The sequence below is a fragment of the Oncorhynchus kisutch genome, linkage group LG19 (genome assembly GCF_002021735.2).
Source record: "Oncorhynchus kisutch isolate 150728-3 linkage group LG19, Okis_V2, whole genome shotgun sequence".
Taxonomy (NCBI): Eukaryota; Metazoa; Chordata; class Actinopteri; order Salmoniformes; family Salmonidae; genus Oncorhynchus; species Oncorhynchus kisutch.
In genome coordinates, this window is record NC_034192.2 from 45,595,253 (window position 1) to 46,703,405 (window position 1,108,153).

The window sequence follows — 1,108,153 nt, forward strand, 5'->3', positions numbered from 1 at the left end:
GAAAGGGCTTGCAGGTGTTGATTAACCGTCAGGTTCACTTTGGGAGGTAAGATGCCGTGTGAATGGGGCATTCTTGGGTTTTCAAGGGCACAGTATGTGGATCTGAGAGACTGCCAATGGTTCCCCTCACGACTCCTATAAACTCTGTCAGAGCTGAAAACACACCTGCAGAGTTCTGAGGGAACAGTTCATTATCGAAAATAAGAAGAAAGTGATATCTTAGATTATTAGATCACAGAAATTGGCACTTCTGATGTTGACAGAAAATAACTAAACGTGAGTCTGGTGATTTAATTGAATTTCCTTTTATGGTGCACATTTTAAATACAAGGGCAGATTTATAATATTTAGCAGTGACTGTATAAATCAGTACACAAAAAGGACTAAGTATTTATCAAATTAAAGATAATAGCTGTATTATCAGATTAGGGGCAGATAATCAGGTAACCCAGGCATCAATAATGCCCAATCAGAACAAACTGTGATGCAGGAACAATGCAGATTAACAGAACATTATGAATGCAAAGACAAGAAATGAGAAAGATTTGTTGTAATATGTCCTTTGTTAGTGGTATGATATGCCAGTGTTTGTTATTTGATTATAGGTTTCATTCCTAACCCAAGCATTCTCTACCCTGCTACTGGAGTATCCAAAAGTAGAAGGAATTAATTCAAAGTTAATAATTGATGACAAAATCCATATTTCTGTGACTTCAAAAGTGACTCACATATGGGCAAGTGCCTTCAGAAAGTATTCACACCCCTTTTTCCACATTCTGCTGTGTTACTGACAGAATTTACAATTGATTAAATAACTATTGTTTTTGTCATACCCCATAATGTCAAGGTGGAATTATGTTTTTCAAAATGTTTACAAATGAATACAAAATGAAAAGCTGAAATGTCTTGAGTCAATAAGTATTCAATCCCTTTGTTATGCCAAGCTTAAATAAGTTCATGATTCAACATTTGCTTAACAAGGCACATAATATGTTGCATGGATTCACTCTGTGTGCAATAATAGTGTTTAACATGGTTTTTGAATAACTACTTCATCTCTGTACCCCACATATACAATTATCTGTAAGGTCCCTCAGTCGTGCAGTGAATTTCAAACACAGATCCAACCACAAAGACCAGGGGTAGTTTCAAATGCCTGGCAAAGAATGGCACCTATTGGTATATGGGTAAAAAAAACACACAAAAACAGCCATTGCTTGTCATCAGCAAGGACTAGGTAGTTTTTTAGGGGGGATAAAAATACATGAAATAGAACTAGAAGGCAAGACTGAAAAATGGCTGTCTAGCAATGATCAACAACCAACTTGACAGAGCAAGAATATTTATTTAAAAATTTTTATTTTTACATTCTTGTCCAGAAAGAGAGACTTACATCTGTAACCGCTGACAAAAGTGATTTTAACATGTATTGACTCAGGTGGTTGAATATTTATCTAATCAAGATGTATTAGTGTTACATTTTGTGTAGATCTTTGGCAGAAAATTACAAAGAAATACAATTGAATCCCACTTTTTAACAACAAAATGTGTAAAAGGTAAAGGGGTGTGAATACTTTCTAAAGGCACTGTGTAACATGATTTAGTACATCACACACTGATTCTACACTCACCTCGGAAGCCTGCGAGACACACTGGGACTTGGGCCCACTGTCATTGACAATGTGTTAAAACAACACACAAGTACTTGTGGCATGGTTGCTTAGCAACACAAGCCACTTGGTTATTTCTTGAATAAAAGAAAGTATGTGTGTGTGTGGGACAGAGAGTGTGTGTATATGTACGTGCGTGCGTGTGTGTGTGTGTGTGTGTGTGTGTGTGTGTGTGTGTGTGTGTGTGTGTGTGTGTGTGTGTGTCATTCAGAAAAGTCTATTATTTATGCAAATGACAGTGGTTTGTCCTATGTTGGCAGGCCCATAGAAATAGGAATTAGAATACTAATTTAATAGGATCTCTATGGGCAGGCCTTTCTCTCTCCTGAGGACGTCTTAAAGGCCATGAGATAGGAAATCTCTGGTCCTTATTAACATGGCGAGATGAGGGGTTGACAGTGCTCAAGGCCAGATTGAGGGAAGCTATAAGGGCACTTTAACGAGCTGTGAATTACTACAACAGGCTTGTTTATGAACACCATGGAGATTTCATTACCGTGGTCATCCTTTCAGTCCAATATCGAATATTGAACAGCTGAGCTCCAGTGTGTGGCAGAGTGTGTGTCTCTGTGTGTATGTGTGTGTGTGCGTGTAACCGATGTGAAATGGCTAGCTAGTTAGCGGTGGTGCGCGCTAATAGCGTTTCAATCGGTGACGTCACTCACTCTGAGACCTTGAAGTAGTTGTTCCCCTTGCTCTGCAAGGGCCACGGCTTTTGTGGAGCGATTGGTAACGATGCTTCGAGGGTGGCTGTTGTCGATGTGTGTAGAGTGTCCCTGGTTCGAGCCCAGGTAGGGGCGAGGAGAGGGACGGAAGCAATACTTCTACATGCGCGTGTGTCTGTGTGGATTCTGTGTGTTAGTGAAAGAGAAGAGAGTGTATGTTTGTTTTTCAGTGTCAAATCTAGAAGAAAATAAGTGTGAAGGCAGCCGTGGAAATAAGCAGTTGCCTCTGCCTGTATGTCACTGCAGCGAATGGAAGGGTAGCCAGGCAACATTAGGTCAACTTCAGTATTCAACATTTGTCCAGGTCGCCAGGACATCGGTAGAATCCTTCAATACCGTCCACTAGGGGCAAATGTGAGCGACTATTACCATCTAGTACGGAGATGCCTTCAATACCGTCCACTAGGGGCAACGTGAGCACCTATTACCATCTAGTAGCAAGATGCCTTCAATACCGTCCACTAGGGGCAAACGTGAGCGACTATTACCATCTAGTAGGGAGATGCCTTCCATACCGTCCACTAGGGGCAACGTGAGCACCTATTATCATCTAGTAGGGAGATGCCTTCAATACCGTCCACTAGGGGCAACGTGAGCACCTATTATCATCTAGTAGGGAGATGCCTTCAATACCGTCCACTAGGGGCAACGTGAGCACCTATTACCATCTAGTAGGGAGATGCCTTCAATACCGTCCACTAGGGGCAACATGAGCACCAATTACCATCTAGTAGGCTGGCAGCTTGCCAAATGAATGCTCCGGCTCTGAGAAGCACGGGTACATTCCCAGTGCTAGGCATTAATTGTTTTGTTTTTCTGTTTTAACCCTATTCCTAACCTTAAACCATACCTTAACCAGTCAAAATTAATCCCTAAACTTAACCCCCTGGAAAAACGACAAAAATACTAAAGTCAGACTGTGATATCTTGTAGTGGAAGGGATGATAATCCTTCTCTAATACAAAGAAAGAAAGAAAGTTGCACACTCTATATACACAGTGTACAAAACCATAGGAACTGCTCTTTCCATGCAATAGACTGACCAGGTGAATCCAGATGAAAGCTATGATCCCTTATTGATGTCACTTGTTATATACACTTCAATCTGTGTAGCTGAAGGGGAGAAGACAGGTTATAGAAGGATTTTAAGCCTTGAGACAATTGCGACATGGATTGTGTGTGTGTGCCATTCAGAGGATCAATGGGCAAGACAAAAGATTGAAGTTCCTTTGAAGGTGGTATGGTAGTAGGTGCCAGGCACAACGGTTTGTGTCAAGAACTACAATGCTGCTGTTTTTTTCACACTCAACCGTTTCCCATGTGGAACAAGTCCATGCCCCAACAAATTTCTGTTCTGAGTGCAAAAGGGGGTGGGGGTGCATCTCAATAGTAGGAAGGTTTTCTTAATGTTTTGTACACCTAGTGTAGACTATATGTTCCCATGATATTGTTAACATGTAATTTTTCTTGGTGGTGAGAAACATTTCCATCCCATGTCCTAAAATATAGGTCATTACATCCAACCCTCCTCCTCCTGGTACTCCTGGCCCCAGCTTCAATCCAACTGACATCATTGAGGAAAATAACTCTCAGGCTCCTTGGCTAATCCCCAGTCATACCGAGTTTCAAATTCAATCTTAGTTTTCTCATTACAGGTTTGGGGGAGATACCGAGATTCCATATTGGTCCAGAGATAGTTGGCCCTGCTAATCTGATCATTGGCCAGGGACACTTGACGAAGATCCTGTATCCACGGCAGAAGGCTTGATACTGACAAGGCAGAGAGGGAGGGATTGATACTGACAGGGCAGAGAGGGAGGGATTGATACTGACAGGGCAGAGAGGGAGGGATTGATACTGACAGGGCAGAGAGGGAGGGATTGGTACTAACAGGGCAGAGAGGGAGGGATTGATACTAACAGGGCAGAGAGGGAGGGATTGATACTAACAGGGCAGTGAGGGAGGGATTGATACTAACAAGGCAGAGAGGGAGGGATTGATACTAATAGGGCAGTGAGGCAGGGATTGATACTGACAGGGCAGAGAGGGAGGTATTGATACCGACAGGGCAGAGAGGGAGGTATTGATGCCGACAGGGCAGAAAGGGTATGATTGATACCGACAGGGCACAGAGGGATGTATTGATTCCGACAGGGCAGAGAGGGTATGATTGATACCGACAGGGCAGAGAGGGTATGATTGATACCGACAGGGCAGAGAGGGAGGTATTGATACCGACAGGGCAGAGAGGGAGGTATTGATACCGACAGGGCAGAGAGGGAGGTATTGATACCGACAGGGCAGAGAGGGAGGTATTGATACCGACAGGGCAGAGAGGGAGGTATTGATACCGACAGGGCAGACAGGGAGGTATTGATACCGACAGGGAAGAGAGGGAGGTATTGATACCGACAGGGCAGACAGGGAGGTATTGATACCGACAGGGCAGAGAGGGAGGTATTGATACCGACAGGGCAGACAGGGAGGTATTGATACCGACAGGGCAGAGAGGGAGGTATTGATACCGACAGGGCAGAGAGGGAGGTATTGATACCGACAGGGCAGAGAGGGAGGTATTGATACCGACAGGGCAGAGAGGGAGGTATTGATACCGACAGGGCAGAGAGGGAGGTATTGATACCGACAGGGCAGAGAGGGAGTGCTAAAAGAAATAATAACTTTCAAGGAAGAAGCAGGAGGCTGCAATACTTAGGCCAGGTGTTGTGGACCTCAATGTAATTTGCTTGGATAAGCAAAGGGCAACTGTTTAAAGAGTCTGTCCAAGTAAAGGAGAGAAAATGTAAAGGGGGAGAGGTGGTTTCTCTGGTTCTATGAAGGGAGTGAACTTGAAAAAGGAATGGAATTTGGGGCGGTAGAGGACAGACTAGCATAGCATTCCTACTCCCTTGTGGGCTGAGGTAAGCTACAGTATACAGGACATGGAATATGAAAAACCTGGCTGTAACTGGCCATATAATGTGGGTTTAACCCAGGGCTTTGGCCATGAAGCAAGGACCTCTACTACCAAGATGAATGAATTATATAGCCCTCACCCCCACATAAACAACTCAGACACCTAAACTTACAAACACAATACAGTATGCACAAACACACACACACATTATTTACTATCACTGTATTCTTTAGGGTTTGCCACCCTCTATATTTCCTGACATTTTGATGATGTCCCGTCCTTTCTATGTGCTTTCCCCTGACAATGATACTGTGATGGATTACTTCCAGTGAAACAACACTAACTGTTTGGGGAAAATCAGAGCAAATGTGTAACTGCTTTGACAAGAATCTAACTCTTATCTCATATCAGGCTAAAAAGTGCCTCATTGGGGCAAGCAGTTAATCAATACTGTTGAAGCACTGTAAAATGGGACAGGATGTGTCTGAGTCGAAACAGCAGCATTGGAGAATGGACTGCATCCCAAATTGCACCCATTCCCTTTTTAGTGCACTATTTTTTTTTACCAGGGCCCATAGGGCTCTGGTCAAAACTAGTACACTAAATAGGGAATAGAGTGAAATTTGGGATGCGGGTGGAGTATCCAGCGCATCACCAGCAGCATCTTATCATACTGAACAGCACTCGCAACAGAACAGGAGTCAAAATGAAGCCTTGGCGTACCTCTGACAAGAGACGGTGACTAATGCAATTCTAATTCACCTGGTGCATAGGGAGGGGAGCTGGAGCGAGACGGACTGAGACGAACACATTCCACAGCCAGTGCTATCTATCTGCGATATGTGTTAACTAAACCCACATCCATCCTGTTTATTCCCTGAGTCTGGCCAGCTAAACAACCACATCTGCGTTTCTGAGGATGACAGTTGTGACACATAAGTACTGAATGTATCCCAAGGGTTATGGGAATATTGGCCCCGGAATGACCCAATAACAACTTTAGGTAACACTTTATTTGGATAGTCCATCTGTAGAAGCTCTACAGACTTACAGACTATCAGTAACATTTCAACTAACTATCTACTAACCCTAACCCTCAATCTAACCTTAACCCTTACCCTTGTTCTAAACCTTAAACATATCCGTAACCAGTTGCTTATTAACAGATAGTTTGTTGATAGTATGACTATCTATAGAGCATCTACAGATGAAAAATCCAGACTATCCAAATAAAGTGTGACCCAGCTTGGACTTACACAACTATTTTACTGCTTCAGCACAACAAAACGTCACTCAGACATCCGCTGTTGGTAATAAGATATGGATGGGAGGCATATGCAGCGTTTTAGCATGTTTGGAGAACTGCCCAAATGCACTCATCTTATCCAGACCTGGATTCAGCTAGTGTTTAATTTCAAATACGTTAGCTGCACTTTATTAAGTGTGGCAGGCTCAAAGGAACACAAATGTAGTACACTCCATATGAAGAGTTTCATTCAAAAGTGATATACAGTATATCATTTTCAGAAATGTTGGTAAATGAGCTTTTATTGTTTAAATAAATAGTGAAAGAGATTGGTGTGCTGTTTCACTATTTAATCATGGCTTGGTGTTGTTCAATGACAGACATGTATTTACTTCAAATCTATCACTTGATGGTTTCATTTCAGAGTGACAAAAAGTAATGTTTTTAATTTAGCTAAATGCTATATACAGGGACTTGCAAAAGTATTCATCCCCCTTGGAGTTTTTCCTATTTTGTTGCATTACAACCTGTCATTTAAATAGATTTTTATTTGGATTTCATGTAATGGACATACACAAAATAGTCCAAATGGGTGAAGTGAAATAAAAAATCAATCAATTTAAAACAGGAAAGTGGTGCGTGCATATGTATTCCCCCCCTTTGCTATGAAGCCCCTAAATAAGATCTGGTGCAACCAATTACCTTCAGAAGTCGCACAATTAGTTAAATAAAGTCCACCTGTGTGCAATCTAAGTGTCACATGATCTGTCACATAATCACATTATATATACACTCATTCTGAAAGGCCCCAGAGTCTGCAACACCACTAAGCAAGGGGCACCACCAAGTAAGCGGCACCATGAAGACCTAGGAGCTCTCCAAACAGGTCAGGGACAAAGTTCTGCAGAAGTACAGATCAGGGTTGGGTTCTAAAAAAATATCCAAAACTTTGAACATCCCACAGAGCACCAATAAATCCATTATTAAAAATGGAAAGAATATGGCACCACAACAAACCTGCCAAGAGAGGGCCGCCCACAAAAACACATGGACCAGGCAAGGAGGGCATTAATCAGAGAGGCAACAAAGAGACCAAAGATAACCCTGAAGGAGCTGCAAAGCTCCACAGCGGAGATTGGAGAATCTGTCCATAGGACCACTTTAAGCCGTACACTCCACAGAGCTGGGTTTTACGGAGGAGTGGCCAAAAAAAAGCCATTGCTTAAAGAAAAAAATAAGCAAACATGTTTGGTATTCACCAGAAGAGACTTAAATTGAGCTTTTTGGCCATCAAGGAAAACGCCATGCCTGGTGCAAACCCAACAACTCTCATCACCCCGAGAATACCATCCCCACAGTGAAGCAAGGTGGTGGCAGCATCATGCTGTGGGGATGTTTTTCATAGGCAGGGACTGGGAAACTGGTCAGAATTGAAGGAATGATGGATGGTGCAAAATACAGGGAAATTCTTGAGGGAAACCTGTTTCAGTCTTCTAGAGATTTGAGACTGGGACGGAGGTTTACCTCCCAGCACGACAATGACTCTAAGCATACTGCTAAAGGAACACTCGAGTGGTTTAAGGGGAAACATTTAAATGTCTTGGAATGGCCTAGTCAACGCCCAAACCTCAATCTAATTCAGTATCTGTGGTATGACTTAAAGATTGCTCTACACCAGTGGAACCCATCCAACTTGAAGGAGCTAGAGCAGTTTTGCCTTGAAGAATGGACAAAAATACCAGTGGCTAGATGTGCCAAGTGTATAAAGACATACCCCAATAGACTTGCAGCTGTAATTGCTGAAAAAGGTGGCTCTACAAACTATTGACTTTGTTGGGGTGAATAGTTGTGCACGCTCAAGTTTTCAGCTTTTTTGTCTTATTTCTTGTTTGTTTCACAATAGAAAATATTTTGCATCTTCAAAGTGGTAGGCATGTTGTTTAAATCAAATGGTACAACCCCCCCCAAAGAAATCCATTTTAATTCCAGGTTGTAAGTCAACAAAATAGGAAAAATGCCAAGGGGGTGAATACTTTCGCAAGCCACTGTATATGCCTTACTTTCAGAGAAATAAATAGTACTGCTAGATTTTACACAGTCACATTGTTTCGTGATAAAGTAATATAAGATTTGTATCTAAAACATTTACATTTGACAATTTGATCATTTAGCAGATGTTCTTATGCATAGTGACTTACAGTTATTGCTAGGTGAGACACCCACATATCACAGTCAAATAGACAATACATGAACATTCCATTCCAGCTAAACAATGGATATATCACTTTTAATTACAAGTACATATGAAGGTACTTAAAAGCAATCATTTCTGATTTAAAAAAAAACACAAATATTAACAATTTGTGGATATAGCGTTTTGGAAATGAACTCTTCATACAGTCATCGCCAAATGTTTAAAATATCTTCTTCAATTTATTTATCCTGTGTTATGACTAAGCTGTCCGTCGTATAATTGGCCTTTCACTCAGACTCTCCTCCCTCTACCAGCTCAATCTGATGGCCCTCTCCTGCAGAGCTCTGACCCATATAGGCAGTCTTCATAGAAGGGGAAATTAGGCAGAGATCTGATGCACATCAGTAGGACATACGGGCAAATTTCCAAAAATAAAAATAGAATGAAACAACTTGCGAAATAAATCGAGTTCTCAGCTGGGGGTGATTTGAGTTATGTCCTGGGTAAAGAGCGAGCAGGGAGGAGTGGGAAGAGAGAAGAGTGGTTACCTACTACTGTAGCACATGGCTGGCGGGTACTACATTCTACTGTGGTGAACCTTGGTAAGAACCTGTGTGGGCTGCACATAGTGGATGGATGTGGCTGTAGGCTCCCAGTGGTGGTCCAGTCTGATGGTGGAGGGATAAACGATGCAGAGGTCACAGAGATCACAGTAAGTGCATTAACTTTCTATTTTTTTTACTGTGTATGTGTATTTCCTTAAAGTTAAATTCAAGTTTGGGGTAAATCTGATGAACAAACGTTTGCATACCCTCTTTTATACACTCCTCAAATAGACTTCACTCACTTCTACAATTAAATCAATCGCACATAATACAGAAGTCGTTGATTGTTCACACATCTACTTTAAATGGGACTGTCTTCACTCTAATTAAAGTCCTCATAACATGCAGGCCCTGACCTATTTGTGATGGTGCTGAGTGAAGTTAATATCTCACACTACCTTATCCCCCCAAGAGGATGACAGGCTGATTAAAGAGGGCTTTCCAAGACAATCCTTTGCTGACATTCATCTGTATTGGTCTGATGCTGTGTTTATTACCTATTGACGGACAGGTGGTCCTAATGAGTGGACGGCAGATCTCTCTCTCTCTCACACACACACACACACACACACACACACACACACACACACACACACACACACACACACACACACACACACACACACACACACATACACACACACACACACACACACACACACACACACACCATCTACAGTAAGTATGCCAGCAGCGGAAATGAGGATGCAGCGAAAACATCTGTAGTTATGTAGTGAGTTTATTTAGCAGAATTATGTCTAGCACAACAATAACGGAATTATACATAACACTACTACATTATGGATGACATATCTGAACAACTGCTATATTGTAGTAGCTACTTGAGGAACATTGTCAATCTAGTCCCTCATTTCCAGAAGTGCTGTAAGGATGCTAGAGACATGCTAGAGACACATTGGTAACACTTGGTTGGGCCCCCCAAATAGTATATGAAAACGTCATAAACCATGAAATACATTTTTAGAATTACAGGAAATGTGCTTTAAAACTGAAAATGTTTCTCTCAGCCTCATGGCAAAATGTGTAGTATAGCAGGAAATTAGCTCAGCGATTCTTGAAAGTCAAGACAGTTATTGTTCTTGCAGGGAAACTTTATTTTGAAAGTTTAAAAAACATATTTTGTTGCATTATTTGATCTTAAAATGTACATTTAGGGTCATTGAATAAGGGAAAGTAATTGTTTTGGGATTTTTTAAAATATTAAAAATATTATTCATTTCCATGCCTGGAAGGATCCCAATTTCAAAAAAACTATTTCAAATGATAAAACCTGTCAATAATAGATATTAACTGAAAAATGATATTACGTTGTTTCTTGGAATAGCCGTCTGCAACTTTAAAGAATATTTCGCTCAAGACTGTGATTCCTAAAAGATGTGTCTGGATATTTGGTCAACTCTCTCAGATTGGTCTAAAATCCTACATGAATCAGGAATGAGCAGGGTCAGCTGTACAATAAGGACCCCTTCTTCATGCCAGATCTGATAGAATGTTTCTGTTTTTATTGGTGATTTTCAAATGAATAATTTTCCATATATTTTTTACAAATGTTTGCACTGAACTTTTACTTTTTGAGGCAAAAATATGTTAGATTTGAGTATATGTTGTCAACTCCATCAGTGACTTGTCAACTCTGTCACTGACTGAGTAAATATTTCAGAAAAAATCTAGAAAAACATGCCAAAATGCAAACAAAATTATCCTTGGAGTATTTCATCTGCCCAACGGGCATCTACATTATACACTGGGTTAGGGCCTGTTTTTTCATCAATAACTAGGGTACGGGTAAGGCTCGGTTATCACTAAATTGATCGCAAAAATATTGAAGCTGAGCCATCTGCATGTGCTCTGCTGCGCAGTTTAGTCATATCTGACTATGATCATAACATGGTGTCAGAAGTGCTTCAACCTCATAAAATATAAGACAGGAGCGATAATTTCACAAAAAATAATTATCTTATGCAATTTTGGGGCCCCCTGGGGATTGGTGAACGTGCCCTGTATGCCTGTTCAATTTGCCGGCCCTGATTTTAATATTGCTATATAAAACCAAACAAAATAAGTTTGGAGATATGTATTACATTTTTGAATAATCTAATGTTAGAATTAAACAATCAAGGCCTTTAAGCACTTGTTGACAGAGTTCACATACGGGGCATTTGGAAAGTATTCAGACCGCTTGACCTTTTCCACAATTTGTTACGTCACAGCCTTATTTTAAAATGGATTTTAAATATTCTCATCAATCTACACAATACCCCATAATGACAAAGCAAATACTTTTAGAAATGTTTGCTAATTTATAAAAGAAAACTTAAATATCACATTTACATAAGTATTCAAACCCTTTACTCAGTACTTTGTTGAAGCACCCGTGGCAGCAATTACAGCCTCGAGTCTACTTGGGTATGACACTACAGGCTTGGTACACCTGTATTTGGGGAGTTTCTGCCATTCTTCTCTGCAGATCCTCTCAAGCTCTGTCAGGTTGCGTGGGGAGCTTTGCTGCACAGCTAATTTCAGGTCTCTCCAGAGATGTTTTTCATTCGGGTTTAAGTCCGGGCTCTGGCTGGGCCACTCAAGGACATTCAGAGATTTGTCCTGAAGCCTTTCCTGTGTTGTCTTGGCTGTGTGCTTAGGGTCGTTGTCCTGTTGGAAGGGGAACTTTCGCCCCAGTTTGGGGTCCTGAGCGCTCTGCAGCAGGTTTTCTTCAAGGATCTCTCTGTACTTTTCTTCCGTTAATCTTTCCCTCAATCCTGACTTGTCTCCCAGTCCCCGCCCCTCATAAACATCCCCACAGCACGATGCTGACACCACCATGCTTCACCTTAGAGATGATCCCAGGTTTCCTCTAGAAGTAACCCTTGGAATTCAGGCCAAAGAGGTCAATCTCGGTTTTATCAAACCAGAGAATCTTGTTTCTCATGGACTGAGAGTCTTTAGGTGCCTTTTGGCAAACTCCAAGGGGGCTGTCATGTGGTGGAGTCCTGCAGAGATGGTTGTCCTTTTGGAAGGTTCTCCCATCTCCACAGAGAAACTCTGGAGCTCTGTCAGAGTGACCATCGGGTTCTTGGTCATGTCCCTGACCAAGGCCCTTCTCCCCCCGATTGCTAAGTTTGGCCAGGCAGCTCTAGGAAGAGTCTTGGTGATTCCAAACATCTTCCATTTAAGAATTATGGAGGCTAGTATTATCTTGGGGACCTTTAATCCTGCAGACATTTTTGGTACCCTCCCCAGATCTGTGCCTCGATTAAAGAAGTCTTAAGGTACTCTACCTCAGGAGAGCAACACCTCATAATAAGCTGTAGACCACACTATCTAGAGAGTTCTCATCCATATTATTTGTAGCTGTGTATTTACCACCAAAAACCAATTCTGGCACTAAGGATTGCACTCAACCAACTGTATAAGGCCATAAGCAAACAAGAAAATGCTCATTTAGAAGTGGCGCTCCTAGTGGCCATGGACTTTAATGCAGGCAAACTTAAATCCACTTTACCTCATTTCTACCAGCATGTCACATGTGCAACCAGATGGAAAAAAACTCTAGACCACCTTTACTCCACACACAGAGATGTATACAAAGCTCTCCCCCGCCCTCCATTTGGAAAATCAGACCATAAATATATCCTCCTGATTCCTGCTTACAAGCAAAAACTAAAGCAGGAAGTACCAGTGACTCGCTCAATACGGAAGTGGTCAGATGAAGTGCCTTTACTGATATTTTCAACCTCTCCTTGACCGAGTCTGAAATACCTACATGTTTCAAGCACACCACCATAGTCCCTGTGCCCAAGGAAGCGAAGGTAACCTGCCTAAATGATTACCGCCCCATAGCACTCACGTTGGTAGCCATGAAGTGCTTTGAAAGGCTGGTCATGGCTCACATCAACAGCATCCTCCCGGATACCCTAGACCCACTCCAATTCGCATACCGCCCCAAAAGATCCACAGACAACGCAATGTCAATCGCACTGCACACTGCCCTTTCCCACCTGGACAAAAGGAACACCTATGTGAGAATGCTGTTCATTGACTACAGCTCAACACCGTGAAGCTCATCACTAAGCTAAGGACCCTGATACTAAACACCACCTTCTGCAATTGGATCCTGGACTTCCTGATGGGCTGCCCCCAGGTAGTAAGGGTAGGCACCAACACGTCTGCCATGCTGATCCTCAACACTGGGGCCCCTCAGGGGTATGTACTTAGTCCCCTCCTGTACTCCCTGTACACCCATGACTGCGTGGCCAAACACAACTCCATCGCCATCATTAAGTTTGCTGATCACCGACAACAATGAGACAGCCTATAGGGAGGAGGTCAGAGACCTGGCAGTGTGATGCCAAGACAACAACTTCTCCCTCAATGTGAGCAAGACAAAGAAGATGATCATGGACTACAGGAAAACACGAGCCGAACAGGCCCCCATTAACATCGACAGAGCTGTAGTGGAGTGTGTCGACAGTTTCAAGTTCCTTGGTTTCCACATCACCAACAAACTATCATGGTCAAAACACACCAAGACAGTCATTAAGAGGGCATGACAAAACCTTTTCCCCCTCAGGAGACTGAAAAGATTTGGCATGGGTCCCCAGATCCTCAAAAAGTTCTACAGCTGCACCATCGAGAGCATCCTGACCGGTTGCATCGCCTGGTATGGCAACTGCTCGGCATCTGACCGTAAGGCCCTACAGAAGGTAGTGCGTACGGCCCAGTACATCACTGGGGCCAAGCTTCTTGCCACCCAGGACCTATACAATAGTCGGTGTCAGAGGAAAACCAACAAAAATTGTCAGAGACTCCAGTCACCCACGTCATAGACTGTTTTCTCTGCTACCGCACGACAAACTGTTCTGGAGCATCAAGTCTAGGACCAAAAGGCTCCTTAACAGCTTCTACCCCCAAGCCATAAGACTGCTGGCCACCGGACTATTTACATTGACACCCCCCCCCCCCCCCCTATTTGTTTTGTACACTGCTGCTACTGTCACGTTCTGACCATAGAGAGCTCTTATTTTCTATGGTAGAGTATGTCAGGGTGTGACTGGGGGTTAGTCTAGTTTATTATTTCTATGTGGGGTTCTAGTTTTGTTTTTCTATGTTGGTGATTTTTTATGATTCCCAATTAGAGGCAGCTGGTAATCGTTGTCTCTAATTGGGGATCATATTTAGGGAGCTTTTTTCCAACTGTGTTTTTTGGGATATTGTTTATGTGTAGTTGCATGTTAGCACTCCGTTGTCGTCACATTTGGTTTATTCTTTATTGTTTTGTTGTGTGGTTCACTTACTTTAAATAAAAAAGATGTGGAACCCAGATCACGCTGCAGGTTGGTCCGAGTATGCTTCCAACGATCGTGACAGCTACTCTCTGTTTATTAACTATGCATAGTCTAGCTACAAGCATAGTCTACCTACATGTACAAATTACCTCGACTAACCTGCACCCCCGCACATTGACTCGGTACTGGTACCCACCTGTATATAGCTTCGTTATTGTTATTTGATTGTGTTACTTTTTAATATTTTTTACTTTAGTTTATTTGATTAATATTGTTTTATAACTCTTTATTGAACTGCACTGTTGGTTATGGGCTTATGGGCACATGTGACAAATAAAGTTTGATTTAAGTTGATACAATCCTGTCTTGGAGTTCTACAAACGATTCCTTCGCCCTCATGGCTTGGTTATTTCTCTGACATGCACTGTCATTTGTGGGACCTTATATGGACAGGTGTGTGCCTTTCCAAATCATGTCCAATCAATTGAAATTACCACAGGTGGACTCCAATCAAGTTGTAGAAACATCTCAAGGATGAGTCTCATAGCAAAGGGTCTGAATACTTATGTAGCTAAGGTATATTAGTTCTAATACATTTGCAAAAATGTCTATAAACCTGTTTTTGCTTTGTCATTATAGGGTATTGTGTGTAGATTGATGAGGAAAAACATTAATTTAATCAATTTTAGAATAAGGCTGTAACATAACAAAATGTGGAAAAGGTGAAAGGGTCTGAATACTTTCCGAATGCACTGTAAATCCTGACAGTTGCATTTTATAAAAATAAATAGGAGGTTGTTCCTTTACATGGTGTGATAGCTGATACTTTGGTCTATCAAAATATATATTTCAAATTGTGTTAATATGAAGACAAATATTTGTGAAAAAAAGTTGAGATTGTTCCATCTTTCAAGATTCCCTGAGCTCTAAAAGAAAAACCTGTTCTCTGAGCCTCATGGTAAAATGTGTAAAATAGCATGACATTATCTAAATACTGCAAATTTTTCTCTCTGCCCCATGGAAAAAAATGTAAAAGTAAATAATTGTACTAAGCTAGGTACACTCATGTATAACCCACTGGGCAGTAGGCTAGGTATGCTCAAGAATAACCCATGGGACAGTAAAATAGGTATGCTCAAGAATAACCCACGGGACAGTAAAATAGGTATGCTCAAGAATAACCCACATGACAGTAAAATAGGTATGCTCAAGAATAACCCACGGGACAGTAAAATAGGTATGCTCAAGAATAGTCCACAGGGCAGTAAAATAGGTGCGCTCAATAATAACCCGCTGGGCAGTAAATTAGGTACATTCAAGTGCACTGGCTACGGATTAGCGGTTAGCCCAGCACGTCCTTGCCCCAGTTTATTATAGACCCTATGGGTGACAGCCTGAGCATGACTCCATTATAGTTGACCTCCTGTTAAAGCCAGGCAAGTATGCATTTTCCATAATGGCTCCCTCTGAATAAACCTTTAGCTTCTTTACCTGACGCATGTCCACGACTGTGTCCCAAATGGCACCCTATTCTTTACATAGTGCACTACTTTTCACCTGAGCAAAAGTAGTGCACTTTGTAGGGAAAAGGGTGGCATTTGGGATGCATGGCCAAGTCACATGGCTGCTGGTTGACAGGTTCACTTTTCAATTAGTGGACTATGACAGACCTTCTGGACAGACCATTATTAGCACTTCAGGCCCTCCTGATGGTAATTATCTCCCTCCGCTCACAGGTGGTCGAACATAAGTTTCATTATCCACAAGGTAAGGCTTGGGAGGACCACTATTCCATTTGTGCACTGCCTTCAGGCCTTAAGACCTTAAGCCAACTCAAAGGACCATAATGTTGAAAAATGTGTTACATTTTAAATAGATCTAGGTTAAAGTAGACCTAATAGATATGATATGTTATATGGTAGTTACATTGTAGTAACATAGTAGTTAGTTACACAGTACATTTTGTTATTATATATCTTTCCAGGTTTTTGAATAATCCTCGTCAACCTAACAGTTCTCAGGCACACACAATTACTCTACAAATGTTGTCAGAAGAACTAAATCTCTAATTGCCCTGTTCAGAAACACTATGAGTAGACAAGCTACTTTCCCATCATGCCAAACCCAATGCCAAAAAGGGATGTACAGTGGGGTCAAAAATGATTGACACCCTTGAGAAAGATGAGCAATAACGACCCAAAAAAATAAAGAATTCAAATACTGAGCTATTTAGTATTCTCAAAAAAAATTGGGAAATTGTATTCTTTAATACTAATACAATTGCTCCGAGAAAGACATTTATGTTTAACTATTAATAATATACGTGTTAAACAGGTAGGGGTCAAAATGATTGACACCCCTATTTTCAATACAATTCAATAACTCACCTTGCGAGGACAACTGCACTGAGCCTTTTTCTAAAAGGATTAATGAGTTGGAGAGAACATTAGAAATGATCTTAGACCATTCCTCCATATATAACCTGTCCAGATCCTTGATATCCTTCATCTGTGCTTATGGACTGCCCTCTTCAATTCAAACCACAGGTTTTCAATGGGGACAATTTGATGGCCATTGCAACATTTTATTTGTGGCCAATTAACCATTTCTTTGTGGATTTTGATGTGTGCTTGGGGATATTGTCTTGCTGGAAGATCCAGGTTTTCTGAAAAACAATGTCCTAGTACTTGGTCGAGTTCGTTATGCCATTGACCTTAACAAGGGCCCCAGGACCATTTGAAGCAAAACAGATCCATAATATTAAAGATCCACCAACATATTTTACAGTAGGTATGGTGTTATTTTCTGCTCATGCATTCTCAATTCGATGCCAAACCCACCACTGGTGTGAGTGGCCAAAAAAGCTATATTTTCATGTCATCTGACCAAAGCACCGGATCCAATCCAATTTCCGTTTAGCAAACTCCAGGTGTTTACATTTGTTGGATGACATGAAAATAGAGCTCTTTAGCCACTCACACGAGTGGTGGTTTTGGTGTCAGGAAAAAAGGTTATTGAAAACAGGGATGCCAATAACTTTGACCCCTCCCTCATAAGAAGTAAATGATTAATTGTTAAATAAAATAGATATTTCTATGCAATTGTATTAGTATGAATTAATATAATTTCACCAAAAATGTGTGCATACAATATAGCTCAGTATTTGAATTATTTAATTCATAGTAATTATTGCTCATCTCTGTCAAGGGTTTCAATAATTTTGGACCCCACTGTACAGTCTTAGCCGTCATACAGAAATGCCCCCCTCATCCACAGTACTCACCTGTATGATCTTTATTGATGACGGGATCCTGCTCCTTGTGCACTACAACTGGGTCACGGCGGACACACACCCAGAGTTGGCCCACTTTGGTGTGACAAGTCTCCCAGGATGGGAACCCCCTGTTCCGAGTATCAGCCACAAATCAGCCACAAGCGGAACCAACAATCTGCTAAAGGATTCACTTTGAATCTCCTTCCTATCTATCATTGGCAACTTTTTTCTAGCGATTTTTCCCTTTGCCGGTCCCTCTAACTTAGTCTTTGACATTGATGCTCTTCATGGTTCTATGCTGCTCTGAGTCCCCAGGTCTCCCGTGTTAATCGGTCTAGTGGGTGTGTTCGAGGATGTTATTCGCCTCCGTAATCCCAGGGGAATGAACATAGATCATTGGAGGGATGGGAGAGAAAGTAGGGGCCTCGCTCCGATAAACCAGATCATGGACTTATAACGCATTTCCAGCCCCAGACAACGCACTCCTGGGATTTTCTGTCAAACTTTAAATCAACATGGCTGCTGGTGGAACTCATGTGAGGCATCTGAGGGGTGGCAATTGGCTCGTGGCACCAGGGCCCTCTTCTTCACGGCCGAGCAGCATCCTAAACATGGTCGCGCCGACCTTATGCGCCTCTATAAAAAAACTGCAGGAATTCTCAACCATTAAATTACATTTCCCGTCATTCCTTTTCTATAGGAAATATGCCTTTTTCCCCCTGTATCATGACCACACAACGCAATTCCATTGGTTTTAACAAGTGAATTGTGACAGGTTGAGGGAGTCTTTGATTTAGGTCTACTGTTTGTGCAATTTGTTTTCAGTGATGTTCCTTCTCCAAAGATATAATTAAATGGATGCCGAGCAACAGACAAGGCTCAATTAATTATAACACTACTCCTGGATTCTGAGTACGAGCCTGAGCAGCCAGAATACAATAGCATTCAGCCTTGTCACCTTCAAATTACTGATATGTGTGCATTATGGTTTTTTTTTTTACATGAAGGAAAAAAGATCCACAGCTGGGAAGCATTGTTACTGAAACATGTTGTGAAACTATAACAATCTCAGTTGAAAAGCAAAGACATCAGTAGCAGTAGTGCCTCTGTGCAGCTTTGCTAGAAGTGACTAGCGAGAGTTGTGAGGGAGAAAGGTGGGATCTGTATTTTGATATCATTCAATGCTCTACCGTGACTGTTCCGAGCAATTACAATACTGTCATTGTTAAAATGAAGTGTCAGAATTCAAATCACTAAAGAGAATGCAATTACTGCCGAACCTGACAGGAATAAGAATACCGTCCATTGTTCTGAGGGAGTTTGACTTCTGCATTATACATCATTCATATCACAGATGGAGAAAAAACTGATAGGAGTGGGAGAAAAAAGCTGAGCTGAAGTAGAATAGCTGCTGCACTTTCAAAAACACCTTTTGCTAGTTAGAGAACACATCCTGCACTTTTTAAAGTTGAAATTCGCAAATTGCAAAGCAGAGTAGTGTTTTGTTATTCGATATTCGTTTTTAGCTAATTGTATATTTCTCCAAGAAGGCATGTACAAGGCATGTACAACCTGTGAGTTTAAAAATCTTAGACATGTTAAGTTACAGAGATCCTCTTCTCTGCTCTGGAGTTTCCCACAGCATATAACTCACTGTGCAAATCAAACCCCCTACACAAAAGTGTATGCAACCTCCATTCACCTCAGATCAACATGCCAAAATCGAAATGATTTACATAGTACGAAAACATTTATTTGTTATCCAGAGAGTCAGCCTGGTCTTATAGACTAGTAAATCCGGAACAATTTGAGTAGAATAAGTTAAGTTTGGTATAGTTACATAGGACAGAAGGTTAGGGCAAATATTAAAGTAGGGTGGTTGGTTGGGGCCGATGGGTGAGTGTATAACGCAAACAAACATCTAACGACCCAAAGGTTGCGAAATCGAATCTCATCACAGACAGCTTTGGCATTTTAGCTAATTAGCAACTTTCCAACTACTTACTACTTTTTAGCTACTTTGCAACTACTTAGCATGTTAGCTAACCTTCCCTTAACCCTAACCTTTAACCTAAATCCTAACTTCAACCCTAACCTTAACCCCTAACCTAGCTAACGTTAGCCACCTAGCTAATGTTAGCATTAGCCACCTAGCTAACGTTAGCCACAACAAATTGGTATTCGTAACATATCATACATTTTGCAAATTTGCAATATTTTCTACAAATTGCAATTCATAACATTTTGTATGAATTACAATTCTCAAACATATCATAAGATTTGTAATTCGTAACATATCATCCAATATGTGAGGAGCTCTCACCATTGGCTTCTTCTTATCTCCATTGACTCCAATGAAATTCCTATTGCTTAATTTGTTTCCATGTCTTTCTTAAAAACCTCTCTGGGATATGTGGGACGCTAGCGTTCCACTTGGCCAAAAGCCAGAGAAAATGCAGAGCACCAAATTCAAATAAATTCTTCAAATAAATTCTAACTTTCATGAAATCACACATGTAAGATACCAAATTAAAGCTACACGTGTTGTGAATCCAGCCAACATGTCATATTTCAAAAAGGATTTTTGGTGAAAGCAAACGTAGCTATTATCTGAGCATAGCACCATAGTAAACAAAAGAGAGAAAACATTTCAACCCTGCAGGCGCAACACAAAACACAGAAATAAAAATATAAATCATGCATTACCTTTGACGAGCTTCTTCTGTTGGCACTCCAATATGTCCCATAAACATCACAAATGGTCCTTTTGTTCGATTAATTCCGCCCATATATATCCAAAATGTCAATTTATTTGGCTCGTTTGATCCAGAAAAACACCGGTTCCAACTTGCGCAAAGTGACGACAAACTATCTCAAAAGTTACCTGTAAACTTCGCCAAAACATTTCAAACTACTTTTTGTAATACAACATTATTTTTTAAAGTAAATAATCAATCAAATTGAAGACGGGATGATCTGTGTTCAATACAGGAATAAAACAAACTCAAGCATGCTTTCTGGTCTTGCGCCTCTATGAAACAGTACACATGAAGTGACACTCGTTTAAGATGGCCGTACTTCTTCATTACACAATTTCTAGAAACTGGTGACATCCAGTGGAAGCAGCAGGAACTGCAAGCAAGTCCCTTAGAAATCTGGATTCCCAATGAAAACTAATTGAAAATCTGAATTTGCCTGCTACATAAGTTCTGTTATATTCACAGACATGATTCAAACAGTTTTAGAAACTTCAGAGTGTTTACTATCCAAATGTACTAATAATATGCATATCTTATCTCCTGGGGATGAGTAGCAGGCAGTTGAAATTGGGCATGCTTTTCATCAAAAATTCCAAATGCTGCCCTATCCTAGAGAAGTTGTTTAATTAACCTCAATCAAATGTTCTACTGCTACTCTCTGTTTATCATATATGCATAGTCACTTTAACTATACATTCATGTACATACTACCTCAATTGGGCTGACCAACTAGTGCTCCCGCACATTGGCTCCCGCACATTGGATGGTTCCGACCTAGAATATGTGGACATCTATAAGAACCTAGGTGTCTGGCTAGACTGTAAACTCTCCTTCCAGACTCATATCAAACATCTCCAATCTAAAATCAAATCTAGAGTCGGCTTTCTATTCCGCAACAAAGCCTCCTTCACTCACGCCGCCAAACCTACCCTAGTAAAACTGACTATCCTACCGATCCTCGACTTCGGTGATGTCATCTACAAAATAGCTTCCAAAACTCTACTCAGCAAACTGGATGCAGTTTATCACAGTGCCATCCGTTTTGTTACTAAAGCACCTTATACCACCCACCACTGCGACCTGTATGCTCTAGTCGGCTGGCCCTCGCTACATATTCGTCGCCAGACCCACTGGCTCCAGGTCATCTACAAGTCCATGCTAGGTAAAGCTCCACCTTATCTCAGTTCACTGGTCACGATGGCAACACCCACCCGTAGCACGCGCTCCAGCAGGTGTATCTCACTGATCATCCCTAAAGCCAACACCTCATTTGGCCGCCTTTCATTCCAGTTCCCTGCTGCCTGTGACTGGAACGAATTGCAAAAATCGCTGAAGTTGGAGACTTTTATCTCCCTCACCAACTTCAAACATCTGCTATCTGAGCAGCTAACCGATCGCTGCAGCTGTACATAGTCTATCGGTAAATAGCCCACCCAATTTTACCTACCTCATTCCCATACTGTTTATATTTATTTACTTTTCTGCTCTTTTGCACACCAATATCTCTACCTGTACATGACCATCTGATCATTTATCACTCCAGTGTTAATCTGCAAAATTGTAATTATTTGCCTACCTCCTCATGCCTTTTGCACACAATGAATATAGACTCTCTTTTTTTTCTACTGTGTTATTGACTTGTTAATTGTTTACTCCATGTGTAACTCTGTGTTGTCTGTTCACACTGCTATGCTTTATCTTGGCCAGGTCGCAGTTGCAAATGAGAACTTGTTCTCAACTAGCCTACCTGGTTAAATAAAGGTGGGGAAAAAAACAGGCTCTGTATTGTGTCCCGCCACCCACCACCCACCAACCCCTCTTTTACGCTACTGCAACTCTCTGTTCATCGTATATGCATAGTCACATTAACCATATCTACATGTACATACTACCTCAATCAGCACGACTAACCAATGTCTGTATGTAGCCTCGTTTACTTTTATAGCCTCGCACGTGACAAATAAACGTTGGTTTGATTTGATTTGGTTACCCTGACATTTCACTGACAAGAAAATTCGTTTTTTGATCATCATTCTTTTAATGTTCGAGGTCGTCATTCTTTTCACACTCAATATGTTATATATACTATATAAATTATAATTAACCTGACTGCCACCATGCAGATATTAAGCAAAGGATGACTGTGCTATGAAATAAGGATTTACACCTCTTTTCAAGAACATATTAGCAACTGTATAATATATATAACATAGTTACTGTATATAAGTGAGTGGGAAAGAAGAAGCGAACAGCTTCTTCCTTATGCATGAAATACATAGGCTGCCTCCATGCAAGTCCATGCCTCCTGCAAATCACACAGCTGGCGCAGGAGGGAGATAACTATTGACTAATGAGATGCTAATGGTTTATATTCTTGACCCCCAACCTTTACACTGCTGGTGTATTCAGGTGTGGTCATGGCAACCAGCCAAAAACACTGTAGAAATAGTTCAAATGGGCTTCCTCTCATTTACAGCTGTCCTCACTTGCCGGACCCAATCCATTTTTATTGCACGCAAGCTCAGTCGGTAACATTCCAGAGGATTTGACGTGATGGATTTGGCTTTGGTACAATAAATAAGACATCATCAGCTGAAAGTGTAAGGGTGTGAGACATCCTGAATAATCAGGACTGAGATAGCCTTTGATGGAGTCACGGAACCTTGTGTCTAGAGAAGGGATTGTTTCTTTTATTGAGGGCCTGTTTCTTGTGTCCAGCTTGTGTGTGTTCGTGTGTGGGGGCATGTGAGTTAGTGTGAGAGAGAGGTTGTGTTTTTCAAATCAAATCAAATTCTATTTGTTACATGCGCCCGAATACAACAGGTGCAGTAGACCTTACAGTGAAATGCTTACTTACAAGCCCTTAACCAACAATGCTTTAAGCTTTTTTCAGAAAGATAAGTGTTAAATAAAAAATAGATAAGTCAAAATTTGAACATAAAATATAAAAGTAATAAATAATTCAACATTGGCAGTAAAATAACAATAGCAATGCTATATACAAGGGCTACCGGTACAGAGTAAATGTGCGGGGGCACCGGTTAGTCAAGGTAATTGAGGTAATATGTACATGTAGGTAGAGTTAAAGTGACCATGCAAAGATAATAAACAGAGAGTAGCAAAAGCATAAAAGAGTGGTCTGGGTGGCCCTTTGATTAGCTGTTCAGGAGTCTTATGGCTTGGGGGTAGAAACTTTTGGACCTAGACTTGGCGCTCCGGTACTGCTTGTCATGCTGTAGCAGAGAGAACAGACTATGACTAGGGTGGGAAGAGTCTTTGACCATTGTTAAGGCCTTCCTCTGACACCGCCTGATATATAGGCCCTGGATAGCAGGAAGATTGGCCCCAGTGATGTACTGGGCCGTACGCACTACCCTTTTTAGTGATGCAACCAGTCTCGATGGTGCTCTCGATGGTGCAGTTGTAGAAACGTTTGAGGATTTGAGGACCCATGCGGCATCTTGGGAATAGATTTTGTTGTGCCCTCTTCACAACTGTCTTAGTGTGCTTGGACCATGATAGTTTGTTGATGGTGTGGACACAAAGGAACTTGAATCGCTCAATCTACTCCACTACAGCCCCGTCGATGAGAATGGGAGTGTGCTCGGTCCTCCTTTTCCTGTAGTCCACAATCATTTGTCTTGATCAGATTGAGGGAGAGGTTGTTGTCCTGGCACCACATGACCAGGTCTCTGACCTCCTCCCTATAGGCTGTCTCATTGTTGTCGGTGATCAGACCTACCACTGTTGTGTCATCTGCACACTTGATTGTGTTGGAGTCGTGCTTGGCCATGCAGTCATGAGTGAACAGGGAGTACAGGAGGGGACTGAGCACGCACCCCTGAGCGGCCCCCGTGTTGAGAATCGTGTGGCGGATGTATTTGTTACCTACCCTTACCACCTGGGTACAGCCCATCAGGAAGTCCAGAATCCAGCTGCAGAGGGAGGTGTTCAGTCCCAGGGTCCTTAGCTTAGTGATGAGTTTTGAGGGCACTATGGTTTTAAACGCTGAGCTGTAGTCAATGAATAGCATTTTCACATAGGTGTTCCTTTTGTCCAGGTGGAAAAGGGCAGTGTTGAGTGCAATAGAGGTTGTATCATCTGTGGATCTGTTGGGGCAGTATGCAAATTAGAGTGGGTCTAGGGTTTCTGGGATAATGGTGTTGATGTGAGCCATGACCAGCCTTTCAAAGCACTTCATGGTTACAGACATGAGTGCTCAGGTCGGTAGGCAGGTTACCTTAGTGTTCTTGGGCACAGGGACTATGGTGGTCTGCTTGAAACATGTTGGTATTACAGACTCGGTCAGGGACAGGTTGAAAATGTCAGTGAAAACACTTTCCAGTTGGTCAGCGCATTCTCGGAGTGCACGTCCTGTAATCCATGGCTTCTGGTTGGGGTATGTAAGCATGGTCACTGTGGGAAAGACATCATCAATGCACTTATTGATGAAGCCGGTGAAGGATGTGATGTACTCCTCAATGCCATCTGCAGAATCCCGGAACATATTCCTGTCTGTGCTAGCAAAACAGTCCTGTAGTTTAGCATCTGCTTCATCTGACCACTTTCTTATTGACCGAGTTACGGATGCTTCCTGCTTTAGTTTTTGCTTGTAAGCAGGAATCATGAGGATATATTTACGGTCAGATTTGACAAATGGAGGGCGAGGGAGAGTTTTGTACGCATATCCGTCTGTGGAGTAAAGTTGGTCTAGAGTTTTTTTCCCTCTGATTGCACATTTAACATGCTGGTAGAATTAGGTAAAACTGATTTAAGGTTCCATACATTAAAGTCCCTGGCCACTTGGAGCGCTTTCCTGTTTGCTTATGGCTGTATACTTCTCATTGAGTGCGGTCTTAGTGCCAGCATCGGTTTGTGGTCTTAAATAGACAGCTATGATGAATATAGATGAAAACTCTCTTGGAAAATAGTGTGGTCTACAGTTTATCATGAGATACTCTACCTCAAGTGGGTAAAACCTTGAGACTTCCTTAGATTCCGCGCACTAGCTGTTGTTTACAAATATACATTTTTTTTATTTAACCAGGTAGGCTAGAGAACAAGTTCTCATTTGCAACTGCGACCTGGCCAAGATAAAGCATAGCAGTGTGAACAGACAACACAGAGTTACACATGGAGTAAACAATTAACAAGTCAATAACACAGTAGAAAAAAAAGAGAGTCTATATACATTGTGTGCAAAAGGCATGAGGAGGTAGGCGAATAATTACAATTTTGCAGATTAACACTGGAGTGATAAATGATCAGATGGTCATGTACAGGTAGAGATATTGGTGTGCAAAAGAGCAGAAAAGTAAATAAATATAAACAGTATGGGAATGAGGTAGGTAAAATTGGGTGAGCTATTTACCGATAGACTATGTACAGCTGCAGCGATCGGTTAGCTGCTCAGATAGCAGATGTTTGAAGTTGGTGAGGGAGATAAAAGTCTCCAACTTCAGCGATTTTTGCAATGAAAGGCGTCCAAATGAGGTGTTGGCTTTTGAGATGATCAGTGAGATACACCTGCTGGAGTGCGTGCTACGGGTGGGTGTTGCCATCGTGACCAGTGAACTGAGATAAGTCGGAGCTTTACCTAGCATGGACTTGTAGATGACCTGGAGCCAGTGGGTCTGGCGACGAATATGTAGCGAGGGCCAGCCGACTAGAGCATACAGGTCGCAGTGGTGGGTGGTATAAGGTGCTTTAGTGACAAAACGGATGGCACTGTGATAAACTGCATCCAGTTTGCTGAGTAGAGTGTTGGAAGCTATTTTGTAGATGACATCGCCGAAGTCGAGGATCGGTAGGATAGTCAGTTTTACTAGGGTAAGTTTGGCGGCGTGAGTGAAGGAGGCTTTTATGCGGAATAGAAAGCCGACCCTAGATTTGATTTTGGATTGGAGATGTTTGATATGAGTCTGGAAGTAGAGTTTGCAGTCTAGCCAGACACCTAGGTACTTATAGATGTCCACATATTCAAGGTCGGAACCATCCAGGGTGGTGATGCTAGTCAGGTGTGCGGGTGCAGGCAGCGAGCGGTTGAAAAGCATGCATTTGGTTTTACTAGCGTTTAAGAGCAGTTGGAGGCCACGGAAGGAGTGTTGTATGGCATTGAAGCTCGTTTGGAGGTTAGATAGCCCAGTGTGCAAGGACGGGCCGGAAGTATATAGAATGGTGTCGTCTGCGTAGAGGTGGATCAGGGAATCGCCTGCAGCAAGAGCAACATCATTGATATATACAGAGAAAAGAGTCGGCCTGAGAATTGAACCCTGTGGCACCCCCATAGAGACTGCCAGAGGACCGGACAGCATGCCCTCCGATTTGACACACTGAACTCTGTCTGCACTGCAGTCATCAGAAAAACCGAGGCTACTGAGTCTGCCGATAAGAATATGGTGATTGACAGAGTCGAAAGCCTTGACAGAGTTGAAAGCCTTGAGGTGCACCCGTGACCGGCTCGGAAACCAGATTGCACAGCGGAGAAGGTACGGTGGGATTTGAGATGGTCAGTGACCTGTTTGTTGACTTGGCTTTCGAAGACCTTAGATAGGCAGGGCAGGATGGATATAGGTCTGTAACAGTTTGGGTCCAGGGTGTCTCCCCCTTTGAAGAGGGGGATGACTGCGGCAGCTTTCCAATCCTTGGGGATCTCAGACGATATGAAAGAGAGGTTGAACAGGCTGGTAATAGGGGTTGCGACAATGGCGGCGGATAGTTTTAGAAATAGAGGGTCCAGATTGTCAAGCCCAGCTGATTTGTACGGGTCCAGGTTTTGCAGCTCTTTCAGAACATCTGCTATCTGGATTTGGGTAAAGGAGAACCTGGAGAGGCTTGCGGGGGGGGGGCGGAGCTGTTGGCCGAGGTTGGAGTAGCCAGGCGGAAGGCATGGCCAGCCGTTGAGAAATTCTTGTTGAAGGACGCTGTTCTATCCTGTCGAAAAGCTTAAAACCCACCAGTTGTATGTTATTCATGTCGTCGTTCAGCCGCGTCACTGTGAAAGATAAGATATTACCGTTTTTAATGTCCTGTTGGCAGTATATACGTGATCATAGTTTGTCTATTTTATTTTCCTTTGATTGTACATTGGCTAATAGGACCGATGGTAAAGGGAGATTACCCGCTCGCCGTCCGAACCTTACAAGGCGCCAAGACCTTCCTCCCCGATATCTCCATCTCGTTCTCCTGCGAATGACAGGGATGAAGGCCTTGTCGGCCGTCTGAAGTAAATCCCTCCCATCCAACACGTTAACGAAAAAGTATTCCTTCAGTACGGGGTGAATAATCGCTGTCCTGATATCTAGAAGCTCTTTTCGGTCAAAACACACGGTGGCAGAAACATTATGTACAAAATAAGTTACAAATAACGTGAAAAAAACCACACAATTGCACAATTGGTTAGCAGATCGTAAAACGTGTACATGTGTGTTAGTGCATGTGGCTATCAATTCGTGTGTGTATGATGTGCGTGTGAATGTGAGTGGAGTGTGTTTGTGTGATCACCCTTATAAGTACCATAAAGCCTGAATGGACCAGTGGCTCTGCACAATGGCGTGGCACTGGTTTCATTATGCTCTCCAATGGTCATTGACTCTGCCTTCTCATTGTTCTCCAACATTGAACAGCTCTTACTGAGTCACAGTAGCCCTGTTTGTGGAAGAAAGACTGACAAACATTGAAGAAACGAAATAGAGCTAGCCTATCTTAACAGATATGTAAGGGATAATCATTGAGGGGCTATGCGTTGTATGGAAAATAATGAACGATGTGGAAGGTGTATTCCATGACGCGCCAATGGAGTGGATCTGACCTTCCACAGAGGAGCATTATTTTCCAGAGAACGCATAGAGCCCTGAGTTGAGAGCCCTGAGTTTTCATACCATGTTGATAATTTAACACATTTGCCACTAGAAACGTGTTCAACATCCACTAAATTAACTAGCAAGTTTACTAATAGAGCTAGAGTAGTTGATGTGGTAACCAAGCAAACAGACTTGCTAGTTTAGCTAACAGAACCCTCAGTCCTAACTTGCTATTATGAAAAAGGAATTCAACATATACCAATACTGTTTTCAATTCGACTTTTGCTTTCAAAAGCAGCTCAAACAAGACAAAATGGAATTCTACTGTGCAAATATACCATGCGTTATTGGGAATTATAAACTGGGTGGTTTGAGCCCTGAATTCTGATTGGCTGAAAGCCATGGTATGTCAGATTGTGTTGCCTTCCAAGTGGCGCAAACGGTCTAAGGTACTGCATCGCAGTGCTAAAGGCGTCACTACAGATCTGGGTTCGATCCCGGGCTGTGTCGCAGCCGACCGCGACCGGGAGAACCATGAGGCAGTGCACGATTGGCCCAGCGTCATCAGGGTTATGGGAGGGTTTGGCTGGCCGGAATGTCCTTATTCTATCGCGCTTTAGTGACTCCTGTGGTGAGCGGGGCGTATGCACGCTGACATGTGAGATGGTTGCCAGTAGGATGGTGTTTCCTCTGACACATTAGTGAGGCTGGCCTCCGGATTAAGTGAGCAGTGTGTAAAGAAGCAGTGCGGCTTGGCAGGGTCGTGTTTCCGTGTTTTTCTTGCTGTGAGATGTTACCCCACTCTTCCACCAAGGTACCTGCAAGTCCCTCACCCTCCAATCCAACAGGTCCCAGACGGGCTCTTAGCTGGCCATGGCAGAACACTGACATTCCTGTCTTGCAGGAAATCACGCAGAGAACAAGCAGTTTGGCTGGTGGCATTGTCAGGCTGGAGTGTCATGTCAGGATGAGCCTACAGGAAGGGTACCACATCAGGGAGGAGGATGTCTTCCCTGTAATGCACAGCGTTGAGATTGCCAGCAATGACAACAAGCTCAGTACGATGATGCTGTGACACACCACCCCAGACCGTGACGGACCCTCCACCTCCAAATCGATCCCGCTCCAAAGTTCAGTCCTCATTGTAACTCTCATTCCTTCAACGATAAACGCAAAACCATCACCCCTGCTGAGACAAAACCACGACTCGTCAGTGAAGAACACTTTTTGCCAGTCCTGTCTGGTCCAGCGACGATGGGTTTCTGCCCATAGGCGTCGTTGTTGCCAGTGATGTCTGGTGAGGTCCTGCCTTACAACAGGCCTACAAGTCCTCAGTCCAGCCTCTCTCAGCCTATTGCAGACAGTCTGAGCACTGATGGAGGGATTGTGTGTTCCTGGTGTAACTCGGGCGGTTGTTGTTGCCATCCTGTACCTGTCCCACAGGTGTGATGTCCTGATGTACCGATCCTGTGCAGGTGTTGTTACACATGGTCTGCCACTGCGAGAATGATCAGCTGTCCGTCCTGACTCCCTGTAGCGCTGTCTTAGGCGTCTCACAGTACGGACATTGCAATTTATTGCCCTGACCACATCTGCAGTCCTCATGCCTCCTTGCAGCATGCCTAAGGCACGTTCACGTAGATGGGCAGGCACCCTGGGCATCTTTCTTTTGGTGTTTTTCAGAGTCAGTAGAAATGCCTCTTTAGTGTCCTAAATTTTCATAACTGTGACCTTAATTGCCTACCGTCTGTAAGCTGTCAGTGTCTTAACGACCGTTCCACGGGTGCATGTTCATTAATTGTTTATGGTTCATTGAACAAGCATGGGAAACAGTGTTAAAAACTTTGACAATGATAATCTGTGAAGTTATTTGGATTTTTACAAATTATCTTTGAAAGACAGGGTCCTGAAAAAGGGCCGTTTCTTTTTTTGCTGAGTTTAGAACAAACTATGGTGAACCATAACCTAACAGTTTGAAGGCAATGTATCCTTAAATGTGTAAAGCATTCATGAAAAAAGTATACTGTATGTGTAGCTATAAGGCAATTAAAGAAACAAAGCTACCCATGATTGGTTGTAATGAGAAATTTCAATTTCAAGTCTAATAGGGAATCTGATTTTACAAGATAAAAATTAGCCATTTAACACTGCTGATTCCATGCAGAAAATATAAATTACGCCCTCCCTATGCACACTGTTGTCTATGACACCCTCCCTATGCACACTGTTGTCTATGACACCCTCCCTATGCACACTTTCTGTCTATGACACCCACCCTATGCACAGTGCTGTCTATGACACCCTCTTTATACCTCCCCTATCATAGGGTGCCAATGTGTTTGTGTATATTAACCACTGAGTCAAATCAGACATTTACAGAGAAGGCCTGAGACATTCTTATTATTGACTAATTGACAGAAAAATGTGTTTTATATTGAACACCTTCCCGATCAATAGCCCTGGTTCAACGTGATAAAAATCACTTATCTGTGATAAAGCAGGATACGGAATTAGAAAAAGACATGTATTTCTATTCTTTGCACAGCTCCAGGATCAATAGAGAGGTATGTCCGGCACCATTGGATTCCGTATTGATATTAAGAGGAGGGAGGAGAGCTTTGCGGCACATCTTTTATTAATATTTATTGCTATTATTACATCTGGCTCCTGGGGCTGTGCTTGATCTATTACATGGTCCATAGGCCTTCTCCTCCTCCTAATGGTGGATGCTGAAAAGAGGAACAGAAAAAGTCCTACGTGGTTTCATGCACTTGCAATCAATGGTAAGGGCATGATTACCACATTGGGAAAATTATGTCAAAAGTAATTAGCAATCATGGCTGAGGACATGCGTCTAATATCAAAACAAAAAGGAAGACAATTATGTTGTTTTTCAGTTCCAAAAGCACAGAAAAGTCAACAGTCAAATAAAATGGTGAAAGACTGCAGTACATGGTTTATATTAGACTGTATGGATAAATAATTCCTTGATATTATGAGGTACACAATGAGGCCTATTACATCAATGGAAATACATTTGACTGGAAGAAACTAGGAACGCAGTCTGAAAATTGGCAATTCCGTTTAACTCAACTAGTATTTCATGGGGACATATTGTTTCGAATAGTTCGCCGAAGAGTATGTAGTGCTGTGAGATTTGAGTTCCCGTGACAACACAGGTGCATTATGGATTATTTGAGGCTTCCCTTTCTGCCGATGTCAGCAAACGATGGTTTTGCAGTCATTACAGAGCTTTTCAACTGAGCAGACAATTACCATGGCTTCACCTAGTGCCTTTAGCCTCCAGATTGGAAATGATCTGCCAGTCTTACTTACCTACTCTAATTTCACCCTGCTCTCCGTCGAGGTATCTGCTTGCACAACTCTTCCGTGACATTTCATTGTCACTCTGTCTCAACACTTACTGTGATTCCTACCACACTTAACCCTCACTCACATCCATCTACTACATTCTCTCTAGCCATACAGACAGTTTATAATATATCTGCAGTTCTACAGAAAAGGTAATGTACATAAATCAGCATTTCAACAGCAGAAGCAAAAATGACAACGAAAACAACAACAAGAGATGTCTGAGAGGACAGATTGCCATGTCACAGATGTCCTGTTAGGACGGAGGTTTCTACCTCATGCAGTATGCCGAAGCACCTCGGTGGGCCTCTTAGCTTGTTTAGATGACTGGTTCCGTGAAATGACCCAAATTAGGCCGTTAGAAGAATGCCTTTTCTCTGCCAAAGTGCCTCCAACAGGGACGAATGGACGAATTCGAGGCACAGCTTTCAAGCTGGGCCCACTGCAAATATTCCAATATATCAGCTGGCCTATTAGCTGTGCCAAGGGCTCTGTGAGGACTTCATATGGCCTCCCGGTAGAAAGCAAGAAGTGTCCAGACCAATATCACATAAAACCATAAACAAGTTTGGTTTGGCAATGCTACCATGTCCAGTGTTTGCTATTTACTTTTGGAAACTAGGATTAGCGTACTTGGTATCTGCCAATAAATCTCTTTCATTTGAAATGTAAACCACCATTTTTTATTCCAGTTCCAATAGTTTACAGTCCCCTGGTTTTGGTGGCATGATAAAAGAAGAGTCAAATGCAATGCAGAAAACTTTTTTGATAAGCCTAGTGGAAATCCCTTATGACGTTCTATCTTGCCCTGGCTCAAATAATTTTTCATCGAATTAATTGCAGCTATCCAACTACAATGATGAACTCCTATAATCTATACCACAGCCTTTTGAGAACATCAAAGACGTGAACAATGTGAATAAATTAAAGCCATATCGTAAAAAAAAAGAAATTCTCCATTGGAACCAGAGTCCAGTAATTAAGCAAGGGTTCAAGATAGCATGTCCGGAATCACTGTAATTGCATATGTTTCTATAAAATAGGTTTAATACAGAGTGTAATGAATCTGCCAATTATCTTTCCCTCTATCAAATTAGGACTGGTAATTTGTAAAGCAACATGGTAGTGTACCGTGTGACTTTACATGTCTCGCTCCTTGTGGTGATAGATCATCAACGGCAGACAGTAAAGCACCATGGTCCTCAGAGAGCCATCAAGCAGAATGTTATAATTAATTAATCATGAAGTGCAAGGCAGGCTTCTTCTCCATTAGCCCTTTGGTAATTCCTTCCCACTGGCCCAGCGGCCCCTATGCTAGCCATAGATATGGTGCCTCTCCACCCTACTCCAATTGGACCCTGGTACAGCACCCCTGGTTACTGCAAAGACAGCTGGAGTCATGACGTGCAAGACCTCTAACCTCCAGTTCATTAAGCTAACGGAAGACACTGTCACATGTTTGTTGTGGAAATACCAACCGTTTCCTCTTAGCAACGGAACACTCACAACCCTCCAACTCCTTCCATTTTGGCCAAGACAAGGGAAAGATTCCTATAGGGGAAAGGGACATCCCAGGTCCTTCTTTCTACACAATATTACACGATAGGCCATTAATTTCAGTAGGCCACAACAAAGCCAACCTAAGCGAACATCATTTAATTAATGCTACAAATGAAATAGCAGATTATGGTGTGACTTTCAGCTACTTAAATACAAATGCGGAGGCTAAAGCAGAGCTTCAAACTTTGCCGGCTGCTGTAGAAATGTTGGTCGTTCTCCAATATATTTCCCCATCATCAGAGATAAATTCTGCTGAACCAAGACTGGCTGAAATTGAGATTCAGCTAATCTTGATTTTTTTGGCCAGCACCCCTCTCCTATCAAACCCCCTGCTGTGAAGGAGAAGAACTTCTGATTTATAAATGTAGAGGGAAATAGCGTCGTTCTCCCCCCGAAAAAATATTGTTGTCCATATCTTCAAATGTTACAGCCAGATCCAATGATCTCGGATTTTAAAACCAAAATCAGGCACACTATCTACTGTAGGACTGAATAATAAAATTACTTATGACCCAGAGGGATAAAAAAGGATAAAGGAAGTGAGAGCAATAAAAAGCATGCATTTAGTTACAACCACAAGTATAACCAAATGCACCACCACCAAGTCAACCACTCTCACCACAAACACACCCTAACAGTGGTTTATGCGAGGTCAACTTCAATGTTCTCCAACGATCTCAAATTAATGGACTCAAATTAAGGATGAATGATTCCAATGAGTCATTGTAATTAACAACTTAATATGAAGTGTAATTGGGGCGTCAACCAATTAGCATCAAATATCAGCAGTAAAAAATACATAAGCAGTAGAATGGGAATGTTTTTCTCGTTAAGATGAGTGGATGTGTTGGGGTTACGACAGTCACTGGCTTCACCCGGAGCCCGAGTCATCACCAGCTTGACACCACCCAGCCTACGTAAACGCTCATAAATTGATTTCTAACTATGCAAAAATGTACTGTCTGGCATAGCGGCCGTGGTGTACCGCAAGAGCCATAACTCATTGGCAGGATCTGGTATGCAAAGACATGCCTGCACAATTAGAGAGCAGGCCCCCATAAATTAGTCCCTGAATCTGTCTTAAATCATGAGAGAAGGCATCAAGAACCACCCAGGCACTGTTGCATAGTGGATGCCTCCACTGTGATAGGAACTGGAACACTGTGGTTGAGTGTGACAATAGATAATCACCTCCCCAGTGGGAAAGAGGAAGACAATGGTTTAGGGAGCAGCAGCAGCTCAATGTCCCTGTTTGGTTGTACAGTACTTTACAGACAGTGTCCCTGGTGCTGCACTACATAGAGAAAGGGTGGGATTAAAAGCCAGCAGTCACTTGTATGATACTGGTACATTTTGTACCTGGCAATAATAGACAGTTAGTTACTTCTTGCACAGTTATCCATGTCATCCATTTACTAGGTGACTGTATACACTTCTAGAGAATACTCCACTCTTACAAACATGCAACCATTGCTTGTCTCTGTTATAGATGCTGTGTATGTAGTTTAATTGTGTGTATGCATGTGTGTGTGCACATGCGTGTGTGCGTGTGTGTGTGCGTGTGTGGGCGCGCGTGCATGTGTGTGTGCATGCTTGTGTGTGTGTGTCTACAGCAACACTTTTCCGGTGATGAATACTCTGCAGTTAATATCACATTCCTGTCTGAGAGAGAAAGAAGGAAAGAAAACAGGAGAAAAGAGAGATAGAGACTGAGCCTCCTGCGGGGACAGGGGAATGTGATTGGCACAATAAGAGAGGCCCAGGTGGTGCCCAAGCAGAGGCAGAGTCCCCAAAGACTAGATAAAATCAATGACAGACACCCAGCCTGTTTGATCTGCATCTGATGAAAATTACAGCATGGACACAACAGCATGTGGACTGCCGAAAATGTGAAAGAGATGCCAGTGCACACAGTACCCTCGACTTTCTCTGGTAGTTTTCTCTAATTCGTATGTAATTGAAGAGTTTATTTCCAAAATGCTATATCAATCTTTCAGATTTGTGTTTTTTCATCAGAAAAGATTGGTTATGGGTACCTTCATATGTGTGTAAAATATTACTATAATCAGATTTTTAACTCATCGATTTTAGATACATTTTTTTAATCCATTTTTTGTTTAAAGCTCTATATCCATTGTTTAGCTGGAATGGAATGTTCGTATCCTGTATATTTGACTGTGCTATTGTATGTGGTTGTCTCACCTAGCTATTTTAAGATGAATGCATTAACTGTAAATTGCTCTGGATAAGAACATCTGCTAAATGGCTTAAGTGTAAATGTTTTACATGTGTATCTCATATTACTGTATTAGATTATTTTTTTTAATGTGTTTGTCACAAATATGTATAATTTGTACAGTTGTTAAAAATGTAGTTATTTGTTATATTTGACAGTGTAAAAACTAGAAGTAATACTTGTTTCTCTGAGAGTGAGGCGGACACATGTAGCATTTTGCTAATTATTTGTCGTGGTGAAATGAAACCATCAAGTCATAGATTTTAAACAGATACATTTCTCATTGAACAACCCCATGCCATAATTACTGTAGATAGTGAATCAACACACCCATCTCTTTCATGATTTCTTTGACCAATATCAACTAATTGACCAACATTACTGAAAATGGACATATAGCGCTTTGGAATTAAACTCTTCCATTACTCTCCTCTCTCTTCTGTTTCTAGATCAAGTGGAAGTCTTGAGGCATGCAGAATCCATTGTATATTGTCGTGGAATTATCAGAATATGTTGGTAACATTTGTAAGATGTTTAATATTCATCAAATGTGTGTAAGTTACTTCCCATCAGAATGGTATTTTTGTGTAATTCTGTGGTGAGGTTGCAGTTATCTGTTCTATGTCAAAACTAAGTTGCATGGCCGCTGAGAGAGGGGAGAGGTCAAAGTGTCATCATGTGTAAACATATCTTTTACTCCCTACTTTTCTCATGGGGGGGAAAGGAGTGTGGAATCATTCTATGCTCCCTCTTTGTTGACCTGTAGGGTCAGTCTCCTATCTGTGAGTTTGTCCAGGAGTTTGTATTTAAGAGTGGTTGTATATAAATGACAATTTGATATATGCCGGTTGATATCGAGGATTTGGTTTATGGTTCTGAGGTTTGGGAAAGGAGACAAAGCTGAACGATGAGTTATGTCTATGCGGTCTGACTATGTGTGTCTTTGCTATTAAAGGAACTCAGTTGCATTGTAAGGGGACTCTCAGAAAATTCACTGGGGAGACACTGAATTTATCTGAGAGTCACAGGCTTGTGATAAGAGCTCATATAATTAAAGATGGACTTTTATAACTAACACTGACGTGTGTGTGTGGTTTGCTCCCATGATTAGGTAAATAGAGGAAATTTCCACGACAATATCCACAGTCAATCAAAAAATACATCTGCACTTACACATAGTCTAAAGACAAACACATTGTTATCATTGTAAAAGAACATGTGAGGAAGAGAAAACATGAGGACAACATACAGTACCAGTCCAAAGTGTGGATACATCTACTCATTCAATGGTTTTCCTTCATTTTTACTATTTTCTACATTGTAGAATAATTGTTAAGACATCAAAACTATGGAATAACTCATAAGGAAGCAAAATATATTTTATATTTGAGATTCTTCAAAGCAGCCACCCTTGCCTTGATGACAGCTCACTCTTGACAATTTCTCAACCAGCTTGTAGAAATGTAGAAAATAATGAAAATAAAGAAAAACCCTGGGTGTTTTTCACACAGTAGGTGTGTCCAAACTTTTGACTGGTACTGTATGAAATCAGTCAATATAGCATGATGTTCTACTAGGCTGATAGAGAAGTAGGATCATTTGTTCATATAAAATGTGGGCAACGTACAGGCTATAAACACATACATAATGCATTGCACACAAGTTATTTCATAGAGTGTTACTGAAATGTGTTCCTAATTATATGTGTGTTTTTATCTAGCATATCCAGCGAAGAACATGCTATTTTTCTGGCTGTCTCTCTGGGGCTGCATGAAATCTTCCATTCTGCTGTGGAACATCTTTAAATAGAGTGGAATACAGCAGGTCTGAGTTCAAAAACTAATGCTGGGCTTGATTCAGGTTGCCTAGCTCAATCTGCAAACAATTTCCATCTGGCACTTCATGCAGGCAAAAGCAAATATTCAAATTATGAAAGATTTCAAATAGTATTTGAACCCAAGTCTGATATCCAGCTATATAAAATGACGGTCTGGCAAGGACAGATGAATTAGCCTCATCCCCATTCGTTAAACTCATTCTCATTTTCCTGAGCATCGCTGGTGGGACGACTCCACAGCCCCAAAATGATGAATTGGTAATCTGTTGAGCTCTGTCAAGAAAGCCCCAGGAATGCAACATTTATACACTTGTTTGCCCTTGCATTAACCATTTGTAATCAAATCACTGTTTATTGTTGGCGCGGTCAGATGTGTTTTATGACATTTTATGGCATTGTAACTTGCAGGCAAAGGAAGAGACAAGAGAGCGAGCCATTTCCTATTCGGAACAAAATGAACTGTGAGGAAAGACGACAAGATACAGTATTAGCTTTGCTGTAATTTTAAATAACTAATAGCCCATCTCCGCTTGAAATGTTGGGAGTGATTCATTTTTAATTATAAACTGGGTGGTTTGAGCCATCAATGCTTATTGGTTGAAAGCTGTGGTATATCAGACCATATACCATGGGTATTACGAAACATTTTTTATTACGTTAGTCACTACTTTATAATAGCAATAAGGCACCTCGGCTGTAATGGCTGTAACCAGGCACTCCGCGTTGCGTTGTGCGGAAGAACAGCCCTTAAACATGGTATATTGGCCATATACCACACCCTCTCTGGCCTTATTGCTTAATTACCCTTTTAAATAATTAATAATGTAATGTAAAAATACAGACATAACAAATCAATATGTTTTGCCACTCTGATAAATAAAAATAGGGCTGCCTTATAAGCCGCTATCAGACAGGTTCAAAAAGCCTATATCTACAAAATACACTATGTTAAGCATTTTTCCAATTATCTCACTGAACTCAACTCTTAGTGAGTACACGTAAAAGAAGAAAATTAGGATTAAACAAGTCTATAAACTCCAGCTGAACTGACACAGTCTGGCCAGAGTTCTGACGGGCAACCTCGCTGGCCCTGGAGGGAGAGACATTTAAAATGTGTTGACATTTACGTCATTTAGCAGACACTTATCCAGAGCAACTTAAATAAGCAATTAGGGTCAAGTGCCTTGCTCAATGGCACATCAACAGATTTTCACCTTGTCAGCTTGGGAATTCAAACAAGCAACCTTTCGGTTACAGGCCCAACAAGCTTAACCGCTAAGGTACCTGCCTTTAGAGACCTCGAAACTAAGTGAAATCGATACGGTAAGAGCCCCTGAAAACCCAGCCAGTATTCTCATTAGAGGTCAGTGTGTGCTAAGGAATTTGTCTCCCTAATTGTGCTTTAAACTTCCTTCAGCAGAATATTCCACAGTCAGAGTGGCAGAGTGCTCTGGCAAAGGCCAGCCGACAGGGTTGCCCCTAACAACCTGTTGTTAATGACTCGTGATTTCAAAGTTAATGAGAGAGCCGGCAAGCTAAAGGAAGTTAAAAGCAGCATTAGCCAAAGGCACAGTAAAAACGAAGCTAGCTATGTGGATTAACTTTTCATTAGCCCTTCATTAGGTGAGCCTGAGGGATTAAAGCAACAAGAACACCGTGATGGGGGTTTCTTAAACCAATCTGAAAGTGGAGGAAAGTATGAGGGAGTAAAGTGATAGAGCTATTAGCCTCATGATACTCCATTTCCCAACATGCCCCAATGCAGGGTTAAGTGGAACTATTCCCCTTCCATTAGCCAACCGTGAGGTGAGATGGTACTGGTAGGGTAAGGGCTGGCAAGACTATCTTTCCTGAGAAATTTGACCTTGAGAATTTGATTGGGTCATTAAAAGCAGAATAAGGAGGCCATTATAATTCTGGGCACTGAGTTTCTCTCCATTTATTTGTATAGTGTTTCTTGGTGCTGTAGTTAAATGTATTGTAGGGTCTCTTGGTGTTGTAGTTAAATGTAGGTTATCTTGGTGCTGTAGTTAAATGTAGGTTATCTTGGTGCTGTAGTTAAATGTAGGTTATCTTGGTGCTGTAGTTAAATGTAGGTTATCTTGGTGCTGTAGTTAAATGTAGAGTTTCTTGGTGCTGTAGTTAAATGTAGGGTTTCTTGGTGCAGTAGTTATATGTACGGTTCCCTTGGTCCTGTAGTTAAATGTAGGGTTCCTTGGTCATGTAGTTAAATGTAGGGTTCCTTGGTCCGGTAGTTAAATGCATGGTTCCTTGGTCCTGTAGTTAAATGTAGGGTTCATTGGTCCTGTAGTTAAATGTAGGGTTCCCTTGGTCCTGTAGTTAAATGTAGGGTTCCCTTGGTCCAGGAGTTAAATGTACGGTTCCCTTGGTCCTGTAGTTAAATGTACGGTTCCCTTGGTCCCTTGGTCCTGTAGTTAAATGTAGGGGTTCCTTGGTCCTGTAGTTAAATGTAGGGGTTCCTTGGTCCTGTAGTTAAATGTAGGGGTTCCTTGGTGCTGTAGTTAAATGTAGGGGTTCCTTGGTCCTGTAGTTAAATGTACAGTTCCCTTGGTCCTGTAGTTAAATGTAGGGGTTCCTTGGTCCTGTAGTTAAATGTAGGGGTTCCTTGGTCCTGTAGTTAAATGTAGGGGTTCCTTGGTCCTGTAGTTAAATGTACAGTTCCCTTGGTCCTGTAGTTAAATGTAGGGGTTCCTTGGTCCTGTAGTTAAATGTAGGTGTTCCTTGGTCCTGTAGTTAAATGTACGGTTCCCTTGGTCCTGTAGTTAAATGTAGGGGTTCCTTGGTCCTGTAGTTAAAAGTAGGGGTTCCTTGGTCCAGGAGTTAAATGTAGGGGTTCCTTGGTCCTGTAGTTAAATGTAGGGTTCCCTTGGTCCTGTAGTTAAATGTAGGGGTTCCTTGGTCCTGTAGTTAAATGTACGGTTCCCTTGGTCCTGTAGTTAAATGTAGGGTTCCCTTGGTCCAGTAGTTAAATGTAGGGGTTCCTTGGTCCTGTAGTTAAATGTATGGTTCCCTTGGTCCTGTAGTTAAATGTACGGTTCCCTTGGTCCTGTAGTTAAATGTAGGGTTCCATTGGTCCAGTAGTTAAACGTAGGGGTTCCTTGGTCCTGTAGTTAAATGTACGGTTCCCTTGGTCCTGTAGTTAAATGTAGGGGTTCCTTGGTCCTGTAGTTAAATGTAGGGGTTCCTTGGTCCTGTAGTTAAATGTAGGGGTTCCTTGGTCCTGTAGTTAAATGTAGGGGTTCCTTGGTCCTGTAGTTAAATGTACAGTTCCCTTGGTCCTGTAGTTAAATGTACAGTTCCCTTGGTCCTGTAGTTAAATGTAGGGGTTCCTTGGTCCTGTAGTTAAATGTAGGGGTTCCTTGGTCCTGTAGTTAAATGTAGGGGTTCCTTGGTCCTGTAGTTAAATGTAGGGGTTCCTTGGTCCTGTAGTTAAATGTACAGTTCCCTTGGTCCTGTAGTTAAATGTAGGGGTTCCTTGGTCCTGTAGTTAAATGTAGGGGTTCCTTGGTCCTGTAGTTAAATGTACGGTTCCCTTGGTCCAGTAGTTAAATGTAGGGGTTCCTTGGTCCTGTAGTTAAATGTAGGGGTTCCTTGGTCCTGTAGTTAAATGTACAGTTCCCTTGGTCCTGTAGTTAAATGTAGGGGTTCCTTGGTCCTGTAGTTAAATGTAGGGGTTCCTTGGTCTTGTAGTTAAATGTAGGGGTTCCTTGGTCCTGTAGTTAAATGTACATTTCCCTTGGTCCTGTAGTTAAATGTAGGGGTTCCTTGGTCCTGTAGTTAAATGTAGGGGTTCCTTGGTCCTGTAGTTAAATGTAGGGGTTCCTTGGTCCTGTAGTTAAATGTAGGGGTTCCTTGGTCCTGTAGTTAAATGTACGGTTCTCTTGGTCCTGTAGTTAAATCTAGGGGTTCCTTTGTCCTGTAGTTAAATGTAGGGGTTCCTTGGTCCCGTAGTTAAATGTAGGGTTCCCTTGGTCCAGTAGTTAAATGTACGGTTCCCTTGGTCCTGTAGTTAAATGTAGGGGTTCCTTGGTCCTGTAGTTAAATGTACGGTTCCCTTGGTCCTGTAGTTAAACGTAGGGGTTCCTTGGTCCTGTAGTTAAATGTCACTGAGTTTCTCTCCATTTATTTGCATTGTTGGGTCCCTTGGCGCTATAGTGAAATGTCACTCGCCTGCCTTAATGAGGGTAAAGTTAGAAAATATGGCCAGAACTGATTAGACCGGTTGCTACAGCAACTTTTCTCGCTCTATTCTGTCCCGAATGTTTCAAAACCTCATAGAGAGATACTAGGCAACCACGTCTGTGTCTTCACTTCCCAACAGTTACTTTTCACTTAATTATCCACCCTCAATGAGGTATATAATTGTCAACCCTCAATGAGGTATATAATTGTCCACCCTCACTGAGGTTGATAATTGTCCAACCTCAATGAGGTATATAATTATCGACCCTCAATGAGGTATATAATTGTCCCACTCAATGAGGAATATAATTGTCCAATTGTCCACTCTCAATGAGATATATAATTGCTCTAGCGGCATGACAAAGCTGCTGACATGCCGTGTGTGTGTGTGTGTGTTTGTGTGTGCGTGCGTGTTTTGTGTGCGACTTAACCAGCACGTTTCAGGTGACAAATTCTCTCCAGTGTGGTTATCACATTTCTGCCTTCTTACCCGAAACTCTATGAAATAAGAGCTGTCTTTGTTGAGGGCATAATGAAAAGTCTCCCAATACATTGTGGATCTCTGCATAGAGGTGAAAGGTGACCCTAACGGCAAAATGATGCAGTCAGTCCATAGATTATATAGATCTGATAAGGCTCTCAGAATAACATTTAGAGAAAAAAAATACCTTAATGTGGAATTTTGAGTGTTAGGCAAAGGATATTACATTTTTTTAAACTTGAAATAAGAGAAATGTGGTTAATTGTTGTTACAAAATTAAGCGAGTCTTGGTGGGTCATGTTTCAGAGGACAAATGACTCGACCTTCACTTCTCCTGAGCCCGTTGGGGAGTTGTAGCGATGAGACAATCACAAAATTGTGGAGAAAAAGGGGAGAAAAAAAATGATATTGATTTTGGTTTTTACTACTAAAGTATATAGAAACACATTGAATAACACATTCATAAACGGCAAAAAGGACAGTCCAAAAAATGTCATAGGAAACAAACAAGGTTTTGAAGTGTCTGTCCTAAATCTAGGAGACAAAACTCAGGAAATATATGTATTTTTACTAATATAATACGTAACCCCTTTTTTGGATAGGCACAAAACTGTCTTCATACATTGTGAGAAGACCGATTTCCAGGATGTCTCCTGGTCTGACAAACACTGCTCCAGCTCTGCGGAAGTGCGACACTGGCAAATGCAGTGGATTCAGCTTAAAAGGACACATTTTTATGGGGATTTTTTGTTTGTTATGTAATTTAGATTGACACACCGGTGCATATTTTTACTCAAGGGGGATTACAAAGTTACAGAGTTAAATGGCTCTGATAGGAGAAAACTGAGGAGGGATCAACAACATTGTACAGTGCCTTGCGAAAGTATTCGTCCCCCTTGAACTTTGCGACCTTTTGCCACATTTCAGGCTTCAAACATAAAGATATAAAACTGTATTTTTTTGTGAAGAATCAACAACAAGTGGGACACAATCATGAAGTGGAACGACATTTATTGGATATTTCAAACTTTTTTAACAAATCAAAAACTGAAAAATTGGGCGTGCAAAATGATTCAGCCCCTTTACTTTCAGTGCAGCAAACTCTCTCCAGAAGTTCAGTGAGGATCTCTGAATGATCCAATGTTGACCTAAATGACTAAAAATACAGTTTTATATCTTTATGTTTGAAGCCTGAAATGTGGCAAAAGGTCGCAAAGTTCAAGGGGGCCGAATACTTTCGCAAGGCACTGTAGTTACTCCACAATACTAACCTAATTGATAGAGTGAATAGAAGGAAGCTTGGACAAAATAAAAAATATTCCAAAACATCCATCCCTTTTGCAACAAGTTACTGAAGTAATGCTGCAAAAACTATGGCAAAGTTATTAACTTTCTGTCCCGAATACAAGGTGTTATGTTTGGGGAAACAAATAACGGAGTACCACTCTCCATATTTCAAGTATAATGGTGGCTGCATCATGTTATGGGTATGCTTGTAATCATTAAGGACTGGTGAGTCTTTCAGGATAAAAAATATATGGAATGGAGCTAAGCACAGGCAAAATCTGGGAAATTAATTCACCTTTCAGCAGGACAATAACTTAAAACACAAGGCCAAATCTACATTGGAGTTGCTTACCAAGAAGACAGGGAATGTTCTTGAGAGACTGAGCTACAGTTTTGTATTAAATCTACTTGAAAATCTAAGGCAAGACATGAAAATGGTTGTCTAGCAATGATCAACAACCAATTTGACTTGAAGAATTTTGAAAAGAATAATGGGCAAATGTTGACATTTTGGATTTTATGACAGCAGACATGACAGCGTTTAAAATCATCATTATCCGGCATAAGCCTATAAATTATGGTAAACGACCAGTGTGTGTAGCAACCTCCACATAACAATCAGCCAACAGGAAATAACCTCAAGGACACAGTGTTCTTAGGTATTTCAGATTTTTTTTCAAAACAACTTAACATTATATAGCCAGCTAAGAAAACCAACACCTTAAGTGCTATTCCAAGAAAGTATTTCGATACCACAATTCAGTCAATTCCCTATAACTGCGTCCCAAATGGCACTTTATTTTAATTAGTGCACTACTTTTGATAAGCTCTGGCCAAAAGTAGTGCACTACATAGGGAATAAGGTGCCATTTTGGACATAACCTATGTGTTCTGTTGTTTGTGTCTGTCCTGTCTGTTCATTGTCCAGTCTGAGGAGGCGGGAGGCCGAGGATGGCGGGGGAGGAGAAATGAACCTGTGAACAACAACCCTGAGAGGTGTGAATTTAATCTGAATTAATGAGGTCACTTCAGAAGTCACGTCTGAAGTGATCGGGGGTGAATTCACACCATTCAGATAATTAAAGCAGCTTATTTTGACATTCAACAATAATTATTCCGGCTATATAGTAATGATGTCTGACGCGAAGGCTATAAGGCACCACTGGTTGTCTGAAACTCTGCATTTGACAATTGGTAAACACACCAAGACATACCAAATGAAATGGGAAATGGAACAAGAAATCTGCCAAACACTTCTCTCCTCCCTGTTGGAGACTACCTCATGTGAGGTGAAGAAGGTTAGGCCGTCATTGTTAGTAAGAATGTGTACTTAACCGGCTTGCCTGGTTAAATAAAGGTTAAATAAATAAATACTGTACGTGTGAAGGTTTGATGATAAGAGCTAACCTGAGAGCAGTGAGTTGTATTGGCCTTCCCTGTCAGTGAAGTTTGCTTCTTCTTCTCCATGTTGTTAATATCACCCTGACCTGCTGCTTATTCTCCATGTTGTTAATATCACCCTGACCTGCTGCTTCTTCTCCATGTTGTTAATATCACCCTGACCTGCTGCTTATTCTCCATGTTGTTAATATCACCCTGACCTGCTGCTTCTTCTCCACATTGTTAATATCACCCTGACCTGCTGCTTCTTCTCCATGTTGTTAATATCACCCTGACCTGCTGCTTCTTCTCCATGTTGTTAATATCACCCTGACCTGCTGCTTCTTCTCCATGTTGTTAATATCACCCTGACCTGCTGCTTCTTCTCCATGTTGTTAATATCACCCTGACCTGCTGCTTCTTCTCCATGTTGTTAATATCACCCTGACCTGCTGCTTCTTCTCCATGTTGTTAATATCAGCCTGACCTCCAGGGATCCCCCATGGCTTAAGTCATGTCAAAATGTGTAGAATTGCAAGAAAACTTGCTTTTAAAATTGCAAGAAAATGATCCACACCCCATGGCAAAATCTGAAGAATTGCAGGAAATAAGCTGTAAAACTGTAAAAATTGTTATGTAAAGCAAACATATTTGTTTACCTTTTATTAATCAAATACTTTTTCTGCTAACAAATCTCTCTGTACGTATTAAATTATAGTTTTTAATCCCAGTGCTGAGTTAATATGAGTTAATGTGAGTTCATGTGAGTTTATGTTAGTTAATGTGAGTTCATGTGAGTTCATGTTTAGTGGCTAATTGTACATCTAATAGGCTATGTGTTTGTAGATGGACCGAGGTAAATTAAGCTACAGCAACCAATGTGATAATGGCTGGGGTCATTTGTGCTTCTTTTTGCTGTTCTACATCTTTCTGTACCCATTAAATTATGTGTTTTAATCCCGGTTCCGAGATAATGTGAGTTAATGTGTAGTGGCTAATTGTATATCTAATAGGCTATGTGTTTGTAGATGGACTGAGGTAAATGAACCTACAGCAACCAACGTGCTAAAGGTTGGGGTCATTTTTGCTTGTTTTTGCTGTCCCCCCCATTCTCTGTGATTTCCCTGGCTGGCCAATTAGACGGAACACAAAGGAAGGTAGTTATGGCCTCACTCCTTCCCCTCTCCTTCTCTCCAAGTGAAATGAGAGAATCACTCTGAGACCTAGGAGACAACACCAAGGAATATATGAACTGCTAACCACTTCAGAGACAAGTCTTTTCTTGACCCATTTTGAAGTCATTGTGAAAATGAACATCGATTTTTTGGGGGGACTGCGGTGGGGTTGTTTTCCCCAATTTGTGAGCTTGCAAGTGCACATAGGAATGAGCCAAATGAGCCGCCCGGGAGAAAACACACGTCTCCACACACAACAGATTGATCCATAACGGAAGATGGGTATTAACAATTAGTCAGAGAGAGATTAAAACCACCAGGTATAGCCAGCTGACGAGTCCTCAGAAGTGAGTAATGCAGCAAAGAAACAGGGAGAAAAAAACTTGATCATTAATATTCTAAGCCGAGAATGCCAATTATCGATCTTTATGCATGCGGTTATGAGGCAATTATTCATCATGTGTTGTAAGCCCCCGGGTAATTAAACACGAGGGCAATGCTTTTGAAGGCTGTCATCAGTTGCTTTTGCCCAAGCAGTCAATCATTCTATTAGAGGGTCTTCCAAATAACTTTGCATACGAGGAGGAGGCCATTGGCGGTTCACAGCCGCGGGCCACAAGACATCATTAAAAGGTAGCCCAGTGGAATACCACCATTCCTCCTCCAACCCCAGCCAATTTCATTCCCGTTTTTCCTCACTAATTTTCAGCTTGATTCCTACCACGGCTGTGCGTCTGAGTTTCTTAATATTCCTCCACTTCCCTCTCTCCAGGCACTCCATTTTCTTGTGAGTCAATATGAAGATTGATAGATGTAAAAGCTACCTCGCAGTCTCCAACAGTGAGGAAAGACGAGTTTGGCAGAATTCTTGTTGAATTCTCTCCTGGGTTAGAAACAGAAGTGGGAACCCATTTATATTCCAACAATTTCTGAAAAGTTCCACTGCTATTGAAATGACTTTTCCACTGATTTTGAAACAAAGAACACAATGCAGGAACACATAATGCTATGTATAAAAGTATGACATCTGATCTGTAGTGTTTATCTAGTGTGCACAAACACATTGTAAAAAAAGAGCAAAGTCACGGTTGTTAGTATCGTCTTAGCACTAAGCTCATTACTATTAGGGAGAAAACACATGATATGTTGTGGATATTCTCACAGTGTAAGAGACAGACTAGATTTTTATCCTGAAAACATGCCTCACCGTACTTCGAAAAAGTATTCTTTAATTGATTCAAGTGAATATGTGCTACAGTAAATTGGAGATGTCATAAAACATTGGGATAATGCATTATAATCTAGCATTATTATCAACATTATTATTATCAATTATTATAAACACATTCAAGGAGTTCAACAGGAGGACTATAATAATAGACAGCAGAAGATAATCATCCAAGATCCTTTGGACCGAAACAACAACACCTTAGAAAATCTTGGCACTGTCCCTGTCCCATCGATACACTGTTCCATCACCTCCCACATCTCTCAGAAACACACAGTGACCACTGGAGCTGATGGAGTCATACCCATTTGCACCTTGATCGATATCCCGTGTGACCCTCTTGTGTGCCCTCCCTGCCACAGCTGAGGCATCCTTCAATAGCTGGGAAAGAAATGTCTTTACCAACCATCCATTGAAATGCAGACTAAAAAACAAGGGCTACTCAGCAAATGTACATTAGCTCTATAGCAAACAAGATTTGCATTGATTTTTATCTTCTCTTCAACCTCTCACCTAAAATGCTCAGGAATATATCAACAAAAGTCATAACCATACATTCATTTGTTACAGTTGCTAAGCAGACTGCACTCAAGAATGGTTAAATGGTGGATAATTGAAACAGTGGATAATTTGCCTCACGAGCATGCTTGATACGGTACATACTAAGTGTGAATTGTTTAGATCAAATGACTAGTCTCGACATCTCAAATACAATTAAGAATAAATCAACTATCATATTTCGCTGTTACAGTTGCTAAGCAGACGGCTATGCTCTCAAAAATGGCTAAACGGTGGAACATTTAAAAAGTGGATATTTTGCCTCAAATATACATGCTCGATACATACTAATTCATGTTTGACACATTAAAATGACCAGTCTTGACCTTTCAATTAAGCAGCAGTCCACAGTGTATAGCATATTTGTATTTTATATCCTCCTCCAGACAGAGCGAGAGAGAGCGAGAGAGGCGAGAAGGAGGAGGAGAGAAAAAACCTGCTATATTTAGACTGTGACATGGAGTTGTTTCTTTTCTGTTAGTGCCAGGACTACAGGCATCCTCTTGGGGTTTGGGGAGGACTCTCTGTTCCACAGCCTGAAAGATGGATAATTGGATATTTGGAGTAATTTTATGAACACAGCTCAGCATCTGCAGCTCAACCTCAAGTAAACAACACACCTTGGGAATAGAGCTCCCGTTCAGGCTCTCAACGTCGTCTGGAGATGCATACGGCTGTGATGTCTGACTGATTCAAGGAACGGAAGAATGTGTTTAACTCTTCTGTCTCAGCTAAGAGTTTCTGATCTTCGTAGATCTGTTTTAAAACTGCTCGAAATTGCAGTTTGGCTTAAACTGAGACTCCAGGGTCAGGATGAGTTGAATACATATGTCACCACCATGCATGAATCCAGGGAATGCAGTCTTTCAATGTGCTTCCTCATCTGGGTGTACTGTTATTAAAAGGTAAATGTATTGATGATAGGTGAGCTAGACTAAGGAAGAACAGGCCTGGGGAGGAGTGCTGATCTAGGATCAGTTTTGATCAGTCATCATGATGAATAATATGGAGGACTTGATCCTAGATCAGCGCTCCTATTCTGAGATGCTTTGTGAATACGAGCCAAGGAGAGTAGAGTAATCCTCAGCTAAACAAATAATTTGATTTCTCCTGTCTGATTCCTGCCTATTGAAATAGGCAGTTGGACAGACAGAAATAGGCTCCAAATCCCCTTTAGGCTCCAAATTCCCTCCTGTAATACTAGTTGGGAATAATGTCTGCCTCCCTGCACGATGGGAACTCGTTCCTTCTGAACATCTGTCAGCGCAGCTGTTTTTTTCATTGAGGGCCTTGTGTGATGAGCAATTCACATGGGACCCCAGTCTAAGGAGATGCATTGTTAGGTAGGAAGGATGTTGATGTTGGCACAATATCCAGACAGACACTTAATAACTTGTGCCATCCCATCAGTCAAGGGGTCAGGACTATGAGCTTGACAATGATCTCTTTATTCAAAGAATGTTAACTACATTATCCGAAAATGCAGAGGAGAGACACAAATCACGCTAAGGTGACATCATACATCTACATTTATGCAAATGTCTACCTGTCTATCATAACACATGATTCTGGTGCTGGAGTATGGTCTAGCAGTAGTGCTTCTGACTCCAGACCACATGCTCCACACTGTGGGATATTGAGCCCCGTCTTGGCCACTCTGTCTGTGACCCTACTACTGTCTATACAATATCCATCAAAAGGATCCCCAAAAAACACCAACTAATCTGGTCTCGTAGGTTGATTATACTAGGATGAATTCAATGTCTTGAGGTCACTGGTGTATTCTGAGTTCAGCTCTCCATCCTGAGGTACGTGCAGTATATGCCTTTGCTGCTGTGTAAGAAACTGGCATAGTGTGTGACCTCAGGGTTATGGGTTTGCTGTAAGTTTCCAAGATATATTTCCTTCCAAGGCACTGAACTGTCATTAACATGAGCTATTCTCCATATATTTCAGGAACGTTGCAGCAGCAGTGGGTATATGATACATGGATTTTAGACACCGCAGCCTTACACTATCTCGGGTGATAACCAATAAAATGAACTTCTTGGCTCATAATTCCTGAAGTGAATTAACATTTATTTCAATCTCTGATCCAGGTCAGAATTTATATCTGAAAGGCAAGGAAAATATAAAAATGTCTCATAAATTTCCAGATTCTAATATGCTTAACCCCAGTGAACAGATATACTTATATTAACATTATCTTCTGGGCTTAACTATATTCCTGTTTTTCATGCTACATTGTTTCCACTGCAATTAATTACATTTCTACATGTAATGCACTCTGTCCTTCCCTTTCATAAAGTACATTCTATTGTAGTGCACAATCCAGCTAGCAATGCAACCTCAGATCCACCCACCTACCTATCAGCCATCCAACTACCCACCCACCAACCTACTGTACTTATCAACAGTAAAGTATAACACCTTGGGAAATGTTCCATAGTTACATAAAAGACAACAAAGAGATCAAGTTCTTATTGAAAATATTTTGAAAATTGCCATGAGACACTAGTACAAGTCTGCAGAATTAATGAAAAATGAGTGACTAAATACAGTGAGACATCTGTCTGCCAGTATAGGCCTTAATGATGAATATCTATATTTGTCCATAGCTTTGGAGCTGGCTATGAAAGCAATCTTCCAACAGTTACACTACATTGCTGTTGAATGCCTTCTTCTCTGGAGGTTGGGGAGGTTGTAGAGAGACAGGCATGGTTGTGCAAAAAATCTGTTACTTTCCAAAAGTCTGACAAACTGAACACAGCATTTTTAGGCCCTCTCAAAGCTCTGGTTGGAAGAGAGGCAGTGTAAGCAACAACAAATGTCACAGCAGTGTTATTAAGCCCTGTTCATAAACAGTAAAACAGTATTTTTTATAAAATACTCAGGTGCTTCATTGTGTTTCATTTCAAACTGATGCTGCCAGATGTGTTTATGGACATTACTGGTATGTCTATGAGTCCTGGGCACTTCCTTTGATCATGGTAAGGTTATTGATTTGTTTTCTAGGGTTCTATTTCAGGCAAGAGATTCACCATGTTCATTGTGTGATTTGGGTATCATCTCTGGCTAAGAATACAGACATGTAAGAGATGAATCCATTGGCACTCGGACAAAAGATAACGGTAATAATCTATGATATAATCCTGTCACATAATTGCGGCCTTCAGAAAGGACAGACTGCTAGCCTGCGATGCCATATAGCCTTGTATTCCCACGTGAACAAAAAAAGATGAAGTGAACCATAGCGGTGGGGAGAGACCACGTTGACCTCAGTGATTAAAATTAGAGGGTGCTTCAAGCAAGCAAATCCAACTGATTAGCAAAGCAACGGATGCCCTCTTTTATAATAGGTCTTCATCTGACGTTGAGCCAACAAGTGTAAGATAAAGGGGCAATCTGCAGTTTCTACATACATTTTTGGACTTGCAGTGAATTCGGAAAGCATTCAGACCGCATCACTTTTTCCACATTTTTGTTGAGTTACAGCCTTACTATTAAATTGATTGAATACATTTTTTCACTCATCAATCTACAAACAATAACCCCATAATGACAAAGCGAAAACAGATTTTTCTTAAATAAAAAACAAAATTGCATCCTGTTTCCATTGACGATCTTTGAGATGTTTCAGAATAAAAAAACAAATTTAGCTCATGTGCATCCTGTTTCCATTGATCATCCTTGAGATGTTTCTACAACTTGATTGGAGTCCACCTGTGGTAAATTCAATTGATTGGACAAGATTTGGAAAGGCCCACACCTGTCTATATAAGGTCGCACAGTTGACAGTGCATGTCAGAGCAAAAACCAAGCCATGAGGTCGAATTGTCCATAGAGCTCTGAAACAGGACTGTGTCGAGGCACAGATCTGGGGAAGAGGACCAAAACATATCTGCAACATTGAAAGTCGCCAAAAACACAGTGGCCTGCATCATTCTTAAATGGAAGAAGTTTGGAACCACCAAGACTCTTCCTAGAGATGGAAGAGATGGCCGCATGAACTAAGAGCTCCGCACAAGTAGTTTCCGATTCCTAATCTTACCTCCACTTCAAGTTTAAACTCCTTTAGCTTTAGTCAAAAAGTCATGGCGGCTGCAAAAGGCGACGGAAAAAGCCGCCAAGAAGCAGCTAGCTTCAGAAAAAGCTAGCACCATTAGCCAGGAGCAAGAGGACCCATTCCCCCCCGAGGTCCAATGACTGCCAACCTCGCACCCTGTCAAAGACATCCTTTCTGAGTTGAGATCCCAACATACAAAACTCAACATTAAATTAGATGCCATTAACTCTCAGCTCAGTGTGATGGGGGGCACGGTGAAAATCCTGGAAAATGATTTGCCTGACATCAACAACAAGATAACCATAAACGCGGGGCGCCTGGATGAGGCAGAGGGGCGAATCCTATCCATGGAAAACTTATTGACAGACGCCATGGAAACAATAGGATATGCTAAAAAGAAAATAGAGCATTTGGAAGAGAAAACAGAGGACCTGGAAAACAGGGGGCGAAGGAATAATTGTGTTCTATTAAATCTGGGCGAAAAAGAAGAGGGAAACATGCCACTGATCCGCTACCTGCAAGACAAACTTAATATCCAATCTAATAGATCCAACGGGATATGTCGAGTTGTTTGGGAACTCGGCTGGGGTGTTCAGAGATTATTATTTTATGTATACCATTTATTTTCCTTTTATGTGAACGCAGCTGCAACTATTATCCACCTTTACCCAGAGATGCACTAAAGTTTGATTATTGTTCGATGACGATGACTAGCACCTTAAATCTATTGACATGGAACTGCCATGGTCTAGGGCATGCAATAAAACGGAAAAAGATACTATGTGCTCTAAAAAAGGAAAAAGCAGACATCGCGCTATTACAAGAGACACACCTCTGTGATGCCGAACTTGCCAAACTCCGCAGAGCTTGGGTGGGACAGGTGTATTTCTCCTCTTTCAAATCAAACAGTAGAGGCACAGCCATACTTATCCATAAGAATGTTCCATTCATAATTGACAAAAACATATCTGATCCGGAGGGGAGATTTATTTTGATAACTGGGTCACTGTATGGACAACCAATTACTATCTTAAACATATACGCCCCTAACACAGATACTCCTGCTTTCATGTCAAAAATGATAACCCTGTTCAATGAGCATTGTGTTTCCTTTGGCGTGGTGGCAGGAGATTTTAATTGCACCCTAGACAAATCATCTCAAGTCCCCACCACAAATCCTAGATCTGCAAAGATGTTGAAATCTCTTACTAAAAAGATGGGACTGATAGATATCTGGAGAGAGACAAATAGCTCATCTATGGACTATACATACTACTCTAATGTCCATAACCTACACCTACTCCCGTATAGATTACATTTTTCCCAAAGAGTTTCATAAGTTCAGCCACATGTACAATCGGACCCATAGCACTTTCAGATCACTCCTTTGTCCACCTCCGCTTTGACCTCTGCAAAAACATCCCGAGGTCAAAGAGCTGGAAATTCAACACCTCCATGCTATCAAACAAAGCTTTCCATACATTGGTAACTACATGGATAGACAACTACACACAAGACAACAAAGATTCTCCTGTTTCTTCGGCCACAATGTGGGACGCTGCCAAAGCCACACTAAGAGGTCATCTAATTGCATATGCTTCCTCTAAGAAAAAAGCAATGGAAGCACACAGGCTAGATTTTGAAAGGGAGCTAGAATGCTGTGAGACAGCACCTCCTGGAGTAAACTTAAAGCAGCCAAAGCGAAACTGAATTTGGACTTTACTCGGGAGATTAAAAAAATATGTTTTCTTTACTAAACAGATATACCATGAGTATAGCAATAGGCCGAGTAGACTGCTTGCTTACCAAATTAAAAAAGATCAGTCAGAGCGTACAATCATGGCTATCCGAACAGCAGAGGACGAGGTCACATAAGACCCAAAAAAGATCAATTGAACTTTTCATGATTTTTACTGCAAACTATATACCTCTGAGAGAAAACACACGGAGGCAGAACTCCACTCCTTCCTAGAGGGAATCTCGCTACCTAAACTATCAGATACCGACCAAGAAGATCTCAACTCCCCCTTCACTCCTGAGGAGATCCTGGAGGCAATTACCTCCATGCCACCTAACAAGTCCCCAGGCCCAGATGGATTCCCCAGATAGTTCTACAAAGCTTTTTGGCCCGAGCTCAGCCCTATCTTCATGCCAATGCTGGAGGACTTTTGCAAAAACTGACTTCTCCCAGACTCAATGCACACAGCTCGCATTACAGTATTGCTCAAAAAATACCCTCTATCCTGCTCGTTCTTCTGGCCCATAAGCTTGTTGGATTTCGACTACAAAATAATTACCAAATTGCTCGCCAAAAGACTAAACACTCTTCTTCCCAAAATAATAGAAGCAGACAAAACTGGATTTATTAGAGACAGATACTCTTCTGATAACATTCGGCGTCTTTAAAAAAAAAAATTTGATCAAGTAAACGCACAGAAGACCCCTGTCCTGCTGGCTTCACTGGATGCTGAGAAGGCGTTCAACAGGATGGAGTGGAGATTTCTGTTCTCAGTCTTAGAAAAGTTCAATATGAACCCAAACTTTATTAAATGGATCAAATCACTATACTCTCATCCACATGCCATGGTGACTACTAACGGACTGAATTCTGACAGATTCCCTTTGGGACGGGGCACAAGACAAGGGTGCTCGCTGTCCCCCCTGCTCTACCTCTTGGGGGCGAAGCCGCTGGCATAGTTGATAAGGAGCAATCCAAGTATTACGGGTGTTTCTGCAGGTGGCCTACAGCACAAGATTTCGCTTTACGCGGATGATGTCTTGCTCTACATATCCAACCCTGAGAAATCCCTTCCATTTTAAACACAATTGCTCAGTATGGCAAGTTTTCAGGTTATAAGATACATTTGAACAAATCCACTGTCTGCCCTCTCAATCGTACACTCACCAGCTCTATGAAGACAATATGTCCATTCCAATGGAAGACACAGGGGTTTCAATACCTTGGGATCTTCATAACACCAGATCTGAATAGACTTTTCAAGGAAAACTATCTTCCACTCCTGGATCAAATCAAGAATGATCTCCAAACCTGGATCTCCCTCCCAATTAGCTTAGTAGGAAGAATTAATGTAATCCGTATGAACATCCTCCCTAGACTGAACTATTTATTTCAGATGCTCCCATGCTATCTCCCAGTTTCCTTTTTCAAAACAACTAACCAAAGCATCACCACATTTATATGGGAAAATACAAAACCTAGGATCATGTTCTCCACTCTATCGAAACTCTATCGAAACCTGAATCAAAGGGTGGTCTTGCCCTTGCCCTGAACTTCCGGCGCCGACAGAGATGGCCGCCTCGCTTCGCGTTCCTAGGAAACTATGCCGTTTTTAGTTTTTTTACGTGTTATTTCTTACATTAGTACCCCAGGTCATCTTAGGTTTCATTACATACAGTCGAGAAGAACTACTGAATATAAGATCAGCTTCAACTCACCATCAGTACGACCAAGAATGTTTTTCGCGATGTGGATCCGGTGTTCTGCCTTACAAACAGGACAACGGAGTGGATCCCATGCAGCGACCCAAAAAACGACTCCGAAAAAGAGGGAAACGAGGCGGTCTTCTGGTCAGAGTCCGGAGACTGGCACACCGTGCACCACTCCCTAGCATTCTTCTTGCCAATGTCCAGTCTCTTGACAACAAGGTTGATGAAATCCGAGCAAGGGTAGCATTCCAGAGGGACATCAGAGACTGTAACGTTCTTTGCTTCACGGAAACATGGCTCACTGGAGAGACGCTATCCGAGGCGGTGCAGCCAACGGGTTTCTCCACGCATTGCGCCGACAGAAACAAACATCTTTCTGGTAAGAAGAGGGGCGGGGGCGTATGCCTTATGGCTAACGAGACATGGTGTGATGAAAGAAACATACAGGAACTCAAATCCTTCTGTTCACCTGATTTCGACCGCATTATCTACCATTATCTACCCTGGGTCTCGACCCCGCCCTGTGCAACTGGGTACTGGACTTCCTGAAGGGCCGCCCCCAGGTGGTGAGGGTAGGCAACAACATCTCCTCCCCGCTGATCCTCAACACTGGGGCCCCACAAGGGTGCGTTCTGAGCCCTCTCCTGTACTCCCTGTTCACCCACGACTGCGTGGCCACGCACGCCTCCAACTCAATCATCAAGTTTGCGGACGACACAACAGTGGTAGGCTTGATTACCAACAACAACGAGACGGCCTACAGGGAGGAGGTGAGGGCCCTCGGAGTGTGGCGTCAGGAAAATAACCTCACACTCAACGTCAACAAAACTAAGGAGATGATTGTGGACTTCAGGAAACAGCAGAGGGAACACCCCCTATCCACATCGATGGAACAGTAGTGGAGAGGGTAGCAAGTTTTAAGTTCCTCGGCATACACATCACAGACAAACTGAATTGGTCCACTCACACAGACAGCATCGTGAAGAAGGCGCAGCAGCGCCTCTTCAACCTCAGGAGGCTGAAGAAATTCGGCTTGTCACCGAAAGCACTCACAAACTTCTACAGATGCACAATCGAGAGCATCCTGGCGGGCTGTATCACCGCCTGGTACGGCAACTGCTCCGCCCTCAACCGTAAGGCTCTCCAGAGGGTAGTGAGGTCTGCACAACGCATCACCGGGGGCAAACTACCTGCCCTCCAGGACACCATCACCACCCGATGTCACAGGAAGGCCATAAAGATCATCAAGGACATCAACCACCCGAGCCACTGCCTGTTCACCCCGCTATCATCCAGAAGGCGAGGTCAGTACAGGTGCATCAAAGCTGGGACCGAGAGACTGAAAAACAGCTTCTATCTCAAGGCCATCAGACTGTTAAACAGCCACCACTAACATTGAGTGGCTGCTGCCAACACACTGACACTGACACTGACTCAACTCCAGCCACTTTAATAATGGGAATTGATGGGAAATGATGTAAATATATCACTAGCCACTTTAAACAATGCTACCTTATATAATGTTACTTACCCTACATTATTCATCTCATATGCATACGTATATACTGTACTCTATATCATCGACTGCATCCTTATGTAATACATGTATCACTAGCCACTTTAACTATGCCACTTTGTTTACATACTCATCTCATATGTATATACTGTACTCGATACCATCTACTGTATCTTGCCTATGCTGCTCTGTACCATCACTCATTCATGTATCCTTATGTACATATTCTTTATCCCCTTACACTGTGTATAAGACAGTAGTTTTGGAATTGTTAGTTAGATTACTTGTTGGTTATTACTGCATTGTCGGAACTAGAAGCACAAGCATTTCGCTACACTCGCATTAACATCTGCTAACCATGTGTATGTGACAAATAACATTTTATTTTATTTTATTTTATTCAATTGTACTACTGGTCTGCCCAAATCCGCAACATGCTAACATGGATCACAAACAGACAAGAGTCGACGTGGATTCAGATAGAAGCCCAATCCTGTGGTTCATTGCCACTAAGCTCAATTATATTCATTAATAATTTTTGTGAAGTGGGCAACATAGCCAAAACCTTTGTGATTTACAGCACCCTACTAGCGAAATACCTGGCCATTTCCTCCCAAATATGTTCTCACTCACCCATAGTAGGCAACCCAGACTTGCCAAAAGTCCTGAAGGATGCCAACTTTAATCTTTGGCATACTCTCGGAATCAGGACCTTTTCAGACCTATTTCATCAGAAAACCACTACACTGAAATCCTTTCAAGAGCTCTGCAGTGAATTCAATGTGCCAAGATCCCTTTAAAAAAAAAAAAAACATCTTCAAATTAGACATGTCATTTCTTCATTTACTTCCAAGTGGACGCTTAGAACTCAGTTGAATGAAGTTGAAACGCTTCTTGTCACAGCACAATCCATTAAAGGCAAAATATCTTATATCTATAGCTATAAGAGAAAGGAGGCTCCTCCTTTACTCCTTTGAAAATAATCTGGGAAAAGGACCTTGGTCTGACTATCGGTGATGAGTTATGGGCGGAGGTTTGCGACAGGGTATACTGCTCCTCTACTAATGTAAAAATGAAATAATCTAATTACAAATTTTATTACACTCCTTTGAGACCCCATAGAATGAAAACGGATATCTTTCCTAACTGTAAAAGATGTACCTGTCACACCCTGACCTTAGAGATCCTTTTTATGTCTCTATTTTGGTTTGGGCATTCTATGTTTTGTGTTTCTATGATTTTCCATTTCTATGTTTTTGCCGGGTATGGTTCTCAATCAGGGACAGCTGTCTACTTAGGTACCCTTTTTCCCACCTGTGTTTGTGGGAAGTTAACTTTGTTTGATGGCACATAGCCTTAAGCTTCACGGTTTGGTTTGTATTGTTTATTGTTTTGTCAGTGTCATTTCTTAAATAAAGTTCAATGTACGCTAACCACGCTGCACCTTGGTCCTCATCCTTCAACCTCATCCTTGACAGAACTTCCCACCACCAAAGGACCAAGCAGCGTGGTAGATAGGACTCCTGGACATGGGAGGAGATCCTGGATGGTAAGGGAGGAACTGGAGGCAGCTAAGGCGGAGCGGCAACATTATGAGGGAACACGGCTGGCAAGGAAGACCGAGAGGCACACGGGGAGTGTGGCTGAGCCAGGTTGGAGACCTGAGCCAAATTCCCGTGCTTACCGTGGCGAGCATGTGACTGGTCAGGCCCCGGGCTATGGGGTGATGCGCACTGTGTCGAGGCTGAACATTCACAGGCCGGTGTGCTCGGTACCAGCGTCCCGCATTTGCTGGGTGGAAGCGGGCATCCAGACAGAATGGGTGGTGCCAGCTCTGCGCTCGAGACCGCCAGTGCACCTCCATGGCCCAGTTTGTCCAGTGCCTCCTCTACGCACTAGGCCTCCTGTAGGTCTCCCCACGTACCAGGCTGTCTCTGCGTCTCCTCCCTCCAGCGACGCCCTCCAGTCCGGAGTCTCCAGTGTCGCCCTCCAGCCCGGAGCCTCCAGAGACTGCCTCCAGCCCGGAGCCTCCAGAGACGGCCTCCAGCCCGGAGCCTCCAGCCCGGAGCCTCCAGTGGCGCCCTCCAGTCCGGCCCTCCAGCGACGCCCTCCATTCCGGAGCCTCCAGAGGCGCCCTCCAGTCCGGAGCCTCCAGAGGCGCCCTCCAGTCTGGGGCCCACAACGAGGGTGTCCAGTCCGGGGCCAGCGGCGAGGGTGTCCAGTCCAGGGTCGACGGCGAGGGTCCCCGCTCTAGAGCCAGAGGTGGAGCGGGGTCTACGTCCCGCACCGCGGAAAGATGCCCACCCAGACCCTCCCCTATAGGTTAAGGTTTTGCTGTTTTTTTTTTGGGGGGGGGGGGGGTACTGTCATGCCCTGACCTTAGAGATCCTCTTTATATCGCTATTTCGGTTTGGTCAGGGCGTAAGTTGGGGTTGGCATTCTATGTTTTGTGTTTCTATGATTTTCTATTTCTATGTTTTGGCCTGGTATGGTTCTCAATCAGGGACAGCTGTCTATCGTTGTCTCTGATTGGGAAACATACTTAGGTACCCTTTTTCCCACCTGTGTTTGTGGGAAGTTAACTTTGTTGATGGCACATAGCCTTAAGCTTCACGGTTTGGTTTGTATTATTTATTGTTTTGTCGGCGTAATTTCTTATATAAAGTAAAATGTACACTCACCACGCTGCACCTTGATCCTCATCCTTCAACAACGGTGACAGTACCTCTGAAAGTGGAACCTATATGCATGTATTTTGGAACTGAAGAGAGATTGCCAGATTTGGCAATCTATACTTACTGCTGCACAGAAAATACTAGATGTACAGTTTGATATGACCCCATGTATCTAACTTCATAATACCCTGCAGGACTTTGTTCTTGATCCTGACAGAGAAAATTTGCTCATGACTATTACATACTTTGTTAAGAAATGTATTATTCTATTGTGGGCCTCTAATACCCCTCCAATCCACATTTTAAATGTGGATTGACCAGATTGTTGACTTTCTCCCTCTTGAAAAGCTTGCTTATGACCTCTGCAAGAGACAGCCCAAGTTTGATTGACTCTGGTCTCCACTATTCAACTATATTTCAAACTGGACAGAGTGAATGGGGTGATTAGGGAAATGAGCAGATACATGTTGTGTAAGGTGCTGTAAAATCTAAAAACAAATCATTTGGTTGTCGTCTCAGCTAAGGCTGGAACTAGCTAATAAGAACCTTGATAGTGCTGCTGCAAGTTGTATATATATAATTATATATTATTATTTGTGTTATTATTTTTTCTATGTTTTTAAAGTCTGTCACATCTGTGAATGTGGAATGTGTTTTTAAAGTCTGTCACATCTGTGAATGTGGAATGTGTTTTTAAAGCCTGTCACATCTGTGAATGTGGAATGTGTTTTTAAAGTCTGTCACATCTGTGAATGTGGAATGTGTTTTTAAAGCCTGTCACATCTGTGAATGTGGAATGTGTTTTTAAAGCCTGTCACATCTGTGAATGTGGAATGTGTTTTTAAAGTCTGTCACATCTGTGAATGTGGAATGTGTTTTTAAAGTCTGTCACATCTGTGAATGTGGAATGTGTTTTTAAAGCCTGTCACATCTGTGAATGTGGAATGTGTTTTTAAAGCCTGTCACATCTGTGAATGTGGAATGTGTTTTTAAAGCCTGTCACATCTGTGAATGTGGAATGTTATTAAAACGTATAAAACTTTAAATTGAAAAAAGAATGGGTACATAGAATTAATGTATAACTTAAATCCTTATGAGCTTAGTTCAACTGTCGTACCCCATCAGCACCCAAAATAAGCATTTTTTTACTCCAATGTTTTAAACAATGTAAATAAATATTGGATAGCCTAAAAAATATGTTAAAACCATAATTTTCAGATCATGGATGGTCACTCAGCTTTGTCTATGAATTTGAGAGTGGTTACATTTCTCCAGCTCCATCCCTCAGCTGAATGCCACTTTGAGCAAGAAAAGAGCAGGGAGCTGTAACATATGTGCTGTAACATACACTGAGTGTACAAAACTTTAAGAACATCTGCTCTTTCCATGACATAGACTGAGTGTACAAAACTTTAAGAACATCTGCTCTTTCCATGACATAGACTGACCAGCTGGATCCAGGTGAAAGCTATGATCCCTTATTGATAAAGCTTATTGATAAAGCTAGGATCCCTTATTGATAAAGCTTATTGATAAAGCTAGGATCCCTTATTGATAAAGCTTATTGATAAAGCTAGGATCCCTTATTGATAAAGCTAGGATCCCGTATTGATAAAGCTAGGATCCCTTATTGATAAAGCTAGGATCCCGTATTGATAAAGCTAGGATCCCTTATTGATAAAGCTAGGATCCCTTATTGATAAAGCTAGGATCCCTTATTGATAAAGCTAGGATCCCTTATTGATAAAGCTAGGATCCCGTATTGATAAAGCTAGGATCCCTTATTGATAAAGCTAGGATCCCGTATTGATAAAGCTAGGATCCCTTATTGATAAAGCTAGGATCCCTTATTGATAAAGCTTATTGATAAAGCTAGGATCCCTTATTGATAAAGCTTATTGATAAAGCTAGGATCCCTTATTGATAAAGCTTATTGATAAAGCTAGGATCCCTTATTGATAAAGCTAGGATCCCGTATTGATAAAGCTAGGATCCCGTATTGATAAAGCTAGGATCCCTTATTGATAAAGCTAGGATCCCTTATTGATAAAGCTTATTGATAAAGCTAGGATCCCGTATTGATAAAGCTAGGATCCCTTATTGATAAAGCTATGATCCCTTATTGATAAAGCTTATTGATAAAGCTAGGATCCCTTATTGATAAAGCTAGGATCCCTTATTGATAAAGCTATGATCCCTTATTGATAAAGCTAGGATCCCGTATTGATAAAGCTACGATCCCTTATTGATAAAGCTAGGATCCCTTATTGATAAAGCTTATTGATAAAGCTAGGATCCCTTATTGATAAAGCTAGGATCCCTTATTGATAAAGCTAGGATCCCTTATTGATAAAGCTTATTGATAAAGCTAGGATCCCTTATTGATAAAGCTTATTGATAAAGCTATGATCCCTTATTGATAAAGCTAGGATCCCTTATTGATAAAGCTTATTGATAAAGCTAGGATCCCTTATTGATAAAGCTAGGATCCCGTATTGATAAAGCTAGGATCCCGTATTGATAAAGCTTATTGATAAAGCTAGGATCCCGTATTGATAAAGCTATGATCCCTTATTGATAAACCTATGATCCCTTATTGATAAAGCTTATTGATAAAGCTAGGATCCCTTATTGATAAAGCTAGGATCCCGTATTGATAAAGCTTATTGATAAAGCTAGGATCCCGTATTGATAAAGCTATGATCCCTTATTGATAAACCTATGATCCCTTATTGATAAAGCTTATTGATAAAGCTAGGATCCCTTATTGATAAAGCTAGGATCCCTTATTGATAAAGCTAGGATCCCTTATTGATAAAGCTAGGATCCCTTATTGATAAAGCTAGGATCCCTTATTGATAAAGCTTATTGATAAAGCTAGGATCCCTTATTGATAAAGCTAGGATCCCTTATTGATAAAGCTATGATCCCTTATTGATAAACCTATGATCCCTTATTGATAAAGCTTATTGATAAAGCTAGGATCCCTTATTGATAAAGCTAGGATCCCGTATTGATAAAGCTTATTGATAAAGCTAGGATCCCGTATTGATAAAGCTATGATCCCTTATTGATAAACCTATGATCCCTTATTGATAAAGCTTATTGATAAAGCTAGGATCCCTTATTGATAAAGCTAGGATCCCTTATTGATAAAGCTAGGATCCCTTATTGATAAAGCTAGGATCCCTTATTGATAAAGCTTATTGATAAAGCTAGGATCCCTTATTGATAAAGCTTATTGATAAAGCTAGGATCCCTTATTGATAAAGCTTATTGATAAAGCTAGGATCCCTTATTGATAAAGCTAGGATCCCGTATTGATAAAGCTAGGATCCCGTATTGATAAAGCTAGGATCCCTTATTGATAAAGCTAGGATCCCTTATTGATAAAGCTTATTGATAAAGCTAGGATCCCGTATTGATAAAGCTAGGATCCCTTATTGATAAAGCTATGATCCCTTATTGATAAAGCTTATTGATAAAGCTAGGATCCCTTATTGATAAAGCTAGGATCCCTTATTGATAAAGCTATGATCCCTTATTGATAAAGCTAGGATCCCGTATTGATAAAGCTAGGATCCCTTATTGATAAAGCTAGGATCCCTTATTGATAAAGCTTATTGATAAAGCTAGGATCCCTTATTGATAAAGCTAGGATCCCTTATTGATAAAGCTAGGATCCCTTATTGATAAAGCTTATTGATAAAGCTAGGATCCCTTATTGATAAAGCTTATTGATAAAGCTATGATCCCTTATTGATAAAGCTAGGATCCCTTATTGATAAAGCTTATTGATAAAGCTAGGATCCCTTATTGATAAAGCTAGGATCCCGTATTGATAAAGCTAGGATCCCGTATTGATAAAGCTTATTGATAAAGCTAGGATCCCGTATTGATAAAGCTATGATCCCTTATTGATAAACCTATGATCCCTTATTGATAAAGCTTATTGATAAAGCTAGGATCCCTTATTGATAAAGCTAGGATCCCGTATTGATAAAGCTTATTGATAAAGCTAGGATCCCGTATTGATAAAGCTATGATCCCTTATTGATAAACCTATGATCCCTTATTGATAAAGCTTATTGATAAAGCTAGGATCCCTTATTGATAAAGCTAGGATCCCTTATTGATAAAGCTAGGATCCCTTATTGATAAAGCTAGGATCCCTTATTGATAAAGCTAGGATCCCTTATTGATAAAGCTTATTGATAAAGCTAGGATCCCTTATTGATAAAGCTAGGATCCCTTATTGATAAAGCTATGATCCCTTATTGATAAACCTATGATCCCTTATTGATAAAGCTTATTGATAAAGCTAGGATCCCTTATTGATAAAGCTAGGATCCCGTATTGATAAAGCTTATTGATAAAGCTAGGATCCCGTATTGATAAAGCTATGATCCCTTATTGATAAACCTATGATCCCTTATTGATAAAGCTTATTGATAAAGCTAGGATCCCTTATTGATAAAGCTAGGATCCCTTATTGATAAAGCTAGGATCCCTTATTGATAAAGCTAGGATCCCTTATTGATAAAGCTAGGATCCCTTATTGATAAAGCTTATTGATAAAGCTAGGATCCCTTATTGATAAAGCTATGATCCCTTATTGATAAAGCTATGATCCCTTATTGATAAAGCTTATTGATAAAGCTAGGATCCCTTATTGATAAAGCTATGATTCCTTAATTAAATAATTAATTAAATAAACTTTAATTTGTGTAGATGAAAAGGAGGAGACAAGTTAATGAAGGATTTGTTAACCTTGAGACATGGATTGTGTATGTGTGCCATTCAGAGGGCAAGACAAAAGATTTAAGTGCCTTTAAGCAGGGTACGGTAGTAGGTACCAGGGGCATGGGTTTGTGTCAAGAACTGCAACGCTGCTGGGTTTTTCACACTCAACAGTTTCCCTTGTGTATCAAGAATGGTCCATCACCCAAAGGACATCTAAGCCAACTTGACACATTTGTGGGAAAATTGGAGTCAACATGGGCCAGCATCCATGTGGATTCCTTTCGACACCTTATAGAGTCCATGCCCTGATGAATTGAGTCTGTTCTGAGGGCAAAAGGGGGTGCATCTCAATATTAGGAAGATGTTTTGTACACTCAGTGTACAGTATATGAGGATAATGATCACTGTACATTCAATGTTTTGCTGTGTGGAGGAATGGAGAGGTCAGCCATCATGCTCTGTTCTACCCCTGCTAGGCAGTCGGGGCCAACCTGTGTCAGCACGCTCAAATTAGTTCCATCACCCATTTGGGTGTTGTAGATAAAGACAGTGGTCTGATAATTAACCTATCAAACCCTTCTAAAATCACCACTACATGAAAGCTGTATTTTGGGGGGGAAATGTGTATCGAATACAGTTCAAGTGTATAGGCCGTTTTGTACTGAGTGCTGTAATTGCATTTTTAAATATTGCAGTGGGTAATAACAAGTCAAATTGGATGCTGCATCAGCACACAATGTGACATTGACAGAGGTAGTTTTGCAATTTAACTTGCATTATGGGTTCCCATCCTCGATATTAAATAGATTTAGCCATTTCAGATAAAAGAAATAAACTGTCATACTATCTCTCACACTTACCCAATTTCTACTCTGTCTGTTCGTATTAGCGAAAATATGTGATTGAATATTCCAGAGGGAATATATCAATCATACTTGAAAATGTCCATTTAGAAATGTCATTTCCCATATCTATATCTCAAGGTGTTAAATACCATTTCGGAATTAGGAAGGACCAAAAACCTTCAAATGAAACTAACAAGACTGAATATAAATAAACTGCCTGGTTAGACTGAACAAGCTATTCAAATCCAATTCAAGTGTATGTCACATGCACATGATACAGAGGAGTAAATGGTAGAGTGAAATGCTTACTTGGGAAGTTGGACAATTATCTATAATTCCTTCACTGTATCAGTGGCCAATAGTTAGGCAATGTTGGAGACATTCCGAGTTACACACACCAAGTGGGCTCTAATGATGTCTCCACATAACGTAATGTAATTGAGCAGTGGAAATGAGGGCGGTACTGATTTTCAAATATCTCTTTTCATGAATTCATCAGGGACCTTATTCACCCTTTATAAGAGGTTACACAGTTATGAGAAATGTGTCATGTGATTAAACGTTCCATTGTGCACGAGACATGGAATTTCCCAAATATTCCATATCACCCGCCATTTCAAATGACATTTCCCACAAAAAGGCAGCTGCCTCCATTCAAACATTTCTTGACTAGACAACAGTGTAATCTTGGAGCAAAGTAAAGAGCAGATCCATTTCATTCTGTCTGAGCACACTGTATTAATCACAAAGCAAAGCCATTCTCAGGAGAAGGGAAGGAGGAGGTAGAGGATGATGAAGGGGAGGAGGTGGTGGAGGATGATGAAGTAGGATGCAGGGGAGGAGGAGGTAGAGGATAATGAAGTAGGATAGGGGAGAAGGAGGTGGAGGATGATGAAGTAGAAGGAAGGGGAGGAGGAGGTGGAGGTTGATGACGTAGGATGAAGGGGAGGAGGAGGTGGAGGATGATGAAATAGGATGAAGGGGAGGAGGAGGTGGAGGATGATGACGTAGGATGAAGGGGAGGAGGAGGTGGAGGATGATGAAATAGGATGAATGGGAGGAGGTGGTGGAGGATGATGAAATAGGATGAAGGGGAGGAGGAGGTGGAGGATGATGAAATAGGATGAAGGGGAGGAGGAGGTGGAGGATGATGAAATAGGATGAAGGGGTGGAGGAGGATGAAGTAGGATGAAGGTGGGGGGTTGATGAAGTGGAGGAGGAGGTGGAGGATGATGAAATAGGATGAAGGGGAGGAGGAGGTGGAGGATTATGAAGTCGGATGAAGGGGAGGAAGGTGATGAAGTAGGATGAAGGGGAGGAAGGTGATGAAGTAGGATGAAGGGGAGGAGGAGGTGGAGGATGATGAAATATGATGAAGGGGAAGAGGCTGGAGGATGATGAAATAGGGTGAAGGGGAGGAAGCGGTAGAGGATGATGAAGAAGGAGGGGGATGAGAAGGAGTAGGAGACACAGTGCAGATGAACCAAAACATGGCAGCTTCCACTGATAAATCCTATGAAATATTTCCCCAGCACATAAAAAAAAGTGTACGATATGATATCTTGCCCACTACATATCACAGAGCCCTAAGTTGCCACACTCTCCTAAATCTAGTTGTCAGTGAGAGAGAGAAAGAGAAAGGGAGAGAGGGAGGCATGGAGAGGGAAAGAGAGGGAGAGAGGGAGAAAGAGAGGGGGGTGACTACAGAGGTCAGCAAACCCTGCAGCAACACTCAGACAGACCTGATGACAGACATCATGCAGTGCACCAATCTATCCAAACAGCAACGCTTGCATTCTTGATTGGCCTGCTTCAGTATCCAGTGAAATATTGCATGCCTTTTTAACTCCTTGGGTTAGGCTGTTGAAAATCGATGTGAAAGGCACTATGCAGATCGACGTTTCCTGCCTGTAATGACTTTCACTTCTGGATTTCCAAGTGCTTTGGAGCCTGAGTATTAATTCGCTGTGGCATGACTAAAGTATTTGAAAGGACACAATAAGACGAATAGAACCCAGGTCTGGTGACCATGCATTACGACCAAAACATCCCTCAAGAAATTTGGATTTTTATAAGGACACAAAAATACAGTTTGAACCCTGGTGACAATGCATCATGGCAACAAAGATTCCAACAGAAAATGTTTTGTCCTTATTCAATGTCTCTTTGTGGTTTGAAACTGCTTCTCCTGTTGCAATGACTCAGATTTAAAGGAGAGTAAACTCCAGTTTTCAGGACTTAGGAAAATGTTTTTTTCAGGGCAGTCGTTGGTGTCATGGGGGGATAATTCCATTTCAGCTATTGGTGGAAAACAGTTTTACTCCGTCACTCTGATCTCCCCATACTCTCATCGATAAACAAGAAATGCATTTTGCCTGCCTCCATCCAAATGACAAGCTCTTGCTCTTAATGTCAAGCAATGCACTTTCAAATTCTGAACACATTAACGGGTAACTACCTCGATAAAACAAGCCATCAACAACGTCAGCATCCCGATGCTCAGTGAATGAGTCATAAAGCATAAAGGATTTTGGCCCCGATTTAGCTGTCCCAGACAAGTTTTTGAGATCGGAGACAAAATCACTATGTCGTTGCCTACTCGGGGCGCGAGGCTGTCAGCGACCCTTGTTTAATGTGAACGGTCGCAACCTGAGGGCTACCGATCACGATATTTTCAAAAATGTTTGCACAAAATCTGCAATGCTCTTGTAGTGCAACCAGAATTTTTGAGAATAATGATCAGCAATAGCCAATGAGAGCTCGCCAGAGAAAAGGCCAGTGAGATGATGACCCATAGTTCAACTTCTATTCCACGTTGATTCAACATAATTTCATTGAAATGGCATGGAAACAACATTTATTCAACCAGTGAGTGCCCAATGGGGACGTTGTTTCGCATCACCCAGAATGTGTACACTCTCGAGCACGAGGGATGATTACTAGTATGCATTTAACCAAAGCCAAAGTGTCAAATTGTTACAGCTCTGAAGTTCACAATCAATGTTATTCAATTCAAAATGCTGGCTAGATAATTCAACTCTGTATGGCAAGTGTGAATGTCCAACTGAAAAAGTATATGAGTCTGCTTTGAGCCACAGCTTCTTGTAGCTACATTAACAATCTCATCACATCATTGTTTTCGAGAGACAGCGTGATGATTTTGAGAATCCAAGTGAAGAATCTTGCAGTGTGTGAACCCTGTCTGTGCCAGATCATTTATTGTGCGCCCCACTACGTTGGCAAGACAAAAAACAACAGGAAAGACAGCCGTTTAATGTGAGATGCTCAGCTATGTAAGGATTTTGAAAGTCATGTCATGTACACCCAGCATGAAAAGGCTCCTTGTATTTGTCTAACACCTCAGCAAGCAGCAAGTCAAAGTTGTTTCTTCTTAAATCAACCTTTAACTTGATTATACTTTAGAGAATAGAGACCTACCTCTCCAATCTCTAGTGTAAAAGTAAGGCTGATCAGAGTTGGCACCGCGAATGGGGCAGCTGGTACGACTGGCACAACTGCCACCGATGCCCACTGTCAAAGCACCCAGCCATCGTACAGCTGAATATGAGCACAAGCGACAGTGGAACAACCTGGGGATCTGATGCGTGATGTCACCCTGCCACCCTGATGCCAATCGATGCCAAACTGGTAAGTGTCAGGGAAACTTCAAAACTGCTCTTTCCACAGTTTGCATTTCTTCAGCAAAATATAGAATGAGATGAATTACATGATGTATTCTTAAGCTTTCCTCAACGTAACCTAAAGCATGGCTAAATGGTGAATTATAGGAGTAGATGCATAGATTTCACTTTGGGGCATGAAAATCATCTTGCTGATCTGTCATCGTATATATCGTAAGTCCTTGAAGAATCTCAGTGTTTTGTCAGTAATATGGCAATACATCTGCATGACTCGGTGTAGCAATTTATCTGCATCACATCACCAGCAGAATCATCAATTTACTTGAAATGTATTCAAAAGTGGAGTACATTTGATTATAAAAATGAAGCAGATAAATATGTAGAATAGACAAACTGCATAGAAAAGGAAGAAAGTTGTCGAAGATCAACTATGCGATGGCACATATTAAGTGGTGGAAAAAGTACCCAATTGTCATAGTAAAGATAACTTAATAGAAGATTACTCAAGTAAAAGTGAAAGTCTCCCAGTAAAATACTACTTGAGTAAAAGTCTAAACGTATCTGGTTTAAAATATACTTAAGTTTAAAAAGTAAAAGTAAATATAATTTCAAATTCCTTATATTAAGCAAAGCAGACGGACACATTTTCAAGTTTTTTCTTTTACAGATAGCCAGGGGCTCAATCCATCACTCAGACATCCTTTACAAATGAAGCATGTGTTTAGTGAGTCCTCCAGATCAGAGGCAGGGGAAGACCAGGGGTGTTCTCTTGATAAGTGTGTGAATTAGACAATTTTCCTGTCCTGCTAAGCATTCAAAATGTAACGAGTACTTTTGGGTGTCAGGGAAAATGTATGGAGTAAAAAGTACATCATTTTCTTTAGGAATGTAGTGAAGTAAAAGTTGTCAAAAATATAAATAGTAAAGTAAAGTACAGATACCACAACAAAATGACAAGTAGTTCTTGAAAGCATTTTTACCTAAGTACTTTACACCACTGCACATATTTACTTCCACAACACGCTATCTACACTACTGGTCAAAAGTTTTAGAACACCTACTCATTCAATGGTTTTTCTTTATTTTTACTATTTCCTACACTGTAAAATAGTAGAAGACATTAAAACTATGAAATAATACATATGGAATCATGTAGTAGCCAAAAAAGTGTTAAACAAATCAAAATATATTTTATATTTGAGATTCTTCAAGGTAGCCACCCCTTTGCCTTGATGAAAGCGTTGCACACTCTTGGCATTCTCTCAACCAGCTTCATGAGGTAGTTACATGGAATGCATTTCAATTAACAGGTGTGCCTTGTTAAAAGTTAATTTGTGGAATTTCTTTCCTTCTTAATGCGTTTGAGCCAATCAGTTGTGTTGTGACAAGGTAAGGGGGTATAGAGAAGCTAGCCCTATTTGGTAAAAGATGAAGTCTATATTATGGCAAGAACAGCTCAAATAAGCAAAGACAAACAACAGTCCATCATCACTGGCTGGCATGAGGTCAGTCAATACGGAAAATTTCCAAAACTTCAAGTGCAGTTGCAAAAACCATCAAGCGCTATGATGAAACTGGCTCTCATGAGGACTTTAACTCTAAGTTCATTAGAGTTATCAGCCTCAGAAATTGCAGCCCAAATAAAGGCTTCACAAAGTTCAAGTAACAGACACATCTCAACATCAACTGTTCAGTGGTGACTGTGTGAATCAGGCCTTCATGGTCAAATTGCTGCAAAGAAACCACTACTCAAGGACACCAATAAGAAGAAGAGACGTGCTTGGGCCAAGAAACACGACATTAGACCGGTGGAAATTTGTCCTTTGATCTGAAGGCCAAATTGGAGATTTTTTGTTCCAACCCGCCGTGTCTTTGTTCGGGCTTAGAGGGACAATCATTTGTTTTTCAACAGGACAATGACCCAACACAACTCCAGGCTGTGTAAGGGCTATTTTACCAAGAAGGAGAGTGATGGAGTGCTGCATCAGATGATCTGACCTGCACAATCACCCGAACTCAACCAAATTCAGAAGTTTTGAGATGAGTTGGACTGCAGAGTGAAGGAAAAGCAGCCAACATGTGCTCCTTCAAGACTGTTGGAAAAGCATTCCAGGTGAAGCTGGTTGAGAGAATGTCAAGAGTGTGCAAAGCTGTCATCAAGGCAAAGGGTGGCTACTTTGAAGAATCTCAAAAAGAAACACTATTTTCATGAGAACATGATTCCATATGTGTTATTTCATAGTTTTGATGTCTTCACTATTGTTCTACAATGTAGAAAATAGTACAAATAAAGGTGTTCTCAAACTTTTGACCTGTAGTGTATATGCAATTTAACTCAATAAACAAGAGAATAAATGCTTATACCAATGCTGCGATGATGTAGACGTGGGTCTGCAATCTACCATGATGGCTCGATACAGTACATAAACAGATTAGCGGGGGTCATCACTGATCTATGGAGGAGTAGTAACATATTTAGGACTTTGGAGAGATATTTTTATATACCACCCACACTGGGTCAATATGTTTTATACACCAATTACACACATAAAGATCAGTGTTACTACCAAGACAAATACCCTCTAGAGCAGAAGCAAATATGGACAAATAAATGCATAAAGCAAAGCTGAGGCTGTGTGAGAATAAAAACAATATTTTCAAAAAAGGTCAGGAGGTACCGGAAATGACCATTAACCATGGAATGCGACGAATGACTAAAAAAGCTTTATTATCAAGTATACCCAATTATTTGTCTAATCGTCCAATCGTCTGTAGTGCTGCATTCTTTTTTATATATTTTTTTATCTACATCAAAGCATGTTAAATTGATGATTGTGTTTAAAAATTATTATTTGTAAATGTACATTATGGAACACTAGAGTTTGCTAAGGAATTTTACAAGTGTGGCTAAAATGCTAGAAATACTGCCTCTTAGATATACAGTAGGATATGATCCTGTCATGGTGGCTATGGGCCAAGTTATACAGTAGGATATGATCCTGTCGTGATGGCTATGGGCCAAGTTATACAGTAGGATATGAACCTGTCGTGGTGGCTTTGGGCCAAGTTATACAGTAGGATATGATCCTTACATGGTGGCTATGGGCCAAGTTATACAGAAGGATCCTGTCATGGTGGCTATGGGCCAAGTTATACAGTAGGATCCTGTCATGGTGGCTATGGGTCACATTATACAGTAGGATATGATCCTGTCATGGTGGCTATGGGCCAAGTTAGACAGTAGGATATGATCCTGTCATGGAGGCTATGGGCCAAGTTATACAGTAGGATCCTGTCATGGTGGCTATGGGCCAAGTTAAACAGTAGGATCCTGCCATAGTGGCTATGGGCCAAGTTATATAGTAGGATATGATCCTGTCATAGAGGCTATGGGCCAAGTTATACAGTAGGATCCTGTCATGGTGGCTATGGGCCAAGTTATACAGTAGGATCCTGTCATGGTGGCTATGGGTCACATTATACAGTAGGATATGATCCTGTCATGGTGGCTATGGGCCAAGTTAGACAGTAGGATATGATCCTGTCATGGAGGCTATGGGCCAAGTTATACAGTAGGATCCTGTCATGGTGGCTATGGGCCAAGTTAAACAGTAGGATCCTGCCATAGTGGCTATGGGCCAAGTTATATAGTAGGATATGATCCTGTCATAGAGGCTATGGGCCAAGTTATACAGTAGGATCATGTCATGGTGGCTATGGGCCAAGTTATACAGTAGAATATGATCCTGTCGTGGAGGCTATGAGCCAAGTTATACAGTAGGATATGATCCTATCATGGAGGCTATGGGCCAAGTTATACAGTAGCATCCTGTCATGGAGGCTATGGGCCAAGTTATACAGTAGGATATGATCCTATCATGGAGGCTATGGGCCAAGTTATACAGTAGCATCCTGTCATGGTGGCTATGGGCCAAGTTAAACAGTAGGATATGATCCTGTCATGGAGGCTATGAGCCAAGTTATACAGTAAGATCCTGTCATGGTGGCTATGAGCCAAGTTATACAGTAGGATATGATCCTATCATGGAGGCTATGGGTCAAGTTATACAGTAGGATCCTGTCATGGTGGCTATGGGCCAAGTTATACAGTAGGATCCTGTCATGGTGGCTATGGGTCACGTTATACAGTAGGATATGATCCTGTCATGGTGGCTATGGGCCAAGTTACACAGTAGGATCCTGTCATGGTGGCTATGGGCCAAGTTAAACAGTAGGATCCTGTCATGGTGGCTATGGGCCAAGTTATACAGTAGGATATGATCCTGTCATGGAGGCTATGGGCCAAGTTAAACAGTAGGATCCTGTCATGGTGGCTATGGGACAAGTTATACAGTAGGATATGATCCTGTCATGGAGGCTATGGGCCAAGTAACACAGTAGGATCCTGTCATAGTGGCTATGGGCCAAGTTATATAGTAGGATATGATCCTGTCATAGAGGCTATGGGCCAGGTTATACAGTAGGATCATGTCATGGTGGCTATGGGCCAAGTTATACAGTAGAATATGATCCTGTCGTGGAGGCTATGAGCCAAGTTATACAGTAGGATATAATCCTGTCATGGAGGCTATGGGCCAAGTTATACAGTAGGATCCTGTCATGGAGGCTATGGGCCAAGTTATACAGTAGGATATGATCCTATCATGGAGGCTATGGGCCAAGTTATACAGTAGGATCCTGTCATGGTGGCTATGGGCCAAGTTATACAGTAGGATCTGATCCTGTCATGGAGGCTATGAGCCAAGTTATACAGTAGGATCCTGTCATGGAGGCTATGAGCCAAGTTATACAGTAGGATATGATCCTGTCATGGAGGCTATGGGCCAAGTTATACAGTAGGATCCTGTCATGGTGGTTATAGGCCAAGTTATACAGAAGGATATGATCCTGTCATGGAGGCTATGAGCCAAGTTATACAGTAGGATATGATCCTGTCATGGAGGCTATGGGTCAAGTTAAATAGTGCCGACTCTATTCCTATCCAGGCATTAATTCTCCTTTGGACATTATAATATTTTTCACAGACTCTCTTTGAAATTACTTCTAACTGAAATACACAGGAATTGTTTTTAAGCTTTTATATCCAACAACCTATTGTGATCTGAAACCTCTTTTCATTTTAGAAATACTGTATTTATTAATGAGCTATCAGGGAAATTGTTAACTCTTTACGGCCTTGCGGGCCACGATATCGCATTAAACATGGGCTGATGTTCAATTACGTACCTTGTTATGCAAATGCTCTTGTATTAAGCCACATATATTTTCAAATTAAAGTTGAGAAGCTCCTTTAGGGAGAATGTGTAATCGCATTGTGGAATAACGAGATCTTTTTATTAAATATAAATGGTAAAAATGACATAGGCAATTTCCCCGACTTGCACCAATTTCTGAAAACATATTTGCCTGTCAGTGGTACATTCAAATGTCCCTAACATTCGTCTAGGTACTAATTTGCACATCTGTTAGAATGTTGACAGGCCTTCCTTGCCTTCACTTCTAGGTGACTACTCTGTGCCACTCCGTATTCACTGTGCATGCACGTACACACACCCTCGAACACACACACGAACACACACACATACCCACAAACACACACACTCTGTCTTACAGCTCCACTTTTTTTTTTTGCTCAGCACAATAACTGCTATAGCCTTGACATTGGCAGCGTCCTCCCAGGTTCTAAAGCACTCTCTGGCTCTTTTGAGAAAGCGCCAAAAAACACATCAGAAAATATACTGTACATTTCCATCAAATGAACCATCTACCATTGCATCCAACAGCTTTGTGTCAATGGTCTTTCAATGTCGAGTTGAACAATGGCCATGTGTCATCAATAGGTCTCTTAAGACTAGTAGCAAGGTCATGTCCTTATGACTATATCAAAGACCAGTGACACTGGTGAACCATTTTGACCTTCATATAATCGATGTCCCTGTGTCAGACAAACCTTGACAAACCCTAAGCATTATGGCAATGACGACATCACTTGATCATCTCAATAGGGTTGTGTCAGGGTCGGGGTGGGCCATGAGGAGAGAAAGCCTTGTATGTGTTCCTTTCGCTTACTGTACTTCATACAGATGTAGGATCTTCATTTGAGCCATTTTGCTACAGCAGGAAAATAATCCAACAGCAACTGGAAATGTGAATGATTATGTGGATTCTAATAATTATATATTTTTTGTAGGTAGTGATACATTTTCAGTTAGGGCAAATCAAGTCTGAAACGTTGACGGGGAAATTACAGGACTGTGTTGCTAGCACAGACTGGAATATGTTCCGGGATTCTTCCGATGGCATTGAGGAGTACACCACATCAGTCACTGGCTTGATCAATAAGTGCATCGATGACATCGTCCCCACAGTGACCGTACGTACATACCCCAACCAGAAGCCATGGATTACAGGCAACATCCGCAATGAGCTAAAGGGTAGAGCTGCTGCTTTCAAGCAGCCGGACTCTAACCCGGATGCTTATAAGAAATCCCACTATGCCCTCTGACGAACCATCAAATAGGCAAGAGTCAACACAGGACTAAGATTGAATCGTACTACAACGGCTCTGATGCTCGTCAGATGTGGCAGGGCTTGCAAACTATTGTGGACTACAAAGGGAAGCACAGCTGCCAGCTGCCCAGTTACACGAGCCTACCGACAAACTAAATAACTTCTATGCTCGCTTCGAGGCAAGCAAAACTGAAGCATGAATGAGAGCATTAGCTCTTCCAGACGACTTTGTGATCACGCTCTCCGTAGCCGATGTGAGTAAGACCTATAACAGGTCAACATTCACAAGGCCGCTGGGCCAGACAGATTACCAGGACACGTACTCCGAGCAAGTGCTGACCAGCTGGCAAGTGTCTTCACTGACATTTTCAACATGTCCCTGACTGGGTCTGTAATACCAACATGTTTCAAGCAGACCACCATAGTCCCTTTGCCCAAGAAGACCAAGGAAATTTGCCTAAATTACTACCAACCCGTAGTACTCACATCTGTAGCCATGAAGTGCTTTGAAAGACTGGTCATGACTCACATCAACACCATTATCCCAGAAACCCTAGACCCAATCTAATTTGCGTACAGCTCCAACAGATCCACAGATGATGCACTCTCTATTGCACTCCACACTGCCCTTTCACACCTGGACAAAAGGAACACCTACGTGAGAATGCTGTTCATTGACTACAACTAAGCTTTCAACACCACAGTGCCCTCAAAGTTCATCACTACGCTAAGGACCCTGGGACTAAACACCTCCCTCTGCAACTGGATCCTGGACTTCCTGGCGGGCAACCCCCAGGTGGTAAGGGTAGGTACACATCTGCCACCCTGATCCTCAACATGGGGGCCCCTCAGGGGTGTGTTCTCAGTCCCCTCCTGTGCTCCCTATTCACCCATTACTGCATGCAAAGCACGACACCAACACCATCATTAAGTTTGATGACGACACAACAATGGTAGGCCTAATCACCGACAATGATGAGAAAGCCTATAGGGAGGAGGTCAGAGACCTGGCAGTGTGGTGACAGGATAGGAACCTCTCCCTCAACTTGATCAAGACAAAGGAGATGATTGTGGACTACAGGAAAAGGAGGACCGAGCATGCCACCATTCTCATCAACTAGGCTGTAGTGGAGCAAATCAAATCAAATGTTATTTGTCACATACACATGGGTAGCAGATGTTAATGCGAGTGTGCTTGTGATTCTAGTTCCGACAGTGCAGTAATATCTAACAAGTAATCTAACAATTCTCCAACAACAACATAATACACACAAATCTAAAGGGGTGAATGAGAATATGTACATATACAGTGGGGAGAACAAGTATTTGATACACTGCCGATTTTGCAGGTTTTCCTACTTACAAAGCATGTAGAGGTCTGTAATTTTTATCATAGGTACACTTCAACTGTGAGAGACAGAATCTAAAACAAAAATCCTGAAAATCACATTGTATGATTTTAAAGTAATTAATTTGAATTTTATTGCATGACATAAGTATTTGATACATCAGAAAAGCAGAACTTAATATTTGGTACAGAAACCTTTCTTTGCAAGTAAAGCGGACAATTTATTTATTTTTTATTATTATTATGTTTTCTTCTTGGGCCTCTATAACTATATCTATTGTTTTTATTTTTGTTGTTGTTGTGTGATTTGGATTAATCCCCTCTACCACACGGAACCCCACTAATCTACTGACGGAACGCAAGAGGTGGCTAATAACAGACCTCCATCCTATGCTAGCTTGCTACCGATGGCCTGGCTAGCTGTCTAAATCACCAACCAACCTCTCCACTCACTGGACCCTTTTAATCACTCGACTAAGCATGCCTCTCCTTAATGTCAATATGTTTTGTCCATTGCTGTTCTGGTTAGTGTTTATTGGCTTATTTCACTGTAGAGCCTCTAGTCCTGCTCACTATACCTTATCCAACCTATTAGTTCCATCACCCACACATGCAATGACATCCCCTGGTTTCAATGATGTTTCTAGAGACAATATCTCTCTCTTCATCACTCAATACATAGGTTTACCTCCACTGTATTCACATCCTACCATACATTTGTCTGTACATTATACCTTGATTTTATCGCCCCCAGAAACCTCCTTTTACTCTATGTTCCAGACCTACCCTTATTCTACTCCTCCTATGTTCCTCCGGCGATGTAGAGGTGAATCCAGGCCCTGCAAGTGCCTAGTTCCACTCCTATTCCCCAGGTGCTCTCTTTTGACGACTTCTGTAACCGTAATAGCCTTGGTTTCATGCATGTTAACATTAGAAGCCTCCTCCCTAAGTTTGTTCTATTCACTGCTTTAGCACACTCTGCCAACCCGGATGTTCTAGCTGTGTCTGAATCCTGGCTTAGGAAGACCACCAAAAACTCAGACATTTTAATTCCAAACTACAACATTTTCAGACAAGATAGAACTGCCAAAGGGGGCGGTGTTGCAATCTACTGCAAAGATAGCCTGCAGAGTTCTGTCCTACTATCCAGGTCTGTACCCAAACAATTTGAACTTCTACTTTTAAAAATCCACCTCTCTAAAAACAAGTCTCTCACCGTTGCCGCCTGCTATAGACCACCCTCTGCCCCCAGCTGTGCTCTGGACACCATATGTGAACTGATTGCCCCCCATCTATCTTCAGAGTTCGTGCTGCTAGGCGACCTAAACTGGAACATGCTTAACACCCCAGCCATCCTACAATCTAAACTTGATGCCCTCAATCTCACACAAATAATCAATGAACCTACCAGGTACCTCCCCAAAACCTTAAACACGGGCACCCTCATAGATATCATCCTAACCAACTTCCCCTCTAAATACACCTCTGCTGTCTTCAACCAAGATCTCAGCGATCACTGCCTCATTGCCTGCATCCGTAATGGGTCAGCGGTCAAACGACCTCCACTCATCACTGTAAAACGCTCCCTGAAACACTTCTGCGAGCAGGCCTTTCTAATCGACCTGGCCGGGGTATCCTGGAAGGATATTGATCTCATCCCGTCAGTAGAGGATGCCTGGATATTTTTTTTAAATGCCTTCCTAACCATCTTAAATAAACATGCCCCATTTAAGAAATGTAGAACCAGGAACAGATATAGCCCTTGGTTCTCCCCAGACCTGACTGCCCTTAACCAACACAAAAACATCCTATGGCGTTCTGCATTAGCATCGAACAGCCCCCGTGATATGCAGCTGTTCAGGGAAGCTAGAAATCATTATACACAGGCAGTTAGAAAAGCCAAGGCTAGCTTTTTCAAGCAGAAATTTGCTTCCTGCAACACTAACTCAAAAAAGTTCTGGGACACTGTAAAGTCCATGGAGAATAAGAACACCTCCTCCCAGCTGCCCACTGCACTGAAGATAGGAAACACTGTCACCACTGATAAATCCACCATAATTGAGAATTTCAATAAGCATTTTTCTACGGCTGGCCATGCTTTCCACCTGGCTACTCCTACCCCGGACAACAGCACTGCACCCCCAACAGCAACTCGCCCAAGCCTTCCCCATTTCTCCTTCTCCCAAATCCATTCAGCTGATGTTCTGAAAGAGCTGCAAAATCTGGACCCCTACAAATCAGCCGGGCTAGACAATCTGGACCCTTTCTTTCTAAAATTATCTGCCGAAATTGTTGCCACCCCTATTACTAGCCTGTTCAACCTCTCTTTCGTGTCGTCTGAGATTCCCAAAGATTGGAAAGCAGCTGCGGTCATCCCCCTCTTCAAAGGGGGGGACACTCTTGACCCAAACTGCTACAGACCTATATCTATCCTACCGTGCCTTTCTAAGGTCTTCGAAAGCCAAGTCAACAAACAGATTACCGACCATTTCGAATCTCACCATACCTTCTCTGCTATGCAATCCGGTTTCAGAGCTGGTCATGGGTGCACCTCAGCCACGCTCAAGGTCCTAAACGATATCTTAACCGCCATCGATAAGAAACATTACTGTGCAGCCGTATTCATTGATCTGGCCAAGGCTTTCGACTCTGTCAATCACCATATCCTCATCGGCAGACTCGACAGCCTTGGTTTCTCAAATGATTGCCTCGCCTGGTTCACCAACTACTTCTCTGATAGAGTTCAGTGTGTCAAATCGGAGGGTCTGCTGTCCGGACCTCTGGCAGTCTCTATGGGGGTGCCACAGGGTTCAATTCTTGGACCGACTCTCTTCTCTGTATACATCAATGAGGTCGCTCTTGCTGCTGGTGAGTCCCTGATCCACAAATACAAGTAAAACTAAATGCATGCTCTTCAACCGATCGCTACCTGCACCTACCCGCCTGTCCAACATCACTACTCTGGACGGCTCTGACTTAGAATACGTGGACAACTACAAATACTTAGGTGTCTGGTTAGACTGTAAACTCTCCTTCCAGACCCATATCAAACATCTCCAATCCAAAGTTAAATCTAGAATTGGCTTCCTATTTCGCAACAAACCATCCTTCACACATGCTGTCAAACATGCCCTTGTAAAACTGACCATCCTACCAATCCTCGACTTTGGCGATGTCATTTACAAAATAGCCTCCAATACCCTACTCAACAAATTGGATGCAGTCTATCACAGTGCAATCCGTTTTATCACCAAAGCCCCATATGCTACCCACCATTGCGACCTGTACGCTCTCGTTGGCTGGCCCTCGCTTCATACTCGTCGCCAAACCCACTGGCTCCATGTCATCTACAAGACCCTGCTAGGTAAAGTCCCCCCTTATCTTAGCTCGCTGGTCACCATAGCATCTCCCACCTGTAGCACACGCTCCAGCAGGTATATCTCTCTAGTCACCCCCAAAACCAATTCTTTCTTTGGCCGCCTCTCCTTCCAGTTCTCTGCTGCCAATGACTGGAACGAACTACAAACATCTCTGAAACTGGAAACACTTATCTCCCTCACTAGCTTTAAGCACCAACTGTCAGAGCAGCTCACAGATTACTGCACCTGTACATAGCCCACCTATAATTTAGCCCAAACAACTACCTCTTTCCCAACTGTATTTACAGTGCCTTGCGAAAGTATTCGGCCCCCTTGAACTTTGCGACCTTTTGCCACATTTCAGGCTTCAAACATAAAGATATAAAACTGTATTTTTTTGTGAAGAATCAACAACAAGTGGGACACAATCATGAAGTGGAACAACATTTATTGGATATTTCAAACTTTAAAAAAAATCCAAAACTGAAAAATTGGGCGTGCAAAATTATTCAGCCCCTTTAAGTTAATACTTTGTAGCGCCACCTTTTGCTGCGATTACAGCTGTAAGTCGCTTGGGGTATGTCTCTATCAGTTTTTCACATCGAGAGACTGACATTTTTTCCCATTCCTCCTTGCAAAACAGCTCGAGCTCAGTGAGGTTGGATGGAGAGCATTTGTGAACAGCAGTTTTCAGTTCTTTCCACAGATTCTCGATTGGATTCAGGTCTGGACTTTGACTTGGCCATTCTAACACCTGGATATTTTGATTTTTTAACCATTCCATTGTAGATTTTGCTTTATGTTTTGGATCATTGTCTTGTTGGAAGACAAATCTCCGTCCCAGTCTCAGGTCTTTTGCAGACTCCATCAGGTTTTCTTCCAGAATGGTCCTGTATTTGGCTCCATCCATCTTCCCATCAATTTTAACCATCTTCCCTGTCCCTGCTGAAGAAAAGCAGGCCCAAACCATGATGCTGCCACCACCATGTTTGACAGTGGGGATGGTGTGTTCAGGGTGATGAGCTGTGTTGCTTTTACGCCAAACATAACGTTTTGCATTGTTGCCAAAAAGTTCAATTTTGGTTTCATCTGACCAGAGCACCTTCTTCCACATTTTTGGTGTGTCGCCCAGGTGGCTTGTGGCAAACTTTAAATGACACTTTTTATGGATATCTTTAAGAAATGGCTTTCTTCTTGCCACTCTTCCATAAAGGCCAGATTTGTGCAATATATGACTGATTGTTGTCCTATGGACAGAGTCTCCCACCTCAGCTGTAGATCTCTGCAGTTCATCCAGAGTGATCATGGGCCTCTTGGCTGCATCTCTGATCAGTCTTCTCCTTGTATGAGCTGAAAGTTTAGAGGGACGGCCAGGTCTTGGTAGATTTGCAGTGGTCTGATACTCCTTCCATTTCAATATTATCGCTTGCACAGTGCTCCTTGGGATGTTTAAAGCTTGGGAAATCTTTTTGTATCCAAATCCGGCTTTAAACTTCATCACAACAGTATCTCGGACCTGCCTGGTGTGTTCCTTGTTCTTCATGATGCTCTCTGCGCTTTTAACGGACCTCTGAGACTATCACAGTGCAGGTGCATTTATACGGAGACTTGATTACACACAGGTGGATTGTATTTATCATCATTAGTCATTTAGGTCAACATTGGATCATTCAGAGATCCTGAACTTCTGGAGAGAGTTTGCTGCACTGAAAGTAAAGGGGCTGAATAATTTTGCACGCCCAATTTTTCAGTTTTTGATTTGTTTAAAAAGTTTGAAATATCCAATAAATGTTGTTCCACTTCATGATTGTGTCCCACTTGTTGTTGATTCTTCACAAAAAATACAGTTTTATATCTTTATGTTTGAAGCCTGAAATGTGGCAAAAGGTCGCAAAGTTCAAGGGGGCCGAATACTTTCGCATGGCACTGTAATTTTTATTTATTTATTTATTTTGCTCCTCCTCCCATTATTTTTATTTCTACTTTGCACATTCTTCCATTGCAAAACTACCATTCCAGTGTTTTACTTGCTATATTGTATTTACTTTGCCACCATGGCCTTTTTTGCCTTTACCTCCCTTCTCACTTCATTTGCTCACATTGTATATAGACTTGTTTATACTGTATTATTGACTGTATGTTTGTTTTACTCCATGTGTAACTCTGTGTCGTTGTATCTGTCGAACTGCTTTGCTTTATCTTGGCCAGGTCACAATTGTAAATGAGAACTTGTTCTCAACTTGCCTACCTGGTTAAATAAAGGTAAAATAAATAAATAAATAAATAAAAATAAAATGCAAATTAATTACTTAAAAATCATACAATGTGATTTTCTGGATTTTTGTTTTAGATTCCGTCTCTCACAGTTGAAGTGCACCTATGATAAAAATATACCTCTACATGCTTTGTAAGTAGGAAAACCTGCAAAATCGGCAGTGTATCAAATACTTGTTCTCCCCACTGTACGTATATGGATGAGTGATGGCCGAGCGGCATTGGCAAGATGCAATAGATGCTATAAAATACAGTATATACATGTAATATGAGTAATGTAAGATACGTAAACATTGTTAAAGTTGCATTATTTAGAGTAGCATTGGATAAAGTGACTTGTGGTCTCAGTGTATGAAGTGACTAAAGTGGTCTCAATATAGGCAACAGCCTCTCTGAGTTAGTGAATGCTGTTTAGCAGTCTGATGGCCCTGAGATTGAAGCTGTTTTTCAGTCTCGTGGTCCCAACTTTGATGCACCTGTACTGACCTCACCTTCTAGATGGTAGCGGTGTGAACAGGCAGTGGCTCGGGTGGTTGATGTCCTTGATGATCTTTTTGGCATTCCTGTGACATCGGGTGCTGTAGGTGTCATGGAGGGCAGGTAGTTTGCCACCAGTGATGCATTGTGCCGTACCAGGCTGTGATATAGCCCGACAGGATACTCTCGATTGTGCATCTGTAAAAGTTTGTCAGGGTTTTGGATGACAAGCCAAATTTCTTCAGCGTCCTAAGGTTGAAGAGGCGCTATTGCGCATTCTTCACCACACTGTGTGGGTGGACCATTTCAGTTTTTTTGTGGTGTGTACGGCTAGGAACTCAAAACTATCCACCTTCTCCACTACTGTCCAGTCAATGTGGATAGGATGTGCTCCCTCTGCTGTTTCCTGAAGTCCACGATCATCTCCTTTGTTTTGTTGACGTTGAGTGTGAGGTTATTTTCCTGACACCACACTCCGAGGGCCCTCCCCTCCTCCCAGTAGCCCGTCTCGTCGTTGTTGGTAATCAAGCCTACCACTGTAGTGTCGTCTGCAAACTTGATGATTGAGTTGGAGGCGTGCTTGGCCATGCAGTCATGGGTGAACATGGAGTATAGGAGAGCTTTAATTTCCTTGGTGTATACATCACCAATAAACTTTCATGATCCAAAGACACCAAGACAGTTGTGAAGAGGTTGCGACAATGTCTATTCCCCCTCAGGAGACTGAAAAGATTTGGCATGGGTCTTCTGCACCATTGAGAGCATTGGTTGCAACTGCTCGGCCTCCGACCGCATGGCACTACAAAGGGTAGTACGTACGGCCTAGTACATCACTGGGGCCAAGCTTCCTGCCATCCAGGACCTTTACACCAGGCGGTGTCAGAGGAAGGCCAGCCACCCTAGTCGTAGACTGTTTTCTCTGCTACCGCACAGCAAGCGGTACCGGAGTGCCAAGTCTAGGTCCAGAAGTCTTCTTAACAGCTTCTACCCCCAGGCCATAAGACTTCTGAACAGCTAAACAAATGGCTACCCAGACTATTTGCATTGTCCCCCCACCCCCATTTTTACGCTGCTGCTACACTCTGTTTATTACCATGCCTAGTCACTTTACGTCTACCGACATGTACATATTACCAATATTTTCTCAATTAACCAGTCTTGCTACTGTTATGTTATTTTTGCTCCCCATTATTTGCTATTTTTCCATTTTTCTTATTTTTTATGTTATTTATTTATTTTTTACTTCAGTTTATTTTAGTAAATACTTTCATAACAACTTTTTTCTTAAAACTGCATTGTTGGTTAAGGGCTTGTAAGTAAGCATTTCACTGCAGGGTCTACAGCTGTGGTATTCGGCGCATGTGACAAATAACATTTGATTTGACTTCCTGCCGTGCAGGAAAATTCTCATCAACAAAAGAGTGATCAAATTAAGATCCTACATCCGTAGCTATTAAGGTTGAACAGCATGTTCTGACCAAGCACCTTGTGCTGACCTTACAGTACAATACAGTGTTGGAAGTCAGATTACTGCTAAGCACTTAGCGACCAATATTCTTGGGGAAAAAACTTGATTTATTTGACCCATTACTGAAAATACACAGTAGTTTCAACCGTGGGTTTGGCTGTGACGACCATGCAATGGCTCTTGGCCCTAAGGCGAGTTCAACTGTGAAATCTAAGCTGCTTTCAGCTCCGATATCTAAGCACGACAATCTAGCTGTCTCTCCATCTCGCTCTTCCATCAGGGAGCTGCTCCAGAAAGCTGTGATCACATCCGCCATGACACCGACCCCTTTGGGATCTGCCGCTTTTAAAACAGCATCTGCTCTGTTGGTTTCCACTACGGTTATTGTGAGGGATTCATTCCAAATGTTTACAGATGTAGACCCTAATAACATCGAGCCTTGTCGACAGAAAGAGCAAATCTCAGTTCAACATTCTGTGGAAGCTAGGATGAGGCTATTAAGCAGATTGTGCTCTTTTTTCAGTCAAAATCTCTAGCAGGATGTAAAGAGATCACAAACAAAGCTAAAAGTATTTGTATTACAGCAGTGGTACTAATTGGCTACACAGAAAAGGGAGGAAGTGGGATTCTCCAAGTCAATCACTGGCAGGAGTTAGGTTCTTTAGCTTTCGCCCCAATTAGGGTTCGCCATAACAAGCAAACTCGTCTCTCTCTCTCTCTTAGCGCAGAGCTCTAATGAGTAATAAACTCCAACGTTAAGACTTCACTTAAGGTGAGTGTTTTTATTCCTTTTTTCCCCTTTCACTGTGAAGTAAGGAACTTCATTGTAGCACAACAGCAGACACAAGTGCTATATGAAGTGTTATGCTTTTGCTGGAAGCTAAAATCTTCATCACACGAGAGATGGACAGCAGCAATTAACCTTTTGAAAGAAGCCCCACATTGAGGCCATTCTAATAATAAAAAGCCGTTGGTGTTTTTCGCTTTGCAGGGAAGTGCATTGGGTAGCCATGTGGAAAAGGGGCTGGGTAAGGGCTAGATGCAATGAGAGAGGAAATTGGGAAATATATGGAGCCATGTACTCAGTCCCTCTGACACATACAGTCTACCAGCCATGTACTCAGTCCCTCTGAGACACACAGTCTACCAGCCATGTACTCAGTCCCTCTGAGACACACAGTCTACCAGCCATGTACTCAGTCCCTATGACACACAGTCTACCAGCCAGGGACCCAGTGCCTCTGACACACAGTCTACCATTAATGTACTCAGTCCCTATGACATACAGTCTACCTTCCATATACACAGTCCCTCTGACACACACAGTCTAATAGCCATGTACTCAGTCCCTCTGAGACACACAGTCTACCAGCCATGTACTCAGTACCTATGACACACAGTCTACCAGCCAGGGACCCAGTGCCTCTGACACACAGTCTATCATCCATGTACTCAGTCCCTCTGACACACAGTCTACCATCCATGTACTCAGTCCCTATGACACACACAGTCTACCATCCATGTACTCAGTCCCTATGACACACACAATCTACCAGCCATGTACTCAGTCCTTATGACACACACAGTCTACCATCCATGTACTCAGTCCCTATGACACACACAGTCTACCAGCCATGTACTCAGTTCCTCTGACACACACAGTCTATCAGCCATGTACTCACTTCCTCTGACACACAGTCTACCATCCATGTACTCAGTCCCTATGACACACACAGTCTACCAGCCATGTACTCAGTCCCTATGACACACACAGTCTACCAGCCATGTACTCAGTTTCTCTGACACACACAGTCTATCAGCCATGTACTCAGTTCCTCTGACACACAGTTTACCAGTCACATACCAGCCATCTCATTAGAGGCAATTAGCGATGACTCAGAGGCCAACACACACACACACACACACACACACGTTAATACACATGTGCCAACACACGTTAGCCAAGGCACACACACATACATGCAAACACACAAATGCAAACACGCGCATTCAAGCATGCACGTATCAAAACACTCACATGCAGAAACCGACTCTCACACACGTTCACGCCTTATGAAATAGAAAGGTTATCCTATTCATAATTATGAATCTAGTTCATTATGGGAGTGAATCAAGCTGTGAAGGTCCGGCCTCTCTCTCCTGGCCTCCAACTCCAATCAGACCGCAGATGAGGGGGTAGGAAGAGGGCCTGATCCCAGTAATAGAAGGAAAGTCTCCACTCAGGAACCCCACAGCTCTGCAAAACATCTACCTCGGGTGTACTGACAGTTGCAGAGCAACCTGCAGGGTGGCCTTGTGACACTAAAACTGGAGCAATGGGATTGGGATATCTCATCAAATACGCCTAGGCAATTGACATCCTTTATAATGATACACGTTTGTATAAATGTTGATATGTCTTCAGAGCTAAGCCAGATGTTGAGGGGAACAGACACACTGAACTAAGGGGTGTTGGCTGGAGAATCCAACACAGAGGAAGACTGCAGCAAGAGGGGCAGCTAAATATAGACTACAAGTCGAGTTAGGTGGCTTGCTATGAGAGATAATCAGAAAATCTCAATCCTATTGTTACCTGCAGGGCACTGGTGTCATCGATAGGTCTGCCGAGTGTCGTGAAACGTGCTGTTACTCGGGACTAAGACGCCACTTTGCAGTAGGATCACTGCTATGAACAGCACGCACACAGACAGCATGTCTGTGTGGGACACGTGTGTGTCTGTCTGTTTTTGTGTGGTTATGTGGCTATAGGTGTGTGTCTGTGTGTGTTTCTGTGTGGCTATGTGGCTATGTGTGCGTGTGTTTTAGTCAAATCAAATCAAATATTATTGGTCGCGAACACAGATTTGCATATGTTATCGCAGGTGCAGCGAAATGCTTATGTTTCTAATGCCAACAGTGCAGTAATATCTAAATCCTTATGTTTTTAGCTCCAACAGTGTAGTAATATATAAATCCTTATGTTTTTAGCTCCAACAGTGCAGTACTATCTCAATCTTTATGTTTCTAGCTCCAAAAGTGCAGTAATATCTAGTAATACAATTACAAAATACATAAAACCAAAACATTGTAATACACTGCTCAAAAAAATAAAGGGAACACTTAAACAACACAATGTAACTCCAAGTCAATCACACTTCTGTGAAATCAAACTGTCCACTTAGCAAGCAACGCTGATTGACAATAAATGTCACATTCTGTTGTGCAAATGGCATAGACAACAGGTGGAAATTATAGGCAATTAGCAAGACACCCCCAATAAAGGAGTGGTTCTGCAGGTGATAACCACAGACCACTTCTCAGTTCCTATGCTTCCTGGCTGATGTTTTGGTCACTTTTGAATGCTGGCGGTGCTTTCACTCTAGTGGTAGCATGAGACGGAGTCTACAACCCACACAAGTGGCTCAGGTAGTGCAGCTCATCCAGGATGGAACATCAATGCGAGCTGTGGCAAGAAGGTTTGTTGTGTCTGTCAGCGTAGTGTCCAGATCATGGAGGCGCAACCAGGAGACAGGCCAGTGCATCAGGAGACAGGCCAGTACATCAGGAGACGTGGAGGAGGCCATAGGAGGGCAACAACCCAGCAGCAGGACCGCTACCTCCGCCTTTGTGCAAGGAGGAGCAGGATGAGCACTGCCAGAGTTCTGCAAAATGACCTCCAGCAGGCCACAAATGTGCATGTGTCCGCTCAAACGGTCAGAAACAGACTCCATGAGGGTGGTATGAGGGCCCGACGTCCACAGGTGGGGGTTGTGCTTACAGCCCAACACCGTGTAGGACGTTTGGCATTTGCCAGAGAACACCAAGATTGGCAAATTCGCCACTGACGCCCTGTGCTCTTCACAGATGAAAGCAGGTTCACACTATTACAGACGTGACAGTCTGGAGACGCTGTGGAGAACGTTCTGCTGCCTGCAACATCCTCCAGCATGACCGGTTTGGCGGTGGGTCAGTCATGGTGTGGAGTGGCATTTCTTTGGGGGGCCACACAGCCCTCCATGTGCTCGCCAGAGGTAGCCTGACTGCCATTAGGTACCGAGATGAGATCCTCAGACCCCTTGTGAAACCATATGCTGGTGCGGTTGGCCCTGGGTTCCTCCTAATGCAAGACAATGCTAAACCTCATGTGGCTGGAGTGTGTCAGCAGTTCCTGCAAGAGGAAGGCATTGATGCTATGGACTGGCCCGCCCGTTCCCCAGACCTGAATCCAATTGAGCACATCTGGGACATCATGTCTTGCTCCATCCACCAACGCCACGTTGCACCACAGACTGTCCAGGAGTTGGCGGATGCTTTAGTCCAGGTCTGGGAGGAGATCCCTCAGGAGACCATCCGCCACCTCATCAGGAGCATGCCCAGGCGTTGTAGGGAGGTCATACAGGCACGTGGAGGCCACACACACTACTGAGCCTCATTTTGACATGTTTTAAGGACATTACATCAAAGTTGGATCAGCCTGTAGTGTGGTTTTCCACTTTAATTTTGAGTGTGACTCCAAATTCAGACCTCCATGGGTTGATAAATTTGATTTCCATTGATCATTTTTGTGTGAATTTGTTGTCAGCACATTCAACTATGTAAAGATAAAAGTATTTAATAAGAATATTTCATTCATTCAGATCTAGGCTGTGTTATTTTAGTGTTCGAGCAGTGTATTTAAGAAATATCAGAACAGTCCAGATTATATACCGTACCAGTCAAACGTTTGGACACACCTACTCATTCAAGGCTTTTTCTTTATTTTCACTATTTCTACATTGTAGAATAATAGTGAAGACAACAAAACTATTAAATAATACAGATGGAAGCATGTAGTAGCCTAATGACAGTTGAAGCGGCAGGTAGCCTCGTGGTTAGAGCGTTGGTCCAGTAACCAAAAGGTTGCTGGATTGAATCCTTGAGCTGACAAGGTAGAAATCTGTTGTTCTGCCCCTGAACAAGGTAGTTAACCCACTGCCTGTGAGCCATCATTGTAAATAATAATTTGTTCTTAACTGACTTGTCTAGTGAAATAAAGGTTACATTTAAACAAATCCAAATATATTTTAGATTCTTCAAAGCAGCATTCTCTTCAAGCAGCTTCATGAGGTAGTCACCTGGAATGGATTTCAATTAACAGGTGTGCCTTGTTAACAGTTCATTTGTGATAAATTCCTTCCTTCGTAATGCATTTGAACCAATCAGTTGTGTTGTGACAAGGTAAAGTGGTATAAAGAAGATAGCCCTATTTGGTTAAAGACCAAGTCCACATTATGCAAGAACAGCTCAAATAAGCAAAGAGAAACCACAGCCAATAATTACTTTATGACATGGAGGTCAGTCAATCAGGAATATTTCAAGAATTTTGAAAGTTTCTTCAAGTGCAGTTGCAAAAACCATCAAGTGCTATGATGAAACTGGCTCTTATGAGGACCGCCACTGGAAAGGAAGACCCAGAGTTACCTCTGCCGCCGAAGTCCATTACAGTTAACTGCCCCTCAGATTGCAGCCCACGGAGTTCAAGTAACAGACACATCTCAACAACAACTGTTCAGAGGAGACTGTGTGAATCAGGCCTTCATGGTCGGATTGCTGCAAAGAAACCACTACTAAAGGACACAAATAATAATAAGATACTTGCATGGTCCAAGAAACACTAGCAATGGACCTTAGACTATTGCTTAGTCGGGTTTTTGGTTCCAACTGCCGTGTCTTTGTGAGACGCAGAGTAGGTGAATGGATGATCTCCGCATGTGTGGTTCCCACCATGAAGCATGGAAGAGGCGTGATGGTGTGGGGGTGCTTTGCTGGTGACACTGTCAGTGATTTATTTAGAATTCAAGGCACACTTAACCAGCATGGCTACCACAGCATTCTGCAGTGATACACCATCCCATCTCGTTTGCATTTAGTTGGACAATAATTTGTTTTTCAACAGGACAATGACCCAACACACCTCCAGGTTGTGTAAGGGCTATTTGACCAAGAAGGAGAGTGATGGAGTGCTGCATCAGACGACCTGGCCTCCACAATCACCCGACCTCAACCCAATTGGATGGTTTGGGACGAGTTGGACCGCAGAGTGAAGGAAAAGCAGCCAACAAGTGCTCAGCATACAGTATGTGGGAACTCCTTCAAGACTGTTGGAAAAACATTCCAGGTGAAGCTGGTTGAGAGAATGTCAAGAGTGTGCAAAGCCATCATCAAGGCAAAGGGTGGCTACATATATATTTAGTGTTGTTTAACACTTTTTTTGGTTACTACATTATTCCATATGTGTTACATTATTCCATTGATGTCTTCACTATTATTCTACAATGTAGAAAAAAGTACAAATAAAGAAAAACCCTTGAATGAGTAGGTGTGTCCAGACTTTTGGCTGGTACTGTATATATATATATATATATATATATATATATATATATATATATATATATATATATGGTGTGTATAGACAGAATGGACAGTATATGAATAGAAAAGGTGTGTACAGCAGTAGTTATATAGGATGAGCCATGACTAGAATACAGTATACATATGAAGTAGGTAAAACAGTATGTAAACATTATTTAAGTGACTATTGTTCAATAACTATGTACATAGGGCAGCATGGTAGAGCACTGGGTGGTAGCCAACTCATACCATTGACTAAGTTTGGGGTAGGTATTGGGAGAAGGCTGGCTAGTGGTAACTATTTAACAGTTGGATGGCCTGGAGATAGAATATGTTTTTCAGTCTCTCGTTCCAGCGTTGATGCCCCTGTACTTATGGCTGTGGTGTTCATAACATTTTGTCAGCAATGATTGTCAAGCAAATAACTGCCAGTCTCATGGTAATTGACCATTAATTAACATAAACACATTTTGCATCTCTTGGCTTCCACGCATAGCCCACAATCCACTAATGCAGACCTTTGGAACATCTACATTTTAAAAAGTATAATAAATCTATTTATTTTAGACAGGTCTAAAGAAACATGATATGAAGAAAATGTAGTCTATTTCAGAAGAACCGAATAGCATACTCTGCGTTGTTTGACCTTTATTTAACCAGGCAAGTCAATTAAGAACAAATTCTTATTTTCAATGACGGCCTAGGAACAGTGGGTTAACTGCCTGTTCAGGGGCAGAACGACAGATTTGTACCTTGTCAGCTCGGGGGGTTGAACTTGCAACCTTCCGGTTACTAGTCCAACGCTCTAACCACTAGGCTACCACTACCCTGCCGCCCCAGGGTAGCCTCATGTTGTCTCATGTTAGGCCCTGATCTGGTTACGCCATATGGCTGTGGGCTACACTAGTTAGCAGAAATGATTTGCTTAGAATTCTGTGGCATTATTTTGTAGTATTTATAATACAAATGAACATATCTGAATAAAATAGAAAGAATATTTTCTCCAAACGATTAGAGGGAGTGCGAACATGCGGCTATTCTAGGTTGAGTGGTTAAAACGAAGAAACAGGTTCTCCTACAGTGCTTTCAAAAAGTAATCAGAACCCTTGACATTGTCCACATTTTGTTACATTACAGCCTCATTCTAAAGTGGATTAAATACATTATTTTTCTTCATCAATCTACACTCAATAACCCATAATGACAAAGCGAAAACAGGTTTTCAGAAGTGTTTGCTGTTCGGTAGGCCTACTCATCTTGTTGGCTGACGAAAAGTAAATATTGGAAAGTTCTTCGATTATCTTCACATGTGCCTCGCAATTGGATAAGGATGCTCACAGTTGCGTCCCAGATGTGTCCGTCTTCACTTGTAGCCTGTGAGAAAGACCCGGAAAGCCATGTGAATGAGAGGTGTTTCAGCACGAAGCCGGAAGAAGGGAATAATAATTATTATATTCAGCCCAAAGGCACAACGGCAACTTGCTGCAAAAGGCATGGATTTTTTTAGGGGGCATTACAGCCACACAAAGGGGATGCAGCCGGGAAATTTGAGACATTATCAACTGTAACAATAATAATTTATTTCACCTTTATTTAACCAGGTAGGCCAGTTGAGAACAAGTTCTCATTTACAATTGCGACCTGGCCAAGAAAATGCAAAGCAGTGCGACAAAAACAACAACACAGAGTTACACATGGGATAAACAGACGTACAGTCAATAACACAACAGAAAAGGTCTATGTACAGTGTGTGCAAAATAGGCCATAGAGGCGAAATAATTACAATTTAGCATTAACACTGGATTGATAGACGTGCAGATGATGATGTGCAAATAGAGGTACCGGGGTGCAAAGGAGAAAAAAAAATAACAATATGGGGATGCGGTAGTTGGGTGGGCTATTTAAAGATGGGCTGTGTACAGGTGCAGTGATCGGTAAGCTGCTCTGACAGCTGGTGCTTAAAGTTAGTGAGGGAGAAATAAGTCTCCAGCTTCAGTGATATTTGCAATTCATTCCAGTCATTGGCAGCAGAAAACTGGAAGGAGAGGCAACCAAAGAGCTGCTGCGCTTTGGGGATGACCAGTGAAATATACCTGCTGGAGCACGTGCTATGGGTGTTGGGTGTTGTTATGGTGACCAGTGAGCTGAGATAAGGTGGGTGCTTTACCTAGCAAAGACTTATAGATGGCCTGGAGCCAGTGGGTTTGGCAACGAATATGTAGCGAGGGCCAGCCAACGAGAGCATACAGGTCGCAGTGGTGGGTAGTATATGAGGATTTGGTGACAAAACGGACGGCACTGTGATAAACTACATCCAATTTGCTGAGTAGAGTGTTGGGGGCTATTTTGTAAATGACATCGTCGATGTCAAGGATTGGTAAGATAGTCAGTTTTACGAGTGTATGTTTGGCAGCATGGAGGCTTTGTTTGCGAAATAGGAAGTCAATTCCACATTTAATTTTGGATTGGAGATGCTTAATGTGAGTGTGGAAGGAGACTTTACAGTCTAACCAGACACCTAGGTATCTTTAGTTTTCCACATATTTTAAGTCAGAACCGTCCAGAGTAGTGATGCTAGTCGGGCGGGCGGGTGCGGGCAGCGATCGGTTGAAGAGCATGCATTTAGTTTTACAAACATTTAAGAGCAGTTGAAGTGTTGTGTGGCATTGAAGCTCATTTGGAGGTTTGTTAACACAGTGTCCAAAGAAGAGCCAGGTGTATACAAAATGGTGTCGTCTGCGTAGAGGTGGATCAGAGAATCACCTGCAGCAAGAGCAACATCATTGATATATACAGAGAAAAGAGTCGGCCTGAGAATTGAACCCTGTGGCTCCCCCATAGAGACTGCCAGAGGTCCGGACAACAGGCCCTCCGATTTGACACACTGAACTCTATCTGAGAAGTAGTTGGTGAACCAGTTGAGGCAATCATTTGAGAAACCAAGGTTATTGAGTCTGCCATTAAGAATGCGGTGATTGACAGAGTCGAAAGACTTGGTGAGGTCGATGAAGACGGCTGCAGAGTAGTGTCTTTTATCGATGGCGGTTATGATATCGTTTAGGACTTTGAGTGTGGCTGAGGTGCACCCATGAGCAGCAATTTGTATAGCGGAGAAGGTACGGTGGGATACGAAATGGTTGGTGATCTGTTTATTAACTTGGCTTTCGAAGACTTTAGAAAGGCAGGGCAGAATGGATATAGGTCTGCAAAAGTTTGAATCTTGAGTGTCACCCCCTTTGAAGAGGGGGATGACCGCGGCAGCTTTCCAATCTTTAGGGATCTCAGACGATACTAAGGAGAGGTTGAACAGGCTAGTAATAGGGGTTTCAACAATTGCGGTGGACAATTTTAGAAAGAGAGGGTCCAGATTGTCTAGCCCAGCTGATTTGTAGGGGATGATGGTAGGGGCCCAGCTGATTTGCAGTTCTTTCAGAACATCAGCTATCTTGATTTGGGTGAAGGGGAAGAACGGGGGGGCTTGTGCAAGTTGCTGCGGGGGGTGCAGAGCTGTTTGCTGGGTTAGGGCTAGCCTGGCCAGCCGTAGAAAAATGAAATTCTCGATTATTGTAGATTTATCGGTGGTGACAGTGTTTCCTAGCCTCAGTGCAGTGGGCAGGAGGTGCTCTTATTCTCCATGGACTTTACAGTGTCCCAAAACGTTTTGGAATTAGTGCTACAGGATGCAAATTTCTGTTTGAAAAAACTAGCCTTTGCTTTCCTAACTGACTATGTATATTGGTTCCTGACTTCCCTGAAACATTGCATATCGCTAATGCAGTCCGCCACAGGATGTTTTTGTGCTGGTCAAGGGCAGTCAAGTCTGGAGTGAACCAAGGGCTATATCTGTTCTTAGTTTTTTTTTTATTAATGGGGCATGCTTATTTGGTAAAGCACTTTTAAAGAACCACCAGACATCCTCTACTCAAATCAAATCAAATTTGACAGTAGACATCCTCAAATTTGACAGTAGACATCCTCTACTGACAGGATGAGGTCAATATCCTTCCAGGACGGCCGGGCCAGGTCGATTAGAAAGGCTTGCTCACTGAAGTGTTTTAGGGAGTGTTTGACAGTGATAATATCTATGAGGGTGTCCATGACTATGGATTTAGGGTTGTACCTGGTAGGTTCCTTGATAATTTGTTTGAGATTGAGGGCATCTAGCTTAGATTGTAGGACAGCCGGGGTGTTACGCATATCCCAGTTTAGGCCACCGAACAGTACAAACTCTGAAGAGTTTAAATTAATTCACATATGGTGTCCAGGGCACAGCTGGGGGCTGAGGGGGTCTATAACAAGTGGCAACAGAGAGATTTATTTCTGGAAAGGTGGATTTTTCAAAGTAGATGCTCGGTCACAGACCTGGATAGTATGATAGAACTCTGCAGGCTATCTCTGCAGTAGATTGCAACTCCTCCCCTTTTGGCAGTTCTATCTTGACGGAAAATGTTGTAGTTGGGGATGGAAATTTCAGAATTTTTGGTGGCCTTCCTAAGCCAGGATTCAGACACGGCTAGGACATTAGGCTTGGCGGAGTGTGCTAAAGCAGTGAATTAAACAAACTTAGGGAGGAGGCTTCTGATGTTAATATGCATGAAACCAAGGCTTTTATGGTTACAGAAGTCAACAAATGAGAGCGCCTGGGAAATAGGTGTAGTACAAAGCAGAGCTAATGCCTTTAATGCACATTTTAAGAGTTGCATCATGCAGCCTTAGAACGTATTAAAAATCTAAACATATAGCTCAACATTTGTATCACAACTAAAGTTACATAAATAACTCTAAATTAAGCATATACAGCGCATTCGGATAGTATTCAGACCCGTTGACTTTTCCACATTTTGCTATATTATAGCCGTATTCTAAAATTGATGACATATATTTTTCCCCTCATGAATCTACACTCAATAGCCCATAATGACAATGTGAAAACAGGTTTTTAGAAATGTTCACAAATGTATTCAAGATAAAAAAACGAAATACCTTATTTACATAAGTATTCAGACCCTTTGCTATGAGACTCAAAATTGAGCTCAGGTGTATCCTGTTTCCAATAATCCTACTGGAGGTGTTTCTCCAACTTGATTGGTCCACCTGTAGTAAATTCAATTGATTGGACCTGATTTGGAAAGGCAAACACCTGTCTATATAAGGTCCCACAATTGACAGTGCATGTAAGAGCAAAAACCGAGCCATGCGGTCGAATTGTCCGTAGAGCTCCGAGACAGGACTGTGTCGATGCACAGATCTGGGGAAGGGTACCATCATTCTTAACCCTTGTGTGGTGTTCATGTTTTTGTTGTTCACTGAATGTTCGCGGATCTGATGGACCCACAACATTATTGGGTTTACAAAGCAATACAGCCATAACAATTTACATACAAATACTTAATACTTAGATGTTGACTTATATCAATTACAAGCAATATAGATAGCATACATTGTTAATATTGTCCATTTACCTCTGCTAGATCTCATTTATCAATACGTTTTTTAAATACATTTATAATCAAGACATGGGTGGGAAAATCATGTTTTATCTTGAACAAATATAAAAGAAACAAGGTTTTCATCACTATTGACGTTTATTGCTTTGAACTGAACAAATTGGAAGGACACATTATACGTACAGTATTTTATGGATATTATAAATGAGCCCCATTTAACACAAATTAAGGACGGTCTACACACCACAGTTAGAAAGTTTGGAATGCTACTAATGACCATCAGCAGCATCAGAGTTTGGAAAAGACTAATTACAGTGACTAAACAGTCACGTGGAATTTAACAGCCATCATTACTCGTGACTGCTGGTGTGACAGTAATACGGTCACCGAACAGCCCTACCTTTACTGTCTCCACCTTCTAGATGGTAGCGGGGTGAACAGGCTGTGGCTCGGGTGGCTGCGGGGTCCTTGATGATCTTCTTGGTCTTCCTGTGACAACAGATTCTGTAGGTGTCCCGGAGGTCAGGCAGTGTGCCCCCAATGATGCGTTGGGCAGACCACACCACCCTCTGGAGAGCCCTATGGTTGCTGGCAGTGCAGTTGCAGTACCAGGCGGTGATATAGCCTGACAGGATGCTCTCAATGGTGCATCTGTATAAGTTCATGAGGTTCTTAGGGGCAGGGGTCCTTGATGATCTTCTTGATCATCCTGTGTGGGGCAAAGACACATTTCTTCTTTTAACCCTCTCCACTGCATGTGTGCCTGTCGGTCTGTCTGTCTGTCTCTGTGTGTATCAGTCGGTCTGTCTGTCTGGCTCTGTGTGTGTATCAGTTGGTCTGTCTGTTTGTCTGTCTGAGCATGGTAAAGAACCACTGACGACAAGCGACAAAGGGACCTGTGGTGCTCTCCCAGTACAGACGTCTGACAGGTGATACATGGCGTTTAAAATCAACGACATCCTCTGTCATTTCCTGTGCTTTTGGACAGAGGATGGAAACAGAAAGCCCAGATGGATATACAGTAGGTTTGGGCAGAGGAGGCTCTTGCAGGGAGGAAGAGGAGAATGCCCCCCTCCAAATACATTTTAGATTATTTAAAATATTAGCAATCCTCTAAAATATGTTGTGTTAAAAAAAATGATCGTCCATCATCTTTCTTAACTTTTTACATCACCAGCCAAACCTGCACCTGTAACGTACTAGCCTGGTTAAATCAGCCTGAATGTTGCACAAGCCATTGTTTCGCAAATCAATTCATAAAGCAAATTTCACCGGGCTAGGAATGGACAGGAGCTGTCAAGGTTTCCTCATATAACCATACCATCGCAATCTTCTACTGCTGTACCGTGACAAGGGAACCATCTTTTATATAGAATCCCTCTTGGCCATATTATGACAGCTAATTAAGTCCTTGATGAGAATGACATTGCTCTGTTGTGGCAAGACCCCCGTCTTACAATTGAACATTTACGAACGAGGGAAGATTGTTTCTATTAATATTTTTGCAGAATATTCTCTGCTCACTTATACTCTACTGTCATGGTATATTTATAATTGAACAGTAAGTGTACAAAGAAAACATACACACACAGATAGGCCTACATCAAACTATAACTGTACGCGCTGATAGGCCTACATCAAACTATAACTGTACACGCTGATAGGCCTACATCAAACTATAACTGTACACGCTGATAGGCCTACATCAAACTATAACTGTACACGCTGTTAGGCCTACATCAAACTATAACTGTACACGCTGTTAGGCCTACATCAAACTATAACTGTACACGCTGTTAGGCCTACATCAAACTATAACTGTACACGCTGATAGGCCTACATCCAACTATAACTGAACACGCTGATAGGCCTACCTCAAACTATAACTGTACACGCTGATAGGCCTACCTCAAACTATAACTGTACACGCTGATAGGCCTACCTCAAACTATAACTGTACACGCTGATAGGCCTACATAAAACTATAACTGTACACGCTGATAGGCCTACATCCAACTATAACTGAACACGCTGATAGGCCTACATCCAACTATAACTGAACACGCTGATAGGCCTACATCCAACTATAACTGAACACGCTGATAGGCCTACATCCAACTATAACTGAACACGCTGATAGGCCTACCTCAAACTATAACTGTACACGCTGATAGGCCTACCTCAAACTATAACTGTACACGCTGATAGGCCTACCTCAAACTATAACTGTACACGCTGATAGGCCTACATCCAACTATAACTGAACACGCTGATAGGCCTACATCCAACTATAACTGAACACGCTGATAGGCCTACCTCCAACTATAACTGAACACGCTGATAGGCCTACCTCAAACTATAACTGTACACGCTGATAGGCCTACCTCAAACTATAACTGTACACGCTGATAGGCCTACATAAAACTATAACTGTACACGCTGATAGGCCTACATCCAACTATAACTGAACACGCTGATAGGCCTACATCCAACTATAACTGAACACGCTGATAGGCCTACATCCAACTATAACTGAACACGCTGATAGGCCTACATCCAACTATAACTGAACACGCTGATAGGCCTACATCCAACTATAACTGTACACGCTGATAGGCCTACATCCAACTATAACTGAACACGCTGATAGGCCTACATCCAACTATAACTGAACACGCTGATAGGCCTACCTCAAACTATAACTGTACACGCTGATAGGCCTACATCCAACTATAACTGAACACGCTGATAGGCCTACATCCAACTATAACTGAACACGCTGATAGGCCTACATCAAACTATAACTGTACACGCTGATAGGCCTACATTGAACTATAACTGTACACGCTGATAGGCCTACATTGAACTATAACTGTACACGCTGTAACGGTTCTCTTCTTCCTCCCCCTCTGAAGAGGAGATGTAGCAAGGATCGGATCAAAATGCGGCGTAGTTGGTGTTCATGTTCATTAATAAAGAAAAAACTCAAACATGAACATAATACAAAACAATAAACGTGAAAAACCAAAACAGTCCTCTCTGGCGCAACAAAGACAGGAACAATCACCCACAAGAGACCTAAAGAATATGGCTGCCTAAATATGGTTCCCAATCAGAGACAACGATAAACACCTGCCTCTGATTGAGAACCACTCTAGGCAACCATAGACTTACCTAGAGTACTACTCTAAACACAATCCCATACCTACAAACAATCCCAGACAAAACAAACCACATAAATCCCCATGTCACACCCTGGCCTGATCAAAATAATAAAGAAAACACAAAATACTAAGACTAGGGCGTGACACACGCTGATAGGCCTACATTAAACTATAACTGTACATGCTGATAGGCCTACATCAAACTATAACTGTACACGTGTAACGGTTCTCTTGTGGTGAAGGAGAGTCGGAACAAAATGCAGCGTGTAGATTGCGATCCATATTTAATAAACAAACGTAAAACACGAATCAATTACAAACACTGCAAAACAAAGAACGTAACGAAAACCGAAACAGCCTATACTTGTGTAAACTAACACAGAGACAGGAACAAGGACACTAAGGACAATCACCCACAAAACACTCAAAGAATATGGCTGCCTAAATATGGTTCCCAATCAGAGACAACGATAAACACCTGCCTCTGATTGAGAACCACTTCAGACAGCCATAGACTTAATTAGATCACCCCACTAAGCTACAATCCCAATACATACACACCACATACAAAAACCCATGCCACACCCTGGCCTGACCAAATAAATGAAGATAAACACAAAATACTTCGACCAGGGCGTGACAACACGCTGATAGGCCTACATTAAACTATAATTCTACAATCTGATAGGCCTACATTGAACTATAACTGTACACGCTGTTAGGCCTACATCAAACTATAACTGTACACGCTGATAGGCCTTCATCAAACTATAACTGTACACGCTGATAGGCCTACATCCAACTATAACTGCACACGCTGATAGGCCTACATCAAACTATAACTGTACACGCTGTTAGGCCTACATCAAACTATAACTGTACACGCTGTTAGGCCTACATTAAACTATAACTCTACAAGCTGATAGGCCTACATTCAACTATAAATGTACATGCTGATATGCCTACATTAAACTATAACTCTACACGCTGATAGGCCTACATTCAACTATAAATGTACATGCTGATATGCCTACATTAAATTATAACTGTTAATGCTTTTGATCATATATTAATGATAATATTAAAGTCTATAGAATATACTCCTTGAAAATAGTATTTATACAATAATATTATGCAACTGTTGTGACCAATGTCCACATTATTCTTTATTTTCATTAAAACTACAGTAGATGGATGGATGATAGTTTGAGTCTAATAGGAAACACAGACAAATGAAACATGACATGTTATTCATGATACACATTTTTGATGACTGGAGGATGTTTATAATTTTATGGGCATAAATCAGTACCAAGAGTCACAACTCACTAGAATTCCAAGGTACAAGAAAAGGTATACTTTGATTGAGTTTACCACTATATTACTCCCAGACTCTCTCAGCAGACTTCATGAGAAAATAGATTGTTCTTGTACTTTTTGATGTGTGCTTCCTGTTTTTATTTACTCTCATATATAGCATGTTGACAAATCGACATGCAAATGATTGCTGTGCTATTGAGAGCGTACTGTTGCATTATGGGAAGGTTTACTTCTCATAAACTAATTCCTTTGCAGTCTCATCTTTGTACCCTGCTATTGTGGTTTTCTAAGCATTTTTTCTTTAGGAAATCAGCCTAGCCAATCTGTGCGGACTATAGAATAGAGCCATACAGTATATGAACAGTGGATGACACAATACAATTTATACAGCAAATCAAAGATAGTAACAGTGGCTACCTTTGCAACGGATGCTACTGAATCATATGATACATGTGACACTCCCCATTTAACACATCCCCAATACACGGATGGGAAAAGTTAAGCTTCCCATGGATAGTGGTTGATTGATGACTTTGTGGTAATTCTCTGTCGAGTGCAATTACACTGGCAATCAGATCAGTTCTCGCCATGTTCTACAGGCCAAGTTACAGAACACTATGTCATGGCGGTAGACGTAGCAGCAGGAATTTACACTCCTGTGCCATACCTTTGAATGTGCTTCTTGTCTGCCATTTTTTGAACTACCTGGTCCCATCAGGCTCTTTGTAAGCTTGTCATCTCCTCCCTCTCTCATTTGAAACCTGTTGACAGCACCACCATCAGTACTTATGGGACACAGCCATTCGTAGCTTCAGAGTCGCTTGGATCATATCGATAGCTTTGATAATCTCCCATGGTGCATTTCACCGACTCACATTTCCTTTGGTTGAAAGTAATTACAAAGTTCAATAGTTGTATTATTCCATTGGCACTGTACACATTAATATGAATGCATAATCTACAGAGAGTTCTTCATTTTGGTTAATTCCTCAGTAATAATTGTGTAAAAAATTTTGTTTACATAACACTGAGCTAACTTTTTGGTACTCAGCCCTGTTAACATGGACTTTACAATGACAACCCTCTGACGGTAACTTTGAAAGTCATTTTCAGTTAACGCTACCTCCAAATGGCATTCCGGGTTTGCAGTGTTATTTCTGACAGGTTGTGCCCTTCCTGCCCTCCTAGCCTGGCCTTACCTAGCCTGGCCTTACCCTGGCCTCAGCAGCGACGGTCCCGCTCTGCATTTGTCTGGAGAGGTGGGGGGGACCTTGGCCCAACCCTATCAAACAGCAGCTGTGCCCTGTTCCCATCTGCCTCTAACACCCTTGCCCCCCTTTCATCTGTCTTGATTAACAGGCATGTGAGTATGTCATTAGCCCTGTTTATACCTGCCGGTAACATAAGTCCTTCTTTCTGATCTTGTCCTGATCTTGTCTGTTTACACTTATAAGATCTGATCACAATTTGTCTTATAATCGTCTACACTTAACAATTTGTGCACAATCAGAATGTGGACGAGATCAGGACAAAGGTTGTATGGTCAAACCAGGTATAAATAGAGCTAGAGTAAGGTGTTAGGATTGTGTCCCAGTACAAAATGGTTACCTGTGTGAAGTCTACCTGAGGGATTTCTTCAAGGGGACTTATGACTCGGTACCGGTTCCCCAGTGTATTCGGAAAGTATTCAGACCCCTTGACTTTTTCCAAATGTTGTTATGTTACAGCCTTATTCTAAAATAGATTCAATTGTTTTTTCCCCCCATCAATCTACACGCAATACCCCATAATGACAAAGCAAAAACAGATTTTTGGCAATTTGTGCAAATGTATTAAAACTCAAAAACTGAAATATGACTTTTACGTAAGTATTCAGACCCTTTACTCAGTACTTTGTTGAAGCATCGTTGGCAGTGATTACAGCCTCAAGTCTTCTTGGGTATGACACCACAAGCTTGGCACACCTGTATTTGTAGAGTTTCTCCCCTTCTTCCCTGCAGATCCTCTCAAGCTCTGTCAGGTTGAATGGGGAGTTTCAATGCACAGCTATTTTCAGGTCTCTCCAGAGTTGTTTGATCGGATTCAGGTCAGGGCTCTAGCTGGGCCACTCAAGGTCATTAAGAGACTTGTCCCAAAGCCACTCCTGCATTGTCCTTGATGTGTGCTTAGGGTCGTTGTCCTGTTTGGAAGGTGAACCTTCGACCCAGTCCGATGTCTGTGCACTCTTCATCAAGGATCTCTCTGTACTCCGTTCATCTTTCCCTCGATCCTGACTAGTCTCCCAGTCCCTGCCGCTGAAAAATATTCCAGCAGCATGATGCTGCCAATACCACGCTTCACTGTAGGGATGGTGCCAGGTTTCCTCCAGGCGACATGCTGGGCATTCCGGCCAAAGAGTTCAATCTTAGTTTCATCAGACCAGAGAATTTTGTGCCTTTTTTGGCCAATTCCAAGCGGGCTGTCATGTGCCTTTTACTGAGGAGTGGCGTCCGTCTGGCCACTCTTCCATAAAGGCCTGATTGGTGGAGTGCTGAAGAGATGGTTGTCCTTCTGGAAGGTTCTCCCATCTCCACAGAAGTCTAGAGCTCAGTTTGAGTGACCATCGGGTTTCTTGGTCATCTCCCTGACCAAGGCCCTTTTCCCCCGATTGCCAAGTTTGGCCAGGCGGGCCAGCTCTAGGAAGAGTCTTGGTGGTTCCAAACATCAATGATGCAGAAATGTTTTGGTACCCTTCCCCAGATCTGTGCCTCGACACAATCCTGTCTCGGAGCTCTATGGACAATTCCTTCGACGTCATGGTTTTTGCTCTGACATGCACTAAAAACATGAACCCCACACAAGGGTTAAGAATGATGGTACCCTTCGCAGATCTGTGCAACGACACAGTCCTGTCTTGGAGCTCTACGGACACTTCGACCTCATGGCTCGGTTTCTGCTCTGACATGCACTGTCAACTGTGGGACTTTATATTGATAGGTGTTTGCCTTTCCAAATCATGTCCAATCAATAGAATTTACCACAGGTGGACTCCAATCAAGTTGGAGGAACATCTCAAGAATTATCAATGAAAACAGGATGTACCTGAGCTCAATTTTGAGTCTCATAGCAACGGATCTGAATACTTATGTAAAAAAGGTATTTCTGTTTCACTGTAAGGTGAATGTTGTATTCGGCACATTTGACAAATAAAATTGAAGTTGAATCGACATGTATTAGGCTGTGAGTGGGCTACCACAATCTTTAAAATCCTTTCTTGTGATATTTTTTCTGTTGTAGGCTACCTCAACATTTAAAATCCTTTCTTGTGATATTTTTTCTGTTGTAGGCTACCTCAACATTTAAAATCCTTTCTTGTGATATTTTTTCTGTTGTAGGCTACCTCAACATTTAAAATCCTTTCTTGTGATATTTTTTCTGTTGTAGGCTACCTCAACATTTAAAATCCTTTCTTGTGATATTTTTTCTGTGTTGTAGGCTACCTCAACATTTAAAATCCTTTCTTGTGATATTTTTTCTGTGTTGTAGGCTACCTCAACATTTAAAATCCTTTCTTGTGATATTTTTTCTGTTGTAGGCTACCTCAACATTTAAAATCCTTTCTTGTGATATTTTTTCTGTTGTAGGCTACCTCAACATTTAAAATCCTTTCTTGTGATATTTTTTCTGTTGTAGGCTACCTCAACATTTAAAATCCTTTCTTGTGATATTTTTTCTGTGTTGTAGGCTACCTCAACATTTAAAATCCTTTCTTGTGATATTTTTTCTGTGTTGTAGGCTACCTCAACATTTAAAATCCTTTCTTGTGATATTTTTTCTGTGTTGTAGGCTACCTCAACATTTAAAATCCTTTCTTGTGATATTTTTTCTGTGTTGTAGGCTACCTCAACATTTAAAATCCTTTCTTGTGATATGTATGCTGTGCTCACTTCTTTCTCTGACATTAAGACCAGGTGTTGATGCCACAAAATTCCCATTCTATCTGAATCACATTACGTTTAGATAAGCATTGAACCATGTCCTTAAAAAACATTTAACAAAAAAAATGAATTATTCATAAAGTAAAACCTGATTTTGAGGGTTTAAATGATGTGAAGCTTGATGACATGCTGTTTGAAATTCTAGAATAGCAAGAGGAGTAGAGAAAGCAAAAGGTGGAGGACAATTCCTTTTACACGGATGACTATGTAGAATTCTTTTGAAGGAAGCTAAAGTGAATACCTCAGCCTTGTATCTTTGGTCTTAAGTAGCTGAAAAGTTTAACCTTTCCTACCTGTTGCTATGGTAAAGCTGACTGCTTTAGAATATGCTCATGACTATAAAAACCAACCAAAGGACACAGGCGCTCTTAAAGATATTCTACAATACTTTTATGTGACAAATCTAAGATGTTCCAATAAACCAGATGACCTGTGTTGTTCCCTGCGTGTGGCTCACTTGGTAGAGCATTGCACTTGTAATGTCGCCGGTTTGATTCCCATGGGGGACCAGTATGAAAATGTATGCACTCCCTGCTGTAAGTCTCTCTGAATAAGAGTGTCTGTAAAATGTAACTCAATCTTCTGTCTTGACTGGCTGGAATAAGTAGTCATTAAAAAAGGGCTTTATAAAGTAAATGTGACTGATTGATTAAAAAGTAAAGGTAAAAGTAAAGGTCATCATTATCTATTATGGCATCAACAGCACTATGAAATAGAAGGGCGACAGGTAGCATAGCGGTAAGAAAGCTTGGCCAAGGTCACTGGTCACTAGTCTCCAGCTGTACAATGCTAGTCTCCAGCTGCATAACGCTAGTCTCCAGCTGCATAACGCTAGTCTCCAGCTGCATTATGCTAGTCTCCAGCTGTACAATGCTAGTCTCCAGCTGCATAATGCTAGTCTCCAGCTGCATAACGCTAGTCTCCAGCTGTACAATGCTAGTCTCCAGCTGCATAATGCTAGTCTCCAGCTGCATAATGCTAGTCTCCAGCTGTACAATGCTAGTCTCCAGCTGCATAATGCTAGTCTCCAGCTGCATAATTCTGGTCTCCAGCTGCATAATGCTGGTCTCCAGCTGCATAATGCTAGTCTCCAGCTGCATAATGCTAGTCTCCAGCTGCATAATGCTAGTCTACCGGTGGCCTTCATAATCTAGGCAGAAAGGAAAGGAAGTACTCTATGCACTATTTATTTTAAGACAATTAAGTGTCAAACACATTAATAAATAACACATTACACTATAGATATCTATGTACACATAAATTACTGTAAGGACTGACGCGAGAGAAGAGAAGTAGGTGCGGGGAGTAGAACATTTCATATGGAACAGACATCAAACAGGACAGAGTCAGAACCAGGGACGCAAAGACAAAACATACATTAATCCTGAAGCAGGGAACAGAGCTTGGGAACAGACAGATATAGGGGAGGTAATGACACAGGTGATTGAGTCCAGGTGAGTCCAATAATCGCTGATGCACGTGACCGGGGAAGGCAGGTATGCATACTGATGGTGGCAGGAGTGCGTAATGCTGGGGAGCCTGGCGCCTTCGAGCGCCAGGGAGGAGGAGCTCCAGGGAGGAGGAGCAGCAAAACACAAAAATCTAAACCCAATCATATGAAACAAACACATTGTTTAGTAAAACGGCTCTCTAAGATCCACCTGAATTGGCCTAGAGGCACCAACTCCAGCAACTTTAAGGACTTTTGGAGATTCCACATCAAAGGCGCAAAAATAACTAAAAGCAGATTTACCTAACCTAAGGGATCTCCAGTGTTAGCCCTCCCTGAGTCCGAGTCTGGTAACTTACACGTCTGAAGGGTAACAATAAGGTAAGGAATGGCGGAAATTTATGCAAGAGGGCTTTATAGACGGCAAGTAATGTCATTGCCTGTACTGATGTTTGAAGTAGAGATCTCCCAAAGTGCACTACCAACCAATTCAGAGTTCACCTTCAACTCTATATTGAGGGAGAGCGGGAAACTATTTAAATTCTAAACACCTTAGCACTTCACCTGTCGCCTCCAAAGCTTCTTAACTAGCATTTCTCCAACTAAAGCCACTATCGTTCACAAGCATGCACACACACAATTATTAGTGCTTTACATTTTGAATAACCTTACATTTTCTCCCTTTAGATGGGAATATTAATCAATCTCAAGATGTGTACATACCTGTTTTGCAAGTTGTTAATATCAAATAATGAATAACAATTTAACCCATGCTAGAAGAGGTCAATGCATTATAATGGCTTTATGAATAGTTACCTTCTCTACTATCATCAATTGCAATATGTCATCCACAAAGGCTTGATTTTCTATTATCTAATATAACAGTGAACAAAACACTGTCCCTATTCACATAGCTAAAAAAGAACAATGAAACACAATTGTCATGGAGAGGAATTTGGACATACATTCACCAACTCACACACAATGGCATGTGCACGCATGCGCACACACACACACACACACACACACACACACACACACACACACACACACACACACACACACACACACACACACACACACACACACACACACACACACACACACACACACACACACACACACACACACACACACATACACAAGGAACACCTGCTGAGAATGTCTGTGGGTCATGGCCCTGTCAGGAGGGTTTAGGAGATTAATCCCCCGGCCTGTTTTCATAGATACAAATTCTGACGGAGCGAGGAAATCGGAGAGGTGAGGAACCAATCTGGAATTGATATACCTTTCTGATGGGATTAAGTAAATCGGCCACATTTCTTCCCTTCATTCGTCCTTTGTCTCTATCCATAATTTCTTAAAGGAAAATATTACATTTCTTTTTCGGCATCATTTACACAAATGGGTCTCTATGTTACATGGGCTACGGTATCAGGGATTTTATTGGTCAGACTTTACACATGCCAAATGAACCCAGGCCTCATGCTAAAATAACCAGCCCACCGGAAAAAAAAACATGAAATGTAAAAATGCCCTCCTGGGTAATTTATCCTCCTAAGTAATTTCTGTATTTATGGGATTCACCTTCAGAATGTCATGTGGCATGTAGTCTTGGTAGAGTGAAGAAAAAGGAGAGAGGGAGGAAATGAGAAACCCAGAGATAGAGAGAGGGGGGAGTCGTAAACCAAGTCATCTCTCCGGTAGGTGGATCTGCCATCCAGACAGGTCGGCTGTGACCTCCTACAAGACCAGCCAATCTTTTCTCCTTCACATCTGCCATGGAGGAAACCGTATTAAATGGAGGAAACCTTATTTAAATGCACTTATTGTGAGTTGCGTCTGGATGAGAGAGCCTGTTAAAACCTCTTTGGGCTGCAATCCCGTGAACGGGATGATATGACAACAGCCAGTGAAAGTGCAGGGCGCGTTACTTTCACTAGTTCCAAAAACATCCAGTGATTTTGCATAGCCACATCGATTCAACAGAAATACTCATCATAAATGTAGATGATAATACAAGTTCTACACATGGAATTATAGATATACCTCTCCTTAATGCAACCGCTGTGTCAGATTTCAAAATAACTTTACGGAAAAAGCAAACCATGCAGTAATCTGAGACGGCGCTCAGAACAATCGTCAAATTAGCCGCCATGTATAACATAACCAGAAATAACATGATAAATATTCCCTTACCTTTGATGGTCTTCATCAGAATGCACTCCAATGAGGTCCACAATAAATGCTTGATTTGTTCGATAATGTCCGTTATTTATGTCCAAGTAGGTAATTTCGTTAGCGTGTTTGGTACCCCTATCCAAATGCTGGTGCTGGTCGACCATATCTTCGGTCAAAAACTTCAAAAAGCTATATTACAGGTCGAAGAAACATTTCAAACTAAGTACAGAATCAATCATTAGGATGTTTTTATCATAAATCTTCAATAAAGTTCCAACCGGAGAATTCCTTTGTGTCTTGAGGAGGAACGGGGATTCCTGGGAGTGCCTTCTGATGAAGATCTTCAAAGGTAAGTGAATATTTATGGTGTTATTTCTAGCTTCTGTTGACTCCAAAATGGCGGATATTTCTCTGACTGTTTTGGGCTCTGAGCGCCGTTCTCAGATTATGCTTTTTCCGTAAAGTTTAAAAAAATCTGACACAGCGGTCGCATTAAGGAGAAGTCTATCTTTAATTCTGTGAATAACAGTTGTATCTTTTATCAACATTTATTATGAGTATTTCTGCAAAATCACGGGATGTTTTGGAATCACAACATTACTGCATGTAACGTATCAATGTAAACTGAGATTTTTGGATATAAATATGCACATTATCGAACAAAACATTTGTATTGTGTAACATGATGTCCTATGAGTGTCATCTGATGAAGATCATCAAAGGATAGTGATTCATTTTATCTATATTTCTGCTTTTTGTGACTCCTATCTTTGGCTGGAAAAATGGCTGTGTGTTTTTCTGACTTGGCTATGATCTAACATAATCATATATTGTGCTTTCGCTGTAAAGCCTTTTTGAAATCGGACATGATGGGTAGATTAACAAGAACTTTATCTTTCATTTGCTGTATTGGACTTAATGTTAATGTGTGAAAGTTACATATTTCTAAAAAATATTTTTGAATTTCGCGCGCTGCCTTTTCAGCGGAATGTTGTCGAGGGGTTCCGCTAGTGGAACGCCTGCCCTAGAAAGGTTAAGAGCATTGCCCCAGTAACCTCAAGGTCGCTGTTTGAATCCCTGAGATGACTGGGTGAAAAATATGTTGATGTGCCCTTGAGCAAGGCACTTAACCCCAATTGCTCCTGTAAGTCTAGCTCCTGTAAGTCTGGCGTTCTAGCAGATGACTGAGGGGGTGGAGTGCTTGTCAGGTAGAAGAGACATGATTTTCCACTTGTCAAAGCTTTTTGTTCTGAAGAATCATACATTGTGGTGAAGGTGTGGATTCCTGTCAGTGGGAAGGTGATATGTCTCACTCTAAATGAAACTGGAATGGTCTTTAGGAAGAGTAGTGAGGCTCTGTTGATGGAATGTTATACACGCTGCATACCACTGACAGAGTAGGGGAGATCCGCGGCATCTAGGTTTGCCAAATACACAGCGGGTGAAGGGGAATATAGTCTTAAGAAAGAGCAGAGAATCACATTCGATACAGAGCCTGAATTCACAAAATGGCCTCCATTACAGTATCTGGTATGTACAACAGATTGGGAAATATATTTTCCCAAAAGGGGAACATTTTAAGAATCCAAGAATGGTCATCCATACATTTGACAAGCAAGACGCTCACATTAGACAGACAAATTGGATAGTCAAATACAAACCCACAAAAATTTATTTTAAATTGAGAAAGTTCATTAAACTGGAAGAACTTGTCCAAATTGGTATTTTTAAATCACTGATGAATGATCTTGAGACTGATTCCCTGACCTGTCAATGTTTTTAATAAGCTGTTTTTGATTTTGTTATTCTCTTGTGAATTCTATGGTTTTTACTAGACTAATTGTAGTTTCTCATGTTGTTTATCTGTAATTTTTGTAATGACTTGTGCTGCCTATCTTGGCCAGGACGCTCTTGAAAAAGAGATTTTAAATCTCAATGAGCCCTTCCTCGTTAAATAAAAGTTAAATAAATAAATACAACATTGAGATTACTGTTCTAAAACATGCTCTTTGGTTTAAAACATTGCCCTGAGTTTAAGATAAGGATTTAGCTATCTGGAGCCGCCCACCTGACTAGCATCACCTCTTTGGACGGTTCTGACTTAGAATATGTGGACAACTACAAATACCTAAACTCTCCTTCCAGACTCACATTTAGCATCTCCAATCGAAAATTAAGTCTAGCATCGGCTTCCTATTTCACAAAAAAGCGTCCTTCACTAATGTCGCCAAACATACCTCTCGTAAAACTGACCATCTTACCAATCCTTGACTTCGGCGATGTCATTAACAAAATAGCCTCCAACACTCTACTCAGCAAATTGGATGTAGTCTATCACAGTGTCAGCCGTTTTGTCACCAAAGCCCCATATACTACCCACCGCTGCAACCTGTACGCCCTCTTTGGCTGGCCCTCGCTACATATTCGTCACCAAACCCACTGGCTCTAGGTCATCTACTGTATACGTCTTTGCTAGGTAAAGCCCCCGCCTTATCTCAGCTCACTGGTCACCATAGCAGCACCCACCTGTAGCACGTGCTACAGCAGGTATATTTCACTGGTGATCCCCAAAACCAACACCTCCTTTGGCCGTCCTTCCTTCCAGTTCTCTGCTGCCAATGATTGGAACGAATTGCAAAAATCACTGAAGCTGGAGACTTATATCTCCCTCTCTAACTTTAAGCATCAGCTGTCAGAGCAGCTTACTGGTCACTGTACCTGTACACAGCCCACACAACTACCTCATCCTCATATTGTTCTTTTTTTGCTCTTTTGCACCCTAGTATCTCTACTTGCACATCATCATCTGTACATCTATCACTCCAGTGTTAATGATAAATTGTAATTATTTCACCTCTATGGCCTATTTATTGCCTTACCTCCCTAATCTTACTACATTTGCACACACTGTACATAGACCTTTTCTATTGTGTTATTGACTGTATGTTTGTTTATTCCATGTGTAACTCTGTGTTGTTATACTTTGCATTTTCTTGGCCAGGTCACAGTTGTAAATGAGAACTTGTTCTCAACTGGCCTACCTGGTTAAATAAAGATGGAATTAAAAAATTAACATTTTCACAAACTTTATTGTCAAGAATTGAAAACTCTTCAACTTTTTGCTTAAGAGAAGCATAAGAAATAGCACAAGACAATTTCTAAGAACCTTTGAGGAATAGCAACTTTGCTTCATTTTCTTCTTAAGTCTATGGTTGAGGAAAAAATGCTGGTTAAGAAGACATTTCTTCTTAAGGAGGTTTTGTGAATCTGGGCCCAGGAAATTTCTTCTCTCCTCACATTAACAGCTGATCAGAATTCTTGGCTCGCCTCGCTGTTGCTTCAAACTTTCTATTTAGGGATCTCACCGCCTCGGAGCTATTGTACCAATGTCACTGTGCTAATCAATCACAGAAAACACAGTGTGTTAGGGGGGTGTCTTTTCACCCATTCTCTGAGCACAATTCTACAGGCTTGTCGGGCAATACAATCAAGGTGGTTGCCAAATTGCCCTCGACAAGGAAATATGTTGTTAGCCAAGATAATGTGCCATCATTATTTTAGGCTATGGTGCGATGCCAGTGTGAGGGATTATTTGAAGTTCGCAGGCCAGCACCAGCTGCATGATTGCAGATATTCAGAGCTGCACACCAGAGCTGTTCCTCCATTTTGGTGCCAATTCACGAGACATGAAAGGTAAATTGCAGGTTATACCTGGCAACCACAGGATTGGGGGGGTTGATAGTCAGAGAAGGAAGTCTTTGGAAGTTGGAAGATGATGGTGATGAAGTCTGCTGATGATCTTGTAGAGGGCAAGTCTGGGAACCAGCCTGAGTCATATAGCCACTGGACTTCTCCTCTTCCTCTAGTTCAGAATAGCAGCCACTCGTCCTCACTACGAGCCCTCAGCCTCGGCACTGTATTCATCTCCCATTCCTCTCACGCTTCAGGCAACTCCTCACATGATGTTCTCAAAAGATCAGGAACTGGCTGGTACTGTGTCTAGATGCATTTAAAAAAAACATTTGCCAGCAGATTAGCAAGCTAGCCAAGCCAAAAAATATTTAACCTGTCAGTCAATCTGAAAATGTGTGCCTCAAAACCACCAGATATATGCAATGCAAACAAAATATTATCAAAAACAAAAATGTTGGTTCCAAAAACAATCATAAAAAAACACTTTAAAATAAATATGTACAATTTTATAGGAGCTCTCTGTCTAGGCTGCTACCAGGGCGCCGTGGCAACTATCCAAATTGGTAATAGATTGATATACTTGTTTTATATTAGTAGAGGAAAAGGCATGACGATACCATCTTTTACTGTCTGCTACATTGTTTCCAGCCTATAAATCAAATCTTTATTGATTTGTCTGCGAAACAACAGAGAGGAACAACATTCAACCTCTTTAAAGATTCTAACCCCCAACCTCTCCAGTTACATAGATTTATTCAAACAAGCCAAACCATCTTCACGTATCAAGATTATAGGCAAGTCAGTCGAACAACGTGGCGAATGCAAGCGGCATCTGACATGCAGACAAACAAAACTGTCAGGGCCACGTCAGTCAGCCGGAGTTCAAGTGCATCACTGTGGTGCTTCAGAGTACTAGGCCTACATACTGAGACTGTAAAGATATAAAAGTCATTTAACGCATTGAAATCAATTAGAGAGATGGGTGTAGATAGACGTATATGACACCTGACTTCAAATAGTATTTGAAATCATTCAGATGTGGTTAGTTGTGCTTGATTGAGTATGCATGTCTCAATGGGACGAATAAAATAGTTCGACGACCAATAATTGTTTTTATGCATCAAATACTATTTTACTCCAGGTACTGAGGGGAATCAAAGCGGTAGTCCCTATTGGGCATTGTGTGTATGACGTACGTGTTGCGTAGACGTGGAAAAAAATATGATTGTTAGCTACCTCATTAGGTAATTATAAGAATAATGGCAGTATAATAATATGATCACTGACAATGAGTTTTACTTCACAGTACTTTACATGCTGCGCACAATACATAAATCATCACTAATAGGAGTTAATGTCAGCTTATTTTGGGTAATCTCGTTTGTGACGGCCGTGGAGGATGTACTACTACATAGACGATTAAAACAGTCTGGAATCACATACTGTCTATTTCAAAGATCCACATCCGCATTCTACACATCTTCCCAGACGTCTGGACACTGAGGATTACATCAACCTGATGACACAGTGTTCCTCTAGCCTGACTGAGTATGTGTGAATGTAGAGCCACACTCTTAAGGCATGGATTACTGCCGGCGGAAGAGAGAGAGGGGGCAGACGAGAAAGAGAGGAGAAGGGGAGGGTCCACCTTTTCCTCTTCTATGTGTGTGTGTGTATGTGGCTTTGAGCCACGACTGAACTTCTGAAATAGTCTCGCTGTGGATCTGTGGATGCAGGGAAGGTTGTCTGGGGTGGCCTCAGTAGTGGCGGAGTGCATTTGAATGTGCGTGGGGCGGTTTGTGTGTATGTGTGTATATATGTGTGTGTGTGGTGTGTGTGTATGGAGTCTGTGTGTGTAAAGCTGGAAGCCAGTGGATGTAGCAATTAAGGAAGCCTGTGTTTTTCTTGTGACTGTAACAGAATGCATCTCTGATGGATGACAATACATTAAAACACAACAGCTGAGGCCAAGTGGTGCACCAGTAGCTATAGGGGCCCTGGTCAAACGTAGTGCACTACATAGGGAATAGGGTGCCATTTGGGACACAATCTAAGGCCTCTGTGCCCGGAAGACTATCACAACAGATGCCAGAGCTAGTCCAATCCGCCTCACGAATCCAAAAGAAAAACAGTATTTAATCAGAGACTCTCTGGCTTTAGAAAGAGAGAACAAGACAGAAAAAGGCCAAAATAAAGAAATAAAAGCAGAGAAAAAATGGATTCGGAATGTGATCGCCCCTTCGAAAGTCAAACTCAAATTGCTTTTTTGCATCTGTGCGGCTTGCTAGCTTTTCCGTCTAGCTTTAATCTTAGAATCCTTATGTACCGAAATGACCAAAGGGATTAGAGACAGAAAAAGCCCTAATCCCTTTAAATAAATCCTGAAATATATCTTCTTGTATCTGCCTGAGAAGAGACCACTGTGTTTCCATTTAATGCCACTTCCTTTTTGTTTTCTAGACATGAGCTGCATCTCAAATGGCCATATATTTCCTATATAGTGCACTACTTTTGACCAGGGCCCATAGGGTACTATTTGGGATGCAAAGATGCAGTATTTCGACATACAGTGTTACCTCATCCCCTTTAAAAAGCGGCCAATACCCAGGGTGGGGTGGAGTGGGGGCTGTATGCCAAATGACACCCTGTTCCTTACAGCAGCATACCACCCTGCATCCCACTGCTGGCTTGCTTCTGAAGCTAAGTAGGGTTGGTCCTGGATGAGAGACCAGATGCAGCTGGAAGTGGTGTTGGAGGGCCAGTAGGAGGCACCCTTTCCTCTGGTCAAAAAAATATCCCAGGACAGTGATTGGGGACATTGCCCTGTGTAGGGTGCCATCTTTTGGATGGGATGTTAAATGGGTGTCCTGACTCTTTGTGATCGCTAAAGATTCCATAGCACCTACCTTAAGAGTAAGGGTGTTAACCCTGGTATACTGGCTAAATTCCCAATCTGGCCTTCATACCATCACAATCAGCTAATCATCCCCAGCTTCAAATTGGCTCATTCATCTCCTCTCTCCTGTAACTATTCCCCAGGTCGTTGCTGTAAATGAGAATGTGTTCTCAGTCAACTTACCTGGTAAAATAAGGGTTAAATAAAAAAAACTGTGCACTTATTTTGATCAGAGCTGTGCACTATGCAGGGAATAGGGTGCCATTTGGGATGTACAGTAGCCTGGTGTGGAGTAGAAGACTATCTCATCCATCATGATCAATGTCTCCATGTGACAATCATATCAGTGAAAAACAGAAGGCTACTATTCCTGGCTACTCACAACACCCAATGAAGCAGAAAATAGAGAGAATGAGAGAGAGAAAAAAAACAGTCTAAACATGATCAAATTTAAAGTTTGAGGGGGGAAACAATGACTGTCAACAAAACTGGAAGCAAATCTAATTGTATATCATATCCATGTCTATTATTTGCTGGAGGGAATTTCAGTGACTTGTGAGTGACAGGTGTTTCTGTTAAGTAAAATGTAATTTCGCCATCATTTGTATCATTACTTTGCTATCTAATATTTGTGATTGATTTATGGTCTTGTTCACTCCTTTAATAGTCAACTGATTATGGATTCCTCTGTCAAATAGACAATCTGAAATGTACCAGGTGATTTCAACATTTTGCAGTTCTCGTGGATGTAAATAGTATTTGTATACTTTAGCTGCACTTGACTGAGCTTGCCTGGCATGATGGAACCAATGGAATAGTCCCATAAGTGCAAAATCCCACCCCTGGTACTCAATACCAAATGCTCAAGCTAAAGAAAGAAAACAAATACTTTAAGTCAGATCTGATGTGCAGTATGAAAACAAACGGCTTAGATCTACGGAAAAGCTCAAACAATAATGAACAAAACACATTTGGCAAAACATGAATGTACAGAATATTAAACACAGTCCCTTGAGAGAGGTTGAGCATGTTAATACGGAGCTCAATCAGATCATCACATACTGAGTGGATATTAAGGATTGTGTCATCAGAAGAGAGCATTAAGAAGAACATCTCACAAATACACAATAATCTCCTGCAGAGCTGCTGGTAATAAGAATGAGACGCCATTAATCACACAATCACTATGTTCAGCTGTCACAGAGAGAAACTTCAGCTCTGATAAATGTTCCAGTTGGACATTGCGTGCCTGGGTAATGGTTATGATATGAGCACCAGAACACCACACAGCCACAGCTTTAGCGACACACACAACGTGTGCACGTACACACAACTACACGTGTGACATGTGCGCGCGCACACACACACACACACACACACACACACACACACACACACACACACACACACACACACACACACACACACACACACACTTGAACCCCACTCTTCTCGGTGTTTTGACAAGACTTAAGTTAGGTACATTTGATACCTGCATATATATATCCATCCAACTGGCCACCTGTTCACAGCATATGGGTGCCATTCAACCTCAATGAGAAATCCCAATAGGGAAAATAAAAAAACTAAATACAGCCAGTGTGGCCTCTTGAACTGTGGGGAGCCTGGAAGATTGAATTTCACATTTGGGCTCATAATCTTATCATCCAATGTGAGTTTGTACAACGTTCTCGCTCTACATGTCTGTCTACCTTTTTTTGGAGCACACTCAAACGGGGCCAGTAAAACCAGTCCTGACAGATTTAGAGCATACTCTGTGTCACAAGGTAGACCTGCCACTCAAATAGCGACAGAGAAAAGATTGGGGTGCAAAATGACAGAGAACATTTTTTATTTTTAGCCTTTGAATGCAGTCATGGCGTCAATTGGTCTTTAAAACGGTAGTTTTAATTAAGCACCCTGTGGGTTAAGCTGCACACAGTGTTTTCAATTTGTATTGTAATTAAGAAAAATCACACTTTTGTACACACTTTTCGATTTTATCGATAAATGTCACAAATAGAGGCAAATGTACAGTATGTTTCCAAAATTGAAATAATATGACAGGCACTGCATGTTGCTCTGTTTAAAATAAAGAGTTAAGCAAGAACTTAAATATTGTTCATTTAGGCCCTGATTCAGACCTGAGTTAAGTGCGCGTAAATGGAATGGAATTCCCTTACTTTGCACTTTTCTCTCCATGCGTTTTCTGACCTTGAATTGAAGCATTTATTGACAATTACAAGCTTTTCTTACCGTCATCTAGACCACTTGAAAGCTGGTTTGGGATTGGTATGGCTCAACACCATTCCGTGCAAACCACTTCAATTCCAGCTAGGCAACAAGACCAGCCAGTTCGCAGAAGAAGAATCATACGATGCTCAAGACGCAATGATCACCGAGGCAGCCATGGTGTCTGAGGTAAAGCACAGCGGGAAACGTCTTCACACGAACATAATATGTAGCTTACTCATTCCTGAATGGCTTTCCTGTCTGATCCTGTCAACCACCCAGTGTTCAAACTGGCTTCTCTTTTCTTCTCTTCCCAGCTACAAGATTCACGTTGGTTGTCACTATTGTTATTGTCCTGCGCTGTGCTGTTCAAAAATCAGAAAAATGTTTAGTGCCAAAACATTTTCATATACAAAAGTAAATAACTGGAGTTCCTTTGGTTGATCCTGACACTCTGTGCCCTGTTCAAAACCAACCCAGCAGATGTAATCACAAGTGGCCCCCTTAAGGGAATCATTCTCCAAGATGATCCAGGACTCCTTATAACTAACTGTAGAGTACACACGCAGAGGGTGTATGTCCGATAGATGCAGAGAACGTGTTCCCGCCAACACATTCCACCTGTGGAGCATTTGAGTTGGGCCGGGGCTGACTGGACCACCCAGGTAGTTAAGCATGCCCAGCTAGACACTGCCCATATGTTGGCCCAACTCCAAAAGTTCACAGTCACCCAGTCAGAACTAGCCCACGCGATAAAAAATATTTGTCGTGACGCTACTCTCGATAGGTGGAGCCGTAGGGTCACTCTTTGCCCTAGGTACCACTGCCGTCAACGCAGTCTGTCTAGCCACAGTCAAGAGAAATGTTAGGGAGATTACTGAAGAGATGCCACTTATCCAGCAACAGATGAAAGCACAGGCATTCAGGTTGCAACATGTGTGAAAGTCTCTCCAGGACACTATTCTGGTGGTAAACACACATGCTACTCTCCTGAAAAAAAACTCCTGTCTGTAAGAAAGCTAGTAGAGGTCATTAACCATGACTATGCCCATCTCCAATTGGTTTGATTGTTATTGGATTGGATATTCATTGATCTGGCCAAAGCTTTCGACTCTGTCAATCACCACATCCTCATCGGCAGACTCGATAGCCTTGGTTTCTCAAATGATTGCCTCGCCTGGTTCACCAACTACTTCTCTGATAGAGTTCAGTGTGTCAAATCGGAGGGCCTGTTGTCCGGGCCTCTGGCAGTGTCTATGGTGGTGCCTCAGGGTTCAATTCCTGGACCGACTCTCTTCTCTGTACACATCAATGATGTCGCTCTTACTGCTGGTGATTCTCTGATCCACCTCTATGCAGATGACACCATTCTGTATACCTCTGGCCCTTCTTTGGACACTGTGTTAACAACCCTCCAGACGAGCTTCAATGCCATACAACTCTCCTTCCGTGGCTTCCAATTGCTCTTAAATACAAGTAAAACTAAATTCATGCTCTTCAACCGATCGCTGCCCGCACCTGCCCGCCCGTCAAACATCTGGACGGTTCTGACTTAGAATATGTGGACAACTACAAATACCTAGATGTCTGGTTAGACTGTAAACTCTACTTCCAGACTCACATCAAACATCTCCAATCCAAAGTTACATCTAGAATTGGCTTCCTATTTCGCAACAAAGCATCCTTCACTCATGCTGCCAAACATACCCTTGTAAAACTGACCATCCTACCAATCCCCGACTTCGGCAATGTCATTTACAAAATAGCCTCCAATACCCTACTCAACAAATTGGATGCAGTCTATCACAGTGCCATCCGTTTTGTCACCAAAGCTCCATATACTACCCACCACTGCGACCTGTACGCTCTCATTGGCTGGCCCTCGCTTCATACTCGTTGCCAAACCCACTGGCTCCAGGTCATCTACAAGAACCTGCTAGGTAAAGTCCCCCCTTATCTCAGCTCGCTGGTCACCATAGCAGCACCCACCTGTAGCACGCGCTCCAGCAGGTATATCTCTCTGGTCACCCCCAAAACCAATTCTTCCTTTGGCCGCCTTTCCTTCCAGTTCTCTGCTGCCAATGACTGGAACAAACTACAAAAATCTCTGAAACTGGAAACACTTATCTCCCTCACTAGCTTTAAGCACCAGCTGTCAGAGCAGCTCACAGATTACTGCAGCTCTACATAGCCCATCTATAATTTAGCCCAAACAACTACCTCTCCCCCTACTGTATTTATTTATTTATTTTGCTTCTTTGCACCCCATTATTTCTATCTCTACCTTGCACATTCTTCCACTGCAAATCTACCATTCCAGTGTTTTACTTGCTATATTGTATTTACTTCGCCACCATGGCATTTTTTTGCCTTTACCTCCCTTATCTCACCTTATTTGCTCAAATTGTATATAGACTTATTTTTCTACTGTATTATTGACTGTATGTTTGTTTTACTCCATGTGTGTTGTTGTATGTGTCAAACTGATTTGCTTTATCTTGGCCAGGTCGCAATTGTAAATGAGAACTTGTTCTCAACTTGCCTACCTGATTAAATAAAGGTTAAATAAAAAAATAAAAAATTTTGAGGTTTTTCTCCATGAAGTTTCCTCTTCTATGGACCACTTGACCATGAATAGAATCCCCTCATATCTAGTGCCCCTCTCAATGGTGCACGACATATTGACCTCAGGTACTACAGCCACAATAAGGTTGATACAGTCACATTTTGCCTGTAGTCTGGGGTCTGACACTGCCGATTGTTGAACTGGAGAATATCTATAGATTGAAAATGGTTCTAAATGTAGGATTTTGGTGCGACAGTACCCATGTGAAAATTGCCACAACCCCTCGTTGTAGCTTATCAGGAACACAATCCAGAATTCTATCTCACCCCTAACCTGTTAATGTGTACTCTAACCAAAGACGTCCACTACCTCTGTCCTAGCAGACTGTCCGTCAGGGATAACACTGAGCGTCTTTGTGATCTTAAGCCTATCACCAGCGAAGAACGTTGTAGAACCAAACTAACAGCAAGGGATGGGGTCACCATCACACAAGTGGAAGTTGTTGGGAATCGATGGTTGATTAACAGCCCGTTTGCGTCCGCCACAATGACTTAGGAATGCCATGACTCAACCACCCAACTGAACCTCCCCAACCAGACTGTTTTTGTTAAGGTACCAGAGGGGGCAATTATCCACATAGGTGACCTCGCTCTATACCAACTTCCTGATGACAGGATAGACACAGAGATTGAAATGCCTGATGCTTTTGCTAAGCGTTCCCTTGAGTTGCCACGAGCCTTTCAAAACCAGATCCAGTATGAGGGACCAATGAATGTTGATCTTAGCGTACTGGATGAGACACTTTTAGTTGACCCGACTGACTACAAGCCAAAAGATTGGTCTGTCATCCGCTCTTGGACAGTGCCAGACAGTATGATGACTGTTACCATGATCCTTGGTCTTATTTCCCTTGGCGTGTGCACCTACTACGTACACAGGCGCACACGTGCAATGAAATACCTAATGAGGTCTTATACTAGGATCACCCGTGGAATGAAAGCGATCCCGATTTACGGAAAGTTGGCAATAGATCCTGAAACCCCATCCACAGTCCCCCTAGCCTCCTCTCCCAAATTCGCTTGGTCAGCACCGTAATGTCCCCAATGTTAGCTTTGTCATTCAGGGTGCCATTTTTCCAAGTGCCTTAACTTCCCAACTTCAAGTAGGATCACTTTAGATAGGACATTAGAGACAATGCCATGAGAGAGTCATTTAGCCAAGACCTTGGACGTATATAGAACATTGCCCAAGTTAGATGACTAAGGTGTGGTGGCTATATTTTGTATATCTTTTGTTTATGTCTTTATTCATTTTTGTTTCATTTCCTTTGACACTTAGGAAGTGATAGACCATAAACAAGTTCCCCATACAACCACTAGTTGGTGCCACAACGCCACTCATTTGGGGAAGAAATGTAATGACGTATTGCCTGAGTGTTGTGCGTTATTAACGTCTGCCTAAGTTACTGCCTAGATCCACTAGCCGGGACAACTGGATGATGGGCCAGAATGTAGAGCCATGGCCGGACCTCCCTTGTCCATTCTGGTGGTGGTGTACAGCTTGCAGAAGTCCTACCAGGGTAAACCACCAGGGGGGGGGGGACTGCTACGATGATCCACAAACCAGGACATGCGTTGGTCATTCTTATGGTGGGTTGCAAAATGCAGAATCCTTCCAAGTTGAACGCACCAGAGGGAGACTGTCATGACTGGCCTGTTCGGGTCAGGTTACTGTGGATCACAGTCATACAGAGACATCTCTTATTCCCACCAGAGGGGGAGAGGTGTAGAGGATTGAACGGGGGGTGGGGGGTTATGACACTTGACACCGATTATAAATCTTAAGTCCGCAGACAAAATCCTTTGTCCTCTCAGTATGGAGGATTGGAATGTTTGTGTGGGTTCTATGGAGAATCTACCTCAGAACGGTAGCATGCAATAAATGGACTTTGGGACAAAATATTTCATCAGCCAAAATGGTGGTAACAACAATAGATTGAATATGGACATTTATGTTGTTTTTGTTATGTTATTGAAAGTTAAATGATGATGTTATAACAAAAACATTGTAATGTGAAGATTTTTCATAATATGTACATGATGTTTGCATACTGTGCGTTGTGTGGAAAATGTCCAGATCAAAGTGAATGTTTTGTAAAGATGAACTGTGAATTGAATTGTCTAAACTGGATCAGAGTAAAATTCCTGATGCCCTGCCTCGTAACTAGATACGCCCCAGAGAACTTGTCATGAAGACAGACACGCCCTTTCTACCCTGGGGTATAAAACATGTGAGTTAAGAATTTACATACAGACTAAGTTGACCGTGCGCTGCAGTCAAGGTCTATGACTAGTCGTGGCCCCAAAAAGCAACACGAGGTTGAAGACAAAAGAACCTCTTAACAATCAATGCTCAATCAAGGCTTTATCTGTATCTAAAAAGATGAATTCAAGCAGGACCACCCGGTTATTCTCTCCAAGGAATCGCGTAAAATCGATATTCTGATATACGGAAACTCATTAAAACAAACTTTTCAAATGCTGCCCCAGGTTACGGAGTTAATGATTACCTGATTCATTTAATCACGTAATTATAAACATAGCTAATTATTCGAAAAACAACAGTCATCACATGTATGATACCAATGTCACGACAGTTGGCTAACTAAATTGTTATGGAGTGGAGTGCAGACCAAGCCATAACAGTTTGAACCTGACGCATGGCACAACATTTGGTCGTGTCAACACGCAGTTCCATGGTTAGCGCAGGCAATAGACAAGGGTATTGTACACTATTTCTTTGGTGCGTTAAGCCTCTCCAAACCTGTTTTTATGATTCAGAAATACTTTCCAAAACCTAAATAATCCACACGATTTTTAAATCTTCTTGCTACTGAAACAGAGACAAATATGAATATATGCTTAAAAAAATGTATATGTATATAGCAAACTTAATAATGGTGTTGGAGTCGTGCCTGGCCATGCAGTCGTGGGTGAACAGGGAGTACAGAAGGGGACTGAGCACGCACCCCTGGGGAGCTCCAGTGTTGAGGATCAGCATGGCAGATGTGTTGTCCTCACCACCTGGGAGCGGCCTGTCAGGAAGTTCAGGATCCAGTTGCAGAGGGAGGTGTTTAGTCCCAGGTTCCTTAGCTTGGTGATGAGCTTTGAGGGTACTATGGTGTTGAACGCTGAGCTGTAGTCAATGAACAGCATTCTTACATAGGTGTTCCTTTTGTCCAGGTGGGAAAGGGCAGTGTGGAGTGCAATAGAGATTGCATCATCTGTGGATCTGTTTGGGCGGTATGCAAATTGTTAAAAGCAAATTAGAATAGGATTGCAATTGATATTTATTTCCAGATAAAGTGGCATTGTACCCAATATGGCCTTAAATATCAGTGTGTACCAGTGTTTAAGCCTATGCAAGGTCAGTGCTGACCAGCCAACCAGCTCTATGGAGATCACAATGATGTGTTAGATGTTTTTGACCCCGAGGGCCGCATGATATACTGAATCAAGTGCTCTCAGGGTAGTGGTTGAGGCCTGCATATATATAACATCACTCAAATCTAAAGCCGCCAATAATGTACATTGTACCAGCTCCTTCCTGGCCTCCAGAGAAAAATAATCCTTATGCCGGTAATAAAAAACTATTTTCAGCTTGAGCTTCCTTATCAAGTTCTCCACATGAACAGTGAAACTCAGCTTGTCATGCACCCACACTCCCAAATATTTGTACACTTTGACTTGCTCTATAGTATCTCCATCCAATGTAGCAATGACATGATTAGTAACATGCCTGGCGTTAGAAAACCAGTTAGAACCAGCTTCAAATCATACAGATTGTTGTATGGTGTTAAATGCTCTTTTGACATTTTCAAATGCTGAAGATAAACTACTACCATTTGCGGAATACCTGACCACAACTCTATGGACTCAGATTTACAACCATCCTCATTACACATTGTGTACGATTTGATAGGTAATTTATAAACCAATCTAGATCATGACCACTAATTGCACAACATTTTAAACTTTGCACCAACACAGCATGGTCCACGGTGTCAAATGCCTTCGACAAATCAATAAAGACACACGATGTAACTTCGTGTCAAGAGCACAGTGGATGTAATTTAAAACCTTCAATTTTGCTGAAACAGTGCCGTAGCCAGACCTAAAACATGATGGCATTCCATTTAAGGGCCTTTAGCTGCCTACTAACTAAGGACTCCAGTACCTTAGACAGTACGGACAATTTTGATATGTGTCGATAGTTGTGGATGGATCTCCACCTTTCAGGAGAGGCAGTACAAAAGAAGATTTCCATAACTTTGTGATTTCCCTAACGTCAAGCATGAGGTTAAAAATACATGTTAAGGGGGAGCAATGATGTCTCCAGCTAGGTGTTGGAGGTGGGGGTCAAGATCATCAGGGCAGGGGATTTCTTTCTATCAATTTCTTTCAGTACTTTGCGCACATCTGAAACAGAGAAGGATAAGAAGGAGAACCTGGTGAAGGAGTGCACAGGGGTGTCAGGTAAATTCACAGGGGGCTCATTTAGACCTTTAACCTTTTCAAATAAACTGCCTGCATCTAGATTTAAGGCTTTCATAATAGAGTTTCTCTCCGTTACAATCTGTGTGTCTACCAACAATTGTTTGGGAAGCTGTGTATATTTTTTGTACTCCAAACCTTTCACTACTTGCCAAAACTTGAAGGGATTATTTAAATTATCCAAAGTATATTTAAGATAGTGGTCTGCTTTCAGTTTTCTGTTCATAGCCAATCACAGATTTCGAAAATGTTAAAAGCCATCTAATCATCCGCCGAACCAGAACCTCTTGCTTTAGCCCACATAGCATTTAATTTCCTTATGATTTTAGTAAGTTCATCATTACACCAAGGGCTCTTTCTCTCTGTCCTTAATCCTGAATTTTTGAAAGGGGCATGCCTATTGCGTACATCCTGAAATGCATTCTGGAAGTAAGAAAAGGCTAGTTCAACTATATTCCATTCAATGCTAAATACATACTGTAAAAAACCTTGAATATCAAACTGCTTCCAGTATCTTTTCATAATGACACGTGGAGATGGCTTAGGAATTTTACCATCTCTCACACTCTTACAGTTGAAGTCAGAAGATTAGATACACTTAGGTTGGAGTCATTAAAACTCATTTTTCAACCACTCCACAAATTTCTTGTTAACAAACTATAATTTGTGAAGATGTTGGAGGAAACAGGTACAAAAGTATCTATATCCACAGTTAAACGAGTCCTATATCAGCATAACCTGAAAGGCCACTCAGCAAGGAAGAAGCCACTGCTCCAAACCCGCTATAAAAAAAAGCCAGACTACGGTTTGCAACTGCACATGGGGATCGTACTTTTGGAAAAATGTCCTCTGGCCTGATGAAACAAAAGTAGAACTGTTTGGCCATAATGACCATCATTGTCTTTGGAGGAAAAATGGGGATGCTTGCAAGCCGAAGAACACCATCCCAACCGTGAAGCACGGGGGTGGCAGCATCATGCTGTGGGGGTACTTCGATGCAGGAGGAACTGGTGCACTTCACAAAATCGATGGCATCATGAGGAGGACAATTATGTGGATATTTTGAAGCAACATCTCAAGACATCAGTCAGGAAGTTAAAGCTTGGTCCCCAATTGGTCTTTCACCAGAAGAAAACCGTTACAGAATCACCCACCACAACAGGACCAAGCGGCGTGGTGACGGGCAACAGCAAAAGCAGCAGCAGGAGAGGCAAACAGAGGCAGCAGGAGCAAAAGCAGCAGCAGTGGGAGAGGCTGCACTACTTGGAAAATGGACTTGGGAGGAGATTCTAGACGGGAGAGGACCCTGGGCAGAGCCAGGGGAATATTGCCGCCCCAAAGCCGAGCTGGAGGCAGCAAAAGCAGAGAGGAGGCATTATGAGGAGCTAGCACGGCAGAGCGGATGGAAGCTCGAGAGTCAGCCCCAAAAATGTATTGGGGGGGCACAGGGAGAGTGTGGCAGAGTCAAGAGTCAGACCTGAGCCAACTCCCCCTGTTTATCATAAGGAGCCAAGGAGGAAACCAGAACCAGAGCCGGTGTTGGAGGTGAGCGAAGCAGAGACGGTGAAGGAGTTAATGGGGAGATTGGAGGAGAGAGATATGAGGGAGTTGCTGTGTTGGTGCATGAGACACGGAATTCGCCCGACGGAGCGTGTCCGGGATTTGATGACACCTGGGTCAGCTCTCCATACTCGTCCTGAGGTGCGTGCTAGTTGTCTGGTGAAGACTGTGCCAGCCTCACGCACCAGGCCTCCTGTGCATCTCCCTAGCCTTGCACGTCCTGTGCCATCTCAGCACTACAGTGCTCCTAGCAGTGCTAACTGTGGCGAGCGTGGTGCTGGTCAGGCACCGTGTTATGCGGTGGTTCGCACGGTGTCCCCAGTACGCGTGCTTAGCCCGGTGCGCTACATCCCAGCTTCCCACATCTGCCGGGCTAGGGTGAAGATCCAGCCAGGGCGGTTAGTGCCAGCCCTGCTCTCAAGATCTCCAGTACGCCTTCACGGTCCGGTCCATTCAGTGCCACCTCCACACACCAGCCCTCCGGTGGCAGCTCCCCGCACCAGGCTTCCTGTGCGTGTCCTCGGCCCAGTACCACCAGTGCCAGCACCACGCATCAGGCCTACAGTGCGTCCCGCCTGTCCAGCGCTGCTAGAGCCTTCCTCCTCTCCAGCGTTGTCGGAACTTCCCGTCTGCCCAGCGCCGTCAGTGCCGCCAGTCTGCCCTGCGCCATCAGTGCCGCCAGTCTGCCCAGCGCCGCCAGTGCCACCAGTCTGCCCAGCGCTGCCAGTGCCGCCAGTCTGCCCAGCACCGCCAGTGCCGCCAGTCTGCCCAGCGCCGCCAGTGCCGCCAGTCTGCCCAGCGCCGCCAGTGCCGCCAGTCTGTCCAGCGCCGGCGGTCTGCCCAGCGCCGGCAGTCTGCCCAGCGCCGGCAGTCTGCCCAGCGCCGGCAGTCTGCCCAGCGCCGGCAGTCTGCCCAGCGTTGGCAGTCTGCCCAGCGCCGCCAGTGCCGCCAGTCTGCCCAGCGCCGCCAGTGCCGCCAGTCTGCCAAGCGCCGCCAGTGCCGCCAGTCTGCCCACGCCGCCAGTGCCGCAAGTCTGCAAGGAACCGCCAGTGCCGCCAGTCAGCAGGGATCCGCCAGAGCCGCCAGTCTGCCAGGATCAGTTAGATCCGCCAGTCAGCCAGGATCCGCCAGTCTGCCAGGATCCACCAGTCAGCCAGGATCCGCCAGTCTGCCAGGATCTGCCAGAACTGCCAGTCAGCCAGGATCCGCCAGTCAGCCGGGATCCACCATTCAGCCAGGATCCGCCATTCAGCCAGGATCTGCCAGTCAGCCAGGATCTGCCAGAACCACCAGCCAGCCAGGATCTGCTAGATCCATCAACCTGCCGGAGCTTCCTCTCAGTCCCGAGCTTCCTCTCAGTCCCGAGCTTCCTCTCAGTCCCGAGCTTCCCCTCAGTCCCGAGCTTCCCCTCAGTCCCGAGCTTCCCCTCAGTCCCGAGCTTCCCCTCAGTCCCGAGCTTCCCCTCAGTCCCGAGCTTCCCCTCAGTCCCGAGCTTCCCCTCAGTCCCGAGCTACCCCTCAGTCCCGAGCTGCCCCTCAGTCCTCGGATGAGGCCACAGTGTCTCCTGACCCCTCCTGTCTCAGCCTCCAGTATTTATGCTGCAGTAGTTTATGTGTCGGGGGGCTGGGGTCAGTTTGTTATATCTGGAGTACTTCTCCTGTCCTATTCGGTGTCCTGTGTGAATCTAAGTGTGCGTTCTCTAATTCTCTCCTTCTCTCTTTCTTTCTCTCTCTCGGAGGACCTGAGCCCTAGGACCATGCCCCAGGACTACCTGACATGATGACTCCTTGCTGTCCCCAGTCCACCTGGCCATGCTGCTGTTCCAGTTTCAACTGACCTGAGCCCTAGGACCATGCCCCAGGACTACCTGACATGATGACTCCTTGCTGTCCCCAGTCTACCTGGCCATGCTGCTGCTCCAGTTTCAACTTCCACCTGACTGTGCTGCTGCTCTAGTTTCAACTGTTCTGCCTTATTATTATTCGACCATGCTGGTCATTTATGAACATTGAACATCTTGACCATGTTCTGTTATAATCTCCACCCGGCACAGCCAGAAGAGGACTGGCCACCCCACATAGCCTGGTTCCTCTCTAGGTTTCTTCCTAGGTATTGGCCTTTCTAGGGAGTTTTTCCTAGCCACCGTGCTTCTCCACCTGCATTGCTTGCTGTTTGGGGTTTTAGGCTGGGTTTCTGTACAGCACTTTGAGATATCAGCTGATGTACGAAGGGCTATATAAATAAATTTGATTTGATTTGATTTGATTTGAGTCCCGAGCTGCCCCTCAGTCCCGAGCTGCCCCTCAGTCCCGAGCTGCCCCTCAGTCCAGTGGGGCCCGTTGTTAGGTTTCCTAGGCCAAGGTTAGCGGTGAGGGTCGCCACTCAAGGGACGCTAAGGAGGTAGACTAAGACAATTATGGAGTGGGGTCCACGTCCAGCGCCGCCACCGCAGACAGATGCCCACCCAGACCCTCCCCTATAGGTTTAGGTTGTGCGCACCTTGGGGGGGGGGGGGGGGGGGGGGTACTGTCACGTTCTGACCATCGTTCGTATGTGTTTTCCTTGTTTTAGTGTTGGTCAGGACGTGAGCTGGGTGGGCATTCTATGTTGTGTGTCTGGTTTGTCCATTTCTATGTTTGGCCTGATATGGTTCTCAATCAGAGGCAGGTGTTAGTCATTGTCTCTGATTGGGAACCATATTTAGGTAGCCTGTTTTGTGTTGGGTTTTGTGGGTGATTGTTCCGGTCTCTGTGTTTGCACCAGATAGGGCTGTTTAGGTTTTCGCACGTTTATTGTTTTTGTTAGTTTATTCATGTATAGTGTCTTTATAAATTAAACATGAATAACCACCACGCTGCATTTTGGTCCGCCTCTCTTTCACCAGAAGAAAACCGTTACAGTATGAAAATTTCCGACTTCAACTGTACGTCATTTGCAAAAATACCAGAAGCATTAAAACGATGAGGAATATTGGTTAAGATCAAATCAATCAAAGAGGATTCCAGAGGACACATTATATTCAACCTAGTTACACTGTTGACAATCTGGGTGAGATTATAGGTATTGCATGGAATTTTGAGTTGATCAGAGCTAGATGTTAACCAATCCTGATTCAGAAACTGGCTCTCATGAGGACCGCCATAGGAAATGAAGACCCAGAGTTACCTCTGCTGCAGAGGATAAATTATTTAGAATTAACTGCACCTCAGATTGCAGCCCAAATAAATGCCTCACAGAGTTCAAGTAACAGACACATCTCAACATCAACTGTTCAGAGGAGACTGTGTGAATTGCTGCAAAGAAACCACTACTAAAGGACACCAATAAGAAGAAGAGACTCCCTTGGGCCAAGGAACACGAGCAATGGGCATTAGACCAGTGAAAATCTGTCCTTTGGTCTGATGAGTCCAAATTGAATTTTTTGGTTCCAACCCCACGTGTCTTTGTGAGACACAAAGTAGGGGAACAGATGATCTCAGTATGTGTAGTTCCCACCGTGAAGCATGGAGGAGGTGTGGGGATCTTTTTCTGGTGGCACTGTCTGTGATTTATTTAGAAATCAAGGCACACTTAACCAGCATGGCTACCACAGCATTTAAAAAATATATAACCTTTATTTAACTAGGCAAGGCAGTTAAGAACATTAAGAACAAATTCTTATTTACAATGACAGCCTACCCCAGCCAAACCCGGATGATGCTGGGCCAAATTGTACACTATCCTATGGGACTTCCAATTAGGTCCGGATGTGATACAGCCTGGATTCGAACTCGGGACTGTCGTGACACCTCTTGCACTGAAGCATTCCAGGTGAATTTGGTTGAGAGAATGCCAAGAGTGCAAGGCTGTCATCAAGGTAAAGGGTGGCTACTTTGAAGAATCTCAAATATAAAATATATCTTGATTTGTTTAACACATTTTTGTTACTACATGATTCCATATGTGTTATTTCATAGTTTTGATGTCTTCACTATTATTCTACAATGTACACTACTGTTCAAATGTTTGGGGTCCCTTCTAACACCAGTCTCAACGTCAACAGTAAAGAGGCGACGCCGGGAGGCTGGCCTTCTTGGTATAGTTCCTCTATCCAGTGTCTGTGTTCTTTTACCCATCTTAATCTTTTATTTTTATTAGCCAGTCTAATATATGGCTTTTTCTTTGCAACTCTGCCTAGAAGGCCAGCATCCTGGAGTCGCCTCTTCACTGTTGACGTTGAGACTGGTGTTTTGCGCGTACTATTTAAAGAAGCTGCCAGTTGAGGACTTGTGAGGCATCTGTTTCTCAAACTAGACGCTCAAATGTACTTGTCCTCTTGCTCAGTTGTGCACCGGGGCCTCCCACTCCTCTTTCTATTCTGGTTAGAGACAGTTTGCAATGTTCTGTGAATGGAGTAGTACATAGCGTTGTACAAGATCTTCAGTTTCTTGGCAATTTCTCACATGGAATAGATTTCATTTCTCAGAACAATAATAGACTGACGAGTTTCATTAGAAAGTCTTTGCTTCTGGACATTTTGAGGCTGTAATCGAACTCACAAATGCTGTTTGTGAAAAAAGGGTTTTCTAATGATCTATTAGCCTTTTAAAATGACAAACTTGGATTAGCTAACACAACGTGCCATTGTAACACAGGAGTGATGGTTGCTGAAAATGGGCCTCTGTACGCCTATGTAGATATTCCATAAAAAACACAGCTTCCAGCTACAATAGAATATATTTACACCATTAACAATGTCTCCACTGTATTTCTGATCAATTTGATGTTATTTTATTGGACAAAATATTTGCTTTTCTTTCAAAAACAAGGACATTTCTAAGTGACCCCAAACTTTTGAACGGTAGTGTAGATGACAGTAAAAATAAAGAACTTTTGACTGGTACTGTATTCTAATGAGTCTGTCAACAAAATTCGAACTTAAAAGTACACCATATTTAAAGGGATGGCTGTGTGTATGGAAAATGTACTGAAAACACCATTGAACACCATTGGTTAGGTGAGTACCTATGCGTTGGTGCAGCTGTTATGCTGCGTGCTTAATATATTGTTTATTACAGGGATCGTCCAGTGTTGTTCAACGAGGTTTACCCTCGCTTTTTTGTTTGGGTACAGCCCAGTGTTTTTATATACGTGTTTGTTTTGGGTGTATTAAAAACCCCTACTGTGTATTCCTGCACCTGTCTCCAAATCCTTTATACCAGCGTGACATCTATGCTACTGCAGGATTCTTTAGCTGTAGTGTAGTTGGATAATATTTCTCATATATATATTATTCAAACCTCACATGCGACTCATAATAAGACTATGCAATTAATATGTTAACAAAGTCTATGAAATGTATTCTCTGACTCTGTAACAATGATTTAGCAATATGCAAGAGACTATAGTTGAGTTACAGTAATAGGTAACCAATAAATGTATTTTATTACATTGTAAAATGAATGAAATCACAGGCAAGGCATAAAGCTTAAGTTAGAAAGCATTAACAAGCATTACAATGCGTTCTTCTAGGCATGATCAGAGAGGGAGTGAGAGAGGAAGCTCATGGGAGAGAGAGAGAGTGTAGGTATCTCACTGGCGCAGGCCAGGAACAAAAGAAGAGAAACATAATTCATCTAAGACCCTTTATAACATCTTGTTAGGATTTAAAATGTGAGTTGTTGACCAATGGTATTATGGGAAAGTTATCCTCCAATCAGATATCAGACCTTAGTGAGATAACACAGAGAATGCAACATTTCTAAGACAACACTGAGGAAATACTTGCAAACAGTAGTAATATTGGGGCCTGCAATAGTAATAATGGGGCTGGGCCACCCTACAGTAGTAATAATGGGGCTGGGCCACCCTACAGTAGTAATAATGGGGCTGAGCCACCCTACAGTAGTAATAATGGGGCTGGGCCGCCCTACAGTAGTAATAATGGGGCTGGGCCACCCTACAGTAGTAATAATGGGGCTGAGCCACCCTACAGTAGTAATAATGGGGCTGAGCCACCCTACAGTAGTAATAATGGGGCTGAGCCACCCTACAGTAGTAATAATGGGGCTGAGCCACCCTACAGTAGTAATAATGGGGCTGAGCCACCCTACAGTAGTAATAATGGGGCTGAGCCACCCTACAGTAGTAATAATGGGGCTGTGCCACCCTACAGTAGTAATAATGGGGCTGAGCCACCCTACAGTAGTAATAATGGGGCTGAGCCACCCTACAGTAGTAATAATGGGGCTGAGCCACCCTACAGTAGTAATAATGGGGCTGAGCCACCCTACAGTAGTAATAATGGGGCTGAGCCACCCTACAGTAGTAATAATGGGGCTGAGCCACCCTACAGTAGTAATAATGGGGCTGAGCCACCCTACAGTAGTAATAATGGGGCTGAGCCACCCTACAGTAGTAATAATGGGGCTGAGCCACCCTACAGTAGTAATAATGGGGCTGGGCCGCCCTACAGTAGTAATAATGGGGCTGAGCCACCCTACAGTAGTAATAATGGGGCTGAGCCACCCTACAGTAGTAATAATGGGGCTGAGCCACCCTACAGTAGTAATAATGGGGCTGAGCCACCCTACAGTAGTAATAATGGGGCTGAGCCACCCTACAGTAGTAATAATGGGGCTGAGCCACCCTACAGTAGTAATAATGGGGCTGAGCCACCCTACAGTAGTAATAATGGGGCTGAGCCACCCTACAGTAGTAATAATGGGGCTGAGCCACCCTACAGTAGTAATAATGGGGCTGAGCCACCCTACAGTAGTAATAATGGGGCTGAGCCACCCTACAGTAGTAATAATGGGGCTGAGCCACCCTACAGTAGTAATAATGGGGCTGAGCCACCCTACAGTAGTAATAATGGGGCTGAGCCACCCTACAGTAGTAATATTGGGGCTGGGCCACCCTACAGTAGTAATAATGGGGCTGAGCCACCCTACAGTAGTAATAATGGGGCTGAGCCACCCTACAGTAGTAATAATGGGGCTGAGCCACCCTACAATAGTAATAATGGGGCTGAGCCACCCTACAGTAGTAATATTGGGGCTGGGCCACCCTACAGTAGTAATAATGGGGCTGAGCCACCCTACAGTAGTAATAATGGGGCTGAGCCACCCTACAGTAGTAATAATGGGGCTGAGCCACCCTACAGTAGTAATAATGGGGCTGAGCCACCCTACAGTAGTAATATTGGGGCTGAGCCACCCTACAGTAGTAATAATGGGGCTGGGCCACCCTACAGTAGTAATAATGGGGCTGAGCCACCCTACAGTAGTAATAATGGGGCTGAGCCACCCTACAGTAGTAATAATGGGGCTGAGCCACCCTACAGTAGTAATATTGGGGCTGGGCCACCCTACAGTAGTAATAATGGGGCTGAGCCACCCTACAGTAGTAATAATGGGGCTGAGCCACCCTACAGTAGTAATAATGGGGCCTGCAATAGTAATAATGGGGCTGAGCCACCCTACAGTAGTAATAATGGGGCCTGCAATAGTAATAATGGGGCTGAGCCACCCTACAGTAGTAATATTGGGGCCTGCAATAGTAATAATGGGCTGAGCCACCCTACAGTAGTAATAATGGGGCTGAGCCACCCTACAGTAGTAATAATGGGGCTGAGCCACCCTACAGTAGTAATAATGGGGCTGAGCCACCCTACAGTAGTAATAATGGGGCTGAGCCACCCTACAGTAGTAATAATGGGGCTGTGCCACCCTACAGTAGTAATAATGGGGCTGTGCCACCCTACAGTAGTAATAATGGGGCTGTGCCACCCTACAGTAGTAATAATGGGGCTGAGCCACCCTACAGTAGTAATAATGGGGCTGAGCCACCCTACAGTAGTAATAATGGGGCTGAGCCACCCTACAGTAGTAATAATGGGGCTGAGCCACCCTACAGTAGTAATAATGGGGCTGAGCCACCCTACAGTAGTAATAATGGGGCTGAGCCACCCTACAGTAGTAATAATGGGGCTGAGCCACCCTACAGTAGTAATAATGGGGCTGAGCCACCCTACAGTAGTAATAATGGGGCTGAGCCACCCTACAGTAGTAATAATGGGGCTGAGCCACCCTACAGTAGTAATAATGGGGCTGAGCCACCCTACAGTAGTAATAATGGGGCTGAGCCACCCTACAGTAGTAATAATGGGGCTGAGCCACCCTACAGTAGTAATAATGGGGCTGAGCCACCCTACAGTAGTAATAATGGGGCTGAGCCACCCTACAGTAGTAATAATGGGGCTGAGCCACCCTACAGTAGTAATAATGGGGCTGAGCCACCCTACAGTAGTAATAATGGGGCTGAGCCACCCTACAGTAGTAATAATGGGGCTGAGCCACCCTACAGTAGTAATAATGGGGCTGTGCCACCCTACAGTAGTAATAATGGGGCTGTGCCACCCTACAGTAGTAATAATGGGGCTGTGCCACCCTACAGTAGTAATAATGGGGCTGAGCCACCCTACAGTAGTAATAATGGGGCTGAGCCACCCTACAGTAGTAATAATGGGGCTGAGCCACCCTACAGTAGTAATAATGGGGCTGAGCCACCCTACAGTAGTAATAATGGGGCTGAGCCACCCTACAGTAGTAATAATGGGGCTGAGCCACCCTACAGTAGTAATAATGGGGCTGAGCCACCCTACAGTAGTAATAATGGGGCTGAGCCACCCTACAGTAGTAATAATGGGGCTGAGCCACCCTACAGTAGTAATAATGGGGCTGAGCCACCCTACAGTAGTAATAATGGGGCTGAGCCACCCTACAGTAGTAATAATGGGGCTGAGCCACCCTACAGTAGTAATAATGGGGCTGAGCCACCCTACAGTAGTAATATTGGGGCCTGCAATAGTAATAATGGGGCTGAGCCACCCTACAGTAGTAATAATGGGGCTGGGCCACCCTACAGTAGTAATAATGGGGCTGAGCCACCCTACAGTAGTAATAATGGGGCTGGGCCACCCTACAGTAGTAATAATGGGGCTGAGCCACCCTACAGTAGTAATAATGGGGCTGGGCCACCCTACAGTAGTAATATTGGGGCCTGCAATAGTAATAATGGGGCTGAGCCACCCTACAGTAGTAATATTGGGGCTGGGCCACCCTGCAGTAGTAATATTGGGGCTTGGTCACCCTACAGTAGTAATATTGGGGCTGGCCACCCTACTGTAGTAATAATGGGGCTGGGTCACCCTACAGTAGTAATATTGGGGCTGGGACACCTTACAGTAGTAATATTGGGGGTGAGCCACCCTACAGTAGTAATAATGGGTCTGGGCCACCCTACAGTAGTACTATTGGGGCTGGGCCACCCTGCAGTAGTAATAATGGGGCTGGGCCACCCTACAGTAGTAATAATGGGGCTGTGCCACCCTACAGTAGTAATATTGGGGCTGGGCCACCCTACAGTAGTAATAATGTGTCTGGGCCACCCTACAGTAGTAATTTTGGGGCTGGGCCACCCTGTAGTAGTAATATTGGGGCTGGGCCACCCTACTGTAGTAATAATGGGTCTGGGTCACCCTACAGTTGTAATATTGGGGCTGGGCCACCCTACAGTTGTAATATTGGGGCTGGGCCACCCTACAGTAGTAATATTGGGGCTGGGCCACCCTACAGTAGTAATATTGGGGCTGGGCAACCCTACAGTAGTAATATTGGGGCTGGGCCACCCTACAGTGGTAATAATGGGGCTGAGCCACCCTACAGTAGTACTATTGGGGCTGGGCCATCCTACAGTATTAATATTGGGGCTGGGCCACCCTGCAGTAGTAATATTGGGTCTGGGCCACCCCCTGCAGTAATAATGGGGCTGGGTCACCCTACAGTAGTAATATTGGGGCTGGGCCACCCTACAGTAGTAATAATGGGGCTGGGCCACCCTACAGTAGTAATATTGGGGCTGTGCCACCCTACAGTAGTAATATTGGGGCTGGGCCAGCCTACAGTAGTAATATTGGGGCTGGGCCACCCTACAGTAGTAATAATGGGGCTGGGCCACCCTACAGTAGTAATATTGGGGCTGGGCCACCCTACTGTAGTAATATTGGGGCTGGGCCACCCTACAGTAGTAATATTGGGGCTGGGCCAACCTACAGTAGTAATAATGGGGCTGGGCCACCCTACAGTAGTAATATTGGGGCTGGGCCACCCTACAGAAGTAATATTGGGGCTGGGCCACCCTACAGTAGTAATAATGGGGCTGGGCAACCCTACAGTAGTAGTATTGGGGCTGGGCCACCCTACAGTAGTAATATTGGGGCTGGGCCACCCTACAGTAGTAATATTGGGGCTTGGTCACCCTACAGTGGTAATAATTGGGCTGGGCCACCCTACAGTAGTAATATTGGGGCTTGGTCACCCTACAGTGGTAATAATTGGGCTGGGCCACCCTACAGTAGTAATATTGGAGCTGGGCCACCCTACTATAGTAATATTGGGGCTGGGCCACCCTACAGTAGTAATATTGGGGCTGGGCCGCCCTACAGTAGTAATAATGGGGCTGGGCCACCTTACAGTAGTAATAATGGGGCTGGGCCACTCTACAGTAGTAATAATGGGGCTGGGCCACCTTACAGTAGTAATAATGGGGCTGGGCCACCCTACAGTGGTAATAATGGGACTGGGCCACCCTACAGTAGTAATAATGGGGCTGGGTCACTCTACAGTGGTAATAATGTGGCTGGGTCACTCTACAGTGGTAATAATGGGGCTGGGCCCCCCTACAGTGGTAATAATGGGGCTGGGCCATCCTACAGTAGTAATAATGGGGCTGGGCCACCCTACAGTAGTAAATAACGGGGCTGGGCCACCCTACAGTTTTAATAATGGTGCTGGGCCACCCTACAGTAGTAACAATGGGGCTGGGAAATCCTACAGTAGTAATAACTGGTGTGCTGAAGCTCTGGGCTAGCTGACCAATGGCTTTGGAAGAGAGCATGACACCGAGCCGCATCGATTCCCATACAAAAATAGTATCACCATTCTGAAACCCCAATGTTAGCTGCTTGCCCAATTCATCAGACATATAAAGGCAACACAAGACATCCGGAATTGGAACTGTGGAAATATTCGGTATCCATATCTATTGGATTTTCATCCATCGGGGTATACTTAGTGGTATGGAATGCACCAGAGCCCGCCTACACATACACCTACACACACACAGACGCTCTAGGGGCCCGTCTAGTGAAGGAGAGAACATACAGTTCCCTTCAGACAAAGCCTCTGTATACGGTGTTCATATTAGGACATCCACAATCACTAGGAGTTGATGTCAGTCTCGGCTTGTCTCTGAGGCAGTTGTGACATGGACTTCATAGCAGGACAGAGAGCAGGAGAGATGAGTAGTCTAGTCTTCTGCCTGGTTCCCTTGTCTCTCTTTCCCCCATATTCACCTGCAACAGGATTAGTTCTGGGGCTCATGGCTCTGTCACAAGGTTCTCGACAAGTTTGCAAAAGATTTCCAGCTGCCCCTCCCCTTTATTTGGATCATGCGGCGTGAAGGAGGAGCCACCCACTCAGAGAACCACATCTTTCTTTCTCTCTCTCTCTATCCACCCATCTATCCTTCTTCTCTCGCCCCTGTGCAGTGCTGAGGCCCCTGTGCAGTGCCTAGCCCCCTGTGCTTTCCTCCAAGCTCTGGTTCAGCCTGGAACATAGTTTGCAGCAGAGTTATCTTCTCTCTCATCAATTTGTGTATGTGTGTGTTTGCATGTGAAAATAAACGAATAGAGATGAGATTGCTACCTCCACACAAGTTGTTTCCTAACTGTGTATGAGTGTACATATTTGGTATTTTATTATGATCCTCATTAGCTGTTGTGAATGCCGCAGCTACTCTTCCTGGGGTCCACACAAAACATGAAACATGACATAATACAGAACATTAACAGACAAGAACAACTCAAGGACAGAACTACATGAATTTAAAACGGCACATAGCCTACGTATTATTACATAAACACAGAATATCTACAAATCAACAGGTCTTTTTTTGTTGAGAGTAGGGGGAATATCTGATTTAGAGTGTGGGAGTTTTTTTCCCAGCAAAAGGACCTAAACCAAAGCCACAGTAAGCAAGAACAACAATTTTGCTGATTTATCCATGCAAATACGTTTGACCTGTACTGTCAACATGACCACAAACTCACAGTATGGTGGCAACATGGCGGCACGGTGTCCACAATCAACAATCTCAACACTTCAAACAAAACACGCAACCGTATAGGGAAATTAAGCTACAGTAAATTCAAACACCTTGACAATCAAATCCCCCCGTAATCCTCCTGCTTATCGGTGTGGAAGGCCAGGCTGAGTATAAGAGTGTTCTGCTGTTCCTTATCCCCTCCCAGCGTGGTCCTCCATGCTGATCAGAGGAGAGGGGGACACAGGTGGAGACCTGGAACAGTATCATCATGGCTCCTCAGACAGAAGAGAAACAGTCTGGCTTAGACGACGGGGGACGGATTTAGCCGGCCTTCGGAAATGCCAGCCAAATGCCTTTTTCTCTCGCCTCTCTGTCTCATCCGCTCATCTCAGAACAATATCATGGTGGAACGAGAACATTAGTGGAGACTGGAGAGAGGGTTGAATATTGAACAGACGGCTGAATGAGGCTGGGTGTGTATGGAGCCACCTGTGGTCCAGCTGGGGAAGTGATGGCCACAAGACGGGGTGAATCCAAACGGAGCGAAAATCCCTCAGGAACAAAAGAGAAGATGACAACAGAAACAATGGGACAGCCATAGACCTACTGCCTGAGAGAAAATACACACCCTTTGTCAGCATTGAAATAAGGGATAGTAGAACTCGTCGATAAATTGACCAGTGTAAATGCATTAATTCATGGTTATGCATAAATAGCTTCAAAACACTTGTGAAATAGGTGTAGAAATTGCGTGAATTTCTTTGGTGGGAGCAATTTGTCATAGCATCATCTTAAAATTAAAAGCTTTTCTGAGACTTCTATGGATGTGATATTAAAAACTTTATATATATTGAGAGAACTGAGGATACTAATACTCATACTGAGGGTGGTTGCTAAGGGTTCTACTCAGCCTGGATCGCTGCAGCGTTACACATTGCGCAATAGAAATGTGAAGGTAATTTCCAATTGAGCCGACATATGCAGCGTTTGCAGTGAATGCAGTCTCCACCAATGCGGGAAAAATGCCTTTAAATTTCAATTGGGCTTTAGTGTTCCGCGATACAGATTGAATAGAGCCCTAAGCATTGGAACATATTTAGTTCTTATCTGTCCTATGGTATCTGAAAGACAACAACGCATCTTGGCATCACCAGTCGATATCACTTAATAACTAACCTATAACTAAAATGTTACTGTACTTTATTCCTTTATTGGGAAAGTATTCTACAGTAAACATTCAATCAATAAGTCTTAACGCCATGCAAAGGTGAACTAGCTTCCCTCCAAAAGCTTGCAGTTGTGTGTTCCTATCCCATTTCTTCCAGGACACATTCCCAACCTCTCAGTAGCTCATAATTCATTCACACTGCCTCACTGTATTAAATTATGGGGCCTGCTTGCACAGACCTCCCTCACACAGCCCTCTGCTCCATGTCAACACCCATCATTATTAATCTAATCAATTATAGAATCATTTGACGAGCCAAAGGCTAAGCAAATATTATACAGTGTGAGTCTGCACTACACGTCACGCATCCCAATTAGAAATGGACAAATTATCCTTCAGTCAGGTCCATTTGTATTGTGGTCAGCACGATGACTTGAAAGGAGCATTCGATATAGGACAAAACTCTCTGTTCAGTAGCTAGGCCTAATTATGGTGTTCTGAAACAACAGGCGTGGGATCCCTCGGGAGCGAACTGCCCTGGCTTGACATCTTGTATATAGAAGAAAACGCTACATCCTTGGCCATAATCGTTGAACTTTGATTGCATTTCACTGGATATTCTTCAGTTCATGAACCTTTACCTAAACGTCCCCAGATGCTTTGTCCAGACACTAACTAAAGAGTAAAGGTAACTAGCGACAAGCTAACAAGGAGGAGTGGAAGATGCAGATTCACTTTTACACGTTATCATTTGCTCCCACTGGAATTAACATTCACAGGAATACAGTGGTGTAAAGTACTTAAGTAAAAATACTTTAAAGTAGCCTCCCAAGTGACGCAGCGGTCTACGGCACTGCATCGCGGAGCTTGAGGTGTCACTACAGACCCAGGTTTGATCCCAGGCTGTGTCGCAATCAGCAGTGACCAAGAGACCAATGAGGCAGCACACAATTGCCCCAGTGTTGTTAGGTGAGGGTTTGGCCGGCTGGGATTTCCTTGTCCCATCGCGTTTTCGCGACTCATTGTAGTGGGCTGGGCGCATGCACGCTGACTTTGGTAGCCAGTTGTATGGGGTTTCCTCCTACACATTGGTGCAGCTGGCTTCCGGGTTAAGTGAGCAGTGTGTCAAGAAGCAGGGTGGCCTGGTTTGCTTAATATTTTGAATTATTTATTCTTTTACTTTTGATACTTAGGTATATTTGAGCAAATACATTTACTTTTGACACAAAAAACCATATACCTTTTAGACTTTTACTCAAGTAGTATTTTACTGGGTGACTTTCACTTTTACTTGAGTAATTTTCTATTAAGGTATCTTTACTTTTACTACAGTATGACAATTGGTTACTTTTTTCCACCGCTGCAGGAATACCTCTGTCACGGTTCATGAATCCGGTTCATGAATCCGTTCCATTCCTAGGTTACATCGTCTCGACTGAAGGTATTCGCATGGATCCTGACAAGGTTAAGGCTGTGGTGGATTGGCCAAGCCCAGATTCCCGTAAGGCCCTACAGAGGTTTCTGGGATTCGCCAATTTCTACCGGCATTTCGTTCGCAACTTTAGTCAGATAGTCGCTCCTCTTACCGCCTTAACCTCCCCCAGAGTGACGTTCAGGTGGTCCGATACAGCCGAGGCTGCATTCACCAAACTCAAGAGCCGCTTTGTTTCAGCTCCCATCCTCATAGCTCCCGATCCCTCGCGTCAGTTCGTGGTGGAGGTGGACGCTTCAGAGGTGGGGGTAGGTGCGGTACTTTCCCAACGTTCCTCTTCTGACGACAAGATGCACCCTTGCGCGTTCCTTTCCCATCGGTTATCACCTGCGGAACGCAACTACGGCCTTAGAAGGGGTAACGCCTCCGCCCGGTTGCCCGCCTAATCGGTTGTTTGTGCCGGAGGGGTGTCGGTCCGATGTTATTCGGTGGGGGCATTGCTCCAACGTAGCGTGTCATCCAGGAGTCAGCCGCACTAGCTTTTTGGTTAAGCAACACTTTTGGTGGCCACTGATGGCTCGTGACATTCACAGTTTTGTCTTGGCTTGCTCGGTTTGTGCCACTGGGAAGACTTCTAATCGACCCCCAGATGGGTTACTCCAACCGCTGTCGGTCCCTTCGAGACACTGGTCCCACATCGCGCTAGATTTTGTTACCGCCCTCCCGCCCTCCCAGGGCAAGACGGTTGTTTTGACCGTGGTGGACCGGTTCTCGAAGGCGGCTCATTTGATTCCCTTGCCTAAATTACCATCTGCCAAGGAGACAGCGGTAACTGTCGTGGATCACGTCTTTCGCTTACATGGCCTGCCGATGGACGTAGTTTCTGACAGGGGGCCCCAATTTGTGTCCAAGTTTTGGCAAGAGTTTTGTAGGTTACTGGGAGCGAGTGTCAGCCTGTCTTCAGGGTTTCATCCCCAGAGCAACGGTCAAACGGAGAGGGCCAACCAAGATTTGGAGAGAGTGTTGCGATGTTTGGTTTCTAAGAATCCCTCTTCCTGGAGTCAACAACTCTCTATGGTTGAGTACGCTCACAATTCGTTGCCAGTGGCAGCCACGGGTCTCTCTCCGTTTGAGTGTAGTTTAGGTTACCAGCCACCTATCTTTCCCAGTACGGAGTCCGAGGTCACTGTTCCCTCCGCTCACGCTTTCATCCAGAGGTGCCGTCACGCATGGAGCAGAGCCCGTGAGACTCTTCTCCGGGGCACGCACCAAGGCTAAGGCCGATCGCCACCGGTCGAAGCCTCCGGTATACGTCGTTGGCCAAAGAGTGTGGCTTTCTACTAAGAACATTCCACTCCGATCCGTTTCGAACAAGCTTGCCCCCATATTTTTCGGCCCGTTCAAAGTCACCAGGATCATTAGTCCGGTGGCGGTCCGGCTCAAGCTTCCTCCGGCGTATAGGAGAATTCATCCTACCTTTCATGTGTCTACAATAAAACCTGTGTTTCAGGCACGCATTAACCCGCCGGTCCCGGTTCCCCCGCCGCCACGACTTGTTGATGGGGAACCCACCTTTTCTGTCAATCGTATTTTGGACTCTAGAAGGAGGGGACGCGGATTCCAGTACCTGGTGGACTGGGAGGGTTACGGCCCGGAGGAGAGAAGTTGGGTACCTGCTTGGTTCCCAATCTCGGCCTGATTGTCTGTGCCAGCTGGAATCACTTATCTTCCCTTTATATGTTCTGTAACCAGTGTTTCTTGTTGTCAGATCGTTGTTACTTCTCTGAGTTTGTGTCGTGTGTCCGTGCTCATCTCTCACCGCCCTTGTGTGGATTATCTGCTGTGCTCCCTCCTACCCATCCAGACACACTCCCCTGGATTTCTCAGCACGCCATCATCGGAAGATGCGCTCTAGTCCCTGGGTCGGATTCCGTCTGAGTACAGTCTGTCTGTCCTGTTGCTGCTGTAAACTGTATTCATTAAACCATCGTTGCTTGCATCTTGCATCCGCCTCTGTATTGTCACAACCTCGACGTCATTGGAGTGTAGCAGGGTTATGACAGGAGGCATTGAGGTGACATTGGAGTGTAGCAGGGTTATGACAGGAGGCATTGAGGTGACATTTCCACTGGGAAATTGAGGTGTAATCCTTTGAAAATGTCATGTCAATAACTGCTATTCAAATAATGGAATCCGTTTCTTAGCTGTACAAACTGAAAGCGCCACAGACACCAATAAAAGTTACTTCATCTAATAAGAGGGAAGTAACAGAGAGCACAACAATTCCACTGCATAATGGATTAGCAGCAGAGCAGAGTCTCTCTAAAACTTAGGCACACCTGAGTTCTGTTACAGCTGAGTTGTTGGAATAAGACGCTAGGTAGAACGCCCACACTGACGCTACTGTTGACACGCACGATGTTGATAAATTAAGTTTGCTAATGTGCTTTCCAGGGGCTAAACGCTCCGTGAAATAGATAATCCAAGGACCTGTCACTGCTCTGATTTTCTCATAATAAGAAGAGGAGTAAGCAGAGAATATTATTTAAGGTGAATATGAGCTACCAGTCTGAATAACAATATGTGCACTACTTAATGCAAACTACAGACAGAAAGATATTGTGTCAATGCTCATAGACCATAAACTAAACCTTCAGTGTGAAATATAGAACATACAGTGAAAATGTGGGTTGCTTCCCATACAATATAAATCACTATATTATGTTATCTAATGTAGATGATAGTTTGTTTTTTCCACTGAAAAGCATTGAGAAGTTGAGTTGTGGGGGATTTTGTGATGACTGGCACCAACATAAATGCACAGATTTTGAATGGGTGGAGGATGTCAGAGTGGAAAGGTGCCAAGATACACCCTGCGTCAGAGATAGACACAGGTAGACAACAGGCGCCAGCCACGAGATACTGGCACATGGTGTAGTGGACTTGGCACCGGCAGCTAGCAAACAGATGTTAGATCCAGGACAGATCATTATATCAGTGAGTGAGCACTTAATTTCCGTCTTTTAAAAGCGTGATTAGTCCCGGAGGCCCTCGGCTTGTGAGACGCCCATGGACCCAATTCCTGGTAGGGTGCCCATGGCTTTGCACGGCACCCTGCAGGGGTGCTAATCAGTGGGGCCTAGGCCTCGATGGGGTGGTGTCAGTCCTGACGATAGAAGCCGATGGAAGTGGGGGTGGGGGTGGGGCGGGGGGGGTAGCAAAAGCTGTCAGCAAAATGAGTTTCTTTTGTTGTGTACACCCACCTTGAAGCAGGATACACCTGGGCTAATTAAATAGTGCTCAGATGACACATGCATTCTTTATGAAATAACAAATTCTGCTTTTGATTGCCAATTTCAACCTCCAAGTGCCAACTTGACATCAACGGTAGAGTTAATCCTTCCAAAAAAACTGAAGGTTGAAGGAAATGTATTTGTGTCAAAAACAAAAATCCTTGATTTCCTTGATTTAGCTGTCATCGTAAACTAGTTTATGTTGTTAATGGAAGTATCATTGTCTAATTGTACATTGCATGTCTATACAAAAAACATCCTCCTGTGTGCCTTAAAAAAAGAATTGCAAGGTTGCTAACTAAATGATGATTCCTTAATATTCTGCCTAGTTTATGAGGGTATACTTATGACTAGATTTTCTCTCACAGGTTCATATCTTGGCTCTTGCTCTGTTCTGTTGCCGACAACCCGGCTGCATTTGGTACCAGGCAAATAACTTTGGTGTGTTCCTCCTGCTCAGCGTCCAATGATTCTTCATTAATGTCTATCGGGAAAGATGGTAAGTAGGTTAAATAAGAACAGGACAATTTATCAGTAGCTCTTAGTTGTAATTTAGCGACCCAGATCCACAATGCCATGCCATTGTGGAGCTCCGGGACAATGGCTCTCCCACGGCCCATAATAAATCTCACCTTAAATGAAATGAACATGTTCTGATACATTGCTTAATGAGCTGAGCTAGTAAACAATGGCGTGTTACTCTCACTGATTGATCGGCGACAGCGACTTTACAGCCGTCAGATGCAACTCAAGGGGACAGCAATGGGGGTCTCGTGATGGTTGCTTTCACCACATCCCTCCTCGGTAACAAATGTGTTGGCATATTTGTTTCCTCAACACTCAATAAAATAAAAGGGAGTAGATAGTCCTCCAAAAGAGGTTAGGCTTTTTTCACAGCTTTTATGATTGTGTTGGGGGTGAGTGGGAGGAGGGGAAGGCAGCTGAACTACATTAGGGAAATTTACAGTCCAAAAGACATTAGATATTTCACGACGTGGAACCGTGTGATAAATAAAGGCTGGGGTGTGTGTAAATAGGCTGCAGCATTGACTGTCACTGGGCGACAAAGACCTTCATTGCCCTTCCTGGTTCAAGTGGGCACCAATAACCCCCCTGACAGCAACCTGTCTGAAATACAAGTGCCCTTCAACCAACCTATGAGAAACGCTCTACAGGAGAAATATGGAAGGTTGATCTGGCACTTTTTTATGAATAATGAGGACATCTGCATAATTTGGAATAGCTTCAAGATATATAGGCACAGTACATCCTCTAAGCTGAAGTTTTCTACTGAAGTTTAAAGAGTTTGACTCCAACTCATTACTGAATGTGAAATATCGAAGTAATGGTTGTTGTTTGACATTAAATGAGAGATACTTCAACACCTCTTTCATTCAACCTCCATTTCCATTGATTGACTTTGGTTGTGGTTCTCTGGGTCCCTATAGGCCTACACATCTACAGACTGTTGTGGGAATAGACATCACTGCTATGCACTTAAGCGCTCCCTGTGATTCTAATCCACCACTCCTGCCCTTATTTAACCTACAAAGGAGGAGGAATTAAACCCTGAAAGATGCTACTGCAACTGAGTGTAATGAAATAGAGGTCCTTTTTTAGTGCAGGGGAAACAAAGTGGACAGTATTGAACAAGGCTGATGGCCGGAGAGGCCTCTCCTATTGATTCTGAAAGGGGGAACTTAGTTTAATGCCCTTGGAAAGTACAGCAGGTAATCCATTGAGTTATAAATCTGTGAAGGGCCCCGGAATGCCAAGGCAAATGACCTCCCCCATGGGAGGCTCCGCATTTTCCCCCACGTTCTGCCCTCCTCTCAAAGCCTCTGGAGAAGGTTTTCAGCTTCAATAATTGACAACCCATTTCTCCTCTGACCTTAGATATTACAGTGCTTGAACCCGAGTGAGAACATATAAAAACCCCATAATGGAACATAGATTTGGGTCCTGATGAGATTCATTTACGGTTTATTATTTTCTATCGACATGGTGGGACATGACAGGCAGATGTCATACAAAGGGAAGCCTCCTGACATTCCAGGCCCTCTGTGGTGTGAAGAATTAATAGCCCCGATAACACTTTCAAGGTAGAAAAAAAACACACATTGCTCGAGGCCCTTGCTTCCTGTCACAAAAACAAGTAATAATGCATGGAACTGCAGTTCACACGAAGTTCAAATCACTCCCGATTTTAACACATCCCTTTTTGATACCATTAAAAACCATAGAAAAATCACAGAGCTCAGATGGCAGCGGTTGAACTCAACCTGCTGGCTGATTCTTGGCCCGAGAAATGTGACAAATTCATTTTTAAATGGGGGGGGCAGGTGGCAGATGAGGCCTAGGTGGTGTAGAGCGCTCCCCCTGGCTCGCAGAAGCTCATTGGAAATGCCGATAGGGTCCATATGTGTTTAATCACCAGTCTGGGAACGGGGAATAGGAATGGGGACTGTGTCTAGCCGTAGACCTGGCACATTGCACAAAGGGTTAAAGCCAATCAAGTCTACTGTAGCCACCTGAGAGAGTAAAGTAGAGAGGGGGAGTGATGAAGAAAAAAGGGGGGGATAGAGAGTGAGAGAAAGAAAGGGGGAGAAGGATGATGAAGGGGGGATAGAGAGAGAGAGAGAGAGAAAGAGAAAGGGGGAGAAGGATGATGAAGGGGGGATAGAGAGAGAGAGAGAGAGAAAGAGAAAGGGGGAGAAGGATGATGAAATGGGGAGAGAGAAAGTAGTATAATGAAGAGGGGGGAGAGAAAGTAGTATAATGAAGAGGGGGGAGAGAAAGTAGTATAATGAAGAGGGGGGAGAGAAAGTAGTATAATGAAGAGGGGGGAGAGAAAGTAGTATAATGAAGAGGGGGGAGAGAAAGTAGTATAATGAAGAGGGAGAGAGAAAGTAGTATAATGAAGAGGGGGGAGAGAAAGTAGTATAATGAAGAGGGGGAGAGAGAAAGTAGTATAATGAAGAGGGGAGAGAGAAAGTAGTATAACAAAGACGGAGAGAGAAAGTAGTATAACAACGAGGGGGAGAGAGAAAGTAGTATAATGAAGAGGGGGAGAGAAAGTAGTATAATGAGAGGGGAGAGAAGTAGTATAACGAAGAGGGGAGAGAGAAAGTAGTATAACGAAGAGGGAGAGAGAAAGTAGTATAACGAAGATGGGAGAGAGAAAGTAGTATAACGAAGAGGGGGGAGAGAGAAAGTAGTATAACGAAGAGGGGGGAGAGAAAGTAGAATAATGAGGGGAGAGAGAAAGTAGTATAATGAAGAGGGAGAGAGAAAGTAGTATAATGAAGAGGGGAGAGAGAAAGTAGTATAACGAAGAGGGGAGAGAGAACGTAGTATAATGAAGAGGTTAGAGAGAACGTAGTATAACGAAGAGGGGAGAGAGAAAGTAGTATAATGAAGAGGGGAGAGAGAAAGTAGTATAACGAAGAGGGGAGAGAGAAAGTAGTATAACGAAGAGGGGAGAGAGAAAGTAGTATAACGAAGAGGGGAGAGAGAAAGTAGTATAACGAAGAGGGGGTAGGGAAAGTAGTATAATGAAGAGGGGGGAGAGAAAGTAGTATAATGAAGAGGGGGGAGAGAAAGTAGTATAACGAAGAGGGGAGAGAGAAAGTAGTATAACGAAGAGGTGAGAGAAAGTAGTATAACAACGAGGGGGAGAGAGAAAGTAGTATAATGAAGAGGGGAGAGAAAGTAGTATAACGAAGAGGGGAGAGAGAAAGTAGTATAATGAAGAGGGGGAGAGAGAAAGTTGTATAATGAAGAGGGAGAGAGAAAATAGTATAATGAAGAGGGGGAGAGAAAGTTGTATAATGAAGAGGGAGAGAGAAAGTAGTATAATGAAGAGGGGGAGAGAAAGTTGTATAATGAAGAGGGAGAGAGAAAGTAGTATAATGAAGAGGGAGAGAGAAAGTAGTATAATGAAGAGGGAGAGAGAAAGTAGTATAACAAAGAGGGGAGAGAGAAAGTAGTATAACAAAGAGTGGGGGAGAGAAAGTAGTATAATGAAGAGGGAAGAGAGAAAGTAGTATAATGAAGAGGGGAGAGAGAAAGTAGTATAACAAAGAGGGGGAGAGAGAAAGTAGTATAACAAAGAGTGGGGGAGAGAAAGTAGTATAATGAAGAGGGAAGAGAGAAAGTAGTATAATGAAGAGGGGAGAGAAAGTAGTATAATGAAGAGGGGAGAGAGAAAGTAGTATAATGAAGAGGGGAGAGAGAAAGTAGACTAATGAAGAGGGGGAGAGAAAGTTGTATTATGAAGAGGGAGAGAGAAAGTAGTATAATGAAGAGGGGGAGAGAAAGTAGTATAATGAAGAGGGAGAGAGAAAGTAGTATAATGAAGAGGGAGAGAGAAAGTAGTATAATGAAGAGGGAGAGAGAAAGTAGTATAATGAAGAGGGAGAGAGAAAGTAGTATAATGAAGAGGGGGGAGAGAAAGTAGTATAATGAAGAGGGGGGAGAGAAAGTAGTATAATGAAGAGGGGAGAGAGAAAGTAGTATAATGAAGAGGGGAGAGAGAAAGTAGTATAATGAAGAGGGGAGAGAAAGTAGTATAACGAAGACGGAGAGAGAAAGTAGTATAACAACGAGGGGGAGAGAGAAAGTAGTATAATGAAGAGGGGGAGAGAAAGTAGTATAATGAAGAGGGGGAGAGAAAGTAGTATAACGAAGAGGGGAGAGAGAAAGTAGTATAACGAAGAGGGGAGAGAGAAAGTAGTATAACGAAGATGGGAGAGAGAAAGTAGTATAACGAAGAGGGGGGAGAGAGAAGTAGTATAACGAAGAGGGGGGAGAGAAAGTAGAATAATGAGGGGAGAGAGAAAGTAGTATAATGAAGAGGGGAGAGAGAAAGTAGTATAATGAAGAGGGGAGAGAGAAAGTAGTATAACGAAGAGGGGAGAGAGAACGTAGTATAATGAAGAGGTTAGAGAGAACGTAGTATAACGAAGAGGGGAGAGAGAAAGTAGTATAATGAAGAGGGGAGAGAGAAAGTAGTATAACGAAGAGGGGAGAGAGAAAGTAGTATAACGAAGAGGGGAGAGAGAAAGTAGTATAACGAAGAGGGAGAGAGAAAGTAGTATAACGAAGAGGGGGTAGGGAAAGTAGTATAATGAAGAGGGGGGAGAGAAAGTAGTATAATGAAGAGGGGGGAGAGAAAGTAGTATAACGAAGAGGGGAGAGAGAAAGTAGTATAACGAAGAGGTGAGAGAAAGTAGTATAACAACGAGGGGGAGAGAGAAAGTAGTATAATGAAGAGGGGGAGAGAAAGTAGTATAACGAAGAGGGGAGAGAGAAAGTAGTATAATGAAGAGGGGGAGAGAGAAAGTTGTATAATGAAGAGGGAGAGAGAAAATAGTATAATGAAGAGGGGGAGAGAAAGTTGTATAATGAAGAGGGAGAGAGAAAGTAGTATAATGAAGAGGGGGAGAGAAAGTTGTATAATGAAGAGGGAGAGAGAAAGTAGTATAATGAAGAGGGAGAGAGAAAGTAGTATAATGAAGAGGGGAGAGAGAAAGTAGTATAACAAAGAGGGGGAGAGAGAAAGTAGTATAACAAAGAGTGGGGGAGAGAAAGTAGTATAATGAAGAGGGAAGAGAGAAAGTAGTATAATGAAGAGGGGAGAGAGAAAGTAGGATAACAAAGAGGGGGAGAGAGAAAGTAGTATAACAAGAGTGGGGGAGAGAAAGTAGTATAATGAAGAGGGAAGAGAGAAAGTAGTATAATGAAGAGGGGAGAGAAAGTAGTATAATGAAGAGGGGAGAGAGAAAGTAGTATAATGAAGAGGGGAGAGAGAAAGTAGACTAATGAAGAGGGGGAGAGAAAGTTGTATTATGAAGAGGGAGAGAGAAAGTAGTATAATGAAGAGGGGGAGAGAAAGTAGTATAATGAAGAGGGAGAGAGAAAGTAGTATAATGAAGAGGGAGAGAGAAAGTAGTATAATGAAGAGGGAGAGAGAAAGTAGTATAATGAAGAGGGAGAGAGAAAGTAGTATAATGAAGAGGGGGGAGAGAAAGTAGTATAATGAAGAGGGGGGAGAGAGAAAGTAGTATAATGAAGAGGGGAGAGAGAAAGTAGTATAATGAAGAGGGGAGAGAGAAAGTAGTATAATGAAGAGGGGAGAGAGAAAGTAGTATAATGAAGAGGGGAGAGAGAAAGTAGTATAATGAAGAGGGGAAGAGAAAGTAGAATAATGAAGAGGGGGAGAGAAAAGTTGTATAATGAAGAGGGAGAGAGAAAGTAGTATAATGAAGAGGGGAGAGAGAAAGTAGTATAATGAAGAGGGGGAGAGAAAGTAGTATAATGAAGAGGGAGAGAGAAAGTAGTATAATGAAGAGGGAGAGCGAAAGTAGTATAATGAAGAGGGAGAGAGAAAGTAGTATAATGAAGAGGGAGAGAGAAAGTAGTATAATGAAGAGGGGGGAGAGAAAGTAGTATAATGAAGAGGGGGGATAGAAAGTAGTATAATGAAGAGGGGAGAGAGAAAGTAGTATAATGAAGAGGGGAGAGAGAAAGTAGTATAATGAAGAGGGGGGAGAGAAAGTAGTATAATTGAAGAGGGGGAGAGAGAAAGTAGTATAACAAAGAGGGGGAGAGAGAAAGTAGTATAATGAAGAGGGGGGAGAAAGTAGTATAATGAACAGGGGAGAGAGAAAGTAGTATAATGAAGAGGGGAGAGAGAAAGTAGTATAACGAAGAGGGGGAGAGAGGAAAGTAGCATATGAAGAGGGGGGAGAGAAAGTAGCATAATGAAGAGGGGGAGAGAAAGTAGCATAATGAAGAGAGGGAGAGAAAGTAGTATAATGAAGAGGGGGGAGAGAAAGTAGTATAATGAAGAGGGGAGAGAGAAAGTAGTATAATGAAGAGGGGAGAGAGAAAGTAGTATAATGAAGAGGGGGAGAGAGAAAGTAGTATAATGAAGAGGGGGAGAGAGAAAGTAGTATAATGAAGAGGGGGGAGAGAGAAAGTTAATTTAACGAAGATTGGGGACAGAGAAGTAGTATAACGAAGAGGGGGAGAGAGAAAGTAGTATAATTGAAGAGGGGAGAGAGAAAGTAGTATAATGAAGAGGGTGAGTGAGAAAGTAGTATAATGAAGAGGGGAGAGAGAAAGTAGACTAATGAGAGGGGAGAGAAAGTTGTATTATGAAGAGGGGAGAGAAAGTAGTATAATGAAGAGGGGAGAGAAAGTAGTATAATGAAGAGGGAGAGAGAAAGTAGTATAATGAAGAGGGAGAGAGAAAGTAGTATAATGAAGAGGGAGAGAGAAAGTAGTATAATGAAGAGGGAGAGAGAAAGTAGTATAATGAAGAGGGGGGGAGAGAAAGTAGTATAATGAAGAGGGGGGAGAGAAAGTAGTATAATGAAGAGGGAGAGAGAAAGTAGTATAATGAAGAGGGGAGAGAGAAAGTAGTATAATGAAGAGGGGAGAGAAAGTAGTATAATGAAGAGGGAGAGAGAAAGTAGTATAATGAAGAGGGAGAGAGAAAGTAAATAATGAAGAGGGGGAGAGAAAGTTGTATAATGAAGGGAGAGAGAAAGTAGTATAAATGAAGAGGGGAGAGAGAAAGTATAATGAAGAGGGGGAGAGAAAGTAGTATAATGAAGAGGGAGAGAGAAAGTAGTATAATGAAGAGGAGAGCGAAAGTATATAATGAAGAGGGAGAGAAAGTAGTATAATGAAGAGGGAGAGAGAAAGTAGTATAATGAAGAGGGGGGAGAGAAAGTAGTATAATGAAGAGGGGGATAGAAAGTAGTATAATGAAGAGGGGAGAGAGAAATAGTAGTATAATGAAGATGGAGAGAGAAAGTAGTATAATGAAGAGGGNGGAGAGAGAAAGTAGTATAACGAAGAGGGGAGAGAGGAAGTAGTATAATGAAGAGGGGAGAGAGCGGAAGGAGAATGCGAGAAGAGACATGGGGAAGAAGACGGAGGAGAGATGAGAGCGAGATGGATGATAAAGAGGAGGGGGCGAGAGACTGAGAAAGATGATGGAAGAGAGGGGTGGAGAAAGATTGAGAAGGATGATGGAGGGGATGGGGAGGAGAGAGAGAAGGATGATGAAGAGGAGGGGGGAGAGAGAGAAGGATGATGAAGTGAGGGGGGAGAGAGAGAGAAGAAGAATGAAGAGGGGAGAGAGAGAGGAGAGAAGATGATGAAGAGGGGGAGAGAAAAGAGGTATATGAGGGGGAGAGAGAATGTAGTATAAAAAGAGGGGAGAGAGAACGAGTGTTATAACAAAGAGGGAGAAGAAGTAGTATAAACGAAGGGGAGAGAGAGAAAGTAGTTATAACGAAGAGGGGCGAGAGAGAGAAAAGCAGTTAGTATATTGAAGAGGGGAGAGAGAAAGTAGTATAATGAAGAGGGGAGAGAGAGAAAGTAGTTATAATGAAGAGGGGGAGAGAGAAAGTAGTATAACTGAAGAGGGGAAAGAGGAAGTAGTATAACAAAGAGGGGAGAGAGAAAGTAGAATAACGAAGAGGGGAGAGAGAGTAGTATAATGAAGAGGGGGGAGAGAAAGTAGTATAATGAATGAGGGAGAGAGACAAGTAGTCTAATGAAGAGGGAGAGAGAAAGTAGTATATGAAGGGGGGGGAGGAGATGTAGGATAATGAAGAGGGGGGAGAGAAAGTAGTATAACGAAGAGGGAGCAGGAGAAAGTAGTATAACGAAGAGGGGAGAGAGAAAGTAGTATAACGAAGAGGGGAGAGAGAACAGTAGTATAACGAAGAGGGGAGAAAGAAAGTAGTATAATGAAGAGGGAGAAAGAAAATAGTATAACGAAGAGGGGAGAGAGAAGTAGTTAAAATGAAGAGGGGAGAGAGAGAAATGGGGAAGAGAGGGGGATAGAGAGAGCAAGAGGATGATAAAGAGAGGGGGCGAGAGAGAGAGAAAGATGATGAAGAGAGGGTGGAGAGAGAGAAGGATGATTGAAGTGAGGGGGGAGAGAGAGAGAAGAAGAATGAAGAGGGGGGAGAGAGAGAGAAGGATGATGAAGAGGGAGAGAGAAAGTAGTATAATGAAGGGGGGAGAGAAAGTAGTATAATGAAGAGGGGGAGAGAGAAAGTAGTATAACGAAGAGGGGAGAGAGAAAGTAGTATACACGAAGAGGGGAGAAAGAAATAGTATAACGCAGAGGGGAGAGAGAAAAGTAGTAAAAATGAAGAGGGGAGAGAGAGAAATGGGGAAGAGAGGGGGAGAGAGAGAGCAAGAGGATGATAAAGAGAGGGGGCGCGAGAGAGAGAAAGATGATGAAGAGAGGGTGGAGAGAGAGAAGGATGATGAAGTGCAGGGGGAGAGAGAGAGAAGAAGAATGAAGAGGGGAGAGAGAAAGTAGTATAATGAAGAGGGGAGAGAGAAAGTAGTATAATGAAGAGGGAGAGAGAAAGTAGTATAATGAAGAGGGGGGAGAGAAAGTAGTATAATGAAGAGGGGGAGAGAAAGTAGTATAACGAAGAGGGGAGAGAGAAAGTAGTATAACGAAGAGGGGAGAGAGAAAGTAGTATAATGAAGAGGGAGAGAGAGAAAGTAGTATAACGAAGAGGGGAGAGAGAAAGTAGTATAATGAAGAGGGGAGAGAGAGAAATGGGGAAGAGAGGGGGAGAGAGAGCGAGAGGATGATAAAGAGAGGGGGCGAGAGAGAGAAAGATGATGAAGAGAGGGTGGAGAAGATTGAGAAGGATGATGAGGGGATGGGGAGAGAGAGAGAGAAGGATGATGAAGAGAGGGGGGAGAGAGAGAAGGATGATGAAGTGAGGGGGAGAGAGAGAGAAGAATAATGAAGAGGGGGGGAGAGAGAGAGAAGGATGATGAAAAGAGGGGGAGAGAGAGAGGATGATGAAGAGAGGGGGGAGAGCGAGAAGGATGATGAAGAGAAGGGGAGAGAGAGAGAAGGATGATGAAGAGATGGGAGAGAGAGCGAGAATGATGAAGAGGAGGGGAGAAGGATGATGTAGAGGGGGGAGAGAGAAGGATGATGAAGAGATTGGGAGAGAGAGCGAGAATGATGAAGATGGGGGGAGAGAGAGAAGGATGATGAATTGAATTTTATTTATTTAATTGAACTAGGCAAGTCAGTTAAGAGAGCGAGAATGATGAAGATGGGGGGAGAGAGAGAGAAGGATGATGAATTGAATTTTATTTATTTAATTGAACTAGGCAAGTCAGTTAAGAACAAATTCTTATTGACAATGACAGCCTCCCAGAAGGCAAAAGGCCTCCTGCGAGGACAGGGGCTGGGGTAAAAAATGTCAAATAAAATAAAAATATAGGACAATACACATATAATGTCAAGAGAGACATCACAACACCATATAAAGAGAGACCTAAGACCACAACATAGCATGGCAGCAACACATGAAAACATAGCATGGTAGCAACACAACATGATCACAACATGGCAGCAGCACAACGTGGAAGCAGCAAAAACCATGGTACAAACATAATTCGGCATAGACAACAGCACAAAGGGCAAGAAGGCAGAGACAACAATACATCACACAAAGCAGCCACAACTGTCAGTAAGAGTGTCCATGACTGAGTCTTTGTATAAAGAGATGGAGATAAAATGGTCCAGTTTGAGTGTTTTTTGCAGCTCGTTCCAGTCGCTAGCTGCAGCGAACTGAAAAGAGGAGCGACCCAGGGATGTGTGTGCTTTGGGGACAGAATGTGACTGGCAGAACGGGTGTTGTATGTCCAGGACGAGGGCTGCAGTAGGTATCTCAAATCAAATGTTATTTGTCACACGTGCCGAAAACAGCAGGTGTAGACCTTACAGTGAAATGCTTACTTACAATGCAACAATGCAGTTTTAAGAAATTACCACCCCCCCCAAAAAAAAGTTAGAGATAAGAAAAACAAATAATTAAAGAGCAGCAGTAAATAACAATAGTGGGGCTATATACAGGGGGGTACCGGTATAGAGTCAATGTGTCAATGTGCGGGGGCACCGGTGTCAAGGTAATTGAGGTAATTATGTACATGTGAGTGGAGTTATTTAAGTGGCTATGCATCGATAATAACAGAGAGTAGCAGCAGTGTGTGTGTGTGTGGGGGGGGGGGGGTGCAAATAGTCTGGGTAGCCAATGCAAATATTCTGGGTAGCCATTTGATTTGCTGTTCAGGAGTCTTATGGCTTGGGGGGTAGAAGCTGTTTAGAAGCCTCTTGGACCTAGACTTGGTCCTCCGGTAGAGCGGTTACAGATAGAACAGTCTATGAGTAGGGTGGCTGGAGTCCTTGACAATTTGTAGGGCCTTCCTCTGACACCGCCTGGTATAGAGGTCCTGGATGGCAGGAAGCTTGACCCTGGTGATGTACTGGGCCGTTCGCACTCAGATAGGGGGGAATGCGGCCTAAGAGGGTTTTATAAATAAGCATCAACCAGTGGATCTTGCGACCGGTAAACCACGATGACCAGTTTACAGAGTAGTATAGAGTGCAGTGATGTGTCCTATAAGGAGCATTGGTGGCAAATCTGATGGCCGAATGGTAAAGAACATCTAGCCGCTCGAGAGCACCCTTATCTCCTGATCTATAAATGATGTCTCCGTAATCTAGCATGAGTAGGATGGTCATCTGAATCAGGTTTAGTTTGGTAGCTGGGGTGAAAGAGGAGCGATTACGATAGAGGATGACCAATAGAGGCAACTTAGAGGCATACTCCCAAGTACTTGTATGAGGAGACTACCTCAAGCTCTAAACCCTCAAAGGGGTAGTAATCACACTGGTGGGGAGAAGGGCATTTCTCTTACCAAACCACATGACCTTTGTTTTGGAGGTGTTCAGAACAACGTTATTAAGGGCAGAGAAAGCTTGTTGGACACGTAGAAAGCTTTGTTGTAGAGCGTTCGACACAAAATCTGGGGAGGGGCCAGCTGAGTATAAGACTGTATCATCTGCATATAAATGGATGATAGAGCTTCCTACTGCTTGAGCTATGTTGTTGATGTAAATTGAGAAGAGCGTGGGGCCTAGTTTTGAGCCTTGGGGTACTCCCTAGGTGACACTTAGAGTCTGAGACAGCAGATGTTCTGACTTTATACACTGCACTCTTTGAGAGAGGTAGTTAGCGAACAAGGCCAAAGACCCCTCAGAGACACGAATACTCCTTAGCCGGCCCACAAGGATGGAATGGTCTACAGTATCAAAAGCTTTGTCAATAAAAATAGCAGCACAACATTGCTTAGAATGAAGGGAAATGGTGACATCATTTATAACCTTTAAGGTTGCAGTGACACATCCATAGCCTGAACGGAAACCAGATTTCATATCCGAGATAATACTATAGTCATCAAGAAAGCCAGTCAGTTGATTATTGACAAGTCAATTTGATCTCCCCCTTTAAATAAAGGACGCACCGTGGCTGCCTTCCAAGCAATGGGAACCTCCTCGGTGAGGAGAGACAAGTTTAAAAGGTCAGATATAGGCTTTGTGATGATCCTGACTTTAATGAAGTGGTGATTAAAGAGCTCAACCATGTGCTTCTTGTCAGTAACAACCACATCATCACTTTAAGGGACATGGGCAGCCGTGAGGAGGAGGGTTTATTCTCCAGGTCTTTAACCATTTTCCAGAACGTCTTGGGGTTAGACCCACAGAGAGAACTGTTCCTTAAAGTAACTAACTTTGGTCATCCGGATAGCCTGAGTGCACGTATTTCTAATTTGCCTGAACGAGAGCCAGACAGCCTGAGTATGCGTGTGCCGAGAGATTTGCCAAATGGAATTCTTGAGGTGGAGTAACTCTGCCAGATGATATGATAAAGAATGATGATAAAGAGAAGGGGGAGAAAGAGCAAGAAAGATGATGAAGATGGAGGAGAGAGAGAAGGATGATGAAGAGAAGGGGGAAGAGAGATGGTTAATGAAGAGAGGTTGGGAAGAGAAGAGGGAGGCGAGAGAGAGATGGATGATGAAGAGGGTAGAGAGGGAAAAAGGATGATGAAGAGGAGAGAGAGAAGGATGATGAAGGGGGGGAGAAGGAAGATGAAGAGGAGGAGAGAGAGATGGATGATGAAGAAAGGGGGAGAGGGAAGGATGATGGTGAGAGGGTGGAGAGAGAAGGATGATGAAGAGAGAGAGAGAGAGAGAGTGAGAGAGGGGATGATGTTGAGAGGGTGGAGAGAGAGATGGATGATGAAGAGAAGGGGGGCCGCAGCAGATCGTGATTCTCTCCCCTTGTCCAGGTCTGTGTTTTCCTCTGTCAACTCCTCTGCTCTCTCTCTCCACTGGGCCAGGTCTGTGTTTTCCTCTGTCAACTCCTCCGCTCTCTCTCCACTGGGCCAGGTCTGTGTTTTCCTCTGTCAACTCCTCCGCTCTCTCTCTCCACTGGGCCAGGTCGGTGTTTTCCTCTGTCAACTCCTCCGCTCTCTCTCCACTGGGCCAGGTCTGTGTTTTCCTCTGTCAACTCCTCCGCTCTCTCTCTCCACTGGGCCAGGTCTGTGTTTTCCTCTCTCAACTCCTCCGCTCTCTCTCTCCACTGGGCCAGGTCTGTGTTTCCCTCTGTCCTCTCTTCCGATCTGTCCTTCTCCCAGGAGTCCTCTCATCCACAACATGGCTCATTTATGACAGCCTGCTCCTCTCCTGTGGCGTGTTAGGCAATCATTAGAAAGGTGTAATGTTGGAAGAATCAGAGACCCGAAAGCATTGACCTTATAGGCTGACATTCTTAGAGTCTCTGGATTAGAAACACTCTTCTGTTCTGGAAGAGTAGTCAGATAGGCAGCCATGTTGTTAGAAATTGTTTACTCAGCTCTATTGTAAGGTGCCTCAAAGGAAATTATATGAGTTTTTACAGCAAGATCATGATATGATTTACTTCTCTCTTGGAAAACATGAAGAGACAGAGAGGTGAAGAAAATAAATGGGTGGAGAGAAAGACACAGGTGTCTAAAGAGATATATGAGTACCGAGCTAGGAATACCATTACATAACACGAATGACATCTGTGGCATCGACTGCATTTCTAAGGAACTGGAGGTGACATTTGAGCACAGGCTCATCATTTCAGGGACTGAAGGCAGGTGTCCATTCCTTCCCAATTCAATTTCACGCTGTCACAAACATATAAAGCACCACATTAGCCAGGTATGTAACATTGAGGGAAAATATTAGTTGCTTATTGTTTGGTGGAATCTAACACCCAACTCAAAATAAAACAAAAAGAGCCCGTCTGTATTCATAGAAACACATGTAAAATGGCAAACACATATCACCTGCGCATCAATGCATCAATACATGAATGTCAACTCTAAGTGTGGCATTCTCTCCCACTGTTTCCTCCCAAACAAATCGATATGGCCCCATTGCTAATATACTGTACATAATGCAAATGAGCCAGCGGTGCCATTGTCATGGAGAGGGGGGTATGTCATTTCCAACAGTTAGATGCAAATCAAATGTTGCAAACCAGCAGTGAGAGAGGCCTGATGCCTTTGGTGGTGGTTCCCAATCAGAGACAACGATAAACACCTGCCTCGGATTGAGAACCACTCTAGGCAACCATAGACTTTCCTAGAATACTACACTAACCACAATCCCATAACCTACAAAAAAAACCTAGACAAAACCAACACATAATTCACCCATGTCACACCCTGGCTGACCAAAATAATAAAGAAAACACAAAATACTAAGGCCAGGGCGTGACAGCTCGGCAATGCAAACAGAGATTTTCCAATCAGAACCGTCCATGGATGTAGCTATGGCCACCATGGATTGGACCATACCTCCAACCCTACTGATACCCTGCAGATTTAAAGGTGAATATAATCACTATACCAATCAATTGTTTTTTATTTGGACATATCCTTGGCAACTACAACAAGTACTGTATGTGCCAAGTCCAAAACCAAATGGCCATTTATTACTGTATATCGGGGCGGCAGGTAGCCTAGAGGTTAGAGCGTTGGGCCAGTAACCGAAAGGTTGCTAGATCGAATCCCGAGCTGACAAGGTAAAAATCTGTCGTTCTGCCCCTGAACAAAGCAATTAACCGAATGTTCCTAGGCCATCATTATAAATAAGAATTTGTTATTAACTGACTTGCCTAGTTAAATAATATTTAAAAAAAATTAAAATCGTATCACCTCAATCCCACCACCTAACAGAGGACTTTGTCATCGTCCCATTCATCAATACCACCAGCTCACAATGAGACCCATTGAGGTGCTCGTTCTAATCTCTCCTTCACTCTTTTATTCTCCCCCTCTCCACCCCTTGCAGGCAATAACGCTTGGAGGAAGCCATTGAGAGTTAATGAATAGGTCTAATGGGAAGGCTGAAGAAAAACACAAATGAAGTCTTTCATGGGCTTTTTATGGATCTAGGGCTAATTAATGAAAAAGGGAGGGCACCCATTGTCTCCCATCAAATCCAATCCCCTTTATTCGCCAGAGTCCCAATCACCCCTGTGCTTCAGCCGAATGTTTTAATCACTGCACCTCCAGTGCACCAGGCCAGTCCCTTAGTCAATTATTGCAATTTAATTTACCTTATTAATTATATTCGCAGCCAAAGGGGATGTAGTTTCAACTCCATCGTGAACCTGGACTTGTGTTCTTTCTTTTTTTTTCTCACCCAACTATGCTTGCTTATCTCTCTCATTCTTTAGACCCGTGTTTGTATTGCATTGTACCACGGGATGGAGGTTATCTTCACAGTATGGTAATTCACAGCCTACTGCCCCGGGACGTCGGCGTAATTGAGAGGACATCTCTCTGTGGGGAGGCTTTCCCTGGTAATCCCTGTATAAAAAGAATAATAAGATCACTGATGCCCCCCATGGGAGATCAGAGGACGGACATACTGTATCCTCTGGCTGAGAGGCTGTGGCACGGCACCCCTATGTGTCTCAGTGTGTGTGCGTGCATGTTTATGTGCGTGCATGCACACACGTGTGTGACAGGCAGGGCCACCACTACTCTCTCTGTGTCTGGTCCTGTAAAGTGTAAACAACAGAAGCATACTGGACAGGTGCAATGGGCTAAGAGAATGGAGCCCACTATGTGCTGGAGCAGGACTAATAAGGCTGGGGTACTGCGATAGTGCGGTGTTGCTGTGATACATACAGGGTAAGGATGATGATGAAGTGGGGGGGGGGGGGGTCATCTTGCTTCTACAGAGGTCTCCCTTCCTCCCTCTTTCTGTACCGTCCTGCTCCCCTGCCACAGCCTGTCACTTTCCCAGCGCACACGGGCAGATGGGACCTGCTTTTATGTACTAATCAAGGAGGAATTTACTCCCTCACAGGCACGTCTCCACCCTGACCCCTGCGTCTAGTTACATTAATTATTCATCCTCAGCTAGGTGAGAGCTGCTGCCAAGAGCCGAGAGCAAAGGGACGGGAGGGAAGGAGGGACGGGAGGGAAGGAGGGGCGGGGGGGGGGGGGGGGCAGAGGGACGTATACACTTCAAGCGCCAGTTCACCTCTTGGTGTCCACGATGTGTCTCCTTTCCGTCCCATAGGAGGCCCGCTTATAACATCTGGGTCAGACCTCTTGTGCCCTCTCATCTTTTCATACTATCATCTTCACCTTCCTTCCTTCCTCCCTCCATCCTTCACTTTTTAGTGATGCCTGAGGGACACTTCAGCAGGCCACTGACATCTGAAGCAGAGCAGAGTGACTGAGTGAGGAACAGGGGGTACGGTGAAGGAGGAGGGACAAACCATTTGGGATGTTTGGTAAGGTCAGATAAAAACATTGTCTAGTTTTGTTTGATGGAACTGTTAGACTTGTTTTATTCCCTCTAAATTCATGTAACCACTATTTCAAACTTCAAACCATTGTTGATGATGATTTTCAACAACAGCAATTACAAGTATGTGATTATTTTATGGATTGAACCACGTTCTAAAATGGGGATATTTTGTCAAATCTATGCCAACAGATGAACAGCAACAAACATGCTTACACAGTAGCATCTCAAAAAACCTGGAGCACCGTAGCATCTCATAAATACCTGGAGTACCGTAGCATCTCATAAAACCTTGAGCACCCTAGCATCTCATAAAACATATGGAGCAAAATAGGATCTCATTAGACCTAGCACCATAGCATCTCAAAAAACCTGGAGCACCCTAGCATCTCATAAAAACCTGGAGTACCGTAGCATCTCATAAAATCTTGAGCACCCTAGCATCTCATAAAAACCTGGAGCACCCTAGCATCTCATAAAAACCTGGAGCACCCTAGCATCTCGTAAAAATCTGGAGCACCCTAGCATCTCATAAAAACCTGGAGTACCGTAGCATCTCATAAAACCTTGAGCACCCTAGCATCTCATAAAACATGGAGCAAAATAGGATCTCATTAAACCTAGCACCGTAGCATCTCAAAAAACCTGGAGCACCCTAGCATCTCATAAAAACCTGGAGTACCGTAGCATCTCATAAAACCTTGAGCACCCTAGCATCTCATAAAAACCTGGAGCACCCTAGCATCTCATAAAAACCTGGAGCTCCCTAGCATGTCATAGAAACCTGGAGCACCCTTAGCATGTCATAAAAACCTGGAGCCCCCTAGCATCTCATAAAAACCTTGAGCCCCCTAGCATCTCATAAAAATCTGGAGCACCCTAGCATCTCATAAAAACCTGGAGCACCCAAGCATCTCATAAAACCTGGAGCACCCTAGCATCTCATAAAACCTTGAGCTCCCTAGCATCTCATAAAACCTTGAGCACCGTAGCATCTCATAAAACCTTGAGCACCGTAGCATCTCATAAAACCTGGAGCACCCTAGCATCTCATAAAACCTGGAGCACCCTAGCATCTCATAAAACCTGGATCACCCTAGCATCTCATAAAACCTGGATCACCCTAGCATCTCATAAAACCTGGATCACCCTAGCATCTCATAAAACCTGGATCACCCTAGCATCTCATAAAACCTGGATCACCCTAGCATCTCATAAAACCTGGATCACCCTAGCATCTCATAAAACCTGGAGCATCCTAGCATCTCATAAAACCTGGAGCCACCTAGCATCTCATAAAACCTGGAGCACCGTAGCATCTCATAACACCTGGAGCACCCTAGCATCTCATAAAACCTGGAGCACCGTAGCATCTCATAAAACCTAGAGAAACTTAAGTTAAAGGTCCAATGTAGCCATTTTTATCTCAATATGAAATTATTTCTGGGTAACAATTAAGTACCTTACTGTGGTTCTTTTCAATTAACATTTTAAAAAATCAACCAAAATAGCTTCTTAGCAAAGAGAAATTCCTCAATCAAGAATGTTCCTTGGACTGTGGGTGTGGTCTGAGTGGGGAGGGGAAAACTGAAAAGTAGCTGTAATTGGCACAGAGGTTTGGAACTTTCCTTTTTATTGGTCTATTACCTGATGTCATCAGGCAAGCCAAAACTTAATCCCACCAAAACAGGCTGAAATGTCCAGTAGTCCTTTCAAACAGAGCTTACACTAAAAGGGCATTATCGTAATTTTCACAATTTCCCAGTATTATTACAACCTCATAGTGTGGAAATACACTGCTCAAAAAAATGAAGGGAACACTAAAATAACACATTCTAGATCTGAATGAATGAAATATTCTTATTAAATACTTTTTTCTTTACATAGTTGTATGTGCTGACAACAAAATCACACAAATATTATCAATGGAAATCAAATGTATCAACCCATGGAGGTCTGGATTTGGAGTCACACTCAAAATTAAAGTGGAAAACCACACTACAGGCTGATCCAACTTTGATGTAATATCCTTAAAACAAGTCTTAGTAGAGTGTGTGGCCTCCACGTGCCTGTATGACCTCCCCACAATGCCTGGGCATGCTCCTGATGAGGTGGCGGATGGTCTCCTGAGGGATCTCCTCCCAGACCTGGACTAAAGCATCCGACAACTCCTGGACAGTCTGTGGTGCAACGTGGCGTTGGTGGATGGAGCGAGGCATGATGTCCCAGATGTGCTCAATTGGATTCAGGTCTGGGGAACAGGCAGGCCAGTCCATAGCATCAATGCCTTCCTCTTGCAGGAACTGCTGACCCACTCCAGCCACATGAGATCTAGCATTGTCTTGCATTAGGAGGAACCCAGGGCCAACCGCACCAGCATATGGTCTCACAAGGGGTCTGAGGATCTCATCTCGGTACCTTATGGCAGTCAGGCTACCTCTGGCAGCAGAATGTTCTCCACGGCGTCTCCAGACTCTGTCACGTGCTCAGTGTGAACCTGCTTTCATCTGTGAAGAGCACAGGGCGCCAGTGGCAAATTTGCCAATCTTGGTGTTCTCTGGCAAATGCCAAACATCCTGCACGGTGTTGGGCTGTAAGCACAACCCCCACCTGTGGACGTCGGGCCCTCATACCACCCGCATGGAGTCTGTTTCTGACCGTTTGAGCAGACACATGCACATTTGTGGCCTGCTGGAGGTCATTTTGCAGGGCTCTGGCAGTGCTCCTCCTGCTCCTCCTTGCACAAAGTCGGAGGTAGCGGTCCTGCTGCTGGGTTGTTGCCCTCCTACGGCCTCCTCCATGTCTCCTGATGTACTGGCCTGTCTCCTGGTAGCGCCTCCATGCTCTGGGCACTACGCTGACAGACACAGCAAACCTTCTTGCCACAGCTCGCATTGATGTGCCATCCTGGATGAGCTCCACTACCTGAGCCACTTGTGTGGGTTGTAGACTCCGTTTCATGCTACCACTAGAGTGAAAGCACCGCCAGCATTCAAAAGGGACCAAAACATCAGCCAGGAAGCATAGGAACTGAGAAGTGGTCTGTGGTTGCCACCTGCAGAACCACTCCTTTATTGGGGGTGTCTTGCTAATTGCCTATAATTTCCACCTGTTGTCTATTCCATTTGCACAACAGCATGTGACATTCATTGTCAATCAGTGTTGCTTCCTAAGTGGACAGTTTGATTTCACAGAAGTGTGATCGACTTGGAGTTACATTGTGTTGTTTAAGAGTTCCCTTAATTTTTTTGAGCAGTGTATATATAAAACAGAGGTGAAATCAAGCGTTTGACTGTTTTGGGCCTCTAAAAACTGTCTATCTGTGTCACTTTATATCTATTCACTCCAAAAAGAGGTTACAAGAGGAGAGAGACACCTTTAATTTGGTGGTGTTGAAGACCGCATGCGTGATGGCATGCATGATGGCATGCGTGATGGCCTGAGGTGGCCCACTTTTGATAGGAACAGTGACAAAGGGACATGGGGACAGAAAGATAGCCCCCTGCACGCTGCATAGCCTCTACTTTAACTATCCTAACATCCTAGAATACTGCGGCGCTGCTAACACCAGCACGTTACTTGTGGGAGACATGTTAGCCATACAAAAAACAGTGTGTGTCAGCGAGCCGGGGGATCTCTTATTCATGTGCCATACTGTGTTCACAAATTTCACACAGCCCACGCCGCCACTGTTCACCCTGTTCACTCCCTACTCATCTAGAGGCCATTTTAAAAGCTAAATGATAAAAGCTAAATGGATCCTTCTACTTTCGCATCACAAAAGAGAAAACAGAATGCATTTACAGAGGTATTCACAGGACAAAGTCATATGAGCTACCTGTATATGTTGCTAAATGCTAGGTTAGCTATGCTAATCGCACATTGTACTCATATTAGCGAGGGTAATCCATTTAGGTTCACCCATCAATCTCAGTCAGATCATTAGAAGGCTATTTCCATTTAGGCCATTATTTGCATGAGTAACATTTAACTCCAAATAGAGGCACACATTTTCCCTGGGTGGATTTCAGAACAATAAGAAGCAGATGGGCATTACATGCAAATGCATCATTAGATCTAAAAAACACATTGTCTGTCAGATCCATGAATGACAGGGATAATTCGTAAAGGCATCAAGCAGATCTAATGGCCTACTCAGACTCCCTCCAACTTTGTCAGAGTTTTCAATTGATCCATTATTAGAAGGAAAATCTGTCATATTTACTACTCTTCAATGGTCATTTTATATAATCTTACCCATTCTTACGTAAATTCAGGATTGTAGCTTTAATGTGTTTATCAGGGAATTTGGACGCCCTTCTCCTCACATTAATAGTTGGAAATAGGAGAGTACGGCACGCTCTGCCGAGCTTCCATCCACGAAGCGATGACTTTCAGCTACCTTGCACAAGGTGGGCAAACCAGTGGGGAGCAAGCAGCCATTATGGGCAATGTTGTGGTTCATTTGAGTGCCGTACACTGTGCGGGAAAACATGATCTTTCCAAGTGGCCAGGGGATTCAGCACAGCAGGGTCGCTGGGGAGAAGTTGTCCGTAAATTACAGACTAATTACAGCTTGTACTGAGCTGGAATCTAGCCTGGGCCCAACCCACCACTATTTTCCTCTGTGAAAATGGGAGCACTCCTCCTAAGCACAGCAGCCATATGCAGCACAGTAGATCAACAGAGATGCAGCTCAATGTAGTTCAAACTGTAGTGAAACATTAACCTAATGCTCAAATACTGGACACGGTAAAAAATATCCATGAACACAATATGTGTATAAAGGATAGACATGTTATACTGAATAATGAGTGACTGACATAGATTCATGACTTCAGAAATACTTTCCATTGGTCATTATATAACATGTGTCCAATAATTGGTCATAAAACTGTGATAAAATCTTTTAAGTTGAGATCAATCCATATTTGACGTCACATCAAATATGTTAGCCACTTAGATCAACACTGTTGCCTCATCTCAGCTGCATTTTGTCACTAAGTCTGTACAGAATGGTAGAAGAGTCAACAAGTTTGTCAACAAACAAGACAGAACAATCACAACATTCTGCAAGTGTGATGCAACTCCCCGGTCACCCAGACAACATGTTGTAAGTGTGATGCAACTCCCCGGTCACCCAGACAACATGTTGTAAGTGTGATGCAACTCCCCGGTCACCCAGACAACATGCTGTAAGTGTGATACAACTCCCCGGTCACCCAGACAACATGCTGTAAGTGTGATGCAACTCCCCGGTTACCCAGACAACATGCTGTAAGTGTGATACAACTCCCCGGTCACCCAGACAACATTCTGTAAGTGTGATGCAACTCACCGGTCACCCAGACAACATGCTGTAAGTGTGATGCAACTCACCGGTCACCCAGACAACATGCTGTAAGTGTGATGCAACTCCCCGGTCACCCAGACAACATGCTGTAAGTGTAATGCAACATCCCCGGTCACCCAGACAACATGATGATGCGCCCTGGTCTTAGTATTTTGTGTTTTCTTTCTTTATTTGGTCAGGCCAGGGTGTGACATGGGTTTATTTTGTGGTGTGTTTGTGTATTGGGGTTTTTCGTAGGTTTTGGGATTGTGGCTTAGTGGGGTGTTCTAGCAAAGTCTATGGTTGCCTGAGGCGGTTCTCAATCAGAGGCAGGTGATTCTCGTTGTCTCTGATTGGGAACCATATTTAGGCAGCCATATTCTTTGAGTGTTTCGTGGGTGATTGTTCCTGTCTCTGTGTTAGTTGTCACCAAATAGGCTGTATAGGTTTTCACGTTCCGTTTCTTGTTTTTCTATTGTTCGTGTTTTTTCGTCTATTAAAGATGTATCGAACTAACCACGCTGCATTTTGGTCCGACTCTCTTTCAACGGAAGAAAACCGTAACAGAATCACCCACCACAGGACCAAGCAGCGTGGTGACAGGCAGCGATAGCAGGAGCAGTGAAAAGAGGAATGGACATGGGAAGACGTTTTGGATGGCAAGGGTTGTTACACTTGGGAGGAGATACTGGCTGGAAGAGATCGCCTCCCATGGGAACAGGTGGAGGCACTTAGGAGAGCAGAGGCAGCCGGAGATAGGAGCCGGCGATACGAGGGAACACGGTTGGCAAGGAAGCCCGAGAGTCAGGGGGGGGGGGGGGGGGGGGGGGGGGGCTCAGGGAGAGTGTGGCAGAGTCAGGGTTCAGACCTGAGCCAACTCCCCCTGTTTATCGTGAGGAGCAACGATCACAGGACTTCTGGACTTGGGAGGAGATATTGGACGGTAAAGGACCCTGGGCACAGCCTGGAGAATATCACCGCCCCAAAGAATAACTGGAGGCGGAAAGTTGAGAGGCGCTGGTATGAAGAGGCAGCACGGCGACGCGGATGGAAGCCCGAGAGTCAGCCCCAAAAATGCCAGGTAGGAGACCTGCGCTAACTTCCTGTGCTTACCGGGGGGCTAAAGAGACTGGGCAGGCACCTATTTTTGTTTCATCAGACCAGAGGACATTTCTCCAAAAAGTACGATCTTTGTCCCCATGTGTTGTTGCAAACCGTAGTCTTTTTTTATGCCGGTTTTGGAGCAGTGGCTTCAGGTCTTCACATGGTCCTTGCTGTTGTTCTTGCTGTTGTTCTTGCTGTTGTTCTGGGATCGATTTGCACTTTTCGCACCAAAGTGCGTTCACCTCTAGGAGACAGAACGCGTCTCCTTCCTGAGAGATATGACGGCTACGTGGTCCTGTGGTGTTTATACTTGCGTACTATTGATTGTACAGATGAATGTGGTACCTTAAGGCATTTGGCTCCCAAATTGCTCCCAAAGATGAACCAGACTTGTGGAGGTCTACAATTTAATTTCTGAGGTCTTGGCTGATTTCTTTAGATTTTCGCATGATGTCAAGCAAAGAGGCACTGAGTTTGAAGGTTAGCCTTGAAAACATTCACAGGTACACCTCCAATTGACTCAGATTATGTCAATTAGCCTATCAGAAGCCATGTCATAATTTTCTGGAATTTTCCAAGCTGTTTAAAGGTACAGTCAATTTAGTGTATGTAAACTTCTGACCCACTGGAATTGCGATAAAGTGAATTATAAGTTAAATAATCTGTCTGTAAACAATTGTTGGAGAAATTACTTGTGTCACGCACAAAGGAGATGTCCTAACCGACTTTCCAAAACGATAGTTTGTTAACAAGACATTTGTGGAGTGGTTGAAAAAAAAAGAGTTTTAATGACTATATATACTTGTATATAAACTTCCGACTTCAACTGTAGATGTAAAACAGCGAAAAGAACGACCGGTATCTTGTATAACATACCTGAGCAGAAAACAGTCTTTCATTAGGCGCTTCTCATGCACAACACTCAGGTCTTTGTCTTCCTAAAAACTACATATTGTACACAGAAGACAACGAGGGCCCACAAGAGACTAACGCTGAATGGTGTTTACAAGCCTCTCTCCACCAACAGTGAGAAAGAAGCCCACAAGTAATCTGCACTGAGACAAGAGAGTGAGGGAAAGAGAAAGAGAAAGAGAGGAGGGGGAGAGGCAGGAAGAGCGGAATCAATTAAGAGGGAGGGAGGGAGGGAGGGAGGGAGGGAGGGAGGGAGGGAGGGAGGGAGGGAGGGAGGGAGGGAGGGAGGGAGGGAGGGAGGGAGGGAGGGAGGGAGGGAGGGAGGGAGGGAGGAGAAAATTAAGAAACAGAGAGAAAGTTAAAGAGAGAGAAAAAAATAATATGGTCATGTATGTCCAGTGCAGTCCAGGAGATCTGGTTCTGTTGCGCTACAGGAGAGCTGCGTGTAGGAGGGAGATGAGGCTGAGCTTCAAGATCTGACGCCCTGTATCACCCCCCGTAGTCATTCACCATCTCCCCCCACCACCTCCAGTCTGAGCAGTAGCTCTCTGTGGAACCCTTCATAGCTCAGTTACCATGGGCTTAGATTCACTGTTTCCTCTTTTTTTATGTTTTCTAATTGTCTTGTCTGGTCTCGTCCTTTTCTCTCTTCTCTTCTCTACTCCCTGTCTTTCTTAGTTTCTCCTATTATTAACTCATGTTAAGATCATTGCCATAATTAGCTAGTAGCCACATTTTAGGTGGGCCAAAATGTGGGCCCTCAAATCATCATTAAATTATCAAAAAGCATAGCCTACCCTGTACCTTAATGTAATCAATTGTACACAACAAACCATCTAACTTGTGATTTCACATTACAGGCCAAATAGTCTTGTAGAACTACGTCAATACATGATTCTAACATTTAACATGTGACTCACATAGACCTACACATAGTAAACCATATGCCTATAATGACTATGGACATAATGACTAGAACATAATGCCATGATAGAACAGCAATAATTACAATAGGCAGCCATAGCCTATAACGACTAGAACAGTGGTCAACATCTTTTTTAAAATTTCAGATCACTTTATGAGTCAAAATACAAGCTGAGTGCAATTCTCTGCTGGATGGGAGATCAGTGCACCTACAATGTATTGTGTGATATCAATTAAATTATCAATAGCCAATAGGGCCTAAGTACAGTGCCTTAAGAAAGTCTTCATACTTCTTGATTTGTCCACATTTTGATGTGTTACCCCCTGAATACAAAATGGATTAAATCGAGAGAGAAAAATACAGTATATACTGTAGGTATTCACACCCCTAAGTCAAAACTTTGTAGAATCACCGTTGGCAGCTATTACAGCTGTGAGTGAGTCTTACATGTTAGTTGAGTCACAGTAATCTCCTCTTATGCACTCTGGACATGTGTTAGTAGTTCCCAACTCACTAATGATCATCAGGTGGATAATGGCCTGGTACTCAGGGCTCTATTGTCCCTCTAACCACTGCCATCAAGGCAAATGGAATGGAAAATCACATCAAACACTTATCATCAAAACATTATCTTGCTTTAAAAACTCACCTCACTGTGAATTGAAGAAAGAAGTTCAACAACAGGTTGAAACTGAGTGGGAAATGTGGTCTTTGTGGATGATGTTTCAAAGACTAACACAACAAAATGGACAGTGATGATTAATTCAAAACACACATACGCATATTAGAACTCATGCAAAGGCACACAAAACAACGTAATTAAAAATATTATTGTGCTGTTATACAATACATAGCCAACCACATAATACACATGGCAGAAAAACATTAAAAACATGATTTTAGATGTCTTTGGTAGATAATTGGTCTTGTCTAAATTAAACAAATTCAGAGTTAGCCTACAATTATAGTGCATTTGTATTTGAATAGCCTAGTAATAGTGCATTTTTTAAAATATTTTCATAATTAATAGGCAGACACATTTACCTTCAGCTACTCACCACTGTGAGTTTCCAGCTCCTCCCCTCTCTCATTCATTCCTTTCTCCAGCGTGCAGAGAAAGGGGCTGTCAACAGTTTCATGAAATATGTTACTATCGATGTTCCCAAAAAGATTTAACTTGGTCTCCCAAATTAAGCACCGGTTAGCTCCAGGAACAGGGTTGGAGAGCCCAAGGCATACAGAGTTTGGGTGGAATATCACCTGTTAAGCAGCGAAATAACTGGAGTAGTCTACTTGACATGAGTGAAACGAATGGTTGGATGCATTCGCTATTCGAGTGCTTACGAATGACATGCCTTTTTTCACCTGCCCCTGTTCCTGCCTATTTGGTAATGGGCCATTCTAAATTGAAACTAATTTCACAATTTAGAAAAGACTAGATTAAATTGAGAATAGTCTGATGGGTGAAAATATGATGAGAGAACAGCGTGTGCAGCCTGTGGCAAGGAAGCAGCCTGAGGCAACCATTTATTGCGACTTTCTCAAATCATAAATAGCCTACAGTATAGTCGCATCATGCAGCCCATATATCTTTTGCTTTCTAAGGCATTCTATGGTTTGTATCATTCACAACTAAAGTTGCCAAATAACTCTAAATCAAGCATATACTGTAGGACCTGTTTCAAATTATCACTATTATGCCAAACACAGACACTTCATATGCGCACTCGCTCTGGAATGGGGAAAAAATAATGTATTCAGCTAAGTTCAAATATATTCTTCTTAATATAAAATCATATAATTTAAAATAATGGCATGAGACTTATAAGCATATCTTGTCAGCTAAATGAACAAGCCTACAGCCTATGACATGGCGCAAAGACAGATAATGTACACTGGGCCAACTCATATTCTGTTCTTCAAAAATAAATTTTCTTCATATCATGTTTCGTTAGACATGGCTAAAATAAATAATGGATTTGTGATGGTGTACGTACAGTGGGGAGAACAAGTATTTGATACACTGCCGATTTTGCAGGTTTTCCTACTTACAAAGCATGTAGAGGTCTGTAATTTGTATTATATGTACACTTCAACTGTGAGAGACGGAATCTAAAACAAAAATCCAAAAAATCACATTGTATGATTTTTAAGTAATTCATTTATATTTTATTGTTCCAAAGGCCCACATCAGCAGCTTGTTTGCGGCTTGTATGCGAGATGCTAAACGTGTTTATGTTAATTAACGGTAAATTACTGTGAGACCGGCAGTCTTTTGTATAAAAATGTCATGATCACAACAGCCCTAGCTGTGAGTCCTTCTGCATAGGTCTTTAAGAGCTTTCCACACCTGGATTGTGCAACATTTGCCCATTTTATTTTAAAAAATCCTCAAGCTCTGTCAAATTAGTTGCTGATCGTTGATAGAGAACCATTTTCAGGTCTTGCCATAGATTTTCAAGTAGATTTAAGTAAACTGAACTGTAATCTGGAACCACTCAGAAACATTCACTGTCTCCTTGGTAAGCAACTCCAATGTAGATTTGTCCTTGTCCTTAGGTTATTGTCCTGCAGGGTGAATTCATCTCCCAGTGTCTGGTGGAAAGCAGAATGAACCAAGTTTTCCTCTATGATTTTGCCTGTGCTTAGCTCCATTCTGTTTATTTTTTAAGAAGTATTCACACTCCTGGACTTTTTCCACATTTTGTTGTGTTACAGCCTATATTTAAAATGGATTACATTGAGATTTTGTGTCACTGGCCTACACATAATGTAAAAGTGGAATTATTTTTTTAAAACATTTTTTACTAATTAACGAAAAGCTGAAATGTCTTGAGTCAATAAGTATTCAACCCCTTTGTTATGGCAAACCTAAATTAGGTCAGTAAAAATGTTCTTAACAAGTCACATAATAAGGTGCATGGACTCAGTCTGTGTGCAATAATAGGGTTTAACATGATTTTTGAATGTCTCAGTCTGTGTGCAATAATAGGGTTTAACATGATTTTTGAACGACTGAGGTCCCTCAGTCGACGACTGAATTTCAAACACAGATTCAATCACAAAGACCAGGAAGGTTTTCCAATGCCTCGCAAAGAACGGCACCTATTGGTAGATGGGTAAAAAATAATAACATAACGGACATTGAATATCCCTTTGAGCATGGGGAAGTTATTAATTACACTTTGTTAGTTAATTAACCAGTCACTACAAAGATACATGCGTCCTTCCTAACTCAGTTGCCGGAGAGGAAGAAAACCACTCAGTGATTTCACCACTTTAAAACAGTTACAGAGTTTAATGGCTGTGACAGGAGAAATCTGAGGATGGATCAACAACATTGCAGTTACTCCACAATGCTAACCTAAATTACAGAATTAAAAGAAGGTGGCCTTTACAGAATAGAAATATTCGAAAACAAAAGTAAAACTGAAAAAATGTGGCTAAGAAATGTACTTTATGTCCTGAATACAAAGTGTTATGTTTGGGGAAAATCCAACACAACACTGAGTACCACTCTTTATAATGTATTTAAAAGCATGGTGGTGGCTGCATAATGTTATGGGTATGCTTGTCATCGGCAAGAAGGAGGAAGATTTTTAGGATAGAAATAAACAGAATAGAGCTAAGCACATGCAAAATCATAGAGGAAAACCTGGTTCAGTCTGCTTTCCAAAAGGCACTGGCATACAAATTCACCTTTCACCTATATTTTCCCAAAAAATCTAGAAACATGTTTTCACTATGTCATTATGGGGTATTGTGTGTAGATGGGCGAGGAAAAATATATATTTCATACATTTTGAATTCAGGCTGTAACACAACATGTGGAATACGTCGAGGGGGTATGAATACTTTCTGAAGGCACTGATTTTCTCCATGTAGTCCAACTACACATCCGGCGTCGCCCGAGATGACCGCCTCGCTTCGCGTTCTTAGGAAACTATGCAGTATTTCGTTTTTTTATGTATTATTTCTGCCACTGTTACCCCAGGAAATCTTAAGTCTTATTACATACAGCTGGTAGGAACTATTGTATATAAGAGCAACGTCAACTTACCAACATTATGACCAGGAATACGACTTTCCCGATGCGGATCCTCTGTTTGGTCCACCACCCAGGACAAAGGATCCGATCCCAGCAGGCGACCCAAAACAATGGCACTGCAGAAGGGGCAGACGGAGCGGTCTTCTGGTCAGGCTCCGTAGACGGGCACATCGCCCACCGCTCCCGAGTATACTACTTGCCAATGTCCAGTCTCTTGACAACAAGGTAGATGAAATCTGAGCAAGGGTTGCCTTCCAGAGAGACATCAGAGTTTGCAACATTCTCTGCTTCAAGGAAACATGGCTCACTCGGGATACGTTATCAGAGTCGGTACAGCCGCCTGGTTTCTTCACACATCAGAAGGTCGGGGGTGTATGCCTTATGATTAACGAGTCGTGGTATAACCATAACAACATACTCAAGTCATTTTGTTCACCTGACCTAGAATTCCTTACAATCAAATGCTGACCGCATTATCTACCAACAGAATTCTCCTCGATTATAATCACAGTCGTGTATATCCCCCACCAAGCAGACACCTCGACGGCCCTGAAAGAACTTCATTTGACTCTATGTAAACTGGAAACCACATATCCCAAGGCTGCATTTATTGTAGCTGGGGATTTTAACAAGGCTAATTTGAAAACAAGGTTCCCTAAATTCTATCAGCATATTGAATGCGTGACCCGGGCTGGCAAAATCCTGGATCATTGTTACTCTAACTTCCGCGACGCATACAAAAACCTCCCTCGCCCTAGTTTTGGCAAATCTGAACACGTCTCCATTTTGTTGCTCCCAGCCTAGAGACAGAAACTTAAACAAGAAATGCCCGTGCTCAGGTCTGTTCAACGCTGGTCCGACCAATCTGATTCCACGCTTCAAGATTGCTTCGATCAAGTGGACTGGGATATGTTCCGGATAGTGTCGAACAACAACATTAATGCTGATTCTGTCAGCGAGTTTATTAGCAAGTGCATCGGTGATGTTGTACCCACAGCGACTATTAAAACCTTCCCCAACCAGAAACCGTGGATTGATGGCAGCATTTATTTATTTGTTTTATTTTACCCCCTTTTCGTGGTATCCAATTGTTAGTAATTACTATCTTGTCTCATCGCTACCACTCCCGTACGGGCTCGGGAGAGACGAAGGTCGAAAGCCATGCGTCCTCCGAAACACAACCCAACCAAGCCGCACTGCTTCTTAACACAGCGTGCATCCAACCCGGAAGCACCAATGTGTCGGAGGAAACACCATGCACCTGGCTACCTTGGTTAGCGTGCACTGCGCCCGGCCCGCCACAGGAGTTGCTGGTGCGCGATGAGACAAGGATATCCCTACCGGTCAAACCCTCCCTAACCCGACGACGCTAGGCCAATTGTGCGTCGCCCCACGGACCTCACGGGCACGGCCGGCTGTGACAGAGCCTGGGCGCGAACCTAGTGTCTCTGGTGGCACAGCTAGCGCTGCGATGCAGTGCCCTAGACCACTGCGCCACACTGCGCTGGCTGGTGTGTTTATGGACATATTCAACAATCCCTATTCCAGTCTGCTGTTCCCACATGCTTCAAGAGGGCCACCATTGTTCCTGTTCCCAAGAAATCTAAGGTAACGGAGCTAAATGACTATCGCCCCATAGCACTCACTTCGTCATCATGAAGTGCTTTCAGAGACTAGTCAAGGATCATATCACCTCCACCCTACCTGACACCCTAGACCCACTCCAATTTACTTACCGCCCCAATAGGTCCACAGACGACGCAATCACACTGCCCTAACCCATCTGGACAAGAGGAATACCTATAAAAGAATGCTGTTCATCAACTACAGCTCAGCATTTAACACCATAGTACCATAGACCCTGAGACCCTGGGTCTCGACCCCGCCCTGTGCAACTGGGTCCTGGACTTTCTGGCGGGACTCCCCAGGTGTTGGGGGTAGGAAACAACATCTCCACCCCGCTGATCCTCAACAGTGGGGCCCCACAAGGGTGTGTTCTCAGCCCTCTCCTGTACTCCCTGTTCACTCATGACTGCGTGGCCATGCACGCCTCCAACTTAATCATCAACTTTGCTGACGACACTATAGTGGTAGGCTTGATTAATAACAAAAACGAGATGGCCTACAGGGAGGAGGTGAGGGCCCTTGGAGTGTGTTGTCAGGAAAATAACCTCACTCTCAACGTCAACAAAACAAAGGAGATGATCGTGTCCACATCCTATCCACATCGACGGGACAGTAGTGGAGAAGGTGGAAAGTCTTAAGTTCCTTGGCGTACCCATCCTGGACAAACTGAAATGGTCCACCCACACAGACAGCGTGGTGTAGAAGGCACAACAGCACCTCTTCACCCTCAGGCGGCTGAAGAAATTTGGCTTGTCACCAAAAACACAGTCGAGAGCATCCTGTCGCGCTGTGTCACCGCCTGATATGGTAACTGCGCCACACTGCGCTGGCTGGTGTGTTTATGGACATATTCAACAATCCCTATTCCAGTCTGCTGTTCCCACATGCTTCAAGAGGGCCACCATTGTTCCTGTTCCCAAGAAATCTAAGGTAACGGAGCTAAATGACTATCGCCCCATAGCACTCACTTCGTCATCATGAAGTGCTTTCAGAGACTAGTCAAGGATCATATCACCTCCACCCTACCTGACACCCTAGACCCACTCCAATTTACTTACCGCCCCAATAGGTCCACAGACGACGCAATCACACTGCCCTAACCCATCTGGACAAGAGGAATACCTATAAAAGAATGCTGTTCATCAACTACAGCTCAGCATTTAACACCATAGTACCATAGACCCTGAGACCCTGGGTCTCGACCCCGCCCTGTGCAACTGGGTCCTGGACTTTCTGGCGGGACTCCCCAGGTGTTGGGGGTAGGAAACAACATCTCCACCCCGCTGATCCTCAACAGTGGGGCCCCACAAGGGTGTGTTCTCAGCCCTCTCCTGTACTCCCTGTTCACTCATGACTGCGTGGCCATGCACGCCTCCAACTTAATCATCAACTTTGCTGACGACACTATAGTGGTAGGCTTGATTAATAACAAAAACGAGATGGCCTACAGGGAGGAGGTGAGGGCCCTTGGAGTGTGTTGTCAGGAAAATAACCTCACTCTCAACGTCAACAAAACAAAGGAGATGATCGTGTCCACATCCTATCCACATCGACGGGACAGTAGTGGAGAAGGTGGAAAGTCTTAAGTTCCTTGGCGTACCCATCCTGGACAAACTGAAATGGTCCACCCACACAGACAGCGTGGTGTAGAAGGCACAACAGCACCTCTTCACCCTCAGGCGGCTGAAGAAATTTGGCTTGTCACCAAAAACACAGTCGAGAGCATCCTGTCGCGCTGTGTCACCGCCTGATATGGTAACTGCACCACCCACAACCGTAAGGCTCTCCAGAGGGTAGTGAGGTCTGCACAACGCATCACCGGGGGCAAACTACCTGCCCTCCAGGACACCTACAACACCCGATGTCACAGGAAGGCCAAAAACTACATCAAGGACAACAATCACCCAAGACACTGCCTGTTCACCCCGCTATCATCCTGAAGGCGAGGTTAGTACAGATGCATCAAAGATGGGACCGAGACACTGAAAAACAGCTTCTATCTCAAGGCTATCAGACTGTTAAACAGCCATCACTAACATTGAGTGGCTGCTGCCAACATACTGACTCAAATCTCTAGCCACTTAATAATAAAACATTGGATGTAATAAATGTATATCACGAGTCACTTTAAACAATGCCACTTTATATAATGGTTACATACCCTACATTACTCATCTCATATGTATAAACTGTACATTATACTATCTACTGCACCTTGCCTATGCTGGTCGGCCATCGCTCATCCATATATTTATATATACATATTCTTATTTATTCCTTTACACTTGTGTGTACGAGGTAGTTGTTGTGAAATTGTTAGATTACTTGTTAGATATTACTGCACGGTCGGAACTAGAAGCACATGCATTTTGCTACACTCGCATTAACACCTGCTAACCATGTGTATGTGACAAATAAAATGTGATTTGATTAGATTTTTTAAACTCATTATAATTAATTCCCTTATATTTCAAAACTAGAGTCTCAAGCTAGGCTAAATGATAACACTGGTCAGAGGTCAGTTGTTGTAACTTTTTACTTGCAAGGTACATCGGCGCATAAATTGAAATAAATAGTAAGTTTTTTTCACAGGACTGATGTTCATGTCTCAGTGGAAGGAGGGAGTGAGAGCGAGGAGTGTTTCATGATTTCTGAAAGTGTTGAATAAAAACAGCGTCGTGGTGCTGATCATTATCTCTGAATGTACTGAAACTGATTGATATAGACGGGGACTGGAGGCCCTTCATGGTGAAATCCCTGATATCAAATAACTTCGCAAATTCTCCAACATCCTCTTCTATTCACAGCCTCTTGAAAAGGTATTACATAATCAAGCATCATTCAAATTCATTACATAGGCCTAAATGAAATAGATTTCATGTACAGCACTAGATTCTATGTAAGATGTCCCTGAGTGTCCTGAATGGCATCTGACAAATAAAATCCCTTTTGTTGTCCAACCCCCTCCCTACTGCTTGCTATAAATTATATCTGATGGTGTATGCATGTTTAGGCCAATGCTTGTCTTGGACTGAAATAGGTGCCGGTACTCCTTTTGGGTGACGGTACCATTTATATTTATGTGCAGTAGCTCTTATAATTCTTCAGGAGGTGCAGGAACTCAGCCAGAAGAAAAATTGAGGTGCTGGCACTCATTTCCGGTGAGGAAATGGCCTGTGGAATCCCTTGGGAAACCCAACTACCGAACCCTCTAATGATGGGATTTATTAATAAATTATCTGGGCTCCCGAAAGAACTGAGGACTCTATAATATATAAACAACTTTTGGAAAGCTCATATTCTGAGCTAGCTATTAAAAAAGTATGGTCCACAGATCTAATTGAATCTGAACAACCCTTTAACTGGAACAGAATATGGAAAAATATGACTTTGCCATCCCATAATCGAAACCATCAGCTTATGCATGTTAAATTTTTAACAACAAGGAAACATTTAATGATGAAATTTGCCCTAACTCCCAACTGTTCACTGTGTCCCTTAAATCAGGTAGGCACATTCCTTCATATGATGTGGGATTGCCCTGCAGTTAAATCCTTCTGGGGGACAAGTTACAAAATGTATTTTTAAGTGTCAGAACTTAAATATTCAATGCTTTGCATCAAATTTCTACAAGCATGTTAAATGTGCAACCAAAGGGGAAAAAAACTCTAGACCACCTTTACTCCACACAGAGACACTCTCCCTCACCCTCCATTTGGCAAATCTGACCATAATTCTATCCCCCTGATTCTTGCTTACAAACAAAAACTAAAGCATGAAGCAGCAGTGACTCGATCAATAAAAAAGTGGTCAGATGAAGCAGATGCTCGTCAGATGTGGCAGGGCTTGCAAACTATTACAGACTACAAGCACAGCCGAGAGCTGCCCAGTGACACGAGTATACCAGATGAGCTAAATTACTTCTATGCTCGCTTCGAGGCAAGTAACACTGAAGCATGCATGAGAGCATCAGCTGTTCCAGACGACTGTGTGATCAAGCTCTCCATAGCCAATGTAAGTAAAATCTTTAAACAGGTCAACATTCACAAGGCTCTAGGGCCAGATGGATTACCAGGACGTGTACACCGAGCATGCGCTGAACAACTGGCATGTGTTTTCACTGACATTTTCAACTTGTCCCTAACGGAGTCTGTAATACCAACATGTTTCAAACAGACCACCATAGTCTCTGTGCCCAAGAACGCTTAGGTAACCTGCCTAAATGACTACTGACCCGTAGCACCCACATCTGTAGCCATGAAGGGCTTTGAAAGGCGTGGTCATGGCTCACATCAACACCATTATCCCAGAAATCCTAGACCCACCCTAATTTGCATACCGCCACAACAGATCCACAGATGATGCCATCTCTATTGCACTCAACACTGCCCTTTCCCACCTGGACAAAAGGAACACTTATGTGAGAATGATATTCATTGACTACAGTTCAGAGTTCAACACCATAGTGCCCTCAAAGCTCAACACTAAGCTAATTGAGGGGGGGTAATGGGTTGGGGTTATCTCTGTATGCATTTCTTTCACTGTTTTTGTACTTGTAACCCCCAATCTGAAAAAAAAGACAAGTAGAGCCCACCCGTGCCTACACCCTGAGTGAAGGTAGTGAGGCCCGTGCCCAATCTCCACAGCGAGGGTGGCAGAGAAGGCAATACATTACCACCCGGGAGGCTGGTAGGCTACAGCTTTGGTAAAGCCTCTTAGCCCATGTCCGGCCACCATGGCACGGCGGTGTGGCACAGGTACAGTACACGGAGCATTTACACACTGTCCACTGCTGTATTACAGTGGGGGCCCACGGTGAATGGCACACCTACAATGCCAAGGTCAGGCAGGCACTGTGCCAGTGTCATCCAGCTTGGGTAAGTGTTAGTTTGGGTAAAGGGAGAGGGCAACTGACTACTTTCCAACTGGTGTGGAACAAAGCAAGGAGGAAGTGGGGACACAGGTGGACAGTGTTGGTTTTTATAGCCTTGTTATTCACTACAGGACATCTGTGTCTGAATGCTGCCGGATTCCACCAGAAAGTTTGCAGGAAGGAAAATTTACATTGTTATTGCATATAAGTCTTTACAGGGAAATATAACACGTCTCTGTGCTGACACTGATGACTCGCTCTGTTGTAATGTCACAACGGTCTTGTCAGACGCAGCTGTGATGCAAATTAGCTCAACCTCCAGGTAACGTAATGACAATGCTATTCCAATGACAACACACATCACATTGTTCCTGTGAAGAAAAATATCTTCCCTCCTTCATCTGTCCTTCTCTAGACATTATTTCGGGGCCAACTTCTTGCGCTGTTTTATGACAACTGGTTTGCCTTCGATGGCAGAAGAAAAAAATATATAACTCATCGGAAAGCAACAGCTGGTAGGCTTCAGCCCTGCTGCTGGGCCGATACCGCTGGCCGAAGATACGGCTAAGGTTAATAGATAGCAGGATTTCATCCCAATGAAAGGTATATCACATTTACAGGTGACTGCTGCTATCAGGTCCGGCGCTTGACAATGGACTAAATGGTGGTGTCACTGCAGTGCGCTGACAGCCCTCCAAATATAGGGGAGGAGAGAGGGATGGAAAGGAGGAGAGAGATAGGGGTGAGGGAGTGGAGAAAGGTTGTAGCAGACACATCGGTGCCTGGGAAGACGGTGCTGCAGACACAGAACACATAAATAGCCGCTGCATAAGGGGCCCTGAGGGAGGGAGGGGCCTCAGACCAACGTCAACCAACCCCATTCCAGTAGCCCTGTCCTCTGCCTGCTCCTGTGTCCTCTCTCTCCAGGGTAGAAAATTATCATTACAATAATTCAATTGAATTGACAGGTGACCACGGCCAGGCAAGTGCTGATATTCTGTCTGGCGTCTGTGGGATTAGAGCTGGCCCAGAGTCTTGGTGGGTAATTCTTGAAGACAAATAGAAAGTCTCCCCAGACACGGCCCCCTGCGAGGCGGCAGGCAGCCGGCTCTAATTAGCAAGGGAGGTGTGAAGGAGAAATCATTACTTTATATCCACACACTGACTGCATGCCCTACATCCCCTCACAGGGGGGTTGAGGTGTGTGTGTGTGTGTGTGTGTGTGGAGGGTGGAAGGAAAGAAAGAGATATCACAAGTGTCAAGGAGATGAAAATGGAGGGATGACCATAAGAAGAGCAGGAAGAGAAGAAAGCGAGTAAGAACAGGTGAAGAGAGGATAGGATGATGAAGAGACTGAGAAAGGGTAGATTAGTAAGAGGTATCCCAGTCTGGAAAAGGGAGGGTGGAGACAGGGGGGAGGGTGGACTCAGGTGGAGACAGGTGGGAGGGTGGAGACAGGGGGGAGGGTGGACTCAGGTGGAGACAGGTGGGAGGGTGGAGACAGGTGGGAGGGAGGAGACAGGTGGGAGGGTGGACTCAGGTGGAGACAGGTGGGAGGGTGGAGACAGGTGGGAGGGAGGAGACAGGTGGGAGGGTGGAGACAGGTGGGAGGGTGGACTCAGGTGGGAGGGTGGAGACAGGTGGGAGGGTGGACTAAGGTGGAGACAGGTGGGAGGGAGGAGACAGGTGGGAGGGTGGAGACAGGTGGGAGGGTGGAGACAGGTGGGAGGGTGGAGACAGGTGGGAGGGTGGAGACAGGTGGGAGGGTGGACTCAGGTGGGAGGGTGGACTCAGGTGGAGACAGGTGGGAGGGTGGAGACAGGTGGGAGGGTGGACTCAGGTGGAGACAGGTAGGAGGGTGGACTCAGGTGGGAGGGTGGAGACAGGTGGGAGGGTGGAGACAGGTGGAGACAGGTGGGAGGGTGGAGACAGGTGGGAGGGTGGACTCAGGTGGAGACAGGTGGGAGGGTGGAGACAGGTGGGAGGGTGGACTCAGGTGGGAGGGTGGAGACAGGTGGGAGGGTGGACTCCGGTGGAGACAGGTGGGAGGGTGGAGACAGGTGGGAGGGAGGAGACAGGTGGGAGGGTGGAGACGGGTGGGAGGGTGGAGACGGGTGGGAGGGAGGAGACGGGTGGGAGGGAGGAGACGGGTGGGAGGGTGGAGACAGGTGGGAGGGTGGAGACAGGTGGCAGGGTGGAGACAGGTGGGAGGGAGGAGACAGGTGGGAGGGAGGAGACAGGTGGGAGGGTGGAGACAGGTGGCAGGGTGGAGACAGGTGGGAGGGAGGAGACAGGTGGGAGGGAGGAGACAGGTGGGAGGGTGGAGACAGGTGGCAGGGTGGAGACAGGTGGGAGGGAGGAGACAGGTGGGAGGGTGGAGGGTGGAGACAGGTGGGAGGGTGGAGACAGGTGGGAGGGTGGAGACAGGTGGGAGGGAGGAGACAGGTGGGAGGGTGGAGACAGGTGGCAGGGAGGAGACAGGTGGCAGGGTGGAGACAGGTGGGAGGGAGGAGACAGGTGGGAGGGTGGAGACAGGTGGGAGGGTGGAGACAGGTGGGAGGGTGGAGTCAGGTGGGAGGTTGGAGTCAGGTGGGAGGGAGGGAGGAGACAGGTGGGAGGGTGGAGACAGGTGGGAGGGTGGAGACAGGTGGGAGGTTGGAGTCAGGTGGGAGGGAGGGTGGAGACGGGTGGGAGGGTGAAGACGGGTGTGAGGGTGGAGACAGGTGTGAGGGAGGAGACAGCTGGGAGGGAGGAGACAGGTGGGAGGGAGGAGACAGCTGGGAGGGAGGAGACAGGTGGGAGGGAGGAGACCGGTGGGAGGGTGGAGACAGGTGGGAGGGTGGAGACAGGTGGAGACAGGTGGGAGGGAGGAGACAGGTGGGAGGGTGGAGACAGGTGGGAGGGTGGAGACAGGTGGAGACAGGTGGGAGGGTGGACTCAGGTGGGAGGGTGGACTCAGGTGGGAGGGTGGACTCAGGTGGAGACAGGTGGGAGGGTGGAGACAGGTGGGAGGGTGGACTCAGGTGGAGACAGGTGGGAGGGTGGACTCAGGTGGGAGGGTGGAGACAGGTGGGAGGGTGGACTCAGGTGGAGACAGGTGGGAGGGTGGAGACAGGTGGGAGGGTGGACTCAGGTGGAGACAGGTGGGAGGGTGGAGGACAGGGTGGGAGGGTGGACTCCGGTGGAGACAGGTGGGAGGGTGGAGACAGGTGGGAGGGTGGAGACGGGTGGGAGGGAGGAGACGGGTGGGAGGGTGGAGACAGGTGGGAGGGTGGAGACAGGTGGGAGGGAGGAGACAGGTGGGAGGGAGGAGACAGGTGGGAGGGTGGAGACAGGTGGCAGGGTGGAGACAGGTGGGAGGGAGGAGACAGGTGGGAGGGAGGAGACAGGTGGGAGGGTGGAGACAGGTGGGAGGGTGGAGACAGTTGGGAGGGTGGAGACAGTTGGGAGGGTGGAGACGGGTGGGAGGGTGGAGACGGGTGGGAGGGTGGAGACGGGTGGGAGGGTGGAGACGGGTGGGAGGGTGGAGACGGGTGGGAGGGTGGAGACGGGTGGGAGGGTGGAGACGGGTGGGAGGGTGGAGACGGGTGGGAGGGTGGAGACGGGTGGGAGGGTGGAGACGGGGTGGGAGGGAGGAGACGGGTGGGAGGGTGGAGTCGGGTGGGAGGGTGGAGACGGGTGGGGAGGGAGGAGACGGGTGGGAGGGTGGAGTCGGGTGGGAGGGTGGAGTCGGGTGGGAGGGTGGAGTCGGGTGGGGAGGTGGAGTCGGGTGGGAGGGAGGAGACGTGTGGGAGGGAGGAGACTGATGGGAGGGTGGAGACGGGTGGGAGGGTGGAGACGGGTGGGAGGGAGGAGACGGGTGGGAGGGTGGAGTCGGGTGGGAGGGTGGAGTCGGGTGGGGAGGGTGGAGTCGGGTGGGAGGGAGGAGACGGGTGGGAGGGAGGAGACAGGTGGGAGGGTGGAGACGGGTGGGAGGGTGGAGACGGGTGGCAGGGAGGAGACAGGTGGGAGGGAGGAGACAGGTGGGAGGGAGGAGACAGTTGGGAGGGAGGAGACAGGTGGGCGGGTGGAGACAGGTGGGAGGGTGGAGACAGGTGGGAGGGTGGAGACAGGTGGGAGGTTGGAGTCAGGTGGGAGGGAGGGAGGAGACAGGTGGGAGGGTGGAGACAGGTGGCAGTGTGGAGACAGTGGGAGGGTGGAGACAGGTGGGAGGGTGGAGACAGGTGGGAGGGAGGAGAGACAGCTGGCAGGGAGGAGGACAGCTGGCAGGGAGGAGACAGCTGGCAGGGTGTGCACAGGTGGGAGGTTGGAGATAGGTGGGAGGGTGGAGACAGGAGGGAGGGTGGAGACAGGTGGGAGGGGAGACAGGGGGAGGGTGGAGACAGGTGGGAGGGTGGAGACAGGTGGGAGGGTGGAGACAGGTGGGAGGGTGGAGACAGGAGGGAGGGTGGAGACAGGAGGGAGGGTGGAGACAGGTGGGAGGGTGGAGACAGGAGGGAGGGTGGGAGACAGGAGGGAGGGTGGAGACAGGAGGGAGGGTGGAGACCGGGTGGGAGGGGGTGGAGACAGGTGGGAGGGTGGACTCAGGTGGAGACAGGTGGGAGGGAGGAGACAGGTGGAGGGGTGGAGACAGGTGGGAGGGTGGAGACAGGTGGAGACAGGTGGGAGGGTGTGTGTGACTCAGGTGGGAGGGTGGACTCAGGTGGGAGGGTGTGGACTCAGGTGGAGACAGGTGGGAGGGTGGAGACAGGTGGGAGGGTGGACTCAGGTGGAGACAGGTGGGAGGGTGGACTCAGGTGGGAGGGTGGAGACAGGTGGGAGGGTGGACTCAGGTGGAGACAGGTGGGAGGGTGGAGACAGGTGGGAGGGTGGACTCAGGTGGAGACAGGTGGGAGGGTGGAGACAGGTGGGAGGGTGGACTCCGGTGGAGACAGGTGGGAGGGTGGAGACAGGTGGGAGGGAGGAGACAGGTGGGAGGGTGGACTCAGGTGGGAGGGTGGAGACGGGTGGGAGGGTGGAGACGGGTGGGAGGGAGGAGACGGGTGGGAGGGTGGAGACAGGTGGGAGGGTGGAGACAGGTGGGAGGGAGGAGACAGGTGGGAGGGTGGAGACAGGTGGCAGGGTGGAGACAGGTGGGAGGGAGGAGACAGGTGGGAGGGAGGAGACAGGTGGGAGGGTGGAGACAGGTGGGAGGGTGGAGACAGTTGGGAGGGTGGAGACGGGTGGGAGGGTGGAGACGGGTGGGAGGGTGGAGACGGGTGGGAGGGTGGAGACGGGTGGGAGGGTGGAGACAGGTGGGAGGGTGGAGACGGGTGGGAGGGTGGAGACGGGTGGGAGGGAGGAGACGGGTGGGAGGGTGGAGTCGGGTGGGAGGGTGGAGTCGGGTGGGAGGGTGGAGTCGGGTGGGAGGGAGGAGACGTGTGGGAGGGAGGAGACTGATGGGAGGGTGGAGACGGGTGGGAGGGTGGAGACGGGTGGGAGGGAGGAGACGGGTGGGAGGGTGGAGTCGGGTGGGAGGGTGGAGTCGGGTGGGAGGGTGGAGTCGGGTGGGAGGGTGGAGTCGGGTGGGAGGGTGGAGTCGGGTGGGAGGGAGGAGACGGGTGGGAGGGAGGAGACAGGTGGGAGGGTGGAGACAGGTGGGAGGGTGGAGACAGGTGGCAGGGAGGAGACAGGTGGGAGGGAGGAGACAGGTGGGAGGGAGGAGACAGTTGGGAGGGAGGAGACAGTTGGGAGGGAGGAGACAGGTGGGAGGGTGGAGACAGGTGGGAGGGTGGAGACAGGTGGGAGGGTGGAGACAGGTGGGAGGGTGGAGACAGGTGGGAGGTTGGAGTCAGGTGGGAGGGAGGGAGGAGACAGGTGGGAGGGTGGAGACAGGTGGCAGTGTGGAGACAGTTGGGAGGGTGGAGACAGGTGGGAGGGTGGAGACAGGTGGGAGGGAGGAGACAGCTGGCAGGGAGGAGACAGCTGGCAGGGAGGAGACAGCTGGCAGGGAGGAGACAGCTGGCAGGGTGTGCACAGGTGGGAGGTTGGAGATAGGTGGGAGGGTGGAGACAGGAGGGAGGGTGGAGACAGGTGGGAGGGTGGAGACAGGAGGGAGGGTGGAGACAGGTGGGAGGGTGGAGACAGGTGGGAGGGTGGAGACAGGGGAGGGGGAGGGTGGAGACAGGAGGGAGGGTGGAGACAGGTGGGAGGGTGGAGACAGGAGGGAGGGTGGAGACAGGAGGGAGGGTGGAGACAGGAGGGAGGGTGGAGACAGGAGGGAGGGTGGAGACAGGAGGGATGGTGGAGACAGGTGGGAGGGTGGAGACAGGAGGGAGGGTGGAGACAGGAGGGAGGGTGGAGACAGGAGGGAGGGTGGAGACAGGTGGGAGGGTGGAGACAGGAGGGAGGGTGGAGACAGGTGGGAGGGTGGAGACAGGAGGGAGGGTGGAGACAGGAGGGAGGGGGTTACGTGCTGTGACCTTTGCACCCAGCAGAAAAGCCATCTGGTTGTAATTGCGGTGGGATTGATGATTGATGGCAGGGAAGCCTGTCAGACCACCAACACACAGCTGGTGCTGTACAGTGGGGACCTGCATAAGCCCCTCCCATGGTCCCCCTCCAACAGCTTGGGCCGACGATGTCAGGCAGTCATGATTCAAGAGCACCGGTGTCTTCCTCCAACCCCAGCATGCCTAGAGCACAAACCATCAGTTAAGACTCAAACCAGTCGCCCCCTTCCAGGATTAATGAGCCCCAGACTCGAGAAAAAGCTTGCTCTCTCATTCCGTTAAGCTCCCTCCTTTGTCTTACAAGCCGGGGCTCCACCATGTCCAGCGTGCCGCCACACCTCATCAGGGTTACATCCCTTTACCAGGAAGTTCAAGTAGAGAAAGGGAAAGAACTACAAACGAGTGTATGTTGATCTAAGTAAAAGCGTCCTGTTCATGTACGGACACAAATCGCCACAGGCATACAGTGCATATTCTAACCAGTTATGGCTATCTCGTTTAGGGTAAACGCTACAAGTAAATGATGCATTCTTCCCTATCCGAACTCGGTACACTCACCCGACTGCCATCGCTCCGAGAGCATCTTCAATAATTCAACATTGCTCAGTTTTGCATGAAGGCTTTTAAAACGTGTGATATTTATTTAATGGGGACAGAATGCGTTAAAAGCCAAGAAGATAGAGCCCTGTTGCATTTCTCCCCCTTTCAGTGATGCACTTATACCGAGCAGCAGTTACAAACACAAGGCACTTTAGCTTTCTGCTCTCCAGTACAGTTAGCATACCTTTGACTGTATGGGAATCTGAGGGATGAAGAGTGGAAAAGGAAGAAGCAAGATTTTTTTAAATTTGTTTCTTTATAGGATGAGACAGCGAGACATCAGACACTTTCATTGTCGGTCAGTAAAAGGACACACGCTCACCTACACAGAGACATGTCTGTACAACTGACCTGGGTTTAAATAGTACTTGTGTTCTTTCAAATGCTGTAGCTACGCTTGTTTGAGCAGGCCTGGTTCAATTGAACCAATGGAATAGTCCCTACAGTGCAAACCCTGCCCATCTGGTACTCCAGGCTCAATCAAACACTCAAGACAAATACTACTTGAACCCAGGTCTGCTGTAAAACCATCATACAGTACCCTAAACCTGCAGTACAGGACAACCGGATGCAAATACTCTTAATTACTGGAAGAAGAACAGAATTGCTCTAAAAATACCCTTGAGTCTGACTTGAATCAGGGTGCAAAAAAGTAAGCCAGCTCGGGTGAAGGAATGCATGTTGAGGGGTGAAGTAGGTGAGCTGGTGGCATGACGTATAATCTTTCCACCAAAAAAAAAGCGCCCTTTCAGCACGTATTCATAAAGGTTCTCTAAGTGGCTCCAGTGGGACTCTGGCGGGGCCCTCCCTACAGACTGAGACATTTCATAGGCCCACAGGCAGAGTGAGCTGAGAGCAGAGCGGGCAGAGAGAGAATGTCTTCATCATGAACGGAATAGGAATGACGCCCCACTGGGGTCTATTAGGGAGCATTTAAAAACAATGGCAGCATTCACCGACTTCCATGCTGAGAAGCAAAGGGAAAGCACCTTAAAGTCCCTTTTTATCACTGACCTGACGTTACAGTGACCTGATGTTACGGACCTTTACGTAGTGACCTGACGTTACAGTGACCTGACGTTACAGTGACCTGACGTTACAGTGACCTGACGTTACAGTGACCTGACGTTACAGTGACCAGACGTTACAGTGACCTGACGTTACAGTGACCAGACGTTACAGTGACCTGACGTTACAGTGACCAGACGTTACAGTGACCAGGCGTTACAGTGACCTGACGTTACAGTGACCTGACGTTACAGTGACCTGACGTTACAGTGACCAGACATTACAGTGACCAGACGTTACAGTGACCAGACGTTACAGTGACCAGACATTACAGTGACCAGACATTACAGTGACCTGACGTTACAGTGACCAGACGTTACAGTGACCAGACGTTACAGTGACCTGACGTTACAGTGACCAGACGTTACAGTGACCAGACATTACAGTGACCTGACGTTACAGTGACCAGACGTTACAGTGACCAGACATTACAGTGACCTGACGTTACAGTGACCAGACGTTACAGTGACCAGACATTACAGAGGTCAGTTTTCATTTTAACTGCACTTAGTACATTTACTTCCTGTATCCCTGATGAATCAGGTGTCATCCATTTTTAGCTCTCTGCTGACGGAATTCTCCGCTCGACGTGGCGCTCATTAAAATTGTATTGGAAAGGTGCCATTTTCACTTATTAGCTTAATTGTCTGGTTATGTAGATGGGACAGATGACATTGAAGGTGTCTGTGCCAAGGGACATGTACAATCGCTATAGTCAGGCCTGACGTTTGAAAGAAGCCCATCACTTGCTGGACATGATTCATACACCAAGCCCCTGAATTAGGCCACAGACAAATTAAATGAGCTTGCTCATAAATTATGGCAGTAGTGGGTGATACATCAGCGTCGTACTAGTCATCAATCACCCAGGGGTGGAACTATTCACGTCACTCCGTGTACAGCAGCTACCTGACTAGCAAGCTGGTGTCGTTCATGTTCGGCTTACTGCTCACCCTCATTCAGTTTCTCCAAGCTGCGGGATGAGTGCTTCTGTAACAGTCTCAGTGCTAACCTTAGTGCAAACCTCAGTATTAGCTCAATAATAATAATCACAATAATACATTTAATTTATAACATGCTTTTCATTGAAAAACATTCTCATATTGCTAAAGCTCAGTGACAACTGTGTCAGGGCAAACTTCAGTCATGCTTCCTCACTGTGGCTGATGACAGACACTGTACATGAATGCAGCTCTCCCCTGATGATAGGCACATCAAACAAATTGGAGGACTGTGAGTCATCAATGGCAAGCCATCAAACGGTTCTAGTTGACAGGTGTGTTTGAGAACATGTTTTAATATGTCCTTGTGTGTGTGTGTGTGTATAAATGTTTGTTAAACATTTATTTATCAAGCAGCATGTGTCTGTACAATTGTGTGTGTCAATTCTTACAGCATGACCATATGCATTTGTGTAAGTGTACATTTGTGTACAAGTTTGCTTAGGTGTTTGTATTTGCAGGGCTGAATAAGGTCTGTATGAGGGCTGTATTAGGGCTGTATGAGATCTGTATGAGGACTGTGCGAGGTCTGTATGAGGGCTGTATGAGGTCTGTATAAAGGCTGTATGAGGTCTGTATGAGGTCTGTATTAGGGCTGTATGAGGTCTGTATGAGGTCTGTATTAGGGCTGTATGAGGTATATATTAGGGCTGTATGAGTGCTGTATGAGGGCTATATTAGGGCTGTATGAGGTCTGTATGAGGGCTATATTAGGGCTGTATGAGGTATATATGAGGGCTGTATTAGGGCTGTATGAGGTCTGTATTAGGGCTGTATGAGGGCTATATTAGGGCTGTATGAGGTCTGTATGAGGGCTGTATGAGGGCTATATTAGGGCTGTATGAGGTCTGTATGAGGGCTATATTAGGGCTGTATGAGGTATATATGAGGGCTGTATTAGGGCTGTATGAGATCTGTATGAGGACTGTGCGAGGTCTGTATGAGGGCTGTATCAGGGCTGTATGAGGTCTGTATGAGGGCTGTTTGAGGTCTGTATGAGGGCTGTATGAGGTCTATATTAGGGCTGTATGAGGTATATATGAGGGCTGTATGAGAGCTGTATGAGGTCTGTATGAGGTCTGTATGAGGTATATATTAGGGCTGTATGAGTGCTGTATGAGGGCTATATTAGGGCTGTATGAGGGCTATATTAGGGCTGTATGAGGTCTGTATGAGGGCTATATTAGGGCTGTATGAGGTATACAGTATATGAGGGCTGTATGAGTGCTGTATGAGGGCTGTATAAGAGCTGTATGAGGTCTGTATGAGGGCTGTATAGGGTTGTATGAGGGCTGTATGAGGTCTGTATAAAGGCTGTATGAGGGCTGTATGAGGGCTGTATGAGGTCTATATTAGGGCTGTATGAGGTATATATGAGGGCTGTATGAGAGCTGTATGAGGTCTGTATGAGGTCTGTATTAGGGCTGTATGAGGTCTGTATGAGGTCTGTATTAGGGCTGTATGAGGTATATATTAGGGCTGTATGAGTGCTGTATGAGGGCTATATTAGGGCTGTATGAGTTCTGTATGAGGGCTATATTAGGGCTCTATGAGGTATACAGTATATGAGGGCTGTATGAGTGCTGTATGAGGGCTGTATAAGAGCTGTATGAGGTCTGTATGAGGGCTGTATAGGGTTGTATGAGGGCTGTATAGGGTTGTATTAGGGCTGTATGAGGGCTGTATGAGGGCTGTATAAGAGCTGTATGAGGTCTGTATGAGGGCTGTATAGGGTTGTATGAGGGCTGTATGAGGGCTGTATAGGGTTGTATGAGGGCTGTATAGGGTTGTATTAGGGCTGTATGAGGGCTGTATGAGGGCTGTATTAGGGCTGTATGAGGGCTGTATGAGGGCTGTATAGGGTTGTATGAGGGCTGTATAGGGTTGTATTAGGGCTGTATGAGGGCTGTATGAGGGTTGTATTAGGGCTGTATGAGGGCTATATGAGGTCTGTATAAAGGCTGTATGAGGTCTGTATGAGGGCTGTATAAGAGCTGTATGAGGTCTGTATGAGGGCTGTATAGGGTTGTATGAGGGCTGTATGAGGGCTGTATAGGGTTGTATGAGGGCTGTATAGGGTTGTATTAGGGCTGTATGAGGGCTGTATGATGGCTGTATTAGGGCTGTATGAGGGCTGTATGAGGGCTGTATAGGGTTGTATGAGGGCTGTATAGGGTTGTATTAGGGCTGTATGAGGGCTGTATGAGGGTTGTATTAGGGCTGTATTAGGGCTATATGAGGTCTGTATAAAGGCTGTATGAGGTCTGTATGAGGTCTGTATTAGGGCTGTATGAGGTCTGTATGAGGTCTGTATTAGGGCTGTATGAGGTATATATTAGGGCTGTATGAGTGCTGTATGAGTGCTGTATGAGGGCTATATTAGGGCTGTATGAGGTCTGTATGAGGGCTATATTAGGGCTGTATGAGGTCTGTATGAGGGCTATATTAGGGCTGTATGAGGTATATATGAGGGCTGTATTAGGGCTGTATGAGATCTGTATGAGGACTGTGCGAGGTCTGTATGAGGGCTGTATCAGGGCTGTATGAGGTCTGTATGAGGGCTGTTTGAGGTCTGTATGAGGGCTGTATGAGGTCTATATTAGGGCTGTATGAGGTATATATGAGGGCTGTATGAGAGCTGTATGAGGTCTGTATGAGGTATATATTAGGGCTGTATGAGGGCTATATTAGGGCTGTATGAGGGCTATATTAGGGCTGTATGAGGTCTGTATGAGGGCTGTATAGGGTTGTATGAGGGCTGTATGAGGTCTGTATAAAGGCTGTATGAGGGCTATATTAGGGCTGTATGAGGTATACAGTATGAGGGCTGTATGAGTGCTGTATGAGGGCTGTATAAGAGCTGTATGAGGTCTGTATGAGGGCTGTATAGGGTTGTATTAGGGCTGTATGAGGGTTGTATTAGGGCTGTATGAGGGCTATATTAGGGCTGTATGAGGTCTGTATGAGGTCTGTATTAGGGCTGTATGAGGTCTGTATGAGGTCTGTATTAGGGCTGTATGAGGTATATATTAGGGCTGTATGAGTGCTGTATGAGGGCTATATTAGGGCTGTATGAGGTCTGTATGAGGGCTATATTAGGGCTGTATGAGGTATATATGAGGGCTGTATTAGGGCTGTATGAGGTCTGTATTAGGGCTGTATGAGGGCTATATTAGGGCTGTATGAGGTCTGTATGAGGGCTATATTAGGGCTGTATGAGGTCTGTATGAGGGTTATATTAGGGCTGTATGAGGTATATATGAGGGCTGTATTAGGGCTGTATGAGATCTGTATGAGGACTGTGCGAGGTCTGTATGAGGGCTGTATCAGGGCTGTATGAGGTCTGTATGAGGGCTGTTTGAGGTCTGTATGAGGGCTGTATGAGGTCTATATTAGGGCTGTATGAGATATATATGACGGCTGTATGAGAGCTGTATGAGGTCTGTATGAGGTCTGTATGAGGTATATATTAGGGCTGTATGAGTGCTGTATGAGGGCTATATTAGGGCTGTATGAGGTCTGTATGAGGGCTATATTAGGGCTGTATGAGGTATACAGTATATGAGGGCTGTATGAGTGCTGTATGAGGGCTGTATAAGAGCTGTATGAGGTCTGTATGAGGGCTGTATAGGGTTGTATGAGGGCTGTATGAGGTCTGTATAAAGGCTGTATGAGGGCTGTATGAGGGCTGTATGAGGTCTATATTAGGGCTGTATGAGGTATATATGAGGGCTGTATGAGAGCTGTATGAGGTCTGTATGAGGTCTGTATTAGGGCTGTATGAGGTCTGTATGAGGTCTGTATTAGGGCTGTATGAGGTATATATTAGGGCTGTATGAGTGCTGTATGAGGGCTATATTAGGGCTGTATGAGTTCTGTATGAGGGCTATATTAGGGCTCTATGAGGTATACAGTATATGAGGGCTGTATGAGTGCTGTATGAGGGCTGTATAAGAGCTGTATGAGGTCTGTATGAGGGCTGTATAGGGTTGTATGAGGGCTGTATAGGGTTGTATTAGGGCTGTATGAGGGCTGTATAAGAGCTGTATGAGGTCTGTATGAGGGCTGTATAGGGTTGTATGAGGGCTGTATGAGGGCTGTATAGGGTTGTATGAGGGCTGAATAGGGTTGTATTAGGGCTGTATGAGGGCTGTATTAGGGCTGTATGAGGGCTGTATGAGGGCTGTATAGGGTTGTATGAGGGCTGTATAGGGTTGTATTAGGACTGTATGAGGGCTGTATGAGGGTTGTATTAGGGCTGTATGAGGGCTATATGAGGTCTGTATAAAGGCTGTATGAGGTCTGTATGAGGTCTGTATTAGGGCTGTATGAGGTCTGTATGAGGTCTGTATTAGGGCTGTATGAGGTATATATTAGGGCTGTATGAGTGCTGTATGAGGGCTATATTAGGGCTGTATGAGGTCTGTATGAGGGCTATATTAGGGCTGTATGAGGTCTGTATGAGGGCTATATTAGGGCTGTATGAGGTATATATGAGGGCTGTATTAGGGCTGTATGAGATCTGTATGAGGACTGTGCGAGGTCTGTATGAGGGCTGTATCAGGGCTGTATGAGGTCTGTATGAGGGCTGTTTGAGGTCTGTATGAGGGCTGTATGAGGTCTATATTAGGGCTGTATGAGGTATATATGAGGGCTGTATGAGAGCTGTATGAGGTCTGTATGAGGTATATATATTAGGGCTGTATGAGGGCTATATTAGGGCTGTATGATGGCTATATTAGGGCTGTATGAGGTCTGTATGAGGGCTGTATAGGGTTGTATGAGGGCTGTATGAGGTCTGTATAAAGGCTGTATGAGGGCTATATTAGGGCTGTATGAGGTATACAGTATATGAGGGCTGTATGAGTGCTGTATGAGGGCTGTATAAGAGCTGTATGAGGTCTGTATGAGGGCTGTATAGGGTTGTATGAGGGCTGTATGAGGTCTGTATAAAGGCTGTATGAGGGCTGTATGAGGGCTGTATGAGGTCTATATTAGGGCTGTATGAGGTATATATGAGGGCTGTATGAGAGCTGTATGAGGTCTGTATTAGGGCTGTATGAGGTCTGTATGAGGTCTGTATTAGGGCTGTATGAGGTATATATTAGGGCTATATTAGGGCTCTATGAGGTATACAGTATATGAGGGCTGTATGAGTGCTGTATGAGGGCTGTATAAGAGCTGTATGAGGTCTGTATGAGGGCTGTATGAGGGCTGTATAGGGTTGTATGAGGTCTGTATTAGGGCTGTATGAGGTCTGTATGAGGTCTGTATTAGGGCTGTATGAGGTATATATTAGGGCTATATTAGGGCTCTATGAGGTATACAGTATATGAGGGCTGTATGAGTGCTGTATGAGGGCTGTATAAGAGCTGTATGAGGTCTGTATGAGGGCTGTATAGGGTTGTATGAGGGCTGTATGAGGGCTGTATAAGAGCTGTATGAGGTCTGTATGAGGGCTGTATAGGGTTGTATGAGGGCTGTATAGGGTTGTATTAGGGCTGTATGAGGGCTGTATGAGGGCTGTATTAGGGCTGTATGAGGGCTGTATGAGGGCTGTATAGGGTTGTATGAGGGCTGTATAGGGTTGTATTAGGACTGTATGAGGGCTGTATGAGGGCTGTATGAGGGTTGTATTAGGGCTGTATGAGGGCTATATGAGGGCTGTATAGTGTTGTATGAGGGCTGTATGAGGGCTGTATAGGGTTGTATGAGGGCTGTATGAGGGCTGTATAGGGTTGTATGAGGGCTGTATAGGGTTGTATGAGGTCTGTATGAGGGCTGTATAGGGTTGTATGAGGGCTGTATGAGGGCTGTATAGGGTTGTATGAGGGCTGTATGAGGGTTGTATTAGGGCTGTATGAGGGCTGTATAGGGTTGTATTAGGGCTGTATGAGGGCTATATGAGGGCTGTATAGGATTGTATGAGGTCTGTATGAGGGCTGTATAGGGTTGTATGAGGTCTGTATGAGGGCTGTATAGGGTTGTATGAGGGCTGTATAGGGTTGTATGAGGGCTGTATAGGGTTGTATGAGGGCTGTATGAGGGCTGTATAGGGTTGTATGAGGGCTGTATAGGGTTGTATGAGGTCTGTATGAGGGCTGTATAGGGTTGTATGAGGGCTGTATGAGGGCTGTATAGGGTTGTATGAGGGCTGTATGAGGGTTGTATTAGGGCTGTATGAGGGCTGTATAGGGCTGTATTAGGGCTATATGAGGGCTGTATAGGGTTGTATGAGGTCTGTATGAGGGCTGTATAGGGTTGTATGAGGTCTGTATGAGGGCTGTATAGGGTTGTATGAGGGCTGTATAGGGTTGTATGAGGGCTGTATAGGGTTGTATGAGGTCTGTATGAGGGCTGTATAGGGTTGTATGAGGGCTGTATGAGGGCTGTATAGGGTTGTATGAGGGCTGTATGAGGGTTGTATAGGGCTGTATGAGGGCTGTATGAGGGCTGTATAGGGTTGTATTAGGGCTGTATGAGGGCTGTATAGGGTTGTATTAGGGCTGTATGAGGGCTATATGAGGGCTGTATAGGGTTGTATGAGGTCTGTATGAGGGCTGTATAAGGTTGTATGAGGGCTGTATGAGGGCTGTATAGGGTTGTATGAGGGCTGTATGAGGGCTGTATAGGGTTGTATTATGGCTGTATAAGAGCTGTATGAGGTCTGTATGAGGGCTGTATAGGGTTGTTTGAGGGCTGTATGAGGTCTGTATAAAGGCTGTATGAGGGCTGTATGAGGGCTGTATGAGGTCTATATTAGGGCTGTATGAGGTATATATGAGGGCTGTATGAGAGCTGTATGAGGTCTGTATGAGGTCTGTATTAGGGCTGTATGAGGTCTGTATGAGGTCTGTATTAGGGCTGTATGAGGTATATATTAGGGCTGTATGAGTGCTGTATGAGGGCTATATTAGGGCTGTATGAGGTCTGAATGAGGGCTATATTAGGGCTCTATGAGGTATACAGTATATGAGGGCTGTATGAGTGCTGTATGAGGGCTGTATAAGAGCTGTATGAGGTCTGTATGAGGGCTGTATAGGGTTGTATGAGGGCTGTATGAGGGCTGTATAAGAGCTGTATGAGGTCTGTATGAGGGCTGTATAGGGTTGTATGAGGGCTGTATAGGGTTGTATTAGGGCTGTATGAGGGCTGTATGAGGGCTGTATTAGGGCTGTATGAGGGCTGTATGAGGGCTGTATAGGGTTGTATGAGGGCTGTATAGGGTTGTATTAGGACTGTATGAGGGCTGTATGAGGGCTGTATGAGGGTTGTATTAGGGCTGTATGAGGGCTATATGAGGGCTGTATAGAGTTGTATGAGGGCTGTATGAGGGCTGTATGAAGGCTGTATGAGGGCTGTATAGGGTTGTATGAGGGCTGTATGAGGGCTGTATAGGGTTGTATGAGGGCTGTATGAGGGTTGTATTAGGGCTGTATGAGGGCTGTATAGGGTTGTATTAGGGCTGTATGAGGGCTATATGAGGGCTGTATAGGGTTGTATGAGGTCTGTATGAGGGCTGTATAGGGTTGTATGAGGTCTGTATGAGGGCTGTATAGGGTTGTATGAGGGCTGTATAGGGTTGTATGAGGGCTGTATAGGGTTGTATGAGGTCTGTATGAGGGCTGTATAGGGTTGTATGAGGGCTGTATGAGGGTTGTATTAGGGCTGTATGAGGGTTGTATGAGGGCTGTATGAGGGCTGTATAGGGTTGTATGAGGGCTGTATGAGGGTTGTATTAGGGCTGTATGAGGGCTGTATAGGGTTGTATTGGGGCTGTATGAGGGCTGTATAGGGTTGTATTAGGGCTGTATGAGGGCTATATGAGGGCTGTATAGGGTTGGATGAGGTCTGTATGAGGGCTGTATAGGGTTGTATGAGGGCTGTATGAGGGCTGTATAGGGTTGTATGAGGGCTGTATGAGGGCTGTATAGGGTTGTATGAGGGCTGTATAGGGTTGTATGAGGTCTGTATGAGAGCTGTATAGGGTTGTATGAGGGCTGTATGAGGTCTGTATAGGGTTGTATGAGGGCTGTATGAGGGTTGTATTAGGGCTGTATGAGGGCTGTATAGGGTTGTATTAGGGCTGTATGAGGGCTATATGAGGGCTGTATAGGGTTGTATGAGGGCTGTATAGGGTTGTATGAGGTCTGTATGAGGGCTGTATAGGGTTGTATGAGGGCTGTATGAGGGCTGTATAGGGTTGTATGAGGGCTGTATAGGGTTGTATGAGGTCTGTATGAGGGCTGTATAGGGTTGTATGAGGGCTGTATGAGGGCTGTATAGGGTTGTATGAGGGCTGTATGAGGGTTGTATTAGGGCTGTATGAGGGCTGTATGAGGGCTGTATAGGGTTGTATTAGGGCTGTATGAGGGCTGTATAGGGTTGTATTAGGGCTGTATGAGGGCTATATGAGGGCTGTATAGGGTTGTATGAGGTCTGTATGAGGGCTGTATAAGGTTGTATGAGGGCTGTATGAGGGCTGTATAGGGTTGTATGAGGGCTGTATGAGGGCTGTATAGGGTTGTATTATGGCTGTATAAGGGCTGTATGAGGGCTGTATAGGGTTGTATTAGGGCTGTTACAGTGGGTAATACACAGAGCCTTGGAAGTAATTTCCTCTCTCTCATCTGTGATCAGCCCGGCTCTCCATTCTTTCCTCAAGGTCTGTTTGATCGGTACATTACATGTGTGTGAGTCACAGCGAACCTTCCCAACTCTCCCTGTAATGAGAAAGATTACACTTTCACTCAGTTCAACTTCTTACAAATACTTTGCCAACACAAACCACCTGGTGTAAGATATATTATGGAGCGGTTTTCTTCCCCCCTCTGAAAAAAAGCTAGACCTAACCCTAGCTGTCAGAAATGTTGTGCTTGCCTCTCAACCACTGACGCAATTTTGTTTTGTTCTCGCTCAAGGTAAAGGGTTACAAAAGCTCCCTTACTGACCAGCAGTACACGAGCAAAGTATTTTCAAACATTACACTCATCCACCCCCACGATAAATAATAGTGGTATGCTCAATTTATGGATTTTTGATGGATTTCGCAAGTGAATGTGACGACTTCAATGTTGTAGCTACTCAGAACTTAGTCATGTATCTTGATGAAACTATTTGGACCTGGGTTCACACACCGTCTCTATTCAACACACATCAATAATCAGCTGTCTTATTCATCATATTGATTTGGATCATTAAAATGTGTTCATGGGGCAGTAAATCCTTCGCAGACTATCTAATATACAGCAATCAACGCCCAACACTGACATGAACACATCAAGGAAACCCCCGCGAGTTGAAAAATAACATGCAATCAATCATGAAGATTTCCTTGATTCATCCGACGTCTGAAACAGATGCAAAATTGATGAAAGGAACACAAATTAGTATATTCTAGGAGGGCAATTCCATCAAAAGCAACATGGCCCTACTAAAGTATTCTATTGCCAATGATTTACATCCTCTTGAAATGCTTAGGTGCAGGTTAATTGTGTTAGAGGTGAGATCCTGTTGCTGCTCTCCCAATCCTTTTAATATGGACCTCTTAACACGACTCAGGATATGACCCAGATGCAGACAAAGGAGGCTCAATATTCATAGTAGTTTATTAAAACCACAGGGGGCAGGCAAAAGGCAGGTTGAGGACAGGCAGAGGTTCGTAAACCAGGTCCAACTCTGATAGGTACAGGATGGCAGGCCGGTTCAGGGTCAGGACAGGCAGAAGTTCTTAAACCAGGTCAGAGTCAGATAGGTACAGGATGGCAGGCCGGCTCAGGGTCAGGACAGGCAGAAGTTCTTAAACCAGGTCAGAGTCAGATAGGTACAGGATGGCAGGCCGGCTCAGGGTCAGGACAGGCAGAAGTTCTTAAACCAGGTCAGAGTCAGATAGGTACAGGACGGCAGGCAGGCTTGGGATCAGGGCACGCAGAATAGGTCAGAACCGGAGGAACTAGAAAATAGGGACTAGAGAGCACAGGAGTACGAGAAAAAAACATGCTAGTACTGTCACGCCTGCTCCCGCTCTTCCCCCCTGGCACTCGAGGGCGCCAGGCTCCCCAGGATTGCACACTCCTGCCATCATCATTACGCACACCTGCCTTTCCCCCATCACACGAATCAGCGATTATTGGACTCACCTGGACTCAATCACCTGTGTCATTACCTTCCCTATGTCTGTCTGTTCCCCACTCTGTTCCCTGCTTTTGCATTAATGTTCGTATGTCGTTGCTACCCGTGTGCAGACGCTGTTCCTGTCATGTTACCTGTCTGTTCCGCATTAAATGTTCAACTCCCCGTACCTGCTTCTCATCTCCAGCGAACCTTCTATTGTCGTCTGACGACATCAAACTTGTCGTTGTCGTTATAAAAAGGTATAAACACAAAAACGTAGCCTGTAAATTCAGTAATTTGTGTGGTATTAAAAATTATTCTGCTAATATGTAAAATTATGTAGAATTGCATGACATTTTTATAAAAGGCAATATTTCTTGGGCCTGGAAATACGATAATAGATCAATGCAATGCTTTTACTATAAAGGAGATCTTTCCACACCTACTCTTCTTGTCCACAGTGGTCTGCGGACCCACAACCTTCTGGCCCACAGCCCTCTGCTCTATAAAAATGTATGCGTTGCCATGTAATGCTCATGTGGCAACATTTATAGGGTGAAGAACAGCTTATAGGAAGAATAACAGTTTCTAAAACTGCATATCAAGTCTCTGGTCTGTCCAAGAAGTGAGGGTAAACGGTTGGCATGTTCTCTGCTATTCACTTATGTTTAAATGATCATTTTGGGTAGAGGGGAGGGTTACTTTTTTTCAATCGTTCATGGAGGGTTTAGGTAAAATCGATTTTGCTGAAGGGAGAGCCATCAATTTCAGAGAGGTCCGGTTTTCTCAATAACATTCACTACCTAAGAAAACCTTTTCAAAAGGTGTAATCTTGGGCTGGCTGTTTGAAATCCAAAGATAAGAGAATATGGCATGTAAAAGAAATGTGCTGTAAATGTTTTCAAACTAAGTTTCATCGAGAACGAATCAGACATGTTTATTAGAGGTGGATGAGTGGATGCTGAAGAGCAACATTTCTCCAGAAGAGAAGAATGTGTCCGCATTCACAGAGACATTTCAACGAGAAACAAAGGTTCTGATAAAAAAGATAGACTTAATGTCTTACCACACGTTTCAATGACCAATGCTTTATCAATCAATTGTAGGCAATCCCCCAAAATAAAACCAAACTAAATCCAACTCTCTCTCAGTTTGGAAATTGGCATGAATCAGCCAACCACTCCAAACACTCTCCATGTTCTCTCAACATCACACTATTGACTTGACCCCAAAAAAGGACAAAATAAAAGACAAAATAAAATAAAGTGAGAGGCCTCTCCTCCATACTTCTCAGGTGAACAGCTGGGCTGTGGAATATTTGGCTGGGAGAGAAAAGAAGGCACAGCTGGCTTTCAAAAGGAAGCGCTCCCTGGGAGCCTGTGGGAGGTCACAGCCTGCTAGGCCGTGAAGTGCTGCTCGGCGGGAGCCGCGTGTAATGGCAGAAGGCCTGTGCCACTGTGTTCAGATGTTCCTGCGCTCCACTGGCTGTGGCTCTACCCACAGACACAGACAGCACACACAACACATACAGTCACATACACGCACAGTAACACACACGCACAGTAAAACACACACACACGCACAGTAAAACACACACACACACGCACAGTAAAACACACACACACGCACAGTAAAACACACACACACGCACAGTAAAACACACACACAGTAACACATTAATACACACACAAACACATACAGTAACACACACATACACACAAAAACAGTAATACACACACACAGTAACACACACAAATACAGTAACACACAAACAAACAGTAACACACACAAACAGTAACACACACACAAACAGTAACACACACACACACACACACACACAAACAGTAATAAACACACAGTACCACGCACACACATACAGTAACACACACACACAAATGCAGTAACACACACACAAATACAGTAACACACACACACAAATACAGTAACACACACAAATACAGTGACACACACAGACACACAAACACTGACACATACAGTAATACACACACAGTAACACACATACAGTAACACACACACACAGAAACTCACACACATACAGTAACACATGAGAACAAACACACAATACATATGCCTACTGTACGAGTGCAAACACACATGCGCACGCACACTCACAAGCATTCACACACACATGCCCACATGCACGCGCACAAACATGGATGCACGCGCACACACATACGCACACACACACACACACACACACAGAGTACACAAACCTCCCCACTCCTCTCCAAATTCTGTCTGAAGCCAGCACAGGTGCACCACTGTCTCTCTCCCCTCCACTCCATGGCAACAGGCTCCACATGATCCACAGCGCTGTTAGAAGACAATGGTGGTGGGTTTAAATGAGCTTTCCAAGGTCTGGGGAGACTTAAGTGAATTCAGGCAGGTAGGTGCCCCTCAAACTGCATCAACAGACCTTTCTCTATTCTCCATCAGCCTCCATGCAATGCCCACGGCACACGTCAAGTAATGACAAAGAAGTAGAACATGAACACTCCGACCTTCAGTCAACACAATGCGACTTATTATGCATGTATTGCACAGTTGGGCACAATTAAATAGCAGGGTTCTACACTAACAATCAATAGAACAGAATGTCCTCCTGTTAAGTCCTCTGCTATATGCATTTATCGACCAGGTGATCCCCAGGTGCCTAACGCAGGTGTGGGTTGAGGGGCATTCTGGCCATAGGTACGCAGCACATCTAACAAGGAGGACGCAGTGGACATGCCCAGTGAATGGCTATGAATTGTAAGAAAAGTTTAGTGTAAAGTTACCTAGGGGTAATAAATGCACTTTCTGCCTCACAGAGCTGTATGACCCAGGCACCAGAGGACCGGATCACTGGCGTCAAAACCCCAGCGTCAGCAGTCCTCTGACAGTGACGAATAGAAACAAAGACAGGTGTGAGTGGCAGTCAGCGGAGTGGGACTGCACCGTGGGACTGCTCCGTTTTTTCCACCAACGACACAAATCTGTTGACTGGAGCCCTCTGTGACAACCCCAATCAGTCGCTTAATATTCTCCCCAAGTTCTCTCCTCTATGTCCCACAGTGACTCAGATGTCAGTGGAGAGCAACCTTTCAGGAAATAAATGATTATTGGTTGCTTATAACAAAGTCGTAGAAGGCAAGTTGACATTGCGATCCAAACAATCAAAAATCACAATTTAAAAAATGAAATATGTCACTTAATAGATCGTGAATTGGGTCGGAGGACACATGGATTCTGAATATGTCTTCTGGGACCAGCCATTTGTACAGTTCAGTTTCAAAAGTGTACTTTTTATTGTAATGTCCTCATTGACAGTTGCTCAGTGAGCTGCGCGATAAAAGTAGTAACTTTTGTTTTCAGTGTTAACGAGATGTCAAAGTAATAACTGTTGTTTGTCGTGTTAAATCCTGAGTAAATATGACAATATAAGGATTATTATGTTTATTGTTATTGTAACCAGCGACTGGCCAAAGGCTATATTGTTGCGTACGGAGAAAATTAAATATTGATAAAGCTCCAGTTTTCACCCCCAGATTTCATTGTTAACAAATATGTTTTGTTTGCAAAACAATTTTGCCTTTAATAATTCATCCAAAGAGGGAGAGGCTATTATCATTCAGTGTCGGCATCCCACTGACTGTTGAAGTTAGAGATCATGTCCTTTTCACTGACAATACATGCAAACCCTGTGTCCTCTTCCATATATTATTGAAAAACATTCTGCAAGGTTGTTTTAGACATGGGCACGTGGACCGATTCATAACATGCACAGAACTGAGCCGAAGTCTGTCTCTTTGGACAATCAAGAGACGTTACGTGACAACACTAGAAAATACGTGTTTACATTCATATGCTGTTTGGGAAATTTAGCATACACTTTGCCTTTCACTGTTGCTAAATGAATGAGTAGTTATTCAATAGACATTCATTAACTGCCTGCCAGGACTAATCGTACTTTTAGATTAATAGTCTGGTACACAACATCACAATGTCAACGGTAGTGTCATTTTGATTTAGCAGCATTTATATGAACGATAAAACCAAACTGATTGATAATTCAACCGGAACAAGCTGAATTTAAAGGGTACGTGAATTTGAATACCACAAATCACACTAAAAAGATCACAATGTTCTGGAACGGGGGCTATAACATTATGTATTGGCTTCCTGTTCACCATAAATGTACCCAGGCTGCATACGTGACTCGGCTTGGGACCATGACTGTGACCCTGAAGACTGTCAATTATTCTTTATTTGTTACGGGGGGTTGAAACAAGAGCGCAAACAGGAGCCAGTTATGACCGGTTACCACATTAACCAGATGGAAAATCCAAAAACTTCTGTTGGCTGATTTACTGGTAGGGAGAGTTGATGTTAGCTGATTTACTGGTAGGGAGAGCTGATGTTAGCTGAGTTACTGGTAGGGAGAGTTGATGTTAGCTGATTTACTGGTAGGGAGAGCTGATGTTAGCTGAGTTACTGGTAGGTAGAGCTGATGTTAGCTGATTTACTGGTAGGGAGAGCTGATGTTAGCTGAGTTACTGGTAGGGAGAGCTGATGTTAGCTGAGTTACTGGTAGGGAGAGCTGATGTTAGCTGATTTACTGGTAGGGAGAGCTGATGTTAGCTGAGTTACTGGTAGGGAGAGCTGATGTTAGCTGAGTTACTGGTAGGGAGAGTTGATGTTAGCTGATTTACTGGTAGGGAGAGCTGATGTTAGCTGAGTTACTGGTAGGGAGAGCTGATGTTAGCTGATTTACTGGTAGGGAGAGCTGATGTTAGCTGATTTACTGGTAGGGAGAGCTGATGTTAGCTGAGTTACCGGTAGGGAGAGCTGATGTTAGCTGAGTTACTGGTAGGGAGAGCTGATGTTAGCTGATTTACTGGTAGGGAGAGCTGATGTTAGCTGATTTACTGGTAGGGAGAGCTGATGTTAGCTGATTTACTGGTAGGGAGAGCTGATGTTAGCTGAGTTACTGGTAGGGAGAGCTGATGTTAGCTGAGTTACTGGTAGGGAGAGCTGATGTTAGCTGAGTTACTGGTAGGGAGAGCTGATGTTAGCTGAGTTACTGGTAGGGAGAGCTGCTTACCTCGCCGCTGCCACACTGCTTCACAGGTCAGCTGCTCTCACCGGATCCCATTAACATGCGGCATACTTTAGTGGGTGCACCGCCGCCACTGACACCGCCCATCGGAACGACTTTCCAGGCAGACACTTTTCTTTGGAACAGTGAAGGAAGAGTAGATGAGGAAGACTGGAAACAACATACAGAACAAACTCAAAGGAAAATGAATCAGAGAGGGAAATGCCGGCAGCACATGAAAGTTCAAATGTTTCTTTTTATCTTTGGTTATCTTCACGGTTTTTACATTTCCTAGAAGTGAAATTCCTCAAAAGAGTAAAAGGAGCATTGTACTACTCCGACCTTCACAGCAGCATGACACACAATGACATGGTTTTGTAAGGAGGTCAAAGGTTATTGCCGCAGACTTTACACAGCTCTACTCAGAGTACACCACAAAGCCCAGTCAGTCCTTTTGCTCCCTCTCTGGCCCAAATTCACCACAGCCTGAATCACACTTCAGGGACAACCAATGGACATCATGACATAAATGTGTTTTATAGCACAGCTGCTGGGGGCAGGCTGTTTTTTTATGCTTTTTGGCCCCAACAACATGGCCACCTGCTCGGCATATAAACCCCCTCTGCCGGCCCGCCTGCCTGCCTTCGCTCTGCTACAAACAAAGACATACGAGGGCAGCGCAGACAGAAGCCCACTGAGACAAAATGGCCGCACGGCTGCATATGCTTCGATCCTGGGCCCCATTCAAATGGATTCCAACAACTCCTTGGCTGCAGGGTGACTAAGAAGCCCCGGGGAACGGTTTTGCTAGGTTCAGGGTCTCTCCCCCATCTGCTCCTTTCTCCCTCACTTCCTCCCATAATGGGCCTGCCCTGTACGTGTCACTTCTAGACATCTCTGTTTGCCTAACCTTCAGGGATGCACCAGCGACTACATCAACCCCCACAGGAGATATCATGCTGTGGAATGTGGAACCCACCTGGGTTGTGTGAACGAGAAGAAGTAGTTACTGACATTTGGGAGCTCACCACCACAGACCAACTCCAGCACCTACTCTTCTGGTGAATGGGTACTTGTAAGTGGAGCAGCGATGCGAAGGTCACAGCCAGGGTTTGGTAAGAGGACTTACGAAAGAGTCCTCGCTCTCTCTCTCGACAGGGCTGCATTATTCTCTCCGCCAGTGAACAATATGGACGTTTATGAAACATGACGAATTTGCCAAGGCTGTGCCAGTCCCTCCACTCCCAAGAAGGACTGAGAGACAGAAAATATGTCTGCACACATTACGTTGTGATGGTGATAAACCTACACGGGCATGTGGGCATCTGGGTATGCAGGCATGTGCATATGGGCACGTGTGGGCAGTGTGCCACGGCAGGTTGGTGCATGAGCAGGGCATCCAGGAGGGTGAGGGTACAGATGTAGAAACGACAGGATGTTGTCATACATTATCTCTGTGTCACAGGGATCGGTGCTGGCAGACTATGGTACCGTCACCTGTGTGCTGACTCGCTGTGTGCATATTTACTCAAGCTGAGGTGCTACCAGTGGGTTATCACTCAGACTCAGTCCTCCTGCCATTCCTCAGTGAGTGAGTCAGACAGACACTCAATAGCTTTGTGCATAGAGAAAGCCCCAGCCTCATTCAACAGTTCGTAAGCATACTACATGTCTAGGGTCTGAGCACTAGGTTTGACAATAGACATCTGGACATGAATAAAAAGGCTACAAAAAACAATTCTACCTCAAGACACTTCACGTTGATTACTATTCCCAGAGAACGAGAAAATACAACTTTTTGTTGTCCTTGGATAGTCCTAGACCAGGGTTTCCCAACCCCCCCCCCCCCCCCCGGGTGCACGTTTAGTTTTTCGTCCTTGCACTACACAGATGATTCAAATAACTAATTCATCATCAAGCTTTGGTTATTTGAATCAGCTGTGTAGTGCAAGGACGAAAAACTAAACGTGCACCAAGGGGAGGAACCAGGACCGAGTTTGGGAAGCCCTGTCCTAGAGAAAGAATTTAAGAGGTGAAGTATCTGTCCATTATATTCATGCTGGGCTAAAGTGGTGCAGTATCTATCCATTATATTTATGTTTGGCTAAAGTGGTGCAGTATCTGCCCATTATATTCATGCTGGGCTAAAGTGGTGCAGTATCTGCCCATTATATTTATGTTTGTCTAAAGTGGTGCAGTATCTGCCCATTATATTTATGTTTGTCTAAAGTGGTGCAGTATCTGCCCATTATATTCATGCTGGGCTAAAGTGGTGCAGTATCTGCCCATTATATTCATGCTGGGCTAAAGTGGTGAAGTATCAGAAGTGCTGAAGGGCATTTACCTGGGTACACTTGCATTCTATGACTAAAAAGACATTCAAAAACAAATAAATCAATGAAAGATAAAGTTAATCTCACAGTAGACATTCTGAAAATAAGCCTCTTTTTCATGTAATGCTTAAAAAATATATATGCAAATGACATTGCATCAATATCTTAAAACAATATCATTTTGAGTATTTGGTCATTTCTTTCTATGCTATAAGCTTAAGTTATCATGATCTCGCTCATATTTTTATGAGCTTTTTCAGTCTCTCTATCCTCTGATAGTCATACCTTTTGGTCCATTTACATAGCAGAGCTATGAAAGCCTCTTGACTGCAGTAGTCCGTCTCTTCTTCTTTATCTCTGCTGGCTATGCCAATGCAGGTCAGTCCTGGCTGCTAGGGGAAGTGGACAGAGAGGGAGATAAAAGCCTACTGTACTTTGCTTGCATGTTTGCTTTCTTGCACACATTGAACCTTTCAGTGCAAACTAAGTCCTGTTCTGTTTCAACTGGAGCATTATTAATGAATACGGGGTTAAGACGCTGTGGTTCCAAAATGATAACAGACCTGAATAGAATGCCTACTTAATTTTTTCAGGAATGTGTGCAAGTGTGTATGTGCATGCATGTGTTTGTGCCTTCTCCGCTGGGACTACTTCGGCTAAGGGGTGAAAACAGACTCAAACTATGGGAAGAGCTTTAATGTACTTTGGAGTGAACCTGATCTTAAGAAAGCCTTTTTATGAAAACTGTTTTTATTCAGGCCTCCACTTCTAGAAGGGCACTTACTCAATTACCAAGCTTTATCCCTCCCTCCATCCACCCCATCTTCTTGGGCCTGCATCCCGGCTGCTTGTACATCGCCACAGGCTAAGAGCATGGACCGCTTAGTGGAGCAACGTTGGGCAAATTCAGTGTGTTGTTGGGAGCTTTCTACATGGATATTCAAACATTTCAATCAGTAAGCATAACCAGATGCAACAAACTGAACACTGATATTTTGGGGACTACCCTATTCCAGCAATAATGTATGGATAAAAAACACACTATACAAGGGAGTATTCAACTCTTACCCTACGAGGTCCAGAGCCTGCTGGTTTTCTGACCTACCTGATCATTAATTGCACACCTGGTGTCCCAGGTCTAATTCAGTTCCTGATTAAAGGGGAACATTGAAAAAATGAAGTGGAACTGGCTTCGAGGTCCAGAGTTGAGTTTGACGGTAATATACTATACAAAACATACTATACTATAAATACTATACTACACATACTATACTATAATATACACACTACACTATAAATTCTATAATATCCAGACTATATTATACATACTATCCCATACATACAATGCTATAATACTATACACACTGTACTATACATACTAATTATACTATACTATACTACACTATAATATACTATACATACTATAATATACATACTATACACGCTATACTATATTATACATAGTTATTTCTTACATTGGTACACCAGGTCATCTTAGGTTTCATTACATACAGTCGAGAAGAACTACTGAATATAAGAGCAGCGTCAACTCACCATCAGTACGACCAAGAATATGACTTTCCCAGAGTGGATACTGTGTTCTGCCTTCCACCCAGGACAACGGAATGGATCCCAGCCTGCGACCCAAAACAACGACGCCGTAAAAGAGGCAAACGAAGCAGTCTTCTGGTCAGGCTCTGGAGACGGGCACATCGTGCCACTCCCTAGCATACTACTCGCCAATGTCCAGTCTCTTGACAACAAGGTTGATGAAAGCCGAGCAAGGGTAGCATTCCAGAGGGACATCAGGGACTGTAACGTTCTTTGCTTCACGGAAACATGGCTCACTCGAGAGACGCTATCGGAGTTGGTGCAGCCAGCTGGTTTCTCCACGCATCGCGCCGACAGAAACAAACATCTTTCTGGTAAGAAGAGGAGCGGGGGCGTATGCTTTATGGTTAACGAGACGTGGTGTGGTCACAACAACATACAGGAACTCAAGTCCTTCTGTTCACCTGATTTAGAATTCCTCACATTCAAATGTCGACCTCATTATCTACTAAGGGAATTATCTTCGATTATAAATCACAGCCGTATATATTCCCCCCCAAGCAGACACATCGATGGCTTTGAACGAACTTTATTTGACACTTTGCAAACTGGAATCCATATATCCTGAGGCTGCATTCATTGTAGCTGGGGATTTTAACAAGGCTAATCTGAAAACAAGACTCCCTAAATTGTATCAGCATATCGATTGCGCAACCAGGGCTGGTAAAACCTTGGATCATTGCTATTCTAACTTCCGCGATGCATATAAGGCCCTTCCCCGCCCTCCTTTCGGAAAAGCTGACCACGACTCCATTTTGTTGCTCCCTGCCTACCGACAGAAGCTAAAACAAGAAGCTCCCAAGCTGAGGTCTGTTCAACGCTGGTCCGACCAATCTGATTCCACGCTCCAAGACTGCTTCCATCACGTGGACTGGGATATGTTTCGTATTGCGTCAGACAACAACATTGACGAATACGCTGATTCGGTGAGCGAGTTCATTAGAACGTGCGTTGAAGATGTCGTTCCCATAGCAACGATTAAAACATTCCCAAACCAGAAACCATGGATTGATGGCAGCATTCGCGTGAAACTGAAAGTGCGAACCACTGCTTTTAATCAGGGCAAGGTGAACGGAAACATGACCGAATACAAACAGTGTAGCTATTCCCTCCGCAAGGCAATCAAACAAGCTAAGCGTCAGTATAGAGACAAAGTAGAATCACAATTCAACGGCTCAGACACAAGAGGTATGTGGCAGGGTCTACAGTCAATCACGGATTACAAAAAGAAAACCAGCCCAGTCACGGACCAGGATGTCTTGCTCCCAGGCAGAATAAATAACTTTTTTTACCCGCTTTGAGGACAATACAGTGCCACTGACACGGCCCGCAACCAAAACATGCGGACTCTCCTTCACTGCAGCCGAGGTGAGTAAAACATTTAAACGTGTTAACCCTCGCAAGGCTGCAGGCCCAGACGGCATCCCCAGCCGCACCCTGTGTTTACGGAAATATTCAATCGATCCCTATCCAGTCGTCTCAAATAAAACTGTGAAGGACCTCGGCGTTACTCTGGACCCTGATCTCTCTCATATCAAGACCATTTCAAGGACAGCTTTTTTCCATCTACGTAACATTGCAAAAATCAGAAACTTTCTGTCCAAAAATGTTGCAGAAAAATTAATCCATGCTTTTGTCACTTCTAGGTTAGACTACTGCAATACTCTACTTTCCGGCTACCCGGATAAAGCACTAAATAAACTTCAGTTAGTGCTAAATACGGCTGCTAGAATCCTGACTAGAACCAAAAAGTTTATCGTATTACTCCAGTGCTAGCCTCTCTACACTGGCTTCCTGTCAAAGCAAGGGCTGATTTCAAGGTTTTACTGCTAACCTACAAAGCATTACATGGGCTTGCTCCTACCTATCTCTCTGATTTGGTCCTGCCGTACATACCTACACGTACGCTACGGTCACAAGACGCAGGCCTCCTAATTGTCCCTAGAATTTCTAAGCAAACAGCTGGAGGCAGGGCTTTCTCCTATAGAGCTCCATTTTTATGGAACGGTCTGCCTACCCATGTCAGAGACGCAAACTCGGTCTCAACCTTTAAGTCTTTACTGAAGACTCATCTCTTCAGTGGGTCATATGATTGAGTGTAGTCTGGCCCAGGAGTGGGAAGGTGAACGGAAAGGCTCTGGAGCAACGAACCGCCCTTGCTGTCTCTGCCTGGCCGGTTCCCTTCTTTCCACTGGGATTCTCTGCCTCTAACCCTATTACAGGGGCTGAGTCACTGGCTTACTGGGGCTCTCTCATGCCGTCCCTGAGTGGGTTGATTCACTGATGTGGTCATCTTGTCTGGGTTGGCGCCCCCCCCCCCTTTGGGTTGTGCCGTGGCGGAGGTCTTTGTGGGCTATACTCAGCCTTGTCTCAGGATGGTAAGTTGGTGGTTGAAGATATCCCTCTAGTGGTGTGGGGGCTGTGCTTTGGCAATGTGGGTGGGGTTATATCCTTCCTGTTTGGCCCTGTCCGGGGGTGTCCTCGGATGGGGCCACAGTGTCTCCTGACCCCTCCTGTCTCAGCCTCCAGTATTTATGCTGCAGTAGTTTATGTGTCGGGGGGCTCTGTATATAGCCCTTCGTACATCAGCTGATATCTCAAAGTGCTGTATAGAAACCCAGCCTAAAACCCCAAACAGTAAGCAATGCAGGTGTAGAAGCACGGTGGCTAGGAAAAACTCCCTAGAAAGGCCAAAACCTAGGAAGAAACCTAGAGAGGAACCAGGCTATGTGGGGTGGCCAGTCCTCTTCTGGCTGTGCCGGGTGGAGATTATAACAGAACATGGCCTAGATGTTCAAATGTTCATAAATGACCAGCATGGTCAAATAATAATAAGGCAGAACAGTTGAAACTGGAGCAGCAGCACGGTCAGGTGGACTGGGGACAGCAAGGAGTCATGTCAGGTAGTCCTGGGGCATGGTCCTAGGGCTCAGGTCCTCCGAGAGAGAGAAAGAAAGAGAAAATTAGAGAGAGCATATGTGGGGTGGCCAGTCCTCTTCTGGCTGTGCCGGGTGGAGATTATAACAGAACATGGCCAAGATGTTCAAATGTTCATAAATGACCAGCATGGTCGAATAATAATAAGGCAGAACAGTTAAAACTGGAGCAGCAGCACGGCCAGGTGGACTGGGGACAGCAAGGAGTCATCATGTCAGGTAGTCCTGTGGCATGGTCCTAGGGCTCAGGTCCTCCGAGAGAGAGAAAGAAAGAGAGAAGGAGAGAATTAGAGAACGCACACTTAGATTCACACAGGACTCCGAATAGGACAGGAGAAGTACTCCAGATATAACAAACTGACCCTTGTTCTTCATGATGCTCTCTGCGCTTTTAACGGACCTCTGAGACTATCACAGTGCAGGTGCATTTATACGGAGACTTGATTACACACAGGTGGATTGTATTTATCATCATTAGTCATTTAGGTCAACATTGGATCATTCAGAGATCCTCACTGAACTTCTGGAGAGAGTTTGCTGCACTGAAAGTAAAGGGGCGGAATAATTTTGCACGCCCAATTTTTCAGTTTTTGATTTGTTAAAAAAGTTTGAAATATCCAATAAATGTCGTTCCACTTCATGATTGTGTCCCACTTGTTGTTGATTCTTCACAAAAAAATACAGTTTTATATCTTTATGTTTGAAGCCTGAAATGTGGCAAAAGGTTGCAAAGTTCAAGGGGGCCGAATACTTTCGAAAGGCACTGTAAATAAATTTGATTTGATTTGATCCCAGTCTGCTGTTCCCACATGCTTCAAGAGGGCTAAACGACTACCGCCCTGTAGCACTCACTTCCGTCATCATGAAGTGCTTTGAGAGACTAGTCAAGGACCATATCACCTCCACCCTACCTGACACCCTAGAGCCACTCTAATTTGCTTACCGCCCAAATTGGTCCACACACGATGCAATCTCAACCACACTGCACACTGCCCTAACCCATCTGGACAAGAGGAATACCTATGTGAGAATGCTGTTCATCGACTACAGCTCAGCATTTAACACCATAGTACCCTCCAAACTCGTCATCAAGCTCGAGACCCTGGGTCTCGACGCCGCCCTGTGCAACTGGGTACTGGACTTCCTGACGGGCCGCCTCCAGGTGGTGAGGGTAGGTAACAACATCTCCACCCCGCTGATCCTCAACACTGGGGCCCCACAAGGTTGCGTTCTGAGCCCTCTCTTGTACTCCCTGTTCACCCACGACTGCGTGGCCACGCACGCCTCCAACTCAATCATCAAGTTTGCGGACGACACAACAGTGGTAGGCTTGATTACCAACAACGACGAGACGGCCTACAGGGAGGAGGTGAGGGCCCTTGGAGTGTGGTGTCAGGAAAATAACCTCACACTCAACGTCAACAAAACTAAGGAGATGATTGTGGACTTCAGGAAACAGCAGAGGGAACCCCCCCCTATCCACATCGATGGAACAGTAGTGGAGAGGGTAGCAAGTTTGAAGTTCCCCGGCGTACACATCACAGACAAACTGAATTGGTCCACCCACACAGAAAGCATCGTGAAGAAGGCGCAGCAGTGCCTCTTCAACCTCAGGAGGCTGAAGAAATTTGGCTTGTCACAAAAACCACTCACAAACTTCTACAGATGCACAATCCTGTCGGGCTGTATCACCGCCTGGTACGGCATCTGCTCTGCCCACAACCGTAAGGCTCTCCAGAGGGTAGTGAGGTCTGCACAACGCATCACCGGGGGCAAACTACCTGCCCTCCAGGACACCTACACCACCCGATGTCACAGGAAGGCCATAAAGATCATCAAGGATAACAACCACCCGAGCCACTGCCTGTTCACCCCGCTATCATCCAGAAGGCGAGGTCAGTACAGGTGCATCAAAGCTGGGACCGAGAGACTGAAAAACAGTCTCAAGGCCATCAGACTGTTAAACAGCCACCACTAACATTGAGTGGCTGCTGCCAACACACTGACTCAACTCCAGCCACTTTAATAATGGGAATTGATGTAAAATATATCACTCGCCACTTTAAACAATGCTACTTAATATAATGTTTACATACCCTACATTATTTATCTCATATGTATACGTATATACTGTACTCTATCATCTACTGCATCTTTATGTAATACATGTATCACTAGCCACTTTAAACTATGCCACTTTGTTTACATACTCATCTCATATGTATATACTGTACTCGATACCATCTATTGCATCTTGCCTATGCCGTTCTGTACCATCACTCATTCATGTATCTTTATGTACATATTCTTTATCCCTTTACACTTGTGTGTATAAGGTAGTTGTTTTGGAATTGTTAGCTAGATTACTCGTTGGTTATTACTGCATTGTCGGAACTAGAAGCACAAGCATTTCGCTACACACGCATTAACATCTGCTAACCATGTGTATGTGACAAATAAAATTGGATTTGATTTACATAATATACTATAAATACATAAATTATACATACTATACTAAAATATACTATACATACCATACATAATATAATATACAAACAATAGTATACGTACTATATACACTATACAAACATTTCTGAAAGAGTGCCACGCCTAGGTCTGGCAAGTGCATATTTTCTAATTCCTTGTTTGAATTAACTATACAACACAAAACAAACAAGGTACATTCTTACATTTTATATATATCACTCTTCCTTCCTTCGTCCCTCCCTCCCTGGCAACTGACACAGTACTTTGGGGCCGATTCAGATGTAGGAATTTATGCCTTTCCTATAAAATTCTCAGTGTTTGATATTCAGACTTAACTTATTCAGTCGAGTAACGTGCTCTACAGGTGTGGCTACCTTGCACACTTTGAATAAATGTAATTCAACCTCTGAAAACCCTCCCATTTGCTGGCCAACAGATTTTCTCATGGAGTTTTCATTCAATAGGGTTTTCAGTACATTTATCTTAAGCCATCCCTTTAAATACGCTGTACCTTTTAGTTAGAATTTTGTCGACAGACTCACTAGAATATATTGGGATAATGGGTTCAGAATATCAGGGATCAATTAAAGAAAACTAAAATCTAAATTGCCACATTCAGTTCTTCAACACATGGTAATTATAATAAGGGAGCTGTGAGTTTGTTGTTTACGCCAGTAAACAAGAACAATACCAACTAGTGAGAAAACATAAGGGAGTAACATATAAAGGGGAGGAAATTAAGTCCAGGTGTGAATCATAATGATTAACAGGTGCGCGTAATGATGGGTGCCAGATGTGCGTAATGATGAATCCCAGGACCGGTGGTTCGTATTCTGGCGACGTCGCATGCCAGAGGGGAGGAGCAGGAGGAGATGTGACAGTACCCCCCATCTCTGATGTGCAGCCCCAGCTGCAGAATGATGCCGACGAGAGGGACGACTCCGCGGACCTCCAGCGGGTCTGTCCGGGCGGCAAAGGTGGAAATTCCTGAGGATGTTGCGGTCCAGAATGTCCTCCACTGGAACCCAACACCGCTCCTCTGAGCTATACTCCTCACAGTCCACTAGATACTGGAGGGGGACATTATCAGCTAGGGGACCAGGAACCAACTGTTTGAGAAGGGAGACATGAAAAGAGTGTGAGATGCGATAGTGACTGGGTAGTTGTAACCTGTATGTCACCTCGTTGACCATCCCGAGAAACTTGAACGGCCCCACAAACCGGGGGCTCGGTTTCTTGCAGGGGCAGACGGAGTAGAGAGCCAGACGCAGGGGCAGGATCCTGGTAGAGAGCCAGACGCGGTCCCCAGGATGGAACACAGGGGTCTCACTGCAGTGGCGTTCCTTCTGACGATGGACGGTGGCCGGAACCACTCATCTACTGCAGGAGCCGTGGTCTGGCCCGGGGTCCATGGGGCCAGGGCCAGCTGTAAACCCAAAACACACTGGAAGGGGGTCAACCTAGCGGAGGAGTGACGTAGGGAGTTCTGGGCGTACTCTGCCCAGGGAAGGAATCGTTCCCACTCCCCCTGCCGATCCTGACAGTGACTCCTCAGGAACCTCCCCAACTTCTGGTTCATCATTTCCACCTGCCCGTTGGACTAAGGTCGATACCGGGAAGTGAGGCTGACCATGATCCCGAGCTTCTCCATGAAGGCCCTCCAAACTCGTGATGTGAATTTGGGGCCACGGTCGGAGACGATGTCCTCAGGAAGGCTGTAATGCCGGAAGACCTGCTGGAGGAGTGCCTCAACGACATGGAAAGCAGTGGGGAGACCAGGAAGAGGGATTAATCGACATGACTTGGAAAATCTATCCACTACCCCCAGAATAGTGGTGAAACCATCAGAGGGGGGAAGATCGGTTACAAAGTCAATGGATAGATGTGACCAAGGTCACTGAGGCACGGGAAGCGGTACGAGCTTCCCTGCTGGAGCATTCCGGGGGGACTTGATTTGAGCACATACTGGACAGGAGTTGACATACCGAGTGACATCCTGCACCAAGGTGGGCCACCAGTTCTTCTCAGCGATGGAGTGGATGGTGCGAGAAATAGCTCGATGTCCACGACAACAGCTATGTGTGCCCAGGTCAGCAGCCGATCCCTTATCCCTGTGGGAACGTAGATGCGCTTGGGAGGACAATTCTGTGGTGCAGGCTCCCTCTCTAGAGCCTAGCGGATGTCCACATATACATCCCAAACCACTGGACCCACAACTTGGGAGGATGGGATTATGGGTGCCCTCTGGACAGGAACCTCTCCCGAATCGTAGATATGGGGCAGAGCGATGGCTTTGATGTTCTTAGAACATGGGCGATAGGTCAGCGTGAAGTTGAACCTGGTGAGGAAAAGTGCCGATGGTCAGTGAGGATGACGAATGTTTCCTTGGCGCCCTCCAGCCAGTGTCTCTACTCCTCTAATGCCAACTTCACCTCTAGGAGCTCCCGATCACCGACATCGTTATTCCTGATGAAACAGCGGTAGAAGTTGGCTAACCCCAGAAACTGATGTAACCCCTTGATGGTGGTTGGGACTGGCCATGACCATACCACATCTACCTTCTTGTCCTCCATCCTCACTCCCTGCAGGCTGATTTGGTAACCCAGGGAGGATACAACCCTCTGGCAGAATTGGCAATTCTCTGTCTTGACGAACAGGTGATTGACCAAGAGGCGTTCCAGGACTGCTCGAATGTGGGTGATATGATCTTTCAGGTTGGTCGAGAAGATAAGGATGTCATCGATGTATACAATCACCTGCCATCCAAGCATGTCCCTGAACACCTTGTTGATGAATACCTGGAACTCTGATTGAGCATTGGCTAAGCCAAAGGGCAGAACCAAATACTCGTAGTGAACAGACATCATGCTGAACACTGTCTTCCACTCACCCCCCTCCCGGATGAGATTGTAGGCACTCTGCAGGTCCAGTTTGGTGAAGATCTGAGCCCCGTGGAGCTGCTCTATGGCTGACGGAACCAATGGGAGAGGGTACTGATACTTCTTGGTGATGTCATTGAGTCCCCGGTAATTGATACATGGTCGTAATCCTCCCTCCTTCTTGGAAAAAAGCCAACGCAGAGGACGTGGATGTGCGGAGGAAACCCTGTTGGAGCGCCTCTTGAATGTAATCCTCCATGGCCTGGGTCTCAGCCACAGACAGAGGGTAGATGTGTCTGCGTGGAGGTGTAGCACCGGAAAACAGGTTGAATGCACAGTCCCAGGGGCGATGAGGAGGGAGACAAGTAGCATGGGTCTTGGAGAATACCTCCTTAAGGTCCTGGTATTCGTCTGGTATGTTGGGCTGAAGGGTAACCATAGGATTCTCAACCAATGTGGAACCACAGGGGGACAGGGAAGCAGATCTTCCAGCATTCAGGTGACCAGTCTGTGATTTTCATCCTCAACTATGAGATGATAGGGTTATGGCATTGGAGCCAAGGAAGGCCGGGGATGATTTTGTGACCTGGTGCACTTGTGATGAAGAAAGAGATGCTCTTTTGGTGATTGGACTCCACGGTGATGGTGAGTGGTGTGTCTAATGGTCCCAGATCCTAATGGCCGACAGTCGAGTCCTTGAACTGGAAGAGGAGTTGAGAGCGGATAGATGGTAATGTTGAGGGAGGCGGCAAGGGTCTGATCCATAAAGTTTCCCACGGCACCGGAATCCACTAAAGCTGTAGACACAGTATGAGGGACAGTCAGCCAGAGTGATTGACCCCGAAAAGAGTCTAGCAGGAAGAGCTGAATCTGGAATACTCACTCCTGGTCCAGGGGATGGAACATCATGTGACCGTCCCTCTGCTCTAGTGGATCCCGGATTCTGAAGTACAGGACACCGCTAGAGCTTGTGCCTTCCTTGCCCACAATACAGACATAGCCCCAGCTGTATCCATCTGAGTTGTTTTGCCGCAAAAAGGCATGTGACCCCTACATTCATGGGTTCAGGCTCTGATCCCAAGTACTCGCCGAAGGAGGGAGAGGAGCGATGAGAATGTCGATGCTTCCGGAGAAGGTTATCCTGGCGGATGGCCATCGCATTGAGTGCGTCCAGGGTGAGGTTGTCGTCCCGACAGGCCAGTTCCGTCTGGACCTCCTCATGCAGACCTCTTCTGAATAGCATGCGAAGCGCCGGCTCATTCCATCCACTGGAAGCTGCTACTGTCCGGAAGGTGAGTGCATACTTAGCAGCTGTCTGATTCCCCTGCTGTAGCTGTAGCAGATGCTCACCTCCCTCTCTGCCCTTCGTGGGATAATCGAAAATGCATTTCAACAGAGTCATGAACCCCTCATAAGAATCTAGCTCCTCCTCTTCCCTCTCCCAAACGGCAAACTGCACTGCTTCTTGATACAATGCTTGCTTAACCCGGAAGCCAGCCGCACCAATGTGTCAGAGGAAACACCGTACACTGGGCACCCGTGTCTGGGATCGAACCAGGATCTGTAGTGACTCAGCTAGCACTGCGATTCAGTGCCTTGGAATGGTGCGCCACTTGGGAGGCCCCCATAGTACAAAAGTTGACCTATTCTAATGGTCAACTTGTCCGTCTATGCGATAAATAAATATTCCAAACATAGTCTGGGACAGTTGTGGGATGCGATAGATACCAAATTGATACAACCACTAGAATCAAAAAATATTTTAAAAGCAATGAGGCTGACGCAACAGATCAGAACATTTAGCTTAAAATGTTGATTAACCTGACAAAGATGTTGGTTCCCAATTGGGGACCAGCCCCCCCACCGTCAGCTGGAACGGTGGCGCACGGAATGCAAAAATATTCTTAGAAATATTTAACCTCCACACATTAACAAGTCCAATAGCTCAAATGAAAGATAAACAACTTGTTTATCAAGCCAGCAAGTCAGATTTCTAAAATGTTTTACGGCGAAAACATAGCACATATTTATGTCAAACCACCACCGATACACACCGAAGACACAGCTAATTTCCATAGCCAAATTGAACAAAATATGCAATCACCAAACGCAGGATTAAAAGAAAAATAATTTCACTAACCTTTTGAAATCTTCATCAGATGACAGTAATATAACATGTTACACAGTACATTTATATTTTTTTCAATAATATGCTATAAATATCCATAAATCTCTGTTTACAATGACGCATTGTTAAAAAAATGCTACTCAAATGTCCGGAGAAATGACGATGGCTTCTGCACACGCCGTCAGCTAACATGGAATACACAACATAAACTTTGACTAAATATGCATGTTCTACATATATATAGAAAGATACACTTCTTCTAAATGCAATCGCTGTGTTACATTTATTTTAAACTTTACAGATTTCGTTCACTAGGCTATAATGTGAGTCGGCGCTCAGGAATTAGCATTTTGGCTCCTCTATCTCGGAGTCCACAGAAACCCAAATTTAACACATAAATGTTCCCTTACCTTTGCTGTTCTTCCATCAGAAGACCTGGAAGGGTTTATACTTACCAAAAACAGCTTTAGTTTTGAAGTCTGTGTCTTTCGGTTATCAAACACGACATATTTCGGTTGAAATGCAGCCAAAAAGTAAAGTTTGTGTGCACCAAAACGTCGAAATTACATATTATATGTCGACTAAACTTGTCAAACTTGGTTCAGAACACAGCGTTAGCATGTTATATAGCTTCACAGCAATTCTCAGGACGAAGAGAAACACAGGCATCGTTTAATCAATCTTGGAAGAAAGACACCACAGGAGCAGAATGCGCATGAGAGTAACCTGTTTTCTCCCGCGACCGAAAGGTTTCGGCCCGTCATTACTCTCGTGAGCGTGCGATTCACACAATGAGAAGCCCCATTGAAAGCGGACACCGCGCTGAAGGCATAGGAACTGTTCCCAGGACTGTAGGTGCTCGGGAAGGGTGGGGGCGATGACGTCAAAGTTGGGCCAACTTTTTGGAAGACAAGGGAGAGTTTGGGAGAATGAGTGCCCTGAGAGTTCTGCTTTACTTACAGACATAATTTAAACGGTTTTAGAAGCTTTAGAGTGTTTTCTATTCAATAATAATTTTTAATTGCATATATTAGCAACTTTTGACAGATTTTTTTCTGTTTACCATGGGCACGCAATCACCCCAAAGGGGGCAGCAATCAGCCCTATCCCCATCACTATTAGGCTCACTATTTCTTCACATTATAAGCACAGTAATGCGCACATGGTCGTAGGCTTTAAGCGCAAATGTTCCAAAATGAAATCATTTAGCGGGAAAACACCATTCTCAAAAGTGACCGCAAATGTGATTATGCATGTAATGTTTTATTATACAGGTGCATTGGTATGGTGAAAATTATCTTCTCCAAACTTGAAACTCACACGTCACCTATGTATGCCAGTTAGGCTCTACACTGGTTGTAAAGTGAATTAATGTTCTTCATTTTAAGAAGTTATTTGGCCACTTTAGTTGTGATACAAACCAAAACATATAGGCCTTTGGGCTAGGCTACATGAGGTGTGCGATTAGATGATTTGGAAAAAGTCGCAATAAAAAGGCATGCACCATTTCTTGCCTTACTGCACAAGCTGGGCATCATGATAATATATAATTCACCAGTGATAGGCTAATATTGTCACCCATCAGACTATTCTTGATTTAATATTGTCTTTACATATATTAAATAATATATGTGTGACATTAGTTTTGATTTAGAAGGGACCATTATCATGCTCCTGTTTTGAAACAGGGGTACGGGAAAAAAATATGTAATCTATGCACTTAAATAGCAAATGGAGGATGATTTTCCCGAGGTTCATTTTCATGCCAGACAGGTAGGCTAATCTCCTGTTGTAAAGAGAAGCAATGTGCTTAATATTAGGAAAGTTGAGAAATAAATATAGTAGGCCTAGCCTATAGAAAGCTGATGGGATCCTCCTCTTTTTAATAGAGGACATCAAAACTCTGTTTTCTCACACAATTGCATAGCTTATAGAAATGTCGCACAACATGAGCTCATGGGCTCTCATGAAGTGTTTGATGAGATTTTCAAATATATTTGCATTAATGTCAGAGATTTGTCAGACAATAGAAGGCATAGAACCAGGCAGTTAGTAAGTTTGGTAGGCTACTAATGATCATCAGTGGCATCAGAGCTTGAAAAAACCTAGTAACCGATCACATGGAAATTGACTGAGGTCATAACTTGTGACCACCAGTGTGGCGGTAATACGGTCACCGTAACATCCCTAGTTTATACTGGTAATGGTCAATATTCAACATGATAGAAATAGGAAACAGAGAAAGTCAGGGTAGCCAATAAATTATACATTTGAGAGTACCCATCTCTTAAAGTTAAAAGGCTATACAATTTATATTCTGCATAATGGTAAGGCATTTTATCAACTTTATGGCGGGAAATTTGATAGGTTGATATGCTTCAGTTTGCTGCCATATGACTGGTTTCACATTTGTCTCCAGTGATTACAAGGTAAAATAGATCTTAAACAAGTGTAATTTATATTTACAATTCCCTTATCCAAACAGATTAGTAATTTACCTAGCTTTTATCAATAGCTCTTATCAAGATGTAAATTACAGTGCATGGAGAATGATGTTATTTATATCGGAAGTAAATGCTATTTCCACTTTGATCCGGTAGGTTCCCTATACCTTATTCATGGTTTCCTCGCACGCAAAGGTGGTGGCATTATGACGGAATTAAGTCAAGGTCAGAATACGGCATATCTGTAGACACACCTCCACCACACCTTCATTTATTCGACCTCCACCCCAAACAAATAGCGGGTGAATAGCATGCTATTCACATGCTTAAATTCAAGGTCTGAATACGCATGGAAAGAAAAGTGCATAAAAAAGGTCGGAATTCCCCCTTTGAGCAAAGACCCAAGTTTGCCAGATAAAAGTGCTCTCCCTTCAGTCCTGTTATACACCGCACATCCCAAAAAAGATGTGCTACCTCTTTCCTCTCTATTGGAGCAGCTCCCATTTCCTCTTGAAGGGTCACTGACTGTCTGCCTAATGGCATTTCTGACAAAAGAGGAGTCTGCCTCAGTGATTTAAAGATGGATGCCAGGGAGGAAGGGAAGAAAAGAGGGAGATGGGTTAGAATGGAAGGTGTGTGTAGATGGTATATGTGGCTGGTGGCACTTTACTATGAGCCCATCCTCCCCAATTAATGTATGCAACTGAATAAATGGAATGGTATCAAATGCATCAAACACATGGTTTTCATGTGTTTTATAACATTCCATTCCAGCCATTATTATGAGCCTTCCTCCCCTCACCAGCCTCCTATGGTGGATAGGAGAAATAGAAAGATGGGTGCCTAGGAGGAAGGCAGGACTGGAGGGAGATGGAGAGGAGCGACTGGGGTGTGTGGATAGGAGACATGAACATATCCTGACAGGCCTATCCTGTGACAACCCCTCCCAGCTGGCAAGAGACAACTCTTCCTGGATCTGGTTTCTGGTTGGGTGTGGTTTGGGGGAGATAGAGATATTGAGGGATAGGGCAGTTGGGGGATAGACAGGACCATGTTGGGAGCTGCAGTGAGCTCCACAGCCCCAGGGCAGACAGGAGAAAAGAGGCCAGCTCACTGCCCATTTGCTAGGGAGGGGAGAGGACGAGAGACACTACACCAGGAAGACAGAGACCCACATCCAGTGTCATGAGCAGCCTCAGCAGTCTGGAGAGGAGATAGACATCTTGGCATTTCAGTGATCTAAAGGTCTATGATGAAGGAGGAAACACAAACAACCCCTGGTCGGTCCCTAAATCTGATATGGTACCTACCATAATGCTTAAATGTATCATTTTTTCTGATATCATTTTTTCTGAACTAGTGCCAAAGGTAGATTCTGGACATTGCCATAGACATACAAATGAAAGCAAGAGATTTGGTTCCATACACTGGTACCAGAACAGGAGAACCCTCGAGAACCATAACATGTATAACATCATTGCACTGCTATTACATTACAGTGTTGGCTGGCGATAATGAATCAAAATCAAATGAAATGTTATGTCACATACACATATTTAACAGATGTTATTGTGGGTGTAGCAGAATGCCACTGGTTCAACATCATATTGGGTTTAACAGGCTGATTAAATTCACTGCAGGTTTCACTTCTGCATGTCTTTGTGATGGCCATCCGATGATCAGTGGGCTGTTGTTAAAGCGCACACCTGGAGGACGTCAGATATATACATTTAGATTCTGTCTCAGAGACACATGCTGACACACATGCGTGCAACTCAACAAAAGGTGTCCTCCAACTCCGAGACAGAATTAGCTAAGGTAAGTAGGGAGTCTTCGTCTCTCCATCCACACACCTTAATATTCCGGTTAGTTTTTTTTTAACACAACGTAATTATGTTGTACTCTCCTGACAGCTGATCTGTCAGCACGTGCATTAGGAACACTGGTGCATTTATTAGGGTGCGAGAGAGAGCGGTAGACAGGGAGAGAGCGTAAGAAAGAGAGAGAGAGATGGAAAGGGAGGAGAGGAGAGCGTGTGTGTGGGCAGACCCTGACAGGGCTAGTTTACATGGTGTGTAAAAATAATAAAATCTCATTCCGTATACTGCACTTCCAAGGGTTTTACCTGTACAGGGCAACCCCTGCCTTATCCTAGTTAGATACTATCCCTCACCTTCATAAGTGGTACAATCACACAAGACAAACGCAGAGAGATGAGCATAATCTTTCTGAATCACCCTGAAAAGTTATTCAGACAAAAACAGACCACCTTGGCTGTTGTTGCTGTCATCATCATACAAAGCTATAAGATCAGCTGTAAACTTTTGTGACATTCTACATTACATTCAGGGAAACTCAAATCAGTTTTATCTCATTTCTATCAGCATGTTAAATGTGCAACCACATTAAGGGGTAGAAAAATTCTAGACCACCTTTACTCCAAACACACAGACGTGTACAAAGCTCTCCCTCACTCTCCATTTAGCAAATCACACCATAATTCTATCCTCCTGATTCCTGCTTACAAGATGAAGCAGATGCCAAACTACAAGACTGTTTTGCTAGCACAGACTGGAATATGTTCTGGGATTCTTCCGATGGCATTGAGGAATACACCACATCAGTCACTGGCTTGATCAATACATGCATCAAGGACGTTGTCCCCACAGTGACCGTATGTACATACCCCAACCAGAAGCCATGGATTACAGGCAACATGCACACTGAGCTAAAGGGTAGAGCTGCCGCTTTCAAGGAACGGGATTCTAACCCGGAAGCTTATAAGAAATCCCGCTATGCCCTCCAACGAATCATCAAACAGGCAAAGCGACAATACAGGACTAGGATTGAATTGTACTACACCGGCTCCGACGCTCGTCGGCTGTGGCAAGGCTTTCAAACTATTAAATACAAATGGAAGCACAGCCGAGAGCTGTCCAGTGACACGAGCCTACCAGACGAGCTAAATAACTTCTATGCTCACTTCGAGGCAAGTAACACTGAAACATGCATGAGAGCATGCGCTGTTCCAGAAGACTGTGTGATCACACTTTCCGCAACCGATGTGAGTAAGACCTTTAAACAGGTCAACATTCACAAGGCCGCAGGGCCAGACGGATTACCAGGACGTGCACTGTGAGCATGCGCTGACCAACTGGCAAGAGTTTTCACTGACATTTTCAACCTCTCCCTGTCCGAGTATGTAATACCAACATGTTTAAAGCAGACCACCATAGTCCCTGTGCCCAAGAACAGTAAGGTAATCTGCCTAAATGACTACCGGCCCGTAGCACTCACATCTCTATCCATGAAGTGCTTTGATAGACTAGTCATGGCTCACATCAACACCATTATCCCAGAAATCCTAGACCCACTCCAATCTGGATATCGTACCAACAGATCCACAGATGATGCAATCTATATTGCACTCCACACTACCCTTTCACACCTGGACAAAAGGAACACCTATGTGAGAATGCTATTCATTGACTACAGCTCAGCGTTCAACACCATAGTGCCCTCAAAGCTCATCACTAAGGACCCTGGGACTAAACACCTCCCTCTGCAACTAGATCCTGGACTTGCTGACGGGCCACCCCAACGTGGTAAGGGAAGGTAACAACTCATCCGCCATGCTGATCCTCAACACGGGGGCCCCTCAGGGGTGCGTGCTCAGTCCCCTCCTGTACTCCCTGTTCACTCATGATTGCACGGCCAGGCAAGACTCCAACACCATCATTAAGTTTGCTGATGACACAACAGTGTTAGGTCTGATCACAGACAATGATGAGACAGCCTATAGGGAGGAGGTCAGAGACCTGACCATGAGGTGCAAGGACACAACCTCTCACTCAATGCAACCAAGACAAAGGAGATGATTGTGGACAACAGGAAAGTAGTACCGCACGGCAAGTAGTACCGCACGGCAAGTAGTACCTGGAGCGCCAAGTCTAGGTCCAAGAGGCTTCTAAACAACTTCTACCCCCAAGCCATAAGACTCCTGAACAGCTAAACAAATGGCTACCCAGACTATTTGCATCCCCCCTCTTTTACGCTGCTGCTACTCTGTTATTATCTATGCATAGTCACTTTAGTAATTCTACCTACATGTACATATTACCTCAACCCCGGTGCCCCCGCACATTGACTCTATACCGGTACCCACTGTATATAGCCTCACTATTGTTATTTACTGCTGCTCTTTAATTATTTGTTGTTCTTATCTCTTACTTTTTTGTGGAGTATTTTCTTAAAACTGTATTGTTGGTTAAGGGCTTGTAAGTAAGCATTTCACTGTAAGGTCTACACCTGCTGTATTCGGCACATGTGACAAATACAATTTGATTTGATTTTAAATAATAAAGAACAGCAGAATGAGGGTAGAGTGAGTGCATAGTCATGGTCTGCCCCAAAGCTAGTAGCAGTAGGTAGCTGGTGTGCAAAAACAAAGTTCCTTGCTAACTGAGTAAAGTTCCTCACACGAAAAAAATATTAAGAAAAACAGTGTACTACATTCTAAGAATGTGGTCTGGTCTGGGGCTTATAGTTCCAGACGATTACAAATGAACCTCCAAGAATCAACAATCAACATAATGTGGTTTGTGTTCCGCCGCCGTACATCTCTAACTGGAGATCACAGCTTGTCTGGAGCTAAGCCTCCATCTGTCCCCCTGCTCCTCCAGCAGACTGTCTCCAGCAGACAGTCTCCATGCTCCTCCAGCAGACAGTCTCCACGCTCCTCCAGCAGACAGTCTCCCACAGACAGTCTCCACACTCCTCCAGCAGACAGTCTCCAGCAGACAGTCTCCACACTCCTCCAGCAGACAGTCTCCAGCAGACAGTCTCCACACTCCTCCAGCAGACAGTCTCCACACTCCTCCAGCAGACAGCCTCTACACTCCTCCAGCAGACAGCCTCCACACTCCTCCAGCAGACAGCCTCCACACTCCTCCAGCAGACAGCCTCCACACTCCTCCAGCAGACAGCCTCCACACTCCTCCAGCAGACAGCCTCCACACTCCTCCAGCAGACAGCCTCCACACTCCTCCAGCAGACAGCCTCCACACTCCTCCAGCAGACAGCCTCCACACTCCTCCAGCAGACAGCCTCCACACTCCTCCAGCAGACAGCCTCCACACTCCTCCAGCAGACAGTCTCCACACTCCTCCAGCAGACAGACTCCACACTCCTCCAGCAGACAGACTCCACACTCCTCCAGCAGACAGACTACACACTCCTCCAGCAGACAGTCTCCACACTCCTCCAGCAGATTGAGATGAAAATGATCACCGAGTGCTTTAAGAATAATGAAGAACGTAGTGCGCGTTTCAGTGTGTTTAAGCCTCTGGGTGTGTGTGTGTGTGTATATGAGTGTGAGATAGAGAGAAGACCCTTGTGGCCAGGAGTCACGTTTTGATGTCAGCCCCTCATATGATGATGTCACGTCTGTGCGCAGGGAGTGAACACGCCATTGGAGTGTCACGGGTAGAAGGGGTGAGGAGGGGAATGGGGAGTAACACTAAGAGGCTAGGACAGGAACAGCTCTCCCCCCATCCATTTAAGAGGCACTCCAGGGACAGAAAGAGATGAGATGAGGATCACATACACACACACTATCCTTCTGTACCTAGTTTAAAGACCTTCCGTGTGTCTTGTCAAAGTACAACAAAATGTTACTTGCTAACAAAAACTGAAATATAACATTCCGTTTTCTTACAAGTAAAATATCCACTCTTCAAAATCCACACCACAAAATAAGTAGGCTAACAATGCCATGTGTACTTCTGAGGCAAACAGCAGCAACAATATTGACAACCTGCAAAAAAAAAAAAATCAACTTACTTCAATGCAAGGAAATCATGGCATTTTTCAGTGTCTGAAGATAAATATTTTCCTTATTCCTGTGCCAACTTCATGGGTTGATGGTCATTTCCCTAAGCTACAGTTAGACCTGACAGTGTTGTCTTCTTGCCTTTGACACAGTGCAAGATGAAGGACTGGAGTGTGAAGCTCCAAATATGTTGCCTTTCTAGGCAGTCTCATTTATCACGCACTAACACCGCTAGCACTCAGCAGTCCCTGTCCATAAATCAGCCAGGTACAGGTATCATCTGCTCTGTCATCGAAGGGAGACCGCTATGGAAGAAAGTGAGGAAAGCTTTACTTTACTTACAGCATGTAGGTATAATGCATTATGAAGAAGCTATAATGCATTGCAAGACTTGTCATCATCAGGTTCAGGTTTAGCAAGGCTATAGCTGAAGGCTGTAATGCATTATGAAGCCGTTATAAAATGCAAAGTAAGACTTGTTTTAATCCCTTTATAACGTCTAATCTCAGAATGATTCTCACAAGAACAAAAACATTTTAAAGTAACTTCCCAGTGTTTCCAGATTTCTATGAAATATGACCTATAATTAATTACAATATTAGTGAAATAGTTTTCCTTCCAAAAAAAGGTAATTAAGCATGTTAAAAAGCTTTTAACATGCTTTTCTGTGGGTGTAATCCAGCAACAGAATGGTGTGGGCGCATACCGTTCATTAAAAATATGAATGTGAATAAACCACAGATTGGCCAGCTCATCCTCTTCAGGCAATGACATCATCATCTATGAGGAAATAGCAAGTATTTTTTAAACTATTTTTGAAACTGAGATTCAAGTTTGAGGTGTTTTTTTAAGTGTTTTTTTCTACAATTAATGCTTTGGCCCCAAATATGTGTATAGGATGGGTAAACAATATTATTTGGGTATGAGTGAAGAGAATATGAACTTTTGAAAGAGATTTTCAATGGACAGTTACTTTAAGTTAGAGGGAAAATAACAGTCTCATAACAAATCATTATACCAGTCAGCTGAAGGGTTACCCAAATTAAATTAACACTTGGTAAAAATAACACTTGGTTAAGTGTTACCAAAACACTCTGTGATTAAATTAGGAAAATAGACATTTAAACAGGGGTTGGTAAAAATCACAGTTTGTACTTATACTAATAAAATAGGCACCAGTCAATGATAAAGATGACATCTTTCAGAAATCAGTTTATATAACAAAGTGGTTATTATTTTGTGTAAATATTCCATTACATACTTTAGTCAGGAACAGTGTGCATAACCATTAAAATGTTTCTTCCTTATGGATAAAAATAAACGTAAAGATGCTACAAATATATTTTTCAAGCCAATAAAAACCTAGTCAATGTGAAAGTCGAGGATAGGCAGGGCCATGGTATCATACATCACGGCAACATTGTTACTTTATATTTTCTTTATTCAACATGTCATCATTTTACAAATTACAATATGAAGGACTAACAAAATGTATTTATTTATGTGGCAGCATTGAACTATTTGGAAGTAATTCACTCGCTTTCTGTGGCAAGGCAGCACTCATGAAATTCAAATCAAACCATTCCGTAGCTTAGCAGAATAATAGAAAGTTAAAGTGCACCATCAACGAGTGTGAACGTTGATCCAAACATTCGCTCTCTTCCTGATTGAGCTAGTAATCAATTGACACCAAATGAATGACACCTAATAGTTTCACAAGCCCCCGTCTCCTCAATGACTTGCGCAAATCAGACTTTCCTATCAATAATTTAACTTTCATGACAATAAGAGACGTATTAGTTAAGCATGTACTTAATATGGAAACCGTAGTGCAGATCTCAAGTAAGAATACCAAAAATACAGGGTGAGCATGAGATATTTTGGCCCAGTCAGAGGGAGATGGTTTGGCCCAGTCAGAGGGAGATGGTTTGGCCCAGTCAGAGGGAGATGGTTTGGCCCAGTCAGAGGGAGATGGTTTGGCCCAGTCAGAGGGAGATGGTTTGACCCAGTCAGAGGGAGATGGTTTGGCCCAGTCAGAGGGAGATGGTTTGGCCCAGTCAGAGGGAGATGGTTTGGCCCAGTCAGAGGGAGATGGTTTGGCCCAGTCAGAGGGAGATGGTTTGGCCCAGTCAGGGGATCCTTTAATACCATTGGTGGTTCAGTCCCTTTACAGGTTACTGTTGCCACCTGCAACACTGTTGCTACTCTCTATGCATACACAGCACACATTTATCACCCTACAGCACAAGGGAAATAGCTTGGTCCCAGATCTGTTTGTGCTGCTTAGCTGAGAGTTGGCTATTCAGCACTAACAGATCTGGGACCAGGCTACAGGGGAAAATACAATAATCACAAATGGGGAAAGTAGCTTTCGTCTCTGATTTCATTGTACCAGTAAATCAAGAATGAGATATCCATCTTCAATTTCAAATCAAATACAGTCAAACTATGATATATTAATTTCCAAAATGCATAAAATGACATGCTAGTATGTGTTATCACAATTTTCAATTTTTGGACTTCCTGCAGTCAAATTACCTAGTGGCCTCATGGGTGGAATGTTATAAATATTATTCATAATTGATTCATTATTCATAATTAATAAACGTCTTTATTTTTTTCATGCCAAAAACTCGGTGTTTCTATTCCAGCGTTTTCTATTTATTTATTTAATATTTCAGTTTTCTGTGATATATATAAAGTTAATATTAGGATGCAGATTCAAAATGTTATACAACTCTATATCTGATTTGGAACAGGTGTATACTATTTTTTCAAAGTAGGATTACTTTAAAACTACCAAGAAACACTCTGCATGACCCTGAATTAGCCCACTGCAGTAAAAGGTAAATGTAACTATGGACTTGTTTTAAGAGTTGGCTACCAGGGAAAAATCAAGATTTCATTCTGTACAAGCTGAACTATAATTTCACTTGACTAGGAAAGATAAATACAAAAACAATACAACAAAACTGAGTATTCAGTCACCATTCTGTAACAGTAAAAAAACAAACACAGAAGCATTGCACTTAACGCAGACTCACACGTAACTTATGGAATTGGGGTTACAAATGAAACACCTTGGGTGTGGGCTCACAACACATCGAGTGTTAAGAAAATAGTGTGTTTCTTACTGTGTAATGGTGAAACAGAATACAAAGGGAGATTTTTTAATAGAAAAAGCAAATCAGTGCCTTTGGCAGTGCTGGATTTTCCACAGTGGGGATCTCTAGTGTATATGAAGCCAAAGCTATGGCAAATACACTCCTTCATGAACACGGTACCCTTTCTGTTTCTCTGTCTGCATCCCAAATGGTATCCTATTCCCTATTCCAATGTAGTGCACTACTTTTGACCAGGGCCCATAGGGCTCCAGTCAAAAGTAGTACACTATGTAGGGAACAGTGTGCCTCTATGTAACTTACCACCCCAATCTTACATATTAACTGAATAGGACTCATCACATTTCATGAATATGCACACTTCTCCCAGGCAACTCTCATGAACATTGCACCGTATGAAGATGAAATTGATGAAACTTGGGCCTGTGAGGCTTCGAAGACGAGGGTTGCAACAAACCGACTCATCAGGCACCATATTAAAACAGCAAATCTTCATCTATTCAGTCATAAGTCAAGCACAGCCACTGCTTTCCTCCCAAGCTTCTGTTCCGATCACTGGGAAAGGCATGATTTTCTGCACACAGTTTTGCCAGCAGTGATATGGCATGATTGAGACATCACGTTATGGCGAGCATTTACTCACGCCATAAGCAGTAGGTCAAGGGAGGGTGTGTGGAGGCTTCCCTTACTAAGACAGCCACCATGTTGTCAGCATAGACCCTCAATGTATTCCACTGGGTACGGTTTCCTTGTGGGGGAAAGCAACCATTTCTCTCGCATCTGCTTACTGCTCAGACATGGAAGGGACAAGCATGCTCTAGGCACACTCTGTGAATATGGGAATTAATCCATGCAACAAAAAAAAAATAAGGAAAAGAGGGGGAAAAAATCTCAAATGGCTCCTAATGTGAGCACATTGCTCAGAGCTTTATTTTCCTTGCAGTCGACCGAATGCTCAAACTAGCCTTTATTCATTCTATTTTTTTCCCTTTCATATGACCATTTTGATTCGTATGACATCTTGTCAAATGAGTGTGAAGTCCGGGCAGGTTATGCTGCGATTAGGAAACTGCTAGTAACGGGAAAGCTCTTAGCACTGACATCAAGAAACAAGGCCTTTCATAACACAGCCACAAAAAAATTGGGAAAGAAATATGAACACAATAAAAACGATTTGAAAGGGTTTCACAATTTCAATAGAATGTTAGCCCCCCTCCTGAGAACCCATGCACGTCTTTCCCTCCCTGACAAGCTAAAGGCTTAGCATGCTAAAACCACTAAGAAATTTAGAAGTTTAACTGGAGAAGACAGGCTAATGTTTTAGCATGCTAAAGCTAGTTAGCTATTCAGGAGCTCGACTGGCTCGTGTAGTCTACTGCTCAATGAAAGCGGTTGTCACTAGTTACCACAGCCACAAAATAATACCCCTCCCCCCTATTTTTTTATTTTTTTTTACAAATTCTCATCTTAAAAAGTGATTTTATACCTTAATCCTAACTTTAACCACACTGCTAACCTTAAGAATATACCTAATCCTAACCTTAAATTAAGACCAAGAAGCACATTTTTTCCCCCATGTATTTTTATGATTGCCAATTTGGACTTTGTGGAAACCAGCCTTTTGCTGAGGTATACTGTACAGTGCCTTCAGAAACTTTTTGTTGTGTTACATTTTGTTGTGTTACAGCCGGAATTTAAAATGGACGACGTTGAGATTTTCTGTCACTTGCCTACACACAATACCCCATAATGTCAAAGTTTACAAATTCATAAAAAATGTAAAGCTGAAATGTCTTGAGTCAATAAGTATTCAACCCCTTTGTTAAGGCAAGCCTAAATAAGTTCAGGAGTAAAAATGTGCTTAACAAGTCACATAATAAGTTGCATTGACTCACTTGTGTGCAATAATAGTGTTTAACATGGTTTTTGAATAACTAATTCCTCTCTGTTCCTCACACATACAATTATCTGTAAGGTCCCTCAGACGAGCAGTGAATTTCAAACACAGATTCAAAGATGGGATGTCTTCCAATGCCTCGCAAAGAAGGGCACCTATTGGTAGATGAGTAAAAAAAACTCAGTTCCTAACTCAGTTGCCAGAGAGGAAGGAAATCGCTGAGGGATTTCACCATGAGGCCAATAGTGACTTTAAAATGGTTCCAGAGTTTAATAGCTGTGATAGGAAAAAACTGAGGATGGATCAACAACACTGTAGTTACGCCACAATACTAACCTAAAAGACAGAGTGAAAAGAAGAAAGCCTGTATAGAATAAAAATATTCCAAAACATGCATCCTGATTGCAATAAGGCACTAAATTAGAACTGCAACAAAATATGGCAAAGAAATTAACTTTATGTCCTGAATAGGAAGCATTATGTTTGTGGCAAATCCAACACAACACATCACTGTGTATCACTCTTCATATTTTCAAGCATGGTGGTGGCTGCATCATGTTATGGCTATGCTTGTCATTGGGAAGGACTAGGTCAGTGTTTCCCAAACCTGGTCCTCCAGTACCCCCAACAGTACACTTTTTATTGTAACCCTGGACAAGCACACCTGATTCAACTTGTCAACTGCACTGATTATTGTATTTTTTAAATTTAAATTGAAAACATGGCTCAAATCAATCCAAACCTCTACACAGGAGTTATCTGTGCTCAGTTATCCGAGTGGCCTAGTTACAGTTTTGACTTAAATCAGCGTGAAAATGTATGGCAAGACTTGAAAATGGCTGTCTAGCAATGATCAACAGCCAACATGACAGAGATTAAATAATTGTTTTGAGAATGATGTGCAAATATTGTACAATCCAGGTGTGCAAAGCTCTTAGAGACTTACCCAGAAAGACTCAGTTGTAATCGATGCCAAAGGTGTAACATGTACTGACTCAGGGGTGTGAATACTTATGTAAATTAGATATCTGTATTTCATTTTCAATACATGTGCAATAATATCTAAAAACATGTTTAGTACACTAAGGAATTTGACATCTCTGGGAGAAAAACAAAAAACAATGAATATGATGCTTTCTCTGCCACAACATATGGAGAATTCAGTCATATACTCTAAAGATCACTGATGCATATTTACAGTTCTGTATCCTTGTTGTGAGACACATTATGCATAATATTATCGGATTAATTCGGGGGAAAATACTCTTTCACAAATAAAGGGGTTCACACCAATTAACTGTTCACGCCACAGTTAATTGCTGTATGTGTTGAATAAAAGCGGAATAGAGAAAGAAAGCTTTGTTAGATGTGGTTAGTCAGAATACACTAGAGGTCAGTCCTCACTGGAGAGATGTATGTTCTCTAGTTACATCCCTACTCACTGCATCCATTCGGAAGTACATGACCAGAGATGAGAGGACAGGTGTGGCAGTTTTTAGGAGGGTTGGGTTGTCTGACAGATATAGTGAAGTTCTGTGAGCCTATATGACAATTTGAGCAACCAAGTACAGTTTTTTTTCTCCCCAAAACATCCAAAGCTTTACAGTCATGTACAGGCAAAGCCATGACAAAGTAGATAATAAATATGTAAGGCAGTCAGACCAACAGTATGACTATTGAATATCCTGTGTGATGATGTCCTGTTCTTGTTTTCTCAGTTACTCTTAGGTTCTTTAGGGGCCTTTTGTTTTCTTCAAGACCTGGCAGTGTGTGTGTGTGTGTGTGTGTCATGCAGCTGGGGTCCATCCCTCCTACTAGACGTCCTCAGATTCTCCTCGCAGGCCTCTTTGGCACTTATCTAACGTCTTCTGGTAGGCGCGGGCCATCATCGAGCCTGGGGGTTTCCATTGTGGCGCGACCGAGACCTTTCCAGGACCGCGCGGCGGGTGTCTGAAGAGAGAGAGACAGAAAATAAGAAAGAGCGAGATGGAGAGCGAGAGAGGGAAAAAAAGAGAACAGGAAAGTGTTGTTAGAGTCATAGTAACACAAAGAGGGTGTGAGGGGTAGGAGAGGAGGAGGGAGAGAAACATCAATAACAGAACCCAAGCTGATTAAGAAGACAGCAGCACGGTGGAGGGGAAGAGACAAGAGGGGCCTGGAGTGGCGGTGCTTGCGTCTAGTGTCATAGTAACTGCCAAGGAAGAGCACAAACACAGCACACAACACACAGAGTGAGCAGGGGAGAGAGAGAGAGAGACAGAGTGCGAGTGAACAGGGGAGATGAGGAGATCAGAATTACCATAATTAGGCAGATAGCCGCTAATTATCAAAATCCAGAAAAGAGCTGTTCAATTCTACAACCACCTAAAAGGAAGCAATTCCCAAACCTTCCATAACAAAGCAATCCCCTACAGAGAGATGAACCTGGAGAAGAGTCCCCTAAGCAAGCTGGCCCCGGGGCTCTCTAGAATAAACAGACCCCACAGAGGCCCAGGGCAGCAACACAATAAGACCCAACCAAATCATGAGATAACAAAAATATAATTACTTGACACATTGGAAAGAATTACCAAAAAAACTTTGCAAACTAGAATGCTATTTCACCCTAAACAGAGAGTACACAGTGGCAGAATACCTGACCACTATGACTGACCCAGTCAATTAAGGAAAGTTTTGACTATGTACAGACTGAGCATAGCCTTGCTATTGAGAGAGGCCGCCGTAGGCAGACCTGGCTCTCAAGAGAAGACAGGCTATCTGCACACTACCCACAAAATGAGGTGGAAACTGTGCTGCACTTCCTAACCTCCTGCCAAATGTATGACCATATTAGATACACATATTTCCCTCAGATTAAACAGAGGCACAAATAATTAAAAAACAAATCCAATTTTGATACACTCCCATATCTTTTGGGTGAAATACCACAGTGTGCCATCACAGAAGCATTATTTATGACCTGTTATCACAAGAAAAGGGCAACCAGAGAAGAACAAACACCATCGTAAATACAACCCATATTTATGTTTATTTATTGTCCCTTTGTACTTTAACTATTTGCATATCGTTACAACACTGTATATAGACATAATATAACATTTGAAATGTCTATTCCATTGGAACTTATGTGAGTGTAATGTTTACTGTTCATTTTATATTGTTTCACTTATCTTGCTTCACTTGCTTTGGCAATGTAAACATATGTTTCCAATGCCAATAAAGCCCTTCGAATTGAATTGAGAGAGAAGGAGTGAGTAGGGGAGAGAGAGAGAGAGAGTTAGTTAGTGAGAAGGGGAGAGCGAGTGAGAATGAGTGACTGAGTGAGCAGGGGAGAGAGAGAGGGTGAGCAGGGGAGAGGGGGAGAGAGAGAGAGTGAGCAGGGGAGAGGGAGAGAGAGAGAGTGAGTGAGCAGGGGAGAGGGAGAGAGAGAGAGTGAGTGAGCAGGGGAGAGAGAGGGAAAGAGCGAGAGATCGAGAGAGCGCGAGTGAGCATGGGAGAGAGATTTTTTTATTTCATTTTATTGTTTATTTCACTTTTGTTTATTATCTTTTTCACTTGCTTTGGCAATGTAAACATATGTTTTCCATGCCAATAAAGCCCTTAAGTTGAATTGAAATTTAATTGAGAGCGAGTGCAAGTGAGCAGGGGAGAGGGAGAGAGCGAGTGAGCAGTGGAGAGGGAGAGAGAGCGAGAGAGCAGGGGAGAAGGAGAGAGAGAGAGTAAGTAGGGGAGAGGAAGAGAGAGAGAGTGCGAGTCAGGAGGAGAGAGAGATATAGAGCGAGTGAGCAGGAGAGAGAGATATAGAGCGAGTGAGCAGGAGAGAACTAGAGAGTCAGTGAGCAGGGGAGACAGAGAGAGCTAGAGAGTCAGTGAGCAGGGGAGACAGAGAGAGCTAGAGAGTCAGTGAGCAGGGGAGACGGAGAGAGAGCGAGCAGGGGAGACGGAGAGAGAGCGAGAGCGTGAGCAGGGGAGAGAGCGAGAGAGAGAGGTGGTTTCCTTTGGTTAGTTTCAGACATGCATGATGAGGTGCGTTGTTGTTCATTTCAGTCTTCCAATATTTCCGTAAGAGGTTTCACTCCGGCTGCCCCTGTGAGCCAACCAGTTAGAACACTTTGGGTAGGCTGCGTCGGCCCACTCTCACCTCTCCATAATAGAGTTATACAAACACCTCCTCCCTCCAAAAGGCCAACCGTGGCTGCCCATGGCTACTCATGGCACCGGCCCCGCCATGCAAGGTGGCAGGTGGGTTGGGCGGCACTGGATGGCCAGGAAGTGAGGTATCCATGGAAACAAGGTAGCTAGCTATGCCCACACGAGCCTCCCCTGGCGGTCTCCAAATCTGGCGCTGCCATGGTGGTGCCCATTACTCAGTGCCAGCTGTGGGGTGCCAGGCGTCCCGGGCTGGGCGTTGTTTAATGGCGCCGGCTCCATCCATCACGTCAGGTAATGAGCTAAGAGTGATTGTGACGGCGGCGGTGTGCATATGTCTCCACCACCAGGATTCCCAACAGACGCCTCAGATGGAGGGAGAACATGCAGATGGTGCACAGGAGGAGAGGGGGGAGAAGGATGGAGGAGAGAGAGTTGTGGGGGGGTAACAGATAGGGACAGAGTAAAAAAGAGAAAGAGTGGGAGAGGGAGAGAAAGAAAGCAAAGCAGATAAAGAGAGTTAGGAACCTAGAGATAGAAAAGAGAGCAAGCGAGAGAGAGAGAGAGCGAGAGAGAGAGATACAAAGAGAGAGCAAGCGAGAGAGAGAGATACAAAGAGAGAGCGAGAGAGAGATAGAAAGAGAGAGCAAGTGAGAGAGAGAGAGAGAGAGAGAGAGAGAGAGAGAGAGAGAGAGAGAGAGAGAGAGAGAGAGAGAGAGGCAGAGAAATCCAGAGAGATAGACTGTATATGCATGGAAAGCGAGAGTTGTGCTATATGCTTCTTGTTGCATTGAGTTGGTGAAAGTTACAGCCTGCGACCTTCTGATCTTGGCATGCTCCGTATTGCAAAGAACATCTGAGTGACAATCCTCAATCACCCTCTCTTTCATCCATTCCATCTTCAAAAACGCTTCCAAGGGTTTCAACGTGCCTGAGGGGCAAGCTCAAACTCCTTTCGCAGGCGCCAAATGTTCCACGCAAACCACCACCAATGTTAAAAAAAACGAATAAAACGGGAGACCAAGGAAGAACTTTTATAAAATCCCAAAAACCTCCATGTCCGATTTCTCGCCTTTGCCATTTGCAATTCCAATCAATGTGACCTCATTTCGGGGGGATCGCTCGCCTTTAACATTGAGCCCATCAGAACAGCAGTGCTTGGAGAATACAGTTCTCCTCCCTTTAATACTGGGGTCAGAATTGACTGTATCTATTACCAGACGTGGGAGGGAGAAGAGGAGGAGGAGAGAGGAGAGATGAAAGACAAAAGGGAGAGGGACTGGGCATGGCCAAGAGATGAAGAGGAGGATGGAGCAAGAAAAAACAAACATTTCACCACTTCCAGGAAATTATTTTCGTCTTCGGTTTGGAATTGCTTTGAAGATTTGAAGTTATACATTATGTGCTAAAGACTAAAAGATGCTCTTGAACTTGTTCGGTACGGCAAACAACCGGCCATTGTGTGAGGAAGGTTGACATTGGAAATGCACAAGTTAAATTGAAACTACTTCGTTAAGGTCGACATGAAGAGACTTGAACATCTTCTTGAACTTGTTCATTAGAGTGAAGAACCAGCCACTGATTGTAGAAGGTGGAAATTGGAAATGGTTCAAACCATCACCGCAAGTTGAATGCCAACGACTGTTCTAAGGTCATCATAACGAGACACAAAACATCTTCAAGAGAATCAAACATCTTAAAATTATTTGGTGAATTGTTTGCCAGCCATTGAGTGCAAAAAAATCAAAAATCAAACCATCACCAGAAAAGATTGCCTTTTCATTCATGAGACCGCACAACAGTTTTAAAATAACATGGGTAATTGCATCAAGCCTATTGTTAAAGGTATGGGGAAGCTTGTACTTCCTTCACTCACACCGCCAAACTTACCCTCGTAAAACTGACTATCCTACCGATCCTCGACTTCGGCGATGTCATCTACAAAATAGCTTCCAATACTCTTCTCAGCAAACTGGATGCAGTTTATCAAGGTGCCATCCGTTTTGTTACTAAAGCACCTTATACCACCCACCACTGCGACCTGTATGCTCTAGTCGGCTGGCCCTCGCTACATATTCGTAGCCAGACCCACTGGCTCCAGGTAATTTACAAGTCCATGCTAGGTAAAGCTCCGCCTTATCTCAGTTCATATCCCCTATGAGGATACCTCCGAGTGGAACCATATCCCCTATGAGGATACCTCCGAGTGGAACCATATCCCCTATGAGGATACCTCCGAGTGGAACCATATCCCCTATGAGGATACCTCCGAGTGGAACCATATCCCATATGAGGATACCTCCGAGTGGAACCATATCCCCTATGAGGATACCTCCGAGTGGAACCATATCCCCTATGAGGATACCTCCGAGTGGAACCATATCCCCTATGAGGATACCTCCGAGTGGAACCATATCCCCTATGAGGATACCTAAGAGTGGAACCATATCCCCTATGAGGATACCTCAGAGTGGAACCATTTGCTTCTCAATAGCCTTTCCAATTCTTATCTTCCGGTCTAAAAACCCCTCCAGTTTGCATCATCAATTCTAAAAACCCCTCCAGTTCGCATCGTCAGGTATAAAACCCTTCCAGTTCGCATCATCATTTCTAAAACCCCTCCAGTTTGCATCATCAATTCTAAAACCCTTCCAGTTCGCATCATCAGGTATAAAACCCTTCCAGTTCGCATCATCAGTTCTAAAAAACCCTCCAGTTTGCATCATCAATTCTAAAACCCTTCCAGTTCGCATCGTCAGGTATAAAACCCTTCCAGTTCACATCATCAGGTATAAAACCCTTCCAGTTCGCATCATCAGATATAAACGCCCATCTTCCCTCCCCACATCAATCTAGCGACAATAACTGCACAAACAGTTGCCATTACAGCTATTCTCTACACAGAAATTAAAACACTTATCCAACACCCATAGACACACACACTATACAAGGACAACCACACATCAGACAACTTCAATGGTATTTCTGTCTTCTGGTTTTGATGGCTTCCTTTACCTGCTTCTCCCCGAGGCGACATCTTTCAGTTAGTGAAGACACAGAAGCACAAGAGAAGGAGAAAGGAGGAATTGACAAAAGAAGAACAGCATTCCTGGTTACAGTGGGGACTTGTCTAGCTCTCACAGAACTTAATTAAATGCAAATGACTGGCATTGTTTCTCGAGTGGTAAAGCAGCGCACCAAGGGGCATGGGTAAAGAGTGACGTAAACATCACACACACTCTAAGGGGTGTATCACAATGATCCACGCCACAGGGAGACAGCGTCTATAAGCAAAGGGTAATACGAAGTGAGGATGCCAACATGACTAAACAGTCTAACCAACCGCACGCGCACGCGCACACACACACACACACACACACACACACACACACACACACACACACACACACACACACACACACACACACACACACACACACACACACACACACACACACAGAGCTCTCGTCTGATTGGCTGAAAGGCGTGCTGAGAAAATGCCATTTCATGTTGTGATGGAGTGATAGGGGAGCTCCCGCATCTCTGGTGCGTTCCCTCCAAAAGAGATTAAAACCCATAATGGGTTTTGTGTTACTGTCATCTTTTACTAATTACACAGAATTACATCATCAGCAGGGCCTGTGATCTGAACGCTAAGGGAAAGCCTGTCAGTCATCTATCAAAGCCTTCCCAGTAAGACCTTCCAGGGATCCCTATAAACAGAAAGACGATTCAGGATGATGAATGTTAAAGTTCATTACCATCTGGGATAGCCAAGGTTTGGGACAACTACAAAGACACGCTGTTCGTATCCATCAGGGTTAAGAAAACAGTGGATAAGGTAAACATAATCACCATCCTTCTCTTAGGATGAGAAAACATACACAGCAGACCGGGCCTAGGTTCTGTTTCTTCTGGATTGTGATTGAATAGGGTTTTTCTGCATACTGAATCCTTACTCAAATGATTTGTTGACACACAAGTGCATGCGTCCCCATACACACTACCACCCCACGCCGTGCAATCTCCATAGACAAATATTGGCAGTAGAGTGGCCTTACTGAAGAGCTCAGTGACTTTCAACGTGGCACCGTCATAGGATGCTACCTTTCCAACAAATCAGTTAGTAAAATTTCTGCCCTGCTTGAGCTGCCCCTGTCATCTCTAAGTGCTGATATTGTGAAGTGTCAATGTCTAGGAGCAACAACGGTTCTGTGGTAGGCCACACAAGCTCACAGAATGGGACCGCCGAGTGCTGAAGTGCGAAGCGTGTAAAAAATCTTCTGACCTCGGTTGGAACCCTCACTACAGAGTTCCAAACTGCCTTTGGAAGCCATGTCAGCACAATAACTGTTCATTGGGAGCTTCATTAAATGGGTTTCCATTGCTGAGCAGCTGCACACAAGCCTAAGATCACCATGTGCAATGCCAAGCGTCGGGTTGGAGTGATGTACAGTTCACCGCCATTGGACTCTAGAGCAGTGGAAACGTGTTCTCTGGAGTGATGAATCACGCTTCACCTTCTGGCAGTCCGACGGACAAATCTGGGTGGAAAATGCTACCTGCCCCAATGTATAGTGCCAACGGTAAAGTTTGGTGGAGGAGGAATAATGGTCTGGGGCTGTTTTTCATGGTTCGGGCTAGGCCTCTTAGTTCCAGTGAAGGGAAATCTTAATGCTTTAGTATACAATGACATTCTAGATGATTCTGTGCTTCCAACTTTGTGGCAACAGTTTGGGGAAGGCCCTTTCCTGATTCAGCATGACAATACCCCCATGCACAAAGCGTGGTCCATACAGAAAGGGTTTGTCAAGATCGGTGTAGAATAAATTTACTAGCCTGTACAGAGCCCTGACCTCCTCCCGATCGAACACCTTTGGGATGAATTGAACACCGACTGCGAGCCAGGCCGAATCACCCTACATCAGTGCCCGAAGGCTCTTGCGGCTGAATGGATGCAAGTCCCTGCCACAATGTTCCAACATCTATTGGAAAGCCTTCCCCTCAAGAGTAGAGGCTGTTATAGCAGCAAAGGAGGGACCAACTCCATATTAATGCCCATGATTTGGGAATGAGATTTTTGACGAGCAGGTGTCTACATACTATTGCCCATGTAGTGTAACTCTCCCTCAAATCTTCTCCCTCGCCTCACCCAGGGCTGGTGGCTGCAGAGTAATGGAGCCCCAGAAACACCACAAACAAGATATATAAATGGGATGCAGGGGGGAGAACAGCTATTTATTTGGCTTTCACACTTATAGGGTTGCAGGAGCAAAACTATGGTTTGCACCACAACAGAGGCTCTTTCAAAGGTAAGATCATGTTTTGGGGATGTGGAAAAACTGGAATCCGACTGAAGGGTAACTTAAGTTTTGGAGGAGGGGATGGGGGAAAGCTGGAGAGAAAGCGGGTGAGGGAGAAAGAGAGAGGGGGAGAAGGAGGAAGGGAGAGTGGAAGAGGGGGAGGAGTGGAGGTCAAAATAACATGGCTAGACTGTAACCCATTAAAATCAGTCTTTAGGTGATCTATCAGTTGCAGTTGAAATGTATAGTCTACAACACAGACTTAATTTAGGAGATTTAGGGGATTACTAGGAGCAGCCTCCTGAATGACTTTACATTTAGGAGGTTTAGGGAATTACTAGGAGCAACCTCCTGCATGTCTTTACAATTAGGAGGTTTAGGGGATTAGTAGGAGCAACCTCCTGCATGACTTTACATTTAGGAGGTTTAGGGGATTACTAGGAGCAAACTCCTGCATGACTTTACATTTAGGAGGTTTAGGGGATTACTAGGAGCAATCTCCTGCATGACTTTACATTTAGGAGGTTTAGGGGATTACTAGGAGCAGCCTCCTGCATGACTTTACATTTAGGAGGTTTAGGGGATTACTAGGAGCAGCCTCCTGCATGACTTTACATTTAGGAAGTAGGGGATTACTAGGAGCAGCCTCCTGCATGACTTTACATTTAGGAAGATTAGGGGATTACTAGGAGCAGCCTCCTGCATGACTTTACATTTGTCTGTTCAGCTTCTGTTATAGGCATACATTCATTAGCTGCGTGACAGCGTCTGAGAAAATACAGTAGATTGACAGACGTGGAGGGACGCATTATCAATAAAATAGAATTTGAACTGTGTAACAAATATAACACTGTCATATACCGTCCAAGTTGCATTGATTTACGTAAACTCCCTCTGAACATTGCTATCTATTTCCTAACACTAACTCAACAAACAGCTAGAACTCACTCAAAGCTTGTTTTATTCACACAGCATTTAATTGTTCGAAGGATGTCATGTAAGGCAATGTCTCAAGTCTGGTATTTGGTGAACAAGGCTTTTGAACAAGACCTTTGGTCTTAAGTAATGTCAGTTAAATGAGCATACGGGGCGTCAGGAGATTTGAAGAGATTTGAGGGGTGGGTGTGTGTGCGGTATGTGTGTGTGTTCTTCACATGGTCCGCATCAGACGGAAGAAGGGATCAGAGTGACGTGAGAAAAGAAACACAGACTACGGTCCTGGATAAACATGCTGAGGCAAGATTCTGAAATTCTCCCCACTCTCCAGTTCTCTCTCTCTCTCTCTCTATTTCGTTATTTTTCTCTCTCACTCACTTTCTCCCCATCTCTCTCTCTCCGACTGATGCGAGTCATCAGGGACCTGGATGGAGCTAATCTTTGCTTGTCTCTCTCATTTTCGTTTCGTAGATTTCAATCACGCACTGGGTCGTCTGTGATGTAGCACGTTGCTCGCCGCACACACACTGATGAATGACCCAGATACTCAATACAACCTATTCTCTCTCCCAACCCCAACTGCCCCTCTCTCACAAATCTACCTTAAGGACTGCATTAAAGTACTGACCGGCCGGGCCCTTTAGCCCCTTATTTGAAAAGATGCAGCATCTTAACTCATTTTGCTACAGGCCTTGCTTTTTCCTTTGCCCACTGCTGTGCCGCTCCACTCCCCACTCACTCCCCACCCTCCTCCATTGTCCGCTGCCCCCTCTCCCTCGTTCTCTCTCTCCCCTGCTCGCTGTGGCTGAAAGGGGAGTAGGGGCTGAGAGTAATGTCTCTTGACAGCTCGGCACACAATACGGCGCAGGAGAGCTGGAAATCACTACACGTGTCCATAAACAAATGCTTATTTTTAGAGGAAAGAAAGGGTACTAGTTTATCTCCTCAGCGGGATGGCCTTGACAGGTTTGTACCAGGGACAAACAGTAAGACGGGAAAAGAGATAAAAGCTGTGTGTGAATGTGTGTGTGTGTGTCAATCTCAAAAGAAAAGTCCAAACGCCTTCCTCTGCAGCCTAGCTTGTGCTCTGTCCTCTATTTTTGATTGAAAACAACAAGCTTGACAGGCAGCTGGTACTTATGATCTCTCATTGCGCCATCTCACATTCAGAGATCCCTTCTGATATCTGGACTGGAGGTGATTTATTTAGCCACAGAACAATGCTTCCTGGCATTCTTCAGACCCGTCGAGGCAACACACAAACGCACCAAAAAGCAGAAAGATGAAAACGTTCTTGCAATCGATCAAGCGCCAGCGGCAAAACTCTCATTCATGATCATCTTCTCAGTACTAGATTTCAGGAAGCAGTCTTCAAGAAAAAAAACTTCAACTGTGCATCCACTCCTCAAATCGTTAGGGTGCCTTCCCAATGCATGTTTGAGATTCACCACTAGGCTAGCTGTCCGTATTGACAAAAGGCTAGCGTTGGGTTGGGGTATATAATGCTGTGGGGATGCTAGTATGGACAGTGGGCCTTTGGGGGGGGGTCATTAGCAGCCTGAGCCTGCAGCCGGGGGGCAATCTGGGTTTGGAGTCAGCAATGGACACAGATGGGGTCTGGGGCAGCTAGGGCCTTTTCCAGGACAGCAGGTAATCAATCCATCAGGACCCGACACAGGGCTGCCCGAGGGGGACCATCGCTGATGCTCCAAGACTGATTGGGGGCTCGGCAGGAGGCCAGGGTGGGCATCGGGGCCCTAACTGCTCCAGTGAGAACAGAGCTGGGCCGAGCTCAACCACGAGCCAGTAAACTGACCTGGTTCAGCACAGCACAGCTCGGCTTGTCTCCGCCTCGCCACCGTTTGTCATCTGTACCCGTGTGGTAAAGTGGCTGCGGCCAAAAACACACCTTTAACCATAACATATGATACCATAGGCCAACATCAATCAAAGCACTTAGAGAAATGGGAGCATCTTTCCCCTTGGTGAAAAAACACATCACTGTCGCCATAACCTAGAATCCCTCACCATCCAATTCAACCAAATGTCACCACAGAAATATCTGTGAATTGCCTGTAATTATATGTGTGACCTGAATGCATGTATGTATGTAAGCAGGCAGAGAGGATAACAGGGAGGGCGGAGGAGCCTAATTGCTGCAGACACTCTTGCTCCTGCTGGAGCCGCTTAAACAAGGGTCTAATTCTGAGGCCTGCAGAAGGAGAGCTAAGCCCGCAGCACTGCTTTGATTAACAGCTGAATCAGTAGACAGAGAGATAGTTAGACAAATTGATGCTAAGATATAGTTTGACAGACAGATGGGAGTGTAAATGGATGGTTTGGCAGAGTGATAAAGTAAATAGACTGATGGACCACCAAACAAATACAGGAACAAAATGCCCGGTTGTGGAAACAAAAGCCTCGGTGATGATGGGAACGCCAGATAATGCCGGGTTGTGAAAAAAAAAACTTGGTGATGATGGGAACGCCAGATAATGCCGGGATGTGGAAACAAAAACCTCGGTGATGATGGGAACGCCAGATAATGCCGGGTTGTGGAAACAAAAACCTCGGTGATGATGGGAACGCCAGATAATGCCGGGTTGTGGAAACAAAAACCTTGGTGATGATGGGAACATCAGATAATGCCGGGTTGTGAAAACAAAAGCCTTGGTGATGATGGGAACGCCAGACAGAAAGATAAACACAGATAGATCATGTTGATACGAGGGTGGATTGTTGGAGGTTTTGGTGGGGAGATCGATAGATTTTTAATTCAATTTGTTTGCCCAAAACGAGAGTTGATTTAGCTGTATACTTGTTCTGAGGGTGCCTGTTGTTCCCGCTCTGAAGGGGGAGGGGTTCTATGTAGAAATCCATCCTTTTAAACCACACGGTGAGAGAGGACTGACACATATTCATACAAATCCACAACATGACAGTGGGGATTTGAGGGCCCACCCTTAAACTAGCGTAAATCTCTGAGGGAGGTAACGACGCCATTACGATGTGCTAAACTTTGACCTTGGGAAGAGCGCTAAGGGCTGGGGGTTGGTGGTAGGATGAGAGAGGGAGTGGAGTAAAATAATACAACCAGGGATGAATAGGAGGGTAAACACACATAGGCTGTTTACGCACCTATTTGTTGAAGTATATAGTGCTTACACACCTTTTAGACTCCATTTTAGCATCAGCATTCACATTACTCACCGCCCATGAACTCATTGTCATCACATTCATCGATCTTTTCCTTTACATCCCTGAATAACACCAAACATGTCAATATAATAGTCCTACAGTACTGAGCTGATGGGATGCCTACTTTAAGACTCAAAACAAAATGGCTGCCCTGACAACTCAATGCCTCATTACCGTTGGATTCCGTTGATGACCTCAAAATGACAAGACAGGGGCATTGGAGGGTCTGAAAGGGTCCGTCTCCTACTCTGCTGTTCCTTCAGGGACCTGAGGGGGACCAAGCGGGCACCGCGAGACAGCCCTGAGAAGTGTTGCAGGGCTTTTAATAGACAGCGGGGCCCAGAAAATCATGGCCTTTAGAGGTGCTGCATCTCTCACTGTCTGACAGCCTACAGGGGCTTTGGCTCCTACAATGACACCTTCAGAGTGCACTCTCAATGACACACACGCACCAACACACACACACACAGGTGCATATCCTCAGATACACTTAGGAGGCAGGCACAAAAACACACACAGTGAGCGACGGCCAAGTGTTTAGAGAACAGGCCAGCAACCGGAGGGTTGCCAGTTCAAATCCAGGGTCCGATGGGAAGAATTTGGCGGGAAGTGTACTGGCAACCAAGTTCTAGATGCCATTACCTGCCATTGTGCCTGTGAGCAAGGCACTTAACCCCCCACAACAACAGCTCCCTGGGTGCCCAGTGTGGCTGCCCAGTGTGGCTGCCCAGTGTGGCAGCCCAGTGTGCCACCTCTCCAAAACCTCTATATGCATGTGTGTGTACTGTAGGTGTGTCTTTAAGAGGGGTTGGGCTAAAAGAGCAAGTGACATTTCAGTTGGACCTTGTGTGCAATTGACCAATAAAGTGACCTTATACACATACGCACAGATGAAGCGACAAAGACACACCCATTCACCAACCATGAGAAATAACACCTGATGAGTGGACTCTAAGCAGCCTATTGAGATTGTGAAAACAGACCAGTGTTCACCTGAGAACGGGGTTATGAAAAGAAAGACGTGTTGCTGCCATAGTAAAAGATCACAATATACTTCTATAAAAGAACAACAACACATGCAGTAAATATCCACAGTGAAAAATAGGCAAAGAACAGCTATTATGACCATTGTTCAGTAATATGGGTCTGGATATATGGAATCTAATGTGCCTCAGATACCCTGCAGGTACTGTACTCTGTACTCCCAAACACACAAGTCCCTTGTTTCTCATCACAAAACCTCAAACTATAAGTTTGCAAAAAGTCTACCCTGGGAAAGTTCTCCCCACAAGAAAACGTGCCCCCGGGCCCTTCTCAAACCTGGTTACTTTCATCAAGACCCTCTCCCATCCTCGCCTTATGGTGTTAAAGACATTTTTTATGTGTTCCAGCGCACAAAAAGAGTCAAGACAAATCATGGCGGTGCAGTGAGGGTATAAAAGGAGCCTCTTTCCTCAACAACATCAGACCCATTTGGTGAAGAAGATGCCAAAGATGCTGTGTTTCGCATGGCTTGGCATTAAAGAGAGTGAACTCTCTCTTCTCTCCACTCTAAATCATTAATCGGTTGGCGCTCCCGGATGTACACAAATCAACCTGGTATGGGCCGCACTTCACTCTTTCCCATGATGCTTTGTACTTAGGATGTGAAGTCTAGCACTTTGATTTATCTGATGCCCTCTCAGCTAAGGGAGGTGAGGCAAGTGAGGTGGCATGTTACTGCATCATACTCATTCTAAAGGGCCAAGGCGGAATGTGCAGTTCCCTCCTCAATACCCTGTAGGAAACTGATTCTCGAACAGTATAGAAGGAGACGATACGAAAGCCTATATCTAAATCACTGCAATCAACTGACAGAGAGTAAGAGTCCTCCAGAGGAATCCATTTAATAGGACTCGATTTCCAAGTAAGGTTGTAGATGGTCATTATGACTGGATATTTAAGTAAGGTTGTAGATGTTCAGTATGACTGGATATTTAAGTTAGGTTGTAGATGTTCAGTATGACTGGATGTTTAAGGTTGTAGATGGTCAGTATAACTGGATGTTTAAGTAAGGTTGTAGATGTTCAGTATGACTGGATATTTAAGTAAGGTTGTAGATGTTCAGTATGACTGGATGTTTAAGGTTGTAGATGTTCAGTATGACTGGATGTTTAAGGTTGTAGATGTTCAATATGACTGGATGTTTAAGGTTGTAGATGTTCAGTATGACTGGATGTTTAAGGCTGTAGATGTTCAGTATGACTGGATATTTAAGTAAGGTTGTAGATGTTCAGTATGACTGGATGTTCAAGGTTGTAGATGGTCAGTATGACTGGATGTTTAAGTAAGGTTGTAGATGTTCAGTATAACTGGATGTTTAAGTAAGGTTGTAGATGTTCAGTATGACTGGATGTTTAAGTAAGGTTGTAGATGTTCAGTATGACTGGCTGTTTAAGTAAGGTTGTAGATGTTCAGTATGACTGGATGTTTAAGGTTGTAGATGTTCAGTATGACTGGATGTCTAAGTAAGGTTGTAGATGTTCAGTATGACTGGATGTTTAAGGATGTAGATGTTCAGTATGACTGGATGTTTAAGGTTGTAGATGTTCAGTATAACTGGATGTTTAAGGTTGTAGATGTTCAGTATAACTGGATGTTTAAGTAAGGTTGTAGATGTTCAGTATAACTGGATGTTTAACTAAGGTTGTAGATGTTCAGTATAACTGGATGTTAACGTAAGTTTGTAGATGTTCAGTATAACTGGATGTTTAAGGTTGTAGATGTTCAGTATAACTGGATGTTTAAGTAAGGTTGTAGATGTTCAGTATAACTGGATGTTTAAGGTTGTAGATGTTCAGTACAACTGGATTTTTAGGTAAGGTTGTAGATGTTCAGTATAACTGGATGTTTAAGGTTGTAGATGTTCAGTATAACTGGATGTTTAAGGTTGTAGATGTTCAGTATAACTGGATTTTTAAGTAAGGTTGTAGATGTTCAGTATAACTGGATGTTTAAGGTTGTAGATGTTCAGTATAACTGGATGTTCAAGGTTGTAGATGTTCAGTATGACTGGATGTTTAAGTAAGGTTGTAGATGTCACAGTGCAAACAGTCTGCTCTGTTGCTTTTCACTTTGAGAGCTAAAATACGTAGGCTATGCATGCATCTTCCTTAATCACGGCTGCCACTTACTCTGTGTAGCACAGTTAGGGTTCCACCACTGACCTGGGACATGTGTGTGTGTGTGTGTGTTAGGTTGTTTTCCACACGGAGCGCACCAACATGTCCCTCAAGACATCCCAGGCAACAATGGATCTTTGCGGGAATAAAAAATTCATCACTTATTTATCAAAAAGGAAGACGATTTTTCTGCAGAGAAGCCCCGAGAGATGGCATTCACATGCCAGCACCGGCGCCACTTTACCCGCAAGGTTTTCAATAAAACAAGCAAACAACACGATTCCAACACCTATAAATAAGTGATTGTTCCTGAATAAAGTGATGTACACAGGTCCTCTCGCCGAGGCTCCTCATCACTCTTTTATGGGGCTTTGCTTTGCCCCTTCGGAGGAGCGGGGGAGCAGGGGAACAAGGGAAACCGGTAACAAGGGAAACAGGGACGTGGTTGTGGGTGTGGCTCCTGTTCCGGAACCCAATTTGGTGGCACAACATTGGTTAGGATCCCAAAGTGTATTTTGAAGCATTTACGAGTGCAAACAGCAACACGGGAAGAGGCTGTCACCTTCCTCTCTGCCTCTCTCTGTTTTCTCTCTCCGTGACTCTTTCTCCCTGTATATCTGCATCATGATAACATGCTGTAAAAGCCCCACCCTCTGAGCTGTGTTTGTTTTTACTTCCCTGTTTCTCTTTCATTCAATCGGAGCGACAGGGTGTGCAGTAAGCGGTTTGAACATCTCAGTGGATGGCTCGCCAGATGCTTGGGCGTCTGTCATTGTGAGCTATTGTTAGCTAGTTTTTGATTAGGTTTATATGAGGAAAAGCCATGAAATATGAGAAAATTCTGAGAATATGAGACAGGATCAGTAGTGACCCCTACACCTGGCTGTAACCTGGCTGTAACTTGGCTGTCACCAGGCTGTTACTTGTCTGTCACCTGGCTGTCACCTGGCTGTCACCTGGCTGTAACCTTGCTGCCATCAGGCTGCAACTTGGCTGTCACCTGGCTGTAACCTGGCTGTCATCAGGCTGCAACTTGGCTGTCACCTGGCTGTCGCCTGGCTGTAACATGACTGTCACCTTGCTACAACTTGGCTGTAACCTAGCTGTCAGAGTCCCTCCTGGTAGAAACACAAACATACAACCAGGAGTGAAAACTGATTCTCCAGTCCTATTAGAGAATCTCCAGTCCTATTAGAGAATCCCCAGTATTATTAGAGAAACTCTAGTACTATTAGAGAATATTCAGTACTATTAGAGAATCTCCAGTCCTATTAGAGAATCTCCAGCAATATTAGAGAATCTCCAGCAATATTAGAGAATCTCCAGTCCTATTAGAGAATCTCTAGTACTATTCGAGAATCTCCAATACTATTCGAGAATCTCCAGGATTATTAGAGAATCTCCAGTGCTATTAGAGAATATCCAGTGCTATTAGAGAATATCCAGTGCTATTAGAGAATATCCAGTGCTATTAGAGAATCTCCAGTATTATTAGATAATCTCCAGTCCTATTAGAGAATCTCCAGTCCTATTAGAGAATCTCCAGTCCTATTAGAGAATCTCCAGTCCTATTAGAGAATCTCCAGTCCTATTAGAGAATCTCCAGTCCTATTAGAGCATCTCCAGTACTATTAGAGAATCTCCCGCAATATTAGAGAATATCCAGTACTATTAGAGAATCTCCAGTCCTATTAGAACATATCCAGTCCTATTAGAACATCTCCAGTCCTATTAGAACATCTCCAGTCGTATTAGAACATCTCCAGTCCTATTAGAGAATCTCCAGTAATAATAGAGAATATCCAGTATTATTAGAGAATCTCCAGTATTATTAGAGAATCTCTAGTACTATTAGAGAATCTCTAGTACTATTAGAGCATTTTCAGTAATAATAGAGAAGCTCCAGTACTATTAGAGAATCTCAAGTATTATTAGAGAAGCTCCAGTACTATTAGAGAATCTCAAGTACTATTAGAGAATCTCCAGTACTATTTCAGCATCAGTTTACAGAAGATCTACTTGTGTTGTGTGCTGTTCAGAAACCAGTTACAAAACAGACACATGTACACATGCATACACTACAGCCCATCCACACACATCACAACCGTCCCTCCACACATACGAACACAGGCACCCTACAACCCATCCACACACAAACACAGACACCTTACAACCCATCCATACACACAGACGCCCTACAACCCATCCATACACACAGACACCTTACAACAACCCATTCATACACACAGACACCTTACAACCCATCCATACACAGACGCCCTACAACCCATCCATACACACAGACGCCCTACAACCCATCCATACACACAGACACCTTACAACCCATTCATACACACAGACACCTTACAACCCATCCATACACACAGACGCCCTACAACCCATCCATACACACAGACGCCCTACAACCCATTCATACACACAGACACCTTACAACCCATCCATACACAGACGCCCTACAACCCATCCATACACACAGACGCCCTACAACCCATCCATACACACAGACGCCCTACAACCCATCCATACACACAGACGCCCTACAACCCATCCATACACACAGACGCCTTACAACCCATCCATACACAGACGCCCTACAACCCATCCATACACAGACGCCCTACAACCCATCCATACACACAGACGCCCTACAACCCATCCATACACAGACGCCCTACAACCCATCCATACACACAGACGCCCTACAATCCATCCATACACACAGACGCCCTACAACCCATCCATACACAGACGCCCTACAATCCATCCACACACACAGACGCCCTACAATCCATCCACACACACAGACGCCCTACAATCCATCCATACACACAGACACCTTACAACCCATCCATACACAGACACCCTACAATCCATCCATACACACAGACGCCCTACAACCCATCCCTACACACAGACACCCTACAATCCATCCATACACACAGACGCCCTACAACCCATCCCTACACACAGACACCCTACAATCCATCCATACACACAGACACCTTACAACCCACCCATACACACAAACACCCTACAATTCATCCATACACACAGACACCTTACAACCCATGCATACACACAGACACCTTACAACCCATCCATACACATGGACACCCTACAACCCATCCATATATACACACACACACCCTACAACCCATCCACACACTCACACCCTACAACCCATCCACGCACTCACACCCTACAACCCATCCACACACACAAACACTACAACCCATCCACACACACACCCTACAACCCATCCACACACACACACCCTACAACCCGTCCACACACTCACACCCTACAACCCGTCCACACACACACACACACACACACACACACACACACACACACACAAACCACAATGGTTGTGCGGACTTAAACCATGAAAAATAGGTCATTCTCCAGCCCTCCCTCTCCCTCCCAACCAGTGGGCACTCTATGCCGTGCCATGGTCCTGAACCGCAGCGTTCCATGCTGTTAGCCAGCCCTCCCCTGTCTTTCTTTGGCAGGCCCTACGGCAACACACCTGTGTCCACACTCCTTCCCTGGCCTTCCTTAGATCAATTAGCATTAAAGTTTAAGGCCCCTGTCTGGTCTTCCACCATCTAACCTGGTGGTAATATATGCGCGTCCCAAATGGAACCCTGTTCCCTTTACTGTGCACTACTTTTGACCAGAGCCCTGGTCAAAAGTAGTAAACTATATAGGGAATATGGTGCCATTTGAGAAACACCACATGTGGGCATAGTGGCACAGAACTGTACCCTGGAGGGGCCAGGAAGGGAAACCGTTTGAGAAACCACAGCAGCCACACGCACCAGCCGTGTCGACCTGTCCGTCAAAGCAGGTGGATACAGGAGCAGGTGGATACAGGAGCAGGTGGATACAGGAGCAGGTGGATACAGGAGCAGGTGGATACAGGAGCAGGTGGATACAGGAGCAGGTGGATACAGGAGCAGGTGGATACAGGCACAGGTGGATACAGGCGCAGGTGGATACAGGCACAGGTGGATACAGGAGCAGGTGGATACAGGAGCAGGTGGATACAGGAGCAGGTGGATACAGGCACAGGCCTCCAAGGCTGTTATACTATTATACTGTTGTCAATGCTGTCCTGATTTCAACTTTTCAACCTCCTCCTCAGTTCCACCAAATCAATCCGAACACGACCTTGCTAATGCTTTTCTCCCTTTTCCTCCCAGACGGTTAAAAGCACTGATTGAACATCAGGCTGTATCATTTACTCCTGCAAACAGTTTCGGGAGATGGATGAGGAAATATGAGAGGGAATAGTCCAGAGGTGAATGGGTTGGAGTGGACCACACTGGGAAGGCTAAATGAAGTCTCCAAGTAGTTTCAGAGCAGCTGGAAATACAGTCTAAAAGGTCAAATCCATTTCCATGTATACCAATGATATATTCTTTGCATCCTGACCTAACATAATGACACCTCTCCTGAAGGATAACTAAATAAAGAAATATAATCCTGACATACACTACAACTGACCTCATGGTACTGTTGGATCAACAAGACATGACTACCCCTTGAATTAAATATTTTTGGGCAAGGCTGATGAGGTGTATTTTCAGGCCTGCTCCCCGGCATGACTGTAGTCTGGTCACAAGAAATGTCTATGTCATGTCACGGGAAGAGTGTATGTGAAGGGTCACAGGAAGTGTGTGTGCGCTGTGTCACAGAAAGTGTGCATGTGCCGGGTCACAGGAAGTGTGTGTCTCATGCAGCCAGTCTGTGGTGAAGGGAGGAGAGGGGGAACACAGAGGGCAGCTGTACCTGCACTGCCTCGCGGCCGTCTCTTGACAGCGGCCTTCACATCACAGCACGAGCCCTGACATCGGATCTGACAGAAGTGCCCTCTATACCACATCACCCTTCTGACACACGCGCGCACACACACACACACGCACACACATCTTTAAACGCACACACTCACATTCATGCGCACACACACACACACATCTGCACACAAAAACATTGATACAAACGCAGAGGCACACACACACACAAAACACACACACAAACATATATACATTAATTCAAACAAAGAGGCACACACACACACACTGCACCACACAAAGAACACACCACCTCACTGCAACCCAGCAACCCAGTGTGACAGCTATCAATAGGAATTCCAGCAGAGTCTCTGCCAGACAGAGGGGACACAAAAAGAGATGGAATCAAAGGCTGTGCAGGGACCCTATTATTCCAAAGAGCAGGGAATCATTTGTTAGCAATTTGTGACTCACTTTAGGACCCTTTTGAGAAGGGCGCTAGTTGTGCATATGCAGGCTGGGGGCTGGGAGGGGAGGGTGGGTGGGTGGGTGCTTAACTTGGCCTCTCATATATTTCAAATGTCAAATAGTTTGTTCTTTAAAATGTCGCCATCCCCAGAACTTGTTGACTAATCAGCACATTTGTTTCTTCTGGCTGTGCAAAATGAAAAGTCCTGCACCACAACGTGAATTGATGGATTTCAACTGGGGGCACAATTCAATTTGATTGATAGTGTGTGGAAGGAAGAAGTGGAGACCTAGTTTTTTCCCCCAGCCCCTTTCAGAAAGTAATACACAATGTATTTTTGCAACCACAAGTTCCCCATTAGGGTTTTATAGGGCCTCTGTTTACCTTCAGAAAACCCCTGTAATTATTAGGTCCTACTCATTGCAGGGTTTTTGTTTATTTTGACTATTTTCTACATTATAGAATAACAACAAAACTATGAAATAACACATATGGAATCATGTAGTAACCCATATAAAAAATTTAAAAAAGACATACCACACCTTAATTTGAGAGTGAACTCTGAACCCTAAGTGGACTCTGTAGGATTATCTACAGATACGCCTGCTACTCCGACAATCATCTCACAAAATCAAGATATGGAATATCATTGATTAACTGTTTACATATTACGGGCATAGATCTCAACTTTAACAACCATATGGCTTTCCTAGGGTGTATGTGTGTGTGTGTGTCTGAAGACTAAAGGTCCTGCTGTGACAAGTCTACAGGGGCCAGGAACATCTGGTGGGCCGGCTGCCCCTCTGGTTAACATGCTCCTCCTCAGATGCCACAAGCTTGAGCATGAACACACACATACAGAATGTATGCAGTCACATACACACACACTCCAAAAGGCCCACACACACACTCCAAAAGGCAAACACCTACTGCACTGTGCACATTTCACATCTAAATACGGCACAGCCTAAATACTGTACAGCCTAAATATGGTATAGCCTAAATACCATACAGCCTAAATATGGTATAGCCTAAATACCATACAGCCTAAATATGGTATAGCCTAAATACCATACAGCCTAAATACCATACAGCCGATATATGGTATAGTCTAAATAACATACAGCCTAAATACCATACAGCCTAAATACCATACAGCCTAAATATGGTACAGCCTAAATACCATACAGCCTAAATATGGTACAGCCTAAATACCATACAGCCTAAATATGGTACAGCCTAAATATGGTACAGTCTAAATACCATACAGCCTAAATATGGTACAGCCTAAATACCATACAGCCTAAATATGGTACAGTCTAAATATGGTACAGCCTAAATACCGTACAGCCTAAATATGGTATAGCCTAAATACCATACAGCCTAAATACCATACAGCCGATATATGGTATAGTCTAAATAACATACAGCCTAAATACCATACAGCCTAAATACCATACAGCCTAAATATGGTACAGCCTAAATACCATACAGCCTAAATATGGTACAGCCTAAATACCATACAGCCTAAATATGGTACAGCCTAAATATGGTACAGTCTAAATACCATACAGCCTAAATATGGTACAGCCTAAATACCATACAGCCTAAATATGGTACAGTCTAAATATGGTACAGCCTAAATACCGTACAGCCTAAATATGGTACAGCCTAAATACCATACAGCCTAAATATGGTACAGCCTAAATACCATACAGCCTAAATATGGTACAGCCTAAATATGGTACAGCCTAAATACGGTACAGCCTAAATACCATACAGCCTAAATACGGTACAGCCTAAATACCATACAGCCTAAATACGGTACAGCCTAAATACCATACAGCCTAAATATGGTACAGCCTAAATACCATACAGCCTAAATATGGTACAGCCTAAATACCATACAGCCTAAATACCATACAGCCTAAATATGGTACAGCCTAAATACCATACAGCCTAAATATGGTACAGCCTAAATATGGTACAGCCTAAATACCATACAGCCTAAATATGGTACAGCCTAAATACCGTACAGCCTAAATACCGTACAGCCAAAATACCATACAGCCAAAATACCATACAGCCAAAATACCATACAGCCTAAATACCATACGGCCTAAACACCGTACAGCCACTCAATCAGTTTTCTGCCTTCTCTTAGTAAATTGATGGAAAGAATTATGTTTGACCAAATACAATGCTATTTTTCAGAGAACAAGTTAACTACTGACTTTCAGCATGCATATAGAGAAGGGCACTCAACTTGTACTGCACTGACTCATGACTGATGAATGGTTAAAATAAATTAACTATGGCCTCCCGAGTAGTGCAGCAGTCTAAGGCACTGCATCGCAGTGCTTGAGGGGTCACTACACATCCAGGTTCGTCCCAGGCTGTGTCACAACCGGCCGTGACCGGGAGTCCCATAGGGCGGCGCACAGTTGGCCCAGCGTCGTCTAGGTTAGGGGAGGGTTTGGCCAGGGGACGCTTTAGTGCCTCCTTGTGGTGGGCTGGTAGTGCCTGCAGGCTGACCTAGGTCGTCAGTTGAACAGCGCTTCCTCCGACACATTGGTGCGGCTGGCGGATGGGTGTTAAGGAGCACTATTTGGTGGGTCATGTTTCGGAGGACATATGACTCAACCTTCGCCTCTCCTGAGCCCGTTGTGGAGTTGCAGTGATGAGACAAGATCATAATTGGATATGATGAAATTGGGGAGAAAAAGGGGGCTAAAAAATGTAATTTTAATAAATGGATAATAAGATGATAGTTGGAGCAGTATTGTTAGATTTTAGTGTAGCCTTTGATGTTATTGATCATAAATTGTTATTGAAGAAACTCACTTGTTAGGGCTTTACATCACCTGTAAAGTGTTCCTCAATGGAAGCATCTCTAACATTAGATATGTACAGTGGCGGTGTCCCTCAGGGCAGTTCCTTGGGCAGTTACTCTTCTATATTTTTACAAATGATTTGCCACTTGTCTTACACAAAGCTAGAATGACTATGTATTCGGATGATTCCACACTCTACATGTCATCATCCAAAGCCAGTGCGCTCAATGAAATTCTAAAAAGGAATTACAGTCAGTATCAAAATGGGTGATTAATAATAAATAGGTCTTAAACATTCTCTTAGACCTTAACCTCTCTTAACCTTAACAATTGGAGTTGTGCATAAAGGGTGTTACCATAGAGCAAGGTGAGGAAGCTAAACTCCTATGTATAACATTGGATGGTCAATTATCATGGTCAAGTCATATTGACAAAGTTGTTGTGAAGATGGGGAGGGGTATGTCTGTCATAGAAATATGTTCTGTGTTTTTAAAACAAAAATAAACTGTACTAGTTGGTCAGGCTCTGATCTTGTTCCATCGTGATTACTGTCAGGTAATATGGTCAAGTGCAGCAAAGAAAGACCTAGCAAAGCTGCAGCTGGTTTAAAACAGAGCATCACGCCTTGCCCTTAACTGCACATACAGAACTAACATTAATAACATGCCAGTCTTTCTGGGTTGAGGGTTGACCAGAGATGAATTGCTTCTCCTACTTTTTATGAGAAGTATTCCTGTAATAACAATTCCAGATTGTCTGCATAATCAGAAAACATTCATCTCAGACACCAATACATACCCCACAAGGGGTCATGCCACCAAGGGTCTCTTCACAGTCCCCAAGTCCAAAACAAATTCACAGCAATGCACAGTATTATACAGAGCCATAGTCGCATGGAACTCCCTTCCATCTCCAATTATCTAAGCAAAAAGATTCAAATGACCTTTAAAAAATATTAAACATATCATGGAACGGCGGGGACTGTGAGGACACACACACACACACACACACATTTGTGTTGTTGTTGTATTGTTTGTATATCATTGTATTTTACATTTGTGTGACTGTCAAGGACTTTCCCTGTCTATGTTTGTTACTTGTCATGTTTTAATTTTTTTGTGGATCCCAGGAAGAATAACTTACTTCTGCACAAGCTAATGGGGATCCAAATAAACAAATAAGTATATCACCACAACTAGCCGAAGGGATCAACATCCATCTCAAGAGAGAGAAAAAACAACCTATCATGTTTGATGTTGAAATGCAACTATGTCCAATCTGCACCAGATGCTCTTCGGTGGAAATTATTACATTTTTATTATTACTTGAAGAAAATGTCATGTTGTTGGCACCAGAGAGCCTCCATCCTCCTCCTCGTCTGTAGCTTTTCGCGGATTTAGCGCTGGCTAATTCCCATATCCGGGCTGTCATCTGGCTCCTGAGAGACAGGCGTGCCGTTTTCTCACACATGGGCCTAATGAATTAAGAGTGGGTGAATCTCAGCCGCGTTCATCCTGTCAGAATGAGGAGAACTCAAGGAAGTAGTAAGAGGATCTCCTTCCAGAGAGACATCAGGGATTGTAACATACTCTGTTTCACGGAAACATGTCTCTCTCGGGATATACTGTCCCCGTCCATACAGCCATCTGGGTTCTCAGTACATTGCGCAGACAGGAATAAAGAACTCTCCGGGAAGAAGAAAGGCGGGGGTGTAGGTTTCATGATTACCTACTCATGGTGTGATTCCGATAACATTCAGAAACTCAAGTCCTTTTGTTCACCAAACCTAGAACACCTCACAATCAAATGCTGACCGTATTCTCCCAAGATAATTCTATTCGGTTACAGTCACAGCCCTCAAATAACTACACTAGACTTTATGCAAACTGGAAACCACATATCCTGAGGCAGCATTTATTGTATCTGGGGATTTTAAAAAGGTAAATTTGAAGAAAACACTACCAAAGCTCTACCAACACATTGTAGTACTCGCACTGGTAAAACACTGGACCACGGCTACTCAACTTTCGAAATGCCTACAAGGCCCTCCCTTCAGCAAATCTGACCATGACGCCATCTTGCTCCTCCCTTTCTATAGGCAGAAACTCAAACGGGAAGTACCTGTGCTAAGGTCTATTCAATGCCGGTCTGACCAATCAGAATCCATGCTTCAAGATTGTTTTGATCATGCGGACTGGGATATGTTTTGGGTAGCCTCTGAGAATAACATCGCCAAATACACAGATACGATTACTGAGTTCATCAGGAAGTGTATAGGAGATGTTTTATCCAATGTGACTATTAAAACCTACCCAAACCAGAAACTGTGGATAGATGGCAGTATTCGCGCAAAATTGAAAGAGCAAACCACCCCATTTAACCATGGCAAGGTGACTGGGAATATAGCCGAATACAAACAGTGTAGTTATTCCCTCAGTAAGGTAATCAAACAGGCAAAACGTCAGTATAGAGACAACGTTTCAGTCACGAAACGTATGTGGCAGGGTCTACAGCCAATCACGGACTACAAAGGGAAAACTAGCCACGTTGCGGACACCGACCTCTTGGTTCCGGACAAGCTAAACACCTTCTTTGCCGGCTTTGAGGCAGTACCACCGACGCAGCCCGCTATCAAGGACTGTGTGCTCTCCTTCTCCGTGGCCGACATGAGTAAGACATTTAATCGTGTTAACCCTCATAAGGCTGCCGGCCCAGACAGCATCCCTAGCCGCGTCCTCAGAGCATGTGCAGACCAGCTGGCAGAAGAGTTTATGGGCATATTCAACCATCCCTATCCCAGTCTGCTGTCCCCACTTGTTTCAAGATGTCCACCATTGTTCCTGTACCCAAACAAGCAAAGGTAACTGAACTAAATGACTATTGCCCCGTAGCACTCACTTCTGTCATCATAAAGTGCTTTGAGAGACGAGTTAAGGATCATATCACCTCTACCTTACCTGACACCCTAGAACCACTTCAATTTGCTTACCGCACAAATAGATCCACAGACGATGCAATCGCCATCGCATTGGACACTGCCTATCCCATTTGGACAAGAGGAATACCTATGTAAGAATGCTGTTCATTGACTATAGCTCAGCATTCAAAACCAGAGTACCCTCCAGGATCATCATTAAGCTCGGGGCCCTGGGTCAGAACTCTGCCCTGTGCAACTGGGTCCTGGACTTCATGACGGGCTGCCCCCACGTCAAGGTAGGAAAGAACACCTCCATTTCGCTGATCCTCAACACAGGGGCCCCACAAGGGTGCATGCTCAGCCATCTCCTGTATTCCCTGTTCATCCATGACTGCGTTTCCACGAACGCCTCCAACTCAATCATCAAGTTTGTAGACGACACAACAGTAGTAGGCCTGATTATCAACAATGACGAGACAGCCTACAGGAGGAGTTGAGGGTCCTGGGAGAGTGGTGCCAGGAAAATAACCTCTCACTCAACGTCAACAAAACAAAGGAGCTGATCGTGGACTTTAGGAAACAGCAGAGGGAGCGCGGCCCTATCCACATCGATCGCAGTGGAGAACGTTGAAAGCTTCAAGTACCTCTGCGTACATCACTGACGATCTGAAATGGTCCACCCACACAGGTGCACAATTGAGAGCATCCTGTAAGGCTGTATCACCACCTGTTATGGCAACTGCACCACAAACAACCGCAGGGCTCTCCAGAGGGTGGTGCGGTCTGCCCAACCCATCATCGGGGGCAAACTACCTGCCCTCCAGGACACCTACAGCACACGATGTCACAGGAAGGCCAAAAATAACATCAAGGACATTAACCACCCGAGCCAGGTCAGTACAGGTGCATCAAAGCTGGGACCGAGACACTGAAAAACAGCTTCTATCTTAAGGCCATCAGACTGTTAAATAGCCATCACTAGCTGGCTTCCACCCGGTTACGCAACCCTGCACCTTAAAGGCTGCTGCCCTATATACATAGACTTGGAATCACTGGCCACTTTAATAATGGAACACTAGTCACTCTAATAATGTTTCAATAATGTTTACATACTGCTTTTCTCATCTCATATGTATATACTTTATTCTATTCTAGTGTATTTTAGTCAATGCCACTCTGACATTGCTTTATCTAATATTTATATATTTCTTATTTCCATTCTATTACTTTTAGATGTGTGTATTGTTGTGAATTGTTTTTAGATACTACTGCACTGTTGGAGCTAGGAACAAAAGCATTTTGCTAAACACCTGCAATAACAGCTGCTAAATATGTGGATGTGACCAATAAAATATGATTTGAACTCATCAGAGCAGGGCGCTGTGTGGCTCCTTCTCACTTCGCATACCCGCGTAATGAAACAGGGAATATGGGATCCCTTGTGTCTGGGTTAATCTAAACAAGTAATATGAGATCATCTCATTCTCCATTAAAAGCTGGTTTTGTGCCAGTGAGGAGTAAAGGCAAAAAACTAAACAGAGATGGCAGTCTTATTTTAACAACCCCTCCCCACCGGGCTAACCTCTCAACCAATCACTACAGCCCTCCGAACCTCTCAACCCAGCACAACCAATCACCACAGCCCTCCTAACCTCTCACCCCAGCACAACCAATCACTACAGCCCTCCTAACCTCTCACCCCAGCACAACCAATCACTACAGCCATCCAAGACTTACTGTAACAACCCCTCCCCACCTGGCTAACCTCTCAAACCAGCACAGCCCTTTAGGACATCACATCCAGGCCCCTCTCTGGCTGATGATGGTGCCCCAGAGGTCTGGGGTAGAGAAAGAAGAGAGTAATCTCATCACTGGCCTTGTAGGGGAAGAGGTGGAGGATGAAGGGAGGAGAGGCCAGGCATCCGGGATGACCTCCCCAGCCGAAGGAGCACTTGGCTGGGATCCCGTAATGAAGAGAGCAGGGCCTTGGCACAAGTCCTCCATGGCTCCACAGTGTAATGATGATATGACTAATGATGGATAGGCTACGAGCGCTAGGAGAGCTATCGCGGCTAGCGCTATCACTTACTTGCATGAAAAGGGCAGATAATTCATTTTCGAGCACACATACTCACACGAAAACAAGGCCGGGCAGAGTGGAAAAAATAAGCTATTGATTTAGTATTGTCAAAGAAATAATATTGCAGAGAAAAGGAACATAAATAAAAGCCTGAAAACTAGAAGGGGAGAGGAGGACGAGAGGAAGGGAGGGAGGAGAAGAATGGACAACAAACATAAAAAGCCATTTCTTGTGTTAATAAGTAAACGCCAATGAATAGTATTCAAAGAAGAAGAAAGGAGGGCAGAGATGTGTTTTCTTCACACCAGCACTCTACAGTATGAGTTGTGCACGAATGAACCTGTTGAATATGCATTGATTTTCCCCTGATATTGAACCACATAACCAGCACCTAAGTAGCCTACCTCCAGAGCGGCCTGCTGTCTCTGACCATCAAACACACTCCAGCCCCAAATTGATGAATCTCACCGGGCTCTCCTGCACTTTATCCCTGTGCCATCAATCATTTCCGCAAAGGCATAGAACCTCTGTGTGACATCAGCTGCACGAGAAGGCACATGAAAGGCAGGGAGACAAAGCGGGAGGGTAAAGGAGATGTAGATGAGTGGTAGAGAGAAAATACTGGACAGTTTATTAGGTACACCACCTCGTTCACAAAAATGTATCGCTCCTACAGAGAGTGAGTCATTTTAACCGTGCTATATAAACAGGCAGACAGGCATCAAGGCATTCAGTTACTGTTCCGAGTATGGTGCGAAAAAAAACCAAACATGCAGTCCTGTGGGCGGATGGGCTATTGCAGCAGACAATTAACATTGCCTGGAACATGACCGCGAGTTCAGTTTACTTGAGGGGCCTGCGCAGTCTCCAGACATCAACCCAATAGAGCATCTTTGGGATTAGATGGAGTGGGCTGTTCACAGCACGATTGTACCGCCGTCCAATCTGCAGCAACTGCGTGATGCCATTGCGTCAGCATGGACCAACAACCCTGTTGAACGTTTCCGACACATTGTAGAATTCCCCGAATAATTCAAGCTGTTCTTGAGACAAAGGGTGGTCTGACCCGGTACTAGATGATTGTACCTGATACTAGATGGGTGTACCTAATAAACTGATAAAATAGATCCATACAGTGCATTCGGGAAGTATTCAGATCCCTTCCCTTTTTCCACAGTTACAGCCTTATTCTAAAATTGATCAAATATATTTTTTCTTCACCAATCTGCACACAATACCACATAATGACAAAGCGAAAACAGGTTTTTAGAAATGTTTGCAAAAGTATTTAAAAAATGAAATAATATGAAATAGTATTTAATAAATGAAATACCAGAAGTATTCAGACCCTTTGCTATAAGACTCGAAATTGAGCTAAGGTGCATCCTGTTTCTAGGGATCATCCTTGAAATGCTTCTACAACTTGATTGGAGTCCACCTGTGGTAAATTAAATTAATTGGACATTATTTGGAAAGGCACACACATGTCTATATACAGTTCACAGTGCATGTCAAAGAAAGAACAAACCATGAGGTTGAACGAATTGTCCGTAGAGCTCCGCGACAGGATTGTGTCGAAGCACAGATCTGGGGAAGGGTACCAAAACATTTCTGCAGCATTGAAGGTCCCCAGGAACACAGTGGCCTCCATCATTTTCAAATGGAAGAAGTTTGGAAGACTCTTCCAGAGCTGGCCGGCTGCCCAAACTGAGTAATCGGGGGAGAATGGCCTTGGTCAGGGAGGTGAACAAGAACACCGATGGTCACTCTGACAGAGTGCAGAAGGACAACATCTCAGCAGCGCTCCACCAATCAGGTGTTTATGGTAGAGTAGTCAGATGGAAGCCACTCTTCAGTAAAAGGCACATGACAGCCCGCTTGGAGTTTGCCAAAAGGCACCTAAAGGACTCTGACCATGAGAAACAAGATGATCTGTTCTGAAGAATCCAAGATTGAACTCTTTGGCCTGAATGCCAAGCGTCACTTCTGGAGGAAGCCTGGCACCATCTTTATGGTGAAGCATGGTGATGGCAGCATCATGCTGTGGGGATGTTTTTCAGTGGCAGGGACTGGGAGAACAGTCACGATCGAGGCAATGATGAATGAAGAAACATTTAGAGATTTTTGATGCTCCAGAGCGCTCAGGACCTCAGATTGAGGCAAAGTTTCACCTTCCAACAGGACAACCACCCTAAGCACAGAGCCAAAACAACGCAGGAGTGGCTTCGGGACAAGTCTCTGAAAGGCCCTGAATTGCCGATCCAGAGCCTGGACTTGAACCCAATCTAACATTTCTGAAGAGACCTGAAAATAGCTGTGCAGCGACGCTCCCCATCCAACCCGATAGAGCTTGAGAGGATCTTCAGAGAAGAATGGGAGAAATTCCCCAAATACAGATGTGCAAACCTTGTAGCGTCATATCCAAGAAGACTTGAGGCTGTAATCACTGCCAAAGGTGCTTCAACAAAGTATTGAGTAAAGGGTCTGAATAATTATGTAAATGTGATATCAGTTTATTTTTTTTATACATTTGCAAACATTTCTAAAAACCTGTTTTTGCTTTGGGATTATGGGGTATTGTGTGTAGATTGATGATTTTGTCCATTTTAGAATAAGGCTGTAATGTAACAAAATGTGGCAAAAGTGAAGGGGTCTGAATACTTTCCGAATGCACTGTATGCAGCGGGAGGGAGGTATGAATGAATAAAAGGGATAAAGAGATCCATATGCAAAGAACGTGGTGAGAGAGGGAACAAGTGAGATGGATGAATAGAAAGAGATCTATATAAAGACAACGTGGTGAGAGAGGGAAAGAGTGAGATGGATGAATAGAAAGAGATCTATATAAAGACAACATGGTGAGAGAGGGAAAGAGTGAGATGGATGAATAGAAAGAGATCTATATAAAGACAACATGGTGAGAGAGGGAAAGAGTGAGATGGATGAATAGAAAGAGATCTATATAAAGACAACATGGTGAGAGAGGGAAAGAGTGAGATGGATGAATAGAAAGAGATCTATATAAAGACAACATGGTGAGAGAGGGAAAGAGTGAGATGGATGAATAGAAAGAGATCTATATAAAGACAACATGGTGAGAGAGGGAAAGAGTGAGATGAATGAATGTAAAGAGATAAAGAGATCTATATAAAGACAACATGGTGAGAGAGGGAAAGAGTGAGATGGATGAATAGAAAGAGATCTATATAAAGACAACATGGTGAGAGAGGGAAAGAGTGAGATGGATGAATAGAAAGAGATCTATATAAAGACAACATGGTGAGAGAGGGAAAGAGTGAGATGGATGAATAGAAAGAGATCTATATAAAGACAACATGGTGAGAGAGGGAAAGAGTGAGATGAATGAATGTAAAGAGATAAAGAGATCTATATAAAGACAACATGGTGAGAGAGGGAAAGAGTGAGATGGATGAATAGAAAGAGATAAAGAGATCTATATAAAGACAACATGATGAGAGAGGGAAAGAGTGAGATGGATGAATAGAAAGAGATCTATATAAAGACAACATGGTGAGAGAGGGAAAGAGTGAGATGGATGAATAGAAAGAGATAAAGAGATCTATATAAAGACAACATGATGAGAGAGGGAAAGAGTGAGATGGATGAATAGAAAGAGATAAAGAGATCTATATAAAGACAACATGATGAGAGAGGGAAAGAGTGAGATGGATGAATAGAAAGAGATCTATATAAAGACAACACGGTGAGAGAGGGAAAGAGTGAGATGGATGAATAGAAAGAGATCCATATAAAGACAACATGGTGAGAGAGGGAAAGAGTGAGATGGATGAATAGAAAGAGATCTATATAAAGACAACATGGTGAGAGAGGGAAAGAGTGAGATGGATGAATAGAAAGAGATCCATATAAAGACAACGTGGTGAGAGAGGGAAAGAGTGAGATGAATGAATGTAAAGAGATAAAGAGATCTATATAAAGACAACATGGTGAGAGAGGGAAAGAGTGAGATGGATGAATAGAAAGAGATAAAGATATCTATATAAAGACAACATGATGAGAGAGGGAAAGAGTGAGATGGATGAATAGAAAGAGATCTATATAAAGACAACATGGTGAGAGAGGGAAAGAGTGAGATGGATGAATGTAAAGAGATAAAGAGATCTATATAAAGACAACATGGTGAGAGAGGGAAAGAGTGAGATGGATGAATAGAAAGAGATCTATATAAAGACAACATGGTGAGAGAGGGAAAGAGTGAGATGGATGAATAGAAAGAGATAAAGAGATCTATATAAAGACAACATGGTGAGAGAGGGAAAGAGTGAGATGGATGAATAGAAAGAGATCTATATAAAGACAACATGGTGAGAGAGGGAAAGAGTGAGATGGATGAATAGAAAGAGATCTATATAAAGACAACATGGTGAGAGAGGGAAAGAGTGAGATGGATGAATAGAAAGAGATCCTTATAAAGACAACATGGTGAGAGAGGGAAAGAGTGAGATGGATGAATAGAAAGAGATCCTTATAAAGACAACATGGTGAGAGAGGGAAAGAGTGAGATGGATGAATAGAAAGAGATCCTTATAAGACAACATGGTGAGAGAGGGAAAGAGTGAGATGAATGAATGTAAAGAGATAGAAAATGTGAGACTGATAAAAATACTTTCTACGGTTTCTATGATTCACTGATACAGGGCCAGCGCTGCCTGATAGAAAATAGAAATGCACTCCGGATTAAAAAACTAAACTAAATAAGTGAAGGCAAGAAACCCACAGACGACCAAGTGGCTGCAGCTAATTTGATAGGGATCCACTCTGACAGAAAATCCACTTTTAATGAAGGGCCATGTGCCGGGAGAAATTAGCCATTACCCCCGCGGTGCTGATATTAAAAGTTTTATAAATGACAGTGGTGTTGGCGGTGATCGCGGAGGACGGGCAGAGTCGGGGGAGCGTGCCAGGGCGTTTAACTGTACGCCAGGCAGATACTGAAGGCTGAAGGGAGCCTGGCCTGGGCCTGAATTCCTTCTCTCCTTCCATCAGTCAACAAGCCGTCGGAGGAGTTAAAAAGCCCCAGCGTCTGCTCGATGCTCACTGGACAGGAAGTGGGCGACCGACAGCACCGAGCCGGCGTGTGACAAGTGCGGCAGAACAAACCTGTTGTGACGCGCCGGCTCCCTCTTTCGCCACCCGTGATCAGATACAGCGGGACAAGGGACCATATGGGACGGCAGAGCTTGCTCATCCAATCACGAGGCATATGGGGCTAGTGGTAGAGGGAGGGGGGAGAAGGGGGTAGGACTATCAAGGTTTCCAGTGTGTCATAGGAAATAACAGAGGAAGCGAGGAAGAAGAGAGGAGAACCAGTGCAGTCAGCAGGAGTGTGGCTAATCTACTAGAATCTGGCAAATTTACAGAAGATGGAGTGGGGGACATGTTCTGACATGCCCTTTGACCCAGCCCAGCAACACGACCAGCTCATTGGTGACTAAGACCTCTGGATACTACTGCAAAACCAAAGAAGGGAATTCTCCCATCGTAAAATTTGCAGCTTTTTTGTTGGCACTCCCCCCCAAAAATGTATTCACTTGGGGAAAAAAAGCTAACCTCTGACTCTGTAGCCTTCCAAATGACACATTAAAAGGGAGGCAAAAAACACATTAAAACAAATTATTAAATAAAGGCTTGCGTGGTGCATTAAAAAAGTGGTGATAATCACAGCTGTCTTTCCAGAGACTCGTTTAAATGCAGATTAGGGCTAAGCTTGCAGAGGTGAAGGGCCTGGCGAATCGAAGCCAATAGCACACGGCGCCCCGGAATGGAAATAGACATAATCTCACCAAAGCCAGATTTTTGGGAGGAGAAAATAATGTGTCGACTCGGCTGCCAAGAGGCACTATAAACGCTTAATAAGGTACCCGAAGAACGTTGTACTTCATTGAAAGCAGAACCGATTAGCTTAAAGTGACAATCAGCAGTTTAAACAATAACAAAGTGTTTCCCTGCCACTGTTTCGCTAAAAAGCTGAGGAATGGGGCTGGAGAAATGGAACTACTCTCAAATTATTGGACAGAGCTATGGTTGCAAAGACTGGCCATCCATGATCATATTTAACCATGTTTTGAGGCTATACAGTGTTAGTTTACATTTACTTTGTTTACAAACATTGGCGTGAAACAAGCTTTACTTTAGGGCTCTGAAAGTTTAACTAAGCTCATGGGGCATTTATAAATTATAATCTTCAAGAATCAGTGGGAACATATCATTCATTTAAAGTCCAAAAATGTATGTAGCCACTGCAGATTGCACCTTTAATTTCACAACACTACACACCACCGCCCCAATAAAAGTGTTGATGCTTGACGGCTAGAAAAGGAAATGTTATCCACTTTGTTACTTGCCCCCCCACCTTTCCAACTTATTCAATTTTTGCTTGTCAGATACTCATCGACATGGGGCTAATGTAGGATTTGATTGCAGGTGTCTTTTAATCAAGCGTATCAGGATCCTAAGTAGTCATTTGGGACAATGGAGAGGCAGTTGGAACTGACTCTCATCTCTACGATTCCAGTAGACGTTTCAGTGTGTGTAGGGGAGCATGTGGACAACTTTCAGAACACTACCATGACTTAAATACAGAGATAATAGGACATCTTATTATCCAATAGTATCTGGCCACGACAGAGTAGAGATGTTCAGCCTGCACTGAGAACTAAATGACACCTTTATTGTGGTTAGCAGACTTACTGATGTTCTTATTTGAAGGCCATTAAAAGAGAGGACAGGAGTAGATGGAAAGTACGTATTTCATGGATGTCATTCAACTCAGAAATTAACCGGGAGACACCTTGAGCATTCCAGCCTCAATATCATTGATAAGGCCTTTCATAATTGAGCTCTTATACAGTATCTGTGAACTCTACGTCAACATGCTAAAAAAACAGCCATAACCATCGCTAAATGAGGACTTTTTATATTATTTTTCCGTTATTATACAGCGACTAGCATCAGCAACAAAAACACACAAGCTCCCAAGAGGTTAGCTGGCACATTGTCATCAAGGAGTGTTACTCACACCCTTTCCTCCTGCTTTCCCTCGCCCCCTTTGCCCTCTGCCTCAAGCTTTCCTTCATTCTTAGTTCTTACCTCAAAACTATTCCACTTATCCACCCGCTGTCATAACAGGCAATCTGGGGTCAATTCAACGTGGCGCCTTGGCAGTGACAAACACCTTTAATTTCACCAGAGAGAAGCATAGAATGACTTGAATAAACACTAGATGGTCACGGTGTGTACAGGTAAGACTAGGGTTCAATGAGAGCTCAGATAAGCAAAGCATGTGATGGGTACGCACTCAAAAAGCCTACTTCAATATTCAAATGAATGAAATAAGCTTTATGAAACATCTTTTTGAGTGCGTACCCATCACATGTTTAGCTTATCTGAGCCCTCCTTGAACCCTGATCTTAGTGGAAGAAGGTCCTCTATCTGGGGCATTGGTCCGTATTTGATGAGCTTTGGCATTAATGAAAGGACTCGTCCCCATCCAATAAAATGGTCATATTCTGACTCCAGATAATAGATGTTGCCATTCTAAGCCAATAATAGTGTCTATAATGAAATCAGTGGAGCAGAAAAGAGGCACTCTTTCATTTCCTCCTGGTGGGCTGTGTGTTTTGTACATCCCATTATTCATCAGGTCCACTGCTGATAACAGGAACATTTGCATCTGAATCAGAAATGCTTTATGACCTCCCCCTACACACGCCTCTCTTCTCCCCTTAATGCAAATGACTTGACCCAAAAAAGGGAAAGTGTTACATTCAATTACTCAGGACAAACTTAGTCGTGACTCGGGGCCAGGAATGTGTGTCCATGGGTAGCATAGTGAGGTGAGAGGCCATTCACTATCCTCAGGTAAGGTTGATATCTGGCTATCTAGCTCGTACTTCTGGACAACAACAATGGCATTGAAATCAACAGTTAGCATTGAAAGGTAAAAATCTACTTAGCATGCTGAAGCTATAGGAAGAACTGCAGCTGACCAATAGTTAGCATTGAAAACTAAATTGGAGGTAGCTAAGGGGAGGTAACTATGGGAAGAAATGTAGAGGAGATATTCCCAAACTGGGGTATGGGCAATGCCATCGGGGGTACGCCAAATAAAAATGTGATTCATATTTTTAAAAATATATAATTGTATTTTTTATTTTATTTTTTGTTCACATTTTCAAACAGTCCATTTCGATTTTCCAGCGGGGCTATACATTTGAGTGTTTTTTTTCTCAGCTGAGTAGCCTCGTTTCACTGCCATAAATCAAATTAAACCATCTAGTGTTCAGCGAAATAACAACACAATGTCAAATACAGGTAACCTAGTCAAATAATTATCATCCAATCACATTAACCGTTAGTCTCTCGCGGGAATTCCATTAACGATTCATATGTAGCCAAACTTAGCTGCTGCTCATTCCATTTGCTCAAAACTGTATAAATGGTTAAAAAAAGTAAGGCCTGCGTCCGTAGAGACACATACCAGCTCTACTGGTAGTACTGCCACTACCAGCAGTACTACACCTGCACCTGTCGACGACACAAGTTGTTCTGCTTCCACGAGCACATCCAATGCTAGCATCAGTAATTCTACGTTTGTTGCTAACCCAGCTAGCATGGACACTGACAGTTGTGAATCTGATGCAGCCTAAGAACTACTGCCTTCTTACCCGGGAAAGCACCGAACGACAGACTGGGACATTGGACCATCAAAGAGGTGCAAATATGATGAGAACTACAGTGATTTGCGGTTCACTCATATTGGGAGTAGTGCCTTTCCTCAGCCACAGTGTGTTATATGTGCAAAGGTACTATCTCACAACTCGATGAAACCTTCACTCTTGTGCAGACATTTAGAAAAAAAAACTTGCCAATTAGAAAAATATGTTTTTTTTTTGCGAGAATTAAGACGAATCTCGAGTAGTAAGACATGTATAAAAGCAACAGATAACATTAATTAGAAGGGGCTAGAAGCATCTTATACGTATGATGAGCTACCAAGACGCTAGGACAGGCAAGCCCCATACTATTGTGGAGTACTTAATTCTTCCCGCTGCCACGGATATGGCTGGGACAATGCTGGGGGAAAAGGTCAAAAAAACTATACTGACCAATTCCTCCATCAAACAACACTGTTTCACGACGCATCAGTGACATGGCAAGAGATGTTTTGAAACAATTACTGCTTCTCATACAGGCCAGTGAATTCTATGCATTACAGCTGGATGAGTCAACAGACGAGGCGGGCCTGCACAGCTCCTGGTATATGTCCGTTATGTTTATGGGGGGTCAATTAAGGAAGACATCCTCTTCTGCAAACCACTGGAAACCAGGACAACAGGAGAGGATATTTTTTAAGTACTGGACAGCTTTGTGACATCAAATAGACTTTGGTGGTCAAGAGGTGTTGGTATCTGTACTGATGGTACAAAAACCATGACAGTGAGACATAGTGGAGTGCTAGCAACGACACTTGGGTACACTGCAGCATCCATCGAGAGGCTCTTGCTACCAAGCTTTAAAGACATTTTGGACACAACAGTGAAAATGGTTAACTTTATTAAAGCAAGGCCACTGAACTCTCATGTATTTTATGCATTATGCAATGTTTTGGGCAGCGACCATATAATGCTTTTACAACATACAGAAGTGCGATGGTTATCAAGTGGCAAAGTTGACACATTTAAAAAAAATTGAGATACGAGCTTAATGTTTTCTTTACTGACCATAATTTTCACTTGTCTGACCGCTTGCATGATGATGAGTTTCTCACACTACTGGCCTATCTGGGTGATGTTTTTTCTCGCCTGAATGATCTGAATCTAGGATTACAGGGACTATCCTCGACTATATTCAATGTCCGGGACAAATATGATTTTTTTGTGTGCAAATTAACTCAAGCTTACGTACACTGTAAAATGCATCAAAGCTGAGACCGAGAGACTGAAAAAAAGCTTCTATCTCAAGGCCATCAGACTGTTAAACAGCCATCACTAACATTGAGTGGCTGCTGCCAACATATTGACTCATCTCTAGCCACTTTAATAATTACAAATTGGATGTAATAAATGTATCACTAACCACTTTAAACAATGCCACTTTATATAATGTTTACATACCCTACATTATTCATCTCATATGTATATACTGTACTCTACTGCATCTTGCCTATGCTGTTCGGCCATCGCTCATCCACATATTTTTATCTACATATTCTTATTCATTCCTTGTGTGTATAAGGTAGTTGTTGTGAAATTGTTAGATTACTTGTTAGATATTACTTCATGGTCGGAACTAGAAGCACAAGCGTTTCGCTACACTCGCATTAACATCTACTAACCATGTGTATGTGACAAATAACATTTGATTTGATTTGAAATGTGATATATCGAAGCACTTAAGTGAGCTGGATGCGCAATTACGCAGGTAATTTCCTGAAATTGATGACAGAAACAACTGGATTCGTTATCCCTTTCATGCCCTGCCTCCAGTCCACTTACCGATATCTGAAAAAGAGAGCCTCATCGAAATTGCAACAAGCGGTTCTGTGAAAATTGAATTTAATCAGGAGCCACTGCCAGCTTTCTGGATAGGGCTGCGCTAAGAGTATCCTGCTTTGGCAAATAACGTTGTTAAGACACTGATGCCCTTTGCAACCACGTACCTATGTGAGAGTGGATTCTCGGCCCTCACTAGCATGAAAACTAAATACAGGCACAGACTGTGTGTGGAAAATGATTTAAGACTGAGACTCTCTCCAATACAACCCAATATTGCAGAGTTATGCGCATCCTTCAAGCATACCCTTCTCATTAACCTGTGGTGAGTTATTCACAATTCCTGATGAACAAATAAGGTTTTATATATAAGATGGCTAAATAAAGAGCAAATGTATTGATTATTATTATATTACTATTTGTGCCCGGTCCTATAAGAGCTCTTTGTCACTTCCCACGAGCTGGGTTGTTTATTTATTTTATTTTTACCTTTATTTAACTAGACAAGTCAGTTAAGAACTATTTCTTATTTTCAAATGACGGCCTAGGAACAGTGGGTTAACTGCCTTGTTCAGGGGCAGAACGATAGATTTTTACCTTGTCAGCTCGGAGATTCGATCTTGACCACTAGGCTACCTGCTGCCCTGTGAAAAAACTCACACTCATTGTTATGTTTAATAAATGTATCACATAGTGTTTGGGGCGGGCTTACAATGATGGCAAAACAACATTTGAGAGTGCGCTGACTTGGTGCTAGAGGGGGTAAGCAGCTGGAGGTTGAATGTTTGAAGTGGTGTGAAACTATAAAAACTTTGGAACAACTGCTGTAGAGGATCAACAGTTAGCATAAAAATCTAAAATCATGCTAGCATTGCAGTATTCCAGGCCAGATAACTACAACAAGCATATATGCTGCTGCTCATATTTCCTGACCTGCCTTAGTTGTGTGAAAAAGAAAACGACTGAGGAAACGGTGAATAAACTCTGCCTTACCCACACATTTTCCACAGTACAAAACCCTTTCCATCTTTGCAGGAACAGAACATCCTGTGTAATATTTCTGATCAATCATGGCTGCAGAGGGAGATTGTGCTGACACAAAATAATAAACTACATGCTATCAGGGGAAAGGGAGAGTGAGAGACAGATATATATATATGAGGGAGAGACAGAGATATCGGGAGAGAGTTATAGAGAGAGAGAGACAGAGAGATATACACAGTATATATAGAGAGAGATATATAGAGAGACAGAGGCACAATCTGTTGAAGAATAAAAACGTGCAGTCGCATTGCCACCCGGGCTTGTACGCGCTACAGCACACACTATACACTGGCAGAGTATGCCATCACATAATCTTCTTACATCCAAGACAAGGCTGAATGTAATCTTCAGCACGGCTAACAGCAAGAGTTGTGTTTGTAGGGGCCTGGTTTCATAACTGAACTTGTAAACCCCATCTCTCTCACACACACACACACACACACACACACACACACACACACACACACACACACACACACACACACACACACTTCCCAGTCCAGTGCCAGAGGGCAAATGGGTAGAGAGTGGGGGATTGGGGTCTTTGTGCACTCTGAGTCCTGGCCATTAAATAAGCTTGGTACTGCAGAGGTGAACAGCATTGACAATGATGTATGGAGGGAGATTGGCTCCGGGGCTGTTATGTAGCACCTGGCTCTGGTGTGGACAGCAGAGCAGCAGCCCCCCTGCCTGCCGGCTACCATACAAATCCGGACCAGGTTTAGTACCTCAACTCTAATTCAGAGCAATTCAATTTGGTCCAGGACAAATGTCAGCTGATTAAAATGGAGGTACTGGACAGAGGGGTTGAATAAATGTGCAGCCTCCTACTTCAAGGCTGGACATGTTATTGAGCAGTGGTGAGTCAGTGAGTGGCGAGGTGATCTAGCCTTTACTGCTGCTCTCTCGCCTCTCCCTACTGCAGCCATAACCTTTCTGCTTCACCCGATTCTCTCTCTCTCTCCTTCCCTCTCTCCCTCTCTCTCTCCCTCTCCCTACTGCAGCCATAACCTTCTGCTTCACCCGATTCTCTCTCCTTCCCTCTCTCTCTCTCTCTCTCTCTCCCTCTCCCTCTCTCTTCCTCTCTCTCTCTTTCTCCCTCCCCTCCTTCCGGCATTGAGGCATACTGCTGCTCATGACTGACTCAGATATGCTCTTCTCACATATGTTCGGCTCACTTCTAAAACATGACACATACAACCATGCTGTCATGGTATGATTCTAGCATTGTGGCCAGCACCGGCTCAGCATTAGACTGACAAAAAGAGAGAGAGACCATACTAAAACATATCAGCAATATGACTCTGAATGTAGCTTTAGTTTTTTTTGTGTGTGTCTTTTCCACTTGCGGTTGTAGAGACAGTGTGTCAGGGAGGCACACATGGCGGGGGGGTATCGGGACCACGGCTGCGTCTGTTGGGCGACCGCAAATTAATGTCATATCACCGAACGGTGGAAAGAACGACTGAATTATGAAGGAGGGAGGTTAATTATGAATGGAGCGATGGGGGGAAACAGGGCCTCAGACACACGGTTGGTCGCCTCCCATGACTAAAGAGCCAGCTACTGCACAAAGCTAGCGCACCACTCCTCAGTATGTAACAAGCTGAAAAGCTGGTCCTAATTAGCTAGTCTGCATGGCTAATGTTGCTAATGTGATCCGTCTCTGTTATATGTGAATCTTAACATATTCAACCTGATTTCTCTGTATGTCAACTGTCCCTGGTTTGATTGTGCTCTTCTTATCACGAGTTGACAAGGAACTTTTGTGCTCTCGTTGACAATAAAGCAGCAAAATTATTACAAAGATGGGAAAAAACGATGATCACAACACCCTTGATGGGCTGTTCTCTTTCCCCAAATCTCAATTGATTGTTAAAAAAAACACCCTCTCCTCTTCCCAACCCCACAAAAGTAACATTTGTTATCCACCTGACCTTAATAAATTGAGTTTCTGCATTTATCTGGCCCACTGATTCCATTTTCCCCCTCTCCAAATAGGCGGAACGAACGGAGGCCTGCAGATCCCAAAAATTGTAATGCACTGCCGACAAACCCAAAAAATAACATTCCACCGAAAAGAGCCAAAGAGGCTTAGCTGTAATCTAGAGAACAGGGACTGAGGGTTGGTGGTTGAGGTGGGGGCTGAGGGGTGGGTTAAGGTGGGTGCTGAGGGGAGGTTGAGGTGGGGGCTGAAAGGTGGTTGACGATGGGGCTAATGGGGGGTTGAGGTGGGGGCTGAAAGGGGGTTGAGGATGGGGCTAATGGAGGGTTGAGGTGGGTGCTGAGGGGAGGCTGAGGTGGGTGCCGAAAGGGGGTTGAGGTGGGTGCTGAGGGGAGGTTGAGGTGGTGGGGTGCCACTAGATGCCACGGCCCAGTGCTTTGTGTGAGGGACGGGGTTGAAGACAGCTAGCTACTGTGGAGCAAGCAGCTGTGATGAAGAGGTCATGTGCACAACTTTTATAGAGTCTTTCTCTCTACCCAAAACACCAGCCTCTTTCTGTCAAACTACCAACCCTCCCACCCAAAAACAGATCACTCCACCCACAACCTAGTGTCCAATCAGCCCACATTTACTCAGAGGAGCTACTCCACCAAGCAGAGCAAAACAAGATAATTCTGAGCTTTATAAGGGTTACCCATACAGCACCATCTGACCTCCGAAACAATAAGTATGTGATACATTCCCAAACAATGGAATTCGTAGAAAAATAAAGGACAACTGGACATGGAAGAACTCTATTTCTCTTCATCAGTTAAATCATAATCTCAGATCTGTCTAGAACACAAGATCACAATGACCACTCGTGTGAATGTGGTTTTCACAAGTGGAGAAGAGAACAATTTCATTGGTGAATGTTTGGCAAATGGTGGAATCATATATCAACGGTTGGCATTGAGGACATCTAAAGATTATTCTGGGGAAAAAAGATAAACTCATATTGTTCACTAACTACAATGTTAAACATCAACGTATTCTAGAGAAGTTGGATTTGTTCTCCTGGAGTGGCCCCTCTCTAATCACACCTTGAGGATCTAGCTAGTGATTGGTTCTGGGTCTGAGGACATGGGAGGCATTGTCACTCTCAGCGATGGCTCAATGGAGCTGGGCTAATCCCGGGCAGAGGCCTGTCCGATGGGCTACTACTATAGTCAGAGTGGGCCTTGGGACATGCACTAGGACCTATTCACAAGCCCTCTGAAACATTCAAAGCCTTTCCTTCTAAAGGGCCAAACTTTTGTTCCCCTCACAAAGGGCCAACCAGAGGTACTCCGATAGATCGGAAGGCCGTTCAAAATCGGATTATTTCCACCGAAATCACCCTTTCTCCATCTGCCAGTTAACTATGTGCCCACCATTGTCTCCGACCTGAACATGATGGAGACTGGATGTTTATTGCTACATTTATTCCAGAAGCAAAGAAAATAGTTTTTTTCCGTCCCTTCCTTATATTTTCTTTGAAAAAGAAATCTGGGCCACATGCCCCAGAGGAACGCAAAGTATTTTAATTCATTCCCACCTTTTCTCTCTGGCGGCCATCTCGGAAGCCACTATTCATGCCCACAAGTGATTTGTTCGGGCTGGACCATCAAAGCAATTATTATAGCAGCCTGCTTATGAGGGGAATATGACTGACAACAGCGTGATGGAGGGCACTTGGCTTCAATTTCTTAGATCTGAAAGGCTCTTTCATTGGCCATCGCACAAACAGCAAAACGTAAACAAACCGGTCATATTAAAATGAAAACTATTGTACTATAGCTAAGACATTTACAAATGTTTCTATTTTCAATGTAACCCTATCTTCAATAACATCCTCACCTTAGCAGCAGAGTGATTGAGTGGCACTCTGAAATGGGTTGTGCCAGAAAATAAATCCCTGTGCTGTAACTGAATGCAGAGGGGAGGGGAGGGGGGGGGGCACGGGATAGGTAAGATATGTGTAGAAATTAATGTAATGGACATGAGGAGCAGAGGCCTTGGATGCCTTCGGTCGTAATGAGAGCATCTTATATTACGGACCATAATGCACAGGGTTGCTTACGCAGCGTATAGGTGTCCTGTCAGGCCATTACCGGCCTATAGGAACACGGTGGACCACAAAACAGGATACTCCGTAAATGGATAACGCGGGCCGATAAAGTACCGAACGGCGCCGCTGCCTGCCTCCGCCATTCTACCTTGTGTGATTGAGAGCAAGAATTCTGCCTAGAGTGACAAAGGATTAGTGCGAGGGATGGATGGAAGGATAGATAGGTGGATGGAAGGATAGATAGGTGGAAGGAAGTATGGATGGAGAAGATGGACAGAGAGAATGTGAGAAAAAGAAACAAAAGAAAAGCAGAGTACAGTGTCGAGATGAGGGTAAAAAGGAAGGTTGATAAAGGAGGAGGAAAGGAGGTACGGAGGGATGACAAGGATAGCACTTCAGATCAAGTCTCCTGGCATTGTTTTACTCTGATGTCATCTCTGTACAATGTCCGCATCCCAAATGGAACCCTATTTCTGTTATAGTGCACTACTTTTGCTCTGGTCAGACCTAGTGCATTATAAAGAGGAATAGGGTACAATTTGTGATGCATCCAGTGTCGAGGCCCCTCGCCTCCCATCTAATCTCTATCCTTCTCTACTCTCTCCCATTGACTTATTCCCCTATTCAATTATTCAGCCTTTATAAGCAGCCACCATCTATTCTGTTCGCAACAGATCCAGTAAAAAGATGAATAACAGGCTCCGTCAGCCTTATGGGCTGTCATAAAACTTATACAACAGGCAAAAGAAAATCCATCGCTTACAGTCTTGCTTACCGACCACAGTAAACATATTAATGAAAAGATGCCCTGTAAATATATTAATGAAAAACTATCGACTGAAAGAAGACAGAAGAGTCAAAGCCAGGAGTTTTACAACACTCACTATCCATGAGGGATTTTTACATGCTTTTACGCTAATCAAAATGTATGCTGGCTTGGCAGAGTGTGTATAACCACAGCACAGTATGGAGATATACCCTGGTCTGGAGATCTGGGGGTATGCATCAAGAGTCTCAGAGTATGAGTGCTGATCTAGGATCAGTTTGGCCTTTCAGATCATAATGATATAGAAATTATATAGAAAATGAAGACCTGATCCAGGATCAGCACTCTTACTTTAAGAGGTTTTGTCAATACGGTCATGGGTGAACGTTATATAGCTAGGATGAAGATGATTCTGAGAGTTGATTAAGAGTATATTTCCACAGGGTGACTTTCTCGATGCTGTCCTCATTGTCCACCAGTATAATCTCCAACCATACTATTCCCATTGTCCTCCAGTATAATCTACAACCATATTGTCCTCAAGTATAATCTACAGACACACTGTCCACCAGTATAATCTACAACCATACCATCCTCATTGTCCTGTGGTAGAATCTACAACCATACTGTCCTCCTATATAATCTACAACCATACTGTCCTCGTTGTCCTCCCGTATAATCTACAACCATACTGTCCTCATTGTCCTCTAGTATAAACTACAACCATACTGTCCTCATTGTCCTCCCGTATAATCTACAACCATACTGTCCTCATTGTCCTCTAGTATAAAATACAACCATACTGTCCTCATTGTCCTCCCGTATAAACTACAACCATACTGTCCTCATTGTCCTCCCGTATAATCTACAACCATACTGTCCTCATTGTCCTCCCGTATAATCTACAGCCATACTGTCCTCCCGTATAATCTACAACCATACTGTCCTCATTGTCCTCCCGTATAATCTACAACCATACTGTCCTCATTGTCCTCCAGTATAATCTACAACCATACTGTCATCATTGTCCTCCAGTATAATCTACAACCATACTATCCTCATTGTCCTCCCGTATAATCTACAGCCATACTGTCCTCCCGTATAATCTACAACCATATGGTCCTCATTGTCCTCCCGTATAATCTACAACCATAATGTCCTCATTGTCCTCTAGTATAACCTACAAGCATACTGTCCTCATTGTCCTCCAGTATAATCTACAGCCATACTGTCCTCATTGTCCTCTAGTATAACCTACAAGCATACTGTCCTCATTGTCCTCCAGTATAATCTACAGCCATACTGTACACATTGTCCTCCAGTATAATCTACAGCCATACTGTACACATTGTCCTCCAGTATAATCTACAACCATAATGTCCTCATTGTCCTCTAGTATAACCTACAAGCATACTGTCCTCATTGTCCTCCAGTATAATCTACAGCCATACTGTCCTCATTGTCCTCCAGTATAATCTACAGCCATACTGTACACATTGTCCTCCAGTATAATCTACAGCCATACTGTACACATTGTCCTCCAGTATAATCTACAGCCATACTGTCCTCATTGTCCTCCAGTATAATCTACAACCATACTGTCCTCATTGTCCTCCAGTATAATCTACAACCATAATGTCCTCATTGTCCTCTAGTATAACCTACAAGCATACTGTCCTCATTGTCCTCCAGTATAATCTACAGCCATACTGTCCTCATTGTCCTCCAGTATAATCTACAGCCATACTGTACACATTGTCCTCCAGTATAATCTACAGCCATACTGTACACATTGTCCTCCAGTATAATCTACAGCCATACTGTACACATTGTCCTCCAGTATAATCTACAGCCATACTGTCCTCATTGTCCTCCAGTATAATCTACAACCATACTGTCCTCATTGTCCTCCAGTATAATCTACAACCATACTGTCCTCATTGTCCTCCAGTATAATCTACAACCATACTGTCCTCATTGTCCTCCAGTATAATCTACAACCATACTGTCCTCATTGTCCTCCAGTATAATCTACAACCATACTGTACTCATTGTCCTCCAGTATAAACTACAACCATACTGTCCTCATTGTCCTCCAGTATAATCTGTTGGGACTCGGTGACATACAGTCTGTGTCATTATCAAGACAGCCAGTGGTGGCCAGGCTCCAGGACACACACACACACACACACACACACACACACACACACACACAGATGCATGCACACACACACATACGTACATACACACATAAGTACGCACACACACTCCTAGTGCCAAAACCCCACCACAGCCCCATCCATATAACAGCAGTCTGCCGCAGGGCAACACTGACCTAACCCACTGGAAAGGAACTGCAGGAGAGGGAGTGCAAAAAAGCTGCTCCCAAGTTGAGGTAATGCAGTGAGTCGCCAGCCTCATCAATGACTTAGTGCTCTCCCCCTCAGGGCACTGAGGTCACTTAGGAAACTCCACTAGCCTGCCCACTGATGAACGCTTCCTGTCCTATACACGCCACACTTACCGCCGGCCCATTGGTTTGTGTTTTAGCCTATCGGACTCACACAGCCACATAGTGGCACCACACTGATGTTTATACTTGTAAATCCTAGAAAATAGTCAAGAAAGACTCCCAATCTGTGTTACTCAGTGTGTTGGGTCTCCACCAACAGACCCTACCTTAGCCTAATATAGCAGAACCCCCCGAACATTCAGCCATTTTCTCTCTTGATCTCCTGCATAAGGAAGGAAAATGTTTGTGTTGTTATGGCATGCTGTCTGTTTTTAAACCAAGATATTAGTCATCTGTTAGAAGGGGAGCAACATTGTAATTTATGGAATTCATGAATAGCAATAGCTTTTTTTCAGTTTGCTTGTTGTTATTTTTCCTTCTCAGCATGGGGAGAATTTGAGATTGCAAATAAACTCCTAAACCAAGCTGGGGTAGGATTCCGAGATTCCAAATATTACGGAAGCCGGATGCCGATCAACTCCTCGTGAGGATGAACAGACATGGCGGAAATGAGGGGGAGATTCGAGGAGGGCAGGATTACCCCCTAAGTGTTACACTACATGACCAAAAGTATGTGGACACCTGCTTGTCAAACATCTCATTACAAAATCATGGCAATTAATATGGAGTTGGTCCCCTCTTTGCTGCTATAATAGCTTCCACTCTTCTGGGAAGGCTTTCCACTAGATGTCGGAACATTCCTGGGGAGACATGCTTCCATTCAGCCACAAGAGCATTAGTGAGGTCGGGCACTGATGCTGGGTGATTAGGCCTGGCTTGCAGTCGGCGTTCCAATTAATTCCAATGGTGTTCAATGGGGTTGAGTTCAGGGCTCTGTGCAGGCCAGTCAAGTTCTTCAACACCGATCTCAAACAAACCATTTCTGAATGGACCTCGCTTTGTGCATGGGGGCTTTGTCATGCTGAAACAGGAAAGGGCCTTCCCCAAACTGTTGCCACAAAGTTGAAAGGACAGATTCGTTAAGAATGTCATTGTATGCTGTAGCGTTAAGGTTTCCCTTCAATGGAACTAAGGGGCCTAGCCCGAACCATGAAAAACAGGCCCAGACCATTATTCCTCCTCCACCAAACTTTACAGTTGGCACTATGCATTCGCGCAGGTAGCGTTCTACTGGCATCCGCCAAACCCAGATTAGTTCGTTGGGCTGCCAGATGGTGAAGCGTGATTCATCACTCCAGAGAACGTGGTTCCACCGCTCCAGAGTCCAATGGTGGCGAGCTTTACACCACTCCAGCTGATGCTTGCGCAAGTTGATCTTTAACTGACCTGTTGGAAATTAACCGACCATCCTATGACAGTGCCACGTTGAATGTCACTGAGCTCTTCATTAAGGCCAAATTGAGCGGTGTGCTCAATTTTATACACCTGTCAGCAACCAGTGTGGCTGAAAAAGCCGAATCCACTAATTTGAAGGTGTGTACACATACTTTTTTATATACTGTATATCAACATTTGCTCTGCCACTTAGCAAGTGGGTGCTGGCACAGGTATTATGTGAGGCTTGCTAGCTAGCCTAGGGCAGAGGTACTGCAGAGAAAAACAAAAGAATCATGAGAGGTTAAATAACTCGCTAGCTTTAAGCATGTAGCCATCATTCAGACTAGCTAGAACTCCCTGGGCAGACCTTTGTCTGGAATATTGTCTTTGAAGGCTAACGACCTGAAATGGTCCACTTGTGGGTAATTAGGCATGGCCGTTCCCCAGTCTCTCAGAACAGTAAATATAGGAGAATAAACAACCATTAGGGGTTATCGGAGTTGCCCGCTAATTGAATCATCATCACCATCATCATCATAGAGAGCCATCGGGACAGTACATGTTAAAACTCCACACAGTCACAGAGGCAGTTTAACGTTACCATCCCCTGGCAATGGACCAAAATATCATGCTTGCAGTTTTAAGACATCATGGCTGTATTGCAGCTGTCTTGCTTGTTCACAGTTCATCTGGTAGCGTGTTAAAAAAAACTCAACAATTACCCAAACCTACGAGAGCACACACACACACACACACACAACTCAGAGAGATCTCACGCTGCTCAAATCCCTAAACCCACCCAGCTATAAGTCAGAAGAAAAGAGAGGAAAGAAAGAGAGAGAGAGAGAGAGAGGAGTCACTAAACCAGTGTGATTAGTGCTAAGTAACTAAATGGGTCATATCAGTTTTCCATTACCAGGAGAGAGGGACAATTTGGACTGCTGTGATCTAAATGGTGAACCTGCTCTCCCTCTGCCTCCTCTGGTAGACGAGGGCTGTTCATTTGAGTGTAAATGTTGCACACTCTTAGGCCCTCTCTCTTCTCCCATTCACTCTGTCGTTCGTTCTCCACACAAATGGAAATGCCGTTACATCCTCGAGCCCCATCAATAAATAAACTTGACACAAATAAACAGATAAATAAATAAATGTGCGAGGACTGGCTAATGGGCAACCGTCAGCATTAGTGATGGAGCGATGTCAGGCACAATCACGCCTGGGTGGGCGGAGAGATTCTTCCTGATTGCACACACAATTCCCCTAAGACAGTGACAGGGGCACTCCGCCAGACGAACCGACGCGAGGGCTCTAAGGCAGCCTTCACTCCTGACTTCTTTTTACCCTCCTTGCTGTCTCTCTTTCACTCTGTTTAACTCTGTTTCTGTCTGTCCATCTTTCTCTCCTCCTCCGCTACCCAACGATGCCCCCTCTCTCTCAATCTTCGCCTTGCACCCGATGCCCACATTACCTCTCTGTTTTTTTCTTTCTCCCTTTCCGTGTTTTTACTCTCTCCTCACCTCCTCTCTCAGTCTCTCCTCCTCTCCATCCCTTCTCTCCCTCTAGCTTTCTCTCTTACTCTTTCCTCCCCTCCAATCTCTCTGTCTCTTCCGTCTCTCTGTCTAAACAGGAGTGCTGTGACATGAATGTTCCTTCTCTGTGTCTTTGGGTTCGTCAGGCCTTTGAAAGCCAGTGGTCTGACAGGGCTCAAGCACACACGCACGCACACACATGCAATGCAATCCCATCGTGACCTTGAAACACCTCTTGGATGTATTTCATTGCACACTTCCATTGGATTCTTAAAGGCTAAATGATAAGACAATTAAAGGCAACACATCGTAAATAGTGCAAAAATTCCCTAATAACTGACACATAATTCACATCTGCTTGTAAAAATGATCCATTTAACAGCTGTACATCTGTTTAGCTACTTGGGACAAAATAGATTAAGTCAGTCTGTGGATCCACTAGTGGAGCTCTACTGCTGAGTGCTCAGTCTAATGTAGTCCTACCTTTATCTACAACCAATCAATACATGCTACCATGATGCCACGGGTCAGATATACAGTTAGCCCTATTAGAGCATTCAGACTGAATTCCTGAAGCTAGTACTTACTGACAAGCCTGGTCCCAGATCTGTTTGTGCTGTATAGCCAACTCCTGTAGTTGTATGGCCTTAGGGGTTGGCAAGACAGCACAAACAGATCTGGGACCAGGCTAACTGATTGATTCTGCAGAGTGAACAATCTGTCCATATTGCCAGTACTTACTGCACCATGGGGAGCAGACAGGAGTTGTATTCACATTGTCATGAGCTATTATATCAGAGCAGAGCTTTAAACCACGTGATTCACTTAACTACATGTAATTACCAGCAGCACACCATTCAATATGTCATAATAATCAATAAGCTGAAAGGACAGAGGCTTCGTAAACAGAGAAAAATGGGAAATGGTAAAAACTATAACCCAAAAAAAAATAACCCAAAAAAAATGTAATGCGTAAACATACATGAAATTAATGTTTTACTTTGCTGTCGTTGCTTAGGGACACAGAGATATACTAGTTATTTCGAGAATATGGATACAAAATAATACTTGATTGTTTTAGCTTTACCTTTCCTTCACATGTGGCCTGGAGAAACAAACAATGATACCCCCGTGTTGCCATTACACTTTTGGTGTGACTTCTACCAATTAGTGCATTGCAAAAAACTACATTTTAAAATCACCTCATCTGTAGCGGCACAATCCCGTGAACAGCTAATCACACTAATCTGTCGAGCAAGACACAAATCCAAAACATCACATTTTTCAACTTGTTAACAACCTCACACATGTTAAACATTTCCGTAAAGCCACAACTTATAAACAGTTACAATAATTGACTTTTACAGAAAAGTTCATTTGACAAGAATTGTACATGAACAAATAATGAATAGACAATTGTGCTCATTGAAACTCCACAGTAGCACCGTTGTAGGAGGATGAGAACTACTCCTTTCTCTGGGAATTAGTCCTTTCACTCAGCCTCGGCTGCCAACCTACCTCAACCCCCCTATACCTCCTTATTACACGCCCTCCAGCCTGCAAAATGGGACTACTAAACGCAAACACCACCCGGACGCTATTTGTCTGAGGTAATGGAGATGAGAAAAATAATAAGGGATATGACATAAAGACAGAGGGAAATAGCATCAAAATAGCTGTCATCGCCTCTCATTGTCATGGAACATAACTACATCCTATTGCAGAGAGCCTTTATTTATTCTACTGGGGATTATTATTAGAGCCTCTTCGCCCTCTCTCGGCTCTAACAGGCGATGAATACGGTTTTATTTGTCCAAGGGAACTGTCCATCCTTCAAAAGACTAAGTATGATAGCTGTGGAGATTCCATTGGAATATTATGAGCACGATTTTTTTCAGTCCTGAGGACGGTCATTTGGTTGGTTCATGCGCCTCTCCGCGGTTTCAAGAAGTGATTCCCCTTCGCTTTTATCAGCTGAGAGTTATAGGTCTATTGGGAATTAATCACGCAATGAGTTAAATCAATCCTATTGTGTGAATGTGCCAGGGTAAAATAAGATAAAAACTTCAATTACGGTGCACAAATTGATCCGGTATTGACAATTTGCACTCAGATGACCTTTTCAGAGCTCTGCCCACATACTTGAGGACCAGTACTGTATTGGGAGCAGTCTGACAGTGGATAAAGAAATAAGTAATGCTGGAGTATGACAACTAATACAAAAAAACGTGTTATTTGAAGAGCGAAAGAGTTAAAAGGATGTTTTGGTTGGTCATTGAGAGGTTGGCATCTCACTTTGCAGGGAGTACCGGCTTGTCTCTATTCACATCAGTGAGGCCACATTTGTGGGGAGAAGGGCTAACATTGGACAAAATAATCCAATGTCCAATTGGATAAAACCATGTGTGGAGCCCTTTGCTGTGCCAGGTGATAGACTTCCCTCTGAAAGGGTTTGCACGACACAGACAGGCAGGGAGTAAGGCCTGGTATTGGAAGTGTATACACAGATGGGTCAGCGTTAGAATGACAGTGTGAGGGTAAGCGGACACCCTGCTGGGGCCCTTTAACTAGATTTGGAGGTCCAAAGCCTCTTGTAAGGAATCAAATAATGCAGGACTGGAGAGCCGGTTGTCTTCGGGGGTCTCGCCCGGGATACCCTAAATGCCATTCATAAAGTCCACCCTTTCATTGAGATTTGATTTATCCTCGAAAAATGTATTGTGTGTCACACATGTCTTATTTGAACTGTCCACTCCAGCTGACGGAGTAAATGGCAGATCAGTTATGCGTGGGGGGTGCTCAAACGGTACATCAAATCCTCATCTATATTTCGCTAAGCTGTTTTCAGGACTGGAGGTCCTTGGGCTCTATGAGAAGGATAGCGAGGGACAATAGAAGTATAGCACATCTACCCTAAGATATCAAAGCCTCTTGTAAGGAATCAAATAATGCAGGACTGGAGAGCCGGTTGTCTTCGGGGGTCTCGCCCGGGATACCCTAAATGCCATTCATAAAGTCCACCCTTTCATTGAGATTTGATTTATCCTCGAAAAATGTATTGTGTGTCACACTTGTCTTATTTGAACTGTCCACTCCAGCTGACGGAGTAAACGGCAGATCAGTTATGCGTGGGGGGTGCTCAAACGGTACATCAAATCCTCATCTATATTTCGCTAAGCTGTTTTCAGGACTGGAGGTCCTTGGGCTCTATGAGAAGGATAGCGAGGGACAATAGAAGTATAGCACACCCCCGATGGTCTGTCGGCCCCCAATCCTTCAGTCTCGCCCCGTCTAGCTTCTTCCTTTAGCTGTTGAGAAATATCTCTTATCTACCAGAAGCAGAGCCTCTCTTCCCTTCTATTGATATCTACGATCTACTAAGCCATCTCCAGTCCATAGCCAAGGGCACTACCCTCCAGGTCCCCTCGGCCTGAGCAAATCACGTTAGCTCCACTTCCTTTAGGAGTGGCCCTGGGGAATGCCCCCGAATGAATAACATCTATCAACACCCTGAAGTGGAGGGGAGAAAGCAGGGGCTTTAGTCTGCCAACTAAGAGGTGATATATAGCAACAGCCTCTATATGATAGTGTGTGTGTGTGAGAGGGAGGACAATCAAGAGAGATAAAGAGACATGTACACGAGAACATGTGTGTGAGAGGAATTTCATTGCTAAGGGAATTGTGATACAATAACATAGACTAATTTAAGTAACAAACTGCGTAATTCTCCCCAGATCACATGAAGGATAAAGAAATACACTGAGTGTACAAAACATTTAGAACATCTTCCTAATATTAAGTTGCACCCGTTTTGCCCTCAGAACCGCCTCAATTCTTCAGGGCATGGACTCTACAAGGTGTCGAAAGCATTCCACACGGATGCTGGCCCATGTTGACGACAATGATTCCCACAGTTGTGTCAAGTTGGCTGGATGTCCTTTGGGTGGTGGACCAAAAACTGTTTGATTATATATGAACCTTAGAAATGTTAACAGAGGATTAGTAAAGCTTAAACCAAGTTTATTCACCCATTGGGTCAACACAGCTGCATAAGACAAAATACATATTCACAGAAGCACTGATATTTAACCCGTTTTCCTATGTTGAGTCTCCTACACATCTGAACAGCCAATGCATCTCTGTTGCTAGACTGAACCATAGTGATATCTGTTCTTCCTCACTTCATCTAACCTGACCTCTGCCCCAAAGTGCTCACTCCTCCCCAACTCACGGCTGTCATGTTGACTCGTACCAGCTCTCGTCTTTTCTCCTCCCATAGGATCCCTGATGGCTAACAATAACCTATCCGGACAAAATGTAAACGTTATACATTCCTCTCTCTCCCTCAGTGACACGAATAAGTATATTTCATATTTTCAGAACCCAACAAAACCCAACCGTGTTGAAGTTCTTGACACACTCAAACCGCTGCGCCTGGCACCTACTACCATACCCCGTTCCAGGGCACTTAAATATTTTGTCTTGCCCATTCACCCTCAATGGCACACATACACAATCCATGTCTCAATTGTCTCAAGGCTTAAAAATAATTTTTAACCTTTCTCATTGTAGTGGATTTAACAGGCGTCATCTCTAAGGGACCACAGCTTTTCGCCTGTTCCGTATTTGTCATGGAAAGAGCAGGTGTTCCTAATGTTTTGTACACATAGTGCAGCTCCCTAGCTCAACGTAACATAGTCGTGTAGTACATAGACCCATTAATAGGGACAACCTAATACGTATGGTATTGAGATATCATTTACAACATGGGGGGAATAATAAAAGAGAAAAAATCCTTTCTTTGTCCATCTTTCTCCTCCCTGCCTCCCCCTTTCTCCCTTCTCTTTCATTTGCTTCTTTGCAGATTCTTCCCTTTCTCCACTTTAATATTTAATGACTGAAAATAGGTAATTTAATCTTCATTAAACATACAGGGGGCCAGCTCTCCTCTCTTGCCTGGGTGAATTAACGGCGAGACCACTGAGATTAGGCGGTAAGGCCATGAAATCACATAACTGTGACAGGCATTAAATGACGGCATTTCTCAGTTTTTTAACCCTTTAACATGCAGCTCAACTGGGCTGTTGAGCTCATTTTGACAACCAATTTTAAATGAAATTAAACAGATTAATTTTGTTTGGCATATTTTATCATCATCAAAATGCTCATGTGGTTTTCATTATCAGACTCCCATATTATTTGAAACACGCATTCAAAGATGGTTGAAAACCAGGAAGTGAATGCGAGCAAAACCAAACCACGTTTACCACACATTTTCTGTACTAAAATGTGCATAAAATAAAATGGGAAATTACACGTTGTAAAATGTTGCTCACTTTTAAAACATGTAATAATGATTAAATTAGTAATATGATGTTGTTTTAACATTTTAGGAACTCTTGAGAAATATGCTCTACCAAGAGGTTAAGTTGCCCATTAAATGATTGCTATTCACTCGAAGCTAGTGATAATGGACTATAGAGAAATATTGTTAAGGGATTTTTTTGTCTGTGCAAACACAAAAATCTTCTTAAATCCATATCATTATTCACTGTCTGCCTGTTATGTTCAATATGTTTCACAATATCATTCAGTACATCTTACTGGTCTTCGAAGCATATACAGTGCATATACAGTATTCAGACAACCTTGACTTTTTCCACATTTTGTTAATTTACAGCTTTATTCTAAAATTGATTAAATTGTTTTTCCCCTTATCAATCTTCACACCGTACCCCATCACAACAAAGCAAAAACAGGTTTTTAGAAATGTTTGCAAATGTAATAAAAATAAAAACCGAATCATCACATTTACATAAGCATTCAGACACTTTACTCAGTACTTTGTTGAAGCACCTTCGACAGCAAATACATCCTAGAGTCTTAATGGGTATGATGCTACAAGCTAAGCACACCTGTATTTGATGAGTTTCTCCCATTATTCTCTGGAGATCCTCTCAAGCTCTGTCAGGTTGGATGGGGACCGTCGCTGGACAGCTATTTTCTCTCCACAGATGTTCGATCGGGTTCAAGTCCGGGTTCTGGCTGGGCCACTCAAGGACATTCAGAGACTTGTCCCAAAGCCACTCCTGGATTGTCTTGGCTGTGTGCTTAGGGTCATTGTCCTGTTGGAAAATTCAAGTTTGCACCAGTCTGAGATCCTGAGCACTCTGGAGCAGGTTTTCATCAAGGATCTCTCTGTACTTTGCTCTGTTTATCTTTCCCTTAATCCTTACTAGTCTCCAAGTTCCTGCAGCTGAAAAACATCCCCACAGCATGATGCTGCGACCACAATGCTTCACAGCAGGGATGCAGCCAGGTTTCCTCCAGAAGTGACGCTTGGCATTCAGACCAAACAGTTCAATCTGGGTTTCATCAGACCAGAGAATCTTGTTTCTCATGGTCTGAGAGTCCTTTAGGTGCCTTTTGGCAAACTTCAAGCGGACTGTCATGTGCCTTTTACTGAGGAGTGGCTTCCGTCTGACCACTCTATCACAAAGGCCTGATGGGTTGAGAGCTGAAGAGATGTTGTCCTTCTAGAAGGTTCTCCCATCTCCACAGAGGAACTCTGGAGCTCTGTCAGAGTGAGCATCGGGTCACCTCCCTGACCAAGGCCCTTCTACCCCGATTGCTCAGTTTGGCTGGGCTGCCAGTTCTAGGAAGAGTCTTGGTGATTCCAAACTTCTTCTATTTAAGAATGATGGAGGCCACTGTGTTCTTGGGGACCATCAATGCTGCAAAAATGTTTTGGTACCCTTCTCCAGATCTGTGCCTCGACACAATCCTTTCTTGGGGCTCTATGGACAATTCCTTCGACCTCATGGCTTGGTTTTTGCTCTGACACGCACTGTCAACTGTGAGACCTTATAGAGACAGGCATGTGCCTTTCCAAATAATGTCCAATCAATTGAATTAACCACAGGCGGACTCCAATCAAGTTGTAGAAACATCTCAAGGATGATCAATGGAAACAGAATGTACCTGAGCTCAATTTAAAATCTCATAGCAAAGGGTCTGAATACATATGTAAATAAGGTATTTCTGTTTACAGTTTTTATGCATTTGAAAAAAAATCTAAAAACCTGTTCTCTTTGTTATTATAGGGTATTGTTTTCATATTTTGAAATACAAATTTATAATTTTTTATGAATATTTGATATCAGTCCTCATTTAACTAGGCTTGTATTCCATTATAAGTAAATGAAGCAGACATAATGTAAATTAATGTACACATTTTAATTTATGATTAAAAAAATCTATGCAAATTCCAAAATGTGTTTATTCTACTTGAGCAACTCAGCCAGCATTATCTATGAAAGTTTTAGTCATGCAAACGAAATTTCATTGTATGGCCTATACTGAGGCTAAATACACATATTTAGCAAAAAAAATACTTTTTCAGATTTCTTTTTTGGGGGGGGGGGGGGGGGTGTTAAAGAGTTAATGGAATTAAGATGATCTCTCTCCGGTCAATGTCAAAGAGACCCTTATGAGGCTATTTGAAAAACACACACATATACTACATGTTCACGGATACACTTTTAATGGACAGGTCACACACACTCATACATGCGCACACACAAAACACAAGCACGCACGGACACACTGAAATGCGGAGAATAAGGGAAGGAAGATAGTAATGACTTTGAAAACGGGCAGTAAATAATACTGATTGGCTCCCATCCTTTGAAATTTGATTGATGTGCCTCTTGGGAGATGCAGACCAAAAATCGATGGTGTGAGGATGTAGGAGCCGGCTCCACGCCTCTTGGTTACCCACCAATCTCTTGGGTTATACCCCAGGTATCAACACACCGGAGTGGGGGGAAAGAGGGGGCTTTCATGGGCAAAACTCCCCATGCTGTTATTTTCCCATATTGGTGTGAGCCTCCGTGCTGAACATCGATGTGTTGTTGTATGCAACAAAAGCGTTGGGGTCAATTCCATTTTAATTCAGTCCATTTAGGAAGTTGCTAAGCCTATCAACAGTGCCTTCAGAAAGTATTCATAAGCCTTGACTCATTCCACATTTTGTTGTGTTACGGCCTGAATTCAAAATGGATTAAATATGTTTTTTTTTTTCTCACACAAAGAGAAAACACGTTTTTAGACATTTTTGCACATTTAGTGAAAATTAAATACAGAAATATCTCCCTTACATAAGCATTCACACACCTGAGTCAATACTTTGTAGAGGCACCTTTGACAGTGACTACAGCCGTGAGTCTTTCTGGGTAAGTCTGTAAGAACTTTTCACATCTGGATTGTGCAACATTTGCCTATTATTATTTTCAAAATTCTTCAAACTCTGTCAAATTGGTTGTTGATCATTGCTAGACAACCCTTTTCAAGTCTTGCCATACTTTTTCAAGTACTGTAGATCAATTAGGTTAGTACTGTGAAGTAACTACAATGTTGTTGATCCATCCTCAGTTTTCTCCTATCACAGCTCTGTAACTCTGTAACTGTTTTAAAGTCACCATTGGCCTCATGGGGAAATCCCTGAGCGATTTCTTTGTGGTTGAATCTGTGTTTGAAATTCACTGCTCTGGAGTACACTGGAGTACAGAGATGAGGTAGTGGTAAACACTAATATTGCACACAGAATAAGTCCAAGCAACTTATTATGTGACTTGTTAAACAAGAATGTCATAAGAAAGGGGTTGAATACTTATTGATTCAATACATTTCAGATTTTCATTTTTTATTCATTTGTAAACATTTCAAATAAAAAAATCTCAGATGAATCCATTTTAAATTCAAGCTGTAACAACAAAATGTGGAAAAGGTCAATGTGTTTCTGAAGGCACTCTATAGAATGTTGTATGTTGTTGATTATGTAGCCTGTCTACCCTACCGTTCAAAAGTTTGGAGTCACTAAGAAATGTCCTTGTTTTTTAATGAAAAGCTAATTTTTTGTCCATTAAAATAACATCAAATTGATCAGAAATACAGTGTAGACATTGTTAATGTTGTAAATGACAATTGTAGTCATTGTCATTTACAACATTAACAATGTCTACACTCTATTTCTGATCAATTTGATGTTATTTTAATGGACCAAAAATTTGGCTTTTCTTTCAAAAACAAGGACATTTCTTAGTGACCCCAAACTTTTGAACAGTAGTGTAATTTTTTAAATGTCACCTTTATTTAACCAGGTAGGCAAGTTGAGAACAAGATCCCATTTACAATTGCGACCTGGCCAAGAAAAAGCAAAGCAGTTCGACACATAAAACAACGCAGAGTTACACATGGAGTAAAGCAAACATACAGTCATTAATATAGTAGAAAAATAAGTATATACAGTGGGGCAAAAAAGTATTTAGTCAGCCAACAATTGCGCAAGTTCTCCCACAGAGAGGCCTGTAATTTTCATCATAGGTACACTTCAACTATGACAAAGAAAATGAGAGAAAAAAATCCAGAAAAACACCGGTCGCAATTGTAAACCAGGTCGCAATAGTAACTTGTTCTCAACTTGCCTACCTGGTTAAATAAAGGTAAAATAAAAATAAAATAAAAAAATTGTCGGATTTTTAATGAATTTATTTGCTAATTATAGTGGAAAATAAGTATTTGGTCAATAACAAAAGTTTATCTCAAAACTTTGTTATATACCCTTTGTTGGTAATGACAGAGGTCAAACGTTTTCTGTAAGTCTTCACAAGGTTTTCATACACTGCTGCTGGTATTTTGGCCCATCGCTCCATGCAGATCTCCTCTAGAGCAGTGATGTTTTAGGGCTGTTGCTGGGCAACATGGACTTTCAACTCCCTCCAAAGATTTTCTATGGGGTTGAGATCTGGAGACTGGCTAGGCCACTCCAGGACCTTTAAATGCTTCTTACGAAGCCACTCCTTTGTTGCCCGGGCGGTGTGTTTTGGATCATTGTCATGCTGAAAGACCCAGCCACGTTTCATCTTCAATGCCCTTGCTGATGGAAGGAGGTTTTCACTCAAAATCTCATGATACATGGCCCCATTTATTCTTTCCTTTACACTAATAAGTTGTCCTGGTCCCTTTGCAGATTTTTAATGAATTTATTTGCTAATTATAGTGGAAAATAAGTATTTGGTCAATAACAAAAGTTTATCTCAAAACTTTGTTATATACCCTTTGTTGGTAATGACAGAGGTCAAACGTTTTCTGTAAGTCTTCACAAGGTTTTCATACACTGCTGCTGGTATTTTGGCCCATTCCTCCATGCAGATCTCCTCTAGAGCAGTGATGTTTTGGGGCTGTTGCTGGGCAACATGGACTTTCAACTCCCTCCAAAGATTTTCTATGGGGTTGAGATCTGGAGACTGGCTAGGCCACTCCAGGACCTTTAAATGCTTCTTACGAAGCCACTCCTTTGTTGCCCGGGCGGTGTGTTTTGGATCATTGTCATGCTGAAAGACCCAGCCACGTTTCATCTTCAATGCCCTTGCTGATGGAAGGAGGTTTTCACTCAAAATCTCATGATACATGGCCCCATTTATTCTTTCCTTTACACTAATAAGTTGTCCTGGTCCCTTTGCAGAAAAACAACCCCAAAGCATGATGTTTCCACCCCCATGCTTCACAGTAGGTGTTCTTTGGATGCAACTCAGCATTCTTTGTCCTCCAAACACGACGAGTTGAGTTTTTACCAAAAAGTTATATTTTGGTTTCATCTGACCATATGACATTCTCCCAATCTTAATCTGGATCATCCAAATGCTCTCTAGCAAACATCAGATGGGCCTGGACATGTACTGGCTTAAGCAGGGGGACACGTCTGGCACTGCAGGATGTGAGTCCCTGGCGGCGTAGTGTGTTACTGATGGTAGGCTTTGTTACTTTGGTCCCGGCTCTCTGCAGGTCATTCACTAGGTCCCCCCGTGTGGCTCTGCAATTTTTGCTCACCATTCTTGTGATCATTTTGACCCCACGGGGTGAGATCCTGCGTGGAGCCCCAGATCGAGGGAGATTATCAGTGGTCTTGTATGTCTTCCATTTCCTAATAATTGCTGCCACAGTTGATTTCTTCAAACCAAGCTGCTTACCTATTGCAGATTCAGTCTACCCAGCCTGGTGCAGGTCTACAATTTTGTTTCTGGTGTCCTTTGACAGCTCTTTGGTCTTGGCCATAGTGGAGTTTGGAGTGTGACTGTTTGAGGTTGTGGACATGTGTCTTTTATACTGATAACAAGTTCAAACAGGTGCCATTAATACAGGTAACGAGTGGAGGACAGAGGAGCATCTTAAAGAAGAAGTTACAGGTCTGTGAGAGCCAGAAATCTTGCTTGTTTGTAAATTTATAAAAAATCCTACAATGTGATTTTCTGGATTTTATTTTCTCATTTTGTCTGTCATAGTTGAAGTGTACCTATGATGGAAATTACAGGCCTCTCTCATATTTTTAAGTGGGAGAACTTGCACAATTGGTGGCTGACTAAGTACTTTTTTGCCCCACTGTATACAATGTGAGCAAACGAGGTGAGATAAGGGAGGTAAAGGCAACAAAAAAAAGAAACAAAAAAAGGCCATGGTGGCGAAGTAAATACAATATAGCAAGTAAAACACTGAAGTGGTAAATTTGCAGTGGAAGAATGTGCAAGGTAGAGATAAATAATGGGGTGCAAAGGAGCAAAATAAATAAATAAATACAGTAGGGGGAGAGGTAGTTCTTTGGGCTAAATTATAGATGGGCTATGTACAGGTGCAGTAATCTGTGAGCTGCTCTGACAGCTGGTGCTTAAAGCTAGTGAGGGAGATAAGTGTTTCCAGTTTCAGAGATTTTTGAAGTTCGTTCCAGTCATTGGCAGCAGAGAACTGGAAGGAGAGGCGGCCAAAGGAAGAATTGGTTTTGGGGGTGACCAGGGAGATATACCTGCTGGGGCGCGTGCTACAGGTGGATGCTGCTATGGTGACCAGCGAGCTAAGATAAGGGGGAACTTTACCTAGCAGAGTCTTGTAGATGACCTGGAGCCACTGGGTTTGGCGACAAGTATGAAGCGAGGGCCAGCCAACGAGAGCATACAGGTCGCAGTGGTGGTTAGTATATGGGGCTTTGGTGACAAAACGGATGGCACTGTGATAGACTGCATCCAATTTATTGAGTAGGGTATTGGAGGCTATTTTGTAAATGACATCGCCGAAGTCAAGGATCGGTTGGATGGCCAGTTTTACAAGGGTATGTTTGGCAGCATGAGTGAAGGATGCTTTGTTGCGAAATAGGAAGCCAATTCTAGATTTAACTTTGGATTGGAGATGTTTGATGTGAGTCTGGAAGGAGAGTTTACAGTCTAACCAGACACAGAGGTATTTGTAGTTGTCCACATATTCTAAGTCAGAACCGTCCAGAGTAGTGATGTGGGACGGGCGGGCAGGTGCAGGCAGCGATCGGTTGAAAAGCATGCATTTAGTTTTACTTGGATTTAAGAGCAGTTGGAGGCAACGGAATGAGAGTTGTGTGGCATTGAAGCTTGTCTGGAGGGTTGTTAAGACAATGTCCAAAGAAGGGCCAGAAGTACACAGAATGGTGTCTTCTGCGTAGAGGTGGAGCAGACTCACCAGCAGCAAGAGCGACACCATTGATGTATACAGAGGAGAGAGTCGATCCAAGAATTGAACCCTGTGGCACCCCCATAGAGACTGCCAGAGGCCCGGACAACGGGCCCTCCGATTTGACACACTGAACTCTATCTGAGAAGTAGTTGGTGAACCAGGCGAGGCAATCATTTGAGAAACCAAGGCTATCGAGTCGATGAGGATGTGGTGATTGACAGAGTCGAAATCCTTGGCCAGGTCAATGAATACGGCTGCACAGTATTGTTTCTTATCGATGGCGGTTAAGATATCGTTTAGGTCCTTGAGCGTGGCTGAGGTGCCCCCATGACGAGCTCTGAAACCAGATTGCATAGAGGAGATGGTATGGTGGGATTCGAAATGGTCGGTAATCTGTTTGTTGACTTCGCTTCCGAAGAACTTAGAAAGGCAGGGTAGGATAGATATAGCTGTAGCAGTTTGGGTCAAGAGTGTCCCCCCCTTTGAAGAGGGGGATGACCGCAGCTGCATTCCAATCTTTGGGAATCTCAGACGACACGAAAGAGAGGTTGAACAGGCTAGTAATAGGGGTGCCAACAATTTCGGCAGATAATTTTAGAAAGAAAGGGTCCAGATTGTTTAGCCTGGCTGATTTTTAGGGGTCCAGATTTTGCAGCTCTTTCAGAACATCAGCTGACTAGGTTTGGGAGAAGGAGAAATGGGGAAGGCTTGGGCGAGTTGCTGTGGGGGGTGCAGTGCTGTTGACCGGGGTAGGGGTAGCCAGGTGGAAAGCTTGGCCAGCCGTAGAAAAATGCTTATTGAAATTCTCAATTATAGTGGATTTATCGGGGGTGACAGTGGTTCCTATCTTCAGTGCAGCGGGCAGCTGGGAGGAGGTGTTCTTATTCTCCATGGAGTTTACAGTGTCCCAGAACTTTTTGAGTTTGTGTTGCAGGAAGCAAATTTCTGCTTGAAAAGCTAGCCTTGGCTTTTCTAACTGCCTGTGTATAAGGTTTCTAGCTTCCCTGAAAAGTTGCATATCACGGGGGCTGTTCGATGCTAATGCAGAACGCCATAGGATGTTTTTATTTTGGTTAAGGGCAGTCAAGTCTGGAGAGAACCAAGGGCTATATCTGTTCCTGGTTATACATTTCTTATGCTTATTTAAGATGGTGAGGAAGGCATTTAAAAAAATTACCTGGCATTCTCTACTGACGGGATGAGATCAATATCCTTCCAGGATAGCCCGGCCAGGTCGATTAGAAAGGCCTGCTCGCTGAAGTGTTTCAGGGAGCATTTGACAGTGATGAGTGGAGGTTGTTTGACCGCTGACCCATTACGGATGCAGGCAATGAGGCAGTGATCGCTGAGATCTTGGTTGAAACCAGCAGAGGTGTATTTAGAGGGCAAATTGGTTAGGATGATATCTATGAGGGTGCCCGTGTTTACAGCTTTGGGGTGGTACCTGGTAGGTTCATTGATAATTTGTGTGAGATTGAGGGCATCAAGCTTAGGTTGTAGGATGGCTGGGGTGTTAAGCATGTTCCAGTTTAGGTCACCAATCAGCACGAGCTCTAAAGAAAGATGGGGGGCAATCAGTTCACATATGGTGTCCAGAGCACAGCTGGGGGCAGAGGGTGGTCTATAGCAGGTGGACACGGTGAGAGACTTGTTTTTAGAGAGGTGGATTTTTAAAAGTAGAAGTTCAAATAGTTTGGGTACAGACCTGGATAGTAGGACAGAACTCAGAACTCTGCAGGCTATCTTTGCAGTAGTTTGCAACACTGCCCCCTTTGGCCATTCTATCTTGTCTGAAAATGTTTTAGTTAGGGATGAAGATTTCAGAATTTTTGGTGGTCTTCCTAAGCCAGGATTCAGACACGGCTAGAACATCCGGGTTGGCAGTGTGTTAAAGCAGTGAATAAAAAAAAACTTAGGGAGGAGGCTTCTAATGTTAACATGCATGAAACCAAGGCTAATTGAAACCAGGTGATGTCATCGCATGTGTAGGTGGTGGAACTGAAAGGTTGGGTAAGGTATAATGAGCAGGGCTAGAGGCTCTACAGTGAAATAAACCAATAAACACTAACCAGAACAGCAATGGACAAGGCATATTGACATTAAGGAGAGGCATGCTTAGTCGAGTGATCATAAGGGTTCAGTGAGTAGTGAGGTTGTCTGGGGTCACGGCGATTCAGACAGCTAGCCGGGCCATCGGTAGCAAGCTAGCATAGGATGTAGGTCTGTTTTTAGCCACCTTGTGCGTTTCCGTCGGTAGATTAGTGGGGTTCCATGTGGTAGAGGGGATCAATCCAATTGGCAAAATAGATATAGTTATAGTGACCCAAGAAAAATTGTCCGATAGACCTATTCAGATAGCAGCCGATAAAACAGCTAACGATTAGCGGACCGCAGATGGGCGTTCAGGTAACGTCGCGACGGAGGGGCCAGTTGGATAACTCCCTCGGGCAGATAACGTCGGTAGTCCAGTTGTGAAGGCCCGGTGGGGCTCCGCATCGGCAGTAAAACGGGTCCGGATAGGTGATTGTAGCCCAGGAGTGCCTGATGGAACTCTTCAGCTGGCTAGCTCCGGAATAATTGATGTTTGCTCCGGGATCGACGTAAGCCAATAGTCACAAGGATAGCAGCTAGCTAGCTGTGAGATCCAGGTGTAAATATCCAGAGCTTGCGGTTGAAATCCAGGGATATGGAGAGAAAAATAGGTCCAGTATGTTCTGGTCTGAGTCACGTTGTACAAAACTGCCGATAGCTTTTCGAGCTAAAGAATAGCTGATGACCACAAACCGTGGTTAGCTGAATACTAACATTAGCCAGTAAACTGGCTAGCTTCTGGTTAGCTTCTATTGTGGATTTCAGATTTGAGGTAAATAATATATATATATATTTTTTAATTGGTGAGGCGGGTTGCAGGAGAGGGTTTTGAAGTTGAGTTTTTGGAAAATAAAATATATAAAAGATAGGCGAAGAAAGATGTAAATATATATATATATACACGGGACAAGACAAGGACAAAGGACGTCTGACTGCTTTGCCATCTTAATGTTGATGTGTTGTTGGTTATGTAGCCTATTTATATAATACTGTATGTTTTGGCCTGCACTACCACTTTAGCACTAGTGACGTTAAGCCCCTTGAGAATAAAAAATGTTTTCTGAATTGAATTTATACTTTCTATTTAGAAGGAAAAAATACTATTTCCTGGAAATCATGTAGCCTGAGTTGACCCACACATCATGCCTACTGTATAGCATGTCTGGTTGAGGAGAATGAACAGACGTACACCCACACAACAGAATATCTGGTTCTAAACTACGTCAATCCAATCACTGTCTGTCAATTAGGACTGGCTTCTGTAATTGCATCAAGTAGGTTATGATGACCTCACAAGGGTTTATTACCTTCCACACAATTGGAGAAGCAGAGATGTTGGAAATGTTCTGGAAATGGTCTTTAATTGGGATTGGTGCCTCCTCGTTATGCACCAGCCTCTTCGTAATGTACCTAGAGACTCTTAAGGAAGGGTGAGTGAGTACAGTTCCATCTGAACAATGGTGAAGACAAACTGCTTTTGAATGGACTCCTCCAATGTAAACCAAGAAGCTTCTCAGATACTGAGTGAAACTCTTGTATGTGACGCTCATTCTTGGGATGATAATCACACTTTGAAACTGTGAGATTACAGCATACATGACTAAGCAGGAGGCGTAGATTCTGTGGACATGAAATGATGCAAGTGCTGTTGTCTCTGAGAGGGAGGGATTTCTGTGCTGAATTCTTGCCAGTTCTGAGTTAGTTGTACGTTGTAATGTGATGAAAATGAAAACAAAATGAGGAGGAAGGGAGATGCACAGAGAAACCGCCATTGTCCTGACCTAGAAATAACACCATCACTCACCAAAAGCTGACACTCCCTTCTAGCCAAAATAGCAACAGCCTCCTCCAAAAGACAGCTTATCAGTGATTTGGAAGAAGGCACCTTTAATCGTAAAATCACCCATTGGTGGTGGGAGAGCTTGATTCTTTATTTTCCCAGCCGGTGAAGTTCTGACTGCATCCCAAAGGGCACCCTATCCCCCTTGTAGTGCACCCCTTTTGACTATGGCCTGTAGGGCTCTGGTCAAAAGTAGTGCACTATATAGGGAATAGGGCGCCATTTGGGACTCCTCAAAGTGCACCTAAAGATCAGCGCTCTAACCGCTCGCAATATGATAGAAATGTAATACAAATGTTCCATACAGAATGGTGCATTCATTACAGAACCCATTTCCCACACACTCCTTGGGAGCCTTCGTATGTCAAAATGATTTTCTGACCCACCATACCTGTCATAACCTAATGGGGTTAGACCTAGTGCTGTTACCATGACCGTATTACCGCCACACCTGTGGTCACGAGTCATGATGACAGTCAAATTCTACGTCACTGTTTAGTCACGGTAATTAGGCTTCTCTAAGCTCTGATGCTGCTGCTGGTCATTAGTAGCCTACCAAACTTGCTAACTGCCTGGTACGAAGCACTCTATTGTCCCTCTAATCACTCTGACATCAATGCAAATGTAATTGAAAATCAAATCAAACACTTCATGAGAGCCCATGAGCTCATGCGGCTCAACATTTCTATAGGCTATACAATTGCATGAAAACAATAGATATTCTGTCTGTTAAAGTAACTGGGATATTATTCCACCGACAGAGGTCAGATTGAATTGATTTGAGCATTATTTTAAAGTTTTAAAGCCACTGAGATACAGTGGCTTGCAAAAGTATTCACCCCCTTGGCATTTTTCCTATTTTGTTGACTTACAACCTGGAACTAAAATAGATTTTTATTTGGATTTCGTGTAATGGACATAAACAAAAGAGTAAAAATTGGTGAAGTGAAATGAAAAATGAAAAAGTGGTGCATGCATATGTATTCACCCCCATTTGCATGCATAATGTATTCAACACCATTTTTTATGGCCAAAAATGTAGGTTTTTGGTCATCAAGGAAAACGCTATGTCTGGCGCAGAAAAAAGACATTGCTTAAGAAAAAAATAAGCAAACATGTTTGCAAACATATGGAAGGTACTCTGGTCAGATGAGACTAAAATTGAGCTTTTTGGCCATCAAGGAAAATGCTATGTCTGGCGCCAACCCAGCACCTCTCATCACCCTGAGAATACACCATCATGGTGGTGGCAGCATCATGCTGTGGTGATGTTTTTAATCGGCAAAGACTGTGAAATTGGTCAGAATTGAAGGAATGATGGATGGCGCTAAATACACGGAAATTCTTGAGGGAAACCTGTTTCAGTCTTCCAGAAATTTGAGACTGGGATGAAGGTTCACCTTCCAGCAGGACAATGACCCTAAGCATACTGCTAAAGCAACACTTGAGTGGTTTAAGAGGAAACATTTAAATGTCTTGGAAAGGCCTAGTCAAAGCCCAGACCTTAATCTAATTGAGAATATGTGGTGTGCCTTAAAGATTTCTGTACAGCAGCAGAACCCATCCAACTTGAAGGAGCTAGAGCAGTTTTGCCTTGAAGAATGGGCAAAAATCCCAGTGGCTACATGCGCCAAGCTTATAGAGACATACCCCAAGAGACTTGCAGCTGTAACCGCTCTTGCTGCGGGTGATTCTCTGATCCACCTCTACGCAGACGACACCATTCTGTATACATCTGGCCCTTCTTTGGACACTGTGTTATCAACCTCCAAACAAGCTTCAATGCCACGCAACACTCCTTCCGTGGCCTCCAACTGCTCTTAAGTGCTAGTAAAACTAAATACATGCTCTTCAACCGATCGCTTCCCACACCAGCCCGCCCGACTAGCATCACTACTCTGGACTGTTCTGACTTAGAATATGTGGACAACGACAAATACCTAGGTGTTTGGTTAGACTGTATACTCTCCTTCCAGACTCATCTCCAATCCAAAATCAAATCTAGAATAGGCTTCCTATTTTGCAACAAAGCATCCTTCACTCATGCTGCCAAACATACCCTCGTAAAACTGACTATCCTACCGATCCTCGACTTCGGTGATGTCATTTACAAAATAGCCTCCAACACTCTACTCAGCAAATTGGATGTAGTCTATCACAGTGCCATCCGTTTTGTCACTAAAGCCCCATATACTACCCACCACTGCGACCTGTATGCTCTCGTTGGCTGGCCCTCGCTTCATACTCATCGCCAAACCCATTGGCTCCAGGTCATCTATAAGTCTTTGCTAGGTAAATCCCGCGCCTTATCTCAGCTCACTGGTCACCATAGCAACACCCACCCGTAGCATGCGCTCAATCAGGTATATTTCACTGGTCATCCCCAAAGCCAACACCTCTTTGGCCGCCTTTCCTTCCAGTTCTCTGCTGCCAATGACTGGACTGAATTGCAAAAGTCACTGAAGCTGGAGACATATCTCCCTCACTAACTATAAGCATCAGCTGTCAGAGCAGCTTACCGATCACACCTGTACACAGCCCATCTGTAAATAGCCCACCCAACTACCAGATAATAGCCCACCAACTACCAGATAATAGCCCACCCAACTACCAGATCATAGCCCACCCAACTACCAGATCATAGCCCACCCAACTACCAGATAATAGCCCACCAACTACCAGATAATAGCCCACCAACTACCAGATAATAGCCCACCAACTACCAGAAAATATAGAAAACCAAATACCAGATAATAGCCCACACAACCTCCCATATTTTTTATTTTGGCACCCCAGTATCTCTACTTACATAAATATATTCATACATTAGTATGTATGGGGCGGCAGGGTAGCCTAGTGGTTACAGTGTTGGACTAGTAACCGGAAGGCTGCAAGTTCAAACCCCCGAGCTGACAAGGTACAAATCTGTCGTTCTGCCCCTGAACAGGCCGTTAACCCACTGTTCCTAGGCCGTCATTGAAAATAAGAATTTGTTCTTAACTGACTTGCCTAGTTAAATAAAGGTAAAATAAAATAAATACATTAGTATATAAATGGTGAGTCAAACCATTAATCAACCATTACCAAATGCCTTATAAATAATCTGATGAGTTAACAATTACTCCTTTATAGCTGATTAATAAGTACATGAGTAGTACATTATTCATAATTTACAAATTGTGAACATACTATAATCAAACACCTTATTCATTATTTTATAAATAATTAATAAATAATTTCAAAAAGTGTTTATAAATGCAAAAATTAGGATTTACAGATTGCTTATTGACATTTACAAATGAAGGAATAATGATGAATAAATGGGGATTAAACTCTTTACAACCTGTTTATAAATGGTTTATTAAGGGACCGTAATATAAAGTGTTACAGAGATCCCTTTATCCCAAGTCCTAAATATCCTAAGCCTTCCCGCAATACAACTGGTACCTATTTTTTTTATTGCATTTGACTGAGTGTATTAGATATCCTAAAAACTAAACAAACTTGTGATAGTTCCACATTTCATTGTCACTCCATTCACACACGTCAAAGCAAAGACAGACAGTCAACAGTGAAAAATGCACTCCACATAGATACAGCAGATTAGATTAGAGTGGTGGTTGAAAAAAAAAATCAAACCATTGCGCCACAGACAGTGTTTCAAAGTAGGCCAGGGGAGTAGTTTTGGGGTGTTTGCGCTTTGTGCAACGGTTGACATTTCCCAGAATGCCCTAGCTGGAAAAGGAAGAGTGAGGGAAGGAACACAACAAACAAATCCGTGCGTGGCGACACGTGACGAAAAGCAATTATAGCCCTCGTGTTGGTGACAAAGCCTTTCCTATAAAGTGCCATGAGACAGGATGTGATGTCATGTGCTCTATCAGCGTAGGCCTACAGGAATGGGGAACAAGCTCTACAATACAAGAGCTGGTGTACTACTCAGAAACCAGACTGAGATTTGAGTCACTGAGTTATTAAAGCAGGAGGGAAGCTCAAGAGTACTACTCTCAAGTCTGAGGTGCGACCAAAATTCAACCCCATTCCCTATATAGTGCACTACTTATGGCCAGATCCCAATATTCATTCCTGTTTTTGAGATAAACAATCTGTCTGCAACCTAATCTAATCATTCAAATCAATCTAATAAATCTGTGACCACATTAAGTTATTTTTTACATTTTTACTTTGAGTTGCTATCACCACTGGTTGAAACAAGATAACACTATGTATCCTAATTGACAGGAGTCAGAGAAGTAATCAGACAGTTCAAGCTCAGTGTAGGAGTCTGTCAGAGAGTACATCAGCTCTGGTTCAGTTGGTGGGGGAAGATGCCAGATGAGAATTACACAGCCAGGAGTGGAGGCAGTGCTGTACAGTGCAGTACGGGGCAGGGAAAGGGTTAAACTACAGACACAGCTTTGGTTGGGTTACCATGGTTAGCACCCGGCCACCGAGAGACAGGACTGCATGGACTTTGATCACCTGCAACATGACCAAGTAAACAGAAGAAAAAGAAAGGGAGGAGAAAGAGAGGGGGAAGAGAAAAAGAGAACGATGTCAGACATGAGTCTTTTCAGGAGTTTGGCACCAATTATCCACTCTGAAAAGTCTGGTTGTTGGCACAACACCTCAGCACACACTCACACTGTACAAACATGCTCACTCACACAGAGAGAGAGAAGGCACTTGAGAAGGAAAATACATTGTGTTGGTTTGGGCTGTTGGCAATCATGTCAGTCTTGATGGACCATGTTAGAGTAGAAGAGATACTGTAGACGGAGGGAAGATGAAACACGTACGTGCGTGCGTGTGAGCATGTATGTTCTCCTCTACATGGATAGCTGTCTGTCAGTGAGTGCAGACCAAGCTAGGAGAACGATTCAGGAGTGTGTGTTGTGAGTTGTGACACCCTGTTTCATTAACCAGGTCTTATTGGACAAACCTTGACATGGACCCTGGTAGGGAGACGTGATTGGCCAAGATAAGAGGGAGGCGAGACAATGTGGGAAATTAACAGGTCTGGCAAAATATCTCTGACATTTGACATAGTGACAGTTAATTTAGGACGATTCGTTCTGCCATGGTGTACAAATGCTGGTATGTTTGTCGTTGAGGTTGTTAATATGGGATGAAGAAGCTGTTGCTGGACTGGGCCTAAACCTCTGTGTATACTCACTCCATCTGATCATGCTAAACTACGCTAACCCTCATGAGGCCCAATGAGCAGATTAGCATCAGGAATATCACAGTACTCGTCCACCACAGAGAGAGCAGCACCTGTGGCTCCTCTAGACAGACAGGGCTCTGTCTCTCCACCTGCATATCAATGTAACCTCTACCAGGTGGCACCTTACCATCCCCCTGGGCACAGGCCATTCATCATGGCAGGATGGAATATGTTAACATTAGGATTATGCTAAATCCCCTCCACCGCTGGAGCCTGTAGCCCATAGACCCTGCTCACATCCCATTTCTATTGTAATCAGAGCCTTATGAATGACAATGTGACAATGAATGTGTAATGAAGTGCACCGGGGACAGTACAAGTGTGTAGTACAACACATACAAAAGAACATGAGCGTACACACACACAGACATGTGTACGCCCTCGGCATATCCCGGACTTGGTCTGGCAACACTCCTTTCATATTAAGAACTATGGTTGAGACTAAGGGAGGAGGTTACTTCAACAGAGGTGTGGGGACCTTACCGTTGCGCGGGGTTCGTTTTCGGCGGTCGCGGAAGGCGGCTCCGGACTGCAGGGCTTCCATTAGACTGTCCATCACACCTGTTTCATTTTCTCCTCCCTCTGTAGGACAGGACAGACAGGGAATATGGTTAGAGGATATGCACACTCACTTCTCTTTTTAATGAACGAACAAAAACAACAAACAACCAAACGAAACGTGAAGCAAAACAAACTTGAAAAATATACACACATAAGCACATACATACAGTACCAGTCAAAAGATTGGACATAACCACTCATTCAAGGGTTTTTCTTTATTTTGACTATTTTCTACATTGTAGAATAATAGTGAAGACATTCAAACTATGAAATAACACATATGGAATCATGTAGGAACGAAAAAAGGGTTAAACAAATCAAAATATATTTAATATTTTAGATTCTTAGTAGCAATGATGACAGCTTTGCACACTCTTGGCATTTTCGCAACCAGCTTCATGAGGTTGTCACCTGGAATGCAATTCAATTAACAGGTGTGCCTTGTAAAACGTAAATTTTTCTTCAAGTGCAGTCGCAAAAAACATCAAGCGCAAAAATGAAATTGTCTCTCATGAGGAACGCCAGAGGAAAGGAAGACCCAGAGATACCTCTGCTGCAGAGGATAAGTTCATTAGAATGAATTGCACCTCAGATTGCAGCCCAAATAAATGCTTCACAGAGTTCAAGTAACAGACACATCTCAATATTAACTGTTTAGAGGAGACTGTGTGGATCAGGCCTTTATGGTCGAATTGCTGCAAAGAAACCACTACTGAAGGACACCAATAAGAAGAAGAGACTCGATTGGGGAAGGAAACACAAGCAATGGACATTAGACAGGTGGAAATCTGTCCTTTGGTCTGATGAGTCCAAATTTGAAAATTTTGGTTAGATCAGAGTGTGACTAGGGTGGGTACTCTAGGTTTTTGTATGTCTAGGGTTTTTTGTATGTCTATGTTGGCCTGATATGGTTCCCAATCAGAGACAGCTGTTTATCGTTGTCTCTGATTGGGGATCATATTTAGGCAGCCCCTTTTCCCACTTTCTGTTGTGGGATCTTGTCTATGTTTAGTTGCCTGTCAGCACAAGTTTGTTTTGCTTCACGTTTCGTTTGGTTGTTTGTTGTTTTTGTTCGTTCATTAAAAAGAGAATGTACGCATACCACACTGCGCCTTGGTCCGATCCTTATGACGAACGTGACATCTGCGTTTATTTTCAGCAAACTTAACATGTGTAAATATTTCTATGAACATAACAAGATTCAACAACTGAGACATAAACTGAACAAGTTCCACAGACATGTGACTAACAGAAATGGAATGTGTCCATGAACAAAGGGGGGAGGGTGCAACTCCTCCTCATGGACTGCACCAGATGTGCCAGTTCTTGAGGTGAGATGTTACCCCACTCTTTCACCAAGGCACCTGCAAGTTCCCTGACATGTCTGGGGGGAATGGCCCTAGCCCTCACCCTCCGATCAAACAGGTCCCAGACGTGCTCAATGGGATTGAGATCCGGGCTCTTCGCTGGCCATGGCAGAACACTGACATTCCTGTCTTGCAGGAAATCACGCACAGAACGAGCAGTATGGCTGGTGGCATACCACAAGGGAGGAGGATGTCTTCCCTGTAACGCACAGCGTTGAGATTGCCTGCAATGACAACAAGCTCTGTCCGATGATCCTGCGACACACCGCACCAGACCATGACGGACCCTCCACCTCCAAATTGATCCCGCTCCAGAGTACAGCCCTCGGTGTAACGCTCATTCCCTCTACGATAAACGTGAATCTGACCATCACCCCTGGTGAGACAAAACCGTGACTCGTCAGTGAAGAGCACTTTTTGCCAGTCCTGTCTGGTCCAGCGACGGTGGCTTTGTGCCCATAGGCGACGTTGTTGCCGGTGATGTCTATTGAGGACCTCTCTCAGCCTATTGCAGACAGTCTGAGCACTGATGGAGGGATTGTGCGTTCCTGGTGTAACTCGGGCATTTGTTGTTGCCATCCTGTACCTGTCCCGCAGGTGTGATGTTCGGATGTACCGATCCTGTGCAGGTGTTGTTACACGATGTCTGCCACTGCGAGGACGATCAGCTGTTCATCCTGTCTCCCTGTAGCGCTGTCTTAGGCGTCTCACAGTACGGACATTTCAATGTATTGCCCAGGCCACATCTGCAGTCCTCATGCCTCCTTGCAGCATGCCTAAGGCACGTTCACACAGATGAGCAGGGACCCTGGGAATCTTTCTTTCGGTATTTTTCAGAGTCAGTAGAAAGGCCTCTTTAGTGTCATAAGTTTTCATAACTGTGACCTTAATTGCCTACCGTCTGAAAGCTGTTAGAGTCTTAACGACTGTTCCACAGGTGTATGTTCATTAATTGTTTATGGTTCATTGAACAAGCATGGGAAACAGTGTTTAAACCCTTTACAATGATGATCTGTGAAGTTATTTGGATTTTAATTAATTATCTTTGAAAGACAGGGTCCTGAAAAAGGGACGTTTCTTTTTTGCTGAGTTTATATACACATACATACAGTGCATTTGGAAAGTATTCAGACCCCTTGACTTTTTCTACATTTTGTTACGTTACAGCCTTTTTCCCTCATCAATCTACACACAATACCCCATAATGATTTTATGGTTTAAAAAATGATATTTGGTTGTTGGTTTACATGTTGTGACAGATGATACTTTGATCTATCAAATTGTGTTAATATTAAGACAAATAGTTATGGGGAAAAAGTTGAGAATGTTCCGTCTTGTGTCCCGACTCCATGAGATCTAAAACAGCAAAAATGTATTTCAGCCTAATAGCAAAATGTGTAAAATAGTATGAGATTAGCTATAATACTGCATTTTTTTCTGATATAGTGAGTGTGTATTTGCATGTGTCCGTGCATGTAACTTGTATGTTTGTATGGATGCGTTCACGTGCGCTTACACGCTTGCATATGTTGTAGAAATAATTCAATGTCAGAGGCCCAGGGCAGTAAATGTCTCGGAGGGAGTTTTAGGACCCTGCGCCTTGACCCGCTCCACTAGTCCTCTCAACAGCCCCAGACACACCAGAGCTATACACACAGGCCCACTTCATTGTCTGCTACCCCCTCCTCAATCCTCCCCTCTTCCTTCCCCTATGGTGACACTTAACTTGTGTGTCTCCTCCCCCTTCATCTTCTCCCAGGGCTAGAGGACAATAAGTCACAGACATAAGTACTCATGCAAGTGCGCGCGCACACGCACACGCACACACACAGCCAGGTACCTTGATGGGGAGAGGGAAGCGAATTATGATGTGTGAAGTTAACAAATCCGGCAGAGAGCCAGGGCCCTTGTTATCCCCCTAATTAAAACATGTAATAGTGCACCCTAGTAAATACATTACAGAGACAGAGGGAGGGAGGGAGGTAGGTAGAGAGGGAGGGAGAGAGAGAGAGAGAGAGAGAGAGAGAGAGAGAGAGAGAGAGAGAGAGAGAGAGAGAGAGAGGGAGGGAGGGAGGTAGAGAGAGGGAGGGAGGGAGGTAGAGGGAGGGAGGGAGGTAGAGGGAGGGAGGGAGGTAGAGAGAGAGAGAGGGAGAGAGACAGACATAGAGACAGAAGCCTGGGCTGCAGGGTGTACTGTAACATTGGCAAGAGCTCCAGGGCCCAGGTGACACCTGATAACCAGGGATGAGGGAATGGAGGTAGGGATGACAGGTACGCTAGCTCTCAATGGGAGGTAGGGAGGACAGGTACACTAGCTCTCAATGGGAGGTAGGGATTACAGGTACGCTAGCTCTCAATGGGAGGTAGGGAGGACAGGTACACTAGCTCTCAATGGGAGGTAGGGATTACAGGTACGCTAGCTCTCAATGGGAGGTAGGGAGGACAGGTACACTAGCTCTCAATGGGAGGTAGGGAGGACAGGTATGCTAGCTCTCAATGGGAGGTAGGGAGGACAGGTACACTAGCTCTCAATGGGAGGTAGGGAGGACAGGTACGCTAGCTCTCAATGGGAGGTAGGGAGGACAGGTATGCTAGCTCTCAATGGGAGGTAGGGATGACAGGTACGCTAGCTGTCAATGGGAGGTAGGGAGGACAGGTACACTAGCTCTCAATGGGAGGTAGGGAGGACAGGTACGCTAGCTCTCAATGGGAGGTAGGGAGGACAGGTACGCTAGCTCTCAATGGGAGGTAGGGAGGACAGGTACGCTAGCTCTCAATGGGAGGTAGGGAGGACAGGTACGCTAGCTCTCAATGGGAGGTAGGGAGGACAGGTACGCTAGCTCTCAATGGGAGGTAGGGAGGACAGGTACGCTAGCTCTCAATGGGAGATAGGGAGGACAGGTACACTAGCTCTCAATGGGAGGTAGGGAGGACAGGTACGCTAGCTCTCAATGGGAGGTAGGGAGGACAGGTACACTAGCTCTCAATGGGAGGTAGGGAGGACAGGTACACTAGCTCTGAATGGGAGGTAGGGAGGACAGGTACGCTAGCTCTCAATGGGAGGTAGGGAGGACAGGTGCATGTAGTGCCACGTCAGCTGCCTCAGGTTTTTAAGAAGGTGCCCGTGGTGTGGAGTGTAAAAGCCCAGCCATGTTCCACTCTTCCCCTTCCTTGATAAGATCATTAGAGAACCCCAGGGCTGTCTCATGAGGTGCATGACACGGTGTTACATTGCTGGAAAGAGTTTTGTCCCATCTTAACCCATTTTGGAAAGCAATTTCCTTCGAGTGGTGTATCTCTTCCTCTCAAGACAGATCCTCCTGCATAAAGGTTAGCTTTTCTGTATTTCCCCAGCGCACAATCGACGAGATTTGCTAATTGAGAAAAGGCAGAATATATTTGCTGTGGGTTTTTATAGCTCAAAATGAGACAGATGGAGCTGGAACAAGAACAGGGCAAAAACAGTAGTCTTCTAAGTGGGCGATGTGTCAGATGAAGAGAAAAGTTTGCTGTGGGGATTTAGACGTAAGGGATTCTCAAATAATCTCAAATGCACAAGTTTTTAATTTACATTTTGGTTTAAACATTTTATTTATTGTATGGAGGGGAAGCGTTCAGAGAACAGTTTGAGAAGTTAAGAGATTCTCAGAAGCCAGGGCCTCGTCTCTGAGCTTCCTTCATCATAGCCGAGGTCTTGCCGGTCCAATAGGACATTGTTAATGGAGCGCCAGCAGGTCACTGGGGAGCATGTTTCCCATTTTAGTCATTTTGCTTCTTTGTGTCTGCGATCCTCCCTCTTGAACCCAGTCTACTCAGCCCAGCTCCCAAGCCTTGGTCATTATGGATGATGAATTGGGCTACGGTTAAGCAAAAACTAGGACAAATTGATCAAAGTTGTCAAGTGCCCCCTGTGATGTCTAAGTCTCTGAGAAGAGGGAAACTGAAGTAAGAGCTGTCCAAAAGTTTTCCAGGAGCCAAGGTGCAGTAGATAAATGTTTACCTGCCCGGACTTAACGTGTTGCATTCGTGTCGAACTCACAAGACGTCCTGGTTGGCCTAGATATGGAAAAATATTCAAGTGGGAACCAGTGCTGTTCTCGGAGTCATAGCTGCTAGATACAGATCGGCCATTTCGTTTCTACAGAGAGAAGCAGCTGAAACGCATGTCCCGCTTTAAACCAATAAGCAAGACTAAAAAAAGGTATAGACTAGCCAATTTGAAGATAAGCGCTAGCTACTTGGGCTTTGTTTTGTTTAGTTCTATTCCGAGCCAGTCTAATTAAGCTTAATTTAATCTAGGCTGCCTTTAAACACAGCACACAGAAAGAGAGAACAGACACTTTGGTTTTCAAAGTAGCCCCTGGGAAGGCCTCAGGAAGAGGGAATGAGACCAGCAAGTCAAGAGAAGAAATTAGCGCAAATTAAGAGTTTGTTTGTGGCGAATTTACATAAGATGAGTTTCTATTCTTGGCTCTCTTTTCTTCTTTTGGTTGTGTTTATTTCTCACTGGGAGGTTGCGTTGCTCAGAGAACGACAAAAATGAAAATACTGCCTTTTCTCTGGTAATGAGAATATGTGGCATTTCCTCAAATTAATTATGTCGCTGTGTCAACTTGTTCTGTTGATAACTTCAATTTTCTGACTGTCATTTCTCTTTTAACGTTAGGACGGGAAAAACAAAAGATTGATCACAGCTCACTGAAAGTGCTGCCAAAAGCAACTGTCATCTCTAGATTCCAGCCAGCGCAAACATTTCTTCTCTGCCATGATGCCCATAAGTGAAATAAGAAGCCCCGGCCCTTCTTGCCGTAAACATTACCCACAAGCCAGTTCAGCCATGTATGCAAACGATGGATGGCATAGTCCGGCGCGCTACAATAAGTCACCCTAATGATCCCAGTTTAAAATAATGTCTGTTCTGGACCACAATGATGAAGAGAGGGTCTACTGACTCATTAGTATGGGGCTAAAGATAGATGACCCAGATATAGGGCCAAATACTGCTGCATCTTCATCTGAATCGTTCTGTTTGAGACATGTGCTGTCCTGTACTGTGCTGTTTAGAGACACAGACAGTGGCCTATCCCAGAACTCTGGTGCTCTCTCCTCTAGCATCTTCTCTCCTCTCCTCTCCTATTCCCCCTCTTCTACCATCTCCTCTACCATCCTCTTCCCTTCCCTCTCCTCTTCCATTCCCTCTCCCCGCTCTTCTACCATCTCCTTGCCCCTTCCCTCGCCTCTACCATCTCCCCTCCCCTCTCTCCTTCCCTCTCTTCTACCATCTCCTCTCCCCTCTCTCCTTCCCTCTCTTCTACCATCTCCTCTCCCCTTCCCTCGCCTCTACTATCTCCTCTCCCCTCTCTCCTTCCCTCTCTTCTACCATCTCCTCTCCCCTCTCTCCTTCCCTCTCTTCTACCATCTCCTCTCCCCTCTCTCCTTCCCTCTCTTCTACCATCTCCTCTCCCCTCTCTCCTTCCCTCTCTTCTACCATCTCCTCTCCCCTTCCCTCGCCTCTACCAGCTCCTCTCCCCTCTCTTCTACCCTCCTCTCCCCTTCCATCTCCTCTATCATCTTCTCTTCTCTTCCCTCATCTCCTCTTCTCTTCCCTCTCTTCTAGCATCTCCTCTTCTCTTCCCTCTCTTCTACCATCTCCTCTTCTCTTCCCTCTCTTCTACCATCTCTTCTCTTCCCTCTCTTCTACCATCTCTTCTCTTCCCTCTCTTCCCTCATCTCCTCTTCTCTTCCCTCTCTTCTACCATCTCCTCTTCTCTTCCCTCTCTTCTACCATCTCCTCTTCTCTTCCCTCTTCTACCATCTCTTCTCTTCCCTCTCTTCTACCATCTCCTCTTCTCTTCCCTCTCTTCTACCATCTCCTCTTCTCTTCCCTCTCTTCTACCATCTCTTCTCTTCCCTCTCTTCTACCATCTCCTCTTCTCTTCCCTCTCTTCTACCATCTCCTCTTCTCTTCCCTCTCTTCTACCATCTCCTCTTCCCTCTCCCCTTCTTTCTATTCTACCATGCCTTCTCCCCTTCCCTCTCCTCTCCCCTCAACCATCTTCTCTCCTCTTCCCTCTCGTCTACCATCTCCTCTATCATCTTCTCTCCTCTTCCCTCTCGTCTACCATCTGCTCTCCCCTTCCCTCTCGTCTATCATCTCCTCTCCCCTCTTGTCTACCATCTACTCTCCTCTTCCCTCTCCTCTTTCCGCTCCTGTGGTAACATAGCGGTGCCATGTACGTACTAAGCCGTTTGGCGGTTGGAAGGTTTTCCAAAGGCAGGTCCCGGTGTCATCGACGGAACAATGATAGAGCAGCCCAGTATTGACCGGCTCCACACTAAATCTTGGTAAAGAGCACTTAGCTCCCCTGCGTTAGCCACAAAAAGAAGATCTTTCAATGGCCATCAGTGGAGGCTTTCATCCCTGCCTGTATTAGCCGCTGAAGCGACTCAGGCTGTGTCCCAAATTGCACCCTATTCCCGATATAACGCACTACTTTTGACAAGGGCCTAAAGAGATATAGGCAATAGCGTGCCATTTGGGACATAGCCTCTGTTCTTTGGTGATTTCCCCCCGCCCAAAGCCATTCAGCTGGAGACAGAGGAGGGCCAGGAGACGTGACAGGCCCCAGGTCTAATGCTGATGCATTGTGTATTCTATGTCCAGGGGAGTGTCTCCCATAGCAGTGATGTAAGGTGGTTGTTAAAACGCTGCCTGTGTAGAGAGAGAGGGTGTTCTAGTGCCTCCACAGTGGAAAATGAAATTCTAACAACTGTGTGTGTGTCTGGGTTAGGATAGTGTGTCTTTGTGCCTATGTTGGGTGTGTGTGCATGTGTAAATATGTGTGTGGTGTGGTGTGTGTGTGGCGTGGTGTGTGCGTGTGTGTGTGCGCTCCAGCACAGAATGGTGTCAGCCATGCAGTGTGACCTATGGCCGTTCCTGCTCTCTGACAATTTAGCTAGAGGAGAAACTAGACAGCCGGCTAGACTCCTCTAATACCTAACACTTCACACAAACCTCCACAGAATAGCTCTATGCCACTTCATCCACTGTCCGTTTACTTCCATCAAATACAAATACAACATATGACTGTACACCAATACGCATCTTCAAGTTCATCAAAAAACAAGTATTTGCATGTGGATGCAAGATGAAAATAAAAAGCAGATCTGTCATGTACAAACAGATACATGTCTGTTAACTTTGTCTGGATCTCAAACGGCACCCTCTGTCTTCTTCCCATCTTCCCAAGGAAAACGGAGGCAGTCTGGTTTCAATCTGTATTCGGCACCATGCACTCCTCCTTAAACACCAAAGGGATGGCATTCTTATCATTATGCAGCAGTGTCAACACAAGCTGTTCATAAATTCAATTTGCTATCTGTCATCTCCCTCCATGTTGGGGGGAAAAAATACAGAGGGATCGATGGAGAACTACATTTCTGATGGTTCACATGCAGCCGCCGACAGCTCTGGAGGGAAGGGACCAAAACTGAGGAAAACGAGCAGAATTTAAGCAGAGAGTTTCTGTCTGGTCTGAGTAGTGGTACATAATAAAAACAGGTTCCCAAAAGGCACCCTATTCCTTATTTAGTGCACTACTTTTGACCAACGCCCATAGGATTCAAATTCTTCAATAGATAACACAATTTGGTAGCCATTGCAGTGGCAAACATTACTAACGCTAATTCAGTACGTAACAATAATAATAATTATATATATATATTTACATACTATATGTCATAAAATAATATGAAATAATTACATGGATAATAAGATAGTGTTTATGTCATCATTAGCAGCAAAGGCATGGTGTTAGCCAACAAGTCCTTTCTCTTTTGAACACAAGTGATTCTCCAAGCTAACCCGATAGTGTGTAAATCCATTGGTGGGTAGGGGGAATACTTGTCTTGTGTGTATGTGTGTTTTTGACCTGTGTGTGTCTATCTCTGTGTGTGTGTTTATGATTTGCCTGTGTGTCTGTCTGTCTCTCTGTTTATGACTTGCCTGTGTGAGTATTATGCGTCTGTGTGTATGTGTTTGTGTGTGTCTGTGTGTGTGTCTCTGTATTCTGTGTGTGTGTGTGTTTTGCTGCCCTCTCCAGCCTTCTCAGTGACTGATCTCTTACTCTCATTTGCACTGTAATGAGCTGCAATAAGAGCTTGCAGCCCTGTGCTTGATGAGCTGAGACCACTCTGAAGGGAGAGCGCTGCTGCTCCTACTAGAGACTGCTCTCCCTCGCCTCCATGCCATTCTCACCCTCCCTCTTTCTCTGTCCATCTCTCTCTTTCTCTCTCTATCCCCTATTCCGTCTCTCCCTTGCAATTCTCTTTATCTCTCCTGCAACTCTCTCTTTCTCTCTCTCGATGGAAAACAAGAAGTAGAAGAATGGAAAATGAAAACAACTACCTTTCTTTTCTTCCCCAGAATAGTTTTTGAACACATTTTTGCCCAACCGTTGGGCTGCACAGTCACCTGCGTAATTAACCTGGTGCATTAGCCGTGAACAAAGCCTCTTGGTGGAGCGAGGGGAGCGTACTCTATGGCCAGGTGTATAGGCGACACCTCTCTCTCTCTTTCTTTCTCTCTCTTTGTGTCTCTCTGTCTTCTCTTGTCTCTCTCACTTTCTCTTTCTCACTCTCATGAAGGAGGAAGAGGTTTGACTGAGCTGTCTCTCCTTCCCCCACTTCCTGTGGCTCCTAAGGCACCAACCAGCCAGACAGTCAGCTAGCCAGACAGTCAACCAGACAGTCAGCAAGATAGTAGCCAGTCAGCCAGACACTCAGCCAGCCAGCGATGACATTACTACCACAGAGGGCAGGGAGAACTTAGGTACCCACAGGACAGACACACACCACACCTGTAAGCTGCTCCCCTCTCTCCTCTCCCCTAGCCAAGCTTGACACAGAGAAAAACTTCCCACGCACACATACACAGATGACTGATTCACACTATAGGGCCAAACTGAGCAAAGTCACTCTGAATCGTAAGCTGAAAGGTTTGTTTGTCCCATAACATAATTACAGACATCTGAATGGTGCTTTTTCTATTTATTTTCATGGATTAGTCAAGTGAAGTGTCCTGGTGTAAGATGTTTTTTTCTGTTCCGTGTCTTTTTGTGCTATATTTGAGCAGAAAATACAGGCCCCTCTTGAGTGGAGGGGTGGTGGGAGGTCTCTTCTGTCTAATGAGGAAGATGGATCCTCCAGCAGATCCTTCTCAACTGTCTTACTGGAACAGCTTGATGTGCAAACCCACTCATGTCCTTAGTAATCGAATTAGGGATGCTCCCACATCCCTCCCTGGTCCGATGTGAATAGGAGTGCAAGGCTGACAAGCCTCAGGATGGCGCCAGGGGGTCGGGCGCCCAGGGAGGGTGGAGTGGGTCAGGACAAAGACCAGGGAGGGGTGGAGGCAAAAGGAGGAAGAGGAGGAGGGTCCTAGTGAGGTCTCCACTGGCTTTAACACAAGATGGCCCCTTATCACAGAACCAGAGAGAGAGAGGGATGAGAAAGAATGAGAGGGATGTCGGCAGGGAAGGAGATGAAAGTGGATTAGCCACCGCGGCGATTTGCATTTGTGGCATGGAGACGAAAGCCCCAGTGATGCCCCGAATAGCTGGATGCATGAATAAGTGAACAAACAAAAACTGAAATAAACCCCCTTCCATCTGGATCGGTGGGCTGCAGCAGCAGTGAGACCACATGTGAAGCTGGGGTAGGAGAGAACCAGTAAAGCTACATGTAACGAAGGGGATAGATAGGCACCACTACTACTACTACTTCTACTACTATAGCCTCCAACCTTCTTTACAAGGGCTCATATTTATTAGGGCACACTATGGAAAATGTCATAGATCGATTTGCAATGGAGAAAAAAATAACAATTTCTTATATTGGGCAAGGCCAGCTAGTGCCTCCCTGTTTCAGTCTGTTTTCTACTGTGTGGTGCCTAATGAACACAGCCAAGCATCCGTCCCTAGGAGGGGTGCATCACTTGAGTGGGTTGAGTCAATGACGTGATCTTCCTGTCTGGGTTGGCGCCCCACCTTGGGTTGTGCCGTGGCGGAGATCTTTGTGGGCTATACTCGGCCTTGTCTCAGGATGGTAAGTTGGTGGTTGAAGATATCCCTCTAGCTAGTGGTGTGGGTGCTGTGCTTTTGCAAAGTGGGTGGGGTTATATCCTGCCTGTTTGGCCCTGTCCAGGGGTATCATCGGATGGGGCCACAGTGTCTCCTGACCCCTCCTGTGTTAGCCTCCAGTATTTATGCTGCAGTACTTTATGTGTCGGGGGGCTAGGGTCAGCCTGTTATATCTGGAGTACTTCTCCTGTCTTATCCGGTGTCCTGTGTGAATTTAAGTATGCTCTCTCTAATTCTCTCTTTCTTTCTCTCTCTCGGAGGACCAGAGCCCTAGGACCATGCCTCAGGACTACCTGGCATGATGACTCCTTGTTATCCCCAGTCCACCTGGCCGTGCTGCTGCTCCAGTTTCAACTGTTCTGCCTTCGGCTATGGAACCCTGACCTGTTCACCGGACGTGCTACCTGTCCCAGACAGCTGTTTTCAACTCTATAGAGACAGCAGGAGCGGTAGAGATGCTCTTAATGATCGGCTATGAAAAGCCAACTGACATTTACTCCTGAGGTGCTGACTTGTTGCACCCTCGACAACTACTGTGATTATTATTATTTGACCATGCTAGTCATTTATGAACATTTGAAAATCTTGGCAATGTTCTGTTATAATCTCCACCCATGACAGCCAGAAGAGGACTGGCCACCCCTCATAGCCTGGTTCCTCTCTAGGTTACTTCCTAGGTTTTGGCCTTTCTAGGGAGTTTTTCCAAGCCACCGTGCTCCTACACCTGCATTGCTTGCTGTTTGGGGTTTTAGGCTGGGTTTCTGTACAGCACTTTGTGATATCAGCTGATGTAAGAAGGGCTATATAAATACATTTGATTTAGTTGAGTAGTTCCAATGTCAGTGGGTTAGAGTATTGTCCTGGCTAAACCAGGGTTGTGCGTTCAATTGCCACATAGGCAACTAACTGAAAATGTGACTCTGTCAATGTCGACAGTTTGTTGAGTAAGCTGATTTGGATAAAAGTGTCAGCTGTATGACTATATATATATATATATATATATATATCATTATAAACTGGGTGGTTTGAGACCTGAATGCTGATTGGCTGACAGCTGTGGTCTATCAGACCGTAGACCACGGGTATGACAAAACATGTATTGTTTTAATTAAGTTGGTAGCCAGTTTATAATATCAATAAGGCACCTCAGGGGTTTGTGGTATATGGCCGATATACCATGGCTCATGGCTGTATCCAGGCACTCAGCATTGCACCATGCAAAAGAACAGCCCTTAGCCGTGGTATATTGGCCATATACCACACCCCTTCTGGCCTTATTGCCTAATTATAGCCCCTACATCCACTAGCTCACGGTAGACAACGGTCCAATAGTATAGGCAAGTTTGTGAGGCAGGGGGAGAGTTGAGATAACTCTGTACAACTTCCATAGCTGTCTGCCATCCATCCAGAACACATCTCCCTGTCATCATTCTCACTCTGAGTGGCACACTTATCATCCCTTGCCTTCCATTTCGTTCCGGTGAGATACCATCTTCTCTGACTCCAATCCCGTTCTTGTAGTCAGCTACTTTGGTGGCGGGTAAATGGATTTGACAATGCAATTTGGATGGGCTTTGTAGTAAGCATAATTATTTCTGATTGACTGGAAAGTGACTCTGAGGTTCAGATCGTGAAGTGTCTTGAATTGATCAGGGAGACGGACCAGCCATGCCTGCATGAGGAAATGCAATGTTTTAATGAGATTTAACTGTGTTGTGTTTCTGTTTTTCTTCTTTCTTCCGGCGTCATATGTTTACACGAGGAAGGAGGATTGGAGTGGATATGTCACCAATGAGTGATAGACACACCTACGGGGGGGGGGCATTCTCTGTACTGTATCCTCTCATTCAGAACCGTTCTTTTGACCTGAGAGAAAACCAGACCAAATTAAGTCAGACAGATTGAAATTATTAGACGCTTAAAGTACTACTAATAATTCGGCCTCTCTTTCCACACACAGACCAAACGTTACTTTTTTTTTTTTATAAAAAAATTGATACAGCAGACTCAGACAAAAAACTCAGAGGGGGAGAAGAGGCAATAGTTCCCTGGGGTAATATTAACTGGCAATTAAATACTTATTGTCGCATAATCAAAGGGTTTCTGGGTTCTTCACAATCTGGATGGCACATTGTGTCAAACATGATTTTGATAGAAATGCATTGAAAACAATGTGTGGCGTGTAAGTCTAGTAGAACATTGATAAGGTAGTGGCTTATTGTGTCGCCTTGGCTGACAGAAATACATTTCACACTAAATCAGATGGAGTAAATCCTTGCTTGACAATTGTTTATGTAAGACAAGCCAGCCAACTCTCTTTCCACCCCGTCGAGGTACTAGGGGCCCAGACACAGACAGTGTGCGTCCCAATGGAACCCTTTCCCCTATATAGGTAATAGTGTGTTATTTGGGAAGCAGAGACAGTCACAGACAGTCACATTCACACACACAGCCAATCACCACCTTAGGGCACAGTCAGATCCTCCAAGATGATACGAACGCAATCTAATATGCCGTTATTTATTAAGTTGATAGGCTACAGCAGATAAACCCGATGAAGCCCAATGCCCTTGTTGATGCCTTTCAAGGTAATTACAAAATCACAAATTCACAATGGCTACTTCCCAAATGGACCCCTACTCCCTATATAGTGCACTACTTTGACCAGAGCCATATGGGATGCAGTCAATGCCATCCGTCACGTGCATGAGGAATGGCTTGCTCCCTACCCGCGCCGATCCCCCGAATCCCCATGGCTTTGGAATGTAATGTAGTGTTATTTAAAGAGGATGCTGCCTTGCTGACAGCCGGCGTTAATAACACAGGCAGAAGTGACAGGGAAGCAGCGGCCATCGTATGCAGATGTGGTAGGATCCTTTCTTCACACGTCCCCAATGAGGAACAACACACACACACACACATACAGTCAGAGCCACACACATACAAACACTGACTAACTGTTAGCGCACACACACACACAAACAAATGTATTCACTCACACATACAGAGAGAGACACTCACAGAAGGAGACGCACACACACACCAGTGTCATGATAATCTCTAAATTAAAAGACAGTTCATGGATTAAATATGCAGGAGCGAGAATCTCGGAGCTGGACGCCATATATACTCAGTGTTTCCCCTATATGCACTTACTAGCAGCAGTGCGCCACTGCAATTTAAAAAATATATAATAATAATTATAATGTAGCGCTTCCCCTATGGAAAACACTGATCCTAATCATATTGCCGTTTGTCCCTGTTCATCAGTCTGGACACTCTAAAAATGTCTTCCAATATTCACACCAACGTACAAATTATTATGAAGCAATGTCTTGGAACTATAAGCACTAAGCTAGTGTTGACATTGCAACATAACCTCAGTCTCAGCCGATAATATAGTTTCCCACCAGGTCTAATCTCTCAGCTGCTATACTTTGTCCTTCCACTAAAAATATAATATAAAGCTATACAGGATGTCTAAGATCAGTCTATTATCTCTCAATGATCTTCCTGGGAACGTCCTTTTTTAAGGAAATGGTGTGCTTTTATGTCAAGGCGAGCAGTTGTTCATCTAATTTTGAACTCTGAATTGAACAAGAGACAGGTTCGATTCAACATCACTTGAGCTGGTACACAGTAAACATTGATATCAGTGAATAGCCTAAACCACCTCAGCCAAAAGCCAAAGCCTCCCTCTCAATTGTTGATGAAATTCCCCCAGCGCAGAGAATTGTATGAAACTGAATTCTGCCAGTGCCTGCAAGCTGTTGCAAAAATGGATTGGACTGGATGAGTGGATTTTAATTTGCACTGTGAAGAATGATCACTTGCAGGTAAAAGTGAATTAGGAAAAAAGCATCTGTGAGCCTCCAACTATCTGTGTATTTTATAAATGGCTGAAATAGTTTGGTAACTAACGTTTTTGTTTGAAAAGTTGTGATTTGTTGTCATCGTCCTAATTCCCTATATAGCAACACAAATATTTAATAAAAATACAAGTATGATAACACAACAAGGAAAGCAAATACTGTGCGCTATGCAGCTAAGGAGCTAGGCATCTAAGGAACTAGGCAGCTAGGCATAAATAAAATAAAATAAAAATGTATTGGTCACATACACATATTTAGCAGATGTTATTGCGGGTGTAGCGAAATGCTTGTGCTCCTAGCTAGTATCTAACAATTCACAACAATTAGCAGAAATCTAAAAGTAAAATAATGGAATTAAGAAATATATAAATACAGTATGTACATATGAGATGAGAAAAGCAGTATGTAAACAATATTAAACATTATTAGAGTGACTAGTGTTCCATTATTAAAGTGGCCAGTGATTTCAAGTCTATGTACACTGCTCAAAAAAATAAAGGGAACACTTAAACAACACAATGTAACTCCAAGTCAATCACACTTTTGTGAAATCAAACTGTCCACTTAGGAAGCAACACTGATTGACAATAAATTTCACATGCTGTTGTGCAAATGGAATAGACAACAGGTGGAAATTATAGGCAATTAGCAAGACACCCCCAATAAAGGAGTGGTTCTGCAGGTGGTGACCACAGACCACTCCACAGTTCCTATGCTTCCTGGCTGATGTTTTGGTCACTTTTGAATGCTGGCGGTGCTTTCACTCTAGTGGTAGCATGAGACGGAGTCTACAACCCACACAAGTGGCTCAGGTAGTGCAGCTCATCCAGGATGGCACATCAATGCGAGCTGTGGCAAGAAGGTTTGCTGTGTCTGTCAGCGTAGTGTCCAGAGCATGGAGGTGCTACCAGGAGACAGGCCAGTACATCAGGAGACGTGGAGGAGGCTGTAGGAGGGCAACAACCCAGCAGCAGGACCGCTACCTCCGCCTTTGTGCAAGAAGGAGCACTTGCAGAGCCCTGCAAAATGACCTCCAGCAGGCCACAAATGTGCATGTGTCTGCTCAAACGGTCAGAAACAGACTCCATGAGGGTGGTATGAGGGCCCGACGTCCACAGGTGGGGGTTGTGCTTACAGCCCAACACCGTGCAGGACGTTTGGCATTTGCCAGAGAACACCAAGATTGGCAAATTCGCCACTGGCGCCCTGTGCTCTTGACAGATGAAAGCAGGTTCACACTGAGCACACGTGACAGTCTGGAGACGCCCTGGAGAACGTTCTGCTGCCTGCAACATCCTCCAGCATGACCGGTTTGGCAGTGGGTCAGTCATGGTGTGGGGTGGCATTTCTTTGGGGGGCTGCACAGCCCTCCATGTGCTCGCCAGAGGTAGCCTGACTGCCATTAGGTACCGAGATGAGATCCTCAGACCCCTTGTGAGACCATATGCTGGTGCAGTTGGCCCTGGGTTCCTCCTAATGCAAGACAATGCTAGACATCATGTGGCTGGAGTGTGTCAGAAGTTCCTGCAAGAGGAAGGCATTGATGCTATGGACTGACCCGCCCGTTCCCCAGACCTGAATCCAATTGAGCACATTTGGGACATCATGTCTCGCTCCATCCACCAACGCCACGTTGCACCACAGACTGTCTAGGAGTTGGCGGATGCTTTAGTCCAGGTCTGGGAGGCAATCCCTCAGGAGACCATCCGTCACCTCATATGGAGCATGCCCAGGCGTTGTAGGGAGGTCATACAGGCACGTGGAGGACACACACACTACTGAGCCTCATTTTGACTTGTTTTAAGGACATTACATCAAAGTTGGATCAGCCTGTAGTGTGGTTTTCCACTTTAATTTTGAGTGTGACTCCAAATCCAGACCTCCATGGGTTGATAAATTTGATTTCCATATTGATAATTTTTGTGTGATTTTGTTGTAAGCACATTCAACTATGTAAAGAAAAAAGTATTTAATAAGAATATTTCATTCATTCAGATCTAGGATGTATTATTTTAGTGTTCCCTTTATTCTTTTGAGCAGTGTATATAGGGCAGCAGCCTCTAAGGTGCAGGGTTGCACTGTAATTTCCCCAGTAACCGGGTGGAAGCCAGCTAGTGATGGCTATTTAACAGTCTGATGGCCTTAAGATAGAAGCTGTTTTACAGTCTCTCGGTCCCAACTTTGATCCACCTGTACTGACCTCGCCTTCTGGATGATAGCGGGGTGAACGGGACCTGGCTCGGGTGGTTCATGTCCTTGATTATCTTTTTGGCCTTCCTGTGACATCGGGTGCTGGAGGTGTCCTGGAGGGCAGGCAGTTTGCCCTTGGTGATGCATTGGGCAGACCGCACCACCCTCTGGAGAGCCCTGCGGTTGCGGGTGGTGCAGTTGCCGTATAGGCTGTGGTACAGCCCAACAGGATGCTCTCAATTGTGCATCTGTAAAAGTTTGTGAGGGTTTTAGGGGCCAAGCCACATTTCTTCAGCCACCTGAGGTTGAAGAGGCGCTGTTGTGCCTTCTTCAATACATTTTCTGCGTGGGTGGACCATTTCAGATCGTCAGTGATGTGTACGCCGAGGAACTTTAAGCTTTCCACCTTATCCACTGTAATCCCGTTGATGTAGTTGGTCAATGTAATACAGGACACAATGTACAGCCATTGTTAAGGTAGCAAGTTGTAACCAGAAAGCTTTTCAGCTGGGAATATGTCTTTAGGTTCCATAATTCAAAATGATGTACCGTTCATCTCTTTAACAAGCGATAAAGTGATCTATTCCCATTCTCAGTGCACATTATATGTATGTCATAATACTATATAAGCTAACATACAGACCAAACAGGAGAATGAACACATCGAATTAACATACAGGTATGCTCTCTCTAGCCCTAACTCGCGCTAGCTGTCACTGTCACACACCACCATCAATCCACTTCCTCCTCACACCGCTCTGTCACTCTTGTGTTACTGTCGGCCCTGGCAACAGCAAAAACATCTCCGGCTCCCCCGAGCATGGCACGCGCTGCTAATGGAGATTGGCACATCTGCACAATCAGCATTCAAGACGACACAAGCCTGAACCTGTTAGCTAGGTAGAGAGATTGAGAACGACGTGGATGAGGTATGCTACTGTATAGTAACATGTGAATAATCAGCATAAGTAGAATAGAAATGTATACAAATGTATATCAAAGCCACTGGTGGTTCTATTGTAATACCGCGGGTCTATTGTATCTTTTTGCTGTAACATATACTTTATGTGAAAAGCAAGACACCGACTTATTTTTCTTGGAGACATGCAGTCTCTTCAAGATGAAAAGCAGAAAGGGAGAATGCATAAATAGATGTTAGTGTCCATCGTTGTCAACATTCACAGTTGTTCTCTCTCTACAGAGCTACAGAGGCATCCTCTTCCTTAATCTAATAGGCCCAGGGAACTGAGCAAGCTTACTAGATGGGCTATCATCAGCAAAAGTGATGCTTTTTGAAATGGTTGCACTCAGTCAATCTTGAACAGTGCCTTTTAATAATAAAATAACAAATGAAAAGCAAATGACACAATCGTCTCATTATACAACCGGTGAAAAGACTGAAAACATCCCGACTTACTTAGTCTCTTACTATATGTAAACACGGTGTCCACGCCGCTTAGAGAGATTAGGAAGATTGCTGCCTTGCTTTTACTAATATACCCAGAATCATTTCAAGGAAATGGTGTGTTGTTCATCTCATTTTGAACTCTGAATTGAACAAGAGAGAGGTTCAATTCAACATCACTTGAGCTGGTACACAGTAAACATTGATAACAGTGAATAGCCTAAACCACCTCAGCCAAAAGCCAAAGCCTCCCTCTCAATTGTTGATGACATTTCCCCAGAGAATAGAATTGAATGAAACTGAATTCTGCCAGTGCCTGCAAGCTGTTGCAAAAATGGATTGGACTGGATGAGTGGTTTTTAATTTGCACTGTGAGGAATGCTCACTTGCAGGTAAAAGTGAATTAGGAAAAAATCATCTGTGAGCCTCCAACTATTGGAGTATTTTATAAATGGCTGGAATAGTTTGGGAACTATTGGTTTTGTTTTAAAACTGTGGTTTGTTTTCGTCCTCCTAATTCCCTGTAGAGCTATATAAATATATATTTTTAAATGAAGTATGATCACACAACAAAAGAACTGCTGAGCAAATACTGTGTGCTAGGTAGCCAAGCAGCTCGCTTGGTAGTTAGGCAGCTAGGCAGCTAGACATAAGTGGGTCATTGTAATACATGACACAACATACAGCCATTGTTATTGTAGCAAGTTGTAACCATAAAGATTTTCAGTCCAGAATACAGTGCCTTGCAAAAGTATTCATCCCCCTTGGCGTTTTTCCTATTTTGTTGCATTACACCCTGTAATTTAAATAGATTTTTTCTTAGTGGTGTCTGCAACACCACTAAGCAAGAGGCACCATGAAGACCAAGGAGCTCTCCGAACAGGTCAGGGACAAAGTTGTGGAAAAGTACAGATCAGGTTTGGGTGATAAAAAAATATCAGAAACTTTGAACATCCCACGGAGCACCATTAAATCCATTATTTAAACATTTTAAGAATATGGCACTACAACAAACCTGCCAAGAGAGGGCCACCCACCAAAACACATGGACCAGGCAAGGAGGGCATTGATCAGAAAGGCAACAAAGAGACCAAAGATAACCCTGAAGGAGCTGCAAAGCTCCACAGCGGAGATTGGAGAATCTGTCCATAGGACCACTTTAAGCCGTAGACTCTACAGAGCTGGGCTTTACGGAAGAGTGGCCAGAAAAAATACATTGCTCAAGAAAAAAAAATAAGCAAACACGTTTGCTTTGGCCAAAAGGCATGTGGGAGACTCCCCAAACATATGGAAAGTACTCTGGTCAGATGAGACTAAAATTTTGCTTTTTGGCCATCAAGGAAAACGCTACGTCTGGCGCAAACCCAACACCTCTCATCACCATCCCAACAGGGAAGCATGCTATCAGCAGCATCATGCTGTCAGGATGTTTTTCATCGGCAGGGACTGGGAAATTGGTCAGAATTGAAGGAATGATGGCTGGCGCAAAATACAGGGAAATTCTTGAGGGAAACCTGTTTCAGTCTTCAAGAGATTTGGGACTGGGATGGAGGTTCACCTTCCAGTAGGACAATGACCCTAAGCATACTGCTAAAGCAACACTCAAGTGGTTTAAGGGGAAACATTTAAATGTTTTGGAATGGCCTAGTCAAAGCCCAGACCTCAATACAATTGAGAATCTGTGGTATGACTTAAAGATTGAAAGATTCCTGTACACCAGCGGAATCCATTCCAACTTCAAGGAACTGGAGGGGGGGGGGTGAATAGTTATGCACGCTCAAGTTTTCGGTTTTTCTTTTGTTTTCTTTTTTTGTTTCACTAGCCAACACACAATACCCCATAATGTCAAAGTGGAATTATGTTTTTAGATTATTATTATTATTTTACAAATGACTAACAAATGAAAACCTGAAATGTCTTGAGTCATTAAGTATTCAACCACAAATACCTCTCAAAGAAGGGCACCTATCGGTAGATAATAAATATACATCTTTTTTTAAAACAGACATTGAATATCCTTTTGAGCATGGTGAAGTTATTAATTACACTTTGGATGGTGTATCAATACACCGAGTCACTACAAAGATACATCCGTCCTTCCTAACTCAGTTGCGAGAGAAACGAAACCGCTCAGGGATTTCCCCATGAGGCCAATGGTGACTTTAAGACAGTTACCGAGTTTAATAGCTGTGATAGGAGAAAACTGAGGATGGATCAACAACATTGTAGTTACACCACAATACTCACCTAAATGACAGAATGAAAAGAAGGAAATATTCCAAAACATCCATCCTGTTTGCAATAAGGCACTAAAGTAAAACTGCAAAAAAAATGACAAAGAAATGTACTTTATGTCCTGAATACAAAATACTATTTCAAGGGGCAAATCCAAAACAACATATCACTGAGTACCACTCTTCATATTTTCAAATATACACTAGAGTTGCTTACCAAGACGACATTGAATGATCCTGGCCTAGTTACAGTTTGAACTTAAAGTGTCTTGAAAATCTATGGCAATACTTGAAAATGGCTGTCTAGCAATGATCAACAACCAACTTGACAGAGCTTGAAGAATTAATATTGCACAATTCAGGCATGCAAAGCTCTCAGAGGCTTACCCAGAACGATTCACAGTTGTAGTAATCACTGCCCAAGGTGATTCTAACATGCATTGACTCAGGGGTGTGAATACTGACAGTACCAGTCAAAAGTTTGGACACACCTAGTCATTCCAGGGTTTTTCTTTATTTTTACTATTTTCTACATTGCAGAATAATACTGAAGATATCAACACTATGAAATAACACATATGGAAGGTAGGGGTGGTATGCAGAAGATGGTATTTTACCAAACAGGGCTAAGTCCATATTATGGCAAGAACAGCTCAAATAAGCAAAGACAAACGACAGTCCATCATTAATTTAAGACATGAAGGTCAGTCAATGCTGAACATTTCAAGAACTTTGAAAGTTCCTTCAAGTGCAGTCGCAAAAACCATCAAGCGCTAATCCTTTTTAAATAAAGTGTGTTGTGATTTATGTGAAATGTAAATTAATCTGACTAGGCTTTGTATTTACTAGCAGATATCTGCTTTGTTATTTTACGAAACATGTTCAAATGACTTTTTAACTTGTTGAATTGTTCCAATGTGTCCCCTATGCCATGTCACATTGTGCTCAAACCAGAGTAATATGTGCTTCCAGGCCCCATTCAGACCTAAGTGGATTTGACTGGGGGGACACATCCACGTGTGGGCACGAACACTGGCTGAGACCAGGATACTGACCCTGTCTGATGCTAGCCGGGCACAGGAGCCCACTTTTCCACTCCCCTACTCCTTCTGATGGTTAAAACATCAATGATATTCAACTTCTAAATAAAGTGTGTTTTAACTTCAACAGACCTGTGTGTTTTCCCCATTAGAATGTCCAGTCCAGTCATTTCTGTGGCCCCCCCTCTCTTTCTTTCTCTCTCTCGCTTTCTTTCTCCCCCTCCCTCCCCCCTACTTTCCTCCCTCTCTTCCCTCTCCCTCCCTTCCTCTCTCCCTCCACCCTTCTCTCTTCCTACGCCCCTCTCTCTCTCTCTTTCTCGCTCTACAGGCTGTGTCTGAACACTCTCTGTGACATTGTTTCATATCTGCCGGCCTAATAAATACCCTGCTGGGATGAAACATCTTTTCCTATTAGAGACAGAAGGATTACGGCAGATCTAGGCTCTATTTTACAGCAGCGTTGGCTCACCCGTTCACTTGCAGCCGGGGTAAAGCAATTTGGGTTGAATGGTGAACATCTGGTTAGTCCAAGAGAATATGGGAATCCACTTAGGGCAAATTAAAACAAATGGAGAGAAGCACGTAATGATTTCATAAGCAATTTCCCATATTAGTATTTCTAATAGTTCACAACGAAAAGAGATTTAGCCCGACTCTTGTCTCGCGCATCAATCACGGGCGTTCCAGGAAGTACTCGCTGACTGAACTCACAAAAGGGCATATTCTCAAGTTTCACTCGTGTGCCATTTCCTAAAAGCATTTGTCGATCAGCCTCTCCCCCCACCCTACCACCACCACCATACTCTTAAAGCTAAATTTATTAAATTGTCATTAAATATGCATTTCATTGTTAATCATTTGCATGTGAAGAGGATTAGTTCTTAATTTGAAAAATGACTTAAATCTATGTCTTTCCCAAAATAGCCCCTTGAAATTACATTAAACACCATGGTATGATCCATCAAATTTTAGAATGAATGAATGCATAAATCCATAGAAAATATACATTGAAAAGCTTCATTTACATGTATGTCATTCCAGGAAAATAATGGCCATATGTTCGTGCCAGCTGGCTGTGAGAAGATATTTGCCTGCAATAAAGGTGTTGAAAGTGTAAATGTATTATCACAAAGTATTATTTGGAATTAAATACATGTCCAAGAAAATGTGTTATATCAAAAGTAGAGATCTATTCTAGCTCTATAACCGGCCCACCCATGCAACATTAATGCTGAAAATGGTTGGATATGATTGGTAAATGGTTTTGAAGAATAAAATATTATCTGCCTCAGAAACCATACACTGCCTTATCTTCCCCAACTTTTTATTAAAACATGTTTGATGCCGGGCCATAAAATATGGATGTAAGGCATCCAACTCACTAACTCCAGCAAACTGTTGAAGTACACATAGAATTTTTCAACAGTGCCGTCAATGAGGCCTGCTGGTGATGAGTGTGGATAGCAAGGCTAGCCGAGGAGCCTCTCACACCCAAGGCTGTCATCTGTAGGAGAGGGAGGATGATACTAGCCAGCAGGGTAGAAACAATTATGAAGAATACAATGGAAAAATACTGGATAGACCGACATCTGTGTTCTGAACAGAGAGGTAGAGAGAGAAACTGAGTAGAAGCAGAATCTACTCACAAGAGTCAAAAGACAGAGAAACCCTGCCCTTTAACCCCTCATCAAGTTTGCTGTTCATAGTCCCATTTACACAGGGTAAAAAATCATCCAACTGTCATTCCCCTTCTTGTATTTCTCAAAAATTACCTAGTCAGGGTACAAAATATGACGAGAGAACATTTCTAAGGGGGACGAGTGGACTTTGATTAAATCGTATTGGCTTATTGATTTCAGAACCACCAACTGCCAATGATATAAAGCTTGTAGGTATCATCGTCCTTGAAACTTGAAAGGCTCAGAATTCCTACTTCTGGATGATCAGACACAAAGTCGGGAGAGACCAGGAGTCGGGTGACGGGGATGGCAGAGTATCCATGCTATCTCTTAGGCTCCAGGCTACCAGTCCATGTCCTTGTCATGTTTTATTCATCCCCCAACATATTATGGTGTCTTCCGACTGAAACAGAGATCCAAATCTGCTCCGGCAGAAATATTTAATATCACACCTACTTTCCTCCATCTGCTTAGACACATAAAGAGAGGGGGAGGGACAGAGTTGGGAGGAAGAGTGAAAGAGAGAAACAGACAGAGGCAGAGAGAACAAGAGAGAGAGTAGAGAGAGAGAGCGAGAGAGAGAGTAGAGAGAGAGAGCGAGAGAGAGAGTAGAGAGACAGTAGAGAGAGAGAGAGAGAGAGAGAGAGAGAGAGAGAGAGAGAGAGAGAGAGAGAGGGAGAGAGAGAGAGAGAGAGAGAGAGAGAGAGAGAGAGAGAGAGAAAAGAGAGAGGGAGAGAGAGAGAGAGAGAGAGAGAGAGAGAGAGAGAGAGAGAGAGACAGTAGAGAGAGAGAGAGAGAGAGAGAGAGAGAGAGAGAGAAAAGAGAGAGGGATAGGCTTCCCAGACATCTTCAGAAGACAGCCATTCTGGATTATTAAAAATGAAGCTTTCAAAGAGTTCTCTGCTTGAAAAAGTTGCATGCATCAATTATCTGGCAGAGAGTTAGAGCAGCAGTGTGTGATGGAGAGTGACTTGGAGCGGCTTGTCACATTGCTGAACACAGCAGAGCTACAGAAAGGTCCTTGGCTAGCTGTGACATTTGAAGCTGGTGGATTGTAAAAAATCCCAGTGTGTTTGTCAGAAAATAACAAAAAAGACCACGCTGACTGGTTCCCAGCCCCCCAAGGCCTCTAGGCACAACATTCTGCCTGTCTCAATGTCATTTCAGTAATAGGGCACAGAGATCTCTATTGCTATTTGCCATGTCTGAATAACTGTGCCGTCTGAAATAATCAATAGCGTTTTCACCACCATTACACTGTTTATGAGAAAGATAAAAAGGCAGTCGGTCAAAACGATAAGCTATAAACAACCCGGCTGGGACAGAGTCGGAGAGAGAAAATAATCCAAGTCCAAATCGAAACCAGGAAGTTGGGGGAAATAACTTCCAACAAATCTCTCTTAAACTTCCTGTAACTATAATAAATGTCTCACTTGAAGTTTTACGGTTGTGAACATTTCAAAATGATTATCCTCTCATTCCCATTTCCATTTCTATGTTTGAAAAAGTCTGAATAAAATGTGTAAGTCCATGTTAGCCATCCAGGGTTGTTGAATGTTTTAATAGCATGTGACTAGTGTGGTGAAAAAAAGGTCCTCCTCATGAATGTATGTGTGATTCTGTGTGATGTGCCAGTCCTATCAACTGTCTGCTCTACAAAGCCAGTGGACCTGAGATCCCTACATCACCACGACACTGGCGGCAGGCGGCCAGCTCTCTGCTCGTCACCAAACAGCCACCACAGTGACGAACACAATGACATAATAGGAATTCACGCAGGAACTGCCAGGCTTTGATGTAACTGTGACTATTTCTACTGCTACTACTAGGGTGATGACTATAACTACTAATAGTACTACTTATACCTTGGTTAAAATATACAAAACATTTTTACGTAGCTATCTGATAATATAATTTTCTGTACTACAATGACTAATACTGTAGTACTAGTACATTAGCCTACTACTATGACTACTATTATTAGCAATTATCATAACAACGATATCAATAATACATATATGAATATTGAACAAAACATATGAATATGGATTCTATACCACACTGTTGTTCGCTATTAGAGATAGGAGAGAGACAGGATAAAACACATGCGAAGCATGTGATTTCTCCTCAGTGAAAAAGATGCATCTCCCACCCCCTGCAGTTAGACTCAATGTGAGGTACAGTTCAGTGCTTCAACCCTCGCACACGCTCCACACCCCTCAACACACACACACACACACTTGTGTTTCAGACATAAGGAAGTGGATGGCTGCAAACTTTCTACTTTTAAACTCGGACAAAACAGAGATGCTTGTTCTAGGTCCCAAGAAACAAAGAGATCTTCTGTTGAATCTGACAATTAATCTTAATGGTTGTACAGTCGTCTCAAATAAAACACTGGCTTCCTGTCAAAGCAAGGGCTGATTTCAAGGTTTTACTGCTAACCTACAAAGCATTACATGGGCTTGCTCCTACCTATCTCTCTGATTTGGTCCTGCCGTACATACCTACAGGTACGCTACGGTCACAAGACGCAGGCCTCCTAATTGTCCCTAGAATTTCTAAGCAAACAGCTGGAGGCAGGGCTTTCTCCTATAGAGCTCCATTTTTATGGAACGGTCTGCCTTCCCATGTCAGAGACGCAAACTCTCAACCTTTAAGTCTTTACTGAAGACTCATCTCTTCAGTGGGTCATATGATTGAGTGTAGTCTGGCCCAGGAGTGGGAAGTTGAATGGAAAGGCTCTGGAGCAACGAACCGCCCTCGCTGTCTCTGCCTAGCCGGTTCCCCTCTTTCCACTGGGATTCTCTGCCTCAAACCCTATTACAGGGGCTCAGTCACTGGCTTACTGGGGCTCTCTCACACCGTCCCTGGGAGGGGTGCGTCACCTGAGTGGGTTGAGTCACTGATGTGATCATCCTGTCTGGGTTGGCGCCCCCCCCCTTGGGTTGTGCCGTGGCGGAGATCTTTGTGGGCTATAATCAGCCTTGTCTCAGGATGGTAAGTTGGTGGTTGAAGATATCCCTCTAGTGGTGTGGGGGCTGTGCTTTGGCAAAGTGGGTGGGGTTATATCCTTCCTGTTTGGCCCTGTCCGGGGGTGTCCTCGGAAGGGGCCACAGTGTCTCCTGACCCCTCCTGTCTCAGCCTCCAGTATTTATGCTGCAGTAGTTTATGTGTCGGGGGGCTACGGTCAGTTTGTTATATCTGGAGTACTTCTCCTGTCCTATTCGGTGTCCTGTGTGAATTTAAGTGTGCTCTCTCTAATTCTCTCTTTCTCTCTTTCTTTCTCTCTAGGACCATGCCTCAGGACTACCTGACATGATGACTCCTTGCTGTCCCCAGTCCACCTGGCCGTGCTGCTGCTCCAGTTTCAACTGTTCTGCCTTATTATTATTGGACCATGCTGGTCATTTATGAACATTTGAACATCTTGGCCATGTTCTGGCCATGTTCTGTTATAATCTCCACCCGGCACTTCCTAGGTTTTGGCCTTTCTAGGGAGTTTTTCCTAGCCACCGTGCTTCTACACCTGCATTGCTTGCTGTTTGGGGTTTTAGGCTGGGTTTCTGTACAGCACTTTGAGATATCAGCTGATGTACGAAGGGCTATATAAATAAATTAGATTTGATTGGACTTGTGCACACACACATATACTCCCTCTCAAACACACACACACCCAGACACACAAACACACAGCCCCCTCCCCCCACACAGTCTCTCTCTAACACACTCTCAATCTCTCTCCGTCTCTCTCTAAAAGTGACAGAAGAAGTGGCGTACCTTTGTTCATGTCAATCAGCTGCTTCTTCTTCTGCTGGCGCTCCTGCTTCTCGCGCTCCGCTTTCTCCTTGGCCAGTCGGGCTCTCTTGATCTTCTCCTCCATCTCCCTCTTCTTGTGGTTGTCCTTCACTGCTTCCTGTAGAGGGACACACAGGCATGAGGACACATGTTCTACTATAGAAGGTAACTACATACAGTGTCTTGTCTTGAGACTCTTATTGCTTCTCCATTGTCTTGTTTTTATGCCTGACTAATGTCGATGACCTAAGAGTGCATATTGCATGTACACAGTGTGGAGTGTATCGTGAGTCTGTTCCCCACCAAAGATGGTGTGTGTGGCACTGCAGTGAACCAGTCTCCCAATGCGAGAGAGAGAGAGAGAAGAGGAGAGAGATATCACTCTGCCCTCTTCACTGGCAAAAATGTCACCAAGGTGTCAAGGAAGGGAAGGAGAGTGAGGAGGAAACAGAAAACAGTGGGAGGTATCTCCTGTTGCACAAGGCTGTTCTGACACCAGGGGAGAGAAAGGGAGGAAGAAGACACTACCACACAAGCTTTGGAGCCCACAAAGGTTCTCTCACCCCAGGCATGTGGCGCAGGCATGACATACCTCTTCCTGGAATGTGTGTGAGTGTGCGTGACTGGGTGCATGTGTAATTGTGCATGCATGTATGTGACTGTTCAGACATTTGTGGATTTGCAAGTGTGTGTTTGTGCATGTCTGCTTGCAAGTGTGTGTGAGTGCCTTCTTGCGTCCCTTGTCCTCCTCTGTGGTCTGATATAATGAGCGTTGACAGACAAACATCGCCTCCCCGGCTAAGACTCAGGTATTACGGGGATTGTGTGGAAGGAACAAGTAGCTATTCATGCCTGTCAAAAGTGGGGCATTGGCTTCCAAGTCCAAGGACAAGAGCCCCCACTGTTACTGTCTCCTTGTGAGATGACAATGATGAAGAGACAGAGAGTGAGGGGGCGGGGGGTGGAGAAAGAAGGGGGAGAAAAAGTCACACACAGGCAAAGATAAAGAGAGACATATAGAGAAGGAATAATGGAGAGGAAGAGAAAGAGTGAGAAAGAGATAGAGACGGAGAGAGACGGAGAGAGAGAGAGAGAGAGAGAGAGAGAGAGAGAGAGAGAGAGAGATACGGAGAGAGAGAGAGGGCGGGGGGGTGGAGAAAGACAACGAGGAGAAAAAGTCACACAGGCAAAGATAAAGGGAGACATATTGAGAAGGAATAATGGAGAGGGAGAGAGACAGAGATAGAGAGACGGAGAGAGAACGTGAGAGAGACAAAGAGAGAGAGACGGAGAGAGAGAGAGAGAGGGGGGGGTGGAGAGAGAGGGAAAGGAGCAGGGGGTGGAGAAAGAGAAGGAGGAGAAAAAGTCACAAAGGCAAAGATAAAGAGAGACAGAGAAGGAATAATGGAGAGAGAGAGAGAGAGAAAGTGAGAGAGAGAGAGAGAGAGAGAGAGAGAGAGAGAGAGAGAAAGAGAGAGCGAGAGAGAGAGAGAGAAAGTGAGAGAAAGTGAGAGAGAGCGGGTGGGGGGTGGAGAAAGAGAAGGAGGAAAAAAGTCACAAAGGCAAAGATAAAGAGAAACAGAGAAGGAATAATGGAGAGAGAGAGAGAGAAAGTGAGAGAGAGAAAGAGAGAGAGAGAGAGAGAGAGAGAGAGAGAGAGAGAGAGAGAGAAAGTGAGAGAGAAAGTGAGAGAAAGAGCGGGTGGGGGGTGGAGAAAGAGAAGGAGGAGAAAAACTCACAAGGGAGGGAGAGTGACAGAGAGAGAGACACCTTCCTGGACAAAACGTTCCACTGTAATAGTGAAGGTGTAAACTTGGCAGTAGAAAATTTTAACAGTATATTTGACCTCTCAGCTTCCCTATCAAATAGAAAACCAAAGAAAATTAACAACGACAAATGGTTTGATGAAGAATGAAAAAATCTAAGAAAGAAATTGAGAAACCTGTCCAACTAAAAACATAGAGACCCGGGAAAACCTGAGTCTACGCCCCCACTATGGTGAATCACTAAAACAATACAGAAATACAGGAACAGCACGTCAGAAATCAGCTCAGTGTAATTGAAGAATCCATGGACGCTAAACCACGTATGGAAAAATTGTAATACACTAAAACAACAACACAAAGAATTATCTATCCAAAATGGAGATGTATGGGTAAACCACTTTTCCAATCAGTTTGACTCTATAACAAAGAACAAACAGCAAAAACATATACATAATCAAATACAAATCTTAGAATCAACTATTAAAGACTACCAGAACACACTGGATTCTCTAATCACCTTGAATGAACAACAGGACAAAATAAAACCCTCCACACAACAAGGCATGTGGTGTTAATGGTATCCTCTAAGAAATTATCAAATATACAGACACCAAATTCCAATTGGCTATACTAAAACTCTAACATCTTCCCCAATATTTGAACCAAGGACTGATCATCCCAATCCACAAAAGTTGGGACAAATTTGACACCAATAACTACCGTGGGCTAGGCGTCAACAGCAACCTTGGGAAAATCCTCTGCATTATCATTAACAGCAGACCCGTACATTTCCTCAGTGAAAACAATGTACAGAGAAAATGTCAAATTGACTTTTTACCAAATTATCATACGACAGACCATGTTTTCACCCTGCACACCCTAATTGACAAACAAACTAAAACAAAGGCAAAGTCTTCTCATGCTTTGTTGATTTCAAAAAGGCCTTCAACTCAATTTGGCATGAGGGTCTGCTATACAAATTGATGGAAAGTGGTGCTGGGGGAAAGACATACGGTGTACACAAACAACAAGTACGCAGTTAAAATTGGCAAAAAACACACACATTTCTTCCCACAGAGCCGTGGGGTGAGACAGAGATGCAGCTTAAGCCCCACCCTCTTCAACCTATATATCAACGAATTGGGGAGGGCACTAGAAAAGTCTGCAGCACCCGGACTCACCCTACTAGAATCTGAAGTCAAATGTCTGTTTGCTGATGATATGGTGCTTCTGTCACCAACCAAGAAGGGCCTACAGCAGCACCTAGATCTTCTGCACAGATTCTGCCAGACCTGGGCCCTGACTGTAAATCTCAGTAAGACCAAAATAATGGTGTTCCAAAAAAGGTCCAGTCGCCAGGACCACAAATACAAAGACACCCTTGCCATAGAGCACACAAAAAAACTACACATACCTTGGCCTAAACATCAGCGCCACAGGTAACTTCCACAAAGCTGTGAACGATCTGAGAGACAAGGCAAGAAGGGCATTCTATGCAATCAAAAGGAACATAAAATTTGACATACCAATTAGGATATGGCTAAAAATACTTGAATCAGTTATAGAATCACTTGCCCTTTATGGTTGTGAGGACTGGGGTCTGCTCAACAACCAACAATTCACAAAATGGGACAAACACCAAATTAAGACTCTGCATGCAGAATTCTGCAAAAATATCCCCTGTGTATAACGTAGAACACCAAATAATGCATGCAGAGCAGAATTAGGCCGATACCGGCTAATTATCAAAATCCAGAAAAGAGCCGTTCAATTCTACAATCACCTAAAAGGAAGCGATTCCCAAACCTTCCATAACAAATCCATCACCTACAGAGAGATGAACCTGGAGAAGAGTCCCCTAAGCAAGCTGGTCCTGGGGCTCTGTTCACAAACACAAACACACCCCACAGAGCCCCAGGACAGCAACACAATTAGACCCAACCAAATCATGAGAAAACAAAAAGATAAATACTTGACATGTTGGAAAGAATTAACAACAAAAAAAACAGAGCAAACTAGAATGTTATTTGGCCGTAAACAGAGAGTACATAGTGGCAGAATACCTGACCACTGTGACTGACCCAAACTTAAGGAAAGCTTTGACTATGTACAAACTCAGTGAGCATAGCCTTGCTATTAAGAAAGGCCGCCGTAGGCAGACCTGGCTCTCAAGAGAAGACAGGCTATGTGCACCCTGCCCACAAAATAAGGTGGAAACTGAGCTGCACTTACTAACCTCCTGCCCAATGTATGACCATATTAGACACATATTTCCCTCAGATTACACAGACCCACAAAGAATACCACTGTGTGCCATCACAGCAGCAAGATTTGTGACCTGTTGCCACAAGAAAATGTCAACCAGTGAAAAACAATCACCATTGTAAATACAACCCATATTTATGCTTATTTATTTTCCCTTTCGTACTTTAACCATTTGTACATGAGTGTAATGTTTACTGTTCATTTTTATTGTTTATTTCACTTTTGTATATTATCTACTCCACTTGCTTTGGCAATGTTAACATACGTTTCCCATGCCAATAAAGACCTTAAATTGAATTGAAAATTGAATTGAATTTAATTGAGAGAGAGAGGAGGAGAGAGAGAGAGAGAGGGCAAGGTAGAGAGGGAGAGAGAGAGAGAGATCGCGAGAGACAGGGTAATTGTGTTTAGAGAGAGTTAGAGGATTAAAATCTAACTTAAAACTCTGTTAATTGGAACATCACAGCCATTTTTATCTCCATATCAAATCCTTTCTAGGTATCAATTAAGTACCTTACTGTGATTGTTTTCAATTAAAATGGTCAAAAAGAAACAAAAAAAACTTCTTAACAGAGAGCAATTTCTTAAGCAAAACAATTTGCTGGACTGCCTGGGAGTGGTCTGAGTGGTATAAACCTGAAACATAAACCTGCTGTGTATTCTTAATTCTCACTATCCAAAAGATAATTAGCAAACTAGCTCATAATGATAATGAGGCACAAAGCATTAAGTGATATCGTCTTGGCTGTAGAAAATGCAAATAAAGAAGTTGCTTCATGTAGATAGCCACTAAGTCCCTTTTTAGGGGGTGACTACTGTATTACTACAGCCGTAGTTACCAGAATGGTCTCATCAATCCTCAAAATGGCTGACTTTGTGCATCGACACTTTGTCACTCTCAATGGTCCTAAATGGTAATAGGCACTGCTGCTACCGGCACAAGAGGGATTGCGTGTGTGTGTGTGTGTGTGTACATTTTTTTGCAGTGATACTGAGGCCTTCTCTCTGTTCTCTGCCCTGTGTTGTGGAGATGTAGACTTCTGAGCGCTTTGACCTCCACACCTGGCTGGAGAATTTCAGAGCCATTTTCTGAACATCCCCTGCACTGAGCATGGGCCAGAAGACATTTTCCTTTCAGGTTCTTCTTCAATTCAATCCAATCCAATAATTCATGACATGTTTACTGCTCCCCCCTATCAGCTTCTGCTCCTATACATGCGTTTGCCCAGTCCAGAGACGGTTTGCTTGTCCGTAAATAGAATGCATGTCCAATACATTGCTTCATACCAAGTGGTATATGCTAGTGTGGATATTGGAACAGAGCTGTTTTAATTGCTCCTTTTCTGTTGCAACGCACGCACGCACGCACGCACGCACGCACGCACGCACGCACGCACGCACGCACGCACGCACGCACGCACGCACGCACGCACGCACGCACACGCACACGCACACGCACACGCACACGCACACGCACACACACACACACACACACACACACACACACACACACACACACACACACACACACACACACACACACACACACACACACACACACAAATAGATGTTGTAGATTTGACAAACATGATCACTGTAGCACAACAGAACCTTGGGCTGCCTGAGTGTTTATCAGCCATCTGTTGCTGTACGTGCCAGCTTCTAATGAAATTGTGTCAGGAACTTATGAGGTACAAATACACTAACGGGGTAGTCTTTAAGACACAATACTATATTTTTTCTTTATTGAAGGGTTATCCTGAATAAATTGAAGTCCTGTGACCAGTTTAGGTTGAATAATGCCTGCCGTGTGAATATCAGTGACTTGATCACTGAGAGCCAGTGTCTATGCAAATATATATTGGATAAACCAAGTGTGTGTGTGTGTTAGAAGATTACTGTAGCAGCTGTCGAGGAGGAAGCAGCAGTAACAGGGAAAGTGTAGTGGGAGGAGAGGCATCATATTACCAGTACCATTATCATCACAATGACTCTTCATACTGTCAGTGTCAGGGCATTCGCATGCTTTTGAGATCGAGCCAATGGCCCTGAAAAGACGGACACACACAAACATACACACATGCTTGTATGCATACGCACACACACACAACGACACGCACACACACACTCTGGCCATCATAATTTGATCACTAAGATTATGTGAGGATGCTCCTTCTTGTAACCCCACACCCATTAGTCTGGCTTTATTGGTCTTATTCAGTCAATTAACGACTAAGACTGTTAGCTCAACATCCACCTGCCCAGGCTTTGCTAACTTGTTAATACAGAGATCCTCCTCTCTGCTCCGAGTCAGGATTACACACACAGAGCTGGTTGACTGCATTTCACCCCATCTCCAAATATGGCAGCTGCACATATATGGACTTCCTGCGCCCAAATAAAGTGATTTTCATTGGCCTCGTCAAGAGTAGAAAAAAAACGTGGCTAATGAATTCTCTTATCTGTTGTAGTTGGCTCTATGAGGGCTGTCAGTCATTGCGTTAACTCAAATGCCTCATGTCGGTCGGTGTTGAATTAAGCAGAGGCTTTTTAGTCAAAGCAATTTAGAGGAAAGTAGCATTCCAATCAAGGTCTTTATTATCTGGGATGACCCTGTGTGTAATGAATGTATTACAAAGGCCAAACAACGCTCTGTGATACCGCCGAATGAATGTTTAGCCTCAATGACTCGGAAGCCCATACCATGAACATTTGCTGTGCATGTTGAATGGGTGTCAGCGGAAAATCAATTGGAAAGTTAAATGAGGTATCTGTTGTGAATGTGAATTTCCTTAATGACCCCAACTGCCGACCAGTCACAATATCCATTTACAGTATCACTATGGCTGATGCAGAATGATATATACCCTCAGTGGCTGTAAGGTAAGTGATGGGTAATGCAAGGAACGTACCGTTAGCGTAGCCAAATAATAAATACCCTCCTCAGGACAGATTCACAATCCCGCTAGGCTGCTACTGGTTAGCCAAGCTTAGCATGGCGCAAAGGGGAAAGGTTGTTAGCGAGCATCTATAGCTGCAGAGGAAACGTCTACATTCTTTCAGTTTTACAGGTAGAAAAACAAACAACAACCAGAATGAATGCATCGATCACCAAACATTCCTGAAAGTTAGAAGCATTGAAGCATCTGTTAAATGGGTCTCCCGGCAAGAAAGGAAAACCAGAGGGAATAACAGGAATATCGCAGTCGCTGGTCATCGAAGGACTGCTTATTTTATACACTAACAACACCCCACTCTCTATCCCAACTCTCAACTCAACCCCCCACTTCCCCAGACCTCTCCTACTCCTTGGCATTGAAGTCTAAATCAGTAATAACTTATTCATAAAGAGCTATTTGCTTGAGAGAATAATTAATTTATTAGCGGACGTCTCCTTTTAGAGGCTGCGCAACAGCACATCCTTGGGGGAGCGCCGTGTCGAACGCTGGTACTCTTTGATCACGAGAATGAAAGTTAGTTATACATATGGGAAGGAGGGAGGGAGGGGTGGGGAGAGAGAGAAAAGAGAGAACAGAGAGAGAAGAAACTCAGACAAGAAGACCTTGCCATTCACACTAATAGGTTTGGAAGACTTTGAGCGTGTCTTCTGGACATCGTGTCATCATCCTGACACATTACATTTTTGGGGGCACCGGGAGGAGAGGGAGAGATGGAGGGAGAGAATAGTTAAATACATGTTTAAGAGACTTCTTCCCGGGAGGTAGTGTCTCTGCTTTGTTCTTCACCGTTTGAGTTTGTCTTGGTCCACAAATATCCCTCTTGAGCATTCTGGGATTAGAATTTTTATGATGATTGTGTTTTCAGACATTTTATTTTAGACTCACCTCACATTAATTCCAATAAATGTCATATCTGTGTTTTTGAATAAACTGGAAAGGTGTTACTGTTGTATCATTTACTCTGTACTACTTTCCTGGATATTTTCCTTGAGGTTTTGTGTTTATATACTGGTGTCAACTGATCATGGTTTAGTTTTACTCCCTTGATCATCTAAATATATCCAAAGCAAGCAGTTTCTGTGTTCTTCGGAAATGAACAATACATGATTTTTGAGTGTTCTCAAAAAAAGATTGTTCCAGGAAATGTAGTCATACTGCACATAGTTTATAATTGGGTCATTTCAGTAATTTGTCTCAATTTGGTCCTACTGTACATGACTTTGAATACCTTTCCTGGAACAACCATTTCTGAGAACACAAAATTACATTAAATTATTGTTAATTTCCGAAGAAAACATATATACACTACATGGCCAAAAGCATGTGGACACATGCTCTTTGAACATCTCAATCCAAAATCATGGGCATTAATATGGAGTTGGTCCCTCGTCTGCTGCTATAACAGCCTCCACTCTTCTGGGAAGTTTTTCCATTAGACATTGGAACATTGCTGAGGGGACTTGCTTCCATTCATCCATAAGAGCATTAGTGAGGTCGGGCACTGATGTTGGGCGATTAAGACTGGCTCACAGTCAGAGTTCCAATTCATCTAAACGTTTTTGGATGGGGTTGAGGTCAGGGCTCTGTGCAGGCCAGTCAAGTTCTTCCTCACCAATCTTGACAAACCATTTTCTGTATGGACCTGGTTATGTGCACAGGGGCATTGTCATATTGAAACAGGAAAGGGGCTTCAAACTGTATCTAAGGGGCCTAGCCCAAACCATGAAAAACAGCCCAGACCATTATTCCTCCACCAAACTTGGCACTATGCATTCGGGCAGATAGCCTTCACCTGGTATCCTCCAAATCCAGATTCGTCCGTCAGACTGCCAGATGGTAAGGCGTGGTTCATCACTCCAGAGAACATGTTTCCACTGCTCCAGAGTCCAATGGCGGCGAGCTTTACACCACTTCAGCCAACGCTTGGCATTGTGCATGGTTATCTGAGGCTAGTGTGCGACTTCTCGGCCATGGAAACCCATTTCATAAAACTCCAGATGAACCATTTTTGTGCTGACATTGCTTCCAGAGGCAGTTTGGAACTCGGCAGTGTTGCATCTGAGGACAGACAATATTTTACGCTCTACACGCTTCAGCACTCGGCGGTCCCATTCTATGACCGGCGGAGCCGTTGTTGCACCTATACGTTTCCACTTCACAATAACAGCACATACAGTTGATCAGAGAAACTCTAGCAGGACAGACATTTGACAAACTGACTATGACGGTGCCACGTTGAAAGTCACTGAGCTTTTCAGTAAGGCCATTCTACTACCAATGTTTGTCTATGGAGATTGCATGGCTGTGTGCTCGATGTTATGCACCTGTCAGTAACGGATGTGGCTGAAATAGCCGAATCTACTCATTTGAAGGGGTGTCCCCATACTTTTGTATATATAGTGTATTTATATTATCAAGGTGGTAAAACGATATAATTCTTAGTCATTGTATTCAGAGAAACCCGGATAGTACTAACTAGCATCTTGAAAACAGTGGGAGGTAATACATCTATTACACTTATGCAGAAATAATGTTTAGAATAGGAAGAGCCAGCCTCCACAGTTCCAAGCTCTTCAGAGTTTCAATAAGCCCAGACCTCAACAGACTTACCCCACCCCTCTACCTGCTTAAGACCTGCATGACTCTTTGAAGCACCGAAGGCGGAGGTACTGTCTTTTCTTTCCGTGTCCATTTAAAGGGGATAAGAAGCTTCCAAAGTCTCTTTTATCAGTGTGGAACTTACACGCTTCCATGATACATTATACATTCCAGGCACAGGTTGCATACCAAATGGTGCCCTGGTAAAAAAAACAGTGCACTATGAAAGGCATAGGGTTTCATTTGGGAAGCGCCTACAGTTTATGTATGCTTTAATCTGTCCTATAAGCCCGCCCCTATGTCATCAGGCTCCCAGGTCTGTCAGGCAAATATATTTGTCAAGTCTTAAAACAGGACCAACTTTCTTAGTTCTGAGATAGTAAAATGCATGAGCCAAGGATTTAATGGCATGAAATAGAAGTATGAAAGGATTGAGTGAAGCTTTCCTCCACTGCTGTTGGTATTTCTTTAGTGCAGCATTTACATGTGCTCTCTCTCAAGGAATAGAGAGACTAGACATGTGCTTTCTGTGCTCTCTCTCAAGGAATAGAGAGACTAGACATGTGCTTTCTGTGCTCTCTCTCAAGGAATAGAGAGACTAGAAGTGTGCTTTCTGTGCTCTCTCTCAAGGAATAGAGAGACTAGACATGTGCTTTCTGTGCTCTCTCTCAAGGAAAAGAGAGACTAGACATGTGCTTTCTGTGCTCTCTCTCAAGGAATAGAGAGACTAGACATGTGCTTTCTGTGCTCTCTCTCAAGGAATAGAGAGACTAGACATGTGCTTTCTGTGCTCTCTCTCAAGGAATAGAGAGACTAGACATGTGCTTCATGTGCTCTCTCTCAAGGAATAGAGAGACTAGACGTGCTTCATGTGCTCTCTCTCAAGGAATAGAGAGACTTGACATGTGCTTTCTGTGCTCTCTGTCAAGGAATAGAGAGACTAGACATGTACTTCATGTGCTCTCTCTCAAGGAATAGAGAGACTAGACATGTGCTTTCTGTGCTCTCTCTCAAGGAATAGAGAGACTAGACATGTACTTCATGTGCTCTCTCTCAAGGAATAGAGAGACTAGACATGTGCTTTCTGTGCTCTCTCTCAAGGAATAGAGAGACTAGACATGTGCTTCATGTGCTCTCTCTCAAGGAATAGAGAGACTAGACGTGCTTCATGTGCTCTCTCTCAAGGAATAGAGAGACTTGACATGTGCTTTCTGTGCTCTCTCTCAAGGAATAGAGAGACTAGACATGTACTTCATGTGCTCTCTCTCAAGGAATAGAGAGACTAGACATGTGCTTCATGTGCTCTCTCTCAAGGAATAGAGACTAGACATGTGATTCATGTGCTCTCTCTCAAGGAATAGAGAGACTAGACATGTGCTTCATGTGCTCTCTCTCAAGGAATAGAGAGACTAGACATGTGCTTCATGTGCTCTCTCAAGGAATAGAGAGATTAGACATGTGCTTCATGTGCTCTCTCTCAAGGAATAGACTTGATGCTGTTGAGTTGAAGTACAGTAGAACTACGTCTTACTGAAGTCAATGTTGAGTTGAAGTACAGTAGGACTACGTCTTACTGAAGTCAATGTTGAGTTGAAGTACAGTAGGACTACGTCTTACTGAAGTCAAATGGGCACTAATGTACCTCAGCATCACATGAAGGTGACTCAACAGCTGAGCTGTAAATTAAAACATTTCATTGGTAACACTGGGAGCACAACTAAATCTGATTGAGATACAGCCCATATTGGGCCTATATGAATTCTAGCTACTTTTGAAGCACATTTTGTGCCATGGAAACGAATATGCAATCCTGTAATGACATGTGTTTATTATGAAAACCTGAAATGTTGATACAAAACCTGTCATTGAAATTACAAAGTCATTGGTGGAATATCAGGTTTCTACATTGTGTACAAGCACTACTGACCTATTGAGATGCATTGCATTGAAACATTACATTAGTATGTTTGAATGTTCTGTCCGTTTAGTGTTCTGAAACAAAAAACAAGGCATACATGTGTTGTGATAATTGCGTTGTTTGCTCTATAAATCCTGTTAATTCATATGCCTCGCGACTGTGATATATACCCTAAGGCCGAGACAATAATAAGACACAGTGGAAGAATGAATTCAACCACACCTTTGTTTCATCACAAAACCGGAAAAGACACCTCTGTTCGGTGAAGTCTACAAAGCATACGGCATGTAACAAATAGTTACATGCAACTGCCGCGCAACTCACCTGGGACTGCCGCACAGGAGAAATATCAGGCCACAGCGAGAAACACGATATTGAACTTCACTAGAATAGTGGTCACCAACCGGTCGAGTGCAATCCAAGGTATTCCTAGTCGATCGCCAAACATTTTTGTAAAAACCCAACGATAAAGCATTATGTTCCTACTTCTTTTTTTATTCGTCTCGGGCTGTTGGAGGTAGGTGCACCCGATTCAAACTGTTGCCTTTTGAACCATTTCATGTATCTGAAGGGTCAAACTCTGTCTTCCTGGTGGGCCTGGAGGACAAATCAAGTTCACTATAGGTCTACCACTGGCCAATCGGATGGCTCAGATTAACGTGTCTGCAATAACGTAACAGGCATAAAAGAAAGCTACAGCAAAGTTGATACTGTGAGGTTTCAAAACGTTTAAAACCTTGACTAGAGTGAGACTGTCAACAAATACAGCAAAGAGCTGCTGTTTTTATGAGTGAGTTCATGTTTAAGTTCTTACTGAGCACTGTCAACACTTTGTATTCAGACCCGCTTGACTTTTTCCACATTCTGTTACGTTATAGCCTTATTCTAAAAATGATTCAATAAAAAATGTTCCCCATCAATCTACACACAATACCTCATAATGATAAAGTGAAAACAGGTTAAAAAAACAAAACAGAAATACATTATTTACATAACTATCCAAACCCTTTAGTATGAGACTCGAAATTGAGCTCAGGTGCATCCTGTTTCAATTGTTCATCCTTGAGATGTTTCTACAACTTGATTGGTGTCCACCTGTGGTAAAATCAATTGATTGGACATGATTTGGAATGGTACACACCTGTCTATATAAGGTCCCACAGTGGACAGTGCATGTAAGAGGAAAAAAAAGTTTTAAAAAAAGCCGTAGAGCTCAGAGAAAGGATTGTGCTAGGGCACAGATCTGGGGAAGGGTACCAAAAAATACCTGCAGCATGGAAAGTCCCCAAAAACACAATCATTCTTAAATGGAAGATGTTTGGAACCACCAAGACTCTTCCTAGAGCTGGCCGCCCGGTCAAACTAAGCAATCGGGGGAGAAGGGCCTTGGTCAGGGAGGTGACTAAGAACCCAATGGTCACTCTGACAGAGCTCCAGAGTTCTTCTGTGGAGATGGGCAACCTTCCAGAAAGACAACCATCTCTGCAGCACTCCACGAATCAGGCCTTTATGGTAGAGTGGCCAGACAAAAGCCACTCCTCGGTAAAAGGCACATAACTGCCAGCTTGGAGTTTGTCAAAAGGCACCTACGGACTCTCTGACCATAATAAACAAAATTATCTGGTCTGATGAAACCAAGATTGAACTCTTTGGCCTGAATGCCAAGCGTCACGTCTGGAGGGAACCTGGCACCATCCCTACAGTGAAGCATGGTGGTGGCAGCATCATGCTGTGGGGATGTTTTTCAGCGACAGGTACTGGGAGACTAGTTAGGATTGAGGGAAAGATGAACGAAGCAAAGTACAGAGAGATCCTTGATGACAACCTGCTCCAGAGTGCACTACCCTCTCCATAATGATCCTCTCTCTCTCTTAATACAACCCTCTCTATAATGATCTATAATGATCCAACCTGACAGAGCTTGAGAGGATCTGCAGAGAAAAATGGGAGAAACTCCCCAAATACAGATGTGCCAAGTTTGTAGTGTCTTACCCAAGAAGTCTCAAGGCTGTGAACGCTGCCAATGTTGCTTCAACAGGGTTTGAATACTTATGTAAAAGTGATATTTCAGTTTGTATTTTTTGTATACATTTGCAAAAAAATCCATTTTAGAATAAGGCTGTAACGTAACAAAATGTGGAAAAGGTTGAGGGGTCTGAATACTTTCCGAATGCACTGTATATGCAAAAAGACCATTGCCATATATGGATTTACTTTGAACTGGACTGTGTTACAGTCGTGAGTAGATGGCCTTGTTTTGAGATCAAAGCGAGAGCTGTATGTAGCTACCTGTGCACATTTTGTTCATATCCTTTGCTAGTTAGGGATTTTTTTAGCCCAGTTATAGATAATTTGTTGTTAGCAATAGGGGAGTGATTGCTTCCCACAAGAGTACAAAACATGTACATTTTCTTTGAAAAGAGAGTCAGGTAAAGAGCTTTTTTTTTGTCTTAAAGGGGCAGTGTTGTATTTTGAGACAGGCTTGAATAAGCTAAGCAGTCAGAAAAATAATGCATTTTATTTTGTAATGTGGTTGCTTGCATCAAACATCACAACAACATTTTCAGTCACCTTCTTGTCTGAAGGACAAGTGGTTAAACAGGTTCATGTCAAGCCCTGCATGTTTTTTTTATTTGAAATATTATGGAATGTAGGCCTACAGTACATTGAACACCACACATTGGTTGCTACTGTAGGCAGAACAATAGAATAACTATTTCCATGTTCAAATGTTATGGAATGCATTTTCTCCATATTTTTTTCAATGTTAGACACTCTGTTAGGCCTACATTCTGATCAAATAGCCACAGTGGCCTACTTGCTGCTGCTGGAAGTTGCACAGAAAATGTTCAAGTTTTCGCTCAGCAGACCTGAAATTTGCTCAGTGACGGAAATAATTACATGGGACATTGGTTACATGACCTACAGCATGGTCAAGCAAGATCATTTTTGAATCACTAAACAACGATTGATTTAGAACCACGGAGAGTTACCGCAAGTCGCAAAGCTAGCTAGCCACTGGAGGACAACATCAACGAGATGCAACAATTCAAGTTGTTTCTGTCAATGACGTCTGCTCTCCATGCGATTTGATGGGAGTGACAACAAATCCAAACTGTCATATACTTTTTTGGGGTGTACCAGGACCATTTATATTTGAGCTCACTCAGTTTAGCTCAACGCTGATTGGCTATTATTTTATACTTTTTTTAATCAAGGGAGGCCAAATTCTTGCTGGCTTTCCTTGCATTCAATGCTATGGGTGGCAACAATGTCATACTCTTTTGGACCAGACAACATCAGATAGAATGCCTACTCATACAGAGACACTGTGCAGGGCGCTGTTTAGGTTGCTCAGATACTTTCTGCTGTGAGATACATTCAGCCTCTCGCGGATTTAAGGAAAATGATGAAAGACAAAGACGAAAGAAATTATTCATTTTTTTCCTTCTTTTTATCTTGGTACATTTTTTGGGGAAGCCTGGCTTCCCTTGGCCTCCATGAATACACGCCATTGGAAACAATGGAATTTGACGTTAATAGGGGAGCCAGCATATTACTATAGCAGAGGCCTCCATGAATACACGCCATTGGAAACAATGGACTTTGAAGTTAGTAGGGGAGCCAGCATATTGCTATAGCAGAGGCCTCCATGAATACACGCCATTGGAAACAATGGACTTTGAAGTTAGTAGGGGAGCCAGCATATTGCTATAGCAGAGGCCTCCATGAATACACGCCATTGGAAACAATGGACTTTGACGTTAGTAGGGGAGCCAGCATATTACTATAGCAGAGGCCATAGAAATAACCTGGGAAAGGATGAATATTTTTGATGAAATCAATCGCCCATTGCCTAATACCAGAATTAAGATGGACCTGCCTTTTTGTATAGTTATCCGACACTAGAAATGAAAACACATTTCTTGAGCATCCACATAGGCCTATATGATCAATGGCTTGCGTGTCACATTTACAACATAGATCATGCAATGGATGCATGCACTGTTGGGAGCTAAATTGGTGGCTATAACCTACCTACTTTGTTGGGTAAAAATTAATCATAAACTAATTTACTAGAACATGACAGCCAGCCAAAGGTTAGCTACCTCTATTTGAACTACTTATTGCTAGTTATTGATTTATTGAAATGACTGTCGTAGTAGTTGAAAGTTGGCTGTGTAGCTGAAAAGTCAGAGCCAAAGGGAGCGCAAGTCTATTACAAGCAGCGCCCAGACCTTCAATCAGGAGAATGGCGCATTTCCATGTCCACCAGCTTTTCACAGTTTCTGTAATCGACATAACTGCATCTAGCTACTCATTACAGTAGCTATCTATCTAGCCAAACTAGCGTGCTTTGTTACATTTATTAGCAGTAGGACTGCATTTTGAGAGGTGAAAAATGTATGCACCATAGCCCCGGTGCCCAGAGGTCCCATCGTGAGCTGCCAACTCTCTCCGCCTTGTTTGTGCACTGTGCTAACCTTCCAATAATGACATGAATAAGAAGTTTTCTAGACTGAGACCATTTTGTCTAGGGCTCTTTGGAACAATTGTACAGCGAAGACTAATCATTCCAACAATTATTATCTGGGTGATTTCATTTGTTGGATGGTGCTCCCAAGATAAAAAAAAACAGGTCACATAGCAAAATATTTGGTGACACTTTAGTAGAGCCCTGGTTCCAAGTGTGTGTGTGTGTGTTTCATAACCAATCAGGTAAGATAGAGACACATTTGAAGAAGCTATCTTTCAAATGGATTAAGCTACGACATATTATGACCCCCATCACTGAAATATAAGACTCTCAGGAACATGTATGTGTCTTCTGTATCCTTCTACAATGTCCACAAGCCACGCAGGACTCATTAGAACAGAGTGGACAAGACCAGGCACTAAATCAGACTTTCAGAAAGACGATCATACAAAATTACAGCCTGATGAACTTCCCAATATCTTCTCCTGATGAATTTCAGTCACTTCAACCCATACTTCTTTCAGATTGATATACTGTCAAAAGTACTGTCAGACTGATTTGTAATACACTGTCATTACACCAATTTAAAAAAGTGAACATCACTTTTTTGTATACGTTGGGGTTGCAAAAATGTTTTGATATCAAAATGGGGTCGCAGGCCAAAAAAGTTTGGGAAAGCCTGGTGTACTCTATATTTGCTGTACTCACCACGAAGAGGGTACGGAAGGAGGCCAGGTCACCGAAGAAGTCCTCGACGCAGAGGACGTGGGGGTCGAAGGCGTAGTAGCTGCCCAGGCTCTCGTATAACTTCTGCATGTTCTTGTGCATGGTGGACAGCTTCTCATATTGCTCCCGTGAATGTTTTGAGAAGCCGTGAGGGAAGGTATAGTCAAGGAAATAAACATTTTGTTTGATCAATGGTACTGGTCAGACCTGGGTTTCAAATACCTTAAAAATAGATTGAAATACTTTATCTGTGTCTGTTTGGGCTTGCCTTGCTCAATAAACCAATTAAAAAGTCCCACAACTGTAAACCGCACCCATCTGGCACTCCAGGCAAACGCTCAAAGTATTTGAAAATATTTTTCAAGTATTTGAACCCACGTCTGGTACTGGTGCGACAACACAAAAATGATACTACATACTGTAACACTTTGTCACCATGCTGTGTGATGTTACACAACAATAGACAGTCATCATTGAGCTAGTTATCAAACCACCACCTCCTTTCATTCACTTGTTTGTAAACACACCCACCCACACGGAGAACGCAAACCAAAAATGCTGAAAAAGCCATCTCTTTTCAGAAAGGGAGAGGTCAGAGAAACTAATGTGTGTGTTTCAATAACCTCTCCAACTCACTTTGGAGTCATTGGCACAGTGGGCTAATAGCGCACAGCCCGGGAGTAATGGAAATGTATTTTGTAGTCAGCTGCGACACAGATGGCTGTTGGAATAGCTGATTGCAGTCATTGTTCTATTGTTTCTCCCAACAAGAGCGGGGTCAGTTTGTCTTGAACCGCGGCCCACGCCGCACTATGTAATTTACTGAGCAGATAAAGCACTTTCTACTTGGTGAATGGCTATTGACAGCTGCTGTCCATGCAGTATTATCCCAGAGGACCACATGGAGCCCAGACACTGGTCATAGACTCTGGTTGTTCTGCCACAAACACAGACGGACCCACACACAGTGTGACAGTGTGTGTGATGAGGTGAAAAGCACACCTCTATTGAACACACTGTGTAAAACAACTCACAGCAAGCATGGAAAGCCACACACATTCAAGCAGATACACAAAGCAGTGTGAGAGGACACACACCGCGGTAGTTTTCAACCCTACTCGCCTCAGCCTCAATGTTCAGGTCACTGTCAGCAACACACAATTACACTGAGGCTAATTGGACAACACAGCATCAAACACCCCCACTGTTCTGTCAATCACATACATCACATTAATCTATCTACGTGTATCTTCCGATCTATGCATTTCTGCATCTGTCCATGTCTGTCTAAGCTGTCCAAGGCTGTCTATAGGCCTATGGGCTGGGCTGTGGATCTATGGATGGGCTGGTGTGTATGTGGTCTATCAGGGGTTCTTTTGGGGGATCCTATGGGGTTGTGATGACCGATCTGCGGCCTTGCTACATCTGTGTCCTGGCCGATGTTGGGTCCAGCTGAGCGAGGATGAAAGCAGGGCCGGCAGGAGGCCAGACAAGCTGGATTAGCTCTCAGCGGGTCAGTGTTAACCAGACCTCAACAGCAGCACTGGCAGTGACCAGCACTACAGCCCACACAAGCCTGGTGATGCTAGATTTATCTAGCTGATAGATGTCTTTATAGCTCTCTTCCTCCCCTTCTCTCTTTCTGTCACACTGTCTATCTCGCTTACTCTCCCTTTCTCTCTCTCTGTCTGTCACTCACCATTTGTCTCTCTCTCTGTGTTCCTCTCTTTCTTCTTATCCATATTTTTCTCTCTCTCTTTCTTCCTCTCCCATCAGCTCCCTTTAAAGACCTAAGGACTTGGATGGAAGGGTGTTTACATCAAACCTTGTTTCCACACATCCAATCTCTCAAAGGCACCAACTTTCCACAAAGTTATACAGTGGTTCTACCTCTCGCCCATATTAAAGTCCTTCTAAACCACATTACAGTCCATCTTAACAACAATAAGGTCCTGTTCATCCACACTATGGTCCTGCTTAACCAATGTTTGTGAATATTTCACTCCCATTAAGCAGCTGTCAGCAGCACTTTTAGTGTCACTGGATAATGAGGCCAAATATTTCATAAAATCCACAAATTATGCCAGGTTTGAGTGTTTCACACCAATACTCCCACTCACTTTGTCATATGATTCAAGCTTAATATTCAACCTAATATTGCTTATACAATCCAGGGTACGCAAGCTTGGTTACAAAATACAGGACAATACTATTATTACAAACTTATTATAATATATTTTGATAAAAGAGTGAGAGTAGAGAACAGTGTGATGGAGAGGAGTCGTCAATGGACTAAGGGCTGAAGTAAGTAAGTAGTGGGGATGAGAAGTGTTGAATGGATGATGCAAGGAGGTAAGTCAAAGCTCAGGTAGCTGTGCTTGTGCTGCTTACTTGGCTGTGCTGTGGTGGAGCATGCATTCTGTGCCGTTTGCTGTTTAGCATGAATAACTGAGCCTCCGTACACCAGGAGAGCTGGATCAGAGCAGTGAAGGGATGCTGTCTGTCTGCCCAGCTGTCTCTCTGTCCCTTTGTCTGTCGGTCTCCCGCTGGGGACTGATGTGAGGCTCAGTGGGCTTCAGCTCTTGTTATTTCCACATTAAAGCCATGTCATATTGACAGTATCTGACAACAGACTGTCCTACAGCAGTGCCAGTATGCAGCATTCTCAAACTGCATCTCTCAATATCCGATACAGTCTCTCTCTGGCAGACTCCTCATGTTGTGATATAGTCTCTCTGTGGCAGTCTCCTCATGTTCTGATACAGTCTCTCTCTGGCAGTCTCCTCATGTTGTGATATAGTCCCTCTCTGGCAGTCTCCTCATGTTCTGATACAGTCTCTCTTTGGCAGTCTCCTCATGTTGTGATATAGTCTCTCTCTCTGGTAGTCTCCTCATGTTCTGATACAGGCTCTCTCTGGCAGACTCCTCATGGTGTGATATAGTCTCTCTCTGGCAGACGCCTCATGTTCTGACACCGTCTCTCTCTGGCAGACTCCTCATGTTGTGATATAGTCTCTCTCTGGCAGACTCCTCATGTTGTGATACAGGCTCTCTGTTAGTCTCCTCTACTCTTTCTTTCTCTCTTTATCTTCCATTGTCCTGCTTTTTTCTTTCTCTTTCTCATTTTCTTGCTTCCTTGCTATTTCCCCATTCTCTCCATTTCAAAGAAACAAACACACACAACAAATCTTTGTCTTTCTTTCCTCTCTCCCTCCTCCATGTCGTCCCATACTCAGAAACTCACCTGGACCACGAAATGATCTGAGCGGAAAGAGAAAGAAGGGGCTCAGGGTAAAGTATGACAGCCTCAACTGGTTCTCTGCCTGTTTGTTAGTCTCCTCTGGCTCTCTGCCTGTTTGTCATCTCCTATGGCTCTCTGCCTGTTTGTCATCTCCTATGGCTCTCTGCCTGTTTGTCATCTCCTATGGCTCTCACCTGTTTGTCATCTCCTCTGGCTCTCTGCCTGTTTGCCAGTCTCCTCTGGCTCTCTGCCTGTTTGCCAGTCTCCTCTGGCTCTCTGCCTGTTTGCCAGTCTCCTCTGGCTCTCTGCCTGTTTGTCAGTCTCCCCTGGCTCTCTGCCTGTTTGTCAGTCTCCTCTGGCTCTCTGCCTGTTTGTAAGTCTCCTCTGGCTCTCTGCCTGTTTGTCATCTCATCTGGCTCTCTGCCTGTTTGTCATCTCCTCTGGTTCTCTGCCTGTTTGTCATCTCCTCTGGCTCTCTGCCTGTTTGTCATCTCATATAGCTCTCTGCCTGTTTGTCAGTCTCCTCTGGCTCTCTGCCTGTTTGTCAGTCTCTTCTGGCTCTCTGCCTGTTTGTCAGTCTCCTCTGGCTCTCTGCCTGTTTGTCAGTCTCCCCTGGCTCTCTGCCTGTTTGTCATCTCATATAGCTCTCTGCCTGTTTGTCAGTCTCCTCTGGCTCTCTGCCTGTTTGTCAGTCTCCTCTGGCTCTCTGCCTGTTTGTCAGTCTCCTCTGGCTCTCTGCCTGTTTGTCAGTCTCCCCTGGCTCTTTGCCTGTTTGTCGCTCTCACCTGTTTGTCATCTTCTCTGGCTCTCTGCCTGTTTGTCAGTCTCCTCTGGCTCTCACCTGTTTGTCATCTCCTCTGGCTTTCTGCCTGATTGTCAGTCTCCTCTGGCTCCTTGCCTGTTTGTCAGTCTCCTATGGCTCTCACCTGTTTGTCATCTCATCTGGTTCTTTGCCTGTTTGTCATCTCCTCTGGCTTCTTGCCTGATTGTAAGTCTCCTCTGGCTCTCACCAGTTTGTCATCAAATCTGGCTTTCTGCCTGATTGTCATCTCCTCTGGCTCTTTGCCTGTTTTGTCAGTCTCCTCTAGCTCTCTGCCTGTTTGTCAGTCTCCTCTGGCTCTCTGCCTGTTTGTCAGTCTCCTCTGGTTCTTTGCCTGTTTGTCATCTCCTCTGGCTCTCTGCCTGTTTGTCAGTCTCCTCTGGCTCTCTGCCTGTTTGTCAGTCTCCTCTGGCTCTCTGCCTGTTTGCCAGTCTCCTCTGGCTCTCTGCCTGTTTGTCAGTCTCCTCTGGCTCTCTGCCTGTTTGTCAGTCTCCTCTGGTTCTTTGCCTGTTTGTCATCTCCTCTGGTGCTCACCTGTTTGTCAGTCTCCTCTGGCTCTCTGCCTGTTTGTCAGTCTCCTCTGGCTCTCTGCCTGTTTGTCAGTCTCCTCTGGCTCTCTGCCTGTTTGTCAGTCTCCTCTGGCTCTCTGCCTGTTTGTCAGTCTCCCCTGGCTCTTTGCCTGTTTGTCGCTCTCACCTGTTTGTCATCTTCTCTGGCTCTCTGCCTGTTTGTCAGTCTCCTCTGGCTCTCACCTGTTTGTCATCTCCTCTGGCTCTCTGCCTGTTTGTCAGTCTCCTCTGGCTCTCTGCCTGTTTGTCAGTCTCCTCTGGCTCTCTGCCTGTTTGTCAGTCTCCTCTGGCTCTCTGCCTGTTTGTCAGTCTCCCCTGGCTCTTTGCCTGTTTGTCGCTCTCACCTGTTTGTCATCTTCTCTGGCTCTCTGCCTGTTTGTCAGTCTCCTCTGGCTCTCACCTGTTTGTCATCTCCTCTGGCTTTCTGCCTGATTGTCAGTCTCCTCTGGCTCCTTGCCTGTTTGTCAGTCTCCTATGGCTCTCACCTGTTTGTCATCTCATCTGGTTCTTTGCCTGTTTGTCATCTCCTCTGGCTCTCTGCCTGTTTGTCATCTCCTATGGCTCTCACCTGTTTGTCATCTCCTCTGGCTCTCTGCCAGTTTGTCAGTCTCCTCTGGCTCTCTGCCTGTTTGTCAGTCTCCTCTGGCTCTCTGCCTGTTTGTCAGTCTCCTCTGGCTCTCTGCCTGTTTGTCAGTCTCCTCTGGCTCTCTGCCTGTTTGTCAGTCTCCCCTGGCTCTCTGCCAGTTTGTCAGTCTCCTCTGGCTCTCACCTGTTTGTCATCTCCTCTGGCTTTCTGCCTGATTGTCAGTCTCCTCTGGCTCCTTGCCTGTTTGTCAGTCTCCTATGGCTCTCACCTGTTTGTCATCTCATCTGGTTCTTTGCCTGTTTGTCATCTCCTCTGGCTCTCTGCCTGTTTGTCAGTCTCCTCTGGCTCTCTGCCTGTTTGTCATCTCATATAGCTCTCTGCCTGTTTGTCAGTCTCCTCTGGCTCTCTGCCTGTTTGTCAGTCTCCTCTGGCTCTCTGCCTGTTTGTCAGTCTCCTCTGGCTCTCTGCCTGTTTGTCAGTCTCCTCTGGCTCTCTGCCTGTTTGTCAGTCTCCCCTGGCTCTTTGCCTGTTTGTCGCTCTCACCTGTTTGTCATCTTCTCTGGCTCTCTGCCTGTTTGTCAGTCTCCTCTGGCTCTCACCTGTTTGTCATCTCCTCTGGCTCTCTGCCTGTTTGTCAGTCTCCTCTGGCTCTCTGCCTGTTTGTCAGTCTCCTCTGGCTCTCTGCCTGTTTGTTAGTCTCCTCTGGCTCTCTGCCTGTTTGTCAGTCTCCTCTGGCTCTCTGCCTGTTTGTCATCTCCTCTGGATCTCTGCCTGTTTGTCAGTCTCCTCTGGCTCTCTGCCTGTTTGTTAGTCTCCTCTGGCTCTCTGCCTGTTTGTCAGTCTCCCCTGGCTCTTTGCCTGTTTGTCGCTCTCACCTGTTTGTCATCTTCTCTGGCTCTCTGCCTGTTTGTCAGTCTCCTCTGGCTCTCACCTGTTTGTCATCTCCTCTGGCTTTCTGCCTGATTGTCAGTCTCCTCTGGCTTCTTGCCTGATTGTAAGTCTCCTCTGGCTCTCACCAGTTTGTCATCAAATCTGGCTTTCTGCCTGATTGTCATCTCCTCTGGCTCTTTGCCTGTTTTGTCAGTCTCCTCTAGCTCTCTGCCTGTTTGTCAGTCTCCTCTGGCTCTCTGCCTGTTTGTCAGTCTCCTCTGGTTCTTTGCCTGTTTGTCATCTCCTCTGGCTCTCTGCCTGTTTGTCAGTCTCCTCTGGCTCTCTGCCTGTTTGCCAGTCTCCTCTGGCTCTCTGCCTGTTTGTCAGTCTCCTCTGGCTCTCTGCCTGTTTGTCAGTCTCCTCTGGTTCTTTGCCTGTTTGTCATCTCCTCTGGTGCTCACCTGTTTGTCAGTCTCCTCTGGCTCTCTGCCTGTTTGTCAGTCTCCTCTGGCTCTCTGCCTGTTTGTCAGTCTCCTCTGGCTCTCTGCCTGTTTGTCAGTCTCCTCTGGCTCTCTGCCTGTTTGTCAGTCTCCCCTGGCTCTTTGCCTGTTTGTCGCTCTCACCTGTTTGTCATCTTCTCTGGCTCTCTGCCTGTTTGTCAGTCTCCTCTGGCTCTCACCTGTTTGTCATCTCCTCTGGCTCTCTGCCTGTTTGTCAGTCTCCTCTGGCTCTCTGCCTGTTTGTCAGTCTCCTCTGGCTCTCTGCCTGTTTGTCAGTCTCCTCTGGCTCTCTGCCTGTTTGTCAGTCTCCTCTGGCTCTCTGCCTGTTTGTCAGTCTCCCCTGGCTCTCTGCCTGTTTGTCAGTCTCCTCTGGCTCTCTGCCTGTTTGTAAGTCTCCTCTGGCTCTCTGCCTGTTTGTCATCTCCTCTGGTTCTTTGCCTGTTTGTCATCTCCTCTGGCTCTCTGCCTGTTTGTCAGTCTCCTCTGGCTCTCTGCCTGTTTGTCATCTCATATAGCTCTCTGCCTGTTTGTCAGTCTCCTCTGGCTCTCTGCCTGTTTGTCAGCCTCCTCTGGCTCTCTGCCTGTTTGTCAGTCTCCTCTGGCTCTCTGCCTGTTTGTCAGTCTCCTCTGGCTCTCTGCCTGTTTGTCAGTCTCCCCTGGCTCTCTGCCTGTTTGTCAGTCTCCCCTGGCTCTCTGCCTGTTTGTCAGTCTCCTCTGGCTCTCTGCCTGTTTGTCAGTCTCCTCTGGCTCTCTGCCTGTTTATCAGACTCCTCTCCTCTCTCTCCCTCCCTCCTCTCTCCTCTCCCTCCCTCCTCTCTCCCTCTCGTTCTCTTTCTCTCCACCAGCTGTCCTCAAAGGAGGAAAGGAAGGGCTGCATTTCCTCCGCACTGTACCTTACATGCAAGACACATTGTTAGGGAGTTGGAGAGGGCTGTTAAAAGGGATGTAGTATGGATAAATGTATGGATATATGGACTGGCTATTAGACTATCCAGTACTCAGAATAGTAATATTAGCCCACCATCCCTCCATTCTCAGTCAGTCTGAGCCCACCATCCCTCCACTCTGTCAGACTGAGCCCACCATCTCTCCACTCTCAGTCAGTCTGAGCCCACCATCCCTCCATTTTCAGTCAGACTGAGCCCACCATCCCTCCATTCTCAGTCAGTCTGAGCCCACCATCCCTCCATTCTCAGTCAGACTGAGCCCACCATCCCTCCATACTCAGTCAGTCTGAGCACACCATCCCTCCATTCTCAGTCAGTCTGAGCCCACCATCCCTCCATTCTCAGTCAGACTGAGCCCACCATCCCTCCATTTCCAGTCAGACTGAGCCCACCATCCCTCCATTCTCAGTCAGTCTGAGCCCACCATCCCTCCATTCTCAGTCAGTCTGAGCCCACCATCCCTCCATTCTCAGTCAGACTGAGCCCACCATCCCTCCATACTCAGTCAGTCTGAGCACACCATCCCTCCATTCTCAGTCAGTCTGAGCCCACCATCCCTCTATTCTCAGTCAGACTGAGCCCACCATCCCTGCATTTCCAGTCAGACTGAGCCCACCATCCCTCCATTTCCAGTCAGACTGAGCCCACCATCCCTCCATTCTCAGTCAGTCTGAGCCCACCATCCCTCCATTCTCAGTCAGCCTGAGCCCACCATCCCTCCATTCTCAGTCAGACTGAGCCCACCATCCCTCCATCCTCAGTCAGACTGAGCCCACCATCCCCCGCTCTCAGTCAGTCTGAGCCCACCATGCCTCCGCTCTCAGTCAGTCTGAGTCCACCATCCCTCCCATTCAGTCAGTCTGAGCCTACCATCCCTCCACTCTCAGTCACTCTGAGCCCACCATCCCTCCACTCTGTCGGTCTGAGCCCACCATCCCTCCACTCTGTCGGTCTGAGCCCACCATCCCTCCACTCTCAGTCGGTCTGAGCCCACCATACCTCAATTCTTAGCCGTTCTGAGCCCACCATCCTTCCATTCTAAGCCAGTTTGAGCTCAACGTCCCTCCACTCTCAGCCAGCTAACCTCTCTGTGTCAGTCCCGTCTCGCCTCTCCCTCACTCCTCCTCCCTCCACCTCAGCACTACCAGGTCACATCCCATGAGTTGGCCCAGGCGTTAATACCCTGTGACAGCCTCTGTGGTCTCTACCACGGCCCGTCACAGGGGGCTGCCAGTCTGCGCTAGGTAACGTGCGGCCTCCCATTCTGAACTGCACACAACACAATACAACAGGCTGGTACTAGCTGGCACCGGCGCCACCACGGCCATACCTGGCTCAACCTAATGTTGCTGTCCAAGGGACATGTCCTGAAATGTGGGAACATGGTTTATAGTGCAACTCACACTCTCCCCCTCCCTCTCTCCATCACTCTCTGTCACCCTGCTTTTATATCACTCTGCTGCTCAGCCGGATGGGCTGTGTCCAGTCTACTTGTAATTTGGTTCACAGGGCCCCTGGCAGTGGAAAGAGGGACAGAGAGGATAAAGAAGCCTGAGAGCCTGGGTAGGAAAAGCTTAGGCTTAGTGCAGGGCCTCCAGAGTACCAGGGTCCAACAGACACATGAAAAAACATTAAATAAACATTAATGGAACTGGGTTACAGGAGATTTATTAAGAGGGCTTTTTACCACCTCGCCGTCGAGAGCGACGCACGTCATTTGAATAACTCTCGCATGCACACAGGTAAACAAAGAAGGTAATTTATTGCTGTCCTTGTCGGTGGCCGTTGTGAAAATCTATTTTTACATTGTTTTTCCCGGGAAAATTTGTGTTTTCATTTTTTTTATGGTTTACGACGAGACAGAGATTGAGCACTTTATTTTCAGGCTACGGTAAGTCTGACTTGGATCCGATTTTTATGTCACTTTGCCGTGTGCTAAAAATGAGGCCTTAATCGTGGCTTAGTGATGTTGAATATATCCTTGGCCAATGGTAAATACACAGATAAAATGTGACTGATTAAACAGTACACACAGTAATGAGGACACATCTGTTTCATAAGCGCAGAGTTCAGGTCTGAGAAGTTCATAACGGCAGACCAGTAGATTAAAAGTGAAAAGAAGAGGTCAGATACAGATTGAATCCCAGAATTGTTCCTCATTTTGAAAACTTTGTGAACCCAATGTTCTGACAGTCGCCTGCCGGACTCTAGCAGCACAGAACTGTATCAAGAATGTGGTAGGTAAGAAATATATGTGACAGTCATTTTTTAAATATATACAGGGCATTCAGAAAGTATTCACACACCTTACCTTAATCCACATTTTGTTATGTTACAGGCTTACTCTAAAATGTATTCAATTATTTTCCCCCCACATCAATCTACACACAATACCTCATAATGACAAAGCGAAAACAGGTTTGAAGAAATTGAGCAAATATATTAAATATAAATAACATAAATACCTTATTTTTCATACACTTTGCTATGAGACTCGAAATTGAGTTCAAGTGCATCCTGTTTCCATCGATCGTCCTTGAAATGTTTATACAACTTGATTTGAGTCCACCTGTGGTAAATTCAATTGACTGGACATGATTTGGAAAGGCACGCACCTGTCTATATAAGATCATGGAAAACAAGATTCTCTGGTCTGATGAAACCAAGATTGAAATCTTTGGCCTGGATGCCTAGCATCACGTCTGGAGGAAACTTGGCACAATCGCTATGGTGAAACATGGTGGAGGCAGTATCATGCAGTGAGGATGTTTTTCAGCAGCAAGGACTGGGAGACTAGTCAGGGTCAAGGGAAAGATTAACAGAGCAAAGTACAGAGAGATCCTTGATGAAAACCTGCTCCAGAGCGCTCAGGACCTCAGACTGGGGAGAAGGTTCACCTTCCAACAGGAGAATGACCCTAAGCACATAACCAAGACAATGCAGGAGTGTCTTCGGGACAAGGCTCTGAATGTCCTTGAGTGGCCCATCCAGAGCTGCAAGTAGATTGTAAGTTTTAAATATTCAATATAAAATAAAATAAAGACTTGAGGCTAAAATCGCTGCTAAAGATGTTTCAACTAAGTATTGAGTAAAGGGTCTGAATACTTATGTAAATGTGATATTTCAGTTGTTTTTTAACACATTTGGAAACATTGTGTGTAGATTGATGAGGATTTAAAAAAAAAATGTTTTTAATCCATTTTAGAATATAAGGCTGTAATGTAACAAAATGTGGAAAAAGTCAAGGGGTCTGAATACATTCCGAATGCACTGTATACTCTATGCTGGCTCTTTTTCTAAAAACATTTGTCAAAAAGTGCTTTACATTAACCCTGCCTACATTAATCGTGCCTACATTAATCGTGCCAAAGATGAAGCACCAGCACAGTTGCAAAAACAACAACACGAAAAACCTGGAGAGAGCAGACTCAGAAGGTCTGCCTATTCTAAACTGTCTGAACGTATAATTCTAGACAATAACCAGAATACTTCTCCAACTATCAAAAAATCAATTTGATTGTAGGAAAAATGGTTTGTTGTGCCCATGAAAAGAACAAAAGTCGGGTTCATTTCACACAGTGAAAGTAATTATAATTGTACCAAATGAAATGCCACAACGGCGCGAAACTCTTTGAAAATTGCTGGACGTTGTCCAAAGTAATTAACACAACAATTTGGATGGGATCAACAACATACTATAGACAAACTATTTCTTCCTCATTCTCATTCATATCGATGTCTTGTCTTCTCATCTCTTTCTTTGTCTCTTTATTTAACTAGGCAAGTCAGTTAAGAACAAATTCTTATTTACAATGACGGCCTACCCCGGCCAAACCCGGGCGACCCTGAGCCAATCTCTGCCACTCTTTCCCTCTCTGCACCTCTATCTCCATAAGTATCTATCTTTGTGTGTGTGGCTTTCTCTCCTCCTTCTCTCTCTCAACCTATATCTCTCTATCCATCTATCTCTCTCTCTCAAATGAATTGGAACTTGAGAGTGAATAATCCGACATAGGGTGTCCTGTCAGTGAGAATGGTTTACCAAGAAAAACTTCCAAATAGACTAATTAACTTTAATCCTGGATCTGTCATCTAAAACAGTAGTACACACACCCATATACACACATGCACACACACATAATTACATTGGTCTCTCAGGTTATCTCTGAGTAAGGCTGGCAGCTGAATGTAGATCAGTGTGTCTGTCAATGTCTCAAGTGCATACACTGAAAGGATAGGTCTGTGAAGTGTTGTCACTAGTTAAATCAATCTCTTCTTCCCCCTGACGAGTCATGACCTTCTCTCACTCTCCATCATCAACATCGAGACCGCCTCCCTCCTCCTCATCATTTAAAAAATGAAAAGGCAGATTCAGCGTCAATTTTACTTGTCGATTTATTCTGCTTTGCCCGCCGCTGAAATATTAATGTGAGCGGAGAGGAAGGGCGGGTTAGCCTCACTTGAGTATTCACAGCTCTTTGCTTGCACCCAGCTGCTGTTGCAACAACTCAATGAGCGGAGTGATCACAACGTAGTGTAATAACATCTGAAATGGATTGGAACTGGATAGTGAACAATCAGCCATAGGGTGTTAGGTCAGTGTGGGTTAAGTATTGAATGATTGAGTTGGTCAACAGAAAAAATTGTGCCATTCACTGACATCCAAGATGGTTCCCTAGCAAGCTGTGTGTACAGAATACACAGACATGGTTACAGGGAGTCAGTGAGACAGTGATACTGGGATACTGGGCAACTGGACAGGTGCATGCATACATACATATGTAGAAACACCCACACAAACTAATATGTACTGTATATAACATGTATCAAAAAACATGTCATCATATCTGCCATGCCTACTTCCAGTGGTACATGTACTATATCTACCATGCCTATTTCCAGTGGTAAGTGTACTATGTCTACCATGCCTACTTCCAGTGGTACATGTACTATATCTACCATGCCTATTTCCAGTTGTAAATGTATGTACCACGCCTATGTCCAGTGGTAAATGTATCTACCATGCCTATTTCCAGTGGTAAATGTATCTACCATGCCTATTTCCAGTGGTAAATGCAGACAAACACAGTACCAGTCAAAGGTTTGGACACACCTATTCCAGTGGTAAATATATTGTATCTACCATGCCTATTTCCAACGGTAAAGGTACTGTATCTACCATGTCTGTTTCCAGTGGTAAATGTATCTTCCATGCCTATGTCCAGAGGTAAATGTATCTACCATGCCTATTTCCAGTGGTAAATATATGTTATCTACCATGTCTGTTTCCAGTGGTAAATGTAAGTACAATGCCTATTTCCAGTGGTAAATGTATCTTCCATTACTATGTCCAGTGGTAAATGTATCTACCATGCCTATTTCTAGTGGTAAATGTACTGTATCTACCATGCCTACTTCCAGTGGTAAATGTACTGTATCTACCAAGTCTATTTCCAGTGGTAAATGTATGTATGATGCCTATTTCCAGTGGTAAATGTATCTACCATGCCTATTTCCAGTGGTAAATGCAGACAAACACAGTACCAGTCAAAGGTTTGGACACACCTATTCCAGTGGTAAATATATTGTATCTACCATGCCTATTTCCAACGGTAAAGGTACTGTATCTACCATGTCTGTTTCCAGTGGTAAATGTATCTTCCATGCCTATGTCCAGAGGTAAATGTATCTACCATGCCTATTTCCAGTGGTAAATATATGTTATCTACCATGTCTGTATACCACAAGTTAGAGTGGTATACAGAAAATAGCCTTATTTGGTAAAAGACCAAGTCCATATTATGGCAAGAACAGCTCAAATAAGCAAAGAGAAAAGACAGCCCACTTTGAAAGTTTCTTCAAGTGCAGTAGCAAAAACCATCAAGCACTATGCAACTCAGATTGCAGCCCAAATAAATGCTTCACAGAGTTTAAGTAACAGACACATCTCAACATCAACTGTTCAGAGGAGACTGCATGAATCAGGCCTTCATGGTCAAATTGCTGCAAAGAAACCACTACTAAAGGACACCAACAAAAAGAAGAGACGTGTTTGGGCCAAGAAACGTGAGCAGAGGACATTAGGAAATCTGTCCTTCGGTCTGATGAGATTTTGGGCTCCAACCGCCGTGTCTTTGTGAGACACAGTAGGTGAACGGATGAAGCTGGTTGAGAGAATGCCAAGCGTGTGCAAAACCGTCATCAAGGCAAAGGGTGGCTACTTTGAAGGATCTAAAGTATAAATATATATTTAGATTTGTTTACTACATGATTCCATATGTGTTATTTTATAGTTTTGATGTCTTCACTTTTATTCTACAGTGTGAAAAAATATTAAAAATATTAAAGAAAAACCCTTGAATGAGTAGGTGTGTCCAAACCTTTGACTGGTACTGTATGTATGTCACATGTACTGTATAATAGAAGATGTCATCATATTGTTATGCCTTTTCTGGTGGAACAAACCCACACTTTCAAAAACATGTTTATCAAACGTATTACATAACATGTCCTCCATCGTCTCATTCATGTGCTATTTCTAGAGCAGACCTTATGTCACCCTGGTCGTCCCACACTGTGTTCTTTGTGTCATTTCCCTTCAGTGAAAACATGACAATGCATATCTGCTGTGTTTACTAGGCCCCGGCTTCGTCTTGTCAAGTCGTAAAAGGTCAAACATCTCGCTTCCACTGACGGCTGATCTAATCGGTAAACATTAATTCATACCTCTCCACATTACAACCGTAACTCAAAATAGCTCCGTGCAGTGTATCACGGATAGCTCCGTGCAGTGTATCACGGATAGCTTGCGCAGTGTATCACGGATAGCTTGCACAGTATATCGTGGAAAGACACCAAGACTGGCATTAAGCGTTGCTGTCTCCTCAATGACGCTATGCAAATCTATCTGGCTCGGATAGGAAGGATCCTTGGTTAGAAGGTTTTGTATAGGTTCTGCAGGGGGGCATGTGGACAAATCTCCTTCTGGATATCTCTCCTTTCTGTCTCTCTTTCACACAAACCCACTCACTCACACACACACATGCACACACACACACACACACTCCTTGCTCAGCATGCTTTCACCTGATGGTAATTACGTTTATCGTGCTGTGATTACATGAATTACACAATTGGATACACTGATTGTATCTCGGGTGCTGATGAAATGGGAACAATTGCAGGTTTGCACATTTTAATTGAAAACTACTGCAGCATACAGCACAAAATTCTGGTGAAGTGGGAAAGATGTGGGGGAAATTATTAAAATAAACCCCAGAACTGGAGCAAAACCAAGGGGGGGGGGGCTGGTAAACGACTGTAAACAAAGCCACAATTTGAGTTTTTCACGCTTCAGACAAGCTATTTTGAGGGTACTCATATTAGGACAGCCACAGAGCCACAGATGAGCTAGTTTGATGGTACTCATATTAGAACAGCCTCAGTTTCACTTTCTACCTGACCAAAACTCACAAAGTTGCTAAACAGTGGCTCTCGGGAGGCCAGTTAATATATGGCTCCTCACATGCCAGTAATCAAGACGAGTCTGTGTTTTTTCAAAATGGATGCCCTGCTGGTATAGGCTTTCAAGTCCTCCTCCAGACGTTGGCAGTGTTTTAAATGTCAATGGAATCTCAAGCCCCTCTTTTGTTGGACTATATCAGAATTCTGCACAACGAGCCATTCTAAGCACTTAAATGCTCTTAGCTCCGTATAAATTGGATCGATTGCCGGCACTTTTGCTACAAACTGAACTGTTGTCCTTCTTTGCAGTGGCGGTGTGGGTGGTTATTATTCTAATAAGGACTTACTTGTTCAGATTCATTTCTCCAAATCAATTCCGACACTCTAAAGAAAAGGAAAAAAAGGAATAAAGAGAGCAGCGGCTAATTTGATTCCGCCTGCCAACTTGTTTGCGGGACATTCCAGCTAGTCAGGCTAATCAGGCCCCAGCCTGCTGAAAGCTTGTTGTGTTAGTGGATACAAAAAAGGGGGCACAGATGAAAGAATGAAGGATGGGTAAAGAGAGAAAAAGCAGGAAGAAAGAGTGAGAGAGAAACAAAAAGAGAGAGTGAGACAAGGGTAGTGAGGCCGTGTGTGAGAGGACTGGGTGAGAATTGATCAGATTCTGTCAGTGCTACTGTTGGTCTAGCCACTCTGGCATGACAGAGTACAGCTACATTCAATACTCATCATTAGTTAGCCCGGTCCTATAGCCACCAGGTCAGGCTAGTTGGCTTCGGTTGGGGGGACAGGGGTGGAGTTGGGTGATGGGGTTGGTTGGGGGGGGGGGGTTCGATTGGCTTCAGGCTTAAGCCAATGATCCCATTAGAAAACATCCAACAGCAGACCTCTTTGTTCAGACCAACTTGGGCTTAATGAAGTGTGCAATGAGGAAACCAAAAACAATTGACAAAAGGAGGGAGTACAGGTTAAGTTATGGACAAGAAAGTGGAGGTAGTATTAGTGGTGGTAGTAGTAGTATTATTGGTGGCAGCAATAGTAGTAGTAGTGGCAGTTGTAGTAGTAGTAGTGGCAGTAGTAGTAGCAGTTGTTGTAGTAGTAGTAGTAGTAGTAGTAGTAGTAGTAGTAGCAGTTGTTGTAGTAGTAGTAGTAGTGGCAGTACTGGCAGTAGTAGTAGTAGTAGTAGTAGAAGAAGCAGCAGGAGTGGCAGTAGTAGTAGTATATGGTAATGAGTAGAATGGGTACACGGTAATGAGTAGAATGGGTACACGGTAATGAGTACAATCCATGCAAAATTAAAGGATCTAAACAATCAACGCTAAACACTTAGGCTTAATTAGGATGTTTTGAATCTGTAAGATGAACACTGTGCTAGGCCTCACTGATTAGAATAAAATACATACATAATAGAAACGCAAATCATATTTACAGGACTCTTACATTTAGCAAGGATTGGATGTCAATGCTAGGGAGGAGGGGGCGTGAGGGGGGTTGGTGGGTGGGCTCGAGTGGGAGCGTTGGAAAACTAATGAAGCCGTCTCCGTTGGCAACGAGAAGGAAGCACAAGGAGAGAGACCTATTTTTAGCAAATTAATTTAAGGCTCTAAATAATTAACTGATAATTATCTGGCAATCAGGAGTGAGATTAAATTATCTCCCAAAGATTTTTCCCTGTTAGCGCAGGGTGGCTATGGAGCGTTATGGAGATGATGTGGGTCCCCAGTCACAAAAAGGCACGGGTACTAGGCCTACTGCTCTGCAGCAAAAAAAAAAATTACAGGGGGAATAAGACACGTGTTGAAGGCGAGTGGATTTGCCCGTGATTAGTGTCTAATGACTGACAGAAAGTTGGCACCCACACTCGGTATGTTTGTGACATAATAGACATGTGAATCCAGCTGTCTTTCCGCATGCTGGGCCTCATTCTGACACACATCTCCCCCCTGCTCGCTGTACTCACTGCTACACCGCCGGCAGCAGACAGCTGCATGCAAAATACTGGCCCTGTGTGTAAACAGCCCCATGGCAAGGCAATCACAGATTCAGACACAATCAATGACATGAAATTGCACCCACACAGAAATCTGAAAACGACGGGGTGGCTGATGGTTGGAGAAGCTTGGTGGAGAAGACGACACCAATGACGATGTCAACAACGATTTAGATTCACATTTTTCAATGTTTTTTCTCACCTTGGTATTCCAAGACCGGAATTCCAACCCTACTATTTAATCTGAAAGAATACCACTGCATAGTATATTTAGTATAGAGAACACTTGTGACATTTACAGTTTGAAAATACTTTCATTACCAGACACAATGCAGTGGTTATCTTGTGAAGAATATACTACGAATACCATCAATACTTGATTTAAACTGAGTATACCAAACAGTAAGAACACTTTCCTAATATTGAGATGCCCTCAGAACAGCCTCAATTCGTCGGGACATGGACTCTACAAGGTGTCGAAAGCGTTGCACATGGATGCGGGCCCATGTTGACTCCAATGCTTCCATCAGTTATGACAAGTTGGCTGGACGTCCTTTGGGTGGTGGACCATTCTTGATACACACTGAAAACTGTTGATCGTGAAAAAACCCAGCAGCCTTGCAGTTCTTGACACAAACCGGTGTGCCTGGCATCTACTACCATACCCCATTCAAAGGCATTTAAATCTTTAATTTAGCCAATTCACCCTCTGAATGGCATACACACAATCCATGTCTCAAGGCTTAAAAATCCTTCTTTAACCTGTCTCTTCCCCTTCATCACCTCTAACTGAAGTGGATTTAACAAGTGACATCAATAAGGGACCCGAGCTTTCACCTGGATTCACTTGGGCAGTCTATATCATGGAAAGAGCAGGTGTTCTTAATGTTTTGTATGATGAGATAGAACACTGTTTTCTTTATTTCTTCTGCAGAAATGCAAATCTAGGGCCCTTTTAAAGAGATGATCAATTCACTCAGCTAGGCCCTCACTGTTTTATTCAACAGTATGTCTAAGAAATGGAGTACTGTCTGAAAGTTAGATATCTCTCCTCCTACCCCTGAGAAGGCACCTCCTAGAGAGAGAGAAGAGGAAGAGGGGGAAGAGAGCACTGACAGGCAGCTGATGAATAGCCCCGAGCTATGTGTGTTTGTGCTCCAACTCGTGAATATCAAAGTGCCTGTGCTGCCGGGTTCTCTCCCCGCTTCCCTGCAGCTCTCCTACCTGCTTTGCTCCTTCCTCCTCCCTCTCTTTCTCCCCCCTCATACTCCTTTCTTCCCTCTCTCCTTCACTCCACCCTCCCCTCCGTCATCCCCTCCCTATCTTTAAACATTGCTCCATCGGCATATTCATGTCGAACCACATGTCAAGCTAAGTGTATCAATCTGTCAATCCCTCTATCACAATTTTTATTTTATTCCTCGACTGTCGCCGCCACGGCTGATATCTAATTTTCAAACAATGTACCACCTCTCTGGCTCAGGGAGTGGGACAAAAAAGAACACATGGAAATGCAGAATTGTGACTGAGCCTCATGCATCTGAGAGCTGCTTTCAATAGAAATAAAAAAGCCTTTCATGAGAACCAACATTTGTTTACAGACAAATTACAACTTATTTCTTTAAATGGAATGGGAAGAAAGCGGCCCCTCCTTTCTCTGCACATGGATGTCGACAGACATCTGTTTGCATAATGTGTCCTTCTCAGCAGTGGCTGGATTCAGAAAGTATTCATACCCCTTGACTAATTCCACATTTTGTTGTGTTACAGCCTAAAATTTTAAAAATGTATTACATATATTTTTATGATCCTTGTGTATACAATACCACATAATGACAAACTGAAAATATGTTTTTAGAAATGTTAGCAAATTTATATAAAATTCAATATAGATCTATTTTACATAAGTATTCACACCCCTGAGTCAATACATGTTAGAACTTTGGCAGGGATTACAGATGTGAGTCTATCTGGTTAGTTCTCTAAAAGCTTTGCACACCTGGATTGTACATTATTTGACCATTCTTCGTTTCAAAATTCTTCAAGCTCTGTTATATTGGTTGTTGATTATTGCTAGACAACCATTTCAAGTCTTGCAATAGCTTTTCAAGCAGATTTAAGTCAAACTGTAACTCAGCCATTCAGTAACATTCACTGTCTTCTTAGTAAGTAACTAAATCATCCCCCAGTGGTTGGTGGAAAGTAGACTGAACCAGGTTTTGCTCCAGGATTGTCCCTGTTTTTAGCTCCATTCTTAGCTCTGTTTCTTTTTTATCCTGAAAAACTCCTCAGTCTGACTAGAAGCATACTCATAATATGATGCAGCCTCCACTATGCTTAAAAATATAGAGAGTAGTTCTCAGTAATGTGTTGTATTTGCCCCAAAGATAAGATTTTGTTTGTTTTTGCAGTATTGCTTTACTACCTTGTTGCAAACAGGATGCATGTTTTGGAATATTTTTATTCTGTACAGGGTTCCATTTTTTCACTCTGCCAATTAGGTTAGTGTTGTGGATTAACTAGAATTACTGCCATTAAACTCTGTAACCGTTTTAAAGTCACCATTGGCCTCATGGTGAAATCCATGAGCAGTTTCCTTCCTCTCCAGCAAATGAGATAGGAAGGACACCTGTATCTTTGTAGTGACTGGGTGTATTGATAAACCATCCAAAATGTAATTAATAACTTCACCATGCTCAAAGGGATATTATTCATTGTCTGATTTTTATTGCATTTCTTACCAGTAGGTGCCCTTCTTTGTGAGGCAGTGGTTAGAGCGTTGGGCCAGTAATCGAAAGGTTGCTGGATCGAATCCACAAGGTAAAAATCTATAGTTCTGCCCCTGAACAAGGCAGTTAACCCATTGCTCCCCGGTAGGCCGTCATTATAAATAAGAATTTGTTCTTAACTGACTTGCCTGGTTAAATAAAAGTTACATTTAAAAAAGGAAAAAATCGCCCTCTTCATGGTTGATTCTGCATTTAAAATTCATTGCTTGACTGAGGAACCTGACAGATACAGTAATTGTATGTGTTGGGTACAGAGATGAGGTAGTCATAAAAAAATCATGTTAAACACTATTAGAGTGAGTCCATGCAACTTATTAGATGACTAGTTAAGCATATTTTCACTCCTGAACTTAATTAGGCTTTCAACAACAAAGGGGTTGAATACTTATTGACCTAAGACATTGCAGCTTTTCATTTAAACTTGATTCCACAGTCGTGGCCAAAAGTTTTAAAAATGACACAAATTAAAATTTTCACAAAGTTTGTTGCTTCAGTGTCTTTAGATATTTTTGTCAGATGTTACCATGGAATACTGAAGTATAATTACAAGCATTTCATAAGTGGCAGAGGCTTCTATTGACAATTACATGAAGCTGATGCAAAGAGTCAATATTTGCAGTGTTGACCCTTCTTTTTCAAGACCTCTGCAATCCTCCCTGGCATGCTGTCAATTAACTTCTGGGCCAAATCCTCACTGATGGCAGCCCCTTCTTGCATAATCAATGCTTGGAGTTTGTCAGAATTTGTGGGGTTTTGTTTGTCCACCCACCTCTTGAGGATTGACCACAAGTTCTCAATGGGGAGTTCCCTGCCATGGACACCAAAATATCAATGTTTTGTTCCCAGAGCCAATTAGTTTTTGCATTATTTGCTTTATTGCAAGGTGCTCCATCATGCTGGGAAAGGCATTGTTTGTCACCAAACTGTTCCTAGATGGTTGGGAGAAGTTGCTCTTGGAGGATGTGTTGGTACCATTCTTTATTCATGGCTGTGTTCTTAGGCAAAATTGTGAGTGAGCCCACTCCCTTGGCTGAGAAGCAACCCCACACATGAATGGCCTCAGGATGCTTTATTGTTGGCATGACACAGGACTGATGGTAGTGCTCACCTCGTCTTCTCCGGACAAGCTCTTTTCCGGATGCCCCAAACAATTGGAAAGGGGATTCATCAGAGAAAATGACTTTACCCTGTCCTCAGCAGTCCAATCCCTGTACTTTTAGCAGAATATCAGTCTGTCCCTGATGTTTTTCCTGGAGAGAAGTGGCTTTTTCGCTGCCCTTCTTGACACCATGTCATCCTCCAAAAGTCTTCGCCTCACTGTGTGTGCAGATGTATTCACACCTGCCTGCTGTCATTCCTGAGCAAGCTCTGTACCGGTGGTGCCCCGATCCCGCAGCTGAATCAACTTTAGGAGACGATCCTGGCGCTTGCTGGACTTTCTTGGGCGCCCTGAAGTCTTCTTCACAACAATTGAACCGCTCTCGAAGTTCTTGATGATCCGATAAATGGTTGATTAAGGTGCAATCTTACTGGCAGCAATATCCTTGCCTGTGAAGCACTTTTTGTGCAAAGCAATGATGACGGCACGTGTTTCCTTGCAGGTAACCATGGTTGACAGACGAAGAACAATAATTCCAAGCACCACCCTCCTTTTGAAGCTTCCAGTCTGTTATTCGAACTCAATCAGCATGACATAGTGATCTCCAGCCTTGTCCTTGTCAACACTCACACCTGTGTTAACGAGAGAATCACTGACATGATGTAAGCTGGTCCTTTTGTGGCAGGGCTAAAATGCAGTGGAAATGTTTTGGGGGGATTCAGTTCATTTGCATGGCAAAGAGGGACTTTGCAATTATTTCCAATTCAACTTAACACTTTTCACAACATTCTGGAGTTTATGCAAAATTGCCATCATACAAACAGAGGCAGCAGACTTTGTGAAAATTAATATTTGTGTCATTCTCAAAACCTTTGGCCACGACTGTACTGTGTGGAGACGAGTGACAAAATCTCAATTGAAGCCATTTTAAATTCAGGCTATAACACAAAAAAATATGGAAAAAGTCAAGGGGTGTGAATACTTTCTGAAGGCACTGTAGCTAAACTGGTGCTCATGGTGCTTGGTGAGAGGCCAGATTTTACATGCCTACCTTCCTCCCACTGTGCAATTTTTTATAAAATCAATGGCACAACTAAAAGTAGTTCTCATCCAAACCGTCGGGCCCGGTCACAGCCCCATATCAATCCAACCGGCAGAGAAAACAATCAGGCAAACAGATCAATTAGAACCTCTCTGCCCTCCTAAAGGCAGTCTACCATTGTGCTCAAACAACATGACCATAACCATAGTTCTTCAGCCACCACCAACAGTCGCCATAAATGTACTGAAAAAAAAACCCGCAACATACAACAATTTCATGAATTTAGCTGAGTTACAGTTCATAGAAAAATCTGTCAATTGAAATAAATTCATTATGCCCTAATCTATGGATTTCAAATGACTGGAAAGGGGTGCAATCATGGTAGAGCATAGGCCCACCCACTTGGGAGCCAGGTCCATCCACTGGGGAGCCAGGCCCAGCCAATCAGAATGAGTTTTTCCCCATGAAAGGGCTTTATTGCAGACTCCATGTTTGTTTCTACATGGAGGCCTAGTCAGACATCTGAGGCCCGTAGTGAGTGGAGATGCCTGTAAGAAGCTTGAACTGTCATTACAGTCAATCAGTCTTCTCTGGACAGAGAAAACATTTCCCTCCCACCAGGAATCATCTCCACGGTGTTAAAGTTCAACAACTCCAAGTTTTGAAGCCCCGTGTTTTGATTTGGGGTGGTGGAAAGTGAGAGAAATCTATACAAATATCAACACATCTCAAGGAGAGAGTAAAGAAAGAAGAGGCTGTGGGTGAAAAGCTTGCTGGGTAAACAGAGAGTTGACACGGCTTGTCTTACAACAAAAGAAAAGAGCTCTCACCAAGCAATTTTTCTGAATTCCATTTCTGAGAGCCGCTTCAAGCCCTCGTACATGATTGAAAATGATAACGTTATTGCTCAACGAGGAGAACTTGAACGCCGAACACCTATGCAAACAAAACATGCACTCAATGGTATGCTTCTGAGTCATTGAGATCCGATGGCATGTAGAGATTGTGAAAACGAGGTGGGTATTCACCGTTTCGCAAGAAATCTATGATAAAGTCTTGAAAAAGCAAGAAGTCAGTGACAGGGAATGAATGTATTGGTTGCATTTACTGGCTAGCAGAACTGCATATGCTTGGGAGGAAGTGCTGCGATTTGACTGCCTCTCTTGCTTTAATTTGCATGTGGTTATGTATCCACATATGTGTGCTAGCCTACATTGGTGCCATCACCCTCTGCAGGTGGCAAGGGAGGAAAATGTAAAAAAAAAATGTATAATACAATAACCAGACAGTCTTTCAAAGAGCCTCTGTCTCCACTGTGATGGCTACCCCTCTTACTCTTAGTAACATTAATTTGGGCAGTTAGGGATCTTGAGCCATCAACAGCTCCTTTCATTAATATTAACTGCCACCGTTTGCTGATAAGGCCACATTAACCAACTTATTGTCTTAATTACAATTTCTGGGCCTTTCTTATTTTCCATCGCCTACCCTGAGCCTAGCATAGCCTACCCTGAGACTAGCAGAGCCTACCCTGAGACTAGCAGAGCCTACCCTGTGCCTAGCAGAGCCTACCCTGAGCCTAGCAGAGCCTACCCTGAGCCTAGCAGAGTCTACCCTGAGCCTAGCAGAGCCTACCCTGTGCCTGGCAGAGCCTACCCTGAGCCTAGCAGAGCCTACCCTGAGCCTACCCTGAGCCTAGCAGAGCCTACCCTGAGCCTACCCTGTGCCTAGCAGAGCCTACCCTGTGTTTCTGATTCCCAAATGAAGAAACACATTGAATGACTATATGCATTCTGGTAGTCACTTGGGGTACAATAACAACAGCATTAGCCAGGTCATTTGAAAGGATTGAGTTCAGTAGGCCTACGTAGGGCTGTCCCCTTTTTTCCCTTCTGGTTTCTTTTTTCTGTGCTATCGGGGGAATATCAAGAAGTGACACAATCTATATCAGCCATTAAAATGCAAATGTGTTTACCAAGCCTGGCTTTGATGCTACACTAATAACAAGCAGTGGAGAACAATCATGTCTCAAATGTGCTGCACCGTGACCTATTGAACAAAGCCTAGTGCATGATAATGAAACAAACGCCAATGAAAAGTGTGGCTTTGACAGTCAATGGAAAACAGCAGACATATCAGAAAAGCTATACAGTACGACACCGAGATGTAAGTCTAGAGAGGCATAGAAGTGCAAATTGATATGGGCATGTTTCCAGAGATGTATCACAATGCCCGGAACACACGGCCTAAATTAAGTCAATTGCAATCATGCGCTTTACTGTACAGTTTGTTTGATAGACCGTCTTCTAACCACTAGGCAAATAAACATGGCTGAACATACTGCTTCCTGTTGGTCGGCATATATTAATCTCACACTGCTAGTTGAGCATTTTCAAGTATGTTGAGTCGTTTCTCCTAATGCTTGTGTCTGATACCCCCCTTATTTCTCTCCCTCATTTGATGCTATAATAGGATAACAGCCTGTTTACATGACACTTTTTTATATTTTCTTCTTTCCTTCCTTCAAGGTAATTCCAAAGGTAGTGTTGCGCCAGGCTAATCCCACGCCTCAGCTCCGGGTGGGTTTCCAGAGTCGGGGAGATGAGATAAGGCTCCCGGTGCCACTGCCCAGCGGTGTCTCCGGCTTGGTAGGAAAACAAGCCAAGACTCACAGCTTTTGGAGTGCTACCTTCCAAGCCTAGGTAGAATGCCAACACACACATTTACACTATCAATGGCCTTTATGATGAGGGGGAGAAGTAAAGCAGATTTGGAGGACGAACCTCCGTTTGTTTGCCATCTCTCATTAGCCACTCAATTGACGGTGACATTGTCGTCTTCCTCTGTGATAGTGATCTGTGAAGACGTTAAGGATCTATCGAGCAAATTTCCTGGACGTAAATAAATCAACGCAGAGAACGCCAGGGAAAAAGAAAAACTGGAATAACGCAATTCATAGCAATCTTGCCTTCCACTGAGGGCAATTAAAATAAACTGTTTATATGGGAAAGCATAAGTACAATGATAGTACAATAGTAGACACTGTAGGAATTATATTATTATTATTCTATCAAATATTCATAGGCTGAGTAACTTGTGAGTGTGATCATCACAGCGTGTAGTTTTCACACTGAGCATCACTGAAAAAGAAGCAACAAGCTGAGACCTCCCACCTCATGTTTGTTGGCCTGACATAAAATAACCCATTTGGCAGCCATTGCTGAAGTGCAAATGTTGGAGGCTGAGCTACACAGAAATAGCACAGAACCCTGCTGCTTCTGACAATATCAATCGTTTATTAATTAGTAACCTGACATAACCGCCAGAAAATCAGACATCCAAAGTAATACCTCGACGTCATTGACTAGTCTCCATACAAATCTGTGTGCTGCAAAGGCAAAAGGGGACAACTAACACGTCACGGAAGACAACACAAAAAACAAGCCCATGAATTGTCAAGGAATTGAACAATTAACAATCATATTTTATGATATCATAGCATTTTCAATGAATTAAATTAAGGAATTAGCATAGATAAGCTCATGTATTGAGTTATTCATGGTGCATCCAACAATTAAAGACCATATTGAAGGCAATAATTAAATAATACAGCCAATCAAGCATCTGTAGCATTTATATTGGCCAGGGATTCTTTTCTTTATCAACAGCCTATGGAGCAGAGAATAACTCTATTAACAACTCAAAATGGATGAACGAGCACAGGAATTTATGTTGGGGGGGTGAAGTGTTATGGAAACTCTGGGGAAGGTAGAGTGAATTGGGGAAGGGGAATCTATGGACAATACCCACTCAGTCACTCACCAACTCAATCACTGAATTCCTGACTGAAATCTGGCATGAGAAGCAAAGAGAGAGAGAGAGAGAGAGAGAGCGAGAGAGAGAGAGCGAGAAAAAGGAGACTTGCTCAACTTTGCAGATCTCCATGAAAGAGGACTGTCTGAAAGACAGACTGTATTAACACTAATCTAGCCGGAGCACCTTGAAAAATTGGTCTGACTTTCATTTGCCACGACAAGCTCCCTCTTGTGATCTCCCTGAAAGACAAAAGTGCCCGGCAAATAGATTACATATCGTCTTTAATGCCCTGCCTTTTATTGTGGCACAGTACAAACGGAGCAGTAAATCCACTGTACCTTCAAACACAGTTTTTTAACGATAGAAACAGATGTGTTACTTCATGCAGGATACAGTCTAGTTTCATTTCATTCCTTACAACTATGTAATAATGAAGTATCAATGAAAGGTTAAAAGGCATAAAGGTGCAAGGCCACTGCATAGAAAAGTAAGTGGCAACCTTCTTAATCTTAAAACAATATTAATGAATGTAATTAACTTGAGACTGAGTGGATATTGTGGGTTTTGACATTGTATCGTGACCAATAACATCTAACAAGCTTACAGATAAGTATATACGGCTTAGTTTTTAAGAAGATAGTGTTGAAGATGCATAGTTCACATCTAATAGGATAAGCAGATATTGTTCAGGGATTAAGACTATCTCTCCAGAGATCTATTAGGAGCTAAATCCTACTGGCTCTCCTATTAATCATTATCTGACCTGTGTTACAATCGTATATGCACTGATATCACCAACTCTGAGCACACAATAGCTTCCCCAATCCACACACACACCAAACACACAGCACATAAAAGCCCAATACACACCAATGATGCCTAAACCCACCACTCTGTGGCTAGGTCACTCAAAGAGCCATTAATAGTGAGTTTTGCAGGAGACCCAGCAGGTAACCACTGGATTGCAGACCCTGTGTACCCGGCCCAGCAGGCCATTCCATCGCCCAACGTGGGCGAACAAGGTAGGAACAGATGCTTAACCTGTACATCCACAGGGGTAATTCACATACAGTCTAATGGATAAAGTGACATTAAAGAACATGGAGGTGCAAAAACAAACAGAAACATTATGGATAATAGGCTGTGTTTCTACAGGCAGCACAATTATTGGAAAAATATCTGATCTGATTGGTCAACAGAATTGTGCTTCCTTAGGTAAGGTAAACAGGCCCCTTTGCATGAACTGTCAACATTAATACACATATTAATTGTTAATGATAGAAATTAAGATACACACGATTTTTGAATATATATTATTTTTTAAATAGCTATATAGCAAATTGAGGTGAGAGCATTGGAAATGCTTTTTGAGGTTGATCTGCTTCTGTTCTGTGGGTGGCACTGTGTGCTCCTTTCCAAGGATGGGTCCTGGCCTCTCGGGGGGCCTAGGGTTCGGAAGGGGACGTGGGTTGCCTGTCGGTCACTGGGATGACAATCCAATTTGGGATGGGGAGGGGCTTTAGCGGGTGGAAGGGTGGAGAACAATTAGTAGGTAACTTAGTAGCAATACAAATATCAAGCTAGATGGACACTCAATCACTATGATACTTTTTAATGGTAAAATTACAAACATATATTATGATGAATAGATTTGAAACTTGTATCTCATTATGGTAATTGTTGAAATAAGTATAGCCAGTTAAAAGTGTAATAGCTTAGCAGATAATAAAAAATTAAAAAATATATTTACCTGGTTTAAAGAGAAGGAATATAATATCTATTGTTTACAGGAAACTCATTCAACAATTTTAGATGAACTTGTGTGGAAAAAGGACTGGGGAAATATACTTCATGGTCAAAGAAACTCTAAAGGGGTGATAGAGTAATACAACTTCCGGCGCCGACAGAGATGGCCGCCTCGCTTCGCGTTCCTAGGAAACTATGCAGTTTTTTGTTTTTTTACGTGTTATTTCTTACACTAGTACCCCAGGTCATCTTAGGTTTCATCACATACAGCCGAGAAGAACTACTGAATATAAGATCAGCGTCAACTCACCACCAGTACGACCAAGAATATGTTTTTCGCGATGCGGATCCTGTGTTCTGCCTTACAACCAGCGCCACGGGATGGTTCCCATGCAGCGACCCCAAAAAAACGACTCAGAAAAAGAGGGAAACGAAGCGGTCTTCTGGTCAGACTCCGGAGACGGGCACATCGTGCACCACTCCCTAGCATTCTTCTTGCCAATGTCCAGTCTCTTGACAACAAGGTTGATGAAATCCGAGCAAGGGTAGCATTCCAGAGGGACATCAGAGACTGTAACGTTCTCTGTTTCACGGAAACGTGGCTCACTGGAGAGACGCAATCCGAAGCGGTGCAGCCAGCGGGTTTCTCCACGCATCGCGCGGACAGAAACGAACATCTTTCTGGTAAGAAGAGGGGCGGGGGCGTATGCCTTATGGCCAACGTGACATGGTGTGATGAAAGAAACATACAGGAACTCAAATCCTTCTGTTCACCTGATTTAGAATTCCTCACAATCAAATGTAGACCGCATTACCTACCAAGAGAATTCTCTTCGATTATAATCACAGCCGTATATATCCCCCCCCAAGCAGACACATCGATGGCTCTGAACGAACTTTATTTAACTCTCTGCAAACTGCAAACGGAGGCTGCATTCATTGTAGCTGGGGATTTTAACAAGGCTAATCTGAAAACAAGACTCCCTAAATTTTATCAGCATATCGATTGCGCAACCAGGGGTGGAAAGACCCTGGATCATTGTTACTCTAACTTCCGCGACGCATATAAGGCCCTGCCCCGCCCCCCTTTCGGAAAAGCTGACCACGACTCCATTTTGTTGATCCCTGCCTACAGACAGAAACTAAAACAAGAAGCTCCCACGCTGAGGTCTGTCCAACGCTGGTCCGACCAAGCTGACTCCACACTCCAAGACTGCTTCCATCACGTGGACTGGGAGATGTTTCGTATTGCGTCAGTCAACAACATTGACGAATACGCTGATTCGGTGTGCGAGTTCATTAGAACGTGCGTTGAAGATGTCGTTCCCATAGCAACGATTAAAACATTCCCCAACCAGAAACCGTGGATTGATGGCAGCATTCGTGTGGAACTGAAGGCGCGAACCACTGCTTTTAATCAGGGCAAGGTGTCTGGTAACATGACTGAATACAAACAGTGCAGCTATTCCCTCCGCAAGGCTATCAAACAAGCTAAGCGCCAGTACAGAGACAAAGTAGAATCTCAATTCAACGGCTCAGACACAAGAGGCATGTGGCAGGGTCTACAGTCAATCACGGACTACAGGAAGAAACCCAGCCCAGTCACGGACCAGGATGTCTTGCTCCCAGGCAGACTAAACAACTTTTTTGCCCGCTTTGAGGACAATACAGTGCCACTGACACGGCCTGCAACGAAAACATGCAGTCTCTCCTTCACTGCAGCCGAAGTGAGTAAGACATTTAAACGTGTTAACCCTCGCAAGGCTGCAGGCCCAGACGGCATCCCCAGCCGCGCCCTCAGAGCATGCGCAGACCAGCTGGCAGGTGTGTTTACGGACATATTCAACCAATCCCTATACCAGTCTGCTGTTCCCACATGCTTCAAGAGGGCCACCATTGTTCCTGTTCCCAAGAAAGCTAAGGTAATTGAGCTAAACGACTACCGCCCCGTAGCACTCACATCCGTCATCATGAAGTGCTTTGAGAGACTAGTCAAGGACCATATCACCTCCACCCTACCTGACACCCTTGACCCACTCCAATTTGCTTACCGCCCAAATAGGTCCACAGACGATGCAATCTCAACCACACTGCACACTGCCCTAACCCATCTGGACAAGAGGAATACCTATGTGAGAATGCTGTTCATCGACTACAGCTCGGCATTCAACACCATAGTACCCTCCAAGCTCGTCATCAAGCTCGAGACCCTGGGTCTCGACCCCGCTCTGTGCAACTGGGTACTGGACTTCCTGACGGGCCGCCCCCAGGTGGTGAGGGTAGGCAACAACATCTCCTCCCCGCTGATCCTCAACACTGGGGCCCCACAAGGGTGCGTTCTGAGCCCTCTCCTGTACTCCCTGTTCACCCACGACTGCGTGGCCACGCACGCCTCCAACTCAATCATCAAGTTTGCGGACGACACAACAGTGGTAGGCTTGATTACCAACAACGACGAGACGGCCTACAGGGAGGAGGTGAGGGCCCTCGGAGTGTGGTGTCAGGAAAATAACCTCACACTCAACGTCAACAAAACTAAGGAGATGATTGTGGACTTCAGGAAACAGCAGAGGGAACACCCCCCCATCCACATCGATGGAACAGTAGTGGAGAGGGTAGCAAGTTTTAAGTTCCTCGGCATACACATCACAGACAAACTGAATTGGTCCACTCACACAGACAGCATCGTGAAGAAGGCGCAGCAGCGCCTCTTCAACCTCAGGAGGCTGAAGAAATTCGGCTTGTCACCAAAAGCACTCACAAACTTCTACAGATGCACAATCGAGAGCATCCTGGCGGGCTGTATCACCGCCTGGTATGGCAACTGCACCGCCCTCAACCGTAAGGCTCTCCAGAGGGTAGTGAGGTCTGCACAACGCATCACCGGGGGCAAACTACCTGCCCTCCAGGACACCTACACCACCCGATGCTACAGGAAGGCCATAAAGATCATCAAGGACATCAACCACCCGAGCCACTGCCTGTTCACCCCGCTGTCATCCAGAAGGCGAGGTCAGTACAGGTGCATCAAAGCTGGGACCGAGAGACTGAAAAACAGCTTCTATCTCAAGGCCATCAGACTGTTAAACAGCCACCACTAACATTGAGTGGCTACTGCCAACACACTGTCAATGCCACTGACTCTACTCCAGCCACTTTAATCATGGGAATTGATGGGAAATGATGTAAATATATCACTAGCCACTTTAAACAATGCTACCTTATATAATGTTACTTACCCTACATTATTCATCTCATATGCATACGTAGATACTGTACTCTATATCATCGACTGCATCCTTATGTAATACATGTATCACTAGCCACTTTAACTATGCCACTTGGTTTACATACTCATCTCATATGTATATACTGTACTCGATATCATCTACTGTATCTTGCCTATGCTGCTCTGTACCATCACTCATTCATATATCCTTATGTACATATTCTTTATCCCCTTACACTGTGTATAAGACAGTAGTTTTTTTTGGAATTGTTAGTTAGATTACTTGTTCGTTATTACTGCATTGTCGGAACTAGAAGCACAAGCATTTCACTACACTCGCATTAACATCTGCTAACCATGTGTATGTGACAAATAAATTTGATTTGATTTGATTTGATTTTGATTTGATATTATTCATTAACAGTAATTTTGATGGATGATTTTAAACATGTTATTGGACCATAAACAGATATTGCTCATGAACCTTTACGGACCAAATAATGACAATCCACGTTTCTTTGAAAATACAGAACCAGTCAAAAGTTTGGACACACTTATTCATTCCAGGGTTTTTCTATAGTTTTACTATTTTCTACATTGTGGAATAATAGTGAAGACATCAACACTATGAAATAACACATATGGAATCATATAGTAACCAAACAAGCCAGAAGAGGCACAGCCAGAAGAAGACTGGCCACCCCACATGTGCTCTCTTTAATTCTTTCTCTCTTTCTTTCTCTCTCTCGGAGGACCTGAGCCCTAGGACCATGCCCCAGGACTACCTGACATGATGACTCCTTGCTGTCCCCAGTCCAACTGGCCGTACTGCTGCTCCAGTTTCAACTGTTCTGCCTTATTATTATTCGACCATGCTGGTCATTTGTTATAATCTCCACCCGGCACAGCCAGAAGAGGACTGGCCACCCCACATAGCCTGGTTCCTCTCTAGGTTTCTTCCTAGGTTTTGGCCTTTCTAGGGAGTTTTTCCTAGCCACCGTGCTTCTACACCTGCATTGCTTGCTGTTTGGGGTTTTAGGCTGGGTTTCTGTACAGCACTTTGAGATATCAGCTGATGTACGAAGGGCTATATAAATACATTTGATTTGATTTGAAGTGTTAAACAAATGAAAATATATTTGCCTTGATGACAGCTTTGGACACTTTGGGATGAGTTGGACCGCAGAGTCAAGGAAAACCATCCAACAAGTGCTCAGCATATGTGGAAACTCCTTCATGACTGTTTGAAAAGCACTCCAGGTGAAGCTGGTTGAGAGAATGCCAAGAGTGTGCAAAGCTGTCATCAAGGCAAAGGGTGGCTACTTTGAAGACTCTTAAATATAAAATATATTTAGATTAGTTTAACACTTTTCTGGTTACTACATGATTCCGTATGTGTTATTTCATAGTTTCGATGCCTTCACTATTATTCTACAATGTAGAAAATGTTTTAAAAAATGGCAGGTGTTTCCAACATTTTGACTTGTCTGCATCTCTTCTAATCCCCCATATATATACACACTGCTCAAAAAAATAATGGGAACACAAACAACATAATGTAACTCCAAGTCAATCACACTTCTGTGAAATCAAAAACTGTCCACTTAGGAAGCAACACTGATTGACAATAAATTGCACATGCTGTTGTGCAAATGTAATAGACAACAGGTGGAAATTATAGGCAATTAGCAAGACACCCCCAATAAATGAGTGGTTCTGCAGGTGATAGCCACAGACCACTTCTCAGTTCCTATTCTTCCTGGCTGATGTTTTGGTCACTTTTGAATGCTGGCGGTGCTTTCTACAACCCACACAAGTGGCTCAGGTAGTGCAGGTCATCCAGGATGGCACATCAATGCGAGCTGTGGCAAGAAGATTTGCTGTGTCTGTCAGCGTAGTGTCCAGAGCATGGAGGCGCTACCAGGAGACAGGCCAGTACATCAGGAGATGTGGAGGAGGCCATAGGAGGGCAACAACCCAGCAGCAGGACCGCTACCTCCGCCTTTGTGCAAGGAGGAGCACTTGCAGAGCCCTGCAAAATGACCTCCAGCAGGCCACAAATGTGCATGTGTCTGCTCAAACGGTCAGAAACAGACTCCATGAGGGTGGTATGAGGGCCCGACGTCCACAGGTGGGGGTTGTGCTTACAGCCCAACACCGTGCAGGATGTTTGGCATTTGCCAGAGAACACCAAGATTGGCAAATTTGCCACTGGCGCCCTGTACTCTTCACAGATGAAAGCAGGTTCACACTGAGCACGTGACAGATGTGACAGAGTCTGGAGACGCCGTGGAAAACGTTCTGCTGCCTGCAACATCCTCCAGCATGACCGGTTTGGCGGTGGGTCAGTCATGGTGGCATTTCTTTGGGGGGCCGCACAGCCCTCCATGTAGCCTGACTGCCATTAGGTACCGAGATGAGATCCTCAGACCCCTTGTGAGACCATATGCTGGTGCGGTTGGTCCTGGGTTCCTCCTAATGCAAGACAATGCTAGACCTCATGTGGCTGGATTGTGTCAGCAGTGCCTGCAAGAGGAAGGCATTGATGCTATGGACTGGCCCGCCCGTTACCCAGACCTGAATCCAATTGAGCACATCTGGGACATCATGTCTTTCTCCATCCACCAATACCACGTTGCACCACAGACTGTCCAGGACTTGGCGGATGCTTTAGTCCAGGTCTGGGAGGAGATCCCTTAGGAGACCATCCGCCACCTCTTTAGGAGCATGCCCAGGCGTTTTCGGGAGGTCATACAGGCACGTGGAGGCCACACACACTACTGAGCCTCATTTTGACTTGTTTTAAGGACATTACATCAAAGTTGGATCAGTCTGTAGTGTGGTTTTCCACTTTAATTTTGAGTGTGACTCCAAATCCAGACCTCCATGGGTTGCTAAATTTGATTTCCATTGATCATTTTTGTGTGATTTTGTTGTAAGCACATTCAACTATGTGAAGAAAAAAGTATTTATAAGAATAAGAATATTTAGTGTTCCCCTTATTTTTTTGAGCAGTGTGTATATATATAAATACACAGTATGTCACAAAAGTGAGTACACCCCTCACATTTTGTAAATATTTGAGTATATCTTGTCATGTGACAACACTGAAGAAATGACACTTTGCTACAATATAAAGTATTGAGTGTACAGCTTGTATAACAGTGTAAATTTGCTGTCCCCTCAAAATAACTCAACACACAGCCATTAATGTCTAAACCGCTGGCAACTAAAGTGAGTACACCCCTAAGTGAAAATGTCCAAAGCGTCAATATTTTGTGTGGCCACCTTCATTTCCCAGCACGTCCTTAACCCTCTTGGGCATGGAGTTCACCAGAGCTTCACAGGTTGCCACTGGAGTCCACTTCCACTCCTCCATGACGACATCACGGAGCTGGTGGATGTTATAGACCTTGCACTCCTCCACCTTCCGTTTGAGGATGCCCCACAGATGCTCAATAGGGTTTAGGTCTGGAGACATGCTTGGCCAGTCCATCACCTTTACCCTCAGCTTCTTTAGCAAGGCAGTGGCCGTCTTGGAGGTGTGTTTGGGGTCGTTATCATGTTGGAATACTGCCCTGCGGCCCAGTCTCCGAAGGGAGGGGATCATGCTCTGCTTCAGTATGTCACAGTACATGTTGGCATTCATGGTACTGATGTAAAAAATACATGGGGGATTAGAAGAGATGCAGACAAGTCGAAATGTTGGACACACCTGCAATTTAAAAAAAATATTTTCTACATTGTATAATAATAGTGAAGGCATCAAAACTATGAAATAACACTTACGACAATTACATTTAGGGAAGCTACAATCTATCTGCAAAATATGTGAAGCTGATCTAAACCCCCCCCCAAAAGGTAAATAGGCTCTGACAGTGGAGCATGTTGGTTGTTTAGAACCCAGTGGCTGATCTGTCCTCCACTACCACCAAGATCCTATAAATTACCATATTATATATAGTTTCAAGTTTTTTAGAATATGTCATTTATGCTATGCATAAACACTGACGTGTGATGGTATGAACCAATCTGTCCAAAGCACATCATTACCTCTTCAGTCCAAATAGGATCATTTCTAATAGATCATGGTCTTGAGACATTCACCAGTGTTGGGATTTAATTACAAACCCAGACAGTGATTTTGAGGAGAGCCGTAGGGGTAGATCTAAGACTTTGCACAGAGAAAACCAATCAACTTTGTAAAGAATCTATTAAGAAGCCTATGGGTGTGTCCCAATGGCACCCTATTCCCTTTATAGTGCACGACTTTTTACCATTATTTCATCTCTGCTCAGGCAGTAGTAGCCAGACAACCATGTAACACTATCTCTGTAGCCTGTGATCATTGGGTTACCACAGCTGCAGAGCGGTCTGACGAAATCACTATTTCAGTAGTTCTTCAAAGTAGATAAGGCATACTTTCAAGACTGCTACAACTATCAATCGGGTAGTTAGAGCTATACTTCCCTAACGGTCTCTATCCCTCAGTCTGTGTTGTGTGCGTTCCTCTCTCATGCAGTCTGTGTGCAGAGTCGGGAAGAATAGGTGCAATGGATTCTGGTCATTGTAGTTAATTACATTTTCTGCGCTGAGCTAGGTTGAATATTTGCTCCCTACAGCTTCCCACAGTTCGTTCTTGATTTGATGTCTCTCTTGCTTGATATTATTTCTCTCTAGATTAAAATAAAAAAAATACATTTAGGTAATTGAATGTCATGGGTAGCTGTCACTACAGAGTGAATAGAACTGAAATGTGGAGACTCCAGTTGAGCATAGATGTTGTGCTGTTGAAACTCTGACCCAGACAGAGTCTGAGAGACAAGAGTTACACAAAAAAAAAACACAGCAGGAAGAAGGTATAGGCTCTAAAGCAAAAGTGTATCGTACCCCCCATAAAAAGTCCCTGTTAGACGCTGCCTAATTTCATCAAAGTGGAACGTGCCTGGCTACTATGCTCTTAGATAGAAAGGTGCTATCTAGAACCTAAAAGGGTTATTTGTCTGTCCATATAGGAGAACCCTTTAAAGAACCCTTTTTAGTTCCAAGTAGAACCCTTTTGGATTTATGTAGAACCCTTTCCACAGAGGGTTTCCTATGGGGACAGCCGAAGAACCCTTATGGAAAACTTTTTTCTTAGAGTGTAGCGAAAGTGGAGCAGGCACTTCCTAACGATCAGCAGCGACAAGACAGACAACAAAAAAAGAGAGAGAAAAGAAAGAGGAGCAAGACAACAGACACCCACGAAACCTGTCGGCCCATGCCTCACTCCACACACCGCCAACAACTCTCCTCTCCACACAGAGGTGTAATAAAACAGAACCCATTTAACAGAGGAGACAATTAAAATGATTAAAGTCCATGTGTCGCCAAAGAAAGTCCAACAGACTACATCAAGAGAAGATGACCTGGAGAACAAATAAAAAGGGAAAAATAAAGATGAAAGCGAAAAACAGACGACACAGACGGCTAGTTTACAGATCAACAACCGCAGGACATTGGTGGCACCTTAATTGGGGATGACGGGCTCATGGTAATGGCTGGAGCGGAATCCGTGGAATGGTATCAAATACATCAAACACATGGTTTGATGCCTTTCCATTTCCCAATTCAGGCATTATTATGAGCCGTCCTCCCTCCCCTCAGCTGCCTCCACTGTCAGCAATGTTGGAAAAAGTCACGTCTAGGTGGTAAACATGTTGCTGTAGGTTTCGTGAAAAGACAAGCCCTGTGCTGTGGGCATAGCTTGTGTCTGTCGAGATGTCTCTATGCCAGTCTCATTTCGCAGCCTGCTCCAGATCTGTTCCACACACACCGTCTCTCATCACCTTGTCCTGAGATGAATGAGATCGCCACTGTCTTCAATCATTTTAATCACTCCATTGGAAAATGCCTCGTTCACGGCTATCATTCTGCACTGCCTCTAGGCTATTGTGCGCACAAATACCCGCACACACACACACCAGCAAACGACCCGGTTCTTTCACTCTCCGAATGCCTGAGAAATGTGAGAAACAGTTAACAGATGGCTGATGATTTACGAAAGCGTTACTAATTTTGACTCCTCTGCCCTTTCCAAGAGTGAGCCTACTTTGGAATGTAGGTTTAGCATCTGTTTTCTAATGCCTGGCAATGGGAACACACACACACACACACACACACACACACACACAGTTACTCTCAGCTAGGAGCAGCATGATGTAAACTTCATTGGGGAAACATATACTGAAAATATAACCACAACATGTAGTGTTTGTTTCCAGGTTTCATGAGCTGAAATAAAATAACATGGGAAAAAGGTTCCATAGACACAAAAATATTTTTCTCAACAAGAAAAATTTCACAAATATTTTTACATCCCTGTTTGTGAACATTTTATCCTTTGCCAAGATAATCCATCCACTTGACAGGTGTGGCATATAAAGAGGCTGATTAAAGAGCATGATCATTACACAGATGCACCTTGTGCTAGGGACAATAAAAGGCCAGGTTTTGTCACACAACACAATACCACAGCAATTGGCATGCTGACTGCAGGAATGTCCAACAGAGCTGTTGCTAGAGAATGTAATGTTAATTTCTCTACCATAAGCCGCCTCCAACGTTGTTTTAGAAAATTTGGCAGTACGTCCAACCGGCCTCACAAACGCAGACCACGTGTAACCATGCCAGCCCAGGACCACCACATCTGGCCTCTTCACCTGCGGGATTGTCTGAGGATAATTTTTGTCTATAATAGATCCCTTTCGTGGGGAAAAACTAATTCTGATTGGCTGGGCCTTGCTCCCCAGTGGGTGAGCTTCAAATGGGTGGGCCTATGCCCTCCCAGGCCAACCCGTGGCTGCGTCCCTGCCCAGTCATGTGAAATCCATTGATTAGGGTCTAATGATTTATTTAAATTGACAGATTTTCTTATATGGACTGTAACTCAGCAAAATCTTAGAAATTGTTGCATGTTGTGTTTATAATTTTGTCCATTATAGTTACTCTGGTAGAACTTTAATAGTTAATGTTTGAACTATTTGTAGTGGCGCCTTGTATGTAGGAGTAACGGTGCAGATAGATGGATTTGACCTACTTGTATGGAAGCTATGTATGGAGAGGGGTTGCATCTCAAATAGCACCCTATTCCCTATTTAGTGCACTACTTTGACCAGGGCTCTGGTCATAGTAGTGCATTATATAGGGAATAGGGTGCCGTTCGGAGCGCAGGCTATGACATGACCCGGATGAGGCATATTCCAACCAAACATAAAAATAATGACATAGAATTCCCACAGCACACATATTGCAAGGTATCACCACCATACAGCATCTGCAGAGTCCTGAGGGACTGACAACAACCTGCATGGAGGTACAAGCTACTAGAATGTGGCTTTATTGAATGCTGCTGTGTGTAAGAGACGTTGCTGGCGCATCGAGTGTTGGAGTGACAGTGAGAGCCGTCATGTCTCTCTGGTCATGTCCCTGCCTCGCAGTCACACCCCTTGATGTGATGCGTTTCGCACCTGTGTCCGCTCTGTGGCGTGTGACATCAGGCCGCAGCCGGCCGGCCGGTGTCCCCTCCCTGTCAAACGCCTTGTTGAAAGCTAATTAAAGTGGGAGTTTGACAAAGCGTACAGTGTTTTTAAGAGAACCGGCATTGAGCCCTGTTTTCTAAGATGGCCGCCACTCATTGACAGGCCTGTTGGAGGTGAGAGGAACTTAGCACCGTAGGTGTGTGAGAAATTAGGTGTGTGTGTTAAGAGACTGCAAGAGGGGGGGAAGAGGGAGAGCGAAAGACAGAGACAAAGAATGGGGAGAGCTAAAAAGGAGGAACAAATTAATGTAATTTCTAATACATGTACATGCTCCTCTCTTTCTCTCTCAATACCCTGGAGGTCCCCACCAAATGCTCCTAGACACTAGGTTGGGAAGGGGGGGGATCCATATCCAGAACGTCAATTCAAGGTCATTGTCGGCCAAGGCAGCCGCACCGCCTCACACATGCTCTGATGCTGTCAAATGACAGGGCTTAGGCTGGCTGTCGGGCGTGTGTGTTGTTAAGGACAGCCCGTTGCTGTCGCTGCAGCCTGCGTGGCCATCTCCACAGCCCGGGCAAAACCCTGCTCATCTCATGTAATCATGTTTATGGAGGAGCCTGGGTCAACACAGCACCACGAGCCCATCTGGAGGTCACAACTCTTCACCACTGTCTTTAATTGAGAGCTAATGGTCAATTAAATTCAGCCAGGAAGACTATTGCTATGTAGATCAGCATTATAGATCACCATTGCACTATTTCAACACCGTGAATCTGTAACCAGGCTTCTGTTATAACAGAGGTTTCATTCACAATGCAGTACTAAACATAGAAACACAAACAACACCAGAGGAGAAAAGTATTCAGTGTTGCTCTGATTGTAGCTGTGATAACACTGTTGAAGGAGATCATGACCACCAAGTGAGTCTTGCCCACTCTGGAGAGATGTATTGTGCTTGGCACTGTGCACTAAGTAACTATAAGACCAGCCACGTCGATGCCTGTGTAGAATACGATATAAAGCAATAACAAATTCAAGTCAAGCAGTAACTGTGATTGTCCTAAACCTATCGAGCGACACGAGGGAACAGGAGCAGTTGCATTGATCACAGGCTAATGATGGAGCAGACAATTATTGCCCTAGCGTATTTATAGACCCAGGGAGAAAGGTTCAGAGAGACACACTACAAGTTACCCTCCTCTTCCTGTTTGTTTGACCAGTTCAGTTCAATCACTTTACTTAGAGTCAAAGTGTTCACAATACAAAGGCCCTCCGAACCAAAGGGGTAGGGAAATGAGTCAGCTAGCTAACCTTCGTAAGTATTCTAAAATACCTTTGAATTAAAATAATTCATGCTAAAAGATAAGCTTGAAATGGGAGTGGTGCAACTGACTCTATACTCCTAACAATCCATAATTAAATTTCACTTTCCTAATCAACCACACAATCAAGAGCTATAGCTCAGTGTTTATTAAAGTTATTGATTCCGGTTTGTAATAAACCTCTCCAGAATGGTGAACTGAATGCTAAGATGTCTCTCTACCCTGGGGTGAGCATCTACAACACTGGGCTCTCTACCCTGGGGTGAGCATCTACAACACTGTACCATGTGTTTGTTGTTTGTGACAAGACAACAAATAAGACAACTGACCTTTCCTGAGATTGATTTGAGATTGGGTGATGCTTTGATGACGTTAAGCTCTTCCTACCACAATTAATGACGGCCAATCAAAACTGTCTATATATCACGAATGACATAGCAAATATAGCAATAGCAAATATAGCAATAAGTCAGCTTTACCGTAGAAACACGTTGATGACAAGGACTGGGACGTGGGACTTAAGGGTACCTGTGCACAACATGTCACTGGGTTAAAGAATGCTACTTTTCACCTGATATACTGTGTCAGTACTGACAACTCTGTCTTGGGGGTTGACTGACAGTGGAAAAACAAACAAACCATTTGAAATGCGTAGGCAAGAAAACAAAGGCTGTCAAAGAGAAAGAGAGCTGGGGGGGGGGGGGGGGGGTAGAGGAGAGGGGGAGGAAAAAGTTATCCCTCTCCATGAGTCTGTCCTGGAGACACACCATCGTGCTGACTTCCCCCACGGCACACTCTGACAGGATAAGGCGGCGGGCACTGCCTCCTGTTGCCGCTTTCCTCCCTCTGCGTGATTGATGAGCCTCATTTTGCCAATTAATGGAAGACACCCCCGTTGATTACCATCAGATTGCCGTTTGTAACTGTTAGTGTTCCTGGCTGTCACAGATTCATTTTAATTAGAAAGCTCAATTTTGATCTGACATTTTTTTTTGTCATCTCTCATGTCGACTTTGATAAGCCGGGGCTCTGAACGTACTGTATGTAACCTGGGTGTCGTTCAGCAGGGTTCCATTTTGGGAATGATGCAGTTAGAAAAGTCATGAAATCCTTGACTCTTCATGTCAGAAGAGCGGCGTCTGTTGTAGCTACATAGTACCTTTCTATCTGAATGTCTCACAACATGTCCTACTGAATGCACTTGGCTTGGCTTTGGCTCGGTTGTCTCTGCTCTTTCATAATTGCATTCATCCAGAAGCGGGGTAAGACAGGTGAAGACCAAATCCTGTCTTAGGAGTCAAGTCTGAAATTGACAACATATCTCACAATCAATTAGTAACTTGGTGGTAATTAGTAGACTTGATTTGCATAATGAACCTCCTAATTGGTTTAAAGCATGCAAACGCACTCAATAAATCTGGCTAATAGTATGCCAATGCACATATATGAATAGGCAGGAAGGGAGACGACAACCTGGAGCCATATGTGGATTGTGGAGACACTGATCCTACAGCGCTGTCAGGATCAGAAGACTGAGAGTCACGGATAGCAGAAGAACGTTAGGCTACAACTGGCTATAACGGAGCCAAGGCAGAAATCAGAACGGGCTAGTATTCCCTAGACACTTTCAGCAGGAAAATAATAACATAAACATATGTGGGGAAATGTTTGGGTATTCATTCGATTTACATTTTACTGCAGGCTTTCATCTAGGCAGCTACAGGGACACGACTAATGATACACAGGGCCTTTTAATCAAGGAGCCCTCCCCTGTGCTTTGGGCCCTGCCCAGTGGTACTTATTTGCAATAAAGCACAATAAATGGCGCCGCTGGTGAATATATCGCTGTCTGCCGTGGAATAAATGTTCAGCCATCTCCTCTGTATATCACCCACCAGCGTTAAGTACACTTCCACTTCTCATTTTACACATAACCGGTGCATCAGCAGAGGTATTAGCTGGTTATCATCATTTACGGAAGTGAGTTGTAACAATGCATAATGACATGTTGAAGTTACACTGCCATTCAACGTGCCATTTGTTTATCGTCAGTTTCCTGAGACACATTCCCAGCCGTTAAACCTAGCATACATCTCAAATTCTCAACTGACGGGGTGTCATGTGCTGAAACAAACAGTAACAAACAATGTCTCACTTCAAGAAGACAAACACTGCCAATCGAGGTTTCCCCTCCCCATTAGCAGTTGATAGAATAATTTGCCTACAATGGTGCCAATTCAATAGAGAAGGGGTACGGAATTTCATTAAACATCAAATGAAAGTGAAATTATGAGGCATGACCGTGCGAGAGTGGGAAGGCTGAGAGCGAGAGAGACAGAGAGTGAGAAAGAGATGAGTTAGTGTCTCTACAGAAGGATTAGTACTGCAGCAACAAGTGCTGAGGGGCTTTGCATCAAACCCAGGAGCCCATGACAAATGGGTCCGACTGTGCTCTGTCTATTGCCCAGCGTGAAGACCTTTTGGGGGTGGGGGGTAATGAGGTGCAGACTGGCTGGCTACTTGGTATCAGGTAATGTGTAAATACCAAATATAGTCAGGTACAAAAATACAACTTATCTAGTTCAACCCTTGACCATGTAGGACAGACATGCATTTCCAATCCCGCTCGACGACATCCAGCTGTTTGTGTGAGGCATCCTAGGACATGGTAGGGCCATACGGGATGGGATCCCTATGGAGAAGCGCCAGGCTTGGAGGTCTATCCCTCCGGGACCCCCGACTGGCAGGCAGGGAACTGAGGCTTGATCAGAGGGTATATGACAGGGGAGTCACCCAGGAGGAAGGAGAGGTTAAACCTGGGTCAGTCTACTGGAGCCTTACCCCCCATCCCTCCACCCCTTTCTCTGGCTCTGAATCCATCCCTAGGGAGCCAGAAGGCCAGGCAGCCTGTCAGCCAACTCTACTGACTAATGGACCTGCCACATCAGCCCCGGTGTCGCAGCCTAACAAGACACTGATTGGAGAATTTCTGGGGAATTCACTCGCATAATGACACGGCACATTGAGACGTCCTGGCGTCTGGGGCCGTGAAGGCAGGCAGCTAACAAGGAGACTCATCTAAGGAGTGACAAAATAGGGTTGGCTGTTGATAATAAGAGAAACATGTGTCCTCTATGTGAATGTGTCAGTTCGGTTGGAGTGGAATACACTGTGGACGTGTGTGTGTGTGTGTGTGTGTGTGTGTGTGTGTGTGTGTGTGTGTGCGTGCGTGTAATGTGTGATATGTGTGTGTGATATGTGATGTGTGTGTGAGTGAATGAATGAACTTCACCCATCCACCTACGGAAACTAAGAAAGTAACTTAGAAAGACTATAGAAAAACAGTTCTTAGAAAAACATCAGTATCTGAGTGAGTTTCCTATAACACTGAGATTAATTGCATTGATCCTGACAATAAGATTGTAACATTGTTTAACGGGTCTTGGTAGAACTATGAGTATGATAGCTACAGGTGATTTTTATTTAAAGTTCAAAGTGCATTTGTGATTCGTGTAGAATATACTTTATGTCCAAATGTACATTTTATCAACTCAATGTGTGGCTGAGTTCAGTTCTAAACTCTAAACCCCTCCCACCGCAAATAATTAAGACACCGTTACATTCATTCTCAATGGGAAATAATGCTGTGTTAAATACCATTCTAATCACTACAATACAAAATACAGCTGTCAACTCCCCAATTCATGGGTGTTTATTGTTGGGTGGCATTGTTAGTCAAAATGGGATTTGAAGAAGCAGTTATCGAGCTTCCCTTCTCTCATTCAGACACGTATCCTCCACCAAGCCACACACCAATGCAATCCAAGATTTTACTTGCTATATTGTATTTACTTTGCCATCATGGCCTTTTTTGCCTTTACCTCCCTTCTCACCTCACATTGTATATAGACTTGTTTATACTGCATTATTGACTGTATGTTTGTTTTTACTCCATGTGTAACTCTGTGTCGTTTTATCTGTCGAACTGCTTTGCTTTATCTTGGCCAGGTCGCAATTGTAAATGAGAACTTGTTCTCAACTTGCCTACCTGGTTAAATAAAGGTAAAATAAATAAATAAATAAAAAGATAATTGTTAAATTAGCATTATGAAAAATCATAATACACAAAACACATTTCCAAGTAAACATCAATGGACGACGGCAACAATCACACGCACAAGCTAATCCCTTTAGTGTTTCCCTGCCCCTCTTTATGACGATCATTATTAGAATGCAATTATTCTTGCCATTTTTGGCAGATGTTGTTCATTCGATCGACACTTATTAAAGCTTTTTATGTAACTTTTTGGGCGACCCGACCAAATGTACACAGAAAAGTGAGTTATAGTTATGTAATTCTCATTGAAAGCAGGTCTAAGAAGCGGTAGATTTGTTTTATATGCACTGTTTCTATGCTTCCCGTTCTTAAGTTTTGTTTTTGCTTATTTGACATTCGGTTTAGTACACCAGCTTCAAACGGCTGAAAATACAATATTTTTGGTTATGGAAAACATATTTCACAGCAGTTTAGATGGTCAAACGATTCTCGACACTATACTTGCTTGTTTTGTCACATACTATGAAATTAGACGAACTATTAGAATTTTAACAACCAGGAAATGACTTAAAGTTGCTTAATTAAAACCGTCTCTATAGTGTCTATGTTGAGACAATACTAAGTACAGACACTAGACTACCAGTAACCGATATCCACAGGAGGGGTAACGAGATATGTTTTTTTGTTTGTTAACTGTCATTTTTTCCCACTCTTCTAATTATTTACTTTGGTTTGAGTTTCTGCTTAATTAAAAAGCTCCAGCGCTTATCTGTGCTGCAAGTATGAATTAATTGGCCACAACATTTACAGTGAATTTCATTAATAAAGGAGAGTGCTTACAGAAAGAGACCGATGGTGAGGTAAACATTGAACTGAAAATGCCACCACAATCTGTTGACCTGGTTTCCTTCTATGAGGAAGTACAAACGTCAACAAATTAGCCGGATTATAAGGACGTATTACATTTTGGTAATGAAACACATTAGATCTAATTATCATACATAATGGCAAAGGTATATTTGTCAAGTTTCCATCTCGACAGCGGAGCTAAATCTTTACAGTTGACTTACCCATGAGGTAATTTAATACCAGTCATCCTTTGTTTACGAATTAGTACGAATTTAAGCAACAACAACATCTTAGTTATAAAAGTGAGTATAGCTCCCAGTTCATCAATAGCACTCTTAGCTATAAAAGGAAATGCATCTAGCGGTGGTATATTAGACTGTAAGTGTCAACTGTTAATAATACAGAATGACCACTGGTGTTGTCTACTCTGAAAACCCAAAAACTCATTTGGCATTGAATTTAACTGAATTACTCCATTACAATACTTTTAGTGGTTCTCTTGGTTTGAAGTGGTAAAGGCCTGAGTCTGTGCCCTGATTGCAGTACTGGATATTGACTGCCCCCCCCCCCCCCAAAAAAAAACAACATATAACGTCCTTCCATAATGACACGCTGATGAACAACAGAGAGTGCTACCTGCGTAAATGCATCTGTCAATGCACAAGTCATGTGGGTGGTATGACGGTGTAGCCCTGGGGCCAGGGGAGCGAGAATCTGTGTTTGTGTGTGTAAGTGTGTGTGTGGGCTGAGTCTGTCTGGGGTTACTGAGTTAACGTTACACAGTCACACAATCTGTATGGCGTTGTGTGGGCGAGCAGTTTGCTGATGTCAACGTTGTGAACAGAGAGCCCCATGGTGGCATTGAAATTGCCATTTTACTGTATCTATGTAAATTTGAATGAGATCCTGAGGTCCATTGTCTTGCCCTTCATCTGCCGCCATCACCATGTTTCAGCATGACAATGCACAGCCCCATGTCGCAAGGATCTGCACACAATTTCTGGAAGCTGAAAATGTCACAGTTCTTCCATGGCCTGCATACTCACCAGACATGTCACCCATTGAGCATGTTCTGCTCTGGATTGGCGTGTACGACAGCATGTTGCAGTTTCTGCCAATATCCAGCAACTTTGTACAGCCATTGAAGAGGAGTGAGACAACATTCCACAGGCCACAATCAACAGCCTGACCAACTCCATGCGAAGTGTCACACCGCATGAGGCAAATGGTGGTCACACCAGATACTGACTGATTTTCTGATCCACACCCCTATATTTTTATTTTAAGGTACACTACCGGTCAAAAGTTTTAGAACACCTACTCATACAAGGGTTTTTCTTTATTTTTAATATGTTATACATTGTAGAGTAATAGCGAAGACATCAAAACTATGAAATAACACATATCGAATCATGTACTAACCAAAAAAGTGTTAAATATAAATATATTTTATATTTGAGATTCGTTAAAATAGCCCCTCTTTGTCTTGATGACAGCTTTGCAAACTCCTGGCACCCTCTAAACCAGCTTCATGAGGTAGTCACCTGGAATGCATTTCAATTAACAGGTGTGCCTTGTTAAGTTAATTTGTAGAATGTCTTTCCTTCTTAACGTGTTTGAGCCAACCAGTTGTATTGTGACAAGGTAGGGAGGGTATACAGAAGATAGTCTTTTACCAAATAGGGCTAAGTCCATATTATGGCAAGAACAGCGAAAGAAAGTAAGCAAAGAAAAACAACAGTCCATCATTAATTAATGTCAGTCAATGCGGAACATTTCAAGAACTTTGAAAGTTTCTTCAAGTGCAGTCGCAAAAACCATCAAGCGCTATGATGAAACTGGCTCTCATGAGGACCGCCAAAGGAAAGGGAGACCTAAAGTTACCTCTGGAGCAGAGGATACGTTTATTAGAGTTACCAGCTCCAGAAATTGCAGCCCAAATAAATGCTTTCCAGAGTTCAAGCGACAGACATCTCAACATCAACTGTTCAGAGGAGACTGTGTGAATCAGGCCTTCATGGGAAAATTGCAGCAAAGAAACCACTGCTAAAGGACACCAATAAGAAGAAGAGACTTGCTTGGGCCATGAAGCACAAGCAATGGACATTAGACCAGTGGAAAGTTGTCCTCTGGTCTGGAGTTCAAATTGGAGACTTTTGGTTCCAACTGCGGAGTCTTTGTGAGATGTGGTGTGGGTGAACGGATGATCTCCGCATGTGTATTTCCCACCGTAAAGCATGGAGGAGGAGGTGTGATGGTGTGGGGGTGCTGGTGATATTGTCTGTGATTTATTTAGAATTCAAGGCACACTTAACCAGCATGGCTACCACAGATTTCTGCAGCGATACGCCATCCCATCTGGTTTGGGTTTAGTGGGACTATCAATTGTTTTTCAACAGGACAGTGACCCAACACACCTCCAGGCTGTGTAAAGGCTATTTGACGAAGAAGGAGAGTGATAGAGTGCTGCATCAGATGACCTGACCGACACAATCGCACAACGTGAAACCAAATTGAAATGGTTTGGGATGAGTTGGACCGCAGAGTGAAGGGAAAGCAACCAACAAGTGCTCAGTATATGTGGGAACTCCAAGCCTGTTTGAAAAGCATTCCAGGTGAAGCTGGTTGAGAGAATGCCAAGAATGTGCAAAGCAGTCATCAAGACAAAGGGTGGATATTTGAATCTGAAATATAAAATATATTTTGATTTGTTTAACACTTATTTGGTTACTACACGATTCCATATGTGTTATTTCATAGTTTTGATGTCTTCACTATTATTCTACAATATGTAAAAATAAAGAAAAGTTATTTTAGTGAGTAGGTGTTCTAAAAATGTTGACCAGTAGTGTATATGTGACCAAACAGATGCATATATGCATATATGTATGTATGTATGTATGTATGTATGTATGTATGTATGTATGTATGTATGTATGTATGTATGTATGTATGTATGTATGTATGTATGTATGTATGTATGTATGTATGTATGTATATATATATATATATATATATATATGGTTAAGTGTGCCTTGAGATATATATATATATATATATATATCCCAGTCATGTGAAATCCATAGATTAGGGCCAAATGACTATTTCAATTGACTGATTTCTATACATGAACTGTACCTCAGTAACATCTTAGAAATTTTTTGCATGTTGCGTTTATATTTTTGTTTGGTGTATATAGAAAGCAGGTGCTTCCACACAAGTCTGGTTCCTGATGTAATTAAGTAATTAACATCCCATCATGCTTAGGGTCATGTATAAAATGCTGGGCAGGCCATTATTTTCGCTACCATGGCTAAGCTCCCATAGGATGACAATGCCATCATCATCAAGGCACGATTGGTCACTGAATGGTTTGATAAGCATACAAATTTGGTAAATCATATGCCTTGGCCATCTCAGTCACCAGATCTCAACCCATTTGAACACTTACGGGAGATTCTGGAGCCTGAGACAGCATTGTCCACCACCATCAACAAAACATCAAATTATGGAATTTTTTGTGGAATAATGTTGCTGCATCCCTCTAATTGAGTTCTAGACTTTATTTTTGCAGTTGCATCCCTCCAATATATGGTTGTAGGTATAATATGAGGGAGGTAATACATTAATTAATTTCCTGTCTTTATGCGTATATAACATTCTATGATGGGAAGACAACGCAATTCATCTGTTCGCATGTTCTGCTATTTAAATCAGTTGGCAAAAGAACACATTAAACACTATTATACTTGTGAGGAGTAACTGTAGCCAAGAAGTGATAGTTATAGCTGTAAACTTAATTCTATACAGCGCATAGCTAATGTATTGAGTTATCCCCCCACGTGACCAGAGCACAGCTACAGTTCTTAATGTGTCAGGGGGCTTTAAAAATGACACCAGTTGATTTCAACTTCTCGGGTCCCTAGGAAGCCGAAAGGTTAAGCTAACTATCAGAGGGCTGAATTATTGAGTCGAGTACCGCGGCGGGAGATCTATTAAGACAGAGGCCGCCTATCCATCAACGCCTATCCATCAACGCTCGGTCCGGCATCTCATCGTCCCGGCGACCCATCTATCTCCCATTAACAGGCCAGTATCCACGCTATCCACAGTCCCTATAGGCTGTCCCTTCCCCAGGGTCCTATTTCGTCATATCCACCAGTCATAGATCTGTACTGGGGTCTGGGATCACCCAAGCCCCTCCAGTGAATTAGGGGCCCCCAGGGGCCAATGCCTCTATTTCCAGCCTTAGTGGGCTCTCCTAAATCTGATAGATAGAGATCACTAAACTGCTGAACAAACACCCTATTCAGTCATTTGCATACATTACAGTAATGGAAGGAGAAAAATGTTTCAATAAAGCTAAATGAAGTACCTCTGCTGGGCTGTTTGTGATGCCAACAAGTATAAGGAATGGGTTCAGGCTGTCTTCTTTAGTAGATAACGACTGTAGATATGAACTGGTATATGTAGCAGTTTGAAAGCTGACTCCGGCAAGTGAATTAATTTATTTGAGGAATTCATTATGCCTTCCGAAAGTATTCAGACCCCTTGACTTCTTCCGCATTTTGTTAGGTTACAGCCTTATTCTCATCAATCTACACTCAATAATCCATATTGACTATGCAAAAACAGGTTTTTAAACATTTTTGCTCATAGAAAATAAATAAATACCACATTTACATAAGTATTCAGACCCTTTACTCAGTACTTTGAAGCACCTTTGGCAGCAATTACAGCCTCAAGTCTTCTTGGGTTTGACGCTACAAGCTTGGCACACCTGTATTTGGGGAGTTTCTCACATTCTTCTCTGCAGATCCTCTCAAGCTCTGTCAGGTTGGATGGGGAGCGTGGCTGCACAGCTATTTTCAGGTCTCTCCAGAGATGTTCGATCGGGTTCAACTCCGGGACCATTGCTGAGCCACTCAAGGATATTCAGAGACTTGTCCCGAAGCCACTTCTGCGATGTATTGGCCGTGTGCTCAGGGTTGCTGTCCTGTCGGAAGGTGACCCTTCGCCCCAGTCTGAGGTCCTCAGTGCTCTGGAGCAGGTTTTCATCAAGGATCTCTGTCCTTTGCTTCGTTCATCTTTGCCTCGATCCTGACTAGTCTCCAAGTCCCTACCTCTGAAAAACATCACCACAGCATGATGCTCCCACCACCATGCCCTGGATGGATGGTGCCAGGTTCCCTCCAGATGTGATGCTTGGCATTAAAATAGTTAAATCTTGGTTTCATCAGACCAGAGAATCTTTTTGGCAAACTCCAAGTGGGCTGTCTGGTACCTTTTACTGAGGAGTGGCGTCCGTATGGCCACTCTACCATAAAGGCCTGATTGGTGGAGTGCTGCAGAGATGGTTGTCCTTCTGGAAGGTTCCCCCATCGCCACAAAGGAACTCTGGAGCTTCTCCCCCGATTGTTCAGTTTGGCCGGGCTGCCAGCTCTAGGAACAGTCTTGGTGATTCCAAACTTCTTCTATTTAAGAATGATGGACGACCACTATGCTCTTGGGAACCTTCAATGCCGCAGACATTTTCTGGTACCCTTCCCCAGATCTCTGCTTCAATACAATCCTGTCTCGGAGCTCTACAGACAATTCCTTCGACCTCATGGCTTGGTTTTTCCTCTGACATGCACTGCCAACTGTGGGACCTTATATAGATAGGTGTGTGCCTTTCCAAATCATGTCCAATCAATTTAATTTATCACAGGTGGACTCCAATCAAGTTGTAGAAACATCAAGGATGATCAATGGAAACCTGAGCTCATTTCTGTTTTTATTTTTTCATACAGTTAAAAAAATGTTGAAAAACCTGTTTTAGCTTTGTCATTGTGGGGTATTGTGTGTTGATTGTTGAGTAAAAAAAAAAGTTAATCCATTGTAGAATAAGGCTGTAACATGAAAAAATCAAGGGGTCTGAATACTTTCCAAAGGCACTACATATATAGACATTCTAATTGAAATTGCAAGAAGTCATTTTGAGTTCTAGCTCATAAAAGGCATCACCAAGCCATCTTCAATTAATTAGAAACATTTAACATAATTGTATTCATTATAAAGACCTGAAGAGGTAATAAAAGTTGTGCTGTTTTAAGACATTTATTGTTACCTTTTAAAACCTAACTAGGAAACAAATAGTCTGGCTGACGCGCAACCCACGTGACTACACAGTGAGCTGTGTATCAAGGACGTAGAGAGACTGGTGTAAGCAAGACTAGGCAACACCTGCAGGTCTTCAAAAAAAGGCCAAAGAGACTCTGTCAAACACACACTCGCAATACCCAATGTGTTGTTGTTTGAATCCCAGATTGCCCCTATACTAAGGGAGGCATCAGAAACGCTCCAGTGTAGATATCAAAACAAGGCCAGCTGCTTTGGGGGAATGTAGCAGCACCCGAAACATGATGGTGTTCTCTTAATTTAAACAGAACTAAGTTCTGCTGTACCCCACACTCAGCCACTGGGTTGTTTACCATTCACTGCTCTCTCTCACACACACACACACACACACACACACACACACACACACACACACACACACACACACACACACACACACACACACTTCCTCATTCATCAATGTGCTCTACAGTGAAAACTTTTTACAGGGTTGCTCAACCATCAAATGCATGACTTTAGCTGCTGCTTTCGTTGTTGTTGTTTCATCTGTCATGTTTCCAGGCATCAGCGTCCTTTAATCCCAGTAGGAAGTTTAAAAAGGTATGTCAGACTTATCTTTACAAAAGGAAATGTCAAACCAAAAACATATGGCAGGGAATATTTCAAACTGTCAGTTTCACACACCCTAAACTGTGTTACACCGATTACGGTTATCTAAGCCAAAGGCAAAATAAAATATAGCACTAAAAACCTGGGAAAATCAAGCATTGTCTCTTTCATCTCTTTATCTAATATATTTTCACTTCCCTCTGTTACCTTTGGGCACAACTATAGTTCTGATACATGTACGCACACACACTCCAACACATTATTATTATTTAGTTGTACTGTTTTGTGTGTGTCTCAAATATTATATACAGTATGTCTGTAAAGTCTTCTTCGTTATGTGTCGGACCCAAGGAAGACTCGCTGTCAAATCATAATCAAAAGAGCACAGGAAAATAATGTTCAGCTTGTGAAAGATTTTCACAATGCTACTGGTCATGTTAACGTTCAAAGAGAAAAGAAGATAGTAGGATGATTCAAGGCAAAACCAACTTACATCCTTTCACAGTTCAACATCATCAATCAATCAAATCTATTCATAAAGCCAAAAGTGTTTATACAGAAACCATGCCTAAAACCCAAAACAGCAAGCAATGCAGCTGTAGAAGCACGAATGGTACGGAAAAAGCTGAAGGGGCGTGAATCATTCAACACATCTGAAGAAGTGTGTTCAGAGTGGATGCTACAGTACAAAGAAATTCAAGTCCGAACACACAGCATATTTTATTTAGAAAACTTGCGGATTACCCTTGATGCCTAATCATGTGAATTGATTCGAGCAGGGTCACAGAAGAGCCATGTTTACCAAACACCTTGTTATTTTGACTAGCAGATGAACTGCATTACTTCATTACCAAGAAAAAGGTCACACGCAGGTCAAACCCACTCTAGTGAGTGAGAGAAAGAGAGGTGATTGCTAACGGGGAGAGACAGAGACACAGAGAGAGGTGATTGCTGATGGGGAGAGACAGAGACACAGAGAGAGGTGATTGCTGATGGGGAGAGACAGAGACACAGAGAGAGGTGATTGCTAATGGTGAGAGACAGAGACACGGAGAGAGGTGTTTACTAACGGGGAGAGACAGAGACACAGAGAGAGCTGATTGCTAACAGGGAGAGACAGAGACACAGAGAGACTTGATTGCTGATGGAGAGAGACAGAGACACAGAGAGAGGTGATTGCTAACGAGGAGAGACAGACACAGAGAGAGGTGATTGCTAACAGGGAGAGACAGAGAGAGGTGATTGCTGACAGGGAGAGACAGAGACACAGAGAGAGGTGATTGCTGACGGGGAGAGACAGAGACACAGAGAGAGGTGATTGCTAACGAGGAGAGACAGAGACACAGAGAGCATGAGAGAAGTGATTGCGAACAGGGAGAGACAGAGACACAGGGAGAGGTGATTGCTGATGGGGAGAGACAGAGACACAGAGAGAGCTGATTACTAACGGGGAGAGACAGACACAGACAGCATGAGAGAGGTCTGATAGACACAAATACGCTCTCCACCTTACCACTTGAATCACCTCGACTCCCCTCATCGATCGCGGGCGCCATAAATGGACAGTAAAACAGCTCTTCTTTAGTAAGGTAAGAATGCCTACTCTTTCACGGGAGTGCAGCTGTGGAGCGAGTGCAGCTGTGTCACCCTTAAACTGGCTGAACACAGAGTGGAAGGAGGTTGGAAGGCTACAAAATGTAGGTAAGAAAATCATTTTAAAATGTTTTCCTCTCTTTGCTTTTTTCACAATGAGGCAGAAACTAAAATTGGTTCGGCCAAATACGACTGAGGCTCCATTTCGGCTCTGATGCCAGATCAGGTGAGATGGGGAAGTGGGGCATTTCCATTCACTGCCAGGCAGCTTCTCTCCCTCTCACTGTCTGGGGACACGATTCAGACAGTGAAGGGGAGCACTACTCCAGTATATATGCAGTTCTCCATTTCCACGGACATCCTCCGTGGAGCCCCAGAATCGATACAGACATCAGGGGCCCTGAGCTGCCTTTCCTGTCTTGGTTCAGAGCTGCAGGGGAGGTTTTTGCCGAAGCCTCTATTTTTAAAGATATAAAATGTACACAGATTAAGTGCCAATATTTGACTAGGAGCAGATTTCTGATGTGTTAGGCAGCTATTACTCTTATGTCAGCTAAAAGTTCAAAAAATAATAATTGCAAGCTAACAAAAAGTTCAAATTAAGTTTAAACACTTTTTTAAAGGGATTCTCTGGAAATTGTGTGTACTTTTTTGCCAGTAGTTTTGAAAGTAGCCCTCAAGGGGTCCCTGAAACTTGTGCAGAAATGTGCACCACTTTGCTCTCTCTCTCTGCTCTGGTCTGGTGTGGGTGCATCATGTGCAAGCTGTCACACATATAGCAAGGGGCTGAAGCTCATGGTCACATTTTTAAGGGGCTGGCCCATGTGAGGGCCAGCACAGCTTCCAGTACAACAGTTGCTTTCAAACTAAGGATTTGCTGCCTAATTTAGGCTAGAAAGTAACTATGGTCATAGATTATGCATGTATGAACTACACATTGACACATCCACCCCAAAGCGGGAGGTTTAAAAAATACTTAGTAGCAGCTAACGTTCCGGAACATGTCACATGCAAGTGTGAGTGTTGAACATATGAAATGTCTCCTGAATTACCCTTGAATGATTCTTGCTTTCCCTGAATAAATGTGGTAACTCAGACCTAGAGACAGGTAGCCTAGTGGTTAGAGCGTCAAGGTAAAAATCTGTAGTTCTGCCCCTGAACAAGGCAGTTAACCCACTGTTCCCCGGTAGGCCGTCATTGTAAATAAGAATTTGTTCTTAACTGACTTCCCTAGTTAAATAAAGGTTCAATAAAAAAAAAAACTGAGGAATGCTGTCTGTTTTAATACACATCTAGTGATAGGAGGTATCATAGCCCCTAGATATTGACATCCGAGTTGGTTTCAACCAATGAGACTCTATACACTGTAGTGTATGTACTGTAGGTGCCAGATTACTAGACAAACCTATTCTGCCGAGGCACCTTCCTCCTTAAAATGGAGTCTGAGAAGTGCTCAGGCATCACTAATTTGATTCGAGAGCTGAACCGCTTGAGTTTAAGTGAAAGCACTCTGTTATCAAAACGAGAGAAGAGCCGCAAAAGGTGATAGTCTACAGAAAGCCTATGTGGAGAGGCCTGTGGCTGGTTGGGAGATGAAATCAGGAGGTGGGTGATAAGTCCGCATGGGGGAACGAGCCCTCATTAGAGACCCCGAGGGGAGGCAGTGGTGGATCAGCGGTAAAAATAGCTCAAGGCCTGAACTCTCTCTGGGGAACGTTGGGTATAGGAGGAGGAGATCTGATAAACATCTCACTAGTGGGAAGGCAGCCGTATCCATTCCTTTAAGCCCACGGGTGCCACAAGCCACACTTATGGCCGTTAACTACTCTTTCCTGCTCAGGAGAAGGCAACAGCACAGTCTCTCTGGTGGACAATCCACATGCGCCAAATGCCCAAAACATGTCTACTTTGTACATCAGCGATACGTTCAATTAAGACAATGTGAGAAATCAATAAAAAGCATGAAAAGGATATGGACAATTTTTCCACAAACTTATCCTTTTCGTCGTCCGTCTTGGGGAAGTTCTCAATGTCATTTTCTAGCCTCTGGATGTGTCGCTCCATGGTGCTGAGACTGCTCTTCAGGATCTCGGCAGAAACTGGAGAAAGATGGAGACGTCATTAATATTAATAAACAATACAAATGAAAATAATTTCCCCTACACTGCATATGAGATGAATATCTCTTTGATATAGTTTTTCCAATCACTTTTGTTTGATGAGGTTAGGCTGAGGTTAGGATTTGATCACCTCATATATTTTTTCCTGAGTTTGATCCCTCCATAATCTTGGTCTTGTCTCAGCACTACAATCTGTGTGGCCTGGAAGGCGAGTGTGTGTGTTTGATAGAGGGGCTGGAGCTTGTTAATAATCAGTCTGTAACCACTGTATACAAAGTTCCTTTGGACTCTTACTATTCAGATCAACCCTTTCAAGTGGTGACTTCAAAGACTTGTGAGTGTCTTAAGGGATCAGACAGGACAGGAGTGTAGAAACATGTGTCATGTAAGGCCTGCAGTATGGGCTTTAGTGTTATTGATACAAACAAACTTGACTACGACTCCACAGTGTGTGAACTGGTCACAGGCAAAGATATGGGTCAATGCTCCGGCCACTGACTGATGTCAGTCCTGGTTTGTCTGGGTCTGCGTCACAGAGTAGATACTACCAAGAGATTACCTGAAGACAGAACTTCAGGCTTTTTATCAGACAGACTTCTCAACTCAGCAAAAAAAAAGAAATGTCCCTTTTTCAGGACCCTTTCTTTCAAAGATAATTCGTAAAAAAACTAATAACTTCACAGATCGTCATTTTAAAGGGCTTAAACACTGTTTCCCATGCATGTTCAATGAACCATAAACAATTAATGAACATGCACCTGTAGAACGGTCCTGAATAATTTTGCACGGCCAATTTTTCAGTTTTTGATTTGTTCAAAAAGTTTTAAATATCCAATAAATGTCATTCCACTTCATGAATATATATATATATATATATATACAGTGCCTTGCGAAAGTATTCGGCCCCCTTGAACTTTGCGACCTTTTGCCACATTTCAGGCTTCAAACATAAAGATATAACACTGTATTTTTTTGTGAAGAATCAACAACAAGTGGGACACAATCATGAAGTGGAACGACATTTATTGGATATTTCAAACGTTTTTAACAAATCAAAAACTAAAAAATTGGGCATGCAAAATTATTCAGCCCCCTTAAGTTAATACTTTGTAGCGCCACCTTTTGCTGCGATTACAGCTGTAAGTCGCTTGGGGTATGTCTCAGTTTTGCACATCGAGAGACTGAAAGTTCAAGGGGGCCGAATACTTTCGCAAGGCACTGTATATATATACAACAATGGCCGGAGTTGAATGGAACACCTTAGTGACTGTTCCCTCTGCTCTATACAATCAATACATATGTTTATTTTATGTGATGATAAAAGGCTCACAAATATTTTTTTATGTTTTCTTTCACAGTGATAGCGACTCCGACTGGGAGGCCCCGGTGCCAAGCTGCCCGCTCTACCTGTGCCCCCAGTGGTGTTCATATGCCACAGTTCATTACTGCAGGCATGACTGTGCCTCAGGGCCAAAAGGGCACAGCATGGAGGCGTCGTTGTGTTCTGTGTCGCATGAAATGCACCACTTGTTCAGTTTGCCTTTGCTTTACATCAGAAAGAGAATGCTATGGGACATGGCACAGGCAACAAAATATTATGACGAGGACTTCCAAGGGGTGTACTGTTTAAAAAAAAAATATGTATAATATTTTTTTAACATTTTTTGGTGTGTGTGTTAGAATTGCTTTTTGATATGTTGTATATAGTTATTTGCACTGCTGTATATAGTTATAGGTCATTTCACCAATTCGGCCACTTGGGTACATTTGGGCAACTTGTGTGGGACACCTGGGTGACTTCATGCTAAATGTCATGTAGCTCACCCATTCCTGAAGTTATCAGTCTGAAACTTTGCACACCTACAGTTGTCCTCTTGTGTTATCCATCACAATTATCTCCAGCATCCTATCTGACTGTGTGGCTATTCTAGTACATGTGAAAGATGATACTACAACAATAAAAAACTGAAAACGTAGGCTCTTTCTTTCTCTTTTCTTCCACCAGATCTACTGTGTTATATTCTCCTACATTCAATTAACATTTCTACAAACTTCAGAATGTTTCCATTCAAATAATACCAAGAATATGCATATCCTTGCCTCTGGGGCTGAGCTACAGGCAGTTAGATTTGAGTATGTCTTCAGGCGTAAATTGAGAACAAAGGGATGCAGCCGTTTAAGACACTAACAGCTTACAAACGGTAGGAACTTAAGGAAACAGTTTAGAAAATGTAGGACAATAAAGCCTTTCACCTGAAAAACACCAAACGAAAGATGCCCAGGGTCCCTGCTAATCTGCGTGAACGTGCTTTGGGCATGCTGTAAGGAGGCATGAGGACTGCAGATGTGGCCAGGGCAATAAATTGCATTGTCTGTACTGAGAGACGCTTAAGAAAGTGCTACAGGGAGACAGGACGGACAGCTGATCATCCTCACAGTGGCAGACCACGTGTAACAACACCTGCACAGGATTGGTACATCCGAACATCACAACTGTGGGACAGGTACAGGATGGCAACAACAACTGCCCGAGTTACACCAGGAAGGCACAATCCCTCCATCAGTGCTCAGACTGTCCGCAATAGGCTGAGAGAGGCTGGACTGAGGGCTTGTAGGCCTGTTGTAAGGCAGGTCCTCACCAGACATCACCGGCAACAACGTCGCCTATGGGCACAAACCCACCGTCGCTGGACCAGACAGGACTGGCAAAACGTGCTCTTCACTGACGAGTCACGGTTTTGTCTCACCAGGAGTGATGGTCGGATTCGCGTTTATCGTTGAAGAAATGAGTGTTACACCGAGGCCTGTACTCTGGAGCGGGATCGATTTGGAGGTGGAGGGTCCGTCATGGTCTGGGGCGGTGTGTCACAGCATCATCGGACTGAGCTTGTTGTCATTGCAGGCAATCTCAATGCTGTGCGTTACAGGGAAGACATCCTCCTCCCTCATGTGGTACCCTTCCTGCAGGCTCTTCCTGACATGACCCTCCAGCATGACAATGCCATACTGCTCATTCTGGGCTTTATTTCCTGCAAGACAGGAATGTCAGTGTTCTGCCATGGCCAGTGAAGAGCCCGGATCTCAATCCCATTGAGCACGTCTGGGACCTGTTGGATCGGAGGGTGAGGGCTAGGGCCATTCCCCCCAGACATGTCAGGGAACTTGCAGGTGCCTTGGTGGAAGTGTGGGGTAACATCTCACAGCAAGAACTGGCAAATCTGGTGCAGTCCATGAGGAGGAGATGCACTGCAGTACTTAATGCAACTGGTGGCCACACCAGATACTGACTGTTACTTTTGATTTTGATCCCCCCTTTGTTCAGGGACACATTAATCCATTTCTGTTAGTCACATGTATGTGGGACTTGTTCAGTTTATGTCTCAGTTGTTGAATCTTGTTATGTTCATACAAGTATTTACACATGTTAAGTTTGCTGAAAATGAACGCAGTTGACAGTGAGAGGATGTTTACTATTTATCAACAGTCCTCCTCTAAACTGAAAAGATGGATTAAATAATAGTGCCTAATAGTTAAACAATCTGACTTCTATGGAGTTACAGTGGATTGGGCTGTGGTAAAGCTCAGAGTGCACAGCCGGGAAAATGGAAAAGAAAATCAAAGTCCAGGATGTTAAAAGTATCCTCCTTAATGAACGTGCTCCCATCTTGACTAGTTCAAAGCCTTCCGATGCCATTTAGATAAACCTTCACATTTCAAATCAGGCCTCCACGTTTCATTTCCAATGGCTTTTTGAACTCGCCTATCAGTATCGTACTCAAATCTTCAATAATAAAACCCTGCTTCAAAGCATATCTCCACAATATACCTGTCTTGCAATGTCCCCCCATCACATTTCATATTCAATAGCTTTTTCCGCCTACCTTACCTTGTCTAGCCTATATGATGCCACTGTATATTCTGCATTATAAACTGGGTGGTTCGAGATGCCCGTGGTATATTAGACCGTATATCACTGCTCTAATTTCGGGAAAGCTCTCAGTTGTACAACAATGCATTCAACTGAAATGTCTCTTCCACATTTAACGCAACCACTCTGAATCAGAGAGGTGTGGGGGGCTGCAATAACCAACATCCACGTCTTTGGCGGCCAGGGAACAGTGGGTTTACTGCCTTGCTCAGGGGCAGAGCGACACATTTTACCTTGTCAGCTTGGGGATTCGATCCAGCAACCTTTCGGGTTACTGGCCCAACGCTCTAACCACTTGGCTACCTGCCGCCTAATTACGTTGGTAACCAATTTATAATAGCAATAAGGCACCTTTGGGGTTTGTGGTATATGGCCAATATACCATGGCTAAGGGCTATATCCAGGCACTCCACGTTGCGTTGTGCAGAGAACAGCCCTTAGCCCTGATATGATGGCCATATACCACACCACCTTATGCCTTATTGCTTAAATAAAACCCTGTCTCTCATTGCATCTTCTACATGTATTGCCGTGAGTCATACATGATGGGAGGGCATGTCAGGATTTGCCAGCACTCTTTATGTTTCCCAACCCATCCAATGAGCTGTGTGGAGGCTATCAAGAGAGGGGTAGTCTCAGTGACATCAGGGCAGCCATGCTTTACAGAGACACTATACAGCTCCCGTCTGGTTTTATATTTATTTTCTAACAATCGCAGTGTCGAGTGAGAGAGGGGACGAAGCACTTACAGTACACAGAGACACACACAGTCACATACACACCGGGGCCACAAATCAATCTAGCCACAGCAGCAACAATGCAGAGGAGGGAGGGTGAGGTCTTTGGTGGTGCTTGGAGGGATCTGGTGACTGGGGATATGCTATGCCCCTATTCAAGGCCAACAAAGCCGAGGGTTAGGTCTCCCTCCTGGGGACACTAGGGGATGAGGGGACGGCGGCACGCCCGCAGTCAACACATCCCCACGCCAGCACTGATAGGGCCTCCGAGAGAGCAACCCAGCTGTTGTCAGTGTGATCTGAGACAGCACAGATAGCAGGGGAAAATGAAGAGCTAGGAGGTGGGCAGACAGACGGGTAGAGATGAATAGATTAGATACACACAGATGCTTCATACCTGGGAACCGTTCATCATTCGCCAAGGGCTCAGGGAAACTCTGATAGACTGGGTCTGAATGACAGCAGTGCTTGGCTAATAACACAGCCGAGGTAGCTGATCTTTAATGGCTTCAGTAGCCATGGCACTGACACACAGGGGACTATCCAACTGAGATTCTGCAGAAGACTCATTTACAGCAATATGATGAAGCCTAACAGTACAATGTCTGGGGACTGGAGAGAGCATATGTACATATTGTGCAGTTTTCTATTGCAGTATTTTTAACTGAAGCAATTTGCAATGTTAAAAGTTGGATTTATACAAAGGTTGACCTGTTCCTCTTTTAATAGCTGCATGCGCACTATCCATAGTAAATTGTAAATTGACATATTTATCACCTAGTCGGCCAGGGGATTTGAACAAGCAACCTTTCGGTTACTAGCCCAATGCTTCTAACCGCTAGGCTATGTAAGCAATTCATTGTGGAGGGTAGGCTACTAAAAGCAACATTCATAATTCTACACCAAAAAATGATGCATTGGAAGTGTAACGACTTCCGCCGAAGTCGGTCCCTCTCCTTGTTCGGGCGGCGTACGGCGGTCGACGTCACCGGGCTTCTAGCCATCGCCGATCCACTTTTCATTTTCCATTTGTTTTGTCCTTGTCTTACACACCTGGTTTCAATCCCCCAATTACTTGTTCATTATTTACCCTCTGTTCCCCCATGTTTGTTTGTGAGTGATTGTTTATTGTATTGCGGTCCGTTATTGTGGCCTTGGATTTATTTGACGTGTATTTTGTTTATTGTTGAGTAAAATTGCGTACATTACTCATATCTGCTGTCCTGCGCCTGACTCGTCTACACACAGACGCATTACAGGAAGGCTTTATATTTTGGATGAGCATTAGGGAATGGGCCAAGAAAGTCAAATGTTCAAATTAAGCAGTGTTAATGAGTGTTTTCAGGGTCAACTTTAGTACAGCTTTAGAATCCCATTAGAAAGAGAGGGAGTCAAATCAGATTGCACTTTGTATCTAGTGACAAGCAATGTAAATAACAAAGGCCTTTCGACAAAATATGTAAATTTCCTCTTTTGAAGTTACTTTAAAAGGAAGGGCCTGTTATACGTCAGTTGCGGCTTTTTATCAAATAAATCTACATGACTAAGACTACCATTCCTCTCTGTTCAGTATGCAGTAGGGATCCTTTTGGGATATCATTAGTCAAATTAGCACCAAAATAATACTGTTTTCAGGGAATGACTTTCAACACAACACTGGTATCTACCAAATGCACATTACCTATGGACCAGGAAAGGGTGAGAAAACACAAGCACTAGGCCTATGTACCCTCTTCTTCACAGAGAAAGGATGTCTGGGACATGTAGAATTATCCTAATAACTGCTGTCAGCAAGACCTGCTAGTGTAATTTAACAGCACACATTAAATATCTCTGTCTCTGTGTTTCTAAGCTGGATGAGCATGTTTCCAGGTAACTTCTTACACATGCAAAACCATGTCAATTATCCTTTACATAATCTTGCTGTCAAGCTATTTCTGGGGGTTAGAAATGTGTTTGCTTTGCATGCTTAATGTAAAGAAAGTGAGTGTGACTGGGAGAGAGAGAATGAAACTGAGCTGCACTTCCTAACCTCCTGCCAAATGAATGACCAAATTAGAGACACTTGCTTTGGCAATGTTAACATCTGTTTCCTATGCCAATAAAGCCCTTAAATTGAAACAATACTGGGCAAATGTCAAATTGGATTTTTACCAAATTATCGTACGACAGACCACATACACCCTGCACATGCTAATTGACAAACAAACAAATCAAAACAAAGGCGCCATATTCTCATGCTTTGTTGATTTAAAAAAAGCCCTAGACTAAATTTGGCATGTGGGTCAGCTATACAAATTAATGGAAAGTGTGTTGGGGGAAAAACACATGACATTATAAAATCCATGTACACAAACAAAGCCTGTCGTTAAAATTGGCAAAAACAAAATCTTCCATAGGGCCATGGGGTGAGACAGGGATGCAGCTTATGCTCAACAAATTGGTGAAGACATTCACAAACACAAACACACCCCACAAAGCCCCAGGACAGAAACACAATTAGACCCAACTAAATCATGAGAAAACAAAACGATAATTACTTGAGACATTGGAAAGAATTTACAAAAAAACAGAGCAAACTAGAATGCTATTTGGCCCTAAACAGAGAGTACATAGTGTTAGAATACCTGACCACTGTGACTCAACCAAACTTAAGGAAAGCTTTGATTATGTATAGACTCAGTGAGCATAGCCTTGCTATTGAGAAAGGCAGTCAAAGGCAAACCTGGCTCTCAAGAAATGACAGGCTATGTGCACACTGCCCACAAAATGGGGTGGAAACTGAGCTGCACTTCCTAACCTCCTGCCAAATGTATGACCATATTAGAAACTGAGCTGCACTTCCTAACCTCCTGCCAAATGTATGACCATATTAGAAACTGAGCTGCACTTCCTAACCTCCTGCCAAATGTATGACCATATTAGAAACTGAGCTGCACTTCCTAACCTCCTGCCAAATGTATGACCATATTAGAAACTGAGCTGCACTTCCTAACCTCCTGCCAAATGTATGACCATATTAGAAACTGAGCTGCACTTCCTAACCTCCTGCCAAATGTATGACCATATTAGAAACTGAGCTGCACTTCCTAACCTCCTGCCAAATGTATGACCATATTAGAAACTGAGCTGCACTTCCTAACCTCCTGCCAAATGTATGACCATATTAGAAACTGAGCTGCACTTCCTAACCTCCTGCCAAATGTATGACCATATTAGAAACTGAGCTGCACTTCCTAACCTCCTGCCAAATGTATGACCATATTAGAAACTGAGCTGCACTTCCTAACCTCCTGCCAAATGTATGACCATATTAGAAACTGAGCTGCACTTCCTAACCTCCTGCCAAATGTATGACCATATTAGAAACTGAGCTGCACTTCCTAACCTCCTGCCAAATGTATGACCATATTAGAAACTGAGCTGCACTTCCTAACCTCCTGCCAAATGTATGACCATATTAGAAACTGAGCTGCACTTCCTAACCTCCTGCCAAATGTATGACCATATTAGAAACTGAGCTGCACTTCCTAACCTCCTGCCAAATGTATGACCATATTAGAAACTGAGCTGCACTTCCTAACCTCCTGCCAAATGTATGACCATATTAGAGATGTATTTTATTTATATTTCACAGATCCACAAAAAATTTGAAAACAAACCTGATTTTGATAATCTCGCATATGTACTGGGTGAAATACCACTGTGTGCCATCAAAGCAGCAAGATGTGTGACCTATTACCACAAGAAAAGGGCAACCAGTGAAGAACAAACAACATTATAAACACAACCCATATGTATGTTTATTTATTTTCCCTTTTGTACTTTAACCATTTGCACATCATTACAAAACTGTATATATGCATAATATGACATTTGAAATGTCTTTATTCTTTTGGAACTTCTGTGAGTGTAATGTTTACTGTTCATTTTTATTGTTTATTTCCTTTTTTTTATTATCTACTTCACTTGCTTTGGCAATGTTAACATATGTTTCCCATGCCAATAAATCCCCTTGAATTGAATTGAGAGAGAGACACAGACAGGCAGACAGACAGACAGAACCATAAATAAGAAACAAGAGCGAAAGGAAGCTCTTTCTGTATTGACACAAACTCTTCCGTGGTCAACACCTTTCAGATTTACAGCATCGTTACTGTGGTATTACCCTATAATACCAGCACTCTGAGGACTAGCCATTTCCATGAGGAAGAGACAGATGAGAACTATTTCATTACACTCTGTCCTACTTGCTACAAGAATAAACTGCCATGAAAAAAAAATCCCTGCTCATCATAAAACCAAGACAATGTGCAACACAAAATACCAAATCATGTGCTCTAATGTGAAGATGTCACCATTATATTCAGTCATTTGTTGGAAGAAACCATTTTCAATTGGGATTCATGGAGAAAGGACACAGATAATTGATCCTCTGCTCTTGCGCTGCTGTCAAAGGTTACAAAGAAAACTTTGGTTTATTTTTCGAACATAGCCACAGTCGCGACATAAAGTAAAGTTTTTAATAATCTCTACACTTGTCCAAACAAAGAAAAACTTAACATAAAACCAAAGGAGAAGCACAATGGAACTCCCCTCCTCCTAAACATTTATTTGAGATGGCATATTTAATATGTGTTTGCATGATTCAGAACCCCGGCTATTCACTTGACAAATTAAGACGTACACCGCGGTGGAGAAAGAGGAGCAAAAAATATGAACCGACATTACAAGGCACATCACCAGCGCGCCTATAGAACAAAGTTCACTATAGTCTTCCCTTGACAAATGAAGGCAGTTTGGGGTGTGAGAAGGGGAGTGTATGAGGCCACGGCAGCAGTATCAACCCTTCAATCAGATGTAAAATGAGTTTCAAGCTCCAGAGACCCTACAAGTGAAGACCTTTCAGCGCGCTATTCAATTCACCCCGGCCCCAAATGATTAACTCGACACACCAAATTCTCAACGATTCCAATTCACCTCCCGCTGCATGTAGAAACACTAAGTGGAAATAGAGGACAACCTTGAAAAGACTGCTTTTCAACGCATTACCAAAATAGATGTTCATTCAACCATTGTGCATCTTCTCCATATTATGCTGAAATTGACTATTGATTAGTGGCTTACGAGAAGAAGAAGCTACTGAATTGTAATGCTAGCTGACTGTAGATTAATCTAATGCTGTAGATTTGGAGGAATTATTTTGAGACATTGACATGTTGTACTTGTGCTCATTGCTCACATATCGGCTTAACCGACATGGTACCTATTGGCAGTTACACAGAAACATGCTTTTCCATTTCCATTTACCTGGTGGCAACCTGAAAATGAATATGAAATGCAGTGGGATAGAGACAGACTTAGGGATGCACCAGTATACTAAGGGATGCACCAGTATACTGAGACAACACCAGGGGCTCAACTTTGGTTTTAGAAGTGGGGGGGACATACTTTTATATGTGTGTGTGTGGGGGGGCGGGGGATAAACACTCCAAACAGCCTACCCGCCCGCTCGGAGGCGTCCGCATGCTCCTAAAGCACACCGTTGCCTTTTTAGTATCACATTCCAATTCTAAACTGGGGGAGGACAAAAATGCAATTTCAGAATGTGGGGGACTTGCCCATGGCCCCAATGAAAGTTGCGCCCCTGGACAACATAAGGTTTTCCCTTTTTCAGCGGGATTTAAACGGCTCCAGTTGCAGGAATGAATCAAATGGCTCTAGTTGCAGGAGTGAATCAAACGTCTCCAGTTGCAGGAGTGAATCAAACGGCTCCCGTTGCAGGAGTGAATCAAACGGCTCCCGTTGCAGGAGTGAATCAAACGGCTCCAGTTGCAGGAGTGAATCAAACGGCTCCCGTTGCAGGAGTGAATCAAACGGCTCCCGTTGCAGGAGTGAATGTGATACTATTTTTTATTTTTTTATTTCACCTTTATTTAACCAGGTAGGCTAGTTGAGAACAAGTTCTCATGGAGTAAACAATAAACAAGTCAATAACAGAAAAAAAGAATATATATACATTGTGTGCAAAAGGCATGAGGAGGTAGGCAATAAATAGGCCATAGGAGCGAATAATTACAATTTAGCAGATTAACACTGGAGTGATAAATGATCAGATGAACATGTGCAGGTATAGATACTGGTGTGCAAAAGAGCAGAAAGGTAAATAAAATAAAAACAGTATATGGGGATGAGGTAGGTAAATTGGGTGGGCTATTTACCGATAGACTATGTACAGCTGCAGCGATCGGTTAGCTGCTCAGATAGCAGATGTTTAAAGTTGGTGAGGGAGATAAAAGTCTCCAACTTCAGAGATTTTTGCAATTCGTTCCAGTCGCAGGCAGCAGAGAACTGGAAGGAAAAGCGGCCAAATGAGGTTTTGGCTTTTGGGATGATCAGTGAGATACACCTGCTGGAGTGCGTGCTACGGGTGGGTGTTTTGCGGCGTGAGTGAAGGAGGCTTTGTTGCGAAATAGAAAGCCGACTCTAGATTTGATTTTGGATTGGAGATGTTTGATATGAGTCTGGAAGTAGAGTTTGCAGTCTAGCCAGACACCTAGGTACTTATAGATGTCCACATATTCTAGGTCGGAACCATCCAGGGTGGTGATGCTAGTCGGGCGTGCGTGCGGGTGCAGGCAGCGAACGGTTGAAAAGCATGCATTTGGTTTTACTAGCGTTTAAGAGCAGTTGGAGGCCACGGAAGGAGTGTTGTATGGCATTGAAGCTCGTTTGGAGGTTAGATAGCACAGTGTCCAAGGAAGGGCCAGAAGTATACAGAATGGTGTCGTCTGCGTAGAGGTGGATCAGGGAATCGCCAGCAGCAAGAGCAACATCATTTATATATACAGAGAAAAGAGTCGTCCCGAGAATTGAACCCTGTGGTACCCCCATAGAGACTGCCAGAGGACCGGACAACATGCCCTCCGATTTGACACACTGAACTCTGTCTGCAAAGTAGTTGGTAAACCAGGCAAGGCAGTCATTAGAAAAACCGAGGCTACTGACAAGAATATGGTGATAAGAATATGGTGATTGACAGAGTCGAAAGCCTTGGCAAGGTCGATGAAGACGGCTGCACAGTACTGTCTTTTATCGATGGCGGTTATGATATCATTTAGTACCTTGAGCGTGGCTGAGGTGCACCCGTGACCGGTTCGGAAACCGGATTGCACAGCGGAGAAGGTACGGTGGGATTCGAGATGGTCAGTGATCTGTTTGTTGACTTGGCTTTCGAAGACCTTAGATAGGCAGGGCAGGATGGATATAGGTCTGTAACAGTTCGGGTCCATTGCTGTGGCAAAGCAGTGAAATTGTCCCTCGTGATTACCCAAGGTTCTCGTGACGCTGAAAAGCGAATCAGCCAGGGAAAAGAACGCAATCTTTGAGGTGGCAACAAGCAAAGAACAAATTAAGCAATATACATGTACAGTAAAATGCAGGAATAGGAAAGTTCAGTGCATTTGATTAACTCTGGGCGATATACTTTCATTTTGAGTGATCGACTTGCAATTCAATTAACTTTTTATGTGATGACTTTCAATGGTGCTCCTCAAGGAGAAAATGTATACATTTATCAATATGCAGAGAGAGTATGAATACAATTTCCCAATTATACTCAGATATAAATAAATCAATAAAACTGAGTACCAGAAAACAAACAGAAATAGTTTGCACACAATCCAATGAATTTCAATTAGGGGGAGGGTGTGTAAATCCACACTACACAGGCACGCATAATTACAATTCCCCATCAATGGTGTGTTAATGGGATGGAAATAAAGGAAATAAATCCTTTTTACTTTCGCTCCACTTACTCTTTTCATTTGTATTTTCTCTCAAATCCCCCACTTAACAAAGCGTTATCATTAAGAAATGATTTACCAATTTAATCAAGATAGATTTTTTTTGTGCAACAAAACCTAAGGTTAGAATATGTTGCCGAAATGAACTGTGAGTAATGGTAAGCCATTGAAATCTGTTAAATCCTCACTGATGCTATGAAAACCTAATCCAATAATTTAAGGTAGGCTAGACAGCAGAGTCTCGGTTATCATTGTAATCAGACAAACAACTTGGATTAACATCTGAAATGTTAATGAGCAGATGGGAAATTGTCTGCACATAGTCTGAAACGGGTTATGCAATTGATTGAGTGAAGTAAAAAGTGACATTTCATAATATCACGAACGTCCATCGCAAGTCCCACCTTACACACTTTATTGACTATTATAAACTGGGTGGTACGAGCCCTGAATGCTGATTGGCTGACAGCCATGGTATATCAAGACCGTATTCCACGGGCATATTTTTTGATTTAAATATAATTTTTTACTGCTCTAATTTTATTGGTAACCAGTTTATAATGCAGAAGTAAGGCTAAAGTTAAGCAATAAGGCATCTCAAGGGTTTGTGATATATGGCCAATATACCACATCTAAAGGCTGAATCCAGGCACTCAGCATTGCGTTGTGCGTAAGAACAGCACTTAGCCGTGGTATATAGGCCATATACCACACCCCCTCGTGCATTATTGCTTAACTATAGCCATATTCCTGACTCGCTGAGAGAACACACAGATCCACGAGTATAGCAGGGAAACAACTATAATGAAAGACTCGTGCCTCACATCCCTAAGATGAGCTTTGCACCAAATCTGAGCCCCATCGTTCCCATCCATACATCATCTGCTGCAGCCTTGCCAGTCTCTCTACAAACCAATCACCTACATGTCCAGACACTAGATCACCAACATGTCCAGACACTAGATCACCTACATGTCCAGACACTAGATCACCTAAATATCCAGACACTAGATCACCTACATGTCCAGCCACTAGATCACCTACATGTCCAGACAGTAGATCACCTACATGTCCAGACACTAGATCACCTACATGTCCAGACACTAGATCACCTAAATATCCAAACACTAGATCACCTACATGCCCAGACACTAGATCACCTACATTTCCAGACACTAGATCACCTACATGTCCAGACACTAGATCACCTAAATATCCAAACACTAGATCACCTACATGCCCAGACACTAGATCACCTACATGTCCAGACACTAGATCACCTACATGTCCAGACACTAGATCACCTACATACCCAGACACTAGATCGCCTACATGTCCAGACACTAGATCGTCTACATGTCCAGACACTAGATCGCCTACATGTCCAGACACTAGATCGCCTACATGTCCAGACACTAGATCGCCTACATGTCCAGACACTAGATCGCCTACATGTCCAAGGACTGTGTCTGAGGCTTTGCTATAGGTGCTGCTGTGCTTGGAATTAAAGCACCTCTCCTCGGCCTACCTTTGTATGCAGTCAACACTATAGCAGGGTTGATAACACCACTCACAGTGTGAACTACTCCTTGGTTCAATGACATTCTCTTTCTTAAGGCTCTAGAAGAGCCTAGAAAAGCTGAAAAATACTATTATTCACAGGTTGCACCTCCGTCACTCGGTCAGTCATGCCATTGTTATAAATGTCCTCAAGCCACCCTCTGCCATGGTGGTGCCCAAAAGTTGTGATAAGCCCAGTCACTCTGGATGGGGGCTAATGAATTTAGTTTAAATTACACAATAGTGGCATGGAAATACGATAACACTGCAAAAGCAGGCAAGTATATAGTAGGAAATAACTTTGCCATCATTATAATGTCATCAAATTTACTTTAAACAGACGACAATGTTATCATTAACTAGCAAAGTTCATCAAAAATAGCTAGCAAGGCTAACATTAGCTAGCTACAATCCAGCGATATCTCTCAATCTTCGCTAGCTAGCTAAAGTTATACGTCTAAAGTCAATCCAGCGACATCAAAATGTTGGCTGTTGCTGGGCAACACAGACTTTCAACTCCCTCCAAAGATTTTCTATGGGGTTGAGATCTGGAGACTGGCTAGGCCACTCCAGGACCTTGAAAATGCTTCTTATGAAGCCACTCCTTCGTTGCCCGGGCGGTGTGTATGGGATCATTGTCATGCTGAAAGACCCAGCCATGTTTCATCTTCAATGCCCTTGCTGATGGAAGGAGGTTTTCACTCAAAATCTCACGATACATGGCCCCATTCATTCTTTTCTTTACACGGATCAGTCGTCCTGGTCCCAGAAAAACAGCCCCAAAGCATGATGTTTCCACCCCCATGCTTCACAGTAGGTATGGTGTTCTTTGGATGCAACTTGTCCTCCAAACACAACGAGTTGAGTTTTTACCAAAAAAGTTATATTTTGGTTTCATCTGACCATATGACATTCTCCCAATCTTCTTCTGGATCATCCAAATGCTCTCTAGCGAAATTCAGAAGGGCCTGGACATGTACTGGCTTAAGCAGGGGGACACGTCTGGCACTGCAGGATTTGAGTCCCTGGCGGCATAGTGTGTTACTGATGGTAGGCTTTGTTACTTTGGTCCCAGCTCTCTGCAGGTCATTCACTAGGTCCCCCCGTGTGGTTCTGGGATTTTTGCTCACCGTTCTTGTGATCATTTTGACCCAACAGGGTGAGATCTTGCGTGGAGCCCCAGATCGAGGGAGATTATCAGTGGTCTTGTATGTCTTCCATTTCCTAATAATTGCTCCCACAGTTGATTTCTTCAAACCAAGCTGCTTACCCTATTGCAGATTCAGTTTTCCCAGCCTGGAGCACGTCTACAATTTTGTTTCTGGTGTCCTTTGACAGCTCTTTGGTCTTGGCCGTAGTGGAGTTTGGAGTGTGCCTGTTTGAGGTTGTGGACAGGTGTCTTTTATACTGATAACACGTTCAAACAGGTGCCATTAATACAGGTAACAAGTGGAGGACAGAGGAGCCTCTTAAAGAAGAAGTTACCGGTCTGTGAGAGCCAGAAATCTTGCTTGTTTGTAGGTGACCAAATACTTATTTTCCACCATAATTTGCAAATAAATTCATTAAAAATGCTACAATGTGATTTTCTGGATTTATTTTTCTAATTTTGCCTGTCATAGTTGAAGTGTACCTATGATGAAAATTACAGGCCTATCTCATCTTTTTAAGTGGGAGAACTTGCACAATTGGTGGCTGACTAAATACTTTTTTGCCCCACTGTATATATTATACAATGTAGAAAATAGTACACATTTAGAAAAACCTTGAAATGAGTAGGTGTGTCCAAACTTTTGACTGGTACTGTATATGTAGCTGCTAGTGTAGTAAATTACAGGGGACAGAGAGAAAGACCTGGTCCCCAGAACTGGACTATATTGGAGGAGAAAGAACGTCTCGATTGTAATGATAGTCATGCCTCTGAAATGTTATTGCTTTTGGCAGCCATCAGAGCTGCAGCCAGTGCCAGGTCTCAAGAGGAATCACAAATGGAGTCAATTACAATATATTTTGATGCATGGGAAAGTTTAGACATTGACCTGGGGTGATGACAATTCCCTTGGAAGGCACCTGGAAATCAGTTGGGAGAGATGCAGAGGCGCTATGTACATAAGCTGTACGGATCTCTGCCCTTTGGAACAATAAATAAATATAAAAAACTCAGCCACACAAAATTAACGACTTCCCTTCCACGCGATAATGTGCCAAGCTATAATCTGTGCCACTCTTCAAAGAGTAGCCCGAAGCAGACGGTCACTTCATTTTGTGGAGACATATTCTTCCTTTGATAAGTCGTTGGAAGGCCTCAAAATCAGACTCTGAAGTCAAACAAACAGCCAATTTGGAACAGGGGGATAATGGAGACAGCAGGAAAGTGACGTGAAAAGACGCGTCTTTACTAAGAAGCACAACATGGAAGTGCTTGGATAGGGCTTTGGCAGGATACGGACCATAGCCTGAGGTGCCTACTGTGTCTGTGTGTGTGTGTGTGTGTGTGTGTGTGTGTGTGTGTGTGTGTGTGTGTGTGTGTGTGTGTGTGTGTGTGTGTGTGCGCAGATGGTGGGCGGGCCATTGGAACGAGTGAGGCCTGCCACCGAAACGGATGACAAAGCTTTGGGTTATTTACAGGTACTGTAAACACACAAAAAAAAATCCTCGGCATAGCATCTTTACCACTGCCTTAGGGCAAGGGGCCTAATGTCCTTGAGTGTCTTCACCAACACCTAAAATTCCAGGGAACTAACCCCCCCCCCCCCCCCCCTTTATGATAACTGGACTTTGGTTCAACGTACTACATGATCAATAATCACCTGTATTGGCCATTCAGTAACTAAACAATATATTTCCCCATCTGCCATTTGCCGCTATTCTATCATTGTGCTCTGTCATTGATCATGACATATAATGAGCATTAAGGTCTCCTTTAGTCATTTATTAACCTTTTATTTCAGCTGAGATGGAGGAGCAGACGAGGGCAGGCGAGGGCAGCCTGGAGAGTCATGCCTTCACGCTCATTTACAACTGCGGTTTCACCTCACACCTGCCAGGGAGAGATGGACTTCACTGAGGGCTTGACATTTCCGGAGTGAAGAGACACTGCCGAAATGTTAGTTGACCTCTCCACTCTATTTGGGAAAAAAGTCAACAAACTGGAAGAGTGCAGGCAAATTTAAATGATAATCAGACAATGAAGCGACAGTCAAGAGAGCAGATAATATTAACTATGTTCGACTGTCATTGTAGAAGTACAGACACATTTGTGGTTTTACTACAGGGAGGACGTTTTGTACCCTAAGGCAACCTTCACCTTTTGGTGACTCTGGATGTGGCTGTATTCACCCTGCAAACAGTGAATGCTATTTATTTACAGGGAAATCAACTTTCCTCAGTCTGTTGAAATCGGGTGGCAGGTGTCCCTCAACAATACTCCAAGGTCAGGTGGCTAGTCAGAGAGAAATGAGTCTCATTTAAAACGCCCTCTCTTGCTCTCGCTCTCTTTCTCTCACTCTCACTTGCTCCTTTACTCAATCTCTCTCCCCCTCCCTACTTTTCCTCCCTCTCCCACCCCTCTCTCTCCTCTATTGACATTCACTCACTCACCCCATTCATAGCTCAACAGCTCCCTCTGTGAGAGAGCAATGACTGCCAGAGAGACAGGAACTACCCTTACATGGGCATGTTTACACCTTCCAAAGTTAATTGACTGTAACCTTTTACACTGAGACAGTGGAGTTCCACTAGTCTCTGATAAGTTCTAAAAGACTGTTAGTTAGCCCAACCTCATCATATCGAAAGTGGAATAATGGGCAATATAGTTTGATTCAACAGATACATTTGAGGTTCAATGTGTTATCTTTTTCCTATTTCTTTGGGAGCATCTTCAATTACCTGCAGGGGAAACTAAAGCTTAATAAACAGCAAAGCTATTTTGATTATAAAGTTAATGTTTGTGTTAGAATCCTTTCTTCTGATAACAGAAAACAATATGTTGCACAAATCATCTAAGACAATAATATTGTGACTATAAAATAGTGAAAATTAGGTGATATCTTGTTTTTCTCTTTTATAGGTGTAGGATCTTAATTTGAACACGTTTACTACAGCAGGAAAATAATCCTGCAGCAACAGGAAATGTGAATTATGTGGATTATAATGAATTAGCATTTTTGTAGGAGTTGATATGTTTTTCATAAGGGAAAAACAAGACTGACATTTCAAAGTGGAAATTACAAACCTTGGCATCATACTTGATTCCAACCTCTCTTTTAAAAAGCATGTGAAAAAGGTCATTCAAATAACCAAATTCAACCTAGCTAATTTCCGATTTATACGAAATTGTTTGACTACAGAGGTAGCAAAACTGTACTTCAAATCTATGATACTCCCCCACTTAACATACTGCTTGACTAGTTGGGCCCAAGCTTGCTGTACAACATTAAAACCTATTCAGTCTGTCTACAAACAGGCTCTCAAAGTGCTTGATAGGAAGCCCAATAGCCATCATCATTGTCACATCCTTAGAAAGCATGAGCTCTTGAGTTGGGAAAATCTTGTGCAATACACCGACGCATGTCTTGTATTCAAGATCCTCAATGGCCTGGCTCCCCCTCCACTCAATATTTTTGTTAAACAGAAAACCCAGACATATGGCAGCAGATCCACAAGGTCTGCCATGAGAGGTGACTGTATAGTTCCCCTAAGGAAAAGCACCTTTAGTAAATCTGCATTCTCTGTGAGAGCTTCCCATGTCTGGAATACACTGCCATCAGACACACATAACTGCACCACATATCACACTTTCACAAAATGCTTGAAGACATGGCTAAAGGTCAATCAGATTTGTGAACATGGTCCCTAGCTGTGTGTTGCCACTCCATGTTGTCTGTTGTCTGTAGCTTGTGAGATGTGGAAACACTTTGTTGCTTTTATGAATTTTGTCTTGCTGCTTTTTGTTTTATGCTGCTCTGTCTGTATGCTACGTCTTGCTTGTCCTATGTTGCTCTGTCTGTATGCTATGTCTTGCTTGTTCTATGTTGCTATTGTCTATATTGTAATTGTTTTCATAACCTGCCCAGGGACTGCGGTTGAAAATGAGCCGGTTGGCTAAAACCGGCACTTTTACTGAAATGTTGATTAATGTGCACTGTCCCTGTAAAAATAAAAATAAACTCAAACTCAAACAAACATCAGAAGTCTTTTAAAACTTCAAATCACTACAAGTCTTACATTTCCTGCAAAAGGGTGATCAGTGTGCAATCTTATTCTGAATGCCTGGATTCTCATTCAGGGTAAGGGACTTTAGAGGATGCAGCCCAAAGAGTTATTCCTTCATAAAGCATACGTGTAGGCTATAGTCTTTCTCTACTTTAGCATATTTGGGACAAAATTCTCACTTCAGGAGAATAAATCACAAAAGGACCATTGGTAACAGATTTTCAAAAGCAGCATAAATTTCATGAATAAGAGTCCGCAAGAGCCTGACAACAATGAGAGGGTATGACATTACTCAACAACAGTGAATACTTATTCTATTTCCTGTTGCTGGTTAAGCGGTGAGGGAAGACCTCACCCTCCATAGTTCATACAGATGACTGTCACAAATTGGGTGTCATTGAAGCCAGTGAAGCCCTGAAGACACCAGTGTCACATTCCCTGCTTTGTCTGCATAAACACTCCTCATAGATAATCAAAAAGCCTTTGTAATAAATACTTTTGTTCGTGGAAGAATGGCCTTCTTATGCAAGTGGTCACATCATTTTTGTTCATGGCTGTGCGCTTGGGCTTGGGTTAAACCCATCCAATGTTAGGAAGAACATACGCCATCTCAATGCTTTCTTCTTTTAGTGCCTGGAGGTCAAACTTGTAAAATTTGAACCATTATTTAACTAGGCAAGTCAGTTAAGAAATTATTATTTACAATGACGGCCTACCGGTGAACAGTGGGTTAAACTACCTTGTTCAGGGGCAGACCGAATTTTACCTTTCGGTTACTGGCCCAACACTCTAACCACTAGGCCACCTGCCACCACCACGTTGCTGCTGGGTGTTGCTCACCCAGTGTGTGTTATTTGACTGTAGTGCAACATCTTATATAATTGCTTCCATCGTCGTCCTCATTATCTGGAATCTCTGGATGCAGAACAACAAGTAGCACCTCGGAAGGCAGAGACTTAATAAGAATTATCAACAGGGTGTTTGCCCTGCAGGTATTGTAAATGCTAAATTAAAATTCAGCCAAACAGCTGTACACTAAGTTTCAGAGCCTCCCAGAATAGATGACTAGCTCCCTCCACTGTATTTTAAAAATCATTATAATTCCTGCCTCATCCCTCTGTCCATTAATCTAAAGTGCTGGCCCGAGAGCGATCTCAGCGAACCCCGTCGAGTACAGAGATGAGGAATTGTGACATTCCTCCACTTTTGTGTGTTTGATTTCCCCATCCATCCATTCCTTGTACTGTATTCCCGTTGCATTTTCAAAATGTTGCTCCGTTGAACCTGGGCTCAATCTTGTGCGATTGCCGCCGCCACTTGTCCCTGATTAATGGCAGCTTGGAGATGAAAATTATGTATTCATTGGAGGCGCTGACGGCAGCCGTCTCTCGTTGATTGGCTGTTAGTACAAGGCGAGCGAAGAGTGAGGGAGTCTGTCATTAGCCTGGGTTGCGGCCCGCTCGCTGTGGCAAAGCTCTGGAGTATCTCCCAGTGCAGGTTGATGTGGTAGAATGGTTGGTGGCTGGGGCTCCTGTGGGGGTCGACAGCGGGCCAGGAGAGGGAAAAGGGATAGGGAACATTAATCGGAAATTAAACAGAGGACCACAGACGTCGGCCAGACGTTCCCTTGCCTGGTGGCTGCCAGAGGAGTCTCCTTTGTGCCGTGGTGAATTCTGCTACTTATCTACATGGAGCTGCTTTACAGATTCACAGCCCCCCTACCACGGCCTCTCCCTACAAACACTTCGATATACTCAAAAACCAAAACAGAAGCACCCATCTTCTTAGTATCTTCACTCAAAAAGAGGGAGTCAGTTTAGTTCATGAGCAGACAAATTATAATAATAACACAAAATTCAAATTCAAGGATTCAATTTGGGTGTAAAAGCATGGAAGCATAGAGAGACAGAGACCCAGAGACATAGAGAGACAGAGAGACACAAAGATGTAGAGAGACACAGAGATGTAGAGAAACAGAGAGACACAGATGTAGTGAGACAGAGACACAGAGATGTAGAGAGACAGAGAGACAAAGATACGTAGAGAGACAGAGAAAGACAGACATATAGAGACAGAGACACAGAGAAAGAGATACACAGAGATGTAGAGACAGAAAAACATAGACGCAGAGACAGAGACACAGAGAAACAGAGACGTAGAGAGACAGAGACACAGAGAAACATAGAGAGACAAAGAGATACAGAGACACAGAAAGAGACAGAGACACAGAGACATATATAGACACAGAGACAGAGAGACACAGAAATACAGAGACACACAGAGACATAGATATACATAGAGAGCTGGAGAGAGACAGAGAGCTGGAGAGAGACACAGATGTGGAGAGAGACAGAGACACACAGAGACAGATAGCTGGAGAGAGAGACAGAGACACACAGAGAAACATAGAGAGAGAGAGAGAGACATAGATACACACAGAGAGACAGAGTGACAGGGAGACAGAGAGGCACAGAGAGACATAGAGATTGATAGTGAGGGAGATGTGTAATGAAGGGAATAGGGTGGTGTGTTTGTAATTAGTGGCGCTGTGTGCAACATGTTCCCAACTAATTGAGTTCAGCGGCTCAGCGTAGGGGCCTCGTTTTAGAATAGAAGTGCAATAACCTGCCGAATTTAATCTGAGGACGACGTCGTGTTATTACGGATCCTCAACAGGCTAATGTTCGGCTGAAGGAAATTTTACAACAATTAATGAATAATGAGCTAGCAAATGGGTTTAGTTTTGCAGCATTGCAGAGTGTAAAATACCTGTGTAGTGTTCATTAGAATGCACAATCGAAAGCGTTTAAAAAACCTCTGCAACATAAAACTGAAATGGTAGTCCCTCCCTGTTTCAGTCTGTTTTCTTCAGTGTGGTGCCTAATGAACACTTTGCCTACTCGAGTGTCTATTAAAAGTGATTGTTCTCATGACCTTCTGCTTGTATTGGTGCCGAGGCCCCGGTGTAACCGCCTCAAATGGGATACCTCATGTCCCCTATACCTCACTAATAAATTCCATCTGAAGTGATCTATATCCCCTTACGGGATAAAAAAAGGTCAGATCTATTCTCGCGCCCACCCCCTTTGTCTTCATTTAGACTGCCTGGTGTTGAGAGACGTCACAAAACACAGCTGCCCGGGAAAGCACATGTAGAAATAAGTCCGCATTCACAATGTGTTTAAGCTGGGAAAGCACTCGGTATTGATTGCATTGGATTGCCTCCTTCACCTTTTATTTTGCATCCAGGGGAGACACAGGGAGAAGACTCGGGCATTAGATTGCAGAAAGCTATAAACGGGGCCTCTTATCCACCTCAGGCAATCCTTAAACTCATCAACGATTTAATGAGACTTCTGGAGCTGGGAGAAGAACTAATGGCAGGGTTTTCTCTTTCTTTTTTTCCTTCCACTTCTCTATTTTTTTACTATGTAATGTGGGGAAGACCGCGTGAGGAGAAGCAGGCATGGCCCTCTGATGTATAAGGCATGCCAGAGACACAGGACATTGATGAGGGTGAAGAATATAACAAACTGAATGGGTTTTACTCAACGTAAATGTGAAACACAATCCATGTAACTAGTTTGTCAATTTAGCAGTCAAATATAAGTGGTCGTTTAACCCTTGTGTTATCTTAAGGGTCAAAAATTACCAGCCACTATGTTTAACAGCAGAGAAAACCCCCTAAATTAAATTTTTCTACTTGAAATTTGATGACTTTTCCTAGAGTGACGCCAACATTAGAAAAAGTGAAACATCTTTGTACACCACCGGGGTACAAATATTGTCTTAGGGTCATTTTGACCGGGCAGTTATAAAATAATTTACACACCACAAAAACCAAAGACACACATACACACACAATGATAAATTGAGATTATGTGTGGTACTGATTGAACTCAGCCAGCAGCTCCTGAAGAGGAAGATCACCATGGTTGGCACAGTTAGAAAGAAGAAGCCTGAGCTCCCACCTGCACTCTTCGCAAAAAGAGGCTTTCTCATCAAAGTTTGTCTTCACCCCCACCACCACTCCAGTTTCTTCCCTCCCAAAGAGGAAGAAGAATGTGGTCCTCCTGAGCAGACTGCACAAAACGGCTGAGATCAGTGATTGTGAGGACAGGAAGCCAGCCATCATCCTGGACTACAACCACAACAAATGAGACGTGGATCACCTGGACAAGGTTATTGGAACTTACAGCTGCAGGAGGATGACTGCCTGCTGTCCCCTGGTCATCTTCCATAACATTATTGATGTGTCCTTATATAATGCCTGATATGGAACAAGATCAACCCTACCTGGATGCCTGATAAGCGGAACAAGAGAAGGGTGTTCCTGGACCAGCTGGGAAAGGCACTTGTAACCCCACACATTAGAAGAAGGGAGCACCTCCCCTGCACAGCAGCCTCTGCAGCACTTGTGAAAGCTGTTCAGGGGGCTGAATCTAGTCCTGATCCACCTGAGGCTGCAGCTGGGGCAGGAAAAAGGAGGAGTTGCCAATTCTGCCCCCCAAAGAAGGACTGTAAAACAAATACTATGTGCTGCACATGTGAGAAATACATCTACAAATTCCATGCACACACACTTGCATACTGTCCTACATGTGCTAATTAGAGTTGATTGATTTATGTTCTTCACATTATTGTTTTGTATCTATTATCTTATTTATTGTTGTTGTTGTTTATACACCTTGTGGGTGGGGGCAATGGTTAAAAAATGGGAGACGACTAGTATTTTGTAGTTGAATTCCTCATTGTACAGTATATAAGAGTATATCACTATGTTGCCAAAAAAGTTCAAGACTGGTATTGCTTCCCTTCACTAAAATGCATCCAAAACTACTTTCTGCAAATTTCTGCTACTTTCTAAGACTATACAAGCGCTATCTCTTGCTAAATAAATAGTTCACACTTATGAAGTACCTTTTGCAATAAGAAGAATAATAATAAACCTATACTTTAGTAAAGAAAACAATTATGATAGGTGTGTTGTAATAAAAATGAGTGGTGTCCACTGATTAAATGCAGTCTTTCTGCATTGTGAAGAGGGAAAACCCAGATATTCACAAAGTTTGTGATGAATGACAGGTTGTTTCTTCATGAAAAATAGATTTGGGGTTTAAAATTCAATTTAGCTGCTTCATTTTAGGGGTTTAGTGAAGGCGGGTCATTTCTTACCCTTAAGACAAGGGGAGTATACAGAATGTTAAGACTACACAAGGGTTAAGCAATAATGCACGAGGGGGTGTGATATATGGCCAATATACCATGGCTAAGGGCTGTTCTTGTTGTGACTAGGGGGCAATATTTTCATTTTTGGAGAAAAAAAACATTCCCGTAGTAAACGGGATATTTTGTCAGGACAAGATGCTAGAATATGCATATAATTGACAGCTTAGGATGGAAAACACTAAAGTTTAAAAACTAAAATATTGTCTGTGAGTATAACAGAACTGATGTTGCAGGCGAAAGCCTGAGAAAAATCCAATCCGGAAGTGCCCCATGTTTTGAAAGCTCTGCGTTCCAATGAGTCCCTATTGACCAGTGAATGGGCTGTCAACCAGATTACTCTTTCTCCGTATTCCCGAAGGTGTCTACATCAATGTGACATAGTTTTACGCATTTATGTTGAAGAATACCCGTAAACGGCTACATTGCGTAAGTGGTCACCTGATGCTCTCAGAGAGATTCTCGCGTAAAATACAGAGGTAGCCATTACTCCAATCGGTCCTACTGAAAAACTAATTGTCCCGACGGATATATTATCGAATAGATATTTGAAAAACACCTTGAGGATTGATTATAAACAACGTTTGCCATGTTTCTGTCGATATTATGGTGCTAATTTGGAATATTTTTCGCCGTTTTCGTGACTGCAATTTCCAGGCGATTTCTCAGCCAAACGTGAAGAACAAATAGTGCTATTTCGCCTACAAAAATAATATTTTTGGAAAAAAGGAACATTTGCTATCTAACTGGGAGTGAAAACATCCGAACCTCAAAGGTAAACGATTTAATTTGATTGCTTTTCTCATTTCAAAATGCTATGCTAGGCTATCGATAAACTTACACAAATGCTTGTCTAGCTTTGGCTGTAAAGCATATTTTGAAAATCTGAGATGACAGGGTGATAAACAAAAGGCTAAGCTGTGTCTCAATATATTTCATTTGTGATTTTCATGAATAGGAATATTTTCTAGGGATATTTATGTCTTTTGCGTTATGCTAATTAGTGTCAGGCGATGATTACGCTCCCGCATGCGGGATGGGGAGTCACTAGAGGTTAAGCATGACAACGCGGAGTGCCTGGATACAGCCTTTAGCAGCGGTATATTGGTCATATACCGCAAACCCCCTGAGGTGCCTTATTGCTATTATATAAACTGGTTACCAACGTAATGAGAGCAGTAAAAATACATGTTTGTTCATACCCGTGGTGTACGGTCTGATATACCATGGCAGTCAGCCAATCAGCATTCATCGCTCAAACCACCTAGTTTATAATTTAAAATAATCTAACATAATACATGTTGTGATCGTCTATATTATGAGCATTGATATTACAGGGGAAGATCAATGTCAGGTCTATGTTTCTTTAATGATCCAGTAAGCCATGTGGATCTCCCTCAACACAATTCTCTTCAATATCACAACGCATAATCTTGGCAGGTATTGTACCAACTCGTGCTTCAGCCAAATGGAAATGTCAAGCATCCATTAGTAGGTTCTAGAGAGGCTGACTCATGTCATCCAAAACCCATCGTCCTCAAAGATGAAAGGAAAACGTCACCACAATGATTTCTGAAATGATTATTTTGGGGCTAATCATTGTTGATATTCATGTGCTCAACAACATTTGAATACATATGTGGACCTGTGTGGCTCAGTTGGTAGAGCAAGGATTGAAATGTAAGCATTCAATACAGTATGTCACTTTGGATAAAAACATCTGTTAAATGACATACATTATGATATTTAATACAGTTTAGGCTCTGTGTCCCATACTAGTTTCACCTGGAAATGACCTGGAGGAGAAAACACTCATCTACTGAACGATGCTGCACTCACTGCACATTGTAATTATTTTGAGGGAAGGATTGCACCCTCTACTTGGTTCAACATCTTTGCTACCTCATTACATTATCACTGCCACCACATTAATTACGACTACCACCCCGTTACATTATGACTGCCACCTCGTTACATTATGACTGCCACCTCGTTACATTATGACTACCACCCGTTACATTATGACTACCACCCCGTTACATTATGACTACCACCCCGTTACATTATGACTGCCACCTCATTACATTATGACTACCACCCCGTTACATTATGACTGCCACCTCGTTACATTATGACTACCACCCCGTTACATTATGACTGCCATCTCGTTACATTATGACTACCACCCCGTTACATTACGACTACCACCCCGTTACATTACGACTACCACCCCGTTACATTGTGACTGATTGTTAATGGAATATCTACATAGGCGTACAGAGGCCTATGTTCCTACATACATCGTTGTGTTAGCTAATCCAAGTTAATCATTTTAAAAGGCTACTTAATCATTAGAAAACCCTGTTGCAATTATGTTAGCACAGGTGAAAACTTTTGTTCTGATTAAAGAAGCAATACAACTAGCCTTCTTTAAACTAGTTGAGTATCTGGAGCATCAACATTTCTGGGTTCAATTACAGGCTCAAAATGGCCAGAAACAAATACCTTTCTTCTGAAACTCGTCACTCGTCAGCAATTGCCAAGAAACGGAAGATCTTGTACAATGCTGTGTACTACTCCCTTCACAGAAGAGTGCAAACTGGCCCTAACCAGAATAGAAAGAGGAGTGGGAGGCCCCGGTGCACAACTGAGCAAGAGGACGTTAGCGTGTCAAGAAGTACATTAGCGTGCCTAGTTTGAGAAACAGATGCCTCACAAGTACTCGACTGGCAGCTTCATTAAATAGTACCCGCAAAACACCAGTCAACGTCAACAGTGAAGAGGCAACTCCGGGAAGCTGGCAAAGAAAAAGCCATATCTCAGACTGGCCAATAAGAAGAGAAAATGGGCAAAATAACACAGACACTTGACAGAGGAATACTATATATATATTTTTTTTTATGTATATATATATATATTTTTTATTTTTTTATTTTTATGTATATATATATATATTTTTTTTTATGTATATATATATATATATATATTTTTTTTTTATGTATATATATATATATATATATATGTATATATATGTATGTATGTATACATAAATATATATACATAAATATATATGTATGTATGTATACATAAATATATATATATATATATACATAAATATATATATATATATATATACATAAATATATATATATATATATATATATATATATATATATATATATATATATATATATAGGAAAAAATATATATAAATATAAAAAAATAATATATACATATATATTTATATATATATATATATATATATATATATTTTTTTTATGTATATATATATATATTTTTTTATGTATATATATATATATATATATATTTTTTTTTTTTATGTATATATATATATATATATATATGTATATATATGTATGTATGTATACATAAATATATATACATAAATATATATGTATGTATGTATACATAAATATATATATATATATATATACATAAATATATATATATATATATACATATATATATATATATATATATATATATATATATATATATATATATATATATATATATATATATATATATAGGAAAAAATATATATAAATATTTAAAAAATAATATATACATATATATTTATATATATATATATATTTATGTATACATATATTTATATATTTATGTATACATATACATATATAACACAGGAAATCCAATTTGACTGCACTGGGACTTTAACAATCTCTGTACTCCTTCAAAGGTCTAGTACTTAGTCATATAATAGGTAGATATGAAGCATTGAGGCATGTGTGGGCTCGGATAACTCACTTCCTGCTGTGAACAGACAACAGGGCTCATCATTGCTAATAGAAACACACAGTTAAATTATTTATTTTTTAATGTTTACCTCAGGTGCATAGGCTGACATACAGATTTAGGGCAGAGGAGAGTCATATGACCGCAGGAGAATGTTTGCTTTTTAAAAAAATCGCAGGGCCCCGGGCAGCTCCAGTGTCGGCTCCCATTTTGTTACCCATAACTTGAGGTTTGTAGCTCCGAGCGAACCAGCCCCATTATAATAACCAACAGCCAAGGGCCTCTCAGGCATTAGGCTATTTTCACTCTGCTTACTCTGAACGTCATGTTAGGTGAGCCAGAAGAGAGACGTACTGAAGAAACCGAACCTTGAGGTGAAGAAAGTGCCATTCATTCCTGGACAATAAGACTCAATCAAAAAATGTACATGATTTAAGATTCATTCACTGTATTGGAATATTTAACTGAACTGTGCACAACAAATTAAACCTTATGGGGAGGCCTGCAAGAAGTCCACAGCACCAGAGCAAATCTTTACAATTGACATTTGGCTTTAGAACGGCCCAGGAGTTGAAAGGCAGGAAGAAACAACAAAATGGAGACAAAGATTCATGGGGAGTGGGGGTGGGTTGAGCGCAATAACGGCTGCAATGAGCTGTAATCCCCTCTGTCTGTGATTTTTATTGGCAGTCACTCTGAAGGATGGTGGCTCCCTATTATGACTTAACACATCAAAATGGCAGTGTGGCACACGCCCAAAAGGCCACCTGAAGATAAGCACAGCAGACGTGGAGAGCGGCTCTGTCTGCTAGGAGCCGGTAGACTCTGCTGGGAGGCGGCTCAATTTGGCCGGCAACAATCAATTCTGTCCCTCCCTGTACCTCAGCTTTGGCAGAACAGAGCTGTCAGTCAGGAGTTGGGGGCAGCTGGCGATGCCTGCTCTCCACATCAAGGGAGAGAAGAGGGAAAAGAGGGCCTTTTCTAGATGCCCCTATAGTGGCTGATCATGGAAATGTGTTCACTTATGTTCATTTCTACCCACTTCTAAAGTATTACTGCATTTAATGTGCAAAAGCTTGAAACCTGTCTCTTACGTAACTGATAATCCTAGAGATGTTTTCCACCCTATGGTTTACGACTTATCTATAGGACGCCATCAATAAAAGGAACAGCTTATTATATTTACATTAGGAAAACTTAGAACCATTTCGGACCATCAAAGGCAGAAGGTCTGGAGAGTGATATCAGTATAATTACACAGGAAAAACTGCCAGGTCTAGCAGTGGGAAACATGGACTATCCCTTTCATGACCATTTTAATACCCCTTTGCCAATTATTTGCAATATCAAACCACTCCTGTAGACTGGCCCCCGCTTCCTCTGATCAGCATGCAGACGACCTGGCTTCAAATTCCCAATTCTGGTCTGCAATTTCACATGCAAATATGCTGCGGCTGATTTGAATAATATTTGAATATGGATCACACAGCGCGACTTCGTATCACAGGAACAAACAAGGGGGTATGCAAATCGTAAGAGAAAGGTCAAACTCGAGCCCTTTTAGAATTATTTGAAAAACACAACCACTGGAAGTGAGATTTAATTTAAAGCCAGATATTTTTTTTTGCATTGATAAGGATGAAATACATTAGTAAAGAAAACAAACATGACATGATTGGCAGTGTGCAGAGGGGAGTATCATGCTAAGGTGGTTTTGGCCAGCCTGGTCAAAACACAGTTTCGCTTCCCTCCAAAGCATCGTCTAGGGAAGGACACATTCTGTTGAAACAGTCACAGCAAAGTACATGCACTTGAAGAGTGATTCAACTTCATTGTTTCACAGATATTCTAGGATCAAACTATTGCATTCTATTACCATACTTGTATGTGAAATATATTGGGATGCTACTATTACATATTATCGAAAAGTATTTACTGCAACTATCCTCATGTCATTTGGGACCCTGTGGTCCACACAGGTTTGGATGCTCTGATTACCAACAATCCAATAAGGTGACAGAGAATGGCAGAAATATAATCAGGTGACCAAAATAACATTGATAAAGTAGTATAAAGTCGTATAAAGAAAGTGTACAGGCAGGCAGTCCTAAGGAAAGCAATGAGGTCTGTTCAAACATTAGGGAGAGAGCGGTCTGTGATCAGCCATGTGTTGGCCACATCAGTGATCCACTGGGGGGATACATCAGGAGTGGCAGTGGAATCTTTACCCATAGTAGCATGCATTAACTCTGGGGGAATCCTCTAGAGTTGGGCAGCATCCATATTTTCTTACTGTCATACCGTTTCTGTACCATACTGGTGGATACGATATTACCGAATGTGCACACAAGGGGCAAAACGTATATATTTTTTTTACGCACAAACAATTTAGACACAGGGATCTTGATCCAGGAGGGGAATGAATGTCTCTGTTGCAACCAATAAGCTTTATCTTGACATCTAGCCACTTAGCTAGCAAGTTAGCAAACCAAATGTATAGCTGGAGCCCTGAGCTGGATATAATTAAATTGGCACATCTTAGATTTATGATAGTTATAGTTAACTTATGAGTAGTGGCGTAGCATGCACCCCGTAGTCCCCGCTATATACCGTTTATACCGAATACCGGGATATCGCTCAAGTCTAGAATGCACCCCCGAGGGTCCACTACAACCCAAAGAGAAGAGGAGCCAGTCCATGCTTTTATAAGATATTGATGACGGAGGATGATAAAAATGATCCAATTTGGTGTCCGAATCAATCGCCTGCTCCCATTGACACGCGGGGGCTGGCGAAAAGCTGCCCAGATCCTTATCAGGGAGTTTGAGCATGAGACACGTTTTCCTCAAGCGCTGGTCAATAAGAGAGAGAGTGAGGGGAGGAGAGGGACAGGAGAGAGAAAAACACAAGCGGTTTACTGCAATGGCTGCAACTGGTCAGAAATTGATCCATTGCTTACTGGATAAATAGCATGCCTTTGTGTGCTGTGTGTTTTGCTCTATGGGATGTGATGTGTGTACAGAGCAAGGGGGAACAGTTGGGGCGGAGATTGACAGCCCCCGATAAGGACCCTGACTTTCCCTTTCCGCTGATGGGAAAAATGTCACTAGCCTGATCAAAATTTTTCACATGACATGCATCGCCACTGATAAAGGTCAGAGTAGATTTGGTGACCGTTCCCTTATTGATATCCGTCAGAAAACATGAGAAATGGGAATTTAAATGTTTTAATTAGAGCAAGCTGCTGCTTACATCACAAGCCAATTTGCTATATGGGAGGCCTAGTCCCTAGGAGAGCTGTGGGATGCCCGTATGAGAGGGAGTTGGAAGGCTTCTCTGTCAGGTGACAGGGATATGGACATTATAGTGCCAGAATGCTGACATCCATTTTTGTGGCCAGCTCAGGATGTCAGTTCCCCAGCCCCCCAGTCCACCTCCCTGTCTCAAACCACCTCATTCATTTTAATTAGCCACCATTGGTGAATAATAATTCCGCCTCTATTAAATTATGAAAGATATCTCAATATCTGCAAATGAATGGGTTTCAAACGTAGGGTCTGAGCTCAAAATGGATGTGGAGGAGAGGTGTAGTTTGGCTTTATATGCTGCGGTGCATTTTCAAAACATGTATTGCCTTTCTTATGATCTTCCAAAATTCAGTCACCATGGAAACCACACGTCCAGAAACACACACACACACACGTCAAAAGGATAAACATACACCAGATCTTCAACCCTCTTCCATATTCCAATCACCTGCACTCATCATTGGAATACTGACAATATCATCTTATCTGGAGGGTACTGGAGGTCGGTGGACAAACTCAGGTGTCTACAGCAAACCTCCTCATCAGCTTGCTTATCAATTTCACAGGACTGTCATGTTATCACAAGTTTTTCTGTCAACACATCCTGCAAAGTTACATCATGTTCAGTAAACCAACTGTCGCATTCAGCTTCTCAAGGTTTGTCAATCAGACGAACCTCTGTTCCTTTTGCTCAGTGATTACGTGAAAGGTCAACACCATCACCTCTTAGCCGCCACTGACGTGTTATATGGAAAACTAAACATGTCATACACATGTCAGGCCTATTGATAATGCCTTGACCCAATCACATTTCATGCCGTTTCTATTCCAAGGCCCCCGAGATGGGAAACATCTCATCCAATTAAGAGGACTATTCAGCTACAATAGGTAACCTTTAGAATGTCTGTCTTTTCATGAAGCCGATAGACATTACACTATGATATCTACCCACACAGGAACGCGTAACTACTGAGTCACACAGTGAAATGCAATGATCATGGCCAGCCTCATACTAAACTGTTCATTCTAACTGTTCAGCTCCTGGCTCTGTAATCCAGAGTTTGTTTTACGTATCCCAAAGAGACTAATGTTTCTGAAACCTCACTATTTACTGGTTTCTAAAGGACTGATCATGGATTCTGGATTATTATATACAAAATGACCCACCTGGTAAAACAATTAAAAGCCTGGGTGTCCACAATATTCACCAAGACAACAACCTAATTCTATGGGTTGCTTTCTAAACTATATCTCGAAAATAGTGCAAAGCATTCACATACTGGAATACTGTATATGTAACTTGTTTGCCAAAACTAGATGAATTTCACAAGTCAGTTCTTCACAGGAAGGCATTATAACTTATAAATGTATTTTTGGCAGACATGCCTTGTAGAACATGTGAACTTCCATGTGCTTTAATATCAAACTTGTATGCCTTCTGTAAATACAAATACAATTGTTAAATTACGAGCCTAGTTGGTTTAGCCACATAAAAAGACAGAAACACTCCCGCTAGCAATGATTGGCTTAGATAATGGATGGCCTGGACTTGCCGAGAGATGAGTTAAGATTGGTCTGCCATGTAGCATACTTCTGTCTATAACAGGAGCTGCTCATAATGTGTAGATAATCCTTTCAACCGCAGCTTTTTTGAAAGATATCATGAGGAACTGCAAAAGTGTTGCTTCTGCTCTCCACTTTCTGGAGGACGATCATGCAATGCTGATTCTCTCTTGACTCTGAAAATGAATCTGACAATGAGGAAATCACTGATTTAAGTTAAAACATTTTCATTGAACCAGACATTGAGAGTCTTCTGATGACAATGACGGGGAAGAAACAGCAATCAACAGTGTTGTTGTCATGATTAAGGGTCATCTATTGTATTTCCTGAACATGTCTAGACAATAGTGACCCATCCACTTAGCTAGATGTGGCTGGGGGGGTAGTTATAGCATTTATTTCACATGACCCATCTAATAATTATAAAATATGTATACAACATTTATCTGGACACATTATATTTTTGATATTGCTACTATGCAAGTACTAATTTCACTGTATATTTTACACCTTCTGTATCCTGTGCATGTGACAAATAAACGTTGATATAGTGTGTCTTTACCATTGGCATAATTGTGATAAACAACATGACCTGAACCAAAGTCAGATTAGGATATAGGCCAGGGACTAGATAGTGTATTTTTGCTACTACTTTCAGAGATTTTAGTCTTGAAATCTTTGGTTGTTTACCACACTACCTTACTCACTCTGTTCAGCACATGGCCTCACATGTGAATCCTTAAAGATATGGGTGGGGCTAAGGCTGAAGTGGGTGTGAACAATGCTGAATGGGTTAAAACAAATAACAGCTCTCCAGTAGGTGTACCGAAACATTCAAGAGCCATTTTCTCAAACGTGGGGTTACAAGTTGATCAACTTTCAAAGCAAAACAACTTTCCCATTATTCCTCAACTGCAGCATATGATTTACCATTTTCTAGTCTTTACTTTTATCCAATGTAAAAATATATATAAAAAAAAACATTTAAAATTTTGCTACATAGGACCGAATCGAGCCGTTCGGTGACATATACAGAAATAATGAAAAAGCGGGCCTGTAAGGTGTTGAGAACTGACAGCCATAGAAGATTAGACGTCTATTCAAACCCATCCTGTGAAATCAATTCACTGAAAGAAGTTAACTGCATGACAAATTGGAGCAACATCTTTTCTGCTCCAGATCTAGGATAGCAGCTGGTCAGACGTCATGATAACCATGTTTATCACATGTTCTTCAACAACTTCCGTCAAACCTAGACAGAATTAAAGATTCCTCGTGCATCGAAGAGGACGTTTTTTTTTAGTACTATTCAGTTTGGTGTTTGCTGAAAACAACAAATGGTGGAAACGTAACATTTTAGTTATCTGAAAAGAGAAAGATGAGACAGCGAGATGGAGAAAGAGAGAGAGCGAGAGAGAGAGAAAGAAAGAAAGAGAGTGAGAGAAAAGGCAATTGACAAAATAAGATGAAATTGTGGCAGTAAACGCTTTCAGAACCACTCAAGCACAGACAAGCTGCAATTCACTTTCCTTTCACAGCTCAGACCCAAATCCAGGTCATCCCCTGAACAGGACGTGTGCTCAGCTCCGTACACCGTCTGTCTCTCACCTCTCCCTGTCCATCCACAAATAACAGGCAGCCTTGACAAAGCCCACACTTATATTGATGTTCTCACAGAAATCTGCATGTCCAATTCAAATAAAAAGCGTATTAACAAAGGTCAAGCTATCTGTAACGTGTTTGGATCCAAAACATCTTTGCCCTGGCCATGCTTTCACTTCTTTTTAATTTTGCAACACCTTGCTCATCCTTCCAGGGAAACGGACTTAGCACACAGTGCAGACCGTTTCAATTACAAACAGGCTTTTCAATACTTTCAGCACCACTGATGTCAGATACATTAATTTGGCAGAGATGAGAGACGCGACACAATAGTAAGGGTTTGTGTCGCCCATGCCAATGCACTGGTAATGACTTCCTGGATTTTAAACAAGGACAGATTGAAAAGATGTCAGGAAACATTTGCGTGTGTTCCACCACAAACACGGATTGAGTTCATTGTCCAAGAGAAGAGCCACGATGTACCCTTAGCTTTTTTAGAACGTAAATGAATAGATTTGGCTTTACACAAACTTGATGAATGTGATCAAAGTAAATCTGTAAACCTTATCACTCATTATCATTCATTCCAGGTTTGCAATGACAAGCATTTCATAATTTTGAGTAAAGAGATCTTTGGTAAGAATGAATTATGTTACATGTGGGTTGTGTGCAGACTCGGATAGAAAGCCCTCTTGAATACAGATTCAACAATTGTCCATCAGAAAAGTTTTAGAAGGACATAATGACAAGTTAAGAAGGCGGATGAAGTGCCTGTACTATCTAGAGTTGGGTGATGACTGTGATGCAGCCCTGACTGTCTCAGCATCCCCTACTGGTAAGGTGAGTGCACTGGGGTTCCAAAAGCATAGCCCCAACAACTTGCTGTTCGCTAAATTAAACTCAGTCTCCGCAAGACTGTCAATACAGGAGACTGAATTCACCCAGGTGCTCATTGAGAATATAAAATAAAATCAGTTGTTCCCCCGATGTGCTACTTAGCTTACGTTCTATGTTCATGTGTTTCACATATCATACAGCTACTTCCCATGCAGTGTGACAATCAGCATGGTTTTTAAAACAGTGGAACTACTTAACCTAGAAACTGTACACCAACAAACTGTACACCAGCTTTAAGTTGTTTGTAGAGTCTGTTTCTTGAATTTCCTGTACACTAATCTGCCTTGAGGTTGCAAACTGACTCGAGACAGTTTAACGTGGAGATGCTTCAGTTAGAGCACCATTCTGAGATGTATTATCTTTATCAGTGCATTCATTTATTTTATCGTCAAGCCTTCAGATGGCCCCCAGACGACGCTTGCTCAAGATTTGTCACATCAAATAAACACACTAATTCAAACACCACTTAAGTTTTTTCACTGCACACGTTCAAGAAATTCTGAGAAATAAAACACAAGAAGTAGTTACAGCTGTAATTCATCTTGGTTTCCCAACCTGGCAGAATTGGACAGCTTTTGGCTCGTTTCTGACCAAACACACACCCGTCAAAAGAGTGGTGGAAAATCTACTCTCAGAGAAATTGTATGGGAAAAAATGACTCTTGAACAAATGTACTGAGACATTTAAGTCACTTTAGCCACCACTCCAAACCCCATTAAATCCAGTAATCATTACCTGAGAAGTAGCTCAAATCCTTTAGCCTCTAGGGATCAATACGCATCAGTAGGTACCCAGCAAACCGGGAACATTCCCAGAACATTAGCTAAGATTCCCATTAAGTCCTAGTTTTACCTAAAATTAGGATGATAACATCCCAAAAACATTCAAATAATCTTTTTAATAACATGATTTTTTAACAGAAAATGATTTAAATGAAAAATTATTGGAATGTTCCCCTAACATTCACAAAAATGTTGTGCACAACATTTGTAAAAACAATCACATAACGTTCCCCAAACATTCTCATTAGGTTTCCAGGTAAAGAACAAACAAAATGTTCTTGCATCATCAGGCGAATGTTTTATAGAAATATTGTATAATCATCAGGACAACTGGACAGTTTTTGTGTTATGAGAACATTTTCCTAAACTTAACAAATGGTCTGGGAACTTTCACAATAACCAATTATTGTTTACTGGGTAGTAAGGGGAGAGTGCCACATAAATATATTTTAAATAGAGCTTCCCTGCCCACCTTGGCTCGCCGAACACTCCTGACATGGCAAGTGGTCGACTGTGACAGGTTATATTTCCATGCTGGCAAATAGCATTACTCTCATTCCCAGCCCCATTGTCAACTCTCATCTAAATCTGCTGTCAGAGACTGGAGCCCCATTCTAACCATGGCAGTGTCCACCTCTGTCCACATCCATACAGGGAACAGTGATGGGAGGAGAAGAATAGAAGGGTTGAAGGCTAAAATATGAAAAGAAGGAGGAGGGGTGATGACAGGGTGAGAGGTCTCTCTGTCTCCCAATGCTCCATGCTGCCCATCCACCATGAGGTAAAAGAAGAAGAAGAAGAAAAGTGCTCTCAAGAGAGCCCATCACTCATCTGGGCTGGTGAAGTCAGACAGGTCTGCTTCCTGCTCGTGAAATTCTCCATGACAGACTGTCTGTTCCCACCGCCCGGGTCTTGTGCTCCCAACAGGACGCCCTGCTCTGGAGAATCAGTCTCAGGCCGAGTAAGTCTCCCAACACAGGTGAGGGAAGTGAGTCTCTCCTTCTCTCCTAATTTTATTGCATGACATAAGTATTTGATCACCTACCAACCAGTAAGAATTCCGGCTCTCACAGACCTGTTCGTTTATCTTTAAGAAGCCCTCCTGTTCTCCACTCATTACCTATATTAACTGCACCGGTTTGAACTCGTTACCTGTATAAAAGACACCTGTCCACACACTCAATCAAACAGACTCCAACCTCTCCACAATGGCCAAGACCAGAGAGCTGTGTAAGGACATCAGGGATACAATTGTAGACCTGCATAAGGCTGAGAAGGCAACAACTGTTGGCGCAATTATTAGAAAATGGAAGAAGTTCAAGATGACGGTCAATCACCCTCGGTCTGGGGCTCCATGCAAGATCTCACCTCGTGGGGCATCAATGATCATGAGGAAGGTGAGGGATCAGCCCAGAACTACACGGCAGGACCTGGTCAATGTCCTGAAGAGAGCTGGGACCACAGCCTCAAAGAAAACCATTAGTAACACACTACGCTGTCATGGATTAAAGTCCTGCAGCGCACGCAAGGTCACCCTGCTCAAGCCAGCGCATGTCCAGGCCCGTCTGAAGTTTGCCAATGACCATATGGATGATCCAGAGGAGGAATGGGAGAAGGTCATGTGGTCTGATGAGACAAAAATAGAGCTTTTTGGTCTAAACTCCACTCGCCATGTTTGGAGGAAGAAGGATGAGTACAACCCCAAGAACACCATCCCAACCGTGAAGCATGGAGGTAGAAACACCATTCTTTGGGGATGCTTTTCTGCAAAGGGGACAGGACGACTGCACCGTATTGAGGGGAGGATGGATGGGGCCATGTATCGCGAGATCTTGGCCAACAACCTCCTTCCCTCAGTAAGAGCATTGAAGATGGGTCGTGGCTGGGTCTTCCAGCATGACAACGACCCGAAACACACAGCCAGGGCAACTAAGGAGTGGCTCCATAAGAAGCATCTCAAGGTCCTGGAGTGGCCTAGCCAGTCTCCAGACCTGAAGCCAATAGAACATCTTTGGAGGGAGCTGAAAGTCCGTATTGCTCAGCGACAGGCCCGAAACCTGAAGGATCTGGAGAAGGTCTGTATGAAGGAGTGGGCCAAAATCACTGCTGCAGTGTGTGCAAACCTGGTCAAGAACTACAGGAAATGTATGATCTCTGTAATTGCAAACAAAGGTTTCTGTACCAAATATTAAGTTCTGCTTTTCTGATGTATCAAATACTTATGTCATGCAATAAAATGCAAATGAATTACTTAAAAATCATACAATGTGATTTTCTGCATTTTTGTTTTAGATTCCATCTCTCACAGTTGAAGTGGCTATGATAAAAATTACAGTCCTCTACATGCTTTGTAAGTGGGAAAACCTGCAAAATCGGCAGTGTATCAAATACTTGTTCTCCCCACTGTAGCAGCATAATATTCAGTACTGTCTAATTTGACTATAATGCAGCCTGTTTCTTTTGTGATGTTTTCTGTCCACAGATACAGAGAGCTGTCAAACCCTGTCTGTAGATAAAGAGGTCACAATGAATGTCCCAAGAGAATAGGGGTACATCTTTGTATACCATGGATTATGTGTACCTATGTTAGCATATTTTGTGAACAAAAATACAGTTTAAAACACACACACAAAAACCTTTTACAACTGGAGCAGGTCAATTCTGCTGGTTCTGCACGCTTCTGTTCCAACCCAGCACTAACACACCTGATTTATCAAACGGAATTAGTTAATAGTTAAGTTTTAATTGTATTTTATTTTACCTTTATTTAACTAGGCAAGTAAGTTAAGAACAAATTCTTATTTTCAATGGCGGCCTAGGAACAGTGGGTTAACTGCCTGTTCAGGGGCAGAACGACAGATTTGTACCTTGTCAGCTCGGAGATTTGTACCTTGTCAGCTCGGAGATTTGAACTTGCAACATTTCGGTTACTAGTCCAATGCTCTAACCACTAGGCTACCCTGCCGCACCATCGTCATTTTCACAGTACCACCTCTAAGTGCCACTAAGACCTTCTTGGAGAAAGGTATCCGAGGCTAATCATTATACTGGATTTTTTTTAGATGCCTTGAGCTGAAATGAAATTGTTTAAAGCAAATCCAACCCTTGTAATCTCTGTGGGGAAATGTCTGGAAGCAAGAGATGGGATCGTTATCTGAAAACATACATACATACTACCACTACCAAGTCCAATGCCAGATACCTTTCTCCAAGAAGGTCTTAGTGGCACTTAGAGGTGGTACTGTGAAAATGAAGATGGTTTGCATAAGACTACTACACTAATTATATTGTCTATGATAAATGTGTTTAAATTGTAAAATAAATAACATTGTTGGGCTATAATAAATACTTTTTATTCAATAGGGCTAGGCAAAGCAGATTACAATACTTTTAATTTCACCCATACAACAATATAGGCTATTATTAAAGTACAGTATGTTTCAAAAATCATAAACAATATTATTTTACACTTTTCAAATGACATTTTATATATTCATATGATTTAAGGGGGCACTTTCGTTGTGATGACAAGGTGAAGTTGCTCTCTACAAAACACAGTTTATGACACCCATCTCGTATACATTGCTTTCAGAAAGTATTCAGACCCCTTGACTGTTTCCACATTTTGTTATGTTACAGCCTTATTCTAAAACGGATTAAATAAAACATTTTCCACAGCAATATACACACAATAACCCATAATGACAAAGTGAAAAAATGTTTTTGACATTTTTGCAAATGAATAAAAAAATAATAAAAAAAAATACCTTATTTAAGGCAGGGTTTACGGCAGGGTAGCCTAGTGGTTAGAGCGTTGGACTAGTAACCGGAAGGTTGGAAGTTCAAACCCCCGAGCTGACAAGGTACAAATCTGTCATTCTGCCATTGAACAGGCAGTTAACCCACTGTTCCTAGGCCGTCATTGAAAGTAAGAATTTGTTCTTAACTGACTTGCCTAGTTAAATAAAGGTAAAATAAAAATAAAATAAAAAAATATTCAGACTCTTTGCAATGAGACTCAAAATTGATCTCAGGTGCATTCTGTTTCCATTGATCACCCTTGAGATGTTTCTACAACTTGATTGGATCCCATCTGTTGTCAATTCAATTGATTGGACATGCTATGGAAAGGCACACAACTGTCAATATAATGTCCCACAATTGACAGTGCATAACAAATCAAAAACCAAGCTATGAGATCATATATATAAAATGGCGCCGGAGAGAATGACTGACGCTTTATTGGTAGCCATTTTCGTGGCTGAACGACGACATGAATAACATCCAGCTGGCAGGTTACACACTATCAGGAGGATAGAACAGCAGCCTCTGGCGGTCTATGTATATTTGTAAACAACAGCTGTTGCACAATATCTAAGGAAGTCTTGAGATTTTGCTCACCTGAGGTAGAGTATCTCATGATAAGCTATAGACCACACTATCTACCAAGAGAGTTCTCATCTATATTTTTCGTAGCTGTCTACATACCACCACAGGCAGATGCTGGCACTAAGACCGCACTCAATTAGCTGTATAACATCATAAGCAAACAGGAAAGTGCTCATCAAGAGGAAGCGTCCTAATGGCAGGGGACTTTAATGCAGGGAAACGTATTCAATCGATTTTACCTAAATTCTTTCAGAATGTTAAATGGGCAACCAGAGGGGGGGGGGGGGGGGGACAACTTTACTCCACACACAGAGATGTGTACAAAGCTCCCCCTCTGACCATAATTCTATCCTCCTGATTCGTGCTTACAAGCAAAAATGAAAGCAGGCAGCACCAGTGACAATAATAAAGTGGTCAGATGCTAAACTACAGGACTGTTTTGCTAGCACAGAATATAATATGTTCTGGGATTCTTCCGATGGCATTGAGGAGTACACCACATCAGTCACTGGCTTCATCAATAAGTGCATCATTGGCATCGTCCCCACAGTGACTGTATATACATACCCCAACCAGAAACCATGGATTACAGGCAACATCCGCACTGAGCTGAAGGGTAGAGCTGCCACTTTCAAGGAGCAGGACTCTAACCCGGGAGCTTATAAGAAATCCCGCTATGCCCTCCAAAGAACCATCAAACAGGCAAAGCGTCAACAGGACTAAGATCAAATTGTTCTACACCGGCTCCAACGCTTGTTGGCTTGCAAACTATTACAGACTACAAAGGGAAGCACAGCCGAGAGCTGCCCAGTGACACGAGCCTACAAGATGAGATAAATAACTTATATGCAAGTAACACTGAAACTTGCATGACAGCATCAGCTGTTCCAGACGACTGTGTGATCACACTCTCCGCAGCCGATGTAAGAAAGACCTTTAAACAAGTCAACATTCACAAGGCCGCAGGGCCAGACGGATTACCAGGATGTTTACTCCTAGCATGCGCTAACTAAGTGCAAGTGTCTTCACTGACATTTTCAACCTCTCCCTGTCTGAGTCTGTAATACCAACATGTTTTAAGAAGACCACCATAGTCCTTGTGCCCTAAGTTACTAACACTAAGATAACCTGTCTAAATGACTACAAACACGTAGCACTCATGTCTGTAGCCATGAAGTGCTTTGAAAGACTGGTCATGGCTCACAACACCATTATCCCAGAAACCCACTCCAGTTTGCATACCGCCCCAACAGATCCACATTTGATGCACTCTATTGCACTCTACACTGCCCTTTCACGCATGGACAAAAGGAACACCTATGTGGGAACGCTATTCTTTGAATACAACTCAGCGTTCAACACCATAGTGCTCTCGAGCTCATCACTAAGCCAAGGACCCTGGGACAAAACACCTTCCCCTGCAACTGAAACTTGGACTTCCTGACGGGTCGCCTCCAGGTGGTAAAGGAAGGTAACAACACATCCGCTAAGCTGATCCTCAACACAGGGGCCCCTCAGTACCCTTCTGTACTCCCTGTTCACTCATGACTGCATGGCCAGGCACGACTCCAACACCATCATTAAGTTTGCCGATGACACAACAGTGGTAGGGCTGATCACCGACAACAACGAGACAGCCTCTAGGGAGGAGGTCAGAGACCTGACTGTGTGGTGCAAGGACAACAACCTCTCCCTCAACGTGATCGAGACAAAGGAGATGATTGTGGACTACAGGAAAAGGAGAACCGAGCACACCCCCAATCTCATCGACGGGGGTGTAGTGGAGCAGGTTGAGAGCTTCAAGTTCATTGGCGTCCACATCACCAACAAACTAGATTGGTCCAAACACACCAAGACAGTCGTGAAGAGGGCACGACAAAACCAATTCCCCCTCAAGAGACTGAAAATATTTGGCATGGGTCCTCACATCCTCAAAAGGGTCTACAGCTGCAACATCGAGAGCATTGGTTGCATCACTGCCTGGTATGGCAACTGCTCGGCTTCCGACCGCAAGGCACTACAGAGGATAGTGCGTACGGCCCAGTATATCACCGAGGCCAAGCTTCCTGCCATGCAGGACCTCTAAACTAGGAGGTGTCAGAGGAAGGCCCTAAAAATTGTTAAAGACTCCAGCCACCCTAGCCAATGACTGTTTTAAATCCTACCGCACGGCAAGCGGTACCGGTGTGCCAAGTCGAGCTCCAAGAGGCTTCTAAACAGCTTCGACCCCGAAGCCATAAGACTCCTGAACATCTAATCAAATGGCTACCCATACAATTTGCATTGTCCGCCACCCCCTCTTCTACGCTGGTGCTACTCTCTGTTATTATCCAAGCATAGTCACTTTAATAACTCTTCCTACAGTTGAAGTCAGAAGTGTACATACGACTTAGCCAAATACATTTAAGCTCAGTATTTCATAATTCCTGACATTTAATTCCAGTAAAAATGCCTTGTCTTAGGTCAGTTAAGATCACCACTTTATTTAAAGAATGTGAAATGTCAGAATATTAGTAGAGAGAATTATGTTTTTCAGCTTTTATTTCTTTCATCACAATCCCAGTGGGTCAGAAGATTACATAAACTGAATTAGTATTTGGTAGCATTGCCTTTACATTGTTTAACTTGGGTCAAACGTTTCGGGAAGCCTTCCACAAGCTTCCCACAATAAGTTGGGTGAATTTTAGCCCATTCCTCCAGACAGAGCTGATGTAACTGAGTCAGGTTTGTAGGGCTCCTTCCTCACACACACTTTTTCAGTTCTGCCCACAAATGCTTTATATGGCTGAGGTCAGGGCTTTGTGATGGCCACTCCAATACCTTGACTGTGTTGTCCTTAAGCCATTTTGCCACAACTTTGGAAGTATACTTGGTCATTGTCAATTTGGAAGACCCATTTGTGACCAAGCTTTAACTTCCTGACTGATGTCTTGAGATGTTGCTTCAATATATCCACCTAATTTTCCTGCCTCATGAAGCCATCTATTTTGCGAATTGCACCAGACCCTCCTGCAGCAAAGCACCCCCACAACATGATGCTGCCACCCCCGTGCTCCATGGCAAGCCTCCCCCTTTTTCCTCCAAACATAACGATGGTCATTATGGCCAAACAGTTCTAATTTTGTTTCATCAGACCAGAGGACATTTCTCCAAAAAGTACAATCTTTGTCCCCATGTGCAGTTGCAAACAGTAGTCTGATTTTTTATGGTGGTTCTGGAGCAGTGGCTTCTTCCTTGCTGAGTGGCCTTACAGGTTATGTTGAAATAGGACTCATTTTACTGTGGATATAGATAATTTTGTACCTGTTTCCTCCAGCATCTTCACAATTTCCTTTGCTGTTGATCTGGGATTGAGTTTGTAAATTGCTCCCAAGGATGAACCAGACTTGTGGAGGTCTACAATTTTTTATCTGAGGTCTTGGCTGATTTATTTATATTATCCCATGATGTCAAGCAAATAGGCACTGTGTTTCAAGGTTGGCCTTGAAATACATCCACAGGTGTACCTCCAATTGACTCAAATTATGTAAAGTATCCTATCAGAAGCTTCTAAAACCATAACATATTTTTCATATTTTCCGATTTAAAGGCACATTCAACTTAGTGAATGTAGCAAGTATGTAGCAAGTGCATCGGTGATGTTGTACCCACAGCGTCTATTAAAAACATTCCCCAACAAGAAACCGTGGATTGATGGCAGCATTTGCACAAAACTGAAAGCGCGAACCGCTGCTTTTAATCAGGGCAAGGTGACCGGAAACATGACCGAATACAAACAGTGTAGCTATTCCCTCCGCAAGGCAATCAAACAAGCTAAGCGTCAGTATAGAGACAGAGTAGAGTTGCAATTCAAAGGCTCAGACACGAGAGGTATGTGGCAGGGTCTACAGTCAATCACGGACTACAAAAGAAAAAACTGTCCCGTAACGGACCACAATGTCTTGCTCCCAGACAAACTAAACTTCTTTGCTCGCTTTGAGGACAATACAGTGCCACCGACACGGCCCGCTACCAAAACCTGCGGGCTCTCCTTCACTGCAGCTAACGTGAGTAAAACATTTAAACGTGTTTAACCTCGCAAGGCTGCAGGCCCAGACGGCATCCCTAGCTGCGTCCTCAGAGCATGCATAGACCAGCTGGCTGGTGTGTTTACGGACATATTCAATCAATCCTTATCCCAGTCTGCTGTTCCCACATGCTTCAAGAGGGTCACCATTGTTCCTGTTCCCAAGAAAGCTAAGGTAACTGAGCTAAATGACTACTGCCCAGGAGCACTTTCTTCAGTCATCATGAAGTGCTTTGAGAGACTAGCCAAGGACCATATCACCTCCACCCTACCTGACACCCTAGACCCACTCCAATTTGCTTACGTCCACAGATGACGCAATCACACTGCACACTGCCCTAACCCATCTGGACAAGAGGAATGCCTATGTATGAATGCTGTTCATCGACTACAGCTCAGCATTTAACACCATAGTACCCTCCAAACTTGTCATTATGCTCGAGACCCTGGGTATCGACCCCGTCCTGTGCAACTGGATCCTAGACTTCGACGGGCCGGCTCCAGGTGGTGAGGGTAGGTAACAACATCTCCACCCCGCTGATCCTCAACACTGGGGCCCCACAAGGGTGCGTTCCCAGCCCTCTCCTGTACTCCTTGTTCACCCATGACTCCAACTCAATCATCAAGTTTGCAGACGACACTACAGTGGTAGGCTTGATTACCAACAACGACGAGATGGCCAATAGGGAGGAGGTGAGGGCCCTCGGAGTGTGGTGTCAGGAAAATAACCTCACACTCAATGTCAACAAAACAAAGGAGATGATCGTGGACTTCAGGAAACAGCATAGGGAGCAGTCCATTATCCACATCGACGGGACAGTAGAGGAGAAGGTGGAAAGTTCCTCAGCGTACACATCACGGACTAACAAATGGTCCACACAGACAGTGTGGTGAAGAAGGCACAGCAGTGCCTATTCAACCTCAGGAGGATGAATAAATTTGGCTTGTCACCAAAAACACTCACAAACTTTTACAGATGCACAATCGAGAGCATCCTGTCGGGCCGTATCACCGCCCACAACCGTAAGGCTCTCCAGAGGGTAGTGAGGTCTGCACAACGCATCACCTTCCAACTATCTGCCTTCCAGGACACCTACAACATCCGATGTCACAGGAAGGTCAAAAAGATCATCAAGGACAACAACCACCCGAGCCACTAATTGTTCACCCCACTATCATCCAGAAGGCGAGGTCAGTACAGGTGTATCAAAGCGGGTAACCGAGAGACTGAAAAACAGCTTCTATCTCAAGGCCATCAGCCTGTTAAACAGCTATCACTAACATTGAGTGGCTGCTGCCAACATATTGACTCAACTCTAGCCACTTGAACCTTTTGCGGGTAGGGGGCAGTATTTCCGTTTTTGGCTAAAAAGCGTACCCATTTGAAACTGCCTATTTCTCAGCCCCAGAAACTAGAATATGCATATAATTGTCAGATTAGGATAGAAAACACTCTAAAGTTTCCAAAACTGTAAACATATTGTCTGTGAGTGTAACAGAACTGATATTGCAGGCGAAAACCTGAAGAAAATCCAATCAGGAAGTGCCTCTTATTTTGAAACCTCTCTGTTCCTATGCATGCCTATCCTCCATTTAAAGGGATATCAACCAGATTTGGTTTTCTATGGCTTTCCTAAGGTGTCAACAGTCAACAACTTTAGACATAGTTTCAGGCTTTTATCTTGAAAAATTAGCGAGAAAGATCACATTGCGTAAGTGGATAGGTGGGGGCTCTGGTTGATATATTATCGAATATATATATATTTTTTAACCTGAGGATTGATTATAAAAAAACGTTTGACATGTTTCTGTGGACATTATGGATATTATTTGGAATTTTCGTCTGCGTTGTCGTGACCGCTCATTCCTGTGGATTTCTGAACATAACGCGACAAACAAATGGAGGTATTTTGGGTATAAAAATAATCTTTATGGAACAAAAGGAACATTTGTTGTGTAACTGGGAGTGAAAACATCCAAAGATCATCAAAGGTAAACGATTAATTTGATTGCTTTTCTGATTTCCGTGACCTAGCTACTTAATGCTTAGTGTACATAATGTTTTGTTGTGCTATTGATAAACTTACACAAACAGTTGGATTGTTTTCGCTGTAAAGCATAATCTGAGACGACAGGTGGATTAACAAAAGGCTAAGCTGTGTTTTGCAATATTGCACTTGTGATTTCATGAATATTTTTTTGCAATATTATTTGACTGTGGCGCTATGCTATTCAGCGGTTGCTGATGAAAATGATCCCGCTAACGGGATGGGTGCGCCAAGAAGTTTATAATGGAAAAATGTATGTAATCAATGTATCACTAGCCACTTTAAACAATGCCACTTTATATAATGTTTACATACCCTACATTACTCATCTCATATGTATATAATGTACTCTATACCATCTACTGCATCTTGCCTATGCCGTTCGGTCATCACTCATTCATATATTTTGATGTACATATTCTAATTAATTCCTTTACACTTGTGTGTACAAGGTGGTAGTTGTGAAATTGTTAGGTTAGATTACTTGATAGATAATACTGCATGGTCGGAACTAGAAGCACAAGCATTTCGCTACACTCGCATTAACATCTGCTAACCATGTGTGTGACAAATAAAATTTGATGTAAACTTCTGACCCACTGGATTTGTAAGACAGTGATTTAAAGTGAAATAATCTGTCTGTAAACAATTGTTGGAAAAATGACTTGTGATATGAACAAAGTAGATGTCCTAACCGACTTGTCAAAACTATATTTTGTGGACAAGAAATATGTGGAGTGGTTGAAAAACGAGTTATAATGACTCCAACCTAAGTGTATGTAACTTCCGACTTTAACTGTACATGTACATATTACCTCAATGACATCGACTAACCGGTGCCTCCACACATTGACTCTGTACCGGTACCCCCTGTACATAGCCTCGCTATTGTTACTATTGTTACTCGCTTATTACCACTGGAATTATTTGGACAAAAATGTCCTCCAGGGTATATGGATGTCATACTGTACAATTTGCGTCTCCCCTTTTCATCGTCATGGCTAGAAGGGATCCAGCTTTCGTCAAATTAAGGTAATATTTGACATTTCGTAGCAGATTAGGAGAATTTACGCAGCAGGTTTGGATAATTAGGTTAACCTCTTTTACCTCTAGGGGCAGTATGTCATTACTGGATAAAAAAGATGCTCGACTATGCATATAATTGGCATATAACTATGCATATAATTGGCTTTGGAAAGAAAACACTAAGGTTTCCAGAACTGCAAAGATATTATCTGTGGGTGCCACAGAACTCATGTTACAGGCGAAACCAAGATGATACTTTAACCATGAAATGGGCAGAATTTTCAAAGCTCTGTTTTCTATTGTCTCCTTATATGGCTGTGAATGTGCCGGGAATGAGCCTGACCTTCCTATCGTTTCTCCAAGGTGTCTGCAGCATTGTGACGTATTTGTAGGCATATAATTGGAAGATTGGCCATAAGAGACTACATTTACCAGGTGTCCACCTGGTGTCCTTTGTGTAAATCAGCACGTAATCTTCAGTTGTGGCCATTTGCTCCTGGGATTCAGAGGGAAAGCACACTTCGACGAACGATGTATCATCGAAGAGATATGTGAAAAACACCTTGAGGATTGGTTCTAAACAATGTTTGCCATGTTTCAGTCGATATTATGGAGTTAATTTCGGAAAAAATTTAGACGTTTAGATGACTGAATTTTCGGGTTTTTTTGGTAGCCAAACGTGAAAATAATATTTGTTTAGGAGAAATCGCTCCTTTTGGTGCGTCACGCACCAAACGGAGCGATTTCTCCTAAACAAATATTATTTTTGGAAAAACTGAACATTTGCTATCTAACAGAGTCTCCTCATTGAAAACATCTGAAGTTCTTCAAAGGTAAATTATTTTATTTGAATGCTTTTCTGGTTTTTGTGGAAATGTTTCCTGCTGAATTGCTAACGCTAAATGCTACGCTAGCTATGAATAGCTATGAATACTGTTACACAAATGCTTGTTTTCCTATGGTTGAGAAGCATAATCTTTCAGGAAAAACTGAGCATTTGCTATCTAACTGAGAGTCTCCTCATTGAAAACATCTGAAGTTCTTCAAAGGTAATGATTTTATTTGAATGATTTTCTGTTTTTTGTAAAAATGTTGCCTGCTAATGCTAACCCTAAATGCTACGCTAAATGCTATGCTAGCTATCAGTACTGTTACACAAATGCTTATTTTGCAATGGTTGAGAAGCATATTTTGAAAATCTGAGATGACAGTGTTGTTAACAGAAGGCTAAGCTTGAGAGCCAGCATATTAATTTCATTTCATTTGCGATTTTCATGAATAGTTAACGTTGCGTTATGGTAATGAGGTTGAGGCTGTATTCATGATCCCGGATCCGGGATGGCTCGACGCAACAGGTTAAGGTTAGGAAAATGGTTAGGGTTAGATAAAATGCAAAAAATATATATATTTGACAAAAGCTGGATCCCTTCTAGCCAGGACCCCTTTTCGGCCTAGATTAGCTACATGGTTGCATTCAAGACAAGTTAGTTTTTAATTGATCTGTTGTCAGTGTCAGTAGAGTAGTTCTAGGTTACCATCGTAATACAAAAAGATTCTGCTCATGTCTCCAGTCATATAAAGTGTAGTAGAATTGCATGAAATGTTTATCAAAGGCCACATCTTTCCCATGCAAAAAAAGTCTCTGATATAGCCTAAGCCTATGCCAATAGGCACTTATTAATAGCCTAAATTATCACCATCCAATCTACTCATCACATTAGGAATAATAGGTTTACATGAGTCTGCAAATGAAATGATAGAGGCAAACAATCCTTTGTTATAAAGGTGCATTTTATGGTGAAAAAAATAGCTTCCCCAAAACTTGAAACTCACGCAGCACATGCTAATAGTTAGAGTACAATCTATATAGCTAGCTAATTTTGGCTAACTTACTGTAACACATGGTTGGCATAACAGCTAAACCAAACTCGAAATCGATCAGACTTGACTTACAAGTGATGAAATGATCATAGCAGACCCTGTACTGACAGCTGTCTGGGTTCAGGACTTGACGGGCAAAAATATTTCTTCACTTTCTGACAGTTCTTGAGTCTTATGTCATTGGTATCTCCAATGGTGTTTCATTATTACCGGGAACCTGTAAAAAAAAAATCCCATTGTCTTTCCTGCCTCGTTAGAGCAGCCAAATACTCTACAGAAAATGACCGTGGTGGTGAATCAACTCGTTTTAGGAACTGTTATCATGCTGTTGTTGTCTTTAGAATGAAAGCGGTGGTGTTCCAACATGGCCGCCAGGAGGCGACGTACATCAACTGCAAGCCCTCTATAGAACACTGACCATACAAAACTGATCATAGAACACTGTATACATGTAGCCTAGGCTGTTCTGACCTTGCATCATTTTAAATATGTATCTGTCTATACAGCCCTGCTTTGAGGGTCCAGTCAAATCAAGTCTCAAGACTGGCAATCTGTCAGAGTGTGTACACCAGGAGCCCGGTGCCAACACAAGTAGCCTTTGTCAAATTAATTTGATGTAGAAATAATGAGGTCTCAAACAAGAAAATCTTTGGAGGAGAGTCTGACTGAAGTATAGACGTTGATACAATACTATATGACACTAGCTGACACATGTATGCGCACAGACACATGCACGGATAGTGCGCACACACACGCTACTTCAGGTGCTTGACCGGGTAAATAAACACTCAGACATACTAGACAAAACAATAATTTTAAGATGAGAGAAACAACATGCACCTGCTTATAGGTATGAATGTAGACACAATAACAATGATAATCGGGGTCAGGGAGAGGTCATCCATCACACCTGGCCATTCTAATATAAAAGGCTCCATGTCATTGGGGAATGAAAGAGAGGTCAGCCTTCTACCTGGCCATTCAAATATAGGGCAAGGTTCCATGTCATCGGAGAATGAAGGAGAGGTCATCCATCACACCTGGCCATTCTAATATAGGGCAAGGTTCCATGTCATTGGAGAATGAAGGAGAGGTCATCCTTCACAGCTGGCCATTCGAATATAGTTCAAGGCTCCATGTCATCGGAGAATGAAGGAGAGGACACACCAGCCACAGGGAGTTCAGGTCGGAGCCGACCACAGCTCGATCCCGTATTGGAAGACTGCTGCTATGTCGAGGTGGGTGTATAAAATAATCTCTCAAAGAGCTTTAGTCTGATACATGAAAGGGTGATGGGGTGATCCAAATCAGTCACTTTTTATCATTAGCATACAGGTTGCCCTCTGGGAACAAACACAGCTGTTGTAGGGGAGGTAATACAAAATACAGGTTGCCCACAGCGGAGATATGCAGCTGTAGTAGGGGAGGCAATACAACATACATGTTGCCCTGTGGGTAAATATGCAGCTGTTGTGGGGGAGGCAATACAACATACATGTTGCCCTGTGGGTAAATATGCAGCTGTAGTAGGGGAGGCAATACAACATACATGTTGCCCTGTGGGTAAATATGCAGCTGTAGTAGGGGAGGCAATACCACATACATGTTGCCCTGTGGGTAATTATGCAGTTGTTGTAGGGGAGGCAATACAACGTACAGGTTGCCCTCTGGGGAGATATGCAGCTGTAGTAGGGGAGGCAATACAACATACATGTTGCCCTGTGGGTAAATATGCAGCTGTAGTAGGGGAAGCAATATAACATACAGGTTGCCCTGTGGGGATATATGCAGCTGTAGTAGGGGAGGCAATATAACATACATGTTGCCCTGTGGGGATATATGCAGCTGTAGTGGGGGAGGCAATATAACATACAGGTTGCCCTGTGGGGATATATGCAGCTGTAGTAGGGGAGGCAATATAACATACAGGTTGCCCTGTGGGTAAATATGCAGCAGTAGTAGGGGAGGCAATATAACATACAGGTTGCCCTGTGGGGAGATATGCAGCTGTAGTAGGGGAGGCAAAATAACATATTGGCCTCCTGGGCCATATACAGCGTTCCTCACTGAGTTCCCTGAATTCCTATCGGACCTTGTAGTCATAGCAGATCATATTCTAATCTTTGGTGACTTTAACATTCACATGGAAAAGTCCACAGACCCACTCCAAAAGGCTTTCGGAGCCATCATCGACTCAGTGGGTTTTGTCCAACATGTCTCTGGACCCACTCACTGTCACAGTCATACTCTGGACCTAGTTTTGTCCCATGGAATAAATGTTGTGGATCTTAATACTTTTCCTCATAATCCTGGACTAACAGACCAACATTTTATTACATTTGCAATTGCAACAAATAATCTGCTCAGACCCCAACCAAGGAACATCAAAAGTCGTGCTATAAATTCGCAGACAACACAAAGATTCCTTGATGTCCTTCCAGATTCCCTCTGTCTACCCAAGGACGCCAGAGGACAAAAATCTGTTAACCACCTGACTGAGGAACTCAATTTAACCTTGCACAATACCCTAGATGCAGTTGCACCCCTAAAAACATTTCTCATAAGAAACTAGCTCCCTGGTACACAGAAAATACCCGAGCTCTGAAGCAAGCTTCCAGAAAATTGGAACGGAAATGGCGCCACACCACACTGGAAGTCTTCCGACTAGCTTGGAAAGACCGTACCGTGCAGTACCGAAGAGCCCTTACTGCTACTCGATCATCCAATTTTTCTAACTTAATTGAGGAAAATAAGAACAATCCGAAATTCCTTTTTGATACTGTCGCAAAGCTAACTAAAAAGCAGCATTCCCCAAGAGAGGATGACTTTCACTTTAGCAGTGATAAATTCATGAACTTCTTTGGGAAAATATTATGATTATTAGAAAGCAAATTACGGACTCCTCTTTAAATCTGCGTATTCCTTCAAACCTCAGTTGTCCTGAGTCTGCACAACTCTGCCAGGACCTAGGATCAAGAGAGACGCTCAAGTATTTTAGTAGTATATCACTTGACACAAATGATGAAAATAATCATGGCCTCTAAACCTTCAAGCTGCATACTGGACCCTATACCAACTAAACTATCGGCCTATATCGAATCTTCCATTCCTCTCAAACATTTTAGAAAAGGCTGTTGCGCAGCAACTCACTGCCTTCCTGAAGACAAACAATGTATATGAAATGCTTCAGTCTGGTTTTAGACCCCATCATAGCACTGAGACGGCACTTGTGAGGGTGGTAAATGACAATTTAAATGCATCGGACCGAGGCTCTGCATCTGTCCTCGTGCTCCTAGACCTTAGTGCTGCTTTTGATACCATCGATCACCACATTCTTTTGGAGAGATTGGAAACCCAAATTGGTCTACACGGACAAGTTCTGGCCTGGTTTAGATCTTATCTGTCGGAAAGATATCAGTTTGTCTCTGTGAATGGTTTGTCCTCTGACAAATCCACTGTAAATGTCGGTGTTCCTCAAGGTTCCGTTTTAGGACCACTATTGTTTTCACTATATATGTTACCTCTTGAGGATGTTATTCGAAAACATAATTTTAACTTTCACTGCTATGCGGATGACACACAGCTGTACATTTCAATGAAACATGGTGAAGCCCCAAAATTGCCCTTGCTAGAAGCATGTGTTTCAGACATAAGGAAGTGGATGGCTGCAAACTTTCTACTTTTAAACTCGGACAAAACAGAGATGCTTGTTATAGGTCCCAAGAAACAAAGAGATCTTCTGTTGAATCTGACAATTAATCTTAATGGTTGTACAGTCGTCTCAAATAAAACTGTGAAGGACCTCGGTGTTACTCTGGACCCTGATCTCTCTTTTGAAGAACATATCAAGACCATTTCAAGGACAGCTTTTTTCCATCTACGTAACATTGCAAAAATCAGAAACTTTCTGTCCAAAAATGTTGCAGAAAAATGTTTCCATGCTTTTGTCACTTCTAGGTTAGACTACTGCAATGCTCTACTTTCCGGCAACCCGGATAAAGCACTAAATAAACTTCAGTTGGTGCTAAATACGGCTGCTAGAATCCTGACTAGAACCAAAAAAGTTGATCATATTACTCCAGTGCTAGCCTCTCTACACTGGCTTCCTGTCAAAGCAAGGGCTGAATTCAAGGTTTTACTGCTAACCTACAAAGCATTACATGGGCTTGCTCCTACCTATCTCTCTGATTTGGTCCTGCCGTACATACCTACACGCACGCTACGGTCACAAGACGCAGGCCCTCCTAATTGTCCCTAGAATTTCTAGGCAAACAGCTGGAGGCAGGGCTTTCTCCTATAGAGCTCCATTTTTATGGAACGGTCTGCCTACCCATGTCAGAGACGCAAACTCGGTCTCAACCTTTAAGTCTTTACTGAAGACATCTCTTCAGTGGGTCATATGATTGAGTGTAGTCTGGCCCAGGAGTGGGAAGGTGAACGGAAAGGCTCTGGAGCAACGAACCGCCCTTGCTGTCTCTGCCTGGCCAGTTCCCCTCTTTCCACTGGGATTCTCTGCCTCTAACCCTATTACAGGGGCTGAGTCACTGGCTTACTGGGGCTCTCTCATTCCGTCCCTGGAAGGGGTGCGTCACCTGAGTGGGTTGATTCATTGATGTGTTCATCCTGTCTGGGTTGGCGCCCCCCCTTGGGTTGTGCCATGGCGGAGATCTTTGTGGGCTATACTCAGCCTTGTCTCAGGATGGTAAGTTGGTGGTTGAAGATGTCCCTCTAGTGGTGTGGGGGCTGTGCTTTGGCAAAGTGGGTGGGGTTATATCCTTCCTGTTTGGCCCTGTCCGGGGGTGTCCTCGGATGGGGCCACAGTGTCTCCTGACCCCTCCTGTCTCAGCCTCCAGTATTTATGCTGCAGTAGTTTATGTGTCGGGGGGCTAGGGTCAGTTTGTTATATGGTTTGGTTATTACTGCATTGTCGGAACTAGAAGCACAAGCATTTCGCTACACTCGCATTAACATTGCTAACCATGTGTATGTGACAAATAACATTTGATTTGATTTGATTTATATCTGGAGTACTTCTCCTGTCTTATTCGGTGTCCTGTGTGAATCTAAGTGTGCGTTCTCTAATTCTCTCCTTCTCTCTTTCTTTCTCTCTCTCGGAGGACCTGAGCCCTAAGACAATGCCCCAGGACTACCTGACATGATGACTCCTTGCTGTCCCCAGTCCACCTGGCTGTGCTGCTGCTCCAGTTTCAACTGTTCTACCTTATTATTATTGGACCATGCTGGTCATTTATGAACATTTGAACATCTTGGCCATGTTCTGTTATAATCTCCACCCTGCACAGCCAGATGAGGACTGGCCACCCCACATAGCCTGGTTCCTCTCTAGGTTTCTTCCTAGGTTTTGGCCTTTCTAGGGAGTTTTTCCTAGCCTAGCCACCGTGCTTCTACACCTGCATTGCTTGCTGTTTGGGGTTTTAGGCTGGGTTTCTGTACAGCACTTTGAGATATCAGCTGATGTACGAAGGGCTATATAAATACATTTGATTTGATTTTGATAACATACAGGTTGCCCTCTGGGGAGATATGTAATTGTAGTAGGGGAGGCAATAAAACATACATGTTGCCCTCTGGGGAGATGGGGATGCAGCTGTAGAATGCTGTGGCAGCCATGCTGGTTAAGTGTGCCTTGAATTCTAAAATAAATCACAGACAGTTTCACTAGCAAAGCACCCGCAAACCATCACATCTCCTCCTCCATGCTTCATGGTGTGAACCACACATACAGATATCATACGTTCACTTACTCTGTGTCTGAAATTTGGACTCATCAGACCAAAGGACAGATTTACACTGGTCTAATGTCCATTGCTCGTGTTTCTTGGCCCAAGCAATTCTCTTCTTATTATTGGTGTCCTTTATTGGTGGTTTCTTTGCAGCAATTTGACCATGGTCTGATTCACGCAGTCACCTCTGAACAGCTGATGTTGAGATGTATCTGTTACTTAAACTATGTGAAGCATTTATTTGGGCTGCAATCTGAGGTGCAGTTAACTATAATGAACATGTCCTCTGCAGCAGAGGTAACTCTGGGTCTTCCCTTCCTGTGGCGGTCCTCATGAGAGCCAGTGTCATCATAGCGCTTGATGGTTATTGCGACTGCACTTGAAGAAACTTTCAAAGTTATTTACATTTTCCAGATTGAGTGAACTTCATGTCTTAAAATAATGGACTGTTGTTTCTCAATTATTATTTGAGTTGTTCTTGCCATAATATGGACAGTATTTTACCAAATGGGGCTATCTTCTCACAGCACAACTGATTAACTCAAACACATTAAATTCAACAAATTAACAAGGCATTCCAGGTGACTACCTCATGAAGCTGGTTGAGAGAATGCCAAGAGTGTGTAAAGCTGTCATCATGGCAAAGGGTGGCTACTTTGAAGAATATAAAATATACAATATATTTTGATTTATTTAACACTTTTTTGGTTACTACATGATTCCATATGTGTTACTTCATAGCTTTGATGTCTTCACTATTATTCTACAATGTAGAAAACAGTCAAAATAAAGACAATCCCTGGAATGAGTAGGTGTCCAAACTTTTTACTGGTACTGTACTATACATACATTGCACCACTGCTGAATTGTCAATCATCCCTCTGAATTAGAGGTTGACGGATTAATCGGAATGGCCGATTAATTAGGGCCGATTTCAAGTTTCCATAACAATCGGTAATCAGCATTTTTGGACACCAATTATGGCTGATTACATTGCACTCCATAAGGAGACTGCGTGGCAGGCTGACTACCTGTTATGCGAGTGCAGCAAGGAGCCAAGGTAAGGTGCTAGCTAGCAATAAACTTATCTAAAAAAACAATCAATCTTAATATAATTACTAGTTAACTACACATGGTTGATGATATTACTAGTTTATCTAGCTTGTACAGCGTTGCATATAATCGATGCGGTGGCTGTTCATTTATCATTAAATCACAGCTTACTTTATATTTATAAGCACATTCGCGAAAAAAAGCACTGTCGTTGCACCAATGTGTAAATTCTTAAAATCAATACAAAAGTATATAATTTTAAACATGTATATTTAGCTAATATTGCCTGCTAACATTAATTTATTTTAACTAGGGAAATTGTGTCACTTCCCCTGCGTTCTGCGCAAGCAGAGTCAGGGTATATGCAGCAGTTTGGGCCACCTGGCTCGTTGCGAACTGTGTGAAGACCATTTCTTACTAACAAAGATTTTACATGATTATGTAACAGCAATATTTAGACTTCGATGCCACCCGTTAGATAAAATATGGAACGGTTCTGTATTTCACTGAAAGAATAAACGTTTTGTTATCGAAATGATAGTTTCCGGATTTGACCATATTAATGAGCCAAGGCTCGTATTTCTGTGTGCTATTATATTATAATTAAGTCTATGATTTGATAGAGCAGTCTGACTGAGCGGTGGTAGGCAGCAGCAGGCTCGTAATCATTCATTTAAACAGCATTTTCCTGAATTTGCCAGAAGCTCTTTGCTGTGCTTCAAGCATTGAGCTGTTTATGACTTCAAGCCTATCAACTCCCGAGATTAGACTGGCAATACTAAAGTACCTTGTAAAACGTAAAATAGTCAAAGGTATATGAAATACAAATGGTATAGAGAGAAAAATCCTATAAAAACTACAACCTAAAACTTCTTACCTGGGAATATTGAAGACTCATGTTATAAAAGGAGCCACCAGCTTTCATATGTTCTGAGCAAGGAACTGAAACGTTAACTTTTTTACATGGCACATATTGCCCTTTTACTTTCTTCTCCAACACTTTGTTTTTGCATTATTTAAACAAAATGTAACATTTTTCATTATTATTTGAGACTAAATTGATTATATAGATGTATTATATTAAGTTAAAATAAGTGTTCATTCAGTATTGTTGTAATTGTCATTAATATATATAAAAATCGCCCGATTAATTGGTATCGGCTTTTTTTGGGGGGGGGTCCTCCAATAATCGGAATCGGTATCAGCATTGAAAAATCATAATCGGTCGACCTCTACTCTGAATTGGATTCCATGGAGTCAAAGACAACATGCATAATCAACCACATCTGTCCAAACTTTAAATCTCCTCAAAACAGTAACTGCTACTTTGCATTTTATTCCCAATAGTATTGTATGGATAGGTTTTCTGGGAGCAATCAGCATTAAGCATGGGTACACACTATGATAGTGGGTCGTTTTCTAAACTGTCAGTAAGGAAGACAAATTATTGTGTTCTATATTACACACTTGAGAACAGACTCATTCCAACTTTGAATTTTAAAAAACTCACTCCATTTATTCTGTCCTTCGTGACCTTTCATTAGTTCAAAGAAACAATCCGACCAAGGGTACTTGAGTATCTATGTGTTGCTACAGTAACAGACAGGCACTTGGCTCCAGGATTATTCAAAAAAGAGATGCCCATGTCTTTAGAATTGTAGCCAATCAAAAGACACATTTGAATATGTTCCATCTCATTCAAGAGTTCAACATCAGGTCCTTAACCATTCGTTAAATAATTGTTCCTCTCAAAACTGTTTTTTGTTTCAATATATTTCTGGTAAAAGGTACAGTTGGTGCAGAACAAAGTGTGTGTGTTGACTCACTCTAAACTTTTCAGAAAAAGAGGGAGACTAAAATACCCACCACATCTCTGAGAACCTATTTGCCCATGAACCATTCTAATAGAGTGCAGTGATAGGACTTATTAACAGGTCACTGGAAGCTACATTGAAAGACTCAGCTCTGTCTATTTATAAGGCAATTACTTTTAAACGAACAACAAGAAAAACCACTGAAATAAAAAAACTGCCTCAAACCACAAGGCACCATTTACTTGAATTACACTAGATGGCTCAAGATGGCCACAAGCCAATGCGTTGTCCATAGTCTACCGGTTCATAAAATCGACAAAAATGTATTCCCCACAAATAAACTATTATCAGGAAAGTATTCCGTATATTTATTCCACATTTTGTTGTTTGACAAGCTGAACTCAAAATGTATTAAAAACAGTTGTTCTCTCACCCATCTACACACAATACACCATAATGACCAAGTGAAAACAGGTTTGTATAATTTTTGAAAATGAAATACATAAATATCTCATCTACAGAAGTATTCACACCTGTGTCCATTTTTTGTAGAAGCACCTTTGTCAGTGATTACAGATGTGAGTCTTTATGGGTAAGTCTCTAAGAGCTTTCCACACCTGGATTGTGCAACATCATTATTTAAACATTTTTAGAGGCTCTGTCAAATTGGTTGTTGATCATTGATTGACAACCATTTTCAGGTCTTGCCATACATTTTCAAGTAGATGTACACGACCGTTCAAAAGTTTGGGGTCACTTAGAAATGTCCTTGATTTTTAAAGAAAAACGATTTTTTTGTTCATTAAAATAACATCAAATTGATCCTAAATACAGTGTAGACATTGTTAATGATGTAAATGACTATTGTAGCTGGAAACTGCATATTATTTTTTATGGAATATCTACATAGGCGTACAGAAGCCCATTACCAGCAACCATCAATCCTCTGTTCCAATGGCTCCCCCTACTCCGGTCAACAGCTCTGCACCCTCCACAGCAACTTGTCCAAGCCTCCCCCATTTCTCCTTCACCCAAATCCAGATAACTGATGTTTTGAAAGAGCTGCAAAATCTGGACCCCTACAAATCAGCTGGCCAAGACAATATGGACCCTCTCTTTCTAAAATTACTAGCCTGTTCAACCTCTCTTTCGTATCATCTGAGATCCCTAAAGATTGGAAATCTGCCGCGGTCATCCCCCTCTTCAAAGGGAGAGACACTCTTGACCCAAACTGTTACAGACCTATATCTACGTATCCTTCCCTGCCTTTCTAAAGTCTTCGAAAGCCATTTCGAATTCCACTGTACAGTCGTGACCAAAAGTTTTGAGAATGACACAAATATTAATTTCCACAAAGTTTGTTGCTTCAGTGTCTTTAGATATTTTTGTCAGATGTTACTATGGAATACTAAATTATAATTACAAGCATTTCATAAGCGTCAATGGCTTTTATTGCAAGTACATGAAGTTGATGTAAAGAGTCAACATTTGCAGTGTTGACCCATCTTTTTCAAGACCTCTGCAATCCGCCCTGGCATGCTGTCAATTAACTTCTGGGCCACATCCTCACTGATGGCAGCCCCTTCTTGCATAATCAATGCTTGGAGTTTGTCAGAATTTGTGGATTTTTGTTTGTCCACCCGCCTCTTGAGGATTGACCACCAGTTCTCAATGGGATTAAGGTCTGGGGAGTTTCCCGGCCATGGATATTTCAGGTATATTTCACCGGTCATCCCCAAAGCCAAATCCCCATTTGGCCGCCTTTCCTTCCAGTTCTCGGCTGCCAATGACTGGAACGAATGGCAAAAATCACTGAAGCTGGAGTCTTATATCTCCCTCACTAACTTTAAGCATCAGCTGTCAGAGCTTACAGATCATTGCACATGTACACACAGTCCATCTGTAAATAGCCCACCCAACTACCTCATCCCCATATTATTACTTACCCTCTTGTTCCTTTGTACCCCAGTATCTCTACTTGCACATCATCATCTGCACATCACTCCAGTATTAATGCTAAATTGTAATTATTTTTGCCTCTATGGCCTATTTATTTCCTACCTCCCTAATCTTCTAAACTGAGCAAGAGGACAAGTACATTAGAGTCTCACAAGTCCTCAACTGGCAGCTTCTTCTTATTGGCCAGTCCGATATATGGCTTTCTCTTTGCTACTCTGCCTAGAAGGCCAGCATCTCGGCGTCGTCTCTTCACTGTTGACGTTGAGACTGGTGTATTGTGGGTATTATTTAATGAAGCTGCCAGTTGAGGACTTGTGAGGTGTCACTTTCTTGCTCAGTTGTGCAGCGGGGCCTCCCACTCCTCTTTCTATTCCGGTTAGAGCTTGTAATTGACTATTAATTAACAAAGACATTTAGCATTTTCCAGATATACAAGCTTCATACAAGCTAATGCGGAGGTTTGGAACATTACATTTTAAAAAGTATAATAAATCCATTCAATATACACACTCACAATAAATTCATTATTTATTTTAGATAGGTCTAAAGAAACATTATGATATGAAGAGAAACAAACACCCATAGAGGGGGTAGGAAAGAACTAGTGGGGATTAACAACTCACATCTTGTGGTAAATCAATGGAGAAGATCCAGGCCTGTGCTCTCCAAATTCACCAAAATAATGTGCTTTGTCTCAACAGACCTTTTCCCGCTGAAACTTTAAAACGTTCAAAGGCAAATACTGGAACAATATTTCTGAAGTAGAACATGGGGAATGGTCAAAGGCAATCTATAGAAAACAAATGTAATTTTGTTCGTTATTTTGTGATGTCATTAAACATGTTATAAAGGAAATACTGTAACTTGGAAAATAAACACTTCATGGATGAAGTTCCCATACTATGGGTTGTGCATGTAATATGAAAAATGATGACTGTTTTTGTTAAGAGACGGATGTGATTTAAGAAGCTATAAGAGAAAATAGTTTTCAGCGTATTACGTGTCCAGTCAATAACCTGATCAGTGTGTATGTTTATCCTGTTTCCCATTTAATTAGCTAGTAAATAAATAATTAAACCAATTTGTGTAGTATTGAATCTTAAGGCTCGGGTTTTTGTAGATGCAAGGAGGTTATGAATGTTCAGAATTATGATATGATACGAGGTTATGATTAATAAGTTGACTGTTTATAGATGTGATAGGTAAATACCCTTTCGAGTTTAATTCGGGAGATTGTAACTTTAAAAGACCCACTCTAGCGGTTCCCCAGATCCTAATGAGTCAATTGTTACATGATTAATTTAATCGGGTAACAACTAAACATAGTTAGTGAGTCTTCAGATTATTTTTAAAGTCAAGACACAGTGTAATTAATGCTTTTCATATATGCTCTTGCAAAAATAATAATTTGTTTGTGTTTATGAAGTTAAGACCACTCGGGCTCCCGAGCGGAGCAGCACTTTAAGGCACTGCATCTCAGGGCACTGCATTCTCTCTGATCTCATGATCTCTCTGAAGCGATCCCGTGACATGGTTTCTCCAAAGAAAGGTATCCCATACATTTTGTGCTGATAATCGGCCATAACATTGTCACCGGCTTGTTCTATCCAAACAGTGCTGTCCCTTCCTCACTCCTGTCGCTCCTGTCTCACCGGTTCATTTGGTGGTATCCCGGTCTGCCTTTTTTCCCAATAGGCCTCGGAGGTGTAGGCTGAGGCTCAGAAGAATAATCATCAGAGATGTCACATTTAATTTCTTCCCCACCATCTCAGTCAATTTCAGATTTGGTAAATTACTGATGGCTTGGACTGCTGTTCTTCATTCACAATTGGTGATTACAAAATTATACATAATTTACTTCCCCGCGATCATCAACTCACCCATCATACCACTTAATTTATTTCAACTGTTGAGTGTGAAAAACCCAGCAGCGTTGCAGTTCTTGACACACTCAAACCGGTGCGCCTGGCACCTACTACCATACCCCGTTCAAAGGCACTGTAATCTTTTGTCTTGCCCATTCACCCTCTGAATGGCACACACACACAATCCATGTCCATGTAACCTGTCTCCTCCCCTTCATCTACATTGATTTAAGTGGATTTAACAAGTGACACACAGTTGAAGTCGGAAGTTAACATACACTTAGTTTGGAGTCATTAAAACCTTGTTCAACCTTTTCAATCATTTTTCAACCACTCCACAAATGTCTTGTTAATAACAAACTATAGTTTTGGCAAGTCGGTTAGGACATCTACTTTGTGCATGACACAAGTCATTTTCCCAACAATTGTTTACAGACATTAGTTCACTTATTATTCACTGCATCACAATTCCAGTGGGTCAGAAGTTTACATACACTAAGATGACTGTGCCTTTAAACAGCTTTGAAAATTTCAGAAAATTACGTCATGACTTCACAAGCTTCTGATGGGCTAATTGACATCAATTGAGTCAATTGGAGGTGTACCTGTGGATGCATTTCAAGGCCTACCTTCAAACTCAGTGACTCTTTGCTTGACATCATAGGAAAATCAAAATAAATCAGCCAAGACCTCAGAAATAAAATGGAAATGAAATGGTCGACATCCACAAGTCTGGTTCATCCTTGAGAGCAATTTCCAAATGCCTGAAGGTACCTCGTTCATCTGTACAAACAATAGTATGCAAGAATAAACACCATGGGACCACGCAGCCATCATACCGCTCAGGAAGGAGACGCGTTCTGTCTCCTAGAGATGAACATACTTTGGTGCGAAAAGTGCAAATCAATCCCAGAACAACAGCAAAGGAAATTGTGAAGATGCTGGAGGAAACAGGTACAAAAGTATCTATATCCACAGTAAAACGAGTCCTTTTTTAGACATAACCTGAAAGGCCGCTCCGCAAGGAAGAAGCCACTGCTCCAAAACCGGCATAAAAAAAAGCCAGACTATGGTTTGCAACTGCACATCTGACGAAACACAAAAAGAGCTGTTTGGCCATAATGACCATCGTTATGTTTGGAGGACAAAGGGTGAGGCTTGTAACCCGAAGAACACCATCCTAACAGTGAAGCACAGGGATGGCAGTATCATGTTGTGTGGGTGCTTTACTGCAGGAGGGTCTGGTGCACTTCACAAAAAAGGCATCATGAGGCAGGAAAATTAGGTGGATATATTGAAGCAACATCTCAAGACATCAGGCACGAAGTTAAAGCTTGGTCGCAAATGATGGGTCTTCCAAATGGGCAATGACCCCAAGCTTACTTCCAAAGTTGTGGCAAAATGGCTTAAGGATAACAAAGTTCACAAAGCCCTGACCTCAATCCTACAGAAAATCTGTTGGCAGAACTGAAAAAGCATGTGCGAGCAAGGAGGCCAACAAACTTGACTCAGTTACACCAGCTCTGTCAGGAGGAATGGGCCAAAATTCACCCAAATTATTGTGGGAAGCTTGTGGAAGGCTACCCGAAATGTTTGGCCCAAGTTAAACAATTTAAAGGCAATTCTACCAAATACTAATTGAGTGTAGGTAAACTTCTGACCCACTGGCATTGTGATGAAATAAATCAAATCTGAAATAAATCATTCTCCCTACTATTATTATGACATTTCACATTCTTAAAACAAAGTGGTGATCCTGACTGCCCTAAAACAAGGTATTCTTACTAGGATTAAATGTCAGGAATTGAGTTTAAACTGAGTTTAAATGTATTTGGCTAAGGTGTATGTAAACGTCCAACTTCAACTGTAAATAAGGGATCATAGCTTTCACCTGATTCAGCTGGTCATTCTGTGCCATGGAAAGTGTTCTTAACGTTTTGTATACTCAGTGTATGCGTGCCATTCAGAGGGCGAATGGGCAAAACAAAAGATTTCAGTGCCTTTCAACAGGTATGGTAGTAGGTGCCAGGTGCACTGGTTTGAGTGTGTCAAGAACTGCAACGCTCAACAGTTAAAATAAATAAATTAACTACTGTTGAAGCACATGTTGTGCCCTGAAAACTAATATGTAACCCTTTAATGCCATTTGTTTATTATGTAAGTTACAACACCATGATATTTAGCTTTGTTGCATAGTGCTGAACAGACAGGGAACATATGCTCAATAAGAAGCAGATGTCCTTCTGCATGCTCTGTTATTATTTGCATGGTATTATCTCTTTATTAGAGTAATTGTGTCTATATTTCATAAAAAGGGAAGGCTTTCTACAAGGCCAAGTGGATTATTGAGTTTCGACAGCACCGCGTGAGCTGTCAGCTAGGGTCTACGAGCTTAGCCTTCTCACCAATGCTGTTGTCGAGAGATGGTGGAGCACAACAAAGCCAAGAGTACATCATGTCAAGATGTTCTCACGGAAATAAACAAATAAATCACAATGGTATGTCCTAAATATGTCTATTTTTCAAACACACTGTACTCTCAGAGCCATCTGAAAAAGTCCAGCAAGAACACAATAGCTGAGTGTAAATATAATATTTTCCCCAAAAAACTTTTGCCAGTTTTCAGCCTGCTCTGACAATTATTTTTCATTGACAGAGTGACTACTGAATATATCAAATCAAAGTGCATTGGTCGCGTACACAGTTTAGCCGTGCAGCGAAGTGCTTATGTTACTACAAGCTCCTAAGAATGCAGTCAAATGTCAAACAGCTAAAATGTCAAGAAATGTCAAATGTAAAGAAAAATAAAGAAATCAAGGACGGCGGGACGAATCCAATTACCAACCCAAATAGCACTGAAGCAGTATCAAAATGCAATCTATACATATGTACACTGGGGGAATCTACACAAGATAAACTGAAAAGGATACGTACTGCAGTAGATATATTGTGATCGTTGTGGTCGTGTATCTTTTTTTTTTTTTTTCTTTCTTTTTCTCTTTTTTATGGTGTCAGGCCAAGGGTGCACCATTTTACATAGTCCTATTATTTTTCTCCATTTGCTTCCAATTTAAACTGTCAAAATATCCCTATGGTGCAGAGACCTCGGGAAGGGGTGCCCAGAGCCTCTTAATGCGAGTGTATTCTGCATGCATGTATGTGAAGCAGAGATAAGGGCCATGATTTTTTTTTTCATTCTAGAGTAGAATGTAGGGCACATCTCCACGGATAGACCTGAAAGGAGAATGTACTCAGGTGTGACAGCTGGAACATCTCAGGGCAGAAGTAGAACACACCACAGAGACATGGAGAAGGAGAGGAGAGGGATGAGAAGCAGATAGGGTTCAAATAAACACAGTCAATATCGATATTTCGTCACAAATGCTCAAATATGTCTGCAAGATAAACTCAGCAAAAAAATAAATGTCTCTTTTTCAGGACACAGTCTTTCAAAGATAATTATTAAAAATCCAAATAACTTAACAGATCTTCATTGTAAAGGGTTTAAAAACGTATTATGGCTGGGGGCAGTATTGAGTAGCTTGGATGAATAAGGTGCCCAGAGTAAACTGCCTGCTACTCTGTCCCAGTTGCTAATATATACATATAATTATATGCATATTATATTTGGATAGAAAACACTCTGAAGTTTCAGAAACGGCTTGAATAATGTCTGTGAGTATAACAGAACTCATATGACAGGCAAAAACCTGAGACAAAAATCCAACCAGGAAGTGGGAAATCTGAGGTTGGTCGTTTTTCAACTCATTCCCTATTGAAGATACAGTGGGATATCGGTCATGTTGCACTTCCTAACTTGTTTGAGGCTTCTACTGTAAAGGAGGGGCTCATAAGAGCTCTTTGAGTCAGTGGTCTGGCGGAGTGCCATAAACTAATGACGCTCATTCACATGAGAGGTAGCTCACATTCCACTGCATTTCTACAGAAAGGAATTCTCCGGTAGGAACATTATTGAAGATTTATGTTAAAAACACCATAAAGATTGATTCTGTACATCGTTTGACATGTTTCTACGGACTGTAATGAAACTTTTTGACATTTCGTCTGCAACTAGTGAACGCGCTTCGTGAGTTTGGATTTGTTTACAAAATGTGCTCACAAAAGTAGCTATTTGGACATAAATGATGGACATTATCGGACAAAACAAACATTTATTGTGGAACTGGGATTCCTGGGAGTGCATTCTGATGAAGATCATCAAATGTAAGTGAATATTTATAATGTTATTTCTGACTTCTGTTGACTGCCCAACATGGCAGATATCTTTTTGGCTTGTTTGGTCTCTGAGCGCCATACTCAGATAATTCCATGGTTTGCTTTTTCCGTAAAGCTTTTTTGAAATCTGACACAGCGATTGCATTGAGGAGAGAGTATATAAAGTTCCATGCATAACACTTGTATTTTCATCAACATTTATTATGGGAATTTCTGTAAATTGATGTGGCTCTCTGCAAAATCACCGGAAGTTTTTGGAACTACTGAACATAACGCGCCAATGTATACTGAGAGTTTTTTATATAAATATGATGTACATGTATTGTGTAACATGAAGTCCTATGAGTGTCATCTGATGAAGCTCATCAAAGGTTAGTGATTAATTCTACCTCTATTTCTGATTTTTGTGACTCCTCTTTTTGGCTGAAAAAATGGCTGGAAAAATGGCTGTGTTTTTCTGACTTAGCTCTGACCTAATATAATCGTTTGTGGTGCTTTCACCGTCAAGCCTATTTTAAATCGGACACTGTGGAGGGATTAACAAGAAATGTATATTTAAAATGGTGTGAAATGCTTTTATGTTTGAGGAATTTTAATTATGTGATTTCTGTTGTTTTGAATTTGGCGCCCTGCACTTTCACTGGCTGTTGTCATATCGATCCCGTTAGCACCTACACCTGTGGAACGGTCGTTAAGACGCTAACAGCTTACATATGGTAGGCAATTAAGGTAACAGTTATGAAAACTTAGGACACTAAAGAGGCCTTTCTACTGACTGAAGAAAATACCAAAAGAAAGATGCCCTGCTCATCTGTGTGAATGTGCCTTAGGCATGCTGCAAGGAGGCATGAGGACTGCAGATGTGGCCGGCACTGCAGTACTTAATGCAGCTGGTGGCCACACCAGATAATGACTGTTACTTTTGATTTTGGCCCCCCTTGTTCAGGGACACATTATTCCATTTCAGTTAGTCACATGTCTGTGGAACTTGTTCAGTTTATGTCTCAGTTGTTGAAACTTATGTTCATACAAATATTTACACATGTTGAGTTTGCTGAATATAAATGCAGTTGACAGAGGACGTTTCTTTTTTTGCAGTTTATGTTTGCTGAGATTTTTCATTTTGTATTTTTATTTAACCTTTATTTAACTAGGCAAGTCAGTTCGGAGCAAATATTTTATAATGACAGCCAAACCCAGATGACGCTGGGCCAATTGTGCGCCACCCTATGGGACTTCCAATCACGGCCGGTAGTGATACAGCCTGGGATCGAACCAGGGTCTGTAGTGACGCCTCTAGCACTGAAATGCAGTGGCTTAGACTGCTGCTCCATTCGGGAGACTGCATGCAGAGGTACGATGAAGGAAATGTATTTTTCAGTGTCTGTCTACTATAATTTCAAGAACTTGTTGCTTTGGTACGGTGCTCTGTGGTAAATCTGGAAAATAACTGGAATAAGGAGGAAAAGGTTTTCTAGTAATAGTAAAAAAACAATGAAGTTGTGCCCCAGAATACGAATGAGTAAATCACATTTTTGTCTTAACAACAGACACTCTCTGAGACATGCAGGCAAACACACATTTATTTGCCACACTGAAGGGTCCTTTGTCTAAATCAGTTTTGAATTACGTTAATCTTTTCCTCAGTTCTACAGAGCCAACTACAGACAAAATCCTTAGGCTGGAATGTGAAAGTATCTTCCTAACGCCATGATTCCCCTTCAATTCCATTCAGAACCAGACAAATGATCCTCTTTGTGTTCCACCCAATGCAGAAAAGCATTTTGTCGACGTAATACAGCCCAGAGCCAAGTAGTGCAGGGAGTTATTATGCCGCAGTGCCTTAGAAATGAATGTGGATAATAGATATATTCATGACTGTATTAATATCCTCAGAGTTCAACTTTTTTTTCTCTCCTTATCTCTCACTCCATTTTCCCTCTCCCAGGCTCCATACTGCTTTGCCCTTGGCTATGCCTTATACTAAACAGATTTATGAGAACATTTGTGTCATATTTCCTCTTTTTCCCAGATTGTCAAGACGGATCGTCAGCGCAGCCTCTGATTGAGTTGAATCACCACACAGGCTTGGCTCTCATTGTCAGGTCCCACAGATTAATCTCTGGGGGAAAATTATAGGAGGCAAATTGGCCAATGACACTTCTCTCAAGGCTTTTCCGTCACTATTACCGCGAGGTCAGGGGTCAGGAAAATACTGTCTTAAAGACTACCATTTCCAACGACAATATAATCAAATCAAATGTTATTGGTGACATAAAAATATTTATCAGATGTCATTGCGGGTGTGGCAAAAATGTTGTGTTACTAGTTATAACAGTGCAAAAGTATATAACAATTCACAAATCTAAAAGTAAAAGAATGGAATTAAGAAATATATAATATTAGGACGAGCAATGTCGGAGTGTCATTGACTAAAATACAGTAGAATAGAATGCATTATATACATATGAGATCAGTAAAGCAGGATGTAAACATTATTAAAGTGCCTAGTGTTCCATTATTAAAGTGGCCAGTGATTCCATGTCTATGTATATAGGGCAGCAGTATTTAAGGGACAGGGTTGAGTAACCGGGTGGTAGTCGGCTAGTGATGGCTGTTTAACAGTCTGATGGCCTCGAGATAGAAGCTGTTTTTCAGTCACTCGGTCCCAGCTTTGATGCACCTATACTGCACCTATACTGACATCGCTTTCTGTATGATAGCGGGGTGAACAGGCTGTGGCTCGGTTGGTTTATGTCCTTGATGATCTTTTTGGCCTCCCTGTGACATCGGGTGCTGGAGGGCAGGCAGGGCCAATTGTACGCTTTGAAAAAAAGGTATATCTTAACCTGGAAATGGACAGCAGGAAATCTCCACCGAAAATGGTGTTGATGTGCCTCGATCATCTGTCCACAACATTAGCTCATGTTCGTGAAATAACATTATTGACAGACGCATTCAAGGCGAATGCTCCGTAAGACAGTTCAAATTAATCTAAGCGATGAGCGGAGGAGCCATAGGTATGTATGTCAGAGAGGTAATGAAAACTACCACAGCAGAGAGAAGTGAGAGGTGAATCTCTTTTGGAATGTGATTCAGACGTCCCACAGCACGGTACAGAGCGCCGGTAGCAATGTTCAACCTGACCCCATTTAAAGCTTAACTAACAACGTAGATATTTTTGGTGTGTGCCTTTGGCCCAGGCACGGGGGTGAACTCCTGATCTCCTTCCCTTCACTGGCTCTACCCTGGGGAAATCCTCCATCTTTAATTATCATCTCAGAGCTGTCTGTGGCGAACAGAAATGCAGTGACGGTGGACTCTATTCCCAAGGTGGTCCACTCGGCACGGGATGGCAGGACCAACATTGGGCCAGGGTAGTTGAGGCATCGGGCTGGAGATGGCAGCTCTTCTGCCCACACCATCCGTCAGAAACAGGAAATAAAGTGTGTCCTTTCCTGTCAGAAGGAATATCTTGGGTCTCTGGAGAAATGTCAAATGTGTCCTTGTGTGATGTTCTGCTTGTCAAAGCGAGATTCCCAAGCACCAAGTAAAAATAGGTTTAAGGAAGCATTTTTGAGTTTCATACATCTAAGTGAAACATTTACAGAGGATTTAATTGTTGTCGAGTATGCAACGTTTTTTTGTCCTGAGGGAATGATGCTAGAAATTCTCCTATCTGGAAAAAAGAGGAGCAAGTTTTGTAGTCGTTAAATCTCTTAGTAAATCTGGCCTGAGGTGTTTTTGTTGAGAGGCAATAAGTTAGAGGTCGATAACCACTCTGGGGTGGGATTTGAGTAATGCATTTTCTCATTGAAGGTATATGCGTCCAAATTTCACCTGCATTCCATTAAAGCTGCAGGATTTAGCCAGCGGATCTAGCAAGTGCTTATATGAGCAGAGATTATAGCACCTTTAAGGCAGCCTTAAGAGTTCCATCCAGTCTAAAAGCCACAGGCAGCACACGGTGCTGAGAGCACAAGATGGCATGATAACTGCCCATGAAAAGAGATATAGTCCTTTAAAACTAAACAAGAATAAAGTAGATAAACGGCGGCGAAGGAAGAAGCAATGCTGTGTTTTGCATTAAGCATGACCTCCGAGATCCAAAATGCCTTGTGAGAAACACTCCCCTGAACCTTTGTTCGGTACATAGTTTTGAAGTTGTGTGTCAGCAAGTGCTTTGAGTCACCATTGGCAGTCCCAAGACACAAAAAACATTAGCAGAGGAGAACTTCATCCATAACAATTTTCCAACAGACAAGGCCAACTTCAAAGCCGATGCCGCCGCTGTTCACAGTGCAGAAAAGCTAGTTGATTACATGCTAATCAACGTTTATTGTGGCAATGTTATCAAAGGAGCAAACAAACAAATGAAGAACACAACACATGAGGAAATGGCTATTCATTAAATCATCAGTCAGAAAAAAATGACTAATTGGATGTTCAACCACAGAAACAATAGGACTAACACATGGGATGTTTCCCAATATGCATACCACCGTGCTCCACACTCTTCTTGAGACCCCTTGAATTTTTCTACATTTTGTTACGTTATAGCTTCATTCTAAAAATGCTGAAAAAGGTTTTTTCCCCCTCATCAATCAATACAAAATACCCCATAATGACAAAGAAAAACAGGTTTTTAGAAAGCAAATGTATATATGAAAAAAAGGGAAATATCACATTTACATAAGTATTCAGACCCTTTACTCAGTACTTTGTTGAAGTACCTTTGGCAGCGATTACAGCTTAAAGTCTTCTTGGGTATGACGGTGCAAGCTTGGCACACCTGTATTTAGGGAGTTTCTCCCATTCTTTTCTGCAGATCCTCTCAAGCTCTGTAAGGTTGGATGGGGAGCGTCACTGCACAGCTATATTCAGGTCTCTCCAGAGATGTTCGATCTCGACATTCCGAGACTTGTCCTGAAGCCACTCCTGCGTTGTCTTGGCTGTGTGTCTAGGGTCGTTGTCCTGTTTGCCCCAGTCTGAGCGCTCTAGAGCAGGTTTTCATCAAGGATCTCTCTATACTTTGCTCCGTTCACCTTTGCCTCAATCCTGACTAGTCTCTCAGTCCCTGCCGTTAAAAACATCCCCACAGCATGATGATGCCACCACCATGCTTCACCGTAGGGATGGTGCCAGGTTTCCTCCAGACTTGACGCTTGGCATTCAGGCCAAATATTTCAATCTTGGTGTCCTCAGACCAGAGAATCTTGTTTCTCATGGTCTGAGAGTCTTTAGCTGCCTTACGGCAAATTACAAGCGGGCTGTTACTGAGGAGTGGCTTCCGTCTGGCCACTCAACCATAAAGGCCTGATTGGTGGAGTGCTGCAGAGATGGTTGTCCTTCTGGAAGGTTCTCCCAAACTCAGAGGGACCATGGGGTTCTTTGTCACCTCCCTGATCAAGACCCTTCTCCCTCCCCCGATTGCTCAGTTTGGCCTGCCGGCCAGCTCTAGGACGAATCTTCAGCCATTTAAGAATGATGGAGGCAACTGTGTTCTTGGGGACCTTCAATGCTGCACACGTTTGTGTACCCTTCCCCAGATCTGTGCCTCGACACAATACTGTCTCTGAGCTCTACGGAAAAATGATTTGACCTCATGGCTTGGTTTTTGCTCTGACATGCACTGTCAACTGTAGGACAATATAAAGACGGGAGTGTGCGTTTCCAAATCATGTCTAATCAATTGAATTTACCACAGCTGGACTCCAATCAAGTTATAGAAAGATCTCAATGATGATCAATGGAAACAGGATGCACCTGAGCACAATTTCGAGTCTCATATTAAAAGGTCTGAATACGTACAGTTGAAGTCGGAAAGTTTACATACACTTAGGTTGGAGTCATTAAAACTTGTTTTTCAACCACTCCACACATTTCTTGTTAACAAACTATAGTTTTGGCAAGTTGGTTAGGACATCTACTTTGTGCATGACAATGCATTTTCCTAACAGTTGTTTACAGACAGATTAGTTCACTTATAATTCACTGTATCACAACTCCAGTGGGTCAGAAGTTTACATACACTAATTTGACTGTGCCTTTAAACATCATGGAACATTCCAGAAAATTATGTCATGGCTTTAGAAGCTTCTGATAAGCAAATTGACATAATTTGAGTCAATTGGAGGTGTCTGGATGTATTTCAAGGCCTACCTTCAAACTCAGTGCCTCTTTGCTTGACATCATGGGGAAATCAAAAGAAACCAGCCAAGACCTCAGAAAAAAAAGAGAAATTGCTCCCAAGGAGAACCCACAAATCTGGTTCCTCCTTGGGAGCAATTTCAAAACGCCTGAAGGTAAAATAAAAGTGCAAATCAATCCCAGAACAACAGCAAAGGAAATTGTGAAGATGCTGGAGGAAACAGGTACAAAATAATCTATATCCACAGTAAAACGAGTCCTATATCGACATAACCTGAAAGGCCACTCAGCAAGGAAGAAGCCACTGTTTCCAAAACTGCCATAAAAAAACTGACTACGGTTTGCAACTGCACATGGGGACAATATCATACTTTTTGGAGAAATGTCCTCTGATCTGATGAAACAAAAATAGAGCTGTTTGGCCATAATGACCATCGTTATGCTTGGAGGAAAAAGGGGGATGCTTGCAAGCCGAAGAACACCGTCCCAACAGTGAAGCACGGGAGTGAGAGCATCATGTTGTGGGAGTGCTTTGCTGCAGGAGGGTCTGGTGCACTTCACAAAATAGATAGCATCATGACGCAGGAAAATTAGGTGGATATATTGCAGCAACATCTCAAGACATCAGTCAGGAAGTTAAAGCTTGGTCGCAAATGGGTCTTCCAACTGGACAATGACCCCACGCATACTCCCAAAGTTGTGGCAAAATGGCTTAAGGACAACAAAGTCAAGGTATTAGAGTGGCCATCACAAAGCCCTGACCTCAATCCTACAGAAGATTTGTGGGCAGAACTGAAAAAGTGTGTGCGAGCAAGGAGGCCTAGAAACTTGACTCAGCTACACCAGCTCTTGTCAGGAGGAATGGGCCAAAATTCACCCAACTTACTGTGGGAAGCTTGTGGAAGGCTACCCGATAACGTTTGACCCAAGTTAAACAATTTAAAGGAAATGCTACCAAATACTAATTGAGTGTATGTAAACTTCTGACACACTGGGAATGTGATAAATAAATCACTCCCAACTATTATTCTGACATTTCACAATCTTAAAATAAAGTGGTGATCCTAACTGACCTAAGACAGGGCATTTTTACTATGATTAAATGTCAGGAATTGTGAAAAACTGAGTTTTAATGTATTTAGCTAAGCTAACAAAATATCCACAAAGAAACGGCTTTACTTCATAATCAGCTAGCTATATGTGAATCATAATAATGTAGCTAATCAGATAGTTTAACAGGCAAACATATCATAAAACTAATATTATGCTAGATGTATTAACGTATCAAGATAAAATATTGTAGTCAGGCAACATATGAAATGTTAAGACAATTCCTTCCGAATTCAGCTCAAAGGGCAGCTCAAATAATGGCTGCCCTTGACATCAATACATGTTTCATCATTTTATACGTGGTTGCATCATATTTCTTTGCATACTTTCAGTTGAAGCTTGCAAACAGAGTATACATTCCAGAAGTGCCCTTCGTGCTCCATTTCGCATACTTTGATTTGGACTCATCCTCTGACCCTCATGTGCTCCAATTTGCATGATCGGAACACAGTAGTGTGCATTTTGAGAAACACCCATGCTCTTACTACCTTGAATCACTCTATGACCCAACACTCTATGACCCAACACTCTATGACCCAACACTCTATGACCCAACACTCTATGACCCAACACTCTATGACCCAACACTCTATGACCCAACACTCTATGACCCAACACTCTATGACCCAACACTCTATGACCTAACACTCTATGACCCAACACTCTATGACCCAACACTCTATGACCCAACACTCTATGACCCAACACTCTATGACCCAACACTCTATGACCCATCACTCTATGACCCATCACTCTATGACCCAACACTCTATGACCCAACACTCTATGACCCAACACTCTATGACCCAACACTCTATGACCCAACACTCTATGACCCAACACTCTATGACCCAACACTCTATGACCCAACACTCTATGACCCAACACTCTATGACCCATCACTCTATGACCCATCACTCTATGACCCAACACTCTATGACCCAACACTCTATGACCCAACACTCTATGACCCAACACTCTATGACCCAACACTCTATGACCCAACACTCTATGACCCAACACTCTATGACCCAACACTCTATGACCCAACACTCTATGACCCAACACTCTATGACCCAACACTCTATGACCCAACACTCTATGACCCAACACTCTATGACCCAACACTCTATGACCCAACACTCTATGACCTAACACTCTATGACCTAACACTCTATGACCTAACACTCTATGACCTAACACTCTATGACCTAACACTGTTGACATGAAGGTCAATGGACATACAGCTCCTTAACATCACGTTTATCACCTTACCCATCCAATTTGCTACATTAGAGGGGATAGTTCATTAAAAACTGCACCAAATTCATATACTGTAGGTGCCAAACGTTACAAGGGTCTCAATAACTGTTCGTGGGGAGTTTTATGTGGGCGGTTACTTATTCAAGCGTTACTGTCATAGGCAGTTACTACACAATACCTAACCACAAAAAGTCTAGCTAGTAGGCTTGTAGAGAGAGTGTATAACAATAATTCTGAGGGACATGGTAAGAATGGGATAAATATGTTGGACACGCTCAAAAGATTAGCATTATTTTTAAAGGGTAAGACAATAAATCAGATGATCACTTCCATTCATTTTAAAGGGTAAGACAATAAATCAGATGATCACTTCCATTCATTTTAAAGGGTAAGACAATAAATCAGATGATCACTTCCATTCATTTTAAAGGGTAAGACAATAAATCAGATGATCACTTCCATTCATTTTAAAGGGTAAGACAATAAATCAGATGATCACTTCCATTCATTTTAAAGTTTTCGGTTCACAACCCGCTCCATCAAACCAATATGAGTGTGCACCTGGAGTACATGAAAGCATGCTACAGTGACATTATTTCATCTCAAACCTACTGACATGCCAACTCAACCTCAATGAATATAATAAGACATTATAGGTCCATCTGAGATTGTGATTATGTTGCTCTGCTGCCTGAGACAACACAGAAACATGCCATACATTTGGAACATGGAGGCGTTAAGTGCCTTGACTAGCAGCCTTTGGGTTGCCAGTTCATCTCTCATATTGCAAAGCCCCTGTTTCAAATGAGCAACCTTCTGGTTAATGGTCCACTTGTCTAACTTCTGGGCTGAAACAAGTACATTGTCTATACAAAACAGAACAAAAGTGCGTAAGAATAGGGAATTAATGTAAAAACAGCACAACAACACCACAATGTCAGTCCTCATGGTCATCAGTCCGCTTGTCCCAGGCTCTCCTTGAGACTCAGCAAATGCCATGCCCCTGTGAGTCTCTCTGGGTGAACATCTGGCTTCTAATTAGCAGTGACCTTGAGGCAGGTGAGCCATTGATGATGGGCAAGTCCATAGAGAGAAGGGTCTAGTCTCCTGTGAGGACAACTGTGTGTGCTGGGCCGGGCTCCAGTTATCACTGACCTCTACCTGCCTCAAAAGCTACTCCCTATGGGCAGACAGCTTCTGAGGTAATAAGAGATGCTATCATGTGTGTCAGGGAAGGGGAGAGTAGACGACCTGCTGGGAGTCCACATGCAGATCTATCATCTCGTTAGCGTGTTGCATTTATAATTCACAAGCATGCAGGGTTGCATGTGTAATTAAGTTGTGCATCCACACAACTCTATGACGACGCTATGACTCAGAAAACCAGATGGCTTTTACACCGCTCTACAGGAAATTCTACTGAGATTTCAGTCAAGGCGACCATTTTGGTTCTGAAGGCAAGTGGATTTATCGACTCATTTCTCCAATACACCAACTATAGATAAACATAACATTCATTTCACTAATATTTTACAAGGAATGAATCAGAATGAAAATACTATTCTGCAAAAGAAAGTAATACAATCAAACCAAATTAAAATTATTAAAAGGGCATCTTATTGAATAACATTAATGATTGCCAGCAAATGCCAAAGTACGCCGCTCGACCCGGAGTGGATTGTACAAGGATCCAGTTTTCATTGATTAGCAATTATCTTTCTTTTCGATTTGAACTTGTCATGACAGAAGCATAACATTAAATAGAAACAATATAAGGCAATTAACATGAAGTGAAGCAGTTGGGAAAAGGCAGTATAATGTGCTTAAGGGAGGCTCAGCCTGCAATAGAGCAGACAAAGGCCTGTCTCTCTCTCTTTTCTCTCTCACTCTTTTCTCTCTTTCTCTCTCAATTTTTTTTCTCTCTCTCTGAGGAGACTTGGGAGAGAGAGAGTCCCTCTGGAGTGGGCAATCAAGGGAAAGGAACTGACAAAAAGCATTCTCAGGGAAATCAGCCGGAACTGATTGCTCTTTTCAATCAGGTATATTAAGTGTGCAGGCTCCAGCCGTTTGTAGATGAGCTTGTGATTATTCTAATGTTTGAACCCCCTCCTCCTCATCACACCCCCCCACCTTCTGACCAGCCAACCCCCGTTCTCCCCCACGGCCCTTGATGCAACAAGCAGAAATTTGCAGGCTCAGGGCCTCTGGCTGTACAGGATGAATAGGTCACCTGGCCTCACCTCAGCTACAGATCACAACAGAGGGTGGTGGTAGTCATCGCAGAGGCGAGGGGTCTACTTCAGCTGAAAATAATGAGTTAAATAATGATTCAACACACAACAACATTTTCCAAGTTGTAGTGGTGGTGGGACAAGCAGGGGGAGGTTCTATTTGTAATAGCTTGTCAGAAGTAAGTTGGGTGGCACAGAGAGAAATGATGGTGGAAACAGGGATATAGAGAGAGGAAGTGATGGGGGAGACAGAGATACAGAGAGAAAGTGATGGTGGAAACAGGGATATAGAGAGAGGAAGTGATGGGGGAGACGGAGATAAAGAGAGAAAGTGATGGGGGAGATGGGGATAAAGAGAGAGGAAGTGATGGGGGAGACGGAGATACAGAGAGAAAGTGATGGTGGAAACAGGGATATAGAGAGAGGAAGTGATGGGGGAGACGGAGATACAGAGAGAAAGTGATGGTGGAAACAGGGATATAGAGAGAGGAAGTGATGGGGGAGACGGAGATAAAGAGAGAAAGTGATGGTGGAAACAGGGATATAGAGAGAGGAAGTGATGGGGGAGATGGAGATACAGAGAGAAAGTGATGGTGGAAACAGGGATATAGAGAGAGGAAGTGATGGGGAGACGGAGATAAAGAGAGAAAGTGATGGGGGAGATGGGGATAAAGAGAGATGAAGTGATGGGGGAGACGGAGATACAGAGAGAAAGTGATGGTGGAAACAGGGATATAGAGAGAGGAAGTGATGGGGAGACGGAGATAGAGAGAAAGTGATGGTGGAAACAGGGATATAGAGAGGAAGTGATGGGGGAGACAGAGATACAGAGAGAAAGTGATGGTGGAAACAGAGATATAGAGAGAGGAAGTGATGGGGGAGACGGAGATAAAGAGAGAAAGTGATGGTGGAAACAGGGATATAGAGAGAGGAAGTGATGGGGAGACGGAGATAGAGAGAAAGTGATGGTGGAAACATGGATATAGAGAGGAAGTGATGGGGGAGACGGAGATACAGAGAGAAAGTGATGGTGGAAACAGGGATATAGAGAGGAAGTGATGGGGAGACGGAGATAAAGAGAGAAAGTGATGGGGGAGATGGGGATAAAGAGAGAAAGTGATGGGGGAGATGGGGATAAAGAGAGAGGAAGTGATGGGGGAGACAGAGATACAGAGAAAAAGTGATGGTGGAAACAGGGATATAGAGAGAGGAAGTGATGGGGAGACGGAGATAGAGAGAAAGTGATGGTGGAAACAGGGATATAGAGAGGAAGTGATGGGGAGACGGAGATTAAAGAGAGAAAGTGATGGGGGAGACAGGGTTGAAGAGAGAGGAAGAGATGGGGGAGACAGGGTTGAAGAGAGAGGAAGAGATGGGGGAGACAGGGATAAAGAGAGAGAGAGAGATGGGGGAGATGGGGGAGATGGGGATAAAGAGAAAGGAAGAGATGGGGGAGACAGGGATAAAGAGAAAGGAAGAGATGGGGTAGACAGGGTTGAAGAGAGAGGAAGAGATGGGGGAAACAGGGTTGAAGAGAGAGGAAGAGATGGGGGAGACAGGGATAAAGAGAGAGGGAGCGATGGGGGAGACGGGGATAAAGAGAGAGGAAGAGATGGGGAGACGGGGATAAAGTGAGAGGAAGAGATGGGGAGACAGGGTTGAAGAGAGAGGAAGTGGTGGGGGAGACAGTGATAAAAAGAGAGGAGGTGATGGGGATAAAGAGAGATGACGTGATGGGGTATAAAATGAGAGGAAGTGATGGGGAGACGGGGCTAAAGATACATGAAGTGATGGGCGAGACTGGGCTAAAGATACAGGAAGTGATGGGGGAGACGGGGCTAAAGATACAGGAAGTGATGGGGGAGACGGGGCTAAAGATACATGAAGTGATGGGGGAGACGGGGCTAAAGATACAGGAAGTGATGGGGGAGACGGGGCTAAAGATACAGGAAGTGATGGGGGAGACGGGGATAAAGTGAGAGGAAGAGATGGGGGAGACAGGGTTGAAGGGAGAGGAAGAGATGGGGAGACAGGGTTGAAGAGAGAGGAAGAGATGGGGGAGACAGGGATAAAGTGAGAGGAAGAGATGGGGGAGACAGGGATAAAGTGAGAGGAAGAGATGGGGAGACGGGGATAAAGAGAGAGAAAGAGATGGGAGAGACGGGGATAAAGTGAGAGGAAGAGATGGGGGAGACAGGGATAAAGAGAGAGAAAGAGATGGGGGAGAAGGGGATAAAGTGAGAGGAAGAGATGGGGGAGACGGGGTTGAAGAGAGAGGAAGAGATGGGGGAGACGGGGATAAAGAGAGAGAAAGAGATGGGGGAGACAGGGATAAAGAGAGAGAGAGAGATGGGGGAGACAGGAATAAAGAGAGAGAAAGAGATGGGGGAGAAGGGGATAAAGTGAGAGGAAGAGATGGGGGAGACGGGGATAAAGAGAGAGAAAGAGATGGGGGAGACGGGGATAAAGTGAGAGGAAGAGATGGGGGAGACAGGGTTGAAGAGAGAGGAAGTGGTGGGGGAGACAGTGATAAAAAGAGAGGAGGTGATGGGGATAAAGAGAGATGACGTGATGGGGTATAAAATGAGAGGAAGTGATGGGGAGACGGGGCTAAAGATACATGAAGTGATGGGCGAGACTGGGCTAAAGATACATGAAGTGATGGGGGAGACGGGGCTAAAGATACAGGAAGTGATGGGGGAGACGGGGCTAAAGATACATGAAGTGATGGGGGAGACGGGGCTAAAGATACAGGAAGTGATGGGGGAGACGGGGCTAAATATACAGGAAGTGATGGGGGAGACGGGGATAAAGTGAGAGGAAGAGATGGGGGAGACAGGGTTGAAGGGAGAGGAAGAGATGGGGAGACAGGGTTGAAGAGAGAGGAAGAGATGGGGGAGACAGGGATAAAGTGAGAGGAAGAGATGGGGGAGACAGGGATAAAGTGAGAGGAAGAGATGGGGAGACGGGGATAAAGAGAGAGAAAGAGATGGGAGAGACGGGGATAAAGTGAGAGGAAGAGATGGGGGAGACAGGGATAAAGAGAGAGAAAGAGATGGGGGAGAAGGGGATAAAGTGAGAGGAAGAGATGGGGGAGACGGGGTTGAAGAGAGAGGAAGAGATGGGGGAGACGGGGATAAAGAGAGAGAAAGAGATGGGGGAGACAGGGATAAAGAGAGAGAGAGAGATGGGGGAGACAGGAATAAAGAGAGAGAAAGAGATGGGGGAGAAGGGGATAAAGTGAGAGGAAGAGATGGGGGAGACGGGGATAAAGAGAGAGAAAGAGATGGGGGAGAAGGGGATAAAGTGAGAGGAAGAGATGGGGGAGACGGGGATAAAGAGAGAGAAAGAGATGGGGGAGAAGGGGATAAAGTGAGAGGAAGAGATGGGGGAGACAGGGTTGAAGAGAGAGGAAGAGATGGGGGAGACGGGGATAAAGTGAGAGGAAGAGATGGGGGAGACGGGGTTGAAGAGAGAGGAAGAGATGGGGGAGACGGGGATAAAGAGAGAGAAAGAGATGGGGGAGACAGGGATAAAGAGAGAGAGAGAGATGGGGGAGACAGGGATAAAGAGAGAGAAAGAGATGGGGGAGAAGGGGATAAAGTGAGAGGAAGAGATGGGGGAGACGGGGATAAAGAGAGAGAAAGAGATGGGGGAGACGGGGATAAAGTGAGAGGAAGAGATGGGGGAGAAGGGGATAAAGAGAGAGAAAGAGATGGGGGAGATGGGGATAAAGTGAGAGGAAGAGATGGGGGAGAAGGGGATAAAGTGAGAGGAAGAGATGGGGGAGACGGGGATAAAGAGAGAGAAAGAGATGGGGGAGAAGGGGATAAAGAGAGAGAAAGAGATGGGGGAGAAGGGGATAAAGTGAGAGGAAGAGATGGGGGAGACGGGGATAAAGAGAGAGAAAGAGATGGGGGAGACGGGGATAAAGTGAGAGGAAGAGATGGGGGAGAAGGGGATAAAGAGAGAGAAAGAGATGGGGGAGATGGGGATAAAGTGAGAGGAAGAGATAGGGGAGAAGGGGATAAAGTGAGAGGAAGAGATGGGGGAGACGGGGATAAAGAGAGAGAAAGAGATGGGGGAGAAGGGGATAAAGTGAGAGGAAGAGATGGGGGAGACGGGGATAAAGTGAGAGGAAGAGATGGGGGAGACAGGGTTGAAGAGAGGAAGTGGTGGGGGAGACAGTGATAAAAAGAGAGGAGGTAATAGGGATAAAGAGAGATGACGTGATGGGGGATAAAATGAGAGGAAGTGATGGGGGATAAAGGGAGAGTAAGTGGAATCCTAGATACACATTTCCATTCCAGCATGCTGCCGGCCATGGGCCAAGTAGAAAAATAATAACAAAAGGAGAAACTAGAAAGTTATTTTAGTGGAGACGAGGAAACAAAGTGGCTCTAATGCACTGTAGCGATGAAGGAGAGAGAGATGCCTAACAGAGAGGAGAATGAGAGATGACAACTAGATATTGCTTGGGGTTAGGGTGAACAGTGTACCCAGTTAAGGAAGCAATCTTTTTCCCATGTTCTTATACCAATTTACCTGACAGGAGACCAAAAAGCCTTGTAAAAGATCTGGAAGATAGTCTATAAATTATTCAGATGGGCCCCGTTGTTCTACACAAGTGTTACAGCTCCTCCAGACTCGTATCAAGCTAACGCGTGGCCCAGCCATCGTGGTGTTCCAGCCTTGTGTTCCAGCCTCAAAGTGTTCTCTGATTAAATGAGCTTTAGTGAGACTAGACAGCTGCGATTTGAGCTTCTTTGTTTTGGTCCTCTCCGGCATCTCAAAAAGCCCTTAAAAGCACCCGAAAACAACAGAATAAAACGTGAGCGCTGGTGACCAAATAGGTCTCTCTTTGGTACGGGGAAAAGGAAAATGAGAACACACTATGAATTTTCTTTTAAAACAAAGATCATTGTGTCATGTTTCTTGTTGGAGTGAGAGACGCTGCATTTTTTGTTAGAGTGGGTGACTCAATCATCTAATTCCTTTTGGCTTCACCTGTGGAGGCGGACTTCTGTCAAAACTGAAGAAACACATCACTTCATGATTCAAACCAATGCTGTCTGGCTGACCAATAGGGACAATAACAAAATATATTTCCAAATCAAATGATTTCTCTCTCAGTATGGAATCATCTGCTCTTAAAGGTCTAATGCAGACGTTTTTATATCAATATCAAATCATTTATATGTAGCAATTAAGTACCTTCCTGTGATTGTTTTCAATCACTTAGAAAATAGCAATTTCTCAAGCAATTTTGTTAGGACTGTCTGGGTGTGGTTTGAGTGGGGAAGGGAAAACTGAAAACTACACTGAACCAAAATATAAATGCAACAATTTCAAATATTTTACTGAGTTACAGTTCATAAGGAAATCAGTCAAATGAAATAAATGAATTAGGCCCTAATCCATGAATACCTTAAAAACAAAGGAGGGGCGTGGATCAGAAAACCAGTCAGTATCTGGTGTGACCACCATTTGTCTCATGCAGCGCCTCATCTCTTCTGCATAGCGTTGATCAGGCTGTTGATTGTGGCCTGTGGAATGTTGTCCCACTCCCCTTCAATGGATGTGCGAAGTTGCTGGATATTGGTGGGAACTGGAACAAGCGGTCGCACATGTCATTTCAGAGCATCTCAAACATGCTCAATGGTTGACGTGTCTGGTGAGTATTCAGGCCATGGAAGAACTGGAACATATTCAGTTTCCAGGAATTGTGTACAGATCCTTGCGACATGGGGCTGTGCATTATCAAATTACCATCAATAAAATGAAATTGTGTTCGTTGTCCACCATGAGGCAATCTGTTCAGAACATTGACATCAGCAAACCACTCGCCCACCCGACACCATACACAATGTCTGCCATTTTCCTGTTGGAGTTGAAACTGGGATTCAACCGTGAAGAGCACACTTCTCCAGCCTGCCAGTGGCTATCGAAGGTGAGTATTTGCCAACTGAAGTCAGTTCCGACGCAGAACTTCAGTCAGGTTAAGACACTGGTGAGGATGACAAGCATGCATATTATCTTCCCTGAGACTGTTTCTGACAGTTTGTGCAGACATTATTTTGTTGTGAAAACTCACAGTTTCAGCAGTCTGGGTGGCTGGTCTCAGACGATCCCGTAGCTGAAGAAACCGGTGGTGGAGATCCTGGGCTGGCGTGGTTATACGTGGTCTGCGTTTGTGAAGCCGGTTGGAGGTACTGACAAATTCTCTAATGGTGGTAGAGAAATGAACATGTAATGTCCACCAGGCAACAGCTCTGGTGGACATTCCTGCAGTCAGCATGTCAATTGCATGCTCGCTCAAAACTTGAGTCATCTGTGGCGTTGTGTTATGTGGCAAAACTGCACATTTTAGAGTGGCCTTTTAGTCTCCTCAGCACAAGCTGCACCTGTGTTATGATCATGCTATTTAATCTGCTTCTTAATATGCCACATCTGTTAGGTGGATGGATTATCTTGGAAAAGGAGATATGTTCAATAACAGGGATGTAAACAAATTTGTGCCAACATTTGAGAGAAACAGGCTTTTTGTGTGTATGGAAGGTACATTTCTGGCATCTTATATTTTATCTCTTGAAACATGGGACCAACATGTCGTCGTATCAGTAAATTAACTAAATTACCACCTGTTGATGTCACCGGGCAGGCCAAAACTCCACCCACCAAAACAGGGTGACATTTCAGGCAGTCTTTTCGAACAGCACTTACACTAAAATGGTATTATCATAATTTTCACAATTTCATAGTATTATTCCAACCTCAGTGTAGAAATAAAAATGTATATATATATATATATATATATATATATATATATATATATACATATATATATATATACATATATATATATACATATATATCACACACAGGGAAATCACATTTTTGACTGTACTGGGCCTTTAAATGGCTAATTTTCTTGGTTTTACCTTAAAATGTTCATGGATAATAAGGTTATCGTGTTGTATATCACATTTGACCTATTATTAAAATACAGGGTCTACGGAAAGCACTGTGAGGTAAACAGCTTTATAGCCCATATAGCCTTCTCCTTGGTGTTATGTCTGTGTTGTCTACTGGTGTTTGTCATAATGAATTGAGTCAACCAATGGCTTATCAGTCTCACCCAATTGAACTAACAAGCATGTACAAGAATTGATTGTCCCTGAAAGGACTTGAATGAGTTGATACACGTTGACAGTTTGAGCCGTATACTAATCCATCTATATCCATAATGAAGACTGGTTCTGGTCCACTTCAACAATAGCTGCCTCACTGCGTCATTCGAGCACATAATTAGCGGGAATTCGATTAAATAACCAAATAGGAAACTAACAAAGTAAATACGCCTCTGGGGATTGTCCACCAAATACTTGAGAATGAAATGAACTTATTGACAGGCAGTCAGACAAACAAGTCTATTCCCAGACAATGAGGCAGCAAATGCTTACTTGCCAGATTGCCTAGGGAGACTAACTTTCATACGTGCCAGATAAATAACTTAATTCAAAGGTGGGAACAATGTAGCATGTTTACTCGAGTTAATTACGCCACTTGAGCTGTAAATACACCACTTCTGCACCACAAATGGCAGCCATGTTCTCTTATTCTCAACGCCAATCCACAATGGCAGATAGACAATAATGCCTAGGGCATTAAGCCACCGTCGTTCTGTCCTGTCATCCACACCATGCCTCCCATTCGGTCTGTTAACCTGTCCTGGTGGTCGTCTCAGAACGCATACAAATCCCTTGTGCTCTATTAAAGTCCTTCTCCCATTGGCCACTGAAACTGCTGCCATATACCATCCATATTGAATCAGACGGGGCCCTCTTCCTGAACGGAAGAATATTTCCGATTTTTACTACAAAAATCAGATCAAAGTTTATTTGTCACGTGCGCCGAATACAACAGGTGTGTAGACTTTACAGTGAAATGCTTACTTCCAGGCTCTAACCAACAGTGCAAAAAAGGTATTAGGTGAACAATAGGTAAGTAAAGAAATAAAAACAACAGTAAAAAATACAGTGAAAAATAACAGTAGCGAGGCTACATACAGGCGGATTGAGGTAGTACGTAAACGTAGATATGGTTAAATGGACTATGCATAGATGATGAACACAGAGTAGCAGTAGTGTAAAAGAGGGGTTGGCGGTGGTGGGTTGCGGGACACAGTGCATATAGCCCGTTTAGCCAATGTGCGGGGGCACTGGTTGGTCGGGCCAATTGAAGTAGTATGTACATGAATGTATAGTTAATGTGACTATGCATGATACACAGAGAGTAGCAGCAGCGTAAAAAGAGGGGTTGGGGAGGCACACAATGCAAATAGTACGGGTAGCCATTTGATTGCCTGTTCAGGAGTCTTATGGCTTGGGGGTAAAAACTGTTGAGAAGCCTTTTTGTCCTAGACTTTGGCACTCCAGCACAGCTTGCCATGCGGTAGTAATGCAACCATGCTCTCGATGTTGCAGCTGTAGAACCTTTAGAGGATCTGAGGACCCATGCCAAATCTTTTAGTTTCCTGAGAGGGAATAGGCTTTGTCGTGCCCTCTTCACGACTGTCTTGGTGTGTTGGACCATTCTTGTTTGTTGTTGATGTGGACACCAAGGAACTTGGAGCAGGTTGAGAGCTTCACTACAGCCCCGTCGATGAGAATGGGGGCGTGCTCGGTTCTCCTTTTCCTGTAGTCCACATTAGTCTCCTTAGTCTTGGTTACGATGAGGAATAGGTTGTTATTCTGGCACCACCCGGACAGGTCTCTGACTTCCTCCCTATAGGCTGTCTCGTCATTGTCGGTGACCAGGCCTTCCAATGTTGTGTCGTCTGCAAACGTAAATGATGGTGTTGGAGTTGTGCCTGGCCATGCAGTCATGGGTGAACAGGGAGTACAGGAGGGGACTGAGCACGCACCCCTGAGGGGCTCCAGCGTTGAGGATCAGCGTGGCAGTTGTGTTGCTGCCTACCCTCACCACCTGGGGGCGGCCCGTCAGGAAGTCTGTGATCCAGTTGCAGACAGAGGTGTTTAGTCCCAGAATCCTTAGCTTAGTGATGAGCTTTGAGGGCACTATGGTGTTGAACGCTGAGCTGTAGTCAATGAATAGCATTCTTACGTAGGTGTTCCTTTCGTCCAGGTGGGAAAGAGCAGTGTGGAGTGCAATAGAGATTGCATCATCTGTGGATCTGTTTGGATGGTATGCAAATTGAGTGGGTCTAGGTTTTCTGGGATAATGGTGTTGATGTGAGTCATTACCAGCCTTTCAAAGCAGTTCATGGCTACGGACATAGTCATTTAGGAAGGTTGCCTTCGTGTTCATGGCCACAGGGACTATGGTGAACTGACTGCTTGAAACATGTTGGTATTACAGACTCAATCAGGGACATGTTGAAAATGTCAGTGAAGACACCTGTCAGTTGGTCAGCACATGCCCGTCTGGCCCCGCAGCCTTGTGAACAGTCGTCCGGAACAGGTGATGTTCTCATGCATGCCTCAGTGTTGCTTGCCTCGAAGCGAGCATAGAAGTGATTTAGCTCATCTGTTTGGCTCGTGTCACTGGGCAGCTCGCGGCTGTGCTTCCCTTTGTAGTCTGTAATAGTTTGCAAGCCCTGCCACATAAGATGAGCATCGGAGCCGGTATAGCATTATTCAATCTTAGCCCTGTGTTGACGCTTTGCCTGTTTGATGGTTCATTGGAGGGCATAGCAGGATTTCTTATAAGCTTCTGGGTTAGTCCCGCACCTTGAAAGTGGCAGCTCTACCCTTTAGCTCAGTGCAAATGTTGTCTGTAATCCATGGCTTCTGGTTGGGGTATGTACGTACAGTCACTGTGGGGACGACGTCCTCGATGCACTTATTGATAAAGCCAGTGACTGATGTGGTGTACTCCTCAATGCCATGGGAAGAATCCCGGAACATGTTCCAGTCTGTGACAGGAAAACCATCCTGCATCTGCTTCACCTGACCACTTTTTTATAGACCGAGTCACTGGTGCTTCCTGCTTTAATTTGTGCTTGTATGCCGGAATCAGGAGGATAGAAATGTGGTCGGATTTACCAAATGGTGGACGAGGGAGAGCTTGTACACGTCTCTTTGTGTGGAGTACAGGTGATGTAGATTTTTTTTCCTCTGGCTGCACATTTAACATGTTGATAGAAATGATGTAGAACTGATTTAAGTTTCCCTGCATTAAAGTCTCTGGACACTAGGAGTGGTTTCCTGTTTGCTTATTTCCCTATACAGCTGAAAGTGCGGTCTTAGTGCCAGCATCCGTCTGTGGTGGAAAATAAACAGCCATGAAAAGTATAGTTGAAAACTCTCTAGGCAAATAGTGTGGTCTGAATTTTATCACAATATACTCTACTTCAGGTAAGCAAAAGCTAGAAACTTCCTTAGATTTCGTGCACTGTTGTTTACAAACATGCACAGACCGCTTCCCCGTCTTACCAGGGCATGCTGTTCTATCTTGCCGGTGCAGCGTGTATCCCGCTAGCTGAATATCTGTCATCATTTAGCCATAAGATATTACAGTTTTTGATGTCCCGTTGATAGGATATTCGTGATCGTACCTCGTCTAATTTATTGTCCAATGATTGCACGTTGGAGAGTAATATTGACGGTAATAGCAGTTTTCCCACTCGCCTTGCAAGGCACCCTGCTCTGTGTCCTCTGTACCTGCGTATATTCCTCTTGCAAAAACTGGGATGCTGGCCTTGTCAGGTGTTTGGACAATGTTTCTTCAACAAGCAGTACACACAGGACAATCTTTGTCTAATCAGAGGTGAGTGGTAGCTGTCCTGATATCCAGAAGCTCTTTTTTGCCGTAAGATACGGTTGCAGAAACATATGTACAAAATGAGTTACAAATATCGCAAAAAACCCCACAATTGGTTGGGCGCTCGTAAAACTGCTACCATTACTTCTGGGCCATTTGAATGGATTAAGAGGGGCTCTCTGGCCACAATAATTAAGAGGGGCTCTCTAGCCATTAGGAAGTTTTATTCCATCGGATGCAACAGACCTAATTAAAGTATCTTAACCTTGTTGGGCCTAATCTCATGCGTCACTCTATAAAACATGGGCGTGTCTAAATCAAGCTGTAAAATGCCTCGAAGCCTCCTGGTTTGAGCTCTAGCTCTCAAAAGAAGCGTTTAAAACAAGTCGGATAACGCTGGATCAATGTTAAAATGCCGAAACAAAGCAAATACCATTGGCCAATTACAATTTGATTTAACCGGGTTTATATCGCTCAAAAGGAATTATGTTCAATTAGCGAGGATGCTGGTGGGGGAGAAGGTAAATAAAATACTTTGATGAAAACACAAGCAAATAACATCATAGTTGTAATCAACAGCTTTCTTAATTGAAATGGAGCCAAGGAAGACACAGCTATAATATTTGGGCTTGTCGAGAGATTTCTATTGGTTACTAATAAAACACAATGCAGGGGGGTCAAAACAAGAAGATGAGGAAATGAAACATGGCAGTAAATTGGTAAAGGTGACATAACACCTAGAATGATTGCAGGTGTGGAGTAAATTGCATGTTTGTTAAAAAATCTTTTGTGATTTCCTGTGAGAGCGTCCAATTTCAAGACGCAGATATTTCCGGGGAGGAATATATCTTGTTTGTTGAATATATAGTTTACTGTCTGCAAGGTCCAATAACAGCATGTTGAGCGATTCAAAACATGCAAGTATGACCTTAGCAGAAAACAACACGTTTTAATTACTCTCTGACTTTGCAGTGTGTTATACATCCATCTCTCACATCAGAATATAAACTACTGTTAATGCCTCAGGAGTGTCCGTGTAGACTTATGGTTCAACCAGTGATACAGTGTCCATATAAGGACAGTGTCAACCATTATTTAAAGAGGACTGACTGGCTTACCTTTGCTAGCCCTCTCCACATGCTGCAGCTCTTCAGGGAACCTCAGGATCTCCGGGTACTTCTCTTCACACTTCTCAGCCAGGAAGTGGAGCAGCGTTGTGTTTTGGTCGGCCGACTTAGTGTCTCGAAGCTGAGAGAGAGGTGAAGTCATGGGTGAGTCACGGCATTAGTTGTTCTTACCCATTTAGGAAAATCCCAAAGCAACTGACAACAGTGAGTGCATACATTGTAGTATAGATGACCTCCAACCCACGACCCTGGCATTTCTAGCGCCATGCTCTTACCAACTGAGCCACGCAGGGACAGAATGTTCTTTGAATGTTAGAAAAGGCCACAACAATAACGGATCGGCATGAAACAGCCAACCATACAGAGAGCTGTTGGGGGAGGAGGGCATGTGTAAACGTTCAGCTCTCTTTCATGCAGTCTTTCAGGAACCACCTTTAGCCTTCTTTGCTTTTGCCATATGACAGTGGCAGATAGATGCATTATATAGTTCAGTTTGTTAGTGGTCACATACATGTTTAGTGATATGATGGGCTGAGAGGCATTCTGATAAATATGCATAAAGGAACATACGCCCATGCATTGAGTAGACAACATTAAAAACACACATCAGTAAAACATACATATCAAACAGAACTGGATAAAAAAATACAAAGCTTTGAGAAAGGAGAAGTGAATGTGCTGGACTAGACTAATACAATTGGAGAGAAAAAGGCCAGTACACTGGCTGCTAGGAGCATATTCTCCATTGTGGTGCCTTAGAGACAACTGCACAAGCCTTTCAGAGATCCTACATGACCTTTCAATGAGGCGTTTGGGCTGGAGAGTAGGGGCAAGCCAAATCCCTTTCCTCCCCTCTCCCTCTCTTAAAACCCTGTCCAATTTTAGAGCAATTGGCTCATTGATGCATTCATCCCTACAAGCAGTTCCTTCCTCGGTTCCCTCTCTCTACCAGAGTACATTTAATTTCCCCCTCACTCTTCTTTGGGGGCAGACTGAATGACTTTGGAAAATGCATTTCTGTCAAAATAGGAGAGCTATACCACCTTCTTGGGGCGGCAGGGTAGCCTAGTGGTTAGAGCGTTGTACTCGTAACCGGAAGGTTGCAAGTTCAAACCCCCGAGCTGACAAGGTCCAAATCTGTTGTTCTGCCCCTGAACAGGCAGTTAACCCACTGTTCCTAGGCCGTCATTGAAAATAAGAATTGGTTCTTAACTGACTTGTCTGGTTAAATAAAGGTAAAATAAAATAAAATAAAAATTCTCCAGTAAATCACATTGGCTTTATTAAGTGTGGGTCGGCACTTCAATATAAAGAATGTCAAACATGTCAGACGGACTACGCTGCTGTTTACCCAGATTTCAGTTCATTTGTCCATTCACACATAGGATGACAGAGAAATTGGTCAATAAAGCTGTAACTATGTAACGTGTGTAAATAAAATGTTTCTACAGTTATTTCTGTGTAGTTACATTAGGGTAACTTAAGTAAAGCTTTTAAGGCAAATTAAGTGTTACAGAATCTTACAACTATTGGATCAAACCACAGTATTTACCCATAAATATAATATACGTGTGTACTTTAAATATAAATATTTCAGCAGGACTGGGGAGGCAGAGTTGGGGGATTACCCACTGAGTAACATCTGTCGGGCTGCATCTCAGCAGCATTGAATCACACATCCACATGTTAGCGCAGTGCTGTAAGGTGTTTTAGCAGCTCCTTAATAAATAGCTGTGTCGATAAAAATGACTATGACTTTGGCGCTGGAAAACCGGTTATTTATTCACCCTTATTACTTAACTTAATTCAAAGGCAATGTTCACTTTAATTACATTGGACCCGTGTGTCAACCTCCCCCAAACATATATCATTCTGACACCACCTTTTCTGTCCTGAAGATGTAAAAAAACGGAGATAACCTTTTCACGAATCTCGAGCACAAAGACTTTGAAAAGGAATTCAAAAGAGATAATGTCAAATGTAATGTCAAGTGGTATAGTACGGCTCTAAATGAATGAAACCCCACAGAGGTAGTCGACCAGACTGCAATCCCTAACTCGTCCTCCTTTTTTCTGTTCCCTCCCTCCCTCACAGAGATTGGAGGGAGAGGACAGGGGCTGGTGGGATGCATTAGGCAGGGGCACTGGTGCTGGCTGACCCCCCTCGCCGGCTCAAACAGATTGTTTTCTGTCAAGACTTGACTTCAGGAAGGTTTGAGGGGGGAGAAGAGAGAGAGGGAAATAAAAATAAAAAACACAACAAGATGGCTTCTATTATTAACCTCACAGAGCCATGCCAAACTCTCAAGATTCTGGCAGACCTCCCTGGGAACAAATGTCTTGTAAGGTTACGTTATCTTGATGTGTGGGGGAGCCAGCGGTTGACTAAGACAACAGGAAACCACATGATCATATCAGAGAGAAGAAATCCATTCATATTCCATTCTGCATTGTCTTAAGAATGATCAAGAATACTCTTACTGTAGACTTATCATTGACAATGTACTTTTTAAAATCCTCAATCACAACAGAATGCATCCATTTTAGGACAATAAACAGCAGCAGATGTGGAATAGGGCTGTTGGAAGACTAACAAAAGTCATTGGCAACATTCCCAGCCCTTGCCCCTATCAGGGGAAGATTTCAAAGGGAGGGTGAGCAGAGTTGATTACACGTAATACAATTGACCACTCTCTAGGACATAGACAATTACATGATTACAACAGACCAAGCATGTGGTTCAGTTCTCATGCTGACGCGTCAGGCTGTGATGAAAGGGCACACACATTGCCACTGATAGTTTAATGGCAACGAGGGTTAATGCAACAGGACATTATGCTTCTGCTCCAATAGCCATAGGATTATGATGATGAGCATCACCATCAGAACCTTTCCCATGGTCACATATCTGGCCATATCGCCGTATAAAGCAGCAATTTAACCCCACCAGCCTCAATTAAACACCTGCTAAGAGCACAAGGCACTTGTTATCCAGGAACGTCCTGTTGAAGCACACCATCACTCTCTTCTCTATTTTACACCATCCCTCTCTTCTCTGTGGCCACCCCTCTATCCTCTCCGTCGCCACCCCTCCATCCTCTCCGTCGCCACCCCTCCATCCTCTCCGTCGCCACCCCTCCATCCTCTCCGTCGCCACCCCTCCATCCTCTCCGTCGCCACCCCTCCATCCTCTCCGTCGCCACCCCTCCATCCTCTCCGTCGCCACCCCTCCATCCTCTCCGTCGCCACCCCTCCATCCTCTCCGTCGCCACCCCTCCATCCTCTCCGTCGCCACCCCTCCATCCTCTCCGGCGCCACCCCTCCATCCTCTCCGGCGCCACACCTCCATCCTCTCCGTCGCCACCCCTCCATCCTCTCCGTCGACACCCCTCCATCCTCTCTCGACACCCCTCCATCCTCTGTCGACACCCCTCTATCCTCTGTCGACACCCCTCTATCCTCTGTCGACACCCCTCTATCCTCTGTCGACACCCCTCTATCCTCTGTCGACACCCCTCTATCCTCTGTCGACACCCCTCTATCCTCTGTCGACACCCCTCTATCCTCTGTCGACACCCCTCTATCCTCTGTCGACACCCCTCTATCCTCTGTCGACACCCCTCTATCCTCTGTCGACACCCCTCTATCCTCTGTCGACACCCCTCTATCCTCTGTCGACACCCCTCTATCCTCTGTCGACACCCCTCTATCCTCTGTCGACACCCCTCTATCCTCTGTCGACACCCCTCTATCCTCTGTCGACACCCCTCTTATCCTCTGTCGACACACCTCTATCCTCTGTCAACACACCTCTATCCTCTGTCAACACACCTCTATCCTCTGTCAACACACCTCTATCAACACACCTCTATCCTCTGTCAACACACCTCTATCCTCTGTCAACACACCTCTATCCTCTGTCAACACACCTCTATCCTCTGTCAACACACCTCTATCCTCTGTCAACACACCTCTATCCTCTGTCAACACACCTCTATCCTCTGTCAACACACCTCTATCCTCTGTCAACACACCTCTATCCTCTCTGTCGCCACCCCTCTCGTCTCTTCAGTTGACTTCCTGGTTTTTCCAATCTGTTGATAGGTTGATAGCAGTCGGTCCCCTCCTCTCAGTCCTACTTTGTGCAGCCACCAATGTTGTCCTAGCGCTAACAATCAAGGATTACTTGGAAAAATATGCATGGTGAGGGGAATCATCTATCATGGTGCTATGCAAACAATGGCCCCCGTATTAAGATAATCACCTATTCAAAGGGCTCTGAGTGATCAATAAAGTATTTATCCTGGATAAGGCCTTTGTATCCTTTTCAAGGTGGAGGGGGCTTTCACGGGATTATACTGCAATTGTTCCCAGGTAAGAATTAATTGCGACGAAAGCCCAAACTCGAAAAGCTGGGTGGGGGTGGATTGATTTATCCATTATGAAAGAATAATTCAGCAATTGCTCTACTGCGGTTTTTATCTATTTATCAAAGAGAGGAGCTTGCATGGTACACTGGGGGAAAAGCATCCTATCTCCAAACATGTATTAATTTGAAATGGCACTGTGTTCCAGCATCCATTAAATAAATCACTCCCAGTACCTCCCAGAGAGATTGGCTTCAAAGGCCAACATACATAGGGACATGTCTCAACTGCAATCTCGCCAATGACAAAGCCTTTTCCAAACTCACAGAAAGAATCTCAAACCATTGGCAAGAAATGCAACAATAATCAAATCAGAAATATTAGATGGTTCCCTCCCGAATTATCCTTTCATCAAAGCCCGCTGTCTTCCTTCGATACCTGGGCTCAATGCTTTGGACAAAATGGCAGGGAGGTATTTCGTTATATTCTTTGATACAGTGCCTTCAGAAAGTATTCAAACCCCTTGACTTTTTCCACATTTTGTTGTGTTACAGCCTGAATTTAATATTGATTTTACTCAGATTTTTGGTTACTGGCCTAGACACAATACCCCATAATGTCAAAGTGGATTTAAAAAAAATTAATTAACAACTAAAAGCTCCAATGTCTTAAGTCAATACATATTCAACTTCTGTGTTATGGCAAGCCTAAATATGTTCAGGAGTAAAAATGTGCTTAACAGGTCAGAGAATAAGTTACATGGACTCACTCAGTGTGCAATACTAGTGTTGAACATGATTTTTGAATGATTACCTCATCTCTGAAATGTATCTTCAGATTCAACTACAAAAACTAGGGAAGTTAACCAAGGGCCCCTATTAGTAGATATTCAAAGCAGACATTGAATATCCCTTTGAGCATGGTAAAGTTATTCATTACACTTTGGATGGTGTAACAATACACCCAGTCACTACAAAGATACATGTATCATTCCTAACTCAGTTGCCGGAGAGGAAGGAAACCACTCAGCGATTTCACCATTGTGACTTTAAAACAGTTACAGAGTTGAATTGCAGTTACTCCACAATACTAACCTAATTGGCAGAGTGAAAAGAAGGAAGCCTGTACAGAATAAAAACATTCCAAAACATGCATCCCGTTTGCAACAGGGCATTAAAGTAATATTGCATAAAATGTGGCAAATCAATCAACTTTTTGTCATGAATACAAACTGTTATGTTTGGGACAAATCTAATACAACACATTACTGAGTACCACTCTCCATATTTTCAAGTATAGTGGTGCCTGCATCATGTTATGGGTACTATATGCTTGTAATCGTTAAGGGCTGGGGAGTTTTTCAGGTTAAAAAACAAACCGAAGAGCCAAGCACAGGGAACATTCTAGAAGAAAACTTGGTTCAGTCTGCTTTCCAACAGACACTGGGAGATTCATTCATCTTTCAGCAGGACAATAACCTAAAACACAAGGCCAAATCTACAATGGAGTTGCTTACCAAGAAGACAGTGAATGTTCCTGAGTGCCGAGTTACAGTTTTGACTTAAATCTACTTGAAAATCTATGGCAAGGCCTGAAAACGGTTGTCTAGCAATGATCAACAACTAATATGACAAAAGCTTGAATAATTCTGAAAATAATCCAGATGTGGAAAGCTCTTTCAGACTTAACCAGAAAGACTGGTTATCGCTGCCAAAGGTGCATCTACACAATATTGACTGAAGGGTATGACTACTTATGTAAATGAGATACTTCTGTATTTAATTTTCAATAAATTAGCAAAAAATATATATTTTTATGGTTTCACTTTGTCATGATGTGGTATTGTGTGAAGATCAACTTAATCCATTTTGAATTCAGGCTGTAACAAAAAAATGTGGAATAAGTCGAGGGGTATGAATACGTTCTGAAGGCACTGTATACAAAGAGGGTTTGAACGGCTGCAGTGTGTGTGTGTACATGTCGCGTGTGTGTATGTGTGCATGTTGGTGCACGTGTGTGTACTTGCACGCATGTGTGTGTGTGTGTTGACTGTTCATAAAGGATTGTGACACTTTCCTAATCACAGGGAACTCTTGGTTTTCTTTCACATGAATCCTTATGTTTTCTTTTCAGATAGACCACATCTTCACTTTCCTGAGTCAATAGGAGTAGAAATGTAGCCCCAAAGTGAATTATCTTCAGCTTAAAATCAACTACTGCCTCTTTCTCCTAACGGTTAAAGGGACCATCTGGGATAGGTACTCCAATCTTTTGACTTTCCAAAAAATGATATACTGTACACTGAGTGTACAAAACTATGAGAACACCTTCCTAATATTGAGTTGCACTCAAAACAGCCTGAATTCATTGAGGCATGGACTATACAGGGTGTTGAAAGCGTTCCACAGGGATGCTGGCTCATGCTTCCCACAGTTGGTTCAAGTTGGCTGGATGTCCTCTTGATGGTGGACCATTCTTGATACAAACCGGTGCACCTGGCACTTACTACCATATCCAATCTTTTGTCTTGGCCATTCACCCTCTGAATGGCACACATAGACAATCCATGTCTCAAGGAATAAAAATACTACTTTAACCTGTCTCTTCCCCTTCATCTACACTGATTGAAGTGGATTTAACAAGTGACCTCAATAAGGGAACATAACTTTCACTTTGATTCACCTGGTCAGTCTGTGTCACGTGTCATACTCATTCCACAGAGGGCCGAGTGGCTGCATCCTTGTACTTGATTGATGAATGAACTAATTAGTAAGGAACTCCTCTCACCTGGTTGTCTAGGTCTTAATTGAAAGCAAAAACCAAAGACCCTCAGACACTAGGTCCTCTATGGAAGGAGTGTGACACCCCTGGTCAATGTCATGGAAAGAGCAGGTAATTGCACTCATCTGGTGTCACAGGTCTAAATATGTCCCTGATTTGATTTTTAAAAAAATTCATTGAACCTTTACCCTAGGCAAGTCAGTTGAAAACAGATTCTTATTTACAATGATGGCCTACCGGGGAACAGTGGGTTAACTGCATATACCTTGTCAGCTCAGGGATTTGCTCTAGCAACCTTTCGGTTACCGGCCCAACGCTCTAATGACAAGGCTACCTGCCGTCCCAAATTACAGGGGAAAAATGTCAACCAGAAGAGTAACTGCCTCAAGGGACATATTTGAATAGGTTGGACAGCAACTTATGTCCATCCAGCCCCTTATACATTCTTAAAGCTGTCATCTCAACACACCCACAAACACTGTTTATATAGGCCCGGTTGTTGCTTATTGTTCTATATGCATCTGCTGTATAATTACAATTTATTTCCCCCTTTCATCATCACCAGCAACCTCTCTTCAGAAATTTATTCTGGAATCTTGTTAGTTATTTATAGGCCATATCATTAAAGTATATTAATATATGTGGACTGGCTGGTGCTACTGTTTGGCGCAGGCGGTGCCGCAACATAAAAGATCTGTTTGGTACATTGAAAAGCACAAGAGAACCCTAATAACTGAAAACATTCCTACTGATGCTGAAATATTTAAGTGGCAGTTATTATGCCCTACCTGTCTCTCTGCATCTCTAATGGTCAAAGAAGTTATTGTGCCCTACCGGTCTCTCTGCATCTCTAATTGTCATATAAGTTATTGTTCCCTACCTATCTCTCTGGGGTTCTAATGGGCATAGAAGTTATTATGTACTACCTGGCTCTCTAATGGTCATATAAGTTAACATGACATATATATATATATATACATACATACATATATATACATACATACATATACACATATATATATATATATATATATATATATATATATATATATATATATATATATATATATATATATATATATATATATATATATATATATATATATGAATATATATATATATATATATATGAATATATATATATATATATATATGAATATATATATATATGAATATATACATATATATATATATGAGAGAGAGAGAGAGGGAGAGAAAAACATATCGCTGAATATCTAATGATTATATAAGTTATTATGCCCTACCTGTCTCTTTGCATGTCTAATGGTCATAGATGTTATTATGGCCTACCTGTTTCTCTAATGGTCATAGAAGTTATTATGCCCTACCTGTCTCTTTGCATGTCTAATGGTCATATATGTTATTATGGCCTACCTGGCTCTTTGCATGTCTAATGGTCATAGATGTTATTATGGCCTACCTGGCTCTTTGCATGTCTAATGGTCATAGATGTTATTATGGCTTACCTGGCTCTTTGCATGTCTAATGGTCATATATGTTATTATGGCCTATCTGTCTCTTTGCATGTCTAATGATCATACATGTTATTATGACCTACCTGGCTCTCTGGGTTTCTAATGGTCATATACGTTATTATGGCATACCTGTCTTTCTGCATGTCTAATGGTAATATATGTCATAGCCTACCTGGCTCTCTGGGTTTCTAACGGTCATATAAATTATTATGACACACCTGTATAAATGCCTCATGAACATAGTTCCACTGTGGTTCCCATCACAACCCAACCCTTGATTTACTCAACTTTTTGTAATGTCTACAAAAAAAGTGTTGGGATACCCAATGTGTTGTTGTTTGAATCCCAGATTGCCCCTATACTAAGGGAGGCATCAGAAACGCTCCAGTGTAGATATCAAAACAAGGCCAGCTGCTTTGGGGGAATGTAGCAGCACCCGAAACATGATGGTGTTCTCTTAATTTAAACAGAACTAAGTTCTGCTGTACCCCACACTCAGCCACTGGGTTGTTTACCATTCACTGCTCACACACACACATACACACACACAGAGGAGTGAGCAACAGTACATGCATAAAGATAATACATTTTAAAGACTTTCACCATTTCCATAAAGATGCAAGGTCTGCTCTGACGACCTCAGCCGGTTTAGTGCTTTCCACAGCTATCACCACCACAACAACTGAGGGCTTTGCACCAGCTAGGTGTTTGAACAGCAAATAATGGGTCTTACGTCTAGTACCCTCAAACATTTTGACGTAAGTAAATACAAAATACAAGTTTTCCTTAACACCCTGAACAGTACATTCTGAAAGTGAAAGAACATTGTCAGCAAACACACTTGCCAAGTATCAAGTTTCAGTCATCATGAACACTGCAGCAGACCTATTGTCTCAGCAAGAGATATCTAGTTTAATTCAGAATTGTACAAATATGAACCCCTTTAGGTAACATTATATTACATTGGGTTACATTATGAGAGCATATAGTGGTGGACAGAAGAGGTAAAGCGTACATGTTGATTGACCTTTGTTTCCATTGCATTGATAAAATGGGTTTCCATGGCCGAGCAGCCACACACAAGCCTAAGATCACCATGTGCAATGCCAAGCGTCGGCTAGAGCGGCGTAAAGCTCATTGGACTCTGGAGCAGTGGAAACGCTTCACCATCTGGCAGTCGGACGAACTAATCGGAGTTTGGTGGATGCCAGGAAAACGCTACCTGCCTGAATGCATAGTGCCAACTGTAAAGCTTGGTGGAGGAGGAAAAATGGTCTGGGGCTGTTTTTCATGGATCGGGATGGGCCCCTTATTTTCGATGAAGGGAAATCGTAACGCTATACAGCAAACAATGACATTCTAGACATTTATGAGTTTCCAACATTGTGGCAACAGTTTGGGGAATGCCCTTTCCTCTTTTAGCATGACAATGTCCCCATGCACAAAGTGAGGTCAATACATAAATGGTTTGTCGAGATCGGTGTGGAAGAACTTGACTGAGCCCTGACCTCAACCCAATCGAACACCTTTGGGATTAATTGGAATGCTCAATAGAAAGAGTCAACATTACAGGGCTATGGAATTAGGTCCTGGAGAGCCTAAACAATTCAGATTTTTGTTTCTGATAGTTAATTGCACTCATCTGGTGTCACAGGTCTAAATATGTCCCTGATTTGATTTTTTAAAAAATTCATTGAACCTTTACCCTAGGCAAGTCAGTTGAAAACAGATTCTTATTTACAATGATGGCCTACCGGGGAACAGTGGGTTAACTGCATATACCTTGTCAGCTCAGGGATTTGCTCTAGCAACCTTTCGGTTACCGGCCCAACGCTCTAATGACAAGGCTACCTGCCGTCCCAAATTACAGGGGAAAAATGTCAACCAGAAGAGTAACTGCCTCAAGGGACATATTTGAATAGGTTGGACAGCAACTTATGTCCATCCAGCCCCTTATACATTCTTAAAGCTGTCATCTCAACACACCCACAAACACTGTTTATATAGGCCCGGTTGTTGCTTATTGTTCTATATGCATCTGCCGTATAATTACAATTTATTTCCCCCTTTCATCATCACCAGCAACCTCTCTTCAGAAATTAATTCTGGAATCTTGTTAGTTATTTATAGGCCATATCATTAAAGTATATTAATATATGTGGACTGGCTGGTGCTACTGTTTGGCGCAGGCGGTGCCGCAACATAAAAGATCTGTTTGGTACATTGAAAAGCACAAGAGAACCCTAATAACTGAAAACATTCCTACTGATGCTGAAATATTTAAGTGGCAGTTATTATGCCCTACCTGTCTCTCTGCATCTCTAATGGTCAAAGAAGTTATTGTGCCCTACCGGTCTCTCTGCATCTCTAATTGTCATATAAGTTATTGTTCCCTACCTGTCTCTCTGGGGTTCTAATGGGCATAGAAGTTATTATGTACTACCTGGCTCTCTAATGGTCATATAAGTTAACATGACATATATATATATATACATACATACATATATATACATACATACATACATACATACATACATATACATACATACATACATACATACATACATACATACACATATATACATACATACATACACATATATATATATATATATATATATATGAATATATACATATATATATATGAGAGAGAGAGAGAGGGAGAGAAAAACATATCGCTGAATATCTAATGATTATATAAGTTATTATGCCCTACCTGTCTCTTTGCATGTCTAATGGTCATAGATGTTATTATGGCCTACCTGTTTCTCTAATGGTCATAGAAGTTATTATGCCCTACCTGTCTCTTTGCATGTCTAATGGTCATATATGTTATTATGGCCTACCTGGCTCTTTGCATGTCTAATGGTCATAGATGTTATTATGGCCTACCTGGCTCTTTGCATGTCTAATGGTCATAGATGTTATTATGGCTTACCTGACTCTTTGCATGTCTAATGGTCATATATGTTATTATGGCCTATCTGTCTCTTTGCATGTCTAATGATCATACATGTTATTATGACCTACCTGGCTCTCTGGGTTTCTAATGGTCATATACGTTATTATGGCATACCTGTCTTTCTGCATGTCTAATGGTAATATATGTCATAGCCTACCTGGCTCTCTGGGTTTCTAACGGTCATATAAATTATTATGACACACCTGTCTTTCTACAGATCTAATTGTCATAGATGTTTTTATGGCCTACCTGGCTCTCTGGGTTGCTAATGGTCATATAAGTTATTATGGCTCTCTGGGTTTCTAATGGTCATATAAGTTATTATAACTCTCTGGTTTGCTAATGGTCATATAAGTTATTATAGCTCTCTGGTTTGGTAATGGTCATAGAAGTTATTATAGCTCTCTGGGTTGCTAATGGTCATAGACGTTATTATAGCTCTCTTGGGTTTCTAATGGTCATAGAAGTTATTATAACTCTCTGGGTTGCTAATGGTCATAGACGTTATTATAGCTCTCTGGGTTTCTAATGGTCATAGAAGTGAAGGAGAAAAAACAAAAGTGACACACTGAGCTCGAGGTAATTTGACATCTTAGAAGTCATTCTACATGGATGTAGGGAATGCAAATATTACTGCTACATTAGTGAAATGATGTACTTCAACCTATTTCTGTCACTGTAATGACTGCCACCAAATCTAGAGCGTGTTGATTCTGATTCTTCTCTGGCTGGTCCACAGGTGTCCCTCATACAAACAAGATGCCCTGGGTTGGCAGAGTGGGTGGTAATTAGCTTAGCAGATGCCTATTGTCCAATGATAAATCATGCTGTCAATATATATTAGTGTACAAGAATAGGGCCTGGGCACACAGCGGTGTTTAAGAATGACATGCAGTCAGCACACTGGGCCATGTTACAGGGGAAGCATGTAGCCCTATATTAAAACACAGCTGTGTATAAAATGGAGCAAAGAGCTGCGGCCCCCTGCTGAATTGTGGACACACCAGTCTTTACAAAATAAAAAAAGGAGGATGCTGGCACAGTCCTATGTATAAGGAGTCTGGAGAGAAATACTGTGCCAGCCAAGTGTGTGTGTGTTTACATGTTGTCCTACCTTGTGTGTGTGTGTGTGTGTGTGTGTGTGTGTGTGTGTGTGTGTGTGTGTGTGCCAATATCTCCACTTCAGTGCATAAGAAACTTGTTCCATATTGATTACCCACTGTGACTGCCATGCTGCTGGAACTGCATGTTGTGAGAGCTAATTAGCACTACCCACCTCTGCAACCCCATTCCAACAATATTCTTGCCATATAAACACCGCAGTCAGCCGTGCCTACACACACACACTCACACACAAATGTGAGCACAAACACACACTTTCATTAGATGAGGACCAATCATCTGCTCACATAGGGTAAAAATCACAATTTCATTTAATACATTTAAAAAAAATAAATGTTGTTACACCCCAAACTGTCATTACCACATGCAAACGTCCATCTATGCTCTTCTCATCTGATAGCTCAGATCAGCAGTATGTTGTGGGAAAAGACAAGAATCCGAGAGTAGTACATTTCATATAAAATGTTCAAGGTATGGGCCCAGTGAATTATACAATACAACAGCACTCTACATAATCAAACACCAGCCTCAGCAAATAACACAGTGAATTAACACAGTCTGGTTATAGTTGACAGCTACACATGGTTATGCATCTGCTTGTCATGTCCTGAAATAACATCAGCAGCGTAAGTACAAACTAAAGCACAAACTAAAGTATCAACTGGTACCTGATTCCCACTGTAGGGCGGACCCAAACCGTACTGTGTTGGCTCAGTAGTGTGAAAAGGGCACAATAATGAACAACTTCTCAGATAGCTAATGGATTCCAGCTCCCCTCACAATGCTATGCTGTGAATATCTGCCATCTTGGCTATTTTTCATCATTTCTGTTAATGAGATAAATACAGTGCCTTGCGAAAGTATTCGGCCCCCTTGAACTTTGCGACCTTTTGACACATTTCAGGCTTCAAACATAAAGATATAAAACTGTATTTTTTTGTGAAGAATCAACAACAAGTGGGATACAATCATGAAGTGGAACGACATTTATTGGATATTTCAAACTTTTTTAACAAATCAAAAACTGAAAAATTGGGCGTGCAAAATTAGCTTTAAGCACCAGCTGTCAGAGCAGCTCACAGATAACTGCACCTCTACATAGCCCATCTATAATTTAGCCCAAATAACTACCTCTCCCCCTACTGTATTTATTTATTTATTTTACCCCATTATTTCTATCTCTACCTTGCACATTCTTCCACTGCAAATCTACCATGCCAGTGTTTTACTTGCTATATTGTATTTACTTCGCCAACATGGCCTTTTTTGCCTTTACCTCCCTTATCTCACCTCATTTGCTCACATTGTATATAGACTTATTTTTCTACTGTATTATTTATTGACTGTATGCTTGTTTTACTCCATGTGTAACTCTGTGTTGTTGTATGTGTCGAACTGCTTTGCCCTATCTTGGCCAGGTCACAATTGTAAACTTGAGAACTTGTTCTCAACTTGCCTACCTGGTTAAATAAAGGTGAAATAAAAAAAAATGAAAAATATATATAATTATTACGTTGTATTTACCTGTATAGTGTCAACCTTAGGCATGGGTACACTCAAATGTCCATCCATTATGCCACCAACTGACACCCTTTCTAAGAATTATATTTCTATGGATCCAACACAGTAATTTGTATCAGTATCAAACCAAACCTCTCAAATACTCACACAACAATTCATAAGGTATATGCCTTATGGCATAGCATTTGGTTTATGCCAACTTTAGAAAGGGGTTAGGGCCTAGGACAAATTCTCCATCAAATACCACCAGTATCCATTGTTATTCCACCATATATAGGTAGATCTTGTTTGAATTCCTGAGGCATACCCCTCAATAGATATGTGAGCTCTGTTTGAATTCCTGAGGCATACCCCTCAATAGATATGTGAGCTCTGTTTGAATTCCTGAGGCATACCCCTCAATAGATATGTGAGCTCTGTTTGAATTCCTGAGGCATACCCCTCAATAGATATGTGAGCTCTGTTTGAATTACAGAGGTACACCCCTCAATAGATATGTGAGCTCTGTTTGAATTACAGAGGTACACCCCTCAATAGCTACAGTTGAAGCCGGAAGTTTACATACACTTGGGTTGGAGTAACTAAAACTCATTTTTCAACCACTCCACAAATTTCTTGTTAACAAACTATAGTTCTGGCAAGTTGGTTAGGACATCAGGAGCATGACGCAAGTCATTTTTCCAAAAATGGTTTACAGACAGATTATTTCACTTATAATTCACTGTGTCACAATTCCAGTGGGTCAGAAGTTTTTATAGACTAAGTTGACTGTGCCTTTAAACAGCTTGGAAAATTCCCCAAAATTATGTAATGTCTTTAGAAGCTTCTGAGAGGCTAATTGACATTGTTTGAGTCAATTGGAGGTGTACCTGTGCCTCCTTGCTTGACATCATGGGAACATTATAATAAATCAGTCAAGACCTCAGAAAAAAAAATTGTAGACCTCCACAAGTCTGGTTCATTCTTGGGATTTCCAAACTCCTGAATGTACATATTTACTAACAATAGTATGCTAGTATAAACACCATGGGACCACGCTGCCGTCATCAAGCTCAGGAAGGAGGCGAGTTCTGTCTCATAGAGATGAACGTACTTTGGTGTGAAAAGTGCAAATCAATCCCAGAACAACAGCAAAGGAAAATGTGAAGATGCTGGAGGAAACAGGTACAAAAGTATCTATATCCACAGTAAAACGAGTCCTATATCGACATAACCTGAAAGGCCGCTCAGCAAGGAAGAAGCCACTGCTCCAAAACTGCCATAAAAAAGCAAGACTACGGTTTGCAACTGCACATGGGGACAAAGGTCGTACTTTGTGGAGAAATGTCCTCTGGTCTGATGAAACAAAAATAGAACCGTTTGGCCATAATGACCATCGTTATGTTTGGAGGAAAAAGGGTGAGGCTTGCAAGCCGAAGAACACCATCCCAACCGTGAAGCACGGGGGTGGCAGCATCATGTTGTGGGGGTGCTTTGCTGCAGGAGGGACTGGTGCACTTCACAAAATAGATGGCATCATGAAAGGAAAATGATGTGGATATATTGAAGCAACATTTCAACACATCAGTCAGGAAGTTAAAGCTTGGTGGCAAATGGGTCTTCCAAATGGACAATGACCCCAAGCATACTTCTAAAGTTGCGGGGAAATGGCTTAAGGACAACAAAGTCAAGGTATTGGAGTGGCCACAAAGTCCTAACCTCAATCCTATATAAAATGTGTGGTCAGAACTGAAAAACCGTGTGCGAGCAAGGAGGCCTACACACCTGACTCAATTACATCAGGTCTGTCAGAAGGAATGTGCCAAAATTCACCCAACTTATTGTGGAACCTTGTGGAAGGCTACCCGAAACATTTTCCTCAATTTAAACAATTTAAAGGCAATGCTACCAAATACTAATTGAGTGTATGTAAACTTCTGACCCACTGGGAACGTGATGAAATAAATAAAAGCTGACATAGATCACTCTCTACTATTACTCTGACATTTCACATTCATAAAATGAAGTGGTGATCCTAACTGACTTAAAACAGGGGATTTTTACTAGGATTAAATGTCAGGAATTGTGAAAAACTGAGTTTAAACAAGGTGTATGTAAACTTCCAACTTTAACTGTATGTGAACTCAGTTGGAATTACTGAGGCACACCCCTCAATAGCTATGTGAGCTCTGTGTCTAATCATATTCTAAAATGGATTGATCTAATTTGCTTTGTGTTATGATGTTCCACTATTTTCTCCAGCAGAGAGAATCTCTCACCCCCCTCCGGCCTTGTTTAGTCTCTCTCACCTCCACTTTCCCCCAGTGAATGGAATTACTATCGCGCACGCACACACACACACACACACCACACACACACACACACACACGAGAGAGACCCATGCACACACACAGACCCATGCACACACAAACAAACATACACACAGAACCATTCACGCACACACACACACGCACACACACACACACACACACACACACACACAAACACAAACACATGCACATACACACACAAATACATACACACCTTTTGAAAACCCTAAATGATGTTCCACTCTGCAAGCTTCAGAGGGTTCATGCAGGGATAACTTACACGGAACAGTTACTTTGAAATGAGGCATCAAGACAATAGCGTCACCCATATGGTGATATGTTAAAACAGAGTCAAGTCTAGAGACATGGATGACTATGATATGTCTTATTGCCTGCAGTGTTGGCAACTTGAAGAACTAATGAAGCCAAGTTTACAAAGTACATTTTTACTTCCAACTATGCAGGGTCTGGCGAGTCATTTCCAATATACTATTACAGAACACCAAAGTCACATGGTGAAAATAGTCCTGCAATTAGGAATAGAAGATGAAGCGTCACAATTAGTTTCATTACTTCCGATTCATGACTACTTATTTACGTGAATTTCACCATACAAAACAGATGGGCCAAATGGGCTTTTTCCTTGTGTTAGTCACATTCTATGTGAGGGGAGTTTGTTTGATATAGGATATGGCCATGAGGTAACACTCCACCAAGCCCCTAGCGAGTTAGTATACCGGCATGTGCTCATTCTATATTGCAAGATATTGGCTGCCTGCATGATAATGGGCATCCGCCAAGATGTTGAAGGGAAATATATAAATAAAGGAAAAATTAAATAATAAAAGACAAAAGTAGCAATGGGAATATAGAACCCTCATGCCAACAGAAGTATTGTCAAACCCTGATTGCTCTATTTAACTTTCGCCAAAGGAGTTCTCCAGCCCGGCTCTCTTTGACAAAGTATTACATCGCGGATCTTCGCTCCGATGTAATTTGCTTATTCCTGGTTGAGTAGAGAAGGTGTGTGTGTGTGTGTGTTTGTGTGTGTACTTGCTCGTGCATGTGTGCATGCTCATGTCTGCAAGTGTGTGTGTGTGTGTGCCATTGTGGGTGAACAAGCAATGTCTCTGGGTATCATGGCAGTGGGGCTGAGTGGCCGTTGGCACTTTGGACCTTCTTGAGCGCCAGTGGCAATGAGCCTGGACTCAAGCGACAATCTCAGACCTCAACACACTGCCTAAGCTCCGGGTTTGTTTTGGGAGAGTGACAAGTGAAAATCATTGAGCCCTCAGGCTACACCCCGGGCTATGGCCAGGTTATTAGAGGTGGATAGAGGATGGTGCATATAGTACAGTAGATGTGTCCAAGAGCAACCTCTGAATCGAAATGTTATGTAGTGAGAAACATCTGTCAATCCAAAATATTGTTCTAAATTATAGGAACATCTTCTGTCAGTCTTTGGTCAAATTATGGGAATTGGATCAGAATGCTAAGTAAAATAAGAGGAATGTACAGAATCTGCTATAAAGAGGGTGGACAGATGCTAATGAATGAATATCATTTGCTACTCAGGATTCCGAGATGAGAATGTCTAAAACATCACAGGAGGAAGTACTAGTTGGATCTCAAAAGATTAATGTTCTTATTGGACTGGTAAACCGAAATTAATACTGTTATTGTACTGTAAAACAACATAGATTAATGTTCTTATTGTACTGGTAAACAACATAGATTAATGTTGTCATTGTACTGGTAAACAACATAGATTAATGTTCTCATTGCACTGGTAATTGACAAAGATTAATTTTGTAATTATATTGGTAAACAACATATTACTGTTCTCATTGTACTGGTAAACTACATACTACTGTTCTCATTGTACTGGTAAACAACAGATGAATGTTCTCATTGCACTGGTAAACAACAGAGATTAATGTTCTCATTGTACTGGTAAACAACAGTGATTAGCTTTCTCATTGTACTGGTAAACAACAGTGATTACTTTTCTCATTGTACTGGTAAACAACAGAGATTAATGTTGTCATTGTACTGGTAAACAACATATTACTGTTCTCATTGAATTGGTAAAAAACAGTGATCACTGTTTAGGTTGTACTGGCAAAGAACCTAAACTAATGTTCTCACTGTACTGGTAAACAACAGGGATTAATGTTCTCATTGTACTGGTAAACAACATAGATTAATGTTCTTGTTGTACTGGTAAACAACACAGATTAATGTTCTCATTGTACTGGTAAACAACAGATTCATGTTCTTATTGTTCTGGTAAACAACAGAGATTAATGTTTTCATTGTACTGGTAAACAACATATTACTATTCTCATTGTACTGGTAAACAACAGAGATTAATGTTCTCATTGTACTGGTAAACAACATATTACTGTTCTCATTGTACTGGTAAACTACATACTACTGTTCTCATTGTACTGGTAAACAACAGAGATGGATGTTCTCATTGCACTGGTAAACAACATAGATTAATGTTCTTATTGTACTGGTAAACAACATAGATTAATGTTGTCATTGTACTGGTAAACAACATAGATTAATGTTCTCATTGCACTGGTAATTGACAAAGATTAATTTTGTAATTATATTGGTAAACAACATATTACTGTTCTCATTGTACTGGTAAACTACATACTACTGTTCTCATTGTACTGGTAAACAACAGATGAATGTTCTCATTGCACTGGTAAACAACAGAGATTAATGTTGTCATTGTACTGGTAAACAACAGAGATGAATGTTCTCATTGCACTGGTAAACAACATATTACTGTTCTCATTGTACTGGTAAACTACATACTACTGTTCTCATTGTACTGGTAAACTACATACTACTGTTCTCATTGTACTGGTAAACAACAGAGATGAATGTTCTCATTGTACTGGTAAACAACATATTACTGTTCTCATTGTACTGGTAAACTACATACTACTGTTCTCATTGTACTGGTAAACTACATACTACTGTTCTCATTGTACTGGTAAACAACATATTACTGTTCTCATTGTACTGGTAAACAACAGAGATTAATGTTCTCATTGTACTGGTAAACAACATACTACTGTTCTCATTGTACTGGTAAACAACAGAGATTAATGTTCTCATTGTACTGGTAAACAACATATTACTGTTCTCATTGTACTGGTAAACTACATACTACTGTTCTCATTGTACTGGTAAAGAACAGAGATGAATGTTCTCATTGCACTGGTAAACAACATATTACTGTTCTCATTGTACTGGTAAACTACATACTACTGTTCTCATTGTACTGGTAAACTACATACTACTGTTCTCATTGTACTGGTAAACTACATACTACTGTTCTCATTGTACTGGTAAACAACAGAGATGAATGTTCTCATTGTACTGGTAAACAACATATTACTGTTCTCATTGTACTGGTAAACTACATACTACTGTTCTCATTGTACTGGTAAACAACAGAGATTAATGTTCTCATTGTACTGGTAAACAACATATTACTGTTCTCATTGAATTGGTAAAAAACAGTGATCACTGTTTACGTTGTACTGGCAAAGAACCTAAACTAATGTTCTCATTGTACTGGTAAACAACAGGGATTAATGTTCTCATTGTACTGGTAAACAACAGGGATTACTGTTCTCATTGTACTGGTAAACAACAGGGATTACTGTTCTCATTGTACTGGTCAACAACAGGGATTACTGTTCTCATTGTACTGGTCAACAACAGTGATTAGCTTTCTCATTGTACTGGTAAACAACAGTGATTACTTTTCTCATTGTACTGGTAAACAACAGAGATTAATGTTATCATTGTACTGGTAAACAACATATTACTGTTATCATTGTACTGGTAAACTACATACTACTGTTCTCATTGTACTGGTAAACAACATATTACTATTCTCATTGTACTGGTAAACAACAGAGATTAATGTTGTCATTGTACTGGTAAACAACATATTACTGTTCTCATTGAATTGGTAAAAAACAGTGATCACTGTTTACGTTGTACTGGCAAAGAACCTAAACTAATGTTCTCATTGTACTGGTAAACAACAGGGATTAATGTTCTTATTGTTCTGTAAAACAACATATTAATGTTCTTATTGTACTGGGAAACAACATAGATTAATGTTCTTATTGTACTGGGAAACAACAGATTAATGTTCTTATTATACTGGTAAACAACATAGATTAATGTTCTCATTGCACTGGTAATTGACAAAGATTAACTTTGTAATTATATTGGTAAACAACATATTACTGTTCTCATTGTACTGGTAAACAACAGAGATTAATGTTCTCATTGTACTGGTAAACAACATACTACTGTTCTCATTGTACTGGTAAACAACAGAGATTAATGTTCTCATTGTACTGGTAAACAACATATTACTGTTCTCATTGCACTGGTAAACTACATACTACTGTTCTCATTGTACTGGTAAACAACATATTACTGTTCTCATTGTACTGGTAAACTACATACTACTGTTCTCATTGTACTGGTAAACAACAGAGATGGATGTTCTCATTGCACTGGTAAAAAACATAGATTAATGTTGTCATTGTACTGGTAAACAACATATTACTGTTCTCATTGAATTGGTAAAGAACAGTGATCACTGTTTAAGTTGTACTGGCAAAGAACCTAAACTAATGTTCTAATTGTACTGGTAAAGAACAGGGATTAATGTTCTCATTGTACTGGTAAACAACAGTGATTAGCTTTCTCATTGTACTGGTAAACAACAGTGATTACTTTTCTCATTGTACTGGTAAACAACAGAGATTAATGTTGTCATTGTACTGGTAAACAACATATTACTGTTCTCATTGAATTGGTAAAAAACAGTGATCACTGTTTAGGTTGTACTGGCAAAGAACCTAAACTAATGTTCTCACTGTACTGGTAAACAACAGGGATTAATGTTCTCATTGTACTGGTAAACAACATAGATTAATGTTCTTGTTGTACTGGTAAACAACACAGATTAATGTTCTCATTGTACTGGTAAACAACAGATTCATGTTCTTATTGTTCTGGTAAACAACAGAGATTAATGTTTTCATTGTACTGGTAAACAACATATTACTATTCTCATTGTACTGGTAAACAACAGAGATTAATGTTCTCATTGTACTGGTAAACAACATATTACTGTTCTCATTGTACTGGTAAACTACATACTACTGTTCTCATTGTACTGGTAAACAACATAGATGAATGTTCTCATTGCACTGGTAAACAACATATTACTGTTCTCATTGAATTGGTAAAAAACAGTGATCACTGTTTACGTTGTACTGGCAAAGAACCTAAACTAATGTTCTCATTGTACTGGTAAACAACATAGATTAATGTTCTTGTTGTACTGGTAAACAACACAGATTAATGTTCTCATTGTACTGGTAAACAACAGATTCATGTTCTTATTGTTCTGGTAAACAACGGAGATTAATGTTCTCATTGTACTGGTAAACAACATAGATTAATGTTCTTATTGTACTGGGAAACAACATAGATTAATGTTCTTATTGTACTGGGAAACAACATAGATTAATGTTCTTATTGTACTGGGAAACAACATAGATTAATGTTCTTATTGTACTGGGAAACAACAGATTAATGTTCTTATTATACTGGGAAACAACATAGATTAATGTTCTCATTGCACTGGTAATTGACAAAGATTAACTTTGTAATTATATTGGTAAACAACATATTACTGTTCTCATTGTACTGGTAAACAACAGAGATTAATGTTCTCATTGTACTGGTAAACAACATACTACTGTTCTCATTGTACTGGTAAACAACAGAGATTAATGTTCTCATTGTACTGGTAAACAACATATTACTGTTCTCATTGTACTGGTAAACTACATACTACTGTTCTCATTGTACTGGTAAACAGAGATGGATGTTCTCATTGCACTGGTAAACAACAGAGATTAATGTTGTCATTGTACTGGTAAACAACATATTACTGTTCTCATTGAATTGGTAAAGAACAGTGATCACTGTTTACGTTGTACTGGCAAAGAACCTAAACTAATGTTCTAATTGTACTGGTAAACAACAGGGATTAATGTTCTCATTGTACTGGTAAACAACAGTGATTAGCTTTCTCATTGTACTGGTAAACAACAGTGATTAGCTTTCTCATTGTACTGGTAAACAACAGTGATTACTTTTCTCATTGTACTGGTAAACAACAGAGATTAATGTTCTCATTGTACTGGTAAACAACATATTACTGTTCTCATTGTACTGGTAAACAACAGAGATTAATGTTGTCATTGTACTGGTAAACAACATATTACTGTTCTCATTGAATTGGTAAAAAACAGTGATCACTGTTTACGTTGTACTGGCAAAGAACCTAAACTAATGTTCTCACTGTACTGGTAAACAACAGGGATTAATGTTCTCATTGTACTGGTAAACAACAGATTCATGTTCTTATTGTTCTGGTAAACAACAGAGATTAATGTTCTCATTGTACTGGTAAACAACATATTACTATTCTCATTGTACTGGTAAACAACAGAGATTAATGTTCTCATTGTACTGGTAAACAACATATTACTGTTCTCATTGTACTGGTAAACTACATACTACTGTTCTCATTGTACTGGTAAACAACATAGATGAATGTTCTCATTGCACTGGTAAACAACAAAGATTAATGTTGTCATTGTACTGGTAAACAACATATTACTGTTCTCATTGTACTGGTAAACTACATACTACTGTTCTCATTGCACTGGTAAACAACAAAGATTAATGTTGTCATTGTACTGGTAAACACCATATTACTGTTCTCATTGAATTGGTAAAAAACAGTGATCACTGTTTACGTTGTACTGGCAAAGAACCTAAACTAATGTTCTCATTGTACTGGTAAACAACAGGGATTACTGTTCTCATTGTACTGGTAAACAACAGGGATTACTGTTCTCATTGTACTGATAAACAACAGGGATTACTGTTCTCATTGTACTGGTCAAAAAACAGTGATTAGCTTTCTCATTGTACTGGTAAACAACAGTGATTACTTTTCTCATTGTACTGGTAAACAACATAGATTAATGTTCTCATTGTACTGGTAAACAACATATTACTGTTCTCATTGTACTGGTAAACTACATACTACTGTTCTCATTGTACTGGTAAACAACAGTGATTACTTTTCTCATTGTACTGGTAAACAACATAGATTAATGTTCGTATTGTAATGGTAAACAACACAGATTCATATTCGTATTGTACTGGTAAACAACAGAGATTAATGTTGTTATTGTATTGGTAAACAACATATTACTGGTGTCATTGTACTGGTAAACTACATACTACTGTTCCCATTGTATTGGTGAACAACAACGATTACTGTTGTCATTGTAATGGTAAACAACAAATATTAATGTTGTCATTGTATTGGTAAAAAGCAGATTAGTGGTGTCATTGTACTGGTAAACAACAAAGATTAATTTTGTCATTGTATTGGTAAACAACATAGATTAATGTTGTCATTGCACTGGTAAACAACATAGATTAATGTTCTCATTGTACTGGTAAACAACAGAGATTAATGTTCTTGTTGTACTGGTAAACAACACAGATTAATGTTCTCATTGTATTGGCAAACAACAGATTCATGTTCTTATCGTACTGGTAAACAACAGATTGCTGTTCTCATTGTACTGGTAAACAACAGATTGCTGTTCTCATTGTACTGGTAAACTACATACTACTGTTCTCATTGTACTGGTAAACTACATACTACTGTTCTCATTGTACTGGTAAACAACATATATTAATGTTCTTGTTGTACTGGTAAACAACACAGATTAATATTCTCATTGTACTGGTAAACATCAGATTAATGTTCTCATTGTACTGGTAAACAACAGTGATCACTGTTCTCATTGCTCAGTAAACTGGTAAACAACATAATATCAAATAAACAAAATGTAAACGAAATCAAAAGTTTTATTTCCATTCAGTGCCCTTAATAAACCATTGATGATAAAATACAGAGGACTCTCCTTATAATTAAACCATAATGACATATCAGCCATGGTTGTTCAGAGAGCACCCTCCCACTAACTCCTCTCTATAGCCTATATATTAAGATGAATTATGTATATTCTGGGTCCCCAAAAGGTGAGAGAAAAATCCAGCGTTAATTAACTTACTGTCTAATTTAAAGCCCTTTTTTTAGCTTACGGCTTTGAAAGCCGCTCTGACCGAACAGTAAGGCTTCCCTGCACATATTTTCCCCCTCACTTTATTTGAAGTTGCTGTAATCTCTGTGTGCATTCCTCTGAGTCTACCTTTCCTGAAAGATGTCAAATCTCCTCCACAGAAGTTGCTTTTTGTGAGAAGTCGATGACAAGGAGCCAAGAATCCAAAGCAGTGCAGGCTGAAGTCATACGCTATTTCTTGTTCTTTATTCTATTATTTCGTCTCTCGATTAGATCAAAATTAACTGAAGCTCAAAACACCCTGGATGTCAATGTCCCAAGCAAGAAGATGACCAGGTTCAGGAAGGTCTGATTATCAAGGAAGCATGAAGAAAGTTCCTCTCCATTGATCTGATCTTCTATGAAAACACATTGAACTGTGGTATCATCTTGTCGTGAATGACATTTATGATAATTGCCGTTGGTATTACCTTTGGAAGCTTCCAGATGTTTTACGAGCGGAAATTTTCGATAATGTTCCCTTTGTCAAGGACACAAGTTCATTATAGGACAGGGGGCGTGACATTTCCATTTAAATTCAAACGTTCAAATTAGTCAAATGAATTAAAGTGACAACCTGTTTTGTTTAACATAAGCTGAAGGAAAAAGCCTGCCTACAGTTACTTAAAATAGGCAACCAATTAAAGTAATGGTATGTCTGACGAGTTTTCTTTTAAGTAAGTCAGTGATAAAACACAACAGAAATACTGTTCAACGAATATTGGTAATTACACAACAGCTGTTTCCAACGTCACTGTAAATATGTTTCAATAACAAAACAAAACGAGCGTGTCCATTGTCTCACGACTTCCTTTCGAAGACAGGCTGGATTCTCCATCTTCAGAAGATGTTGTCTACACATAAATCACTGTTGCATGTAACTGATACCCTGTCGTCTGAGAAACGAGAGGCATACACACAATCCCTTCATTCATCAAACAAATCCTTCACGTCGTGGGGGGGGGGGGGTACATAGTAGAGTGCATCCAACACAATAATGGCTTGCGTTAACCTTCTCCTCACCCCACACCTTATACTGACTCATATAACCAACCTTTATCACTAAACCAAAGCCAATATTCCGGTAGCTGCACTGGCTCCAGCATAGGCCCCTGGGGGACTCCATGTCCGTGTCCCTCAGTCTTGGCAGGAACAGAAGGGATAGTCTGGGGAGGTGACAGGGTCAGCTCTCGCCTTTCCCCTGCACAACCTCCTTGATGAGCCCATTAGGTAGCTGGGACCCACCACTCAGGGGCCATTTAGTTGATTGACCCGAGTTGAGAATGTGGACATTTTCTTCCCTGTCCATCAATAATGGGCCAATCAGCCTCATGGGGATAGGGCCGGTCTCATCACACCAGACACTTCACTCTGATTCGGACCCAACCTGCAGGAAGACCAACGTGAGGCTGGGGTGCATCCCGAATGGCACTGTATTTCCTATATAGTGCACTACTTTTGACCAGGGCCCATAAGGCTTTGATCAAATGTAGTGCACTATGTAGGAATTAGTGTGGCATTTGAGACAGATGCTGGGTTTTCAATGCTAACAGTCACATGTACTGCATTGTACTACTCTTTATGGGCCCTCTAGATGTATTATTAGTACAGGCTATGATTACTAGCCTCCACAAAAAGGCAAAGTGTTGTTAAAATACATGTTTGATCAGAAGCATGTGACCAGCTGATTAAAATGGTTATAAAACTAGTTTTATTATTATGGATGTCAACCATTTCAAATAAAATGAATGTTTAATAAAATGTACCATGAATCACTTATTTCATAAATCCATAGTTTATAATTCATTAAGTTTAACTTGGTCTTATGATTGACCTGTGTGTGCGGTACAAAACAAACGTACATACCAGAAGTTTGAGTCTTTCACAACTGTTGCAACGCTATACTGGATGTCTTTAATTAAAACAAACATTGATTAAGTAGCACATCTGAGAATGGATGGAGGACATCACTTCTGAATTATTTTCTGTGTCAGTGTGTTTCTCTACCTAAGGGCAACTTCTGTATTGCTAGGACACACCACAAAACACAACGCAAGTGTCTGATGTTGGCATGCACTCTATCATCAATGTGCGGGACAGAGACAGAGAGAAAGACAGAAAGCAAGAGAGAGAGAGAGAGAGAGAGAGAGAGTGGTCCGGGCCTAAATCACACACAAAAAAACACAACACTATGGAACACAACGTTTTTACTCATCCTGGAATATACAAGGTCTGCCTAAAGAGCAGGAACCCAGACTTCATCAATTAAATTGGAAATACAGACATTGTCATCCTACAAGTAGTCCCATCCACAAAAATACCAGGTGTGAAATAGGGAAGAGACTCAGGGGGTATGCTAATTTGGTATAGAGCAGACCTAAACCACTATTAAATTAGTCAACACAGGAACATTTCACATCTGGCTAGAAATTAATAAGGAAATGATCTCAACAGAGAACAATGTAATCATGTGTGGTACCTAAACTCAGCAAAAAAAGAAAAGTCCCTTTTTCAGGACCCGGTCTTTCAAAGATGATTCGTAAAATCCAAATAACTTCACAGATCTTCATTGCAAAGGGTTTAAACACTGTTTGCCATGATTGTTCACTGAACCATAAACAATGAATGAACCTACACCTGTGGAACGGTCGTTAAGACACTAACAGCTTTCAGACGGTAGGCAATTAAGGTCACAGTTATGAAAACTTAGGACAATAAAGAGGCCTTTCTACTGACTCTGAAAAACACCAAAAGAGAGATGCCCAGGGTCCCTGCTCATCTGCATAAACGTGCCTTAGGCATGCTGCAAGGAGGCATGAAGACTGCAGATGTGGCCAGGGCAATAAATGGCAATATCTGTACTGTGAGACGCCTAAGACATTGCTACAGGAAGACAGGACGGACAGCTGATTGTCCTCGCAGTGGCAGACCACATGTAACGACAACTGCACAGGATCGGTACAGCCGAACATCACACCTGCGGGACAGGTACAGGATGGCAACAACAACTGCCCAAGTTACACCAGGAATGCACAATCCCTCCATCAGTGCTCAGACGGTGTGCAATAGGCTGAGAGAGGCTGGACTGGGGGCTTGTAGGCCTGTTGTAAGGCGGGTAGGTACTCACCAGACATCACAGGCAACGAAGTTGCCTATAGGCACAAATCCAACGTCGCTGTACCAGACAGGACTGGCCAAAAGTGCTCTTCACTGACGAGTCGTGGTATTGTCTGATCAGGGTGATGGTCGGATTCGCGTTTATCATCGAAGGAATGAGTGTTACACTGAGGCCTGTACTCTGGAGCCGGATTGATTTGGAGGTGGAGGGCTCTGTCGGACACTGTGTATGTACAGAGTCAATTGTAGGCTTTGAGTGGACTCCTTTGGTAGGTACACCTATAGCTCATCTCTTAGCAGTAGTACTGTAGACTACTTTATCACTGACCTCAACCCAATGTATCTTAGAGCGTTCACAGTCAGTCCACTGACATCCCTATCAGATCACATCAAAATCCTACTCAACCTGAACAAAGATATGCTCAATCATGAGGCATCAAAGTCAAAGGAAATTAATAATATTAACAAATACTATTGATGGAAGGGAAGTAGTGTGGAAATCTACCAAAAAACAAATAGTCAACAAAAAAATCAATCCCTTCTAGACAATTTCTTGGAAAAAATGTTTCACTGTAATAGTGAAGGTTTAAAATTAGCAGTAGAAAACCTAAACAGTATAATACACATCTGAGCTTCCCTATCAAATCTAAAAATTTCAAGCAGACAACCTAAGAAAATGAACAACAATGACAAATGGTTTGACGAAGAATGCAAAAACCTGAGAAAGAAATTGAGAAACCTATCCAATCAAAAACATAGAGACCCAGAAAACCTAAGCCTACGCCTTCACTATGGTGAATCACTAAAACAATATAGAAATACACTATGGAAAACGAAGGAACAGCACGTCAGAAATCAGCTCACTGTAATTGAAGAATCCATAGACTCTAACCACTTCTGGGAAAATGTGAAAACAACAACACAGAGTTATCTATCCAAAACGGAGATGTGTGGATAAATCACTTCTCCAATCGTTTTGGCTCTATAACAAAGAACAAACAGCAAAAACAGAAACATGATTGAAAAAAAAATCTTAGAATCAACTATTAAAGACACCAGAAGACACTGGATTCTCCAATTGCATTGAATGAACTACATGACAAAATACAAACCCTCCAACCCAAAAAGGCCTATGTGGTTGATGGTATCCTCAATGAAATGATAAAATATACAGACCACAAATTCCAATTGGCTATATTTAAAGTCATTAACATAATCCTCAGCTCTGGCATCTTCCCCAATATTTGGAACAAAGGACTGATCACCCCAATCCACAAAAGTGGAGACAAATTTGACCCCAGTAACTATCATGGGATATGAAGCAACAGCAACCTTGGGAAAATACTCTGCATTATCATTAACAGCAGACTCGTACATTTTCTCAGTGAAAACAATGTACTGAGCAAATGTCAAATTGGCTTTTTACCAAATTACCGTACCACAGAGCACATATTCACCGTGCACACACTAATTGACAAACAAACAAACCAAAACAAAGGCAAAGTCTTCTCATGCTTTGTTGATTTCCCCAAAAATATTTTGACTCAATTTGGCATGATGGCCTGCTTTAAAAATTGATGGAAAGCAGTGTTGGGTGAAAAACATATGACTAAATACAATCCAAAAACAGGTGTGCGATTAACATTGGCAAAATAAAACAACATACATTTCTTTCCACAGGGCAAAGGGGTTAGCACACGGCCTCACCCTACTAGAATCGGAAGTCAAATGTCTACTGATGATCTGGTGCTTCCGTCCCCAAGCAAGGAGGGCCTACAGCAGCACCTAGATCTTCTGCATAGATTCTGCCAGACCTTGGGCCCTGACAGTATATCTCAATAAGACAAAAATAATGGCGTTACAAAAAATGTCCAGTTGCTAGGACCACAAATACAAATTCCATCTAGACACTGTTGACATAGAGCACACAAAAAACTATACATGCACTACTGTTCAAAAGCTTGGGGTCACTTAGAAATGTCCTTGTTTTTGAAAGAAAAGCAACATTTTTGCCCATTAAAATAACATCAAATTGATCTGTTGTTCTGACTAAAAAAGCAATAAAACTGTCCGTCTTTAGACAAGTTGAGTATCTGGAGCATCAGCATTTGTGAGTTCGATTACTGGCTCAAAATGTCCAGAAACAAAGTTACAGAAATTACTTTCTTCTTTAACTTGTGAGTCTATTCTTGTTCTGAGAAATGAAGACATTTCCATGCAAAATTGCCAAGAAACTGAAGATCTCGTACAACGCTGTGTACTACTCCCATCACAGAACAGCGCAAACTGGCCCTAACCAGAATAGAAAGACGAGTGGGAGGCCTCGGTGCACAAATGAGCAAGAGGACAAGTACAGTAGAGTGTCTAGTTTGAGAAACAGACGTCTCACAAGTCCTCAACTGGCAGCTTCAATAAATAGTACACCAGTCTCAACGTCAACAGTGAAGAGGTGACTCTGGGAGGCTGGCCTTCTAGGAAGTTTTATTGCTTCTTTAATAAGTACAACCGTTTTCAGCTGTGCTAACATAACAGCTGTGCTAGTTATTTACAACATTAACAATGTCTACACTGTATTTCTGATCAATTTGATGTTATTTTAATGGAAAATAATGGGATTTTCTTTCAAAAACAAGGACATCTAAGTGAAATCTAAGTAACCCCAAACATTTGAACAGTAGTGTACCTCAGCCCAAACATGAGCGCTACAGGTAACTTCCACAAAGCTATGAACGATCTGAGAGACAAGGCAACAAGTGTCTTCTATGCCATCAAAAGGAACATAAAATTCGACATACCAATTAGGATATGGCTAAAAATACTTGAATCAGTTATAGAACCCATTGCCCTTTATGGTTGTGAGGTCTGGGGTTTTCTCACCAACCAAGAATTCACAAAATAGGGAAAACCCAAAATGGAGACTCCACATGTAAAACACCAAATGCAAAAATTTAAAACACCAAATGCATGCATGCAGAGCATAATTAGGCCAATACCTGCTAATTATCACAATTCAGAAAAGAGCCATTAAATTCTACAACCACCTCAAAGGAAGTGATTCCCAAACCTTCTAAAACAAAGCCATCACAAACAGAGAAATTAACCTGGAGAAGAGCCCCCTAAGCAAGCTGGTCTCGGGGCTCTGCTGTCTATGTACAGGCTCAGTGAGCATAGCCTTGGTATTGAGAAAGGCAGCCAAAGGCAGACCTGGCTCTCAAGAGAAGACAGGCTATGTGCACACTGCCCACAAAATGAGGTGGAAACTGAGCTGCACTTCCTAACCTCCTGCCAAATGCAGCACCATATTAGAGACACATATTTCCCTCAGATTACACAGACGCACAAAGAATTTGAAAAGAAATCCAATTTTGATCAACTCCCATATCTATTGGGTGAAATACCATAGCATCAGAATTCTGTGACATGTTGCCACAATAAAAGGGCAACAAGTGAAGAACAAACACCATTGTAAATACAACCTGTATATATTTGTTTTATTTATTTTCCCTTTTGTACTTTAACTGTTCCCCTCTTTCCACTGGGATTCTCTGCCTCTAACCCTATTACAGGGGCTGAGTCACTGGCTTGCTGGGGCTCTCTCATGCCGTCCCTGGAGGGGGTGCGTCACCTGAGTGGGTTGATTCACTGTTGTGGTCATCCTGTCTGGGTTGGCGCCCCCCCCCTTGGGTTGTGCCGTGGCGGAGATCTTTGTGGGCTATAATCAGCCTTGTCTCAGGATGGTAAGTTGGTGGTTGAAGATATCCCTCTAGTGGTGTGGGGGCTGTGCTTTGGCAAAGTGGGTGGGGTTATATCCTTCCTGTTTGGCCCTGTCCGGGGGTGTCCTCGGATGGGGCCACAGTGTCTCCTGACCCCTCCTGTCTCAGCCTCCAGTATTTATGCTGCAGTAGTTTATGTGTCGGGGGGCTGGGGTCAGTTTGTTATATCTGGAGTACTTCTCCTGTCCTATTCGGTGTCCTGTGTGAATCTAAGTGTGCGTTCTCTAATTCTCTCCTTCTCTCTTTCTTTCTCTCTCTCGGAGGACCTGAGCCCTAGGACCATGCCCCAGGACTACCTGACATGATGACTCCTTGCTGTCCCCAGTCCACCTGGCCATGCTGCTGTTCCAGTTTCAACTGACCTGAGCCCTAGGACCATGCCCCAGGACTACCTGACATGATGACTCCTTGCTGTCCCCAGTCTACCTGGCCATGCTGCTGCTCCAGTTTCAACTTCCACCTGACTGTGCTGCTGCTCTAGTTTCAACTGTTCTGCCTTATTATTATTCGACCATGCTGGTCATTTATGAACATTGAACATCTTGGCCATGTTCTGTTATAATCTCCACCCGGCACAGCCAGAAGAGGACTGGCCACCCCACATAGCCTGGTTCCTCTCTAGGTTTCTTCCTAGGTATTGGCCTTTCTAGGGAGTTTTTCCTAGCCACTGTGCTTCTACACCTGCATTGCTTGCTGTTTGGGGTTTTAGGCTGGGTTTCTGTACAGCACTTTGAGATATCAGCTGATGTACGAAGGGCTATATAAATACATTTGATTTGATTTGATTTGATTTATTTGCACATCATTACAGCACTGTATATAGACATAATATGACATTTGAAATGTCTGGAACTATTGTGGAACTATTGTGAGTGTAATGTTTACTGTATATGTTTTTAAATGTATTTACATTTTGTTTATCTATTTCACTTGCTTTGGCAATATAAATAATTTGTTTCCCATGCCAATAAAGCCCTTAAATTGAAAATGAATTGAAATTGAATTGAGAGAAAGAGAGGGAGAGCGAGAAAGAGAGTCAAAGAGAGAGAGTCAGAGAGCGAGAGACGGTCAAAGAGAGTGAGAGACAGTCAGAGAGAGAGACAGTCAGAGAGAGAGACAGTCAGAGAGAGAGACAGTCAGAGAGAGAAAGAGTGAGAGAGGGAAAGAGAGACAATCAGAGAGAGAGAGAGAGAGAAAGGGAGAGAGTCAGAGAGAATGACAGTCAGAGAGAGATACAGTCAGAGAGAGAGCGAGAAAGGGAAAGAGACAGAGAGAATCAGAGACAGTCAGAGAGCGAGAGAAAAAAGCTGAATGTCTGAAAAGGGCGAGGATGAACTTATACAGTCCTTGCAGTACCTACCTTGCAGAGGAAGCTGATGTTGAAGCCAAAGGTCTGGGCATTCCGGGAGCCAGCGTTCATGTAGTTGCCCACCAGCAACACCATCTCCAGCAGCTTGCTGAAGCTGTCACTCTTCTTCACCTCCTCGCAGGCGAACGTCACATTCATGATGTCCGGACGGATGTTGTTCACCTGCTCCTCGAAGGTCAGCTTGAAAAGGATTCCGTTGAGGCGTGAGCGCAGCAGCTTCACAGAGCTCATCTAGGACAAACATGACAATATTTGGTTTTGAAAAGTTTAGCGAGCCTACGTAGGGTTTATGAAGGCTCTATGAAGTCCTAATTAAGTATGTATAAGTTATATGTTGTTTAATGTGTGGCAAATGTGGCATTGCAGAGCTCTAATGCAAATGTCTGTATAGTCAGCAGTTGAGAGATGTGCCGGTGCGACAACTTCCACCAACATGCCACAGTCTGCCGTATAATTCGACGCTGCGAGGCAGTTTTTCCCTGGTCCTAATGTTTCATTTCAGCTCAAATGTATTCTTGTTGATGAGGAAGTTGTTAAACCAAAGTCATTGTCCTCTTACCCTTGATTTGATTTCTCTGTACCTGATTAAATCGGCTCTAGAGGGAGTTTATTTTCAATTTAATTTTACCTTTATTTAACTAGGCAAGTCAGTTAAGAACACATTTTTATTTTCAATGACGGCCTAGGAACAGTGGGTTAACTGCCTGTTCAGGGGCAGAACAACAGATTTGTACCTTGCCAGCTCGGGGGTTTGAACTTGCAACCTTCCTGTTACTAGTCCAACACTCTAACCACTAGGCTACCCTGCCGCCCCATATTGTGAGTATATATAGAGCAGCGGCTAAAACGGGAGCGGCGGCTCTAGGGGGAGCGGCGGCTCTAGGGGGAGAGGCGGCTCTAGCGGGAGCGGCGGCTCTAGAGGGAGCGGCGGCTCTAGAGGGAGCGGCGGCTCTAGAGGGAGCGGCGGCTCCAGTGGTAGTGACGGGTGAACGTGACTTATTTCCCTCAGAAGCATCTGTGTGTCGTGGTGGTCCTGATGACGTAGCTTCACCAGCAGGATTTCCACGATATTTCCACGATTGCTCTACGATAGATATCATTGGGGAACTTGCTTCATTACATCCTCAAACAGCCACAGGTACATAGACACCACCCAGTTTTACTGAATGGGTACAAACTGATTTGCAGGTCTACCCCAATTTAACGTTATCATATTATTTTTAACCCATTAGGTTAATAACTGAAAATAATCTCTTTCAGACAACGAACTGGAGGAAAAAACTGACAAGAAAATGTAAAGATATAGCTAAATATACATGTATAAAGTTTTCTGGAATGTACTATGATAATGTGCTCTGGATAAATCAATGTGGTATAAAAAAGTAATTGTAAGATAAAACAATAAAGTCACTTTATAGACTCACTTCTACATGACTGTAGAAAGCGTAAAAATACAACTGTAGGCTAAAGTATAACCCCAGCATCCACTACAGCTAGCGCTTGAGGCAACCATACTAAATCACTTATAGTAGCTTGGAGTGTAAAATTGAGCTGTTCTGACTTCACTATGAAGTAGAGTGCACTAACTTTATTACAGAGAATCCAAAGCCCAAGGCTATGATTCTATCACTAGGCAATAGTGACGGTTTATGCCTGAATATGGAATTTGTTTCAGCCAGGAATGACACCGTGACTTTCACAACACAAGGACACATAATTAAGCTACTATATTGAAATCAAGTTTCACACTTTATTATTTATCAAAATCATGGCTTCTGTCAGTCAAAGAGCAGGCTACCATATCGGACTTGTTATGAAACGTTCTTGCTCTTTAAGATATTGAATAGGTCTGATAATGCATAAAACCTCAAGGCCGTCTTTTTCTATTCCCCAATTGCTCTCTCAGTGGTCCTATTCTTAATTTCCTAGTCCCCTCCCTACTGTCTTGGCCCTACACTAACCTCCTTAATTAATGAAGAGCTAGATATATCATGGTGTGTGAAGTAGCAATAAAATAAAGGGTGGGGGTCTGCTGTGTGACAAAAGGAAAGGGAACACAATTGAAAGAGAGGAAAGGGGAGTGGTTATGAGAGTAGGTAGTGTTTGGTGCACTGGAATATGAGGGAAGGAGAGAGGGGGTGAGAGTGAGAGTGAGAGTGGGGAGAGAGATAGAGAGGGGGAGAGTGGGAAGAGAGTGAGAGGGGGGGAGAAAGATAGAAAGGGGGAGAGAGGGGGAGAGAGGAGGGTGAGAGAGAGAGATAGAGAGGGGGAGTGAGAGAGGGATCTATCCTTATCAATAACCAATAACCATGCCTACATTTCCTCTGTAGGTATGTAGGTAAGTGTGTGTAAAACAGGGTATATTTTGTAAGACCTACTCACCACAATGCCAAACTGTTCAGGCTCACATAGGTCCTCGTACTCATTCTTCAGTTCTGCCAGAGCGCTCAGCTCCTTCTGCTCTGGTAGGTTCTTTATCAGGTTCTGTAAACACACACAGAGACACATTTAAATGCTTTATTTGAATCCAAAAATCACATTACAGGTCTAGAAGGATTTAACTTCTTAGATATAGGGGGCGCTCTTTTAATTTATGGATAATTTTTTCCCCCCGTTTTAAACAAGATATTTTGTCACGAAAAGATGCTCAACTATGCATATAATTGATAGCTTTGGAAAGAAAACACTCTGACGTTTCCAAAACTGCAAAGATATTGTCTGTGAGTGCCACAGAACTAATGCTACAGGCGAAACCAAGATGAAATTTCATACAGGAAGTGTCCCAGATTTTGAATGCGCTGTGTTCCAATGTCTCCTTATATGGCTGTGTATGGGTCACGAATGAGTTTAGACTTTCTGTCGTTTGCCCAAGGTGTTGACAGCATTGTGACGTATTTGTAGGCAAATCATTGGAAGATTGACTTTAAGAGACTACATCTACCAGGTGTCCGCTTGGTGTCCTTCGTTGCAATTATTGCGTAATCTCCAGCTGCGTGTATTTTTCGTTTGCTTCGAGGAGAAACACAGCTGCCACGAATGATTTATCATCGAATAGATATGTGAAAAACACCTTGAGGATTGATTCTAAACAACGTTTGCCATGTTTCTGTCGATATTATGGAGTTAATTTGGTAAAAAGTTTGGCGTTGTAGAGACTGCATTTTCGGATTTTTTTTCTTAGCCAAACGTGATGAACAAAATGGAGGGATTTCTCCTACACAAGTAATCTTTTTGGAAAATCTGAACATTTGCTATCTAACTGAGAGTCTCCTCATTGAAAACATCCTAAGTTCTTCAAAGGTAAATGATTTTATTTGAATGCTTTTCTTGTTTTTGTGAAAATGTTGCCTGCTGAATGCTAGGCTTAATGCTATGCTAGCTATCAATACTCTTACACAAATGCTTGTGTAGTTATGGTTGAAAAGCATATTTTGAAAATCTGAGATGACAGTGTTGTTAACAAAAGGCTAAGCTTGTGAGCCAATATATTTATTTCATTTAATTCGCGATTTTCTTGAATTGTTAACGTTGCGTTATGGTAATGAGCTTGAGGCTATAATTACGTTCCCGGATACGGGATTGCTCGGCGCTAGAGGTTAAACATTTTAAAGGACACAGATTCATGGACACCTACGGACACAAAAAGCATATACACACACAGCTCCTGTCAGTACAGTTTGCCCCCTGCTCGCCTCCGCAGGGACACCAAAATGCACCTGAGAGAACACTCAGGCAGCTTGGAGACAAAAGACTCTACAGAACCAAGCTAGAATCAAGACCCAGCACTGGGAACATCCACACAGCACCAAGCTAGAATCATTATCGTAAGGTTCCATACAAACACCAGTACAGTACATCAGAGCGTGGATGGTTATGAGATATTTTTGCATACATTCAGTACTTTCAAGATAAGCGTCACCGCAGGGAACAGACATGGTTCAGACAAACATTGCATTATCTACATTTATCTTGGAATTAGCACGCTAACTGTTTCTATGGGAATTACAAAGAGGAGAAGCAGCAGGTAGGAGGATGAGTAGGAAAAGGTCAGGTAATCTAGTGCTCTCGCTGCTGTATCCATTTTTTTACCTCAACGGGAACAACTTCAGTAAGAGCTCCAGCGAACCACAGTTCAAACACGTAATAACGCTGGTGATTAATGGAGACTTTCATTACGACTTTGTCGGTTTGCATCATCTTCCTTGGAAAACATGGCAATTTACCATTTATAAATAAGATTAACCGAGTAACTTCAGTTTTTAAATAGAACTTGACTTTCAGAATGCCAAAGTCAAGCTTTACAATTATCATACAGGTCCAAACAGTGAGGAAGATGAGCAGGAGGAAGAGGAGAACATCTTAATTTCCCATTAAATGTTAATTGTGCATGGAAAGGTCAGTTGAATAAATTCAATGAAGCATAGCTACCTTTTTTCAACTTCTCGGAAAGATGGAAGAGAAAGAAGAGAAAGAGGAGGAGAAAGATGAGGAAGAGGAGGAACAAAAAGAGGAGGACAAAAAGGAGGAGACAGAGTGTGATTAGATGTGCCCTCATTAGCTCCCCTAATTTAGACAGCAGGCTGGCACTCTGTCACATGACCAGGCCAGGACACACACACACACTGACCACTGCCCTGGAACGGAACAGCCATGAGCCGTCACTGGCCAGGCTCTACTGTCCACTAATTACGACATCTCTCCCCTTCCCCCATGGATTCAAAAGTCTAGAAACCAACCATGTTAGAAATAAATAGTGTGGAGTTTGTCAGTTCTAGTGTGGTCTGCAACATTTATATTAAAACGTGCGTTGCTTCTATATTAGCACTGAATGTTCTCCCAATTAGAGAAAAGAAGTGTGGCCCAGTTATGTAGCCTCATTATAATTCAATAATGAAGGCTGTTGATCATAGTGTACATCAATTTGGAAACAGCACATAGAATGGGATGTGAGACATGACATTCCCTCCCAAAAAGTGAATGGTGATGTGTACTAATGATGGGGCTTCCAATGGTGTCAGTGTTATTCCAAAGATCTCACTAACAATATGTGTTTTCTTTAATTGTTCCGGGGTTGGGGTGCATTATAAACACCTAGGTTGCGTCCCAAATTGCCCTATGAGCCCTGGTTAAAAGTAGTGCACAATATACGGAATAGAGTGCCATTTGGGACTTTCTAGACAAAAATAGAGACAGCTAATTATTTGCTCTTGACCTTTCAGGCAGAAACCCTTATTGATTATTGAACAGTCACTCCAATGTGCTCATCTCTGTAGTGCAGCTGCTGATCACTGCTTCCTTACTGCTTATTAGACATTATAGAAGTAAATTATTGTCTTTCAGGAAAATGGCATATTTGATAGAAGATAATTATTAAAACAATTATTTGGATAACCGATGTCAACCACCTTGCAGCGAAAAAGAAAGCAAATGCAAGCACAAGCTTGGTCACAGTTTATGACCCACATCTTATTGTGCAAAACACTTTTGGATATTAACCCAGTTATTTTGAAAGTGCAAACCAGAAAATAACCTGTTCAAGAATCCTCCAAAATGCTTCAACCCAATTCAAAAGAAGATTACGGAAACATTACGCGACGTGTGTAGAGGAAATAAATGAATTCTGGAAATTCAAACTGCCACTCTACTTTATTGTCTTCCCATGGTATATAAAAACAACTGCTTTGGAGAGCTTTACGGGCCTCGCAGAAACAGGACCACAACGGAGCAGCAAAGATCCACCGCCACGTGAAGAGGGATTATGAATTTCTATTTCCTCTTCCAAGTCTGAGGAACTTTACCCTGGGTTGAAGAACAAAGTCCTCCTCAACGACGTATCGTTGATTCAGAATGAAATGCAATAACACAGCAGCGAAACCATTCAGCCTCAGCAGTCATCGTCGCTAATGCTCCCAGAATCTGATTATTGGTGTTGTTTTCCTCTGCCGCAGCTCGTTAAGAAGAAACAGAAAATTAAAGTGTGTTGTGGCCTTGTCAGCAACCGTTTCCGATGTGGTCTCCAAGACTTTCTTCACCGACTGAAGCTGCTAGGTTGAGGTAAAGAGTTTGAATTGGAGATGGAATTTCAGTGTAATTGTTATTTCATTTGTCTGTCATCTAGTTAATTATCAGCAGCCCCCATAGACGGTAATTGACACAAAGGCGTCGCCATATGTGTAGTTCTGTCAAAACCGGTGCTAGATGAGGCTATGCCAGACCCTTCCCGGCAGGCCTCCAGACAGACACACATACAGACACACTCGGCATCTGGGGGAGATTATTGGAGGGCTGTTACAGTCACCGAATGCTCATTTGGGCTCCTGGAGACTGGTGAAATCCCTAATGACGTCAAGACAGAGCAACAAATAGTGTGTAACTTTCTGTACTGCTCAAAGCCCAATGCACATTGGCTAACCGGGCTATCTGCATTGTGTCCCGCCACCCCCTCTTTTACACTACTGCTACTCTCTCTTCATCACATATGCATAGTCACTTTAACCATATCTACATGTACATACTACCTCAATCAGCCTGACTAACCTGTCTGTATGTAGCCTCCTCTACTGTATATAGCCTCCTCTACTGTATATAGTCTGTCTTTTTACTGTTGTTTTATTTCTTTACTTACCCATTGTTCACCTAATACCTTTTTTTGCACTATTGGTTAGAGCCTGTAAATAAGCAATGTATTCGGCGCACGTGACAAATAAACTTTGATTTGAATGAGCATGGAAACTAATGGTCTTTCTTGAGTAGGAAGATAATACTGTATTGAATAGTATTGTATAGGACAGGAACAACTGTGGAGAAACCGTCTCCCAGCATTGATACTCCAATTAAAAAACATATAGAAGTGATATTGCGGAATAAAGATTTAATATGATGGCATGTCTTGTTTCTCTTTGTCATCTATCATGTGCTTCTTTAGAGCGTACAAAGCATACAGGTGGATGCTGACACACTGTTTGGCATGTCACTAGTGCTCACTTTTCTGATTGGAAGAATAAGTAGACACACTGGGTACACAGGTCAATTTATCCACTGTTCCCTTTCTATGGCCCCCACTGTTCCCTTTCTATGGCCCCCACGTTCCCTTTCTATGGCCTCCACTGTTCCCTTTCTATGGCCTCCACTGTTCCCTTTCTATGGCCTCCACTGTTCCCTTTCTATGGCCTCCACTGTTCCCTTTCTATGGCCTCCACTGTTCACTTTCTAGGGCCTCCACTGTTCCCTTTCTAGGGCCTCCACTGTTCCCTTTCTAGGGCCTCCACTGTTCCCTTTCTAGGGCCTCCACTGTTCCCTTTCTAGGGCCTCCACTGTTCCCTTTCTAGGGCCTCCACTGTTCCCTTTCTAGGGCCTCCACTGTTCCCTTTCTAGGGCCTCCACTGTTCCCTTTCTAGGGCCTCCACTGTTCCCTTTCTAGGGCCTCCACTGTTCCCTTTCTAGGGCCTCCACTGTTCCCTTTCTAGGGCCTCCACTGTTCCCTTTCTAGGGCCTCCACTGTTCCCTTTCTTTGGCCTCCACTGTTCCCTTTCAATAATACTAAACTTTTCATGTTGCAGGCTCCTGTGATTCTCTCTTCAGGCAGCGAACAAGTTGAAGAGAAGATGATAGTCACAGGAACAGCACAATCGATACAAAATGTTCTCCAAGCAATACAGTTTTTAGAATCAAAGGATTCAGGGGGAATCTCAACAGATGTATACAGTGGGTAAGAACTCCCTGTTTTCCTCTACCGATCTGGCTGGAGACTGACAATCAAAACATTTGAGATTTTTTTCCCTCCAATTCAAAGACCGCAAGATGATGTTTTTCGATCTGTTTGACAGATGCAATTTTCACATTTTAATAATTTTTTCCCGACAGATTTTGGCGAAGCGTCAGACAGAGCATGTGGCTTTTGTCAGACTGACGTCTTACCACTGCGGTACCACAGAGAGTCGCATTGAACAGCTGAAAGGCCTCTGTTAGATTTTGATACTGAAGAGCAGTCAAACAAGAGCCATTCTGAAGAGGTATCCACATCCGTTTTCATTTGAATCATGAGCTTTTCCAATTATATATTTTATGAGTTTCAGAGTTCCAATGCTTTAAAGGTGGGAAAAGTGATGGTTTGATGTAGTTTTAGGGGAGCTAATTGCAGGTAACTTTCAAAACAGATTATGGAAGAATAATGGAATGAGATGAATCTCCCAATGTGTCTTGTATATCCAGTATGCAAATGAGGTGCTGAAAAAACATGTAAACAAGACCTTTTTGTTTGGTATGATTGAATATACCAGTAATTGACAAAAAGTAAAAGACCAATTATTTATTTATTTTTTACCAGGAGGCACGTCATGACAAATGTAGTATGCCTATTACAAATGGAGTCACTTCAGATGCCTTCCACGTCACATCCTAACAGATGAACCAGATGAATGACAGTAGACTATCTCATTAGTGAGGAATTAACCCAGTGTGTATAAATATGTTCTCATTCCATTTCATCTGTCTGTCTCCTGACTAAACAATAAAAGCCTTCAAATGTAAATAAAGGTGCACTTTCTCCGCTATCAACACTTACAAAGTATATCAGCTAAAACAGGTGGTAGAAATCCCATGGTCATGGATTCAGATATTCCTTTAACATATATTTCAACAATCAGCTACAGTATTTGCAGAGCATATTTTGTCAGTCTGCAAATTGTCAATCCAAAACTAACATCAGCACCAACAGAAGGCATACGTACTTTTCACATTCTTTCTGTGTTATTCTGTACTTTACAAGCAGAAATGTTGACAAGTTTTGTATACTGAACTGGTGGCATCCGGTTAATCTAAAGTAGATCACTCAGACCTAATCCAGGATCCTTACTCCAAAGCCAACAAACACCTCAGAATCTCACTGAGGGTTGCTATTCGGAGAACAAGGGTGACAGATTCCAAAGTCATTGGCGTGACATTACCTTTGCCTTTTCAAAATAAATGTGGAGGATTCTGAAGTGTGGGCACACCTGAACAGTTACGTTAACCACAGAGTTTGTGAAGAGGAATCGAGGGATCTCATAGACATTACCACTGCACTGTACAGCAACTATCTGAGCAAGTGGATATACTGTACAACTCTTTAGGATACTGGGTGTGTGTGTGTGTGTGTGTGTGTGTGTGTGTACTTGCATGCATGTGCAGTGGGGCAAAAAAGTATTTAGTCAGCCACCAATTGTGCAAGTTCTCCCACTTAAAAAGATGAGAGAGGCCTGTAATGTTCATCATATGTACACTTCAACTATGACAGACAAAATTAGAAGAAAAAAAATCCAGAAAATCACATTGTATGATTTTTAATGAATTTATTTGCAAATTATGGTGGAAAATAAGTATTTGGTCAATAACAAAAGTTTCTCAATACTTTGTTATATACCCCTTGTTCGCAATGACAGAGGTCAAACGTTTTCTGTAAGTCTTCACAAGGTTTTCACACACTGTTGCTGGTATTTTGGCCCATTCCTCCATGCAGATCTCCTTTAGAGCAGTGATGTTTTGGGGCTGTTGCTGGGCAACACAAACTTTCAACTCCCTCCAAAGATTTTCTATGGGGTTGAGATCTGGAGACTGGCTAGGCCACTCCAGGACCTTGAAATGCTTCTTACGAAGCCACTCCTTTGTTGCCCGGGCAGTGTGTAAGGGATCATTGTCATGCTGAAAGACCCAGCCACGTTTCATTTTCAATGCCCTTGCTGATGGAAGGAGGTTTTCACTTAAAATCTCACGATACATGGCCCCATTCATTCTTTCCTTTACACGGATCAGTCGTCCTGGTCCCTTTGCAGAAAAACAGCCCCAAAGCATGATGTTTCCACCCCCATGCTTCACAGTAGGTATGGTGTTGTTTGGATGCAACTCAGCATTCTTTGTCCTCCAAACACGATGAGTTGAGTTTTTACCAAAACGTTACATTTTTGTTTCATCTGACCATATGACATTCTCCCAATCTTCTTCTGGATCATCCAAATGCTCTCTAGAAAACTTCAGACGGGCCTGGACATGTACTGGCTTAAGCAGGGGGACACGTCTGGCACTGCAGGATTTGAGTCCCTGGTGGCGTAGTGTGTTACTGATGGTAGGCTTTGTTACTTTGGTCCCAGCTCTCTGCAGGTCATTCACTAGGTCCCCCCGTGTGGTTCTGGGATTTTTGCTCACCGTTCTTGTGATCATTTTGACCCCACAGGGTGAGATCTTGCGTGGAGTCTTCCATTTCCTAATAATTGCTCCCACAGTTGATTTCTTCAAACCAAGCTGCTTACCTATTGCAGATTCAGTCTTCCCAGCCTGGTGCACGTCTACAATTTAGTTTCTGGTGTCCTTTGACAGCTCTTTGGTCTTGTCCATAGTGGAGTTTGGAGTGGGACTGTTTGAGGTTGTGGACAGGTGTCTTTTATACTGATAACAAGTTCAAACAGGTGCCATTAATACAGGTAACGAGTGGAGGACAGAGGAACCTCTTAAAGAAGAAGTTACAGGTCTGTGAGAGCCAGAAATCTTGCTTGTTTGTAAGTGACCAAATACTTATTTTCCACCACAATTTGCAAATACATTCATTAAAAATCCTACAATGTGATTTTCTGGATTTTTTTCTCATTTTGTCTGTCATAGTTGAAGTGTACCTATGATGAAAATTACAGGCCTCTCATCTCTTTAAGTGGGAGAACTTGCACAATTGGTGGCTGACTAAATACTTTGTTGCCCCACTGTACGTGCATGGATATATCTGCATGTGTACGTACAGTATGTATCTTAATAGTCTGAGCCCATCTCCCCCATAACTGTTAGCCCCACAGATCATGCCCCCATCGCTGTTAGCCCCACAGTTCATGCCCCCATCTCCCCCATCGCTGTTAGCCCCACAGGTCATACACCCATGTCCCCCCTCGCTGTTAGCCCCACAGGTCATACACCCATGTCCCCCCTCGCTGTTAGCCCCACAGGTCATGCCCCCATCTCCCCCTCGCTGTTAGCCCCACAGGTCATGCCCCCATCACTGTTAGCCCCACAGGTCATGCCCCCATCGCTGTTAGCCCCACAGATCATGCCCCCATCTCCCCCATCACTGTTAGCCCCACAGATCATACGCCCATGTCCCCCCTCGCTGTTAGCCCCACCAGTCATGCCCCCATCTCCCCCACAGATCATGCCCCCATCTCCCCCATCACTGTTAGCCCCACAGGTCATACCCCCATGTCCCCCCTTGCTGTTAGCCCCACAGGTCACATCCCCCCTAGCTGTTAGCCCCAAAGGTCATACCCCCATGTCTCTCCTCACTGTTAGCCACAGGTCACGTCCCCCTCGCTGTTAGCCCCACAGGTCATGCCCCCATCTCCCCCACAGGTTATGCCCCCATCTCTCAACCCCGTCTCCCCCACAGCTCATGCCCCCCTGTTAGGCCCACAGGTCATGCCCATGGATCTGGCTCCCTCAAGGCAACCAATCTGGACTAGTTAGTCATTATAAAGGTGACAGACAGTAGAACATTGTTAAAGTGTACATCATCTATGTCTGAAGCTCACAAGAAGGTGAGGCTTTCACATAGGTGACATCTCCACTTCTCCAGAGAGGATTGAGATGAAACACATATTACCTGTGTCACTGTGGCAATATAATTATTTCACTTTGATAGATCTGACTACTGAATCCTTCGTCTGAGCCCACCTCCCCCCTAGCTGTTAGCCCCACAGGTCATACCTTCATCTCCCTGTAGCTGTTAGCCCCACAGGTCATACCCTCATCTCCCCCTAGCTGTTAGCCCCAAAGGTCATACCCCCATCTCCCCCTAGCTGTTAGCCCCAAAGGTCATACCCCCATGTCCCTCCTCACTGTTAGCCCCACAGGTCATACCCCCATGCCCCTCCTTACTGTTAGCCCCACAGGTCATGCTCTCATCTCCCCCTAGCTGTTAGCCCCACAGGTCATGGCCCCAACTCCCGACCAATCTGTCCTAGTTAGTCATTATAAAGGTGACAGACAGTAGAACCTTGTTAAAGTGTACAAAATCTATGTCTGAAGCTCACAAGAAGGTGAGGCTTTCACATAGGTGACATCTCCACTTCTCCAGAGAGGATTGAGATGAAACACATATTACCTGTGTCACTGTGGCAATACAATTATTTCACTTTGATAGATCTTAACACAGTATTGAAGGTTGATATGACCATTACTTAATCAAATAAACTCAATTGAAGAAAGCTATTATTCCGGACTGAAATGATATGAGTTTGTCTGGAGAATAATGTGCCATCTGAATATGTTTCTCCCAGATTCATTTGTCATCTGTCACTGAGATAAAGAAAGTTTAGCTCCAAGAAGAAAACACTAAGTTCTGATTCATACAGCTTTATGTGTGTCTGAATGGGTCTACTGCATACACTCTAGCTAATGTAGCTGTCCATTATTCAATGCAGCACTGAGCCACAACGGTGTATGCACCAATTTGTGTGTGCCTGTGTTTTCCAGAGCAACATTTAAACTAGAACACAAAGGGACATGAAGCACTGTACCTGAGCCCTGGTCACATACCTGGTTCCAGTCCTGGTCACATCCTTGGTTACAGTCCTGGTCACATCCTTGCTTACAGTCCTGGTCACAGCCCTGGTTACAGTCCTGGTCACAGCCCTGGTCACAGCCCTGGTTCTGGTTCCAGTCCTGGTCACAGCCCTGGTCACTGTCCTGGTCACATCCCTGGTTACAGTCCTGGTCACAGCCCTGGTTACAGTCCAGGTTACAACCCTGGTTACAACCCTGGTTGCAGTCCTGGTCACAGCCCTGGTTCCAGTCCTGGTCACAGACCTGGTTCCAGTACTGGTCACATCCCTGGTTCCAGCCCTGGTCACAGACCTGGTTCCAGTCCTGGTCACAGACCTGGTTCCAGTCCTGGTCACATACCTGGTTCCAGTCCTGGTCACAGCCCTGGTCACAGCCCTGGTTCTGGTTCCAGTCCTGGTCACAGCCCTGGTCACTGTCCTGGTCACATCCCTGGTTACAGTCCTGGTCACAGCCCTGGTTACAGTCCAGGTTACAACCCTGGTTACAACCCTGGTTGCAGTCCTGGTCACAGCCCTGGTTCCAGTCCTGGTCACAGACCTGGTTCCAGTACTGGTCACATCCCTGGTTCCAGCCCTGGTCACATCCCTGGTTCCAGTCCTGGTCACAGACCTGGTTCCAGTACTGGTCACATCCCTGGTTCCAGCCCTGGTCACAGACCTGGTTCCAGTCCTGGTCACAGACCTGGTTCCAGTCCTGGTCACAGCCCTGGTTACAGTCCTGGTCACAGCCCTGGTCACAGCCCTGGTCACAGCCCTGGTTCTGGTTCCAGTCCTGGTCACAGCCCTGGTCACTGTCCTGGTCACATCCCTGGTTACAGTCCTGGTCACAGCCCTGGTTACAGTCCAGGTTACAACCCTGGTTACAACCCTGGTTACAACCCTGGTTGCAGTCCTGGTCACAGCCCTGGTTCCAGTCCTGGTCACAGACCTGGTTCCAGTACTGGTCACATCCCTGGTTCCAGCCCTGGTCACATCCCTGGTTCCAGCCCTGGTCACAGACCTGGTTCCAGCCCTGGTCACAGACCTGGTTCCAGTCCTGGTCACAGACCTGGTTCCAGTACTGGTCACATCCCTGGTTCCAGCCCTGGTCACAGACCTGGTTCCAGTCCTGGTCACAGACCTGGTTCCAGTCCTGGTCACAGCCCTGGTTACAGTCCTGGTCACAGCCCTGGTCACAGCCCTGGTTCTGGTTCCAGTCCTGGTCACAGCCCTGGTCACTGTCCTGGTCACATCCCTGGTTACAGTCCTGGTCACAGCCCTGGTTACAGTCCAGGTTACAACCCTGGTTACAACCCTGGTTACAACCCTGGTTGCAGTCCTGGTCACAGCCCTGGTTCCAGTCCTGGTCACATCCCTGGTTCCAGTACTGGTCACATCCCTGGTTCCAGCCCTGGTCACATCCCTGGTTCCAGCCCTGGTCACAGACCTGGTTCCAGTCCTGGTCACAGACCTGGTTCCAGTCCTGGTCACAGCCCTGGTTCCAGTCCTGGTCACAGCCCTGGTTACAGTCCTGGTCACAGACCTGGTTCCAGTCCTGGTCACAGCCCTGGTTACTGTCCTGGTTACAGCCCTGGTCACAGCCCTGGTCACAGTCCTGGTCACAGCCCTGGTTACAACCCTGGTCACAGCCCTGGTTACAACCCTAGTCACATCCCTGGTCACAGCCCTGGTTACAACCCTAGTCACAGGCTTGGTTATAGACATGGTCACAGCCCTGGGACCCAATGTTGTACATGGGGACATCGTATCCCTGTTGAAGCAGCCCAGCCTCCCCACAACTTTAACCTTCTCCATCATCCTTGTTGAAGCAGCCCAGCCTCCCCACCACTTTAACCTTCATCATCCCTGTTGAAGCAGCCCAGCCTCCCCACCACTTTATCTTTCTACATCATCCCTGTTGAAGCAGCCCAGCCTCCCCACCACTTTAACCTTCTCCATCATCCCTGTTGAAGCAGCCCAGCCTCCCCACCACCTTAACCTTCTCCATCATCCCTGTTGAAGCAGCCCAGCCTCCCCACCACTTCAACCTTCCATCCAGTCCCTTTGTGTTTTGTTTTCCTCCAAGCCTCCTTGATCAGCATAATGTATTTCGCATTTCATTGTTGAATTAGCATTTGATGCAGGAAAAGGGGGATATGGTACTGCGTGCCAAAATAAGGCTTCAATTAAGCTCAAGGGGGGAACCGGCTTTTTACAGCTTTTCCTGCTTAAGCGGTAATCCAATGGGCCCAATGCATGGCCATACTTATCGTCCTGTCCCACATTTGCACTTTACACCATGCAAATGATGGCCAAGCCGGGGAACAATACAGAAGGCTTGCTCCAGTCACCTGTTGTTGTTAGTCCTGCAGGAACAAAGGCTGGCACGGCTGCATCTGCGGAGGCCCTGCAGCTCTGCCGCCAAGGAGCAAGGCAAGTCCAGGTAATGAGGGGCCCATGCATATGGATGAGAGCCATGTTTAGAAATGGCAGGCAGGCGATGGCTGCTGGGTGATTGACAAACAAGATAAATAATAATAACAAGCAAGGGCCAAAACAAAAGCCCCGGCTTGGGCACAGCCAATCAAAAATCACCAGGCCCCAGCTGGAACAGTCGTTGCTATGGAGGGAGAGGTGAGACGCAGATTGGTTGTGGGATGGGAGAAGTTCCAGTGTGTGTGTGTTGCAAAACAACATGGATAAGGTACATTAAAACAATTTAGAGGACATATCTAACTGTCAAATTGAAACAGTATAAACAGAGAAAAATGCAACCATCTGTTCAATGCTAGTACACCGCCATTCTATTCTAGTACACAACCATTTGATTATAGTACACAACCAATCTATTCTAGTACAAAACCATTCTATTCTAGTACACAAACATTCTAGTCTACTACACTACCATTATATTCTACTACACAACCATGCTATTCTACTACACAACCATTATATTCTACTACACAACCCCACTATCTACTACACAACCATTCTATTCTACCACACAACCATTCTGTTCTACTACACAACCATTGTATTCTACTACACAACCATTATGTCCTACTACACAAGCATTATGTTCTTCTACACAAGCATTATGTTCTACTATACAACCATTACATTCTACTACACCACCATTACGTTCTACTACACAACCATTATGTTCTACTACACAGCCATTATGTTCTACTACACAGCCATTATGTTCTACTACACAACCATTATGTTCTACTACACAACCATTATGTTCTACTACACAGCCAGTATGTTCTACTACACAACCATTATTTTCAACCGCACAACCATTCTATTCTACCACACAACCATTATGTTCTACCACACAAACATGATGTTCTACTACACAACCATCATGTTCTACTACACAACCATGCTATTCTACCACACAACCATTATGTTCTACTACACAGCCATGCTATTATACCACACATCCATGCTATTCGACCACACAACCATGATATTCTACCACCCAGCCATGCTATTCTACCACACAGCCATTATATTCTACCACACAGCCATGCTATTATACCACACAACCATGCTATTCTACCACATAACCATTATATTCTACCACACAGCCATGGTATTCTACCACACAACCATTATGTTCTACTACACAACCATTATGTTCTACTACACAACCATTATGTTTTACTACACAACCATTACGTTCTACTACACAACCATTACGTTCTACTACACAACCATTCTACTATACAACACCATGACGTTCTACTACACAACCATGACGTTCTACTACACAACCATTACATTCTACTACACAACCATTACATTCTACTACACAACCATTACGTTCTACTACACAACCATTACATTCTACTACACCACCATTATGTTCTACTACACAACCATTACCTTCTACTACACAACCATTGTCTTCTACTACACAACCATTACGTTCTCCTACATAACCATTATGTTCTCCTACACAACCAGTACATTCTACTACACAACCATTATGTTCTACTACACAACCATTACGTTCTACTACACAACCATTGTGTTCTACTACACAACCATTACGTTCTACTACACAACCATTACGTTCTACTACACAACCATTAAGTTCTACTACACAACCATTACCTTCTACTACACAACCATTGTATTCTACTACACAACCATTATGTTCTCCTACATAACCATTATGTTCTCCTACACAACCAGTACATTCTACTACACAACCATTACGTTCTACTACACAACCATTATGTTATACTACACAACCATTACGTTCTACTACACAACCATTATGTTCTACTACACAACCATTACGTTCTACTACACAACCATTACATTCTACCACACAACCATTACATTCTACTACACAACCATTATGTTCCCCTACACAACCATTACGTTCTCCTACACAACCATTACGTTCTACTACACAACCATTATGTTCTACTACACAACCATTACGTTCTACTACACAACCATTATGTTCTACTACACAACCATTATGTTCTACTACACAACCATTATGTTCTACTACACAACCATTACGTTCTACTACACAACCATTACGTTCTACTACACAACCATTACGTTCTACTACACAACCATTGTGTTCTACTACACAACCAATGTGTTCTACTACACAACCAATATGTTCTACTAAACAATCATTATGTTCTACTACACAACCATTATGTTCTACTACACAACCAATATGTTCTACTAAACAACCATTATGTTGTACTACACAACCATTATGTTCTACTACACAACCATTATGTTCTACTACACAACTATTATGTTCTACTACACAACCATTACGTTCTACTACACAACCATTACGTTCTCCTACACAACCATTACGTTCTCCTACACAACCATTACGTTCTCCTACACAACCATTACATTCTCCTACACAACCATTACGTTCTGCTACACAGCCATTACGTTCCACTACACAACCATTACGTTCTACTACACAACCATTACGTTCTACTACACAACCATTACGTTCTACTACACAACCATTACGTTCTACTACACAACCATTACGTTCTACTACACAACCATTATGTTCTACTACACAACCATTATGTTCTACTACACAACCATTATGTTGTACTACACAACCATTATGTTCTACTACACAACCATTATGTTCTACTACACAACAATTACGTTCTACTACACAACCATTATGTTCTACTACACCTATGAAGAAATCCACCAAATTAAATAGTTTAAATATTTGTGAGAATCTTCTGCTGTAGATGCTAAGAACTCATATCAAAGTGAAAAGTTAAGCTTTCACCCTTGAGTGGTGTGTGTGTGTGTGTGTGTGTGTGTGTGTATGTGTGTGTGTGTGTGTGTGTGTGTGTGTGTGTGTGTGTGTGTGTGTGTGTGTGTGTGTGTGTGTGTGTGTGTGTGTGTGTGTGCAATATGATGCAAGTGTGTACACAGGCATGTAATGACATGATACTATTTAATATGATGCCTATCAATAGTCTATTCCACCATAGATACAATATACACTGTCATCCATATACATGCATGTTTTCAATACAGGTCGTCACTATGTAAATTCCTCCTGTATAAAATGAAGAGCACCTCCTCAATAATATTGACCAAATGAAATGGTTAAATGAGACTGTAAAGAGTAAGAACACATTCCTTTGAAATCTAAATTCCAGCGGGGAACATTACACTAGAACATTTCCTCTCCCAGGTAGAGCCTGTCGATAGGGTCGAACACTAAAGAAAGGCTGGCTTTATGTTTGACTGGGGGGACATACAGTACTGTCAGTGCAAACTGATGGCGAACATGGAGAGAAAGTAACTCAACAAAACAAATTTTTTTTGGGGTGACTCCAAAAGAAGAGGGAAAAACATCACAATTCAGAACCAGACAAAATCTGCCCACACACAAGAGGTTTGTAGTGGAGTACTGATGCAGTAACACACACACACAAAGAGCATGATTTTTTTTGTGTTTTTTTTCAACGGCCACATCTTGCCATAATTGACATGAATACACTTAATCTACAAAGTGTTTCTCCTGCAGCATGTAATAAGGCGTGCAGTAAACCTGCTCTCAGTTTGTAATTGTGACTAATAGTGGCCGTGGGCCTTACTGCCTTGTGAGAGACATTCACTTAAACATGTCATTTTAATTACCATAGAAAAATGTCACAACATGCAGTTTGTAAAATGTATTTAAGGTTTTTCTGGAAGGCGTAGAGGATAGATCTAACGTCGAGAAAACAACAAAACAGCAGAAAGCATATCGCTTTAACAAGAAGATATGCATCACTTACACTTTGTCTTTCAAAAAACTCTCACTTCCTGGTATACCCTTAAACGAGCAATTTGCTAAATCTATTTTAATGATATGTACCCAATGATTGTGCAAAGAATATAACTTGTAATTCACTCATGGACTTAGTTCAACTGGTGTACCACATCAAAAGCAAAAATATACTGTAAGCGTGTTTTACTCCAATGTTTGTAAACAAAGTAAATGTAAACAGACACTATGTAGCCTAAAACATTGTTAAAACTATAATTTTGACATCAAGGATGGTCAGTCTTTGCATCCATAGCTCTGTCTTTGAATTTGAGAGTGGTTACATTTCTCCAGCCCCATCCCTCAGTTTTTACCAGAACAGGGCTTGTCACTTTAATGAAATGTTCTAGAGTCCAACACATCGACAGATGCACAGTGTGAGAGATATAACATCCTAAAGGACTATAGGACAAAGGTAAGGCCAGGCAAACAAGTCTTGCCTTACAGACCACCACAAGACTGCTAGCAGACAAACACAGTAATAGATAGTGTAAAGGAAATTAAAAGAGTCAGTGGGCTGAACACACCACTACCAGCAGGGATGTGTCTTGAATGGCACCCTATTCCATCTATAGTGCACTACGTTTGACCAGGACCCATAGGGACTAGTGTGTCATTGGGGTGCAGTCTAGGACTAGAGCTGGGGAAGTGAAGGGTCAGAGACAGGAAATGAGTTGTAGTGTGAGTTTCCTGACTACTATTGTCAACACTCAGATTGACTAGACTGGGGTGTCACGTCAGTTTTAACGACTGGTACATTCAGTACCCTTGGATTTAACTCAGGGCCTTGATAACAGTGTGTGTGTGTGTGTGTGTGTGTGTGTGTGTGTGTGTGTGTGTGTGACAGCTGTATTTAACAGCTTTGCATAACATGATCACAGTATCTAAGCATCCCTTTTAGACAAATCCTCCAATGTTAATCAAAACATGGTAGGCTATGTGCCACAAAGCTAAGTACAAAATAAACACAGTATGTTTCAATATGCAAACTATTCCATGGTTATTACTGGAGCGCTACATGGGTACACAATATCTCCCACTGTTAAAGTCAAGGTCTGCTATTTACCATGACTTCGTTCAAATGATGTGCCCATATTTAACCGTTAAGCCTTAAACACAATAAAAAGACCCTTGGTATTTCCCTTAATATCCAAAAGTAATTTTCTTCTCTTAATACGTACTCTCGAAATGTAGCGCATTTGCACACAACATGTATTAATTACAACTAAATAAGCCGAGCAGAGCCGTGTAGTCATTAGCCTTTCCTTTTGAACAGGAGATGGGGTAATATTAAATACATCGGCCAACCTAAAACATTAAGGAACCACTCTGATATTCTGCAAAAAAAATCCCTCCCCGGGCAGCATCAACCGTTGAGCCTGAGCTTTACCACACACATGCAAACTTAGACACACACACGTGCGCTAGCACATGCACACAAACACAAAACACAGTCCCTCGCGCACAAACACACACACACATTTAACTTGACACACACACACACACACACCAAAAGTGAGTAAATATTTAGCATTTTCATCTGGCCCCAGCCTGAGTGAGTGACAGCTAAGGCCTTGGTGGAAGAGATAACAGATCACCAGGAGTTCTAGCAGTCAAGTCCTCAGAAGTTTCTTAAGCTGGGCTCAAAAGAGCCACTGACAGTTCACTTTTCATGTTGAATGTGGAGTCAGTGAGAGAGCCTTAGCGCCACACAGTTGTCACAGTACATCAAAACATCCACGGGATTGACTAAAAATGATGCAAATGTGTCGATGATAGACGCCCAACCTTCCCCATTGACACCAGTCTTCCCTGAGAAATCTAGAAAGTTCTATGTTTCCCTCCCTCTGTCTAAGGCTGAATGAAGATCTCATCAAACCAATCTAATAGTTGAGTCATTTTCTATTAGCTATTATGGCTAGAGTCCGACCAATACGTTTTTTTTTTTAGGTCCGATAAGATTTACATTTTTTGCAGGACAAAATTGACTGAAACTTCTGCCGATATACTGTTTCACGCCGGGACAATCAAAAAGTATACATTTTCACACTGAATTCTCATAAATTGCCATCCAAATGAGCAATTGTCCAATAAATAAACTTGATTTCATTCATTGTGAAATTGATGACATGTCATGAAAATGGTCGCAAGTGTTCAGATAAGCATACAATTCCCTTTTATCATTCTCGTTTGAATATCGGTTATGGTCCGACACCGATATAGCGGTAAGAGGCCATTATCGGCCGATAATATCAGTGAACCGATATATCGGTTGGGCTCTATTCATGCCCTTGGTTGGGGATAAGCAGCTTGAAAATACCTCATGATTGCCACAGAAAAATAATCACAACAGCCCAAAGGGTTCATAGATCTGGCATTGTGTATTCATCGTCTTCTATTTTGTTGTTGCTGCTATTCTTATTTCTTTGTGTGTATGCATTAGCTTTGATGCACTCAGGTCAGTGCTACAGTATGACGAGCATTGATGTGACATGGCTAATTTGGAAATGAAGGCCAATTAAACATCACAGACTCCCTCTCTCTGCCTGAAGGACTATACCTAGTGGAGCCGGGGCCGTGGGTTAGCGTTCATATGATGTAGGGAGGGAAACTGATTAAGACCTCAAAGAATACTACAAGCGCTGCGGGGTATTACAGGACTTCATGTATGTGAGATCTCTAAGAGGTTCCTAACAGTCATCCATGGAACCATTGTGTGCCCAGTCGGAAGAACATGAGGGTTTACAAACGTGATGTTTTAAATCAGACAAGGTTGACTTACTTGTAAACTCCCTAAAATAACCTAAAAACCTATTAAAGCCTGTCAATTATATTATCTAAGGAGACCTTGAAATGTCTTCCAAATCTTGGAAAACTAGATCCTCTAACAAATCCCTTCAAATGGCCAGCATAAAAAAGCAGCTGTAGCTGTGTCTTTTTGTCTAGCTGTGTGGTGCTGCATTCACAGCTCTAGGTCTGTGTTGTAGCTAGCAGTGTATTATCTCAGTAAGTAACCCAGCATGGAAAGGAGCTTTCACAGCTCTATGATTCTACCCAGTGTGTTGTAGCTAGCAGTGTATTATCTCAGTAAGTAACCCAGCATGGAAAGGAGCTTTCACAGCTCTAGGTTTCTACCCACTGTGTTGTAGCTAGCAGTGTATTATCTCAGTAAGTAACCCAGCATGGAAAGGAGCTTTCACAGCTCTATGATTCTACCCACTGTGTTGTAGCTAGCAGTGTATTATCTCAGTAAGTAACCCAGCATGGAAAGGAGCTTTCACAGCTCTAGGTTTCTACCCACTGTGTTGTAGCTAGCAGTGTATTATCTCAGTAAGTAACCCAGCATGGAAAGGAGCTTTCACAGCTCTATGATTCTAACCACTGTGTTGTAGCTAGCAGTGTATTATCTCAGTAAATGACCCAGCATGGAAAGGAGCTTTCACAGCTCTATGATTCTACCCACTGTGTTGTAGCTAGCAGTGTATTATCTCAGTAAATGACCCAGCATGGAAAGGAGCTTTCACAGCTCTAGGTTTCTACCCACTGTGTTGTAGCTAGCAGTGTATTATCTCAGTAAGTAACCCAGCCTGAGAGGAGCTCATTAATGATCTGTGGATTGTTTAGCCTTCTTGTGCTCAGTTGTCACCAACCGCACAAGGGCACCAAACCCAATATCACCAGTATGCCAATTAATAGGGATGCACGATATATCGGTGAACATATCGGAATCGGACGATATTAGCCAAAAATGCCAACATTGGATTCGCTCCGATGTCTAGTTTAACGCCGATGTGAAAAACCGATGACAAAGCTGACGTGCATACCTGTACAACACAGATAGATGAGAACATCTTTGGATATAATGTAGGTACATGACATACTGACACCACGTAAAATGTTGCGCTACATGTGCAAGCACAGCATTCCTAAACTAGCCCACAATGTCTGCTGTGTTGATCGAGCAGTCAACAAGTCGAGCAGTCATTTGAAAGAGTAAGTAAATATCAGGGCAACAACTCAAAGGCGAAATCCATTAACCACAAGATAATGGAATTCATTGCCCTTGACAATCAACCGTTCTCTGTTGTGGGTGATGTTGGCTTTCGCTGACTGGTCGAGCACGGATACACTTTTTTATGTTGTTGATGTTGTCCTACCGAAGTTACACAGTAATAGCGTCACTGCTGTTAGCTTTATGACTGATATTTGGACCAGAGATATCAGCCCCATGAGCATGCTAAGTCCGACAGCACAGTGGGTCATCGAGGATTTCGCACTGAGGACAGTCGTGTTGCATGCTCATGAATATTCTGATTGTCATACCGCTGCTGCCATTTCAATGGCATTTTTGAACAAGTTTGGAACTTGGAAACATGAACACACTAGCTAGCTCCATTCGAACAACTGACTTGAGAAATAAGCTCATCAACTGCGCCTGCAGCAGACGTGATAAGCTTTATGTGCGTATGTAGCATTTCTGGGATCTTTTTTTTCAGCTCATGAAACATGGGACAAACACTTAACATGTTGCATTTATATTTTGTTCAGTGTAATATTTGTATTCTAATTCCTAATTCTAACGCCACCGATTATGTCACACACGAGTGGAGTGTGCATGCCCATTCTGACTTTGCCAATGCTAAGCTAACCAGTTAGCTAGTAGCTAGTGTGCGAGTGTCTATGGAGTGAAGATGGCCCCTTTTCCCGTTTTTACTTGCCCACATTGGCGAATGAAACGGTTGCCCTTGACTACAGTTTGCCCCGGCAACAAAACTGCCCACACAGACCGTGAAGAAGCGATTTGGTGGCATTCTCTCTTTACAGTGTTGCCACCATGCTCAATGCTATATACAAGGACCGCTACTTCGATGCAGACAAGAAATGTTACATTCGAGGCTGGACAAGATAGAAACGGACATAGTGACAGTGTGCACCAAGGATGAGAGGCCATGGAGAGGCCTGAAACTTCCCTGCTTGACAAGTATGATGCAATCCTGGTTGAGAATGAAATGACTGAACAACGAAACAGCACAGCAAGTAAGTGAAAGAAATGGGTTTTGATGATGTTTTACTGGTAATGGGGACATACATTAATTCCAACAAAATACATTGTTGGTCAGTGTGTGTAACCTTTATTTAACTAGACAAGTCAGATAAGAACAAATTCTTATTTACAATGATGGCCTACCCCGGCCAAACCCGGACGACACTGGGCCAATTGTGTGCTGCCCTATGGAACTCCTAATCACGGTCGGATGTGATACAGCCTGGATTTGAACCAGGGACTGTAGTGACACCTCTTGCACGGAGATGCAGTGCCTTAGACAGCTGTGTCCATGTGTGTGTGTTAACTATGGAGCTGTACTAGAATGCTTAAAAGGCTGCAAAAATCGTTTTTTTTGCAAGGAAAATATTGGTATTTGACAAAAATGTCATATCGGTGTATCACTACCAGTTAAGCCTACTGTGTGTCAGTGTAGCAGTTGGAGCCCATTCCCCAGTCCACGAAACCCCTGATCCCACTGGTGCGGTGATTTACGTCAGAGGGAATCATGCACCTGAACCAGGCTGAACAGAGCACCAGTGTTTTAAATCGTGGCTGAACTGTTATTATTTGGGCTGAATAAAGTGCGAGGCGGGGAGTGCGAGTTGAGGGCCTCAGGTTGTGGCCTTGTCACGGTGCAGACAATGGGAGTCGATGCTGAACCTGCCAGTCTTCCCTGTCCGGGGGTGGTGGGGGTTGCTGAAAGGCACTGGAGGGGGGCCAAACACAATGGAACCAGACCCCCTCCTCCCCCCAACTGGGATTGCATGAGCCTGCCCAGACAATGCACTTCCACATGTCTCTTTCACAACCTCCTCTGTTCATGGTTCACAACAGCACTGAATGGCTTTGTCAGCCCGCCGGTCTTTTGAAGGAGACCTTTGTCAGCCCGCCGGTCTTTTGAAGGAGACCTTTGTCAACCCGCCGGCCTTTTCAAGGAGACCTTTGCCTCAGTTTTGCTGTAACGCGTTCCCACTTTTTACTGGGCAAACTTTTATAACAAATAAATGAACTGTTTTGCCACCTTTTGATCTAATCGTTACGGTGGGACTTTTGTGCCGACACGCAGGGGTCTTCTGACGTCTTTCTGGGTACGTGCCGATGAAGAAATGGTGCTGACATCCATAACTGAACTTTCTGCAACCTTGAATAAAGCCAAAATCAGAAGATCATAGAGTAGCAGCTGACTGCAAAGGGACATTATTCACAGAGGGAATCTGTACTGGGGTGAAGGAAATCTGTACTGGGGGGAAGGGAATATGTACTGGGGGAAGGGAATCTGTACTGGGTGGAAGGGAATCTGTAATGGATGGAAGGGAATCTGTACTGGAGGGAAGGGAATATGTACTGAGGGGAAGGGAATCTGTACTGAGGGGAAGGGAATCTGTACTGAGGGGAAGGGAATATGTACTGAGGGGAATGGAATCTGTACTGAGGGGAAGGGAATCTGTACTGAGGGGAAGGGAATCTGTACTGAGGGGAAGGGAATCTGTACTGAGGGGAAGGGAATCTATTGAAGGGAAGGGGATCTGTACTGAGGGGAAATGAATCTGTACTGAGGGGAAGTGAATCTGTACTGAGGGGAAGTGAATCTGTACTGAGGGGAAGGGAATCTGTACTGAGGGGAAGGGAATCTGTACTGAGGGGAAGGGAATCTGTACTGAGGGGAAGGGAATCTGTACTGAGGGGGAAGGGAATCTGTACTGAGGGGGAAGGGAATCTGTACTGAGGGGGAAGGGAATCTGTACTGAGGGGGAAGGGAATCTGTACTGAGGGGGAAGGGAATCTGTACTGAGGGAGAAGGCAATCTGTACTGAGGGGGAAGGGAATCTGTACTGAGGGGGAAGGGGATCTGTACTGAGGGGGAAGGGGATCTGTACTGGAGGGAAGGGAATCTGTACTGAGGGGGAAGGGAATCTGTACTGAGGGGGAAGGGTATCTGTACTGAGGGGAAGGGAATCTGTATTGAGTGAGGACATAGGTAAAGCTAATAAGATGGAAGAGGCAGATTCCTATGGATGGATGTGCTGGATGAATGGTGGTGAGAGTTTGGTGATGACTGCCGAAGTTCAGGGACCTGTACATCATAAGCTGGGGGCGCTGATGGCTACTAATGCAAAGTAAGGAGAGCCAATCAACTTCGATATGTATTCCACTCGGACTGGTTGACACATCGTACAGATGGATATGTCAAGGCCGGCATGCCGCAACGTTTCGCTGAAAAATCATTGCATTAGACATGACGACATGGGGCCGGGAAGATTATGTGATTGAATAAGGTCTTATATACATTAAGAGCCCTCCTTCACTCCCTCCTATTTATTTACCTATCCATCTTTTTTTATTCCATTCATCCACATCCAACATTCCTCCTTGAAAGAGCTGTAGCAGAGGTGCCCTTTCAAACTGAAGTGGATTTTCAATAAATAGTCTGCCTAATGGGAATGGCTCCCTGGGATCCCTAGGCCATATTGAGCAGGGACGGTATCGGTGTCACCGTGAGAGGACTACAGAGGCCCTTGATCTACGTATACCATTTTCTTGATTTCTCTGTTGCGGTCAATTTGGTGAAGGGGGTGACGGTGAGGCCACTCACGCCCATCTCTCGCTCTCGTCTCCTGGGGGCCGACTCCTCCTTGACCGCAGTTTGAAGGAGGGCCAGACCAGGCTCTTCTCACTCTGCCCTTTGACCTTTGCTTGAGGCGAATCGAGAGGCAGAATGAAATTGTCCTCTCACACCCATCCTTCTCCACAGAGAACCACTCTCTGTACCTAACACATCTCTCAAAGCCTCCCTCCTTCCATCTTTATGACATCACCATCACGCTCACTACCTCATAGCAGCATCCACATTATCATCCTAGCCTGGCTGTGTGTGCAGCCATGTGTGTGTGTAAATGGTGATTGGTGTGCGGCAGAGAGCAGTCAGCGTAATGTGATTAATCAGTGGGATGAGTTGAGATGGGAGACCACACTAAGGGCCGTGTCATCCCAGCGGGAGGCTTTCTCTTCCCCTTCTGAATCAACCTGCATCCATATCTCCCCTGGCGCCTATCCTCTCAGACATCACCACTTACCAACAACCCTCTTCACACCAAGCCACCGCTCCATTCCCCAAGTCCGCCCAGCGACACAACCAATAAGGGATATTACCGCTTCCCATGGCTGCACTTAGGACTGCATGAGGCACCGAGTGTTCAAGTGAGGGGACATTAAGGGGTGTTCGTTTCCCCTGGGCCATGTGTGCGTGTGTGTGTGGAACAGGGATGGGGAACGGCGATGGGATGGTATATGTCCGCTGTTCTGTTGACAGATTCATCTCTCCTCAACAGAAAGGCTGAATGTGGAAAAAGGTTACCGTGTTAGATTCCCTGTTCCTCGGCAAAGTGGCGGTGGGGCTTGGAGCAAAGAAGATGCAAAGGAGAAGAAGAAGTGCTGTGTGTCTTCACTACCTATCTGCAAGGTTATCTATTTTGCTGAGTGAGAAAGGCCGACAGACTGCTTGTGTTCCAGTCAAGACAGAGACACAGCTCACCGCACAGGGGCGACAAGACCGATACTCACTAGTGATCAATCTCACAGAGACTTTGACTGCCAAGCTTACATAGAAATGTGCTCCTTTTTAATTCACTCATCCCCTTTCTATATGCCTCCTACTTCACATTAGACAGACAGACACAAAAGGCAAATGGGCTACAGGACAAGAGCGATAAAGATTGGGCAGGCGATGTCAATGCAGATTGGGCCTTTTGTGCCAAGCCGATGCATCTCTACCTCAAACCAGACGCCCCACTTGCAATTATTGCGTTCTCCCAGACAAGGAACACAGAAGCAAAGTCTAAATAGGGTGCCTCTAGCTAGATCATCAATCACGGGTGGGGGAAAGGAGGGTGGAGTTGGAGAGTTTTGCCAAGCCATGTCCCATACCATTTATTATGAATGGAAGGTCCCTATGGTCTGGGAGAATGGGGTGGGGCTGACTGCTATTACAATGAGCCTGTCCTCCTATAGCTCATCCCAACAGCCTCCTCTGATACACACACACACATGGCCACATGCACACCCACAAACACACACGATCGTGCTGAGCAATTAGTGCTTTTTGAGGTCAGTTCGGTTTCGGTGCAATTATTTAAAAAAGAATCACATTTTCCGATTTAGGTTTGGATAAAACTTTTTATTTTTATTTTTTTACATTAAATGCACTATGCTTTATGTGTGTTGACTGCTGTAACAACACATAATAAAACAATTCATACATGTCCCATGATGACAGTGACTGACATTACTGCTTATCATAATTTATTCACATTACTTTACTTTAATAAAAAATGTGTTTTATTTCATTCCAAGTCATCATCTGATCTCTATAGAGCTGTTGCTTATGCTGTCTGACAAAATCCCTATTTTAGAAGTTATTCAAAGTAAATAAGGCATACTTTAATGACTGCTAAACAGAAAATATCAATCACTTGCATCGTGTATTCTCAGGCTCACGAAGCAACTTTTTCAATCCCTCTCCATCGCGCGTTCTCTCTTCTCTCAGTTTGTTTCTGCTCCGCACAGACCGGACAAGTTTAAGCGAGTGTGGAATGGATTATGGTCATTGTAGTTATTGACCATGTTTTCTGCACTAAACTATATAGAATATTGGCCTGTTGGAAACTATAACTCTATACTACATTGCACAGTTCAGGCTTGATCTGATTTATCTCTACAGGAACTGCACACCAAGCTCACAGAACTAAATGGAATTCAAATAGTTGAACTGACGTCAGTCAATATAACAATTTCACTCAGCACGCACACAAATACACACACAGGGGTCAGACGGAAGGTTGGACTCACCTGGATCAGTGATTCGCTCAGCCTCCCCTCGTCCACCTCCAGCACAATGTCCCGGATCTCTTCATAAGGCAGCCGGAATGAGCCCAGGAAAATTGCTGTTGTGATAGAAATGGGAAGAGGGGAGTCATTTTCCTCCCTTTTTTTTATTAGACCGGCAGGTTCAAAAGAGAGCTTTCACCTTTCACGAGCCCAGATCAAACCTGACACTGGGAAAAGTAATACACTTTCAGCCCTTCAATGGGATTGTTTGTGTCCGTCTGACAAAAACATCCACATTTCCCAGTGACAATAGAAGCCAGTTGAAATAACACCAATTTTGGGCACCGATTACCAGATAATGACTTGATATGTCAATCCCCTAACCTTTGGTTAAATTGCAGATTCAACATAACACAAGGACAGAAACTCAAATAAGTAATGCCCTTGTAAATTGTGGGTGAGGGGTGGTCAAGAACCTCGCTAGCCCCGCTACATCTTAGCAAGGTTCCCAGCGAGAACAGCAGCTCTGAGAGTTACATGGAATGCGAGGAGACTGCTGAATCCTAGGCAGGCATTCTCAGCAGGAGCCCCAGTCTCCAGGGTGGGCCTGGAGGAGGCCCTCAGGGGGAATTTGGACCTGATGGCTGGTAGGCTGGTATGCTGGGAGTCACCAGTGGAGGTCTGGTAATGAGTGTCTTCACAGCTGCTATAGCATGCCCACTCCATGCCAGTCCACTTCCTCTGTGTGTTCACATCAGATTCAAAAAAAGTTAATGTCCTCAACAAGCAACTCATTTAGCAGGTTCTCAAATTACATTTTGTATTTTCAACTGTGGGAAGTTGAACAACTTGCATGGGAGTATTTTTTAATTTTTCGATGGTGTTACATTTTAATTGGTGGAAGAGAAAGTTTCAGCTCATCTGTTGCATCATCAGCTATCTGACTTGCCTTTCAACAATTTCTAAATGGCAGATGCATATACTTATTTAATTCCAGTTCCAGTCTCACGGAGACATTTTATTTCATAATATATCTATCAACCACCACAAAAACCTTGAAGGGCTCTGAACAACGCTGAATACATTATATCAAGCTTGGCAAAGAGATCAGATTTGTATGAAGAGTGGAGGATGGAAAATAAAGAACAATTGAAAAAACAATAGTGAAGTCTGATCATTCTTCTTCTCTTTCGGCGCCTATAACGTTAAAGCACAGACTCAATAGAGGGAAATGAACTTGGCTCATGCCAAAACGGGTGGTAGAATTCCTTGTGGACAACCGTTGAAAATAACAAAAAAAAATGTCAGTTTTTCCATGTGTATTTAATGCTGATAGATCACTATGCACAGTATGGGTGAGGGGTGACTCCATTTCCAGCATGCCTGACCCCACTCCCCGTCCAGCGCTCATCACACTTTAATCCATGTTTGTATCCCAAATGGTACACTATTCTCCCTATTATCTAGGTAGTGCACTACTTTTCAGTCCTATGGGTCTTGGTCAAGGGTAGTGCACTATATAGGCAATATCAGCACAGATGGAACGACCTCGAGTAAGAACCCCCACTCACATATATTGTTACAGCTGGACTGTTCCCCACTGCTCCACACCCATCCCCAGGTTACATTTAGAAATAAATAGGATTCTTTTAGAGCACAAATCTTGAAAATGTCATTGAGGACTGAGGAGACCATTATGTTATGACAGGGAGGGTGTTGAGAAACCTGGAGGTAGATGGAGGTGGTTAGTGTTAGTCTGGGAGGATGATGAGAAACCTGGAGGTAGATGGAGTTGGTTAGTGTTAGTCTGGGAGGGTGTTGAGAAACCTGGAGGTAGATGGAGGTGGTTAGTGTTAGTCTGGGAGGATGATGAGAAACCTGGAGGTAGATGGAGGTGGTTAGTGTTAGTCTGGGAGGATGATGAGAAACCTGGAGGTAGATGGAGGTGGTTAGTGTTAGTCTGGGAGGATGATGAGAAACCTGGAGGTAGATGGAGGTGGTTAGTGTTAGTCTGGGAGGATGATGAGAAACCTGGAGGTAGATGAAGGTGGTTAGTGTTAGTCTGGGAGGATGATGAGAAACCTGGAGGTAGATGGAGGTGGTTAGTGTTAGTCTGGGAGGATGATGAGAAACCTGGAGGTAGATGGAGGTGGTTAGTGTTAGTCTGGGAGGATGATGAGAAACCTGGAGGTAGATGGAGGTGGTTAGTGTTAGTCAGAGACTTCTCACAGGACATAATGGGCTTGAGTATAATTTCCCAACTTCCATTCAATACATCAGTGTCCAGTCAATGTCCAGCTAGCAAAGAGGCATCACACCACCACTATTAGTTGAGTACATGAAGCAGAGGCATATTCCTGAGGGGATGAGTAGGCATGTTAGTGTGTAAGTATGCAGGTGAGTCAGTCAGCCGGGTAGTCTAGAGTAGTCATGGTTTCCATTCCACTGTCACACACACACACACACCTTACACCCACTCCAGCAAGGCTCCCCGCCCCAACACCAACCGTCTATTATTTCCCCGATGTAATCATTAATATGTCAATCACAAGAGAACAGTGATGATATGAAGCAATACTTGATACCGCACTGTCAACATGACTGGAATCAGAGTCAGAGAGTAGATGGAGATGGAGGGGGCGGTGTCGTTGCTAATTGTTGCTATTTCTGGGATTTTATCTCACCCTGTTTTGACATATGAGTTTAGCCCCTACTTGTGCCACCACCCCCTCAACAGCAGCCTGGAGATTTAAAGTATATTCCCTCCATGTTAACATACTTTGTTTTCAGATCCAGTAGAACCACAAACAGGGATAGACAAGGGAAGAGGTGGCATTTATGTGACCTGCTATTTTAGCATTGAAAGCATGAATATTTCCTGGGGTGGGACTTGGAGCTGTCAATGTGACAGAGGGTTCTCCTTGGTAAGGCATAAGCTATCCATCGATAAATTCTAGCTATGCTACTATGAGAAAGAAGAACTGGAATCCAAACTGAATATTGCTCCAATACACTGATAAGTTAGTTAGGTCAAACAATAGAAAAACAAAGAGATATTCCATTTGAATTCCAGGCAAGCCTTCTTCGTCATCGGATGCAGGAAGAAGTCTAGCAGGTCAGAGGTCAGAGGTGGAGAGAGAAACAGTGATGGTGTTGCTCACAGCATATGGTCCACACCTGCTGCTAGGGAAAATCACAAAACAAACGCCCGGCCTTGTCTCTTGATCCTGTTCTGTGTTGATTTTACAAATGGTATCAGAGGGGGCTGGGACTTCATCCATCTGTAGCAGTGATGACCCCCAGCACATTGCCAAGAAAGCACTTACCCACAGCTCAGGTAAAACAATATTCCTGTTTGTAGGGTATGCAAATATCCCTAAGAACATTAGTCATCATAAGTGCCGAACAAAACAGCTTGACCGTCCTACAGTACAACAGCCCCATGTGCTAGATGAGCTATATGACACATACTCTGAATGTAATACGTATTTAGAAAACAGTCCCTCCAGGATTTCGCTGCATTTTTTGGTGATCTCTACGGGCAAAAAATGCTTGATTTTGCTGCGGCAATTCTGACCAAAAAAAGGTTGTTAGCGTGTGACTTGATTGAACAATTGTATGTGGTTAAATTGCAGTGATTGGTTGAAATTGCACACTTTTTGTAATGTGGAGATGGAACAGTTTTATGTGATAACAGTGCAGTGAAGGGTCAATCCTTCCCATAATATGCGGGGAATTCTGCAATCACATAATTGCTCCATCCTGGAGGAAATGATAAAACACATTGTGCCCTGAATGCAAAAAATGCTAGTAGGTGTTGACTGTCCTACAGTGCAACTGCCCTATATGCGGAGTTATATGGCACATGTACTCTGAATGTAACATGCATTTGTAAAACACACTGTGCCTAATTGAGCCCAAATTCTGGTAGCATATAGCCTCAAATTACGTTTTAAAAAACAGTTTTCACAATTAAATTATAACATTCCTGGGACATAATGACATTCTTCTCAGATGGACAAGCTTGGTAAAGGGGCAATGAGTACTTACACAAATTCTGTGCCGTCTTTGCGTCCAGGATTCGCAGCTCCTTCGCCTTTTTCTTGAATTGCGTCACCCTGGCGTCTGTCTCATCCACCTCATTTTTCACTGTAGAAAGAACAGAAGGGATGCATATTCAATTCTGAGGAACATAACTGGTGTATGGAAAGTGTAGCAATGGCCTTGACCCATAAGAAATGATTAAATGTTTGCTTAAGTTTGTTATTTTCATAATATATATTATTCTGGTTTATTTAGAAAATGTACATTCACATTATGTTATGAGCACACTAGGTGACAATACACATTGGGAGCCTTACACATATGGAGAAACAAAGACAAAGTGGTGTTTAAAAGGAGTATATGAGTGATGAAAGAGTTTTTAATCCAACACAGGAACACACTCATCCAACTGGGCTCTAAAGCCAATGGAAACCAAGCTTTACACTCTAAAAAGACCCTGCCAGGTAACATCTACACCATTTAGACGACAGCAGCTAGACCCTCCATATTAGTTTCTCACATTCATGTATAATACTAATGTAAGCCCTGGTCTGCTGGAGCGAGCCTGCAGCAGCAGCTTGTGTGTGTGTGTGTGTGTGTGTGCGTGTTGTAAGATAGTTGACAAACACAGCTCCCCTTCCCCAAGGCTCGTTCTGTCAGCCTCCCAAAGCCAGGGAGATAATTGTGTTCCCAGCGTAATCCTGGAGAGAACCACACACTGCTGCTCCACTGAGCACACAGGCAGGCACACGCCACACAGGCAGGCAACACAGGCAGGCAGGCAGCACACAGACAGGCAGTCAGCACACAGACAGGCAGGCAGCACCCAGACAGGCAGGCAGCACACAGACAGGCAGGCAGCACACAGACAGACAGGCAGCACACAGACAGGCAGGCAGCACACAGACAGGCAGGCAGCACACAGACAGGCAGGCAGCACACAGACAGGCAGGCAGCACACAGACAGGCAGGCAGCACACAAGCAGCGTACGACTCAGGAGACCGGCCCCAATCTTAATGACAGTGTGTCAGGGAGATTCCGCACGGTATAGGTGACACTATGTGTCAGCCAATCGTTCCTATTAAGTTTACCTCTACACACATAATAATTAAATAATAATAATTCTTATTTACATACACACGTACAGGTACGTATGCATACAAACTAACAGGGCCCCTTTGTCTGGGAGCCACCCCTAGGGAGTGAGCATACTGTCTTTAAAACAGGAGGGAGGGAGAGACAGAGATAAGGAAGGGAGGAAGGAAGGAATGTACAGTATACTCAGGTGGAGGCGGCAGAAGGAGAGAGGAAAACTCCTCAAGACTCAAGATGGCTTATGGGAGTGGCAGCGCACCTCGCCGCTAATCATCACAACTCCTCTATTTATTTAAGCCCAAGGTGTGAGTCTCCCAGGAAATACCCAGAACAAACAACCAGATCCCCAGAAAGTATCTGCATATTTGAAGAAACAAGAGGCAACAGCATCTCCTGAGCTGGTAGTGAGGGGAAGATGTTGCTTGAGGCACCCAACACAACCAGCCTCAGCCTCACTACCAGGCAGTTTGTCAACACAACACTTCAGGGAATATATTGTTTATACTTTACACTGTGCTGCTGGAATAGGGAGGGTGATTCAATAATATGATTTAACCCCTCAAAGCTAGTATAGAGTCAGACCTCAGTTTTATTCTGAATTTTTAAGTGTGAATTTTGACATAGTGCTACTTTTATTTCATCACACTGTGGCAGAAATGTATTTTCTGAAAGCTCACCATTACCTTGTAAATGATTATGTTTTTGGGGGTTAGAATTCATCAAAAGTAGCGAAAGTTAAGACCTTGTCAGCTATACTCATTATTTGAACTGGTTAGCCAGCTAGCTTTTAGTTACCTGGCTTGCTAGGTTGACATTTACTGAATGTATTTTAAAATGGATGGGTTTATTGGTGTTAAAATAGAGAAGGTATGCTATTTGAAGCAGCGGGCTGCTGTCGTCATGCAGAGGCTGTCATTTTGTGTCTATACTTCATAATGACAGCAAGTCTGATATCAGACAATAAACAACAATCAATAAAATGGTCACGATGTTGCTACGACAATTGTTTATATGATGTAAACCAGCCTTAATTCTAAAACATCTTGTGGATAGATGCATAGGAGTGAAACAATGTTTTGAAAACCTACATACAGTAAGTGTTCAATAAGGACCAACCTATATGTGTTCAATGAACCTCTGGGCTGAAAGAATGTATGATTGGCGGTTTAAGAAATTAATAACTGGTACATGGTTGTAGAAAACTGTAAACAACTGTTTTATCCAATTCAGACTTCCATGTGAAAAAAAGGATATATATTGTGAAACTGTAATCCGAGGAGATGACTTTATGAGGCCTTTAATTTTACAGGGCTGTGAAAAGATCTTGTTTCATTGCATTTCATGGTGAATTATTTTCTGTATCCACTTTTATCTCCGCATCATTTGGATACAGCCTATTATTCAAAACGCTCAGATTAGGTGAAGTGCCCCATGACAAGTCCCCTGGCGATGACATCACGGACCCATAAGTCCCCGGGTCAAGTGCAGTGAGACGGTTGGATGAGCCTTGTTCATGGGCCAAGAGCTTCTCACGGAGACCAAGCCTCAGACAAAGTAACTAGAGGCCCAGAGAAAATAAAACATCAGGAATCACTGATCTCCCCACAGGGAGGTCTATGTTTTTTTGCAGGCAGTAAGTGGGACAACGATGGGCCATATCGGGGCCCTGGACCCCCCCCCCCCCCCCCACACACACCTTGTGCGAGTTGGATCTTCCACATGGGTACCTCACACTCTCTGTGGGACGCTGTTGAAACATTCGCCAGCGCCTCAGCTGTCCTCACCCTCAGCTGTCCTCTAAAACAGACACACTAGATTTTTTTTTATTTTAAATTTACATTTAGCAAACACTTATATCCAGAGTGACTTACAGGAAAAATTATGGAATTATTAAGTGCCTTGCTCAAGGGTACATCAAGAGGTGTTTCACCAAGTCGGCACGGGGATTCAAACTAGCAACCTTTCGGTTACTGGCCTAACACTCTTAACCCCTAGGTGACCTACAGCCCCATTCCAATATGATATTGTCCCATTGTGCGTTTCCTGTCCTGCTGGGCTCGGGTTAGAAGCAGCAGCAGCGGAATAGGTTAGAGAGAGGGATGGTGATAGCTTATATCTAGCTCAAAGATATGCAACTTTGATGGGGGTGGGGAAACTCATGAGGGGCCGCAGTGGCTCATGGATCTGGGTACCCACATCCATACATCAACAAGTGTCTGCTAAAATGTAACTTAGTTCTATTTTTTACGTTTAGCGCGCTGCAAGTCACGCCTCTCCCATCTCCTCATTGCTTTTTAGGAGCATATACCCACTGGAGGTGGGCACTCCAGTCCAGCTGTTGGTGATAATGCACCTTAAAATTGGTTGCCAACTGACATATAAAGTAGACAGAAGAAGTAGTCATAGTCGTAGAAGAAGACTACTACTACTGAAGGAGAGATTACTAGAAAATAACTAGGTGTCCCCTTCTATCTGTGGATTAAATGTCGGAGTAGAGAACACACAATTTTGTGCGACTCAAAATGGATCGAAATTCTACAAAGATCCAGAAAAAAAGGACCTTGTGCAAAACCTTTTTTATTTTATTGGTCCATGGGCCAACAAAACGGGCGGGGGCTACCAGTTGCCCATCCCTGATCTAGCTGCTATCTGCTAGTATACATGCTCACTGATTCAATTCTGCCACACGCCGCATGTTTCCTCATATCTCCATGTGTGGACTGATGGGGCCTGGAAGGGGAAATCACATACTGCCTGCCAGTTTATTCAGTGTCCAGTGTGGACAGGATAACTACATGTGGCCATTTCAAAGCAACGGGAAAACAGACCAAAAAACACTTATACTAGGTATCAGCCTCGTTTCCATCCTAAACAAAAGTTTGCAAATAAATAGAGTTATGCGATTGCCAAGTAAAACCTTAACCACTCAACCTCCCCTTAAGGCTATGGCTTGACAGTTGATAAAACCACTTGCCAGCACCAAACGTGTTTTACTGACTGCCCAGTGGCTAAGATGTAAGACTCCAACAAGCGCCATCCCTCTCTTAGAGCCCTTTATTTGTTAATACAATATTCCATGAATCCATTTATGAGAGAGCAGTTTGTGGTGGGTAGAGGAAGGGGGTGAAATTGGCAGCCAGCAGGTTTGCTGGAGCTGTCGGGCACAATGAAAGCATGGGGCCCATTTCTCGTCAGGATGTATCATTCCTATGACAGGCTGTCAGGCCCGACACATGGCAATAATGCAATCTTAATCACAAATTAACAGCGAGAGGCTGTGGTAATTGTTTTCATTGGCGAACCAAAAGTAGCACTTAGCGTCTATGCGAGAGCTATCGATGAGATCAGGAGGTAGGTCCATTTGGACAGGAATGAGCAGGGTGGGAGCATGTTGTGTTCCTCAGGGCACGTGGTAAACTGAGCTAGACAGCAGCTGGGCCTCGCATAGCGAAAAGCCTTTCACTGAAACAACCAATAGTGATGGCTCGTTAAGTTTTTATTCAGAACTCCGATCACACACAGATATGTTAAATTTGAGTAAGACATGCTGAGTACATGTAGGACACAAATAACACTAAAATATGAATGACTTCTGTAGAGCAGCATGTCGGTTAAAATTCACAGCAAAAACCGTGCATTGTTTAAAGCAAGGCCAGATGGAGCACTTGGGAAAAGGAGGTTTCTGATTCATCTTGACCATGTCAGTCAGACTACAAGAATGTGTCAGTGTAATATAACCAGAGAGATTTTCCCAATGCTTTGTCGGAACGGCATATCAAGGGAGGGAAACACATAGGAGACTGGTACCGAAAAAGAGAAAGACGTTTCCAAATGACCGTTAAACAATAACACTGAAGTTATTTCGTTTGCCAAGATAATCATATGCATGTTAGGTCCAGCCCAGGATAATAGTTACACTTCATTACCAGAGGAAGGGGAGTATAACAGCTTATTAAGGCCAGAGGAGCCAACCATAGAATGAAGGATTTTATTGAAAAAAAATAGATAAACTACACAAGCAATATAAACTGATTTGGACAGTTTAAGATGGTTTGGCGTCTGTGTGAGCCTTGTATGTGAGTTTTGGACGGTGGTTAGCTCTGGAGAGATCCTGATAACCAGAGTTCTTCCACACTTGGCCGTTCGCTGTGTTGACTGGGCCGCAATCATTTTGCTGGTAGTCTTCCATGAGATATCTCCCTAAAGACCAGCCAGAAGGGCCCGGGGCATTAGAAAGCTAAACACTACCATATGTTAACTTCCGGAGACAGAGACTGGTCCGACGAAGCGCAGCCACCACTAGACAACAAACCACCAGACGACAACACAGAGCGATGGGAGGCCTTTTCGAAAGTAGAAACTGAAGAAAGCATTGATGACAGGTCCTGTACAGATGTATTTAAGGGCAGGCTGACGTAGAGTGGACCAGACAATGTGGAGTCTGGCTGTCCAGTAGGCAATTTATTCCTCACCGAATGTGCAATCTGCCTGCAAACATGTGTTCCGTCCTCCATCTCTCTGACTCACGCTGGGGATTGAGCCACCAGAGCTGCCAGCCCCTCTAAAGGAGATGGATTCTGAGAGAGGCAGAGCCATAGGGTTCTGCCGATGCCTGCTTCAGCTGCAGCTCACACATCTAGATGTGCAATACTCAAACATTTTAACGGAATTGGAAAAAAACCGATTTATTTCCAAGGATATTGGTTCTTTGGGATGCAGCTGGTTTCTCTAAAGGGAGGCTTTGGATATACACTATATAGACACAAAAGTATGTGGACACCCCTTCAAATTTGTGAATTTGGCTATTTCACCCACACCCGTTGCTGACAGGAGTATAAAATTGAGTCCACAGCCATGCAATCTTCATAGACAAACATTGGCAGTAGAATGACCTTACTGAAGAGCTCACCTTTCAACAAGTGGGTGTGTCAAATTTCTGCCCTGCTAGAGCTGCTCCAGGTTAACTGTAAGTGTTGTTATTGTGAAGTGGAAACATCTAGGAGCAACAATGGCTCAGCCGCAAAGTGGTAGGCCACACAAGCTCACAGAACAGAACTGCTGAGGAACCACTGCCTCAAGCAATGTCAGCACAAGAACTGTTTGTCGGGAGCTTCATGAAATGGGTTCCCATGGTCTTGCAGCCACACACAAGCCTAAGATCACCATGCACAATGCCAAGGGTCGGCTGAAGTGGTGTAAAGTTTGCCACCATTGGACTCTGGAGCAGTGGAAACATGCTCTCTGGAGCGATGAACCACGCCTCACCATCTTTTCAGTCTGACGGACTAATCTGGGTTTGGTGGATGCCAGGAGAACACTACCTGCACCAATGCATAGTGCCAACTATAAAGTTTGGTGGAGGAGGAATAATGGTCTGGGGCTGTTTTTCCATGGTTCGGGTTAGGCCCTTTAGTTCCAGTGAAGGGAAATCTTAACGCTACACTATACAATGACATTCTAGACGATTATGTGCTTCAAACTTTTTGGCAACAGTTTGGGGAAGGCCCTTTCCCGTTTCAGCATGACAATGCCCCAGTGCACAAAGTGAGGTCCATAGAGAAATTGATTTTGAGATCAGTGTGAAAGAACTTGACTGTCCTGCACAGAGTCCTGACTTCAACCCCATCGAACACCTTTGGGATGAATTGGAAAGCTGCGAGTCAGGACTAATCGCCCAACATCAGTGTCCCGACCTCACTAATGCTCTTGTGAATGAATGGAAGCAGCAGAAATGTTCAAACATCTAGTGGAAAGCCTTCCCAGAAGAGTGGAGGCTGTTATAGCAGCAAAGGGGGGCCCAACTCCATTATAATGCTGATTAATTTGTAATTAGATGTTCAACGAGCAGTTGTCCACATACTTTTGGCCATGTAGTGTAGGACGATTGCTTGATTTTGCATCTAGCCCAGCCAACAAGGCTGTTATAGGGAATAGACAGGGATGTGTTTTGGCAGTGTAAGAGTAATAACAGACAGTGTAATTGTCTGTGTCAAGCAGTTGACATCTGCTTTTAAGCGTACATTCTCTGTTAGACGTGTAATGGAATACAACAATAGCTAACTACATAGCCATGTAGGAAAACATTTTATGATGTTTGTGTGTATACAATGTTTTTCTTTCAAAATAAGAGATCATGTGGTCAAATCGGCTTGTTTTTCTGTGTCATTGAGAAGAGTAACAGTTATTTCCTGTTAGGTACCCAGAGTGCATCTGAAACATATGACAGAGTCATGTTCCAGGGGCTGTTACCTTTGAAGCACTGTATCTCCTTCGATGTCACCCCCAAAAACACTTGTGATATCCGACCCTGAAGACCAGGGTCAACGGACGAGCACGAGATCTCCCAAAATAGAGAGCAGAACTTAAGGTTAGAAAACACCATTTGACCAGCGAATTCCAGCTGTGCCCAATTTCTCCCATTGATTAGGGCTAAACAGAGGTCTCTCTCTCAACCCCAAAGCCAATTTACTGTTGGGATATAAACCCTCTCTTTCCACTCCTCCCTCAATCTATGATCTCAAAAGCGTGCTCCCACTCTCAAAAAGGCAATACTTTTCTTTCACTCGGGAACCCTGAAATTGTTTCTTTTTCTTCTTCTTTTCTTAAGGCTAGCGAACCATCATTGATCAGATAAGGCCAGTCAAGAATGAAAAAGTGCACAAATTGAATCTGAGGGCAGCATAACAAACAGTCTGGGAGCAAGATAAGTGCTTAATGTACATTCCACATTTGGAAACAGTGGAGGATTTTTGATGACGTGGTCTGGAAATTAGTGTCTGCAACAGCCGTCCATCAGACCCAATCCATTATCTGAAGCGATTTGGGCGATCAACTCCTTAGAGAAATCTCATTTCTCATTTCTCATCTCATTTGTTGATGTTAAGAGATGTAGGTACTAAATACCTGTCTATCGGACTGAATAGGTATGATCCTCGCTCTGAGAGCCGAGTTAGTTAAGCCATTTGGATAACATCTTCCTTGTTGCCCAGGCTTGACCTTCACACAGTGGGAACATTTCGGACAGACTGTCTCACCACTCCACAACCCAAGGTGAGGCAATTAGAACCGAGCTGCAGCTGGGGGAGAGGTTGTACTCTCATCCATGCAATCATCATCATGTCTAATGATAACAGGGAGTTGGGGAAGTGGCTGGTAATGATAATGATGGAAATCATGGTGTGTGTGTGTGTGTGTGTGTGTGTACATGCCTGACTGTCCACATGAGTGAACATGAGTGTTCAATTCAACTGTCCCTCTCACGCTCTCCGAAGGTCACCTGTCTTTCCCCTCAGCAGCTGGTTCTAGTCAGTCCAGGGCTAACTGAAGACGGAGATGGAGGAGGCATTGGGAGGAGAGATGAATCTCCCAGGGTGATATAATGACCCATGGCGCATTAACGGCTTCAGTATGAAGGTAAGAGGAGAGGAGTGGAGAGGCCCAGCCTTGAGTCACACAGCGGGGCCTGGAGACACACAGCTGGGCCTGGAGACACACAGCTGGGTCTGGACACACACAGCTGGGCCTAGGCCTTGAGTCACACAGCTGGGAATGGAGATGCAGAGCTGGGCCTGGAGACACACAGCACAGTGGAATAACCACCACCTCTTCCTCCTCATGTGTGAGGGAGAGAAACTCATTCATACAGATCTCATTCATGTCCTCCATATTTAGTTATGTTCTTACTCTGACCTGAGTGTTTGACCCGAGAGATGAGAAGGAAGAAGAGGGATGGCTAACCCCTAACATAGAGGTAGACATTCTGCATTCATACTTTGCTTACCATCCATCAGAAATGGAAATGCTGTGCTGTAACCTTCCACGTTACAAATATTCTGAAAATGTGATGTGCATGTTGAGGAATCCAGGAAATCTTGGCAGGATTTAACCCTGCAATGACTCATCCATCTGTGATTGCTTTCATGGATCACACTCATCCAGCAGTTTCATATAGGAGTTGCCAGAGCATTACAAATGGCATATTCCACCTGGGGGATATCTGCTGACTCCTACTGCTAATAGCTTATCTCGTAGACTGGGGATTCTGATTAGTCTTCCATGAAGGAAAGGTGGAATATTGCATTACTCACAGTGTTGCTGCAGACAATTAAAATACATTATACAGAGAATAACGGGATGGCTTTTAACACAGAACATATCTTGGGAAAACTAAGTGAAATGACTGCATGACAAGTAGAAAAAAAAGTCATTGACCTGAGCTTCAAGACGACCTCTAACATCTCTGCTGTTTCATTTAGGAGTGTTGAGACCTTGAGAACATTGTTGGTCTCTTCCTTCTCTGTCTGGGAGAGGCAGAGAGTGTGGTAAGGCCTTGTTAGTTGACCGTGAAGAGAGCTCGAGGGCAGCCTGAGGACTGGGCCTGACAGGCAATGAGCTCCAGGAACCTGTTCTCCGGTTGGGCCGGGACAGCCCGCCATGACCCAATGCGCTTGAGTGCCCAGAGAGGCAGTTGCTGATGCTACAAACGGCTGCCTCCATCGTCCATTAAGCGAAGGCCCTGCCTAGCTGGGTTTAAGCATTCAGCAGGAGAAACACTGAAGCCTAGGCTCATGTAACAGCTCCGGGATGAGAAGCAGAGATTTGAGGCTGGGCCTCTTCAGACAGCTGGCAGGAAAACTTATGTCCCAGTAGTCTCTATTACCTCTCCCAGCTCTACGGTACACAGGCCCAGACCCAGCCTGAGTGCTAAAGTACAGAGAGCAGGGCTAGAGAAGAGATATCTACCAGCTAGCAGAAGCAGCACTATGCTCCCTTTAACTCCCCTCTCTGTTTCCCCAACTAAGCCTTCAGACGCAATGGTTACACACAAACACAAAGAAACATGCAGGGATGCATGCATACAGCTCTTATTGATGTTCCATTGTCTCCAACTCTCATTCTTTCTTTCTTGTTCTAATAAAGACCATACGTTTGCTACTGCTAGATTGTAAGTATATAATAACAATTCAAAGAACAGTCAACAGTATTTGTGTTGACACTACAATGAACATGACTGATGCTCTGTCTGACACATGATACTGGGATAAATGTTGGCAATGTACAAATATGTGAAGATAAATACACAAAGCAGAGGACTAAAGGTCAAGAGGGAATTAACGATCAATGGAAAGTTGTTTTTCTATAATGGGGAAATAATGATTAATGGGTCAGAGACATGTGAGGAACTTCGGTCCGGGATTCATAGCTACAGTTGAAGTCATTAAAACTCATTTTTCAACCATGATGTCAAGCAAAGAGGCACTGAGTTTGAAGGTAGGCCTTGAAATACATCCACAGGTACACCTCCAATTGACTCAAATGATGTCAATTAGCCTATCAGAAACTTCTAAAGCCATGAAATCATTTTAAAAAATGTTCCAAGCTGTTTAAAGGTACAGTCAGCCTAGTGTATGTAAACTTCTGACCCACTGGAATTGTGATACAGTGAATTATAAGTGAAATAATCTGTCTAAACAATTGTTGGAAAAATTACTTGTGTCATGCACAAAGTAGATGTCCTAAACGACTTGCCAAAACTATAGTTTGTTAAAAATACATTTGAGGAGTGGTTGAAAAACGAGTTTTAATGACTCCAACCTAAGTGTATGTATGTAAACTTCCGACTTCAACTGTACTTCCCAGCATAACAACTATGATGTGTTCTCTTTGAATAAACCTATTTTTTCTCCCCCTGATTTGCTTTGGGGTCTGTGTTATTGAAGTATAACATCAACTGCTAACAGCAACTAGTGGGACTATTTCTACTGCACTCTCACCGTTTGATATGACAACAGAGTGTGGTCTCCTTTATCTCGTTGGCAAATGCCCTACTTTGGAGTCTACTCGACAGGTCTGCCTTCTGTACATTTGTCATCTGACAGAACCTAATCTGCCCTCTCTTTCTCTCCTGGCGCCTTTTTTCCTCTTTTGTCATCTCTTGCTCAAACATTTTGGGAGATGAAGACATGATGAAAAGCGGCGAGCGACTCAGGGAGAGTGGTCCATTTGTTGTCTGTGCAAGGGTAGTTTAGAGCTTCAATTTTAGTTTGTTTGCTTCTTCTCCCGCCACCTGTGTCTTTGCCCCCGTCACCTTCTGATCATGTCTTCTCTAGTGATCCCGAGGCCACACTCACATAACCCAGCCTAACTACTAAAGAAATAATTACTTCTGGGATACCGGCCTCTGCAACTGGTGTATTCTGGGCCCTAGCTGTACGGTGGCTCCTAATTGGCTCTGAAAGCATCACTTCCTTTGGCCGTGTGACTGCTTGTGTGACTACCTCCCCGCCCACCTGTTCTATCTCTCTGATAGTGAGCAGAGTAGACTTGAGTGTCTACCTGCTGGCATACCCTTTTAGTTCATATTGAGCCACTGGTGTTTTGGACTTAGGATACATATTCAGACTGTTTCTCTATTCAAAAGAACTGGGAAAAAGAGTCAAACATGAAGCATTGTCAAAGGAAGGGAAAAAAAACAGTGGGGTGCAACTCAGCTTTACAAGGTTTATGTTTTAGAAATGTGGTTGAGCATTATCCCCTTCACTTGAAGGTTAACCGATAGGTTGATCCAATTTGTCTATGAAGGTGTGAAAGGACTTAAGAAATACTTCATATGTCTGCATGGGGAAATGTCAAGGTTTGCTGAAGGATAAGGAGGGGGAAAACTTTTCCATTCTGGCGGAGAGGCTCCACGCTTGTTAGCAGCAATGGGTTTATCCCGGGGAATCAACACCGTCAGGGGCAGATAGTACAGTATAATTGTAAGTCCCCAATCCTATAAAAGACAGCAGCTGCAGCTAAAATTCATGCCTTGCCACTTGGCACAAACCAATACAGATCTCCCTGGCTGACGATAAACAATTTTTGACAACCGTTGAGTGCCGAGTATATTGTGAAGCAACGCACCAGCTGGGCTGCAGTGCAAGATTGAGGCTTTAAAGGCTTTGTCTGTGTCACATCCTGATGACTATTCTTCAGACAGCCTCCCGTCTAACATGCTCCAGTGACATGTAGGTGTCAAAGCAGAAATGCCCTGATTAAATATGTACTATTCAGCATCTGGGGGGGGGAGTAGAGAGGTGTTCAGTCGTGAACTGCATTTGAATCTGATGTGTGTCTGTCGCTGTATACCTGCCTTGACTTTCTATAAGCGAACACAGTGTTATATCAGTCGTACCCAAACATACTAAATGGTTCAGTCTCTCTCGCGCTCTCTCTCTCTCATCAAAGAGGCAGTTATGTCCTCTGGGAGGGGAATGTAAGATGAGGACAAAGCGAAATCAGAGTCCGAATGAAAACATGGGGAGAGTGTGCTTGGGCCAGGAGTCGCAGTAGGAATGCGTGCTGAGGGGAGGCTTGTTGTTGTTTTAAAGGGGGCTTCATTGGCCCTGGTGTGGTGCTGTAGGGTGTGTGATCCCTGTGCTCTGAGCTAGATCCAACTGGTCAAGGAAAAGACATGGAAGTAGAGACCGAGAGAAAGCTCTTGGCGCTCATGGCTTATGTTACTCAGGCCATCCCTTCGAGGCCTCGCATCACAAACCCACACACTACCACAACTCCCCAGCCTTTCTCCTCTGCATTAACCACTTCCTGTGAGGCTCCCATCTCCAGGCCTGCTGACAGCCAGCCACAGCCAAAAGAACCCCCGAGAAAACAGAGACAGGTTTGTGTGGAAAAAAAGAAAGAGAGGAGAAAAGTCAGAGTCCCAGAGCTGAACTGAGGGAGAGGGGGTGGATGAGGCCCTGAGAGACAACCTAGAAGAGAAAATAATAAGGCAAAAGAAAGAGACCTCACGTGTCATTCAAAACATCATTACCGCTTTGTGACATGCTGGCAGCTAACCGCCAATTATTTCTGATTTGGCTTCCAACGACGTTGCAGCCCATCGTTACATCCTGTTAGAAGTGCAGCCTTGATTACAGTCTCCCTTGTTTGGTTTAATGACAAGAGTTATAACAGTTTTAGTCAAACTTAATGAGTTAAAATGATAGACTTGCCCTAGCAGCCATTAGGGTGCAGCAACCACCGTTACTGTCGTGTTGGGTGGGTCTTTTGTTTCCTGCTCACGCTGAGGCCTTGATTAGTGTGCTGGTAGGATTGTAAATATGTGTCTGACCTCCTCTGCATTGGAATTCGGTGTATGGATGGTCCATGGTCGGGGAGTGTGAATCGTGTTCCAACCCCACTCTCAGCGGCCTGGATTGAGGTGTTTTCGAGACCTGCTGCTAAAATCCCAGTCTGGGTTACTCCTGAATTGGATTTTGTGTTAACCAGCGGCAGTAAAGAGGGCGATGAAGGTTCAGAGACTGTCACTTAGTGCTCTGTCCAGTAAAAACCACACAGAGCCAAAGTAGGCCTTCACCTGCTACTACATTACTGTTCCACTCCCATCATCAACAGAACTTATTGAGTTAGTCACCACTAGATAATTCAATCACAATATTAAAGAACAATTTTATTTCCACTCCCAAACACTCTCATTCTCCCTCTCTCTCCATTGTCTAAATGAAACGGTTGACTTTTACTCCAGGTACAGAGAGTAGTGTTTTCCAGTTCATGCAGAGAGAGTGGCTTTCCAGAAGAAACCAAATCTAAAATCAACATTGATTTACAACAGGACCTTTAACTAAGCACATGCCTTGGAGGTCACTGCTGGACCAAAGGAAAAGCAACATAGTGACAAACTCCACTCAGGAAACGAACCAATCTAAACAGAGACATTGTTTTATCCTCCCGCTATTCAGCAGTCCGGTTAGAGAGGAAAACAAAGACTTTGGGCGGCTTGGGAATATGACGAGGAAAGACATTGCCAAAGTGCTGGATCCTTTCGAGCCACGTGGAGGATCAATGGGTTAAATTAAAGGGGGTCTGAGTGGCAGTGTGAGTCGTCTCTCTCTGATCTCTGAACTACAGAGAGCCTGACGCTCAAAGCCCCACTAAATTACAGGTATATTTGTGAGAGGTGAACCACCTGCGCAAAGGCAGCTGCGATTTCAAGTGACACAGATCCGTGGTTATCTCCTTCGAAGCACTTCAAATCAAATATATTTATAAAGCCATTTTTATACATCAGCAGATGTCACAAAGTGCTAATACATAAACCTAGCCTAAAACTCCAAACCCCAAGCAATGCAGATGTACAGTCGTGGCCAAAAGTTTTGAGAATGACTTTTTCACAAAGTCTGCTGACTCAGTGTCTTTAGATATTTTTGCCAGATGTTACTATGGAATTATGAAGTATACTGACAAGCATTTCATAAGTCTCAAAGGCTTTTATAGACAATTACATGAAGTTGATGCAAAGAATCAATATTTGTAGTGTTGACCATTCTTTTTCAAGACCTCTGCAATCCGCTGATGGCAGCCCATTTTTGCATAATCAATGATTGGAGTTTGTCAGAATTTGTGGGGTTTTGTTTTTCCACCTCCTCTTGAGGATTGACCACAAGTTCTCAATGGGATTAAGGTCTGGGGAGTTTCCTGGCCATGGACCCAAAATATCGATGTTTTGTTCCCCGAGCCACTTAGTTATAATTTTTGTCTCATTGAAAGGTGCTCCATTTGCCTTATGGAAAGGTGCTCCATCGCTGGAAAAGGCATTGTTTGTCACCAAACTGTTCCTGGATGGTTGGGAGAAGACCAGTCCCCATGCTTGTCTCAGAGCAGCGCGAAACGGTGCTAAAATAGTTGTAGGCTTTTGCTTCTAACTTCAATATGCTCTTTAAATAAATAAGACCTACAACATTTTTATCAGTATATCTAAAAAAAAAATCAATGATGTTATTGGCGGATCCTATATTAATATCTAAGGCGCATTTTTTGTTAGTTATTGTCAGATATTCTCACAGATCCTAAGGGGTTTTTATATAATTCTAAATTAATTCATAATAATCACTTTGTTTAAAAAGTAACAATTAAAAAGTAACAATATTTTGGAGATTATTTTTTTTTAACCTAGCGTGAGCGAGGAAAAGGCAAATATTGAACATGGGGTGAGACATTCTCACTAATTTGTAAATAAGGCCAGTTTGTTATTTAGAATGATTCATTTCTGGATAAACCTAACTTGATTAATTAGCAGACATCACTTTCATATATTCAGTCAACACATTTTAAGAATATCATGGAATATTTGAACATTTTTGTTTCTCCATGCTTGTCTCAGAGCAGCGAGAAACGGTGCTGAAATAGATGTCCACAGCGGAAAGCCTATGATTTCTGTGCCCATTCGTGGTTTCTCTCTTCGGTTACATAGAATAGCAGACCAGCATAACGGTCCGGACAGCCCTTGCTGTGCCTGGTGAGCAGTTGGTCAAGTTCTGTGGTCAGAAGAGGAATGGAAATGTCAGGGTGAACCAATGACCTGACGAACCCGCCACGTATGTTGACTCTTCCTGTCGGAGGTGGAGTCCCAGAGCTCACAGGTGTGCCTGGCATGGATTAGCCAGCCTGCCAGCATAGCGGAGTCTGCCACTAGCACAGTCAGTGTAGTCAGCTCAACTATCACCATTGAGACCGTGTCTGTGTCTCGACCTGGGTTGGGCAAAACTAAACATGGCGGTGTTCGTCTTAGCAATCTCACTAGGATAAAGACCACCTCCATTGCTGTCAGTATTGAAAGAGATCATGATACCTCACATCTCAAAATAGGGCTGCTTAATGTTAGATCCCTTACTTCAAAGGCAATTATAGTCAATGAACTAATCACTGATCATAATCTTGATGTGATTGGCCTGACTGAAACATTTTATTTTATTTATTTTATTTTACCTTTATTTAACCAGGTAGGCAAGTTGAGAACAAGTTCTCATTTACAATTGCGACCTGGCAACATGGCTTAAGCCTGATGAATTTACTGTGTTAAATGAGGCCTCACCTCCTGGCTACACTAGTGACCATATCCCCCGTGCATCCCACAAAGACGGAGGTGTTAATAACATTTACGATAGCAAATTTACAAAAAAAAATGCAGTTTTCGTCTTTTGAGCTTCTAGTCATGAAATCTATGCAGCCTACTCAATCACTTTTTATAGCTACTGTTTACAGGCCTCCTGGGCCATATACAGCGTTCCTCACTGAGTTCCCTGAATTCCTATCGGACCTTGTAGTCATAGCAGATAATATTCTAATCTTTGGTGACTTTAATATTCACATGGAAAAGTCCACAGACCCACTCCAAAAGGCTTTCGGAGCCATCATCGACTCAGTGGGTTTTGTCCAACATGTCTCTGGACACACTCACTGTCACAGTCATACGCTGGACCTAGTTTTGTCCCATGGAATAAATGTTGTGGATCTTAATGTTTTTCCTCATAATCCTGGACTATCGGACCACCATTTTATTACGTTTGCAATTGCAACAAATAATCTGCTCAGACCCCAACCAAGGAACATCAAAAGTTGTGCAATAAATTCACAGACTACACAAAGATTCCTTGATGTCCTTCCAGTTTCCCTCTGTCTACCCAAGGACGCCAGAGGACACAAATCAGTTAACCACCTAACTGAGGAACTCAATTTAACCTTGCGCAATACCCTAGACGCAGTTGCACCCCTAAAAACATTTCTCATAAGAAACTAGCTCCCTGGTACACAGAAAATACCCGAGCTCTGAAGCAAGCTTCCAGAAAATTGGAACGGAAATGGCGCCACACAAAACTGGATGTCTTCCGACTAGCTTGGAAAGACCGTACCGTGCAGTACCGAAGAGCCCTTACTGCTGCTCGATCATCCTATTTTTCAAACTTAATTGAGGAAAATAAGAACAATCCGAAATTCCTTTTTGATACTGTCGCAAAGCTAACTAAAAAGCAGCATTCCCCAAGAGAGGATGACTTTCACTTTAGCAGTGATAAATTCATGAACTTCTTTGAGGAAAAGATTATGATTATTAGAAAGCAAATTACGGACTCCTCTTTAAATCTGCGTATTCCTTCAAAGCTCAGTTGTCCTGAGTCTGCACAACTCTCCCAGGACCTAGGATCAAGAGAGACGCTCAAGTGTTTTAGTAATATATCTCTTGACACAATGATGAAAATAATCATGGCCTCTAAACCTTCAAGCTGCATACTGGACCCTATTCCAACTAAACTACTGAAAGAGCTGCTTCCTGTGCTTGGCCCTCATATGTTGAACATAATAAACGGCTCTCTATCCACCGGATGTGTACCAAACTCACTAAAAGTGGCAGTAATAAAGCCTCTCTTGAAAAAGCCAAACCTTGATTAGAAAAGGCTGTTGCGCAGCAACTTACTGCCTTCCTGAAGACAAACAATGTATACGAAATGCTTCAGTCTGGTTTTAGACCCCATCATAGCACTGAGGCGGCACTTGTGAAGGTGGTAAATGACATTTTAATGGCATCGGACCGAGGCTCTGCATCTGTCCTCGTGCTCCTAGACCTTAGTGCTGCTTTTGATACCATCGATCACCACATTCTTTTGGAGAGATTGGAAACCCAAATTAGTCTACACGGACAAGTTCTGGCCTGGTTTAGATCTTATCTGTTGGAAAGATATCAGTTTGTCTCTGTGAATGGTTTGTCCTCTGACAAATCAACTGTAAATGTCGGTGTTCCTCAAGGTTCCGTTTTAGGACCACTATTGTTTTCACTATATATTTTACCTCTTGGGGACGTTATTCGAAAACATAATGTTAACTTTCACTGCTATCCGGATGACACACAGCTGTACATTTCAATGAAACATGGTGAAGCCCCAAAATTGCCCTTGCTAGAAGCATGTGTTTCAGACATAAGGAAGTGGATGGCTGCAAACTTTCTACTTTTAAACTCGGACAAAACAGAGATGCTTGTTCTAGGTCCCAAGAAACAAAGAGATCTTCTGTTGAATCTGACAATTAATCTTAATGGTTGTACAGTCGTCTCAAATAAAACTGTGAAGGACCTCGGCATTACTCTGGACCCTGATCTCTCTTTTGAAGAACATATCAAGACCATTTCAAGGACAGCTTTTTTCCATCTACGTAACATTGCAAAAATCAGAAACTTTCTGTCCAAAAATGATGCAGAAAAATTAATCCATGCTTTTGTCACTTCTAGGTTAGACTACTGCAATGCTCTACTTTCCGGCAACCCGGATAAAGCACTAAATAAACTTCAGTTGGTGCTAAATACGGCTGCTAGAATCCTGACTAGAACCAAAAAAGTTGATCATATTACTCCAGTGCTAGCCTCTCTACACTGGCTTCCTGTCAAAGCAAGGGCTGAATTCAAGGTTTTACTGCTAACCTACAAAGCATTACATGGGCTTGCTCCTACCTATCTCTCTGATTTGGTCCTGCCGTACATACCTACACGTACGCTACGGTCACAAGACGCAGGCCTCCTAATTGTCCCTAGAATTTCTAAGCAAACAGCTGGAGGGAGGGCTTTCTCCTATAGAGCTCCATTTTTATGGAACGGTCTGCCTACCCACGTCAGAGACGCAAACTCGGTCTCAACCTTTAAGTCTTTACTGAAGACTCATCTCTTCAGTGAGTCATATGATTGAGTGTAGTCTGGCCCAGGAGTGGGAAGGTGAACGGAAAGGCTCTGGAGCAACGAACCGCCCTTGCTGTCTCTGCCTGGCCGGTTCCCCTCTTTCCACTGGGATTCTCTGCCTCTAACCCTATTACAGGGGCTGAGTCACTGGCTTACTGGGGCTCTCTCATGCCGTCCCTGGAAGGGGTGCGTCACCTGAGTGGGTTGATTCACTGATGTGGTCATCCTGTCTGGGTTGGCGGCGCCCCCCCTTGGGTTGTGCCATGGCGGAGATCTTTGTGGGCTATACTCGGCCCTGTCTCAGGATGGTAAGTTGGTGGTTGAAGATATCCCTCTAGTGGTGTGGGGGCTGTGCTTTGGCAAAGTGGGTGGGGTTATATCCTTCCTGTTTGGCCCTGTCCGGTGGTGTCCTCGGATGGGTCCACAGTGTCTCCTGACCCCTCCTGTCTCAGCCTCCAGTATTTATGCTGCAGTAGTTTGTGTGTCGGGGGGCTAGGGTCAGTTTGTTATATCTGGAGTACTTGTCCTGTCCTATTCGGTGTGTCCCGTGTGAATCTAAGTGTGCGTTCTCTAATTCTCTCCTCTCTCTCGGAGGACCTGAGCCCTAGGACCATGCCCCAGGATTACCTGACATGATGACTCCTTGCTGTTCCCAGTCCACTTGGCCGTGCTGCTGCTCCAGTTTCAGCTGTTCTGCCTTCTTATTATTCGAACATGCCGATCATTTATTAACATTTGAACATCTTGGCCATGTTCTGTTATAATCTCCACCCGGCACAGCCAGAAGAGGACTGGCCACCCCACATATGCTCTCTCTAATTCTCTCTTTTTCTCTCTCTCTCGGAGGACCTGAGCCCTAGGACCATGCCCCAGGACTACCTGACATGATGACTCCTTGCTGTCCCCAGTCCATCTGACCGTGCTGCTGCTCCAGTTTCAACTGTTCTGCCTTATTATTATTCGACCATGCTGGTCATTTATGAACATTTGAACATCTTGGCCATGTTCTGTTATAATCTCCACCCGGCACAGCCAGAAGAGGACTGGCCACCCCACATAGCCTGGTTCCTCTCTAGGTTTCTTCCTAGGTTTTGGCCTTTCTAGGGAGTTTTTCCTAGCCACCGTGCTTCTACACCTGCATTGCTTGCTGCTTGGTGTTTTAGGCTGGGTTTCTGTACAGCACTTTGAGATATCAGCTGATGTACGAAGGGCTATATAAATACATTTGATTTGATTTGATTGTGACTCCATCTCGTTCCTCGCCCTTTTCAACATGAGTGAGTCGATGACTATTCAAGCCATTGACTCACTGATGAATGAAGATGATAAGTGATCGGCATAGGCAATCTGTAATCATCACAGCACAACATCAACGTCACTCAAATAATAGTCAGAAGACAGTTGAACAAACTTGCGCGGGACTTATGGAAAGGCTCGGTAAGAAATATACAGTTGAAGTCGAACATTTACATACACCGTAACCAAATATATTTAAACTCAGTTGAACAATTCCTGACATTTAAATCTAGTAAAAATCCCCTGTCTTAGGTCAGTTAGGATCACCACTTTATTTTAATAATTTGAAATGTCAGAATAATAGTAGAGAGAATTATTTATTTATTTCATCACACTCCCAGTGGGTCAGAAGTTTACATACACTCAATTAGTATTTGATAGCATTGCCTTTTAAATTGTTTAACTTGGGTCAAACGCTTCGGGTAGCCTTCCACAAGCTTCCCACAATAAGTTGGGTGAATTTTGTCCCATTCCTACTGAGAGAGCTGGTGTAACTGAGTCAGGTTTGTAGGCCTCCTTGCTCGCATATGCTTTTTCAGTTCTGCCCACACATTTTCTATTGGATTGAGGTCAGGGATTTGTGATGGCCACTCCAATACCTTGACTTTGTTGTCCTTAAGCCATTTTGCCACAACTTTAGAAGTGTGCTTGGGGTCATTGTCCATTTGGAAGACCCATTTGCGACCAAGCTTTAACTTCGTGCCTGATGTCTTGAGATGTTGCTTTAATATATCCACATAATTTTCCTTTCATGATGCCATCTATTTTGTAAAGTGCACCAGTCCCTCCTGCAGGAAAGCACCCCCACAGCATGATGCTGCCACCCCGAACTTTATGGTTGGGATGGTGTTCTTCCACTTGCAAGCATCCCCCTTTTTCCTCCAAACATAATGATGGTCATTTTGGCCAATCATTGAACGTGGTATCTTCAGGCATTTAGAAATTGCTACCAAGGATGAACCAGACTTGTGGAGGTCTACCATTTTTTTCTGAGGTCTTGGCTGATTTCTTTTGATTTTCCCATGTCGTCAAGCAAAGTGGCACTGAGTTTGAAGGCAGGCCTTGAAATACATCCACAGGTACACCTCCAATTGACTCAAATGATGTCAATTAGCATATCAGAAGCTTCTAAAGCAATTACATCCCCCCCCCAAGCTGTTTAAAGGCACAGTCAACTTAGCGTATGTAAACTTCTGACACTGGAATTGTGATACAGTGAATAACAAAGGTTTATCTCAATACTTTGTTATATACCCTTTGTTGTTAATGAGAGGTCAAACGTTTTCTGTAAGTCTTCACAAGGTTTTCACACACTGTTGCTGGTATTTTGGCCCATTCCTCCATGCAGATCTCCTCTAGAGCAGTGATGTTTTGGGGCTGTTACTGGGCAACACGGACTTTCAACTCCCTCCAAAGATTTTCTATGGGGTTGAGATCTGGAGACTGGCTAGGCCACTCCAGGACCTTGAAATGCTTCTTACGAAGCCACTCCTTCGTTGCTCGGGCGGTATGTTTGGGATCATTGTCATGCTGAAAGACCCAGCCACGTTTCATCTTCAATGTCCTTACTGATGGAAGGACGTTTCACTCAAAATCTCACGATACATGGCCCCATTCATTCTTTCCTTTACACGGATCAGTCGTCCTGGTCCCTTTGCAGAAAAACAGCCCCAAAGCATGATGTTTCCACCCCCATGCTTCACAGTAGGTATGGTGTTCTTTGGATGCAACTCAGCAGTCTTTGTCCTCCAAACACGACGAGTTGAGTTTTTACCCAAAAAGTATATTTTGGTTTCATCATATGCCATTCTCCCAATCTTCTTCTGGATCATCCAAATGCTCTCTAGCAAACTTCAGACGGGCCTGGACATGCACTGGCTTAAGCAGGGGGACATGTCTGGCACTACAGGATTTGAGTCCCTGGCGGCGTAGTGTGTTAGTGATGGTAGGCTTTGTTACTTTGGTCCCAGCTCTCTGCAGGTCATTCACTAGGTCCCCCCGTGTGGTTCTGGGATTTTTGCTCACCGTTCTTGTGATCATTTTGACCCCACAGGGTGAGATCTTGCGTGGAGCCCCAGATCGAGGGAAATTATCAGTGGTCTTGTATGTCTTCCATTTCCTAATAATTGCTCCCACAGTTGATTTCTTCAAACCAAGCTGCATACCTTTTGCAGATGCAGTCTTCCCAGCCTGGTGCACATCTACAATTTTGTTTCTGGTGTCCTTTGACAGCTCTTTGGTCTTGGCCATACTGGAGTTTGGAGTGGGACTGTTTGAAGTTGTGGACAGGTGTCTTTTATACAGATAACAAGTTCAAACAGGTGCCATTAATACAGGTAACGAGTGGAGGACAGAGGAGCCTCTTATAGAAGAAGTTAAAAGTCTGTGAGAGCCAGAAATCTTGCTTGTTTGTAGGTGACCAAATACTTATTTTCCACCATAATTTGCAAATAAATTCATTAAAAATCCTACAATGTGATTTTCTGGATTTATTTTTCTCATTTTGTCTGTCATAGTTGAAGTGTACCTATGATGAAAATTACAGGCCTCTCTCATCTTTTTAAGTGGGAGAACTTGCACAATTGGTGGCTGACTAAATACTTTTTTGCCCCACTGTATATATTCACAGTTGTAGTCGGAAGTTACATACACTTAGGTTGGAGTCATTAAAATAATTAATACATTTGGGCACAGTCGATAGCGTGCTGGACTTTGGGCTAGAATGTTAAGGGTTATAAACCTGCTTCCTGCTTGTTTCATTACATTATTATGCCGGTCTCAGAGAAAATAGCCTGGATTGTTACTCCCATCTCGTTCCCCGCTCTCTTTCACGCGTCATTCTCTGCCTGAGTGGCTCGCTTGTGGGCGTGCTGACAGGATGTAATGTTTTTTATTCTGTATATATGAATTACAAATCAGCCTTTACTTAAATCATGTTTCTAGTCTATTGCATTTTTACAATGTGTAATCATTGATGACCCAGGAGCAGGAGTGGTAAACACTGTTGAAGTGTATAACTGTAATACATACATGCAGACACATCATCATTCAAATAATGCAGAGTTTGATACACCTGGTATTGGATATGACTGAAAGAAAAATAGCTAAATAGCGATTTTCGTAAATGAACTTTATGACAAACAAATATGCACAATCGTTGTCTCTACATTAACTAACATATTCCTCTCAATTGTACATTTTAACAATAAAAAAACAGAAGTACCATATTTGCATAACTATTCAGACCCTTTGCTATGAGACTCGAAATTGAGCTCAGGTGCATCCTGTTTCCATTGATCATCCTTGAGATGTTTCTACAACTTGATTGGAGTCCAAGTCTAAATTCAATTGATTAGACATTGTTTGGAAAGGCACACACCTGTCTATATAAGGTCCTACAGTTGACAGTGCATGTCAGAGCAAAAACCAAGCCATGAAGTCGAAGGAATTGACGTAAAGCTCAGAGACAGGATTGTGTCGATGCACTGATCTGGGGAAGGGTACCAAAACATTTCTGAAGCATTGAAGGTACCCAAGAACACAGTGGCCCCCCATCATTTGGAAACAAAGACTCTTCCTAGAGCTGGCCCAGCCAAACTGAAGTTTACCAAAAGGTACCTAGACTCTCAGACCATGAGAAATAATATTTTCTGGTCTGATGAAACCAAGATTGAACTCTTTGACCATTAAAGCTACAAATGAGTTTTTCTAACACTTCTCACTTCATGCACATACAGTATCAACTTGCTCATATATTTTTACAACTTGAGAAACAAAGATAACAAAAAGTTGAGAAAAAAGTGAACCAAGTTTTAATTCAGACTTTTGCAATCACAGACACAGCAGCCTTCTCTCAGTTTTATCATGTGAAAAAGACAGTGTTGTCATGTTCTGACCTTAGTTCCTTTGATTTGTCTTTGAATTAGTATGGTCAGGGCTCGAGTTGGGTGGGTTGTCCATGTTCAGTTTTCTATGTTGTGTTTGCGTTTGGCCTGGTATGGTTCTCAATCAGAGGCAGGTGTCGTTAGTTGTCTCTGATTGAGAAACATACTTAGGTAGCCTTTTCCCACTTGTGTTTCGTGGGTGTTTATTTTCTGTGTCTGTGTGTTCCACACGGAACTGTTTTGAATAGTTATTTCACGTGTCGTTTATTGTTTTGTTTCAGTGTTCGCTTGGTTTAATAAAGAGCATGAACAAGTACCACGCTGCGCATTGGTCCTCCGATCCTTACTACTCCTCCTCGTCAGAGGAAGACAGCAGTTACAAGTGTGCTGTGTAAAGCTGAGCACTACATACAAGTATGTACTGTTTTAGCGCAATGTTCTAAATTCCTGTGTCAGTTTTTTTGTAGGAGTGTTCTGTCTATTTTGTATTCACTCCTTCTGTGTTGTTTGCATTGTGCACCTTCCCACTCTGTAATTTAGCAGACGCTCTTATCCAAAGTGCATTCATCTTAAGATATTTAGGTGGGACAATCACATATCACAGGCATATAAAGTGCATTTTTCCTCAGTAAAGTAGCTAAGCCCCTCTGTAATAGACGAGAACTTAACCTTTCTAACCATACCGTCTTAAGTCCCAAAATGTAGAACAGAGCCGACCCTACTAAAATGAAGTATCAACGAACATGTTGTGGGAAATGTATGCTCAGTTAGTCGCAAGAGGAATTGCTGTACCACATACCTCTAGCAGCATTTTAGCCACACTCTCATGTGCCAGTTGTCTAGTTTGTGTTTTATAAATGTGCAATGAGCATAAAAATACATTTTATAAGGAATTAGCAACTGGTTTTCATTCTAAGAAATAAGCATCTTCTTATCCAGGTAGGCCACCTGTTTTCAATATCTAAACAAAGTGAACATGCTTGAAACAGTTGGAGATGAGCAGGAGGGTGTATTCATAACAGTTCAACCTTCTTAGTAAGCAAATAAATCCAAGTTGGCTAGACTTGAAATATAAAGATTAGCTGGATACTCACTAGCGTGTGTGCTTGTGCTTGAGAGATTGTTTATGAAACCTTTGTTCATTTTGTATAATGCCTGCTACAAGAAGTTGGTCATAATTAGTGGACGTGCATTGTGCATGGTTCGGGTTAAAAATGTAACAAAAATGGTGTTTTCATAGAGAGACTTGTTGCAAAAATGATTGCAAAAATGCAGGTTAAACCATTTGTAACTCACCACCTGGATTTGGTCTTATGTAGCAAAATGTGAAATGGTGTTTTTGACGTAGGATAAAAGTAGAGACAGAGCTACAAACTGGTGTATCATACACTGTTTTTGAGGAACAATGGAAAAGTAATACTGCGAAAATCACCTTTGAATGTTTTGGTATCTAATGAATAGCTCTTCTTTGTCTACACCCATTCAACATCGTTCACACCCGCTTAAGCTTTAGCCCTACCCATCTCGTTTCTCTCTCGGGGGGCACACGACGCTATGGCCGATGATTTGTTAGCCTCTTGATAACAAGAAAACAGCCTAACCAGCTTTGCTGGCAACAATTTCATTACGCTTTTTTGCAGGCGTTTACTGGCCATATTTAACGGCTGATGTACACAAGTCACGTAACGTTAGCTAACGAGCCAGCCAGCTAACGTTAGCTAGTCAAACAACAATGAAAGTGGAGAGCAACACTTATGCAGCTCCATTACACAATCCATAAAAAAGACGCATTCAACAGGATTACCAACACAGACTGACAACCTCAAATAGACAGAAGCATTCAATATGGCAGACCAATCCGAACTCCTCTCTCGGCGTGTCCAGCCCACTCATGTGTATGAACCAACAATGCCACAGTGCTGGGAGCTAATCAAACAGGTTCAATGTTAGCTAGCTAACATTAGGCTCCAACTAGAAAAGCAAATTGCTCTTTGAAACACATAATAGTGTCCGCTAGGGAGCCAGCCATCTAACGTTAGCTAGCTAGCTAATAGTACACTTGAAATGAAACCACTTTGTCAAAATTAGAAACTTGTAGTCTAGCTTAACGCTAGACTATCTTAACTGTATACATCATCATGCATGATGGAGGTGACTCCCTGTCAGGAATGCCATACCATGGTTGCCTTTAGTTTGAAGATGTAATCTGGAGACAGGTGTTTTTGCCATCTCTTTAGCTATCACTCTAATTCCTCTGATTTCAGAACTTGATCCTCCAGAAAGTGGAGAGCAACACCTATGCAGCTCCACTACACAATCCATAAAAAAAGCTGCATTCAACAGGATTACCAACACAAACTGACAACCTCAAATAGACAGAAGCATTCAATATGGCAGACAAATCTTAACTCCTCTCTCAGCATGTCCAGCCCACTCATTATCTCAGCCAATTATGGCTTATAGGAAGGTTGCTCCCTTTTTCTGTTGCTTAACCAACAAGGCTCGTAATTTAACCATTTTTTTGTATGTACAGATTGCATATAAGTTTGTTATTAAGGCACATGTTCGAGAAGGCATTTCTGCCAAACAAACGCATTTTGATTAAAAAATATATTTTACATTCAAACGGCTCTCCTGTGAAATCGTGACTTGTGACATATGACTAGTTTCCTGAATCGGGTCACATTTTGATAAAATAATACAATTACTAGTGGGTCTTTTGGTTGTGACAGGCTTACATTTAGCCTAGGAATAATAGTGATTATGATTTTTGAATTGCTACCTCATCCCTCAGCTGAGCAGTGAATTTCAAACACAGATTCAACCACAAAGACCAGGGAAGGTGTACAAATGCCTCACAAAGAAGGGCACCTATTGGTAGATAGGATAAAAAAAAGCAGACATTGAACATCCCTTTGAGCATGGATAAGTTATTAATTACACGTTGGATGGTGTATCAATACACCCAGTCACAGGCGTCCTTCCTAACTCAGTTGCCGGAGAGGAAGGAAACCGCTCTCAGTGATTTCCCCATGAATTTTTGTGTCCTGAGTACCACTCTTCATATTTTGAAGCATAAAAAGAAATAGACTAGAACTAAGCATCACAAAAAACATTTTAAAGTCTGCTTTCCAACAGACACTGGTAGAAAAATGTACCTTTCAGCAGGACAATAACCTAAACACAGGCTCAACTATACACTGGAGTTGCTTATCAAGGTGACATGGAATGTTCCTGAGTGGCCTAGTTACAGTTTGACAGTTTGGACTAAAATTGGCTTGAAAATGGATGTCTAGCAATGATCAAAAACCAACAGAATTTTTTAAAGAATAATATGCAAATAGTGTACAATTCAGGTGTGGAAAGCTCTTGGAGACTTACCCAGAAAGACTCACAGCTGTAATCGCCGCCAAAGGTGATTCTAACATTTATTGACTAATTTCATTTGAAGTAAATTAAGTAGAACATGTTTTCACTTTGTCATTATGGGGTATTGTGTGTATATGGGGGATAAAAAATAAATATTTATTCAATTTTGAAGTCAGGCTGTAACAACAAAATGTGGAATAAGCCAAGGGGAATGAATACTTTCTGAAGGCACTGTATATATTGTGAATGGCCCATATCGCCCAGCCCTAGTGCTGTTTCCTCAGACTAAGTCTTAACCTGATTCATATTGATCCATTAGGAGTGACGGGACTGGTGCTCGGGAACATTCAAAGATCCTATGATGCATGCAGCAGACACAGAGATTGAATCTAAGTATTCAAAGTGGCAGCCAGAGAAAAGGTCAGGGTTCATCTTGAAAGGGAGATGGATGCCCATAATTAATGAGGTTGGAGGAAAAGTTGGCTGGGAGTTGAGTAGGGGTAGTAGACAGTACCATCCATGCCTCACCCAGCCTATTAACTTCTATAGTATCTCAGGCTGTTCAGGCTGTTCCTCAGCTGCAGGGTGGCCTTTTGAGGGGAGGTCGCTCGCAAGACATGTGGGAAACAGCGGGAGCAAGCCTGTTGTGATGATTGCTACAGAGAAATAGGGATAGTGATATAAAGAGAGAGAGACAGACAGTCGTCCAACATCAAACAGTCCCCCTACCACCTGCCCCCAAAAACTGAGGAGAGAATCCCCCCCCCCCCCCCCCCCCCCAGGCAAATCATTACACTGACTCACACATCCCCTTCATTTGGATTTGAAAGGGAGTTTATGTTGAAACAGAATGGGGAATGGAATTTCAGTTTAAATTTATATTTTTTTCCCCAGAAAACACTTGGCATCCTTTTTGAGGGTTTTTATGTTTTTTGTGGGTGATATAATTTGCTTTCTTTCAGGGGAAAGTCAGATTGTATATTTAACTGTAGAAGACAAAAATATATTAAACTGCTGAGAGTAAAAAGCAATGGTATGGTCCAAGTGTTTGAATATAGTGTACCTGTCTGTTGCATTGCTCAATCAACAGTTATGTAACAGGGGATGATTTTGGCAAGAACTCAGATAGCTACGCAGGATACAAAGGGTTTCCAAGCATAATCGACATGCAGACTGCTTGGCAGTTTTTTCAAGGAATACGACTTCAACCAAACACATAAGAAGAACAGGGACGAACATGGATTTTTAACACTGCAGATCAGCAAAAACATGTAAATTCCACTACACAAATTTTCCCACAATCTAAGAACTCCATATTCTTTAAGTGTTCTCCAACAGCCAAACACCATCAGTGGAAAACATCACAAAAAAATAAGTCAGAAAACTTCCAAGACAGATAGACTTATTTCTGTCCAGGATATTGGCAAGCTAATTTCACACAGGCTAAAACTCAGACATTCAGGCAACAATCATGTCTCTCTCCTGGTGACATCTCTGCTTCTCCTCCCCTTCTAGAGCCCCCCCCCCCCTCAAGGCTCTCTGGGAATGGAGCACCTGGGCATCCAATTCACATTCCACTCATGTGCAGCCCCACCGCCTTGCGCTCACCAGATATGCATGCATATTAAGTACTGTATTGGCATTCTATTTTTCCAATAGTTGGTATTTCACTTTGAAAGTAGGCCATCACTGAAGGACAGAGCACTTTCCCTGACTACCAATTTCATCAAACCAAAGATGAGTGGTCTCCATTGCTTGCTTGTTCTCTCTAACCATCTCTCTCTTTCTGAGAGTAGTATTAAAAAGACATCACACTCTGGTTTATGTGTGTGTTTATGGTATCATCAACATCTAAGTCTTGTCTCACTGTGGTCAGCCTACATCACAGTATTATCAGCCATACCAAACACACAAACAAATTATTTGTGGGTCTGTATAATCTGAGGGAAATGTGTCTCTAATATGGTCATACATTTGGCAGGAGGTTAGGAAGCGCAGCTCAGTTTCCACCTCATTTTGTGGGCAGTGTGCACATAGCCTGTCTTCTCTTGAGAGCCAAGTCTGCCTATGGCGGCCTTTCACAAAAGCAAAGCTATGCTCACTGAGTCTGTATATCGTCAAAGCTTTCCTTAAGTTTGGGTCAGTCACGTTGGTCAGGTATTTATGTCACTGTGTACTCTCTGTTTAGGGCCAAATAGCATTCTAGTTTTCTCAGTTTTTTTTGTTAACTCTTTCCCAATGTCTCAAGTAAATATATTTTAGTTTTTTCATTTTTTTTTATTTTACCTTTATTTTACTAGGCAAGTCAGTTAAGAACAAATTCTTATTTTCAATGACGGCCTAGGAACTGTGGGTTAACTGCCTGTTCAGGGGCAGAACGACAGATTTGTACCTTGTCAGCTCGGGGATTTGAACTTGCAACCTTCCGGTTACTAGTCCAAAGCTCTAACCACTAGGCTACCCTACCACAGAGCCCATGTGTTGCTGTCATGGGCTCCGTGGGGTCTGTTGGTGAACAGATCCCCAGGACCAGCTTGCTTAGGGGACTCTTTTTCAGGTTCATCTCTCTGTAGGTGACGGCTTTGTTATGGAAGGTTTGGGAATCGCTTCCTTTTAAGTGGTTGTAAAATGTAATGGCTCTTTTCTGGATTTTGATAATTAGCGGGTACTGGCCTAATACTGCTCTGCATGCATTTTTTGTTTGTTTTACGCTGTACATAGAGGATATTTTTGATTTTTGATAGAGTCTCAATTTGATGTTTGTTACATTTTGTGAATTATTGGTTGGTGAGCGGACCCCAGACCTCACAACCATAAAGGGCAATGGGTTCTATAACTGATTCAAGTATTTTTAGCCAGATCCTAATTGGTATCTCAAATGTTATGTTCCTTTTGATGTCATAGAAGGCCCTTCTTGCCTTATCTCTCAGAACGTTCACAGCTTTGTGCAAGTTAACTGTGGCGCTGATGTTTAGGCCGAGGTATGTATAGTTTTTTGTGTGCTCTAGGGCAACGGTGTCTAGATGAAATTGGTATTTGTGGTCCTGGCAACTGGACCTTTTTGGGAAAAACATGATTTTTGTCTTACTGAGATTTACTGTCAGGGCCCAGGTCTGACAGAATCTGTGCAGAAGATCTAGGTGCTGCTGTAGGCCCTCCTTGGCACCAGATCATTAGCAAACAGTAGACATTTTGACTTCATATTCTAGTAGGGTGAGGCCGGGTGCTGCAGACTGTTATTGTGCCCTCGCCAAATCAATGATATATATGTTGAAGAGGGTGGGGCTTAAGCTGCATCCCTGTCTCACCCCACGGCCATGTGGAAAGAAATGTGTTTTTTGTCGATTTTAACCACTTGTTTTTTGTGTACATGGATTTTATAATGTTCTATGTTTTCCCCCCAATATCACTTTCTATCAATTTGTATAGCAGACCCTCATGCCAAATTAAGTCAAAAGTTGTTTGATGCTAAAAGTACCCCCACACCCTCACACCTCCTCCTCAATGCTTCACGGTGGGAACCACGCATGCATAGATCATCCGTTTCCCTACTCTGCGTCTCACAAAGACAAGGCGGTTGGAACCAGAACTCTCAAATTTAGACTCATCAGACCAAAGGACAGATTTCCACCAGTCTAATGTTAATTGCTCGTGTTTCTTGGCCCAAGCAAGTATTTTCTTCTTATTGACGTCCTTTAGTAGTGGTTTCATTGCAACAATTTGACCATGAAGGCCTGATTCTGCTTTGAACAGTTGATGTTGAGATGTGTCTGTTACTTGAACTCTGTGAAGCATTTATTTGGGCTGAAATTTCTGAGACTGGTAACTCTAATGAACTTGTCCTCTGCAGCAGAGGTAACTCTGGGTCTTCCTTTCCTGTGGTGGTCCTCGTGAGAGCCAGTTTCATCATTGCACTTGATGGTTTATGCGTGTGAACTTGAAGAAACTTTAAAAGTTTGTGAATTTTTCCGTATTGACTGACCTTTAAGTCTTAAGGTAATGATGGACTGTCGCTTCTCTTTGCCTATTTGAGCTGGTCTTGACATAATATGGACTTTTACAAAAATGGGGCTATTTTCCATATACCACTCCTACCTTGTCACAACACAGCAGATTGGCTCAATTGCATTAAGAAGGAAAGAAATTCCACAAATTATATTTTAACAAGGCACACCTGTTAATTGAAATGCATTCCAGGTAATAACCTCATGAAGCTGGTTGATAGAATGCCAAGAGTGTGCAATGCTGTCATTAAGGCAAAAATGGAGTAGTGGTTTACCATTTTGAATAGATAACTCTTCTGTTTTCTTTTAGTGATTCACCATAGTGAAGACGTAGGCCTGGGTTTTCTGGGTCTCTATGTTTTTGTTTGGATAGGTTTCTAATTTTCTTTTAGGTTTCTGCATTCTTCATCAAACCATTTGTCATTGTTGTTAATAGTCTTTGGTGTTCTGTTTGCCATTTTTATATTTGGTAGAGGTCAAATATATACTGTTTAGGTTCTCTACTAACAAATGTACACCATCACTATTACAGTGAAACATTTTGTCCAGAAAGTTGTCTAAAAGGGATTGATTTTGTTGTTGCCTAATTGTTTTCTGGTAGGTTTCCACACTACTTTCCTTCCATCTATGGCATTTAATTATATATATATTATATAATTCAGTTATTTTGGTGTTGATGCCTCATGATTGAGTATTGCTCTGTTCAAATAAACTGTGATTTTATCTTATCTGATAAGGGTGTTAGTGGGCTAACTGAACGCTCTGAGAAACTCTAGGTTGAGGTCAGTGATAAAGTAGTCTACACTACTATTGCCAAGAGTTGAGCTATACCATTGACTATGTACAAACCCAGCGTGCGACAGAGCTGAAGGAGTTGTGACCTGTTTTTTTTTTGTTATCTTGTCGTAATTGTGCCTAGTGGGGCATATGGGGGAGGGAATGTTACCTCCAGGTATGCATTTGTCCCCCTGTGTGCTGAGGGTGTCAGGTTCATGTCCACATCTTGCATTTAGGTTGCCACAGACCAGTACATTTCCCTCCAGGATGGAGAAGTTGTCTTCATTAAAGTATGGGGATTCTGGTGGGGGGATATAGGTAGCACCCAGGAGGACATTTTTCTCTGTTGAGATCATTTCCTTTAGAATTTCTAACCAAATGTAAAATGTTCCTGTTTTGATTAATTTAACAAAGTCAGTTAGGTCTACTCTATACCGAATTAGCATACCCCATGAGTCCATTCCCTGTTTCACACCTGGTAGTTTGGTGGATGGGACTACCAGCTCTCTGTAACCTAGAGGGCAACCAGTGGGTCCATCTCTCTATACCATGTTTCTTGTAGGATGACAATGTCTGTATTTCTGATTTCTTTGGAGAAGTCTCTCTCTCTCTCCTCCCCACCCCCTCCCTCCCACGCTTAGTGCCTATGCCTCCCATGTAGTTTCTCTTATCTGAGATGTAGCTCACGAAAAACATTCCCCAAGGCCCTGGCCTTATGGGACTCCAGAGATATGGGAGCAGCAAAGAAGCCCACAATCACTCCCCACCAAAGCACATGGTATAAGGCTGTAGAATACAATTTGTGGAGCTCCCAGTCATTACGGTGAGAAACATTACACTGGGTTACATGGCACATCAGCTGTTGCCAGCTACATTGCTTCTATTGCAGTTCTACTGGGTTCTATTACTTTACATGAATTGCATCAAATAAGTACACATCAATATACATTTTGCATTCATTCTAATTATCTGAACTCCATGTCGTTACAGGTGTTATAATACCAGAAAGAGTAGGTTGACACTAATTTATAAACCTGTGGCGCTATATGATCACATACAGTTTGATGTTACTGTATGTATAACAGATGGTTTGGGCGTAAATTATTATTTTCATAGAATCCAATTCCGCAGTACAAACATACAACTATGGGGCTCACCATAACTCCCTTTAGATAAAAACAGCCTGCCAACAATAAAAAACAGCTACAACAATGACAAATTCTACCCCGAAGGTTATTCTATTGGCCAAATGTTAACTGCAAAAAATAACACTGGACAAAGGGCTGTATTTCTTTCAGTTATTGCTGATGTTTTAATCGGTTAGCTTGCCTATCTATTTTTCATCAAGATCAGACACAGACCTTACTTCGTGTTGAAAGAATTTCAAAGCATTGTGCCGAACATGCAATGCATACAGTTTCAAATGAGCTGTTGATCAATATGTTGTTTATTGCAATATGACAGAATTATTTTAAAAAACTACGAGACGTGTCTACCTAAACTGAGTATACAAAACATTCCATGACACAAACTGACCAGGTAATTGAAAGATATGATCAGTGTAGGTTAAAGGGGGATTTTTAAGCCTTGAGACAATTGAGAATAGGATTGTGTATGTGTGCCATTGAGAGGGTGAATGGGCAAGACAAAATATTGATGTGCCTTTGATCAGGGTACAGTAGTAGGTGCCAGGTATAGGGCTGTGGTGGTCATGATATTTTGTCAGCTGGTTATTGTCATGCCAAACACTGCCAGTCTCACGGTAATTGACTGTTAATTAACATTGTTTAGCATCTTCAGGCCACGCACACAAGTTGCATACAACCCGCTGATGAGAGCCTTTGGAACACCTACATTTAAGAAAGTATAATAAATCAATCTAATAAACATCTCAATAAATCCATTATTTATTTTAGGCAGGTCTAGAGAAACATATATGAAGAAAATGTATTTCCAAAAAACAGAATATGAGTTGGCCTACTGTTTGTTATCTAGTTATGTGCCATGCCATAGGCTGTTGGCTTGTTCATTTAGCAAACAAGATATGCTTATAAGTCCCGTGCCATTATTTTATATTATATGATTTTATAGTAAGACGAATATAATTGAACTAGATTTAGAGTTATTTGACAACTTTAGTTGTGAATGATACAAACCTTAGAATGCCTTAGAAATAAATATATATCTGGGCTGCATGATGCGACTACAGGCTATTTATGATATGAGAAATTCGCAAAAAAAAGCTTGTGCTCTGATCCTTGCCTCCGGCTGCACAGCTGTTCTCTCATCAAGTGATCATACTTTCACCCATCAGACTATTCTCAATTTAATCTCATCTTTACTATTATGTCAAATTAGTTCTGATTCAGAATGGCCCATTATTAAATGGGCAGGAACAGGGGCAGGGGAAAAAGACGTCATCTGTATGCACCTGAATAGTGAATGGAGGCCGTGAGCTCTCCCATGATCACGGTTTTACAGCAGAGCATGTGCTTTATATGAGCAGCTGAGAAATAAATATAAGAACAATTATTTTACTCCAGACATCAACCACTGTTTGAGGACAATGTTCTCGATGTATGCCATGGGCTCTCCAACCTTGTTCCTGCAGCTACCCAGTGCTTAATATGGTAAATCAACTGAAATATGTTCCGGAACATCGATAATAACATGTTTTCACAACAAAGCATATTTCACTAAACTGCTGGCAGCTCGACTGTGCGCACGAGAAAGGAATAAAGGAGAAAGAGGAGCTAGTAACTTACGGGGGTGAGATATTCTGTAGCTAAAGGTAATGTGTCAACCAAATAACTATGAAAATATAAAACATTCCCTATTACTAGGCTATTCAAAATCAAGTGCACTATAATTGTAAGCAGCCCTACACAATCAACGAACCAACACCATCGCCTAGGGCCATAGGTTCTCTCACGGACTCATGAACATACATTTTGGAGAGTAGCATAAGGTTACCAGTCCATCCAGTATACATACTAACACAGTCCACACTCAATGGTGATTACTAGAATGTGTTACATTTTGCCATATTGTCTCTAGACCAATTATGTATCAAATACATTTTAAATCAGATGTATTTATTATTTTTATGCCATGGGTAATATGCAGTAGGCTATGTGTTGTATAATGGCAGAATCATAACATTAATTCCATGTTTTATTTCAGGCTTGTGCTCATATATAGGCCTAAGTATATGCATAAGCTGTAATATGTGTATAGGTGTTTTTAATGAATCATCACCCTAGAAAGCGCTGTCCAGTTCATTGTGTCAGGTTTTGTAAGAACATCCACAACGACCATGTTTTACACTCAGTTGCAACCTTCTTTATTCAAATTGAAATCAAATTGATGTGAGTTTTTAAAGCAAGATAATATTTTGATGATAAGTGTTTGATGTGATTTTCCATACCATTTGCCTTGATGGCAGTGGTTAGAGGGACAATAGAGCTCTGAGTACCAGGCCATTATCCACCTGATGATCATTAGCGAGTTGGGAACTACTAACATGTCCAGAGTGCATAAGAGGAGATTACTGTGACTCAACTGTCACATGGAATTTTATAACTCATAAATGCTGATGTGGTGGTAATACAGTCACCCCAACAGCCCTAGACAGGCGCAACGGTTTGTGTCAAGAACTGCAACGCTGATGGGTTTCACGCTCAACAGTTTCCCTTGTGTATCAAGAATGGTCCACCACCCAAAAGAAATCCAGCCAAATTGACACAACTGTGGGAAGCATTGAAGTCAATATGACCCAGCATCCATGTGCAACACTTGACACCTTGTAGAGTCCATCCCCCAATGAATTGAGGCTGTTTTGAGGGCAAATGAGGGGTGTGAAACTGAATATTAGGAAGGTGTTCCTAATGTTTGATATACTCAGTGTATATCTGCCCCATAAGGTTAATGCACATCACCACCACCACAGACAGAGCACACGCCGCCACAGGGAGCTAGGTTAAGTAGGCCCTCTAGCAACAGCAATCACCCGCCACAATCATCCAATGAGACCACTTGCCTCCCCATGTTAGGGTAAACATACTAACACGGCTGATGTGTCTCCCCAGAACAACAGGGGGCATTACCTTAGACAATGTGTTCTAAAACAGCTGAGCGCCTCCTTCCAATAGCCAATAAAAAACATCTGTTCCATTTAAAGCTAGCTGAGCCTTACCCGGCAGACACCATATTGATTGCTGCAGCAATACAGGTAAAGGATCGATTTAGGTGGGCCTCATACTATATGATGTCAATCCTGTTTAAGATGTTCTAGGGAGACTGCATTATCACTGCTTTCCAGCAGTGCCAATTGCCCCACTGTGAAGATGGTTGTACATGTATTTTTTCTCATCTCGTCTCCTCGGCAGCTCTCCTCCTCTCCCCATCACTTAGAATGTCTGCTTTCCATTTAGGATGTCAGGCAGAGAGGATGGGGGTTGTGGTGGGGTTCAGCGGGCTAGTCGAGGCCCTCTCAGGATATGGGGAGTAGAAAATATCACCTTCTGATGGGGAGGATAATGGTTATGGAGTGTCAGAAGCACTGTATACATATTTTAGTTTTTTATCACCCGGAGAGTTATGGATGTAAATCAGTTCTCCTAGACGATCCTATATGGCAGCATCACATCACTGTCTCATGTTTTCAAAATAGGCTATACGATAGTCCATACATTGTGAGAGGCATGAGTGCTATGGAGGCATGAAGGCTATTGGCTGGGGATGACAGAGAGGTTGCCATAAGCCATATGGTATTCACTCAAAGCTGAACACTCCCTCCAGCAATATGTGTATAAGGGCTGTTCTACAGTGATAGAATCACGCTTCATTTTCTGCATATCAGGATTTAATCATCTTGAAATAATGGAGATACAGTTAGAATTAAGAATAAGGGCCATTTACTTCTTAACTTTGAATTGAGTCGGTTTGATTGTTTTACTCTCTCTAGGTACTCCTTCATTGACCTGTTGCAAGGACACATCTCTTCCTCACTGACAGAATCACTCAAGGGAGAGAAATACAAGAGAAAGAGAGAAGTCTTCTCTACCCGTAAAATACAGTACTCTCTTTCACAACAATGAAATATTGTCTCACACAGAAATAGCGTTCCTGGATTCCGTGGCATTGAAAAGCAACAGAACTTTCTTTACTACAACAACACAAAATGGCTTCTGGTGAAACCTGAACTCCAGCTACCCCGATGTACCCTCCCAATACGGCCCCTTTCCTACAATTCTTATTTCTAATTATTCAGCTGATAAAGCTGTAAATGGCTACGGAACTATTTGTGAAAGCAAAAAAAATCTCACTTGAAAGCTTAAATTATAGAAGGCATAAGATTTGGCAGGGGGGAGAAAAAAGGGAAAAGTTGTCCGCCTGTGGAAGATATGATGCAAGACTTGGCTATTAGACACCGAACTTAATCCACTCTCCATCACAGCAAGGCATCTGCCTGCAGCATCAAAATGACCAGATTAGCAAAGCAAGATAATAAGCTGTTAGCAGTATGCATGAGCTCCATTATACATGTTCTCCTTGAAATCCAGTGTTGCGGGGGACTAACTAATGTGTGTCTCTCATTCTGTGTGGTGTGGAGAGACATAGCTATCTATCATCCCCTAAGGTTATTGAACCGTGAGAAGATCCTAGTGGTGTTGTACCCTTTCATTTCGATATGTAATCAGACAGACAATTGGCAGTGCTGGCAGTGGTGGCACACATTTACACACTTACATACAGTGCCTTAGGAAAGTATTCAGACCCCTCGACTTTCTCCACACTTTGTTGCATTACAGCCTTATTCTAAATATGATTCAAATGTTTACAAATCCTGATCAATCCACCCACAATAACCCATAATGACAAAGCGGAAACAGGTTATTATACATGTTTGAAAACGTATTGAAAATAAAAAAACAGAAGTACCATATTTACATAACTATTCAGACCCTTTTCAAGGAGACAAAAAATTGAGCTCAGGTGCATCATGTTTCCATTGATCATCCTTGAGATGTTTCTACAACTTTATCGGAGTCCACCTGTGATAAATGCAATTGATTGGACATGATTTGGAAAGGCACACACCTGTCTATATAAGGTCCTACAGTTGACAGTGCATGTCAGAGCAAAAACCAAGCCATGAAGTCGAAGGAATTGCCGTAGAGCTCAGAGTCAGGATTGTGTCAAGGCACAGACCTGGGGAAGGGTAGCAAAAAACATCTGCAGCATTGAAGGTCCCCAAGAACACAGTGGCCTCTATCATTCAAATCATATCAAATGTTATGTGTCATATGCACAGAATACAACAGGTATAGATAGACCTTACAGTGAAATGCTTACTTACAAGCCCTTAACCAACAATGCAGTTTTGAGAAAAATGCAAATAAGAAACATTTAAGAGCAGCAGTAAAATAACAGTATTGAGGCTATATACAGGGGGTTCCGGTACAGAGTCAATGGGGCAACAGTATAACTTTTTGAGGATCTGAGGATCCATGTCAAATCTTCTCAGTATCCTGAGGGGGAATAGGCGTTGTTGGGTCCTCTTCACAAATGTCGTGGTGTGTTTGGACCATGATAGTTCGCTGGTGATGTGGACACCAAGGAACTTAAAGCTCTCAACCTGTTTCATCGTTGTTGGTGATCAGGCCTACCACTGTTTTGTCGTTGGCAAACTTAATGATGGTGTTGGAGTCATGCCTGGCGATGCAGTCATGAGTGAACAGGGAGTACAGGAGGGGACTGAGCACGCAACCCTGAGGGGCCCCAGTGTTGAGGATCAGCATGGCAGATATGTTGTTACCTACCCTTTCCACCTGGGGGCGGCCCGTCAGGAAGTCCAGGATCCAGTTGCAGAGGGAGGTGTTTAGTCCCAGGGTCCTAAGCTTAGTGATGAGCTTTGAGGGCACTATGGTGTTGAACGCAGAGCACTCATGACTGCACGGCCAGGCACGACTCCAACACCATCATTAAATTTGCCGATGGCACAACAGTGTTGGGCCCGATCACCGACAACAACAAGACAGCCTATAGGGAGGAGGTCAGAGACCTGGCCATGTGGTGCCAGGACAACAACCTCTCTCTCAATGTGATCAAGACAAAGGAGATGATTGTGGACTACAGGAAAAAGAGGACTGAGCACGCCCCCATTATCATCGAGGGGGCTGCAGCGGAGCAGGTTGAGAGCATCGAAGATCCTTGGTGTCCACATTACCATCAAACTGACAAGGTCCAAGCACACCAAGACAGTCGTGAAGAGGGCACGACAAAATCTATTCCCCCTCAGGAAATTGAAAAGATTTGGCATGGGTCCTCAGATCCTCAAAATGTTCTACAGCTGCACCATTGAGAGCATCCTGACGGGTTTCCTAGTACGACAACTGCTCAGCATCCAACCACAAGGCACGACAGAGGGTAGTGCGAACAGCCCAGTACATCACTGGGGCCAAGCTTTCTGCCATCCAGGACCTCTATCCCAGGTTGTGTCAGAGGATGGCCCTAAAAATTGTCAAAGACTCCAGCCACCCTAGTCATAGACTGTTCCCTCCGCTACCGCACGGCAAGCGGTACTGGAGCGTCAATTCTAGGTCCAAGAAGCTTCTCAACAGCTTCTACCCTCAAGCCTTAAGACTCCTGAACATCTAGTCAAATGGCTACACAGACTATTTGCAGTGCCCCCCCACCCTTTATACCACTGCTACTCTCTTTTGTCATCAATGCATAGTCACTTTAATAACTCTACATACATGTACATACAACTTAAACTAACCGGTGCCCCTGCAGATTGGCTCTGTATCGGTACCCCCCTGTATATAGTCTTGCCATTGTTATTTAATTGATGCTCTTTAATTACTTGTTACTTTTATCTGTTATTTGTATCCATATTTTTTTTAAACTGCATTGTTGGTTAGGGGCTCGTAAGAAAGCATTTCACTGTAAGGCCTACTCCTGTTGTATTCGTAGCATGTGACAAATGCAATTTGATTTGATTTAACTTTGGAACCACCAAGACTTGTCCTAGAGTGAGCTGCCCGGCCAAACTGAGCATTGGTAGAAGTGACCAATAACCCGATAGTCACTCTGACAGAGCTCCAGAGTTCCTCTGTGGAAATGGGAGAACCTTCCAGAAGCACTCCACCAATCAGGCCTTAATGGTAGAGCAGCCAGACGGAAGCTAGTCTTCAGTAAAAGGCACATGACAGCCAGCTTGGAGTTTTCCAAAAGACACCTAGAGGACTCTCAGACCATGAAAAACAAGATGCTCTGGTCTGATGAAACAAAAAAGTATTTGGCCCGAATGCCAAGCATCACATCTGGAGGAAACCTGCCAACAGTGAAGCATGATGGTGGCAGCATCATACTGTCGGGATGTTTTTCTGTGGCAGGGACTGGGAGACTAGTCAGGATTGAGGGAAATATGAACGAAGCAAAGTAGAGACAGATCCTTGATGAAAACCTGCTCCAGAGCACTCAGGACCTCAGACTGGGGTGAAGGTTCACCTTCCAACAAGACAACAACCCTAAGCACACAGCCAAGACAACACAGGAGTGGCTTTGGGACAAGTCTCTGAAAGTCATTGAGTGGCCCAGCCAAAGCCTGGACTTGAACCGATCGATCATCTCTGGAGAGACCTGAAAATAGATGAAGCAATGCTCCCAATCAACTTGACAAAGCTTGAGAGGATCTGCAGAGAAGAATAGGTGACAATCTCCCCAAATGCAGGTTTGAAAAGCTTTTAGCGTCATACCCAAGAAGTCGAGGCTGTAATTGTTGCAAAAGGTGCTTCAACAAAGTACTGAGTAAAGTGTCTGAATACCTATGTAAATGTGAAATTTCCATTTAGTTTTTTAAATAAATTTGCTTTGTCATTATGGGGTATTGGGCGTAGATTGATGAGGGAAAAAATTATTGAATCAATTTTAGAAAATTTTCCGAATGCACTGTACATTTACACACACACCGCACGCTCACACACACGTTTCAGTCATTGACACATTGATGTGGACAGTCGTAGCAGCTCTCTGAGTGTGATTTGTGCAGGTTCGCCGAGTGGTGTCTCATGTCTCTGACAGAGGTCAGCCCTGCCAGTAATAAGACCAGAGCAGATGCCAACTCTCAACCTTAAATGAAAAACAGTGAGAGGGCCATGAGGCTGCACCACAGTGGTTTGATGACTCAAACATCAGTTTCAGTGTTGTTTTCAGGGTCTTGCGTTGTAATGTTGTGAGGGATGATATGGCAACACCCATGAATGTGTTATGATGGCTTGATAAAGGTGTTATGATGGCTTCATAAAGGTGTTATGGTTTCATAAAAGTGTTATGAATGCCTATGTAGCCTATGCCCCTTCGCGTAAAGTCTTAGAGACAAAAAAAAACACTCTTCAAAGATGAAACAACGAAAGGGTACCCACAACTCGCAACAGAACACAACACAGTCAACATACACGACTCCCATGTCCAACAAAAGCATTCAAGACACACAACGAAACATGGTCTTCGAGCTCACTACACAGACACTACTGTTGTTTTCTTTACGAGAGCATCTTTATTAGATGTGTGCTTTGGGGCCTTCCTCCCTCTCTCCTTCAGGAGCCAAATAAAACACGGAAAGTAGTTTGCTCCCACCAAACACTCTCTCCCCGCTGGATTTAAAGTTCTTAATTGTCCTTAATTATACAAACACATTGCTTTTTCTCGATGCCTCTGCATTTCTTAATGTTTTCTTTCCCTTTCTGCGGGGCCATAAACAGTGTTTCAGGACCAAATTTAATAAGCGATGTTGCCTTGTGTTTCTAGCTTAATGGGGGAGCAAGGGCTTGTTTGATACGTCTCTATTTCATCACACACACGTTATTAATTAATTAATTATACACTTTTTTTTACAAAACATTAGGAACACCTTCCTAATATTTAGTTGCACCCCCTGGACTCGACAACTGTTGAAAGCTTTCCACAGGGATGTTGGCCCATGTTGACTCCAATGCTTCCCAAAGTTGTCAAGTTGGCTGGATGTCCTTTAGGTGGTCGACCATTCTTTATATAAACAGGAAAACCCCAGCAGTGTTGCAGTTCTTGACACATTCAAACCTACCCCGTTCAAAAGGTACTCGACCTTCTGAATGGCACACACACACAATTCATGTCTCAAATGTCTCAAGGCTTAAAAATCCTTATTTAACCTGTGTCCTCCCCTTCATCTACACTGATTGAAATGGATTAACAGGTGACATCAATAAGGGATCATTGCCTTCATGTGGATTAATTCTATGTCATGAAAAGAGCAGGTGTCCCAAATGTTTGTACACTCAGTATATAATACAAATTTAAAGCAATGTGCCTGCCTTAATGGCTTCTTTTAGCAAGAGATTTGAGGCCAATTAATTGACGTTGTCTTGGTACCAGCGCTCCTTTGATTAGCAGAGGGTGTCGAGAGTAAATTGTACCCGTAAAACACCAGTCTCAACGTCAACAGTGAAGAGGCGATTCCGGGATGCTGGCCTTCTAGGCAGAGTTCCTGTCCAGTGTCTGTGTTCTTTAGCCCATCTTAATATTTTATTTTTATTGGCCAGTCTGAGAAATTGTTTTTTTTTGCAACTCTGCCTAGAAGGCCAGCATCCCGGAGTCGCCTCTTCACTGTTGACGCTGAGACTGGTGTTTTGCGGGTACTATTTAATGAAGCTGCCAGTTGAGGACTTGTGAGGTGTCTGTTTCTCAAACAATACATTCTAATGTACCTGTCCTCTTGCTCAGTTGAGCACCGGTGCCTCCCACTCCTCTTTCTATTCTGGTTAGAGACAGTTTGCGCTGTTCTGTGAAGGGGGTAGTACACAGCGTTGTACGAAATCTTCAGTTTCTTGGCAATTAATTTCTCAGAACAAGAATAGATAGACGAGTTTCATAAGAAAGGTCTTTGTTTCTGGACAGCCTGTAATCGAACCCACAAATGATGATGCTCAAGATACTCAACCAGTCTAAAGGCAGCCAGTTTAATTGCTTATTTAAATCAGAAAAACAGTGTTCAGCTGTGCTAACATAATTACAAATGGGTTATCTAATGATCAATTAGCCTTTTAAAATGATAAACTTGGATTAGCTAACACAACGTGCCATTGGAACACAGGACTGATGGTTGCTGATAATGGGCCTCTGTACGTAGATATTGAATCAAGAATCAGACGTTTCCAGCTACAATAGTCATTTACAGCATTAGCAATGTCTACACTGTATTTCTGATCAATTTGATGTTATTTTAAATGGACAAAAAAGGTGGTTGTCCTTCAAAAACAAGAACATTTCTAAGTGACCCCAAACTTATGAATGGTAGTGTATGTCTGGAAGAACTGCAAACGCACGCACAAACATGCACGCACGCACACACTAACGTAACTAACACAAACCATATGACACAAAGAGTGCATGTCCTGTCCCTCTGAAGTGGTCAGCCTATAACAAAGGGTACAGGTCCTGTCCCTCTGAAGTGGTCAGACTATAACACAGGGAGGAAGTGAGTAGTCAGCTGACAGTGTGCCTCTGTTTTAGACTAAAAAATGCCCCACAGGTCCCAACAGCTCTATGCACATGTCTCTGTGTTCGTGATTACTCATTATAGCTGATGGGCAACACACCTCGGCCAACAGAGAGAGGAGTGAACCAGACCTCCATTCCTCTCTGCAAAAAACACATATGCACATACACACAACACACAACACACAGAGAGAGAGAGACAGAAAGCGAGAGCGAGACACGTGTCGCGACATGACTTTAAACATTAATCTAAAGACTTATTTATCTAATCAACCTAAATATGTTTAATTGTTCCCCGATTAAATTAATCATGTAACAATTAACTCATTAGGATCTGGGGCACCACGAGAGTGGTTCTTTAAAGAGTTACCATCTCCCAAATTAAACTCTAAAGGTCTTTACCTCTTACATACATAAACAGTCAACTTATTAATCATAACCTCGTCTCATCATTCTGAACAGTCGAAACCTCAGCCTTACTTATGATTCAGTACCACACAAATTGGTTTAATTATTTATTTACTAGCTAACTAAATGGAAACACAGGATAAACATACACACTTAACACCATAAAAATAGGTCCCTAGCGGACTGACAACAATATGGCTGTGTGTTACAAAAGACATGGAGAGAGAGAGGGAGGGATAGAGAAACTTAACATTGGTACATTTAGAAACTACTCTTACTTCGCACATGAACCGCTGCCCGCTTTGAGAAAGAAATCATGAATGTATTTACGTGAAATGCCTTGGTTCGCCGTGTATCTCTCTCTGAACTGGGCCGCCTTTCCCGTCACGCTTGTAAGGCTCTGATGGTCCTAAAGTTTTTTTTAATGTTGTTCTCCTCCGCAGTCGTCCAGTATCCGATGACTTGTCATGTAGTCCTGAACAGAACTACATGTTTATTCTCCTTCCATTCGCTCTGGAATCTGCTTCTTTGAAGAAGATGATGGTTCCCAGTGGAGTGATGGGAGTAGCGGAATACGATTGTTTGAACAGAGTTGTAGAATGGACCCCCTTAAAATGAACTTTTCTAAATACTTTACTTAGGACAGCTAATCAGCTGTACCAGTGATTGTCCGTGAGGTGACTTTATCCCCTCTACCTATTCAGAGTTCAAACCACTTTAAAAGTGAGCTGCAGCTCTACGTCTCTCTGGTCTGATATGTTAATTCTTAACCCATAATTTGATGCAGGTTGGTCAAAATGGGCAGTTCCATCAGGCAGACACGATCTCTGACACACTTTCTATTCTCTCTTACGGCTCCTAAAATCACACATATAGTGAGTATACTTTCCAAGTTACAGTATTCCTTTATAAAAATAAATATGACATCACAAATAAAAATCAAATATGACATTAGTGTACTTTAGATCGCCTCTGACCAATCCCCACGTTCTATGTTAGAAATATTCTTCCAGTATTCGCTTTAGAACGTGTTAAGAGTTTTGTCTAAAACAAAAGGTACATTCAACTGGTGAATTTGGAGAGAGAAACCTGAATCTTCTCTCCTTGATTTGGAAAAGGGTGTGAGGTGTTAACCCCCACTAGTTCCCTCCTCCTCCCTCTGCAGGTGAGAGGGGTCTGGGTTTAAGTTATTTATTGCAAAGCTGATCTGACCTATTTGCATCCTCACAGGACAGTCATGACAAGCGAGAGAGAACAAGAGATAGAGAGAGATTTGAATTGAAATTGAATTGAGAGAGAGAGCGATGGAGAACAAGACTAGGAAACCAAGAATAGTAAAATGATGATGGGAAAATATCAATGAAACTAAAATCGCCAAAGCCACAACTGGACCCCGGCCAAATATGATCTATTCACAAAATATTGTCATGACGTTGGCCTGGGGGTAGGTTTTTGACAGTCATAAATACCTCTTCCCCCCTTGTTCCTCTCTCTACCCTACTGATGTTACATTTGCAAAACCCTTGGTTAACAGAGATTCTGGGAACATCAGAAGGTGGGGGGAAATTAACTATATTCTGGTAACCTGACCAATTGAACATATGCGGTGATACTTAATGAATATGATGTCAGTTCAGTTGTCATCTGAGACATTCTCATCAATAATAAGATGACAAACTCTACAGTGGAAACTCTACACATCAGAGTTATTGGATTCACATGGAATTGTTGTTCAATTTAAATGTTTGAAAATGAAATTATTCGTGATGGGATGAAATGTGATTTTAGCTTCTAAAATGTGAGGTTTGGGTTTTCATAAGGTAGGGCTCTGCTCAATCAGTGGCCCGCCCCTGTGAATGGACATGGGCTGTAAACTTTTCAAACACGCCCTCCTCTCCCTTCCTATATAAAGCCTTGACGACAATATAACTCCTGTTCCGAGGATGTGAGGACGACGGTCCGATGTCAGAATGGTTCAGATAATAACTACAGAACGAAGCCAACATCAGCGTGAGCTTTGTTTACGAATGGTATGAACTTTGAACTCTTATTCACTACAGAAGTGATACCTCCTAGCCGTTGCGTTAGCAACAGCAGCTGCAAACACAGGTTAGGAAGGAACAGACAGAGTATCCCGTCTATCACACAATGATGTTACTACAACCTATCCAATTGACCACCAGAGACATTATTCAAACGACAAAGGACTCGGTTTGGCAACACGGCCTTCCATCTACCACCAACCTACTGAAGCGCAGCTCAGAGTAAATATTTATTGCATTTTCCTTTTCCAAATGGGCGGTAATTTAGAATGCATAAGATACTGTATTTACGATAGCACAGCTTCTCCCTGTGTCCCTCAGTCTTCCCGCTCTTTCACTCAAACCCAGCCCCTTTAATTTTGTGTAAATATCTGTTCCGCCCGCAATGGACGTTTTCCTTTATGATGTATGTGTAATTCTGTGTGATTAGTTAGGTATTTAGTAAATAAATAATTAAACCCAATTTTGTATTGCTGATTCAACTTGTTAGCCAGGGTTCGTGCAGATAATCAAGAATTTACAACTTTGATGAGACTGAATTAAGATGACAATTAATATTGACGGCTATTGATGTAAAATATTACTAGGTCTTAAAGAGTTTATTCGGAAGATAACAGCTCTATAAATATTATTTAGTGGTGCCCCGACTCTCTAGTTAATTACATTTACATGATTAGCTCAATCAGGTAATATTAATTACGGAGAAATTATTTTATAGAATAGCATGTCATATCACTTAATCCGGCATAGCCAAAGACACAACATAATGAATAGTAAATCATACCCTTACAATTCCATAAATTAACTGGTTAAAACATACATGAAAATATACTGTCCCTGTGGCTATCACAAACATGGAGCACTGGTATATACAATGGAAATGATACTAAGCTACAGAAAAGGAACAAAAGTAAATACTAACATCAATGTTTTATTTGGGTTATTTCCTGGCATCCTGATGAGGGACATAGCTACAAGAGGAGTCAAGTGGCATCACGGTGAGGGACTTACAGCTACAGGAGAGTCAAGTGGCATCACAGTGAGGGACTTACAGCTACAGGAGGAGTCAAGTGGCATCACACTAAAACACTGGGTTGAATTAAATCAATGCCCTGCAACCCTGCTGCAGCAGGCTTATCCAGTGTGTGTGTGTGTGTGTGTGTGTGTGTGTGTGTGTGTGTGTGTGTGTGTGTGTGTGTGTATAAACACATCCATGGAGGCATGTGGGAGGGCAAATTGGTGGGATTGAAAGGGGGCCGTCTGATTCCCCCCCATAGTACTGAATGCATCTAGCATCTGTCAAACAAGTGTCTCAATGAACAACGGTTAGCACGGTTTGACCCCGGCACAGTTGATTCTCTGCACCACCTTGGGGCCTAATCCTTTGTCACTTATCAATAATTTACACTGCTTTCAAGCGTAGCCCTCGAACCCCTCTCCCCTCCCCATCTTTCACAGTATGAGTGCTAACATTAACCTTCATGCTCAAACAAGCCCATGGAGAACTGGGGTGGATGATGTAGACGTGCCAAAAGCAGATTGACTAATCCTTAGAACATCTGAGTGAAAATAATTACTATGAGCGCAATAGGGCAGGCACAAAGGAGAGTGACTGGGAAGTTCAGTAAGTTATGTTTGGATTTGTAAGTTCAGTGATCAAACTCATTTCAGGAAACTTGCTGTATGTTGTACATCACAACTTCACAGGAGAGGCATTTGAACGTAACCATAATGTTTTTTATATCAAAATGCATTTTTGGTCAGAAATGCCACATGGAACAAGTGAACTTTCATGTGCCTTAATAACATGCCATCTGCATGCCATCTGTAAATATGATTACATTTGTTAAATTAAGAGCCTAGTTTTTTTTTTACCACGGAAAAAGATGGGAACCCTCCCGCTAGCCATGATTGGCTGAGATAATGGATGGGCTGGACATGCCGAGAGATGAGTTAGGATTGGTCTGCCATGTAGTTGCTCAGTGTGTCCTTTCTAATGCAGATTTTTTTAAAGATATAACCTTTTATAACTAGGGGGCAGTATTTAAATTTTTGGATCAAAAACGTTCCCGTTTTAAAACGGGATATTTTGTCATGACAAGATGTTCGACTATGCATATAATTGACAGCTTTAGATAGAAAACACTCTGACGTTTCCAAAACTGCAAAGATATTGTCTGTGAGTGCAACAGAATTGATGTTACAGGCGAAACCCAGATAAAAATCCAATCAGGAAGTGCCGCATTTTTTGAAACCGCCTCATGCCAATGACTCCTTATATGGCTATGAATGAGCTACGAATGAACTTACGTTTTCTACGTATTAACCAAGGTGTCTACAGCATTGTGACGTCTTTTTACGCATTATTGTTGAAGAATCGCCGTAAGGGACCACATTTAGCAAGTGCTCACATGATGGTCCGGCAGAGAATCTTGCATAAAGTACACAAGTAGTGATTTTTCCAATTGCTTCTTATGAGAAACCAATTGTCCCGAAGGATATATTATCGAATATATATGTGAAAAACACCTTGAAGATTGATTCTAAACAACGTTTGCCATGTTTCTGTTGATATTATGGAGTTAATTTGGAAAAAAGTTTGGTGTTGTAGTGACTGCATTTTCCGGTCGATTTCTCAGCCAAACGTGAAGAACAAACGGAGCTATTTAACCTACAAAAATAATATTTTTGGAAAAAATGAACATTTGCTATCTAACTGGGAGTCTCCTGAGTGAAAACATCCGAAGTTCTTCAAAGGTAAATGATTTAATTTGATTGCTTTTCTTATATTCGTGAAAATGTTGCCTGATGCTAGCAGAGCCTAGCCATAGCATTATGCCATAATAACCTTACACAAATGCTTGTCTAGCGTTGGCTATAAAGATTATTTGTTTAGGAGAAATCGCTCGGTTTGGTGCGTCAGGTTTAGCTACGAAAAAAACCTGTATCCAGGAGTGTAATTATCCCCGCAGCTCATTAGCATAACACAACGTTAACTATTCATGAAAATCGCAAATTAAATTAAATTAATATGCTAGCTCTCAAGCTTAGCCTTTTGTTAACAACACTGCCATCTCAGATTTTCAAAATATGCTTCTCAACCATAGCAAAACAAGCATTTGTGTAACAGCTAGCGCAGCTAGCGTAGCATTTAGCGTTAGCATCAGCAGGCAACATTTTCACAAAAACCAAAAATCATTCAAATAAAATCATTACCTTTGAAGAACTTCAGATATTTTCAATGAGGAGACTCAGTTAGATAGCAAATGCTCAGTTTTTCCTGAAAGATTATTTGTTTAGGAGAAATCGCTCCGTTTGGTGCGTCACGTTTGGCTACCAAAAAGACCCGAAAATTCAGTCTTCAAAACGCCAAACTTTTTTCCAAATTAACTCCATAATATCGACTGAAACATGGTAAACGTTGTTTAGAATCAATCCTCAAGGTGTTTTTCACATATCTCTTCATGATATATCGTTCGTTGAAAGCCTCCTCTCTCCTCTCAATCACTGGATGACTGCGTGCAGCTTGTAGATTACGCACCAATTTAGACAAAGGACACCGGGCGGACCCCTGGTAAATGTAGTCTCTTATGGCCAATCTTCCAATGATATGCCTACAAATTACGTCACAATGTTGCAGACACCTTGGAGAAACGATAGAAAGGGCAGGCTCATTCCCGGCGCATTTACAGCCATATAAGGAGACAATGGGAAACAGAGCCTCAAAAATTCTGCCCATTTCCTGGTTGAAGTTTCATCTTGGTTTCGCCTGTAGCATGAGTTCTGTGGCACTCACAGATAATATCTTTGCAGTTTTGGAAACGTTAGAGTGTTTTCTTTCCAAAGCTGCCAATTATATGCATAGTCGAGCATCTTTTCGTGACAAAATATTGCGGCTAAAACGGGCACGTTTTTTAATCCATAAATGAAAAGAGCACCCCCTATATCCAAGAAGTTAAAATAAATAGCTAGACAGCTACTTAACCCTGTTGCCCAAAGCTAACGTTATAAGCAGCCAGCTAGCTTCATCTGGCTAGTGCGGCACGACCGGACCGTGTTATGTGTTGTGAAGCTAGCCACAATAAGGATTAGGCACAATAGTGGAATTTGCAGTTTGCCTTCAAAATAAAAGTGTGTAACTGACAGTGATGCAAATGAATACAAATAGTAGAATTATGCCATACTTTTATTTTGAAGGCTAACTGCCAAGTCCACTATTGTGGCTAATCCTTATTGTGGCTAGCTCCACATAGATGGGTCTGACAACCATTAATCAACTAAAAACTATCTTATAAATTAGGGTTATTTTAGATGACACCTAGCTATATAGGTAGCTAGCTAACTATAGCTTCTGAAACAGATGTTGGATGTTTGCTATGCTTTTGGGGAAGAGCATTGTTTGCATCCATGAGCTAGCTAGCTTTTTTTTGTAGAACCAGCATTGTCGGTGAGCGAGACAACTTTACCAGCATCATATCATACGTATTGATTAATCGTTGTGACATATGAGTGTAATAGTTACGTAAAATATGTATAAACACGTTAAATTATTATGTGATGTGTAGGCATATTCAGATCCTGATTGGTCAAAAAGGTTATTTGACACGTCAAAAAGTGTTATTTGACACATATCTTTTTGACACGCAAAGGCCGAAACGACGTTCCATAGAAATCCTGGTTAAGAATGAAACTGAATAAATGAACAACAAAACAGCACAGCAAGTAAGTGAAAGAAATAGGTTTTGATGATGTTTTACTGGTAATGGGGAAATATATAAATGCCAACAAAATACGTTTTTGGATTATGTGGAGTGTGTGGCCAAACCCGGACGACACTGGGCCAATTGTGTGCCGCCCAATGGGACTCCCAATCATGACCGGATGTGATACCGCCTGGATTCGAACCAGGGACTGTTGTGATGCCTCTTGTACTGAGATGCAGTGCCTTAGACCACTGTGTCCATGTATGTGTGTTAAAACCTCTTGAAGCTAGGGGGCACTATTTTTATGTTTGGAAAAATAAAGTTTCCAAAGTAAATGGCCTATTTCTCAGGACCAGATTAGGATAGGAAACACTCTAAAGTTTCCAAAACTGTCAAAATATTGTCTGTGAGTATAACAGAACTGATATTGCAGGCGAAACCCTGAGGAAAATCAAACCAGGAAGTGGCCTCTATTTTGAAAACTCCATGTTCCATAGCCTGCCTTTGCTCCATTCAAAGGCATATCAACTAGATTCATTTTCCTATCGCTTCCGCAAGGTGTCAACAGTCTTTAGACATAGTTTCAGGCTTTTATTTTGAAAAATGAGCGAGAAAGATAACATTCAAATCAAATTTATTTATATAGCCCTTCGTACATCAGCTGATATCTCAAAGTGCTGTACAGAAACCCAGCCTAAAACCCCAAACAGCAAGCAATGCAGGTGTAGAAGCACGTACATTGCGTCATTGTATGGCCGGGTGCCAGCAGCATTTTGCTTGGCGCAACAGAGTTTGGGCAGCCATATATATATCGATTATATATTTTAAAAACAACCTGAGGATTGATTATAAAAAACGTTTGACATGTTTCTGTGGACATTACGGATACTATTTGGAATTTGTCTGCGTTGTCATGACCGCTCTTTCCTGTGGATTTCTGAACATAACACGCCAAACAAACAGAGGTATTTTGGATATAAAAATAATATTTATGGAACAAAAGGACATTTATTGTGTAACTGGGAGTCTCGTGAGTGAAAACATCCGAAGATCAAAGGTAAACGATTAATTTGATTGCTTTACTGATTTTTGTGACCAAGCTACTTGATGCTAGGTGTTCATAATGTTTTGTTGAGCGATCGATAAACTTACACAAGTGCTTGGATTGCTTTCGCTGTAAAGCATATTTTCAAAATCTGACATAACATGTGGATTAACAAAAGGTTAAGCTGTGTTTTGCTATATTGCACTTGTGATTTCATTAATATAAATATTTTTAGTAATATTATTTGAATGTGGCGCTATGCAATTCAGCGGTTATTGATGATAATTATCCCGCTAAAGGGATGGGTACCATCAAGAAGTTAATGCTCAAAAGGCTGCTAAAAATGTTATCGGTATCAGGGTTTTTTTGGGCTTCGAAAATATCGGATATCTACTCTAGATAACATGAAAATATTTGTGTCTGGAAGTAGCTAGCAAGCTAGCCAACTTTAGCCAATTAGCTTGAGTGCTTGACTGCTGTTGTGAGGCCATAACATTTGGTTCAACCCTACTCCTTGGCCAAGCGTCCAGTGTGAACGTGCCGAAAGGGAAACGCTCAGAATTTAAGTACGGACAATCTGACAACGCTCTGAATTTACAGTGCACTCTGAGCGTCACTCTGGCACCCCAGACTGAATTTACGAACAAACCCTTCGTCGCCTGGTTTCCTAGATTGACAAATACTAAATACATTTTTAAACACATAGGTTTATTGGTGTTAAAACACAATAATTATGCTATTTTGGACCACCAGGCTGCTGATGTCATGCAGCCTGTTTTTGTTCATACTTTTCCATGACGACAATGGCAATTTTTATGTCAGACGACAATAGAATGCTCATGATTTCACTGCGACAATGGTCTCCAGACATGTTGATAGACATATTATAAATCAGCCTTTAGTTTTGGGTGGGGCTAAGGCTTAAGAGAGTGAGAAAGATGCTGAATGGGTTCAGACAAAGAAGAGCTCTCCAGTAGGTGTACCGAAACATTTAATGGCAACTTACAATTTTTTACAAGTATATCAACTTTCCAAGCAGAATTTACTTCCCTATTGTTCCTCAACTGCAGTGTATGATATACCATGTTCTACCTCTGAGTCTCTACTTTTTACAATGTAAAAAACACCATTTCAAATGTTGCTACATAATACCGAATCGATCCGGTTGAGCACAAATGTAAATGGTGTGGATGTATTAGTATCAAAATAGTCAATCAAGCTAATAGCTTTGCAAAATATGAAAATAACCCCCAAAAATTAAGGCAAGGTTGTTAAAAACCATTAGGCCCTAGCAAGTACATGTACAATGTCATTGTATTTTAATTTGAATAAAGAATACTACATCCTGACCTTCATTTGCAATTGGTGAAACAAAGCCATTATTTTTGCAAGTGTCTTCAGGTCTTGTCCTCCTCTAGCTTGTATCATATCCAGGAGCCATACAGCATTCACCAGGATTGAATAGCACATCTCAATGTAACCTTGTCACCCTAATTCAGTGTTTCTCACTAACAACTCAATCGAAACAGTTTGTACATCTTTCTAAAAATGTTCACACAAAGTGTAGGCTACATCTCATCTGTGATAATGGAAACACTATTCATTATGGGATGAACTCTCAATCAACGCATGTGAAGACTCTGTTCTGCAAGGCAAGGTCAAAAACAAGTTGAAACAAAACTATGGTTACGGGCTATGCGATGCCGGAAGAGAAGTGATGTTTCTACAAGGTCTACAATCAACGCTCGATTGTGTCTGTCACTTTCTGTCTCTTTTTAGTGAACACATAAAAACACTGAATTAAGGAAAGGAATCATTATTAAGCATAGAGACCAATTAGAGAATAGATTGGAATTGAACATGAGTTCCACTCATCTTCAGTCATAAGGAGAGTACAATTTACATAGAGTAACGATGAGCTAGAACTCTACATGAATAATATATTAAGAGCAGGCAATTAATATATACTGACCAAAAATATATACGCAACATGTAAAGTGTTGGTCCCATGTTTCATGAGCTGGAATAAAATATCCCAGAAATGTTACATACACATAAAAGGCCACTCTAAAATGTGTAGTTTTTTACACAACACAATACCAGAGATGTATCAAGTTTTGAGGGAGCGTGCAATTGGCATGCTGACTGCAGGATTGTCTACCAGAGCTGGTGCAAGAGAATTGAATGTTAATTTCTTGACTGTAAGCCGCCTCCGACGTTGTTTATAGAATTTGGCAGTATGTCAAACCGTCCTCAGAACCGTATATTACATTCCATAAGTACAAGACGTCTCCATGACATCTATGGAGATTTCCCTCTGTAGCCTGTTTGAGGTGTGTAACAGTATACACCATTGAGGTAAAGATACAGTATACACCATTTCAATATGATAATGTCATAGATAAACATGTAATTAGCCATTTAACTCAAGAATTCTCTCTAGAACATATAGTGCCTTCGGAAAGTATTCAGACCTCTTGACTTTCTCCACATTTTGTTACAGTACAGCCTTATTCTAAAATGGAAAAAAATTAATTAAAAAAATACCTTATGTACATAAGTAGTCAGACCCTTTGCTATGACACTAAAAATTGAGCTCAGGTGCAACATGTTTCCATTGATCATCCTTGAGATGTTTCTACAACTTGATTGGAGTCCACCTGTGGTAAATGCAATTGAATGGACATGATTTAGAAAAGCACACATAGTTGAACGTGCATGTCAGAGCAAAAACCAAGCCATGAGGTCAAAGGAATGATCCGTAGAGCCCCGAGACAGGATTGTGTCGAGGCACAGATCTGGGGAAGGGTAACAAAACATATTTGCAGCATTGGAGGTCTCCAAGAACACAGTGGCCTCCATCATTCTTAAATGGAAGAATATTTGGAAACACCAAGACTCTTCCTAGAGCTGGCAGCCCGGCAAAACTGAGAAATCGGGGGGGAAGTGCCTTGGTCAGGGAGGTGACCAAGAACCCGATGGTCACTCTGACAGAGCTCTAGAGTTCCTATCTGGAGATGGGAAAACATTCTAGAAGGACAACCATCTCTGCATCACTCCAACAATCAGGCCTTTATGGTAGAGTGACCAGATGGAAGCCACTCCTCAATAAAAGGCACCTGACAGCCCACTTGGAGTTTGCCAAAAGGCACCTAAAGACTCTCAGACCATGAAAAACAAGATTATATGGTCTGATGAAACCAAGATGGAACACTTTGGCCTGAATGCCAAGGATCACATCTGGAGGAAACCTGAACAGAGAAAAGTACAGAGACATAGATCCTTGATGAAAATCTGCTCCAGAGCGATCAAGACATCAGACTGGTGTGAAGGTTCACCTTCCAACAGGACAATGACCCTAAGGCCACAGCCAAGCCAACGTATGAGTGGCTTCGGGACAAGTCTCTGAATGTCCTTGAGTGGTCCAACAAGAGTCTGGACTTGAACCCGATCGAACTTCTCTGGAGACACCTGTGCAGCAACACTTCCCATCCAACCTGACAGAGCTTGAGAGGATATGCAGAGAAGAATGTGAGAAACTCCCAAAATACAGGTGTGCCAAGTTTGTAGCGCCATACACAAAGACTCAATGCTGTGATCACTGACAAAGGTGCTTCAAGTACTGATTAAAGGGTCTGAATACTTACATAAATGTCATATTTCCGTTTGACAAAATAATTTTAAAAATCCCCCCCAAAAATGTTGCTTTATCATTAAGGGATAATGTGTGTGGATTGATGGGGGGGAAATTATTTAATCAATTTTAGATTATTGCTGTAAAGTAACAAAATGTGGAAAAAGTCAAGGGATCTGAATACTTTCCGAAGGCACTGTATTTTAGGCTTTAGCTATGGACAATACATTTTCTGAACCAAGTTAAGACACCAGCCATCTGCATTAACAATCAAACCCTAATTCATACATCATCTACTTTTCACAATTGGATTGGGAACGCATGACCTGTGTGTCTAGCTAGTGGACAAAAACATGCTTCTTCAAAACGCAACAAAAGCTGCAGTGAAAATGGATATTGATGGAAAATGGGAGCAATAATCGGATTTCAAGATGCCGGAGAGTGAAGACGAAACTGTATACGACTGAGGTGAAAAGGACAAGACAAGGGGGGGGGGACTGGGAGATGTAATCCTCCCATCACGCCAAAAACTTGGACATAGTCCTGTCTTTAACAAACTGTAAGTATGCAGATGAGAACAGAGGTCGTCCAAAAGCCGTACCCTGGACGATGTCTGAATGAACCACAATCCTCTAGTGTGCTGCCCACCCCCAGCCGAGATGTAAGCATTGCTGGGACAAACCCTGGAAGATTAGGAGCGCCCTCTCTCCATGTTTTCCCGTGTCAGGACACCAGCTGAGGGCCAAGCGGTGCTGGAATGCCCTTCCATTGTGAGTCTGTGCTCATTTGTATGGCTGGCAAATGGAGTGGCTACTGATACAATGTGGAGAAGGAGGAGGGGATGTGGGGCACCACAATGGTAGCAGGTGCTGGGGGAACACCGAATATTTGCACAGTGGCTTCCGTGACACATAAGCTAACGGCCATTGAAAGGGGGCGACTGACTTGCCATAAAGGCTCAAGTATACACACAAATAAATCCTGGACTGACTCATGTAGCCTCATCTTATCGCCCCCTTTCCATCGCTCCCTCCACCTTCTCTTTCTCACCAAATCCATTTAGGTGAAGACAATCGTCCCGATGTATCTTGGCAACACGTCATTATTGCGGCGGTCGAGCACAGACAGACCTTCGCCACTGATGACAAATAACCTATTTTCTTCGCCCACAGTCTGTCAGGCACATGGCTGACCACGCTCCAGCTTTGGTCACACTTTTTTGCCATGACGGCAGCTGTACTAGAGTACCTTAATGTCCATTTGTTTTCCAGCAGAGCATTTACTGCCATTGCCTCAACTTAGTCAGTTCACGGTGCCATTCCTAGTTGGGTTTAAAACTATGCCTTTGCTACTCGAAGACACATAAATAAATATAGACGGCTCTGCTCACTTATACAAAAATATGATATGGGGTTACACTACAGCAATGGAATCCGATTAGAATATGTATAGCTGCCGCACTCGCTGCCTTAATAATGCGGAACACATAATAACAGCACAGTCCCTACAATTCTCCTCACTGTCATGGCTGTCACTAACAATTTGGCAAATATTGCTCTTAAGTGGGAGGCCTACTGTTCCCAGCTATTTCCACCACTGAATAAAATCTGTTTGGAGCAATGTTTTCATCTCTTTATTTTTACCTCCTGAATAATGTGAAGAGTGACAAGGGGTTAAAATGTGGAACAAGTAAGAAAGGGGTTTAAGAATAAATTGGTATGGATTGTCGTGTCTTTGGCTATGCCGGATTAAGTGATATGACATGCTATTATATAAATTAATTTCTCCGTAATTAATATTACCTGATTGAGCTAATCATGTATTTGTAATTAACTAGAGAGTCGGGGCACCACAAAATAATATTTATAGAGCTGTTATCTTCCGAATAAACTCTTTAAGACCTAGTAATATTTTACATCAATAGCCGTCAATATTGATCGTCATCTTAATTCAGTCTCATCTGAAAGTTGTAAATTCTTGGTTATCTGCACGAACCCTGGCTAACAAGTTGAATCAGCAATACAAAATTGGGTTTCATTATTTATTTACTAAATACCTAACTAATCACACAGAATTACACATACACATAATTAAATCATAACTTGATTACAAATTACGTCATAAAGGAAAACGTCCCTTGCTGGCGGAACAGATATGACAGCTGGTTACACAAAAGAAAAGGGTCTGGGTTTGAGTGAAAGAGCGGGAAGACTGAGGGACACAGGGAGAAGCTGTGCTATCGTAAATACAGTATCTTATGCATTCTAAATTACCGCCCATTTGGAAAAGGAAAATGCAATAAATATTTACTCTGAGCTGCGCAAACCGAGTCCTTTGTCGTTTGAATAATGTCTCTGGTGGTCAATTGGATAGGTTGTAGTAACATCGTTGTGTGATAGACGGGATACTCTGTCTGTTCCTTCCTAACCTGTGTTTGCAGCTGCTGTTGCTAACGCAACGGCTAGGAGGTATCACTTCTGTAGTGAATAAGAGTTCAAAGTTCATACCATTCGTAAACAAAGCTCACGCTGATGTTGGCTTTGTTCTGTAGTTATTATCTGAACCATTCTGACATCGGACCGTCGTCCTCACATCCTCGGAACAGGAGTTATATTGTCGTCAAGGCTTTATATAGGAAGGGAGAGGAGGGCGTGTTTGAAAAGTTTACAGCCCATGTCCATTCACAGGGGCGGGCCACTGATTGAGCAGAGCCCTACCTTATGAAAACCCAAACCTCACATTTTAGAAGCTAAAATCACATTTCATCCCATCACGAATAATTTCATTTTCAAACATTTAAATTGAACAACAATTCCATGTGAATCCAATAACTCTGATGTGTAGAGTTTCCACTGTAGAGTTTGTCATCTTATTATTGATGAGAATGTCTCAGATGACAACTGAACTGACATCATATTCATTAAGTATCACCGCATATGTTCAATTGGTCAGGTTACCAGAATATAGTTAATTTCCCCCCACCTTCTGATGTTCCCAGAATCTCTGTTAACCAAGGGTTTTGCAAATGTAACATCAGTAGGGTAGAGAGAGGAAAAAGGGGGGAAGAGGTATTTATGACTGTCATAAACCTACCCCCAGGCCAACGTCATGACAGGATGGACTGACAGGGAGTAGCAGTAAACACACTAAACTGATTGTGAAATGGTGGAAAAGGGGGTATGTTTTCTGGGTGAAGTGTGTGTGTGTGGGGGGGGGGGGGTCAAGTGGTGGGTAACTAATTGTGTTTATGCAAAAGAGTTTATATCTATTTTTCTTACTTTCCCACCCTCTCTCTTGTCTGTGGCTGGACATAAGTAAAGTGTAATGCAGATTCATCAACGAGGGGGGTAGGTGGCAACCGGATCACGGGGGTTCAAATGTGGAACAACATTCCAGCCGGGCCACTAGGGTTCAGTACAATAAGCTGCAGCAGGTGGCGATGAAATGATACAGGAAGTAAGAAAATAGGCATGAGTGGACCAAAATAAATCACATATCGTTGCTTTCTGCACTGCTTGTAGCTTTACGTTCGTTATTGTATTTTGTTGTTTTTTCGGTGTCATTTAAATAAAAGAAAAATGTACGCCTACCATGCTGTACCTTCCATCAATCCATTTCTAAAAGATCATGACACACACATTAGTGATCTGCGGGTCAGCTGTTGGTTCACCCCCACCCACTCGCAATTGCTAATAACCTATCCGCAACCGCCCGACTATATGTGATAAAGTGAAAATGTAAATCCTGCACCCGACTCAAACCCGTAAATATAGAAAATTAGCTGCAGTCAGAGATGGCGGAGCAATATTTCTTGACAGGCTTTTTAGATAGGTCTATGTTTCTGCTTATAATTTCTGACATTTTGGTAGGCTATTTGTTAGTCAACATATCTATAATTAGATACAAGCAACTCCTTTTCTGTCATTACTTGCTGCCCTAGAATACTAAAACCCTTGCTCATCAGAATTTCATGATTTGATGGAACTAATGATTCAACCTAGTTGACATCGGTACATTTTCATCTCTGCTTCTCTGGCGCAGCAAAGACATTTGGGGATCTAAAGATTTTCCGTGTAAAATTCCAATTTATGCTGAGTGAAAACTACCCAACATACTATCAGCTTTTATGATGTTGAAAAAGATAGCAGACATTTATATACATCCCTAATCACTCATTCATTCTCTGAAGATGCTGAAACATGTAAATCATATTTCCCAAATCCTGTTCCTGAGTCAAATTTACATTTTTGTGTATTACTTTACTGAAAGAAATGCTTAATATTACAGAAATATTACATAGACCTACAGTCAGTCTCCAGATTTCAGGCTACTATTCCATTTAATCCATCTGAACAGTAGCCAACAATTCCCTTGATGTGCCATTTTGAAGTCCCCGTCCTGTGACTGAGGAATTTAAATAGTGCCTCACAATCATCACACATAACATAGCCGGCACTGCTATCATTCACTTTTACCACTTCACCAAATCTTTCCCAAACAACATTAGTCTACTGTTCTGGCCCTCGTTCAATTCTCCATTTCACTTCTCTTATCGAATTAAACTCCGACATTGTCCTTTTCTGCCCAAGTTCCCAAAAGCATTTGGCGTGTTACAGTTAGGCCCTAATGCTGAGGCTTAGGCTACACACTAACACCAGATTAAAAATTATGGGAAAAAAACCTCAATGTAGCCTTTAGATATGAACTGCACCCAAATGATACATTCATGGCTTTTTTATGTAGTGCTTTGTCTTTATTCAACCTTCCTGTCCAGCGGATATAACCACAAATATTACAGTGGGTTAACTGCCTTGTTCAGGGGCAGAACAACATATTTTTGCCTTGTCAGCTCGGGGATTCAATCTAGCAACCTTTCGTTTACTAGCCCAACACTCTAACCACTAAGCTACCTGCTGGAAATAAAACAATTCAATATCTTGAGAAAGTATGCACAATAGTTTTTTTCAATTGTCATTTACCCGTCTTGGTATAACGCTGGTCCTGGTATAACCCTGGTAGAACTGGTCCTGGTATAACACGTGTATAATAACAGTCCTGGTATAACCCTGGTCCTGGTATAACACTGGTAGAACTGGTCGTGGTAAAACACGTGTATAATAACAGTCCTGGTATAAGCCTGGTCCTGGTATAACCCTGGTATTGGTATAACCCTGGTCCTGGTATAACCCTGGTATAACCATGGTCCTGGTATAACCCTGGTAGAACTGGTCGTGGTAAAACACGTGTATAATAACAGTCCTGGTATAACCCTGGTCCTGGTATAACCCTGGTATTGGTATAACCCTGGTATAAGCCTGGTATAACGCTGGTCCTGGTATAACCCTGGTAGAACTGGTTGTGGTAAAACACGTGTATAATAACAGTCCTGGTATAACCCTGGTCCTGGTATAACCCTGGTATTGGTATAACCCTGGTATTGGTATAACCCTGGTAGAACTGGTCGTGGTATAAAACGTGTATAACACTGGTCCTGGTATAACGCTGGTCCTGGTATAACGCTGGTCCTGGTATAATGCTGGTCCTGGTATAACGCTGGTCCTGGTATAACACTGGTCCTGGTATAACACTGGTCCTGGTATAACACTGGTAGAACTGGTCCTGGAATAACATGTGTATAACGCTGGTCCTGGTATAACGCTGGTCCTGGTATAACGCTGGTCCTGGTATAACCCTGGTCCTGGTATAACCCTGGTCCTGGTGTAACCCTGGTCCTGGTGTAACACTGGTCCTGGTGTAACACTGGTCCTGGTGTAACACTGGTCCTGGTGTAACACTGGTCCTGGTGTAACACTAGCATAACACTGATCATTGTATAACACTGGTCATCGTATAACACTGGTATGGTATAACACTGGTATGGTATAACACTGGTCATGGTATGACACTGGTATAGTCCTGGCATGACACTGGTATAACCCTGTTATAACACTGGTCCTGCTATGGAAAGCCCATGTAGCTCTTCTCTACTATGGGACCTGCTGAGAAACCATGTTGCCACAGGTACAGAACCTGAGTAATAATACCATCGCTCATCACTATCAGTGTGGCGTCTCTTGTAGAATCAGCTCTCTGCCACCACACATCAGCTGACATATAAATCTCCCAGTCACAACTGGTCCTGCTAGCTATTTAGCATCATTACTGCTAAATGTAAACACATAGCTAGCACACCACAAGATTTCAAAGGAAAGCCCACATATTTTAGTGTGAGTAACCTCAACAACCCCCTCCCCCTCATTCCTATAGTCCTAAGAGTTAGATACAGTGCATTCGTTAAGTATTCAGACCACTTGACTTGATCCACATTTTGCCACGTTACAGCCTTATTCTAAAAATGATTTCATTGTTTTTCCCCACTTTAATCAGTTCAAGGATGATCAATGGAAACAGGATGCACCTGAACTCAATTTCACGTCTCATAGCAAAAGGTATGAATACATTTGCAAAAATGTCTAAAAACCTGTTTTCGCTTTGTCATATAGGGTATTGTGTGTAGATTTATGAGGGGAAACAAAACATGAATCAATTTTAGAGTAAGGCTGTATTGTAACAAAATGTGAAAAAAGCCAAGGGGTCTAAATACGTTCCCGAATGTAGGGCTGTGCGATAAATCAATAATTATTGAGGTAATTACTTCCCTCAATGATATAAAATGTTTAGATTCATTTTCGATAATGTCGACATAGAATAATTAGGTACAGCAGTCCATTTCACCTCTGACGCAGCAGGAACGTGCAGAGAGGTGACGGTTTGCACGTAGAGAGGAATACACCCACTAAAAACCACTTAGCACCGAGTGATGGAGTAGCCAATATTAACCACGAAAATTGAGTGATGTAGGCGAAAACAGTGGCAGTGATAGCCATGGAGAAGGATCAGCTTCCAACCAAAAAATGATTGATAAAAACGGTTAAAATGTTTCAGTAATTTGGTTTTGCTTTTTGAAGTCCGACACAGAGCAGAGCAATGTTCGGTGCAAATTGTGCCGTAGACAGGTGGCTACGAAATCTGGTAATACGACAAAACTTGTAATATGACAAAATCTGGTAAATACGACAAATCTGAAGCAAATTCTCTCTTTGGAACATGCAGGAAGTTTGAGTTTGCGCCACGGTATTGATAAACGCCCCTCAAGCACCAGCCAATCTAGGGACATTTGCCCGAAGCAGTCAACACTGACAGCGGTTATGCAAACATCGAAAAGACAAAGAAATCACAAATTATATTATGCATTGCATTGCTAAGGACTTGCTACCAATTAGCACAGTCGAAAAGTAAGGTTTCAAGAGGCAAACATGGAACAATTTTCCTTAAAGTTTAATTTTATGTGTAGCGTACATAATTATAAAAAATTTAACCTTTATTTAACTAGGCAAGTGAGTTAAAACAACTTCTTATTTACAATGACAGCCTATCGGGGAACAGTGGGTTAACTGCCTTGTTCAGGGCCAGAATGACATATTTTTACCTTGTCAGCTCAGGGATTCGATCTAGTAACCTTTCGGTTACTGGCCCAACGTTCTAACCACTATGCTACCTGCCTAGTAGATTGTTCAGGCATTAGGCATTCTTGAGTCTGAAGCAGCACCTTTTAGACATTATTTGATTAATAATCGGGAAAATCATCGTTATCGAATGAAAAAATATATAGATATGGTGATACTTTATTTGCCATATCGCCCAGCCCTATCCGAATGTATATTGGTAAGTGGAGACCAGTGAGAAACTTTGTGCCCGGGCTCACACTGTTCTGGCTCAGGTCCCGCGGCTGGTTAATGAATCCTCGGTGGGTGACTGGGCTAAAGGCCAGCTGATATTTCAGCGCCTGCCATTAGCACAAGGGTACAGCCATACACCGGTGATGGATGTGTCAGTAGACGAAGGAAAATTATGATGTCACGGTGGGCGATGACATACAAGTGGCCGGTGTTGGTGTCTCCAGATGGGCTGTGAAAGCCCTGTGACATCTCCGCTGTCAGGAGCTCAATTGGGGATGACCTTTCCTCCTGGCTGGTTCAGGGATTGATGTTGCTCCTCGCAGGCCTAATGGCAGGCCAAGGAAAGCCTGGTTGGTTGGATGTTCCTAAGCGCAATATGGCTACTGAGAGAGTATGAAGCCTTCTGTTGTATTCACCATTGGAGAAAGAGAGTGAAAGAAGTTGAGTCACAGTAGTACACTGTGTTCTGGGAATAGAGGAGTCCAAAACACCTCGGCAGTAAACAAAGCAGAACACGGCTGCTCAATGACACGTGGAAGTGTTGCGTCTGAGTCCAGATTAGGCTTGGCTGGGCCCAGGGAATGCCCATGTGGAGCAGGACGGTAGTGTGGAGCGGGTTGACCGTTGGCTGTGTTAAAGTGAGTACAGTACTGCTGTGGTCGATGAGCTGGGGCCCTCCTGCCCCACGGCTACACTCTGCTCCTGCTGCTTAAACAGAACATTTGGCCTCCATTCCAACTTCCCCGTCAGTCAATCGTTGGCCCACCACTCCCTCAATGCTCTCTCGTTTCACCACCAAAGAGAGGGATCAGCGCTGCCTTCACCTAGGTCAGCCCCCCGTGGTGCTAAGCCAATCAATGAGCTGGACGGGTCTGTGCTGTAGCCTCGGGCTAGAGCGAACAGATGGCCTATCACTTTTGTAAAATGTGAAAGGACAGTCTGACGACCCCAGGTTGACTACAACTTGAGGTGACGCTTTGGGTTAACATTGAAGTTTACCTGGGATATCTACAGGTGGTGTGATGGGAACTAAAATATGACATGGTGCATATAATACCCTATATATACAAAAGTATGTGGACACCCATTCAAATTAGTATATTCGTCTATTTCAGCACACAACCATGCAATCTCATAGACAAACATTGGCAGTAGAATGGCCTTACTGAAGAGCTTAGTGACTTTCAACATGGCACTGTCATAGGATGCCACCTTTCCAACAAGTCAGTTTGTCAAATTTGTGCCCTGCTAGAGCTGCCCCTGCTAGAACTGCAAGTGCTGTTATTGTGAAGTGGTAACGTCTAGGAGCAATAACAGCTCAGCTGCGAAGTGGTAGGCCACACAAGCTCACAGAACGGGACCGCCGACTTATTTGTCAGTTGCAACACTCACTAGAGTTCCAAACTGCCTCTTGAAGCAATGTCAGCACAATAACTGTTCATCGGGAGCTTCATGAAATGGGTTTCCAGGGCCTTGCAGCCACACACAAGCCTAAGATCACCATGTGCAATACCAAGCGTTGACTGCTGGAGTGGTGTAAAGCTCGCTACCATTGGACTCTGGAGGAGTGGAAATGCGTTCTCTGGAGTGATGGATCACGCTTCACCATCTGGCAGTCTAATGGACGAATCTGGCTTTGGCGGATGCCAGGAGAACGCTACCTTCCCCAATACATAAGGGCAACTGTAAAGTTTGGTGGAAAAGGAGTAATGGTCTGGGCCTGTTTTTCATGGTTCAGGCCCTTTAGTTTCAGTGATTGGAAATCTTAACGCTACAGCATACAATGACATTCTAGACGATTATGTGCTTTCAACTTTGTGGCAACAGTTTGGGGAAGGCCCTTTCCAATTTCAGCCTGACAATGCCCCCGTGTACAGAAATGGTTTGTCGAGATCAGTGTGAAAGAACTTGACTGGCCAGTACAGAGCCCTGACCTCAACCCCATCAACCACCTTTGGGATGAATTGGAACACCGACTGCGAGCCAGGCCTAATCGCCCCCAATATCAGTGCCCAACCTCACTAATGCTCTTGTGTCTGAATGGAAGCAAGTCCCCACAGCTATGTTCTAACATCTAGTGAAAAGTCTTCCCAGAAGAGTGGAGGCTGTTATAGCAGCGAAGGGGGGACCAACTCCAAATTAACGCCCATGATTTTGGAATGAGATGTTTGACAAGCAGGTGTCCACATACTTTTGGTCATATTGTGTATGCACAACAAAGATCTACAGAGTTTAGAATAATAAAATACATGCGTATGAAAGTGGTGTATGGTCAAACAGTTGAGGAACAGGGAGGAGACGTGAGACTGAATATGATAGTGAATCATGAGAGTGAATCATACATCTGCCTTACGGTGACACAAGACAAATCTGCAGCCACAGGAAATTAACCAACTTAATATGAATGAGGAATAGGGCCCTGCAGTCTTAATTGATGATTTTCTGGATTCATTTTGCCGTCAATGATGGATGGCTTGAAAATAGGAGAGAGAGCCTTAGCCAAGTCATATTTCATATTCATTTTGCGTTATTGATTGGTAACTGATGAGTTTTCATTTTGTAACAGACCGTGGTCGACCAGCTCTTATCACCCCTGAATCTTGGTTGACTAGCTCTTATCACCCCTGAATCGTGGTTGACTAGCTCTTACCACCCCTGAATCGTGGTTGACTAACTCTTACCACCCCTGAATCGTGGTTGACTAGCTCTTACAGGACTTGATGATTTTGTGTTATTTTGGCTTAGAACAGGTGTGCACTTACATGAGTACCGTACTTGTAAGGAGAGCAATGAGCTACAGTAGATTACTCTGGTAGCATGTTATGAGAAGATATGACATGCAACACCATTGTATACTGTGCTATATGACTCATAAATATGGTTCAGTTGGTAGAGCATGGTGCATGTAACGCCAGGGTTGTGGTTTCAAAAATGTATGCACTCACTACTGTAAGTCCCTCTGGATAAGAGTGTCTGCTAAATGACTCACTACTGTAAGTCCCTCTGGATAAGAGTGTCTGCTAAATGACTCACTACTGTAAGTCCCTCTGGATAAGAGTGTCTGCTAAATGACTCACTACTGTAAGTCCCTCTGGATAAGAGTGTCTGCTAAATGACTCACTACTGTAAGTCCAGCTGGATAAGTGTGTCTGCTAAATGACTCACTACTGTAAGTCCAGCTGGATAAGAGTGTGTGCTAAATGACTCACTACTGTAAGTCCCTCTGGATAAGAGTGTCTGCTAAATGACTCACTACTGTAAGTCCCTCTGGATAAGAGTGTCTTCTAAATGACTCACTATTGTAAGTCTCTCTGCATAAGAGTGTCTGCTAAATTACTCACTACTGTAAGTCCCTCTGGATAAGAGTGTCTGCTAAATGACTCACTACTGTAAGTCCAGCTGGATAAGAGTGTCTTCTAAATGACTCACTATTGTAAGTCTCTCTGCATAAGAGTGTGTGCTAAATGTTTTCCTACTGTAAATCCCTCTGGATAAGAGTGTCTGCTAAATGACTCTCTACTGTAAGTCCCTCTGGATAAGAGTGTCTTCTAAATGACTCACTATTGTAAGTCTCTCTGCATAAGAGTGTGTGCTAAATGTCTTCCTACTGTAAGTCTCTCTGGATAAGAGCTTCTGATAAATGACTAAAATGGAAATGTCAAACAGCACAAATACAAATAAGGTTTTACTCAACTGTGTCAAAATAAAGCATAGTGTGATCCACAAACTTATAACTGCAACTAAAGTACTTCTTCCTCATTTGAAAACTCTAACCCTGTTCAACCCAGTCAATGACCTTTGCCCAGACGTTCCAAACAAACGGATAAGCACTCCCTAGGCTCTTTCTGACCTGCAGTTAGTTCTAAGAAGAAGAAAAAAACTGAGTGAGAGAAAAAAATAGCCCTTGAATGCTACTTTCTAATTGTCTGTGTGAGTTTGTGGACACGGAGCAGTTAAAAGGTCATTCTGGGCAGGGCTGAAGCGCTTGCTCTGTGATTTTGTACCCGGGGAAAACAGCCGAGCAGAGTACCGAGCTCTGACAGTGTTCTGACCCCAGCACTTATTCTGAACTGAAGACTTCTCAAACTCTTGAAAATAAACCAACACGTCAGGTCTGTGGCCTTGTCAAAGAGCATTTGTGCTAATATTTAAGAGTTACTTGACTGGAAGTGTATAGCCCCGCCTTTTTAGTGCTGTAGCATTCATCCTTTTTTTCGTGACAAATCTGCTCAGTGACAGTGTGCACGACTGAAAAACATGGGATGTCGCTTCATGCTTTTCAAATGACTTAAGTGCCTGGCAGGGATCTTGTTTTGCGGATGCTATTTCAGTGAGTGAGCAACGCAAAGCACGTTATTATGCATAAGACGATTCTGGGAGGGGTAGTCATTCAAGGAAATAAGTCAGATTGCATCCCCTGAACAGATTTGACGACGTGTTGGAGATGTACAATGTACAGCGGATCACAGGGCATGGCAGAGGAGATCTCTGTAAATGCTGCGGTGACAGTGGTCGACCCTTGGTATCCCTATTCATAGGATTAAGATTAGCAAGTGAGAGGTAGTGCTCAACTGTGCTGCAGCTTTACACCAAGTTATTACTCTTCCACTACACGACTCTGCGGGTCACACGTCATAACAGTTTTTAAGTCTCATACAGTAGGTTGCAGTAGGGAGAGACAGAAACAACGTTAGACCTGTATATTTTAAACTTTCAGGATTTGTAAGTGCACGGCATAAGGCAAAATGTGTATTATACCATTAACCCTGGCAAATATGAAAAACTTCTGAGAATTTAAGAGTGAGTAAAGGGTTTTATGTTCTGCCTGACCACCTCATAGTTAAATGTACCAATTAATGTCACTAATTAGTGGGAGTCCACATACCTAGTGTCTCAGTTCCAGCAGTTGTGAGCCTGTAGTATTCCGGCGCTCAAGAGGTCGGTAATTGAAAAGCCCAGCACCTGAGTTTCTAGAGAGTATCCCAAGTACAAGTTCTTCAGAAACACTAAACAACTCCACAATAGGTGGTTCCACAAGGCCAAGCCTGTTCTAGCCTCATATAAAAGGAACTCATATTGATGGCTTATCACAGCCTGCAGAAATCACGGCTGTTCCTCTAGTAAAGTTTAAATGCATTCTCTCTCGTTATATTATGGATCACAGTATGTATCTATCACACAGTATGTAGATAGTGTCTTCACATATGACTTTATGGTTAATATGGATGCTATCAGCACTACTGCAGCAGTAGATATGTGAACACATGCGTCAGCATGACTTTCCTTTCAAATGTAAAGCATGAAAAAAAACACTCATCTATTGTCTGAAAAAGAAACAAAGTGTGTAAGACTGCATGTATTGGAACCATGTGCCATGTGATAAGAATCTCCACTTCTCCAACGTTTCACCTTGGAGGCAGTCACAGGACCATGGGGCCAAGTGAGAGGGCGGATAAACGACAACCTAATCAACACAAATAATGACTATGAATAAATATTTTCCCAGATGATTAAACGGAGGGTGCCGGTAGTAGTGAGTGTGTGTGTATTTTATGTGTGTGAGGAGGAGGGAGGACGCCTAGGTCCGTGGTGTGTGTGTGTGTGTGTGTGTGAGGACGGGGGAGGAAGCCTGGGTCTGTGGCGTGTTTTGTGTGTGTGTTAGATAGGGAGTGAGGATAAGACTGCAGTTGTCTAAGGAGTGTAATGCTGCAAGGTTCTTTCAAAACAGCACAGCCAAGGAGGTCCTCCCGCCTCTCCCAACACAGCAAATGTAAGGCAAGGCATGTCTCCCGTGTGTGTCCCCACCTGAAATACCCACACCCCAGTCCCCACCCATTTATGCCACAGCCAAGGCAAAATACTGCCAACTAGTATCCTCAATGATTGAAGAAATAATAAGAGAGCAATTCAGAGGGACAGTGATGAACCTCAGAGCACTCCAACTGTTTGGTGCAGTAGTAGTCTTTATTTTCTGGGGAAGAATTTCTACGCTGGGGAGTATGCATAAGCTTGTTATCAATAAAAATGTTTCCTACCTACTACAGATTCCAGTCAATCTACACAGAATAATGTGTTTGAAATCTTGGAAGCAGTTTTGTGTATTTCCTTTTGATGTGAAATAAAATGATAACGTATGCATGTTGGTGTGTGCGTTTGTGTGTGTGAGTGGGCATGTAGGTTTGCAAACAAACTACATATGTGCAGTAATCATTGACTGATCAAGCGAGCACAAAGCAGGAATACAGTAATTGAGTTTTTGCATCAGCCGTTGCAGTCTTGCAAATTGTGCTCCTTTCTTTCATGTGTGAATAGCCTACAAATCAGTTTCGGGGGGGGGGGGGGGGGGGGGAGTTGTTAAGGACTAGGAGATGTACACAGTCTCTCATTGGCCAACATATAAAGGTATATTTAGCTGAGAAAATACAGCACACCTGAAAATAATGACTGTACCTCCATTCTTGATCATGTGCTTGACAGACTATAAAAACCTCCTAAAGGATATTACTTACCAACCAACATCAATAAAGTGGATATTAATGGACTTGCACGCGGACCACTGAAGTGAACCTGAGGCTCGGGGGAAAGAGTCGCAGAGTTTGAGCTTGTGCAGATGTTGCGCATCAAAGCCTACAGTTGTTTTATGGTGACCTATACCAACTAGGGTATATGAAGGAGAGTATCAATCACTCAAAAATATTTCAACACATTGTTACAGCGATGATGGTGGAATAAGATAAACTTATTGAATCTGATTGAAAACATTAAATAACATCAAAGTTTATTAGTCGGGTACACAGGTCTGCAGACGTTATCGCAGGTGCAGCGAAATGCGTATATGTTTCTACCTCCAACAGTGCAGTAATTGCTAGCAATACAATAACAATACTTAAAAATACAAAATAAAATATCAGAGATTTCAGGACTTATTGTCGGTCGTAGGAGAGGAAACCAGAAACATTCTGAGCAAATAAAGTAAAGCATAACACAAAAACCTCCACAGAACTCTGTTGTCTGGGAGCCAGAAACAGAACTCTGTTGTCTGGGAGCCAGAAACAGAACTCTGTTGTCTGGGAGCCAGAAACAGAACTCTGTTGGCTGGGAGCCAGAAACAGAACTCTGTTGGCTGGGAGCCAGAAACAGAACTCTGTTGGCTGGGAGCCAGAAACAGAACTCTGTTGGCTGGGAGCCAGAAACAGAACTCTGTTGGCTGGGAGCCAGAAACAGAACTCTGTTGGCTAGGAGCCAGAAACAGAACTCTGTTGGCTAGGAGCTAGAAACAGAACTCTGTTGGCTAGGAGCTAGAAACAGAACTCTGTTGGCTAGGAGCTAGAAACAGAACTCTGTTGGCTAAGAGCTAGAAACAGAACTCTGTTGGCTAAGAGCTAGAAACAGAACTCTGTTGGCTAAGAGCTAGAAACAGAACTCTGTTGGCTAAGAGCTAGAAACAGAACTATGTTGGCTAAGAGCTAGAAACATGGCACACTCAATGTACAAGATGGCTTACTGTATGTAGTATGCTGAATAGCCACCACTAATGAGCTGCCTATTCCACCCTACACCCAGCAACTCCCCCTATGGACATTCCACCCATTTTAAAATTAATATATTTGGTGGATAGTTGTAAATTACTTTGACCTCCCCACATTATAATTGGAAGAGGTGTAAACTATAGCATAGCATATTAGCTAGAAAGGTAACTTCAAACACATTTTTCGCTAAGAGCAGTTTGTTAGCTTGTTAAACAAATGTGTCATGTGTTGGCTTGTTGTACCTCTGTAGACCCATAGGGGGTGCCAACCGCTGATTAAATACCCCTGGTGTAAAGGGCAGCCGGCCGTCATTCCCTAGAGGTCTGGCCATGTATACTGTACTCAGCCAGATGGTCACACTGGGCCTAGCAGGGTGTGAGGTTAGAGAGCAGAACTCAGCAGCCACCTCAGTTCACTGGAGCACCAGACCCCTGCTTCATTGCTAACACTCAACACCCTGCCCCATTCATACCAAATCACATTTAATGAAATCTATGATACAACACTATATAATCTATTTGATTTAATATGAATCGGTAACACTTTACTTGACACCCAGCGTCAGAACACGTTATGACACAGTCATAACCTGTCATAATATGATAAAACTGTCATGACACATATATTTAGACCTGTTGTGACATATTGTATTATTTTATGGCTGCTTAAGAGAGTCAAAGCCCACATTTATTCAAATGTGTTTTTTACTGCAAAGAAGTTTCCTTTGCTTGAAAGTTTGTTTCCTAAGTCCTTTGTTGTTGTTGTAATTCATTTATATTTCCCATCATATTTTAAATAACTTGCAGAAGAAAAACTTTATGACATTGTCAAGAAGCATTATGACCATCCTGAGTCACTTTACTTGGACTAAGAAAATACACTTTGACATTGTCAAGAAGCATTATGACCATCTTGTGTCACTTTACTTGGACTAAGAAAATACACTTTGACATTGTCAAGAAGCATTATGACCATCCTGAGTCACTTTACTTGGACTAAGAAATACACTTTGACATTGTCAAGAAGCATTATGACCATCCTGAGTCACTTTACTTGGACTAAGAAAATACACTTTGACACTGTCAAGAAGCATTATGACCATCCTGTGTCACTTTACTCGGACTAAGAAAATACACTGACACTGTCAAGAAGCATTATGACCATCATAACCATAAAAGCCAGATAAGCCTATCCCGTACATGCCCTTATGTCAGTCATCAATCAAAAGGAGGGTGTCTTGTCCTGCTCCTTAAATCTGCTCCTGCATTCATCCCAGTGATCAGCAACAGAGCATTGGGGTAGGTGCACGTCTGACATCAATTTCCGCATTACAATGATAATATAATATGGTCAATTACTGAAAATGTTATATAACAAACATACTGTTGACAAGTAGCCTATGGGGTAATGGAATATTTTGCCTTGTATGGTAGGTTTTTGATTATATATACAGTATATCACAAAAGTGAGTACACCCCTCACATTTTTGTAAATATTTGAGTATATCTTTTCATGTGACAACACTGAAGAAATGACACTTTGCTACAATGTAAAGTAGTGAGTGTACAGCTTGTATAACAGTGTAAATGTGCTGTCCCCTCAAAATAACTCAACACACAACCATTAATGTCTAAACCGCTGGCAACAAAAGTGAGGACACCCCTAAATGAAAATGGCCCAATTGGGCCCAAAGTGTCAATATTTTGTGTGGCCACCATCATTTTCCAGCACTGCCTTAACCTCTTGGGCATGGAGTTCACCAGAGCTTCACAGGTTGCCACTGGAGTCCTCTTCCACTCCTCCATGACGACATCACGGAGCTGGTGGATGTTAGAGACCTTGCACTCCCTACCTTCCGTTTGAGGATGCCCCACAGGTGCTCAGTAGGGTTTAGGTCTGGCGACATGCTTGGCCAGTCCATCACCTTTACCCTCAGCTTCTTTAGCAAGACAGTGGTCGTCTTGGAGGTGTGTTTGGGGTCATTGTCATGTTGGAATACTGCCCTGCGGCGCAGTCTCCGAAGGGAGGGGATCATGCTCTGCTTCAGTCTGTCACAGTACATGTTGGCATTCATGGTTCCCTCAATGAACTGTAGCTCCCCAGTGCTGGCAGCACTCATGCAGCCCCAGACCATGACACTCCCACCACCATGATTGACTGTAGGCAAGACACACTTGTCTTTGTACTTCCTCACCTGGTTGCCGCCACACACGCTTGACACCATCTGAACCAAATACGTTTATGTTGGTCTCATCAGACCACAGGACATGGTTCCAGTAATCCATGTCCTTAGTCTGCTTGTCTTCAGCAAACTGTTTGCAGGCTTTCTTGTACATCATCTTTAAAAAAGAGGCTTCCTTCTGGGACGACAGCCATGCAGACCAATTTGATGCAGTGTACAGCGTATGGTCTGAGCACTGACAGGCTGACCCCCCCACCCCTTCAACCTCTGCAGCAATGCTGGCAGCACTCATACGTCTATTTCCCAAAGACAACCTCTGGATATGATGCTGAGCACATGCATTCAACTTCTTTGGTGGACCATGGCGACGCCTGTTTTGTGTGGAACCTGTCCAGTTAAACCGCTGTATGGTCTTGGCAGCTCAGTTTCAGGGTCTTGGCAATCTTCTTGTAGCCCAGACCATCTTTATGTAGAGCAACATTTGTTTTTTTCAGATCCTCAGAGAGGTCTTTGCCATGAGGTGCCATGTTGAACTTCCAGTGACCAGTCAGTATGAGAGAGTGTGAGAGCGATGACACCAAATTTAACACACCTGCTCCCCATTCACACCTGAGACCTTGTAACACTAACGAGTCACATGACACCGGGGAGGGAAAATGGCTAATTGGGCCCAATTTGGACATTTTCACTTGGGGTGTACTCACTTTTGTTGCCAGCAGTTTAGACATTAATGGCTGTGTGTTGAGTTATTTTGAGGGTACAGCAAATTTACACTGTTATACAAGCTGTACACTCACTACTTTACATTGTAGCAAAGTGTCATTTCTTCAGAGTTGTCACATGAAAAGATATACTCAAATATTTACAAAAATGTGAGGGGTGTACTCATATATATATAATTTTTTTTAAGGATGTAGATCAGCTTTAATAACGCATATAGATTGTATCTTACATCAATGTTATTGTCTTCATCATTTGCAATCCCCCATGTATATTTGTATGTAAATATACACAATATCAGTCAAAAGTTGACACACCTACTCATTCAAGCGTTTTTTTCTTTATTTTTACTATTTTCTACATTGTGGAATAATAGTGAAGACATCCAAACTATGAAATAACACATATGGAATCATGAAATAACCAAAAAAGTATTCAACTAATCAAAATATATTTTATATTTGAGATTCTTAAAAGTAGCCACCCTTTGCATTGATGACAGGTTTACACACTCTTGGCATTCTCTCAACCAGCTTCATGAGGAAGTCACCTGGAATGCACTTCAATTAACAGGTGTGCCTTGTTAAAAGTTCATTTGTGGAATTTATTTCCTTCTTAATGTGTTTGAGCCAATCAGTTGTGTTGTGACAAGGTAGGGGTGGTATACAGAAGATGGTATTTGACCAAATAACAGCTCAAATAAGCTGGACGACAGTCCATCATTACCTTAAGACATAAAGGTCAGTCACTCCGGAAAATGTAAACAACTTTGAACGTTTCTTCAAGTGCAGTCGCAAAAACCATCCAGCGCTATGATGAAACTGGCTCTCATGAGGACCACCACAGGAAAGGAAGACCCAGAGTTACCTCTGCTGCAGAGGATACGTTCAATAGAGTTAACTGCACCTCAGATTGCAGCCCAAATAAATGCTTCACAGAGTTAAAGTAACACATCAACTGTTCATAGAAGACTGCATGAATCAGGCCTTCATGGTTGAATTGCTGCAAAGAAACCAGTACTGACACCAATAAAAATAAGAGACTTGCTTGGGCCAAGAAACACAAGCACTGGACATTAGACCGGTGGAAATCTGTCCTTTGGTCTGATGAGTCCAAATTTGGGATTTTTGGTTCCATCCGCCGTGTTTTTGTGAGACGCAGAGTAGATGAACGAATTATCTCTGCAATCACCCGACCTCAACCCAATTGAGATGGTTTGGGATAAGTTGGATTGCAGAGTGAAGGAAAAGCAGCCAACAAGTGCTCAGCATTTGTGGGAACTCCTTCAAGACTGTTGGAAAAGCATTCCTCGTGAAGGTGGTTTAGAGAATGCCAAGAGTGTGCAAAGGTGTCATCAAGGCAAAGGGTGGCTACTTTGAAGAACCAATGATCCACTCCCATCTATCTCTTTACACCATCCATAGTGGAATTCTATTTGCCATATAAAGTGTAATCGATTATAGCTGCACTAGGGTGAGGTTTCCCCCTTCCGCTGATCTAAGGTCAAGTTCAAACCCTTCCCATCTGATGGGCTAGGATAGGATAAGCTGATCCTAGACATCTTCAGATCTGGTGACTGAGGACATGGCCTGATTGGAAGTCTATCTGTCTGTCCAGCCTGGACTATCATCAGAGACCTCCTGGGGGTGAGAAGACGTCTGTTCAGTATCAAGGCCTGCTCTCTCTGGTGCAGTAGGGAACACATCCAATTACATCCTACCCACATGTATCGCCACACATTCCGTAAACTTCAACACGTTACTACATGTTTCCAGTGCAACACTGAATGTTAAATGTCAATCAGTCCCACGCACAGTTAAACAATGTATTCTAAAAAGGAGTCAACATTCATTGGCTGGACTGAGTGGAAGTTCTAAAAGCAGTTGGACAGTCATTGCTTTCAGTGGGCAGATGGAATTTTGTTAATGGTGGTTGTAAATGCCTGTTGTACAAATGGATTGGAGCAGATAAGCCATAGCAGGACAGACACATGTCCACGTCTCAAACTAAGATGTCAAGATGGTATCTGTGGGATCAATTAATTGTTAATACCATTTCCATATCCAGGTGATAAGGGTTGGATTCAAACGTTTTTGACTGAAGATTCTTATCACTGACATGATATGTTGGTATAAATCTGAAAATAGGCCAGCTTCCAGCTTGGAAGACTGGGAGGACCAGTATCATGCTTAATGTGTTAACAATGCTTGGTGTAAGGAGAACAATATTTATGTTATTATCTATATAATTGCTACGTCTGCTAGTACACACTCTGCCGGCACAGCAACACACTCTGCCGGCACAGCAACACACTCTGCCGGCACAGCAACACACTCTGCCGGCACAGCAACACACTCTGCCGGCACAGCAACACACTCTGCCGGCACAGCAACACACTCTGCCGGCACAGCAACACACTCTGCCGGCACAGCAACACACTCTGCCGGCACAGCAACACACTCTGCCAGCACAGCAACACACTCTGCCAGCATAGCAACACTGGGCACCAGATTGGAAGACTTTACAGCAAAATGGGGAGAGTTGTAGTGGAATATAGTAAACATTTGGGAGAGAGAAGAAATCCAAACATTTAGCCAAAAGCAAATTAAACAGAGCCTCCAAACAGCTCTTCTGTGACCTTGCTTAATGTTCAATCCAACGACTTATTACCAAAGTGGGATATTCAGCGCTACACAGCCTCGGAATGATGAACAGAGAAGAGGTCAAAAAAATCTTGAAACATCTTACACTGTTTTCTAAGGACAAGGCTCTGTTTAATTCACAACGGATACAGCTAGGCTCTGTCACTGTAGATCAGATCTACTTGATCATTTTTTTCCATTGTTCTTTAAGGGTAAATTATCCTCTGCTGATGAAATGTACAACACTACAGTAAAGGATCAAGACAGAATATTATTTTTGGTTGTCATGAAAAACATTGTCTCACCCGCCATTTCCTGGAGCCTAATTGGCGCAGACTGACTGGGTTTGTGTGGAGTCAGTGTGTGTGGAGTTTGTGCATGTGTGGAGCTGGTGTGTGTCTACACACTTGTCTGTCTGGAGGAAACGCCGCTCCCACATACGACATACTGCACGCTTGCAGAGCAGCCTGGCTTATCACTGCATAGCACCACACGGAAAAAGCAGAAAATTGAGTCAGCAAGTTAGGGGCCAAAATGGCTCGTCTGAGAGGGTGTTGTTCATATAGGCTACCGCTGGTTTCACTCTCCCATTATTATGGCTGCTCCCACCCCTGGAATTAGGCCCACAGAGGTCCAGTCCTGTCCAGTAGAGCTGGGACCATAATTATTACCAGTATCACCATACTGGTTACTATCGTGGCAAGGAAACAAAACACAGAGCTGATTTAACTTCAGGAAAACAGCCGTTAATGTTGGAAACATTATGTTGTATGTTGTCATCTATCTTACATACAGCAGGTTTTTAAAGGACCAAAGACATGAGAGGGCTGGGAAGGAGGGGGCTGCATAGGTATTGCCCTGGCAGCGTGATGTCCTACCGCTTCAAGATACTGTCGTTTGTTTCTGCTCAGGCACCCGGGGACAGCTGTACGCTGTTCTCAGACCAGGCCCCATTAAGGACACCCAACATCTTCTGGCTTTGTTTGTGGGCTAACAGAGAAGCTAATGAGTCTAAATGATATAGGACTGTGTCTGCCTGTCCACCGCACTAGCACCACCACCAGGCAGGAAAGCCTCTCAGTGCCGCAGCCCAATCATTTGGTATCAATTTGGAGATGGTGTAACTGCCTTGAAACCATTGTAGCATCATTAGACCTGCAGTCTGGAAATGGCATTTGCAAGGGGAATGAAAGGGCACAGCTAACAGCTTCTCTGTAGGCTGTAAAGGTTATTTTTAATCACTGAAGAGGAAGCCTTCCTTATTGTCCCCTACTCCCACTGTTCCTTGGATGTCATCTCGCTTCGTCTCACTACTCCACTGCCAGCATGAACAGTAGGCTACGTTAGCTAAGCTACCGTAGGCTACTGCACTGGAGAGTGTAGAGACGGTGGAAGTGCAACGATGAGTCAGCAATTCAGGTAATGAAGCATGTTTTTTTGTTGCTACAGACAAAGAGATTTTACCTCTGACCTGTTGTGTGGCGGTACTAGGAAACGGCCTAATTAGGTGCTGGAGAGTGGGCCTCGGTTCCAGAAACAGTACGGTGGGTTTGACCAGCCACCACTAAACAACTTCAGGGTCAGGGAGGATAGTGCCTCACAAAGCCTAAGCAGACTATTCACTACACTAAACTTTGATTAATTTGTGTTCGACTCAAAGGTCTGGCCATCACGACACATCACCACATTTGACATACAAGAGAGTTGTAAAAAAGGGTAACTCAAGGCCAGAGAGGACCATTCAATATAGACGGAAGCAGATTCATTCCTAGTTATTGGCAGAGAGAGGGTAGACAACAAGAGAAAGAGAGAGAATGATGGTCAAGAGTCTCAGTCAGAATAAGATAATTATACCCGTATTCATGGAGAAGGCTTTACTAAACATGGTCTTTCCTGGGTAAAGGGGTCCTTGGCTGTACTAGCAAAAAAAAGAGAGGGGATGGGTTAGAACACAAAACCAACACAGCTGTAATTCAGTCTATCCTGTCAAGGCGTCCACTAAGCCACATTATAAACTGGTTGGTTCGAGACCTGAATGCTGATTGGCTGAAGTCAGACCATATGCCACGGGTATGACAAAACACTTATTTGTACTACTCTAAGTTGGTAAATAGTAATAAGGCACCTCGGGGGTTTGTGATATAAGCCAATATACCACGACTAAGGGCTGTGTCCAGGCACTCTGCGTCGTGGCTAAGAACAGCCCTAAGCCGTGGTATATTGGCCATATACCACACCCCCTTGGGCCTTACTTCTTAAGTATAACATGTCAGGGAGAAGACTTCCCATGCTTTTTGCCTGGATTATATTTTCAGTTTCAGTGCATGCTTGGCTTTTCACAGGCTTTTAAAAGCCTACCGGTACCACTCAACCTCCAGGTCAATATTTAATAAATGGAACGCAAATCACTATGCATGAAAGCAACTTTGGAAAGCGCAGAGCAACACAGGCATTAAACAATAGTTAGACAGAATTGATGTTCACCTCACACCTCTCTTTCCCCTCCTCCACTACTCCTCTCTACCCCTCCTCCTCTTCCCTTCCTCCACTCTTCCCTTCCTCCACTCTTCCCTTCCTCCACTCTTCCCTTCCTCCACTCTTCCCTTCCTCCACTCTTCCCTTCCTCCACTCTTCAACTGCTCCACTCTTCAACTGCTCCACTCTTCAACTGCTCCACTCTTCCTCTCTTCCCCTCCTCCACTCCTCCTCTTTCCCTCCTCCACTCTTCACCTCCTCCACTCCTCCTCTCTTCTCCTCCTCTCTTCACCTCCTCCACTCCTCTCTTCCCCTCCTCCTCTCTTCACCTCCTCTTCACCTCCTCTTCACCTCCTCTCTTCCACTCTCTTCACCTCCTCCACTCATCCTCTCTTCCACTCCTCTTTCCTTCCTCTTTCCTTCCTCCACTCCTCCCCTCTCTTCTCCATTCCTCCTCTCTACCCCTCCACCCCTCCTCCTCTTCCTTTCCTACACACCTCATCTCTTTACTCCTTTCTTCCCCTCAACTTATCCTCATCTCGTCCCCTCCTCCTCTCTGCCCCTCGTCATCTCTTCCCCTCCTTCCCTCTACCCCTTCCTCTCCTCCACCCCTCCTCCACCCTACATCCCCTCCATCAACAGCAAGTCTGTTTCTTCAGCTGACAGCAGGAAGACTGACACACATCACACACACGTTCGCTAAACATTGTGATGCAGAATCTAGGTCAAAGATGGAGGTGCTGCACAAACAATTGAAATTGATGTTGAATCCCTGGAGGGGCCCTATGTACCTCGCGTGGCAGGGACATCTCTTCAAAAGGGTCAGGGACCACACCCCCACACCCACCCCCACACACCCCCACACACACACACACACAAACCTCAGCAGAATCTAAGAGCACAATACCCTTGGGCTACCAGAATGAGTAGGATGGATGTAGAGGGATATCAACATCACCAGCAGTTAAGAGCAGTGGCCTGGACCTTATACAGCCGTAGACATCCCTTCTGTCCCATAACCACAGGAGAGGAGAAACAGGGGAGGACAGCCAGCAGTCACTCCTTCAACAGCTTCATTTAGCAGAGTATCACTTTCTATCTTGATTTTTTCCTTTTCTTTAAATGAACAATCTATAACTGGCAGACATCTTTATTTCCCCCCTAAGCAGCCTTGCTCCGGACGCATGAGTCGTCAAGTGGAGAGTAACACCAAAGTTGATGAAATATTCTCGACGGGAAAGCTCCATTGATCACCGCAGCAGTGAGGCCTTGGGTTAAGTCCCAAGTGGCACGCTATCGCCTTTATAGTGCACCACCTTTGACAAGACATATTTGGGCCCTGGTCAAATGTAGTGCACTTGGTAGGGGAAAGGGTGCCTTATAGGACGCAACCTTGTTTGTATGCCGAGTGGACGGTCGAGAGCACAGACAGATTGCTCCCAGATTGATATTTGGCACCACACAGAGCAGAGGGACTTAACACACAGGAAGGCAAGCATGAGAAGACATGAACACACAGGCATGCACGCTAGCACACACATTACAAGCCTTCTTTGGAAGCAGGCTTGGTGTTGCTTTGAGGGCCTTTACAACACACCTATAAATGGTTGTAAAATTCCAGTAACTTTACCCAAATACTCTGGTTTTCCAGAAATCCTGGTTGGAGGATTCTAGATTTCCCACATATTCCCACCTGATTTTGGGAATCTTCTAGAAATCCTTTAAAAGTTAGTTTTTTTGTAAATCCAATGTGGATATCACTGCCAGCAAAAAGCTCTATGAGTCATGTCATTCCACTACTAAACTCTGTATGGTAATGTTAGCTCACACATGTCAAATTATAGGAGTGACTTTCACTGGGGTAGTCCGATGGGCTTAATTAGGTGAAAACTCACTGTTCCGAGGTACAGTCACCTTTCTTGTGCCCTGAAACAAAAAGCCCTGTGGCATACCAGCTGGGCTCTCACACAGAGCACACACACAGAGTATGGAACACACACACTCACTCAACAGAACCTAGTAACACACATCTGCAGACACAGACACACACAGTAATGATCCACACACGCACGCACGCACGCACGCACATACACACAGAACATAGTAACACACATCTGCACACACAGACACACGCACTCACACAGACAGTAATGACGCAGACGCACAAACACACATGCACACACAAACAGACTAACTCTCACCTACGGAGGAAAGGAATTCTACACACTGCCCTATACCCTATGGTCTAGCCTGCCCTTGTCTCTTCATCTCCCTGGGACTGAGTGCTGCCCCTGTCAACCTGGAGTAGCACTGGGAGAGCCCATATCACCCCATACACAGCCAGCAACCTCACCTGTGCACGGGTATCACACACCCTTCTGAAAATGTAACACAAAGTATTTTGAAGTAATTTGCATTGAAAGCTGCTGGCTGTAATGATATTTCAAACACACACCAATGTATGAGACAATATCCCGCTATATCCTCAGCCCATCTCTCTAGAGTGTTAAGACACAGAAAACACACCCCCTGAAGGTTCTGGTGCTGTAACACAACCAGGGGCTTCTAAAAGACGTCTTTCAACCGCACACAACCCTCATTGGCTTATTAAAGAAAAGGGGGGACAATCCTCTCCCTCTCTCACATGAAAGGAAAAGGGGCAGAAACAATATGAGGATCCCCGTCTGTATAACTCTAAGACCTCTTGCCCACTGTGTGCCAATACCATATTCATTATTAACACAAAGCTGCCTGGATTTTAATGGGTGGTGAAAAATGAGAAAACTAGCAGGTATTGGCAGCACATCAGACAGGGGGACAACGGTTACTTGGACTGGTCTGATATGGAGCAGCATCTTTGTTGTGCTTATCTGATCAAATCCCACCAGAAGCCATTCGGAACCATATAGTAAAAAGTATCAACAACTGACGGGCCGGTGCGGGATTGGCTGTTCCTACGGTACTTTACCGTCCTACCAAGTGAGAGATGGAGAGGGGTCCGAGTAATGAGAGGGGGTTGGAGTAATGAGGCCAAATTGGTTTACCCGGTGGAGTTCCACATTCGCTGAAAGCAACATGCTGTCAAATGAGAGCTTGTAATTATAGGCTCCATAAAAGGTGAACATTAAGAGCTACTTCAATTCATTCAGCCATGTCTAGAGACAATGGTGCTAACAAAGGAAGAGTGTGTTAGCTGTATTGTCCGTGTGCTGACGAACATCCACTGCTTTGTGCAAGTAATATGAACCCAATGATGGATGTAGGTCTGAATATATCCTATATCCTATCCCGCTCTGGGCAAACCGTCAAAAAAGGACTCAGAAGGGCAAAGAGATATGCCAAGCTCAATATTTGCAAATAGCCACGCTGTGTGTTTACCTCCGAGAATGCTGGGTAATTTTGCGTGTGAGAGTGAGGCCCATATTTACCTTCTCTGGTCATTTACTTCCCATGAACACTTGGGCTCTGCTGAAGGGAAGGAAGGAAATTGGAGAGAGAGAGAGAAAGAGAGAGAGCGAGAGAGGGATAGAAAAGCAAAACAATATACATTTTCTTGGAGTGTGTTTGCTTCCCTGGCTGAATGTTCTCAGTCTTCCAGTGTGAAGCTATCTCCTCCTCTAGCTTGAGCCGGGCCATGAGGAGCCACATTAGAAGGCAGATGACAAAAATAGAAAGAGAGAGATGAAAAGAGAGGGAAAGAGAGAAAGGTAGAGATAAACAGAGAAAATGAGAGAAAGAAGGAGAGAGGGAGAGAAGGAGAGGGAGAGAAGGAGAGAGAGAGAGAGAGAGAGAAGCGAGAGAGAAGCGAGAGAGAAGCGAGAGAGAGAGAGGGACAGAGACAAAGAGAACAGGAGACTCATTGAAAATGAGCAGAGGAGTGGGCAGGAAAAACAGGGAGGATGGCTATTTCTCCTTCGGAGCTGAATATGCTCCATCCCTACCTCCATCCCTCCCTCCAGTGGGCTATCATTAAGAGGCTTTAGGAGTCAGGCGAGAGGCGCCTCAATCCGCAAGGTATCTCTTCCTCCTTCCCCCTGAAATAAAATTCTCGCTCTTAAATTGCCAGCGCAAGCTAGTTCGATGTAAAGCGTATTCCCGGGGAAGATTGTGTTTTTTGGTGTGTTTTTTTACTATGGGGCCAGGTAAGGCCTAGGAGTGGAAGCTTTTTAATTGCCTGCCTTCCCCTCCTTATAGAGTAAATTTCAGAGGACACAAACAGTGGATAGAGGTGGATACAGGTCCCTTACAGGGAAATGATAGAGTAGACAGCAGGAGTTATAGAGGGGGAGGTACCTGTATGAACCCACAGGAACCTTTAATAGTATCACTCAGATTATGTTAACCTCCTCACTTCGCTGATATCATCATCACCGGTATGCTTTCTGTTTGAAATGGGAAAGGCCAAACATGGCATAACAGCAGCACGAATGTCAACCGCAAAATCACTACCAACACAATATAGGATAATAAAAATAAAGGATAATTGGATTCAAATCTCTAGTTGGGCTACACAATATATGAATATATATATATTCCTCTCCCTAGACAATATATTCCTCTCCCTAGACAATATATTCTTCTCCCTAGACAATTTATTCTTCTCCCTAGACAATTTATTCTTCTCCCTAGACAATATATTCCATCTTGCAGTTGGACTATATTTAAATAAAATATTTAAGGAATAGTTGCCCGTAAGACTTGTTCACTTGCAGCACCAGGTAGATCAAGGTTTCCCAAACTCGGGCCTGGGGACCCCCGGGTACACATTTTTGTTTTTGCCTAGGCACTACACAGCTGATTCAAATAATCAAAGCTTGATGATGAGTTAGTTATTTGAATCAGCTGTGTAGAGCAAAAACGAAAATGTTCACCCAGGGGGCCCCGACCGAGTTTGGGAAACTCTGAGGTAAATGATCACAAATGGAATAGCATAATGTTATCGTACCACCCTATCCGCAGTGTAACTATGTATGGTGCTTTTCCATCTACACATCTATGTTTTACTTCAGTGACCCACACAAATCAATGGGTTAATGAGGTCAAATGGGTTCCCCATGCCAAATCAATTGTGTGTGTTTGCTGGATTGCCTGTGAGTGATTGTATGTGTTGTAGAGTACTTGTAAGTGGTTTAGGGAGTGTATAATGAAACAAGCTATAGTAAAGAATTAACATGGGTGCAGGAGTGCAATTCAGCATGAACAGAAATCCATCTTCTTTACATCATTACAGATATAAAAACATACAATTTGACTGGTGTGTAATAGCCTACACACCAATTTCCAAATTTTTTATGGAATTACATTAAAATCATGTTGAGCACCAACCATTACAGTAGGCGAACCTGAGGCTGAGGAACATAGTTGACCTCCATTTCAACTGCCTGTTGTAAGCACTGAGAATTTTCTCTACATACAAAGACGTGTGGGCCATCCGTTGCCAAACGCATTTAAAAGTCCCTATGTCATCTAACACTGAATCAAGCCTCGCCGACAGAGACACGTGCACCTGAGATGAAGGTTAAACTGGTTTTTGGCAGAAACCATTACGGGAAAAAGACCAGATTGCTAGTGGCATTGAAATCCACTCACTCCCCGTTTGTCTCCGGGGACGTCAAGTGTGTGAAAATTAATACTTTGGTGTCCGTGAAAAAAAGCTCCATTAATTCCCTCTGCATCCCAAGTCCAAACCGTTCAAATGTCTAACTTCAACGTCTGTGTGCTGTTATTAGCCATACATCTAAATTCCCTCAATCCCTAAATATGTCATGTTTACATTGGTGAGGGAGAAATATGGTATTTTGTTCTGCTAGGCGTGTGTATGGTTTACATAGAGAGGAGTTGAGTCTCAGAGGGGAAGTACATGTCTCTTCATGAGCAATAGATACCAAACCAGTCATTGGCCTGTATCACATTGCCCCCTACTGGTAGAGACAACACCTGGGGTTAGAAATATATCATATAGAAAAAATATGACTGTCTGTGCCTTGTAGAATAGAGAAACATGTCAGCTCTATGCATTACATTCCTATCTGCAACGTTCCATAAACCACATGCCAATGAGAGAGAATACCTGGGGTTTGTTCAGAAGGGCACAATGTTACAGAATGCTCAGATAGTCATATTTGTTCTACATAACATATTTCTGTCTGTCTTGCAGGATAGGGAATTGTGGCAGCTCTATTCATTTAATTTATATCTGCGATGTTCAGAGTGTCTCACTTAACTCTCCACTGGTTCAAATACATGACTATAGTATATATCTTCACTTCCTTACAAGTAGAAGAAATGTAGGGTTATACCATCATGGACTCCTTTTAACTGGAGGGAGCATAGAAATAGACAACAGACATGATTTTGTACATTTACTCAGCATATGTGATCATTGTAAGGCTACGATGCAGATCAGATCTAGACTGTATTTAGATTTAGAGTGGTGTAGTCAACACCTAACATTTTAGACTCCTCCACACCACGCACAAACCATTGAGACACGTCATGAGAAGATGAACATGTCAGTACGGGGCAGATCAATGTAAGAGTCAAGTCCAATAGCTAAGCCATATCCATGACTGCAGCCAGGGAAAAGGAGGAACTGGAAGAAGAGAGGGATTGCTGGAGGAGACAATGTAATGTGGGAGCCTTCCATTGTGTTACAGAAAGCAGTGATTATTAGAGAGAGGGCTTGCAGAAAGTCAAGAGTGAAGACTAACAGAAAACGTTGAAGACAATATTTCAAATTACGGATAAAAGTATTTGGCCCCAAATCAATTGATCGTATTGTTAAAACACGGCTAAAAACATGCTGAATGGAAACCATCATGTCGAAGTCCTTCCTCTACAATTGATTGAACTGGGACTTTACCTTTTAGAATAGGATATATGAGGAATCACAGAATAACATATCAATGAGTCCACACAATTACATACAGTTTGTCAGGTCATTATAACTTAAGTCATCTCTAACAATCAAACATGACAAGACACATTTCTCCAGAGACATCAAAATAGCAATCTCTAAACTCTATTTAGGTGAGAATTTCTACTTCAATGAGTCGGCGGCTAAGGACATACTGCTCATCCCAGACCAGGCCCAAATCCCCGACACTCGAAAAAAGGAAAAGGTTGTGTTATAGAGGCCGGCCTGTGGTATACCCGACGAGTTAACATCGACATGTTCCCTCCGTATTATTGGGGAACATGCAATCACTGGAGAATAAACTGAATGAGCTCTGTTCGAGACTATCCTCTCAATATGATCTGAAGAACTGTAGTATCATGTGTTTCTCAGAGTCATGGCTGAACAAGGAAAATAGAAATCAAGTTGTTTTTTCTATACATTGGCAGGACAGAACGGCAGCGCCGGGTAAACTCAAGGGGGGTGGTGTGTGTCTCCTTGTTAACAACAGCTGGTGCTTGATCTCAAATGTTAAGGAAGTCTCGAGGTTCTGCTCAAAATAGAATACCTCATGATAAGCTGTAGCCCATACTATTTACCAAGACAGTTTTCATCTAAAACGGGTATTAAGATCACACTCAATGAGCTGTATAGGGCTATAGGTAAACAAGAAAATGTTCAGCCAAAGGTTACACTCCTTGTGGCCAGTGATTTTAAAGCCGGGTCACCTGTGCAATTAGAGGCTAAAAAAACTCTAGACTACATTTACTCCACACACAGACACACATAGAAAGCTCTCCCTCGCCCTCCATTTGGCAAATCTGACCATAATTATATCCTCCTGATTCCTGCTTACAAGCAAAAACTCAATAAGGGAAGTATCAGTGACACACTCAATAAGGGAGTGGGCCTATGAAGCAGATGCTAAGCTACAGGACTGTTTTGCTAGCGCAGACTGGAATATGTTCCGGGATTCATCTGGTATTTTACCACATCAGTCACCAGCTTCATTAATAAGTGCATCGACGACATCGTCCCCACAGCAACCGTATGTACATATCCCAACCAGAAGCCATGGATTACAGTTGTCATGACGTTCGCTTCTTTGGGTATAGCAAGCCCCATCCCCCTCTCCCTGCCTCCCCGTGCCTCCTTCAACTAGGTTGCTGTGGTCAGAGAGGTCGTAAATTCCTGAGAAGACCCTGCCACATGGCCACATAGTATAAGAGGCAGAGAAAATTTTCATAGAGAACAAAGCAATTCCTTCCACCTCACAGAACTTGAGGTACGAACAAATTTCATGTTCCGGAGAAAGTATAAAAGATCACTGAAGAATCCAGCTACGAACTGGTCCGTTTGTCACAACTTGGGGAAGCTCATGGGAGACGGTGTGGCCATATTACCATAACGCTGTTTATATAATAGCCCCAGATATGAGGTTTACATCTAATTGTTGTATAAGATGAATGAGTGAGTATGATACTGTTTACACAATTTTACAATGTGATTTTGGACTGTTTAATGAAGGAAAACAAAAAAATGGGATTGGATTTGAACTAAATCAGAGGACCGCCCCTGAGCCCAGTTAGGGTCCGACATCCTGGGACAACCCTTTTCTGCCATTCCGAATAAAACTCAACTTTGAGAAATTATCACCAGACCATGTTTTTCTCCATTAGGGGAGGACAAAGGTTGTGGACCATTGCTGAATCTTTTAACCATACCACGTGGTTAAACTCTTAGACTAGCGATACCGACAGAATAAGAACAAGTCTTTGATATTAATTACTAGTCTGCAGCTAGGAATTCGGGATCATTGAACGCGAAGAACTACAACCGCCAAAACATCCACTCTATAACGAAACAAATGAATGTCACTCTGAACTATCCACTATAACCATGAAAGAGAGAGAGAGAGGGAGAGAGACGGACAATTCTACAAAAGAAACAAACTTTTCACCAGCGATCAAGACGACACACTGTTCCCGAATGAGCGTACATGTGCAAAGGATTAGCATTTCAATTGTTATAATTATCACTCTGTAGTGACTTCTTAGTCGACCCCCATTTTCCCTTTTGTCTAACAAGCCGCGATGCCGGTTTAGCCCATTAGGGCACATTCCCCTATCATTTCTTGTAACCACATTTACCTTGTTTGACTGTTTGTTTATGCATTTCTGTGAATTACTTAGTAATAAATAAATTATTTAAGACAATTTATGTATGGATGACTCATAGTGAAGACAGGGTTTGTGCAGATAACTAACAATTTACGACGGTTGGAATGAGACTAACTTGAGGTAAAGTAAATAATTCATTAATTCGAAGACTAATTGATCAGATAAAATATCTATAAAGTTATTTTAGGAAATGATAACTTTGTAATCGGAATATTTTTCCTTGGTCCCCCTGACTTCCTAGTTAATTACATTTACATGATTAATCAGTTGATCGCGTAATACTAATTACAGAGAATCTTTGATAAAAACTATGTCTTCAATTTAATGATAGTAAAGACACGACACAGGCAACATCCACACTGAGCCAAAGGCGGGAGCTACTGAAGTCAAGGATCGGTACACTAATCCGGACTCCAATAAGAAATCCCTCTACGCCCTCCATCAAACCATCAAACAGGCAAAGTGTCAATACAGGACTAAGATCAAATCCTACTACATCGGCTCTGACGCTCGTCATATGTGGCAGGGCTTGCAAACGATCACGGATTACAAAAGGGAAAACCAGCCACGTGCTGCCCAGTGACGTGAGCCTACGAGTCAAGCAACACTGAAACATCCATGTGACCACCAGCATGTTCTGGACGACTGTGATCACGCTCTCCATAGCCAATGTGAGTAAGACCTTTAAACAAGATTCACAAGGCCCAAGGCCAAGCAGATTACCAGGACGCATACTCAGAGCATGTGCTAACCAGCTGACAAGTGTCTTCACTGACATTCTCAACCTATCTCTGACCCAGTCTTTATTACCCACTTTTTTTATAGCGTACCACCATAGTCTCTATGCCCAATAATTCCAAGGTAACCTGTCTAAAGGACTATCGGCCCACAGTACTCACATCTGTAGCCATGAAATGCTTTGAAAGGCTGGTCATGGCTCACATCAACACCATCATCCCAGACCCACCCCAATTGGCATACCGCCCCAACAGATCTACAAATGACAGAATCTCTACTGCACTCCACACAGCCCTTTCACACCTGGACAAAAGGAACGCCTACGTGAGAATGGTGTTCATTGACTACAGCTCAGCGTTCCACACTATAGTGCCCTACAAGCTTATCACTAAGCTAAGGACCCTGGGACTAAACACCTCCCTCTGCAACTGGATCCTGGACTTCCTGACGGGCCACCCCCAGGTGGCAAGGGTAAGCAACAACACATCTGCCACGCTGATACTCAATACAGGGCCCGCTCAGTGGTGCGTGCTTAGTCCCCTCCTGTACTCCATGTTCACCCACGACTGCGTGGCAGCGCACGACTCTAACCACATCATTAAGTTTGCCGATGACACGACAGCGGTAGGTCAGAGACCTGGCAATGTGGTGCCAGGACAACAACCTCTCCCTCAACGTCAGCAAGAAAAAGGAGCTGATCGTGGACTACAGGAAACGGAGTGCCAAGCACGCCCCCATTTGAGGACACCAAGGAACTTGACATTCGTGACCCGGTGTAATGGAGCAGGTCACGAGTTTCAAGTTTCTTGGTGTCCTCATCACTAAGGACCTATCATGGTCCAAACACACCAACACATGGACCCTCAGATCCTCAAAACGTTCTACAGCTGCACCATTGAGAGCATCTTGACTGGCTGCATCACCGCTTGGTATGGCAACTGCTTGGCATCCGACCGTAAGGCGCTACAGAGGGTAGGGTGTATGGCGAGCTCCCTGTCATCTAGGAACTACGCCAGGCTGTTTCAGAGGAAGGCCCTAGGGAATTGTCAGACTCCAATCACCCAAATCATAGACTGTTCTCTTTCTGCTAAAACATGACAATCCGTACCGGAGCGCCAAGTCTGAAAAAACAAAACGCTCCTGAACAGCTTCGACCCCAAGCCATAAGACTGCAGAACAGTTAATCAAAGGGATACCAAGACTATTTGCATTGACACTTTTTTTTTTTTGCACTGGCACTTTGCACACTCACTGGCTCCATGCACACTCACTGGCTCCATGCACACTCACTGGCTCCATGCACACTCACTGGCTCCATGCACACTCACAGGCTCCATGCACACTCACAGGCTCGATGCACACTCACTGGCTCGATGCACACTCACTGGCTCGATGCACACTCACTGGACTATACCCATACTACACTAACACTCCAACACACACACACTCACAAACATATATGCATATTGACACACACACATTCTTTCACACTTCACATATGCTGTTGCTACTGTTTAATATCTATCCTGGTTCCTTAGTCACTTTTAACCCTACCCACATGTAAATATTACCTCAATTACCTCATACCCCTGCACATTGACTCAGTACCGGTACTCCTTGTATATAGCCATTATTGTTATTTTATTTTGTTACTATTTCCTTTTTTATTCAGAAAGGGGGGCGGCAGGTAGCCTAGGGGTTAGAGCGTTGGACCAGTAATCGAAAGGTTGCTAGATCAAATCCTTGAGCTGACAAGGTAAAAAATACATCATTCAGCCCCTGAACAAGGAAGTTTACCCACTATTCCTAGGCCCTCATTGAAAATAACTGACTTGTCTAGTTAAATAAAGGTTAAATAACAAATAAAAGTAAGCATTTCACGGTAAAGACACCTGTATTAGGCGCATGTGACAAATAACATTTGATTTGATTTCCCCATGTGCTAGACCACCTGACAAAAGCAAGAGGCAGGCGTCTCTGGTCTCCATATGACACTGGCATGACCCTGACTTTAATATCTAAAGAGTTCACCTGACAAGTATCCCCTGTGAAGCTGGATGTTGAATGATAGTATTAAGATGACAGACACATACACATGCACACACAATCTAACATAACAGTGGAGGAGGTACAGTAAGTGGGGAACTATTGGCACCTGTCAGAGGGGTTAATTCCTGGGTCACTGCATGTTCTAAAGGGCAAAGGTTGTGACCCCTTGACCTGTAGTTGTTGTAGAGGTCAGACACGCACGAGTGAAGTGGGATACAGACTTGACTGACCTATACTCCACCGCATCTCACTCACAAGTATGAGCACACACAAATGAAGGAAAACACACAGACACACATCTGTAAAAGCTGTCTTGCAGTGTTATAGAGTAATTATCTTACACTATGTGACCAGGCCTTTAAAACATAGCCTTTTGCATCACCCCCGTCTATTAAAAGGAATGTCTCAAAGGGTAGCAATGGCAAAACACATAGTTACTTCACTTTAAGTATATGGAGTATAATGAAAAAGTAGTCTCTATCCAAGAGCCCTGCCAAGTAAAATAACTAGAACCAAATTCTTGACAATGATAAATTGTCCAAGTTCTACAGGGCTCAAACCTTTCCCTGGTGGTCCAAATCAGCATAACCATTTTCCAACACTCAAAATGTATGGACTAGCCTAATCAGCCAATATTGTGGATACATTTCAACCAAATTATTGGAAGGTGGATGTGTTGTTCCCAAGTGGCCATGTTAAGAGTGTTGGAGAATGTCCGTGCTGAGATGCTGACTAGTATCCTTTTCACATTATCGTACCAGTCCAAACTACTAGTATGTATTGGTTTAACTCGGCATGGCTTGGCTGTGAAAAGGACATCGGACTACTATACCAGAGTTGGAGAGGGTATAGAAACTAAAGATGGCAGTCAGAGTCAACCGTAGTGAAGTACCCAATGGGATCTCCCACCATGCACTTAATCTGCCAGCTCTAATCTGTTCAACGACACCAACTGCTGCTGAATTGTGTACTTGCTGGCAAGAAGCTATTCAAAGTTTTGATAATGTGATAAATTAACTAGGCTTAATTTGTTAGGCTGGGGCTGTGAGAGCTCGATATCAAGCATAATTCTCTCACGAAATAACCAGACTTAGGATAACCCATTTAGGGTTTTTGACTTTATGTTATCTGAATTATAATGGACATAACACTGGGGTGAATGCTGGAGCACTGGGAACAATATGTTTACACACAGAAACATGTCGTACTGGACAGTGTGTTAGGCCCCATGTCCTGACTCTTGCCCCAGTGTAAGAGCTCCCTCTTATGTAAAAAAAAAAAAAAAAGAAAAATCCATCTTCAACATCCAACCAGGGGAAAATAAATGCTTGATGGCCATCTCAATGTAAAAAACAACAACATTTCAGTACAGTTGAACTTCACTCATGCATCCCAGTGGCATCTGGAATATGAGGTGTGAAAACACAGTAATAACTTGCAGAGTAACAGCGTGCTAATTTAGCAATCTCTCCCCTCCTCACTTTCCAATAACTTGGAAGTAGGGCGCTGTATGTATCTGCCCGGGAACATTTTCATTTCCATAAGCAGCAATAACTGCCTCGGCTGGTGTGGTTATCACATCAAACTCCATCCCACTTTGTATCTCTGCCTTCATCTCTAATAATACTGCTCTTCAAAAGAGTGCTCTTCCCCTCTATGCTTCTCTCTCTCTCCCCCTCTCTCCAAGGGGGACCCACACCTCGTGTTCAGGAAGTGAAATGCCATCAGATGGCCTGGTGTCACACAGTAGACAGGCTGCAACCTCCCCTCGATTGCCTCCTACACCCCAATGGCACAGAGGTGGCACCCCGCGCATGCGTTCGGGACTGTGGCGAGCTCTGGTTACCATGGGGACCACTGCATCGCGACATGCCTGTGAGGTGGGGGCGGTTATGGGCGTCAGAGAGGTGTGCATCAGAGCTTTTGACTGAGAACTAGCAAGCGGCTAATGTTCCATTCAGAGAAAGAGATGGAGATAGAGATCTTCACGCCTTTAACTTTTAATTCTGTCATTTTAATTCCATATTCCACTGATTAGATATCTCTTAACTTTTGCCACACACGAATGCTCTATGACTGTAGACTATTGCCACTATGATCACTATTTACAGACGTAGTGAGCATAGCCTTGCTATTGAGGCAGACCTAACTCTCAAGAGAAAGATACATGTACACTGCCAACAAAATTAGGTGGAAACTGAGCTGCACTTCCTTACCTACTGTCAAAAGTATGACCATATTAGGGACACATATTTCCCACAGATCCACAAAGAATTTGAAAACAAATCAAACATTGAAAAACTCCCATATATGTGAGGCAAATACCAGTGTGTAATCACAGCAGCAAGCTTTGTGACCCTTGTTCCTTGGGTTTTGTTCTAGCTGAAATGTTATCAAGAAACATTTCAGATCAGTATGTCAGTATCTTAGACTACCTGTCTCTAATCATGTATCAGAATGCCCAGAGGGACACAATATTGGATTTGACAGGAAGCCAACATTCCACACACAATGCTCCAGTCTGTCCTTCACTAGGGCCCTTAATAATCTACCCAGCATGTGTTTATCAGTGTTGGACCAGGAGTCGGTTGTGTGTGTGTGTGTGTGTGTGTGTGTGTGTGTGTGTGTGTGTGTGTGTGTGTGTGTGTGTGTGTGTGTGTGTGTGTGTGTGTGTGTGTGTGTGTGGTGGGGATATAGGCAGACTGAAGCCTGCCAGCCTGTTTGGGCGCTGAGTGATCCGAGGGGACGGGCAGATAGACAGCGGTGGGCGACGGGCAACCACACACACACAAACACACTCTCCTGGGCCCCATTGTGTCTAATACACTCAGCATAATCTCACCTGTTGGGAACGTTTGCCATTGTGTTAATTACACACCACCGGGAGCCCTCATTAACACACACAGCAGTGACCGAGTGTCAATGACCAGTCTGGTGTAGAGAAGAGTAGGCAGGCCCAGTATTAGACAACAGTGGGTAACGATGTCTTGAGAGAGAGCGAGCGAGAGAGAGAGAGCAAATGAGAGCGAAAGAGTGAGAGAGCGAGAGAAAGAGAGAGTGGGAGGGAGGGAGAGAGAGAGAGCAAGTGAGCTAGAGCAAGAGAGCGAGATATACTAAAAATAAATACTTGATTCAGTTATAGAACGCATTGCCCTTTTCTGGTTGAGAGGTCTGGGTTCCCCTCAACAACCAGGAATAAACTAAATGGGACAAATACCAAATTGAGACTCTGCATGCAGAATTCCACAAAAAAATATCCTCTGTGTACAACATAAAACACCAAATAATGCATGCAGAGCAGAATCAGCCCAATACCCCCTAATTATCAAAATCCAGAAAAGAACCGTTACATTCTACAAGAAAGCAATTGCCAAACCTTCCATAACAAAGCCATCACCTACAGAGAGATGAACCTGGAGAATAGTCCCCTAAGCAAGCTGGTCCTGGGGCTCTGTTCAAACAAACACACCCCATGGAGCCCAGAACAGCAACACAATTAGACCAAACCAAATCATGAGAAAACTAAAAGATAATTACTTGACACATTGGATAAGAATTAACAAAACACTGAGCAAACTCGAATGCTATTTGGCCCTAAAACAGAGAGTACACAGTGGCAGAATACCTGACCACTGTGACTGACCCAAACTTAAGGAAAGCTTTGACTATATACAGACTCAGTGAGCATTGCCTTGCTATTGAGAAAGCCCGCCGTAAGCAGACAGAGAAGGCAGGCTATGTGCACTCTGCCCACAAAATAAGGTGGAAACTGAGCTGCACTTCCTAACCTCCTCCCAAATGTATAACCATATTAGACACATATTTCCCCCAGATTACACAGACCCACAAAGAATTAGAAAACAAACCCAATTTTGATAAACCCCCATATCTAAATCGGTGAAATACCACTGTGTGCCATCACAGCAGCAAGATGTGTGACCTGTTGCCACAAAGGGCAACCAGTGAAGAACAAACACTATTGTAAATACAAACCATATTTATGTTTATTAATTTTCCCTTTTGTATTTTAACTATTTGCAAATAATATGACTATTCAAATTTCTTCTTTATTCTTTTGGAACTTTTGTGAGTCTAATGATTACTGTTTTTTTTTTTTTTTATCTAGTTCACTTGCTTTGGCAATGTAAACATATGTTTCCCATGCCAATAAAGCCCTTAAGTTGAATTGAATTGAGAAAGAGAGGGGTCATTACAGATCTGCCCCAGCCCCGGATTGTAAGTCTTTAATGAACACGAGCCTGCCGACTTACAGAGGGGGGTTACAGGTCTCGCCTGCAGTATATGCCCTGCTTAGTCATCCGCTACGGCGTTAGCTCATCACCGTTTGGCACATCCCCATGCTCACGCCACCGATCTAGCGCCTGGCTACTGCCAATACTGTAAGGCGAGCTGAAACCCTGAACACAAAACAATTAACCCCAGAGCATTAAAACAGCCCTCTCTCCTGCTGCCAGCCTGGCTATCAGCTCTCATTTATGTCTTTTATCCACCTAAGCCATTAACACTCTGGGAGCAAGCAGCTGGGAGCCTCTTTCTTTTTCAGTTTCCTCAAAATGCAGCCAGAAACTGGAAACTGGTGTTATGGAGCACCACAAAGGCGTTGTTGTTGGCCAGTTATCTTTCGGCCCTGGTGTCCAGTCCGCTTCTCATGGGCAGCATGTCAGAAACAGAGAAATGGTCTGCCAGGTGAGCATCACTGGGGAGTGGGGCACTTTCAATCGTCGATGATGGATACGGCCTTGGCAGGATGTGTAAAAGATGCATGGTGTTTCCCTGGGTTACATTTCTCCTGATCGATCGGATTGTTAGGTAAGGGATGGGAGTGGATGGGCCCACTGTTGATGGTGTGTACCCTTTGACAGGCATGTGTGTGCGTGTGTGTGTATATATATATATATATATATGTGTGTTTGTTTGCGAATGTGTGTACGTTCTCCCTCTAATTGAGTCTGTCGTGATCTGTGGGTTGACTTCACCTGGGTGACCTTTGCACAGTGAGGTCAATACTTGTAGAGAATGGAGGAGAAGCCTGGATAATGATACTGCTCTGCAAGAGTCAAACAATAATATAGACCAGTGTTACCAAATAAAATGTTATGAGTCACATGCTTCGTAAACAACAGGTGTAAACTAACCGTGAAATGCTTACTTACGGGCCTTCCCAACAATGTAGAGAGAGAAAATAGAGAAATAATAGAAAAGTATTAACAGGTAATAATAAAAGACAGCAAACACAACATATAGCATTGATTCTTCCATCCCAGAGTCAACACAAGCTCTGGTGACTAAAGCTACATACTGTACTGCCTGGACCAACACTCAATAACAGCTGACAAGTTGAGGTGGATGATACTCAATTCAAGCCAGGAGAATAGTGCTTCTCTACAGCTTCATTTCCACTGCCAGACAATGACAACTATATGGTATACACTGAAAGGTAAAAGATAACCATTGAAATTCAGACAGCTAACATGTATATTTCAATACCACTGAACACCGATGAAAAATGTAATACTTCTCCATCTTGGTTTGGAGATGAAATATTCATTCAATGGTTTTCTGAGAAGTGTGATTAAAATTAAATCAAGGCATATCAGTGGTGGGAGGCTAATTTCTCTGAACACGGTGGTGTCAGAGGCCTGTTTTTCATCTCAGGGATGCCTTTGGCCTCGAAAGGTTAATAAGCTGATTCACCTTAAACCAGGAGGAGAGCGGAAGAGTGCAACCCATACCTTTAATGTGAATTCAAACAGCTGTCAAACCAACATTCTACGAAAGGGGTGTTTGCACTCTGGTCTTAAACCTACTTAGCAGTCTCGAATCACAGGCTGAGCAGGTTAAGATGGAATCCCATTCAATTGAACATTACCACATGGGGGAAGGGTGTCGCCAGTGATTCAGCTAAGGCTGCAGCTAGTGATTAGCTGAGGGTCAGCAGTGTTGAAGAAGCCCCCCCCCCCCCCCAGGCAGCTTGCTCCGCCGAGGGATTTAGCAACACCCACCACAACAGATGAGCTGGGAAAAGTTGGGTGGCGGAAGTGTGCAGCGGCATCTGTGAGGAAATGGCTTCACAGCAGGTCCAAGCGAGGGAGGCCTTGCCCTGATCCCCGGTGTTTGTTTACAGTGCCAAAGATTGGGCCAAAGTCAAACAACAGGCCCAAAACACTGTGTCTTCATTCATCACTCGATGACTTATGAGCTATACCCCCATTATACTGTACATGCAAAGACTCTAATAAAATATGTCCAGAAAAAAAGAGAAAGGGAATAAAAAAAGTACCAATCTAGACACTTTCTGAGACGATGCTACCTTCAGGGCTATGGTGCTGTACAATATTACAAAACACACATCCCAACTTGTTTTAACTTCTCCACTTCCCCCTTCATCTTACACCATGAAAATGCAGCCACCATCTACAAGTGGCTAAAGATCAAGGAAAGTGTGATGTTAAAAAAAGAAACGCCAGTCAAAGAGAAAGGGGAGTTACTGGGCTGTCAGAATGCTTTGGGCACCTATTGGGGTGAAATAAGAAAGAAAAGAAAATGCCACCGCTTTAAAAAGTATCTCTATTTTCTGTTAGTGAGTCCATCCCTCCACCACCAGCATGGAGGAAATTCAGAAGAGATGGATCAGGTGGATGGAAAAATAACTCTCCCAAGCATTCAGACGAGAGTGATTGAAATGGCTGTGGCATGTGGAGGGAGGGAGGGATCCCAGCCATCAGTGTAGCGACCTGTGCTCCCAGAAGTGAACCTGTTAAAGTGTAGTGGAGAGGACATGCACATCCCTTGGCAAGCTGCCCAGTCTTCCGGACATTGAGGGTACAGGTTCTGTCACACTCAAAACAACCTCGCCAGTCTCGCTCCACGACCACTCTGTGCAGCTCTCTCCATCACACTGCATCCATCCCTCTGTCTCTCTTGCTTTCATTCCAACTCTCCATTTCTTTGTCTCTCTCTCTCTTTCTCCATCGCTCTCGTACTCTAACTCACTGAGTCTTTTCTTTCCATTTCCTTCTCTTCAATTCTAACACAATTCTTTCCTTCTCTATCCTCTAAGCTTGGTTGTCTTTTGGTAACATAATCTCCAATTAAAGAAATACAGCAGCCATATCTTACAAATCCCTCCCTCTCTTCTCTCCTCCTTTGCTCAGGAGAGGAGGCACTTTCCGCCTGTAAAGCCATTCGCCATGGGCTGGGAGAAGTCAACATAGGCAGAATATAAACTAAGTGTCGCTGACCGACACTTAGGCAGGAGACACATTTCCCCTATTGTCACCTCAACCCACTCCTCCCTGGCCTTTCTCCCCTTACCTATCCAGGAAGATTGGTTTCTTGTGGGCCCAAACCAATTCCACACGAGATCCCCAAAGACAAATTAAACATGATAACATGTCACAATCTCGAGGCCTGAAGTGCGCAGGGAAAGGGTATGTGAAGCCGTGGTCTCTATGCACCTTCATGATTTGTATGGAAATTAGAGTCAACCTGCAAGGTGGATCTAATACACCTTGGACCAGGGAAAAGTGTCCAAATTGACTAAGATGGTGCCAACAGATGGCGCTTTCCCTCAAGCTCCTCCAAAACATAGCAGGTTTCTACTTTGTTTTTTCTAGTGTTTTTCTATGGTTTTCTTACTCAGTTTGTTTCGTGCATTACTTCATACACCCGGGTAGAACTACTGGAATAAGAAACGGTGGGTATTCACTGTCCACCCGACCTTTCCGAATTCCCAGAGATGGTGGAACTATGATCTAGCTCAGGGTACTCAGCACCTCAAGGGGTGCACGTTTTGGTTGTTACCCTAGCACTACAGTCATGGCCAAAAGTTTTGAGAATGACACAAATATACATTTTCACAAAGTCTGTTGCCTCAGTTTGTATGATGGCAATTTGCATATTCTCCAGAATGTTATGAAGAGTGATCAGATGAATTGCAATTGCAAAAGTCCCTCTTTGTCATGCAAATGAACTGAAACATTTCCACTGAATTTCAGCCCTGCCACAAAAGGACCAGCTGACATGTCAGTGATTCTCTCGTTAACACAGGTGTGAGTGTTGACGAGGACAAGGCTGGAGATCACTCTGCCATGCTGATTGAGTTCGAATAACAGACTGGAAGCTTCAAAAGGAGGGTGGTGCTTGGAATCATTGTTCTTCCTCTGCAAGGAAACATATGCCGTCATCATTGCTTTGCACAAAAAGGGCCTCTCAGGCAAGGATATTGCTGCCAGTAAGATTGTACCAAAATCAACCATTTATCGGATCATCAAGAACTTCAAGGAGAACGGTTCAATTGTTGTTAAGAAGGCTTCAGGGCGTCCAAGAAAGTCCAGCAAGCGCCAGGACCATCTCCTAAAGTAGATTCAGCTGCGGGATCGGGGCACCACCAGTACAGAGCTTGCTCAGGAATGGCAGCAGGCAGGTGTGAGTGAATCTGTACGCACAGTGAGGTGAAGACTTTTGGAGGATGGCCTGGTGTCAAGAAGGGCAGCAAAGAAGCCACGTCTCTCCAGGAAAAACATCAGGGACAGACTGATATTCTGCAAAGGTTCAGGGCTTGGACTGCTAAGGACTGGGGTAAAGTTATTTTCTCTGATGAATCCCCTTTCCGATTGTTTGGGGCATCAGGAAAAAAGCTTGTCCGGAGAAGACAAGGTGAGCACTACCATCAGTCCTGTGTCAAGCCAACAGTAAAGCATCCTGAGATCATTCATGTGTGGTGTTGCTTCTCAGCCAAGGGAGTGGGCTCACTCACAATTTTTCTTAAGAACACAGCCATGAATAAAGAATGTTACCAACACATCCTCCGAGAGCAACTTCTCCCAACCATCCAGGAACAGTTTGGTGACAAACAATGCCTTTTACAGCATGATGGAGCACCTTGCCATAAGGCAAAAGTGATAACTAATTGGCTCTGGGAACAAAACATTGATATTTTGGGTCCATGGACAGGAAACTCCCCAGACCTTAATCCCATTGAGAACTGGTGGTCAATCCTCAAGAGGTGGGTGGACAAACAAAAACCCACATATTCTGACAAACACCAAGCATTGATTATGCAAGAATGGGCTGCCATCAGTCAGGATGTGATCCAGAAGTTAATTGACAGCATTCCAGGGCGGATTGCAGAGGTCTTGAAAAAGAAGGGTCAACACTGCAAATATTGACTCTTTGCATCAACTTCATGTAATTGTCAATAAAAGCCTTTGACACTTATGAAATGCTTGTAATTATACTTCAGTATTCCATAGTAACATCTCACAAAAATATCTGAAGACACTGATGCAGCAAACTTTGTGAAAATGTATATTTGTGTCATTCTCAAAACTTTTGTCCACAGCTGTACACAGATTATACAAATAATCATCAAGCTTTGATCATTTGAAATCAGCTGTGTAGTGTCATATTGGGGTCCCAAGGTCCAATCTTGGGTAATGCTGGTCTAGCTTCTTCAGTGAGGCGCCGGGTTGCCCGGGAGTCCTACCAGAGTAGGAAACGAAGAAGCCGACGGAGACGCAGACGTAGGAGTTCGAACTGTCCTCCATTACCGAACATACTACACGCCAATGTTCAATCATTTGTGAATAAACAAACTCAGAGTGAGGATCTCCTTCCAGAGGGACATACAATTCTGCAAAATAATCTGTTTTTCTGAGACCTGGCATTCCTCTGACATTCAAACGGTTATATAAAACCAGCAGATTTGACAGTTCATCGAGCGAAGAGGAATAGAGCTCTCTCTGGCAAGAAGAAAGGCGGAGGGCTCTGCTTTATCACCAATAAAAAGTGGTGCGACAGGGGAAGCGTACAGGAACTTGAGAACTTGTGCTCTGCCGACTTGGAAAACTACCCGGAGGCAGTGTTCATTGTCGTGGGGAACTTTAAAAGTCATTTGAGAACCGTGCTCCCCAATTACTATCAACACATTGACTGTCCAACTCCCTGAGATTCTACACTGGACCACTGCTACATGCCTTTTCGACAAGGTTATAAGGCCAACTCCCATCCTCCTTTCGGCAAATCTGACCACAAGTCCATTTAGCTCCTTCCCGCTTTCAAACAAAGACTCAAGAGGGAAGTTCCAGTGGTCAGGTCTGTACAACGCTGTTCTGACTAATCAGAATCCATGAACGAAGATTGTTTTGATCACGTGGACTAGAATATGTTCCGGGGCGCCTCTGGGGATAGCATCAATGAATATGCTGACTCAGTCACCGGATTCATACAAAAATGAATAGATGTGATAGTGATGGTGTCTTTCAAAACTTACCAGAATCAAAAAAACGTGGATTGATGGCAGCCTTGTCAGGAAACTGAAGGAGAGGGACGCTGCTTATAAACATGGCAAGGTGACCGGGGACAATTGTATGATTAAACAGACCAAATACGATTGATCAAGATGGCGAGACACAAGTATATGGACAAAGTGGAGGCATATGTGGCAGGAGCTTCTAACAATCAGGGATTACAAAAGAAAGCCAGTCACGACGTGGACACCAACCCTACCGGTCGAGCGAAACACCTATTTATCATGCTTTAAGCAAAACAACTCTGAGCTGCCAAGGAGAGCCCCTGAGGACATTGAGGGTGTACCTACTTACGGTTTCCATGAGATGCATGTAAGTCATTTAAACGTGTTAACACTCGCAAGGCTACCGGCCCAGAAGGCATCCCTAGACGCGCCTTCAGAGCATATGCAGACAGCAAGCTGTTGTGTTCTCTGATACTTTGAAAATCTCTCTAGCTCAGGCCAATAACCCCACCTGCTTCAAGATTTCCACTCATCCCCGTGCCCAAGAACTGAATGACTACTGACCCATAGCACTCACTTCAGTCACCATGAAGTGCTTCGAGAGGCTAGTCAAAGACTACATCACCTGCTCCCTCCTCGACACACTCGACCCTCATATTCGCCTACCGCCCAGACTGATCCACGGAGGACGCAATCACCATTGCTCTCCACACTCCCCTCACCCAACTGGACAAGAGGAATGCATGTGAGGATGCTGTTCATTGACTACAGCTCGGCCTCCAATACCATAGTGCCCTCTAAGCTCACCACAAAGCTCACAGCCCTGGGACTGAACTCCTCCCTATGCAACTGGGTCCTGGTAGGCAACATTACTTCCTCCACACTGATCCTCAACAAGGGGGCACCACAAGGGTGCGTCTTCAGTCCCCTCCTGTACTCCCTGTACATCCACGACTGTAAGGCCTCACACAACTCCAACTCAATCATCAAGTTTGCTGACGACACAATAGTAGTAGGCCTGATTACCAACGGTGATATGGCCTAGAATGAAGAGGTAGGCACTCTAACACTTTGGTGCCAGGTAAACAACCTCTCCTTCAATGTCAGAAAAACAAAGGAGCTGATTATGGACTTCAGGAGGAACCAGGCTGGGCACGCCCCCATGCTCATTAAGAGGGCCACTGTGGAGACTGTCAAAAATGTCAAGTTACTCTGCATACACATCTCTGAGGAGCTGAAATGGTCAAACCAAATAGTCAAACAGACACTGTGGTGAAAAAAGCACAACGACAACTCTTTAACCTCAAGAGGCTGAAGAAAATTGTCCTGTCCCCGAAGGCCCTCAGTGTTCTACAGGAGCACCATCAAGAGCATCACAGCCTGGTACGGCAAGTCCACCGGCGCTGACCGGAAGGCACTACAGAGGGTGGTACACTCAGCTGAACACACCATTGGGTGCACAATGCCTGCCCTCCAGGACACCTACAACACCAGGTGATGCAGGAAGGCCAAGAAGATCATCAGGGACCTCAGCCTCCCGAGCCACGGCCTGTTCTCCCCCCCCCCCCCCCCATGCAACAGTAACCAATGAGGGGGCAGGGCTTAGAGAAAGGTCAACTGAGATAAAACAATACCCAGGCAAATTACCCGTGATCATTTTAGTAACACTGACAATCAGTGTACAATCTCATTTAAGTACAGATGATGAAATACAACAGGTGACTGAGTTGTATAGCGTGTCAAAAACTAACCATGCTGGAGGCCTAGCTGACAATATACAACAGGTGTTGGTTGAGTAGAACATCCCTAGGCTCACAGAGCTGTGACGTAGCTATTCAACTCTTTAATACAGTGTCAAGTGTAAATGAATCAGTCCAAATGGAAGCGACTGAAGTCTGCCATTATCACGACGTGCAAAGGGAGGAGAGAGGCGATGGAATTACAATTGGAGCCAGACATCATTTACCAAAAAGTACCAATTAGGTCTACAATGGGGTGAGGTAGCGTTCTCTGTTGCCCTTGGTCTGAGAAATATTAAGTGGTGCTGAACCTTGTCTTTATTTTGCAGCTGCTGCACCTAAACTGGAGCTGGAATTTAATGTGATCTCTCCTTCATCCATGTAGCATTGACCTGACAAATGGGCTATTCTAGTACTACTGTGACCGTTCTCTATGCAGTATAAGTGTCTCTGAGTAAGATATGTTACTGAGGCAGACCTGCTTTATGTTATATTGTGCGCACACACACACACACGTCTCTAAACATGACTGCCATTATAGTGCAGCGTATTCTAGTTCCCTAGGTGGATTAGCTATGCGTGGACCTGCTTGTCTCTAAGCTGGTGGGAGTGGGGGGACTTTGATGAAGAGCACCGGTGGGGTTTGAGAGAGGAAAGCTCCAGTCCTGTGACATTGTCAGGGCCCAGTACTGAGAGACCACTCTCCTCTCTCCACTGCACCCGCGCTCTCTCTCTCTGTCTCTCACACACCCAACCACCGTGGTTGTTTTATTGTTGCCTTCCCCTCTGTTTCCCTACGCCTTCTGAGGAAGGAATTGTGATGATATGCATACCTTTTTGGGGTCGGGTGTTTAATCATGATGTAATACATGACAAATGAACTGGTAATGATCCCATTGAGGAGGTACTCCAGAGTTCAAATGACTCTGCTAGCCTTGAATGCATCTAAATTCAGGTAGAAACTCACTGAGACCTGTTGTGCACACGCTCCCAAACAACTGCAAACTGTCTATTGGTGGAGTTATTTTGCACGTCAGAAAGAATTTAGCTCAGGTTGCTTAAATCAAACATTTCTTACAAAAGAACGTGTATTTCTTCAAGGACAATCCGTTCTGAATGTGCATAATTTGCTATAAATATTCAAATTAATATGCAAGATTTTCAGTAGGTCCATGGTCAAGCTTTATTGCAAGGAAACGCTCCTTCAAGTGAATATATTAGGAATATGGGAGTGATTGTTAGCCATCACCCATTTAGTGTAACATTAAGACAAAGCCCATTATAACTGGACAATAGAAACAGAACTCTTGAGGAAAGCTTTGAATGCAGACTGAGGTATATGGAATACACTAAAGATGCAGAAGATGAGGTCTGATGGACTGACTTGACTGGCTTCACTTTCAAATGCAAGTGAACACACACACACACACACACACACACACACACACACACACACACACACACACTGCAGGTTATTAAAGTAAGCACTTCTCGTTGGATGAATTTTGCAAGGCAAAGTACACCTGAAGGCAAATAAAGCTAGCAGGAAGTAGGTTGGAGAGTATCTAAGCAGGCAGGTATTAAACAGGCCAATATTTGAAGTAGGGGGGGGGGCTTCAAATAAAAATGCACAGTGGCTACCCTGAACAGTCCTGAACAGCTCTCATCTGAGCAGAGAAAATTAAAATCAGTGGGACATCGCAGAGAAGCAATGTGAAGTGGAAAACAGTTGGGGGGAACGAGTGGGGAAAAACAGGAGCCTTGACTAGTCTCTCAATCCAGGTCACCCCCTGCGGCCGGGCTAATGTACAATAAACCAATTACAAGCCATTAATATTTAAGGCGCTAATCTCCACTCATATGTGATTTATTAAAACTGTGGAAGGATGAGGAAGGAAAATGGCTGACCCTGAGTGAAGCACAGTAGGCCGGCTGCCTCCAAACAGAGGTAAATTAGCATAGGGTTGCGCTTTGCTTTATTGAGACAAATTGGACCCAGTGCTCAAGAGCAATCAGACAAATGGGTCCCGTTCTAAATGTGCTATCAGGTGTCAATCAAGGCCATGGGAAGCTAGATTTTTCATATTAACACCACATTTGATTATCCACAGGGCGCTTCAGCAGAATATGATTACGTGTATCTCCAAAATGTGCTCATTGATTGGAACGTGCACGGGCTTCCTGGGCTATCGACACATTTTGGCAGGGCAAGAAGCAAAACTCTCCTTTTGCAGACAGTGTGGTGGTTTATCGAAGAAGTGTGTGTCAAACGCACTTGATCTTGTTTTGGAGAAGCACTGCTGTGAGAGTATGTGCGGTTGTGTGTGCGTGTGTCTAAGAAACTAGGCAGACTTGACTCCAGATGGACAACATGAGGGTTAGGCAAGGGGGGACAGGAGCTAGGCAAGGGGGAGCTAGGCAAGGGGGGGACAGGATGGTGATTTCGAGAGAGAAGAGAGGAGAAACATGAAGGCTGAGGCTGCTCTGGCAGATGCTCCCCTCATCTCAGTAAACAACATCAGCAATAAACAACGCTGTCCTCAGGGAGGCCATCAAACCCCTGTTCCCAACATCTTCAGCACACAGGTTATCAAAAGATTCCTTTATCATCTTACTCTGTGCTGTTAATATGAGCCAGACTAGAGAACAGTCCCACAGTGGGGGAAAAAAGTATCTTCTGTGGAATGGGGCCTCCGACAGCCTTTATTACATTGTCTGTGTCTTCGAAGACATTCTCATGACGGTGTAGGGATGTGTCGCTTTGCTCAGTAACCGGCTTCTCAAATGGTTAAAAGTATAATCTGGTGGTCTGGAATTGATGGGATGAAAAGTGGAATTTCTTTACAATTATAATTATTTTATTTTGTCGGAGAGAGTAAAATAGATCAACTACACTGAGTATACCAAACATTAGGAAGACCTTCCTAATATTGAGTTGCACTCCCTTTTGCCCTCAGAGCACCCTCAATTCATTGGTGCATAGACTCCATAAGGTGTCAAGCGTTCCACACGGATGCTCGCCAATATCGACTCCGATGCTTCCCACAGTTGTTTCAAGTTGTCTGGCTGTTCTTTGAGTAGTGGACCATTCTTGATACACACGGAAACTGTTGAGTGTGTGAAAAACCCAGCAGTGTTGCAGTTCTTGACACAAACCGCTGCGCCTGGCACCTACTACCATACCCCGTTTAAAGGCCTTTCAATCGTTTGTCTTTGCCATTCACCCTCTGAATGGCACATATGCACAATCCCTGTTTCAATTCTCTCAAGGCTTAAAAATCCTTCTTTAACGTGTCTCTTCCCCTTCATCTACACTGATTGAAGTGGATTTAACAAGTGACCTCAATAAGGGATCATAGTTTGCACCTAGATTCACCTGGTCAGTCTATTTAATGGAAAGAGCAGGTGTTCCTCATGTTATGTACACTCAGTGTAGATGCCTTGCGTGACTCCCATTGTTACTGGGTGACCCTGAAGCAACAGCCCAATAGCGAACCAGAGGTACTACCCATTATGGACATTCTCCTCTGGGATGGGGAGTGTGTGTGTGCCACCTCTGGACCTCTGTGAATTGGAGGCAGCCCCCCTTCATGGTTTGAAGCAACAGCCCAATAGAGAACAGTACTGGCATTGTCCATTATGGATCCCCAGGGGAGTCTGAATACTGGTGCGGTTACTGGACAGGGACCTCAAAGCATTGGCGAAGGCCGCCCTTCCTGTTTAGAAAGTACTGCAGCACAGGCTTGGTATCCTCTGAGGAGCCTTTGCCACGCATGAGCGCTTTTGATCAGGGTACCAGGTCAGCCCGGGTGTTAAAGGAGTTATTAGGGGACTTATTAGGGCATCAGGGAGCCAGCTAAACCCCCGCTGATTCCATCATTACCGGCGCTGTGGCAGGGTCATTACCACCCCGCTGCTGGGGCTTTGTAGCAGGGATTGAGGCACGGCTGGTGGATGGTGTGCACTGGCAAGGGCGGGAGCGACGGGAGGTTCTAATGGGGGCTGGAGGGGGTTGGGAGGAAAGCTGAGGGATATGATCAAATCCTGGGTGATAAATGGGGAAGCCCTGGCCAGAGCTATCTCTGGGACTGTGGGTTTGGCCACAGTTTGGTCCTGTTCCTTCAGAGTTGACCTTTAGATGCATTAAGGCTGGCTTTCTTCCTGGAAATGGGAACTGGGCATTAGTTGTAAGGCTAAAAGACAGCAGGACACCAGAGGTGGATGATGGGTAGAGGGAGTGGGTAAGCAGGACAAGCTCTGCACAAAATTGGAAATAAATCCATGCAGACAGATATATTACAAAAAATAGTAACCTTCTGTGATTTTGGCTGGAGCATGGGTCTCACAGTTTGGAGTGTGTCGGGGAGGCAAGCTTATTCATTTTCAAAAAAGTTGCATTTCTCTGTCATTGCAGTTGTTAATTAACGTTTAAATTGGAAACACCATTTCACATGTTCAGATACCTCTACTCTAGCAAATGTCCATCAGGGGAAGAAATACACAGCAAGCCTCTATCAAATGACAGCTTCATTGTGATCTAAGACCACACTTTTATTAAGTAGAGGGGATTTCAATAGCTCGGCTGAACCCAAAAAGTAATTTCTCGACCTGTAGACCGTGACATCTCTCTCTCCCTGCCCACCACGGGTGGGCACCGGACGGAGCGCCAGGATCATTAGCGGCATCTACGTCATTAACACAGAGGCATGCTGGGAGAGGGAGGGACCGGTGACCTCGGCTCAGAGGGGTCGAGCGCAGCTGCCAGTCTCCTCCCTGAGGATAATGACTGGGCCGGCTAACAGCCCAATTATTGACATGCATCTTCATTAGGCTTATGGGTAGAACGGCTCGTGTAGTGTACAGCAATGACAAGGGACCCGTACTCACAGACCACTTACTGTACACAGCCATCCATCAACGCTATGATATACTAAACTAGAGATGCAGAAGGACAGTAGAGTTGGTTAAATAGGTTAAATAATTTGTCATATTCGGTTTCGTACAATAAGGTCTACTAACTATTATCGTAATAATGTATATGCCGAAAAATATGTATAAATATTGACACACTTTGAAACAGTGCTGGCACCATACCAGTATCACCATACTGGTTACTATCATGGCAAAGAAACAAAACACAGAGCTGATTTAACTTCTTCAGGAAAACTGCCCTAATGTTGGAAACAAACATCATTATGTTGTCATCTAGAGTCACATTTATTTATTTTCCAAGATATAGCACAATATTTTACATACAGTTTGGTCTGATTAGTGTTCATTTTTGCCATGGAAAACATATTGGGATACTGGTATCATCCCAGCCCTACTTTGTTATACAGTAGACATATGGGGTATTATTTAACTGTTATGCTACTGTAGTTGTTTTGTTACGGTTGGTTTCTCTCTCTTCGTTTTGTTGCTGCCACGGACTGATGAAAAGCAGTGGGGTCTCCTTAAAACATTCAGAGGCCTCAAACACATGTCATCATTATGTCGAGGCATATGTCCTCTGTCTGTTTAGCAGGCGATGTTGGAGACTGAGAAAAACCTATTAGGAGAATGGGGGTTGAAAAAGTTTGCCAACATCAATCTTATTTCAAACAGAACTGAAAAGCCCGGCCAACCGAATGACTTTTCAAATGCAGCAGGCCATGCTAGGCACTCAAACCACAAGTGCATCTGATTTGATCCCCGAAGCTGAACGCAGGCAGAACCACTGATTGATACCACCAAGTGAAGGAGTCCGGGTTAAAGAAAAGAGAGAACGAGAAAGGGAGGGAAGGAAAGAGAGAGATTGTATAACAATACAAAGAAGCACTGTGCACTCCAGAGCCGATTGAAATAAGACAGAACTAATAGAACCTGGCACAAGGAAACACTTCCATTTCCCCCAGCATCGCAGCAAGTTCTGGCCTGGCAGAGAGAAGGGGTTGTTTGGGGGCAGTTTAAAGGAGATGGAGAATTAGATGCAATTATTGACCTCCCCTCTTTCAGTCTTGGTAGGAGGTGATGAGCGATAGGGGTCTCCTTAGCAGGTTATCAGGGGACAGGGACAGTGGGTGGTCTGGCTATTCCACAGGAGCCCCCCTGTAGTGCTGTTTTCTAAAGGTCAAAGTATCACTTCTCTTCCTCTTCCTGGGAAAATCAGGTTAATCCACTGAGGTGAACAAGGGGCTTTAGAATCCAATGGATATCGGCACAATTCATTATCCTCTCTGCAGCCTGGCAAACAGCTACAGTTTGGTGAGTAAATTAAATGTAAAGTAATGCGAACAGGCTAATTCTTATATTCAAAGATTCTGCTTGCTTTGAGCAGCCCCTCTGCCAATACCGCTGGGTTCAAGCGGTGGGGATGCTAGCTGTAATTGCAGCAAGGTAGCCCTAATTGGAAATACAGTAGGAATCGGATCATCTTAAGAGGCCAGAAGCAGAGCTGCAAATCCCTGTTGATGATTTCCCTTTCTTGTTAAAACCCATTAAATGGCGAGGCTCGTAAAGCAGCGGGGGACACCGCCAGTCTTGCACTCAATTGTTTTCTGAGGTAAAGCCCTATGAATGAAATGTGCACTGGAGAAAGTAAGACATCTCAGGGGCCTATAAAATAGTGTGGTGTGTTTTTCAGACAATGTGAGTAACAAACGTGACTCCCAAGTAAAGGCGAGTTAAACAGAAGCCTTTTGCACCATTTTTCGAGGGCAGCTCCACAGGGAACACATTTACACCTGCTTGCCTCATCTTTCACCTCAGTCTGACAATGTGTGCTTTAGTTGGAAGAGATGGCGGGAAGGAGGGATGATGGAGAAAAAAGGGGGACAAGAAAAAACAACACGGAGCGCAGCCCAAACCCTCCACTAGATAGACAAACACGGAGCGCAGCCCAAACCCTCCACTAGATAGACCAACACGGAGCGCAGCCCAAATCCTCCACTAGATAGACCAACACGGAGCGCAGCCCAAACCCTCCACTAGATAGACCAACACGGAGCGCAGCCCAAACCCTCCACTAGATAGACCAACACGGAGCGCAGCCCAAACCCTCCACTAGATAGACCAACACGGAGCGCAGCCCAAACCCTCCACTAGATAGACCAACACGGAGCGCAGCCCAAACCCTCCACTAGATAGACCAACACGGAGCGCAGCCCAAACCCTCCACTAGATAGACCAACACGGAGCGCAGCCCAAACCATCCACTAGATAGACCAACATGGAGCGCAGACCAAACCCTCCACTAGATAGACCAACACGGAGCGCAGCCCAAACCCTCCACTAGTTAGACCAACACGGAGCGCAGCCCAAACCCTCCACTAGATAGACCAACACGGAGCGCAGCCCAAACCCTCCACTAGATAGACCAACGCGAAGCGCAGCTCAAACGCTCCACTAGATAAATAAAGGGGGCAATTTTCCTGACAAATGAAGTTGGTTTCGAGTTGGGACTCGTTTGGCAGGTTACTGGGAGGATTTAAAATCCTTGGTAATATGGTGTGATGGTAAGGTCTTGTGAACGTATTACTCTACCCAGGCCCTATCCACCTGCACCATTCTCTTACTAATGGTAGAGATACCAATATCAACCTCATCTCACGCTCTAGAAAAACAGAATTCCCTTCATCTGGTACAGGAAGCTCAACTGCATGTGTCATTGTCAAGACGGCTGGGAATCGAAAGTTCAACTGTCAGTATAGACATGGGGTCAGGCTCTTCGACAAAGGCAGAATAACAGGAAAACATTAAAGCACTTCTTAATCTAACTCATCCTTAGATCTCACCCGTTTAAATGATTCCCATTGTAAAGTGAAGGTAAAAGAATAAAAAGAGGATGGCATCTCGTTTTGGTCAAATCCATCACTTCCCTCCGCGATACCGTCGCACATTGTCACCCGCTTTTAACTATGCCTTCAAAAGGATATAAGAGAATGGAACTCAGGATATCAAACATTAAACAGCATTTTTCATTCATGAGCATTTCATGTTCTGTTTCAACAATAGATGGAGAAGAGCTGAATCAGTGAACATGCTGTGGGCGTAATTGATAGGGATCCAGCTAAGGTATCTCCCAGAGGAATCCGCTATATCATGCCTTTCCAAGCTGCCAGCGGGAGAGCAGGGCTTACCTATAGAACCAGAATGTTCCATGAAAGAGGGAGAATTATAATTTGAAAAAAGACACTGAAAGAAATGTAAAGCAGAGGTATGGCTAAAGTGCCTATAATTCATAGACCTTATAGAATACAAATAAAGGAAACAAAAAAATAAGAATGTAGATTAAATAGGATAGCAAATGGAATACAGTATAAATACTGCATAATACTACATTAAGCAGTGTTTTATATTTGCAGAATCTGAATCCCTTGTTTGTCCAAGGTGAAAATGGAATTACACTTCTGAAAGAACAGAGAAATACAGCACACAAAATCGACTATTCATTATGGCTGGTGTTAATTAGTAACCATGTTGCTCCATTGGAACGCTATGCTTGCTTTGTGATATATCTCTCCCTTGCTGAACAGCACAGAACAAAGCAAAAACCTCTCTCCTCCCCCCTCTGGTTGTTTTTGGGTGTTGCTGAATAACAGAGGTGTCATGGTATCACAGTTGCAGAACAGACAGTGTCTCGTTCACTCCTGCAGAGAAAGCAGAGACTCGTCTCTGGGGCCTTTCCCCGTGGCTTCATTAAGCCCGGCTACAGCCGCTCCCTTGTTTCCGCTATTACGTTATTCTCTTCATCTGTATTGTGCCAACACATCACCTCCCAGCTTAGGGGCTATATTGCTGTTTATTTCAAAGAAAAACAGGAAGATGAATATTGTTATGTCGTCTTCAGGGGAAAGAAGATAGAGGAGGAGGGGAGAAAAAGAATAGAGGAAAAGAAGGGGAGGAGGAGAGGAAAAGGGGAGGAGGAGAGGAAAAGGGGAGGAGAAGAGAAGAAGAGGCTAGGGGGGGAGGACAGGAGGAGAGAATAAGAGGAGAAGGAAAGGAGAAGGAGGAGAGGAGGAAAAATAAAGGAGAAGGTGGAGAATAGAAGGAGAGGAGAGGCAACAGAACAGTGAGGGCTGCTGGGTAGTCATCACCCCTAACAACTCAGAAGGGCTGTGATTCCAGAAGGGCTGTGATAACAGGCCCTTTACCCCTCCCTCCCACTAGGGCAGGGATTAGATGAGTGTGTACACACTACACATGCTGTCAGAGAGCAGGAAATCACTGGCATTGTCATGGGAGAAATATCCAGCCAACACACCACCACACTGCCTCTCCCTCAAATCACAAACTTGCTGTCCTTCTGCTTGTGTTACTCATCAACAAGTTAGATCTCTGAAAGCAACTGGCCGGGACAAGAGTATATTCCCTTGGCTTTCTTCCCAGGGTGCCCCTGTGGAGGAGCGTCTACTTGACTGGAAAAGGGCAGAGTCAAGCGTGACTGTCCTCAGTTCACCCACACACTGTACATTCAGTGCATTTGGAAAGTATTCAGACCCCCCCGACTTTTTCCACATTTTGTTATGTTACAGCCTTATTCTAAAATTGATTAAATAGATTTTCTTCCATCAATCAATCTACATACAATATGACAAATGAATGCATATGTGAATATGAATATGAATATTTTTATGAATATCCCATAAAAATAAACAACGCCTGCCTTGTCTTGGCTGTGTGCTAAGGGTCGTTGTCCTGTTGGAAAGTGAACCTTCACCCCAGTCGGAGGTCCTGAGCAGGTTTTCATCAAGGACCTCTCTGTACTTCTCTCCGTTCATCTTTGCCTCAATGCTGACTAATCTCCCAGTCCCCTGCCACTGAAAAACATCCCCATAGCATGATGCTGCCACCACTATGCTTCACCGTAGGGATGGGGCCCTCTGACATGCACTATCAATTGTGGGACATTATATATACAGGTGTGTATCATTACAAATCATGCCCAATCAATTGAATGTACCAATAAAGTTGTAGAAACATCTCATGGATGATCAATGAAAACAGGATGCACCTGAGCTCAATTTTGAGTCTCACAACAAAGGGTCTGAATACTTATGTAAATAAGGTATCCGTTTTTTATATTCTTTATATATTTGCAAACATTTCTAAAAACAGTTTTTTCTTTGTCATTATGGGGTATTGTGTGTAGATAGAGGATTTTATTTTTATTTAATCCATTTTAGAATAAGGCTGTAAAGTAACTAAATGTGGAAAAAGTCCAGGGGTTTGAATACTTTCTGAATGCACTGTACATGCAAAGATATGTTCAAAAGCATTCAGATATACACTGAGAAACGCAATCACATACACAACACCTTTTGACTTTTTCGCAAAAATTCACATTGTGTGGGAGTCCTTTTCATCACGTACACACATACTCTGAAAGCCACTCAACAAATTCAAAGAACACCCACAAAACACAGCACAACAACAACAACAACAATAGCAGCAGCATCAGCAGCAGAACCACTAATTGACTCAGAGAGATTTCAACCCACAACCATCCACGGCCGGATTGTTCAAAGACAACAAAAAAAAAGGGGGGGGGGGGGGGGGGGGGTTAACTATAATTAACATTTGAGAGACAAATGGTTTCCTAAAGTGTCAGGAGATGAAATTGTTTTCCCAGACCCGGGTGGCCAAACTAAGTGTGTGTGTAGATTCATTAGTAAAGGAGTAGAGATAGATGGGGCCTGCTTACCTTTGGTCCTGGAGGAAAAGCTGAGGGAGAGCTGTTCAAAGAATTCTTGATTCTCAAACTTCTCCTCTTTGACTTTGATCCAGAAGCAATTCTCCGCCATTTCCTGAGGCACTATCTGCAACGACAAGGAGGATTCCATTATCGCAAGGCCCAATCAGCAGCTGCCATTCCTTCCACAAGCGGTCCGGCTGCAACTCCACTTAAATGCCACTTCTTCAAACACCACTCACCTAGAAACGGTCAAGCATTTTGTGTGTGCGCGCTTTGGAGATCACCCGTCATGTTACACATTGCACTCCATTTTTTCCCCCTCATTTATCACAAAACACAGTTTGATAAAGTTTGTTCAGATTGCCAGCGATTTCAAGCACCTTTCTACTATGACACACGTCCCACAGTTTTTGTAATGTTGTAATATTGAGGGCTCTTGTACAGATGGATTGATGACTTTGTGAGGAGCAAGGATTGCATGGAGACGGGTATAACTATTTAGCAACCACAATAAACACCATTCAGCCTGTCACTTCCTGTTATTAAGAAAGCTTATCCAACGCAATAAATACATTGGCCAGTCACAAAATATATCAGTGACTAGGAATATTACTTCAGCTCAAAATAATCATAATAATAGTCCCAATAGTCGTGAAATAATCATACAATAATATGCCAAGATATTGTGAAAATGTATTCTGTATTAACCCATCCACACTGCTCCGGCCAAACGCCACACCCACATTTCTTCTCCACAACGAATGTATGGAGCGATCAGTAGAACAGCGGAATTAAATGCAGGATGAGTCGTCAGGCAAGTATAAGCCATCAATATGAAAACTATTGACCAGTATTGATAGTGACACATTGATCAAATACTTGTTTAGGTGCATTTTGGATTATTACAGTGTTACGGCCCATCTTGGATTATTCCAATGTCCATTTTTGAGAGATTAGGCTGGGTGGACGTACTCCCAGAGCCCTGCAAAACGCTGTAGGTGCTCTGTCTAGCTTAATTGAAAGCTTCAGTATATTGGCCATCTAGTCTGTCTATTTGTTATTTTCAAATTCCATATTCTAGTGTTTGTCAACATATTGTAAATATTTTGGATCCATCTTTAGTAATATATTCCGTTCTTGTAAATAAATTAATATTTTGTCTTTGTGAAGGAAACAAAAACATGAACAAACCAAATTCACCAAAGATTTGCAAGGATTCATATAGTTTTGTCTTAGTTTGTAGTTGATATATTTTCGCTTCACCTCACCATTGGTTCTACCTCTATATTAACCACAGTTGATTAAAACACTAGAGAGCAAGCGTTCTCACCAAGAGGGACATCGCTCTACTACATAAATGTGACAGTGCAAAATAATTAGATGTGCCTAGAAGACCTCATGCCAACCTGAGACTTGAAAGTTCTTGTTGACTTCTCCCGCCTTTCAACTCTGTACATGGAATGAAACGGCCCTTTGTTTATCCTGCCTCCAACCCTGGCCTATTGTACCGTGGCCCGATGGCAGGCTCCTATACATACAGAACTGACAACAACCACACCTTGCTGTATTTGTGCTTGATAATTGGCTAGTAATGTGCGTGGCGATGTCCTTCAGAAGTCCATTACGGGTTGCGTAGAGTGCCTTGGTCTGTGATGATGACACGGTCATGACACAGTGTGGGCCGGGACAATTGGTTTCTCATTGCAACCTGTGTTATTAGCCCCTTAACAAGACAAGGCAACGCAAGTTGCAAGGGCACTCACTAGAGAGAGAGAGAGAGGGGGAACCACTTGACAAGAGGTGTTTGTTGTAAAAAGGATACAGACAAAACAGGAGCACAAGTGACTAGGGCTGTGGAAGTCATTACATTTTGTCATGTCAGCCGGTTATTGTCATGCAAAAGACTGCCGGATTCATGGAAATTGACCGTTAATTAACATAAACATGTTTAGCATCTCCAGGCCACTGATGCAAGCCTTTGGAACATCTACATTTAAACAAGACTATTAAATCAATTTATTATACACCATCCCAATAAATCCATTTTTATTTTTTTTGCAGGTCTAGAGAAACATTATGATATGAAGAAAATGTCTTTCAGAAGAACAGGATATGAGTTGGCCTGCTGTATCTTACAGTACCTGGCTAAGCTCCATGCCATAGGCTGTGTTCACTTTGCTGACAAGATATGATTATAAGTCCAGGCCATTAATTTATACATATTTTTATAGCAAAAATAACATAATTGAACTTATAATATAACTGAATAAAATAGAAAGGATATTTTTCCAATTACAGAGCGAGTGTGCATATGAAGTGGCTATGTTGAGTAGCACGCGCTCCAGCAGGTATATCTCACTGGTCACCCCCAAAGCCAATTACTCCTTTGGTCGTCTTTCCTTCCAGTTCTCTGCTGCCAATTGCAAAAATCTCTGAAGCTGGAGACCCATATCTCCCTCACTAGCTTTAAGCACCAGCTGTCAGATCAGCTCACAGATCACTGTACCTGTGCATAGCCCATCTGTAAACAGCCCATCTATCTACCTACCTCATCCCCATACTGTATTTATTTATTTATCTTGCTCCTTTGCACCCCAGTATCTCTACTTGCACATGAATATTCTGCACATCTACCATTCCAGTGTTTAAATGCTATATTGTAATTACTTCACCACCATGGCCTATTTATTGCCTTAACTCCCTTATCTTACCTCATTTGCACTCACTGTATATAGACATTTTGTTTTCTTTGTTTATTCCATGTGTAACTGTGTTGTTGTATTGTGTCGAATTGCTATGCTTTATCTTGGCCAGGTCACAGTTGCAAATCAGAACTTGTTCTCAACTAGCCTACCTGGTTAAATAAAGGTGACATAAAAAAATTAAAATAAAAGTGATAGTTTGAAACAGGTCCAACAGTATATGCTAGATTTAGAGTTATTTGACAACTTTAGTTGTGAATGATACAAACCTTAGAATGCCTTAGAAATAAATATATATCTGGGCTGCATGATGCGACTACAGGCTATTTATGATATGAGAAATTCGCAAAAAAAAGCTTGTGCTCTGATCCTTGCCTCCGGCTGCACAGCTGTTCTCTCATCAAGTGATCATACTTTCACCCATCAGACTATTCTCAATTTAATCTCATCTTTACTATTATGTCAAATTAGTTCTGATTCAGAATGGCCCATTATTAAATGGGCAGGAACAGGGGCAGGGGAAAAAGACGTCATCTGTATGCACCTGAATAGTGAATGGAGGCCGTGAGCCGTCCATTTTTTTTTATTCTTCTCGTGATATCCAGTTGGTAGTGACAGTCTTGTCCCATCGTTGCAACTCCCGTACGGACTCGGGAGAGAAGGTTGAGAACCATGCATCATCCGAAACACAACCCTGCAAAGCCGCACTGCTTCTTCACACACTGCTCGCTTAACCCGGAAGCCAGCCGCACCAATGGGTCGGAAGAAACACTGGCGCCATGGGACAAGGACATCCCGGGCGGTCAAACCCTTCCTTAACCCAGATGATGCTGGGCCAATTGTGTGCCGCCTCATGGGTCTCCTGGTCGCAGCCGGCTGCGACACAGGCAGGCATGGAACCTGGGTCTGTAGTGAAGCCTCAAGGACTTCGATGCAATGTCTTAGACCACTGCTCCACTCGGGAGGCCCTCCACCAGTACATTTGGTCAGCTACTTCGGTTTTACAGCGGAGAATGTGCTTATCCCTTTCATGCCCTGCCTCCAGTCCTCTTACATACAAGAGAGCCTCATTAATAAGAGAGCCTCATCAAAATTGCAACAAGCGGTTCTGTGAAAATTGAATTTAAATCAGAAGCCACTGCCAAATTTCTGGATAGGGCTGCGCTCACAGCATATCAGCTGTTAAGACACTGATGCCCTTTGCAACCACATACTTATGTGAGGGTGGATTCTCGGCCATCATTAGCATGAAAACTAAATACAGGCACAGACTGTGTGTGGAAAATTATTTAAGACAGACTCTCCAATACAAATCAACATTGCAGAATTATGTGCATCCTTTCAAGCACACCCTTCTCATTAACCTGTTGTGAGTTATTCACCATTTTCGATTAACAAATAAAGGTTTTATATGTAAGATGGCTAAGTAAAGAGCAAAATTATTGATTATTATCATATTACTATTTGTGCCCTGGTCCTATAAGAGCTCTATGTCACTTCCCACGAGCCAGGTTGTGACAAAAACTCACACTCAGTCTTATGTTTAATACATGTATCATATAGTGTGTGTGTGGCAGTCTTACAATGATGGCAAAAAACAACATTTGAGAGTGAGCTGACCCTGGTGCTAGAGGGAGTACGCAGCTGGAGGTTAAATGTTTGAAGGGGTACGGGACTATAAAACGTTTGGGAACCACTGATCTAGAGTAACATGTTTGCAAGCCTATGAATTCAACAATATTTTTTCAAAAGCTCTATTACTATTTTCAAAGCTCTATTACTATTTTCAAAAGCTCTATTACTATTTTCAAAAGCTCTATTACTATTTTCAAAAGCTCTATTACTATTTTCAAAGCTCTATTACTATTTTCAAAAGCTCCATTACTAGGCTATTCAAATACAAATTCTAAGCCAACTCTGAATTTGTTGAATTTAGACTAGACCAATTATCTACCAATGATATCTTAAATCAGTATTTTATTTTTCACAGTCAATGAACCAATATTATCGCCTAGGGCTATAGGTTCTCTATAGGTTCTCTCACACTCATGGACAGACATTTTGGAGAGTAGCATAAGGTTACCAGTCCATCCAGTATACATGCTAATACAGTCCACACTCAATGGTGATTACTAGAATTTGTTACATTTTGGAGTATAGGCTAGACCAATTATGTACCAAAGACATGTTAAATCAGTTTAGTTTTATGTGTGAGGGCTGTTGTGGTGATGGTATGATGGGAGACTAGTAGCTGTAGGCCTCTCTCCTCTTGCCCCTCGCCGTCTTATTTCCATCACTATGGAGGGGCCTACCGCAACCCTACTGTAGCTAATTCACATCAGCTTCTGACGCTGTGGCTCTGCTCTGCAAACAACAGTGTACAGTATCATGTGTATGCTTATTACAGAAGTCATATTCAAAGGAAGCCCTCACAAATATCCATTGGATGTGGTAGTAAAGGAAGCACCACGGAAATCAAGGAACTGCAGAGGGTTGGACATTAAGGCTGTGACGATACCAGTATTGCAATATTTTTTCCATTTCAAAAATGAAAACTCTTAGACTATGTTTACACAGGGATCCCAATTCTGACCATTAATTGTGCAAAAGATCAGAATGGGTCTGTTGTTTTAAACGCAGCCTTAGATGTAAACATTATGATTAATCCCTGATACTGATGGACACATACGGTCATTGTAGTAAGCATACAGTTTGGAACAAGGCCGTTTCATTTTTAATCACTTGCATACTTAACTTACACTCATTGGCTCCTGTGACAGGAGACCATGTTCATGGGCCGCGACACTCCTACTCTCTGGAAGCTTGAGGTAACTCATGCCATGCTAGAGTGGTTACTTGAAAGTTTGATGGCCCTTGACAAGGTAACCTGCTGTGAATGCAAAGCTCAACCACAGATGAAGGATGAATGAAGTGCCCCTCTGAACTCCTCTATGGATTGCCTATTGAACCCAACCAGCACATGAGAAGGAAATTAGAGTTGAGTGGCATAGGAGTTCAGGAAGAGATCGGCTCTGCATTTCGTGGATTGGCTGGTCATATACTTACTGCTTATATTGACAAAGGGGGAGGGGTCTCTGAGGTCATTTAGTTTCTTTCTCATTATTGTCTTGTCTACGCGAGTGGGCTAATTTATAAAATTACAGTTGTGTCATTCTGAAAGGATAATTATAATTCTGCATCGTTTGTAAACCAAATTGACTGGTTTGGAGATAATTGCATTGTTCATCTCATGTCTTGCATATCGGGGGGGGTAACAGAATGTGAAGTCTAAATATTACAATTTCACCCTGCTTGAAGAAATTATCAGCCTTACACTGGAAAACAGCCTGGTTGCGTGATTACAGCTAAATACGTTTGCAATTGTGCGATGATTACGGTTGTACGAGAGATTCAATGGCAAGCACTTTTCTAATTGTTTCTTATTTTTCCCTATTTTACTTCGTAGTGCTACAATAGAACTGTTCACTTTCTTTCGAATTTGTAACAATCCACGAAATACTGTGCTGAAATAACATTGTGGAACTCCAAGAGAAATGCTTCAATTCCTTTGAAATCAATCACTTTTAGATGAAAATACGAGAATGTTTCTAATGGACAAATGCTTCCAATCGACGTGGAGCACGTCAAACACAGCAGGGACGAGCCAAATCTAGACGCCCCCCTCTGCTTAACCGTGTCTTACAGTAGATGACAGATACTGACCCTAACCCACAGCTTCTGGCCCTCCTCTCTCCACTCCATTGATACAGCAGCATGTCCCAAATCACTGCTTTACCCCACTGCTGCAGCCCGCCCTCCATGCATCCTCCTCACCAGTCTCAAAACGAATTGTAGCTCCAGCACTGTATCGACGGATCCCCTCAGCAGAAGCTGATGCTGTCTAATTTAACTAGTGCCCCACCTGAGTGTGTGAGGTAGTTTGCCAATACAAGCCTGCCCACTGGTTGTTGCTAAATACATTTGAGGATTTTGTGGGAGACACATATGTAGTCTTTTTTTTGGGCCTCTTTACACAACCTGCTCAAACGAGCACCCTCCCAAAATGGATTCATTAACAAAAGGAAGACTGTGATATTCTCATTAAGTGGAGTACAGTGTTGTAAAGAGGCTCCAGTTAAGTGGTAGACTAGAAGCGAGGGTTGGGGTTAGGGACATGTCACTGCTGCTGCAAACCGCCATGAGACACAGCTTGAGCAATCATTTACTTTGCCGTAAACATGTGGTTCACCAATGGTACGGTGTTCTCACTGTAAGAGAAATTACAGCACCTCCAAGCAACAATCTCCATCGACACTGCTTGAAAAATCTGTTACATGCTTTAAAAAAGAAAACAGGGGAAAACGGATGACTCTGGTCCTAACAGAGGAGACGGATGACTCTGGTCCTAACAGAGGAGACAGATGACTCTGGTCCTAACAGAGGAGACAGATGACTCTGGTCCTAACAGAGGAGACAGATGACTCTGGTCCTAACAGAGAAGACGGATGACTCTGGTCCTAACAGAGGAGACGGATGACTCTGGTCCTAACAGAGGAGACGGATGACTCTGGTCCTAACAGAGGAGACAGATGACTCTGGTCCTAACAGAGAAGACGGATGACTCTGGTCCTAACAGAGAAGACGGATGACTCTGGTCCTAACAGAGAAGACGGATGACTCTGGTCCTAACAGAAAAGACGGATGACTCTGGTCCTAACAGAAAAGACCGATGACTCTGGGCCTAACAGAGAAGACCGATGACTCTGGGCCTAACAGAGAAGACCGATGACTCTGGGCCTAACAGAGAAGACCGATGACTCTGGTCCTAACAGATAAGACCGATGACTCTGGTCCTAACAGATAAGACCGATGACTCTGGTCCTAACAGAGAAGACCGATGACTCTGGTCCTAACAGAGAAGACAGATGACTCTGGTCCTAACAGAGAAGACAGATGACTCTGGTCCTAACAGAGAAGACAGATGACTCTGGTCCTAACAGAGAAGACAGATGACTCTGGTCCTAACAGAGAAGACAGATGACTCTGGTCCTACCAGAGAAGACAGATGACTCTGGTCCTACCAGAGAAGACAGATGACTCTGGTCCTACCAGAGAAGACAGATGACTCTGGTCCTAACAGAGAAGACAGATGACTCTGGTCCTAACAGAGAAGACAGATGACTCTGGTCCTAACAGAGAAGACAGATGACTCTGGTCCTAACAGAGAAGACAGATGACTCTGGTCCTAACAGATAAGACAGATGACTCTGGTCCTAACAGATAAGATAGATGACTCTGGTCCTAACAGAGAAGACAGATGACTCTGGTCCTAACAGAGAAGACAGATGACTCTGGTCTTAACAGAGAAGACGGATGACTCTGGTCCTAACAGAGGAGACGGATGACTCTGGTCCTAACAGGAGACGGATGACTCTGGTCCTAACAGAGAAGACGGATGACTCTGGTCCTAACAGAGAAGACGGATGACTCTGGTACTAACAGAGAAGACGGATGACTCTGGTCCTAACAGAAAAGACGGATGACTCTGGTCCTAACAGAAAAGACGGATGACTCTGGTCCTAACAGAAAAGACCGATGACTCTGGTCCTAACAGATAAGACCGATGACTCTGGTCCTAACAGATAAGACCGATGACTCTGGTCCTAACAGAGAAGACAGATGACTCTGGTCCTACCAGAGAAGACAGATGACTCTGGTCCTACCAGAGAAGACAGATGACTCTGGTCCTACCAGAGAAGACGGATGACTCTGGTCCTAACAGAAAAGACGGATGACTCTGGTCCTAACAGAAAAGACCGATGACTCTGGGCCTAACAGAGAAGACCGATGACTCTGGGCCTAACAGAGAAGACCGATGACTCTGGTCCTAACAGATAAGACCGATGACTCTGGTCCTAACAGATAAGACCGATGACTCTGGTCCTAACAGATAAGACCGATGACTCTGGTCCTAACAGATAAGACCGATGACTCTGGTCCTAACAGAGAAGACAGATGACTCTGGTCCTAACAGAGAAGACAGATGACTCTGGTCCTAACAGAGAAGACAGATGACTCTGGTCCTAACAGAGAAGACAGATGACTCTGGTCCTAACAGAGAAGACAGATGACTCTGGTCCTACCAGAGAAGACAGATGACTCTGGTCCTACCAGAGAAGACAGATGACTCTGGTCCTAACAGAGAAGACAGATGACTCTGGTCCTAACAGAGAAGACAGATGACTCTGGTCCTAACAGAGAAGACAGATGACTCTGGTCCTAACAGAGAAGACAGATGACTCTGGTCCTAACAGATAAGACAGATGACTCTGGTCCTAACAGATAAGATAGATGACTCTGGTCCTAACAGAGAAGACAGATGACTCTGGTCCTAACAGAGAAGACGGATGACTCTGGTCTTAACAGAGAAGACGGATGACTCTGGTCCTAACAGAGGAGACGGATGACTCTGGTCCTAACAGGAGACGGATGACTCTGGTCCTAACAGAGAAGACGGATGACTCTGGTCCTAACAGAGAAGACGGATGACTCTGGTCCTAACAGAGAAGACGGATGACTCTGGTACTAACAGAGAAGACGGATGACTCTGGTCCTAACAGAAAAGACGGATGACTCTGGTCCTAACAGAAAAGACCGATGACTCTGGTCCTAACAGATAAGACCGATGACTCTGGTCCTAACAGATAAGACCGATGACTCTGGTCCTAACAGAGAAGACAGATGACTCTGGTCCTACCAGAGAAGACAGATGACTCTGGTCCTACCAGAGAAGACAGATGACTCTGGTCCTACCAGAGAAGACAGATGACTCTGGTCCTACCAGAGAAGACAGATGACTCTGGTCCTACCAGAGAAGACAGATGACTCTGGTCCTACCAGAGAAGACAGATGACTCTGGTCCTACCAGAGAAGACAGATGACTCTGGTCCTACCAGAGAAGACAGATGACTCTGGTCCTACCAGAGAAGACAGATGACTCTGGTCCTACCAGAGAAGACAGATGACTCTGGTCCTACCAGAGAAGACAGATGACTCTGGTCCTACCAGAGAAGACAGATGACTCTGGTCCTACCAGAGAAGACAGATGACTCTGGTCCTACCAGAGAAGACAGATGACTCTGGTCCTACCAGAGAAGACAGATGACTCTGGTCCTAACAGAGAAGACAGATGACTCTGGTCCTAACAGAGAAGACAGATGACTCTGGTCCTAACAGAGAAGACAGATGACTCTGGTCCTAACAGAGAAGACAGATGACTCTGGTCCTAACAGAGAAGACAGATGACTCTGGTCCTAACAGAGAAGACAGATGACTCTGGACCTAACAGGTGACTCTGAAGGCCTTTGAGTGGCATCTAGCCATTTAATTTGCATCTCCCAACCGAAGTGCATGCGGAGGCAAGGTTAATGCAGACGTACATTGTCATTGCCATGCCGGGAAGGAGACAGATGTGAAAAGTTGCGCACTCATGAATGCAAACACACTCATTTTCTTACAGTGAAAATAAGATAAATGAGAAAAACATAATAAATACATTTCAATGAACTTTGTCTCTAATTAGACGTGCAACCTTGCTATATGACTTGCCTCCATTTACGCAATTACTGATAATGCGATTCAGCTTGATTTCAACAGGGTTTCATAGTGCGAGCGAGAGACAACAATTTCCTTTTGGCTGTTGTCAATAATTGAAGATTAAATAGCAAGGTCACACATAAGCATATGCAAAACACCACTAAATTAATGCCGCTTGCAACTCCTAGAATCCCTCGGGCGATAGATAAATTAACTGGAAGTAGAATAAAGCCCATATGAAGAGAACAGCCCCAGTTGAAATCGTATTTAAATGATGGAATATTACACAACACATTGTCTGTATTCAATTATGCTAAGAGTGTGTGTGAATGCAAGTACACTCGAGCAGCGGAAATTGTTTACGTGAGGATTTGTAGTGCAGAGTGCAGAGTAGTGTACCCTGAACGCTTGCCTGAATAGACCGACGGTAGTGTTGAATAGGGTGCACTCTCTCGATTAGTACCTACAGCTCCATCTGTCGCTACTTTACCTTGGACCAGTTGATCCTCTTCATGACGACCTCAGGCTTGTAGGTCTTCTTGGCCTCCAGTCCATAAGGCAGCTTGATGACAGGTATGGCCATCATAGGAGGCGGAGGGATACCTGGAGCCCCGGGGAAGGGTGGGGGAGGTGGGGGACCACAACCGGGGGGAGGGGGTGGTGGGGGTGGCCCTACGCCTGGAGGTGGCGGGGGTGGAGGCGGAGGGGGCATGCTGGCCATGCCAGGAGGCGGCGGTGGAGGGGGTGCCAATCCCCCCGGTAGGGCTGGAGGTGGGGCTCCTGTCCCGGCCGCCGCTGGTCCGGCTGCAATCTACAAAGATGGGAGATCAATGTTAATGATGGTACATATTCCCCTGTCATCCCTGCACTCATGTCATCCCCGTCTGCCCTGCAAATCATGTCATCCTTGTCAATCGTAGGCTGGGGACCTGGAGGCCAGAGATTAACCACCATTACACCAGTCTGGCTAATGGACCTGGGTGATGTCTCTGTTAGGGACTGAAGACGGTCATTACACCAGTCTGGCTAATGGACCTGGGTGATGTCTCTGTTAGGGACTGAAGACGGTCATTACACCAGTCTGGCTAATGGACCTGGGTGATGTCTCTGTTAGGGACTGAAGATGGTCATTACACCAGTCTGGCTAATGGACCAGGGTGATGTCTCTGTTAGGGACTGAAGATGGTCATTACACCAGTCTGGCTAATGGACCTGGGTGATGTCTCTGTTAGGGACTGAAGACGGTCATTACACCAGTCTGGCTAATGGACCTGGGTGATGTCTCTGTTAGGGACTGAATATGGTCATTACACCAGTCTGGCTAATGGACCTGGGTGATGTCTCTGTAAGGGACTGAAGATGGTAATTACACCAGTCTGGCTAATGGACCTGGGTGATGTCTCTAAGGGACTGAAGATGGTAATTACACCAGTCTGGCTAATGGACCTGGGTGATGTCTCTGTTAGGGACTGAAGATGGTAATTACACCAGTCTGGATAATGGACCTGGGTAATGTCCCTGTTAGGGACTGAAGACGGTCATTACACTATCCATTTGCTGGTAAGCACATAGGAGTCATTTTATCAGTACCCTATCAGCCAGCCAGAGGCCAACACTCAGAGGAGTCATTTTATCAGTACCCTATCAGCCAGCCAGAGGCCAACCCTCAGAGGAGTCATTTTATCAGTACCCTATCAGCCAGCCAGAGGCCAACACTCAGAGGAGTCATTTTATCAGTACCCTATCAGCCAGCCAGAGGCCAACACTCAGAGGAGTCATTTTATCAGTACCCTATCAGCAAGCCAGAGGCCAACACTCAGGAGTCCTAACCAGCTCCGCTCCACCTCACACTGGGGAAAGTGGGTCGCTCAGTTCCCTGAGACAGTCTACCAGACACATTGAATATGTAGTTACATAAACAAGAACCTAATAGGCAGCAGAACAATATTGCAGGGAGGTATGTCACCTTTCCCATTAGAAGTACTCTGGAGAGATCTCTGACATGCTGAGTATATTTGTGGCTATATGTGTCTGGATGAAGCACTGTGTACGTGCAATCGCTGTTCAGTTCAGAGTGTGCGTGTATACACCTTTATATACACCATTCAGAATCCAATAAACACCCTTCAGAGGTCACCCTTAAAGGGTATATAAACATATGTAGGGCATTATGCCTTTTTATGTCATACATATTAAGGCTTTATGAATGATTTATCAATGCTGCATATCAACACTATGTAAAGTGTTCCACAAAGAACAAAAATAAAGTCCATATTTTTGGAGACTTCTGTGATTCTGAAGTCATTCTGAATATGAATTAAAGTAGAGAACATTTGTATTGTCTATTTATGGAAAAATGATTCCCCCTCTTCTTATACATATGATGCGTTTCATTTAATCAGACTCCAATATAGACAAGCCTGAATTGTTGGTGCTGATTACCATGACAATTGCTTCTGCAGTTGGCTAATAGATGAAGTGTATGAGATGAATAGAGCCACCTGAACCTGAATTGGTAATGAGGAAACTAATGGCATGCTAATGCTATGCCAACACTATCTATTGCAGGAGGGTTCGGTGGGTAGATAATGTATTGTATCAAATCCTCACATACCAGTACATTCATTCCCTATTGACGTGTGTGTGCACAGTGCATGTTCAGCCGACACATAACCATTGGGGAGAAGCCAGGGGATTGTCTGGCCACTGTTAGACATCTAGATAAGCAATGTTGAAGTCGACAAGATGGAGCTCACAAAGGAAGGCTATTAGGCGGTAGACGGGCAAAATTAAACCCATTACCGATAAGACACAGACCAGCCAGTCCCTTGACAAGTCTGCCCTATCATACAGCTCTGCAGCACAAACAGGTATTTATAATCATTGATAAAGGCGGGGGAGACAGGTGGGGGGGGGGCTGTTTAGAGACAAAACATATGCAAATGGGGCAATTAGACCGCCCATGGCACAGATAGGATTTGACCTGGTTTGATTAGAAGATGACAACGGTCTTTCTTTCCAAAAGTATGCCCAGCAACATTTCCACCACATTGACCAAAAACATTATTGGATTATGTGGGTAATGTGCGTCCGGTCAAATTTATGAAGGTATTACAGAGCGCTTGATTACACAATGCCAGCCGTGGAATGTCTATCAGGTAAAACATTTAAAAAGTGGTGAGGAGCGTTTGAAGCAGGCCGCCTCCAAAACCCCTCGACGGGTGCGCTCCCATTCCAATGATTATACGTCTGTCAATCTCAGAGCCCGTCGTGGCCCATTTTCTCTTTTAAGATTAATATGAGAGAATGGAAGCAAATTAGCTGCTAAATTAGAGTGCTGTCTTTTCCACATTCAGGGGCCCTCTGAGCCTGTTATAGCTCCTCTCTTGTTTTCCCTCCTTCTCTCTCGTCCCGCCGTGCTGCAGGCCCTCCAGCCTCGTCTATGGAAGGCTAATCAACCCTGCATTCGACAGCGCCCTGGAGGGTTCTACATTCTCCCACAGGTAAATCACTGGAGTACCTTTCCTTTCCTACATCCTCCAATCATAGCAGCAAGGATCTTCAAGCACCTTCTCCCTATAGCAACATAGTTGTTTTGGTTTCTCTGGTTCAAACATCCATTTTAAAAAGCTGTTTACAGACCAATGGTGCTGTGTTTTGGCCAGGTCTTGCCAGCTCCAGCCTGACCACTGACCACAGTTAGCTGGGAGCAAGAGAGAGGTGAGCCTCCTAATGGCTTCTTGGCAGCTAGCCCTCTTGCTAGGCCATCCTCATCTGGAGCGCTGATTAGCGTAGGAGTATGGAGTGATTTGAAATCTAACCCGTTCATTGAGGGGTCCACAGCTTCTAGACCTCGGCGGGGGGAAGGTCAGACGGGTGGGTAATTAACTTGGACTATTACGCAATTAAACCTTCCCCCAATCTCAGCTCTAATGAGCAATGCAGAGATTCAGTCATAAGGTGTTTATTGGGGAGAATTACATCACACGTCCACATTTGATTATCTTCTATGGAACAGTTCATTTGAGATTACTTTAACCTTTATTTAACTAGGCAAGTCAGTTAAGAACAAATTCTGATTTTCAATGACGGCCTAGGAACAGTGGGTTAACGGCCTTGTTCAGGGGCAGAACGACAGATTTTTACCTTGTCAGCTCGGGTATTCGATCTTGCAACCTTTCGGTTACTAGTCCAACGCTCTAACCACTAGGCTACCTGCCGCCCCAGATGTTTCTGTCTTAGACCGCTGCACCACTCTGAAGCCACTCTAAGGCACTGCATCTCAGTGCTAGAGGCGTCACTACAGACCTGGTTCGATTCTAGGCTGTATCACAACCGGCCGTGATTGGGAGTCCCATAGGGCGGCGCACAATTGGCCCAGCGTCGTCTGGGTTAGGCCGTCATTGTAAATAAGAATGTTCTTAAGTGACTTGCCTAGTTAAAGAAAGGTGAAATATTTTTTTTTATAAAAATCTCACAGATTATTACTCATTGTTTGTTTAGTATGATGCAAGGAAATCAAACTTCATTGCATTCTCCAATTACAGACCAAGAGTGTGGCACTATTAACAGATTATGAGGATCATAATTATGTAGATCACTGCACAATTATCAAAAATCAATCATATGCAAAGATCAGAGCAAACATCATACTTGTAATGCGCGTTGATTGAGTTTGGGGAATTCATGAGTTAATTCAAGATTAGGTTTCTCAATGTGCAGCCAATACCGGTCAACCATGCCAGAAGAATGAAAGGGAAGGGAGGGGCACGGATGCAAAGGTATCACCCACCTGCACCTGGCACTCAGCTTCACTGATGACTTTCTGAGCCTCTTTGAGCTTGTTTGCCTCGCTAGCTAACTGGACAGATGGACACACAAACACACAACAGACACCCAGACATACACACATATACAGAGAGCAACAGAGAGGCACACAAAGAGGGTGGTTAGCTAGACAGACAAGAGGAACACCAGTACTTTTGTTAACAGAGAACACAGGCCAACACCAGGCACAGACAGGTGAAGCAGAGGAGTAAGTGACAGAAATTCCCAGTTAAAACATGGTTATGATGAAATTAATATAGATAAATTAGTACTACATGTCACATAGAATACCAAGATCACATGTATTTCATATCCTCAAACAAGCAAAGTCGTTTTCAGCATTTAAAAGTGCATTTTGTATTTCCCCTCTCAGATACAGTGCCTTGCGAAAGTATTCGGCCCCCTTGAACTTTGCGACCTTTTGCCACATTTCAGGCTTCAAACAAAGATATAAAACTGTTTTTTTTTTGTGAAGAATCAACAATAAGTGGGACACAATCATGAAGTGGAACGACATTTATTGGATATTTCAAACTTTTTTAACAAATCAAAAACTAAAAAATTGGGCGTGCAAAATTATTCAGCCCCCTTAAGTTAATACTTTGTAGCGCCACCTTTTGCTGCGATTACAGCTGTAAGTCGCTTGGGGTATCTCTATCAGTTTTGCACATCGAGAGACTGACATTTTTTCCCATTCCTCCTTGCAAAACAGCTCGAGCTCAGTGAGGTTGGATGGAGAGCATTTGTGAACAGCAGTTTTCAATTCTTTCCACATATTCTCGATTGGATTCAGGTCTGGACTTTGACTTGGCCATTCTAACACCTGGATATGTTTATTTTTGAACCATTCCATTGTAGATTTTGCTTTATGTTTTGGATCATTGTCTTGTTGGAAGACAAATCTCCGTCCCAGTCTCAGGTCTTTTGCAGACTCCATCAGGTTTTCTTCCAGAATGGTCCTGTATTTGGCTCCATCCATCTTCCCATCAATTTTAACCATCTTCACTGTCCCTGCTGAAGAAAAGCAGGCCCAAACCATGATGCTGCCACCACCATGTTTGACAGTGGGGATGGTGTGTTCAGGGTGATGAGCTGTGTTGCTTTTACGCCAAACAGAACGTTTTGCATTGTTGCCAAAAAGTTCAATTTTGGTTTCATCTGACCAGAGCACCTTCTTCCACATGTTTGGTGTGTCTCCCAGGTGGCTTGTGGCAAACTTTAAACGACACTTTTTATGGATATCTTTAAGAAATGGCTTTCTTCTTGCCACTCTTCCATAAAGGCCAGATTTGTGCAATATACGACTGATTGTTGTCCTATGGACAGAGTCTCCCACCTCAGCTGTAGATCTCTGCAGTTCATCCAGAGTGATCATGGGCCTCTTGGCTGCATCTCTGATCAGTCTTCTCCTTGTATGAGCTGAAAGTTTAGAGAGACGGCCAGGTCTTGGTAGATTTGCAGTGGTCTGATACTCCTTCCATTTCAATATTATCGCTTGCACAGTGCTCCTTGGGATGTTTAGCTTGGGAAATCTTTTTGTATCCAAATCCGTCTTTAAACTTCTTCACAACAGTATCTCAGACCTGCCTGGTGTGTTCCTTGTTCTTCATGATGCTCTCTGCGCTTTTAACGGACCTCTGAGACTATCACAGTGCAGGTGCATTTATACGGAGTCTTGATTACACACAGGTGGATTGTATTTATCATCATTAGTCATTTAGGTCAACATTGGATCATTCAGAGATCCTCACTGAACTTCTGGAGAGAGTTTGCTGCACTGAAAGTAAAGGGGCTGAATAATTTTGCCCAATTTTTCCGTTTTTGATTTGTTAAAAAAGTTTGAAATATCCAATAAATGTCGTTCCACTTCATGATTGTGTCCCACTTGTTGATTCTTCACAAAAAAGTACAGTTTTATATCTTTATGTTTGAAGCCTAAAATGTAGCAAAAGGTCGCAAAGTTCAAGGGGGGCGAATACTTTCGCAAGGCACTGTATATACGACAGGCATTGATTTTATCCCAAATATTTTGTTGTCGCTTTGATATTTCACTCTATATGACCTCATCACATTCTAACGTCTTAATAACAGCCGTTGTGTAGATGGGTACAAATTCAACTGCGTAGTGAAACATATTTATATGGAGTCGTTCCTACAGAACAGCCTTACTGTGGACTGAGGAGTATTAAATATTGAACATGTGTAATGGAAAAGGAGAACGAATAAGGACTTCCATTTCACCAGAGTTTAGAACGTAGTTGTAAAGTGCAATCTTAAGGTGAATGGGGAACATTTTCTTTTACAGTCCCATCCGTAACTATGGACTATGGCGAGTTCAAAGCCTCTAATTTAAAAACTGTAACCACAGGATAAGTGGATGGCATGGAACTTGAACCCCTCAGGCATATCTTTGACTCAAAGATGCGATTGATGGAACTCAAGTACATTACACTAGAGTATTAAACCTAAGGTATTGAAGGTATTGACATAAACAAATGTTTTGAGGTTAATAACAGCCAGAGAAACATGCATGTCAAACACTTGCTACATTTGACGGTGAATTACTTGGCAACCACTGAGAACACATGGCAGTGGTGGTTGTATCGAGAGGCCTGTTGCATTCATTACAAGCTCAGTCTGGTAATGAGAGAGGTCTGCAGGTAGACTGGCAGAGCCAGATAGGAGACTGATCCGCTACACCTTCCAACCTCATTCCTGGCCATGCTGGTTCAGCTACATGACCTCCAGGTTGTTAAAGCCCATTAATGGCATGGCACAGAATAGGTCCAAGGTATCTACCGCACCTGAAAATGATCCAATTCTATGAACGCCTCCCCCGTTATCTCTGAGCTGAGGTGGGTTCGTAGGGGTTGGCAGGGGTGGGAGGTGGATTAGTTCCATTTGATGTGTTTTCATTGCGTTTTGTCGATGTTTACAGGCGAAACCTGTGCTCGATCGGATCGCGGGGATAATCAAACAGACACATCAAAAGGTGGAAGCTCCCTGAGACAGGCTCTCATTAAATCTGTCGGTTCACAGACAAGGTGAAGTAGCAGAGGCTAGGAGACAGAGAGACATGTTTTTATTTCCACGAAGAGCTCTGTCGACGAGATGTGAACAGAGATCCCACTTCATTCATATTCAATAAAACGACAGATGTACCACCACAGCAGCTTTGATGAACAATCTGAGTGTAGTGTCTTCGCATGGATTTAGAGGTGCTGCACTCCGAAAGATAATGGCTTAGTACAACACTGTGTTCATCTGTTGCAGTTTCAACCCTTTTAAAACAGGTTGACTAGAAACTTTGTTTTCAAGGGAAGAAACAGGCCTGTACATCATCACCAGGAAGGATACACTTTAGAATTCAAATAATTGTCTTATTGAAACAGAGTATCTTGTTAGCGCCTACATTTCCATTCATGTGCTCCATTGCAAGACTTCAGCACCGCAACCTAAATATTGCTGTGATTGCGAAATGTGTACCTCCTGATAACGTGCTGCCAGATAAACAAAATAATCTGTGTCAGGATCGCGGCGGAAATTGTGAGAGCTATGGCACATCTCCTACAGTACGCCCGAAGAGATCAAATTGACCACGCATGTCTGTTCTTAGCAAGAGTGTTCCTAGTGAGGAGGATCCTACTCAAAAGGTACCAGTCTTTCTCTGTGCCTCCAATGTGAAAGCAATAGAAGAAAACCTTTGAAAAATCACCTTATACTACACATACACATTTCTTAAAGGCACCAATTTGACCACGAGCACATTCCTGCCATGCAGAGCGTGACAACATACATGTTTACATCGAGCCTTTTTTAGACCAACACACCCCCTGGATGTAACTTGAAGAACTCGCAGCCATATTCATGTGAGCTCTCGCCAAGCGCATTAGATGTTTCCCTACTGAGGCAGATGTCTGTTGATGTGCAAAGCTCCAGCAGCCTTTGAAGGTGCGTTCAGAGACGGCAGGAAGAGAAGGAGCTGACTCTCGGGGGCTTCACTCCGCTACACTACCTGTTAATGCACCACAAACAGACTGGCTTCAAAAGACCGGGGGCCTGTTAGTGGGAGGGGGAAAAGCCTGGAAAAACAGTGCTTAAAAAGGAGCACTCAGGAAAAGCAGGTAAGCAGAGGGTGACACTGCCTCATGCATTGAGAGAGAGAGGGCAAAGCAGAGAGAGAGAAGACAAAGCAGAGAGAGAGAAGACAAAGCAGAGAGCGAGAGAGAGAGAAGACGAAGCAGAGAGAGAGAGAGAGAGAGAAGACAAAGCAGAGAGAGAGAAGACAAAGCAGAGAGAGAGAGAGAGAAAGAAGACAAAGCAGAGAGAGAGAGAGAAGACGACAAAGCAGAGAGAGAGAGAGAGAGAGAAGACAAAGCAGAGAGAGAGAGAGAGAGAGAAGACAAAGCAGAGAGAGAGAGAGAGAGAGAAGACAAAGCAGAGAGAGAGAAGACAAAGCAGAGAGAGAGAGAGAGAGAGAAGACAAAGCAGAGAGAGAGAGAGAGAAAGAAGACAAAGCAGAGAGAGGGAGAGAAGACAAAGCAGAGAGAGAGGGAGAAGACAAAGCAGAGAGATAGAAGACAAAGCAGAGAGAGAAAGAGAAAAAAGCAGAAATATAGAGACCAGAGAAAAAGAGAGGATGATAGAGGTGCGGACGGGACCCGGCCACCATGTTGGCCTCATGAATTTGTGAAAGCAGCGGGCGGGCAATCGTTGGGGCGATGAGTGAATGATGAACGAGTTTGGCCGAGAGAGAGAAGGTAACGAGTGGCAACATGGCACTCGGGCAGATGAAGTGGGGGAGTGAGGACTGCACACAAATTAAGTGCAATCGGGGAAGAAAGAAAAAAAACTTGCCTCTGTCTAGACAGGAAGAGGACCAAGCCTCACGCCACGCACTAATACTGAGAATAAATTATCACTGAGTCTGCCAGGGACCTTAATGACAGCAACTTGTCTTTGGAAAAAGTCCCGGCGACACAGTACAGAGCTAAATGTGCAGGTGCAGAAAAGGGATGGGGAACGCGGACATTTGCAACTGCCACAGAATTTAGTTTGGAGGAAAACAATCTCAGCTACTGGATGCCATACCATCTTTCAACACAGGCTTATATTACATTCAGTAAGCAGGGAAGCAAACTGCCCTTTTGTCCCAAGGCAACACTGAAGTGTTTCAAATTGGGTTAAGGAGGAAATAGCAGTCATTTTCTGTGCTTAGGTTTGAGGGGTTTTGTCTGGGAAAAGATGGGGATGCCAAGGCCAGAGAAGAAATGAAATCCATCTCTGTGATAATACAATTGCATGGAACAGGCTGCCATGGAGCAATTCAGCCAATATCAAATCCGACATCTTAAAAAGGAGATGAACCCTTTACTGAATCAAACGCTCCCGTATGGCTGGAAAATACCCACTTAGAGCCTGGCATCCGTGATTGGGGTAGAAAAGTTTCAATTTGACCAAATTAGTAAAAGTCATTTTTTCTCACAACCGGAGTAGTCCTTTCCTACAGTCAAATGATCAAATCGTCCTTTAGAGAGGAATGTTATGAATAATAAATAAACATTTTTTGAAAGCCGTGTTTCTCTGTCAAACGGTTTTGTTATAATTGAGTCTTCTGAAAAGTATATAAAGTGTAATAGTGCAATGCAAACTCAACATTGAATTAATCTCAACTCTATATCTGACATGGTACTGCTGTGTTGTCTTTTTTTAAGCCCATAACATTTTGTGTGAGGCGTATACTTTAGTTTCAAAGTGGATTTGTTTAAGACTACGAAGAAACACTCGTGGCCCTGATTCAGCTCACTGCAGTAAAAGGTCATCTTGAACAAACATGCTTTGGAGAAACAACTACAGTGGCAAGAAAAAGTATGTGAACCCTTTGGAATTACCTGGACTTCTGCATAAATTGGTCATCAAATTTGATCTGATCTTCATCTAAGTCACATCAATAGACAAACATAGTGTGCTTAAACTAATAACACACAAATTGTATTTTTCTTCTCTATATTGAATGCATCATTTAAATATTCACAGTGTAAGTTGGAAAAAGTATGTGAACCCCTAGGCGTCAGCTAACCTGGAGTCCAATCAATGAGACGAGACTGGAAATGTTGGTTAGGGCTGCATTGCCCTACAAAAAACACTCACAAAATTTGAGTTTGCTATTCACAAGAAGCATTGACTGATGTGAACCATGCCTTAAACAAAAGAGATCTCAAAAGACGCAAGATTAAGAATTGTTGACTTACATAAAGCTGGAAAGGGTTACAAAAGTATCTCTAAAAGCCTTGATGCTCATCAGTCCACGGTAAGACAAGTTGTCTATAAATGGAGAAAGTTCAGCACTGTTGCTACTCTCCCTAGGAGTGGCCGTCCTGCAAAGATGACTGTAAAAGCACAGCGCAGAATGCTCAATGAGGTTAAGAGGAATCCTAGAGTGTCAGCTAAAGACTTACAGAAATCTCTGAAACATACTAAGATCTCTGTTGACGAGTCTAGGATACGTAAAACACTAAAACAAGAATAGTGTTAATGGGAGGACAACACGGAAGAAGCCACTGCTGTCCAAAAAAAGCATTGCTGCACGTCTGAAGTTTGCAAAAGTGCACCTTACACAGTGCTACTGGCAAAATATTCTGTGCACAGATTAAACTACTGTTGAGTTGTTTGGAAGGAACACACAACACTATGTGTGGAGAAATAAAGGCACAGCGCACAAACAACAAAACCTCATCCCAACTGTAAAGTATGGTGGAGGGAGCATCATGGTTTGGGGCTGCTTTGCTGCCTCAGGGCCTGGACAGCTTGCTATCGTCGATGGAAAAATGAATTCCCAAGTTTAACAAGACATTTTGCAGGAAAATGTTAGGCTATCTGTCCGCCATTTGAAACTCAACAGAAGTTGGGTGATAGAACAGGACAATGACCCAAAACACAGAGTTAGTGGCCAGTCAAAGTGGCCAAGTCAGTGTCCTGACTTCAACTCGATTGAGATGCTATGGCATGACCTCAAGAGAGCAGTTCACACCAGACATCCCAAGAATATTGCTGAACTGAAACAGTTTTGAAAAGTGGAATGGACCAAAATTCCTCCTGACCGTTGTGCAGATCTGATCCGCAACTACAGAAAACGTTTGGTTGAGGTCATTGTTGCCAAAGGAGGCACTAATTAAATCCAAGGATTCACATACTTTTTCCACCCTGCACTGTGAATGTTTACACGGTGCGTTCAATAAAGACATGAAAACATATAATTGTTTGTGTGTTATCAGTTTAAGCAGACTGCTTTTGTCTATTGTTGTGACCTAGATGAAGATCAGAACAGATCAAATGTTATGACCAATTTATGCAGACATTCAGGTATTTCCAAAGGGTTCACATAATTTGTACTTGTCACTGTAAATATGATGTGATTAATGTTTGCTGCTTGTCCCAATCCCTTTTTTCTTATGCCTTCCTCAATACTGTTTTGAACATTAAACTAAGCAATGAGGTTGGGTTTCCAGTGGTAGAGACTACGTATTTCTGTAAAACCTGTGGTACAGACCGTGTATGTATTTGTGAACACATGAACACTGTACAAGACACTGTACAAGACCTCTATGGGGAGCTGGTGGCTTCAGACTGCAGTCTGGAGTAATGGGTGTGTATGCTCCTCTCGTCTCCTCTGGTCCTTACCTGGGTCTTCAGATTGCAGATCTGCCCTTCCAGCTCTTTGATTTTCTCCTCTTTCTTCTGGGACTCGGCCTGGGCCTCCTGCCGGGCGCTGAACTCTTCATCGAACTGCAACAATTCAACACAACACACACTCTGGTCAGGACCAAGTTGTCTCAAGTGAATGGCCAACTGCAGGGCAAGTCAACACACACCGATACACACTGTCTCGCACACACTTGGCCCCATCTCCTACCTCTATCGTCCACTGGCTGTGGTTTGGGTCCGGCTTTCATGTGTTGGTGACGGATCTAACCTTTGTGGGAAAGCAACCTGTGTCACGACAATGTTTTCACTGTTGCCGCAGGGGGGGACATTGCTCTCATTCCACTCACACCCAGGACACCTCTGATGTCCCACACACAGAGGCAGGGGTGTGGGGGGACTGCGGGAGCATATATGGCGTGGTGATACAGTACCATGCCTTTACAGACTGGTTCAAACTAGAGTACCATGTCTTTAAGGTCTGAGTCACATGCACCAAAACACTTCTGGGGGATTCTGCTGGAAGTACCAGTGACTCACAGTACTGGTGGTGTACTAAAGAAATGTGACTCGTTTCATGAAATGTTGCACGTCCCTACTAAACAGGAGAGGCATTTGAACGCATGTCTAAAAAATAAAAAAATTCCCAATGTGTTTTTTTGGCAGAAATGCATTCTGGAATATGTTAACTTTCATGTGTTTAAATAACAAACTTATATTCCATCCGTAAATATGAATGAAATCGTTAAATTACCAGCCTTGTTGGTTAATCCACGAAAAAAGTCGGAAACCTTCTCGCTAGTCATGACTGGCTGAGATTATGGATGGGCTGGACATGCCGGGAGATGAGTTTGGATTGGTCTGCCATGTACAGGAGCATGCTTCTGTCTATAACGTGAGCTGTTCAGTATGTGTTGACAGTCCTTTCTACCGTTTTTTAAAGATATAATGTTAGCCACTACAAAAGCTTTGCTACTTTTCTCAACAAGATTGATGAACCGAATTTAGCAGGTGATATTAACAGATCAGTTGGAAAAAGTGATTGCCTACTTCCTGTACACGCCACGGTCAGTGGGAAACGTAGTGACTTAACTCAACGCTGGCCAAACAAGATGTAGCTACAAACAAAACGAAGTTCAATGGTTCCAGTCTGCCGTAAAGCGTCTAGCTACATTTTCAGATATCATACTTTTCTAATTTTCATTGCAAGTTAAAGCGCACTGTTCGCTAGCTGGCAAACGTTATGGGTATGATCTGTGTAGTAATATTATTTGAATCAGAAATCCATTTGCATTGCTAGTTATAGCCTGATGTTAACTAGTTAACATTGAACCTAGTTGGTTACAGTAGCCCTTTAGCTACCTGCAGATTCATACTCCAGCTATGACAATGTTTGTATTGGTAGTAGTATGAGTTGGGATTATGCCGGTTCATTGTTTAGCTAGTTAGCTGCATGACTAAACAAAAGACTTTGCCAGATGATCAATTTAGACAAGTATGTCAGGTAAGCATCATCTAATAATAATTTATACAATATTTTGATCTGGACACTTTGTTTTTGATATTGCTACTATGAAACCATTTCATTGTACTGTTTACTCCTTCTGTATACTGCGCATGTGACAAATAAACTTAGATTTGATTTGATATAGTGTGTTTACCAGAGACTGTAATGTGAAGAAGTCAGATTACAGATATTAGGCGGTCGGTCACAAATATATAGTGGAAATTGATTGTACTGTCTATCATTATATAGTAAAAATACACTTCATGCACTTTATTCCTCTGTTTGAAGATCAGCGTGAACGCAGAATAAAGTAGGCTACTCCATCCAGTTAAAAAGTAGACAAAATCTTCAACATTGTAGCTTTTACTTTAAAACTTCATTCTGTAAATTTGAGAGAGTTTGTTGAACTATTTTACCAGCTATTGATCAGGGACCAGAATCAATTGCTCGACCAGGATCTCTTGGGGGGGGGGGGCCTTTCTGATGGGAGCGTGGTGGTGGCATACCAATGGAGTTGAGGGGAATGATGCACTGTACCTCACCTTTTTGGAGAACTCCGCAGCCTTCAGTTCACTCTCATCCACTTTGGCTTTATCCACGCACTGATCTGTAAGAAAAAAAGAGGGCATACAGCAGCAACGACAGTAAGAACCCACGAAGTGACTTTGATTCTCTCAATTACACTGTACATTGTTAACATCCTACTTAAGATTCCAGATCAACCCTAAAAGGAATATTACATCAGAGAGACAGAGAGGGAATGAGTGAAGAAAGGGGGGAAAGGCACTTGTCGGCTCATTCTTTTCTTGACATATCCCCCAGGAGATTTGTATTCTGTTCGGCAGGTTTGCCAATGTTTAAAAACCAAGCCCCGAAACATTTGTTTTCAACTCATTACAGCACAGTGATATAAAAATGTGAGAAAATCACGGATGGGCTCGCAAACTTTTAATGAGACTTTGTCGGCACGATGCCACAGAACTGTTAGTGACAATAACAGAAGAACAAAAATATAAAAATAAAAACACTTAGTTATTTCATTAATTTGTCTCTACTTGAAGGAAATGAATGACTGCATTTCTAATTTGGGGCAAATAGACCCTGTTTCCTCTAGGATTCAAGAAACTCTGCTGATGAATGTCCTCGGCAGAGTGAAGACGCTGTGAAATCTCCATGTGCTTATGATGAGACATGATGTGCCACAGTCACACCTAACAGGTAATGCATTATTTATTCGTAATTAGACTACCTTTTCCTATACATGTCAAGGGGCTGCAGGTTTTTCTGGGAAGGCTCTCATGGGGGAAATGGGGATAGATAATAATGAGAGGGATATTGCACCATTTTTAGCAACACCCACATCCTGCTGTCCGCGCAGTACAACAGAAAAATATATCTGAGGATGCTTTAGACCGATTAGGAGACAAAATATGAATAACAAGACTAGTATTAAAAAAAGAGATACTGATTCAAGCTATATTGTACAGTATGTAGATTAGGGAGACCTAGGAGGCAAAACTGGTTGAAATTATGTAATTCTAACCAGAAACAAAAAACTTTTTCAAATGTGTTAATAATGACATCATTTCAACCCGTTTTGGAGGTGTATAATGGTGTCCTACTGGCTGCAAATTCACCCTTTTAAATGTCAGAGGAAAGACAGAGCTCTGGCAGACCTACCAATGAGGTGGGTGAAGTCTACATCCAGTCTCTCTCTGTACCCGAAGTCTGGGTCCATCCCGCTGCGATGGAGAACCACCTGAGACACACATTCCTCTATCACCTTGTAGTACTGGGGCCTGGGAGAGCAGTGAGCAGAACACAACTAAGTCAGCATGCACATCAAGAACAGGAGAATGACAAACTTACACAGCCCTAATTCTCCACAAAATATCCCCTTAGCCGAGCTAGAGGTCACAGAATGACAGATAAAATAAAAAATAAAAAATTGAAATTACATTTGATCACATGCTTTTATGCCGATCGTGAAATCGCTCAAATTAATCCCGGGGACGTGGAACTCGGAGCAGCATGACTTGCGGCTATTCAAGGTGACAAACGGGCTGCGCAGCCGGCCGTCACTAATTTGTAATCATCTTTGTCAATTAAGGGTGCCCATAAACCTGAAATGCAAATCTAATCAGTGTAATATGTGTAATTAAAAGCACAATGGCATGGAGAACATGTTGCGTGTTTTGGGAGGGTGACAGAACGATGGGGTCTCGGGTGGCGGCGGGCGTCTGAGTCGGCCGGGGACTCCTGTTCGCGCCACCCAAGTTGGCGGGTGACCTTTCCCCAGTTATATGATCAACTTTAATTGCAAGTGACATTTAGCAAATACAATGTCAACTTAAACTGAGCCCCGTAGCGACAAATAATGATGTTCCAAGCATGACCTTGAATGGTGCCAGCAGAAATAAAAAAAATCCACCAGAAATACCCCCAACTTGAGCACATTTTATGATGGGGACTGTTTCTTAGGAACTGTCGCTCGGCTCAAATCCACACTAGAGGTACAGTTATCATTTTCTCCTGGTCAACGCTAGTTAAATCCCGGATTAACAGAATGAATGTGAATCTTTATAGGTTACGAGGAGTTATTGCCAGTCATATCAAATTGACAGTACTTATGATGTCTATGCCAACATATTTGATTAAGATTACTTCCTCAGGGCAGTACGGTACAGCATGGAAAGGAATAATTAGTGTGACAAAAAAATATGTGAATGCAGTGTATAAGAAAAACATATACTCTCCCATGTCTCAAAAGTTTCACAAATCACTTAATTTGACAAGTACCTGGAGTTTGTTTAATTAAAGTGGTGCTGAGTGACAGAGAATAAGAAAAGTGGTGCTGGGTGACAGACAGTAATTCAAGTGGTTCTGAGTGACAGGCAGTAATTCAAGTGGTTCTGGGTGACATACAGTAATTCAAGTGGTTCTGGGTGACAGACAGTAATTCAAGTGGTTCTGAGTGACAGGCAGTAATTCAAGTGGTGCTGGGTGACAGACAGTAATTCAAGTGGTTCTGAGTGATAGGCAGTAATTCAAGTGGTGCTGGGTGACAGACAGTAATTAAAGTGGTGCTGAGTGACACAGTAACTAAAGTGGTGCTGAGTGACAGACAATAAGTAAAGTGGTGTTGAGTGACAGACAGTAACTAAAGTGGTGTTGAGTGACAGACAGTAACTAAAGTGGTGTTGAGTGACTATATGGGGACTATATGGGGAGGTTTCCCGGGAATAGGTTAAACCTACTACAGTCCTGGACAAAAACAAAAAAAACGCCATTAATGGAGAACCGGAACTAAAAAAACGCTTCAATATATGGCTAATAGAGAATCATTTTGTACTGTGACTATGAGAGAAGCCTCTAAAACACACTGTGCGTTAGGAGGGTAGGCACAGTTGCCAACCGGTCCTCATGTACACTACCGGTCAAAAGTTTTAGAACACCTACTTATTGGGTTTTTCTTTATTTTTACTGTTTTCTACATTGTAGAATAATAGCGAAGACCTCAAAATTATAAAATAACACACATAGAATATGTAGTAACCAAAAAAAGTGTTCAACAAAACAAAATATATTTGATATTCTTCAAAATAGCCACCTTTTGGCTTGATGAAAGCTTTGCACACTCTTGGCATTCTCTCAACCAGCTTCACCTGGAATGCAATTCCAACAGTCTTAAAGGAGTTCCCACATATGCTGAGCACATGTTGGCTGCTTTTCCTTCACTCTGTGGTCCAACTCATCCCAAACCATCTCAATTTGGTTGAGGTCGGGTGATTGGGGAGGCCAGGTCATCTGATGCAGCACTCCATCACTTTCCTTCTTGGTCAAATAGCCCTTACACAGCCTGGAGGTGTGTTGGGTCACTGTCCTGTTGAAAAACAAATGATAGTCCCACTAAGCCCAAACCAGATGGGTGGCGTATCGCTGCAGAATGCTGTAGTAGCCACGCTGGTTAAGTGTGCTTTGTATTCTAAATAAATCAGACAGTGTCACCAGCAAAGTACCCTCACAAAAAAACACCTCCGCCTCCATGCTTAACGGTGGGAAACATAAATGCGGACAACATCCGCTCACCCACACCAAGTCTCACAAAGACACGGCGGTTGGAACCAAAAGTCTCCAATTTGGACTTCAGACCAAAGGACACATTTCCACCGGTCTAATGTCCATGGCTCGTATTTCTTGGCCCAAGCAAGTCTCTTCTTATTATTGGTGTCCTTTAGTAGTAGTTTCTTTGCAGCAATTTTACCATGAAGGTCTGATTCACGCAGTCTCCGATGAACAGTTGATGTTGAGATGTGTCTGTTAATTGAACTCTGAAGAATTTATTTGGGCTGCGATTTCTGAGGCTGGTAACTCTAATGAACGTACCCTCTGTAGCAGAGGTAACTCTGGGTCTTCCATTCCTGTGGCGGTCCTCATAAGAGCCAGTTTCATCATAGTGCTTGATGGTTTTTGCGACTGCACTTGAAGAAACTTTCAGAGTCCTTGACATTTTCCGTATTGACTGACCTTCATGTCTTAAAGTAATGATGGACTGTCGTTTCTCTTTGCTTATTTGAGCTGTTCTTTCTATAATATGGACTTGGTCTTTTACCAAAATGGCTATCTTCTGTATACCCCCCCTCCTTGTCACAACACAACTGATTGGCTGAAATGAATTAAGGAAAACAATTCCACAAATACATTTAATAAGGCACATCCGTTAATTGAAATGCATTAAGAAGTAAAGAAAATCCACAAATGAACATTTAATTCAAATGCATTCCAGGTGAATACCTCATGAAGCTGGTTGAGAGAATGCCAAGAGTATACAAAGCTGTCATCAAGGCAAAGGGTGGCTATTTGAAGAATCTCAAATATAAAATATATTTTGAATGTTTTAACACTTTTTTGGTTACTACATGACTGATGTCTTGACCATTATTCTACAATGCAGAAAACAGTCAAAATAAAGAAAAACCCTTGAATGAATAGGTGTTCTAACTTTTGACCGGTAGTGTACACTCATATGTTTTCTGGGGGAGGCCTTTATTAGGCAGATTAGCTGTGCTCTAATTTCCTGCTGGCCTCTGTGGTCAGGCGCAATGCTGCTTGCTGATACTCAGGTTGCGTGGGAGGCTCAGAAGGCTCCGATGCAGATAAAGAAATCAAAGCTTTTTTCAAAGTCCTGCTCTCTTTTTACTGCCTTTGGAAAGGGGAGCAGGGGGTAAGAGCATTGTGGCTCAAATAGATTCATTGCTTTGAGCAATGAACCAAATAGGCTGGAATTGGTGGTATGCAGATCATTTCAGAGAGATTACTTCAATTTACAAAAGATGTTGAGAGCTCTGAACATGCATGGAAATAAGACACGTACGAGTGCATATTGACCAAATATGTAAATTATTGGATTTCTGCTTATACTATAATGTACATCCTATATGTGGGGCTTTATTTGTGATGACAAGGAGTAAATCAGGGTTCCCTATAAAATGTGGACAGGTCTTATCATATTGTAAACAGATATAACATTTTTGTAAGAATGAAATGGCAGATGTTTTGTTCCTATGGCTGGATTCACCCACTTGTCATGAGATCGAGCGAGTGCACGTCACCCCTGTGTGGCTTAGCACTGTGGCAACCCGGTTTAGTACTGTCGCCGGTGTAGACCACATTATTATCTCAATAAGTCACCCTATTTCCCAGCATCCCCCGCTCCTCTCTGCCACTACCACCAAGATAACTGAGAAAGGGAAGGGAAGGAGTGAGCGAGTGACCCAGAACTGTCAGGGCCCACCAGAGCCTGGGCAAGGCTGGGCTCCAGAAGCCAACATATGTCCCTAGCACCATCCTTCACTCCTTCACTCCTTCACTCTGGCACCTTTCCCCTCCACATGACATTGGGATTCTAGCAGCAGCACAAACTCCCCTCGCAGTCTCTCGTCCAGCCCTGCTCCACATAACCAGTGTAATCCCCATATCGCTCCACTCCAAAAGAGGATATCCGCTCTAAATTTAGCAGGGGTTTGATGTGCTCCCATTCATCAAGCATGGCACTCTCAGATTAATTATCGAAAATAAAACAAGCCCCCCCTTCACCAATTGGTGATGGTTTCGAGAGGTGCTTCTCCAAAGTGAACACACACATCTGCCCTGTGTTTGAAACAGGGTGCATGGCAGTCCTGTTGAAACAGGGTACAAGGCTGTCATGTTGAAAATGTATAACATTGGAAGCCAAAGTCCACATTCTGTTGGAATATTGGCATAGGCATGTTATGCGTCCCTTTGATCAGGAAGCCATCGCATACACCTATGGACTAGTTTCGCTCCATCACCTGATTTTGCCTGACAGCGAGCGTGAGTGGCCCACTTCCTCCCCCCTGGATCCCAATAGAGATCCGGCCATCAAAGCCCAAAATGATCTTAAGGTCTCCCTTTAATCTAAAATTAAAGACCTGCCATTTCCCAACCAGCCAATTTAATCTGAAACATAAAAAGATATGCTGGTTCAAAGTGGCCGAAAAGGGATATATTGATGATGAATTGAGGCCTGAGCTGGAAAAAGAACCTTGTGTCAGACAGACCGACCGCACCTCGCAAAGCTCGGTGATGTATGTGGAATTATGTCTTCCTCATGGAGTAGGGGAGGAGGGAGGGCGATGGGAAATGTATTTTTAAAAGCATATCTTTAATAAGCACATCCATTTTTAATTAGCATTTGTAGTGATCCTTTTTTACTGTCGGTGGTGGAGAGCATTGGCGTCAGTAGTGGGGGAAAGAGACAGAGAGGAGTGCTGAGGTGCTATGCTGCACTAGCTACTTAATGTGTTTTCTATTTCTCACTTTCTCCAACAAAATGAGGAATGCATTATTCATACCAGCCGAGTGAGCAGCAACTTGTCTATGGTAAATTCCTCTTGTCTTCTCTCTATTTTTTGTTAAATATTTTATTTCGGTGAAAAGTCTGACACAGCAGCGAATTGATCACTGTCATTGCCATCAGAGGAGCCGCCACTATCTCCCTCTTTTTTTCCTGTGATTGACACATTTACAGGAATCCAGAGCCGGGCCGCCATTTGAATAATTACTTAATCGTTCTAAAGTACAGAATATTAGATCTGCTCTGATATGGCCCTGGCACTTTGATCACAGTGATTACATTCATAGAGAGAGCGAGAGAGAGAGAGAAGCCCTGAGAGGAGAAAATGGACATGTGAATCTTTCATGTTGAATGCTTACATGCTTTCCCCTGGGAGATGGAGATGGCAAGGTTTTGAGAATAGCACTTGCTATAGGAAGTAATGTAGTTTTACAAGGATTGTGGCACACTTATCTACAGGGGTCAGACGTGTGTTTCGTTATCTGGCCTTACTCGAATGCGGTGTCAAGGAGTGGACGTCCTTGAGGTTTCTGCGTTGATAACGCAGCATTAGCGCTACACAGCAAAGTGTATCCCTTACAGGGGCTACATACTACTGAATAAAACAAAAAGAGGGAATAGACTAGAGACTGTTTAACGTCAACATTTCAGCCTTATGTTTTTCTCAAGACCAGTCTTATGGAAATGCAGTCTTCCTGTGAAAGCAGTGAGAAGGGATGTGGCTGTTTGTGCAGAACTCACCTGATGTAGTAGTCATTCCTAATGAGCAGGAGGTGCTGTAGGATGGACAGGAAGTAGGTCTCCGACCCGGTGTCTTTCACCATGTTGGACAGGAGATGGTACACCTCACCCATATCAGTGAGAAGGGGGTTAAGGTATATAATGTCATGGCAGTGTAGCAAACAATTAAGAGAAAACAGCTTGCAGTAGTAGGCTACCATGACAGACCATTTAAAAGGAGAAGGCAAACATTTACAATTCATGTGCCTTCTCTAACCAAGTCCTCTATTACCTTTAACCACTTCTCCTCATATAGGATAGGACGAACTGTTCCCAAGTGGAAAAGCACATTCACACATATACACATTGTACCCCTCTCATTTAGCCACATGCATAACACATTTCACATTCCCTTATTCGGTCAGTGGCGTACTAACACAGATAAGCTTTACCTATTGTTGTTTAGGTATTAAACGGACATGGGAATGAAGGAGTGCTTAAACCTGTGCTTTATCAATCTAATAATATAGTGACAGTGCATTCTAAAATCAAATCAAAATCATTTGGAAGATCCTCAAATCAGTGTTTGTTTTCACATCTCGAACTAGTACTCAGACAAGTGTCATTGTGCACAAGCAAACACTGCGACAATTCCTCAAATCTGTTTTCCCTCTCAGGAGTGGCAGAAGAGTAAACAGCTAACTTTAGGAGGGGATTTGGCAATAAAGAACAGTCCCTGTGTTCCACCTGTCACTCTGCGCCTTTCAAGGAGGAGGAAATTAATCACGTGAAAACTCCATTGGGTTTGGATATTTAGGGAGAATCATGAAAAGGGGATCAGTCACTATGGAAAATATTGTCTCAGATTGTGCCTTGTCTGTTGAAGAGAAAATATGTGTTATTAAACTTGCTAAAGGTACTGATTATGCGCCTCCAAGGAGTGCGAGCGATGGCTTGTGATGTCTAAAATAGTTGTTGAATCAGATAAGAAATCACTATCTATGGTGTATTATTCATTTCATTATATCCGTTTCTCTGAGTTAGATTGCTGGCTATTTGTTTCAGATCAAGAACTGTCAGAGGCTGCGAAATGGAGCGCTTGGCACAACATTTCACAGTTGATTTTTATGGAATTGAAACCATAGGGAGAAATGTTCAAATCAAGGAAAAAGTGATTTCTCTTGAGATGTGCATGTGTTTAAACATAATATCCAAGTGGGATTTCAGAATAATATCACGATCACTTTACAGTATATTGTATTTCATCTGTGTTTACGAGGCATATGGAACTGGAATTTTAATCTATAGCAAGATTACATTTGATCTTCTTTGAACTAACAACAAACCCAGTCCCAAAACTGTAAAGAATTTAGAGAAATAAATAGCTTGAGGGGGTTTATACAAAACAGTTTGCTTGAGAAAGGATCCTCCCGTGGATATTCATGTTTGAAAAGCATGTAGAAAATGTAGAAAATGTATGCATGTAGAAAATAAAACTCAGAAATAGTCTTATTTTCAATCTGTGCACACATGCAGAAAACAAGGGGAATAGAGTGAGGCGGAATAGTGCAGTGTTCAGCCGGGAAAGATGAAAAATTGATTGCCGTCATAATATGAAGTGTACGTTTTAACAATGTCTGCTGAAATATTTACCTGACTGCAGGGTGATACACTGTCTGGGCTAAAACACTTTCACAGTCAGAGGCTCTGCATTCATTCACATTTGTCTGTGGTCACCCAGCAGAAAAATATATCTGATTTGTGTTCTTGTTTAGTCCAGAGGGCTTAAAAAGAGGGACCAAGGGCCTGGCTTCCTCAGATAAGGGGAGAGGACATGGTCGGACGAGCTTCGTTTCGGGGTTTTTAGCTACATAAAAGGACATGTCAAAGTTGTGCGGCCCCATCAAAGTTGTTTAGAGCAAATTATATCCGCTATGATGGAAAAACTGTTAAGTTCATCGTCTCAAAAGGCTGTTGAATGACAATCTAGCATTGATCACCTCTGAAAAGTTACTTAAGCGTGAGTGAACATCACTTGACAACCAGTGCAAAGACTTGACAAACCCAAAATGACAGAACAGTGCTCCATACTCTCCAACTGTTCCCACTATTTCATACACCACATGATCCATCCACCACCATCAGCGCAAATCAATCCATTTTAACGCTGTCTGACATTTTCTTATTAACTTCAGCCATGTCTGTAACCAAAATAGTTCTCCCATATCAAATTCGGCGAGCGCAGGGGATGGGAATACAGGCTTCTCTGATGTATCGCTTCCCACTCCTGTATGAGCCTGGAAGAAGCCGATGAGAACTACCAAACTGGTGTGATGCAATTATAGGCTTGCCACACTGCTATCTGAGGGAGGACGTTAGTTGAGTAGAAGCCCGGACTGGGAAAGGGCATAAGCAGCTACATCTATCAGTAAGAAACGGTGCAAGCAGCTACATCTATCAGTAAGAAAGGATCCCAGGGACTAAGCAGCTACATCTATCAGTAAGAAAGGATCCCAGGGACTAAGCAGCTACATATATCAGCAAGAAAGGTTCCCAGGGACTAAGCAGCTACATCTATCAGTAAGAAAGGATCCCAAGGACTAAGCAGCTACATCTATCAGTAAGAAAGGATCCCAGGGACTAAGCAGCTACATCTATCAGTAAGAATGGATACCAGGGACTAAGCAGCTACATCTATCAGTAAGAAACGGTGCAAGCAGCTACATCTATCAGCAAGAAAGGATCCCAGGGACTAAGCAGCTACATCTATCAGTAAGAAAGGATCCCAGGGACTAAGCAGCTACATCTATCAGCAAGAAAAGTTCCCAGGGACTAAGCAGCTACATCTATCAGTAAGAAAGGATCCCAAGGACTAAGCAGCTACATCTATCAGTAAGAAAGGATCCCAGGGACTAAGCAGCAACATCTATCAGTAAGAAAGGATACCAGGGACTAAGCAGCTACATCTATCAGTAAGAAAGGATACCAGGGACTAAGCAGCTACATCGATCAGTAAGAAAGGATCCCAGGGACTAAGCAGCTATATCTATCAGTAAGAAAGGGTGCAAGCAACTACATATATTAGTAAGAAAGGGTGCAAGCAACTACATATATTAGTAAGAAAGGGTCTAAGCAGCTACATTTATCAGTAAGAAAGAGTACAAGCAGCTGCATCGATCAGTAAGAAAGGGTCTAAGCAGCTACATCTATCAGTAAGAAAGGGTCTAAGCAGCTACATCTATCAGAAAGAAAGGGTCTAAGCAGCTACATCTATCAGTAAGAAAGGGTCTAAGCAGCTAAATATATCAGTAAGAAAGGGTCTAAGCAGCTACATCTATCAGTAAGAAAGAGTACAAGCAGCTGCATCTATCAATAAGAAAGGGTCTAAGCAGCTACATCTATCAGTAAGAAAGGATCTAAGCAGCTACATCTATCAGTAAGAAAGGGTCTAAGCAGCTAAATCTATCACTAAGAAAGGGTCTAAGCAGCTACATCTATCAGTAAGAAAGGGTCTAAGCAGCTAAATCTATCACTAAGAAAGGGTACAAGCAGCTACATCTATCAGTAAGAAATAGTTCAAGCAGCTACATCTATCAGTAAGAAAGAGTTCATGCAGCTACATCTATCAGTAAGAAAGAGTACAAGCAGCTGCATATATCAGAAAGAAAGAGTACAAGCAGCTACATCTATCAGTTAGAAAGGGTCTAATCAGCTACATCTATCAGTAAGAAAGAGTTCAAGCAGCTACATCTATCAGTTAGAAAGGGTCTAATCAGCTACATCTATCAGTAAGAAAGAGTTCAAGCAGCTACATCTATCAGTAAGAAAGGGTCTAAGCAGCTACATCTATCAGTAAGAAAGGGTCTAAGCAGCTATATCTATCAGTAAGAAAGAGTTCAAGCAGCTACATCTATCAGTAAGAAAGGGTCTAAGCAGCTACATCTATCAGTAAGAAAGAGTTCAAGCAGCTACATCTATCAGTAAGAAAGAGTTCAAGCAGCTACATCTATCAGTAAGAAAGAGTTCAAGCAGCTACATTATCAGTAAGAAAGAGTTCAAGCAGCTACATCTATCAGTAAGAAAGAGTTCATGCAGCTACACCTATCAGTAAGAAAGAGTTCAAGCAGCTGCATATATCAGAAAGAAAGAGTACAAGCAGCTGCATCTATCAATAAGAAAGGGTCTAAGCAGCTACATCTATCAGTAAGAAAGGGTCTAAGCAGCTATATCTATCAGTAAGAAAGGGTCTAAGCAGCTAAATCTATCACTAAGAAAGGGTCTAAGCAGCTACATCTATCAGTAAGAAAGGGTCTAAGCAGCTACATCTATCAGTAAGAAAGAGTTCTAGCAGCTGCATCTATCAGTAAGAAAGGGTTCAAGCAGCTACATCTATCAGTAAGAAAGGGTACAAGCAGCTACATCTATCAGTAAGAAATAGTTCAAGCAGCTACATCTATCAGTAAGAAAGAGTTCATGCAGCTACATCTATCAGTAAGAAAGAGTTCAAGCAGCTGCATATATCAGTAAGAAAGAGTACAAGCAGCTGCATCTATCAATAAGAAAGGGTCTAAGCAGCTACATCTATCAGTAAGAATGGGTCTAAGCAGCTACATCTATCAGTAAGAAAGATTTCAAGCAGCTACATCTATCAGTAAGAAAGGGTCTAAGCAGCAACATCTATCAGTAAGAAAGAGTTCAAGCAGCTACATCTATCAGTAAGAAAGAGTTCAAGCAGCTACATCTATCAGTAAGAAAGGGTCTAATCAGCTACATCTATCAGTAAGAAAGAGTTCAAGCAGCTACATCTATCAGTAAGAAAGGGTCTAAGCAGCAACATCTATCAGTAAGAAAGGGTCTAATCAGCTACATCTATCAGTAAGAAAGAGTTCAAGCAGCTACATCTATCAGTAAGAAAGGGTCTAATCAGCTACATCTATCAGTAAGAAAGGGTCTAATCAGCTACATCTATCAGTAAGAAAGGGTCTAATCAGCTACATCTATCAGTAAGAAAGAGTTCATGCAGCTACATCTATCAGTAAGAAAGGGTCTAATCAGCTACATCTATCAGTAAGAAAGGGTCTAAGCAGCTACATCTATCAGTAAGAAAGGGTCTAATCAGCTACATCTATCAGTAAGAAAGAGTTCATGCAGCTACATCTATCAGTAAGAAAGTGTCTAATCAGCTACATCTATCAGTAAGAAAGAGTTCAAGCAGCTACATCTATCAGTAAGAAAGGGTCTAATCACCTACATCTATCAGTAAGAAAGAGTTCAAGCAGCTACATCTATCAGTAAGAAAGGGTCTAATCAGCTACATCTATCAGTAAGAAAGAGTTCAAGCAGCTACATCTATCAGTAAGAAAGGGTCTAATCAGCTACATCTATCAGTAAGAAAGAGTTCAAGCAGCTAAATCTATCAGTAAGAAAGGGTCTAAGCAGCTACATCTATCAGTAAGAAAGGGTCTAAGCAGCTACATCTATCAGTAAGAAAGACTTCAAGCAGCTACATCTATCAGTAAGAAAGAGTTCAAGCAGCTACATCTATCAGTAAGAAAGAGTTCATGCAGCTACATCTATCAGTAAGAAATAGTTCAAGGAGCTACATCTATCAGTAAGAAAGGGTCTAAGCAGCTACATTTATCAGTAAGAAAGGGTCTAAGCAGCAACATCTATCAGTAAGAAAGAGTTCAAGCAGCTACATCTATCAGTAAGAAAGGGTACAAGCAGCTACACATATTAGTAAGAAACGGTCTAAGCAGCTACATCTATCAGTAAGAAAGGGTCTAAGCAGCTACATCTATCAGTAAGAAAGGGTCTAAGCAGCTACATCTATCAGTAAGAAAGGGTCTAAGCAGCTACATCTATCAGTAAGAAAGGGTCTAAGCAGCTAAATATATCAGTAAGAAAGGGTCTAAGCAGCTACATCTATCAGTAAGAAAGAGTACAAGCAGCTGCATATATCAGAAAGAAAGAGTACAAGCAGCTGCATCTATCAATAAGAAAGGGTCTAAGCAGCTACATCTATCAGTAAGAAAGGATCTAAGCAGCTACATCTATCAGTAAGAAAGGGTCTAAGCAGCTAAATCTATCAGTAAGAAAGAGTTCAAGCAGCTACATCTATCAGTAAGAAAGGGTCTAAGCAGCTACATCTATCAGTAAGAAAGGGTCTAAGCAGCTACATCTATCAGTAAGAAAGAGTTCAAGCAGCTACATCTATCAGTAAGAAAGGGTCTAAGCAGCTATATCTATCAGTAAGAAAGAGTTCAAGCAGCTACATCTATCAGTAAGAAAGGGTCTAAGCAGCTACATCTATCAGTAAGAAAGAGTTCAAGCAGCTACATCTATCAGTAAGAAAGAGTTCAAGCAGCTACATTATCAGTAAGAAAGAGTTCAAGCAGCTACATCTATCAGTAAGAAAGAGTTCATGCAGCTACACCTATCAGTAAGAAAGAGTTCAAGCAGCTGCATATATCAGAAAGAAAGAGTACAAGCAGCTGCATCTATCAATAAGAAAGGGTCTAAGCAGCTACATCTATCAGTAAGAAAGGGTCTAAGCAGCTATATCTATCAGTAAGAAAGGGTCTAAGCAGCTAAATCTATCACTAAGAAAGGGTCTAAGCAGCTACATCTATCAATAAGAAAGGGTCTAAGCAGCTACATCTATCAGTAAGAAAGAGTTCTAGCAGCTGCATCTATCAGTAAGAAAGGGTTCAAGCAGCTACATCTATCAGTAAGAAAGGGTACAAGCAGCTACATCTATCAGTAAGAAATTGTTCAAGCAGCTACATCTATCAGTAAGAAAGAGTTCATGCAGCTACATCTATCAGTAAGAAAGAGTTCAAGCAGCTGCATATATCAGTAAGAAAGAGTACAAGCAGCTGCATCTATCAATAAGAAAGGGTCTAAGCAGCTACATCTATCAGTAAGAATGGGTCTAAGCAGCTACATCTATCAGTAAGAAAGATTTCAAGCAGCTACATCTATCAGTAAGAAAGGGTCTAAGCAGCAACATCTATCAGTAAGAAAGAGTTCAAGCAGCTACATCTATCAGTAAGAAAGAGTTCAAGCAGCTACATCTATCAGTAAGAAAGGGTCTAATCAGCTACATCTATCAGTAAGAAAGAGTTCAAGCAGCTACATCTATCAGTAAGAAAGGGTCTAAGCAGCAACATCTATCAGTAAGAAAGAGTTCAAGCAGCTACATCTATCAGTAAGAAAGGGTCTAATCAGCTACATCTATCAGTAAGAAAGGGTCTAAGCAGCTACATCTATCAGTAAGAAAGGGTCTAATCAGCTACATCTATCAGTAAGAAAGAGGTCATGCAGCTACATCTATCAGTAAGAAAGGGTCTAATCAGCTACATCTATCAGTAAGAAAGGGTCTAAGCAGCTACATCTATCAGTAAGAAAGGGTCTAATCAGCTACATCTATCAGTAAGAAAGAGGTCATGCAGCTACATCTATCAGTAAGAAAGAGTTCAAGCAGCTACATCTATCAGTAAGAAAGAGTTCATGCAGCTACATCTATCAGTAAGAAATAGTTCAAGGAGCTACATCTATCAGTAAGAAAGGGTCTAAGCAGCTACATCTATCAGTAAGAAAGGGTCTAAGCAGCAACATCTATCAGTAAGAAAGAGTTCAAGCAGCTACATCTATCAGTAAGAAAGGGTACAAGCAGCTACACATATTAGTAAGAAAGGGTCTAAGCAGCTACATCTATCAGTAAGAAAGATTTCAATCAGCTACATCTATCAGTAAGAAAGGGTCTAAGCAGCTACATCTATCAGTAAGAAAGGGTCTAAGCAGCTACATCTATCAGTAAGAAAGAGTTCAAGCAGCTACATCTATCAGTAAGAAAGGGTCTAATCAGCTACATCTATCAGTAAGAAAGAGTTCAAGCAGCTACATCTATCAGTAAGAAAGGGTCTAAGCAGCTACATCTATCAGTAAGAAAGGGTCTAAGCAGCTACATCTATCAGTAAGAAAGGGTCTAAGCAGCTATATCTATCAGTAAGAAAGAGTTCAAGCAGCTACATCTATCAGTAAGAAAGGGTCTAAGCAGCTACATCTATCAGTAAGAAAGAGTTCAAGCAGCTACATCTATCAGTAAGAAAGAGTTCAAGCAGCTACATCTATCAGTAAGAAAGAGTTCAAGCAGCTACATTATCAGTAAGAAAGAGTTCAAGCAGCTACATCTATCAGTAAGAAAGAGTTCATGCAGCTACACCTATCAGTAAGAAAGAGTTCAAGCAGCTGCATATATCAGAAAGAAAGAGTACAAGCAGCTGCATCTATCAATACGAAAGGGTCTAAGCAGCTACATCTATCAGTAAGAAAGTGTCTAAGCAGCTATATCTATCAGTAAGAAAGGGTCTAAGCAGCTAAATCTATCACTAAGAAAGGGTCTAAGCAGCTACATCTATCAGTAAGAAAGGGTCTAAGCAGCTACATCTATCAGTAAGAAAGAGTTCTAGCAGCTGCATCTATCAGTAAGAAAGAGTTCAAGCAGCTACATTATCAGTAAGAAAGAGTTCAAGCAGCTACATCTATCAGTAAGAAAGAGTTCATGCAGCTACACCTATCAGTAAGAAAGAGTTCAAGCAGCTGCATATATCAGAAAGAAAGAGTACAAGCAGCTGCATCTATCAATACGAAAGGGTCTAAGCAGCTACATCTATCAGTAAGAAAGGGTCTAAGCAGCTATATCTATCAGTAAGAAAGGGTCTAAGCAGCTAAATCTATCACTAAGAAAGGGTCTAAGCAGCTACATCTATCAGTAAGAAAGGGTCTAAGCAGCTACATCTATCAGTAAGAAAGAGTTCTAGCAGCTGCATCAATCAGTAAGAAAGGGTTCAAGCAGCTACATCTATCAGTAAGAAAGGGTACAAGCAGCAACATCTATCAGTAAGAAATAGTTCAAGCAGCTACATCTATCAGTAAGAAAGAGTTCATGCAGCTACATCTATCAGTAAGAAAGAGTACAAGCAGCTGCATATATCAGAAAGAAAGAGTACAAGAAGCTACATCTATCAGTAAGAAAGGGTCTAATCAGCTACATCTATCAGTAAGAAAGAGTTCAAGCAGCTACATCTATCAGTAAGAAAGGGTCTAATCAGCTACATCTATCAGTAAGAAAGAGTTCAAGCAGCTACATCTATCAGTAAGAAAGGGTCTAAGCAGCTACATCTATCAGTAAGAAAGGGTCTAAGCAGCTATATCTATCAGTAAGAAAGAGTTCAAGCAGCTACATCTATCAGTAAGAAAGAGTTCATGCAGCTACATCTATCAGTAAGAAATAGTTCAAGGAGCTACATCTATCAGTAAGAAAGGGTCTAAGCAGCTAAATCTATCACTAAGAAAGGGTCTAAGCAGCTACATCTATCAGTAAGAAAGGGTCTAAGCAGCTAAATCTATCAGTAAGAAAGAGTTCTAGCAGCTGCATCTATCAGTAAGAAAGAGTTCATGCAGCTACATCTATCAGTAAGAAAGAGTACAAGCAGCTGCATATATCAGAAAGAAAGAGTACAAGCAGCTACATCTATCAGTTAGAAAGGGTCTAATCAGCTACATCTATCAGTAAGAAAGAGTTCAAGCAGCTACATCTATCAGTAAGAAAGGGTCTAATCAGCTACATCTATCAGTAAGAAAGAGTTCAAGCAGCTACATCTATCAGTAAGAAAGGGTCTAAGCAGCTACATCTATCAGTAAGAAAGGGTCTAAGCAGCTACATCTATCAGTAAGAAAGAGTTCAAGCAGCTACATCTATCAGTAAGAAAGGGTCTAAGCAGCTATATCTATCAGTAAGAAAGAGTTCAAGCAGCTACATCTATCAGTAAGAAAGGGTCTAAGCAGCTACATCTATCAGTAAGAAAGAGTTCAAGCAGCTACATCTATCAGTAAGAAAGAGTTCAAGCAGCTACATTATCAGTAAGAAAGAGTTCAAGCAGCTACATCTATCAGTAAGAAAGAGTTCATGCAGCTACACCTATCAGTAAGAAAGAGTTCAAGCAGCTGCATATATCAGAAAGAAAGAGTACAAGCAGCTGCATCTATCAATAAGAAAGGGTCTAAGCAGCTACATCTATCAGTAAGAAAGGGTCTAAGCAGCTATATCTATCAGTAAGAAAGGGTCTAAGCAGCTAAATCTATCACTAAGAAAGGGTCTAAGCAGCTACATCTATCAGTAAGAAAGGGTCTAAGCAGCTACATCTATCAGTAAGAAAGAGTTCTAGCAGCTGCATCTATCAGTAAGAAAGGGTTCAAGCAGCTACATCTATCAGTAAGAAAGGGTACAAGCAGCTACATCTATCAGTAAGAAATAGTTCAAGCAGCTACATCTATCAGTAAGAAAGAGTTCATGCAGCTACATCTATCAGTAAGAAAGAGTTCAAGCAGCTGCATATATCAGTAAGAAAGAGTACAAGCAGCTGCATCTATCAATAAGAAAGGGTCTAAGCAGCTACATCTATCAGTAAGAATGGGTCTAAGCAGCTACATCTATCAGTAAGAAAGATTTCAAGCAGCTACATCTATCAGTAAGAAAGGGTCTAAGCAGCAACATCTATCAGTAAGAAAGAGTTCAAGCAGCTACATCTATCAGTAAGAAAGAGTTCAAGCAGCTACATCTATCAGTAAGAAAGGGTCTAATCAGCTACATCTATCAGTAAGAAAGAGTTCAAGCAGCTACATCTATCAGTAAGAAAGGGTCTAAGCAGCAACATCTATCAGTAAGAAAGAGTTCAAGCAGCTACATCTATCAGTAAGAAAGGGTCTAATCAGCTACATCTATCAGTACGAAAGGGTCTAAGCAGCTACATCTATCAGTAAGAAAGGGTCTAATCAGCTACATCTATCAGTAAGAAAGAGGTCATGCAGCTACATCTATCAGTAAGAAAGGGTCTAATCAGCTACATCTATCAGTAAGAAAGGGTCTAAGCAGCTACATCGATCAGTAAGAAAGGGTCTAATCAGCTACATCTATCAGTAAGAAAGAGGTCATGCAGCTACATCTATCAGTAAGAAAGAGTTCAAGCAGCTACATCTATCAGTAAGAAAGAGTTCATGCAGCTACATCTATCAGTAAGAAATAGTTCAAGGAGCTACATCTATCAGTAAGAAAGGGTCTAAGCAGCTACATCTATCAGTAAGAAAGGGTCTAAGCAGCAACATCTATCAGTAAGAAAGAGTTCAAGCAGCTACATCTATCAGTAAGAAAGGGTACAAGCAGCTACACATATTAGTAAGAAAGGGTCTAAGCAGCTACATCTATCAGTAAGAAAGATTTCAATCAGCTACATCTATCAGTAAGAAAGGGTCTAAGCAGCTACATCTATCAGTAAGAAAGGGTCTAAGCAGCTACATCTATCAGTAAGAAAGAGTTCAACAGCTACATCTATCAGTAAGAAAGAGTTCAAGCAGCTACATCTATCAGTAAGAAAGGGTCTAATCAGCTACATCTATCAGTAAGAAAGAGTTCAAGCAGCTACATCTATCAGTAAGAAAGGGTCTAAGCAGCTACATCTATCAGTAAGAAAGGGTCTAAGCAGCTACATCTATCAGTAAGAAAGGGTCTAAGCAGCTATATCTATCAGTAAGAAAGAGTTCAAGCAGCTACATCTATCAGTAAGAAAGGGTCTAAGCAGCTACATCTATCAGTAAGAAAGAGTTCAAGCAGCTACATCTATCAGTAAGAAAGAGTTCAAGCAGCTACATCTATCAGTAAGAAAGAGTTCAAGCAGCTACATTATCAGTAAGAAAGAGTTCAAGCAGCTACATCTATCAGTAAGAAAGAGTTCATGCAGCTACACCTATCAGTAAGAAAGAGTTCAAGCAGCTGCATATATCAGAAAGAAAGAGTACAAGCAGCTGCATCTATCAATACGAAAGGGTCTAAGCAGCTACATCTATCAGTAAGAAAGGGTCTAAGCAGCTATATCTATCAGTAAGAAAGGGTCTAAGCAGCTAAATCTATCACTAAGAAAGGGTCTAAGCAGCTACATCTATCAGTAAGAAAGGGTCTAAGCAGCTACATCTATCAGTAAGAAAGAGTTCTAGCAGCTGCATCTATCAGTAAGAAAGAGTTCAAGCAGCTACATTATCAGTAAGAAAGAGTTCAAGCAGCTACATCTATCAGTAAGAAAGAGTTCATGCAGCTACACCTATCAGTAAGAAAGAGTTCAAGCAGCTGCATATATCAGAAAGAAAGAGTACAAGCAGCTGCATCTATCAATACGAAAGGGTCTAAGCAGCTACATCTATCAGTAAGAAAGGGTCTAAGCAGCTATATCTATCAGTAAGAAAGGGTCTAAGCAGCTAAATCTATCACTAAGAAAGGGTCTAAGCAGCTACATCTATCAGTAAGAAAGGGTCTAAGCAGCTACATCTATCAGTAAGAAAGAGTTCTAGCAGCTGCATCAATCAGTAAGAAAGGGTTCAAGCAGCTACATCTATCAGTAAGAAAGGGTACAAGCAGCAACATCTATCAGTAAGAAATAGTTCAAGCAGCTACATCTATCAGTAAGAAAGAGTTCATGCAGCTACATCTATCAGTAAGAAAGAGTACAAGCAGCTGCATATATCAGAAAGAAAGAGTACAAGAAGCTACATCTATCAGTAAGAAAGGGTCTAATCAGCTACATCTATCAGTAAGAAAGAGTTCAAGCAGCTACATCTATCAGTAAGAAAGGGTCTAATCAGCTACATCTATCAGTAAGAAAGAGTTCAAGCAGCTACATCTATCAGTAAGAAAGGGTCTAAGCAGCTACATCTATCAGTAAGAAAGGGTCTAAGCAGCTATATCTATCAGTAAGAAAGAGTTCAAGCAGCTACATCTATCAGTAAGAAAGGGTCTAAGCAGCTACATCTATCAGTAAGAAAGAGTTCAAGCAGCTACATCTATCAGTAAGAAAGAGTTCAAGCAGCTACATCTATCAGTAAGAAAGAGTTCAAGCAGCTACATTATCAGTAAGAAAGAGTTCAAGCAGCTACATCTATCAGTAAGAAAGAGTTCATGCAGCTACACCTATCAGTAAGAAAGAGTTCAAGCAGCTGCATATATCAGAAAGAAAGAGTACAAGCAGCTGCATCTATCAATAAGAAAGGGTCTAAGCAGCTACATCTATCAGTAAGAAAAGGTCTAAGCAGCTATATCTATCAGTAAGAAAGGGTCTAAGCAGCTAAATCTATCACTAAGAAAGGGTCTAAGCAGCTACATCTATCAGTAAGAAAGGGTCTAAGCAGCTACATCTATCAGTAAGAAAGAGTTCTAGCAGCTGCATCTATCAGTAAGAAAGGGTTCAAGCAGCTACATCTATCAGTAAGAAAGGGTACAAGCAGCTACATCTATCAGTAAGAAATAGTTCAAGCAGCTACATCTATCAGTAAGAAAGAGTTCATGCAGCTACATCTATCAGTAAGAAAGAGTACAAGCAGCTGCATATATCAGAAAGAAAGAGTTCAAGCAGCTACGTCTATCAGTAAGAAAGGGTCTAATCAGCTACATCTATCAGTAAGAAAGAGTTCAAGCAGCTACGTCTATCAGTAAGAAAGGGTCTAATCAGCTACATCTATCAGTAAGAAAGGGTCTAAGCAGCTACATCTATCAGTAAGAAAGGGTCTAAGCAGCTACATCTATCAGTAAGAAAGAGTTCAACAGCTACATCTATCAGTAAGAAAGAGTTCACGCAGCTACATCTATCAGTAAGAAAGGGTCTAATCAGCTACATCTATCAGTAAGAAAGAGTTCAAGCAGCTACATCTATCAGTAAGAAAGGGTCTAAGCAGCTACATCTATCAGTAAGAATGGGTCTAAGCAGCTACATCTATCAGTAAGAAAGATTTCAAGCAGCTACATCTATCAGTAAGAAAGGGTCTAAGCAGCAACATCTATCAGTAAGAAAGAGTTCAAGCAGCTACATCTATCAGTAAGAAAGAGTTCAAGCAGCTACATCTATCAGTAAGAAAGGGTCTAATCAGCTACATCTATCAGTAAGAAAGGGTCTAAGCAGCTACATCTATCAGTAAGAAAGGGTCTAATCAGCTACATCTATCAGTAAGAAAGAGTTCATGCAGCTACATCTATCAGTAAGAAAGGGTCTAATCAGCTACATCTATCAGTAAGAAAGGGTCTAAGCAGCTACATCTATCAGTAAGAAAGGGTCTAATCAGCTACATCTATCAGTAAGAAAGAGTTCAAACAGCTACATCTATCAGTAAGAAAGGGTCTAAGCAGCTACATCTATCAGTAAGAAAGAGTTCTAGCAGCTGCATCTATCAGTAAGAAAGGGTTCAAGCAGCTACATCTATCAGTAAGAAAGGGTACAAGCAGCTACATCTATCAGTAAGAAATAGTTCAAGCAGCTACATCTATCAGTAAGAAAGAGTTCATGCAGCTACATCTATCAGTAAGAAAGAGTACAAGCAGCTGCATATATCAGAAAGAAAGAGTTCAAGCAGCTACGTCTATCAGTAAGAAAGGGTCTAATCAGCTACATCTATCAGTAAGAAAGAGTTCAAGCAGCTACGTCTATCAGTAAGAAAGGGTCTAATCAGCTACATCTATCAGTAAGAAAGGGTCTAAGCAGCTACATCTATCAGTAAGAAAGGGTCTAAGCAGCTACATCTATCAGTAAGAAAGAGTTCAACAGCTACATCTATCAGTAAGAAAGAGTTCAAGCAGCTACATCTATCAGTAAGAAAGGGTCTAATCAGCTACATCTATCAGTAAGAAAGAGTTCAAGCAGCTACATCTATCAGTAAGAAAGGGTCTAAGCAGCTACATCTATCAGTAAGAATGGGTCTAAGCAGCTACATCTATCAGTAAGAAAGATTTCAAGCAGCTACATCTATCAGTAAGAAAGGGTCTAAGCAGCAACATCTATCAGTAAGAAAGAGTTCAAGCAGCTACATCTATCAGTAAGAAAGGGTCTAATCAGCTACATCTATCAGTAAGAAAGAGTTCAAGCAGCTACATCTATCAGTAAGAAAGGGTCTAAGCAGCAACATCTATCAGTAAGAAAGAGTTCAAGCAGCTACATCTATCAGTAAGAAAGGGTCTAATCAGCTACATCTATCAGTAAGAAAGGGTCTAAGCAGCTACATCTATCAGTAAGAAAGAGTTCAAGCAGCTACATCTATCAGTAAGAAAGAGTTCAAGCAGCTACATCTATCAGTAAGAAAGAGTTCAAGCAGCTACATCTATCAGTAAGAAAGAGTTCAAGCAGCTACATTATCAGTAAGAAAGAGTTCAAGCAGCTACATCTATCAGTAAGAAAGAGTTCATGCAGCTACACCAATCAGTAAGAAAGAGTTCAAGCAGCTGCATATATCAGAAAGAAAGAGTACAAGCAGCTGCATCTATCAATAAGAAAGGGTCTAAGCAGCTACATCTATCAGTAAGAAAAGGTCTAAGCAGCTATATCTATCAGTAAGAAAGGGTCTAAGCAGCTAAATCTATCACTAAGAAAGGGTCTAAGCAGCTACATCTATCAGTAAGAAAGGGTCTAAGCAGCTACATCTATCAGTAAGAAAGAGTTCTAGCAGCTGCATCTATCAGTAAGAAAGGGTTCAAGCAGCTACATCTATCAGTAAGAAAGGGTACAAGCAGCTACATCTATCAGTAAGAAATAGTTCAAGCAGCTACATCTATCAGTAAGAAAGAGTTCATGCAGCTACATCTATCAGTAAGAAAGAGTACAAGCAGCTGCATATATCAGAAAGAAAGAGTTCAAGCAGCTACGTCTATCAGTAAGAAAGGGTCTAATCAGCTACATCTATCAGTAAGAAAGAGTTCAAGCAGCTACGTCTATCAGTAAGAAAGGGTCTAATCAGCTACATCTATCAGTAAGAAAGGGTCTAAGCAGCTACATCTATCAGTAAGAAAGGGTCTAAGCAGCTACATCTATCAGTAAGAAAGAGTTCAACAGCTACATCTATCAGTAAGAAAGAGTTCAAGCAGCTACATCTATCAGTAAGAAAGGGTCTAATCAGCTCCATCTATCAGTAAGAAAGAGTTCAAGCAGCTACATCTATCAGTAAGAAAGGGTCTAAGCAGCTACATCTATCAGTAAGAATGGGTCTAAGCAGCTACATCTATCAGTAAGAAAGATTTCAAGCAGCTACATCTATCAGTAAGAAAGGGTCTAAGCAGCAACATCTATCAGTAAGAAAGAGTTCAAGCAGCTACATCTATCAGTAAGAAAGAGTTCAAGCAGCTACATCTATCAGTAAGAAAGGGTCTAATCAGCTACATCTATCAGTAAGAAAGAGTTCAAGCAGCTACATCTATCAGTAAGAAAGGGTCTAATCAGCTACATCTATCAGTAAGAAAGAGTTCAAGCAGCTACATCTATCAGTAAGAAAGGGTCTAAGCAGCAACATCTATCAGTAAGAAAGAGTTCAAGCAGCTACATCTATCAGTAAGAAAGGGTCTAATCAGCTACATCTATCAGTAAGAAAGGGTCTAAGCAGCTACATCTATCAGTAAGAAAGGGTCTAATCAGCTACATCTATCAGTAAGAAAGAGTTCATGCAGCTACATCTATCAGTAAGAAAGGGTCTAATCAGCTACATCTATCAGTAAGAAAGGGTCTAATCAGCTACATCTATCAGTAAGAAAGAGTTCAAGCAGCTACATCTATCAGTAAGAAAGGGTCTAAGCAGCTACATCTATCAGTAAGAAAGGGTCTAAGCAGCTACATCTATCAGTAAGAAAGGGTCTAAGCAGCTATATCTATCAGTAAGAAAGGGTCTAAGCAGCTATATCTATCAGTAGAAGAAAGAGTTCAAGCAGCTACATCTATCAGTAAGAAAGGGTCTAAGCAGCTACATCTATCAGTAAGAAAGAGTTCAAGCAGCTACATCTATCAGTAAGAAAGAGTTCAAGCAGCTACATATATCAGTAAGAAAGAGTTCAAGGAGCTACATTATCAGTAAGAAAGAGTTCAAGCAGCTACATCTATCAGTAAGAAAGAGTTCATGCAGCTACACCTATCAGTAAGAAAGAGTTCAAGCAGCTGCATATATCAGAAAGAAAGAGTACAAGCAGCTGCATCTATCAATACGAAAGGGTCTAAGCAGCTACATCTATCAGTAAGAAAGGGTCTAAGCAGCTATATCTATCAGTAAGAAAGGGTCTAAGCAGCTAAATCTATCACTAAGAAAGGGTCTAAGCAGCTACATCTATCAGTAAGAAAGGGTCTAAGCAGCTACATCTATCAGTAAGAAAGAGTTCTAGCAGCTGCATCTATCAGTAAGAAAGGGTTCAAGCAGCTACATCTATCAGTAAGAAAGGGTACAAGCAGCAACATCTATCAGTAAGAATAGTTCAAGCAGCTACATCTATCAGTAAGAAAGAGTTCATGCAGCTACATCTATCAGTAAGAAAGAGTACAAGCAGCTGCATATATCAGAAAGAAAGAGTACAAGCAGCTACATCTATCAGTAAGAAAGGGTCTAATCAGCTACATCTATCAGTAAGAAAGAGTTCAAGCAGCTACATCTATCAGTAAGAAAGGGTCTAATCAGCTATATCTATCAGTAAGAAAGAGTTCAAGCAGCTACATCTATCAGTAAGAAAGGGTCTAAGCAGCTACATCTATCAGTAAGAAAGAGTTCAAGCAGCTACATCTATCAGTAAGAAAGAGTTCAAGCAGCTACATCTATCAGTAAGAAAGAGTTCAAGCAGCTACATTATCAGTAAGAAAGAGTTCAAGCAGCTACATCTATCAGTAAGAAAGAGTTCATGCAGCTACACCTATCAGTAAGAAAGAGTTCAAGCAGCTGCATATATCAGAAAGAAAGAGTACAAGCAGCTGCATCTATCAATAAGAAAGGGTCTAAGCAGCTACATCTATCAGTAAGAAAAGGTCTAAGCAGCTATATCTATCAGTAAGAAAGGGTCTAAGCAGCTAAATCTATCACTAAGAAAGGGTCTAAGCAGCTACATCTATCAGTAAGAAAGGGTCTAAGCAGCTACATCTATCAGTAAGAAAGAGTTCTAGCAGCTGCATCTATCAGTAAGAAAGGGTTCAAGCAGCTACATCTATCAGTAAGAAAGGGTACAAGCAGCTACATCTATCAGTAAGAAATAGTTCAAGCAGCTACATCTATCAGTAAGAAAGAGTTCATGCAGCTACATCTATCAGTAAGAAAGAGTACAAGCAGCTGCATATATCAGAAAGAAAGAGTTCAAGCAGCTACGTCTATCAGTAAGAAAGGGTCTAATCAGCTACATCTATCAGTAAGAAAGAGTTCAAGCAGCTACGTCTATCAGTAAGAAAGGGTCTAATCAGCTACATCTATCAGTAAGAAAGGGTCTAAGCAGCTACATCTATCAGTAAGAAAGGGTCTAAGCAGCTACATCTATCAGTAAGAAAGAGTTCAACAGCTACATCTATCAGTAAGAAAGAGTTCAAGCAGCTACATCTATCAGTAAGAAAGGGTCTAATCAGCTACATCTATCAGTAAGAAAGAGTTCAAGCAGCTACATCTATCAGTAAGAAAGGGTCTAAGCAGCTACATCTATCAGTAAGAAAGGGTCTAAGCAGCTACATCTATCAGTAAGAAAGGGTCTAAGCAGCTATATCTATCAGTAAGAAAGAGTTCAAGCAGCTACATCTATCAGTAAGAAAGGGTCTAAGCAGCTACATCTATCAGTAAGAAAGAGTTCAAGCAGCTACATTATCAGTAAGAAAGAGTTCAAGCAGCTACATCTATCAGTAAGAAAGAGTTCATGCAGCTACACCTATCAGTAAGAAAGAGTTCAAGCAGCTGCATATATCAGAAAGAAAGAGTACAAGCAGCTGCATCTATCAATAAGAAAGGGTCTAAGCAGCTACATCTATCAGTAAGAAAAGGTCTAAGCAGCTATATCTATCAGTAAGAAAGGGTCTAAGCAGCTAAATCTATCACTAAGAAAGGGTCTAAGCAGCTACATCTATCAGTAAGAAAGGGTCTAAGCAGCTACATCTATCAGTAAGAAAGAGTTCTAGCAGCTGCATCTATCAGTAAGAAAGGGTTCAAGCAGCTACATCTATCAGTAAGAAGGGTACAAGCAGCTACATCTATCAGTAAGAAATAGTTCAAGCAGCTACATCTATCAGTAAGAAAGAGTTCATGCAGCTACATCTATCAGTAAGAAAGAGTACAAGCAGCTGCATATATTAGAAAGAAAGAGTTCAAGCAGCTACGTCTATCAGTAGAAAGGGTCTAATCAGCTACATCTATCAGTAAGAAAGAGTTCAAGCAGCTACATCTATCAGTAAGAAAGGGTCTAAGCAGCTACATCTATCAGTAATAAAGGGTCTAAGCAGCTACATCTATCAGTAAGAAAGGGTCTAAGCAGCTATATCTATCAGTAAGAAAGAGTTCAAGCAGCTACAATCTATCAGTAAGAAAGGGTCTAAGCAGCTACATCTATCAGTAAGAAAGAGTTCAAGCAGCTACATCTATCAGTAAGAAAGAGTTCAAGAAGCTACATTATCAGTAAGAAAGAGTTCAAGCAGCTAAATCTATCAGTAAGAAAGAGTTCATGCAGCTACACCTATCAGTAAGAAAGAGTTCAAGCAGCTGCATATATCAGAAAGAAAGAGTACAAGCAGCTGCATCTATCAATAAGAAAGGGTCTAAGCAGCTACATCTATCAGTAAGAAAGGTCTAAGCAGCTATATCTATCAGTAAGAAAGGATCTAAGCAGCTAAATCTATCACTAAGAAAGGGTCTAATCAGCTACATCTATCAGTAAGAAAGGGTCTAAGCAGCTACATCTATCAGTAAGAAAGAGGTTCTAGCAGCTGCATCTATCAGTAAGAAAGGGTTCAAGCAGCTACATCTATCAGTAAGAAAGGGTACAAGCAGCTACATCTATCAGTAAGAATAGTTCAAGCAGCTACATCTATCAGTAAGAAAGAGTTCATGCAGCTACAATCTATCAGTAAGAAAGAGTACAAGCAGCTGCATATATCAGAAAGAAAGAGTTCAAGCAGCTACATCTATCAGTAAGAAAGGGTCTCTAAGCAGCTACATCTATCAGTAATAAAGGGTCTAAGCAGCTACATCTATCAGTAAGAAAGGGTCTAAGCAGCTATATCTATCAGTAAGAAAGAGTTTCAAGCAGCTACATCTATCAGTAAGAAAAGGGTCTAAGCAGCTACATCTAGCAGTAAGAAAGAGTTCAAGCAGCTACATTCTATCAGTAAGAAGAGTTCAAGCAGCTACATCTATCAGTAAGAAAGAGTTCAAGAAGCTACATTATCAGTAAAGAAAGAGTTCAAGCAGCTAATCTATCAGTAAGAAAGAGTTCATGCAGCTACACTATCAGTAAGAAAGAGTTCAAGCAGCGCATATATCAGGAAAGAGAGTACAAGCAGCTGCATCTATCAATAAGAAAGGGTCTAAGCAGCTACATCTATCAGTAAGAAAGGGTCTAAGCAGCTATATCTTAAGTAAAAAAGAGTTCAAGCAGCTACATCTATCAGTAAGAAAGGGTCTAAGCAGCCACATTCTATCAGTAAGAAAGGGTACAAGTAGCTACAAATATTAGTAAAGAAAGGGTCTAAGCAGCTACATCTATCAGTAAGAAAGAGTTCAGCAGCTACATCTATCAGTAAGAAAGAGTTCAAGCAGCTGCATATATCAGTAAGAAAGAGTACAAGCAGCTGCATCTATCCAATAAGGAAAGGGTCAAGCAGCTACATCTATCAGTAAGAATGGGTCTAAGCAGCTACATCTATCAGTAAGAAAGATTTCAAGCAGCTACATCTATCAGTTAAGAAAGGGTCTAAGCAGCAACATCTATCAGTAAGAAAGAGTTCAAAGCAGCTACATCTATCAGATAAGAAAGAGTTCAAGCAGCTACATCTATCAGTAAGAAAGGGTCTAATCAGCTACATCTATCAGTAAGAAAGAGTTCAAGCAGCTACATCTATCAGTAAGAAAGGGTCTAAGCAGCAACATCTATCAGTAAGAAAGAGTTCAAGCAGCTACATCTATCAGTAAGAAAGGGTCTAAGCAGCTACATCTATCAGTAAGAAAGGGTCTAAGCAGCTACATCTATCAGTAAGAAAGGGTCTAATCAGCTACATCTATCAGTAAGAAAGAGTTCAAACAGCTACATCTATCAGTAAGAAAGAGTTCATGCAGCTACATCTATCAGTAAGAAAGGGTCTAATCAGCTACATCTATCAGTAAGAAAGAGTTCAAGCAGCTACATCTATCAGTAAGAAAGGGTCTAATCAGCTACATCTATCAGTAAGAAAGAGTTCAAGCAGCTACATCTATCAGTAAGAAAGGGTCTAATTCAGCTGCATCTATCAGTAAGAAAGAGTTCAAGCAGCTACATCTATCAGTAAGAAAGGGTCTAATCAGCTACATCTATCAGTAAGAAAGAGTTCAAGCAGCTAAATCGATCAGTAAGAAAGGGTCTAAGAAGCTACATCTATCAGTAAGAAAGAGTTCAAGCAGCTATATCTATCAGTAAGAAAGAGTTCAAGCAGCTACATCTATCAGTAAGAAAGAGTTCATGCAGCTACATCTATCAGTAAGAAATAGTTCAAGGAGCTACATCTATCAGTAAGAAAGGGTCTAAGCAGCTACATCTATCAGTAAGAAAGGGTCTAAGCAGCAACATCTATCAGTAAGAAAGAGTTCAAGCAGCTACATCTATCAGTAAGAAAGGGTACAAGCAGCTACACATATTAGTAAGAAAGGGTCTAAGCAGCTACATCTATCAGTAAGAAAGAGTTCAATCAGCTACATCTATCAGTAAGAAAGGGTCTAAGCAGCTACATCTATCAGTAAGAAAGGGTCTAAGCAGCTACATCTATCAGTAAGAAAGGGTCTAAGCAGCTACATCTATCAGTAAGTAAGAGTTCAACAGCTACATCTATCAGTAAGAAATAGTTCAAGCAGCTACATCTATCAGTAAGAAAGGGTCTAATCAGCTACATCTATCAGTAAGAAAGAGTTCAAGCAGCTACATCTATCAGTAAGAAAGGGTCTAAGCAGCTACATCTATCAGTAAGAAAGGGTATAAGCAGCTACATCTGTCAGTAAGAAAGGGTCTAAGCAGCTATATCTATCAGTAAGAAAGAGTTCAAGCAGCTACATCTATCAGTAAGAAAGGGTCTAAGCAGCTACATCTATCAGTAAGAAAGAGTTCAAGCAGCTACATCTATCAGTAAGAAAGAGTTCAAGCCAGCTACATCTATCAGTAAGAAAGAGTTCAAGCAGCTACATCTATCAGTAAGAAAGAGTTCAAGCAGCTACATTATCAGTAAGAAAGAGTTCATGCAGCTACACCTATCAGTAAGAAAAGAGTTCAAGCAGCTGCATATATCAGAAAGAAAGAGTACAAGCAGCTGCATCTATCAATAAGAAAGGGTCTAAGCAGCTACATCTATCAGTAAGAAAGGGTCTAAGCAGCTATATCTATCAGTAAGAAAGGGTCTAAGCAGCTAAATCTATCAGTAAGAAAGGGTCTAAGCAGCTACATCTATCAGTAAGAAAGGGTCTAAGCAGCTACATCTATAAGTAAGAAAGATATCAAGCAGCTAACATCTATCAGTAAGAAAGGGTCTAAGCTGCAAACATCTATCAGTAAGAAAGAGTTCAAGTAGCTACATCTATCAGTAAGAATGGGTCTAATCAGCTACATCTATCAGTAAGAAAGAGTTCAAGCAGCTACATCTATCAGTAAGAAAGGGTCTAAGCAGCAACATCTATCAGTAAGAAAGAGTTCAAGCAGCTACATCTATCAGTAAGAAAGGGTCTAATCAGCTACATCTATCAGTAAGAAAAGAGTTCATGCAGCTACATCTATCAGTAAGAAAGGGTCTAAGCAGCTAAATCTATCAGTAAAGAAAGGGTCTAAGCAGCTACATCTATCAGTAAGAAAGGGTCTAAGCAGCTACATCTATCAGTAAGAAAGAGTCTAAGCAGCTACATCTATCAGTAAGAAAGAGTTCTAGCAGCTGCATCTATCAGTAAGAAAGGGTTCAAGCAGCTACATCTATCAGTAAGAAAGGGTACAAGCAGCTACATCTATCAGTAAGAAAGGGTCTAAGCAGCTACATCTATCAGTAAGAAAGGGTCTAAGCAGCTACATCTATCAGTAAGAAAGAGTTCAAGCAGCTACATCTATCAGTAAGAAAGGGTCTAATCAGCTACATCTATCAGTAAGAAAGAGTTCATGCAGCTACATCTATCAGTAAGAAAGGGTCTAAGCAGCTAAATCTATCAGTAAGAAAGGGTCTAAGCAGCTACATCTATCAGTAAGAAAGGGTCTAAGCAGCTACATCTATCAGTAAGAAAGGGTCTAAGCAGCTACATCTATCAGTAAGAAGAGTTCTAGCAGCTGCATCTATCAGTAAGAAAGGGTTCAAGCAGCTACATCTATCAGTAAGAAAGGGTACAAGCAGCTACATCTATCAGTAAGAAATAGTTCAAGCAGCTACATCTATCAGTAAGAAAGAGTTCATGCAGCTACATCTATCAGTAAGAAAGAGTACAAGCAGCTGCATATATCAGAAAGAAAGAGTACAAGCAGCTACATCTATCAGTAAGAAAGGGTCTAATCAGCTACATCTATCAGTAAGAAAGAGTTCAAGCAGCTACATATATCAGTAAGAAAGGGTCTAAGCAGCTACATCTATCAGTAAGAAAGGGTCTAAGCAGCTACATCTATCAGTAAGAAAGGGTCTAAGCAGCTATATCTATCAGTAAGAAAGAGTTCAAGCAGCTACATCTATCAGTAAGAAAGAGTTCAAGCAGCTACATCTATCAGTAAGAAAGAGTTCAAGCAGCTACATTATCAGTAAGAAAGAGTTCAAGCAGCTGCATATATCAGGAAAGAAGAGTACAAGCAGCTGCATCTATCAATAAGAAAGGGTCTAAGCAGCTACATCTATCAGTAAGAAAGGGTCTAAGCAGCTATATCTATCAGTAAGAAAGAGTTCAAGCAGCCTACATCTATCAGTAAGAAAGGGTCTAATCAGCTACATCTATCAGTAAGAAAGAGTTCAAGCAGCTACATCTATCAGTAAGAAAGGGTCTAAGCAGCAACATCTATCAGTAAGAAAGAGTTCAAGCAGCTACATCTATCAGTAAGAAAGAGTTCAAGCAGCTGCATATATCAGTAAGAAAGAGTACAAGCAGCTGCATCTATCAATAAGAAAGGGGTCTAAGCAGCTACATCTATCAGTAAGAATGGGTCTAAGCAGCTACATCTATCAGTAAGAAAGATATCAAGCAGCTACATCTATCAGTAAGAAAGGGTCTAAGCTGCAACATCTATCAGTAAGAAAGAGTTCAAGTAGCTACATCTATCAGTAAGAAAGGGTCTAATCAGCTACATCTATCAGTAAGAAAGAGTTCAAGCAGCTACATCTATCAGTAAGAAAGGGTCTAAGCAGCAACATCTATCAGTAAGAAAGAGTTCAAGCAGCTACATCTATCAGTAAGAAAGGGTCTAATCAGCTACATCTATCAGTAAGAAAGAGTTCATGCAGCTACATCTATCAGTAAGAAAGGGTCTAATCAGCTACATCTATCAGTAAGAAAGGGTCTAATCAAGCTACATCTATCAGTAAGAAAGAGTTCAAGCAGCTACATCTATCAGTAAGAAAGGGTCTAATCAGCTACATCTATCAGTAAGAAAGAGTTCAAGCAGCTAAATCTATCAGTAAGAAAGGGTCTAAGCAGCTACATCTATCAGTAAGAAAGAGTTCAAGCAGCTACATCTATCAGTAAGAAAGAGTTCAAGCAGCTACATCTATCAGTAAGAAAGAGTTCATGCAGCTACATCTATCAGTAAGAAATAGTTCAAGGAGCTACATCTATCAGTAAGAAAGGGTCTAAGCAGCTACATCTATCAGTAAGAAAGGGTCTAAGCAGCAACATCTATCAGTAAGAAAGAGTTCAAGCAGCTACATCTATCAGTAAGAAAGGGTACAAGCAGCTACACATATTAGTAAGAAAGGGTCTAAGCAGCTACATCTATCAGTAAGAAAGAGTTCAATCAGCTACATCTATCAGTAAGAAAGGGTCTAAGCAGCTACATCTATCAGTAAGAAAGGGTCTAAGCAGCTACATCTATCAGTAAGAAAGGGTCTAAGCAGCTACATCTATCAGTAAGAAAGGGTCTAAGCAGCTACATCTATCAGTAAGAAAGAGTTCAACAGCTACATCTATCAGTAAGAAATAGTTCAAGCAGCTACATCTATCAGTAGGAAAGGGTCTAATCAGCTACATCTATCAGTAAGAAAGAGTTCAAGCAGCTACATCTATCAGTAAGAAAGGGTCTAAGCAGCTACATCTATCAGTAAGAAAGAGTTCAATCAGCTACATCTATCATAAGAAAGAGTTCAAGCAGCTACATCTATCAGTAAGAAAGAGTTCAAGCAGCTAATCTATCAGTAGAAAGGGTACAAGCAGCTACAATATTAGTAAGAAGGGGTTAAGCAGCTACATATATCAGTAAGAAAGGGTCTAAGCAGCTTACATCTATCAGTAAGAAACGGGTCTAAGCAGCTACATCTATCAGTAAGAAAATTTTTTTAAATTAAATGTAAAATAAAGAAAAAAGCAGCTACATCTACAGTATTAGTAAGAAAGGGTACAAGCGGCTACATATATTAGTAAGAAAGGTCCAGCAGCTACATCTATCACGAAATAAAGGGTGTGAGCAGCTACATCTACAGTATCAGTAAGAAAGGGTAACAAGCAGATACCTATATCAGTAAGAGTCCCAGCAACTACATCTATCAGTAAGAAAGGTCTAAGCAGCTACATCTATCAGTAAGAAAGGGTCTAAGCAGCTACATCTATCAGTAAGAAAGAGTTCAACACAGCTCCATCTATCAGTAAGAAATAGTTCAAGCAGCTACATTATCAGTAAGAAAGGGTCTAAGCAGCTACATCTATCAGTAAGAAAGAGTTTCAAGCAGCTACATCTATCAGTAAGAAAGCGGTCTAAGCAGCTACATCTATCAGTAAGAAAGAGTTCAATCAGCTACATCTATCAGTAAGAAAGAGTTCAAGCAGCTACATCTATCAGTAAGAAAGGTTCAAGCAGCTACATCTATCAGTAAGAAAGAGTTCAAGCAGCTACATCTATCAGTAAGAAAGGTCTAAGCAGCTACATCTATCAGTAAGAAAGAGTTCAAGCAGCTACATCTATCAGTAAGAAAGAGTTCAAGCAGCTACATCTATCAGTAAGAAAGGGTTCAAGCAGCTACATCTATCAGTAAGAAAGGGTCAAGCAGCTACATCTATCAGTAAGAAAGGGTCTAAGCAGCTACATCTATCAGTAAGAAAGAGTTCAAGCAGCTACATCTATCAGTAAGAAAGGGTCTAAGCAGCTACATCTATCAGTAAGAAAGGGTCTAAGCAGCTACATCTATCAGTAAGAAAGAGTTCAAGCAGCTACATCTATCAGTAAGAAAGGGTCTAAGCAGCTACATCTATCAGTAAGAAAGAGTTCATGCAGCTACATCTATCAGTAAGAAAGAGTCAAGCAGCTACATCTATCAGAAAGAAAAGAGTACAAGCAGCTACATCTATCAGTAAGAAAGGGTCTAAGCAGCTACATCTATCAGTAAGAAAGAGGTTCAAGCAGCTACATCTATCAGTAAGAAAGGGTCTAATCAGCTATATCTATCAGTAAGAAAGAGTTCAAGCAGCTACATCTATCAGTAAGAAAGGGTCTAAGCAGCTACATCTATCAGTAAGAAAGAGTTCAAGCAGCTACATCTATCAGTAAGAAAGAGTTCAAGCAGCTACATCTATCAGTAAGAAAGAGTTCAAGCAGCTACATTATCAGTAAGAAAGAGTTCAAGCAGCTACATCTATCAGTAAGAAAGAGTTCATGCAGCTACACCTATCAGTAAGAAAGAGTTCAAGCAGCTGCATATATCAGAAAGAAAGAGTACAAGCAGCTGCATCTATCAATAAGAAAGGGTCTAAGCAGCTACATCTATCAGTAAGAAAGGTCTAAGCAGCTATATCTATCAGTAAGAAAGGGTCTAAGCAGCTAAATCTATCACTAAGAAAGGGTCTAAGCAGCTACATCTATCAGTAAGAAAGGGTCTAAGCAGCTACATCTATCAGTAAGAAAGAGTTCTAGCAGCTGCATCTATCAGTAAGAAAGGGTTCAAGCAGCTACATCTATCAGTAAGAAAGGGTACAAGCAGCTACATCTATCAGTAAGAAATAGTTCAAGCAGCTACATCTATCAGTAAGAAAGAGTTCATGCAGCTACATCTATCAGTAAGAAAGAGTACAAGCAGCTGCATATATCAGAAAGAAAGAGTTCAAGCAGCTACGTCTATCAGTAAGAAAGGGTCTAATCAGCTACATCTATCAGTAAGAAAGAGTTCAAGCAGCTACGTCTATCAGTAAGAAAGGGTCTAATCAGCTACATCTATCAGTAAGAAAGGGTCTAAGCAGCTACATCTATCAGTAAGAAAGGGTCTAAGCAGCTACATCTATCAGTAAGAAAAGGTCTAAGCAGCTATATCTATCAGTAAGAAAGGGTCTAAGCAGCTAAATCTATCACTAAGAAAGGGTCTAAGCAGCTACATCTATCAGTAAGAAAGGGTCTAAGCAGCTACATCTATCAGTAAGAAAGAGTTCTAGCAGCTGCATCTATCAGTAAGAAAGGGTTCAAGCAGCTACATCTATCAGTAAGAAAGGGTACAAGCAGCTACATCTATCAGTAAGAAATAGTTCAAGCAGCTACATCTATCAGTAAGAAAGAGTTCATGCAGCTACATCTATCAGTAAGAAAGAGTACAAGCAGCTGCATATATTAGAAAGAAAGAGTTCAAGCAGCTACGTCTATCAGTAAGAAAGGGTCTAATCAGCTACATCTATCAGTAAGAAAGAGTTCAAGCAGCTACATCTATCAGTAAGAAAGGGTCTAAGCAGCTACATCTATCAGTAATAAAGGGTCTAAGCAGCTACATCTATCAGTAAGAAAGGGTCTAAGCAGCTATATCTATCAGTAAGAAAGAGTTCAAGCAGCTACATCTATCAGTAAGAAAGGGTCTAAGCAGCTACATCTATCAGTAAGAAAGAGTTCAAGCAGCTACATCTATCAGTAAGAAAGAGTTCAAGAAGCTACATTATCAGTAAGAAAGAGTTCAAGCAGCTAAATCTATCAGTAAGAAAGAGTTCATGCAGCTACACCTATCAGTAAGAAAGAGTTCAAGCAGCTGCATATATCAGAAAGAAAGAGTACAAGCAGCTGCATCTATCAATAAGAAAGGGTCTAAGCAGCTACATCTATCAGTAAGAAAAGGTCTAAGCAGCTATATCTATCAGTAAGAAAGGATCTAAGCAGCTAAATCTATCACTAAGAAAGGGTCTAAGCAGCTACATCTATCAGTAAGAAAGGGTCTAAGCAGCTACATCTATCAGTAAGAAAGAGTTCTAGCAGCTGCATCTATCAGTAAGAAAGGGTTCAAGCAGCTACATCTATCAGTAAGAAAGGGTACAAGCAGCTACATCTATCAGTAAGAAATAGTTCAAGCAGCTACATCTATCAGTAAGAAAGAGTTCATGCAGCTACATCTATCAGTAAGAAAGAGTACAAGCAGCTGCATATATCAGAAAGAAAGAGTTCAAGCAGCTACGTCTATCAGTAAGAAAGGGTCTAATCAGCTACATCTATCAGTAAGAAAGAGTTCAAGCAGCTACATCTATCAGTAAGAAAGGGTCTAAGCAGCTACATCTATCAGTAATAAAGGGTCTAAGCAGCTACATCTATCAGTAAGAAAGGGTCTAAGCAGCTATATCTATCAGTAAGAAAGAGTTCAAGCAGCTACATCTATCAGTAAGAAAGGGTCTAAGCAGCTACATCTATCAGTAAGAAAGAGTTCAAGCAGCTACATCTATCAGTAAGAAAGAGTTCAAGCAGCTACATCTATCAGTAAGAAAGAGTTCAAGAAGCTACATTATCAGTAAGAAAGAGTTCAAGCAGCTAAATCTATCAGTAAGAAAGAGTTCATGCAGCTACACCTATCAGTAAGAAAGAGTTCAAGCAGCTGCATATATCAGAAAGAAAGAGTACAAGCAGCTGCATCTATCAATAAGAAAGGGTCTAAGCAGCTACATCTATCAGTAAGAAAGGGTCTAAGCAGCTATATCTATCAGTAAGAAAGAGTTCAAGCAGCTACATCTATCAGTAAGAAAGGGTCTAAGCAGCCACATCTATCAGTAAGAAAGAGTTCAAGCAGCTACATCTATCAGTAAGAAAGAGTTCAAGCAGCTACATCTATCAGTAAGAAAGGGTACAAGTAGCTACAAATATTAGTAAGAAAGGGTCTAAGCAGCTACATCTATCAGTAAGAAAGAGTTCAAGCAGCTACATCTATCAGTAAGAAAGAGTTCAAGCAGCTGCATATATCAGTAAGAAAGAGTACAAGCAGCTGCATCTATCAATAAGAAAGGGTCTAAGCAGCTACATCTATCAGTAAGAATGGGTCTAAGCAGCTACATCTATCAGTAAGAAAGATTTCAAGCAGCTACATCTATCAGTAAGAAAGGGTCTAAGCAGCAACATCTATCAGTAAGAAAGAGTTCAAGCAGCTACATCTATCAGTAAGAAAGAGTTCAAGCAGCTACATCTATCAGTAAGAAAGGGTCTAATCAGCTACATCTATCAGTAAGAAAGAGTTCAAGCAGCTACATCTATCAGTAAGAAAGGGTCTAAGCAGCAACATCTATCAGTAAGAAAGAGTTCAAGCAGCTACATCTATCAGTAAGAAAGGGTCTAAGCAGCTACATCTATCAGTAAGAAAGGGTCTAAGCAGCTACATCTATCAGTAAGAAAGGGTCTAATCAGCTACATCTATCAGTAAGAAAGAGTTCAAACAGCTACATCTATCAGTAAGAAAGAGTTCATGCAGCTACATCTATCAGTAAGAAAGGGTCTAATCAGCTACATCTATCAGTAAGAAAGAGTTCAAGCAGCTACATCTATCAGTAAGAAAGGGTCTAATCAGCTACATCTATCAGTAAGAAAGAGTTCAAGCAGCTACATCTATCAGTAAGAAAGGGTCTAATCAGCTGCATCTATCAGTAAGAAAGAGTTCAAGCAGCTACATCTATCAGTAAGAAAGGGTCTAATCAGCTACATCTATCAGTAAGAAAGAGTTCAAGCAGCTAAATCGATCAGTAAGAAAGGGTCTAAGAAGATACATCTATCAGTAAGAAAGAGTTCAAGCAGCTATATCTATCAGTAAGAAAGAGTTCAAGCAGCTACATCTATCAGTAAGAAAGAGTTCATGCAGCTACATCTATCAGTAAGAAATAGTTCAAGGAGCTACATCTATCAGTAAGAAAGGGTCTAAGCAGCTACATCTATCAGTAAGAAAGGGTCTAAGCAGCAACATCTATCAGTAAGAAAGAGTTCAAGCAGCTACATCTATCAGTAAGAAAGGGTACAAGCAGCTACACATATTAGTAAGAAAGGGTCTAAGCAGCTACATCTATCAGTAAGAAAGAGTTCAATCAGCTACATCTATCAGTAAGAAAGGGTCTAAGCAGCTACATCTATCAGTAAGAAAGGGTCTAAGCAGCTACATCTATCAGTAAGAAAGGGTCTAAGCAGCTACATCTATCAGTAAGTAAGAGTTCAACAGCTACATCTATCAGTAAGAAATAGTTCAAGCAGCTACATCTATCAGTAAGAAAGGGTCTAATCAGCTACATCTATCAGTAAGAAAGAGTTCAAGCAGCTACATCTATCAGTAAGAAAGGGTCTAAGCAGCTACATCTATCAGTAAGAAAGGGTATAAGCAGCTACATCTGTCAGTAAGAAAGGGTCTAAGCAGCTATATCTATCAGTAAGAAAGAGTTCAAGCAGCTACATCTATCAGTAAGAAAGGGTCTAAGCAGCTACATCTATCAGTAAGAAAGAGTTCAAGCAGCTACATCTATCAGTAAGAAAGAGTTCAAGCAGCTACATCTATCAGTAAGAAAGAGTTCAAGCAGCTACATCTATCAGTAAGAAAGAGTTCAAGCAGCTACATTATCAGTAAGCAAGAGTTCAAGCAGCTACATCTATCAGTAAGAAAGAGTTCATGCAGCTACACCTATCAGTAAGAAAGAGTTCAAGCAGCTGCATATATCAGAAAGAAAGAGTACAAGCAGCTGCATCTATCAATAAGAAAGGGTCTAAGCAGCTACATCTATCAGTAAGAAAGGGTCTAAGCAGCTATATCTATCAGTAAGAAAGGGTCTAAGCAGCTAAATCTATCAGTAAGAAAGGGTCTAAGCAGCTACATCTATCAGTAAGAAAGGGTCTAAGCAGCTACATCTATAAGTAAGAAAGATATCAAGCAGCTACATCTATCAGTAAGAAAGGGTCTAAGCTGCAACATCTATCAGTAAGAAAGAGTTCAAGTAGCTACATCTATCAGTAAGAATGGGTCTAATCAGCTACATCTATCAGTAAGAAAGAGTTCAAGCAGCTACATCTATCAGTAAGAAAGGGTCTAAGCAGCAACATCTATCAGTAAGAAAGAGTTCAAGCAGCTACATCTATCAGTAAGAAAGGGTCTAATCAGCTACATCTATCAGTAAGAAAGAGTTCATGCAGCTACATCTATCAGTAAGAAAGGGTCTAAGCAGCTAAATCTATCAGTAAGAAAGGGTCTAAGCAGCTACATCTATCAGTAAGAAAGGGTCTAAGCAGCTACATCTATCAGTAAGAAAGAGTCTAAGCAGCTACATCTATCAGTAAGAAAGAGTTCTAGCAGCTGCATCTATCAGTAAGAAAGGGTTCAAGCAGCTACATCTATCAGTAAGAAAGGGTACAAGCAGCTACATCTATCAGTAAGAAAGGGTCTAAGCAGCTACATCTATCAGTAAGAAAGGGTCTAAGCAGCTACATCTATCAGTAAGAAAGAGTTCAAGCAGCTACATCTATCAGTAAGAAAGGGTCTAATCAGCTACATCTATCAGTAAGAAAGAGTTCATGCAGCTACATCTATCAGTAAGAAAGGGTCTAAGCAGCTAAATCTATCAGTAAGAAAGGGTCTAAGCAGCTACATCTATCAGTAAGAAAGGGTCTAAGCAGCTACATCTATCAGTAAGAAAGATTTCAAGCAGCTACATCTATCAGTAAGAAAGGGTCTAAGCAGCAACATCTATCAGTAAGAAAGAGTTCAAGCAGCTACATCTATCAGTAAGAAAGAGTTCAAGCAGCTACATCTATCAGTAAGAAAGGGTCTAATCAGCTACATCTATCAGTAAGAAAGAGTTCAAGCAGCTACATCTATCAGTAAGAAAGGGTCTAAGCAGCAACATCTATCAGTAAGAAAGAGTTCAAGCAGCTACATCTATCAGTAAGAAAGGGTCTAAGCAGCTACATCTATCAGTAAGAAAGGGTCTAAGCAGCTACATCTATCAGTAAGAAAGGGTCTAATCAGCTACATCTATCAGTAAGAAAGAGTTCAAACAGCTACATCTATCAGTAAGAAAGAGTTCATGCAGCTACATCTATCAGTAAGAAAGGGTCTAATCAGCTACATCTATCAGTAAGAAAGAGTTCAAGCAGCTACATCTATCAGTAAGAAAGGGTCTAATCAGCTACATCTATCAGTAAGAAAGAGTTCAAGCAGCTACATCTATCAGTAAGAAAGGGTCTAATCAGCTGCATCTATCAGTAAGAAAGAGTTCAAGCAGCTACATCTATCAGTAAGAAAGGGTCTAATCAGCTACATCTATCAGTAAGAAAGAGTTCAAGCAGCTAAATCGATCAGTAAGAAAGGGTCTAAGAAGATACATCTATCAGTAAGAAAGAGTTCAAGCAGCTATATCTATCAGTAAGAAAGAGTTCATGCAGCTACATCTATCAGTAAGAAATAGTTCAAGGAGCTACATCTATCAGTAAGAAAGGGTCTAAGCAGCTACATCTATCAGTAAGAAAGGGTCTAAGCAGCAACATCTATCAGTAAGAAAGAGTTCAAGCAGCTACATCTATCAGTAAGAAAGGGTACAAGCAGCTACACATATTAGTAAGAAAGGGTCTAAGCAGCTACATCTATCAGTAAGAAAGAGTTCAATCAGCTACATCTATCAGTAAGAAAGGGTCTAAGCAGCTACATCTATCAGTAAGAAAGGGTCTAAGCAGCTACATCTATCAGTAAGAAAGGGTCTAAGCAGCTACATCTATCAGTAAGTAAGAGTTCAACAGCTACATCTATCAGTAAGAAATAGTTCAAGCAGCTACATCTATCAGTAAGAAAGGGTCTAATCAGCTACATCTATCAGTAAGAAAGAGTTCAAGCAGCTACATCTATCAGTAAGAAAGGGTCTAAGCAGCTACATCTATCAGTAAGAAAGGGTATAAGCAGCTACATCTGTCAGTAAGAAAGGGTCTAAGCAGCTATATCTATCAGTAAGAAAGAGTTCAAGCAGCTACATCTATCAGTAAGAAAGGGTCTAAGCAGCTACATCTATCAGTAAGAAAGAGTTCAAGCAGCTACATCTATCAGTAAGAAAGAGTTCAAGCAGCTACATCTATCAGTAAGAAAGAGTTCAAGCAGCTACATCTATCAGTAAGAAAGAGTTCAAGCAGCTACATTATCAGTAAGCAAGAGTTCAAGCAGCTACATCTATCAGTAAGAAAGAGTTCATGCAGCTACACCTATCAGTAAGAAAGAGTTCAAGCAGCTGCATATATCAGAAAGAAAGAGTACAAGCAGCTGCATCTATCAATAAGAAAGGGTCTAAGCAGCTACATCTATCAGTAAGAAAGGGTCTAAGCAGCTATATCTATCAGTAAGAAAGGGTCTAAGCAGCTAAATCTATCAGTAAGAAAGGGTCTAAGCAGCTACATCTATCAGTAAGAAAGGGTCTAAGCAGCTACATCTATAAGTAAGAAAGATATCAAGCAGCTACATCTATCAGTAAGAAAGGGTCTAAGCTGCAACATCTATCAGTAAGAAAGAGTTCAAGTAGCTACATCTATCAGTAAGAATGGGTCTAATCAGCTACATCTATCAGTAAGAAAGAGTTCAAGCAGCTACATCTATCAGTAAGAAAGGGTCTAAGCAGCAACATCTATCAGTAAGAAAGAGTTCAAGCAGCTACATCTATCAGTAAGAAAGGGTCTAATCAGCTACATCTATCAGTAAGAAAGAGTTCATGCAGCTACATCTATCAGTAAGAAAGGGTCTAAGCAGCTAAATCTATCAGTAAGAAAGGGTCTAAGCAGCTACATCTATCAGTAAGAAAGGGTCTAAGCAGCTACATCTATCAGTAAGAAAGAGTCTAAGCAGCTACATCTATCAGTAAGAAAGAGTTCTAGCAGCTGCATCTATCAGTAAGAAAGGGTTCAAGCAGCTACATCTATCAGTAAGAAAGGGTACAAGCAGCTACATCTATCAGTAAGAAAGGGTCTAAGCAGCTACATCTATCAGTAAGAAAGGGTCTAAGCAGCTACATCTATCAGTAAGAAAGAGTTCAAGCAGCTACATCTATCAGTAAGAAAGGGTCTAATCAGCTACATCTATCAGTAAGAAAGAGTTCATGCAGCTACATCTATCAGTAAGAAAGGGTCTAAGCAGCTAAATCTATCAGTAAGAAAGGGTCTAAGCAGCTACATCTATCAGTAAGAAAGGGTCTAAGCAGCTACATCTATCAGTAAGAAAGGGTCTAAGCAGCTACATCTATCAGTAAGAAAGAGTTCTAGCAGCTGCATCTATCAGTAAGAAAGGGTTCAAGCAGCTACATCTATCAGTAAGAAAGGGTACAAGCAGCTACATCTATCAGTAAGAAATAGTTCAAGCAGCTACATCTATCAGTAAGAAAGAGTTCATGCAGCTACATCTATCAGTAAGAAAGAGTACAAGCAGCTGCATATATCAGAAAGAAAGAGTACAAGCAGCTACATCTATCAGTAAGAAAGGGTCTAATCAGCTACATCTATCAGTAAGAAAGAGTTCAAGCAGCTACATCTATCAGTAAGAAAGGGTCTAAGCAGCTACATCTATCAGTAAGAAAGGGTCTAAGCAGCTACATCTATCAGTAAGAAAGGGTCTAAGCAGCTATATCTATCAGTAAGAAAGAGTTCAAGCAGCTACATCTATCAGTAAGAAAGAGTTCAAGCAGCTACATCTATCAGTAAGAAAGAGTTCAAGCAGCTACATCTATCAGTAAGAAAGGGTCTAAGCAGCAACATCTATCAGTAAGAAAGAGTTCAAGCAGCTACATCTATCAGTAAGAAAGAGTTCAAGCAGCTGCATATATCAGTAAGAAAGAGTACAAGCAGCTGCATCTATCAATAAGAAAGGGTCTAAGCAGCTACATCTATCAGTAAGAATGGGTCTAAGCAGCTACATCTATCAGTAAGAAAGATATCAAGCAGCTACATCTATCAGTAAGAAAGGGTCTAAGCTGCAACATCTATCAGTAAGAAAGAGTTCAAGTAGCTACATCTATCAGTAAGAAAGGGTCTAATCAGCTACATCTATCAGTAAGAAAGAGTTCAAGCAGCTACATCTATCAGTAAGAAAGGGTCTAAGCAGCAACATCTATCAGTAAGAAAGAGTTCAAGCAGCTACATCTATCAGTAAGAAAGGGTCTAATCAGCTACATCTATCAGTAAGAAAGAGTTCATGCAGCTACATCTATCAGTAAGAAAGGGTCTAATCAGCTACATCTATCAGTAAGAAAGGGTCTAATCAGCTACATCTATCAGTAAGAAAGAGTTCAAGCAGCTACATCTATCAGTAAGAAAGGGTCTAATCAGCTACATCTATCAGTAAGAAAGAGTTCAAGCAGCTAAATCTATCAGTAAGAAAGGGTCTAAGCAGCTACATCTATCAGTAAGAAAGAGTTCAAGCAGCTACATCTATCAGTAAGAAAGAGTTCAAGCAGCTACATCTATCAGTAAGAAAGAGTTCATGCAGCTACATCTATCAGTAAGAAATAGTTCAAGGAGCTACATCTATCAGTAAGAAAGGGTCTAAGCAGCTACATCTATCAGTAAGAAAGGGTCTAAGCAGCAACATCTATCAGTAAGAAAGAGTTCAAGCAGCTACATCTATCAGTAAGAAAGGGTACAAGCAGCTACACATATTAGTAAGAAAGGGTCTAAGCAGCTACATCTATCAGTAAGAAAGAGTTCAATCAGCTACATCTATCAGTAAGAAAGGGTCTAAGCAGCTACATCTATCAGTAAGAAAGGGTCTAAGCAGCTACATCTATCAGTAAGAAAGGGTCTAAGCAGCTACATCTATCAGTAAGAAAGGGTCTAAGCAGCTACATCTATCAGTAAGAAAGAGTTCAACAGCTACATCTATCAGTAAGAAATAGTTCAAGCAGCTACATCTATCAGTAGGAAAGGGTCTAATCAGCTACATCTATCAGTAAGAAAGAGTTCAAGCAGCTACATCTATCAGTAAGAAAGGGTCTAAGCAGCTACATCTATCAGTAAGAAAGAGTTCAATCAGCTACATCTATCAGTAAGAAAGAGTTCAAGCAGCTACATCTATCAGTAAGAAAGAGTTCAAGCAGCTACATCTATCAGTAAGAAAGGGTACAAGCAGCTACAAATATTAGTAAGAAAGGGTCTAAGCAGCTACATATATCAGTAAGAAAGGGTCTAAGCAGCTACATCTATCAGTAAGAAAGGGTCTAAGCAGCTACATCTATCAGTAAGAAAGTTTTTTTAAATTAAAATGTAAAATAAAGAAAAAAGCAGCTACATCTACAGTATTAGTAAGAAAGGGTACAAGCGGCTACATATATTAGTAAGAAAGGGTCCCAGCAGCTACATCTATCAGAAATAAAGGGTGTGAGCAGCTACATCTACAGTATCAGTAAGAAAGGGTACAAGCAGATACCTATATCAGTAAGAGTCCCAGCAACTACATCTATCAGTAAGAAAGGGTCTAAGCAGCTACATCTATCAGTAAGAAAGGGTCTAAGCAGCTACATCTATCAGTAAGAAAGAGTTCAACAGCTACATCTATCAGTAAGAAAGAGTTCAAGCAGCTACATCTATCAGTAAGAAAGAGTTCAATCAGCTACATCTATCAGTAAGAAAGAGTTCAAGCAGCTACATCTATCAGTAAGAAAGAGTTCAAGCAGCTACATCTATCAGTAAGAAAGAGTTCAAGCAGCTACATCTATCAGTAAGAAAGGGTACAAGCAGCTACAAATATTAGTAAGAAAGGGTCTAAGCAGCTACATATATCAGTAAGAAAGGGTCTAAGCAGCTACATCTATCAGTAAGAAAGGGTCTAAGCAGCTACATCTATCAGTAAGAACGTTTTTTTTAATTAAAATGTAAAATAAAGAAAAAAGCAGCTACATCTACAGTATTAGTAAGAAAGGGTACAAGCGGCTACATATATTAGTAAGAAAGGGTCCCAGCAGCTACATCTATCAGAAATAAAGGGTGTGAGCAGCTACATCTACAGTATCAGTAAGAAAGGGTACAAGCAGCTACCTATATCAGTAAGAGTCCCAGCAACTACATATATAAGTAAGAAAGGGTTCAAGCAGCTACATCTAAAGAATCAATAAGAAAGGGTTCAATCAGCTACATCTACCAGTAAGAAAGGGTTAAAGCAGATACATCTATGAGTAAGAAAGTGTCCAAGAATATACATCTACAGTATCAGTAAAGGGGTCCAAGCAGCAACATATATCAGTAAGAAAGGGTCCCCGCAACTACATCTATCAGTAATAAAGGGTTCAAGCAGCTACATCTATCAGTAAGAAAGGTTCCCTACAGCTATCAGTAAGGGTCCCGGCAGTTACATATATCAGTAAGAAAGGGTCCCAGCAGCTACACCTATCAGTAAGGGTGTAAGCCGCTACATATATTAGTAAGAAAGGGTCCAAGCAGCTATATATATATATATATATATATATATCAGTAAGAAAGGGTCCCAGCAGCTACAACTATCAGTAAGAAACAGTTCAAGCAGCTACACCGATCAGTAAGAAATGGTTCAAGCAGCTACATCTATCAGTAAGTAACAGTTCAAGCAGCTACATCCATCAGTAAGAAAGGGTCCAAGCAGATACAGTGCCTTGCGAAAGTATTCGGCCCCCTTGAACTTTGCGACCATTTGCCACATTTCAGGCTTCAAACATAAAGATATAAAACTATTTTTTTTGTGAAGAATCAACAACAAGTGGGACACAATCATGAAGTGGAACGACATTTATTGGATATTTCAAACTTTTTTAACAAATCAAAAACAGAAAAATTGGGCGTGCAAAATTATTCAGCCCCCTTAAGTTAATACTTTGTAGCGCCACCTTTTGCCATTTCACCATTACAGCTGTAAGTCGTTTGGGGTATGTCTCTATCAGTTTTGCACATCGAGAGACTGACATTTTTTCCCATTCCTCCTTGCAAAACAGCTCGAGCTCAGTGAGGTTGGATGGAGAGCATTTGTGAACAGCAGTTTTCAGTTCTTTCCACAGATTCTCGATTGGATTCAGGTCTGGACTTTGACTTGGCCATTCTAACACCTGGATATGTTTATTTTTGAACCATTCCATTGTAGATTTTGCTTTATGTTTTGGATCATTGTCTTGTTGGAAGACAAATCTCCGTCCCAGTCTCAGGTCTTTTGCAGACTCCATCAGGTTTTCTTCCAGAATGGTCCTGTATTTGGCTCCATCCATCTTCCCATCAATTTTAACCATCTTCCTTGTCCCTGCTGAAGAAAAGCAGGCCCAAACCATGATGCTGCCACCACCATGTTTGACAGTGGGGATGGTGTGTTCAGGGTGATGAGCTGTGTTGCTTTTACGCCAAACAGAACGTTTTGCATTGTTGCCAAAAAGTTCAATTTTGGTTTCATCTGACCAGAGCACCTTCTTCCACATGTTTGGTGTGTCTCCCAGGTGGCTTGTGGCAAACTTTAAACGACACTTTTTATGGATATCGTTAAGAAATGTCTTTCTTCTTGCCACTCTTCCATAAAGGCCAGATTTGTGCAATATACGACTGATTGTTGTCCTATGGACAGAGTCTCCCACCTCAGCTGTAGATCTCTGCAGTTCATCCAGAGTGATCATGGGCCTCTTGGCTGCATCTCTGATCAGTCTTCTCCTTGTATGAGCTGAAAGTTTAGAGGGACGGCAAAGTCTTGGTAGATTTGCAGTGGTCTGATACTCCTTCCATTTCAATATTATCGCTTGCACAGTGCTCCTTGGGATGTTTAAAGCTTGGGAAATCTTTTTGTATCCAAATCCGGCTTTAAACATCTTCACAGCAGTATCTCGGACCTGCCTGGTGTGTTCCTTGTTCTTCATGATGCTCTCTGCGCTTTTAACGGACCTCTGAGACTATCACAGTGCAGGTGCATTTATACGGAGACTTGATTACACACAGGTGGATTGTATTTATCATCATTAGTCATTTAGGTCAACATTGGATCATTCAGAGATCCTCACTGAACTTCTGGAGAGTTTGCTGCACTGAAAGTAAAGGGGCTGAATAATTTTGCACGCCCAATTTTTCAGTTTTTGATTTGTTAAAAAAGTTTGAAATATCCAATAAATGTCGTTCCACTTCATGATTGTGTCCCACTTGTTGTTGATTCTTCACCAAAAAATACAGTTTTATATCTTTATGTTTGAAGCCTGAAATGTGGCAAAAGGTCGCAAAGTTCAAGGGGGCCGAATACTTTCGCAAGGCACTGTACATCTATCAGTAAGAAAGGGTACCAGAAGTTACAACTATCAGTACGAAAGGGTCCCAACAGTTACAGCTATCAGCAAAAAAGGGTCCCAGCAGTTATATCTATCAGTAATCAGCAAACATGAAAAACACTACCTACAGAACAATGCAAATCCAAAGGCCCACACACCTCTCTCTCATGGTCTCTCGCCCCCTCTCGCTTTCGCTCTCGCCCCCTCTCGCTTTCTCTCTCGCCCCCTCTTCCTCTCTCGCTCTCTCGCTCCCCCTCTCGCTCTCTCTCTCGTCCCCTCTCGTCCCCTCTCTCGCCCCCTAGCGCCCCGTGCTTTCTCGCTCCCTCTCGCCCTCTCTCTCTCTCTCCCCCTCGCCCCCTCTCTCCCTCTCTCCCCCTCCCCCTCTCGCCCCCTCTCTCTCTCCCCCCTCTCTCTCTCGCCCCCTCTCTCTCGCCCCCTCTCTCTCGCCCCCCCTCTCTCGCCCCCCCTCTCTCGCCCCCCCTCTCTCGCCCCCCTCCCCCTCTCGCCCCCTCTCTCTCGCCCCCCCTCTCTCGCCCCCTCTCACTCGCCTCTTTATCTCTCTCTCTTCGTTTTACTTCTACTCATGTTGCGGAGCTGGGTAGCATGAATAAACATGAGCAGCAGTAGAGGTGAGATGTGGACCAGTCAGTGGTAGGGTCAATCAATCACTATTTCACAGCATCATTCATATTCATTAGTGGCCTGGAGTCACATCCTCAGCACACAGACCTGGGCTGGACAGAGAGGAGACGTGTCTCTCAGTGTTAGTATTCATGAGGCAAGGAAAACAAGCTACAATCTACTTGTGTGTGTGTGCGTGTATGCGTGCAAGTTTGTGCATGTCAGCGACGAGAGCTAGCACAGATTAACACCACATTGTCCATGGAAACAAACATTGGGCCGTCTCATTTGTGAACCTGCTCAAGGACATCATTAATCCAGGTGTGGTGTTTGTTTTTTCCCTTCCCTCACAGCGTCAACAGTAACTGTCACTCAGCACAGCAATCAGTGGCATATTTTCGAGCACTGTGAGAATTGGGGAGACAAAGGTTGGCAGTGAGAACATCTGTATAACAGTGTCTGGCCCTGCACTGTCTGCCTACCATGTCAGCATTTCACACATCCAAATGCCCTTAGAGAAGCTGCTTGAATTATTTAGGCACCAAGCCAAGAATGCTTTAAAACAAGTCTTGAACTCGAGACCCAATTAGGGCTCACTTTATTAACCACTCAAAAAGTTTCCAGTTGAGCGGACATAGAGGGACGACTTGGAGACACCAACTTGTCATTTCTAGTTAAAAGGGAGCGGGAGAAAGGTAAAATATTTTAATCACAGGCGTGATTAAGGAGACAAAACAATAGAGGTCACAGAAAATGGACCTCGGTGTGCCAGTCAAAACAACTGCACTAAAAATCTTATCTGCCTTAACAGACTTAAAATAGATGGCCATAACATAACCAGACTGTGTTCTGAAGACAAAACAACTGGTAATGATTGACAGTTGCCTCCCGTGTCTTGAATCTGCCAGTTGAGAGCTGATGGAAACGGCTGAGAGATAGGGAATGGTGGTGAGAGAGGGAGCAGAACCGAGGAAAGCAAATGAGAAGAAGAGCCTGTTTACCTGGTAAGCGATAGGGCTGGGAGATTGCACTATAGTTCCTCAAATCCTTCTCTAATGAACCTGACCCTGCCGGCTTTAGACCTGTAAGCCTGGCGAGGCCCACACAATACATTCATTTCTAGCAGCCCCTTTTCCATGGCCGGAACAGCGGCACGGGCAGACAAAAGGATATTCCATCTCGGCGCGGATGTCATCGAGGCGATGGGAGAGCTCAATGGAGTCCTCCTCCTTGTTCTCATTGAACACCTTCAGTTGGATGTCCAGCTCCTCTGTCTCTTTCAGCTCCTGTAATTCAAAGAGACATGAATAGACTGTGGTAGACAGCAGAGGACTGGATGTACCTACAGTATGGATTAATTATATACACTTATCAGTACGTACATAAAACAAACCTAGCCTGATTGTCCTAGCCTATACTGGTTCCATTAATGGAGACAAGTGTATGCTGGTTTCCAAGTCACAGCTGTATGGGAACTAGGACACCCATCCACCTCCTTCCCTGCCGGCCTGGTATACCTGAATTACCCAGCGCTCCACACCTGCTCCCTCAACGAGGAGCTATAATGGTGCACTTTACAACTTTCCTATGAATCATTGGCGTTAAGAGTTTACGGACAACAACAGGCCAAATGGAACCCAATTTCTGCAGCTATCAATCACCTCGCTGCTCTTCGGGCATGCCATCCGTCTTGCTTCGGAGAGGGAGTTAGCATGCAATGCAACAGAAAGGAGAGGTCTCAAAGACTCTCGGCCAATAGCAACCTCTCAGTACTTTATCATAGAACTGGTTCTTTTTAGCTTTCCTCTTGGTCACCTGACTGTATTGGCTCCACAACACAACACAAATAGTGTGCCCCGCCTCTGATTAAATGCTGGCATTAAAGCTTCAAATGAGGCATTTGTAAATAATTGTAAAGGAAACACCATCATATCGGGGGGCAGATATGAAGATAATTAAACAAATGACAGCGATAATCAAGCGGAGCAGTCAAGATGACTTATTAACACGTGGAAAATTCCCCTCTGCAAATGAGGTCATGAGGGATGAGTGGATGCCGAGTGCAAGGATCTGTCTGCTGATTGATAATGATGCCACGGCGAGCTGTGATCAGTGAGGTGGTGCCGGCAGTGAGGTGAGCTAGAACAATCCAATATAATAATGGAAGCAATGTGGAGGCGAGACAGAAGGAAGGAGCTTTGTCTCTCGCAGACAAACAGGGAGAGAGGCAGGGAGGGCTAGGGACTAAAACTAACTGTTTAATGGGAGTTGGAGTCAATCATTCATTGTCCCAACTGGAAAATGTGTAGTGGACTGTTTCAAAGAGTTTAGGGTCCAAATCTGCCTCAACTCAGATGTATAAGTCTCACTTGCTAAATGAGGTTTTATGCATGTAAAACAACACACAAATGATACCTAGACTGACAATTTAATGTATCTCTATGCCCCTGAAGGTGTGTGACGGAGAGCCCCTTGCATTGTAACTCACCGGTAGGATCTTCTTGAGGCCACAGCGGAGGAACTCGTTGCGCAGATGTATCCTGAAGTCCAAATCGTCCGGTGAGGTGACCAGAGCGTTGATCAGCTGCATGCAGGCCACCTGTTGCCATGTACACACGTTAGAGAGAACATATTTTTATAATTCATTCTATTTAACATTAAATTAAATGGTGATATAGTGATTTATCATGCATGGCCTCTCTGTATGGTATCAATCTATGTTATGATGTAGCAGGCACCGTTGAGTTAAATGACCTTGGGGAACATTTGTGGGAAACATTTCATGTGTATACAGTGCATTCGGAAAGTATTCAGACCCCTTTTTCCACATTTCGTTATGTTACAGCCTTATTCTAAAATTGTCCGTCGAGATCCTTGATGAAAAATCCTCAGCAATCTATTCACAATACCCCACAATGACGAAGTGAAAACAAGCTTAGACATTTTTGCAAAAGTATATATTTTTAAATACCTTATTTACATAAGTATTCAGACCCTTTCCTATGAGACTCGAAATTGAGCTAAGGTGCATCCTGTTTCCATTGATCCTCCTTGAGAAGTTTTGACAACTTGATTGGAGTCCACTTGCGGTAAATTCAATTGATTGGACATGATCTGGAAAGGTACACACCCCTCTATATGAGGTCCCACAGTTGACAGGGCATGTCGGAGATAAAACCATGCCATGAGGTCGAAAGAATTGTCCTTAGAGATCAGAGACAGGATTGTGTTGAGGCACAGATCTGGGGAAGGGTACCAAAACATTTCTGCAGCATTGAAGGTCCCCAAGAACACAGTGGCCTACATCATTCTTAAATGGAAGAAGTCGTGAACCACTAAGACTCGTCCTAGAGTTGGCTGCCCGGACAAACGGAGAAATCGGCGAGAAGTGCCATGGTCAGGGAGTTGACCAAGTACCTGATGGTCACTCAGAGAGCTCTAGAGTTCCTCTGTGGAGATGGGAGAACCTTCCAGAAGGACAACCAACTCTGTTGCTCTCCACCAATCAGGCCTTTATGGTAGAGTGACCAGACTGAAGCCACTCCACAGTAAAAAACCCATGGCAGCCCACTTGGAGTCTGCCAAAAGGCACCTAATGACTCTCAGACCATAAGAAACAAGATTCTCTGGTGAAACCAGATAGAACTCTTTGGCCTGAATGCCAAGTGTCACGTCTGGAGGAAACCTGGCACCATCCCTACGGTGAAACATGGTGGCGGCAGCATCATGCTGTGGGGATGTTTTTCAGTGGCAGGATCACCTTCCAACAGGACAATGACCCTAAGCACAGAGCCAAGACAACGCAGGAGTGGCTTCGGGACAAGTCTATGAACGTCCTTGAGTGGCCCAGCCAGAGCCCGGACTGGAACATCTCTGGGGAGACCTGAAAATAGATGTGCAGCAACGCTCCCCATCCTGGTCATGGCTCACAACTCCATTATCTCAGAAACCCAATTTGCATACCGCCCAAACAGATCCACAGATTATGCAATCTCTATTGCACTTCACACCACCCTTTCCCACATGGACAAAAGGAACACCTATGTGAGAATTCTATTCATTGACTACAGCTCAGCGTTCAACAACATAGTGCCCTCAAAGCCCATCAATAAGCTAAGGACCCTGGACTAAACACCTCCCTCTGCAACTGGATCCTGGTAAGGGTAGGTAACAACACATCCGCCATGCTGATCCTCAACACAGGAGCCCCTCTGGGGTGGGTGCTCAGTCCACTCCTGAACTGCCTGTTCACTCATGACTGCACAGCCAGGCATGACTCCAACACCATCATTAAGTTTGCCGATGACAGAACAGTGGTAAGCCTGATCATCGACAAGGACGAGACGGCCTATTGGGAGGAGGTCAGAGACCTGGCCGTGTGGTGCCAGAATAACAACCTCTCCCTCAAGGTGATCAAGACAAATGACATGATTGTGGACTACAGGAAAAAGAGGACCGAGCACGTGCCCATTCTCATCGACGGGGCTGCAGTGGAGCAGGATGAGAGCTTCAAGTTCCTTGGTGTCCACATCACCAACACACAAACATGGTCCAAGCACACCAAAACAGTTGTGAAGAGGGCACGACAAAAACTATTCCCCCTCAAGAGACTGAAAAGATTTGGCATGGGTCCTCAGATCCTCAAAAGGTTCTACAGCTGCACCATCAAGAGCATTGGTTGCACTGGTTGCATCACTGCCTGGTATGGCAACTACTCGGCCTCCGACCACAAGGCACTACAGAGGGTACTAGGAATGGTAAAGTACGTCACTGGGGCCAAGCTTCCTGCCATCCAGGACCGCTATACCAGGCGGTGTCAGAAGAAGAACCTAAGAATTGTCAAAGTCTCCAGCCACCCTAGTCATAGACTGTTCTCTCTGCTACCGCATGGCAAGCAGTACCGGAGTGCTGGAGCTTCTACATCCAAGCCATAAGACTCCTGAACACCCAATCAAATGGCTACCCAGATTATTTGCACTGCCCCCACTCCTCCTCTTTTACACCGCTGCAACTCTATGCATTGTCACTTTAAGAACTACCTTCATGTACATATTTCCTCAACTAACAGGTGCCCTCGCACATTTACTCTGTACCGGTACCTCCCTGTTTATAGTCTCGCTATTGTTATTTTACTGATGTTCTTTAATTACTTGTTACTTATATTTATTATTCGTATCCATATTTTTTTTTAACTGCATTGTTGGTTAAAGGCTCGTAAGTAAGCATTTCAGTATAAGTGTGAATACATTTTTTTAATTTGTTGCTGCTTTGCTGGTGACACTGTTGTGATTTATTTAGAATTCAAGGCACACTTAACCAGCATGGCTACCACAGCATTCTGCAGCAATATGCCATCCCATCTGGTTTGCATTTAGTGGGACTAACATTTGTTTTCAACAGGACAATGACCCAACACACCTCCAGGCTGTGTAAGGGCTATTTGACCAAGAAGCAGAGTGATGGAGTGCTGCATTAGATGTTCTGGCCTCCACAATCACCCGACCTCAACCCATTTGAGATGTTTTGGGATGATTTGGACTGTAGAGTGAAGGAAAAGCAGCCAACAAGTGCACAGTATTTGTGGGAAGTCTTTCAAGACTGTTGGAAAAGCATTCCAGGTGAAGCCGGTTGAGAGAATGCCAAGAGTGTGCAAAGCTGTCAAAGACAAATGGTGGCTATTTTGAAGAATCTCAAACATAAAATATATTATGATTTTTTTAACACTTTTTTTTAACCACGTGTTATTTCATAGTTTTGATGTCTTCACTATTATTCTAAAATGTAGAAAATAGTAAAAATAAAGAAAAACCCTTCAATAAGTAGGTGTGTCCATATATAAACTCTCACTGACAACTGCGTTTATTTTCAGCAAACTTAACATGTGTAAATATTTGTATGAACACCAGATTCAACAACAGACATAAACTGAACAAGTTCCACAGACATGTGACTAACAGAAATGGATTAATGTGTCCCTGAACAGAGGGGGGGTCAAAATCAAAAGTAACAGTCAGTATCTGGTGTGGCCACCAGCTGCATTAAGTACTGCAGTGCATCTTCTCCTCATGGACTGCACCAGATTTCCCAGTTCTTGCTGTGAGATGTTACCCCACTCATCCACCAAGGCACCTGCAAGTTCCCGGAAATTTCTGAGGGGAATGTTCCTAGCCCTCGCCCACTGATCCAACAGGTCCCAGGTGGGACTGAGATGGGATTGAGATCCGGGCTCTTCGCTGGCCATGGCAGAATACAGACATTCCTGTCTTGCAGAAAATCACGCACAGAACGAGCAGTATGGCTGGTGGCATTGTCATGCTAGACATCTTCACAGTAGTCTGCCACTGCGAGGGTGATCAGCTGTCCGTCCTGTCTCCCTGTAGCGTTGTCTTAGTCGTCTCACAATACAGATATTGCAAGCCTCTGAGCCTGCAGGAAGGTTACCACATGAGGGAGGAGGATGTCTTCCCTGTAACGCACAGTGTTGAGATTGCCTGCAATGACAACAAGCTCAGTCCGATGATACTGTGACACACCGCCCCAGACCATGACGGTCCCTCCACCTCCAAACCGATCCCGCTCCAGTGTACAGGCCTTGGTGTAATGCTCATTGCTTCGACGATAAACGAGAATCCGACCATCACCCCCTGTGAGACAAAACCACGACTCTTTTTGACAGTCCTGTCTGGTCCAGCGACGGTGGGTTTGTGCCCATAAGCGACGTTGTTGCCGGTGATGTAAGGCAGATCCTCACCAGACAACAGGCCTACAAGCCCTCAGTCCATTCTCTCTCAGCCTATTGCGGACAGATGGAGGGATTGTGCATTCCTGGTGTAACACGGGCAGTTGTTTTTGCCCTCCTGTACCTGTACCGCAGGTGTGATGTTCGGATGTACCGATCCTGTGCAGGTGTTACATGAGGTCTGCCACTGCAAGGATGATCAGCTGTCCGTCCTGTCTCCCTGTAGTGCTGTCTTAGGCGTCTCACAGTACAGACATTGCAATGTATTGCCCAGGCCACATCTGCAGTCCTCATGCCTCCTTGCAGCATGCCTAAGGCACGTTCACGTAGATGGGCAGGGACCCTGGGCATATCTCTTTTGGTGTTTTTCAGAGTCAGTAGAAAGGCCTCTTTAGTGTCCTAAGTTTTCATAACTGTGACCTTAATTGCCTACCGTATGAAAGCTGTTAGTGTCTTAACGACCGTTCCACAGGTGTAGGTTCATTAATTGTTTACGGTTCATTGAACAATCATGAGAAACAGTGTTTAAACCCTTTACAATGAAGATCTGTGAAGTTATTTGGATTTTTATGAATTATCTTGGAAAGACATATATTTCTTATTTTTTTATTAGCAAAAATGTTTTAAAAAACGTTTTTTCTATGTCATTATGGGGTATTATGTGTAGATTATGTGTAGATTACTTTCCGAAGGCAATGTATATTCCTCTCCTAGAGAGGAGAGGAAAGACAGGAAAGAGGAGTGGATAAGAGGGGAGAGATAGTCTGGTGTAGAGGCAGAAAAAAGTAGAAGGTAAGAGGAAGTGGAAAAGAGAAGAGGTCTGGGGAGTCTACTGGCCAGATGTGCATGTGTAATTGATTTATTGGATTAGGGAAGAGTAGAGGGATGGAAGGGCAGGAGAATGAGGGGAAAGGGAAAATGCTGATGGGCCTTAATGGGATGTAAGGTGGCTCCGGGGAGCAGCACCAGGAGAAGACGGAGTGTTCCTCTGACAGGCGGATCGATCGGGAACTGAAGGAGCTCTGTGATTGACTTGAAAAGTACCCTATAGAAAACCTCTTATCGGCATGTTTGTATTGGCCCACATCTTTTTTTAACGGGTCGTAGTGAATGCTGTCGCTTGGCTGTTATTCACACCGATTCCTCCTGTTGGTGTTTTTCCTGGCAAGAGGTTTACAGACAAACACATGCACATCCGTGCGCACACACACAGGGGCACACACACACACACAATCATCACGCTAGCCCAATTCATGCCCTCAGAGAACGTAACTAGCGGGAATTCGTCTGGCAATGGGGAATAATAGCCATCTGGAATGAACAGCATTGGTTTATTTTTCAATGTGTTTTTTCCCCTTTCTATAGCCCGGGGACAGTGGAATCGAACAGGTTTGTATTAATCCAGTGGAGTGAGGGAATATGGTATTATGGTTTATGGGGACATGTCAGTGCTAATGGAAACTCTTTACATATGCACCAGGCCTGCCGCACACCCTGGGAAAACAGCAAGCTTAAGGATAATTCTAAAGGTTGTTCTGTGCTGCACCAGCCCTACTGGTGGGGTGGAAGGGGATGGGATAGTTGCTTTGAGAACATGCCAATGGTGTCAGGCAGCAGCAAAATAGCAGACATCAAACCACTCCAATAGGACCTCCAGAGCCTTGGACCAAGAGCTGGGCATCCAAGCCTGAAGTCTACCCACCAGGGACGCTACGCTAGAATCCTTTCTGAAACTCCACTAACTTCACTCCCATCTCTTTACTCCCATCTTTAGACTTTCAAAATGAAGAGAACTATTTTGAGAGTTATGAGTGACTGAGGGAGCTTCATGGGCCTAATGTTGTTGTTTTCGTCTCTTCGTCTACGTGTAGATTTGTCCTCCTATCGTATGAAGCAGACAGACCTCGACCATGTTTGTTGTGTGGAATTGGATTGAGGAGGGTTATTGTGGTGCTTGTTTTTGGGGTTGGCGACAGTGCAAGAAGGGAGCTCGGGCGTCATGTGAGCCGTGCTTGCCGTAGGAGGTTTTTTGTCAGTGTAATTAAAAGTGGGACTGCTGGGACGGTTTAAAGTCGGGATGCAGGCTGGCTTTCACTCTGCAGTGGAGAGAGCAAAGCCCGAACTGCGGCAAAACCCATTTTAATCACATTAACAAAGTCAGGCTCCACAGCACCATCACAAGTTTTTTTTTAAAGTATTCTAATTTCTTTGAACCTTCTACATCAGCAAGGTAGTTTAATTTATTTCACAATTAGCGGCGGCTCTTTTCATTAGCGGACATTTTATGGAGGAAAACAAGCAGCACAATCCAGGGATTTCTACCTCCCGTCCTTCCTCCATCCCTCTTTCCCCCATCCATCCCTCCTTCCCCCATCCATTCCTCCTTCCTCCATCCCTCCCTACCCATCCATCCCTCCTTCCCCCATCCATCCCTCCTTCCCCCATCCCCCATCCATCCATCCATCCCGCTTTCCCCCATCCATCCATCCCGCTTTCCCCATCCATCTCCTCCTTCCCCCATCCATCCATCCATCCATCTCCTCCTTCCCCCATCCATCCCTCCTTCCCCCATCCATCCATCCATCCATCCCTCCCCATCCCACTTTCCCCCATCCATCTCCTCCTTCCCCATCCATCCCTCCTTCCCTAACCCTCCCTACCCATCCATCCCTCCTTCCCCCATCCATCCCTCCTTCCCCCATCCATCCCTCCTTCCCCCATCCATCTCCTCCTTCCCCCATCCATCCATCCATCCATCCATCCATCCATCCATCTCCTCCTTCCCCATCCATCCCTCATCCCTCATCTCCCGTTCCTCCCTTATCTCCTTCCCATAGTCACCCCCCCATCTACAAACAATTTGACAAATTATGACATTTAAAAAAAGGCTGCTTGCAAAAAAGTGCCAGAGAAAGAAACAGTGAAGGGAAAATAACAGAAGTAAAGACAGGTATGTTGCTGCATGGTTGCCCTTTTCCTCTGGGTCCTCAGAGACCCGCTCAACAACACTGAGAAAAAGCAGAAAAATATTTGTTACGAGGATGGGAAAAAACATTTCTGGAAGTCAACATCTCTCTTCTGGTCTTGTGTTATATTTCAGAGTTCTCAAAAGACTTCTCAAAAGAGTCCTCAAAAGAGAGTAGAACAGTTCTGGTAGAGCTCCTCTAGTGAAGCAGGTGGTGTTGATTAGGCCAGGAGAAAGAACCCTTGGTCGACTCCCATCAAACAGCTTAGGTGCCAGAGGTTGACAAGCAGACACAAAGCAAGGAGGGCAAGGGAGATTAAATGTGTGTACCCGTCGACAGGGGCTGAGGTACAGTAGACCCCTGAGTGACAGAACTGTCAATTTCAACCTGTCCCTCCGCGTCAAACACCGGCTCCAAGCCAAGAGGCCATTTGTGAGAATGACACTGACTAGAGCCGAGTTCTCTCCATTGCACATGACATGGCAGACTCGAATGATTTGACTTTGTTATGTGTGATGTGCATAAATGTGAGCTTAAAAATATGTTTCTTTCCACAACTTGTCTCAGAGGCCTACAGGTTGAGGTCATAGATAAAACTTGGAAGAGTTGATAAACAGAATATTGATGTATGACTCAAATCCAAGCAGACTAGCATTGAAATAACACAGTCATCTCACCATGGGCTACTCCGTAAGGGGCAGGTTGAAAGAGTGTTGTGGATGGAAGTGGATATTTATGGAGGTTCTTATGGAAAGACGTGAGAAAGGTATACATGACACAATGTCACACGTAAATCACACACGGTTGTCAATGGGATTTGCACAAAATGCGAGTTTGTGACTGTGTGTGTGTCTGTCCAAAAGAGGTTGTAAAATGCTGACCTGGAGCTGTTGGGCCTCGTGATTCTCCAGTCCCTCCACTATCGGAGCAAATCTCTCCTTGTTATTCCTCTCCGCTGCAATCGTCATGGCAGCCAGGATCTTATCCAGGCTGAGAGAAAACAAAAAGACTGAAAAGTCAACAAACGCCTTTATCGCCCTACCACCAGGACATTTACTCACACCTCCATCTCACATATCATCTCATCTGTCCCCTTGTCTTGGTCAGGGACGTTCTATGGGGACCCAAGACAAATGGTCTGGCCTGAGTCTTTGTTTGCAACCCCGTGCATTATAGGTATCCAATTGATCTGCTTTAGTGTTCATTGCTCTGGTAATGTTCAGAGAAAGCCTTTATAGCTGATGTTATCTATTGTAAAAGCTATTCATAATAAAAATGCCATTTGTGATGCCAAGGCAGGGGCAATTTATTGCAGGGAGAAGGCTACAGGACTACTTTATAAAAACACATTGTTGTGAAAGCAAATTAGACCGTTTACAAGGGCTCACGGCAACTTTGCTGAATAGTGATTTGGGCAATTTCAAACGAAGGCCTCACACTGCTATGCGCCTGAACAAAGGGGCTGCAACACATGTAGGTGAAGACAGTTTAAATAGCCACTTTAGTAAACAGCAAACAAAACTTTTTGGACGGCGAGCCCCTTCTTTATCTGGATGAGCTTTATCACGCCATCAGTCGTCGGTTCCTCTCTCATCGGGGTTGGAAATGGTTTGCTGTCAAGCTTTTATCTTCTATACACAGGAGAAGCACATCCGAAAGAAAGAAAGAGGGGAGGGAGGGAGGGAGGGAGGGAGGGAGGGAGGGAGGGAGGGAGGGAGGGAGGGAGGGAGGGAGGGAGGGAGGGAGGGAGGGAGGGAGGGAGGGAGGGAGGGAGGGAGGGAGGGAGGGAGGGAGGGAGGGAGGGAGGGAGGGAGGGAGGGATCGCGAGAGCTCTTGTTTTATATTTCTTTTTCAGCACATTCTTTTTTCTGTTTCTCTCCACTTTGCCATCCAGGGCGGTGAAGTGTTCATGGGTCCTCAGGGAGGGAGGATGGCTCACGACCGAGCCATGCCTGTGATCTCCCCCCTCGCTCCAAAATAGTCTGGCAGAGGAGCAAAGAGAGGGAAGATGCGGAGGAAACTACCGACCCAGCACCACCCAACCCTTGACTTTTTTTTCCGTAAAGTGAGGCCTCAGCTCTATTTCCTGTCAATCAGCTGTGCATGCTTAAACAGGGCTGTTTAAGCATGCACATGTATGTGTGTCTGTGTTTTTCTTTAAGTATATTGGAAATTGAGTATGACGGCAGCTTAGTTAGCACTAGAAGATTAATTTCAGGCGAGTAATTTTACATTCCTAGATTAAACATAGCAGGGGCCAAAACCACGGTCACACAGAGACATTCGGCAGGGGCTGATATATAATATATATAAATATATAAATATATAAAACTGATATATAACAGTTTTAACTAGATTCTCGTATTTGTCCATTTGTTTATTTTCCTCCGCTGCATGCAGAACTACTTTGAAGTCTCGTTGTTATTTTAGTCCAGCTCAATACAAAAGATCTCCCCTGGATTCAATGTATAATCTGTCAGCCAAACTGTGTGTTCATGGCCAACAACACTGAGCACTGAATTACATTACACAGCCCAAACTGCTAAATCAGAACATGTTAACGGACGGAGCTCTGGTACATCTCAAAGCCCTCGCTGCAAATGTAACATGAATGCACAGAATGTAGTGTGTTAGGGCCAGTGACAGGTTGTCTACAAATCTACTTCCTTAATGTGATTATAGAAATGAGGGTTGCTAGGGGGGAGAAGTGGGGATGAAGACCATGGCTGGCACTGAGAGAAGTGTGAAATTGAGGATATTATAATGGTAGATTAGTGTTGAATGTTGCGGTGAACTTACATGTTTTCCTCTCCAATGATGCAGATAGCTGAGAGGATCTTGACAATCTCTGTCATCATACTGGTCTGTTTTGGGTCAATGGCCCTGGCCAGGAGATGCAAGCTTCGCTCATCTCCCAGAATCCTTTGCAGTCCATACTGCAAGGGAAAATGGAGATGATGAATTGAGCCAATTCAGGCCAGAACTGTGGGGACAAATACTCATAGTCCTTCCCTAACTTTAAATATATCTTGGACTCAAGTATACTTGAACACATATTGGGATTTTGTTAAAGGGTAGCAATATCAATAGCTCATCCATCCTCACTTTCCAAAGATGAGACAGTGCTGCTTCCCAAAAAAGAATAATGAAATACTTGATGACAATGGGTTGAATTAGCTCCGCTTTACTTGTCCATAATAGCTATCGTCACAGTCCATCCATTTTAGATAGGAAAAACGGCCAAACTGGTTTCACCATACAGGATTTTGAGAAGAATACCTACTCGGTACAAAGTAATACCACTTTTCATTAATTTCATTTCTACCACTCTTTCAATGTGAATAGTTTTGCCATTGAAATTTAGTCATTGAAACTATATAAAATTCAGTCTCTGGTTTGTAGCACTTCAGGGTGAATACAGAACCACTTGTACACTGTACTGTCCTTCTCTTCCCTCCTCAAATTAAATTGAGTCGATATAACAGGCGGAATAAAGGATTACAATGATTGTTCAAGTGGTTGAGGGCCCACGTTGGGTGCCAATTGAATCCTGATATATGGCTTTCTGAAAACATTGAAGAATCGAGAAAAACTGCTGAACGTGAAACTTTTTTAAATGAAAGCCTTGGAACAACCCAACTCGTACAAACCGTATTGTTCATGAAGGCCTTGGACCAACCCAACCCGTACAAACCTTATTGTTCATGAAGGCCTTGAGACACTGGATCAGCTTGTGCTGGTTCCTTTTGTCTATACTTTCTGGCCTGAAAAAGACAGGCGAAAGGACAGGGATGAGAATACGGCAGAGAAGAATACATTTAGACAATATTGAGGGCGTATTGAGAGACGAGAAGTCATTGTAATGTGAGATACTTACTGTTTCTTATCCAGCAACTTATCCAATGCATCCAAGAGGAGGCCCAGTCCTTCATGGCCAAAGTTGTTCACCCAGCTAGGAAACAGAAGAAAAATCTGTCAGAAAAGTCAGACAACATACATGGTCCCGTTCCAGACCAACAGATGTCAAATCACACATCAAAATAACACACAAAAGTTATTGGTTTCATTGTCTCTGAGGGAAAAAAAATCCTCTCCACAATATGATTGGATATGGAGAAAATCATTCTCTCTATTTTTCCTGGTTATTTCTTTGGAGAATCTATTCATGAGACGTGGCATCGAAAATCAACACGGCCCTCTTTTTTGTAACACTAAATGCTAGAATGTGTATCACATTAATTTACAGGCAAAGGAAGAATCTTCCATCCTATGTCCTGCTCCTGTGTTCTAGCAGTGTTCTTCTAGGCCCCACACAGCCTGCTGTAGCAACGCCAAAAGATTAAGCAATGCAAGAAAGATAACACTGTAATCGATAATGGATCGCAGGAGATAATTGGCTATAAACCACAAACGTATCTGGAGACAGCAAATGATCCAGTGCAGATGAGACTGTTTGTCAGCGATGGGGGCAGGGGCCGACCCCCCAATCACAGCCAGATGACATTAGCCAGACTGTCAATAAAACAAAACGCATTGAGCATTTTTTTGCGCTAAAGGGTCATAATTCAATGATTTATTCCGCCTTTTTGATAACGATTCAAAGCAATAATAGCATGCATATTAATGTAATTTGTATTGAGTTGGATTAGACCCTCGATTAGGGCCAATGCGTACTGCCCAAGGCGGCTCTGCCAAGGTGAAGTGCGGTAGCTATTTGCAACAGAATAAATGGAGAATTATTAAGACTACCAAAGCCCTCCGAAACCATTCCTCAAAATGCATTACCAAGCCAAGCCCAACCCAATTTGCACATTATTACCACTATGATGTACAGTATAATGATCTGCTTTGTTAATAAAACCAAACAGCATAATGTTCAAAATGTATAACTGTCTGTTTACCGAAGAGGTTGCGTCAGGCAGCTCATTGCATGCAAACACAGTTAGCTAAGCCCCAATAACAAAAATGAGATCTCGGGGAATCAATCTAGCCCGACTCAATGTAGAGCACAATCACACTGCTGTTTATGACAGCCGACATCAATACATAGAGTAGGAACAAATGAGCGATGTGAGACAACAAAAGAGGGAAAGAGGCGACATGGTTGACGGAGCACAATTCGGTAAATCCACAATCATTTTGTTTATGCTCGCCGATTCGCCACTGTAGGGCTTATGCGAGAGCTAGGGGAAATGAAGCCAATATTTGTGGAGAGATATTCTGATTATTACACGGTGCGCTGTGTAACCTGAGATCCAAGGCACAAATACCAGGTGGTTGTGTACAATGTCTTGGAGTGCAAAACAGCTAAAGCTGCCATGACACCCAAATTAGATCCATTGGGTGAACAAGTTTGTATCTCAGGCGGATTAAAGGTCACCCAGCCAGGCCTGATATGCTGGACAGTGATATGACACAATCCATGTGGTTGAAATAACCGGTGTCTCAACACGACCTCTTCTTCAACAAGATGGAAAGTAAACAAAGCAAAGCAGCGCTATTCCACAGACAACACTGATAGATGAAAGCTGAAGTTGAAGACGCATCCCGTCCCTAGCATGTTATGACAAGCTTTTATTGTTCTGAGGCGGCTATCTTTTCACTGCTGGGAAATCAAGCAGCTTTCGTTTGGAGGTGCCTGAAGTGGATAGATAGTGAAGTTAGGTCTATCTGTCTGTATGTCTCTCTGTCGATGTTGCCAATCCGTCTGTCGGTCCATCGGTCTGTCAAAGACGCAACAGCACAGTAGCCAAATAGGATGCTCTTCCCTTTCAGCTTCCTCCTCCCTCAATTTGTGGCATGCATCAGGATCTCATTAAATTGGGGTGGAACTTGTTCATGAGCAATTGATGGAAATAATCTTGCAGTTAAGTGGCATCAAATCGTGTTACTTTCCACAATCATGTACATTCCGCAGGTTAATGATAAAGGCATGGTTTGCCTTAGGGGCGGACCAATGTTATGTGTACTATTTCTGCAGGTTTGATTATGTTGTATTTATGTTAAGTGCCACAAAAAACAAAATTATATAAGACGTCACAGTCCCAAATGGAAACGTATACATCTGACCTTTGCAGTCACCATGTAGCTCACGAAATGAAACAATTAGCTGCCTTTGTGGGTCACTATCAAGTATACCATATAGGTTGTTGAATGTGTTTGGCGAGTCGTGTTAATCATATTCCTACAAGCAGATTTGGGATGGGAAACGTCACTGCTGCTGGAGAAAATGCTTTGCTTGTGTTGACCAGCCACAGCAACAGACCGAACGGAATTGTTCTGTGGAATCTGACACGCATTCAGTCTGTCTGACCAACCAGCTGGCCTGTCCTGTGATGCCTTTTATGCACATTGATTTCAGCCAGTGGCCCAACATTGTTCATTCTTGTTGTGTTATTTCGTTGGGACAGGCGTCGGGGAGTATTATGTTATTGAGAGCTCTGTGTGAGAGAGCAATATCTTTCATATTGGATTACGGGCTAAGCCATACCGCTGTCCCACTCTGCCACTCCTGACCTATTCAGCACTGCTGTATTCCACTTGAGAACTTGTGCTCTTAGCAACAAATTGCTCTCGACATTATAACCTGAACCTGAGCACCGGCAGGCTGCCAGCCTTGTGATTCTGCATTCTGAAGGCCATAAGCATTTCCTCCCAATCAATGCAATGACTTACTGAAGGAACCAGAATAGCATGCCCAATGAGAATGTCAAACACCCACACATATATAACATTGGAATATCATCCAAAACAATTGCATTATATTTTAATTACACACAAGGTTCTACTCTGCATAGTTATATATTGTATAAATACTATGAAGCAAATCAGTCATAGTGGTAACAAGAAAATACTGTATACCAATGACTGCAGTTAGCACGCAACATCTCCATTTTGCTCTTTGGTCAGACAGAAGGTATTTAGTTCACATTCTCAGGAATGATGAAATTAGCATTTATCCTTTCAGACGCTGTTATAGCTTATATAAAGCAGACGTCAGTATCCTCAAACAATTGGTTCTCAGAAAGGTTATGACCTTTGCAATAGCAAGAAAAGAGTGACGAGTAGCTTATTAATGAGTAAAAATACAGACATCTTTGTGAATAGGACTTAATGAATGGCCTAGCCTTTCCACTTTCTGACCTCGACTTCCTGTATGTCTCCTCTGTCCTCTAGGCATCAGGCATATTACACAATACAAACCAGGAAGGAGAAGGTCAAAATATGAAATACCTAGAAGCATTTGACTCAAATAGAAAGTTGTGATCTCAATAGGCAATGATGGAAAGAATGAAGAGGGAAGGGTAACACAGAGATGGCATTGTGTGTTAGAGATCAGGGTGCCATTTGAGAAGCACCACCACTCTTTTCACGTGGTTGTTTCTTCCATTATGAGTGGATTGAAGTGCTCAGCTGTCACGACCACACACACACACACCTCTCTAATGAAGTTGTATACTTGTACTCCCCTGCCTCTTCTGTCCTCTCCAGCAGATCAGTTTTGATGACGGGACATAAATGGGATCTCTTGCATTCTCCGCCAGGTGTCTGGCCCACCCACCTTTGAACACAGTGACAATGGGAGCGCCCGTACCCTGTAGAAACCACTGTCAAAACCCTGTAGAAACCCTGTAGAAATGCATGGCTAATTTCAGCACAGGGGAGAGTGGACAGCACCAGGCGACGGTGGAGTGGCTATGTGACTGACCACACAGGCACATTAACCTTCCTAGCGAGAGAGGAGAGATAGAGAGGCAAGAAATGAGAGAAAGGCAAGAGAGAGAGAGAGGCGAGAGAGAGAGAAAGTGGCGAGAGAGAAAGAGGCGAGAGAGAGAGAAAGTGGCAACAAATCACATCACATTTTATTGGTCGCTTACACATATTTTAAAGATGTTATTACAGGTGCAGTGAAATGCTGCACCTGTGATAACATCTAGCTCCAACAGTGAAGTAATACCTAACAATACAAAACAATACACACAAATCCCCAAAATTAAAAGAAAGGAATTAAGAAATATCAGAACGAGCAATGCAATTTTGAAAATCTCATTCCAAAATCATGGCTATTAATATGGAGTTGTCCCCCCCCCCCGCCCCCTTTGCTGCTATAACGGCATCCACTCTTCTGGGAAGGCTTTCCACTAGATGTTGGAACATTTCTGCTGGAACTTGCTTCCATTCAGCCACAAAAGCATTAGTGAGGTCGGGCCTGGCTTGCAGTCGGTGTTCCAATTAATTCCAAAGGTGTTTGATGGGGTTGAGGTCAGGGCTCTGTGCAGGCCAGTCAAGTTCTTCCACCCCGATCTAAACCATTCTGATGGAACCTCGCTTTGTGCACGGGGCATTGTCAAGCTGGAACAGGAAAGGGCCTTCCCCAAACTGTGGCCACAAAGTTGGAAGCATAGAATCGTCTAGAATGTCATATGCTGTAGCGTTAAGATTTCCCTTAACTGGAACTAAGGGGCCTGTACCATGAAAAACAGCATCAGACCATTATTCCTCCTCCACAAAACTCTACAGGTGGCACTATGTATTAGGGCATGTAGCGTTCTCCTGGCATCCGCCAAACCCAGATGGTACTCCAGAGTCCGATGGTGGCGAGGTTTACACCACTCCAGCCGACGCCATTGGCATTGCGCATGGTGATCTTAGGCTTGTGTGCGGCTGCTCGGCTATGGAAACTAATTTCATGAAGCTCCCGACGAACAGTTATTCTGTTGACATTGCTTCCAGAGGCAGTTTGGAACTCGGTAGTGAGTGTTGCAACCGAGGACAGACGATTTTACGCACTTCAGGACTCTGCGTTCCCGTTCTATGAGCTTGTGTGACCTACCACTTCGTAGGCTGAGCTATTGTTGCTCATAGATGTTTCCACTTCACAATAACAGCACTTACAGTTGACCAGGCAGCTATTTAACGAAATGACTTGTCAGTCAGGCCATTCTCCGGTGAATGATTGTCTATGGAGATTGCATGGCAATGTGCTCGATTTTAGACACCTGTCAGCCATGAAATAGCAGAATCCACTGCTTTGAAGGGGTGTCCACATACTTTGTATATATAGTGTATGTAAATGTTGGTGTGGTGTGTATAGACCTTATGGACAATATATGAATAGAAAAGGTGTGTACAGCAGTAGTTATATAGGATGAGCCATGAATAGAATACAGTATATACATATGAAGTGGGTAAAACAGTATGTAAACATTATTAAAGTGACCAATGTTCAATAACCATGTACATAGGGCAGCAGTCTCTAAGGTGCAGGGTAGAATACAGGGTGGTAGCCGGCTAGTAACAGTGACTAAGTTCAGGGCAGGGTACTGGGTGGAGGCTGGCTAGTGATGACTGTTTAACAGTCTAATGGCCTGGAGATAGAAGCTGTTTTTCAGTCTCTTGGTCCCAGCATTGATTCAACTGTACTGTCTCCGCCTTCTAGATGGTACAGGCCGTGGCTCGGGTGGCTGTAAATGTCCTGGACGGCAGGCCGTGTGCCCCCGTTGATGCGTTGGACCCCTCCAGCACCGAGGATAGACGACATTTATCAAAATGTCATAATTTATCGTGCCCGTTAATTGAAATAGGGGTTGTATGGAGCTATACCTCTGTGGAGGAATGCCACGGTTTGATATGGTAAGCAGTATAGGACCTGCACATCCACAGATGCCTCACCCCCTAGTGAGATGCTCTCTTTTCATCATGACAGCCAGGAAAGAAATCAGTCAGTGCCACCTTCCTCATTCTAATACTAGAATATCTGTGCAAAGAGATGAGTTAATTAATCATTCAAGTCATAGGCCTGAAATAAATAGTTGTATTCTTTCTTCATGTATTTAATCTTTTTTCCTCTTTGTGGATTCCACCACAGCAGTAGTTCTTGAGGGACTGCGAACAGTTAACTCACATATTGTCTCTCTCTATCTAGCTGGTGTTCCACTGCCCCTAACAGCAGACCGCTGTGAACTGTCATTTTACAGAGGAACAATTAGGTCGCCTGATTTTCAGGAAACACATGTGTGGGCAACATGACAACATCCATAGAAATATATTGAAACTTACTGTAAATAGAAACTCAATAACATTTAATGTGGCATATCCAACCACCACTTCCTGTTAAAGAAGATATTGACACTGACACCTTGATTGTGTTCTTACTAACAGAACTGCAAATTGTGACCTATCCATAATACACCATTGGGTGTTGACAAAAAAAGGAAAAGGAAGTTGTTGAAATTGCAAAAGCTATGGATGTAGAGCAATAGAATGTAAATTATCCCCCCGTTTAGTTTAGTCCATTAGGATCCCCATTAGCTACTGGACATGCAGCAGCTATTTTGCCTTCAGAAAGTATTCACACTGATTTTTCACACATTTTGTTGTGTCACAGCCTGAATTTAAAATGTATACATTTTAGATGTATTGTTACTGGCCTACACACAATACCCAATAATGTCAAATTGGAATTATGCTTTTAGACATTTTTACAAATTAATTAAAAATGAAAAACTGAAATGTCTTGAGTCATTACGTATTCAACCCGTTTTGTTATGGCAAACCTAAATAAGTTCAGGAGTAAAAAGGCTCTTAAGTCACATAATAAGTTGCATGGACTCACTGTGTGCAATAATAGTGTTTAACATGATTTTTGAATGACTACCTCCTCTCTGTACCCCAAACCTACAATTATCTCTAAGGTCCCTCCGTTCAGCAATGAATTTCAAACACAGATTCAACCACAAAGACAAGGAAGGTTTTCCAATGCCTCGCAAAGAAGGGCAGCTATTGGTAGACATGCGGGTTTTTTTTTTAAAGCAGACATTGAATATTTCTTTGAACATGGTGAAGTTATTCATTACACTTTGGATAATGTATTAATACACCCAGTCACTACAAAGATACAGGTGTCCTTACTAACTCATTTGCAGAAGAGGAAGGAAACTGCTCAGGGATATCACCATGAGGACAATGATGACTTTAAAACAGTTACAGAGCTTAATGGTTGTGATATTGCAAACAGGACGCACATTTTGAAATATTTGTATTCTGAACAGGCTTCCTTCTTTTCACTCTGTCATTTAGGTTAGTATTGAGGAGTAACTACAATTTCGTTCTTCCATCCTAAGGCACAAAGGTAAAACTGCAAAAAATGTGGCAAAGAAATCAATTTTATATTTGGTGCAAATACAACATCACTGAGTACCACTCTTCATATTTTCAAGCATGATGGTGGCTGCATCATGTTGTGGGATTGCTAGTCATCGGCACGGGCTAGGGAGTTTTTAGGATAAAAAGTAACGTAATAGAGCTAAGCACAGGAAAAATCCTAGAGGAAAATGTGGTTCAGTCTGCATTTCAACAGACACTGGGAGGCAAATGTACCTTTCAGCAGGACAATAACCTAAAACGCAAGGCCAAATATACACTGGAGTTGCTTACCAAGATGACATTGAATGTTCCTGAGTAGCTTACAGTGGTTCCTCCGGCACACCTTGCAGGCTGCTGCACAATTCTATGGCACGTTATTTAAGTGTCAGCCATTGTTGCCATTAATGCTAGTTAGTGCAAGTTTGACCACCAGAGGGCATCTTTGAAAAGCATTGGACCTTTTTTATATGGGCTGTATTAGAGAATTTACAACCTTTTTTATATGGGCTGTATTAGAGAATTTACAACCTTTTTTATATGGGCTGTATTAGAGAATTTACAACCTTTTTTATATGGGCTGTATTAGAGAATTTACAACCTTTTTTATATGGGCTGTATTAGAGAATTTACAACCTTTTTTATATGGGCTGTATTAGAGAATTTACAACCTTTTTTATATGGGCTGTACTAGAGAATTTACAACCTTTTTTATATGGGCTGTATTAGAGAATTTACAACCTTTGTTATATGGGCTGTATTAGAGAATTTACAACCTTTTTAATATGGGCTGTATTAGAGAATTTACAACCTTTGTTATATGGGCTGTATTAGAGAATTTACAACCTTTTTTTGTAATAACATAGTATATGGGATTGTTTTGAAGAAATGTAGCTTAATTAATTTGATTCATATTATGGTGTTTCTATTCCAAGAAAAACGTAAATCACAACCCTTCGCTACAGTACTACAATAAGAGCTAAATAACCCTAACATGTCCACACCCTAACTGTAGTCTAACCAATACCCAAACGGAGATTCAGTGAAAATGAAAATCTAATCCATTTATCAAGACCAGTCCCCATGCTTGTCTCAGAGCAGCATGAAACGGTGCTGAAATAGTTGACCACACGCGGGTAGGCTATTGCTTCTATCTTCAATATGCTTTAAATGCCACAATGTCACAAATAATAGAACGCACACAATTCTTAAAACTCTGAGAAGGGTAATAAGAGGTGATCTGCACTGCATATTAAACTGACATTCTTATTGCTATATTCCACGCGTTACTGTGTGTTTCGATCCTCTCGCTCTTTCTCGCAAACACACTTGCTGTCTTGACCTCTAAATGCTGTCTTTTCAAAATGTGTATCTTCCTTACCAATTACTTTTAAAGCTCTGGATTTACAAATGTGCGCTTTTCATTTTGTTTTTGTTAAATCCAGTTCGAATTTAAGTATAACTTCTGTATGACTGAAGGCTTTAGTGAGAGTTATAATGCTTTAATATTAAATCATTTATGCCCTCCGAATTCATACGGGGCATTTTTGGTGGAATTGTTGTTAGGGCAAATATGCTCTGTGAGAATATCTAATAATAATAATTGCTTTGTAAATAAGTATGCATTATGAAAGGATTAGATTATTAATTAGGTTAGGTTTGAGTGCAATCTAAGTGTCACATGATCTCAGTATATATACACCTGTTCTGAAAGGCCCCAGAGTCTGCAACACCATTAAGAAAGGGGCACCACCAAGCAAGTGGCACCATGAAGACGAAGGAGCTCTCCAAATAGGTCAGGGACAAAGCTGTGGAGTAGTACAGATCAGGGTAGGGTCATAAAAAAATATCCAAAATGTTGAACAACCCACGATGCACCATTAAATCCATTAAAAATGGAAAGAATATGGCACCACAACACACCTGTCAAGAGAGGGCCACCCACCAAAACTCACAGACCAGGCAAGGAGGGCATTAATCAGATTGGCAACAAAGACACCAAAGATAACCCTAAAGGATCTGCAAAGCTCCACAGCGGAGATTGGAGTATCTGTCCATAGAACCACTTTAAGCCGTACACTTCACAAAGCTGGGCGTTACGGAAGTGTCTCCAGAAAAAAAAACATTGCTTAAAGAAAAATGCCAAAAAGGCATGAGAGAGACTCCCCAAACAAATGGACGAAGGTACTTCCAATCCAAGATGGCGTAGCAGTCAGATGTCTTTTGTCCTCGTCTTGTCGTGTCCCGCCAGTATACATGTTTTTTTTTCGCATATCTTTTTATATTTTTTCTAAAACTCAACTTCAAAACACTCTCCTGCAACCCACCTCACCCAATGTGGTGCAGATCTGTTTTTTCTAAAGTATTATTCACCTCGTATTCGGAATCCCCCAACAGCAGCTAGCCAGCTCACTAGTAAGCTAACCACTGCTAGCGGTCATCAGCTAACCTTTAGCTCGGAAAGCTCTCGCCGGTTTGTACAACGCGACTCAAACCAGAGCATAACGGACATATTTTCTCTCCACATCCCCGGATTCCTACCGCAAGCTCTGGACATTTTTACCTGGATCTTCGCAGTTAGCTAGCTGCTATTCGAGTACTGGCTAACGTCGGTCGCAGAGCAAGCACCAATTAGCCTGGAGATAGCCCATGCTAGGCCCTTTCTCCCGGCTAGCTAAAAGAGGCCCATCAAGGCCCATCAGCCACTCCTGGGCTACAATACCCGGACCCCTTCTACTGCCGGTACGGGAGCTGTATAGATCCATCGGCCAATTTCTTGGGCCACTATACCTATTTTGCCAATTGGACTTGGACCCCTCTGCTACTCGAAACACTACTAATCCATCACGACTGGTCTATCGACGTCATCGCACGCAGAGGCCAAAACATACTTTTCTCCATGGAGACGTCCCTATAAGGCCCTTCTGCTAGCTTTGCTAGCCCCAGCCTGCTAGCTGCCTGAATCGCCGTGTCTCCAGCCAGCCCAACCACTCACTGGACCCCTATTGATGGGGTATGTATGTCGGTTTGAAGTGTATTGAAATAGATTATACAAGTGGTTAGGCATTTTCAACACACAAATGTTTCTTTAAGAGAAGTAGTACATTTCTCTTCAACCTTCAACCATGAAAGACTATCATGCATGTTATTGATGTAAGTTCTGTATGTCCAGCTAAGGGCAAGGTGTGCTGCCCTGTTTTGAGCCAGCTGCAGCTATGCTAGGTCTTTCTTTGCTGCACTTGACCATATTAACTGACTAATCAAGATGGGACAAGAAAAGAGCCTGAACAACTAGTATAGTTGATGTGTCTAAAACGCAGAACATTTTTCTATAACAGACATACCTCTCCCCATCTTCACAACTGTAGCTGCACAAAAATACAATTTCTAACTAAATCAATATGGAATTCAAATTTGAATTATGTATGCCTCACTCCAGGGCTCCCGTAGATATGGCTACCTCTGGGTATATTTTAAGAGGAACGCCCATTTCATTTTATGACACCATCTGTTAACCTCAGTCACTGAGGAGATTTGGATATTTGGTCTCCTTAACTGCTTCGGGGAAAAAGGCTGCAATGAATTCAGCGACGTTAGAGTTTTAACCTAGTTAACCCACTCTTTTCTGAGTGTGTGAAAGTTATACTGGAATATACATGAAGCATTAACGTGAAGATGGTTTCTTCAGCATAGTTCATTGTCAATCGTAAAGTTTCAAAAAAGGCCTGCGTGTAGTACTCTTTACGATAATGTGGTGAACAAAAAAAAAACATACATTTGGGATATTATAAGAAAAATAACAGAAAACAAATGGGGGAGAGTCAAATATATAAATTGTGTGAACTACAAAAACAACACGGAGCAATATTTAAATCATGCCTCATGGGCCCATAGATAGATTATTTTCTCATTTCAAAACGTATTTCTCCTTGACAAGAAAAAAAAAGCTTCAAGAAAGCCTAGGGGGGTGCAGGAAGGTTTAGAATAACATTTGGAGTCTGGAGAGTGAAGTCCCACAGCATAGACAATCCCGACTGACCTCTTCAAACCCATGGTAACGGACACAATTTATTTCAGGACCAACAGTTGAAGTTTTGATAACTTTATTTTCTTACTTCCCGGAGGAAGTCAAAGTTGATTGTAATGGTAAAAATGGTAAAAATCTAATTTTCATTATGTCCCAGAGAGGAGCTGGGAAAGCAAAGGCCTTTTGACCCAAAAAGTCTGTGATATGCCCATCTTGTCCTCTTCTGTCCTTGTAGACTCCATCATAGACTGAGAAACACGGCCATTCTAAAGCTAGCCGACATGAATATTATGGCTTTCTGTCTTATTTATAACACATTTGGCCATAAGAGTTTGGGGAAACATATTTCCAGACAAATACGCCACCGGAATACGAGAAAGCTAAATATACTTTTGAACGCCTTTGAGGACATGGAATTTCATAAAGCTATATATATCAACTTACTTGGACCACTGTGGAGTTTGATTTAGCTGTGGACAACACTGTCCAGAATCACAAAGTGAATACAGAGGATCAATTATGGATGATTGACAGAGATAAACAGCCAAAAATTAAAGTTTAAAACACTCTCTCCCTCGCTTTAATAAAGCATCTCTGGCAAACTGGGCTGGCAACTCTGTCTCCCCAAAATCACTGCAGAAACATCCGTCAGCACAGTGCTGACTTGTTATTACATGTCCCATAACCTTTCAGCCTGAGGTGACACTTCACATCCAAAAGACTAAGAGATCTTCAATTACTGCTAACCTGGTTGCAATAAACCATCATCCACTCAACAGTGTTTTAGTGGGTTTACATGTCATCAGTTAAGTCATTATAGTGGCGTAAATAAATAATAACAACTAAATAATGTTTCAACGTCAGCAATTCTATTCTAATGAGACCAGGTTGGTTAAACCTCTTTCAGCTAGGGGACACTATTTTTATGTTTGGAAAAATAATGTTCCCAATGTAAATGGCCTGTTTCTCAGGCCCATATGCTAGAATATGCATATAGTTGACAGATTAGGTTAGAAAACACTGTAAAGTTTCCAAAACTGTCAAAATATTGTCTGTGAGTATAACAGAACTGATATTGCAGTAAAGCAAAATCAAACCAGGAAGTGGCTTCTATTTTGAAAGCTTCATGTTCCATAGCCTGCCTTTGCTCCATTTAAAGGGATATGAACCAGATTCCCTTCCCTATCGCTTCCTCAAGGTGTCAACAGTCTTAGACATAGTTTCAGGCTTTTATTTTTATTTTTTTAATGAAAGAGAAAGATAACATCGCGTCGGTGGATTGCTGGGTGTTCGCATGAGTTTTGCTTGCGCAACACAGTGGGGCAGCCATTGACTCTCCCTCTCCTACTGAAAAAGAGACAGTGCCGGTTGATATATTATATTATTATATATTATATATTTTAAAAACAACCTGATGATTGATTATAAAAAAACGTTTGACATGTTTCTGTGGACATTACCGATACTACTTGGAATTTGTGTCTGTGTTGTAGTGAACGCTCGATCCTGTGGATTTCTGAACATAACTCGCCAAACAAACGGAGGTATTTTGTATATAAAAATAATCTTTATGGAACAAAAGGCACATTTATTGTGTAACTTGTGAGTGAAAACATCCGAAGATCATCAAAGGTAAGCGATTAATTTTATTGCTTTTCAGATTTTCGTGACCAAGCTACTTTGATGCTAGGTGTTCATAATGTTTATCTCGTGATCGATAAACTTAAAAACGCTTGGATTGCTTTCGCTGTAAAGCATATTTGACACGACAGGTGGATTAACAAAATGCTAAGCTGTGTTTTGCTATATTACACTTGTGATTTCATGAATATAAATATTTTTTGTAATATTATTTGAATGCGGCGCTCTGCAATTCAGCGGTTGTTGATGACAATTACCCCGCTAACGGGATAGGTAGCGTCAAGAAGTTGAGGAACATACAATAACTGTGATTATACCTGTAGTAATTATATTGATGGTAGCTGGGCAGTAGATCGGCCTAATTTTTATGAAGGTTTGTCAATAGGCCCCGGCTGTTGGGAATATAGCTGCTCTTTTAGAAAGCGGAGGGCCTCTAAAATCGAAAGCGGAGAATACAGTATTTATAATTTTCGACATGCCTCTTTTCCAAACGTCAAGAAAATTCCTAGAGTTTTCAGAAGCTGGCTTCTGGGATTCAGCAAAGACCTTCGACAAAGCCGTTATTGCAGAGAAATGTACACCACGGATTCTTTAACAAACAAACAGCTACCGACGTCAACATTTCGTGGAGGTCGTTTTTGTTTCGAAGTTTGAATTTTCTGAAAACCCATCTCCTACAGTCAGTCACTTGGTGGGTGTTTAATTGTTTTCTCAGTCAGTCATTTTGTTCTCTTCCGACCGGAGACTGATGAGGTGGCTCCTATAAAGAAGCATCCCCACTTCAAAGCTACTATTAAGCCCATTACCGGAGCTATGTGTTACCTCCAGAGCACGTGGCTACAGGCATTAAGCCGGGGTAAAGCTGGCGAGACCGATAGACACAGACGCCCTGGCAGTAGCTGTGAGATCACTACAATGCTCCATCTTGACTCTCCAGGCCTGACCTAGAAGAGGAGAAAACTCCTAGCGTCAGCAGCAATCCACGGCTGCCTGCACACAAAGGCCCCCAAATTGCCCAAGAGAAAATGTTAGTCATGCTATGAAGATTTTCCCACATAATGAAAAGTTGGAGCCAAGTTCAATTTTGGTCTAAATCTGTCTGGGGGATCTGAGTCGAGCAAGTCGAGCAAATTCAATATGAAAGTCACTGCTGGGATTTGAAGAGAGTCAGACTGTAATATTAAAGGCTTAGCACGAGGAACTCCAAAGCCGGGCTTTTGAATGTGTGAAGCAGTGTGTTCCCTGTGTAGAACCTAAGAACGCTCTTACTTCCTTTTATTAGGAAGGTATTGGTGGAGCATCAGGACAGGTAGTGGTATGTAGCTCAGAGGGGGTGAGCTCTAACCCTGCCAGAGGACAATTACCCCCAGATAGTGAACTTAGAAGTGGGAAGCAGAGCAAGCAAAATATAAATGTACATGACAAAAGCCTGTCGAGTTTGTGCATGAGTGGGTGTGAAAAAAAGTTCAGAAATACGTCTTTGCTTTCTGAATTCCTTCTGCTGCCAGCCCTGTGACACTTCTCTCACACTGCAACACCAGAGAAGAAATATATATATATTAATCGGTGAAAAAACAGAAACTACCACCATTAGATACACCACCACACATTAACTCTCCATACATACATTGGAAAATAAGATGCCATGATTATCTGTGAGTTGGCATCTTGCTTCAAGTCTGCGGATTAAAAGTGAATGAAACAACTTATTGGAGAGTGGCGAGAGACAGAGTCGTGATAAGTGTAAATGAAGAAGTGAATGTCCAAACTAAAGAAGGGGGGGGGGGGACTTGGCTGTCCACAAACAGCAGTTGTTTAATGAATTTCTAAGTCCCACTTATTGGTCTTTCGTTTCTTGTTTGAATAGCACAGCAACTTTCTTAATCATTCTTCAAACACATAGCCGAAAGAAAACAAAGCATCCAAAGTGTTTTTGGACAGCCGCGTTTAGCATTCATGATCTATCGTGGTGGTTCGGGGTCATTTTGTACTGGTCAAATAATTATGCTGCATTGATCTTTCTCCCTGTGTTATTATCACACACTGCAATATACATTTCTCACACGGTCTCTGAAAATACAGGTAACTGCCAAACTAAAGGAACCACCAACATAAATTATGTTAATAGGGCATTGAGCCAGAACAGCTTCGATGCACCTTGGCATAGATGTGTCTGGAACTCCATTGTAGGAATGCGACGCCATTCCTCCATGAGAAACTCCATCATTTGGTGTTTTGTTGATTGTGGTAAACTCTATCTCAGGTGCCATTCCAGAATCTCCTATAAGTGTTCAATTTGGTTAAGATCTGTTTACAGACGGCCATGGCATATGGTATACATAGTTTTCATGCTAATCAAACCCAGCAGTGACCACTCGTGCCCTGTTGGTGGGGGCACTGTCATCCAATGTGGGGCATAGCCATGGTGGCCAAAATAATGGCCTGTCCAGCATTTTTATACATGACCCTACACATGATGGGATTTTAATTGCTTAATTAACTCAGGAACCACACATGTAGAAGCACCTGCTTTCAATATACTTTGTATCCCTCATTTACTTAAGTGTTTCCATCCTTTGTGGCAGTTAGCTGTATGTTACACTGGGCTGAGTGATCAGCAAGTGTGGAGAGAGTTGAGCTGCATTCTACACTATCAAAATGGATAGACAGATAAAACACCATAGTGCCCTGTGTTCAACTACATTTCCAAATGTAGATATCAGCCATTTGTATAAGAGTACCTTAATAAATATAGAATAGAGCTATCACAGAATTACAATCTGATAGATACGGAATATATATTTACTAACGCAATCATTTACGCCAAAGGAATTTAAAATGAATTCATTGGAACATATGTTGTTGTTCAAACACAGGCATACAGTTTGACTACCATGGCAAATGAGAGAAGAAGAAGTGAATAACTGGAGAACTTGTGAGTAATGAGCCCATGGCAAAACTGTAGGGTGATTTGCATTTTTTCTGCAAGCAATGTTCCTCCCTATACTGAAGAACTCACAACAAGTTAGAGCAACAGAAATAGCCAAAGCTGGTGGTCAGGTCACTAAGCTGGTAGTCATTGAAAGCAACAACTGAGCAGCCGCATAACATTTTGGCAGTGTAATATTCAAGGTGGGAACTTTGTAGGTGTTCATTCTACCCTGGCCAGAAAGTACTTTTTACATAGGATATTTCATCCAAGATAATGGGCGTCTACCTTTGTTTAAGTTTAATAATTAATTTAACTACCATGAAAGAGCACTTGCAATGAAGCCTGTCCTTACGTAGTCCACAGGTGGTAGGTACTGGAATTCAAAAATACAATGCATTACGCAGCTGTGTTTTGCATGGCTGTTCCCAGCACACCGACTATGGCAGAGAAAAGGTTACATTAACATAGTGCAATCAGAACACAGGCCGGCAAGTTTGATTTCCTGTGTGTTGTGATCCGTGACAATTAAGTGCATTCATATTAATTGTGAGTAACCTTCGCTATGCTCCAAGAGGCCAACATGTCCCCTCTATCTCCTCCTCTGCTCCCTTCGCTTTCAGTAAAACAATGAGAGGCCTGAAGAGGAGCAGCGGGGTGGGCTTCAAACAGCGCTGTGCTTCTCCCAGCCCCCCCCATCTCACCCCAGGGTGCCTTTCTCCTGGCTAAGCTTGGCCTTCCGTGGGCGTCCAAGACGCTGCCGCAGAGCGCCGCTCCCTCCCTCTGTGGTCACAAGTTCACCGGTTTGAAAACATCCAGAGGGCGAACCTGGCCTCCCTCGGTCCCCTTGGCACTAACTGGCCTTTTGCCGTGTGAGGAGGAGTGGTGTGATTTTCATAGCTAGCGGTGCTGAACTTTACAGCTCGGCAAGGTGCAAAGGGAGCGTTATGTGGGTCTTTCAAACAGAAATGATTTACGCCAATTTCCTGATTAATGTGCAGGCAGACAGAAGGTAAACAGCACAAAGGCAGGTCTGGGAACAGTTTTTCTGTTATCAGATAAAGCCAAACAATACAAATATGTCTTTATCTTAATGAAAGCAAGAACTTGGGAGGTTACCTTGAGGTGGAGTATTTATCCATCATTGGTTGGATTTTTTCAAAGGAAGAGAAAAAGAAAGTTTTGCTGTTTACCTTGTTTTTCCAACTATGGTTTCTAGCTACACTGTTACTCAGCCACAGTGAGAAAGATGGGCGGGGGAATTTTCTGCAGAAATCTATTAATCGCTTTGGAGTGCAGAGCACGTTGTGTTGTTCTGTGGGTGTGCATGATCTTTCCAGTGAGACCACACCAAAGCCTAGTCGTTTTCCAAGCTGTTAGAATGCTAGGATATTGCCTCCGCTGTATCTCCCAGAACAAATAAAGGGCCCTCTGGGGCTACTGCCGGGCCATCTCCGAGGATTGGGGGTCGGTCATAAAAGAAGATCTGCCACTCATCTGATAATCACTTTATATGCACCATTCATTGATTCGCATTAAAAAACATCTCTTCGACAGTGGGGCTTGGTGAATAATTGAGAGTGTTCGGCTGTCATTGAGGGTTCCTCCGGGCTGTTGGGACCAAATTAAATTTGAACATCCCTATCTACAAGAACGGAAGATGAGAACTTTGTGGGTGGAAAAAGGCTCTCACAATGCAGTTGCCGTGGCCTAATTATGGTTGAGTGACAGGACCATCAAAGCTTGCTATAAACGGGCACAGGACAGAGAAAAACTGAATTATCTTAACATTAACTATTATCAAAACAGATTAAAAATAGGGGGCTGTGGGCAGCGAATGCCACTCTTGGTGATGGGGGAAACGGAGAGATATTAAAGACACTCGATCTTATGGTGAGGGCCGCCATGCTTATTAAGGTCTCAGAGACAGAGAATGGCTGGCTTTCTGATGTGGAAAAGAGGGACTTCCTATCTATTAGAACCTAATGGATAGAGTGGTGATGGAATGACAGGCTATGGACTTCCACTCTATGCTTGTTTTAAATGGGCAATGCTATGGGCTATTCTTGTTCAACCAAGCCCATCGCTCTGTGTGAATCAGAGCCTAAGAGATCTCCTGACATAGATCCAATTAGCAAATGGAAGGTATCCAGCAGATGCCAACTTCTTCTGTGTTCACACTGGCAGCCCAATTCTAATATTTTTACCGCTAATTGGTGTTTAGACCAATCACATCAGATCTTTTTCAGAGATTGGTCTGATTGGTCAATAGACCAATTAGTGGAAATAATATCAGGATTGGACTGCCTGTGTGAACGCAGCAATAGATGAAGCAAATGAGGTCTGCATAAACTTTTTGTCAGAACTGTACTGAGAATTGAGTGAACGTCAGTAGATGTTCCCCCATGAGGAGGGTAGAACATAACCAGAGGAACAGGTTGGCCAGAATGGAGGTTCATTTATGGGCACTTTGCACTTAAGTCAGTAAGAGAGTAAGGACCATACCTGACAGGGTTACTGGTGAGAGAGACACGAAGGGACTCCAGGCAGATGAGCAGCTTGTCCTCACTGATGCCAGAGCGCAGTTCATGGACATACTCTTGTGATGACAGTGTACACTCATGCTTGCTGTTCCTCAGTCCTCCCTGCAGAAAAAACGCACAGAAGAGATTCATTATTATAATACGGAAACTGTAGTCTTATTACTCTGTTGAACATTAACCAGAAAATAGTTGCCAATCCTAACACAGGGGAACATACCAAAGGTATTACAAATACTAGATCAACAGAAAGAAAACAATAGAAACACAGAGAAATTGTGGATCACAGTGATTTGATCCATAATTTACATGGTAAACAGGGTAATGTCATTGACAACCTCCCAGTGGTGCTACCATGAAGAGGAGCCAAAACTTTGCCTTCCATCACTGTATTCAGAGTGAGGGATATGAACGGGGATATGAACGGGGATAGGGAACGGGGATAGGGAACGGGGATAGGGAACGGGGATAGGGAACGGGGATAGGGAACAGAGATAGGGATGCTCCGGATGTGTTCTAACTTCCCTCAATCAGCTAAGGCTGAACTGACACGGAGGTCTATCCCACAGGGAGCTGCCAACCCTCCCGACTAACATGCATGCTGATCACTAGCGGCCATGCTTCCTCTAAATGGATTCCTGTGTAGAACTTTAAAAGAAAGGCTGGCACATGTTGCACAGACCCTCCCTGCAGCTGGCAAAGACAAACAGACACTTTCATCTCGCATGAACATACCGCTACACAATACTGGTGGTTTTATTGGGTTTCACTGTTGTAGAGCTACTGTGAAATAGCTGATGAGTCGATGCCTCATATCTAAAACAGCATGTCTGTGGTCAAAGACGACTGCGGGAAGGGGCGCATCCAGGACTAGTGACTGAATTGTGTATGGGTAAACAAAAAACTAATCACTGAGTCTATCATGTATATTACAGGGCCTGTCCAAACAGTCCCCCTAGACTGGTTATGTCATGACTTTCCCCCATCTGTTCAGATCAATTTGTTTTACCTGCCTAGATGACTGAATAGCACGGTATACACTAGAGGTCGTCCGATTAATCGGAATGGCCGATTAATTAGGGCTGATTTCAAGGTTTCATAACAATAGAAAATTGGTATTTATGGGCGCCAATTTGCCGTTTAAAAATTATACCTTTATTTAACTAGGCAAGTCAGTTAAGAACACATTCTTATTTTCAATGACTGCTTAGGAATGGTGGGTTAACTGCCTCGTTCAGGGGCAGAACGACAGATTTTCACCTTGTCAGCTTGGGGGATTCAATCTTGCAACCTTACAGTTAACTAGTCCAACGCAATAACGACCTGCCTCTCTCTCGTTGTAGTCCACAAGGAGACTGTTACACGAATGCAGTAAGCCAAGGTAAGTTGCTAGCTAGCATTAAACTTACCTTATAAAAAACAATCAATCATAATCACTAGTTAACTGCACATGGTTGATGATATTACTAGATGTTATCTAGTGTGTCCTGCGTTGCATATAATCTGACTGAGCATACAAGCATACAAGTATCTAAGTATCTGACTGAGCAGTGGTAGGCAGAAGCAGGCGCGTAAACATTCATTCAAACAGCACTTTAGTTCGTTTTGCCAGCAGCTCTTCGTTGTGCGTCAAGCATTGCGCTGTTTATGACTTCAAGCCTATCAACTCCCAAGATGAGGCTGGTGTAACGAAGTGAAATCGCCAACTAGTTGGCGCGCTAATAGTGTTTCAAACTTCACTCGCTCTGAGCCTTGGGGTGGTTGTTTCCCTTGCTCTGCATGGGTAATGCTGCTTCGATGTGGCTGTTGTCGTTGTGTTGCTGGTTCGAGCCCAGGGAGGAGCGAGGAGAGGGACGGAAGCTATACTGTTACACTGGCAATACTAAAGTGCCTATAAGAACATCCAATAGTCAAAGGTTAATGAAATGCAAATGGTAGAGGGAAATAGTCCTATAATTCCTATAATAACTACAACCTAAAACTTCTTACCTGGGAATATTTAAGACTAATGTTAAAAGGAAACACCAGCTTTCATAAGGAACTGAAAAGTTAGCTTTCTTACATAGCACATATTGCACTTTTACTTTCTTCTCCAACACTTTGTTTTTGCATTATTTAAACCAAATTGAACATGTTTCATTATTTACTTGAGGCTAAATAGATTTTATTGATATATTATATTAAGTTAAAATAAGTGTTCATTCAGTATTGTTGTACAAATAAAAAAATTAAAAAAATTGTCCGATTAATCGGTATCGGCTTTTTTGGTCCTCCAATAATCGGTATCTGCGTTGAAAAATCATAAATCGGTCAACATCTAGTATACACTCCCACCAGTATCTAAACCCAAGACAACTGAATAGCACAGTATACACTCCCACCAGTATCTAAACCCAAGATGACTGAATAGCACAGTATACACTCCCACCAGTATCTAAACCCAAGATGACTGAATAGCACAGTATTTACTCCCACCAGTATCTAAACCCAAGATGACTGAATAGCACGGTATACACTCACACCAGCATCTAAACCCAAGATGACTGAATAGCACGGTATACACTCACACCAGTATCTAAACCCAAGAAGACTGAATAGCACAGTATACACTCTCACCAGTATCTAAACCCAAGATGACTGAATAGCACGGTATACACTCACACCAGTATCTAAACCCAAGATGACTGAATAGCACGGTATACACTCACACCAGTATCTAAACCCAAGATGACTGGATAGCACGGTATACACTCACACCAGTATCTAAACCCAAGATGACTGAATAGCACGGTATACACTCACACCAGTATCTAAACCCAAGATGACTGAATAGCACGGTATACACTCACACCAGTATCTAAACCCAAGATGACTGAATAGCACGGTATACACTCACACCAGTATCTAAACCCAAGATGACTGAATAGCACGGTATACACTCACACCAGTATCTAAACACAAGATGACTGAATAGCACGGTATACACTCACACCAGTATCTAAATCTAGGACAAAGAGCCAAGACAAATAAATAGTGAGTTCTGTCAATCCATTCTCTGTTCTTGTACTCCCTGACATTTGTCATGTGAACAATTCTACAATGAAACAAACAAAAATACATTGAATTCCAATCTTGTAAATCACCTTGTCAGATTACCTGACAGAAGGTGGCATTGTAGACAGAATTCTTTCAGAAAGACATTGTTTTATTTGTCACAACCTGAGAAAAACAACCTGCCAGCCAAAGTTGGACAAAAACAAGGAATATGTTATTTTTATTGATTTTGTATTTAACCTTTATTTAACCTTTATTTAACTAGTCAAGTCAGTTAAGAACAAATTCTTATGTACAATGACAGCCTACTCCGGCCAAAACCCGATGACGCTGGGTCAATTGTGCGCCACCCTGTGGCACTCCCAATCACAGCCAGATGTGATAGAGCCTGGATTCGAACCAGGTACTATAGTGATGCCTCTTGCACGGAGATGCAGTGCCTTAGATCGCTGCGTCACTCGGCAGCCCAAAAGGTGGCATATCAACCTAACCCAGTTACAGGTACAACTGAATTAATGGAGGTGGAGGAGGTGAAGAAACCGTATCAGAAATGTCTCGATTGCAGTTGAATGATCTTGAATCTGTTCATCTCTGAACTTAGCCGGTTCCACACCAAGCATGTTGCACTAATAGGCAGTTTGGGGATAATAAGCGGCTTCTTTCATCTGGAGGGAAGAGAGGTCTGGTAGCCGTCTCCCGCATGGCAGAATCAAAGAGAAAGAATCTGTCTGGTCTATGTGAGAGGAAGGAAGGACATCAGCGAGCTAATGACATTGTGGAGAAAAAACATCTAAGCTCATGGGGTGATTCTTGTTATAGTGAAAGGATACGTTTGGTCAGTATTGCACAACACACACACACACACATATATACACTATATCTATATATATAATCTATATATATATATATATATATATCTCTACTTCAATCAGTGTAGATGAAGGGGAGGAGTCAGGTTAAGTAAGGATTTTCAATCCTTGACACAACTGAGACATGGATTGTGGTTGTGTGCCATTCAGAGGGTGAATGGGCAAGACAAAAGTTTTAAGTGCCTTTGAACGGTGTATGGTAATAGGTGCCAGGCGAACCGGTGTGTGTGTGTAAAGAACTGCAACGGTGCTGCGTTTCTCATGCTTAACAGTTTCCCGTGTGTACCAAGAATGGTCCACCACCCAAAGCATATCCAGCAAACTTGATTCAACAGTGGGAAGCATTGGAGTCAACAGGGGCCAGCATCCCTATGGAGTGGAACGCTTTCAACACCTTGTAGAGTCCATGCCCAGATTAATTGAGATGGTTCTGAGGGCAAAACTCAGTATTAGGAAGATGGTCCGAATGGTTTGTACACTCAGTGTATATATAAAACAACATTAAACAAAAAGTAGCATAGCTATGAATAATTTAAAGGTTAAAGAAACCCTGCTTCTATGAATCCATGTACAGTACGTAATCGATCATATTATCCTCCAAATCGCAATATGCAATCTATCATCATACAAAATTGTCCAATAGTGTGATTAGATGTTTGAATTGTTTTGTTGCATCACTTACATGACTTCCTCCACAGACATTCTACCTGACTTAATCACTACCACCCTCGCTGGAAAGTTAGCAGAGCTGCTTAAATAAAAGGAAAGATTTTACGCAAGCTCAAATTATCTGCACTTACATGTACATTATTCATCCTGTAAAATTTAATTCCCTGTCTTCTTCTTTCTCTCTTTAACCAATTCTGCTTGCCCTCTCTTTCTCTATTTCTTCTCATACCACCTCTCTGCCTTGCTATAATTCTTATTGATCTCTGCACTCTATTCATCTTTGTCCTCTTGCTGTTCTGGAAATGTGGAGGGCACTGACATGACTGGCTGTGCGCTTACCTGACTGACTAATAGATGTTATCAGGCCACTTGGAAAGGTAATCAGCCTACTCATTACTCTGGATTGGAATATTCCCAAAGTGCTCCCTCTTTCTGGGACCTCTTCCCATGACTCTTGGCCCTCTATCTCTCCCATGCGAAGGTCTTTCTAGACCTTTTTTTAATTGATAGCAAGTTCCCATTTAGAACTGAATAAATCTTCACTGAATAGTCAACGCTCAGTTTACAACTGTATTTCTTTACCTGTAACCTCTCCCTTTCTCCAATACACCTGGACCTCTGCTCAAAGCAAACCCAACATGTTTGTATGTTTCACACAAGTTACAGACACATAAATACCCCCAAGACATGCTAACCTCTCACCATTACAATAACAGGGGAGGTTAGCATTATTGGGGAGGTATGACATTTGTGCGTCTAACTTTGTCACTCATCATTATTCAGGTAATTATGCCAGGTCGCAATTGTAAATGAGAACTTGTTCTCAACTTGCCTACCTGGTTAAATAAAGGTAAAATAAATAAAATTATTCAAGATTAATTCAGGACTATCCATAATCATGGTAGCATCCACATTAATGTAGAAGTGTTTAGACACATGTTCTATTCTTATTTACAATTTTTAAAAAGTAACTCTAAAATGACAAAACATTATTTACCATTAATTTCTATGGGCACAAAATAATCTGAAACAAGACCAAAACAAACAGCAAATATATCCAGAGTCACAAGCTTGATGTACTGTAATCATTGCGTGCTATGAATATGGGACCAAATACTAAACATTTGACTACTTTATACACATAAGTAAATTCGTCCCAATAATGTCGGTCCCCTAAAATGGAGGGACTATGAACAAAAAGTGTTGTAATTTTTTAACAGTTCACCCGATATGGATACAGATAGCCTCAAATTAAAGCTGGCAGTTCGCACGTTAACCTCACAGTCATTAATTATATCATTTCAAATCCAAGGTCCTGGAATACATAGCCAAAACAACAACAAAAATGGTTACTGTCTGAATACTTTTGGAGCTCACTGTATGTACAGTGTGGTGTCCCTCAGGGCAGTAGCCTTAAGCCGTTACTCTTCTCTATTTTTATAAATGATTTGCCACTGGTCTTACAAGAAGCTGGAATGACTATGTATGTGGATGATTCCACACTATGTCACCATCCAAAGCCAGTGAGCGCACTGAAATTCTAAATAAGAAGTTACAGTCAGTAGCAAAAAAAGGTGATTAATAAACTAGTCTTAAATATATCTAAAACTAAAAGCATTGTATTTGGTTCAAAACATTCTCTAAGACCTAAACCTCAACTGGAGTTGTGCATAAAGTGTGTGACCATTGAGCAAGTTGAGGATGGTCAAATCATATTAACACAGTTGCTGTGAAGATGGGGGGGGGGGTATTGTCTGTTATAAAAATCAACTGTACTAATTGTTCAGAGGCTCTGGTCTTGTCCGATCTTCATCACTGTCAGGTAATATGATCAAGTGCAGAAAATAAAAAACCTAGCATAGCTGCAGCTGGTTTAAAACAGAGCATCATGCCTTGCCCTTAACTGCACATACAGAACTAACAACAACATACAAGCCAGTCTTTCCTGGTTGAGGGTTGACCAGAGAGTAACTGCTTCTCTGGTGTTTATGAGAAATGAAAATTGAGTGATGAAAATTCCAGATTTCAGATAACCTCCAGCTCAGACACCAATTCATACCCCACAAGACAGGTCCAAAAGAAATTCATGGGAACACAGTATTATAGTGAGCCATGATCGCATGGAAGACCCTTCCATCTTCAATTACTCAAGCAAACAGAAAAATTATCTTTATAAAATGGATTTTACAACATCTCATGGAACCGCAGGGACTGTGAGGGGACAAACGCACGCACGCACACACAGACACACTAACAAACATTTTTTGGGTTCTATTGTTTGTGTTATAATAATTTTGTATTGTTTATATATCATTGTATTTAACATGTGTGGCATTGTCCTTGTCTATCCCCGCCCCCAAAAATCTTGGTCGACCGAAAGTCATCTGTTCTTTTGACCAATTGATTGGTGTATTTTCCATATATAGATACACCCTGTGTGTTTTAATAAAATCAACTTCACGCTTGGCTGATGCTAATTGATGAAATAAGACACAAGACTCAAGAGGGAGCCAGAGATCAAGAAGAGAAAAACCTTAACCTTACCGGACCATCCTCCTCCTCCTGCTGGCTTTCGCAGATTCTGCCATTACTCTCCTGAAGTTGCCGGTAATAGGTTACAAGAGGAGACGGCAACCTTTCTCATGTGGAATGCCAATATATCTTACAATATCTACCGACATGCGTGCCAGTTATGGTTTTCATTTAATTTATAATAATGTTTTCGTATCTAAAAACCTAAACTTCTATTGCCAACTACTGTATTTAAAATAATCTACATAAAGCCAACAAATACAAACATTGTAGCATGCAGGTAGAAAATATCCTGACAAAAATAAATATCACATTGGCTGTGTGTGGTCTGTCTGCAACAAACTTGAAACATTGTATCAACTATCAACTTGGGTCTAGCCCGAAGCTTGCTCTAGCAACATTGTATAAAATATTCTGGTCCCTCAGAGTTTCCTGCTCCAGTGAGCTTGGGACAGACACAGCTGTAGGCTATTTTTCACAAGGGATAAGAGCTCATCAGGTAGACCTATTTGATGATTTTTCCACTGGATCAGAGCATGACATTTTTCCTTTTCATGTTGAGTGGTTATCGACAGGGAGAGAGATGGAAATATTTTTCTAATTCATTCAGAAACTATTGTCATTCTCAATGGATTTTAAAACAGACTTTGTTTGCTTCCTGTCTGAGGTGAAGAAAACATTACTTTGAGAAGCTTCACAGCTCATTAGTGGTGGTGCGTTAAGCCAATTAGAAATACTATCAGATCCCCAAATGGGCACCTAGAAGGCCGGCATCCCGGAGTCGCCTCTTCACTGTTGACGTTGAGACTGGTGTTTTTGCGGGTACTATTTAATGAAGCTGCCAGTTAAGGACTTGAGAGGGGTTTGTTCCTCAAACTAGAAACACTAATGTACTTGTCCTCTTGTTCAGTTGTGCACCGGGGCCTCCCACTCCTCTTTCTATTCTGGTTAGAGACAGTTTGCGCTGTTCTGTGAAGGGAGTAGAACACAGCGTTGTACGAGATATTCCGTTTCTTGGCAATTTCTCGCATGGAATAGCCTTAATTTCTCAGAACAAGAATAGACTGATGAGTTTCAGAAGAAAGTACTTTGTTTCTGGCCATTTTGAGCCTGTAATCGAACCCACAAATGCTGATGCTCCAGACACTCAACTAGTATAAAGGCCAGTTAATTTGCTTCTTTAATCAGTACAACAGTTTTCAGCTGTGCTAACATAATTGCAAAAGGGTTTTCTAATGATCAGTTAGCCTTTTAAAATGATAAACTCGGAATAGTTAACACAACGTGCCATTGTGATGGTTGCTGATAATGGGCCTCTGTACGCCTATGTAGATATTCAATTTGTTTAAAAATCAGCCATTTCCAGCTACAATAGTCATTTACAACATTAACAATGTCTACACTATTTCTGATCAATTTGATGTTATTTTAATGGACAACAATTTGCTTTTCTTTCAAAAACAAGGACATTTCTAAGTGACCGCAAACTTTTTGAACGGTAGTGTGTGTGTGTATATATATTTGCTACTCAACAAAAATAAATATTGGTCAACAAAAAACCAAACAATTGACCAGTTGACTAATTGGGTCAGCCCTAGTATCAGTGTTTTGTTACTTACTTGTCATATTTAATGTTTTGTGTGGACTCCAGGAAGAATAGATTTTGATTCTATGAAAGCTAATGGGGATCGGAATAAACAATGAAGTGTGTGTCTGCAAAGGATAATGACGCGTGTGTTCCAGTCGAGAATAATGACGCGTGTGTTCCAGTCGAGAATAATGACACGTGTGTTCGTGTTCCAGTTGAGAATAATGACGCGTGTTTTCCAGTCGAGAATAATGACGCTTGTGTTCCAGTGGAGAATAATGACGCGTGTGTTCCAGTGGAGAATAATGACACGTGTGTTCCAGTGGAGAATAATGACACGTGTGTTCCAGTGGAGAATAATGACGCGTGTGTTCCAGTGGAGAATAATGACGCGTGTGTTCCAGTGGAGAATAATGACGCGTGTGTTCCAGTGGAGAATAATGACACGTGTGTTCCAGTGGAGAATAATGACACGTGTGTTCCAGTGGAGAATAATGACACGTGTGTTCCAGTGGAGAATAATGACACGTGTGTTCCAGTCGAGAATAATGACGCGTGTGTTCCAGTCGAGAATAATGACGTGTGTGTTCCAGTCGAGAATAATGACGTGTGTGTTCCAGTCGAGAATAATGACGTGTGTATTCCAGTCGAGAATAATGACGTGTGTAAGAGGGGAAAATGCACATATTCACTCAGTGTAGAAAACATTAGGAACACCTGTTCTTTACATGACATGGACTGACCAGGTGAAAGCTATACTCCCTTATTGATGTCACCTGTTAAATCCACTTCAATCAATGTAGATGAAGGGGAGGAGACAGGCTAATTAATTATTAGCCTTGAGACAATTGAGACATGGTATGGGAGTAAGTGCCAGGCGAACCTGTTTGAGTGTGTCAAGAACTGCAACGATGCTGGGTTTTTCACACTCAACAGTTTCCTGTGTATATCATGGATGGTCCATTACCCAAAGGACATCCAGCAAACTTGACACAACTGGGAATTATTGGAGTCAACATCAGCCAGCATCCCTGTGGTATGCTTTTGACACCTTGTAGTCCATGCCCCGACGAATCGAGGCTGTTCTGAGGGTAAAAGGGGGTGTCAAGCAATATTAGGATGGTGTTCCTAATGTTTTGTACACAGTGTATTTTCTAGATTTTTTTTCTTCTTCCTCACAGCAATTCCCATCAGGCTGACCGCTCTGTACAGAAAGTCTACGGCTCTGGTTTCCCTATCCGTTGACCTTTACCTCTTGGAAACCAAAGACACAGGCCATAATAGGTTGCTTAATGACCCTGGCCCAAATCAATCCATTGGGATGATATCAACATTACCACCACCACACCGCACCAATCATGAGGGCAGCCAGCGATACCAACCAGGCTACTGGATAATTGAGTTTCCCCTTCAGGCCCAGGAAACATAGGCAAATGGACAAAAGAGACCCCAGAGAGGGAGTGAGGGAAGGATTGAGAGGGAGAAGGAGAGATGGGGAAAAAGAGAAATAGAAAGGGAGAGACAGAAAAGGAGACAGAGCAAGAGATGGAGAGGCGGAGGAGCATGACAAATCCGATGGCTAGAGGACAGATACAAGGCCTTTTGACCACAGCTGAAACAGCCTCATCTCCTGCCCTTATTGAATCCCGTATTCGTCGATAACAGTATTTCCTGCCAAAGAAAATAGTACTGGGGAGCAATTACCTCAGCGAGCCTGTCAATTTCATTTGGGGGATAGAGGGAACATGGCTGGTGTTCTTCTCCCCCCCTCTCTCTTCATCTATCTTTCCATCTCTACCTCACTTTATTACTCTACAGTATTGCTATTCATCCCTCTGGTTCTCCTCAACCAGCGCGAGGTGCCTGAAACCGGGGCAAAAGGAGAGGGAGTGCATGCCAAGGCAGGTTGCACCTCCACATGTCATCTTCACCTATAATGAGACAATAACAAGCTGGCAGCCTCCACTGCCGCCTGGTCCCCCACTCAACAAGAGTGATAGATACATTATTCAAGCTCTTTGTCAACTCACTGAGAAGTAGTGGGGAGGGCCTAGTGTCTGGAACAGTGCATCGGGAGATGCCTCTTTTTCTCTGCCTCTGTCCTTGGCTCTTTCACTGCCTGCCTCTCCCGCCTGCCACTCACACTCCCTGCCTTTCTCTCTCTCTTTGCCCCTCACACTCCCTGCCCATCTTGCCCTGCCTTTCTCCCTCTCTGCCACTCTCTCTCTCGCTCTCTGCCTGCCACTCGCTTTGTCTCTCTTCCTGCCTATATCTTCATCTCTGCCTCTTGTCCGTCTCTGATGTGTACAGGAAGGGCATAATTAGGAGCCGATGGGAGTAGATGATAGTAGTGCAACACCATGTTATTCCCCTCTGTGTTATTCCCCTCTGTGTTATTCCCCTCTGTGTTATTCCTCCCTTTGTTATTCCTCTCAGAGTAATTCATCTCAGTGTGAGATCACACAGTGCCAGAATGATCCTGTTAAATTGTTAGTGTCATCTCAATCTGTCTAGTCAGATAACCTGCCACTGATATGACTTTTTATTTTATTTATGTGAGTGACTGTATGCATTTTAACACCCAAATTTGTGACAAAACTAAATAATTATCAGGCAAGAGGTGATTAAATATCTTGTTGTGCTCCATGTGTGTGAAAGAGAGAGACCGACACTAACAGCTAATATCATTACGCAAACTTAACTTTATGACTCAAAGGAGGAACCTTAGACACAATATGAACAGAGCGAAGCCACAATGTCAGAGAAGCCACAATGTCAACAGAGCGAAGCCACAATGTCAACAGAGCGAAGCCACAATGTCAAAAGAGCGAAGCCACAATGTCAACAGAACGAAGCTACAATGTCAACAGAGCGAAGCCACAATGTCAACAGAGCGAAGCCACAATGTCAACAGAGCGAAGCCAAATGTCAACAGAGCGAAGCCATAATGTCAACAGAATGAAGCCACAATGTCAACAGAGCGAAGCCACAATGTCAGAGAAGCCACAATGTCAACAGAGCGAAGCCACAATGTCAACAGAGCGAAGCCACAATGTCAAAAGAGCGAAGCCACAATGTCAACAGAACGAAGCCACAATGTCAACAGAACGAAGCCACAATGTCAACAGAGCGAAGCCACAATGTCAACAGAGCGAAGCCACAATGTCAACAGAGCGAAGCCATAATGTCAACAGAGCGAAGCCATAATGTCAACAGAACGAAGCCACAATGTCAACAGAGCGAAGCCATAATGTCAACAGAATGAAGCCACAATGTCAACAGAGCGAAGCCACAATGTCAACAGAGCGAAGCCACAATGTCAACAGAGCGAAGCCACAATGTCAGAGAAGCCACAATGTCAACAGAGCGAAGCCACAATGTGAACAGAGCGAAGCCACAATGTCAACAGAGCAAAACCACAATGTCAACAGAGCAAAGCCACAATGTCAACAGAGCGAAGCCACAATGTCAACAGAACGAAGCTACAATGTCAACAGAGCGAAGCCACAATGTCAACAGAGCGAAGCCACAATGTCAACAGAGCGAAGCCATAATGTCAACAGAGCGAAGCCATAATGTCAACAGAACGAAGCCACAATGTCAACAGAGCGAAGCCAAATGTCAACAGAGCGAAGCCACAATGTCAACAGAGCGAAGCCACAATGTCAACAGAGCGAAGCTACAATGTCAACAGAGCGAAGCTACAATGTCAACAGAGCGAAGCTACAATGTGAACAGAGCAAAGCCACAATGTGAACAGAGCGAAGCCATAATGTGAACAGAGCAAAGCCATAATGTCAACAGAGCGAAGCCACAATGTGAACAGAGCAAAGCCACAATGTGAACAGAGCGAAGCCTTAATGTGAACAGAGGAAAGCCATAATGTCAACAGAGCGAAGCCACAATGTGAACAGAGCAAAGCCACAATGTGAACAGAACGAAGCCACAATGTGAACAGAGCGAAGCCACAATGTCAACAGAGCGAAGCCACAATGTGAACAGAGCGAAGCCATAATGTCAACAGAGCGAAGCTACAATGTGAACAGAGCAAAGCCAATGTGAACAGAGCGAAGCCACAATGTGAACAGAGCAAAGCCATAATGTGAACAGAGCAAAGCCACAATGTGAACAGAGCGAAGCCATAATGTGAACAGAGCGAAGCCACAATGTGAACAGAGCGAAGCCACAATGTGAACAGAGCAAAGCCACAATGTGAACAGAACGAAGCCACAATGTGAACAGAGCAAAGCCACAATGTGAACAGAGCGAAGCCATAATGTGAACAGAGCAAAGCCAATGTGAACAGAGCGAAGCCACAATGTGAACAGAGCAAAGCCATAATGTGAACAGAGCAAAGCCATAATGTGAACAGAGCAAAGCCACAATGTGAACAGAGCAAAGACACAATGTGAACAGAGCGAAGCCATAATGTGAACAGAGGAAAGCCATAATGTCAACAGAGCGAAGCCACAATGTCAACAGAGCGAAGCCATAATGTCAACAGAGCGAAGCCATAATGTCAACAGAGCCAAGCCATAATGTCAACAGAGCCAAGCCATAATGTCAACAGAGCCAAGCCATAATGTCAACAGAGCCAAGCCATAATGTCAACAGAGCGAAGCCATAATGTCAACAGAGCGAAGCCATAATGTCAACAGAGCGAAGCCACAATGTGAACAGAGCGAAGTCACAATGTGAACAGAGCGAAGCCACAATGTGAGCTGAAAGCATAATAGCTACATTCGGCAGTAGTAGTGTAATAATGAATTGAATCATATTAACATTCTGTCTCACTAAATAAATGCCAGGAAAAGTGGGGGAATAATGAAACATCTAATTACCTCATCTTTGTGTATGTGATTAATGAAAGTTACCAGAGCGCCCCACTGATCTTACGGAAAATAACACAGATACAATCTGCCGCAATTAGTGCACATCAAGCAGTATCAAAGCCAAGAGGAATTATTTTCTTCCTAAATTTCATCCTCATTAGGGGTTGAGTGACAGGCATGCAGAAGGTGTGGGGGGGGTTCATGCACGCACGGGTTCATGTATGTACACACACAGCCCATACGCACACACCCTTATGTAAACAAACATCTTGAGTAATAGAATGTTTGTTGTATAGCGGTTGCTACCCTAGGAGGACACAAAGGTCAGTGTGGATCAGTTGAGATGCTAGCTGCCTGGACAATGAATTTCTCTAGCACAGCAGTCCTGCCTAAAGGACAGCAGTGGCAGCCCCTGCTGCCTGAAGATAAGGACATTTCATCTGTCCGGGGAGGCTGCTCTCCACTGCTCAGTGAGCAATTTCTCACCAGGACCCCATGGCCATGCTCTTTCTCCATCTCCTCCTTGCCACACTTCTAAAAGAGTTGTGTCCCAGTGGATGGTGTGTTTCATTTCAAGCCCGGGAGAGGAGGAGAGGGAGAGGGAAGGAGGAAGTGATGATGGTAATCACTTGAGTTACTGTATATTTTATTTTTCACACTGAGGCTTTGTTTTTCTTCCTCTCCTATTCTGTTACTCCTTCACACCTTTGCTTTAGAGACAACAGTATATCTAGCCACAGCAGTCTTTAAATCCACATTATCCAAACCACCATAGTTCCTGTGCCCAAAAACACCAAGGTAACCTGTCTAAATTAATCTGTAGCCATGAAATGCTTTGAAAGTCTGGCTCACATCAACACCATCATCCCAGACACACTAGAGCCACTCTAATTCGCATACCGCCACAACAGATCCCAAAATGACGCACTCCCCACAGCCATCCCCCACCTGGACAAAAGGAACACCTACGTGAGAATGCTGTGCATAGACTACAGTTCAGCGTTCAACACCATAGCACCCTACTAGCTCACCACTAAGCGAAGGACTCTGGGACTGCAACTGCTCCTGGACGTCCTGACGGGCCGCCCCCAAGTGGTGAGTGTAGGCAACAACACATCTGCCACCCTGACCCTAAACACAGGGGCCCTTCAGGGGTACTTAATAGTCCCATCCTCTGCTCCCTGTTCACCCACGACTGCGTGAGCGAGCACAACCCCAAAAACATAATTACATTTGCAGACGACGATGAGGCAGGGAGATGGTCAGAGACCTGGCAGTGTTGTGCCAGGACAACAACCTCTGCGTCAACGTCAGCAAGACAAAGGAGCTGATCTGGGACGACAGGAAACAGAGGGCCGATCACACCCCCATTCACATTGACAGGGCTGTAGTGGAGGGGGTTGAGAGCTTCCAGGTCCTCTGTGTCCTCATCACTAAGGATCAATCATGGTCCACACACACCAACACTGTCGTGAAGAGGGCACGACATGCATCTTCCCCCTTTGGAGGCGGAAAATATTTGCTATAGGACCTCAGATCCTCAAAAGGTTCAACAGCTGCATCATTGAGCGCATCTTATCACCACATTCTTATCAGCAGACAAAACAGCCATGGTTTCTCAAATGGCTGCCTCGCGTGGTTCACCAACTACTTCTCTGATAGAGTTCAGTGTGTCAAATCGGAGGGCCTTATGTCCGGACCTCTGGCAGTCTCTATGGGGGTGCCACAGGTTTCAATTCTCGGGCCGACTCTTCTCTGTATACATCAATGATGTCGCTCTTGCTGCCTGTGATTCCCTGATCCACCTCTACGCAGATGACACCATTCTGTATACTTCTGGCCCTTCTTTGGACATGGTGTTAACTAACCTCCAGACAAGCTTCAATGCCATACAACTCTCCTTCCGAGGCCTCCAACTGCTCTTAAATGCAAGTAAAACTAAATGCATGCTCTTCAACCGATCGCTGCCCATACCTGCCCACCCATCCAGCTTCACTAATCTGGACTGTTCTGACTTAGAATACGTGGACAACTACAAATACCTAGCTGTCTGGTTAGACTGTAAACTCTCCTTCCAGACTCACATTAAGCATCTCCAATCCAAAATTAAATAAAGAATCAGCTACCTATTTCGCAACAAAGCATCCTTCACTCATGCTGCCAAACATACCCTTGTAAAACTGACCATCCTACCAATCCTCAACTTCCGCGATGTCATTTACAAAATAGCCTCCAACACTCAACAAATTGGGTGCAGTCTATCACAGTGCCACCCGTTTTGTCACCAAAGCCCGATATACTACCCAACACTGCGACCTGTGTGCTCTTGTTGGCTGGCACTCGCTTCATACTCATCGCCAAACCCACTGGCTCCAGGTCATATACAAGTCTCTGCTTGGTAAAGCCCCGCCCTATCTCAGCTCACTGGTCACCATAGCAGCACCCACTCCTAGCACGCTCTCCAGCAAGTATATCTCACTAGTCACCCCTAAAGCCAATTCCTTATTTGGCCGCCTTTCCTTCCAGTTCTCTGCTGCCAATGACTGGAACGAACCGCAAAAATCACTGAAGCTGGAGATTCCCATCTCCCTCACTAGCTTTAAGCACCAGTTGTCAGAGCAACTCACAGATCACTGCACCTGTACATAGCCCATCTGCAAATAGTCCATCCAACTACCTCATCCCCATACTGTATTTATTTATCTTGCTCCTTTGCACCCCAATATCTCTACTTGCACATTCATCTTCTGCATATCAATCACTCCAGTGTCTAATTGGTATATTGTAATTATTTCACCACCATGGCCTATTTATTGCCTTACCTTCCTTATCTTACCTCATTTGCACACACTGTATATAGATTTTCTTTATTCCATGTGTAACTCTGTGTTGATGTATGTGTCGAAATTCTTTGCTTTATTCTTGGCCAGGTCGCAGTTATAAATGAGAACTTGTTCTCAACTAGCCTACCTGGTTAATAAATGTGAAATGTGAAATAAAATAAAAATCTTGACTGGCTGCATCACGACTTGGTATGGCAACTGCTTGGCATCTGACCGTAAGGCCCTACAGAGGGTACAGCGTACGGCCCAGTACATCACTGGGGAAAAGCTCCCTGTCATCCAGGACCTCTATACCAGGGGGTGTCAGAGGAAGGCCCTAAAATGTTCAAAGACTCCAGCCACCGAAGTCAAACTATTCTCTCTGCTACCGCACGGCAAGCGGTAACAATGCACCAGGACCCTGAACAGCTTCTACCCCTAAGCTATAAGACTGCTAAATAGTTAACCAAATAGCTATCTGCATTGACCCTTTTTGCACTAACTATCGTTATTCATTGTGAATCTATTACTACGTGTTTTACTTATCTATTATTTCTCTATTTTCTCTCTGCATTTTTACTGTTAGTCTACACCTGTTGTTTACGAAGCATGTGACAAATACAATTTTATTCACATCTTAAACAAGGCAGTCTCTTGATGACAAACCCAAATCAAACAAAGCCAAGGCCCTGTCCTTTGATTAGAGGTCCCCCCTGGAAGGAGTTCCTAGCCTATTTCAAACAGCTCTAGTTCAAACAGCGCTCTCTCGCCACAACGAACTAAAAAATGTAACTTTCTCATTGGAAAAGCAGGAAAGAGTGCCTTCTAGAACAACAGAGCGCACCTCGTTTGACATTTGACGATATTTTGGCAGACTATGCGCAGTGTGGGTGAAGCACTTTCTTTCATGCAGCATGCCAGAACAGTTCTTCTACTGTCAGGAGAAATGCATGTTAATATACACCAGTTTATTAGGTACACACTTCTAGCACTGGTTAGGACCCGCCTTTGCCTCTAGAACAACCAGAATTTTCTGGGCATGGAAACATTGCTCAATTGGTATCAAGGGAAACATTCCTCACACCATTACACCACTGCCAGCAGCCTGAACTGTTGACACCAGGTAGAAAGGGGCCAAGGACTTAGACAGAAATCGGGATTCGTCAGACCAAGCAACTTTTTCCACTCCTCAATTGTCCAGTGTTGGTGATCGCATGCCCACTGGAGCTGCTTCTTCTTGTTTTTAGCTGATAGGAGTGGAACCCAGTGTGGTCGTCTACTGCAATATCCATCCATGACAAGGACCAACGAGTTGTGCTTTCTGAGATTCTGTTCTGCCCACCAGTGTTGTACTGCGCCATTATTTGCCTGTTTGTGGCCCGCCTGTTAGCTTGCACGATTTCTGCAATTCTCCTTCGACCTCTCATCAATGTGCTGTTTAGGCAAACAGGACTGCCACTGACTGGATGTTTTTTGTTTGTTGCACCATTCTTGGTAAACTCTAGACACTGTCATGTGTGAAAAGCCCCGGAGGCCAGCAGTTTCTGAGATACTGGAACCGGCGCGCATGGCACCGACGATGATACCATTGCTCAAAGTTTATTAGGTCACTCGTTTTGCTCATGCTAATGTTGAATCGAACAGTAACTGGATGCCTGTCTGCCTGCTAAGTCATGGCTAAGTGACTCCCCTATTATATATTGTTCATTTTAAACTGGTTTATTCATTCATAACATGGATTTACAGGGATAAAGGATACAATGTTCCATTAAATGGGTTTTAACCATTTACATAAAATAAAATATTTTCCCAGATAATAAACTCAATTTTCTGGGAGGCATTATTTAAGGAAAAAAAATATTGTTCAGTTGTTGCTTTCATAAGACATACGGTAGCACACAACAAGCACAAAGCCACGTCTCGCACTCGTGTGATTCGCTAAAATGAAATGACAAATTCTTTACTACATAAGGTCACTCCCACTAAGACCAACGTTGACTAATTGATGTACCAGGCTTGTATGCACTGTACACTCATAGCCTGGGGACAAGGTTACACTCATGTTGAAATATGGTAGTCATTTTAGATGCCCTTGGCACTAGACACAACATCTGAACATTTCATACGAGCTTAAATGGCATTTGACCACCTGCAGCAGCAAAATACCTTGATTTTAAACAATATATAGTATATGTGGTCAGAAAGTGGCTTTGCGTAGCTCTGTCCAGACCCCTCCCTGACTACCAACAAGAGCTGTGTGTGTGTGTGTGTGTGTGTGTGTGTGTGTGTGTGTGTGTGTGTGTGTGTGTGTGTGTGTGTGTGTGTGTGTGTGTGTGTGTGTGTGTGTGTGTGTGTGTTGATGTTAGGGCTGACCCCATTTCTTCGACTGGTCGATTGTTTGGTCGATAGGCTGTTGGTCAACCAAGATTTCTTTACTCGAGCAGTAGCAAAAAAATATGTATTTATATATAAAGTGCATTCGTAAAGTATTCAGACCCCTTGACTTTTTCCACATTTTGTTACGTTACAGCCTGATTCTAAAATTGATTAAATGTTTTTTCCCCTCAATCTACACACAATACCCCATAATGACAAAGTTTTAGCAAATTTCTAAAAAGAAAAACTTAAATATCACATTTCCATAGGTATTCAGACCTTTTACTCAGTACTTTGTTGAAGCAACTTGGCAGCGATTACAGCCTCGAGTATTTGGGGAGTTTCTCCCACTCTACTCTGCAGATCCTCTAAAGCTCTGTCAGTTTGGATGGGGAGCATCGCTGCACAGCTATTTTCTGGTCTCTCCAGAGATGTCCAATGGGGTTCAAGTAATTTTTTTTGTACTGGTCCTCAGTGGGAATCGAACCCACAACCCTGCCATTACAAGCGAGCATGCTCTACCAACTGAGCAACACAGGACAAACAACACCAGACACACACATCAACTCATTGAATACACCATCAGGCTACCTCACTGTCATATCAAGCAGCACCTCGACCCACCTGACCACACACAACTTCCTCTCCTGCTGGCTCAGGCCCAGATATAGACGGGCTGCAGCAGACGATGGGGCCGTGTCAGCAGATCAGTGTCTTACACCAGTCCATAGAGACCTGACCCGCAGTAAGGCATCACCAATGATGCCTCTAATAGTATCTGAAAGACTTCCGAAAATATATTGAATGCCGCAGTGAGAATGGTGGAGCGGAGTTTAAATGGTATCATCAGTGATGGCATGATCATATCAGAAAAAGTCCTCCCAAATGGTTGGGAAGTTCAAAACTTTTGCTAACAGTTTTGCAAAGATTTTTCTGAAGTTTCGACTTGCAATGATACCCTTGCTGAAGAAGGAGAACATTTAGAGTCTGATAAATTAGATTTGAAGATGGACTCTAAACGTTGGTGATCCAGATATACTGTACGAACAAATCAATAAAACATTATTCACGTCAGAGAATCTGAAAAAACCTCGGAGCAACCCTAAAATGCATCTCTGTGAGATGACAGGACCAACCTGTTCCACAACCAACTAGAGGCTTTTGACTGATCAATCAAATCAAATCCTGGAGATAGGGTTCCGTCGGCACTCTAAGCCTGGCAAATGAATATCTAAATCAAATATTTAAACATCAAAGACTTTCTTTTTAAAGAAAGTATGTATTTCGTACACATTGGGAGGCTGGGAGGGGACGTGTTAGGTAAATAGAGTTCTACAGTGTGTAATTGACTAAGACAAGTTTCTAACATCATTATACAAAGAAATGTGTTTTTACCACTTTTGTCTTGATTGAGTTCTTGACATGTAACATTTTAAAGTAGCAACTGTTCTCTGAAAATTAAAAACATCATTCCCAAAACAGAAAACAACTCCCATTGGCATTCTCAATCCCTGCAATGATTCAAGCTTCGAGGTTGTACAGAGAGCAATGATACAGCTTATTCGGTCTGGAGCATTTTGTTTGGGTGATTTGTTGTTTTTTCCCAAACTTGAATAGACAGAAGGGTCTGGTGTGCATCTCAGGAAATTTCCTATTCCCTTACATCTTTTTCAAATGAGCCCTGGCCAAGTAAATAAAGCTCTAACTGACCGATGCCGTGTTACAGTACTTTTCTCAACTGGCTCGAGACCATCACCTTAGAAAGCCCAGGATACTGCGGTGGAGAGGGTCAGGACTGTGAGACCATCACCTTAGAAAGCCCAGGATACTGCGGTGGAGAGTGTCAGGACCTTGAGACCATCACCTTAGAAAGCCCAGGATACTGCGGTGGAGAGTGTCAGGACCGTGAGACCATCACCTTAGAAAGCCCAGGATACTGCGGTGGAGAGGGTCAGGACCTTGAGACCATCACCTTAGAAAGCCCAGGATACTGCGGTGGAGAGGTATCAGGACCTTGCCCTTGCTCTACTGATTTCCATATCCATCCCAACTTCTCTGAGTATAAAGAGCACATTGTTACATCCCAGCACACATGCACAAATGCGCGCAAACACACACACAGAGATATGCATGCACATACAGATATGAACATGCAAACACACAGAGATACTAAAGCGTGTACACACACACACAGAGATATGCATGTGCGAACACACAGAGATATGCATGTGTGAACACACACAGCGATATGCATGTGCGAACACACAGCGATATGCATGTGCGAACACACACAGCGATATGCATGTGCGAACACACACACAGCGATATGCATGTGCGAACACACACACAGCGATATGCATGTGCGAACACACACACAGAGATATGCATGCGCGAACACACACACAGAGATATGCATGCGCGAGCACACACACAGAGATATGCATGCGTGAACACACACACATAGATATGCATGCGCGAACACACACACAGAGATATGCATGCGCGAACACACACACAGAGATATGCATGCGCGAACACACACACGCAGATATGCATGCGCGAACACACACACAGAGATATGCATGCGCGAACACACACACATAGATATGCATGCGCGAACACACACACAGAGATATGCATGCGCGAACACACACAGAGATATGCATGCGCGAACACACACGCAGATATGCATGCGCGAACACACACACAGAGATATGCATGCGCGAACACACACACAGAGATATGCATGCGCGAACACACACACGCAGATATGCATGCGCGAACACACACACAGAGATATGCATGCACACACACAGAGATATGCATGCACACACACAGAGATATGCATGCACACACACAGAGATATGCATGCACACACACAGATATGCATGCACACACACAGATATGCATGCACACACACAGAGATATGCATGCACACACACAGAGATATGCATGCACACACACAGAGATATGCATGCACACACACAGAGATATGCATGCACACACACAGAGATATGCATGCACACACACAGAGATATGCACGCACGCACACACACACACACACACACACACCACATATACCTGCCAGTGCATACTCACACAGAAAACAAACATATGCACAACACTCTAAAATGGACACCCAAAGCCAATAAAATAGAGCTGATAATTCTAGTCTAAAAAAATAATCTCCTACGGTCTCTCCTGATAACCTTTTCTGGGCTTTTGTATCAACCCTTTCAATTAAGAGCAAATTAATGTCAGACAAGAGGGACTGCTGTCACTCTGGATGGGGACGGCGCTGCCAGTCGTCTCTGCATTGCATGATTAATGAGTTTAGAAGAGTGGGTCTGTCTGCTTGCATGTGCCTCTTTCTGTGTTTGTGCATGTGTGTGTGTGTCTGTCTGCTTGCATGTGCCTCTTTCTGTGTTTGTGCATGTGTGTGTGTGTGTGTGTCTGTCTGCTTGCATGTGCCTCTTTCTGTGTTTGTGCATGTGTGTGTGTGTCTGCTTGCATGTGCCCCTTTCTGTGTTTGTGCATGTGTGTGTGTGTGTGTGTCTGTCTGCTTGCATGTGCCTCTTTCTGTGTTTGTGCATGTGTGTGTGTGTGTGTCTGTCTGCTTGCATGTGCCTCTTTCTGTGTGTGTTTGTGCGCGTAAGTGCAGAGTAGAGGAATCCTCCTCTAAGCCTCCCAGTGCTCTGCAGGACTCTTATCTGCACTGAATCTCAATGACACCTCAATAAAGACAGGAACAGATGCCAGCCAGAGCCAGCTAGCATACCTGCCTGAGACTCTGGAGAGAGAGAGTCATTTAAAAAGTAATGCAACCTCCCACTGCAGATCCTTATGGTATAGCTACAGGCACTGGAAGCACAAACTGACAAGAGGAAACATGAGAGCACTGCTTAATATAAAGACAGGACCGTGTGTGTGAGTTGTGTCAAACATGCAGATATGGTGCCGAAACCCCAGAAGGCGACGCCACATCTAGCAATAACACTGTCATCATCCATGACAGACAGACACAGTGATATGCAGGAAAGATGCCTTTCTGTGTCAAAAGGCACAGCGGACAAGGATCGTTGAGGAGAAGTTATGGATTTTCATCCAGCTAACTCAGCCTAATAATGTGCCCCAACGCTCAACCGGCGTGGAGCTTTCAATGGTACGCCGCCAGTCTCCTCCTTCCGCCAATCAATTTGTGAAGGTCCGCCGCGAGTGGCTCAATAAAGTCCTGAAAGGTCCTTGCGAAGCTATGAAGCACAATATTCAATATGCAAATTAGCCAAACATAAGAAAATAAAGGGAAGGGAAAATAGAAGACAAGACGGCATATCAAAGAGAGAGGCTTGGTAAATCTACCCACAGAACCTATTGTATTATTCAGCATATTTATACTATGTCAAGGAGGGGTAAACAACCTGGTTGTTTAAGAAAGGGACCGTAGGAGGAGCCGTCCAGGGGGCAACGGACTGCTCCAACTAGCAAACCAAAGTTTAGGCAAAGGGCAAAGAAATGAGCGCAGGAAGAAAAAAATGAGGGAGGCAACAGTAGAGATGTATTCCCCGATGTTGATGTACTGGTTTACTCATTTCCCCTCCTCTCTCACTTCTCTCTCTTCCCAAACCCCCTCTACAGGGTCATGAGATCTATCATGCACACAGCCTGAGCAACTGTTGGTTCACACGGGTCATTTTTCCCTTGTTCCCCAGAGACTGGACAGAACAACATTCCATCAGGTAAGTGATCTGTTGGTCCGGGTCTTGTACTGCTCTAACAAAGCGTCTGAATGAAAGGGATACACACCACGTGTGATGAGTAATGATCCACTCCGACCTCTGTTCGTCTGTTTATATGACCATATGGAACATGCGCAATTTTACTTATCTGACAATGAGAGAAAGAAAGAGACGGATAGAGAATGGAGAAAGATATGTTAGGGTCTGGGTGCATGAGTACAGTATTAGTGTGCGGGAATGTCGAGTGTGTTAGAGGTAAGTGGTAAATATAATGTATGTGTTGGCTGGTTCACTAATGATGTCCGATCCCCACAAGACTCAGAGGATAGATGGGCCGCTTCGCTGACAGGCACGACTGGCATGATTAATGACAATGAGTCTCCTAGTAGACCTGCCCAAGCTAGGGCTGTGTGCAGGTGGGGGGGGGCATTAATTATCCTGTTGAATGTAAAGGTGTAGACTAGACTAATTATCCTGTTGAATGGGAAAGTATAGTCTATATTAGCCTGTAGAATGGGAAGGTATAATCTAGAGGCGAAATAAACGCATACCTATTTAGACGAGGTGTTGGCTAGGTATAGGCTCAGAGTCAGTCATGGGAGTCAGTATGGGAGGGTATAGGCTCAGAGTCATTAATGGCAGGTTGCCTTACTGCTGCCCTAGTGATGCTGAAGATATAGGCCTGTGGACTGGAAAATAATGCTAGAATATCGCTAGAATGCTAGAATAATACTCATAATGTTCTAACAACACTCGTACTGCTAGAATAACTCTAGACAGACCCTTCAATAACGCTAGAATAACTTAGCGGGGAGGCTGGAGGAGAGAGCTTGAGGACACCACTGGGCTCTTCGAGTACATCAGAACCCAAAGTGCATGGAGCCACTCTCCAACCTCTCAGATCGTACCCTTTTTTTCAATTTTCACCTAAAATGACATACCCAAATCTAACTGCCTGTGGCTCAGGATCTGAAGCCAGGATTTGCATATTCTTGATTTGAAAGGATACACTGAAGTTTGTGTAAATGTGAAATAAATGTAGGAGAATATAACACATTAGAGTTGGTAATAGATAATACAAACAAAAAACAAAGTATTTATTTTTTTCATCTTTGAAATGCAAGAGAAAGGCCATAATGGATTACAGTTCAGGCTAAATGTACATTTCGGCCACTAGATGGCAGCAGTGTGTGTGCAACATTTCAGATTGATCCAGTGAAGCATGGCAATACTGGACAATATTTTGTATCAAGTCTGCCCAAATGTGCCAAATTGGTCAATTGATACATTTTCAAGAACATAACAATAGAGAACATACAAAAATGATATGGTAATAAAAAATATAAGTTAACACACTCCCAGGAATGTCATACATGATGGACCATAAGCTTATACACTATCACACATCTAAATGGCTGGGCGGGGTGGGTGTGGAGCGAGAACCAGCAGGGGTTCAAACTGTAGAAACCAGTTCCTACATTTGAATATAAAACAAAACTATGCTACATTTTATCTCTGGGACCCTCAGGATGACAAATCAGAGCAAGACTACTGAATATAAGTACATTATTTACCTTCAGAGGTGAATGTATCAAACCAGTTGCTGTGAAAAGTTTGTTCACTCTCCTCAAACAATAGCATGGACTTTTTTCACTGTAATACCTACTGTAAATTGGACAGTGCAGTAAGATTGAGAAGAATTTAATATTTTAGCCCATATAAGACATGTTTATGTCCTGGAAAGTTTGCTGTTACTTACAACTGTCATGCAAATCACATTAGCTCAACCGTCCCGGTATAGGGACACCCATTCTGTAGAGGTTAAAGAGAGAGAGAAAGAAAGAGAGAAAAAGAAAGAGAGAAAGAGAGAAAGAGAAAGAGAAAGAGAAAGAAAGAGAAAGAGAAAGAAAGAAAAAGAGAAAGAAAGAAAGAAAGAGAGAAAGAAAGAAAGAGAGAGAAAGAAAGAAAGAGAGAGAAAGAAAGAAAGAAAGAAAGAGAGAAAGAGAGAAAGAAAGAAAGAAAGAGAGAGAAAGAAAGAGAAAGAAAGAAAGAGAGAAAAGGAGAGAAAGAAAGAAAGAAAGAAAGAGAGAAAAGGAGAAAAAGAGAGCGAGAAAAGGAGAAAAAGAGAGCGAGAAAGAGAGCGAGAAAGAGAGCGAGAAAGAGAGCGAGAAAGAGAGCGAGAAAGAGAGCGAGAAAGAAGAGAGAAAGAAGAGAGAAAGAAAGAGAGAGAGAAAGAAAGAGAAAGGGAGAGAGAAAGAAAGAGAGAGAAAGAAAGTGAGAGAAAGAGAGCGAGAGAGAAAGAGAGCGAGAGAGAGAGAAAGAAAGAGAGAGAAAGAGCGAGCGAGAGAGAAAGAGAGCGAGAAAGAGAGCGAGAAAGAGAGCGAAAGAAAGAGAGAAAGAGCGAGCGAGAGAAAGAGCGAGCGAGAGAAAGAGCGAGCGAGAGAAAGAGCGAGCGAGAGAAAGAGCGAGCGAGAGAAAGAGCGAGCGAGAGAAAGAGCGAGCGAGAGAAAGAGCGAGCGAAAGAGCGAGCGAGAGAAAGAGCGAGCGAGAGCGAGAGAGAGAAACGTAGAGGCAACTTTCCTCCTGTTGATCCTACAGATCAGAGGCTGTAATGAAACGCCATTGTGACTACTACAGATACACTGGCTGTGTGTGCGTGTGGTCTTTCCCCTATATTCATTAGAACCACTGCTAAAGGAATATATTTGAATACATGTTTTTAACAATTTCTGCCGAGATGCGCTTTTAAAAACACCCACACCAGCAAAAATGCACTTTTTATCTAGCTGAAAGACGATGCCAAGAGCTTACCCGTGATGTTGCACAACGACTTAAGACAATAAGTCATCGTTTTAGTCAAAGTATGGTATATTTGGCCTTCAACAGGGAAATCCTACATTAAACTCAATTTTGCACTTCTGTATTTAGCAGAGTAACATTATGTCCTGTCCAACGGGCACCAAATGGGAGAACTGATAGTAGTAGCCCGTAAGCCATTTTCTCTTAGGATACCCATCTCAGGACCCCTCTGCTCTGTACTGTATGCCCACAGAAGTGAAACCATGGCCAGACAGTCAACTTCCTCTCCATGGAGAACGCTTGAGTATTTCTTTGTCAAGTTCATAGAATTTAGATTATACATTGAGCCATGAAAGACAGACATAACTCCACCTTTGTGTGTGTTTCAGAAGTCAACAGAAAACAACAATTCAGCCTCTGAAGCTTGTCCAGTAAAATGCAGTGTACACATTCATTAGAGTAGCTTATCGTGAAGGTAGGCTAGGTCACAGTAAAATGCAGTGTACACATTCATTAGAGTAGCTTATCGTGAAGGTAGGCTAGGTCACAGTAAAATGCAGTGTACACATTCATTAGAGTAGCTTATCGTGAAGGTAGGCTAGGTCACAGTAAAATGCAGTGTACACATTCATTAGAGTAGCTTATCGTGAAGGTAGGCTAGGTCACAGTAAAATGCAGTGTACACATTCATTAGAGTAGCTTATCGTGAAGGTAGGCTAGGTCACAGTAAAATGCAGTGTACACATTCATTAGAGTAGCTTATCGTGAAGGTAGGCTAGGTCACAGTAAAATGCAGTGTACACATTCATTCATTCATTTATATTACTAATTTCTACATTGTAGAATAATAGTAAAGACATCCAAACTATGAAATATCACATATGGAATCATGTAGTAACCAAAAAAAGTGTTAAACAAATCAAAATATATTTTATATGAGATTGTTCAAAGTAGCCACCCTTTGCCTTGATGACAGCTTTGCACAATCTTGGCATTCTCTCAACCAGCTTCATGAGGTAGTAACCTGGAATGCATTTCAATTAACAGGTGTGCTTTGTTAAAAGTTAAATAGTATAATTTATTTACTTCTTAGTGCGTTTGAGGCAATCAGTTGTTTTGTGACAAGGTAGGGGTGGTATACAGAAGATAGCCCTATTTTGTAAAAGACCAAGTCCAACGTATATTTTGTGGTTGTGACCCAGAGTCTCTTGACCATTTATTTTGGGACTGTTCTTATGTCAGAAGAATTTGGAGTGAGTTAGATTTTATTTGAAAATAAACTACTATTAATGTTCATTTTAAAGACTCTGACATTGTTCAATTTTGATCAGAATTATATGGACCCTGATTTAACTTTCAATGTTAATTTGTTTATTTTTCATGGCAGATTCTTGATCCATAAAATGATCAGTAAGTGTATAAACAAAAAGGCAATAAGTACTGTAAAACTTTGACAAATTGAAAATGTAACTCGATATGTAATACTGTTAGGTTGATGTACTCTTGTTTGTATATTTCTGTTTTTGTTTTCTGTTTCTGGTGGGCGGTTAATGGGACTATCATTTGTTTCTCAACAGGACAATGACCCAACACACCTATAGGTTGTGTAAGGGTTATTTGACCAAGAAGGAGAGTGATGGAGTGCTGCATCAGATGACCTGAACTCAACAATCACTCGACCGCAGAGCAAAGGAAAAGCAGCCAACAAGTGCTCAGCATATGTGGGAACTCGTTCAAGACTGTTGGTAAAGCATTCCAGGTGAAGCTGGTTGAAAGAATGCCAAGAGTGTGCAAAACTGTCATCAAGGCAAAGGCTGTCTACTTTGAAGAATCTTAAATATAAAATATATTTTGATTTGTTTAACAGTTTTCTGGTTACTATACGATTCCATGTGTTATTTCATAGGTTTTACGTCTTCACTGTTATTCTACAATGTAGAAAATAGTAAAAATAAAGAAAAACCCTTGAATGAGTAGGTGTCCAAACTTGACTGGTACTATATTGGTGTGACTTTCTCAGTCATCATGATTCACAATTCATTCAAGATTATCCATAATCACAGTAGCATCCATATTAATGTAGAAGTGTTTAGAAACATATTCTATTCTTATTTACAATAAAAGTGACTCCAAAATTACAATCTATTATTTACCATTAATTTCTATTGGGAACAAAACAATCGGAAAATGCACACGCTTGATATAGTCATTGTGTGCTATGAATATGGGACCAAATACTTAACTTTTTACTACTTTAATACACAAGTGAATTTGTCCTAATATTTTTGGTCCCCTAAAATGGGGCAAAAATGTTAGCTACTGTACAGTAATGTTACCCTAGCTAAATTACTTTTTGGGTTATGATCAAATGAAACGGTCCTGGATTTTCAGATGAGTTTCAAAGGAAGAGAACATAATTTAATGCTCATGCATTTGGAATAGAATGTCCTTTAAAAAGTCACCAGAAGTGACCTTCTCTTACGTCTTTTATCAAAAAATTATCCAGAGGGGGGGGGGGCTTCTCTGCCACTGCAGATAAAAAAAAAAAATCCTTGGTGAAATACTGGCGTGTGTCTGTGTGTGTGCACATGTCTGTACACATGTTTGTAAGCCATCTTTGTCTTGTGTATATATGCTGTGCATCCTTGTGTGTCTGAGTGCATGTCTTTCTATGTGTGTGTCTGAGACACTGAGGCTCTCCAGGCATCAGCAGCCAGTAGCATATCCCTCCCTTCTCTGCCCTCTTTTTTTCAGTACCGCTGACAGGTGTGACCTTTCGGCTGGGTGAGCAGTGCCTGTTCTCCACGCTCTCGCCCCCAGACACAGGCCCGGGATTAGTCAGCCTCTCCCAGGATCATGGGGGCCATGCGCGAGTGTGCGTGTGAGGGCCAGTTCTCGTCACCGCGGTCGACAAGGCCACGGTATGAAAAATAGAACACCTAATGCCTGCAGATAGAGACATTCATCAACTGACAGAAGCCCCAGTCTGCGCAGTGAGCCGCCATGCAGGCATTAGGTGTGCAGAAACAACTCACTTATTAGTGGAAGAGCTGGGGAGTATCATTAGACCACTGTTACACTTTAATATAATTTACAGCATTTTTAAAGATGCTCGTAGCCTTGTTCACACGGCAGGCTTTAATGCTCAAATCAGTTTTGACTGTCCAAACTGCAAGTTACAAGTGACCAAATCTGAAGTGTGTATGTTCAGATAGCAGTCACTTGCTAACATGGCCATGCCAATTGTCATACAGTAGTACTGACGGGGGTTTGCGCAGTGGTGTAGGAGGATCGGTGGTGGTGCTCGTGCATCCTATCACTCAGATGTTATGTAGCAAGCTAAGGTGAAAACAATGCCTGCCATGAACGTTTCCGAGTTTCTTTGAATGTTCAAAGTTAGTGTAAGAAAGGTTTAAAAGCCTCAAAGATGAACAAAATGACTCCTTTTTGGCAAGCCCCAGAAGTCAACTAGCTAGCTAGGTAGCTGCTTAGCTTTCTAGCACATTAGCGACCACATGTTCTTGTCCAACAGAGTAGCAAGCAAGCAACAAGATATGCCAAAGAACAGTCAGGGCAAATAAATCAGATTTGACCATTCAGACAAGTTGCATGGCCAGGAATCAGATTTGCATCTGATTTCAAACCACCTACGAATGTGCCTTGAAATATCCGATTCAATGTGCTTTTTGTTCAGTTCAGACTGCAGGAAAAATAACAGATTTGAATCGGATATGCAAAAAAACTGTATTTGAGTCACTTCAAACTGCCAGTGTGAACAAGCCTTAAATGATTTATCATTTGAGATCAGAGACTTCAGTTTTGACTCTCGTCTCAACAGTTGGGTGGGAGTGGAGCCTACGGTGCAGTCAGATGTCCGTCAATGGGCGAGGTGCAGTAGGGCACCGCCATTGGCCGTCTTGAATTGCAGTTGCCGGCGGTAACCAGGTGCTTGCGAGGCCTGTACCCTGGGAGACGGTAGCCATGCCAACTGGCGCTGAGCAACCAACCAGTTAACCTCTGCACTGAACTACTAGGCCTTGGAGAAGGGCTTGGTAATGTGTCGTCTCTCCCTCCCATCTCTCTGTTGATGCAGACATGTCACAGAGGAATTAGCTAGTGAAAAAAACCTCCACAAGTTAGTGCCGGAATAGCAGGATGCAATGAGGGGGTATTGCACTCCTCCTTTCCTTCGTTTATTCAAATGCTGGCTCCTCCGACGAGAGGGGTCAGAGAACTCGGAAGAGGAGGAGCGTTAGAAACATCAAAGCCTAAAGGTTTGGTACTGTGGGACTGCTGCATCGCCTGGCAAAATGGTAATGAGTCCAACTTCTGGAACAAGGATCAAGAGGAGTTCAACTACACAGAGACAGTTTACAAACAGAGAAGTGATGATACTGTAGTAAGACACACAAACAACTAAGAAAAATATGCCCCAAAATGTTACGTTTTAAAAGTCTACAGGCTGCATCCATTAGCATCTTTAAACATACAACACATCACATTGGACTGGCTATGTTGTTATTTTCTGTGAATAGTACATTTTCAACTGGGCCTGTGCATAACAAACGCTACAGGATATGCAAAGGCCTATAGACGGCAGGAATTCAAACACGCTCCTGACAGGAGCTCAATGTGCGCTTTGGGGCTGCTTCCCTCATCTACCCATCCATCCATTCAGTCATCCATCCATCTGTTCAGCCACACATCTTCAGCTTCTTCTCAATCAAACCGTGTATGTGTGTATGTGTGCTTGTATGCACGTGTGCTTGTATGCACGTGTGCTTGTATGGACGTGTGTATGACCAATGCTCATCTCTGTAAACAGCTCATACATGTCTCAGTGTGTGTGCTCTCTCCCTCTCCCTGTGTGCTGTCAGATGGAGGTGGTAAAGTCTCTATGAGAATGGGATTTAGTAATGCACAAGGCAGCTCTGCCACTGGCTGCTTCAAAGTGGAGGCAGGCACGGCTTCCTCCTGTGTGTGATTTTCTGTCCTGTGGATAAACACAGTGCTGCTTTAAGGTAGTTCATTTAAAGCCAGCCTCCTTCTGTGGCACACTGAGCAGTGTGTGTGTGTGTGTGTGTGTGTGTGTGTGTGTGTGTGTGTGTGTGTGTGTGTGTGTGTGTAGAGAGGAAAGGAATAGACATGGATGTGTCTTTGTAAACCAATCGAAGTCTATGTGGGTCGGCATGTGTTGTGGATATGATACGCTAAAGACCGTAACATTCTATCAAGCTCCCTCTGTTGTTTCTACACTATATACACGCCGCTGTCTCTCCCATACCTATACATAAGCACGGCTGCATACTCAAAATGCATGACAGCAGCCCTACTGTAATAAAGAGAGAGCTGCACAGATGCTGGAGGACTTCAGCAGCAGGTGAGCATCAACTAGATTCAGCCTTCAGCCACGGGATGATGGGTGGTCAGAGGGCGGGAACAGAAAACTAAATGTGTCAACTGCAAATTGACCGCGAGAAGCCCAAACATATATAATATTTGACTATAACATCTGAAAACTTGCTTACATTTGTATATGATCACATATATCTCTCTATTATGTGTGGGAATACTTTGGAACAGTTTTCCTAATTTAAAATCACTTGGAGATGATTTGCTGGTGATGTTACAGTATTTCATGTCCAACCAAATATAAAATTGTTTTTTGGGAGGGGGAAACTTGCCGGCATTTAGCCCGCTTGCCGCCAGTTGGGGAACCCCGACTTCGCCTGACACACCCAGCTTCCCATGCAAACACACACATCAACATCCTTTATCACACACAGACATACATTTTGACCTACACATTTCACTATTCCTACAATATTGAAGTTGACATTAATTATTTACTGCGACCAGGTTTTTAAACAGACCCACAAGTGTCAAAGCGAGGGTCTTCTCCTGTGGTGTCACTTATACAGGACCCTGATGTTTTTCAACACACTGTTTAGTTTCCTCTACCATTTTATAGGGGGGGGGGGGGGGTTAGCGGGCCATAAACTCTGTCTGGTTCCACCAGCATAGCTGACACAGAAAGTGTGAGATGTGAAACGATGCTCCAAAGAGAGTGATGAGCAGCCAAAGATCACTCAAAGTTCTGCCCACCACCAGCCAAGTTAAAAGATGTATCCTTTGATTAGAAATGGAAACATTTAGTCTCTAAGTTTGCTCCGTGACAGGGACAGGATTTTATGTATTTTCCGTATAGGCAGTTGCCAGGTCGACCGAAAAAAAGACTTTCAAGGTTAAAAGTGAAATGAAAGAGCTTGTGCAGTGCCCGATGCCAACTATAAAATGCTATCAGACTGAGGACTTTACTGCTGTGGGCAGCCAACCAATGGCTGAGAGAGAGGTTTGGATAAGAAAACAGGAAAAGGATTTACAATTGGCGAAAGTCACCTTTTACCCCCAATATTTGCAAAGAGGAAAACGGATGGTGGAATTGCATTACAGGTCCTCAATCAATAACCACAAATATTAAAATGGGCACCCGGCGACAGCCTCCTCCTGCCCTGTCTGGAGCTCTGCCACTTAGCAGCTAGCGTTAGCCTAGCATTAGCAGGGATGATAGGAAGGGGTTCTAATGAAATCCAATCAGAGGCTGAGGAGCATTGTGGTCTTGCCCTCACAATTGAACCAGAGTACTAAGTCATTTAACACATTATAGGTTGTCTTTTTTTGCAGTCGTGCTGCGCATCTCAGAATATCATATTAATGTGGTTCCTAAGATGTTGCACACTATTTCAGGCATTGTGAAATCTCATAATTAGACTTAATAACCAGACAGCAAAAAGGATCACCTGAATGGATAGCATCGCTGTGGTTGGTGACAGCCACTGTCTCAACAACCCCCTCTTCCACCATCTAACTATCACAGGTGAATAAGGCCACACTAGATTAGGTTTCAAGGGAAAAGTGGCTATGACTTGGCCGTGACCACATCTGCACACACCTTGCGGGAATGTCACAATGTAATCTCTGTTTGGAGTGGGCTGTTTTGGGCATAGGAGAGAAGAAAGCACGGCACAGACAAAAAGTGGAGAAGGGCTGGGTTACTGATACCTGATAGGAAAGATGGAGGGCTGGACTACATCAAAGGTCATCAGATTCTTTGACCCACCCATCGATTTATCAGGGCTCAACATGTGTCAAGCACACATACATGGTTCATGTTTCTGTTCTCTGAGCTGTGTCTCATCCATGTTTATGCAATAGTTCGCAACACTTAATTACTTCATAACCACCATAGTTCCAAATTATTTTTCATCCATATCCATAAATACTGTAGTTGTGAAATTGTCCTATTCCTTTTGCATATCGTTAGAAGCTCTGATGACCCTGTCTTTCGTACTGTACGATACGTCCATCGGTTGGAACAAGGCTCTGCGATTAACATGCGAAAAGGTACGTATGTTTGCCATGCACCAGTGACAGAACTGGTGTCCCCCTGCGGATGCAAATTCCCTCGGCTTTAATCCCCTGAATACAAAAGCACCCGGTCGAGGAATTCCTACCCATTCAGAAGGCATTGGAGTAACATTAAACTCTGTCAGGGTAAAACAAGCATCACATTTACCCATCTACCAATGGACCGACGCACTGCCGTAAACTGTTTCCCGATAATGCAAAACTGGTTAGTGTGCAGACATAATGAGGTTTATCGCATTGTAAACGCACACAATTGCCCCGTTCTATGAATTACACTAAAGGACACACGGCACTGAGGTGTAAAGCTCTTGAAGCCTCTTGGATATCATGAGGGAAAGTGAGGCTGATAACCTTCAATAAAACAAGATCCAAAAGTGGAACAGTGGATAGAAAAAGGCGAGGAAGTCACTTCACTGGCGAAGTGTGCATTGTGGTGCTCATGGGAATTTCCTTTCTTATTCGGCATCAGACCCATGCCTTCTCACTCAGAACATTGTTTTTGTTTTAAATTTCTATGGATTTTATAACGGGAGGTGATTATACGACATTATAATACAGCATTACACAGCAATAAAAGTATAGTAAAAGTACACAATGACAAATGGCAGAATAAATAATGTAGTTAGTGTTCATTTATCAGGGCAACAACGTCTTACTTTACAGTTTGAGCGCTGGTCTCTCCACCATTCTCTCCTCCGTAGTAGCAAGATGTGCGCACTAGTACACATCACTCCTTGTCCCTTGCCAGTCAACGATGACCAATGAACCCAAACACTCTTAAGAAAAATGTTCTGAATGAAAAAAGCACACATTGTGCATGTGCGCTCCGGTGTGTGGGTGTGTCGGGAAAGGGAAGGGGTGCCAGAAACTATACGCCAAAGAGAATAGTCAAAATATCCCCACCGGTGGGCGAACCCAGGACGGTGATGCTAACCCTTAGGCTACGTCAACTTGACACTCGCGACGACAGCAAGGGTTTGTTGATGTTCATTCACTCAGTGCTGATGTAACATGTATTTATCTTGCTTGGTAAAAAATAAATAGCCGGAAACATTTGATAAAATAGATAACGGAGTTAGCAAGCATGTTTTTATCTTTTACTTGGCACAGGTTGCGCAAGCAAGCAATAGTCAGGTGTTGTTGCTGTATTAACCTGGATGCTTCGTGTGCAATCCGCACCCCTAGCACTTTTTACTTTTGGATGGCGACTTCAGGTTTTCGGGAAGACATTGAAAAATAACTTGGCACTGTGTTGATCAGCCAGCCCACATTTGGACTATAATGACAATAAAATTGCATTGACAGAGGAGGAAGCAGAATGAATTATTACATCGTAAGGTAAGCGCTAGAATCTGGATCTTCAGCAAAGGGTCTGTCTGGTGTGTATCTGGTATTTGTCCGTTTGAAAATGGAGGATTGGCCCTGTACCAATCCAATGCCATTCTGAGGCACTTGGGCCGCAATCATGGTAATTGATTGCGGCCTAAAGTATTCACACAGCTTGACTTTTTCCACATTTTGTTGTGTTACAGCCTTGACGTCTTGTGTCACTGGCCTATGTGCAATACCCCATAATGTCAAAGTGGAATTGTTTCTCGAATTTTTACAAATTAATTAAAAACGAAAAACTGAAATGTCTTGAGTCATTAAGTATTCAACCCGTTTTGTTACGGCAAACCTAAATAAGTTCAGGAGTAAAAAGGCTCTTAAGTCACATAATAAGTTGCATGGACTCACTCTGTGTGCAATAATAATGTTTAACATGATTTTTGAATGACTGCCTCCGTTTAGCAATGAATTTCAAACACAGATTCAACCAAAAAGATGTAGATGGTAAAAATACAAAAAGCAGACATTGAATTTCCCTTTGAGCATGGTGAAGTTATTAATTACACTATGGATGGTGAATCAATACACTCAGTCACTGAAAAAATACAGGTGTCCTTCTTAACACAGTTGCCCAAGAGGAAGAAAACAGCTCAGGGATTAAACCATGAGGCTAATAGGGACTTTAAAACAATTACGGCGTTTAATGGCTGTGATAGGAGAAAACTGAGGATGGATCAACAACATTGTAGTTACTCCACAATACAAAAATACTAAGCTAAATAACAGAGTGAAAAAATGAAGCATGTACAGAATAACAATATCCCAAAACATGCATCCTGTTTGCAATAAGGCACTAAAGTAAAAATGCAAAAAATGTGGCATTTTTATTTTATTTAATTCAAAACGTTATGTTTGGGGCAAATACAACATCACTAACTACCACTATTCATATTTGAAAGCATTGTGGTGGCTGCATAATATTATGGGTATGCTTGTCATCGGCAAGGACTAATGAGTTATTTAGGATAAAAAATAAATGGAATAAAGCTAAGCAAAGGTCAAATCCTAGAGGAAAACCTGGTTCAGTCTGCTTTCCAACAGACACTGGGATACAAATTAAACTTTCAGCAGGACCATAACCTAAAACACAAGGCCAAATACATACTGGAGTTGCTTACTAAGACAACATGAAATGTTCTTGAATGGCCTAGTTACAGTTTTGGCTTAAATCTGCTTGAAAATCTACAGCAAAACTTGAATTTGACCACCTAGCAATGATCAACAACCAACTTGACAGAGCTTGAAGAATGTTAAAATGAATAATGTGCAAATATTGTACAACGATTGTACAACTCAGGTGTGCAAAGCTCTTAGAGCGTTACCCAGAAAGATTCACAACTGTAATCACTTCCAAAGGCGATTCTAACATATTGACTCAGGGTTGTGAATACTTACAGTATGTACATTAGATATTTCATTTTTAATTCATTTGCAAAAAAAAATCTAAAAACATGTTTTCACTTTGTCATTATGGGGTATTGTGTGAAGATGGATGAGATTATTTTTTTTAATCCATTTTGAATTCAGGCTGTAACACACAAAATGTGGAAAAAGTAAAGAGGTATGAATACATTCTGAAGGGACCATATTTATACTGAACAAAAATATAAACGCAACATGCAACAATTTCAAAAGATTTACAAACTTAAAGCTCATATAAGGAAATCAGTCAATTGAAATAAATAAATTACGACCTAATTTACAGTTGAAGTCGGAAGTTTACATACACTTAGGTTGGAGACATTAAAACTTGTTTTTCAACCACTCCAACAAATTTCTTGTTTAACAAACTATAGTTTTGGCAAGTCGGTGGATGGATTCATTCTGTCAGTTGGATGGATTAATCTTGGCAAAGCTGAGACGCACACTAACTAAGAGGGATTTAAACAAATGTGTGCGCAAAATTTGATAGAAATAAGCTTTTTGTGTGTATGGCAATTTTCTGGGATCTTTCATTTCTGCTGGGACCATGGGACCAACACTTTACATGTTGAGTTTATATTTTTGTTCGGTGTACATTGTTTTCCTTACTCCATTTATCCTTTATAATATATTAAATATAAGATTATATTTAGGCGCGCCTATAATTATAACTCAAGCTGTCCCTGCTCTAGCATGCCAATCCCCTCTCTCTGCTCATTGGTTGCATTAGGCATTAATAGCCATTTTTAATGAAGATTTCCTGCTAAATCCGCTGGATCAGACGGAGGGAGCGTTCCTTTAGATTTCCCCAGGTGAGGGCCTCGGCGCCGACACAAGTGAAGGCAACCTCCCGAGTAGGTCTCCCGGAACACACCCGGCATGCCTAATGAAGACAACAACTGCGGCGGAACAAGGAGGTAATTGACAACTATCCTACAGAGCTTTTCCACCAACAAGGTTTCATCTGAATACGAGATCCAACACGCAGGCCAGAGAAAAGAGAAAACAAACAAACAACTAGAACAGTGGCATGAAGACAAGGTTGGGTGAACATTAATGGTGGGCTAAGCTCGATCTCTCGCCATGGAAACATTATCAAAAAGCCCAGGCGCAATCAATTATAAATGGGTGCTTGACCTTCAAGGTGTATCCACTACAGTGTTTGTTGATGAGATCCGGGGACATGTTTGTTCATGTGAGATTATAATTTTGGAGAATTGAATTATTCATTGTAGGTTAATATTGGGTGACAGTATGATGCATGTGGATGGATCTAGAAGAGGATTAGTGGACAGGAGACGGAGAGCACCGAGCCAGGCCGTCAGTAGTGAGGAGGAGACGGAGAGCACCGAGCCAGGCCGTCAGTAGTGAGGAGGAGACGGAGAGCACCGAGCCAGGCCGTCAGTAGTGAGGAGGAGACGGAGAGGACCGAGCCAGGCCGTCAGTAGTGAGGAGGAGACGGAGAGGACCAAGCCAGGCCGTCAGTAGTGAGGAGGAGACGTAGAGCACCGAGCCAGGCCGTCAGTAGTGAGGAGGAGACGGAGAGCACCGAGCCAGGCTGTCAGTAGTGAGGAGGAGACGGAGAGCACCGAGCCAGGCCGTCAGTAGTGAGGAGGAGACGGAGAGCACCGAGCCAGGCCGTCAGTAGTGAGGAGGAGACGGAGAGCACCGAGCCAGGCCGTCAGTAGTGAGGAGGAGTCAGAGAGGATCGGGCCAGGCCATAGCAAGTACTGCCACAACAGCAGTTAATCTAACTACATGTTCTCTAGAACACGCTACAACACGTGTAGAAGTGTATATGCCACGTGTAGGAGTGTATGAGTGTGAGATGATGGGAGGGGCTATTTTCACAATCTGACACTGTGTTCCAGGTTTATAGGCCAACGACATGACACGCTCATAGACATCATAGAATATTACAGTTCATCACCCCCCCACCTATGGTGTAATGACATTTAGCCAATCGTATAAAAATCCCAAGAAACCTGTTGGGATAAATCAATTGCTTTCCAGCTGCTTCTTACATCCATTATTTAACAAGCACCGCTTCCACATAATATTCCATATGCAGCCATTTCCACAACACACACACCAAAACCCACATCAGAAGAAACACCAACATGCTAGATAACTCCCCAAACCCCCTAGCCCCGTGGAAAAGAGGATCAGTGTGTGTATGTGCTGACAAGCCAGTTTACATCAAATCCCATTAGTTTGAATCCAGGCAAACTGTTAAGTGTGTTGGTTCCAACCTGGTGCTCTGTTACTCTCTCCTATCGGACACACCTGTCAGGGACCAGGCTTCCAGCAGCATCACCAAAGTCTCTAAGGATGTCCACATCTGACGCCTGTACGTTAGCTACCACAGCCTCCTATCAGATATACTAGCGCATAGTTTATACAGTGTGTGTGCGTGCGTGTGCATGGGTACTTGTAGGGCAACAGGGGCAATGAGGGGGGCTCTGGTTCCAACAGCAGTCACAGAGTACCCTCTGCAGGCAGGTTGGAAGAACTTCAGGCCAGGGAGGGAGGAGGGGGTGGATGGTGGAGGAGAGGGTAGAAGCTGGATGATGTCTCTGTACTGTATGTATTGGGTGACCATGGTTCCTAGAAGTGCAATAGTGTTGTATGACTGTTGCCTTCTAGGTTGACCACAAGAATGAACCTCGCTGTAGCAAAGACGTTGACGATTCAAAAGTCACTAGTCAATCTCAAATCAAATCGAAGTTTAATGGTCACATACACAGTTTAGCAGATGTTAGTGGGTCTAGCGAAATACTTGGTTTACTAGCCTTCTCATTAATATTACCAAGGTGATATATTTAAAATGTATATCGGTTTTATTTCATAAAATAATGAGCCTACTGTACGCATGTTGTTGGCATAGTTGCGTTCAAGACAGGACAATGGTTAAACATAATTTTCCTGTCAGCTCCATCACAATGATGGCCTATCTAGATGGTACAGTTATTAAAGGCTTTTCAACCAAGTACCATTTAATATTATGTAAAATCACAGCAATGTAACATAAACTCAGCATTTATTTCCATATTCAATGCCATGACTCAAGAAACTCACAGATATTTCCATAGCCCATTTCCATAGCCCATTGTTCAGACGTCAGCCATTTGTCTGAGAAAATGTTAAGTGTCTCTGAAATGACAACACATTTTCAACTGCCCATGAAGAGAAAATGGTGGCTCAGACCATGACACAGGCCTAGCAGTGACACAGACCGTAGCGGGACAAATGTATTTTCCCTCCATTGTGTTCCTTGAAACAGGAACCACTTCCAGCCTGATTGCGGCATTCCCCTGGCTACCTATTCAGGAGAAACAACATTGCAGCCCCTTAGCACCCATTTTCAGAACAATACATTCGAGTCATGACAAGCATCTTGATTATTGACTTAAATAGGCCGTAGCCTATCGATAGTATTGAAAGACATACTCACACATTGATGATATTTCCCTCATTATGAAAGACGGAGAGAATCGAGCCCATTACCTATCGATTCAACAACGAAACAAACTGAAGTGCTTTGCTTCTGCAGTTCGAAGATATGAAGCACAATATGAAGTATTTTGAAATGTGATGTTGAAAATCAGCGGTACTGTAGCATTCCTGTCAAGTACAATTTCCTGGAACGATTAGTATTATTTACTGTTGAGACATATTAAAGAGAAGTCGGCAAGGAGGAACACCAAGTCTTTCTCCCGATTGCATTACAGAGAAGTGATTGACAGTGTGATATTGCCTGGCGCTGCATGTTGATTTGCTCACGACTCAGTACATATTGGGGAAATCATTTTTGTGAGGGAAAAAAACTAGGGAAAATAACAAAGGCTGAATAAATGAACTCAGTGCTGGCTGAATTATTCCTCTGCATGTGTTGTGTACATTTCCCTTAGTGAGACACTCCTCTCATTTTATCAAAACTTTCTGGTCCACTGCACCAACCAACTCTTAAAACAAGTTCAATGTGGAGGTCGAGTTGGTGTCAGGGTCTCGCTGCCCAATTGAACAGAATACTCTCCTTATTAGAAGTGAACTCTGAAGAAGACCACTGATGACCACGCTCCAGCAGTCCCATACGACCACTTTACGAAGCTAATTAGTTAGAGTGCCTTCAGAAAGTATTCACACCCCTTGACTTCTTCCATATTTTTTTGTGTTTAATCCTGAATTTAAAATGTATTAAATTGAGATGTTGTGTCACTAGCCTACACACACTACCCCATAATGTCAAAGTGTAATTATGTTTTTTGACAGTTTTACTAATTAACTAAAAATGAAAAGCTGAAATGTCTCACTTCAATAAGTATTTAACCCTTTTGTTATGGCCTAAATAAGTTCAGGAGTAAAAATGTGCTTTACAAGTCACATAATAAGCTGCATGGACTCACTCTTTGTGCAATAATAGTGGCTAACATGATATTTGAATGACTACCTCATCTCTGTACCTCACATATACAATTACCTACAAGGTCTCTCAGTCGAGCAGTGAATTTCAAGCACAGATTCAAACACAAAGAGAAGGAAGGTTTTCCAATGCTTCGCAAAGGGCACCTATTGGTAGATGGGTAAAAAAAAGCAGACATTGAATGGTGACATGTGAGCATGTGAGTTATTCATTACACTTCGGATGGTATATCAATACACCCAGTCACTACAAATATACAGGTGTCCTTCCTAACTTAGTTGCACGAGAGGAAGAAAACAGCTCAGGGATTAAACCATGATGCCAATGGTGACTTTAAAACAGTTACAGAGTTTAATGGCTGTGATAGGAGAAAACTGAGGATGGATCAGCAACATTGTAGTTACTCCACAGTACAAAAATACTAAGCAAAATGACAGAGTGAAAAGAATGAAGCATGTACACAATAACAATATCCCAAAACATGCATCCCATTTGCAATAAGGCACTAAAGTAAAACTTTTTTTTAAATAGCAAAAAAATGTCTTTATGTCCTGAATAGAAAGAGTTATGTTTGGGGCAAATCCAACACATCACTGACTACCACTCTTTATATTTTCAAGCATGGTGGTGGGTATGCTTGTCATCGGCAAGGACTAAAGAGTTATTTAGGATAAAAATAAATGGAATAGAATAGAGCTAAGCACAGCCAAAATCCCAGAGGAAGCCCTGGTTGGGTCTGCTTTCGAAAAGACACTGGGAGACAAATTCACCTTTCAGCAGGACAATAACCTAAAACACAAGGCCAGATATACACTGGAGTTGCTTACCAATACTACATTGAATGTTCCTGAGTGGCCTAGTTACAGTTTTGACCTAAATCGGGGTGAAAATCTACTGCAAAACTTGAAAATAGCCGTCTAGCAATGATCAACAACCAACTTGGCAGAGTTTGAATTTTTTAAAGAATAATGTGCATATATTTTACAATCCAGGTGTGCAGAGCACTTAGAGACTTATCCAGAAAGACTCACAGCTGTAATCACTGCCAAAGGTGATTCTAACATGTATTGACTCAGGGGTGTGAATACTTATGTAAATTAGATATTTCTGTATTTAATGTGTTACATTTTCTGTTTTCACTTTTTCATTATGGGGTATAATCCATTTTGAATTCAGGCTGTAACACAACAAAATGTGGAGTAAGTCAAGGGGTATGAATACTTTCTAAAGGCACTGTAGCTACCAGTATGCTACAGTAGCTTGCCGGTAGCTAGTGTCTACTAGCTAGCATCTAATAGCAGTGTTGCAAATTGGGCACAAAGCCATTTTTTGGTCCTACTAGAACATGCCAGAAGTTTTTTTTACTCTGTCGTTATGTAGTGTTTTTTTAATATATTTTTTTGTAAAGGGCGGCTGCAGCAGCTGTTATCAATATCAAGGTGGATGTTGTTGCTAATTTGTTAGCATCACCCTTCACCCAAGATCAACTTTCAAACTTTGTTTACAAATTATCATCTGGTGAGTTGCACGTTTTTTTTGTTGTAGCTCGATTGCAGTTCTCTCTTTGAAAATAATGACTGAAATATTGTTGAATTTAAACTTTACATCACCTGCTGGTGTGATGAACGTGATAAAATATATTTGCAATGGGAAGTAATAGCTGGATTGTTCATTTCATTTTGGACATGAAATGTTTGTGCTTTTGTTTTGATATGATTTCATGGGGCCTACTGGAGTGAACTGGCTGCTTATTCTTTAACATTATTTGATGCGGTGTGTAACTGCTGTCGCCTGTCTATCAACCATGTTTGACCACTGCAATGAACACAGACCATTTTCTCAAATATACATAGCCTTGAGAAGTAGGGGTGCTGAAGGTGCTGCAGCACCCACTGAAAAATGTGAATAGAGAGGTGGGTGGGAGACCCAGAATCAATTAGTCTGCGCTGGGCGCGTTCAGAATATTACTTTTAATCTTCTAATGCATCTGTGGTGGCGAAGGCAGGCCCAGAATATCCCAGCTTCCAAAGAGGGAGGGATCGATCCCTCTCTGAAACATCTTACAACGGGGGAAGGAGGGGATCGAACTCTCTCTGAAACATCTTACGACGAGGGGATAGAACTCTGAAACATCTTACGACGAGGGGATAGAACTCTGAAACATCTTACGACGAGGGGATAGAACTCTCTGAAACATCTTACAACGCGGGAAGGAGGGGATCAAACTCTCTCTGAAACATCTTACAACGCGGGAAGGAGGGGATAAAACTCTCTGAAACATCTTACAACGGGGGAAGGAGGGGATAGAACTCTCTCTGAAACATCTTACAACGGGGGAAGGAGGGGATAGAACTCTCTCTGAAACATCTTACAACGGGGGAAGGAGGGGATAGAACTCTGAAACATCTTACAACGGGGGAAGTAGGGGATAGAACTCTGAAACATCTTACAAGGGAAGGAGGGGATCGAACTCTCTGAAACATCTTGCAACGATGGAAGGAGGGGATCGAACTCTCTCTGAAACATCTTGCAACGATGGAAGTAGGGGATCGAACATCTTGACCATGTTCTGTTATAACCATGTTCTGTTATAATCTCCACCCGGCACAGCCAGAAGAGGACTGGCCACCCCACATAGCCTGGTTCCTCTCTAGGTTTCTTCCTAGGTATTGGCCTTTCTAGGGAGTTTTTCCTAGCCACCGTGCTTCTCCACCTGCATTGCTTGCTGTTTGGGGTTTTAGGCTGGGTTTCTGTACAGCACTTTGAGATATCAGCTGATGTACGAAGGGCTATATAAATAAATTTGATTTGATTTGATTTGATTTGAAACATCTTACAACGGGGGACGGAGGGGATCGAACTCTCTCTGAAACATCTTACGACGAGGGGATAGAACTCTGAAACATCTTACGACGAGGGGATAGAACTCTGAAACATCTTACGACGAGGGGATAGAACTCTGAAACATCTTACGACGAGGGGATAGAACTCTGAAACATCTTACGACGAGGGGATAGAACTCTGAAACATCTTACGACGAGGGGATAGAACTCTGAAACATCTTACGACGAGGGGATAGAACTCTGAAACATCTTACGACGAGGGGATAGAACTCTGAAACATCTTACGACGAGGGGATAGAACTCTGAAACATCTTACGACGAGGGGATAGAACTCTGAAACATCTTACGACGAGGGGATAGAACTCTGAAACATCTTACGACGAGGGGATAGAACTCTGAAACATCTTACGACGAGGGGATAGAACTCTGAAACATCTTACGACGAGGGGATAGAACTCTGAAACATCTTACGACGAGGGGATAGAACTCTGAAACATCTTACGACGAGGGGATAGAACTCTGAAACATCTTACGACGAGGGGATAGAACTCTGAAACATCTTACGACGAGGGGATAGAACTCTGAAACATCTTACGACGAGGGGATAGAACTCTCTCTGAAACATCTTACGACGAGGGGATAGAACTCTCTCTGAAACATCTTACAACGCGGGAAGGAGGGGATCAAACTCTCTCTGAAACATCTTACAACGCGGGAAGGAGGGGATAGAACTCTCTCTGAAACATCTTACAACGGGGGAAGGAGGGGATAGAACTCTGAAACATCTTACAACGGGGGAAGTAGGGGATAGAACTCTGAAACATCTTACAAGGGAAGGAGGGGATCGAACTCTCTGAAACATCTTGCAACGATGGAAGGAGGGGATCGAACTCTCTCTGAAACATCTTGCAACGATGGAAGTAGGGGATCGAACATCTTGACCATGTTCTGTTATAACCATGTTCTGTTATAATCTCCACCCGGCACAGCCAGAAGAGGACTGGCCACCCCACATAGCCTGGTTCCTCTCTAGGTTTCTTCCTAGGTATTGGCCTTTCTAGGGAGTTTTTCCTAGCCACCGTGCTTCTCCACCTGCATTGCTTGCTGTTTGGGGTTTTAGGCTGGGTTTCTGTACAGCACTTTGAGATATCAGCTGATGTACGAAGGGCTATATAAATAAATTTGATTTGATTTGATTTGAAACATCTTGCAACGAGGGAAGTAGGGGATCGAACTCTCTCTGAAACATCTTACAACGCGGGAAGGAGGGGATCAAACTCTCTCTGAAACATCTTACAACGCGGGAAGGAGGGGATAGAACTCTCTGAAACATCTTACAACGGGGGAAGGAGGGGATAGAACTCTCTGAAACATCTTACAACGGGGGAAGGAGGGGATAGAACTCTCTCTGAAACATCTTACAACGGGGGAAGGAGGGGATAGAACTCTCTGAAACATCTTACAACGGGGGAAGGAGGGGATAGAACTCTCTGAAACATCTTACAACGGGGGAAGGAGGGGATAGAACTCTGAAACATCTTACAACGGGGGAAGTAGGGGATAGAACTCTCTGAAACATCTTACAAGGGAAGGAGGGGATTGAACTCTTACAACAGGGGGCCGTCCTGGATGTTAACAGCATCCCGGCATAAGGAAAGCCACTAAATCCTCTTATCCCAGTAGTGAGTGAAGAAACTGGAATACTACAGTAATCCTTGGAAATTGTTTCCTAATTCATTTCAATACCTGGTTAATCTCAGAGATGTAATGTACTGTACAGTAATGTACTGTACGTGGCTTGACTACGGAGTTGGCTTCTGATTTCATCATTCTGATGCACAGCGGAGGACGTGGAAGCCATAAATGTCCAGGGGCTGCGAGATCAATGCATGAGAAATCTAAATTAAAATAAGTTACATTGTCTAACATGAACCAAACAGGACAAGCAAGAATGCCTTAAAAACACAACTGGGATTCCAGTCTTATCAGAGTTCCTTGCTGCACTCTCAACGTGATAGCCTAATCCAGGAAGTCCTAATGCACTGAAACGCAGTTACATAGTGGGTAAATGTTTTTTTCTGGTTGTACATAAAACCACCAGCCTCAAATATAGTTCATACTACTAACACTAGTGGGAAAGGCAAGTGAAGAATTGACTGTGTGGTTCTCACACACTCCGAAGCAGGTGATGCAGTATGTGTCTCATTCCATTAGAGAGCCGCTCTGTGACGGAGACCGAATCAACGGTGGGAGAAAAAATAAATAATTGTGGCATTCCCGCTTCCCATTCCCGGCACTAATGCACTGTGGCAACCTTCTAACTATCCAATTCCATCCCCAGAATCCCTGAGGTTTACTGTAGTCCATCTCTTCACCATTCCCCACTGTATCGCTCTTTCATTAGACCCCACAACTCCGTCTGAGAGATGGGAGGGAGGGAGAGAGAGAGAGGAAAGCCTCAGAGGGACAATGACAAGGGAGTGCCACAGCACCAGCTCATGTCAAAGCAAGGCTCAGGAGAACAGGAAAAGAGAGAGCGAGAGAAAGAGATGAGGGAAATGGAAGCATCCCATCCTCCCTCCTCCCTCTCTGAGCTGTAGCATTTCCATTCTGAGGGTTTTAACCCAGAGTGGTAGAAATGACAAATCAGGGAGGGAGGGGTCGGTCGGTCAGTCAGTGTGTGCGTGTAGTGCCCCTGCTGGAGGGGGGGGGGGATAAGGACCATTCCCCGGCACTGACTAATTCTACAGCTAACCTCCATGCTCACCTCACCAGCACCGGAATACAGACACACCACGAACTCATTCTCACTCACTCACAAGCCTTTAAAAGGTGTGTGCTTGAGTGTGAGTATGATAGAGAGCAATAAAACGACTTCCTGGAAAGAAAGAGAGGAATAAAACAACTTCATGGAAAGAAAGAGAGGAATAAAATGACTTCATGGAAAGAAAGAAAAGAGAATAGCATTTTTTTCTCAGGAGTCAGTTCTTGGTTTATATCTTATTAGAGAACACGCCTGCAATCTCCTGTCCACAAATGAGTGGGTTCTGACTTAATCTTATCTCAGCCCACTCTAAAGCGCTAAGATACTACGCAACAAAAGCATCTCACAACAAATACTTCCCTCGCTGAAAAAAAGTCAGTAAAACAACTGTTTATTTGGCTACATTCACAAACGTACCAAATCAAATGGGGGGGGGGGGGGGGGGGGTAGAACCGACCGGCAACCACTAAGACAAAAATAGGTCAAAACTTCATGAGTCTTCTAAACGGCTGATGGCCAGGTTCCCCTGCTGTGTTGTGACTCCCTCCCATAGGCTCCTCAAAAGACGCTGAGCCTGGACTATTCTGGAAGTGTGGCCCACTTCGGATCACAATCCTCTCCTGAGAGAGCAGGGGTGGTGAAATTACAAAGGGGCTCCCAATTATGTGTGAGAGCTCACATAATTCGACCACACCGGGAGCACCACACCGGGAGGTTATTTTGGGGAAAGAAAAGGTGTTGAGGGAGAGACTGTAGGAGACCGTATGAGACGATATGAGTCGATGTGCTGTTTGAATCACGCTGGGTCTAAAGATAACGGTTTGGCCAGTCTAGTGGTCTTTAACTTGCGGTTGAAGAGTGTTCAGAGCTGTTGGATCCCAGAGATGGGATGGAAATAGGAAAAGTCCCTGTGGGTCCTCAGACACTTTCAATCTCAGTCGTGTTGTCCTAATTAAAAGTGTAACAGTGCCGGAGAGATGCTTCTTCCATCACCATCCACCATACTGGGATGGAGGCCGAGTCACAGACCCCCACCAGAGTCCAGAGAGGAGACACATAGCTCAAAGGTAAATAGACCACTTTTATTTTAGAGGAAAACACTAATTTGTTTACAACAAGGATTACATTTAACCATGATTAATACAAAACTGTGTTTAAAGTTTTATGACAACGTGATTAATAGATAAACCTTGATTTAACCCAGTTTAAAAGTTCCTCCATGTTGGTGTAACACACTTTTCCATTTTTCTATATCTTACAGAGTCAGTAAGTCCTAATAATAGTAAGTACATGATTGTTTGTGTTGAGCTTAACATTCATTTAGATCTCTATCTATATATCCGAATAACACCCATTAAGAAGTGTGCTTTATATTGTTAGTGCTTGACAACATAAACAGCACAACCGTTCTATGGTATCCTCTGGCCTTGTCCTTGTTTTGCTTGACAAGAGATGCATTGTCAAGAGATACAATATTTAATTGATATTCTAATTATCTATTAGAATATTTAGAAGTTAGAATATAGTGTTCACCCATAAAATGTATTATTTCAAGGTTTATACCAACATGGCCATTCAATAGAGCATTGCGTCTGAAATATAATAGTCCAAACCCCATGTCTAACCCATGTTTGGTTCAAAAGTTACATATGTTTTACTCTGACAATTTAGCATGTTTATAGTGAATGGAATGTCAAAACAGGCATGGTCAAAAAGTGGTCACTGCTCAATAGAACTCTGTGGCGCTGCTCCGCGGCAGAACTACGCCAACTTCAAAACGTCAACAGACAAGCTAACTAGTGGCTGCAGCTTCGTGAGTGGAATCCGATGAACACAAAATAAAATAGGGATTAAATATGTATTTATTTACAAAGCTAAAAGACAACTTCAATATCACCCCTCTGCAAAGAAAATCTGTTTGTGTTTTCATTGTGCATTTCCCTTTAAATCGCCATAGAAATGGCCCCTCAATGTTGATTGATCGCCAATATAGCCAATGAAATTCAAGGATCTTGTTATGAAAATGACAAGGGTATCAAGTTGATTTTGATTGGTCCAAACAGAAGAAAAACCTCCGAATGATACCACCTCCCAACACCAAATATGGAAGAGATACAACCAAGAGCGGTGCAGTCTGAACTAGCAATGGTCACAACAAATTAAATGTTCTTATTTCATCTATACTGTCAAGTGCAAGTATATTAAGGTTATAAAATTGTAGAGAACAATGTATTGATTAATTAATGATTAATGTGATTTACAATGACATAGAGCAAAGAAAACTACGTTTTTACATTCATTTCATAGCACCCTCTTGAATTACCCCATTTTCTATATTTTACAGCAGTGAGTGAACGCCTTATAGAATAATTTAAACTTCCTTTGTACCATTGTAGATACGTACATGGCTACTGTTCCTGCCTCACTTTATATAGGCAATAAAGAGCTACTATTGGTGTCCACAGATGTCATTAGCTCAAGGAACACATTCATTAGCTATTATTCCATTAAAGCTCATTAACACATTATGTGTTCCAATTAAACAAAAGGCTGAAAACCTGAAGTGCAAACTCATCTCTAAGTGTTTTTGAGTCAATAAAATAATATAGGCTATGGATTGTGACCTCTGGTTCGTTAATAAGGAAACAATTTTCCGCAACTAACTTCACAAGTTGCAACCTGGTGAAATGTATTTTTGTTGTTGTTGCTTTTGTCTATGGATATCTATTAGGGAGTGCTGTTTTCATCTGTGATATGTTAGTGAATAGATGGAATAGTGTTTGGAAACTAAACAGTGTGTGTCTTTAGTTTTGTATTAAATATTTTCCATTAGTTTGTTTAAACCTGACTGGCGGATTCTGGCTTTCTTCAGGAGCAATAAAAGTGTGTGTGTGTGTGTGTGTGTGTGTGTGTGTGTTTCTCATCATCTGCGAAGCTCATCCTCATTATTTTGTTTTCGTCCTTGTCCTTAGAAACTAATGAAACAGACAGACACAAATAAGCTCTGTAGCCACTGGGCTTTACAGAGAGTAACAGCTTCGTTGAAGCCAATTGTTTTTTAAGTTGTTTGCACAGATCACGATAAACAGAGGGCAGTGAAAGATGAAGCCTGAAGTGGAGTGGCTTTATCTTGTCTCTTTGCTGCCAGGGTTTAGAGTGTGTGTGGTAGAAACAAGATGTTACACACCTTTAATGCACAACGCTGTCTTAGAAAAGAGCATAACAAACAATGCAAGTCCAACTCATTAGAATCACAAATTACTTGATTAAACAATGGGAAAAGCTCTCATAAAATATGTAATCTCTCTCTCCAAACTAGTAAGAGCCTGGACAATGGTTTTAACATGTAAATGTGTGACCCACAGAGGTTATTTATTTCGCTTTTAGACGGGTTGTAGTCAAGATACTCTGGTTGTCATTATGCTAATCATAAGCATCAAACATTTTACATGAAGCCCACACCTTCAAAAATGTATAATCTAATCAGCCTTTATACGCTAATTATATGAAATTGTACCTATTTGGACTAAATGCTATAAACATATGATGTCCAGTAGAGGTGACATGTTCATCATTGTTCTGGATTCAAACTGATGAAACATGGACTATATCAAACTCCAACTACAGCCGCTTAGTACCCCTGCCCTACTCCCTTCCACCTCTCCCCACCACCACCTTCCCCACCACCCTGCCTCCAGACCCCTCTTTCCCTCTCCACAAGACAACAGCCCAACTGGCACACACCACTTTCTCACATACACACACCTGAGCAGTGAGGATACTTAACTGTGTGTCAGCTCGCATTAGGACCGGGGAAAAAGCACAACGTCTGGAGGGAGAAGTGGCGAGCTACAGGCTGCCTGACTAGATTTCTTTCAACCAGGTGGTTGTGTGGTAAACGTTGATGTGGTTGTTCCATTGTTCTATCAGCCCCCCTTCCAACAACCCCCCCCCCTCCCTTCTAATCCCGGTCCTGTACACTACTACGCCAATGAACTCACTCCAGCAGTGTCGCAGGGGAAATTGTGTAGAGCAGTGTCGCACCAACACATCCACACCAGACGACAAGGACAAAAGGAATACACACCAAACCTTTTACCGGTACAGAGGGGAGGGCCAGAAGGGTCCAAGTAGGAACCCTTCCCCCTTTACACACCTCCCGCCTACTTCAAAGCTACTCCTACCAGCAACAAAAGAGGCAGGTTTGAACCAAATGGCACTCAGACTTGTGTCAGAGAGAGAAAATGTTGGGTGTCGAATTAGACTGAGGATGACTACGGCTCAGACAAGGAGCCTCTCCATTGGAAAACAACAAACTGCACACAAAGTGCCTCAAAAACTCTTATTTCCTCATGGAAACAAAGTACACAGACTTAAAATGACATGGTTAAAAGTGTTGCGGTGTGCGTATAATAAGACATTGTATTTAGGATGTGGATTATATATTTTCCTAACAATTCACAGGCATTACACCCTCACTAACTCACAGGCATTACACCCTCACTAACTCACAGGCATTACACCCTCACTAACTCACAGGCATTACACCCTCACTAACTCACAGGCATTACACCCTCACTAACTCACAGGCATTACACCCTCACTAACTCACAGGCATTACACCCTCACTAATTCACAGGCATTACACCCTCACTAATTCACAGGCATTACACCCTCACTAATTCACAGGCATTACACCCTCACTAACTCACAGGCATTACACCCTCACTAACTCACAGGCATTACACCCTCACTAACTCACAGGCATTACACCCTCACTAACTCACAGGCATTACACCCTCACTAACTCACAGGCATTACACCCTCACTAACTCACAGGCATTACATCCTCTAATTCACAGGCATTACATCCTCACTAATTCACAGGCATTACATCCTCACTAATTCACAGGCATTACATCCTCACTAATTCACAGGCATTACATCCTCACTAATTCACAGGCATTACACCCTTACTAATTCACAGGCATTACATCCTCACTAATTCACAGGCATTACATCCTTACTAATTCACAGGCATTACACCCTCACAAACAGGCATTACACTCACTAATTAAACAGGCATTACCCTCAATAATTAATTGATTCTGTAGCAATAGTACATTCTTTTGCCAAAATCTTCATTAACCATTCATCCTGCAAACTCATTGCTTTATCCTGGTTATTTCTAAATAAATCATCTAATATCTAAGGTCATTGCCTTGACATTTTAAGAAGAATTATAAGTTAACTGTAGTTATAATTTTAACTATTTTATAGTTTCTTGCTGACTTAGAGCAAGTGGCTCCCTGTTCATTTCATAAATAGTGTGTCCCCCTTATCTGACTGACTGGGGCTGTGTGAGGCACATCAGAGGTGAGCCGAGGGGACAGGACACACACGTGGGTGGCGTGTGAGTAAGTAGTGGGTGTCCACTCCACTCTGGCTCAAGCTGGGAAGGGCAGTGGGGCCCTGACTTAACAGGTAAGGCAGTGTGTTGGGGCGCTACCAGATTCAGGCCCTGTGTGTGTTTACTTCTCGTCTGTCTGACTCAATCCCTGTGACTTCAGTCAGTTTGTGTGTGTGAGTGTGTGTCACAGGAGGAGAGAGATAGCAATAGTGAAGTGGGTTGAATACGAAGGCCCTACACTAAGGTGAAGCATTAAGATCTAAAAGCCTGAAAGCCTATTGGTTGAGTATGAGCCATATGCCATATGCTATGAGGCCACTTTGTGTCACAAGACTGACTGAGGCTTAACATAAATACCTGGAAGGACTGAAGAAATCCCTTGAAAGGTGTAGCTTGAGAACTACTATAGATGGAAAAATGCTGTTAGCTGCTTCAGTCTTCAAATCCATCCAGATCATTCCATCAGTATCGAACGAGCAGCAGACAAATGGGTATTTCTCCAATCAACATCACCATGATACTAAGGATGGTAAAATATCAAAAACAATCCAACCTTGTCTGCCTCACACCTCCCCCCATGACATCACTCTATTCATCCTGACCAGCAAGAAAGGAAATAACACCTTACCTTTCTCACGCAATGATGACCCTAGTAATACAAATCAGTAAATTATTAAGGTGGGAGTTACAATGGCCTAACCTCATCAGATCATACTAGTGTGATGTATAATGCAACAAGGGCAGTCAAGTCCCCTTATTATTACTAACAGACTGAAATATCATATCAGCCAGTGCTCTCTCTCCAGTAAAAAGTTGACACACCTACTCATTCAAAGGTTTTTCTTTCTCTCTAATGTTCGCTATCATTCTCTCTCTTTCCATTCCACATTTCAATAATCAACTTGGGCCCAACAACACACCATTCCACCACTTAGGAGACTTACTTATTACCTGCGAAACCTTTAAAAAAAAGAACAAAATGGTGGTAGCTACACTTGCTTCAAAGAAGACTATGCAAAACAGAAAAACAAACTTGACTTTAAAGGGATAGTTCTGGGTTTTGGCAATGAGGCCCGTTATCTACTTGCCCAGTGTCAAATGAACTCGTGGACACCATTTGTATGTCTCTCCGTGCAGTTTTAAGGTAGTTTCAAACTAGCGCAATTGCTAACTCACGTTACCATAGACTTCCAGTCATTGCACAATCTGCCAGCATTTTGCAGTTTTTAATTCTTGACCTTTAATTCCAATGATATAAGTTCTAATAAGGGTTAGAACCCATCTCAGCGGAAACTTAAAGATCTTGCCAATGAGGCCCGTTATCTACTTCCCCAGAGTCAGATGAACTTGTGGATAACATTTATGTCTCTGCGTGCGGTTTGAATGTAGTTAGAGGTAGTTTCCTGAGACAGAAATGGCACAAAATCTACGTTATGCGACTATGTGGAAAAGACATAAGAAAAGAAAGAAAACAAGATCTTGTTTGATCATCTTTTCCTAATTACCATGGTAACAATACCCAAGTTGTTTTTCACACAGTCATCTATATGATATGCAAATACACATGACCAGAAGTATGCTGAGGAAAAGTACATTGTGGCTACGTCGTCTTGTTTGGAATTTCAAAAGGGGACCGGCGCTCTTAGAATTCTCTTCATAACCCCAAGCATTAATTCTGCATATTACAGGGATCTGAATAGCTGATTATTTATATCAGAAAACCTCTGGACAAATAGAGTCCTTGGTCTGTTGGGGTGAAATGCAATTTTTTTTGCTTCAACACAACTAAGGGGCGTCGAGAGAGGGGTTATAAGTGGTTAGGAAGGCTGACAGGAGCCTATCCTATTATATATGTTCTGCAGTACTGCACTGTCTCTATCGTTATATCTAGCCTGTAGTCTCCCTACCTCCAGCCCACACCCTCCACCCTCTAGCTCCCTGCCTCCAGCCCACATCCTCCACCGTCTAGTCTCCCTGCCTCCAGACCATCCTCTACCCTGTAGTCTCCCTGCCACCAGCCCATCCTCTACCCTCTAGTATCCCTGCCTCCAGACCATCCTCTACCCTGTAGTCTCCCTGCCTCCAGCCCAGCCTCTACCCTGTAGTCTCCCTGCCTCCGGCCCACATCCTCTACCCTCTAGCTCCCTGGCACAAGCCCATCCTCTACCCTCTAGTATCCCTGCCTCCAGACCATCCTCTACCCTCTAGTATCCCTGCCTCCAGCCCACATCCTCCACTGTCTAGTATCCCTGCCTCCAGACCATCCTCTACCCTGTAGTCTCCCTGCCTCCAGCCCACATCTTCGATCCTGTAGTCTCCCTGCTTCCAGCCCACATCCTCTACCCTGTAGTCTCCCTGCCTCCAGCCCACATCCTCTACCCTGCAGTCTCCCTGCCTCCAGCCCACATCCTCTACCCTGCAGTCTCCCTGCCTCCAGCCCACATCCTCTACCCTGCAGTCTCCCTGCCTCCAGCCCACATCCTCTACCCTGCAGTCTCCCTGCCTCCAGCCCACATCCTCTACCCTGCAGTCTCCCTGCCTCCAGCCCACATCTTCTACCCTGCAGTCTCCCTGCCTCCAGCCCACATCCTCTACCCTGCAGTCTCCCTGCCTCCAGCCCACATCCTCTACCCTGCAGTCTCCCTGCCTCCAGCCCACATCCTCTACCCTGCAGTCTCCCTGCCTCCAGCCCACATCCTCTACCCTGTAGTCTCCCTGCCTCCAGCCCACATCCTCGATCCTGTAGTCTCCCTGCTTCCAGCCCACATCCTCGATCCTGTAGTCTCCCTGTCTCCAGCCCACATCCTCTACCCTGTAGTCTCCCTACCTCCAGCCCATATCCTCGATCCTGTAGTCTCCCTGCTTCCAGCCCACATCCTCTACCCTGTAGTCTCCCTGCCTCCAGCCCACATCCTCTACCCTGTAGTCTCCCTGCCTCCAGCCCACATCCTCTATCCTGTAGTCTCCCTGCCTCCAGCCCACATCCTCTACTACTATGAACTACTATGAACTCCGTTCATCATGTCCACGGCTCTACTCTCCTACTCTCCCATCTCCCTTGTGGAATGATCATGGCCATTTGTCTAACTGACATCATCAATGCCCTGGGACTGCTGTGTGTGTGCTCCTGTGTCTGTGTGCATGTGTGTATGCGTCTGTGTAGGCTCCTGTGTGCCAACCCTCTGGTTAGCCATGTCTCCTTTACGCTCCAGTGTTCAATAATGAAAGCCACAGGGCCGGGAGGTGACCAGCACTGGGTCTTGTCCCTGTCCCTGTCTGTCTCTGTCCGCTGGGAGAACAGTGCATTAAGGAAAGCTTTTTACAGGCCTGGGTCGTGTGAGAACCAGGACTTCCCCCCCAAATGGAACAGGGAGACCCGGGTGTATTCATAAGGTATTGGGTGTATTCACAATGACTCATACAGGGAGGGATTACATGGACTTTTCCAATAAGAAAGGCTCATTTTCATTTTCTGTTGCAAAATGCATTTTGGAAAAATGTGTCCTAATGAACACAACCTTGACCAGCACCAACTATCTATTAATCTATCTAACTCCAATATTCTGGACCCTAGCAAGAAGCAGGGCTGCCAACACAGCCCGGGAAAGTGGCTTTTTTCCCCCTCAAACGATTGCCCTCTAGGGGGGTTCGGGCTGGTCAGATGTGATGGAGCACTTGTGAAACACAGTAACACAGGGGAAGAGATGAGGAAGATCTCCACACATGGTCTCAGTGAAATTCCTACCTGCACTCACATACTGTAAAGACATAGGGATATGAAAACACACAGCCACGCAAAACACACATACAGGCACACGTGCGCGCACAGGCACATACTCCTTCCCCATCCCTCTGTGGACAGGAGGAACACTACCGCCACATCATCTCAGAGTGCTTTTCATCATAGTGTGACAGTTTGTCAGCTCCAGTCCCCATCACTACAGCACGCCACATTGATATTCAATACCCTGAGCTCTGGACTGGGAGAGATGCTACCATGCCAAAAAAATGACATTGGAATAACTTTCTCCGACGTTTAATGTCTGTTCACTCACACACAAGTATGGTTTACAAATCCTGTATACTCAGACAGAAATACACTCACTGGAAGAATAAATGCAGTATTTCATTCCATGTGGGATCCGCCACGCACAATACATTATTATCGCTAATGAGCAGATTTAATGAGATTTGCGTGATGAAGCTGTGAAGGTCTCTGTACCTCCAGAGACCACTTGATCCTCCCTATAGGCCACCTGTCAACAGCACAAATTCAGACTGACTGATTGACAGTTCCGCATACAGTCTAAACGCATGCTACAGTTAAAAATGACTTTTCCGCATTATACAGCAGCCACTCACATTGACGCCCCGAGCCAAGTAGGAGGAAGGGACGATGATGAAGACTCGGTTTATGTGTTGGAATGCCATGTTGTGATTTAAGTACAGTAATTTGTATCTGTCATTTGAGAAACCAAAAATACATTAAAACAATCATTTGAGGGAAATAATGCCTGGTAAACCGTTTTATTACTTTGCCCATAAAGACTAGATATTAAAGATTTTTATGAAAAGATTTACACTGATATAAAATGTGAATAATTGAAGATTTACATAGACACGGTGCAAATCAAAGTGACTGTGATAGCGAATCAATGAAACTCTGTGCCAACTATAGCTCCTGAATTAGACGTTCCAGTGTCACCTAAAAGTGAATAAACCTCTTAATCATGCATCAACGCTCTAACAGAAACCTCTTTCTGACTCGAGTCTCATCTACTGTGACTTTGGAGGAACGTGTGTGTGTGTGTGTGTGTGTGTGTGTGTGTGTGTGTGTGTGTGTGTGTGTGTGTGTGTGTGTGTGTGTACCTGCGCGTGTGCGGCTGTGAGTCCACATGTGCCAACAACTCAGCCTCTACACACATTTCCCCAATTAAACGTTCCCTGGGATCTGTTTGGGAACACAAATCAGGCAATTGGATCCATGCATGGCTAGCTCCATTGCTCCAGCTCTAATCCTGCATGGCAAGCTCCACATCAACCACTGTGACTAACCCTAACCCTGCATGGCAAGCTCCACATCTACCACTGTGACTAACCCTAACCCTGCATTGCAAGCTCCACATCTACCACGGTGACTAACCCTAACCCTGCATGGCAAGCTCCACATCTACCACTGTGACTAACCCTAACCCTGCATGGCAAGCTCCACATCTACCACTGTGACTAACCCTAACCCTGCATGGCAAGCTCCACATCTACCACTGTGACTAACCCTAACCCTGCATGGCAAGCTCCACATCTACCACTGTGACTAACCCTAACCCTGCATGGCAAGCTCCACATCTACCACTGTGACTAACCCTAACCCTGCATGGCAAGCTCCACATCTACCACTGTGACTAACCCTAACCCTGCATGGCAAGCTCCACATCTACCACTGTGACTAACCCTAACCCTGCATGGCAAGCTCCACATCTACCACTGTGACTAACCCTAACCCTGCATGGCAAGCTCCACATCTACCACTGTGACTAACCCTAACCCTGCATGGCAAGCTCCACATCTACCACTGTGACTAACCCTAACCCTGCATGACAAGCTCCACATCTACCACTGTGACTAACCCTAACCCTGCAAGGCAAGCTCCACATCTACCACTGTGACTAGCCCTAACCCTGCATAGCAAGCTCCATAGCAACCACTGTGACTAGCCCTAACCCTGTATGGCAAGCTCCACAGCAACCACTGTGACTAGCCCTAACCGTGCATGGCAAGCTCCACTACTCCACAGGCCAGGTAGTAATAGGGTCTGGTTAAACTTGATTTATTAGTCTTCTGTATATTCTGGCTTCCCAGGCAATGCAAGGTCAACAGTAATGGAATGTGAATAATTCTCCACCTTGCCAGCCAGGTGGCTACATCACCCCATCTTTCTCCCCAAACTCTGTTACCCAGAATCCCCCGGTAACCCTGCCTCATCTGGGATCAATCCTAAATCAGGTGTGAGGGTTGAATGTGTAGATTGAATGTGTGTGTGTTTTTTTTTATCCCACTCCCCCTCACTACTCAATTAAGATAAGTTGGCTACCTCCTCCACCCAATGGTAAATCATGCAGTCCTTTACAGGTGGTGTTGGGGAGGACACAAACACGATCTCTCTTTCAGGCAGACAGTGTGAGGGGTGTATGTGGGAGTGAATCGCAGTAAAGACAGTTAAGTTCTAAGTTCTAACAGAGGCAGACAAGACTAACAGGGCTCCTTCAGATGGAGCCTTATAGACAGATAAAGACTGTCACATGGCTGCTCCAGATGGACCCTGACAGACAGATTAAGGCTGTAACAGGGCTCCTCCAGATGGACCCTGACAGACAGATTAAGGCTGTAACAGGGCTCCTCCAGATGGAACCTGACAAACAGATGAAGCCAGACAGACAGCCTTGTAAAATTGGTACCTCCCAAACATTTGCTTCAATTCCCAAAACACACACGCACAAATACACACTATCAAAACTGTGCAAAGATAGGATATACAACCAACCTGGGCGAGGCTTGTGGGACCCGTTTTTTTGTGGGGGGGAAAGGAGGAGGGGGAGAAACAATTTCCTAATTTTGGCTGCTATTTGTTTATTTTGTTCCAACTCCAATCAGGGCTGCCTGTGTGGTGGGTTAAACATAAAATAGGCATATCTGACTGAAGCTGGAGATCACAGGGAAGATGTAATACTGGAAAATGGATCCCATCTCTTTCCCTTCTTTAGAATCCCCTATTCCCCTCGCAATCTGCTTTGCAACCCAAACACCCCGCTGATGGGGAACTCTGCATAACAGCACACAAACACGTTTTGCCGGTAACCACTCAAGCTTTGATCAACAAACGCTTTGTTTTCCATGTTTCACCATCCATCGTCTCATGCCGTCTCAGTGGAGATGGAGTTAGCGAAAGGAAGATGAGGGCTGTCCGCTTTCGGACTATTTGGCTGAGGGATGGATAGCAAGCGGCTGGACATGCTATTTTGAGGCCTTTCAACCATCCAAAAGCATGGGATCTTGTGGAAAGAGATGATAAATATTTCATTACCCAGCAGACTAGTGCCACATGGTCAAAAAGAAGAGTGGCGGGAGAATATTCCAAAGCAACAACAAATGGAAGTTCTTCAGGCCTGTCGCTTTCCTCAGGTTTGGGTTCCATCAATACTGAAAAGTTATCCCCCCCTTATTTATGACTACTCATAGAGATCGATATAGTTTTGTTTCATCTCTGTGTGAACATTTATGCTATTGCTGTCAACATGAAACCCATCCATTAGAGTCAGTCATCACAATTGCATGAGGATTCCAACTGAAGACGCAACTGACAGGCAGACCTGGACCCTCTCAAGACATCTTCCTCAAATATCTCAATGGCCAGTACTGTAGCACAGACTGTACACAGTCAAACTCCTGGAACCAAGCATAAAATGAATTGCATTAGCTATAAACTGTGCAGTAACAACTACTGTACTTTCCCCTTACAGGTAGAAATAGTTAACGGAACACACACTTTAGCATAAATGCTAACCAGTGAAAAAATACAGCTCATCACTCAATTAAGTGTTTATTGCGAATATATCTGGTTATTCCTTCAGCTTTGACTAATCACACATTGCAATCGAGATCAACACCCAACTTCCTTATAAAACAACTAAAAAAGGTCAACTTTCTTAAACATTTTACAGACAAAACAGGCAACGTGCCAAGAGACTAACTCTTCCAGACTCTTACACAATCCAGTCCAGTGTGGCAGCTGAGGAGCAAAGATCTATGCAACACTCATTATCCCTCCACTGTGGTTTATAGTTAAAAGGTGTCAATTACAGAGGACATGGATTTGAACAAAACAGCTATGGATGGGGTCTCCCAATATAGCTTGACGCCCACCCAGCCCCTTTCCTTCCTCTCTGCCAGACATAACAGCAGTTTATAACAACCACCCCATCTGTTTTCTATTCCAACGGCTGAGCATAAATCCAGTCCCCTAATATGGTAAATTTAATTTAGGAAATTAATTCTCGCCTGCAGGACTTCTCCGAGCCTAAATGAATTGCATGTCAACTAACGCCGGAGCTGCCACTGCTATACCTTGCTTTGCTGCCGAGGTGACAGCGGGAAGGTGGTGGCAGTCGCTATCGGAAAAAGCCGCGTTGTGTATGTAAATGTCCCCTAATCTGAGTTTGCAAGCAAGTGTAACGTTGATTTTTACTTTAAAGATGTTTTATTTTCCCCTGGTGGAACATTCAACAAAGGGCAAGACAAGTCAGAGCGCATACTTAACACAAGAATCAGCCAATTACGAAGCGGCAGATTGGTGGAATGCAGCCTGACAGAAACTGAGAGGCTGAGTTTTTTTTTTCTCCCAAATCAAAGTTTATTGGTCACGTACACAGATTTGCAGATGTTATCGCAGGTGCAGCAAAATGCTTATGTTTCTAGCTGCAACTGTGAAGTACTACTTAGCAATACAAAACGATACACACATAATCCAAAACTGTAGGTATTCCTCTGAGCAAACAAAATCAAAAAATATAAAAAATACGGAAAAACAAAAAGGTGGATCCTGTGGCAAAATCATCCAATTGGCTAGACAGCAATCATCCATTGGCTAGACAGCAAGTGAATAATGACATAAGGAGGATAGAAAAAGAGAAAGACAGAATGGATCTCTGTCAAGGCAGTGGTCTATGCTTGAAACGCTATATGGTCTTGTTACAGTCAGTGGCTATAGAAACCCTATATCCTCTATCAATACAACCTCTCTGTTTGGCGGAGAGGGGTGTGGAGCTGTGTATGTTTCACATCCACAACTAGCCACATAAAACAGAAATATGAGAGAGCAGAGAGAGAGGGAGAGAGAGAAAGTGCAAGAGAGAGTCAGAGAAAGACAGTAGGGGGAGTTATCCACCATAACGCAATTAATGAATAAACTATTTCAGTGAGGAGGTCATTAACATGAGTTGGACTGTTTCTTGCTACAGCCACACATAATGATGAATTGCAAGAGGTTCTCTATGAAACTTTCAATATTTTCCACAGATTTTTTCCATTTCTCTCTTGCGCAGAACCATTGTTCCACATGAATCAACCATATTTTATTCCTTCTTTCAGTAATTAATGTCAAGTGTTTTCTAGAACAACTGAAAGGGCCGCAATGCGTTTTTATGCGAGCGTCACATCACGCAGCAACATCATTCCAGTCATTAGTTCAGTTATACGCTTCAATGCACAATGAACACTGCACTCAGTCTGTCGCTTTGATGAAACCCTTTGATATGCCTACCCTCGATTGGACAAATCAAACAAAAACACACTAACATACAGCCTACACAACCGAATTGGAAAACACTTAAGTGGGGGAGGAGTATGTCACAGTATGTTAGGAGTCTGGAATTCAATCAAACCAGGGTTGTTTAATTAGTGCACACTGCGTACAGCAGAAAAACTTGTAGTCTGGGTAGGTTGGGTTAGTGGCTGCTGATGCTACTCCACAGCCAATGAGAATCTCCGGTCGGGGGGTCATGAGGGGTCAACTACTGGAGGCTCCTTGATCAATTGAAAAGCCACACCGTCTAAGCATCCACCCTCAAACACACACCTTTTCAAAGAGAAGAGGCGTCTCGGCATGATTAAGCGATTGTCTGCCAGGGCAAGGTCACCACAGTCCGCATGTTTACCTCCCTGCCTGTCTGCCTCTCCCCCGGGCGTCATCTGCAATCCACCACCAAATAAGTATTGATGCAACGGCCCTTCAACTCCAACAGAGAAGGTGGGGGGAGAGAGGACAAAAGGGAGAAAGAGATTTGAAGAGAGGAATTAACAGAAGAAAAAAAAGAGACAACCAGATGTGGAATGAAGAGAATGGGAGGATGGAAGAGACAATAGAAAACGAGGTGCCCTCCCCAGCCAACACATTCCAGGTATACCACGCATCAGAATCAACTAATCCCACCTATGCAACTCAAGCAGACATTCCTCTAGCATTTGTATCTTTGTTAATCAGCTTTCTGCACGATGTGTTCAACACATTGTTCCACAGATGCCGAACATTCCCGGGCACCAAAGGGACAAAGGGAGCGGCTGTGTAATTTTTGCTGCGGAGCCTTGATAATTTAGAGAGTAATGGGTTTATCTCAGAGGAGTTGGACCTGCTTTAAATCTGCTTAGTTCCCTCTGACTAGAATCTAATAAACACTGGTCAGGCGTTTTTCATATTCCTTGTTCCCCCCTTCATTCTCTGACACTGGGCTAATAGGATTGAGGAAGGAGGGGTCACTGTTAATTGTATTGGCGCACATACCCGAGAAGTGTTCTAATCTGCCTGCTTATCACAAAGCGCTGCTGCCTCATGAACAACCCCCCTTTATCTCTATTCTAACTTCTTCCTCCCTCAGACATTCCCTGCCTATCTCACTCCCTTCTCCCTCCCTCCACCTGCCCTCACTCCCTCCACCTGCCCTCACTCCCTCCACCTGCCCTCACTCCCTCCACCTGCCCTCACTCCCTCCACCTGCACTCACTCCCTCCACCTGCACTCACTCCCTCCCTCCACCTGCCTCACTCCCTCCCTCCACCTGCCCTCACACACTCACTCCACCTGCCCTCACACACTCACTCCACCTGCCCTCACACTCACTCCACCTGCCCTCACTCACTCACTCCACCTGCCCTCACTCACTCACTCCACCTGCCCTCACTCACTCACTCCACCTGCCCTCACTCACTCACTCCACCTGCCCTCACTCACTCACTCCACCTGCCCTCACTCACTCACTCCACCTGCCCTCACTCACTCACTCCACCTGCCCTCACACACTCACTCCACCTGCCCGCACTCACTCACTCACTCACTCACTCACTCACTCACTCACTCACTCACTCACTCACTCACTCACTCCACCTACCTGCACTCACTCACTCACTCCACCTACCTGCACTCACTCACTCACTCCACCTACCTGCACTCACTCACTCACTCCACCTACCTGCACTCACTCACTCACTCCACCTACCTGCACTCACTCACTCACTCCACCTACCCGCACTCACTCACTCCACCTACCTGCACTCACTCACTCACTCACTCCACCTACCCGCACTCACTCACTCCACCTACCTGCACACACTCACTCACTCACACCTACCCGCACTCACTCACTCACTCCACCTACCCGCACTCACTCACTCACTCACTCACTCACTCACTCACTCACTCACTCACTCACTCACTCACTCACTCACTCACTCACTCACTCCACCTACCCGCACTCACTCACCTCACTCCACCTACCCGCACTCACTCACTCACTCACTCACTCCACCTACCCGCACTCACTCACCTCACTCCACCTACCCGCACTCACTCACTCACCTCACTCCACCTACCCGCACTCACTCACTCACCTCACTCCACCTACCCGCACTCACTCACTCACTCAACCTACCCGCACTCACTCACTCACTCACTCACCTCACTCACCTCACTCACCTCACTCACCTCACACTCCACCTACCCGCACTCACTCACTCCACCTGCACTCACTCACTCCACCTGCACTCACTCACTCACTCACTCCACCTGCACTCACTCACTCACTCACTCCACCTGCACTCACTCACTCACTCACTCCACCTGCACTCACTCCACCTGCACTCACTCCACCTGCACTCACTCCACCTGCACTCACTCCACCTGCACTCACTCCACCTGCACTCACTCCACCTACCCGCACTCACTCACTCACTCCACCTACCCGCACTCACTCACTCACTCCACCTACCCGCACTCACTCACTCACTCCACCTACCCGCACTCACTCACTCACTCCACCTGCACTCACCCACCTGCCCTCACTCACTCACTCACTCCACCTGCCCTCACTCACTCACTCCACCTGCCCTCACTCACTCACTCCACCTGCCCTCACTCACTCACTCCACCTGCCCTCACTCACTCACTCCACCTGCCCTCACACACTCACTCCACCTGCCCTCACACACTCACTCCACCTGCCCTCACACACTCACTCCACCCGCCCTCACTCACTCACTCACTCACTCACTCACTCACTCACTCACTCCACCTGCACTCACTCACTCACTCCACCTACCTGCACTCACTCACTCACTCCACCTACCTGCACTCACTCACTCACTCCACCTACCTGCACTCACTCACTCACTCCACCTACCTGCACTCACTCACTCACTCCACCTACCTGCACTCACTCACTCACTCCACCTACCCGCACTCACTCACTCACTCCACCTACCTGCACTCACTCACTCACTCACTCCACCTACCCGCACTCACTCACTCCACCTACCTGCACTCACTCACTCACTCACACCTACCCGCACTCACTCACTCACACACTCCACCTACCCGCACTCACTCACTCACTCACTCACTCACTCACTCACTCACTCCACCTACCCGCACTCACTCACCTCACTCCACCTACCCGCACTCACTCACTCACTCACTCACTCCACCTACCCGCACTCACTCACCTCACTCCACCTACCCGCACTCACTCACTCACCTCACTCCACCTACCCGCACTCACTCACTCACTCACCTCACTCAACCTACCCGCACTCACTCACTCACTCACCTCACTCACCTCACTCACCTCACACTCCACCTACCCGCACTCACTCACTCCACCTGCACTCACTCACTCCACCTGCACTCACTCACTCACTCCACCTGCACTCACTCACTCACTCACTCCACCTGCACTCACTCACTCCACCTGCACTCACTCCACCTGCACTCACTCCACCTGCACTCACTCCACCTGCACTCACTCCACCTGCACTCACTCCACCTGCACTCACTCCACCTGCACTCACACCTGCACTCACTCCACCTGCACTCACTCCACCTGCACTCACTCCACCTACCCGCACTCACTCACTCACTCCACCCGCACTCACTCACTCACTCACTCACTCGCACTCACTCACTCACTCACTCACTCACTCACTCACTCACTCACTCACTCACTCACTCACTCACTCACTCACTCACTCACTCACTCACTCACTCCACCTACCTGCACTCACTCACTCACTCCACCTACCTGCACTCACTCACTCACTCACTCCACCTACCTGCACTCACTCACTCACTCCACCTACCTGCACTCACTCACTCACTCCACCTACCTGCACTCACTCACTCACTCCACCTACCCGCACTCACTCACTCCACCTACCTGCACTCACTCACTCACTCACTCCACCTACCCGCACTCACTCCACTCCACCTACCTGCACTCACTCACTCACACCTACCCGCACTCACTCACACACTCCACCTACCCGCACTCACTCACTCACTCACTCACTCACTCACTCACTCACTCACTCACTCACTCACTCACTCCACCTACCCGCACTCACTCACCTCACTCCACCTACCCGCACTCACTCACTCACTCACTCACTCACTCACTCACTCACTCACTCACTCCACCTACCTGCACTCACTCACTCACTCCACCTACCTGCACTCACTCACTCACTCCACCTACCTGCACTCACTCACTCACTCCACCTACCCGCACTCACTCACTCCACCTACCTGCACTCACTCACTCACTCACTCACTCCACCTACCCGCACTCACTCACTCCACCTACCTGCACTCACTCACTCACTCACACCTACCCGCACTCACTCACTCACACACTCCACCTACCCGCACTCACTCACTCACTCACTCACTCACTCACTCACTCACTCACTCACTCACTCCACCTACCCGCACTCACTCACTCACTCCACCTACCCGCACTCACTCACTCACTCCACCTACCCGCACTCACTCACTCATTCCACCTGCACTCACTCACTCACTCACTCACTCCACCTGCACTCACTCACTCACTCACTCCACCTGCACTCACTCACTCACTCCACCTACCCGCACTCACTCACCTCACTCCACCTACCCGCACTCACTCACTCACTCACTCACTCCACCTACCTGCACTCACTCACTCACTCCACCTACCTGCACTCACTCACTCACTCCACCTACCTGCACTCACTCACTCACTCCACCTACCCGCACTCACTCACTCCACCTACCTGCACTCACTCACTCACTCACTCCACCTACCCGCACTCACTCACTCCACCTACCTGCACTCACTCACTCACTCACACCTACCCGCACTCACTCACTCACACACTCCACCTACCCGCACTCACTCACTCACTCACTCACTCACTCACTCACTCCACCTACCCGCACTCACTCACTCACTCACTCCACCTACCCGCACTCACTCACTCACTCCACCTACCCGCACTCACTCACTCACTCCACCTGCACTCACTCACTCACTCACTCACTCCACCTGCACTCACTCACTCACTCACTCCACCTGCACTCACTCACTCACTCCACCTGCACTCACTCACTCACTCCACCTGCACTCACTCACTCACTCACTCACTCACTCACTCACTCACTCCACCTGCACTCACTCACTCACTCACTCACTCACTCACTCCACCTGCACTCACTCACTCACTCACTCACTCCACCTGCACTCACTCACTCCACCTGCACTCACTCACTCCACCTGCACTCACTCACTCCACCTGCACTCACTCACTCCACCTGCACTCACTCACTCCACCTGCACTCACTCACTCCACCTGCACTCACTCACTCCACCTGCACTCACTCACTCCACCTGCACTCACTCACTCCACCTGCACTCACTCACTCCACCTGCACTCACTCACTCCACCTGCACTCACTCACTCCACCTGCACTCACTCACTCCACCTGCACTCACTCACTCCACCTGCACTCACTCACTCCACCTGCACGCACTCACTCCACCTGCACTCACTCCACCTGCACTCACTCCACCTGCACTCACTCCACCTGCACTCACTCCACCTGCACTCACTCCACCTGCACTCACTCCACCTGCACTCACTCCACCTGCACTCACTCCACCTGCACTCACTCCACCTGCACTCACTCCACCTGCACTCACTCCACCTGCACTCACTCCACCTGCACTCACTCCACCTTCACTCACTCCACCTTCACTCACTCACTCACTCACTCACTCACTCACTCACACCCTCACTCCACTCCTCCCAGCATCAACATGAACAGGTCCTGTCCAACGCACTGAATCTTCAGTTATATGAGTCTTAAGTTATATAAATGTATAAATGTGTCACTGGCATGTCATTCCACTCAATCCCAAGGTTTTCCATACATTAGGTTGGCATAGAACTAAGGAGAGGGGAAAGACAAGTGAGCCAAATGCAAAAGAAGCCACAGAGAATCTACAAGTGAAATCTAGATATTTTTATTAAATCAAGTTTCAAATGAGAGATTGGCATATTTGCAAATGAATGATGAGGTTTGATTGAATTGTGTGAATCATTTATCATGCTAGCTGCAAAGATGAGTTATATATGCCATAGAGCGGCCTTGGGCAAAGTGGTCTCAAGCATGAAATAAAACAAAAACAAAACACACGTTGTTACTAACAATTTCAAATGAGTGAGCGAGTGAGTGCAGAACAGCAGAGGCATCTTCCGACCAATTATAAAACAATATAAGTCCCTCATTCAATAAAGACATGTTAGAGAACTTAGAGTGAGGATGGGGATGGACAGATCCCCTTGTACAGATACAGTACCTCCTTAAGACTCAGAATTCCAAGGGAGCTTTATCGCATATGTTGAGGCCTTTCTACCAGACCGAGGTCTGAGTGATTACAGTAATCCTTTACAGTGCCTATATCATGTGTGATTCATGGCAGACACATCCCTTCACTGTGCCCATTCTTAGTCTGACTTCACATTCTGTTTGAGTTCAATATTTATTGCCCTGAGCACCAAGGGGGCCTCTAAATATGATACATTTCCAACCAAACAAATACTATCTTAAACGTTTCCCTCCGTTAGTTTTCAGCAGTTAGTCTAGAGGGAAAAAGACAAGGTGGTCAGCAGCCATGACAAGTACAGAAGCGACTTGACATTTCAAACTTTTGGAAGGTAATTAGTATGTTTTTTCCCCCACTATGTTGATTCAATACAGCCTGGATTTGGATCACAGCATTAAAATGAAAATCTAATTTCAAAACGCTGGAACCATATAGTAGGTATTTAAAAAGGATAAATACAGAGATGCGATTCTTATCATCTAATTAATCCTGCCCCGAGGTTATTTCATTTGTTGGGAGATCATTAACAAGCCCGCATCCGGCAAATCAAATAATTAGAGTCTTAATTTGCTCCAATTCGGGTAAGCGTCGCAATAAAGAAGAGAGAAGCTGGCAGTATCGGGAGGCCCTTTCTGACGGTCGTGCCGGCTGATGACATGAACACCAATAAGGACAGAGCAACTTTTGGCAACTTAATAGCTCTGACAGCAGTGACAATAATTTACACATTGTGCCCACATGACGCCCCATAAACTGAGAAACAAAACATTAACTTGTCAGGGTGAACTGATGGGGATTTAAGTGACAAACACGGAGCGAGGAAATTGTTTTTCAGCCCCGCCCGCTTGGCCTGTCTATTACAATGCTAAGAACAGACAAATGGCAATTTATCAAACTGGGATTATGGAGGGAAATAGGCAGATTGTTGGATTGATAGATAGATAGTTGGATGAGAGGGTGTACATTTTAATTATCAGCTATAAACTGTGTGCCATGGGCCATTCTGTCTCGGACAAGGCTTATTCTTATTCGTATTAACTGTGTAGGTAACCTGCTGGTATGAATGGGGACATTGTGTAGGTAACCTGCTACTGTGTAGGTAACCTGCTGTTATGAATGGCGACACTGTGTAGGTAACCTGCTACTGTGTAGTTAACCTGCTGGTATGAATGGGGACATTGTGTAGGTAACCTGCTGGTATGAATGAGGACACTGTGTAGGTAACCCGCTACTGTGTAGGTAACCTGCTGTTATGAATGGGGACACTGTAGGTAACCTGCTACTGTGTAGGTAACCTGCTACTGTGTAGGTAACCTGCTGGTATGAATGGGGACACTGTGTAGGTAACCTGCTACTGTGTAGGTAACCTGCTGTTATGAATGGGGACACTGTAGGTAACCTGCTACTGTGTAGGTAACCTGCTGGTATGAATGAGGACACTGTGTAGGTAACCTGCTACTGTGTAGGTAACCTGCTGTTATGAATGGGGACACTGTAGGTAACCTGCTACTGTGTAGGTAACCTGCTACTGTGTAGGTAACCTGCTGGTATGAATGAGGACATCGGTCCTGCTGTCCTCTTTCCTCTAATAATAATTCCACTGAGGACCACCAACATGGTCATAGTTCCACTGAGGACCACCAACATGGTCATAGTTCCACTGAGGACCACCAACATGGTCATAGTTCCACTGAGGACCACCAACATGGTCATAGTTCCAATGAGGACCGCCAGTATGGTCATCGTTCCACTGAGGACCGCCAGTATGGTCATCGTTCCACTGAGGACCGCCAATATGGTCATCGTTCCACTGAGGACCGCCAATATGGTCATCGTTCCACTGAGGACCGCCAATATGGTCATCGTTCCACTGAGGACCGCCAATATGGTCATAGTTCCACTGAGGACCACCAATATGGTCATAGTTCCACTGAGGACCACCAATATGGTCCTAGTTCCACTGAGGACCACCAATATGGTATAGATAGAGGTTTTTGAATATTCTCTTAATATGCATTCCTTTTCTCTTGCTAAACTTAATCATCTGCATCCCAGCCAAGTAAGACTACTAGTGGCCAAGTTTGCTTAAAAATGTTCCAGCCTCCCAAAACTTTACGCATGACAAAACAGAGGATTTCAAATGACTGTATGGAGTTTCCCACCCAAATGGAAGAGATGGAAGAAGCATCCAGTATTCAACATACTCCTAACATCCATCATCAAACACCAGTAAATGTAGCATTACAAGGACATTGTGCCAAAAAAAAAACTATTTTAAAAATCTGTCGCTTTAAATTATTTGTCAGCCGAAACCAGCATCCCAAGATCGATAGTGTGTGAGCCAACCAGGTTTGAGGGATGTTGTGGATATCACTATGATAATTTTTTATATTAAGCTCCACTTTATCTGCAAATGCCATTTGACTTAGTGACTGGTCATCATTTATATTCCTCAGGACCAGCCGACAAGATTTATGATTTTCTAATAAAACCCTGCATCTCCGGGGCTCGATTCCTCGTCCTTAAGAATAATATAAATTTATGGGAACTATTTATTGAGTGCTGAGGAAAAATGCCACTATGCAGTTGTTCACTGTAGAAAACAAAAAGTGGTAGGCGATAATCAAAAGAAGCCGAGAAAGAGACAAACTCGCTCCTCTTCCTACTACGAAACAGAGGCCCAGTAAAATACAGGCATGGGGGCAGAAAATTCTCAACAGAAGTTTGGCTGATTCTTTAAGTCTCGCTCCCCTGTTTCTTTTCGAGCTCAAACGACCGGCAGCAGCACCGCGTATGATCAGCATATTAAAAAAGCCTCAATTAATGTTCACATTACTGCGAGGAATATTAAATTTACTTTCTTGATAATTAAATAAAACTTCCTCAAATGGAATATTTCTTAAATCCTGAATTACATTATTTCTTCATCTTTGCCTCCCCCCCTCATTCTTCTCTTACCCAACCAGCCAGAATCCTATTTTGTCTGATCACACACTGTGGTGTGAGCTGCATTCATAGGGTTTCCTTTAGCTTTGTGTGTAAAAACTCTAATCTAAACGCTTGGCCTTTCTTCTCCCCCTGTTGGGGATTAGAGCCCTATAGCAGCCATGGTTTTACAGGGGAGAGCCCATGGTAATGGAACCCTGCTCAGCAAGCATCCCTATCAGCTGTGAGGGAAGAGACAGTGTTGAAAAGGCTTGATGAGTAAGATAAGTGATGGCTGGGTACTATTTCCTGTATGTATCTTAACCTGTCACTGGGCCGTTTCCCTTGTAATATGCCATTGTATGTTGTAGTCCTGAACAGCTGCTCTTTAAGGCATCCCAAAATTCCTACCAACTTACTCCCATAAGACTCACTGCAAACATTGTGTACATTATGCTAGTAAACACAATCAGAAACATTGGATGTTGGGATATAGGGCAACAGGGAAACGACCCCAAGACAAGCTAGCCTCAAGGTAAGAGTGTAGGCTGTATTAATGTGCACTAAATGCTGACGCATTATGTTTACAGTGTACAGTGCGCTACTCCAATGTAGACCATGTGTGTGCCATGCCAGTGCCAGCTGACTGCTGTGCCATAGCCAGCCCCTCCTCTACTGAGGGTGTGAAGGCTGCCAGGGTAAACAGACAGGGTGTGTGTGTGTGTGTGTGTGTGTGTGTGTGTGTGTGTGTGTGTGTGTGTGAGGCCCACTGAAAAACACAGTGACAACGGGACAGAGGTTCCACAACAGGCAGCCAACCTGACACAGAGCCAAAATGTGGATCTCTTGATAACTACCTCAAAATATGGTATGAGGAATCTCACACACACACACACACACACACACACACACAGGAGAAACATAAACAGGCCACAGGTAGCTCTACCTCCAGCAGTGCCACAGGTAGCTCTACCTCCAGCAGTGCCACAGGTAGCTCTACCTCCAGCAGTGCCACAGGTAGCTCTACCTCCAGCAGTGCCACAGGTAGCTCTACCTCCAGCAGTGCCACAGGTAGCTCTACCTCCAGCAGTGCCACAGGTAGCTCTACCTCCAGCAGTGCCACAGGTAGCTCTACCTCCAGCAGTGCCACAGGTAGCTCTACCTCTGAGCTTTGGTCAAAAGCAGTGCACTATATAGGGAATAGGGTGCCATTGGGAATGCAGACTGTCTCAGCTGAGGATACACTACATCAATATCTTTGCCTGCTAACATGATCCGCATAATATATACCACCCTGGAAAACAGTCATGCTCTGAGGAGGGTGTGTATGTCTGCCATCTTTATCAAGGAATTTGAAGACGTCCCTAACCGTAAAACCTCTTCCTACAGGAGACACTTAGCACTCCATGTTTTAAAATACATATATACTGCAGTGAGGAATATATGATCACATTGAGGAGCGCTGTCGACAGCACACCATGTCAGTAGAAGGTGAACTCAAGTGGTAGTTTTGACCCAGATCTGTTTGGGCTCTTTCCAACACCATTGCTTTCCTTGTTTGGCATGACAATGAGTGACAAGGAGTTGTCAGGACGGCAAAGACTGGCACTCAGGCAACAAAAGTCCTCAGCACCATCTCCACTAGAACGGCTCAGGCTTAATTCAACAATACTGTACACCACACCTGTTGAAAGGACACAGGGGGAGTTGAGGTAAAAACAACCCCCCTCTTTTTGCTGACGCCTCTGCCTCCTACCTCCTCTTTGCATTAACAGACAGAGCCATTCACAGCTCCTGTTTTGTTTTAACAAGATTCAATAGCAGTCTCCCCCGCTCAGTACCACTTACCAACTTCAAGGTGATGGAACTTGAGATGTGTTAACTCTACAAAGTACATGCGTCCCAGGCTGGCGGGCTGGTGTGTCGGCACCAGGCAGAGTGTAGGCAAGAAAGGGATAGAAGAGGGGGAGAGGGAGGGATGACAGGCATGTGAAAAAGCACACCTCTGGAGTGTCAGAAGATCGGCTGATGAGGAAGAGAGTGAGGGGGAGCTGACGTCACATCTGAGCTATCGAAGACGGCGTGAAGGCTTTAAAGGCAGCAACGTCACATTATTACAGCAGTACACGGTACTGGAACCTTGTTGGGGGATCATGGCGTTGAAGGCGTGTGAGAGGAACATGGTTAGCGTGCTAGACGGACGCACGTGTGTAAACAGGTGTGTTCTGCAGGTGGGTGTGTTAAAACAGAGAGGGGTGTGCGTGCATTAGTAGGGGGTTGGGCAGAGGGTGTCGATGGTTATGGCATGATTGTTTTGGCTCAACATCAACGCTTGTCCGGGGCAAGTCAAAAGAAATGACGGACAAGAAGATTATAGATGTCTTTATTTTAAAAAATCACAATATCACACAATTAGGCTACTCTGATCACAACTGAATCAAAGTGTCCTTGGGAGGCGACGTGTTGCGCACTGTCCTCCCAGTCTCTGCATCAGAGTAGAATTATTGTAGGCCTGAATTGACAGGCACGAGCAGTCTTTCAATCATGCAGTCGCAAGATGTATTTTTGAGACCAAAGCAAGACGCATGTGAACATTTTGATATTCATTGCTACTTAGTGAGTTATTTGCCCAGTTATAGCAAATTTTTGGTCAGCAATGAAAATCCTGGAAAAGTAATGGTGTGTGCATCACCTGTGTGTGTGTCAGTGGGCCATTGCCAGAGAGAGAGGGGGGGGGGGGGGGGGGGGAGAGAGAGAACAAAAAAGAGCAAGACATAGCAGCAGCAGATAAAATAATGATATACAACAGACTAACTAGAGAGTCAATTCAAAACAGTGTTGTTTGGCTGGTTCTCTCGCTAGTTACCTATTAGCATGTATTAATGTCATTGTCATGTGCTAAAATAACTTTCCTTCGGCACTTGTGTATAACCACAAATGGCCGACATTTCGGGTGCACAGTTGATGAATGGTGCATACTCCGGTTGTAAAACCATCTCTCAAGAGCTCAAAATTGGGTGTTGACAAAATATTATTACAATTGGAAAGCTAGGATTCTCTTCTATTCAATACTGGCCATGTCATTCTGACAAACAAAAAACTAAATCTTAGAATAGCCAAATTGACAAGTAACTTGTATGCTGTCAAATTCTCCCCTAAGCCTTACAAATAGATAAACATGTCATAGCTACCTGGTCCACCTTTGCCACTTGGTCTGTGGTTCATTGAATGAGGGAATTATTTTATAAAAACATAATAAGTGGAGAGAGTCCAGGAGAACTACTGGGTGTGCAGGATTTTGCTCTAGCCCTGCTCTAACACACCAAATTGTAAAAATCTGACGCTCAACAGGACATTGATAAGCTGACAAAAGCCTGCACACCCAGTAGCTCTCCAAAAAAAGTTAATGTCAAGCCCTAGTGTGGGAAACATAAAAAAAGAGACTTAAGCGCCCTAATAACTATGACAGTCTTGATAAAACACTAGCCACAGTAATGATTAACAGTAATATAAATGTAACACCGCCATTCCTGAAAGTTGGTCCTGCAAAATCAATGCCTGGCACGGACATAGCAGCATCGAAAATTGCTGCAAAGCAATCAATCCCTCTTAAATTCCCAATCCACTCCACTAGCTTAGCCAGAGGAATGTAGCCAAGGGCTTCAACTGCAGGCGCCAGGGGAGACAAGCCTGCAGACAAAGACGTGTCAATAGGAGTTAGTTCTTCATCAACTTTGTTCCTTAATCACCAAGGTCTTTCACGTGGCCGGACTATCTGACACCTCTCCTAAGCAGATATCCAGTGAGCCACGCTAAACAAACATCTACCTGCCTCATCTCTTCCTCTTACTCAGTCTCTGTGTTCTCGTTCTCTCCCCGTCTCTTTCGCTCTCTCCTCACTGGCTTCATCCAACACAGCCAATAGCAAAGGTCTTCATTAGAGATTGTGCAAAGGGAAGATTGGGGAGAGTTTGTCCTTATTGACGTCAGTCGTCCCCATTGTCTTTCCCACCGAATGGTGAAAGGGGGAGAGAAAATCCCCCTCACTAATTACCCTCACTCTCTCCTCCTTTGTGGTAAACTGTCTGCTAGTCTAAAGTTGTTGCTCTTAGTTTTTATTTTCTCTGAGTTGAGCTAATTGCTAAGTCGTTGAAAAGTTAAAAGTCGAACGAACGAATAACAAGCTCAACTCAAAGACGGATACACAGAAATCTACAGTACAGAGTAATCACTGTGTCTTTGTTCAGACTACTTAACAAGCTAATAAAAGGTGGCTGAAATGGTTCATGTGACGTACCATTTGCCGTTTTTGACCTCTTACAGTACGTGGCGTGGGCTAAGGAGGTCATTTAATTCCTTACAGAGCACAGCTGCCCTTTCTGTAGCTCTTGGTTAACTGAGAAATCGAATAAATCAGAAATGTCAAAACATAAACATGCGCTGTGCAGCTCCCTAAAGGAACGAAAGACAAAGGAAAAATATTAAACTTTGTCTGCTAGGGTGGCAGGCATCAACTGCCACAGCAATGATGCAGGAACACCTAAGAACCGTTTAAGAACAAAGAACCGTAAAACTTCATTTAACTTGATTGAATTTTCTTAATTAGCGGAAATCTACAGTGTGTGTGAGTTGTGTGATGTAGAGGAGGCCCAAAAGGAAAACATCTGGTCTTGTTTCAATTGGAGTAAACTGTGTGTGTGTCTCCCTGATGACATCTCACCCCTAGGATTCTCCCACTGACTGACTGGCTCTTCCCACTCCATGGCAATGATTTGGAAGCAACCCCTGGCAAACATGGCATTTGGGCAATTCGTATTTTCTTTGTGGGGGGAGGAGAGAGAGATGAGACTCCAGGGCTTATCACTAGCCAGATGAGATGCTTAATATAATTCTAAACATATTGTATCTGGAGGGTTCGCCATCTTCTACAAACATTAATGAAAATGTTCTGATTTAAAGGAGGTTGCAGTGATATTAATTTTGGACGGTGAAATTACATAATGATGTGATTTGTTATCAGAGGGGTCAAGGGAAGGTTAAGGGAAGGTCAAGGGAAAATTAAGGGAAGGTCAAGGGAAGGTTAAGGGAGGTAAAGGGAAATCTGATCTGACAAAGGAACTACGCCCTTAAGTCTCATTCCAGTTAGTATTTAGCCAAACAAATGTTAGTTCACCGTTATTTGTTTGCTAAAAAAGGACTTGACAGCATCGTAAACACCACTTTAGCAGTGACTTAACAAGCCCAATGTTGTAGCAATTTTTGTATCACACTCTAACAACCTGCCTTGCCACATGACTCAACCCTGTTGCCTCAAGCGGTGAGACATCTCAGCCGTGAAACCATGCAGGTTGAGGTGACAAATGTGTCACGTGCTTCATGCTGTTTACCACGGCAGACTTTGTTTCTGCATCTGATTTGGTTAGTTTTGACTTAATTCAAAGACAAACTTGTCAAACTATCATTTACCCTGAAACTGTCACATTTGGGAAAAACTGTGGTTGGGTATCTCACTAGTTGATGCTCCCTGACTCAGAGGGACAGTTACAAGTTCTCTGCCACTCTCTCTTGCCTTTACAGCCTTGTAAGCATGCAGCCAGTATCTCCCTGTATGTCACCAGGTGTACTTGGAGACTTTTTTTTTACTCTTTGGAAAGGTTCCTGAAATGTAGTTCACCGTGTGATAATGTTTGCAGTTCGATAGTTTTCAAAGTGAATAAATATAACTCAACTTCAGTGAACTCAAAGACACCGCTACACATCCCAGGAGAGTTGAAGATGGAGGTCATATTGAGTTGGTAATTGGAAAGCTCCATGTACATGAGCTTGAGTATTTGACTTCCATAATGCCTCCCTGAAATTCCAACCATATGAATGGTTGATTTAATTATATGATTATGTGCGATGGTGTGTAAAAGCAGGAGGTGTCACCACGTCAGGGTGAATTACACTTGAATAAGTCTGACTTGAAGTAGGATTAATGGATGACTGACAGGTGCTACATACAGGGAGGAAAATGTGAATGAGGATGAAGAGAGGAGAAAGAGGATGGTGAAGGAGATGAGGAAGAGATGGATGAAGAGAAGTAGGAGAAGGAGAGGGAGGATGAAGGAGGAAGTGGGGAAGGAGGATTTAGAGGAGAGGCAAAGATGAGGATGAAGAGGAGAAGGAGGACGAAGAGGAGGAGGAGGATAAAGAGGTGAGGAGGACAAATAGGAGGTTGAAGAGGTGAGGAGGATGAAGAGGACTAAAAAGTACCCCAGGAGTGACAGTGCTCATGGTTATCTATTTATAAAGAGCGGGACTGTAGCGGTAAACATGACAGGCGTCTGCTCTGCAAACGCAGCGACTTTCTTCGGTGATCCAAACATACTGAACGGAACACACACACACACGTCATCCCCAGCACGGCAACATTCCCCACAGCACAGAGAGTGATTATGGGCTACACTTTCCACAGTGATTAGGATGAGCCCCACAAAGAGTCCCAGGGTGCCTTGTGCTCAAACTTATCAGGCTATAACTTAACATGCCTCTGACAAGCAGGCTGATGGACAAGAAGGGGAAAGGTACAGTAGTTATGTGTCTGTATACAGTCGTGTGCTTTGATGTGTCAGTTGGTGAAAGCACCACTACGAACATTCCTTCACTGAGCCTAGAAAAGCAGCTAATCATTTGTAGCAGTGTTCAATAAAGGAAAACAACAACCACTGACTGGAAGCTGATCTATTCCATCTGAAGTATCACTCTTACCAGTGACACCTGTCAGATATCTATCAACAAGAACTGTCATGATGGGATGAAACAGCAACAGAAATAGCGCCTGGGATGTTATGTTGTGTATCGCAAACTTTCTCGACAAAACAGGAAATGAACCGCATAAATCCAAGGACTAGCACAGCTATTAAAACTTCAAAATCAAAGTTGTATACCTCAACTACGTGAGACATCAATAACACACGTGGAGGATTGTTCCATATAAGACAAAACCTAATTAAGACCATCGCCTCGGCTGCAGGCGCTTTCGTAACAAAGTCCTCGCATCTGATTTTAGCAGCAGTGAACTTGTGGCCATAAGCCAAGACGTGAGCTGCGCCGGAGCTGCTAGTAGCAGCCAGTAATAAATATGAGAAGTAAGCAAATGATTAAGTTGAGTGTAGTTCAATGACTTTGGTTTGGAAGCCTCTATAGGCGCGTGACGATGCACCAAATGACTAGCGATTTGGGTTTCATTTACTGCACCGAATGACTAGCAATTTGGGGTTTCATTTACTGCACCAAATGACTAGTGTTTTGGGATTTAATTTACTGAATCGAATGATTAGCGATTTGGGGTTTAATTTACTGCAACAAATGTCTAGCGGTGTGATTCTCCCACATGGATGAGGTAATTAGGAGAGTCAAATAACATACACGCACACAGAAATGGACATTGGCAGACACACACAAACACACAAGCATTGTAGACAGACTGTATGTACAAAGAAAAGCACAGACACACTCATTTCTACTTGACTACTTGAATCATTTTGTCCATAAAATAAGGCAAATCTTACAAGGTTTGAACATTCAAACCATCGCTACCTGTACGTCCCAATCTGAACCCTCAGGCACTCATAGAAACTAAAGAAACATGTTGTTTCCAAGGCTTCCCAAAGGGTTTCTCTATTAAAAGTGGTAATGACTTGCCATTGCCGAAGCCCTCTGTGAATAGCCCAACTTCCCATTTCTCTCAGTGCAATGAGAAATGGACGTAATTGCTCCAGTCAAACAATGAGACAAGGACAGAATCATGGAGGATAGAAATTAAGACAAAGGAGTCTGCTATTTTACAACACCTCTCTGAGTGAGTGAGAGAGTGAGTGAGTGAGTGAGTTGGGGGGGGTGTTGAGAGAGTGAAAGAATGGAGTATTGAGAGAGTGAAAGTGTGTGTGTCATTGAACTCAACTCTGCCTTCAGTGTTGTTTTCAGTGTTGTTTTAACAGGGAGCTGTCCTCTCATCCTGTGGTGCTGAAACAACTTTAGGCTCATTCCAAAATAAACTGGTAAAAAGTAGTGCACTATTTTGGGAACAGGGTGCCATTTGAGACGCAGACACAGACGGATACACCTGGCAGCTCTCCCCTCCTGCCTCCGGGCCCTCGTGTGCCCTCATTACCCCCCCCCCCCTTCTTTCCTTCCTCCCCTCTCCCTCCCCCTGCCAGCCCAGGGACCAATCTACACACAGGTGTTAGAAGAAGAGAAGGCAGATTTGAGTTTCAGTCTGGCTTCTGCTGGGAAGCCCACATCTGGCTGTGTGTGTCTGGCTACGGAAGGACTGTGGAAGGAGTTGCAGAGAAGAGTTTTCATTAATTTCATTTCATTCACCAAGTGGTGGGGCTGCAGTTTGTAAAAAAATAATAAAAAAATATGATTGTTGTGCCTTTAAGATTCTATGGGGGTGTCACCACCAGCCGCCACCTGTCCAGAAAGCTGTGTTTAATTTTTTTTTATCCAAAAAGGAAATTTAAGAAATTAACCATTATCTTTCACAATTAGAGGGCTCAGAGATGTGCTGAACAATGTAAACTGAGGAAAGTACCTGCGGGAGTTGATTCTCTATCTGCCTCCACCCCTCCTCCTCTTTCCCTCTCTCTTTCTTCCTTTCTCTTCCCCTTTCCCTCACTCACCATCTCTCTCGCTCATATACTCTCTCTCGCTCATATACTCTCTCTCTCGCTCATATACTCTCTCTCTCGCTCATATACTCTCTCTCTCGCTCATATACTCTCTCTCTCGCTCATATACTCTCTCTCTCGCTCATATACTCTCTCTCTCGCTCATATACTCTCTCTCTCGCTCATATACTCTCTCTCTCGCTCATATACTCTCTCTCTCGCTCATATACTCTCTCTCTCGCTCATATACTCTCTCTCTCGCTCATATACTCTCTCTCTCGCTCATATACTCTCTCTCTCGCTCATATACTCTCTCTCTCGCTCATATACTCTCTCTCTCGCTCATATACTCTCTCTCTCGCTCATATACTCTCTCTCGCTCATATACTCTCTCTCGCTCATATACTCTCTCTCGCTCATATACTCTCTCTCGCTCATATACTCTCTCTCGCTCATATACTCTCGCTCGCCCACTCCCTCGCTCACTACCTCGCTCTCCCTCGTTCACTACCTCGCTCTCCCTCGTTCACTACCTCGCTCTCCCTCGTTCACTACCTCGTTCACTCCCTCGCTCTCCCTCGTTCACTCCCTCGCTCTCCCTCGCTCTCCCTCGTTCACTCCCTCGCTCTCCCTCGCTCTCCCTCGTTCACTCCCTCGCTCTCCCTCGTTCACTCCCTCGCTCTCCCTCGTTCACTCCCTCGCTCTCCCTCGTTCACTCCCTCGCTCTCCCTCGTTCACTCCCTCGCTCTCCCTCGTTCACTCCCTCGCTCTCCCTCGTTCACTCCCTCGCTCTCCCTCGTTCACTCCCTCGCTCTCCCTCGTTCACTCCCTCGCTCTCCCTCGTTCACTCCCTCGCTCTCCCTCGTTCACTCCCTCGCTCTCCCTCGCTCTCCCTCGCTCTCCCTCGCTCTCCCTCGTTCACTCCCTCGCTCTCCCTCGTTCACTCTCTCGCTCTCCCGTTCACTCTCTCGCTCTCCCGTTCACTCTCTCGCTCTCCCGTTCACTCTCTCGCTCTCCCGTTCACTCTCGCTCTCCCGTTCACTCTCGCTCTCCCGTTCACTCTCGCTCTCCCGTTCACTCTCGCTCTCCCGTTCACTCTCGCTCTCCCGTTCACTCTCGCTCTCCCGTTCACTCTCGCTCTCCCTCGTTCACTCCCTCGCTCTCCCTCGTTCACTCCCTCGCTCTCCCTCGTTCACTCCCTCGCTCTCCCTCGTTCACTCCCTCGCTCTCCCTCGTTCACTCCCTCGCTCTCCCTCGTTCACTCCCTCGCTCTCCCTCGTTCACTCCCTCGCTCTCCCTCGTTCACTCCCTCGCTCACTCCCTCGCTCTCCCTCGTTCACTCCCTCGCTCTCCCTCGTTCACTCCCTCGCTCTCCCTCGTTCACTCCCTCGCTCTCCCTCGTTCACTCCCTCGCTCTCCCTCGTTCACTCCCTCGCTCTCCCTCGTTCACTCCCTCGCTCTCCCTCGTTCACTCCCTCGCTCTCCCTCGTTCACTCCCTCGCTCTCCCTCGTTCACTCCCTCGCTCTCCCTCGTTCACTCCCTCGCTCTCCCTCGCTCTCCCTCGTTCACTCCCTCGCTCTCCCTCGTTCACTCTCTCGCTCTCCCGTTCACTCTCTCGCTCTCCCGTTCACTCTCTCGCTCTCCCGTTCACTCTCGCTCTCCCGTTCACTCTCGCTCTCCCGTTCACACTCTCGCTCTCCCGTTCACTCTCGCTCTCCCGTTCACTCTCGCTCTCCCGTTCACTCTCTCGCTCTCCCGTTCACTCTCGCTCTCCCGTTCACACTCTCGCTCTCCCGTTCACACTCTCGCTCTCCCGTTCACTCTCGCTCTCCCGTTCACTCTCGCTCTCCCGTTCACTCTCTCGCTCTCCCGTTCACTCTCTCGCTCTCCCGTTCACTCTCGCTCTCCCGTTCACTCTCGCTCTCCCGTTCACTCTCGCTCTCCCGTTCACTCTCGCTCTCCCGTTCACTCTCGCTCTCCCGTTCACTCTCTCGCTCTCCCGTTCACTCTCTCGCTCTCTCGTTCGTTCACTCTCTCGCTCTCCCGTTCACTCTCTCGTTCGTTCACTCTCTCGCTCTCCCTCGTTCACTCCCTCGCTCTCCCTCGTTCACTCCCTCGCTCTCCCTCGTTCACTCCCTCGCTCTCCCTCGTTCACTCCCTCGCTCTCCCTCGTTCACTCCCTCGCTCTCCCTCGTTCACTCCCTCGCTCTCCCTCGTTCACTCCCTCGCTCTCCCTCGTTCACTCCCTCGCTCTCCCTCGTTCACTCCCTCGCTCTCCCTCGTTCACTCCCTCGCTCTCCCTCGTTCACTCCCTCGCTCTCCCTCGCTCTCCCTCGTTCACTCCCTCGCTCTCCCTCGTTCACTCCCTCGCTCTCCCTCGTTCACTCCCTCGCTCTCCCTCGTTCACTCCCTCGCTCTCCCTCGTTCACTCCCTCGCTCTCCCTCGTTCACTCCCTCGCTCTCCCTCGTTCACTCCCTCGCTCTCCCTCGCTCTCCCTCGCTCTCCCTCGTTCACTCCCTCGCTCTCCCTCGTTCACTCCCTCGCTCTCCCTCGTTCACTCCCTCGCTCTCCCTCGTTCACTCCCTCGCTCTCCCTCGTTCACTCCCTCGCTCTCCCTCGTTCACTCCCTCGCTCTCCCTCGTTCACTCCCTCGCTCTCCCTCGTTCACTCCCTCGCTCTCCCTCGTTCACTCCCTCGCTCTCCCTCGTTCACTCCCTCGCTCTCCCTCGTTCACTCCCTCGCTCTCCCTCGCTCTCCCTCGTTCACTCCCTCGCTCTCCCTCGTTCACTCCCTCGCTCTCCCTCGCTCTCCCTCGTTCACTCCCTCGCTCTCCCTCGTTCACTCTCTCGCTCTCCCGTTCACTCTCTCGCTCTCCCGTTCACTCTCTCGCTCTCCCGTTCACTCTCGCTCTCCCGTTCACTCTCGCTCTCCCGTTCACTCTCTCGCTCTCCCGTTCACTCTCGCTCTCCCGTTCACTCTCGCTCTCCCGTTCACTCTCTCGCTCTCCCGTTCACTCTCTCGCTCTCCCGTTCACTCTCGCTCTCCCGTTCACTCTCGCTCTCCCGTTCACTCTCGCTCTCCCGTTCACTCTCTCGCTCTCCCGTTCACTCTCGCTCTCCCGTTCACTCTCTCGCTCTCCCGTTCACTCTCTCGCTCTCTCGTTCGTTCACTCTCTCGCTCTCCCGTTCACTCTCTCGTTCGTTCACTCTCTCGCTCTCCCTCGTTCACTCCCTCGCTCTCCCTCGTTCACTCCCTCGCTCTCCCTCGTTCACTCCCTCGCTCTCCCTCGTTCACTCCCTCGCTCTCCCTCGTTCACTCTCTCGCTCTCCCGTTCACTCTCTCGCTCTCCCGTTCACTCTCTCGCTCTCCCGTTCACTCTCTCGCTCTCCCGTTCACTCTCTCGCTCTCCCGTTCACTCTCGCTCTCCCGTTCACTCTCTCGCTCTCCCGTTCACTCTCTCGCTCTCCCGTTCACTCTCTCGCTCTCCCGTTCACTCTCTCGCTCTCCCGTTCACTCTCTCGCTCTCCCGTTCACTCTCTCGCTCTCCCGTTCACTCTCTCGCTCTCCCGTTCACTCTCTCGCTCTCCCGTTCACTCTCGCTCTCCCGTTCACTCTCGCTCTCCCGTTCACTCTCGCTCTCCCGTTCACTCTCTCGCTCTCCCGTTCACTCTCGCTCTCCCGTTCACTCTCTCGCTCTCTCGTTCACTCTCTCGCTCTCCCGTTCACTCTCTCGTTCGTTCACTCTCTCGCTCTCCCGTTCACTCTCTCGTTCGTTCACTCTCTCGCTCTCCCGTTCACTCTCTCGTTCGTTCACTCTCTCGCTCTCCCGTTCACTCTCTCGTTCGTTCACTCTCTCGCTCTCCCGTTCACTCTCTCGTTCGTTCACTCTCTCGCTCTCCCGTTCACTCTCTCGTTCGTTCACTCTCTCGCTCTCCCGTTCACTCTCTCGTTCGTTCACTCTCTCGCTCTCCCGTTCACTCTCTCGTTCGTTCACTCTCTCGCTCTCCCGTTCACTCTCTCGTTCGTTCACTCTCTCGCTCTCCCGTTCACTCTCTCGTTCGTTCACTCTCTCGCTCTCCCGTTCACTCTCTCGTTCGTTCACTCTCTCGCTCTCCCGTTCACTCTCTCGTTCGTTCACTCTCTCGCTCTCCCGTTCACTCTCTCGTTCGTTCACTCTCTCGCTCTCCCGTTCACTCTCTCGTTCGTTCACTCTCTCGCTCTCCCGTTCACTCTCTCGTTCGTTCACTCTCTCGCTCTCCCGTTCACTCTCTCGTTCGTTCACTCTCTCGCTCTCCCGTTCACTCTCTCGTTCGTTCACTCTCTCGCTCTCCCGTTCACTCTCTCGTTCGTTCACTCTCTCGCTCTCCCGTTCACTCTCTCGTTCGTTCACTCTCTCGCTCTCCCGTTCACTCTCTCGTTCGTTCACTCTCTCGCTCTCCCGTTCACTCTCTCGTTCGTTCACTCTCGCTCTCCCGTTCACTCTCTCGTTCGTTCACTCTCTCGCTCTCCCGTTCACTCTCTCGTTCGTTCACTCTCTCATACACACCCTCGCTCTCCCTCCTTCATACACACCCTCGCTCTCCCTCCTTCATACACGCTCTCGCTCTCCCTCCTTCATACACTCGCGCTCTCCCTCGTTTATATGCTCTCCCGCTCCCCCCTATCTCCCATTCCTATACTCTCGCTCCTTCTCCTTCATACACTCTCGCTCTCCCTCGTTCATACACTCATGCAGACGAAAATTCTAAATCATTTCCATAATGTCCAAAGAAACATGTCAAACGTTTTTTTAATAATCAATCCTCAGGTTGTTTTTTAAATATATAATCGATAATATATCAACCGCAAATGTATTTCACAGTAGGAGAGGGGAAAACAATGGCTGTCCAAATTCTGTTGTGCAAGCAAACTCATGTGACCACTTGACGCAATGTTATCGTTCTGGCTCATTTGTCTAAATAAAAGCCTGAAACTATGTCTGAAGACTGTTGACACCTTGAGGAAGCGATAGGAAAAGGAATCTGGTTCACATCCCTTTAAATCCAGCAAAGGGAGGCTATGGAACATGGAGTTTTCAAAATAGAAGAAGACACTTCCTGTTTTGATTTTCCTCAGGGTTTCGCCTGCAATATCAGTTCCGTTATACTCACAGACAATATTTTGACCGTTTTGGAAACTTGAGTGTTTTCTATTCAATACTAATAATAATATACATATATTAGCAACTGAGACTGAGGGCTGGCTGTTTACAATGGGCACCTTTTCATCCAAGCTACTCAATACTGCCCCTTGCAGCCATATGAAGTTAAACCCATCCACCAAATGCAATCTATTTCTCTTTCAGAAAAAGAGAAAGCTTCATTTTCCTATTTCCATTAATGGAATGTAAAGGGAGTGGGTGGATAGACAGAAAAACAGATGATTATCCGGTGCCGTTTTTGCCACCCCGTAAATGGATTGTACAGTCTCCTGTGCCGTGGAGAACCTGTCTGCTCTTTCAGGTGATAGCGAGAGGCTATTCCACAGTGTATCAATCAGTGTGGCAGAGTTTTGAAGATGCATAAAACGAGCTGGGGCTGATCAGCAGTTTTTAACAAATCGAGGAGGTCAGCAAAAATGATACTCAGCTACTCTTTCCTCCCCAGCCATGCAGAAAGGCACAAGGCCCCATTGATAGACCTGGCCATCTGTTTGCTATTTACATCATTCCATTTTCCATATCAGTACATAATACACTGCTCAAAAAAATAAAGGGAACACTAAAATAACACGTCCTAGATGTGAATGAATTAAATATTCTTATTAAATACTTTTTTCTTTACATAGTTGAATGTGCTGACAACAAAATCACACACAAATTATCAATGAAAATCAAATTGATCAACCCATGGAGGTCTGGATTTGGAGTCACACTCAAAATTAAAGTGGAAAACCACACTACAGGCTGATCCAACTGATGTAATGTCCTTAAAACAAGTCAAAATGAGGCTCAGTAGTGTGTGTGTGTGGCCTCCACGTGCCTGTATGACCTCCCTACAACGCCTGGGCATGCTCCTGATGAGGTGGTGGATGGTCTCCTGAGGTATCTCCTCCCAGACGTGGACTAAAGCATCCGCCAACTCCTGTACAGTCTGTGGTGCAACGTGGCGTTGGTGGATGGAGCGAGACATGATGTCCCAGATGTGCTCAATTGGATTCAGGTCTGGGGAACGGGTGGGCCAGTCCATAGCATCAATGCCTTCCTCTTGCAGGAACTGCTGACACACTCCAGCCACATGAGGTCTAGCATTGTCTTGCATTAGGAGGAACCCAGGGCCAACCACACCAGCATATGGTCTCACAAGGGGTCTGAGGATCGCATCTCGGTACCTAATGGCAGTCAGGCTACCTCTGGCGAGCACATGGAGGGCTGTGCGGCCCCCCAAAGAAATGCCACCCCACACCATGACTGACCCACCGCCAAACCGGTCATGCTGGAGGATGTTTCAGGCAGCAAAACGTTCTCCACAGCGTCTCCAGACTGTCACATGTGCTCAGTGTGAACCTGCTTTCATCTGTGAGAGCACAGGGCGCCAGTGGCGAATTTGCCAATCTTGGTGTTCTCTGGCAAATGCCAAACGTCCTGCACGGTGTTGGGCTGTAAGCACAACGCCCACCTGTGGACATCGGGCCCTCATACCACCCTCATGGAGTCTGTTTCTGACCGTTTGAGCAGACACATGCACATTTGTGGCCTGCTGGAGGTCATTTTGCAGGACTCTGGCAGTGCTCCTCCTGCTCCTCCTTGCACAAAGTCGGAGGTAGCGGTCCTGCTGCTGGGTTGTTGCCCTCCTACGGCCTCCTCAACGTCTCCTGATGTACTGGCCTGTCTCCTGGTAGTGCCTCCATTTTCTGGACACTATGCTGACAGACACAGCAAACCTTCTTGCCACAGCTCGCATTGATGTACCATCCTGGATGAGCTGCACTACCTGAGCCACTTGTGTGGGTTGTAGACTCCGTCTCATGCTACCACTAGAGTGAACGCACCGCCAGCATTCAAAAGTGACCAAAACATCAGCCAGGAAGCATAGGAACTGAGAAGTGGTCTGTGGTCACCACCTGCAGAACCACTCCTTTAATGGGGGTGCCTTGCTAATTGCCTATAATTTCCACCTGTTGTCTATTCCATTTGCACAACAGCATGTGAAATTTATTGTCAATCAGTGTTGCTTCCTAAGTGGACAGTTTGATTTCACAGAAGTGTGATTGACTTGGAGTTACATTGTGTTGTTTAATTGTTCCCTTTATTTTTTTGAGCAGTGTATAATAATATTCATATCTCCACTGAGATGATACATCCTGAACAGCATGAAGAGGACCTCTACTAATTATGCAAGGTTTTATACATTATAATATAGTGGGCTTGTTGGAGGTGTTTAAGAGGGTTAATCACATTAGCATGTTTTGCATAAGTAAATACAGAAAATATGTTACACTTACTAAATAATATTCAAAATGATATTTAAAATTAGGACAAATCTAGTAACTTTGAGAACATTCACAGTGAGACTCCTACCAACATAAGCAAATACACAGCTTTGCAATTATCTGAATTGATTGGTGCAAACAGTTTCCATGAGTGGTGTACATCATATAAAATAGATAACACAAAACAATGTATTAACTTATATAACCTGCTAACGTCAAGTCATATAGCATAACATTGAGGGGTGTTTGACAGATGAGACAAACGTAATTCAAGAAACGTAAGAGGTTGTTTGTGTTCAACGAGTCAACAAAAATATTAACAATTAGAAAATATATGAATAAATATGAAACGTATGAAGCCTTGTGCGATAGTTGATTAGATTACATCTGTGTGGCATGATGCCATTGAGAGAAGGAGCCATCAAATTATACCACTGTAACAAAAGAGCACGAGACGGGCTAGACAATAGCACGTCAATCAGTATTGGACTAATTGTTACTTCATTGTAAGGTCAAACAACACCTTGACTGTCCTCTCTCTCACCAGCTATCCAGCCTTCGACGCACAACTACTGTTCACTCACCAATATTTGTGCCGCGTTCAAATGTGAGCCAGAGAAGTCATTTTCAGTGGGGAAATGGAAAAGTGAGCAAATGGAAAAGGAATTAGAATGATTGAACTAGTACACTTGAAGAGACTTGTGTTAAACCATGCATGGTGGATGGCACCCGGGCGCCCAAAGTGAGGGCATCATCTTTAATCGGAGGGTAATTTATTGACTCCCATTTATACCACCCAGTAATATGAGCGATCAAGGCCCCCATCCGTAAAAATGCAATAACCCAGGAAGTGTTTTGTGAACAAAAGAAAATAAGGCCAACACATCATTATGTTGCCTTCATTAGGATGGCTCCAAATGGGGCCTCGGTTCCTAAGCCATTAGGATGGCTCCAAATGGGGCCTCGGTTCCTAAGCCATTAGGATGGCTCCAAATGGGGCCTCGGTTCCTAAGCCATTAGGGTGGCTCCAAATGGGGCCTCGGTTCCAAAGCCATTAGGATGGCTCCAAATGGGGCCTCGGTTCCAAAGCCATTAGGATGGCTCCAAATGGGGCCTCGGTTCCTAAGCCATTAGGATGGCTCCAAATGGGGCCTCGGTTCCTAAGCCATTAGGATGGCTCCAAATGGGGCCTCGGTTCCTAAGCCATTAGGATGGCTCCAAATGGGGCCTCGGTTCCTAAGCCATTAGGGTGGCTCCAAATGGGGCCTCGGTTCCAAAGCCATTAGGATGGCTCCAAATGGGGCCTCGGTTCCTAAGCCATTAGGATGGCTCCAAATGGGGCCTCGGTTCCTAAGCCATTAGGATGGTTCCTAAGCCATTAGGATGGCTCCAAATTGGGCCTCGGTTCATAAGCCATTAGAATGTCTCCAACTGGTGGGGTGGATGGATGGTGGAGCCACAATGGCTGCTAAATAGGGACCAGGGTTCAAGTTGTGGTTAAGCATGTCAAACATCGAGACAATAAAGTAGCTGACAGTTCATCACATGGCTATTTTCAATGATTGAAAACTAAGGCTACATCACAAATGACACCTTATTCCCTACAGAGTGCACTACTTTCGACCAGAGCCTTATAGGACTAGGGTGCCATTAGTGATCCACCCATTAGGACTTGGCACACTGTTCTAGCTAATTCTCTATTGCCATTTCTAATGTGGGGACTTGGAGGAATCGATCCGTGTAGACATCACCAGCCCATGGTTTGATGCTCTTCGTATAGATTAAGTCATTAGAGATCTGTCCACTGTCATCACTCTAAAAAAGGAAACACAGCCCTGTTTCCCCAATAAACAGATCTAGGATCAGCTTCCCTCTATCCTCAGCTTAATCATAAGTGGGGGGATTTAAAAACTGACCCAGATGGTTGGTAGAGCGGGGGGGTTGAAAGAGCGGGGGGTAGAGGGGTGTTGGTAGAGCAGGGGATTGGTAGAGAGGGGGGTAGAGGGGTGTTGGTAGAGCGGGGGGGGGGGGTTGGTAGAGCGGGGGGCTTGGTAGAGCGGGGCTGGTAGAGCGGGGGGCTGGTAGAGCGGGGGGGGGGTTGGTAGAGCGGGGCTGGTAGAGCGGGGGCTGGTAGAGCGGAGTAGAGGGGTGTTGCCATACACTTATAACTACAGTAGTGTTGCCACAAGAGCTGCCATATACAGTGCATTTGGAAAGTATTCAGACCCCATGACTTTTCCCACATTTTATGTTACAGTCTTATTCTAAAATAGATTAAATACACACAAAACCCCATAATGACATAGCGATGTTTTCAAATGTATTACAAATAAAAACAGACATACCTTCTGTACATATTGATTGGACATGATTTGGAAAGGCACACACCTGTCTATATAAGGTCCTACAGTTGAACGTGCATGTCAGAGCAAAAACCAAGCCATGAGGTCGAAGGAATTGTCCATAACGCTCCGAGAAAGGATTTTGTCAAGTCACAGATCTGGGGAAGGGTACCAAAACATTTCTGCGGCATTGAAGGTGCTTTAGAGCACTCAGGACCTCAGACTGGGGCGAAGGTTCACCTTTGACCAGGACAACGACCCTAAACACACAGCCAAGACAACGCAGGAGAGGCTTCGGGACAAGTCTCTGAATGTCCTTGAGAGGCCCAGCCAGAGCCCGGACTTGAACCTAATCGAACATCTCTGGAAAGACCTGAAAATAGCTGTGCAGTGACACTCCCCATCCAACCTGACAGAGCTTGAGAGGATCTGCAGAAAAGAATGGGAGAAACTCCCCAAATGCAGGTGTGCCAAGCTTGTAGCGTCATACCCAAGAAGATTTGAGGTTGTAATCGCTGCCAAAGGTGCTTCAAACGAAGCAAGGAGAAAAAGGGTCTGAAAACTTTTGTAAATGTGATAATTCATTTTTTCTTATGTTTAAAACCTGTTTTTGTTTGTCATTATGGGGTATTGTGTGTAGATTGATGAGGGGGGGAACAATTTAATACATTTTAGAACAAGGCTGTAATGTAATAAAATGAGGAAAATACTTTCCAAATGCACTGTACATCTAACTACAGTAGTGTGTCGTCACAAGATGAGCCATACACATCTAACTACAGTCGAGTGTCATGACAAGAGGAGCCATACACATCTAACTACAGTAGGAGTGTCGTCACAAGAGCCGGACACATCTAACTACAGTAGTGTCATCACAAGAGGAGCCATACATGTCTGACTACAGTAGTGTCGTCACAAGAGGAGCCATACACATCCAACTGCAGTAGAGCGTCGTAAAATTGGAGCCATACACATCTAACTACAGTAGTGTCGTCACAAGGAGCCATACACATCTAACTACAGTAGTGTCGTCACAAGAGGAGCCATACACATCTAACTACAGTAGTGTCGTCAGAAGAGACATGTACATCTAACTACAGTAGTGCTGTCACTAGAGGAGCCATACACATCTAACTACAGTAGAGTGTCTTCACAAGGAGACATACACATCTAACTACAGTAGAGTGTCGTCACAAGAGGAGACATACACATCTAATACACATCTAACTACAGTAGAGTGTATTGTGGTGCAGCAGGTACCACCTACAGTGATGTTAGGGAATGTCTGCCTTGTAAGGATTAGATACGCTGCAGTGTGTTGAGAGGGAGGACAATGCCAGAGCAATAGGCAAGTCCACCTCTCTCTGTCACTGTCTTTTTCTCTCTCACTCAGTGTCTGTCTGTGTGTGCTCAGTGTTAAGACACTAGGACTGGCAAAACCTCCTCTGACCACCGTCTACAGAGAGAGAAGCAGACCTAGACCAAAACCGAGAGAGACAGAGAGATATATATATATATATATGCGAGAGCGAGCCAGACAGAGAGAGCGAGACAGAGAGAGCGAGACAGAGAGAGCGAGACAGAGAGAGCGAGACAGAGAGAGCGAGACAGGGAGATCGAGACAGGGAGAGCGAGACAGAGAGCGAGGGCAGGAGAATGATTGAGTGATGGAAAGTGATAGAGAGCAAGGCAGAACACACACACAGTACTCAAATCACACAGACCAAAAGTCAGGGATGAATTAAACGTCATCGTAGTGGTACAAATAAAGCCGTTCAGACAGCACAAATACAAGGCAGTAAAATCATTATTTTAATGGATACATTTCTCTCTCTAACTGGTAGGCTAACATATGTAAACACAGACACACGCAGTACCACACATCTCGCTCCTATACAGCCTCGTCGGAAAATCTAACTTTTCATAAGCGTCATAAACACAGTCATTGATTGAAGGAACGAGGCCTTCGCTTCAGAGAGGGTACATGTGTAGAGAAAGGGAGACCTTCTCTTTCCATCTCCATTCAATTCCTTTAACAAGTGAGAGCCATTTGGACAAGGACACCAGCCAACAACACTGCCACACCCACCACCGCAATTCATGGGAGGGAAAATGTGCACAGGGAGTACGAAGCTTAACGACGACCCACTCAATGTTGTGTGCAAATACAATGATGGCACATTCACCCAAACTGGTCCCATTCAGAGTTAGCATTAGCATGACTCATTTTACAGTCACTCCACTGATCACAACCCTCTCCCCCTACCTCACTAACATTCCAGACAGTGATTATGAGGTAAATGACGGCCATACCTAACCTGTCTCAGCAAACATATGGACATATGGACCCCTGAAACCAGGGGTGTTGAACCAATCAACCCTCACCCCCAAAAAAAGCCATTAGGATGATCAATTCCATTCTAATGAGATAAAATCTGAAACAAAGGCCCCTAATAGCAGACAGATGCTGAGTGAAGTGGGATAATTAGGGTTGGGTTCAGAGATGCTGACTAATGCAGGCGACGGACATTTTGGAACGCGCCATCAACCTCTAAAACAAAACACACTGAATATTTCATATCTATTCTATTAATTATAACAGAGTAATATCAGTAACAGCTGTGGGTGAGTGCAGAGTGTGAGTAAACGTGGATGCCATAGAGAGAGACTACTCGTGTCAAGGTTTGTTATGATAAATGCTTATTGAGCAGCACCGAAATTGGTAAATTAAGGGGGGAGAAATCTGCTTTAAGGTAACCTTTTAGCTTATTAAATAAGGTATAAATCATATTTTGGAATGAGAGGCATTCACGGCTTTTAATGAGTGTGTGTGTGTTCATGAGTGTGTGTATGGCAGGGAGAGAGAAATAAGGATGCGCTTTGATTTATGGACATACTGTGCATTCAGAAAGTATTCATACCCCTTGATTTATTCCACATTGTTGTGTTACAGCCTGAATTCAAAATGGATGAATTTTTTTTTTTAATCTCACGTATCTACACACTACCCCATAATGACAGAGTGAAAAAAAATATGTTTTTTGCTAATGTATTGAAAATTAAATAAAGAAATAACCAACTTCCATAAATGTACACATGCCTGTGTCAATACTTTGGTAGCGATTACAGCTGTGAGTCTTTCTGGGTAAGTCTGTAAGAGCTTTCCACACCTGGATTGGCAACATTTGCCCAATATTCTTTCTAAATTCTTCAAGCTCTGTTAAATTGGTTGATGGTCATAGAGAAAGATTCAGGTCTTGCCATAGATTTTCATGTAGATTTAAGTCAAAACTAGAAATCGGTCACTCAGGAATATTGACTGTCTTCTTAGTAAGAAACTCCAATGTAGATTTGGCCTTGTGTTTTAGGTCATTGTCCTGTCTGGTGGAAGACTGAACCAGGTTTACCTCTAGGATTTTGCGTGCACTTAGCTCCATTCCGTTTCTTTTTTATCTTGAAAAACTTCCCAGTCCTTAACGATTACAAACATACCCATAACATGATGCAACCACCACTATGTTTGAAAATATGGAGGGTGGTACTCAGTAATGAACTGTGTTGGATTTGTCCCAAACATAACACTTTGTATTCAGGACAAAAAGTGAATTGCTTTGTCAAATGTTTTGCAGTATTACTTTAGTGCCATATTGCAAACAGGACGCATGTTTTAGAATATTTTTATTCTGTACAGGCTTTCTTTTCATTCTGTCAATTAGGTTATCACACACCATCTCCAGAGCTGCATCACTTTCCATAGCCCACGCACTTTCTATATTTAAATAATAAATAATTTGATTTTTCCATTGTGTTAATGATGGCGGATTGATTGATTTCCATGTTTTCAGTATACGTTCTTTCAAGATGAGTGATGAAAAGTGAATCGTCCAACCCATCGGGTATTTCACTACACACCCATCTGCCAATATCTTTAAATATGCAGACAGGTGGATTAAAAGTAATTCTACATTGTAATATGTCTGACAGCGAACTTTCTAGCTCTGCCTACAACTTCTGGACTTTACAGCATTCCCAAAAAGCCTGTATTATTGAGTAGTTGTTCGTTTTACACCTGAGACATGACTCTGCCGTTGTGCTGTAGGATTTTTTTATTTTGTATCTTATATTATACTGGATTAAGTGTACATTTTTGTTAACTGTAATTTAATTTCAAGAGATATTCAATGTCTGCTTTTCTTTTTACCCATCCACCAATAGGTGCCCCTCTTTGCGAGGCATTGATAAACCTCCATGGTCTTTGTGGTTGAATCTGTGTTTGAAATCCACTGCTCGACTGAGTGACCTTACAGATAATTGTATGTGTGGGGCACAGAAATGAGGTAGTCATTCAAAAATCATGTTAAACTCTATTATTGCACATAATGTGAGTCCAAGCAACTTATGTACCTGTTAAGAAATGTTTTACTCCTTATTTAGGCTTGCCATAACAAAGGGGTTGAATACTTATTGACTAAATATATCTCAGCTTTCAATTTGTAATGAATTTGTACAAATCTATAAATCCACTTTGACATCATTGGGTATTGTGTGTAGGCCAGTGACAAAAAAAACTACATTTATTCAATTTTAAATTCAGACAAACACAACAAAATGTGGAATAAGTCAAGGGGTGTTAATACTTTCTGAAGGCACTGTACCTACTGAATACTTATCATTCAGATATTCATGTGATACAGAGCCAATAGTGTACCCTTGTGTGCCGCACAGCTTTCAAGCCTATACACCACTGATTAGAAAAGCTAAACAAAAGTAGAGAATCACCTCCCAAAAGTCTATCCGAGCGGCAGACAGTTAAGGCCAAAGCATACAAAAAAGAAGAAGAGGATAGGTGGCAGAACACCTAGGTAATTCACTGGATATACAAGTCTGTGGTAATCATTAATACATATAATTACCCCGAACAAAGAGAGTAGTGTGGTAAGAGAAACCCCATGAATTATATTAAATGCGAATACAGGGAGGAAATCAACCTAATTTTCTCTCTCTCTCTCCCTCTCAAATTCATCCTTTTCAATTTTGATACAAGTATGCTTTTTTTCTCTCACACAACATAGGTAATGTTCCCTTGCTTTCATGTTCTAGTCTTTTATCATGATTTGACAGAACACAACATCTCAATTCACCTGTGAGAGCATAGCACGCCTATCCCTACTCAGACACTCAGCAGCGAAGGTAGAGGTCATATTGACTAGACTTTACCACAACTATCTTCATTACAACTACCCATCAACATGATGTGTAACCTGCGCTGCTTAGCCCAGATTTTCTTTCAGGCTTTTGCCATATTGTGTATTTTTGGTCGAGTATACAAATACGGCAAACAGTTTCAGTCATTCACTAACTTTGCTCTTATTCCTGGAAATCAGGCTCCCTTGAGAGGTACTTCTGTTTAAAGTGGGAGGTATCTGAATACCAAAAGAGATGCATTAGCATAGAATTGACAGTTTGGGGAATAGGAGGAAATAGAATCAAGTTTGACTGCAGCGGCAGACAATGGCAGATAGTGGCACGCTATTCCACAGAGAACGCGACAACGATGGTAAAGAAGCCTCCCAACTAACAGTAATTGGTTTTAAAATAATAGAATTCATTAACATTATGGAGGCTTGTTCAGAAATGCAAACAGAGGGGGAAAACATTTCACTAGAGGCCTGGGCTGAACTGCTTAACTAAAACCATGGGGAGATGAAAGGAGCTATTCTAATGACAAATTTAGAACCCTCTTAAGTTAGTTTCTATCAGAAGCTTTCGAGATGTTGCCGAGCAGATTAGCATCAAGAGATCTTTTATTTGTTGTACTTACTACATTTATTTAAAAAAAATGTTTTTAAAGTAGTTTCTTGGAGAAATGCATTCCTATCCCTGACACTGAGCTCGTAAAGGACTTACAAACAGCACAATACAGCATGGTTGGCAGGTGAGGGGTTAGAGCTGAGAAAAGTCTGAGAGGGGCAGACTCAAAGCACATTGCATAAGAAAGTTCATTAGGTACCAATGCTTCGATGAGTCCACAGATCTACATTGTCATTGGCGCTATGTACCAAACTGCCTTCTCTTGCATTGCAGAATCTCTTTCATTCCAGTTCAACACCCGCAGGTCTGAAGTCAGCCAAACATTCTGGCAAATAGGCTTCTACTAGCCTTAGAAAAAACAATAATCTCCAAAAGACCACTCAGGACAGAGACACAAACATCTCTCACTGTGATTAGATGTCCGTTCACCTGCTGAGTCTATATCCCATCAAGGACATGGTCATTCAGGAAACACTGTACACCTACCGTCAAATAACCCTCTGGGCGATATTCACTAATTGCTTCCCATTAAAAAAAAACGGCTTTTTATGTTTTTTTACACCAACTATTCTGTCAAGCATTGACCAAGTCCGAGAGAAACAATTAGGCAATTTTTGTGTGTTTCCAAACAGTTTTTTTAACTTATATTCCATTTGGCACACACACCTGAAGAAAACAGGACTGCCATATGGCCTTGTTTAAAAAATTTATGTGGCGTGCACCTGAGCCGAAGGGGCTAGGGCGGTTGAGGCGGCGGGGGGGGGGGGCTTGTTGATGTCGTATGTCTCTCCTCTTCCACGTCTGAGGAGAGACACACGACGACTGTGGAGAGACACACGACGTCTGAGGAGAGACACACGACGTCTGAGGAGAGACACACGACGTCTGAGGAGAGACACACGACGTCTGAGGAGAGACACACGACGTCTGAGGAGAGACACACGACGTCTGAGGAGAGACACACGACGTCTGAGGAGAGACACACGACGTCTGAGGAGAGACACACGACGTCTGAGGAGAGACACACGACGTCTGAGGAGAGACACACGACGTCTGAGGAGAGACACACGACGTCTGAGGAGAGACACATCAACAAGCCGCTGTCAGGCTATGCCAGCTTTACCTACCCACCTACTGAACGATTCTACTACTCACTAAATCAGTCCTGTATCAGGAGCCTCAAAACCCAAACACAGACAGTTGAATGGAGGGATGGATAGATAGAGAAATGAGTGTTTGAGTAATGCAGCTTGGTGACACAAACAATCCCCTACCTACCACACGCCTCCAATACACTGTGTGGCTTGGTATCAGTCCTGTTTCAGTTACCTCAATACCCAAACACTGAGTGGAATGGATAGAGACAGATAGAGGTGACAGTTTGAGTGGTGCAGCTATGTGCCCAGGACAACATACCTGTGCCCAAACACATGTACACAATGGAATTGATAGATGGTTGGTGATAGAGAGATGAGAATTTGAGTTGTGCAACTATGGGACCAGTGATGAGTGTTTCTTCTTAATTCATTACACCGATGCACAGATAAATTATTCAGTTCTGATTACATAAATGTCTGGTCAATATGTGGGGCCTTGTCAATAACAGGTGAGGTTGTGCTGCCTTGAGCTTACTCACTGTCGTGCCATTGTGTCTAAGTCTTAACAGTAAAAGCAGAGAATATCACATCTGTATGCAATGTCAGAGGCCATCTTGGTTGTGGAGCTGGTTGTAATGTTTTTAGATTTTAGATTTTTTTCCAACTGCAAAGTGATGCTGAAAGTATGGATTGGTTGAAGACGGATCCATTTGAATGCTTTGAGATGTTTCAAACTTATTCTCCTGTTTAAAGATCAGACTACTGCTTACAAAAGGCATTAGAGGAGCCAGACATGGTGTGTATGTGTGTGGAGGCTGCTAGGTAGAAAGAAACCTATTAGGTCAATTCCATAGCAACACTATATTTTTCCCTTCTCCTTCCCTTTTGCACCAATGTGCATGGAGCGTTCAACAGACTTCTACTGCCATCTTGTTGCAGTCTCCGGCCCTGCACCCCAGAGACAGACAAAGCGGTTGATGCTGCTGCTGCAATCTGACCAACATCACCGTCAAAACCCTAATGTGAATAAATGCCTACAGACAGTGTTTATAGCAATGGGGCGCAATACAGACAATCTGTGTCATAAATATCTCTAGGGACAAAACAGTGTCCTGTTTGTTCTTGGTAAGCACACCTCAAAGTTATGCGGAAGGGTGGACCCTCAGCTCTCCAGGCTCTCTCTTAGGCTCTCTCTCTCTCTCTCTCTCTAGGCGGACGACACAAAGGGTGAAGTCGTAAAACTTGAAAGCTGCCATTTTAACCTGGCGATCCATCTCTCTCGGGCACCCTTAAAGTGGAAAACTGCAAAGGCAGACAATAATATAACGGCGAGTCCCAGCCTTGATCATATCACCGATCATTACAGCCAGGCAACCGAGAAACCGTCTGGGAATCAGTGCTGTTGATGAGGCGATTACTTACTTCCTGTGCAGCCGAGTATGACAGCAGTTGAGTGTGTTGGAAGAGACTGAAAGGGAGAAGGCACACCTTGTTAGATATGGGATTTGTGATTTGCTGAGTGGGCTAATTGACTGCGGCATGGGCAAATAAGGGGGGCTCCCCAAAGAGTTGGGTGGGCTTACTAGAGGGTGATTATGGTATATCAGTTTAGCCCAGAAATGATCCAATATCCTTATGACTTATGAACCGATGCCTCTGGGTCAGTGAGCGAGACAAACAATGACAGAGATGCTCTGGGCTGATGGAAAGTAACTACTCCAGGTGGAAAGTAACTACTCCAGGTGGAAAGTAACTACTCCAGGTGGAAAGTATCCACCTCCTCCTCCAGGAAACTGGCCAGTGGTGAAATCAACAGATGTTTTGAACCTGTGCCCAGTGCACGCGCACACACACACACACACACTCCCATGACCGCTGCCCGCGGTCGAAGGCAAAGCCACATATGCTCCGCCATACTGGAGTCGTACTGCGTTTGGCATGGGCATCAGAGAATCACAGGAGGGGATGGAGTCAAACAAGGTTAGGGAAAGGACTACTCATAGTCATCACACACTGACACACAGACTGGCGCACACACACACACACAAACACACACAGAGTCAGGCAACTTGATAGACCGAAAGAGACATCTCTAACAATCACCCACCGCATTTAGAAAAAAAACACCCCCGTAACCCAAAACAAATAACTCTGTAAATATAAACATATGCAGCGGGGGAGGGAAGGAACCAATCCTTTCAAGAACAAATAAAGAAATTCAAGGCATCGACTGAATCGAGCCTGTCTACGCGACCATTAAAAGCGAAGGGACACACTGAATTTCACAGCTGCGTGAACAGTTAAAGCAGATGCGGCCGGGGATGCGGTGGTGGAATCGCATAGAGGCGGGTTGTAAAAATATGTCATAAAGTTTATGGAGCCTAATGCAGCCTGCAGGAGCACCCTGTGGAGCTGGTGGTGCCGTGGAGTGTGTTAGAAAGAGCCGTGGGGGGAGATGAGCCACTGAGCGCATAGGCAGTGCTCACCCAGCCCCATTACTGACAGCCCCAATATCACACACACACACACACACACACAGAGAGACAGAGGAACACTGACGCACAGAGGAAGACGCACAGGCAAGCAGACACACATGCACATACAGAGGAAGACACACAAGCAAGCAGACACACAAACAGACCCCCCCCCAGCTCTTTCTCTCCATCACACTCTCTCTTCCTCCCTCTCCTCCTTAATACCCAAATCTGGGAGGATGTGTTCCAGTCATGATGGAGCTGCAGGGCAAATGACAGTGCTACTTACACACAGGACATCAAAACACACACACACACAAACATTGGTAGTGTTGCAGTCACTGTGCTTCCAATATCAGCACACTATGTCCATTTCAGACACCCTTTTATGATCCCTTCAAAATAAAGACATCCACTCTCCACCTTTAAAAAGAGATGTATGTAGTATAATCCAATGGAGAGGAGAGGAGGAGGGAAAATATAATCACGTTTGAAAGAGAAGACAAAAGAAAGGAGGGACTTGTTTTCATTTCCTCCACAGTGGTAGTTGAAGAGTGTTGACTCCCACGAGTTACGCTGCTACAGCTCAAAATCATGTTCTATATGTGTTGCACTTTACCTTCTCCCACAGTTACACACATCACATGGCAAAGGTGGGTGTTTGAAGACAGGAGCATTTCAGGTGAATCTAGCGAAAGGTTAGCCAAACCTAGCATGGATAATAATCTAGGAGAAACGCTGCCAAGAAGTTGCATACAATACTATAGTAATACTGTAGTAGTTCGTAATATACAACAGTAGAATACATAGGAAGTAAATACGGGTATTGAATTGTTTGGGTTTTGTTCAGTTGAAACATCCAACTTCGAATGACAGAACAGCTACAAAGCCATGTAGACAAGAGAGGTAGTTAATAGCATGTCTCGTCAAGAGGCAGAATGCCAACTCCTGCACAATGCTGCTTAATTCGATTCATGAGCACCTATATTTAAATCCCTTTGCTTTTGCGAAGCCAATATGCTGCTCACAGAATTCTAACAGACTCAACAGACGTATAATAATCCCTAAATTGTCTCCAAGTCTCTGAATTGTCTAAAGAATTAATCAAATCAGATACACTTGACATTTCTGAATTAGAGTTGGACTGAAAGGCATTACAATTGTATGCAAAAAGGTGTCGGCACACCAAGTTACTATGTTGAAGTATTAATAAAAGGGCTCGGGGGATGAGCGAAGGGACAAATGAAAATGAATATTGTTTTACTGTCAATCAGTGCTGAGCCCTGGGAAACTTGAATACAACTGATGGCCTAGCACACAACACAAACAACACCACTGATCTAAAGACTCAATATAGGCTTAATGTGCTGCATTGGTGATGTCAGTCACACTTATAGCATGGAATCATAGGCTTCTAGACAGTACAATATGGCTTGAAGACAATACAACAGATGTGATCTTAGTAATGAGTGAAAAGAGAGGTAGCAGGTCTTGATCCCATGAGAGCAGCCTCTGACTCCTTGTGACTAGATATTATTAGGAAATGATATCGCACCAACAGGTAAATATAAAAGGTCTGGGTAATATACCTCCAATGTAATCAACTAAACTCATCTCGAAGACATCAACGTGTTTGAGTGATGGTAAAAGCAATGGTTTGATACTGTCCAAAATCTACAAACTTACCAAGAAAAAGCAGTGAAGGATGGTTTGGCACTCCAGAAATCACTTGAATTCTCTTTTTAGTCAACTTTAAATGTCATCTAAACAAAGTCGCCGCCACGCCACTGTCTCTCAAATACACATCACATTTAAAAAGCCTTTTCAGAGCACTTTTCGTTGATCTAAATGTTAAACTGGAGTCCATACTTGTTGTGTTGTGTGCATGCGGGGACATTCTCCTTTGATTCAGTTTTTCATTGACAGTCTTTCAAAGCACCAAGGACATGTGCCCCATCAAATCTGCTTGAGTCCAAACAGTTTAATAGCCTATCTGAAACAAAAATAAGTATTTTCAGATGTATAAGGCTTGGAATAAAGAGGGGATGAGAATGTGTAGCCTTGGTTTAATTCAGATTCAATTTTGACACAAGGCCTTCCAAAAACTATTGGCGCTGGTAGCAAGGAAGGGCAGCAAGTGAAAGAGACAGCAGCAGTGGATGCTCTCTCTCCCCCCCCCTCCCCATGAGGCTTTAAACAGCAGCCACAATGAGCAAAAGTGCATTAGGTGAAGAAAAGCCTTGGAGTGCGTGCGGCGCTTAATACGACATTGACCAATGAAACGAGTGGAACAGACAACACATATGCCAAGGTTATTAATTTGCCTGGGAATACAGCCTTCCTCTGCAATACACAGAAACAAAGAGGCGTAATCGGGAGAGAAAAATTAAATCATCTCGGCTTAAATGAGAATTGTTCTAAGTGCCTATCCTCAACATTGGAACAAAAGATGCTGGAGAGCGTCGGCAATGAAATGTTGGGCCTTCTCTATGTTCCATGGTAACTACCTCAACGTTTCTGTGAGGTCTCAATAAACAGATACCGTGAGTCCTCAACTAGAGGAAAATTCATCTAATACCATTTAATTTAAATGTTAAAGGATTCAAGTTCATAGAAGAATAGTCATCTGTCACAATGTAAAATACACTCAGACAATGCTAGATGTTCTCACCTCAAACTTCAAATAAGTGGATCATTGTTTCTGCAACAGCTTTAAATATGCTGTTTGGAATATTTAGAATGTTCTGTTCTTCCTACATTCTTTGAATGTCCTTCTCCTCCTTGTGAAGACTGTAGAGGCTCTACTTTGGGGGGGAAACTAACTACTCCCTCCAATCACTTCAAAGCTCTATTCTGTCACTTAACTGTTGTAGTGCTCCTTGGGGAGGCCTTGTCAGCTGATACATACAGCGCATTTCACACCACAAAAAGAGGTCATTCTTAAAAATCTGTCTCTACTATTTTATACAAGTGACGAGGTTAGGCTAGCATCCCAGGGGTGAGCCAGATCTAATTAATTTTTTAAACAACAACCTTTGTCCACTATTCTGGCACACATGATTCTCTGAAATGGAGTCAGATATCACCAATCCAGACTCCTCCAGTCCCCAAGGTCTGAGGTGTTTCACTCCCCCTCAACATCTCTCCCCCACTCTCACCCCTTGACATATTGTAGGCTGGCCAGTACGTTACCATGGAAACAGGCTATGTCTCAGGGACGGCCAGTCATGTGGTCAGATCAGCCCATACAGGTCAGGGCGGGTAACCCCTTAAAACCTCTCTCTATAGTAACAGCAGCCCTGCCCCTCCCTGGGTGTAACTGGTGGTTTATTGAAGTATCGAGGCAGCTCGCACTAACGCACCACAGGACCCATGACACACTGTTGTTCCAAATGTGGCAGTTGAGTGGTGACGTAAATCACCCTTGTTTTAAAAGGAGAACTATAACCAGCCTATCTGCATTTCTGGTTTGTTTGCAGGCATCTTGGCAGTCAGCTACTTTTTGGTCCTCATCTTCCCCCACTAGCTTGTTCAACAAGGCTGATGACACAGACTCAGCAGCGGCGGCGGTGAATGTGGACATGCTGGCCAGACTGAACTGGAGGCAATTCACACTGCGATATAAATCTTGATTTTTTTCTCTAAATAAACTGTGTTGTACAATTAAAGGTCAAATACACAGCATGTAAAACAGTAAGGAATAATCCAATTAATTCAGAGCTTGGTAAATTATACCTAGGCTGAACATGCCTTCCACAACCATAAGACCCACTAATAAAAATAGCTGAACGTGCTTCTTTTGTTGCAATAATCACTGATCTGGCTTTCAGGTCTGTATATAAATGCCCTTTTTGTAACAAATTTACCCAGAACCATGCACAATGCACATTCACTAAGAATATAGCAGACAATATAGAAAATGAACACAGGTCTCATAATCAATATCCCAAGCACACATACTACTGGGTAGCAAGCTAATATTTATGTTTCAAGTCTAGCCAACTTGGATCTAGGTATAATTTCACAAGCTCTGAATTCAGCGAACAAGGAAAAACAGTTTAATTTATTATGAAAACAACCTTCTGTCCGTCTCCAACTATTTGAACAGCATGCTAGCCTGTCCACTTTGCTCAGGTGTTGAAATTAAGGGGCCTACCATATTTCTCAGAATGAGAACGAGTTGCCAATTCCTTATATAAATAGTTTTATGCTTATAAAACACAGACTAAACAACTAGTATAACAATCTTTATTTGACTAAAATGCTGCTAGCGATAAGTGGTACCGTAATGCGGGCGCGACAAGCATTACATTTCCATAATGAATGTTCATTGGTACATCCATTATAGTAATGTCTGCTCGAAGTTTGCGGAGTTGAAACATAAACAGGGTATGGTTGGAAAGGTTCACTTCTCCTCTGTTACAGTATAATAATCTCTCTCTTGGTTGGGCCCAAGAAACATGAGCATTTCGTCATTATACAGTATACAGATCTCTGGTGTAAACGGGAAGGCGCACAGCACAGAAGGAGCACATGAGTGGAGACCAAAAACACGAGAACAAAGGTACATAAACGCTCATAAATATAAAAAAATTAAACCTTGATTTTGCAACACAGGCATTTGGAATGTCTCAAAAAAATAGTTTTTAATTAATTCAAATTATTTTGATTTACCGCCCAGCTCTACTTCAGTTCCCCCACCACAACGACTGCACAGCTCAAGTAAAGCTCCCTCGGAAGCCCTGCGCTGACAGCATGAACATTTTGAGTCCGCCAGGCAGAGCGGAAGCTAACCGTAGTCACGCCGGGCTAACTGACTTATACGTCTCACTTGACTGGTACTTTAGGTTCTGAGTGGAGCTTTTAGACTGACAGCTTCCTCAGTGTTAGCTTTTTGTTAGCCCGATACACGGGTACGGAGGTGTGATTCTGACGGAGGGAGAGGTTAGAGAGGACGCAAAATGTTACTAGCACACTGATTTTGGAGAAGCTTCCTTGGCAAACATTCAGACGGTTCCAAACTTCAAAGTAGACCTCTGCTCTCGGATCAACAGTTCTGATACACCTCTGAACCCTGTTCCTGCTGATCAAGACGAAACATCTTCGTTCATAACGTCGTCTGTAGAAATCTACTTACTCAGCAGAAATAACCCAGCGCAAAATAACAGTTTGGCAAAGAAACGACACACAAAACATCTGTCTGTAGAGCGAGTCAAACAGTGGAAAGGTTTGTCTGGGCCCATCAGTAGGGCACAGACCAGGACTTTGTCCCAAATGGCACCCTACTCACTAGGTAGTGCACTACTTTTAACCTGGTGAAAAGCAGTACATCATATAGGGAATAGGGTGCCACTAGGTCACAGCGTACTGGCTGGTTTACCTTGTCCTCGTTCCCTCTAAGCCTGTAGGCCTCCTTAATCCTGAAGGCAATAAAACACCATTCAAGGTGACAATTCACGCTAGCAAAAAGCAATAAGAGGGCTTTTTTCCCCAAAAGCTTTACCCAAAAAAACAGGCTTGCCTCCTCACAACAGGCAATAGGGCTCCACTTTGTGATAAATTGCCAGAGCAGATCTGCAATTACCGTATTACAGTGGCAGAGAAATGAGGAAGCGTCACCAGCCCCTTGGACAGTGTATATTTATACAGATTATTGGGGTTGGGTTAGTGGTGGCTAGTGAGGGAGTGACAGCAACAACAGCTACATTTCTGAGACAGGGGTTACATCCCTTAATGTTGTGAGATTGAGACAAGGGGTTTTCAAATGTATTGTGGTGAATACCCGGCCACTAAATTAAACCAGCTTCAGATTTCTGGAAGGTTGAGGAAAAATGCACTTAATATATTTTCCACTCTTCAATCAGTGCGTGTGTGTGTGTGTGTGTGTATCTGTAGTGCAATCTAATTAAGTGATGCATTCTCTCAGTGTGCCGTCTCAAAGAAAAAAAATTAACACAATGAAAGCCATTTAGATGCAAAACGTTCCAATAAACAGATTAGATTGCAGATTATCATTATTTGCCTAAAAACTATTGCTCATCGCTGGTATTACAATATTTAAATGCTAATACGGGTTAGTATACAATCCATTTCAAAAAGAGAAACGGCTTAGACCAACAAAAGGGCTCCCTTTGCAAGGCTGTATAATTTAGAAATCCCTCATTGGAAAATCTTTTCAATTTACATGTAAGAATTGCATAAACAATTTATAGCCTTTCCAAATCACAGTCTATTAGCAATATCAATGCTGATTTTTTTGTTATTAAAGCCATAAAAATGATGACCTTGAGCATTCAGGGACAAACTGCCTAGAATCTTTTGAAAGGGGAATGGAGAAGAGAGGGGAAGGGGGCAGGGAGGAGATGGAGAAAGGCACGAGAGGAACACGACTCACTATGGGTAATAATATAAAGGGTGTACTTACCGTGACTTTGCTCCCGGTGATCTGCATGCAGCAGTCAGCGAAGAGGAGTTAACATGCAAAAAGACAACGGCACAATCATTAGTAGGCCAAGAATTACCTGTCAACTGTAAGAGGTACCAACCTTATTCTGACATAACATAGGCTACACACACTACTAAACTCTCCTAGCTGTACCAAAAGATCATGTAAGACAGTGTCTGTTCGTTTGGCAACCAATATGGAGTGTCTAGTTCACTTGACCTCTCGTGACTCGGCCCCTATGCAGTGTTAGCGTTGATAGGGAAACGCCCTAATTGTCTTTGCGCTTGATCGATTTAGCACAGAATTAACCTCTACAACGACAGTTTGTCCATGGCTAACAAGGTTTCCAAAGCCAAAACCAATCAGCTGCCATCTGCGCTTGACTTCAGGTGTCAGACTGAGCGACTCCTCGTAGCACCTTGGAGCCCATGTAGTCAGCATGATTTCTGGAGTTTAACCTTGTTATCTGTCAATAGTGGTGGGGAATTGGGAGCGTTTTTTCTATTACGGCGGCGGCGGCGCTGTGTCTCGCAGTGGGAGGGTGTCTGTTAGCCCAGTAAATGTATTCTAATCTGCAGCTGAACACACCTCTCTCTCGCCAGCCAGCTGCACTCTGAGAAGCACAGCGCAGTGCGCACTGATCACAGGAAGTTACAAAGTCACTGCACATCAAGTGAGGGAAAACAGTCACCATCTCTGCCTCTCTCACCAACTCTGCCTCTCTCGCTTTTCTGCTTTCCTTCACTCATTCCCTTTCTCTCTGCAGTCCTCACTCCCTCTCTGCAGTCCTCACTCCCTCTCTGCAGTCCTCACTCCAGTCCTCACTCCAGTCCTCACTCCAGTCCTCACTCCAGTCCTCACTCCAGTCCTCACTCCAGTCCTCACTCCAGTCCTCTCTTCCTCTCTGCAGTCCTCACTCCCTCTCTGCAGTCCTCACTCCAGTCCTCACTCCAGTCCTCACTCCAGTCCTCACTCCAGTCCTCACTCCAGTCCTCACTCCAGTCCTCACTCCAGTCCTCACTCCAGTCCTCACTCCAGTCCTCACTCCAGTCCTCACTCCAGTCCTCACTCCAGTCCTCACTCCAGTCCTCTCTTCCTCTCTGCAGTCTTCACTCCAGTCCTCTCTTCCTCTCTGCAGTCTTCACTCCAGTCCTCTCTTCCTCTCTGCAGGTCCTCTCTGCAGGTCCTCTCTTCCTCTCTGCAGGTCCTCTCTTCCTCTCTGCAGGTCCTCTCTTCCTCTCTGCAGGTCCTCTCTTCCTCTCTGCAGGTCCTCTCTTCCTCTCTGCAGGTCCTCTCTTCCTCTCTGCAGGTCCTCTCTTCCTCTCTGCAGGTCCTCTCTTCCTCTCTGCAGGTCCTCTCTTCCTCTCTGCAGGTCCTCTCTTCCTCTCTGCAGGTCCTCTCTTCCTCTCTGCAGGTCCTCTCTTCCTCTCTGCAGGTCCTCTCTTCCTCTCTGCAGGTCCTCTCTTCCTCTCTGCAGGTCCTCTCTTCCTCTCTGCAGGTCCTCTCTTCCTCTCTGCAGGTCCTCTCTTCCTCTCTGCAGGTCCTCTCTTCCTCTCTGCAGGTCCTCTCTTCCTCTCTGCAGGTCCTCTCTTCCTCTCTGCAGGTCCTCTCTTCCTCTCTGCAGGTCCTCTCTTCCTCTCTGCAGGTCCTCTCTTCCTCTCTGCAGGTCCTCTCTTCCTCTCTGCAGGTCCTCTCTTCCTCTCTGCAGGTCCTCTCTTCCTCTCTGCAGGTCCTCTCTTCATCTCTTATTCTTTATCTCCCTCTCTCATTATCAATCTCTCTCTCTGTCTTTCTCTCCCACTCTCCCATTTGACGCTCGGCTTCCCTCACCTCCATCAGCATTTATGACGGCAATAATGTCACTTTTAACTGTGTTGCCGCTTGATCATGTGCACTGTGCTTTTCACCATAAATCCACATTTCCCCAGTCGTCCTCTGATGAATCTAGCATGTCATTGTCTAACGTTGAGGGATTATGCTGTCGGGTTATTATTGGGAGATTTGGGACCTTGAATCACATAGAGGCAGGGACAACTGGGAACTACTGCTGTCTCCAGCGTTGTTTTAACATTGACAAGACTACACGGTGAGAACATTAAACATGTTTCTCTTCAGGCTTGCTGTTTTGGCAGCTTGACCAAAAAGAACAGACATTATCTAGAAGAAAAAAGCAAGTAGATGTGTCAGGGAGGAGCTTGAGGAGGAATAGCACTGAATGTTTACATCATTTCCTTGCGCAAGGTAACACCTCGTTCTCGATAAAACCGTGATAGAATTCCTGTCAGTTCTCAGAGGAAAAAACACAACCTGAAATTAGTTCTAATAATAATTGAATGCTTGGTTATTGTATGCTAACGGGGACCTCTAGCGCGCCATTATAGAACAACTCCCTAGTAAACAAACTTCTGAGGGAGATGTCATCTTATCAGGAGTGGTAGTATTTATTTATATTCTCCTCTTACTCTCATTACCATTAGCATCCTTTCTCATGGTGTAGGGAAAATACAGGATTTTATTATTCACCAGACCAGATAACAGTGTGACAGCAGAAGATGAAGGCCTTGATTCTCTGACGAACTGTCAGGCTTCACTGAGAGAACGGGGCGGCACAATGGTGATTGATTATTGGTCAAATCCCTTTAAAATACCAGGATGTTGATTTCACATTGTATTAGTACAAAGGCAGCAAAATGGCTACTCAAAACATTTGAACTAGTTTCCCCTCAAGACCCGACCAACACACTCATCCCCATCTCATCATGAAACACTGAACATGTTGAACTGGAACAGGGAAGTCATCTGCAAGGCGAAAGAGAAGTAAGCAAAGTTGATGTTTTTCCAGCACACTGGGAATAGAGGGGAAATGATTGCGTTAGCGTGAAAGGCATGCATATGTCAGAATGAAATCAAATTAAAATAAAGAGAGGGGAGAGAAAGAAAAGGCACTTCATGCTTCGTTAATGGTCAAGGACAGCCACACTTGCTGCAACAGCTGCACTTCATATTCAAATGACCAGGGTCAACGCCAATAGAAACATTATCCTTTAAAAAGACATGGTGTGCATACCAAATGGTGCCCTATTCCCAATGTAGTGCACTACTTTTGACCAGCGCCCTAATCTTAAGTAGTGCACTACATAGGGAATATGGTGCCATGTGGGACAGTCATCTTTGTTTTGTGTTGGGGGGTAATTTGAAAGGCTCCCACAGAGGCACCCTGGTAGTATATGGGAAGAGTTCCCCATCTTGCTCGGTGATAAAGTAGCGAGGCAGCAACGTATGAAAAATACAACTCTGGAGAGGAGCCATGTTGGGCGAGAACAAACAAACTAATAATCAACCCTGTAGTCCCATTAGCTAGCTAGTATTTTTAGCCTAATAGCTGCAGGGAAATATACTCCAGTATATCAACACGCTAATGGTCATACTGTTCATAGAAGACGGATAAAACTATATGTTGGATGACATATTGCATTAATAGATTTGGGGAAGAAATAATTGCAACATTATCCAGAACAATAAAGGATACTAGCTCTATGTACTGAGTCTCAAAATGGGTGTTTTTCAGGCAAGCAGAAAAAGCCACATGATGTTGGGGACACATTTGTCGCTCCACCAATATTTGCACTTTAAACCTTCATTCTCAATGCAATCCGGTCCACATACTGTGCTGCACCTGAAACTTAGAAGGGATAGACTGACTTACAACTTCACATAGATGGATTTGAGGTATTGCTGGGAGAGCTGATGGAATTCTCTATTGCCCTCTCAAATGAACCCTTTCTTCTCTATCTACATAACCCATAAGGAACAAGCTAAAATATATATGGTACACAGACAGCTCCCATTCTACTGATGCCATTCTACTTTATATATTTCTATGGCCTCTATTATAATATAAGGGGCAATGATCCAGTCTAGAACAGATAGACACACAGGAAAGAGGTGACTTGGTGTGTGATTGAGAGAGTCTACGTTATTAGTACATTTTCCTGCAAACGTAAAAGTCTGTTGGAAGCAAGCAATCGCGCATACAAAGAAGACCCTAAAAACTGCGATTCCATAGGACGGCGATCATCTTTGGAAGGGGAAGAGAACACCCAAAGATTGAATAAGGCACATCATATTATTAGCTGTGAAAACACTCCACCACAAGATCCCAAAAATTAACCCAAAATCTTGTAATGCAATGAAGATGTGGTCACAACATACCATGTCAATGTCAAATCTAGCACCACGCCCCATTTTCACTCCATCAATCAGAAAAACACCACCAAAAATCTGCCTTACTCAAGCACCATCCTTGGATGTGTAGTGCACTACTTTTGACCAGGGGCCATAGGGCCATTTGAAAAGTAGCCCAGCCTACCCTTCACCTACAGGAGTCTAATTCGCCAGTGTAATTCTATGTCTTCCTTATTTACAGAATCCAGTGGGATGGATTGGCTTTCCAGCAGGGTGAGGGGATTTGCTCTGCCGTGTTGAAGACAGGCACTTAGCACACATAAACTTATCTAAACTCATGTAAAACTGGTTCCCGGACCACTATTACCCTAGATTGGTGTGTGTCTCACTTTGTGTGTGTGTGTGTCTATATTCTATCCTGACATGGTTCTGACCGGCTCCCACCTACAGGGCCTATAGAATGTGAGGGGGTAGGGAGGGCCCTGAAATACAGTGCTCGTTCCTTTCACCCAGACAGAGGCGGCTGTTCATCTGAATAATATAGTAGTGCTCACAAAACATAATGGTCCCGGTAAAAAATTCAATCATCTCTGATCATCATCATTATTAACAAAGCCAGTTAATTACCATAACAATGAGAGAGGTAATAAATTATAATGTCAAAGGCCAGCGGAGTCGGAGTGATTTAGACGGGAGAAGAAATCACTTTTCCTTTTGTGTTGACGGGAGTCTATCCTCAGTAGGGGCCCTAAACTTCATAAAGAGAATAGGAGAATTCACCCTAAAACCCTGGGATTACCCTCAAACGCACTGGGTTTACTGCTCTTATTGGTTTTGAGTGATGAAAGTGTCATGTTTCAAGATTATGCCGCTTTGGGACAGCGATGCGTTCCAAATTCAAATGAAAACAGGATCCCTCCCCAATATTAAGCCACTGAGAGTTACGGTTGCTCTACATCAAAAGTGGTTTGATAAGCATGCGGGAAAAAAGGTTACAAATAAATAAAACGTAGGCGGCAATCAGAGATTGGGAGCTTGAGCAAGGAGAGAGACGGGCAGGTAGAGAGAGAGACGGGCAGGTAGAGAGAGAGACGGGCAGGTAGAGAGAGAGACGGGCAGGTAGAGAGAGAGACGGGCAGGTAGAGAGAGAGACGGGCAGGTAGAGAGAGAGACGGGCAGGTAGAGAGAGAGACGGGCAGGTAGAGAGAGAGACGGGCAGGTAGAGAGAGACGGGCAGGTAGAGAGAGACGGGCAGGTAGAGAGAGAGACGGGCAGGTAGAGAGAGAGAAGGGCAGGTAGAGAGAGAGAAGGGCAGGTAGAGAGAGACACGGAGTGAGAGAGTGATGGGCAGGTAGAGAGCTACACGGAGTGAGAGTGTGATGGGCAGGTAGAGAGCTACACGGAGTGAGAGAGTGATGGGCAGGTAGAGAGAGACACGGAGTGAGAGAGTGATGGGCAGGTAGAGAGAGAGACGGAGTGAGAGAGTGATGGGCAGGTAGAGAGAGAGACGGAGTGAGAGAGTGATGGGCAGGTAGAGAGAGAGACGGAGTGAGAGAGTGATGGGCAGGTAGAGAGAGAGACGGAGTGAGAGAGTGATGGGCAGGTAGAGAGAGAGACGGAGTGAGAGAGTGATGGGCAGGTAGAGAGAGAGACGGAGTGAGAGAGTGATGGGCAGGTAGAGAGAGAGACGGAGTGAGAGAGTGATGGGCAGGTAGAGAGAGAGACGGAGTGAGAGAGTGATGGGCAGGTAGAGAGAGAGACGGAGTGAGAGAGTGATGGGCAGGTAGAGAGAGAAACGGGCAGGTAGAGAGAGAGACGGGCAGGTAGAGAGAGACAGGCAGGTAGAGCGAGAGAGACGGAGTGAGAGTGATGGGCAGGTAGAGAGAGAGACTGAGTGAGAGAGTGATGGGCAGGTAGAGAGAGAGACGGAGTGAGAGAGTGATGGGCAGGTAGAGAGACGGAGTGAGAGAGTGATGGGCAGGTAGAGAGAGGGAGTGAGAGAGTGATGGGCAGATGGAGAGAGCGACAGAAAGGAAGCAGAGCAGGTTAATCTCATAATTCTGTAGCGTGTTGGTAGAATAGAGTATGTTATTTTTCATGCCCACTAACTACTACCACACTGGGTGAGAGTAGGTTAGAATGGTTACAATACAAATATAATGCAGAAAGCCCATTGGTTTACAACAAGGACTTACAGATTTGGCGGTGGCAGAGATGTACTGTACAACCATCTCTCTCTTGGTGCTCAGGTCCTTCCCACGCAGGGGGGCTTTACGCTCCTCATTCAGGTTCATGTCCTCCTGAGGAAACAAACAGAGAGTGAGGACAGATGAATACGACACATAATGGGAAGGTTATTTAAAATCCATTAAGACTCCAACTACATTGACTGAAGATGTTCTTAGTTGAACTGTCCTACCCAATCAGAACCCACAATCTAAGCTTGTTTAACTCCGATGTTTGTAAACAAAGTAAATTTAAACAAATATATCGCCTAAAAACATGGTTAAAACTATAATTGTGGGCCTCCTGAGTGGTGCAGCGGTCTAAGGCACTGCAGTGCTTGAGGCGTCACCACAGATCCTGGTTCGATCCCGGCCTGTGTCGCAGACCGGCCGCGACCGGGAGACCCATGACAACATGGCAACGTACAACTGGCCCAGCATTGTCCGGGTTAGGGGAGGGCTGGGCCGGCCGGGATGTTCTTGTCCCATTGTGTTCTAGCGACTACTGTGGTGGGCTGGGCACATGCACGCTGACACGTTCGCCAGTGGTAGGGTGTTTCCTCCGACACGTTGGCGCGGCTGGCTTCCGGGTTAAGCGAGCAGTGTGTCAAGAAGCAGTGCGGCTTAGCAGGATCATGTTTCGGAGGACACATGGCTCTCGACCTGCGCCTCTCCAGAGTCCGTGCGGGAGTTGCAGCGATGAGACAAGACTACCAATTGGATATCACGAAATTGGGGAGAAAAAGGGGTAAAAAGTTTTTTATTTTATTATATAACTATAATTGTGATATCATAGATGGTCAGTCCTTGCATCCAAATGAGAGTAGTTACAATTCCAGAGCTGTTTGCCAAAACAGGGGGGGAATGGGTTTTGTTATTGTTTTAACTGCTGATTGCTGCTTTAAAGGATGTCAACACTCTTCACTCAAATGGAAACATTCAATGATTCTCCCACTGTTTGTTGCTCTTAAAGATGCAGTCCTTAGGCACGAGGGGGTTTGTGGTATATGGCCAATATACCAAGGCTAAGGGCTGTTCTTATGCACGACGCAATGTATACAGGCCTTAGCCGTGGTATATTCGCCATATACCACAAACCCCTGAGGTGCCTTATTGCTTTTATAAACTGGTAACCAACGTAATTAGAGCAGTAAAAATACATGTTTTGTCATACATGGTCTGACATACCACTGCTGTCAGCCAATCAGCATTCAGGACTCGTACCATCCAGGGTTTAAAGAACAGGGGGGGGGGGGTCTAATCTAAATGCTGATTGGTTAAAACCGCATTCCAGCCGGTATCTACTCTACAAGTTGCTACCGGCTAAATCTATGATGTTAAAATGCCCATTTACTCTGTTCCATCTGACTGCGCAATCCACTGTCTCATCAGCCCAGCCAGGCAATTTATAAACGTCATCTCCACTATAAAAAGCATCTAGACATTACCTCATGTCTTTTAGTCTCTAAAAAGCAACAAGACATTATCTCACATTACTTTTAAACTAACATTTAGTTTTCAACAGTGGAGATATGTATAAACCTTGCGGTCTGGTCTCTCTGACATTTGCAACTTTGTTTCAATATTCAAATTCAATCTCCAGCTGTCACATAGTAATGAATGTGTCGGGAGTCGGGATGAGAGACAGACAGGCAGGCAGCTTTTCTCAGCCAGTTGACATCATGAATCAGCATAATTTTTATGGATATACAAAGAAATCTAAGTAGAAAATAGGTAAAAGGTTTGCAGTCTATCCAGCTTCAGTTTGAAGTGATTGTGTTGGCCAGTAATTCAGTCTCTAATCAGGACACTGCTGTTTGAGAGCTAGCCAAGCCTCTCTATAGGGTTCTGTCCTACAGTTGAGGGTACACAGCCCCCCCCCCTCTCTATAGGGTTCTGTAGCACAGTTGAGGGTACACAGTCCCCCCCCCCTCTCTATAGGGTTCTATCCTACAGTTGAGGGTACACAGTCCCCCTCTCTATAGGGTTCTGTCCTACAGTTGAGGGTACACAGTCCCCCCCCCTCTCTATAAGGTTCTGTCCTACAGTTGAGGGTACACAGTCCCCCCCCCTCTCTATAGGGTTCTGTCCTACAGTTGAGGGTACACAGTCCCCCCCCCCCTCTTTAGGGTTCTGTCCTACAGTTGAGGGTACACAGTTCCCCCCCCCCTCTATAGGGTTCTGTCCTACAGTTGAGGGTACACAGTCGTCCCCCCCTCTCTATAGGGTTCTGTCCTACAGCTGAGGGTACACAGCCCCCCCCCCCCCCTCTCTATATGGTTCTGTCCTACAGTTGAGGGTACACAGTCCCCTCCTCTCTTGGCTGGCTCTCAAGCAGCAGTGTCCTGATGAGAGAGAGAACATTTTATATGCCAGGTGAAATTGTAAATAAACGTCACTAGAAAACAGCTTAGACAAATGCAAATGCAGCTACTTTGTTGTTATTCTGGCTGCCCAATTTGATGGGACTGTAAGTTAGCAGTAGTTGGCTAGCTAGAAAGCAAGGGATAAGAAAGTTGCCAGTCAGTATGGCAATGGAACATTTAGAACGAACGACTGGGTCGTGTCCATAGCTACAGAAGAAGAAGACTGAATGACTGGGTCGCGTCTCTGGCAAACGAACCGATAGAACAATCAGCCGGCTTGGGTAGCAACCCTAGATTTGTGTCAGGACCATAACTTGTGGAAGGATGAAATAGTACAAATAAATTAATCAAAATAACATTTTTAATGAAGATATGTCAATCATTATTATAATATGTTGGTAACCCTTTGAACAAAAGTGCTAATGCACTTTTGCACTAGCAGGTGTTTGGAGGATGCATCGGGCCTAACAAACACCGGCTTCTCTGGCATTATCACTTAAATAAAGAGGATGTTATACAAGGTAAACCGTCATAGTACTTTATGTCCAGCTGCTATACTACAGTTTAGGGTACACAGTTCCTCCCTCTCTATAGGGTTATGTACTACAGTTTAGGGTACACAGTTCCTCCCTCTCTATAGGGTTCTGTACTACAGTTGAGGGTACACAGTTCCTCCCTCTCTATAGGGTTCTATACTACAGTTGAGGGTACACAGTTCCTCCCTCTCTATAGGGTTCTGTACTACAGTTGAGGGTACACAGTTCCTCCCCCTCTATAGGGTTGTGTACTACAGTTGAGGGTACATAGGCCCCCCCTCTTTCTATAGGGTTCTGTACAATAGTTGGGGTACACAGTCCCCCCCTCTCTATAGGGTTCTGGCCTACAGTTGAGGGTACACAGCCCCCCCCCCCCTGTATAGGGTGGTGTACTACAGGTGGGGTACACAGTCCCCCCCCCCCCCTCTCTATAGGCAATATGACAGACAGGCATAGCAACAGGAGGTAATGTGGAGGAGCCAACACATAGCCACAGTGATAACTACCCCTGGAAACAGAATAGTTAGGCCATGATGCATTACCCTATGTTATACAACAGATATCATACTGCCTGTACAGTGGATGGGTAAGGATGATTACCATCCAACACTGTCATGCCACAGCGCCTGGATGGACAGTAGCCAATGTCTCATTAGCTATTATCTTCAGCATACATGCTACGTTTTACTCTGCATCACAAAAAGGCCCTTTCTTGTCAAAGAGATGAGGGGATGGAGGGAGTGTGGGATGGAAAGAAGAGCACTAAAAGCAGGGGAATGACATGATGAGGATAGTAGGAGGATGGGAGGATGTTTATATGGAGCACTCTCAGACAAAGGTATGGACAGAATGACACAGAAAAACACATGGCTAAAGTGATGTGGCTGCTGTGGAACAAGGCTGCACTCTAGTGGGAGAATTGTGTGTTTTTCTTTTGTTTGATGTCTTTCTGTACACAGTGAGTTGACTGAGGTTCTTTTGCTGAAGGGTGGTGGTTTTGGATGTACAGGAAAACTGGGAACTGCCAGATACGATATCACCGTCCTTAGGTGTCGATGCGATATGTACTGCGATTCTCACGATTGCATTGCGATTCGATACTGATTTTATTGCGATGCGATTTTCCAGACATATTGCTCACCATATGTCTGCTACAGAGACACAAGGGAGAGCCACGAGAAAACATGTTTTAAGATCAGTCATGGAAATGAAAGTGCTGAAAACAAATTGGCTCCCTATTTAAAAGTAGTGCACTGTGAAGGGAATTTGGGGTGCCGCCATAGATAAATCAACCTTACCATGTCTACTATATGATCTAACATTTGGTGAATGGATTTAAATTCTTGTCTCTTTAATTCTGTAGGCTATTGATTGGTACAGTATAGTATGTGGCTGTTGAAAGGCACAACATCATGGTTAATACCATTAAGGTAATGTACCCACTAGGTACAGCATCATGATAATTACCATTAAGGTAATGTACCCACTAGGTACAACATCATGGTTATTACCATTAAGGTTCATGACCCACTAGGTACAGCATAGTGGTTATTACCATTAAGGTATCATGACCCACTAGGTACAGCATCATGGTTATTACCATTAAGGGTAGCATGACCCACCAGGTACAGCAACATGGGTATTACCATTAAGGTATCATGACCTAATGTTATCCACCCTCTACATTTCATCCCAATAAACACCATCCGCTGTTGGGGCACACTTGTGAGCGGGGGGGGGGGGGGGGACGTTTTCTAATGGAGGGACCGGCAGGCTTTTAAATTCATCTCTGAACTCTGCTAATTTGGCCGGTTAATTGGCATTCATTACACAAGGCAAAACGCAGAGTGGAGAATAAAGGGGGGATGAAGGGACAGAGAGGGGGGAGACATTTGGGCCTGCGGAGTACTCATCTGGGCCAACTGGAAGAGAAAAGCTTCTCTGTGTTCCGCCTCCCAAAAATGATTTATGATCCATTCATAATGATATCCTCGCAGGTCCGCGTGGAAGGATCCCAAGATATCCCTGGCTGCCGACTCGGGTAAATTAAACATTTACACAGGCAACCCCAAACACTTGACTGTGTGTGGAGCTATCTGGCGGTAGTGGAGACATCTGCGTGTGTTCTTTCCGCCGAACGGACTGGGCCTCAACTCTGCATGGCCTGAATACTGTGCGAAACAACTTGAGATTGCCTCAGATTCGTCCGAAATCACAGAGCGGGGCCTCCCGAGTGGCACAGTGGTCTAAGGCACTGCATCGCAGTGCTAGCTGTGCCACTAGAGATCCTGGTTCGAGTCCAGGCTCTGTTGCAGCCGGCAGCGACGTCCCGGCGCACAATTAGCCAAGCGCTGTCTGGGTTAGGCCGGCAGGGATGCTCGTGTCCCATCGCGCACTAGTGAATCCTGTGGCTGGCTAGGCGGATGCACGCTGACATGGTCGCTAGGTGTTTGGTGTTTCCTCCAACACATTGGTGCGGCTGGCTTCTGGGTTAAGCGGGCGTTGTGTCAAGAAGCAGTGCGGCTTGGCTGGGTTGTGTTTCGGAGGATGCACGGCTCTCTACCGTCGCCTCTCCCGAGTCCGTATGGGACTTGCAGCAATGGGACAAGACTGTAAAACTACCAATTGGATACCACGAAATTGGGTAGAAAAATGGGTAAATTAAAAAAACATGAAACTAATAGTAAAAAATATATCAGAGCGATACGGAGATACGTGCTGTCTGAACTCAGCTTGGGGCTTCCATTGGCTCCGATTGCAAGGGATAATGTATAGTGTATTGAAATGCATATGGTCAAGAGTCACGATCCAGTAGTACAGATTGAGGAGGAGAGAAAGCATTGTTTTGATTTGCTTTGACAAATGTATTATTTTCTCCACTGCCCCACAAGTTTGATTCATGGCGTATAGGGGTACATCGTGTCTCTCCTCCTCTGTGGTTTAAGTGCAGAGGGAAAGTGTAACCGCAATGGAGAATCACAGAGAGGCTGTTATTACGGAGAATGCTGCTCCTGGCAATGAGGCACGTAAAGGCTCAAACAAGCCTCATCCGCACAGCACTCTGCAATGGTCACTTTCATTCTCTCGGTCTCACTCTTCTACGACTTCAGTGGGCATTAGGTGGGGGGGACGAGGGTCATCATTTGGATCTATTACCTGCCATGGATGAAGAGAGGAATCATAAAGAGCTCATAAAACTGAAAACTAGAAGAAGAACAGGTGGAGGCATGTTGATGGAAGTTCACAGATACACATCGTTTCCAGGTATTCTCCTTCTAGAATACCTGGAATATGGCAGACAAGCAATAAGACAAACAGGCAAAGCAACGGGAGGTAATACGACCCACAGCTAGTGACAGTGATAACTACCCGTGGAAACAGAAGAGTGAGGCCGGAGTATGATGTATCAATGGGCCCCGGCCAAGTAGCACACTGTATACAGAATAGGCCAAGGAAATTATCTTCCACAATAGTGACAGGTTGGTATGATATCCACCCTGCGGTATAACAGAGTTGACAGGGTGCCATTTGGGGTGAATCCTCACCACAACTGTAACACTAACGCTACCACTACCGTAACGCTACCACTACCGTAACGCTACCACTACCGTAACGCTACCACTAGAGTAACCCTACCACTAGAGTAACCCTACCGCTACCGTAACATTACCGCTACCATAACGCTACCACTACCGTAACGCTACCACTAGAGTAACCCTAACACTACCACTAGTGTAACGCTACCACTAGTGTAACGCTACCACTAGAGTAACCCTAACATTACCACTAGAGTAACCCTAACACTACCACTAGTGTAACCCTAACACTACCACTAGAGTAACCCTAACACTACCACTAGAGTAACCCTAACACTACCACTAGAGTAACCCTAACACTACCACTAGAGTAACCCTAACACTACCACTAGTGTAACCCTAACACTACCACTAGTGCAGTGGTTCTTAACCTGGGTTCGATCGAACCCCAGGGGTGAGTCAGTCATCCGACTCATGTGATTCGTGATGACACGCCCCGCTTGCCCATCATTGGCTGCAGGTTATCACGCTACATCGCTTGGCCCATCTGTGCTGCAGGGAATTTGGTGCGCTCAGTAGTCGACTTGTGACTGTCGTGATGGTACGTCTTGTGATTTCTTTCTTAATATTTTAATCCCTTCATACTTACTATGTCGAGCAAAACAAGAAAGTGGTCGGACAAATATGTACAATATGGATTCACATACTTGATGGGAGTCAGCGTCCTAATTCTAGTCTAGCACCGGCAAAACTAAGAGAACACTTCCTTAAGCTGCATGGAGATGGAAAATACAAGAACACAACGCTCGCTGAATTCAAGGTGAAGAGAGCCAGATTCGATGAAAAGGCTACTCTGCCTGTTCTCGGCTTTGTACCCATCAACAAACCGATCCTCACAGCATCGTACAAAGTTGCTTACCTGATCACAAAGCAGGGAAAACCACACACCATTGGTGAAACACTCATAAAACCAGCTGTGTTGAAGATGGCGAATATCATGCTGGGAAAAGAGGCTGAAGTTAAGTTATCCCAAATTCCTCTTTCAAATGGACACCATCAGCGACAGAATAGAGGACATGAGCAAAGACATCTTGGCTCAAGTAGTTGCAGATCTGATTTCAAGCCCTGCAAAATTCAGCCTTCAACTCGACGAGACCACAGACGTTTCCAGTCTAAGCCAGCTTGCTGTATTCGTGCGCTGTGAAAGACGACGTGATAAAAAAATATATTTTGTAAGCCTCTTACAACAACAACTAAGGCAGCCGATGTGAAGAAACTTGTGGATGACTTCTTCAAAGACAACAATCTTTCGTGGGATATGGTTTCTGCAGTTTGTTCCGACGGAGCTCCAGTCATGCTGGGAAGAAAGTCTGGTTTTGGTGCGCTAGTGAAAGCCGATGCACCACACATCATTGTTACGCATTGTATTCTGCACAGGCATGCGTTGGCAACAAAAACCTTGCCTCCAAAACTGGCAGAAGTATTAAAAATGGTAGTGGAATGCGTGAACTATGTGCGAACTAGTGCTCTGAGGCACCGCATCTTCAGTGAGCTGTGTAAAGAAATGGGCTCTGAATTCGAGGTACTTCTGTACCATTCCAACGTTCGGTGGTTATCCCGGGGGACAGGTGCTGAATCGTGTTTTTGCCGTGCGTGTGGAATTAGCCCTGTTTTTGCAAGAGCACCAACATTGTCATGCAGATTGCTTCAAAAATGCTATGTTCATTCTCATTTTAGCGTACATGGCTGATATCTTCGCAGCTCTCAATCAAAAGATGCAGGGAGGTGGAGTCAACATCATCGAAGCGGAGGAAAACCTGAAGGCTTTTCAAAAAAGCTACCGTTATGGAAACGACGAACAGAGAACGATAAGTAAGATCGAAGATGTATCTGGAATCGGAGACATTTCTGTACCCGCGGAACTGAAGCAAGCAATTGCCACGCACTTAGATGAGCTTGCAAAGTCTCGACGGATACTTCCCTACAAGAGAGTCATATCCAGCATGGGTGAGACAGCCGTTCACATTTAGTGTTGAGACAACAGATGTCAATGATGAATACCTCGATGAAATCATTGAAATTCAGCAGAGCCAGGTTCAACAGCAACTCTTCAGAACAACAACGCTTTCGACGTTTTGGTGTCAACAACTGGTTATTGCTAAGAAAGCTCTGGAGATTTTCATACTGTTTGTTACAACATATCCTTGCGAGCAATCCTTATCGAGGATGCTGGACATAGAAACGAAGAAAAGGAACTGACTTTGTTGCAAAAATGACATGAGAGTGGCACTTGCCAAGGTGAAGCCGCACATTTCTGAACTGGTCTCTGAAAGGCAACAGCAGAAGTCACACTGATTTGCAGTAAATATTCATTATTATGTTTTTGTGTTAAAATCATTTTGTTCTTTGAACACAGTGATGTTGATGCACGGTTCATTTTGTGCACCAGTAAAACATATACCCATGTTTTGAATTTGAAAAAAATATATAATTTTATTTTTCCAATTAAGAAGGGTTCAGTGAATGCGCATATGAAACTGGTGGGGTTCAGTACCTCCAACAAGGTTAAGAGCCACTGCACTAGTGTAATCCTACCACTACCACTAGAGTAACCCTACCACTACCACTAGAGTAACCCTACCACTACCACTAGAGTAACCCTACCACTACCACTAGAGTAAACCTACCACTACCACTAGAGTAAACCTAACACTACAGTAACGCTACCACTACTGTAACGCTACCACTAGAGTAACCCTACCACTAGAGTAACCCTACCACTACCACTAGAGTAACCCTACCACTACAGTAACCCTACCACTACCCTAACGCTACCACTAGAGTAACCCTACCACTACCACTAGAGTAACCCTACCACTACAGTAACGCTACCACTACTGTAACGCTACCACTACCACTACTGTAACGGTAACACTACCGTAACACTAACACTACCGTACAACTAACACTACCACTACTGTAACACTACCACTACTGTAAAACTACCACTACTGTAAAACTACCACTACTGTAAAACTACCACTACTGTAAAACTACCACTACTGTAAAACTACCACTACTGTAAAACTACCACTACTGTAAAACTACCACTACCGTAACACTAACACTACCGTAATACTAACACTACCGTGACACTACCGTGACACTACCGTGACACTACTGTAACACCACCACTACAGCACTGTAACAGTAAGGTAACACTACACTACTGTAACACTACACTACTGTAACACTACACTACTGTAACACTACCACTACTGTAACACCACCACTACAGTACTGTAACACTAACACTACTGTAACACTACACTACTGTAACACAACCCTACTGTACCACTACAACACCACCACTACAGTGTACTGTAACACCACCACTACAGTGTACTGTGACACCACCACTACAGTGTACTGTGACACCACAGCACTGTAACACCACCACCACTACAGTGTACTGTGACACCACAGCACTGTACCACCACCACTAGTGTACTGTAACACCACCACTACAGTGTACTGTAACACTACCACAACCATACTGTACCACTACTGTAACACTAACAGTACCTCTACTGTAACAAACACTACAGTACTGTAACACTACAGTACACCCTGCACAGTACTGTAACAGTACAGTACACACTGCACAGAATTGTAACGCTAACACTCCACAGTTCTGTAACACTAACACTCCACAGTACTGTAACACTAACACTCCACAGTACTGTAACACTAACACTCCACAGTACTGTAACACTAACACAAACGAACACTACAGTACACACTATAGTAACACACCAAAAGTATTGTCATAAACACTGGATAGGTGCAGTGAAATGTGTTGTTTACAGGGTCAGCCATATAAGCATGGCACCCCTGGAGCAAATTAGTGTAAAGTCCCTTGCTCACGTGCAAGTCGGCAGATTTTCACCTTGTCGGCTTGGGTATTCAAACCAGCAACCTTCCGGTTACTGGCCAAACGCTCTAACCGCTAGGCTACATACCACCCCTATTGGAACTAGCACAAACTCTAACACTAAACACACTACCACTACTGTTACACTAACACTACACCATACACTACCACTCCTCCAGTGGTTTCTTAACAGGCTGGGAGAAGATCATTTGTCTGCATCAACCAACCCTGGTCAGCTCTTCTTCCCAGAACCTATTGATGACCTGGCAGCATTATGGGCTTATTCTAGCTTTGAGTGACATGCAGACAACATGCTGAAGGAAAAACCCATTTGGATTTGTCCTAGTCATTAAAGCACACCAGGGGGCTCCTTGGTCAGCACTAACACCCTAATGTGGAACTCATTTGAAAACAGCAGTGTATGCTATGTTATCGATCAATAAGTGCTAGGGATACGAAGAGAGACACAGAGAACAACCAAATGCAAATACTCTGTATTGAGTATCTATGTATTGAGAATAAGATGATGCATTTGACTAGACTTAGCTACTCCAATTCAAGTTGTATTATCATTTCAACATAGGCTGCTGGTGGTACTTCAGCTGTGAACATGCTCTGCCATCTATAGATACGAGTTGGTGCTCGTGGCTTCAAAAGCACGTAAAGGTAATACAAGTCCTTTTACTTCAAATTCATTACTGTAATCTCGCTTTCAGTGAGGGTTCTCGGTGCAACACATTTTCAGCCGCCGTGAAACATGCCTTCCGTCACTGAGCAAATGGAAGCCTGAGTTTAATGTCACGGCGTAGTGAGCACAAACACAGTAATTGAGAGGTGAGCTGAGTGACAGGCAGGGCATGAGGTGCGCTGAGGCAGGAAAGCACAGAGCAGCAAGAAAACACCAAGCGGCAAGAAAACGGCTTGTGATTTAAAAAAATAAAATAATAATAATTTTAAAAAGAGGGAGGAGCATCTTTGGCTCCCGCAATAAAAGCTACATAGACACACACACACACACCAATGCAATGAAGCCTGGGTAATTTAGCCTTGCCTGCTTCAAAGAAATGGGCTGAAAGCTTTTTGTTAGATTTTCAATCTGGCAGTATACACAAAGAGCCAGCCAGGGCCAGTTTCTATGGAGTAAAAAGCAGGGATTGCAAAACAGGTTTGACCTCGGAGATTCAGATCAACTTTATTCAGATCAACTTCATCATTCCACCAGCATAAAAAGACAGTATGCTATAGCTAGACATAAAAAGTTAAAGTGCAATATGCTATATACTCGAGGGACCAACATACTATTTATTATACAGCCTAATGGCTGTTGGAATAAAAGAGTCCCCATATCTATCTGTTTTCTTTTGAAGAAGTGTCTTTCCCCTTGTCTGGCTGCTACTGTGACTAAATTTTGAGTGAAGGGGATGAGCACTGTCCTGTAAAATTCTTTCAAGTTTTAGGAGGAAGAGTTGTGTATAGGCTGGTGGCTGATTCTTGATCTATACCAATTTATCCTACCTGCCGTCTTAATCAAGCGCTGAAGCTTGACTAGGTCTGACACTCGCATGTTACCGAACGTGCAAATCAGACCAAAGGACAGCACACTCTGCAGGACAGATTTATAGAACATATGTAAGATATGGCGGTCAACATTAAAATGGTTCAGTGTGCGTAAAAAATATATATATTCTCTGTACCAATTTATCTTTGCAAAGGCAGTCATTTAATTTCAGTTAGTCTATTTCGATTCCCAGGTACTTACAGTTGAAGTCGGAAGATTACATACACCTTCGCCAAATACATTTAAACTCAGTTTTTCACAATTCCTGACATTTAATTCTAGTCAAAAGTCCGTCTTAGGTCAATTAGGATCACCACATTATTTTAAGAATGTGAAATGTCAGAATAATAGAGATTTATTTCAGTTTTAATTACTTTCATCACATTCCCAGTGGGTCAGACGTTTACATACACTCAATTAGTATTTGGTAGCATTGCCTTTACATTGTTTAACTTTGGTCAAACGTTTTGAGTAGCCTTTCACAAGCTTCCCACAATAGCTTAGTTCATTTTGGCACATTCCTCCTGACATAGTGCAACTGAGTCAGGTTTGTAGGCCTCCTTGCTCGCACACACCTTTTCAGTTCTGCCCACACATTTTCTATGGGATTGAGGTCAGGGCTTTGTGATGGCCACTCCAATAGCTTGACATTGTTGTCCTTAAGCCATTTTGCCACAACTTTGGAAGTATGCTTGGGGTCATTGTCCATATGGAAGACTCATTTGCAACCAAGCTATGTCTTGAGATGTTGCTTCAATATATCCACATAATTTTCCCACCTTATGATGCCATCAATTTTGTGTAGTGCACCAGTCCATGCTGCAGCAAAGCACCCCCACAACATGATGCTGCCACCCCCCGTGCTTCATGGTTGGGATGGTGTTCTTCGGCTTGCAAGCATCCCCCCTTTTTCCTCCAAACGTAACGATGATCATTATGGCAAAACAGTTATGTTTTTGTTTCATCAGACCAGAGGATATTTCTCCAAAAAGTACGACCTTTGTCCCCATGTGTAGTTGCAAACCGTAGTCTGGCTTTTTTATGGCGGTTTTGGAGCAGGGCTTCCTCCTTGCTGAGCGGCCGTTCAGGTTATGTCGATATAGGACTTGTTTTACTGAGTTTTACTTGTTTACTTGTTTTACTGAGGATATAGATACTTTTGTACCTGTTTCCTCTAGCATCTTCACAAGGGCATTTGCTGTTGTTCTGGGATTGATTTTCACTTTTCGCACCAAAGTACATTAATCTCTATGAGACAGAACGAGTCTCCTTCCTGAGCAGTCTGACAGCTGCGTGGTCCCATGGTGTTTATACTTGCGTACTATTGTTTGCACAGATGAACGTGGTACCTTCAGGCATTTGGAAATTGCTCCCAAGGATGAACCAGACTTATGGAGGTCTACAGTTTATTTTCTGAGGTTTTGGCTGACTTCTTTTGATTTTCCCATGATGTCAAGCACTGAGTTTGGCACTGAGTTTGAAGGTAGACCTTGAAATACATCCACAGGTACACCTCCAATTGACTCAAATGATGTCAATTAGCCATGACATAATTATGAACATTTTTCTGGAATTTTCTTTTTAAAGGCACAGTCAACTTAATGCATGTAAACTTCAGACCCACTGGAATTGTGATACAGTGAATTAAAAGTGAAATAATCTGTCTGTAAACAATTGTTGGAAAAATTACTTGTGTCATGCACAAAGTAGATTTCCTAACCGACTTGCCAAAACTATAGTTTGTTCATTAACAAGACATGTGTGGAGTGGTTGAATATTGAGTTCTAATGACTCCAACCTGACTACAACCTTCAAAGTGTATGTAAACTTCCAACTTCAACTGAATATGTGGTCACTCTATGGACCGATTCCCCATTGATCTTTGGCGGGGGTAGTTTTTTCCTTCAGAAATACATTTTGGTTACTTCAAGAAAGTTATCTGCATACCACTGGACGAATTTTGACATTTCTCTGTCATAACCTTGAAGAGAGGCTTGGTCTGGCTGGAGGAAACCCACAACAGCAGTGCGATCTTCATATTTAAAAACCTGTGGGGTGAGTCAGAGGCTTGACAATCATTTGGGTACAGTATCGGTGAAAGTACGCTACCGTACTCACCGTTCTAGACGTAGATATGGCGGAGTTAAACTTCACTTGTTGAGTACGGTTCACAAGGAAACTATTAACCCACTTGAGCGGTAGAGTTGACACCTAAATTCACCATTTTATCAACCAGTAAGTGGAGTTGGACGGTGTTAAACGCGCTACTGTTGTCAATGAATAAAATACAACAAGACGGGTACGAGTTTAACTTAACATGTAACATACAAAAAAGTCTCATCAACAAGGTGCAGGGTGAGCACTTACAGTATGGTACAGTATACCCATACTGAAAAGCTTCCAAAGTTTTCATCCATAAGCCATTCAATTTACATAACCTATGGATTATTAAAGGTCCAAGGAAGCTATTCCCTCAAGCAAGGCTAATCAGACTACCTTGTACTTGGGGTAAATGTATATTGAACAAAAATATAAAACGCAACATGTGAAGTGTTGGTCACGTTTCATGAGCCGATATAAAAGATCCCAGAAATGTTTGATACACACAAAAAGCTTATTTCACTCAAATGTTGTTTACATACCTGTTATTGAGCATGTTCTAGCCTGATCAACTTTATCTGAAGGAGATGTGTCACGCTGCATGAGGCAAATGGTGGTCATACCAGATACTGACTGGTTTTCTGATCCACTCCCCTACCTGTTTTAAAAGGCATCTGTGACTAACAGTAGATTAGGGCCTGATTAATTTATTTAAAATTGACTTATTTCCTTTTTTGAACTTTAACATCCTTGAAATGCTGCATGCTGCATTTGTTCAGTGTAGTACATGCTCCTACTTAGTACTTGGGGTTAATATAGCATATGCTCCAGTGACAAAATGACTAATCTCTGTGATGATCAAATGCGTCACAGTATAAATCAAACAAACAACCGTAAAACTGATGGGAATGTCAAGCATCCCTTTTCCTCTCCTTTCATTAAGTCAAGCAGAACCCCACACAGGGATAATGTTGAGCTTTACCCAGCGAGTCCCATCGGAAAGCTCATTGATCAACATGTCCTCTCCTACTAAAGCCATGTGTGTGTGGAGGGGTTTTACTATTCAGTTTTTTTTTATAAAGCAATGTCCTTCCTTGGATGTATGTGGGAACACAGCTACCCTTGTACATTTAAATATGGACGGACACCATGTACATGTCACGTCTAAGTACAATAAATTACATCTAACTGCACAGTGACTAGAAGCTAATATTCTTTTGAATTCAGACAGTTTTATAATGTAGGCTTCCTTCTCTGCAGTTAATATGTTAATTGGAATAATCTTCTATCCTCAATGATGGAGATTCACAGCCTGCTGGGCTGGCTGGCTGGCTGGCTACAGGCATGCATACCTCAACTTCTTCTTGCTTGGATATAAACTGCTACTAAGACTCAATGGACACACACAACAACAGGTTTAACTGAAACAAATTCAGTTTATTACCACACTTGGGTAGATAGGCACACTAGCGCATAACACAACAGGAGGAGCTTGTTAAAGCCATATGAGTGTTACCCTATAAATACCTGTCTGATATCTGGTGATATTCAGTTGAAAAAGATGCATCTTCACTGGTAACAGGAAATAGAAACAGTAATTACAGTAACCAAACGCTCTGTATCACCATCACTACAGAATTGTATGGTTGTCTCATAGTTATATATGTAACTATAAGAAATAGGGTAACTTAAAGTATCAGAAGTATTAATCAGCAGCAGGTCTATACCCAAACAATTTGAACTTCTACTTTCAAAAATCCACCTCTCTAAAAACATGTCTCTCACCGTTGCTGCTTGCTATTGACCACCCTGATTTCTCCCCCATCCATCTTCAGAGCTCGGTGACCTAAACTGTGACATGCTTAACACCCCGGCCATCCTACAATCTAAACTTGATGCCTTCAATCTCACACAAATTATCAATGTACCCACCAGGTACAACTCCAAATCCGTAAACACGGGCACCCCCATAGATATCATCCTAACCAACTTGCCCTCTAAATACACCTCTGCTGTTTTCAACCAAGATCTCAGCGATCACTGCCTCATTGCCTGCATCCGTAATGGGTCAGCGGTCAAACAACCTCCATTCATCACTATCAAACGCTCCCTGAAACACTTCAGCGAGCAGGCCTTTCTAATCGACCTGGCCCGGGTATCCTGGAAGGATATTGACCTCATCCCGTCAGTAGAGGATGCCTGGTTACTTTTTTTAAATGCATTCCTCACCATCTTAAATAAGCATGCCCCATTCAAGAAATGTAGAACCAGGAACAGATATAGCCCTTGATTCTTCTCCAGACCTGACTGCCCTTAACCAACACAAAAAAATCCTATGGCGTTCTGCATTAGCATCGAACAGCAGTTAGAAAGGCCAAGGTTAGCTTTATCAAGCAGAAATTTGCTTCCTGCAACATGAACTCAAAAAAGTTGCCAGGTGCACGGTGTTTCCTCCGACACATTGTTGCAGCTGGCTTCCGGGTTGGATGGCGCTGTGTTAAGAAGCAGTGCGACTTGGTTGGGTTATGTATCGGAGGACACATGACTTTCAACCTTCGTCTCTCCCGAGCCCGTACGGGAGTTGTAGCGATGAGACAAGGTAGTAGCTACTAAACAATTGGATACCACGAAATTGGGGAGGAAAAGGGGTAAAATAGAAAGAAAAAAATACATTTTTTTATATACATTTTTTTATATAATTTAATAAAAAAGTTCTGGGACATTGTAAAGTCCATGGAGAATAAGAGCACCTCCTCCCAGTTGCCCACTGCACTGAAGATAGGATCCACCGTCACCACTGATAAATCAAATCAAATTTATTTATATAGCCCTTCGTACATTAGCTGATATCTCAAAGTGCTGTACAGAAACCCAGCCTAAAACCCCAAACAGCAAGCAATGCAGGTGTAGAAGCAGGTGTAGAAGCACGTAGAATCCACTACAATTGAGAATTTCAATAAGCATTTTTCTACGGCTGGCCATGCTTTCCACCTTGCCACCCCTAGCCTGTTCAACCTCTCTTTCGTGTCGTCTGAGAGTCCCAAAGATTGGAAAGCAGCTGCGGTCATCCCCCTCTTCAAAAGGGGGGAACACTCTTGACCCAAGCTGCTACAGACCTATATCTATTCTACTCTGCCTTTCTAAGGTCTTCGAAAGCCAAGTTAACAAACAGATCAACGACAATTTAGAATCCCACCATACCTTCTCCGCTATGCAATCTGGTTTCCGAGCTGATCATGGGTGCACCTCAGCCACGCTCAAGGTTCTAAACGATATCTTATCTGCCATCGATAAGAAACAATTCAGTGCAGCCGTATTCATTGACCTGGCCAAGGCTTTCGACTCTGTCAATCACCACATCCTCATCGGCAGACTTGACAGCCTTGGTTTCTCAAATGGTTGCCTCACCTGGTTCACCAACTACTTCCCAGACAGAGGTCAGTGTGTCAAATCTGAGGGCCTGTTTCCGGGCCTCTGACAGTCTCTATGGGGGTGCCACAGGGTTCAATTCTTGGGCCGACTCTCTTCTCTGTATATCAATGATGTCGCTCTTGCTGCTGGTGATTCTCTAATCCACCTCTATGCAGATGACACCATTCTGTATACTTCTGGTCCTTCTTTGGACACTGTTAACTAACCTCCAGACGAGCTTCAATGCCATACAACTCTCCTTCCATGGCCTCCAACTGCTCTTAAATACAAGTAAAACTAAATGCATGCTCTTCAACCGATTGCTGCCTGCACCTGCCCGCCCGTCCAGCATTACTACTCTGGACGGTCCTGACTTATGTGAATATGTGGACAACATACCTAGGTGTCTGGTTAGACTCTAAACTCTCCTTCCAGACTCACATAAAACATCTCAAATTGGCTTCCTATTTCGCAACAAAGCATCCTTTACTCATGCTGCCAAACATACCCTCGTAAAACTGACCATCTTACCGATCCTCGACTTTGGCGATGTAATTTACAAAATAGCCTCCTACACCCTACTCAACAAATTGGATGCAGTCTATCACAGTGCCATCCATTTTGTCACCAAAGCCCCATATACTACCCACCACTGCGACCTGTACGCTCTCGTTGGCTGGCCCTCGCTTCATACTCGTCGCCAAATCTCTGAAACTGGAAACACTTATCTCCCTCACTAGCTTTAAGCACCAGCTGTCAGAGCAGCTCACAGATCACTTCACATAGCCCATCTATAAATAGCCCAAACAACTACCTCTTCCCCTACTTTATTTATTTTACTCCAGAATTTCCACTTTGCACACTCATCTACTACTACTCTACTACTAATTTATTTTTCTCCAGTATTTCTACTTTGCACACTCATCTACTAATAATCTACCATTCCAATGTCTAATTGGTATATTGTATTTACTTCGCCATCATGGCCTATTTATTGCCTTTACCTGCCTTATTTCACCTCATTTTCTTACATTGTATATAGACTTATTTTTATTCTGTATTATTGACTGTATGTTTGTTTAACTCCATGTGTAACTCTGTGTCGTTATATGTGTCGAACTGCTTTGCTTTATCTTGGCCAGGTCGCAGTTGTAAATGAGAACTTGTTCTCAACTTGCCTACCCGGTTAAATAAAATATTTAAAAAATTAACAATTAAAAAGCATACTCCCCTCCCCTGTTTCTGTAAAAAGCTGAGGGATGGGGCTGGAGAAATGTAAGCACTCTTAAATTCATAGACAGAGCCATGAATGCAAGGATTGACCATACATTATTTTAACCACGTTTTGAGGCTATACAGTCAGTATTTGTTTACATTGACTTTGTTTACAAACATTGAAGTAAAACAAGCTTATTTTCTGGGTTCTGGTGATGTACGACAGTTCAACTAAGCACTGTCAAACATACGGTAGGTCAGACATAAAATAAATAGTGGTCAGTTATACAACGGGTGGGTCTAATCTTGAATGATGATTGGTTAAAACTGCATTCCAGCTGGTGTCTACAAGTTACCACCGGCTAAATCTATGATGTTAAAATACCCATTTACCCTGTTCCATTTGACTGAGCAAAGCACTGTCTCATCAGCTCCGCCATGGAAACGTAAACATCATCTTCACTATAAAAAATAATCTAGACATTATCTCATTTTCTTTTTAGCTAACATTTAGTTTTCAACAGCGGAGATTTGTATAAACATTGCAGTCTGGTCTATCTGACATGTGCAACTTTGTTTCAATATTCAAATTCAATCTCCAGCTGTCCCATTGTAAAGAACGTGTCGGGAGTCGGGATGAGACAAACAAGTAGGCAGTTTCTCAGCCAGTCAAAATCATGAATCAGCATAATTTGTATGGATATATACAAAGGCCTATCAACGATCAGGGGAAATCCCACATCATTACCTCATTATTATGGATGTATCTAGGGTTGAGCATTTTGGGGGAATATTCAGGTGGTGGAAACTTTCCGTTGGAATTAACGGGAATATATGGGAATTAACGGGAATATATTAATACTTTTTAAAATGTCGTTTTTTGCATTGGATATATTTCCCATATCATATGGAGACCTTATAAGTAGACATAATTGCAAATTATTAAATCCTTCCAATAGAAATAAAATAAACTATTTAATTACGAATTGAACTTTAATTATATGAGTTCACTGTTCACATGGGATGATTTCGTTTACCAACAAAAGGGAATATTGAATGATCCATCGCATCTCCCAAAAATGTTTTCAACATACATCTGTAAAATGATAGTCTAGAAACTAAAGCTTTGGTTGTCTTCCTCTCAGGCTTCCATGTCTTCTCCCTGGACCTCCTCAATGTCCACCTCTTGAACATCAAACTTCCCAATCTTGTAGAGGATGGGCTCGTTGTCAGGTTCAAAAAGCCTAAAGTTTGAAAAAATTATCGAACCACATGCATTTTGACGAACACCAAATGTTTTTTATGGCCACTCTTCCGTAAAGCCCAGCTCTATGGAGTGTACGCCTTAAAGTGGTCCTATGGAGATATACTCTCCGCTGTGGAGCTTTGCAGCTCCTTCAGGGTAATCTTTGGTATCTTTGTTGCCTCTCTGATTAATGCCCTCCTTGCCTGGTCCGTGAGTTTTGGTGGGCGGTCCTCTCTTGGCAGGTTTGTTGTGGTGCAATGTTCTTTACATTTTTTAATAATGGATTTAAATGGTGCCCTGTGGGATGTTCAAAGTTTTGGATATTTTTTATAACCCAACCCTGATCTGTACTTCTCCACAACTCCACAACCTGACCTGTTTGGAGAGCTCCTTGGTCTTTATGGTGCTGCTTGCTTGGTGGTTCCCCTTGCTAAGGGGTGTTGCAGACTCTGGGGCCTTTCAGAACAGGTGTATATATACTGAGATCATGTGGCAGATCATGTGACACTTAGATAAACAAAGTCCACCTGTGCGCTAACTAATTCTGTGACTTCTGAAGGTAATTGGTTGCACCAGATCTTATTTAGGGGATTCAAAGCATAGGGGGTGTATACATATATACATACGCACGTACCACTTTTCCGTTTAAAAAAATATATATATTGTTTGAAACAAGTAATATTTTGCATTTTACTTCACCAATTTGGACTATTTTGTGTATGTCCATTATATGAAATCCAAATAAAAATCAATTTAAATTACAGGTTGTAATGCAACCAAATGGGAAAATGCCAAGATGGTGAAAATGTTTGCAAAGCACTGTACGTCATCCAGGGGGATCCTCTTGATGGGGCTGTCCATATCGGCCGACTGTGATATGGCCATTTCTTGGATAGACTCCTTCCCCTCCAGGAGACATAACGACAACACCACCCCAACGGGTGTTGCTGGGCAGCTTTAATCTGGTGCGCTTATTCTTCTCACTTTGCTTGGTGAAGTAGATTGCTGCTATAACTTGATGACCCTTCACATACCTAACCATTTCCTTGGCTCTCTTGTAGAGTGTTTCCAGGACGCCTCCACTTTAGACCAAGCAGCCTGCCTGTTCGCAGCATTGTCTGTCACCAGTGCAAATACCTTCTGTGGTACAAGGTCATTGATGACTGCCTTCAGCTCAGATCATGTAGAGACCGGTATGTCTGTGTCTGGGTGGAGATGTAGTTAATTATTCCTTGCCCACAAACATTCGACCACTCATCAAAGATGATTGCAATAGTCTGCTTTCTCTATGATTTGCTTGACCTTCACTTCAACTCTGTTGAACTCTGCAGCTAGCAAATGAGTAGATAAAAAATGTCTGGTTGGAGGGGTGTATGCTGGGCGAAGAACATTCAGAAATCTCTTCCAATACACATTGCCTATGAGGATTAGAGGTGAACCAGTTGCATACACAGCTCGCAAGACATTCAGCAGCATTTCTTTGACTACATTCCTCCATTGAGTAAAAAAAAAACCATATGATTCCTGGAGGACCATGAGCTGTTGCTATCGATAAGGTGTCTGATTCATCATTTTCACCTCAAATAAAAGTAGAGGGACTTTTGTCAGATGTTGCTTGTTTTGAGCGCTAAGGGAACTTTATGCACTTGGCCAGATGATTTTGCATCTTTGTTGCATTCTTCACATATGATTTAGGACAGTACTTGCAAATGTACACAGCTTTTCCTTCAATATTAGCTGCAGTGAATTGTCTCCACACATAAGATAGTGCCCGTGACATTTTCCTGTAAAGATGAGAAAATATGAGTATAAATAAATAAATATATACAATTCCATGTACAGATAAAGAGTTATGCAGTTAGATTAAACAACTCCTTTGTAAGAGAAATTAAACATATGGAAACAGGTGAATTAACAGTCCTCCGTTAGCAGGCACAAGCAAGCTAAAAGCCCACATGGCAGCAAAAACTAACTAGTAGAAATTGTTAACTTAGAAATTATTTAAACACACTTTGCTGTAGGCTTCTATTTACTACTTTACAAAAAAAGATGTATGTCCTAAAATATATTCACCCCACCCAGTATTGAAATCAAAACTTACCAGAAAGCATGTAGTCCTAGGCTCAGACACTGTAGTAGTGTGGGCTCAAAAGCATCTCAGTGTGCAAGATCTTGATAATCAGCTGAACATGTGATGGAAGAGTGCACTGCACATGTGATGGAAGAATGCACTGTGCATGCAGGGGGTTGCAATTCCATTGACTTGGGAATAGTTAAAAAAAATATGCCACAAGACCTAGAATTGCCTTATGTGTATCCCATTAAAAAGGTTCACTGTTATAAGCAAACTTTTTTGGTGTAGCGAGGAGTCTGGTTAGGCAGGCAAGCTCTATGTAGCGCCGATGGAGCTCTCTCTAGCGCCGATGGAGCTCTCTCTAGCGCCGATGGAGCTCTCTGTTTGAATGAGGGCTGAGTCAAGTGAACTTGAGTTACAGAGTTAATTGAGAAGTCACGATAGTGTTACACTGATAAGCTCCCTCCTGTCTCTCTTTGTGATCAATGTGCTCTCTATGCTAAGCGTCAGTGTGAATTCGGAGCTGTGACTCAGCTCTGTGCAGCGAACCAGGTAAGTACTGTTCTGTAGAGGCTTAGACTGAGCACAGAGCTCCCTGCCTGCAGCTTACAAGAAAGAGAAGTGTGGGGCATAGTTTGAGACACAAAAGCACCCACATTGACATGTGAATATATAGAATAGAAACCTGCTACATTTCCTTGGCAAGAGTTGGTTTAATGTGCCACAGCAAGCTGTCAACACATCACATCTAATTGTATCATTACTATGACAACCAGTGGAAATCAGAGATCCACTTAAAGATCAGAGACTCTGGTGAACAGTAAAATAACAATGTGATTGGTAGCTAGTACTAAAAAGGCCCCACAGGGAGTTGAAGACGTAGAAGCAGTAACCATGTCCATTCTACCCATTATGTCTTTATGGTTCAAGTAGTGGTGGAAGGTGGACCGGGAGCAATAGTTATCCTTTAGTACATATCCACACAGGTACTCTGTACATGAACTCTTATAGGAGGGCACTGTGGATAATGGTGGCTATAGGTGGCTATATACACATTCGGTTCAAAAGGAAATACACAGTATCAGACTTACCATCATCTTCTCAAAGAGGTCGTTGATCTCCTTCTCGGAGAGGTTCATGGAGCGGTCGTCGAAGAGGGGCTGGGGCATGGGCATCTCTACCTGAGTGGACAGGGGGTCTGTGGAGTGCTGTATCAGGGGCTTGTCCTTTTTATTCCCAGTCTTCCGAAAACTGGTGATCCGGTCACGCTGAAGGGGAAAGAATGTGGCGTTACCAAAGTGCGTACGGTAAGCGTTATGACAGAGTATTTCCCTAGGCGTTGGGCTTTCTGAATGCTTACATTGTGACATATAGGCTTTATCTAGGAGTATTTCCCTAGGCGTTAGGCTTTCTGAATGCTTACATAGTGACATATAGGCTTTATCTAGGAGTATTTCCCTAGGCGTTAGGCTTTCTGAATGCTTACATTGTGACATATAGGCTTTATCTAGGAGTATTTCCCTAGGCGTTAGGCTTTCTGAATGCTTACATAGTGACATATAGGCTTTATCTAGGAGTATTTCCCTAGGCGTTAGGCTTTCTGAATGCTTACATAGTGACATATAGGCTTTATCTAGGAGTATTTCCCTAGGCGTTAGGTTTTCTGAATGCTTACATTGTGACATATAGGCTTTATCTGGGAGTATTTCCCTAGGCGTTGGGCTTTCTGAATGCTTACATTGTGACATATAGGCTTTATCTAGGAGTATTTCCCTAGGCGTTAGGCTTTCTGAATGCTTACATTGTGACATATAGGCTTTATCTAGGAGTATTTCCTTAGGTGTTGGGCTTTCTGAATGCTTACATTGTGACATATAGGCTTTATCTAGGAGTATTTCCCTAGGCGTTAGGCTTTCTGAATGCTTACATTGTGACATATAGGCTTTATCTAGGAGTATTTCCCTAGGCGTTGGGCTTTCTGAATGCTTACATAGTGACATATAGGCTTTATCTAGGAGTATTTCCCTAGGCGTTGGGCTTTCTGAATGCCTACATAACATAGTGACATATAGGCTTTATCTAGGAGTATTTCCCTAGGCGTTGGGCTTTCTGAATGCCTACATAACATAGTGACATATAGGCTTTATCTAGGAGTATTTCCCTAGGCGTTGGGCTTTCTGAATGCCTACATAACATAGTGACATATAGGCTTTATCTAGGAGTATTTCCCTAGGCGTTAGGCTTTCTGAATGCTTACATTGTGACATAGGCTTTATCTAGGAGTATTTCCCTAGGCGTTGGGCTTTCTGAATGCTTACATTGTGACATATAGGCTTTATCTAGGAGTATTTCCCTAGGCGTTAGGCTTTCTGAATGCTTACATTGTGACATATAGGCTTTATATAGGAGTATTTCCCTAGGCGTTGGGCTTTCTAAATGCCTACATAACATAGTGACATATAGGCTTTATCTAGGAGTATTTCCCTAGGCGTTGGGCTTTCTGAATGCCTACATAACATAGTGACATATAGGCTTTATCTAGGAGTATTTCCCTAGGCGTTAGGCTTTCTGAATGCTTACATTGTGACATATAGGCTTTATCTAGGAGTATTTCCCTAGGCGTTAGGCTTTCTGAATGCTTACATAGTGACATATAGGCTTTATCTAGGAGTATTTCCCTAGGCGTTAGGCTTTCTGAATGCTTACATTGTGACATATAGGCTTTATCTGGGAGTATTTCCCTAGGCGTTGGGCTTTCTGAATGCTTACATTGTGACATATAGGCTTTATCTAGGAGTATTTCCCTAGGCGTTGGGCTTTCTGAATGCCTACATAACATAGTGACATATAGGCTTTATCTAGGAGTATTTCCCTAGGCGTTGGGCTTTCTGAATGCCTACATAACATAGTGACATATAGGCTTTATCTAGGAGTATTTCCCTAGGCGTTGGGCTTTCTGAATGCCTACATAACATAGTGACATATAGGCTTTATCTAGGAGTATTTCCCTAGGCGTTAGGCTTTCTGAATGCTTACATTGTGACATAGGCTTTATCTAGGAGTATTTCCCTAGGCGTTGGGCTTTCTGAATGCTTACATTGTGACATATAGGCTTTATCTAGGAGTATTTCCCTAGGCGTTAGGCTTTCTGAATGCTTACATTGTGACATATAGGCTTTATATAGGAGTATTTCCCTAGGCGTTGGGCTTTCTAAATGCCTACATAACATAGTGACATATAGGCTTTATCTAGGAGTATTTCCCTAGGCGTTGGGCTTTCTGAATGCCTACATAACATAGTGACATATAGGCTTTATCTAGGAGTATTTCCCTAGGCGTTAGGCTTTCTGAATGCTTACATTGTGACATATAGGCTTTATCTAGGAGTATTTCCCTAGGCGTTAGGCTTTCTGAATGCTTACATAGTGACATATAGGCTTTATCTAGGAGTATTTCCCTAGGCGTTAGGCTTTCTGAATGCTTACATTGTGACATATAGGCTTTATCTAGGAGTATTTCCCTAGGCGTTGGGCTTTCTGAATGCTTACATAGTGACATATAGGCTTTATCTAGGAGTATTTCCCTAGGCGTTGGGCTTTCTGAATGCCTACATAACATAGTGACATATAGGCTTTATCTAGGAGTATTTCCCTAGGCGTTGGGCTTTCTGAATGCCTACATAACATAGTGACATATAGGCTTTATCTAGGAGTATTTCCCTAGGCGTTGGGCTTTCTGAATGCCTACATAACATAGTGACATATAGGCTTTATCTAGGAGTATTTCCCTAGGCGTTAGGCTTTCTGAATGCTTACATTGTGACATAGGCTTTATCTAGGAGTATTTCCCTAGGCGTTGGGCTTTCTGAATGCTTACATTGTGACATATAGGCTTTATCTAGGAGTATTTCCCTAGGCGTTAGGCTTTCTGAATGCTTACATTGTGACATATAGGCTTTATATAGGAGTATTTCCCTAGGCGTTGGGCTTTCTAAATGCCTACATAACATAGTGACATATAGGCTTTATCTAGGAGTATTTCCCTAGGCGTTGGGCTTTCTGAATGCCTACATAACATAGTGACATATAGGCTTTATCTAGGAGTATTTCCCTAGGCGTTAGGCTTTCTGAATGCTTACATTGTGACATATAGGCTTTATCTAGGAGTATTTCCCTAGGCGTTAGGCTTTCTGAATGCTTACATAGTGACATATAGGCTTTATCTAGGAGTATTTCCCTAGGCGTTAGGCTTTCTGAATGCTTACATAGTGACATATAGGCTTTATCTAGGAGTATTTCCCTAGGCGTTAGGCTTTCTGAATGCTTACATTGTGACATATAGGCTTTATCTAGGAGTATTTCCCTAGGCGTTAGGCTTTCTGAATGCTTACATAGTGACATATAGGCTTTATCTAGGAGTATTTCCCTAGGCGTTAGGCTTTCTGAATGCTTACATAGTGACATATAGGCTTTATCTAGGAGTATTTCCCTAGGCGTTAGGCTTTCTGAATGCTTACATTGTGACATATAGGCTTTATCTGGGAGTATTTCCCTAGGCGTTGGGCTTTCTGAATGCTTACATTGTGACATATAGGCTTTATCTAGGAGTATTTCCCTAGGCGTTGGGCTTTCTGAATGCCTACATAACATAGTGACATATAGGCTTTATCTAGGAGTATTTCCCTAGGCGTTGGGCTTTCTGAATGCCTACATAACATAGTGACATATAGGCTTTATCTAGGAGTATTTCCCTAGGCGTTGGGCTTTCTGAATGCCTACATAACATAGTGACATATAGGCTTTATCTAGGAGTATTTCCCTAGGCGTTAGGCTTTCTGAATGCTTACATTGTGACATAGGCTTTATCTAGGAGTATTTCCCTAGGCGTTGGGCTTTCTGAATGCTTACATTGTGACATATAGGCTTTATCTAGGAGTATTTCCCTAGGCGTTAGGCTTTCTGAATGCTTACATTGTGACATATAGGCTTTATATAGGAGTATTTCCCTAGGCGTTGGGCTTTCTAAATGCCTACATAACATAGTGACATATAGGCTTTATCTAGGAGTATTTCCCTAGGCGTTGGGCTTTCTGAATGCCTACATAACATAGTGACATATAGGCTTTATCTAGGAGTATTTCCCTAGGCGTTAGGCTTTCTGAATGCTTACATTGTGACATATAGGCTTTATCTAGGAGTATTTCCCTAGGCGTTAGGCTTTCTGAATGCTTACATAGTGACATATAGGCTTTATCTAGGAGTATTTCCCTAGGCGTAAGGCTTTCTGAATGCTTACATTGTGACATATAGGCTTTATCTGGGAGTATTTCCCTAGGCGTTGGGCTTTCTGAATGCTTACATTGTGACATATAGGCTTTATCTAGGAGTATTTCCCTAGGCGTTAGGCTTTCTGAATGCTTACATTGTGACATATAGGCTTTATCTAGGAGTATTTCCTTAGGCGTTGGGTTTTCTGAATGCTTACATTGTGACATATAGGCTTTATCTAGGAGTATTTCCCTAGGCGTTAGGCTTTCTGAATACTTACATAGTGACATATAGGCTTTATCTAGGAGTATTTCCCTAGGCGTTGGGCTTTCTGAATGCCTACATAACATAGTGACATATAGGCTTTATCTAGGAGTATTTCCCTAGGCGTTGGGCTTTCTGAATGCCTACATAACATAGTGACATATAGGCTTTATCTAGGAGTATTTCCCTAGGCGTTAGGCTTTCTGAATGCTTACATTGTGACATAGGCTTTATCTAGGAGTATTTCCCTAGGCGTTGGGCTTTCTGAATGCCTACATAACATAGTGACATATAGGCTTTATCTAGGAGTATTTCCCTAGGCGTTAGGCTTTCTGAATGCTTACATTGTGACATATAGGCTTTATATAGGAGTATTTCCCTAGGCGTTGGGCTTTCTAAATGCCTACATAACATAGTGACATATAGGCTTTATCTAGGAGTATTTCCCTAGGCGTTGGGCTTTCTGAATGCCTACATAACATAGTGACATATAGGCTTTATCTAGGAGTATTTCCCTAGGCGTTGGGCTTTCTGAATGCCTACATAACATAGTGACATATAGGCTTTATCTAGGAGTATTTCCCTAGGCGTTAGGCTTTCTGAATGCTTACATTGTGACATATAGGCTTTATCTAGGAGTATTTCCCTAGGCGTTGGGCTTTCTGAATGCTTACATTGTGACATATAGGCTTTATCTAGGAGTATTTCCCTAGGCGTTAGGCTTTCTGAATGCTTACATAGTGACATATAGGCTTTATCTAGGAGTATTTCCCTAGGCGTTAGGCTTTCTGAATGCTTACATTGTGACATATAGGCTTTATCTAGGAGTATTTCCCTAGGCGTTGGGCTTTCTGAATGCTTACATTGTGACATATAGGCTTTATCTAGGAGTATTTCCCTAGGCGTTAGGCTTTCTGAATGCTTACATAGTGACATATAGGCTTTATCTAGGAGTATTTCCCTAGGCGTTAGGCTTTCTGAATGATTACATTGTGACATATAGGCTTTATCTAGGAGTATTTCCCTAGGCGTTGGGCTTTCTAAATGCTTACATTGTGACATATAGGCTTTATCTAGGAGTATTTCCCTAGGCGTTAGGCTTTCTGAATGCTTACATTGTGACATATAGGCTTTATCTAGGAGTATTTCCCTAGGCGTTGGGCTTTCTGAATGCTTACATTGTGACATATAGGCTTTATCTAGGAGTATTTCCCTAGGCGTTAGGCTTTCTGAATGCTTACATAGTGACATATAGGCTTTATCTAGGAGTATTTCCCTAGGCGTTAGGCTTTCTGAATGCTTACATTGTGACATATAGGCTTTATCTAGGAGTATTTCCCTAGGCGTTGGGCTTTCTAAATGCTTACATTGTGACATATAGGCTTTATCTAGGAGTATTTCCCTAGGCGTTAGGCTTTCTGAATGCTTACATTGTGACATATAGGCTTTATCTAGGAGTATTTCCCTAGGCGTTGGGCTTTCTGAATGCTTACATAGTGACATATAGGCTTTATCTAGGAGTATTTCCCTAGGCGTTGGGCTTTCTGAATGCCTACATAACATAGTGACATATAGGCTTTATCTAGGAGTATTTCCCTAGGCGTTGGGCTTTCTGAATGCCTACATAACATAGTGACATAGGCTTTATCTAGGAGTATTTCCCTAGGCGTTGGGCTTTCTGAATGCCTACATAACATAGTGACATATAGGCTTTATCTAGGAGTATTTCCCTAGGCGTTAGGCTTTCTGAATGCTTACATTGTGACATAGGCTTTATCTAGGAGTATTTCCCTAGGCGTTGGGCTTTCTGAATGCTTACATTGTGACATATAGGCTTTATCTAGGAGTATTTCCCTAGGCGTTAGGCTTTCTGAATGCTTACATTGTGACATATAGGCTTTATCTAGGAGTATTTCCCTAGGCGTTGGGCTTTCTAAATGCCTACATAACATAGTGACATATAGGCTTTATCTAGGAGTATTTCCCTAGGCGTTGGGCTTTCTGAATGCTTACATTGTGACATATAGGCTTTATCTAGGAGTATTTCCCTAGGCGTTGGGCTTTCTGAATGCTTACATTGTGACATATAGGCTTTATCTAGGAGTATTTCCCTAGGCGTTGGGCTTTCTGAATGCTTACATTGTGACATATAGGCTTTATCTAGGAGTATTTCCCTAGGCGTTGGGCTTTCTGAATGCTTACATTGTGACATATAGGCTTTATCTAGGAGTATTTCCCTAGGCATTAGGCTTTCTGAATGCTTACATTGTGACATATAGGCTTTATATAGGAGTATTTCCCTAGGCGTTGGGCTTTCTAAATGCCTACATAACATAGTGACATATAGGCTTTATCTAGGAGTATTTCCCTAGGCGTTGGGCTTTCTGAATGCTTACATTGTGACATATAGGCTTTATCTAGGAGTATTTCCCTAGGCGTTAGGCTTTCTGAATGCTTACATTGTGACATATAGGCTTTATCTAGGAGTATTTCCCTAGGCGTTGGGCTTTCTGAATGCTTACATTGTGACATATAGGCTTTATCTAGGAGTATTTCCCTAGGCGTTAGGCTTTCTGAATGCTTACATAGTGACATATAGGCTTTATCTAGGAGTATTTCCCTAGGCGTTAGGCTTTCTGAATGATTACATTGTGACATATAGGCTTTATCTAGGAGTATTTCCCTAGGCGTTGGGCTTTCTGAATGCTTACATAGTGACATATAGGCTTTATCTAGGAGTATTTCCCTAGGCGTTGGGCTTTCTGAATGCTTACATAGTGACATAGGCTTTATCTAGGAGTATTGCCCTTGGCGTTAGGCTTTCTGAATGCTAACATACTGTAAGGTTGTGTAATGCTGTCATATGCCTTTCCTGACATGTCTTTCCATCTCCTTCCCAACCTTTAAACGAGCATCAGCTGGGCTCAATTCCAGGTTGGGGTGGTACCACAGGACGGCTAAAGTAAAGTGTTTGCCTATGACAAGGGACAGACCTAGTCTTCGTTCATTATGTTTTATCGTTCATGTTTTCTGTTAGATTAAATTATGTGCGTGAAAAATGGGTAACGTTGCTTGCTCTATTTCTTTCAAACTGGCCTTGATTCATTCATCTGTACAGTTCATGTCTATCTGAATGAAAATAGTACATAATAAAACAGTGCACTGTAAACTACAGTGAGAGTCATAGATTTGACTCACCTTCACACTTACTATTAACCCTGTAGGTTGTTTGTTCAATATCACAGACTTATGAGAGTCTGTAGTACAGTACAGAGGAACATACCTACATTAGAAAGATACTCTCTCCTCACTGTATTCAGCTATTCTAGCTACACCGATGAATACAGAAGAAATGTAGGTCTAATGTACATACCTTTACCTGAGCAGTACATCATTTAATTTGCATGGTGCAATGGAACAAATGGAATAGCTCCAAAAGTGCCAACTGTAAGCGTTAAATCAAGAGCATCTCATATGTATTCAGGTCTGATGACGGAAGACAATAAGTTGAAACGAGATGCTGCCAGCAGCACACACCTTTGTTACAGAGTCAGAAGAGGGTAAGTCCACTCTGTTAGTCAGTCGTCATTAGTATTAGCAATATGGGTTTAGGGGTTATGCTGGTGCGGAATGGATGAGTGCACATACATATGAAATGGAATAAGACATATAAAGACTAAAGGAAATTAAATCAATGATGTCACACCTGAATCTACACTGAAATCGTTGTGGAAGGATCAGGGCAAGTCAAATCAATGATGGTAAACATGACTGGTGACCCAAAGACAGTGCACTTGTTCTTTGTTAAATTATTAGGAATAACGTGTAACAAATAAAACATGTAATCCTAACCGATTCAGAATACTGTTGGATTCATTCCTGTAATATTTGACTGATTAGGCTTTTTTAATTTTTAAATGGATCTAAAGAAATGTTCATATTAAAGGACGTTATTGTTTTGGTACATAACATCACCCTCAAATACTGTAAAGACAATCATACAGGAACCCAACTTGGTTAACAGAAGGCCCCGCATAACCCTGGTTTACTTGATCAATCCACAGATGTCAGTTCATCTTCCTGTGCTGCCATGACACAAAGACGATGATGCAAAACAAAAACACACAGAAATGAAAACAGGACGCCCTACCATGTCGTCAGCCAATGTTCTTATGTGTACGTTCTGTTGAAGGGAAGGCACAATGTGAACAATAAATGCATTTGAAAATAGTGTGTGTGAGAATATCCTAAACAACCAATACACAGTAACAGATAAACACACACGATCAGCCACACCTATGAATGACAAGCAGTAAGCCCTGTTTGGCTCGTACATGTCCATAAATCGTTGCTGTAATATACAGTAATAATATATGTTTGGAAGTGGAGGTAAGTATTGTCCAACTAACCAAGTCTAGGACAGTTGATATCCCTTCCTACTAAGAACAGTGAAGAAAAATGTGGATAATAGTTACACAATGACTCACACCAACTATTTATTGACTTCCCATTGTTATTTTAGTGGATCACCTGTTGGCTAACTTCCTCTATTTGTGTTTCATCAGACCAGAGGACATTTCTCCAAAAAGTACAATCTTTGTCCCCATGTGCAGTTGCAAACAGTAGTCTGGCTTTTTTATGGCGGTTTGGAGCAGTGGCTTCTTCCTTGCTAAGCGGCCTTTCAGGTTATGTCAATATAGGACTCGTTTTACTGTGGATATAGATACTTTGTAACAGTTTCCTCTAGCATCTTCACAAGGTCCTTTGCTGTTGTTCTGGGATTGATTTGCACTTTTCACACCAAAGTACGTTCAGCACTAGGAGACAGAACGCTTCTCCCGCCTGAGTGGTATGACGGCTGTGACGTCCATTGGTTTTTATATTTGCGTACTATTGTTTGTACAGATGAACGTGGTACCTTCAGGCATTTGGAAATTGCTCCCAAGGATGAACCAGACTTGTGGAGGTCAACAATTTTTTTCTGAGATCTTGGCTGATTTCTTTTGATTTTCCCATGATGTCAAGCAAAGAGGCACTGAGTTTGAAGGTAAGCCTTGAAATACATCCACAGGTACACCTCCAATTGACTCAAATTTTCTGGAATTTTCCAAGCTGTTTAAAAGGCACAGTCAACTTAGTGCATGTAAACTTCTGACGCACTGGAATTGTGATAGTGAATTATAAGTGAAATAATCTGTAAACAATTGTTGGAAAAATAACTTGCCAAGCACAAAGTAGATGTCCTAACCAACTTGCCAAAACTATAGTTTGTAAACAAGACATTTGAGGGTGGTTGAGAAATTTGTTTTAAATGACTCCAACCTAAGTGTATGTAAACTTCCGACTTCAACTGTATGTCCTGGGGGGCTAAGTCTGTCCTACCTGGTGTAATTCTCCTGTTTTATCTGGTGTCCTGTGTGAAATTAAGTCTGCTCCTTCTAATTCTCCCATCTCTCTCCACCCTTCCATGGACCTGAGCCCTAGGACAACCTGGCCTGATGATTACTGGCTGTCCCCAGTCCACCTGGTCGTGCTGCTGCTCCAGTTTTAATTGTTCTGCTTGTGGCTATTGAACCCTGACCTTTTTTTACCCGACTCCCTCCCAACCTCCCAACCAACTGCTGTCTTGTACCCTCTACAATCACTGTGATGATTATTATTTGACCCTGCTGTTCATCTATGAACGTTTGAACATCTTGGTCTTAATGGCCATGTACTCTTATAATCTCCACACGGCACAGCCAGAAGAGGACTGGCCACCCCTCAGGGCCTTGTTTCTCTAGGTTTCTTCCTAGGTTCCGGCCTTTCTAAGGAGTTTTTCAGAGCCACTATGCTTCTACATCTGCATTGTTTGCTGTTTGGGGTTTTAGGCTGGGTTTCTATAAAGCACTTTGTGATATCTGCTGATGTAAAAAGGGCTTTATAAATACATTTGATTGATAAGGGGATGCCAACAGGGCCAAAGCATTGTCAGAACTGTTGTGATGTTATGTAGTATGGTTAGCTTTACTGCCAGATAAGGACCACTAACCATGTGACTCTGGACGATCACAAACATTGATTAGGCTAAAGCTTCTCTCTCAACTTATAGAAGCAGCCAATAGGGTTGTAGTCTCAATCATAACACTAGCAGCTCCTAGCTTATGACTCATTGACCACTTTCTACAAGTGTGTAAAACATTGCACATTTTTCAAATGGGGTAATTAAACATATTTTAATCAATTTAACAACAAGGGAACCTCTGTCGAGCTAATTGTCTTGACTTTAGTGGAAACCATCAGTTTACTTCTGAACAGTCATTACACACGGCAATGCCGCAACAATGCAATTTAGCACATAACAATTAAGCATGCACGTCCTCTGGGCTTCTCTGGCTTATTAAAACCCCCAAAGTTTTCACTGTAATAAATGTTTATTGCACAACATGAATTCTTCAAAATAACCCAATCAAATTAGCCTTCGGCCCCTTTGTAATTGAAATATGATTTTGATTCAATAAAAGGTCAATGAAATGGAAAAACTAAGTGCAATTTGGCTGAATTTAGGGGTCCATTTGAGTACGGGGAATATCACGAGTATGCTTCATCTGGCGAGAGTTTTTAAATGCTAATGACTACTATAACTCTACCCAAAGTTTGCTTTCCTCTTGGCAGAAGGATAATAGGGCCCATTTTAACTTCAGACACCAGCCTGTATTGGCAAAGCTAAAATGTTGTAGTAATGTTTCCCAAGGCCGTTAATCATAAAGCTTCTCAGAGTAAGAGTGCTGCCTTATAGATCATAATGAATACGATTACATATACAGCAGGAGGGGGGGTCTGATCCTAGGTCAACACTCCTACTCTGAGACACTTCATGGGTCTAGAGGTTCAACTGGCTTGCTCAAAGTGATATCTGTTCACACCACTAGGTGGCGCATGACACATTTAGACAACTGAATTACATACAAACAGTTCACTTCCATGCCATACATAGCAAAATTAGGCCTAGTTTCAAATATGTTTGTCAACATATGTTCTTTTTAACACCATGTGAACATGAAGCCCTTCCTGCTCACTTAAAAGGGAGAAAAAAATCCATTAAAAAAAAAGTGGCATTTTCAGAGTTCCTCTAAAAAGCCAGCGTGGAGACAGGCTTACAAGGAAATCAGGGTTTTGCTTTAATTACTTCTAATTAATACCAAACAAAGGATGCCTGGGAGTGCCTGGCATTGTTGGCACGAATGACTGTACCACCATGTGCTGCAACTCACAGTTCTTAGCAAACTTGTTTTACTGCTCCCGCTCTCCCACTCTGCTCCGTAGCCTCTAGTGTGCCAACTTTTCACTTCCACTCTGGAGTCACAGTTTGTCTGCATTCCTCACCATTGGATTTCCACTTGAGGAGGACAATGTGAGGATTCCCTCTACCCAGAAACATGTTCATTAAATACAATTGACTTGAGTGTAAATCTCCAAAAACAGCTAGAATGTACAGTATGTATAATTTCATTCTTAGTTAAACCAAACAGCTGAAATATAGTGGTTCACAGTTAACACCTCATATCTTTTTGGCGTCATGGTTTATATGGACCTATCAACACAGCCTGCTCAGTAGTAAACAAAACAGGATATGTGTTGCTAAGTGACCCTTTCCGTTGACATAGTGACTGGATTCTGGGGCGGCAGGTGTAGATAGATAGAGAGATAGAGAGGGAGAGAGAGAAATTCTGGGCTAGTGTGAAACAGACACCATTATATAGTCACCAGTCCCCAGTTTCTTCTGGTTCAACATGCTAGTCCCTAGTTGCCTCTGGTTCAACATGCTAAAATCCAGCCCCCAGTGGTTCAACATGCTAGACCCGAGTCCCCAGTGGTTCAACATGCTAGGCTCCAGTCCCCAGTGGTTCAACATGCTAGGCTCCAGTCCCCAGTGGTTCAACATGCTAGGCTCCAGTCCCCAGTGGTTCAACATGCTAGGCTCCAGTCCCCAGTGGTTCAACATGCTAGGCTCCAGTCCCCAGTGGTTCAACATGCTAGGCTCCAGTCCCCAGTGGTTCAACATGCTAGGCTCCAGTCCCCAGTGGTTCAACATGCTAGGCTCCAGTCCCCAGTGGTTCAACATGCTAGGCTCCAGTCCCCAGTGGTTCAACATGCTAGGCTCCAGTCCCCAGTGGTTCAACATGCTAGGCTCCAGTCCCCAGTGGTTCAACATGCTAGGCTCCAGTCCCCAGTGGTTCAACATGCTAGGCTCCAGTCCCCAGTGGTTCAACATGCTAGGCTCCAGTCCCCAGTGGTTCAACATGCTAGGCTCCAGTCCCCAGTGGTTCAACATGCTAGGCTCCAGTCCCCAGTGGTTCAACATGCTAGGCTCCAGTCCCCAGTGGTTCAACATGCTAGGCTCCAGTCCCCAGTGGTTCAACATGCTAGGCTCCAGTCCCCAGTGGTTCAACATGCTAGGCTCCAGTCCCCAGTGATTCATGCTAGGCTCCAGTCCCCAGTGGTTCAACATGCTAGGCTCCATTCCCCAGTGGTTCAACATGCTAGGCTCCAGTCCCCAGTGCACTGTGGTTCAACATGCTAGGCTCCAGTCCCCAGTGCCTTCTGGTTCAACATGCTAGGCTCCAGTCCCCAGTCCCCTCCGGTTCAACACGCTAGGCTCCAGTCCCCAGTGCCTTCTGGTTCAACATGCTAGGCTCCAGTCCCCAGTGCCTTCTGGTTCAACATGCTTAGGCTCCAGTCCCCTCCGGTTCAACACGCTATGCTCCAGCCAATGAAGTCTTCCCTCCATCTCTCCATTAGGCCTGCAGACTGCAGAGCTAAATCATACTAGGGAGCCTGATCCCTCATTCCTGAGAGACCCAATTATATACTGGGCCAGTCAGTCAAATGAAACTTTCACTATGAGGGGAGCCCATAGCCACTGACTAGGATGCCCATTCAACAGTGCAGTGTGGCTTTGGTCTATGAAGGGGGAGTCAGCCAGTCGGTAAGTCTCTAAAGAGTAATACTACTACCAGCCTGGTCCCAGATCTATTTGTGCTGTATTGCCATCTATGGTCAATCGACTAAAGGCTAGTGATAGTGAAGCAGCATCTGTCCGTTTTGATAGGGGGATTCCCATGAAGGGGACTGTTTCAAAGCCACCCCCCTACCAAACAGATCGGTTACCAGGCTAGAATACTACTAGATCAGAGGGAAACACAGAGACATACTGATCTCTATTATTCAAGGTGGATTTATTTTTCTTCAGCTTGGTTAATGTTCGTAGAATGACCATGTGTATTGGACAATCATCCTTCGCTTGTGGAGGTGTCTGACAGATTCAGACATAGGGTTGGGCGATATGGCCAACATATCACAATTGTCGTCCATTTTGGGAAGGTACGGCAGATGTGCAGCCATACAAGTCTACCGGTATTCACTATATATTGCCCAGCCCTATTCAGCCATCAGGCAAAATACATGATCATGTTTTAAAGTCCTACATGTAAACCTACTGCAGTTGCAAAGGTTTCGCTTTTTGTGCATCCCTTCAACTGGCATCGCAAGAGTACCATGTAAACAAGCCACACCTCTGAGGAAATACCTAGGAACTGCCAGGGACCTCACCAAACAATATTATCATGATACTTAGGTGCCGATGCAATATGTATTGCGATTCTACATGTATTGTGATTTGATACGGTGATTTAATTACGATTCGATGTTCCAAACATATTGCTCACCATATGTCTAATGCAGAAGAGAGAGCAATGACAAAACAAGTTGGTCAGGGAAATAAAAATGCTGAAAACAAATTAGCTCCCTATTTAAAAAGAAAATGGAGAACAATGAAAGAAAAATACTGGAGTTTTGGTACAGCAAACTAAAGCAAAAATAATATAGCGATATATTTAAAACGATACGATATATCATTAAAAATAATATCCCAATATGCAACTATCGTTTTTTTCTCCCATTACTATTTTAAGAGGTCATCTCTCGATCACTGTGCCCACAGCTCTCTGCTCCAAGCCCTATAACCAACTGCTGTGTTAATAACATACATGTTATGTACTATTCAAAATGCATTGCTTTCGGTGAACAGGCTACACAATGTAGTAGGTGGAAAATCGACCCATCCATGTAACCTTCAAAGTGGTGTGCTTTTCATTTCTGAAACGTTTGCATTTTCTAGCATCCTCTCTAGACCATTAGTGCATATAATGACTCGGGTCAAAAGTCAAATCAACTAAATACCATTGACCTGGTTCATTGCAATGCTTTGATGTGAAAGTGGTTATGTCATGTGGGGTGTTCTCTCTCAAACACACATGCAGGCCTATTTTAATGGTGACAGTTGTCCTTTTCCAGTGAAGCTTCCACTAGCCTAACCAACAGGGCTTCTACAAACGGTTCTCCTAGATTAAAAATATATATATATAAATATACAATTTTAATTTAATTTTAAACATACAAAGGTTCTCTGATGGGGACAGCCAAAGAACCATCTAGGTTCTAGATAGTGTACTGTTGCTGGTTTCTACAGTGCAGTAGTGAATGTGAACAATGGCCGTCTTATCACTCAGTACTACATAAGGTGCTGTTATAGACTGATGGACCTATATCAAACTTCCATTGCGTTTAGTCTATACTCTGCCCCTATAGACAGTACAGAGTCATCTTAGATATGTGATTGAGCAAATGTCTAGATAAGGATCACCATTACTCAATATTACATCATGAAATATTATAGACTGTATGACAGTGTTATTTCCATAGTTATGTAGCCCACTGCAGGACTATATTAACTAGTCTAGGACTAGGCCCCCTAATGCCTCGGGAGGCATCTGAAATTCTACTCAGTACTGAGTATAGAGCATGCCCAAGGCTTGTAAATAGTGCAGAGCACCCCTATATCATCCCTCCTCTGTTCCCATGTGTATCAAGAATGGTTCACCACCCAAAGGACAGCCGACTAACTTGACACAACTGTGAGAAGCACTGGAGTTAACATGGGACAGACCTGCACCATGTATCTGATATAGGTGGGTAGGTTAATGCAGAGGGAAACACGCAGTGTTCATTTTGTATACAGCAGTACTGTGATGCTATTACAATTTGCCCGACAACCGACAAGTTCATCCTTTCCTATCATTCAGGCCGGTTAAAGGTGGCCTTCAAATCCAACTCACATTTTGAGTTCATATTGTTTGTGTTCTCGCCAGTGGTGTTCATGTAATACCAATGGGAGTGGGCTAAGACTATTTTGAAAAAGGGGGGACCAAGTACGAAAGCAGGCATTCCCATGATCAAGTCCAGCTGCTAGGAGCATCGGGAGGTTTACTCAATGCCACATGTGTATGCACAAAAGTACCACAGACACCAACACACACATGAGTAAAGGGTATTTCTCCAACACTGCCCCACACACACGCGCACACACACACACACACACACACACACACACACACACACAGGGAAGTGAAGAGAGCCTCTCAGAACAAACAAATCTGCCATACACATCAATCAAATAATGGAGCTCTGTCCTCTCTCTGCAAACTGAATTAGGGCCAACTGAATTGAATCAGGAGAGATACCAAAAGCCATTTCCAAAAACAACAAAATTACCCCCAGGCCTCAGGCAGTGTTAACTCAATTGTATAAATGAACTTATGAGGTAACACTTGTTTCAATGTCACCCCTTATAAGAGGATAAATAACCAAAAAAAGAGTAGTGTGAAGAAGAAGAAAAAAAGTAGTATGATGTTTAGTGGTAAAGCTATTAGCTTTAGTTGAAAGCACAAAGTGCCTTTAAAAATGGTCAGGAATCTGTGGTGCGTCAGTTATTTCAGGAAAGCGGTGGTGCTGTTTATATTTCCCTAAAAACAGCAAAAGGGGAAATCCCACAAAGACCAGCAGTGCTCTGGGTCCAATGGCTTTTCTTTGGATGCCCTGACCACATAACCACCAGGCCACCTGACCACCAGGCCACCTGACCACCAGACCACTGCCCTCAGGCTAGGCTGGCTTGTTTTTTTCCCCAGGATTTCAAAATGAATTTGTAAATCATGCTCCCTGGGGGTTAGCTTCATAGATACTGTACTATAAAACAGTTGGGGACTTTCTGAAAGGATTAGGGGGGAAATGTATTTGTGTATACTATATATGGAGACCTTGCAGTGTCTGTTCATCATCAAGACATTTAAGTCATGTGGAAAGAACTGACTATTTAGAGAATAGTTAGGGAGTTTACTAGAGTTTAGGGGAGAAGGGGTTAGTTGGGGGAATTGATTCAGATGAGAATCGCTATTCTGAATCGATTCTCTTTTGCAATAAAATCGCAGTATCAAACCAAAATATATGTAAAATTGTGATTCATAGGCTATAGAATCGCAATTTGTATCGAATCGTGACCAAATCGAATGGAAACACCCAGCCCTAGTAATTTACTCCATGTCAAAGCAGAAGTGTTATTACGGACGAGAAGGAGATGTTCCTTCCACAGCCGGTGTGACTACAGCATTCTTTACCACTTCCTGAGTGCCATGCAACGTAGTCTGTTTCCTGCTGTTCTCCTCTCATACAGACCCTCTCTCTGTCTCAAAAATGGAGGACCAGGCCACCAGGGACACCATATAACATTGCAAAATGACATAGCAGTATGAGATAGAAGAATCAATATCTACATCTATCAGCCAAGTAAAACCACAGCACAACTACCTACCAGAGTCATCGATATGGTGGGGCTATCCAGTACTATGGATATGGTGGGGCTATCCAGTACTATGGATATGGTGGGGCTATCCAGTACTATGGATATGGTGGGGCTATCCAGTACTATGGATATGGTGGGGCTATCCAGTACTATGGATATGGTGGGGCTATCCAGTACTATGGATATGGTGGGGCTATCCAGTACTATGGATATGGTGAGGCTATCCAGTACTATGGATATGGTGAGGCTATCCAGTACTATGGATATGGTGAGGCTATCCAGTACTATGGATATGGTGAGGCTATCCAGTACTATGGATATGGTGAGGCTATCCAGTACTATGGATATGGTGAGGCTATCCAGTACTATGGATATGGTGAGGCTATCCAGTACTATGGATATGGTGAGGCTATCCAGTACTATGGATATGGTGAGGCTATCCAGTACTATGGATATGGTGAGGCTATCCAGTACTATGGATATGGTGAGGCTATCCAGTACTATGGATATGGTGAGGCTATCCAGTACTATGGATATGGTGAGGCTATCCAGTACTATGGATATGGTGGGGTTATTCAGTACTATCGATATGGTGGGGCTATCCAGTACTATCGATATAGTGGGGCTATCCAGTAAGAACTAGGCCTAGACCTTATTCTGTGGTGTTATGTCAACTCTGTGGTGGCCATTGCATGTTAGCTGTGTTTAAACTAGGCCTATTCATTCATCTAGTATTTTTTTATGGAAGTGTAATGCTTCAACCTCACAGATGCTAGCTATGACTTGATATTCACACTAAAGCCCCTCTGACTCACCTAAAACCACACCACAATGCCTCTCTCACACCCTTAACATTAACAGCTGGGATACATGACCTGAACCGATGAGTCACAGAATAAGAGTTGCTGTCAAAGGAACAAAAGTGTCTCGTTGCACAGTGGTTCACATGATTTCGGCCCACATACTATCCTGAGGGTAATTCCCATTACATTAAACTAAGAAACATGTCTCGAGTGGAGTTAGTGATTATATTCATGTGGGTGTAATACTGAAAACACGCTCTATTAAAAATTTATATTCTCCTAGTTCTGATGGGTATTGGACTAGGTTATATCTGGAAGGCTTAAACAGTGGCAGGAGCGTAAAGGGATCTTTCTATAAACTAACGAACCAGTGAGCATTCCTTGTAGTGGACAACTGTTTGGAGATGTTAAAGTCATTAATAATCGTTTGCATTTTTTCCTCCATGTGAATACATTAAGATATAAAAAGGTGCATTCAATATAATTCATGAGTTGAATCAAAATCTGTTTAAACTCTTTAAATCGTGTGACAAAACACTACCTTTAATTACATTTATGATACTGCTGTTTGTTGTTATATAATGTACTACGCATTTAACAACAATTACACATTGACCTTGATCCTGTGAAATTCATGGATATGGCTGTCGTCCTCTTTTTTTGTATGGAGATCTCAGAAGTGCACTGTAGGCTGGTAACATTTTGTGTCTCCCTATGTTACAGTGTGAAAACTGTTTTCATGGGCACACATATCCAAAATAATGTACTTGAATGCAAAATCCAATGCTTCAAACAGAAAGAGTAACTTTAATATGACTAATAAAACAAGTCGATACTGTCATTAACAGGGTTCTTCAATAATTGTCCATAATATTGTTTGATGTGTGTTTGATATCTAGCTGCTAAGTTAAATGGGGACATTATCACACAACATCAGCTGATTCAGGAAAGGATTTTCTGAATGACAGTGAAGTGATAAAGAGCTTGTGTGATACTGCACACAATTTAATAACAGCCAAAGTGCAGGAATTAATGTTGACATTTGTGTCTGTTGTTACGGCGGTCAAGATAATTAGCCTACTTTGTGGACAGCATTAAATCAAGGTTCCTGAGGTAAGACTACGTTCGTGTATGTTTTGATCGTTTGTTTTCAGAGTTAAAACGAAGCAATCGGGAATGTGAAAACGGCTTATTTATTTGTTTTTCAATGTTCAAATGTGGAGTTAAATGTGGAATGCCTGTTCAAGTGCACAGCCAACACTTCCTGTCCTTTCAAAGTAGGAGGTCACCCTTCTAACTCCATTCTATGAATCTATTAATTAATTAATTAATTAAATTAATTAATAGCTGCCCATACCATGCCACAGTGGCAAGGTAAGATTTCTAAAATTCTGCATACGGTTTAGAGTGCATTTACCTATTAATGAACTGCTGTTACTGTAAATTATTAGCTGACTGATATATCCTCACTAACTTGGTAATCTTATTAAAACCTCTGATGTAAAGTCCCCTGTTCAGGGGACCTGCGTGGTTTTGTAGAGGTTCCGGTACCAACCGACATTTTCGCTTATACATCGATCTGTGGACACCGTAGATCGAAATGGCTTGCATTTAGCAATAGCCCTGGTTCCCAATAACTGAAATCTGAGACTCCTTGAAGCTGAGATGACCCTCCTACCATTTCATCTGCTATTCCTACAGTCTATCAACTCCTGGCTGAACCCTACCCCACAGCCACTGACAAAGCACATGCCTGCAATCCTTATATTGTAATGCAGCAGGAGAGAGTGGTTTCATCACAGTAGCACATTCAGAGATCGATTTAAAGCCCTTCATCTAAAATTATTTATAGATTTTAAACAAATAACACTATTTGTCATAGATGTACAAGATTAATGTGAGGTGAAAGGTGAGTTCCTCGCATTTTATAGTTATAAATAAGGAAAGTGAAATCTTATGTGTTTTAAACTAAATTTAGAAAGTATAAGTAAGTAATTTCAAACCTTATTCATACAGTTTTGTTGAATAGGAAATACAAAATATTTCATATTTTTATCAGTCCTTAAAAGTGACTACAATTTTACCAGAAAGGTGAGATTTTAACCTTTCTTGGCATATGCAGCAATGCTAGATATTGTTTATGGCCCTCTCATGATAAATAATTACTTTTGGATATTATGTAGATTACATTTGATTACATCTAAATGGTTTAAATGATGCTATACAGCCAAAACAGTATACAGTCGCGGCCAAAAGTTTTGAGAACGACAAATATACATTTTTGTTCGTATGATTGCAATTTGCATATACTCCAGAATATTATGAAGAGTGATCAGATGAATTGCAATTAATTGCAAAGTCCCTCTTTGCCATGCAAATGAACTGAATCCCCGCACATAAAATTTCCGCTGCATTTCAGCCCTGCCACAAAAGGACCAGCTGACATGTCTGTGATTCTCTCGTTAACACAGGTGTGAGTGTTGACGAGGACAAGGCTGGAGATCACTCTGTCATGCTGATTGAGTTCGAATAACAGACTGGAAGCTTCAAAATGAGGGTGGTGCTTGGAATCATTGTTCTTCCTCTGTCAACCATGGTTACCTGCAAGGAAACACGTGCCGTCATCATTGCTTTGCACAAAAAGGGATTCACAGGCAAGGATATTGCTGCCAGTAAGATTGCAATCAACCATTTATCGGATCATCAAGAACTTCAAGGAGAGCGGTTCAATTGTTGTTAAGGCGGCTTCAGGGCCCCAAGAAAGTCCAGCAAGCGCCAGGCCGGTCTCCTAAAGTTGATTCAGCTGCGGGATCGGGGCACCACCTGTACAGGGCTTGCTCAGGAATGGCAGCAGGCAGGTGTGAACGCATCTGTACGCACAGTGAGGTGAAGACTTTGAGGATGGCCTGGTGTCAAGAAGGGCAGCAAAGAAGACAATTCTCTCCAGGAAAAACATCAGGGACAGACTGATATTCTGCAAAATGTACAGGGATTGGACTGCTGAGAACTGGGGTAAAGTCATTTTCTCTGATGAATCCCCTTTTCAATTGTTTGGGGCATCCGGAAAAAAGCTTGTCCGGAGAAGACAAGATGAGCGCTACCATTAGTCCTGTGTCATAGTAAAGCATCCTGAGACTATTCATGTGTGGGGTTGTTTCTCAGCCAAGGGAGTGGGCTCACTCACACTTTGGCCTAAGAACACAGCCATGAATAAAGAATGGTACCAACACATCCTCCGAGAGCAACTTCTCCCAACCATCCAGGAACAATTTGGTGACAAACAATGTCTTTTCCAGCATGATTGAACACCTTGCCATAAGGCAAAAGTGATAACTAAGTGGCTCGGGGAACAAAACATTGATATTTTCAGTCCATGGCAGGAAACTCCCCAGATCTTAATCACATTGAGAACTTGTGATCAATCCTCAAGAGGCGGTTGGACAAACAAAACCCCACAAATTCTGACAAACTCCAAGCATTGATTATACAAGAATGGGCTGCCGTCAGTCAGGATGTGGCCCAGAAGTTAATTGACAGCATGCCAGAGCGGATTGCAGAGGTCTTGAAAAAGAAGGGTCAACACTGCAAATATTGACTCTTTGCATCAACTTTATGTAATTGTCAATAATAGCCTTTGACACTTATGAAATGCTTGTATTTATACTTTAGTATTCCATAGTAACATCTGACAAAAATATCTAAAGACAATGAAGCAGCAAACTTTGTGGAAATTAATATTTGTGTCATTCTCAAAACTTTTGGCCACGACTGTATATTGCTAGACTGCCCTAGCTATAGTCAGTCAGTGGTTTCACACCTAACTAACTGGAAGCAAGGGTGAGAATAGTAGACATGAAAATATATCCTTTCACTGTTTACAGCAGGTCTCAAGCTGCCCAGACCTGTCTGATGAGCCTGATAGGTTGCCGTTGGTGTGTCCTACTTACACGTGTGCAAATCTGTGTGTGAATAGCAATGGAATTAAACATCCAACCAATGCCTCAAGTGTCATCCAGAGGGTTGTGGGGTCCTATCCAGAAGCAACCCCTAGTCCAGGGGTGGGCAACTCCAGTCCTCGAGGGCTTGATTTGTGTCAACACTTTCTCCATCCCAAGCAAACACAGCTGATTAATCAAATTGCATTGTAAACTGAAGATCATGATCAGGCGATTATTGGAGTCGGGTGTGTTAGTTGGGGTAAAACTGTGACACCAATCAGGCCCTCAAGGACTGGAATTGCCCACCCCTTCCCTCGACACTTGTGGAGATCTGAGAGAACTGGACAGGTATAAGCAATACCACCAAAATTCAACCAATGCCTATCAAAGGGTACGGTGGAGCTCTCACCATGTCACCACCCATCAATCCCTCTCAAATCTCCATAAGAGTCTAGACTCTGGGCAGTTGAGGCAGGACATTATTTCTTGACAGGACATGGGCAATACGTCGGTCGGTCAGTCTCAACATTTTTTTAAAAGCAATGAAATATACTTGCTTCCTCTGTCCTTGGGAGAATCTCGTTACATCCCCTCTCCTCGTCTCCTTCTCAAAACCCATTGGATGAGAAGGTCATAGGTCCCTCCCCTCGCACATTCTTATCCAATAGGTTTTGAGGAGGCGGCAAGGTGAGAGGACATGAGGAATGAAGTAAATGCCATTGACATTCTCCCCTTGTTTCCTCCAATCCTCACCTCCTCAAAGCACATCGGGGGAGAGGAGGGAAGGTTCCTCCCCTCGGGCTACAATGCACTTTCAAGGAGAGGCAAGGAGTGGAGCAAACATGGGCAGAGGAAGCAAGAATGTGATGTCTTGTTTTCACACACACACACATTGCTTGAAGCGTTTGCTGAAAAATTTATCAAATGGCCAACCGGACTATTTACTTTATTTACTTTTTTTACACTGCTGCTACTCTGTTTTTATTATCTATACAGTCACTTTACCCCTACCTACAAGTACAAATTACCTCGACTAACCTGTATCTTCGCACATTGACTTGGTACCGGTACACCCTGTATAAAGCCTTGGTATTGTTATTTTATTATGTTACTTTTTATTACATTTACTTTTGTTTATTTAGTAAGTATATTTTGTAACAATATTTATTGAACTGCATTGTTGGTTAAGGGCTTGTAAGTTAGCATTTCACAGTAAGGTCTACACCTGTTGTATTCGGTGCATGTGTCAAATAAAATTTGATTTGAATACCCAAGCCAAGGTGGAGGCACTTCACCCTAATTTGCTGCGGGGTGCCATGCTACTGTTGTATTCTGTGCAGGTGAAAAAGCACATTTGATTTAATTATAATGAGGTCATTATTATAGTCAATGATTTTGTTGACAGAACCCATCATTTTACATTATTGTATTAAAATGCTACATCAACTATAAAAAATAAAAAAAAGTAGAAATGTTGTTGTATATCTTTTTAATTATTCTGGAAGGTTTAGCATGGCTATTAATTATAGATAAGTTGCCTAAGGCAGAAAACAGACCTGGCTACTAGGCATGACAAAGAAACACGGTGTCAATGTTATGTGACATTTTGAATGCCATGTAGATGTTTTGTTGTTGCTAGGAGTAATGGTCTCATTGTGCCGACCTAGAGTCTAATTCCTGTTGCTATACATGTGGTGCAACAAAATCATTTAAATGTATATCAAACCATTTAGAAATTTTAACCCTGAAGTCACACATGGGCCCCTTTATTTATAGAAAGACCAATATACAAATTCTGTTTTTACCAGGGTTTGAAAACTAAGTTTTTCATAATCTAGGCCCAAACATGCAGGAAGCTAAGCCTAGGTAAAACAAAGGCTCCTAATCCAACACTAAGAGTTTGTTTCACTAAGCCACCATAACATCTCACATGCATAGAACTGTATGTCTAAAGGAGGGCTTAACTATTCATGCATTACTGATATTTTAATTACTTTAATGAACCCCTAATTGTCTGCTATGATTAAAAATCATTAAAAGCAGATTGAATTCATTAAAGGAATAGGCCTAATATCCACAAATACAATCACTGTCAGGCACACAGAAAACATGATCAGGAGAGAAGGGAATGAAAGAAGTAAAGAGTTAGGATTTGAGAATGACTGACTGGAAATGAAAAAATGAAAGGGTTAGCTTATCTTTCAATGAGGATTTGTGTGAAGTTTCATAGGCTACGTCTACTTTCCCGCTTTGAGATTACTGAGAAATCTCTGCTGCCTAATTGTTGATGAAATTGGTTATGAATGTTAGAACTATTTATTGGGGAATACAGAGGCCCATGGCAACACAATCCAACAGAAAGAACTGCTGATGAGTGGGCCTAAAAGAGGATCCTGACAAATTCCGATGAAGTGAAACTAAGCAAATGTGCACGCCGACAACGCATAAAAAAATACATTCGCAGTCAAACAGTGAGCAACACTCACAGTGTGTGAGATAACGCTATCTCAAAACAACTCATGACACAAAACTTTTATATACTGAACAAAGGTCTGTCTCAACAGACACCTCTACGTAGAACCACAGAATCTGTCAAGTTCAATCAAACACAGGTTAATGTACTGTATGTGCAAATTTGAACCACAGAGGTTTAACAGTCCCTCCCTCCCTCTGCATGTCTGTCTGTGTGTGTCTGTGTGTGTGTTATAAAGAACACAACTGCACCGCCAAGCCAACGCCTAAAGAAAGCGATAATGAGTCAACCCTGTTTCCTGGTGAGGGCGGCAGACAGTTGAGATTTATCCACTCTCAGGGTACAACCCTAGAAAACTGTGTCTAGATGTCTATGGGCTGTTTTTAAAATCAGGCTGCAGTCTGCCACCATTCACAGCATGGTTGAGCCAGCACCATACACACTGAACTCTGCGTGACCTTTGAGATGCTGATCTACACTAATCATTTTTCTATAGCTAATAGAGAGTAATGTAAAATATACTATTATGTAAAATACAGTACCAGTCAAAAGTTTGGTCACATCTACTCATTCAAGGGTTTCTTTATTTTCACTATTTTCCACAGAATAATATTGAAGACATCAAAACTATGAAATAACACATACGAAATCAACCAAAAAAGTATTAAACAAATCAAAATATATTTAAGATTCTTCAAAGTAGCCACCCTTTGCCTTGATGACAGCTTTGCACTCTTGGCATTCTCTCAACCAGCTTCATGTGGTAGCCAAATGGAATGCATTTCAATTAACAGGTTTGCTAAAAGTTCATTTGTAGAATTTCTTTCCTTCTTATTGCGTTTGAGCCAATCACTTGTGTTGTGACAAGGTAGGGTTGGTATACAGAAGATAGCCCTATTTGGCAAAGAGAAATGACAGTTCATTACTGGAAGACATGGTCAGTCAATCCGCAAAATGTCAAGAACTTTGAACATTTCTTCAAGTGCAGTCACAAAAACCATCAAGCGCTATGATAAAACTGGCTCTCATAAGGACCACCACAGGAAAGCAAGACCCAGAGCTACCTCTGCTGCCGAGGATATGTTCATTAGAGTTACCAGTTTCAGAAATCAGTTTCAGTTTCAGAGGGCAATTAACTGCACCTCAGATTGCAGCCCAAATGCTTTACAGAGTTCAAGTAACAGACACATCGCAACATCAACTTGGGACAAGCAATGGACATTAGACCGGTGGAAATCTATCCTTTGGTCTGCTGACTCCAAATTTGAGATTTTTGTTTCCAACCACCGTGTCTTTGTGAGACGCAGAGTAGGTGAACGGATGATCTCTGCATGTGTGGTTCCCACCGTTAAGCATGGAGGTGGTGGTGTGATGGTGCTTTGCTGGTGACACTGTCAGGGATTTATTTGGAATTCAAGGCTCATTTAACCAGCATGGCTACCATAGCATTCTGTAGCGATACGCCATCCCATCTGATATGTGCTTTGTGGGACTTTCATTTAATTTTTAACAGGACAATGACCCAAAACACACCTCCAGGCTGTGTAAGGGCTATTTGACCAAGAAGGAGTGTTGGAGTGCTGCATCAGATGACCTGGCCTCCACAATCACCCGACCTCAACCCAATTGAGATGGTTTTGGATGAGTTGGAGCACAGAGTGAAAGAAAAGCAGCCAACAAGTGCTCAGCATATGTGGAGCATAAGCATTCCAGATGGAGCTGGTTGAGAGAATGTCAAGATTGTGCAAAGCTGTCAAAGGCAAAGGGTGGCTACTTTGAAGAATCTCAAACATAAGATATTTTTTGATTTGTTTAACACTTTTTTTGGTTACGACATGATTCCATATGTGATATTTCATAGTTGATGTCTTTACTATTATTCTCCAATGTAGAAAATAGTAAAAATGAAGAAAACCCTTGATTGAGTAGGTGTATCTAAACTGTTGACTGGTAACGTATACTGTGTCTGTAAAATGTATTTTGAAAGTATAAGCTGGAATTCGAAGCCTAAGTGTTGTTGTCCATTAGTTTACTCCAATTAGAAGAGGGGTGGTAGGGTTAGAGGAAAATAATATAGGTATATTTGAGGACTGGAAATTACGCAAAAAATAACATTGGTAGAAGCCACAATTTATCTGATCTACCCCCTAAAAATGTATAACAAATATGCAACATCAAACTTTAATTATAATTTTTTCTAAAAGGCTGAAGATGATTTATCTTCCATTTATTAGAGCTTTAGTACTCCCAACAGAATTCCAGAACACAAACCATGGGTGTGTTCATCAATTGAATCTGGAGTGTCAGAGCGCACTCTGGGCATTCGTAAATTCAGAGCTTTGTCAGATTGTAAATTCAGAGCGTTTCGCTCTCAGTGTTCAGAGTGCACACTGGACACTCTGGCCGAGAAGTAGGGTTGATCTGAGTCTTCTGACCTCACAACGGCAGTCAAGCACCCAAGCTAACAGGCTAACACTGGCTAGCTTGCTAGCTACTTCCAGACACAAATGAGAGAGAACCTCAGACTCTGACCATTTCACTCGCCCTAGCAGAGCTCGTTTGGCTGTTTTCATGTTACCCAGAGTGTTGGTGCTTTGAGAAGCGTTTCAGATGATTTCTCGCCACATTCGCTGAGTGGCTATCAACAATCCTGTAAAATCGATGTTTGTCAATCACAAAACACTAGGTCTCTAAGGACCCTTTGCACCAATAAATATAAATCAGTACATTTGTTTCCTGTTGAGAACTGGAGAGAACTCTGCAAATGAGCATGTTGTCATCGCACCTTGAATTTGTTTCATTCACATGATGCTGGGCCCGTATCACATATTCAACTGATCCATAAACACCTAGACGGTGAATCCATTAACGTGAATCCATGGAGTCCAGAAACCCTCCACAATGACGGTCTATTATTCAACCCACATTCCAGTCTATTTGTCATAAATACCATAGAATCTACCTAGGGTATTTATGCTAAGACGACAAGTGTTGAATTTATGTAATATTTAAAATTTTAAGTGTGCAAGACTAATCATTAGTAGAATCTATGACATATGGGCTAGCTTACAGTATGTATTTGTCAAATCAACCAGACTCAACAGATGTGGAGGAGAATAAGTTTCAACTCCCCAGTATTGTACAATCATACCTAGATGGCTTCACACATGAAGTCAAATAGCAGTCTCAAAACATGTCAGTATGTCATGTCAACATTGTTATAATGTCGACATGCTTTGAGAGCAGTTCTATTTATTCAAAGAGCTGTATGACTACTACACACGGAAAAGTAGATAAGATACTCTGCCTCTCAGGTAATTCAATCGGTGTTAACCAAATTGACTTGCATTAAACAAGTTGAAATACTGCATAGCATTTCAGTGAGACAGTATAACCCACATAATCCTCAAGTTATGAATGGATCTTGGGGTAAATATGTTAGCAAACTTCGCTCTCTCTTAGAGGTCACAATTTACTCTGGAATGCAGAAGAGGTTGAGGGGGCTCTGACAAACCAGATCTCCTGAATTCCTCTAAAATTACTTCATTCCTTCTGTCAATTTTGTTAGAAGTCAAAGCTGTTTGCGGTTATGATTTGATAACAGCAAACATGGGACAACCAAAAATGACTCAGTAGATGTCATTCGTGTGACAGACAGCCTGCTAAAAGTGCCCTTAACCTTAAAATAACCTGAGGGGTTATCCTGATGTCCTTGGCTGTTTGTGTCCACATCACAAATCAGAGCTCAGATAGTGTTGTGATGGTATCCTACCCGGTGACTCATTAAACAAACACAGCTTTCAAAAGTTTCTCTCCTCACAAGTCTCTTTCACCAGGTCAGACATCCTTTCACGGAAGTCTAAAGGATACCCACGCTAAGGTGAATCCTAGTGCCCTGTCACCAATTCTCAGCGGGCTGTGTCAGTGAGGTGACAACCTCCACCTCTAATCCAGCTTTAAAAACAGACTTATATCTGTAAACTCTGGCCTGGATACACATTCACAGTGATCACAGACAATCTCTGGAAGAAATCAAGGGTGGCAAAGTCTGGGAAAGTGATGTCAAATATTTGAGGACATTTAAGGCCTGCATGTATCGAGGCATGCATGTGCAAAAGGGAGGGGGAAAACAAAAAGTAAGATCAAGGCTCCACCCAGGGATGAATGATTACTTCCTCCCTCCACTCTCAGGCCGCCTGGTTTTGGCGAGAGCCAGAGCACAGGCCTGCCTCTTCACCTCTGCTGCACTGTTGAGGCTGGGCAACAACAGTGACCATGCCTGGCACTGAGACCTCTTAAGGAGTATGTAGTTCGCAGTGAGATCACTGACAGAGAGTGCTTAGATGACATCAGCACTCATCCAAGCAGCAGTGAGGCAGCACTAAAGCCCTGGCTGGGCTGGGCCGTGGAGCCAACGGAGGGGAGGCAGTAGCTGGGCGACTGGAGGATGTTTAAGAGTTAGTGTTGTAAAACTATTTTTCCACAACATTTAAATACCACACCCTCTTCGGAGACTCTGGGGGTTCTAGTCCTACTATGTCATTATAGATGGGGCAGCAGGTAGCCTAGTGCTTAGAGCAGTCGGCCAGTAACCCGAAAAGTTGCTGGATTGAATCCCCGAGCTGACAAGGTAAAAATATGTTGTTCTGCCCCTGTTCCCCGGTAGGCCGTCATTGTAAATAAGAATTATTTCTTAATTTACTTGCCGAGATAAATAAAAGGTTAAATAAAAATAGATCACAAAACACTGGGGTTTTCTGGGGGTTCTATTCCTACAATGTCATTACAGTCCAAAAAACACTGGGGTTTTCTGCTGGCTAGAAATCACAGCCATTCTCTTTAAGTTAGTTAACCCTGCTGGAGCAGCACATACCAGCAATTACAAGATTTGGCCCACCAGCATTGCACCCCACACCAGCCCCTCCCGACTGTGAGGTAGTCTGCAACCCAGAGGAATGGTTGCTTAATTTTGTTTGTACTTCTGGTTACGGTCATTCACTGTACATAGGACTCTGCATGTACTTCTCACCACGGTCACTCCCTGTACACAGGACTCCGTGGTGAGAAGTACATGCAGTCATTCCCAGTACACAGGCCTCTGCATGTACTTCTCACCACAGTCATTCCCTGTACACAGGCCTCTGCATGTACTTCTCACCACAGTCATTCCCTGTACACAGGCCTCTGCATGTACTTCTCACCACAGTCATTCCCTGTACACAGGCCTCTGCATGTACTTCTCACCACAGTCATTCCCTGTACACAGGCCTCTGCATGTACTTCTCACCACAGTCATTCCCTGTACACAGGCCTCTGCATGTACTTCTCACCACAGTCATTCCCTGTACACAGGCCTCTGCATGTACTTCTCACCACAGTCATTCCCTGTACACAGGCCTCTGCATGTACTTCTCACCAGTCATTCCCTGTACACAGGCCTCTGCATGTACTTCTCACCACAGTCATTCCCTGTACACAGGCCTCTGCATGTACTTCTCACCACAGTCATTCCCTGTACACAGGCCTCTGCATGTACTTCTCACCACAGTCATTCCCTGTACACAGGCCTCTGCATGTACTTCTCACCACAGTCATTCCCTGTACACAGGCCTCTGCATGTACTTCTCACCACAGTCATTCCCTGTACATGTCAGCTCTTCTGCTCGAGAGTCTCAGCCTTAGACAACCAGAGGTTTGCATTCCAGAGGCCCAATTTTTATTTAACCTTTATTTAACTAGGCAAGTCAGTTAGAACAAATTCAAAATGTACAATGCCAGGCCTACTCCGGCCAAACCCTGACGATGCTGGGCCAATTGTGTGCCGCCCTATGGAACTCTCAATCACAGCCGGATGTGATACAGCCTGGATTCGAACCAGGTACTATAGTGACGCCTCTTGCACCGAGATGCAGTGCCTTAGACCGCTGTGCCACTCCAGCAGCTCACCAATGGACAGATTCTCACAGCCCCAGCAGCCCTGTTGCATCAAGACAGAAGAGACCTACCTGCCCATTGCAGCCAGGACATAGTTGAGTAATTGGCTCTCTGTAGGCTCAGCACAAATTGGAGGGACATATTTGGTAAACAAAGCCATAAAGTAGGCCAGATGGCCATCCTGCTCTTTAACGTTAATCAGTTTAGCCTATCTTCTTTACCTTAGCGGTGGCTAGGGCATTCTCCTGGATGACTCAACATATCTCTTGATCCACAGAGGAACTGAAAGAACTCGCTGTCATACTACTTGTTAACATGCTGGCCCTGTAGAGGAACAGTTCCAGGTTACACTACAGTAAGTCAGTGAAAAATGATCAGCTCAACCGCAGGCCTACATCCTGTTTGAGCAGAGAACGCAACTTTTCCTTATTTGACTTATGCTCGAGGAGCTTACATACAGCCGGGCAAGAACCGTCTGCTGTGCCGCCTAAAGCTTATTGACAACTCCGGTGGCACAGAACCCTGTGGCTGCAAGTAGCGAAAGTTATAATAATATAATAATAAAATGCCATTTAGCAGATGCTTTTATCCAATGCGACATTCCAGTCACACATGCTTACATTTAACGTATGGGTGGTCCCGGGAATCGAACCCACTACCCTGGCATTACAAGCACCATACTCTACCAACTGAGACAAATACCCTGCGTGTTGCCATGTATAATTCCCACTCTCCCTCCCCTAACGTTTCTGCCGCTGTTTGTAACCTGCCTCAGTTTACAGCCCATATTTCCAACCAGTTCTAGTTTACTCCAGGGAGGGTGGGGCTGACATTATGATGACCACACTGAAGCGCAGCCCGTGAGTGTTGCAATTAAGACATGGGAAGAGTCCACTTTAAATAGATCCTGTGAGTCTCCTACATACACTGGTCACTAATCATTAATGAACATGGCTTAATTTGAAAGTAAATTTTGTTCAAGATAATCACAGGACATTCAGTCAAATTAGTTTGTGAAATATGAGCAATGAGCTCCCTACTGATTTCACATCCACGCAAGGGATGAGGCGCACTGTGCTGTAATAGCTCAAATTACACTTGATACCCAACGACACACCGTGTCAAACTGATACACCTTGTACATTAACCCTTGTGTAGGTAACGAAACAACACTGTACCAGACTATATTAACCAGTGTGTAGGTAACGAAACAACACTGTACCAGACTATATTAACCAGTGTGTAGGTAACGAAACAACGCTGTACCAGACTATATTAACCAGTGTGTAGGTAACGAAACAACACTGTACCAGACTATATTAACCAGTGTGTAGGTAACGAAACAACACTGTACCAGACTATATTAACCAGTGTGTAGGTAACGAAACAACACTGTACCAGACTATATTAACCAGTGTGTAGGTAACGAAACAACACTGTACCAGACTATATTAACCAGTGTGTAGGTAACGAAACAACACTGTACCAGACTATATTAACCAGTGTGTAGGTAACGAAACAACACTGTACCAGACTATATTAACCAGTGTGTAGGTAACGAAACAACACTGTACCAGACTATATTAACCAGTGTGTAGGTAACGAAACAACACTGTACCAGACTATATTAACCAGTGTGTAGGTAACGAAACAACACTGTACCAGACTATATTAACCAGTGTGTAGGTAACGAAACAACACTGTACCAGACTACGTTAACCAGTGTGTAGGCCAATAGGGAGACTCCACAGCTGAGCTGAAGAAGTAAATAAAAGTCGGTTAGATATAAGCTATCAGTTATTATCAACAAGTAACCTAGCTGCCTAACCTATGCACTGTTGCTTAGTTGTTGTTTATGTCATAGTGCTGATCATGCCGTTTAGGTTGGCTCAGGTCATATCTACAGTATAATGCTGACCCTCGTGCACAGCACCACTCTCCTGCAAACCCTCTGGGTCAGCAAGTTGCTCAACTTTCCACTGTATCTGTCTCTGCAACAGGAATGCCTTTCAAAGGACTCAGGTTGTACTTGTAGGAAGGCCTTTGATCAAAAGGCAAACAAATGTTGAGGGTTTCAAAAGTAACTTGAGTGAAATGCGAGCAGGCATCTAGGTCAAAATGTGAATGCTACATTAAATAGTTAATATGATTACCATTTGGGGCTGTCAGCCCATCTTTGAAGCTTGTCTTGCACCACAAGGATGCATTGTATGACAACGTGATGTAGTCAAATCTGCAGGGTTACTAGAGTGAGCAGCGGGGTTGGTTCATAGACTGCTGGGATGGTTTGACTTTAACACCAGGGCTTACCCTGGAGGTGACTGATTAACAAGCTCTAATGCACAACAGTAAAACCGTGAATAGGGTGTGCTCATGAATTCCTTTCAACAAAGGACGTGTGAGTAGTAAAGCTGATTCACTCATAAGTAGCATGTGAAACCCATGTAACAATTTCTCTCATTTGGAAAGTCTATCAGTTAGCCCTTGAATGTCAAATAACAGGACAGGACAGACAGTTCAGTGTAACTTTTCAAAAGAAGATGGCTATTATATAGCCAGCAGATATGACCCGCTTGCATACAGATGCACTAGAGTAAAGTGCCATTTTTGTCCTCATGCTAGTTAGCAGTAGCATCCATTATGGAATGGCACCTGGCATTGAACAACAAAGGAGCTGATTGGCTGATACTGCTGTGACTTCTGCTACCTTGCCCGAGGAAGAAAAGGACAGTTTTACAGAAAACTGGCAGTCTTTCAATCTTCTCGGTGTTACAGTTATGATATTGGAACAATTCGGAATATAACGCATTTCTCATCCCTGGATTGCGGTACATTTTCCAAGCCATATCTCGCACCGGCCCCATGGTATCTTAATATACACAGAAATGCTGTTCAACACTAGTGCAGCCGGAAGCAAATGGGTTGGATCTGCTGGCTAGCTACTGCAGAACAAGAAACTCAGAAAATACCAACCAGTTTTTTGTTTTTACTCTCATCCTCTTTTTCTTTCTTTTTATTGGCTTTATTAGGATCCTCTCCACCGCTTGCTTGATCCATTTTGTGATTTTGTTCCCGTAAAGACTTCAGAAGATTCTTCAAAAGTTAGTTCACAAGAGTGGTTGAGTTCTTTCAAAACAATCAGGGTTAGGTTTCCTCAAAAGCCATGCCATTCAAGTTGCCATAATGAAAATGTTGTTAGTATTCCAAATGAAGGTCCGTTTCTTCTTTATAATTGTATCCAGTTACAAAGTAAAAGCTTCTTGTTTGAAGAAAGGTGTGGTAGGGGAGTGCTGTGTCCTTCCAGATGTCTTTTCAACACATTATCAACTGTCTCAGTCCAATCTGCAGTCAAATCTGTTCCAAAAAGAACAAAGTATATATTTTGAATGTCAGTGTCAATCATTCTCAGCAGTGGTGCACAAATTGTTTATCTAAAAGTCACTGTACCGCTCAATGTTGACACGTGCTTTCAGGAATACCCTAATTATTATTCAGGTACCTTTGCATGGAATAGTGTGCGCCTTAATACTCGACAACAATGTGTCAATAAAGCTAGTCAACGGTTTGTTTTATGAAGAAACAGTGTTGCCATACACTAGCGTGGAACAAAATAAAATAAATCCATTAACGTTACTGTTTCACAAAACTAGTTGAAAAGCAAGGATGTAACAACACGATATAAATATAGCAGGGTTACTACCATGGTTATATGGATAGTTTACGCTTTCAACACTTTGTAACATGCAACATCAATGCCTCAAAAGTATAAATGAAATGTATCTGAAATAGCACAAACATTTTATTAGATAGGACACCGTGGCTGTCTAAGCGCTTACTTCAGAAATACATTACAAAACGGGGAACAAATACATTTTACTTTACCTGAACAGCTTCATTAAACTTAGTTGACTTAATTTAATAGTATACAATGTAACAATTACATAAATGTGTCAAATAAAACTCTAAATCCCATCCAAAGCTTACCATTTCAACCAAACTTGAGAGCCAGACTGACTGTATGTAGTTCTGCCCATCGAACATTCCGATTCGCCCACGAGCCTAGCTAGGAAGAAGGGATTCCATCAGCCATTGGACACATCAATGTGTCACTAGTGGGGGGGTCACTAGTTATTCCAGCCACAAAATTAGCTTTTTGGTGTTCATTTAAGGTTAGGCATAAGGTTAGCATTGTTGTTAAATTTAGGGTTAAGATTAAATTAAACATAAGATTTAAAAAAGATACGCTTTTTTTTTAAATAGGCGGGGTTTAACCATTTGTGGCTGTGGTAACTAGTAAAGACCGAGGAGGAGACTACTGTTGTAACGGAGAGGTAAGACTGACTTCACAGTGACTGGATAGGATTTAATCACGAAAGGATGCCAGCCGATGAAAATAAATATACGTGTCTGCTCATTGTGATGTGTGTAAGATTGACGGAACAAAAAAGTCTAATTAGGCTATTTCTTTAGCAAACATATATAAATGGATACAAAATAATATTAATTAAATATGAAATACTACATATTTTAGACTGAGCCAATATAAATAATAAATTATCTTCACTAATTCCAAATTACATAAAATTATTTATATTGCATCATTTATATTGCGTAATTTAGGTTCACGGGCTATAGCTGGAGTTACATGTTTGATTGCATATTCACATCATGAGACATATTTCATACTTCAAAGTCTGATTCCAGCTAGACTTTAATTTGACCCTTGATGGGAAATTTGAAGGCATCGCCATCATGCATGGTATGTCTTACAGGAACACAGCTACTGGAGCAGAAAACTGTCCCCCACAATGGCCACAGACTGCAGGTGCCATTTCCCCCACATCTATTGATGTGCCATTCTGAATCATGCAGTCATTGATTTACAACAGAGTACACATGATGGAGGCTAATTGAGGCAATGCATTGAGGCCATTACTTTGAGTGTGTTAAAATGTCTTGGAAATGCATGTCCATTTAAATAGGGGCACGAATCAAAACTTTGCTGCTTAATGTGAAAAAATATATAAAATGAAAAGAAGATACTTCCTTTGAGAGATAAGACAACAAACAGATATGCTGTAAGTACGTAATTGGTCAAAATATAACACAGGCGAATATAGACTGTCAAGATGGCACAAAATGTGTTCACAAATTGTGTGGTGCTTCTTTCTGGAAGCACTGTTGGTGTGCAAGATACACAGTTTTCAGCATAGGACCTCTGCTGTTTCTAGAATAAGTGCCCTGATGTTCACTAGTAAATCGTTTGGCGTGCAGAGGGCACCATCTGGATATTCTTGGTGTGATAAGCTTGCTCTGTTTGTACAACTGGGTCATGTTCAGTGGATAGAAAAGGTTTTCAAATAGGAACCACCTTATTCTATCCAATAAGAAGACTGAAGTCTTGTTACAGTGTGACTTACTGAAAACAACCCAGGACTGAAAATCAAATCAAATTCTATTTGTCACAAACACATGGTTAGCAGATGTTAATGCGAGTGTAGCGAAATGCTTGTGCTTCTAGTTCTGACAATGCAGTAATAACCAACGAGTAACCTAACCTAACAATTCCACAACTACTACCTTATACACACAAGTGTAAAGGGATAAAGAATATGTACATAAAGATATATGAATGAGTGATGGTACAGAACGGCATAGGCAAGATGCAGTAGATTGTATCGAGTACAGTATATACATATGAGATGAGTAATGTAGGCCTCCCGGGTGGCACAGTGGGCTAGGGCGCAGTGGGCTAGGACACTGCATCGCAGCGCGAGCTGTGCCATCAGAGATTCTGGGTTCGCACCCATGCTCTGTCGCAGCCGGCCGCGACCGGGAGGTCCGTGGAGCAATTTGCCTAGCGTCGTCCGGGTTGGGGCGAGTCCATTGCGCACCAGTGACTCCTGTGGCGGGCCGGGCGCAGTGCGCGCTAACCAAGGTAGCCAGGTGCACAGTGTTTCCTCTGACACATTGGTGCATTGGCTTCCGGGTTGGAGATGCGCTGAGTTAAGAAGCCGAGCCCGTATGGGAGTTGTAGCGATGAGACAAGATAGTAATTACTAACAATTGGATACCACAAAATTGGGGAGAAAAGGGGGTAACATTTAAATAAATAAAAATTTAGATGAGGAATGTAGGGTATGTAAACATAAACGTGGCATAGTTTAAAGTGGCTAGTGGCTAGCTCCCTCTGCTATTTCCTGAAGTGTGAGGTTATTTTCCTGACACCACACTCCGAGGGCCCTTACCTCCTCCCTGTAGGCCGTCTCGTCGTTGTTGGTAATCAAGCCTACCACTGTAGTGTCGTCTGCAAACTTGATGATTGAGTTGGAGGCGTGCATGGCCACGCAGTCGTGGGTGAACAGGGAGTACAGGAGAGGGCTCAGAACGCACCCTTGTGGGGCCCCAGTTTTCAGGATCAGCAGGGGGCAGCCTGTCAGGAAGTGCAGTACCCAGTTGCACAGGGCGGGGTCGAGACCCAGGGTCTCGAGCTTGATGACGAGTTTGGAGGGTACTATGGTGTTAGATGCTGAGCTGTAGTCGAAGAACAGCATTCTCACATAGGTATTCCTCTTGTCCAGCTGGGTTAGGGCAGTGTGCAGTGTGGTTACAATTATGTCGTCTGTGGACCTTTTGGGGCGGTAAGCAAATTGGAGTGGGTCTAAGGTGTCAGGTAGGGTGGAGGTGATATGGTCCTTGACTAGTCTCTCAAAGCACTTCATGATGACGGAAGTGAGTGCTACGGGGCGGTAGTCGTTTAGCTCAGTTACCTTAGCTTTCTTGGGAACAGGAACAATGGTGGCCCTCTTGAAGCATGTGGGAACAGCAGAGGATTGATTGAATATGTCCTTAAACACACCAGCCAGCTGGTCTGCGCATGCTCTGAGGACGTGGCTGGGGATGCCGTCTGGGCCTGCAGCCTTGTGAGGGTTAACACGTTTAAATGTTTTACTCAAGTCGGCTGCAGTGAAGGAGAGTCCGCAGGTTTTGGTAGCAGGCCGTGTCAGTGGCACTGTATTGTCCTCAAAGCGAGCAAAGAAGTTATTTAGTCTGTCTGGGAGCAAGACATCCTGGTCCGGGACAGAGCTGGTTTTCTTTTTGTAATCCGTTATTGACTGTAGACCCTGCCACATACCTCGTGTCTGAGCCGTTGAATTGCAACTCTACTTTGTCTCTATACTGACGCTTAGCTTGTTTGATTGTCCTGTTCTCCCACCTCTCCTCAGGCCTTGGGCAGGAAGCCACTAATGCTGCCACTCCCGCCCTAGCTGTTGCTGTCCTAGCTGTTAGCCCTCTCATGTGTGGGTAGGGACAACACCAGAATTAGCAGATAGTCAGACACACTCTGGGGTGGGTGAGAAAGATCACTCCCATTGTTTAGAAAGAGAGTGAGTGTACCGTAAGCTCATTATCCCATTTAATTGCTTATAAGCCTTTGTTTTGGTTGGTCTTGTCATGGAGTTTGTCCAACAGCTCACATAGACTGATTACATGGACAGTTCTCTCCGAATTTCCAGTTTCTTTAAGGATGTGTTTTAGGGCTTTGTTTCAATTAAACACACATTTTGTTTTGTAAGAAGTAAATACACCAGAAAGGTAATGCAGTGAGTTTATCCAATAATGACATCTGTGTGGTGTGTAAGCACATGGTAAGCTAAAGACGGGTAAAGATTAGACTGTGCACACAATGCACCATCAAACATGTGTTGGCATTGCTATTTGGCTATTGAGTGTTAACCAATCCCAATTCTAAAAGAAAGTATTTGAGGTAACTATGTTTATCATGGTTTACAGTATAAGGAGATCAAGGCATCTGATTGCTATGCCCTGAAAAACATGTATTATTTTACAATAGAAAGTAACAACTGCCCTCCCGGGTGGCGCAGTGTTCTAAGGCGCTGCATCGCAGTGCTAGCTGGTTAGAATGTAGGCTCTGTTGCAGCCGGCCCGCAACCGGGAAACCCATGGGACGGTGCACAATTGGCCCAGCGTCGTCAGGGTTAGGGGATGGTTTGGCCGGCAGGGATGTTCTTCTCCCATTGCACACTTGCGACTCCTGTTACGTGGGTGTTGTGTCAAGAAGCAGCGTGGCTTGGCTGGGTTGTGTTTCGGAGGATGCACGGCTCTTGTCCTTTGCCTCTCCCGAATCTGTACAGGAGTTGCAGCAATGGGACAAGACTGTAACTAACCATTTGGGGGAAAATAAGGGGGGAAAAGAAAGTAACAACTATCATTCACTGTGTGAGCACTATGGATGTGACACTGTTACATCCATTCACTGTGTGAGCAGCACTATGGAACTGCTCCAAGTAAGCTTCCCAAATGTTATGCCTTGAAAATAGCATAACATTTATTCTATTAGAATTGTTAGAAAAGCTCTTTTGAAACCAGGAGTTTGACTAACTGTTAGAGCATGCTCTTTTGAAGTCCTTGGCTGCACACCTGTGTGAGCAGCACTATGGACCTGCTCCAAGTAAGCTTCCCAAGTCTGTCAGGATGGGACAGTGTGTTCTGAATAAATGGATCTCTGAGTCACACATTACTAAATCCCCTGTCACTCAACGTCCTGACCATGGAAGATGAAGGACTCCCAGCCTGTGTGTCCAGCTGTAAACTTTACTTGCTGGCTTCTTTGAAGATATCTCTGTATCTGTTGAGTCCAGACAGGTTGCTAGTCACACGCTGGGGCCAGTCCTCTAGTCGGGTTATATCCTGTTGTTCAATGATTTACACTACAGTAAGTATGCAGATTAAGTTTGTGTATCTGCTTACTAAATTTGGTTCAGTAGTCTAGGCGAATGTGTGTGTAGTGTATATACAGGACCAACTAATACAAACGGTGTCAGTTCTTTATGCACCGTTCAGTGTCTCTAGGAGTCATTCACATGCACTTTTTGCACATTTTGTTGTCCTACATCCTGGAATTAAAGTACATTTATTTGGGATTTTGTTGTCACTGTTCTACACAAAATATTCCACAATGTCAAAGTGAGAAATAAATTCTAGACATTTTTACAAATTATTAAATAATAAAAACATCAAATGTCAGGGTTAAATAAGTATTCACTCCCATGAGTTAACAAGTTGATGTGGTAACAAGTATTATTACTTTTTGGGGATTAATGATTAATCCTGCAAAGTCTTACAATTTTGATTTAGCCTACTGTGATCAAAGTACAATGTAATATTAAATACTAATTGAATATGAAAGAGTGGACTAGACTCTCTGTAATACAGGAACACAAGACATTTCTTCAGTGGCCAATCAATAGTTACATCTTTCTCGAGAAAGCATCCTCTCCCTCTCACACACAATAAAGACATTTCCTGTACCCACTATATTATAATGGGGTTTTGAGCCCCAGCTGTCCCAAAGCTGCTCCAAAACACTGAACTAGGTCATTTTATTCACCATCTGTCCCTACTGGACTCATTATCAAGATATTTTAATTGAACATTTCATAAAAAAACAAGTTGATAAGATTAACTGCTGAATCCACACATTTGAAGACATGATACAGCACTCTGTGGTCAGTTTAAGATACGTGTGAGAATGCTCTGACCTTTGGTTTCCAGGCTTGAACAAACTGTAAAAAGGAGCTACTGTATCTCTGTCTGTAACTCCAATTTCATCAATAGGCTACATCATAAGCATGCATAATCATATATGGTTTATCACATTACACAAAGAGTATTCTTTTCAGAGAGCTTGTTCTGCAGGAAGCACAACAAACATGGCTGATTTGAATATGTCACACAGCAACCTAGAACTTATGTTCACAACCTTTCTCACTCACACACGAGACCGGTTTGAAACATTGCTCTGCTGTGTTTGTTTTCATCCATCTCTTGGTAGTACTGCATGCGTCAGTCAACATCTGCTTGCCATGTCTATAATTAAATAACTGGAGCTGTGCTGGATGCTAGCTGGGTACTGGACATCACTCTCCCTTGAGTCAGCAGGCCCATTTTAACTACACTCCTGTGGGCCTGAAAAACATATCTCATTGCTCTCTGTTGATCCAGGTTCACAGTGCCCTATCGGATAATTTCCTGTGGATGTCAATAAAAGGGTTTCCATTTTTGCAAGGAGAACACCTTTGGTTCACTCAAAAGCATGACACATCATTTCAATTTTTTGCAGCTCCATTCAGATAGCTTTGCTGTGAGTCCCAGGTGTCCGATCTTACCCTTGTAATGGTAGATACCCGTAATAGACCACTTTTCACATGTGCTCCCTCTCCGGCCTCTAGGTCACCAGGCTGCTCGTTATGGCGCACACCTGTCACCATCGTTACGCACACCTGTGCGTCATCACTCACCTGAACTCCATCCCTTCTCTGATTTCCTTACTTATTTATGTCACTCCCTTTGGTTCCTTCCCCAGGTGTTTCCTGTCTGTGCGTTGGTCGTGTTTCTTGTTTTGTTCATTAAATTATGCGCTCCCTGAACTTGCTTCCCAACTCCCAGTGCACTCGTTACACCACTGCTTGGACAGATTAAAGTTAACATGGGTAGTTAACTCTTCTTATGAAGCTGAATTCTGTCAATCAGTGCACCTCATAGGGGTTGGACATCTCTATACACATATACAGTACTAGGTGTAGGTCAGAGAGTTAGACCTTCATTCTTTCTATTTGTGTGGCCAGACTCCAGAGCACTTTCATCATAGCACTTGATAATGACTCATTCATGTAAAAACAGACCCTCCAAATAGCTCTGAAACTAGTGCTTTTTTATCCTGAATATAACTTTCAATCATTTGCATTTAAAGTTACATTTGGTTTAGTCATGATTCCTGTCCTGATTTGCTTGCTAAAAAAACTTTAATGGGCAAGCCTTACTTCATGAACTGGCCTAGAACTGGCATAGAATCAGCTTGATCACCTCTGTCGAAGACGCTTGGACCTTCTTTTTTGATATTTTCAGTGGTATTGTTAACAAACACCGACATAAAGAAATGATCATTAAAAGCAGGTTCAGCCCCTGCTTCGACCGTGATCTTGCAGAGTTACTCCAACTCAAGAATTTCATTTGGCGAAAGGCTCAGCACACGCATACTCTCGTTTAGGCAAATGAGAAATAAGTGCACTCGGGCTATATGGAAGGCCAAAGTTGGTTACTTTAAGGAGCAGTTTTCTCTCTGTGGGTCCCATTGCTTGGAAGGCAGCTACGGTTCCACCTTTATTTAAAGGGGGAGATCAAGCTGATCCTAACTGTTACAGGCCTATTTCTATTTTGCCCTATTTATCAAAAGTGTTGGAAAAATCTGTCAATAATCAACTGACTGGCTTTCTTGATGTCTATAGTATTCTCTCTGGTATGCAATCTGGTTCCCGCTCAGGTTATGGATGTGTCACTGCAACCTTAAAGGTCCTCAATGATGTCACCATTGCCCTTGATTCTAAGCAATGTTGTGCTGCTATTTTTATTGACTTGGCCAAAGCTTTTGATACAGTAGACCATTCCAGTCTTGTGGGCCGGCTGAGGAGTACTGGTGTCTCTGAGGGGTCTTTGGCCTGGCTTGCTAACTACCTCTCTCAAAGAGTGCAGTGTATAAAGTCAGAAAATCCGCAGGTAAGGGTGCTCTCGAGCCTCTAGATGTTCTTTACCATTCGGCCATCAGATTTGCCACCAATGCTCCCTATAGGATACGTCACTGCACTCTATACTGCTCTGTAAACTGGTCATCTCTGTATACTGGTCGCAAGACCCACTGGTTGAAGCTTATTTATAAAACCCTCTTAGGCCTCACTTCCCCATATCTGAGATATCTACTGCAGCCCTCATCCTCCACATGTAACACCAGTGCTGCCAGTCACATTCTGTTATAGGTCACCAAAACACACAAATCCCTGGGTCGCTCGTCTTTTCAGTTCGCTGCTGCTAGCGACTGAAACGAGCTGCAACAAACACTCAAAGTGGACAGTTTTATCTCAATCTCTTCATTCAAATACTCAATCATGGACACTCTTACTGACAGTTGTGGCTGCTTTGCGTAATGTTTTGTTGTCTCTACCTTCTTGCCCTTTGTGCTGTGCCCAATAATGTTTGTACCATGTTTTGTGCTGCTACCATGTTGTGTTGCTACCATGCTTTGTTGTCATATGTTGTTGTCTTAGGTCTCTCTTTATGTAGTGTTGTGTTGTCTCTCTCTTGTCGTGATGTGTGTTTTGTCCTATATTTATGTTATTTATTTTTTATTATAATTATATATTTTTTTTTAAATCCCAGCCCCCGTCCCCACAGGAAGTCATTTGCCTTTTGGTAGGCCGTCATTGTAAATAAGAATTTGTTCTTAACTGACTTGCCCAGTTAAATAAAGGTTAAATAAATACATTCCTGTGCCGGAGTAGGAATAAAAAATCCCCAGCATCCGTTGCACTTATTGTGCAGCGCCATGTCATCCCAGTTACCTGGCATCATAGGGGTTGTAGAGACAGCTGCAGCCAGGCCTGTAGAAAGCACTGTGTTTAGACCTGAGAGATGAAAGGGAAATGACTAGTAAATTATTCATTACCCTCCCGCTGTACCACAAGGCAGGCCCGGCTCTGACTCTTGGCTGGCAGAGTTAACACAGGAAGGATAGAGGGCAATTCAGGTAAACTTTACTCTGTACTATTGCTGCAAAACAATATGATATCGGATGCATTCCTTTTATTTTCATTTCCTGTCAGAAATCTTTTGAACCACACTATACCAGACCTGGGTTTTAATAGTAATATTTTTCTTTCAAATTGTTTATCTGTGATTGATTGAGCTCACCTGGTACAATGGAATTAATTAAGTAGTCCCCAAACTGGAAGCCCTGTCCTTTTCTAGTTCTCCAGGCAGGCTCAATCAAATACTTGAAGATATATACTATTTGAACGCAGGTCTGCTGTTTACCACTTCCATCAGACTTCTACTCTCCTATGTTCTTCTGTGCTCAACCACCATCCCCCTGCTTCCTGGCACCTCAGCGTAGTAGTTTATGGAGTAAACATCATCAAGCTGAGCACACATGCATGTCATTTTGAAAACTGGAGCCGTCAATAAGGCGAGTCTATCTGGTTCATAGATTTAATTTGACTGCAGGCAGAAAGGTGTTTTCTATGTAATACTGGAATGAAGGTTACATTGAGTTAAATTAAGCCACAATGCTTGTTATGGAAAATGAAATCTATAGGATATCCAAAGATATAGAAATATAATCACACACAAATAGAAAATGTCTAATGTGAGCAGGTATAAAATTACCTAAGTAATGCATTTCAAGGTGTATACAGTGGGGCAAAAAATTATTTAGTCTGCCACCAATTGTGCAAGTTCTCCCACTTAAAAGATGAGAGAGGCCTGTAATTTCCATCATAGGTACACTTCAACTATGACAGACAAAATGAGAAAATAAATTCCAGAAAATCACATTGTAGGATTTTTTATGAATTTATTTGCAAATTATGGTGGAAAATAAGTATTTGGTTAATAACAAAAGTTTATCTCAATACTTTGTTATATACCCTTTGTTGGCAATGACAGGGGTCAAACGTTTTCTGTAAGTCTTCACAAGGTTTTCACACCCTGTTGCTGGTATTTTGGCCCATTCCTCCATGCAGATCTCCTCTAGAGCAGTGATGTTTTGGGGCTGTTGCTGGGCAACACGGACTTTCAACTTCCTCCAAAGATTTTCTATGGGGTTGAGATCTGGAGAATGGCTAGGCCACTCCAGGACCTTGAAATGCTTCTTACGAAGCCACTCCTTCGTTGCCCGGGCGGTGTGTTTGGGATCATTGCCATGCTGAAAGACCCAGCCACGTTTCATCTTCAATGCCCTTGCTGATGGAAGGAGGTTTTCACTCAAAATCTCACGATACATGGCCCCATTCATTCTTTCCTTTACACGGATCAGTCGTCCTGGTCCCTTTGCAGAAAAACAGCCCCAAAGCATGATATTTCCACCCCCATGCTTCACAGTGGTGTTCTTTTGATGCAACTCATCATTCTTTGTCCTCCAAACACGATGAGTTGAGTTTTTACCAAAAAGTTACATTTTGGTTTCATCTGACCATATGACATTCTCCCAATCTTCTTCTGGATCATCCAAATGCTCTCTAGCAAACTTCAGACGGGCCTGGACATGTACTGGCTTAAGCAGGGGGACACGTCTGGCACTGCAGGATTTGAGTCCCTGGTGGCGTAGTGTGTTACTGATGGTAGGCTTTGTTACTTTGGTCCCAGCTCTCTGCAGGTCATTCACTAGGTCCCCCCGTGTGGTTCTGGGATTTTGTGATCATTTTGACCCCACGGGGTGAGATCTTGCGTGGAGCCCCAGATCGAGGGAGATTATCAGTGGTCTTGCATGTCTTCCATTTCCTAATAATTGCTCCCACAGTTGATTTCTTCAAACCAAGCTGCTTACCTATTGCAGATTCAGTCTTCCCAGCCTGGTGCAGGCCTACAGTTTTGTTTCTGGTGTCCTTTGACAGCTCTTTGGTCTTGGCCATAGTGGAGTTTGGAGTGTGACTGTTTGAGGTTGTGGACAGGTGTCTTTTATACTGATAACAAGTTCAAACAGGTGCCATTAATACAGGTAATGAGTGGAGGACAGAGGAGCCTCTTAAAGAAGAAGTTACAGGTCTGTGAGAGACAGAAATCGTGCTTGTTTGTAGGTGACCAAATACTTATTTTCCACCATAATTTGCAAATAAATTCATAAAAAATCCTACAATGTCTGTCATAGTTGAAGTTTACCTATGATGAACATTACAGGCCTCTCTCATATTTTTAAGTGGGAGAACTTGCACAATTGGTGGCTGACTAAATACTTTTTTTGCCCCACTGTATCATGTACCATTGTTTCTGAGAACTAACTCCAGAGATACAGCAGACCTTTGTACTTAAATTTTTCTTGCAGCTTTGCTGTTCATGACCCAACTCAAATCAATTTTATTTGTCACGTGCCCGATTTCAACTTACAATAAAATGCTTACTTACAAGCCCTTAACCAACAATGCAATTTTAAGAAAATAGAGTTAAGAAAATATTTACTAAATAAATTAAAGTTAAAAAACACAAAATAACTATAAAGAGGCTATATACAGGGGTTCCTGTGTCATCTCTGAGCTGATTTAACAGAAGAGATTGAAGGACAGTCTGCCTGTCTACTTCTAATGTTCTTAATCAATAGCAGCAGCAGTCTGGGCGGGTGAAGCCTTACAATTTGTTTTATTATAATTTAACCATTATTTAACTGGGCAAGTCAATTAAGAACAAATTCTTATTTACAATGACGGCCTAGGAACAGTGGGTTAGCTGCCTTGTTCAGGGGCAGAACGATAGATTTTTACCTTGTCAGCTCAGGGATTGGCCCAACGCTCTAACCACTAGGCTACCTGGCGCACCATATACAAGGTCTTAGTCAACTCATAACTGCCCATAGACACAGGTGTACCTTAGCTCCTCAGGTGCCAGACTCATCGGTTGCCATGGCACCCAACTACTTGAGGATTCTGCTGCAGTCCACTTTGCCTTAAGCAGTGCTGGGAATGGAGAGCGGTCACGTGACCAAGACAGAGCCAGTGGAAGTGGGCTGATTGGTGATGGATGCTGCACTCAGCACTGGCATTAGGCTAATAGAGACCCCAGACTGCATTCATTAAAACACATAATCCATAACATCAGCTAAGCAAGCCAGACAACTGGTGTCAAGGTTTACTTATGTTAGACTACTTTATGCGACTTAAGTATTGCAACATGCATAAGTGGGGGCCAGTAGCCTAGTGGTTAGAGTGTTGGGGCACTAACCAAAAGGTTGCTGGATCGAATCCCTGAGCTGACAGGGTAAACATCTGTTGTTCTGCCCCTGAACAAGGCAGTTAACCCTCTGTTCCCTGGTAGGCTGTCATTGTAAATAAGAATTTGTTCTTAACTAACTTGCCTAGTTAAATAAAAATGTTAAGTGATGGAAAAAGTAGCTGGTTAAGTTACTTTGAGTTGATTTAAGGGATACTATTTGGAATATGCTAACTGATAAGCTGCTTCTTGGGCTATTGACATTTGGATCAATAGACTTCTAGGTATCCATAATATTAGGTCATTTGTGTGAACTGTCTCTTGAACAATCCAATATTGCCATTTCACAATGGAAAAACACAGCATGATTTCCAAAGATGGCATTGGAATTCAAGTATTGTAGCATAATTACTGGAAAAATACTTGATTTTGATAAAAGTAATCTGCAACAAGGGGGATGTATGGCAGAATTCAAAGAACTACAAGGGAATAAAGTATAGGGTATAGGTTATATGTTATAGGGTATTGGGTCTAGGGCAGGGGTTCCCAAACGTTTTATAGTCCCATACCCATACTTCAAACATTCAACCTCCAGCTGTGTACCCCCTCTAACACCAGGGTCAGCGCACTCTCAAATGTTGTTTTTTGCAGTCATTGTGAGCCTGCCACACACACACACTATATGTTCCCAAGAAAGCTAAGGTAACTGAGCTAAACGACTACCGCCCCGTAGCACTCACTTCCGTCATCATGAAGTGCTTTGAGAGACTAGTCAAGGACCATATCACCTCCACCCTACCTGACACCCTAGACCCACTCCAATTTGCTCCAATTTCCACAGACGACGCAATCGTAACCACGCTGCACACTGCCCTAACCCATCTGGACAAGAGGAATACCTATGTGAGAATGCTGTTCATCGACTACAGCTCAGCATCTAACACCATAGTACCCTCCAAACTCGTCATCAAGACCCTGGGTCTCGACCTCGCCCTGTGCAACTGGGTACTGCACTTCCTGACGGGCCGCCCCCTGCTGATCCTCAACACTGGGGCCCCACAAGGGTGCATTCTGAGCCCTCTCCTGTACTCCCTGTTCACCCACGACTGCGTGGCCATGCACGCCTCCAACTCAATCATCAAGTTTGCAGACGACACTACAGTGGTAGGCTTGATTACCAACAACGACGAGACGGCCTACAGGGAGGAGGTAAGGGCACTCGGAGTGTGGTGTCAGGAAAATAACCTCACACTCAACGTCAACAAAACAAAGGAGAGGATTGTGAACTTCAGGAAACAGCAGAGGGAGCACCCCCTATCCACTTCGACGGGACAGTAGTGGAGAGGGTAGTAAGTTTTAAGTTCCTCGGCGTACACATCACGGACAAACTGAATTGGTCCAGCCACACAGACAGCGTGGTGTTGAAGGCGCAGCAGCGCCTCTTCACCCTCAGGAGGCTGAAGAAATTCAGCTTGTCACCAAAAGCACTCACAAACTTTTACAGATGCACAATCGAGAGCATCCTGTCGGGCTGTATCACCGCCTGGTACGGCAACTGCTCTGCCCACAACCGTAAGGCTCTCCAGAGGGTAGTGAGGTCTGCACAACGCATCACCGGGGGCAAACTACCTGCCCTCCAGGACACCTACACCACCCGATGTCACAGGAAGGCCATAAAGATCATCAAGGATAACAACCACCCGAGCCACTGCCTGTTCACCCCGCTATCATCCAGAAGGCGAGGTCAGTACAGGTGCATCAAAGCAGGTCAGTACAGGTGCATCAAAGCAGGGACCGAGAGACTGAAAAACAGCTTCTATCTAAAGGCCATCAGACTGTTAAACAGCCACCACTAACATTGAGTGGCTGCTGCCAACATACTGACTCAACTCCAGCCACTTTAATAATGGGAATTTATGTAAAAAATGTATCACTAGCCACTTTAAACAATGCCACTTAATATAATGTTTACATACCCTACATTACTCATCTCATATGTATATACTGTACTCTATACCATCTACTGCATCTTGCCATCTTCATGTAATACATGTATCACTAGCCACTTTAAACTATGCCAATTTTATGTTTACATACACTACATTACTCATCTCATATGTATATACTGTACTCAATACCATCTACTGCATCTTGCCTATGCTGTTCTGTACCATCACCCATTCATATATATTTATGTACATATTCTTTATCCCTTTACACTTGTGTGTATAATGTAGCAGTTGTGGAATTGTTAGTTAGATTACTCGTTGGTTACTACTGCATTGTCGGAACTAGAAGCACAAGCATTTCGCTACACTCGCATTAACATCTGCTAACCATGTGTATGTGACAAATAAAATTTTATTTTGATTTGATTTTAAAGTAATTACATGGCCATATCATTGCATAATGCAGAAAATAAAGGAGAGTTCAGGGGCCTTGCTTTAACAAAGTTAACCATTTTCACTGTCGTGTCCAAAAAGCCTTTCAAGCTGTCGGGCATTCCCTTGGCAGCAAGAGCCTCTCGGTGGATGCTGCAGTGTACCCAAGTGGCTTCGGGAGCAACTGCATGCACACGCATTACCACTCCACTATGTCTCCCTGTCATGGCTTTTGCGGCATCAGTACAGATACCAACACATCTTGACCACCAACGTCCATTTAATGTCACAAAGCTGTCCAGTACTTAAAAAATATCCTCTCCTGTTGTCCTGGTTTGCAGAAGAGGACCTCTTCCTTAATTGACCCCCCATAAACATAACGGACATATACCAGGAGCTGTGCAGGCCCGCCACATCTGTTGACTCATCCAGCTGCAACGCATAGAATTCACTGGCTTGTATGCGAAGCAGTAATTGTTTCAAAACATCTCCTGCCTCATGTCACTGATGCATCGTGAAACAGTGTTGTTTGATGAAGGCATTGTCTGTATCGTTTTTTGGGCCTTTCCCCCAGCATTGTCCCAGCCTTATCTGCGGCAGCAGGAAGAATTAAGTCATCAACAATAGTATGGGGCTTGTCTGTCCTAGCCACTCGGTAGCTCACCATATAAGACGCTTCTAGCCACTTCTTATTAATGATATCTGTTGCTTTTATACTACTCGAAACTTGTGTTAATTCTTACTCAGAAAACTCCTGTTGCTTATTTTTCAAATAAGCATGTTTCATTTCTAAATGTCTGCGCAAGAGTGAAGGTTTCCCTCCCTGCGAGAGAGTAACAGTTAATGTGATTGGATGTTCATTATTTGACTAGGCTACCTGTATTTGACATTGTGTTGTTATTTCTGGCAGTGAAACGAGGCTACTCAGGTGAGGAAAAAAAACATAACCCAAATGTATAGCCCTGTTGGAAATTGTGAATCACATTTTTATTTAGTTTACCCCGATGGCATTGCACGTACCCCCATTTGGGAATAGCTGGTATCGGGTATAGGGCTACACCCATCATGGGAATATAGCACAAAACAGAGACCTATAAAAAGTACTGTCAAGTAATGATAACCTCTGATGACTCTTTTCCTGTGTTCAGAATGCCTTGTTGTGAACACCCATTGTTGTGAACACAGCCAAGTAGAGAGCAATCAAGCTACACAATACAGCCAAGCTCTTCATCCACAAGCAAGCTCACTGTAAATGGTTCCTATTGTTACCTATTGTTCCGTCTAGAGCTGAGAGGGGATACATGACATACGGAGTGGATTCCTACAGAACAGAGCCCAGGCAGGCGTGGCCACTGTACTCGCCTTAAACTTCAGCTCCACTATAAACCTGTTGTTGCTTTGCCAGCAGCAGCATGTTAATATGAAATCCTACCTGCTACGCAGAGCATGTTGTTTTAAAAACAGAGCAGAGTGGAAGAGCATCTTTCTTGTGTTTTCCCCTACTGGACTGTACCATATTCATTGATTATGCGTTAATACAATACCTCTGGTCCAGTTTTTGCAAGTACTCTTAAATTATTGCTAGTGGTTGTACGAAATTACACGTTGCTTTTGTTTACATTGTGAACATAGTCAAGCTAGCTAGAGTTTCTGCTCACTAGTAGCTTCTTGACTTCATACATCTATGTAAAATAACCAGTGGTGCAACCACAATCAAATGTATTTCTCATTATTTCAATTCCCAAGATATAGTGAGAGTGCATCGTCAGTCAAAAACGTAACCTTGGTCGATTCTTGAACTTGGATGCTGACAATGGACGTGACGCAATGTGAGCGCAACATGGTCAGTATAGCTTTCATTGATTTCAAAGGAATCATTCCCATTTAAAGAATGCACATTGGTGCCCTCCACTCTTTCCATTATTAATATTTAAGTTAACTGCCACGTGATTCTCCAACCATGTAGGCAGCCAACTCTATTTCAAAGAGACCACACATACTAGGAACATGTCACGCCCTTCAGGGTGTAATTTGGGGTGGGCATTCTATGTTCTTTTTTCTATGTTTTGTATTTCTTTGTTTTGGCCGGGTATGGTTCTCAATCAGGGACAGCTGACTATCGTTGTCTCTGATAGGGAAGCATACTTAGGTAGCTTTTTCCAACCTATGTTAGTTGTTTTCTGTTTAGTGTTCTGCACCTGACAGGACTGTTTCGGTTTTGTTTATTCACAGTGTTGTTTGTGTTCAGTTTAATAAAATCATGATTTTATTAAACTGAACACAAACAACACTGTGAATAAACAAAACCGAAACAGTCCTGTCAGGTGCAGAACACTAAACAGAAAACAACTAACATAGGTTGGAAAAAGCTACCTAAGTATGGTCCAATTCTTCCTCATCAGACAATGACCTTGACAGAGTACTTGAACTTGCACGCCCAGCTATGAGGAGAGGTAGGCTACTGAAGTTGAAGCAGTGAATTCTGAGTGTGTGGAAAATGGCAAAAATATGTGCTTTTACAATAGGTAGGCTAACGCATACAAAGCAGAAAGATGACATTTTCCAAATAATCTGCAGGACAACAAAAATATTTAAATCCCAAAGTCGCCTGTCAGGCCGTTCGCAATGATCTCTGTTGGTACCACAGGTCCCACGGGATGCAGTCCTCTATCTCCAGGTATACATGGCCCACATTGGCCTCTTGGCACATACACATTTTTCCATAGACTTGAGTCTCTCCGGCTCCCCACTCTCCACTGCGATTCTCTGCCATTGACCCTATTACGGGGGCTGTCACTTGCTTACTAGCGCTCTTCCATGCCATCCCTAGGAAGGGTCAGTAGAGTAAAAAGTTTACTTGAGTAAAAGTTAAGATACCTTAATAGGAAATGAGTCAAGTGAAAGTCACCCAGTAAAATACTACTTGAGTAAAAGTATTTGGTTTTAAATATATTAAGTGTCAAATGTAATTGTTAAAATGTACTTAAGTATCAACAGTACAAGTACAATAATTTCAAATTCCTTATATTAAGCAGAGCACTACATTTGATTTTTTACGGATAGCCAGAGGCATGCTCCAACTCTCAGATAATAGTTTACAAACATAGCATGTGTTTAGTGAGTCCTCCAGATCAGAAGCAGTAAGGATGACCAGAGATGTTCTCTTGATAAGTGTGTGAATTAGACCATTTTCCTGTCCTGCTAAGCATTCAAAATGTAACGAGTACTTTTGGGTGTCAGGGAAAATGTATGGAATAAAAAGTACATTATTTTCTTTAGGATCATAGTGAAGTAAAAGCTGTCAAAAATATTAATAGTAAAGTACTACAAAAAAACAACGTATGTTAAAATCCTTTAAAGTACTACTTATGTATTTACCACTGGTAGGGGTGAATCATGTTGTGACAGGCTTTTTTTGAGTGGGTTTTTACTGATGTGATCTTCCTGTCTAGTTTTGAGCCACCCCAGGTTTGTGCAGTTAAGGAGATCTTCGTGGGCTATACTCAGCCTTGTCTCAGGGTAGTAAGTTGGTGTGGGGGCTGTTGATATCCCTCTGGTGGTGTGGGGGCTGTGCTTTGGCAAAGTGGGTGGTGTTATATCCTGCCTGGTTGGCCCTGTCCGGGGGTATTAGGGAAAGGGGGATACCTAGTTAGTTGTATAACTGAATGCCTTCAACTGAAATGTGTCTAACGCATTTAACCCAACCCCTCTGAATCAGAGAGGTGCGGGGGGCTGCCATAATCAACATCCACTTCTTCGGCGCCTGGGGAACAGTGGGTTAACTGCCTTGCTCAGGGGCAGAACAACAGATTTTTACCCTGTCAGCTCGGGGATTCGATCCAGCAACCTTTCGGTTACTGGCCCAACGCTCTGACCACTATTATCGTACAGGGCCACAGTGTCCACAACCCTCTCTCTCTACCGCACCTGCTGTTTCAACCTCTGAATGCTCGGTTATGAAAAACCAACTGATATTTACTCCTGAGGTGCTAACCTGTTGCACCCTCTACAACCACTGTGATTATTATTTGACCCTGCTGGTCATCTATGGACGTTTGAACATCTTGGTCTTAATGGCCATGTACTCTTATAATCTCCACACGGCACAGCCAGAAGAGGACTGGCCACCCCTCAAGGCCTGGTTTCTCTCTAGGTTTCTTCCTAGGTCCCTGCCTTTCTAGGGAGTTTTTCCATGCCACCATGCCACCATGCTTCTACATCGGCATTGCTTGCTGTTTGGGTTTTAGGCTGGGTTTCTGTATAAGCAGTTTGTGACATCTGCTGATGTAAAAAGGGTTTTATAAATACATTTGATTTGATTTAGGAGAGCCAGCCTATGGATATATATTATGTAAGGGCTTGTTCAGTTGGACTGGGGAAACACAACACCACTTAAGTTATAATAAGCACTCTTGATAATGCACACTGGTTGGGAAAATGTCTCTGATCTCAAGTAAACAGTGTACTTATTAGTCAACTGTTCTCTTTCACTTGATTGCCATTGCCACAACCTGGTCTCAGAGTGTTTATTCTTTATGTGAATTCTGACTATGTTATGTTTTGTATAGTATGTAATAACTTTTGGATGCCCATCCATTTCATATGATATGTTACGAATTACAATTCGTATTATATATCAAAACGTACACTGTTACAAATTTTCAAAAAGTACAATATGTTACGAATTTGCAAAACGTATGATATTTTACGAATTCTAGCTAGTTGGCTAACGTTAGCTGGGTTAGGGGTTAAGGTTAGGAGTTGGGTTAAGGTTAGGGTTAGCTAACATGCTAAGTAGTTGAAAAGTATCTCAAAAATAGTAAGTACTTGCTAATTAGTTAAAATGCTAAAGTTGTCTGTGATGAGATTCAAACTCGCTAACTTTGGTTTGCTAGACATTCACATTATACGCCCACCCATCCACCCTGACCGTTATGCACCCACCCATCCACCCTGACCGTTATGCACCCACCCATCCACCCTGACCGTTATGCACCCACCCCGTCCAACCACCTACTTTAGTTTTTGCCTTAAGGAACCATATCAAATGTAACATATCAAACAAATTTGAGTATTCCGGATTTAAGTTTTCCATGTCACGTCTGGTCTGAGAGCAGGCTGATTGCCATTATTCACTTATGTAAATATTCAATCATACAAACTGCATAGGCAATTATTGTTACAGTATGATTAGCGGTAATGGAAACTTTAGTATCCCCAAAGGGGAAAACAAAGGAGGAAGTTGGCAAACGGTCCAGACGAATGGACCTTTCATCAAAACAAGACATTATGGGTTGAGGTACATTGTAGTGTTGAAGGGGTTCCACTACACAGTAACGTCAGAATGATTAAGAATTACTTTATTAAATGTTTACTTACTTTTTGTTATTTGTGAACGTGTGCAAGCAATAACATTATATATAAAAAAATTAGATGTTAATGCCATCCCTTCCTCTAAACTGCAAAAACAATTATCTCAATTAACTACATTTCTCGATCTCTATCGACAAGTCAGTATTGCTTAAGTGCTATGGTAGATATAGAGTTTCATCCTTCCGGTTCTCTAATGTCCTATCACAGGATTCCATAATTCTCTCACGTTCTCTTCTCACAACTGACTGTGTACCAAATATAAAATCACTAAACAAGGAGCACTTCCACCCTATCTTTTTTTCATTTCAGTGACTTCCTTGATTCAGCTGAAGGGGAACAACATTTTAAAGTTGTAGAAAGGACAAGTCTGGAAAATCACATTTTCACAGATCTGAACTGTTTTTTCAATGATCAGTGAAAAGAGAATGACAAACTGACATCAAACTAGATCAGAGACGAAACCCCTCTAGCACACATACACACACACACACACACACACACACACACACACACACACACACACACACACACACACACACACACAAATGGAAGTCTCCACATGAAGCAGTAGCTCTTACAGTGGGACATGCCAGAAAAAAATCACAAATTCCACAGGAAAAAGATCCCCCTACTCCTTTGGTTTCTCTGATCCTGTGCTTTAACATCAACTACCATTTCAAGAGTTTGTGTGAAAATGATCATACAAACAGCTAAAAAGTGCACGGTAGTAGACATTGGGTAAAAATATCAGGGTAGTTTATCAGAGGCAGGGAAGCTACAGGGCCGCCCAGAAAGCATTGCAGTGATCTGTGTACACTTTGCATAAATACTGTGCAAGTAAAAGAAAGAGGGGATTGATAATAAATATCTTGTTTTTTCGGCTCATAAATTAAACAAAGTTATAACAATCTGTTGGAGAGCAGTGGTGTCCTGAATTTCCTGTCCAATTTTTTGGGGGGTATTTGATCAAATTGAGACGCTTGCCAAAGCTTCCTGAACTGTCAACACTAAGAAACATTTCCTATTCTTTTTGCCTTGTTCAAATGGTATTTGAAATCGTTCATCAAGCATTTGAGCCAGACTGGAGTACCAGGTGGGTGGGATTTGCACTTTTGGGATTATTCCATTGGTTCCATTTTGCCCGACAAGTGCAATCAAGCACAGATAACATATTTGAAACATATAGGGGCTTGAATGGGGAGACAGGGACAACTGAAGCTGCTCTAGCCTGAATGGGGGAAATGATGACCTGAAAATATAAGGTGGAATGGAGGAGATTAGTTACTAGATCTTAATACTAGGGATGCACAATATATCGGTGAACATATCGGAATCGGACGATATTAGCTAAAACCGATGTCAAAGCTACCGTGCAATCCTAGTAATGACACCACGTAAAATTTTGCGCTACACATGCAACACAGCATTCTTAATCTGTGTGGGTCGAGCAGTCAACAAGTCTTGCAGTCATTTGAAAGAGTAAGAACATTTCAGCAAGACAACTCAAAGGCGAAATCCATTAAAGCCAAGAAAATGGAATTCATTACCCTTGACAATCAACCATTCTCTGCGTGGGTGATGTTGGCTTTCGCCGACTGGTGTACCAGTAACTCTGATAGGGCAACATCTCTGGTACACACTACGCGCTATTTTTCAGATGTTGCCCTATCAGAGTTACACAGTAACAGTGTCACTGCTATTAGCTTCATGACATACTGTACATACTATGGAATGCAGGTTATGTCTTTGCGTCTCAGAAAATATACAGTAGCACTGTCAAAGCTGTACAAAATGTCTGCAAACAAGCAAAAACCGGCCATGAAAGATGTGTTTACAATACCGCGTTGGTAATAAAGCATCATCTGTTCGACTGCAACTTCTGGGGTAGATAGATTTAGCTTGGTGCCTAGCTAATACCAATACAACCAGCCTGAAAACAATAACCAGTAGAAACTGCAATCATTTTCATTATTCTTAGCAATGATTTAGGAATCCTTGTGAGTAGGTATTAGATAGGTTGCCACTGTTGTTCGACTATTGAAATTGAACTTCAGTTCATGAAAATAAATAACTAGCCAGCCACTTAACCCTGTGGCCCAAAGCTAACGTTATAAGCAGCCAGCTAGCTTCATCTGGCTAGTGAGGCTCAACCCGGAGCGGGGTATGTGTTGTGAAGCGAGCCACATCGTCTATTTTAGACGATGACACCTAGCTATATAGTTAGCTAGCTAACTATATAGCTATTGAAACAGGTTGTCGTTTTGCTATGTTTTTGGGGAAGAACATTGTTTGCATCCATGAGCTAGCTAGCTTTTTATGACCGGCACTGTAGGTGCGCAAGACAACTTTGCAAGGATCATAGCACACGTATTGATGAATGTTGTTGTGACATATGAAATACGAGTGATAGTGTAATCAATGTGTAATAACTATGCAAAGAATGTATGAACTGTTAAATTATTATGTGACTTGCAGTCATATTCAGGTCCTGATTGGTCAACAAGTTTATTTGACATGTCAAATAGTGCAATCTTTTTTGACACACAAAGACCCAAACGGCGTTCCATAGTAACCCTGCTTGAGAATGAAACGACTGAACAAATGAACAACGAAACAGCACAGCAAGTAAGTGAAAAAAATTGGTTTTGATGATGTTTTACTGGTAATGGGGACATACGTAAATGCCAACAAAATGACTTTTTGGTCAGTGTGTGTGTAATCTTTATTTAACTAGGCAAGTCAGTTAAAAACATATTCTTACAATGACGGACCGGACGATGCTGGGCCAATTGTGCGCCACCCTATGGGATTCCCAATCACGGCCGGATGTGATACAGCCTGGATTCGAACCAGGGACTGTTGTTACGCCTCTTGCACTGAGATGCAGTGCCTTAGACCACTGTGTCCCTGTTTTTGGGTTAAATAGTTAACTGTACTAGAATGCTTAAAAGGCTGCTAAAATTTTAAATATCGGTTATCGGTAACGTTTTTTTTGTGAATGAAAATATCAGATATATGGGCCAAAAATATGATATCGGTGCATCACTACTTAATACTCCATTTAACCTCTGCTCTTCCATAAAATAATGTATTTGATTTGATTGTTTCTTGGGTTGTTTCTGTGGTTACAGATGTTTTTTGTATAGTCTGTGTTGCCTATCTATCTAGATTTATTTTCCAAAATTGGTCCTCCATATTTGTCATACTATGAAAATGCTTAATGGTTATCCTCCTCCTGAATAGAAATGTAAGGGACAGAGCCTCTGACCATACTTCCTTCCTCCCTTCCTTGAGATAACCACTGGATAATTGTAGCAATAGTGTCACCTTATTGCTTTAAACCAATCCATTCCTCTTAGCTCTATTATGATTGACTTACAGTAAAGGAAAGAAGGAAGGATGTATTTTGAGGTATTTGAACAGAGTCTATAGTGTGACTGCAGAGGGGTGTGGAAGAGCAGCCGGTAGGAAGAAGGAAGAGGGCAGACCTGGACGGGAAAATAAAATAAAGGGTTCCTCTGGGAGGGCCATGTAGATCATGGTGGAACTTACCCGCCCTCTGACCGACCCTTCCACAAGTGACCTCCCTCCCTCTGAGATCCACATTGCCTACGCTAAAACAATAAACCTGCTCCAAGTTCCAGCAGCAAAGCAGGGGTTTACTGCTAGGAATGGCACTCATCTCTGTCTCTCTGTAGTGTGTGTGGCCATCTGTCTCTCTGTATAATTAATAATGTTTTGCTCTGCTATAAAGTATTAATGGGCTACAAAGCAACATTTTGGAGCGGTTACTGGGGAGAGTCCTGCAGCGTAATCACTACATTTTGGAGCGGTTACTGGGGAGAGTCCTGCAGCGTGATCACTACATTTTGGAGCGGTTACTGGGGAGAGTCCTGCAGCGTGATCACTACATTTTGGAGCGGTTACTGGGGAGAGACCTGCAGCGTGATCACAACATTTTGGAGCGGTTACTGGGGAGAGTCCTGCAGCGTGATCACTACATTTTGGAGCGGTTACTGGGGAGAGACCTGCAGCGTGATCACAACATTTTGGAGCGGTTACTGGGGAGAGTCCTGCAGCGTGATCACAACATTTTGGAGCGGTTACTGGGGAGAGTCCTGCAGCGTGATCACTACATTTCGGAGCGGTTACTGGGGAGAGACCTACAGCTTGATCATTACTGGAGTACTTTCAGAGCACCTGGTAACATGAACATTATATTCCCCTTGTCTCTTATGAGCCTCAAAGGGCTCATGAACAGATTTTGATTGTCCCACAAAATATTCAAACTTTCCTCAAGGCCTTGCTTTAAAACCACCTAGTGTCGATGTCCGCACACCGGCGGAAATCTAATCTCTTTAGTATAATTTTTAAAATCAGTTTAAGCAAGATATCTGTTTTTTTTGCAATCCACTGCATCCACAAATGGCGGCCTTCCACATCTGTGGTGGAAGGTGGCCGAGGAACAGCTGTGTTTGTCAGACCACGAGACACCCCAAAAAGTGTCTGTAGTGTCCGAACGTTTTGGCCTACAAAACTAACATGACCACTCTATGGAAAGATGAGAATGACGAATGTAGCGGGATTAGTCTGAAGTTGGTACCACCATTCTGCCAACTTCTGTCTGTAGCTTGCGAACAGTTTGGGCTACACAACAGTTGGGAGACTCATCTAAAGGTAGCCCGATACCATTTAAAAAAATGAATGGATGTACTGTATATATGGAAGTACTTTAGTACCAAGGAAAATTAGTTAAAAAGTGTTTGTGTTATGAGGTTATAGGTGGTTAGATATAGCCTGAGGACCACAGTAATGACACAACTACCTCATTCTTCTCTCTGCAGATTCTCAAAACACAAAATGTCTACAAAAATACCCTACCTAGTGATACTATTGACAAGAATGTTCTGTCAGTCAATGGGCTGTGAGAAGTTTACAGATAGCCCTTTGAGATGAGGAAGGGGTTTTGGTTGTGCAGGGTTGTGCTTAGAGACAGTAAATGTATTGTTGTGTATGAGAACGATTGGAAGGTGACATTTCTCCTCAATCTCCCATACACAACCATACATGTTGTGTAAGAACTGCCGTCCTCAAACTTTTCACACCTTCTGCAGCCCCTCAGTCCATTCACTTTGTTGACTGATCTTTCCTCTCAAAAGCACCTCCCAATGTCCCTCATTGTCCCTAAGCAATACTCTGGTCTCTCTAAACACTCCCAATCGGTTGATACCTTTACCAACAAAGATGTGTTGCCCTACTTCCCTTCCACAAAAAGTGTAAAAAGGTAACACTACAACCATGTATTTTCAGGAGACATGCAGCACCAGTATATCTTCTGCAAGAGATCTACGAGCCCTACACCAGTTCCGGCAGAGTCTTATCCAACTGTCCGTACACTGCAAACAGGACAAGACCATTTGGCACAAGCACAAAGAGTCTCAGCTTCTACAACCCAACATGCCAAACACCATTGCCAGTATACCGAAGCCGGATAAAGGACTATGGCTGCGTTTACACAGGCAGCCCAATTCCGATCCTTTTTCCACTAATTGGTCTTTTGACCAATCACATCAGTTCTGTAGCATCAAACAGAATTTAGACATTCAGATATATCAAAATAATTGTTATTTGTCAAAATCTCAAATACAGGGGTGTGTACACAATGAAATGCTAACTCAAAAAGAGATCTTGGTATTATATGGCAAAAGTAACATAAAAAAGTACAGTTCAGTTTGTCTCAGATGCAGAGCACTGTAGCTACAGACTTAGGTGAGAACTGTAGATATCCATTACTGGGAGTTACAGGATAGGTACTGTTTGATGTAGCACAGAGAATTTTTAACCAACCTTAGCAATACTGTCTTCATCCTCGATTTGTGAACATAGAAGTCTCATAAAATGTCTATGTCCAGTTGCAGGGGGTCCATTTTGAATTTAGAAAATGCTGTTATTAAAATCAAATTGCTCCATAAAGTAATCCTACAATGTCTATGCTGCCATCTTGTCTATTTCAAGTCTTCTCTCATTGATCGAGACAGGTAGATGTCCACCCCAAAGTGCTGCCTGTCATGATGACAGACACCTGTCTCAATTGAAAACTTGGTAGCATTCAGACAGATTGGTCTTCTCTTTTCAGCAGGATCCATTTGCTTTCCAATATTTTTTCACGTGACTTTATTTGAAATATTGCAAAAGGCCTGTTTTGGCTGCATGCTGTTCACTGACAGATTTGATGGGCATTCCTGACTGTAGACATACCTTGTGATTGGGCTACACACCATCCACCTCTAGGCAAATTGCTAGGCATTTTTTATTTATTAGCTATTTATCTTCTGTGGCTAAATTATAGGCTTACTCCTGGTGTAGTATTCAGACTTATAAAATGTTCTTCTGAACAGACAGCAGTAATTCTATAACTTTGGCAAATGTATTTCAATTTAGCAGGGGTGCCTCGCCTCCAGCACCCTTCCCAGGGTTATGATTCTATAAGGAAATAAATGATGAAGTGCAACGCTGGAGAGATGAGAGTTGCAGGCTCATGTCTATCAGAGCAGAGAGCGGGAGAGAGATCATAGAAAGTGAATCTAATTTTAGTTCTGAGAGAAATACAGGCACACTTCTCTCTTTCACCGCAGCAATGGCCACAAGTTGGTCTATATAAGTTACAATGTTGCACAAACCATAAACAAACCCAACAAATCAATTCTTATAATATCAGGGACATTTTCACATTACGTTTTTTAAGGGGCAGGAGAAATGTAGAGGAGTCAAAATTGAATTAACTCTGATTGCTATTACGATTTTTACAAACAGTAGCAATTACGATTCATGCCACAGCAGGTACCTGATTCTGACAAATGAAAACTGAGAAGTGCCAGATCCTCTTCTGGTCAAGCATCTCAAATGTAAACAACTTACTGTGCAACATGGTCATTTTTTACCCAACCACCAGCAGTTTCCCCCCTACATTCATGGTATTTCCTGAATTTACAATACTTTGTAAAATGATCCACACAGTCCAATAGAACATGTCTGAACTGCCCTAGAGTAGCAAAGTGAGTTTTCAACATCAATCATTGCAGGGGTGGATATCTGATAACAGTGGGTGAAAAATAGTGCCACTATGTGGTGGTCTCCGATAGAGGTGTTGGTTTAGATATAGTGGAACCCATAAGGGTTCTACCTGTAACCAAAAAGGGTTTTGCCTGGAACCAAAAATGGTTCTCCTATAGGGACAGCCGAAGAACCCTTTTGGAACCCTCTTTTCTTAGAGTGTGCGAGAGCAGCGGGTTGTGCTGCAGCTCTGGCGACGTCTCTGCTTCCTTGAGCGCTGTTGTTCGCAGGGCAGGTATGGTTTGCTGGAGAACAAAGTGAGGCGTTGCTGGCTGGACGTACTGCCTGACGGGCCAAGGAGCTGGCAAGAGCACTGGCTGAAGAACCTTCTGGGGTGCTTGTGACCACTGGACAAGCTTGAGTCCGGGTGGCAGCTGAACTGGCTGGACGTTGGAGGCTGCTGCACTGCCTGGTACACAGGATACGTTTGGTTCATCCTGTGATACTCAGGGACTTGAGGAGCAGGCCAGGCGTGGGTTGCTGTCAGTAACCAGGCAGAGGTTTTGGAGCTGGTGAGTGCTGGACAGGAACAGGACTCAGGACCGGCACTGCGAGTTCTTTGTGCCCACGTAGTGCCTTGGGTTTACCTCTTGCAGCTACAGCCCGCAGTTCCTCAATGACAGCATCCGTGATTCGCTGGAGCCTTTTCCCCCATGTGCTGGAGCTTCCGTAGCTCCTGTTCCTCCTCTTCTCGATGGCGTGTGCGCCTGGTCTGGGTTATGACATGCGGTATGAACTGCATCCTGTCACTCGTGGTCATAATCCAGGACAATTGCACCTATCCGGCTTGAAGGACCATGAAAAATAGCGCCACCATGTGGTGGTCTCAGACAGAGGTGCCGGTTTAGATATAGATGCAACTGTCCCGGCGTCCCAGTAAGAGGATGGAAAGGAACAGTAGGAGACAGGGATACAATTTGCGCTTTATTGCCACACACACACACATACACACACACACACACACACACACACACACACACACACACATACACACACACAGACACAGACACAGACACAGACACAGACACAGACACAGACACAGACAGAGCAAACTGGAAGTGGTCTAGGTTGTAGTGTTCAGGAGAGGGACTAAGGATTTTCTTCACTGGGAGTATTCACTGAGTAAATATTATGAACACCCAGCTCTTTCCATGACATACTGATCAGGTGAGTCTAGGTGAAAGTTATGATCTCTTATTGCCATGCCTTCTTTCCCATCCAACATTTCCTCATCTCCCACCCCATCTAATGCGACTATCCCTGATGCTTCTCCCTCTTTTCCCCTGCCCAGCTACAACGTCTCTCCCTGTAGGCAGACACTGAGTCTAAGGTGCTAAAGCAGCTTCTTAAACTTGACCACAAAAAAACATTGAGACCCTTTCCTGCCCCTATCATCGCCAAGCCTATCTCCAACCTTTTTAACCTGCCTCTCCTTTCTGGAGAGATTCTCATTACTTGGAAAGCATCCACAGTTCATCCTTTATTTAAAGGGGAGATCAAGCTGATCCTATCTGTTATATAGGCCTATCTCTATTTTTCCCTGTTTATCAACAGTGTTGGAAAAATGTGTCAATAATCAACTGATTGGCTTTTTTTCTGCTCAGGTTATGGATGTGTCACTGCAACCTTAAAGGTCCTCAATGATGTCACCATTGCCCTTGATTCTAAGCAATGTTGTGCAGCTATTTTTATTGACTTGGCCAAAGCTTTTGATACAGTAGACCATTCCAGTCTTGTGGGCCGGCTAAGGAAAATTTGTGTCTCTGAGGGGTCTTTGGCCTGGTTTGCTAACTATCTCTCTCAGAGTGCAGTGTATGAAGTCAGAAAATCTGCTCTTTCAGCCACTGCCTGTCACCAAGGGAGTACCCCAAGGCTCAATCCTGGGCCCCACGCTCTTCTCAATTTACATCAACAACATAGCTCAGGCAGTAGGAAGCTCTCTCATCCATTTATATGCAGATGATACAGTCTTATACTCAGCTGGCCCCTCCCCGAAGTTTGTGTTAAATGCTCTACAACAAAGCTTTCTTAGTGTCCAACAGGCTTTCTCTACCCTTAACCTTGTTCTGAACACCTCCAAAACAAAGTTCATGTGGTTTGGTAAGAAGAATGTACCTCTTCCCACAGGTGTTAGAACTACCTCTGAGGGTTTAGAGCTTGAGGTAGTCACCTCATACAAGTACCTGGGAGTGTGTCTAGACAGTACACTGTCCTTCTCTCAGCACATATCAAAGCTGCAAGCTAAAGTTAAATCTAGACATGGTTTCCTCTATCGTAATCGCTCCTCTTTCACCCCAGCTGCCAAACTAACCCTGATTCAGATCACCATCCTACCCATGCTAGATTAAGGAGACATAATTTATAGATCGGAAGGTAAGGGTGCTCTCGAGAGGCTAGATGTTCTTTACCATTCGGCCATCAGATTTGCCACCAATGGTCCTTATAGGACACATCACTGCACTCTATACTCCTCTGTAAACTGGTCATCTCTGTGTACTGGTTGCAAAACCAACTGGTTGATGCTTATTTATAAAACCCTCTTAGGCCTCCTTCCCCCCTATCTGAGATATCTACTGGTCCCCAAAGCACACACATCCCTGGGTTGCTCGCCTTGTCAGTTCACTGCAGCTAGCGACTGGAATGAGCTGCAACAAACACTCAAACTGGACAGTTTTATCTCAATCTCTTCATTCAAAGACTCAATCATGGACACTCTTACTGACAGTTGTGGCTGCTTTGTGTGATGTATTGTTGTCTCTACCTTCTTGACCTTTGTGCTGTTGACTGTGCCCAATAATGTTTGTACTATGTTTTGTGCTGCTACCATGTTGTGTTGCTACAATGCTGTGTTGTCATGTGATGCTGCCTTGCTATGTTGTTGTCTTTAGGTCTCTCTTAATGTAGTGTTGTGATGTGTGTTTTGTCCTATATTTATATTGTACTTATTTATTTTAATCGCAGGCCCCCGTCCCCGCAGGAGGCCTTTTGGTAGGCCGTCATTGTAAACAAAAAAGACATCTACTTCAATCAGTGTAGGTTAAGGGGAGGAGACGGGTTAAAGAAGGATTTTTAAGCCTTGAGACAATTTAGACATGGATTGTGTATGTGTTCCATTCAGAAGTTGAATGGGCAAGACAAAACATTTAAGTGCCTTTGAACAGTTATGATAGTAGCTGCCAGGCACACTGGTTTGAGTGTGTCAAGAACTGCAAACAATGCTGGGTTTTTCAAGCTCAACAGTTTCCTGTGTGTGTCAAGAATGCTCCACCACCCAAAGGACATCCAGCCAACTTGACAACTGTTTGAAGCATTGGAGTTAACATGGGCCAGCATCTCTGTGGAGAGCTTTCAACACTTTTGTAGAGTCCATGCCCTGACAAATTGAGGCTTTTGCTGAGGGCAAAAGTGGGTGCAACTCAATAGTAGGAAGATGTTCCTAATGTTTTGTCCACTCAGTGTAGAACTCATATTTTGCGTAATTCACAGCTGCTCTATTTCAATTATACACTGGTGATTGATTGGCTGTAGCAGCATGCTGAGGCCCCAGAGCTTAGTACCTACTCTGACCCAGACTTTCTGGGAACATTCCCATAGAGAGTGAATGGGAAGAGAAGGAACACTTTTGAATGACAATGTTCAAATCATCATGTTTTATGTGTGCCTATGGGGAAATAGGAACCACCCTTTTTACTTTGTTGCATTTTATTTTATTGTGTTATGTAACAAAACCACCTAGTCAGCCTACTGGTAACATTACATTTGCCATGTCTTGGGATCATAGGCCTGGCTATATGATACTTACCCTGATTATCCTGATCTATTGGAGGGATTGGAGGGATTTCATGATAAATTCCATCATTTGGTGTTTTGTTGATGGTTTACATTGTTTTCATGCTCATCAAACCATTCAGTGACTACTTGACCACACCCATCAGGATAGAATTTCTTCACCATAGGTTGAAGGTTTATCACTCAGAATGGCTGTGTATTTATTGGCATTTACCTTTCCCTATTAAGGAGTTGAGTGGACCTAAACCATGCCATGAAAATATGAGAATATTTCTCCTGAAGGCTGCTATCCTACTTCGAATTAAAATAAACTTTGAGGAAAACATTTGGCCACAATATTGTATTCCTGACAGAAATGACTATATTCAAAAAGGAAACAAAATGGCTTGTCAGAACTTAAGGTTTAACCAAACAACCTGCCATGCCGAGAGGCATGTCCAGCTCTCTCACACTGATGGCCAACACCTGTGCCCAATCAACACTTAGCAAGCCAGGCCCATCATTTGTACCTTGTTGCTGCTGCCACCGAGGGATGGGCTGTGGAAGTGGAAGTATAGTGTCTGCCTGTGTACGTAAGCACTAAGTAACCTCAACTACTGTAACTTTGAACCTTGAAGGAAACTGGTATCATCATGGCCAAAAAAAAACGGTTTGTCAGTTAATTTTTTCTCTCGCTCTAAATACAATGCTAAAGAACTCTCTCCAAAACAGTCGACAGAACTTTTCACAAGAAACAACAATATTTTGTAAAGTATGTCAAACAAAACAAAATACTTTTTTTCATGTTTGATAACAATCACTCCAATAATAGTATATATAACAGTATATAACTACCCTATATGTATAAATTAATATTCAATGATGTTGTAGAGTAAAAGATATGACTTGTATATAGTTTTTCACATAAAAGTAATTATTTTCACCTCTGTTGACCTGCATCACATGCCGTTAGATTTTTCAATATATTTTTTTCCACATAGGAAACATTTGCAACATGTCACATGCATATTTTGCATAGTTGTACAACAAGGCTTACTTCAGTTGACCTGCATATCATTCTATTTGATTTTCTATCATTTCTTTTACATTATTTTCTTGCTCTCTTAGGTTATGTTTGGAATAACACCTTTTGGGGTTTCTCACTTCTGGGATGAACACATAAAATGATTGGATATACAGTACCCTTTGTAATTATTGGGCCAAATAATATCAGACCCCCAAGACGTGCTAACCTCTCACCATTACAATAACTACGAATGTCAGCATTTTTTTGGGGGAGGGGGGGGGGTTATGATATTTGTGCGTCTGTAATTTTCTCCCTCGTCATTACTCACTGTTAATTCAGGATTATCCGTAATCCTAGTAGCATCCACATTAATGTAGAAATATTTAGAAACAAATTCAATTATTATTTACAATAAAAGTGACTCTGAAATGACAACAATAAATTATTTACTATTAATTTCTATTGGGCACAAAATAATCGGAAACACAACCAAAACAAACAGCAAATGCATCTAGCAGTTTGTAGAGTCGCAAGCTTGATGTAGTCATTGTGTGCTTGAAATATGGGACCAAATATTAAACTTTTGACTACTTTAATACACAAAGATTTTGTTCCAATACTTTTGGTCCCCTAAAACAGGGGCACTATGTACAAAAAGTGCTATAATTTCTAAAGAGGTCACCCGACATGGATGAAAATACCCTAAAATGAATTATCATTTCAAATCCGAAGTGCTGTGGTACAGAGTGAAAAGAAGAAAAATGTATTCACTGTCCCAATAATTACAGAGAGCACTGTAGTTGCACAGTGTGTCATTATGTCCAGAAACAACATGCCATCATGTAAGTAGAAGATCAGCAAAATAACTAATGTATTGTTAACCTGGTGACAGTGGATGCAAACATTAATTACTCTCCAGACAGGCCTGAGCAACTTGGAGCTTGCTTGTCCTCCAGAGCTGGCTTGTCCTCCAGAGCTGGCTTGTCCTCCAGAGCTGGTTTGTCCTCCAGAGCTGGCTTGTCCTCCAGAGCTGGCTTGTCCTCCAGAGCTGGTTTGTCCTCCAGAGATATTGTACATAAGTGCTGTCTTCTCTGCAGCCGGCAGAAGCTCTTGAATGAAATCTGGGCTGTCCATTTGGTTGGATGAAACTACAGCCAAGGTAAAAGAGAGAAGAAAACAAACATCAAGGGGAAGTAGGTTTGATACTGAGTGAGAAGCGTAGATTTATTTCAGCATACAGACAGACAGACATATTCTTACAGACAGAGAGACAGACAGACATATTCTTACAGACAGAGAGACAGACAGACATATTCTTACAGACAGACAGACAGACAGACATATTCTTACAGACAGAGAGACAGACAGACATATTCTTACAGACAGAGAGACAGACAGACATATTCTTACAGACAGACAGACAGACATATTCTTACAGACAGACAGACAGACATATTCTTACAGACAGACAGACAGACATATTCTTACAGACAGAGAGACAGACAGACATATTCTTACAGACAGACAGACAGACAGACAGACAGACAGACATATTCTTACAGACAGACAGACAGACAGACAGACAGACAGACAGACAGACAGACAGACAGACAGACAGACAGACAGACAGACAGACAGACATATTCTTACAGACAGACAGACAGACAGACAGACAGACAGACAGACAGACAGACAGACAGACAGACAGACAGACAGACAGACAGACAGACAGACAGACAGACAGACAGACAGATTCTTACAGACAGACAGACAGACAGACAGACAGACAGACAGACAGACAGACAGACAGACAGACAGACAGACATATTCTTACAGACAGACAGACAGACATATTCTTACAGACAGACAGACAGACATATTCTTACAGACAGACAGACAGACATATTCTTACAGACAGAGAGACAGACAGACATATTCTTACAGACAGACAGACAGACAGACAGACAGACAGACAGACAGACAGACAGACAGACAGACAGACAGACAGACAGACAGACAGACAGACAGACAGACATATTCTTACAGACAGACAGACAGACATATTCTTACAGACAGACAGACAGACATATTCTTACAGACAGACAGACAGACATATTCTTACAGACAGAGAGACAGACAGACATATTCTTACAGACAGACAGACAGACAGACAGACAGACAGACAGACAGACAGACAGACAGACAGACAGACAGACAGACAGACAGACAGACAGACAGACAGACAGACAGACAGAGCTGCCTGGGTTTATACAAACATCTTCTCTTTTCAGAAAGAGAAAATCTCAATGAATAGGGACAGAATAGCTAAGTCAATTTTTTTTATCTCCTCAAATATTATAGGCTGCTGCTCAGCTTCAGAATGTCAGAGAGGAATCAATATATCCCGAAATCAATCGGAGTCACGTCTTTCGTGGGCATTTTAAAGCATGTTCATACCATAACATGCTGACCAGACCGGACACGTCGTGTGCGCGAGCGTTGCAAAATAAATGTAGAAATCCATGTTTTTCAATTATTGCACCCACACTGCTCGCGCGAACCAATGAGCGTCTGCGTTGCTAAAATAGAAGTCCTTTCTATTTCTGACGCAGATCGTGCTGCAAGGAGGAGAGATGACTAGAAACAATTCGGTTGACCATTTTATGTGTGGATTAATTGTCGGAGTAGAAGACCTTGTGCATTTCAGGTAAGATAACAACTCAATGTTTATATCCCAGGACAAAATAGCTAGCTACAGCAAGCTAGCTAAATAGGACAAATTAGCTAGCACGTGCAAGCTTTGCTAGCTAAATTGCCATACATGTTTAATGCTTTTCGACCTATCCCCAGATTATTGTAATTGGTTCAGAGTTGTTGTTTTGATATTTTAACCTGCGTGTCGTGATCGCGTTTGGTGTGGGGGGACAAAATAAACGTATGCACGATGGCGCACGCGCGCAGTCACCGAGTTACGCATTGTTATAGAACGCTTTATATAATATGGATACTTTTTATGTATTTGTTTCAAAATATAAAGCAGACAGTAGATATCCTGTTGCCCTTTTCTTTAACAAAGGGTATGGGATACCCTCACTCATTTCGAACCCTGGTTTTAACCAAACACACCAAGCCCTTCCCAGATACGAAAGTATTTGTGTGCATGTGACAGTGCATGCGAGAGTATTGGAGGATTTGTCTATACCGAAATCTATGGATAGCATAATTGTGTCTGTCAAACAGGTAGGCTTACCACTTATATTTTGTATAGGAAGAAATAGGCTCCAATTATATATGTAATTCTATGATTAGACCCATACAAAATGTTGATGGGCGCATGCAGATTTAGGAGGTCCCTTATCTGGCAGAAGGGAATTTTACTTTAACCCCTGCATCGGATATTTACAATGTTGCAATCACTATGCAGCCATCTGCCTATAGTAGGAAACTGAGTTTCTTAATGATAATATGTCACCCGTTATCACACATGACACGACCCCACAATTGTTACAATTACAATAAAAATAACACTTTTATTTAACATATTTAACATAACATGTCATATTCCTCTACAACTGTAAAAAATAATTAGATCATTTGACCTTTGGAAACAACTGCTTTTATAAATGCATGGGGGCCTAGTTTCGCTGGAGCAGTGTAAAATAAGCTTTTATGTCAATGACCAAGCCTTAACTAATTTCATTAATTTACATATCAAATTTAATTGTTCAACATCAATTTCAGCATTTCAGCATTCAGCATCTTTATTTCGTGGCCCGCCTAGAGGGGCCTCTTTCCTCTGCTGTGGTGCTGCATTGCATTGGAAGCTGTCCATGGTCCTGAAATCAGACAGACAGAGCGATAGAGAGAGGGGAGAGAGAGTGTGTGTGGGGGAGTGAGAGAGAGAGAATAGGATGTCGTCTAAATCTAAAAAAATCTGAAATCTAAAAAATACAAAGGCGATAGATAGAGAAATCGCACACATTACTCTGTGATAGAATTAATGCAAGTGTATGATTAATGCTTATCATTCATTCAAAGACCTATTGACTCGCCTGGCCTGCCTGGCAGCAAAAGCAAGCAATGTTTCTTAGAGGTTGATTTTGCAAGACAACTCGTACTCAATTGACATGGTGGCGATTCCATTGAGTCTCTCTTGATTCATAGTTGTCACACTGATCTGTTTCACCTGTCTTTGTGATTGTCTCCACCCGCCTCCAGGTGTCGCCCATCTTCCCTATTATCCCCTGTGTATTTAAACCTATGTTCTGTTTGTCTGTTGCCAGTTCGTCTGGTTTGTCAAGTCAACCAACGGTTTTGTCTCTGCTCCTACTTTTCCCATTCGCTCTTTTTCTCGCCCTCTTGGCTTCGCCCCACCTCTGGATTATTGACCTCAGCCTACCCTGACCCTGAGCCTACTTGCCGTCCGGTAACGTCGCCCCACCTCGGGATTATTGACCTCTGCCTACCCTGACCCTGAGCCTACTTGCCGTCCGGTAACGTCGCCCCACCTCTGGATTATTGACCTCTGCCTACCCTGACCCTGAGCCTACTTGCCGTCCGGTAACGTCGCCCCACCTCTGGATTATTGACCTCTGCCTACCCTGACCCTGAGCCTACTTGCCGTCCGGTAACGTCGCCCCACCTCTGGATTATTGACCTCTGCCTACCCTGACCCTGAGCCTACTTGCCGTCCGGTAACGTCGCCCCACCTCTGGATTATTGACCTCTGCCTACCCTGACCCTGAGCCTACTTGCCGTCCGGTAACGTCGCCCCACCTCTGGATTATTGACCTCTGCCTACCCTGACCCTGAGCCTACTTGCCGTCCGGTAACGTCGCCCCACCTCTGGATTATTGACCTCTGCCTACCCTGACCCTGAGCCTACTTGCCGTCCGGTAACGTCGCCCCACCTCTGGATTATTGACCTCTGCCTACCCTGACCCTGAGCCTACTTGCCGTCCGGTAACGTCGCCCCACCTCTGGATTATTGACCTCTGCCTACCCTGACCCTGAGCCTACTTGCCGTCCGGTAACGTCGCCCCACCTCTGGATTATTGACCTCTGCCTACCCTGACCCTGAGCCTACTTGCCGTCCGGTAACGTTGCCCCACCTCTGGATTATTGACCTCTGCCTACCCTGACCCTGAGCCTACTTGCCGTCCGGTAACGTTGCCCCACCTCTGGATTACTGACCCCTGCCTGCCTTGACCTGTCTATTACCTACCCTTGTTGGATTATTAAACCACGATACCTGATAATAGTAGAGTGCAGGGTGTTTTTGATGAGTTTGAGCTTGGAGAATGTGCACTTTCCACTGTCATGAGGAGTGTGAGAAGAACTCTCAGGGCAACAAAGGCATTGGGATACAAAGAAGCCATTTGGTTTCTGGATATGTACTTCAAATCAAATTGTATTTGTCATATGCGCCGAATACAACAGGTGCAGACCTTACAGTGAAATGCTTACGAGCCCTTAAACAACAACACAGTTTTAAGAAAAATACCACCAAATAAAGAAAGAATAGTAACAAATAATTAAAGAGCAGCAGTAAAATAACAATAGCGAGGCTATATAGAGGGGGGGGGCAATGCAATTAGGAAGCCCCAGTGATGTACTGGGCCTTGCGCACTATCCTTTGTAGTGCCTTGTGGTCGGAGGCCAAACAGTTGCCATACCAGGCAGTGACGCAACCAGTATATGCTGTTTAGAAGCCTCTTGGACCTAGACTTGGCGCTCCGGTACCACTTGCTGTGCGGTAGCGGAGAGAACAGTCTATGACTAGGGTGGCTGGAGTCTTTGACCATTTTTAGGGCCTTCCGCCTGGTATAGAGGTCCTGGATGGCAGGAAGCTTGGCTCCAGTGATGTACTGGGCTGTTCGTACTACCCTCTGTAGTGCCTTGCAGTCGGAGGCCGAGCAATTGCCATACCAGGCAGTGATGCAACCAGTCAGTAATAGTGTTATAGGCATGCTCTCGATGGTGCAGCTGTAGAACTTTTTGAGGATCTGAGGACCCATGCCAAATCTTTTCAGTCTCCTGAGGGGGAATAGGTTGTCGTGCCCACTTCACGACTGTCTTGGTGTGCTTGGACCATGTTAGTGTGTTGGTGATGTGGACACCAAGGAACTTGAAGCTCTCAACCTGCTCCACTACAGCCCCGTCAATGAGAATGAGGGCATGCTCGGTTCTCCTTTTCCTGTAATCCACAATCATCTCCTTTGTCTTGATCACATTGAGGGAGAGGTTGTTGTCCTGGCACCACATGGCCAGGTCTCTGACCTCCTCCCTATAGGCCAGCCTTAAAGTATGGGTCGCAACCCAAAGTGGGTTGTGGACCTGTTAATGGCCTCTTCACGACATGTCAGTGTAAATGTATAATTGTTTCATTAATTACTGGAATTGATTTGGCCAAGTGCGTCTGCGCTCTCTGTTCAGTGCGCCTTCTGCTTATGCAGCGGTCTCTTCTCAGTTTGGCAGCTGTGCGAGTGTGAGAGGGAGATGCCCGTCTGCTTCTTGGTTTACCGCATCTTTTTTTCTGCAGTTTTCTCGTCACACATGATGCAGTGTTGTCATTCAGGCAGCAGATGATGCGCTGTCAGGCACTGACTTGTCATTCCCACTCACCATCACTCACGGCTGTCATCAAATGGACTCATGCTAGCCACAAGTTTTGACTGAGCTAAATTGTCACGAAACGCATATATAGCGATGAGTTTCTCTCTTTCATACAAACTTATAACAAGGAGCGCCCCAATGACGGCCTAGGAACAGTGGGTTAACTGCCTGTTCAGTTGCAGAATGACAGATTTGTCCCTTGTCAGCTCTGGGATTTGAACTTGCAACCTTCCGGTTGTGCGCGACTGTGTTTCCGTTCCACGACTTCTGTCAACGATAGTGAATTACCTCAGAGCATTCGCTAGCGTCGCACAAATGTTTCTGGGAATTGAAACACAATTGCAACTAACTCGCCGTGATCACAGTGACGTTCCAGAATAACGTGTGCACAGAGTACCACAGTATGAGTCATAATACCCACAAAACCTAGCGGTCAAACAGGGAACTGGTCTAAATTCAGCTTCGGAGCAAAGTGAAGTATTCATTCACAATGTGGGGTGTGAACATCTTTCCAGATCCGACACGAAGAGTAATGCTCAGGATCTTACATTCTACATGAAGTAATCACTATGAGAATAGTAAAACGAGTTGGAGTATGAGGGTGGGAGTAAAACTATAACAGAACATGGCCAAGATGGGTCAAATAATAATAATCACAGTTGTTGTAGAGGGTGCAACAGGTCAGCACCTCAGGAGTAAATGTCTGTTGGCTTTTCATAGCCGATCATTCAGAGTATCTCTAGCGCTCCTGCTGTCTCTAGAGAATGGAAAACAGAGAGAGAGAGAGAACAGAGAGAGAGAGAGAGAGAGAGAGAGAGAGAGAATACTTAAATTCACATAGGACACGGAATAGACAGGAGAAATACTCCAGATATAACAGACTGACCCTAGCACCACAACACATAAACTACTGCAGCATAAATACTGGAGGCTGAGACAGGAGGTGTCGGGAGACACTGTGGCCCTGTCCGATGATACCCCCGGACAGGGCCAAACAGGCAGGATATAACCCCACCCACTTTGCCAAAGCACAACCCCCACACCACTCGAGGGATATCTTTAACCACCAACCACCAGCCCATAAAGATCTCCGCCACGGCACAACCCAAGGGGGGTGCGCCAACCCGGACAGGAAAATCACGCCACTGACTCAACCCACTCAAGTGACGCACCCCTCCTAGGGACGGCATGGAAGAGCACCAGTAAGCCAGTGACTCAGCCGCTGTAATAGTGTTATAGGCAGAGAATCCCAGTGGAGAGAGGGGAACTGGCCAGGCAGAGACAGCAAGGGCCATTCATTGCTCCAGTGCCTTTCCATTCACCTTCACACTCCTGGGCCAGACTACACTCAATCATAGGACCTACTGAAGAGATGAGTCTTCAAAAAAGACAAAGGTTGTGTCTCTCACATGGATAGGCAGACCATTCCATAAAAATGGAGCTCTGTAGGAGAAGGGACAGTAAGGTGGCCTGCGTCTTGTAACCCTAGAGTACGTGTAAGTATGTACGGCAGGACCAAATCGGAAAGATAGGTAGGAGCAAGCCCATGTAATGCTTTGTAGGTTAGCAGTAAAACCTTGACATTAGCCCTTGCCTTGACGGATAGCCAGTGTAGAAAGGCTAGCATTGGAGTAATATGATCAAATTTCTTGGTTCTAGTCAAGATTCTAGCAGCAGTGTTTAGCACTAACTGAAGTTTATTTAGTGCTTTATCCGGGTAGCCGGAAAGTAGAGCATTGCAGTAGTCTAACCTAGAAGTGACAAATGCATGGATTAATTTTTCTGCATAATCTTTGGACAGAGTTTCAGATTTTTGCAATGCTATGTAGATGGATAAAAGTTGATATGTTCATCAAAAGAGAGATCAGGGTCCAGAGTAACACAGAGGTCCTTCGGTTTAATTTGAGACGACTGTACAACCATCAAGATTAATTGTCAGATTCAACAAAAGATTTCTTTGTTTCTTGGGACCTAGAACAAGCATCTAGATGGTATCGAGTACAGTATATACATATGAGATGAGTATGTAAACAAAGTGGCATAGTTTAAAGTGGCTAGTGATACATGTATTACATAAAGATGCAGTAGATGATATAGAGTACAGTATATACGTATACATATGAGATAAATAATGTAGGGTATGTAAACATTATATTAAGTAGCATTGTTTAAAGTGGCTAGTGATATATTTTACATCAATTCCCATCAATTCCCATTATTAAAGTGGCTGGAGTTGAGTCAGTGTGTTGGCAGCAGCCACTCAATGTTAGTGGTGGCTGTTTAACAGTCTGATGGCCTTGAGATAGAAGCTGTTTTTCAGTCTCTCGGTCCCAGCTTTGATGCACCTGTACTGACCTCGCCTTCTGGATGATAGCGGGGTGAACAGGCAGTGGCTCGGGTGGTTGTTGTCCTTGATGATCTTTATGGCCTTCCTGTAACATCGGGTGGTGTAGGTGTCCTGGAGGGCAGGTAGTTTGCCCCCGGTGATGCGTTGTGCAGACCTCACTACCCTCTGGAGAGCCTTACGGTTGTGGGCGGAGCAGTTGCCGTACCAGGCGGTGATACAGCCCGACAGGATGCTCTCGAGTGTGTGAGTGCTTTTGGTGACAAGCCGAATTTCTTCAGCCTCCTGAGGTTGAAGAGGCGATGCTGCGCCTTCTTCACGATGCTGTCTGTGTGGGTGGACCAATTAAGTTTGTCTGTGATGTGTACGCCGAGGAACTTAAAACTTACTACCCTCTCCACTACTGTTCCATCGATGTGGATAGGGGGGTGTTCCCTCTGCTGTTTCCTGAAGTCCACAATCATCTCCTTAGTTTTGTTGACGTTGAGTGTGAGGTTATTTTCCTGACACCACACTCCGAGGTCCCTCACCTCCTCCCTGTAGGCCGTCTCGTCGTTGTTGGTAATCAAGCCTACCACTGTTGTGTCGTCCGCAAACTTGATGATTGAGTTGGAGGCGTGCGTGGCCACGCAGTCGTGGGTGAACAGGGAGTACAGGAGAGGGCTCAGAACGCACCCTTGTGGGGCCCCAGTGTTGAGGATCAGCGGGGTGGAGATGTTGTTACCTACCCTCACTACCTGGGGGCAGCCCGTCAGGAAGTCCAGTACCCAGTTGCACAGGGCGGGGTCGAGACCCAGGGTCTCGAGCTTGATGACGAGTTTGGAGGGTACTATGGTGTTAAATGCTGAGCTGTAGTCGATGAACAGCATTCTCACATAGGTATTCCTCTTGTCCAGATGGGTTAGGGCAGTGTGCAGTGTGGTTGAGATTGCATCGTCTGTGGACCTATTTGGGCGGTAAGCAAATTGGAGTGGGTCTAGGGTGTCAGGTAGGGTGGAGGTGATATGGTCCTTGACTAGTCTCTCAAAGCACTTCATGATGACGGAAGTCGTTTAGCTCAGTTACCTTAGCTTTCTTGGGAACAGGAACAATGGTGGCCCTCTTGAAGCATGTGGGAACAGCAGACTGGGATAGGGATTGATTGAATATGTCCGTAAACACACCAGCCAGCTGGTCTGCGCATGCTCTGTGGGCGCGGCTGGGGATGCCGTCTGGGCATGCAGCCTTGCGAGGGTTAACCCGTTTAAATGTTTTACTCACCTCGGCTGCAGTGAAGGAGAGTCCGCATGTTTTGGTTGCGGGCCGTGTCAGTGGCACTGTATTGTCCTCAAAGCGGGCAAAAAAAGTTATTTAGTCTGCCTGGCAGCAAGGCATCTGGGCTGGTTTTCTTTTTGTAATCCGTGATTGACTGTAGACCCTGCTACATACCTCTTGTGTCTGAGCCATTGAATTGAGATTCTACTTTGTCTCTATACTGACGCTTAGCTTGTTTGATTGCCTTGCGGAGGGAATAGCTACACTGTTTGTATTCGTTCATGTTTCCGGTCACCTTGCCCTGATTAAAAGCAGTTTCACCGAATGCTGCCATCAATCCACGGTTTGTGGTTTGGGAATGTTTTAATCGTTGCTATGGGAACGACATCTTCAACGCACGTTCTAATGAACTCACTCACCGAATTAGCGTATTCATCAATGTTGTTGTTTGACGCAATACGAAACATAAAGATGTTTGTTTCTGTCGGCGCGATGCGTGGAGAAACCAGCTGGCTGCACCGTCTCCGATAGCGTCTCTCCAGTGAGCCATGTTTCCGTGAAGCAAAGAACGTTACAGTCCCTGATGTCCATCTGGAATGCTACCTTTGCTCGGATTTCATCAACCTTGTTGTCAAGAGACTGGACATTGGCGAGTAGAATGCTAGGGAGTGGCGCGCGATGTGCCCGTCTCCAGAGCCTGACCAGAAGACCGCTTCGTTTGCCTCTTTTACGACGTCGTTGTTTTGGGTCGCAGGCTGGGATCCATTCCGTTGTCCTGGGTGGAAGGCAGAACACAGGATCCGCTCTGGGAAAGTCATATTCTTGGTCGTACTGATGGTGAGTTGACGCTGCTCTTATATTCAGTAGTTCTTCTCGATTGTATGTAATGAAACCTAAGATGACCTGGGGTACCAATGTAAGAAATAACACGTAAAAAAACAAAAAACTGCAGAGTTTCCTAGGAACGCGAAGCTAGGCGGCCATCTCTGTCGGCGCCGGAAGAGTGAGTTGCTGCGCAACAGCTTTTTCAAAAAAATCTGAATGGAATGGGAGATTCGATATAGGCCGATTATTTTTTTTATTTTTCCAGGATTATGAGGAAAAACATTAAGATCCACAATATTTTTTCCACGGGACAAAACTAGGTCCAGAGTATGACTGTGGCAGTGAGTAGGTCCGGATACATGTTGGACAAAACCCACTGAGTTATTGATGGCTCCGAAAGCCTTTTGGAGTGGGTCTGTGGACTTTTCCAAGTGTATATTAAAGTCACCAAAAATGTGAATATTATCTGCCATGACTACAAGGTCTGATAGGAATATATATATATATAAACAGAAGCTATAAAAAATTGAGTAGGCTACATAGATTTCATGACTAGAAGCTCAAAAGATGAAAACAGTATTTTTTTTGTAAATTTAAATTTGCTATCGTAAATGTTAGCAACACCTATGTCTTTGCGGGATGTGCGGGAGATATGGTCACTAGTGTAACCAGGAGGAGAGGCCTCATTTAACACAGTAAATTCATCAGGCTTAAGCCATGTTTCAGTCAGGCCAATTACATCAAGATTATGATCAGTGATTAGTTCATTGATTATAACAGCCTTGGAAATGAGGGATCTAAAATTAAGTAGCCCTATTTTGAGATGTGAGATATAACAAACTCTTTCAATAACGACAGGAATGGAGGAGGTCTTTACTCCAGTGAGATTGCTAAGACGAACAACACCATGTTTAGTTTTGCCCAACCGAGATTGAGGCACAGACACGGTCTCAATGGGGATAGCTGAGCAGACTACCCTGACTAAGCTAGAGGCAAACTCCACTAAGCTGGCAGGGTGGCTATCTCATTGTGGTGCTAGGAGTTAGAGCCCTGTATATGTTCATAGATAAGATGAGAGCACACCTCCAGCTAGGATGGAGTCCATCACTCCTCAGCAGGCCAGGTTTGGTGCTGTTTGTGATCTTTTGGGAGATGCAGAAAACAGTTTTCAACCGGCGATTGAGTTGTGAGACTCTGCTGTAGAGCTCATCACTCCCCCTAAATAGGAGGGGGGGGGGGCAAGAGATAATTACTCAATGCCGACATCTTTCTAGCTGATTTACACGCTGAAGATATGTTGCATTGTTGGTGCCGACGTGGATAACAATATCCCTATACTCTCTACACTCACCAGTTTTAGCCTTCGCCAGCAACATCCTCAGATTAGCCTCAACGTCGGTTGCCCTGCCCCCTGGTAAACAGTGTATGATCGCTGGATGATTCTTAAGTCTAATACTGCGGGTAATGGAGTCGCCAATGACTAGGGTGTTCAATTTGACAGAGATAATGGTGGGCGGCTTCGGTGTCTCAGACCCCGTATCAGGTGGAGGAGAGACCAGAGAAGACTCCGACTCTGACTCCGACTCGTTGCTTAATGGGGAGAACCGGTTGAAAGTTTGTCGGCTGAATGAGCAACACCGGTTGAGCATTCCTACAGCATTTCCTTCCTGAAGCCATGAGAACATTTCCGGCTGCGGTGATCGTGCGAGGGGATTTATACTACTATCTGTACTTATTGGTGGCACAGACGCTGTTTCATCCTTTCCTACACTTAAATGACCCTTGCCTAACGATTGCGTCTGGAGATGGGTTTGCAGCACGGCTATCCTCCCCATAAGACGATCATTCGACTGTATATTATGAGTACAGCGACTGCAATTAGAAGGCATAATGTTAATGTTACTACTTAGCTTCGGCTGATGGAGGTCGTGTAGAACCATGGCCAGATAAAGTGTCCAGGATGAAAAAGTTGAATGACAAAAGTAGAACGAGGGGGGAATTTTTTTTATTAAATGAGAATTAAAAAGTAAAAAACGTAAAGTTACCAGTTAGAAGAGAGAAACGTTGGCAACAAACCGCACAGCAGCATGTAAACAAGTCTACAAGTTGTGACCGGAAATTACGATAGTAATTGTGTCTCCAGATGCCAGATATAGACCATTTCAGTTCACACATAGAAATAAGTTGCATTTGAAAAGTATTTCAAGAAACTGGGAAACATACAGTGCCTTGCGAAAGTATTCGGCCCCATTGAACTTTGCGACCTTTTGCCACATTTCAGGCTTCAAACATAAAGATATAAAACTGTATTTTTTGTGAAGAATCAACAACAAGTGGGACACAATCATGAAGTGGAACGACATTTATTGGATATTTCAAACTTTTTTAACAAATCAAAAACGGAATTGGGCGTGCAAAATTATTCAGCCCCTTTACTTTCAGTGCAGCAAACTCTCTCCAGAAGTTCAGTGAGGATCTCTGAATGATCCAATGTTGACCTAAATGACTAATGATGATAAATACAATCCACCTGTGTGTAATCAAGTCTCCGTATAAATGCACCTGCACTGTGATAGTCTCAGAGGTCCGTTAAAAGCGCAGAGAGCATCATGAAGAACAAGGAACACACCAGGCAGGTCCGAGATACTGTTGTGAAGAAGTTTAAAGCCGGATTTGGATACAAAAAGATTTCCGAAGCTTTAAACATCCCAAGGAGCACTGTGCAAGCGATAATATTGAAATGGAAGGAGTATCAGACCACTGCAAATCTACCAAGACCTGGCCGTCCCTCTAAACTTTCAGCTCATACAAGGAGAAGACTGATCAGAGATGCAGCCAAGAGGCCCATGATCACTCTGGATGAACTGCAGAGATCTACAGCTGAGGTGGGAGACTCTGTCCATAGGACAACAATCAGTCGTATATTGCACAAATCTGGCCTTTATGGAAGAGTGGCAAGAAGAAAGCCATTTCTTAAAGATATCCATAAAAAGTGTCGTTTAAAGTTTGCCACAAGCCACCGGGGAGACACACCAAACATGTGGAAGAAGGTGCTCTGGTCAGATGAAACCAAAATTGAACTTTTTGGCAACAATGCAAAATGTTATGTTTGGCGTAAAAGCAACACAGCTCATCACCCTGAACACACCATCCCCACTGTCAAACATGGTGGTGGCAGCATCATGGTTTGGGCCTGCTTTTCTTCAGCAGGGACAGGGAAGATGGTTAAAATTGATGGGAAGATGGATGGAGCCAAATACAGGACCATTCTGGAAGAAAACCTGATGGAGTCTGCAAAAGACCTGAGACTGGGACGGAGATTTGTCTTCCAACAAGACAATGATCCAAAACATAAAGCAAAATCTACAATGGAATGGTTCAAAAATAAACATATCCAGGTGTTAGAATGTTGAAATATCCAATAAATGTCGTTCCACTTCATGATTGTGTCCCACTTGTTGTTGATTCTTCACAAAAAAATACAGTTTTATATCTTTATGTTTGAAGCCTGAAATGTGGCAAAAGGTCGCAAAGTTCAAGCGGGCCGAATACTTTCGCAAGGCACTGTATATATATATATATATATTGTTGAAGTCGGAAGTTACCATACACTTAAGTTGGAGTCATTAAAACTCGTTTTTCAATCACTCCACAAATGTCTTGTTAACAAACTATAGTTTTGGCAAGTCGATTAGGACATTGCTTTGTCATTTTTCCAACAATTGTTTACAGACATGATTTCACTTATAATTCACTGTATCACAATTCCAGTGGGTCAGAAGTTGACATACACTAAGTTGATTGTGCCATTAAACAGCTTGGAAAATTCCAGAAAATGATGTCATGGCTTTAGAAGCATCTGATAGGCTAATTGACATAATTTGAGTGAATTGGAGGTGTACCTGTGGATGTATTTCAAGGCCTACCTTCAAACTCAGTGCCTCTTTGCTTGACATCATGGGACAATCAAAAGAAATTAGCCAAGAACTCAGAAAAAACAATATTAGATGTCCACAAGCCTGGTTCATCCTTGGGAGCAAATTCCAAACGCCTGAGGGTACCTCATTCATCTGTAAAAACAATAGTACGCAATTATAAAAACCATGGAACCACGCAGCCGTCATACCGCTCAGGAAGGAGATGCATTCTGTCTCCTAGAGATGAACGTACTTTGGTGTGAAAAGTGCAAATCAACAACAAAGGACCTTGTGAAGATGCTGGAGGAAACAGGTACAAAAGTATCTATATCTACATTAAAACAAGTCCTATATCGACATAACCTGAAAGGCTGCTCAGCAAGGAAGAAGCCACTGCTCCAAACCCGCTATAAAAAAGCCAGACTATGGTTTGCAACTGCACATGGGGACAAAGATCGTACTTTTTGGAGAAATGTTCTCTGCTCTGATGAAACAAAAATATAACTGTTTGGCCATAATGACCATAGTTATGTTTGGAGGAAAAAGGAGGAGGCTTGCAAGCCGAAGAACACCATCCCAACCGTGAAGCATGGGGGTGGCAGAATCATGATGTGGGGGTGCTTTACTGCAGGAGGGACTGGTGCACTTCACAAAATAGATGGCATCAGGAGGTGGGGAAATTATGTGGATATATTGAAGCAACATCTCAAGACATCAGTCAGGAAGATAAAGCTTGGTGGGAAATTGGTCTTCCAAATGGACAATGATCCCAAGCATACTTCCAAAGTTGTGGCAAAATGGCTTTAGGACAACAAAGTAAAGGTATTGAAGTGGCCATCATAAAGCCCTGACCTCAATTCCATAGAAAATGTGTAGGCAGAACTAAAAAAGTGTGTGCGAGCAAGGAGCCTACAAATCTAACTTAGTTACACCAGCTCTGTCAGGAGGAATGGGCCAAAATTCATCCAACTTATTGTGGGAAGATTGTGGAAGGCTACCCAAAAATTTGACCTAAGTTAAACAATTTAAAGGCAATGCTACCAAATGCTAATTAAGTACACTAATGCATAAGTATTCAGACCCTTTGCTATGAAGACTCGAACCACCAAGACTCTTCCTAGAGCTGTCCGCCCGGCCAAACTGAGCAATCAGGGGGAGAAGGGCCTTGGTCAGGGAGGTGACCAAGAACCCGATGTTCAATCTGACAGAGCTCCAGAGTTCTTATGTGGAGATGGGAGAAACCTTCCAGAAGGATAACCATCTCTGCAGCACTCCACCAATCAGGCCTTTATGGTAGTGTGGAAGCCAGACAAAAGCCACTCCTCAGTAAAAGGCACCAAACAGCCCGCTTGGAAATTGCCAAAAGGCACCTAAAGTCTCTCAGACCATGAGAAACAAGATTCTCTGGTCTGATGAAACCAAGATTGGCCTGAATGCCAAGTGATACATCTGGAGTAAACCTGGCACCATCCCTACGGTGAAGCATGGTGGTGGCAGCATCCTGCTATGGGGATGTTTTTCAGCGGCAGGGACACTAGTCCGGATCGAGGGAAAGATGAACGGAGCAAAGTACAGAGAGATCCTTGATGAAAACCTGCTCTAGAGCACTCAGGACCTCAGACTGGGGTGAAGGTTCACCTTCCAACAGGACACGACCCTAAGCTCACAGCCAAGACAACTAAGGAATGGCTTAGGGACAAGTCTCTGGCTGTCTTTGAGTGGCCCGGCCAGAGCCCGGACTTTAACCTGATCGAACATCTCTGGAGAGACCTGAAAAAAGCTGTGCAGTGACGCTCCCCATCCAACCTGACAGAGCTTGAAAGGATCTGAGGGGAGAGGAATGGGAGAAACTCCCCAAATACAGGTGTGCCAAGCTTGTAGCGTCATAACCAAGAAGACTCAAGGCTGTAATCACTGCCAAAGCTGCTTCAACAAAGTACTGAGTAAAAGGTCTGAATACTTATGTAAATGTGATAATTCAGTACTTTATTTTTAATACATTTGCAAAAGTCTAAAAACATGTTTTGCATTGTCATTATGATGTATTGTGTGTAGATTAATGAGGAGAAACGATTTTTAATAAATTTTAGAATAAGGCTGTAAAGTAACAAAATGTGGAAAAACTCAAGGGGTCTGAATTCTTCCAAATGCACTGTACATACATACATACAGTACCAGTCAAAAGTTTGGACACACCTACTCATTCAAGGGTTTTTCTTTATTTTCACTATTTTCTACATTGTAGAATAATGGTTAGGACATCAACACTATAAAATAACACATATGGAATCATGTAGTAAACAAAAAAGCATTAAAATTAAAAGGTATTTTCTATTTTAGATTCTTCAAAGTAGCCACCCTTTGTCTTGATGACAGCTTTGCACACTCTTGGCATTCTCTCAACTAGCTTCACCTGGAATGCTTTTCCAACAGTCTTGAAGGAGTTCCCACATATGCTGAGCACTTGTTGGCTGCTTTTCCTTCCACTCTGCGGTCTAACTCATCCCAAACCATCTCATTTGGGTTGAGGTCAGGTGATTGTGGAGGCCAGGTCAGCTGATGCAACACTCAATCACTCTCCATCTTGGTCAAATAGCCCTTACACAGCCTGGAGGTGTGCTGGGTCATTGTTCTGTTAAAAAACATATGATAGTCCCACTAAGTGCAAACCAGATGGGGAGGTATATCGCTGCAGAATGCTGTGGTAGCCATGCTGGTTAAGTGTGCCTTGAATTCTAAATAAATCCCTGACAGTGTCACCAGCAAAGCACCCCCACACCCTCACACCTCCTCTTCCATGTGTCACGGTGGGAACCACACATGCGGAGATCATCCGTTCACCTACTCTGCGTCTCACATGGCGGTTGGAACCAAAAATCTCAAATTTGGACTCGTCAGACCAAAGGACAGATTTCCAACGGTCTAATGTCCATTGCTCATGTTTCTTGGTCCAAGCAAGTATCGTCTTATTATTGGTGTCCTTTAGTAGTGCTTTCTTTGGAACAATTAAACCATGAACGCCTGATTCACACTGACTCTTCTGAATAGTTGAGATGTGTCTGTTACTTGAACTCTGTGAAGCGTTTATTTGGGCTGCATTCTGAGGTGCAGTTAACACTAATGACCTTATCCTCTGCAGCAGAGCTAACTCTGGGTCTTCCTTTTCTGTGGAGGTCCTCATAAGAGCCAGTTTCATCATAGCGCTTTGATGGTTTTTGCTACTACACTTGAAGAAATTTTCAAAGTTCTTGAAATGTTCCGGATTGACTGACCTTCATGCCTTACAGTAATGGACTGTTGTTTCTCTTTGCTTATTTGAGCTGTTCTTGCCATAATATGGACTGGGTCTTTTACCAAATAGGGCTATCATCTGTATATCACCCCTACCTTGTCACAACCCAACTGATTGGCTCAAACGCATTAAGAAGGAAAGAAATTGCACAAATGAACTTTTAAGAAGGCACACCTGTTAATTGAAATGCATTCCAGGTGACTACCTCATGAAGCTGGTTGAGAGAATGCCAAGCGTGTGCAAAGCTGTCATCAAGTCAAACAGTGGCTACTTTGAAGAATCTAAAATCTAAAATATATTTTGATTTTCTTAACACTTTTTTGGTTACTACATGATTCCATGTGTTATTTCATAGTTTTGATGTCTTAACTATTATTCTACAATGAAGAAAATAGTAAAAATAAAGAAAAACCCTTAAATGAGTAGGTGTGTCCAAACTTTTGACTGGTACTGTGCATGGCTTTAAAGTACATCGGATCTATGACAATTTTGTGCTGTGCGACCAGTACCTTTCTTTTGGGAGCACCGAGCGACAAAAATTATTCAATAAACTTAATGCGTAACTATATTTATCCGCAACACTTCTCTTCACTGCTCAAAGAAGAAAGACTGATATACTGATTACAAATCATACTCAATCATTATGTTACAAATGTTGCTAATTAAACCAATCACACGCCAGGCTGTCACGCCCTGACCTTCGAGCTTTTCATGTCTCCATTTTGGTTTGGTCAGGGGGTGATTTGGGTGGGCATTCTATGTTCCTTTTTCTATGTTTTTGTATTTCTTTGTTTTGGCCGGGTATGGTTCTCAATCAGGGACAGCTGTCTATTGTTGTCTCTGATTGGGAACCATACTTAGGTAGCTTTTTCCCACTGGGTTTTTGTGGGTAGTTGTTTTCTGTATAGTTTAGTTTCCTTACAGAACTGTTAGTTTTCCTCTTTGTTATTTTTGTTCATGTTCTGATTGAATAAAATATCATGAACATGTACCACGCTGCGTGCGCTTTGGTCCAGTCATTTACAGGAAGAGGATCGTTACACAGGCACTAATTCAATTATTTTCTGTGCAAACTTTCCCTCGCTAAGTAATTGCATTAGCTAGCAAGCTAGCTGGCAAGAACAACAATGAAACGCAGCAGAATGCAAATAAAATATACAATTTCAAACAAATGGCAGTACAATAAAATAAACATTTTAGCAAAAGTGTAATACAGGAAGGCATCATTTTGTTTAATATTTGGAGAAGGGGGTGCAAGTCTATACATTGAGCAGTATAATAAGAGTCTGGTTGCAGCTGTTGTAATGTGAATGCAGCAGAATGCAAATAAAATATACAATTTCAAACAAATGGCAGTACAATAAAATAAACATTTTAGCAAAAGTGTAATACAGGAAGGCATCATTTTGTTTAATATTTGGAGAAGGGGGTGCAAGTCTATACATTGAGCAGTATAATAAGAGTCTGGTTGCAGCTGTTGTAATGTGTGTGTAGCATGAATGAATATATACACAAACAAACACACACACAGCCTTGTACAACTAACCTTGGGGGGCCAATTCAGTCCCATTCAAAAAATGTTTTTCCCTAACCCTAATCCTAACCATAACTCCAAAACCTAACCTTAATCCTAACCCTAAACCTAACCATAATCCTAACCCTAAACCTAACCATAACCCCAAAACCTAACCTTAATCCTAACCCTAAACCTAACCTTAATCCTAACCCTAAACCTAACCATAATCCTAACCCTAATCCTAACCATAACCCCTAAACCTAACCTTAATCCTAACCCTAAACCTAACCATAGCTCCTGCAGTATGACACAACTTTTACTGGAAGAGCCACTGTACCTTGACCTTCTGTAACTATATATGAGCGTGAGATGTTAGTAAAATCCCTGAACTAAGTGTTTTCGTCATTCTAGATTGCAGCCGGTAGCAACAAGAAGAAGTGCTGCGATGTGTGTGGACCCAAGAAGGGCAGGAAAACACAGTACACATGCATCAAGTGCAAGGAAAACATTTGCAACAAACACACAGTAAAACTCTGTCCCTCATGTGGTGTGTAGACTGGCCTTAATTTGTGTTCAATGAGCCTCATTGATCATTTCCATAAAATACTGTATGTAAAATGTGTCCTTCCAATTTGTTCAATTCAAAGCAATAAACATCAAGTGATGAAAACCTTGTTTCATTTATATTTGTTCAAGACAAACATGATTTATTCCACCCATGTCTTGATTATTTTGCTTACAAAAATCACATTATCAAAAAAACGAATAGCGCAAATATTAACCACCATTAACCAAATATTAACCATGTCTATATTGCTTGTAATTGATATAAGTCAACATGTAAGTATTAAGTATTTTAACGTAAATTGTTATTGGTGTATTGTTTAAAAAACCCAATACTGTTGTGGGTCCATCAGACCCGTGAACATTGGGGGAATAACAAAAACATGAACACCACACAAGGCTTTCGCAGTCCACAGTAAGGACCATTTCCATTGTGTCCACTGTCAGACGGAGTTAGAGAAGCTCTCTGGGAGATAATGATGATCCCCAATGGACTCTAGTTGAATACTTATCAAAAATCTTTGATATGTGGTGCTAGCTGCCTGGTCAGCCAGCTAGCAACAAGGGTTCATCCTCAAAAATGGCATTTTCCATCATACATGGCTTGCTAACTACTGACCCTCTTTATCAATCATTATTCACGATTCATTCAGGATGTTGAAGTATTCAGGAACATATTCTATTCTTATTTACAGTAAAAGTGACTACAAAATGACACAATAGATAATTTACCATTAATTTATATTGGGCACAAAATAACCTGAATCAACCAAAATGAACTGCAAATGCATCTAACACGTTTGTAGTCACAAGTTTGATATAGTCATTGCGGTCCAAATACAAAACTTTTGACAACTTTGTCAAATCAAATCAAGTTTTTTTGGTCACATTCAGATGGTTAGCAGATGTTATTGCGAGTGTAGCGAAATGCTTATGCTTCTAGATCCGACAGTGCAGCAGTATCAAACAGGTAATATCTAACAAATCCACAACAAAACCGAATATCTATCAAATTCCACAACAAAACCTAATACACACAATCCAGTAAAGGAATGGGATAAGTATAACATATATGGATGAGCAGTGACAGAGCGGCTAAGATGCAATAGATAGTAAAGAATACATATAGTGGCTTGCGAATGTATTCACCCCCTTGGCATTTTTCCTATTTTGTTGCCTTACAACCTGAAATTAAAATGGATTTTTGGGGGGTTTGTATCATTTGATTTACACAACATTCCTATCACTTTGAAGGTGCAAAATATTTTTATTGTGAAACAAACAAGAAATAAGACATAAAAACAGAAAACTTGAGCGTGCATAACGATTCACCCCCCAAAGTCAATACATTGTAGAGACACCTTTTGCAGCAATTATAGCTGCAAGTCTCTTGGGATATGTCTCTATAAGCTTGGCACAAGTAGCCACTGGGATTTCTGCCCATTCTTCAAGGCGAAACTGCACCAGCTCCTTCAAGTTGGATGGGTTCCACTGATGTATAGCAATCTTTAAGGCACACCACATATTCTCAATTTGATTGAGGTCTGGGCTTTGACTAGGCCATTCCAAGACATTTAAATGTTTCCTCTTAAACCACTCGAGTGTTGCTTTAGCAGTATGCCTTGGGTCATTGTCCTGCTGGAAGGTGAACCTCCGTACCAGTCTCAAATCTCTTGAGAACTGAAACAGGTTTCCCTCAAGAATTTCATGTATTTAGCACCATCCTCCATTCCTTAAATTCTGACCAGTTTCCCAGTCCCTGTCGATGAAAAACATCCCCACAGCATGACGCTGCCACCACCATGCTTCACTGTGAGGATGATATTCTCGGGTGATGAGAGGTGTTGGGATTGTGCCAGACATAGCGTTTTTCTTGATGGCCAAAAAGCAACATTTTTGTCTCATCTGACCAGAGTACCTTCTTCCGTATGTTTGGGGAGTCTCCCATATGCCTTTTTCTTTAAGCAATGGCTTTTTCTCGTCACTCTTCCATAAAACCCAGCTCTGTGGAGTGTACGGCTTAAAGTGGTCCTATGGACAGATACTCCAATCACCGCTGTGAAGCTTTGCAGCTCTTTCTGGGTTTATCTTTGGTATCTTTGTTGCCTCTCTGATTAATGCCCTCCTTGCCTGGTCCGTGAGGTTTGATGGGCGGCCCTCTCTTGGCTGGTTTGTTGTGGTGCCATATTCTTTCCATTTTTTAATAATGGATTTAATGGTGCCCTGTGGGATGTTCAAAGTTTTGGATATTTTTTCTAACCCAACCCTGATCTGTACTTCTCCACAACTTTGTCCCTGGCCTGTTTGGAGAGCTCCTTGGTCTTTATGGTGCAGCTTTTATTTATTTTATTTATTTCACCTTTATTTAACCAGGTAGGCTAGTTGAGAACAAGTTCTCATTTACAACTGCGACCTGGCCAAGATAAAGCAAAGCAGTGCGACACAAACAACAACACAGTTACACATGGAATAAACAAGCGTACAGTCAATAACACAAGAAAGAAAGTCTATATACAGTTTGTGCAAATGGCATGAGGAGGCAAGGCAATAAATATGCCATAGTAGCGAAGTAATTACAATTTAGCAAATTAACACTGGAGTGATAGATGAGCAGATGGTGATGTGCAAGTAAAAATACTGGTGTGCAAAAGAGCAGAAAAGTACATAAAAAAAATATGGGGATGAGGTAGGTAGATTGGATGGGCTATTTACAGATGGGCTATGTACAGATGCAGCGATCGGTTAGCTGCTCAGATAGCTGATGTTTAAAGTTAATGAGGGAAATATAAGTCTCCAGCTTCAGCAATTTTCGCAATTCATTCCAGTCATTGGCAGCAGAGAACTGGAAGGAAAAGCGGCCAAAGGAGGTGTTGGCTTTGGGGATGACCAGTGAGATATACCTGCTGGAGTGCGTGCTACAGCGTGGAATCCGATTAGTCAGACCAGCGTTGGAAAGACCTAAGCATGGGCGCTTATTGTTTTAGTTTCTGCCTATAGGAAGGGAGCAACAAGATGGAGTCATGGTCAGATTTGCCAAAAGGAGGGCGGGGAAGAGCCTTGTATGCATCGCGGAAGTCAGAGTAGCAGTGGTCGAGTGTGTTACTCGCTTGTGTACTGCAATCGATATGCTGATAGAATTTAGGTAGCCTTGGTCTCAGATTAGCTTTGTTCAAATCCCCAGCTACAACAAATGCAGCCTCAGGATATATGGTTTCCAGTTTGTGTAAAATCCAGTGAAGTTCCTCAATGGCCATCTTTGTATCCGCTTGCGGGGGGATATACACGGCTGTGACGATAACCGAGGAGAGTTCTCTTGGGAGATAATAGGGCCGGTGTTTGATTGTGAGGAATTCTAAGTCCGCTGTATGGACTTCGACAGCATGTCCCCAGCTCGCCATGTCGCAGCGAAACAAAGTATGTTGCGATCCCGGATATCTCTTTGGAAAGCAACTCTTGCCTTAATTTCGTCAACTTTGTTAACTAGGGACTGGATATTAGAGAGAAATATACTCGGAAGCGGTGGGGGGGTGCGCGCATCCGAAGCCTCACTAGAAGACCGCTCCGGCACCCTCTCCTCCGACGCCGTTGTTTTGGGTCGGCCTCTGGAATCAGTTCAAATGCCTTGGGAGGTGCAGAGAAAGGATCCGCTTTGGGAAAGTCATATTTCTGGTCGTAGTGCTGGTTGTGCTGGTAAATTGACGTCTCTCTGATGTCCAATAGTTCTTCCCGGCTGTATGTAATAACACTTAATGTTTTCTGGGCTGACAATGTAAGAAATAATACATTAAAAAAGGACTTGGTCCTAAGGACTTGAAGCGAAGCTGCCATCTCTATCGGCGCCATCTTTTCAGATGTTGTTTATAAGAATCTTTAGGGGTGTCAATAATTTTGACCCTAACTTGAGAATAAAAATAACTTGTTAACCAAAATCTTTCTCTGAGCAATTGTATAAGTATAAACTTTCATTTTTTTTAGCAAACAATTCTCAGTATTTGAATTATACAATTTTATACAGTCATTATTGCTCATCTTTATCAAGGGTGTCAATCAATTTGGAACCCACTGTATACATTATGACTCCACAAGTGAATTATTGGAACTTTATGGTGTGTATTTTACGATGAACAACAAAGATGAATATGATGTGTGCCACAATGATCAGCACTGTTGGATGTTGTGGGGGGTCTGGTTATCCATACCAAACATACAAACTCATACTAACGTATGATGCTAGACTCATCAAAGAAGCTGTCTTACGCTGACACCTAGTGGACTGAGACGAAACTGTCTTACATTGACAGAGGACTGGGTTGAAACTGAAACCACAGAAAAGACATCACCAGCATCACACACACACACACACGAGTGTAAAACATTTTTTTATTAACGCACAACTTATTGTAGATTGATAATTATAAATGCACAACTGTCATTTGCACGTATTTGATTTAATACCATTCCATTCATTTCCCAGTCATTAAAAATTAGCCCGTCCTCACCATTTCTCCATTCACCAACCTCCACTGATCAAAGTTCAACAGTTAATGTGCTCCAGACGGAACCATTGAAAACCTGATAGTGAACACAGTATCATCAACTTCCATCACTTTAACAGATACTACTACAATGTGCCATTGTTCTCTGATGCACAGTGTGGTGGTAAACCTCCCAGGCAGTGTACTGTGGGGGAACATATCAGTGGAACGTGGGGCCATTGGAGCCAAATAACAGCTCAAGCCTGGAGCCCATCCACAGCCCATTCACTTAGTCATGCTCTACTGTAATGTTGGCGACCAGCGGCGGCGGCGAGCAACGCTCCTAAGACGAGGAGGATAGCAGAATAATACCCCAGACGGCTTCATGAGGCATGGCCAGCCAAATGACATTCATTGGGCGCCAAATGGTCTCGCTTAACCCTCGGCAAGGTCAGTTATGGCTACATATCGGTGGGTTTGTGGGTAAAACTTTTGAAGCTCCATTCAGACAATAGCAGAGATGATACTGTGACAATGGCAGAGAGAGGGAGTCCCCCTTGTCTATGGCGTACAAGAAGGAACAGTTAGATTTGCAATATGGATGCCCAACACTCAATATTGTAGGGGTAGGCTTTGAAATAAGTTTCTTGCTTTCTTGATTGTCATCATCACCAAAGACTCTTTGTCTAAGACTTTAGTCACCCTTCCCTTTTACAAAATAGGGGAAGATATACATGTTTCTCTTCTGGCATTAAGCGCTTTCATCAAAATATCACAAATAGCTTATTTTTCATTGCCCCCAACAGCCAGGTATAACAGGGTAGCAGGTGAGTTCCTCTCCATTTGGTCTGAGCTCTGGCGAGACAAGAACATTATCAGAGCTCTGCCCCTATTCCGCAGTGGCAAAGGGCCATGTGGTGCAGTGGTCTGTTACAGGTTTACCTATCTCATCCATAGATGGTGCCCATGGCCACCCATTTACTTAGACTTCCCATTACACCTGTCAGCGGTTTCTACCAGCTCTTAGCTAATCGCTGCCCCTGGATGACGGAGTGTGTGTGGAAGGAGAGAGCACTAACTGCATTCAATTACTCCCAACAACATACAACGCACCTCCAGCACCATCCTCTCCATACTATCCCCATCCGGCCTCACCTCTATTTCCCACTCTCAACAACACCATCCCATTGCTCCCACACCCTAACCGGCCTCACCTCTATTTCCCACTCTCAGCAACATCAACCCATTGCTCCCACACCCTAACCGGCCTCACCTCTATTTCCCACTCTCAGCAACACCAACCCATTGCTCCCACACCCTAGCCGGCCTCACCTCTATTTCCCACTCTCAACAACACAACCCCATTGCTGTCATCTACAGCCCACCATCTAGCGCTCTGCAGAGGCGACTAAAACGAGGCCCCTCCATCTGAAATGGAAGGGGAAGGCTTTCTGAAGGCTATTACCTAGGCTGCATGGTGCTTTCTCCACGGCCCCTCAAACTTAAGGGGGGGAATGACAATGGTCAGCTTTGCCGAGTCAGACAGAGCATTAACGACAGGAGAAGAAATGGCTTTGACACTACAGGCACCTCGACCCTGGCCCGGAGAGGAACAGTAAACACCAGGGAAATTAGGGAAAGAGACAGCTACGCATTTCATCACAGAAAGGGAGCTCATATCTCAGAGGTGGAACAGCATATCCCATCGTATCGCCACAACTTGGGCGGTGCATTACAAAACACAGGAGTAGGAGCAAAGAATAGCAAAGTATACTTGAATAAGTGCCCACAATGTCGGAGGGAGAGCTTTCATTAACGCTTAACACAGAGCAAATGGCCAAGGCTCAGCGTGACAAGGGAGCCATTCCAACCAGGTAATGGGTGAAAACAAAAGAGCCAATTGAAAGCTCATTATGGCGTCAAAATTTACGAGGTCGCTTAATGGAACTAGCGACTAAATGAGACCTTGCTGCAACACTCGCTGCAGCACTAAAATGCAGTTGAGTAACAACCAACCGCTCATTCTAACATCGCACTTCAGATGAGAAAATGTATTAATCCAGGGGCTAACCTAGCTAATCAATTATTTATTTATTTATTTACTAGGAGGGCTGCTTCCTCAGAACAGTTATGCCGTGTTGATTGTCTCAGTGATACAGTAGCTAGAGAAGGGAATGCTGGGCAATGGAGCGTGAAAAGAGGGCCTAAGGCGCTGCTCAGAGCAACTACATAATGTTTCAGAATACATTTACAGAGCCTCTTCAGGATCCTGATTCCTACCAAGTGCTCTATACCACTCCCAGTCCCCATACATGAATGAACTGTCAAGTTGACTCATTTAAGTTTAATAATTAAGTCTTGGTCACAAAGCCAAGGTGAGAGATTTTCAAATCAAATCAAAGATTCTCAAATCAAATCATTTGTCACGTGCGCCTAATAAAAAAAGGGATATAGACCTTACAATGAAATGCTTACTTACAAGCCCTAACCAACAGTGCAATTTATAAGTAAAAAAAGGTGAACAATAGATAAGTAAAGAAATAAAAACAACTCTGAAAAGACAGTGAAAATAACAGCAGCGAGGCTATATACAGTTGCGATGCTATAACAGTAGCGAGGCTATATACAGGCACCGGTTAGTCAGGCTAATTGAGGTAATATGTACATGAATGTATAGTTAAAGTGTCTATGCATAGATGATAAAAAGAGAGTTGCAGCAGCGTAAAAGAGGGGTTGGAGGGTGAGGGGTGGCGGGTGGCGGGACACAATGCAGATAGTCCAAGTAGTCAATGTGCGGGAGCACCAGTTATCAAATCAAATGCGATTAGTCACATGCGTCGAATACAACAGGTGAAATACTTACTTACGAGCCCCTAACCAACAATGCAGTTTCAAAAAATACAGATAAGAATAAGAGATAAAAGTAACAAGTAATTAAAGAGCAGCAGTGAAATAACAATGTGGAGACTATATACAGGGGGGTTCTGATACAGAGTCAATGTGCGGGGGCATTGGTAATTTGAGGTAGTATGTACATATATTTAGAGTTATTAAAGTGACTATGCATAGATAACAACAGAGATTAGCAGTGGTGTAAAGAGGGGTGAGAGGGGTGAGGGGCAATAGCAAATAGTCTGGGTAGCCATTTGACTAGATGTTCAGGAGTCTTATGGCTTGGGGGTAGAAGCTGTTTAGAAGCCTCTTGGACCTAGACTTGGCACTCCGGTACCGCTTGTTGTGCGGTACCAGAGAGATGACTAGGGTGGCTGGAGTCTATGACAATTTTTAGGGCCTTTCCTCTGACACTGCCTGGTATAGAGGTCCTAGATGGCAGGAAGCTTGGCCCCAGTGATGTACTGGGCCATTCGCACTACCCTCTGTAGTGCATTGCGGTTGGAGGTCGAGCAGTTGCCATACCAGGCAGTGATGCAACCAGTCAGTCATGCTCTCGATGGTGCAGCTGTAGAACCTTTAGAGGATCTGAGGACCCATGACAAATCTTTTCAGTCTCTTGAGGGGGAAAAGGTTTTGTCGTGAACTCTTCACGACTGTCGTGGTGTGCTTGGATTATGTTAGTTTGTTGGTGATGTGGACACCAAGGAACTTGATGCTCTCAACCTGCTCCACCGCAGCACCGTCGATAAGAATGGGGGCTTGCTTGGTCCTACTTTTCCTGTAGTCCACAATCTCTTTTGTCTTGATTACATTGAGGGAGAGGCTGTTGTCCTGGCACCACACAGCCAGGTCTCTGACCTCCTCCCTATAGGCTGTCTCGTCATTGTCGGTGATCAGGCCTACCACTGTTGTGTCGTCTGCAAACTTATTGAGGATGTTGGTGTCGTGCCTGGCCATGCAGTCGCGGGTAAACAGGAAGTACAGGAGGGGACTGAGCACGCACCCCTGAGGGGCTCCAGTGTTGAGGATCAGCGTGGCAGATGTGTTGCTACATATCCTCACCATGCCTCAGTGTTGCTTGCCTCGAAGCGAGCATATAAGTTATTTAGCTCATCTGGTAGGCTTGTGTCACTGGGCATCTCGCAGCTGTGCTTCCCTTTGTAGTCTGTAATAGTTTGCAGGCCCTGACACATAAGACGAGCGTCGGAGCCAGTGTAGTACGAGTCGATCTTAGTCCTGTATTGGCGCTTTGCCAATTTTTGCTTGTAAGCTGGAATCAGGAGGAAAGAATTATGGTCATGTTGCCAAATTGAGGGTGAGGGAGAGCTTTGTACGCATCCCTGTGTGTGGAGTATCTAGAATTGTTTTCCCCTCTGGTTGCGTATTTAACATGTTGATAGAAATGAAGTAAAACTGATTTAAGTTTCCCTGCATTAAGGTCCCCGGCCACTAGGACCGCCGCCTCTGGGTGATCGGTTTCTTGTTTGCTTATTTCCTTATACAGCTGACTAAGTGCAGTCTCAGTGCCAGCAGCCATCTGTGGTGGTAAATAAACATCAAAAACTCTCTTGACAAATAGTGTGGTCTACAGCTTATCATTAGAAACTCTACTTCAGACGTGCAAAATCTAGAGACTTCCTTAGATTTCTTGCCCCAGCTGTTGTTTACAAATATGCACAGCTGTCTTACCGGAGTGTGGTGTTCTATCTGCTGTTTTTGATGTCCCATTGGTAGGACATTTGTGATCATACCGTGTCTAATTTATTGTCCAATGATTGTGCGTTGGCAAGTAAGGGCAGATTTCCCACTCGCTATCGGTGGATCCTTACGAGGCACCCCGCTCTGTGTCCTCTGTACCTGCGTCTCTTTCTCTTGCCAACGAAGGGGATTTTGGCCTTTTCGGGTGTCTGAAGTACTTCTTGTGCGTCCTGCTTGTTGAAGAAAAAATCTTTGTCTACTCCGAGGTGAGAGATCGCTGTCGTGATATCCATAAGATCTTTTACACCATATGATAAGGTGGCAGAAATATTATGTACAAAACAATTTACAAATAACGCGGAAACCCCCCCACATAATAGCACAATTGGTTAGGCGCCCTTAAAGTGGCTTCCATTTCTTCCGGCGCCATTTGTTTACATTTCAGCAACTCATGGTTGTCACAGTTCTGTGAAGTCAAAAGCAAAATGGTCGTTACTCATAGAAATGTTGAGAGTAATGTGGAGTCAGTGTTCTTTTGCCACCTCACTTACACCACCTACATAACAAAAAACCTGTCGTCAAACTGCTAGAAGCAGGAAGCTGAATGATGCATCGTCATTTCATATTCCATTGATATGCAGGCTTTTGCTTCAGCCCTACACAAATACACCCGATTCAGCCAAGTAAGGTCCTTTGGAGCAGGTGATAAGTAGATTCTGATTATGTTTTGATGAACAACTAAGTGAGATCCATAAAGACATAGATCTGTGTTCCCTGATTCAATTAGTGAAAGCACTCTTGAAGTATGGAAAAAATATTCTACACATGTGAAGAGGGGGTGAGTGAATGAGGAAGTTCTTGGGGAAATTAATCGATTGGAGAGTGCTTCAGAGTGGGGACACTGACAGAATCCATTATTATAGAGCACCTGCCTACCCAACAATTCACTTGCGATGCCACCGCCGCCTTAACTCAAACCCAATTTGGCGATCAAACAATAACCCCGGCAAATAAATACAAAATTAATTCACCGTTTCAATACTGTGCTTGTCATATCGGTGTGCTCGAAATATGTAATTACCCAATGTCTACCGGTTGCTTGACTGAAAATGGCGCTGACTGACTGCATCCTCAGGCAGATTATGTTCCAAGGTTGCTGGCTGACAAAAGGTGACAGTGCTTCGGGCTATTTGCAAACCAATTACTCAAGTGGACAGGCAAACTACACATTTGAGGGCTCAGCTACACCATACTGCATGTTAAATAGAGGAAACATTTGGCACTGTGGCACCATGACGGCTCAACAGTCAGGACAGACAGGTTCTATAGCTGCTGCTCCTCATTGGTGTATACAGAACATCTTTATTGACTGACTGCTCTGTGTATCAGGTTGAGGTTACAATACATCTTTATTGACTGACTGCTAGGTGTAACAGGTTGAGGTTACAGTACATCTTTATTGACTGACTGCTAGGTGTAACAGGTTGAGGTTACAGTACATCTTTATTGACTGACTGCTAGGTGTAACAGGTTGAGGTTACAGTACATCTTTATTGACTGACTGCTAGGTGTAACAGGTTGAGGTTACAGTACATCTTTATTGACTGACTGCTAGGTGTATGAGTCGATGGATAAGTGACTGCTTCATCCTTTGAAATGTTCTCAGTTGAGCCTTGGATAGACATGGTTCAAGTCTGGGGGTGATTTCCTCTCACAAGTCATAAGTTTGTCTTCTGTTTGTCTCTATGGTGATATGGTCATGTATGTGTCTACTGTATCATTCTCCTTAAACTAGAATATGGTATCCATATTAGGAGAGCCTCCGTCTACCTAGGTGCGCTTCCTTCCTTGTGCTACAGTGTCACCTAGTGTCACCTAGTGGCCACCGTGTGCCACAGCCTACATTGCTTCATCCATTGCGTTGCAGGAAATCTAGTGACTTGAATAATATATGAAGTTATTAATAACATGAATGTTATTCTGAAAAAAAGTGTTCTAAATTCCAGAGCAAAGAGTAGTACCGCATCAGAACATGGAGTAATAATAGAACCAATAGAACGTAGATGATTTATAAACCACTTCCCATCAACATTTCAAGTCACTCGATTTTCCGTGACGCAATGCATCAAGTGATATAGGCACGGTGGCCACTAGGTGACACTAACACAAGGAAGGAAGCAGCTTTGTTCACCTAGGAAGATTAATGCCCTGGGCCTGCCCCAGGTGGACTGGGTTAGCATTTTGAACCGGGCTGCCCACTGGGGGTGAGCTGTGTGCAAGCACATAGGTAATGAGTAAGGATTCAATGTTTTCACAGTGTTTGTGGTTTAGAAAAAGCATATCTCGCTTTACCTGCCTTCCCAAGGAAACTATTTTGGAAATTGTAACTTATATTTTATCCATGTTTTATGTTTCTGAACAATTAATCATGGCCCGGTGATACTCGATTTCAGCCAGGCACTCCTCCCTCACCTCTTTTGCCCGGTGACGTGATGGGCCATAGCTCAGTAAACCCCGGTTCAGTCTAACTGAACATTGATAAGGTAGGATTAGTATTACATGTAATGAGGAATAGTTCAAATGAAAGGGATTATATACACTTGAATAAATACGGCGTGGTAAAGGCTCACTACTTCAGAGGAAGAAAGGCAGAGAGAACTTCTTATTTTGTCCACTTGGTGGCAGAACCTGCTCAATAGATGATCCATGTAACCATGGAGTGGCAGCCTCAGGTCTTGTGTCTTCTAGATAACCTCCAGGAGAACAACAAAACAAGAGGCAGCTATGTAAAATGTTAGAGAATTCTCCATATTTGACTCAAGGCTTATTGAGGTCACACACACTAATGCGCACGCACACACATACACACCATTAAACAAACACAACATTGAGTACACAAACCCACACCCACATTTGTTTGCTGAATGCTGACAAATTGTTTGCCTTCAGCAACCATCAATATATCACATTTCTATGGTAAGTGGAAGTTCAAATTGAGAGCAACTATTGTCGAAAACACATATTCCCCCCTCCATTCAACATAAACATTTTATGGTCTGTACAACATCATTGGGAGTACCTTTATTCACATGTATTTAGTCACTGAGGCTCTTATATGTTCCAAATGGCACACTATTCTCTATTTGGTGCACTACTTTTGACCAGGGTCCATAAGGATACGATTGGAATGTAGCTACTGTGTTCTCAACAGCACCATTAGTTGACGTTGACAACAAATGACTGACGATTAAGTCACAGCAACACAGCATTGACTCAAGAGCATCAACATATGTCATGGCAGCTCAATTGGAATCCTGAGTATTACAACAAATACATGTCATTTATTTGAAATTTGTGCAGAATGAAATCTCTTGATGAACCATCTCGTTTTCAAGAATGTCCAAATACACACTGTTCAAACATAGAGGTGGTGCAGAACATAGAAAACAAATGAATTCTAGTTCTGTGGAGCAGAGGGCGATTTAGGAGGAATAGCCAAATCGATGGCACAGCATCCAACGGTGTAACAATATGGCGGTTAGCCCAGGGCATGTTTTGCCAGCATTTCGGATGTACAGTATGTATGATGACGGTGTTGGCCGTCACACACTGAGTAGCATTGTATCGTCCATCTGTCCCTGTTGTTAATTATTTTGTAGCCAAACGCATGGCCTCCTTCCATTGACAACATTTACTCACACAGAAAAAATTGCCTGCTATTTCCCTTGCTTCGTCCACCAGTATGGTAGTATACAGTAAACCTGGTGACCTTAACAAGCACCTGTATGATGAAAGACGGTCTGAGACACGCGCGTGTGGAGCTTGGGGGAAGAAGGAACATGCACTCTACTCTTCGTGTAACTAACTTGGCCCAAGCTGCGCAGTGAAGGAGAGAGAAGCAGTGTGAAATCTAAGCAGGCGGCTCGACTGCTCCAGGCTGAGTGTGTGTATGTTAGTTTACAAATGGAGTCTAACAGAGCGCTCTAGAAGTAGGAGTGGCCTACTTATTTCTGAGGGAACCTCCAGTGCTGTGCCTCCTGGCCTGCCCGGTTCCTGTAACTACATGGCACAATTCGCCTTCTCACTGTGGGACAGCATTCAAGAGACCAAAAGTCTCACTGTGGGACAGCGTTCAAAAGGCCAAAAGTCTCACTGTGGGATAGCTGTGTTTGAAAACTCATACTAACTGTACTATTTATGACAAATTGAGTATGTAGTAGCTTACTGGTCATAGTATTGGTATAGTTAGTATGCCAATAGTTCCCGGATGTCGTACTAAATTCGTCAAAATATGAAGGCTAGGTTTCAAAGTAGACAGCCCTCAGCCCTAAACCCTCAGCCCTAAACCCTCAGGCCTATGCTCTTGGGGGATATTTGTCGTCTGCCCAAATTATTAGCCAAGCAAGGGAAGTTTGCAACGTAAGCCCCTCGGTCCTCGTTTTTAATGGAGTTGCGAGTGTACAATTATGTTCACTTTGGGGCCTGAAACACCCCAACATTCAATTCGCGATGATTGTACATCCACTAAGATAAGTCCGCCAAAACATAAAACCTCAAAGTCAATATGGAGTCAACATATACTGTAGATCTTTCTATTGTGTTATTGACTGTACGTTTGTTTATCCCATGTGTAACTCTGTGTTGTTTTTGTCGCACTGCTTTGCTTTATCCTGGTCAGGTCGCAGTTGTAAATGAGAACTTGTTCTCAACTGGCCTGCCTGGTTAAATAAAGGTGAATAAATAAAATGAAAATAAATCAAATAAAACTGGTGCCATATTTAAATAAGCAGCTGGAGTGAAAAAAGAGAAGTTAACATGGCTGGGATACATGCCATTTTTTCTATTTTTTCTTACCCGCATTTATATAATAGGCCAAGATTGTGATGCTCCCAAGTGCATGTTTAGTCGGGGTTGTCAGTTTCACAACAGGAGGCGATGGCATCTGCAGTTGCCCGGGGCAACCTGATCCGTTCCTTGGCAGGCCTCATCTAAGTAAAGTGAGGCAGGCAGCACCAGCCATGCAATGTTACATCAGACCAAAATGTTTACTTAACAAGTGTGTCTTACAATGCCCGTGGTCATGGTTTGAGGCCCGCTATAGACCTGGTTTGGAAATCAATATGTTGCCAACATGGAACCCATGGGGAAGGAAGAAGGTGCGAAAAGAAAACTATTTCATACATTAATAAACAACGTTCATAAATGGAAATGGTCCAATGATTTTGAAACTTAGATGGGATTCAAATTCCCTATCTCTCTCTCTCTACTCAAAGCTGCTCATGGGCATAAAGTGTGTGTGGTGTGTGTGATAGAGAGATAGCTTTGAATGTTTTCTCCCCATGCTATCTTATCAGAATAACCTGTATTTTATTGCCCTAATGATTCCCTGATCTAGCCACGGTTAAGGAGATAGACAGGTAAACATAGGTATGATAGCTGAGAGAGAGAGAAGCACCGTTTGGAGTAAAACACCACGGTGTCCGGCCAGTGATTGACACCAGAAAGGATGGCCTTCATAGAAGATACAATCGCCTCCTTTTTTCTCCTCACATGCCCCTCGGCTAAGTTTTATGAACAATTTCATGGGGCTGGAATGTGGATTTGAAATGGTACGCTATTGTTTTATGATGGCTGAGGCCTTGGGCTCAATTCCCCTCAGTACCAACGAGGTTAAGCCCTAGCTAATGATATGCCACGTTAAATCTCTTTCACATAATCAGAAGTTTCAAGGCTAAACTTAATGAAACTCTGTTTTGAGGTTGTTGTTTTTTTTTGCTGACTGTGATGCCATTTACAGTAAGACAGATGCATGCTTTGATTGGACAAAGACTACTTGTTTGTGTAACATGGTGCAGCATGAATATAACAGGTTTCTATCTTGTACAGACTTTTAATTTCTTAATCTACAGTACATTTTTCATCATATGCTTGCAGACTGGAAAATAGGACATACATTTTTAGAAGTCAAATGGAAAAACAGTTGGGGGAAAAAAAAGTCAAATGTATATTCCTGTGGTACATTCTTATGTGAGACACACATTTACATCCTCGGGATATCTTCTTCTGTTTGTTGTCCAGTAGAAATAGATCAATAGTTTCCTGGTTCCATGCTTCAGTCCATGCCTCTCCTCTGTATCCCCCTATTCCCCATCTCCCGCTCAGTGGCACCTCCCCTATTATGGTATTTGTTTATTAAGAATATGTTTGCCACGAGAGGATGGTCAAGAGAAAGAGCTGAGCGGATGGTTTTAAGCTGCAGCTGATGTTGATGACTCTCTAATGCATTCCAAGTGGATTGTTGACATGGCTGAATTCTGCTCAGGGATACACACACACACACCACCCTTACCTTGAAAGTATTGGTTCCTTCCGCAGGAATGAGGCCAGGACAGAGACTTCAGAGAGCGAAAGTGTATGCCAACAACAACATATGGTTTGATTGTGGTAGGTGCCATTTTCAGCACATCTGTCTGTGTTTTGTGCTTCATGTGGGTTTACAGTACATGTATGTGTGTATACTCTTCTGCAGTATCTGAGTACATTAAATACATGTATTATGTTGTCTGCCCTTGTCCTTCATGTCATCCTTGCATCTGAAGTCAACCAACCATTTAATAAGACGAAAGGAAAAAATACTATTGCAAAACGAGTCTCCCAAAAATAAGAATAGCACATCCCCAGGCTTGTATGTGTGAATAACAGTGGGGGTAAATCCCTCATTCTCTTTTTCATGAAAACAGGTCTGAATGTGGCGACTCAGGCCTGGGGGCCTGTCATGAGGAGGCACAGAGTCTGACAGAGCACTGGGCTCTCTGTTACCCTCAGTTAAACAACTACAATAGAAAGTGTTCTCTCTTTCTCTCTCTATACTACTTGCGCTCTAAAAAAAAAAACGTATTCATTTACCATGTGGAGATAGAGGAGATCGCCTTCAAGTGATTTGAGAGGAGTGTCATAATGAGGGGAAGGAGAAGACAGAGCACAGCTATCGTTTATCTCGAAAAAAAGAGACGTGCAGAAATGGCCACAATTACAGTGCTGCTCTGTCTAGGCCTAATCTCATTGTGTCGCTGTCAGGGACATGGGGAAATGGTGAAACTGCTCGAGTACCTGGCTCTACACCTCGGCAGATGTAATGTTCTTTAAACACGTGAATAGATGTGATGCAAAGAAGCATAACCATCACAATAATGACTCTAAATGATATTGTGGCAATCCCCTCTTTTGTAATTCATTTGGCGTAAAGCTGTTTATTATGGGGGCTTATTTACAGTCAGTGTTATCAGAACAACATAAATAAACTAAATTACTCTTTTCAGACACCTAATTATAGACCTAGTAACTGCTGTCGGCCCAGACTATTCATTCCGGTTACATAAACCTCCACAGCATGCATGTATTGCTAATATATTGCTAATGTATTGCTAATGTATTGCTAATGTATTGCTAATACTGTTTCAAAAATGTGCGATAGACTCCAAGTCTCCAACCCTTAGGCTGCCTGACTCAATCTTTGGAAGCCTATTGATCTTCAAGACAGGAAATTAGATGGAAACCACCCCAAAATACAAATTGACAAATTGGCGGTGTCGCTGCTCAACGACGCCCTTTCAACTGAAGGTTTTTACTCCTGCATAATGAATTGCGCTGTATTGTTTATGGGCTGAAAACATTTACTGTAACTTTGACCGCCATCGATGAATCAATGAGGCGGAAAGCACATAACATGAAAGAAAGATGGGGGGAAAGTCGGGTATGTGCAGTATTGGAACATATGGGGGTTGGGAGGAAGGAAATCCCTTTCCGATACTATGGAGGGAGGCACACCATTTGCCAACTCTTGGAGGAGCGAGGCTTTAAGCAGAGCACAAAATAAAGAATATGAGCTATTAACCCGATATGGGGTCTGCCATTAGAACAGCATGCATAAGTGATCAAGTCACTGCTGACATGTTTAAACAATAAGTTCCCAGTGAGCGTCGACATCCCTTTCACCTTAGGGAGCCCAGCGGGGAGTTCCGCTCCTACCGACTACCATAGAGTCTATATCCTGCTGACTACCATAGAGTCTATATCCTGCTGACTACCATAGAGTCTATATCCTGCTGACTACCATAGAGTCTATATCCTGCTGACTACCATAGAGTCTATATCCTGCTGACTACCAGAGTCTATATCCTGCTGACTACAATAGAGTCTATATCCTGCTGACTACCATAGTCTATTCAGCTGACTACCAGAGTCTATATCCTGCTGACTACCATAGACTCTATGTCCTGCTGACTGCCATAGTCTATATTGTGCTGACTACCATAGGTTCTTTATCATGCTTACTACCATAGAGTCTATATCCTGCTGACTACCATAGAGTCTATATCCTGCTGACTACCAGAGTCTTTATCCTGCTGACTACCATATAGTCTATATCCTGCTGACTACCATAGAGTCTATGTCCTGCTGACTACCATAGAGTCTATATCCTGCTGACTACCATAGAGTCTATATCCTGCTGACTACCAGAGTCTATTCAGCTGACTACCAGAGTCTATATCCTGCAGACTACCATAGAGTCTATATCCTGCTGACTACCATAGACTCTATGTCCTGCTGACTACCATAGTCTATATTGTGCTGACTACCATAGGTTCTTTATAATGCTTACTACCATAGAGTCTATATCCTGCTGACTACCAGAGTCTTTATACTGCTAACTACCATATAGTCTATATCCTGCTGACTACCAGAGTCTTTATCCTGCAGACTACCATAGACTCTATGTCCTGCTGACTACCATAGTCTATATTGTGCTGACTACCATAGGTTCTTTATAATGCTTACTACCATAGAGTCTATATCCTGCTGACTACCAGAGTCTTTATACTGCTAACTACCATATAGTCTATATCCTGCTGACTACCAGAGTCTTTATCCTGCTGACTACCATAGAGTCTATATCCTGCTGACTAGCAGAGTCTACAGTATATCCTGCTTACTACCATAGAGTCTATATCCTGCTGACTACCATAGACTCTATGTCCTGCTGACTACCATATAGTCTATATCCTGCTGACTACCAGAGTCTGTATCATACTGACTACCATATAGTCTATATCCTGCTGACTACCATAGTCTATATCCTGCTGACTACCAGAGTATTTATCCTGCTTCTACCATATAGTCTATATCCTGCTGACTACCAGAGTCTTTATCATGCTGACTACCATATAGTCTATATCCTGCTTACTACCATAGAGTCTATGTCCTGCTGACTACCATAGAGTCTATATCCTGCTTACTACCATATAGTCTATATCCTGCTGACTACCAGAGTCTTTATCCTGCTGACTACCATATAGTCTATATCCTGCTGACTACCATAGAGTCTATATCCTGCTGACTACCAGAGTATTTATCCTGCTGGCTACCATATAGTCTATATCCTGATGACTACCATATAGTCTATATCCTGCTGACTACCATATAGTCTATATCCTGCTGACTACCATATAGTCTATATCCTGCTGACTACCATATAGTCTATATCCTGCTGACTACCAGAGTATTTATCCTGCTGGCTACCATATAGTCTATATCCTGCTGACTACCATATAGTCTATATCCTGCTGACTACCATATAGTCTATATCCTGCTGACTACCAGAGTATTTATCCTGCTGGCTACCATATAGTCTATATCCTGCTGACTCCCATATAGTCTATATCCTGCTTACTACCATATAGTCTATATCCTGCTGACTACCAGAGTCTTTATCCTGCTGACTACCATATAGTCTATATCCTGCTGACTAGCAGAGTCTACAGTATATCCTGCTGACTACCAGAGTCTTTATCCTGCTGACTACCAGAGTCTTTATCCTGCTGACTACCATATAGTCTATATCCTGCTGACTAGCAGAGTCTACAGTATATCCTGCTGACTACCAGAGTCTTTATCCTGCTGACTACCAGAGTCTTTATCCTGCTGACTACCATATAGTCTATATCCTGCTGACTAGCAGAGTCTACAGTATATCCTGCTTACTACCATAGAGTCTATATCCTGCTGACTACCAGAGTCTTTATCCTGCTTACTACCATAGAGTCTATATCCTGCTGACACTCTTCCTCACTTCCATCTCTCTACCGCCTGGCCCATATCTGGCTATTATTAGTCCTATACCATTACTCCGTCGCTTGAGTTTGACTTCTTTAATGGTTTTTTATACAAACGGACTTCAGCTTTAATTGGTTTAAAGCCAAGCAAGGCATCCCATGCAGTCCGTGTGTCACCTTGGATCAGTCCGTAGCGTGGGGGGCTAACAGGCTGACAACATGCTCTGACTTCACGCCGCTTAGCACCACTGATTGCTCGGACACCCCATGGTGTTCCCAGACCAGGGAAACAGTGACTGTCTTCTGGTTTATTCATGTAGGAAGAGAAAGTAGGGAGGTTCCGATTGCTTCCTGTCATGTAAGGGGCTGAAGAAACGTGGCCTCATAAAACAGAGAGAGTACCTCTACATCTTGAGTACCTGTCCGCCACCCAATGCACGTTATTTGTTTAATTTCTCATATGTGGCGAGATCACCGTCATAATTATGAAAGATGTGCTGGGCGAACATGAAGAGTATGGGAAAAAGTGGATATTGTTCTAATGTATGGTTATGGTATTCTCCAAGAGGGGAAATACTGTAGTTTAGGCATACTTACTGTACCTTGCATTCCATCTGGATGGGTTCATTCATATGAAAGATCTATGTCAAATGATCGAAAGATAATACGACCAACTCCACTGGAACAGAAAACCTCATCCCAGTTAGAACCCCCAAAATTGTACTGGATAATTATAATGCTGATCCTGAATCTGTTGGAAATGGTTCAAAGTATGATGTAAAGTATCACTAGCCTAGATGTAATCATCCCCCTGCCTTTGTGAGCTAATCAACACCCCTATCCAACCATTCTAGATTCTCCTCACATCTATTCCACAGCTGCCCTGGCACTAGCCGCAGAAAACTACAGACTAATGTGTATGTGATCAATGGTAGAACAACTGGCACTGCCTGGCAGAGTTTGGGGTGCTGGACTCGAGCAGAGGGGAGCAAGAAAGAGTGCCAGCTGGTCAGAGCCATTACATAGCTGTAAAAAAAGGTAAAATCGTTTTATACTGGGTGCAAAAACATGTGACACACTTAAAGCAAGCGATATAACCCTTTTTTCTGAGAGTGCAGGTCATGATATCCTTCATCATATCCAACATCATGCTGGTGTCATGTGCAGTAAACAATCATATCATAGCTAATTAGAAATAATACTAATTATTGTAAAAAACCTTCTGGTTTGTGTACATTCTCTCTGGAGGCACTGATGGAAGGCCTTGATGGAAGGTACTGATGGAAAGTACTGATGGAAGGTACTTGATGGTAGGTACTAGATGGTAGGTACTAGACGGAAGGTACTGATGGAAGGTACTTGATGGTAGGTACTAGATGGTAGGTACTAGATGGAAGGTACTGATGGAAGGTAGTGATGGAAGGTACTAGACGGTAGGTACTAGATGGTAGGTACTAGACGGAAGGTACTGATGGAAAGTACTGATGGAAGGCACTAGATGGTAGGTACTAGACAGAAGGTACTAGACGGAAGGTACTGATGGAAAGTACTGATGGAAGGCACTAGATGGTAGGTACTAGACGGAAGGTACTGATGGAAGGTACTGATGGAAGGTACTGATGGAAGGCACTAGATGGTAGGTACTAGACGGAAGGTACTGATGGAAGGTACTGATGGAAGGTACTGATGGAAGGCCTTGATGGAAGGTACTAATGCCAGGTTCTGATGGAAGGTACTGGTGGAAGGTACTGATGGAAGGTACTAATGGAAGATTTACCAAGATGGTATATTTTGTTTTGTATAGTGTTTTGTTCGTGTCTCGTGTACTTTTGTATTTTTCGTATTTTTTGTATATACAGTATATTTCAATTTTATTTTCAATCACTTTTCAATTTTTTATTCGATTATACCTTCCGGTAACCTGCCTCACCCAATGTGATATGGTATCACTATTATTTTTAATTTTAGAACACATTCAAGAACCTCCAGAAGCTAACCAGCTAATTAGCTATTCAGTCATTGTTAGCCACTGCTAGAGGCTTTTACCTTCTGCACAGATACCAGCCCTGTTCTTAGCCTGGATAATACTCGCTAGTCTACCAGTATCGGACTGTCTCTCCACAACAACGCCGGATTCCTGCCGTAATCCCTGGACCACTACTTCTGATCTTCACAGCTAGCTTGCAGCTAGCTAGCTCACAGCTTTCAGCTAGCTAGCTCACCGTGGCACCCAGTACCGAAGCTATCCCTGAGGCCCACCTCCCGGCCTACTCAGCTGTTCACCCGAACCCCACTCATACACGGCTAGAGCCCGATACTCCACCGGATCCTTGCTGTAAACTCTGGACCTTGGCACCGGATCACCGCTGCTACCGATTGGCTATAGTGGCTAACACCACTGCCACGAAGCTAGCGCCATCTGGCTTGGATTCTCTGTCGACACGGCGCCCCGCCGCACCACCACGACTGGTCTGCCAACGAATACTCCATCCGCTGTGCCTTCAACCGGCCTCCGTCGGAGGGCTACTAACTTTAAACGCCTTGTCGCCTGCTAGCGTAGTGGCGGGTTCCCTGTTCCATCTACTGCTGCCCCCTGGACACTATGATCACTTGGCTACATAGCTGATGCCTGCTGGACTGTCCATTAATCACGGTACTCCATTCTGTTTATTTTTTTTTTATCTGTCGGCCCCAGCCGCGAACTCAGGCTCTGTGTGTAGTTAATCCGACCCTCTCTGCTTAGTCATCGCCATTTTACCTGCTGTAGTTGTGTTAGCTGATTAGCTGTTGTTGTCTCACCTGTTGTTTTAGCTAGCTCTCCCAATCAACACTTGCGATTGCTTTATGCCTCGCTGTATGTCTCTCTCAAATGTCAATATGCCTTGTATACTGTTGTTCAGGTTAGTTATCATTGTTTTAGTTTACAATGGAGCCCCTAGTTCTACTCTTCATACCTCTGATACCTCCTTTGTCCCACCTCCCACACATGCGGTGACCTCACCCATTACAACCAGCATGTCCAGAGATACAACCTCTCTTATCATCACCCAGTGCCTGGGCTTACCTCCGCTGTACCCGCACCCTACCATACCCCTGTCTGGGCATTATGCCCTGATTATATTCTACATGCCCAGAAATCTGCTCCTTTTATTCTTTGTCCCCAACGCTCTAGGCGACCAGTTTTGATAGCCTTTAGCCGCACCCTCATACTACTCCTCCTCTGTTCCGCAGGTGATATGGAGGTAAACCCAGGCCCTGCATGTCCCCAGGCACCCTCATTTGTTGACTTCTGTGATTGAAAAGGCCTTGGTTTCATGCATGTCAACATCAGAAGCCTCCTCCCTAAGTTTGTTTTACTCACTGCTTTAGCACACTCTGCCAACCCTGATGTCCTTGCCATGTCTGAATCCTGGTTTAGGAAGGCCACCAAAAATTCTGAGATTTCCATACCCAACTATAACATTTTCCGTCAAGATAGAACTGCAGTCTACTGCAGTAATGTCATACTTTCCAGGTCCATACCCAAACAGTTCAAACTACTAATTTAAAAAATTACTCTCTCCAGAAATAAATCTCTCACTGTTGCCGCCTGCTACCGACCCCCCTCAGCTCCCAGCTGTGAACTGGACACCATTTGTGAATTGATCGCCCCCCATCTAGCTTCAGAGTTTGTTCTGTTAGGTGACCTAAATTGGGATATGCTTAACACCCCGGCAGTCCTACAATCTAAGCTAGATGCCCTCAATCTCACACAAATCATCAAGGAACCCACCAGGTACAACCCTAAATCTGTAAACAAGGGCACCCTCATAGACGTTATCCTGACCAACTGGCCATACAAATACACCTCCGCTGTCTTCAACCAGGATCTCAGCGATCACTGCCTCATTGCCTGTATTCATTCTGTATACTTCTGGCCCTTCCTTGGACACTGTGCTATCTAACCTCCAAACGAGCTTCAATGCCATACAACACTCCTTCCGTGGCCTCCAACTGCTCTTAAACGCTAGTAAAACCAAATGCATGCTTTTCAACCGTTCGCTGCCTGCACCCGCACGCACGCCCGACTAGCATCACCACCCTGGATGGTTCCGACCTAGAATATGTGGACATCTATAAGTACCTAGGTGTCTGGCTAGACTGTAAACTCTCCTTCCAGACTCATATCAAACATCTCCAATCTAAAATCAAATCTAGAGTCGGCTTTCTAATCCGCAACAAAGCCTCCTTCACTCACGCCGCCAAACTTACCCTAGTAAAACTGACTATCCTACCGATCCTCGACTTCGGCGATGTCATCTACAAAATAGCTTCCAATACTCTACTCAGCAAACTGGATGCAGTTTATCACAGTGCCATCCGTTTTGTTACTAAAGCACCTTATAATACCCACCACTGCGACCTGTATGCTCTAGTCGGCTGGCCCTCGCTACATATTCATCGCCAGACCCACTGGCTACAAGTCCATGCTAGGTAAAGCTCCGCCTTATCTCAGTTCACTGGTCACGATGGCAACACCCACCCGTAGCACGCGCTCCAGCAGGTGTATCTCACTGATCATCCCTAAAGCCAACACCTAATTTGGCCGCCTTTCCTTCCAGTTCTCTGCTGCCTGTGACTGGAACGAATTGCAAAAATCGCTGAAGTTGGAGACTTTTATCTCCCTCACCAACTTTAAACATCTGCTATCTGAGCAGCTAACCGATCACTGCAGCTGTACATAGTCCATCGGTAAATAGCCCACCCAATTTACCTATCTCATCCCCATAGTGTTTTTATTTATTTACTTTTCTGCTCTTTTGCACACCAGTATCTCTACCTGCACATGACCATCTGATCATTTATCACTCCAGTGTTAATCTGCAAAATTGTAATTATTCGCTTACCTCCTCATGCCTTTTGCACACAATGTATATAGACTCTTTTTTTCTACTGTGTTATTGACTTGTTTATTGTTTACTCCATGTGTAACTCTGTGTTGTCTGTTCACACTGCTATGCTTTATATTGGCCAGGTCGCAGTTGTAAATGAGAACTTGTTCTCAACTAGCCTACCTGGTTAAATAAAGGTTAAATAAAAAACGAATAAAAAAACTAATGGATGGTAGTGATTTAAGGTATTGATGGAAGATACTACTGTAGATGGTAGGTACTAGAAGGAAGGTACTGATGGAAGATACTAGATGGTAGGTACTAGACGGAAGGTACTGATGGAAGGTACTACTGTAGATGATAGGTACTAGACGGAAGGTACTGATGGAAAATACTGAAGGAAGGTACTGATGGAAGGCACTAGATGGTAGGTACTAGACAGAAGGTACTAGACGGAAGGTACTGATGGAAGGTACTTGACGGAAGGTACTAGATGCTAGGTACTTGACGGAAGGTAGTGATGGAAGGTAGTGATGGAAGGTACTAGATGGTATGTACTGATGGAAGGTACTGATGGAAGGTAGTGATGGAAGGTACTAGATGGTATGTACTGATGGAAGGTACTGATGGAAGGTAGTGATGGAAGGTACTAGATGGTAGGTACTGATGGAAGGTAAAGTACATCTATTGGAAGTAGCAGTATACGGTAGGTCTGGCATCCTCCCTTTCTCTGTTTTTATGTAATCCTTTTCTCTCCACCATCCCTGGTAACCTTCAGTACTTCATCAATTATTGAAGGGATTTTCAGGGACTTGAATTCCCATTTTGGATAACACTGTGTAGCTTCTAGCCTTTAGCCTTTATTTTCTACTTATGGGATTTGTTTATTCACTCTTAGCAAAAAGGGTTGCAAAAGGGTCATTCAGCTGTCCCCATAGCAGAGCCCTTTTTGATTCCCCTTTGGGTTCTACATGGTACCCAAAAGGGTTCTACCCCGAACCAAAAAGGTTCTACCTGGAACCAAAAATGGTTATACAAAGTGTTCTGCTATGGGGACAGCTGAAGAACCCTTTTGCAAACCTTTTTTCTAAGAGTGTATCAAGAAATCACAAGAGCAGAAAGAGTGAAAACTTGAACAAGCCTTAGACATTCAAGCAGTGAACTGCAGTTTAGAAAGTACTCCAGTCCTCAGAATGTGGAAAATGCTGGTATCCTTTGCATATAACTATGCAACTTTTGGGGGGGGGTATGATACCAAACTGAGTTACTGTAAAGAAAATAGTAATCTTTGCATGTTAGTGCAGCTAAATCCTCAAAAAGGCAACACTAAGGCCAGCATCGCTATAATTAACACAGATCATTTAGCCTTATTAATAAATAGCGTAAAAGCTAGCCTCAAAATCAGTTATGTTGAACTGACAGAAGTGTATTTTCCTTCCAAAGGAACTTATTTCCTTCCTCTAAAACTTGCATAGACCAACCAGGAATACTTTGAAATTCAAATCAAAGTGTTTATAGAAGTCTACTACAGCTATTCCATTGACCGACATCACTAAAGCTGGAAAGCTGGAGGTCCAAAGCATCCATGACTCTTAACGAACACCTTTAATGTACACTACAGGATTGACATGGAAATAAATGTTTTTTAATAAACTTGTCTAGTTCTTGTCAGGCTATGAAACTAGTCGATGAAACACACTTGAGCATTCAGGAAATGCATGGAGAGAACTCTAACCAAATTGTGTGAAATTGTTCAAAATCGTTAATCTTTTTTTCCCTAGCTGCCTGGCTGAGAATATGTAATTCACCGCTGACATGTTTTTCAGCCCCATCTACTAACCCTGTCCATTTAATAATATGCTCTTTGCTCATAAGCACATTAACTGGTTTTACATTGCTAAACACTCTCTATTCTCTTTTTGCTTTGAGGAGGATATTCTTCTAATGAGGAATCATGAATGAGTGAGAAAGACTTGGGTTTCCATAGTCAACATGTGGCTAAAGGGAACAAAAGGTGACAGGGAATCTAATTTAAGAGCTGATTAAGGTTGGTGGGTAGTGAGTACGTATTACTGTACCAGTATGACAATCAGGTATTCATGACACTGTATCGGTATGACAATCAGGTATTCATGACACTGTACCGGTCTGACAATCAGGTATTCATGACACTGTATCGGTATGACAATCAGGTATTCATGACACTGTATCGGTATGACAATCAGGTATTCATGACACTGTATCGGTATGACAATCAGGTATTCATGACACTATCAGTATGACAATCAGGTATTCATGAAACTGTATAAGTATGACAATCAGGTATTCATGACACTGTATCAGACTGCAGTATTGGATCCTCTGGGCGAAGAGATGCCCCTTTGCTGTGTATTTTAATTAACTTTTTGGCAAGTAATACCCACAATGGGAATTAGCTCATTTAAGCACCTTACCCTTCCGTCATTTATTAAAAGAACTATCTGGCAATGCACTGATGCGAAACAAACAATTCGTTCCCGCCATCATTATGGCATGCTGCATTATGACTTTATGTAGATTTAAGGCAGAAATAGCTTCTAGCATCATAAAGACAGAGAGAAATGTTGAATTGAATTATAAGTAAGTTCTTATTTAAAACTTTTACTTCATACAGATCACAGACTCTTGCTATAGTATAGGGTCTTACTGTACAGGAGGCCTAAGTCTCTCAATGAAATCTGCTCACAGTAGAACAAAATACAGTGTGGCTCAGTTGGTAGAGCATGGTGCTTGCAATGCCAAGGGCTGTGGGATTGATGCCTGCTGTATGCATGCATTACTGTAAACTGCTATGGATAAAAGCGTCTGCTAAATGGAATATATTATTATTATATTACACGTCATAAACAGTACAGCTTATGAGAAAATGTGTATTTGCTTCCCAACAGAGCTGCAAAATTGAAACAAATAACATCGTCTTTCTGTCTTGTCTGCCTCCTGTCTTCCACCACCCACAGCCACCCACATTTCCTCGACCTGTTCCCAGTGTGCTCTCTCCGGTTCCCAGTGCGCTGTCTCCGGTTCCCAGTGCGCTGTCTCCGGTTCCCAGTGTGCTGTCTCCTGTTCCCAGTATGCTCTCTCCGGTTCCCAGTGCGCTGTCTCCAGTTCCCAGTGTGCTCTCTCCGGTTCCCAGTGCGCTGTCTCCGGTTCCCAGTGCGCTGTCTCCGGTTCCCAGTGTGCTGTCTCCTGTTCCCAGTGTGCTGTCTCCTGTTCCCAGTGTGCTTTCTCTTGTTCCCAGTGTGCTCTCTCTTGTTCCCAGTGTGCTGTCTCCTGTTCCCAGTGTGCTGTCTCTTGTTCCCAGTGTGCTGTCTCTTGTTCCCAGTGTGCTGTCTCTTGTTCCCAGTGTGCTCTCTCTTGTTCCCAGTGTGCTCTCTCTTGTTCCCAGTGTGCGCTCTCTTGTTCCCAGTATGCTCTCTCTTGTTCCCAGTGTGCTGTCTCCGGTTCCCAGTGTGCTGTCTCCTGTTCCCAGTGTGCTCTCTCTTGTTCCCAGTGTGCTCTCTCTTGTTCCCAGTGTGCTCTCTCTTGTTCCCAGTGTGCTGTCTCCTGTTCCCAGTGTGCTGTCTCTTGTTCCCAGTGTGCTGTCTCTTGTTCCCAGTGTGCTGTCTCCTGTTCCCAGTGTGCTGTCTCTTGTTCCCAGTGCGGCGTCTCCTGTTCCCAGTGTGCTGTCTCTTGTTCCCAGTGTGCTGTCTCTTGTTCCCAGTGTGCTCTCTCTTGTTCCCAGTGTGCTCTCTCTTGTTCCCAGTGTGCTCTCTCTTGTTCCCAGTATGCTCTCTCTTGTTCCCAGTGTGCTGTCTCCTGTTCCCAGTGTGCTCTCTCTTGTTCCCAGTGTGCTCTCTCTTGTTCCCAGTGTGCTCTCTCTTGTTCCCAGTGTGCTGTCTCCTGTTCCCAGTGTGCTGTCTCCTGTTCCCAGTGTGCTGTCTCCTGTTCCCAGTGTGCTGTCTGCTGTTCCCAGTGTGCTGTCTGCTGTTCCCAGTGTGCTGTCTGCTGTTCCCAGTGTGCTGTCTCCTGTTCCCAGTGTGCTGTCTCCTGTTTCCAGTGTGCTGTCTGCTGTTCCCAGTGCGGCGTCTCCTGTTCCCAGTGTGCTGTCTCCTGTTCCCAGTGTGCTGTCTCCTGTTCCCAGTGTGCTGTCTCCTGTTCCCAGTGTGCTGTCTCCTGTTCCCAGTGCGGTGTCTCCTCTTCCCAGTGTGCTGTCTCCTGTTTCCAGTGTGCTGTCTCTTGTTTCCAGTGTGCTGTCTCCTGTTCCTAGTGTGCTGTCTCCTGTTCCCAGTGTGCTGTCTCCTGTTCCTAGTGTGCTATCTGCTGTTCCCAGTGTGCTGTCTGCTGTTCCCATTGTGCTGTCTCCTGTTTCCAGTGTGCTGTCTCCTGTTCCCAGTGTGCTGTCTCCTGTTTCCAGTGTGCTGTCTCCTGTTCCCAGTGTGCTGTCTCCTGTTTCCAGTGTGCTGTCTCCTGTTCCCAATGTGCTGTCTCCTGTTCCCAGTGCGGCTGTCTCCTCTTCCCAGTGTGCTGTCTCCTGTTTCCAGTGTGCTGTCTCCTGTTTCCAGTGTGCTGTCTCCTGTTCCCAGTGTGCTGTCTCCTGTTCCCAGTGTGCTGTCTCCTGTTCCCAGTGTGCTGTCTGCTGTTCCCAGTGTGCTGTCTGCTGTACCCATTGTGCTTTCTCCTGTTTCCAGTGTGCTGTCTCCTGTTCTCAGTGTGCTGTCTCCTGTTCGTAGGGTGCTGTCTCCTGTTCCCAGTGTGCTGTCTCCTGTTCCTAGTGTGCTGTCTCCTGTTCCCAGTGTGCTGTCTCCTGTTCCCAGTGTGCTGTCTCCTGTTCCTAGTGTGCTGTCTGCTGTTCCCAGTGTGCTGTCTCCTGTTCCCAGTGTGCTGTCTCCTGTTCCCAGTGCGGCGTCTCCTGTTCCCAGTGTGCTGTCTCCTGTTCCCAGTGTGCTGTCTCCTGTTCCCAGTGCGGCTGTCTCCTGTTCCCAGTGTGCTGTCTCCTATTCCCAGTGTGCTGTCTCCTATTCCCAGTGTGCTGTCTCCTGTTCCCAGTGTGCTGTCTCTTGTTCCCAGTGTGCTCTCTCTTGTTCCAAGTGTGCTCTGTCTTGTTCCTAGTGTGCTGTCTCTTGTTCCCAGTGTGCTGTCTCCTGTTCCCAGTGTGCTCTCTCTTGTTTCCAGTGTGCTGTCTCCTGTTCCCAGCGTGCTGTCTCCTGTGCCAATTTGCTCTCCTCAACCTATGGGAAATGAAGAATGATCAACCTTTTAAGAGTCCGACCTCAAACTCAGCTCTTTAACCTGGCGTCTTTACAAGATACGACCAGTTTATTTATAGATGATGGGCAGTTGGGTACAGTGGATTAACAAGTATCCCCGACACTCTGATTGGGAGAAATTACTTTGAGGATATTTTGGCAAGGTCCAGCAGTCAATTTCGCTCTCACAAAGCCCCAGCTGATCCTGTTTGCTGGCGTTATAGACATCTCACTGATTACTTTTAGACAGCACTTGAGTGACCTTTGTTCTTAAAAGGGAGTCTTGTCTGAGTGACTAACACAGACGGACAGGCCAGTATTGCTTTCTCTGCCTGATGGCGGTGAGGAGGGACGTTTTATAGTAACCTAAAACAAGGTGATAGTTACAATGTAAGGTGTGGAACTTGGTCAATTATCAATGGAAGCAGATAGGAATTCTTCTTTGAGGCCATGGAGCCTTCTTGATTTGTAATATAGAAAGCCAAAAGAGTTCTGCCTCATTCAGAATTCTTAGAAAGGGTTTAGCATTGTTTTTCCTCAGCGAAGCTGTAAACAAGCACATTAGGGGTGCCTTGGGAGTTGATGCAATTTGTTTCTGTAGAAATGTGTGTGGCCCTATGTCAGTAACGGAATGTGGAAAGTGCAGACTGATATAGTGTACGTGAATAGTGTGAAAAGAGAGAACAGTGTGCCTTGTGCATGCCTGACTGAGTTAGTGGATGAGTCCCAAATGGCACCCTATTCCCTTTATAACAATATTTTGAATCGTAAGATTCATCTACTGTGTCTTTTTTGAGATGGGTGTCACCTTTGTAGTGCACTATATAGGGAATAAGGTGAGGGTCCTGGTCTAAAGTAGTGCACTACTGTAATACTTCTGCACTGTTGAGTGACATGAGTCCAGGCAACATGGAGCGCCATATCTGCTGAGTGTCATGAGTCCAGGCAACATGGAGCTCCATATCTGCTGAGTGTCATGAGTCCAGGCAACATGGAGCTCCATATCTGCGCAGTGTCATGAGTCTAGGCAACATGGAGCTCCATATCTGCTTAGTGTCATGAGTCCAGGCAACATGGAGCGCCATATCTGCTGAGTGTCATGAGTCCAGGCAACATGGAGCTCCATATCTGCTGAGTTTCATGAGTCCAGGCAACATGGAGCTCCATATCTACTGAGTGTCATGAGTCCAGGCAACATGGAGCTCCATATCTGCTGAGTGTCATGAGTCCAGGCAACATGGAGCTCCATATCTGCTGAGTGTCATGAGTCTAGGCAACATGGAGCTCCATATCTGCTTAGTGTCATGAGTCCAGGCAACATGGAGCGCCATATCTGCTGAGTGTCATGAGTCCAGGCAACATGGAGCTCCATATCTGCTGAGTTTCATGAGTCCAGGCAACATGGAGCTCCATATCTACTGAGTGTCATGAGTCCAGGCAACATGGAGCTCCATATCTGCTGAGTGTCATGAGTCCAGGCAACATGGAGCTCCATATCTGCTGAGTTTCATGAGTCCAGGCAACATGGAGCTCCATATCTGCTGAGTGTCATGAGTCTAGGCAACATGGAGCTCCATATCTGCTGTGTCATGAGTCTAGGCAACATGGAGCTCCATATCTGCTGAGTTTCATGAGTCCAGGCAACATGGAGTGCCATATCTGCTGAGTGTCATGAGTCCAGGCAACATGGAACTCCATATCTGCTGAAGGTCATGAGTCCAGGCAACATGGAGCGCCATATCTGCTGAGTGTCATGAGTCCAGGCAACATGGAGCGCCATATCTGCTGAGTGTCATGAGTCCAGGCAACATGGAGCTCCATATCTGCTGAGTGTCATGAGTCCAGGCAACATGGAGCTCCATATCTGCTGAGTGTCATGAGTCCAGGCAACATGGAGCGCCATATCTGCTGAGTGTCATGAGTCCAGGCAACATGGAGCGCCATATCTGCTGAGTGTCATGAGTCCAGGCAACATGGAACTCCATATCTGTTGAGTGACATGAGTCCAGGCAACATGGAGCTCCATATCTGCTGAGTGTCATGAGTCCAGGCAACATGGAGCTCCATATCTGCTGAGTGTCATGAGCCCAGGCAACATGGAGCTCCATATCTGCGCAGTGTCATGAGTCTAGGCAACATGGAGCTCCATATTTGCTGAGTGTCATGAGTCCAGGCAACATGGAGCTCCATATCTGCTGAGTGTCATGAGTCCAGGCAACATGGAGCTCCATATCTGCTGAGTGTCATGAGTCTAGGCAACATGGAGCTCCATATCTGCTTAGTGTCATGAGTCCAGGCAACATGGAGCGCCATATCTGCTGGAGTGTCATGAGTCCAGGCAACATGGAGCTCCATATCTGCTGAGTTTCATGAGTCCAGGCAACATGGAGCTCCATATCTACTGAGTGTCATGAGTCCAGGCAACATGGAGCTCCATATCTGCTGAGTGTCATGAGTCCAGGCAACATGGAGCTCCATATCTGCTGAGTTTCATGAGTCCAGGCAACATGGAGCTCCATATCTGCTGAGTGTCATGAGTCTAGGCAACATGGAGCTCCATATCTGCTGTGTCATGAGTCTAGGCAACATGGAGCTCCATATCTGCTGAGTGTCATGAGTCCAGGCAACATGGAGCTCCATATCTGCTGAGTGTCATGAGGCCAGGCAACATGGAGTGCCATATCTGCTGAGTGTCATGAGTCTAGGCAACATGGAGCTCCATATCTGCTGAGTGTCATGAGTCCAGGCAACATGGAGCTCCATATCTGCTGAGTGTCATGAGTCTAGGCAACATGGAACTCCATATCTGCTGTGTCATGAGTCTAGGCAACATGGAGCTCCATATCTGCTGAGTGTCATGAGTCCAGGCAACATGGAGCGCCATATCTGCTGAGTGTCATGAGTCCAGGCAACATGGAGCTCCATATCTGCTGAGTGTCATGAGGCCAGGCAACATGGAGTGCCATATCTGCTGAGTGTCATGAGTCTAGGCAACATGGAGCTCCATATCTGCTGAGTGTCATGAGTCCAGGCAACATGGAGCTCCATATCTGCTGAGTGTCATGAGTCTAGGCAACATGGAGCTCCATATCTGCTGAGTGTCATGAGTCTAGGCAACATGGAGCGCCATATCTGCTGAGTGTCATGAGTCCAGGCAACATGGAGCGCCATATCTGCTGAGTGTCATGAGTCCAGGCAACATGGAGCTCCATATCTGCTGAGTGTCATGAGTCTAGGCAACATGGAGCTCCATATCTGCTGAGTGTCATGAGTCCAGGCAACATGGAACTCCATATCTGTTGAGTGTCATGAGTCCAGGCAACATGGAGCTCCATATCTGCTGAGTGTCATGAGTCCAGGCAACATGGAGCGTCATATCTGCTGAGTGTCATGAGTCTAGGCAACATGGAGCTCCATATCTGCTGTGGCATGAGTCTAGGCAACATGGAACTCTCATTGGAATTCTAGTCAAAAAGCGGGGAGAGGAAAAGGTGAAAAACGCTGTGGTGGTGGGGAAGGCCATAAATTTAGCCAGAGCTGTGTGTGTGTGTGTGTGTGTGTTAGCCATGTTTCTCTTAGTGGATGCAATTTGTCCTTTGGTGAGGAGAAACACAGGGTGCAGTCATGCTAGCTAGTCTAAAGGGCAATCTGTATCTATATACACACACTGTTTCCACTCATATCTACTGATCTTTCTTAATACGTGCATCCAAAACACCTCTAGGGGACGTTGCCCACAGATTTGTCACCAGAACAATGCAAAAGAATGACACAAGAAATGAGAGAGCGAATAAGAGAGATGGACTGTCTCTGTTTGTGCTGCTAGTCATCAGACAGAGATAATCCCTAATGAATTGGACAGCCAAATACTCAGTTAGTCAGGGAGCATTCCCGTCAGAGCCCTGTCACATTGCGCTGCTGCTGGGTTGAAGAACACACAGCCGTGGTTTCAATCCTCCCCACTGTGATGACTATCTATCAGCGCTGGAATAAGTCCACACCCAGCTCATGATTCTGTTCTCTCTCTCTCTCTCTCATTTTATATGTTGACAAGGTTAGGATAGAAGACTTTCAAAAGCATTCAATAGAAATCAAATCAGAATCAATTTGGTACGTACCTTTTTTTCAAGGTTGTATGTAATCCTTTTAATATGTTTGGGGTTATTACTATTAAACAGGTCAAGATACAAGTGAGGTTCAGCTCTAACGCACAATAACCTTAGTAGCTGGACAAAAGATCCCACGTGAACCCTATCACTGGGATCAGTGTAATTACCCCGAGCTAAAAGGGGTGTAACACCTCAACCTGAGTGCCTAAGTATTCTACACCCTCCTCTGCATCTCTTTAAAATTGACCCCCTAGCTCCTGGGATCATTTCAGTGAATGCAAAAAAGGTTTCTGGTAAGGAACCAACCAAGGAGCACCTCTTTCCCCTCCCCTCTTAATTTGAATGAGGATGTCATGGGATGTCATGGGACGAGGTCAGGGGTAAAAGCCTGGAGATAGTTCATCACGATTATTCACCGGCTCATTTTCTCTCTCCCCAATGTAATCTACCATTCTCCCCATTTAAGAAGCATTCGCTCTCCATGTCAGCAGCCCGATCCCTCCTCCCTCCTTTCCTCTCTCCTCTGCAGCTGTTATTCCTGGGGGAAATAGTCAGAGCTGCAGATTAGCAAGGCTAAAGAGAATGTGCTGGCGTTGTGCATTTCTTTTGATTGCAGCAGGGAGTGCAAGTCCTTGCTGTGAGACTGGTCTAGGGGGGAATATAAGAGTGGGGGCTCAATGTATGTAACTCCATAACCTCTCCCCCGTGAGTAAGAAACCAAAGAAGGAAAAGGGATCGTCATCGAATGGATGCCATAAAGTATGGCCCTGGCCCAAATAAAATCTAGGCATTCATTATTCACTTTTGACAGCTATGTTTTTTTTTGTGACAATCCTCAAATACATGTTCCTCCAAAAAGCTACATCTTCATGTACTTCTGGAAATCTGGCATTGAATAAAATGCTATGTGTGCAGCACAGCCTTGAAAGTGCGCAAAAGCCTCATGTGTCCCAAACTGCTCAAGCACTCTATTGAAGTGTGCTTCCATATCTGTGTCCTCCAGTCGAAAGCAATGAATAAAATGCCTCTTTTCAAACGATAAGACAGTCCAATTCGTATTAATGTCTACTCCATGTGTCACACCCTGACCATAGTTTGCTTTGTATGTTTCTATGTTTTGTTTGGTCAGGGTGTGATCTGAGTGTGCATTCTATATTGGATGTCTTGTTTGTCTGTTTCTGTGTTTGGGCCTGATATGGTTCTCAATCAGAGGCAGGTGTTAGTCATTGTCTCTGATTGGGAGCCATATTTAGGTAGCCTGTTTTGTGTTGGGTTTTGTCTCCTGTGTCAGTGTTTGTACCACATGGGACTGGTTCAGGTTTTCACGGTTCTTGCTTTGTAGTTTATTCATGTATAGTTTCATTATTAAAGAACCATGAATTATAACCACGCTGCATTTTGGTCCCCCTCTCCTTCCCAGGAAGAATCCCGTTACACCATGGACATTTAATGGCACTAGCGGTGATTTCAATCACCTCCTCCTTACTGTTGGATTTGAATAACATCCCTTGGACAAAATGACAAGGAATGAATGGGGCAGGAAAACCACAGGTGGGTGTTTTGTTTCCGTCAACAGAGGCTGGTCCTATGGGATTTGGTATGGATTACCCAGTGATTCTGTGACATGCACCACCAACATCATTTGCATTCGACAGGCAAAGTGAGAGTTCTCGATCAGCTCAACTTGTTTTCCCTGTTTCTCAATATAGATTAAACTGTAATCTTGGATCAATCCAGTGTTCGGCAGAGATACAGTATGCTGCAGGGGTATGGATAAGTACGCCTCCTACTCCTCAATCTCTATGGAAAGGCACTAATTGGCCTATCAAGACTATGACTATCAATATAACCATTATCTACTGACTGTGCCTTCAGGTCTGTCTGTAGTAGAGTCACACAGTCATATCCTACAGTATGTACTGTACTTGAGTGGAGAATCACATTAAATCTTCAACATGGCTATTTATGAGAAGCACTGGAACAGGAGTACTCATCATTTGGAAAGACAGGGAAGAGGAGGCACATCCCTCTGAAGACCAAAATAACGCTGGACAAGGCCACCGAAAGAAAATCAAGGGGTGCACAAACACAGAGCACACCTCTGGGCCTAACACAGAGCACACCTCTGGGCCTAACACAGAGCACACCTCTGGGCCTAACACAGAGCACACCTCTGGGCCTAACACAGAGCACACCTCTGGGCCTAACACAGAGCACACCTCTGGGCCTAACACACAGCACACCTCTGGGCCTAACACACAGCACACCTCTGGGCCTAACACACAGCACACCTCTGGGCCTAACACACAGCACACCTCTGGGCCTAACACACAGCACACCTCTGGGCCTAACACACAGCACACCTCTGGGCCTAACACACAGCACACCTCTGGGCCTAACACACAGCACACCTCTGGGCCTAACACACAGCACACCTCTGGACCTAACACACAGCACACCTCTAGGCCTAATTTAGCCGTGCGTATTTACATATTCTCTTTAAAAAGCCGAGCAGCACCGACCTTGTTGTTAACTCCACAAGAGGGAGTGACTGAGGGCCCATATTCAGAGCACTGAACTGTAGAGGAGAGTACACTCACACCGGGTAGGTTAAGCAAAGCAAATAAGGCACTTCGGCGGCCATGTTTTCACTGAGACCAATTCACTTCTCCCTGCAGCTTTTCACTCCATGGCACCGTCTGGGTTCTCAATGCTGTGAAATGTAATTTCTCCTCCCTCCTCCTCCCAGCCTGCAGCCTGCCATGGAGCACATTTCAATTTAGATGGCAGTGAACAGGTTCATCAATTATAGAGCATTTCAGGTAACAGAATGCAAGGCAAGAACATCATATGTTTTGCTGATTTAACACCATCACGTGCCATGTGCACAGCATGGATGTTTATGAAATTTGTCTCACCGCCTAGCCGTTTTGCTCTCCCAAATATGTTTAGAACCTACGGTCTGTCACTTCCTGGGGCGATCAAAGAGTTATGTTTTCATGTCCCCTGTTTGTGTGTGTGATTTATAGCACATAGTGTGCTTGTACTGAGGAAATATCAGATTATACCAAGAGTCTTCACACAGGGAAGGTATGAGGTTGAGGGAATTGAAGACATTCATAGTTCTCTCTCTCTCTCTTGGTCTATGCAGGTCTTCTGTCATCCTCAGGATTTCCAGTACTTGAGGGACTCGGTTAAGTTTGATCCACAGCATGTTTTGTTGATCAGGAGGTAGGTAGGGGCTCTATCTCAATTCCTCTTGCTATGATTCCTATGATTCCTTGCATCCTATCTCCTCTCCTCCTTTGCAATTGTACGGGAGGAGAAGGTCCATGTCCCTCCATTAGGACCTCCTTCTCAATATTATTGGAGGAGAAGGTCCATGTCACTCTCCTAGGATCTCCTTCTCAATCGTATTGTAGGAGAAGGTTCATGTCACTCTCCTAGGATCTCCTTCACAATCGTATTGTAGGAGAAGGTTCATGTCACTCTCCTAGGATCTCCTTCACAATCGTATTATAGGAGAAGGTTCATGTCACTCCCCTAGGATCTCCTTCTCAATCGTATTATAGGAGAAGGTTCATGTCACTCTCCTAGGATCTCCTTCACAATCGTATTGTAGGAGAAGGTTCATGTCACTCTCCTAGGATCTCCTTCACAATCGTATTATAGGAGAAGGTTCATGTCACTCCCCTAGGATCTCCTTCTCAATCGTATTGGAGGAGAAGGTCCATGTCACTCCCCTAGGATCTCCTTCTCAATCTTATTGGAGGAGAAGGTCCATGTCACTCTCCTAGGATCTCCTTCTCAATCGTATTTGAGGAGAAGGTCCATGTCACTCTCCTAGGATCTCCTTCTCAATCGTATTGGAGGAGAAGGTCCATGTCACTCTCCTAGGATCTCCTTCTCAATCGTATTGGAGGAGAAGGTCCATGTCACTCTCCTAGGATCTCCTTCTCAATCGTATTGGAGGAGAAGGTCCATGTCACTCTCCTAGGATCTCCTTCTCAATCGTATTGGAGGAGAAGGTCCATGTCACTCTCCTAGGATCTCCTTCTCAATCGTATTGGAGGAGAAGGTCCATGTCACTCTCCTAGGATCTCCTTCTCAATCGTATTGGAGGAGAAAGTCCATGTCACTCTCCTAGGATCTCCTTCTCAATCGTATTGGAGGAGAAGGTCCATGTCACTCTCCTAGGATCTCCTTCTTTGAAAAGAAAGAGGATCCAGGAAAGATTCATTTAGAAAGAGCGGGCGACATAGGAGAACCGGGGGACATAAGAGGGCCAGGGGACACAGGAGAGCCGGGGGTCACAGGAGTGCCGGGGGACACAGGAGAGCCGGGGGACAAAGGAGAGTCACGTGCCTCAAAGCCACACTGCACTCTCATGCCTCTCACTTCTTCCTGATCAGTAACAAAACAAATGCTGTCCAGTGTTGTTCAGCCTCATACAGTTCTATTGCCCTTTCATACATAATGAAGACATGTCGTAGACTATATATTGATGTATTTGACTCAACCTGAGATTTATGTGCATACATTTGTGCCTGAAACACATAGACATGTCGGTTGTCACAATTTAGAATTAGCAGGACTAGAACGTGGAAACAGCTTAATGACAAACACCAGAGGGATGTTACAGGGAGACAACAATGGAGCTTGGGTTAAAAAAAAGTGTCTGTATGGTTATCAATGACAGACTGACACTGACAGAGATATAGACTGACAGAGATGTATAACGTTAAATAATGCTTGACAAGCATGCAAACCTATCTTCATTATTGCTTCGTTATTGTACATCACCGATAATTTACTGCTGCTAACAAGTATATCCACGTATCTGGCCTCGAATTAACTATAACTGGATAGCTATATTCAAGTCAATTGGAGGTTAATCACTCATTTCAGAATAATGCTCCCATGCATTCAATCCTGCCTTAGTTACAAATGAAGTACAGCTGTTGGACAAAATCTACGAAATGTCCTTTTTCAACTGAAACCTGGAATATGTAAATATAATCTAAAATCCCCTTCCTAATGTGATCATACAGTTTTCACATGGTTGAACACACACACAGTGCAGTCTAAAGGTTGCCTAGTCATTCAGCTTTCTGTGCTGCTCAAAGGCCAAATCGAGAACAAAAGTGTTTGGTCCCCGGTAGAGTTTTATTGAAACATAGACTCAAGAACAGGGTTAATTGTCTATTTTGAGGACGACACAAAGTAATGTCAAAGGAGCAAAAGACTGGAGACAATGTTACCCTTTCTACAGCCCTATTGAATCAATGGAGACTCTCATATAAACAGTGGCAACGCATTGGGCAAATTCAAGATATGTGATTAACCCAAATACTCTGTGGTGAAAATATCACATTCGTTATGTAAGCAAATTGACCATTACATGTCAGACTTGTTGTGTTGTAGCCCGTGTTTTGCGATGCATGGTGTGGTAAGCCCATTAAAGCAAATATAGTGTTTTTTTCCATGATGACTCGGTTAATGGAATAATGCGACGTAGCGCGCACAAGGGCCTAAGAGAATATTATGCAAATATTTACCTTTTCATTTCAGCAGAGCAGGGTGAGAGAAAGCTGCATCTCATTTACATCATAATCGTGGTGTACAGGAGAAACCACATTTAGGGGGAGAAGACGAACAGAGAGACAAATTAGGTTACTACTTTTCCCTTTAGGTTGAAGGAATTATATTTTTTAAACAGAGAAGTTGGCCATCCGTTGTACTGAGGATTCATTGTTGTAAATCAGTTCCTTTGTGGGGCTTCAGATACATTTTTGTCTCAAGCACTCTTATGGAATATCATTATTCAAAGTATTCTGAATAAAGGTTATATTGAAGTGCCAAGTTGTTGCTTACCCATCAGTCATCGTCCAATAAACATCCAGTGTTCTTTTTTATCTATAATTTCCGTGTCCTCAACCTATTGCTAATAATTTCAATATTTTGCCCAAGGTTGTGTTCATGAAATTACAAATCTGCCTCTGGCTCTCTATGCAGATGTGGCCTATGAGTATTCAGCACCCTAATAACCTACCTGTAAATTGACTTTTCAAGTGTGCTCAGTAGTAAATTATGATTTGACATTGAAATAAACAGATGCCATTTTACTGATGACTTGCAAGGAGAGGTGAAACATCTCAAAAGCGCAGCTCTGAAAATATACAGTGAGAATAATTTTAAAAGGGCATCCAGGTTATGGCCGCACATTTTTCAAAACAGGAGTCATACTCAAATATTAAGAGGCTACTACACTGTTCATTTACCCTGTTTATCCATTCAGCCCCACTTTATTTATAGAAAATAGGAAGTAAACACAGTGGTATTTGCAGTATGGTTAACACACCGCACAGATGTTCACTCAAGCAGATGTTCACTCAAAACTGTCTGCAGACCAGTGTAGCCTGGCTAACAGCTACTCTGGCACTCATTGCTATGCTGCCCGGTAGTCTGTTTTAGGAAGCCCTCCATTCACTTTCATTTTGACTCAAATTATAATCGTAATGGAAGGTTATTAAATGACCGTTGAACCAGCGGCCAAATACAAAAACAACCTGCCGTTAGGAGGAGAACATCCTCCACAGAGAGAAGCGTCCTGTTTGTAGTATGCTCTGATCGCTCTCCCCTCCTCTCTCCACGTCACTTATGGTTCCTCCTTCCCTCTTTCCCTCCCTCCTTCCCTCCCCTCCCTCTCTTCTCCTCTACTTCCCTCCTTCTCTACTTCCCTACCTCCCAAAGCTAGGACTGCGGGAATCCCAATCAAATCACATGATCTGAAGTCATTAGACCACAATTTTCATTCTCCTCAAAGTGCCATTGGGAAGAACGTCTTCCCCTTTTCCCACCCACCACTCAAAGAATTCTCTCTCACGGTGTGTATTCATTAGTGCAATACATTTAGCAAAGAAAACAAGAGTTTCTTAATGGACAAATTCAGGTTAATCCTTCCTGGTTGCTTTCGTTTGGTTCTATTGAATACAACACTGGTTGATCGCCCTGCCAGGGATCAGGCTAAAAGGAAATACAGTCCGTCACGCTTACAGCAGTTACACACGAGAGATAGACAGCAGTGTTAGACAGCAGTTATTTGACATAAATTAGACAGCAGTGCTAGACAACAGAGCTAGACAGCGGGTAGACAGCAGAGCTAGACAGTAGTTAGACAGCAGAGCAAGACAGTAGTTAGACAGCAGAGCCAGACAGTAGTTAGACAGCAGAGCTAGACAGTAGTTAGACAGAAGAGCTAGACAGTAGTTAGACAGCAGAGCTAGACAGCAGTTAGACAGCAGAGCTACACAGCAGTTAGACAGAAGAACTAGACGGCAGATGGCAGAGTTAGACGGCAACTAGACAGCAGAGCTAGACAGCATTTAGACAGCAGAGCTAGACAGCATTTAGACAGCAGAGCTATACAGCAGAGCTATGCAGCAGTTAGACATCAGAACTAGACAGAAGAGCGAGACAGCAGAGCGAGACAGCAGAGCTAGACAGCATTTAGGCAGCAGAGCAAGTTAGACAGCAGAGCGAGACAGCAGAGCTAGACCGCAGTTTGACAGCAGAGTTACACAGCAGTTAGACAGCAGAGCGAGACGGCAGAGCTAGACAGCAGAGCTAGACAGCAGTTGGACAGCAGAACGAGACAGCAGAGCTAGATAGCATTTAGGCAGCAGAGCTAGACAGCATTTAGGCAGCAGAGCAATTTAGACAGCAGAGCGAGACAGCAGAACGAGACAGCAGAGCTAGACAGCATTTAGGCAGCAGAGCTAGACAGCATTTAGGCAGCAGAGCAAGTTAGACAGCAGAGCGAGACAGCAGAGCGAGACAGCAGAGCTACACAGCAGTTAGACAGAATAACTAGACAACATTTAGCAGAGCTATACAGCGTAGCTATGCAGCAGTTAGACAGCAGAACTAGACAGCAGACCTAGACAGCATTTAGGCAGCAGAGCGAGACTGCAGTTATCCTGCAGAGCTAGACAGCAGTGCTAGATAGCAGACAGCAGAGCTAAAAGACAGCTAGACAGCAAATAGAGTGAAAATGCAGATCTAAACACCAGTTAGACAGCAGAGCTAGACTGCTGAGATAGATAGCAGTTAGACAGTAGAGCTAGACAGAAGAGCAAGACAGCCGTTAGACAGCAGAGCAAGACAGCCATTAGACAGCAGCGCTAGAGAGCAGTTAGACAGCAGAGGTAGACAGCCGTTAGACATCAGAGCGAGACAGAAGAACTAGAAAGCAGTTAGACGGCAGAGCTAAACAGCAGAGCTAGACAGAAGTTAGACAGCAGAGCTACAGTTAGACAGCAATTACACAGCATTTAGACAGCAGAGCTAGACTGCTGAGATACACAGTAGAGCTAGACAGCAGAACTAGATAGCAGAGCTAGACAGGAGTTAGACAGCAGAAGTAGACAGAAGAACCAGACAGCAGTTATACGGCAGAGCTAAACAGCAGAGCTAGACAGTAGAGCTATACAGCAGAGCTAGACAGCAGAGCTACAGTATACAGCAGTTAGACAGCAGAGCTAGACAGCAGAACTAGACAGCAGAGCTAGACAGCAGAACTAGACAGCAGAACTAGACAGCAGAGCTACAGTATACAGCAGTTAGACAGCAGAGCGAGACAGCAGAGCTAGACAGTAGAGCTAGACAGTAGAGCTAGACAGTAGAGCTAGACAGCAGAGCGAGACAGCAGAGCTACAGTATACAGCAGTTAGACAGCAGAGCTAGACAGCAGAGCGAGACAGCAGATCTAGACAGTAGAGCTAGACAGCAGAGCGAGACAGCAGAGCTACAGTATACAGCAGAGCTAGACAGCAGAGCTAGACAGCAGAGCGAGACAGCAGAGCTACAGTATACAGCAGTTAGACAGCAGAGCTGGACAGCAGAGCTGGACAGTAGAGCTAGACAGTGGAGCTACAGTATACAGCAGTTAGACAGCAGCGCTAGACAGCAGAGCGAGACAGCAGATCTAGACAGTAGAGCTAGACAGCAGAGCGAGACAGCAGAGCTACAGTATACAGCAGAGCTAGACAGCAGAGTTAGACAGCAGAGCTACACAGCAGTTAGACAGCAGTTATACAGAATAAGTAGACGGCAGTTAGACGGCAGAGCTAGACAGCATTTATACAGCAGAGCTATACAGCGGAGCTATGCATAAGTTAGACAGCAGAACTAGACAACAGAGTGTGACAGCAGAGCTAGACAGCAGATCTAGACAGCATTTAGGCAGCGAGACAGCAGTTATACTGCAGCGCTAGACAGCAGAACTATACAGCAGTTATACTGCAGAGCTATACAGTAGTTGTACAGCTGTACAGCAGAGCTATACAGCAGAGTTAGACAGCAGTTAGACAGCAGAGCTAGACAGCAGTTAGACAGCAGAGCTAGACAGCAGTTAGACAGCAGAGCTAGACAGTGTAGCTATACAGCAGAGCTAGACAGCAGTTAGACTGCAGAGCTATACAGTAGTTAGACAGTAGTTAGACAGTAGTTAGACAGCAGAGCTAGACAGCAGTTAGACAGCAGAGCTAGACAGCAGAGCCAACTCCCCACTGGTAAATCAGACTGGAAGGTAAACAAGTGGAGTCATAAGAAGAGCCATCCATTTTGTGTAAAGACATCCCATACTTCAATCTTTGTAAACACATGGGTATGAAGAGTGGGGGATTAAACGGGTGGGAAGAGTAGGATGTGACACACGCACAGACGTGATCGAGTGGATAAGTGGCAGGTTGATCAGGCACGACTTACAGCCTGCCAAACCCTTCAGTCACACACACACACACACACACACACACACACACACACACACACACACACACACACACACACACACACACACACACACACACCCGGACTCCCCATCTCCATCTAAGAACATTAACAGATTTCCCCACTGAAGGCTTTCTGCTACACACTCATAATCTCCCCCTCCATCTCTCCGTCATCTATTTATCTGGTCTGTTTTGCTGGAGAGCCCCTGAGATGGGGCCAAGTAGGGAATACAGTCGATTCTGACCCAAGAGATTCTCCACTTCACAATTAGGTTTGTTTTGGTATGGAATTCCCCAAAGTTTCCAATCAGATATCTCTGTGTGTTGCCTTTAGTAATTGCTGCCTACACTCTTCTAAAAAAAGGTTCCAAAAGGGTTATTCTGCTGTCCCCATAGGCCAACTCTTTTTGGTTTCAGGTAGAACTTCTTTGGTTTTCATGTAGAACCCTATGTTCATGTAACTCAAAAGGCTTCAACCCGGAACCAAAAAGGTTTCTTAAAAGTGTTCTCCTATGGTGACAGATGAATCAAATCAAATTTGATTTGTCACATACACATGGTTTGCAGATGTTAATGCGAGTGTAGCGAAATGCTTGTGCTTCTAGTTCCGACCATGCAGTAATATCTAAAAGTAATCTAACCTAACAATTTCACAACTACCTTATACACACACAAATGTAAACAAATTAATACGAATATGTACATAAAAATATATGAATGAGTGATGGCCGAACGGCATAGGCAAGATGCAGTAGATGGTATAGGGTACAGTATATACATATGAGATGAGTAATGTAGGGTATGTAAACATGATATTAAGTGGCATTGTTTAAAGTGGCTAGTGATACATTTAATTACATCAAGATGGCAAGATGCAGTAGATGGTATAGCGTACAGTGTATACATATGAGATGAGTAATGTAGGGTATATAAACATTGTTTAAAGTGACTAGTGATACATGTATTACAGGACCCTGAGGTTCTTGATAGCATCTTTTTTTCTAAAAGAGTAACCTGAACCACATTTCTCAGGAATCTGAGTCACCGTTTTAGAATTTCTGCATTTTAGCTGATCAAAACAGTTCCCCACACGTTCTTTGCTGATGTTCTCAAGCTGTGTAGGAGAATGTCTGAGAATGTGCTTCAGGCTAAAAGATAGAGTATCATCATGCCACTCATTTTAACACACTCCCATCAAGAGCAGGGTTTATTTATGACATTACACTAGCACACACAATGGATTTTAGATAGAGCTACAGCTTCTAGAAATACCATACACTAGTTTACAAAACTTCAGAAACACCTTCCTAAACACCTTTCTAATATTGAGCTGCACACAGGAAACTGTTGCACATGGTGCGCCTGGCACCTACTACCATACCCAGTTCAAAAGCACTTAAATATTTTGTCTTGCCCATTCACCCTCTGAATCCATGTCTCAATTGTCTCAAAGCTTAAAAATCCTTCATTAACCTGTCTCCTCCCCTTCATCTACAATGATTGAAGTGGATTTCACAGATGACATCAATAAGGGATAATAGCTTTCACCTGGATTCAACTGTTCAGTCAATGTCAAGGAAAGAGCAGGTGCTCCTAAAGTTTTGTACATTCAGTGTAGTTTTGTACATTCAGTTTTGTACATTCGGTGATCTGATATAAAGGGTGATGCTGTCTCTATGGAATCACTCAGTGCAGATGATATCTAATCTGATATAAAGGGTGATGCTGTCTCTATGGTATCACTCAGTGTAGATGATATCTGATCTGATATGAAGGGTGATGCTGTCTCTATGGAATCACTCAGTGTAGATGATATCTGATCTGATATAAAGGGTGATGATGTCTATGGAATCACTCAGTGTAGATGATATCTGATCTGATATGAAGGGTGATGCTGTCTCTATGGAATCCTTCAGTGCAGGTGATATCTGATCTGATATAAAGGGTGATGCTGTCTCTATGGAATCACTCAGTGTAGATGATATCTGATCTGATATAAAGGGTGATGCTGTCTCTGGAATCACTCAGTGCAGATGATATCTGATATAAAGGGTGATGCTGTCTCTATGGAATCACTCAGTGTAGATGATATCTGATTGATATGAAGGGTGATGCTGTCTCTATTGAACCAGGAAAGATCTACATTGTGCAAATTCTATGGCTGAAGATAAGGGAAGGCCAGCATTCTCGATAAAGAGCCTTCTTTACAAACAGGAGATTGATTTCCAGTGAATCGGCATCTCTTTTTAAATATTTTCCAAATTTGCTTCTGGCCAACAGAAATTCCTTGCTTTATAATGTACTGTATATTAGCTATATATTCCTATAGGCCTATTCCTGTTTTTGTTATCAAAGTATGGTCATTTGTCATCATTATTCTTAAGGCATGCGCAAAACAAATGAAGCTTTGAAGTATAAATATAATCTCTCCACATAATAGCCCGGACGTGCATCTCCAGAAATGCACTTGTTGTCATAGAGATGAAGAAGAGTCCCAAATAGCCTATTAGGGTTGTGTTATAGCATATCAGGGTTGAGTTCATTAGGTACCAAATGTAAAAAATTGCCTGAAACTGTGAGGGACTATCTGGACTTTCCCATTAAACATTATTGTTTTCCATTGAGTTTTAAAAGCCATCTAGTGCCATTGGTCCTGGTCAAAAGTAGTGCACTACATAGGGAACATGGTCCCATTTGAGACACTTCAGACAGATTTTCAAGTGTTCTGTTGCTTTTCAAATTCTGACAGTCCTCTGGCCAATTTCCCATTCTCCTTTTAGAAATATTTGGTTAATCGTCACTTGTGGACTGTACCCAAACACACCGCTCCAACAGAACAATAGGAGTCACATGGTTCATTCTTGTCTTAATGCTGGCAGTATTTTCCTAGTTTATTGTCATAATAAACATCCTTTCCATTGACATCATTATACAAAGAGGGAGAAGTCACCTTCAAACCTCTATGGAACCCACCACAGATATAATCAACACCACACCTACATTGTTCACAAATCTAATAGTATTGATAAGAGGATGTATGATTTATTATTTGGCAATGTAAAATCAGAGTAAGATAACATTTGTGTAACTAAGCTTAATTTAAAGGGAACACCTACAGACCCATTGATTTCCCCAGCATGTTATTATGTAATTAAAGTAACATATACTGTACACAGTAACTATACTCTTCTAATGGTCATGATAGATGCAGTATCTTATAGCCTTTCAGGGTTGTGTTCATTAGGTACCAAATGGAAGAAAACAGCCTGAAACTGTGAGGGACTATCTGGACTTTCCAATATACGTTTTCGTTTTCCATTGCGTTTTAAAACATTTTTGGGATGTGTGCCTCAATGATTATGGCCCAGGTAGTGAGTGATTAGGAAAAAAGTGGCCTGGAGATCTTCTGTCATACTGTTTTGGATTGCCGCAACATTTTCAATGTAAAAAATACATTGTTTATTATAACTCCTATGGATTTAATGTTATAATAGAGAGAAGAGAAATCAACTTCTGATGCATTTATGGTATAGTAGTACCTCTACTCCAGTTGGTTTGGCACGAAACCCCCCTTTTCTTTGGATTGGAAATGAGAGGAGAGGGAAGGAGAGGAGAGGGAAGGAGAGGGAAGGAAAAGAAAGGGAAGTGAAATCCAAGCCAAGCCAAGCTAGCTATCTAAGTATTGGAACCTACCCGATGGAGTTTGATCAGCCCATTGACACCCTCACCTCCTGAGGTATCAGTCAGTGGAGAGAAAGATACAGATACCACCGCTGCCACTACCTGTCTTCCACACCTTCTGGGATTCCTCCTCACTTGATTAATGACACAATTGACTTCGTAATTAACACCTGGTCATTGAGTTGCTAAAAAAAGCCAGACGAGACCTGGATAGTCAGAATATTGATTTCCTCTCTCGTCCACCAGCACACGGCCCCCCTGAACCACATACAGTAGTTGATTCCAACCACGACACATGCAGCGGATCTAATTAATAAACTAATTTACATACTTACTGGAGTTACTTTGCATTAATTTCAGTGTGTTTAATATGAGAAGTTTGCACCCATATTTGCATAAAGTAGTTAGTTAGAACTATTTTGTATGCAGAGAGGGATCTTGGCACTGTGTGCCCAACGGTGTAGTGTTGATGTAGCTAATTTACATGGCGGGTGATTGTGAATGATTTATAGCGGAATGTTATGGCAACATTTGGACAACTTCACATGCTGCATGTGCCTGTATCGATCCATTCAATCAATCAAATCGTGACTGTAATCTGTTGTAGGCATGATTGAATGGTTCACCTTATCTGTTCAGAATCCCTTGACCATAACACATGGAACTTAACTCTATCGAACCTTAACCCCATTTTACCTTAATTGGGGTGATCAGTCCTTGGTTCCAAATATTGGAGAAGATGCCAGTGCCAAGGATGATGTTAAAGAGTTTTAGTATTGCCAATTGGAATTTATGGTGTGTATATTTTATAATTTCATTGAAGATACCATCAACACCACAGGCCTTTTGGGTTGGAGGGTTTGTATTTTGTCCTGTAGCTCATTCAATGTAATTGGAGAATATAGTGGGTTCTGGTAGCCTTTAATAGTTGATTCTAAGATTTGTATTTGTTTTTGCTGCTTGTGCTTTGTTATAGGGCCAAAAATATGGGGAAAGTGGTTTACCCATACATCTTGTGATGTTGTTTGTTTCAGTGTTTTCCAGTTTTCCCTGAAGTGGAAAAGTCTATGAGTCTATGGATTCTTCAATTACATTGAGCTGATTTCTGAAGTTCTGTTCTTTCTTTTTCCATAGTGTATTTCTGTATTGTTTTAGTGATTCACCATAGTGAAGGCGTAGGCTCAGGTTTTCTGGGGCTCTATGTTTTGGTTGGATAGACTTCTCTATTTCTCTATTAGGTTTTTGCATTCTTCATCAAACCATTTGTCATTGTTATTCATTTTTGGTTTTCTATTTGAAATGTTCAGATTTGATAGGGAAGCGGAGAGGTCAAACATACTGTTTAGGTTTTCTAATGCCAAGTTTACACCTTCACTATTACAGTGGCACGTTTTGTCCAGGAAGTTGTCTAAAACGGATTGAACTTGTTGTTACCCAATTGTTTATTGGTAGGTTCCCACACTACTTGTCTTCCATCTATAGCATTTCTTAATATTATTCAGTTCCTTTGGCTTTGATGCCTCATGATTGAGTATTAATCTGTTCAAGTAGACTGTGATTTTGCTGTGATCTGGTAAGGGTGTCAGTGGGCTGACTGTGAACGCTCTGAGAGACTCTGGGTTGAGGACAGTGATAAGTAGTCTACAGTACTGCTGCCAAGAGATGAGCTATAAGTCTACCTACCATAGGAGTCCCCTTGAAGCCTACCATTGACTTTTTACATACCCAGTGTGCAACAGAGCTGCAGGAATTGTGACCCGTTTTTGTTGGTTATGTTGTCGTAGTTGTGCCTAGGGGGGCATATGGGGGTGGTAATGCTGTCACCTCCTGTGGTGGTGGGTGTTTGTCCTCCTGTGTGCTGAGGGTGTCAGGTTCTTGTCCAGTTCTGGCATTTAGGTTGCCACAGACCAGTACACTTCCCTGGGCCTAGAAATGATGGAGAAGGATGGAGAAGTTGTCTTCATTAAAGTATGGGGATTCCAGTGAGCACACAGGAGGACATTTTTCTATGTTGGGATCATTTCCTTTTGAATTTCTTGCCAAATGTAAAATGTTCCTGTTTTGATTAATTTAACAAAGTCAGTTAGGTCTACTCTATACCGAATTAGCATACCCCCTGAGTCCATTCCCTGTTTCACACCTGGTAGTTTGGTGGATGGGACTACCAGCTCTCTGTAACCTAGAGGGCAACCAGTGGGTCCATCTCCTCTATACCATGTTTCTTGTAGAATGACAATGTCTGTATTTCTGATTTCTTTGGTGAAGTCCTGGTTCCTGCCAAAGGCCGAAAGAGATTATGAAGGCTTTGTGTTCCATGTCCAATGTTGTTAGTCGTGTGGTTTGGCCTCAGACCAGAAAGTGTGAGCAGAGCCTGCTGAGCATCTGGTACATGCCATTGGCTTCGGCTAGTGTAACAGTGGGGGTTGGGCCTGTTTGCCTGCTCACGGCCTGGGCCCCTCTCTCTCTCTCTCGCTCTCGTAAAACAGGGGGCATGAACGGACTGTTGGGATTCTGCTAATGGAGTCCTGCATGTTACATTTTTTCCCAATGAGAGAGTGAGAGAGATAAAGTACTGTAGACTGATGTTCAAAACTACGTGACATCACATTTCAGTGGGAAATAAAGACAGCATATATACCAACACGTTTACTCTGTCCGTATTAGGCCTAGACATTTACTCTGTCCGTATTAGGCCCAGACATAGGCTGCCCTAATAAGACACCATACATTTCTTAGTTTTAATTAACATTTATTGGCCTACCCTGGCCAAAACTGGGCCAATAGTGCACTGCCCTATGGAACTCACAATCACAGCCAGATGTGACACAGCCTGGATTTGAACCAGGAACTGTAGTGACACCTCTTGCACTGAGATGCAGTGCCTTAGACCGCTGCACCACTCAGGAGCCCATTACATACTTTTGAATCCATCACTAACTGGTTCAATCTGTTTTCACTAGCATTGCTTGTGGAATATTGCTGAACTGAAAACAATTTGCATGACAACAAGTTAATACCAAAATGTGAACTATTCCATTGGATGCGTCTCAATCCATCGCATCAGCCGATGTCGCTCTTCCGTATCTGCAGTGAAAGATGACAGAGCTAGAGTGGTGTTTGTCAGAGAGATTCTGAGAATTGGTCTTCTCACAAAATCGTCTGCAGAGTCCGAACAGTTTCCACTACACACTAATATGACCCCTCTGTGGAAAGATGAGGCTATCACGAACACATACATGTCGGTTTTCTCTAGGATGCACACAGGCCTCACAAGACTCATCAGATGGTCCCCCAGTACTAGTTGAAAAAATGAATGGAAGTACTGTTCAGTGCAAAAAATAAGGGGTTAAATAGATGTTAAAACATTTTTTATAAAATAAACATAAAATATTTCATGATCCTTCTTATATCTCTCAGATACAGGACAGACACTTCAGAACAAACTTCCTTTAGATTATTTTTTTGGGGGGGGGTGGACTATCTGTTCCATGTAGTGAATATGTTATTCATTGCGTTTGTATGGGCTAATAGCAGTAAGGCCAAAACATTGTTTTCATCATAGTTAGAACATAAAGCAGATTAGCATTTCACTAATTCCATCTAGTTTTACCACTCAGTGTGTCATTAAGTGCAGAAAATCAGCCTTGGTATCTCGGTCCTTTGAGGTAGGACAGCTTAAAAGAGGAGCTTTCAATAAGAGAAAAGTTCTGTATCAGCTGAGATTGTGAGTAAAAAGGTACTGAACATTAATAAAAGATATCTGGGTAGCCTTAGACACATTCGTCATTGATCTCACACAAAGCCCTGAGCCCGAAAAACCTTCAAATCAGACATTAACTTTCGAGTGTAGCAGTAAACGCTGCTATGCAACCACAAGCCGTGATTCAAGCTCATTTAACTGCGGCAAAACATCCTATTTCAAATGGATGCAAAAAGACATGGGGGAAAAGCTTTTGATATTAAAAACCGGGAACCCTTCTAAGTTGTGGAAGAATGAGCAAAAAGAAAGAAAGAACCGAATAATTAAAACATCCCAAAACATGTCTGACTTTAATGTATTCCCTCTGCTTTGCCGGGAGATTTCAGACCCAAAGTATACTAAAGTAAGATACTAAATAAATGATCAAATATCCAGACAACTGACGTTTGCTTTTCCCTTGTTGATGAATTGATTCCAATGAGAGAGAGAAAAGGGACGGTGGTCGAGTTTCTGAGAAAAAGGCTTTCTAATGAATCGACTTCCAAGTATCTAATACCAAACCCTCCCAAGAATTCAATACTTTTTCCACAGTGTCTGACGCACTAGCCTCCTGAAGGCTCTTGCTTGACACACGTGTGGTTCTTGACTTGACAGACAGGTCCAAAAAGCTCCCGGAGACAATTATCCACAGCCTTTGTTTATGACTTTATCATAGGGAAACCAGAGGAGACAAGATCTGACAAGAGAGCAAGGCATTCTGGATGAAAATAGACCGTCGGTGAAAAGGTGGACTACTTCCTGTATCTATTGAAAGTTGACAGCTAGGCTAGCCTTGACCCTGTCCAATAATACAGTACTAGGATCATCACAGGGTAATCTAACTGGGAAAATCCTTCCAATAACAATCCACTATATGCATCACTCAGGGAATTGAAATCACAACCTTGGCGTTGCTAGTGCAACACTCTTACCAACTGAGTCACACAGAATCACAATTAATGAGGAGCAGGCAAGTGGACTCTCCAAGCTGGGTTTCTAGAGAAACTATAGAGACATTATAAAGACTGTAAAAACAGCACAATATCCAGATATACCCCAAACACAGTCCTAAATGCCCCCCATTCCCCTTCCCATGGGCTGGCAGCCTCAAAAGGTGCCATGGTGCCTCTCTGTTGCTAGGGCCACGGTCCAAGATCTCCATTGAGCAATGAGCCAAGTCACTGGGGGACCGGATGACAGCTGCCCCCCTGGTCAATCCATCACACTGTACGACCTGCATTCCAATAGGGCTGGTCAATGAGCCTCACTCACCATCTGACATGGCCTTCTATATCTGCATACATGGCCTTCTATATCTGCATACATGGCCTTCTATAGCTGCATACATGGCCTTCTATAGCTGCATACATGGCCTTCTATAGCTGCATACATGGCCTTCTATAGCTGCATACATGGCCTTCTATAGCTGCATACATGGCCTTCTATAGCTGCATACATGGCCTTCTATATCTGCATACATGGCCTTCTATATCTGCATACATGGCCTTCTATATCTGCATACATGGCCTTCTATATCTGCATACATGGCCTTCTATATCAGCATACATGGCCTTCTATATCAGCATACATGGCCTTCTATATCAGCATACATGGCCTTCTATATCAGCATACATGGCCTTCTATATCAGCATACATGGCCTTCTATATCTGCATACATGGCCTTCTATATCAGCATACATGGCCTTCTATATCTGCATACATGGCCTTCTATATCTGCATACATGGCCTTCTATATCTGCATACATGGCCTTCTATATCTGCATACATGGCCTTCTATATCTGCATACATGGCCTTCTATATCTGCATACATGGCCTTCTATATCTGCATACATGGCCTTCTATATCTGCATACATGGCCTTCTATATCTGCATACATGGCCTTCTATATCTGCATACATGGCCTTCTATATCTGCATACATGGCCTTCTATATCTGCATACATGGCCTTCTATATCTGCATACATGGCCTTCTATATCTGCATACATGGCCTTCTATATCTGCATACATGGCCTTCTATATCTGCATACATGGCCTTCTATATCTGCATACATGGCCTTCTATATCTGCATACATGGCCTTCTATATCTGCATACATGGCCTTCTATATCTGCATACATGGCCGTCTATATCTGCATACATGGCCGTCTATATCTGCATACATGGCCGTCTATATCTGCATACATGGCCGTCTATATCTGTATACATGGCCGTCTATATCTGTATACATGGCCGTCTATATCTGTATACATGGCCGTCTATATCTGTATACATGGCCTTCTTTGCACTAAGATAACATATCACAGTGTGGTGCAACATGCTCCCGGATGCTGAAAGATGATACATTATGGAGCTGGAGAAAGTAGATGATGGAGCTGGAGAGAATTAGATGATGGAGCTGGAGAGAAGTAGATTGAGCTGGAGAGAATTGGATGGAGAGAAGTAGATGGTGGCTCTAAAGAGAAGTAGATGATGGAACAGGAGAGAAGTAGATGATGGAGCAGGAGATAAGTAGATGATAGAGCTGCAGAAAGTAGATGATAGAGCTGCAGAAAGTGGATGATAGAGCTGGAGAGAATTCGATGATGGAGCTGGAGAGAATTAGATGATGGAGCAGGAGATAATTAGATGATGGAGCAGGAGAGAATTAGATGATGGAGCAGGAGAGAATTAGATGATGGAGCAGGAGAGAAGTAGATGATGGAGCAGGAGAGAAGTAGATGATGGAGCTGGAGAGAAGTAGATGATGGAGCTGGAGAAAGTAGATGATGGAGCTGGAGAGAATTAGATGATGGAGCTGGAGAGAAGTAGATTGAGCTGGAGAGAATTGGATGGAGCTGGAGAGAAGTAGATGGTGGCTCTAAAGAGAAGTAGATGATGGAACAGGAGAGAAGTAGATGATGGAGCAGGAGATAAGTAGATGATAGAGCTGCAGAAAGTAGATGATAGAGCTGCAGAAAGTGGATGATAGAGCTGGAGAGAATTCGATGATGGAGCTGGAGAGAATTAGATGATGGAGCAGGAGAGAATTAGATGATGGAGCAGGAGAGAATTAGATGATGGAGCAGGAGAGAATTAGATGATGGAGCAGGAGAGAATTAGATGATGGAGCAGGAGAGAATTAGATGATGGAGCAGGAGAGAATTAGATGATGGAGCAGGAGAGAAGTAGATGATAGAGCAGGAGAGAAGTAGATGATGGAGCTGGAGAGAAGTAGATGATGGAGCTGGAGAAAGTAGATGATGGAGCTGGAGAGAAGTAGATGATGGAGCTGGAGAGAAGTAGATGATGGAGCTGGAGAGAAGTAGATGATGGAGCTGGAGAGAAGTAGATGATGGAGCTGGAGAGAAGTAGATGATGGAGCTGGAGAGAAGTAGATGAGGGAGCAGGGAGAAGTAGATGATGGAGCAGGGAGAAGTAGATGATGGAGCAGGAGAAAGTAGATGATGGAGCTGGAGAAAGTAGATGATGGAGCTGGAGAAAGTAGATGATGGAGCTAGAGAGAATTAGATGATGGAGCTGGAGAGAATTAGATGATGGAGCTGGAGAGAAGTAGATGATGGAGCTGGAGAGAAGTAGATGATGGAGCTGGAGAAGTAGATGATGGAGCTGGAGAAGTAGATGATGGAGCTGGAGAAGTAGATGATGGAGCTGGGGAAAGTAGATGATGGAGCTGGAGAGAAGTAGATGATGGAGCTGGAGAGAAGTAGATGGAGTTGGAGAGAAGTAGATGATGGAGCTGGAAATAAGTAGATGATGGAGCTGGAAATAAGTAGATGATGGAGCTGGAGAGAAGACCATTAAGAATGAGAAGTCTAAAAAGTGAGAGAGAAAAAAAAAAAGGTGAGAGATAGGGCAGACATTTTTTTAAATATTTTTGGGAAATTCACCTTTATTTAACCAGGTAAGCTAGTTGAGAACAAGTTCTCATTTGCAACTGCGACCTGGCCAAGATAAAACATAGCAGTTCGACACATACAACAACACAGAGTTATACACGGAATGAACAAAATATAGTCAATAATACAGTAGAAAAAAAGAAATCAAAGTCTATATACAGTGAGTGCAAATAAGGTAAAATAAAGGAGTTAAGGCATTAAATAGGCCATGGTGGCGAAGTAATTACAATATGGCAATTAAACACTGGAATGGTAGATGTGCAAAATATGGATGTGCAAGTAGAGATACTGTGGTGCAAAAGGAGCAAAATGAATAAATACAGTATGGGAATGAGGTAGATAGATGGGCTGTATACAGATGGGCTATGAACAGGTGCAGTGATCTTTGAGCTACTCTGACAGATGGTTCTTAAAGCTAGTGAGGGAGATGGGAATCTCCAGCTTCAGTGATTTTTGCAGTTCGTTCCAGTCAGTGGCAGCAGAGAACTGGAAGGAAAGGCAACCAAATGAGGAATTGGCTTTGGGGGTGACCAGTGAGATATACCTGCTGGAGCGTGTGCTACGAGTGGGTGCTGCTATGGTGACCAGCGAGCTGAGATAGGGTGGGGTTTTACCTAGCAGAGACTTGTAGATAACCTGTAGCTAGTGGGTTTGGCGACGAGTATGAAGCGAGGGCCAGCCAACGAGAGCGTACAGGTCGCAGTGGTGGGTAGTATATGGGGCTTTGGTGACAAAACGGATGGCACTGTGATAGACTACATCCAGTTTGCTGAGTAGAGTGTTGGAGGCTATTTTATAGATGACATCGCCGAAGTCAAGGATCGGTAGGATGGTCAGTTTTACGAGGGTATGTTTGGCAGCATGAGTGAAGGAAGCTTTGTTGCGCAATAAGAAGCCGATACTAGATTGAATTTTTGATTGGACATGCTTAATGTGAGTCTGGAAGGAGAGTTTACAGTCTACCCAGACACCTAGGTATTTGTAGTTATCCACGTATTCTAATTCAGAGCCGTCCAGAGTAGTGATGCTGGATGGGCGGGCAGGTGCGGGCAATGATCGGTTGAATAGCATGCATTTAGTTTTATTTGCGTTTAAGAGCAGTTGAAGGCCACGGAAGGAGAGTTGTATGGCATTGAAGCTCGTCTGGAGGTTAGTTAACACAGCGTCCAAAGAAGGGCCAGAAGTATACAGAATGGTGTCGTCTGCGTAGAGGTGGATTAGAGAATCACCAGCAGCAAGAGCGACATTGATGTATACAGAGAAGAGAGTCGGCCCGAGAATTGAACCCTGTGCCACCCCCATAGAGACTGCCAGAGGTCCGGACAACAGGCCCTCCGATTTGACACACTGAGCTCTATCAGAGAAGTAGTTGGTGAACCAGGCGAGGCAATCATTTGAGAAACCAAGGCTGTTGAGTCTGCCAATAAGAATGTGGCGATTGACAGAGTCGAAAGCCTTGGCCAGGTCGATGAATACAGCTGCACAGTAATGTCTCTTATCGATGGCGGTTATGATATCGTTAAGGACCTTGAGCGTGGCTGAGGTGCACCCATGACCAGCTCGGAAACCAGATTGCATAGCGGGGAAGGTATGATGTGATTCAAAATGGTCAGTAATCTGTTTGTTAACTTGGCTTTCGAAGACCTTAGAGATGCAGGGTAGGATAGATATAGGTCTGTAGCAGTTTGGGTCTAGAGTGTGTCCCCCTTTGAAGAGGGGGATGACCGCGGCAGCTTTCCAATCTTTGAGAATATCAGACGATACAAAAGAGAGGTTGAACAGGCTAGTAATTGGGGTTGCAACAATTTCGGCAGATAATTTAAGAAAGAGAGGGTCCAGATTGTCTAGCCCAGCTGATTTCAAATCAAATCAAATTTATTTGTCACATACACATGGTTAGCAGATGTTAATGCGAGTGTAGCGAAATGCTTGTGCTTCTAGTTCCGACAATGCAGTAATAACGAACAAGTGATCTAACTAACAATTCCAAAAAAAACTACTGTCTTATACACAGTGTAAGGGGATAAAGAATATGTACATAAAGATATATGAATGAGTGATGGTACAGAGCAGCATAGGCAAGATACAGTAGATGATATCGAGTACAGTATATACATATGAGATGAGTATGTAAACCAAGTGGCATAGTTAAAGTGGCTAGTGATACATGTATTACATAAGGATGCAGTCGATGATATAGAGTACAGTATCTACGTATGCATATGAGATGAATAATGTAGGGTAAGTAACATTATATAAGGTAGCATTGTTTAAAGTGGCTAGTGATATATTTACATCATTTCCCATCAATTCCCATGATTAAAGTGGCTGGAGTAGAGTCAGTGGCATTGACAGTGTGTTGGCAGTAGCCACTCAATGTTAGTGGTGGCTGTTTAACAGTCTGATGGCCTTTAGATAGAAGCTGTTTTTCAGTCTCTCGGTCCCAGCTTTGATGCACCTGTACTGACCTCGCCTTCTGGATGACAGCGGGGTGAACAGGCAGTGGCTCGGGTGGTTGATGTCCTTGATGATCTTTATGGCCTTCCTGTAGCATCGGGTGGTGTAGGTGTCCTGGAGGGCAGGTAGTTTGCCCCCGGTGATGCGTTGTGCAGACCTCACTACCCTCTGGAGAGCCTTACGGTTGAGGGCGGTGCAGTTGCCAGATTTTGCAGCTCTTTCAGAACATCAGTTATCTGGATATGGGTGAAGGAGAAATGGTGGGGGCTTGGGCGGGTTGCTGTGGAGGGTACTGGGCAGTTGACTGGGGTAGGGGTAGCCAGGTGGAAAGCATGGCCAGCCGCAGAGAAATGCTTATTGAAATTCTCAATTATAGTGGATTTGTCGGTTGTAACAGTGTTTCCTAGCCTCAGAGCAGTGGGCAGCTGGGATGAGGTGCTCTTATTCTCCATGGACTTTACAGTGTCCCAGATCTTTTTTGAGTTTGTACTGCAGGATACAAATTTCTGTTTAAAAAAGCTAGCCTAACTTCCTAACTTCCCTGAAAATTTGCATATCACGGGGGCTATTCGATGCTAATGCAGAACGCCACTGGATGTTTATGCGCTGGGGTAGACAGGGCAGACAGGTCTGGAGTGAACCATGGGCTATATCTATTCCTGGTTCTACATTTTTTGAATGGGGCATGCCTATTTAAGATGGTGAGGAACGCACTTTTAAAGAATAACCAGGCATCCTCTACTGTCGGGATGAGGTCAATGTCGTTCCAGGATACCCCAGCCAGGTCGATTAGAAAAGCTTGCTCGCAGAAGTGTTTTAGGGAGCGTTTGACAGTAATGAGGGGTGGTCGTTTGCTCGCAGACCCATTACGGATGCAGGCAATGAGGCTAAAGGTTAACAGAACTGACGCCTAGTACGTTCAGAACAGAGAGTAAAAGGAGCAGATTTCTGGGCACAGTAGAATATATTCAAGGCATAATGTACAGACAAAGGTATAGTAGGATGTGAATACAGTGGGGGTAAACCTGTGCATACAGTGATAATGAAACAGATATTGTCTCTAGAAATAGCATTTAAACCAGGTGATGTCACTGCGTGTGGGGGGGGGGGTGGAACTAAATTGTTAGCCGAGGCGTGTTGAGCAGTGCTAGAGGCTCTACAGTGAAATAAAACAATAGTTACAAACCAGAACAGCAATCGACACAGCATGGCGACGTTAGGGATCATACAAGTCCAGTGCTTGGCTTCAAGCAGCTAGCGGCACGGGGCTAGCAGGCTAACAGAAAGGCCTTAGAGGGATGACGCGACGGAGGGAAGTCTGTTGTGCCCCCACTCATGCAGTTAGATCAGCAGGGCTCCGTGTAGTAAACCAGGCCAATTGGCAAAATATGTATAGTGGCCGAAGAAATATGTCCGAAGGGCCTCTTAAGTCAGTAGTCCAATGTGCTTAAGATAGCAGCTAACGACCCCTGAACGCACAGCCGCTAACCTGCGGTCTGCTAGCTATAATTCCAGGTGGAAAAAAATATATAAAAAAATAGGTTCAGAGCTTGCGGTAGGAATCCGGAGATATCGAGAAGAATAAGTCCTGACTAGCTCTGGTTTGAGTCACGCTGTACAGACTGGCGAGAGTTGTCCGGGATAAAGGTAGCCGATGACAGCTAGCAAAGGATAGCTGACTGCTAGCTAGTGGCTTCGGAATGTATTCGATGGGCCGAGAAGCTGAGAAGGTCGGAAGGTGAGAAGGTTCTGAGCTTGCGATAGGAATCCGGGGATATGGAGAGAAAAAATAGGTCCGGCATGCTCTGGTTGAATCACGTTGTACAAACTGGCGAGAGCTTTCCGAGGTTAGCTGATGACAGTTGGCTGGCTAGTTAGCTGGCTAGTTTATGTTGGAGAGATTCCAGTAAGAGGCAAAGAAAAATATGTTAGAGAAAAGGCAGGTCCACACCACATTGGGTGAGGCGGGTTGCAGGAGAGTATTTTGAAATAAGGGTTTAGAAATATATAAAAAGATATGCGAAGAAAAATATATAAAAATAAATATACATGGGATACGACAAGACGAAGGACAAATACGTCTGACTGCTACGCCATCTTGGATATTGACTTTCAGCAGTTTCAAAGGTTGTGTCCATCACTGATTTTGAAAAGCAGCTGCTTTATAAATGCCTGCTATTATGTGCTTTATTAAAGAGGAAGCCTCATAACCCATAAGAATAGGGCACCCTAACCAGAGTGTCAAACAATTCACTCTGAAGGGAACTAGCTGGCAGACATAAACATGGCTAATTAAAGTAATGCTGAATTCCAAATAAACCCTATACTAAATGGCCTCTATACACTAGATACACCTGTATATCTGAGAGGATTGGATTGTTATATAAACATTATGGTAATAGGTTCATTCTTTTCTTCTGATTAGCTGGCTGGGGATTTCACAATTTTGCTTTCACCTAGGTGTCCATTTGGAGTTCAGCACCAAGTGTACTCGAAACACTGAATTGACTCAAATTTAGGGAATTGACCCCAACCCTGTCAACTATTTAATCTAATGCGACATAACATCTTGTTCAACTATTTAATTTGATGAGACCCTTTCATAAAGTAACAATTCCACAATGAAAGAGAAATTTGAAACAGCTATGGCTGACTAGCTAACAAATTCATGAGCTTTTTCTCACAGTTTGATAGCGTGTACTGAACACGAATGTACTGAACACAAATGTGTATTGAAGAAAATCGTGTGGTGGACATGCCTGTCACACATTTCAAATAAGTAATTATTTTCTATTTCACAACTTCCTGTGTTAGTGTGTTGGAAAATTATGAAAGTGCATTCTATTCTCAGCCCGATTGAAAGTCTATAAGAATCGCTACGAACTTCACCCTTCATGAGCCATTTCTAGCTAAACAATGCTTATGTACCTCAGACTTTGTCTATAAAATGCACTGTAATGTGACAGGAATAACATGAAAGTGACATGTCATTTGACTATTTTGGCGAAAAAGGAACACAGGGATGCATCTTGTAAAGTAAATAGTCATCGTTCTATGCCAGTGAACCAAATCAATGTGTGCCTTATGGAACATGATTAAATCTTGACAGCACATAGATCTCCTTGATGCCTCCAGGTTTCTGCAGATGTGCCCAAAATGGCCAGTCATCTATTTATTTTCTGAACACGTTAAGGACTATAAATGTTGGCAACAAGAAGGTATAGAACACCACTTATTGTCAGGTTCCATGGTCACTATCATGCCAATCTCCTAGAATGTCAGTCCTTGCAGCCATAGCAGTCTATGAATTTTAGTTGTTTCTTTCCCCAGCCCATCGCTCATCTACCCAAACAATGTGGCAGAGTAAGGCTGTTGAAATGGCAGGTTGTGGCTTTAAGTCATTGCATGACTGCCAAGGGTGAGAAAACAACAACATGCTAATTGGCTTAATGATCTGGAGAGCCTCCATGTCATCATCACTCATTCGGATTGGACCATTGGCTAAATCTATAAAATGTGTCAAATATATTGATCAAACCACAAATGGCTAAATGCCATGCTGAACAAGCACAGTAACGTGACGTTGTATGGCTACAAGCCTATGACAAACTGAAGCTGCATTTTCATTGCAAAAAAGGTTAGTTGTTCAACTCCTATGGTCATTATCATGCCACATGTGGCTATACACCCCAAAGAGATCTGGACCTGGGGTCAAACACATGTGTATTTGATGTTTTATTTAAATGTCTGAAAGTAATTGAAATATCCTGAATAGTATTTTAAACCCAGGTCTGAACCAGACCATGATAAAACAATTTCTCACAGAACAGCAAACATTCCCCATTATACAGTAGGAGCGTCATTCAATCTGTATCGCAGAAGCATTATAGAAATGTAAAGGTGTTTACCGTGAATGCAGTCTTTGCTAACGCGGGAACATTGCCTCTTAATTTCAATCATGCTGTAACGCTGAAGTTCTGCGACGCAGATTGAATAGAGCCCTAACTCAAGTCCCAATAAAGATAGCAAGGGGTTTGTCACGGCTGTTGAAAGGAGAGGACCAAGGTACAGCGTCGTTAGCGTTCATTTTCCTTTTATTAATCAAAATGACGCAGAACAACACAATAAACACTACAAAAACAAACCGTGACGCTCCAAGGCTATGTGCCCTAAACAAAGTCAACTTCCCACAAAGAAAGGAGGGAAAAAAGACTACCTAAGTATGTTTCCCAATCAGAGACAACGATAGACAGCTGTCCCTGATTGAGAACCATACCCGGCCAAAACATAGAAACACCAAATCATAGAAAACGAAACATAGAATGCCCACCCCAAATCACACCCTGACCAAACCAAATAGAGACATTAAAAGGCTCTCTACGGTCAGGGCGTGACAGGGTTATGACTTTCCATTTCGTTAAATCAAATACACATCGCCGATAAAGCATTTGGTGGCATAATTTCCTCTGGTCTCAAGAAGTTATATCATTTGGAAAGTAATGTTTTAAGGTGGGAGTCCAAGACTTTTGTAAATAACACTAGTTTGCCAATATTGTCAGACAAAGAGACGAAGAGAATCCTTAGAAAAATACATAATATTCTTCAGGTTGTTACACGTTGACATAATTCCACAAGAACATGAAGAGGTTTCTCCGATTACATCCCAAATGGTACCCTATTCCCTTTATAGTGCACTACCTTTGACAACAAAAAAAATCTGCACTAAATAGGAAGCAGGGTGCCATTTGGGCCACATACTGTGTTGACTGCAGGCATGTGAGAGTGAATACAAGAGCCATTAAATGTCTCACACTGACAGCTGGTCTGGGTCATTCATCAAGTGATGGAGGAAAAGAGAGATGGAAAAATGTGGAGACCAGGGGGAAAATGCAAATGTGTTGAGGAAGTGAAGTAAGTTGATGAAAAAATTATTGGACAATTACACACAGGTATACAGGCTGTAGTCAACAACCATCCAATGTTTTCTCAACTATTTTCAAACAATTGTATTATTTTCAGTTTTTTTCCTAGCAGTAAATTAATTATGTAATTCAAGGTGTGTAAAAATGGGATAGTACGGAATTGATCATTTGAATAGAATAGAAAGCCATGTCTCAGCTTCTCAGGTTTGGTACAGCCATTCTTTATTAGCTTTCAAGAGAAGATATGGTTGATATGGTCACACTTTGGAATCACCCATCTCAGAGAAACATAGTTATCCCCTACCCACCTCTCATGGGAGACCTCCATATAATGTACATACACACACATGCAGAGACACACACGCACACGCACACACAAACACACACTAGTGGCAGCCTGTCCATTGGTGGCAGCCCGCCTCTTGTGATAGGTAAAAATATAAAATAAAATCAAACTTTTTAGTAATAAAAAATATGTATATTTACAGTTGAAGTCGGAAGTTTACATACACCTTAGCCAAATACATTTAAACTCAGTTTTTCACCATTCCTGACATTTAATCCAAGTAATAATTCCCTGTCTTAGGTCAGTTAGGATCACCCCTTATTTTAAGAATGTGAAATGTCAGAATAATAGTAGAGAGAAAGATTTCTTTCAGATTCGATTTCTTTCATCACATTCCCAGTCAGTCAGAAGTTTACATACACTCAATGAGTATTTGGTAGCACTGCCTTTAAATAGTTTAACTTGGGTCAAACGTTTTGGGTAGCCTTCCACAAGCTTCCCACAATAAGTTGGGTACATTTTGGACCATTCCTCCTGACAGAGCTGGTGTAACTGAGTCAGGTTTGTAGGCCTCCTTGCTCGCACACGCTTTTTCTGTTCTTCCCACAAATTTTCTATAGGATTGAGGTCAGGGCTTTATGATGGCCACTCCAATACCTTGACTTTGTTGTCCTTAAGACATTTTGCCACAACTTTGGAAGTATGCTTGGGGTCATTGTCCATTTGGAAGACCCATTTGCCACCAATATTTAACTTCCTGACTGATGTCTTGAAATGTTGCTTCAATATATCCACATAATTTTCCTTCCTCAATATGTCATCTATTTTGCGAAGTGCACCAGTCCCTCCTGCAGCAAAGCACCCCCACAACATGATGCTGCCACTCCCGTGCTTCACGGTTGGGATGATGTTCTTCGGCTTGCAAGCCTCCCCCTTTTCCCTCCAAACGTAACGATGGTCATTATGGCCAAACAGTTCTATTTTTATTTCATCAGACCAGAGGACATTTAATCAAAAAGTACGGCTGTATTCCCCATGTGCAGTTGCAAACCGTAGTCTGGCTTTTTTATGGTGGTTTTGGAGCAGTGGCTTCTTCCTTGCCGAGCGGCCTTTTAGGTTATGTCGATATAGGGCTCATTTTACTGTGGATATCGATACTTTTGTACCTGATTCCTCCAGCATCTTCACAAGGTCCTTTGCCGTTGTTCTGGGATTGATTTTCACTTTTTGCACCAAAGTACGTTCATCTCTTGGAGACAGAACGCGTCTCCTTCCTGAGTGATATCACGGCTGCATGGTCCCATGGTGTTTATACTTGCGTACTATTGTTTGTACAGATTAATGTGGTACCTTCAGGCATTTGTAAATTGCTCCCAAGGATGAACCAGACTTGTGGAGGTCTACAATTGTTATGGAGGTCTAACATAATTGCAAAAGGTTTTTTAATGATCAATTAGCCTTTTAAAAGGATAAACTTGGATTAGCTAACACCACGTGCCATTGGAACACAGGAGTTGCCACTCCCTCATCTGTTTCACCTGTCCATCTGTTTCACCTGTCCACCCCTTCCAGGTGTCGCCCATCTTCCCCACTTATCCTCTGGTTATTTATACCTGTGTTTTTTGTCTGTCTGTGCCAGTTCGTCTTGTTGGTTCAAGCCTACCAGCGGTTTCTGTCTCAGCTCCTGCCTTTTCCAGTTTCTCTTTTCTCACCCTCCTGGTTATGACCCTTGACTGTCCTGACTCTGAGCCCGCCTGCCTGATCTCTCTGCCTGTCCCTGAGCCTGCCTGCCTGCTGTCCTGTACCTTTGCTCCACCCCTGGATTACTGAACTCTGCTTGTCCCTGAGCCTGCTTGCCATCTGGATTATTGACCCCTGCCTGCCTTGACCTGTTGTTTGCCTGCCCCTGTTACAATGAACATTGTTACTTCACCCATCTGCACTTGGGTCTTACTTTGATCCATGATAGGAGTGATGGTTGCTGATAATGGGCCCCTGTACCCCTGTGAAGATATTCCATTAAAAAAAGTATGTTAATTTAATGGACCAAAAATGTGCTTATCTTTCAAAACAAGAACATTTCTAAGCGACCCCAAACTTTGAACGGTAGTGTACATACATACACACACACATATATTATATAATGGCAGTGACGTAAAAAGTAACCAATTGCCATACTTGACTAAAAGTAACTATACCTTAATAGAAAATGACTTAAGTGAAAGTCACCCAGTAAAATACAAAAATTATTTGGTTTTAAATATACATATGTATCAAAAGTAAATGTAATTGCTTAGATATATCTAAGCATCAAAAGTAAAAGTATAAATCATTTCAAATGACATTTAAGCAAACCAGACATATATTACGTTTTTTTTTAAATGAGATGGCCAGATGGCCAGGGGCACAAACAAACAAAGCACTTGTGTATATTGAGTCTGCCAGATCAGAGGCAGTAGGGATGACCAGGGATGTTCTCCATATATTGAGTCCGCCAGATCAGAGGCAGTAGGGATGACCAGGGATGTTCTCTATATATTGAGTCTGCCAGATTTGAGGCAGTAAGGATGACCAGGGATGTTCTCTGTATATTGAGTCCGCCAGATCAGAGGCAGTAGGGATGACCAGGGATGTTCTCTGTTTAGTGAGTCCGCCAGATCAGAGGCAGTAGGGATGACCAGGGATGTTCTCTGTTTAGTGAGTCCGCCAGATCAGAGGCAGTAGGGATGACCAGGGATGTTCTCTGTTTAGTGAGTCCGCCAGATCAGAGGCAGTAGGGATGACCAGGGATGTTCACTGTTTAGTGAGTCCTCCAGATCAGAGGCAGTAGGGATGACCAGGGATGTTCTCTGTTTAGTGAGTCCGCCAGATCAGAGGCAGTAGGGATGGCCACGGTTGTTCTCTGTTTAGTGAGTCCGCCAGATCAGAGGCAGTAGGGATGACCAAGGATGTTCTCGGTTTAGTGAGTCCGACAGATCAGAGGCAGTAGGGATGACCAGGGATGTTCTCTGTTTAGTGAGTCCGCCAGATCAGAGGCAGTAGGGATGACCAGGGATGTTCTCGGTTTAGTGAGTCCGACAGATCAGAGGCAGTAGGGATGACCAGGGATGTTCTCTGTTTAGTGAGTCCGCCAGATCAGAGGCAGTAGGGATGACCAGGGATGTTCTCTGTTTAGTGAGTCCGACAGATCAGAGGCAGTAGGGATGACCAGGGATGTTCTCTGTTTAGTGAGTCCGCCAGATCAGAGGCAGTAGGGATGACCAGGGATGTTCTCTGTTTAGTGAGTCCGCCAGATCAGAGGCAGTAGGGATGACCAGGGATGTTCTCTGTTTAGTGAGTCCGCCAGATCAGAGGCAGTAGGGATGACCAGGGATGTTCTCTGTTTAGTGAGTCCGCCAGATCAGAGGCAGTAGGGATGACCAGGGATGTTCTCTGTTTAGTGAGTCCTCCAGATCAGAGGCAGTAGGGATGACCAGGGATGTTCTCGGTTTAGTGAGTCCGCCAGATCAGAGGCAGTAGGGATGACCAGGGATGTTCTCTGTTTAGTGAGTCCTCCAGATCAGAGGCAGTAGGGATGACCAGGGATGTTCTCGGTTTAGTGAGTCCGCCAGATCAGAGGCAGTAGGGATGACCAGGGATGTTCTCTTGATAAATGTGTGAATTGGACCCTTATCCTTCCTGCTAAGCATTAAATATGTAACGAGTACTTTTGGGTGTCATGGAAAATGTATGGAGTAAAAAGTACATAATTTCTTTAGGAATATAGTGAAGTAAATTAAATAGTTGTCAAAAACATAAATAGTAGAGCAAAGTACAGATAACCCCAAAAAACTACTTAAGAGTAAAAAAATTCAAGTATTTTTATTTAGATAATGTTCAAAATGCTCATAAAAGTGTGGAAATTTGAATTTTTTTTCTGTTAAAAAAATATATTGTTCAGTACAAGCTGTTACAAGCAGTTACTTACTACTTTGCCAGCAGCATCTCCGGGTGCCCGGACCATGGGCCCAGTGCTTGGATTGTTTGTCAGCTATTTGCTATGAGGGGGGACACCACCAATTCATTTTTTCAAATTTTAACAGCACAAAGTAAAATGAAATGAGTGAGCAGACCTTCTGGATCTACTCTAACAGTCAACAGCCAAAGAGAAAATGGTACCTGACTTGTATTAAACTAATCATAACAGTGTTACCATGGCGGCCGCGACAGCATGACAGTCATTGGGAGCCTGGGACCTGAACAGGACATCCATCAACAGTTGAAGAACAGCGGGTATATTAGCTAGAACATTCTCGTGAATCTGGTAGCACAAAAAAAACACTATGCTTTAAAATATGGAGAGTGGTACTCAATGGTGTGTTGTGTTAGATTGTCACGACCTCCGCCGAAGTCGGTCCCTGTAACCCCCTGTTCTACATGTTGTATTTGTGAGTAATTGTTTGTTGTATTGTGGTCCGTATTGTGTGGCCGTGTATATTACGTGTTATGTTTGAAATTTTGAGTAAAGTATTTTATTACTCATATCTGCTGTCCTGCGCCTGACTCATCACACCAGCTACATACAGACGCCTTTACAGAATCACTCACCCAGAAGAATGGAGTCAGCAGGAGCAGATGCCCTCCCAGTTCTAGTGGAGGAGCGCATTCAGCAGCACACGACCATGTTGCAACGTCTGGGCACAGCCATGGATTGCGTGCTGCAAAGATGGATCGTTGGGAGAGAGGAGGAGGTTATCCAGCGACTCCACCAGCTCCACTACACCAGGTTCCCAGAACGTCCAGGATGCACTGTCCTGGATGTATGACACAGAGGAGCGGTCTATGGATCACACACCCATACTTCCGGCCTCTTGCCTAGTGGCACCGGTGGTGTGGGAGCTGGACGCGGACATCGAGCAGGCGTTACGCACAGAGCCCAATCCTGCCCAGTGTCCAGCTGGGCTCCTCTACGTTCCGTCTGCTGTCTGTGACCGTTTGATCTATTGGGCCCATACGTCACCCTCCTCTGGTCATCCTGGGATCGGTCGGATGGTGCGTTGCCTTAGTGGGAAGTACTGGTGGCCCACCTTGGCCAAGGACGTGAGGGTTTATGTTTCCTCCTGCTCGGTGTGTGCCCAGTGCAAGGCTCCCAGGCACCTGCCCAGAGGGAAGTTACAACCCCTACCCGTTCCACAACGGCCGTGGTGGCACCTGTCGGTGGACTTCCTCACAGGATCTTCCTCCCTCACAGGGCAACACCATGATCCTGGTCGTTGTGGATCAGTTTTCTAAGTCCTGCCGTCTCCTCCCTTTGCCCGGTCTCCCTATGGCCCTACAGACTGCGGAGGCCCTCTTCACTCACGTCTTCCGGCACTACGGGGTGCCTGAGGACATAGTCTCTGATCGGGGTCCCCAGTTCACATCCAGGGTCTCGAGAGCGGTCATGGAACGTCTGGGGGTCTCGGTCAGCATTACCTCAGGTTTTCACCCGAGAGTAACGGGCAGGGGGAGAGAGTAAATCAGGATGTGGATTGGTTTCTGCGATCATATTGCCAGGACCGGCCGGGGGAGTGGGCGATGTTCCTCCCCTGGGCAGAGATGGCCCAAAACTCCACTCCTCCACTAACCTCTCCCCTTTCCAGTGTGTACTGGGGTATCAGCCGGCTCTGGCACCGTGGCATCAGGGCCAGATTGAAGCTCCTGCGGTGGACGAATGGTTCAAGCCCTCAGAGGAGACCTGGGACGCCGCCCATGTGCATCAACGGGCCGTGAGGAGGCAAAAAGCGAGCGCCGACCGCCACCACAGCGAGGCCCCGGTGTTCGCACCGGGGGACCGGGTCTGGCTTTCGATTCAGAACCGGCCCCTCCGCCTGCCCTGCCGGAAGCTGGGTCCGCGGTTTGTGGGGCCATCTAAAGTCCTGAGAAGACTGAACGAGGTATGCTACAGGTTACAGCTTCCCCCAGATTATCGCATTAATCCCTCGTTCCATGTGTCTCTCCTCAGGTCAGTAGTGGCTGGTCCACTTCAAGAAGCTGAGGTGCGGGAGGTTCCTGCGCCCCCTTTGGACATCGAGGGGGCCCCGGCGTATGCTGTTCAAGCCATCCTGGACTCGAGGCGCCGGGCGAGGGGCCTTCAGTACGTCATGGATTGGGAGGGGTACGGTCCGGAGGAGAGATGCTGGGTGCCGGTGGAGGACGTCCTGGAACCTTCGTTGCTACGGGATTTCCACCGTCTCCATCCGGATCGCCCTGTGCCTCGTCCTCCGTGTCGTCCCCGAGGTCGGTGTCGGCGCGCTGCTGGAGCCACTCGTCAAGGGGGGGGGGGGGAGTCGGTCCCTCTCCTTGTTCGGGTAGTGTTCGGCAGTCGATGTCCCCCGGCTTTCTAGCCGCCACCGATTCACTTTTCATTTTCGATTTGTTCTGTCTTATCACACCTGGCTTCACATATTCAATTACTTGTTTATTATTTTACCCCCTGTTCTAGATGTTGTATTTGTAAGTGATTGTTTGTTGTATTGTGGTCCGTATTGTTATTACGTATTATATTACGTGTTATGTTTGCATTTTTGAGTAAAATATTTTATTACTCATATCTGCTGTCCTGCGCCTGACTCATCACACCAGCTACACACAGACGCCTTTACATAGATTTGCCCCAAACATAACACTTTGTATTCAAGACAGAAAGTTTATTGCTTTGCCACATTTTAGTGCCTTCTTGCAAACCAGATGCATGCTTTGGAATATTTTTTATTCTGTACAGGCTTTCTTCTTTTCACTCTGTAGTACCTACAATGTTGTGGGGTATTGTGTGTACAGTAGGCCAGTGAGAAAACGTTTCCATTGAATCCTTTTTAAATTCAGGCAGTAGCACAACAAAATGTGTGAATACTTTCTGAAGGCACTGTAGCTTGCTAGCTCACATGCTAATCAAGTCCAACTAAAGTTACTGGTGAGCTCATCGTGCGTGTGGCATGATGCTAGCTAGCTACTTCCAGGTAGGTAATTTGCTTTCACTTGTCGCATCTGTGCTTGTTGCATTTCCCTGTGCTAGCCTTGTGTTACCAATGCTCTCGTGAGAGTGCTGCTCATTCAAAAAATGTTACTTTTGGTAATCAAAACAGTGGCAGCATGTGCAGCAGTGGTGATTCTGTTATTAAATGCAAAATAAAAAGTTAGGTATGCTGTTGTTCAAATGCACAGATCACGTTATATATTCCCAAACTTGATATATATCTTCCCAAACTTGGGTTAATAATCCTGTAATGCTGCTTTGTTGACAAAGTGACAGCTCCACCGTCCCACTGTCACGGACACACAGACCACACCACACACACACACACACTTCCACACAGTGCCCCCTCTCAGTGCCCTCTAAGGTAAGATCACCTTCAGTTGTTTATCCTCCCTGCTCTCCTTCTCTCCTCTCCTCTGAAGGACAACCCCAACCTTTATCGGCGGTGACAAGCCCCTCCGCTCTCTCTGCCTTTGTCTCCAATATGCCATTGAGTTAAAGGAGCGGTCGCTCGTTCTGCTCGTCTGCCCGCCCCTTTGTCCGACGCTCCTCAAAGGGCAGTGGTACGTCGAGAAGGGGGGCTGCGAGACGCCTCGGACTCTTGCCATCAGCCCCGATAGCTCCAGACACGCCCCATGCATCACTGTCTAGCCCCGGCTACAACCTTTCCAAGACCGCCTTTCGCTCGGTGCTGCACCACAAGCCCCTTTTACATGTAGCCTATCTATATACACCCCTCCTAGAAAGGTGAGAACCACAAGCATCTGGTGAAAGGGCCAGTTAGACTTCACTGTGAGGTTTGCAGAGTTAAGGGTGTGTTTTTTTAAATTGTGAGATAATGTCATTAGAATACAGTTATCAGATCCCATCATAATCCTAACAAGACTATGGATTCCACCAGTCAGGGAATAAACATGTGCCAACAGGGTGTAATGAAAACCAGAACATTGTTAGTGTATGAATTACAGATCTTGGAAATGTGATGTATTTCCATTATTTCCATTATGGAAGGTAAATGACTCCACCGCCCCATCAAGGTCACAGGCTATTAGATTTGTGAATTTATGGTGAATTATAAATTTATGGAATATTACTCAATATGGGGGCATTCCAATCTCTATACTGTATGGGCGTAATGGAAAGAGCTTCGGAGATGATTATCCTATTTAATTGGTAGCCCCACATCTTGTGATTATACAACGGGTTTTACTCTCCCGGTTCAATCTAATTCTCTCATCAATGAGTGGGAGTCAGCGGGAGTCAGTTAGGACTGATGAGATTCCAAATGAAACAGAATTAAGCAAAATAACTCAATTAGCGCATATTTATTCACAGCTGCATACTGCTCAGGGAGCTGATTTAGGAAAATTTCAGCTTTCTGGCTCAATGCAGGAAAATTATGACGAGGCTGAAGTATTATACAACACAAAGGAAGGTGCCAAACCCTGGCCAAAAGTAGTGCACTAATTGGGAATAGGGTGCCATTTGGGAAGCACATTTAGTCTTTAATTAATTAAAGAGAACCGTGAAATAAACCATGAAATGAACTGAATAGCTAGCTCATTGTTGCGGTCATATTTGCGTGTTTCTGTAATTTCTCCTTTTTTGAAAGGCTCAGATCTCTGGTAGCGCCGGCATAGCTGAATACACAACGACAATGCATCTTTAGTACTTTGCTAAGAGTGAAGACCAAGTGAGAAAATACTGCCACAGCCAGATAGTGTCTCATTGTGTTGTTAAACAGGTTCCATCCATATTTGATGTTCTACAGTGTGAATATTTTAAGAGGACAGCCTCTGCAAGGTGAACGATCCTCTGCCAACAATAGGATCATATTGTCTCCAGATATGTGAACGACTAGTCTGTCATGCAATGTTGTACAGCTCAACTAGAGCGAGCCGTTCTAAGCCTCAAACCTGGCCTGCCCATCAGGGATTCTATTTTGTTGTTCCCAGCCTCAGTCTCTGAAGAAGAAAAGACAGCAAAAACAATTGTACAGCAGCACCAGATTTTTAAATCTGTTGCAATGCTGTTGCAGTATGACGGTGTTCATTGTGCCAATGTACTATATGGAGCATGGTTATACAAGACCATTGGATTCTCAAGTGGTGTTGTTTCACTCCAGCTTAACATTAAACAATGTTTTAACTCCATCTTCGACCAGTTCCCTGCTGCCAGACTATTTTAACTTCCTCCTGCCAGACTAGTTTAACTTCCTCCTGCCAGACTAGCTTAAATTCATCCTGCCAGACTAATTTAACTTCCTCCTGCCAGACCAGTTTAACTTCCTGCTGCCAGACCAGTTTAACTTCCTGCTGCCAGACCAGTTTAACCTCCTGCTGCCAGACCAATTGAACTTCCTGCTGCCAGACCAATTTAACTTCCTGCTGCCAGACTAGTTGAACTTCCTGCTGCCAGACTCGTTCCTAACTTCCTAGACCCTCAGCATAGTGTGTCTTGTGTATGTGTGTGTGTGTGTGCTGGGGAGTCACTCAGAGGTTACTTAACCAGGGGGTGGGAGAGGTGAGGGGGGTGGGTTCCTTGCTGACCAGCTGATTCAGAATGAATTAGAAGCAGATAAAGTGAGCGTGTCAGGGAGAGAGAACAGTAATTGTGGAGGCCGCACAGGGGAGAAAGCCTACTCTGTAGCACCGCAATGGAAATGGAATAGCATCTCTACCACTAGGGCAGCAAAAATCCATCCCACCCACTCACTCACCCACTAACAAACACATAGTTACAGTGTTCCATTGTGTTGTTAAACAGGTTCCATCCATATTTAATGTTCTACAGTGTGAATATTTTAAGAGGACAGCCTCTGCAAGGTGAAAGATCCTCTGCCAACAACAGGATCATATTGGCTCCAGATATGTGAAGACTAGTCTGTCATGCAACAACAACTGCTCCCTGGGCAATGATGATGTGGACGTCGATTAAGGCAGCCCCCGCACCTCTCTGATTCAGAGGTGATGGGTTAAATGCGGAAGACACATTGCGGTTGCATGCATTCAGTTGTGCAACTGACTAGGTACCCCCCCCCCTCCCCCCAGAAACAATCACACACAAACACACACACACACAACCCCAGACACAAACACACTGATATACACACACACAAACCCCCCCACACACACAACCTCAAACTCTAAGGGCCTCTTCTCGTCCAATCTCCTTTACAAGTGCTCATAAGCCTATTTTTTGCCACCTTCAAACAGATATAGATGTTTTACAAGAAGCTGCCAGTGACTTATGTGTGGTGCTTCTGTATATGGAATAGTGTACATAACCTTATGTGTGGTGATATATGGACTAGTGTACAAAACTATCAGGAATCAAGGTAAGACCCAGATGCAGACACGTCAAATTTACAATGGTTTAATATTTCAACAGGCGCAAGCAATAGATAGGTCAAGGCAGGCAGTGGTCAGTAAACCAGAGGTGGGTTTACGGTACCAGACGGCAGGCAGGCTCAGGGTCAGGGTAGGCAGAGGTCAACTCTCCCGAAGTGGGGCAAAGTTACAGGTCGGGAGGCAAGCTCAGGGACAGGTAGAGCAGTCAGACAGGTGAACTCAGAGTTACGACAGGCAAGGGTCAAAACCAGGAGGGCAAGAAAAAGGAGAGACTGGAAAAGCAGGAGCTGAGAACAAAAACACTAGTTGACTTGACAAACAAGACTGGCAACGGACAAACAGAGAACACAGGTATAAATACACAGGGGATAAAGGGGAAGGTGGGTGACACCTGGAGGGGGGTGGAGACAATCACAAGGACAGGTGAAACAGATCAGGGTGTGACAATAACCATATGTGTAGTGATATTTGGACTAGTGTACTTAACCTCTCATCCAGTCTAACAACAAGCAGTCGGGCGCTGACTTCAATGTAAAGCACCACTCAACTCCTGACAGCTGAATCCTTGTAGTGGCTTTACAGTGCATTGAAGGGATAGTAGCAGCTATCAAATCACTTTAAGGTTGTGTGAATCATTAATGATTCATTAGGGATTCATTAGGGATAGGGTACGAGACAGAGAGGTAATGAGGATAAACACTGCTGCAAATCCATCCAAAATAAATGGGCCCAACCTGAGTGCTGAACTTTTGAAGAACGTCTTTTACATATTCAGTCAATTGCTCCCTCATTTCTGACATGGAAAATTCTTAAAATGCAGCCTTTCCCCTTGGCAGTTGAGAGAAATGTATTTATAATGGAGCAGATCAAACTGGAATTAGATACCATAAAGCTGTCATTATGATGACTATTTCATTAGCTACCTGAACATGCATCTCAGAGGGAGCATAACAATCTAGGAGAAAAGCTAATTATCTAGCTAATATCCTCAGTTCCATTGTTTTCCTCTTTCCGTTTTTCACATTGTATGGAAGTAAATTTGAACAATGTGAAATAATTGTACAATCCATTCCTATTATCGAATTATCTTATTAGATCAGTATGTACAATGAGCAATGCTAACTCGATAATGTGTAATCATTTTACACGCCATGCCTTTTAGTCTTATCAATGCTATCTATGCAGAACAAAAATATAAAACGCAACATGTAAAATGTTGGTCCCATGTTTCATGAGCTGAAATAAAAGATCCCAGATATTTTCCAAACACCCAAAAAGCTTATTTCTCTAAAATGTTGTAAACAAATTGGTTTACATCCCTGTTAGTGTGGCATTTATCTTTTGCCAAGATAATCCATCAACCTGACAGGTGTGGCATATCAAGAAGCTGATTAAATGGTATGATCATTAGACAGGTGCACCTTGTGCTGGGGATAATAAAAGGCCACTCTAAAATGTGCAGTTTTGTCACACAATCCACAGATCTCTCGTGTTTTGAGAGAGCGTGCAATTGTCATGCTGACTGCAGGAATGTCCACCAGAGCTGTTGCCAAATAATTGTTCATTTCTCTACTATAAGCCGCCTCCTACGTCTTTTTAGATTATTTGGCAGTACATCCAACCGGCCTCACAACCGCAAACTGTACCGAGCAGATGGCAGACAGTGTGTATGGCGTTGTGTGGGCAAGCGGTTTGCTGATGTCAATGCAGTGAACAGAGTGCCCCATGGTGGCGGTGGGGTTATGGTATGGGCAGCCATAAGCTACAGAAAACGAACCCGATGGCAATTTGAATGCACAGAGATACTGTGACGAGATCCTGAGTTCCATTGACGTGCCATTCATCTGTCTCCAGCACCTCATGCTTCAGCATCATAATTACAAGGATCTGTACACACTTACTGGAAGCTGAAAATGTCCCAGTTCCTCCATGGCCAACAGGAGGGGACTGAGCATGTACCTATGAGGGGCCCCTGTGTTGAGGATCAGCGTGGCAGATGTGTTGTTACCTACCCTTACCATCTGGGGACGGCCCGTCAGGAAGTCCAGGATCCAGTTGCAGAGGGAGGTGTTTAGTCCCAGGGTCCTGAGCTTAGTGATGAACTTTGAGGGCACTATAGTGTTTAACACTGAGCTGTAGTCAATGAATAGCATTTTCACGTAGGTGTTCCTTTTGTCCAGGTGGGAAAGGGCAGTGTGGAGTACAATAGAGATTGCATCATCTGTGGATCTGTTGAGGCGGTATGCAAATTGGAGTGGTGCTAGGGTTTCTGGGATAATGGTGTTGATGTGAGCCATTATCAGCCTTTCAAAGCACTTCATGGCTACAGACGTGAGTGCTAAGGGTCGGTTGTCATTTAGGCAGATTACCTTGGTGTTATTGGGCACAGTGACTATGATGGTCTGCTTAAAACATGTTGGTATTACAGACACTGTCAGGAACAGGTTAAAAATGTCAGTGAAGACACTTGCCAGTTTGTCAGCTCACGCTCGGAGTACACATCCTGGTAATCCGTCTGGCCCTGCGGCCTTGTGAATGTTGACCTGTTTAAAGATCTTACTTACATTGGCTACGGAGATCGTGATCACACAGTCATCCGGGACAGCTGATGCTCTCATGCATGCTTCAGTGTTGCTTGCCTCTAAGCGAGCATAGAAGTGATTTAGCTCGTCTGGTAGGCTCGTGTTACTGGGCAGCTCGCGGCTGTGCTTCCCTTTGTAGTCTGTAATAGCTTGCAAGCTCTGCCACATTCGATGCGCGACAGAGCCGGTGTAGTATGATTCAATCTTAGTCCTGTTTTGGAACTTTGCCTGTTTGATGGTTCATCTGAGGGCATAGCGGGATTTCTTATAAGCGTCCGCGTTAGAGTCTCACTCCTTAAAAGCGGCAGCTCTACCCTATAGCTCAGTGTGGATGTTGCCTGTAATCCATGGCTTCTGGTTGGGATATGTACGGACGGTCACTGTCGGGACAACGTCATCGATGCACTTATTGATGAAGCCAGTGACTAATGTTGTGTACTCCTCAGTGCCATCAGAATAATTCTGGAATATATTCCAGTCTGTGCTAGCAAAACCAATCCTGTAGCTTAGCATCTGCGTCACCTGACCACTTCCTTATTGAACGAGTCACTGGTATTCCTGCTTTAGTTTTGCTTGTAAGCAGGATTCAGGAGGATAGAGTTATGGTCAGATTTGCCAAATGGAGGGCGAGGGGGAGCAAACGGATTAGGTAAAATGGATTTAAGTTTCCCTGCATTAAAGTCCCTGACCACTAGGAGCGCCTCCTCTGGATGAGCCTTTTCTTGTTTGCTTATGGCCTTGTACAGCTCGTTGAGTACCGTCTTAGTGCCAGCATTGGTTTGTGGTGGTAAATAGACAGGTACAAAAAATAAATATGATAAACTCTCTTGGTAAATAGGGTTATCTACAGCTTATCATGAGATACTCTACCTCAGGCGAGCAAAACCTCAAGACTACCTTAATATTAGATTTCATGTACCAGCTGTTATTTACAAATAGACACAGACCGCCACCCCTTGTCTTACCGGAGGCAGCTGTTCTATCTTGCCGATGGACCGAAAACCCAGCCATCTGTATGTTATCCATGTCGTCGCTCAGCCACAACTCTTGGAAACATAAGATATTGCAGTTTATCACCTCCCGTTGATATGATAGTCTTGATCGAAGCTCATCCATTTTGTTATCCAATGATTGCACGTTGGCTAATAGGACTGATGGTAGAGGGGGATTACTCACTCCCCGTCGGATCCTTACAAGGCACCCCAAACTGCGACCCCATATCGCAGTCTCTTCTTCATGCGAATGACGGGGATGTTGGCCTTGTTGGGTGTCTGAAGTAAATCCTTCACGTTTGACTCGTTAAAGAATAAATCTTCATCCAGTTCAAGGTGAGTAATCGCTGTCCTGATATCCAAAAGCTCTTTTCAGTCATAAGAGATGGTGGCAGAAACATTATGTACAAAATAAGTTCCAAATAATGCGGAACTACACACACAATAGGTTAGGAGCCCGTAAAACAGCAGCCATCTTGACCGGCACCATCTACATCCCCAGCTCAGGGATGTCAAGTTGGTACCTAAGCATGTGCTATGGGTATAGTGTAATTAACAACTATCAATAGACCTACTAAATTATAGGCATATAGTCAATCAAAAAAAGACTCTGTAAAACGAGGAATGCATTTACTCAATTCACTAAATGATTGACACTCAAACAATTCCAGTGTACATGAAATACATGATACATTACAGAATACACAGAGTAAATTACTATCAACTAAGACTCAGTTCAGAATAATCTCTGAGAGAAAAAACAGTGTCTGACAACTGAGATCTTGCTTGGAAGCAAAATCTCAAAGTATGAGCGAATTCACTACCCTTTAAACCAAATTCAAGCGGGAACGCACACCGAACCTGAATTAACATCTCTTTGCACTTTTCTAATGAGAACATAAGGCTGAAACAACACACCCAGATTATAATCTAATCAATTTAATTTGAATGTGGAATGTGCCTGATAACCAGTCAACCCAGCATACAATTTCAATCCATTCACTTCAATAATACATCAACAAGAAAACATACAATGCTATAAGATACACAGTATACAAATGTGCTGCTCTTTATAAGCTCGTGAAACAAACTTAACATGATTTCATTGAATTCACACAGTAACATTAATTTAGTCAATTGAAGTTTTCATTAGTTGTCACACCTCTCCTGGCGTCAGTGACCCCAGGACTTCTGTGGGAACGTCTCATCCTGGAGATTGCCACGGCGAAGGTATGACTCTCACCTGTGAGATCCAGACAATGCAAAATTGAATAAACACACATGTACAGCTGCACATAGATCAACCTCAGCCAAATCATTGAGACAAAGCTATAACAGTTCAGTGTATGTTGTCTCTCGCCGGGTCTCATTTGTTGAGCCTTGCGGGGGGGGGGGCTTTATTTGACATCCATCTCAGGATGGCTCCATCATGGCTGCCAGAGTGGAAGCGGGGCAGAATTACACACTCTTCTTCAACAGCTGGCTCCTACAGAGAGCAAGAGAAACTTCAAAAACACAGATTCCAAAATGCTGCTCGATAAGGCCCAACAATCCCCTTTATATCTATCCTAAGAAGAGAAGCTTGCATGCTATACACCCCACCACTCCACCACTCAACTAGAGCTTGTAAGAGATACAGCAATAACTGGCAATTGATCATTTGACTGCAATAGATTCTATTGAAAACGCATTGTGGTTAGGCAAATCCAGTCAACCACAGTCACCATCCTATGTAGATCTGCTTCCAAACACGGGTTGCAGAAAAGTAATAGGGTGCATCCCAAATGGGCCTACGGGCCCTGGTCAAAAGTACTACACTACATCGGGAATAAGGGTCTATTTGGGATGCATAGGTTTAAATCTCCTCCGTGTTTGTGATTCAACGTGAGGGCAACCTTGTATTACTCAGAGGTTAACATGAATAATTGATGCAGGCTGGTTCAGTGCGTCAGATGATGATCATTACTACAGAAGACGAGATAAAAAAAATGTTTTTGAAGAAGAAGAATTGGTCCAACTTTACAAATGTCGCTGCTTCACAGACCAAAGCATCGAAAGACCCATTTACTCGGTTACACACAGTTGGACCGGCAGCCATGTAACTGCCAGATACAAATTAAATCCAGGGTTTGGGAGCCTTTAAAAGACGATGGTTGCCATAGAGACGAGAGGGTAGAGAATGGTTGGGTGGTTGGAACGGGCGCCGGGGGAGACATCACCAGTGTTTGCCTGGTTATTGTTCCAATACGTTCCTTTCCTCCCTCCTAACTCCCTGCTGCAAAATAACCAGGCCCCGTACAAACTCAGGTTGTACAACTGATGTACAGCACATTTGACACAACAGTTGGGATATAACAGATAACAGATTTTTGTGATACAGCAGAGAGTGTCTGTGTCTCGACAATCATTGTGTAAACATTTTTGTGCAGACAAACTCTGTTGTATCAAAACAGTGTTGTACATCAGTTGTGCAAACTGTGTGTGTACGGAGCCAGCTAGCAAGTAACACGGTAACAGACGACCCTCATGAATCTGCTGAATTATTTTAAACTTGTAGTGTTTTTACGTCTTGAACACCACCTTCGTCATACATTCTTTGGTTATCGAGGTCCTGTGCCTCATTTTCCTACTAACCATATTTAATTATGCTATTTCTAACTCACGATACAAGAGGCCCAATATTATTTCTCCTGGTGGGCTTTGCAGTCATGTCGTTAAATCTAAATATGTTTAGAAGTAATGGTAACAGCCAACACACAAAAATGGTATCTTCTATAATTCACATTTCTAAATTGTGTGTTCCTGAGGTGGGTAGGCACAGCTGTTCCAGAGTTAGATTTAGTTAGATTGTCATCACTGTCCGACAAATTCATTTCTTTCCCACAAAAATACAGAAATAGAAAAAGTACTAGATGCTCATTGTGACGGTGATAGAGCAATCAAAATATCTCAACCACATCAAGATAGTTATCATTTCCTTAAAGGGCAATCTGGGATTGGTCATTTTTTAAACTTTTAAATAAGTTGTAAAGAGGTGATCCCAGATTGCCCGTTTAAGTAGCTCAATTCCCACAGAGACATTTGGGTGGCCTACATTTCTCCAGCCAGTTTGCAGAAAAGAAAAGTATGTGGATGTTTCTGTCTCATTAAGGGGATTAGATACACTCACCTGGCCTCGTACAAAAGCTCCATTTATTCCCGCTTATTGGATTGGAGTCTACGTTGCTACTGTTTTATTCAATTGTGCGCCACAGTTTGTATTCATTATGGAGACTATAGGCAAGTCAATGTGCACCAGAAACAATGACATGCAGAGTAGCAAGTATCCTGGATAAGGCATAGATCCTAGCATTACCATTTCAATGTGTGACACACTGTGTCTCTCAAAGAATGGAGAGAAACAAGGATGATATACCAAGCAGTAGATTTGTTTGGGATCCACCTAACCTATTTTGGTGGATCGTGTTGGACTAGTTGAAGAAAAAATCTTTGCCCAGTTCGAGGTGAAAAATCGCTGTTCTGATGTCCAGAAGTTATTTTGTTCATAAGAGACGGTAGCCCGTAAAACGGCAGCCATCCCATATTGTGCTCTTCTATCTCACGTGCAATGATGTCCGAGGGGAAAAAAACAGTGTTCGTTGTTTGCTGTAACTTTGTGGTCGTAATATCGCAAACAGACATGACTGCTTGCAAAAAGGAGAAAAAATACACTACAGGGTCTCGGCAGCAGTATGAAGTAGAGCTCAAAGGCTGCCTCAAGCAGAGAGCCCTGCAAGTACCTCTACACACAGACTTCGCTCCAAGGCCTATTGAAGTTCTAGGAGTGGGGAGGAGGGAGTGAGGAGGGGGAAAGTGAGGAAGGTGTAACTATCTCTGAGTCACCCATCTTAAAGCGAGCTAAGATGAAAACTTCAAGTAAAAAAAAAAAAGATGCGGCACAGAAAGGGATTCACTGACGTATTTTTCAAATGCAAATCTTCCAAGCCTCGGCAACCACATCATTAAATACAAATATAGACACAGGGACGGAAGATGGCTGGTTGTTTTTTGGTATTTGAAGGTGCCTGCCTTAAGACAGCAGCACCAGGTGGTGGGTACCACTGATGTAATCAAAACACGGTGGGTCGTTTGAGGTATGAAATCCAGAGATTTGAGAAGAACAAGAAGAATGACGGTGGAGATGGTGATGGTGGTGATGAAAATCATCTATAGGCAGGAGGTGATCATTGTTCATTAAAGAAGATGTGGAAGTGCCAAGGCAAATGTGTTACTATAAGCTGTATGCATCTGTTTATGTTATGAAAATGTGTGTTCGTATGTCGCACAACAAGAAATCTCCACATTTTGCAGTCCCCCCAGAGTGGGTGTTGTATCCCACAATAGAATAGAGACACTTGTTGCTGCAGGCGACCAAATCTGATTTAACCAAAGACGCGTCTGTGACCTAAATGCTCATGCACCAACTTGAGATGTGTATGATTCATACAGTTAATTTCTATGGGACAAAAAATAGGTTTCCCCAATGACTACATGCTGTTCCACATTGCATGGAGGGACAAGGGATGTATGCATTGAAAATAGAGGAAAATGAAGTGAGTATTCATAATGTGTAGACTGCATAATATTGTGCTCCCGATGACTAGAAATGCCGCATCTCATTTGCAAAATATGCTGTCGGCTAGTTGCACAATTATTACCGGTGCTGCTGTATGACTTGGTCATCAGTCAAGAGGGAAACAAACACATTGTATGTTTGTATAGTGCATTCGGAAAGTATTCAAACCCCTTGACTTTTTCCACATTGTGTTTCGTTACAATCTTATTCTAAAATAGATTTTTTTTTAAATCATCAATCTACACACAATTCCCCATAATGACAAAGCAAAAACAGGTTTTTCTATTTTTTTTGCAAATGACGGCTCGCTTGGAGTTTGTTGAAAACACGTAAATGACTCAGACCATGAGAAACAAGATTCTCTGGTCTGATGAAACCAAGATTGAACATCTGGAGGAAACGTGGCACTATCCCTACAGTCAAGCATGGTGGTGGCAGCATCATGCTGTTGGTATGTTTTTCAGCTTCAGGAACTGGAGGACTAGTCAGGCTTGAGGGAAAGACGAATGGAGCAAAGTACAGAGAGATCCTTGATGAAAACCTGCTCCATAGTGGTCAGGACCTCAGACTGGGGCGAAGGTTCACCTTCCAACAAGACAATGACCGTAAGCACACAGCCAAGCCAACCAGGAGTGGCTTCGGGACAAGTCTCTGTATGTCCTTGAGTGGCCCAGCCAGATCCCGAACTTGAACCTGATCGAAAATCTCTGGAGAGACGTGAAAATAACTGTGCAGCTATGCTCTCCATCTAACCTGACAGAGCTTGAGAGGATCTACAGAGAAGAATGGGAGAAACTCCCCAAATACTGGTGTGCCAAGCTTGTAGCGTCATACCCAAGACTCAAGACTGTAATCGCTGGCAAAGGAGCTTCAACAAAGTACTGAGTAAAGGGTCTGAATACTTGGCAAAGGTGCTTCAACAAAGTACTGAGTAAAGGGTCTGAATACTTGGCAAAGGTGCTTCAACAAAGTACTGAGTAAAGGGTCTGAATACTTGGCAAAGGTGCTTCAACAAAGTACTGAGTAAAGGGTCTGAATACTTATGTAAATGCAATATTTCATAATTTAATGTAAAAAAAAATGTTTTTCGAAAAAACTGTTTTTGCTTTTTCATTATGCGGTATTGTGTGTAGATTGATGAGGGAAAACAACAATTTAATATATTTTAGAATAAGGCTGTAACGTAACAAAATGTGGAAAAAGTGAAGGGGTCTGAATACTTTCCGAATGCACTGTATATCCAAAGTACGTCCCAAATGACACCCTGTTCCCTATATAGTGCATTATTTTTGACCAGGACTCATAGGGAATATCGTGTCATCTGGGATGTGTATGTAATTCATCTGTGTATGTAATCTCCATCTGTAGTGTATGTAATTACTGGATTGGTTCAGTCAATGAAAATTCTCTGCTCATTCCTCGTACCCCCTCTCCTCTCATTCCATCCACCCTCTCCTGTTCTCCATCACATCTAGGGAATCTTTAACCAAACAAATCATCAACTTACAGTACTTGAATTATTTAAATTTGACTCAGGCAGATAGCGTGGCAATTAGCAGTTTGCTGATCGACTCCCCGCTCTCGACTCAGCCAGTATACAAACAAATGACCATCCTTGCCCCTTCACCAGCCAAGCTAGCCCAGGTAGAGCAGCAGAGTGTCAGAAAGGGTCGGCTTACTCTTTAGCTAGAGCAGCTCTGACAAAAACACTGGGGGCAAAACGTATGTGCTCTGGGAAGCAAGGGGAGTTTTGTCTGTTCGGAGCCAAAGCAAAGCGTTTAATTAATTTCCCAGCCAGAGCGTGAAACAATTAACCTACATCAAACTTGAGAGTGTGGGAGCTGTTGTCAAATCAAATCAAATTTATTTATATAGCCCTTCTTACATCAGCTGATATCTCAAAGTGCTGTACAGAAACCCAGCCTAAAACCCCAAACAGCAAGCAATGCAGGTGTAGAAGCACGGTGGCTAGGAAAAACTCCCTAGAAAGGCCAAAACCTAGGAAGAAACCTAGAGAGGAACCAGGCTATGTGGGGTGGCCAGTCCTCTTCTGGCTGTGCCGGGTGGAGATTATAACAGAAATGTTAATAAATTACCAGCATGGTCAAATAATAATAATCACAGTAGTTGTCGAGGGTGCAACAAGTCAGCACCTCAGGAGTAAATGTCAGTTTGCTTTTCATAGCCGATCATTAAGAGTATCTCTACCACTCCTGCTGTCTCTAGAGAGTTGAAAACAGCAGGCCTGGGACAGGTAGAACGTCCGGTGAACAGGTCAGGGTTCCATAGCCGCAGGCAGAACAGTTGAAACTGGAGCAGCAGCACGGCTAGGTGGACTGGGGACAGCAAGGAGTCATCATGCCAGGTAGTCCTGAGGCATGGTCCTAGGGCTCAGGTCCTCCGAGAGAGAGAAAGAAAGAGAGAAAGAGAGAATTAGAAAGAGCATACTTAAATTCACACAGGACACCGGATAAGACAGGAGAAGTACTCCAGATATAACAGACTGACCCTAGACCCCCGACACAAACCACTGCAGCATAAATAAAGGTAAAATAAATAAAAAATAATAAATAAAAATACTGGAGGCTGAGACAGGAGGGGTCAGGAGACACTGTGGCCCCATCTGATGAGGGGGGGGGCCAAACAGGCAGGTTGTAACCCCACCCACTTTGCCAAAGCACAGCGCCCACACCACTAGAGGGATAACTTCAACCACCAACTTACCATCCTGAGACAAGGCTGAGTATAGCCCACAAAGATCTCCGCCACGGCACAACCCAAAGGGGGGGCGCCAACCCAGACAGGAAGATCACATCAGTGACTCAACCCACTCAGGTGACGCACCCCTCCCAGGGACGGTATGAGAGAGCCCCAGTAAGCCTTGAAGCTGTCCTTGAAATGGTCTTGATGTGTTCTTCAAACGAGAGATCAGGGTCCAGAGTAACGCCGAGATCCTTCACAGTTTTATTTGAGACGACTGTACAACCATTAAGATTAATTGTCAGATTCAACAGAAGATCTCTTTGTTTCTTGGGACCTAGAACAAGCATCTCCCTTTTTGTCCGAGTTTAAAAGTAGAAAGTTTGCAGCCATCCACTTCCTTATGTCTGAAACACATGCTTCTAGCGAGGGAAATTTTGGGGATTCACCATGTTTCATTGAAATGTACAGCTGTGTGTCATCCGCATAGCAGTGAAAGTTAACATTATGTTTTTGAATACATCCCCAAGAGGTAAAATATATAGTGAAAACAATAGTGGTCCTAAAACGGAACCTTGAGGAACACCAACATTTACAGTTGATTTGTCAGAGGACAAACCATTCACAGAGACAAACATATCTTTCTGACAGATAAGATCTAAACCAGGCCAGAACTTGTCTGTGTCAGCACGAGGACAGATGCAGAGCCTCGGTCTGATGCCATTAAAAGATAATTTACCACCTTCACAAGTGCAGTCTCAGTGCTATGATGGGGTCTAAAAACCAGACTGAAGCATTTCGTATACATTGTTTGTCTTCAGGAAGGCAGTGAGTTGCTGCGCAACAGCCTTTTCAAAAAATTTTGAGAGGAATGGAAGATTCGATATAGGCCGATAGTTTTTTATATTTTCTGGGTCAAGGTTTGGGTTTTTCAAGAGAGGCTTTATTACTGTCACTTTTAGTGAGTTTGGTACACATCCGGTGGATAGAGAGCCGTTTATTATGTTCAACATAGGAGGGCCAAGCACAGGAAGCAGCTCTTTCAGTAGTTTAGTTGGAATAGGGTCCAGTATGCAGCTTGAAGGTTTAGAGGCCATGATTATTTTCATCATTGTGTCAAGACATATAGTACTAAAACACTTGAGCGTCTCTCTTGATCCTAGGTCCTGGAAGAGTTGTGCAGACTCAGGACAACTGAGCTTTGAAGGAATACGCAGATTTAAAGAGGAGTCCGTAATTTGCTTTCTAATAATCATGATCTTTTCCTCAAAGAAGTTCATGAATTTATCAGTGCTAAAGTGAAAGCCAAATCAAATCAAAATCCTTTTTTTATTTTTATATAGCCCTTCGTACATCAGCTGATATCTCAAAGTGCTGTACAGAAACCCAGCCTAAAACCCCAAACAGCAGGCAATGCAGGTGTAGAAGCACGGTGGCTAGGAAAAACTCCCTAGAAAGGCCAAAACCTAGGAAGAAACCTAGAGAGGAACCAGGCTATGTGGGGTGGCCAGTCCTCTTCTGGCTGTGCCGGGTGGAGATTATAACAGAACATGGCCAAGATGTTCAAATGTTCATAAATGACCAGCATGGTCGAATAATAATAAGGCAGAACAGTTGAAACTGGAGCAGCAGCATGGCCAGGTGGACTGGGGACAGCAAGGAGTCATCATGCCAGGTAGTCCTGGGGCATGGTTCTAGGGCTCAGGTCCTCCGAGAGAGAGAGAGAAAGAGAGAATTAGAGAACGCACACTTAGATTCACACAGGACACCGAATAGGACAGGAGAGGTACTCCAGATATAACAAACTGACCCTAGCCCCCCGACACATAAACTACTGCAGCATAAATACTGGAGGCTGAGACAGGAGGGGTCAGGAGACACTGTGGCCCCATCCGAGGACACCCCCGGACAGGGCCAAACAGGAAGGATATAACCCCACCCACTTTGCCAAAGCACAGCCCCCACACCACTAGAGGGATATCTTCAACCAACAACTTACCATCCTGAGACAAGGCTGAGTATAGCCCACAAAGATCTCCGCCATGGCACAACCTAAGGGGGGGCGCCAACCCAGACAGGATGACCACATCAGTGAATCAACCCACTCAGGTGACGCACCCCTTCCAGGGACGGCATGAGAGAGCCCCAGTAAGCCAGTGACTCAGCCCTTGTAATAGGGTTAGAGGCAGAGAATCCCAGTGGAAAGAGGGGAACCGGCCAGGCAGAGACAGCAAGGGCGGTTCGTTGCTCCAGAGCCTTTCCGTTCACCTTCCCACTCCTGGGCCAGACTACACTCAATCATATGACCCACTGAAGAGATAAGTCTTCAGTAAAGACTTAAAGGTTGAGAGCGAGTTTGCGTCTCTGACATGGGTAGGCAGACCGTTCCATAAAAATGGAGCTCTATAGGAGAAAGCCCTGCCTCCAGCTGTTTGCTTAGAAATTCTAGGGACAATTAGGAGGCCTGCGTCTTGTGACCGTAGCGTACGTGTAGGTATGTACGGCAGGACCAAATCAGAGAGATAGGTAGGAGCAAGCCCATGTAATGCTTTGTAGGTTAGCAGTAAAACCTTGAAATCAGCCATCGCTTTGACAGGAAGCCAGTGTAGAGAGGCTAGCACTGGAGTAATATGATCAAATTTTGGGGTTCTAGTCAGGATTCTAGCAGCCGTATTTAGCACCAACTGAAGTTTATTTAGTGCTTTATCCGGGTAGCCGGAAAGTAGAGCATTGCAATAGTCTAACCTAGAAGTGACAAAAGCATGGATTAATTTTTCTGCATCATTTTTGGACAGAAAGTTTCTGATTTTTGCAATGTTACGTAGATGGAAAAAAGCTGTCCTTGAAATGGTCTTGATATGTTCTTCAAAAGAGAGATCAGGGTCCAGAGTAACGCCGAGGTCCTTCACAGTTTTATTTGAGACGACTGTACAACCATTAAGATTAATTGTCAGATTCAACAGAAGATCTCTTTGTTTCTTGGGACCTAGAACAAGCATCTCTGTTTTGTCCGAGTTTAAAAGTAGAAAGTTTGCAGCCATCCACTTCCTTATGTCTGAAACACATGCTTCTAGCAAGGGTAATTTTGGGGCTTCACCATGTTTCATTGAAATGTACAGCTGTGTGTCATCCGCATAGCAGTGAAAGTTAACATTATGTTTTCGAATAACATCCCCAAGAGGTAAAATATATAGTGGAAACAATAGTGGTCCCAAAACGGAACCTTGAGGAACACCGAAATTTACGGGGTGGAGAATGGGGACGTAGCCCCTGTAGGGTGGAGAATGGGGAGGTAGCCCTTGTAGGGTGGAGAATGGGGACGTAGCCCCTGTAGGGTGGAGAATGGGGACGTAGCCCCTGTAGGGTGGAGAATGGGGAGGTAGCCCTTGTCGGGTGGAGAATGGGGAGGTAGCCCTTGTACGGTGGAGAATGGGGACGTAGCCCCTGTAGGGTGGAGAATGGGGACGTAGCCCCTCTAGGGTGGAGAATGGGGAGGTAGCCCTTGTAGGGTGGAGAATGGGAACGTAGCCCCTGTAGGGTGGAGAATGGGGACGTAGCCCCTCTAGGGTGGAGAATGGGGAGGTAGCCCTTGTAGGGTGGAGAATGGGGACGTAGTCCCTGTAGGGTGGAGAATAGGGGCGTAGCCCCTGTAGGGTGGAGAATGGGGACGTAGCCCCTGTGTACTCTACGAAGAGAGCTATAACGGGTGCTCTAATACTAAGTTAGAGCTGTTGCCAGCTTGGACAGAGCATTGAGTGCAACGTTGGTCTCCTTGGGCAGCTTTGTTGTGTGGACAGTAGAAGTGTAGCTGTAAAGTGATAACAGTGTTCATCTAGAAGTGAACACTGGAACAAGCATGTTACATGTAACAGGAGTATAATATATATATATATATTTTTTAAATATTTTTTATATTTTAATAACATTTTTTACCCCTATTTCTCCACAATTTCTTGATATCTAAATTGGTAGTTACAGTCTTGTCCCGTCGCTGCTACTCCCGTACGGACTTGGGAGAATCAAAGGTCGAGAGCCATGCATCCCCCGAAACACGACCCCGCCAAGCAGCACTGCTTCTTGAGACACTGCTTCCTTCACCATCTGCTTCACCAGCCGCACCAATGTGTTAGAGGAAACACTATACAACCAGCAACCATGTCAGCGTGCATGCGTCCGTCAGGCCCGTCACAGGAGTCGCTAGAGAGCGATGGGACAAGAACATCCTGGCCGGCCAAACCTCCACTAAGGAATCTCTGCTCCTTCTCTGATTTGACCAGAATATGAGTTTTTAGTCCAAAGTGAGAGGCAAGGCATCAAATGCATTTATAATAGATCATTGACAGTCCTGCTGAGCCCTGTATGGTGGAGTAGTTTCAGTGCATCAAGCTGTCTCCCACTGGGCAAAAGTGTTTGAATGAACATTGTTCCATGTCATTTCAACAAAATAGAATCTATGTGATAATGTTCAATCAATGTGGAAAATTGACTGGATTTGCAAAAAGTAATCAGTGTAAGAGAATTTCGTATTTTTGTCACCCAACTTTTAACATAATCCAATGACAGTGACATTTTTTGTTGAATTCACATTGAATTCAGGTTAGTTGACAGCTCAACCAAATGTAAATCAAAAATAGATGCTGAAATGACATCCGTGCCCAGTTGGCAAAAATTTTACAGAGACTGAGTTTGAGAAATCTCTCAGAGGAGCTTTAAGCCAAAACACAAAGTAGTCACAGAGGACGTTTATCAACGGAATACTGGGATGTTCATCTAGTATTCTAACCTTCTGCACCAGAGCTCTGAATTCTGAAACTTTTCTCAATTTTTCTGTTAGCTGGTGCCGTCAGAGATTGAATAGAGCATGAGATGTCTGGCCTTTAGAGCAGGTGCGTTAAGCGATAATACCCTGCTCATGACCGGAAGAAGCATCTCACAGCTCTTTCTCACAGGCGCTTTGGGCTGCTTAATCTGGTTCTGCTACACAGAATAAAAAATTCATGAGCAGGGAGACCAGGGAAAGCCTATGAGGAAGCAGCATTCTCAAAACAAACTTGGCACCTGGCCGAAGTTTGTGAAGAGTGTGTTCCTCCTGCTGGAACGTCTTCCTTCTTGTTTGTTCTGATGGCAAAGGTCAAGCAAGAAGGACGACCCCATGCTTGGATTGTTTGCCACTTTGTTGCATCTCTGGTGGTTTTTCTAGCTAGGGGCGTATTTTGAAGCCAGGCTGAGAACAGTTTTTTATTTTGTTGCCTAGACAGAGGAAGGTAATCTTATCAGATGGTTTGAGGTTATTAGACAAAATGTTCCTTTAGACTGCAAAAGGTACAGATAGAATACAATGTTTTTTTTATTTCAAACACAAGTACACATTTCTTTCATAATGATTTATATAAGACTACTGAAGATTATAAAAAGGTTGTTTTGTCACTAGTTCTGGTCTCCAGCCATTCAACAAACTTAATTCCCCAATCACTTTGTTTTCAGTGTTATATTTTATGTGTGTACATTACACAACCCTTTAAAAAACGATAATAACCTGGATTAAAATAAAGAAATGACTCATCACTTCTTTATTTGTATCCAGGTGAATATCACTTATTAAAAGGGTTGTGTACCATTGACACATTGACGGTATAACCAGTCGAGACAGCAAACTGAAGCTCAAGCAAACGTGGCTCTGGGCGGTGTTCAGACTTCAGAAAATTGACTTTCTCTCCTCTTTTCTAACATTCCCTCCCTTCCTCCTTTCCTCTCCGACTCTCATTAAATAGTCATTACAGGGACTCCTGGAAGTTTCATTCTGTACTCATCTGAGAAAACCGACCCCAGACCCTCATACATCTGACCCCCAGACCTTTCTACATCTAGCCCCCACACCCTCCTGCATCTAGCCCCCAGTCCCTCCTGCATCTAGCCCCCAGACCCTCCTGCATCTAGAACTCAGACCCTCCTGCGCCTAGCTCCCATACCCTCCTGCGCCTAGCTCCCATACCCTCCTGCGCCTAGCTCCCATACCCTCCTGGGCCTAGCTCCCATACTCTCTTGCGCCTAGCTCCCAGACCCTTCTGCATCTTGTTTGACATTCGCACCATTTTTTAAAATTACAGTAACCTTTGCTCTCTTACAGTAACCTTGCTCTCTTGGTGTGCTGAGGCAGACTACCGCTCAACTAGGACATTGATGGTGTGGTGGGTGGCCTCCTAAAAGTGTACAGAGGAGGCTAAAGAGTAGCTGTGTACTATTGGCCCACTTTTTAAACACAAACCTCTCTATGACCTTTATCACAGGACTATATACTTTCATCTAAATGTTCAACATCTTGAATGTTTTTGCATGTAAGGCCCCACAAATTCAGGAAAAACTTGTCTATAATCGCTGCAATGTCAACACAACCTTTGTGGGCAGGCTTTGTGTAGCCTAAAGTAAATCCCTCAAAACACCCTCAAACTTTAGCAAAGGCCTAGCTCACCCTGTGCCAACACCAGCATGCTACCAGAGCACAACAATCAATCATCTAGGAAATGTTGCTTTATCCTCCCACAATGTGCTGTCATGCAGCAAGTACTAATGTTATAATGATAGTTATGGTCCTTCCTCTTGCCACTGACTCATCTAAAGTTGACTACATCAATTAGCAAGCTGTGCTTTGAAGTGCTTAAACGTCTGTTTCACATGAAAAGTGCTGGTGCGCTTGTCATACAATCAAAAAATAGAAACTGAGCTTACTTCAGGTTTCATCATGGGTCAAAAACAAAATGTTGGACTTTCATGTTGGACTCAGTAACCACCTCTCTTCTTCTTGACAAACAGTTTTAACGGTCGAGGAAAGCTTTCTGTCTGGTCAGTGTTATGTAGAGAAACTCAATTCCCACTTAGACCATTAACTCTGGCTCTGAGAAACATTTCCATTCCACAGCAGCTCTGGACATCAATAACAATCAGAGAAAAACAAATGAACTCATGCCAGCGAATAGGATTCAGACCAACCAGGGGTGTCAATAGACACAATGGTAATTGGAGCCAATTTCTCAACCACTAAGTTCAAACTTGATTCATGTTGTGGTTTTTTTATCACTTAATTCTTTCAATTTGAACTATGGGTAATCTGAAAATCAAACAATTCCATCATGAATACATATTAATTTCTAATAACCTCACAGACGCATGTATTTCAAATGCCCTGTTGATCTGCGGGAATCGTCTCATACCAGTTAATAAGATGGTTCAGTAGGAGCACTCACATCATTGCGCTTAATTTTAAGGCGCTTCCCCCAGAGTAGACAAGGCTAAACTAATTGTAGGTGCATTTTCTCAGTCAGACATCTGATGCTAGCCTTGCAGAGGGCTTATCAGAGAGAGGTTATATGGTGAAGAGGGAGCATCACTCATGTAACATGACGGTTCCTAGTCCCTGGTCAAGACAGCTCTTCCATCAGTCCAGGTCCCAGATTACACAATTGATATATGACAACATAAAGGTGAACACTAAAGGAAATTCAAACAGTCACATGACTTGACGTGGACATGCTTTTCTTAGACTTTGGAAACACTGTGCGCTTTGATCCTTAATAATATCCTTTTAAGGATCGTACCCTTTTTTTTCAATTTTTGCCTAAAATGACATACCCATATCTAACTGCCTGTAGCTCAAGACCTGACGGAAGGATATGCACATTCTTGATACCGTTTGAAAGGAAACCCTTTGAAGTTTGTGGAAATGTGAAATTAATGTCGGAGAATATAACACATTAGATCTGGTAAAAGATAATACAAAGAAAGCACGTGGTATTTTGTATTCATCTTTGAAATGCAAGAGAAAGACCATAATGTATTATTCCAGCCCAGGCATAATTTAGATTTTGGCAGCAGTGTATGTGCAAAGTTTTAGACTGATCCAGTGAACCACTGCAATTCTGTTCAAACTTTTGTGTCAAGACTTCCCAAATGTGCCTAATTTGTTTATTAATAACTTTTCAAGTTCATAACTGTGCACTCTCCTCAAACAATAGCATAGCATTCTTTCACTGTAATAGCTACAGTAAATTTGACAGTGCAGTTAGATTAACAAGAATGTAATCTTCCTGCCAATATCAGATATGTCTGGTGTTGTTACACGTGGTCTGCCACTGCGAGGATGATCAGCTGTCCATCCTGTCTCCCTGTAGCGCTGTCTTCGGCGTCTCACAGTACGGACATTGCAATTTATTGCCCAGGCCACATCTGCAGTCCTCATTCCTCCTTGCAGCATGCCTAAGGCACGTTCATGCAGATGAGCAGGGACCCTGGGCATCTTTCTTTTGATGTTTTTCAGAGTCAGTAGAAAGGCATCTTTAGTGTCCAGTGCTTTCATAACTGTGACCTTAATTGCCTATTAAGCTGTTCATGTCTTAACGACCGTTCCACAGGTCCATGTTTATTAATTGTTTATGGTCATTGAACAAGCATGGGAAACAGTATTAAACCCTTTACAATGAAGATCTGTGAAGATATTTGGATTTTTACAAATTATCTTTGAAAGACAGGGTCCTGAAAAAGGGACGTTTCTTTTTTGCGGAGTTTATTTTGATTTGTTTAACACTTTTTTGCTTACTACATTATTCCATATATGTTATTTTATAGTTTATGTCTTCACTACTTTTCTTCAATGTAGAAAATAGTACAAATAAAGAAAAACCCTTGAATGAGTAGGTGTGTCCAAACTTTTGACTGGTACTGTATATATCTTTATACCTAAAGGGGTCCTACAATTCAAAATAGCTAAATGAGCCATAGTATAACCATGTTAAAACAATTCCATGTCAGCTTAGCACCCCTCTCTCCTCCAACGTCTCAGACTGTAAAGAATTAATAGGAAGTGCTTTGAGGTCTGAAATGAGGACAAGGAGCAGAGTAGAATGTTCAGTAGCAACAAGCAAGTGTTAGTCAGCACTTCAGATGATTAACGTCCACAATATGTTTCAGTCTCATACAATTGTACACACTCAAGCCAACACAGTTAGATCTGTATTTCATTGTTACAATTGCTCTGTACAACCACTTGCCATGTCATAAAAAGGCTTTACAATTAAAATCCACTGTAACGTATCTACCATACCCAACATGTCTTGTTAATGGACCAATGTGCTCGACGCACAAATCATGGCATTTGATATATGGAGAAAGAAAGGTCTGCGTGTGTGAGAGAGACATGTCAGTCATTTTCAAAATTATCTAAAATAAAATCATTGCATGCTTTTCAGGCCAAATACACGTTTCAATTAATATGTGTGTGTGTGTGTGTGTGTGTGTGTGTGTGTGTGTGTGTGTGTGTGTGTGTGTGTGTGTGTGTGTGTGTGTGTGTGTGTGTGTGTGTGTGTGTGTGTGTGTGTGTGTGTGTGTGTGTGTGTGCATATGCATACACTCTCGTGCGTGTGCTTGTGCATGTACTGTTTTGCATATGTGTCTATAATTGAAAACACAGCATAAGGCAGCTGGACCAGGTTGAACAGTGGCTTCTCTGAAGTCAGCCACTGGACTGAGGCGTTGAGAGGTACAAGCCCTGAACCACTGAAGGCGTGACACAAGGACACCTGTAGAAGAGTCCCAGGTTATATCTCCGCACCACACAATCCTTGCTCTACTTCTTTAACTTCCAAATGAACGACATAGCCGAGACGGTAGGAATGCAAATTAAGTAGGAAGGGGCAGACAAGGTCAAGAATCGTCATTTGGGCCTTCCCCACATGGCTGAAAAGGAGCTTTATTGGAGAGTCGGAGACAGAGACACTCTAGCTAAGCAGCAGGACATAAGCCGGAGAGCGAGTGTGAAAAGGTGGTGAATGGACGTTACCGATTGAAAGACCAGCAACGGTTCCACTTTGGGTTTCTGTTGCTTATCTGGAAGTAGGGAGAGTAGTTGGTATATCTGTGAAGGTCTCTGTGAGGAGGAAAGTGTCTGGCTGTCAAGGTCTCTGTGAGGGGGGAAAAGTGTCTGGCTGTCAAGGCCTCTGTGAGGGGGGCAAAGTGTCTGGCTGTCAATGTCTCTGTGAGGGTGGGAAAGTATCTGGCTGTCATGGTCTCTGTGGGGGGGAAGTGTCTGGCTGTCATGGTCTCTGTGAGGGGGGGGCAAAGTGTCTGGCTGTCAATGTCTCTGTGAGGGGGGGCAAAGTGTCTGGCTGTCATGGTCTCTGTGAGGGGAAAAAGTGTCTGGCTGTCATGGTCTCTGTGAGGGGAAAAAGTGTATGGCTGTCATGGTCTCTGTGAGGGGAAAAAGTGTCTGGCTGTCATGGTCTCTGTGAGGGGAAAAAGTGTATGGCTGTCATGGTCTCTGTGAGGGGAAAAAGTGTATGGCTGTCATGGTCTCTGTGAGGGGAAAAAGTGTCTGGCTGTCATGTCTCTGTAAGGGGGAAAAGTGTCTGGCTGTCATGGTCTCTGTGAGGGGAAAAAGTGTCTGGCTGTCATGGTCTCTGTGAGGGGAAAAAGTGTCTGGCTGTCATGGTCTCTGTGAGGGGAAAACGTGTCTGGCTGTCATGGTCTCTGTGAGGGGAAAAAGTGTCTGGCTGTCATGGTCTCTGTGAGGGGAAAAAGTGTCTGGCTGTCATGGTCTCTGTGAGGGGGGAAAGTGTCTGACTGTCATGGTCTCTGTGAGGGGGGAAATTGTCTGGCTGTCAATGTCTCTGTGAGGGGGGAAAGTGTCTGGCTGTCAAGGTCTCTGTGAGGGGGGGCAAAGTGTCTGGCTGTCAATGTCTCTGTGAGGGTGGAAAAGTGTCTGGCTGTCATGGTCTCTGTGGGGGGGGGAAGTGTCTGGCTGTCATGGTCTCTGTGAGGGGGGCAAAGTGTCTGGCTGTCAATGTCTCTGTGAGGGGGGGCAAAGTCTCTGGCTGTCATGGTCTCTGTGGGGGGGGGGACAAAGTCTCTGGCTGTCAAGGTCTCTGTGAGGGGTGGCAAAGTGTCTGTCTGTCAAGGTCTCTGTGAGGGGGGGCAAAGTGTCTGGCTGTCATGGTCTCTGTGAGGGGGGGACAAAGTGTCTGGCTGTCATGGTCTCTGTGAGGGGAAAAAGTGTCTGGCTGTCATGGTCTCTGTGAGGGGGAAAGTGTCTGGCTGTCATGTCTCTGTGAGGGGGAAAAGTGTCTGGCTGTCATGGTCTCTGTGAGGGGAAAAAGTGTCTGGCTGTCATGGTCTCTGTGAGGGGGAAAAGTATCTGGCTTTCATGGTCTCTGTGAGGGGAAAAAGTGTCTGGCTGTCATGGTCTCTGTGAGGGAGGAAAGTCTCTGGCTGTCAAGGTCTCTGTGAGGGGGGAAGTGTCTGGCTGTCATGTCTCTGTGAGGGGGAAAGTGTCTGGCTGTCATGTCTCTGTGAGGGGGAAAAGTGTCTGGCTGTCATGGTCTCTGTGAGGGGAAAAAGTGTCTGGCTGTCATGGTCTCTGTGAGGGGGAAAAGTATCTGGCTTTCATGGTCTCTGTGAGGGGAAAAAGTGTCTGGCTGTCATGGTCTCTGTGAGGGAGGAAAGTCTCTGGCTGTCAAGGTCTCTGTGAGGGGGGAAGTGTTGATGTGGGCCCACTGAGTAAAGTATAGCAAATGGACCTTTTATATTGATGAAATAAAATAAAAAATTAATCACATGAAGCTCCAAATCTTATTCTCTTCAGATCAATCAATTTGCCTGCTTTACTGTTATTAGTCAAAGCCGACTTTAGCTAGCTAGTAGGATTAGTCTCAGGAGTACTATGCCAGCATGGCAGAGTCTGTGCGTTCGGTGCACACACCAATCACAGAGAAAATCGTCATTCCATTCAAGGAGGTAGTAGCGTAGTTCCACAATCATGCTACACATAGTGTCATACAGATAGCATTGCTGAATTAAAGCTCTAAAATGGCACGCTTCTTCCATACACAGTTTGTCTGCCAGCAGTTGTTCTGTTTTGGAGATTGGTACAGCGTACATTGCTCACTGCCTGTAATTATAATTATTATCTTAACATTATGCACGCTCTGGCTGTGAGTTACCCCGAAGGAGCAGAGCCTAATGCCAAGACAATGTATCCAGTAGGGTCATCTTTTTAATAAATGGTTAAACGAATACTTGGCATTTTCTGTCTGAAATGTATTTTTAGATGTAAGGAGACCACTTTGAATGAGGAATCTGGAGATCCTCCCCCAACAAAACTATACAGTCAAACTGTCCATGTAAGGTCATAAATAATAGAAAACCATACCATTCGTAAGTAAAATAAAAGGAAACCATACCATACGTAAAAAGCAAACAATACGGATGCCCCATGAGCAGGCAGGAAGGCATCCCAATAATCCAATAGTGGTGACCTTATTAACCTGCATAGCCATGGTCTGACATTAAAGCATTTTCCTTTCATTAAACCTTTTCCTCTCATTTAACCACTCTGGCTATTTATGCTCACGCTCACTGCTCTCGATACAAGACTCTGCTCTCTCCTTGAGTCTCACCACAGCTGTTTGTTGACATCCTAGCTGGCCCTATCCAGAGGAGACATCCTAGCCGGCCCTATCCAGAGGAGACATCCTAGCCGGCCCTGTCCAGAGGAGACATCCTAGCCGGCCCTATCCAGGGGAGACATCCTAGCCGGCCCTATCCAGAGGAGACATCCTAGCCTGACCTATCCAGGGGAGACATCCTAGCCGGCCCTATCCAGAGGAGACATCCTAGCCGGCCCTATCCAGAGGAGACATCCTAGCCGGCCCTATCCAGGGGAGACATCCTAGCCGGCCCTATCCAGGGGAGACATCTAAGCCTGCCCTATCCAGGGGAGACATCCTAGCCGGCCCTATCCAGGGGAGACATCCTAGCCGGCCCTATCCAGGGGAGACATCCTAGCCTGCCCTATCCAGGGGAGACATCCTAGCCTGCCCTATCCAGGGGAGACATCCTAACCTGCCCTATCCAGGGGAGACATCCTAGCCGGCCCTATCCAGGGAGACATCCTAGCCTGCCCTATCCAGGGGAGACATCCTAGCCGGCCCTATCCAGGGAGACATCCTAGCCTGCCCTATCCAAGAGAGGACAGAGAAAGAAAATGAGGCCAGCAAATCCACAGGGGTATGACATCCATATAATTCCCCATTACCTTTTCCACTTCTTTCTTCTGGCATTATTCATGTCTAATCTAAGAGGGGTTGATGTTGTTGTTGTGGAGATCTCCGTCTCCCACTGAGTTCACAGAGATTCCTTTGTAATTATGTGTCAATCAGGCAACTTTCACTGCCTTAATGGCCCAGGCGATCCGGGAGCTCTACTTGAAGCCGGCCGGGTGAATTCGATGGCAGATATCTGCTTTTTTTCTGTAATCTTCTTGAAGCAGGTTTATTTATGTTCTGTCATATCATTACTTCTGAGTTCCGACCACTTTCACATACAGTGAGGGAAAAAAGTAGTTGATCCCCTGCTGATTTTGTACAAATGCCCACTGACAAAGGAATTATCGGTCTAAAATTTTAATGGTAGGTTTATTTGAACAGTGAGAGACAGAATAACAACAAAAAAATCCAGAAAAACGCATGTCAAAAATGTTATAAATTGATTTGCATTTTAATGAGGGAAATAAGTTTTTGACCCCCTCTCAATCAGAAAGATTTCTGGGTCCCAGGTGTCTTTTATACAGGTAACGAGCTGAGATTAGGAGCACACTCTTAAAGGAAGTGCTCCTAATCTCAGATTGTTACCTGTATAAAAGACACCTGTCCACAGATGCAATCATTCAGATTCCAAACTCTCCACCATGGCCAAGACCAAAGAGCTCTCCAAGGATGTCAGGGACAAGACTGTAGACCTACACAAGGCTAGAATGGGCTACAAGACCATCGCCAAGCAGCTTGGTGAGAAGGTGACAACAGTTGGTGCGATTATTCGCAAATGGAAGAAACACAAAAGAACTGGCAATCTCCCTCGGCCTGGGGCTCCATGCAAGATCTCATCTCGTGGAGTTGCAATGATCATGAGAACGGTGAGGAATCAGCCCAGAACTACACGGGGGGATCTTGTCAATGATCTCAAGGCAGCTGGGACCATAGTCACCAACAATTGGTAACACACTACGCCGTGAAGGACTGAAATCCTGCAGCGCCTGCAAGGTCCCCCTGCTCAAGAAAGCACATATACATGCCCGTCTGAAGTTTGCTAATGAACATCTGAATGATTCAGAGGACAACTGGGTGAAAGTGTTGTGGTCAGATGAGACCAAAATGGAGCTCTTTGGCATCAACTCAACTCGCCGTGTTTGGAGGAGGAGGAATGCTGCTTATGACCCCAAGAAAACCATCCCCACCGTCAAACATGGAGGTGGAAACATTATGCTTTGGGGGTGTTTTTCTGCTAAGGGGACAGGACAATTTCACCGCATCAAAGGGACGATGGACGGGGCCATGTACCATCAAATCTTGGGTGAGAACCTTCACTCAGCCAGGGCATTGAAAATGGGTCGTGGATGGGTATTCCAGCATGACAATGACCCAAAACACACGGCCAAGGCAACAAAGGAGTAGCTCAAGAAGAAGCACATTAAGGTCCCGGAGTGGCCTAGCCAGTCTCCAGACCTTAATCCCATAGAAAATCTGTGGAGGGAGCTGAAGGTTTGAGTTGCCAAATGTCAGCCTCGAAACCTTAATGACTTGGAGAAGATCTGCAAAGAGGAGTGGGACAAAATCCCTCCTGATATGTGTGCAAACCTGGTGGCCAACTACAAGAAACGTCTGACGTCTGTGATTGCCAACAAGAGTTTTGCCACCAAGTACTAAGTCATGTTTTGCATAGGGGTCAAATACTTATTTCCCTCATTAAAATGCAAATCAATTTATAACATTTTTGACCATGTCTTAATGTCATCATGTCTTAATGTCACCATGTCTTAATGTCACCATGTCTTATGGTCATCATGTCTTAATGTCACCATGCCTTAATGTCACCATGCCTTAATGTCACCATGTCTTAATGTCACCATGTCTTAATGTCAACATGTCTTAATGTCATCATGTCTTAATGTCACCATGCCTTAATGTCACCATGCCTTAATGTCACCATGCCTTAATGTCACCATGCCTTAATGTCACCATGTCTTAATGTCATCATGTCTTAATGTCACCATGTCTTAATGTCATCATGTCTTAATGTCACCATGTCTTAATGTCACCATGTCTTATGGTCATCATGTCTTAATGTCACCATGCCTTAATGTCACCATGCCTTAATGTCACCATGTCTTAATGTCACCATGTCTTAATGTCAACATGTCTTAATGTCATCATGTCTTAATGTCACCATGCCTTAATGTCACCATGCCTTAATGTCACTATGTCTTAATGTCACCATGTCTTAATGTCATCATGAAAACGACGTCAGGTTATATTATGATTCCTCAATTTAAACAAACTGCTTGCAACCAGAAAATGACAATTTGGACTTTTCACAAAGCACAACGCTGTCAAAAATATATAAAAACTTATTTGGAAGTCGTGGGGGAAATTCTCAGAAAACCTTATGAGGATTCCTTAATGAGTCTGTGTAAAACATTGGAATTTAGTTTAGACGACTCTCGTCTTAGCACCGGGGAAAGTTTTCAAATCACAAAAACACCCTATTTTTGCCCCGAGAAACATCTTATCCAAATGTTGCATTGTTAATGAAAATCTTTTTTGGCATCTTTGTTACCCACATACTCTGAGACAGAATACTTCTGACTGCTTAGAAAACACCTTGGGAAGTAAGAGAATTGTTTGTCTTCCCTTGTTTGGAGAACAGGGCTCATCTGTTAAAGAGAACTTGGTCTCAGCATGACTCGCTGTTAAATTAAAGGTTAAATAAATAGAAAATTGGCACTCACCACAGCACCGACAGCTGATGTCAGGATGGAATTTCCTAGCACCCTGGCACATGGTAGACATATCAGATAAACATTAAAGAAAGGTCAAGAACAAAATGTCAAATTTCAACTTCTGGGTGGAATTCCCCATTTAACTCTCCTTATATCACCACTATGATCTTGCATCAAATCTGGATATGGGTAGTCATCTGCTCGATGTCAGCCCTTTCATTCTGTCAGTGCCTGTTGCTATTCATGTGGATGGGCTGTCTACTTTGGCTGCCTTGGATATTGTACAAACGCTTTAGGCCTGCTAACTCATGCTAGAGTCTGTCCCATTGAATAAAGCCTTGCTGTCAACAGGGAGAAAGAGCAAGCGAACGCTATCCCTCTGGATTTACATCTGCTTTGGGGAACGTTCCTTTCTGCCGCGCCACACACATGTAATCAAATGATATAAATATTATATTTAGAAAGCATTTTTATGCTTTCGAAAGTTGCCTCAAACCAGGTTTTTTTTTAGATAACAATGTGAACCGGCAAATTGAGAAAGGCCATGAGGATTAGATTTAAAGGGAGGAATGACATCTTTATGTATGAGGCGCTTTAAAATGAACAGGCATATTCTTTGTTGCATATGGGTCTTCTCTCTTTGAATAGGCTCATCTGCATACCTTTTAAATCACTTTCTCATAGAATTGGTTTTGTTGTCTTTGCACCATGTGTATATTCTAAGTAGATGTTGTGTATTTCTAAAAGCCTACCATAGAAATGCTAAACAGATCCTTTAATGTTGTGATTGGGATTGTACTTATCTTACTCTATTGTTCACCTTAGAATAAAGTGATTTGTGAATCTAACGCCCCCATCTCCATTATCTTAAACCTTCCATTTAATTTATGTCTCACTGTCCACCAGCTTGATTTGAAACGACCTGGTTGTCTCCCCTCTGTTTTTGACTATATCATTCTTTCTCAAGGTTTTGGTTGTCTATCCTCTCTTTTTGACTAATTGATGTTCCCTAACCTTAAAGATGCTTCTCCTGATCTAAGAGGAGGGGCCAAAGATTTAGCTGGACTCGTTTCAATGTCCAAGACAAACCCTGTAGTATTCCACTGAACCAGGGTCTTTGGTGTTTAGTCTGCTGCTGTGCTATGGAGGATCAGTGGAAGGACAGGTTAGCTACAAACAGAGCTTTACAGCCACAGGTCAATCCCTCCTTGGGGACTTCAGACTGGGGGGATTGTGCGCCTCAGTGATGTGTTTGTGCACGTGCTTACCAATTTCAGAGGGAAGTATAGGGTCAACACCCCTTGGAGGGTAACCCCTAAGCCTGCTTTATGGCCACTTTCTGTTGGATTGCAACTCACATCAACAACATAATAGAGAGCTAAAGACCAGATCGTGATGTTATAGGCTTTAGGGCTTTGCTCAATTTCGTTTTCGATTTCAAGGTTGGTTCTGTTTGGGTGTGGCTTGCCCTGATTGGAATCATCCTAGTTGGTCAGGATGTGTTGCACCTGTCGCCTCGTTTGTCAGTCATTAGTTTCACCTGTGCTGGCACAGATGATATGCAAGAGCGGCTGGCCCAGTGGGAATAAGAGATGTTGGAAGACCTTGACTCTTCCTCATTGAGTTTGTGAAAAACAAAGCCTTTTATCTTGTGTTTCTTTAGTTAGCGCCACTTACTATTTACTCCATATAACAAGTTGGTGTGGGTTTTCATTTGTCTTTTCTTGGACAAATTTAGTTGGACTCATGGTTGGTGTCTTTTAGGACTCAGTTTCTTGTTGCTAGTCAACTTTCAGTGGACACCCCCATGTGTGTCTGAGAACCTCTCCTAAAACCCCACCTGTTTCATTTTGGTTGTTGTTAGTGACTCTTTGTTAGTTCCCCCTTCTTTTTGGTTTCTTGTTGGGGAACGTATTAGTGATCATCAGGCACATAGCAGAAGAAAACTGACTGAAACAGGGAGGTACTACCTAGCCTTATAATAATAATAAATGCTTAGTTTTTTTCTGTTGCATGCACTTATGAACACAACCTTGACAACCTTTGCTGTAAATACATTCTGTTGTTGTTGAAGCCCTACCTGTCACGCGGGACTAGGTGGGTGAGGAAGGAATCAGGCGCAGAAAATTCCACTGGGAAAAGGTTCACTTTAATGTGGCACAAAACAACAAGCCCACAACACAGGGCGCGGACAATAATGTGGACCACCCACAACACAGGGCGCGGACAATAATGTGGACCACCCACAACACAGGGTGCCAGGTCCAGAAACACGAACACCTCTACCTAACGATCCAAACATAACACAAATACAATCCCGCACAAAACAAGGGCGGGTACACATACTTTAAATAAGGAAGTCCATTAAGCACATACAACAGGTGAAACTAATAAGACAAAACAAACAGACAACGAAAAAGGGATCGCCCGAACAGGCAGGGGAGCCAACTTCTAGTAGGCCGGTGACGACGACCGCCGAGCACCGCCCGAACAGGCAGGGGAGTCAACTTCGGCGGAAGTCGTGACACTACCTGCTTGTTTGGTTATATTAAGGTCGTATAGGTAAAAGGGACACGTTTGGTTATATTAACATTACCGGGAAGTTAGAAGTAAAACTACATTTGTCTACTGTATGTGACAGGGATGAAAGCAGCTGCATTAAGATCAAGACCGTGTCTAGGTACATGCATGTTTGGCTATATTAGGGTTGCTGAGAGGTATGTGTTTGGTTATATTAAGGTTGCTGGGAGAGGATGTTCTATTGGCGTTGTATAAGTGAAAGGCCACAGCTGGAGTCATACCTTTTGTGGCTATCTCCAATAAGTAGAAGGCAGGGAATAGAATGATGTTAGAGGTTTGGCAGCATGAGATGGATTGGAATAACTCTGTGGGTATTATTTTACAGTAACATCCATCTTGTGGGGTTTGTCTGTTGTAGCTGTCTATTTTCGCCCATGTAAGGTGTTCTTAAGTATACTGTACATACTTTCATCTGTAGGGTCTATGTTAGCGTTGAATTGGAGCACACACCTTTTTTCCTATATTCATAAGAGTACACTATATCAAAACGTTTCAGTACTTTTTCTTCCGTTTACTGCCTAATCAATAAGACTGTGTTTTTAATGGGTATTGACTGTTGGGGACTTCTCATGTAAAATTGTCTCTGTTATGACTATGAAAAACGCTCACCATTGCTCACTTGTAGACCCACCAGAGTACATACACACAAACACACTAAGGAAAACAGCAGAAGTGACAGCTCCTGTGCTCCAAATCTCCCAAAATAGGGGAGAATTCACAACTTGATTTGTGGCCGAGCAAGCTGTCCCCAACACAACATTCTCAATGTCACGCACCATTAATATTCGCCTATATTTGGTCAGAGCTGCGCTCTCCCCATCACGTTGTCTCTAGGTGGGTGACAGATGTATCCCCGGCCCCAGATGTCAGCACTCCCGTTAGGGGGGCCATGGCAGCCAACCAAGCCTAGGTGTGTAGCTCCATGCTCAGGGAAAATGATGCTGTCAGAACAGTGTTTGATAAGTACTGCTGCCAACAAACACCATTCTTCTTCCCCCTATCTTCTTCCATTCTCCCTCCACCATCACTTCTTCTCCCTCCACCATCACTTCTCACCCCATTCCACAGCTTTCGTCTCAACACTGCTCCACTTCCCTCATTATCACTCGCTTCCATTCCTCCTCCATTGCAGGTTGTTACCATGGAGTGGTTGGTTACAAGGCATGATGGGAGGGAGGAGAGAGAGAAAGAGAAAAATAAAGAGAAATATACAATTGTGTCAAAACACACAAAGCCACCACGCCAGCTACCAGGAAACCAACAGTGGCAGGTGTAGCAAGCCAGTTTTCCAGTCAATTTTCCAAATCTTTTCTGGCTTCTACTCTGTCTGCTGAATCATGGCACCCCAGGGAGAAGTGCTTTAGCAGCCAGAAAAACTATCAGTAATAGCAACGATAAAATAAGAGCTTTTTATTTCAAAGTGAAGAGAGAGGAAGAAAGAGAAAGAACAAAAGAGTGCAAAATCTTGTGATTGGGAAAATGTGAAGCTGGCAATAATAGCATCAGAATCAAATGCATTTTAAATAAGCTGGCTTCAGTGCAGAAGGAACAGGCAGATAATTGTCCCACTCACAAAAAAGGATGAGTTTAATCGGGTGTGTTTTCTCCCCACGAATAGATAAAAAAAAAATACAAGACCTTTATCTCTTTAGGAAGCGTCAGGGGCATATGACAAAATCCGCAAGGAAGATGAATGACTTAAACAGAATGTGGGGAAATTGATGGTTAGGACCCGTGAGTGATTTCTCATGTTGTGCTCCCACCCTTTGATCTCCCAGTTTACAAACCCGTTAAATTAATTCCGTTATCACTCCTTACTTTGTGTTTTTCTTCAGAAAAGTGCCTTGCGAGACATTCCTATTCAGATTGGTGATTGAGGGCTCAGCGTGGTGGCATCAAATGAAACTAGTGGATAAACGAGAATGTAGAGAAAATTACTTGTCTTACAAACAATGCGTTTCCACAGTCAACCAAATTATTTTTTTCACTAATTGGTCCTTTGGCCAATCAGATCAGCTCTGAAAAAGATCTGATGTGAATAGATCGGATAGGTCAAAAGACCAATTAGTGGAAAAAAGATCAGAATTGGGCTGCTTGTGTAAACGCAGCCAAAGTGCTTTGGTGTTCTTTAAACGACTATATCCCCAGTTGGGTGTATTGCGCATAAAATAGATTTAACCCCCCAGGACACCCAGGATACTTTGTGTGTCGCGTTTTATGCACCCTTTACCTCCCCTATGCTTTACAACTCGGTAAAATGTGGCAGGTATCAGTGGCGACCTGCCATTCAGAGCAGAGCCCCACCTGTTTTGAGCCCCATCTGTTAAGCGAGAAACAAAAAATACAGAACGTGGGGGTTGGTAATGTTATCTAGTTGGCCTTAATTTAACTAGGCAAGTCAGTTAAGAACAAATTCTTATTTTCAATGACGGCCTCAGAACAGTGGGTTAACTGCCTGTTCAGGGGCAGATAGACAGACCTTGTCAGCTCGGGGATTTGAACTTGCAACCTTTTGGTTACTAGTCCAACTCTCTAACCACTAGGCTACTGCCGCCCTGATGACAACATTTTCCCACAAGGACCATCGCAGCAACTCCTGTTCAAGTTAGCACAGCACAACAAGGGGAGTCTAAAAATGTATTGTATGCTGCTGCATAAGTTATGTAATATGCCAGGGAGAGATGTATACTGTAGCTAAGAAAGTGTAAGTTGTGTTAGTAGACCATGTGCCTCACCCTAATAATTTGGTCCCTTTCCCACTCATAACTTAGCCTACTGTTCTGACTTGGTGGTGCACATGTAGCCTATAGCCTGTTTTAGAGAAATGTCACCATTGAATACTGTAAGAGCTTTCATTGTCTGCTTATATGCTCCCTTTATTTATCCTATGGTTCTGACTTGGTGTACAGGGAGAACACTAAGAATGGCCCATATTCTGAATTCTGTTGCTGTACATTTCAAAAGTGAAAAAAACGTTGATTATGTCTGTCTTAGGGTCTTTCATTAATGTCTTAATTGAAATTACAGATTGCCTCTTATCTGCCCATCATTCCCTTATGCCATAGTTTGTACATCTCAATTGCCAGTAGAAACCACATTTGTTGAAGCAAGTCAGCCATATCAGCTATGTTTAAAAAAAATGAGGCTGAAAGCACTGTTTCGCTCTCAGACAAGGCTCTGCTGATAGCCAGGTGTAGCAGAGGTAAGGATTCACTCCATTGTGCTAAAAAGAAAGCTCTGCTGTTGGGACAGCTTTATGTCGGCCCTAACAGTTTGTGGGCATCGTTTGTCACAGTTATAGTGCAATTCATGTATTGAATAGTGGCTTTGCTGGCATGTCTCTAAAAAAAATGGGGGGTTTGCAAAAATCGCCACTGAGAGGTATATGCTTGTTAGTTGATAATGTAAATCAAGGGTTATGGTTACAACAGTCTTTTCACTTTGACAGTTCACAAGTTGAGGATCAGACATGAAATGGGTGGAAATCGGTGGCAAGGAAAAAAAATACTTCCTTGTAGGAAGAAAACCTGGAACCAGACTCAGCATGTTGTGGGCTGTCCAGATGATGTCGGAGCAGATGTAGGAATGATGGGCTTGCGTGGACAAGTGGCTGAGAAGTTGTACAGTGTAGTCTGGGATGCCGCCGTTGGGATGTCAGGGAGACAGCTCCTATGTGTATGGACCACTGGTGTGGTTCCGCCAAACTGATCGGTTTTGGTGTGTTTGATGGTGAAATCTATGTCGAGGATGGCGACATTTGACTTGCTAGGATGACAGGAAGGGTTGTAGATAGCACATGAGGATGTAAACTCAGAACATTTCAGGAATATATTTTTTCTAAAAAAAAATAACATTGACTCTACTGTGGAAGAGACTGCAATGGAAATAATCGGACCGCAGCGTCTGGATGCAGGCAGACAGGATGTCGATTGTGATGGGCTGGCAGCAAGGTGCGGGGGGGGGGGGGGGGGGGGGGCTTAGGTGTATTGGAGGACCTTGAGGAGAAGGGAGGCATTCGGGTCAGAGGATGAACATGGAGACCCAGTAAGCAAATTGAGAAAGTTCGGATGGAGGATGTCCGCATGGAGAGGGATGAGCTGGCATGTATAATGAAGGCAGACATAATGAAGTCGTTGGAGAAAAAGGCATGTGATAGATGTATAAGGAGGGACTGGGGTTGGTAGGGGTTCTGTATACGGGGCCAAGCACCTGAATCACGATTGCGTTACATTAGCCGGGTAAATGTGTAGTTCTAAGAACTAAGCGATTGGTTAACAGATTGCCAGGCTAAACATCTTAGGAAACTCATGATACAGAGGGAGTCAGAATAGCCATTGTTAAGGTGTACCACCGAAAATCGGTCAGAATGGATAAGTGTGGTCCATACGCATAGGAGCTTACCCCCCAGAGAGCCCACGTACAGGCAGAACAGCTCTGACTTATCATTACAATGGAACGGGATCCCTCATTCCCGGAGCTGGATGACTCAGAAGTGGATGCGGGAGCAGAGGGGAGGGGTTCTGTAGAAGGGCGGGATGGTGGGGGTCGAGCGTTCCCCGCATGCGGAGAAGGGAGGATGGTGAGCTCCGGCAGGCAGGCCGGTGGGAAAATCAGCCTGGAGGCTGGCCAAAGTATTTAGGTTCCCGGAGGCTCGGTGTTGGGGTACTGAGACAACGGACACAGCTGTCTAGTTAGAGGTGGTGTGTCCCCGATAATGGAGAGTCTGGAACTTAGTCTGAAAACATCTCGGAATACAAGGCAGTGAGATCAATCTCCATTGTAAATCTAAGTAAGTTATCTAACTTGAGTAGACCTTACAATAAAGATCTTTCACACACAGTGTCTTGCATGAGAAGCAAAAAAAGAATGACTGTTTGGTGAGGTTTTAGTAGGATGGTAGTGGTGATTAAGGAGAGTGAGAACAGGTGTTGAGGCTGATTAGCATTTAGTACTTCCGGCGCTGACAGAGATGGCCGCCTCGCTTCACGTTCTTAGGAAACTATGCAGTATTTAGTATTTTGTATTTTTTATGTATTATTTCTTACACTGTTACCCCAGGAAATCTTAAATCTTATTACATTCAGCTGGAATTAACTATTGGATATAAGAGAAATGTCAACTTACAAACGTTATGACCAGGAATACGACCCTCAGAAGGGACAGACAGAGCGGTCTTCTGGTCACGCTCCGTAGACGGGCACATCGCCCACCACTCCCGAGTATACTACTCGCCAATGTCCAGTCTCTTGACAACAAGGTAGACGAAATCTGAGCAAGGGTTGCCTTCCAGAGAGACATCAGAGATAGTAACATTCTCTGTTTCACGGAAACATGGCTCACTCGGGATACGTTATCAGAGTCTGTACAGCCACCTGGTTTTGTCACGGATAGCGCCAAAAGAAAAAAACATCTCTCTGGTAAGAAGAAGGGCAGGGGGTGTATGCCTTATGATTAACAATTCGTGGTGTAATCATAACAACATACAAGAGCTCAAGTCCTTTTGTTCACTTGACCTAGAATACATTACAATCAAATGCCGACCGCATTATCTACCAAGAGAATTCTCTTCGATTATAATCACAGTCGTGTAAACAAGGCTCCCTAAATGTTATCAGCATATCGAATGTGCGACCCGGGCTGGCAAAATTCTGGATCATTGTTACTCTAACTTCCGCGACGCATACAAAGCCCTCCCTCGCCCTCCTTTTGGCAAATCTGACCATTTTGTTGGTCCTAGCCTATAGACAGAAACCTAAACAGGAAACGCCCGTGCTCAGGTCTGTTCAACGCTGGTCTGACCAATCTGATTCCACGCTTGAAGATTGCTTCGATCACGTGGACTGGGATATGTTCCGGATAGCGTCGAACAACAACATTGATGTATGCGCTGATTCGGTGAGTGAGTTTATTAGCAAGTGCATCGGTGATGTTGAACCCACGGCGACTATTAAAGCCTTCTCGAACCAGAAACCGTGGAATGATGGCAGCATTCGTGCAAAACTGAAAGCGCAAACCACTGCTTTTAATCAGGGCAAGGCGACCAGAAACATGAACGAATACAAACAGTGTAGCTATTCTCTCCACAAGGCAATAAAACAAGCTAAGCGTCAGTATAGAGACAAAGTAGAGTTGCAATTCAACGGCTCAGACACGAGAGGCATGTGGCATGGTCTACAGTCAATCATGGACAACAAAAAGAAAACCAGCCCAGTCGCGGACCCTGATGTCTTGCTCCCAGAAAAACGAAACAACTTCTTTGTTCGCTTTGAGGACAATACAGTACCACCGACACGGCCCGCTACCAAAACCTGCAGACTCTCCTTCACCGCAGCCAACTTGAGTAAAACATTTAAGCATGTTAACCCTCGCAAGGCTGCTGGCCCAGACGGCATCCCTAGCTGTGTCCTCAGAGCATGCACAGACCAGCTGGCTGGTGTGTTTACGGACATATTAAATCAATCTCTATCCCAGTCTGCTGTTCCCACATTCTGCTGTTCCCACATTCAAGAGGGCCACCATTGTTCCTGTTCCCAAGAAAGCCAAGGTAACTGAGCTAAACGACTATCAGCCCATAGCACTCACTTCCGTCATTTTGAAGTGCTTTGAGAGACTAGCCAAGGATCATATCAACTCCACGCTACCTGACACCCTAGACCCACTCCAATTTGCTTACCGCCCCAATAGGTCCACAGACGACACAATCGCAATGACACTGCACACTGCCCTAACCCATCTGGACAAGAGGAATACCTATGTAAGAATGCTGTTCATCGACTACAGCTCAGCATTTAACACCATAGTAGCCTCCAAACTTGTCATTAAGCTCGAGACCCTGGGTCTCGACACCGCCCTGTGCAACTGGGTTCTGGACTTTCTGACAGGGCGCCCCTGGTGGTGAGGGTAGGAAACAACATCTCCACCCTGCGGGACAGCAGTGGAGAAGGTGGAAAGTTCCTCTGCGTACACATCACAGACAAACTGAAATGGTCCACACACACAGACAGCGTTGTGAAGAAAGCGCTACAGTGACTCTTCAACCTCAGGAGGCTGAAGAAATTTGTCTTGTCACCAAAAACACTCACAAACTTTTACAGATGCACAATCGAGAGCATCCTGTCGGGCTGTATCAACACCTGGTACGGCAACTGTTCCGCCCACAACCGTAAGGCTCTCCAGAGGGTAGTGAGGTCTGCACAACCAGTCACCGGGGGCAAACTACCTGCCCTCCAGGACACCTACACCACCCGATGTCACAGGAAGGCCAAAAAGATCATCAAGGACAACAACCACCCGAGCCACTGTCTGTTCACCCCGTTATCATCCAGAAGACGAGGTCAGTACAGGTGCATCAAAGCTGGGACCGAGAGACTGAAAAACAGCTTCTATCTCAAGGCCATCAGACTGTTAAACAGCCATCACTAACATTGAGTGGCTGCTGCCAACATACTGACTCAAATCTCTAGCAACTTTAATAATAAAAAAATTGATGTAATAAATGTATCACTAGTCACTTTAAACAATGCCACTTTATATCATGTTTATATACCCTATATTACTCATCTCATATGTATATACTGTATTCTATACCATCTACTGCATCTTGCCTATGCCGTTCGGCCATCGCTCATCCATATATTTACATGTACTTATTCATCCCTTATTCATCCCTTTAAAAGTAGTTGTTGTGAAATTGTTAGATTACTTCTTAGATATTACTGCAAGGTCGGAACTAGAAGCACAAGCATTAACATCTGCTAACCATGTGTATGTGACAAATAAAATTCGATTTGATTTAGTAGCAGCTGGAGCTTGTTTGAGGAGGTCCGTTCAAGGTAACTAGTTAAGTGTTGCAAATGGCACTGGAGGCTGATTGGCAATTGCTAGCAATTGCTGGTACTTGTTGAGTTGCTAGGGCACTGAGTTCAAGGCAACTAGTTAAGTGTTATACTACATGACCAGAAGTATGTCGGCGTTCCAATTCATCCCAAAGGCGTTCGGTAAGGTTGAGGTAAGGGCTCTGTGCAGGCCAGTCAAATTCTTCCACACTGATCTTGACAAACCATTTCTGTATGGACTTCGCTTTGTGCACGGGACATTGTCATGCTGAAACCAGAAAGGGCCTTCCCCAAACTGTTGCCACAAAGTTGGAAGCACAGAATCGTCTACAATGTCCTTGTATGCTGTAGCGTTAATATTTCCCTTCACTGGAATTAAGGCGCCTAGCCCGAACCATGAACAACAGTCCCAGACCATTATTCCCCCTCCACCAAACTTTACAGTTGGCACTATGCATTCAGGCAGGTAGCATTCTCCTGGCATCCGCCAAATCCAGGTTCATCCGTCAGACTGCCAGATGGTGAAGTGTGAATCATCACTCCAGAGAACACATTTCTACTGATCCAGAGTCCAATGGCGGCAAAATTGACATCACTCCAACTGACGCATGTCCACCTTTACATTTACCGCTAGCCCAGTAATCACTCCTTTCAACGGTACCCTGTTACTAAGAGCAAAGCAAGAAACTGATCTTGCCCCGAGTTGTGTGACACGGAGCGCCCTCTCCCTTTTGGATGGAAGAAACATGCAAATATCGCAAGTTTCCTTCACTGACTCAACTGCATCCAACTCCTTTCCCACCCACCCTGAAATCACAAATGGGCCTGCTAAATGGCAAGGATCCACTTTCTCCCAAAATTTCACTCCTACCGGACCAGATTCTTCTTTATGTCCATCGATGAAAGGCTTAGGCTCCAAGCTCTTCACCACACGTTCCACCTCACATAACTCGGCCTCACTCAATTCCATTTAACCTCCATTACGCAACCTGGTGCACTGCTCACTCTTCTTCGCCCCCCCGTCCCCCCCCCCCCCGTCCCTCTTTCTATCACCATCTTCATCAAATTCAACCTCAACCTCTGCATTCCTCATTCTCTTCAATGCCTTTTTCCTCTTTTTCATCTTCCCTTCCTCACAGCTGAAACAGAAGACTGTATCCTGCAGCTTAGGTAGAGGCAGTAAATCCCCAAACTCATAACAGAAGTTCCTGTGGTTCCCGCTTGTCTCTGTAGACTTTTTCCACACGACCATCCCCAC

At 43.3% G+C, this 1,108,153-nt stretch overlaps 1 protein-coding gene and 1 pseudogene across 6 annotated transcripts; both read right to left on the reverse strand.

Moving 5' to 3' along the window:
- Window positions 1-182,471: 182,471 nt before the first annotated feature.
- LOC116354975 (vegetative cell wall protein gp1-like) lies at window positions 182,472-184,808 on the reverse strand (annotated as a pseudogene).
- Window positions 184,809-227,641: 42,833 nt separating this feature from the next.
- On the reverse strand, window positions 227,642-945,620 carry diaph2 (diaphanous-related formin 2). 6 transcript variants are annotated; one of them, XM_031797925.1, is made up of 30 exons: window positions 945,436-945,619; window positions 944,425-944,805; window positions 911,185-911,361; window positions 888,088-888,192; window positions 881,687-881,707; window positions 776,751-776,890; window positions 758,384-758,458; window positions 758,201-758,270; window positions 757,306-757,442; window positions 755,388-755,496; window positions 747,290-747,400; window positions 745,975-746,087; window positions 704,518-704,634; window positions 698,580-698,698; window positions 697,442-697,506; window positions 695,372-695,476; window positions 687,657-687,725; window positions 683,355-683,675; window positions 672,576-672,690; window positions 559,438-559,536; window positions 555,409-555,503; window positions 529,005-529,106; window positions 526,614-526,853; window positions 493,525-493,654; window positions 404,242-404,366; window positions 349,469-349,633; window positions 332,759-332,894; window positions 304,975-305,073; window positions 303,696-303,746; window positions 227,642-233,187 (listed from the first exon to the last, which is right to left on the reverse strand). In XM_031797925.1, exons 2-30 carry the CDS (start codon window positions 944,506-944,508, stop codon window positions 233,123-233,125), a joined length of 3,360 nt encoding a protein of 1,119 aa, XP_031653785.1. In that variant the 5' UTR covers window positions 944,509-944,805; window positions 945,436-945,619; the 3' UTR covers window positions 227,642-233,122. The 6 variants fall into 6 exon arrangements, with proteins under 6 accessions (XP_031653785.1, XP_031653786.1, XP_031653787.1 ...); XM_031797926.1 differs by lacking the exon at window positions 945,436-945,619 and adding an exon at window positions 945,334-945,433; XM_031797927.1 differs by lacking the exon at window positions 881,687-881,707 and having other exon boundaries at window positions 945,436-945,620.
- Window positions 945,621-1,108,153: the final 162,533 nt, after the last annotated feature.

Coding starts and splice junctions, on each gene's coding strand:
- diaph2 (XM_031797925.1), bottom strand. CDS start 944,508: ATGGATCAAGCAAGCGGTGGAGAGGATCCTAATAAAGCCAATAAAAAG. Junction 758,459..776,750: donor CTCACCAGTAACCCTGTCAG/GTATGGTCCTTA, acceptor TCTGTTTCCTAG/CTGGGTGAACAACTTTGGCC. Junction 687,726..695,371: donor TCTGCAATCTGAAGACCCAG/GTAAGGACCAGA, acceptor CCATCTGTCCAG/TTAGCTAGCGAGGCAAACAA.